This window comes from Gadus macrocephalus, chromosome 3 (genome assembly GCF_031168955.1).
Source record: "Gadus macrocephalus chromosome 3, ASM3116895v1".
Classification (NCBI taxonomy): domain Eukaryota; kingdom Metazoa; phylum Chordata; class Actinopteri; order Gadiformes; family Gadidae; genus Gadus; species Gadus macrocephalus.
The window spans coordinates 3,769,541-4,764,540 of NC_082384.1; the positions used below are offsets into that span (position 1 = coordinate 3,769,541).

Here is a 995,000-nt window from a genome sequence, read left to right on the forward strand (position 1 = left end):
ATTTCAAACCCATTAACAAAATGAGAATGGAAGTGATCGTAGCTCATGGCTTAGCACATTTGTTGCGTTAGTTGATTTGACTTTCAGACTTCAGAATGGAAAAGAGCTGTGAAACGGAGCAGCGTTTCTGTCAGCATGTTGAGGTGCATTGTAAAAATTGGCTGTGAAATTTACGGCCAATTTTTAGGGATAAAATCCCTACAGAAAAGTAATGTAAACCCCAAAACATATATTTTTTGTTTAGATCACAGTGAACTTTTGTAAACTATTTTACAACTATTTTACATTCTGTAGTTACTATTTTGTAACTACAGAATGTTTTTGCATTTACAACAACAATATGTGATTATAATCAAATTTATTTTTTAAAACAACAAATTTTCGTAACAAAAACGGGAGAAATACTGTCATACTCATATACATTTTTTTGGGTTAATTATACATGCAAATATTGTAAAAAAGATATAGTTTTAGTCAGTTGTTTTTAAAAAGACTCGACTGAACTGGGAGGAGTCGTTCGCGAATCAGCCTAGTTTCCGGTAGCGGTGAATCACATCATGGAATGCACGCTATTGCACGGTTCTCAGCTGAGTCAGTCAGACTCAGTGCTTCCGGAAACTCGACTGAACTGGGAGGAGTCGTTCGCGAATCGTTTGTTCGTTCAGCTTGGTTTCCGGTCAGACGAATGTGACGGGGCTCTGTGCCAACTCATAGACAGCCTTTTTGAACTGTGTTGTTCTCTCACATCCAGATTTCTCACAGCCTTTCATTCTGTCCATTGATGCTTCTCTTGATGGGCTCGTATTGTCCCAAGTACCCACTGGCGAAAAGAAAGTTTGTCCCATAGCTTTTGCGAGCAAGACACTGAGCAGCTCTGAGAAAAACTATCCAGCCCATAGGTTGGAATTTTTATCATTGAAATGGAGTGTGTGTGAGAGGTTTATGGCGCGTTTCCACTGCAGGGTGCGGAACGGATCGGATCGCAAAGGTGCGGGTCGGGTCGCGTTTCCACCGCCAAAAGTGGGCGTGACCCGGACTTTGCCGTACCCGTTCTCGGGACTCCTCCGTTGGGGTACCGCAAACGAGACGAGACGCCTGAAAGGGTCCCGTGAAATTCTAGCTACGCCCCCCCTCCGTTGATTGGTCGACAGAATCGTCACTTCCGGGTGACGCGGGGATAAAAACAAACTAACAGTAGCCTCGAGGTATTATTCTTTACAATTAACTTGTCGCGTAAAACGCTTGCTTGGGCGAACAAGGAGGTGGAGACGTTCGTCTGCATTCTTGGGGAGGAAGACGTTTTTTACGATGTTTACGTAGCTGCCGCGGTGATCGACATCCGGCCTACCACAAAGGGTAGTGTCGGCAGTGGAAACGCGACCTCGGAACTGAGCTGGGCTCTACCGCCCCCTCCCTACCGCACCTTTGCGATCCGATCCGTTCCGCACCCTGCAGTGGAATTGCGGCATTAGTCATTGGTAAAGAGGCAATTCTTTTACAGTTTGGACCGATAACAACCCTCTTACTTACATTATGAGAAAACCTAAGCTTGACGCTTCCGAGCAACGATGGGTTGCTCGCAAGCTTGCCCCATACACATTCGACCTGAAACACATACCCGGCACTAAAAACACCGTTGCCAATGCTCTCAGCAGGCTCATCACAGAACAGTACAGCCGTCTCCTTGATGTAGCTAAGGATATCAGTCACAATGACATCCAAGACATCTTCAGACTGAAAGTCCAATGTCACAGAGTTACAAAATCAAAGGCTAAAAGTGTAAATATTTAATCTGGCACTTGAAAACATTCTTGTAACACAGTAACTGTTCAGGCTCTTCTTAATGCTACTGATCAGTGGGAGGTTGCTACAGAGACCAGGGCTGTCGAGCTGTTACAGTCAGTCGTAGAACTGTTGCCACCAGGGCAAGATTCACTCCCTGTGTTTACGTTAGAGGAATTGCAGCGTAGTCAGGAGCTCAATCCTACTATTTTTTTGTTGTCATGCCATTTATCATTTGCAAGAGGCACCCCTCAAGGCTTGAAAGTGCAGGGTCTGATGCTTAAGCTATGGTACTTGTAAAGCAATGGGATAGGCTCAAAGCTCAAAATGGTGTCCTCTATCGGGTAACTAAAGACCACATCAGTAAGCAAAAGAGGCACCAGTTCGTTCTTCCTGACAGCCTGAAAGAAAAAGCATTACATGGTATACATGATGTTGCTGGGCATCTAGGACAGACATCACAGACCATTTTAATAAGTTAACGCACGCATTCCCATGCCCAAATCAGACTGTGAAACAGGTGGCCAGGAAATTGTGGGACAACGTTTTCTGTGTGTATGGGTTTCCTGCCCATGTCCATTCTGATCAGGGAGCTAACTTTGAGAGCGAGCTCATAGCAGAGCTGATGAAATTCTCTCAAGTTGATCGCACACCACAGCCTATCACCCTATGGGAAATGGTGGGACTGAAGGATTGAATCGAACATTGGGCAACATGCTGCGGTCTCTTCCTCTCCGAGAGAAACAGAAGTGGCCTCAGATAAAAACCTTGACATTTGCTTACAATGCAACGTTGAATGAAACAACAGGATATGCACCATTCCATCTCATGTTCGGCAGAATCCCAAGGCTCCCTGTGGATGTGATGTTTAAAGAAGTGCTGCATGATCCAGTGGTTGTCGACCATAAAAGTTACGTGAAGACTCTCACGTCCCATCTCCATGAAGCAGCCAGGGTTGCCCAAACCCATGCTCTTAAAGAACAACACAAACAAGCAAGAGGTTACAACCGAAAGGTATAAGGCACTTACCTCAATATTGGTGACTGAGTACTCATTGCAAATAAAGGTGAGAGAGAAAAGAAAAAGCTGGCTGATAAGTGGAATGCGACAGTGTACACAGTCAAAGACAGAAGTGAGCGGACGCATACATACAGAGTGGAGAGCAATGCAGGTGACATGAAGGTGGTCCACCGTAATCTCGTTTTAGACATCAGCTTTCTGCCTGTGGTGACAACCAACAATGAGCTGTGTGATGATGAGTCGGAGGGAGATACGAGTGCTTCTGAGGACTCTCAGAGTCTTGACTTGAACCAGTCAAGTCAAGCTGCTTCAGAGTTGGGGGATGAGGAACAATTTGTACATGAACAAAGTTACTGTTCTTCGAGTGACTTGAGCAGAGAGAATGATTTGGCTAGTTTAGTTGTTGAAACAGGTTCAGACCCTATACTCATGTCTGATGTACAGTCAGGGCATTATAACAGCCAGCTAACTCAAGCAGATGAAGACTGCAGCACAGAGATACTGTTAGGACCAGCAAAACCAGTTCATGTGACAGATGCTCATGTTCAATCAGGACATGAAACTGAAACTCAGGGGCACTCGTCAGTAGATATAGGGAATGTTGTCGAGACACGAGCAGGCAGAGTCAGTAAGAAAGTAAATCGGCTCATTGAGTCGATGGCCCAAAGGCCAATAATTGCTAGGGATCTGGCAAGTTTATTTAGAAGGAAGTCTCAGTCACTCCTTACACTCTTTTCTTCCTGGCATGTATGGGTTCTGATATGTGTGTAATATATATTGTAATTATTATTTTAATTTTTTAAGATGTGGGACATTGTGATGGTCGTAGGGTTTCTCAAATTTGTGAAATGCATGTGGTAATGGTAAGGAGTTAGTGTGGTGTATAAGGCATCATATTGTACTGAGAGATAAGGCCTGATCACCCTTACGTTTTCTCTGAACCTATCTTGTAGGTAGCTTTGTAGCTGTCATGGAAAGCTAAGAGTTTTTCAATTAATCCTTGCCAAATTTATGCATTTTAGGTTTCATTTGCTGAGCCTTGTGTTCCAGTGATGCTACATTCCGGATTTAGGCGAAATTTAGGAGGGGTGAATGTAACCAGTGCATTTATAGTAATGTTATATTTCATATATTTATTCCTTTCATTTATTATTTTTCCTTTATGTACAATTGTATATTTATTTTGAACGCTTTTATTTTGCGCCGTCCTCTCCAGTCGGAGAGTTGCCCTGCTGGAGAGAGTGTGCTTGTGAGATGGACAGCACTGACATATATATGATTGTGTTCCCACACCGAATAAAAGCTCCCGTGGCAAATCAGCAGTTGTCTCCCGGCTCATTAACACAATGCAGAATTAGCCGATGCAGTCAAGGCCGGCTACACTATACTTTTAACATGATTGATGAAACTATGCAAATTGATAGCCTGGCTATTGCCAGACCAAGCTCAATCGTAGATTGAACATTGATCTGGGGAAGCTGCCATCATCTTCTTCAGCACTGAGCAGAGAACACAGGAGCAGAGCAGAAATCTTCAGACTACTTTGTCTTCTAGTTTCTTGTGAAAGTTCTTTGTGAAAGTTCAAAGCATGGTAAGCTTCACATTTAGGCTACTTTTTTTCGAGACACAACTAATATGTGTGCTGAACGCACATGGTGTAAGCAAGCACCAGATGATATTTAGCTGGGTAAGACCAATAGATCAATACTTGATAACTTAGTTCACCTGAGACCAGTAGATCAATGCTTGATAACTTGGTTCAGCTGAAAAGCACAGGGAAACACTTGAATTCCTAAAAATGATCACCTTTTGTCACTTAAAGACCAAATTCCCGAGAACAGCTCACTATCATCTGTGGAAGCCTCCTATACCCAGCCAAGGACTTGTCACACAGTGGGACGACAACTTGGAAATTCCATGGAGTAAATTTCCGGGAGTGATGGATTCTCTTAAGAGGAGAAAATGGCCAGGCCCAAAACTGAGGAGGCAAATGGTCCGGATTGTTGTGACTGAGATGCTGGAAAAATGCTCTCATGGAAATAAAAAGCATTCAACTGACGTTGCAAAAAAATGTTAGCAAAGTATCCCAATTCTCTGCAAGATGTAATAGAGGGGGAGATTGTTGGAGCAGGCTAACTTTCCCTTGTCAAACAGTTGCAAAACAATTGAAAATGTGAGGTGCTCTTCAACACCCAAAATAAGAAAACGAAAACATCAGACTGATGACTCAGACCACACAGATGAGATCCCATTAGAAGAGAGAGCAGCCATGCAGGACACTTATGGATGCATTAAATGGAATGTGGAATTTCTGCCCCATGAAGAAACTCAAGAGAACCAGCAGCAAAAGATGGAAAAACTCAAGGTGATGTTCCAACACTGTGATGGCAATCCAGAGGAGGTAAAATGTCTAATGAAGTCCACTTTTTACACAGCGTCAACATGTCAACCATGGAAAAAGTATGAAATGATAGAGAGGAGTGGCCGCTTTGGTGTGATGAATTTGGAATGTCAGTCCACTTCGAGGATCTCACTGGGATTGACCTCAAAGAGACATTCACACGAAATTTGGATTAGAAGGGATAAGGCTTCTAAACTACATGACCACAGTTTGTGTCAGCAAGAACAAGAAGTTCCTTTAGACTTATGCAAGTCTTCAGAGGATGCGGGGACAGCAGAGTGGCTGCTCAGATGATGGGAAAGAGATTCTCCTGCTTCTGCTCAGCTACTTTGATGAGAAGGAGGAATCCATGTTCTTCCATGTAGAAGATACATGTCCGGCAGAAGAGTGCCTCTGACACCAACTGTTATTGTCTTTGGTAAGTTATTTTTTTAATTTAACTGTTTGTAGAATTTGATGTGAGAGCAGCGCTTAATAATATTAGCTGTTTAATCATTTGTTCATAGGATAGTCCTGCTATTCCTCAACAAGGTACATGAGTCTGGATCGGAACCTTATCAACACAAACATCTCCTCCTTCATTTCTGCATTGTGCCTCATGTTCGGGAGCTTCTACAGTTTCAACATCCATTATCCATCTGACCTGGCCTCAGATCTGAGACTCTGGGGCCTGGATTCTGGCTCTGAGGTCCCGGTCTAAATCTGGACACTAACTAACTGGGTCTGACTATCGGCCTTTGCTCTGGGTGTGGCCTGAGTCTCTCTCGGTCTTGGTCCGGCTTTCAGTCTCTGCCAGGCTCGGACCCAGTCTCAGACTGTTTTTATTTTTAAATATATATTTTTTATTGTACTTTTTCTTCTTTAACTGATAAATTATAATGCTTAGTAATATGCTTTAATATGCTTTTATTCTACAGGCGTTTCTTCTCAATAAACCCAGAAAAAGGAACCAAAGTACAGAATAAAAATTGAATCGACGTCTCAAAGTGACTCTGACTCTGTTTGTTTGAGAAGAGGAACTTTTAGTTTTCACTTTGTTAAATCAGCAATGTGTACTATGGTTATTAGGGCACACTATGTAACTTCTTCTGGTAGAGAGTCCGCCACCTGCTTATTTCATGAAGATGTTCTTGCTTTGCAGGAATGTTCCACAGTGCATTTATGAAATGAGAACTGCTTTTATAAAAAAAAAAAAAATACCTTAACAAACATGCATTCTTGCTGTGAGGGGGGGCACACCTCTCAACAGATCTGACCTGTAACTTGGCCTGTTGGCATCACCTGATTGAACTTTGATAAAGTGACAACAAATTTCCAGATTGATTTAAAGAGGCTAATCTAAATGGAGTATTTCAACTTGGATTTAGTCATAGTTAAAATAACCATCACATGTAGCTTCTTTGCATGTTGTATACGTTTGGAAAAAAAATGCATCCAATTGTTTTCAATTACTTATTGACGATCCCTCTCGTCTTTTCTCAAGATGTATTTTTGCATGGTTTGGTGTAGGCGTAGTAGCAATAATAAGCAGGTATTTAAGTAGATTTTACATTAAAACTTGATTATTAAAACTATATAGCATATTATGAATAGTTGTTATGTATAATACACAGAACAGCTCCATTTAAAATGCTAAGTTTTACAGTTTTTTTTATATTTCCCTGTTTATTTTACCATTTATTGATGCACAATAAGCAATTATTACATGTAAAAAATACAGGAACTAGTATATCTATGTAAAACAAAACTGTTGTTTTTGCAGGAAAACGCTGGCAGCTGTGGTTGCCAGAGAATTCCCGTAAGAAATACACCAGCACAGTTTATAACTTACAGTGTGTATAAAGCTGCTATAGTAAGGCGTTTGAAGGGTGTGAAGAGAGAGCAGAAAGAGCAGAAAAGAGCAAAAAATAGCAGAAAAGGGCAGAAAATAGTGAGATTCTGAAAGGGAACAACCAAAAGATGTGCCTCTCTGCTCCTACATTCTCCGCCGTTGAGAACTTTTGCATTTCCTATACCTGTGATCGACAGGAAAGATGGATTACACTCAGAGATGCCTTGTTTGGATATAAATTAGTTGGTAGCGGTCCAAAATCCAATGGACTCATACAGACCGGCACATTCAACTCAAAACAAATATTCTTAGGGCTTTACACTCTAATAGTCAACGTTATCCATTTCTAACAGATTACACTCAATTTATAGATCTAGGACCCTGACCAGTGGAACATTGAGCGCATCCTGGAGGTCAGAGATGAGTGTAGCTGCGGGGACCCTAGCAAGACGCTGCACATGCTACGGAACTTTGCATAAATTACTCTTATTATAATTTCCTTAAAGAGTCTGATTATGGTGAAAAGCATTTTTGTGTGTGAACGCGGCGCTCCTGGCTTGGGGCAGAGAGAGGACTCTGTAGGACAAGACCGTTTAGACGTAGCCTTTGATTTCCAGACCTCCCACATGGCCAGCAACGCTTAGGCTGCCTCCCCCTGGTGGCCCCTTCACCCAGACCCCCTCAGAGCAGCGGCGTATGGCGGACCGGGTCAGGACCGGGACCAGACCGGGTCAAGACCGGATCAGGATGGACCAGGTCAGGACCGGGTCAGGACCGGGTCAGGACGAGGTCAGGACCGGGTCTGGACCGGGTATGAACCGGGTCACAGTGGACCGGGTCAGGACTGGTTCAGGATCTGGTCAGAGTGGACCGGGTCAGGACCGGGACCGGGTCAGGACCGGGTCAGGACTAGTCAGGGTGGACCAGGTCAGGACCGGGTCAGCACAGGTCAGGGTGGACCAGGTCAAGGTGGACCGGGTCAGGATCGAGTCAGAGTGGATCGGGTCTGGACCGGGTCAGGACCAGTCAGGGCCGGTCAGAGTGGACCGGGTCATGACTGGGTCAGGACTGGATCAGGACCGGGTCAGGACCGGTAAGGGTGGACTGGGTCAAGGTGGACCGGGTCAGGACCGGTCAGGTTGAACCGGGTCAGGGTTGACCGGGTCAGGACCAGGTCAGGAACGGTCAGAGTGGACGGGGTCAGGACCGAGTCTGGACTGGGTCAGGGTGGACCGGTCAGGGTGGACCGGGTCAGGGCGGACCGGGTCAGAGTGGACTTGGTCAGGGTCAGGGTGGACCTCTGGGTGCTAGGAGGAAGGACATATGATGACAGTCCTCGGCATGTTGGTGTCATGAGCAGGGCTGAGCAGAGCTGGCTGTAATTAGCCTCTTTAAACGGATCATTCCACCAACGATGTGACACACAGCTGAAGACACGTCAGGAAATGTATGAGTGGTTTTCCTTCTACTCCAATAAACCACCCCTATTAACTAAGTTCTACCACTGCCATGATGGACTATTCTGGTTTCTGATCATGTATACATCGTGTTTCCCTCCTGAAAGGCAGCAGTGGAGTGAAGTACTGAAGTGGTGCGTGTTGTCGTGGATTTCAAAAGCATGAATGTGGGCTATGACAATAAGCTAAGCTAAGCTAAAGAAGGAGCCAGGTGTCGATCTGTTGAATGAATGGAAGTTGCTCTTCTAAGAACAAAAGTCTTTGAAAGAGGCGACGAGCGGCAGTAGTGACACTTCAAAGAGCTCCCTGCCTCCGCCCCCCCCTTTGCCTTTAACCACCAACAGCGAGGTCACTTTCAACTCTGACAAGTCACCCCCTTTTATACCATTAAGTTCGAGGGTTGAGTTTGTCTGGGGGGGGGGGGGCTGGGGGGCATGGCTGTCGTCTGTGAAAAATCAAACAGAACCCAATTAAACTGATTCTAACAAGCCAGTGATCACAAGAAGTCTCACCTGGGCCCTCTCTCTCTCTCTCCCTCTCTCTCTATCGCCCTCTCTCCCCCCCCCCCCCCTCTCTCTCTCTCTCTGTCTCTCTGCTTAACGTATGCCTCTCTCTCTCGTTCCCTCTGAGTGATAATTGTCGGGGCCCACCAGTCTTGGGAATCTGCCTCTTCAATGTGTTACCGACCCGTTGAAGAGCCATTCGCAGGATTCCTTCCTGCGTTCATCTCATTAATATTCCATAACAATTACATTAATTAGTGAAGAGCCATAAAACAAATCTAGATTTTGGAATTAAATTTAGAATTAAATTTAGAATGGACTTTTATGCATAAAGAAAATAGTCAAGTCAAGTCATGTTGCCATATGCTGTAGGGCTGTAATTCTTTCATTTAATAAGGGGTCCGAGCAGCAAAGCTGCTTGGTCCCCTATTGTTTCTGTAACGTTACGTTTTTTTCAAATTCTGTAAAAGTCATACTGCAGCCTGTACCATAAGTCGAAAACTCTTGAAATTTTCAGGTATGGTTTCCAATAAACCCCACTACCCATAAACCCAAATTGTGGTACTGCACCCAAAGGTGGCGCTATTTAAAAAAAAAAAAATGAACTAGCCTTATTTCTCCTCACTAGATTGTCCAGGACTCAATATTCTTCCATTATATTAATCTCTAAATTCAGATGCATCTTTATCCCCCTGCTATAACATTTTTTACTTTTCCCGCAATTTCATAGAAAAGCCAAACGTCCACAGTCTCAACCCATTTTGCCGATATGACCATTTTGTTATTGTATAACTACCATACGGCTATCATTAGGTGGATACCATTAACAGTGCAAATTTTCAGATCTCTACTATTTTAGGAAAGACCTTAATTCTCTTGTGAAATGCGTGCTTGAAGTTTTCTTGATATTGTGTGCTTATCAATCGACATTTTCACCATGTGAATGAGGCTTCATGCAGTTCAGGAATGTCAGTGTTTCAACGGGATAATGCCTTGTACTGGTGATCAGTGGTGTAGTCTACGTGATACGCAGGTATACGCCGTATACCCACTAGGAACGCACCAGGATTTGCGTATACCCACTTAAAAATGTGCACGGATACGTATCAATCGTCTTGTGACAGATCTTTCACTTCTGTGTTTATTTTTCGCAAATACCGGTTGGGTATAACTGCAATAAAATACTTTAAACAGGGGAAGTTATCGCCTACATTCACCATTCATAAAATTCCCCCTGCGCGCTCGCGCTCTGCCCTGTCTCTGTTACGAAGCGCGAAGCTGCCCCTGCATCTCTGCACGTTAGTTGCGGGCCGAGCCCCTCCTTCTCGCGTGTGTGTGCGTGCGCATGTGTGTGTCTAGTCCTCCCATATTAATGTGTAAACCACATAACAAGCAGTCAACAGAAGACAATGTTTTAATCCCACTTTATATCTCCTTGTTACTTTTAGATGAGAACCCCTGTCCAGCCTTTCAGACTGGGTGTCAGGCTAGGGAATTTAAAAACAGGCATCCTCTTTTAGAGTGAAGGGAAAAAAAGTTAGGTAAATGTCAGCCAACATACAGTTGGTATACACAATTGAAATTCATAATGTTAATCACTATGCAAATGAGAGTATAGCTAATTCATGGTCATTTTTAAGGTGCAGTAATTTCACAATTTTACACAATTCAATTACTGTATGGTATGTTAGATAACAACAGTAAGAGCTCAAATTAGAGCAATTGAAAGAGTGAAACATTAGTCTCCTGTCATCTCCTTCTCATGCACTGGTTAGCCATGGTTGTAAACAGTTCATTAAATTATTTTGAGTAGATTTTGTCCTTGTTTAGCATGTGCTATTGCTACTATAGATAAAGGACAACTTGTCATTTATGTGTTCTATTTGTTCATACTGTTATTAAAACTGATAAACCTACCCAGCTTTCCATGATTGTTGATAATCGTTATACTCTTAAATCAGCGGGTTGTAGACCCCTGCGTTGGTGAGTGTGGTGCGACACCCCATAAGTGCCACACACGTACCGGTGGGACGGGTTTGTACGAGGCTGGGAGGGTATCATCACAGTATACTCACTACAATAAAATAGACTACACCACTGCTGGTGATCCTTCGATTGAGAGTTTGAATCCTGATTAGAGCATTATGAACAAGCTGAACATGACATTCTGTCATTGCCACTTATTTAAGATACACAACATTGAACAGCACCTGAATTCCATTAGGCAATCAACATTCCGGCTCATTAGTTTCAAAGAATCTGACTGGCAAGAGACAGTATGGCATTAAGGGGAACTTATTCTTTAACCATTTTTCCTTCATAATTAAGTCTGTCATATTTATATTTCTTCCGTTAGTGTTCTTGACTATAAAGGTTTGATTTCCCCAGAATTTCAATGATCTTTCAGGTATATGCTTTTAAGAAAGCATATACCTTGAGAAATGTGTGCTTTGAGTTTTCTGGATGCTTATCAATAGACATTTTGACCATGTGAATGGTCAGATCCTGAACTGCAGTGAATTAGGCTGCAGTTCTGGTTTATCAGTGGCTCAATGGGCACATTGTACAGGTGATCCTTAGGTTGAGAGTTCGAATCCAGATTATAGCATTATGAACAATCTGAACATGACATTCGGCCATTGCTTTGCAGCTCAACTGAAAGCCGAGGCACAGTATTGCATTAATTGGAACATCTTCATCAACATCTTTCCTTCATAATTATGACATACTTATATATCTTCCATTAGTGTGTTCTTGACTTTTAACTTTGCTCGGACCCCGTTAATCACCGATTGCGGTCATATTTATTCCTAATTTTGACAATAATTGTTTTGTTATTCCGATAGTTTGATAGTTATTGTAATCGGTGATGTAAATAGATATCTGCTGATTAGAGGCAAAAGAAAGCTACTCACTTTACGATCCAACTATTTTGATCAGCAATTCATCTTTTTATTTATTATGAATCGCTTTTGTCAATACCAAAAATAACAGCCTTTCTTCTTGTTGAATGGCATATTGAATCTCAAACCTAACTGTTATCTTCATAGACTTGTGGATAAATCTGAGTGCTTAACCTGATGTCACAAATCAAACTCACAAATCTAAACAGAATCAGTCAGAAAATGTGTGACTTTTCTGACTGATTCTGTTTAGATTTGTAGTATTCACTGATTATGGTTCCTGGTATAGATTAAAATAGGACTTGATCATTATTGTCCATTATCTTTTAATGAATTGTACTTCAACAAGTATAAACCTAAACTGAAAGGAGACTATGAAATTAATGTATGAATGGTTTTAATATAAAGCCAGGATAGGCCCTTCAGGGCAACCAGCAAGAGCTACCTAGATTTTGAAAATATCCAACCGAAAAGATCACACCCCTCCATTCAGGCCTCCCTCCAATGCCACTCCCCCAAAACACAGGACTAGCTCGCTAATCAATTAGCAATAGGTCTGCAATAGGACAAGAGCACCTTGTTGAGTGAGCGCACGGGCACATTGCCACAGGTAGCCAGCACAGAAAAAAATGGCAGGTCATCCATTCAAGAACAGGCCTGAGCATTATTGCTACCAGGAGGTAAAGAGAAAAAAATACGAAAAAAGCCTCTAAAATAAATAGTCCAACCTAGCTTTAAAGGCACCCAGTGCAACTTTCGAGGCTTAAAAATAAGCCTCGTTGTTGTTACAAAATCGATAACAACAACAATGCCGCCATTTTCTTTATTTTTTGTAACCTACAATAAATAAAGCATCTTTGCTCCTTGAATGTCGATATGTAATGGTATGGAGTTATTGAAACTTATTACGTGTAAAAAAGACTAGAAATTGAATGTTTATTTTTCATTGAATGTTTACATAAAGTTGCACTGGGTGCCTTTAAAGAGCCAATTAAGACGCAACCAACATCAAAGTTGCATCTCTACGATTTCATGAAGACCAAGAACCAAAACGCGCTCCACCTCTGTGCAGAACGGCACCTTTAATTTGTTTCGATGGTGGGGGAATCAGGCATCAAGAGGTTCAAAGTGTAACACAAAGTATGAGTCAGGGGTCATCCTGTCCCACTAAACACCAGTCCCCTAATTATAAATTTTCTCTGGGCGGGAGGCCTTGACATGACTCTGGAGTTGAGCTCTGGTGTCACTATAGATTACCAGGCCCACCTACCAGCAGTAGACACACAACTGTGTAAAACAATTCATGCTTCGTAGCGCTGCTATCAAAGACCCCCCCACCACCCAAGAAAACAGCGGGCCACGCATGGCTGGAGAACACATTGAGACGGACAAATTATTGTAGTCACTGTGAGGAGCAGAGTGCAGGAACGGTTTGGTACAATAGGGCACCATTAGCATGAGACGTTGCAGCACAACATGCAAGCCTGGACAAACCATCGTTCTGCCCTTTATGAAGTATGGGCAATCTGCAGTGTGTAATCAATACTGCAACCAATCAAAAATAACAAATATTTTATCAATTATAATTTTGCACTTATATTGAGGACCTGTGTATTCATGGGTGAAAGTGGAAAAATGATTTGTAGACATCAATGATTTATTGTATTTTGCTGCATGGATTCATACATTTGTAAACAATTTGAAAAAAAAGAATGATCATCTTTATTGCAATATTAACCTATCCAAGGAGAAAATATTCTAAACGTAGTTGTTTTTTTAATGTATGAGGTATATCTATATACAATTGATATACAACGATTGCAGGAATTTGTCCATATTTATATTCAGCATAAGATTTCTTTTTAAATCTATTAAAAACAGGAGAGTCCTGCAGGCATACTTTGTAAATACACTAAATTACATTAAGCTCCTTCTTATTAAGAGTCAATCGTTGATTAGCGTGAATAATGTATGTGTAATTAAGTGCTTGGTCTTTTGGTGAGTTAGCATTGATTAGAGCGGTCATGTCTTCGATATGAAATTCTCTGCGAATATTCAGATCAAAAATCTTGTAATTACAGAGAAACCAAGATCTTAAATGTATTTGGACAAGCCATATGCACACACAATACAAACACCCTCCCCCCTCCTACACACACACAGACACAGACACACGCGCGCACACACACACACACACACACACACACACACACACACACACACACACACACACACACACACACACACACACACACACACACACACACACACGCATCCATGTTCTGCATTTAGTTTATATAGTGGTCTGCTCACGCTAGAGAAAAAGGTTCCCTGGAAGATGGCAACACCAAAGCCTGTTTACCACAGAGTCATGAAAGACCACAGATTAATTAAGATTAGCATTCATTAATTCCATTGAAATGATCCACACACAACCTGGTTTTGAGAACTACTAATCGAACAGCTGCAATGTGAACGGCATTAAAATAACATTTAGGCCTATGTAACATGCCATGCATTGTCAACTGGTGATTTAGTGGAAAATAAATTAATAAATCCAAAACATATACACATAAAGCATACTGATACATAAATGTGCGCAGATGAGTAGGCTATGTCAAATCAATCTATCAAAGTAAAGTACTACAGCAACCAAAAATTACAACCATGAAAACATCGGGAATGGGCATAAAAAGTACAATTATGACAAGAATATCAATTTCAATGCAGTAGCCTAGCCTATTTTATTCGAGGCATTTCACAAATACATTTCAAGCATTATAACTGTGTGCCATTTCTCACAGATTATTTGTGGTATCATATGCACAACAATTTACCGGGGTTAAACACGTGAATACTCCTTGGTAGATTCCGGGGTAATTATGAGGCGAAGAAACAGCTTGCAAATAGGAGACAGAAGCGGACCTTTTTGGCCAATGCTCAGCTGCGCCTTAAAGCTGCCAGTGTATGCCCCCTGTTGGTTATCTTAAGTCCTACACTGTGACGGTGCCAAATACTCACGGATCAGCTCCAAGAAGGGAATCCCACTGTTATCCGAATACAGGGCGCAAGCAGCCAGTCATTTCAACCTAGTCTAACACCTCCATCCAATCAATGTAACATTTCCCGCGAGCAGCAGAGAGAAGATCCCCGTCTGGAGTAGAAATAGACCGTCATTATCCTCACAAGTAGTCTGTCAGCGTCGGAGAGACAGTAGTGATAGAAAACAAACATTCCTTCCAAAATCTGCATGATTATCTCGTTTAACTCTGTTGATAATGATCGTTTTAATAATGAGTTAATCATGTTGCATGATGAGTCCTTTTTCTCCTAGACTAAACGCAGACAGAAAGAAGACTCCAGCAGCGTTGTGCTGCTTGGGTTTGGAATTTTCAGTCCAATATGGGCTTGGTTTGGATGATCAGCTGTCAGACGACTTCATGGCTCAACGTGCATTCAAATGTTTTTTGTACAGGTTGTAAACTGCTGCTAAATAGGAATCAATGTTCCCATTTAGTGCTCGGACGCAGCCTTAGGCCTGTACTTCATCCTCCTACACAAGTAAATGACCCGCCATCACACAACATCACCACATGCATGACTTGGAGCGGAAAAATGTAGGCATTTTTTCAAATTGATAAAATCTATTGGTAATAATATTTTTTTTATAAAATGTTCCTAAAGCTTATTCAACAAGTTGGTTTTGCTTTAAGGTTAACTGTTTAATGTGTTGCTTCGTTCTCCTAGTTCATTTGAAGGAAAAGGCCCAAAAAGAGTAAAGACATGATGATCATTAGTTTTCCCAGAAGATTGATGATGGCACAGGCTGGTGTTAAGAGAACCGAATCCCCTGGAGGAGAACCAGACCACCAACATGCTATTCAGAGAGTCCTGTACCGTAGCCAGTCAATGGGTTCACATCAGGTCCTCCAGGGACGTTTCAGGAGGGATTTAGGACAAAAGCTCCTCCAAACGTTGTGAACATCAAAGCTATGCCAATATGCGGAGGAACAGCATTGTCCTTTTGGGAAAACAAAGATGCAACTCTTTTGTGCAGCGATCGGATGGTTTGAGTGCAGATTCAGGGTCAAGTCTGTTTTATCGTTGATCTGGAGGAGTTGTAACACGGTAAAGGTCAAGCAGACATCTGCAATAAGCAAAGTAACACAAATACAAATTGCTGAACGGATAAATAAGTAGGTACAGGTTTGAAATATAAATACAACATTGTATTGTAGCATTCTTATGTTTTCTTGAATTCGGGGATAGGCCGTATTTTCTATTCCAGAATGTTCTTCCATCGTAGTTCCCCTTGGATTGACAGCCCAGGCCGTAGTGGACTCCACACGTGACACTTAGGATAATACCCTGGCCACACTTAGCTGATGGTGGTATTGCATCATAGCACATCTATATATACACCTTTATCTGGGAAAGATGACCTCATCATAGTAGTGTTTATGGATCACTGTGCCGATGGCCTCCATTTCTATTGCTATTGAATTAGAGCCAAATCTTTTCTATTGAGGGAGTGGCTTCAGAGTAATCCAATCATCAGCGTCAGCAGTCCCTGGACACGGCGCCACAAGATGGACATTTCGGGCAGGAAGTCCTCCCTCATCTTTAGCCACCTGCCGTGATGCAGGTTTGGTCTGCCTCTGTCCGGCTTTTCTTCATTTTTGTTGAAACATAACATCACTAACCCTAACCCTACAAAATAGATAACATCCCACAAAACCCCAATTAGGAGCAGATTTGACCGTTGGACCTTCTGAACGCCATGCTAGGGTACTGGGACCACTAAGGCTCTGGATCTGGTTCAACGACAGGGCTCTGCTATATGGTGCAGGGCTGCGTTAAGATGCAATCCGTTAATAATTGATAAACGATTGATGTACTTGGTTGACTGGTTCAGAACCATAAAAATTGTGGACTTTGAATCGGTAAATGAATGAACAATCATTAAATGATTAACTGGTTGAATCTCGATACCATTGGCATTCTAAATATAAAAAGGTAAACATAAAGAATAAAAACAGAGCAGGAGGCATAAAGCGTTGTCTGTGGGGTATCGCAGCACCAGAGTAAGTCGTCAGTCTTAATCATATGCAACCTAACCTGTGTCCCTGTGCTTCACGGGAGCAGCTAGCTCCATACCATAGAGAGCGGACGAAAGGAGAGCTGAGGTTTAATTAAAATGTGATAAAAGGTTAGCCTGCTGCACAAAGGGCTGGAGGGGGTAGACCCTCTGATTCTTCAGGGTATGCTGTGTGTCCTCTCTGGACGTCCTGGGCCCTCCAGAACCACATTGATCTCTTGGGTGGGTTGCACCAGGAGCCGGTCTTCCCCGGGCTTAGCGGCCACACACCTGTGCAGGCATCGGGGCCCCTGGATAAGCCAAGATTAAGCTAAAGTTACCACTCTCTCTCCCTGCAATGTCATTCAAAACCTCCACGGCCAACCAACGCCAGGGACAAAGCCCCCTTTTGGGCCCTGCTAATAAACACCATTAGCTTTGAGACATCAAACATGTAGGATTATGGGATTTTCTGGCCAAATAAAAGAAGAAGAAAAAGACGCAGATTCAGGGGAATCCCTCACTCATCGTCCTCCTTTCTCTCGGGAGAATCCAGGCCGTTTGTTTTCCATTTCTGCCATTTTGTTTGGCCCTCCTCCTTTTTGTAAAAAAAATAGGAAAAGGAAGGACGTTTGCTACAGTAATCCCCCGACAGAGGAAACTAAGAACGCACTTAAAGGAAGATTACACAGAGCTTTGGGAATTGTTTCAATAATCAAGTGCATGGGTTTTTGCAGAGATCTTTAAGGACAGCCGCTAGTGTACACACACACACACACACACACACACACACACACACACACACACACACACACACACACACACACACACACACACACACACACACACACACACACACACACACACACACACACACACACACACACACACACACACAACGTAGCAGGCCTGTGCAGGGTGAATGCATGTCCTTGTAGAAATAACCACCTCTGCTTACTGAAACACAGAAGCACTGAGTCTGGACCCGCAGGAGCCAGAGTCTGATGAGGATTAAGATGTGTGGTTGTTGAATGACAGACCCCATCCTTTACAGGAACAAATACCTGCTTATTTAGATGTTGTTATTCTGACTATCTTCATATGTAGATGAGGACAAAACATGATGGGAAGCCAACAAAAAGACACGATAAGCCCAAACCAAACGGTGTCACACATGATTCCAAAAGATTTAACTGACAGCATTTCCACGTAAGAGAAAGAACCTGGATAACTTACTGTTGAAAACAAGAAGGGGGAGATGCCCAGCGACCGCCCTCAGGATTATGCTCCTAGTTTTACGTGGATTAGCTGCGGCTCAACCTTTGACTCCATTGGGGGAAGGTGGACTTGTGGCTGCTCAGGCCCTGACAGCCCCGCTGTCGGGACGGCTCTCAGACATGGGCACCGCAGCCCCCTCATGTTCCTGGGGAGGGTCCTGCAAGCAAACACACGCACACACACACACACACACACACACACACACACACACACACACACACACACACACACACACACACACACACACACACACACACACACACACACACACACACACACACACACACACACACACACACACGTAGCAGGCCTGTGCAGGGTGAACACTTAACATCCCACCACAGATCCAAGTAAATTATGAAAACAGATGTGTTGTCCAAGGACACTGGTATTGTTGAGCGGTGTTCCCCAACAATGCTGAGAGTAGATCCTATTGGTGTAGTTTGAGATTTATGAATACAGATACTACTCAAATTTTGTGTGACATTATTGCTGTTTTTAATCCTTTTTTTAATGTTGGTGAACAGGAAATTTGGCAGAAGAATAGATCAAAAGTCGATTCCTGTTTGCAGTCCGTATTTTTCGCACAAAATGAATACTTTTAAATCTAGCAAATGAATGGTTATTGCATAATTAACATCCATCAGTGTATTTCCATCCCTATGGTCACAATCTTTTGTAAAGAAATAAAAAGGTTTGTAAATAAATAAAAAGGATTCCATTAAGCTTGATTAAAGCACGACACAGCCTTGATCCTGCTCAATGTGAGTGGCAAACAAAGGCAGCTCGACTGAACCGCTGTAATCCCGGTACCCTGATTGACAGATCCTCCAGAAAACACAACCCGTGTCCCTACATCTGGTATCATGTGGATAAGATCGGAATATACCAGGACAATACCTGAAGATTTGTATCAGCAACACAGGAAGGATGTGGCTGATGGACTGAGTGATAAATTAACATATTAACTTGGCATATCAAAGTGTTTGGAATGAGGCAAAGCAATACAAACATATCCCCAATCAGTCGCACACTCACACAGACACACATCCGTTACAAGGTGTGGAGGGCTCTGTGCGTTGGTGGCGACGTATGTCTCCAGGGTGGTGACTCGAAGCCTGGCCTGTGGGCACGAGGCAGCATCACACTCACTCCATTTCTCCTCTCCTCTACTCTCCTGTCCTCTCATCTCCTCTCTCTTCTCTTCTCTCCTCTCCTCTCCTCTCCACTATCTTCTCCCCTCTTCTCTTCTTTCTTCTCTTCTCTCCTTTTTCCTCTCCTCTCCTCTCCTCTTCTCTCCTCTCCTCTCTCTCCCCTCCTCTCAGCCGACATTGCGAAGGTCTCCCACTTCCTCTTAATCCTCTTTGACTTTATTCATGAAAAGGTAATCTCTGATTCTCCAAATGGAGGAGAATCAGCTGGTCTTTAAAGCACACACACACACACACACACACACACACACACACACACACACACACACACACACACACACACACACACACACACACACACAACCACACACACACACACACACACACACACACACACACACACACACACACACACACACACACACACGCACACACACACACACACACACAATGAAAATGTGCGCACATGACCTACACACACACACACACACACACACACACACACACACACACACACACACACACACACACACGCACACACACACACACACACACAATGAAAATGTGCGCACATGACCTGAGCAGTGGGTGGGGGTCGAGGTGGAACCGGGGGTTTGGGGGGGGGGGGGGGGGGGGGGGATTCGGGGTAAACCTTATTTCCAGTCGTTGTCCGTTTGGGCGGGACTGTATAGCATTGTGTTAAGCCCTTGAGAGGCAAGTCTAGCTCAATGTCATACCTAGCAAAGCAGCAGCAGCATGAGGATGGTGATACTGCACGGATACTGCACAGAGGAAAAGCTTTTGACTGTCTAACACACTGCACTTCAAGTGGCCGAGCAGCACCCGCCACCCGGCTACAGGCTCAAGGAAACACGCGGGCCAGTAGAGAGAAGTCAGCCGGGGAGAGCTGAGCAGCTCATCATGAGGGGCCATCACCAGTGGATCTCAACAGTCGTAGATTCTCTTAGGAGGACCGTGTGTCAGGAGCTGGTATCAGGCAGGCTGTGAAGAAAGATCAAAGTATACAAACCATGGTTTAAAGACTATGTTGGAGCGAGGGAATCAATTCCGTACAGAGTTACATGCTCAATGTTCATAATAAGGATTGCATGCATTTAAAAGAGTTAAGTAGCTAATTTGAGAATATCATAGAAGGATGAAAAGTTAAATCGTCGGATTGGAATTTGGCCAGTAGTGAACTACTAACTAATGGTTCTCCCCAAAAGCACCACTATTAACCGTACATTGTTCATACGTTAACTGGGAAATTCACAAAACATAAGCAGTACTTGCCGTCAATAAGCAATGAATCAGCCAAAAGGCCAACCATCTAGGAGAGGGGGGATGGAAGGGAATGCCGCGGGAAAACAAGCCAGGATGAGTTCAGGGCTGGATGTAGCACCACAGAGGATGAGTTCAGGGCTGGATGTTAGACCACAGAGAATGAGTTCAGGGCTGGATGTTACACCATACCACATTTCAGAATAGCTGTTTAGAAGATGTTTGATAATCATGCTATCATTATTATCATTTTACCAACAAAGCATCGTCTCTTAAAGCAAAAGCGCTGAATATCTACCATTGTACAAATTTGCTTTTGCAACAGCCAGCCACACACAAAGATGCAGCTTGTCATTCATACCGTCCTGTTTATATTTGACTCTACGTATCGCTGCTTGGCCGTTGGCCATCGCTGCGTCTCTGGTCTTTTTCTGGGATGGGGAGCTCTACTTTGTTTCTGTCTCTACTCCTTTTAATGTGTGAGTGATTGTTTGTGGTTGTGATCAGGATTATTCCCTCCCTTCTGTACTCTTGTGATGCCACGTCCCCCAGCGCCTGCATGCACGCTGTGACACAATAGAAACAAACAGCCTCTGCCTGGCCACGTGACAGAGACGCTCCTCATCGCTCCCACGAGCATCCCAAGATTAGGACGAAGGAGCCGGCATTGTTCCACCATGGAGCGGGTGTCGACATGAGGGACGTAGTTCTGTGTGTTCACACAGAACCAGCGGCCCGCATGTTATCCCTCTGTCTCGTCTCAGTCACTAGGTGTTCCTGTATGCAGAGCGTTTAAAGACAACTTTCATACATACAGCCTGTATTACAACGTTACACCTCTGTTGCTCATCTCACTCTGCATGTGGCAGACTGCCACCTGAACTCAATCTTATCTCATCATTTCCAGGAGGTACGGGCTGCAAAGGGCCCGTAGCACTATATGAATGCCAGACTCTGCCTATATGCTTTGCTTCTCAAAGAGCGAGAGAGAGAGAGAGAGAGAGAGAGTGAGAGAGGAAGAGAGAGAAAGAGAGAGACATTGACAGAGAGAGAGACATTGACAGAGAGAGAGAGATATACAGAAAGAGCAAAACAAAGAGCAGATAACAAACAAGGCTGTTGCTGTGCCAGAAACTCAACTGGAATGAGAAAAGCTGTCCCGCTATAATCGCCAAAGAAAGCAACAGAGTCAAAGCGGAGGGAATAGGCAGAAAGGGTTGGAACAACAAAAAAAGAGAGAGAGAGAGAGAGAGAGAGAGAGAGAGGGGGAGAGAGAGAGAGAGAAAAAGTAAATAGGAGTGTGTTGCAGGCGTGTGTGTTTATCATTGGAGCCAGACCCATTACATTGCAGCAGGCCGGACCTGGCTGGTCTTTGAGCTGGAACATTTTTGGAATCGTCGTGGTGATGAAACGGATAAAAAAAAAGGCATTCCAGTATCCTGGCTCTGCAGAAGCACTTGACATTTTCTGATGACATTTGAGCCCCTTTGAATGAGCTTGAAACGACGGTGTTTCATCCTGGCGTAATGTTACACTTTCAGAAGCCTGCATCTCTGGTGGATTATGCCGCCGCATTATGTGGAGGTATTATGAAACGCTAATAGTGCATGTAGATACTTCACAAATGATACTAAAAATGCCTCACATCGCATATAAGGAGGATTTGACCCTTTAGTAAAGAAATACTTCCGAATATGCAAATGCTCACAAAAGAATTAGGGCTTAACAGATTTGACTCACTCAAACAATGGCCTGTGCCTTTTTTTTCCCAGGATGCAACTGTCCATCAGCTTGTAGGATTAGGGCTGTTTTTGACAATGTGTTGAATCAAAAAGGGGACAAAGAGGCACTTCCTTTATTACGAGGATATGCCGATGAATGTTCCCCATATAATCCTGACAAATGCTTCAAGCTTGAAATAAAGGGAGAAGGACAGGGGGAAGGCCTGACATTGCCCTCTATAGTCAAATCATGGCCACTGCAGTTTTGTAGTGTATATCTCATCTTTCCCAGCTGCCTTCGTTTTCTGACACCTTTTAGAGCTTCTTTAATTTATTTTCATACCTCAAGTTCTTACAGCTGTACTTCAACATGATTACTTTACTTAAAGCAGCACTATTTCGATTTTCTCTCTTGTGCTCACTCTAGGATGTTGTTGGGTCTTACAACCTCATTCTCACTTTCCACCAACTGTCAGTTACAGTCTGAGATTCCCTAAAAGTTTAGTAGAATAAAATGAATTATTAAGAAATATCTAATGGATTGACAGTGAACGGGCCTGTTTTATTAGTGAGAATTTTTCTATATAATTGCAGTAGAGAAGATACATAGGGGTAAATACTTTTTCATGCAAGCAATACAATAAGCGTTTTAACTAGAGAGAAGGTGTAATAACAGCTATCTGAATCAAGCAGTATTAATATTTCCATCCTAAATCCTATCCTATAGGTCCAGGAGAGAGAATATAGTCAATCCTTTTTATATTATCTTTGAATGTATGTGAAATAGATTGGTAATTTTTGCTTTTTTTTAGCAATTTGGCCCAATTGCTAAAGAAGCCGTCGACCGGTGCTGGTGGGCCAGCAGGAACGAGCAGGGATGGGATCCAAATGCAGAGGAAACGGAAAAAAGGCTTTTGATAAAGAAACTCAAAATATCTGTTCATAAAACAAATTGGGAACCACAAGGAATATGGGACATGACAAAAACAAATGAGCAAGGGACAAGGGAACCAAGTAGGGACTTATACATACATACATACATACATACATACATACATACATACATACATACATACATACATACATACATACATACATACATACATACATACATACATACATACATACATATATATATATATATATATATATATATATATGGAATTTATATGGGGAGAGACTGAGATCAGGAAATGAGGTGCAGGTGGGAGGAATGAAATTAATTAATAATATATATTTTTAAAAGGTTCCGGCTCACGAATATTTATTTTGAGACTGTTGGTAATTAGTCTTGTGTCTATCTGAAAGAAAGGGGGTCTATCTACCGATATTATACCAGAAACCGGTGTGAGCAATCATAATCAATAGGCTGTCAATAAAATATAAAACGATTCCTTATTCGATTAGCGTACCGTTTTTGGCTTGTTTAACAAAGCTTGAAACATATATTAAAGATTTAGGCCAAAAATATTACCTAACCCTAACCCTAACTGTCCGTCCACACCAGAAGCGAATTGAGCGACCAAATCGCCGGAAGTCATTCACTTTCTATGGGCAAGAGCGACCAAAGCGACCAAAGCGACCAACGCTACCAGCGGCCAAAGTTGAGCGACCAGAGCGTCAAAAAGGAGTTGAAAACTTTTTAACTTTATGCAAATGACTATTATTCGCTTCAGCGACCAAACACTGACAGCCAATCGGAATGTAGACGCTCTTCGCTTGCGTGGATCCCAGGGAACATCGGCAGGCACTTGGTTCCTACCTACCTTTATTCACTCACTGAACAAAATGTCGGCTGAAGTATTAATCGCGGCTGTAACTGGGCACCCGGTGTTGTACGAACCCACCCTTTTTCAGTTCAGAGATCGAAACGCCATAGTGGTTTGGATATCAAGTGATGATAAGCGGGAGAATTTATAGGCTACATCTAGAACGTTCGTATTTAAGCGGGAATCATTATAATTTGCTCTACATGCCACCAATCTAACCAACCAATCGCGTGTAGCATGCTTTAAACAAAACCGTCACATAAACAAACTAATCGACAAGACGAGGGATAAATGACAAGGGATATATCTCTTGTCTTTTATCCCTCTATTCCCCACTATTCACGGAGCCTGAGGTGAATAATTTTTAATTAAATAGTCTAGATAGATAGATAGTCAAGTCTTTATTAATACCAAACTACACAAATCGTCGGGAATCCATTTAGGTGGTTCGTTCCACACAGGACAGTAGCCTACAAGACCACACAGAACAAGTCTGACTGGACATACACACAATACATCACATTAAAACTAGACACGCGTTGATAGATAGATAGACAGAAAGACCTAGATAGATAGATATGTTCCATTATTTGCCTTGCGGAGCCAACCAGTCCTGTGCACGTATGCAAATTAGCCATGTGCGCTAACGTCTATTTGTTTTGAATGCGACGAATGAGTGCAGATCATGATTTGCAGATCCAGATCAGTGAAACATATTTCAACTACTACAGCACGCAGGGTTTTTTGTTCTCGGTTGTAATTAGCCTACATTTTAGGATTTTTATATTGGGGGGAATCACTGTCCTACTTGTTGTCGAAGCACTTTATCGAACAAGCAAAACCGTCTCGGCAATATGGCCAAGGTGTATGGGAGAGTTCAATATTTGATATGGCTGTCTGTAGGGCCTACTAAACGCATACGGCTCCTTTAAATGCGTCTGCATAATTGAATTGTACGTCATGAGCGACTTGAGCGACCAAAGCGTACAGAAAAATTCGCAGCGAAAATTCGCAGCGACCAAAGCGTCTTTGACGCTTTGGTCGCTCCTGGTGTGGACGTACAGTAACTGTCCGTCCACACCAGAAGCGAATTGAGCGACCAAATCGCCGGAAGTCATTCACTTTCTATGGGCAAGAGCGACCAAAGCGACCAAAGCGACCAACGCTACCAGCGGCCAAAGTTGAGCGACCAGAGCGTCAAAAAGAAGTTGAAAACTTTTTAACTTTATGCAAATGACTATTATTCGCTTCAGCGACCAAACACTGACAGCCAATCGGAATGTAGACGCTCTTCGCTTGCGTGGATCCCAGGGAACATCGGCAGGCACTTTGGTTCCTACCTACCTTTATTCACTCACTGAACATAATGTCGGCTGAAGTATTAATCGCGGCTGTAACTGTGCACCCGGTGTTGTACGAACCCACCCTTTTTCAGTTCAGAGATCGAAACGCCATAGTGGTTTGGATATCAAGTGATGATAAGCGGGAGAATTTATAGGCTACATCTAGAACGTTCGTATTTAAGCGGAAATCATTATAATTTGCTCTACATGCCACCAATCTAACCAACCAATCGCGTGTAGCATGCTTTAAACAAAACCGTCACATAAACAAACTAATCGACAAGACGAGGGATAAATGACAAGGGATATATCTCTTGTCTTTTATCCCTCTATTCCCCACTATTCACGGAGCCTGAGGTGAATAATTTTTAATTAAATAGTCTAGATAGATAGATAGTCAAGTCTTTATTAATACCAAACGACACAAATAGTCGGGAATCCATTTAGGTGGTTCGTCCCACACAGGACAGTAGCCTACAAGACCACACAGAACAAGTCTGACTGGACATACACACAATACATCACATTAAAACTAGACACGCGTTGATAGATAGATAGACAGAAAGACCTAGATAGATAGATATGTTCCATTATTTGCCTTGCGGAGCCAACCAGTCCTGTGCACGTATGCAAATTAGCCATGTGCGCTAACGTCTATTTGTTTTTAATGCGACGAATGAGTGCAGATCATGATTTGCAGATCCAGATCAGTGAAACATATTTCAACTACTACAGCACGCAGGGTTTTTTGTTCTCGGTTGTAATTAGCCTACATTTTAGGATTTTTATATTGGGGGGAATCACTGTCCTACTTGTTGACGAAGCACTTTATCGAACAAGCAAAACCGTCTCGGCAATATGGCCAAGGTGTATGGGAGAGTTCAATATTTGATATGGCTGTCTGTAGGGCCTACTAAACGCATACGGCTCCTTTAAATGCGTCTGCATAATTGAATTGTACGTCATGAGCGACTTGAGCGACCAAAGCGAACAGAAAAATTCGCAGCGAAAATTCGCAGCGACCAAAGCGTCTTTGGTGTGGACGTACAGTAACAAACTAGTCTTTGGTCATTTTAAAGTTTACATGTTTAGTTTCACTTATCGATCTGCGTTTGAGTGGCAGGGAAAAGCAACGACAGGGACAGCGCTCTAAGATTCTTAAACCTCTGAAGGAAGACACTGCAGGCCACTTGCTCAATATCTAAGCATTCAAATGCAATTGCATTTCTATCCTCATTGGAAACAATTGAAAAAAGGCTCCGGCCCTGTCAAATAAATGCTATGTGGACAATGGCTTCAAGATGGTGACCTTACTATTGGGAGACTTAAAACCCAGCATGGGGGAGTCCTTCCTGCCAGCCAGGTTGCCTTACCCTATAGGTGACTTGACCTGGAGTCTTTATGATGGGGAGAAGGATGAGAAGGTTGCAGTACGCCCCATCACCTCCGCCTCTGGGAATTGGGAGAACAGGAGTCTGGTTGGTGGGCTGCCTGGTTCTCACTGGCAGTTGCAGTGTTTTCCTGACTCCGATCAGACGGTTCTTCCTCTCTAGGGGACTAAAGCCCTGAATGCCCCGTCACAGACACCTGAGCTTCGTACAACGGGGCAGATTGGGAGAGGCTTCTAGCCGTTACCCACATCTGGCTCTCCGGGTTCTGACCTTCTGGGCTACCCAATACCGTCCAAATAGTGGGGAATCTATTGCCGCTTTTCCACCGCACATGTAGCTCGACTCGACACGACTCGACACGACACGACTCGACACGGTAGCAGCACGGGTGCTTTTCCACCGCAAATAGTACCTCCTGGACGTGGGCGGGGTCGGCTGCGCGAAAGGGCCGTGACGTATTTGTGTACGGGACGCAAACAACACATACGCAACCCACACATGGACAGAACCCACATAACAACAATGGAGGACATCGATCGCATTACTATTATTAGCTGGCATGTTGAAGAAGTTGGAGAAGTGGAACATGTTGGCTGCGCGCTGCTATGGATGTTACCAGCATGGTTGCCATGTCGCTCTCGTGACTTCGTCACACTCTCTGGCCAATCAGTCGCCGGCCGTCTGCCGACGTCACCTTTTAGCATCGGCTCAGCTCGCTTGGAACCTAGAGCGAGTAGGTACTAGAAAAAGCAGCCACTTCAGGTACCAGATACCATGGTACCGCGGTGGAAACGCAAAAAATGCGAGCTGAGTCGAGTCGTGTCGAGTCGTGTCGAGCTGGTACCATGCAGTGGAAAAGCGGCATATCCCTACTAGTAGAGGGACTGGGAGATTGGGGACTACACCAGCAGTCAGGCTGGCCCCTTAGGTTCTGGGTCTGGATGAGGGCCGTGGGGTAGTCCTTGGCGTCTCCATGGACACAGGACACCAGAATCCGTTGGAATGACAACCGTCCGACATACGCTGGGTGGACGAGGGTTACTGCACTACCAGAGTTGAGCTGCTACTGGGTCTCCTTATACGACCCACAGGTTGTGAGGGACGGCCGTGGCTGAGTAGGGGCATCTGAGCGTTCGGCTGAGGGCATGGGTACATCTCGGGCTGGGCAGCCCCAGGAGATGTGGCCGTCTTGTCTAGAAATGACGCAGCGACGAGAATCCTGGTTGTTGCCAGGCCGCTGTCAAGGCGAGAAACCGGGTGGGGTCTGGCTTGCCAGCTAGTCCCTTTCTCCAGGCTCTCGTTAGGTTCTCGACTCCACATAATTGGCCCTTAGTACCTCAGGTTTGCTGGTGCAAATCATCACCACTGGCACCTGCTGGTTCTCCAACAGATCCACCAGCCTGTTCAAAGTGTGTTGGCTGGTTTGGGCAGCATACTGGTTAGACTCTGAAGGCAATGCTTGAATGCAACGGTCCATCACAAGTCTGTTGATGATGGGGGACCGTTCCCGCCCGTAAGCCAACTCTGGGTCAGGTGAGCGAGGTTGGCTACCTGGGCCCGGGCAGGCTGATTGGGATCGTATTTCCATGCATGCAGGGATGCCTTATCAATAGTGGGTGAGGATGGCAGTTTTGAGGCTAGTATGAATAGCTGCGTCTGATGCTGTCAGACTTCCCCACACACTATGGACCTCCCCACAAAAAAAAGGCCCGGATCCCACCCCAATCAGCCACTGGACTCTTTTCCCAGGCGGCCGTTTGCTCGAAAAGTTCTAGATAGGCCATTTTCAGTAGAAAGCTTCATCAGCACTTCCTGGGGAGCCCTAGTTGGCTGACTGGGAGATTAGGTTCTCTGGCACCACTCCCTGAGGGGGGCCTGGAGATGAGCAGGGCAGCCTAAGCATCCTCCATTGTACAGGGGGTACAACTAGCCTGCTATCTGTTTCCACCCCCAACTCCACGTAATAATATACTATAAAGATAGCCCTACAGGAAGTGATGTAATCAGGTGACCTAGGGGTCAAGGACACTTGAGAGTGAGCTAGACACCTGGGGTCCCTTTTATATGAAGGAGGGCCTCAAGGATATGCAATATTCAATTTGGGGGCTCTAGCCATACAGGAAGTGATTCACAAAGCATCATCAAATTTGCCATTGAAACACATGGTAATACCGAAACTATCTTAAAATGTAAGACACACAGTGTCAGTCATTTATGCACGTGCTCCCTTGTTCATCATTGACAGAACCTCCTCATGAATGACTGATATGTAGGATTCCAAGTCCATCATTGGCCACAACTAGAAAATGCACGTTAACGTGTCGTGGCGTGTTTACACAACATACGCTATTTGGGAAATAACACCACCTGCGTTCGCATCAAAGTGGAATGTTCACATAGTGCTTACGGGAGAATGGCAAAAACATTTTACCCCTTTAATTTTCTAAGTTGGGTTCTTACAGTAACAGTGAAAAAATGGCATAGATTGCAATGTTTATAATATTTTAATAATGATCATCAGATATTCACAGGGTATCTATGGATATCTATGGATATTGTAGGGTTTATGTTTTATTATTATATTGAATTGGAAATGCTTATAGCTCAGCCCCTGATTGCACAAACAGAGACTCTGGTACTATTTCCCCATAGAGAACGCTATAAGCCAAAGTCAAATTCAAACGATCAGTCCCGTCGCCCCGATGGAGGAAAATCTCTGATACTTGGAATGCATGCCTTATTTGACTTGCAGAACATTTTTGCCTCTTGGACCCATAATGCCCGTCCGGATAGACTTTTCTGTACAGTGAATCTTTGCTAAAATGTGAAGGAATTTTGATTGCATAAAAAATGGCACGATCAATATTCTATAAATCACATTGTCCACTACAGAAGTTGCAAGGAACTGGAAACTTGACTCAAATTGATCTTCACCACTCGAGGAGACTTTTCTCATTTCCCCAAGTGTAGTAATATCTGTAGAAAGTTTAAAGAAAACTTTTAAGGGACCATAGTGGTTCTGTTTGATACATAATGGAAGGTGAAAGGCAGATATTTCACGCAATCATCATATAGTGCCTTTCCAAGGTCGACATTCCAGATGGTTCTGTGTAACAAACCATCTGGCACCGTCTGGTCAGGTTATGACAACCTATAAAAGGGGAAATTCAGAACATTGCATTTGCATTTACACGCCCTTTCAGATAGGTCCCATTCCAGTTAGCCATGTAACACAAGAAATTGACCAGTGGAAGATATGTGTAAACCAAACTGCATAACCTGACCCTACGCCCACCTGTCGAAAAAGGAGAAAATCGTTTTTGACAACATTTTCAATAAATACATAAAAACTTTGATTTTTTTTAAAGTGTGTGTGGATACTTTGCCAATAGGTTTAATAATTATTAAAACCAACTATGTTTTAATATTAATAATTGGTTTACATAAGCCAGCCAATCACAAGTTGAAGAGCTATGTAGCCATAAAGGAAGAGGAACCAGCATTGAAACTGTACGCTAACCACAGGCGGCCTACCTGCTATTTGTGTCACAAGCACTTCCTGTAATGTTTAACTGGCAGTTGTTTGATAGCGCTAGAGCCAAATATCTGAAGGTCTGGTGAGTGCACACATTCATTCTTTTGAGAAAAAACAATCTTAACAAAGCAAACTTTTGAGTCATTTGTATTTTCATGATGTCATTATGATTAAGTTATGTACATCTGCACCAGTGATGTATTTAAGTGTTTGTTTGGTATCATGATCGTATCCTTTCCTGTCTAGCAGATGCTCCAGACATGAGTACCATTCTCTTCTCCTCCCTGCTGCTGTCTGTGGTGTTGGCCTCAGCGCCACCAACCCTTGATACTGACGAGGATCTGCAGAAGACCGGCTTCGGTCGTCCACCCCCTCGCCATGGCCTCAGGCTGCTGAAGTGGTACGTTAAAGCGTGCCTGGATAACAACATGGAGGCTCTGTGCGACCCCGTCGCCGGAGAATACGGATTCCACCCGTTTGGCAACGAGGAGGACCTGCTGCCCAGGCTTCCAGATGGGCAGCCATTGGGATACTTCACCATCGGCAACCTCCACTCACCCCACGCAGAGGACCTGCCGTATGATGTGAGGAAGGACTACGACCCCAATGACCCTCTGAGCAACGAGGACAGAGTACTGGTCAAGTACAACAAGAACACCCAGCATGTCTCTGACATCTTCATCTCCGAGCATTACAACAAGACTAGGACCTACATCATCGGCCCCAAACTCCTTGCCTTCCTCAGGCAGCTAACGCACCACTTTTACATAGAAATGTGACGTGTTAGCTCTAGGTTATGTTTAACTGCATTTTCTTTGTCTGTGTGAAGCTTTTAACATTCATAATCAATTCTGAATCATTTGCTGAACTCATCAGTTTTTCAATTTAATTGTTTCATAAATTCACAAATTTTAAGATCACATATGCAATGAAAAACTTTAAAGGGAACGTTTTAGGGGAACAGACTTTATTTTTGTTTGCGCTCGTTAAAAGTAACACATGAACAGCTGGTGCGCTAGATGAGTGAGGCTCAGCTTCATTTTAGGATCTTTGTGGTGATTGGTTTGGAAATGAAACTCAGATGCCTGAAAAACCAATACCATTGTTTTGCTACCTTATTCCGTAATGGGTAATAGTTAGCGTATAATCATTTTAAGCAATAACAATTTGAAAAATACAAATCCTCACATACAATGACAAGTGTTTGTGCTTTTATTTATGCAGTTATATACATATCTGTATATTCCTTTATCAACCATTCAACTAACAGAGTTCAATGTGATATTATTAGACATTTATATGTAATGATGGTTTTGTAGTACATCATATGTATTTCCATTGGTTTCAGACGAACTGGGAACAGATGGAGAGGAAATGATACGAAAAAGAACAGTAATAATACAAATGTATTGCATTAATAAAGCACTTGTTGATGCACTCTGGTTGCATTATTAATATTTAGTTCTAGCCCCTGAATGCCCGCCCACTTTAGAAACTGTTCTGTGCTTCAGGAATTATGAATTTAGTCAAAGACATAAAAAATGGATTGGAAGAAAAAGGAGCCCAGGATTATCAGGCCAGAACTTTAAAGTGAGCGTGTGTGTGTGTGTGTGTGTGTGTGTGTGTGTGTGTGTGTGTGTGTGTGTGTGTGTGTGTGTGTGTGTGCGTGTGTTTGTGTGTGTGTGTGTGTGTGTTTTGACCTTTGACATGGTCTCTGCCTCTTGTCATTAGTTTGTATATTGGGGAGGAGCCCATGTTCAGACCCCCTTGTTCATGTATACTGGATTATCTAGAAGGATTTGGTATAATGCACTGTGAAAAAATTTCAGGAACATTTGCTTTTGGCTCTGCATAACATAGTTAGATAAAAAGAAAGCCAACCCTAGAGTGAACTTAACTAACCTGCAACGTGACCCCAGTCAGGCAATGGGAGGGGTGACTTCCATGTTCCGTAGGCCTCAACCAATAGGCAGAGGAGGCTCTAGCCCCGCCCTCAGGCAGGGAGCCTGCAGCCACCCTGGCAGTGCTAACCCTGCCGTGAATCTAATGCCGCTTTTCCACCGCACATGTAGCTCGACTCGACACGACTCGACACGACACGACTCGACACGGTAGCAGCACGGGTGCTTTTCCACCGCAAATAGTACCTCCTGGACGTGGGCGGGGTCGGCTGCGCGAAAGGGCCGTGACGTATTTGTGTACGCGACGCAAACAACACATACGCAACCCACACATGGACAGAACCCACATAACAACAATGGAGGACATCGATCGCATTACTATTATTAGCTGGCATGTTGAAGAAGTTGGAGAAGTGGAACATGTTGGCTGCGGCGCTGCTATGGATGTTACCAGCATGGTTGCCATGTCGCTCTCGTGACTTCGTCACACTCTCTGGCCAATCAGTCGCCGGCCGTCTGCCGACGTCACCTTTTAGCATCGGCTCAGCTCGCTTGGAACCTAGAGCGAGTAGGTACTAGTAGGTACAAAAAATGCGAGCTGAGTCGAGTCGTGTCGAGTCGTGTCGAGCTGGTACCATGCAGTGGAAAAGCGGCATAAATGCGCTTTTCCACTGCATGGTACCAGCTCGACACGACTCGACTCAGCTCGCATTTTTTGCGTTTCCACCGCGGTACCATGGTATCTGGTACCTGAAGTGGCTGCTTTTTCTAGTACCTACTCGCTCTAGGTTCCAAGCGAGCTGAGCCGATGCTAAAAGGTGACGTCGGCAGACGGCCGGCGACTGATTGGCCAGAGAGTGTGACGAAGTCACGAGAGCGACATGGCAACCATGCTGGTAACATCCATAGCAGCGCCGCAGCCAACATGTTCCACTTCTCCAACTTCTTCAACATGCCAGCTAATAATAGTAATGCGATCGATGTCCTCCATTGTTGTTATGTGGGTTCTGTCCATGTGTGGGTTGCGTATGTGTTGTTTGCGTCGCGTACACAAATACGTCACGGCCCTTTCGCGCAGCCGACCCCGCCCACGTCCAGGAGGTACTATTTGCGGTGGAAAAGCACCCGTGCTGCTACCGTGTCGAGTCGTGTCGTGTCGAGTCGTGTCGAGTCGAGCTACATGTGCGGTGGAAAAGCGGCATAATAAGAGGCCTGTAGAGTTGGGGGTGGGGGGGTAAATATCAACAGCCTGCAGTTTTCTCTCCTATTTGGCTTCGATAATGTTAGAACACCTCAAATAATTTACTTTAACCCAACGTGACTCCAGGATACAGTGGCTCCAGGATCCATGGTCAGTTAGGGTAAGGGTTCTTGTGCCTCGATGTAGGCGTTGGACATGGGGGATGGTAGTTTTCGGCTGGGAGTGGACCCCCACCTGACTACCTGTGGCCATATTTGCCATTACCCGCTTAACATTTTGAACTACAAAGCTGTGTTCCCTACAACAGGATATATATTATAATAACGTTTTTGAATGTAATTCTGTTTTGTATCATTTACTTTCATATTTATTGATCATGTTAAACAATGTAAAATTAATTAGGCTACCAAAACAGCAATATGAAAAATGTATCTATGATCTAGGGATTGATTAACGATGACATGGGGATGTCTGAGGGAACCGCAGTATGCAGTCAACTGATTCTTCAATGCAAACCTTGTTAAAACTTGAGATTGTGTTTGGCATCATAGGTGCAAAGGCACCCACCAGCCATGCCCTTCAACTGACTCACTGGCGCATTTCCACCGGCGGGTGCGAGTCGGTTCGGAGCCGTATTGAGCCGTACTCATCTCGCATTACTCCTCCATTGGGGTACTGAGACGTCTCAAAGGGTGCAAACAAGTTCGAGCTACACACGCTGTCCGTTGATTGGGCTGAGGCGTGCTGGGCCGAAGTGTAACCGCTGGTGGAAATGCACCACATGTGGACAAGAGCACCCCCAGCATCACCCTCGAAGCACCTCACACCTCCAGACGCACAAAAGAAACCAAAGAATGAGAGCCCTGCTATAAACCAGAGGTGGCTCAGCAGACGGGCCACGTGAGAGCACACTGCAAAGGATAAGGTACGTATGCCTACTAATGGCTAGCACCTTGCCCAGCGATGGCCTAGTGGTGGGCCAACCTGTCTCCTAGCCCAGCGATGGTGCGACACCCTGGCACGGAGGATGCTTTGTCACAGGTTAATGTTCTGCCTTTTGAAAGACTCATTTCACCACTTAAACCCGCCTCCTGTTTTTAATCTGTCACCCTTGCCTTTGGACATTTAGAGCCAACATTCTCAGGCTGGATCCAGAATATTTAAAGATAACCCAACTGCTTTTGATTCATCTTGGGCATAGGCAGAGATGAATATGTTAAATTGATCCTCATGCCATTCCCTTGACCATGACATGGAGAGTTAACTTCATTTCATTTGTACCTCAATAGCAATTCCATTCACACTTTCTGCCCAAATCCATTTCCCGCTGTTCCAACACAGAGAGGTAGCCATAAGAACTCAACAAACCAGTACCCTGCCCCTTTAAGACTGCTTTCACTCCAAACAATGGGACGTAACGGCTTTTTCCGTCGGTAGTGTCACCGCCGTTTGTCTGGCGCTGGAACAGCAGATGATACGAAGGATGGACGGAGAGTCAGTCAACCTATTGGAACCCAATACGGGGATGGCAATTTATACCCTTTATGGCAGGGGTCTCAAACTCAATTTACCTGGGGGCCGCTGGAGGCAGATTCTGGGTGAGGCTGGGCCGCATCGAGTTTTCCACAAAAAAGTACAAATATCAAGCTTTACTATTAACAGTTCTGTAACATGAATGCTTTTTTGAACATGAATGGCTCTTTTGAACATGAACGACTTTAAAACATGAACCTTTTTCAGAACATGATGTGTCCTTCTGAACATATGGCTTTTCTTGCCTACTCCTTACTGCCAGAGACCTGGCAGCGCTTCCTCTCACACTGCTCCTGCAGTGTGTAAATATATATATATATTTTTTTTTTTTATAAAGCTTGCTGCGCCCAACAACCTTGCGAAGACGGGGTGAAATGTGCAGAAGCATTTTTGTGTGTTAGGGCTTTGACTTTTGCCCAAAAATCATATTCGATGTTCGTTTGTTTATTAATATTAATATTCGAATATATTCGAATACTTATTAATAATATTTTGACCATTAAATGCCTTCAGTAAGACCTGGATTGGGCTTCGCGAGGTTTGTTTACCGGCGTTGCTATGGTTACCGGTCTTGCGTGTTCCAACGATTTATTAGGTTTCTAATAAATCGCTGTCTAATCAATACTTCATTCACTGCCTCTTCCGTGGTCATTACAATATTATGAATAGACTGTCGGGTTCTCCGACGTCTCTCCCTCTTGGCCTGCCCATAACAAGATCGAAATACATCAGAGGAGTCACACAGGAGAGAACCCGGTCAGGTGCATGGTGTTTGGAAAGAGATACACACAGAAAGGGCGTATCTCCAGCGCACACAGACTTGGGAGAAGCCATACCGTTGGCCTAGCACATTTCACCTCCGTCTTATGCAAGGTTTTTGTGCGCAGCAAGCTTTATAAATGAGGCCAACGGGCAAGTGCAGCGACTCGGCAAAAAAATTAAATAAATAATAATAATAATAATTAAAACGTGCGGGCCGCACTAACACTTAAAGCCCATGGTGCAGGTTAACCGGAAGTTTTGATTAATGGGTACATAAAGCACTCAAAATATGTATATAAAGTTAGAAATGTCTCCAAAATGGTGTTAAAGTCCAGTTTTTGTAGTTTTTGGTTAGTAACGGTTATTTTTTACGCAATTTGGCGATGACGTCACGTAAGGTAGACGCATACTAGAACTAGCATTATGGCGGACGGGGATGAGGAAGAGGTAGCAAGACCCACTGTCAACATTTATGATGGCCCACAGCCATATAATTTCGAACCGGTTAGGCGTATGAGGGGAAATGAGGAAATACCGAGAGCCGATGGCCGTCAAAGACAAATAAATGCATGGTCAGAGGAGAATGAGTGGAGAGTTGGTGAAGTGTCCTGGTGAGTTGCTACCATTTAGAAACGCAGCAAGGAGCGCTGGAGCTAGTAGTCTATGAACAGCAGTGCATACAATAACTTATTTATTTTTACTGTCAGTGAATAGCATCGAATGAAAGTCAACGTTTTCTTTATATCTAGTGACAGTGATTGTCATTGGCTCAGATAAGTACCCTAAACTTAGTCAGAAGATCCAGAAATAGAAGGCATATTATGCCTTCTATTTCTTCTAAATATGGGCTAGCTTGACAGTCCCACCTGTGAACCCCTAGTGTTTATTCTAAGCTTTTACCTTTCTCCGGTGAAAATGTTGTTTGCAAACGTAGCCGACGCCGAGTAGGCTGGTTATGTCTTCAGTGTGATTATTTTTGATAGTGCTAACTCGTTTTCCTCGTGATTGATTGTCATTGAAACTGTCAGGGTACCGCTTACCGGGAGAGAGCAGTAAGCGTGTCTGTGTCGCTGTGTTTGGCAGGTGTCTGTGTGGGCGGTGTCGTCCCATGGAAACTGTGGTGGAGAGCTTGTGTTGTAGGGAGGTGAGCGCGTTTTGGTCGCTGGTCGAGGAGCTCACCCCGCGGCCAGCAGATATAACGTGCCTAACGCAGCATCCTGGATTTGAGGCATGCTGCCTGAATCCGTTTGTGCTAAAAATAGCATACACACACTTCAGGCAGGATCATGGTCCCCTTCAAGCCAGCACGCACGAGTATGTTCATGGTTTATGTTTACTTTACAAATCTTTTTACACTGAGTCATTTGAACCAACAGTTATAGGTGACAGGAGATGTGTTGCATACACAATAAACATGCATAAGAAACAGGCTTAAAATGACGTTTCCAACCTACTTACAGAGTTTTAAACTTAAGAATCGTTCCTACTTATCCCTAGGCAATACCGGTACAGTGCGTACAGGCAAGCTATACGCTGGGCTTATGGCGTTTTAGGGAGGAGTATAAGGAAGCCTCTACCCTCGTGTGGTTTCAACCATCAGACAGCAATTCCAGAATGATGACCAGACGTATCAGGGCTTTCAATGGCCTTGTTTGGATGAAAATGAATAAAAATAATAGTTATGCTTATTCTGTTGTGATCATTCAATTGCCCTTAAAAGGTTATAAAGTACACAGAACACATGCATTTTGGATAAAAAAAAGTTGATTGGCATTGCTTGTAATGGTTACTGAACAAAGACACAGGTTGGAATTAAATCTATATAAAAAAATGGTTAGGCACAAAACATACAAGGAACACTGATGAAGGGCTAGACCCGCAATGTTTAATTCTAATTCATTCTGCAATAGTGTAGTCATACCCGAGGGTCAGTTGATGGTTCTCTTTCTCTCACACACACACACATGCACACTATTTCATGCATGCATACATGCAGTGATACATGCAAAAGCACATCAAGCAGACACAGTGAGCTCAGACAACACCGCACACAGAGGTTGACAAGGCACAGGTAAAATGATTACCAAATTATTTTGAATTATATACAAAGAAATTTCATGCAAATAATAACAACTAAATCATTGGACTTGTCCGTGGAAAAAAATAATAATGTGAAATTAGGTTTTCTTGAAGCGTGACTGCCGGGCTAGGTAGAGGCTGATGGCCTCCTCCTTAGGAATCTGTTCGAAGGATTTGGCGATGGGGGCGGGTGCATCGGAGGACAAATTGGTGCCAACTTCTCGAAGAACCGCGGGTGAATTGGCGTAGCTCTCCCGAAGGGCCTTCATTAATGATGTTGCATAACCTGCAGACATAATAATAATAATAATAATAATATTACTTTATAAAGATCATTGTCACTGATCACTCGTGCGCCATCTCAAAATATGATAGAACTGCCTGACACTGCTTACCGTATGAGGCTGCCTCTTTGATGGGACGCACCACATGGGCACCTTTTCTGAAGCGCGGATACCGCACGCAGTACTTCTCCGTCCCGTCACTTCTCCGTGCTGTCTCGCGATTGGCATTGTGATTATAATGCAGCGCCGCTAAGAGAAGCCTACAAAATAACACATTTGAGAAAACCTTTGAAACTTGGTGTATGACAAAATACTACAATAGGCACGTTAATAGGTACTATTATTACTATAAAAGGCATAATAATTGGCAGTGTTATTCCATTGGATAGCACTGACCTGCTATACATCCCAAGGTATGAAAACCCTGTGTGCTTGGGCGCGAAGTGCAAGATGAGGGAGTGGTAAGCCTCAAGGGAGAAGGTCTGGTGCTGTGGAGACAGCTGACGGACATCTTTCAGCAAGGCAGCCCTCATCATTATGTTCTCCAACTTGACTGCTGCCAATGAGCCTGAAAAGACCAAGACAGGTAGGCAGGGAGGCAGACAGACACACAGACGGAAAACGTACAAATAGACATTAGACAGGAAGATGGATACAGACAGAATTCCTTTTTGAAATGGAAACACATGAAATTGTCCTGCATATGAATTATAGCAAACATAAACAGTAAACAGAATGTTATGAGATTGCCAGGGAATGAAAAAACAATTTCATCACAAAGGTCACATGTCAAAGCATCCAGACAATTACTCAAAGACAGCAAATAAAACAAAACTATGTAGAGCGTGCATAATACCAGTACTGTACCTGGGTCCAGCCACTCTTTGTTGCGCTGATCTCCGTCTAGAGGGCCATGGGCACAACTGGAGAAGGCAGGGGTGTCATGGTCATGGATGTCCTGGATGTGGTTCACTAAACTTCTCCATTTGGCCTCCATGACCGCTGGGTTGCCATCTGGGGTTGAGGCTGCAGTCCAATAGAGGTGATTCACTATAGCTGGCCTCCACAACTGTAGTTGGTCACACTCTTTGGATGCTGCATCCAATGCCTTCCCCAGACCTGTTTTAGAACAAATGGTATTAATTGATATGCACTAACAAAAACTGCTTCAAGGTTCCAACAATGGATACATACTTTTGGCAATGTGCCACACGTCAAAATAATGCTGTGTCCCTTCAGGGATCAGCTCCTCTCTCACCCATTTGGCAACCTAAGGAGAAAAAAACCACTAACATCCAGCTTCAGTGCAATTCAGATATTTACATTCTATACTGCATTTTTATTGTAAATACCTGGCGATGTCGGTCCGTGATCAGCGTTGCCAAATGCAGGTCGTTTCCCCTCAGCAGGCCAACACTGCGCTTGAGCCCTTCAAGCTCACACCATGAGCTGTTGGGGACCTCTGAGCTCTGCAACATGACATAACAGTGTAAGTGTAGAATGCTGGTGGTGTTGAAGGAGGCGTTAATGAACCGAAGCGTTGCTGGTCCAGGCATTATGATACACTACTCTAGTTAGGCAATACACAATAAAGCTCTATGCATGGTTGTAGTGGAAAGATGTTATATTAAGATACAATCCTTTTACCAAATTGCTGAGTTCATTTCTTTGTCTAATAACATCAGGTTTACCTGAACAAGCTGAACATCCACCACCTTGTTCACTCTGTCCTCTATCAGAGAGTATGACCCATACTTTGCGCAGTGCCCAGGAGAATCTGACCTGGAATTAATTACAATTTATGTTTCAAGTTTTTAAAACCATGGTCTGTAAAGACAATCCACCATGTCAACTGCAAATGCCAACTAAAGCCACCCTACATGATAACAAATAACAAAATCAAAACGTGGAACTGGTCTAGCTCTCACACTGGTTTACCTGCAGTCACCAGCAAGAACTAGCCCGCCATCCATTGCCCGTAGGTCACTAAAATTCTTGGCTTGATCATTCTGCCAGGCCTGAACGATTACAGGGATGGTGTAGCGGCGTTGATGGCGAAAGAAACTGCTGGCACTGATGCACTGCAGGCCAAACAGGGTCAACATTCTTAGTGTCTGTGTGGCCAAACATCCAGTAAAATGAATGGCCCCACTTAACAGGAGGTTGCAGGTTGGCATGTTCCTGTGGAGCATTGGCTGGTTTTGCCAGAAACGGTGGTAGCCACATGATGCACAGACCTAGATATGTAATAAAATAAAATAAAACATTGTAATCAACAGTATATCAGGATTCAATATAGAGTAAGTACTGTACATTACTGGTCAAAGGTTTCATATTTTCAATGAAACACACATGACCAATACAGTATAACACTCAAATATGATGGCATCACAAACCAGCAGACTTAAGCCAGCCTGGTACATACATTGTAAATTAACTGGCAAAACAGTCAGAGCTATCAGATTGTAATTAGATATTCAGATTTTCTAATCAGATGGCCACGTAAACAAAACTGCATAAACAAAACTGTACCTGCTTGATCTTAACAAAAGTTCCTTCCTGCTGCACGATGCTACTATCCGACCTCTCACAACAGGCCGGACAGATGGCAAAAAGGCCCATCAGCTCCTCTTGGCAAACAATGAATTTGTCAATGCAACTACAACAACAAAAAATGAGGGGGAGGGGGGCGGTGTCATTCAAACTAACAAAGCATTGAGCATTCAATATGGTCTATGTTGGTTTTCGATTATCTCACTTGTGGTGGGGGTCACACGTGTAAGGTGGCTCCTCATCAAACAATTCCTCCTCATCCATCGGCTCTTCGGGCACCCACGACAAGTCACTGATGACAGTGGCATTATCATCATCATCGTCGTCAACTGCCTGTTCAGGACTAGCGAGGGGAGTGGAGGTTTGTGGGCTGATTGAAGTCTGTGTGCCCACGCTAACCATCTTGGGCTTCAGGTTAACCTGCACAGCTGTGGCAGAGGCAGTAAACATACCCAAACATATGACAATCATGGCAAATCTAAGCGGCTATGTTTTGGTGTAGGCTATGTATTCATTTCATCAATGTGTATGGAAATGTCCTACTTGCAATGTTTTAGACATAATATCTACCCCTTAAAATACCAAAGATTTACCGTGAGACCATCGGGGGGGCTTCAAATAACATTGTGTCCCAGCGTCAGAAGTGGAGGAGGGCAAGGGCTGATCCCCAGTATCGACACTCTCCACAGTGTCTACACTGGCCACGGTCTCCTGCTGTGAGGCGTCTGTCAACATCTTGCGAAAACAAATATAAAAAAGTATATTAGTATAAAGTATAGTATATATAAGTATATAAAAAAGAAATCACGGTCACGGTCAAATACAGTATATGTGAAAGAAAACCGTAGCAGTCTAGCACTAACACAAAACGCAAACACACTTGTGAAAGCCGCTTGATGATGACGATCACTGATCCAAACACTAGCCATGAAGCTTTCATGACGATATGGACATTTACTTCAGGGCAATTTTGTTTTGGCTCATATTCGTGAAATATGCTCTTCTAATGTCAGACTGATCATGCTTGTAGAGGAGGCTGTGTCAAAGGGAACACGGTATGCAAAATACACAGAGCTAGCTAACGCGCAGCTTGTAATTAGCAGCTATAGCATGATGCTTACCGTGGCAATCTCTCGCTTGCGGCAGACGGTGTCTCTCGACCTCGGGACAGGGCAGGCAGAGTGGTTTGCATGCACAGACGGCACGGCGGTAGGAATTAACTTCGCCGTCCTCTTACTCTTTAAACCAAGTGAGACCATCTTGGCATCCCCTGAGTGGTAATCCTCCTCCTTGAAATGCGCGCTGCATATTCTGGAGTACGCGGTAACAGAGCTAGCTGAAAAATCTGCCCGCCTAAACTTGACAAATTGCACCCAGCTTCGGAGAATCCCTTTGTCCTTGGGGAAGCAATGGACCCTATGTCCACTTTTGCTGGAGTTGTTGCACCCGCCACAAATACAGTAGAAAACCATGTTATCTACTTATATATCTACTCTCTCTCTCTCTCTATATATATATGTTATGCTATGCTATGCTATCCCTCACTATCTATCTATGTTATGTTATGCTATGCTATCCCTCACTATCTATCGATGTTATGCTATTCTATCTATCTATCGATGTTATGCTATTCTATCTATCTATCGATGTTATGCTATTCTATCTATCTATATATATCTAGGCTATCTCTATTTATGTATTTACTTATATAATCTGACACTGTCACTCTCTCACTAGCGGCTTCGGCTGTCGTCCAAAAGCGGAGTACCTTACGTGACGTCATGCAATGCATTGTGGGAGAAATAAGAATCATCGCTAACCTGTGGCTAATAACCACTAATATATCACCTACTTTTCCTAATATTTATATTTTGTGATACCCTACAACATCAAATACAATGGATAATTGTTTAAATGTTTATTACCAACTAGAAAATTGCCAGAAAAGAAGAAAATAGAAACCTGCACCATGCCCTTTAACTTTGATATCAAGTAGGGGGCCACAAAATATCGTCCCGCGGGCCGCGAGTTTGAGACCCCTGCTTTATGGGGATCCGCAATTTAAATACAAGGATAGATCGTAATAATATAATCAGCACAAATCTATATCTACATATATGTATAGTGATATGTATCAAATTGTGTGAGTGTTTAAATATGGTCGCTAGTGTTTACATGTGGTCGATAGTGTTTAAATATGGTCGATAGTGTTTAAATGTGGTCGATAGTGTTTAAATGTGGGCGATAGGGTTTAAATGTGGTCGATAGTGTTTAAATGTGGGCGATAGGGTTTAAATGTGGTCGATAGTGTTTGAATGTGGTCGATAGTGTTTAAATATGGTTGATAGGGTTTAAATGTGGTCGATAGGGTTTAAATGTGGTCGATAGGGTTTGAATGTGGTCGATAGTGTTTAAATATGGTCGATAGTGTTTAAATGTGGTCGATAGTGTTTAAATATGGTCGATAGTTTAAATGTGGTCGATAGTGTTTGAATATGGTCGATAGGGTTTAAATGTGGTCGATAGGGTTTAAATGTGGTCGATAGGGTTTAAATGTGGTCGAGAGGGGTTTACATGTTTAAATGTGGTTGATAGGGTTTACATGTTTAAATGTGGTCGATAGTGTTTAAATATGGTCGCTAGTGTTTACAATGTGGTCGATAGTGTTTAAATGTGGTCGATAGTGTGTAAATGTGGGCGAGAGTGTTTAAATGTGGTCGATAGTGTTTAAATGTGGTCGATAGGGTTTACATGTTTAAATGTGGTCGATAGTGTTTATATATGGTCGATAGGGTTTGCATGTGGTCGATAGGGTTTACATGTGGTCCATAGTGTTTAAATGTGGTCCATAGTGTTTCAATCAGAATCAGAATCAGAATCAGAAAGGATTTAATTGCCAAGAAGGGTTTTACACCAACCAGGAATTTGGCTTGGTGATTAAGGTGCATACATTAAGACAATAACAATGAACAATGAAGAAGATATATGTATATATAACACCATATAAACAAGCAGGAACATAAGCGATCAATTAAAAAAGGATAAAATAGAATAAATAAATTAAAAACTAAAGTAAAAGATACAAGAATTTAAGAATTTAAGATACAAGAATATAAGAATTTACAAATTGGTGATGGGTATGAGTGCCAGAGTCAGTGTCAGTCAGTGGGGGTGGTGGTCCTGGGACTTGTTAAGGAACCCAACTGAAGAGGGGAAAAAACTGTTCAAGTGGCGGGAGGTTTTGGTCCTGATGGACCGCAGCCTCCTGCCAGAGGGGAGAGTTCCAAATAAACTGTGACAAGGATGGGAGGGGTCGGCCATAATCTTGCCTGCCCGCCTCAGAGCCCTGGAGCTGTGCAGGTCCTGGAGGGATGGAAGGTTGCAGCAAATCACCTTCTCCGCAGAGCGTATGATACGCTGCAGTCTGCTCTTGTCCTTAGCCGTAGCAGCAGTGTACCAGACAGTGATGGATGAGGTGAGGATGGACTCAATGATTGCAGTGTAGAAGTGCACCATCATAGTCTTTGGCAGGTTGAATTTCTTCAGCTGGCGCAGGAAGAACATCCTCTGCTGGCCTTTTTTGGTGAGGGACCTGATGTTGAGCTCCCATTTTAGGTCCTGGGTGATGATGGTGCCCAGGAAGCGGCAGGACTCCACAGAGTCGACTGGGGAGCCACACAGGATGATGGGGGTGGATGGGACTGGGTTCTTCCTGTAATCCACAATAATCTCCACTGTTTTTAAAGGGTTAAGCTCCAGGTTGTTCTGGCTGCACCAGGTCACCAGATGGTCAATCTCCCACCTGTAGGCGGACTCATCCCCGCCAGAGATGAGCCCAATGAGCGTGGTGTCGTCCGCGAACTTCAGGAGCTTGACAGACTGGTGACTGGAGGTGCAGCTGTTTGTGTACAGGGAGAAGAGCAGAGGGGAAAGAACACAGCCTTGGGGGGATCCGGTGCTGATGGTCTGGGATTCAGATAAATGTTTCCCCAGCTTCACACGCTGCTTCCTGTCAGACAGGAAGTCTGTGATCCACCTGCAGGTGGAATCGGGCACGTGAAGCTGGGAGAGCCTGACCTGAAGCAGAGCTGGGAGGATCGTATTAAATGCAGAGCTGAAGTCCACAAACAGGATTCTGGCATATGTTCCTGGGGAGTCCAGATGCTGGAGGGTGTAGTGCAGAGCCATGTTTACTGCATCGTCTACAGACCTGTTGGCTCTGTAGGCGAACTGCAGGGGGTCCAGGAGTGGGACGGTTATGGCTTTCAGGTGGGGCAGCACAAGGCGCTCAAATGACTTCATGACCACAGAGGTCAGGGCGACGGGTCTGTAGTCATTGAGTCCTGTGGTCCTTGGTTTTTTGGGGACGGGGATGATGGTGGAGGCTTTGAAGCAGGCTGGCACGTGACAGGTCTCCAGCGAGGAGTTGAAGATGTCCGTGAACACTGGAGACAGCTGGTCGGCGCAGTGCTTCAGGGTGGATGGAGAGACAGAGTCTGGGCCGGCTACTTTGCGGGGGTTCTGACTCTTAAAGAGCCTGTGGACGTCCCACTCCTGCAGGCAGAGAGACGTCACTGTGGTGGGGGAGGTGGGGGACGCAGAGGATTGAAGGTGTGGAGGTCCTGTAGAGCTGGTGGTGGGGGAGTCAGTGGGATGAGGCTGGGAGAAGGTGTCGTGGGGGATGGTGTCAGGCCTGTCCCTTTGCCTATCAAAGCGACAGTAGAACACATTTAGCTCATTTGCAAGGCGCAGGTTGTTGATGTAGCGAGGGGGGGTTGGTTTGTAGTTGGTGATCTGCTTGAGCCCCTTCCAAACAGATCTAGAGTCTTTGGCTGAGAACTGATGTTGGAGCTTCTCAGAGTACTGACGTTTAGCTTCACGCAACGCCTTGCTAAACGCGTACTTTAACTCTATAAACCTTTCTCTGTCCCCACTCCTAAACGCCTCCTCCTTCTGCAGCCGTAGGTACCTGAGTTTGGCTGTGAACCAGGGTTTGTCGTTGTTATAACTCACCCTGGTGCGTGATGGAATACAACAGTCTTCACAGAAGCTGATGTATGACGTCACAGCCTCTGTGTACTCGTCCAGACAGTTGGTGGCAGACCTGAACACATCCCAGTCGGTGCAGTCAAAACACGAAGAAAAGTCTCTGTTTTTCCCCATCAGTAGCTGCAGTTCATCCATTTTATTACACAGTGAGCGCACGTTAGAAAGAAATAATCCAGGTAACGGCGTACGATGTCCGCGCTGACGGAGACGCACTAGCGCTCCAGCTCGTTTCCCTCTCCTCCTGCGCTTCACTGTGTGGACAAGAATGTCCAATATTCCAATGTAAGGGAGCAGAAAAGTTGGGAATAAATCCTCTGGAGTTGTTCCTCTAATAGTCAAAAGCTCTTGACTAGTGTAAGAGCACCGGGTGTTGCATAAAACTGAATTAACAAACAAAACAATACAAAACAATGCGCACCGAAACACCGCCGTCCGTGGCGCCATGGTGGGGTTTACATGTGGTCCATAGTGTTTAAATATGGTCGATAGTGTTTAAATGTGGTCGATAGTGTTTACATGTGGTCGATATTGTTTAAATGTGATCGACAGTGTTTAAATATGGTCGATAGTGTTTAAATATGTTCTTTTCCCTCACTCTCCACCTCATCCCTAACTCTCGATTGGCTGTCGTGCATCACTAGTGATGGTTGAATCTGAGTCAATCGGATTCAAAGAACCGAATCCTTACATTCACCCATGAGTCACGAGTCCGTGGTCTAAATTAACCCGAATCTTTCGGTTCTGGCTGCTACGGACGACATTATTAAAACGATGCACGAATGTCATCAAACTGTAGGTCTATAACAACATTAACACATCCGTTTTTCATCTGCATAGTAACTTAGATTAAGCATACGGACCCGGAGCTGCCAGCTGCGTGGTTGAATAAGAACTTCCTGTAGACAGCTGTACACAGATCCAGATCCATAGACTGAGCGAATTCATGGGTCGGATTCGTATCCGGTTGAGTGAAAGACTAACTCAAAGGATTCAGATGAAATGGGTCTGACTCGTATCCGGCTGGGTGAAAGACTAACTCAAAGGACTCAGTTGAAATGGGTCGGACTCGTATCTGGTTGAGTGAAAGACTAACTCAAATTACTCATATTGAATGGGTCGGACTCATATCCTGTTGAGTGAAAGACCAACTCAACGGACTCATACTAAATGGGTCGGGCTCGTACTGAATGTAAATCGTTAAACTCTTTTGTTACAAAGGCATTATTTTACGAGAGATTGTATTCTAAAATGAAAGTGGCTTATTAAAAATAAAGTTGTTTGCTGACTATGTGAACTCTCAGAATATTTCTGTGTTTGACGAGCTTCGAAGAGAAAAAAAATTAATCCATACGTTTTTTTCCTAATTCAGATAGCAGTCACGTTGGCGACATCTCCGATGTTTGCAATGCATCCTTTTTAATATTCAAATATGTTCCATAATGTTCGGCCTGCGCTGAGAAAGTCCTTCTTGCGTATTTCCCCTGGATATCCTCAAAACTGCATTACAGTGGTTTGCTGTGAGCGTGCGCATTAGGCACTAGGGAGTGGGCTGCTGGGCTCATTCAGCGACAAAATTTCAACTGATTCAGATTCAAAGGACTCAAAAGATTCAGATCTTTTTAGTGATTCACTCAAAGGACTATGAATCTTCTAAGTGAATCGAAATTCCCATCACTATGCATCACCCAAGTGGGTGCTACATATTGGTGGTGGTTAGTGAGGTCCCCCCTTCACTTTAGGCGTCTTTGAGTGTTATTAATTATTATTCTTCATGTTTAACCTCTGTTTTCCTTTTATTCCTAGTCTGTTTTACATAGTTTTGAATGATGACTATATGCTCTGTAAGGTGACCTTGGGTGTCTTGAAAGGCGCCTCTAAATTAAATCTATTATCATTATTATAAGATGCTGGCAAATCACCTTTGGAAGTCAATACATAATATTATCATAACCAGGTTTTTTTTGGCTGAACCTTTGACGTCGTATGATAGTACACTCTTCATAACTTGCCCTAAACCGTACATTTGCATCTTTGTCATCCTCCCCATGCATGTTCGCAAGGCCATCAGGTTTAGTTTTGTGGTCCCCAGTGAGTAGCAACAGATATCATGAAACATGATCTTCAGTGGAAAAGTGAGACAAGAGCAAACCAAGCAGAAGATGAGAACATGGAGTGTTTCCATCGGAGAGGCCCACCTGGAGGTGGTGCTGCCAGACATCTGGTAGGCCTGGTGCTTAGAGAGAACACCCTGCTGTGAGAAGGTCACACACCCGGCCCCGCTGAAACCCTTCAGCCCCATGTGTTCAGCAGAAGGCGCCCTTCAGCAGGGAGCCCTGCCGCCCGCGGAGCTGCACTTAGCAGATACCATCGAGAACCACATGAATGGTACAGTCTCTAGGGACAGGCCGGGCCGACCGTTGGCTGGAATAACATCAGAGTGGAGATGCATCGGTTCCTTCTCATGCAGCCATTAGAAGTACAATCAGCTTCAAGAAAATGCTTAGTCAATAAGGCCCAAATCAGAGGATACTCAATAATCAAAGAAAGTACTATATATATATATATATATAATTTTTTTACTCAGACCATTGTAAGGCTCATATATTTGTGGTGAAAAGTGAAAGAAAATGTAGTCAATCTACAGTTTAATAAATCAAAGAATAGAAGCCAAGTGCCTGATGGGGTGGACCCCGTTCACCACTCCGTCACTGCCTTCCCATCTCCTCTGGGGGATCGATCAGACCGTCCAGTGGCAGGATGGGGTTGAAGCGCAGCAATGGCACGTCAACAGGGGGGCAGCATTCTTTGGGGTGAGACCAGCCCTCTTTGGGATGGGCCCAGCCGTCCTTGGGGCGCCGTATGGGCGGGGGTGGCGGGGGCAGGTCTGCGTCTGCGTCGAAATTCCGGCGTTCTCTGGCAGGGCGGGGCATGTCATCGGTGAAGCCGTCCCTGTGGCAGTGGAGCAGGAAGGTGCCGCGGTGGTGGCGGCTGTACATGACCGCCATGGAGGCCAGGAGGGTCAGGATGAGGACGCTGAGCAGGAAGAACACCACGTACACACCCTTGGTGACCTCTGCAGACGGTCCGGACCGGCATCCTATAAAGAACCCAGGGACCATCAGTAAGCAGTGTGGGGATACATGTTCTGGGATAATCACAGTTGATTAAAGCCATTATATTCTTATATTACACAAGGTTATAGCGCTTTTATTCCTAATTTCTATGTCTATACATTTTTTGTGTTATTATCTTAACTATTCCAACATGACAAAGCCTGCTTATCGTTTTTAAGTTTTATGGACACATGCTCAACTGCAGGCCAGAGTTTCCCCCAGATTTCAGCCTGTCTGCAGACTCTAGATTTATTTGTGAGACATTACATCAATAGAGACACTTTCAAGACACCGCAGAGCTGAGGCATCCTGCTCAAGAATGATGCAGTCAAGTTGGGAATATTGGGGAACCTTGACCCTTACTATAGTAGGAAACATTTGGAGGAACACAGACTTAAACCACCACCAGTGGAATGGGTTCACTGGGATGAGCCCGTACCGGAGGCCTTGGCATCCACACAGACCGTTCCCGAGCCCAGCCGCGACGCGTCCTTGAACCCTGGCCGGCAGTGACACGAGTAGGAGCCGAACACGTTCACACACTCCGCATTCGTGTCACATAGCATTAAGTGAGTGCCGCATTCGTTGACATCTAACAAATGGGAAACCAAAAGAGGATGGAAAGAAATTGCATAGCAGATAACAGGACAGATGACATTCATGAAGAGAAATAATGAATTCCCATCTTGTCTATATTTATAAGGAGAGATAAGGAATATACAAATGTTTTTTTCAATTCAGCAGGGTCTTTTTGACAGGGATATGAAACTGAAAAAACCAAGATCAGGATATTTAAATTTGGTTGTTTACATGGTTCATATTCATGTTGTGCTAATAGTTTGACCGAACCCAAGGCCACAGAGCAGGGCAGCCAGGAGGGCCAGGGTCTACCTGCTGTGGAGACAGAGACAATGACGGCATGGCTCTGGCTGTCCTGCAGCTTGATGCTGGTCTCTATGAGCTCCTGCAGCATGGTATGGATGGCTGTGTGGACATGCTGACCAGCAACCCCCTCTGAAAGCTGCAGCCAGAGGATGTACAGGACCCCCGCACTGAGCCTGCCAACACACCCACCCGGAGAACAACTCTGCCGTTAATGTATGCTTAATAAATAAACTAGTTTCTAATAAACTAGTTCTTTAGAAAAGTGGCTGGACATTCGACACATGAAAATACACTAACAATTCAAAGGTTAAATCCGCCAAGCCAGAGATGAGGGTAAGAATGAAAGAGTCAAGAAATGACACACACACACACACACACACACACACACACACACACACACACACACACACACACACACACACACACACACACACACACACACACACACACACACACACACACACACACACACACACACACACACACGAATCTCTTTATTGTCATTGCACAAAGTGCAACGAAATTGGGGGGAATATCACAACATATCAGCATTTGAATGCTCCGATACACACCTTTTTATCCTTTTGGACAACATTTTTGGGGTAGAAAGAAATTCCAGTTGCTTGCTGATCTGAAGAAGAAGCAGAACTACAAAAGGTTTTGAAATGGCACAGTTTGGAACAATTGCATCACATTTCAAATTAATATTCTCATACACAAATGGTAAGCAAGCTTGACATATTGGATTTAAGCTAATTTAGGCAATCTAAAGGGTTAGTCTGTACATACAGACACCTTCTTTGGATATACTAAATAAGTATATTTATTTTTATTATTTTAACACACAGCTGCTGACATACCAAGGTCTTCACAGAGAGCAGCATGGACCTTGCTGTGCGGTCCCAGTGTTCCTCAGGATTGTGTTGGAAGTTCACCTCGACGCCGACCTCAAAAAGGTGATCTGACATGGGCCAAAAAATAAAGAGAACCAGCAGTACTTATCAACAAGTCATACAAGATCCTCAAAATAATATTTATTTTCCAAAGCCCCTTAAATCTAAAATACCTACCACCGGGTATATGTCCAAACTCTGCGTGAATCCTGTCATCTCCTGGCAGACACGAGCACATTGAATAAACATGAAAACTGCAAATGCACATTTTGTCCCACCAGAGAATTCATGCCACAAGCCATAGTGAACTGAAATTTATAATACTAATATTTGTTAAATATGAGGCAAGGCCAACTCTACAATGCTTCTTAAAGTATTGCGAATGTGATAGTGGTTGCTTTGTATTCTTCCCAAAACTAGACCAAGTTAACCCCAACAGGGAAAAGAGCAACGTCCTTTGTTACAGTTTGGGTTCAGCTCCACAGCCTTGACTCTACAAAAGGGACAGCACGTCCTACTGCACACTTACGCCACATCTACCCACCTGTGGTTCTGGGACCCGCCCGCTGATCCACCACGCTGGGCTGTGCAGGTGGGGGGGCTCTCTGGGTGTGGACGGACACAAAGTGATCCGTGGAAGGAGGTGGTGATTCAGGGTTCTTGCTGAGCCGTGTGCCCTCAACCTCAACCTCTTCTGAATGCTGCACCGATGTGACGGCCATCAAATGCTCAGCTGGCAAACTGATGTTCTGCGGCGCTGGGGAGGTCAAAGTGCTTTCGTCTGACTGCAGCTCTTCCACATTTCTGCGAGTGGCGGTGGAGCTGTGCAGCGACGGCCTGGAGCTCGGAGGAGCATGGACTGCTTCGTGGTCAGACTGGTTCTCCGCCGCCCGTTTCCCGGCTCGCAGAGTCCCAGCGGACGCTGGGATTGAATCCTCAGAGGTGCCCTCAGACACCCCAACCCCTGGGGACGGTGTGCGGTGGTTTTCATGCACAGCAAGGCCTTCCTCCTCTATCACAATCAGAGCGCCTCTCAGGGTGCCGGCTTGTTCTGCTGGAGGCCCGGGCATCCAGTGCTGCATCACAGGCAGGGTGGAGGTCGGCGGGTAGTAATTGTTCCCCAGGTCATCCTTCTCTGGGGAGAGTAGGGCTGGTCCGTCGACCACTACGGATTCCACTTTTCCACTATTGCTCTTGGGTAAATATTCAGTCCCCCTTTCCCCAGGAGGAGGCACGGCTGTAACGCTCGTCCCCATCCATGAGATGTTATCGGGCTCCGTGCGTTTGTCAAGGGGGTTGTAGACCGCCGGGGGTCCGAAGGCCTGGTAGCGCCCGTAGACGCCCCTGTACGAGTAACTGGGGTGCCCTCCGATCAGCAGGACCACGTGGAGCGTGTTGGAGACCGAGATGTACTTGGCCTCGCGCCAACACTTCTGCAGGATCTTGTGAGCGCCGTAGACGCCCGCGGCCTCGTCCACATGGATCTGGTCCTGCTTGAGGTGGCAGGCATCGGACGGGACCAGGTCTTCCAGGTACAGCTGGATGCGCATGGTGGGGTCCACCTGGATGGTCCAGTTGCACCAGAGGGCCGGGTTGGAACACAGGTAGTCCGGGGAGAAGAACTCCCCGCTCTCCCCACGCAGGACCTGGTGACAGCCCCGCAGCGCATAGAAGGCGTGGCCGCCCTCGTCCATTTGTTCGTCTGGGGGAGAGCGAGCGGGATGCGATATGTGATAAGACTTCTCTTCATCTGATGTTAAAAACTAAAGAGAAATTACCAAGATTTATTTAGTAGTGCATTTCGTGTATGTTGCTTGGTTGATAAAGTAAAAGAGTAATGAAAGAGCTTAGGTGTTTTTGGGTCAACCTGAACTAACTTTTTTATTTTCAAATCACAGTAATTTTGATGTTTAGGGAACTATTATTATTAACATTATAAATATTATTAACGGTATAATACAAATGTCTTACCCGAAACATTAGTAACATCATCTTCAATAATCTAGGAACACAAGCAATGAGATTAATATTAACTGTTGCGTTAGGTTTCCTTGTGTTTGCGTTTAAGAAGGTTTCTCACCTGTGAGTAGCAGCATTTCGTAAGAATTCCAAATATTAGCACAAAGATGGACTTCTTGAGCCCAAAATGATATTGTGGCATCTTCATGTTTTCTCAGTATTAAGATCCTGGTAACTTTTGCTAGCACGATGGATTCCGTTTCCTATCCTTCTCTGCCAGAAGGCGATCCAGCAGGTGACATTTATCAACTGATTGGAGGTCCCGACGCGCCTGGCCATCAAGCGGCAGGCAGGCGGCGCTCTGGAGGGCGGGACGGAGTGGCAGGGTGTGTGAGCTGGAGCGCGTTCTGGTATATAAATAACTACAAGTCACCATGCAAGGTGGTCAGCAGCGGGATCCATACGGCCCCCAGGCCAGAAGGCCACCTTCCGTTGCCTTCCTAGACAACACAGTCTCACTCCGAGAACGTCAAATACCGACTGTTGGCAAAGGCCCTTTAGCGTCGGTGACTGACGGGAAAGGTACCCTTTTTATTCGCTCGGTGACGGTAAAGGTACCCTTCGGCGTCTTCTGCATACGGAATGGGGGGTGCCTCACTACGTCTCTAATAGACGCTGTGAGCATCTTTCCTATTGGATAGTTTTTAGGATATTCTTCTGTGAAAATGGCGGACATACTTTTTTATCCTGGGTGGAAAATATGATATTTTAGCATAGTTAAACCATTAAAAGTGTTTATGTAAACATTTTTAGCGAGAAATGTGCATTTTACTTTCATAATCGTCGTTCGGCAAATGTGAAGGATGTTTGGTTTGATAGATATGACGAAGAATATTTCATCGGGCGATAATGGCCGGCGTACAGGCATCCCGGGCTCACGAAAATAGGTGACATTGTCACGTTATTTAATCTATTGAAACGTGATCAGGTACACGTATTTCTAAATGTTCGTGTCAAAAAGCACAATTTTCAAACTCATGCATATCAATTGGAAGTATTTGTCGTGATTTGTCACTAAGCACGACTTCCATCTAAGGTGCTGTCCGGGAGCTTTCTCCCTATTGTCCCTTAAGGAGCTCCGTACAGAACATTTATTGTTAAAAATTGTCTGTGATAACTAAGAATATGACAGCTTTTCCAGTCTCACCAATATGCGCACAGATCGCACGGTTTGACACTTTCAAGATGCGTGCAGTAGCCTACATACGCCCAATGACCATTTCGTGTGCATACGATACGCAAAACCCAGCATTAACTACTGTGGAGGGCGGATACGTCCATTTCGCGTGCATATGTGCATATGATACGAAAAACCCAGCATTAACTGAACGGAGATGCAATATTTTAGGACATATTCACCATTTAACGTGTTTCTAATGACATTTCTAGCGAGAAATGTACTTTTCCCTTGAATAATCCTCAGTCAGTGAATGTGTATGATCTTTATTAATCTTTATTATCTGAATGGGAAATGCAGCTCACGTGTTTCCTGCTTTTGTGTTATTAAACCGTTACTTTATGTAACTTTTAATGATATCATCTTGTTAGAAACACGTACGTTTTCGTGAACACTGGATTACGTCGCATTTCAACATAAAATAGCGTGTTATACACACACACACACACACACACACACACACACACACACACACACACACACACACACACACACACACACACACACACACACACACACACACACACACACACACACACACACACACTGCATTTCGCTGCCAAATGAATAAATACTAAGGCAGAATAAATTAATTCATTATCATTCAACTTCAACATGCGTTATTACAGTATAGTGGTGGAGGGATGACGTGTGTTGGCCAACCCGGAAGTGAGCGTCGCCCTGGGTTCCCTTGACAAAAAGCCAACGGGTTTTTCCATTTGATTTTGGATTATTGCAGAAAAATTAGCATCTTTGAAGCACCTCCTCAAAAACTGAAAATAAATAAAAATAACTGTGCTCCAAAGAAAGAAATGTAAACCAATGCATTCCGAATGGGAGTGTTTCTCCGATTTTTCCATGCTACACAGAACGAAATGTAAACCCATGCAAATAAAGACTTCATGGTCATAATCATTTAAATATCATTAATCTCCTGAGGGTGGTATTCTATTTTTTTCAACGGGGCTGAATCCAGTCACTTGACCGTCATGGTTGCTATGGTGGTTGCTATCCACCAGCCCCTCTAATCCTTACATGGCTCTAAAAACCACGCGGCAAATGAGCTGCCGTAAATTGTGTTGTTTTTGTCGTAAACTAGTGACTTCTTCTATAACCTATTTTTGAAAGCAAAACACCAAGCTCATTGATTTAACGAGGCAGGGTTATTTGAAACAATTTATTAAATAAATATTTATGAGAGGTCATTCCTTCTCCTGAGTTTTCTTCCTATTTATGTCTAGTGTACAACCCTACTGTCCACAAGCATCACCCCCCCCTCCCCATATGGATTTGGAGAATTGTTGCCACGTCCCAGTGGTGGAGGTATCATATATATGAAAGAGGGCATTCAATTATACTACAATGATCAATTAGGAGGCCGAAGCCCTAAAGGAAGTGATGCAATAGGTGACTGGGTCGACGACATTTAAGTAAGCTTTACTTTGAGGTCTCTTATATATCAAAGGGGGTCTCATAGGACGCATACGCTTCAACCTGTGGCTCCGGCCCTACAGGAAATGACTCAGCAAGTGCTCCATCTCGTTGCACCTGCACCCAGCGGCTCGCTTGCAAGATTTTGGCCTGAAGTTATTCCCAGACCTACACCGTAGCCATCCAACCTGCATATCTGAGAATCAGGCCTCTCTTTAATAATGACAAAATGTATGAGAGAAATACACATTAACTTTTGACTCATAAGCGGCGTGGTGCCGGCTCCTTTTGACCTTTTGACCCCAGACTTCTGGGGGAATAGCTGAATCAATTCATTAGTCAATCAAAAGCATGTAAATATCTTTCCGGTGGCGTAAGAGGGAGAACAAGGTGTCCTTCAACATCTACGCTTCCAGGCGATTGCAACGGTGCCACACATGAGCATATTCGAACATGTTTAATGGTAGTAATTAGCTGTCGAAATTGGAGGCCTTAATCAATAATGAGCAGCTATTGATTTGCTTCCCGATAGAAATTTGTGACAAATGACATGTTATTTAGCCTCTACACGTTGAGTTGAGTCCAATGACACCAAGCATGACACTCTAGAAAATGGTAACATGTATTTTACATGGTACACTTAGGTCTAGGACATGATCTCGGTGTAGCAAGAGGGCAAGCTTGATCTCATTGGACTCAGCTTAACGTGTAGATGCTAAATAACATGTAATTTGTCAAAAATCTCCATCGGGAAGCAAATCTATAGCTGGTCATTATTGATAAAGGCCTCCAAAATCGACAGCTAATTACTACCCCGAAACATATTCAAATATGATCATGTGTGGCACTGTTGCAATCGCCTCGAAACGTAGATGTCAAAGGACACCTTTTTTGCCCCGTTACGTAACCGGGAAGATATTTTCATACTTCTAATGAATTGATTCATATTTTAAGGTTCTCGGAGTGAGACTTTAAGTGGCTGCAGCAGAAGTGTTGAGACGAAAGATGATATCAAGACATTTATAGAATATTCCCATTCACATTATGATTCTTCGTCATAACATCCGACCAAACATCCTTTACAGTCACCAAGCGAGGATTATGAAAGTCCAGGCCCCCCCTTCCGGCACTCGGGGTCCGACTGGGCCAAGTTTAGGGCAGGAAGGGCCCCCCATTCCGGCCCTCGGGGTCCGACCGGGCCAAGTTTCGGTGCGGGGGTCCCAGTTAGGCCTTAGCATAAGGTATTCAAATTTCAGGGCGGTAGGACCTTCCTATCTCAAAAACTGTTTTTCCACCACATTCTGAACCATTAGGTCTTGCAGGTAACATTTCTGAGGGGCTTTGTCCTTTAGGCCGAAGCCCTAAAGGAAGTGATGCAATAGGTGACTGGGTCGACAACATTTAAGTATGCTTTACTTTGAGGTCTCTTATATATATCAAAGGGGGTCTCAAAGGACGCATACGCTTCAACCTGTGGCTCCAGCCCTACAGGAAATGACTCAGCAACTGTCTTATGTACATTTACCGTACTGTGGGAGGTCATGCCCCTTTTCCGGCCTTTTCGAGATAGCTAGGGATGCTAAAATGTTTACACACATTTCCCGGGGCCCCGAGAACGACATATCCGAGATTTGGAGTTCTGGACAAAGCCATTTGTCATTTGGACAAAGCCCCTCAGAAGTGTTACCTAATGGTTCAGAATGTGGTGGAAAAACAGTTTTTGAGATAGGAAGGTCCTACCGCCCTGAAATTTGAATACCTTATGCTAAGGCCTAACTGGGACCCCCGCACCGAAACTTGGCCCGGTCGGACCCCGAGGGCCGGAATGGGGGGCCCTTCCTGCCCTAAACTTGGCCCAGTCGGACCCCGAGTGCCGGAAGGGGGGGCCTGGACTTTCATAATCCTCGCTTGGTGACTGTAAAGGATGTTTGGTCGGATGTTATGACGAAGAATCATAATGTGAATGGGAATATTCTATAAATGTCTTGATATCATCTTTCGTCTCAACACTTCTGCTGCAGCCACTTAAAGTCTCACTCCGAGAACCTTAAAATATGAATCAATTCATTAGAAGTATGAAAATATCTTTCCGGTTACGTAACAGGGCAAAAAAGGTGTCCTTTGACATCTACGTTTCGAGGCGATTGCAACAGTGCCACACATGATCATATTTGAATATGTTTCGGGGTAGTAATTAGCTGTCGATTTTGGAGGCCTTTATCAATAATGACCAGCTATAGATTTGCTTCCCGATGGAGATTTTTGACAAATTACATGTTATTTAGCATCTACACGTTAAGCTGAGTCCAATGAGATCAAGCTTGCCCTCTTGCTACACCGAGATCATGTCCTAGACCTAGGTGTACCATGTAAAATACATGTTACCATTTTCTAGAGTGTCATGCTTGGTGTCATTGGACTCAACTCAACGTGTAGAGGCTAAATAACATGTCATTTGTCACAAATTTCTATCGGGAAGCAAATCAATAGCTGCTCATTATTGATTAAGGCCTCCAATTTCGACAGCTAATTACTACCATTAAACATGTTCGAATATGCTCATGTGTGGCACCGTTGCAATCGCCTGGAAGCGTAGATGTTGAAGGACACCTTGTTCTCCCTCTTACGCCACCGGAAAGATATTTACATGCTTTTGATTGACTAATGAATTGATTCAGCTATTCCCCCAGAAGTCTGGGGTCAAAAGGTCAAAAGGAGCCGGCACCACGCCGCTTATGAGTCAAAAGTTAATGTGTATTTCTCTCATACATTTTGTCATTATTAAAGAGAGGCCTGATTCTCAGATATGCAGGTTGGATGGCTACGGTGTAGGTCTGGGAATAACTTCAGGCCAAAATCTTGCAAGCGAGCCGCTGGGTGCAGGTGCAACGAGATGGAGCACTTGCTGAGTCATTTCCTGTAGGGCCGGAGCCACAGGTTGAAGCGTATGCGTCCTATGAGACCCCCTTTGATATATAAGAGACCTCAAAGTAAAGCTTACTTAAATGTCGTCGACCCAGTCACCTATTGCATCACTTCCTTTAGGGCTTCGGCCTCCTAATTGATCATTGTAGTATAATTGAATGCCCTCTTTCATATATATGATACCTCCACCACTGGGACGTGGCAACAATTCTCCAAATCCATATGGGGAGGGGGGGGTGATGCTTGTGGACAGTAGGGTTGTACACTAGACATAAATAGGAAGAAAACTCAGGAGAAGGAATGACCTCTCATAAATATTTATTTAATAAATTGTTTCAAATAACCCTGCCTCGTTAAATCAATGAGCTTGGTGTTTTGCTTTCAAAAATAGGTTATAGAAGAAGTCACTAGTTTACGACAAAAACAACACAATTTACGGCAGCTCATTTGCCGCGTGGTTTTTAGAGCCATGTAAGGATTAGAGGGGCTGGTGGATAGCAACCACCATAGCAACCATGACGGTCAAGTGACTGGATTCAGCCCCGTTGAAAAAAATAGAATACCACCCTCAGGAGATTAATGATATTTAAATGATTATGACCATGAAGTCTTTATTTGCATGGGTTTACATTTCGTTCTGTGTAGCATGGAAAAATCGGAGAAACACTCCCATTCGGAATGCATTGGTTTACATTTCTTTCTTTGGAGCACAGTTATTTTTATTTATTTTCAGTTTTTGAGGAGGTGCTTCAAAGATGCTAATTTTTCTGCAATAATCCAAAATCAAATGGAAAAACCCGTTGGCTTTTTGTCAAGGGAACCCAGGGCGACGCTCACTTCCGGGTTGGCCAACACACGTCATCCCTCCACCACTATACTGTAATAACGCATGTTGAAGTTGAATGATAATGAATTAATTTATTCTGCCTTAGTATTTATTCATTTGGCAGCGAAATGCAGTGTGTGTGTGTGTGTGTGTGTGTGTGTGTGTGTGTGTGTGTGTGTGTGTGTGTGTATAACACGCTATTTTATGTTGAAATGCGACGTAATCCAGTGTTCACGAAAACGTACGTGTTTCTAACAAGATGATATCATTAAAAGTTACATAAAGTAACGGTTTAATAACACAAAAGCAGGAAACACGTGAGCTGCATTTCCCATTCAGATAATAAAGATTAATAAAGATCATACACATTCACTGACTGAGGATTATTCAAGGGAAAAGTACATTTCTCGCTAGAAATGTCATTAGAAACACGTTAAATGGTGAATATGTCCTAAAATATTGCATCTCCGTTCAGTTAATGCTGGGTTTTTCGTATCATATGCACATATGCACGCGAAATGGACGTATCCGCCCTCCACAGTAGTTAATGCTGGGTTTTGCGTATCGTATGCACACGAAATGGTCATTGGGCGTATGTAGGCTACTGCACGCATCTTGAAAGTGTCAAACCGTGCGATCTGTGCGCATATTGGTGAGACTGGAAAAGCTGTCATATTCTTAGTTATCACAGACAATTTTTAACAATAAATGTTCTGTACGGAGCTCCTTAAGGGACAATAGGGAGAAAGCTCCCGGACAGAACCTTATGCCGCTTTTCCACTGCATGGTACCAGCTCGACACGACTCGACACGACTCGACTCAGCTCGCATTTTTTGCGTTTCCACCGCGGTACCATGGTATCTGGTACCTGAAGTGGCTGCTTTTTCTAGTACCTACTCGCTCTAGGTTCTAAGCGAGCTGAGCCGATGCTAAAAGGTGACGTCGGCAGACGGCCGGCGACTGATTGGCCAGAGAGTGTGACGAAGTCACGAGAGCGACATGGCAACCATGCTGGTAACATCCATAGCAGCGCCGCAGCCAACATGTTCCACTTCTCCAACTTCTTCAACATGCCAGCTAATAATAGTAATGCGATCGATGTCCTCCATTGTTGTTATGTGGGTTCTGTCCATGTGTGGGTTGCGTATGTGTTGTTTGCGTCGCGTACACAAATACGTCACGGCCCTTTCGCGCAGCCGACCCCGCCCACGTCCAGGAGGTACTATTTGCGGTGGAAAAGCACCCGTGCTGCTACCGTGTCGAGTCGTGTCGTGTCGAGTCGTGTCGAGTCGAGCTACATGTGCGGTGGAAAAGCGGCATTAGATGGAAGTCGTGCTTAGTGACAAATCACGACAAATACTTCCAATTGATATGCATGAGTTTGAAAATTGTGCTTTTTGACACGAACATTTAGAAATACGTGTACCTGATCACGTTTCAATAGATTAAATAACGTGACAATGTCACCTATTTTCGTGAGCCCGGGATGCCTGTACGCCGGCCATTATCGCCCGATGAAATATTCTTCGTCATATCTATCAAACCAAACATCCTTCACATTCGCCGAACGACGATTATGAAAGTAAAATGCACATTTCTCGCTAAAAATGTTTACATAAACACTTTTAATGGTTTAACTATGCTAAAATATCATATTTTCCACCCAGGATAAAAAGTATGTCCGCCATTTTCACAGAAGAATATCCTAAAAACTATCCAATAGGAAAGATGCTCACAGCGTCTATTAGAGACGTAGTGAGGCACCCCCCATTCCGTATGCAGAAGACGCCGAAGGGTACCTTTACCGTCACCGAGCGAATAAAAAGGGTACCTTTCCCGTCAGTCACCGACGCTAATGGCGCATTTCCACTGCAGGGTGCGGAACGGATCGGATCGCAAAGGTGCGGGTCGGATCGCGTTTCCACCGCCAAAAGTGGGCGTGACCCGGACTTTGCCGTACCCGTTCCGACCCCATTCTAGGGACTCCTCCGTTGCGGTACCCAAAACGAGACCAGACGCCTGAAAGGGTACCCTGGAATTCTAGCTACACCCCCCCTCCGTTGATTGGTCGACAGAATCGTCACTTCCGGGTGACGCGGGGATAAAAACAAACAAACAGTAGCCTCAAGGTATTATTCTTTACAATTAACATGTCGCGTAAAAAGCTTGCTTGGGCGAACAAGGAGGTGGAGACGTTCGTCTGCATTCTTGCGGAGGAAGACGTTGTTTACGATGTTTACGTAGCTGCCGCGGCGATTGACATCCGGGCTACCACCAAGGGTACTGTCGGCAGTGGAAACGCGACCTCGGAACTGAGCTGGGCTATACTGCCCCCTCCCTACCGCCCCTTTGCGATCCGATCCGTTCCGCACCCTGCAGTGGAAACGCGGCATAATAAAGGGCCTTTGCCAACAGTCGGTATTTGACGTTCTCGGAGTGAGACTGTGTTGTCCTAGAGGGGCGGCGGACTTTGTCCCTCCCCATGTGCCTCCCAGAGTTTCCTAAATCAATGTAACTGTAAACTGTTTTTAATCAGGCCACTTTAAGTAGGCAATAGTCTATTTTTACACATTCCAAAAAACATGTTATTGCTCCCTAATAAGAAAATTAGAAAAATTGACTGCGTTATAGGCCTATATGGTTGGTTAATATACTCCCTCATATTTTAATGACAAGTGGGTTGTCATTAATTAATCTCACAGTTACTTAACACTGAAAAAAATATTCCTCTGTGTCAAATCCTTTGGAGGACAACCATAAAATGGTCACACACTATTTGGTAATGGTAGGTCTATATGGTTTTTTTGCCATTATATTGCCATTAGTTTATGCCGATTATGCTTTATGCTGATTTTTTAACTAAACCTGTCAACAACAATACAATTATGGACTTATTGTGTATCATTAATGTTACTCCCTTTTCCAAATTCTTTGTTTTAAATAATGAATCTTACATAATGCAGAGCGATATCTCACACAGAATAAAAAATATAGGCCTAATGTATGCTTTTACGGGTGTACGATCCTAAGTCATGTCATCGCCAACGCAGCCAACCTGCATTCATTTGTTGTACCACCGGGTTGTGCTAGTTTTGAATAGCAGGAACACGGAGACAGACACACACGCACACACCCCCTCCCTCCCTCCCTCCCACACACACGCACGCACGCACGCACGCACGCACGCACGCACGCACGCACGCACGCACGCACGGACACACACACACACACACACACACACACACACACACACACACACACACACACACACACACACACACACACACACACACCAGAGGTGTCAAGTAACTAAGTACAAATACTTAGTTACCTCACTTAAGTAGAAATTTTGGGTATCTATACTTTACTGGAGTAATTATTTTTCAGCCTACTTTTTACTTCTACTTATTACATTTTCACGCACTTATCTGTAGTTTCTACTCCTTACTTTTTCGTTACTCCTATTTAATTTCGTCTTGTTTTTATTCCGCAGAAAAAATAAAATAAAAAAACCTATCCAGATAATTCGCGCCATCGGATAGAGTGATTTGATTGGTTGGATGAGAATAGAAACATAAACCATTCTGACACCCTATTGGTTTATATGCGATCCTTGGCACCTGCGCATGACCAGAGCCCGTCTACATTCTCTGACATGACATAAATCACGCCACATTCCAGCTACGAAATAGCAGACGTAGATGAGCGAAATGTCCCAACCAAGCACCAGTGAGGAGGTTGGTAGCCAAGAAGACCAGCCAACCCTTCTACATCCCTGGACGTACCTGGAAGAATTTTTTTAAATGGTTGGATGCAAAAACAACTCAGTTCTTACTCGTTACATCTTAAATTCCTGCAGCTAAGCTTGGATACATACATTTACATTCCCAATAAAGGCTTTTGATAACATGCCTCTGAAGTTTGACTTTTTGCACCCTTCCAATGCTTACAGGGAACAAGTCATCATATCGTCCACTCCATGAAACACATGTTAATGCTCAGTAGTACACATATGCATTGTACTAATATGCGTCTATTTTCAATGGGCATAAATGTGTCTGAAACAGGTGGATCCCAATTTTTTCAACATTAACATTATAGTCATTAGATGGCCTTTAGAAAAATGTTGTTTTGGGGGAAGTGGGGCAGTGTGCTATAGAGGTGTGCTGTGTGTGTGTCACTAATTCACGGATGGGATAAATGCAGAATTCCTTGATTCCAAAAATTCCTTGTAGGTGGAAGCATACTTGGCAAAAAAGCTGATTGTAATTCTATAGGCCCCTGTGGCACGGCCTAAGCTTTTGTCCTTGTCCATTTTCCCCCCTTGCATTACTTTTACTTCAATACTTTAAGTAGTTTTGAAACCGGTACTTTTATACTTTTACTTAAGTAAAAAGCTTGAGTTGATACTACAACTTCTACAGAAGTATTTTTAAATGCTAGTATCTATGTTTCTACTTGAGTAATGAATGTGATTACTTTTGACACCTCTGACACACACACACACACACATGCAGACACACACACACACACACACACACACACACACACACACACACACACACACACACACACACACACACACACACACACACACACACACACACACACACACACACACACAAGTGAAATTTGAATAAACTTGAATCCCTTTATTACTATACCTAATGATGAATGAAGCTCTTATTGATATAAAAACTCATAGACATTCAATCAAATTAACTCAATAAATCATACTAATGACATTGACAATGTATCCGAATCAAGTAATTTTGATATCTACAATACATCTATAATCGCCATTGACATATTTAATATGATGTCAGAGCACTGTTGAACAGATACCCTGGCTCTCTCATGCTGTACATTTAATCGTTTACAATTCATTAGAGAAGTATATTTAAGATGCGTTTACGCAGAAAAAATTTAAGAGGAAGATACCGTGTTACTAGTAACTAATTCTTCTTTGTTTCGGGAAACATGGTTCAGGTTTGAAAGTTGATCAACTGTTCTGTTTCTTAGTAAATCCAGTAATCCACTGCGACTTTCCCTTTGACCCATTCTCCATTTAGTGATAATGCATGCAGACATTCCTCCTATTTGTAGGTCTGGTTTGGTGCTGGCACTTTAAAATGTGTAATGTCATTGTCTAACTAATTCCATAGCTTCTTCAGCCTAGGTCAGAAATCTGCAAATATTTCCATAAAAGTGACAGATAATAACGTAACACAGTCGTAAAGGTTTGGTTACAAATAAAATGATTCCAATATTTTCTTTCATCATTATTGTCCAAGGAATTAGCACCCCTGAACACGTTAAGGCCTTTCTCTACAATCCATCTCTTCTTCCACTTTGAACCTGCAGGTTTGGACGACTATGTTAGAATGGACGGTTGTTATCCGGTGGCCTCGTTCACCTCGTGGAGTTCTGGCAGTCTAGTCTGGGGTCAGCGAGCCAGGACCAGATCTTGATCATCTCCTGTGGGGTCCGACTGTGAACCAGGATCAGGTTCTTGTACACACACGGGTTCTCCCGGTACTTCTTGTCCACATCAAAGGTTTGGAAGCCCTTGTGTTTCTCTGGCACCAGTCCCATCTTCTTCAAACACATCCCAGTAAAAACATCGTCGATCGGGAAGAGCGCCACCTGCTGGGAGACTTTGTAAAGACGCAGTGCCAAAGGCCCTGAGTAGAGATACCCTCCTCCGCCTGCGTAGGGGGGGTAGTCGCCCACAAACACACTCTCGGGGATGAAGTACTTGAGCCTGTGATCCCGGTGGGGGCTGGCGTTCTGGATGACGTCACCAACAAAGAGGTCTTTTGTCATCCCCTCTGGCAGATGTTCCAGGTATTGGATGATTTGCCGGGTGTTGATGAAGACGTCGTCATCCCCCTTCAGGATGTAGGGGGCGTTGGAACAGTGTTGACTGAACCACTCCAGGAAGTGAGTTTCTTTGAGTGTGAGGTTGAAGAAGGAGTCCCTGTAATCCCATTGGAGTAGATCTCTGTTCCGCTCCGCCTCGTGGCTCAGCATCCCCGATAGATCAGGGAAGTGGTCCACCGAGGAGGCGGTGCCAAGGAGGAACACGGTCACCACCGTCCGATTGGCCACGTTACCCGCCCGTCCCCAGGACTGCCGGATGGCCTGCCGGCGGTCAAAGTGAGGTGCTAGCGACTTGATGGCCAAGAGGAGGAAGGGTCTGTCGTCACAGAGGTGTGGTTGATTGATGAGAATGGGGTAGGCTCTGCAGCGCATGTACAAAAGGAAGTCCTGGAAACGCTGGGGCAGGGTGTTGTAGTCCCCTACTTGTCGGGGGACCCGGTGGTCTGGCTCACAGGGTTTGAGGGCCTGGGGGTTATTAAGCCACCAGGGCGTCCGGGCCACCAGGGAGTCATCCCTGGTGGGCGCCACGTTCAGGATGGGGTTGTAGAGGAGATCAAGGTGCTGCTGCTCCCTGTTCCAGAAGGATTCACTCCATGTCCACCAACGCCAAAACCTTAACGGTACGTTCAGTTTGTGGATGCTTTGCTTGTGCTGGCCCATCATCCTCGCCACAACCACCAGCAAACCGATGAAGATGAGCATCATTGTGCCACTGAGAACCCTGCTTCTCCGGTGACCGACGGCCATTGTGCTTTGTCTTTGGGCCTATGGATAAAACAAAGGACACAAATCAACAAAAAACACTCTGCTAAATTACACATTTCAGCATCAGAGACAGAATGGATTCAACTATTTAAGGCTAGCAGACGTACAACAAATCCAGGATACAATGGGATGTTTGGAAACATAGCAACACTGAAAGAAAAAAGGAAGGAAACAGTAATAAACTGAAGGTCAGTGAGCGACTTCGCTTCCCTCTTCGGTGACAGAGCTGGTCTGCATACAAGTCATGTACATGCTAGTCCTCCAGGAACAGGCATCACATATCTCTATCCACACCGCCCCTCCTTCTCCACTCCCCCTTCAGCAGAGTCACCAAGCCATCACGTGTTTATAATTATGCTCCATGCATGACATCAATTTAGTAGCCTCAATCTGGGTCATTGTGTTGATTCTTGACCCTAACAGTATTACATTGCTGATTGTTTGTTTTTCTCTGGGTTTCTGTCAGAATGTAAAATAAGGAATTAAAGGTGCCTGAACAGCTATTATTTGAGTGTCATCTGATAAGAATGGCCACGACATCCGTTAGCTAAAAGTGAGTGAAATTCAATGGGAGAATATCTGTTTTGAGATGACTGTGCCTGTCTCTGTATGAGACAATTTAGAATTAAGAACATTCTGGGAGGAATTCAGACCAATCAAAGTCAATGGTGAATGAGGGAGAGGATTTTTAGGAAATAATGTTTTAACGGAAAAAAAAATTAACTCAAGATCGGAAAGACAATGATAGTTTAAACCCAACAGAAACTATTTCTAATCCAAAAGCAATCAAAAGCCTGTCTTACAAAAGGCCATGTGCTTTGCGAGTTGTTATCTAACCTACAGTCCCACCGAGCGCAGCGGCAGCCTCAGCCACTCAACAACCAGCCGACCACGTTCACACTAGAGGTCTGCGCGGGACACAATATTCAGTGTCCTGCTCCCGCCCGCTCCCGCCTTGTACAGTACCGCTCCCACCCGCTCCCGCAAAGAACTGTCATTTTAGTCCCGCATCTATGATATAATATGTCGCTCCCGCCTGCAAATGCCCACAAGGATGGAATACATAATTTTTTAACCCCCTAGCATTTAAAGAAATAAAGGACAACATTTAGGTAGTAGGCCTATAGTCAATAGCCTTAAAATAATGTACCAAAAGAGTGTAACGATGCGCAGGAATGAGTAACTTAGTCCTTATCCTATATGTTTAGTGCAAAAAACCCTCATCATAAAGGGAAAGAAAAAGAACTAAAGATAAACAGCTATTGTAGCAAAGGTCTAATATGAGAACAACATTGACCTATTACTCATACTATCGAGTAATAGGTCGATAGTATGAGTAATACTATCGACGTATCTTTTTAGCACGCAGATTTCCTCTCTGTTTTCTTTGGATGCCTTTGTGTTAGCCTCAACACGTCTGTCAAAACTCTTCAAAAGTTCCGTGTGTTCATCCATTTTCCTGGTCAGAGCTTGCACCGCATGTACAATTGCAGCATTAGTGTTTCCGTCTTCAATTCCGCTTTGGCCTCTCTGTTTCTTGGGATTCGGCTCTTTTATTGGCGTTTGTTGTTTGTTCAGTTTGTATTCTTTTGAAGCAATTGCATTTGCACATACTTCTTCATCAATGTCGATATCGTCACATGCCTCGTGGAGAGCAACCAAATTGTAGTCGTGATCAGAAAAGTCACAAAAATAAAAAGCTCAACGGTTTTCTATTTTTGTCACTTTATCAGACACAAAGTAAAATAGCTGTTTAGCAGAGGGTTTTTACACTGTTTAATCACGGTTCATGGACTGAATTAAGAACAAGAACCCGGAGCCTGCAAAAGTGCTGCCTCTCACTCCGCCATCTTGAACCCCTCCTTCGGAATGGGTATATTACTCATTCCCAAATTCAAAATTGTGCTCTCGCGAGAACTCTGGATTTCCGGGGTACCCGATGTAGGCATTCATATTCAAAGCAGTACAGCTTATACATCCTGCGTTAGCAATGTGGTAAAAGCCAGACATAGAAACATGCAGGCACCCTAGCAGTGTTAGAATGAGTGACCGATATATTAACACTGATGAGGAGAGAAGGGTCTGCTGTTCCCAGAGCTGCTATGGTTAGAAGAAGGACATTCTTTATTTGTCGTAAATACACCAAATTAGATATCTGCATTTAACCATCACTACCATCACTAAAAGCATTTAACCATAACTAGCAGCACAAGCAGCATTTAACCATCACTAGCAGCGCTAGGAGCATTTAACCATCACTAGCAGAATGCAACCATCACTCGCTAAATTAGCAGCATTTAACCATCACTACCATCATTAGGAGCATTTAAGCAGACTTTAACCATCACTAGCAGCACTGGGAGCCTTTAACTATCAGTAGCAGCACTGGGAGACTTTAACCATCACTAGCAGCACTGGGAGACTTTAACCATCACTAGCAGTACTGGGAGAAGTTAACCATCACTAGCAGCATTGGGAGACTTTAACCATCACTAGTAGCAGTAGGAGACTTTATACCACCACTAGCAGCACTGGGAGACTTTACACCACCACTAGCAGCACTGGGAGACTTTAACCATCAATAGCAGCAGTGGGCAGCCACAGTGCAGTGCCTGGGGACCAACTCCAGGTCTCCAAAGTATTGACCCAACACGGATGTATTTTGGTGTGGGAGGAAAACAAAGCAACCGGATGAAAACCCACGTGAACACGGGAGAACATACAAACTCCCCGTTGTTATGAACCAAGCTGTCAGGCAACAGTGCTCACCGTGCCACACCTGCCCAGCTTTGTGCTAGAAAGTAAACCACAACACCTGGTCTGTGCACCTGCAGACGATTTTCTATTGATAAATGGTGAGGGAATGAGAGCTTTGGGTTTTGCATGACCCCTTTTGCAGAGGTGTCAAGTAACTAAGTACAAATACTTTGTTACCTTACTTAAGTAGGAATTTTGGGTATCAATACTTTACTGGAGTTATTATTTTTCAGCCTACTTTTTACTTCTACTTCTTACAATTTCACGCACTTATCTGTACTTTCTATTCCTAACTTTTTCGTTACTCCTATTTAATTTCGTCTTGTTTTTATTCTGCAGAAAAAAAGACCTATCCAGATAATTTGCGCCACCGGATAGAGTGATTTGATTGGTTGGATGAGAATAGAAACATAAACCATTCTGACACCCTATTGGTTTATACACGATCCTTGGCACCTGCGCATGACCAGAGCCCGTCTACATTCTCTGACATGACATAAATCACGCCACATTCCAGCTACGAAATAGCAGACGTAGATGAGCGAAATGTCCCAACCAAGCACCAGTGAGGAGGTTGGTAGCCAAGAAGACCAGCCAACCCTTCTACATCCCTGGCCGTAGGCCTACCTGGAAGAATTTTTTGAAATGGTTGGATGCAAAAACAACTCAGTTCTTACTCGTTCCATCTTAAATTCCTGCAGCTAAGCTTGGATACATACATTTACATTCCCAATAAAGCCTTTTGATAACATGCCTCTGAAGTTTGACTTTTTGCACCATTCCAATGCTTACAGGGAACTAGTCATCATATCGTCCGCTCCATGAAACACATGTTAATGCTCAGTAGTACACATATATGGTTCTTTAAAGGGACACTGTGTAAAAATTACTCCCATCTAGTGGTACGATTGTATGTTGCATTCAAACTGCTCGCTTGTTCAAAAACTACAGTGGGCAGTATGTGCCAAGAATCTATGTCATGACATCCAATACTACCTCATCGAGTCATTCGAGTGATGATGAGGTTTGTTATTTCAAACAAATTTCAAACTGCATTGAATCATTAGTGTAAGCTAATGATGTATGAGTAATTACTCCTCGAGCAAGATAGTGAATTATTTCAGTCATCATTCACGCTGGCTCAGAGTGAAAACGCGTTTGCATTTCCTGTACCACGTAGTGCTTTTTGTCCCTCTCGGCAGTTGATAGACCGGAAGAACATGGAAGCCTCCATAAAGCTTACCCGTCCTATTTAACTACATATTGAGATTTGTGAGATTTTTGGCAGCGATAATTTTACACCAATGAGGACTTATTTATGAATGAATACGTTGATTTGAGGTAATAAATTACTTAAAATGTTACACAGTGTCCCTTTAATGTATTTGCATTGTACTAATATCCGTTCATTTTCAATGGGCATAAATGTGTCTGAAACAGGCGCATCCCAATTTTTTCAACATTAACATTATCGTCATTAGATGGCCTTTAGAAAAAAAATGTTTTGGGGGAAGTGGGGCAGTGTGATATAGAGGTGTGCTGTGTGTGTGTGTCACTAATTCACGGATGGGATAAATGCAGAATTCCTTGATTCCAAAAATTCTTTTTTTGGAAAAGCTGATTGTAATTCTATTGTAATACGGCCTAAGCTTTTGTCCTTAATGGCATTTTTTCCCCCTTGTATTACTTTTAATTTAATACTTTAAGTAGTTTTGAAACCACTACTTTCATACTTTTACTTAAGTAAAAAGCTTGAGTTGATACTACAACTTCTACAGAAGTATTTTTAAACGCTAGTATCTATATTTCTACTTGAGTAATGAATGTGAATACTTTTGACACCTCTGCCCTTTTGGCAGATGGCCTGGAGCGATCAAACAATGAGTGCATGTAACAACTCACAGGACCAACAGAAACCTGGAGCGCTAACGGCAGGTTTGGGAAAACGACGTAGGCTAGGAGGTAATAAATGGTGTATTAAGCTTTCCTTGTTTTGGAAGTTTGACAACTCATATCTCTTACATATCTTGAAATGCTTTCATTATGGCACCGTCGTCACATAACCAGCCGTGTTCAAAAGATTCGCCATTAGTTTCACCTACCAGACGGCCAGTCCAGCCTCATTTAGGCAGACCCACCCACAGCCCACTGGCAGCAGCGGAGCGCACCTGCCTCCAGAGCGTAGTATGAAGGAAGAGGACCCCGCGCCCGGGTCTGGCTGTAGACACATCCAGGAGCATAATTGCGTGGATTCAGTTTATGTTCAATGTATCCGACCTTGCTTTGTTTTTATTTAAAAACATTTTTTATGCAGTCTATAATCCAAACCTATACCGAAGTACCTAATAAGAGAAAAGCAACAGGGGCAGCTTACCTGGAGAACAGACCGGGCGCACCGGGTCCCGATGATCCAGCGAGGTCCGAGGTGGGCATTCAATGATCACGCAAACTTCCGGAGACCGGGAGGAGTTTAGAGGCCATATCAATGGCCACTCGTCTTGTTTTTCATTTTCACAAAATAACTTCCGACGACCAGAATCCCGCGCTCAGTGGTAATGTCTGATTTATCTTAAACTCCCGGCTGGCAAACCCAGATTAGGGTGGAGCCCTCTTTATCTCTCCCAGGCCCTCTGTAGTCTCCACCCAGAAATAATATTGTGTAGCATCTGTACGCCATTCACAACTGCCCCAGAGTCGATACAAAAATGCAATGTGACGAGAAACCTCACCCATAATCTGTAAACACGAAGTCTGGTAACAACACGTGTCTGGTAACCCAAACATGACGTTACCGTTTGGCCAATTAAATAAATAGCACCGTTTAGGATGGGATGTAGCCTACTTCTGGTGTCCATAAACCTGTTAAAACCAAACCCAGTACACTCCTGTTGTATTGGTCAGCAGTAACATAGTGATTGATGAACTCATACTTTATTACCAAACTTAATTGTAAACCGATGCATCTGGGAGTCTATCAGCGTCTATCATAACGTCACGCCTGGTGAGATGGAATCCAGCTGACTCGCAGTGCAATAGAGTGGCGAAGTCACGCCTCTTCCGGTAGGGCTCATGGGACCTATGAGATCGAAAAATATGAATGGGTGTCAATGGAGAGAAAATAATTATTTTCTGGTCCCGGTCTTTATATGCCCTGGATTACGCATATGTTGTTTGTGGATTTAAAGGATTTTTCATGCCAAGAGTTCGACAGTTTATTGTGCAATTGTTCAGATAAAGGCTGTAGAGAAAACACAACGAGAAAGACTACACGGCTCGTATGTGACGTCACGCTCCCTGCGACTGGCGTGGAGAAGACCGACATCGGCATAACTGAAACTCTGCACGTGCCCCGACTTATAATGGTTTTCACCTCTTTCGATGCTTTTATCCTCCCCTTGGAAAAAGCGGTGAAGTGGGGCAGAGAGATCGCCATCTCTGTGCCGAGTTCCAAGGGCGGGTGTGGTGACGTATATCATATGCGTCTAGAGCAGCGAAGAGCTGTAGTTCACAAAGCGGCCTCACATAAAACCTAAAATTATCAAAGTTCTTCACGAACATTTTTAGTTTTCTTTGCATGAAAAATTATCCTTTAAATCCACAAACAACATATGTGTAATCCAGGGCATATAAAGACCGGGACCAGAAAATAATTATTTTCTCTCCATTGACACCCATTCATATTTTTCGATCTCATAGGTCCCATGAGCCCTACCGGAAGGGGCGTGACTTCGCCACTCTATAGTGGCAGAGGCCTGGGAATTAATATTTTTGTTAGATTGAGGTAACTGTTCAGTAGAAGAGATCAGCTGCTTGCATATTGGTACAGATAAACCAAGATTGTACACATAATTACAACGGATTCCAAACTGTATCTGTGATTAATGATTCATGTATTTATCATTGCATACCACAAGCAGAGCATGAACCAGATAATCAACTTAACACAAATATTTGCAATCACTTATTTAGGGTGTGCTTCAGGACATGAAACCACAAGGAACAGGTTTTTTAAGAAACTTCTTGGTTCAGTTGGACACAAAAATTGACACAAATGTCAGCTTCCTCAGTGCAACAAAACAGTCTCTGATGCGGAAGGTCGAAGGTAAGAGGCCTGGCTGTTTCCCAATGTCAAGGAAGCATGCTCAACGGCCGCCCTTTTAAGGACGCTACGTCATAGAATGCCGACAAGCACTGTTCCAATGTTGAGGACACTCGAAAGCCGCGCCATTTTTGCGTCCTTTGTTTTTGAGAATTCCGAGATTTTTCAAGGATGCATAGCTGCATCCTAGACGAGCCAAAACGACCCACAATCCTCTGCGTTCACTGGGCGGGTTCTTGAAAATGGCAGCGCAGTAGGCTACACGTTCAAATGAAGTGAAGTTATATTAGTTTTCAGAAATATTTTGTGCCGTATTGCTTTTTATAGATTCATCATGTTAATGCAAATAATCAAGCCTATAGACCTATGCCACTTTTCAAACGTTTTTGCAACTTAATGATACGTTGCTATATTTTGCAGGAACGTAGCTGGTGTTAAACACCACTGTCACCAATGTCGATTTACTCGCTCACAAGATGACATTATTTATGTATACCTATTTCGGTTTTTTTAGGGTCAGCCCAGCAAACGGAGGCTTTTGTGCGCCGGGTGGCGCGCAAACATTTGTTTACCGGTGGAAAATATAGTGCCACTATCCAATGTTGTAAAATTAATGCACAACCGATCATTTTCAATGTTTGTAATTTTTAATGAACGTATATAATTGTATTTTATATGATATACTTATGTGTTCAAACCACTGGTAGATTGTAGGCATATATGAATGAATGAATCAGATCAGTTAAATAGGCCTAATATATCCAAATAAATACATGTTTATCATCTCTTTCTTTGTCTTTTCCCCCCTGCATAATAGTAATCAAACGTACTGTAAATGTGATGCATGAATTAAGTTCTCAGACAATTTCATTTAGTTTTATAAAAATTGAATGGATATTCCTTTTAATAAAGACGATTCTATCAACCGCAACAAAGCTTTTGTGACTTCCCCAAAGAGGCTCCATGCGAAGGAGACATGACCGCATTCATAACAGACAAAAGTCAAATAAATATCGATCAGCTTGATTGCTGCCATGTTTTATTCATAAGCGCACATGTGTTTACAAGCGGACACGCAGTATTAAAAAGCGGAAGCGCTTCCACACTACCAAGTCGTTCCAAAGTCTGAACGTTACAAACGCTAGGAAGCACTCGAGCTAGCACTCTATTCTCATCTCCATAGGACGCGATTAGCAAGGACGCGTCCTAGCAAGGCTGCAGCCTTCACTTTGGGAAACAGCCAAGGTCTAGTCCTTTTTCCATCAAAAAGATAATGCGCTTTAAAATGATGCGCATCAAAAGTTAGTGCGACATATGTGATGGAAAAAGGGTTATATCGCTCTAACGCCGATTTTGTCGCACTAAGTTAATTCGCTCTGCAGAGGTGGTTTTGGGAAAGTTCTAGCGACATAAAAGTAATGGAAAACGGCTGAAGCGATATAGAAAAAAAAATGCGCTTCAACACGGCCATTGTGACACAATTTTAATTCGCTATAATCATTCTGTCGATGGAAAACCGTTTAGGCGCTTCTTATGTCGCTACAAATTAATTCGCTTTAAGAGTTAATTCGCTTGAAAATCTGATGGAAAAAGCGTTAATGACTGCATCACAACAAATATCCAAAATGGCAAAAGTAAACATGCATGATCTAATTATTTGCTGTTGTGCAGAGACTGCAAATGAATTAAATGTGAGAAGGTCCAAAGCTACAATTAAAACTCATGTTTAATCAAGTATTTACGGTAGGCATCTTCCAATACAACCTAAATAGTTAAGGAGGAGTTCAGCTTTAATAAGTGGGTTTGTAGACAATGAAGACGTTCACTGAGGCCCCAAGAGGAAACGATCGGCTACAGCTTTGAGGAGTAACACAAAATGTTTTCAGAAGTCCCATCATCAGCTTTCTCTCAAGTTGTAGAACGAGAGGATCTGTGCCGGAGATAGAATCCTCCACCTAATCCTCCTCCAGGTCAGCAGGACTACAGACACAATCAGTCTAGGACTCCTGTACAGGGCAGCAGGACTACAGACCGGTCCGGTCCTGTACCGGTCTCCGTCGGTCTAGCTACGTTGCACGACGGTGTCGATGCTCCTCTGGATGTCGGCCATCTTCTTCAGCACCTGGTTGACGGTGGCCTCGTCACACTCCAGACGCACGTACTGCGAGTCCTGGGGGAGGAAGAGAGTGTGGGGGGGAGGGCAACGTCAGTCAGGCGGTTGGGTCAGTAATACTATGGAGTAACCCACTGCCGCATGCAGGACAGCAGTGACGACCGCTCCTGACGACTTTGTTGAAGGAACATATTTCAAATGCAGAACCTGGTGCATTCCTGGTCTGCAGTAGGATGATCAATACAAGCAATCATCACCTGCTAGTCTGTCAACATGATGCTGATGGCTAATGTTCGTTAGTGAAGCCCACGTTGTCTGGCCCGACGCCATGATGATGCTGACATGTACATAAGTTGACACCCTACCCGGCGAGGAAGAACCCGATCTGTCATCATTCAGAGTATGAAGAAGAAGAGTATCACATGTCCTCGCCATGAAAGCCTGTGTAGATAGCGTAGTTACGGGCCTGTCAGCCAATCAACTGTACAGCAAGCCCATTCAACCAAGCCCATTCAACCATTCATGAATGATGCAATGTGTACAATTGAGTGACATTGAGTGGAAAGGACTTGGCACACATTGAATATAATATTCATAAGTATGTTTTAATTTGTGTACAAACAACAGCGCCCAGATCAGCCAAACGTTTCTAGAGATAACATGTTTACATTTTTAATCATAATCCCCATCTTGCTTGTACACTATGACCTATGGTTAAATAATTTCAATAATTGAATACAAATCAATCTTTGCAGGAACCTCCTCCCTTGACAGGGACTGTATGGAGCCACCACCAGCCATACATAATGGAACCAGCCACAGCCTGCTTTTAGAAAACCATCTGTTAACACAGCATGCTGAACAATGGGCCCTCAGGGGTCCCCATGGGGGCCCGCCCTCATTATGGGGCCAACACTACTGGTGCACTAGCGTGATGTGTTATGCAGGGACCAAACACCAATAGTACCTTGTCAACCACAACGTATGTATTACTAATGACATTGCTACTATTGCAACTCCCTTTTGGTATTCAAACACAAACCTCTTGATGCCTCAGGGTACCACCAAGATCGAGAAGGTAACCATACAAATATTATAAACATCGACATTATATCATAAACATCCACATTAGATCTCTTTCAGAGTTGATGTCTGCAAATTGGCGTCCTTTCCCCTCAGAGTTCCCCTAGAGAGCGGCCCAGTGGCTCGGAGCCAGAGGCATGGGTCTGGGTCTGCAGTAACAGAAGTGGGCCAGAACTCTCTCCATTAATATTATTAGACCCACTAAAAAAGAGAAGAAGAAGAAAGAGTGCAGGAGCTATTTTGAAATGGGGACAATAACTTCAGAATAATTCCAAGGAGGAGGAAGGGGAGGGAGAGATGGAAAGATTTAAGACAAGGAAGACCAAGTAGATGAAGTCATGAGAGGGGTGCTTCATCAGAGGACAAGACCAAGTGGATAAAGACATGAGAGGGGTGCGTCATTAGAGGACAATACCAAGTAGATAAAGACATGAGAGGGGTGCTTCATTTGAGGAATAAACCAAGTAGATAACGACATGAGAGGGGTGCTTCCTTAGATGAATAAACCAGATAAAGGCATGAGAGGGGTGCTTCATTAGAGGACAAGACCAGGTAGATAATGAGAGGGTTGCTTTGTTAAAGGACCAGACCAAGTAGATAAATGAGAGGGGTGCTTCATTAAAGGACCAGACCAAGTAGATAAATGAGAAGGGTTCTTCATAAAAGGAGTCAGACCAAGTAGATAAATGAGAGTGGTGCTTTGATAAAGCACCAAACCAAGTAGATAAATGAGAGCAGTGCTTCCATAAATGACCAGAGCAAGTAGATGAATAAGAGGGGTGCTTCGTTTAAGCACCAGACCAATTAGACAAATGAGAGGGGTGCTTCGTTAAAGGACCAGACCAATGTTGCAATGCATTTCTGGACAACAATGGCTCCCGGACACCGGAGAGACCGGAGTCCCACATCAGTGCTTCATCAGACCAGGTGACCCCAATAAGGGGTTCTGATGTCCTCTAGATCAGACCATGGGACTATGTCTCACAACAAGAAGTTATGATGGCTCAGATCATTAATTGTCATCTGGCCAGCAGCATTCTCCTTTAGATGCACAGTGGTCGAACACTAAATACATTGAATGATAAAATGTCTCAGACAGAAGCATTGGGGTCTTAAAGGAGTCCTCATTGTCATGTTTATAAATCAAGGATTCATGATAATCCTCATTTTGAAGCTGGTTCCAGTTGCTAAAGTGTGTCTATTGAGCGACTCCATCTACTACACTCAAACATGGTCCGGGACAGGCTGACCGCTGGCTGCCTGTCCCCCCAGCCCTGTGCTGGAACAAAGCTGGTCTGCAGCGCTGCCTCACGGTGGGTGACCCTGATCTTCAACGCAAACGGGTACACTTTGTACTAGAGCCCGACCGATATAGGATTTTTAAGGCCGATACCGATACGAATATTTTGTGATTTAAAAATCCGATATGCCGATATATCGGCCGATATATATATATATAAAAAAATCCAGAAACGCGCAACAAAACAAACAGATTTCCCTAACATTGGTTATTTGTAGTTATCCTTTAAATCCTTTTCACTCTCAGCTAACACGTAACAACAGCAAAACTGGACATGGTAGTCATGAATTAAGTCATGCTTATCGACTTTAGAGAATTGATGGGGATGTTCTTTTAATTGTTATTCAAGCAATGTATGTCTCGTGACAGTTGCCAACTTACCAAGAACACACTTGCACACATGAACAACACCGATGATCTCCGTCGATCTCCGTCATTCACTGCCTAACTCTGGCTGAATCAGCGGGTTTGGGCGTTTGTCCTCTGGTGGACAAACTTTTATTTTTTTTTATATTCATTTATCGGCCATTATAAATGCCGATACCGAATAGTTTGAAAAATGCCTAATATCGGCCGATAATATCGGCCTGCATATATATCGGTCGGGCTCTACTTTGTACATGTGAACTCAAGATCCCATCCCCTGATCACTGTACCAAACAACAAAGGGTATGGCAGTTAGCAGTCATCAGGACAACTTATATTGCATTGTATAAATGGTGATGTGATTTATACAATCCTTATCTAATGCAACCAGTGCAGAGTTCAGTGTGTGTGTGTGTGTGTGTGTGCACACGTGCTTTGGTCAGGGTGTTGTTGCAGACAACTGATATCTATACTACTGATATGGATTATATATTGTTTCACTGATGACCCAAAGTATACAGAGCCCTGTGGATCTCTAACTGTCCTATCGTCCTCAAGGCTCCTTCCCCTCATGACCAACCTCATAATGACTGGGATTCACTCTTTCGTTAAAAAAAACATTAGTAGTCTAGTCTGTTTATCCTTTGTAAATATGAACAAATGGATACAAACACACAACCCTTGATAATGAGATCTCCACCAAAGCCAGAAACCCGTGGGCCCCGTCAGGGACACAGGGAACCCTGAGCAGGCTTGGCCTGGGGAGCTCCACATCTACTGGCCTCCAGCAGCCTCCCCACCGCAGCACCCTGGGCCATCACCACTAGTGGAAACATTGCTATGCTAAAGTGCTATCACACTACTGAACTAGCACACATGGTCAGTCGCTTTCCATCACCATGCCAACATCCTGGCCCGTGGGTGCTAGGCTGCCATGGTTCAAACACTCACACTACCACCCTATTACCATGATAACATACTAATGCCCACATGCAAGCATGCTAGCGTGCTATGATCCCAAAACGCATAAGGCTAATACAATTTCACTCTACGATTACACATGGTCATTCTTTGTTGCATTCTCTGCACTACACTGGCCCCCTCTTGGCCCTGCCTACATCAGGGTAGACCGCTGCCCATATCAGGGTAGACCGGCCCCTGATTACACCAGGGTAGACCGGGCCCTGCCTGATCGTCTAACTTTTAACCATCATCTACGGGACGTTAGTTAAAAGGTATAACATGTAATTTCTAAAGACACAGAGAGACAGGGCCAACATGAAGGAGTGACGCCGACATGGATAGGTTAAAGTCCTGACCTCAGGAGGGCGTTTCAAAAGCCCCTGGCCAGACACATGTTTACACAAGGTAATTTGAAATAAACCGAATCGCTCTATTGAATAAGACCTGATTAACTGCTGCCACCAGACATAAAACATGTGTACGCATTTGTTTGATGTGATACATGTGTGTACATATAAGGGAACAAAACAAACACGATTTTATCAAATTGCCATTCATTTTAGTAAGGTATTGAAGTTAAATTCTCTGTTATTATTAGATAGGCCTAAGTGTCTTTGTTGTTTAGTACGTGTACAAGAACCTGTACATGTTGGACCAATCCAACCAATTGGTGCTTGAGTTGTAGGACTACAGCTGCTCCAAGCACACGCCCAGCCCTACTATTCAGGAAATGCTCTCATCCAAAGTGATGAGTTGAGAACAGCCAGAGGTCATGAGCTCTGGCTCTAGGATGCCAACAGGTACGGTGGGGACATTCGGAACCAGTACCTTATAGTGGGAGCTCAAACAGGCATAACACTACCCTAGAAATGGGGGTCAAATCTACAGCCTACCCTGCTGCTTCAAATCAGGGAAGTACACTTAAACGGACACCAGTTACACCAGTAGACTGCGGGTTGGGGTTGGGTCATACGCAGTAGTATGGATACTTCTTCATCTCTTCATTGTAAAATTGAAGATTGGTAAAATATGGTGGAAATATGAAGTAACTGTGCATAATGTTCCCTAACGACAGGTGACAGTGAACCACAGGGGGTTTGACCTGGGAGGGGCGTCCCAGCTCCAGCTCCAGCAGGGCCACAGGCCTCCCCGGGGCGGCCTCCGGCCCCCGGCCGCTGGATGTCTGCAGGTCCACCCTCCAGGCCAGGCCCCGCAGGCCGGGCTCCCAGCGGCTCTGGGCTAGCAGGCTCTCCCGCACCCTGGCCCGCTGGCTCCTCCAGAAGCGGGAGATGGCGCTGGCCTGACCCTCGCTCATCCCTCCGCCGCCCTGCCTCTTCATCTGGGCCGTGAGGAAGGCCTCCAGCTGGCCGGGGTCCATGTCCGCCATGGCGATGGACTGGGAGGTGGACAAGAAGGAGGACACAGAAGTTATTTAGCCTCCACACAGAAATGCCTAATTGATTATTGTGAGCTGCTGTGATAAATTAGTATATTGCATTTATATGAACGACCCCTTTCATAAAATATGTATGCTTACTCAACTTAAAGGGTTTGTCATTTTGGCATTGAGTTGACAAAGAGTGAATTCATGATAAAGTATCATCAAAGCATTGATGATGGTAAAAAAAAGAACACGTTCCAAGACACCGAGTCACATAATCAGTGGGCCGGCAGTGCCCTCTAGTGGCGGAGCTGATGCGACTCACAACGAGCGATGTGACAGCGTTTGATTGAAGTGACACAAAATGACCATGTCTGTACTGCATTCAGTAAATAGGTACTCGTCGTCAACGTCTACTTTCTCAAACTACTCTTGAGTCCTGACATGGACATGTGTTTCAGTTCAACTCGTGACCGTGTTAACTGGTGACCATCAGCCGAATGCGTCACTTGTTGTCGTGGCTACGGCAGCTGTTGGAAATCGGGAAAAGACTCGGGAAAAGTACTGCAGCTGATCAATATGCTGTGGCTCAACGGCACAATGGAATGGAATCTGAACTTTCAAATATTGCCCCCCCCCCCCCCCCCCCAAATGGTATGAGTTCGAATCCCGTATTTGTTATTAAAAAAAACACACATTTTCCATTTATTTTGGCTTAAAATTGTTCTACGTGACAAGTTTCCTCCAAAAGACTCCAAATATGAATGAGATGGCTATGTTTTTGACATTTTATTGAGAACAAATCAAAGAGGCATTCGCAAAGACAGCTACGAGTCTTTTCCCGATTTCCAACAGCTGCCGTAGCCACGACAACAAAGCCACGCATTCGGCTGATGGTCACGAGTTGAACTGAAACACTGGAACGCGTCTCTAAACACCAGGAACAACTGATGACAGAGGCTATAGGGTCAGAATAGAAACGTGGATCTGTATACAACTCTTAATCTCAAAGTATTGACGCTTATTGCAAACTGCAGCATATCGGCGACCAATCCTCCAGTGCAACACTAGGAATCCTTCGACTCGCAGGGAGATCCAGACACGTGTACCTTCAGCAGGCCTCTCATCTTGTCGTGCAGGGCGTGGAAGTCCTCCGGGGACAGGTCGGGGTAAAGCTCCGTCCTTAGGAGGTCCTCGGTGACCTCACCATGGTTGTGATATGCTTTTTGAGCTATTCCGTTGAGCAGCCCAGTCAGAGACTTGGCTGTATCAATGTCGGACATATTTGACTATTGTGGTCATGTGATCTAGAGGAGGTCACGTGCATGCTGCTTCTGACAGGTCACATGGGCTCGTTTGGAGCGCCATGCCCAGGGCAGGAGGCTTTGAGTGGGCATGCAATACAATAAAACAATGCAATTACAAAGCGATTTGAAACTGGTTTGGTTTTTCAGTGTTGACTCAGAAACGTGTTTTTTTATGACCCAAACCAATTAATTAAAGTACTCCGTATTATGTAACCCCCGTAAAGTCTAACCCCAGGGGTCACTGTTGCACATGTACTGCAACATGCACGACAAGAAGCAACGGTCGATGTTAAATTACTTTGATTGTAACTCTGAGCTTTCCCTTTAATAGGCTAGGTGTAAAACGTTGTTTAGAATTGACCAACACCACTTCTTTATTCACATTTGTATCAAGAAAGAAAGAGCCATCATCATCATGCCACCAGAGAGGAACGTCCCTTGGCGGCGTTTGCGCTTCCCCCGACCCTCCGAGGATCCTTTGCGGCCCCCAGACACGGCGACCACGGCGGTGATCACCACACAACCCCCACCTAAGGGATCAGCCGTTCCCGCCGACCCTAACAGCCCGCACATTGTCCCCATGGACAAACCATGAAACAAGGCGAGGTTGCGGCCGGCTGGTATACGGGGCGATGCGAGGGACTCCAGGTGGTGCAGGGCAGAGGAGAGCCCGATGAGTGCTGGCTGGCAGCGTGGAGGAAAGGCGGGCAGGTCATCCAGGAGACACGGAGAAGTGTTAGGCTACAGCAGGCCTCTAACAGACTGACTGGCCAAATGGACAGACGTGTTCACTAACGCCTCGTTTCCACATACGTATGTTTTTCGTATCCGTGCTTCCGTAAATTTACGGAAGGAGTCGCTAGTGTTTTACGTACGGACATGAATTTATTTACGGACAAAAGATGGGGGAGCGTATGATAATGGCCGTTTTTAGGAGACCGGTACTTTGGAACATGAGGATCGACATATACAGAGATAAAAACAAAACAAACCAGGCTTGGAAAGAGATCGGCGAGGAGTTTGGCCTGCCAGGTACTTACATGTTTTGTGAAAAACATAAAAACTTTCATACGGTATCTCCGTAAAACGACGGCGAAAGTTAAATTTTTTGAACGTATATTACGGACATACCAGACAGAAATTTTACGGAGTCCATTCATTCCTAGTCCATTCATTTACTTTCGCCGTAGTTTTACGGAGATACCGTATGAAAGTTTTTATGTTTTTCACAAAACATGTAAGTACCTGGCAGGCCAAACTCCTCGCCGATCTCTTTCCAAGCCTGGTTGGTTTTGTTTTTATCTCTGTATATTTCGATCCTCATGTTCCAAAGTACCGGTCTCCTAAAAACGGCCATTATCATACGTTCCCCAATCTTTGGCTGACCGTAAATAAATTCATGTCCGGAAGCACGGATACAAAAAACATACGTATGTGGAAACGAGGCGTAAGGCTTGGTCCGGAGACCCCCGTGTGGGGCAGCGCTCCGGCAGTGGAATTGATGCGGAGGATGAAGAGCTGAGCAGAGGAGCAGGGAAGGGGAATGACAGACTGATTTTGTTTCTACTCTTTTAAACCTTGTATATTTTATTTCCTTTTTTGAAAATTATTATTATTATTGTTATTATTGGAAAAAATGAATCAATGTTCCTTGTTCCTCAACTGGAAATGAGAAATTTCGGACAGTTGTGAGCTCATAAGTGAAATGTCTCTTATCAGTGTTAACCAGCAGTCATGTGATCAGCTATGAGCTCATGAGCATCAGCCGCTCTTTACAGAGCCTCGAGACCGGACCGGGACCAGGAGCCAATGAGGACGGTGGTTCTGCCGCCATACTCTAAAAGGTCATTCTCCCCATGGTTTCCACTGGAATGAACGTCAGAGATCAGATAAATCAATATCCTCTTAGTAATGCGCTATAAAAATGAACAACATGTCATAAAAGGGGCTGGGTGTGCAGCCAGCAGGTGCAAGGGTTACCTGACGTGTATCATCAGCAGGTCCTGGTAGGAGAGAAGGCAGACACAGAGCTCTACCGGCAGTGAAACATGGAGCAGCTGTGGCTATGTGTCCTCATGCTCTCTGTTGGTGTGACGGTCGTCCAGGGCATTCCAGGTGAGTGTGACATCTCGTATTTTACCTTTCATTTAATCGCACAGATGGCAATAATAGATTCAATATTTTGTAAGTTGGTATTTGCACCTAGTTGAATATATGTTTGGTCCCATCGAAACATACTGAGGACATTTAAACAATGTTAGTGTAACCTTCTGGTGACCCCTAGAGGTGGGGTATCTATGCTTAAAGTCTATATCAGGTTACTTAAGATTCTAGGTACAATTTTGATTAGTAAGGAGATTGATTGTAGCTTAATACACCGTTAGATTAATGAGACCTCCAACCCACACAACAAACACGTGACCACGAAGGGACAGAATAAAGTTACGTATTTATTTATTTGAAGTAATTTAAATAAACCAAAAATGTATCCCGCATGGGACTAGTCTTGGGGCCAAGAACCAAAAGAAAAACTGAGTAGGCTACTCAGAATAAAAAAGTATCAAAATAAAAGAATCCTCAATTTGGTTCCTTAGCTTCGTTCCTACCACCACCTGGATTTTGAGCACAATGTCCATGCAACAGATGTCCGATGAGAGATTATGGCATCCAGGAAAAGCGATGGTGGTGGAAGCAATTCAATCAGTCCAGTTGAAACAGTCGTCTCTCAAAAGAAAAGCAGCCAGGATAATCCGTCTATTAACTCGGAAAGCACTTGTACGGAGCTCTCCCCGGAAGACTTCTCTCGAACCACTTGCAGTTTTCTCTCTCTAACAAGTGTCTCTAATACAGTTTTTTCTATTAGGTATCTTATCTTTATCATTTAGGTATCTTATCCATATAATTTTCTTCATCAATAAACTATCGCTGTTGCGTGTGTGTCTCGTATCTTTCAGCCTACTAGAGTAGGCTACTTCTGAATTCCTGTAATTCCTGTACTTCTGAGTTCCTTTGGAACTACAGAGAATAACCTGGGTTACATTAGCTCATCAGCAATAAACAGCTGGAATATTATCTTGAAATATGCCTTTTTGGGGGGATGAATGTTGAACTGAACAAATGAATACTTTTGGCCATTACAAATCCTTATTAGATACACCTTTATACATCGTTGTGCCTAGCCCATAGTCAGATACATTGACTTCCTCCATAGCACCACCTACAATAAAACTATGAAGCAATGCAAGGCGAAGTCCGACCAGGCCCGAAAGCAGGACTCAAGCCAGAACCAGAAACAAAAGCACACAAGTAACACTAGGGGCCCTATTTTAACGGTCTGAAACGCAAGTGGGAAGCGCAAAGCGCAAGTAGCTTTGTGGGCGGTTCTACGGCGCTATCGCTATTTTACAGGCGGATAAATGACACTTGCGTCGCGGCGCAAGTGTCAAAAGGGTTGGTCTGAAGCAGCCTAGTTACCCGTAGGTGTGGTTTGGGCGTAACGTCCAACAAACCAATGAGAGTGCCAGCTCCCATCCCCTTTAAGAGCCATGAGCGCATTTGAATCGGACGAGTTGATATTTTGACAGCGCATCTGCAGTCTCCGATGAGACAGATGCACATGAATTTCAAACTGCAAATGGCTCAGTTTATTGCCAAATAATATGGCCTAATTCACACATGGAATAAGGGGTTTTCTTCCACAACTTCAGAAATACTGAGTCCTCAAATAAATTTCGGCAAAGAAAACGTATATGATATAACATATGATATGCGGTAACTTTGGTTCTATTTAATGATATGCGCAATACATTATAAACATTGTTTCTTATCAGTATTGTATGCTATCCTAATATGCATGTGTCCCCGCGGTAATAGACATTGCCATTGATTGTATTATGCGTTACGTGTTTAGTTTGCGTGTGTTTAAACAGCACACACGCGCGCCCGCATTCATTCATTCTTTTTAACACTCACTCGCGGTAAAACAATGTTTTTCACGATCAAATACTCATCAATCCTAAAAGTTATGGGCATGTAGGCCTACACGATGTATGTGTCAAGAAAATATGTGTTTGCTGTACGGTGTTTGCAGATGCATTGATTTAAAAGTACAACTTATTACCGCTGCATCAGCTGTTCTTTCCCAAATAATTTACCAAGAATGTGCGGCTAGGTAGATGGGAGAAGCAAAGTGTATGCGCGAGGTGCACAAGCAATCCGTATGCATCGCATGCGCATGTATGCATGCGCCCTTAAAATGGCATCTGAACAACGCGCCACTGACTTTAAACCAGGTATTTCCTGGTCAGTAGCGCAATGGTATTCAGAAACGGCAAAATACCGTTTACGCCAGAACACGCCTCCTCCTTCCGCCGAACCGCCCCTTGGGGCGCATGATCAATCCCTAATTTACCGGCGAGTGGCGGTGGTGGGAAAAGAACGCTCTGCGCCAGTTGTAAACTAGCAACGACACATGCGCCAGTGAATAAGTCACTTGCGCCGGATGCAAGATAGGGCCCTAGATCTTAGGGTTCTTTCTCATTGCATCCTTCGCTTTAAGAGGCTGAAGGCTGTGGTGTATCTGAATGCAGTACATTAAGGGTTAATGTATTACGCGGGTTACGTTACAGTAGACCAATAGGATTGTGTGTGTGTGGTCACATGATGCTGGGTTCGTGCGTCTTCATGTTAGTTTAATAAAGTGCCTGTGATGTCAAGACACAGTTGTCCGCGCTGAATTAATATTCCTCAAATAGGGTATACGACATGGTGTCAGAAGTGCTGTGTCTATGACCCGAAAGAAAAAGCACAGGACACAACGGTCCACGGCGACAGAGACGGAGGGAGAGACATTGGTGGATGTTAAGAGCGAACAACGTGAGGGAAACGTTAACGTGCAACAAGCGAGCATGGCGGCTAGTGCACCAACTGCTACATTCAACATCCAGCCACCGGAGCCCTTCGATTTCAACAAACCGCTCGATTGGACAAAATGGATCCGGAGGTTCGAGAGGTTTCGGCAAGCGAGCAACTTGACTACGAACTCCGAGGAAACTCAGGTTAACACTCTGATATATTGTATGGGGGATGAAGCCGACGATGTATTGAGAGGATTAAAACTGAGTGATGCAGACATGAAAATGTATGACAAAGTAAAAGACGGATTCCGGGATTTCTTTGTTGTGAAAAAGAATATTGTGTTTGAACGTGCATGCTTCAATATGCGAAAACAAGAACCAAATGAGACTGTCGAGGCATTCGTCACTGCCCTGCATGCTTTAGCAGAACACTGTCAATATGGGGACTTGCATGATGAACTCATACGAGATCGGATCGTAGTGGGGCTTGCAAACACCAGACTTTCTGAACGCTTGCAGATGGAGGAAAAACTGACTTTGCAAAAAGCCATTGATATGGCAAGACAGTCTGAAGAAGTCAAAAAGCAACAGAGCACACTTAGGGGTGACGCTAGCAGTGTGATGCAGATGGAGGGGAGCTCCATAGACAGACTGATAAAAAAGGGACAGCAATATACCAACTGGAAAAGCAGCGGCGCACATTCCCGCCAACACACGCAAGGCAGAGACAAAGGCATGCAGCACAGCGCCCAGTGCTATAAGTGTGGGGGGCCTTCTCACGAGTGTCCCGCCAAGTGTCCCGCCAACGATGCAACCTGTCGGGGCTGCGGAAAAAAAGGCCATTACCAGCGTGTCTGCAGAAGCAAGTCTGTGGTAGCGTGCATTGAGGAAGAAGAGGGGAAAAGTTTCTTCTTGGGCTCTGTGTCATGTGAAAACAACATGTGGGCGGCTGATGTGCAGATAAAAGGGAAAGTGATGAAATTCAAACTTGACACCGGAGCAGATGTAACCGCCATTTCGGACAGTGACCTGAAAGACTTGTTCCCGGGGGCACAAATGCCTGTCCTCCACAAGCCAGAGAAACCCTTGCTGGGTCCAGGAAAGATTCAGCTGGAGGTAGCTGGCTATGCAAAAATGCAGCTGATTTACAAAGCCAAGCAGACGGAGGAGAAGGTCTATGTGGTCAAAAACCTGAGCACACCTTTGCTCGGGCTACCGGCCATTACTGCCCTGGGTCTACTCATTCGAGTCGACAGCGTCACCATGGACTCTTTAAAGGCAACCTACCCAAAACTCTGCAAGGGCCTAGGCGACATCAGGCGTCCATACCACATCCAGCTCAAGCCAGAGGCCGTGCCATTCTCTTTAAAGACTCCACGGAGAATTCCCCTGCCTCTGATAGGAAAGGTGAAGGAGGAGCTCCAGCGGATGAAAGAGATGGGGGTCATCAGGCGCGTCGAGGAGCCAACGGAGTGGTGCGCCGGCATCGTCGTCGTCCCAAAGAAGAACAGCCAGCAACTACGCCTGTGTGTGGACTTCACGGGCTTGAACCAGTATGTGTGTCGAGAGAAGTATGTCCTGCCATCAGTCGACCAGAGTCTAGGAATGCTAGCTGGAGCCAGAATCTTCAGTAAACTAGACGCAAACATGGGATTCTGGCAGATTCCTTTAGCTGAGGAGTCAGCCAAATACACAACATTTATAACACCCTTCGGACGGTATCACTTCCAGCGTCTTCCGTTTGGGATCAACTCTGCGCCCGAGCACTTCCAGCGTGTCATGGCGGAGGTGATAGATGGACTCGACGGGGTGGTCTGCCACATCGATGACCTGCTGGTGTGGGGAAAAGACCAAGAACAGCACGACGCTTGTCTCCATGCCTTGTTGAAAAAGCTTGAACAAGCAGGGGTGACTTTGAATGCAGACAAGTGCGAGCTCTCCAGGAGTGAGGTGGTGTTCCTCGGGCATGTCATCACCACGTCAGGCATCAGCCCCGATCCAGAAAAGACAGAGGCCATCAGGGACATGAAAGAGCCTACAAACGTGAGCGAGTTGAGGAGTTTCCTGGGGATGGTAAACCAGGTGGGAAAATTCATACCCCAGCTATCAGAGAAAGACAAAGCTCTCCGTGACCTTCTCTCAAAGAAGAACTGCTGGCTGTGGGGTGTCGACCAGGTGGCGGCTTTCAGGGTGCTGAAGGAAGCACTAATCTCTCCACCGGTCCTGGCCATGTATGACACGAGCAGGGACACCAAAGTATCGGCAGACGCTTCATCTTATGGACTGGGGGGCGTGCTCCTCCAGAAATGGGACAGCGAATGGAGGCCGGTAGCTTACGCATCCCGCTCACTCTCACCCACTGAGCAACGCTACGCGCAAGTAGAAAAGGAGGCCCTGGGTCTAACCTGGGCATGCGAGCGCTTCCGGGACTTTTTGTTAGGAAAGCACTTCTGCCTAGAGACTGACCATAAGCCGCTCCTCTCCTTACTAGGCGCACAAGCACTCGACCTGTTGCCACCAAGGATACAGCGCTTTCGAATGCGGCTCATGCGCTACTCCTATGACATCGTGCACGTTCCTGGAAAGTCACTCTGGACTGCTGACACATTGTCACGTTCACCTGTACAGAAACAAATGACCGCAAATGACACTGAACTGATGGAGAGCACGAACATTTACGTGGACTGCATTGTCAACAACCTACCTGTCAGTCCCACGTTCATGGACACACTCAAAGCACAGCTGGAAGCTGACAGTGTATGCTCTCGTGTCATGAAAATGTGTGCAGACGGATGGCCAGATCACGCACAGCAGGAACCACTCCTGAAACACTTCTGGCCCGAGCAGGCTACACTCACAGTACAAGATGGACTGTTGCTGAAAGACACACGTCTGGTCATTCCAGCAGCAATGCGGAACGATGTGCTGGACAGACTGCACGAGGGCCATCAAGGGGTCGTGAAGTGCAAAGCACGTGCCCGTCAGACTGTGTGGTGGCCTGGGCTGGGACATCAAATCACAGAGATGGTGCTCAAATGCAGAACGTGTCTGCAAGAGCGCCGCAATCACAGTGAGCCACTCATGCCGTCAGACTGCCCCGAGCACCCATGGCAAAAGCTGGGGGCCGATCTCTTTGAACTGGGGGGAAAAACGTACCTGCTCGTCGTTGATTACCTCTCCAGGTACGTCGAACTTGCCCTGCTGACACACACAAAATGCAATGATGTGATTAACCATCTGAAATCGATGTTGGCCAGACACGGCATCCCGGAGGTGCTCATGTCTGACAACGGCCCTCAATTCTCCGGCCAGGCATTCGCTTCCTTCGCCTCTGCATATGGGTTCAAACACCTTACCAGTAGCCCAAAATTCCCACAAAGCAATGGCGAGGCTGAGCGAGCAGTACAGACCATAAAGGGTCTGCTGAAAAAGGCAACTGATCCGTACATGGCTCTGCTTGCATACAGAGCCACACCTCTTCAGAATGGATACAGCCCGGCCCAGTTGCTCATGGGTCGACGTCTCCGCACCACAGTGCCGACACATTCCTCTGAGCTGCAACCTGCACTGCCCGACCGCAGCACTCTGTTCCAGAAAGAAAGGGAGAAGAGGACGTCAGATGCTGCAAACTTCAACAGGCGACATCGTGCAAAGCCACTCAGCAGCCTGTCTCCAGGTCAGGAGGTGTGGGTGACTGACACAAAAACACCAGGGACTGTGATCCAGAGTCACACCTCGCCGAGATCTTACCTTGTGGATGCGCCACATGGGGTGGTAAGACGCAACCGCCTGCATCTTATACCACTCCAGTCTCCGTCACGAGACGAGGCTGGACAGCAGCAACAGGAGCCACTGCCGGTCCTAGAGCAGGGTGACACTCCACCTGCTTTGGGGTCTCCTGTTCCCTCTCCTGGGGTTTCCACTCCCAGAACCAGGTCTGGGAGAGCAATCATACAGCCCACTAGACTGAACTTATAAGTGGCTGAGAAAAGGAAAAAAAAAGTTCAATGTGAAAAAAAAGATTTTGTCATATGTTCATGCTGAGCAGAAAATGTTTTTCCAATGTACCAGTTTTACAGGGGAGATATTTACTTCAGAAAATAAGTTGGAAAATGTTATGTTTAGAAAGAGTATCAGTTTACCAGGATTTGTTTAACCCTGTTTTCTTCCACAGGTTTTGATGGACTTTGAAAAAAATGTGTTTCACATGTTCGTAAAAAAGGGAGATGTGGTGTATCTGAATGCAGTACATTAAGGGTTAATGTATTACGCGGGTTACGTTACAGTAGACCAATAGGATTGTGTGTGTGTGGTCACATGATGCTGGGTTCGTGCGTCTTCATGTTAGTTTAATAAAGTGCCTGTGATGTCAAGACACAGTTGTCCGCGCTGAATTAATATTCCTCAAATAGGATATACGACAAAGGCAACGTTTCCTCAGTCATTCCACATCTTATTCCAGCAGTCGTTTCAGGTCCACTTCCAGTAACAGTTCCATCAACACTTGTTGAAAGAGTTGAACAGATTGATCGAGAGCTCAACTCAACTCCCTCCTCATCCTATGGATTATTTGACTGGATCCAAGTTCCCACCAGCTGAAGCGAGCCGACTCGTACACAAGAAGCTGTGATTAAACAGATAATATGGTCCATTTCCTCTTTATCTTATTCTGCTGATGATAGGTCCCCCAAGCCCACAACATTTGATCCATACGTCCGAGTGAACCCTGAAACCACCTCAGCTTATAAATTCAACCACCTTTCTGTTCTTATATGAATATGTCTGTGTATGTAGTTGTGTGATTTTATTTTTCTCTCAAAGGTACTTCAACCATAAATTGTGCGACGCCCTCAGATGTGGATTTGGGGAACGTGGATGAGGGCTACGAAGGTAGGCCTACCATGCTGGGATGATGAGCTGATTAGGGACCATAAGGCTGTTAGCCTGTTAACAGATGGCAAAGAGTGTCTGACCCGAAAATAAATCCAGCTGTAGAGGAAGATGTGTTATTAGATTTGGATGTCAGATTGGATTTGGGGACTCATATTATTTTATCAACCATTGTTGTCTAATATACAGTTTGTCAGTAATATTCTGATGCATCACATACGCAAATAGTGGAACAAAGTGACACAGTTATAACAATGTGCATCCACGATAGTAATGAAAGTGTTATTAAAGGCACCCAGTGCAACTTTATGTAAACATTCAATGAAAAATAAACATTCAATTTCTAGTCTTTTTTACACGTAGTAAGTTTCAATAACTCCATACCATTACATATCGACATTCAAGGAGCAAAGATGAGACGTCGTTGTGTGGTGAGAACTGATAGTAAACAACAACAATCGCCGGTGGGGAGAAGCCATTTTTCCATTGACTGGAAGCCTGCTTTATTTATTGTAGGTTACAAAAAATAAAGAAAATGGCGGCATTGTTGTTGTTATCGATTTTGTATCAGTTCTCACCACACAACGACGTTTCATCTTTGCTGCTTAAATGTCGGTATGTAATGGTATTGAGTTATTGAAACTTACTACGTGTAAAAAAGACTAGAAATTGAATGTTTATTTTTAAGCCTCGAAAGTTGCACTGGGTGCCTTTAAGTGAACCAGTGGTAGATGCAGGGTAGATGCATTTTAATGAATGTTGTGAATGTACAGGCAGCGTGGAGCTAGTCACCGGGATCACAGCGGGCAGCCATGTGTTGCTAGTGGCTAACGTGTTCCCTGAGCACCTCGACTTCCTGGAGCTGGTCTTCCTGCCAGGAGGGACCACCGCCAATGTGATCACCAGGAAGAAGTTGGACGCAGACGTTTTAGTGGAAGTGAGTTTGATAAATAAATGAATCAATAGACGGTGAAGATACACCGTTATGGTCTCCGTCTATAGGTCTTCAAAAAGTCAAAGAGCCGCTGCTATGGATTTGTCCAACAATGCATAATTTATTGATATTCTACTTAGTGAGCATCATTCATAAATGATGGGGCTATTGACACTAAATGTATGGATGAATATAGATGGAGTGGTCTAGATAGAATATAGAAACATGGATGGGGGAATATAGATGAAGAGTGGTCTAGATAGAATATAGGAATATGGGTTGTTAAATATAGATATAGATTTGTACAACATAGACATCATTTGTCTAGATAAGATATAGACAAATGTGTGGGTAAAAAATCGGAGAAACAGACAAGAGGAAGTATGTAGAGGGAATGTTTGACGGGAATATTATCATCTTATTATCTGTTGAGACATTCCTTACAAACCTTTAACAACGTTCCTGTTTTACAGACTGGAGGACAATTGCGTTACTCCCTGGTTTGTAATGATTTAGATAAGGTACGTCAGAGATATGAAAAATATCAGAAAGATGTTCAAGTATTTACCTTATGGAAAATAAGAAAGATCTTTTAAAGAAATGCAATTTGCGCCTTTAGTTTGAGAACAAGCGGACACTGAAGATCAATGACTTGAATGACAACACACCTGCCTTCACCAAAGAGCTGTACGAGATAACCATATCTGAGGTAACGCACTGGGATGGAGTAGAAACAGGAGATATGAAGGGCTAAGAAATTATATGAAATGATAAAGAAATTATATCTACATCCACGTTTGAAGTTTGAAACTATAAATATTTTTGTTAAGCATGGGCAGGGAACAAACTCCGATGCCTGGCCCTGTTCATGTCATCTCAATAACTGAGAATGTGAATATGACCCACTAAATACAAGTGTAGACTTTCGTGTTATCGATCAATTTATTCAACTGGATAGGGTATCTCTACTATATATAACACAATGTAAATGTAAATGCGTGAGCTTGACCTGTATTGGCTCTAGAAGTGATCCAGGCTCTCTCCGCTCAGATACTGCCTGTTGACACGGAAGTTCTGAGGGTTCAAGCCATAGATCTGGACATCTCCCTCGACAATAAAAGGTTGTCATTTTCTATGCTGGTAAGTCATTCTTATTTTTGTTTCTGCGTTGAATTCATGGTAATTAGTAACAGTTACAATGGCTAGGGACATGGCCTTAAATTCATATTGATGCCAAGCATAAGGTCAATGTGACCTTTTGCATCAGAAATGGGAGAAAATATCAAAAGATATCTCCAAACATTAAATTTATCTAGTTATCTGATGTACAACAGACATTTTGAAAATGCTTTATTTTAAGAGATATGGGCAAGGCTAGTTATTCCTTCTGTACAGTTGTGTTATGATTTGGTTTGACAGTTTTCTATCTGTTTACTTTCTCTCATCAGCCCCCATCTCTAGACTTTCAGATGCTTGAATCAGGGGCTCTTATTGTGACAAGGCGCCTGAATTACAACTCGCAACAACTTTACTCATTCAGTGTGAAGGCCGAGGTAAAGTCGTCATGGATATGTTAAAGGGGTCTGTACAGTACAACTCATCAAAGTCATGTTTTATCCTACATACACATTTTCTTTGTGTGTGTGTTTGTGCATGCATGCGTGTGTGTGTGTGTGTGTGTGTGCATGTGTGTGTGCGTGTGTTTGTGTGTGTGCCTGTGTGTGTTGTGTGTATAGGACGTGGGGGGTCTGTTTGATGAAGCTATGGTGGTCATCAAAATGGAAGACATCGATAACCTCAACCCCTACTTCAAGCACAATTTATACCGTGCTTCCATTCCTGAGAATGAGGTCTGTCCGTGAACACCTTTTGTAAATACTTTGTAAAGAGATGTTTTGTTATAATGATGTCCAATTGAATTGAAGGGAGCAAGTGTGAGTGTAATCCCTTTTGGATTGCGGAAAAACGAAAACTAAAAGTGAGAAAAGAAAGGCTGGACTTGTCAAAGCTGTGCGATCTGACACATGGTGTTTTATTCAGTTAACTGTGAATCTTTTATTATAGAGTGGTCCGTTTCACCGCATAACGCCTGAGGCAATATGGGCTCAGGATGGAGACACAGGGATCAATGAGGCGATTGTTTACAGCATCACTGAAGGTGAACTACATACACATAGTTCATCTTACCTACACCTACCCTATAAAATGTGTACAACTTAAACCTTTTGGAGGCCTTAATCATATGGCATTTGAATTCATCATTCTAAACTGTAACATCTGACCAAAACCTTCTCAGTGTCTCCACCCAAGTATGCGGAGCGCTTCACCATGGACAGCAGCAGTGGGGTGGTGGTGATGATCTCAGCCATCGACCGAGAGGAGCTGGATGGCGCCTTGATCACCGTCAGCATCAAGGTACGAGACAGACCTTGCTCATGATGCTGCAAAACATACTTTGGTGGTGGGGGTGGTGGGGTTGGTAGTGGTGGGGGTGTTGTTGGTGGAGATGGTGGTTTGGGTGGTGTTGGTGGGAATGGTGAGGTTGGTGGATAATAGTGGAGACAGGGTTAGAGGGAACAAGCCTGGTACTATACTGGGAACTTCGATACAATGTACCTCACTCTTGATTAGGAAGCAGAACATATGCAGCGAGGTGTCTCATTTCATCAGATATTGCCATCTCCATCGTAGCCAATATGTCTAACTTTCATAACCTGGTCTTATTTCAAGCGCATCCTAGTCCTGTACTGTACTGTACTGTACTCAGACTTATGGCCTAGTTTCTTCATCCCTCTTCTCCCAGGCTGCCCAGGCTGATGACCCTTCCAAGGTCGCTGATTCCTTGGTGATAGTGACCATCGAAGACGTGAACGACAACACGCCGGTGTTCAGCCAGCAGAGCGTCTCTGTGTCCATCCTGGAGAACTCTCCTGTAGGTGTGGTTGTTGCCATGGCATCGGTCGCCGACGCAGACCAGGTAGTTGCGGATCATTCCTGCAAAAAACTGAACACCCCATGCCTTTTAAAACCGATTTTACCTGAAGCCAAAGGTGGGCACTGATGGATTTTACGTTCAAAACATTGCATCTGCTATCTGTTATCTACAGGGTGGCTTTGTGGGAAACCTGAGCATTATTCCGGATTCAGCTCCCTTCTCCGTGAGCGCTGATGGCTCTGTGAGGGTGAAGGACTCTGCTGCTCTGGACCGGGAATCACATACAAGCTTCCTCTTCCAGGTTCCCTTACATCCCTTCCTACAGCAGCAACAATTCCATTTGAATCTTTAGGAATCACCCTTGTTATTACGGGGAATACGATACATCATGCGTGTGAGAAAGCTCCATGCCAGGCCATTTCAATTATACAATTCACATTTCAGATAGATAGCTATCTATCTGAAATATGAACTACCATCTCATTCTGACATGCTTTTACACGACACGCACCAGTTCAGACTGATGGTGGTCTGAACTGGTGTTTGTTTCAGCACACAGGATTACTGCCTGTATAAGATGTCCCTTTTCTAAATTTTTAAAGGTGACAGCCATTGAGTCTGACCCCCCAAACAGATTTGCAAGGATGAGTGTGGAGGTAATTCTTGTGGATCAGAACGACAACAGTCCTAACTTCACTCAAGGCCTATACGTTGTGAGGGTGGATGGAGAACAAAAAGAAGGAATGCTATTGGTCTGGGTAAGAGTTCAATATCCTATTAATGCTGTTGGTGGTCCCATTATATTTATATTTTGAACAACAAAGATCCTTGAGTAACTGATTAACTAAGCTACAGATTACATGTTTTAAACATGAAATCATAGATATTACCCTCGGATGATTTGATTTTCTCAAATTCCGGCTGGCATTTGAGCAAGTACTAAACTTTAATAATGACAGCATGTTTTTCCTAATCAGTTATGATACTCTTCAAAAGGTCAAAGCAGAAGACCCAGATGAAGGTGAAAATGGAGAGATCACATACTCCCTTGACTTTGGAAACAAAGATGGCTACTTCTCTATCAACGAAAAAAGTGGCGAGATAACTCTGAAGAAAATGATTCCACCCATGTTGGATATTATTTTGGAGTTCTCTTTATTCGTCACAGCCAGAGATGGTACATCTAAAGTTGCTATAAGTTACCATTAAGACACTGCTATTTTACTTTACTTATTGAATGCAAATTAAAAATATGATTAACCTATACCATGATGGCAAAACACCTTGTGCAAGCAAAGATAAACCTTTCCAGTATGCCTCCTACCATTTCTTCCCACTCTTCAAGTAATAATAATTGTTGAGGTCGATAACAATATTGTTCCTCTTCTGCCCTCTAGGTGGCATAGTGTCGCGTTCTTCTTCTGCACAGGTGAACATTTTCGGTCCTGGAGTTTCCAAACCACAGTTTACACAGAAAACCTACAGTGGCACCATAGAAGAAGAAAAAAATGCTGGAGTTGAGATCCTGAAAGTATGATTTCTAACAAATATTTTCAAAAATAGTATCCTCCTAACCAACAATTGAGGGGAATGGGGTAAAGGCACATAAACAATACATGTTTGATAAAGAGAACTCAACATGCTTTTTTGTTAGGCAGCCACTGGAGCCTTGAATCTTACACACTGGGTTTTCCCTTATTTATGACTAGAGAGAATCAGTCGATTATTATCAGTGTGACGGCAGCCAACTGTGTCTCCAAACATTGCTATTCAAATGTAGTGTCTGTAAAATCACCCCCGATTTTGGGATTGCAATTGGCTGCCTGGCAAGTAGCATTATGAGATTATCTTTCCTGTAACACCAACACCTTTTTATTAATTTATTAATTGTTTTAATCAACATGGCCATTGTATCGGACACACAAATGCACCAGATTGAGTTAAAAAACTATTTTCATCCTTTGCAGCCGTAAAATGGAGCTGCAATGTTTTGTGATACCATAGTAACGAAGAAGACCAATTAAAAAAAATGTGGTAACTCAGGATTTATTTAGGGCTAAACATTGAACATTTTAAATAATGAACCTAGTTACTAGTAAGTAGTTGTTGATTTACTCAATGCTAGTTCTAATCTTCAAATTAAAAAGCTAACCACAACACCATTTCATTCTGCATGCAGGTCACATTCCTTACATTGGGTTCAGAGGTTCCTCCTACTCTCCAAGTTGTGACCGAAAAGGACAAGTTTGCAATTTCATCGGATGGCATTTTCACCTCCACAATCACTCTGGACTACGATGAATCCCCGCAAAACTACTCTGTCAGCATTTCTATCTCTGATGGTGTCGATACCGACCATGCGGTCGTGGAAGTTCAAGTCACCGATGTCAATGACAACAGTCCTGAATTTGGTTCTGGTCCCTTTGCCATATCAGTCCCTGAAGACACAGCCGTTGGAGACAATGTCACCGTGCTGCCTGCCAGAGACAAGGACTATGGTTTCAACGGGGACCTCCGCTACTCTTTGGAAGGGGGAAAAGGAAAGTTCTCCATCGACCCCAAGTCTGGAATCGTAAGGGTCGCTGCTCCACTGGACAGGGAGAGCGATCCTGTGTTCAGTCTGCTGGTAGTGGCACAGGACCAGGGGCAGCCAGCAAGGTCAGCGTCCGTCCCCCTAAAGGTTCTTGTTGCTGACATTAACGATAACGTCCCAGAGTTCTCCAGAACAGAGTTCTACGTGGACGTCAAAGAAAATGCTTCGGTGGGTATCGTGCTGCTCACTCTGTCAGCGGCGGACCCCGATGAGGGCCCAAACGGCACAGTGACATACAGTATTCGCACGCAAAGTCCTTCCTCCACACCGGCTGCTTTTGAGTTGGACTCGTCCACCGGCGCTCTGCGGCTTGCCCTGACTTTGGACTTCAGCGTGGCCGAGATGTACAGATTGACGGTGGGGGCAGTGGATGGGGGAGTCCCCGCTCTGGTGGGGAACAGCACCGTGGTCATAAGGGTAGTAGATGTGAACAATCACCCTCCACAGTTCATCCCCGACCGCTTCCACGTCCAGGTGCCTGAGAACCTGCGGAGTGGCACAGTCGTCTGCAGCTTGGACGTCACTGACAAAGACGAGGTCAGGAACACGTCTTCATCACCTCCAGGCAATCTAGAAAGTAGACTCAGCACTCTATTTTGTGACTTACTTATTACTTTGCGGTATTCTGTGTATCATTTTGTGTAATCTAGCGTATAATCCAATGAAAATTAGAATTGTGTGTTTGTTACCTGATAATTAGGCCTTTAAATCGATGTAGGTTGCGGGTCCTCTTCTCCAGAAACCACCATGTTTCACCGCCATGTTTCTACAGTAGCCCAGAACGGGCAGAAGCCTCCAGAGAAACCGCCTTTAGTTTAAAAAATGTGTTTTGGACTACGCCTTGGAGGAAGCAGGGGATGTGCCCCAAAAGTTGTCCGAGTGTTTTCCGTTGGCTGCAATCTGCAGGGAATACTTAATATAATTTAGACCTTTAGAGATGAACTGAACTGAAATTGGAAGTTTAGTTGATCTAACAGATGTTTTGTTTGCCTTCTCATTGGTTCAATAACAAAAAATGCCTGAACTTGCTAAAAGGGATTAAATTGTACGGTGAAAGTGTTACAGGGGGCCGCCATGTTGGATTTCAACAATCAGCTACGTCACTGGCATGGTTACCTACTCCTACTCTGTGGCTCTAGCAGCCATAGCAGGTAATGAGTCAGGCGCTGAGGCTCGCTGAAATGGCTACGTTAAAGGAAATAACCAGGTCTACAGGAGGATCATCTTATTGCATTGCCCCTGGCTGCAGTAATGAATTGTATAGGGCCAAGGCAGCTGGGGTAATCATACATTTCCACAGGCTACATTTGAATAGGAAACCAGCCCTTAATACATGGCTGGCAGCCTTAAAACTGACTGACCCTCCGATAGCCCCTGTCATGTCAATCTCCACAAGCTAGCACTCCGACCATGAAGTGTATAAACTATTACTCCAATGTTTCTAAGCTGTTTCCAAAGTGCTAATTAAACCACGGCGGGTCTGTAAACAGAAGTTCAACAAATGTCCCTTTCTACTCACCCTGATGTTCGCCGACTAGCCGATTGCTGATGCAGAGGGAGTTAAACTCGAACAAGTAGTTTCATAGTAAGATTTATCTGTGCAATATCCATCTGTGCAATATCCATCAACATCCAACAGAAAGTAAACCTCCGACATCCAACTAAAGTAAACGTGACACTCGTGAATCTGCCTCGCATCTATGCTCATCCGCGGGTGTCTCTCCCAAAGAGCATCTAACATGTCTTTCAGGTCCCGTCCACCCGGAGTAGATTTTTTTGTGAAACCATGTCTTTAATAACCATGTTATTAGGCAGATAATAAACCATGTTCTTTAATAGGTCCATGGTCCCAGGTTGGTTTAAAATAAAACTGGACCATGCGGTTTCGTGTTAGGATTCGTGTGGATGCCTAATGCGACGTTAGAGTTGAAAGTTACACGTTTTTTTTTTTATTATTTTTGCCCCTTGGTCAATTTAATTACTAACTGTACATTGAAAAGTAATTCTACTCAATCTAAAGGGTTAAACAACTACTATCTCCTCCTTGACTTGAATGTTTTTATACAGCGCGCAGGATGGATGCGCGCAGGCTTGATGCGCTCCACTTTATTTTGTCGAGAACTGGCGCCTTGAATATGTAGGTAGACGTTGCGTTTCCGCAATAAGTCAATCTTTACGGAGATTGTTGCGTTTTCATGTTCGTCTGTCATGTTGATAAAGAATCACGTCTTACATCTCTTTCCTTTTTCTGTTTATTAATTTCTTCACAGCTCTGGTACATCATCAGCAGCCAAGGCATGTGCTTAGTCTTAACTAACAGTCAATTACCCAGAATGCACTTCTATACTGAAACAAATAAAACAACCAATCACATCGGTTTACAATACAGTTGGATACATAATTTAACACCCCCACTTGTTCTCATTTTTCAAAGCCATACATGTTTAACATCCAAAAAAGAACCTTTTGAATTCAACCATTGTAATCTTTGTTACAGGTTTAGTCAATATGTCTGCAACCATGTCTTCTGATGGGCAGTAAACAATGACTATTTTGCCCTCCCTTTGTGCATCACGAATGAAGTGATATTTTACATCTATGTTTTTAGACCTCTGTCTATGCACTGGAGTCTTACTCAGTGCAATGGCACCCTGATTGTCTCCATGGATCTTAGTGCAACTGTATACTTTATTATCCATACCATTTAACAGTTGGGTTAGATACATGGTTTTCCTGAGTAGTGTTTGCCATGCCGATGTATTCAGCTTCACACGTTGATAATGCTACTGTGGGTTGTTTCTTTGATTTCCACGAGATGGCAGGGCCTTGCTTGGTTAAGCTAAAACAGTATCCTGTAGTGCTACGTCTATCTTCCACAGAAGATGCCCAGTCTGAATCACTGAAGGCTATTAGTTTTAAGTCCTCATCTGTTTTAGTGAAACATAATTCGTAGTCATAAGTACCTTTTAGGTATCTTAAAACATGTTTGGCAGCCACTAAAAGTTCTCTGATTTTGGCTTTGACAGTGTTTGTGAAAGTTTACTTACTATCCAGCTTATATCTGGTCTCGTACAGGTCATGGCATATATCAGACTGCCTACAATTTCCCTGTATTCTTTCAGATTTAACACCTCATTGTTGCTGTCCTCCTCCTTGCTGTCACTCTCCACCTTTAGCTCACATGGGGTAGATCTAGGTTTACAGTCTGACATTCCAAACTTTTCCAACATTTTTAGGATGTACCTTTTCTGATTCATTTTTATTTCCTTTCCCTCTGGTTCAAAATCAATGCGCAAGAAGCATGATATTTTCCCCAAATCCTTCATTTTGAATTGGGATTGCATAGTGTCTTTGAACCAGTTGAACAGATCATTATTGCTAGCTGCGATGATAAAATCATCCACCCAGATTAACACAACGATAGTTTCACTATCTGTTTTCTTTCTGTACACACAGTGGTCAGATACATTTCTCCCAAAGTTGTTTTCTTCTAAATGATCATTTAGAAGTTTATAGCAGTTTCTTCCGGACTGTTTTAGTCCGTAAATGAATTTCTTTAGTTTGTAAACTAATCTTTCTCCCGTCTCAGATGTCTTTTCAAAACCCTGTGGTTGTTCTAAGAAAATCTCTTCATCTATTGGAGCATGCAAGTATGCAGTTTTTACATCCATCTGATGGACTATTAAGTCGTTTTGAACTGCTACCTGCATTAAGGCTCTCACTGAAGTAAGATTGGCTGTTGGAGCAAATGTCTCATGGTAGTCTATGCCCTCTGTTTGGCTGTACCCCTTTGCAACGTATCTTGCTTTAAATATTTTTCCCTTTTCAATATTTTCTTTAACGGCATAGACCCATTTCCCCCCCACCGTATTTTTACCCTTTGGTAGAGACGTCAGTTCAATGTGTCATTTTCTTTAAGTGAGTCGAACTCTTCCTTCATAGCCCGTTCCCATCCTGACCCCTCAGGTGACCTCAGGGCATCACTGTAGCTCTGGGGGATTCCATGTACTGCCCTGTAACAATAATCAATACTTACATGGGATACATCTGTATTATCAACATCTGTAATGTAGTCCTCTAAATATTTTGGTGGTTTTCTTTCCCTCTTTTGGTGAAGATTTTGACTATGACAAGGTTCGGGGTCTGCATTGTTTTCATCTAGAACTACGTTCTCTGTTGTTTCATCAAATTGTGACTCCTCTGTATAATCTGTGCTCAGATCCTCCTCATGTGTCATATCAGTATTATTCTCAGTACTGGGGTTTTTGGCTTCGTAACTCTGGACTTCTGAATCGTATTCAGTCTGTGTTTGTTGTTCAATACCGTTTCTTTTAACTTCACCAGTCTGTGTTTTGACACTTTCTCTGTGTGTGGGTTGTAGATCTGGTATGCCGGGCTGTTCTTACTGTGTCCAACAAATATCCCTCTTTCACCTCTCGGGTTTAGTTTCTTATGGTCATGTTTGTAAGCCTAACAATCAGATCCAAACACCCACATTTTGGACAGATTTGGTTTTCTCCCTGTTAACATGAAATATGGGGTGTTTTCAGTTCTGTCATTGTAACATCTATTTCGAACATGAGAAGCATGTTGTACAGCATAAGGCCATAATACTTTCGGTAACCCTTTCTGTAATAAGAGACATCTCCCCATCTCAAACAGGGTTCTCCACTGTCTCTCGGCTGTACCGTTTTGGTGGGGAGAGTATGGGGATGACGTTTCATGTCTTATACCCTTTTCCCTTAACAGTGACTGAAAAATATCGCTTGTGTATTCAGTTCCATTATCTGATCTTATACACTTGACCCTGCCATATGGCGCACTGTCTGCAAGAAATTTCTTTGTAGCTAGGGTCGTGTCACTTTTGGTTTTAAGGAAGTAAACTGACACAGCTCCTGAAAAATCATCTGTGAATGAAATAGCATACTTATATCCATCTCGGGAAGTTGGTTCAATGGGGTCTGTATGTACCAGCTCCAGGGGTGCACTAGCTTTTGCATCGGCTCTCTTATTTTTGCTTTTGCTGGATTTTCCCTCAGTGCACACTGAGGGAAAGTCTATCTTGGTGTTACCTGTGATCTTCATACCCTCTACCACATTTGGTAATTTTAACACATCATTAATATTGCAGTGTCCCAAAATCTATGCCATGTTTTGACATCACAAGATAAACTCACTTTGTCAGTGGACATCATATCATTAACTGTATTTGTAACATATCGTTTGTTATTTACCGTTTTCAAGTAGTACAGTCTCTCGTGCACCTCTATGGGGAAAACAGTCCCATCTTTGTGAATCAGTTCATCCCGTCCCTCTTGGAATGTCACCGTGGCTCCATTAGTAGTAGCTGCTTTCACAGAGAATATGCTCTGTGGATATGACGGTATGAATAAGGCCTTCTTCAGTGTGACCTTGCTGCATCTTCCTTCTCTGTCCTGCAAACACACCTCTGCGTCCCCTCATTTCAATGCCACGTTGTTCAATGCTGGTTCCATCAGCTAGTTCAATGTAGTGTGCATTTCGGTTAAAAGTCTCGTCAAATTTTGCGAATGCGTCTTCCTCAGTGATGATGTGTGATGTTGCTCCACATCTACCATTAGTCTGTTACTTTTAATATTGTCCGGGAGGAATTTTTGACTGGCCTTGAATACGAATGTTTGTTCTGCCTCTTGGTCTTTTTGTCCATCCGCGATTTGTTTGACATCATCTTTGTGATTTGTTTTTCTCCTGCATGTCTCGTCACTGTGTGTGGAGCTTCTGTGGTTGTTGCACCATTTTGGCGCACTTCTTTGGCGGCACTCTTTTGACATATGGCCACGGTTTCCACATCCATAGCAAACGATAGACGACATGTCTGCTTTAATTTCATTGTCCGATTTTGTTTTAGTGTCGAACTTTTCTGTCCCTTCATAGCTTCGTAGTTTACTTTTAAACTGGATAAACATTAATTCCTCGCTGCTCTGCATCATATGAATGGCGAACGGTTTATATGATTCTGGAAGTCCCTTCAGAATCATGGCTATTATCAGCCCGTCACTTATCATCTCTTTTGCATTTATTAGCGAAGTGACTGTCTTTTCAGCTCGGATGAAGTAGTCTGTCACAGTTTCTCCCGACTCCTTTTTTAATGAAGTTAGTTCTGTGTATAGGGCAATAATTCTGGGCTTACCCTGACTGGCGTAATGGCTCCTTAAAGGAGCATTTCACCGGTGGAGACATGAATATGTATTGAAGTTGGGTCCTATATGTAGTCGAATAATACAATTAAATTCTAATTTGGTGCCGTCTCGACCGAGAAAAGGCAGAAAGTGACTTTTTGGCGCTTGTGGATTGAAGACAACAACTCCCACCATGCACCACGATGCCCAGCTTCGCTGGCCACTCCCGCTTATCTGGATCTCCGCCTATCGGACACCTCGCTGTTCCATCTACCAAGCTGATACCGCAAGACTGCTTGAAAATCATTTCACACAACATTTATAGTGCAGAGTATTAGTTGGTGAACTCAGTGAATTTGTCCTCGTTTGTATTTCTTTCGAAATGGTGAACTTTTGCATGGTGCCATCTTCTATGTCAGATCCAGTACCTTCCGCCATTGTACTTCAGTTTTATCAACAGCCTCTGTTAGCTTAGCTTCAGACGCTGTGGATGTTAGTTTGTGCTGGTGAAGTCCCACCCACTGGCACTGCTCTAATAGGTCTGTAGCATCAGTGGGTCCCACCCCCTATAGAGGGGTGGGACTAGTGCTTGTAGTCTTACGAGAATCCTCCCCTCTTACACTTCCTATTTACTTCTAGCAAAAATCGTCATATTGCGTCATCTTAAACGGGAAGTTTTGGAGATCGATACGGATCTCTCCAGTCTCTCCAGAAAATAAGGGAATGATGCACGACCATTCAAAAATATGAGTGTGTTTCTAACAATACAAAGCTTAATGGAAATGGGTGAAGTTTCCCTTTAATATTTGCAAGGCTTTACTGCCATCATCGGCCGCCTCTCTCGTCACCAACGATAGGCTTTTATCATCCAGGAATTGATTTAGTTCTGCGTAGCATTCTTTGTTCTTTTCTGGATCTGGATCGTCCGTTGAGAGTATTGTGTCTTTCAAGCCGAGCATTCGCATGTGGCCGAGAAACTTCACTTCCCACAGTTCTAAGTTATTTTCATCTGCGTTGAAGGCTAACCTTTGCCATCTTCCTCCTCTTGTATCACGTCTGGGCCCATAACCTGTTGCGTTTTCATGTTCGTCTGTCATGTTGATAAAGAATCACGTCTTACATCTCTTTCCTTTTTCTGTTTATTAATTTCTTCACAGCTCCGGTACATCATCAGCATTCAGCAGCCATGGCATTTGCTTAGTCTTAACTAACGGTCAATGACCCAGAATGCACTTCTATACAGAAACAAATAAAACAACCAATCACATCGGTTTACAATACAGTTGGATACAAAAATAGGTCGTAATCCACATAATATAGGGGACTATTATTAACAAATGAAATAACATTATGAGAACACATAATTTAACAGAGATATTCCTGAAACGCATCAAAGGAAAACGGAGGGGGAAAGAACGTTTTCGCCTTGTTACTTTGTTGCTATTTATGGGGCGCTCCAGTTTCTCCGCTCGGACGTCCCTTAGAGAGAGCTCCAAAACCTCTCTCTCGCCGCAAAGCATCCGAAATGCCCTATGCATGGTTATGCAACCTAATCCCACCATTAGATGGTCAAGGTTGACCGGGACCTCTCGGCAGCAGACCGATTCAATGGCAGTGTCCATGCTCCGGCAGCACCCCGCACAACAGTCACACCCACTGACCCACACGATCCGAAGGTGGAGCTGGAGCCTGAAATTGATCCCTCTCCACCGGGTGGCAGTCGAACACTACAGGCTTGTCACTCACAGGCTCAAACCCGTGACCAGCCATATTAAATTCACTATTTTAATATGGCTAGAAGACGTTCGCGTGTCTGCAGTAAACAACCTAGTCCTACCATGCCAGTGACGTCATCGGCGCTCTAATACTAAAAGACGCATTTTCTTTTGTTGTTAAAAAAAAAGCTATGCATTGATTTAAAAAATATATTGTCATTTTTTTTATAATGGTCATAACTAACAAGTTATCTATGTTGATTATTTCAGTTCAGTTCATCTTTAATGAAATATGATATCAGATAAGAGGTCCTTTTTTATTGATTGCTTTCACATTTGGCGTGACAGAGGATAGTACGAGTTTCAGTCTATTACAATTACTGTTTCAGATTGGTTAAGAGGATAACGTTAGCTAAACCTAACAGAAAAAAGCCACATTCTATGTAGCACTGTATTTATTGTTTTGTTGTATTTCACTATTGTTACATGCTGGTAATTGTCGATACATTTTTATCTTACAGTCATGCCATGCAGTACGGTGTGAAATTTGAGTGGAAATTTGTGGAAATTTGGAAATTTGCTATGAATATAGAGTCTGTAACCAGTCTATCGCTAACACATCCTAACAGACAAATACAGATCCTAACATACCTCTGTACACATCCTAACAGACCTCTTTACACACCCTAACAGACACTACCCTAACAGACACTAACACATCCTAACAGACCTCTTTACACACCCTAACAGACACTACCCTAACAGACACTAACACATCCTAACAGACCTCTGTATACATCCTAACGGACACTAAAACATCCTAACATACACTAACACATCCTAACATGCACCAACACATCCTAACAGACACTAACACATCCTAAAATACACCAACACATCCTAAAAGACACTAACACATCCTAAAATACACTAACACATCCTAGCAGACACAAATACATCCTATCAGACACTAACATTCCCTTACAGACCTCTTTTCACGTTTCAGGGATACTAACACATCCTAACAGACACTAACACATCCTAACGGACACTAACACATCCTAACAGACACTATCACATCCTAACAGACCTCTGTTCACATCCTGACAGACCTATGTACGCATCCTAAAATACCTGAGTTCACGTCTCAAGCCTCTGACCCCTTCCTTCTGTTACAGGATGGCTTCTCTAATGGCCACTTCATTTTGACGAGCGACACATTTGACATCGACCAAAAGGGCGTTGTCTTCTTAAGGGGCAACGCCACCTTGGATAGAGAGACTTGCAGCAGTTACCTATTGCAGGTAGGAAAGTGTGAAACATGCCAAATAGAAACCTGTAAATTGGTATTTATAGGTTAAATTTTTTACTTTTTTGTGTTGCTTTTCAGCAGAATGAATCACTGAAATATGCTGAAATATGCAGTTATATGCTGCTCATATAAAAAAAGGATTTGTTTACTACCTCTGCTAAACTATTAATTATTAGTAAATAATTCAGCACATTTGTCAAGCTTGTTTTGTGCGTATGATATTATTTAGACTAATTGGACTCCATACAAGCAACGGCCTGCTCCAGATGCTCTTTGCAGCATGTCGACTTTCAATCCCAGAAAATGGGAAATAAGTCAATTGCTTAGAGCATTTATTATTATTATGTTCTATGGAACTACCGGTACATTTGAAAAAGACTGTTTGATGACCTTTTGTTTGTGTCATCCATTACTTTTTCTTAAAGGTGAAATATTATGATCTTTTTTCAACAAGTAAACCTAGTATATGAGTTCCAGAAAACATGCTTATGAAGCTGTTTGCTGGAAATAGCTTTTCAGAGAAAAAAAAAAGAAATCGCCTACCACTATTCTCCTCTGTTTCAGTCCCTTGAGAATGTGCTGTTTCTGGTGTCTGTAGCTTTAATGCAAATGAGCTGATGCCCATATCGATGAGCTGTCAGAGTGAACCGGTGCATGGAGGAGAAGTTATTGTTGCCGACTCCCGGAACTCCATATAATTGAATATAATAATATATATAATATATAATAATAATAATAATAATAATAAAATATGTAATATAATATAATCTATAGGTATCTATATAATCTAATATAAAATATCACGGCCAAAAGCTATGTTTGTCTCCGGATGATATTATGAATCATAAAGGCTGCGTCTGACGTCTCTGGTACTTCCACAACAAGTAAAGACTCGTAGTGGGGGTTATCTCGGCCATGGTTGAGAAGAATTGGGGGAAAGGAACTTTGGTTTTGACTCTCTGAAGTCCGGATTAAACCGCGACAGAAAGGGATTGCACCCCCGGAGCTGAACTGCTGGACTGCCACTGGAGATCCCCCGCCTGAGCTCTGCCAACGGAGCTCTCCCACCGGAGCTCCCCCGCCGGAGGTCCTCCGCCGGACTCCCGGAGTGGGGCTGCCGGACTGCCGCTGGAGCATCAGCAGAAGTCCGGCAGCTCTGGCGGCAGTCCGGCAGCTCCGCAGCGGAGCTCCGGCGGCAGTACGGCCGGACTCCCTGCCAGGCAGTCACATGTCAAACTGACAACATAGACATCTATTTTTGTATGGAATCTCCCTGCTTCTGAAATGTTCGAATATCTCCGCCCAGCGCTCGTCCGCTGGTCCGCAAAATCGTATTTATGCTCTGATGGGAGGGGAGATGGGGAAGTGGTTGCTAATATTAAAATGTGCCTGCTACAGGTGTAGGAGTCTGCGCCAAAGCTGCTTGTTTGGTAACTGTAGGCGGTGTACATTCAGAAATGCATATCTCACAGAAAAATTCATGTACAGACTTAATTTATGGTTTGTATGCGTGTTGAAGCACCAGAGACCCAAATCCCAGTGTGGTTTTCTAAATATGTCCCCTTTAAACAAACACACTCTCAACTATCCCTGAGGAGAGTCCTTATAATTAAGGGATCATTTCTGTTGAATCCCGTTTAATGTTTTCAGATAGTAGCAGTAGACCAACCTACCTCTGGACTGAGTAGCACCGCAGAGATCAACCTTGAAGTTTTGGATTATAACGACAACAGCCCTCAGTTCGGGGCCTTCCCAGATCCACTGCTGGTCTCAGAGGGCCACTACTCAGACACCGCCCCAGGGGAAGTTCATACCTTCCTGGTCACCGATGAAGACGCCGGCCCCAATAAGGATATCACCTTGTCGTTCCCATCGCCAAACCCACTCTTCACACTCAGAGAGGTGAGCTCTCAATTAGATCAACACGTCATTTGGAGCTTTATTAACACAGACAGCATTTCAGCAAAGGGAAGAAGTGTTTAGTAGTTGTGTAACTGCCTAGTTTAGGATCAGTGGCTCCCGACCGTCATGGGAAGACCAAAATCGGATATTATCTCTAATACACATCTCGTATTTTTGTCTAATCTCTCATGTTTTTCCTATCTATTTTAAAAGTCAGCCTTTCTAGTCTCAGAATTTTTGAAACATCAACTTCAAAATCATGTCATAGCCATTTGTATTAAAAAATCGATGAATTATAGGAAATTAAGTTTCTCTAAGAAAGCCTGCCACTGATGATCGCCTCACAGCCTTGATTCATTATCAATCACTTTTCTTGTGAAACACGGTTGTTAATATTCAGTGATGATTTCTACGCTGTTTTTTGCCAGCCGTGTGATGAGTGTGTTTTTGTAGGATGGCACCCTTCTGGTTGTGGGACCTCTTGACCGGGAGACCAGGGACTCGTACGACATCGTGATCCTGGCCTCAGACCAGGGCACACCCCAGAGAGAGGTATGGTGTTCTCAAGGACAATCTGAGGAATGCATTAACATATCATAGGATCAATGTTGGAAGACAGACCTACACACACCTTGGGGGCTTAAGATATACTGTATGTGTGAAGTTTGTAGATAGTCATTACATCATTGGAGAAAAGGAGCTATTGGTTCAAAATAATAGCGTGGGAACCAAACATATCTGCAAGGTTGTGTATTATTTACTCTGGTATGTGTATATCCAAGATCTGCCTAAACACAACTGTTGATCTAATAGGGGCGGGTTTGATATGATGACATGAACAGAGAGGTGCCCAATGGGAGCGCAGACAACCTAGAGGCCTTCCACTGACGGGCTTCGTTTTCCATCTAGGAAATCTGGAAATCAAAAAATTTACTGAGAAGGTTCAGACACATAGCCATTTGCGGATTGTTCTGGCAATGCTATGTCATGCTAGGGAGATACATTTTGAGCGTGCAGGCAAAGTGGCCTCAGAAAGCTACTTCACCTCACGCTTTTTGGTATTATGCTTCTGTTGTGGTCTTAGGGGACTCCCTGTACCTGATATGGTAACATTTGTGTCGTTTATCAGCCAGAATACTGGCCTGCTTTGTTTCTCAAGATATACGGCATATTGTCGACTATTCTTTCACGTACACGCATATGTACATGTAAGAATAGTAGACCAGCATTAATCTCTCTGATTGGTGGATCAAGACAAGTGACTTCACATGGCTCCAACCAATGTGAAGCCAATCAAACATTAACACTGCTTGCTTTCTAATCGCCCCAGAACTTTACCACCGTCAGGCTGAATGTGGCCGACGTCAACGACAACATGCCACAGTTTGGTGCAGAAAGGTACAGCAAGAGCCTCCTGGTGAAGGACGCCAAAGAAGGGGACCTGGTGCTGAGGCTGACAGCCACTGACCACGACGCCGGGAACAACTCACTCATCACCTACAGGTCGGTCGGCTGCTGGCATCACAACAAATGGCAATATTGGGGCTTCCCTCGCACCCACACCCCTAAGAACATAAATCACAAAAAGGAATGGGCAGAATTAGAGCTGATGCATCTTGTGTATCACAGCACATCGCATGAGGGATGGACACAGCAAGCCTTAGAACCTTGGCACACTTTGTCAAACACAGGCTGCTGGAAGACATTGGTCTCAGAAGTGATGAAGGTCACTGATGGAAACTGATTGAGTACATTTATTTTAGAAGTTGTCAGAAATATGCACAGAAGTAGGAATAGATGCGGAAGAACAAATTCCAGTTATAATTTAATCAAATGATGGTGAAGTCCAAGTTGTTTTTGTATAATATCTGATTGCCTTTGGTTTGACTCCTACATTGAGTTGATTTGCTTGTGTTGTAGCTTCTCTACAGGAGGTCATCCCTTTCTATCCATAAACAGTGAGACCGGGGCAGTGGTCCTGACCTCAGACCTCGCTAGCGTTACCAAGGACACCACAATAACACTCACGGCCATAGCAAGAGACCAAGGCCAGCCTCCTCTCAGCTCAACAGGTCAGTCTTCAGGGTAGAGGGGGCTGTAGGGAAGATATCAGAGCTATTGCTTGAGTTTAAATTCCTCTGGTGTCTGTCCTTTTCTATCCCAAACCTTACCCAGAACCTTTAAGTTCAATGTTAAAACATTGAACTTGTATGTATTATGGCAAAATAGTATAAGTTTTGGTAGGGAGGCTTTGCAAAGATTATGCTCTTAATATAATAATTTGGCTTTATTCCATCCTAAAACATATGCACATGCATGTAAATATATGTCCTATAGTATGATTAAAAGGTACATTAATGTGTCAGTGTTAATGTCCACAGATCCAAAAGAAATGTGTTGTGATGAAGAAATATGAGTGTAAGTGTGGCCTAATGTGTTGTTATATTGTTGAAACTTGCCCTTTCAGCCGTCGTTGTCATCAATCTGAGAATGAGTTCTTTAGTGGAGGAACTGAGCTTTGAGAGCTCTTCCTACAACTTCACACTCGCTGAAAACCGTCCAGAGGGAACAATTGTGGGGCTGGTCAATGCGTTTCCAGGAAACGACATTAACACCGTCAACTACACACTGGTCGGACACACAGATATGTTCTCCATCAATGCTCATGGGGCCATCACGGTCAACAAAGCGTTGGACAAGGAAAGCCAGGAGTGGTACATTTTGGAAGTAGAAGCATTCGACAACAGAGTCCCGCCTACATCAGCCACCACAATGGTACGTTCCATTATATTTCTTTGATATCCTTTTGTAAAAAGACGTATGACTGGGTTGGTATATAAAACGATATATCAACATACAAAGAAAAAGATGGGGTAAGATTAAAGTCATTTTCAAATTGATATTATTTGTATTAACGACATAACAGCCTACTTTATCTTTGTGCCTCTGCTTGATCATCGATATCCACACTTCTACTATTAGTTTTCGCATGATAATGACAATATGTTTAAGGCACAATATTGAGATATTTAAGTGTCACCGAATACAAGTCTCTGTCTGTCTCTCAGGTCAGTGTGCAGGTTGTGGATGTGAATGAGGATCCTGAGTTTGTCAGGGACAGCTACACGGCCAGGATCTTCAGCATTGCCTCCTATAAATCCCCTGTTGTTTATGTCCAGGTATAGCCTCCTGATGATTCATCCTTTTCTGGATTTCTTTTCTGCCTATTCTCCTGAGAGCCGTTTTGATTAAGAAGAGGAAAAACCTCTTTGTTTATCATTGTATTTGTTGAATTCAACCATCTGGTATTGATAACATCCCATGACTAAACTAAACAGCATCTTATTCTAGTGGGTATCCTACTCAGAGAAATACATGGCTAAGTAGAAGTTCAATTTCTGCTAAACTGTTTTAGCAGAAGTAGTTTCATATCAAGGAGATCATCCTTCTCGTGTTTTTTCAACCTGTGGTACATAAACTCGCCGCTGTATGCAAGGGTAGTGCAGGCAGTACGTGGGGTTTAATTATCTTAACACCCCTAGGCCACGGACCCTGACCTCGGGGACCAGGGGAAGCTGTTCTACAGTCTCCCGCTGGCCAGCCCCTACTTCGAGGTGGACGGCTCCTCTGGCCTTCTCTACGTGGTGTCAGCAGAAGCCCTGGCCGGCCAGTCCGCCATGCTGGAAGTGAGAGCCACGGACCCTGGGGGGCTCTACGTCACTACCATGGTGAAGGTAGGTTTGTGTTTGAGCAGCAGCGGCACTGGAGTGGTGCAGCCATCAATTCCTCCATTTCACTTGCAGTTCCATTGGCTTGGAGAACGTAAAAATGCTCAATGTTTGAAGGGTGACTAACAGCCCTGCAGTCTATCTCGTTACTAAACATAGGCTGTAGCCTTACATCGCAGACCGATTCACTAATGCATATCAGTCTTGAACCACTCAGGTTGTTTTCAATTTCCAAGGGCCATAATCAACGGCCCTGTGGACGCAATTGGATAGACCTACAACCAATCAGGGCAAGGAAACGTGCGACAAATCATTGTCGCACGTAGTGAATGAAAACGCCTCGACGGCGCTGCCTAAGTAGGCTCCTCCTTACATCACAACATGAGCGAGCAGATTTGTCTGGTTTCCAAGCTACATAAATTGTTTTATTGCAGAATTCCTGTTCATCTACTGTACAGTTAAAAAGCTACTTTTCTTTTCTTTAGATGCAAGAAAGCTACAAAGCAAGAACAACTTACTTTCATACTCATATATCTACATATATATATATCTACATTTATATTTATATATATATATATATATATATATATATATATACATATATATATATATATATATATATATATATCTACATATATATATATATATATATATATGTATATATATATATGTGTATATGTATATATATATATATATATATATGTGTATATATATATGTATATATACATATATATGTGTATATATATATATATGTATATATATATGTATATATATATATATATATATATATATACACATACATATATATATATATATATATAAACATATATATTTATACACATATGTCAGTGTGCCGATATGCAGTGTGTTCCGGTTTCCTGCCCCCAGGTGGAGGTGCAGGGTAGTTTTAGCAGCAATGTGGTGGTCATCTCCCTCAACCAGGCTGCAAATGTAGTGGAGAACAAAATTCCAGAGGTGGAGAGGTAAATTGCATCAAATCAGTTATCTTTTCATATTGACATACAAATGTGTCTTCACTGAATCAAACACAACAACATGGATGGTGAATTAGGAAAGCATTCAACTTTTCCTGTGACTTTTACAACAAACAAACAAGATAAATGTGATGAGTTGTAGAAGGAGTAAAAATGGATTTAATTGGGGGATTCGCATTACAGGAGCTTTACTGTAATTATTAATTTCATGCGAAGAATACATAGCTATACATAAAATGCTTTTTTATGATTGTCAACTGTAACCTGGGCAGGTAAGCGTTTAAAACAAAACATGGATTGACCTGAGTCTATATGATGTGACCCAGCGCACTAGGGAGAGTCATTGGCTGGACTGTGGACGTTATCGGGGTGTCCAACACCAATGGCGGAGCTTCCATTTCTCGCACATCCCGACAAGAACCCAAGACTTACGTAAGCTTCATCGCCATGGCCGGAGTGGAAGTCATTTTGTCTGAAGACGTTAAAAGGTGAGGCTTTTCTCCTACCACAGCAGGGGTTTAAATATGGGCCAAAGGTTTTCTTTAGTACAGAAGGCAAAACGATGTGTAATGTTTATCTTCAACCATGTGAATTGAGAGTATTTATTAAGGACTCCTAACAGTTTTGAAAACATTATTGTGTCATTACCATTTCCTCGTAAAATTCACCTGGGATTTGCACCACCTTTGCCGTGTGGTTCCCAGTATACTGCGAATGGAGTCAGACGCGCTGAAGAAGGAGCTGGAGAAGGTGTTTGGGAAGGGGCTTCAATACGCTGTGGAGGAGGAAGAATCCGTCCCCACCTCTGATGTGGCTGTCATTGCTCTGGCCGTACTGCTGGCCATAAGCATGCTGGTACTGATGCTGATAGTGGCCCTCTCAGTCGTCAAGTAAGAAGCATGCCTTGAATTACAATGCATTCAATTCAACGTAGTAAAAACTAAGGGTGTACTCACACTAGGCCATCTGGCCGTGGCCGTGGCCGTTTTCACACCTAACCGTGCTCAAATCTGCCAGTGTGAGTGTGGCCTGTCTGGCCAGGCCAGGCCAACTTGGCCACTTGGAAGAGGTGTGCTGCTACGGTACGGGCCGCCACGGTACAGATGCTAATGAGCCGACACGCGCACACGCACGGCTACACAACCTGAGCTGGATGACGTATAGTCCATGCGACGACCATGGACATAATAAAGGCGACGAGCCTTCTTTCCCATTAAACGGTAAACATTGCGTCAAGCGGTTCAACTGTTGGTTCACGTTGGTCCCATAGAGAAGTCGAGTGTCTGTTAGCCATTTGGGCAGACGATGCTATTCAGGCACAGTTGGAGAAGACCCACAAGAATTCCGATGTATTTGGGAGAATCCGCGAATCAATGACTTTATTATGGTCCATGCAGCGGACGCTTGGTGATGACGCGTTACGACGTGATGACGTATGTACAAAGCCTACCGTGGCCAGGCCACAGTTGCGACGGCCAACGGCCACGGCCAGATGGTCTAGTGTGAGTGCAGGCCAGAGAATAATGGGGCCAGTTGAGCACGGTTAGGTGTGAAAACGGCCACGGCCAGATGGCCTAGTGTGAGTGCACCCTAAAGTGTTTTACGACCAGCAATGAGGAGCACAGAAGGATCATCTGATGTGGTCCGCTTATATATAACTTTCTATGACTCCCAGGTTTAGAACGATGAAGAAACATTTGTTGGACCCCCACAGGGAGAAGTTTGACATTGACCGACACAGTGAGGGCTTCACGTAAGTACTCTTTCTGAAGTTAATGCACAACGTACTCTCCTGATACAGGATTAAACACCATCTTCTCTGCTGATTCTAGAAATACAGCCAAGAGGACATCTGTAACCTTTGCACCGGTGAGAATAATTATCTCCCCTTAATATAAAATGGAAAATATGGAAAAGTTAACCAGGCAAGTATTTGATTAAGTTGATTAACCAAACAACACCTAAAATGCTGACAATGCCATACTTGTATGAAAGGACCAGGCCTCGGTGGGGAGGACCTCGCTGAAACAGGACCAGAGGTCATGGCAGGAGGGACTGGAGGGCCAAACTGGACCAGAGGAAGGTTCAACAAGAGGAGAAGGATGGGAGACAAGGAGAAGCCGGAGCGAGACCACAGAGACCGGCGGGGACCGTGAGGCGGGGAGCAGAGAGGCTGAGGGGGGGGCGGAGAGGGAGAGAGGTGGGGCGTCGACGGGGCACCTGGACGAGGATATAGAGGGTTCAGTTAAGGATTGGGACGTTTCCACTTCTGCACTTTAGTGCTGTGATCAGGAAGCAGCAGCCACAGCCCCAGTGCTGTTATTATACTCCATACCAGCCCACATGGAACTCTTGTACAATCAGAGTAAAGTTGGAACTAACTGTTGTTTAAGTGTCTTCCTCAGACCAGGCAGAAATTATGAATGAAGTTATGTGTTTAGCAGTTTTTCTTAAATTACTTGAACCTGTGAATGCCATCAACACTCCTAATGTCATGTAGGAAATGAAATACATGTTTATCATATAAAGTGTTCATGGTTAATAATGGTTAAATTCATGGTTAGTAATTTCTACTTTATTAGTTATCTACATTTAAAATTAAAATATATTTCCATGTTGTGCCAAAACCACCCTGAATAATAAACACATTGCAATTTCCTGTGTTTTGTTCAACCTTGCATCTATGCTGGAAGTATGCAGCACTTAAACCTGCACCGTGTTACTCTACTGTTGCAGCTCACAAATTTCAAGAATAAAACGCGGCCACCCACAACTCAATCCATCCAGGGATTTTTTCTCTTCATATCATTATCTTCCTCTTTTCAACTGGTTTGTTGTATTTGGTCAAAAGCACCGACATACAGTCTCTCCCCTGTCATGTCATGCGTTGTATGATTGGCCAATCATGCACTTTTTAAGCATGTTTACCAAAATGCACTTTGCTACATTGAATTGCATCTGACAGTAGCGAGCGATGACTTCTTACTCAAGGCATGCTGCTTCTCCTAATTACTAATTACTCCCTACTACCTCATTTCTGGAAATCGTTGTGGGCGGCTAGAGGTCCTCCCTGACCTGTGTAGCCAAGCTGTGAACATTTACAAATGTATTGCCTCTAGAGCTTTTTTACGGGTCCAGGAAAAAACATTGCAGACCCTAATGGACCCAGGAAATGTGTTCTGAAATCCGATTTGATCTGATCATTGAAAATAAAAAAAGATATAAAGCGACCCAGGACCTGGGACAGTAGGGTACTATATGGACCTGACAAAACTCGGTTATTAAAATGTTCTACTCAAAATGCACTGATAAATTGTTTTTGATGTCGGATATAACATATTTAGTTAGTTAGTGCCCTGTAGCACCCCTGCTGGGGTATAGGCCGTCGACAAGGGACCTCCAGAGTTCACGGTCACTGCCGTTCTTTTCTATCTGCTACCAGGTGCCTCCCAGTCTCTTGATGTCTGCCTGGAGGTCCCGGCGCCAGGTGTTTTTAGGACGTCCTCTGCTTCTCTTCCCTTGAGGGTTCCAGGTCAGAGCCTGTCTGGTGGTGTTTGACACTGATTTGCGTAATGTGTGCCCCATCCATCTCCATCTTCTTCGTCCAATTACGTCTGCTGCTGGGGGTTGTTTTGTTCTTGTCCACAGAACGTTGTTGCTGATCTTGTTCAGCCAGTAGATCTTCAGGATTCTTCTGAGACATTTGTTTATGAAGGTTTGCACTTTATTTATTGTGATCTTATTGATTCTCCATGTCTCTGCCCCATAGAGCAGGACGGATTTTACGTTGGAGTTAAAGATTCTGATTTTAGTCGTTTCCCGTATCTCTCTAGACTTCCAGATGTTCTTGAGAAGTAGAAATGATGTCCTTGCCTTACCTATCCTAGCTTTTACATCTGCATCTGTACCACCCTGACTGCTGATGATACTCCCCAAGTAGGTGAAGGACTCTACCTCTTCTAACATGATGTCACCAAGGGTGATCGGTTCTAGGGGCCGCCATAAACGAGGGAATTGTTCATCTCCTAACTGGCCATGTTGTGGAATGTTCTGAAAACGCGTTTGGGGATATAACTCCCACACCGAACCTCTCACAGTCAAAACCTTTATATCCACAGGTTCACGGTAGCGTTTTGAACACATGCATCGCGTTGTGCCGGCGAAATGCACATTTCTTGGACCCCTGCATAACTGCTTGCAGTTCTAGTTGTATTTATCCTTGTTTTTTGTTTTTCCCTCATGGATGGATGGATGTCCTACTTGTGAGGAAGTCTCTATGAGTGTATTGATCTTGTCTTGCATCTGGTGGTAGCTATGTGACAGTAGTGCCAGGTCATCTGCGAAATCTAAGCCATCCAGTTGTGTCCATAATGTCCATCGGATTCCGTTCTTCCTTTGTTCTGTTGTTGTTCTCCGGATCCAGTCAATGGCTAGTAAGAACAGGAATGGGGATAGAAGACAACCCTGTCTGACCCCAGTCTTGATCTGTGAGCTGTCCATCATGTCCATCAATAGCTGTTTTTAATGATGTTCACTAGCTTAGTGGGCACTCCATGGTGTCTCAATAACTTCCATGCGGTCTCTCCATGTACACTGTCGAATGCCTTCTCGTAGTCGACAAAGTTGACATAGAGTGGGGCGTTCCACTCTAGTGACTGCTCTATGATAATGCGAAGAGTGGCAATCTGGTCGACACAGGACCTATTCTTTCTAAATCCTGCTTGCTCGTTCCTCAGTTGGTGGTCAACTGCATCCTTCATTCTGTCCAGGATGACTCTATTTAGCACTTTGCCTGGCACAGAGAGTAGGGTGATCCCTCTATAGTTGTTGCAGTTTCCCAGGTCTCCTTTCTTTGGGAGCTTGTTAATAAGACCCTCTTTCCAGTCTGATGGTATCTCTTATTCTTCCCAGATCCTTTTGAAGAGTGGATGCAGCAGGCTCACCGTGATACCAACGTCTGCCTTTAGGGCTTCTGCCGGGATGTTATCTGGCCAAGTTGCTTTCCCACTCTTCAGCTGCTGTATCGCTTTCCTGATCTCCTCTCTGCTGGGTATGTCACAGCTGATGGGGAGGTCGGTCTGTGCTGGTTGGATATCTGGTGGGTTTACTGGTGGGGGTCTATTTACATTTACATTTAGGGCATTTAGCAGACGCTATTATCCAAAGCGACTTGCAATAAGTACATTTGTCATAAGAAGTGCATCAATATATCGCTGTCGGTACAGAAAGGATGTTCATAGAACCAAGTGCACGTACACAATCGCTAGGTTAATCAATTCCCCGTATTACAGACATGATAGCAGCTGCTGCAGTTGCTACACAGTTAAGTGCTACAATACAATACAATACAATACACTACAATACAGTGTACAATGGTGGTCAGAAGAGGAAAGGTGGCTATGCAGAGTCGAGGTGAACTCTGAACAGGTGAGTCTTGAGTCCTTTTCGGAAGATAGTGAGTGACTCTGCGGTCCTGAGAGCGGCAGGGAGCTCGTTCCACCACTGAGGCCCCAAAACCGAGAAAAGTTGTGACTTTGCTGATCGACCTTTGCTAGCTCTTAGTGATGGTGGTTCCAGTCGTCCAGCTGAGGTAGTCGAGCGGAGGGATCGAGCAGGGGTGTGTGGCTTTAGCAATGCTTGGAGGTAGGCAGGGGCAGTTCCATCGACTGCCTTGTATGCCAGTACCATTGTCTTAAATTTGATGCGAGCTACTACAGGGAGCCAGTGGAGGTCCCGGAAGAGGGGGGTCACATGGGAGAACTTTGGTAGGTTGAACACGAGGCGCGCTGCCGCATTCTGGATGCGCTGCAAAGGTTTAATCGCAGAGGCAGGAAGTCCAGCCAGGAGTGAGTTGCAGTAGTCCAGGCGGGAGATGAGCAGTGATTGGACTAGAAGCTGAGCTGCTTCCCTTGTGAGGAAGGGCCGGATTCTGCGGATGTTGTAAAGTGCAAATCTGCAGGATCGGGCGACCGCAGTGATGTTTGCAGTGCAGCATAACTGGTTGTCCAATACCACACCGAGGTTTCTGGCAGTTGGAGAGGGAGATACAGTAATGTTCTCGACGGTGACCAGTAAGTCCATGTGTGGGCAGTCTTTCGGTTTTGTTGAGGTTAAGCCTCAGGTGATGGGCAGTTGTCCAGGTGCTGACATCCGCCAGACATTCCGATATGCGTGTTGCAATCAGGGTTTTCTCAGATGAGGGGAAAGAGAGAAATAGCTGAGTGTCGTCAGCATAGCAGTGATAGGAAAAGCCGTGTGATGCAATTACCGAGCCCAGAGACCTGGTATAGAGGGAGAACAGAAGAGGCCCCAGTACAGAGCCTTGAGGGACACCAGTTTCGAGCGTGCAAGGTTTGGACAAGGAGCCATTCCATGTCACTTGATAGGTGCGGTTCGTCAGGTAGAATGTGAACCAGGAAAGAGCAGATTCAGCGATTCCAAGTTCGGCAAGAGTGGCAAGAAGGATCTGGTGGTTCACCGTGTCAAATGCTGCTGACAGGTCGAGCAGAATGAGGACCGATGAGAGGGACGAGGCTCTGGCAGCACGGAGGGACTCAGTCACCGTGAGGAGAGCCGTCTCGGTGGAGTGTGCTTTCTTGAAGCCTGACTGGTGAGGGTCAAGGAGGTTGTTAGATGAGAGATAGGAGGACAGTTGGTTAGCAACGGCACGTTCCAGTGTTTTAGACAGGAACGAAAGAAGAGATACCGGTCTGTAGTTCTGGATGTCGGTGGTATTAAGAGTTGATTTTTTGAGGAGAGGCTTTATTCTGGCAGTCTTGAAAGACGCTGGAACAATGCCTGAAGTGAGGGAGGAATTGATAGTTGATGTGAGAAATGGCAGAATGTCGCTTGAGACATCCTGGAGGAGAGAGGAGGGGATGGCGTCAAGGGGGCAGGTGGTGGCATGGTTAGATGTTATTATTCTGTTGACCTCGTCAGAGGTGAGAGGGATAAATTGGGTAAAGACAGAGGAGGGGATGGGAGGAGGGAGAATGGAGGCAGGGATAAAAGAGGAACTAATGTCCTTCACTTTCTGGGTAAAGTAGTTAACAAAGTCATCAGCAGTGAGGAAGGAAGGAGGTGGGGGTGAGGGAGGGTTGAGGAGGGACCAGAACAGGGAAAACAGTTTCCTGGGATTTGAGGCAGAGGAGTTGATTTTGTTCCGGTAGAAGGCAGATTTGGTTGTTGACACACAAGAGGTGAAATCTGAAAGAAGGAAAAGATAGTGAGATAGATCATTAGGACAGTCTGATCTCTTCAATTTCCTCTCCGCTGCTCGCAGCTTTGTTCTACAAGACCGCAGAGGATATGGGACAGCCAAGGCGGGGGCGGTGAGGATCGCGCTGGTCTGGAGTGGAAGGGACAGAGGGAATCCAAGGAGGAGGAGAGGGAGGATAGCAGAGTGCCTGAAGATTCATCTGGAGATAGTTGAGAGAATCGTTCGATAGAAGGAAGTGAAAACAGAACAGTAGAGGCAAACGTAGAGGGAGAGAGGGATTTGAGGTTACGGCGAGTGGTGACAATGTGGGAACTAGAGAGGAGGGAGGGAGAGGATTTCAAGGGGAGAGACAAATCAACAAAGTGATGGTCAGACACAGGGAGCGGGGTAACGGAGAGAGCAGAGGTGCCGCAGGACCTGGTGAATATTAGGTCAAGTTGGTTCCCGGCCCTGTGTGTATTTAGCAGTTCCTCAAAGTGTTCTGCCCATCTGTGTAGTTGTCCGTCCTTTGTTTTAATGCTGTTTCCCTCTTTATCCCCGACCGGTCTTTGTGGCCTGCTGTATTTGCCCGACAGCTTTCTGGTGGTGTCATGCAACTGTTTCATGTTTCCATTTCTTGCTGCTTCCTCTGCTAGGTTGTCGATGTATTTCCGCTTGTCCGCCTTAATGCTCCTCTTAACCATTCTATTGATATTAGTGTACTCTTCTTGTGCCTTTGCCTTGGATGCTCTTTTACGGCTGTTTGTCACTGCTGCTTTCTTCTCTTTTCTTGTTTGGATCCTTTGTTGGGTTTCTGTAGATATCCACTCCTTTTGCTGGAATTTCCTGTAGCCAACCACTTCTTGGCATGTGGATATTAGTGCGTCTTTAATATGTTGCCACTGACTGTTTTCGTCTTCAAGTAGGTCCTGGAGAACTTGTTTTTCTGCGTCCCTCAATAGGCTCACGTTGTATTTCTGTCTGTTAGCTGTTGTCTCCGTCTTGTTCTTCTTGAGCTTGAGTTTCAGTCTAGCAGTTAACAAATGATGGTCAGATGCTACATCTGCCCCCCTTTTAACTCTCACGTCCAACCTGGTCTCACAGGAATCCGTGAAATGACTACGGACGCTTAACTCGAAATCCGTGGCCACATCACGGAAACACGGCTTTTTCCGTGATGTGGCCACGGATGTCGCGCCAATGCAAGTTAATGACACTATTATTCCGTGGCTCACACACGGATCCCTGTTTCAACGAGCAAGTCGACCACGGGCGCTGAACTCACAGTCCGTGGTGGTCTCACGGAATCACTTTAATTGTCTGTGATGTGGCCACGGAATTTGCTCCAATGCAAGTAAATGACACTGTTATTCCGTGGCTCACACACGGATCCTAGTTCAAACAAGCGAGTCGACCACGGGCGCTGAACTCACAGTCCGTGGTGGTCTCAGGGAATCACTTAAATTGTCCGTGATGTGGCCACGGAATTTGCTCCAATGCAAGTAAATGACACTGTTATTCCGTGGCTCACACACGGATGCCCGTTTCAACGAGCGAGTCGACCACGGGCGTTTAACTCACAGTCCGTGGTGGTCTCACGGAATCACTTAAATCGTCCGTGATGTGGCCACGGAATCTGCTCCAAGGCAAGTAAATGACACTGTTATTCCGTGGCTCACACACGGATCCCCGTTTCAACGAGCGAGTCGACCACGGGCGCTTAACTCACAGTCCGTGGTGGTCTCACGGAATCACTTAAATTGTCCGTGATGTGGCCGCGGAATTTGCTCCAATGCAAGTAAATTACACTGTTATGCTGCTATCCATTTGGATGGTACGCTGGTACGAACGACGAGCTTCAGTGAGAACGTGACATATTTCCCTTGCTCCAGCCTTCCAGTTTGCCATTTGTGTTTCTGTCGAGCCACGAGGGGGAGTAGTAGCAGGCTAGTGATCATTAGCAACATAGCCTCTTTAGCAAACCAGCTTCAAAACAAAACTTTACATTGAATTGCACGCAAAGCAAGACCGTTTAATGCATATATTGGTGACCGGATTAAAGCAGCAATGAAATCAAGTGTGAAAGAGTTTTAATAAACGACATTAAAGCCACCAACGTGGTACAAATAGAAAGAAAAGACATCTCATCCCCCATTAACTATGGGTGCAGCCATCTTCTTTGCGAGTTGTACAGCTCTGCTCGCTCTACTTTGAAAGCGACGAGATACTACGACCAAAAGGGGGTGTGCCTCAGTGAAATGCAGCAAGAAAGCTGGGAGATTTGCGACTTTACCACTTCGTAGATCCAAATGGATAGTAGCATTATTCCGTGGCTCACACACGGATCCCAGTGTAAACGAGCGAGTCGACCACGGGCGCTGAACTCAGTCCGTGGTGGTCTCACGGAATCACTTAAATTGTCTGATGTGGCCTCGGAATTTGCTCCAATGCAAGTTAATGACACTGATATTCCTTGGCACAGAACACAAACCATAGCCTTTCAATTGGGATATTTTATTCGACTACAGAAGAGGTGTGCGCTGGTACAGGGCACCCTCTTATGTAGGGGAGAGTGGGGTAAGTAGTGCCAATTTTTACTTAAAGTGCCATTAAAGCAAGGGGATAACAGTAATACCTCCAACCAAGATATAAACATATAGTTTAGGATGTTGTGCATCCCTGGGAACAATTACTTTGGATATTAAACAAACTGTTTGAGAAATACAGCTTTAGAAAAAAAAAGTGTTTTTGTGGCACAACTTGCCCCCGGTATGGGGTAAATTGTGCCATTAGAGAGAATACACTGGGGTAAATTGTGCCATCGATGATTGAAGTAAAACAGATCATTTTAATCTCACAAATGATAATGCTATATAAAAGCAAGATTAATTCAATACAAATTACTTGTTTAGCTTTTATTTAAAGTTGTAACAACATCAAAGGCCACTTTTCTATAACAAGGCCCATACCGTCACATGAACACCAAATTTAGTCTTACACTGCACAGATCCAGCCTACTAGGCTTACAACTTAACATCCTACTTGTCAATGCAGCAGGGAAACATGAACTTCTGCTCCTTTCTGGCTGTTACACCACGTTTTGTGGTTCAATTTGCTGAAACAAGGCTGCTCAGAACAAAATGAGTGTAGCGCTTGTCTGGGGCCAGTACTGGAAAAAAGCACTAAATATCTACCTAGATTTGTAGGAGAGGCAGCCTAAGAACCAAATAGAACAAGTTGTACAAATGACCAGTTTATTGCTTCACAATCGGTCATGCAACAACCACAATATAAAGCGATGAATGCAACAACCACAATATAAATCAATGAAAAAAAAAAAGAAGAGTTGATTGTTTGGAAATCGTCAATCCTTTCAATTTGTGTAATGTTCCAAGATATAGTCCATTTATTCCAATGAAATGGGGTATGCTTGAAGGTTCCGCGAGTTCTGGGTCCTTATGTGTACTGTATCTCTATCTTACTACCTGTCTACCTGACGGGCAGGACTGGGGTCTGATGTCTTCTTGATAAGCAAATCAGGTTCGTTCTGGATCATACAGTTGGCCACACTGCATCCACGATCCGGGTTAAGCTCGCCATCTCAGCATTCAGATTCACCGGGTTCGGATTCTTCTAGTGTGCACATAAAACCAATCTACACAAAGTGCAGAATAATCAGTGTCTGCTTTCTAAATCTATTTCTTACATGAAATCTCATTAACTTATTTTCTACATGTGTAACCATTACCTGGATGCACTCAGATTACATTGAGATGATATAACAACATAACAGTAACCACTAGTATTACTCACTTGCTTAGCTTTCATTTGCAATGCGTTTCACAAAATAATAATGTACAAATCAAAAATACAGTATTTCTCATTTCACAAGTAAAGTGCTTATCTGTTTTCACAAATCCCTTTCCAGTAATGTTGTTAAGTGCAGTACTATTGTATGCCCTTACTCATCGTGTCCATTCGAGGGCAGTGTTGACTTTACCTCTGTGTTACCTGACACCTTCCTGTTCCGGTGTCCCAGTTGTTACATGTGACGATATTGAGGAGAGTGGCAGCTCAGCTGCGTTACTCCCGCCTGTCGATACAATAAATATGCCTACAAGGCTAAAGGTAAAATGTATCTGATGAGAGTTTGATTACATCTCCACCGCAACGCACTAAGCTCATCAGGTTATGGGCCCAGGAACGCAAGTCTAGAGCAACAACAAGTAAGAAGAACTGTTAGCCAAAAGAAGTTACTAGACGAGCCTGGATAAAAATGGCACCGAGAGACCCCCGCGAAAATTGAGGACTCTACAAGCCACAGCCTGAGCAACGTCTTGGAGGTCGCAAACTATAAGAAGAATAAAAGTGAAACTGGCCGGAGCAGGTACGCTACAACAGCAGATCGTCTTTGATGGAACAGAAGAAAAGTATGATCAATGGGAAACACGATTCCTTAGCCGTTTACACATTCTGAAGTTGAAAGACACCATTTTGAGAGAGCCCGCTGGCGAGGCTGCCATAGCTGCAGATCCAGCGGAGAATGCAGATTGTTATGCTCAACTAGTGAATGCACTAGGTGATAAGAGCCTATCATTGATAATAATAATACATTTTATTTGAGGGCGCCTTTCATAGCACTCAAGGTCAACTTAAAGGGCAGTTTTTAAAAAACAAAACAAAATCAACAATCATAAAAAACACAAAAACAAGATACATTGAAACAATTTACACAAGTGGGGTGAAATGGGTGGGAGACAATGAATTAGATTGAATATGTCAGTTTAAAAAGATGTGTGAGTTACGGATGTCAGGTGGGAGGGTGTTCCAGAGGTGGTGGGCAGATCGGCTGAATGCCCTGGACCCCATGGGGACCAGGCGGGCGGGTAGTACAGTGAGTTGAATGGAAGAGGAGGACCGGAGAGTGCGGGTGGGTGCGTTGGTGTGCAGGAGTTCACAGATGGATGGAGGGGCGAGGCTGTGGAGGGCCTTGAAGGTGAGGAGCAGAATCTTGAAATGGATGCGGGTTTTGACCGGGAGCCAGTGAAGCTGCTGAAGGACAGGAGTGATGTGATTAATGAAGGGGGTTCTGGTGATGATGCGAGCGGCAGAGTTCTGGACCAGTTGAAGCTTACGGAGGGAATTGAGGGGGATACCAAAGAGGAGGGAGTTACAGTAATCGATGCGGGAAGTGACCAGGGTGTGAACAAGGATGGCTGTGCTATGGGGTGTGAGGGATGGGCGGAGGCGGTTGATGTTGCGTAGATGGTAATAGGCAGACCTGGTGATGTTATTGATGTGTGCTTGGATGATAGTGTGCTGTCGAGGATGACACCCAGACTCTTAACCTGAGGGGAGGGGGAAACTGAGGTGTTATCGATAGTGATGGAAAAGCTGTCAGGTTTTGTCTGGGTTGATTTGGTGCCGATGAGGAGAACTTCTGTTTTATTGCTGTTGAGTTTGAGAAAGTTGCAGGTGAACCAGGTTTTTATTTCAGAGATGCAATCAGTAAGGGAAGTGGGCGGGAGAGTGGACGAGGGCTTGGTAGAGGTAGAGCTGGGTGTCATCAGCATAACAGTGGAAATGAATGTCAAATTTGCAGAAGATTTTGCAGAGGGGAAGGAGGTAAATGATGAGGAGTAGGACAGAACTTTGGGGAACACCTGAGGTGACGAGGGAGGGGATGGATTTAAAAGACTTGGACAAATTGAGTACGGCCAGAAAGATAAGATGTGAACCAGTCAAACGGAGTGTCGGTGATGCTAATGAAGGATAGTCTGTTGAGGAGCGTGGTGTGACAGATGGTATCAAAGGCTGCACTCAGGTCCAGGAGGATGAGGATGTGAGTAGTCCAGATAAGACATGACGCCGCCGATGATGGAAGGAAAGCCTTGAAATTATTAAGCGAACATTCTTCTGGAAAAAGCAAGCCCAGGATTCTAAACCTGTACACTTCATTGACCACCATACAAATGGAAGGGAATGAGACTGTGACTGATTATATGATAAGGGCTGAGAATATAATTTCAGCTCTTCGTGATGCAGGAGAGAACATGAGTGATGGGCTGCTTCTACACTGCAAAAATTAACAATCTAACCAAGTCTTCCAATCTTGTATCTAGCCAAAAAGTCTTTTTGATCTTGTTTTGAGAGCAATATACTATGCAAGCACAGAATGAGTAAGATTATTATTCTTGTTTTGAGAATATGTGTCTTTTTATTTCTTAGTTAGTAAGTAGATCCTAAAACTATATATTTTCCACAGAAAGTAAGCTGAATTATGTCAGATACTCTTTCATGACCACTTCTTAGCTTAGAAAACTTGTTTCAAGACCTCCCAGTAAGCATTCACACACACTCTGGTCACAGTTGTAACATGTTTATTCACATTCATTTCACTGTTTAAGTAGAGCAACACCACCAAGATAATATTTTGTCAGAACATACGTGGTGTTTTTGAAACTGACAGGGTAATATGATGTATGATCCACTAGTTTTTCAGCATCGATGAACTCTGTTGCTTGAGCAAGATGAGGCACTGCAACTTCATAGGCTAAAAGATCTCTATTCCAACCCACTGTCTCATAAAGCTGGTACTCAAAACAATACAATGAGCTGTTTACCACATAAATGTTTTTTATAAATCCGAAGACAGGCACTGTCTCATTTGTAGTGGTGATTATTAGAGACCTGTCACTTATGTACTTGTTCCCATTGAGAATAAGCCACTTTACTTTGACTGTGTGTTGTATGACATAAATCCCCAAAAAATCTCTCATCTTTGCATTAACATACTCCATATTTGCTACTTCTGAGACAGGACCCAATTCTTTCTCATGTAAAAAAATCGGATGCTCCATCCATACCCATTTCATTTTGACAGCATTCAAAAAGCTGATTATGTTTCACAAGTGACTTACAGACATTTTTGAAGTTCAATTTAGATGACCACTGTTTGAAAAAACAGTGCTTTGACTCAAATCTCATGCACATGTGTCTTATCATAGGGCCCAGGGAAAGAATTTGGGAAGGGAGATGCAGCAGGTAATGTTGCTTAGGAATGACATTATTCTCAGGAAAAAGTTGCTTAAACTGTTTCAAATGCTGTTCAATCATACTTCTCAGTCTTAATACAGTCTGCACAGATAAAACAGGAGCAAAAAGTATATGAACTATCTCAATTAAGTCCAAAACAAACTGAACATACTCATTTTTCTCTATAGTATTCAGCAGAAAAGGCATGATCTTCAGCAATATCAGCATTTGCCCTGAGGACTGTTTAAGTTTGTTATCATTTGATGCCAAGGTACTGACACTTATAGGGCAGGGTTTGTCACGTACATCTACTGGTGACAAAGGAAAACTTTGCATGGCTGAATTGAACACATCCAACTCCATCTGTCCAGACAGAACAAGGTATTTTAACACACACTTAACTTCCATTGGTGCAACACCCTCAAGAATGATGTGCATTATGTCCTGTGGAGTTTGCCGAATGAGGTCAAAGGCTGGAAAATCAACCAGCTTGCTCCTTCTGTTTATACCATAGGTGGTTTTGAGGGCCGATTTCAAGAAGTCTGTGCTGGCCTTTTCTATTTCATGGCACTGTTGAATATGTTTTTCCATTGTCCTTTTTGTAAAGCGCTCTTCATTAAAATTAATTTGCATTTCCTCAAAGGTACATTCACAATGCCTACACTTACTGTATGCAAAACCAACTCCTTCCTTGAAACCAGCAAGCTCATGCTGCGCAAGTGTGTCACCACACACTGAAATTACAGCACCAAATAACTCGAATCCACCACTCTGTGTTTGGATTGTGACACCATTATACAGCAACTTTAAGTCTTCATCAATTCTTTGTAATACAAAATCAACACCACATTTGTCAATATCATCAGCTTTTGCTATAGCAAGGAGTCTGATTGCAGCCAGCTTTGACCTAAACTTGGGGTTTATGTTTCCTAAAGTATAATAAACCATCAGTAATTTATTTACTGAAGCATGTGACCCGAGAGGATTGCAGATCTCTATTTCATCAGTGTATAAAATGATCTGTAAAGCGGAAGGTTTCACTGAAAACAGTGGGTGGGATTTGAAAAGGCTCCCATCAACAATATCATACAAAAATCCATCTTTGTGACAACTCTGTGGCGTGGTGCGGATCATATCAAAAATCCTAGAATTGGACAACAGCTGTTCAAGACTCTTAACCAGGGATATATAGTAAAAGCTTCTGTTTTTAATTCCAAGAACTCTTGATTGTCCTTTTTTAACTCGACAAACCCTCTGAGACATAACTACCTCCTCTGGTTTAACTGGGTTAAAAAGCCTCTGGATGGTGCTGTCTTGCATGTATGTGGTGGCCATGAAGGAGAAAGGATCTTGAAAATTGTCTAATGTTGCCAGTACTTCCTCTTGTAGCTGCTCCACACTGTCTGAATGTCTTTCAAAGATCCTCTTCATTGTGTCCCTCAAGGTGCTCAGAAGAGTAGTTTGATACTGCTGGACTTCAGAAACAATGTTGTTGACGCTCCTCTGAAACACAGTCAAGAATGAAGTGTAAGATACATGATGTTTCTCCAATACAACTAGCATAACCATTCTTAAGACTCATTTGAAGATTGATCATACCAAAATGGTCACTGTCCTTGAACAATGTGGAGCATTTGCATATTCAAAATTACATCAAAATATGTCCCCCCTGTTGCACCAGCATTACAACAATTAAAGCTAACATTAAGTTTTGAAAAATATTGAAATTGAGGATAAATATGGGGCTGTTGTTACTCTGACAGTGGGAATATGAAATTACACTTTTTCCAGAGTCACCAAACACTCTATAGTGTATAATCTAAGAATATAGAGCATTTTAATACTTGCTTTATAAAATCAATTTTCCTACAGCACTTTTAATATTATTAAAGGATAAACATGTAACCATGATGTTAACATTATAATAATATTAACACTGGGTTATGTGCAATACCTGAGACAGGTGACATCTCTCCCTCACATTGATGGCAAATGCAGCTGCACGTCTGATATTTGCACTTGATGCACCAGCTCCTTCCTGTAAATATGTTGTGTTAATAATATACTATGTACATATAAGACTGGTTCACATCAAATGTTGAATAACATTGTCATACAAAATTGACAATATTAGACCTTACCTGATTATCAGGGTGTGGAATCTGATGACATGTAGGCTCTGGGTTCAACATGTCATTTGCGATGACAGGTGTGTTGCCTTCACTGTTGGTCCTTTGCATTCCCCGTGTTTCAGTGGCACAGTCAGAAAAAACTGGGATGTCAAAATGTTCACTTCCAACCCGAGATAGGTCAGGTGTAGCTGATGTCATCCATCCAGCAGGTGGGTGTCCGGTGGCAAAATATAGAGTATGTGTGCGTCTAATTTTTGAAGTTGAAGACTCTGTATTCAGCAGTACAGCCATCAATCCCGCATATAACACGGAAATCGGGACTGCGACTATGTGCTGTGTTAATATGGCTCAAGAGGGACTTCAATGTTAAGGCAACGAAAACAAAGCAAATCACACACCTCCAACAGGCCATGTTTCGTTGAAAAAGAAATCCGCTGGACAGATGAATGCTGACAGAAGATGTTTAAGCCATCGAAAAATCTCCACTAATCTGAAAAATTTGTATACACTAGAAAAACACAAATAGCAAAAGGGAGTAGTCCAGGTATTTGATCTTTGAAGTAGAACAGCACTGCATAACCGCTTCAATCTGAATCATTTGAACTTTTCGAAATTTTGGCGGGCACATACTGACTAGAGCGGTCAATACCAAATCTGGGCGGGAGGGGGGGTGGATCATAGCAAGATTATTTAATTTGCATCGTGATGTGATTATACAGGGATCAATAACCGGCCTATAAATTAAAATATAATTTATAGTTCTAGGATTTGCCAATTATGTATGTTTGTATGTCATTATTATCAGTTTTTTTACACGTTTAACACACTGCACACTGCACCACCCCCCCCCCCCCCTCCCCCCAGTACCCTCATGTGGTCACGTCTGCCCTGTGACGGTTGGGAGAACTACAGGCTATCTGGACTGGATTCTGCTGCGGTAAGGAGAAAACAACTATATATTAAAAATTATAAAGTTATACATTTTACAATTACGTTATAGTTTTACTCTTCACATTTACTCCACTCATCGCGAAAACTGCGGCCGTATCAATGAATAAGTCGGTCTCCTCAATCTGAAATCCAGCTAACTTTGCAGGTTGGGTGCTACAACATGGTTAACGTTAGAAGTGTTTTATTATACTTTTCACCTGCGACTAATCTAACTAACTAAACGTTGTTGATACATTTTTCGCGATATTTTTTTTATCATGTGCTCTATGAATGTGGAACGTGGAAGCAACAGTAACTTGCGGGGAATGGCGCTAATACACATGAAGCGACCAGGTCACCGCAGCCATAGTCTGTGACCGCAGCCATGTGTTGAGGGAGGCCTGCATGATGCCACACAGGCGATTTTGGGGGGGGGGGGGATCTCGCAAAGATCATAGGCTGGCTTAAAGGCACCCAGTGCAACTTTCGAGGCTTAAAAATAAACATTCAATTTCTAGTCTTTTTTACACGTAGTAAGTTTCAAAAACTCGATAACAACAACAATGCCGCCATTTTCTTTATTTTTTGTAACCTACAATAAATAAAGCAGGCTTCCAGTCAATGGAAAAATGGCTTCTCCCCACCGGCGATTGTTGTTGTTTACGATTTTCTATCAGTTCTCACCACACAACGACGTCTCATCTTTGCTCCTTGAATGTCGATATGTAATGGTATGGAGTTATTGAAACTTACTACGTGTAAAAAAGACTAGAAATTGAATGTTTATTTTTCATTGAATGTTTACATAAAGTTGCACTGGGTGCCTTTAACGTTACAGAACATAACAGCTGTTTAATGTTTTGTTCCGATTAATTTGGTGCTACCCAAGCCAGCCGTAGTGAGTGATGCACTTCTGGTCATTTTCACAAAAATAAACCACCCGTTGTCTTTTATTATGAAGAAAGCCATGAGGGTAGAATTTGCGCTTTTATTTTGTAAACAGGAAGTGAACCTCCCCTCGCTAACGTCATAGCTCACTTGAATCCGTCGTTAGGCCACGTTCACATCTAGCGATTTTTGTAATAGGGAAAAGTTGAGCCTACCGTTTTTTCAACAAAAAGAAAAGCTGGCAGCGTTTTTGGCCCTAAAAGCGCAGAGCGTTTTTTCTATTGCCTATCAACGAAACCATTCTAGACCCGACGTTACCCGCCTACTATGTATCCAGGATAGAGCCCATTAGACATGTTGTAAAGAGTTGTTAGTTTCCCAAGTTGAGAGTTTCCTTCGTGACGAAGTGTCAATGTTCCGCTTGTGATTGGTCAGTTGCCCAAAAGACGCCTGACGTTGGCCGCTTTCTTCCTGAAAGTTGAACTTTTTTCAACTCTCCGTATGGCAGAAAAAAACGCTGGGAGAGGCGTTTAAAAAAGCGGCCGTGACTTTTCCCAGAAACGCTCTGCTCCAAAGGAATATAATGTAAAACAAGCGCTGGCAGATTAAAAAAAACGCTAGATGTGAACGCGGCCTAACTCTGTTTTAAATGACGCTATAGCTCCGGTAACGTCGTGTTTTAAAGCTTTTTCGTGTGAGAAAGTAGCAGTTTAGGTCCCCGTTGTTCCGCCAGTTTATCCAAATAACGCTTGTTTGCACTTTTGCTCCGCCGTGCTGGGAGAAGTGCAGACCAGCCCCACCTGTGGTGGTAAATGGTTGAATAATGACATTTAAGTTACTGTTTGCCTTATTGTTTGTCATTTCCACATATAGAATTTAGCCTTTGCTCAGTCACCCTTGCAGCTTATCCAGGTGTCAGATTCTGTCACTTTTTTGACGGCTGAAAGGCTGAAAAACTGATCTAGAGTGATCCAACTTTACCTATCCATGACTTGTGATGTTTTTTTGTGCCTTCCAGGAGCAACTAAAAGAGCCTTAACATCATGGAGGAATTGGATGATGTTACTGTTTCAGTTCTAAATGGTATGTTTAGGTGTTGCTGCATGCTACATAATATTGATGTGTATTACCATTTCACTGAATTATTGATTATGGATGATGATACCGATCTCAGAAACAAAATGTATTTCAGCTATTTTGCTATCTCAAAACTCCTAGTGACTATTTTTTTATTTAGATTTATTCTTAGATAATAGATGGAATAACACAGACACTGCAATTGGACTTTATTTACCTTGTCAAGTTGATAAGTGCTAAATTTATAGGTAAAATGGTATATGGTTTTTAATTCTTAAAGGTTTGTTAATGATTTGACTTTGTTTACAGCTGCCAGCATAGATGAGGCCTTACTCCACACCCTCAGTCGGGATGATTTAAGAGACCTTTTTCCTGGGCCAGAGAACTTTCTCAGGAGGAAACAACTGTGGGCTCTTATTAGCCATGAGGTAAGTTTTTGCCTTTTTGGTTCGTCTCTGTCCATGCCGGGTGTTCCTGTGGTGCCTCTGTGAGTTAATAAACTCTTTTTTGTTTTACGGCATTGGGTTTTTTGTCTGTCTGCATCAGGGTCCAGTTCCCTAAACCGTAACATGTTGTTTCTAATTGTGTCTGTCATTTACCTTGTAATAATTGTGTTTAGATTTTTTTTTTCTGAGGATGAGAATGCCACTTTACCAGACAAAGCTGGCCCAGGTGAAACAGGAACTGTGTCATCACTTCAAGGATCACCTCCAGTATCCCCCCACACATCCACTCCTGTGTTGAAGAAAACCTTACAGCTTCCTAGTCCACCAGAATATGTTATATACACAGACACTGAGTTGGAACTGGCTCGTAAGCACCATTTTGAGATAGGTAGAGAGGGGGAATCTGTAATGTCTAAAGAGTTGAGATGCAGGCTGGTGAGGAACACTGTTACCAGCATGATCTCAATCTTAAGAGCAAGTCAACAAGGAGAGGAGCTCCGGTACCCCTCTAAGCATGAGGTCACCGCAATGGCTAAGAGACTAGTGGAGTATTATCCCATGCTACAGGATAAAGATGAACCCATCAAACATGTAAGTGATGGCAATTTTAGCCATATTATTTTCTTGAAAAGTTATTTTTTAAAAAGTTGTGTGATATTCAAAATGTTTTTTTCAATAAGTGACTTTTTTCACCACAGATGAGCATGTACAGTTATCTTCAGAAGAGAATTCTGAATGTGAAGTCCCCACAGAAGAGGAAGGGGCCCAGACCAGAGAGAAGCAGTTCAACCAAAAGACGTCACATTGACTTCTCTCCAAGTGACCAGGGAGAAGATTATGATGCAGACTCAAGTGGTGGATCAACAATTCTTTTGCCACCTAGGGGCAGTTCTGAAGACGACAGTTCAGGTGAGTGAAAATGTGTAATTTTGGCAATAATGATGGACACGAAGGCTAGGTAATACTATTATAATTTTGTATATAATGATATATTACAGGTATTTAAACTTTACATTGAAGTTATGATTAGGCTTTGATGTATTGTGATGTGACAGTAGTTTTCACTTATTTGATTCCATTGTGTAAAAATTAAAGTATAACGATCAAAATGTTATGTTTGCTGGCTTAAACCTGTCGTATCATTCAGATGACATGTCCAATACCTGTTGCTGATTTGTATTTCCTTTTAGCGGACAAAGATAGTCTGGCAGCACTGCCAGGCATTACAAGACTCTGCAGGAGATGTACAAAAAACCAAAACCCAACCAAGATGCTGTCTGCCAGATCCTTGACCTTGAGTTTCAATCAAGAAGAGCCTTCATTGACAGTGGCATTCTGAAAGAAGAGGACAGACCAGCAAAGATTTTCGAGGCATATCCATGTTTCAAAGAGCTTCATCATGTAAGATATGCACTTGTTGTTTTTGGCTTCTCCACAAAGCTAGCATTGTTGCAGTTTTTAACACTTATTTGCATTGCAGGTGATGGATGAGCTGCGGCGGATTCTGGCTAAGGACAACAGCAAGTTCATCAATGAAGTAAAGAAGAGATGGGCCGACTTCTGCTCCATGGTGCAGTTTTATGGTGTTTGGAGGAAAGTGTTGAAGCCACCCATGAGCCTGGGTGCAGGTAAGTCATTTTGCTGTCTTTAATACATGTAGCTGTTTCAACAGACACAATTAATAGAACTGTAGTCAATGCATAACACTGATTAAATGATAAAAGAATGACAGTGTTGTTCATTGCAAAGCATTTTTACCTCACCATAACCATGGGGCAGTGGTGGCCTAAAGGTTAGGATCAATCTGGGTGGGGATAGTGAAAAAACAGCACTTGTCCCTCCCTCATTACCACCTGAGCAACTGCTCAGTGGCTGGTAGTTAAGACTGTGGTTGTACTGGGCAGCTTCCAGGTGTGAGTGTGTAACTGTGTGAATGTGATCAGGGCGTTCCTGCAAAAGAGAGCCTCACTCTCAGTAAACCTACCCTGAATAAATAAAGGTTAAATAAAAAAAACCTCATCAGATGCTGGCTAACTTTGAACTAAAACTTGTTTATTTATTCTGTTCTAGTGGAATCCAACATTGCCTTGTTCAGGGCACTACCCACACTCTTCCCCTCACCGTCTGCGCCACCTAAGAAGATGGGACAGGCCAGTGAGGCATTGCTTCATGTCCTTCAGGTGAGTTTGTTCATATTTTGTTAAGAATTAATTGTCATTAATCATTAATTTCCCAAGTGTTTAGTGGCACACACTCTTTAAACAGTGACTGAGGCACAAGTTATTTTCATGATTTCTTAACCTGGCATGTCTTGACCCATGGTCCTATCTTTAGAGCTCCGTTTTCATATACCACATGTCAGTATGGTTGTGTTCATAGATATATACAGCTCTGGAAAAAAATAAGAGACCACTCTCACAAATGTTTCTTAAATCAGCATCTCTACATCTATGGCAGCCAGTCCATTCCAGTGTTTGTTCAATTCCAACACAAGCCTCCTCATTCTACTTATACGGATCAGGTGATCACCTGAACCAAATCTTATTTTATGAGGATTACAAAAAGATTACAAAAAACACTGCTGTGATTAAAGATTGAGATTATCCCACCAATAATGATTTCTAAACTCTTCCTTAGTTAAAATATAAGTGTTGTGTTGTTTAAAAATGAATATGAACATGGTTTTTTTTACATTATTCGAGGTCTGAATACACTGCATCTTTGTTTGTTATTTTGACCAGTTTTCATTTTCTGCAAATAAATGCAATAAATGGCAATATTTTAATTTCAAATATGAGAGAAATGTCAGCACTTTATAATTTTACTCAAACGCATACCTATAAATAGTAAAACCAGCAAAACCTATCTCTTAATTTTTTCCAGAGCTGTAGATGTACATAATGGTGTTTAAAAAAATCTCAGTTCACTTGTCCAAGCAGTTTTTCACTTTTTTAGTATACCATAAAGAAACTTCTGTTTTTTGTTTTCTTCTTCAGCCAACAGAAGAGCCAGCCATCTACCTCCAGAAGAGAACCCTCTTCAGCCCTGTTTTGGTCTTTGATGGGTCCCGCTGTCTTCTGGCAATTGGAAACACTCCTGTCACTACATTTGCCAAAGAAGAACTTGGTGAAGGGTTGCTGTATCTGATGGGTTATTACTATACCCTGCATCTCACCTATCCTAAGTGTGTGGCGACCATTCTCTCTGTCATTCAGACAGAGGTCTTACAGGACAGTATCCACGACCGAGACACCACAGGCTCGTACAAAAGAGTCATGGCAGAGTGGAATGCTTTCATTAAGAAATAGAGCTATTCAGGCTGTTCAGCCATGTTCTGTCTTATGAGATTGAGATATTTCATTGTTATCAAAGATAATGAGGTCATAGCCTCTTACCTCTGGGTTTCAGAGGTTAATTTTGCAAATATTATGTTATGATTGTAAATATTGTAAGGAATCTGCAAACACTTCAAATAAATGCTGTTAACAATATTCTCTGTGTATGATTTTAAATGTATTGATTTAAGATAAAAGCTAATCATAACTCTTGAATTAAGAAGAATCAGCTTGTTAAATTGCTCTGGATTTATGTTTTTTTTACTCAATTTGAGAAAGAAACAAAAGGTGAAATAAGAATTGAAAAGCTAGTTTTGAGATTATTTGACTTGCATACAGTACTTGGAATGAGTGTTTCACCACTTATTTTAAGATAATTCTCACTTGCCTAATATGTATTTATTTTTTCTTATTTTAAGAAATCTTACCAAGTGTGATTATCTTACTGCACTGGCAGATTATTTCACTTAATTTTAGCTTATATCTGCTCAAACCAAGTATTTATTTCTTATATTAAGCCTATTAATTTTTGCAGTGTAGTCACTATTTTGAATGGACTGCCAGACTCATTCAGACCACTGGCTGTCCACGTTACACAAAATGAGGACAACGTGACATTCAAGGACTTCAAGAGAAGACTGAGGGTCTATGAAGAATCTGAGAAGATGAGGACAACCGGACCTGCAGACAGCGTGATGAAGACCATGATGAAGACTAGCACAAAGCAAAGCAAACAAGGCACCAAGACACACTGGAATGAAGGGGAAGCCACTCTGACGTGTTACAAATGTGGAGAAAAAGGACATATCAGAACCAAGTGTACCAAGAAAGTGTGGTGCAGTCACTGCAAGAGCAATACACACGCAGAGTCTCTATGCAGGAAAAAGGGAAAAGACGGAGCCAGAAAAAAGTTGCAGAAGAAGAGGAGGACATCGACGACGGGGATCAATGTTTCCTGGCCAAGCATGCAACCATTGAGAGGCCATCTGTCAACTTGAAGAAGAAAGGGATAATGGTGGTCGCCGGAGCGACATCTCATATTGTGAACGGCATGGGCAAGTTCAAGAGCTTTGACAACACATTCCAGCCCGACACCCATTCTATCGAGCTGGCGGATGGGAACAAGTGCAGTGGGATGGTGCAACGCAGAGGGACGACAACAAAGAGCGCAGCTACAGGAGGCACTGTATATGCCAACCTACCCACACGACATCTTCTCAGTGGCAAGGGCAAAAAACAGAGGAGCGACAGTGACATTCAAGAAGGGATACAGCCACATGATCACCAAGAAAGGGGACAGGTTTGACTTCCATGAGAGTGGTAATCTGTTTTACTGTTCAGAAAAATGTTGATAAATGCAATATGTGCCACGACATGCAAACCTGGCATGAAATATTGGGTCATTGCAATTATGAGGATGTACAAAAATGAATGGGTGTGGTAAGAGGTATGGAAATCAGAGGCAGTGCAGCCAGGCCAGCACAGCTGTGTGAAATATGTGCAAAGGGTAAATTCACACAGACAAGGAATAGAGAGCCAGACAGAAAGGCTACAGAGCCCTTACAACTGGTCCATACTGATTTAGCCAGTCCTATGAGAACCCCAAGCTTAGAAGGTGACAAATATGCTTTTAGTAGTCGTCTTTTACAGACGACTATTCAGGTGCCATGACTGTATATTTTCTCGATTGCAAAAGTGATGCAGTACATGCCACAGAGAGGTTCTTAGCAGGCTCCGCCCCTTTTGGGGAAGTTAAATGTCTACGCTTGGATAATGGTACTGAATTTACAAGCAAGGAATTCAAAGCACAGTTAACCAAAAATAAGATTAAGCATGAGACATCTGCACCCTATTCGCCTCACCAAAATGGCACGGCAGAGAGGTTGGAGAACCCTCTATCTATGAGATGGGCAGGTTTATGCTTTTTGACAGTAAACTACCAGACAAAATGTGGAATTATGCTGTACAGACAGCTGCCTATGTGCGAAAGCCAGACATGTCCAAACTTCAGAAATTCGGATCTGTGTGCTTTGCATACACACAAGAGAAAGGGAAGTTAGATACTAGATGTGAGCAGGGTCTTTTTATCGGGTACGACAAGAACAGCCCAGCTTATCTTGTGTATTATCCAGACACAGAAAAGGTTGAAAAACACAGGCTAGTAAAATTTACAAACAAGACAGTCAACGAAAAAGAAACACAAACACATGGACCACACACTGAGTATCAGGACAGAGAGGTACACCCCAGGGTCCTTGACAATGAGGGAAATGATGATGAAAAAATGGGAAATGCATCAGGTCAAAGTGTTCAAGATGAAGTTTCTGTTTCTGAGATTGAAGGTGAACAGTCTAGCGCTGGGGGTCAGGGAAGAAAGAACCCACCTAGAGCTAGAAGAAGGCCTGAGCACCTACAGGGATATGACATGGAAGACACAGCAGACAGGCTGGTAACTTGTGTAGACTGATGTTATAGAGCAGCTGCGACATACCACAAAATTACCAGGATGCTATACGATCAACCAGGTCACGGCAGTGGATAAGTGCAATGAATGACGAAATGCAGTCACTAAAAGAGAATGATACATTCAAAATCACCCAGTTGCCACCAGGCAAAAAGGCAGTGGGGGGTAGGTGGGTGTATACACTCAAGAGTGATACGGATGGGTCAGATAAGTATAAAGCAAGATTTGTTGTAAAAGGTTATAGCCAAAAACAAGGCATTGATTATGAGGAAACATTCTCGCCTACTGCTGACATGACAACTGTCAGAGTAGTCATGCAAAAAGCAGTGCAGGAAGATCTAGTTTTACGTCAAATGGATGTGAAAACCGCATACCTGCACGCACCAATTGACTGTGAGGTCTATCACGAACAACCTGAAGATTATGAGAAAAAGTCAAAAACAGGAGAGAAGCTAGTATGCAAATTAGAGAAGTCCTTATATGGTCTCAAGCAGTCAGGCCGAAACTGGAATTCTCTGTTGCATGCATATCTCACTGAAAATGGTTTTGATCAAAATCCTGCTGATAACTGCCAATACACAAGGGAAAAAGAAAATGAAAAAGTGATTTTGATTGTGTGGGTTGATGATCTGATAATTGCTGCTAACAAGGAGGAGGTTGTGAAAAATGTCAAAGTGATGCTCACTGAGAGGTTTAAAATTAAAGACGTGGGGAAATTAAAGTTTTCTAGGGATCGGTTTTAAGCAGTCAGAGGATCAAGTCACAATGTCACAACACCGGTATGGGAACAAAATCCTCACCAGATTTGGGATGCAGGATTGTAAAGCCAGAGAGACCCCATGCGAGTCAAAACTCGAATACACAGAAAATGCTGTAAAAATGAAAGATCCAAGGATCTATCGAGAGGCAATGGGAAGTTTCGCCTCCACGTTCAGTCGAGTTTCCGGCGAATCGATTCACCGGAAACTCGACTGAACTGGGAGGAGTCGTTCACGAATCGTATGTTCGTTCAGCCTGGTTTCCGGTAGCGGTAAATCGCATCATGGAATGGCGCCATTGCACGGTTCTCAGCTGAGTCAGTCAGACTCAGTGGAGTTAGTGCTACCGGAAACTCGACTGAACGAACGAACGATTCGCGAACGACTCCTCGTGGCGAACTGAATCACGTGAACTGGGTCACGGAAACTAATCATTAAATCCACCACCAGTGTGCAATGGGAGAGAGAACGCTTTGTGTGGCGAAGGATGCACGGGAAATCGCCAAAGCCAATGCAAATCTTCGACTCATTATGTTGCGAGTCAACGTGTCAGAAGCAGGAATCGGCTGTGCGACCGACTTTTACTGTGGCTTTTTAGCGGCGGCTGTTGTGCTGAAGAGATGCCAACTGCCCTTTCCTTTTACGCGCACCACAGCCGCCGGGGGCAGAGGAATAAAGTCTGTGGTAAACACGTCAGAGTTCGGTCTATTCGGGTCGGAGTCAGAGGTAAAAGGCAAGTCTCGGAGGAGAGGGCTAATGGCGGCTGCGTTGTTACAGCTAGCGGCGGGAACTCAAATCCAGCTCCAGCAAGAGGCTCAGCCCAGTCAGGGTTTAAGCTAACTTTACTTACTGTAACTGCAGGGTTTTTTCCGGATAAGTAGGCCCATTCGTTTTTAACCAGCGTCTGATATACATTTTATTTTAAAACACCAGAGCAGGCTAGGCTACTAATTTGAATTTGCCGGTTAACGCCGTCGTTCCGTGTGACGCGTTCTGAATAGTGATAGGTTTACACATATGTCAATCACAAATTCTCTATTTTCTACACATTTCTTATTTAGTTTAACAATTATGTTTTGAGATTTTGAATAGTATCTGATATCTTATATATCTTAGCATAAGAAATAAAATAACATTTTATTTTTACAAAGGGAAAGACATCAAATGGGCGCGGACAAAGACATCAAATGGGCGGGGCGGGCCCGATCTGGCCCGCAGTGTTGCCAACTTAGCGATTTTGTCGCTATATTTAGCTACTTTTCAGACCTCTTTGGCGACTTTCGTTCAAAACATTGACAAAAAAGTGACAAATCTAGCTCCTTTTTCCTGGTGACTTTTGACGACTTTTTGAGGTGAAAGCACTATCGCTATTACCTCTTCACAACGAGCACCGGGTGCCTGCGCGGCCCCTCCCCCGTCTCAACGCACTTACAGGCAGCCCAGTCCTCGTGGTAAAAAGCAAACTCAGGAACCGGATGTCCTTGCAGACCTTAAACTCCATCCTATACATCCGATATGGATTAAAGCTGTCAGGTGATGCTTGCTTTGAGCACCAGCTGCCTGATCATGTTTTGAAGCTTTTTGGAACATCAGCTGCTTATTCATTCAAGGTAGCTCCTACAGCTGAACCTGCTGTAGAGAGCCTTGACCAGAGTGACGATGACTCACTGGTTCTGTGAGCTAGCACAGCCTGTCTGTGTGTGGAGGGAGGTCTGGAGTAGGCCTAACTCTTGCCATTTAGATTGTTAATATATATTGTAGGGCTGGGCGATATGGGCCAAAATGAATATCTCGATATTTTTTTACTATATCTCGATACACGATATATATCTCGATATGTTTTGAATCTCCTCTCGAGCACATCATCAATGCTCGATTCAACCATGTCTGGCATAATGTTACGTCAGTAATAATTCTAGTATTCCTGAAATATAAGTCTGCATGTAGATTACATGAAACAACATTGTTTAAACTCATCAGTGCTTTGTATTGGAACAATTTAGAACTTGCACATAAGAAAAGGAAAATCACAGCAAGTTAGATTTACCAACACAGCATTTATTCAAACCGTTAATTATTTATGAACTGTTTGCATAATAATTATTCTATATACACTGCCAGACGACGGATCCAATGTTATTCTTTTTCAAAACCAAATCTTCAGTTTCCATCCTTTTTTCTCTCACGCTGTTCTCACTCACCGGTCGGAGGTACACACACCTACAGCAGCGCGCCTTCCAGACTACGTCACACACGCGCGTCCATGAGAATCTCGTGGACTCGCAATGGGCGGGGGGAGTGAGTGTGTTTAGAGAGCCACCGGAAATAGCGAGAGAAGGGAACGCTGTGCGTTAAACAAACCCCGAGAAGCCCAATCCCTATGAGAGCTCCCCACGCTACGGCCATCAGGAGGCACACAGAGCTTTTGGCCGTGATATTATAGAAACAATTATATTATATTATTATATATAGAGCTCCGGGAGTCGCAAACGGCAACAATCACTTTCTCCTCCGTGCTGCAGTTCACCCCGGACTGCACTGCACCGAGTTTGACGGTTGAATGCTGGTTGGCTGTTACGTTACACATGTCACTCAGTGGCCACGCTGTTGAACGCTGATTGGCAGATACGCGTCTCTACGTTCACTTTGTATGAGATCTTGTCGCCCCGTCGTGTGAAAGCACACGAGTATGCCGGCGGCGGCAAAAAGAAACATTGCGTGCCAATTTATATTCGATGTTCGCGATAGGGGCATTTTATACATCCCCTGGAGAACATCTCACGATACATCGCATATATTCGATATATCGCCCAGCCCTAATATATTGTATACAAAAATATGTTATGTTTAAAAATGTTCATGTTTAAATGTGACCCGTTGTAGGCTCCTACGCGGACCATAAGGTTAACTTAAGATAAAATAAAATAATAAAAACATATTAAAATAAAAACAATAAAAAAAATACTTTAGAAGGACTAACTCTGCAAGAGTGGGTCCATTTAGATTGTTAATGTACCGTATTGGTCCGAACACAAGACAGCCTTTTTTCCCCTCGAAATAGGTCCGAAAAAGTCGGGTCGTCTTATATTCGGGGTCAAGTATTCAGAGCGCAGTTTCTCTTCGTCGCCTCTCCATTTAAATGTCAATACACGTTCGCGGCCGCAGGTGGCGCCAGGAATTGGTTCCGGGAAGAAGTAGTCCAGCGTCCTTAACAACCAGACCGTTACCGGTGTTTAAAGACTGGCATTTAGAGACAAGTGGCTCAAAAGTGGGTCAGGTCAATCAACAACAGCGGAGGAGCTATGATGCCAATTTTTTAATAATGGTCGTCAATAAGGCAGAGTCAAGTAACAACTGCCATGCTGCCAAGAAGTTCGGGGTCACGGAGTGTAACGTAAGAAGATGGCGAGCACCAAAATAACGTCTCAAAGATGCCAACAGTCAGCGCAAATCCTACCGTGGTCCTCAAAGTGGTCGTTTCAGTGAGGTTGACCGGAGAGTTTTTGAATACGTCAGAGAAAACGCGCTTTGGGAGGAGCCGCTGGAAGCGGAGCAGCTGGGGAGCGATGACAGCGAGAGCGAACACAGCGGGGCAGAGGACGTGTGCGAGGGATAGAGAGACATCGGAGGAGAAATTTGGCGAATTTTAGTTAAGTTTAGTTAAATATGTGGCCTGTATTTTCTGTTATTTAAAAATATTCACAATGTTGCTTGATTATTGCTTGATATTCATTTTGAATCATACTGTACATATTTTGCCTTGAAAGTGCCGTGGCCTTTACTGGCATTATTATTATTGTCATTAATATAACAAGTGTTTAATTCACTGTTTTTAATATTGTTATTAAGAAAAAAAATGAAGTTTTCTTTGTTCTGCAAATGTGGTCTGCAAATCTTTTTTTCTAAATGTTTGTGTTGAAAAACGGGGGTCGTCTTATAATCAGGGTCGTCTTATATTCGGACCAATACGGTATATTGTATGCCAAAAAAATTTATGTTTAAAAATGTCAATGTTTTACTGTGACTTGTTAGGCTCCTAAGTGGACCATAAAGTTAAAAACCAAACCAAACTTAATTAAAACAAAAATGGAAAAAAAATAATGTAAATAAAAAACAACAAAAAAAAGCACCCAAGTAACTCTGCCACAGTGTCCCTTTTTGGTCACTTTTGCCGGTCCCAAGCCCGGATAAAGGAGGTGGGTTGAATTTTTCCTCCTACTTCCCTCCGAGTGAGGAGTTGTATAGTGTGATGGCATGAGGGACAAAGGAGTTCTTTAGTCTGTTGGTCCTAACTTTGGGAAGGAGCAGCCTTCCACTGAACAGGCTCCTCTGGTTGCTGATGACGGTGTGCAAGGGGTGGCTTGATTTTTTTTTTTATACTTCCGGTTATGCAAATTAGATGATGACGTCATCCAGCGACTTCTAGCCAATAGCTACTTTCCTTACTGAAGAGTTGGCAACACTGCTGGCCCCATATATATATATTTAGACATATATACAAGATATATATGTCTAACCCGCCGCTGCTTCTTCTGCAGAAACAGGACACGCCCCCATCAGACTCTGATACACACACCTGGACAGGTAGCTGTCTGTCTGTCTCCACCTGGACAGGTAGCAGTCTGTCTGTCTGTCTGTCCATCTAACCAGCTAGCTGTGTTGTCTCCACCTAACCAGCTAGTTGTGTAGTCACAACCTAACCAGCTAGTTGTCTCAAACTAACCAGCTAGTTGTCTCAAACTAACCAGCTAGTTGTGTAGTCTCAACCTAACCAGCTAGTTGTGTAGTCTCAACCTAACCAGCTAGTTGTGTTATCTCAACCTAACCAGGTAGCTTTGTTGTCTCAACCTAACCAGCTAGCTGTGTTGTCTCAACCTAAACAGCTAGTTGTGTTATCACAACCTAACCAGCTAGTTGTGTTGTCTCAAACTAACCAGCTAGTTGTGTTGTCTCAAACTAACCAGCTAGTTGTGTTGTCACAACCTAACAAGCTAGTTATGTTGTCTCAAACTAACCAGTTAGTTGTGTTGTCTCAACCTAACCAGTTAGTTGTGTTGTATCAACCTAGCCTGACGGCCAATCAGAGGCTTGGGTCATGCCGCTGCCACAGTAGGATGGTTGATTAGCGTCAGGGCGTACCTGGGCTGGTTGGCCTGTGCTCTCCATGCTGCCGCTGCTGCTGTTGCCGCTGCGGAGCACTCGCTTTGCCGACATCAGACAGAACGCGTTCTGCAAACACCACACACACACACACACACACACACACACACACACACACTTAGGCGGCTGCATTGGGTCGAGTGTCGACGTGATGAAAGTACAACGGCTGGTTCACATCGTGATGGTGGATGAAACACAGTAGCCTTTCAAAATGAACGACGCTTCGAGGGAAATGTTGACGGCCAGATTCAAAGAACCCATCTGTCGTGGAAATATTAATCATGACTATAATACACAATTATAAACATTACAGTAACCTTGTTTGTCGTTTACATTCTCCCTGGACCTTAAGATACCTCCCTTCCCCTCTCTAACTGAGAGAGGTTAAGATCATTCACATTTGCACTCCCAGTGCAGCCACTAAGTGTGATACCGAGGCCAGGCCAATCGACTGACTTGTGTATAATCCTTTAATGGTCTTGCAGTCTTGCCGACATGTCCACTTCCCCCAAAGTGTATTGCAGTTAAACTTGGCCTCTCCCGCCAATCCTAAACTCTCCACGATGGTCACTCCCACTTATTTGTTACCTGTGTATTCACTACCCACAATGCAAACGTTTCCCTATAAGAATATTGTTCACCCATTGTCTCCCTGAATGTATCCTTGGTAACTTTCCCATGGTCATGCTCTAATATCAAATCAAATATTTTGTTATGTCCTAAAAATAGGTTTCTCTACATCACTATCTTAGGAAAACATTGAGTAATTGAAAGAACTTCTTAATAAAAATTATCTTGACAACCTATCCTCTACTTCAGACCGCTTTTATTTTCACTTGTTTGAGTCAAGAAAGGATTCAAACGGCTAACAATACCATGCAAATCTTGAATAAGTGCGTAACAAAACCTTTAAATGAGACACAAATATGGTAGGCATATAAACAAGCAATTAAAACTACACAAACTGGACTGGAAAACACACACCAGCTACCTGTATGGGAAGACACAAAGCAGGTTGTACTTCCTGAGGAGATTGCGGTCATTCAACATCTGCAGCAAATTGCTGTGGATGTTTTATCAGTCTGTGGTTGCCAGCGTCCTCTTCTACACTGTGGTGTGTTGGGGAGGCAGCATAAACAAGAGGGACACCTCCAGACTGGATAAACTGATCAGGCGGGCTGGCTCTGTGGTCGGCATGGAGCTGGAACCACTGGTGACGGTGGCAGAGAGGACACTGGACAAACTGCTGGACATTATTGACAATGCCAGCCACCCCTTGCACACCGTCATCAGCAACCAGAGGAGCCTGTTCAGTGGAAGGCTGCTCCTTCCCAAAGTTAGGACCAACAGACTAAAGAACTCCTTTGTCCCTCATGCCATCACACTATACAACTCCTCACTCGGAGGGAAGTAGGAGGAAATAGAATAGAAGTAATAGAGTAAAGAGGAGAGATATAACCTATTCCACTGCTTAATTTGAACTGCTAATTTATTTTATTTAATTTAACTGTCAGCCACCGCTTGCTCACCGTCATTTCATATATGATATGATATTTATCCACAATGCCGTATGTTTATGTGTGTATGTATGTGTATGTATGTATATATATATACCTTGGGTGTCTTGAAAGGCGCCTCTAAATTAAATTAAATGTATTATTATTATATATATGTTTACATTTATTTATTTATTTATATATATTTATTTATTTATATTTATATTAATCCTCTATACAGTTCTCTACATTTATCTTTTATTTTACTTGAATCCTGTTTTACTTATATTATTATCTCTACTTTCTATATTAGCGAAGAGTTTATTGTTTACTGTTTACTGTTTTTTTGTTTACTTTTTATAGTTAGGTAGTTAGTTAAGAGTTTATTGTTTATCTTATATTATTATTATAATTATTGTTTAGTTTACTTTTTATTTTACTTTTTATAGTTATCTAAGAGTGTATTGTTTATCTTATATTGAATATAATTTAATATTGTGTTTCTTTCTGTAAACTACTGGACAATCAATTCTCCTTGAGGATCAATCATCCCAAAAGGATCAATAAAGCCCAATCTAATCTAATCTAATCGATAATGCAAATTAAAAGCAAGGCATAACTTTTCAATATGGCCTTTGAAGACCAGAATGCAGCTCTGATGCTAACTGAAATTAAACCAGCAACGTGGATGGGTGTGTTGATGTTGTGATGGAACTCACCTCTTTGCTGCTGGCCAAACCAACCGCGTAACGCCCCGTGCCCACTACCTCCGTCCGTTGACTGATCTCCATTGACTTTGAATGGGGACGGACGCGCAATGCATTGTGGATCAGTCCATTCCGTTGGAGCCTTCGGCTCAGTCAAAAAGTTGAAAAATGTTCAACTTTTTCGGCAGCGACGGATCCGTCATCCAATCAGATCGCGTATGCAAATTTAAGCACTGTGACGCGACTCGGGCTCTGACGATACTGGAAAGCGGGAAAGCGGGTCATCTTGCCTCGCAACAAGCAGGAAGAAGCGGGAAGAACCCGGCGAACCGATTTGATTGGCTGACGGATGCATCTGCAAAGACTACTCCCCCATCAGTCAGCCACGCCTTCCCACGTCCGTTGACTGACGGAGGTAGTGGGCATGTAGGGTTACTCGCGTTGGATAACGCGAGTAACGCCCCTAACCTGACGCTTGATCAGTGTGTGGTGGTTCAACTCTTCCAACGCGTCAACGCGTCAACGCGCCAACGCAGCTAGATGAGTCCATGTCCATGCAAGTGACCGGAGCGTTCCCTCTTCGTCATAACTATCAACCAAACATCCTTCACATTCACCGAGCGAACATTATGAAAGTAAAATGCACATTTCTCGCTAAAAATGTTTCCATAAACGCATTTAATGGCGTAACTATGTTGCTATTTCCACCCAGAATAAAGAAAGATGTCGGCCGTATGCTGCTGTGCAAGCGTCACTGAGAGTTGAAAGTTCAATTTTTTGAACTCCGGGCGTTGGTGAGTTGGGCGCGTTACTGCGTTTACGTGCGTAATTACGTGCAACTGCCGCGTCTCGCAACGCTTCAACGCTCGTAACTCGCCTAGACCAATGGTTCCCTATGCAAAAATGCCGATTTTCGACGCCCCTAACGCGAGTAACGCGGTTGGTGTGGCCGTACCTACTCTTCTTGCCTGGTAAAAAAAAAAAACATTGGGGAGAACAATTGTACTCAATTGTTCTCCCCAATTGAGTATGATTGGCATCCTGTTAATACATGATCAAGACTAGGGATGGGCGATATGGCCTAAAATCCATATTGCGATATACATTGCAACCTATTGCGATGACGATATATATCACGATATATAAATCAGAATATAACCATTTCAGAACAGGTTAACCTGTTAAGCCCTAGGCCTATTTCACAGGCCTCCTGCCCGAAATGACATGCCCATAATGAATAGAGTATGCCTCCACAACTACAAGGGCTACATAAATAAAGTTGGTTTCAAAAGGAAGGTAACACCTGTGAGGTGGCTTCAGAAGTGTCAGAATCAATATAGATGTTACTGTGTCAGAGTAAATTCAGCTAGAACATAGTAAGAAATGTCAATTTTTAATTTTCGCCTAGAGAAAACACATTATTTAGAGTGAATACCACCTTGAAACTATGGGATAGTAGCCCAAAACCTTTAGGGAAACATGTAACAACATCTGATGAGTACCCTGTTCCAGGATAAATGCTAATAAAGTGAATAAAGTGATTTTAGAGAGGTTTTAGTACAGGTAGGTCCAGACGGACTAAATGGTGCCATTTGGGCACTTTTGGGCACCATCAGTGCCATTTGACCTTTCTAAGGTACCAGACTGTAAAACTAATTTTATTTCACTGACATATCACTATAGGTATTCATTCCATCCAAATTCAACAGTTTTGACAGTTTTGAAATTTCACCCAGACCTCTAGTTTGACTCCAACTGGAGCAGATATATTTGAGAACAACATATAATAAAACCAAACTGTAAAAACAAAGGTAAAAACACAGCTAAAAACTACAATCACTAGGGATAAAGAGATATATATATATATATATATATATATAAACAGAGGTGGGGGGGCTGACGCTGGAGCAGGAGTAGTCGATGAAGGTGGCTCATAATCAGCATCATCATCACTGTGGAACCCAAGAAGAAGAAAGAAAATAATGTAACTTCAAACAGACAAGTAACAATATGTTGGCGTAAACAAGACATGTACTGGGGAAGTCAACTAACAATCCAGTTTGCACCAGTTTGAGTGTGTGCATTTACTAAATTCATTGCAGGATAATAAATCAAATCCAAGTTTATTTATCACTTACAAAGCAATGCTTGGTTTGCTAGGTCCTCTCAACAATGCAAAAAATAATAAAGAGAAGAAAGGATAGAGATAGTATCAAATAAACTATGTACAATATATTGATGATGATAATTGATGCAAATAATATCATAAATATAAATATAAGGCAAAGAGTACCGGAAGTGAGTGTGTGGAATGAGTAGAGTGAGTAGGGTGATCGATAGATAGATAATATCTAATATGACACCAAATCAATAAGTAATCGATAACAGAGATTACATACCTTTCAGGTGATGGAATTCGATATTCTGAATCACTGTTGTCCGTGTCCAGTTCTGGCAACAGCAAGTCACTGACGTCAGATGACGACTCAAGAGGGACTACGGTAGCCCCACTGTCGCTAATGATAGCGAATGCCTCCGCAAAAGTATAGGTCTTTCTCCTGCCTGCCATTATTTATTTTAAAATAATAACAAACAATGCAAGAAAATACAAAATAACTAGCTAACTACCAGCTAACTAGAAATGCAAACGAAGTAATAAGCGTGTAGTAGGAGCGTATGTCTCTATCTAGCCGGAGTGTCTGAAGAGCGCTCAGAAAGTCCTCGGCGCTTCTAGCGCGAATTATGCTGACCTTCCAGTCAAACCCTGGAAGATATCTTGGGTATCCATTGGTCAATTTGGATGATTGACCCCTCTATCGAACCGTTAGAGCCAATAGAGTCGAGGGACAGTCAAATCGAGGGACCCAAATTCATGTAAAAAAACACTATTCGCCAATCAAAAGTATCACATTGTATAACGTTTTTTATTTGTTTATTTATTTTGCTCTTCTTTGGCTGCTAGTTCAGTGAGTTTTCGTCGTAGAGTGATGCCCGTTATATCATTGGAATCTGTGAAGCCTCAGCTTCCATATGACATATAGTTTGTTCGGGTGGCATGAAGTAGCGAAATCGGCGGCGGTCAGTATGAGCGCATGCACGTTTTGCGTGTTTTACTATGGGCTCATTTAGTTGCTTGGTGTTAGAATTGTATTTTGTTTAGGTAAAAATGGTTATCATGGGCTTTTAGCCGAGCTTCTTCCCGTTACGTGGGTATGCACCATGGACATGTTGGAGCATGGTGGTGCTGTTTACAGCTGTTTACAGCACACGTTGGCGCAGCTGCCCCCGGCCCCGGGGGCGCTCGGGTTTAAGAGGTTAAAGCCAAACTGCTAAATGTATAAAACAAAAGAAAGAAACTTAGTAAGTCGTTTTGAGAACATTTATTGTGCAAAAGTGTAATCATACAACATACTGTTGTAGCTGCAGAGACTTTAACAAAGAAAAAAATCTTCTGTGTAATGACGTATACTTCTCTTAATTAAATTAAAACTGGTGGTGTCTTGTTAATAAAGAAACGGATACTGTGAATTAGGGAAATACGTCCAGTATTAGGCATGGCTATTTTAAATAAAGAAAAATCTTCCAAGTGTGTGGACAGATACTTGATATTAAAACATAAAAGTGCAAAGTGAACGCATACAATTTTAAAATGAACATGAAATGAGCGCAATCAACAGCTCCTCCGTGTCGCTTTTGTGGTGTAACTGTTTTAAGTATAGTTTGGGAGACCTGTAGGATGACGTCAGAGGTGGAACGTCAGTGGGGGGAGGAGCAGTGCGAGTTTAGTAATGGAGGCACGTGGTGAAATAAACATTCACGCTTTACAGTTGGACTCCGCGCAAGTTATTTAATAACACGACATGGTGTCAGAAGTCCTGTAGTTAGCGTGAGGGAGAAGCCACGGAAAAGGACCATTTTAAACCTGCGAACTAAAGAAAGAGAAGGTCAGGATGAGCGACGGAGAAGAGGATAGCAGCAGAGGTCGGCAGCCAACGGCAGCAACAACGGGACCATGCGCTACATTTAATATCCAGCCACCGGAATCCTTCGACTTTTCAAAGCCGCAAGAGTGGGATAAATGGATCCGGAGATTCGAAAGATTTCGCCTGGCAAGTAACCTAAATGCAAGCTCTGAAGAGAACCAAGTCAATACATTGATATACTGCATGGGGGACGAAGCGGATGACATCTTACGTGGGCTAACTTTAACGGCTATTCAGGAAAGCACTTATAAAGGGGTACGTGACGGCTTTCAAAGTTTCTTTGTGGTCAAGAAAAACGTAATTTACGAGCGTGCTAAGTTTAACATGCGCATACAGAGAGAAGGAGAGCTAGTAGACTCGTTTGTCACTGCTTTATACGCGCTAGCAGAACATTGCAGCTACGGTGTGCTACATGACGAGCTTATCCGAGACAGACTCGTTGTTGGACTGTTAGATAACCGGCTGTCCGAACGCATGCAGCTGGACGCAGACCTTACCTTGGACAAAGCTGTTAGAATGGCACGCCAAAGCGAAGAGGTCAAAAAGCAGCAAGTTTCACTGCGGGGTGACACCAGAACACAGGCAAGTGATGCTAAGTCTGTGGATAGGGTCAGAATGCTCAAGACCAGCAAGCCTGCTACAAACAAACCTCAGCACGTAAATGAGCCACACAAGGCCCGAAATAGCATAGGGAAAGCGCAGTGTTACAAATGTGGCAGTACTCCATCTCATCCTGCACGAGATTGTCCTGCAAATGAAAGTAAATGCCATGCATGTGGCAAAATGGGTCACTACAGTCGCGTGTGCAGAGCGCCAAAATCTGTGCATGAAGTTGAAGAAGAGGAGGACGATGCAATCTTCCTTGGCAGCATCACAGCAAATGGTGAACCATGGACAGTCAGCATAGGCATCCATGACAGCAGTGTGACGTTCAAAATCGATACAGGTGCCGACGTCACAGTCTTGCCACATGCTGTGTTCCTGGAGATATTCAAGAACAATCCACCAATACTCCGAAAAGCAACAAAGCCACTCTTGGGACCAGGTAAGAGTCCACTGGATGTTGTGGGCGTTGTTAGGCTGCTGCTGAGGAGAGTTAAGAAAGCAGAGATGGAGGACGTATATGTTGTACGTAATCTACACACTGCCTTGCTGGGAAGATCCGTGAGCTGTAAGCTGGGGCTGGTTGCCAGACTGGACAGTGTCACTGTGGAGACATTAAAGCAAACTTACCCAAGAATATGCAGCGGACTTGGAGAAATGCGTCAGCCATACGCCATAAAGCTGAAACCAGGGGCTCAACCGTTCTCACTCAAAACACCTAGGAGGATCCCATTGCCATTGATGGGTAAAGTCAAGCAGGAACTGTCCCGCATGGAAGGCCTCGGGGTGATATGCAGGATTGAGGAGCCGACAGACTGGTGTGCTGGTATCGTGGTGGTGCCAAAAAAAACAGGTGCTGTACGCATATGTGTTGATCTCACTAAACTGAACGAGTCAGTACGTCGGGAGAAGTTTATCCTGCCATCAGTGTAAGAAACACTGGGAATGCTGGCTGGAGCCAGAATTTTTAGTAAGCTGGATGCGAATATGGGGTTTTGGCAAATTCCCCTAACAGATGATTCAGTGAAATTGACAACCTTCATCACACCCTTTGGACGCTTTTTCTTCAAGCGTCTTCCTTTCGGGATAGCATCGGCTCCCGAGCACTTCCAGAACAGAATGGTGACAGAGGTCACAGAAGGGCTCGAGGGTGTGGTGTGCCACATAGATGATGTGCTGGTGTGGGGACGTACACAGGCAGAGCATGACGACCGCCTGCATGCTGTGCTGGAGAAGATCCAAAAGGCAGGCATCACCCTGAACATTGAGAAATGTGACCTGTCAAGGTCAGAGGTGAGCTTTCTAGGCCATGTGGTCTCTGCCAGCGGCATCAGCCCAGACCCAGTCAAGACCGAGGCTGTAAAGAGGATGCAGGAACCGACAACAGTGAGCGAAGTAAGATCCTTTCTCGCCATGGTGAACCAGCTGGGCAAGTTTATCCCGCAGCTGTCGGAGAGGGACAAACCCCTGCGAGATCTCCTGTCGAAAAAGAACTGCTGGATGTGGGACATTGAGCAGGCCAAAGCATTTCAGGATCTGAAGAATGCATTGACGTCGCCACCTGTGCTAGCCATGTACGATCCCAACAGAGAATGCAAGGTTTCAGCAGACGCATCATCATACGGGCTTGGAGGAGTGCTACTACAAAAGTGGGACGAAGAGTGGAGGCCAATAGCCTACATGTCGCGGTCTCTCACTCCAACCGAGCAGAGATATGCACAAGTGGAAAAGGAGGCATTGGGACTGACCTGGGCCTGCGAGAGGTTTCGCAACTTCCTGATTGGAAAACACTTCCAGCTGGAGACGGATCACAAGCCTCTCTTGAGTCTCCTGGGGTCTCAAGCTCTGGATGCCCTACCTCCTCGGATCCAGCGCTTCAGAATGCGTCTGATGCGCTATTCCTACTCCATATCTCATGTGGCAGCAGGGCTCCAGAGTGCGACCTATTAGGTCGCATATGCAACCTAATTTCTTAAGGTGAGAGTTAAAATTGAATGAGGTCGCTCCGGTGCTACTTGCAGGACGACGATTGAAAAAAAAAAAAAACAACGTTTCATGTTTGTTTGTTTTTTCTCTCCCCACTCCCGCGGTTGTGGTTGATGATAAAATCTTACTTTCTGGCTCATTCCTGCGAGTCCACTACTCTCTCTCGCTCCCTGTCTCTGCCTGCCTGTCTGTCTGCACCTTTTACAGTCTATGGTCTGCACACTACACGTGCACAGTATTGTTGCGCACGCAGCACGCACAAAAAAGTAAACAAAGCAGATACAATATGAAACGGTCGATAGTTGATTATTTTAAGAAAAAAAATTGCCAGAGGAAACAAATGAGGCTATTGTTTAGTGGTGCAACGGTTCACGGGTTTCCCGTGATCCGTACGGATCAACCCTCACGGTTCGGGACGCAAGTGATCCGCGGATCGGCTGATAAAAAAGAAGAACCGGGTTTTGAACCGGAAACCGGAACCGGAAGCGGTCATATTTATGTTTGGTTGTAGTCTTTTCGCTCGGTTCTCCGTATCAACAGTAGGGCTAAAATTGAGCGAAATGACCCTTGCAATGATCAATGAGTCTTCCAACCGAAATCAATGGATTTACAAAATGCCAAATAAAACACGACAGAAACTGTATTTCGCTACCATACTTGATGAAAAAAAAAAAGAAGATGAGGATGTCTGCATTGTCTTGGGAGAGTGAAGACTCTAAACTCTCCCCAGGCAATGCAGACATCCTGAATTTAAAGATGTAAATCCAGGGTTAGGGATTATTTACTATCCATGATAAAAAGAAGAAGGAATAATGGCTCAGATTGCAATTTTTTTAAATATTGACTATGCTTAAAGGAAGAAGGATTATTACCTATTTTTTCACTTTATTTAGTTTTTACACATTTGAAGATTTATTTAAAGTCACATTAGTCTAGTTATCTTTTTTGCTGTTGATCTGAAAATGATCCGACCCGTGACTCAAAAACCGTGACACGATCCGAACCGTGAGTTTTGTGATCCATTGCACCCCTACTGTTGTTGTTGGTGGTGGAGAAGGGTTAGCAGAGGAAGCGACAAGTTGGCGAAAAAGGCGGGGGGCAGTGGGGAGAAAAGAAAAAAGTACAGTTTTCAACAACAATGGCTGGTGCAGTTCCCGTGGTTACGATATGAGGGACAAGCCATGGTGCGTGTGTACTGCAGGACATGTGGCCCGTCCGTTGCAGGCAGGAGGACACATTTTGTAAATTGATCTACACAATTCAAAGTTCAGTCATTAAAATTACACAACAAAAGCCAAAAGCACAAGACGTGCAGGGACCGCTGCATCACACGAAGCTCCCAGCCCCTCCCCACCTCATTTAATAGGATAGATGAGCGCAGAATGAAGAAATAATCATCAAGTTTAATACCGCCTACAACATCACTATAGAGGAACTCCCGTTCACAAAAAATAATAATATGGTGCTACCTAATTTGTTTTGGTGCTACTAAATGAAAAGCTAGGTGGCACCAGTGATACCTGTGAAAAAGTTAGTCTGGAGCCCTGTGTGGCAGGTAAATGTCTGTGGACGGCAGATACACTGTCACGGGCGCCAGTCGAGAGAGCAGAGACACCAGCTGAGAAAGAGCTGTTTGAAGACACCAATATCTACGTCGACATGGTAATGGAGAACTTACCTGCGAGCACCAGCTATCTAGCTGAACTGCGAGACGAGCTGCAGAGGGACAGTGTGTGTGCACGGGTGATGCAGCTGTGTTCAGAAGGATGGCCAGCCCATGGCATTAACGAACCTGCTCTTAAGCTGTACTGGTCTGAACGTACTCTTCTCACAGTTCAGCATGGTCTACTGTTGAAAGGACAAAGACTCGTTATCCCCTCAACAATGAGAAATGATGTTCTTGTCAAGCTGCACGAAGGTCATCAAGGTGTGGTCAAGTGTAGAGAGAGGGCGCAACAGTCTGTATGGTGGCCAGGGCTGAGCCAGCAGCTGAACGAGGTGGTTCTGAACTGCCGGGCATGCTGCCAGGAGAGACAGAACCACAGGGAGCCGCTGACGCTAACACCGTATCCAGGCCGACCATGGCAAAAGTGCGGAGCAGATTTGTTCGTCCTAGAGAGCAAAACCTACCTGCTAGTAGTGGACTACGCATCAAGGTACGTGGAGATCGCACTGTTAAGCCATACAACATCTAAGGATGTGATCACTCACTTCAAGTCGATTTTTGCACGTCACGGGATCTGTGAGACACTGGTCACTGATAACGGGCCACAGTTCTCAGGAGCTGATTTTGCCAACTTTGCTGAGTCCTATGGGTTTCGTCATGTGACCAGCAGTCCAAAATACCCCCAGGGGAATGCTGAAGCTGAGCGGGCAGTACAGACCGTGAAGGGGCTCCTGAAGAAGTCGGGTGATCCATATCTTGCCCTGCTTGCATACAGGTCTACCCCACTGCAAAATGGATACAGCCCGGCTCAACTTCTCATGGGGAGGCGACTTCGCACCACTGTGCCTATTCTGCCTGCACTGTTAGAGCCTGCTCTTCCGGATGGAGACGCGGCACTGCTGAAGGAGGAGGAGAGGAAGAGGAGAGATGCACAACACTACAACCTGCGACACCGTGCACGGAACCTCAACAGCCTCACTCCTGGGCAGGACGTGTGGGTCACAGACCAAAAAGCGGCTGGAGCTGTCATCGGAAGTCACACCACACCTCGCTCATATCTGGTGGAGGGACCCCACGGGATCATCAGGCGAAACCGTCGTCATCTCATAGCCATGCAGCCTTCCCCAGACCAAAGCAACAGTGGTGCAGCTGAGCAGAACCTAGTAGGTGTTCCAGAACGACCTGCAGCAGCACCACCGCAGCAGAATGTTCCAGAACCACCATCTACTCCTACAGTTAGAACCAGGTCTGGGAGAGCTGTGGTAAGACCGACCCGGTTCGACTTGTAATTTTGCTTATCACAGACTTTACAGAGACCTAGAGACAATAAAAAAAAAAAAAAAGACAAACATGTGTTCGATACTGTTAGTGAGACACTTTATTGTTGCATTGTCTGAATGTAAATGTTCACGTTTCAGGGTTAGAGTGAGCATAGACAGTACAAGGTGTTTTGTATTGTAGTTTGTATTTTCCTGTTCCGAAGCAAGGTTAAATTGCTGTGTGTCTGTTGTGAGTGTGAATGACTCATATAGGAGCAGACCTTCCAGCCACAGGGGCAAAATAATCCCCTAAGGTCCTGCGGAATCAATGGCAGTCTACCCATTGATTCTAGAAAGGGGAAATGTGGTGTAACTGTTTTAAGTAGAGTTTGGGAGACCTGTAGGATGACGTCAGAGGTGGAACGTCAGTGGGGGGAGGAGCAGTGCGAGTTTAGTAATGGAGGCACGTGGTGAAATAAACATTCACGCTTTACAGTTGGACTCCGCGCAAGTTATTTAATAACACGACAGCTTTCAGCCATATTTGCTTGGATGACGATGATGCGTTGAAGCCAGTTGCAGCTCTTGGCTCTTTAAATTTCGCGGGTCGCGGATGATGCGTTGCAGCCGGTTGCAGCTCGTGGCTCTTTAAATTTCGCGGATCGCGGATGATGCGATGCAGCTGGTTGCAGCTCGTGGCTCTTTTTAAATTTCGCGGGTCGCGGACGATGCGTTGCAGACGGTTGCAGCTCGTAGCTCTATCCATGACCCGCTCTTTATATTTCACGGGTCATGGATAGATCGCGTCAAACATGCATTATCGCGATAGAGCAATATAACTAAAATCTCTATCGTAGGCCATTTTTTATCGTTTATATCGTATATCGTTTATATCGCGCATTCCTAATCAAGACTGCTTCGCGACCGGGCCCCCTCTACTGCCCACCCCTCCACAGATAGCCCTGTTCATACATGATCTAGACTGCCAAGCCCTCCACAGAGAGCCCAGTTCATAGATATACGAGTCTGATCGGATTGTCCTGACGCTGAGGAACCCAGCTGGGGTTAAATCACTTCAGCTCACTTTAAAAGTTACACTTCTGGACAGAAAGAGAGGCTAATGCTTACAAAGATTAATCTTGGTGAAACCGAAGCCATCCGAGTTCCGCACCATTTAAAAACACCCAGGTAAGACTTATGATCACATGAATAGGGCTCTCTATGGAGGGACTCCACAGAGAGCCCTATTCATGCGATCATAAGTCTTATCTATCCATCTTATCTAGTCGTATCTATCCAGAACCTTTTAGACCAGATGTGACACATGAATAAGGGGCGCTCTCTACGGAGTCCCTCCATGGAGTACCTATTCATGATCTGATCATGGCTGTTTCCCAATGTCAAGGAAGCATGCTCAACGGCCGCCCTTTTAAGGACGCTACGTCATAGAACACCGACAAGCCGTGTTCCAATGTTGAGGACTCGAAAGCCGCGCCATTTTTGCGTCCTTTGTTTTTGAGAATTCCGAGATTTTTCAAGGATGCATCGCTGCATCCTAGACGAGCCAAAACTACCCACAATCCTCTGCGTTCACTGGGCGGGTTCTTGAATATGGCAGAGCAGTACACGTTCAAGTGAAGTTATATTAGTTTTCAGAAATATTTTGTGCCGTATTGCTTTTTATAGATTCATCATGTTAATGCAAATAATCAAGCCTTAAGACTGTGCCACTTTTCAAACGTTTTTGCAACTTAATGATACGTTGCTATATTTTGCATGGACGTAGCTGGTGTTAAACACCACTCTCACCAATGTCAATTTACTCGCTCACAAGATTACATTATTTATGTATAGGCCTACCTATTTATGCTTGTGTTGAATCGTTGTTTTTTTTAGGGTCAGCCCAGCAAACGGAGGCTTTTGTGCGCCGGGCGGCGCACAAACATTTGTTTACCGGTGGAAGGGATAGTGCCACTATCCAATGTTGTAAAATTAATGCACAACCGATCATTTGCAATGTTTGTAATTTTTAATGAACGCATGTAATTGTATTTTATATCATATACTTATGTGTTAAAACCACTGGTAGATTGTAGGCATATATGAACGAATGAATCAGATCAGTTAAATAATATATCCAAATAAATACATGTTTAACATCTTTCTTTGTCTTTTCCCCCCTGCATAATAGTAATCAACCGTAGTGTAAATGTGATGCATGAATTAAGTTCTCAGACAATTTCATTTAGTTTTATAAAAATTGAATGGATTTTCCTTTTAATAAAGACGATTCTATCAACCGCAACAAAGCTTTTGTGACTTCCCCAAAGAGGCTCCATGCGAAGGAGACATGACCGCATTCATAACAGACAAAAGTCAAATAAATATCGATCAGCTTGATTGCTGCCATGTTTTATTCATAAGCGCACATGTGTTTACAAGCGGACACGCAGTATTAAAAAGCGGAAGCGGAAGCGCTTCCACACTACCAAGTCGTTCCAAAGTCTGAACGTTACAAACGCTAGGAAGCACTCGAGCTAGCACTCTAGTCTCATCTCCATAGGATGCGCCTAGCAAGGATGCGTCATAGCAAGGCTGCAGCCTTCACTTTGGGAAGCAGCCCATGAGTCGTATCCGAACTCGAAGGTTCTGGATACGGAACCGGATGGTGGGAACACAAGTGACCGACTTTGACGATCGATTACTGTGATTTTATTGTTTGTTTATCGGCCTTACCGTGGCTCGGGTCTGATGTTGGACGTCTTTCCTTTCTGATCCGCAGCCGTTTGAATTTGAAACGCATCTCTTTCGTTGGGCGAATTACAGCCGGTGTCATGCCAATTTGTACCGGCTGCCAAATTTGTACCGGGCGCGTCATCCATACGCAGGGCCGGCCCTGACCAATTTGGCGCCCTAGGCAAGATTTTTGCTGGCGCCCCCTACCCCTTTGGATCGCAAAGTAAATTCGACTACCAATGTTCATAAACTCAGAGAAGCTACAAAGCTTTGTCTTTGAGACTCTTTGATTTTAGATAGAAAATTAAACACACGAAACGTATTACAAACCAAGTAACAAGCAATGAATCATAAATACAATATGGTATGCAAAAAATACTGCAGACGTTAGAACTTTTAATAATTAAACACTTTGCCGTAAAAAAAAGTATTCTAAAACAAGTGACAATGAATCACTCATACAATAAGGTATGCAAAAAATACTGCAAAGAAATGCATGATGTTTACTAAAGGCATTCATAAGCAAAATACTAGAAAGAGTTCAGATTCAAATTATTGTAAATACAATTAAATGTAGTATGGTTCATCTAGTTTGGTTCTAACCAGAGATTAAACAAGCACTCAACTGAAAAAAAAATACAATGTATTAGGGCTGTGCAGAGGTAGACGGGACAGCATAACCCGATGCTGTGTCACTGGGGGTGGTACTAAAATATTTTAAAAGTGCATCTGAAGAGAGAAGAGAAGTATATGTGACGACTGCATGTTACATTTTAATTAAAAAACAGATGCTTGGTGCGCTATAGATGAGACTAATATAGACTAATAATGAAAATGTGATGAGATTTATTCAACTTTATTGTCATTGCAATGCAATTCAGTCTAACCACAATGCAAAAACCAGTAAAGTGCAGTGAAATGAATATATATGTGTATATAGCCTATGAATGATATGTGAAAGCTAAGGTATGAAATATTAACAGTAATACACTTTAACTGCACTTTAACACTGATGTAAACTTTAACAAACATAAACTGTGACACATAAACCCAAATGCTTACAACCACCCTATTACAAAGGGGATGGACAACTAAAAGCATTTTAACTGACATACAAGCAGGAAAGACACCTGTAAAATAACACCTGAACAGGCCTAACGTTAAGTTTCCAAACGTCCCTGATGAATTTAAGGTGGAGTAACATTAACACACGTCGACTCAGCTATTTATTGATTATTAAACAATGTTGCTATTGTTTATTATGGATCCCCGTTAGTTGTCACAGAAGCGGCAGACTAGTCTTCCTGGGGTCCAATTAAAATCTGAACATACAAACAATTAATCATCACTCAAATACAGTAAAAGTAGTGACAAAACTACAAATACATAGCAACAGTCAAACAAACAAATAAATGGGCATCTGGGCGCCTCAGAGCGCAAACACCTTCATCAAAACATAATTCATTGAGCGCCAAGCCAAGTCAGAGTCCCGAGTTCATATTTAACATAAATAAAAATAGGATTTAATTTGCCTCTTGAATTCCCTCTTCACAGGTATAACACGAATGTGCGAAGGGAGTATATTCCACAAAGAAATTGACCTATAGAAGGATGTCCTCCTCATTGCATTACTCCTACAGTGTGGGAGCACAACTAGCCCTGCTGTTGCAGATCTAGTACCGTATGAATGAGCATCAGAGCAAAAACCAATTTCATTAAAAAGAGCTCTAGGAACATGAGTGGAAATTACATTCTTAATAAATATCAAGGACCTAATGGATAACCTATCAAGAGCTTTAGGCCACTTGAGATCAGAATGCATCTGATCTACATTTGATCTGTAAGATCTATCAAGAGCAAGTCTAGCAGCCCGGTTTTGTACAGTTTGTAGTTTGCTTAAAGGCCCACTATGCAACTTTTTTTAGCCAAAATTACATTAAGTATGCAGGTTGAGAGTTATGCTGATGGTTCTGCATCCATTTCTGGGTCGATTGGTGGGTGTGTCATTTACCCATGTCGCCTCTCCAGTGAAAAAGCGCATATGCAACTTGCTCTGTTCGGACCGACACAATCCGGATGTGACGCAGCGGTAGTATCCTCGAAAATGTAGTCAGATTGTAGTTTCGAAAATGCTTTACGGCACAGACACACACCCAAACATGGCACCGGCTAGATATAAACAGCCAGTTGCGAGGCAATTGTTGCATTCATCATGGATCAATCGACTGATAAGGGACCCAAGAGGCGACCGTTGGAACAAAAGAAGAATGGAGCAGAAAAGAGATCAGACACGAGTGAAAGGGGAACTATGCAACTTTTTTGGCTTGATTTACCTTAATATAACAGGCTAAGAGTCATTGCGATGGCGCGTTCCCTCTTCGTCATAACTATCAAACCAAACATCCTTCACATTCACAGAGCGAACATTATGAAAGTAAAATGCACATTTCTCGCTAAAAATGTTTACATAAACGCATTTAATGGCGTGACTATGTTACTATTTCCACCCAGAATAAAGAAAGATGTCGGCCGTATGCTTCTGTGCAAGCGTCACTACTCTCTGCCAGTGACGTCGGGTCAAGGAATATGTTTCAGCCGGCGACCCGCCGCCCACTCTCGCGGGAGTCTCGGGTCTCGCGAAGTAACGAATTGCTTTACGGCACAGACCCCCAAACACGGAGCCGGCTCGATATAAACACAAGTCACTAAGGGATTGTTATATTCATCATAGATCAGCCCACTAAAAAGAGACAGAGAAACCCAATGTCGGAGGAACAGAAGAAGAGAAAAGGGAGACTGACCGGCAGAGAGGCCAGACACGAGTAAACGTTGGGCAAGCTTTTCAGGAATAGCGTGAACTGAAAGAAAAAGAAGACTGCAAATCAGACGCCGACTCGGCCGTGTTGCTTTTGAAATTGAAAGTACCCTTGGGTGGCCTTTGTCTTCGTGGTATTCTTGATGTTGATAGTCTCTGTACAAATGTGTTTGCTCAACCGTTTTGTTGTGAGCCCTGTATGTTTCTAGCTTGCTTGGTTGCAACCATATAAACACCTTTGTTTCCATTGGTGTTTTGCTGTTCGTCTGTCTCGTCCCCCAGACACAGACTGAATCCCCGAATCCAGGTTCTTGTTTATTTAGATTATTATGTTGGCCAAACCTCTTACACTGATTGTTCTGTTCAACCTAAGATAAAACAATTATAATCTAGGATATAAATTCTCCCCGTCAACTATAAAAAAGGATGGATTTATGTTTATTGCAATACAAATACACCCTTTTAAAAATGTATAACCTTGCCTACACTTTATGAACATCTACTTCGGACATGGCTCCACGCATTCGCCGGCTTCTTTGAAAACAAATGCACATGGCTCGCATAGAAGTGCATGGGGAAGGGTCGTCAACGAGTTGTTACGACAGTGTTGTGAAATATCTACTACGAAGCTGTAGGGGGCGTTGTGTAGAGAAATGTGCGTGCCAAAACCAAGAAAACAGCGAAGAAATAACCGAAGTTGCATAGTGGGCCTTTAAGTCAGTCTTAGAGGCAGAGGCCCAAATAACAGAACAATAGTCGAGATGGCATAATACTAATGTTTGAACAACCTGTCTCCGTAGAGTAGCTGGTAAGTAGGTGGCACATTTCCGGACCGTAGCAATGCTCCTACTCATCTTGGCAACTATCTGCCTAACATGATCAGTCCAGGACAGAGTGTTACAAATAGAAAGTCCCAGAAGCTTTAACTTGCTCTCCTGCTTGACTGGCTGACTAGAAATCTGCAGATCAAGCATAGGCTGACTGGCTACATTATGCCGAGATCCAAAGACAATGCTGACAGTTTTTGATAGATTTAAAACAAACAAGTCAATAACCCAATTGACCATTGCTTTCAGATCTTGTGACAGAACGGACTTAAGTTTACAGCATGTAGATGCAGAATAGTACAATGTAGAATCGTCAGCGTATAAAACCAAAGTGGATTCTTGAATAACAAGCGGGAGATCATTCGCAAAAATTGAAAATAAGAGCGGACCCAAACAACTTCCTTGCGGCACACCACAGTCTATGTTAATGCTGTTGGACAGAGTACCATTCAAGAAAACCTGTTAAGTTCTAAAAGATAAATAATTTTCAAACCAAGAGATTGCCATAGGTCCAAAACCATAATGCGTGAGTTTTTCAATCAACAACTTATGGTCAATTAGGTCAAATGCAGCGCTGAAGTCCAACATGACAGCACCAGATAACAATGAATTGTCAATCCCCCTTAACCAATCGTCATGCCTACCAATCGGTAGGCATGTTGTGCATTACTTATCAAATCATTCTTAGACATATAATCAAGGATTTGGTTATATACAATCCTTTCTAAAATTTTACGCAAAACAGGTAGGATTGTTATAGGTCTACAGTTAGGACCACTGAATGTGGATTTGGTATCTTTTGGCATGGGAATAATTTTTCCTTCTTTCCAGATTTTAGGACAGGTTCCATTAGATAGACAGGAATTAAATATGTGACATACAGGAAGAGCTATATAATCAACAGCTATTCTGAGTAATTTACCATCAATACAATCTGTACCAGCAGAGTTGTCTTTAGAAATGGATCGTAACAATTTTTCAACCTCCTTGATTTCAACCGAATTGAACTCAAAAGTATACTGTTCGCCTCTCATTATGAGATCATCAATGAGCAGACATGATTTGTTCTTTACATTTGTACAAAAGCCCCCCCTCAAATTTTCAACTTCTTCCACAAAATACTTATTTAGGTAATTTGACATATCCTTAGGCTTAGAAATAAATGCACCATTATCAGTTTCAATGAATGATGCAGAAGCATTAGTACTCCGACCCATAATATCATTCATCACTTTCCATAATTTCTTACTGTCATGTTGGGCTCTATCAATCCTTTGCCGATACAATTCTCTCTTTTTTTCTCTGTTCACCTTCGTAACTAGATTCCGTATTTTACAACATGCACTTTTATCATTGACTGAACCAGAGGCAATAAAGCATCTTTTTAGCTCATTTCTTTGTTTCATTAAGTTCTTTAACTCCTCATCAAGTTTAAAGGGCATGGTGCAGGTTTCTATTTTCTTCTTTTCTGGCAATTTTCTAGTTGGTAATAAACATTTAAACAATTATCCATTGTATTTGATGTTGTAGGGTATCACAAAATATAAATATTAGGAAAAGTAGGTGATATATTAGTGGTTATTAGCCACAGGTTAGCGATGATTCTTATTTCTCCCACAATGCATTGCATGACGTCACGTAAGGTACTCCGCTTTTGGACGACAGCCGAAGCCGCTAGTGAGAGAGTGACAGTGTCAGATTATATAAGTAAATACATAAATAGAGATAGCCTAGATATATATAGATAGATAGAATAGCATAACATCGATAGATAGATAGAATAGCATAACATCGATAGATAGATAGAATAGCATAACATCGATAGATAGTGAGGGATAGCATAGCATAACATAACATAGATAGATAGTGAGGGATAGCATAGCATAGCATAACATATATATATAGAGAGAGAGAGAGAGAGTAGATATATAAGTAGATAACATGGTTTTCTACTGTATTTGTGGCGGGTGCAACAACTCCAGCAAAAGTGGACATAGGGTCCATTGCTTCCCCAAGGACAAAGGGATTCTCCGAAGCTGGGTGCAATTTGTCAAGTTTAGGCGGGCAGATTTTTCAGCTAGCTCTGTTACCGCGTACTCCAGAATATGCAGCGCGCATTTCAAGGAGGAGGATTACCACTCAGGGGATGCCAAGATGGTCTCACTTGGTTTAAAGAGTAAGAGGACGGCGAAGTTAATTCCTACCGCCGTGCCGTCTGTGCATGCAAACCACTCTGCCTGCCCTGTCCCGAGGTCGAGAGACACCGTCTGCCGCAAGCGAGAGATTGCCACGGTAAGCATCATGCTATAGCTGCTAATTACAAGCTGCGCGTTAGCTAGCTCTGTGTATTTTGCATACCGTGTTCCCTTTGACACAGCCTCCTCTACAAGCATGATCAGTCTGACATTAGAAGAGCATATTTCACGAATATGAGCCAAAACAAAATTGCCCTGAAGTAAATGTCCATATCGTCATGAAAGCTTCATGGCTAGTGTTTGGATCAGTGATCGTCATCATCAAGCGGCTTTCACAAGTGTGTTTGCGTTTTGTGTTAGTGCTAGACTGCTACGGTTTTCTTTCACATATACTGTATTTGACCGTGACCGTGATTTCTTTTTTATATACTTATATATACTATACTTTATACTAATATACTTTTTTATATTTGTTTTCGCAAGATGTTGACAGACGCCTCACAGCAGGAGACCGTGGCCAGTGTAGACACTGTGGAGAGTGTCGATACTGGGGATCAGCCCTTGCCCTCCTCCACTTCTGACGCTGGGACACAATGTTATTTGAAGCCCCCCCGATGGTCTCACGGTAAATCTTTGGTATTTTAAGGGGTAGATATTATGTCTAAAACATTGCAAGTAGGACATTTCCATACACATTGATGAAATGAATACATAGCCTACACCAAAACATAGCCGCTTAGATTTGCCATGATTGTCATATGTTTGGGTATGTTTACTGCCTCTGCCACAGCTGTGCAGGTTAACCTGAAGCCCAAGATGGTTAGCGTGGGCACACAGACTTCAATCAGCCCACAAACCTCCACTCCCCTCGCTAGTCCTGAACAGGCAGTTGACGACGATGATGATGATAATGCCACTGTCATCAGTGACTTGTCGTGGGTGCCCGAAGAGCCGATGGATGAGGAGGAATTGTTTGATGAGGAGCCACCTTACACGTGTGACCCCCACCACAAGTGAGATAATCGAAAACCAACATAGACCATATTGAATGCTCAATGCTTTGTTAGTTTGAATGACACCGCCCCCCTCCCCCTCATTTTTTGTTGTTGTAGTTGCATTGACAAATTCATTGTTTGCCAAGAGGAGCTGATGGGCCTTTTTGCCATCTGTCCGGCCTGTTGTGAGAGGTCGGATAGTAGCATCGTGCAGCAGGAAGGAACTTTTGTTAAGATCAAGCAGGTACAGTTTTGTTTATGCAGTTTTGTTTACGTGGCCATCTGATTAGAAAATCTGAATATCTAATTACAATCTGATAGCTCTGACTGTTTTGCCAGTTAATTTACAATGTATGTACCAGGCTGGCTTAAGTCTGCTGGTTTGTGATGCCATCATATTTGAGTGTTATACTGTATTGGTCATGTGTGTTTCATTGAAAATATGAAACCTTTGACCAGTAATGTACAGTACTTACTCTATATTGAATCCTGATATACTGTTGATTACAATGTTTTATTTTATTTTATTACATATCTAGGTCTGTGCATCATGTGGCTACCACCGTTTCTGGCAAAACCAGCCAATGCTCCACAGGAACATGCCAACCTGCAACCTCCTGTTAAGTGGGGCCATTCATTTTACTGGATGTTTGGCCACACAGACACTAAGAATGTTGACCCTGTTTGGCCTGCAGTGCATCAGTGCCAGCAGTTTCTTTCGCCATCAACGCCGCTACACCATCCCTGTAATCGTTCAGGCCTGGCAGAATGATCAAGCCAAGAATTTTAGTGACCTACGGGCAATGGATGGCGGGCTAGTTCTTGCTGGTGACTGCAGGTAAACCAGTGTGAGAGCTAGACCAGTTCCACGTTTTGATTTTGTTATTTGTTATCATGTAGGGTGGCTTTAGTTGGCATTTGCAGTTGACATGGTGGATTGTCTTTACAGACCATGGTTTTAAAAACTTGAAACATAAATTGTAATTAATTCCAGGTCAGATTCTCCTGGGCACTGCGCAAAGTATGGGTCATACTCTCTGATAGAGGACAGAGTGAACAAGGTGGTGGATGTTCAGCTTGTTCAGGTAAACCTGATGTTATTAGACAAAGAAATGAACTCAGCAATTTGGTAAAAGGATTGTATCTTAATATAACATCTTTCCACTACAACCATGCATAGAGCTTTATTGTGTATTGCCTAACTAGAGTAGTGTATCATAATGCCTGGACCAGCAACGCTTCGGTTCATTAACGCCTCCTTCAACACCACCAGCATTCTACACTTACACTGTTATGTCATGTTGCAGAGCTCAGAGGTCCCCAACAGCTCATGGTGTGAGCTTGAAGGGCTCAAGCGCAGTGTTGGCCTGCTGAGGGGAAACGACCTGCATTTGGCAACGCTGATCACGGACCGACATCGCCAGGTATTTACAATAAAAATGCAGTATAGAATGTAAATATCTGAATTGCACTGAAGCTGGATGTTAGTGGTTTTTTTCTCCTTAGGTTGCCAAATGGGTGAGAGAGGAGCTGATCCCTGAAGGGACACAGCATTATTTTGACGTGTGGCACATTGCCAAAAGTATGTATCCATTGTTGGAACCTTGAAGCAGTTTTTGTTAGTGCATATCAATTAATACCATTTGTTCTAAAACAGGTCTGGGGAAGGCATTGGATGCAGCATCCAAAGAGTGTGACCAACTACAGTTGTGGAGGCCAGCTATAGTGAATCACCTCTATTGGACTGCAGCCTCAACCCCAGATGGCAACCCAGCGGTCATGGAGGCCAAATGGAGAAGTTTAGTGAACCACATCCAGGACATCCATGACCATGACACCCCTGCCTTCTCCAGTTGTGCCCATGGCCCTCTAGACGGAGATCAGCGCAACAAAGAGTGGCTGGACCCAGGTACAGTACTGGTATTATGCACGCTCTACATAGTTTTGTTTTATTTGCTGTCTTTGAGTAATTGTCTGGATGCTTTGACATGTGACCTTTGTGATGAAATTGTTTTTTCATTCCCTGGCAATCTCATAACATTCTGTTTACTGTTTATGTTTGCTATAATTCATATGCAGGACAATTTCATGTGTTTCCATTTCAAAAAGGAATTCTGTCTGTATCCATCTTCCTGTCTAATGTCTATTTGTACGTTTTCCGTCTGTGTGTCTGTCTGCCTCCCTGCCTACCTGTCTTGGTCTTTTCAGGCTCATTGGCAGCAGTCAAGTTGGAGAACATAATGATGAGGGCTGCCTTGCTGAAAGATGTCCGTCAGCTGTCTCCACAGCACCAGACCTTCTCCCTTGAGGCTTACCACTCCCTCATCTTGCACTTCGCGCCCAAGCACACAGGGTTTTCATACCTTGGGATGTATAGCAGGTCAGTGCTATCCAATGGAATAACACTGCCAATTATTATGCCTTTTATAGTAATAATAGTACCTATTAACGTGCCTATTGTAGTATTTTGTCATACACCAAGTTTCAAAGGTTTTCTCAAATGTGTTATTTTGTAGGCTTCTCTTAGCGGCGCTGCATTATAATCACAATGCCAATCGCGAGACAGCACGGAGAAGTGACGGGACGGAGAAGTACTGCGTGCGGTATCCGCGCTTCAGAAAAGGTGCCCATGTGGTGCGTCCCATCAAAGAGGCAGCCTCATACGGTAAGCAGTGTCAGGCAGTTCTATCATATTTTGAGATGGCGCACGAGTGATCAGTGACAATGATCTTTATAAAGTAATATTATTATTATTATTATTATTATGTCTGCAGGTTATGCAACATCATTAATGAAGGCCCTTCGGGAGAGCTACGCCAATTCACCCGCGGTTCTTCGAGAAGTTGGCGCCAATTTGTCCTCCGATGCACCCGCCCCCATCGCCAAATCCTTCGAACAGATTCCTAAGGAGGAGGCCATCAGCCTCTACCTAGCCCGGCAGTCACGCTTCAAGAAAACCTAATTTCACATTATTATTTTTTTCCACGGACAAGTCCAATGATTTAGTTGTTATTATTTGCATGAAATTTCTTTGTATATAATTCAAAATAATTTGGTAATCATTTTACCTGTGCCTTGTCAACCTCTGTGTGCGGTGTTGTCTGAGCTCACTGTGTCTGCTTGATGTGCTTTTGCATGTATCACTGCATGTATGCATGCATGAAATAGTGTGCATGTGTGTGTGTGTGAGAGAAAGAGAACCATCAACTGACCCTCGGGTATGACTACACTATTGCAGAATGAATTAGAATTAAACATTGCGGGTCTAGCCCTTCATCAGTGTTCCTTGTATGTTTTGTGCCTAACCATTTTTTTATATAGATTTAATTCCAACCTGTGTCTTTGTTCAGTAACCATTACAAGCAATGCCAATCAACTTTTTTTTATCCAAAATGCATGTGTTCTGTGTACTTTATAACCTTTTAAGGGCAATTGAATGATCACAACAGAATAAGCATAACTATTATTTTTATTCATTTTCATCCAAACAAGGCCATTGAAAGCCCTGATACGTCTGGTCATCATTCTGGAATTGCTGTCTGATGGTTGAAACCACACGAGGGTAGAGGCTTCCTTATACTCCTCCCTAAAACGCCATAAGCCCAGCGTATAGCTTGCCTGTACGCACTGTACCGGTATTGCCTAGGGATAAGTAGGAACGATTCTTAAGTTTAAAACTCTGTAAGTAGGTTGGAAACGTCATTTTAAGCCTGTTTCTTATGCATGTTTATTGTGTATGCAACACATCTCCTGTCACCTATAACTGTTGGTTCAAATGACTCAGTGTAAAAAGATTTGTAAAGTAAACATAAACCATGAACATACTCGTGCGTGCTGGCTTGAAGGGGACCATGATCCTGCCTGAAGTGTGTGTATGCTATTTTTAGCACAAACGGATTCAGGCAGCATGCCTCAAATCCAGGATGCTGCGTTAGGCACGTTATATCTGCTGGCCGCGGGGTGAGCTCCTCGACCAGCGACCAAAACGCGCTCACCTCCCTACAACACAAGCTCTCCACCACAGTTTCCATGGGACGACACCGCCCACACAGACACCTGCCAAACACAGCGACACAGACACGCTTACTGCTCTCTCCCGGTAAGCGGTACCCTGACAGTTTCAATGACAATCAATCACGAGGAAAACGAGTTAGCACTATCAAAAATAATCACACTGAAGACATAACCAGCCTACTCGGCGTCGGCTACGTTTGCAAACAACATTTTCACCGGAGAAAGGTAAAAGCTTAGAATAAACACTAGGGGTTCACAGGTGGGACTGTCAAGCTAGCCCATATTTAGAAGAAATAGAAGGCATAATATGCCTTCTATTTCTGGATCTTCTGACTAAGTTTAGGGTACTTATCTGAGCCAATGACAATCACTGTCACTAGATATAAAGAAAACGTTGACTTTCATTCGATGCTATTCACTGACAGTAAAAATAAATAAGTTATTGTATGCACTGCTGTTCATAGACTACTAGCTCCAGCGCTCCTTGCTGCGTTTCTAAATGGTAGCAACTCACCAGGACACTTCACCAACTCTCCACTCATTCTCCTCTGACCATGCATTTATTTGTCTTTGACGGCCATCGGCTCTCGGTATTTCCTCATTTCCCCTCATACGCCTAACCGGTTCGAAATTATATGGCTGTGGGCCATCATAAATGTTGACAGTGGGTCTTGCTACCTCTTCCTCATCCCCGTCCGCCATAATGCTAGTTCTAGTATGCGTCTACCTTACGTGACGTCATCGCCAAATTGCGTAAAAAATAACCGTTACTAACCAAAAACTACAAAAACTGGACTTTAACACCATTTTGGAGACATTTCTAACTTTATATACATATTTTGAGTGCTTTATGTACCCATTAATCAAAACTTCCGGTTAACCTGCACCATGGGCTTTAAGGTCTGCAAGGACATCCGGTTCCTGAGTTTGCTTTTTACCACGAGGACTGGGCTGCCTGTAAGTGCGTTGAGACGGGGGAGGGGCCGCGCAGGCACCCGGTGCTCGTTGTGAAGAGGTAATAGCGATAGTGCTTTCACCTCAAAAAGTCGTCAAAAGTCACCAGGAAAAATGAGCTCGATTTGTCACTTTTTTGTCAATGTTTTGAACGAAAGTCGCCAACGAGATCTGAAAAGTAGCTAAATAGCGACAAAATCGCTAATTTGGCAACACTGCGGGCCAGATCGGGCCGGGCCCGCCCATTTGATGTCTTTGCCCGCGCCCATTTGATGTCTTTCCCTTTGTAAAAATAAAATGAATTTTACTTTTTTATTTTATTTTTTATGCTAAGATATATAAGATATCAGATACTATTCAAAATCTCAAAACATAATTGTTAAACTAAATAAAAAATGTGTAGAAAATAGAGAATTTGTGATTGACATATGTGTAAACCTATCACTAGTCAGAACGCGTCACACGGAACGACGGCGTTAACCGGCAAATTCAAATTAGTAGCCTAGCCTGCTCTGGTGTTTTAAAAGAAAATGTATATCAGACGCTGGTTAAAAAATAATGGGCCTACTTATCCGGAAAAAACCCTGCAGTTACAGTAAGTAAAGTTAGCTTAAACCCTGACCGGGCTGAGCCTCTTGCTGGAGCTGGAAGGTTCCATCTTTGATTCCTGCTTCTGACACGTTGACTCGCAACATAATGAGTCGAAGATTTGCATTGGCTTTGGCGATTTCCCGTGCCTCCTTCACACAAAGCGTTCTCTCTCCCATTGCACACTAGTGGTGGATTTAATGATTAGTTTCCGTGACCCAGTTCACGTGATTCAGTTCGCCACGAGGAGTCGTTCGCAAATTGTTCGTTCGTTCGTTCGTTCAGTCGAGTTTCCGGTAGCACTAACTCCACTGAGTCTGACTGACTCAGCTTAGAACCGTGCAATGGGGTCCATTCCATGATGCGAACATACGACTCCTCCCAGTTCAGTCGAGTTTCCGGTGAATGGATTCGCTGGAAACTCGACTGAACGTGGAGGAGTCGTTCGCGATTCAGCCTAGTTTCCGGTAACGGTGAATCGCATCATGGAATGCATGCCATTGCACGGTTCTCAGCTGAGTCAGTCAGACTCAGTGGAGTTAGTGCTACCAGAAACTCGTTCCTTCATTCAGTCGAGATTCCGGTGAATCGAAAGGTGAACGAGACAACCGAACGAACGAGAGAGACGAACCGGTTCGGTTCGCTCGTCCTAAAGACTCGTTCATTCGAACCGGTTCACGAATGAACGAGCCAACACTATTGCACACACGCATGCCCTGGCCGCTCCCGAGAGCACAGACAGTGTTTGTTCAAACCGATAAAAAAAAATAATAAACTCAACTTCGACACAGGCCTTGAAGCTATGTAAATCGAAAATCACTGTGTTATGGTAGCCTAATTGTTTTGGTTGTTTTTTCCTTCATTTCCTACAAATTCTGGTGAAAAGAGAAGAAGTCTGTTCACATGCCGACGTCATGGGTCCCGACCGGTGCTTTCATTGGATTATGCGACAATGTTTTGGCCGAGCACATGATGCAATGTTGCGAATGTTTTGTATGTTTATGTTTATTTGCTCGACTGCATGGCGCGGCATATTGCTGTTGGCGTCTGTGGTATTTAATGTGCTGCCGCGCACACAATGCAAATGTGATTTTTATTTGGCCGTTACTGTGTAGGCTATTATTTGCGAACTGCGTGCGTCTTAAGGAAATGCTGTTGTTGGCCATGCTGATGTGTTTGCACTGCTGTGGACTGTTGCAATTGAGTTTTTTGTAGGCTACGCCTGTCTGTCATATTGATGCGGGCCCTCCCACAAAATCTACATGCCCCCTGTGTAGATTTGCTCTGGCGCCGGGTCTGCTCCCATTGACTCCCATTTTAAAAAAAAGATATTTTTGAAGGAGAATATCTTAAAAAGTATAAAATAAGTCTCTAGGTGAAAAATTGAGGAAGGAGATAGGTCCCAAAGTTTGTAGAGAATAAGAAAGAAAGAAAGAAAGAAAGAAAGAATAAAACTTATAGTAAAATAGAACAATAGTTGAGCGCTGCATGCAGCACTCGCCTAATAATCTAACAAGAACTTAAAGAACATCAACCAGCCAAGTCAACGCCAGCTCAACTATACATCCTGAATCAAATCTCCTTACGATTGACAATATAACAATCATATTTCCAATCTATGAATTATTTTAGCGCCACTAACATGAAATAACGTACCCTTTTAAGTTTGACATGGTGTTTCTAGGTTAAATATTGACGCGCCAGATTGACCTGAACGTCCTCGAGCCCCAACGTAACTTAATGAGACCAACTGGAAATATGTGAAGCCGGTATGAAATCAAACTGTGATTCTGAAACAAGTAAAATGATATTGAAATTCTGTTTTCATTTCATGATTATTGAAGATACAAGTATGTTGATTTGTTAAATGTTTGAACGGTAAAAAACGATTGGTAAAACGAAGTCCGAAGTAGTTGAAGTGTCAGAGAATGGGGGGACGGCTCCGCCGTCCTCCCATTGACTTCCATTGTAAAAAATAATATTTTAAAAGTAGAATATCTTAAACCTATACTTTTTATGCGCAAGATTCCAAGCTAATCTGAACATTTTAAAATTGGAAATGGAGTCTCTAGGTGAAAAAATTAGGAAGGAGATAGGTCCCAAGGTTTGTAGAGAATAATAAAGAAGGAAAGATAGAATAAAGCCTACAATAGTTGAGCGCTGCATGTAGCACTCACATGAAATAACTGTTGCTATATAGCACCCCTCATATAACTACAGCCCTGTGTCCCTCCATTGACCTCTTGTTAACTTCATATCTTCTCGCTAGATTTAGTTAGCTCTCATCAAATGTTAAGCTTGCTGGTAGTTCTACCAGGAGGACTCAAATCACGCGCGGCTGGCCGCCAATCACCAGCTACCAATCACCTGCCTACACCTGCTCTATAAAGAGTAGTCTAACATATGTCTTTGCTGCTCAGGTCTTCGTTCAACGCACCTCCATCCACCCCACCACCACCAGGTCGGCCTCAGTCTACTTGTCCAGGGGAAGGCTCCGCCCCTGCTAGTCCTGGCAGGATACGCCGAGTCCGCACGTCACCCTGGATCAGTGACGGGGCTCATGCCAAAGATTTACCATGCAAAATATTCCCATGTCGTTATTTAAATAAATCCTGTTCATACTTATCAGTGATCGAGTCTTTATGGGAGAACGAGGTGCGGTTGATGATGGAGGGAGAGGTAGAGGTATTTTAAAGAGAAAAACTTCCTTCTCAATGTTTATCTTACTGTCCCATCAGCCTTTATGTTGATGTAAAGATATTGGCAAAAGTGGTGTTCTTCTTGAGTGTCTCCTTCCAGAACTAATTTCACTTGATCAGACAAGCTATATCCAGAGAGGGCACTCCTCTTTTAATCGTAGGCATTTATTTAATATACTGTAGCACACCTCTCCATAACCAGAACTTTCCTTATATTCGGTACAAACCACAGGATAATTAGCCTGATTTTGTGCCTGATTTCGTCCTGGATTTGGACATCAAGGAAGACATTCTGGTCCATCACTGTCCATCCGGATTGTAAAATGGCTGAGTCTTCTCCATTAACTGGGATCTTACTGTGTTGTCTAGGGGTGGCAGTAGCTCAGGAGGTAGAGCGGGTTGGCTGATAACCGCAAGGCTGCTAGTTTTATCCCCGGCTCCTCCTAGCTGAATGGCGAGGTCTCCCTGAGAAAGGCGCCTAACCCCAACTGCTCCCGACGAGCTGGCTGTCGCCTTGGCACACACCTGACGCCACCGTCGGTGTGTGAATGTGTGTGTGTATGAATGGTTGAATGTTAGGCAATATTGTAAAGTGATTTGGGTGGTCACTGGTTACAAGAAAGTGCTATATAAATGCAGTCCATTTACCAGTCCAGTACATTGTCTGAGGACGCTGGTCTTTCCAGACCTTTTAGATGGTTCAGCTTTTGCATCTCTCTTAGGCCTTGGCTACAGTTTCATCTTTCATCTTGCGAGCCCACCAGGACCCATTTACTGTCATGTCTGGACAGTCCAAATCTTTGTCAAAATTCACATCAACATAATTAGGTATTTGTAAGATGTTGGAAAAATTACAAATATGTAGTATGTAATTGTCTATAATTTGCTTGATGAGTACTCGTTTACTCAAGTAGACCTTTTTACCCCTAAAACTAAATACCTTTACTAGCAGGAGCATTTCTCTTATCTACAACCCCTGACAATGCCTCTCATCTTGTACATGTGTAAGTACTGTAATAGGTCTTTTGTTATTTTATTGTTCATTTTTGTTTAGTGTATTTCTGTTCATCTTTTTTGGGAGGGGGGGAATCTAATTGTAATAGAAATAAAAAAATAGAGCTTGGTAGATTGTTCCATGTGTGTCACTAGACTCTTACCCACATGTCTGTGGTGGCAGCACACCTTTCTTGTTGTTGATGAGCTGGGGGGGTGGGGGTGGGTAGCCCTGTGGTCGGTAATGACGGCCAGCCCTGGGGGGGCTGGAGAAGAAGGCCAGATTTGTGGTGGGGGTGTGGTAGAAATTAGTGAGTATATTCTATAGTAAACCATGATTATTAATAGGCTTAATATTTTAAATAGTGGAAAGCACATGACGCCTGAGTCTGGGTTCACACCAGATGGTGGGCGCACAGAAATCTCCTGGGAACTGCGGGGTCAAGTCATGTTGACCTCCACCTTTCAGCCTTGGGTCATTTTGGCTAACAAGGCTAATCCCTGCGGACCTCAGACCGGGGCACGGTTGATAACACGCTGAGACGAAGAGACTAGGCGGAAACCTCATTAGGGACAAAGGGAACCTCCATTGTCTTAAAGAAGTTCCTGTATGTGTATAAAGGAGGGCTGGGACCGAAGTTCAAGCAGTGACTTTGCAAACCTACTCAGGCTGTTGTCGTTGTTGTTTTTCTGCACGATAAAGTCTTTTGTCAATTCTTGCTCCGGACCCCTCGATTTCTTTTGCACTCTCTCTCTTGAATTAGTCTAAGTGTTTTAAATCTCGATTAATCTACGTTATATTGGCGTCACGACCAGGAGGAAATAGGGACTCGTCAGCTGCCGAGCCTGAGGACGGGACGCGAACGGATCATACGACCAGAGCTCAAGGGTAAGTTGTCTTGCCATATATAGGATAGAGTCGTTTGATCTGTTCTTGCCCCGTCTGAACGCCGAGCAGCAGGTAAAGTGTCTCTTTGATCAAACGAACTAAAATTATAGATAAACGAGCGAGTGAGAGATACGGGAGCTCCGGAAGAGATTGACGTGCGCGCATAACGTGCACATAACGCGTTCTGTGGTTCTAAATAACCAAGACGTTTTATGGCTCCCTATTTTGGCACGAGTTGTTATTATTGGTGTTTTGGTGTTTTGTTTAAATAGGCCTTCTGTAAAGTCCTGTGGCTGTCTTCTGAAGGAAGGAAGGACAGTGCAGTGTTTTGTTTAAATTGGCTTTCTGTAAAGTCCTGTGGCTGTCTTCTGGAAGAAGGAAGGACAGTGCAGGTCCGCAGGTCGGTTGAAGTAGGCCTACCTGTTGGATGAAAGCTGGGTTGGAATTCATTGCCGTTGATGAATTCATTTTTATTTGAGAAGGGCTTCCGTGGGATAGACGGGTGATTTTTAGACTCTTTGCTTGGACCAGTTCGACTGCAGAAAAGGGGGATTGCTAATTCCGGTCTTGGTATCTTGAGAAAACGGGCTTCTCGCACTTTTGAATAGATAAGTTTCTTGGTTGGAGTACCGCATGAATTGGTATTTTGAGGAGTTTCTTGTTTGTTCGTGATCTGGTCGAGTGTGTATGTGATTAGCCATTATTTTGAAGGAATAGACTAGTTGTGCGAAGCATCGTTTGTATGAGTTCATTTAAACTGCAGATATTGGATCTGGAGGTGGGGCCAGTCTTTAATTCTGATCTTGGTGCTTTGTGGCAATCATTCTTGTTTGAAGTTCTGATTGATTCATTATACATCCGACCGTTCATGTGATTAACCAAAAGGCCAGTTTCTACACTCGGTCAACCTTTTATTTGTAATTAATTACAAACAATTCGGACATTTTTTAATATAAGATAAAGAAATTGTATGAACCGGCTTATTGTCTGTATTTAAGTCGTGTTAGGATTAAGTCCTCTGAGGTTTTTACGACCCGGTTAATTTTTTTTTTTGTTGATTCTGTCATAAATAAATTAGGCGGACAGAGAATAGTTAATTTGTTTTGAAGTAGTTGATAATCATAAAATAAATTAGACGGATAGTGAATAGTTAATTTGTTGAAGTACTGAATAAATGTGTAAATCTTCTCGCGCTGACCCTAACTGCACGTGCACGAGCAAACACACAGGGGACGAGCAGGAGCCTGCAGGCCAGTGTTGGGGCCACATTCCAATCTTCGGGAGGGAGACGAGCGCTTGGGAAGAGTTCACATTTGTAGCTTAGAGATAGTAAAGTATAGAAAATAACTAGTAGAATAAACTCAAATAAATTTTATTAATAAATAGTGTACTTCAGAATAGATAAATAAAGTAATAAAGTAATAATTAAAAATGGCTCCAACAGCGGTAGAGATTTTGAGTAGAGAACGTCTATTGCTCAAAGGTGAGATGAAAAAGATCTCTGAGAATTGGGAAGAAAGGACAGAAGCAGCAGGTACTATATGGCCCATGGGAGGGACTTTTGATCCAATAATGTATCGGGACATGGAGGTAGTGATAAGGAACTACATAGATAACAGAAGTGGAAAAACGGCCTCAGCAAAGAGGGACAGGGAAAAGTTAGTACTAGCTTTGTTCTTAGAGGAAGGAGAGAGATGGCGAACATTACAGAGAGTGGCGGGAGAAATAATAGCTAATAACAACAAGGCTCAACCATTGCCTCTGAAGGTTGAGCCACCGCTGCACAAATTAGTATCATTGCACCCATTGCTAAAAGGCAACGTAGAATCGAAAGGGGAAGTCACACTAGATGAAGGAGATAATAAATGTAACACACAAGGGAGGGTCAGTGGGGACCCAGGCACAGAGGTGTCTGGCTGCAGTACATCAATACAAAGCCCCCTGGTACTCCAGTCACGGGGGAAACTAAGGCGAGCACGAAGGGGAAAAAAGGCACCCGACACCCTCCCCGGTAATTATCCTATTCTAGTCAAAGGACAACAGGTCCATTTTCAACCGTGGGGTTCACAGGACTTAGAGGGAGTCATTTCTAAACTCCCTAACATAATTAACGGGGCGTCTAAATGGATTAGAACATTTGAGGAGCTCACAGTGGGAAAGCTAATTGCAGTGGGTGACCTGAAAGCTCTGTTGGGAAGAGTATTGGGGTTATCCAAGATGGAGTTTGTAATGAGGAATGGAGGGTTGAATATACTGGATGGAAAGTATGATGAGTCTACACTTGATCATTACAGAGGGGCGTTGTGGGCCACACTCAGGAGGGAGTTCCCGGTCCACATGGATCCTAAAGACATGAGAGGTCTCCCCATTGGTGACACAGAGAACCCTGCATCCTACCTGCAGGCCCAAGTAGACAGATGGCGCATGGAGACGGATGAGGATCCTGAGATCCATCCGGTGTTCTCTGTCATGTTTAGAAACTCTGTGATAGAGACACTTCCCAGCCAAATCAAAGCCAAGCTAGAGGATGTGGTTGGACTGTCTACATCAGGATCTCATAGAAATTTTAATGGCCATTTAGTTCATGCAGTGGATGAATATCGTCAGAATAAACAAAGAATACAGGAACAAAGCAAAGAGGTCCAGAGGAAGCTATATCAGATTCAGCTGGAAGATCTCACAAGGAAGGAAAGAGATAAGGAGAGACAGGCAGGTGTTTTAGAACCAGCTGCTGTAATTTCGCAAGCCGCCCAGCAGAGCGCACTTTAAAACCAATATCCACGATTGGCATTTTCTCTCCCAGTACAACAGCCTCAGAGCCAACTGTCACCTTCTCCACCTGTTACACATGTACACATCCATAATTATGGGAACCCCACAAATAAAAATAGACAGAATCAGGGGCCCCGAGGACAGTTTAGAAACAATCAACAACCAGGATCCCAAGGACAACGCAGAGGTCCTTTAATATGTTATGGGTGCAACCAGGAAGGACATTCTAAGAAGGATTGTTTAACTAACCCTTTTCCACCACAGCAAACACAGGGTAACAGCGACCAGGGACAGGCAGGTCCCTTTGTAGGTCAGGGATACTAGGGGTGCCCAGAGAATCCACAGGGGGAGGGTCAGCTTGTAGCAATCACAAAACAAGCTGATGAGGAACCAATACTGCAGGTTCTGATAAAATATAGAGGCACGCCAATGATGGCCCACACTGGAGCCACTTACACTTGCGTAGGTCCAAATTATGCCTTTCACCTCACCCTGGCAGGAAAATTCACCAAAACTTTAGGATTCTCGGAACACACGCAGTTAATGCCTATGACAGCTCCAAGGATGAGAATCTGTGAATTCCTATTTTAAGTTGTATATATGAGTGAGTGAGTGAGTGAGTGAGTGAGTGAGTGAGTGAGTGAGTGAGTGAGTGAGTGAGTGAGTGAGTGAGTGAGTGAGTGAGTGAGTGAGTGAGTGAGTGAGAAAGAGTTAGCATTGAGTTAAGTTAGAGGGGACAGATGAAGTGATTTGTGAAGAGTGAGACAGAGAAGAGGAAGAGTGTGTAGATGGCAACGAGAAGTGACGATGAGATTGGAGAAGGCTTTCCGGTTGGAATTTTCTTTGGAGAGATTCATATCTTTCGATGGCCTTTTTAAGATTAATAAATCTAGTTTTGGAGAGTGTCCAAAAAACGAATAAACCAGAAAGGAAAGGAAAGGATTACTGAAAGTGAAAATGGTTATGGAGATTTGTGAAAGCAAAGGAAGTAGATAAAGAGAGGTAAAGAAAGTTAGAGAGAAGGAGCGTAAGTAATGAAAAAACCCGCAGGTGGGGGCTGGACAGAGAGACAACAGAGAGAAAGAGATTGAATTTGCATTGTGCCTAATACATTATTTGTGCGTTTGGATGTACTCTGTAATTGGTTCCTGTATGTAACCCATGTCCACTGTTTTAGAAAAAACCTAGAACCACCGCTGGGATTGGTGATTCTGTGGCTCTTGGAGACTCTCCATCGCGTCGGAATATCATGTGGTATATATCATTACATCTTGGTACACAGAGCACTGGTGAGACAACGGGTTGGATCAGAGAGAGAAGGTGTTTGGAGAAGGGAGAGGAATGTATAGAAAGCAAAAAGGGCGGATGCGGACCGACCCAGAGGTAATAAATCAGCGGAGAGGTGGCTGGGGTCGTTTAGCTCAGGAGGTAGAGCAGTTGTCTAGTAACCAAAGGGTTGCTGGTTCGATCCACATCTCTCCTAGCTGAGTGTTGCTGTGTCCCTGAGCAAGTTACATGGCGATTACAGGATTTAGGAATAATTATTTAGACTCCAAAACATGAGCAATTAGCGTTAAAAAATTGTCTGCACACCACACTCCACAGGAGTCAATGGGTTCAATGGCGCCAGGGTAAAGTGACTCATCAAAAGAGGAGCAGACCCAACCCATGGACTCTGCGTGGATAGGTGGATGTTATTTTGGTGCTTGGACCTGACGAGGTCTAGGTGCCAAGATAACACAAATAAAATATTTCCCTCGAGATTATGATAAGTAATAGACAATTTATTAAAAGTGATCTTATAATTTAGAAAAAACAATCGGCAATACTTAAAAATTAGACCGAATAAGTATGATAAAACGTTATCCAAATTTCTAATTTAGGTTATCCACAATGACATGTCATTCAAAATAAATAAGTAAAATAAAATAAGAAAGGATGCGTATGTGAGTCTGTTCTCGTGTGTGTGTCAGGGCTGCCGAGGTAGGGGAGAATCCTCTCCTACTCCGAGTGATGGAGTACACAAGGGGATACACAAGCACGCTTCAGATAAAACAAAATGATTAATTACTAAATAGAAACAATGTATCAATTCAGTGTTGAATAAACTAGTTAAGATCAACATAGAGGATTTGGGTTTGGTATAGTAGTGAATCAAAATATGGAAAACATTAAATGCAAGCAATAGGTAGAATAAAAGGTTTAATTAGGTCGTCCAATTTAAATAGATAGTGAAGGGCAATCGGGTAGGATTATGAAGAGAATTATGATTTTGAGTAATGGTTAAGACAAAAGTGAGTCGCGCAATATTGAAAATGCAAGTTTTAATATTGTGATTTTTGTTTTCTTTCACATCTCCCTAGAAAAGGACAGTAGGTGGGTTGACGCCACATCTGCTGGGAAGGAGTCATACGTGCTATGTTGTCAAATTGGATTCGGAAGTAGTGGGTTTACCTTCAAATGCCACTAATACTGCTGCAACACTTTAATAATTTTAACTCTGATAAATTATCTTTTGTTTTATAGTCGCCCTGATTTGTATTCATTACGCACACATATGGCTGCATAAGGCAGATGCGGCTGATGACTCTGTCTCCATCCCTCCACTTTGCGATCTATACCACCATATAGGTGGGGATTGATCGTATCCCAGGTACGGCATCCTGCAATAAGCCAGTATGGAAGGCTGGTTAGCCAACGACGGGTAAGATCCCACCTTGAAGCCCGGGACAACCTAAATCAGGCACAGTCACGATTACTTGGCAGAGTCACTGTGAGCACTGGCTCACTTGATCATGGAGTGACGGACTGCAACCATCATAGGAAAAGCCGGCTGATGAAAGGTGGAGGGGGAACAGGAGTCAGATATGTCAGCTATGGCAGCAGAAGTGGTCTTGGAACGGGGCATGTCGCGTTTTTATTTTATTTTATTTTTCCTTTGTGGTATAGAAGGCCACTAATGCATGTACGTTTTTTCGGTTTAATGCATGACTTTGGAACAGCGTGGTTTCAGGCGGCTGATGGTAAACCCACCCATATTGGGCTTTGGATTTGAACATACAGGTTTCGATTTCCCTTCCCAAAAGATTGGTTTCAGTTTGCTGATGCTTAAGGTTACACGTTTCGACGTTGGTTGCACCAACGACGTTATTAGATTTGTTTATCATTTACTGCGCATGGCTTTGACCATTGCGCAAGGGGGGAGGTATTGAGGAGAATTAGAAAGTTTTTTGAAAACAAGGTTTTTCTTCACCATACTTGCAAATAATGATTAACATCCAGCTAAATTAGTGTGAAATATTTGAAAAAACAGTGTTCAACAGATGGGTAGAAGCAGTCCCATCAGAAGACCAAAGTGCGGTTACGGTAATTAAGGTTCTGACTAGAGAAGTCATGCCAAGGTTTGGAATTCCGTCACAAATTAGCTCAGGCAATAGGGCAGCGTTTATTCAGAAAACACTCAAACAAGTGATTTAACATCTGCATGTCAAACAAAGATTAGGCTGTGTCTACATTCCTCAAACCACAAGGTATGGTGGAGAGAGGAATCGGACGCTTAAGACAAAGATTAACAAAATTAAATTAGAGTACTAACTTAAAGGACTAATGCACTACGACTGACACAAATGAATTATCGCATGAAAACTAACAGAACGATGCATCTAACCCCGCATGAAATGCTTACGGGTCGACCCATGCCTTCACCTGTCATTCGAGGGCCTCACAAAGGACATCCATTGGAACAATTGGAAACTGAATTAAGACGCTATATGGGACAACTAACTGGCATACACAGGCTTATTTTTAACAGGAGAAAGACAGAGTTCCAGAGTTGGAGAAGGAGCCACCAAGGGGGGTGGAGCCAGGTGACCACGTGTATCTCAGAGTCTTCAGGAGAAAGTGGAACAAACGAACCTAGGAGAGAAGGACCATACAAAGTCACCAACGCAACACCAACAGCCATCCAAGTGGAAGGAAGTGCCACGTGGTATCATCTCAACCACTGCACAAAAGCTGCTCAACCCAAAACCAGAGACGACCGTGAGGAGGAGCCAGACGCAGACACACGTGGGGCTGACCAGCTGCCCCAGGACCAGATCCAGTCGAGCCAAGAGATACAGCAGCATGGTGATGCTGAAAACGGGGAGCCTGTTTCTGATCCTTTACGGGTTGTGCCAGATTCCGCTGGCACAAGCACAGACCCCGAGGAAGGATGAAACCACGGGGGCAACACAAACCTGGAAGGGCCAGGAATTAGGGGGTGGTAGGCCTACTGAAGAAAGCCCGAGAGGAACACAAGATAATCCGGCCCAAAATCATTCAGGACTGGTTGACAACAAAGGGAAAATAGTCTTGTATGCTCAGATACCACCGCAAGACCAAATCAATGACTTTGTCTATACTGTTATGTCGGATGACGAACACCTATGTGCATTAACCCTCCGCCAGAATTATGAACATGCACATAGGAAAGATCGGTGTAAATTACATATCCAATTTGATTCAATGAAATGGTGTCTAAAAGTAACGTCAGGAAGAACATGGGACTACAACGGAAATTATCAATTGAACGTGAGAGAATTTATATTTTTTAAAGCAGTGTCAGACAGAACGTTTAATTTTACATTAGAAGCAGAAGATCCTTGTGTAATCAAAAATAAACTATGGCGACAAGGATCTTTACATCAACATCCATGTCTCTTGAAGAGACTCTTGTAGAACGAACAACTGTTAAGCATTGGTCGCCGCTCTACAGCGTTTGAATTTTGCTTAGAAGAACGGACACAGCAGGAGTATGATATAGAGGTCAATTTAAATACAACACGAACAGAAGGTATTCCATATCAGAAAAAGTATGTTATATGTTCAATGAAATGTTTTCTGCTGTTAGGATCAAGTCAACATAACAAATATCTTGAAGATAAATATGACGGAATGCCATGGAATGTAATCATGAAAAGATGCCGAGAATTTGATATAACTCTATCACAAGAAATAGGCGAAGTAACACGACCAACACAAACCAATTTTCAAATTGAAGAAGGATTAGAATGCTTTCAAAATGACGAAGGAAACGAATGTTATATCAGCCACCTGCGATTAAAAATGTTCAGCTTTTACCAGGCTCTCAGCAGAGAAGTCTAGAGAGAATTACATGTCAATACTGTGGAGTGATGGAGCATTCGTGAGCCAGGACAGAGTGGTGGCAGATCAGTTTTGGCTTTGCGGTAATAACATTCTTCGTCCCATACTTGCTAAAATGTGGAGAGGACGATGCGCGAAAGTCCAAGTGGTTACGGAAATTGCAATACTACCATCAATAAAAGATGTAGTCGATAACTTAGAAACAGATAACCTAAATAGGCGGAAGAGAGCATACGAGGCAGACGAGAACATACAAATTGATAAAATAGGACAACCCAGGGGAATACCCGATAAATTTAAGGCACGAAGTGAAGTAGCAGCAGGATTTGAGGCACTACTGCCAGCAATCGGAATTGCTAAAAATGCGGAATGGATCAATTATATCTTTTACAACCAACAGAGGTTCGTTAACTACACAGATGATGCATTATCTGCATTGGGCGAACAGCTGACAGCCACAAGCGCTGTGGCTTGGCAGAACAGACAGGCTTTAGATTGGCTTCTAGCAGAAAGGGGGGGAGTTTGTGATCTTCTTGGTGAAATGTGTTGTACCTTCATTCCAAATAATACTGCCCCAGATGGATAATTTACACTTGCAATGAACAATTTAAAACGTTTAAGAAAAGAGTTAAAGGAAAACGCAGGCCATGATCAGGGAATGTTTGGATGGCTTGAAACAAAGTTTGGTATGTGGGGAATGATGTTCGCAAAGATAGGGGTAGTGCTCCTAATAGTACTAACAGTGATGGGTCTGATCTTCTGCTGCTGCATTCCCATAGCCAGATCCGTAATAGCATCCAGGCTTTCTAAGGAGATGGCCCTCATGGTGACTGGCATAGAGGAGTCTGGGAGAGGATGCTCTATGGAGAGATAGATTGGAGTGACACTAGAAAGGAGACCGGAATGTGAGAATCGGACATTAGAAGGAGGTCCTATTCTCTTAACTGGTGACCTCTTCATGTGAACCACAACCATTGCAGACTGTGTGAACAAATGGACATTGGACTAATGGGTTCCAGGCTACTACGGTGCCCAAACCCCCCACGTTATATAGTATACCGGTACATGACAATAATCAGAACTATCCCAATCCATGCAAGCTTGTTGACAGTTTTCAGTTTTTAATTTCTTTTAGTTTTTAATTTCTATTATTTACTTATTTTTTGAAATGTCATTTTTTGAGTTTCATGTTTTTATGTCATATATTTTGAAATGCTTATTTTCAATGCATGCTGAAAATACTGTGTTATGTGTGAATTCTAGTTAGACATGTTAAACATTTGATAGATCTTTTTTGCCTTAAACCAGGTTGAGACTCCTGAACATGTTTAAAGGTTTTTTAACGATGATCAAATGTAGTGTAGAATATGACCCAAACGACTGTTATGTTTTTGTTATGTTTTTGTTATTATCTTATTAGATCATAAAGGGGGGATGTGTGGTAGAAATTAGTGAGTATATTCTATAGTAAACCATGATTATTAATAGGCTTAATATTTTAAATAGTGGAAAGCACATGACGCCTGAGTCTGGGTTCACACCAGATGGTGGGCGCACAGAAATCTCCTGGGAACTGCGGGGTCAAGTCATGTTGACCTCCACCTTTCAGCCTTGGGTCATTTTGGCTAACAAGGCTAATCCCTGCGGACCTCAGACCGGGGCACGGTTGATAACACGCTGAGACGAAGAGACTAGGCGGAAACCTCATTAGGGACAAAGGGAACCTCCATTGTATTAAAGAAGTTCCTGTATGTGTATAAAGGAGGGCTGGGACTGAAGTTCAAGCAGTGACTTTGCAAACCTACTCAGGCTGTTGTCGTTGTTGTTTTTCTGCACGATAAAGTCTTTTGTCAATTCTTGCTCCGGACCCCTCGATTTCTTTTGCACTCTCACTCTTGAATTAGTCTAAGTGTTTTAAATCTCGATTAATCTACGTTAGGGGCGCTGGAGCTTGAGGTCATCTCTTCTCGCCGTGTGTCACTGGTGTTCCTTTGTCCCAACAGCTGTGAGATTGTACACAGCAGTCATGCCAGCGCCATTCAGCCTTTATCCCTTGAAGGATCCCCATCCCCCGACCACATGACCACCACCTTGTCCCTCTTACCCCTCATGTATTGTTGTTGTTGTCATTCAATCTACAATCTTTCCTTTCTTTTAATTCATTGATATATTTATTTCCTTCTCTAGTTAATTCTCTAACTATGCTGATTGATTTAAATGTTTTTAATTGAAGTATTTACTTAGTTATTACTTCTTAATTCCTCCTTCCTGTCAGATGAGTTCATCTTTCAGAGCTGGGACGGCAGCGTATATAAAGCCAACGCCCAACACAACCAAACCCAACTCCTCCTGTAGAACACAACTTTTGTGAGTGCTTCAGTCATCCAAATAGTCTCTGGAGAATGGCGTGCAACTTAGAAATTGAAAGACTTTGCCCTAAAATCTGGTTCCCGGAATGCTGAGTAAACACCCGTCAAAGTGCTGAGTGAGTTTGGAACTGCTTCAATTTAGAAATTGCAATGGAGGTTTCTTATCAACAAAACTTGTCACCGTTGCAGCTGTGACAAATGTTATCATTTTATTGGAAGTATGGAAATCTGGGTCTTGTTTTTAGGTTAATTTATAACCTGTGCATGTCAATGTGAATTAGTTAGACATGATATAATGTTAAATTCATGTAGTCCAACATAAATTGGACGACATGAGTTCCAAGCTTCAAATCTGATTTGTTTTTCTTTTTTTAATTTCCCCATCTCTCCCTCCAGGCTACGTTCAAGGCTTCCCAGTTTGCCCTTTCTCCGGACCTCAACTATGTTCTCCTCGGTTATGATGTACAACAGGTAAGAGGAAACAGTGCCTGCAGGGATTTGTGCAAGGCCTTCTTTAGATGGGCTTAGGCCATGGCTTTTTATATATATATGTGTGTGTGTGTGTGTGTGTGTATATATATATATATATATATATATATGTGTATATATATGTGTATATATTAGAGCTGTCAGTTAAACGTGTTATTAACGGCGTTAACGCAAACCAATTTTAACGGCGTTAAAAAATTTATCGCGCGATTAACGCAATTCTTTTATTTAAAAAAAATAACTACTTTTTTTTTTTTTTCTTTGGCTCAAAACAAAGAAGCAATAGCCTGACTGCTATGTTCAAATGACATTTGTTCAAAGCAGTCGTTTAATTGCACTTCATCATGTTGATAAGAGAATTAAAATGAGAAGAATTATGGGACAAAGAAATCAAGGGATATTTAGCATAGAAAAATAATTTGCGATTAATAGCGATTAATCGTGAGTTAACTATGACATTAATGCGATTAATCACGATTAAATATTTTAATCGCTTGACAGCTCTAGTATATATATATATATATATGATGGTTTGAAAGACAGATGTATTTAATGCATCTCAATGTCATTCAGGTATTTAATGTTATTGAATTGTTGTTGTTCTATGGCTCTCAGTCTACACTCATTGCAGTCTTTGGAAGTTAATTCTGACTGATATACTGTTATCTTCCACAGCATGACATAACACATCTCAGGAAGTGGTGGTGCTCCACTTTGTTGGAGAATCTCCATACAGAAGGGTATAGTTCTTTTGAGGCAGATGTGCTGTGAATTCCAATATTAACACAACCATAACAATGACCTACAAAAACTATTTGTGTGTGTGTGTGTGTGATTGTGTTTGTGTGCAGTCATGGCAGACGGTTTGCTCATTTCACGGAGGAGGGCAGAGAAATAGCAAGAGGAACTCTACCACCTATCTTCCGTATCCCGAGGAAGCGCAAACTGTCCGAAATGGAGGAGACATAATATTTGTCTTTTCTTTATTTCTTTATTTTTCATTGGTTTGTTTGAAGAGAAGAGCAGAAAATTAAATTAATAATAATGGATACCAATTCCAGAAACATTATTTTAATCAAAATGAAATCTTAAATTGCGGGTTATTAAGCACACAATATACACCGTTAGAAAATAAAATCCAGACTTCACAATTAAGAAAGACTACTGGGGGAAGTTAATTTCAAAATCATCAAGTTGAGCCTCTTTTTTTTCACATGTGAATTGGGATTCTCACTGTTGGCGACAACCTGATTGAAATCAATACGACAAGAACGCATTGATCAAAAGAGCGCTCGTTTTAGACAAACTTCGGAAAACTGTAGTTCCACCGTAGAGACGCTATAGGTCAGCAATACTCCCCGTCGCGCAATGACGTCGGTTAGGAAAAGTGGAGTCGAATTCATTTTAAACAGCACTGTCTTTCCCTATGTTCGAAAGGAAGCACATTTTCATCTCTCCTTGACCCGATGACATTTTCCACAAAGGTTAAGTAAAGGAGGCATAAAGGGTAGGAGATTTGACTATTCGTAGAGGAATTGGGACACAGCTAAGGTGTCTCACGTCTCACCGCGTCCGCCATCTGGTCATCACGTGACAGCACTTGGACGTTCGATGTCTATGTCCTACAGGCTACAGCGAGACCTTACTCAGCTGAGCTGCCACTCTCCTCGACATCGTCACATGTAACAACTCAGACACCGGAACAGGAAGTTGTCAGGTAACACAGAGGTTAAGTCGACACTGCTCTCTAATGGACACGATGAGTAAGGGCATACAATAGTACTACACTTAACACCCCCACTCGCTCTTAGCTTATTGTGGTATATTACTTTTTAAACACATTTTGAGACACTATATGCTTTTCTTGCACTCTAAGTGCCAAACAAATACTGAGCAAACTTTTTCAGATGTAGCTTACTGGCTGGTTTTGTCATCAAGTCATCAATAATTTTGTCAGTAGGACAATATTCCAAACATATTCTCCCACTATTCACAGTTTCACGTATGAAATGATATTTTATATCAATATGTAGTTAGTAGCTAGTGCAATAGCTCCTTGGTTGTCATCGTAAACCTTGGTTCGTGCATACTGACACTTATCAATACCCTTGAGTAGCTGTTGCAAATACATACACTCCTGTATGGCTGACGCTAAGGCCATGTATTCTGCCTCGCAGGTAGACAGTGCAACTGTTGGTTGCTTTCGACTCTTCCATGAAATGACTGCACTTTTCTCACTTAAACTGGCACAGTACCCTGTGGTGCGACGTCTGTCTGTGACTTCAGATGCCCAGTCAGCATCACTGTGGACTATTAGACCAAGTTCACCTGTGTCATCCTTTTTAAAACATAACCCACGGTCTGTTGTACCTTTAAGATACCTGAATACGTGCTTTGCAGTGTTCCAATGCTCTTCACTTGATTCAGCAAAATGCTGGGAAAGTTTACTGACCACATAACTTAAATCTGGTCTAGTGCAAGTAGCCAAATAGATCAAACTTCCCATTGCCTCTCGATAGATCCTTGGATCTTTCATTTTTACAGCATTTTCTGTGTATTCGAGTTTTGACTCGCATGGGGTCTCTCTGGCTTTACAATCCTGCATCCCAAATCTGGTGAGGATTTTGTTCACATACCGGTGTTGTGACATTGTGACTTGATCCTCTGACTGCTTAAAACCGATCCCTAGAAAACTTTAATTTCCCCACGTCTTTAATTTTAAACCTCTCAGTGAGCATCACTTTGACATTTTTCACAACCTCCTCCTTGTTAGCAGCAATTATCAGATCATCAACCCACACAATCAAAATCACTTTTTCATTTTCTTTTTCCCTTGTGTATTGGCAGTTATCAGCAGGATTTTGATCAAAACCATTTTCAGTGAGATATGCATGCAACAGAGAATTCCAGTTTCGGCCTGACTGCTTGAGACCATATAAGGACTTCTCTAATTTGCATACTAGCTTCTCTCCTGTTTTTGACTTTTTCTCATAATCTTCAGGTTGTTCGAGATAGACCTCACAGTCAATTGGTGCGTGCAGGTATGCGGTTTTCACATCCATTTGACGTAAAACTAGATCTTCCTGCACTGCTTTTTGCATGACTACTCTGACAGTTGTCATGTCAGCAGTAGGCGAGAATGTTTCCTCATAATCAATGCCTTGTTTTTGGCTATAACCTTTTACAACAAATCTTGCTTTATACTTATCTGACCCATCCGTATCACTCTTGAGTGTATACACCCACCTACCCCCCACTGCCTTTTTGCCTGGTGGCAACTGGGTGATTTTGAATGTATCATTCTCTTTCAGTGACTGCATTTCGTCATTCATTGCACTTATCCACTGCCGTGACCTGGTTGATCGTATGGCATCCTGGTCATTTTGTGGTATGTCGCAGCTGCTCTATAACATCAGTCTACACAAGTTACCAGCCTGTCTGCTGTGTCTTCCATGTCATATCCCTGTAGGTGCTCAGGCCTTCTTCTAGCTCTAGGTGGGTTCTTTCTTCCCTGACCCCCAGCGCTAGACTGTTCACCTTCAATCTCAGAAACAGAAACTTCATCTTGAACACTTTGACCTGATGCATTTCCCATTTTTTCATCATCATTTCCCTCATTGTCAAGGACCCTGGGGTGTACCTCTCTGTCCTGATACTCAGTGTGTGGTCCATGTGTTTGTGTTTCTTTTTCGTTGACTGTCTTGTTTGTAAATTTTACTAGCCTGTGTTTTTCAACCTTTTCTGTGTCTGGATAATAAACAAGATAAGCTGGGCTGTTCTTGTCGTACCCGATAAAAAGACCCTGCTCACATCTAGTATCTAACTTCCCTTTCTCTTGTGTGTATGCAAAGCACACAGATCCGAATTTCTGAAGTTTGGACATGTCTGGCTTTCGCACATAGGCAGCTGTCTGTACAGCATAATTCCACATTTTGTCTGGTAGTTTACTGTCAAAAAGCATACACCTGCCCATCTCATAGATAGAGGGTTCTCCAACCTCTCTGCCGTGCCATTTTGGTGAGGCGAATAGGGTGCAGATGTCTCATGCTTTATCTTATTTTTGGTTAACTGTGCTTTGAATTCCTTGCTTGTAAATTCAGTACCATTATCCGAGCGTAGACATTTAACTTCCCCAAAAGGGGCGGAGCCTGCTAAGAACCTCTCTGTGGCATGTACTGCATCACTTTTGCAATCGAGAAAATATGTCATGGCACCTGAATAGTCGTCTGTAAAAGACTGTGCATATTTGTCACCTTCTAAGCTTGGGGTTCTCATTGGACTGGCTAAATCAGTATGGACCAGTTGTAAGGGCTCTGTAGCCTTTCTGTCTGGCTCTCTATTCCTTGTCTGTGTGAATTTACCCTTTGCACATATTTCACACAGCTGTGCTGGCCTGGCTGCACTGCCTCTGATTTCCATACCTCTTACCACACCCATTCATTTTTGTACATCCTCATAATTGCAATGACCCAATATTTCATGCCAGGTTTGCATGTCGTGGCAAATATTGCATTTATCAACATTTTTCTGAACAGATGGCAAGTAAAACAGATTACCACTCTCATGGAAGTCAAACCTGTCCCCTTTCTTGGTGATCATGTGGCTGTATCCCTTCTTGAATGTCACTGTCGCTCCTCTGTTTTTTGCCCTTGCCACTGAGAAGATGTCGTGTGGGTAGGTTGGCATATACAGTGCCTCCTGTAGCTGCGCTCTTTGTTGTCGTCCCTCGTTGTCTAGCAGGTAGATCAGCGCCGTCCCTCTGCGTTGCGCCATCCCACTGCACTTATTCCCATCCGCCAGCTCGATAGAATGGGTGTCGGGCTGGAATGTGTTGTCAAAGCTCTTGAACTTGCCGATGTCGATCATAATATGAGATGTCGCTCCGGTGTCCACCATTATCCCTTTCTTCTTCAAGTTGACAGATGGCCTCTCGTTGGTTGCATGCTTGGCCAGGAAACATTGATCCCCGTCGTCGATGTCCTCCTCTTCTTCTGCAACTTTTTTCTGGCTCCGTCTTTTCCCTCTTTCACACGCAGAGACTCTGCGTGTGTATTGCTCTTGCAGTGACTGCACCACACTTTCTTGGTACACCTAGTTCTGATATGTCCTTTTTCTCCACATTTGTAACACGTCAGAGTGGCTTCCCCTTCCTTCCAGTGTGTCTTGGTGCCTTGTTTGCTTTGCTTTGTGCTAGTCTTCATCATGGTCTTCATCACGCTGTCTGCAGGTCCGGTTGTCCTCATCTTCTCAGATTCTTCATAGGCCCTCGGTCTTCTCTTGAAGTCCTTGAATGTCATGTTGTCCTCATTTTGTGTAACGTGGACAGCCAGTGGTCTGAATGAGTCTGGCAGTCCATTCAAAATAGTGACTAGAAGCAGCCCATCACTCATGGTCTCTCCTGCATCACGAAGAGCTGAAATTATATTCTCAGCCCTTATCATATAATCAGTCACAGTCTCATTCCCTTCCATTTGTATGGTGGTCAATGAAGTGTACAGGTTTAGAATCCTGGGCTTGCTTTTTCCAGAAGAAAGTTCTCTTAATAATTTCAAGGCTTTCCTTCCATCATCGGCGGCGTCATGTCTTATCTGGACTACTCACATCCTCATCCTCCTGGACCTGAGTGCAGCCTTTGATACCATCTGTCACACCACGCTCCTCAACAGACTATCCTTCATTAGCATCACCGACACTCCGTTTGACTGGTTCACATCTTATCTTTCTGGCCGTACTCAATTTGTCCAACTTCAAGTCTTTTAAATCCATCCCCTCCCCCGTCACCTCAGGTGTTCCCCAGGGTTCTGTCCTACTCCTCATCATTTACCTCCTTCCCCTCTGCAAAATCTTCCGCAAATGTGACATTCATTTCCACTGTTATGCTGATGACACCCAGCTCTACCTCTCTACCAAGCCCTCGTCCACTCTCCCGCCCACTTCCCTTACTGATTGCATCTCTGAAATAAAAACCTGGTTCACCTGCAACTTTCTCAAACTCAACAGCAATAAAACAGAAGTTCTCCTCATCGGCACCAAATCAACCCAGACAAAACCTGACAGCTTTTCCATCACTATCGATAACACCTCAGTTTCCCCCTCCCCTCAGGTTAAGAGTCTGGGTGTCATCCTCGACAGTACACTATCATCCAAGCACACATCAATAACATCACCAGGTCTGCCTATTACCATCTACGCAACATCAACCGCCTCCGCCCATCCCTCACACCCCATTGCACAGCCATCCTTGTTCACACCCTGGTCACTTCCCCTCATCGATTACTGTAACTCCCTCCTCTTTGGTATCCCCCTCAAGTCCCTCCGTAAGCTTCAACTGGTCCAGAACTCTGCCGCTCGCATCATCACCAGAACCCCCTCCATTAATCGCATCACTCCTGTCCTTCAGCAGCTTCACTGGCTCCCGGTCAAAACCCGCATCCATTTCAAGATTCTGCTCCTCACCTTCAAGGCCCTCCACAGCCTCGCCCCTCCATCCATCTGTGAACTCCTGCACACCAACGCACCCACCCGCACTCCCCGGTCCTTCTCTTCCATTCAACTCACTGTACTACCCGCCCGCCTGGTCCCCATGGGGTCCAGGGCATTCAGCCGATCTGCCCACCACCTCTGGAACACCCTCCCACCTCCGTAACTCACACATCTTTTTAAACTGACATATTCAATCTAATTCATTGTCTCCCACCCATTTCACCCCACTTGTGTAAATTGTTTCAATGTATCCTGTTTTGGTGTTTTTTATGGTTGTTGATTTTGTTTTGTTTTTTAAAAACTGCCCTGTAAGGTGACCTTAAGAGTGCTATGAAAGGCGCCCTCAAATAAAATGTATTATTATTATCAATGATAGGCTCTTATCACCTAGTGCATTCACTAGTTGAGCATAACAATCTGCATTCTCCGCTGGATCTGCAGCTATGGCAGCCTCGCCAGCGGGCTCTCTCAAAATGGTGTCTTTCAACTTCAGAATGTGTAAACGGCTAAGGAATCGTGTTTCCCATAGATCATACTTTTCTTCTGTTCCATCAAAGACGATCTGCTGTTGTAGCGTACCTGCTCCGGCCAGTTTCACTTTTATTCTTCTTATAGTTCGCGACCTCCAAGACGTTGCTCAGGCTGTGGCTTGTAGAGTCCTCAATTTTCGCGGGGGTCTCTTGGTGCCATTTTTATCCAGGCTCGTCTAGTAACTTCTCTTGGCTAACAGTTCTTCTTACTTGTTGTTGCTCTAGACTTGCGTTCCTGGGCCCATAACCTGATGAGCTTAGTGCGTTGCGGTGGAGATGTAATCAAACTCTCATCAGACACATTTTACCTTTAGCCTTGTAGGCATATTTATTGTATCGACAGGCGGGAGTAACGCAGCTGAGCTGCCATTCTCCTCAACATCAGCCGTTTCTCAATTTGCGTACTTGTGCGTCCTCGTCGACTCGTGAAACGTCATCAGTCGTTGCCCGAGCAATGTTCCAATTCGAAGCACGCATCAAGCGAGTACTGTCGTAAAACCCGGAAGTGTTCTTGATGCGTGCTCGATCTCGCCGTTTCATGTACTTGCAACCGCTATAAATCCCAGGATGCATTTCGCACTCGCAGCAGTACGATGGCGGACAATATGGAGAAGACGCACAACTGTAGCTTAAGTTACTCTTAACTTATATTTATATAATATAATAATAATAATATAAGATAATATATAAATATTAAGACAACGGGGGACCTAAATCCAGCGATTTGATTGGTTCCCAACTGTTGTATAATGAGCGTATACATAACTGCTATGACGCCCGATCATTTTGTGAAAGTTTGTATATCACTCTGTGCCTGGAAGTGGAAACAGTTACAAAGTAAAACATATGTTGGATGATGGAGAGCGTGTAAATGTTGTTACTCCGGGAGTGAGCAAGGCGATGGAGGGACTAATGAAAGCTTAGGCACACGGCGAGTGAACTGCTCAAGAGGATAAATTGCCGGCGAACCGCTCTATCGGAGCCTTCTCTCGGAGGGACGCTAAAGTGTGTTGCATAGCGACCGTCGATGCATAGCGGCAGCCAGGAGGGACTACTTTTTTGTATTCTTTAATAAAACGGCTATTTTGACTTTCTTGGTTTCTTTTTAAATGTAGTGTGTCTATGACTTTCGTTTCGCCATAATAGTAACCGTTGTATAAAAGCAATAGATCACTTCAGTCAGTGGCATGTGCTCATACCACGTGATCTATTGCTTAAATATATATAAAGATGTGTGTGTGTATAGCTCATACACATGACAGGACACGCATATCTTTTCAATTTTTATTCATTCAGAATATTTACATAGCCTACTATTTGAAAAAGAAAGAGGCTGGGATTTTGTTTTATATCATTTGTTTATATTGTTCAGTAGTATATGCCTAAATGAGGCCGTAGCAGTTAACGGACGAGCAGAGGTGGTGACGTCATCGAGTCCGCTGCTGTTCCAATTGCAGGTACGTACTCGCGTGCTCGCAAGTCTGTGCTTGAAGTACGGACTTGCCAAGTACGTGCTTGCAAGTCATCGAGTCCGGAGTACGCGTGCTAGGAATTGAGAAACGGCCATGGTCACATGTAACAACTGGGACACCGGAACAGGAAGGTGTCAGGTAACACAGAGGTAAAGTCAACACTGCCCTCTAATGGACACGATGAGTAAGGGCATACAATAGTACTACACTTAACAACATTACTGGAAAAGTGAAATGTGAAATACTGTATTTTTGATTTGTACATTATTATTTTGTGAAACGCATTGCAAATGAAAGCTTCTAAGCAAGTGAGTAATACTAGTGGGTACTGTTATGTTGTTATATTGTCTCAATGTAATCTGAGTGCATCCAGGTAATGGTTACACATGTAGAAAATAAGTTAATGAGATTTCATGTAAGAAATAGATTTAGAAAGCAGACACTGATTATTCTGCACTTTGTGTAGATTGGTTTTATGTGCACACTAGAAGAATCAGAACCCGGTGAATGAATGCTGAGATGGCGAGCTAAACCCGGATCGTGGATGCAGTGTGGCCAACTGTATGATCCAGAACGAACCTGATTTGCTTATCAAGAAGACATCAGACCCCAGTCCTGCCCGTCAGGTAGACGGGTAGTAAGATAGAGATAAAGTACACATAAGGACCCAGAACTCGCGGAACCTTCAAGCATACCCCATTTCATTGGAATAAATGGACTATATCTTGGAACATTACACACACTGAAAGGATTGACGATTTCCAAACAATCAACTCTTCTTTTTTTTTTTAATTGATTTATATTGTGGTTGTTGCATTCATCGCTTTATATTGTGGTTGTTGCATGACCGATTGTGAAGCAATAAACTGGTCTTGTACAACTTGTTCTATTTGGTTCTTAGGCTGCCTCTCCTTCGAATCTAGGTAGATATTTAGTGCTTTTTTCCAGTACTGGCCCCAGACAAGCGCTACACTCATTTTGTTCTGAGCAGCCTTGTTTAAGCAAATTGAACCACAAAACGTGGTGTTACAGCCAGAAAGGAGCAGAAGTTCATATTTCCCTGCTGCATTGACAAGTAGGATGTTAAGTTGTAAGCCTAGTAGGCTGGATCTGTGCAGTGTAAGACTAAATTAGGTGTTCATGTGACGGTATGGGCCTTGTTATAGAAAAGTGGCCTTTGATGTTGTTACAACTTTAAATAAAAGCTAAACAAGTAATTTGTATTGAATTAATCTTGCTTTTATATAGCATTATCATTTGTGAGATTAAAATGATCTGTTTTACTTCAATTACCCCAGTGTATTCTCTCTAATGGCACAATTTACCCCATACCGGGGGCAAGTTGTGCCACAAAAACACTTTTTTTTTCTAAAGCTGTATTTCTCAAACAGTTTGTTTAATATCCAAAGTAATTGTTCCCAGGGATGCACAACATCCTAAACTATATGTTTATATCTTGGTTGGAGGTATTACTGTTATCCCCTTGCTTTAATGGCACTTTAAGTAAAAATTGGCACTACTTACCCCACTCTCCCCTACATAAGAGGGTGCCCTGTACCAGCGCACACCTCTTCTGTAGTCGAATAAAATATCCCAATTTAAAGGCTATGGTTTGTGTTCTGTGCCAAGGAATATCAGTGTCATTAACTTGCATTGGAGCAAATTCCGAGGCCACATCAGACAATTTAAGTGATTCCGTGAGACCACCACGGACTGAGTTCAGCGCCCGTGGTCGACTCGCTCGTTTACACTGGGATCCGTGTGTGAGCCACGGAATAATGCTACTATCCATTTGGATCTACGAAGTGGTAAAGTCGCAAATCTCCCAGCTTTCTTGCTGCATTTCACTGAGGCACACCCCCTTTTGGTCGTAGTATCTCGTCGCTTTCAAAGTAGAGCGAGCAGAGCTGTACAACTCGCAAAGAAGATGGCTGCACTGTAGGGAAAAACGGTCTGTCTAGCTACTGGACCAGATAAAATGAGACGGAGAGGTAATAAAGTCTATCGGCACGAGGACCTTGGATTTATTAAGTAAAGTGGCAACGGTTATACAGAGTCATAAAGCGTGAGAAATCGAATATGTCTAAGTCCCTAATCAGCGCTGATGGTTCGTCTGGAGCTTCGCCTCCGTGGAAGGTCTGCTTCAGAAGAAGATGAAGAGTCCCTGTGTGATGCAGTCTTATGCTGTATCCTCCTCTCGATGAGGTGTGTGCGTTTGAGGTGTGTGCGGTTCGGTGTGTTTTGGCTCCCAGGCCCTGAGAGGGCTTCGTAACAGGGAGAGTTCCTCGTGTCTCCGGTGTGATAAATTAAAACGGGGAGTGCCCCCCTGAAATGTCTCGTGTGTGGTAATTTAATGTGGCTCTGAGGCCCTGGTATGGGCAGGTGTATCTCTTGGTTCCTCCTAACGGGGAAGAGCTCTCAAAATGTCTCCTGTGTGATAAATTAATGTGGCTCTCAGGCCCCTAGTATCTGCATGTGTTCCTTCTAGTGGGGGAGAGCTTCGAGGTGTCTCCTGTGTGATAAATTAATGTGTCTCTCCCGTTCTGGAGATGATACTGGTGCATTGTCTGAGTGTCCACCATCTGCCTGCCTGGGAGATGGGGCCTTCAGCTCCGGCCTTGACCTGACTATATATTATCATGTTTGTGTTATGTGTTCGTTGGGTTTAGAGCAAGAGTCGACTATATATTAATGTGCCTGCCATATGATGTGCTCATCAGGTTATTTTTCCCAACATATCCCCCTCAAGTCGTCGCAAGACGACTTTTACTCATTAGGGGTACGAGGGATAGGACTCCAGCGCGGGACTACCATTATAACACCATTAGAAATAACAGAAAGAAGGCAAAATGACCACAAAAACAAACAACCATGAGCATGGGACTAAAACAACTCGCTGGACCGGGTGTATGGGGAACCACGTGGGAGAAACGCTACCCATGCTCCAGACATGGGTATGCCATACACACCCCACCTAGGGGGTGGCATCCACCCCGGCCTTACATCGCGAGCAGACAATACCAACAATACTGGCAGCAGATGATACACAACAAAACCAACACCAAACCATAACAACAACAACAAAATGCAACAATAAAACTACCAGTAAACAATAACGATATAAACAAAAATGCAACAACCACACAAACACTACACAATAACAATCACAGGAAAGAAATGCAACCATGAAACGTGTCCCTAACTAATAATAATAATATCAGAAAGATATGAGGTAAACAACGAATGGCAATCCCCCTCAACCCATCCCTAGATGACCACACACTAAGGATGTGAGGAGGAGTCAACTGGTCGTGTAACAATAAGCAATCACACGCATGGGGTATTCAGGGTAGGCCCGGGGCACGGGAATAACTGAAACCACGGAATAGTCCTGAGCGTCATCACGGGCAGGTGGTCGCAAGGCGCCACCTGAGCATTAGACCCTTTTATTCAACTGCGCTCAGGACCTCATCTGAGAGTGGCAACGTCTATTGGTCCGGGCCTCCTGTGGCGTCAGTGGTGGCCTCATGATGCAGCCGTGCGAGGTCGCGTTGAACGGTAGCCAGGGTGCGGTCATGTGGGTTGTCGGCCTTGCGGGTGGTAGACAGATGGTGCCAGCGGGCGCCGCTCTTTCCTGAAAGGGAGACAGAGAAGGGGGTGGCCAGAAGTACCTTATAGGGGCCTTCCCATCGTGGCTGAAGGCACTGTCTCTTGTGGACCCTGACCCAGACCCAATCCCCGGGATTAACGAGGACGGGGTTGGGATCTTCGGGGGTCGGGAGGGAGGTGACCTGTGTGTACAAGGCTCGGGAGGCGAGAGTCAGGGCCTGTACATATTCTAAGAGGGCTTCATCATAATGGTCTAGTACCGGGCCCCTGGGGGGAGAATGCGGCCCGGGCATGGGCCTACCTGTCACTAACTCGAAGGGGCTAAGCCCGCACCGGGAGCTAGGATGGGAGCGCACGCTGAACAATGCCAATGGGAGAGCCTCTATCCAGCTCATCTTTTTCTTAGAGGCGTAGCCCGCTAGCTCTTCCCGCAGCAATTGTTGCTGCTGGGGACCTGTGTCCCCAGGGTGAACTGCCTTCGCGATCACGCTTTTGAGGGTCCGGTTCGCCCTTTCCACCAGTCCCTGGCTCTGGGGATGGTAGACGGAGCCAAACCGGTGTGCTATTCCTAACGCGGCCTCTACCTCCTGCAATTTGGCGTTAGAGAAATGGGACCCGTTGTCTGAGCAGAGTAGCTTGGGGTAGCCCCAACGGGGAATGATGTCATTTAGCAAAATTTTGACCACGGACGCGCTGTCTTCACGTTTGGTGGGGAAGGCCTCTACCCATTTGGTAAATCTATCGACGATCACCAGGAGGTAGCGTTTCCCCTGGGTGCGGTTGTCCAGCCCCATGTCGGTATAGTCTATGTAGAGTTCTTGGAAGGGTAGTTGGGGAACAGGGAAAACTCCTCTAGGGGGTTTGTGGGCTGGGCGTGGGTTGTGTATTTGGCAGGCGTGACAGTCTCTGATCACTTCCTGGATGCTGGCTCTCATTTCGGGGTGCCACCAGTCTCGCCGGATTGTCTCCATTGTCGCGGTGGTGGACTGGTGGGTACGGGAGTGGTGTGACCGAGCCATGAGAGAGAGAGCTCGTGAGCTGAGTGCCGGTTTGCCATCTGAGTAGCGGTAGATTTCGGACTCGTCCTTAGTGCATCCTCGTGTGATCCAGGTGCTTTTCTCATAAGGACCGGCGTGTTCTTGCATCTCGCCAAGGCATATCAGGAAGTCGCTCATGCTCCTCGGGTGTGGCCCCTCCCCTAGGGGGTTCATCAGGGACAGGACTAGCGGCGGTGTGTAGCCCCCCGCCTTCTTGGCGGCCGCATCGGCGGCGTTGTTACCGCGGGTGACCAGGGAGTCTCCTTTTGTGTGGCCCTGGCACTTGATGATGGCCACAGACTCTGGTAGCTGAATGGCGAGGAGCAGGCGGACGACGAGGTCCCTGTGCTTCAGGGGCGCCCCTGTAGAGGTCAACATACCCCGCCTTTCTGCTTGGGTAGCGTTCAGATGGCAGAGCTCATACACGTAGTTGCTGTCGGTGTAAAGGTCGAGGCGTAGGCCCTTCGCGGCTTCGAGGGCTACGACCATGGCCGTGAGTTCAGCCCTTTGGGCCGAGGGATACTCCGGGAGTATCCCTGAGTGTCTGGTGTGGCAGACCCCTGTCGTCCCCTGTTCCACCACCGCCCAAGAGGCGATGTTGGTTCCCAGGGCATCCTTGTAGCAGCAGCCGTCGGTGTACCACACTGTTTTGGGTGTTTCTAGGGGTGACCCTTGGAGGTCTGGTCGTGCTCGGAGTTCCGACAGGATGCGAGGCGTGCAGTTGTGGGGGGTGCCGTCCGTGTCTGCGGGATACTCTCCGGTCATATTCACTCCTTTCGTCGAGTAGCTCACCGAGGGATCTGTCAGGGCCTCGGTCAATCGGATCTGGGTGATGGCGGTCGACAGGGTGAAGAGTGAGCTCTCCACCGCAGCCTTAACTCCGTGGGTGGTGTGCACCACCGTGGGGTTGTTCATGGTGAGGAACTGTGTTTTTCGTAGGGCGATGGCGATGGCCATGAGATGTCTGGCGCAGTGAGGGAGTCCTAGGGCCGGAGTGGGTAGGGCCGAGCTGTGGTAGAGGAGGATCCTTCGGGTGCCGGCCTTTGCCTGCCAGAGGGTGGCCGCTACATTTCCGTTCCTCTGTGTGACGTCCAGATGGAAGGGGGTCGTATAGTCGGGGGCTTGGAGGGCGGCGGCTGAGTGGAGGGCCTGCTTCAGCTGATGGAAGGCGGTGTCTTTTCCTGGGTCCCATTCCAGCGGGGCCCGTAGGTGTCGGGCCCCGGCTGTGGTGACCATCTGGCGGAGTTCGGACGTCCGCTCTGTGAATTCCGGGAGGTACTGGCGGCTGTAATTGCACAGGCCCAGGAAGGCCAACATTTGCTGAACCGTGGCGGGTTTTGGGTAATTCAGGATGGTTTCTCGGGTGTCCTGGGTCATGTCTCTGGTATCTCCTCCGACCAACCTCCCCAGGAATTTCACCATGGGCCGGACAGCCTGTAGTTTGGGCCGCTTGACCTTGTACCCTGCTTTCCCTAGGGTCTCGAGCAGGGTCTTGGTAGCGTCCACACAGGCTTGTCTGGTAGGCGCAGCGAGCAGGATGTCGTCTACATACTGGACCATAACCACTCCGTCGGGAAGTACAGTGTCCTTGAGGTCCTTTCGCACACAGTCGTTGAATATGGTGGGGGTCGATCGGTACCCCTGCGGCATTCGGGTGTAGGTGAGTTTCTCTCCCTTCCAGGTAAAAGAGAAGATGTCTTGTGAGTCTTTGTTCAGGGGGATGCAGAAGAAGGCGTTGGCCAGGTCTATTGCAGAGAACCAGAGGTGTTCGGGGTTAACCACGTGGAGCGCCACCTGCGGGTTCGGCACCCTCTCTGGGGGTCCTTCTGTGGCGTCGTTCACTAGACGGAGATCGTGGGCCATCCTCCATGTGAGTCCGTCCGCCTTTTTTACTGGGAGAATCGGGGTGTTCCAAAGGGACTGAGAGGGTCGGAGGACTCCTGCCTCTTTGAGTCCCTGTATGGTGGCTGTGATCCCTGCTTCTGCCTCGGGTCTGACCTTGTACTGGGGCTGGTGAATCGGGGTTTGGTCGGGTTTGAGAGGTATTTGGATGTTGTGCTGGGGGGTAAACCCCATGTCGTAGGCGCCGGTGGCCCAGAGCTCCGGAGGGAGGTCGTCTAGCATGATCTTTACGTCGGGATCTTCGGCTTCCAGGGGGCTGGGGGCGTTGACATCCTCGGGGGCGAGCGGTCGTTCGCGCTCCACTCGTTCTGCCACCCCCCAGGAGGCCGTCCGGGGGAAGGAGACTCGGATCAAGCCTTTGTCAGGGGCTAGGTGTATGTGGGGGTTGTCGGTGGGGGCCCACTCTCGTACTTGAGTCGCTCGGCAGATCATGGGCCCCAGCTTCATGGCCGTGTGGTGCTTGGCTACTGCCAGGGTCACGTGTGGTCGGGACTCGGGTTTAAGACGGTACCAGTATTCTTGATCCGGGGTGAGGAGGGTGGGGGCCGCCACCCCCTCAGGTCCGACGTACATTGCTTCGTAGAGGCATTTCTGGCCGGTTCCCTCCATGATGCGGCTCCATTGTTCGTCGTAGCTTTCGTCTGGGTCACGAAGGACATTGAGGGTCGTGTGGAGGGGGTCGTGCGGTGGGTAGAAGTCCCCCTGTTGCTGGATCCAGGGGGCCCACTCTCGATACGTTTCTTCTAGGGGCTTGAGTCCGTCCGTGGTAGTCATGTTCCGAATCCAATATACGTCTGACGGGGGGCTCAGGGGCGGGGGTTCATGCACCAGCATCATCTGGGGGGGTTGGTCGGCTTCTGTCGTCATTGAAGTTCCTTCGGGGGAACAGCTGATGTGGCAGTTGATCTTGCTCAGGATGTCTCTACCCATGAGGTTGGTGGGGCACTCGGGGGCATATAGGAGGGAGTGGTAGAAGGTTTGCCCCAGGATGGTGAGCGGCAAGGGGGTGGTGAGGGGGTTTGTCTTTTCTATTCCCGAGAACCCCATGGTAGTCAGGGTTCGAGTGGAGAGGGGTGGGATTTCATGGTTCAGGTCCCCGATGGTGGATACTGTGGCTCCGGTGTCAACCATGAACCGAATCGGGGTCTGGTTTACGAGTCCGTCCACCATTGGGGTTCCCGTTCCCAGGTTCACCACCTGGGTCCCTCTCGAGGCTCTCGGGTCCCGTCAGTATTGGCTGTCGTATCCCGGGTCCCTCCAGAGAGGGTACATCGGGGTTCCGGGGTTTGAGGCCTGCGTCGATCCATTTCCAGGGTTACCGTAGGGCGGACCGGGTCGCGGTTGACGATCATGTTGGTCGTGTTGCATCCCCGGCGGTCCCGACTGGGGGCATTCCCTCGACCAGTGTCCCACGAGCCCACAAATGAAGCAGGGGTAGGACCGGGTTGGGTTTGTGTTTGGGGTCCGGCCCCTCCCTCTCCATTTGGATCCGCCTCTATATCTGGACTGATGGTTCTGGTACATCCCGGGTCCCTCATGTGTTGCTGGGTTCGAGGGTGGGTATGGGTACGGGTACGGCGGGGGTTGGGGCCCCCACACTTGAGCGGGAGGGGCTTGCACCTGGGTCGGAGGAGGCCCGCCTGGCTGGACCAAGGGGTTGGGGGTAGGTGGCGGGGCCGGGGGGGTAACTCTTGTCACTCTTGGAGGAGGAGAACGAGAAAGAAGGAGGGGGCCTTAAATTCCTCATAGCCTTAAGTCGTTATCCATCATTGTCAATTTATTTATTTCCGCAGGTTAAGCCATAGACCAAAACAATACGTCAGAGAGACATTATTCATCATTATCAATCTATCTATTCTTTCCTTTACCCGTTTTAACGGGTAAAGATATAGCGGACCACTGATTCACTCACAGATTCTCTCTTTCCCTCTATCCAGCTTTCTCTCACGCAAACGTACACACCCAAACGCATGTTGACGCATACTCGCTGACACGCACGTACACACTGACGTACACACACATGCACACACTCACACAAACGCACGTATACGGTCTCACTCACTTTCTCTGTACTGTGTGTTAGTGTGTCTCTCTGTGCTGCCTTAATGGTGTGGGTCAACAAATGGGGGTGTTCTCTCTCTCTCATTCTTTCCTCCCCCTCTTGGGGTCAGGCTGCACTTAGGACCGTTAACAGATAAACCTGGAATGCAACATCCTGAACTATCCATCATGGAACAAGGCCTAATAACTATCTCTCACACACAAAAAGATCCTTCTGTCCCTTCATTCATAAATAACTTTTCACTTTATTATATATATAATAATAATAATAATACATTTTATTTATAATGCACTTCATATTCAAGAATCTCAAAGTGCTTAGATATAAGCACTATATATCCGGATTAATTCCCGGATATATAACTTAATACTGCTCCCCCTTTCCAAATTTCTATATACACAAAACTACGAGGCTGACCACCGAAATTGGTACAGGCCTCGTCAGGCCGAACCAAAAACACCCTCACAGGTTCTAACTTCCATACAATTCTAGGGAGGGGAACTACAACATGATGTGGAGTAGAGGACTTCAAATATGGTGGACGGGGACCTCAAATGGGAGGACTACACATATGGAAAAGGGGATTACACTCTGGGCCTGAAAACCATACAGAGTCCATTCTCGTGGTCCTGAAACAACCGTTCATTGTTAGAAAAACACGCACTCTATCGCTACCTCCAACTGTCTAGAGGGAAAATGGTCCCTCTCGATCGTCCTCCGACTTTAGCTCTCCTAGTCTATCTCTCTCGCTATCTCTCTTGCTCCCTCTCACACAAACACACACACACACACACACACACACACCTAAACAGACCTTTCTCATTCTGTCTCCTCCAAACGCACACACAGAAACATCACCTCTTGCGTACACGCGCACAGAGACGCACACAGCCTCTCTCACTCTGTCTCCTCTAAACGCACACACAGAAACATATCAACAGACTTCTCGTTCTGTCTCTCGCAGATGCACACAGAAACATATCAACAGACTTTTCATTCTGTCTCTCACAGCCTCTTACACACACAGAAACATCACCTCTTGCGTACACTCGCACAGAGACGCACACAGCCTTTCTCACTCTGTCTCCTCTAAACGCACACACAGAAACATATCAACAGACTTCTCGTTCTGTCTCCCGCAGACGCACACACAGAAACATCACCTCTTGCGTACACGCGCACACACGGAGTCGCTCACAGCCTTTCTCTCACTCTCACGCGCATACACACTGTCTCTCTGTCTCTCTCTTTCACCCATGCTCTCCTATTCTTCCACCCACGCCGACTCTCGTTCTCGACTCCGTACACACTAGGGATGGGCAAAATGATTCTTTTCCGGGAACTAGTTCTTTCAGTTCAGTTCACTATAACGATTCGTTTATTTGATTCGTTCGTTTTGATTCGTTCGTTACGTCAGATTACATCTTAAAAAAAATAAAAAATAAAAAAACTTTTTTTTAGAATTTTTTTATTTTTTAATTGGTCGTGGGTCCGGATAGGACCATCAAGACCGCAGTCCGCCGTTTGGAGATGCCTGCTATATAGTATGTCGAACGTCCCACCAATATTTATACCACTTGCTTACTCTCTATATTTCATTCATGGTTTTACATTTATAATTTTATTTTACTTTACATTTAATTTTTCATTGTTCAGGCATTACAGAACTTGCATGGTCATAAATAAAAAATACGAACTGCAGTTTAATTTCTTTGTTTGTTCTTAAATTGACATAGAATCGAGCAAAGACTCCTGGGATTGGGAAATGCGTTTATCCAATAAACAGATGGTGGTCAAGTCTATTTTCGAAAAAATTTAGGGGGATATATGAGTCGAATGGTATGACCCAAGATACGTCAGACAGAGAAAGCGCGCATATTCGACGGTACCGCCTTGTCATTGGTTTACCCAGGTGCCATTCCAACACCATTGCTACCTCTCATTGGCTGAATCTTTGAGAAAGTTGTAGACTCAATCAATGGAAGTCGCGGGGAGACGGAGCTCTGTTCGTTTGTATATTTTATTTACGTGACCATATGTTTGGTTTATGTTAAAAAAAAAGAATCAAAGAACCAGTTCTTCTTGTTTTGGGGAACCAGTTCTTGTCGTTCACGTTCGGGATTCGTTCGTTGTAACGAATCAGTCGCGACCGACACATCCCTAGTACACACGCACTTGCTCTCTGGTCGTGAAGGTGGGGGTGAGAGGTCTCTGCTATCCCTAGTCTGCGTCAGTTCAGGTGTCTGTCCGTCAGTCCCCGCATATGCAATGAATATATGGCCAAGAAATCGTTGTGCTTCCTCGGGCGCCTCAGATTCACTTATCAAGGGCGGCGAGCCTTAGGCCTCGAGGGTGTTCTTTCACCACGCAACGAGCCTAGTTTTATCTTATTCTCTCTGTGTGTCACTCATGCCCTAGGCACCGTTTCCTCTGCAAAGGGACTCTAACCCTGATAAAGGACTCTAACCTTCTTACCACATAGAATTATTTAATACACATACAAAGAAGGGGACTCTAACCCCCCTTGAGACATAGGTGGGGACTCTAATCCCACCCGAGGGACCCTAACCCCCTTAAGACATAGTTGGGGACTCTAACCCCCTTACCACCGAAATTATTTAATACCTAAACAAAGAAGGGGACTCTAACCCCCCCTTAAGACATAGGTGGGGACTCTAATCCCACCCGAGGGACCCTAACCCCCTTAAGACATAGTTGGGGACTCTAACCCCCTTACCACCGAAATTATTTAATACCTAAACAAAGAAGGGGACTCTAACCCCCCTTAAGACATAGGTGGGGACTCTAATCCCACCCGAGGGACCCTAACCCCCTTAAGACATAGTTGGGGACTCTAACCCCCTTACCACCGAAATTATTTAATACCTAAACAAAGAAGGGGACTCTAACCCCCCTTAAGACATAGGTGGGGACTCTAATCCCACCCGAGGGACCCTAACCCCCTTAAGACATAGTTGGGGACTCTAACCCCCTTACCACCGAAATTATTTAATACCTAAACAAAGAAGGGGACTCTAACCCCCCTTTAAGACATAGGTGTCTCCATTACACATCCATTACATGGCCATCGGTAGTCTTGTATCACTATGCCCGATTCTTATAGGCCCTATGGTCTCGAGGGTATTCTTTCACCATGCAACGAGCCGATATTCGATGTGTCACGCGTTCAGGGTCAATCGGGTTTATGGGGAAATGCTGGGATACAGTCCTATTCGTCCCCACGAGATATCCCGTAGCGAACCGCTCTCACAGTCTCACCTCCTAATATGGTTCCTATATAACTATGCAGAGTTTGGATTTTATCAACAGGTTCTGCCTACCTTTTGTTGGGCGTGCACGAGGTGAGACTGCAGGAACCGGTCCGGTGCTCCGGGGTCCCGAGGTCGTGCCGCTCTCCGTCTCTCGTTTCCCAGTTGCGGTTCAATTCAGAAAAACTATCACGTCGTGGGTCACCAAATTTGTAGGGAAAAACGGTCTGTCTAGCTACTGGACCAGATAAAATGAGACGGAGAGGTAATAAAGTCTATCGGCACGAGGACCTTGGATTTATTAAGTAAAGTGGCAACGGTTATACAGAGTCATAAAGCGTGAGAAATCGAATATGTCTAAGTCCCTAATCAGCGCTGATGGTTCGTCTGGAGCTTCGCCTCCGTGGAAGGTCTGCTTCAGAAGAAGATGAAGAGTCCCTGTGTGATGCAGTCTTATGCTGTATCCTCCTCTCGATGAGGTGTGTGCGTTTGAGGTGTGTGCGGTTCGGTGTGTTTTGGCTCCCAGGCCCTGAGAGGGCTTCGTAACAGGGAGAGTTCCTCGTGTCTCCGGTGTGATAAATTAAAACAGGGAGTGCCCCCCTGAAATGTCTCGTGTGTGGTAATTTAATGTGGCTCTGAGGCCCTGGTATGGGCAGGTGTATCTCTTGGTTCCTCCTAACGGGGAAGAGCTCTCAAAATGTCTCCTGTGTGATAAATTAATGTGGCTCTCAGGCCCCTAGTATCTGCATGTGTTCCTTCTAGTGGGGGAGAGCTTCGAGGTGTCTCCTGTGTGATAAATTAATGTGTCTCTCCCGTTCTGGAGATGATACTGGTGCATTGTCTGAGTGTCCACCATCTGCCTGCCTGGGAGATGGGGCCTTCAGCTCCGGCCTTGACCTGACTATATATTATCATGTTTGTGTTATGTGTTCGTTGGGTTTAGAGCAAGAGTCGACTGTATATTAATGTGCCTGCCATATGATGTGCTCATCAGGTTATTTTTCCCAACAGCACCCATAGTTAATGGGGGATGAGATGTCTTTTCTTTCTATTTGTACCACGTTGGTGGCTTTAATGTCGTTTATCAAACCTCTTACACACTTGATTTCATTGCTGCTATAATCCGGTCACCAATATATGCATTAAACGGTCTTGCTTTGCGTGCAATTCAATGTAAAGTTTTGAAGCTGGTTTGCTAAAGAGGCTATGTTGCTAATGATCACTAGCCTGCTACTACTCCCCCTCGTGGCTCGACAGAAACACAAATGGCAAACTGGAAGGCTGGAGCAAGGGAAATATGTCACGTCTCACTGAAGCTCGTCGTTCGTACCAGCGTACCATCCAAATGGATAGCAGCATAACAGTGTAATTTACTTGCATTGGAGCAAATTCCGTGGCCACATCACGGACAATTTAAGTGATTCCGTGAGACCACCACGGACTGTGAGTTAAGCGCCCGTGGTCGACTCGCTCGTTGAAACGGGGATCCGTGTGTGAGCCACGGAATAACAGTGTCATTTACTTGCCTTGGAGCAGATTCCGTGGCCACATCACGGACGATTTAAGTGATTCCGTGAGACCACCACGGACTGTGAGTTAAGCGCCCGTGGTCGACTCGCTCGTTGAAACGGGCATCCGTGTGTGAGCCACGGAATAACAGTGTCATTTACTTGCATTGGAGCAAATTCCGTGGCCACATCACGGACAATTTAAGTGATTCCCTGAGACCACCACGGACTGTGAGTTCAGCGCCCGTGGTCGACTCGCTTGTTTGAACTGGGATCCGTGTGTGAGCCACGGAATAACAGTGTCATTTACTTGCATTGGAGCAAATTCCGTGGCCACATCACAGACAATTAAAGTGATTCCGTGAGACCACCACGGACTGTGAGTTCAGCGCCCGTGGTCGACTCACTCGTTTCAACTGGGATCCGTGGGTGAGCCACAGAATAACAGTGTCATTTACTTGCATTGGAGCAAATTCTGTGGCCACATCACGGACAATTTAAGTGATTCCGTGAGACCACCACGGACTGTGAGTTAAAGGTCCCATGACATGAAAATCTCAATTTATGAGGTTTTCTAACATAAATATGAGTTCCCCTAGCCTGCCTATGGTCCCCCAGTTGCTAAAACTTGCGTTTGGTGTAAAACGAGCACTAGCTGTTCTGCTCGCCTTTGAAAAAACGGAGGCTCAAGCGCGCTGATTTGGAAATCTGTGCTCATGACGTCATGAGGAATCTCAGCTCCTCCCCTTACTCTGCCTGGCCCGCCCAGAGACGTTGGCCCGCCAATGAGACTCGACCGTGCGAGCGCCACATGTGTGTGTGTGTGTGTGTGTGTGTGTGAATACACACACTGTAACGCAAGTGTTTCTTGTCGGTTCTTTGACGTGTCTTGTATTTCCACAACGAGACTGTCGTGGGGGTTATCTAAGCCATGGTTGAGAAGGAATTGGGGGAAAGGAACTTTGGTTTGACTCGCTGAAGTACATGAACTGCGACATGCCGCCGGTTGCCGCGAGGCACCATCGCCCGGCAGCGGGCAGCCGGCCGCAGGCAGCGCGCGGTTCAGTCGACTTCAGGTTGATGTGAAAGTGGAAGAACCGGAGACGTCGCAGAACCCGACAAAGTCGTTTGTGATTAATAATATCGTCTGGAGGCACACACAATATGTTAAATGATATAGATATCTATGTATTATATGATATTATTTAGATATAGAGCTCCAGGACTGTAACGCAAGTGACTCGAGACACGAGACTCGTATTGGGGGTTATCTCAGCCAAGGTTGAGAATGAATTGGGGGGAAGGAACTTTGGCTTTGACTCCCTCAAGAACATGAACCACGACAAGGAGGAGAAAGGGATCTTTGCCGGGCAGCGCTTATGCACCTCCGCCTCCGGCGGTGGTCCCTCAGCGGGGCTCAAGCGGGAGACATTCGCCGCCAACAATCCCTTTCTCCTCCATGTCGTGGTTCATGTTCTTGAGGGAGTCAAAGCCAAAGTTCCTTCCCCCCAATTCATTCTCAACCTTGGCTGAGATAACCCCCAATACGAGTCTCGTGTCTCGAGTCACTTGCGTTATAGTCCTGGAGCTCTATATCTAAATAATATCATATACATAGATATCTATATCATATAACATATTGTGTGCGCCTCCAGACGATATTATGAATCACAAACGACTTTGTCGGGTTCTGCGACGTCTCTGGTTCTTCCACTTTCACATCAACCTGAAGTCGACTGAACCGCGCGCTGCCTGCTGCCGGCTGCCCGCTGCCGGGCGATGGTGCCTCGCGGCAACCGGCGGCATGTCGCAGTTCATGTACTTCAGCGAGTCAAATCAAAGTTCCTTTCCCCCAATTCCTTCTCAACCATGGCTCAGATAACCCCCACGACAGTCTCGTTGTGGAAATACAAGACACGTCAAAGAACCGACAAGAAACACTTGCGTTACAGTGTGTGTATTCACATTGATGTGGACGTTGAAGAACCAGGAACGTCGGAGAACCCAACGCGGTCGTTTGAGATTCATAATATCGGCTCACACAGCTTTTGGCCGTGATAATATATATTATATGATATAGATATCTGTGTAGGCTATATGATAATATTTAGATATAGAGCTCCAGGACTCCCGTGTGTTCTAGAATATTTACAGAACACGGCTAAAGGCTGTGTGCGGCTCGCCATTGCGATACATCCACTGTAAACAGAGCGCATGGTGGCTGCAAGCTGCTCAGGGCCACACCCCCACCCTCCTCCTTGACACGCCCACCGAAACAGCGCATTTGGGGGAAGCTCAATGTGCGACTGGCTCGGAGTGGCTGTAACTCTGCACCACGGCTGAATTTAGGGAACGTCTTTGAATACTGTGTTAGTTGCCCACTAATACCTATATTAAAGAATACATAAAATAGCATGTCATGGGACCTTTAAGCGCCCGTGGTCGACTCGCTCGTTGAAACGGGGATCCGTGTGTGAGCCACGGAATAACAGTGTCATTTACTTGCCTTGGAGCAAATTCCGTGGCCACATCACGGACGATTAAAGTGATTCCGTGAGACCACCATGGACTTTGAGTTAAGCGCCCGTGGTCGACTTGCTCGTTGAAACAGGGATCCATGTGTGAGCCACGGAATAATAGTGTCATTAACTTGCATTGGCGCGAAATCCGTGGCCACATCACGGAAAAAGGCGTGTTTCCGTGATGTGGCCACGGATTTCGAGTTAAGCGTCCGTAGTCATTTCACGGATTCCTGTGAGACCAGGTTGCTCACTATATATAGCCTTTTGAGTCACGGAGGCACGCAAGCCTCCCCACCACGGCAAGGTAGCAGCCACGGGGAGGTATATACTGTATATATATTAGAGCTGTCAAGCGATTAAAATATTTAATCGTGATTAATCGCATTAATGTCATAGTTAACTCACGATTAATTGCGATTAATCGCAAATTATTTTTCTATGCTAAATATCCCTTGATTTTTTTGTCCCATAATTCTTCTCATTTTAATTCTCTTGTCAACATGGTGAAGTGCATCGGCTTGCCTTGTGCAAATGATTTTTTATTGATAACAACATTGGCATATACTGATCAAAACAGGACGATACAAAAAAAGAGCCTATAGTGCAATTAAACGACTGCTTTGAACAAATGTCATTTGAACATAGCAGTCAGGCTACTGCTTCTTTGTTTTGAGCCAAAGAAAAAAAATACATATATATAAAATATAAAAAATTAACACAATTATTTTAATATAAAATAATTGTGTTAATCGCGCGATACAATTTTTAACGCCGTTAAAATTGGTTTGCGTTAACGCCGTTAATAACGCGTTTAACTGACAGCTCTAATATATATAGATATAACATATTGCATAGAAATTAAATCTGACCGAAAAGGACGAATCTTTTTATATTTAAGTATTAACACCGATCCGCCTTCACTTCTGGCCTTATTCCATCATCCTTCAAGAATGCCAGAATCAAGCGGCTCCTTAAGAAAATACCCTTGACACCACTGACATCCATAAGTACAGACCGGTATCTCTTCTTTCATTCCTTTCTAACACTGAAATGTGCCATCCTTAACCAACTGTCCTCCTGTCTCTCACAAAACATTCTGCCTGACCCTCATCAAACATGCTTCAAGACTGTAAGCTCCACTCAGACAGCTCTCCTCTTGGTAACTGAGTCACTCCGTGCTGCCAGAGCCTCGTCCCTCTCATTAGTTCTCACACTCCTCGACCTGTCCGCGGCATTCCACACCGTGAACCACCTGATTCTCCTCGCAACTCTCGCCGAACTCGGCATTGCGGAATCTGCGCTATCCTGGATCATATCCTACCTGACGAATCGCATCTATCAGATCACATGGAATGGCTCCTTCTCCAAACCCTGCACTCATGACACTGGTTTCCCTCAAGGCTCTGTACAGATCCTTGGGCTCTGTAATCACATCCACAGGATGTGGCACTACCTCAAGAGGGAAGAAGCTCAGCTCTTGGTCCAAACATTTGTCATCTCCCGCCTCGACCACTTGCTCCTGGCTGGACTCCCTGCCTCCGCGATCAAACCTTTTGCACCGTAGACTGCAGCATGCCTCATCTTCATCCTACCAAAATTCTCCCATGTACCCCCCTTTTCCGTCACCACCACTGGCTCCCTGTAGTAGCACGCATTTGATTCAAGATAATGCAATTGGCCTACAAGGCGTTCAATGGAACTGCCCCTGCCTACCTCTAATAGTTAGTCAGACCGCACAACCCAGCTGGGGCGCTCTGTTCTACAACCTCAGCTGGACGCCTGGTACCACCATTGCTAAGAGCAAGCAAAAGTCCAACAACAAAGGCCCAACTCTTTCCTGTTTTGCCACCGCAATGGTGGAACGAGCTCCCTGCCGATGTCAGGACTACAGTTTTTTTCTGCCAATTCATTCTCAACCATGGCCGAGATAACCAGCACTACGAGTCTTTACTTGTTGCAGAAGCACCAAAGACTTTTGAGAACCCAACGCTGTCGTTTAGGGTTCATAATATTATCCGGAGGCGCACACAGCTTTTGGCAATGATATTATATAATATAGATTTATTATAGATATAATAAAGGTCTAAAATATTCGTGCAACGTCATTCATCAATTCGTGCCGCAGGTTTTGCTGGCAAAGAATTTGGCTCTAAACCTGTCTTTGCACTGAATTGGTATGGTTTCGTGCCGTCCCTTCTTTTTTGGTGTTAACGTACCTGAAGATGAAAGCTTTATTCATTAAAATGAATGAAACCACAACCCCAGTGGCCGCCTCAACCAACACAAAACCTAAATGGATGGACAGGAGACCTGGAATGTGGCGTGTTTTTAAACCAAGCTTACCATCCCTCAAAAGTCCCTCCCTCTCTCTCACCACTATCTGCACATGGGAGGCCTCCCTAACCCTACAATCCATTCCTTCAGCCCTACATTCCCTTAACTGTTCCCTCAGCCCTACGTTCCCTAACTCTACGATCCGTTCCCTCAGTGCTACGTTCTCTCAGCCCTGTGTTCACTCAGCCCTACGTTCCCTCAGCCCTGTGTTCCCTCAGCTCTACGGTCTTTCTTACGACTTTGTCAAATGTTGGGTTCTATGCTCGCGCAAAGGACTTTTCCAACTGTTCCCTCAGTCTAATCAAACCCCAGTTGTTCTTCTAATCGTCTGTTGATCTGTGCCACAACCCTGAAACGGTAGCTAGTGTTCTGTTCTGGTGTTCTGTCCATATGTTCAACCTATCGAGATGTGCTACCAACCGGTTGTGTGAATGCAAGCCTCTTGAAGGATGAAGTTCTACCCAACATAATCCTCTAACTCAGGGACTGTCATTTTCCCTGGGGGGATTTCTGGCCAGCTTCTTCTCTTCTAAGGGGGCTATTTAAAAACAAACTACCTACAATCATTTGAGCTACATACAGTCATTTAATAACATTTTGGTTAAACAATGAATTCAGCTGTGAGACAACATTCTGGGCCTGGTTTCCCGAAACCTTCTTAAAGTCTTCTTAACCCTACGCAGTGGTGGGTAGTAACCAGAGGTGTCAAGTAACGAAGTACAAATACTTCGTTACTGTACTTAAGTAGAAATTTGAGGTATCTTTACTTTACTCGAGTATTTTTTTTTCTGACAACTTTTTACTATTACTCCTTACATTTTAACACAATTATCTGTACTTTCTACTCCTTACATTTTTAAAACATTCTCTTTACTCTTGGTTACGGTTTTGTTTCAAAAGTTTCAAATGTGCGCCATCCAAATATACTGATTTCGAGCGTAATTGGATGAAGCATAGAAACCCATAACACTCATTGGCTTCTCTGCGTATGACGCAAAACAAGAGGCTGTAGTGCCGAGAGACGGGAGTCGGAGGCGGAGTATCCAGCACAAAGTTTCAATGAACACAATACAAAAAGACGTTCATTCGTAAAGTCAAAACCGGACTAAACTGGACGGTCGTTCCGTCCGCTAAACGTGTCCGTGCTAAACACCCCCCCCACCCATAGTTCCGTGGGTGAATTATGTTATCCACCACAAGGCTAACTTAAATATGCAAAGCGCGGCAAAGGTCAGTGTCAAAAAGATATACTGTTGGCAACTGTCACTGCGAGATGGCTGAAGGCTCTGAAGACAGAGGAGGACATCAAACGCTTCCACATCCCTGGCCCTATCTTGAAGAGGTGTTTGAAATTGTGGGAAGCAAAAACGACTCATGGTGCATGCGCTGCAAACTTTGCCAACCAAAGAACCATGTACTTTCAGCTTTCAAGAACTCTCCGTCTAATCTCAAAAAACATATAGAGGTAAGCTCTGTATTATTATTATATTATAATAATGGTCGATTTAAAATGCTTGCTACAGCTTGACTAGCATATAAACATGCCAAAATAGTGCACTATATAGGGAATAGGGAACCAGAATTCGGACACTACGCTGAACATTTCTAAGCGTCAGTAAATGCGCCGGGTATTTGTGTGACGCAGAAAGATGCGCCCACATCATGTAAACAAACCAGGCACTCACGAGGAAAGCTGGAGGTTGTATTGATGTTGAATGTTACATTTCCTTGTTCATGTATTTTTTTTATTAATTTTGAATGTTAAATATTCTATGTTGTCAATTATATGAGGTCCATTAGTTTAGCTTTAAATGTTTAAAAAATATATATATATTACGGTTACTTTTTACTTTTATACTTTAAGTAGATTTTAGAGCCTGTACTTTTCTACTTTTACTTAAGTAAAGCGGTTAAGTTGATACTTTTACTTTTACCAGAGTCTTTTTAAAATCCAGTATCCATACTTTTACTTGAGTAACGAATGTGTGTACTTTTGACACCACTGGTAGTAACGCGTTACAAGTAACGCAAATGAGTAAAAAAGTACTTTTTCCGGATAACGAGTACTTTTCACGTTCCCTTTTTAAAGGGGACCTATTATGCTTTTTCGACTTTTATGACCTATAAACGTTGTTATAATGATTGATAGTCATGTATAACCATACTAAAGTGTCAAATAATGACGTACATGCATTTCGACGTATTCCCAGCTGACAGTCTGGGGTGGCTGTGCAGAGCGCTAAACACTCGGGACAGAGTTTGCATACACTTGTTCACATTTCCGGGAAATCATCTCCGTAGATGCACTCCTGCCGCGCCCCAATATGCCTGCTCAAATTTGCCCGCGCGCGCGCTTGAAGGAAGGTAACCAATCACAACGGAGTTGGGTTGGCAGGAGGGGGGCGAGGAGGCGGAGAAGGACGAAACCGAGCGTTGACAGAGAATGCTGAAAGCGCCCAGATGAGAGGAAGAGTTTCCCGAAAATCTACATAGTTTTTTGTGTATGTTAAATATGACTATCAATCATTATAACAACGTTTATAGGTCATAAAAGTCGAAAAAGCATAATAGGTCCTGTAGCATTCCCCCGAATGATGGTTTCACACTTGACTCATGGTTTTAAGATTTATTGAAAAATCCCCAAATCCAACGTAAGAGCTGGTTACAAAACACATAAACAATAAATCGTTAGCTTACTTAACATTCGGTTTTCACTGTCTTTTCATCACATTAAGATAGCATCAATTCAACTTAACAGGTGCCAATAAAGTTCTGCATTGAAATCTCCATCTATTGCTGCTAAACGTTCATAAACAATTTTCAATAAATCATTACTCACAGCCTCACATGCATCAGTTTTAAAATCTCAGTTCATTGGATGGCGTGGCATGCTCTCTCGTGTCATTGTAAGCTTTCGTGATTTCCTTTTTTCCCTTTTCAATTGTGTCTGCCATTCTAGCCAGTTCTGATTCTGAGATGTCTTTCTTTAAATGTTCCCTGCATGTTCTGATTAGAATTTTCCATTCTTCGTACAGGCTTAGAAGTGCCTTTTCTTTTGTACTGCATTCCTCTTTTAGGTAGGCAGCCATTTTCTCTGTGGGAATACTAGTACGCTCTGAGCGTCGTGGTAACAGTAACCCATCCGCTTCATCCATTTTGAGTTGAAGATCAGACAATTGTTTTCGCTTCCTTTCAATTATTTATTTTAATTCCTGCCTTGCCGTGCCTTCATTCTCTTGAAGCAGAGAGCCTTAATTTTCTTGTATTTCGATTTGTAATTTATTTAACTGATCCTTTATGTCATCCATTTTGAGCATAGTTGTATTTTTTACCTTCTCCGTTGACCGTCACGTGTGTGCTGCAACTCACTGCTCCGTTTGCCGTGCCGTTTTATCATGGATTCCGTATGGCAGCGAGATGTAGCAGGTGAAGGTGAAGCTCTTACTGTAGCATTCCCCCGAAAGATGGTTTCACACTTGACTGATGGTTTTAAGATTTATTGAAAAATCCCCAAATCCAATGTAAGAGCTGGTTACAAAACACATAAACAATAAATCGTTAGCTTACTTAACATTCGGTTTTCACTGTCTTTTCATCACATTAAGATAGCATCAATTCAACTTAACAGGTGCCAATGAAGTTATCCCAAACGAAATTAAACATAAGCCACATTTTTATATCACAGTATTACTAACCTTGTGCCTCTTCGGAGGGTGCTAAATATATTTAACAGTCGGCATATCTGCAGTTCGCCTCTCAAAACCCAACCCTAACGTCCCCGTCGTGCAACCCGGTATCACGCGATTGCGTGCTCCTGCGCACGAACGTTAATCTATTGAAGCGTGTTCCAGAGCACGATAGTCCGACTTTTTGCGTGCTACACAGAACGAAATGTAAACCAATGCATTCTGAATGGGAGTGTTCTCAGACAATTAACGTGCTCCACAAAACGGTACGAGAGAGAGAGAAAGAGAAAGAGGGAGGGACAGAGAGGCTTCAGAAAGGGTGTGCGCAGATAGTACAGTGCACCCTAGTTATATTTATGCCAAAACCACAAATGCTATATATATATATATATATATATATATATTGCCTAATTATATATATTGCCTACATATATGTATAGGCTATATATATAATTAGGCTATAATTATATTATTTAGCGTGTAATGAGACAATCTATAGCCAAATTGTCGAAGATGCCCGAGAATCTCCGGGGATATCAGCATGGGAAATCGGCGAATCAGACCCATGAACCTATAAAAAAAGACGTCATCTCAAGCGGGAGAGAACGTTTGCGGTGCTGGTTTGTGTCACGTAAGTACAGGGCTCTCATGTCTCATGCATTCGGCGTGAGACACGCAATTCATCCCATGCACACGCTCGAACCTGGGCTCACGAAAATACGTGACACTGTCACGTTATTTAATCTATTGAAACGTGATCAAGGACACGTAGGCCTATTTTCTAAATTTTGTATTTCAATTGGAAGTAGGCTACTTGTCGTGTCACTAAGCATGACTTCCAAACTAAGGTTCTGTCCGGGAGCGTTCTCCTAATGTCCCTTATGGAGCTCCGTACAGATCATTAATTGTTGAAAATTGTCTGTGATAACTAACAAATGACAGCTTTTGGCCACCCGTTTCTACTTAAAATTGTCTGTGATAACTAACAATATGACAGCTTTTGGCCACCCGTTTCTACTTTCACCTTTGATACTGAGAAATTGTGACAATACACGGATATATTAAATGCAGGTGCGCTGCTCTGTAGGCAAACCGCGAAGGAAAAAAGGGTAGCTGCTTCATCTGTTCTTTTTAGAATTGTATGTCTTGATGTTTATTTTATCTAGCCATCTATTCTCTTGTTTTTGGCTATGTGAATGAATGTCCGCGTCGATGCCTCGATCGCAAGTCCAGTGTCGCGAGCGGACGTTGCCATGACATCTAGAAATCATACCGTATTTAATGGGTTGTAGTGAGTGTAACATAATTCACCCACAGTATTTTGTTATGTGTTGTTCTTTAAATTGTGTCAGGCATGTCGTTTACTGTCTTGGTGGTTCAGGGATCGCTGTCCCTTTAAAGATTACGAGCGTCTCATGACGTCAGAGCCCGTGCGGGATTTGTTTACATTCAGCACGTTTTGATTTCCTGTTTCTCTCTTACTAAATAAACGAGTCACACAACTGTGTGCTCAACGTGCAAAATTGTATCCCTCACTTATTGCAATTTCCACAGGGTTATCATTAATATTGATGTGTAGGGGTTGATTATAACTCGTGAATAATATTGTTTAGACCACGTTCTGGGGGAATACTCGTATTCTGATTGGCTGCAGTGCGTGCTGTGGCAACCCGGGCCCGAGAATGTCTGGGTGAGGCAAGGAATCACCACACTGGCGGCTGGTTCAAAGCCCGGTGGGCGTTTATTCCTCTGAACAGCGATCTCCCCGGAGGGCAATGAAAATCATACTCTAGCTCCGTGAGCTAGGAAACAGTAAATCAAGGGTAGGGCTTTCTCTGGCGGGTCCGCTCGGTCCGAGTGCGGCGCGGTTCTCCTCCCTTCGCTCGTTCGTGGGTCTGGTTACCCTCCCAGCGTCTCGCACCAACTCTGCTTTGGGAACCAGGAAAGCGCAGGTTAACAGTGTGTTTCACTCCCCGCCCCAGGTGTTTCCCATCCCCCTCATTAGTGTGTCGGGGGTGCCGGCCTCTGGCTCCCTCTGTTGGCTGCCGCCGGTACACGCCCTCCACCACCACTCCCCTGGGCCCTCCAGCCCGAGGGGTTGGGGACGGGTTGCCACACTCCTCCACCGCTGCTTCACGCCCCTGGTAGTCTCCGACCGCCCCTAGGCACATGTCTCGGCGGGACAGGGCGTCGGCGTTGGCATGTTCCCTGCCCGGCCTGTGGTCCACCTGGAACCTGTAGTCCTGGAGTGCCAGGAACCACCTCGTCACCCGGGCGTTTGTGTCCTTCGCGCCGGCCATCCACTTCAGTGGTGCGTGGTCGGTCACCAACGTGAACTCCCGTCCCAGGAGGTAATATCTTAGTTTGTCCAGGGCCCACTTGATGGCCAGGGCCTCCTTCTCCACGGTGGAGTAATTCCTCTCGTTGGGGAGGAGCTTCCGGCTGATGTATGTCACCGGGTGTTCTTCTCTCGCCTGTACCTGGGAGAGTACCGCTCCTAGCCCCACCTCGGACGCGTCTGTGTGGACTATAAGGGGCAGAGAGAAGTCAGGGGTTATTAGGACGGGTTCGCAGCAGAGGGCGCTCCTCAGGGTTTCGAAGGCACCCTCTGCTGCCTCCGACCACTTCACCCGGTCAGGCAAAGCCTTCCGGGTCAGCTCGTTCAGGGGGCTCGCCATAGTGGCGAAGCCGGGGATAAACCTCTGGTAGTACCCTACCAGGCCCAGGAACGACTTCACCTGCTTCTTGGTGGTGGGCCGGGAACAGTCCCGGATGGCGGCGACCTTGCTGTCCTGAGGCCTGACGTTCCCCCGTCCCACCCGGTACCCTAGGTACGCCGTCTCCTCCAGCCCCAGACGGCACTTGGCGGGGTTGGCGGTGAGACCGGCCTTCCTCAGCTCCGCCAGGACCGCCCTCAGCTGTCGGACGTGTATGTCCCAACTGGCGCTATGAATAATGATGTCGTCGATGTACGCGGCCGCATACGCCTGATGAGGCCGCAGGATCTGGTCCATCATTCGCTGGAAGGTCGCCGGGGCGCCGTGGACACCGAACGGCAGGACCGTGTACTGATACAACCCCCCCGGGGTTGCGAACGCCGTTTTTTCCCTGGCGGACCGGGTGAGTGGCACTTGCCAGTACCCTTTAGTGAGGTCCAGGGTGGTGAGGTAGCGGGCCGGTCCCAGCCGCTCGATCAACTCATCCACCCTGGGCATGGGGTAGGCGTCGAATTCGGACACCTCGTTGAGTTTCCGGAAGTCGTTGCAGAACCGGAAACTGCCGTCGGGTTTGGGGACCAGGACGACCGGACTGGACCAGGCGCTGCGGGACTCCTCGATGACGCGGAGACGAAGCATACGGGTGACTTCCTCCCGGATGGCGTTCCGCCGGGCTTCTGGGACCCGGTAGGGGGGGACGCGCACCGTGATGCCGGGCGCCGTTTTGATGTCGTGTTGCGTTATGGTAGTTCTCCCGGGCAGCTCGGAGAAGACATCCTGGTGCTGGAGGATGACCTCCTCAAGGTCCTGCTTCTGGGCGGGGCTGAGATCTTCCCCCAAGGGGACTACCGGTATGTCGCACCGGGCGGCCAGGGCGAGGGTAGCCGGCGCCGTCGGGGTCGGGTTCGCCCTCCACTGCTTCAGAAGGTTGACGTGGTAGAGTTGGGTGGGTTTTCGTCTCCCGGGCTGCCGCACCCGGTAGTTCACCGACCCCACCTGTTCCATGACCTCGTACGGGCCCTGCCACTTGGCCAAGAATTTACATTCAGACGTCGGGATCAGCACCATGACCAGGTCTCCGGGTCGGAACAGGCGTAGCTGGGCCCCGCGGTTGTAGACCCGGGCCTGGGCCTGCTGGGCCTGCCGGAGGTGGTCCCGGACGATGGGCCAGACCTGGGCCATGCGGTCCCTCACCTGCTCCACATGGTCAACCAGGGTGCGATGGGGGGAGGGTCGACTCTCCCACGCCTCCTTGGCGAGGTCGAGGAGCCCTCGGGGTCTTCTCCCGTATAACAGCTCGAAGGGGGAAAACCCTGTCGAGGCTTGGGGTACTTCGCGGACTGCGAAGAGTACATGGGGCAGGAGCTGGTCCCAGTTTTTCCCGTCAGCGTCCATGACCTTCTTTAGCATCTGCTTTAACCCTCATAGGGTGTTCGTGTTTTTGTTACACAGGAGGTGCTGCTGGGTCTGGTGGACCCATTGCATTTTAGGCCTTTTAATTCAACATAATCAAACTTTTTTTTTTTTAAATACTCACCAGATGGTTACTTCATCCCAATTGCAAGTAATATAAACAACACATATGTTAAATTTGTTCACTTTACCTTTGTTAAATCACATTTATGAATAGAGGTGCCACTCGTTTTTGTTTCTTTTTGCATTAAAATGCAACAAAATAAGGAAATGCCTCATAAAACAGGCATAACTGGGAAATAATCAACATCATTAGAAATTGAAACATACTCAATAACATCTGTCTGAACAACACATTAAAGCCTTTGAACACGGCCATTATACGTATATCAGACTATACCACACATGAGGGGCAGAGTCTCACTGTGTGTGTATTGCATATGTATTTTTTGCACTGGTTGCATATATTGTGTTTCTCTGTCCATCATGGGTCCACACACTTCACAGCGTTTCTTTTTGGCTGACGGGCTGGTCCTACATCTGGCTGCTTGCGGGTTGTTCCTGGGGCTGGCTGCTTGCGGGTTTTTCCTGGGCCTGGCTGCTCGCGGGTTGTTCCTGGGGCTGGCTGCTTGCGGGTTATTCCTGGGGCTGGCTGCTTGCGGGTTGTTCCTGGGGCTGGCTGCTTGCGGGATGGTCCTGGGGTTGGCTGCTCGCGGGTTGGTCCTGGGGTTGGCTGCTCGCGGGCTGGTCCTGGCTGCTCACGGGATGGTCCTGGGGCTGGCTGCTTGCGGGTTGTTCCTGGGGCTGGCTGCTTGCGGGTTGGTCCTGGGGTTGGCTGCTCGCGGGTTGGTCCTGGGGTTGGCTGCTCGCGGGCTGGTCCTGGCTGCCCACGGGATGGTCCTGGGGCTGGCTGCTTGCGGGCTGGTCCTGCCTGCTCACGGGATGGTCCTGGGGCTTGCTGCTCGCAGGCTTGTCCTGGCTGCTGAAGGGCTAGTCCTGAGGCTCTTTTACGTTTCGGAGCTGGCTGATGCTCATCCTCCTCTTCAAACTCTGAAATGTTATCCTCACTTTCCGTACTTATTTCCTCTGCATCACCATCAAAACCCTCTGTCTCTTCAAATATCAGCTGTAAGGCAGTCTGAACAGAGAATTGCTTTGCCATCTTGATCAGTTGTGGTATGGAACCACGCTGACAGAGCTTTTTTATAGTGTCAGGTCCCCAAGCTTGATAGTGTTGGGTGCTCCAATTTTGCAACCTTGTGCGGGAACAGTGGGTGCACACTGTGGGTGCTCACACCAAGGGCCCATTCACCTGCTTTACTCTTTCCCCCTCTCTCTTTCCCCCTCTCTCTTTCACACACACACACACACACACACACACACACACACACACACACACACACACACACACACACACACACACACACACACACACACACACACACACAGAGGAAGAAGGGAAAATGAGGGTGCACAGAACCTATGATTTCCACACTTAAACTAGCTCCGGGTCCACTGGACCCGAACACCCTGTGTGTAATAGAAATGTGATGGGGGGGTATACAGGGGGGGGTCATTGAAAATGTTTTCTGATTCATGTTCCTCACAGAAAATGAGCCAAAGCCAATGAATCTTAGTTCAAAATAATAATTATTTGTATCACTTTTATAAAGCTAAAAACTGAAAACGGGTCCCACAGACCCGAACACCTTATAAGGGTTAATGTCTTATTGAAGCGCTCCACCAACCCGTCGGTCTGTGGGTGGTACACCGAGGTCCGGAGCTGGGAGACCTGGAGGAGACTGAGCAGTTGTTTCATGACCCGGGACATGAAACAGGACCCCTGGTCCGTTAATACCTCCCGGGCTATCCCCACCCGGCTAAACAGTAGCATTAGCTCCCTGGCTACGGCCTTGGTGGTGGCGGCGCGGAGGGGAAGGGCCTCGGGGTATCTGGTGGCGTAATCTACAATAACCAGGATGTATCTATGTCCCCTGCTGGTCTTCGGGAGTGGGCCGACAATGTCCAGTGCTATCCGCTCAAAGGGGACCTCAATGATTGGCATGGGGATCAGGGGGTTTCGTGCTGTGGGTCTCGGGGCCGTACGCTGGCATTCCGGGCAGGACTGACAATAGCGGACTACATCCCCTTTCACCCCGGGCCAGTAAAACCGAGCTAGCACTCTTTCCCTGGTTTTATCCATGCCTAGGTAAGCCCCTAACAGGTGGGAGTGGGCCATGAATAGCACCTTACTAATGTAGGGCCGGGGTACTAGTAATTGTTCTACCACTTCTCCCCCTTTTTCTACGACCCGATATAACAAACACCCCCTGGTGCTGAAGTGAGGGTGTGGGAGGCGACTCACCGAATCCCTCGCTTGTCCCTCGTGGGCGAGGACGTGGCTCCAGGCGTGCTTTAGGGCGTCATCCTGTAGCTGGGCGCTGGCGAACTGTCCGGGTCGATGCGTTCTCCCCCCCCCCCCCGGTCGGGAGAAAATCCGAGAACTCGGTGAGCGGGGAGCTCTCGGAGCCTCCCGGTGGACCGGACTGCTCGGTTGCCGTCAGGGTGTCCGGGGTGTCCAAGGGCGGTCCCGCCGTCTCCACTCAGTGGGTCCCTCCCGCCGAGCGCGCTGGGGTGCCTGGTGGGGTGGGTCCGTCCCCTTCGGTCCCGCCGTCCTCCTCCGACGTCTCCGCTGGGGTTCCGGGGACCGGCCGAGCCCCGTAAGCGGGTCGGACCGTCCGCCCGGTCCGACGCGATGGATCTCGCCGGAGCCGGGAACTCGGGCCGGGGTTCAGCAGGCGGGTGAGCATGGGGCAGTCCCTGCCGATGAGCAGGGGTACAGGCAGGTTGGGCACGATCCCGGCCCGCGTCACATACACCCCTCGGGGGGTCCTCACGACCACGTGGCACGTGTCGTAGGTGCGGGTGTCCCCGTGGACGCACGCGACTTCTATTGGCTCGCCCTTCCGTCCCCCCTCTAGGTCTGGGCGTAGGAGGGTGACCACACTGCCGGTATCTAGTAGGGCCTCCGTGTCCTTATTCCCCACCCTCACCGGGATAGTTGGGGCTCCGGACGTCTGGTGGGCCCAGCAGTTGGTCAGCAGACACGGTCCTGGTCGTCCCCCATCGGCGAAGGCCGACGGCATGGACACGTCCCGGTTCCCAGTGCACTGTCGGGCTAGGTGTCCGGTTTGCCCACAAGTGTAGCATCGTCGGTCCTCCCGGAGCCCCGGGGCGACGCTCTGTGGTCTCGGTGGGACCCCCTGTTGCCCAGCACCCGGGCCTCGCGGGTCCCCACGCGGCTCGGCGGCCCGCGACGGGGTCCGGGGCCCGCCCCCCATCTGTTGAGCCACCTGCCAGTTTTCCAACTGTCGGATCAGCTCATCCACGGTGTCGGGGTGGTGGTGCGCGAAGGTTCTCCGTGCGTCTGGGGGGAGCTGACGGATGGTATTGTCTATAAGGACCCGATCCAGGATGCTGGGTCCTTCTCCCGTAGTGAGCCACCTCCGTATCAGCCGTCCGTGCTGGGAGATCTGCGCGCGCACCGCGCCTCGCATGTCGAATCGCCAGACATGGAAGCGCTGGGCTCTGGCGGCGAGGCTATGACCATAATAGGCCAGGATGGCCTGCTTCAGGGTCGGGTACTGGCTGGCGTGCTCCGGCGTCAGGTCCTGGCTAGCCTGTTGGGCAGGTCCGGTAAGAAAGGGAGACAGGATGTGCGCCCACTGGTCCTCCGGCCACTGCTCCCGACGGGCCGTCCTCTCGAATACCTCCAAGTACGCCTCCACGTCGTCGTCCGGTCCGAGCTTGGTAAGGCGGCTGGTTGCCGCGGCCGTCGGCGCCTCGCGCACCGCTTGTTGTGTGAGCCTTATCACCGCCTCTCGGAGAAGAGTGAGGCTCTCCGCGGTGTCTCGCTGGTGCCGCTGTGCGGCGGCCACGGCGGCGGCCACGGCGGCGGCGGCTTCCGGGTTCTGCATCGGGGTTGGGCGGGTGATTCCTTGTAATCCGTAGCGAGGTCAAATTGCCTGCATTCTCCACCATATGTGGCAACCCGGGCCCGAGAATGTCTGGGTGAGGCAAGGAATCACCACACTGGCGGCTGGTTCAAAGCCCGGTGGGCGTTTATTCCTCTGAACAGCGATCTCCCCGGAGGGCAATGAAAATCATACTCTAGCTCCGTGAGCTAGGAAACAGTAAATCAAGGGTAGGGCTTTCTCTGGCGGGTCCGCTCGGTCCGAGTGCGGCGCGGTTCTCCTCCCTTCGCTCGTTCGTGGGTCTGGTTACCCTCCCAGCGTCTCGCACCAACTCTGCTTTGGGAACCAGGAAAGCGCAGGTTAACAGTGTGTTTCACTCCCCGCCCCAGGTGTTTCCCATCCCCCTCATTAGTGTGTCGGGGGTGCCGGCCTCTGGCTCCCTCTGTTGGCTGCCGCCGGTACACGCCCTCCACCACCACTCCCCTGGGCCCTCCAGCCCGAGGGGTTGGGGACGGGTTGCCACAGTGCATTAACTCCTGATTTAGCCCTAGAGACACCTGCTTAGTAGTTCCAGTCAATGTTTAGATTCTCTGCCCGAGCCCGAGCCCGACGCGGGCCGGGTCGGGCCGATATTTCCCACCACTATACTCGGGCCGGGCCTTTGATCGAGCGTTTTTATTTTTATTTTACCATTGGTTTATTGGCCTAATCTGAGGAGAAATCTATGCCATAAACAGAAATATTATAGGCCTTTATTACACGGGTCTTCTCAATGCCGTGGAACGCTCCATTCACTTGCATGGGTAGTAGTCCGGTGTCTACCCCAGCGTCTTCCGTTGCTAAGCGACGTCACCGTCTTTGCGGACAAATTATTTCTCTGCTGATCAACACTACGAATGGCCAAAAGACTTGGGACCCCCCCCCCCTTAAATAAATACTATGGCAGAATTATTATTATTATTCTCATTCAACTTGAACATGTGTTTTTACAGTAGAGTGGTGGAGGGATGACGTATGTTGGCCAACCCGGAAGTAAGCGTCGCCCTGGATTCCCTCGACAAAAAGCCAACGGGTTTTGCCATTGGATTTTGGATTATTGCAGAAACATTGCATCTTTGAAGCACCTCCTCAAAAACTGAAAATAAATAAATATATAAAAATAACCGTGCTCCAAAGAACGAAATGTAAACCAATGCATTCTGAATGGGAGTGTTTCTCCGATTTTTCCATGCTACACAGAACAAAATGTAAACCCATGCAAATAAAGACTTCATGGTCATAATAATTTAAATATCATTAATATCCTGAGTGTGTAGGGTGGTATTAATTTTTTTTCAACGGGGCTGCATCCAGTCATTTGACCGTTATGGTTGCTATGGTGGTTGCTATCGACCGCCCCCTCTAATCCTTACATGGCTCTAAAAACCATGTAAGGATTAGAGGGGGAGGTATCATAGATATGATACCTCCCAGTGGTGGAGGTATCATAGATATGATACCTCCCAGTGGTGGAGGTATCATATATATGAAAGAGGGCATTCAATTATACCATAATGATAAATTAGGAGGCCGAAGCCCTAAAGGAAGTGATGCAATAGGTGACTGAGGGTCAACATTTGAGACCCCCTTTTATCAAAGGGGGTCTCAAAGGACGCATACGCTTCAACCTGTGGCTCCAGCCCTACAGGAAATGACTCAGCAAGTTCTCCATCTCGTTGCACCTGCACCCAGCGGCTCGCTTGCAAGATTTTGGCCTGAAGTTCTTCCCAGACCTACACCCTAGCCATCCAACATGCATATCTGAGAATCCGGCCTCTCTTTAATAATGACAAAAAGTTATGAGAGAAATACACATTAACTTTTGTTATCTCATAAGCGGCGTGGTGCCGGCTCCTTTTGACCTTTTGACCCCAGACTTCTGGGGGAATAGCTGAATCAATTCATTAGTCAATCAGAAGTATGTAAATATCTTCCCGGTGGAGTAAGTGGGCGAACAAGGTGTCCTTCAACATCTACGCTTCCAGGCGATTGCAACGGTGCCACACATGAGCATATTCGAACATGTTTAATGGTAGTAATTAGCTGTCGAAATTGGAGGCCTTAATCAATAATGAGCAGCTATTGATTTGCTTCCCGATGGAAATTTGTGACAAATGACATGTTATTTAGCATCTACACGTTGAGCTGAGTCCAATGACACCAAGCATGACACTCTAGCAAATGGTAACATGTATTTTACATGGTACACCTACATGATCTCGGTGTGGCAAGAGGACGAGCTTGATCTCATTGGACTCAGCTTAACGTGTAGATGCTAAATAACATGTAATTTGTCAGAAATCTCCATCGGGAAGTAAATCTATAGCTGGTCATAATTGATAAAGGCCTCCAAAATCGACAGCTAATTACTACCCCGAAACATTTTTAAATATGATCATGTGTGGCACTGTTGCAATCGCCTCGAAACGTAGATGTCAAAGCACACCTTGTTTGCCCCGTTAGGCCACCGGGAAGATATTTTCATACTTCTAATGGATTGATTCATGTTTTAAGGTTCTCGGAGTGAGACTTTAAGCGGCTGCAGCAGAAGTGTTGAGACGAAAGATGATATCAAGACATTTATAGAATTTTCCCATTCAAATTATGATTCTTCGTCATAACATCCGACCAAACATCCTTCACATTCACCAAGCGAAGATTATGAAAGTCCAGGCCCCCCCTTCCTGCACTCGGGGTCCGACTGGGCAAAGTTTCAGGCAGGAAGGGCCCCCCCTTCCTGCCCTCGGGGTCCGACCGGGCCAAGTTTCGGTGCGGGGGTCCCAGTTAGGCCCTAGAATAAGGTTTTCAAATTTCAGGGCGGTAGGACCTTCCTATCTCAAAAACTGTTTTTCCACCACATTCTGAACCATTAGGTCTGGCAGGCAACACTTCTGAGGGGCTTTGTCCAAATGACAGTCCATTCGTGAAAAAAAATATTCTTTAAGGGCTAGAACTCCAAATCTCGGATATGTTGTTCTCTAACCCAGTCGCCAAGAAAAAACGTTGACGGTGTACGTTTCCATGAACACTGGATACGTAGCATTTCAACGTAAAAAATAGCGTGTTATACCTACAGTATCCACGCGTGCCACTGTGGAGGCGGGTTTCGGGGTTTGGGTTTCACGGCTTTCGCGGCAAATTGTGGACACGATTGTTTAGGGGGCGGGGGGAGGTAGACTTTTGTTGACCGGGGAGGGGGGGGGGGAGACACGTTTGTTGAGGGGGGGGGGGACGACACGATTGTAGGGGGGGGGGGGGGACACGTTAGTTGAAGGGCGGGGGGGGGGGGGACACGTTTGTTGAGGGGGGGGGGAGACACGTTTGTAGGGGGGGGCACGCTCGACAACGAGAGTTGGTTTTTGTTGAACGCTCGACAACGAGAGTTGGTTTTTATTGAACGAGACTTCAACACGGAACAGCTGCACGAAACGATGGTCACGTCACTCTCGGTGACGGTGTCGACAACAATGAACACACGAACAATGTTAATAGAACAACACACAACCACATAACATCCCAAACCCATTAACCCCACTTAATCCTAACAACAAAACAAGTTAACAAAAGCCCCATTTGTCAACTGACAACCCCAATTCCCAGAATCCCCCGCGGCTCCGGAACACGGCGTAGCTTATATTAATCTTTATTATCTGAATGGGAAATGCAATATTTTAGGACAGATACACCATTAAACGCGTTTCAAATGACATTTCTAGCGAGAAATGTACATTTTCCTTACATAATCTTCAGTCAGTGAATGTGTATGATCTTTATTAATCTATATTATCTGAATGGGAAATGCAATATTTTAGGACAGATACACCATTAAACGCGTTACTAATGACATTTCTAGCGAGAAATGTACATTTTCCTTACATAATCTTCAGTCAGTGAATGTGTATGATCTTTATTAATCTTTATTATCTGAATGGGAAATGCAATATTTTAGGACCGATTCACCGTTAAACGTGTTTCTAATAACATTTCTAGCGAGAAATATACTTTTTACTTGCATAATCTTCAGTCAGTGATTGTGTCTGATCTTTAGTTTTATAGTTATTAGGATTTGATCGGCTCGCTCGCATGTTTCAACGACGTCAGGTTGTTAGGGACGCTGCTTTCGCTAAACCAGCAGCTCACGTGCTTCCTGCGTTTGTGTTATTAAACTGTTACTTTATGTAACTTTTAATGATATCATCTTGTTAGAAACACGTATATCTGAGAGCCAACCCAGTCGCCAAAAGCATACGTTGACAGTGTACGTTTCGTGAACACTGGATTACGTCGCATTTCAACATAAAATAGCGTGTTATACACACACACACGCACGCACACACACACACACACAAGCACACACACGCACAGACACACACAGACACACACACACACACACACACACACACACACACACACACACACACGCACACAGTGCATTTCGCTGCTAAAACAACAACAAAAAAATATTCCCTCAAATATTATTACTTTCAAAACGTTGGCCAAAATGGCCAATAATATCATTTTTTATTTGGGATGCTTCTAGGACATTTTGGGTGGATTTTGAACGGTATGTGGGCAGCACGTTTTTTGCAGGACCTGGCAACCCTGCGCTGTTGCCCGAGATCTGGATCCACCCCCCCCCCCCCCCCCCCCCCCTAAATAAATACTATGGCAGAATAAAGAATAAATTCATGCATTATCATTAAACTTGAACATTTGTTTTTACAGTAGATTGGTGGAGGGATGACGTATGTTGGCCAACCCGGAGGTTAGCGTCGCCCTGGGTTCCCTTGACAAAAAGCCAACAGGTTTTTCCATTGAATTTTGGATTATTGCAGAAAAAATTGCATCTTTGAAGCACCTCCTCAAAAACTGCAAATATATAAATAAATAAAAAGAACCGTTTTCCAAAGAACGAAATGTAAACCAATGCATTCTGAATGGGAGTGTTTCTCTGATTTTTTCCATGCTACACAGAACGAAATGTAAACCCATGCAAATAAAGACTTCATGGTCATAATAATTTAAATATCATTAATCTCCTGAGTGTGTTGGGTGGTATTCTATTTTTTTCAACGGGGCTGTATCCAGTCACTTGACCGTCATGGTTGCTATGGTGGTTGCTATCGACCGCCCCCTCTAATCCTTACATGGCTCTAAAAACCACGCGGCAAAGGAGCTGCCGTAAATTGTGTTGTTTTTGTCGTAAACTGGGGTCCGACGGTTAAAAAATAGACAGATATTCCGAGGTTTCCTTAAAAGGCAGCTTGGATGTTTTTATTTTCTGCAGTTTAGACTTCTTCTGTAACCTATTTTTGAAAGCAAAACACCAAGTTCATTGATTTAACGAGGCAGGGTTATTTGAAACAATTTATTCAATAAATATTTGTGAGAGGTCATTCCTTCTCCTGAGTTTGCTTCATATTTATGTCTAGTGTACACCCCTACTGTCCAAAAGCATCTCCCCCCCTCCCCATATGGATTTGGAGAGTTGTTGCCACGTCCCAGTGGTGGAAGTATCATATAATATGAAAGAGGGCATTCAATTATACTACAATGATCAATTAGGAGGCCGAAGCCCTAAAGGAAGTGATGCAATAGGTGACTGAGGCGAGAACATTTAAGTAAACTGTACCTTGGGGTCTCTTATATATCAAAGGGGGTTTCAAAGGACGCATACGCTTCAACCTGTGGCTCCAGCCCTACAGGAAATGACTCAGCAAGTGCTCCATCTCGTTGCACCTGCACCCAGCGGCTCGCTTGCAAGATTTTGGCCTGAAGTTCTTCCCAGACCTATACCCTAACAGTCCAACATGCATATCTGAGAATCAGGCCTCTCTTCAATAATGACAAAACGTTATGGGAGAAATACACATGAACTTTTTGTTATCTCATAAGCGGCGTGGTGCCGGCTCCTTTTGACCTTTTGACCCCAGACTTCAAAAACGTGGCCACAGGCCAGCTGTGTCTACACACCTTAAGCCACAAATGTACACCTCCATCCCACAAAAAATGGGGACTAGAAACTAACCTCTGTCTTATCTACATTTACTGTACTGTTGGAGGTCACGCCCCTTTTCCGGCCTTTTCGAGATAACCAGGGATACTTAAATGTTTACACACATTTCCCGGGGTTCCCGAGAACGACATATCCGAGATTTGATTTGCATTTGGACAAAGCCCCTCAGAAGTGTTGCCTGCCAGACCTAATGGTTCAGAATGTGGTGGAAAAACAGTTTTTGAGATAGGAAGGTCCTACCGCCCTGAAATTTGAATACCTTATTCTAGGGCCTAACTGGGACCCCCGCACCGAAACTTGGCCCGGTCGGACCCCGAGGGCAGGAAGGGGGGGCCCTTCCTGCCTGAAACTTGGCCCAGTCGGACCCCGAGTGCAGGAAGGGGGGGCCTGGACTTTCATAATCTTCGCTTGGTGAATGTGAAGGATGTTTGGTCGGATGTTATGACGAAGAATCATAATTTGAATGGGAATATTCTATAAATGTCTTGATATCATCTTTCGTCTCAACACTTCTGCTGCAGCCGCTTAAAGTCTCACTCCGAGAACCTTAAAACATGAATCAATCCATTAGAAGTATGAAAATATCTTCCCGGTGGCCTAACGGGGCAAACAAGGTGTGCTTTGACATCTACGTTTCGAGGCGATTGCAACAGTGCCACACATAGTGGGGTAGTAATTAGAAGACATGGGGGACTCGAGTCACATGACTTGACTCGAGTCAGACTCGAGTCGCAAATTTGAGGACTTGAGACTTGCTTGACTAACACTGATAAAAGACTCGACTTGACTTTGACTTGGTCTTCATGACTTGAGACTTGACTTAGACTTGAGACAGGTGACTCGAAATGACTTTTCTAAAGTTAGATTATAGGTTGGATATGTGATTTGCGATACGCCAGGACATTTTGAAAAGACGCAACTCAAATGGTCCTACCCCCTCTCCTTCAACGCTGACTCTGACTCCACCCATTTCAAGTACATGGACGCGCAATCACACAAGAGCGCGAACACAGATGCGCGAGAGTGGGCCAGGGCAGGCTAGCTAAGTTGGAGTTTAGGGTTGTATTCTAGCGCTAGGTCCAAATGTGGATTAGCAAGTAAACTAGCTCCAGTAGCTACCGCAGGATAACAACAAACAGAAGCTTGCTCTGGCACGAGCTTTGAGTACGTGCACGTGCACGAAGAGGTCACGCGCGGGGGGGGGGGGGGGGGGGGAGTGCAGTACGACCGTTTGATTGACGTACTTACTGTCCAATGCCACTCGGTGTTTCTGAAAATCATTGGCTGGAGTTTTTCGAGCCCTGCCCGTTCCACAGATGATTGCCTTGTTTAATTTTCATGTCAGTAGGCTACTTCTAACTCAGTGGTTTTAAGTGTATTTTTGTTCAAGGTGGAGGTACGAGTTATAGCAGTCCCTGCATCAAGTGCACCTCTTGAACGTGTGTTCAGCCATGGTGGGGTGATAATGTGACCGCATCATTCAGAGCTCAGTGACAAAGTACTGTCAAATTATTTTTTTTGCAAATGCAATGCATTGTGTAAGTCGATGTATGTTGCGAGGCAGCAAGATTGCTACCAGCTTTCAGGTTTGTGTATTACTATTTCCCCTTCTTACAGTATGTGTATGTGATATTACTTTTGAAATATTCTTTTTTTTTCATGTCTGATGCCATGTGTTGCAAATAATATTCTACAACATGTAGGGAGATTGAGTGATTGACTTGAACTGTTGTCGTATACAGCTACCTAGAGGTTATATTTGATTCTGTTCATAGGTTGGAGGTAATGATCATAAAAAACATTTTCAAACTATGCACATAATGGTTTTGGAATGTTTTGAATAGTTTGTTATTGTTATTGTTAAGACATTGTTATTGTTAATGTTGAAATAAAACTCAACTTATGAACCACTCTCTTTACCGATTTTTTAATGTGGAAACTGGGTTAGATCATCAGATTTTTGTATGACTTGACTTGTGACTTGCTTGACCTGAGCAATGACTTGACTTGTGACTTGCTTGATTCTCACCACAGTGACTTGGGACTTGCTTGAGACTTGAAGGTTATGACTTGAGACTTGCTTGTGACTTGCACATGAATGACTTAGGTGGGGGTAAGTCTGTCGATTTTGGAGGCCTTTATCAATAATGACCAGCTATAGATTTGCTTCCCGATGTAGATTTCTGACAAATTACATGTTATTTAGCATCTACACGTTAAGCTGAGTCCAATGAGATCAAGCTCGCCCTCTTGCCACACCGAGATCATGTAGGTGTACCATGTAAAATACATGTTACCATTTGCTAGAGTGTCATGCTTGGTGTCATTGGACTCAGCTCAACGTGTAGATGCTAAATAACATGTCATTTGTCACAAATTTCCATCGGGAAGCAAATCAATAGCTGCTCATTATTGATTAAGGCCTCCAATTTCGACAGCTAATTACTACCATTAAACATGTTCGAATATGCTCATGTGTGGCCGTTGCAATCGCCTGGAAGCGTAGATGTTGAAGGACACCTTGTTCGCCCTCTTACTCCACCGGGAAGATATTTACATACTTCTGATTGACTAATGAATTGATTCAGCTATTCCCCCCAGAAGTCTGGGGTCAAAAGGTCAAAAGGAGCCGGCACCACGCCGCTTATGAGATAACAAAAGTTAATGTGTATTTCTCTCATAACTTTTTGTCATTATTAAAGAGAGGCCTGATTCTCAGATATGCATGTTGGATGGCTAGGGTGTAGGTCTGGGAAGAACTTCAGGCCAAAATCTTGCAAGCGACCCGCTGGATGCAGGTGCAACGAGATGGAGCACTTGCTGAGTCATTTCCTGTAGGGCTGGAGCCACAGGTTGAAGCGTATGCGTCCTTTGAGACCCCCTTTGATAAAAGGGGGTCTCAAATGTTGACCCTCAGTCACCTATTGCATCACTTCCTTTAGGGCTTCGGCCTCCTAATTGATCATAGTATAATTGAATGCCCTCTTTCATATATATGATGCCTCCACCACTGGGACGTGGCAACAATTCTCCAAATCCATATGGGGAGGGGGGGGGGGGATGCTTGTGGACAGTAGGGGTGTATACTCGACATAAATAGGAAGCAAACTCAGGAGAAGTAATGACACCTCACAAATATTTATTTAATAAAATGACCCTGCCTCGTTAAATCAATGAGCTTGGTGTTTTGCTTTCCAAAATAGGTTATAGAAGTCTAAACTGCAGAAAATAAAAACATCCAAGCTGCCTTTTAAGGATACCTTGGAATATCTGCCTATTTTCTAACCATCGGACCCTAGTTTACGACAAAAACAACACAATTGACGGCAGCTCCTTTGCCGCGTGGTTTTTAGAGCCATGTAAGGATTAGAGGGGGCGGTCGATAGCAACCACCATAGCAACCATAACGGTCAAGTGACTGGATGCAGCCCCGTTGAAAAAAATTGAATACCACCCTACACACTCAGGATATTAATGATATTTAAATTATTATGACTATGAAGTCTTTATTTGCATGGGTTTACATTTCGTTCTGTGTAGCATGGAAAAATCAGAGAAACACTCCCATTCAGAATGCATTGGTTTACATTTCGTTCTTTGGAGCACGGTTATTTTTATCTATTTATTTATTTTCAGTTTTTCAGGAGGTGCTTCAAAGATGCAAATGTTTCTGCAATAATCCAAAATCCAATGGCATAACCTGTTGGCTTTTTGTCGAGGGAATCCAGGGCGACGTTCACTTCCGGGTTGGCCAACGTACGTCATCACTCCACCACTCTACTGTAAAAACACAAGTTCAAGTTGAATGAGAATAATAATAATAATAATAATAATAATTCTGCCATAGTATTTATTTAACGGGGGGGGGGGATACAAGTCTTTTGGCCATTCGTAGTGTTGATCAGCAGAGAAATAATTTGTCCGCAAAGACGGTGACGTCGCTTAGCAACGGAAGACGCTGGGGTAGACAAGTCACCTGACTACTCCCCATGCAAGTGAACGGAGCGTTCCACGGCATTGAGAAGACCCGTGTAATAAAGGACTATAATATTTCTGTTTATGGCATAGATTTCTCCTCAGATTAGGCCAATAAACCAATGGTAAAATAAAAATAAAAACGCTCGATCAAAGGCCCGGCCCGAGTATAGTGGTGGGAAATATCGGCCCGACCCGGCCCGCGTCGGGCTCGGGCTCGGGCTCGGGCAGAGAATCTAAACGCTGACTGGAACTACTTAGCAGGTGTCTGTAGGGCTATATCAGGAGTTAATGCACGCACTGCAGCCAATCAGAATACGAGTATTCCCCCAGACCGTGGTCTAAACAATATTATTCACGAGTTATAATCAACCCCTACACATCAATATTAATGATAAACCTGTGGAAATTGCAATAAGTGAGAGACACAATTTCGCACGTTGAGCACACAGTTGTGTGACTCGTTTATTTAGTAAGAGAGAAACAGGAAATCAAAACGTGCTGAAAGTAAACAAACCCGCATGGGCTCCGACGTCATGAGACGCTCGTAAGGGACAGCGATCCCTGAACCACCAAGACAGTAAACGACATGCCTAACACAATTGAAAGAACAACACAACAGAATACTGTAGGTGAATTATGTTACACTCACTACAACCCATTAAATACGGTATGATTTCTTGACGTCATGGCAACGTCCGCTCGCGACACTGGACTTGCGATCGAGGCATCGACGCGGACGTTCATTCACATAGCCAAAAACAAGAGAATAGATGGCTAGATAAAATAAACATCAAGACATACAAATCTAAAAAGAACAGATGAAGCAGCTACCCTTTTTTCCTTCGCGGTTTGCCTACAGAGCAGCGCACCTGCATTTAATAGATCCGTGTATTGTCACAATTTCTCAGTATCAAAGGCGAAAGTAGAAACGGGTGGCCAAAAGCTGTCATATTGTTAGTTATCACAGACAATTTTAAGTAGAAACGGGTGACCAAAAGCTGTCATTTGTTAGTTATCACAGACAATTTTCAACAATGAATGATCTGTATGGAGCTCCATAAGGGACAATAGGGAGAACGCTCCCGGACAGAACCTTAGTTTGGAAGTCATGCTTAGTGACACGACAAATAGCCTACTTCCAATAGAAATACAAAATTTAGAAAATAGGCCTACGTGTCCCTGATCACGTTTCAATAGATTTAATAACGTGACAGTGTCACGTATTTTCGTGAGACCAGGTTCAAGCGTGTGCATGGTTTGAATTGCGGGTGTCTCACGCCGAATGCTTGAGACATGAGAGCCCTGTACTTACGTGACACAAACAGCACCGCAAACGTTCTCTCCCGCTTGAGATGACGTCTTTCATTATATGTTCATGGGTCTGATTTGCCGATTTCCCATGCAGATATCCCCGGAGATTCTCTGGCATCTTCGACAATTTGGCTATAGATTGTCTCATTACACGCTAAATAATATAATTATAGCCTAATTATATATATAGCCTATACATATATATATAGGCAATATCTATAATTAGGCAATACATATATATACATATAGAATTTGTGGTTTTGGCAATAGGGTGCACTGTACTATCTGCGCACACCCTTTCTGAAGCCTCTCTCTCTCTCTCTCTCTCTCTCTGTCCCTCCCTCTCTCTCATTCTCTCTCTCTCTCGTACCGTTTTGTGGAGCACGTTAATTGTCTTAGAACACTCCCATTCAGAATGCATTGGTTTACATTTCGTTCTGTGTAGCACGCAAAAAGTCGGACTATCGTGCTCTGGAACACGCTTCAATAGATTAACGTTCGTGCGCAGGAGTACGCAATCGCGTGATACCGGGTTGCAACACCAGGCAAAGTGCTCAACCGCATCATTTTAGAGGGACTGCGAAAGGGGGTTGACGATGAGCTGAGAGAGAACCAAGCTGGTTTCAGAAATGGAAGATCATGCAGTGACCAAATTGCTACCCTCAGGATCATCATTGAACAATCCATAGAATGGAACACTCCTGTTTACGTCAATTTCATTGACTTTGAAAAAGCATTTGACAGTGTAGACCGAAAGCAGCTATGGAATTTAATGGCACACTACGGAATCCCCCCCTAATACATAAACATCATCAAGAACACATACCAGGACATGCAATGCCAAGTGCTCCACCAGGGACAGGCACAAGAAACATTCACAGTGCTCACCGGGGTGAAACAGGGCTGCCTGCTTTCCCCTTTCCTTTTCCTCTTGTGCATTGACTGGACCATGAAGCAAACTACCCACAATAAAAATACTGGCATCCAATGGAGTCTGACAGAACAGCTAGAGGACCTCGACTTTGCAGATGACATTGCACTACTCTCACATAGCCACCAGCAGATGCGAGAGAAATCCCAACTGCTAGAAACAACAGCAGCAGGACTGGGGCTTAAAATAAATGGAGCAAAAACCAAAATAATGCGGATAAACAACAAAAGCATGAGTCCTATAAACATCGGGGACCAAACACTGGAAGAGGTCATCAAATTCACATATCTGGGAAGTGTGATAGCTGTGAACGGTGGGACAGAGAAAGATGTGAAGTCAAGAATAGGGAAAGCAAGAATAACATTCAACATATTAAATAATATCTGGAAAACTAAAAACATCTCACTCAATACAAAGCTCAAAATCTTCAACTCCAACGTCAAATCTGTACTGCTGTATGGATCAGAAACCTGGAAGACCACCAATACCATCACCAATAAACTGCAGACTTTCATCAACCACTGCCTTAGACGCATCCTTAGGATCTTCTGGCCAAACTGTATCAGTAACACCAACCTGTGGGAACACACCAATCAAGAGCCCATAGAGATACAGCTGATAAGGAGAAAGTGGAGCTGGATAGGTCACACACTAAGAAAAGGCAAAACAGCAATAACCAAACAGGCACTAACATGGAACCCACAAGGCAAACGGAGCAGAGGGAGGCCCAAAAACACCTGGAGAAGGAGCACAGAGCTAGATGGGAAAAAGAAGGGACTGACGTGGAAACAGCTGGAGAGGATGGCACAAGACAGACGGGGGTGGAAACGATTCATCAATGGCCTACGTTCCGAAAGGAATACAAAGGCTTAACTAACTAACTATATCTGCAGTTATATTGCCGCTTTCAAGGAATCTCCTATTATTGCCGTGAAAACCCCGCAGGATAACAGGAAATACAAAAACGCACGCTTCAAAATAAAAGCCATGTGCTAATAAAACAGGAAGTGAGACAATAAAAGCTTCGACCATGCGCAAATACGCTATGAAGCAACAAAAATACACTGTTTAACAGGGCTTTCTGTTATTTAAAGCAAAAACACGATTTGGGTTAGTTACAGGTCCCCTTTAAGCATGTCATTTTACTCTTACTCAAGTAAATTTGATTTAGAATTCTACTCTTTACTCAATTACATTTTCCCTTGTGCCTTCATTAAAATTAGTATTTTGATAAACACATTATCTTCTTTGACTGTAATACAAGCTACACGTTAGCGACCGGCCTCCCTTGCTTGCAACATTGTTGCGATTCAATAGCTGAGGAGACGAGTCGACAGTTCTATGTCGTATAGGCTTCGCCTTTTAAGGCTATCGCTATCCGGTTATCCCTAGGCGTGAGCCGTAGCACTGAAAAATTTGTAATCCCCGCCCACCAACAGCGTGGGCCTCAATTACGTCCGCAGGCCTCAACGACGTCCGCAGTTCGCAGATATAGGCGGGCGCCGGCGGACGTTCTGCTCCCATTTTCTTCAGGACGATCCTGTAGCATACTGAAGTAAATAAATAGGTAGTATGGACTCAACGACGAACGGCATCTGCAAGACATGTAACACAGGTTAAATCTTACCGTATGGCGGCCATGAGGTGTGCGAGGGCTGCCTTGGGCATGGACATGCCGTCTTGGCGCTCTCGCCACTCTGCCTGCGTCGGCATTATGATGCGCTGCCGGTGCACGACAGACAGTGCAGAGCCGACGCTGCCGCCGCCATTGCTGAATGGGCCGACGACTTTACTGTCCCGCTCGACGATGCCCTCTCTCTCCTTGTGAGCTCGGAATCGGACGACTCCGACCGCGACGAGGAGGGGGCGACTCCCCCGGCTTCCCCTCTCCGAAGAGGCCCGGGGAAGAAGCATTGCCCGTCTCTGCCGCCACCTCACTTCCAGTGGTTGGAGCTTTGGTGGCAGAGCTACCGGGCATTATCGCCAGGGCAGCCGCAAACCTTGGCCTTGCGGTGCCCATGCCTCAGGCCCCCAAACGCCCGGACCAGCTCCGTGGCATCTGGGGGCTCGCGGCTGCGACACGCCACGCCCGTCTCGACCGGATCTGGCCGATATTTCCCGCCATCAGCCCGTACTTCAGTGGGGCTGCGGCGGAGCCCGGGAGGCTCGGGGTCCCGGTGAAAACATTTATCCAGGTCACGAAGACGGAGAGTCTGACAGGCCGGGGTTACAGGGCGGTACCGCCGCTGGATCCCGCTCTGTGTGCTGTCTTTGGAGTGTAGCCAGGGCTCAGTGACCACTGCCCCTCTCCCAAAGACCAGCTGACGGCCAAGCTTACAGACAGAGCGCATCAGTGTATGATGCAGCAAGAGGCTGTTATTAATAACATCGCCCTGCTGGCGCATAACATCTCCACCATGGCGGTTGACCCTCATCGTCTGGCCGAACAGGTAGTCGACGTGGCGAAAACCGCCGGTGTCATCCTCTGCCTCTGCTCCACCGGTGCGGTGGCAGCGGCCCGGACGGCGGCAGGGCAGCACCTCATATAGAGGAACCTGTGGCTGCAGCAGACCCCGGGCATCCCTGAGCCGATGAGGCGTCAGTTACTGGAGTGCCCCATCAGCCCGGACGTGCTGTTCGGGCCCCGGCTGTCATCTATGGTGGATGACATGCAGGCCGCTTCCGAGGAGGCAGAGAAATTCCGGAGACACGTCTCCCGCCCTCCGCCTCCACCCGGGCAGCAGCGCTCCGCTCCAAGCTCCCGTCGCCGCCATAGGCCCCCGGCAGCCACTGTCGCGGCGCCGCTGGCAGCTCCTCCTCCTGGCCACCAGGCTTACCAACCCCGCCCGCCTCTATCGCAGGCTGCGGCGAGTGGCCAGCGAAGGCCCCGGGCAGCGGGCTCATGGGGCGATTTCCCGCCCAACAAGCGCCGACTATTACGGGGCAAGGGAGGAGCGTGTGACAGCGGGAAACACCTCTTTACTAAAGACAGCTGTTTTCTCCCCACACAGTTAACGCCGGAGCCTACCGGCCCGACCATAACTGTTTCACACGCATCTCCAACCACATATAGGCAGGCCGTCAATAAACCTGGTATTATTGATCGAGCCAGCCCTTCATTACCTTTACAAAGGGAGCCTCGCCCGGCTTACTAGCCCCGCCCGCCTCAATCGCAGGCTGCGGCGAGCGGCCGGCGAAGGCCTCTGGCAGCGGGCTCATGGGGCGATTTCCCGCCCCAAAAGGGCCGGCTATTACGGGACGAGGGAGAAGCGTGTGACAGCGAGAAACACCTCTTTACTAAAGACGGCTGTTTTTTCCCCGTGCCCCAGTTAACGCCGGAGCCTACCTGCTCGGCCATAACTGTTTCACACGCATCCCCCCCCCCCACATATAGGCAGGCCGTCAATAAACCTCGTATTATTGATCGAGCCAGCCCTACATTACTTTCCCCTCACCACGTCATGCCTGTCATGACATGTGGCGAGACGGCCGCTAAAACGAGCTCTGTCTACGAATGACACGCAGCTCGTTCACAGTGTCAGCAGTCTGCTGCCCAGTCACAGTGTTATTCCTCCTCGCGTCCCAACGCTCAGGAGAGAGGAAGCTACACTCTTGTCACAAGCTGAGCAGGCAGGGCATGCCTCTGCTAATGACACACACATCCAGCCCTTTCGGGCAGAGCTCCCCGTGGGCTGCGAGGAGGACTCCTCCCCTCGCAGCGGCGGCAGGGGTTCAAGCGTGGCTCTTTTCCATGACAGCCGCATCAAAACAAGAGTCTGCACAGCCGCTTTCAGAGCATTACTCAGAATGGCTGAACGCATTCACCCTGGCCAAATGGATGGTCAGCAAGGGTCCCACCCTGCAGTTCACCTCCGTTCCGCCGCGATTCAACGGGATTGTGGAAACAACGCTGTCATCCAAGGATCAACAGCTGTCACTTTTGGCGGAGCTCCAGCAGCTTCTAGCGAAAAAAGTAATTTCCACGGTCCCGAAGGGAGAGGAAATGCAGGGATTCTATTCCCGTTATTTCCTGGTACCCAAGAAAACAGTAGGGCTTAGACCGATTCTCGATCTAGCCCTATTAAACAAATGCATCGCGGAGAGGCCGTTTCACATGATAACAATCAGAGTGTTACAGTGTGTAAAAGCCGGGCGACTGGTTCACCTCAATAGATTTGAAGGACGCCTACTTCCACGTCACAATGATCCCCAAACACGGGAAATTCCTTTGTTTCGCGTTCCAAGGGTCACACTACCAGTACAACGGTCTCCCGTTCGGCTATTCTCTTGCACCCGAGAACGTATTCCAAGTGCGTGGAGACGGCTCTCCGGCCGCTTCACGCAACAGGAATGAGAGTACTGTTCTACTTGGACGATCTGCTTTTGATGGCTCGCTCCAAGGAGGAAGCAGCTATTCAAACAAAAAAGCTGGTGATTCACCTGTCGAATTTTGGCTTCGCCATAAATTGGAAGAAGAGCTCCCCCCTCCCCTCACATAGTGTGATGTATTTGGGGGTAGAGCTGGATTCAGCTGTAATGAGAGCACGGCTCTCACAGCAGAGGACGGAGACGCTGTGGTCTCTCCTCCGCCGCTGTTCCCCGGGCAGCGTCGTGACAGACAACTTCTCGCCTGCGCATCGACCTGGTGCGCCAACAGCGGCGCAAAGTGACCATTCCCCTATCGTTGGGCCCCGATTTGACCCACTGGGGCGAGAGGGACGCCGTTGGGCAGAGCAACGTCTCAGTGTTCACGGATGCTTCTCTTTCGGGCTGGGGAGGAACATGAGAGTTTCACATAGTGGGCGGCGTTTGCCCCCCCCCCCCCCCGTGACCATGCATATAAACGCATTGGAGCTCCTCACTGTGTTGAAAGTGGTCAAACACTTTGCCCCAACACGTAATGATTCGCACGGGCAACAAGGCGACAGCAGCATACATAAATCGCCAAGGGGGCGTGCGCTCTGCACAGCTGCTGAGCATAGCGAGACAGCTGTTATGCTGGGCGCACACGCACTTGCTCTCCATCAGAGCAGCGTACATCCCCGGCGTCCTGAACAGAGGGGCCGACATAATGTCGAGGGGGGGTCCCCAACCAGGAGGCTGGACCCTGAACCGCGATCTGATCAATCAGATATGGAGCGAGTTTGGGAAGACGGAGATCAACCTATTCGCCATGCCGGAGAACAGACAGTGCGAGCTGTGGTTCTCTCTCAGCGCGAAGGACAAAATCCCCCACTCGGGTTGGATGCGTTCGCTCACAGACCGTGGCCGAACACACTCCTTTACACTTTCCCACCCGTCTCCCTGATTCCCCAAGTCTTGGACCGAGTCCAAAAGGAGCGGCTGCATATGATTCTCTTAGCACCGCAATGCACGAGTGCACCGTGGTTTCCCTGCCTCCAGCGTCTGCTCTCGGGGCTGCCGAAGGAACTCCCTTGGGGCGGGACGCTCTCTCACAGGCAGGGGGAGCAATCATATATTACCCAGAGATCAGCTGAACGCGAGCGCCTAGAGGGTCTCGGCCTCTCCCAGGAGGTCGTATGGACCATCCAGGGTGCCAGAGCTGACTCCACCAGAGCGTGTTACTCGGCTAAATGGGCGGCTTTCCAGAAATGGTGCACGGAGAGGGGTTGTGATCCCATCTCCTGCCCTTTGCCGCGTGTGCTCTCTTTCCTCCAGACACTGATGGAAAGAGGGCTGGCCTTTAGCACGGTTAAGACGTACGCGGCTGCTGTTCCATCATGCCACGAAGGCTTCGGGGATAAAACTGGTTTTAGTCACCCCTTAATGAAGCACTTCCTAAAAGGTGTGAGGAGAGAGAGACCCGGATTAACACTGGTGCTGCGCGCACTGGTTAAAGCCCCATTTGAGCCTCTTGACCGGGTGCCCCTCAAGTTTGTGTCAGCCAAGACAGCTCTTTTTATGCTGGCCCTGTTGTCAGCTAAGAGAGTGAGCGACCTGTCTGCACTCTCTGTAGCCCCTTCTTGTCTTAGAATACATGGGGACGGCAGTTCAGCCATATTAAGCCCAAACCCGGTTTTGCACCAAACCCGGTTTTGTATTACTAGCTCGTTCAGATCGAGAGTAATAACAGTCAATGGTTTCTCTCACCCTCCTCATCAATCTGAGGAGGAGGCAACAGCCCATCTCTTGTGCCCCGTACGCGCGCTTGCCTGTTATGTGAAGCGCACGGAGGCTCTGCGCAAATCTCAACAGTAATTTGTGCATTACAGAGAACATTCCCAGGGCCTTCCCCTGACGAAACAACGGCTGTCGCATTGGCTGTGTGATGCTATCACACAGGCTTATGTGTCAGCGGGGGCAGAGCGGCCTGAGACTATCAGAGCTCACTCGACCAGAGGAATATCGTCCTCTGTCGCTCTGCAAAGAGGGATGCCTATGGAGGATATCTGCACAGCAGCCTCCTGGGCTTCCCCATGCTCTTTTATTAGGTTTTGCTTTGTCAGAGTGAGTGTGATTGTGTGACTATTCCCCTCGCATATTAAACAATGTGAGGAGGAGTCAAATATTCAAGCTGAGAGCTCTTGTGTCTTATCAGACACATTGGAGCTGCTCGTTGATGACGTGCCGTTAGACGCATGGCGTATGTTATGCTACGTCTGACGCATGATACTAGCGCGTATGTAGCTGTGTTTCTGGTACTGATCGGGACCAATAAGGCATATGCCGTGTTCCAATACCCGTACTATCCGTACTTACTAGCCAAATTTTGAGTACGTAGTACGTTCCAATTCAGATCCGGCGAAAATAAGTATACTTCAAGGACCCGGATGTTGTACTCAAAACTGACTAATTGTGAAGTGTGGATCGAAGGACATTTTCCGTACTCAACGGCAGCCATCTTAGCCACGTAGCGGAAGAGGCGGAGCCAGGCTGAGCGCTCAACTCGAGAAAAAAAACCTGATACCGAAGGGACAGCGCCTGCAGCTCCTGCACCATACAAATGTAAGTTTAGTCATGTTACATATTCATATTTATTACATTTTACAATCGCCTCTGAATAGTTTTTTTAGGCGGCTGTCGAGATCGTCATTTCGGTTAAGTGCACCACGGAGTATTCGATTTGGAACAGCACTCACATCTGAAAAATTAACGTACTCAGTGAGTACAGATAGTATACTTCCTTTAAGTATACTCATGGAAGTACGGGTATTGGAACACGGCAATAGACTATATCGTGCTTTGCCCTTTAACCCAATAGCGATAGCCTTAAAAGGCGAAGCCTATACGACATAGAACGATAGTTACGTATTGTAACTCTAGATTCTATGAGTATAGGATCAGCCTTTTAATTGTCGGCCTCATTGTCCTTCAAATAGCTGAAGAAAAGTTGTTTATTGGGAGCAGAACGTCCGCCGGCGCCCTCCTATATGCGGACTTCGTTGAGGCCCGCGGACATCATTGAAGCTGTCACGACCCCACTGGTATCTAGGGAAACCGGCTCTCTGTCTAGGCAGGAGTCGAGACACATAAGTGGTATAACCACAGCTGGTAGGCAACTAGCTTCCGGGGCACGTGTGTAGTGACTCACCTGGGTTCCTGGTGAGCGCTGGTCCTTCTCTCTCTTGCTGTGGAGATAGCCCAAGCGTTGGGGTGAACGGTAGCTGTCTCGTTCAGTTATGGTTTTACATACTTAGACAAACACTTGACAAACAAAGACGGTGAAGGGGCGGTCACGTTCCCCCGTTGGACTCCTTAGCTCTGGTGTGTACTGGCATATGGGTGAATGGCTTTACAAAGTCTTATCCTGCTGGGGTGTAACCACTGGCCACCATGCTGTGTATATCCCCCATCTTGGATCCCCCAGGTGACCACAATCAACCAATCAAGGGAGCCACTCCCACCGTTACCATGACCACCAGTTACCAACCAGCTTAACCTTACCCAACAGTAGGATCGTGACAAAGCCCACGCTGTTGGCGGCGGGGATTACAAATTTTTCACTGCCACGGCTCATGCCAGTGGCGCAAAAAGTGGGTATGCACTATGTGCGGCGCATAGGGGCGCCGCACCAGAGGGGGCGCCAAAGCGATGGAATATCGCGATGATCAATAACAGAGGGACGTCACTGATAAGGCGCCCCCCCGCTCCTTCGCCTCCCTCCCCCCCTCCTCCCCACAGAGCGCTCCAGTGGGCGCCGTGTGGGGAAGAATAAGATAGGAACTTTTTTGTGGTTATTTTGTTTTACTTCTCTGAAACCCTAAAATCTCTGAAGCCCTCGAGCAATGGTTTAATCGCAAACACTGCAATATTTTTTATAACGCTGTGCATGCACCTGCGCATGAAATGGAAACTCTAATTCTGAGCACTCGATTTCAGCACCATCTTTCTTTACAGCACCTTGTACGAACGATGTAAGGAGTGTTTCCTGAGAAGACTACTAAGAGACCGTTCAGGAACCAAGCCTATAGGTAAACTACTTTGATAAGTTTAAACATAGGAGTCTTCTTAGCGCACTAAGAGTGGACGTTATTTGGAAACCGGGCCCTGTTCAGTTCATCTAGACTAGTCTAGACTGTCTCGCAACATGATGTGGTCTGCTGCTTCCGATCAATAAACTATAGCAGAGTTCTCACCACCAAATGTGATCATGTTTCTGAGAAACGCTAACCACAATTCTCACACTTCTACTCCACAAATGACAATAACAGTGATATGTGAAGCCACAAGACAGAGGCCTGCTCCTCTGCAAAGTCAACATTGACTGCTCTATGAATGCATTCCAGAATCACATACGGTGGTGTTGTTGTCAATTGTTTGAGGTATGCTTTACTGTCTGAGTAGAAGTGATTACCATTGTGCTCATGCATGTCAAATCTTTGTTTATTCGTATATGTGGTATAGGCATTTGTTTTCTTTGATTAGACTTTGTTACTTTACTGAAGATTATTGTGAAGGTGTTGTGATTAGTCAGTGCATGGATGAGGGATCCACACATTTTGGAAATATAACACGAACCCTGATTCAAGAACAGGAGTTTTTTCGCAAACCGACTCAGGTTTTGTTTTAACTTGTTTACCGGTCATAATAAGGTCTTTATCTTTGAAAAGTCTGCTTTCTCAACCTCTCTTAGTTGTTGTGTTTATCCACGATAGGAGCCATTTCATATGCTGTAATTGTCCGGAGACATCTAAACCAGCTCCAGACAGACCTCATTAGTAAGATGCCCTCAAGTGGGTGGCCAGCTCAGGCAGCGGTTCACGATGGAGGCTGAAGGAAACGGAAGAGCATAGGGTGGGGACCTTGTCCTACTCAGGAACAGTGAGAAAAGAGGGAACAGTACTCTCAGGAATCTATCGATTACTCTATAGAGGATTCATATTGTATTTTCCATTACCTGTCCAAACAGAGATGACACAACATGTTATTTATTTCAACTACTGCTTTTATATATTCCATCAAATACAAAACAATGAAATACATTCATTAAGTAAGCCTTTTGAAGAATTTAAACTTTGCAGAAAGTAAAATGAATCATATTTTTATGTAAAAGCGGGATACTAGCTTCTTGAGGAAGGCAAGGAGTTTGAGGCCAATTCTGTAGGTTTTCTTTTTGTTGTAATGCTCGGAGATGAAGATGTTAGAGATCTTCTTGTTGACTTTGGTGTACTCCACCAGCACTCTGTCCTGGTTGCTCTGAGGTTGAGTGCAGTTGTAGTCCTTCCTCACATAACACGGCAGTTGTTCGGCGTGGGGTGATCGGAGGTTGCCAAGGGTGTAGTAGGCAGTCGTGTTTTTTTTGCCATTTAGACCGGGCAGCAATTTATCCCTGTTCTCGTAACAGTGAAATCCATATGCTCCGGCTACAGGGTTGCACAGAGACTTCTCATTTTTATCCAGGCACGTCTTAACGTACCACTTCAGCAACGTGAGGCCGTGGTGAGATTGACCAAGACCAAAGCCGGTCTTCTTCAGATCCTTCTCTGAATCCAGGGTTGGTAGCGCTGAGGCCAACACCACAGACAGCAGCAGGGAGGAGAGGAGAATGGTACGCATCTCTGGAGCGTCTGCTATACAAGAAAGGACACTTTCATGATACCAAATAAGCACTGAACACATCACTGGTAGAGATGTACAGATAACTTTATCATAATCACATTGAATGCTAAAGATATATTACTTGCCTCAAAAGTCCACTTTGCTGTTGATTGGTTTGCTGTCACAGAATGAATGTGCCCCAGACTGTCAGGGCTAGTGGTGTAATAGGAAACGTGACAGGAAGTGTTTAGCAGATGACAAGCTCTACGCAGGTTTGCGTGTGGTTTTGATGCTCGTGATTCCCGCTTCATGGCCATCAACATATCACTGATGCAACAATTGAAAAGGGTTTAAGGCTCTGATGGGGCCACATTTGTTCTGTTGGAGCGGTGTGGACTTGCATCTCAGATGTATATTATCGATCATGGTTTGTGAGGGGTTCAAAATATAATTTACGTTTTGTTTACCCCACCCCCTGAAAAAGTTAAATGGTATACTTAAACTGAGGGATGGGAAATCTTTAAATTACATCTAATTATGTTATCACAGTGAACCCAAATCCTTTATTGGGAAGTTGATTTTCCATGTCTGAGAGAGACACGGAAACTTATAGCGTAAAGCCAGTCTGTGATGCATTTCATACATCGCTCCAAATAACACTGATACACAACGATGGTTCTGAGAAGAGTATAACAAAGTTGGCCTGGATCGTAACCATGGCGATAACACGCCCCCATCCTTCCATGCCTCTCATTCCAAAACTCATAGTAATTGATGGCGAGCTGAAACAGGGGGTTCAATTTCACTGTAATTGTAATCATGGTGTGCGTAAAGCATCAGACAATTGATCCACAAATTCATTGCAATCTGAAGTCATTTCAGATTACAATGGATTTAGTCACCGGTACCCAACACTCCCATCACAGCGACAGTGCAGCCGAATGAGGCTACTGCGCTTCTTTAAAGCAAACTACACAAATCAGAGATAATTCTCAGATATGAAGCCTTCGAATAATGAATAAGCAGAGTTTGAGATGATTATTAATTTCATTTTGGACATTTCTGTGTATTTTCGTTCCTGGGTGCTCTTGCCCAATCCCTTTAAAGGGGACCTATACCAACAGGTGTGATTAGCCATTACAAGCCGTTACACACCTGGTGGTATGATGTCCCCTTTAAATGAATAACAAAACTAAAACTACTGTAACAGCATGGTTTATACAGAGGTGGCAACTCAAGCACAAGCCACTGACCACAAAATATATATTAAGGGGTCTGGAGCTCATTTTACCCAGGTGGGCTCAGCAATAAATTTCAACTAATATTTTAATATATATATTTTATCTTAAATGGAAATCAGTCAATTTCTTAGGGGCCGCTAGTTTGACACTCATGCTGTTCAGCAGATTGATATTGCCTGCTATGCTGGTCGAGTCTAGATAAATGTTTTACCGACAATCTTACAACATGATACGGCACTTGGCTGCTGTTTCTGATCACTAAACTTTGGCCAAGTTCAACAAACAAATGGGTTGCGTACAACAATGTTCACACTTCTCTCAGCATTAATATAACAATGTGACTGACAATGGCCTGCTCCTCTGCACATTCACCAGTTCATCGTTTGTCCTAACTCACAGGGGTGTAGCTTTTGGTACTTGGATGAAGAATTATACAAAGCAATATCCAAAACATGAAACGTTAACAGAGGTCCCTCCTTCTCTTACTACTCCACCCATTAAACGAAGCACTCCCGCCAAAGGCCCCGCCCTCTCTCACGACTAGCCTATTGAGGACGTTTGTTTGGTCCACTCAGGCCTGTTGCGTGTGCCGATTGGCTGCTCTAACCCACCTACGGAACTCCTAATAAGCCTAGCAACTGTCTGTCAAGCTAAACCACGTTACATATGGAAATCGATTTTCTATATGGAGACATTTGGGACTAAATCTTTCCTAACTTTAAATAAACTCTTAACATCATTATATAGATACAAACAAAAGGCAGAAAATTCAGACAGGCCAAATCAGAACGCATTGGAAAGGTAAGTTCAAAACTGTTTATTTTCTCATTACATGTCCACAAGTCTTTTTACCCTTTATACAATTCTCCTGAAATAAACCTGCTGAAAACCATGGGTATCGATGCTGCAGAATGAGCCCAGCGAGGGGCCATAAGAACAGTTCATACTTAACTAGCTACATCAAATGGACAACCCCGCCTCCTAACCTAGTTCATAGGCAGTAGACCTTGCCCAAACAAAGTGCATGCTGCACTGCGCCACGCCTTGAAATGGTTCACAGGTTGTGTTTAGCAAAAATGTGCGCAAAGCTAGACTGGACTTTTGATGTTTACTTCAATAATTTACGAATGCCTGAATGCAACTGAAGCTCATGTGTCTTAAAGTACAGTATGGACGTTGTCGTGTTTTTGAGAGTGTGTGTGTGTGTGTGTATATATATATACACAAGTGTGTGAGCGTGAGTGTGGCATTATCGATAGAGGTAATCTGCTTGTATGTTGGCTGCAATCTCTGCCTCCCATTTATCTCCGTTGTTGAGCAGCTTCTCCTTGTTGTAGAGCAGCTCTTCGTGGGTCTCAGTGGAGAACTCAAAGTTCGGGCCCTGATTCACGGGGAGGGGGGGGAGAATGATAGGGGAAGTTAGGTAACCATTATGATACAGAAACCTGTTTCTGTCTGTCTGTCTGTCTGTGTCTGTCTGTCACCTCGACGATGGCGTCCACGGGGCAGGCCTCTTGACAGAAGCCGCAGTAGATGCACTTGGTCATGTCGATGTCGTAGCGGGTGGTTCTCCGGCTGCCGTCGGCGCGTGGCTCAGCCTCAATGGTGATGGCCTGGTGACACAAACCGCCGGTCAGGGCTCAACACAACAACATCAATACAAGGCCCACCTACATGGGCAGGGACCAGACCTGCCTCGTTCCTCTGGATCTACAGCGCAGGCCTGGCCAGGAAGCTACAATTAGGTTATGCCCCTTTTCCACCGGCAGGTACGCTTCGGACCCAGTACGCCTCAGCCCAGTAGTGAGGGTGCGGTGTAGCCCAGCTCAGTTACGGCTCTCGCCATAATAGATTTGTAAATTCAAGATTGTGTTTTTTTTCTGCAGAAGCTAACCGGTACCAGAAAGAGGATTTTTGTAAATCGCAGGAATAGGGTTTGATTTAGTATTCTAGAGATACCAATGCGCTCCTTGGCAGAACCACCGTTTGAAGATGCCTCATGTTGTGGTGGTGCACGTGTCTGTTCTGGTTCTGCGCACTAGGGATGAGTCGGTCGCGACCGATTCGTTACAACGAACGAATCCCGAACGTGAACGACAAGAACTGGTTCCCCAAAACAAGAAGAACTGGTTCTTTGATTCTTTTTTTTTAACATAAACCAAAAATATGGTCACGTAAATAAAATATACAAACGAACAGAGCTTCGTCTCCCCGCGACTTATATTGATTGAGTCTACAACGTTCTCAAAGATTCAGCCAATGAGAGGTAGCAATGGTGTTGCAATGGCACCTGGGTAAACAAATGACAAGGCGGTACCGTCGAATATGCGCGCTTTCTCTGTCTGACGTATCTTGGGTCATACCATTCGACGTGGGGCCACTCATATCCCCCTACATTTTTTCGAAAATAGACTTGACCTCCATCTGTTTATTGGATTAACGCATTTCCCAATCCCAGGAGTCTTTGCTCCATTCTATGTCAATTTAAGAACAAACAAAGAAATTAAACTGCAGTTCGTATTTTTTATTTATGACCATGAAAGTTCTGTAATGCCTGAACAATGAAAAATTAAATGTAAAGTAAAATAAAATTATAAATGTAAAACCATAAATGAAATATAGAGAGTAAGCAAGTGGTATAAATATTGGTGGGACGTTTGGTTATACTATATAGTATATCTTCTCGATTTTCACGGGGGTTAGAGCCTAGAAGTGGTTTAAATTATGCTCACGGCCGTCTCGCGGTGGGGGGGGGGGGGCAGACACCAAATGACGTAATCTGACGTAACGAACAAATCAAAACGAATAAATCAAATAAACGACTCGTTATAGTGAACTGAACTGAAAGAACTAGTTCCTGGAAAATAATAATTTTGCCCATCCCTACTGCACAGACGTATGGTAATGCAGGATAGCCTCACGCCAACAGTGGCTAACTATCAGAAAGCTGCTTTTTAGGATGCAATCCCAGGGTTTGTGTAAGAAGAGCGCCTCCCTTATGACCCAACTCATTCATTATATTACGCTTCTGGGCCACAGAACCAGCAGGTAACCTGGTTTTTACTCCCTGAGGTCACAGTAGGGGGTCTGGGGGGGGGTCTGGGTCTTTCACCTCACTGGGGTGAAGGACCCACTGAACTGACCCTTCACTGGGTCAGTTGAGTGCAAGTTAAAGGCCATCTTTAGTTTTCTGCCACTGATTTCCAGAAGAGGGCAGCAGACCAGTGCTGTGTTCCAATATCCATACTTCCATGAGTACACTTAAACGTAGTACACTATCCGCACTCACTAAGTGCGCTAATTTCAGATCGAAAACTGTGGTGCAGTACCCGGAAATTACGATAACGACTGCCCCCGCGGCTCCCCCCTGCAATAAACATCCCGACTTGAACGGTGAACTCTTTACGCCTAGCAGCTATAAAAACTACAAAATGACTATTAATGCAGGCTATGTGAAAAATGCGCCGACTTTGGCTCAGTCTGGCTCCGCCCTCTTCCGCTACGTAGCTAAGAGGGCTGCCGTTGAGTACGAAAAGTGTACATCGATCCACCCTTCGCGATTAGACCGTTTTGAGTACACCATCCGGGTCCTTTTAGTACACATATTTTCGAACAGCCTATTGGAACAGCCTACGTACTCAAACTAAGGCTAGTTAGTACGGATATTGGAACACAGCACAGATCTATCGCAATAATCACAAGCGTGTTGATAGTAATATACATACACAGACATGTTGATAGTAATTTACACAAACAGACATTTTGATACACAAAAACGTGTTGATAGTTATATACACACACGGACATGTTGATAGAAATGTACACACACCTGGGCAGGGCAGATGGCCTCACACAACTTGCAGGCAATGCAGCGCTCCTCTCCAGAAGGATACCTTGAAAATCACAAAAACAATGAGTTACAACCCACACACCTGCTGGTTGGTGGACCGGCCCGGGCGAGCCACCGTCCGCTTCACGGCTTTTGTTCAAATCAAAATAAAAAAAATAGGTCAGTCATCCAGTTCAGACCCCGAGGGGCCTGCTCCATGTTCTCTACTGATCACACTAAAACGGTTCTCTACTGATCACTCTAAAACTGTTCTCTACTGATCACTCTAAAACTGTTCTCTACTGATCACTTTAAAACTGTTCTCTACTGATCACTCTCCCTCTGTTCTCTACTGATCACTCTACCTACAAAAAAAACTGATGTTATTGATAGTCATCAATAGTATAATAATGACCTGTTAGTAAAAGTTTTTTTTTTTAATTATTATTATCATCATCATCATTATTATTTTGCTTTGAATAAAATCAGGGGCTTTTGTCTTGTCCACTGTACCGTATTTCAATCTGTCCGGAAAATGCCATGCTGGGAACCGTTACACCCCTCGTTCACACAGTTCATCTGTTCTCTCCCATGTACACTACTACCTAAATACCTACTATTCATAATCCATGAAGCATACTTTTGACTCAGACACCAGATAAACACTCAATGAACCTCAGGCTGGCAGTACCTGCGGAGGGCGTGCTCCCCTCTGAAGCGTGGAGAGAGGGGTCCCTTCTCAAAGGGGTAGTTGATGGTGGCAGGCTCCCTGAAGAGGTAGCTCATCGTCATGCCCAGCCCTGGCCAGTAGAAGGGGTCAAAACACAACGAGCTGTGATGCAGCAGAACACCATGCCTGCTGTTCAAAGATCGACCGCAGTTTCGTCCCCGCCTCAACATCTGGCAGTGTTGAGGTATAGTTATGCAATATATTTTATGCTGATTAATAAGATCGTTATATCCCTATTATTCCAATAATCTACTTGATAACCATTAACTACAGCCAAAATGGGAGGTTGATTTTTGTGGCACTGGTTTTATCCTTCGTTCCAGCAACATTCAGTGTGTAGTACGGGGCTCCCTCTGGAAGCGGCCTGGAGGAGGGGGGCTCATGCGTGGCAGGGCGGATGGCTGCAGAGAAAGCCATGTGGGTGCACTACCGTCAGCCCATTTATAATATGTATAATACAATTATGTAGCATTAAGACTAGCAGATATATACAACAACAGCCGATAACATCTAAAGGCCCAAACAGACCAATCCGACTGCCGATTTTTGGCAGAAAAGGCAGTCGGACCGATCAGCCTCCATAACAGCAGGCGAAGCTAATCTGTATTGTGACTAGGGATGGGCATAATTAATCGATGCTCGATAATTGATCGTTAAGAAATGCGTCGATCAATTTATATTGTTATCGATTAAAAGGACGTTGTGTTGCATACTGCGAGTCTTGAAGCATTTAATTGAATATAACCCTGCCGACTGGTGGAAAGTGAATGGAAGAAGGTTCCCCAGGCTGTCAAAGTTAGCGCGACAATACCTCTGCATCCCCGCAACTTCGGTCCCGTCAGAGCGGGTGTTTTCTGCTGCTGGACTGACAGTTACAAGGCTGCGTTCGCGTCTGACCCCCGAGCATGTTAACATGCTTATATTCCTAAACAAAAATATGTAGGCTGGAGTTACTGTATGCTATGGACGACAGTCACCACCGTATGTGAGTCGCTCTTTTCTTTCTTAATGTGTTGACTCTCGCTCCGCTTGGTGCCTCTTGGAGTCGTTACATTTTGCCAAAACGGTGATATTTTAGCAACAAGTCCAGCCTTATATATGTTCAATAAGGTATTGCTTTTAGATAGACTAGTTCATGCAATTGTTTGTAAATGGGTGGCTCATCTTTTTGTTGCGAGCCTTTTCCGCGCGCCGGCTGCAGGCATTATATGTCGGCCTTTCCCCCCCCTTTTTTTTCATAACAGTTATACAGTTTAATGCCCACTTTTAGCCTACTGCCTTTGTTTGATTATTGTTGTCCGATAAGTTCGCTACTTATTGTAATTGGAATAGGCTGCAGATTTAGTCTTGTTGAATCGTTTCCAAACCTTTAAGAGCGCCTGTAGGCGCATTGTTCGAGCGCCGCATTGTTCGAGCGCCGCATTGGCCTATAACCTATAATGCCTGTATTTATTATTTTAAAACTGTTAAACAGTTGTAGGTCTTCAAGTTAACTGTATTGTATTAATTTTGGCCCATACATTATTGTTGGAATAAAGATTTCATTGATAAAAACATTAGAAAAAAAACATAGAAAAAAGTTAATGATTAATCGATAATTGATCGATAACTCTAGCGATGCTCGATCAAGAAAATTTCTTCAAATGCCCATCCCTAATTGTGACCCAAAAAAACAAAAGCTAGAAATGACGGAACTTCTCTCTAGACCAAAACACAGAGCACGCTGTGTCGTCTGTAATTGTCACTGCCTCTTGTTCACTGATTCACTAGTCAAGGGCCGATTACACATGCTTGAAAAGATCACAGACGACGTTGACGATGGCCGATCGCACAGCACACATGAAACAGATTCCGGTCACCGACACACACACGACACACCGCCAGACTGTCCGACGACCGATAATCTGGTTGATCTGTAGCGGCTTTAACAGCAAAGTTCTGTTGGCAAGAATCATACCATCATACCTTAGTGAGTTAATCTATCCCTATACCCCCACTAGATCACTGCGTTCCTCCAAGGAGTGATTCTTATGTCGGGCAGATGGCACCACTAGGTCCCAAACATGACTCTTCTCATTTATTTTACCCCAATGGTGGAACGAGATGCCAAGCGAAATTCGCTCGGCCACTATCTTGGACTCATAAAAAAAAAAAAAAACATTTGAAGACGCATCTCTCCTCCCAGTTCAGACTTAAATGTCCCCCCCCCCCCGTCAACAATTGTTATCCCCCCGGTCAACAACTGGTCCATCAAAAAAAAAAAAAAAATATATATATATATATATATATATATATATATTTACACACATATACACATACATATATACTAGAGCTGTCAAGCGATTAAAATATTTAATCGTGATTAATCGCATTAATGTCATAGTTAACTCACGATTAATCGCAAATTCTTTTTCTATGCTAAATATCCCTTGATTTTTTTGTCCCATAATTCTTCTCATTTTAATTCTCTTATCAACATGGTGAAGTGCATCGGCTTGTCTTGTGCAAATGATTTTTTATTGATAACAACATTGGCATATACTGATCAAAACAGGACGATACAAAAAAAGAGCCTTTAGTGCAATTAAACGACTGCTTTGAACAAATGTCATTTGAACATAGCAGTCAGGCTACTGCTTCTTTGTTTTGAGCCAAAGAAAAATAAATAAATAAATAAAATATTTGCGTTAATTTTTTTAACGCCGTTAAAATTGGTTTGCGTTAACGCCGTTAATAACGCGTTTAACTGACAGCTCTAATATATACATATATATATATCTCAGGGATGCAAACACATGTATGACAAAAAAAGAGAGCTACGCGAAGTCGGAAAAAATGTGACGGCATGATATCCTATTATCATGAGAAGGCCTATGCTATATGCTATATGCCTAGAAAGATAAAAACTATATTAGTTAAAGTTAAAGTCAGTTAAAGTGACTTTTTAAACTAAGTAAATTTATTTTCACACACACACACACCTCTGCATTGGGTTTCGGAGAAGCTGTGCAACACTTTGTGTACCTTACAGTCTGCATACAGGGCATGTACACCCCTGCTGGCATAATTAATTTCTTTAATGCAGAGTGTGCATTTAGCACATCCTTTTTTCTCAATTTTTTGGAAAAAATCTGACAGTGGAAAGTAATGCTTCACTGAATTCACCTCAGTCGTGACTTCTAATTTTAGCCCTGACCACTTCCAACTGCACTTGCACCCTGCGTCCTGCTGCACAATAAGTGCATCCTTCTCCGATATTTCCCACCACTATCCTCGGGTCGGGCCGGGCCTTTGATCGAGCGTTTTTATTTTTATCATTGGTTTATTGGCCTAATCTGAGGAGAAATCTATGCCATAAACAGTCTTCCGTTGCTAAGCGATGTCACCGTCTTTGCGGACAATTTATAATTATTGCTCTGCTGATCAACACTACGAATGCTGGTAACGAATAAATTGTAAAAAGGCACACCATGTGAAGTTATTTTTTTTAGTTTTGCAAGTAGCCGTGTAATAAGCGGGATCATGTAGGCCTATAGAACGTTGCCGGTCATTATAGAAAATAAGCCCCTTCAGGGCGAAGCAAGACGCCTTCGCTGCGCGTCGGTGTACTGTTCGCCCTGTCGGGGCTTATTTTCCCGATAATGACCGGCGTTCTATACATTATCCCTTACATATATATTTAGCAGAGTAGGCCTAGTAACAAATGTGTACAAAATTACATATGTGTTAAAATAAATGTCGGGTTGAAATCGGGCCCGGGCTCATAATTACAGTTAATGTGTCGTGTCGGGCCGGGCTCGGACAGAACGTGCACGGGCTCGGGCCGGGTCGGGCTTGATTTTCTGGGCCCGCTCTAAACTCTAACATGCGCATCCAATATTTAACCTTCAGTCGACGCGACGGCAAGGGCTGTGATTGGTCCCCTAACAAAATCATTTCGGGAATCCCTTTTCTTTACTTCGAAGGCTCGAGGGGTCTCAGTCAGTCAGATTACGGAATATTGACACCTGCACGCGCGCACCCCCCCCCCCCCCCCCCCAAAAAAAAAACACTTCGGATCTGCACGAACCACACAGGGCCCCAAAATGTACGATAAAAAAGCGACTCGCGCCAAAAAGCGCGCCGTTTGCATGTCTGATATATAAACTGCTCAAAAAAATAAAGGGAACACTTAAACAACACAATGTAACTCCAAGTCAATCACACTTCTGTGAAATCAAATTGTCCACTTAGGAAGCAACACTGATTGACAATCAATTTCACATGCTGTTGTGCAACTGGAATAGACAACAGGTGGAAATGATAGGCAATTAGCAAGACACCCCCAATAAAGGAGTGGTTCTGCAGGTGGTGACCACAGACCACTTCTCAGTTCCAATGCTTTCTGGCTGATGTTTTGGTCACTTTTGAATGCTGGCGGTGCTTTCACTCTAGTGGTAGCATGAGACGGAGTCTACAACCCACACAAGTGGCTCAGATAGTGCAGCTCATCCAGGATGGCACATCAATACGAGCTGTGGCAAGAAGGTTTGCTGTGTCTGTCAGCGTAGTGTCCAGAGCATGGAGGCGCTACCAGGAGACAGGCCAGTACATCAGGAGACGTGGAGGAGGCCGTAGGAGGGCAACAACCCAGCAGCAGGACCGCTACCTCCACCTTTGTGCAAGGAAGAACAAGAGGAGCACTGCCAGAGCCCTGCAAAATTACCTCCAGCAGGCCACAAATGTGCATGTGTCTGCTCAAACGGTCAGAAACAGACTCCATGAGGGTGGTATGAGGGCCCGACGTCCACAGGTGGGGGTTGTGCTTACAGCCCAACACCGTGCAGGACGTTTGGCATTTGCCAGAGAACACCAAGATTGGCAAATTCGCCACTGGCGCCCTGTGCTCTTCACAGATGAAAGCAGGTTCACACTGAGCACATGTGACGGACGCGACAGTCTGGAGACGCCGTGGAGAACGTTCTGCTGCCTGCAACATCCTCCAGCATGACCAGTTTGGCGGTGGGTCAGTAATGGTGTGGGGTGGCATTTCTTTGGGGGGCCGCACAGCCCTCCATGTGCTCGCCAGAGGTAGCGTGACTGCCATTAGGTACCGAGATGAGATCCTCAGACCCCTTGTGAGACCATATGCTGGTGCGGTTGGCCCTGGGTTCCTCCTAATGCAAGACAATGCTAGACCTCATGTGGCTGGAGTGTGTCTGCAGTTCCTGCAAGATGAAGGCATTGATGTTATGGACTGGCCCGCCCGTTCCCCAGACCTGAATCCAATTGAGCACATCTGGGACACCATGTCTCGCTCCATCCACCAACGCCACGTCGCACCACAGACTGTCCAGGAGTTGGCGGATGCTTTAGTCCAGGTCTGGGAGGAGATCCCTCAGGAGACTATCCACCACCTCATCAGGAGCATGCCCAGGCGTTGTAGGGCACGTGGAGGCCACACACAATACTGAGCCTCATTTTGACTTGTTTTAAGGACATTACATCAAAGTTGGATCAGCCTGTAGTGTGTTTTTCCACTTTAATTTTGAGTGTGACTCCAAATCCAGACCTCCATGGGTTAATGAATTTGATTTCCATTGATATTTTTTGTGTGATTTTGTTGTCAGCACATTCAACTATGTAGAGAACAAAGTATTTAATAAAAATATTTCATTCATTCAGATCTAGGATGTGTTATTTTAGTGTTCCCTTTATTTTTTTGAGCAGTGTATGTATAGTAACGCAGAGTGACTTTGATGAGTAACTTTACTCTGATTATTGGTTTGGAAATAGTATTGCGTTAGATTACTCGTTACTGTTACGCGTTACGCGTTACGTTACTTAAACTTATTTACTCGTCCTCTTTTATGTATTCATTTAGTGTATTCTGTTTTTCAGTAAGACCACATACATTGTCAGCTTCGGACTATCTTATGTTTAGTAAACGTTTTATTTTATTATCATGTTGGGTTGGATTTTTTTATGGAATTATTACTGCTTGTTTTTAATGTAATTAATGTCATTATTACTGTTTGTTGTCAAATATGTTGTACATTGCCTTGGAGAAAGGCGTCTGCCAAAGTAAATTAAAGTAAGAAACAGCTGAAGATAGTTCAGAAAATCTATGCACAGTAAATGCTGGGAATCAAATGTCTACAAAGAATAACACGATAAAAGCAAACAATTAAAAATATAATGAATCCCACTGCATGAGGGGTTAGGATTGGGGCACAGATTAGAAGTACTGAAATAGCAGGCAGGTTGTTCTTCATTTACATTTAGGGCATCTAGCAGACACTTTTATCCAAACCGACTTAGAATAAGTCCATTTACTGACCTCTGAACAGCTCTGTCCACAGCAGAGTCTGAGCGGCCCGGTCTGTGATGGCCTTCATGTCCAGGGAAGCCTCCTGGGCATTCACATACTCTGTAACAAAATGGGGAAATCTATTACACAAAGGGGAAATCTGTAACACAAAGGGGAACTCTGTAACACAAAGGGGAACCCTGTTGCACAAAGGGGAACCCAGTTACACAATGGGGAACCCAGTTACACAAAGGGGAACCCTGTTACACAAAGGGGAACTCTGTAACACAAAGGTGAACTGTAACACAAAGGGGAACTCTGTAACACAAAGGGGAACTCTGTAACACAAAGGGGAACCCTGAAACACAAATGGGAACTCTTATGATGGCTGCCGAGTAGCCTTGGGCCTCGCTGGAGTCGGTCTGCAGTTTGTGCTCAATTGTGAATTTGTTGATTGTGCTTAACCGCTTTGTTCGCGTCTTGGTTGAATGTAATTCATTTTATATGTGTGACGGGATCATCTGATGTAAAATGAATTTGAAGGGATTTTGCACAATTTCTTTTGACAGACAAATATATAGAAATCGTGTGGTTGGGATGCAAATAAGATTTGTATTTTACAGTGTTACACTGCATGAAAGCTCACAGTGAATGAATTGGTGTGTTTTGTCAAAGTGGTACTTACTAAAACTCTCTCTCTGCCCGGACACACTGAAGCACCTAACTAGACTCTGGCCAGTCACAAACGACCCTGAAAGAAAAACACATGATCGTCATCATCATCATACAGAAAAGGGCAAATCTTCATACATTTCCAGTTAGAAACAGAAGAAAAGTGACAGGGTAGGCTCTGTAGTTGATTCATTGCCACAGCTACAAAGATGGCTGAGAAAATAATAATTAGACCCCATAAGAAGAGCAAATGGAAAGATACAAACGTGAACATTTCTAATTGTGCTATTCCACTGAAAAGTAACAGTATAAATCACACTCTCAACCCAATAGATAACACATGAGCAAGGGAATACGGATACTTGGAACAATAAGACAATGACAGCGAATTCACTAATTAAATGCAGTGTTGCTGAGCTACACCAGCATGATTTGTATACTGCTACTTGCTATAAATACAAATCATTATTGTACGTAAGTAGGTTTCTAATGGTAATTTGGATGTAACATGGTGATGGTATAGATTTCTACATGTTGTATACATAGTGTATGTATGTATGTATGTATGTATGTATGTATGTATGTATGTATGTATGTATGTATGTATGTATGTATGTATGTATAGGCATGCATGCATGTAGAGGGCAAACAAGTAATGAGTATGTGTATAACTCGACATTTAGCCTTTTAGAAGGACTTAGATTAAAGGTGACCATGAGAATAAGGCAAGACAGTAGCGGTGTCTGAATCCATGGCTGTTGAAACCATACCTTGCCTGGAGGTGGAGTACAGCAAACGCAGAGTTGCAGCCATCACGTTTAAACGCTGAAGCGAAAATCAAATGAGTCAGGAGAGAAGAACACAAAATAAACGCAACTACTTGTGACTATTTCACATAAGAGTCCACTTCACAGTGGATTGTACAACAACAACACTACTACAGCTGAGCCGATTTGCGCCCCCACGCATGCGCGATGAGGCAGCACCCCCTGCTGGTTTGTTCGCAGGCCCGTTTGAAGGGCAGTGGTTTGGTTCTGGATGTTCATCAACGCTTCATGTGATGAATGTCGCGACTAAACTGGTTCACTCAACAGCACCGTTGAGTGAATAGATCTCATTTGACGACCAGTTCCGGACTGTAAACTTGAGCTGACAACAATATTATTAATATCCACAGCCAAATCACATCAAGACATTTGTTCTTCAGCTTCGTTAGCTTGTTAGCAGTGCTAATCTGCTGACCAGGTGCAGAAAGTGATCTTCAAAAAGCTTTCATGGACAGAGTAGAAGTCCTCAGACGCAGAGACGCAGAGCTCCAGTACAGGGTTAGTAACTCTAACTCCACAACATCTCAAGGACGAGATGGGAGGTTAAGGGACGGCTGCCATCAACAATCATCAACTTGGACCTGTACACATTTTTATTAATTGTTTAAGTTTCACCTGACGAAACCACCTACGTTTTTAAGACTGTAATAAGACATTTGAGAACATAATATGCTTACCGATCTGTCGCTATTTGGCCTTCTTAACCAGAACAGCAGACGATTCTAGCGCTCTGCATGAAGTGACGACAGACGTGTTCGGTCAGCTCACCGGAAATGACGTTATTCTTCTTCTTCTTGTTTAATGGCGGATCATAGCTTTACACTATATACCGCCACCTGCTGGACTACTACACAGTGTGTAACAAGGAAGTTGGAAATGATACTTTAAATCATAAAAATAAATTCTGAGAAAAAACATACAAACAAAACGAAATAAATAAATTAACAAAATAAATAAAAGAATAATAATAAAAAAATCTATATATTTATTTGTGGTTAAATTATTCTAATTAGTTCAGTATCATTAAAATACATAACAAAATACCTGCTTCTTTGTCCATCCATTCCTTGCTCCTGTAAAATATTGTGAATATCTTTTTCTTCATCCAGTTCTTTCAATTTCTGCCTGTGCTGGTCAAATTTCTTAAAAATAAAACATGATTAACATCCTCTACAACTTTGCACTCAGAGCATACAATAAGTCCAGTATGACCTAATCTCAACCTTGGTATTAAAACTTCTTCATGTCTGTTTAGCCCCTTTGAGGTGATTTTCTTTCCTCCAACACTGCTCTGGTACCTATTGTAGTAGGCTATCTGGCTGAACTCTCTGACTCCCATTCATCTTGCCACCTTAACAATACCTCTGATTTAATTAATGATATAACATTACCTTTGCCCAATGGAATGTGAATATCTGTTTGGTCTAATTCCAGTGCTTTTTTTAGCTAACTTTTCAGCAATTGAATCGCCATAGATTCCGGCTGGAATCCAACAGAACTGAATAACTAATCCAAGGCTTATAATATTTAAAAGAAGATGCTTTACCTCTATTACCAAATCTTCACGTATTGTTATAAACTTTGTAGTACTGCCATAGAATCAGTAGATATAACTGATCTAAGAGGCTTAGTATCTACAACCCATCTAAGAGCGGTTATTATTGCAGTCATCTCTATTGAGTATACTGATAAAAGTCACTCACATATCCATATCCTTTTTCAAATTCTGGAATATATATACCAATAGCACATTGCTCGTTGGGATCTTTGGAACCATCTGTAAATATTTTCAGATATCCGGAGTATGAAGTATTTGAATAACTTAAGCAGGCTTGAGCAAAACTTTGCTTGGTGAGATGCTCGCTTTTTGCTGTTATAAATCAATACTTACCTCTGGATAAGCTAATGCTGGACCTTGCTTTAATGCTTTCAATCCAAACTCATTCACTAAATTGTCGATATTCCAACCAAATCCATTGGCCTTTTTAGTATATTTCCAACAATCACTAATCACTGACATGGATGGGTTCACGTTGTAACTTAATTTAGATTTCAATATGTAAATCAAAGGGGTTTCTTATTTATGATAGGCCAGACTAAGTGATTTCCCACTATGGTGTTTTACTTTGTTTGGTGAACACAATAAGAAGGGATTATACAGTTGGGGCAGTATGGTTGTGCTCCAATGTACGACATGTTTGGTGTAGTTCCTCTGAGGTCCACCAGAGGGCAATGTTTTCACCTTCTTCTGCTTCTTATTTATGGAAAATTAAAAGTTTTGGAGAGCATTACCGCTACCAACTGGACTGGAGTAGAAATCAGGAGCAGTGAATTCAACTTTAATATTTATAGCAAATAGATATATGTTACACCGGTTTCTCTCCATGATTACATTTAAATTCACTTTATTTTGCAGAGTGACCAAGAAGCCGATTTACTGTCTGACATTATTTTATAGTAGGACATGCATAATTGTCTTAGAGAAGTTATAAATCATGTTAGCCTATTCTAGTAGAATCCCCAAAATACATTGATAACCACACAATTAGCTAAATGTGAGCCCTTGAAGTTAAATTCTACAAGAATACCCCAGAGCCATGTGTTTCCACGTTTCATGTTTGGATAAAAATGTCCAGATCTGTTGAAATATCAGTGGGGTAATAATAACACACACATTAAAATATATATTCTCCAGCGCCTACATGTATTGCTTTTCTTATTATATATTCAAATTCTCTTCATCTGTAGGTGTTAGCATTTTTCCTAATATTGAATATAGAAGCCCTTTAACAGTTTGATAAATCAATGTCTTCCTGTATGCTGAAGCAACTGATGTGTGGAGACTGAGGTCCAGTCCACCCTCTCAGTGCTCTTTTGCTTCATACTGACAGCCTAGACTAGAGGGATGGGTGGACAGAGAGCTACAGAAGTGTTGTTGCAGGTATATAATCTCAGTTTGCATTGTAAGCTGTTCTTGTTGAGTGAAATGAAGCATGCCAATTTTAATTGGAAAGGTGTGGTTGATTTGACAGGTACACTCAATGTGAGCACTGCTATGAGCACTCTTGAAGGTAGAAGGCAGGCGGTTTATCCTATTCCTACAAGTAAGTGAACATTATTTTATTTTCCATTTACAACTATTCTCAGCAGAAATGAATAGCTAACACTTATTCAACATAGGACACCACACCATTCTCTTGCTAGACACAAGCCACTTGTAATGGACATGACGCTGGAATGTAGCATTATCATCCTCCATGGACCAATATGAATGATAAAGAAATGTAGTTGGTAGAGTAGTAATACTCAAAATAGACAATGTGAGCATGTATTGTTCATTCCATTGAACATAAAAACTTCAACAAAAACATGACCAACTGAACTCCTAACGTGCTTTGAAATGGCTAAACCCCCGACCCCAACTCATCTCGCTCAGTGAATAAGTACCTTAACGACAGTGCGGTGGAGCGACCCTGGACGGAGGTGGAGAGATGGGTGTTGGTGACAGTGTTGGGGCTGGAAATGGTGATGGGGGTGGTGGGCAACTGCCTTGTCCTGCTCATCAAAGTCATGGTAGGGCTGTGAGTCTGTCGCTCTTCGTCTCTCTCTGTGTCTTCCTGTGATCCGTTGTGCCTTACAAATTGGGGTATGCCCTCAGGTGTGGCTGTTTCTTGGATGATCATAGGGTTCCTAGATGTCAAGGAATTATAAGGATCGGAGCAGATGTGAATAGGGTTAAGTGTTATAAACAGGAGGTCATGTGACGATGATATGTTTACGCTGGGACTGTGGGTCCTCTGCTTTGTTCCTCTCCATAGATAGACACGTGTCATTCTTACAAGCTTACAGAGTGATTCTTAGTTAAACTGCACAATACACAATCTGTATGTAGCTGTTAGTATAGGAAGGGGTTACCCTAACCCTAGGGGTCAGGAAAGTGAGTTATTTGTCATTCCGGGAAGACATTGATGTGTTTGAAACAGCCTTAGCGTTTCAATGTGGGACCTGGCAAAACAAAGTTTCATTATAGCCTACTAGGTTACAGTGTATTTACATTGATTTAGGAGTTTACAATGCTACAATTCTGAGTCCTCTGAAGATGCCATGATGCATTCTGAATCAAGAACTATATGAGATCTGGGTATTCATCCAGGCTAGTTTGTTTTATTATCTATAAGATTCGCCCATTTTGGTAAAATTGTAAGTATATTGTGTTATAAGCTAACACTGTTTGTGCATAATTGCCTTCTTTCACTGTAAGTTTATGTGCATTTTACTACGAAAACACAGCTTATTTGTAACACTGATGTACTATCCGAACATGTATTAAGTCCACTGAGATGTGGTAATAATAAATGATAAATAAAGGACCAGAGATCATCAGCATCATCCTCATCATTCGCAGAACAGTACTGCAACACAACTTATTGGGCAGTGGATTGAAAGTTTTACAAAACATAATCAACAATCATGAAGAAAACGTTGATCAATTGGAATGTAGACTCATGTTTCTCACATGAATTGAAAGTTATTCTGTTTATCCCTCATCCAATGTCATAGAATATGATCTTTCCTTTCTGAGTTTTATTTTTTTCCTTCTTCCCAAATTTAAAACTTTGTTTAGTTCATCCTTTCCTTTCATTCCAGTGCAGTAAGCAGTACTCTTGTCGCTACTGGGTTCCCTTCCTGAGTCTCACCCTGTCGGACCTAGGTATGGGTACCACTGGATTTACGCAAAGAAACATATCAGGGATGTATCTCAGATTTTCTGATTCACTCTCCAGACATCAGTCCATTGATCAGACATTGATAGATTAATTTATTTATTATGTCAAATATATTATTACTATTATACCCAATGGCAACATGCAGTCGATGAATCTCCACAACTTAATATAAAATAAGTGTAACAGGCTTGTGTGTGTTGGTGTGAGTGTGTGTGTTTGTTGGTGTGAGTGTGTGTGTGGCAGAGATCTGTACAAGAACACATCTTGAGCTTGGTAAAGGTTTTATAGATATTTTTCGCACAACTTTTGGAAATGTTCACGCCTTCTAACCTCTGTAAACCTCTGGGATTTTTTATGTGTTGACTTTTCAAACCAAATCTAACCAGATCAGACACTGTTACAAGGCAGTGCCCTATGACACCATGTCTGAGTTAGCTGCACGTGTTGCAAGTAGTAACACTGTCTCCTCCAGGTTCCTCTGCGCTCATCATCTCTGGCTCCCTGCTGGCCATGCTGACCGGCGGTCAGACATCTCCTTGGTGTGAGGTGGTCAGCCTGTTAAAGTTTGCTTTCATTACCTCCTCTATTGGAAGCATAGGTAACGTAATCATACGCCAGCACAGGTGTGCCATTCTTCATACACTTTTTATGAACCTTTTCAACCCCAACTCAAACCAAGGCGCACTGAGCCTATACGATGACACGATTAAATTGCTAAGACAGAAAACGTTTTGCTTTACATGAATGTATTGTCGTATTGCGGAATAGACGGTAGAATATGTTAGTGCCTCAAGAATGAAACAGAACACATTTTACAAAACACATTTTGTAGACGTGTAAATCATTAAGCCGGTTGCACACCACGCGTCAGTGGGTGACATATGTCCAACTTTTTATTAATAGTTTTCAATAAAGTCACTCACGCAGTACATCCCCGGTGTCCTGAACAGAGGGGCAGACATAATGTCGAGGGGGGGTCCCCAACCAGGAGACATGGACTCTGCACCACCACCATTACAGTTTAATTAATTTTTCACAACCTACAAGCTCTCGTTGTGAAGACATGTCAACCCGCCATTCGTTTCAATGGGAATTGCGACGGTCCATACTTTCAACATTTACATATTTGTAATTTGAAATTCGTCCCAGCCTTTAACAGATAGGGTCTATACATATAACCGCGTTTTCTGATTACCGTTTAATGCATTTTTCACAATTAACCAGCTCTCGTTTTGAAGGCAGTGTTAATTTTGGCAGTTAGATTTAGTCTTGGGCTGTACCGGGTTCCGTTTATGAGAGCCTAAAACACCCGGGACCCCCACCATCATTGCTAAATCAAGTCTATTGTCTTGCTGATATGTTAAACATCCTATAATCAACTACACCCCAATCCCTCTGCGTTTGGTTAAAGTTGTAATGTTGACGTTTGAGAATGAGAACGAGGGTCTGAGAATCGTGCGGAGGGGCTGAGTCTGACTGACGTGCATGATTCGATTCACCGCTACCGGAAACTCGACTGAACGAACGAACGAACGATTCACGAACGACTCTTCTTGACGAACTGAATGACGCGAACTGAATGCAAGACGTTTCCCTTCGCAGCCATCCTGTGTGTGCAGCGCTTGATGGGCATGCCACCTAGGGGCAGCGTCTTGTTCGTGGTTCTGGTGCTGACCTGCTTGGCCTCCTGGGTGTCAGGCGTGGTGTTTGGGACTGTCCCTGTGGTCTACGCCTGGATCAAGTATCTGTATACCTTTCACTTCTGGTTTAAAAGAATTATGGATTGCTTCTTTTGCTTGATATTTCATGTTTAGGGTCGATTCCACCTGATTTCCTTCCACATATAAACTAATAACAGCAGACAGAATGCCCTATCACATTTTACCAAAAAACTATCTAATCTTCTGTACTTTGGCAAAAATTTAATTGGTAGATATTGATAATATACCCTGCAATTAAAAAATGAAATTTAGGTTTTTTAAAAGTCAGATAGGTTATTACTTAATTAAACTCACGAAAGCATTGCAATCTCTTAAACATTGCTTTTTCAGTAGTTGTTTGTATCCTATTGGCCAAAAAAATCTCTAGCTTTGGATTGGGTTAGGGAAATCCTACAGATCCTTAATATCACCTCAACGCTGCTGGGCTCCCCACCGTAGGTACGACCCCGCTGAGATGCTGTGTGCAGTGTTCTGGGAGACCAGCTACTCAGACATGATGGTGTACATCCTGTGTGCCTTCTCCGTCTGCATCTTCCTCCCCGTGCTCCTCATCTTCTTGGGCTCTTTGATGACCGCAGCCGGCCTCGTGCCGCGGTGGAACACCGACAAGTGAGTGGGCTGAGACTGAGAGAGCTTTATGAAGTTATTTTCTGTTCTGAGGTGTTCCGGTCCATTGAAGTGATCTCCTCCCTCCTCTGAGCCGTGTGTGACCATTGTCCCAGAGCGAGACAAGAACAACATCAAAACAACAACAACAACAAAGACAAAGAGGATAAATATGTTAACACCAAAATGAGGAGTAATCTTTTTTTTTTTTTTTTTTACAAATTATCGGACAAAGCCATGTCTGAAACATGTAACGGAAACAGATGGGAAGCCCCGCCCTCTCTCTGGCTCTCACCATTAAACCGAAACGGATATCACCTCCTCCTTAGAATGGACGGAGGTCCCACCCTCTCATTCGCGTCGTGAGACGCTCACTAACCCCGTTCCAGGTGTTAACCAGAAAGTAGCTATAAATAAAATATAAACATCACATTAAAACCCCCAGTTACAATTTTTTTCAGTTTGTGTTCATATCATGGAAGTAAGAAACAAATCAGTTTCTGCAAGTAGCGTACCAAGCAAACTGGGTTCTAATTGCCAGCTTGGTGGTGAAACCCGATGTGGATTCCTCAGAACCAAGATGTCCGTCATCTTTGAATTAGGCCAATGAACGTAGCTTACTTCCTGGCTCGACCTCTGAGGTATCTTACAATGTTCCTCTCTTGGCCTGCAGCGAGGAGGACGACATGTCGTTAGTCACGCCACTGCTGGTGGCCTTCTACCTGCTCTGCTACACCCCCTTCGTCGTGTCCGAGGTAAAACCATCCCCTTCGTCATATCCGAGGTAGGACCAGCCCCTTCATCATATCTGAGGTAAGACCACTCCCTTCGTCGTGTCCGAGGTAAGACCACCCCCTTCATCATATCTGAGGTAAGACCACCCCCTTCATCATATCTTAAGTAAGACCACCCCCTTCGTCGGGTCCGAGGTAAGACCACCCCCTTCATCATATCTGAGGTAAGACCACCCTCTTCGTCGTGTCCGAGGTGAGACCACCCCCTTCGCCGTGCCCAAGGTAAGACCATCCCCTTCATCATGTCCGAGGTAAGACCACCCCCTTCATCGTGTCTGAGGTAAGACCAACGCCTTCATCATGTCCGAGGTAAGACCACACACACGCCCACACACAGTGTTGGAGAGTACGTCAGCAGGAAGCAGGTAAGGATGTCCTCTATGCTTCACAAAACACAAACAAACCAAATAATGCAACTAAGGTCCAGACTGTACAGGATCAGGCCTTTCCATTGTCCAGCATCAGCGAGGGTCAGATATCTCAGAAAAACATCAGTTTTATCTTTAAATGTTATAGATTCAAGTAACTTGAGGAATCCTGATAAGACAGGAAAATGAATAATCCTCATCAATGATTTGATGAGGAAAATCTACCGAAATCTACCATCTAAGTGAAAAGTTGTCATTTCTGTTTCATGTTTTCCTTCAGCTGATTCTCCTGGGCAAGCAGGATCTGTCCCCGGCTCCTTATTGGCTGAGGACCTTGTCATCGGTCATGTCCTACCTGGACTGTGGGCTGAACCCACTCATCTACTGCTCTCACCGAGACTTTAGGGAGGCGGGCCTATCCCTGCTGTGGACAAGTAGAAAGTCCTTCTCAGATCCCATTCTCACAGGCATAACACAGTTAAACCTATAGGACATGGCCAGGGGCCTCAGAATGTGCTTAACGCCTGTCCGGGCCCCCGAAAAAGAATATCACCAAACCAAGAATTTGCATTAGCTCACATCTGCCAATGTAATATGCCAATAGTTTAGTAGCTATAGTAAACACATAAGGACAAAATCATTAGATCATTTCGCGAGGATGATTTCATCAAAATATTGATGCTTGTAAAAACCTCCACTAAATTCCTGAAACCATTTATGTGTAATATATAATACATTTTGTGTGACGTGGGGCTATTCAATTGTATTCATTGTATTGTTATTACATGTAAGTGTGACTATAGTGTGACAAATTCAATGTTATGTCTTATTTAACAATGAAATTGATCAAATACATGTGTATTTATTTTATTTGTGACTTGAATAGTAGTAGAAATCATAGAGCAAATTGACACAAAATCTGATATATAAAAAGTAGCTTGTGTCCTATTCAAATTGTGCAGCAGAATTGCAAAATTAATCATATTTTCTCTCATAAGAGAAAATAGAAAGTCGTTCAGTAGTTACTCAATGATGACATAGTCAACGAAGCTTTGTATCGTATTATCAATCTTTAATATATCATTTCATCTTGCCTTTTGGCGTGCTTGCGATCGTTCTGAGAGGCAAGTAAGAAGACAAAAACTAAAATGGAACTGAAGGACATCGCACACTTTGGACCAGAAGTGTCCCGTCACACACTGGAAGAGCGCGTACCGGGCCAGCCAGTGGTCCAGCAGCTTCAGGCCGACGAACCCGCCGCAGGACACCAGAGCCAGCACCAGGTGTCTCTGGGAGAGGTGGTCTCCGTACAGACGGTGCACGCGCACTCCTTTGTGCACGGCGTAAACGATGTGGCCCCCGAGGGCCACCTCGAATCCCCGTGCGTGCACAAGCGCCAGGCCGTAGCTCAGCACGGAGCCCAGCTGGGTCGTCAGGGCAAACCACGGACGCCATGAAGCCCCCCCTTCAATGAAGCTGCACCACACTGAGACCCAGGCGAAGATGGGCAGGGTGACCCACTGGTCCAGAACAGCCGGCGCGCGGCGCATAGTGGCCAGGCGCGTCCACTGCACAGGTGCGTAAAAGATCGCCATCAGGGCGAAAACTTGTCTTACGTAGCGACTTTCCTTGGTTTCTTCACTCGAGTTCTTCCTGAACAACCAGTACAATCCCATGACAACGTAACCAACTGCTAAGTTCTTCAGGGAAAGAGGGGTCGAATCCAAAGGAATAGCTTTAAAGAGACTTTATTTGTATAAAGTATTTTCGGTATGGTAAACTGATGCTCTGAAGTAAAGAGAGATTGAAGATGTGCCTTAGCACGTGCGAGAGTATTCTCCCAGCTGATCCAAAACATAAACCCACGTATGTCCTATCGCTGCCTGGAGAGTTCTGAAGTCAATGTGGGTCTGTAGGCTGTTATGATCTGATCAGCGCGGTCCGGAAGTAGTGGGGGGAACCGATGTGAGATAATCTTCGGTAATTTCTCGCCTGGTCTGTGATGCTGCCTTCTGTGGCTAAAGTATATATTACAGTCTTCAGTAGGGTCTTGCTCCCCTTGTGGCTATGTATGGTATTTACGGCTTATATGTTTGGTCCTGCATCATTGGAGCTATGTGAAGGTAGCTTAGATTCTTAAAATACGTAACAGTCCCTCCTTGGTCATCTTAGATGACCATACAATAATATTTTAAATCATAAACACCATTTACCACACCGAAAACATAGTCAAATTAGGATCAATCATCAACACCATCAACTGTGTGGAAAACTCTTGAATAGAGGAAAAAACCACAATGCGCTCATAATACTGAGACGTCATTCACCTTGTGAGTCTCATTGGGAATACAGGTCATTATTTAACAATACAACAATGAACATAAATCTTGTTATCATACAATCGCATGGCCAAACAGCACACAAACAAAACCATTCATAGAAATCCTGAGCTAATACTTTTGGTCATGTGCTACAAGGTCATACAATTTTCATCATGTGCAAAAGTAAAGTAAAAATTGGTAGTCATAATACAATTAAAAAAAATTCAAGATTATTGATAGCCTAGCATGGATTCGGGTGGTTCAGGTGATCTTCGTGCATTGGTTCGCTGTTGCATGTGGGTGGTTTTGGGCGTTGTTATTATCGTAGCCATTGTTTCTTCTGACGCCGTCGGGCCTGTAATTCATGAACCCAAGACTCGTCCCTCCTTGTCAAGGGCTCAACTCAGAGAGGTTACTCCTACATCATGGGAGCCTCCAAACAGGTTCTCCGTCGTCGTCGTGTCAGTAACAGGTGGCCTGTAAAACAACCGTCTCAAGGAAGATCAACAGTACCATTATCAATGCAGCGATTCAGAAATAACGGGTTGCACCCCCAACCAAGCAACAAACATAGTCTGGTATGGTTGTTTTAAAATGTGTTATTCAAGTAAATCCGGGATATTGATTATCTTAAATACAGTTGATTCTACTAGAATAGTATAGGTGTGACTATTCTAGATATTACAGCTGGATAGGGTCGGGCCCCTCAGGTAATGTAAGCCTGAATGGCACTTGGCACTTCTGTAGCGTCCACTGCTGTGGTGATCAGCAGATGCAGTAGCCCTCGTGCGCAGGGAATACAACGGCAGCCGGTGACAATTAACACGGTCTCTGCATTTATTCCCGCGACGGGCACTTACTGGATCAAGCCTTTCCACCTCCCAAACATATTCTCCATCCATCCTGTGAAAGGGTCATTAATGTCGGAGTTCTCTGCCAATTCTAACCTGAGGGATTGTAATTATGCCAGCAACCCATCCGGAGCTGTGTTATTGGGGATAAAGTACAACACGTTGTGCCCATCATCGCATTTACCCCTCCTTGCTCCGTCAATAACATTTCCATATCTATATATATTCCTTTAAACTTTATCTGGTAAACTGAACGAAGTGTTGCTGATTATGATACATGTAATTTATTCAAACAATATAATTTTTATATGGTGTGGAGAAGCAAAACAGAACTGATTCAAATCCATGCCGTTATTTGATCTCCTCATGTGAATGTTGGTCCTTGCTCGGCGGTGGTAGTTTGTAGGCTCCAGGTGTGTCTGCATCTGGTTCTGGAACTTTTTTTTTCTTCTATTGCAGAAATACAAACTCATGTACAGCAGTTAGTTGTTCAAAAACATATTTCCATGAATTCCAATTTTAATTGTTTTACAGTATCTACTTTGATTTAATTTCACACTACATCCCTCCTTGCGCATTGCTTCAGCCATGCGCATTGAATGACAACCAAAGCTAACCACGCCGTAGTGCAACCAAGTTGCTGTAACCAAAAAGATGTAAAAGGGAAATAACAATGTTAAAATTTGCATGTTCAATATCACTTCTGTGTTAACCGTATCTCATAATAACAGTTACCTTAGTCATACTACCCGATTGTCCTACACTAACTGTGTATATTGGATGACCTAATCTTCATTTATTCTACCTATTGCTCGCATTTGATGTTGTCCACACTTTGATTCACTCCTATGTACATCGCATACCACATCAAACGTGAATACGCCTTATTAAATCGCCACTTTCTGCATACCACATGAAACGTGAATATGTCTTAGCAAAGTGACTTATTTTATAGCTATACATGTCCCGGACACGTTCATTACTATTTCCAAAACAGTTTTTTTAGCTACGCAGGTCCCAGACCTAACTATACCATTACATGAACAGTATTTATTATTATAATTATCTAGTTTTTTGTTGGTCAACATCAAATCGATACATTAATTAAACCTTCTGACTTACCGACCTACCCGATTTCTCCCCGTGTGAGCCCGCGAATGACAACTCTCCCGGGGCCTCCCATGAGCCCCACCGTTACCACCTCAGAACACTGCAGGAACGATTAGTCGATTAACGTGTGGCCCGGAGGCTCCCAGGAAGTGCCACAATCCTACGTCTTGACACCTGGTGAACCTTCAGCTAGGTCAATCAAAACCGTCTAAACTAGTTAGAATAAAGAGTCATTCAAACCTACAACAATTATGCACATCTGAGTATTAAATATAGGGTGATATTCTAAAACAAAACAAAACTGAACCTAAAAGAAAAATTCAGAAGTTATTGGGTGAAGCAAAGTTATTGAAAGTTAATTATAATGAACCATTTTCTAATTATCTTAGTTTTATATGTGGTATGCTTTCAATATCCCCTCGTGTATGTAACAGTCGAGTGACCTCCATTATTTTGGTGGCTCTGGCACACACAAGAGGACATTCACACATGGTATATGAATCCACCATTTGTTTTCATTTTATATTTTATCTCTATATACACATTCTTAAGAAAAGCACGAACGCAGATTAATCATAATATGCATCAACAGACCTAAAAATAAGCATATTATTCAACAATTTGAGACCTCAGATGCGATTTCTTCCTGCGGAGCCCTTCATTTTCTAAAGGGTCCGCAGAAAGGTCCGCTGAGTGGCCAGGAGTTCTTACACCTTCAGAAGTGTTGCTGAGGACAGCTGCCTCACAACAAACCAAAAGCCTTTGTTAACCACATGGTCATCTAAATCATCATTCCTTAAGATGTCATAAATATGGGGTTGGCCGTTCCTTATCACTTGCGTCTCTGCGCTTCTCTGGGGATCAAGGATAACGGGCCCAAACCAACACAGAACAACATAGGAACAGAGTGAGAACACCACATGGGAAAATACAAACATACAAAACTTAAATTTGAACATTATCAAATATCTTAACATTAAAAATCTGCATTTCAATATTAGGCATCATACTTCTGTTGTTACCGTAACGTTTTTTATAGTTTGAAATATATATTTTAATCTTTCTTATTTTGGTATTTTGGACCTCGTCAGGTCTGTTGAACTATGCATTTCTACCGCTTGTCCTCAGGATCCTCTATTGGGGGGGACTCCTTCATTGGAGGTTATCCCAGAACTCTTCTAATAAGAATCCCCAGGCCTGGATAACCCCGGACTTCTGTGGATGAGCGGTATGCACGCTATGGACAACTTTAAAGGCTAACCGTTCATGATGTGGAGTCTAGATAATTATTTCTATTTTAAGATCACTGTGTAACTGCCGTACAGGGATCTGGTTGATGCAAGACCCCTGGGTTGGTGCCCTTTTGTAGGACTTCTTTCGGTTCTGGAATCCGGCTTTCCTAATTGTTGAATACAAGATATTGCATGCATATTGGTGGTATGATATTATATCTATTGCAATCGCTCCAATGGAAGCAATAGTTGGCCTTTGAACATTTCACGCAGTGTTTATTCGTATTTAGTAGCTGATTATAGTAGAATTTAACCCATGTAGATTTAATATTCGAAAAAACCGTATTGTAATTGTGTCTACAGCAGTTGAGCTAACTCCCTCCTTGGGCACTGTTTAAAACCATGTGCACCATTTATCAATTAGACATATTATTTTAGCAGTTGAACCCCGTGTCTATTTGAACCAGCCTGGTTCTCTACCCGTCTTGCTACACAAAACGCATGTTTAATAGACAGAAGGGCTCAACAATCTGAAAAAAAAAAAAAAAAAAATAATAATAATAATTACTGTCAGTGTTTGGCATTCGTTCTTATACTGCCATTTCCTGGAGAGAGAAAGAATTAAGATTAAAGCAGAGAAGTAAAAAGATGAGTGTTTGGCAACTATAATGCTTGTGTTGCCACCTCCTAAAGAGAAAAGAGAATTAATATTTTATGCACAGAAGTAAAATGATGATCGTGGGCAACTGATCGTTGTGTTGCCACTCCCTGATTAGAAAAGAGAATATTTGTAGTAATGTTAACGATTAAAAATGATGAATGTCGGGCATCCATTACTGCTCGGGTTGCCAAGGCCTGACGAGAAAAGAGAACAAATTTAGTACAAATGCAAGAGATCGGCTATTTGGAACGCTGGGGGTCGTCTAGTTGGGACTTATAATAGTTATATACTTGTGGTACATTTGGAGATGTTGAGATGTAATTGGGAATAATCTCGTGTTAACGAGTAGGGGGCACTACCAAGAACTACAAATATGGCTGCGGTGCATACTACATACGTATCAGCCGACTACAGAAACTTCTCAGAGTTCTATCTGTCCGGCTGAAAACTGTGGTACCTTATAACATAAGGCTACTACTTAACCGCAATTTGTGTTCTCAATGCACTCTGTTTCTGCCTTGTGTGTACATTTATATGTACACAGATAGCCCTATGAGATCCTTGGATGATAAGGGGAACTACAAATAGAAGTTATCATTGTTAAAAATAGCGACAGAGAGGGAGAGATAGAGAGAGGTGATGTAGGAAGGGTGGGGGTTCATTCTATTCTCTGGGGAAGAGGGGGGTCTTTATGAGGGGGGGTGGGAGATGGGGACTAAAGGATGGGGAAGGAATTTAAGGGGTGAGGGAGGGCCTACTTTTAGACAGGCAGGCAGACAGAGAGAAAGAGCGAGGAATTGGGAGTTACAAGATTGTACAACGTTAATTACTTTTCAATATCCCATATTGAAACTGTGGAACAACCTTCCTGGTTGCCCAAAAGTAATATGTCTGTACAAACAAAGTGGATCTACAGATTTATCACATGTAAACATAAATATTGTTCTCCCATAGATGTTGAAGTCTATTAGTTACACTATTGCTTTACCGATGGTTTTCAACTTATTGCTATGGATTTGTTGATTCGTAGAGGATGAGGGCACTTAAGGAGCGTGCGGAAACTGTAGTTATGAACTAGATATTGATATTTAAATCAAAATCAAACTAAATATCTCAAATATTGGAATGAAATATACAATGGTAATACTTCCAGCTATTGACTAGTGAAATGTGACAATTATACTTGCACCATTGGCTGAATAAGTAGCTGCCAAAACATTGTTATCATTTGAAACAGATGGATCTTTAAGGGAATATATTTATGGAGAGAGAACATATTTCTACACACAGAGACAGAGAGACATAACACACCGGGGGTCCCTTTGTGCAGGCTACCATTGCCTTATCAAACAGCCAGGAGCACTCAGGTCAAAAATGACACTTATTGCCTTCAATAAGTGTGTGCTTGGAGAGAGATAGAGAGAACATATCTCTAGAGAGAGAGGTAGAGATTGTCAAAGTGAGAGAGAGAGCGAGAGAGGTCTGCTATTGTCAGAGACCACGCAGTCTTAACAACAGACAAGATGGCCCCTACCGTACTTGCAGAAGAGAGAGAGGGGGGGGGGGGGAAGAGAGAGAGAGAGAGAGAGAGAGAGGATGTAACACTTAAGTTGAGCCCCCCTGTTGCTCACGAGCAATGGCGTTTATTTCAAAAAGGGCTCTTACTACAAAGATTGTGGAGGTACGAACAAAGGAAACGCACGTTTCCAAGACGCGTTGTCCCTTTAAATCGTATACCACGTGGTACATCCAAAATGCTGTAGAAACAAACTGTATTGGATCTCTATAAGAAGTATGAGATTCCTGCAAGTTTGTCTCCACGGCGGGTTAGCGAGGCACTTGATAGCAGATGGGTTATACTGCGTAAGTCTACCTCTACGGCTGCGTTCTATACTAACCAAAATTGCACATTAGATGTTACATGAACCGGGCTGTGAGGAATCAATTAGTTTTGAACTCCTTGGCAAACGACGGCCAAGCCTCCGGTTCAATATGCAACTAAGTTAGATTAACGTTAAAAACCTGACCTTTCCTCGCTCCGCCGTAAGAGTTCAGAAGTTTATGGTCGGTAATAAATATACCTTATGGTGGCCCGGTTTAACTTCGGCGCTTCACCAAATAAATAACACTTAACCACAGGTGATATGTCTCCCACGTTGGTACGAACATTTAGATCTAATCAGGATTGGATATAGTCTATCTACAAACCCATATAAAACACACTCCTAGCCCTTATACTTCGTGAGCTCGTTATTTAATTTCAATCTGTTAGCTTATTCTAGGCCGTTTGTAACCGGCTGTATGAATTTAAACCAGTCCGAGATTACACGTCCCCGCAGCCTGACGGACGCAGTACAAGCTATTCACCTAATGTTACTAATCTAACTATACAGAGTTTAGTCATTGACAACAGGTTCTGTTTACCTTTGTTGTGGCGCCTGTAAGTAGCTTGTACTGTTCCCGACGGCCTCGCGGTCGCTAGGCTCGGTCCGGATCTTTCCAAGAACGTCGGGGTCAACCAATTGCTAAGTTCTTCAGGGAAAGAGGGGTCGAATCCAAAGGAATAGCTTTAAAGAGACTTTATTTGTATAAAGTATTTTCGGTATGGTAAACTGATGCTCTGAAGTAAAGAGAGATTGAAGATGTGCCTTAGCACGTGCGAGAGTATTCTCCCAGCTGATCCAAAACATAAACCCACGTATGTCCTATCGCTGCCTGGAGAGTTCTGAAGTCAATGTGGGTCTGTAGGCTGTTATGATCTGATCAGCGCGGTCCGGAAGTAGTGGGGGGAACCGATGTGAGATAATCTTCGGTAATTTCTCGCCTGGTCTGTGATGCTGCCTTCTGTGGCTAAAGTATATATTACAGTCTTCAGTAGGGTCTTGCTCCCCTTGTGGCTATGTATGGTATTTACGGCTTATATGTTTGGTCCTGCATCATTGGAGCTATGTGAAGGTAGCTTAGATTCTTAAAATACGTAACACAACATTGATTATAGAGTTAAAAGGCATTGCCAGGAAACCTGGCAGAGAGTCGACCACTTGTTCTGCGTAATGTTCATAGGACAGGTCTACCATGACGTTGTTGAATAAACTTGTGTTTGCCACGGCGACACAAACCAAAAAAGGCAGCGAAACGTGAAGCAGTGCATACTTCATGATGATAATGAGCAAAATGCTTCAGTCATTCCTACAGGCTTGTTTAATGCAATGTTCGTGTGTTTATTGATAGGGCCTAAGAACTGGACTTCAACCGCTGCTGGGAGGATTTCCGCGATACACATCACGTGGTGATGGAGGGAGAGTGTTGATTGGTTCCCTGTCACCCCTCGCCAAGTTACCGCCTTCAATGTCGACAAAAAAGTTAACTCTTCATCCTATAATCCTGTGCCCTATACCACGAAACTCGCTGAACATACCCAGGCTTTCTTAGGAAAACCTGGCTCGACAGAGCCGCAACTCGCAATCAGAGTTAAGTGGTACCACGAAGCTCACTTTAGATTAAATTAGTTGAACCAGGTTTTCCGCTTTAGGTTCAATGCGCGTTCACATAAAAGGGGCGTTTCTCGCGTCATTTGACTCACTTCTGCAAAATGGATCGAGCAAGAGCCGTCTATTTCACTGAAGACGAGCAATGCATAATTATGAATTCGTACGAGGAATTTAAACAGCAAATTACAGTCAAGGGGAACACGGTTGCCCATAATAAGGCTAGGGTTGCGTGCTGGCAAAAAATAGCCGACCGTGTTAATGCGTAAGTGAAAAGATTCTGCATATTGTCTAAAAAATATCTAGGCCTATCATCATGCCTTTTACCCCCATATATGTGGTGCCAGCACGCACCTACGAACATGGGCCCAAGTGAAAAATAAATATAAAAACATAATTCAATGTGGTAAGTTGTAAGCATCCATTTTAATAATTTCAGGTGAATCTAGTCTATGATTTGCATTGGCCTATAGCTCCAACCTTTAATCTCATGTTGATTACCTGTAGCAAATAAAAAGAAAACAAAAATTAATATGACTGGGAGGGGGACCGCTCCACCGCCCTTCACCATAGAGTGGCGAAGTCACGCCCCTTCCGGTAGGGCTCATGGGACCTATGAGATCGAAAAATATGAATGGGTGTCAATGGAGAGAAAATAATTATTTTCTGGTCCCGGTCTTTATATGCCCTGGATTACACATATGTTGTTTGTGGATATAAAGGATAATTTTTCATGCAAAGAGTTCGACCGTTTATTGTGCAATTGTTCAGATAAAGGCTGTAGAGAAAACACAACGAGAAAGACTACACGGCTCGTATGTGACGTCACGCTCCCTGCGACTGGCGTGGAGAAGACCGACAATCTTCCCATCGGCATAACTGAAACTCTGCACGTGCCCCGACTTATAATGGTTTTCACCTCTTTCGATGCTTTTATCCTCCCCTTGGAAAAAGCGGTGAAGTGGGGCAGAGAGATCGCCATCTCTGTGCCGAGTTCCTAGGGCGGGTGTGGCGACGTATATCATATGCGTCGAGAGCAGCGAAGAGCTGTAGTTCACAAAGCGGCCTCACATAAAACCTAAAATTATCAAACTTCTTCACGAACATTTTTAGTTTTCTTTGCATGAAAAATTATCATTTAAATCCACAAACAACATATGTGTAATCCAGGGCATATAAAGACTGGGACCAGAAAATAATTATTTTCTCTCCATTGACACCCATTCATATTTTTCGATCTCATAGGTCCCATGAGCCCTACCGGAAGGGGCGTGACTTCGCCACTCTATCTCGGAGGAGTTGGCTCTCGCCAACAACAAAGGTCGGCCAATGATGGTAGGAGTGGATGGGGGGATGTCGTCTGACCCCACTGCCTCGACATCGAACCCGTTTGTAACGAGTATGTATTCATGTATTGGCAATGGACATAAATAATTGTCTTGCTAATCAAATGTGAAATGATTGAGTGTAAATTAATCGTGTCATTTTTAGTTGAAGGTATAAACATTGTTTTGGAGAAGCCGCCGACAATTAATCTCCAATCAGAGGTATATAACTATAGGCCTATATCAAAGCAGTGTCGGGTATTCTTCTAAATGTTTAATTTTTTTGAAAGAATGTCCTATAATAGGTGTCACTGATTCTTGCAGGAAACACTGTCGGCCTGTGACTCCAGGGCGACTATGGAGGTGATTTTTCGTAACAATTCTCACAGCTATAATATGAATTTGTAGATTAAAAAATGCCTAGGCCTAATTGAGTCACTGACATAGCGGTTATGTAAGGGATAATGGACAACACGGCACTTGACTAACCAAGGTTAATGTAGCCTACGCTGAACGTGGGGCCATCTTTGAACTTTCTAAAGAGCCATCGCAATGGGGAAACTCAACCGAGCAGTGCTGTAACTGTTTCACATGACTCATTTATTCTATAGAGGGAAATGGCATTGGATGAGCCCTCCACCTCCACCTCAACCTCAACCTTCTCAAGGCCTTCTCGAGGGACAGACAAGGTTTTTATTTAGGTTATTCCTTTTGTAAGGTGCGCCACAAGGCTTTGACCATGGTAACTGAATTACGATTGTAACCCATAATTCCTTTAGATTGGAACAGACACTATAAGGGCGCTGTACAAGCGCAACTTGGAGCTGGACAACGACATCAAAGTGTTGGTGAAAAAAAAATTGAAGATCGAGATCCAGCTCCTCGAGAGGGTAGGCTATTTATTAGATTTTCTTTGGTGAAGCTCGACTGACTACTGAAATAATGTTATTTTTCCTACTTTCACAGCAACTGCATGGCGATGCGACGGCTAATAAATAATTGAACAAGAGAAAATGTTTTTCCGTCCATTGTATTTATTGAACAAAAGTCACAATGAAGTTATGAGGTTATCAAATGGAATGACACATTAACATTCATACCAAATGTAGCCTACTTAATAAGCAAAAACTAGACCAAGTGATATAGAGAGTTTCACCCAGTGTGGGTTGAATTTGACATTTACTGAACACCACAGATTAGGGAATTGTAAAGGCAGGACCCTGCAAGTGTAATTGAATGTATAGTCAGTGAAACTAAACGAAAATCATTTCTGATATGTTGACATTCTGTGGGCAAGACCTTGGAAAATCTAAATGGGAAAAAAAAAAAGGCTCCAAAAGAGAACGTGCGTCCATTTGGAATAATTCCGTTAAATAAATCGCGTACTTAACGCGTTGACTTGCCCAACCCTAAAAAAAAATAAAAATCATCCTTCAAAGAGGGAAACGAAACGAAACAAAAAAACTAACCAAAAAACTGGTTAGTGATGGCCCGTCTGACCGCCGTTCCTGTGGGATGATCCACCGTGATGGGGTCCACCACATCATCTGCCACCAATGGCACATGTGGGGCTCTCTCTTTCCGAATTGATGCAATATTGTGGAGCACCACACATGCCGTGATGATTTGGCTTCCTCTCTCCGGCTTGACCCTCAAACCACGGAGGCAGTTCCAGCGGGCCTTGAGAATTCCAAAGGTCATCTCGATCCTCACCCGGCATGTGCTGTTGAACCGTGCCTCCGATTCACTCTGTGGGTCGCCGTATGGTGTCATTAAGAATGGCATGCAGGCATACCCTCTGTCCCCAACAAGAATTCCATCATAACGGCCTATCAGAAAGAAAAATGTGATCAGTGCCTTAATCGACATTTACAGTTAGTGATCTTGTGTAGGCTATTGCGCCACACCTTCCTGAAACTGTCGGCAAAACTTGACTCCCGAAAAATACGGGAGTCATGGACCGAGCCAGGCCATTTGGCATCCACACTGGTAACCATGAGTTGATGGTCACAAGTCATCTGAAAACGGCATTTTTGTTACAATAGTTGGCCATTATGAAGCATCTAACAGTTTTAGTAGGCTACCTGCAATTTCACTACCCATATAGGTCTATAGCCCAATAGGCCTACTTTACCTGCACATTGAGGCTATGGGTTGACTTTCTGTTCACAAAGTCAGCCTCATGTTCCCCTAAAGGTCCAGTGATGGGGACATGGGTACAGTCAATAGCTCCAATCAGTTTTGGGAATCCTAAAGGGATTATGTAAAATGTTACAAATGCAAACGTGTACACAGGGCATTATTCCGTAACCTTGTGAATAAGTCCTATTCCATATGGCATAAGAATTGGGACATTTTAAGCTACACATAAATGCACATCACTTGGGAGCCGAATATCCCGCACGCAGAAATTCAAGACTGACGCGCTACCTCCACTCAGGAGCTTTTATTTTACCTGAAAGTGTGTAAAATCCTTCCTTGACAATTTGACTTGGCAAGAAGCTGGGAAACGCCACGAACCTATGGAGCAAAATATTGAGCGCAGCTACAACCTTGTGTATGGCACGGCACACCGTATTTTTGCCAATACGTTCCGCATCACCAACTGCATGTAAATATGTGCCCGTGGCAAAGAATCGCAGGGAAACACAGACACACTGCGCAACAGTAAGTGCACGGCTTCTTTGTGTCACATTGCCTACATACGGTCCAACAAGGTCGATCAGATAACGAATACCCTCTGCTGAGAATCTGTATCTCTCATAAAGAATTTGGTCAGAAAATGCCAGGGGATCAGTTCTGTCCTGAAAAACCCTCTGTCTCCGGAGAGACGCCTGTACGATACGTGCACCGAGGTCCACGGTAACACCCAAAATTGGTGACGCCATTGTCGGAGGAGGGGCTAGGAAGCTGCGCACGCCGATTTAAGTAGCCGATCTCCGGCTAGACTAACTGTACGTCCACACCAGGAGCGACCAAAGCGTCAAAGACGCTTTGGTCGCTCACAAAGTTTCGCTGCGAATTTTTCTGTTCGCTTTGGTCGCTCAAGTCCCTCATGACGTACAATTCAATTATGCAGACGCATTTAAAGGAGCCGTATGCGTTTAGTAGGCCCTACAGACAGCCATATCAAATAGTGAACTCTCCCATACACCTTGGCCATATTGCCGAGACGGTTTTGCTTGTTCGATAAAGTGCTTCGACAACAAGTAGGACAGTGATTCCCCCCAATATAAAAAAAAATCCTAAAATGTAGGCTAATTACAACCGAGAACAAAAAAACCTGCGTGCTGTAGTAGTTGAAATATGTTTCACTGATCTGGATCTGCAAATCATGATCTGCACTCATTCGTCGCATTCAAAACAAATAGACATTAGCGCACATGGCTAATTTGCATACGTGCACAGGACTGGTTGGCTCCGCAAGGCAAATAATGGAACATATCTATCTATCTAGGTCTTTCTGTCTATCTATCTATCAACGCGTGTCTAGTTTTAATGTGATGTATTGTGTGTATGTCCAGTCAGACTTGTTCTGTGTGGTCTTGTAGGCTACTGTCCTGTGTGGGCCGAACCACCTAAATGGATTCCCGACGATTTGTGTCGTTTGGTATTAATAAAGACTTGACTAGGCTATCTATCTAGACTATTTAATTAACAATTATTCACCTCAGGCTCCGTGAATAGTGGGGAATAGAGGGATAAAAGACAAGAGATATATCCCTTGTCATTTATCCCTCGTCTTGTCGATTAGTTTGTTTATGTGACGGTTTTGTTTAAAGCATGCTACACCCCAGATAGCAAAACTTGATTGAATCAACGTTGAGATATGGTCAGGCTGAAGGTTGTGATCAACATTGATGTCAGACATTGAAATATATATTGAAAGTGCTCGCTATGATCAACATTGAAATAACGTTGAATTTCCAATCAATTCTGACAATGAATCAACCTTGATTCAATTATGATATGATCAACATTGAAACAATGTAGAATTGAACAACATTGATTCAACTATATATATGCATTGCATTATACTGTAGCGACCCTGGGACAATTAAATAGTTTGTGTGTTATGTGTTGCATTGTATTTCATTGTCCGTTATGCCAGTTGTTCTATGTGCATGTATTGTAATGTTCTTATTGTCAATCAGGGTGGGGGCCTGCACGCGAGTGAGACCGTGTTGCCGGGGTAACCGGGGGTTTGTTTGGGTGTCGGTTTTCTGCGGTTGTTTACATTGTTACGGGTTTTTCAGTGACCTGGTTTTGGTTGATTAAAAACTACGATCAATTACTAATGACTCGACATGATTATGTCACCGGCGAGGTCGTTACAATACATTGAAACAATGTAGAATTGAACAACATTGATTCAACTATATATATGCATTGCATTATACATTGAAACAATGTTATTATTAAAGGGCCATTTCAACACTTTTCAACCTTGCTTTGTATGTTTACAATATGCCTCATTATAAACCCCATTAGATTGGCTATTTCCATTCTTTTTAAGAAACCAAGGTTGAGAACAGCTGCTTTATTGAATGCTCTATGAACAAAAAAACAACAACAAAACAGACCATTATTCAAAAAGTTATTTAATAAATTAAACAGTACTTCTAACTCAGTGGCTGTAAGCGGGTTATGATAAGGATTTCAAGTAATTTTGCAAAAATGGCCAAAAAAGCGAATTCCATACCCAACCTTTAAATGAGCTTGTTTTATTTATATCAACCCATATTTATTAAAACAAATATTTGTAAACGGTTTCATTGGTATTGTTGCAAACCTACAGGGGTATATAGGCCCCTATATAAGTAAATACATATGGACCCTTAGATATGGCAGGCAGCCCAATAAGTTTTCTCCCCATATTTATTAAAGTAATTACAATGTACATAAAATTTATTATTTTCATCACGGTATATGAAATATTTTTAGTTTACAATGTTAAGGGTCATACTTCATGTCTATGGAGTTAGAATCATGCCAAAACCCCGCACACACGCAAAACGTGTTTTGCTCACGCATAACGATTCACACGCACACAAAACGTGTTTTACTCACGCACAATGATTCACACACACTCAGTGTGGATTGCAAATACCAAACATCATTCACAAACTAATGCATTTAGCTTCAGAAACAAACACAGTATGTTTTACACAAAGTACAAAAAAAAATCATTCAAGTAGGCCTACACAAAACAATTCTACAAGTACGGAACACTGAAAGCTGCGCGTGGATCGGAAGGCATTTGCGCACGGATCAGCAAGGCGGAAAATAAGTGCCAAAAGTCACGTGACAAACAAATTTCCTGTGATTTACACTACACAACAGCAGGTGGCGCTGTTGATTCAGTTTAAGGCCGCCAGGACGATTTTTTTTTTTCTCCCCAAAATCTTTATTTGATGCCGGCCAACCGTGTGTGGATTCTATGGAAAGCAAAGAAGGCCACTAACTGGCCCTAGAATGGCGCGGTAAAAGTGCTAAACCGCACGGAAACCGTACGGAAACTGTACGGAATCCGTGCGGTATGGCAGGAACAACGCCACCTGTTGTTGTGTAGTGTGAATCACAGGACATTGGTTTGTCACGTGACTTTTGGCACTAATTTTCCGCCTTGCTGATCCGTGCGCAAATGCCTTCCGATCCACGCGCAGCTTTCAGTGTTCCGTACTTGTAGAATTGTTTTGTGTAGGCCTACTTGAATGATTTTTTTTTGTACTTTGTGTAAAACATACTGTGTTTGTTTCTGAAGCTAAATGCATTAGTTTGTGAATGATGTTTGGTATTTGCAAACCACACTGAGCGTGTGTGTGAATCATTGTGCGTGAGTAAAACACGTTTTGTGTGCGTGTGAATCGTTATGCGTGAGCAAAACACGTTTTGCGTGTGTGCAGGGTTTTGGCATGATTCTAACTCCATACATGTCCTCCTGATTAATCAGATATTACATTTACATTTACATTTAGGGCATTTAGCAGACGCTTTTATCCAAAGCAACTTACAATAAGTACATTTGTCAGAAGAAGGTGAAACAACAATATATCAATGTTGGAACAGTAAGGATTTTCATAGAAACAAGTGCCAAGCACTAACAATTGTTTGGTTAACCCATTCCCCCTTAGCAACAAAAATAGCTATAAGATGCTACACAATGCTAATTACTATTTTTAGATCTAAGTTCCAGGGACCTGTATGGGGCCGGCCCGGTCCCTCTCGGGCCCCCTGAACTATCATCACCTTTCACCATGCCCCTGCTCTTAACCATCAGCTTTCCACATACCACTGCCTCCATATTTAACCATCAGCTTTCCCTATGCCCCTGCCAAGTGGCGACTGGTCATTAGGGGCAAGTGGGGCTCGGCCCCACCTACTCTCACCTACTACCTATTCTCACCTACTAAAAAAAGAACAGAAAATGAAAATGAAAAAAATATATATGTATAAAAAAATATATATAATCTTTTTTTATATATATATATATATATTAAAAAATAATCTCCCCAGAAAGTACTGTAAAATAATAAGTTTGGCGCTTTTATTTCATTTTTAGTCGACCCTGGCTTGCTTCTTCCGGCTGAGTTCGTCTGGAGGGGCTAGCCCCACCCATAGACATCTTAAGGTGCGAACACACCAAGCGCGTACCTCGCGTACCATGTACGCGCGTAACGCAGCTAAAATGTTGCTTGACCATTTTGTGTCAAAAATGGTCAGATACACGCGTACGCATACGCGCGTAGGTGAGACCTCCCAAAACTTCCCCCCCCCCCCCCAGCCTGTGGCTGCGCTGGATTTAGGAGTCCGAGGAAGGAAACCCAAACGCCGCCGTGTTTGGGTGGATGATAGAGTTTGGATCGGGTTCGATTAAATAATCTCGGATATAAATAACAATAATCGGGTTAAATAACTTCACATGGTGTGTCTGGTGTGTTTCCAGCATTCGTAGTGTTGATCAGCAGAGAAATAGTCCGCCAAGACGTTGAGGTTGCTTAGCAATCAGAGACTCTGTCCATGCAAGTGAACGGAGCGTTCACTCTTCGTCATAACTATCAAACCAAACATCCTTCACATTCACCGAGCGAACATTATGAGAGTAAAATGCACATTTCTCGCTAGAAATGTTTCCATAAACGCATTTAATGGCGTAACTATGTTACTATTTCCACCCAGAATAAAGAAAGTTGCCGGCCGTGGCTGCCATGGACATGGCTGCGCTGGAGTCCGAGGTAGGAAACCCAAACGCCGCCGTGTTTTGGTGATAGAGTTTAGATCGGGTTAGATTAAATAATCTCGGATATAAATAACAATAATCGGGTTAAATAACTTCACATGCTGTGTCTGGTGTGTTTCCAGCATTCGTAGTGTTGATCAGCAGATATATAGTCCGCCAAGACGTTGAGGTTGCTTAGTAACCAGAGACTCTGTCCATGCAAGTGAACGGAGCGTTCCCTCTTCGTCATAACTATCAAACCAAACATCCTTCACATTCACCGAGCGAACATTATGAAAGTAAAATGCACATTTCTCGCTAAAAATGTTTCCATAAAAGCATTTAATGGCGTAACTATGTTACTATTTCCACACAGAATAAAGAAAGATGTCGGCCGTATGCTTCTGTCCAAGCTCACTACTCTCTGCCAGTGACGTCGGGTCAAGCTCAACGCTGATTGGCTATTGCGGCGCGTATGAGCGTAAAAAGTTAAATTTTTTGAACTCCTCGCGTACGCGCGTGTATGTACGCGCGTATATGTACGCGCGTATATATACGCGCGTATATATACGCGCGTATATGTACGCGCGTATATATACGCGCCTCATACGCCCCTACAGCGAGTAAAATGTTGCTTGGTACGCATGATACGCGTGTACGCACCTCATACGCGCGTAAACCAATGCTTCCCTATGGAAAAATTGCCGATTTTATACGCGTGGTACGCAGGTAACGCGTTTGGTGTGGCCGTACCTTTATAGCATAGACGCCAGAGCCCGTCTACGAAGAGCCTAGGCACTTCCCATACGCCCCATTGTACCGATCTTGGTTGTAGTTCCTTCAGAAATCCACTGGGGGTGATCGCGGGCGAGTCCAGATTGAATGGGAATCTATGGGGCTAGACCATGGACATATTATAAAATGGACAACCGATTCAAAAATGGCGCCTATTCATTCCTATGTAAACTGCTCAGTGGCGCAGGGCAACATCAAGGAGAGATATGCTTCCGCATCATGGGTCTATGGCTACACCCTACTTCGAAATAATTATCAATAGTTTTTTAATATATTTCGGTTTCTGAAACGAGAATCAAATGCCCAATATATACACAGACCCATCAGCTGGTGTACCCAGGGAACTCACAAGGTGTTAGGAAGCAAAGGAGTCTGAAATGACCCCACATGGTATCATGGACCCATTATGTGTGGGTGCAATAAATAAGACAGATATGATGGTGGCGGTGCCAGCCCCATGTCAGGTTTCAAAAACAAGTAATACTGAAACTGAATCTCAAACTTTATCCTGAAATGTATTGAACATGAAATATTGTACAGGGAGAGGGCTGTGGCCGCAATCGATGGAGGAGGCAGTCAGGTGTGCAGGAAGACAACAGGAGTATGATGGACAGGGATCTGACATGGACAGGGAATTTTATTTAAACATTCAGAGGAAATCAGGCCTACTGTAGGCCTATGTAAATAAGTTTAAAGTTGTCTAGGATAGTATAAATGATAACTGTAAATGGCAGGTGTACTTTGCTTTTGATGGAGCCATAATGTTATATTAAAGGTTGGGTATGGGATTTGCGAAACGCCAGCAGATTTTGAAAATACACAACTCAAATGGTCCTACCCCCTCTCCTTCAACGCTGACTCTGACTCCACCCATTCCAAGTACCTGGACGCGCAATCATGCACGAGCGCGAACAGAGATGCGCGAGAGCAAGCCAGGCTAGCGTAGGTTTTCGTTTAACAACATGGCACTACATTCAGCTGTAAGTTGCACCCAGTACCGCGGGAAGTAGGGGTGCTGGGGGTGCTGCAACACCCCCTGTCCGAGGCCCTGTCTTATCACAGAAAACGATCATTTCTAAAAACTCCGGCCAAAGTGGAGATTTCTGAAAACGCCGGTTATGTGTTGTCGTGTCAATGGGGAGAAACGGGATTTTAGGTTCTGAAGCGTCACATTATGCACCAGGAAATGCTTAACGTCGCCTCCGAACTGTTTCGGCCCGTGGCAAAGCGAGTCATCCTCGCTGCTGTCCAAGGCATTTTGAGACGCAGCATTTATTTAATGCTCATATGACCTAGTGCCAGTGGTGTAGTCTACGTGATACGCAGGTATACGCCCTATACCCACTAGGAACGCACCAGGATTTGCGTATACCCACTTAAAAATGTGCACGGATACGTATCAATCGTCTTGTGACAGATCTTTCACTTCTGTGTTTATTTTTCGCAAATACCGGTTGGGTATAACTGCAATAAAATACTTTAAGCAGGGGAAGTTATCTCCTACATTCACCATTCATAAAATTCCCCCTGCGCGCTCGCGCTCTGCCCTGTCTCTGTTACGAAGCGCGAAGCTGCCCCTGCATCTCTGCACGTTAGTTGCGGGCCGAGCCCCTCCTTCTCGCGTGTGTGTGCGTGCGCATGTGTGTGTCTAGTCCTCCCATATTAATGTGTAAACCACATAACAAGCAGTCAACAGAAGACAATGTTTTAATCCCACTTTATATCTCCTTGTTACTTTTAGATGAGAACCCCTGTCCAGCCTTTCAGACTGGGTGTCAGGCTAGGGAATTTAAAAACAGGCATCCTCTTTTAGAGTGAAGGGAAAAAAAGTTAGGTAAATGTCAGCCAACATACAGTTGGTATACACAATTGAAATTCATAATGTTAATCACTATGCAAATGAGAGTATAGCTAATTCATGGTCATTTTTAAGGTGCAGTAATTTCACAATTTTACACAATTCAATTACTGTATGGTATGTTAGATAACAACAGTAAGAGCTCAAATTAGAGCAATTGAAAGAGTGAAACATTAGTCTCCTGTCATCTCCTTCTCATGCACTGGTTAGCCATGGTTGTAAACAGTTCATTAAATTATTTTGAGTAGATTTTGTCCTTGTTTAGCATGTGCTATTGCTACTATAGATAAAGGACAACTTGTCATTTATGTGTTCTATTTGTTCATACTGTTATTAAAACTGATAAACCTACCCAGCTTTCCATGATTGTTGATAATCGTTATACTCTAAAATCAGCGGGTTGTAGACCCCTGCGTTGGTGAGTGTGGTGCGACACCCCATAAGTGCCACACACGTACACGTACCGGTGGGACGGGTTTGTACGAGGCTGGGAGGGTATCATCACAGTATACTCACTACAATAAAATAGACTACACCACTGCCTAGTGCTGAAAAAAGGTTACATGAAAAAGTGTGAGGGTAGCGGTGGTGCGCTAAACTTGTTCTGTGAGCAGCTGAATGTGAACCATGGTGTGAAGGAAGTGAACACAACGATCGATTTTCAACTGTGCGCGCATGCACTGGTGTAATTGAGCTGCGCTGCTATATATCTTTTTTATCAATGTAACGAGTTGCGAGTCTAGTGCAGGCTGAGTTTTTTTTTTCCAGCACCCCCTGCTGAGAATACGTTCCTGCGGCTATGGTTGCACCAGATGTTATAAACATTAAACGGTCACATAAATCATCACTATTTTTAGAAAATGTATGTTTGTTTCATATAATTGTTTTGGAAGTCCTGGTTTTCACTAGGGTTGCCGCGGTGTGGACATTTTCACACCGAGTAATACACTCGTCTCAACACCGGTATTACCGAGTATAAACGGTATAAACTTTGAAACTAGGTCAACCGCCACACAAGCATCGGTTTTTAGACCCTTCTCGTCCTTCAGTTGCCGCCAACGTTCGAAAGCAGCGCCTAGGATTATTCTTGATTTGTTTCTCTTTCAGCGTTTTTATTATCAATTACTCTCTGAAAAAGAGTTTTCCTTCTCTTTGCTGGTGGTGGTGGTGGTGGTGGGGATGGTGGCGTCTTGTCTGCCATGGAAATTGTCTTCTACTGCTAGGTCCAAATGTGGATTAACTAGTTCCAGTAGCTACCGCAGGATAACAACAAACAGGAGCTTGCTCTGGGTCACGAGCTCTGGGTCACGAGTATTGCGCGCGGGGCGGGGAGGGGGAGTGCAGTACGACCGTTTGATTGACGTACTTACTGTCCAATGCAACTCGGTGGCGCTGGAAATGATTGGCTGGAGTTTTTCGAGCCCTGCCCGTTCCACAGATGATTGACTTGTTTAATTTTCATGTCAGTACTTCTAACTCAGTGGCTGTAAGCGGGTTATGATAAGGATTTCAAGTAATTTTGCAAAAATTGCCAAAAAAGCGAATTCCATACCCAACCTTTAATAAACATTTTATTGATGGGCACCTTTCAGGCCACTTAAGCACACCTTACATGCATAATTAATAAAATATTAAAAACACTTGGGTGAGGCGTGTTTGTCACTTATGGGAAAGAGCTGGAGTAACGGAATAAGATGCAGCTGGGCAGGGTGCTGAGAAGTGATGCATTAGGCATGATGGTGGCACGGCAGACAAGTAGGGGAGCATGATGGACTGGGATCTGATGAGGAAACAAAGATTTTCTAACTTAAGATAAAATATACTCTGAAGTTTCCAGTTTCTGCAAACAGAAGAGAAGGGGTTTAGTTAAGGCCTTTTATCATTAATAAGCTAGACTGTGACAATCAATAACAAAAAAATAAAAACCAAGTCTTAGTTTAAAGCCCACTCACCACATCAAGGTGCAGGCCAAGAGTGGGAACATAGAACAAAGACTCACATCACAAACTGTCACAACATGAACAAAACACATAAATACATGAAACATGTACATAACTACGAGACCATAGACCCCACATCAAACTCAGACAGTGACAACATGTAAAAACATATAAATACATGAAACATTTACATAAATACGAGACCATAAGATATGTTTGGGTTTCTCTCGTTTTATCTTAAAAACGAAATACACATAACATTAAGAAAAGGGAAGAAAATAAAAGTAATAGATAAAGCTAAACTCAGTTAGTGATGGGCATACATTTAAATGTACAAAAATTACAGAGGTGCATGGATCGGATGTGCTGTTCAAAAAGAAATGCACTATTAAACTATGCCTTGTGCTCCGTTATGCAAGCTCCAAGTCTACAATTGAACAATGTGTTTTTGCAGTTTTGAGTGCTTTGTGCCAACTTGTGCTCCGTCATGCAAGCTCCAAGCGTCACTGCTTAAGAAACAGATTCCTTCCAACTAACTATTTACGAAAAATGCAATCAATAACTTATGTACAAATAAATGGTTACATTTCAACCAGCAAAGAAGTTGGAGTGGCCTACACACATAAATAATTGTAATACACCAACATTGTCAACTGTCATACATAGGTAGCTACACAAGCTAATGAAAAATTAAATACCAACGCTGAAATGTTAGACTATTAACAATAATATAAAATGATACCGTAATGCACCCGTTCTTTGTCTTTGGATCTTTTGAATAAATGGATCAATATATTGTAGCGACCCTGGGACAATTAAATAGTTTGTGTGTTATGTGTTGCATTGTATTTCATTGTCCGTTATGCCAGTTGTTCTATGTGCATGTATTGTAATGTTCTTATTGTTAATCAGGGTGGGGGCCTGCACGCGAGTGAGACCGTGTTGCCGGGGTAACCGGGGGTTTGTTTGTGTGTCGGTTTTTCTGCGGTTGTTTTACATTGTTACGGGTTTTTCAGTGACCTGGTTTTGGTTGATTAAAAACTACGATCAATTACTAATGACTCGACATGATTATGTCACCGGCGAGGTCGTTACATTGGTGTCAGAAGTGAAACTATTTTATTTTTATTTTTATTTATTTTTTCTCGGTCCTGCTGTGCTCGGCGAGTAGGCTGAAGTTGCGATCGCCGTTAGCTCTGTTTTTGTTGTGGCTTGTTCTCTGCAACAATAATGCTTCCTGCGGACTGTCGGGTGAAGATAGAGATGGACGACTACGGCGAGGGGGCATGTGGAGAAGCCTCGGAGTCTCTGGTGAGGGGTAGAACCAAACGGGAAACGGCCGCCGTGGAAAAAGATGATTTTTCACGCATAGTTCGCAGCGCCGACTGCCCGTGGCCACCACAAGACGGCGACAGACACGGCGGCGCCTTTCTTACATCAAGCCCGGTGTCCATCAAGACGCCTAGATACACCGGTAAGGCTGACTGGGAAGCTTTCCACGCGCAATTTGAACTTTTAGCCGATGCTGCCGGATGGTCAGTGAAGGTCAAAGCGCTGCAGCTTGCGATGTGTCTGGCGGACGACGCATTGTCTTGTTTGTTGCTGCTTAGCCCAGAGGACAGGGGGGACTATGTTGCCCTAGTGGGGGCACTAAGTAGGCGTTTTGGACTATGTGTTAAGCCGGGGCTAATGCGCTCAGAACTCTGTAATAGGCGCAGGAAGCCTGGGGAGACGCTGCGGGCACTGGCCAACGATATCGAGAGCCTGTCTCGGCGAGCATACGCCCACATGCCGCCAGCCGTGCAGAGCGAACTCGCTCGGGATCAGTTTCTCCAGGCCCTTTCCCCTACAGAACTACGCATTCAGACCCAGCTAGCCCACCCGCAGACTTTGCAAGAGGCCTTGGAGATGGCCATAGAGAGGGAGCTGGTGTGGGCTGGAGCAATCGACGGTCATCCTGCTCCTCAGCCGATGGTGAGATCGGCGAGGGAGAGGAGTGAGGACTCACAGAAGCCAGCCTGGGTGGACGAGCTCACTGAACTCGTCCGCGCTGTCTCTATGCAGGCGGACCGCCGCCCCCCGTCTCGTCGAGAGCAGAGGGTCTGCTGGGGCTGCGGGCAGCCTGGCCACCTTGTCAGAGAGTGCCCTACAACTGTGAGAGCCCAGGGAAACGGGTCAGGGTCCGCGTAATTGGGGAGACGCGAGGCCCTGCCCCCTTACCCCCGCCGTCGTCGTCTGGAGGAGCCCATCATCACAGCCGGGGGGGCGGAGCTCCACCCCCCCCAGAAGCAGACGACAACATCCCGGAGCCTGTGGTCGTGGTGGGGCGGACCTGGGCGGGGGACTTTTGTCATGTTCCTGTCACTGTTGAGGGGGTGGCCTGTTTGGCTTTAGTCGATACGGGGTCTACTGTGACCCTGGTGAGGCCAGACATTTTGCCGACCTGGACGGTACTCCAACCTACAACCGTGCAGCTCCGCACAGTCACGGGGGAGAGGGCTCCCATGAAAGGGAAGGGGTTGTTGTCCATCTGCGTAGGGGGAAAGACTGTCCTCCACCCAGTGTGGGTAGCAGCTGTGCAGGACCCCTGTATCCTAGGGTTGGACTTCCTGCGGTGCACTGGCTGCCAGCTGGACCTTGAGAGGGGGGCGATTGGCTTCCAAGGAGGGCCCACAGTCTATATGGCCCCGCCAAACACCTCCTACATCCGCCCCCCACCGACAACAGCTCAGATGGAACAGTCACACGTCACCGGCCCCCTTCACCCCCTTGCAAAGACCTTCCAACCACCCTGTCTTCCCGATCCCTGTCCATTGTCTCAGTCCTCCTCCTGCAACCCTTCCCCCTCCCTCCCACCCCCTTGTGTCAATGTTTCGGCTCCTACAGACTACTCCCTTGCCACCCCAGCACCCCACCCCATGAGCCTGGGCCCCTTCCCCGCCCAGCTTCCTCAGACAGGTGAGGAGACTGTGCTGTCGACTGTGCGGGCAATTTGGCAGGGGCACTGTGATGGACTAGACCCTCAACAGCAGGAGCAGCTGTGGCTACTACTGGCAGAGTTTAAGGACAGCTTTGCCTTGAACGAGAGCGATGTGGGTCAGACACACCTGGTGCAGCATGAGATCGACACTGGGGATGCCAGGCCCATCAGAATGCGCCCGCGTCGCCTGCCCTTGGCCCGCCAGGAGGCTGCGGACCAGGCGCTGTGGGAGATGCAGCAGGCAGGCCTCATAGAGCCCTCAGATAGTCCCTGGGCAGCAGCCGTGGTGGTGATGGTGCCTAAGAAGGGGGGTAAGTGGAGATTCTGTGTCGACTACAGGCCACTTAACGCAGTGACGAAGAAGGACTCCTACCCCATCCCACGCATTGATGAGGCCTTAGATGTCGTAGCTGGGTCGTCCTGGTTCTCCTCACTCGATCTCCGCTCTGGCTACTTCCAGTGCCCTCTCGCCCCTGACGCCAGACCCAAGACTGCATTCTGCACTAGCAGAGGACTGTGGCAGTTTCGGGTCCTCCCTTTCGGCCTCTGCAATGCACCTGCGACCTTCGAGAGGCTGATGGACAGAGTGCTCGCCGGCATCCCCCGGCAGCAGTGTATCGTCTACCTGGATGATATACTGGCACACGGGGGCTCCTTCGAGACAGCACTTGCCTCGCTGCGTCAGGTTCTGGAGAGAGTAGCTGCGGCGGGCTTGAAGCTCCATCCTGATAAGTGCCATTTCCTGAGGAGAGAGGTAACTTTCCTTGGGCACAGGGTGGGGGAAGAAGGCATTAGCACCATGGAGGACAAAGTGCAAGCTGTCCAGGACTGGCCCACCCCCACTGACACCAGACAGCTGAAAAGCTTCCTCGGACTGGCGTCTTACTACAGACGCTTTGTGAGGGGCTTCTCCTGTGTGGCCGCTCCCCTGTTCCGCCTGCTACAGAAGGACAGGGAGTTTGTGTGGGCAGAGGATTGCCAGTCTGCTTTCGAGACACTCAAGGGAGCTCTCACCAAAGCCCCGGTGCTCTGCCCTCCTGACCCTGCCCTGCCCTTCATCCTGGACACGGACGCTAGTAACGTTGGCAATGGCGCCGTGCTGGCACAGGAGGGGCCGGAAGGGGAGCGGGTGGTGGCGTATTACAGCAGGACATTTAACAAAGCTGAACGCCGCTACTGCGTCACTCGCCGCGAGCTGCTGGCCATCGTTAGAGCTGTACGCCACTTCAAATATTACCTCTGTGGCCGTCACTTCACTGTAAGGACCGACCACTCCGCGCTCCAGTGGCTCATGTCTTTCAAGGAGCCAGAAGGGCAGGTCGCACGGTGGATCGAGGAGCTGCAGTCCTACAGCTTCAGTGTGGTGCACAGGGCAGGGGTACGCCATGCTAATGCAGACGCCCTCTCCCGACGCCCCTGCAGTCAGGATGGCTGCCGCAACTGTGAAAGGAGGGAGAGCCGTGAGAAGGAGCTGTGCAGCCAGGAGGAGGGATGTTCTGCGGTGGAGGTGGCGTCCCCAGTCTGCTGTGAGCTCCGGGAGGTCGACACCGCAGGATGGAGACGGCAGCAGGAGGAGGACGCAGACCTTCGACCAGTGCTCCAGTGGTTGGACCAACAGCGGCGGCCCCCATGGGAAGAAGTGTCCGTTCTCTCCCTGGTCACCAAGGGACTGTGGGCTAAGTTCGAGGCCCTGCGACTGTGGGATGGCGTGCTTCAGCGGGCCTGGAAGGAACCCGCCACCGGAGAGGTGAGGTGGCAGGTGGTGGTGCCTCACTCTCTGCGTGGGGAAGTGCTTCAAGCGGTCCATGGTGCCGTGGGCTCAGGTCACTTTGGGGTGACAAAGACCCTGCGTCGCCTCCGCCTTGGCTTCTACTGGGGGCAGCACAAGAGGGACGTCGAGGACTTCTGTCGCCGCTGTGATGGCTGCACAGCCCGCAAAGGCCCCACGGAAAGGTCCCATGCCCAGCTACAGCAGTTCCCTGTGGGGTTCCCTATGGAGAGGGTTGGGGTGGATGTGGTGGGCCCGCTACCCTGCACAGAGAGGGGGAACAAGTATGTCCTCACGGCCATGGACTATTTTACCAAGTGGCCGGAGGCGTACGCTCTGCCTGACCAGGGGGCGGAGACCATAGCGGACGCTTTGGTCGGGGGGATGATTAGCCGTTTTGGGGCAGCGGAGTCCATCCACAGTGACCAGGGGAGAAATTTTGAATCCCGTGTCTTTGCGGCTTTATGTAGCAGGCTGGACATGCAGAAGACCCGTACTACCCCCCTGCACCCACAGAGTGACGGCTTGGTGGAGCGATTTCATCGCTGTATGGAGCAGCAGCTGGCCATTGTCTCGGCTGAGCATCAGCGGGATTGGGACAATCATCTGCCTCTGGTGCTCATGGCATACAGGTCAGCTGTCCAGGAGTCGACGTCCTGCACACCTGCTCTGCTGATGTTGGGCAGGGAGCTTCGCACCCCAGCTGACCTGGCGTTTGGCCGGCCGCCCGATTCTCCCCCTGTTCCTCCCGGCCCAGAGTATGCCAGGAGACTCCAGGACCGCCTTGAGACGGCTCACTCCTTCGCCAGGGGACAGCTGCTGAGCGCAGGGGTGAGGCAGAAAAGGAACTATGATGTGCGTTCTCGTGGCAGGCACTTTGAGGCTGGGGAGCTGGTCTGGACCTACAGCCCGCAAAGAAAGAAGGGAAGATGCCCAAAGCTCGATAGCGAGTGGATCGGGCCATGCAGGGTCCTTGAGAGGATGGGGGAGGTGGTGTACAGGGTCCAGCTACCACCTCGGGGAAGGAGGGTGGCTCTCCACAGAGACCGGTTGGCCCCTTATCGAGGCACCGCCACCCCTCAACCTGCTCCAGCGAGCCCTGCAGCTCCCCGCACCGGTGCGAATGGGCCCCGGACACGCACACCTCAGTGTTCTGGCCCTGGGTCCTCACCTAACCCTATCCTTGTCTCCCCTCCCTGTCGATCACCACAGTCAGCAACTTGGCCCCCAGCCCCGCCCCTCCCTTTCCCCCTGCCCGCCCCCGGGCCTGACACTCGTGGGCCCCTCTTGCCCCCAGGCGCTTCTCCCCAGCCCCCCGTGGCCCCAACGCGGCCTTGTAGGGAGAGGAGAGCGCCGGGTCGCTTCCGGGACTTTGTTTGTTCCCTCGAGGACGAGGAACTTTGAAGGGGGGAGGCAATGTAGCGACCCTGGGACAATTAAATAGTTTGTGTGTTATGTGTTGCATTGTATTTCATTGTCCGTTATGCCAGTTGTTCTATGTGCATGTATTGTAATGTTCTTATTGTCAATCAGGGTGGGGGCCTGCACGCGAGTGAGACCGTGTTGCCGGGGTAACCGGGGGTTTGTTTGTGTGTCGGTTTTTCTGCGGTTGTTTTACATTGTTACGGGTTTTTCAGTGACCTGGTTTTGGTTGATTAAAAACTACGATCAATTACTAATGACTCGACATGATTATGTCACCGGCGAGGTCGTTACAATATGTTGAATCACAATGATCTGTCACGGTTAGCGGGTGGCAGGCAGGCCGGTAGGACAGTTCGGGTAAAAAGATAATTTTTTAACCCAAAAGGCAAGGAACACGGGGGACGCGGGTTACGCGGGTAACACAGAGAACACCGGGAACACACAGGACACAACCCACCACAAACTAAAGTGATCCGACAAGGAACAAAGGAAAGACAAGGGCTTAAATACAAAACACACACAGGGCACGCAACGAGTAACAGCTGAAACACATTAGGGGAGGGAGCAGTCATCACACAGGAGGGAAACCTGACATGTGGAGAAACAAGACCGATACCAAAGTAAAACAGGTAACACACCAAAACAAGACAAGGAAACCGACAGACCATGACATGATCGCAAGCAGAGGACCGTGAGAGTTCTTGAGCAGCAGCTGAACCAGTCTAAAAATCGGACACGTTAACGGAGCACTGAACTAGGCCCTCTCGGATGCCATTTGTTTCACTACGACTCCTTTCAGCTGCACACCCCTCTTCTCCAGCAAAAAATAATTAGAGATAACGGCTAATAAAACGCTTGAGGTGGCGTTTTGAAAAGAAAAGACTTACATTTTTTAGGACACAGCTGCAATACCAGGCTTGGCCGCTGAGCACTGGAGGATTGCGGAAGTGTGCAGTGTTCCCGGGGGCTTGGGCTAGACGGCTAAATATATCTCTTTCACCTGCTTGTCGTTGAAACATCGCACATTTTATTGTAGATTCCGCAAGTTCAATATAGATTATAGTTCAAAAGTCAAATGAATGAGTACTTATGTCCTTTCGATTTCTTACAGTTTGGGCCGTTGTTGGCCGTACACACTAGCATTCGGCTTATGAATGCTGATGGGTCAGGGACGGACTTGCGACTGATACGACCAGAGACCCCTCTTGATGGCATCTGAAGCTGAAGCACAATCGGAGGACTTTCCGTCAAAGTTAATTTTTGCGTACTGTATTTATATTTTCCTGCAGGCACATTTTTTTTTTTTATATTATGTATGGAGAAAGTACATGGGTATAAATGGAATTTCTTCCATTTCTTGTGTTCAATGTTCAATGCGCTATATACATGGTACGGTATGACAACCATAAATAATACTGTCAATGTCCCGCTCAATATCATTTAATCTGTCATTGTCTATTTTTCGAAAATAAAGATAGTTAAAATAAAAAAAAATTGTGCAATAATAAACTGCTCCAACAGTGGAAACAGATCGTCATTTTTTTTCGTTTCCCAAGGACAGAATAAGGTAATGTTCTTGCTTGCTCCTGTATGAATGGTCCTAGGCTACCTGAGGCTGCGACTGGTAGGGAAAGTTGCGCTGTAGCCCGGGTAAAATCGCACATGGCTTATTCAAGTTGCGCGCTAGACATTCTCTAAAGTGTCGAGACTCAAGCACTTAACTTACCTTAACCGATTGTTCCATACAAATTGTTTGTTAACGATTTAACAACTTCAACATCTGCTATTACTGTAGTTCTTTTTTTGTAGGACTTACTAGGTCATGGGCTAATGACTTTGCACAGAGAGAAAACCATCTACACCACTTGTCATTGATTGCTATGCATTCACTGATCTTTACAGATGGGTTTGTTTTAAGCCATTGAATTTAATTTCTCTGCCCTGCAACACATAAGGCAAGCTACACATGTTTGTTAAATTGAGAAATATGGGCTAGGTCACATTGAAACAGTAATTATATAAACATTATACCAACATTGCAACAGGCAAGTTTATTCAAACATCACACTAACAAGAACACAATAAGAACAGTAACTAATAGTAAATAAACAAAAAAATGAGAAACGATTTTGTAATGTATTGTTTGATTTACTCGACTACGGTCTGTCCCGCCTGGGTACGCATAGTGCCGTTGGTACGCATGCGCAGTTCAATAAACCTACTGTCAACTCCAAGACTAAAGCGTATCTGTTGACCAGAGTATCTTACATGGTGTCAGAAGTTTTTCAAGAACAGGAACTGTGGGAAAATGGCTTCGTCGCAGTTCGAACATCCCAAAATAGATTGGGACGCCTCGGATTTGTATCAAGAGTTTTCAAGATTCCGGAGTCACGTAACGTTCGTCTTTGAGGGTCCCCTCTCCGACTTGGCGCCTAAACAACAGGCAGGCTGGCTAGGTACGTGGATCGGAGAGCAAGGCAGGGAGGTTTATAAGACGCTGCCCTGGGAAGACGGAGAAAAGCAAGATCCGTCGAAGGTACTGGACAAATTTGCCAATTATATCAGACCTCGAAAAAATAAGAGGATAGCCAGGCACCGTTTCAAACAGAGAAAGCAAGGGCCGACGGAAAGTTTTGATAACTTCCTGAAGGATGTAAGGCTAATTCTGATGGACTGCGAGTATCCTCAGCCTGACGATATGCTAATTGACGCCATAATCTCGGGAGTGAGAGAGAAGCGGGTCCAAGAGCGGCTGCTCGAAAGAGGCGAGAGCCTCACGTTAGATAAAGCCATAGAACTTCCTCAGCAATTCGAATTATCACAAAAACAAATGAAAATAGTTAGAGAAGAGGATTCACAGATGTCAGCAGTGTCTGTTAAACCGAAGCAATTCGTGCCCAGTAAGGCAATGCCCTACAAAGGAAATTCTACTTATCGACAACAAGCATCGGTCAGCTCGTCAAAAAACTGCACCAAGTGTGGAAAAGACCCACAGCACAAGTGGAACCAAGGGAAGTGTCCAGCAAAAGGCTCTGTTTGTTCCTACTGCCACAAACCCAACCACTGGGTGGCAGTGTGCCACAAGCGTGCAGTAAACACTGTGAGTATTGACTCGGACCAAGACTCAACAGATGATGAGGGAATGCTGAGCATAAATATGATGCAGCCCGAAGACCCCACTGTTGATAAATGGGTGGTCAAATTGGAAATTCTGTCTAAAAAAGTGAAATTCAGAATTGATACAGGCGCAAAGTGTAACACATTGACTCTAAATAGCTACCAGTTGCTTGCCCACACAGGTGAGCTGCAGCGCTCTGAGACAGTGCTCCGCTCATACTCCAATCACCGGCTGAAGCCTGTAGCTGCTGTTAATCTACAAGTCAAGTCTAAAAAGTGTAAAGAGACCACAGTGTTTGAAATTTTGGACATTGCTCAAGAGAATGTGCTCAGTGGCGCTTCAGCTGAATCGTTGGGGCTGATTGTGCGCCTTGACTTACTGGAGAGTGATGCAGAGAGGCGCTACACACGAAACCCTGACAATACTGAAACACAGCGTGTTCCTGCTGGACTTCTTGAGTTCCCAGAGCTGACGCGCACCACTGGAACCATGCCAGGTAAATACACCATAAAGCTTGAACCAGGTGCAAAAGGTGTAGTTCATCCTGTACGGAGGCAACCAGCCGCTCTCAGAGGCAAGATACTGGAGAAACTGCATGAAATGGAAGAAGATGGCTACATTACCAAAGTTGAGCAGCCTACTGAGTGGGTGAGTTCCATGGTCGCCGTAGTAAAAAATGGCAAGGTGAGAATCTGCATAGACCCAAGTGACCTAAATAAAGTCATAAAGAGAGAACATCACCCCATGCGAACCGTAGAGGAGGTTGTCTCAATGATACCAGGTGCTAAAGCCTTCTCAGTCCTAGATGCAAAATCAGGATTTCTGCAGATAGAGTTGGATGAATCATCGTCCTTCCTCACAACCTTCAATACACCAATAGGTCGGTTTAGATGGCTTAGACTCCCCTTTGGTATAAAATGCGCGCCTGAAATCTACCAACGCATCATGGACCAGATGCTCGAGGGCATTGAAGGAGCTGTAAGCGTGATGGACGACATCCTTATAGCTGCCCCCACAGTGCAGGAACACGATGCAATTCTGCGCAGAGTGGTCGAGAAAGCTACGAGCTACAACCTGAAGCTTAACTTCAATAAATGCCACATACGCCAGCCTTCTGTGCCATACGTGGGACACCTGATAACAGCTGATGGTCTGAAGCCTGACCCAGCGAAAGTGGAAGCTGTTCAGGGCATGTCACCACCGTTGGATAAAGAAGGTGTCCACCGCTTCTTGGGCTTCGTCACTTACCTGTCGAAGTTCATCCCTAACCTCAGTGAAGTGGATGCGCCGCTGCGCCAGCTCCTAAAGAGAGATGTGGAGTTTGCATGGCAGCCAGCTCAGCAACAGGCGTTCGACAAACTAAAAGAGCTGTGCACACATCCCCCAGTGCTGAAGTATTTTGATCCTGCAAAGCCTGTTGTGATATTCTGTGATGCCAGCAGCAGCGGACTAGGAGCGGTCCTGCTGCAAGAGGATCAGCCCATCGCTTTCTCCTCAAGGTCACTCACTGACGCAGAGACGCGCTATGCGCAAATTGAAAAAGAGCCACTCTCCATTGTCCATGCCTGCACTAAGTTCCACAATTACATATTTGGAACACATGTCACAGTGTACAACGATCACAAACCTCTCGAAGACATCTTCAAGAAATCCCTGTTGTCTACACCCATGCGGATTCAGAGAATGCGTCTTCGCTTGCAGTGGTATGATCTCACTGTAAAGTATAGAAGAGGAAAAGACATGGAGCTCCCGGACACACTGTCCAGAGCACAGCTATCGGAGAACACACCAGAGATGGATGGCTTAGAGTGCATCTCCATGCTGAACTTTGTCTCTGTCAGTGATCAGAAATATACAGAACTACAAGTACGCACAAAAGAAGAGCTCAGCTGTCTCCAACAGATTATTCAGTGTGGCTGGCCAGAGCACAGGCGTGAGGTGCCTGTTCAGATTCAGCCATATTGGGACTCGAGAAGCCAGCTCGCGTTGTCCGATGGACTCATCTTCAAGGGACTCCGAATAGTAGTACCCCCCACCATGCGTGAGCACATGCTGAGGCTCATACACCAATCACACCTGGGAATAGTGAAAAGCAAACAGCGAGCTCGTGAAGCCCTCTACTGGCCTGGTATGAGTGCACAAATTGAAGAAGTAGTAAGAAACTGCAGTTTGTGTGTAGATTTTCAAAATAAACTGCCCAGACAACCGCTCAAACCAACGGAAACACCCCACCTTCCCTTTGAGAAGGTAGCATCAGACCTTTTCGAATTTGAAGGGAAACAGTACATACTGCTTGTGGACTACTACTCAAAGTTCATTGAAGTGGACGGATTGAGAGACGCGCGCAGTCGCACTGTCATAGACACACTTAAGGCGCAGTTTGGAAGACACGGCATCCCTGCAACGATGAGGACCGACAATGGCCCACAGTACTCCTCAGAGGAGTTTAAAGACTTTTGCAAGAGTTACAGCATCCTACACGTCACGTCTTCCCCACACACGCCACACTCAAACGGTGAAGCGGAGCGTGCCGTGCAAACTGTGAAGAGGCTGTGGAACAAGGCACCAGACAAACATCTTGCACTACTGGATTACAGGACAACTCCCCTCGAGTCGGTAGGCCTTTCACCAGCTCAACTGCTCATGGGAAGGAGGCCACGCAACAAGCTGCCTATGGCACGTGAGCTCCTTGCACCAACGGCCTATGACCCACTGAAAGTCAAGCGTCTGCTAGATCAGACTAAGGACAATCAAAAGTACTATTATGACCGCAAGAGAGCAGGCAAACCTCGTGTCGCTCTCGAGCCTGGAGATGAGGTCAGAATGCAGCCTTATCCTGGTAGCCGCACATGGTCCCCAGCGGTTGTAGTCAGACAGCACAGTGCTCCGCGATCCTATATCGTGGACAGTGGAAACAAGGAGTACCGCCGCAACAGCCAACATCTTCACACAAGCACTCCAGCCGCCAACCGTCCACGCCACTGGATACGTAATGAGTTATGGACTGAGCCGCCAGAGCAGACAGCTGAAAAGGAACTGACAGCTGAAAAGGAACAGCTGTCTCCTACCCCATCTGAACAACCTCGCTCGCCTCCCAGAGAACCCTTGAGCCATGCTCAGGCCCGGGCAGGTGAACTGTACATCACCAGGCGAGGCAGAGCGGTCAAGCCGCCCGACAGACTGACTTTATGAGTTGTGTGCATGAAGTTAGTTAGGGACAAGGTGTGGTAAAGACACCTATGGAAGTGAAGTGCTGGTAACCTCTCCTTCCCAGTTAGCCTGATCAAAAGTTCAAAGTATTAACTTCCAAGTTACTGTGATCAGATTTAAAGTTAAAGAGTTACTTTGTTTACTTAAGTCAAATGGATGTCAAGGTTAATTTGACATGAAGTCACGACATTTAAGCTGCTAACATGTTTCTGAGTTGTTCCTAGATTGTATGCCTTTTCTTTGATAAGAAGGGAGATGTAATGAATTGTTTGATTTACTCGACTACGGTCTGTCCCGCCTGGGTACGCGTAGTGCCGTTGGTACGCATGCGCAGTTCAATAAACCTACTGTCAACTCCAAGACTAAAGCGTATCTGTTGACCAGAGTATCTTACAGATTTAACAACACTGAACATACTGAACAGAGGCAGGGAAAAAGGACAGAGGAAGAAGACTTGTCCGTTGTCACAGCATCAAGGTCCAACTGTAGAGATCAAGAAAGGAAGAGGCATGAGGAGGAGTACAACAGAACACTGTGCTCTCTAGTGATGTTACGTTTTGCGTCGAGGCATCGAGGCGTGTGTCGAGTATCTCGGCTCCTCCCCCAGCGAAGCTCCGCTTCGAGTAGGATTCACGTTGGCAAAATGACGTTGGGTGTGACGTTCGAGGCTTCGCCTCGGGCTTCTGCTTCGAAATATGGGTTCAGTATTGGCGGGAGATTTCGACTATAAAGATGTCCCGTATACGATCACAACCTTGTGGTATATTCAATATACCACTAGTCTGTGATCGTAGTAGTTTGAGCATTGCATTTTCTGTAGTATCAATCGAAACATCACACATTGTGTAAACATCACGTAGGGAGCTACGTGAAACATTACCCCCCCTGCACCTCCCTCCAAAGTTACACAAAACACTGTCCCCCACATCTCATCCACATTTCCCCTTTTACAAAATCAGTTCTATCATTCTGCCAAAAAAATTCAATAACCACTGTCCGAACACTTTAATGGCTATTAAATTAATGAGTCCTTCTCAGTTATCATGCAGTGTGGGTCGACTTAGCTCAGGTGGTAAAGCAGTTGACCTGTAACCAGTAGGTTGCTAGTTCAATCCCCAGCTCCTCCTAGCTCAGTGTTGTCTTCACCCTGTCACTTTGCTCCTGACAGCTGACTGTCGCCTTGCATGGTTGACTCTGCCGTCGGTGTGTCAATGTGTGTATTTACCGATGTAAGTCGCATTGGATAAAAGCGTCTGTTAAGACACACTTTTGCCAAATGATTTATTTTCTAGCATGAGCTCTGTGCCATTTTATGAATGTCACACTCACACACATGTATCACTGAAATGACTTCAATTCTCAAATGATTTAATGTTGTATCGGCACACGAAGCAAAAATCACATTTTGGGTTGGGTTGTCATCATTTCATTCACCACTAGATGTCCCTAGCGTACTCATTTGAAGCTTCGAGCACGAACCACTTTGGTGGTTCATCTGGCTTTGAGGCTTTGACGTTTCATGAGGCATCATCTCGGCACCACTAGTGCTCTCTAGGAGATTGTTTTCTGATGTAAAACTCTGTAACTAGTGTTTAAAGCAAAAAAATGCCTTACCTCCAACAGCTGGTGTTATCGTTGCGGGGAAAAGGAAATGCGGAAGTGCCGAAGTGATTCAGAAACTGCCGTAAAGCAGTACCTCTGACAGTATGACAATGTGTGACGTCATCGCATTCTTTTAACGCCTTTTTAGAACAGATACGTGACCTTAAAAAATGCAATATTCAGCTGAGTTTATTATCTTAGCCCCACCTTTTGAACGCAACTTTCAAATTACTTGACAAAAAATGACATCGTTAGAAAAGTGGATTCTGAGGATAAAACCCCATAGGCTCCCATTCACTCTGGACTTGCCTGCTAGCGCCCCGCGTGGAAAGAGATTATTACTGCAACCAGTCCAGAAAACCGGAACTAACCAGCGAGTGCCCATTCTCCTCATATTACGCCTCGTGCCCACTGCACCGTCAGTCAACGGACGTGGGAAGGCGTGGCTGACGGATGGGGGAGTAGTCTTTGCAGAGGCATCCGTCAGCCAATCAAATCGCTTCGCCGGGTTCTTCCCGCTTCTTCCTGCTTGTTGCGATGCAAGATTACCCGCTTTCCCGCTTTCCAGTATCGTCAGAGCCCGAGTCGCGTCACAGTGCTTAAATTTGCATACGCGATCTGATTGGATGACGGAACCGTCGCTGCCGAAAAAGTTGAAAATTTTTAAACTTTCTGACGGTGGCGAACGCTCCAAACGAACGGACGGATCCACAATGCATTGCGCGTCCGTCCCCATTCAAAGTCAATGGGCAACGGACAACTGACGGAGGTAGTGGGCACGGGGCGTTAGACATTCTCTGACGGAGCATCGAACGCTACCGCCTACTGGCGCTGACGAGACGCGGGGCCGCCAACTTGGAGTGGTGATCCGCTCTTCTCAGTGTCATCCGTTTGGCTGGAGAAAATGAACTGTCAGCGCATTTAATTAAACCTACCTCACTGAATACCACCGATTTTTCATGTGTTTTTTTGTCATACGTTTAGCTATGATAAAGGACACATGGTTTGCCGTGTTTTGTTATTCATAGTTGGCTTAACACTGATAGAATATTCTGATATGCTTTAAGTGGCCAGACATCCGAGATCAAAACTGGGATCATAATCCCAGAGAAGGGGAAAAAAAACGGTCTGCTATTTTTAAGTGGAAGAAACAATATAAAATATATATCCTGCATAAACCATGTATAGTGGCGCCGACCAGGAAGAACAGGGAGTCAGGGCGTCAGGCTTTTGGTCAATAGTGGTTCATACACCGCTTGACTACAGAAACCACCTTTTTATTAACCCCGAACACGTACATAGAACAGCAAACCTAACTAACACACAAGTCATTCCCGGTGGCGGTGGCAACAACGACACACAACAGAACAACACACAACAATGAACAATCCCAACCCATTAACCCCACTGATCATCCACAAACGCCAACAACTAGCAACGGACCCAGAACAACAACAATAACACAAACAACATGTGCCCCCAGAATCCCCCGCACGAACCCGGAAGGGAACGAACACATGTCGAGAACACAGGTCGTTACAGTATGAATACAGTATATATCTTAGGGACCTAATAGACTGCATCTCTGACTGTGGCTGCAGCAGCAGTTTATTGTCTTGACACTTTGTATTGATATTTTGTATTTACTATTAACATTCTTTCCTTAAAAAGAATGTTAATAGTAATTGTTTTATATGTATGTCGCTTTAGAAAAAAAAGGGTCTGCCAAATATTTAAACATAAAACATATATAAACGCCTGAAAGTTTTTATATCAGCTAAAACCACCAATCAGTTTCACTGGATTCAGAATAAAACCAAATTCTGTCTTACCCAACAATGTTAGCATTTAAATATTGTTACTTGAATGACTTATTCATGGTTACAATTATACTGTTTTGTCTTATACTTTGCCTAAAATGAGAATGCATCATAATACAAATCTGCAAAAATATCAGACCAGAACTAGTGAAATTCAAAAGACAATAAAAAGCAGCCAGGGTTAAAACCCCTGAAAGAGGACTGTTTTGCACAGCTTCTTTAATATATCCTCTGTTCCAATCTCCCCTCTGACGATGTGTAGGACTGTTGACACCTAGGAGCTTCAGCTTGCATTGTTGAAGCTATTTATACAGTGCTTAACACAGTGCTCAAAGACACTACAGAACAGAGAAAATAAGGAAAAAGCAACTCTAATGTTAAAAAAACAAGATAATAAAATTAAACCTTCACTGTGCACTGTTCCATCACTAGGCCGCCGTTGTTTTTCAGGGTCAGAAGGTGGAAGTTCACAGATGGCACAGCATCTCCGGGAAGCTGAAGAGGGATTGAATAACACCAACAAGTAGTCTGACAATCTGACCCGTCCTGTCAAAATCAGCCTGCTTAAAATGTTGACTGCAGACAACTGAATAATCACTTGCAGTGAATCCTTCTCTCCTCAAAGCCACTTCCCACTTCTTTCTCACACCTTTATCTTTGGGAAACCTTCAAAAGTGTCAGATGTAATCTAGGTCACTGCTTATGGAATATGATTTATCAAGTATCAGTTCATAGCCGGGTGAACACATAGCCTAGTTCAACAGTAATCCCAAGATTACCCCATTCCAGGTGTCAGGTGTGGCAGGGCCTTTTCCTGTTTATCACACATTTTGTCCCACACATTTCACGAAGGTGGGCTACACAAAAATGGGTTGGAAAGCTAGACTAGCTATACTGTGTATAGCCACTGTCCATCTGATTGCCTAGTTAGTTAACATATATTAGCCCCCCTACACAATCTGGACTGTGGTCCTAACTTTTATCCCTATTGGCTTATACAATCCTTATCATCATCATTTATTTATTCAAGTATTTTTTCATTTCATTGACAAGCAATTATATTATGGTCATACTCTTGTTTATTAACCTAGCTGGCTACGATTTCAGTAGTACTATCAAAGACAAAAATATTGGCAATATTCCTTTCACAAAATACAACCAATAGTACGGTAATGTTAAATCTTAAGTAATCCCCCGATACCTATTGTGGATGGTCCGCTGATTTGAGCAGGAATATGCTGAACAACAGCCCGGCATTCTGTTGCTGCTGTAGACGCCACCTGTTGCTGCCACCTGTTCACCACTCAAGAGGGCGGCCGTATTTCTCGCGTCCCAGCAGCCAATGCTTCGTCTATGCTATAAGATGTCTATGGCCCCGCCAGCCCAATGTTATGTGTATTGGACTTGAAAAACTGAAATGCGCATGCTCAGCGTGTTTCTCTGTTGAAGTGGACAGAGAGGGGCTAGCTCGTGGAAGTGGGGCCCTCATTTTTCACAGTTCATTAGCTGTAGGGTGAGGCACGTGATGAGTCATGACTCGAGTGACCTCCCACCTCACCTCAAGTGCTGTGCGCAAGAAATCCGGTAGCGAAGTAGAGAGGGAGAAGGATAACTTTGCTGACAAACATGCCGGAGGCACACAAACGAAAACGAATCGACAACATGAATGTGGTAGATCATCTATTTGAGCACAGATTTGAGACCCTTAGGCCACGTTTATACGTAGCAGGGCATTTATAGAAACGAATATTTCCCCCCCTCCGTTTTCAAAAATAACATTGTGCACACATCGTTTTCAAAAAAGTTGTCGATTACATCAAAACGCATAAATACGCCGTCGAGCGCCATTATAACTAAGCCAAACCTATGGGCGGCAGTGTAGGGAGAAGGATAAAGCCATGAAAGCCAATCAGAAAAACACAAGCGTCTTCCTGTAACAAACAAACTGTAAGTTAGTTTTTTTATAAGTTCCTTGGAGTACACATCAACAATAAACTGGACTGGTCTGACAACACAGAGGCCCTCTACCGGAAGAGTCAGAGCAGACTCTTCTTCCTCAGGAGGCTCAGGTCGTTTGACGTGTGTGGCAGGCTGCTAAGGACATTTTATCTGTCTGGTAGCCAGCACGCTGTTCTTTGCTGGGGCGTGCTGGGGAGGAGGCATCAAGGCTGGGGAGTCAAACAGACTCAACATGCTGGTTAGGAAAGCCAGCTCTGTTGTGGGACTTGAGCTGGACAGTCTGGAGGTGGTGGTGGAGAGGAGGATGAGGGACAAATTCAAGTCCATCATGGGCAACCCCTCCCATCCCCTCCATGCTGAGCTGTGGCAGATGGGGAGCACCTTCAGTCACAGGTTGATGTTCCCCAGGTGCAAGACGGAGCGCTTCAGGTGCTCCTTTGTGCCGGCAGCCATTAGGCTGTTCAACAGTGCCTGATGATGATTGTGTTTGTGTATGTCTATGTGTTTGCATATGCATGTGTGTGTGTTAAGGTATGCGTATATATGTGTATATGCATCACCCATCTTGTTGGTTCTGTTTGTCTTGATTTTGTCCCTATTAACTATAAGCGTCTACTTATGCATTAGCACTTTGTATTTATTTATTGTATTTATTACATTGTTATTTTGTCCTGTGTCCTTCCACTGCTGCTGCAACAAACAAATTTCTCCTACGGGGGATTAATAAAGTTATATCTTATCTGATCTTATCTTAAACATAGGGCGCTCATATGACGTTAAGCATTTCCTGGTGCATAATGTGACGCTTCAGAACCTAATACCCTGTTCTATGTCGTATAGGCTTCGCCTTTTAAGGCTATCGCTATTGGGCTATTGGGTCGGAGTCGGACGACTCCGACCCCGACGAGGAGGGGGCGACTCCCCCGGCTTCCACTCTCCGAATGGAGAGGCCCGGGGCAGCAGCATTGCCCGTCTCTGCCGTCATCTCACTTCTAGTGGTTGGAGCTTTGGTGGCAGAGCTACCGGGCATTATCGCCAGGGCAGCCGCAAACCTTGGCCTTGCGGTGCCAATGCCTCAGGCCCCCTAATGCCCGGACCAGCTCTGTGGCATCTGGGGGCTTAAGGCCGCAACACGCCCCGCCCATCTCGACCCGATCTGGCCGATGTTTCCCACCATCAGCCCGTACTTCAGTGGGGCTGCGGCGGAGCCCGGGAGGCTTGGGGCCCTGGTGAAAAAATTTATCCAGATCACGAAGACGGAGGGTCTGACAGACCGGGGTTACAGGGCGGTACCGCCGCTGGATCCCGCTCTGTGTGCTGTCTTTGGGGTGAAGCCGTGGGTTCAGCGACTGCTGCCCCACTCCCAAAGACCAGCTGACGGCCAAGCTTACAGACAGAGCGCATCGGTGTATGATGCAGCAAGAGGCTGTTATGGATAACATCGCCCTGCTGGCGCATAACATCTCCACCATGGTGGCTGACCCTCATCGTCTGGTCGAACAGGCAGTCGACGTGGCGAAAACCGCCGGTGTCATCCTCTGCCTCTGCTCCACCGGCGCGGTGGCAGCGGCCCGGACGGCGGCATGGCAGCACCTCATACAGAGGAACCTGTGGCTGCAGCAGACCCCGGGCATCCCTGAGCCGATGAGGCGACAGTTACTGGAGTTCCCCATCACCCCGGACGTGCTGTTCGGGCCCGTCTGTCATCTATGGTGGATGACATGCAGGCCGCTTCCGAGGAGGCAGAGAGATTCCGGAGTGACGTCTCCCGCCTTCCGCCTCCACCCGGGCAGCAGCGCTCCGCTCCATGCTCCCGTCGCCGCCATAGGCCCCCGGCAGCCACTGTCGCGCCGCCGCCGGCAGCTCCTCCTCCTGGCCCCCAGGCTTACCAGCCCCGCCCGCCTCCATCGCAGGCTGCGGCCAGCGGCCAGCGAACTAAAGACGGCCCGACCGATATAGGATTTTTAAGGCCGATACCGATACGAATATTTTGTGATTTAAAAATCCGATATGCCGATATATCGGCCAATATATTTAAAAAAAAAATCCAGAAACGCGCAACAAAACAAACAGATTTCCCTTACATTGGTTATTTGTAGTTATCCTTTAAATCCTTTTCACTCTCAGCTAACACGTAACAACAGCAAAACTGGGCATGGTAGTCATGAATTAAGTCATGCTTATCGACTTTAGAGAATTGATGGGGATGTTCTCGAGGACCAAACCCTCGAGACATACAAGCATACAATGTATGTCTCGTGACAGTTGCCAACTTACCATGAACACACTTGCACACATGAGCTGTGTTCGAAATCATTCCCTATTCACTCCCTCACTATTCCCTATATAGTGTTTATGATATAGTGCACTATATAGGGAACGAACAAACGAGAATTCGGACACTACGCTGAACATTTCTATGCGTCATTTGCGTCAGTATGCTGTCGTGGCAATTTCTCTATCAGAGTTTGCGTCTAAGACAGATGAGATATTTAGATGCAAAAAAGCACACAATACTGTTGACAATTAATGATCATATATATTTGTAATAAAAGTACGAACAAAGATACATCACAACATGCGTCAACAAACAACATAACAGGCAAACATTACAATAATCTGAGGCCTCAGATGGGAGCTTCTCTTTGCGTGTTACTTCATTCTCTGAAGGTACGCTGGGGAGAAGTCCCCTGAGTGTTTGAATCAATGAGTTCTTATTCACTTCGGTTGGCTTCGGTTGGCACTTCAAGCCTTTGTGTACCAGATGGTTATCTTTACAACTGAAGCTGCCCTGGATGCCATTGGAGGGGGTAGCGGCCGTGCCATCTAACCCTCTGGCTTCGTTGACGCTAGCCAGGGGGTCGAGGAACAGGCCCATACATCAAAGGATTGCATGGAAGATGATTTACAACACACGAAAAGATAGGAACAGGCAGGCAATAAAACGCATCACACGACCCTAGAAGGTTCACACTTTAGATGACCCATAAGGAGAGGAGAAGGCAGGTAATATATGCATCACACAAAATAGTAACAAAACTTAAGTTCATAGATAGACCAAAAACGTAACAACATGTAGATTTTCCATCACAATCCCCCCTTTGATTATTTATAATCACAAAATGATGCAACCTTTAAGATTAAAATGATCACTTAATCACAACATGCATATGTTCATAATCGACTATGTCCGACCATGGCCTCCAAGTACATATATTTATACCACCGTTCGCTTTTACAGAAGGTAGTACAAAATCACCTAAAATCACCTGGAAAAAATACAATTAAACTTCTATCACACTATCAATCCCATCAGATAGTGGTCCAGGGCTGGCGTCCATTCTGAATGATGTCGATTCTGGCCCCATCTCTCCCCAGGCCAGAGACAGTCTTTTGGGCCTGGTTCTGACGTGATTGTGTGTGTGTAAGGGTGAGTTAATTGCACTTCACCCTGGTTTCAGTGTGGGGTGACGGCCAAGGGGGTTGGGTCGGAAGTGACCTTTGTTGTTTGTGATGGTGCCCGCTTGCAGTGGCTGGCGTGGGTCCGGGTAGCACTCTTAGCTACCTTGCTGTGATCCACAGGACTTGGAATGATTCCAACCACCTTGGTGAATTCCAGGCACGTCTCCGATAGTAATCCATGTATTGTGGAGTTGCCCTTCCTTGGGCTGTATCTGCAGTTGCCTTGGCTTGTTGTCCCGTAGACGTTGTTCTCTACGGGACCATTCTACCTCTCTCTTGTCCCACCACTCCGAGGGTGGTACGCACAATGGTTGCGTGGGTCAATTCTGTTGGATGACTTGGTTCACCAAATGTGAACCATTGTCACTGGATAATTTCTTTGGGAATCCCCCCTTTTGATAATTATCCACATAAACATTACAATCAAGTCATCTGTTTCCATATATTCAAAAGTCATAAAAATAAAAAATAAAAAAAATAAAACAAAGAAACAAGGCTACCTTTTAAAAACATTTCTAAACAAAAATATTCTTATTTGATGTGTCCTGTGTTGATGTGCTGCTTCCGTGATACAAACACATGAGTAGTTGGTAAGCACTTAATGTTTACTAAACATTAATTGTCATTCCAGTCAGTATTAATAACACACAGTATAACCCAAAATTTAAACGGTATTCTTCTTCTCTTTCCCATTGTCCTTCATGATGTCTCTGAGGGACCTACATGGGGTTTGTTTCACTTTTTTTTCTGAGTAATTATTTCCTTTGGTTTGCTTCGGCAAGGTTGTTGTTGTGGGCTCCCCATCCCCCCTCTTGACGCATGGACTTTCCCATGTGTCAATTTACCATAATAAGGGAAAGCCCAGGCCTGTAAGCATGGCTTGCTGTTGCGAGCGCACCAAAAACTCTCTACTTTAACTCTGAAAAACATTGTAGCATACATCATGATTATGCTTTTTGGGGTTCAATTTTGAACATTTTGTGCCTTTAATGAATTCTACTGCTGTCGTACATTTGGACTCTGTCTAACACATTTCTTTAACCTTCAACTTTTCTACTTGTCTATGTTTCTTCAAACCACTTTTCTTGATGACTTTCAAACCTTTCAGATGTAATTTTTAGAAATTATCACACAATTTATACACAGTCCTAGTTACACATTAGATCTTTCTCTTGTAATATGTGTGAATGCTGTGTCTAGTGCGATACTTTCCGTACACTGCTCTTCTCTCCATCCGCCTGGACACGCCTCCACCTCTGTCTCTGCTTCCTGCCTCATATCTGCATCACAGGCTGTCCTTTGAAGTGCCTGTCCCCACGTCTCTCCCGTCTCTGAGACCCTCCTTTGTCTCAATGTTCAGGCCACTTCCTTGTGGCTACACAGGCACCATGGAGGCCACCACTCTGGTGCTGTTGGTCCTGCTGGACTGTCTCCCTGTGTCGTCCAGCAGACCGGTCCGTAGCTCTTCAGGTGGGCCTCCCATGGTCTGTAACTTCATAAAGTCTGATGTAGAGGAGTCGTGACGTGGGGTATTTGTACTGTATTGGGCCACTGGTCGGGCTGAAAGCAGGAGAAGGAGGAGCGTTGTCCAGGTCCGGATCTATTTGAACAAAACTCGATGCAGATGGGTTATCTTTCTCCCCACCCCTTTCCTTATCTTGTCTTGCCTTACGTTCTCATCTATCTCTTCTCCTTCCATAACACATACTTCTTCCAATCTCTCTGATACGTTCGTCAATTCACCTTCTTGCAATTTGACCATAAAACATTAATAAAATATCATAATATAAAAATCGGCATTTTCAATATTAGGCAATACACTTCTGTTGTCCCCATCACGTTGTCAGTCGGGGGTCAGTCGGGGTTAGTCTGGGTCAGTTGGGGTCATGTCATGGCTGTGTGATATGGTTGACCATTAAATTGGTTGTGATAGATTGTAAAAATCGAGTATCCACTGTCTACAATAGCCCGTTGTTTACTATAACCATATATAATAACTATATATAATAACCATATAAAATATTACATTTAGCTGATCAGGTCGCGTAAGGCTGGTGAGAACCATACAACAATCATTTGGATGTGGTGCTTGCGTGCGTTGTGACGCTGAGACCATTTTGCGTGTTGGTTGTGTTATGTGTTATGGTGCTCATACCTCCTCCTTGGACCTGGCCTGCTCCTGCGTCCCGTCAATGCGAATGCCCCCTTCCACCTCTGCCTCTTGGATGATTCACAGTCACTTCACGGGAAGGTGCGAACTGCCAGCCGGCCCTTCCATTGTCTTTGTCGATTCTTTTGGGAGAATCGTTGAACCAAGGATCCATGACGCCACAACGAAAGCAGACCTGCCTCTGTGCTTCCCCACTTTCCTGTGGTCGTCCTTGCCGTCCGGCGCCTCCACGAACATTATATCAGCTTGGTCTCTCCCGGGAATGTCGCCTTGAATACGACCCCACCGTAGGCCCAGTTTGACTTGGCGTGGTTCGCCGATGGGTGATGGGCCATTTCCAGAATGGCTGTAGCGAGGGATTCCCCTCCCACTGCAGATGGGTCCGGGAGACATTCTGCTATGTCTTTAATGTCACTGGGTCTCCATGCACGGAAAACGTATGCCGGACTGCCATAACCCCTGTTGCGCTGTTAGCGGGTGCCTCCTTTGCCGTGAGGTCTGGATAGAGGTTGAATGATGGGGCGGCGGCCTGGGCGTTGTCGTCATACGGTGGAGGTGAAGGGGGACTCGCACGCGGTCCGCCGGTGCAGTCCAGGTCCGGGTCTACATCTCGGGTGAAATCGAGATTAAAAATCCCTACACTCTCTCTACGCTCTCTGTTCCTGGCTGATTTTTTTTCCTATCCTGGCCCTCTCTTTCCCACAAATAAAATGCACACCAACATAGTTTGGAACTTTTCTTTTTCATTTCTGACTCCAACAACCGTCTCTCTAACTCCTGTAATCGTTTTAAGCTAAAACTCCCCATTTCAGGAAAGCCCAGTTTGCACCAATATTTTAAACCCTCCAGAGCCGCTTCACCATGCTTCTCCAACATTACCTTTGCAGGCCCCGTTATCTCAGTTTTTCCCGATCTGTTACCCATGTTTTAGATCCTTTTACACTATTAGTTATTATTTAACAAATTATCTAATATCCCCGAAACCTCCTTGTTACTACACACATATACATATATTTATTAATGAATGTCTATTATTATTATTTATATATATATATAAAACACCAACCGCGCTTCAACGGGTTTCCCTTTTTCCTGTTCCCCGACAGACTCTAGCTGCCCATTCTGTTACCTATATAACCATATATATATCGACGGAACCGGAGCTTTACCGTATGTTCCTATAACAGAGTTTCCTTGAACGAGGCCTAAGTTCAGATATAAGTTTACGTTTACCGAAACATTTATGTACCGTTCCTGTAACGGATTTTATTTGGAAGCTTTAAACAGTAGTGTGATCTCACCTGCTCGAATTCTTTTTCCTTTGGATACCGTACTGAAGAACCCCTACTCCATCCCCCACAGACACCCTTTCCTCGACCCCATTAGTCTGGTTACAGTCACCTGGAGGCGAGGTCGAGCTTTGGGACTGAGACCGAATCCTCAGACCTGACTTGGCAGACACCTAGGGATTTTTCACGGGATCATCAGGTGTAGGTATCCCGGACGAGCCCCCAAATTGTCGTGGCAATTTCTCTATCAGAGTTTGCGTCTAAGACAGATGAGATATTTAGATGCAAAAAAGCACACAATACTGTTGACAATTAATGATCATATATATTTGTAATAAAAGTACGAACAAAGATACATCACAACATGCATCAACAAACAACATAACAGGCAAACATTACAATAATCTGAGGCCTCAGATGGGAGCTTCTCTTTGCGTGTTACTTCATTCTCTGAAGGTACGCTGGGGATAAGTCCCCTGAGTGTTTGAATCAATGAGTTCTTATTCACTTCGGTTGGCTTCGGTTGGCACTTCAAGCCTTTGTGTACCAGATGGTTATCTTTACAACTGAAGCTGCCCTGGATGCCATTGGAGGGGGTAGCGGCCGTGCCATCTAACCCTCCAACCCGGTCTCACGAAAAGACGTGACATTGTCACGTTATTTAATCTATTGAAACGTGTTCAGGATCACGTATTTTCAAATTTTTCGTGTTTACAAGCACAAATTCCAAACCCATGTATTTCAATTGGAAGTATTTGTCGTGTCACCAGCACGACTTCCAAACTAAGGTTCTGTGCGGGAGCGTTCTCCCTAATGTCCCTTAAGGAGCTCCGTACTGTACATTTATTGTTAAAAATTGTGAACGATATGACAGCTTTAGGCCACCCGTTTCTACTTTCACCTTTGATTCTGAGAAATTGTGACAATTCACAGATATAGGCTATTAAATGCAGGTGCGCTGCTCAGGCAAACCGCGAAAGAAAAAAGGGTAGCTGCTTAATCTGATCTTTTTAGAATTGTATGTCTTGATGTTTTGATCTAACCATAGATCTATTGTCTTGTTTTTGGCTATGTGAATGGAAGTCCGCGTCGATGCCTCGCAAGTCCAGTGTCGCGAGCGGACGTGACATCTAGAAGTCATACCGTATAATAATGGGTTATCACTATCCTCGGGCCGGGCCTTTGATCGAGCGTTTTTACTTTTATTTTATCATTATCATAAATTAGAAATCTATGCCATAAACAGAAATATTATGGGTCTTTATTACACGGGTCTTCTCAATGCCGTGGAACGCTCCGTTCACTTGCATGGGTCCGGGGATATCTCGGGATTGGTTTCTTTAATAATCGAATGGGAAATGCAAGAGGCCTATTTTAGGACCGAATCACCGTTGAACTTGTTTCTAACATTTCTAGCGAGAAATATACTTTTTACTTGCATAATCTTTAGTCAGTGATTACGTATGATCTTTAGTTTTATAGTTATTAGGAAGATTTTATCGGCTCGCTCGCATGTTTCAATGACGTCAGGTTGCTAAGGACGCTGCTTTCGCTAAACTAGCACACACACACACACACACACACACACACACACACACACACACACACACACACACACACACACACACACACACACACACACACACACACACACACACACACACACACACACACACACAATGCATTTCGCTGCAGATATTCCCTCAATTATTATTACTTTCAAAACGTTGGCCAAGGTTGAATATCCTTTTTATTTGGGCTGCTTCTAGGACATTTTGGGTGGATTTTGAACGGTATGTGGGCGGGACGTTTTTTGCAGGACCTGGCAACCCTGCGCTGTTGCCCGGGGTGCTGAAATGCTCCGGAACAGATCTGGATCCACTATGGCCAAAAGACTTGTATGCCCCCCCCCCCCCCCCCTCCCCCCTTAAATAAATTCTATGGCAGAATAAAGAATAAATTCATGCATTATCATTCAACTTGAACATGTGTTTTTACAGTATAGCGTGGTGGAGGGCTGACGTATGTTGCCCAACCCGGAAGTGAGCGTCGCCCTGGTTTCCCTTGACAAAAAGCCAACGGGTTTTTCCATTGGATTTTGGATTATTGCAGAAAAATTAGCATCTTTGAAGCACCTCCTCAAAAACTGAAAATAAATAAATAAATAAAAAATATCTGTGCTCCAAAGAACGAAATGTAAACCAATGCATTATGAATAATAATAATAATAATAATAATACATTTAATTTAGAGGCGCCTTTCACGACACCCAAGGTCACTTTACAGAGCATATAGTCATCATTCAAAACTATGTAAAACAGACTAGGAATAAAAGAAAAACAGAGGTTAAACATGAAGAATAATAATAATTAATAACACTCAAAGACGCCTACAGTGAAGGGGGGACCTCACTAACCACCACCAATGAGTAGCACCCACTTGGGTGATGAATGGGAGTGTTTCTCAGATTTTTCCATGCTACACAGAACGAAATGTAAACCATGCAAATAAAGACTTCATGTTCATAATCATTTAAATATCATTAATCTCCTGAGTGTGTCGAGTGGTATTCTATTTTTTTCAACGGGGCTGCATCCAGTCACTTGACCGTCATGGTTGCTATGGTGGTTGCTATCGACCGCCCCCTCTAATCCTTACATGGTTCTAAAAACCACGCGGCAAAGGAGCTGCCGTCCATTGTGTTGTTTTTGTCGTAAACTAGGGTCAGATGGTTAAAAAATAGACAGATATTCCAAGGTATCCTTAAAAGGCAGCTTGGATGTTTTTATTTTGTGCAGTTTAGACTTCTTCTATAACCTATTTTTGAAAGCAAAACACCAAGCTCATTGATTTAACGAGGCAGGGTTATTTGAAACAATTTATTGAATAAATATTTATGAGAGGTCATTCCTTCTCCTGAGTTTGCTTCCTATTTATGTCTAGTGTACACCCCTACTGTCAGCAAGCATCACCCCCCCCCCCCCCCCCCCCCCCCCCTCCCCATATGGATTTGGAGAATTGCTGCCACGTCCCGGTGGTGGAGGTATCATATATATGAAAGAGGGCATTCAATTATACTACAATGATCAATTAGGAGGCCGAAGCCCTAAAGGAAGTGATGCAATAGGTGACTGAGTCGACAACATTTAAGTAAGCCTTGGGGTCTCTTATATATCAAAGGGGGTCTCAAAGGACGCATATACGCTTCAACCTGTGGCTTACAGGAAATGACTCAGCAAGTGCTCCATCTTGTTGCACCCACCCAGCGGCTCGCTTGCAAGATTTTGGCCTGAAGTTCTTCCCAGACCTACACCGTAGCCATCCAACCTGCATATCGGAGAATCAGGCCTCTCTTTAATAATGACAAAAAGTTATGAGAGGAATACACATAAACTTTTGTTGTCTCATAAGCGGCGTGGTGTCGGCTGCTTTTGACCTTTTGACCCCAGACTTCTGAGGGAATAGCTGAATCAATTCATTAGTCAATCAGAAGTATGTAAATATCTTCCCGGTGTCGTAAGAGGGCGAACAAGGTGTCCTTCAACATCTACGCTTCCAGGCGATTGCAATGGTGCCACACATGAGCATATTCGAACATGTTTAATGGTAGTAATTAGCTGTCGAAATTGGAGGCCTTAATCAATAATGAGCAGCTATTGATTTACTTTCCGATAGAAATTTGTGACAAATGACATATTATTTAGCATCTACACGTTGAGCTGAGTCCAATGACACCAAGCATGACACTCTAGCAAATGTATTTTACATGGTACATATGGTCTAGGACATGATCTCGGTGTGGCAAGAGGGCAAGCTTGATCTCATGTGTGACACTGTTGCAATCGCCTCGAAACGTAGATGTCAAAGGACACCTTGTTTTCCCCCTTACGCCTCCGGGAAGATATTTTCATACTTCTAATGGATTGATTCATATTTTAAGGTTCTCGGAGTGAGACTTTAGGCGGCTGCAGCAGAAGTGTTGAGACGAAAGATGTTATCAAGACATTTATAGAATATTCCGATTCACATTATGATTCTTCGTCATAACTATCCGACCAAACATCCTTCACATTCACCGAGCGAAGATTATGAAAGTCCAGGCCCCCCTCCATCTCGTTGCACCTGCACCCAGCGGCTCGCTTGTATGATTTTGGCCTGAAGTTCTTTCCAGACCTACACCCTAGCCATCCAACATGCATATCTTAGAATAAGGCCTCTCTTTAATAGTGACAAAAAGTTACGAGAGAAATACACATGAACTTTTTGTTACCTCATAAGCGGCGTGGTGCCGGCTCCTTTTGACCCCAGACTTCAAAAACGTGGCCACAGGCCAGCTGTGTCTACACACCTTAAGCCACAAATGTACACATCCATCCCACAAAAAATGGGGACTAGAAACTAACCTCTGTCTTATGTAAATTTACTGTACTGTTGGAGGTCACGCCCCTTTTCCGGCCTTTTCGAGAGAGCTAGGGATACTGAAATGTTTACACACATTTCCCGGGGCCCAGAGAACGACATATCCGAGATTTGGAATTGTAGCCCTTAGAGAAAAAAAGTTTTCCCAAATGGACTGTCATTTGGACAAAGCCCCTCAGAAGTGTTGCCTGCAAGACCTAATGGTCCAGAATGTGGTGGAAAAACAGTTTTTGAGATAGGAAGGTCGTACCGCCCTGAAATTTGAATACCTTATTCTAGGGCCTAACTGGGACCCCTGCACCGAAACTTGGCCCGGTCGGACCCGGAGGGCCCTTCCTGCCCGAAACTTGGCCCAGTCGGAACCCGAATGCAGGAAGGGGGGGCCTGGACTTTCATAATCTTCTCTCAGTGAATGTGAAGGATGTTTGGTCGGATAGTTATGACGAAGAATCATAATGTGAATCGGAATATTCTATAAATGTCTTGATATCATCTTTCGTCTCAACACTTCTGCTGCAGCCGCCTAAAGTCTCACTCCGCGAACCTTAAAATATGAATCAATCCATTAGAAGTATGAAAATATCTTCCCGGAGGCGTAAGGGGGAAAACAAGGTGTCCTTTGACATCTACGTTTCGAGGCGATTGCAACAGTGTCACACATGATCATATTTGAATATGTTTCGGGGTAGTAATTTGCTGTCGATTCTGGGGGCCTTTATCAATAATGACCAGCTATAGATTTGCTTCCCGATGGAGATTCTTGACAAATTACATGTTATTTAGCATCTACACGTTAAGCTGAGTCCAATGAGATCAAGCTTGCCCTCTTGCCACACCGAGATCATGTCCTAGACCATATGTACCATGTAAAATACATTTGCTAGAGTGTCATGCTTGGTGTCATTGGACTCAGCTCAACGTGTAGATGCTAAATAATATGTCATTTGTCACAAATTTCTATCGGAAAGTAAATCAATAGCTGCTCATTATTGATTAAGGCCTCCAATTTCGACAGCTAATTACTACCATTAAACATGTTCGAATATGCTCATGTGTGGCACCATTGCAATCGCCTGGAAGCGTAGATGTTGAAGGACACCTTGTTCGCCCTCTTACGACACCGGGAAGATATTTACATACTTCTGATTGACTAATGAATTGATTCAGCTATTCCCTCAGAAGTCTGGGGTCAAAAGGTCAAAAGCAGCCGACACCACGCCGCTTATGAGACAACAAAAGTTTATGTGTATTCCTCTCATAACTTTTTGTCATTATTAAAGAGAGGCCTGATTCTCCGATATGCAGGTTGGATGGCTACGGTGTAGGTCTGGGAAGAACTTCAGGCCAAAATCTTGCAAGCGAGCCGCTGGGTGGGTGCAACAAGATGGAGCACTTGCTGAGTCATTTCCTGTAAGCCACAGGTTGAAGCGTATATGCGTCCTTTGAGACCCCCTTTGATATATAAGAGACCCCAAGGCTTACTTAAATGTTGTCGACTCAGTCACCTATTGCATCACTTCCTTTAGGGCTTCGGCCTCCTAATTGATCATTGTAGTATAATTGAATGCCCTCTTTCATATATATGATACCTCCACCACCGGGACGTGGCAGCAATTCTCCAAATCCATATGGGGAGGGGGGGGGGGGGGGGGGGGGGGGTGATGCTTGCTGACAGTAGGGGTGTACACTAGACATAAATAGGAAGCAAACTCAGGAGAAGGAATGACCTCTCATAAATATTTATTCAATAAATTGTTTCAAATAACCCTGCCTCGTTAAATCAATGAGCTTGGTGTTTTGCTTTCAAAAATAGGTTATAGAAGAAGTCTAAACTGCACAAAATAAAAACATCCAAGCTGCCTTTTAAGGATACCTTGGAATATCTGTCTATTTTTTAACCATCTGACCCTAGTTTACGACAAAAACAACACAATGGACGGCAGCTCCTTTGCCGCGTGGTTTTTAGAACCATGTAAGGATTAGAGGGGGCGGTCGATAGCAACCACCATAGCAACCATGACGGTCAAGTGACTGGATGCAGCCCCGTTGAAAAAAATAGAATACCACTCGACACACTCAGGAGATTAATGATATTTAAATGATTATGAACATGAAGTCTTTATTTGCATGGTTTACATTTCGTTCTGTGTAGCATGGAAAAATCTGAGAAACACTCCCATTCATCACCCAAGTGGGTGCTACTCATTGGTGGTGGTTAGTGAGGTCCCCCCTTCACTGTAGGCGTCTTTGAGTGTTATTAATTATTATTATTCTTCATGTTTAACCTCTGTTTTTCTTTTATTCCTAGTCTGTTTTACATAGTTTTGAATGATGACTATATGCTCTGTAAAGTGACCTTGGGTGTCTTGAAAGGCGCCTCTAAATTAAATGTATTATTATTATTATTATTATTCAGAATGCATTGGTTTACATTTCGTTCTTTGGAGCACAGATATTTTTTATTTATTGATTTATTTTCAGTTTTTGAGGAGGTGCTTCAAAGATGCTAATTTTTCTGCAATAATCCAAAATCCAATGGAAAAACCCGTTGGCTTTTTGTCAAGGGAAACCAGGGCGACGCTCACTTCCGGGTTGGGCAACATACGTCAGCCCTCCACCACGCTATACTGTAAAAACACATGTTCAAGTTGAATGATAATGCATGAATTTATTCTTTATTCTGCCATAGAATTTATTTAAAGGGCATGGTGCAGGTTTCTATTTTCTTCTTTTCTGGCAATTTTCTAGTTGGTAATAAACATTTAAACAATTATCCATTGTATTTGATGTTGTAGGGTATCACAAAATATAAATATTAGGAAAAGTAGGTGATATATTAGTGGTTATTAGCCACAGGTTAGCGATGATTCTTATTTCTCCCACAATGCATTGCATGACGTCACGTAAGGTACTCCGCTTTTGGACGACAGCCGAAGCCGCTAGTGAGAGAGTGACAGTGTCAGATTATATAAGTAAATACATAAATAGAGATAGCCTAGATATATATAGATAGATAGAATAGCATAACATCGATAGATAGATAGAATAGCATAACATCGATAGATAGATAGAATAGCATAACATCGATAGATAGTGAGGGATAGCATAGCATAACATAACATAGATAGATAGTGAGGGATAGCATAGCATAGCATAACATATATATATAGAGAGAGAGAGTAGATATATAAGTAGATAACATGGTTTTCTACTGTATTTGTGGCGGGTGCAACAACTCCAGCAAAAGTGGACATAGGGTCCATTGCTTCCCCAAGGACAAAGGGATTCTCCGAAGCTGGGTGCAATTTGTCAAGTTTAGGCGGGCAGATTTTTCAGCTAGCTCTGTTACCGCGTACTCCAGAATATGCAGCGCGCATTTCAAGGAGGAGGATTACCACTCAGGGGATGCCAAGATGGTCTCACTTGGTTTAAAGAGTAAGAGGACGGCGAAGTTAATTCCTACCGCCGTGCCGTCTGTGCATGCAAACCACTCTGCCTGCCCTGTCCCGAGGTCGAGAGACACCGTCTGCCGCAAGCGAGAGATTGCCACGGTAAGCATCATGCTATAGCTGCTAATTACAAGCTGCGCGTTAGCTAGCTCTGTGTATTTTGCATACCGTGTTCCCTTTGACACAGCCTCCTCTACAAGCATGATCAGTCTGACATTAGAAGAGCATATTTCACGAATATGAGCCAAAACAAAATTGCCCTGAAGTAAATGTCCATATCGTCATGAAAGCTTCATGGCTAGTGTTTGGATCAGTGATCGTCATCATCAAGCGGCTTTCACAAGTGTGTTTGCGTTTTGTGTTAGTGCTAGACTGCTACGGTTTTCTTTCACATATACTGTATTTGACCGTGACCGTGATTTCTTTTTTATATACTTATATATACTATACTTTATACTAATATACTTTTTTATATTTGTTTTCGCAAGATGTTGACAGACGCCTCACAGCAGGAGACCGTGGCCAGTGTAGACACTGTGGAGAGTGTCGATACTGGGGATCAGCCCTTGCCCTCCTCCACTTCTGACGCTGGGACACAATGTTATTTGAAGCCCCCCCGATGGTCTCACGGTAAATCTTTGGTATTTTAAGGGGTAGATATTATGTCTAAAACATTGCAAGTAGGACATTTCCATACACATTGATGAAATGAATACATAGCCTACACCAAAACATAGCCGCTTAGATTTGCCATGATTGTCATATGTTTGGGTATGTTTACTGCCTCTGCCACAGCTGTGCAGGTTAACCTGAAGCCCAAGATGGTTAGCGTGGGCACACAGACTTCAATCAGCCCACAAACCTCCACTCCCCTCGCTAGTCCTGAACAGGCAGTTGACGACGATGATGATGATAATGCCACTGTCATCAGTGACTTGTCGTGGGTGCCCGAAGAGCCGATGGATGAGGAGGAATTGTTTGATGAGGAGCCACCTTACACGTGTGACCCCCACCACAAGTGAGATAATCGAAAACCAACATAGACCATATTGAATGCTCAATGCTTTGTTAGTTTGAATGACACCGCCCCCCTCCCCCTCATTTTTTGTTGTTGTAGTTGCATTGACAAATTCATTGTTTGCCAAGAGGAGCTGATGGGCCTTTTTGCCATCTGTCCGGCCTGTTGTGAGAGGTCGGATAGTAGCATCGTGCAGCAGGAAGGAACTTTTGTTAAGATCAAGCAGGTACAGTTTTGTTTATGCAGTTTTGTTTACGTGGCCATCTGATTAGAAAATCTGAATATCTAATTACAATCTGATAGCTCTGACTGTTTTGCCAGTTAATTTACAATGTATGTACCAGGCTGGCTTAAGTCTGCTGGTTTGTGATGCCATCATATTTGAGTGTTATACTGTATTGGTCATGTGTGTTTCATTGAAAATATGAAACCTTTGACCAGTAATGTACAGTACTTACTCTATATTGAATCCTGATATACTGTTGATTACAATGTTTTATTTTATTTTATTACATATCTAGGTCTGTGCATCATGTGGCTACCACCGTTTCTGGCAAAACCAGCCAATGCTCCACAGGAACATGCCAACCTGCAACCTCCTGTTAAGTGGGGCCATTCATTTTACTGGATGTTTGGCCACACAGACACTAAGAATGTTGACCCTGTTTGGCCTGCAGTGCATCAGTGCCAGCAGTTTCTTTCGCCATCAACGCCGCTACACCATCCCTGTAATCGTTCAGGCCTGGCAGAATGATCAAGCCAAGAATTTTAGTGACCTACGGGCAATGGATGGCGGGCTAGTTCTTGCTGGTGACTGCAGGTAAACCAGTGTGAGAGCTAGACCAGTTCCACGTTTTGATTTTGTTATTTGTTATCATGTAGGGTGGCTTTAGTTGGCATTTGCAGTTGACATGGTGGATTGTCTTTACAGACCATGGTTTTAAAAACTTGAAACATAAATTGTAATTAATTCCAGGTCAGATTCTCCTGGGCACTGCGCAAAGTATGGGTCATACTCTCTGATAGAGGACAGAGTGAACAAGGTGGTGGATGTTCAGCTTGTTCAGGTAAACCTGATGTTATTAGACAAAGAAATGAACTCAGCAATTTGGTAAAAGGATTGTATCTTAATATAACATCTTTCCACTACAACCATGCATAGAGCTTTATTGTGTATTGCCTAACTAGAGTAGTGTATCATAATGCCTGGACCAGCAACGCTTCGGTTCATTAACGCCTCCTTCAACACCACCAGCATTCTACACTTACACTGTTATGTCATGTTGCAGAGCTCAGAGGTCCCCAACAGCTCATGGTGTGAGCTTGAAGGGCTCAAGCGCAGTGTTGGCCTGCTGAGGGGAAACGACCTGCATTTGGCAACGCTGATCACGGACCGACATCGCCAGGTATTTACAATAAAAATGCAGTATAGAATGTAAATATCTGAATTGCACTGAAGCTGGATGTTAGTGGTTTTTTTCTCCTTAGGTTGCCAAATGGGTGAGAGAGGAGCTGATCCCTGAAGGGACACAGCATTATTTTGACGTGTGGCACATTGCCAAAAGTATGTATCCATTGTTGGAACCTTGAAGCAGTTTTTGTTAGTGCATATCAATTAATACCATTTGTTCTAAAACAGGTCTGGGGAAGGCATTGGATGCAGCATCCAAAGAGTGTGACCAACTACAGTTGTGGAGGCCAGCTATAGTGAATCACCTCTATTGGACTGCAGCCTCAACCCCAGATGGCAACCCAGCGGTCATGGAGGCCAAATGGAGAAGTTTAGTGAACCACATCCAGGACATCCATGACCATGACACCCCTGCCTTCTCCAGTTGTGCCCATGGCCCTCTAGACGGAGATCAGCGCAACAAAGAGTGGCTGGACCCAGGTACAGTACTGGTATTATGCACGCTCTACATAGTTTTGTTTTATTTGCTGTCTTTGAGTAATTGTCTGGATGCTTTGACATGTGACCTTTGTGATGAAATTGTTTTTTCATTTCATTTAACATTCTGTTTACTGTTTATGTTTGCTATAATTCATATGCAGGACAATTTCATGTGTTTCCATTTCAAAAAGGAATTCTGTCTGTATCCATCTTCCTGTCTAATGTCTATTTGTACGTTTTCCGTCTGTGTGTCTGTCTGCCTCCCTGCCTACCTGTCTTGGTCTTTTCAGGCTCATTGGCAGCAGTCAAGTTGGAGAACATAATGATGAGGGCTGCCTTGCTGAAAGATGTCCGTCAGCTGTCTCCACAGCACCAGACCTTCTCCCTTGAGGCTTACCACTCCCTCATCTTGCACTTCGCGCCCAAGCACACAGGGTTTTCATACCTTGGGATGTATAGCAGGTCAGTGCTATCCAATGGAATAACACTGCCAATTATTATGCCTTTTATAGTAATAATAGTACCTATTAACGTGCCTATTGTAGTATTTTGTCATACACCAAGTTTCAAAGGTTTTCTCAAATGTGTTATTTTGTAGGCTTCTCTTAGCGGCGCTGCATTATAATCACAATGCCAATCGCGAGACAGCACGGAGAAGTGACGGGACGGAGAAGTACTGCGTGCGGTGTCCGCGCTTCAGAAAAGGTGCCCATGTGGTGCGTCCCATCAAAGAGGCAGCCTCATACGGTAAGCAGTGTCAGGCAGTTCTATCATATTTTGAGATGGCGCACGAGTGATCAGTGACAATGATCTTTATAAATTAATATTATTATTATTATTATTATTATGTCTGCAGGTTATGCAACATCATTAATGAAGGCCCTTCGGGAGAGCTACGCCAATTCACCCGCGGTTCTTCGAGAAGTTGGCGCCAATTTGTCCTCCGATGCACCCGCCCCCATCGCCAAATCCTTCGAACAGATTCCTAAGGAGGAGGCCATCAGCCTCTACCTAGCCCGGCAGTCACGCTTCAAGAAAACCTAATTTCACATTATTATTTTTTTCCACGGACAAGTCCAATGATTTAGTTGTTATTATTTGCATGAAATTTCTTTGTATATAATTCAAAATAATTTGGTAATCATTTTACCTGTGCCTTGTCAACCTCTGTGTGCGGTGTTGTCTGAGCTCACTGTGTCTGCTTGATGTGCTTTTGCATGTATCACTGCATGTATGCATGCATGAAATAGTGTGCATGTGTGTGTGTGTGAGAGAAAGAGAACCATCAACTGACCCTCGGGTATGACTACACTATTGCAGAATGAATTAGAATTAAACATTGCGGGTCTAGCCCTTCATCAGTGTTCCTTGTATGTTTTGTGCCTAACCATTTTTTTATATAGATTTAATTCCAACCTGTGTCTTTGTTCAGTAACCATTACAAGCAATGCCAATCAACTTTTTTTTATCCAAAATGCATGTGTTCTGTGTACTTTATAACCTTTTAAGGGCAATTGCATGATCACAACAGAATAAGCATAACTATTATTTGTATTCATTTTCATCCAAACAAGGCCATTGAAAGCCCTGATACGTCTGGTCATCATTCTGGAATTGCTGTCTGATGGTTGAAACCACACGAGGGTAGAGGCTTCCTTATACTCCTCCCTAAAACGCCATAAGCCCAGCGTATAGCTTGCCTGTACGCACTGTACCGGTATTGCCTAGGGATAAGTAGGAACGATTCTTAAGTTTAAAACTCTGTAAGTAGGTTGGAAACGTCATTTTAAGCCTGTTTCTTATGCATGTTTATTGTGTATGCAACACATCTCCTGTCACCTATAACTGTTGGTTCAAATGACTCAGTGTAAAAAGATTTGTAAAGTAAACATAAACCATGAACATACTCGTGCGTGCTGGCTTGAAGGGGACCCATGATCCTGCCTGAAGTGTGTGTATGCTATTTTTAGCACAAACGGATTCAGGCAGCATGCCTCAAATCCAGGATGCTGCGTTAGGCACGTTATATCTGCTGGCCGCGGGGTGAGCTCCTCGACCAGCGACCAAAACGCGCTCACCTCCCTACAACACAAGCTCTCCACCACAGTTTCCATGGGACGACACCGCCCACACAGACACCTGCCAAACACAGCGACACAGACACGCTTACTGCTCTCTCCCGGTAAGCGGTACCCTGACAGTTTCAATGACAATCAATCACGAGGAAAACGAGTTAGCACTATCAAAAATAATCACACTGAAGACATAACCAGCCTACTCGGCGTCGGCTACGTTTGCAAACAACATTTTCACCGGAGAAAGGTAAAAGCTTAGAATAAACACTAGGGGTTCACAGGTGGGACTGTCAAGCTAGCCCATATTTAGAAGAAATAGAAGGCATAATATGCCTTCTATTTCTGGATCTTCTGACTAAGTTTAGGGTACTTATCTGAGCCAATGACAATCACTGTCACTAGATATAAAGAAAACGTTGACTTTCATTCGATGCTATTCACTGACAGTAAAAATAAATAAGTTATTGTATGCACTGCTGTTCATAGACTACTAGCTCCAGCGCTCCTTGCTGCGTTTCTAAATGGTAGCAACTCACCAGGACACTTCACCAACTCTCCACTCATTCTCCTCTGACCATGCATTTATTTGTCTTTGACGGCCATCGGCTCTCGGTATTTCCTCATTTCCCCTCATACGCCTAACCGGTTCGAAATTATATGGCTGTGGGCCATCATAAATGTTGACAGTGGGTCTTGCTACCTCTTCCTCATCCCCGTCCGCCATAATGCTAGTTCTAGTATGCGTCTACCTTACGTGACGTCATCGCCAAATTGCGTAAAAAATAACCGTTACTAACCAAAAACTACAAAAACTGGACTTTAACACCATTTTGGAGACATTTCTAACTTTATATACATATTTTGAGTGCTTTATGTACCCATTAATCAAAACTTCCGGTTAACCTGCACCATGGGCTTTAAGGGGGGAGGGGTGGGGGCGGGGGCATACAAGTCTTTTGGCCATAGTGGATCCAGATCTGTTCCGGAGCATTTCAGCACCCCGGGCAACAGCGCAGGGTTGCCAGGTCCTGCAAAAAACATCCCGCCCACATACCGTTCAAAATCCACCCAAAATGTCCTAGAAGCAGCCCAAATAAAAAGGATATTCAACCTTGGCCAACGTTTTGAAAGTAATAATAATTGAGGGAATATCTGCAGCGAAATGCATTGTGTGTGTGTGTGTGTGTGTGTGTGTGTGTGTGTGTGTGTGTGTGTGTGTGTGTGTGTGTGTGTGTGTGTTCGTGTGTGTGTGTGTGTGTGTGTGTGTGTGTGTGTGTGTGTGTGTGTGTGTGTGTGTGTGTGTGTGTGTGTGTGTGTGTGTGTGTGTGTGTGTGTGTGCTAGTTTAGCGAAAGCAGCGTCCTTAGCAACCTGACGTCATTGAAACATGCGAGCGAGCCGATAAAATCTTCCTAATAACTATAAAACTAAAGATCATACGTAATCACTGACTAAAGATTATGCAAGTAAAAAGTATATTTCTCGCTAGAAATGTTATTAGAAACAAGTTCAACGGTGATTCGGTCCTAAAATAGGCCTATTGCATTTCCCATTCGATTAATAAAGAAACCAATCCCGAGATATCCCCGGACCCATGCAAGTGAACGGAGCGTTCCACGTCATTGAGAAGACCCGTGTAATAAAGACCCATAATATTTCTGTTTATGGCATAGATTTCTAATTTATGATAATGATAAAATAAAAGTAAAAACGCTCGATCAAAGGCCCGGCCCGAGGATAGTGATAACCCATTATTATACGGTATGACTTCTAGATGTCACGTCCGCTCGCGACACTGGACTTGCGAGGCATCGACGCGGACTTCCATTCACATAGCCAAAAACAAGACAATAGATCTATGGTTAGATCAAAACATCAAGACATACAATTCTAAAAAGATCAGATTAAGCAGCTACCCTTTTTTCTTTCGCGGTTTGCCTGAGCAGCGCACCTGCATTTAATAGCCTATATCTGTGAATTGTCACAATTTCTCAGAATCAAAGGTGAAAGTAGAAACGGGTGGCCTAAAGCTGTCATATCGTTCACAATTTTTAACAATAAATGTACTGTACGGAGCTCCTTAAGGGACATTAGGGAGAACGCTCCCGCACAGAACCTTAGTTTGGAAGTCGTGCTGGTGACACGACAAATACTTCCAATTGAAATACATGGGTTTGGAATTTGTGCTTGTAAACACGAAAATTTTGAAAATACGTGATCCTGAACACGTTTCAATAGATTAAATAACGTGACAGTGTCACGTCTTTTCGTGAGACCGGGTTGAACCCTCTGGCTTCGTTGACGCTAGCCAGGGGGTCGAGGAACCGGCCCATACATCAAAGGATTGCATGGAAGATGATTTGCAACACACGAAAAGATAGGAACAGGCAGGCAATGAAACGCATCACACGACCCTAGAAGTTTCACACTTTAGATGACCCATAAGGAGAGGAGAAGGCAGGCAATATATGCATCACACAAAATAGTAACAAAACTTAAGTTCATAGATAGACCATAAACGTAACAACATGTAGATTTTCCATCACAATGCGCCGGGTATTTTTTTGTGATGCAGACAGATGCACCCACATCATGAAAACAAACCGGGCACTCACGAGGAAAGCTGGAGCTTGTATTGATGTTGAATGCTACATTTCCTTGATCAAGTTTTTTTTATTAATTTTGAATGTATGAAGGTATTATTGTAGCAAAAGTCTTTAGCACCTGTAACTGCAGAATTTGAATGCGTACACTAAAGTCACAGTAAATTTGAAGTCGTATATATTTATTTTGCATGTGTACTCTAAAGTCACAAATGTGTAACAGTACATTTGTAGTCGTAAAAAAAATATAAATATTTTTTATACCATTGTAAACACAAAATAGGGTCTACGAGTACGCTAATCTGTGTTACAGGTGCACAAATCCTTTTGCTACAATTATTGCAGCGCAGTTGGTGCAAAACACATTCGCACACCCGTGTTTCATAATCTGAGAACATGCCCAAAAGGTGTGCATTCGTAAACCCAAATTTGAACAAATGCATCAGAAGTTGCACATCTGTGAACGCTATGTTAATTCAGCATTTTAATGAGCGAGCACAAAACCATTTTACAACTGCTCGAATCTGCTCCTGCAAGTCTCAGCTGTGGGGTTTTTTGCAGGTTGTTTTGCAACACCCCTAGGTGGTAAATGTGTAGCAAAAGTATTCGTATCCGTAGATGACAGAGCGTCCGTGAGCGGGACAAAATAGTCCCGCCCATAATTTCCTAATCCAATGAAAATCGCCGGCAGGGATGCATTTCTCAAATTACAGTGACGGCTGGTGGTGATTTTGGGTGGGTGGGCTAAAGAATGCATTACATTTATCAATACTTCACAAGGTGACGCCATGAGGTCACCTTTATATCTCTGTTCATAACTTTCATATAATGTGAATGATTTTTAAACAAGATTAAGGTGTAGAGAAAGGCATTTCTTTATTTGAAGCACAATTATAAATAAAAAGAAAAATAAGGTGTTTAAAGTGCTTCACTGAGCTGAAATTGAACATTTCGAACTAAACCATTAAGCAAAATAAAACTTTTTTTGTGCTTAAAGTATTACACAATTAAAATGTTGACTGGTCTCCCTTTGCGCAAAATGCGGCTGTAGACGATCACACACTCTTTGGTAGAGACGTCTGTGTCGCCGTCAATCATGAAGGACATGTAGGCCTATGTGGCGTTTCCGACGTCCGCAGCTGTCTTTTGCTTTAAGGTGTCGCCCATTAGGCCTACTGCAATGAATTGTGCACATGCCATCTCATTGCTATAGGCCTACGTCGGGTTGATGTTTAATCCATTTCTCTTCATGAGAATTATTTCGGATTTAAATTGAGAATGGCAACTCCTCTTTGGCAATGTTGTATGCAACATTAAATGAGATCATTTCCGATTCCTTAGAGAACCTTATTGTTACTGCCTGTCGCTGAAATGCAGCTTGGAGAGGGGCCACTATCTCTACACACTTGTCACGTCATGTTGGGTTATTTAGACAGCTTTTTAAATGTTTCGATACGAAACGTAGTTGACCCGCTTACAAATGCACTATTACCGGCCATATTCTGACCGCACTCCTGACAGTAAATCTGTACATCGTTTGGTTGATGTGTCCCCAATCTTTTCACTTCCAATTTTTCCTCCAAAGACATTAAAGAAAACCGATTAGAAAGTAAATAATCCACTTCATTCATTTTCATGCTAACGCCCGCCATACTGCACTTGCGCTACTGTGCTGTGATTAGTCGAAGGACACTGTACTGTAGCTACTGTGCTAGGTCAGCCTTTGGGCTAAACTAATTTAGCCCAAATGGGAAGCATATGAAGGGGGCGTGTCAGGGCACCTGTCAATCAAACGTCAATGGAAGCTTACGCTACTGCGCTTGGGCTGAATACATTTAGCCCATTCACAGGAAAAAAAACGAAGATATATATATCCTGGGTTTTTCTGTCACTTTTTGGTGCTGTTGCTCCTTTAGGTTCTACCAAAATTTAAAACAATATGTTCTAAGAATTTAATAATATATTTTCACTGTAAGAGGGCTTAGCCCTGTTAGCCCATTTATACCAGCCGTCCCTGACTGGGACCCATCGCGTGCCAGCCATGGAGCTATAAAGATCGCAGCATTCTTAGCGCGGTACGTTTCTTTCTGGAGAAGTGAAGAGGGCGTCTTACTGAACGGAGGTGGGTATCCTACATTATGTAAAATGAAATGACTTAGTTCAAGGGAATTCTCCCCAAAGTATTGCATTAACATTTCTGAATTTATGTTATGGCGACCATTACAATACATTCAAGGACATTTGCGGCATGTTAATGAAATACTTTGGGGGGAATTCACTTGAACTAAGTCATTTCATTTAACATAATGTAGGATACCCATCTCCGTTCAGTAGGACGCCCTCTTCACTTCTCCAGAAATAAACGTATCCCGTGCTGAGTATGCTGCGATCTTTATAGCTCCATGGCTGGCACGGGGTGGGTCCCAGACAGTGTAATTTGAGAAATGCATCCCTGCCGGCGATTTTCATTGGATTAGGAAATTATGGGCGGGACTATTTTGTCCCGCTCACGGACGCTCTGTCATCTACGGATACGAATACTTTTGCTACACATTTACCACCTAGGGGTGTTGCAAAACAACCTGCAAAAAACCCCACAGCTGAGACTTGCAGGAGCAGATTCGAGCAGTTGTAAAATGGTTTTGTGCTCGCTCATTAAAATGCTGAATTAACATAGCGTTCACAGATGTGCAACTTCTGATGCATTTGTTCAAATTTGGGTTTACGAATGCACACCTTTTGGGCATGTTCTCAGATTATGAAACACGGGTGTGCGAATGTGTTTTGCACCAACTGCGCTGCAATAATTGTAGCAAAAGGATTTGTGCACCTGTAACACAGATTAGCGTACTCGTAGACCCTATTTTGTGTTTACAATGGTATAAAAAATATTTATATTTTTTTTACGACTACAAATGTACTGTTACACATTTGTGACTTTAGAGTACACATGCAAAATAAATATATACGACTTCAAATTTACTGTGACTTTAGTGTACGCATTCAAATTCTGCAGTTACAGGTGCTAAAGACTTTTGCTACAATAATACCTTCATATGAATGTTACATTTTCTATGTTAACTCCCAAATAAATTGTTGAAATTTCTAAACGAAAGCCGGAGACTCCATCATTAAATGTATTCGTTTTCGCGGTTATTCAGCTTCTTCTTCTCCTCCGTAAAAACTCTACCGCATTGCATTGTGGTATACGGGAGTAACATGTAGGGAACATCATATGTACACTCAAATTTTAGGGAATTTAAGTGCATGAAATTAACCACTGAGAATTCGAACACGACTACAAAATGGCGAGCACACTATATAGTGCACTATATCCGTGATAGGGAATTATTTCGAACACAGCTATGAACAACACCGATGATCTCCGTCGATCTCCGTCATTCACTCTGCCTGAATCAGCGGGTTTGAGGCGTTAGAGCGCCCTCTGGTGGACAAACTTATTATTATTTTTTATATATTAATTTATCGGCCATTATAAATGCCGATACCGAATAGTTTGAAAAATGCCTAATATTGGCCGATAATATCGGCCTGCCGATATATCAGTCAGGCTCTAATAGGCAGGCTGTCAATAAACCTTGTATTATCGATCGAGCCAGCCCTACATTACTTTCCCCTCACCACGTCATGCCTGGCATGACATGTGGCGAGACGGCCGCTAAAACAAGCTCTCTGTCTACGAATGACACGCAGCTCGTTCACAGTGTCAGCAGTCTGCTGCCCAGTCACAGTGTTATTCCTCCTCGCGTCCCAACGCTCAGGAGAGAGGAAGCTACACTCTTGTCACAAGCTGGGCAGGCAGGGCATGCCTCTGCTAATAACACACACACCCTGCCCTTTCGGGCAGAGCTCCCCATGGGCTGCGAGGAGGACTCCTCGAGCCCCTGGCGGCGGCAGGGGCTCAAGCGTGGCTCGTTTCCATGACAGCCGCATCAAAACAAGAGGTGTGGTAGAAATTAATGATTATATTCTATGGTAAACTATGATTATTATTAGGCCTGTATATCTAATGGTAGAAAACATGTAAAGCGTCTTGGATTCTTATCCAGGGCTGGTCACGAGGCCTGGGAGTCTTGGGTCAGAGCAGGGGGTTGGGGCCCAACCCCCCAGGAGCAGGAAGTTACTGAGACAATGCATGCTGACTCCACTTCCTGGGTCCTAGACTATCTCGGTGACCATCTGTTTAGAAGAATTTGTGTTTGATTATGTGTGGACACCTAAAAAACAAGAAACTGCTGAGTACTGTGCTATTGTGTGTTTAAGAAGAGGCTGGAATCTGTTGACGAGAAGTGATTCTGACAGACCCACCCGGCTGTTATCGTTGTTGTTGTACTTCACGATAAAGTCTTTTGTCAATACTTGGTCCGGACCCCTCGATTTCTTTTACTCTCTCTCTTGAATTAGTCTAAGTGTTTTATATCTCGGTTATAATCTACAACATAATTTGGCGTCACGAACAGGACTGAAAAGAGACAGCCCAACTGCCGGGCTGCAAGGCGGGGCGCGGACGGATCACACAACCAAGCGCACAAAATTATTCTGGGTGAGTTTGGCTTACCACTAATTAAACGGTTGGTTGATCTGTTTTTGCCCCGTCTGAACGCTTGGTGAACGGGTAAAGTGTCTCTTCAGTCAAACGAACCAAAGTTAAAGAGAGAGGGAGAGACGGGAGCTCCGGGAGTGATTGACGTGCGCGCGCACATAGGCCGCGCTCTGTGGTTCTAAATGACCAAGACGCTTTGTGGCTCCCTATTTTGATACGAGTTGTTGTTATTTGGTGTTTTGGTGTTTTGGTTAAATAGACCTACTATAAAGTCCTGTGGTTGTATTCTAGAGGATCGAATTAGTGGGAAAGTTCCAATAGGACAGTACAGGTCCGCAGGTCGATTGAAGTGCCTGTTGGATGTCTGAGAGTATCCCAGAGGGTCTTCTGCTTCTAATGTAAAATTGAAGGTTCGGTCTGACACTGCTTTAAGAAGTATATATTCTCTCATATTTAATTTATACTTTCTGTTATAGTCCCATGTTTTTCCTGACGTTACTGTTAAACACCATTTCATTTGATTAGATTTGATATGTACTTCACACCGATTTTTCCTATGCGCATGTTCATAATTCTGGCGGAAGGTTAATGCACATAACTGGTTGGTTATCCGACATAACAGTAAACACAAATTCATTAACTTGGTTCTGCGGAGGTATCTGAGCATATAAGACTATTTTCCATGTTCCTTCTCTCCTGGGCTCGTTCCACTTTCTCCTGAACACCCTGAGGTACACTTGGTCACCTGGCTCCACCCCCCTTGGGGGTTCCTCCTCCAACTCTGGAACTCTGTCTTTCTCCTGTTGAAAAATAAGCCTGTGTATGCCAGTTAGTTGTCCCATATAGCGTCTTAATTCAGTTTCCAATTGTTCTAATGGAGGTCCTTTGTGAGGCCCTTGAATGACAGGTGAAGGCATGGGTCGACCCGTAAGCATTTCATGCGGGCTTAGATGCGTTGTTCTGTTAGCTTGCATGCGATAACTCATTAGTGCCAGTGGTAGTGCATCAATCCAATTCAAATTAGTACTTGCACAAATGTTGTTAATTTTTGTTGTTTTGTGCCTCCCATTAACTCTTTCCACCATACCTTGTGATTGAGGATGGTAGACGCAGCCTAATCTTTGTTTGACATGCAAATGCTGAATTTCTTGTTTTAGTGTTTTCTGAATAAAAGCAGCCCCATTGTCTGAGCTTATTTCTGACGGAATTCCAAACCTTGGCATGACTTCTCTAGTTAGAAATTGAATCACTGTAGCTGCACTTTGGTCTTTTGATGGGACTGATTCTACCCATCTGCTAAACCTGTCTATGATAACTAACATATACCTTTTACCACCTATACTTTTAATCATGTCAACATGACCAAATGTCTAAATGGTCCTTCAGGTGTAGGAATGTGCCCTAATGGAGTAGTGATTGTTTTTCTTACATTGTTTTTTGCACATACTCCACACTCATTTAGCTGGTTATCAATCATTGTTTGCAAGTATGGTAAAGAAAAACCTTGTTTTCTAATTCTCCTCAGAACCTCCCCCCTTGCGCAATAGTCAAAACCATGCGCATTAGTGATGAGTAACCCCAACAGCGCCGTAGGTGCCAACATCATCCCGTCATGAGTTCTCCATAACCCTGTGGAGGAGCGCATAGCACCTCTTTTCAGCCACATGTTCTGCTCATAGACACCAGCTTTCTCCTGCATGCGGACAATGTCGTCCTCACTAGGCGCGGCCTCAGGCATGGATAATACTGACTGGATTGCCCTGCAACTGTCCGAAGCTACTTTTGCAGCCTCACCTGCAGCGTTATTACCTCTCGTGATATTTTCAACGCCCTTTCTGTGCGCTCGACATTTGATTATTGCAACTTGTTTTGGCAGCAACAACGCCGACATCAATTCTATAATCTGATTACAATGCAATATGGGGATCCATCAGTTTTCTTAAACCCCCTCATTTTCCACACTGCCCCGAACAAATGACATACGCCGTGCGCATATGCAGAGTCTGTGTAGATGTTCACCAATCTACCTGCACCCTCTTGACAGGCCGCTGTAAGAGCCTTCAACTCAGCCAACTGTGCTGAGCATGGCTGTGCGCACTGAGAATAACGGTGAATGTGTGGTCCGGATTCTGTCCAATCACTGCAAAACCTGCATGGTTACCCAAATGATCCCTGAAGCATGATCCATCCACAAAGAAATCCTCTTCTGCCCCACTCATGGGCTCAGACAATAGATCGGGCCTTAGTTTAGTGAAGGTGAGAGAATCAGCCACACAACCATGTGGTGTCCCTTCAAAATCATGTGGAATTCTGTCTGCTGGATTCACCGTGAAATATTTTTCTATGGTTACATCTGGAAATGTTAGTAATGTCAAATAATCCAACAACCTAGCGTCCGTTAACGCAAACTTTCCTTTCTCAATCAACTCTGTGATTTTGTGATGTGTCCGAATTGACACCGGATACCCCATTGTGATCGATGAGGCCTTGTCATAGGCATATTGTACGGTGCCATGCCGTACTTCCGACGCCTCATTGTTCCGACGGTTCAATGTTCCGAAAACGAAACCCATTGGTCCGAAGGTCAGTTAGTCAGACTTTTCGAAAAGGAGGCGCATTAAGCCGACGGTTCAATATGCCGAATAGGAAAAATTGTTTTATACCTCGCTCGCTCCCCCTCTCTCTCACTCTCACTCTCTCTCTGTCTCCAAAATACAACCTAGGCCTACATATCACGTTCACGATGAATTTTGGAGGGCAAAAAGACAACGCTTCACTTCATTTCGACACGGTGTTGCAGCACCATGGACAGAGAGCGGAGGTCTAATAATTCTCAACATGGGCACGAACACACACACACACACACACACACACACACACACACACACACACATACACACACACACACACACACACACACACACACACACACACACACACACACACACACACACACACACACACACACAGTGAGAGTGAGATAGAGAGGGAGCGAGCGACGTATAAAACTCTTTTTCCTATTCGGCATATTGAACCGTCGGCCTACTGCGCCTCCTTTTCACCCATGGTAACATGGTGGGTAGCCCTGTGCTACCGCATCGAACTTTGAGCTGTAGTATGCTATTGGTTGACTCCGCCTACCAATACACAAGTCCTGTATTAACACTGCCGATGCATAGCCCTGACTCCTATTAGCTACATACAACAGGAACGGTTTGGTGTAATCTGGAATTGCCAATGTGCTTGCCCCTTGCATTTCACGTTTACATAATGCTTTCGAATGCTGCTGACGCATCTATATTCCATGTTAACCGAGCTTGTAGGTTAGTTATTCCTGCCTCCTTCATGATGTCTCGCAATGACGCAGTTTTTAAAGCATAGTTCTCTATCCAATCTGAACTAAACCCTGTCATCCCCAAAAAGGTCATCATGTGTCTGACTGTTTCCGGTTTGGGTGCTTTACCAATCCCTTCCAGCTGACTAGGAGCTATGGTTTTAGTTTGATGTGCTACCAACCTGCCTAGATATTCAACCTCTGTCTGACAATAATGTAATTTCTTCTCTGACACCTTGTGTCTGCCTTTTTCCAATTTTCTTAATACAGACATGGAGTCCTCGTGACATTCTTCCATTGTGGGGGAACATATCAGAAGATCATCCACATACTGTATCAGAGTTCCATGCAATTCTAATTCCTCCAAATCATTCTTCAGCACTTGATTAAACAAATGTGGGGAATGTTTGAATCCTTGTGGCATCCTTGTGTATGTGTATTGTTTACCTTTATACGTGAATGCAAATAGATATCTGCTTTCCTCCGCAAGCGGCACACTGAAAAATGCTCCACATAAGTCAATTACTGTAAAGTATTTAGCATCTGGAGGGATGTTGGTCAGCAGCGTGTGTGGATTTGGAACTTCTGCATGCATATCTTCAACAACATCATTTACAGCTCGTAGATCATGCACCAGCCGCCATTTTTCTTTGTCAGCTTTTAACACTGGAAGCAGAGGAGTGTTACAGTTGCTTTTGGTCTCTATTAGTACTCCTGCTGTTATTAGACCCTCTATGGTAGAGGCTATTCCTATCTCAGCCGCTGGTTTCATGTAATACTGTCTTCGCCATGGTAGCTTAACATTGTGTCTACTCCGGACTACCACTGGGTTAGCTGAATGTACCAAACCCACATCTGTATCGAACCTTGACCACACCTGTCCAGGTATGGCTGCCAACATTTCTTTTCTCATCTCATTCCGCCTGTCCCATGGTTCCTCTATTGTCATCTGCCGTTGTTTTTTCTGTACCACCTCCACTTCCTGTAAGATTCCTGTCATATGCGCATAACAAAGAATCTTCAAAAACTTCCCGAAACATGACATGAGAACCAATGGATTCTCTGTGTTTTCCCAAGTTTGTTGTTTTTCATTAAACATAATTTCCCCCAGATCTTTTGCTTCAAATCCCCTGTTTATCAACAACGTAATATGGGCAACTTTGTTAGTGTCTTTAAACCAATCCTTTATCGCTGATGATTGATCTGCATCTTGTATCATCATGGCTGCTCCTTGTGGCCCAATTACTATGTACTGTGACTCTATCTCTGCTGCTTTTCCTGCCGCTTTCTCCTGCCATTCGTTTTCCAAATCTTGGTCCTGTGTTGGGTCATACATTAGAGTGCAATGATATCCTATCCTTGACTCCCTTGCATTTGGGATCTGAGCCTTGATGTAGCTACCCCATTTCCCCACTGTCTCTTTTACCTGGTCCTGAATTCTCCCTATCCAATATACATTTGCAGTGTCAGGCTTTGATAGAGTCATTTGAGATGCTGTTCCTGCGGTTTCAATCATTATGCCCTGTGGTGTACCTAATATCTGCAATCCTAATTTACACAATGCATCCCTTCCAATCAAATTAACCGGTGTAGTGTCTGATACCAAGATGGGTAGCTTAGCTGTACGTCCGTACAGTTTTAGCATTACTGGAGCTGTCATAGGTATTAACTGCGTGTGTCTTGAGAATCCTACAGTTTTGGCGAATTTTCCTGCCATGGGGAGGTGAGAGGCATATTTTGAACCTACGCAAGTGTAAGTGGCTCCAGTGACAGCCATCATTGGCTTGCCTCTATCATTTATCAGAACCTGCAGTATTGGTTCCTCATCAGCTTGTTTTGTGATTGCTACAAGCTGACCCTCACAGTCTCACTCCCTACTCGTCAAATGTGTGACGCATGGCCAACGATCCCTGGCGTCAATTTCCGACGAAAAATGGGTACCTTTTTCGTCGTTTTTCAACGCCAGATAGACATTCATGTTAATCCCTCACCGTCGGATATAGACGAAAGGAAATCAATGTCTATCAACGGTGATGCCGTCACGTTATGCAACTATTGTCGATTGATTTGTTTGACAGATTCACCATTAAACGTGTTTCTGATGACATTTCTAGTGAGAAATGCACTTTTTCCTTGAATAATCTTCAGTCACTGAATGTGTATGATCTTTATTAATCTTTATTATCTGAATGGGAAATGCAATATTTTAGGATCGATTCACCGTTAAACGTGTTTCTAATAAAATTTCTAGCGAGAAATATACTTTTTACTTGCATAATCTTCAGTCAGTGATTGTGTCTGATCTTTAGTTTTAAAATTATTAGGAAGATTTAATCGTTTCGCTCGCATGTTTCAACGACGTCAGGTTGCTAGGGACTTTACCAAAGCCGTCCTTGGTCTGTCGGTTCCTGATGGCTCTTGCAGCTGGTCAGAGTCTCTGAATGCAAACAAACCAATAATGTGTTTGTTAGGCTGTGTTCAGTACTGTAGTCTATGTGATGATCATGTTCACACTTTATCCAGTAAAAAGATGTCAGCATACCCACTTTAAGGTTGGGTATGGAATTCGCTTTTTTGGCCATTTTTGCAAAATTACTTGAAATCCTTATCATAACCCGCTTACAGCCACTGAGTTAGAAGTACTGACATGAAAATTAAACAAGTCAATCATCTGTGGAACGGGCAGGGCTCGAAAAACTCCAGCCAATCATTTCCAGCGTCACCGAGTTGTATTGGACAGTAAGTACGTCAATCAACGGTCGTACTGCACTCCCCCGCGCCCCGCGCGCGACCCCTTCGTGCAGTACTCGTGACCCAGAGCTCATGACCCAGAGCAAGCTCCTGTTTGTTGTTATCCTGCGGTTGCTACTGGAACTAGTTAATCCACATTTGGACCTAGTAGTAGAAGACAATTTCCATGGCAGACAAGACGCCACCATCCCCACCACCACCACCACCACCACCAGCAAAGAGAAGGAAAACTCTTTTTCAGAGAGTAATTGATAATAAAAACGCTGAAAGAGAAACTGAAATCAAGAATAATCCTAGGCGCTGCTTTCGAACGTTGGCGGCAACTGAAGGACGAGAAGGGTCTAAAAACCGATGCTTGTGTGGCGGTTGACCTAAGGTGCGTTCAGAATCGCAAACATAGGCGAACGTTCGCGAACGATTTTAAACATTTTCCGTTAAACGAACATAAGCAAGCAAACGTTTACGAACATAGGCAAACTGTCTGAAGAGGTAGTTCTCCACAAACAGAGATGGATCGCGGTGCTCTCTTCGGCTACGTGACATTCGTTGCCATGGCATTAAACTAAACTATATTGAAATCATTTACTCCTTTCCTACACAGAAAGCAATAGATAAAACGTTTCATATAGCCTATCTACACCCTTACTTCAACTGTTGTCTTTTGCATCCTAAAATGCGATTTGAACGTTATATCGCAGTAAGTGGGTACAACTTCGGTGACGTAGCCCTCTATTCTTGAATTTTCCGTACTGGTTGTCTGCAGTAGGCTTTCAACGAGGTCGACCACTTGCAAACCCTCTTCTGTAAACTCTTCCATTAACATGGAGGCTGCCGCTAATACCATGGCCTTCGTATCCATTTTTTTCGTTCACAGTTTGTTTAGAACGGTGTTCAAAAATCGTTCAAAATGAATTGTTTAATGTCAACGCGTTCGTTGCGAACGTTCGCCTATGTTCGCTGAACTTGAACGCACCTCTAGTTTCAAAGTTTATACCGTTTATACTCGGTAATACCGGTGTTGAGACGAGTGTATTACTCGGTGTGAAAATGTCCACACCGCGGCAACCCTAGTGAAAACCAGGACTTCCAATACAATTATATGAAACAAACATAAATTTTCTAAAAATAGTAATGATTTATGTGACCGTTTAATGTTTATAACATCTGGTGCAACCATAGCCGCGGGAACCTATTCTCAGCAGGGGGTGCTGGAAAAAAAAACTCAGCCTGCACTAGACTCGCAACTCGTTACATTGATAAAAAAGATATATAGCAGCGCAGCTCAATTACACCAGTGCATGCGCGCACAGTTGAAAATCGATCGTTGTGTTCACTTCCTTCACACCATGGTTCACATCCAGCTGCTCACAGAACAAGTTTAGCGCACCACCGCTACCCTCACACTTTTTCATGTAACCTTTTTTCAGCACTAGGTCATATGAGCATTAAATAAATGCTGCGTCTCAAAATGCCTTGGACAGCAGCGAGGATGACTCGCTTTGCCACGGGCCGAAACAGTTCGGAGCGACCACAGCCAGAGCGAACACAGCGGGGCAGAGGAGTGTCAGGAATAGTCTTTGGTGTACACATCAGTACGGCCTATTTGCACTACTGTTTAGTGGCAATGCAGTGTTTTATTCTATGCCTTTTTATTTTCGTATATTATTTCAATGAATACAATTTATTTATTCATAAAAACAAGATCTGGTCTTCAAATCTTTTTTCCAAATATAGGTCGTCTTACAATGGGGTTTGTGTTTATATTCGGACCAATACGGTACAGCGGGTGCTCACATGACGTTAAGCATTTCCTGGTGCATAATGTGACGCTTCAGAACCTAAAATCCCGTTTCTCCCCGTTGACACGACAACACATAACCGGCGTTTTCAGAAATCTCCACTTTGGCCGGAGTTTTTAGAAATGATCGTTTTCTGTGATAAGACAGGGCCTCGGACAGGGGGTGTTGCAGCACCCCCAGCACCCCTACTTCCCGCGGTACTGGGTGCAACTTACAGCTGATGTAGTGCCATGTTGTGAAACGAAAACCTACGCTAGCCTGGCTCGCTCTCGCGCATCTCTGATCGCGCTCGTGCATGATTGCGCGTCCAGGTACTTGGAATGGGTGGAGTCAGAGTCAGCGTTGAAGGAGAGGGGGTAGGACCATTTGAGTTGTGTATTTTCAAAATCTGCTGGCGTTTCGCAAATCCCATACCCAACCTTTAAAATGGGCAGGAATGCATAATGTTAGTGTTAAACACAGTTTTTTATCTATTGTGTTGGTAACCTCACTCATAAATCTATACAGTCAAGTATGCATTTAGAAAAATACGATCAAATATCAATATAATATGGGCAACCTTTTATATGTGGTTGTTCAAGACACACTGAAGGCATGCTGAATATGTAGTATTAGAGGTAATACGGTAACACGTTGGAACGTTCTGTATACATGTAACCTAGGCAACGAGTGGCGGGGGCCATTAAAAGAACGGAGTTCATACCATGCAGTCACGTCTCTACGAGTCTCCTTGATATCTTAATATGTGTTGCAAGGCCAACTGAACAAATATACCCACTTAAAATGGGCAGGGATGCATAATCTTAGTGTTAAACAGTGTTTTTAAGCTATCCATTGTGCCTCGCCTAACCAGGATGTCCAGCACAGAGTAAAGCATGCTAGATTACACCACTGGCAATATATTATAAAAAAGAACACAAATACAATCTCCTTTCATTCATATGTTCTCATAACAAAGCTTTGCTTTGAGATGGATCAAATAATATAAATGTTATCTTACCTAATGGTCTGCAGACTGCTTGTGAAGCTCTCGAGGGCCCCTTTGATAAAGACTGCTGCATCAATGTCCTTCTTTTGGAGCTTCTGGTACAGAATGTCGACGTGCGACCGTTTTTTTTTTAATTTTGGTCTTGGAGGTCCTGATGGTTTTAATGCCAATTTATCTGAATTGGATCGTCGACTAAAATAAACTTCTTTCAGAGACGCAACGGAATTGCAGACATCCGCAGCCATGTTGAAATTAGCAAGTGACTTGATCGAAGATATCCCTTCGCGCTCTTTGCCCAGTTGCGTATGACGCAAGCACGTTAGGGCGAGTCCCAAATCCCCATTGAAAATGCATTGAAGGCTCATTTTCCGAAAAAAAAGGTTTTAACATTAGTTTAATATGAGTCAACGGAGAACGGCTTGGGCAATTTTCCACGTTAATGAATTCGCCCAGAAAGAGGCGGGACCATTTGAAACGCGACTTGAATCTGACGATTCTGATTGGACAATGACAGGTAATATGTCTAGAACACTGAAAACTACTTTTTCTGCAATAGAATTTGTTAGAAAAAAAATCCTCTTTCTCCCAGTTGGTAGTGCGTAGCCCAAATCGCCCCTATACACCATCCGCCCCTGCTTGGTATCCAAACCACTATGGATGCACAAGATATCGTCGCTATTGGTGCTGCTGCTTTCCTGTGCCTGCCAAGACGCCGGAGGAGGAGGAGGAAATGGGTCCACGAGATCCTTCAAGGTCGTCTTCAGCACGGCGAGTTCCATCGGCTGGTGCAGGAGCTGAGATTGGACGAGGGCCGGTTCCAGCGCTACTTCAGGCTGGACAGGGAGCAGTTTGACAGCTTGCTGTCGAAGATTGGGCCGCTGATCACCATGCAACATAACAACTACCGCCGCCCGATTCCACCCGCGGAGCGTGTTGCCATTTGCCTGCGGTTCCTGGCCACGGGGGATTCCTACCATACAATTGCCTACAGCTACCGTGTGGGCATTAGTACTGTGGCAATCATCGTTGACCAGGTCACCAGGTTAATTTGGGATGCCTTGGTACAGGAGTACATGCCAGTGCCCACCACAGATGATTGGAGGAGCATTGCGGAGGGCTTTCGTGAGAGGTGGGCCTTCCCTAACTGCCTTGGATCAATCGACGGGAAACATGTAGTTATCAGGGCCCCAAACAACTCAGGATCCCTATACTACAACTATAAGGGAAAAAAAGTGGATTCACAGTACTTCTTTCGTGTGGTGGATGTGGGCAGCTATGATAGGACCAGTGATGGTGGTGTCCTGGCCAATTCCATCTTTGGCCAGGCTCTGCGGGACGGCACACTTGGCATACCAGAAGATGCTCTGCTACCAGGTGCTGATCATTTGGGACCGCAGCCGTTTGTCTTCATGGCAGATGAGGCCTTTCCGCTGCGCCGTGCCCTCATGCGGCCTTTTCCGGGGACCCACCTGTATGGCAGCCGCAGGGGTTTCAACTTCAGGTTGCCCCATGCTAGGCTGATCGTTGAGAATACCTTTGGTATTCTCACCTCCCAGTGGCGTATGTACAGAGGAGTCATTGGGGTCAGCCCTAGCAATGTGGATGCCTGTGTGAAAGCGACCTGTATCCTGCACAACTTCATCAGGAAAACCACCAGGCCAACAAAACGACCACAACCACGACCAGGACCATCTGCAGGACCATCTGCAAACCGTGAAGCTGCTGGCCTACAGCGTATTCACAGAGCAGGCAGCAACCACGCCACATGGGAGGCCCCCCGTGTCAGGGAAGCGTATGTCTCCTACTTCTCCAATGAGGGAGCTGTTGGCTGGCAACCTGGTGTTTGAGCATTCATTTAAAACGGCTCTTTTAAGAGCCACCCAAATACAACAAAGAGCATGACTTCCATTTCTGCAATAAATAATACATTATGTGGTAGCTATCCTATATGTTTGATCATCTCACCTGTATATACATAATTCCCAGTGATCCCAGTGATGCCACAGTCAATGCAATACTCCCCCAAGTGGCTAATATAACTAAACTAAAGGGTGAACATAGATGGCTCCTACACATTACATTGCATACTACATTATAAACCATGGTAGTTGCAGTCATTTAATATGTCCTCAAAGCATAGGCCTATATTTTACAATAACATTGTAGATTTTAAAATAATAAACACAACAGCTTGTTTTTGGAAATATTTATTCAATTTAACAAATCAGCAAATGCTGATAAAAGTGCACATGTGGGAACTTAACAAACAAAGAAACAAACTTGTGTACATGTGAAAGAGAACATCAAAAGAAAGTTGTAAAATTGAAGTGTGTGTGTGTGTGTGTATATATAAATGGCATGTGAGGGAGAAGAACAAGGTGCAGCTTACAGCACTGCGAGGGTAATAAGCTTACTATAACACCCCTCACAATGTTGTCAGCTGCACCCCGTTCCCCTCATCTCACATGTCAACCTCACAACACTTGGCCTCGTACACCATCCTGTACATTTCGAACTTTAGATCCTCTCTAGTCTTAAGAGACAGCTTTTTGAAATCCTCTTGGAGGCTTCGAAAGAATAGTGAGACAGAGTCCTCTGGAGGACTCTGACACACTACTCGATTGCTAACAGCCTCTATAGCTGTGATGAGCCTCTCCGCATCAAGTGCATCACGAGTCTGGTCTCTGCCTCGTCCTGTCTTTCTCCTGCTCTTTCCTGCTGCCTGCTCCTCGGCCTGTGGTGCTAGCTGGTCAGCGGCCTGTGCTCTCTCTGGTACCTCCTGGTCCTCGACCGGTGCTCTTCCTGGTGCTGCCTGATTATCGACCGGTGCCTCCTGGTCTCGACCGTTGCTCTCCCTGGTGCTGCCTGGTCTGTGTCCTCCTCACTCTCACTCTCACTCACTGGCCCTGCCATGTTGGTCTGGCTATGGCGGTCTTCCATGAATGGATCTATGAAGGCCATTATGCGGGCATACTTCCATGGCTTCCCTCCACCTGCCCCTGCACCACTCCTCCTCCTTTCCATTTCCTTTTTCCTATTCTTCCTGTAGGTGTCCCTGAGACCCTTCCATTTCTTGATGCACTCATTAACTATTGAACACAAAACAGAAAACACAGCTGTCATTATCATCATCATATATTGTTTCACTTCTTATGTCAAATTACATATTGTAAGTTGCTTTGGATAAAAGCTAAATGGTCATTTGTCAGCTGTCTATCCTCAATTAAACCACATTGAAGTGCCACGTTTGTTCCGTGCATTATTAATTTGCATTATTATGCGTGCATTATTCTTTTGCACAACGTATTATTCCTTTGCACAACGTATGTATTTTCGATATTTGAAAACGATATCGTCCCATTCAGAGCAAGGGAGATTAGTATGCTAGGATCTCGGTTAGCAGGCATGTGTGGCGCCTATTTTACAATAATCTCAAACGTTTCATCAACTCACTCACCAGACCAACCAACCACGCGTGACACCTCTGCCCAGGCCAGAGCCTTGGCGTTTCGATCTCTGAACTGAAAAAGGGTTGGGTCGTACAACACCGGGTGCCCAGTTACAGCCGCGATTAATACTTCAGCCGACATTTTGTACAGTGAGTGAATAAGGTAGGTAGGAACCAAAGTGCCTGCCGGTGTTCCCTGGGATCCACGCAAGCGAAGAGCGTCTACATTCCGACTGTCAGTGTTTTGCCGCTGAAACGCGTCATAGTAATTTGCATAAAGTTAAAAAGTTTTCAACTTTTTTTGGACGCTCTGGTCGCTCAACTTTGGCCGCTGGTAGCGTTGGTCGCTGTGGTCGCTTTGGTCGCTCTTGCCCATAGAAAGTGAATGACTTCCGGCGATTTGGTAGCTCAATTCGCTTCTGGTGTGGACGTACAGTTAGTCTGGAGGAAAAATTAGAGGTAAAACGGCTTGTGTCTTTTGCTCTTCAGTCTATTTCTGTTTTTCCAGTCTTATATGTTCCCACTGCTGGCCTGCGCCTTGTCGTGGTGGCGAGTGGGCTTTAAACCAAGACAGGCCATTCTGAATCTTTTCTTTCACAGCTATTTTCTTTGATTTCTCCTCCAGGACACTGCTTAGGCCTATGGAGGTGTACTCCATTGTAAAATGATATTGGGTTCTTATAGTAGCTCTTACAGCTGTTGCAGAAGTATCATTTTATTCTGAGGGTTACGGAAGCTTAGTTTAACCCTAACCCTAAAAACGATAGTTATGTTATTATAACTCTAGTTCTATGATGTAGGCGTAGCCGTCTAGGCTTCACCTTATGGGCTTGTCCCGAAAATTTCAATTATGCACCAATCAGCGTGGGCACCGCCCACATTTCCCACGGTATCGTGTCTATATAACGCGGTGTATACCGTCGCTCATCCTCCACGCTATTCTTTCTGCATTTGGAGGGTACAGCAGGTGGGAAACTAGACGGCTACGCCTACAATCATAGAACTAGAGTTATAATAACATAACTATCATTCTATTTCATGTAGGCTAAGCCGTCTAGGCTTCGCCTTATGGGCTAAGGTGAAGCTGCGAGCGGAGCCCGATCAATGTACTCCTGCTGGACCCCAGTAAAAACGACTTAATTCACCAGAGCACATTAGGACTCAAAAAGCCAAGGAAGTGTAAAACATGAAAGCTTAATAAAAAACGAATTCCTCCTAGATCAAGCAAGGCAATGATCAAGAGAGAAAAAAGTGAGTCTGTAAAGGCTCTAATCCGTGCTTCATGGAACCCATGAAAAGGAAAAGAAAAACCAGAGCAATACGGTTTCCATTAGGTCCGCTACCACCGGGGGCGGAGCTACGGAATCCGGCTCTCCAATAAGGGGTCTCTCTCGGCCGTTTTTTATTTGAAAGAAACGGCGGGAGTGCCATACTGGCAAACAAAACCACCTGACAATTGGCGGGCCAATAGAAAAAAACCCTAGCCTGTTTTTCATTTGAAAAACGGTGGGAGAGTAAGACTGGTAGTCAAGTCCAACTCGCCAGCCGGCGAGAGGAAATCCAACCACGCCGCTTTAAAGAACATGTCTATATTCTTAAGCCGTAAAAGGGGTCCCGGACTCCAGCACAGAGTTGCCGAGTGAACCCCTGGACATGTCCAACATGTAAAAACAGACAAAGGGGCCGGGGGAAGACCAAGACGCAGCCGTGCAGATGTCTTCCTTCGAATCGCCCGTGAGTAGAGCCGTTGAAGCGGCCACGCTCCGTGCGGAGTGAGCTTTAACGCCCAACGGTGGTGCCAAGCCCTGCCGAGAGTAGGCTAAGCAAACACCCTCACATATCCAGCGAGAAAACCGCTGCTTAGAGAGAGGGCGGCCCCTGCTAGCGTCGCTATAACACACAAACAACTGTTGTGTGGAGCGGAACGCGGCCGAGCGATTCACGTACATATCTCTCCTGTCTGACCCATTCCAGAAGAGGAAGGATCAGCTGGAGCGGGGGAAACGCATACAAGAGAGCCCGCGGCCAAGGTGTGTGTGCCAACGCATCTACCCCCAACGGGGGAAGATCCCGAGGGCTGAGGGAGAACCACCACCTGCAGTGCGTGTTCTCCCTGGACGCGAAGAGGTCCACCTGCGCCGTCCCGAACCTCTGCCAGATCAGTCTGACAATGTCGGGATGTAACCGCCACTTGTCTCGGCGGGGACCGCCGCAAGACATGTGGTCCGCCCCAAAGTTCTGGGCGCCGCGATATGCAGGGCTCTCAGACTGAGGGGATACTGATGAGCCCAAAGCCAGAGCTCGACCGCCTTTCGGTGGAGAGCAGGGGAGCGGAATCCCCCCTGTCTGTTGATGTACGCCGCCGCCGACACGCTGTCTGTCCTGATCAGAACATGGCGGCTGCGCACCAGGTGAAAGAAATGCAACAGCACTTTCCTCACAGCGTCGAGCTCCAACAAATGTATGTGTGCGGCACTCGCCTCCAACCGAGTGAGAGAGGCACGTTCCTCCCCAACCCGTCAACGAGGCGTCCGTGAAGACCACTACGCAAACCACCGCTGGAGTCTGCGCATAAAAAGCAGACCCAGGGGGACCACGGGGTGGGCAGCTGCCATCAGCCCTAACAGGCGCATGGTGGACAGTGCGGTCACGTTTCTGCGAACGCGAAAACGGGAGAGCGCCGACAGGATGGTGTCTCGCCGAGGAGGCGAAAGCATCGCAGTCATGGTGGCTGAGTCTAGGCAAAGCCCCAATTAGACTGTCTGCCGGCTGGGGAGCGGGGAGCTCTTTTCCCAGTTGATGGCAAAACCCAGGAAGGAGAGATGGTTTATCACCGTCATGGTGTCCCTTCTCGCGGTCTCCTCTGAGTTGCTCAGAATAAGTAGGTCGTCTAGGTAGAAGAGAATCCTCTTTCCCTGACACCTGAGCGGTTCCAACGCCGTCTCCACACACTTTGAGAAGGTGCGCGGAGCCAGGGAGTAGCCGAACGGCTCCATAAAGGCAAAGCGGAGAAACTTCCTGTGCGCCTGCCGAACAGGGACGTGGAAGTAAGCATCCTTGAGATCCAGGGATGTGAACCAATCGCCCTCTCTCACACACCGGAGCAACGCTCCGACAGTGAGCATTCTGAATTTCCTCGCGGCAATGAATCTGTTGAACACGCGAAGATCCAGAATAGGTCTCTTTTCGCCTGACTTCTTGGAATCCAGGAAGTAGCGGGAATAAAACCCTAGGTGAGACTCGTGGGGGGGAACGACAGTGATGGCCCCCTTCACCAAGAGACGGGCCACCTCAGCTGCCAGAGCCGTGCTCGCAGCCGGGTCCCGTAGCATGGTCTCCACCAACCCCATAAAGGGTGGGAGACGACGCTTGAACTGTATAGGATGGCCCCATCTCAACGTGTTGTCCAACCACGATGGTAGAACGCACCGCTCTTGCCAACACGCATATCGGTCGGAGAGGGCGAGCCGACAGCTGAGGAAGACCGTCCAGGAATAACCCGTATTCCTCGGCCCCTACCGCCTCCACACTGTGTGTGAACCAAGGGGGGCTTCCCATGAAAGGGAGGAGGCTCAGCGAGCGTAGGAGACGTACCAGAACCAGCCGCTGTAAAAACAACGAGCTGTCTAGATGTCGCGCTCGTGCCCGTTGAACAGGGAGCGAGCCGTCCGGTTGCCGCACCTGTGTCTGTGCGCTGTCCGCAGGCTGTAGCCACAGTGCGCGGACCCGTCTCCTCACCTTCCACAAACTGTGGAAGGGAGGTAGAGGGGATAATGTGGGGAACCAGGAGACCGGTACAAGCGGTCGTATCTACGGGCTCGTGCAATGAGTCTCTGGTCCGTCCACGAGGCTCCAAGGGACGCCGCTTCTTAGAAGCAGGTGAACCAGAGGCCATGTGAACACGCCGTCCGACCGCCACCCTACAGCCACCGGGCTGAGGGGGGGAAAGAGGCAACATGGAGGAACGCACCACAAGCGTAGGACGCAGGTGGCCTAAGGAATATGGCTCTTTAGTTACCATGTACTGCCGTTTGGCTGAACGGTCTTTATTTTTTCTTTATTTTGGAAGGAAAAAGTGGGAGCAAGCTTCCGGAACTTCCCGGTCCGTGGCGCTGCTCTCCCCGTCTGCGGCGGTGGCGGCTGCGGCTGCTGCTGCGGCACTGGGGCTGGAGTTGGAGGGCGGCCCCTTGGAACGCTGGGACCGGCCTGGACCCCGCTTCTTCCCGGCCTGCTGGTGGGAGGAGCCCGTGAGAATCGCCCCGAACCGGGAACGATTCTCACGGACACACTGCTGGTGCGCGAGCTCCTCGGAGAACCGGGGCCCAAATAGGCCATCCGGTGCTAATGGGCCCTGGACGAGGCTGGCCCGCTCTCGTTCCGGCACCGCAGTTTTGGAGAGCCATATGGCCCTCTGGACCATCGTGGCCCACGCCATATGCCGGCCGGCCGAAAGGGCTATCGTTTCGGCCGGCCGGCATATGGCATAGCTGCAGGATGGCGCTGGAAAAGCGGGAAACCACTAGCCATCTCGCGGCTTCCTCCGGGCCGTAGGCCTCCCTGCCAGCCGACAAGGAGACCAGGGCAGAGGAAAGCAGGGCGAGGTTGTTGACCGCCGCCGCGGATTGAGAGGCACAAACGAACACCCTGTCCGTTAGGCCGACAATCTGTCTCTGGAGGCGGTCGGGGGGCAGCGGCTTTTCGTTAGGGCGCCCGGACAGAGAAGCGCTGCCAGGGGAGGCTCCAGGCGAGGGATCCCCCTCGCCTGAGTATCGGCCCACCCCTCCACGTTGGTGAAATCCGTGAAGGATTTCACCGGGGCCTTCAGGGTCGAAGGGTCCACACCGGCAGCAGTGAACAGGTGCTGCACAGGCGGGAACAGGTGGCACTGGGTAGCCCGCCGGGAAGAAGATGGGGTGCGAAAGCACTCGCCCTGCATATCATCAGATACGGGGACGAGAGGCGGGGCCGGCATGGGAATCCCCTTGATGGCCGCCGCCTCACCCATGATCTCCCCGAAGAGATCGGCCATCCGGCGCGGTTTCTCACGTTGGACGACGGTGACGGTTGTAACCCGGGAGCGGGAAAAATCCGGACGCCGAGTCACCGAAGACGTCGTCCAGGGAGGCGTCGTCGTCGACGTCGATGATGCCGCCGTCGTCTTCCAGGTCAGGGGCCCCGGCCCTGAACAGGTCGATGGACTCAGCGAGGTCCACCGAAGGGGAAAAGAAGAGATGCCTGGAGAGGATCCCCTCTTCAGGCAGCTCACGGCAGGCGACACAGGAGACGGGGGCCGCCATAGCAGCCGCGGCGTGGTCGGCGCCGAGGCTTTTCAGTGTGCGCAAGCGCGCACACGGGACAAGCCCATAAGGCGAAGCCTAGACGGCGTAGCCTACATGAAATAGAACTATACTTTCATTATTGCAATGTTTTGATGTCAGCAATAAAAGATTAAAAGCTGCACTAATGTACTTTATTAATTGAATATATATATATATATATATATATATATATATATATATATATATATATATATATATATATATATATATATATATATACATCTGATACATGGAGAACAGTCACTTAGTTAAAAAACAAAAAGCCCAGCATACTGAATAGTGTTAAAGTATATTTTTATTTGTAATGGTTGTGATGGCCCCAGTACCTGCCTGCTGTCCTGGCAGGTGCTTGTGGGTGGAGCTGAATAGAGAATGGGAAACACAAGCCAGGGCTACAAACAGCATGGTGGGAAACTGACTAAGTAGCCCAATCTCTATTTGGAAATACTTTTGCTTTTTTATGAAAATTACCATTTTTATTTGTAATATATTAGGGCTGTAACCTTTTCCAAAAATGTATTTCAAACAAAATTTAAATAACCCATAATTTGTTTGGATGGATGTCTGTATGCCTGAAAAGCCAGTAGAAACACTAATAAAAGTGAAGTGGTCTACCATTTTTGTTTAATGATTTCAGCAATTTAGACGCTGTTTTGCGTATGACTGCCCTTCACAGGTCAGATGTTGAACTCGATTTTTACATACAGTCCTGTGTTGTGCACGATAGCCGGGAGCAGGCGGAGAATCAACGTCTACAAAGATGGCCACGGCTATGAAAATAAACGGGTGACGTCACGAACACTGGTTCGTCATTTAAAAGAATAAAAAATATTAGCCTCACCTGTTTTTTTACATGTAGAAACGCCACTGCCCCTGCCTCCATATTAATCATCACCTTTCACCATGCCCCTGCCTTCATATTTAACCATCACCTTTCACCATGCCCCTGCCTCCATATTTATGCATCCAGTTGCAATTTTTTTGATACACAACCAAACACTTCTGTGTTTGATCCAATAATTATCTCTCTTTTCATAGACTTTTTCAATAATCTTAAAAACAAATATTTAAACATATTTAAATATTTTCTTCATTTTTTTTTACAATAGCACGGCGTCAACCCCCTTTCCTAAGGAGGTTTCATCAATAGTTTAACGTCTGGTTAACAAAGGGTTTAGTTTTATTGGGGGACAGCTGCGCTCAGGGTCCTGACAGAAGTGTATAACTGTACGTCCACACCAGTCGCTCATAAAGTTTCGCTGCGAATATTTCTGTTTTCTTTGGTCGCTCAAGTCGCTCATGACGTAGAATTCAATTTTGCAGATGCATTTAAAGGAGCCGTATGCTTTTAGTACAGACAGCCATATCAAAGAGTGAACTGACTCCCATACACTTTGGCCATATTGCAGAGACGGTTTTGCTTGTTGGATAAAGTGCTTCGACAGCAAGTAGGACAGTGATTCCCCTCCAATATATATATTAAAAAAACTCCTAAAATGTAATTACAACCGAGAACAAAAAAACGTTGCGTGCTGTAGAAGGCTAGTTAAAATATGTTTCACTGATCTGCATCTGCAAATCATGATCTGCACTCATGCGTCAAACAAATTGACATTGGCGCACATGGCTAATTTGCATAGGAGGACAGGACAGGCTGGCTCCGCAAGGCAAATAATGGAACATATTTATCTATCGATCTAGGCCTATCTGTCTATCTATCCATCTATCAACATGTGTAGTTTTAATGTGATGTATTTTGTGTATGTCCAGTCAGACTTGTCTCCCTTGTTCTGTGTGGTCTTGCCTGTGTGATCCGAATCACCTGAATGAATTCCCGACGATTTGTGTCGTTTGGTATTAATAAAGACTTGACTAGGCTAACTATCAATCTAGACTATTTAATTTAAAATGATTTACCTCAGGCTCCGTGAATAGTGGGGAATGGAGGGATAAAAGACAAGAGATATCCCTTGTCATTTCGATTAGTTTGTGTATGTGACGATTTCAAAAACGTGTTTTGTTTAAAGCATGACTACACTAGTGTTGGCTCGTTCGTTCGCGAACCGGTTCGAATGACCGAGTCTTTAGGACGAACAAACTGAACCGGTTCATCTCTCTCGTTCGTTCGGTCGTCTCGTTCACCATTCGATTCACCGGAGACTCGACTGAACGAACGAACGAGTTTCCGGTAGCACTAACTCCACTGAGTCTGACTGACTCAACTGAGAACCGTGCAATGGTGTGCATTCCATGATTCGATTCACCGTTACCGGAAACTAGGCTGAATCGCGAACGACTCCTCCACGTTCAGTCGAGTTTCCGGTGAATCGATTCACCGTTAACTCGACTGAACTAGGAGGAGTCGTTCACGAATCGTATGTTCGTTCAGCCTGGTTTCCGGTAGCGGTAAATCGCATCATGGAATGGACCCCATTGCACGGATCTCAGCTGAGTCAGTCAGACTCAGTGGAGTTAGTGCTACCGGAAACTCGACTGAACGAACGAACGAACGAACGATTCGCGAACGACTCCTCGTGGCGAACTGAATCACGCGAACTGGGTCACGGAAACGAATCATTGAATCCACCACTAGACTACACGCGATTGGTGCGTTAGATTGGTGGTATGGAAAGCAAATGAAAATGATTCCCGCCTAAGAACGTTCTAGATCGCAAATATTTTCTATAAATACTCCCGCTTATCATCACTTTGTATCAAAATCACTATGGATGTTGCACTCATTAACTATTGAACACAAACACACTGCTGACACAGCTGTCATTATCACTGTCACTGACAGCGATATATCGTTTCACTTCTTATGACAAATGTACTTATTGTAAGTCGCTTTGGATAAAAGCGTCTGCTAAATGGTCATTTGTCAGCTGTCTATCCTCTATTAAACTGCATTGAAGTGACACGTTTGTTCCGTGCATTATTCATTTGCATTATTATTGCATTATGCGTGCATTATTCCTTTGCACAACGTATGTATTTTCGATATTTGAAAACGATATCGTCCCATTCAGAGCAAGGGAGATTAGTATGATAGGATCTCGGTTACATATGTATCGCGCCTATTTTACAATAATCTCAAACGTTTCATTAACTCACATACAGACCAACCAACCACGCGTGACACCTCTGCCCAGGCCAGAGCCTTTTTGTTGCGATCTCTGAAATGAAAAAGGCTCGGATCGTACAACACCGGGTGCCCAGTTACAGCTGCGATTAATTTTTCCGTCGACATTTTGTAGTCAGTAGGAACCAAAACAGTAGGTATAGGAACCAAAGTGCCGGTGTTCGGTGTTCCCTGGGATCCACGCAAGCGAAGAGCGCCTACATTACGATTGGCTGTCAGTGTCTGGCCGCTGAAACTCGTCATAGTAATTTGCATAAAGTTAAACAGTTTTCGACTTTTTTTGGACGCTCTGGTCGCTGAACTTTGGCCGCTGGTAGCGTTGGTCGCTTTGGTCGCTCTTGACCATAGAAAGTGAATGACTTCCGGCGATTTGGTAGCTCAATTCACTTCTGGTGTGGACGTACAGTAAGAAGTCTGTGTTTAGGCCCCGTCCACACGGAGCCGATTTTTGGGTGAAACCGCATAGTCTTGTGCGTTTCGGCCGACTGTCCAGACGGAGCCGGTGAATGCAGATATCTGAAACCACCCTCGGAGGTGGTTTCAAATCTATCCGGACCTATGCGGTTTCGTGTTAGGATTCGTGTGGACGCCTGAAACGCAAACGATGACGTCATTAGCCCCCCACCAGCTGGGGGACGTCAGAGTTGCGTTGAATTTTTAATATATTATTTTATTTGTATTCTTTTTGTAACTTTAAATAAAGCCCCTTGATAAATGTAATTAATAACTGTACATTAAAAAGGTTTTCTGCTCAATTTAAAAGGTTGAATCTCAGGCTTGATGCGCTCCACTTTTTCTGTGGAGCCCCAGCGCCTTGAATATTTACTACAGCGTTTCTACAGCTCGATGCGGTTTCGCAGTGATATATATTACGAATATATTCCTGAACCGCATAAAACAAAACCGGATTGTTTTCGCCCGTTTCGGCTCCGTGTGGACGAAGTCAAAACATAAGTCAAAACATCGGTCTTCAGCTTGTGCATCTCTTGGAGGGGCACATATAGCGACACGTTAGTGCCATAAAGCACTCACGTGATAAAACATGCATTCGGGCATATTATATCATATCACACGCGTAGATATTAATTGCGAGTTCGCAAATTATCTCTGCGCGCGCGCGCACTCAGAGCGCTGCTCCCCGAGCGAGGAAAACAGCTCCTCGAGAGCATTACCTCGTTGCAAGCGAGAGCGGGAAATAACTTCGGTCGCACAAAACAGCCTCAGCCTCTCGCAAATGATGTTCTGCTCTCGCGCGCAAATTTAGTTTTGGCACTATGGGGAGGGAACCAAGGCAGGGCGGGCTTTCCTATGATTGGCCGTTTCTGAAGCGCGATATTTGATTGACAGCCCTCCTCAGCCCTCCTCTCATTCAATTCTGAATTGTACAGTAAATGGCTGAAACGATAATTACGTATTGTAACTCTAGATTCTATGAGTATAGCCTTTTAAGGCTATCGCTATTGGGTTATCCCTAGGCGTGAGCCGTAGCACTGAAAATTTGTAATCCCCGCCCACCAACAGTGTGGGCCTCAATTACGTCCGCGTGCGGCGTGCCTCAACGACGTCCGCATTTCGCAGATATAGTCGGGCGCCGGCGGACGTTCTGCTCCCAATAAACAGCTTTTCTTCAGCTATTTAACCCTCATAGGGTGTTCGTTTTTTTGTTACACAGGAGGTGCTGCTGGGTCTGGTGGACCCATTGCATTTTAGGCCTTTTAATTCAACATAATCTAACTTTTTTTTTTAAATACTCACCAAATGGTTACCTCAACCCAATTGCAAGTAATATAAACAACACATATGATAAATTTGTTCCCTATACCTTTGTTAAATCACATTTATGAATAGAGGTGCCACTCGTTTTTGTTTATTTTCGTATTAGCATGTAATAAAATAAGGAAATGCATCATAAAACAGGCATAACTGGGAAATTATCAACATCATTAGAAATTGAAACATACTCAATAACATATGTCTGAACAACACATTAAAGCCTTTGAACACAGCCATTATACGTATATCAGTCTATACCACACATGAGGGGCAGAGTCTCACTGTGTGTGTATTGCATATGTATTTTTTGCACTGGTTGCATGTATATTGTGTATATTGTGTATTTGTCTTTTACGTTTCGGAGCTGGCTGATGCTGATCCTCCTCTTCAAACTCAGTGTCAGACTCTGAATTTTCAGAAATGTTATCCTCACTTTCTGAAACTGTTTCCTCTGCATCACCATCAAAACCCTCTGTCTCTTCAAATATCAACTACAGTTGATATTTGGCAGTCTGAACAGAGAATCGCTTTGCCATCTTGATCAGTTGTGGTATGGAACCACGCTGACAGAGATTTTTTAGAGTGTCAGATCCCCAAGCTTGTCTTGCGGGAACCATGGTTCCCGCAAGACAGAGGGTAAAATGTGGGGGAATATGGGTGTAGATAGTGTTGGGTGCTCCAATGTTGCAACCTTGTGCGGGAAGAGTGGGTGCACACTGTGGGTGCTCACACCAAGGGCCCATTCACCTGCTTTACTCTCCCCACACACACAGGGTGCACAGAACCTATGATTTCCACACTTAAACTAGCTCCGGGTCCACTGGACCCGAACACCCTGTGTGTAATATAAATGTGATGGGGGGGTATACAGGGGGGGGTCCTTGAAAATGTTTCTGATTTATGTTCCTCACAGAAAATGAGCCAAAGCCAATGAATCTTAGTTCAAAAAAATAATTATTTGTATCACTTTTATAAAGCTAAAAACTGAAAACGGGTCCCACAGACCCGAACACCTTATGAGGGTTAAAGGACGATGAGGCTGACACTTAAAAGGCTGCGCCTATACTCATAGAATCTAGAGTTACAATACGTAACTATCGTTTCAGCCATTTACTGTACAATTCAGAATTGAATGAGAGGAGGGCTGAGGAGGGCTGTCAATCAAATATCGCGCTTCAGAAACGGCCAATCATAGGAAAGCCCGCCCTGCCTTGTTTCCCTCCCCATAGTGCCAAAACTTAATTTGCGCGCGAGAGCAGAACATCATTCGCGAGAGGCTGAGGCTGTTTTCTGCGACCGAAGTTATTTCCCGCTCTCGCTTGCAACGAGGTAATGCTCTCGAGGAGCTGTTTTCCTCGCTCGGGGAGCAGCGCTCTGAGTGCGCGCGCGCGCAGAGTTAATTTGTGCACTCGCAATTAATATCTACGAGTGTGATATAATATAATACGCCCGAATGCATGTTTTATCACATGAGTGCTTTATGGCACTATTGTGTCGCCATAGGCACAGGGTGATTCCCATCAAGGGGTCTTCAGCCTGCGGAGCTCTTCGAGCGAGAGGCTGACTCCCATCTAGGCCCCATATGATAGGCCTATCATTGTTTCTGTTTTTTGAGGATTGTTGTTAGTTTGTTGTGTGATCGTTGTATGTCACTGTACTGTTTTACCCAAATGTATGAACATAATTGTTATAAGTTCGCTATGACTCTTTATTCTACCCGTTTCGGTCAGGTTATGATTGACTTGGCTCAAAATTCCCGCCACACAAGCAACCGTTATATTCCCATAACACAGATCACATGGCCTTTTGAGAGGACTTGGTGGAATGTGTTTGAGTAGACCTTTCTAGCAAGTTTATGATTCTGAAGAGGCAGGCTCTCAGACATCTAACTCAGCACATCCAAACACATTCATGAGTTACACGTTCCTTTGATGCAGTTGTTCTGCATATGATTAAAAATAAACACAGAAAAACATTACCCTTTCCAGAAACTGTACGTTCCCTTTCAAGATTTTATTTAGGATGTCAAACAATAATGAGGCATTGTGATGCATGTTGAGCTCATTTAAAACCAACCTGACAAGTTGTCAGGGAGAGAACATGGTTATGGAAGAGGGATGCTGTTAAATGTGCTAAATTATCAATCAGTTGCCAATCATCATCATTTTCATCAAGACAAGAGAAATATATCCCTTTTGGCATAGCATGTGTGAGTGACCAGTATCTGTATAATCAACCCGTCAACCCAAGTCTACCCATGGGTTCAGTTCCTCAGCCCTGTCCTGCCAGCCAGTGGCCTCTATCGTGTAACGCCAAAAGGGATGGAAAAAGTATAATAAGTAATTTGACCTGAACTCACCAGGATACTTTCTGAGGCCGTTGGAAGGCACGCCAGGCATTAACATGGCTCTGATCAGGCATTATTTGTGAACAACTGTTTCTCGTACTCCTGCCCAATGTGAAAGGCTTTCCTCCAGCTTACTAGTCAGCATTTGGTTGTTCACTTGGCAAGATATGGCCTCATTTATGGTGACAAATGGCCTGTTAGATAGTTGTCATGCTTTTCAAACATGCTTTATCCCTGGCACTTTTTTTTTTTTTAGACAAATGTTTGGTTAATTGCAGAAGAGGAAACTCAGTTAGCCAATTTTCGAGTTTTTCAAGGCACTTCCAGTTTCCAGAATCCTTCGGGTAATTACTCAGTTCTATATATTATGCCAGTCTAGTCTAGTAATTTCCTAGAATGCATTAGTAATTAGTTCTAAAACAGGGCTCTTTCCTTTCTCTTTTCTCAGAAAATAATTGTTGCAACCACAATATTAGTCTGCAATGCTGACAACCCATGTGTATTGGCATTGTTTTCTGATGGTATATGATGGAAAAATAAGGTTTTCCCAGAGCTGGAACTTTTTTTCCCATAAATGCTACGTTATTTAGCAATTAATGATAACCTATAATTACATATTTCATGGAATAACCTAACTAATTTAATACATTTTAAGAGGAAGGTAAAAGTTTATATGCCTGTATTATTAATTTCTCCTCTAATGAGATGCTTTTGAAAGATCCGTAACTCATCTCATTTTACTGCCCTTGTCCCGCCCTTTTGCTTTTACCACTTCTGGTATTGGCTGTTGCCCTAATCCATTATCCAAAATGTCCAAAGGAGAATGAGTCAGTGGATTGTTTCTCATCATGTCTCAGCGACAGCTGGGAGCGATACAAGCCGTTGATATGGGAGTCGATCTCGGTGTCTGACACCTAAAAAAAGATTCAAGAAAAACGTCGGACCATTTCATAACACTCTTATTTTGCATCGTGCATGTATGATCAGTGGAATGTGACCTTACTTTAAGAATATCAAGATAAATATTGCACTCCTCACCTGCATTGTGCTGCCTTAAATAACAGACAGATGGTGAATGCAAAGCTCATCATTAGGTTTAGCTGATAGTTCATTACGATATGATTGTACTATGGAACTACTTCACTGCAGAAATCTCTTTTGTTCAAAACTAGAGGGAGTGGCACCAAACAACGAGACCCAGCTACCCCCATTTAGATGGGGTTCATTCAAACACTTCTTCTATCTGAATCAATATGGGTTGGTGGAGAAAGAAGTGAGAAGGTCAGTATTGGCAGAGGGCATTACTAAGAGCTGGAAAGGAAGGGACGTAAAGCCGCCGCTAGCTTTTGAACTGCCAAATGGTTCAAAGCTGTGAATGGGTTGTGTTTAGTATGACACATCGTTTCAAAGGCTGAAGAAAATCCATGGCTGCAGTACAGGGATGTGTGTATGTTTATTAGTGTTCTGATGAGACGTGACAGAGCTATGGTCGCCTACTTGCTGGGGTCTGGACTTACCTCTTCAAACTTCTTGGCTTTATACTGATCGGCCCCTTTCAGGAAGTTGAGCAGGATGATGTCACAGAGGACCGTGCCCTGGGAAGCACACAGAGACAGAGAAATAAAGTTAAACCCAGGAATGGATCTGGCTTCGTACTGCTCTGCCACATGTCACCTGTGGCCAACCAGAAGGCAGTAGGAAGGGTGCAACTTGGCATCGCGGTCATGTGACCCTGAAGGAGACTCACCACGCCAACAGATGTGAAGGCCGCCACCATGTTTATGAGTGTGGGGATCATGTTGAACTTTCCAGCCTGTGGATTAATACAGTTTGTTTATTACATGAGCGCTAGTGACCCAGTTCCCACTCTTTATAGTCAGTCAAATCCTTATTTTTTATTTAGCATTAGTTTAATTTCATATGAATGATAAGGTTGACAATCACTGGTAATAATAATATAATAATAATAATAATAAGGTCAGCATGCCTCCAACCCTAAAGAGAGGTTTAACAAGAAAAAAGCCAAACACAAATCCCCACAGACAGACAGACAGACAGACAGACAGACAGACAGACAGACAGACAGACAGACAGACAGACAGACAGACAGACAGACAGACAGACAGACAGACAGACAGACAGACAGACAGACAGACAGACAGACAGACAGACAGACAGACAGACAGACAGACAGACAGACAGACAGACAGACAGACAGACAGACAGACAGACAGACAGACAGACAGACAGACAGACAGACAGACAGACAGACAGACAGACAGACAGACAGACAGACAGACAGACAGACAGACAGACAGACAGACAGACAGACAGACAGACAGACAGACAGACAGACAGACAGACAGACAGACAGACAGACAGACAGACAGACAGACAGACAGACAGACAGACAGACAGACAGACAAGGGAGGTGGGAGAGTGGACAGATGGGGAAGAAAGTAGAGGAGAGAGAAGAGGAGAGCGGGGAAGGAGGGGTGAGGAGGGGAGAGAGCGAGGGCGAGGAGGGAGGAAACCAGAGTGGAATAATGTAGAAAACAAAAGGGAAGGAGCGAGAGAGCCAGGAAGAGGAGAGAGGGAGGAGAGGACCGAGGAGAAGGAGAGAGAGAGGAGAACAAAGTGGAAGGAATAGAGGAATGGGAGGAGAAGGAAAAAGGAGACGGAGAAAGCCAGAGAGGGAACAAAAACAAGAAGAATGGCTTCTTCCAGTAGAGCGACAGACATGGTCTACAATGCGCTGAGTCACGGTGGATTTGTGTTGATGGGGGGGAGGCGGGACGACAGACAGACAGACAGACAGACAGACAGACAGACAGACAGACAGACAGACAGACAGACAGACAGACAGACAGACAGACAGACAGACAGACAGACAGACAGACAGACAGACAGACAGACAGACAGACAGACAGACAGACAGACAGACAGACAGACAGACAGACAGACAGACAGACAGACAGACAGACAGACAGACAGACAGACAGACAGACAGACAGACAGACAGACAGACAGACAGACAGACAGACAGACAGACAGACAGACAGACAGACAGACAGACAGACAGACAGACAGACAGACAGACAGACAGACAGACAGACAGACAGACAGACAGACAGACAGACAGACAGACAGACAGACAGACAGACAGACAGACAGACAGACAGACAGACAGACAGACAGACAGACAGACAGACAGACAGACAGACAGACAGACAGACAGACAGACAGACAGACAGACAGACAGACAGACAGACAGACAGACAGACAGACAGACAGACAGACAGACAGACAGACAGACAGACAGACAGACAGACAGACAGACAGACAGACAGACAGACAGACAGACAGACAGACAGACAGACAGACAGACAGACAGACAGACAGACAGACAGACAGACAGACAGACAGACAGACAGACAGACAGACAGACAGACAGACAGACAGACAGACAGACAGACAGACAGACAGACAGACAGACAGACAGACAGACAGACAGACAGACAGACAGACAGACAGACAGACAGACAGACAGACAGACAGACAGACAGACAGACAGACAGACAGACAGACAGACAGACAGACAGACAGACAGACAGACAGACAGACAGACAGACAGACAGACAGACAGACAGACAGACAGACAGACAGACAGACACACACACACACACACACACACACACACACACACACAAAGACACACACACATCCACACAGGCACACAGACAGTCACAAACAAACTTAGAACAACACACACAGATGCACAAACATACACTCACATTTCCATTGACCAGCACATCAAATCTGATAGCAAAGGCTTTGACTAATGTACGATAGTCGGTCCCATTGTCCATTTTGTAATACTTGGCAAACCTTTACATACAAAAAGACAATTAGAGTGAGCAGAGCCAATACTTTGCATAAATGATGCATTGGTAAACACTGTAGTAAAACAACTTTTTTTTAGATCAAATATAGAATAGCTGGGCCCCGTTTCCCGATATCGATGGATCTTCGCTCGTAAGATGGTTCGAAAGGTGGATCTTTCGAACCATCGATAATTTCTTTGGAGCGTTTCCCGAAACTCCTCTTAACGTGAACGCGCATTCGCTGCACTCACGACGATCGTAGGATTGTACCTGTCCACTGACATGGTGCTGAAACGGGCTATGACGCAGGGGGAGACGCAGGAATGTCGGAGGAAAATGGGATTAAAAAGGGTTAAAATATCTCCCCATCAAGGCCAACCGCAGAGTAGCCTACGAAAAGAATAGATTGCAATAATATGAATGCTAAAGATATTAAAACACAATTGATTAAGCCTAGGCCGACATATATATCAGTCCTAATCCTGAGCGCACGATCGGGAGGTGGAAGTTGCGCTTTAGATGCCTTCACAAGTCCAGCGGAGGCTCCAGTTTTCGCCGGCCAAGTCATGCGCTGTGATATGTGTGACAGCTATGTTGCACAAAATTGCAGCTAAGGCTGGGGTAGCTTTGGTTGAACCGGAGGACATTGAGGAGGACGATGACGACGAGGAAGATCGGTGTGAGGACGGCCTCCCTCATAACTACGCGGCTGGTTTTCATGCACGTCGAAGAGTGATTGAGACTTTTTTTTAACCCCCTCCACCCTCCCACATGTCACTAAACATTCCCGTCAACATGACCAATCCCCACCATATCCCAGCCTTTTGCCTGCTCCTTTTATAATTTTTTTTTTTTTTACATTATTTTATGCTACGTTTTATGAGTAGCCTATGTCAGTCTGCACAAATCCCCCCCACTTTCTCTCACACATTTTAAGTGCCCTGCCTGCTCAAACATTTCCTGGACTGTCTCTCTCAAACTAAGAACATAATGGCCCACATTAGGCTCAGACGCACGTGATACACCAATACCAATGTGTTATAATAAAACGCATTCAATACTAGGAATGTCCGCTGGCTACGCCACTGAGGCTATAGTAGACTAACGAGGCTCTTAGCGTCCTACGAGTACCGTGGAGCACTCGTTAGGTACTCGTGACTCGTGAGCGTTTTTAAGAGGTTCGTTACCAAAGATGCTTTCGGGAAACGGTGTGAGAACTGTACGATGCTCGTACGACCCACTCTGCGATCCACTTAGGCTAAAGATGCTTTCGGGAAACGGGGCCCTGAGCTGTTATGATAAAGTTTGAAATGGTTGAATCAACTCAGTGTTACGTCAAGTGTAAGTAAGTGTTTGTGTTCGGTTTGGTGTGGTATGGGTGTGTGTGTGTGTGTGTGTGTGTGTGTGTGTGTGTGTGTGTGTGTGTGTGTGTGTGTGTGTGTGTGTGTGTGTGTGTGTGTGTGTGTGTGTGTTGGTGGGTCATCACTTGTGTTATTGACGTTATTCTTTCGCATCTAGTTAATCAAGATAAGCTCACTGAATTATAAGGCTTGTACCGTTAGACTCCTTGGAGTCTCTTTCATCGAAATATTGTTTGTCTAGATAGCTTGCCTTGAAAAAGATGGTTTGCGTTAGCATTTAGCTTCTACCGGAAGTACACCGGATACGTAAGATACACCTAGCCTCTAGCTACATAAATGGGGGTCCCCACACACAAACGCCCGATGTAGAACAATCGTATTGCCAATCTATTAATCATCATAGCTCAAGTCAAACCAGAAATAGAAGAAATACTGTAACCGTTCAAGCTTAATATTGTGATTCAAGGTTGACGTTGATAGGCTCTGCAACATCCAAAATGGTAAGATTGTGTGATAGCCGCCATTGGCTAGAGCGGGTGACGTCATAACTAACTCTAGCCTCAACGTATGAGACCAACTGAAAGTATACGAAGCAGGTTTAAAATTAAACAGTTGATTCTGAAATAAACGATATTGAAAATCTGTTTTGATATATTTGAAGATTAACCAAGTTGCAAAGTCTGAAGTAGTTGAATTGTCAGAGATAAAAAAAGAAAAATAATTCAACGCTAGCGCAGTATTTCAAGCTAATATGAACCTTTTAAAAGTGGAATGTAATGTCTAGGCGGAAAATTGTGGAAGGCGTAGGGTCATATATAGTAGAAATGTAGAGACGTTTGTAGAGAATAGTTGAGCGCTGCTTGCAGAACTTACCTAATAATTATTTATATATACATGTATGTATATATATATATATATATATATATATATATATATCAGTGGCGGCTGGTGGTTTTTAAAGTGAGGGAGGAAGGACTGCGCGCTTGGTTGCCATTGGCCTGCTTGCACTGTTGGTGTATGGTGGCATAAGAATGTGAGACTCAAGTTGTTTCAGGGTGTTTTGGTGAACTACAAAATAGCAGGGAGGGAGTTATGTGAACAAAATGTATACAAAGCCACCAGTGGCATCACTGTAATTTGAGAAGGAAATATCCCTGATCGGGGTTGGAGATTACCAGTGGCGGTGGGTCAATCGAGGGCACTAGGGCGCCGCCCCTCCGTGAAATATTCACTTGAATATATCTGCCAACTATGAATCAACTATTATAAATACGAAATAGATGAACAAAAATACATAGCGTTTATCCTCGTTAATTGTGCGATAGACTACTTGCCACTGCCAGCAACCATTTAAATGCGTCTGAACGTCAATGATTTGGGCTAGGCTAGTTATTGGTCATTCAAAATAAAGCCCTCCTCTAATTCAGGGGCGCCGGCCACGTTGAAGTCAATGTAAGCTTGCAAACTATTTGCTGTCTGTCAAGCAAAGACAGCTTTTCATTGGCGCAAGAAAATTTGCCGTCGGGTCGCACCAGTGTGCACCCTAGGCCAATGGTATAGCTCTTCTTTAGTTATCACCACATGATTGGACCATTCAGCAAATCAATCAAATAGGCTACCTCCCTAAGCAGCATTCACGAAACACAACTACATGTAGAGAAGAGATAGATCGCTAATTGGCAGAGAGTGGTAAGCACTTTCCAACCAATTCAGTGGAGGATTTGGACTCCCCAAGCAATGTTATACTTAAAGGAGGCATTATATACCACCAGGTGTGAGTGTGATTAGCCTATCCAGCACAGATCTAGGTGGACAAACCCACTAGTGATGTCATATGGGGCAGATTTTCGAAACGGCTTGTAAAGCTAATCAAACTCACACCTGGTGGTATAATATGTATCCTTTAATAGGAGCAGGCAAGTTACATATTCATTTAGACTTTCGGCCTGTAGCCTATAAACAACATGAAGCAACTGTCCCATATTTCTAACTGCATTTTGAGACTCACAAAAAAATGGACGCTATAGGACAGTAATCATGATTTGTCTCAATATCAGAATAACAACAATAGGTCAAATAGAAATGGCTGTTGGAATGGCAATAAAGTAGGTCTGTATATGCATTGTAAGCTTGTCCAGGCCCTGCAAGTCAGTATGTAGGCTATGAATCTGAATTAATAGTAGGTAATAGGTAATAGGTAGTGGCCATGCCCAAAATGCACCCAAATACAGGAAATCAAATCTACCAAATCATTATTTTTTTTTGAGACCCCCCCTCTATTAATGCGCCCCACAAACATTTTTGATCAACAGCCGCCACTGGAGAGTAATAACCTGAAGTTGTAACCGGGGGAGATAGAGTTATTCTGGGACATGGCATCCAGGCGGGTGAAAGAGTAGGACGGGCTGCAGTGTTCGTCTCCCCGGTCCAGGTCACACATCCACGCGATCTTGATCCCTATGACCCCTCCCTGGAGAGAGGGGGATGCATGTGAGGAGGGGAGAGAGCTACAGATACAATACATATTGATATATGAGAGAGAGAGTGAGAGTGAGAGTGAGAGAGAGAGAGAGAGAGAGAGAGAGAGAGAGAGAGAGAGAGAGAGAGAGAGAGAGAGAGAGAGAGAGAGCATTATGTTCTGATTTATGTGTCCATAATATGTACTTTATGCGCCAGTTTCATGAAGTCCTGCTGAGCGTATTGGATCACGTCTCCGACCCTGAAGATGGGGCAGTACTTGTGGTGGACCATGTCGAAGTTACAGGAAGAGATGTAGCTCTTATTGATCGTAGGGAGAAAGTTCCCCCTATGGCGTGCACACACGCATACACGCACACACACACACACACACACACACACACACACACACACACACACACACACACACTCAGTAACATTCTTTCCATATAAAATACACTGATTTGTCTGTGTATGACGCAATTTGACATAAACTACAACTACACCCACACAAACACACACAAAGACACACACACACACACACACACACACACACACACACACATCCCAGAATGAAACAGCTGGAGGTATGGGTATGCTGAGTGATGGAGGTTGGGACGTAGGTTGGAACGGGTCCTACTTGGTGTAGTCAAACAGTGGGAAACGTATGCTGTTCTTGATAAAGATGGTGAAATTCTCCACCTCCTTCATCGGTTCGCTGAGAGAGAGAAACAAGGATGTGAGAGGGAAGGATTGAGGTGGGAGACACTGCAGTGGGACAAGGCAGAAGGAAGGTCAACCATCTTACGTCTTGATGTAGTCTATCTCTGCCGGGCACCAGCCCTGGATCTGGCATGTCTTCATGGTGTCGTTGAAACGAACACACTTCCCTGTCGGAATCCCTGCAATGGACGTGGAAGTAATGTAAACAAACACACACACACAGGCACAAATACAATCACACACACACATACACACACCCTCAGAAAAACACACGCATACAAACACATATTGTAATAACGTATAATAATAATAAATATAGTGAATGCTGCACAGTGTAGCAGCTAAGGGCGGCTCCCTGGAGCCTCAGAGTGGACAGGAGGGAGAGGCCAGCAGGGGGCAGCGCTCACCATAGCCTCCTGGCTTGTTCAGGTACTTGGTGCAGTTGTTGTCGTTGATGCAATGGTATTTGGGCTCACTCTGTTCAAGGGACAAGCATAAGTTCACGCACACACACACACACACACACACACACACACACACACACACACACACACACACACACACACACACACACACACACACACACACATAGGAGTGTTGAGTATCTGCATGAGGGATAGTGGCAGTATCTGATTACATTACTGGTAGGATATTATGGTACCCCTTGAGAGAGGGGTACCATAATATATGTATGGTTATCAACTGTATGGTTATCAAGAATGCAGCATGGCACACAAGCTGTGATGACAGAACTACATCAGCACAAGGGAAGCAAACCTCTGGGCAGAAGCCTTGGACCTGGTTCTCTGTAGTGATCAGCTTGGTGATGATGCAGAACACAGAGGCCCCCTGGGGGAAACAGGTGGTTTGTTACACATTGTCTCAGGGTACTCTCCTCCAGGTAGACTTAAAGGACAACTAGCAGAAGATGACTCCCTCTCTATGCTGAACACATGCATGCAGAGCCTGGGATTGGCTGATACGGTGACCCAGCCTCTGATGATTAGGTGCTGATTGGACACACCTTTCCTCGCCTGTTGAACCAGATTGGAGGTTTACAGGGGAGCCGGCAGCCCTGAGGCCCCAGACTGAAGAAGCTCAGCGGGTATGGTTCTCCTTCAAACTTGATGAAGGAGAATGTTACAATCCATCCACTGGGATATATTTGATTTAGAATTATTATTTTTCTGTTTCCTCCTGGCCAACTTTCTAATGTTCTTTCCACACTCCACTGGGGGGGAAACAAAATGGGGAAACCGTTTTGTTCCCCCCCCCCGTTGGCCCTGGTGGGGTTGTACCTGGGTGGGGGTGACGTAGTCGGCCACATCCATCACCCGGTTGTTGTAGATGCCGAATCCTTTCACCTTGGTCATCACCGACGACTCCACGGCCGTGTCCCGCACCTGGTAGGCCTTCTCGTGGACGAACACCCAGCTGCAGGGTTACCAACACATCAGCACCTTCTCTAGACCAACACCCAGCTGCAGGGTCACCAACACATCAGCACCTTCTCTAGACCAACACCCAGCTGCAGGGTCACACACACATCAGCACCTTCTCTAGACCAACACCCAGCTGCAGGGTCCCACACACTTAAGCACCTGGAAGGCCTTCTGATGGACTAATACCCAGCTGCAGGCTCGTACAAACATCAGCACCTGTTTGGCCTTCTCTAGACTAACACCCAGCTGCAGGGTCCCACACACTTAAGCACCTGGTAGGCCTTCTGATGGACGAATACCCAGCTGCAGGCTCACACAAACATCAGCACCAGAATGTGCTGACGTGAGCTTAGTGTGGATCAGGAGCCCTCACCACAGAGTTGGTCTCCCCCACAAGTGAAAAGGCTCTTTGAACGTTATTGCAACCAGTTCCCATCTTGCTTTTAATGTGCGCTAATGCTTCTGTTGTTTCCCCGCTCTGAAGCAGTTCTGTGGGCCCTTAGGGACGCCGCGTGGCTCAGTGTTTATTCAGCGGTGAGGTGGCGGGTCCCTTAAACATGAGCAATGAGCTAACTGGTACTGAAGCAGTTGTTAAGGAACACGGGGGCATGGTTTGTGGGATAGGGCTCAGGCAGCTTGGTGTTTCTGTAAACATTAAAGATATTGTACCACTTGTTTGACTATTTTGCAGGATGGATAAGCCAGGGAACACAACTGTCCTTCTCTGTTCTGTGTGTGTGTGTGTGTGTGTGTGTGTGTGTGTGTGTGTGTGTGTGTGTGTGTGTGTGTGTGTGTGTGTGTGTGTGTGGGGGGGTGTATGTGTGTGTGTGTGTGTGTGTGTGTGTGTGTGTTTCTATGTGTGTGTGTGTGTGTGTGTGTGTGTGTGTCATGCTATTATCTCTGACATCAGCATGGACTTTACAACTACTATGTTGTAAAGTTCCTTGTTGACAGCACTATTTATGCATATTTACCTGATCGTGCTTTCAGGCAGATCTGTGTTATTAACCTGGTTTTGCTTGTTGAACCAATGTTCTCATACCACCTCTGAACTCTACTTTCTATTAGAAAATGTCATTTCTAATTTCCTTATACCATAAGCACAGCATCTCAGACCAACGCTATAAACACACACATATACATACACACACAGAAACACATACACACGCATGCACACAAACATTATCATCATATTCAGGTAAAATAATATAATATGATGTGTTATCATCAGCACCAACCCAATAAAGTAGGCGATGATCAGCAGCTGAACCACGCGGTTGATGATGCCGATGGTCCAGCTCTTAACCACCACCGACTTGGTGGTTTCGTAGGTGAAGAAGTCTGTGATGCAGGACCACATGGTGTGCCCCTGTCTGTCTGTGTGCTGTCTGTCTGTGTGCTGTCTGTCTGTCAGTGTGCTTTCTGTCAGTGTGCTGTCCGTCAGTGTGCTGTCTCTCTGTGGGCTGTCTGCCTGTCTGTCTGTATCTGAAGGGCTGAAGGAAAAAATGGCCAAAGTGCGGCTTAGCGATGCAGAATTCCAGCCTGTTGGAGGGTCGAGTGAGAGAGGCGTTGCATTCTGGTCCGCAAGAAACTTTCCTTCCTCTGGGTGAGGTCTCCCTTTATCCTTTATTACATTTAAAGAAGATAAATTCTTGCAATCCTGTTACTTTCTGCCTAAAAAGGTGATTTCAATAGGGTCCAACGTTAAAATAGAGCTGAAAAAAATATATTGTTTGTCCCTGTGTCCAAATACCAGCCGCTGTTTCTTTCAAATTCCTGCTTCAGTTTCAAGGGCTGGTCTGCAAGAGAGTGAAACCCTCTCTGTAACTTAGGGTGCTTTGTACCTTCAAATACTTTTCAAACTCCTCCTCCTCTCACAGACACACACATGCACTCACAGCAAACACACACTCTCATAGAAACACACACGCACACACGCAAACACACACATGCACGCACAGATGAAAACACACACACAGACACACACACTCACAGACACAGACACACTCGCAGACACACACACTCACAGACACACACACCAACCACAAGCCATATCCGTGGTATAACATTTCAGTCGACTCCAATGACAATTGCTTCCTTGCTAATTCCATCTACACAATTGTGCGCCATGGCAAAACCATGGCTAATGGCAGAAGTGACAGCAGGGAACGATGGAGCATGATTGATGAAATGAACAGAATTAGATCATCAGGCACAAACATCAGCTCTAGCTTTCTTTTTCTTATTATATGTACTCAGCAAATTGCATTTGACCGTTATCTAGAAATAACACACACACAAGTGCGCAAACACACACACACACACGTATGAATGTGTGAGAATGCACATTCGTACACACAAAGATACACAAACACACACACGCACATCTGAAGGATCAGATTTCCTCCTAATCCAATGCAGGCCTGGCAGGCCTCCATTAACCGCCAGTCACTTTATGACAAGAAGGCAGACATTAATGGAGTGTGACGAAAAGCATATTAAGTGGTGAAATATCATCTCATGCCTAACCTCACACCAAGTCATCTTCTTCTTAAGGGGCATTGAAAGCATGCTAATTGGACTGATTCAAACGCAATGACGGAAAGTCAATAGAGCACCCTGCACAGAAAATAGGCTACAGCTTCGGATGCAGCTTGCGGCAGTATATGGGAAGGTAAAGTCCACACGTTCAGCCCCGTTTCCTGCAAGTCTGACCGAGGCCATTTAAGAGTAAGAAAGCTGCAGATGGAGTCAATTAGGCACACAGACACCGAGGAGCAGAGGACACAGAGGAGACAGAGGGCAAAGGACGCGAGACACTGAGGAGACAGAGGAGGTTGAGACACCTAGGAGACAGAGGACACTGAGGAGACAGAGGACATGAGACACCAAGGAGACAGAGGACACTGAGGAGCCAGAGGACATGACCAAGGGGACAGAGGACATAAGACACAGAGGAGACAGAGGAGGTGAGACCCCAAGGAGACAGAGGACAGAGGAGGTGAGTCACTGAGGAGACAGGAGGTGAGACACCTTGGAGACAGAGGAGACAAAGGACACTGAGGAGACAGAGGAGGTGAGACACAAGGAGAGAGAGGAGGTGAGACACAAGGAGACAGAGGAGGTGAGACACAGAGGAGACAGAGGAGGTGAGACACGAGGAGACATAGGAGGTGAGACACAGAGGAGACAGAGGAGGTGAGACACAGAGGAGATAGGAGGTGAGACACCAAGGAGACAGAGGACAGAGGAGGTGAGACACTGAGGAGAGAGGAGGTGAGACACCGAGGAGACAGAGGACAGAGGATGTGAGACCCGAGGAGACAGAGGAAAGAGGAGTCGAGACACGAGAAGAGAGAGGACAGAGGAGGTGAGGCACTGAGAAGACAGAGGACAGAGGAGGTGAGGCACTGAGGAGACAGAGGACGTGAGACACCGTTCTGTCGAGCTCGAGATATGAGAGTTGAAGTGCTCTCAGAGCAGTGTTCAGAGGCGGGGGCTGACCTGCCGACCAGCTGACGGTGCACACCAGAGCAGGTGATCCAACATCAGGACCCGGTGGAGAACTTCATCAAGGCTTGTTTTTCCGCTGCTCCGGGAAAGGCAAGGCAACTTTATTTATATAGCACTTTTCATACACAAGGCAGACTCAAAGTGCTTCACATATAAACATTGTCATACAATAAAATAAAATAATAGATAAGTAAAAGAAAACATATGCAAAGAAATGAGTAAAATAGAAAGTGCAATGTATTGAAGAGAAAATTTAATTGAAAGTTAAAAAGGCTTTTTAGTAAGTAAAATTGAAAGTGCAATGTATTTAAGATCAGATCAACAGTCTCTCTGGAACCCAAGTCGGGACTACAACCCGACCTAAAGGAACTTGGTCCTTTCTCTGGAACTCCAATCCAGATTCTAGGACTCTAACCCAGACAGAACTTGGAAATGTCTCCCAAAGGGAATTTCTTCGACTGTTGTTTTCCTCGTCGATGTCAAATCTCAAGTCTATCTTCTCATGTCATTGACTTTTCTAACGGCCATTGTTAGAAACACCATGGTGAATCATTAATGGGGCATGCTTGAATATTACAGTAAATAATAATCTGAATAATCAACTTCAAACATATATTATAATACAATGTGTGTCCTATACATACTTTATTAAATTGTAATTCCGGCGAAAATTGAACCCAGGGTCTTTGTTTTGGAATGTATACCCATCAAATAAGCCATCTAGATACGTTTTTCCTTGAAACCCGAGTGGAGTTTGCCCGGCGCATTGTTTGGCTTCCATGTTATTGTTTAGGGGCACCGCGAACGCTTCCAGATCTGCATTTTTTAACCACTAATATTGCTCAAAATAGCACCAAACCTCTGCAGTAGCATGGGTAGGGTCCCTAAACATAAAACGAAGCACCAACAACTTAGTTAGCGTACCGTGTGTTTATTAAAAAAGACCTACCGGTAAGGCACAGACTTGGAAAGCAGTCTTATTTTAATAAACTCCCGGTACGCTGTTGCTTCGTTTTATGTGTAGGGACCCTAATCATGCTACTGCAGGGGTTTGGTGCTATAGGGGTTATGCAGATCACCCAGCGTTCAAACCGGAAAACAGGTCCAAACAGATGTAACCATTTCCGCTTTTCACTTCCGTATACAGCAGCGCCAGGTGATCTCCTCTGAGGTAACATCTAAGTGTCGCTTGTTAAAAGAAAATTATTATTTCTGACCCAATTTTAGTGGATCTGTTTTAATTAAAATGTACTAATGTTAACATATCAGAAACGGCAACATCTGAACTACAGCTTTTGTTGTGTGCCGAGATGCTCTGTGTCGGGGAGATTTAACTATAGCGTAAGTTCCCACCAGTTTCCAAAGGATGAGTCAGTCAGGGCGAGATGGGTCCGAAACATTAGGCGTGATAACTTTGTTGTAAGGAGACACACCACTGTCTGCAGTCGGCATTTTATGCCAGAAGATATCATTGAAGGGGGCCGATACCGTTTGAAACCCGAGGCAATTCTGGTGTTGTTCGCCTGGAACAACTACAGCCTGCGGGTTGCTCGGCCAAGTGTGTGGCAAAGGACACAGCGGCAAGAGGAGGATGAGGGTGTGGTGCCGATTGATGCCAGCGTGTCTTTGAGGTGTCACCACTATGATAGCAGACCAGAACCTGCATTTATGGACCTGGCCTACGAAAAAATTCACGCACAGCAGCAAGTCATCATAGAGCTACAGAGGCGACTGGAGTTTTCATTGGGGCAGAAATTTGGACTAGAAAGATACAAGACCTCAGATGAGGACATCAGTTTTCACGAGGTAGGAAACAAGTTATTAATTCACTTCAGTGAATTCTGCTACTCCTTCTGTGTGTGCCAGTTATTCTGCCAATAAAGCTTCACTACACAAAAGCTACCACCCAAATGTAGGCTAACAAGCAAAGTTACACAAACACAGAAAAAGTAGTCCACTACACAGGAAGCTACTAGTTCGGCTAATTTCACATGACAATCAACATATTCCACATTTTATGCACATATCTATATGTATTGTGTGTTAAAAGTTATTAAATCTGTGATCAATAAGAAGTCTCAAAATCCGAAAGCTATGCCTACAAGATAGTTGAAGTATGTTGCAGGGATATTTTCTATTCTATCTGATTTTTCTACTTGATCAATCAGAAATACCCCCGAAAATTTTATTTTGTGTGGCCCAGAGAGTCAGTTGATCAATAAAGGATATAAATCTGCTCATGATGTATGGCTACAATCCAACATGGTCTTACAATTGCAACCCTTACTTACTGAGTGACTGTCAATGTCACAAAGATCTTAGTCTTATGCTGCTATTACGAACTGCATTTTTGCAGAGTGGGAAACGTCATCTTGATTCCTTTGTATGTCTTGGCATGTGAAGTACTTGACAATAAAGCCACTTTGACTTTGACTTTGAATATGTTCATGCTTTTATCAGTATAGTGTGTGTGTTTAGTATACAAAAGACCAGCATAAACACACAGGACATCGTAGTAATTATACTGTTGGTAGTATAAAACCATCGCTAAAATTAAGTCTTCATCTGATTGTTTTAATTGTCTGAGCAAAAATACTGATAAACTAACTGATAGCATACAAGTCTACAACTAGGCTACTTACAGTTATATAACGCTAACGAGGGCTATTAGCAAAAGCTACAAATGTACCTTCATAATTATGAATAAATGAGGAGGCGTAAAACTTAAATCCCTTGTCTGACAGAGTACTCGGGGCTCTGGACGTCCATCTAGCAATACTGTGCACATCGGTAATGGTTATTCCGGGTAGCTCCTGTAAACACCGGCTGTAGAAGTTCGCCATAATGAGCTCAGCTGTGTTTAGCTACCTCAGCAATGGAAAGCCGGAAGCCGAAACCAGTCTTTGTAGAACCCGGAAGAATGTTGCGCATTAGGTCTATTTTGAGCAATATTAGTGGTTAAAAAGTGCAGATTTCTTGCTGCCCCTAACCAATGGGATAACCCTTCCTTTTACAGTCCCCTAATTGCTAGGTATTTACCTGGATGAATATATGATAAATCAAAGATTGGGTAATTACCACTGGTAATAAGAAGGTAAATACAGAGGAACTACAGCTGAGGTACTACGAAAAAGTGTGATTTATTTCCTGAAACAATTCCATGGTAACGTCTATGCCACCAGACTGTGGGTGTAATTTGTAGACGATCCCAAAACAGGTAGCAGCCAGAACGTAGATGTTCTCGCACAGACATCGATAGCAACAACATGTCTTGATGGTTGTCTTCGATATGGTGTCCTAAACCTAAATTGTGTTGATGAATCCGATTGCGTGGTAAGTCAAAACCGAATATCCGGCGAATATCAAACTGGCTGCTAACTTGTACCTGCTGAGGCAGCATGCTCATGAGGTAGATTTGGAGGAACCTGGTAAGGGCTTGGTAAGCCTACAAATCCCAGCTGTGGAGACTGTGGGGAAACCGCACAGAGAGGACACTAAAGAGCCATCTCTCATTCATCGAGTGGACTTATTGGTTGGCGATTTACAACAAAGTTGCTCCCCTAGGCAGATTGCTGCATGGCATTCGCCACTTATTCAAATTGTAGAGGTTGAAGCAGTCTGCATTTTGGTCACTTGCCATAGCACTGTCATGTGTTTTATCAAAACAGCATCAGTAACATTTAAATTGAGTTGATGCGGACAGCTTTTTTTTGTGTTTTTTCAGTGTTCAGTGCCTGTTTGTGGGAAATGCATTGTTTGAAAGATAAAAAGCTTTTGTTCTGTGTCGTATAGGCTTCGCCTTTTAAGGCTATCGCTATTGGGTTATCCCTAGGCGTGAGCCGTAGCACTGAAAAATTTGTATCCCCGCCCACCAACAGCGTGGGCCTCAATTACTCCGCGGGCCTCAACGACGTCCGCATTTCACAGATATAGGCGGGCGCCGGCGGACCTTCTGCTCCCATTTTCTTCAGGACGATCTTGTAGCATACTGAAGTAAATAAATAGATATTATGGACTCAACGGCAAATGGCATCTGCAAGACATGTAACACGGGTTGCCGTATGGTGGCCATTAGGTGTGCGAGGGCTGCCTTGGGCATGAACATGCCGTCTTGGCGCTCTCTCCGCCCTACCTGTGTCGGCATTATGCCCATTCTGCCCAGACAGCGCAGAGCCGACACTGCCGCCGCCATTGCTGAATGGGCAGACGACTTTACTGTCCCGCTCGACGATGCCCTCTCTCTCCTTGTGAGTTGGAGTCAGACGACTCCGACCGCGACGAGTTGGGGGGCGTCTCCCCCGGCATCCCCTCTCCGAATGGAGAGGCCCGGGGCAGCAGCATTGCCCGTCTCTCACCTCACTTCCAGTGGTTGAAGCTTTGGTGGCAGAGCTACCGGGCATTATCGCCGGGGCAGCCTGGATAAAAACATTTATCCAGGTCAAGAAGACGGAGGGTCTGACAGACCGGGGTTACAGGGCGGTACCGCCGCTGGATCCCGCTCTGTGTGCTGTCTTTTGAGTGAAGCCGGGGCTCAGCGACCGCTGCCCCACTCCCAAAGACCAGCTGACGGCCAAGCTTACAGACAGAGCGCATCGGTGCATGATGCAGCCAGAGGCTGTTATGAATAACATCGCCCTGCTGGCGCATAACATCTCCACCATGGCGGTTGACCCTCATCGTCTGGCCGAACAGGCAGTCGACGTGGCGAAAACCGCCGGTGTCATCCTCTGCCTCTGCTCCACCGGCGTGGTGGCAGCGGCCCGGACGGCGGCATGGCAGCACCTCATACAGAGGAACATGTGGCTGCAGCAGACCCCGGGCATCCCTGAGCCGATGAGGCGGCAGTTGCTGGAGTGCCCCAACAGCCCGGACGTGCTGTTCGGGCCCCGTCTGTCATCTATGTTGGATGACATGCAGGCCGCTTCCGAGGAGGCAAAGAAATTCCGGAGACACGTCTCCCGCCCTCCCCACCCGGGCGGCAGCGCTCCGCTCCAAGCCCCCGTCGCCGCCATAGGCCCCCGGCAGCCACTGTCGCGGCGCCGTTGGCAGCTCCTCCTCCTGGCCCACAGGCTTAACAGCCCCGCCCGCCTCCATCGCAGGCTGCGGCGAGCGGCCAGCGAAGGCCCCGGGCAGCGGACTCATGAGGCTATGTCCCGCCCCACAAGCGCCGGCGAAGGCCATTACGGGGCGAGGGAGAAGCGTGTGACAGCGAGAAACACCTCTTTACTAAAGACAGCTGTTTTTTCCCCACACAGTTAACGCCGGAGCCTACCGGCCCGACCATAACTGTTTCACACGCATCTCCCACCACATATAGGCAGGCCGTCAGTAAACTTCGTATTATTGATCGAGCCAGCCCTTCATTACCTTTACGAAGGCAGCCTCGCCCGGCTTACCGGCCCCGCCCGCCTCCATCGCAGGCTGCGGCGAGCGACCAACAAAGAACTCGGGCAACGGGCTCATGGGGCGATGTCCCGCCCGACAAGCGCCGGCTAGTACGGGGCGAGGGAGAAGCGTGTGTAAGCGAGAAACACCTCTTTACTAAAGACGGCTGTTTTCTCCCCGTGCCTCAGTTAACACCGGAGCCTACCAGCTCGGCCATAACTGTTTCGCACGCATCTCTCACCACATATAGGCAGGCCGTCAATAAACCTTGTATTATTGATCGAGCCAGACCTTCATTACCTTTACAAAGGCAGCCTCGCCCGGCTTACCAGCCCCGCTCACCTCCATCGCAGGGTGCGGCGAGTGGCCAGCAAAAGCCTCGGGCAGCGGGCTCATGGGGCGATGTCCCGCCCCACGAGCACCGGCTATTACGGGGCGAGGAAGAAATGTGTGACTGCGAGAAACACCTCTTTACTAAAGACGACGTTAACTTTCTCCCCACAAAGTTAACGCCGGAGCCTACCGGCCCGGCCATAACTGTTTCACACGCATCCCCCCCCACATATAGGCAGGCCGTCAATAAACCTTGTATTATTGATCGAGCCAGCCCTACATTACTTTCCCCTCACCACGTGATGCCTTGCATGACATGTGGCGGGACGGCCGCGAGAACGAGCTCTCTGTCTATGAATGACACGCAGCTCGTTCACAGTGTCAGCAGTCTGCTGCCCTGTCACAGTGTTATTCCTCCTCGCGTCCCAATGCTCAGGAGAGAGGAACCTACACTCTTGTCACAAGCTGAGCAGGCAGGGCATGCCTCTGCTAATGACACACACACCCAGCCCTTTCCGGCAGAGCTCCCCATGGGCTGCGATGAGGACTCCTCCCCTCGCAGCGGCGGCAGGGGCTCAAGCGTGGCTCGTTTCCATGACAGCCGCATCAAAACAAGAGGCTGCACAGCCGCTTTCAGAGCATTACTCAGAATGGCTGAACGCATGCACCCTGGCCAAATGGATGGACAGGCTGATCAGCAAGGGTCACACCCTGCAGTTCACCTCCGTTCCGCCGCGATTCAACGGGATTGTGGAAACAACGCTGTCATCCAAGGATCAACAGCTGTCACTTTTGGCGGAGCTCCAGCAGCTTCTAGCGAAAAAAGTGATTTCCACGGTTCCGAAGGGAGAGGAAATGCAGGGATTCTATTCCCGTTATTTCCTGGTACCCAAGAGAACCGAAGGGCTGAGACCGATTCTCGATCTAGCCCTATTCAACAAATGCATTGCGGAGAGGCCGGTTCACATGTCAACAATCAGACGAGTGTTACAGTGTGTAAAGCCGGCTGACTGGTCACCTCAATATATTTGAAGGACGCCAACTTCCACGTCACAGTGATCCCCAAACACAGGAAATTCCTGCGTTTCTCATTCCAAGGGTCACACTACCAGTACAACCGTCTACCGTTCAGCTATTCTCTAGCCCCACGAACGTTTTCCAAGTGCGTGGAGACGGCTGTCCGGTCGCTTCACGCAACAGGAATGAGAGTACTGTTCTACTTCGACGATCTGCTCCTAGAAGGAAGCAGCTATTCAAACAAAAAAGCTGGTGATTCACCTGTCGAATCTAGGCTGCGCCATACATTTGAAGAAGAGCTCCCCCCTCCCCTCACAGAGTGTGATGTATTTGGGGGTAGAGCTGGATTCAGCTGTAATGAGAGCACGGCTCTCACAGCAGAGGATGGAGACGCTGTAGTCTCTCCTCCGCCGCTGTCCCCCAGGCAGCGTCGTGACAGCCCTCTCTGTCATGAGGCTGCTGGGCATGATGTCAGCTGCTCACACGGTGCTGCCGCTGGGGCTGCTTCACATGAGGCGGCTGCAGAGATGGTTTTCTCGCCTGCGACCAGACCCGGTGCGCCAACGGCGGCGCAAAGTGACCATTCCCATCAGTGGGCCCCGATTTGACCCACTGGGGCGATCCCCGAACTCTCGCGAGAGGGGTGCCATTGGGCAGAGTAACGTCACACATCTCGGTGTTCACGGATGCTTCTCTGTCGGGCTGGGGAGGAACATGCAAGTTTCACATAGTGGGCAGCGTTTGGCCCCCCACCGTGACCATGCATATAAATGCATTGGAGCTCCTCACTGTGTTGAAAGTGGTCCAACACTTTGCCCCATTGTTGACGAATCAACACGTAATGATTCGCACGGACAACGAGGCGACAGCAGCATACATAAATCGCCAAGGGGGCGTGCGCTCGGCACAGCAGTTGAACATAGCGAGACAGCTGTTAGGCTGGGCGCACACGCACTTGCTCTCCATCAGAGCAGCGTACATCCCCGGTGTCCTGAACAGAGGGGCCGACAAAATGTCGAGGGGGGGTCCCCAACCAGGAGACTGGACTCTGCACCACGATCTGATCAATCAGATATGGAGCGAGTTTGGGAAGGCGGAGGTCGACCTATTCGCCACGCGGGAGAACACACAGTGCGAGCTGTGGTTCTCTCTCAGCGCGAACGACAATCCCCCACTCGGGGTGGATGCGTTCCCTCACAGACCGTGGCCGAACACACTCCTGTACGCTTTCCCACCCGTCCCCCTGATTCCCCAAGTCTTGGACCGAGTCCAAGAGGAGCGGCTGTATATGATTCTCATAGCACCGCAACGCGCGAGTGCACCGTGGTTTCCCTGCCTCCAGCGTCTGCTCTCGGGGCCGCCGAAGGAACTCCCTTGGACGCTCTCTCACAGGCAGGGGGGGGCAATCATAGATTACCCAGAGATCGGCCAGCGCTTGTGGGCCTGGCCACTGAACGCGAGCACCTAGAGGGTCTCGGCCTCTCCCAGGAGGTCGTACGGACCATCCAGGGTGCCAGAGCTGACTCCACCAGAGCGTGTTACTCGGGTAAATGGGCGGCTTTCCAGAAATGGTGCACGGAGAGGGGTTGTGATCCCATCTCCCGCCCTTTGCCGCGTGTGCTCTCTTTCCTCCAGACACTGATGGAAAGAGGGCTGGCCTTTAGCACGGTTAAGACGTACGCGGCAGCTGTTTCATCATGCCACGAAGGCTTCGGGGATAACAGTTTTTAGTCACCCCTTAATGAAGCGCTTCATAAAAAATGTGAGGAGCGAGAGACCCGTGACGCGCTCTCTCGCTCCACAATGGGATTTAACACTGGTGCTGCGCGCACTGGTTAAAGCCCCATTTGAGCCTCTTGACCGGGTGCCCCTCAAGTTTGTGTCAGCCAAGACAGCTTTGCTGCTGGCCCTGACGTCAGCTAAGAGAGTGAGCAACCTGTCTGCACTCTCTGTAGCCCCTTCTTGTCTTAGAATACAAGGGGACGGCAGTTCGGCCATATTACGCCCGAACCCGGCTTTTACACCTAAGAGCAGTGTTGTGCCTGAACGCGTTCATTGAACGATAGTTCATGAACTCGTTCATATTTTCGGCGAACGCGAACTGAACGTACTGTATTACTGCCTGATGAACGTTACTGTGAACTCGTTCATTCTGGTGTCTGTGAACGGCACGCGAACTCGGTTTAACTTCGTTCAATTGGGGGGTTATTTGTTTATCAACACGACGGATGCGCGCGCAGAATGAGAACATTTGTTTGACCGGTTGCCGGTTACCTCCGTGTGGTTAATTTGCAGTTGCGGTGTTGTCAGCTTACTGTTACATTAAACTGCAATCAGAAAATGCGGTTGTATGCTATAGACCCTATAGTGTCTGTGGTGTAAAGGCTGGGACGAATTAAAAAATATAAATACACTTTATGTTGAAAGTATAGACCGTCCCGATTCCCATTGAAACGAATGGCGCAGTGATTATTCTTCAAAACGAGATCTGTTAAATCGTGAAAAATGAATCAAACTGTATTCAGACAACACGGTTATATGCTATAGACCCTAGAGCGGGGGTCGGCAATAGGCGGACCGCGGTCCGGGTCCGGACCCAACTGACGTCCTCTCCGGACCGAGACACAATTGCAACAATAATATTAATAATGCGATTTTTTTTTATATACCGTATTGGTCCGAATATAAGACGGCCTTTTTTCCAATCGAAATAGGTCCGAAAAAGTCGGGTCGTCTTATATTCGGGGTCTAGTATTCAGAGCGCAGTTTCTCTTCTTCGCCTCTCCCTTTAAATGTCAATACACATTCGCGGCCGCAGGTTGCGCCAGAAATTGGTTCCGTGAAGAAGTAGTCCAGCGTCCTTAACAACCAGACCGTTACCGGTGTTTAAAGACAGGCTGACCATTAGAGACAAGTGGCTCAAAAGTGGGTCAGGTCAATCAACAACAGCGGAGGAGCTATGATGCCAATTTTAAAATAATGGTCGTCAATAAGGCAGAGTCAAGTAACAACTGCCAAGCTGCCAAGATGTTTGGGGTCACGGAGTGTAACGTAAGAAGATGGCGAGCACCAAAATAACGTCTCAAAGACGTCAACAGTCAGCGCAAATCCTACCGTGGTCCTCAAAGTGGCCGTTTCAGTGAGGTTGACCGGAGAGTTTTTGAAAACGTCAGAGAAAACGCGCTTTGGGCGGTGCCGGTGGAAGCGGAGCAGCTGGGGAGCGATGACAGCGAGACCAAACACAGCGGGGCAGAGGACGTGTGTGAGCGATAGACAGAGATCGGAGGAGAAGTTTGGCGAATTTTGGTTAAGTTTAGTTAAATATGTGGCCTGTATTTTTCTATGTTATTTAAAAATGTTCCCAATGTTGCTTGATATTAATTTTGAATCATACTGTACATATTTTGCCTTGAAAGTGCCGTGGCCTTTACTGGCATTATTATTATTGTCATTGATATAACAAGTGTTTAATTCACTGTTCTTTGTTCTGCAAATCTGGTCTGCAAATCTGTTTGTGTTGAAAAACGGGGGGTCGTCTTATAATCAGGGTCGTCTTATATTCAGACCAATACGGGTATATATAATTTTGACCAAGAGATTTTAACAACTAATGTTTGGGTGACTTTTATAAACCCGTTAAATACATTAAATTAACTATAACTTTATGGTAGGCTATGTTTTTGTTTAAACCTTATAATGCCAGTAGCCAATCAGATGATAGCCTGCCCTACGAGCTGTGCGACTGGTGCACGCAAGCGCGGCAAAATTGACAGAAGAAAAGAGTGCCTTCAGTTGAGAGAGAAAGCTTCATTGCAGTTGAAGAGAAAGGTAGATTGTGAGAACAGAGCTTTTAAAGAGGAGTGTTCATTCTGCCTGCATGCAGCTCTAAGCCTGTGTGCCTGATCTGCTCCGAGACGGTGGCGGATAGTCAGTTGTTGACCAAACTGATACTACTAGCGCCTTAAGTACTTATATTGGCTAAATATGCCTCTGAATCATAATGCACACCTTGACTGTTGGTACATAAAACACATGCAGTCCTATATCAGTGAAAACAACGGTCATAAAAAATGTGTGATAGACCCCCGGACCCAAGCTTGAGGATTTTTTTTGAAACTGGACCCATTAGGATTTTAATTGCCTACCCCTGCCCTAGAGTATCTGTGGTATAAAGGCTGAGACGAATTTTGAATTATAAATATGTACAATCCATAACGTTAGCTCTCTGGCTCATAGCTCAGCGGACTAGAATACCTCCTAGAATCATTGCTTGTTGGCCGGAAACAGGGGCTGTTTACGTTTGATTGTAGTCTTTTCGCTCGGTTCTCCGACTCAACAGTAGGGCTAGAACCGAGCGAAAAGACTACAACCAGATTTGAACTACAACCAAACTAGTTCCCTTTCCGCTTCCGGCCAACGAGCAATGAGTCTTCCAACAGAAATCAATGGGATTTACAAAATGCGCTAAATGTACAATAAAACACGATATAAACTGTATTTCGCTACGATGCTTGATTCAACCACTCTATTTCATCCTAGACAAATCACGAAGTGGGCTCGATGTTCAAAATACCGGAAAAAAATTATATTATTGAAAATAATATTAATAAAACATATTGAAAAAAAGAACTATGAACTAGTTCATTTTTTGGAACTGTGAACTTAGTTCAAATCTTTGAATTATGAACGTTGAACTGAACTAGTTCATTTTAAAATTTGTGAACTGAACTTTGAACTAGTTCACGTAGAAAGTGAACTATCCCAACACTGCCTAAGAGTATTACTAGCTCGTTCAGATCGAGAGTAATAACACTCAATGGTTTCTCTCTCCCTCCTCATCAATCTGAGGAGGAGGCAACAGCCCATCTCTTGTGCCCCGTACGCGCGCTTGCCTGTTACGTGAAGCGCACGGAGGCTCTGCGCAAATCTCAACAGTTATTTGTGCATTACAGAGAACATTCCCAGGGCCTCCCCCTGACGAAACAACGGCTGTCGCATTGGCTGTGTGATGCTATCACACGCTTATGTGTCAGCGGGGGCAGAGCCGCCTGAGACTATCAGAGCTCACTCGACCAGAGGAATATCGTCCTCTGTCGCTCTGCAAAGAGGGATGCCTAGGGAGGATGTCTGCACAGCAGCCTCCTGGGCTTCCCCATGCTCTTTTATTAGGTTTTACCTAAGAGACATGTCGCGCCTCTCTTTGACGCACTCAGTTCTAGGTGCTTTGTCAGAGTGAGTGTGGTTATGTGACTTTTCCCCTCGCATATTAAACAATGTGAGGAGGAGTCAAATATTCATGCTGAGAGCTCTTGTGTCTTATTAGACACATTGGAGCTGCTCGTTGATGACGTGCCGTTAGACGCATGACGTATGTTATGCTACGTCTGATGCATGATACTAGCGCGTATGTAGCTGTGTATCTGGTACTGATCGGGACCAATGAGGCATAGACTATATCGTGCTTCGCCCTTTAACCCAATAGCGATAGCCTTAAAAGGCGAAGCCTATACGACATAGAACAATAGTTACGTAATGCAGTGGCGGCTGGTGAATTTTATTTTAGGGGGGGCTGAAAGTTTGTAAATCCAAACCCCTGTAGGGGGGTCTGGGGGCATCCTCCCCCCGAAGATTTTTTGGTGATTTTCATATACAAATGAAGCATTCTGGTGCATTCTGACAAAATAATAAAGACAAAATAGAACATTTCCTTACAAAGACGAATGGAGCCGGGGAACTGAGTTTTAACTTAATTTATTTGCCTTGTAGAATTCAGCAAGATTAAAAGTGCAAATACATCAATAATAATTGGGAATTATACACAAGTTAACAATCTCTCTCTGTCTCTATCTGTATGTGTGTTTGTGAGAGAGGGAGAGTGAGAGTGAGAGAGAGAATGTGATTCTAAAAGGGTTGAGTGTGTTACGGCCAATCTATTGTGTTGGTAACTTCACCCATAAATCTATCTACAGTCAAGTACGCCTTTAGACAAATATGATAAAATATTAATATAATATGTGCAACCTTTTATGTGTGGTTGTTCAAGACACACTGAAGGCATGATGCCACCATAGGTTTGCAGAGAACTATATACAATATGCACACTGAAGGCATGATGCCACCATCGGTTTGCAGAGAATTACACACAATATGCACACTGAAGGCATGATGCCACCATCGGTTTGCAGAGAATTACACACAATATGAACACTGAAGGCATGATGCCACCATAGGTTTGCAGAGAACTATATACAATATGCACACTGAAGGCATGATGCCACCATTGGTTTGCAGAGAACTACATACAATACACACACTGAAGGCATGATGCCGCTATAGGTTTGCAGAGAACTATATACAATATACACTTGCAAGGGGTGGGGTGGTGGTGTGGGGTTGTGAGGGCCGCTGTAACCCAGTGTCCATTCTCACGGGAAGGGGGGGTGGGAGGGTTGTGAGGGCCGCTGTAACCCAGTGTCCATCCTCTTAATGTCTTTATTCTTTTCAAAGTTGAGAAACATCTCTCAGCTTCAGCTGTTGTCATAGGAGAAGTGAGAATTTTCAACAAACTCACAGTCTCAGAGAATGTCTCCTGGAGGTTGTAGCTCATGATAACCTGGTACAGTGCCAGTGCACCACAGCAAGCCTTGATTCAGGATTCTCATAGATCAGAGACAGTTCCGTCTTGAGCTTTGCCTTGTTGGGCGTGGGATATGCCTTCACAGCGACATTCAGAGCATCAGCAGGAAATGAATGGCAGTACCTTTCAAACATAGTTCCTTGTACTATGGTTCTTGCACCATTTATAAAGTAAAATTTCTTTTTAAGACCAACACATACATAAATTAAGACCCAAAAAATGTCTTAAAAATTATTTGATAGAAAAGGGAATTTATTGAGTCACTTATACACTTCAACCGTAGCCGTAGTACTAGCAGTAGTAGTAGTACTCTTGCAAAGTTATCTCGGAAGCGCGCGGACACGACGATACGCAAACACATGAACCCACCCGTGTCACCCATAAACACCCATGTCCCGTCGCTTAGCAACCGGACACGCTGGGGTTGATAAGTTACCGGACTACTGTAACTACTACGGAGTGATAACAAAGACGTGAATCAGGCAATAAATCCACCGTCCTTGACAGCGGTCAAGTTTGGTGTGCGGAGTGGACCAATTGCAAACTACTGCAGCTGCTCTAAGTTAAACCCCAAACTAATCGGAATAAGTGTATGCATGTCGATTATAGCGGACAACACCACCTCTTCTGTAGCCGAATAGAATTATATTCTGAACAGATAATTGTATTCCGATTGAGGCGTATATATGATCCTCTTCTATTCCAATTGAGCTGTTCTTCCACATCTATGCGGATCAGATGTGTCCATGTAAACACGGCTGACAGTGATCACACACACACACACACACACACACACACACACACACACACACACACACACACACACACACACACACACACACACACACACACACACACACACACACACACACACACACACACACACACACACACACACAGGCTTTGACGCCGAACTACCAAAAAATAAATCAAAATGCAAACGAATATTAGGCAGCCCTTAATATTCAAACCTGTTATGGCCAGGCCAAGAGGGAGAGACGTCGGAGAACCCGACACAGTCTATTCATAATATTGTAATGACCACGGAAGAGGCAGTGAATGAAGTATTGATTAGACAGTGATTTATTAGAAACCTAATAAACCGTTGGAACACGCAGGACCGGTAACCATAGCAACACCGGTAAACAAACCCCGCGAAGCCCAATCCAGGTCTTACTGAAGGAATTTAATGGTCAAAATATTATTAATAAATATTCGAATATATTCGAATATTAATATTAATAAACAAACAAACTTCGAATATGATTTTTGGGCAGAGTCAAACAATTTAATTGATTTACTGTTTGGAACACTTACATTAAAATGATCCATTATGAACTGTGATCCATAGTACCGCGATATGACATGGCTGTCGGTGTCGTCCGTGGGCCAGTACCTCACATGGATATCCATCTGTTTGCTTTTAGCGGTTTTGTTCATACTCTCATCGAACATGAGGACGTACTGTTTATCGTTTACGCTGCGTGACAGCTCTCTTTTTATGAAAGATGCGATGCCGTATTTGGCAAGATAGGCCGTTTTGTTTTCACCACAGGTGAACGACTTCGCAAACTCAGAATCTGGGAACATAGCAGCCAAGACGCTACTAATGTCCTCGTTCGATTTGAAGGAATTATGTCTGCTCACCGTGTGGAGAACCCACAATACCTCCGCCTTCTGGGTTTCTGGTGGCGACACAAAGCTGTCTGATGTGGTTAACGCTGTCTGATGTGAAGTACTAGCCACGGATGCTGAACTTTTCAGTCCACTTCTTTCAAATAATACGGGCATCGGTGTAGTCCCGCTAGCTGCTGCGGAGTATCGGATATAATTCTGCGATCTCATGTGGGACTCAAGAGCTTTTGCTCCCATGGTCCCTATCATGAATGACTTTCGGCATCAACGACAACTTGCCTCGTAGTCACCTGCCTTCTCCAACCACCCGCGAAACTTATTCTCCTCAAACCATTTCTCATTGAATTTGCACCGTCCCATCCTGAAAGTAGCGCAAGTTGGCCTAATGATGTCAACCGTCACTAGCTAAAAGTAGCGCCAGCCGATGACTGATGTCAACGTTAACGTAACGTAAAACTCCTGAAAATGCCGTTATTAAAAGACGCACTATGTGATTTGTTGTGTGCGACAATTTCCCCTAGTCTTAAAAAACCCTCTGCAAAATGTAATACCTAGAGCAAATTTACAGTAAATTTAAGACAATTTATGGCCTTAATTTCACACAAAAAAAAAGAGACTTTTTAAGACTTGTTAAGGACCTGCGGGAACCATGAGGTAGCACTCACAAGGTGGCCAGTGAACCTCGCTTTGTTGTGAGCCAGGATGGTGTCGCAGACCTCTTCAGACAGCCTATGCTTCGCCTCTTCTGTCAAAGCCGTCCTTGGTCTGTCGGTTCCTGATGGCTCTTGCAGCTGGTCAGAGTCTCTGAATGCAAACAAACCAATAATGTGTTTGTTAAGCTGTGTACAGTACTGTAGTCTACATGATTCACATGTTCATACGTTATGCCGTAAAAAGATGTCAGCATACCTACTTAAAATGGGCAGGAATGCATAATGTTAGTGTTAAACACTGTTTTTTATCTATTGCGTTGGTAACTTCACTCATAAATCTATCTATAGTCAAGTATGCATTTAGAAAAATACGATCAAAAATCAATATAATATGGCCAAACTTTTATGTGTGGTTGTTCTGACACACTGAAGGCATGATGAGTATACCCACTAACAATGCCCAGGGATGCATAATGTTAGTGTTAAACACTGTTTTTTAAGCTATCCATTGTGCCTCGCCTAACCAGGATGTCCCGCACAGAGTAAAGCAAGCTAGATTACACCGCTGGCAATATATTATAAAAAATAACATATATCATAAAAAATAACACAAATTCAGTCTCCTTTCATGCATATATTCTCATAACAAAGCTTTGCTTTGAGAAGGATCAAATGATATAAATATTATCTTACCTAATGGTCTGCAGACTGCTTGTGAAGCTCTCGAGGGCACTTTTGATGAAGACTACTGCATCAATGTCCTTCTTCTGGAGCCTCTGGTACAGAATGTCGACGTGCGACCGCTTTTTTACTAATTTTGGTCTTGGAGGTCCTGATTGTTTTAATGCCAATTTATCTGAATTGGATCGTCGACTTAAAGGAACTTCTTTCAGAGACGCAACGGAATTGCACACATTAGCAGCCATGTTGAAATTAGCAAGTGACTTGATCGAAGATATCCCTTCGCGCTTTTTGCTCAGTTACGTATGACGCAAGCACGTTGGGGCGAGTCCCAAATCCCCATTGAAAATGCATTGAAGGCTCAATTTCCGAATTTATTTTTTTACAACATTAGTCAACGGAGACGGCTTGGGCGATTTTCCACGTCGATGAATTCGCCCAAAAAGAGGCGGGACCATTGAAACGCGACGTGAATCTGACGATTCTGATTGGACAATGACAGATAATAAGTCTAGAACACTGAAAACTACTTTTGCCGTGATAGAATTAAAAGAAAAAAAAATCCTCTTTCTCCCAGTTGGTAGTGCGTCGCCCAAATCGCCCCTATACATCATCCGCCCCTGACGTATTGTAACTCTTGATTCTATGAGTATAGGCGCAGCCTTTTACGTAAGTGTCGGCCTCATTGTCCTTTACATTTTTCTCAGTTGCTTTGGTACATTTCTCAGATCAGAATTTAAATTTGCAAACCAGTAAGTGCATTTCTCAAAACAATGCGTTCAAATAGAAAAACACCATGGATTACCTGCAAAAGCCAGTCTCTTGCTCAAAATCCTTAGTTAATCTCTCAAAAGTAAATATCTGTTTCAATGAACATGTCAGTGCCATCAGAATGACAAGTCCTTGTGTCATTGTCTACGGATAAGACAGTCAAATTGCTTAGTCATGTTGTCAATATAATAGCGTACTGTGGAGGGATGTTCTGGTGTAAACTATGGCTAAAGTTTTGAAGACAATTATTGTAAATTCTAAGTTACAACTTAGTGTATGTGGGAGATTGATTGCAAGAGACTGGACAAGATTCACATTTACGCTTTGACTGTTTGTACTGTAATTTGTTGACAGAACATGTCATTGCTAGAAATGTGAACATAGGAAAATCTCCTTAGGGTAAACTGTACATGCATTGCTGTAGGAATTACAGTGCAGTCATCATACAACTCCTGATGTTCCTGTCTGTTGGGCCACAAATTCTCAGACAATGTAACATTGTGTTGTGCTCCAGCTATATATGTACTTGCCAGTTCATGGTTCAGGAGATGCACCTTTGAGCTATTCCAGTACTGGTTGATCGTTGGTTGATCTAACCCTTTACACATTTCCCTTCTTTAGAGAAAGTCAAGATTCACCTGGTAGCAATTGACCAATTCAGGACAGATTTAGAAAAAATAACAAAAAAAAGAGTCTAACGCCAGTGTATAGAAATGTATAGAAATATGATTGACACATTATGACAACTTGTTCAACCATTTTGCATGTAAAGACTTATGCAATGAACTAATACCTAAATGTTGTGGGGGTGAGACTATTCCATAGAGAGCATTGCAATACATTTTGATCAACATGACATAAGCAATTGATAATGTAGTAAAGAGCAGAGAATTGTACATAATCATGTGCATGGATGTACCAAAGCATTTGCAACGTGTTCAAATAAATGAGAAACTGTTTTTTTCATGTGCACTAGTGACACACTGATGTGAAGATTGAACAGGTAGTTTTGAGAATTTCAATTCTGATCTGAGAAATGAACCAAAGCGACTGAGAAAAACTGTAAATAGCAGAAGAAAAGCTTTTTATTGGGAGCAGAACGTCCGCCGGCGCCCGCCTATACCTTCGAAATGCGGACGTCGTTGAGGCCCGCGGACGTAATTGAGGCCCACGCGGTTGGTGGGTGGGGATTACAATTTTTTCACTGCTACGGCTCAAGTTTAGGGATAATCCAATAGCGATAGCCTTAAAAGGCTGCGCCTATACTCATAGAATCTAGAGTTGCAATACATAACTATCGTTTTTGTTTCATTTTAATATGCCTTTCATCAACAGTGGTTTGGGGTTTGTTACGTATTCTAAGCACATAAGCTGCCCCTGTCACACTAAATTTGTACACCTTCATTGAGTGTGACAAGACAGAACACTTATTTTACAAATTACATTTATTAGCGTTGCTAACTTTATTTTTGTATTGTATTTAATTGTTTACTGTAATCGCATTTACGAACATCCACGGCCGTTGATTCGCACTCCTTCATTGAGTTATTAGCGTTGCTAACTTCATATTTGCATTGTATTTAATTGTTTAATCGCATTTAGCTAGTAAACTGAGGGTTTAACGTGTAGTAAACTGAGTGTTTAACGTGTATCATAGCCTAGCTAGCTAGCTAGCTTGCGTTCATTTAATTTGGATAGATAGATAGATAGATAGATAGATAGATAGATAGATAGATAGATAGATAGATAGATAGATAGATAGATAGATAGATAGATAGATAGATAGATAGATAGATAGATAGATAGATAGATAGATAGGTAAGCAGACAGATCGATTTTAGGGTTATAGGTTTTTCTTGTTGATAGAAAATGGTATATACTTTTATTAATACTTTTATTGCTTGTCCTTTGCCTTTCCTATGTTACTTAAGACCACTGGAGATCTTCCAGATGATGTGGACATTGCTTCTCCAGATAACGAGGACATTGAGAAGTACGTCCAGGCAAGGGCTGAGAGCGATGGAAAGGTCATTGACAAGGCAAGTGTTTTATAAATGGGAAGCAAATCATTATTTATATTATTATCATTATGTATTTATGTTTTTTGCTTTATATTTGAGGACACCAGTAGTTAAGTCAGTCCAATACCATCAAGGACAAATGCACAGTCACCTCTTTTCCTGTTTTCAGGCTGGAGAAGTGCAACTGTTCCCTAGAGCCATGAGGTCCCCCACTGCCGAGCCATTCACCATTGATGTTGATGTGCACTGCCTCTGCAGACGGACCATCGGGCAAGGAAAAGCACCTCTGGTCCCATGCAGGAGGTGTGGTAGGCCCTTTCACGTCTTTCCCATATTTATGAATACATGGTAACCCTTCCTTTTACAGTCCCCTAATTACTAGGTATTTACCCGGTACGTGCATGGTAAATCATAGTGTATTACTGGGTAATTACCACTGGTAATAAGAAGGTAAATACAGGTAGTTACCCAGCAAATACATGATAAATCATAGTGTATTACTGGGTAATTACCACTGGTAATAAGAAGGTAAATACAGAGGAATTATCAGGTAAATTATAGTGTATTACTGTGTAATTACCACTGGTAATAAGGTAAATACAGAGGAATGACAGCTGAAGTACTAAGTAAAACCTCCACTATTACCCATCAACTCAACTAAGTAGCGTGTAGTTGTAACTGTTTTAGGTTGGTAATAACTCCGATATTGTGTACTTCCTAGGAAATTAGGCAACCAATTCTTATAAACACCTATTATCCAAGGTTTATGTTGTTAACAGCCCAAGTTTAATGATGTACTATCTAGAAATTAGCATAGTGCTTTCCAATAAAATACTTTTTCTTAGTTATTATTCGTAGCTGCACCCATTTAGAAAGGGTTTATTTGATTTACCACTATGGAATAACTTACCTGGTAACAACCTCTGCAGGAAGTTTTCCTCTAGTGTCATGGTACATCTTCTTAAATACTGGGTACAAAGCCGTTTGTTTCCATGGTATTACCAGGTTCTTACCATATAATTTATAATAGATACATTCCATTTTCCATGCAGTCAACACAAACTTGTACCATGTACGTTCTGCAACGTTACCAAGTAAAACACGACAATTTACCCAGTAATTAAGCTGAAACTGTACTGTAAAAGGAAGCCTCGTTTGTTTCCATGGTATTACCAGGTTCTTACCATATCATTTGTAAAACATTATTACCTTTTCCATGCAGTCAACATAAACTTGTACCATGTACGTTCTGCGACGTTACCAAGTAAAACACGACAATTTACCCAGTAATTAAGCTGAAACTGTACTGTAAAAGGAAGCCTAGTTTGTTTCCATGGTATTACCAGGCTCTTACCATATAAGTTGTAACTGGTTATTCCCTTTTCCATGCAATCAACACAAACCATATATGTTCTGCAACATCGTTCACCAGTAGTTAAGCACTTTAATTGTCGTTATAAAACCCCAAACCACTGTTGATGAAAGGCATATTAAAATTAAACAAAATCAAAGGCTTATCTTTCAAACAATGCATATCTCACAAACAGGCACTGAACACTGAAGAAATCGGACAAAAAAAAGAGCCGTCCACATCAACTCAATTTAAATGTTACTGATGGTGTTTTCATAAAACACATGACATTGTTATGGCAAGTGATGGCAAGTGACCACAAGGACGACTGCTTCAACCTCTTCAATTTGAATAAGCGGTGAATGCCATGCAGCAATCTGCCTATGGGAGCATCTTTGTGGTCATTCGCAAACCAATGAGTCCACTCGATGAATGAGAGATGACTCTTTAGTGTCTTCTCTGTGAGGTATCCCTGCAGTCTCCACATCTGGGATTTGAAGGCTGACCAAGACCTGACCAGGTACCTCCAAATCTCCCCTTAATAAAGAAGCAGAAGACAAGAAAATAAACATTAGGACTGTCAATTAATGAACATTTCTAGAACATGTAGAACTCAAAGATTATTTTGTTTATTAGTTAAAAAAGGATGCTGGTCCTCTGGCCATTGTGTTTGGTCATATTGAAAAGAGAAAAAGGCATAGCCATAAATACTAGAGCTGTCAGTTAAACGCGTTATTAACGGCGTTAACGCAAACCAATTTTAACGGCGTTAAAAAAATTATATATTTTTTTTGGCTCATAACAAAGAAGCAGTAGCCTGACTGCTATGTTCAAATGACATTTGTTCAAAGCAGTCGTTTAATTGCACTATAGGCTATTTTTTTGTATCGTCCTGTTTTGATCAGTATATGCCAATGTTGTTATCAATAAAAAATCATTTGCACAAGACAAGCCGATGCACTTCACCATGTTGATAAGAGAATTAAAATGAGAAGAATTATGGGACAAAAAAATCAAGGGATATTTAGCATAGAAAAATAATTTGCGATTAATCGTGAGTTAACTATGACATTAATGCGATTAATCACGATTAAATATTTTAATCGCTTGACAGCTCTAATAAATACAGTTAATAGGACGGGAGGGGACAGGCTGTTAGCTCCGGTTAGCACTTTAGCATCGAGCTAGCGGAGCTTCTGTCATTCAAATAACTCGGACATGTTGTTTAAAACCTATAACACCCAATTTATTAAAATATCCGGATTTAATCGGGCTCTCTCCCATAAGTACAGTTAATAGGACGGGAAGAGACAGGCTCTGTTAGCCCCGGTTAGCGCGATGCTAAAGAGCAGCTCTACCGGAGCATGCCACCTCAACAGGTGCAAGTTAGCCTCCGGTTTGATATTCGCCAGATATTCGGTTTACCACCCAATCGGATACATCAACATAAGTGCAATACATTACGGGCTTAGTATGTTGAGGACGGTTTAGGACGGCGTATCGCGAAAATCACAAACACATGTTGTCGCCATCGATGTCTGTGCAACAACGTCATTTACGTTCTGGCTGCTACCTGTTTAGGGACCGTCAACAAGTTACACTCACCGACTGGTGGCAGAGACGTTACCATGGAATTGTTTCTGGAAATAAATCATATAAAATAACATAAAAATCACTAAAATATACATTTTGTCACCTGATTGTAGTAGTAGTTAAACTATTAACTGCATTATGATTAACTATATTGCAATATATTTGTGTGATTAATTTCCTGAAACAATTCCATGGTAACGTCTCTGCCACCAGTCGGTGAGTGTAATTTGCTGACGGTCCCTAAAACAGGTAGCAGCCAGAACGTAAATGACGTTGTTGCACAGACATCGATGGCGCCAACATGTGTTTGTGATTTTTCGCGATACGGTGTCCTAAACCGTCTTCAACATACTAAGCCCGTAATGTATTGCACTTATGTTGATGAATCCGATTGGGTGGTAAACCGAATATCCGGCGAATATCAAACCGGAGGCTAACTTGCACCTGTTGAGGTGGCATGCTCCGGTAGAGCTGCTCTTTAGCATCGCGCTAACCGGGGCTAACAGAGCCTGTCTCTTCCCGTCCTATTAACTGTACTTATGGGAGAGAGCCCGATTAAATCCGGATATTTTAATTGGGTTAAAAATTTAAAATTGGGTGCTATAGGTTTTAAACAACATGTCCGAGTTATTTGAATGACAGAAGCTCCGCTAGCTCGATGCTAAAGTGCTAACCGGAGCTAACAGCCTGTCCCCTCCCGTCCTATTAACTGTATTTATGGCTATGCCTTTTTCTCTTTTCAATATGACCAAACACAATGGCCAGAGGACCAGCATCCTTTTTTAATTAATAAACAAAATAATCTTTGAGTTCTACATGTTCTAGAAATGTTCATTAATAGGGCGCGGGATCCGCGTTGCATTGTGGGACGTGGCGGCCATGTTGATGGCTACGCGAACGTTAACATAACTCTGACATAACGTTGTTGAACGAAGAGAAGTAGCAGTAGAGTTGAGAAAGAATAGCTAGAAAAAATATGTTAAAATCCCGAAAAGGATCTGGAATTTACCGGGACACATTAAATAGAGATGCCAGGGACCGGTATGGTGACAAAATCAGCATTATTAATAATTTGGATCCATATGAAGTTCCAAACAATGAGTGGAGCACCGACGACGACCTGTTGCCACAGTTTTGCATATCAGATGTCTTCGGCTACCTTGTTTGTGGTGTGAGCACCTATACGTCAGAACAGTTCCGAAGCTACAAGTCCTTGGAGTCTCATATGCAGTTCACGAATGGATGGGTTCAGGAGCTGCAGATCATAAAGCCAGCAAACAGTGGGAACACGTGCATGTCTGTAGTAGCTGTCCAAAGACATATATTGTATATTCTATATTGTATATTATACACCTCTTGCTTTTAATAATAATTTAATAATAATTCATTTTATTTGCTTTCAAAGCACCCAAGGTCACTTTTGGGTATGGATGCAACAGACACTTATGGCTGAAAACCACTTACTTGGTTAGATGTTAGCTTAGAGTATATTGTCAGTACAAATAAATTGTCAATTCAATATTTATCAACAACTAATGAACTAATGAACACTTAACAAGCTTGAAGTCAAAAAATCTAAGTTGTTGAAACCAATGTTAAAGTTAACCAATAATGATCAGGGAGAAACCAGATGCACATTTATTTCAGCACAACACTAGGGCTCATGTTTGTCAGAGCACAACATACAGACACAATCTTATCAAGAAATGTCTTCATCCTTGCATGGCAACACCATGTGAATAGGTACTTTAGCTGACAAAATGGTGTACTTGTTGCGGACGGTTCCGATCACCCTTTCCACATGAATTCGGAGGTGGGCAATTTTTCTTGTGCTCTCCACGTCTCTTGCATCCAGCTGACAGCGTCCTTTTGTGAAAGCAGGGATCTTTACTTCGGCACACATAAGTCCTACACTGTCCTGTATGTCAAAGCCGCGGTCAGCCAACACCAAATCCCCAGGTAACAGTTTGTCCAGAATCCCACAGTTATCAGTTACGTGCTTATCACTGACGCGTCCCCCCCATCCCTTGGAAATGAAAGAAATTGAGCCCTGTGGTGTAATACCAATAAGGAACTTCATAGTTGTGTTGTGTTTGTAGTGGGAATATGACTGAGCTTGAGCTTTAAGATTTGATGGTGTCTGTATTAATATTTCAAAACAGTCCAGAATAACAGCAACACGCTTCCCAAAGGCCTCCACAAACTGATGGGGCATAGTTGCATGCAACGCATCTCGCCCTGGCCAGTTAATCAAAGGGCTGGTGCGCGCATGCAGAACATTTATGGTGTCACTGAACGTTTTGGAAACAGTTTTTCTGTCTACACAAAAGAGGTGGGCAATGTGTTGTAAAGGTAAGTTTAGTCTAACGCCCCGTGCCCACTACCTCCGTCAGTTGACCGTTGCCCATTGACTTTGAATGGGGACGGACGCCCAATGCATTGTGGATCCGTCCGTTCAGTTGGAGCGTTCGCCACCGTCAGAAAGTTGAAAAATGTTCAACTTTTTCGGCAGCGACGGTTCCGTCATCCAATCAGATCGCGTATGCTTGGGCTTGGCTGACGTATGCCTCTGCAAAGACTACTCCCCCATCCGTCAGCCACGCCTTCCCACGTCCGTTGACTGACGGTGCAGTGGGCAGGAGGCGTTAGGCGCATGAGGGTCAGGAAAAGCATCTGAAAAGGTGACAGAACTTTACTACTCTGTGTCATGTACGGTCCAACACAGGCTAGAACACCCATGACAACTTCAAGGTGTGGAAGTCCAGTGTAGTATTTCACTTTGACGTTGTCATCCTTCAGGAAATGTTCATCCATTTTTCTCTGGCCAAGCTCACATTTCAGGGTCCTGTTCTCTTCCAGCAGCCGGTTGATTTCAGCACGCCGACGCTGACAGAAGTCACATTCTGTCAGCAGTGTCTGGTCAGCTCCATCCTCTGCTGGTGCTGGTGTCTCCACTGTGGATCAGATAAGGAAATATTTTAGCTAAATGTGCATCATGCAGCTGAAACAGCAAGAAAAGCAATATAAGGTCTTGTATCTGCTGGCTCTGTAAGGCTTACCTGGTGGAACAAGGTCATCAATAACTGTCTCATCCATCGCAGGTGTACTGTCAGTCCTTTGCCGTTTTCTTTTGTTCTGTCTCTCATAGCAAAAGGTTGCCATGGCGGCGGCGCGACTGGTTCGCTGCGACCCCCCGAGAGCAAAAATACGGTGTTATTTATGTTATTTATGTGTATTTAAATCGAAATCTATGTGTCTTAAACTATGTTAAACGTATAAACTATAAACTATTACTATTATAACTATTTATACGTTTAACTATGTGTCTTAAACCTATAAATTGTACTCTTCTACTGGAACTCAAACGCAGTCCGGCAGTTGTACCATCGGGGGAACTTCTCAACGAACTACAGGCTCTTGGCTTGCTATGTAAACCCCCCAGCCCCAGCCCTGGCAAGGGCTGGCTGAGGAGGCGCCGAAAGCGATGTGAGAGACGCTGTAAGAGGGGAAAGAGAGCCGGCGTCCGTGCGAGACTAAGAGCCAACTCTAGCCGGCCGGCTCTCCCGTCTATCCTGCTCTCCAACGTCCGCTCCCTGGAGAATAAACTCCAGGGAGACTATATCCGACTACAGCGGACTACTCAACGGGGGACTAGGGACTGCTGTGTCTGTGTTTTTACAGAGACATGGCTCAACGATCGAGTCCCGGATGCGGCCATTCAGCTAGACGGACTAACCTCGCATCGAGCCGACAGGGACTCATCACTGTGCGGCAAGACCCGAGGTGGCGGGCTGTGTGTTTACATCAACACTGACTGGTGCAACAACTCTGCCCTAGTCTCAAAGTACTGTTCATCGCTGGTGGAATACGCGGTTGTGGGATGTAGACCCTTTTATTTGCCACGAGAGTTCTCCTCCCTGCATGTGGTAGCTGTTTACATTCCCCCCAGTGCAAATGCTAAGGATGGCCACACTTTACAGAGCCATTAGCGATCTCCAAAACACTCACCCAGAAGGACTGCTCATTGTCGCTGGAGATTTCAACCATGCAAATCTCAAAACTGTGCTTCCTAAATTTCATCAACATGTGGATTTTGCGACGAGAGGGGCGAGCATGCTGGACCTTGTTTACACCAACGTAATTGGTGCGTACCGGGCTGAGCCCCGCCCCCACCTCGGATACTCGGATCACATCTCCGTCAAGCTGATCCCAGCATACAGACCGCTCGTCAGACGCTCCAGACCAGCCAAGAAACAGGTGAAAACCTGGCCAGCAGGAGCTGCCCTCCAGGACTGTTTTGAGTGCACCGACTGGCATATGTTTAGGGAAGCAGCAACCACCGACGGCTTCATTGACCTGGAGGAGTACACAGCATCAGTGACTGGTTACATCAGTAAGTGCACTGATGACGTCACTGTCACCAAGTCCATCACCACACGCTCCAACCAGAAGCCATGGATGACTGCAGAGGTACGTGCACTGCTGAGAGCCCGAGACATAGCCTTCAGAGCAGGTGATAAGGAGGCTCTGAGCATAGCGAGGGCAATACTGGCCCGGGCTATCAGGAACGCTAAGCGTGCACATGCTCAGAAAATCCACGCCCACTTCAGAGACAGTGGAGACACACGGCAGCTATGGCAGGGCATCCAAGCCATCACCAACTACAGGACATCTACACCAGCCTGTGACAGCGATGCCTCATTGCCTGATGCGCTGAACGTGTTCTACGCCCGGTTTGAAGCAAAAAATTATGTGGTGGCGGAGAAGAACATTCCCTCTCCCGACGAACAAGTGCTACGTCTGACCACGGCTGAGGTGAAAAAGTCACTGCGCAGAGTGAATCCGCGTAAGGCTGCTGGCCCAGACAACATTCCCGGGAGTGTGCTGAAAGGATGTGCAGACCAGCTGGCAGATGTTCTCACGGACATCTTCAACATCTCCCTGAGCAGTGCCAACGTCCCATCGTGCTTCAAAACTACCACCATTGTCCCTGTGCCGAAAAAGTCACCTGTGTCCTGCCTCAACGACTACCGCCCCATAGCACTCACTTCTACCATCATGAAGTGCTTTGAGAGGCTGATCCTGAGGCACATGAAGAGCCTCCTGCCTCCCACCCTAGACCCCCTGCAGTTTGCGTATCGAGCAAACCGCTCTACCGATGACGCCATCTCAACCACCCTCCACCTAGCACTCACCCACCTGGAAAAAAAGGACACATATGTTAGAATGCTGTTCATAGACTTCAGTTCAGCATTCAACACAATCGTCCCCCAGCACCTGATCACGAAGCTGGGCTTGCTGGGCCTGAACATCTCCCTCTGCAACTGGATCTTGGACTTTCTGACGGGGAGACCCCAGACAGTCCGGATCGGGAAAAACACCTCCAACACCACCACTCTGAGCACAGGGGCCCCTCAAGGCTGTGTGCTCAGTCCACTGCTGTTCACACTACTGACGCACGACTGCACGGCGCTACACGGCTCGAATCACATCATCAAGTTCGCCGACGATACGACCGTGGTGGGTCTGGTCAGAAAAGAACGACGAGTCAGCTTACAGAGAGGAGGTGAAACAACTGCTAACCTGGTGCAAAGTCAACAACCTGTCCCTGAACGTAGACAAAACCAAAGAGATTGTTGTTGACTTCAGGAGAGCACAGAGGGACCACGAGCCGCTGGACGTTGATGGCTCCCCGGTGGAGATCGTGAAGAACACCAAATTCCTTGGTGTCCACCTGGCCGAGAGCTTAACCTGGTCCCTCAATACCGGCTCCACGGTTAAGAAAGCCCAGCAGCGCCTCCACTTCCTGAGAAGGCTGAAGAGAGCCCACCTCCCACCCCCCATTCTCACCACTTTTTACAGAGGGACCATAGAGAGCATCCTGGGTAGCTGCATCACTGCCTGGTTCGGAAACTGCACCAAACTTGACCGCAAGAACCTGCAGCGCGTAGTGAGGACAGCTGAGAAGATCATCGGCGTCTCTCTCCCCTCCATCTCAGACATTTACACCACTCGCTGCATCCGCAAGGCAACCAGCATTGTGGATGACCCCTCCCACCCCTCACACAAATTCTTCTCCCCCCTTCCGTCTGGCAGAAGGTACCGGAGCATCCGGTCCGCCACAACCAAACTACAGTACATCTTCTTCCCCCAGGCCATCCGACTCCTCAACTCTAAGGGACAGATCTGATCATCTCTGTTACCCGTGGTTTATGCACTATTGCTTTATATTCATATTTATATTCCCGCACTACTCAGACACATACTCATATTTATATTTATATTCCCGCACTACAAATTCCACACAGTCACTTTACTGGTTTGCAGTTATATGTAGCATGTTGTTGTTGTTGTTGTTGTTGTTGATTTTTTGTTATTATTGTCGCTCTATGTTGCACCTTATGTTCTTGGGAAACGCTATTTCATTTCACTGTATACTGTGTATATGGCTGAAATGACAATAAATTATCTTGAATCTTGAATCTTGAATCTTGAATAGCGTGCAGTCTTTGTGGCCTTCATCTCAGTGTGGCCCAAGTGTAGTGATGGTGCCCAATCCGGATGCGAGTTGTACATTTCATTTGCTGGTTTTCCTGAGGCCTGTTTCAGGTAGCTGGTTTTGAGGCAACCCCGAGTTTGTTCGCTCCGAGTTAGTGGAAACTCTGGGTTTTCCGTTTCAGGTAGCAGGTTCAGCGCAACCGAGAGTTAGTTGCTGCGGCAACATACGCCGTGGACCTAACCTGCTCGGGAGGTGGTTAGACCTACTCTGAGTTTGTTGTCTATAAGGCTGAAGGCAGCTCTCCGACAGAAGGAAGTGTTAGAAATGGCATGTCCTTTTCTACGAGACCCTGTGGATGTAGAGGCTGCGATCCTCAGAAGGAATCTCCGTGAGGAACGATTATTAAGAACCCGGTTGGATATACTTTCTTTTCCTGATAATTTTCTTCACGAGCGCTATCGTTTTTTAGCGCAATCTATCATTTATTTAGTCCACCTTCTCAGTCCCCATGTTAACTGTCAAACGCACCGGGGGCATGCTTCAAGTTTAAGTTGGTTTTTTTTACGCAATTAACACATATGCAGAATGATCCGCCCCGTGCTTCCCGCCCGCTCTGTACTACATTCACTTTAACGTTGTGGCTTTCCCATGATCAGAGTAGCTGACTAACCACGGACCTATAACTGCTGCAAGTCAAGAAACTAATTTTAAGAATGCAAGGCAGAAAAGACCCTGGTACTGCTTTTAACCAGATCTTCTCTACATGCACATGCTCCACATAATCGTCTGCATTGTTCACTGAAGTAAAACCCTTTGAGTAAACTGTTCAACAAAATAACTTTTCCCACCACAGCCCGTGTTCTAATAAATACAATCTACTTTTTATGAGGATTTCTTTATTTCCTGAAAGCACAAAAAAAGTCATTCATATCGGGTATGTTTTTAGAGCAGGGAACAGTATCCCAGTTTGCACCTCACTCACCTTTAACTTATGTTCCAAAAAAATTTGGATCTCCAAAGCATCCTTTTGCATATTTTGAATTGTTACAATTGCATGGAGGTTGGTGAGGGCATCTGGTTCAAGTAGGGCGATGACGCCATGGAAGAAGATGATTAGACAGTGAAATTATTACTTGAGCGCAGAATATTGCCCCATCCAATTTGCAACATGCTGGGTTGCGTGTACATATTTAATTATTTTGAATAACCAACCTCTTATAAAGGCACTTCTATCCTGGGGGGTGGGGGGGGGGGGATCAGAGGAGCTCTCCCCAGGGATGCCCTCAGCCACAGGACGCATACTCTGTTGTCTGAGGGCCATCTCCTCAGCCTCTGTGAGGCCTGCAGAGGTGGCCTCTGCTTTTTTTTCGATTTGCTAACATGGAGGAAAATGTTACCCTAATATTCAGTAAGCGCTATTTTGAAGACAATATATATATATATATATATATATATATATATATATATATATATAGGCAGTGTTGGGGGTGGCTGGGAAATGTACTACTAACATTTACTGCTTAAATATAGGCCCATCACATGTTGAATATAGCTGTTAAATTAGGTACAGCAGGCAAAACCGCACAATTGATTTGATTTCAATTCAACATTAGTTTACCTGTTTGAACTATATTTTTGTACTTCATCTTCATTTGCTGCCAAGTCCTCTTGGGGCAACTCAGGGTTGCGTAAATTGACACACACACACACACACACACATACACACCATTTACATATTGAATAAGTGGAAGATATTAAACTTTCCTCTTATTTTTTTTTATTTTACTAATTTATTTTACTCACGCATTGACTTGTTCAGCTATTTCAGGCCAAGCTCTCTCTGGGTAACTGCTCGGCATACGCGTTCATTAGAATTTCCAATTCCGTGGGAGAAAGTAAGTGGATCTACGCTTTTGGTCCATGTTTGATCATGTTATCAGAGATCCATTGATGATGGCTCTTTAGAGTCAACAGGCACGCCCTCAACCCAGAGTGAACATACTCAGAGTTGATTAACCCAACGCTGATCACCTGTTCTGAAACCGAAAACACAGAGTTTCTTTTCAACCCTGAACTCTGAGTCAACCAACTCAGAGCGCAGGATTAAACTCAGAGTATGTTAAACCAGCTACCTGAAACAGGCCTCTGGTAACACAATTTAAAAATTATTATCCATAGCAGAAGTGTTGAAAACATATAGAACCATAATGTTATGAAAGATCCTTAATATACATATTATTATATTATATGATTACATTACATTACATTTGGCTGACGCATTTTTAACCAAAGAGACTAACAACATGGTAACAGTTAAGTTTTAAAGCAATTCCCTCAACAATTTTAGGACAATTTAAAAACGGTAGAGTACAGTAAGAATAAGTGCATCAGTGAGTGCTGTTTTTAAACAGTTGAGTGTCAGTTCAAGACGGCTGGTAAGTGCTAGGATCAGCAAGACTTGTAAGTGGTGAAAATGGAGAGGGATGTCCCTGCCCTTGTTGGAACTGGCAGTGTGTTCTACCAACGAGGATGAAATGCTATATCAAATGCTATATCAACCATCCTCATCCTCCTCATCATCCTCATCGTCATCCGCTTATCCGGGGTCGGGTCGCGGGGGGAGCAGCTCAAGCAGGGGGCCCCAGACTTCCCTTTCCCGGGCCACATTGACCAGCTCTGACGGGGGGATCCCGAGGCGTTCCCAGGCCAGTGTTGAGATATAATCTCTCCACCTAGTCCTGGGTCTTCCCCGAGGTCTCCTCCCCACTGGACGTGCCTGAAACACCTCCCAAGGAAGGCGCCCAGTGGGCATCCTTACCAGATGCCCGAACCACCTCAGCTGACTCCTTTCTAAGTAAAGGAGCAGCGGCTCTAATCCGAGTTCCTCACGGATGGCTGAGCTTCTCACCCTATCCCTAAGGGAGACGCCAGCCACCCTTCTGAGAAAACTCATCTCGGCCGCTTGTACCCGCGATCTCGTCCTTTCGGTCATCACCCAGCCCTCATGACCATAGGTGAGGATAGGAACGAAGATCGACCGGTAGATCGAGAGCTTTGCCTTGCGGCTCAGCTCTCTTTTCGTTACAACGGTGCGGTAAAGCGAACGCAATACCGCCCCCACTGCTCCGATTCTCCGGCCAATCTCACGCTCCATAGTACCCTCACTCGCGAACAAGACCCCGAGGTACTTGAACTCCTTCACTTTGGCTAAGGACTCATTTCCTACCCAGAGTAAGCAATCCACCGGTTTCCTGCTAAGAGTCATGGCCTCAGATTTAGCGGTGCTGATCCTCATCCCAGCCGATTCACACTCGGCCGCCAGCCGATCCAGTGAGTGCTGAAGGTCACAGGCCGATGATCCAATGAGGACCACATCATCTGCAAAAAGCAGTGACGAGATCCTCAGACCACCGAACTGCAACCCCTCCCCACCACGACTACGCCTCGATATCCTGTCCATGTATATCACAAACAGGATTGGTGACAAGGCGCAGCCCTGGCGGAGACCAGCACCCACCGAGAACGAAACTGACTGGCTGCCGAGAACACGAACACAGCTCTCGCTTTGGGAGTACAAAGATTGGATGGCCCTGAGGATAGACCCCCTTACCCCATACTCCTGCAGCACCTCCCACAGTTTCTCCCGGGGGACCCGGTCATACGCCTTCTCCAGATCCACAAAACACATGTAGACCGGATGGGCATACTCCCAGGCCCCCTCCAGGAGTGAAGAGCTGGTCCGTAGTTCCACGTCCGGGGCGAAAACCGCATTGTTCCTCTTCAATCTGAGGTTCGACGATCGGCCGAACCCTCCTTTCCAGCACCTTGGAGTAGACTTTACCAGGGAGGCTGAGAAGTGTGATACCCCGGTAATTGGCACACACTCTCTGGTCCCCCTTTTTGAACAGGGGAACCACCACCCCGGTTTGCCACTCCTTTGGCACTGTACCCGACTCCCACGCGATGTTGAATAGGCGTGTCAACCATGACAGCCCCTCAACACCCAGAGCCTTTAGCATTTCTGGCTGGATCTCATCAATCCCTGGGACTTTGCCACTGCGGAGATGTTTGACTACCTCAGTGACCTCCACCAGGGAAATTGACGACGAAACACCATCAACCTCGAGCTCTGCCTCCAACATAGAGGGCGTGTTATTCGGATTCAGGAGTTCCTCAAAGTGTTCCTTCCAACGTCCGACGACCTCCTCAGTTGAGGTCAACAGAGTCCCATCCTTACTGTACACAGCTTGGATGGTTCCCTGTTTCCCCCTCCTGAGGTGCCGGATAGTCTTCCAGAAACACTTTGGTGCCGACCGAAAGTCCTTCTCCATGGCCTCTCCGAACTTCTCCCACACCCGCTGCTTAGCCTCCGACACGGCAGCAGCTGCAGCCCTTCGAGCCTGTCAGTACCCTGCAACCGAGTCAGGAGTCCTCCAGGATATCATATCCCGGAAGGCCTCCTTCTTCAATCGGACGGCTTCCCTTGGACTACCTTCTTCAGAAAAAATGCAACAGGTTTTATTACTATTAATTAAAGTGCTTAACTACTGGTGAATGACGTTGCAGAACATATATAGTACAAGCAGTGATGGACAGTAACAAAGTACAAGTGATTCATTACTGTACTTCAGTAACTTTTTAGCGTATCTGTACTTTGCTTTAGTATCATTATTTTGCGAGACTTTATACTTTTACTCGACTACATTTCGTAGGGGATAAGATTGCTGTTTACTCCACGACATTCCAAAAACCGGTCGCTCGTTTCAACGTTCCTTTCCACGACATCCATGCGTGACCAGACACAGCTAACCATTGCGGACATTGCGGAGCCTGAACAACGTCAATATTTAAAGGGGCCCTATTATGCCCTTTTTTACTGTTTATTATTTAATTTGTTTGATTTTATAGAATTGATTTGCAACAATAAAGGGTTGTCTAGCGCATTATTTTTTCTCCTACTTTTATGAGTACTATGTGAAACACCCTGTTGCTTAGAAATTTGAGGAATTTAGAATCTTGGTGCTGACAGGGTGCTGTTGTCTCTTCAGGCACTCTGTCACTCTGTCTACATTGGCTTCAGTGCTACCTTAAAAATTTGAGCCTGAGTCGGACCCCGAAAGCGATAATGGAGCTGACGACGCTAATGACGAGCGCGATGTTAGTCATAGAATGGACCAGGACATTTCACAGTGGTACGTTTTTGTTCATGCTATTATACCCACATGCGACTTATCATGTATTTAGCCCAGCTTTTCTGACTTAGCTTACGTCTAGTAGACTACTTGTACTATTCAAGCGTCTGTAACAAGCTTTTTATGTCCCGACATAGCATATTGTTGACTACTTTTGTCCTTCAAAATAAGTTATAAGTTATAACATCTCCACTACCTAGGTGCACCAGTGGGAATTGTGCCACTATGCCCAACAAAGTGGAGAACGTCTGCTGTAGAGAAATCCCAAAGGTAAAACTGATGAGCTTTAGGCTAAGCTACACTGTTTGTTGAGAACGATCTCATGTCATATATCTGTCATCTTCGGAGGATGTTATGATATATATATAACGAGAAATCTCACCTGTTCAAGGTTGTCTCAGCCATCTATTTACTGTATCACAATCATTGTTATGTAGAACTAATCAGTGATTTAATTTTTTTTTCAATAAAAGTATTACTGGAAAACAGATGTTGCTTCCTGAATCTGTATTGTCCTATGCAGTCATGTTGTACTCTGTGATGTCAAGGTCACTTTACACAGTAGTTATTTTGTCTTATTGTATTTATTAGGTACTAAGACAAATGAGCCAAGTGCCAGAATCAATAACCTGCATGACACAACAATAAGGCCTAGAGCCTGTGTGTCTAAACACATACAGTCTACAAAAAGTATGATTATGGACCTGTGAGGCACACAACAGATGAAGAGTAAGTCATTTTGGCAGTAAGCTCCTACTAAACAAAACCAAAGCAATATTATACTATTAATATTATTATGTGATTTGAATCAATTTACCATTAAAAGAAAAACAGAATAAAACTATCAGGCCGCGAGCTACGGGGCCTTACCGTGCACCCCCACCTCCCAACGAAACCAATTTTTTTTTTTAAATAATATAGATATAATATATAAATAGTATATGTCTTTCTGTCCATCTACTTCTCTACTCAAACTCTGTTTTGCAATCTGATCCATTCCCTCCAACCCCGGCGTGTCCAGGAACGCAGCAAAAGGTGATTGATGACGCTCTCCCATTGACTCCCAGCAAAAGTACATGCTTACGTCACCTCGTACCGGAAGTAAAAGAAAGCCCCGGAGAGAATCCCAACGAGCCGTTTCTGGGTAGCTCGGTAAAGGTGCTTGCACACCGCCGCGTGGCAACCGCCCTTATAACCGCCTCGCTGCCGGAGGGTTCTGCGCGGCAATGCGAAGGGCCAGGCGTTTTCAAAAGCGGCTGCTGCTGTTGCTGCAGAAGCTGCTGCCGCCGGGCGGCTGCCGCCGAAGGTTTCAACACGGGGAAAGCTAAGCGGTAGGGCAAAATCTGTGCGCGTTCAAGTGGGCGGCAACCGCTTCCTGGTCTACAGACGATTTTGTAACCGCCTCCCCTCTGCCGCCCTTCCCTCATTGAAATGAATGGAGGCGGCGAGTTGCCGCGCGGCGGTGTGAAAGCAGCTCAACATTGATTTGCGGTAGTCATTTACTCCCCTTTGTGGGAATTTTGTGGTATTGTAACTTTGCCAACCATTTACATACCCAAAAACATATGCAAAGTGCAATAGGAGAAGGAAAAAATGGAAAAGCATAATAGGACCCCTTAAACCTAGAAACACCATGTCAAGGCTAAACGGTTACGTTATACGTAAAATGTATTAATCGATTGGAAATATGATTGTTATATATCGGGCGATTGTCTGTGGGGACCCCCGTTTATATGGCTAGAGGCTAGGTGCTTTCTACATATCCAGGCGTACTCCCGGTAGAAGCTAAATGCTAAAAACAATGCTTGCCTGTCCAATAGTAATTAGGGCGAGGGAGGGCCATCAGATCTGTCACAAAAAACCTTGCGCCTGTCGTAAGGTGATTTGATTCATGATTAGCCGAGCTGGTGTTGACCGTAAGGTTGTTGTTCTTTAAGTTCTTGCATGATTATTTCAAGTTGAAGTTCTACATAAATGTATGATTATTTTATGCATGACGATTTTGAGGGTTGTTTTATTTTAGCTCATGTACCAAACATACATTTTCTGTGGCTGTGTCCCTGCGCGCACACACACACACGCACGCACGCACGCACGCACGCACGCACGCACGCACGCACGCACGCACGCACGCACGCACGCACGCACGCACGCACGCACGCACGCACGCACACACATTGGGATGTTTTCCTCATTGGGATCTTTATTATTAGATGAACAACTCAGTTAAACCAGATCCGTTCAATAGTTATGCCCTACTCTGCTCTGAGCAACGGAGCATGCAGCTCGAAGCCGGTGCAGATAAACATAACTAAAAATAAACACAACCAGGTTTCTTCCCAAAATAATAACAATAATAATAACAAAAAAACAATCATGTTATAACTTAACCAACCAGTCTACGGATTTTTGTTCAGAAAGATGAGCATGTTGACATGCTCTGGGTTCAGACGCGACCGCAGCCTGGTGACCGTCAGTCCAGCCGCCGAAAACACCCGCTCTGAGGGGACCGACGTTGCCGTGATGCACAAATACCTCCGTGCTAACTTGGCAAGGCGGGGGAACAACTTTCCACAATCCAGGGGCTCAGAAATTTCTTTATTTCTGCTTCGATGCTAACCTCGCCTTGAGTGGTAGGCCCATAGTGCTCCCCAAGAAGTCATTTTTTAAATCATAATGGTCCCACCACACCAGACTACGCCGTGGCCTCGTCCGCTTCATGATTACATCGCCGTGTTCCAATATCCATACTATCCGTACTAACTAGTCTATGTTTGAGTACGTAGGGCGTTCCGATTCAGATCGGGCGAGGTGTGTGGCGATGTACACTTTTCGTACTCAACGGCAGCCATCTTAGCTACGTAGCGGAAGAGGGCGGAGCCAGGATGAGCCAAAGTCGGCGCATTTTCCACATCGCCTGCATTAATAGTCATTTTGTAGTTTTTATAGTTTTTATAGCTTTTTATAGCTGCTAGGCGTAAAGAGTTCACCGTTCAAAGCGGGATGTTTATTGCGGGAGCCAAATGTAAATATTGCCCCTGTGTGGTAAAATGTTTAATTGCACACTGCATTAGCTTAGGGTTTACGTAATCAACGAAATTCTTAACGATCAATTAGTCGATCGTCGATTAATCATGCCCATCCCTAGAATCTGGTGAACATGGAGTGGGAGGTCCAAGTGGATGCTGGGCATATAGAGGCTAACTGCAACAAAGCCCAAGAATTTGACACACTGTGGGTCGAGTGTGCTCGAATCCTGGAGAGGGCAGGAGCGCCCGAAAGGGTGTAACCTTGCTGGATGGTGTCCACAACGAAAGTCGACACTTCCGAAAGTGGTCTACCCAAGCAACTAGTGTGAAAACACACAAAGAGCTGGTCTGACTTTCTTAGCGGCTTAGTGCGCCGTATATACTCAGACAGGGCCCTTACAGGGCAGAGTGCTAGCTGGTCCGCTGCTGAGAAAGGTAGGGACTGCAGCTCAATGCTCTGGGACAGATAGAAGTCAGACAGGACCTTGGACAAGAAGGCTGGGTTGGGGCGAAGAACCACCTTCGACCCTTCCAGAGAAAGGGTACAGCAGTCCCTGTGGACGGAGAGCGCATGGAGCTCGCTTATCCTCCTAGCCCAAGTGATGGCCAAGAGGAAAGCTGTTTTTAGAGAGAGACACTTTAGGTCCACATTGCCGAGGGGCTCAAAAGGCGGATACCGCAGAGCCTCAAGGACAAGAATCAAGTTCCTGGGTGGTACCTGAGGACCCCTACTGGGCACTGTAAGCCTTCGTGCCCCCCTTAGGTATCGGGAGATCATAGAGCAGCCATCCTCACTAATGGCAAACTCTCTGATACGGACTGCCTTGATAGCTGCCTGCATGCCTCTCAGGGTGACTGCAATTTACGGGCCTCCAACTGCATCTGCTGGAAGAGCAGGATACCCTGGGTTGAGGCCAAGAAGGGGTCTGTCTGGTGTGCCTGGCATTACCCTGTGAAGACTTGCCATCGATAAGTGTAGGCTGCCCTAGTTGATGGAGCTCGGGCCTCCTGCATCGTCCGCGCCACCTCATCTGGTAACCCTAGGGCCAGGAGCCGGTCCCTCTCAGGGGCCAGGCTACCAGCCTTAGCCCTGCTGGGAAGGAGTGGAACAATTTCCCGCCTGCCTGAGACAGGAGGTCCCCCCTGAGAGGAAGCATCCATGGCTGACCCTCTAGTAGGGTAGGAATCATCGGCCAAAACGGTGCAACCAGGATTAGCCTCACCTGCTCCCTTTGTACCCTGTGCAGAAGGGCTTGGAGGAGGGTGAATGGGGGGAAGGTGTAGAGCAGAGTCTGCGGCCAAGGGTGCCCCAGCGCATCCCATCCCAGAGGAGGATCGTGGTTCCTCAGGGAGAAGAAACGTGGGCAATGACAAGATTCTCTGGTCGCAAACAGGTCGACCTCCGCCCTGCCAAATCGGGACCAGATTCCCTCTACCACCTGGGGGTGGAGTCTCCACTCTCCTGGACTTGGTCCCCCTCTGGACAACATGTCCACCGCCACATTTAGGGGCCCTGGCACATGAACGCCCCTGAGTGAACTGAACTGTGGATGAGCCCATAGCCAGAGATGCTTGCAGAGAGTTGGGGAGCCCAAACCCCCCTGCCTGTTGATGTACGCAGCTGTCACTGTGCTGTCGGTTCTGACTATGACATGCCGACCCTTGAGCCGCGGCAGAAAGAGACCCCCAGCGGCCCCCCCAGGGTCCGTTGATACCCTGACCTTTGTGTACGGCTCCACCGCCTGCTAGGGATGCATCTATAAATACGATCTGGCGGTGAGTCACTGACCCCAAGGTCTGCCCCCTCCTGATGTTGGCTGTGTCCCTCCACCAGCGTAGGGCTCTGTAGAGCCTTTGGGAAACCGTCACCTTGGCACAGGCGGGGCTCTGTGGACACGGGCCAACACTTAGGAGACACCTCTAAACAGGGCGCATGTGAAGAAGGGCCAGAGGGACTATCTGTACCATTGCTGCCATAAGGCCCTTGAGTCTGAGACAAACCCTCCAGTCCCTCTGAGCCCTGAGGGTGAAGAGACGGAGACAGGCTGCAAAGGACTGCTGTCTCGCTTGAGAGAGGGTAACAATAGCCCTCCTGTAGTCTAACCAGGCAAGGTTGCAGTTTGCTCTTCTTGGTATTGAGGCACAACCCCTTGTCGAATATAAGTCAATAGCAGGGCCACGTGTTGGCGACATAGCTCCTCTGAGTTTGCATAGGTCAGCCAATCATCCAAATAATTTAGCATATGGAGCCCCTGCTACCTCAAAGGTGCGAGGACTTCGTCCATGCACCTGGTAAAGGTCTGCGGGGCAAGAGATATTCCGAACGGGAGGACCTGAAACTCGAAGATCCGACCCTCAAAAGCAAATCTCAGGAAACATCAATGCCCTGGCCAGATCGGAATCTGAAAAAAGGCATCTTTCAGATTGATGGCCCCGACCCAATCCCCTGCCTTGATGGTCTGCCGAACCCGCGGAACCGTCAATAACCTGCATTTTAGGGGGCGGAGGTACATATTGAACCCCCTGAGGTCTACGATAGGGCGAAGACCCCCATCCTTCTTGGGGATGGGGAAATATCGAGAGAAGAACCCGGCTTGGCGGTCGAAGCGCTCAACCTCCCCGATCGCAACCTTCTCTAAGAGGGTAGACAGCTCCATTCGCAGAGTATGTGCTTGTAGTTGGTTGGCCGATCTAAGCTCTATCATGCACCCAAACACGGCGGTGTTTGGGTTTCCTACCTCGGACTCCTAAATCCAGCGCAGCCACAGGCGCGTTAGGCGCGTTGAACCATTTTTATGACACACAATGATCAAGCGTCAAGTTAGGCGCGTTATGTGCGTTTTTGACCCTGCGTTCACACCAAAAGATGCAAAAAGATGCCGCGCGGAACGATCCCATTCAAAGTGAATGTAGAGACGCGTAGCGGGTTTGCTGCCGGACCACTTGCTGCTGTGAAAACTGGCAGCAAGATTTGATATGTGGCGCGGCAAGATTTGATTTGCAGCGCAGCACGCCCGTGCCCGCTGCCGGACACGGGGCGTGCTGCGCTGCAGGCGCGTTCACGTGGATTTTGCGGCGCGACAGATGCTGCTCGAGTTTAAATATTTCAACTTTTCTGCGGCAAACGCGTGATGACAGCCAAACAGTGTTCAACAGCGTTACCACTGAGTGACATGCCGTAACAGCCAATCAGTGTTACTCCCTTGAGTTTGTAGAGTTCACTACCTGATCCCGATCAAACCGCTAAAATGGAGGAAAAGATCATTGTTTCTGTCTCTGCGTTCCCTGAGCTCTTTAACTCAACCTTGGCCGGTTATAAGGACCGGACGGTCAAGACCAAGGCTTGGCTGAAGGTGAGCGAGGAGGTCGGGCTAACTGGTAATTTACTTGAATTTACTTTACTTTAAAAGTTACTTTATTCCAGCTATCAATTGAACCAAGCTAGTTAGTGCGCAGTTAGCATTCAACAGTTCAGTTCGAATTACACAGCGTAGGCTTTTTTCTTGTCAGAGGAGGAATGCCGACGAAAATGGAAGGTCCTGAGGGACACCTACCTCAGGGAGAGACGCAGGCACGAGGCAGGAAAGAGGAGAGGGTCAGCAGCAGGCTGAAGACGTGGAAGTACTCTGCAATCCTCCTGTCTTTCCTCTGCCCATTTGTTACTCCGAGGGAGACCAGTAGTAATATGGTGCTGGGGGTCGAGGTAGACGGGATTGCAGAGTACCCAGTCGGGGACCAGGGTTCAGAGACAGCAAGAGGGACAGCGAGTGACCTAGGAGGTTGGTCGATAAGTGAAGACACACACGCACGCCCATACACAGCATGATTTGTTCTATAGATTGATAACTACCTCTTGTCACCTCATAAGATCTAAGCAGTGAGGAGCCGGAGGCTGCTGCTGCCTCTGAACCCATTCCACCACAACCACCAACTGCTGCTGTCACCACTCAGCAGCAGGTGCTGAGGGTGCAGAACGCACCTCTGCCCCCACCTGTGCCTCTTTTTTAAAGGGATACTTCTTTCCCTGCAACGATTGCCACCCCATGCAAAGGAACAAGTAAAATTCCAAATTCATAAATTATTGCATGATGCCAGCTGTCGTTATAATCCAGTACAGTTTAATTTGGACAATCCATTTGGACCATTCGATGAATAGGTTCTGGGGTGACAATCGATGCAGGGAATGATCCATGCCCATTTTTTTGTTTACACACACACACACACACACACACACACACACACACACACACACACACACACACACACACACACACACACACACACACACACACACACACACACACACACATTCCAATAAATTATTATTTTATGCCAAAAATATTCTTTATTGAATGGCCATTTATGTTGCTTGAGGGAAATGTTGCAAATTATTTTGTGCCACAGATTTTGGGGTCCAAGCAACTTTGTTTAAGGTATTTTTGTCAGATATGTTGTGCCCTGCTCGTTGAAGAGCACAACCAAGAACGGGAGGTCCACACAGCAACAGTTAAATGTACGTTACATTTATTTAGTAACTCGAAAAACCCCACAAATCAGCATTCTGTAGTGTAGAGTGGTGTTTACAGTTGAACTAAACTATGAGTGTGCTAAAGGGCTAGAATAACAACCACAAACAAAACCCAGTTGGGTGCCAGGCAGCACCAGGCTTCCAGGTGGTGGAGCGAGAGCGCCATGTTGGATTCCCCCCATCTTCTGCAGGCTTCCTGCAGGTGAGTACAATCCCTCAATGAGGTGGCCAGCCAATCAGCTTCCCTGGAAGAGGAACAGAGGCCAGCAGAAGGGAAGCAAGACGGCTCAGGACTGTCACAGTTACCTGATTACAAAATATAAACTAACTTTAACATTAACAAACTAAGTTAATAATGGCATATTACTGTTGTATGTTAAGGAGACATTCTTCATTAAGTCAGAAGATCACAGTGAATATGGTAATTTCAGGAAATTTGCTCAATAGTAATGTGTGGGTGGCTCTTAAAAGAGCCGTTTTGGGTGTGCTGGTGCGCTACACGTTGTCTTGCCATGGGACGGTTCCCTCAGCAGAGAAGGAGGACTTGAAAGCCTCCCGAATCCTGATGGCTTCCCTCGCTGAGTTGTTGGCAGCAACTCTTCCTAGACCTGGCAGTGGGTCCACCTCACCAACTGGGATGTTCCCCCTCAATGCACTTGGGGGGGTGGTCCTCTGCATGAAGTTGTGGAGAACAAAGGTAGCCTTCACACACTTCTCCGCAACTTCAACGTTGACCTTGAAGGCATGCCTGTAGACTCTCCACTGGGAAGAAAGGATCCCAAAGGCATTCTCCACAACCATCCGAGCTCGGGACAGACGGTAGGTGAAAACCCAGCGCTCTCTTGCCAGGTTGCGACCAGGGAATGGCCTCATGAGGTTTTTCCGAAGTGGAAAGGCCTCATCAGCCACAAAGACATGCGGCTGTGGTCCTCGGTGGTCAGCTCCTGGTAGTGGCAGGTCGGCAGGCAGTTGGAGGGTGCCAGACTGAAGCGCTGCACCAAAAGCAGAGTTGGCCAGAATCCCACCATCGCTGGTTCTTCCGTAGACCCTGACATCAATCACCCGGAAACAATATTCTGCGTCTACAACCGCCAAGAGAACAAGAGAGAAAGTTCCCTTGTAGTTGTAGAACTGGTCTCCTGAGTGAGCAGGGGCTTTGATGACCACATGCTTCCCATCCAATGCTCCACAGCAAAGAGGAAAATTCCACCGCTCCAACTATTTGCGATGGTCCTGTAGGAGTCTAGGTATCTGCAGAATTTAAAAAAAGTGTTGTAGTGAAGATAGTATAGGTATCAATATTTACAATATTTTTCCCCCATTTATTTATAATAAAAAAAACATTTACAAAGGCAGGAGTCATATTTGATCAACATAATGGATCTATTTATTGTATTTGACTACATACTATACTATTGTCGGCAGAGTATAATAATAATGGCGGTCTCTACCATGGAAACGCCTGCTGGGTGAACCTGAAGTAAAATGTTTATGTTTTCGATTTTTGACACACAAATTATGAAACCACTCACCGGAGACAGATGGACAGGCGCTCCGAAGCTGAGATGGAGCGCCTGTAGTTGTTGTCCAACCGAGAGATCCTAGCACCGATCATAGCTAGCAGGTCATCAAACTGGGCCGGTCAACCTCAAATAGCGCTGGAAGCGGTCGTCATCCAGACGGAGCTCCTGCAGAAGACGGTGAAATTCACCGAGCTCTGTACGGCTCCGAATGGTCTCATGAACCCATAAACAACGGGCATGCCGACGTCTCTCCCTCTTCCACAACAGGTAAAGACATGCAATGCTCGTAATGTCGGCCATGGTTGTGAATGAATTCAGAAGCACCGCGGGCAAAACTTGCCGCGCCGCAAAACTTTATAGAATAGAATAGAATCTTTATTTGTCATTGGGTTAAATACAGTGTATTTACGCAACGAAATTAAGGTGCAGATCTTGTTCAGTGCTTTTTTTTTAATAAATAAAAAGAATAAATAGAATACAGTACGAAATATTAATAAATATATAACAACAATAACAACAATAACCCCAATAACCCCTGAAAGGATCTGGTCCTGTTTCGGCAGCGGGAGCTGGCCAGCTCTTCCAGGGAGGGCAGTGGGCAGCCTGTGATCTTCTGAGCTGTGCCTATGACCCTCTGAAGTGCCGTCCTGTCTGCCGCCGAACTCCCAGCATACCATGCTGTGATGCAGTAAGTGAGTGTGGTAGAAATTAGTGAGTATATTCTATAGTAAACCATGATTATTAATAGGCTTAATATTTTAAATAGTGGAAAACACATGACGCCTGAGTCAGGTTTCACACCAGATGGTAGGTACGCAGAAATGCCCTGGGAACTGCAGGGTCAAGTCATGTTGACCTCCACCTTTCAGGCGTGGGTCATTTTGACTGACAAGCCTAATCCCTGCGTACCTCAGATCGGGGCACGGTTGATAACATGCTGAGATGAAGAGACAAGGCGGAAAACCTCATTAGGGACAAAGGGAACCTCCATTGGATTTCGAAGTTCCTGTATGTGTATAAAGGAGGGCTGGGACCGAAGTCCAGCAGTGACTTTGCAAATCTACTCAGGCTGTTATCGTTGTTGTTTTTCTGCACGATAAAGTCTTTTGTCAATTCTTGCTCCGGACCCCTCGATTTCTTTTGCACTCTCTCTCTTGAATTAGTCTAAGTATTTTAAATCTCAGTTAATCTTCATTATATTGGCGTCACGACCAGGAGGAAATAGGGACTCGTCAGCTGCCGGGCCAGAGGACGGGATGCGAACGGATCATACGACCAGAGCTCAAGGGTAAGTTGTCTTGCCATATATAGGATAGAGTCGTTTGATCTGTTCTTGCCCCGTCTGAACGCCGAGCAGCAGGTAAAGTGTCTCTTTGATCAAACGAACTAAAATTATAGATAAACGAGCGAGTGAGAGAGACGGGAGCTCCGGAAGAGATTGACGTGTGCGCGCACATATGCCCTAGGCGCTGTGGTTCTAAATGACCAAGACGCATTGTGATTCCCTATTTTGAAACGAGTAAACGAGTTGTTGTTATTTGGTGTTTTAGTGTTTTGGTTAAATAGGCTTACTGTAAGTCCTGTGACTGTCTTGTGGAGGAACGAATTAGTGGAAAGTTCTAACAAGGACAGGGCCAGCAGGCTCGCAGGTCGAAAGAAACAGACCTGTAGGATTTTTTCTGACAGTATCCTATTTGGAGTTGAGTTGTCAGTTGGGAATGAATTCAGTCGTTTTTATTTGAGGAGCTTTCTTGGGATGTCGACTAGTGAATTTTAAATGCTCATCTTGGTGCAGTTGACCTGCAGATCCTGCACCAATGATGGTGAATTTCTGATTCCGATCTTGCTATTTTGAGGAAACAGGCTTCTCGCACTTTTTGAATAGATAAGTCTCTTGGTTGGGATACCGCTTCAGGTGATTAGCTAATCCTGATCTTGGTGTTTTGAGAAGTTTCTTGTTTGTTCTTGATCTGTTCGAGTGGTTATGTATTCGGCCATTATTTTAAAAGAATGGGCTTGTCGCTTGACGTTCCGTTGGAATGAGTTTGACCCGCTAATCTTCCAATCACGCTGCAGTGTTGGATCTAAAGAAAGGGCCAGTCTGTAACTCTGATCTTGGTGCTGTGTGGCGATAGGTTCTTGTTTGAAATTCTGGTTGATTCATAATTCATCCGACTGGTCATGTGTTAACCAAAAGGCCAGTTTATACACTCGGTCAACTTTTTATTTGTAATTAATTACAAACAATTCGGACATTTTTTAATATAAGATAAAGAAATTGTATGAACCGGCTTATTGTCTGTATTTAAGTCGTGTTAGGATTAAGTCCTCGGAGGTTTTTACGACCCGGTTCATTTGTTGTTGATTCTGTCATAAATAAATTAGGCGGACAGAGAATAGTTAAATTTGTTTTGAAGTAGTTGATAATCATAAATAAATTAGACGGATAAAGAATAGTTCATTTGTTGAAGTACTGAATAAATGTGTAAATCCTCTTTGACATCACCGCGCTGACTAACTGCACGTGCACGAGCAAACACACAGGGGACGAGCAGGAGCCTGCAGGCCAGTGTTGGGGCCACATTCCAATCTTCAGGAGGGAGACGAGCGCTTGGGAGGAGTTCACGTTTGTAGCTTAGAGATAATAAAGTATTTAAACTAACTAGTAGGATAAACTCAAATAAATTAATAATAATTAATAGTAATAATTTAAAATGGCACCAACAGCGGTAGAGATTTTGAGCAAAAATAATCCATTGCTCAGAGATGAGATAACAAGGATCTCTGAGAAATGGGAGAAAGGAACAGCTAAAACAAACACGATATGGCCCATGGGAGGGACTTTTGATCCAATAACGTGTAGGGACATGGAGGTAGTAATAAGGAACTACAAACCTAACAGAAGTGGAAAAAAGGCCTTAGAGATGAGAGACAGGGAAAGGTTAGTGCTAGCTTTGTTTGAAATGGAGGGAGAGAGGTGGCGCGCAATACAACGAGTGGCCAGAAAAATAATCACAAAGGAAGAAGAGGCTCAACCTTTGCCTCTGAAGCTTGAGCCACCGCCGTACAAACCAACTAACATGCATCCACTGATAACAGACAACGTGGAATTTAAAGGGGAAGTCACACTAGATGAAGGAGATAATAAATGTAACACACAAGGGAGGGTCAGTGGGGACCCAGGCACAGAGGAGTCTGGCTGCAGTATATCAATACAAAGCCCCCTAGTACTCCAGTCACGGGGGAAACTAAGGAGAGCACGAAGGGGAAGAAAGGCACCCGACACCCTCCCAGGTAATTATCCTATTCTAGTCAAAGGACAACAAGTCCACTATCAACCGTGGGGTTCACAGGACTTGGAGGGAGTTATTTCTAAACTCCCTAACATTCACAATGGGGCGTCTAAATGGATTCGAACATTTGAGGAACTCACAGTGGGAAAGCTAATTGCAGTGGGGGACCTGAAAGCTCTGTTGGCAAGAGTATTGGGGTTGTCTAAAATGGAGTCTGTACTGAGGAATGGAGGGTTGGACATAATGGATGGAATGCATGATGGGACTACACTTGATTACTACAGAGTGGCGATGTGGAACGCACTAAGAACGGAGTTCCCTACCCATATCGATCATAAAAACATGAGAGGCCTCCCCATCAATGACACAGAGAATCCTGCATCCTACCTCCAGGCCCAAGTGGACAGATGGCGCTTGGAGACGAATGAGGATCCTGAGATCCATCCTGTGTTTTCGGTCATGTTCAGAAACTCTGTGATAGAGATTCTACCTAGCCCAATCAAAGTTAAGCTAGAGGATGTGGTTGGACTGGTTACAAATAAAACTCATAGAGACTTCTGCGATCATGTGGTTCATGCAGTGGAGAAATATCGGCAAAATAAACACAAAATACAGGAACAAAGCAAAGAGGTGCAGAGGAAGCTATCTCAGCTTCAGTTGGAAGAACTCACAAAAAGAGAAAAGGAGAAGAAAAAGCAGGCTGTTGTTTCAGAGTCTGTTGATACAATATTGCAAGCCGTCCAGCAGGGCGCACCACAAACCCAACCTCCTCAACAGGCATTCCCCCCCCCAGCACAACAGCTTCAGAGCCAATGGTCACCCACTCCACCATTCATATACACCATTCAGATACACCTACATAATACTGGGAACCCAACAAATGGGAATAGGCAGAATCAGAATAAGGGGCCCAAAGGTCAGTATATAAACAATTTGCAACAAGGACACCAAGGACAGTTTAGAAACAATCAACAACAAGGATCCCAAGGACAACGCAGAGGTCCTTTAATATGTTATGGGTGCAACATGGAAGGACATATTAGGAGGAATTGTTTGGCTAACCCCTATCCACCACAGCAAGGGCAGGGTAACAGCTATCAGGGAAGACAGGAACAAGGAGGTAGCTACCAGGCAGGTCCCTTTTTAGGTCAGGGATACTAGGGGTGCCCAGAGAATCCACAGGGGGAGGGTCAGCTTGTAGCAATCACAAAACAAGCTGATGAGGAACCAGTACTGCAGGTTCTGATAAATTATAGAGGCACGCCAATGATGGCCCACACTACACTGGAGCCACTTACACTTGCGTAGGTCCAAATTATGCCTCTCACCTCCCCATGGCAGGAAAATTCACCAAAACTTTAGGATTCTCGGAACACACGCAGTTAATGCCTATGACAGCTCCAAGGATGAGAATCGGTGAATTCCTATTTTAAGTTGTATAAGTGAGTGAGTGAGTGAGTGAGTGAGTGAGTGAGTGAGTGAGTGAGTGAGTGAGTGAGTAAGAGTTAGCATCGAGTTAAGTTAGAGGGGACAGATGAAGTGATTTGTGAAGAGTGAGACAGAGAAGAGGAAGAGTGTGTAGATTGGCAACGAGAAGTGACGATGAGATTGGAGAAGGCTTTCCGGTTAGAATTTTCTTTGGGGAGATTCATATCTTTCGATGGCCTTTTTAAGATTAATAAATCTAGTTTTGGAGAGTGTCCAAAAAACGAATAAACCAGAAAGCAAAGGAAGTAGATAAAGAGAGGTAAAGAAAGTTAGAGAGAAGGAACGTAAGTAATGAAAAAACCCGCAGGTGGGGGCTGGACAGAGAGACAACAGAGAGAAAGAGATTGAATTTGCATTGTGCCTAATACATGATTTATGCGTTTGGATGTACTCTGTAATTGGTTCCTGTATGTAACCCATGTCCACTGTTTTAGAAAAAACCTAGAACCACCGCTGGGATTGGTGATTCTGTGGCTCTTGGAGACTCTCCATCGCATCGGAATATCATGTGGTATATATCATTACATCTTGGTACACAGAGCACTGGTGAGACAACAGGTTGGATCAGAGGGAGAAGGTGTTTGGAGAAGGGAGTGGAATGTATAGAAAGCAAAAAGGGCGGATGAGGACCGACCCGGAGGTAATAAATCAGCGGAGAGGTGGCTGGGGTCGTTTAGCTCAGGAGGTAGAGCAGTTGGCTAGTAACCAAAGGGTTGCTGGTTCGATCCCCATCTCTCCTAGCTGAGTGTTGATGTGTCCCTGAGCAAGTCAAATGGTGATTACAGGATTTAGGAATAATTATTTAGACTCCAAAACATGAGCAATTAGCGTTAAAAAATTGTCTGCACACCACACTCCACAGGAGTCAATGGGTTCAATGGCGCCAGGGTAAAATGACTCAACAAAAGAGGAGCAGACCCAACCCATGGACTCTGCGTGGATAGGTGGATGTTATTTTGGTGCTTGGACCTGACGAGGTCTAGGTGCCAAGATAACAACACAAATAAAATATTTCCCTCGAGATTATGATAAGTAATAGACAATATATTAAAAGTGATCTTATAATTTAGAAAAAACAATCGGCAATACTTAAAAATTAGACCGAATAAGTATGATAAAACGTTATCCAAATTTCTAATTTAGGTTATCCACAATGACATGTCATTCAAAATAAATAGGTAGAATAAAAGGTTTAATTAGGTCGTTCAATTTAAATAGATAGTGAAGGGCAATTGGGTAGGATTATGAAGAGAATTATGATTTTGAGTAATGGTTAAGACAAAAGTGAGTCGCGCAATATTGAAAATGCAAGTTTTAATATTGTGATTTTTGTTTTCTTTCACATCTCCCTAGTAAAGGACAGTAGGTGGGTTGACGCCACATCTGCTGGGAAGGAGTCATACGTGCTATGTTGTCAAATTGGATTCGGAAGTAGTGGGTTTACCTTCAAATGCCACTAATACTGCTGCAATACTTTAATAATTTTAACTCTGATAAATTATCTTTTGTTTTATAGTCGCCCTGATTTGTATTCATTACGCACACATATGGTTGCATAAGGCAGATGCGGCTGATGACTCTGTCTCCATCCCTCCACTTTGCGATCTATACCACCATATAGGTGGGGATTGATCGTATCCCAGGTACGGCATCCTGCACTAAGCCAGTATGGAAGGCTGGTTAGCCAACGACGGGTAAGATCCCACCTTGAAGCCCGGGACAACCTAATTCAGGCACAGTCACGATTACTTGGCAGAGTCACTGTGAGCACTGGCTCACTTGATCATGGAGTGACGGACTGCAACCATCATAGGAAAAGCCGGCTGATGAAAGGTGGAGGGGGAACAGGAGTCAGATATGTCAGCTATGGCAGCAGAAGTGGTCTTGGAACGGGGCATGTCGCGTTTTTATTTTATTTAATTTTTCCTTTGTGGTGTAGAAGGCCACTAATGCATGTACGTTTTTTCGGTTTAGTGCATGGTTTTGGAACAGCGTGGTTTCAGGCGGCTGATGGTAAACCCACCCATATTGGGCTTTGGATTTGAACATACAGGTTTCGATTTCCCTTCCCAAAAGATTGGTTTCAGTTTGCTGATGCTTAAGGTTACACGTTTCGACGTTGGTTGCACCAACGGCGTTATTAGATTTGCTTATCATTTACTGCGCATGGCTTTGACCATTGCGCAAGGGGGGAGGTATTGAGGAGAATTAGAAAAAATTTGAAAACAAGGTTTTTCTTCACCATACTTGCAAACAATGATTAACATCCAGCTAAATGAGTGTGAAATATTTGAAAAAACAGTGTTCAACAGATGGGTAGAAGCAGTCCCATCAGAAGACCAAAGTGCGGTTACGGTAATCAAGGTTCTGACTAGAGAAGTCATGCCAAGGTTTGGAATTCCGTCACAAATTAGCTCAGGCAATAGGGCAGTGTTTATTCAGAAAACACTCAAACAAGTGATTTAACATCTGCATGTCAAACAAAGATTAGGCTGTGTCTACATTCCTCAAACCACAAGGTATGGTGGAGAGAGGAATCGGACGCTTAAGACAAAGATTAACAAAATTAAATTAGAGTACTAACTTAAAGAACTAATGCACTACGACTGACACTAATGAGTTATCGCATGAAAACTAACAGAACGACGCATCTAACCCCGCATGAAATGCTTACGGGTCGACCCATGCCTTCGCCTGTCATTCGAGGGCCTCACAAAGGACCTCCATTTGAACAATTGGAAACTGAATTAAGACGCTATATGGGACAACTAACTGGCATACACAGGCTTATTTACTAACAGGAGAAAGACAGAGTTCCAGAGTTGGAGAAGGAGCCACCAAGGGGGGTGGAGCCGGGTGACCACGTGTACATCAGAGTCTTCAGGAGAAAGTGGAACAAACGAACCCAGGAGAGAAGGACCATACAAAGTCACCAACGCAACACCAACAGCCATCCAAGTGGAAGGAAGTGCCACGTGGTATCATCTCAACCACTGCACGTGAGGAGTGAGGAGGAGGAGCCAGACGCAGACACACGTGGGGCTGACCAGCTGCCCCAGGACCAGATCCAGTCGAGCCAAGAGATACAGCAGCATGGTGATGCTGAAAACGGGGAGCCTGTTTCTGATCCTTTACGGGTTGTGCCAGATTCCGCTGGCACAAGCACAGACCCCGAGGAAGGATGAAACCATTGGGGCAACACAAACCTGGAAGGGCCAGGAATTAGGGGGTAGTAGGCCAACTGAAGAGAGCCAGAGAGGAACACAGGATAATCCGGCCCAAAATCATTCAGGACTGGTTGACAACAAAGGGAAAATAGTCTTGTATGCTCAGATACCACCGCAAGACCAAATCAATGACTTTGTGTATACTGTTATGTCGGATGATGAACACCTATGTGCATTAACCCTCCGCCAGAATTATGAACATGCACATAGGAAAGATCGGTGTAAATTACATATCCAATTTGATTCAATGAAATGGTGTCTAAAAGTAACGTCAGGAAGAACATGGGACTACAACGGAAATTATCAATTGAACGTGAGAGAATTTATATTTTTTAAAGCAGTGTCAGACAGAACGTTTAATTTTACATTAGAAGCAGAAGATCCTTGTGTAATCAAAAATAAACTATGGCGACAAGGATCTTTACATCAACATCCATGTCTCTTGAAGAGACTCTTGTAGAACGAACAACTGTTAAGCATTGGTCGCCGCTCTACAGCGTTTGAATTTTGCTTAGAAGAACGGACACCGCAGGAGTATGATATAGAGGTCAATTTAAATAGAACACGAACAGAAGGTATTCCATATCAGAAAAAGTATGTTATATGTTCAATGAAATGTTTTCTGCTGTTAGGATCGAGTCAACATAACAAATATCTTGAAGATAAATATGACGGAATGCCATGGAATGTAATCATGAAAAGATGCCGAGAATTTGATATAACTCTATCACAAGAAATAGGCGAAGTAACACGACCAACACAAACCAATTTTCAAATTGAAGAAGGATTAGAATGCTTTCAAAATGACGAAGGAAACGAAAATGCCAGCGATGTAGGTAGTATACCAGAGGAACAATGTAACACAATTTGGAATGTCACGCTATTCGATAAAGACGGGAAACGAATGTTATATCAGCCACCTGCGATTAAAAATGTTCAGCTTTTACCAGGCTCTCAGCAGAAGTCTAGAGAGAATTACATGTCAATACTGTGTAGTGATGGAGCATTCGTGAGCCAGGACAGAGTGGTGGCAGATCAGTTTTGGCTTTGCGGTAATAACATTCTTCGTCCCATACTTGCTAAAATGTGGAGAGGACGATGCGCGAAAGTCCAAGTGGTTACGGAAATTGCAATACTACCATCAATAAAAGATGTAGTCGATAACTTAGAAACAGATAACCTAAATAGGCGGAAGAGAGCATACGAAGCAGACGAGAACATACAAATTGATAAAATAGGACAACCCAGGGGAATACCCGATAAATTTATGGCACGAAGTGAAGTAGCAGCAGGATTTGAGGCACTACTGCCAGCAATCGGAATTGCTAAAAATGCGGAATGGATCAATTATATCTTTTACAACCAACAGAGGTTCATTAACTACACAGATGATGCATTATCTGCATTGGGCGAACAGCTGACAGCCACAAGCGCTGTGGCTTGGCAGAACAGACAGGCGTTAGATTGGCTTCTAGCAGAAAGGGGGGGAGTTTGTGATCTTATTGGTGAAATGTGTTGTACCTTCATTCCAAATAATACTGCCCCAGATGGATCATTTACACTTGCAATGAACAATTTGAAACGTTTAAGAAAAGAGTTAAAGGAAAACGCAGGCCATGATCAGGGAATGTTTGGATGGCTTGAAACAAAGTTTGGCATGTGGGGAATGATGTTCGCTAAGATAGGTGTAGTGCTCCTAATAGTACTAACAGCAATGGGTCTTATCTTCTGCTGCTGCATTCCCATAGTCAGATCAGTAATAGCATCCAGGCTTTCTAAGGAGATGGCCCTCATGGTGTCTGGCATAGAGGAGTCGGGGGAGTGGGAGAGGATACTCTATGGGGAGATAGATTGGAGTGACACTAGAAAGGAGACCGGAATGTGAGAATCGGACATCAGGGGGAGTTCCTATTCTCTTAACTGGTGCCCTAACCCCCCACATTATATAGTATACCGGTACATGACAATAATCAGAACTATCCCAATCCATGCAAGCTTGTTGACAGTTTTCAGTTTTAATTTCTTTTAGTTTTAATTCCTATTGTTTACTTATTTTTTGAAATATCATTTTTTGAGTTTCATATTGTTATGTCATATATTTTGAAATGCTTATTTTCAATGCATGCTGAAAATACTGTGTTATGTGTGAATTCTAGTTAGACATGTTAGACATTTGATAGATCTTTTTGCCTTAAATCAGGTTGAGACTCCTGAACATGTTTAAAGGTTTTTAACGATGATCAAATGTAGTGCAAAATATGACCCAAACGACTGTTATGTTTTTGTTGTGACCTTAGTAGTCACAAAGGGGGGATTGTGGTAGAAATTAGTGAGTATATTCTATAGTAAACCATGATTATTAATAGGCTTAATATTTTAAATAGTGGAAAACACATGACGCCTGAGTCAGGTTTCACACCAGATGGTAGGTACGCAGAAATGCCCTGGGAACTGCAGGGTCAAGTCATGTTGACCTCCACCTTTCAGGCGTGGGTCATTTTGACTGACAAGCCTAATCCCTGCGTACCTCAGATCGGGGCACGGTTGATAACATGCTGAGATGAAGAGACAAGGCGGAAAACCTCATTAGGGACAAAGGGAACCTCCATTGGATTTCGAAGTTCCTGTATGTGTATAAAGGAGGGCTGGGACCGAAGTCCAGCAGTGACTTTGCAAATCTACTCAGGCTGTTATCGTTGTTGTTTTTCTGCACGATAAAGTCTTTTGTCAATTCTTGCTCCGGACCCCTCGATTTCTTTTGCACTCTCTCTCTTGAATTAGTCTAAGTATTTTAAATCTCAGTTAATCTTCATTATGAGCACACTTTCAATGGTTGACCGGTAGAAGGACACCAGCAGCTTTTGTTCAAGATTTTTTTTTCTGAGAATTCTCAGAAAGTGTAGTCGCTGCTGGGAGAGATGTATGTTCCCAGGAACTTGCAGGACGGAGCCCTCTCCACGCAATCCCCGTTGATGTGCAGGGGGTGTCGTGGCAATTTCTCTATCAGAGTTTGCATCTAAGACAGATGAGATATTTAGATGCAAAAAGCACACAATACTGTTGACAATTGGTGGTCATATATATTTGTAATAAAAGTACGAACAAAGATACATCACAACATGCATCAACAAACAACATAACAGGCAAACATTACAATAATCTGAGGCCTCAGATGGGAGCTTCTCTTTGCGTGTTACTTCATACTCTAAAGGTACGCTCAGGAGAAGTCCACTGAGTGTTCGAATAAATGAGTTCTTATTCACTTCGGTTGGGTTCTGGAGGGGATGTGTCCCCCAATAAACCAAAAGCCTTTGTTTACCAGATGGTTATCTTTACAATTGAAGCTCCCCTGGATGCCATTTGGAGGGGTCGGCGGCCGTGCCATGTAACCCTTTTGCTTCGTTGACGCTAGCCAGGAACCCGAGGAACAGGCCCATACATCAAAGGATTGCATGGCAGATGATTTACAACACACGAAAACATAGGAAACAGGCAGGCAATAAAAATGCATCACACGACCCTAGAAGGTTCACATTTTAGATGACCCATAAGGAGTTGTTATGGTGATGGCGCCTCGTATGGCTGCTTCGGTGTGTTGGTGCACACTTCTGTGTTTGTTTTTAGTCTTTAATAGTGTTTAATTTAGTTTATTGCGAATCAAACCGGATTATTTTGTTCAATTGTCTTATTGTCACAGACTGTGTTAGTTTTAATTCTGTTTATTACGGATCAACTCAGACTTTTTTAGGTTTTTCCATTTTTGTTATTGTGTTGCTATGGCCATGTCACGGATAATTTTTACGAGAGATGAGATCCTTAACATCAGGGACTCAACACCATCGGATTTATGTCCCAACTTTCTCGCCTCTCCCGTGGACTTACAAGACCTACCTATCCAAGGCCCTGGTCTCACAGTGAGACGGAGAAAGAGAGGAAAGCGCGCAGGAGCCCTGGTGCGATTTAGGAAGAGAGGAATGCGGTCGCCTTTACCGAGTATAATCCTCTCCAACGTCCGCTCACTCTGCAACAAAATTGATGAACTACGTCTTCTCATCAGGACTAATAGGGACTTTTCTCTATCTTCTGTAATGTGTTTTACGGAATCCTGGCTGACTGAATCTACACCGGACTCTGCAGCACAGCTGACTGGCTTTCAGCTGTTACGTGCAGACCGCGATCCAACTCTTTCAGGCAAATCAAAAGGCGGAGGTATTTGTTTCTATATAAACCAGTGCTGGTGCAGTGACGTGAAAGTGATCTTACAATCCTGTTCTCCCGACTTGGAATCTTTTTTTATCACCTGCAAACCGTTTTACTCCCCCCGTGAATTCACTTCTTTTATTCTTGCTGGAGTTTACATCCCACCGCAAGCTGACGTGCGAGAGGCTCAACGTCAACTCGCTGATCAGATATTAGGAGTGGAGAGTAGGAGAGAGAATACATATTCTCCGATTATTGTCATTGGAGATTTTAATAAGGGCAACCTCACTCACGAACTCCCGAAATACAAACAGTTAGTCAAATGCCCGACCAGGGAGGAGAATACTTTGGACCACTGCTACAGCACCATCAGCAGGGCTTATCATGCAGTTTCACACGCTGCTCTGGGGCTATCCGACCATGCTCTTATTCATCTGATCCCAGCTTATAAACAAAAACTTAAAATTTCGAAACCTGCTGTGCGGACTACAAAAAACTGGAACAACAGAGAAGCTGTGGATGAGCTGCGGGACTGCCTGGATGACACAGACTGGGACCTTTTTAGAACTTCTTCCAGCAGTCTGGATGAATATACAGATGCTGTGATGTCATACATCAGCTTCTGCGAGGACGTATGTATTCCAACACGCACCAGGGTGAGCTACAACAACGACAAGCCCTGGTTCACTGCAAGACTCAAACAGCTTCGTTTGGAGAAGGAGGAGGCTTTCAAGAGTGGGGACAAGGATAGGTTCAGACTGGCGAAATACTCTTTTGGCAAGGAGATAAAGGAGGCAAAACGACAGTACTCTAAGAAGCTGGAACATCAATTTGCAGCCAATGACTCCTCGTCAGTCTGGAAAGGCCTTCAGGTGATCACAGGCTGCAAAACCAAATCCCCCCACTCTATGGAAGATCTTAGACTGGCAAATGACCTGAACGACTTCTACTGCAGATTTGACAGACAATGGACTGGTCCTAACCCTGTCCCCACCACAGCTATCACACCTACTCTTCCCAGCCTGGACATAGACACCACCCTCTCCAACAAAATGGTCCCAGACAGCCCTCTCCCCCCCATCAAACCTCTCTCCATTCAGGAGAGGGATGTCAACAGGCTGTTAAAAAGACAGAACCCCCGCAAAGCAGCTGGACCAGATGCTGTCTCTCCCTCGACAATAAGGTACTGTGCTGACCAGCTGTCTCCAGTGTTCACAAGCATCTTTAACACCTCACTGGCTGAATGTGTGGTACCTGCCTGCTTTAAAACATCCACCATCATCCCCGTTCCGAAAAAGCAGAGGATCTCAGGCCTTAATGACTACAGACCAGTCGCCCTGACCTCTGTGGTAATGAAGACCTTCGAGCGCCTCGTGCTGATCCACCTCAAGGCCATCACCAACCATCTCCTTGACCCACTGCAGTTTGCCTACAGAGCCAACAGGTCTGTTGATGACGCAATCAACATGGGACTCCACTACATCCTCCAACACCTTGATTCCCCGGGCACCTATGCTAGGATCCTGTTTGTTGATTTCAGCTCGGCATTTAACACCATCGCCCCAGCTCTCCTCCAAGACAAGCTAACACAGCTGAACGTGCCTGAGCCCACCTGCAGGTGGATCACTGACTTCCTGTCAGACAGGAAGCAGCGAGTGAGGCTGGGCAAGCTTGTCTCGGAGCCTCGGACCATCAGCACTGGAGCCCCCCAAGGCTGTGTGCTCTCTCCTTTACTTTTCTCCCTCTACACCAACAACTGCACCTCCAGCCACCCCTCTGTCAAACTCATAAAATTTGCGGATGACACCACCCTCATTGGATTAATCTCAAATGTGGATGAGGCCGCCTACAGAAATGAAGTCGACAGTCTGGCTTTCTGGTGCAGCCAGAACCACCTGGAGCTGAATGCTTTAAAAACTGTAGAGATGGTAGCAGATTTCAGGAGGAGCCCAGCCCCAACCATCCCCCTCATCATGTGTGACTCCCCAGTTAAAATGGTGGAGTCTTTCAGATTCCTGGGAACAGTCATGGCACAAGACCTAAGGTGGGCGGAGAACATCACCTCCAAAATCAAGAAGGCCCAGCAGAGGATGTTCTTCCTTCGACAGCTAAAGAGATTCAACATGCCGAAGAAAGTGATGGTGGAATTCTACACAGCCATCATTGAATCCATCCTCACATCTTCTATAACCATCTGGTTCGCTGCCTCTACTGCAAAGGATAAAAGCCGACTGCAGCGGATCATTCGGTCAGCCGAGAAGGTAATCGGCTGCGACCTGCCATCTCTTCTAGACCTGTTTCAGTTAAGGACCCACAAGAGAGCCGGGAAGATCATCGCTGATCCTTCTCATCCCGGTCACCACCTATTTCTGCGTCTCCCATCCGGCAGAAGGTTCCGGGCTATTAAGACCAAAACCTCTCGCCACTTGAACAGTTTTTTCCCCACGGCAGTTGGGCTCACAAACAAGCCCCCTGCATCACAATGACTCTGGGTTTACGTACTCAAACTAACTTGCCCTTCTATGCCCAATTATTTATTATTATTTATTATTATCTTAAAAAACATTTGTCCTTTGTTCTTGTTTATGTTTTTTTGTTATGTTATGTCTCATGTCTTATGTACCAACCACACCAAGTCAATTTCCTGTATGTGTGAATATACTTGGCCATTAAAAGAATTCTGATTCTGATTCTGAGGAGAGTAGAAGGCAGGCAATATATGCATCACACAAAATAGTATGTTCATAGATAAACCAAAAACATAACAACATGTAGATTTTCCATCACAGGGGGCATGGGCTGGGCTGTGTCGTCTGAAATCTATGATGATTTCCTTAGTTTTGGATGTGTTTAGTTGGAGGTTATTTGCTGAACCCCATGCTGACAGCTGCTGGACCTCATCGGTATACGCCGTCTCGTCGCCCCCAGAGATGAGTCCGACCACAGTGGTGTCAGCAGCAAATTTTATAATGGATGTTTAGGGGTTGGAGGGGTGGGAGGGGGAGCAGTCAGATGTGTATAGAGTATACAGAAGTGGGCTCAGCACGCAGCCTTGGGGGGAGCCAGTGCTGAGTGTGAGGGGGGAGCAGAGATGGGTGCCGAGTCTCACTTGTTGTGGTCTGTTGGAAAGGAAGTCCTTTATCCAAGCGCAGGTGGAGGCAGGGAGGTGTAGGCCCAGTCGTTTATTTATCAGGATGTCCGGGATTATTGTGTTGAAGGCTGAGCTGTAATCTATGAAGAGCAGTCTTGCATAGGTGCCTGGGTGTTCGAGGTGGCTAAGCGTAGAGTGGAGGGTGATGGCAATGGCGTCCTCAGTAGAGCGGTTAGCCCTATAAGCAAACTGGTGGGGATCAAATGATGCTGGGAGGCAGGCCTTGATGTGCTGGGCAACCAGCCTCTCCAGGCATTTCATCACCACTGACGTGAGTGCCATGGGCCTGAGGTCATTTCCGCTTTTACCAGCTGACGTTTTTGGAACTGGGATGATAATTGCTGATTTCCAGCAGGATGGTATGGTGGCTAGGGACAGAGAGATGTTGAAGATCTTGGTGAGAATCCCTGTGAGTTGGTCTGCACAAGCTCTGAGTACTTTCCCCGGTACGCCGTTGGGTCCTGCCGCCTTCCTCGGGTTCACTTGCTTCAGTGTCCTTCTAACCTGATGTTCCTGGAGGGGTTGGTGAAGGCTGGGGGGGGCGTTGGTTGTCTATCCACCTCAAACCGGGCAAAGAAACTGTTTAATTCCTCTGCCCTTGTAGCATTAGAGTTGGTAGTTATGATGTTGTGGCCCTTGTAGTTAGAGATGTGCTGTATTCCCTGCCACACCTGACAAGGGTTTTTGTCCATGATGTAGCCCTCTATTTTCCTTTTATATGCTAACTTAGCCGCCCTTATGCCCCTCTTTAGGTTCGCTCTGGCTGTGCTGTACTGAGCCCTATCTCCCGACCTGAAAGCAGTGTTGCGGTCCTTGATAAGGGGCCGCACTTCACTCGTCATCCAGGGTTTCTTGTTCGGAAAGACCCTGGTCTGTTTTGTGATGGTGACATTTTCAGCACAGAATGTGATGTAGGATAAAACAGACACTGTGTACTCCTCCAGGTCCAAACTCTCAAATAGACCCCACTCTGTCGTTGAGAAGCATTCTTGGAGCTGGGAGAGGGCGTCCTCTGGCCAGCTATGTTATGCTGCGCTGCAACATTTTTGCTGCGCCGCAAAACTTCGGCGACAACGCATACGGGCAGCAAATGCATCTTTTGGTGTGAACGCAGGGTAGGACTTCTGTGACTCCGCAGAAATGTTTGTCGCCTTGCCTCTAGCGGACCGAAGCCACTGCCAGGCGAGGGACCTGAAGCCAACGCGTGAGTCGTGGGTTGTACGTACAATACGTCTGTGTCACTACCAAGCCAAAAATGATTTTTATCTGGGTTAGACTACGCGATCCAAGGAGGCTGCCCGCAGAAAGACTCCCAAAACGTACACAGGTAAGTATATACCAATGCTGTAACCCACACACGTTTGTCTAATTCACAACCCCACACAGTACCTTTCACAGTGGAGATAAACAATCACTGATTGCATGTCCACACAGGTGTTTTATAAGTTTGGGTGTAGGCGTGACTGGGCGTGCCCGTGTGTCTTAAAGCCTATCCATGGTCCTTAGCAGACATGGGGGTTATACCCCGTACATATGGAATATGTGGAGAGATGGTCTCGATACGATAGAGAACTACATGGTACTTGGTTGAGTTGATGGGTAATAGTGGAGGTTTTTCTTAGCACTTCAGCTGTAGTTCCTCTGTATTTACCTTCTTATTACCAGTGCTAATTACCCAATAATATACTATATTTACCATTTATTTACCAGGTAAATACCTAGTAATTAGGTGACTGTAAAAGGAAGGGTTACCTAACATGGAAGTCAAACATTGCGACTTTTTTCAATTTGAAAAAATATCTGGAGGGCTTATTTAATGGGTATACATGCCAATACAAAGACCCTGGGTTAAATTTTCGCCAGAATTACAATTTAATAACGCTCCTTCCAACTATTGTGTGCTGATGAATAACAAGATAACAATTAAAAGATAATGACCCAAATAATCATAACCTGTAATAATGTGATATTGAGAATTCACTTTATTATTGTGTAACACAATGTGTCCTTAATAAATGTCAACACTCACGCGTCATAGAGGGTTCATGTTAAAAATGCAGTTGAATGCAACATTTATATTTATTATCCATAAACACTTTTTACAAATTGAGACACAAGCTCCTACAATCTAGAGGGGAGGCTTTTCCATGAGGTACCCATGTGGCACAGAATCCATTACGGTGCATGTTGGCTCTGAGAGCAGGGCTTATAGGACCATGGAAGCCCCAGACACATGAGACTGTATTACGCGGTGAGTGGTCAGTGATAATGGACGAATTAGAGACTGAAACAGGAGATGAAAAGAACCGTGAAGACTTGAAGACGTTTGTATAGATTTTATTTTTTCTTCACTTACTGACAATCAGGAAGCGACAAACAGAAATAAAATGGAGCAGTTTTTTTGTTGTTATTTTAAAAACTACACATAATGAATACGAACAACTGATACCAACGTATTGATCCCACTTCTAACGGATGAGGGACCACCAGGAACAAGAGAAACCTTATGATTCACCCGCCCAAAAGACGTGGGCTTAAAAACATTATTATTTAATTGTCACTTGGTGCCTGAATATTTTTTTTTTCATTCACATAAATAAGATATGTCCCCCGGCCCACGTGAGGAAGGCCCGAGTGAGGACCGCCCGAGTGAGGACCGCCCTGTGAGGACCGCCCCGTGAGGACCGCCCCGTGAGGACCGCCCCGTGAGGACCGCCCCGTGAGGACCGCCCCGTGAGGACCGCCCCGTGAGGACCGCCCCGTGAGGACCGCCCCGTGAGGACCGCCCCGTGAGGTCTGCCCCGTGAGGACCGCCCCGTGAGGTCTGCCCCGTGAGGACCCCGTGAGGACCCGTGAGGCAAATATGTATTTTTTCATGCACTTCTGGCCTGGCTGGGGTGTATCTGTTTGTTCCATCGGCCTGTACACACACACACACACAGGTGGTCCTCATGGGGGCGGTCCTCACTTTGGTGGTCCTCACGGGGGGTCCTCACGGGGGCAGTCCTCGCAGGGGGGGGGGGGGGGGTCTTCGTGGGGGGTCTCTCACGCCGGCGTCCTGACAAAGCCGAAATCTTAATGATTGACATTCGCCTTTGCAAAACCAAGCCCATTCTTTTAGGGGTCTGTTATAGATCACCTCAGACATTTTGTTTTATTTTAACTCTAAAACCCTATTTCTTTCCTTAATTGATTCAGTGGCCAAAGCAAGGTCAGTCAGGGTAAAGCAAAAGTCTCATCCTTGGTTTAAATCTGAGGTACTTGAAGCCATCATCGCTAGGGATAAAGCCATGTCTAAGTACAAACTCTCAGGGGACCCAGCTGACTTCTCAATGTTTAAATCCTGCAGGAACGAGGCCCAACGTGTAGTCAAAGAGGCCAAAAGGACCTACTTTTCTGAACAGATAAATGAGAACACAGACAAACCCCAACCGTTCTTGAAAGACTCAGCTGATCTGATAGCTCCGGTTATTGCTCATATCATTAATCTGTCCCTAGAACAAGGCACTGTATCTGATGACATGAAACATTCCAAGGTCATCTTACTTTTTAAGAAAGGTGTCAGGTCTAATCCGAGAAATTATAGACCGGTCTCTATTTTGAGTGTAACCTCCACGGTCCTGGAGAAAGTGGTTCATGAACAGTTATATGAATATGCTGTTGATTCCAGACTCCTTTATGAATTCCAATCAGGGTTCAGAAAATCTCATTTAACTGACTCCAGTACCTTACTGACTTCACCAGAGGGGAAATCGACGTTGGCAAACTATGTGGCATGATCCTAATCGATTTATAGAAGGCCTTTGACACTGTTGATCATAGCCTACTGTAGAGCAAGTTATCAGCTTTAGGCATGAGCCCTCCCGCCTTAGGTTGGTTTGTTTCCTACCTGTCCTATAGATCCCGAAAGACGGAATTCCAAAGACATCTATCCTGGGAACAACCGATACCATGTGAAGTCCCACCATGGAGTGTATTAGGGCCATTTTGTTTTTGATATATAAACGACATGAAGTCCGCTTGTAATGAGAATCAGTTTTTATATGCTGATAAGTCAGCTATTCTAGCCTCCAATAAAGATGAGCACAAGCTGCATGACATTCTGTAAGAGGAATTTAGTAAGATCGGGGACTGGCTATTAGACAAAAAATTGTCTCTTTTCACGTGGCCTAAACAGATTAATAGTGTTTGGTTCTAAGCCTAGGCTTCACAAGAAAAGGTTGACCTGCATCAGCCTTGGTGGGCAGCTCTTCCATGCCCAGCCCTTAGTGACCTATTTAGGATGTTCTTTAGATAGCAGTCTAGACGGAGTGAGCATGGGGTCAAAGATCATGAGCAAGTTGAACAGCCAAACCAGATTCTTAGTTAGGAAAGCCCCATACCTTGATTCAGTGAGTCTCAGACTGCTAGCCACTACATTGGTTTTACGCTGCTTCGATTATGGCCTTGGCTCATGTTACAGTGGTCTTAATAAGGCCCTCAAAGACAAATTGCTTGTTTCTCCGAAAAGATTAGTCAGGGTAGTGCTAGGGCTTGCATCAATGGATCATGTGGGTAAGCACCATTTTCAACAAAGGGGCTGGCTCCCCCTGGAGGCTAGGTCAGTTCATCTCCAGCTCAGGGTGGTCCATAATGTTTGCAACAACAAGTCACCAGCATACCATAAAAATCACTTCACGATGACCAGGGATACCAATGCTTACCACACCAGAGCTAGCACTGCAGACCTGTTCTGGCCCAAGTTCAAGACAAATATGTGTAAAGGTACTCTCAAATACAGTGGAGTGGTGAACTGGAACAAGTTACCTATGGTGATTAAGTATATGGGTAACCATCTTTTTTTCAGAAAAAGGGTGGCTCATGGAGAATTTAGAATCCTAGTGGCACTAACCTGCTCTTCCCCCATGTTTCTTGTGTTTGTGTTTATTTATCTCTGTCTGCTCAATATGCTTTTAATATAGAAAGTGAGGGTAGGGCATTTTCTTTTCTTTGCCACAATGTTTAGTTGATGTTTAATGTTTTACGTTCCTGTCGCTCATCATAAGGGAGGAAAATAAGGAATAGGGTAAGGAAATAAGTGCTTGCACTGTCATGTTGTTATATATCCCTTGCAGATGTCTGTATTCTAAATAAATCAAATCACACACACACACACACACACACACAATCCCCATCTCTGTGTTTTAGAATCATGAGTCAGTGGAAGCTATCCTCTCAACAACCCCAACCATCCACCAGTAATATGTCGTTCAGGGGCTTCCTGACCTGGAAAGCACCCTCCATACAGTCTTTATCCTCATCTTAATCATCATCCTCATTTTCGTGAGTTTATCCAGGCCGTGAGGAGGTTGGGAGTCACAGCAAACCAACTCTGTCTGCTGTCGTCATGTCTTTGCTTTTCAGATACACTTTGTCGGAGGATGAACGTTTGTGTGTTCTTCGACCTCTTGTCATGCCTAATGCTGCCTCCCACTCCCTGGGATGTGGTTGTCTCCTGCCCTCAAACTAGGGTGCACTTACATAAAGTGCAATAAAAGAGGGACCACCATCAACTGTCTGGTCTTCAAACTAAATGTGTTCCCGATTCAACAAAGACTTTCACAGTCAATTGTGGTTATGATGGATAAGACAATTATAAAAGAAAAATACAGTTTGGCTGCTAGGCCAAGAAATAAAGACTTTTGACTAATTAATTTCTCCCAATTTTAATGTTAATACAGTGAGTAAACAATGACAATGAATCACGCTCAAGGGTGCGTATACGATCGTCTGTTCTGCCATTATTTTGAATTATTCAGTCCAATAAGATCTGAAGTTCCATTCATATACGTATATAAGTTATTTCAAATTTATTTCAGGGGACTTTTATTTTATATTATATTATATTATATATTTTTAATTTTATGTTATATGATGCCACAAAAAATTAACAGCAAAGTGTCGACCCTATTGGGTCTTCAGCCAAAATTATTTTTCATTTTGCCTGAAGAAGCTACCATATTATTTTGATAAAAAATTAACAGCAACGTTTCGACCCTATTGGGTCTTTCCTCAGGCAAAATGATTTAAATATTAGTAAAAAAAAGTGCATGTGTCTTGATGGATTTATACAACAGTGAGTTTTGCAGTTGCATTCCCAAATATGTATGTGTATGTGTGAGCAAGAGGGAATAGCCAAGAAAATTGGAACTAATGAAATTTAAAGGTTCCACATATGTCCCAGGAAAAGTTGGGGGGGCTTTGCTCATCGCGTGACTTAAATATGATTAGCCACTCCGGGCCTGCTTATTAGTGTGTTTGTTTAACATGCACATTCAGATTTCCCAGCAATCATTGCAGTAAGTCCAGTCAGGCTCAAGTTGATGGTGCACAGGGAAAAGATGGAGAGCAGAACAGAGATATGCAGGAACAGGGAATCAGAGAGCCGACACAGGAACCAGAAAGCATGGAGTTGACACAGGAACAGGGAGAGTCACTAACAATGGCCAGAAAGGAACCCAGTTAGAAATTCAGGCTAGCAATGCAAAGCATAGGACATCAGCTACCCACACTTTGGACTCTTTGGGCTTTGATTGTCTCCACTATGAGGCAAACAACAATTTTGTAGCAAAGGTCTGGTGTTGCACATGCAGAGAATACTACAGCAAACACCAGGGATCCCTCGGAACGAACCACAACTATGTCCGGACTCTGATCAAATTATACTTTCCATATTAATTGTATTATCTGCAAGACATCGCGGCGACTAAAAAATCTTGTTTTTCTTTAATACAAGCACTGAGCAGCGCTCCGAACGTCAATCAATCTCAATGAGCCCAACACAATTGGTCAACCCATCAGTGAACGTGATTGGTCTGTGATTAGTCCACTTTGCTTTGAGCCACTCACATTCAGCGACGGTTTGACAGGTCAGATTGAGATTGACAGTGCAGAAGTGAACTAGTTTCGTAAAGACAGTTTTGTCAACAGTTAGTTAGATATGTCAGCAGTTCATTGTTCAATATCAAAAGATTGAAAAGATAACAAAAATAGCATGTTCAAAGAGCAAAAGAAAAGTTGACAGTTAAAAGCATCAATTCAAAGATAAATTGACCGAAAAATATATGCGTTCATCCTTCCCCAAATGAGCACAAAACCGATGTGCCTCATATGCCAAGAAATGGTAGCTATTGTGAAGAGTGGCAATATAAAAGACACTAAACTGAGTTACAAGTGTGGGATTAAAACATCGATGACGGAGTAACGTGTAGTTAGTGTCGAAGAAGAACTTCCGTGTAACTTTAGCTTGCAGCATGGCTACTACCACGGTCGGCACACTCAGTGAATTCGTCAAGCTGGATGGTGAGTGGATTGAATATGTCGAGAGACTGGAACAAGACTGCAAAGACGTAAAAGTTGATACGCAAATTACCAACGCCACGGAAGCCAGGCAAACTATCATTCCAAGAGTTGGTGAAGCTGGTGCAAGACCATCACAACCCCAAGCCGTCAGTGATTGTTCAGCTCTTCAAGTTCCACACGCATTCACGCAAAGCTGGAGTTTCAGTTGCTGCATTCGTGGCGGAGCTGAGACAACTGTCGGAATATTGTGAGTTTCGGCCGGTGCTTGACGACATGCTACGGGACAGGTTAGTCTGTGGTATCAACAATGACAGCATTCAGCGCCGATTGCTAGGTGAAGTCACGCTAACTTTCACGAAAGCGCTGGAGATTGCTCATGCAATGGAAACAGCAACTATCAACTCTAAAGACATTCAAGCAGCTAACGCCAGTGTGCCACAGGGCGCCGTTCACCGTCTGTTTAAAGAAGAGAGAGGCAAGCCGATGAAGCCAGTTGAGTGTTACCGGTGTGGGGGAGCGCATCTTGCTAATGACTGTGGTTTTAAAGATGCCGCTTGCCATAACTCCCAAAAAAAGGGCCACATAGCCAAGAAGTGCAGAGGTGCTAAAAAGCCATGGAAAAAGGAGTGGGAAGAGTCAAAACCCCAAATGAAAACACATCATGTGCAAAGTGAAGAGCCGGAGGAGCAGTGTTCTTTTAACATGTTTAATATTGACCTGAGTGAACCCCGGGCAGACCCGATCTGCGCAACGCTGCAAATAAACGGAAAACCGCTGACGATGGAGGTGGACACGGGTGCCTCAGTTTCGGTGATAAGTATAACCACCTACTCAAGGTTGTGCTGCTCTGGAAAAGCGCCTGCTTTACGAAAGACTAACATCAGACTGAGACAATACACCGGTGAGTGCATTCCTCTACTTGGAGCTATAGAAGTAGATGTGATGTATGAAGGCCAGTCAGCTAAAGTGAAGCTGTTAGTGGTCGACGGGGAGGGACCTATTCTGATTGGAAGGGACCTCCTAAAGAAAATCTGCCTCAATTGGGGGGAAATCATGCACATGAGAGTGGTTGGAGACATCCTATCAAAGTATGCAGACGTTTTTAAGGATGAGCTTGGCACCCTCCGCGGCACAACAGTGAAGTTAACCGTGGACCCCAACGCAAAGCCACGTATTTGAAAACCGCGCACAGTGCCATTCGCCATGAAGGTTGAGGTGGAAGCGGAGTTGGACAGGCTGCAGCGGTCAGGTGTTATTGAATCTGTGGAGTTCTCTGACTGGGCAGCCCCGATTGTGCCTGTACTGAAAGAGGATAGTGAGGTGCGGGTGTAACCTGCGTTGTGTTTTGTTTCCTTCAAGCATGGACTCGGACGCTCAGCATTGGGTGCAGCGGTTTTATTGCCTGCACAATGGGTCAGCAAACATAAAGGAGAGGTTTAAAGCATTTCCTGGTCCGCCTGCAGCAGATACCGTCTTTTCTGCTCTATAATGTGTTATACAACACAAACAAACAATATATATTTACAAATAAGAAAACGGAGTCGCGCTAAACAGCGCGCATAAACAGGTGAACCTCATGTGGCGACCGGCGGTATTGCATGTACAACACAAAAATGGCGGGACCGACTAGACATTCTAGGTTGTGAATACTAGCAACGCCACAAGTGGGATTATAAACATACATATAACTAAAACAACCTATCGGTTACCTGCACAATGGGTCAGCAAACATAAAGGACAGGTTTAAAGCATTTCCTGGTCCGCCTAGACAAAATAAATGCAATATTACAAATGCAAACGAAAATCAAAACTCAAATAAAAGAAACAATACAATGCCAAATATCAGAAGAGTGTATTAAACAACCGTCTAGAGATAAGTGACAATCATAAAATTACTTTAACAAATGTTTCATGCGGACACGTTTTATGCTCAACCTACCTGCAGCAGATACCGTCTTTTCTGCTGCAGGATATCCGGAATGCAACATTAGCAACATATCAAAATAAAAGTCTTGACCCAATGATGCAGGATTTAACTATTTACATACTCATTTTATTTGCTCCGTTACACGGGCACTGGTGTAGTCCCCCAGACAGCAAGCAAACATTGAATAAACATTGATTTTCCATCTGAATCATCATTATGGTTGATATTGAAATTTCAATGCAAAATAAATGTTGAATCATTACCATATCGATGAAACCTGATGTTATCTAATGTTGATGGCACCAACATTGGAACAACATTGATCTATTGTTATCTTTATGATGGAATAAGCATTGATATTTGGGTTACCGGGCGATATTGCCAATGTGTTGAAAAGTCATTGATTTAGAGTTGACTGGGAAACGACCGTTGTTGAAAAGCCATTGACATATAGTTGACCGGGAAATATGGTTGAAAATGCATCGATATATAGTTGACCGGGAAATATGATTGAAATTGCATCGACATATAGTTGACCGGGAAATATGATTGAAAATCCATCGATTTTTGGTTGACCGGGAGATCATCGGGTGGTAGACCAACGTACTTCACCGGACACATCTCATTTCTGGACGCTTGACCCATACGATCAGGTAAGCCGCTTATTTAATGTTCGATATGAATGAATTTTACCAAATCAACTACTGTTACTCGTTACCATGGTGGTAACCCACGCAGTACTGCAGTCATTGAAATAGATTTTGTTAAATCAATGTCAAAATCTGCCAAAGTTAATGTAACTTCGTGCTGATGGCTATCGTCGTTATCTTCCAACAGGTTACAATAAGTTAGCAAAACCTCAGAGTCCAGTTTATTTTTGTGATAGCTAGCTCGAAATACATTTCTTCTGACCGCCGGTGAACACCGGCACCCACGCTAGCATAGTGCTACCTGCCTTCTACCAATTTCTGCTCCCTTGTCAGTTTTTGCTATCTAGTGGTTCTGCGCATGCGCGCGATGACACTAGTACTGGTGTAAAATACATACTGTACCCCTGAAAACTCCAATAAAGACGTTATTATACAGTATCAGAATATCAATGCTACCGAATCATCTATCGAAGTATGCTACAATATCAAAAAGTGCTAACTTATGCGTTTGGTAATCAGTTGATCAACTGTTACACACACACACACACCGGTTGAACGCTGATTGGCTGTTACGTTACACATGTCACTCAGTGGCCACGCTGTTGAACGCTGATTGGCTGTCATCACGCGAAATTCGCGTCAAAGTTTGAAATATTTCAACTCGAGCGAATTTGTCGTGGCACAAACCCTCGTGAACGCGCTTGCCTGTTCAGGGCGAAAGTGTGGCACGACAAATCTAAACTTGTCTCCGGTTTTCTCGAGCGAATAATTCGCCGTTCACTTTGGCCCAATCCCGTTTCTTTGCTCACTGTCTCAACCCTACATCTCAACCCTAACCCTAACCCTTACCCTCATAGCTCATGCTCATTGCTACCCCTAACCGATCCCCTACCAAATGGGACAACCCTACCCTGTGACGTCATCATGGCCTCCCCGTGCCCCCTAGCAGATAACCAGGCCCCTGGTAATGTTACAAGAGACAGACTGGCTGCCATTTTCTCGGGCAACGAGCAAGACCCATTGTAAAGATGTTTAACCTGAAATTGTATTTATATTTTGTAATTGGCATGTTTAAATAAAGGATTATTTTAATACTATTTGTCCCTCGTAATATACCTTTATTTTGAATGTCATTTAGCTACATGTTAAAGGTGGTATTAGGGTGCACTCACACTAAGCCATCTGGCCGTGGCCGTTGGCCGTTTTCACACCTAACTGTGCTCAAATGGCCCCATTGTTCTCTGGCCTGCACTCACACTAGGCCATCTGGCCGTGGCCGTTGGCCGTCGCAGCTGTGGCCTGGCCACGGAAGGCTCTTGTACATGCGTCATCACGTCGTAACATGTCATCACCAAGCGTCCGCTGCATGGACCATAATAAAGTCTGCCGCCAGTCAGGGTTTTAACAACAATGGGCAACAACACAGAGAACACACCAACAGTTGAACCGCTTGACGCGATGTTTACCGTTTAATGGGAAAGAAGGCTCGTCGCCTTTATTATGTCCGTGGTCGTCGCATTGACTATACGTCATCCAGCTCAGGTTGCGTAGCCGTGCGTGTTTGCATGTCGGCTCATTAGCATCTGTACCATAGCGGCCCGTGCCGTAGCAGCACACCTCTCCGAGGTGGCCAAATTGGCCCGGCCTGGCCAGACTGGCCACACTCACACTGGCAGATTTGAGCACGGTTAGGTGCTAAAATGGCCACGGCCAGATGGCCTAGTGTGAGTGCACCCTTAGATAATAATCGGTTAAGAACACGAACACTTTAGAAGAAACACTTTATTTAAGAAACACTGAACCACACATCTAAAAATACACACACACGCATCTAAAAATACACACACACGCACACCTAAAAATACACACACACACACACTCTCTCTCAGCTTTTGAGAGAATGGTGGAGAATCACATCTTCTCCACCATTCCGCCACCTTTGCCTCGCTCTCCTCATGCCTCGCCTGCTCCCTGGCACTCTCCTCTTGGAAGGGGTGTCTGGGGTGGTGGAAGAGGTGCCTGGGGTGGAGGAGCATGAGGTTGAGGTGGGGGGGGGCTGGTGGCAGTGGACTCAACGATGTCCTGAAAGAAAACGAATAAGAAGGAATTAGGAATTATATGCCAGAACTGGGTGATATGGCCATATGTTACGTACAATATATAATAGCTATGTACACAATATAGTACTGCCAAAAAATACATTGATTAACCATGTAATATTACTAATATAATATAATATATTAGTATATATAATAATACTTATAGAATATTACTAATATAATATAATATTTTAGTATGAAGCTTATTTTTAACCTGGAGTCACTAGAACATGGAAGATCTGGATATCATACGACATGAGCCCGGCAGCTCCCCGACCGCGGGCCGCCCGACCCCGGTCGATGGCCGGGCTGCAGAGACCGTGATCGGGCTCTGCAGGCCAGCCGAGGACCGGGGTCGGGCGGCCTGCGAGAGTGAGAGACTTTCGCGATCTTCCGAGAGTCCGCGGCCGGGCTTCGAAGCCCGCGGCCGGGCTGCGGAGTATAATTAATAAAATAATGAATAGTTAATTACAGAGAAAACACCTACATTTGTGTTCTTCCAAACCTGTCGCATCTTTTCGCCCTCCATCTTGTCTAGGATATTTCTTGATTTTCCGTTTTCTCGCAAGGTATTGTGGGAGCAAGTCAGAACTGAAGCGCTTTGAGTGTGCCCATCGAAAATCTCAATTTTGAGGGGATGTTAGCCCTCCCCCTTACCCCTTAAGCTACCTTTAAACTGGTATTGGGACATGGCTCCACGGTGCGTGAACGCGCAACAGCGAGGGCTAGGGCTGAGATTTTCCTTGGAGTGCTCAAACTCCCTCAAGAACATGAACCACGACAAGGAGGAGAAAGGGATCGTTGCCGGGTAGCGCTTAGGCACCTCCGCCTCCGGCGGTGGTCCCTCAGCGGGGCTCAAGCGGGAGACATTCGCTGCCAACAATCCCTTTCTCCCCCATGTCGTGGTTCATGTTCTTGAGGGAGTCAAAGCCAAAGTTCCTTCCCCCCAATTCATTCTCAACCTTGGCTGAGATAACCCCCAATACGAGTCTCGTTGTAGAAATACCAGAGACGAGAGTCCGACGTGTAATGCGCCAGAACCAGGAACGTCGGAGAACCCAACGCGGTCGTTTGAGATTCATAATATCGGCTCACACAGCTTTTGGCAGTGATAATATATATTATATGATATAGATATCTGTGTAGGCTATATGATAATATTTAGATACAGAGCTCCAAGACTCCCGTGTGTTCTAGAATATTTACAGAACACGGCTAAAGGCTGTGTGCGCCTCGCCATTGCGATACATCCACTGTAAACAGAGCGCATGGTACCGTGGCTGCAAGCTGCTCAGGGCCACACCCCCACCCTCCTCCTTGACCCGCCTCGCTCCTCCTCATTTGCATTATAGCTAGAGACACCAAAACAGCGCATTTGGGGGAAGCTCAATGTGCGACTGGCTCGGAGTGGCTGTAACTCTGCACCACGGCTGAATTTCAGGAACGTCTTTGAATACTGTGTTAGTTGCCCACTAATACCTATATTAAAGAATAGATAAAATAGCATGTCATGGGACATTTAACATAGTTTCAATGATTGTTTGCTATCTGGGGGTATACGCGGGCATACGGCGTATACCCCAGTGGCGGCTGGTGGAATTTATTTGAGGGGGGGCTGAACGTTTGCATTCCAAACCCCTGTAGGGGGGTCTGGGGGCATCCTCCCCCAGGAGATTGTTTGTGATTTTCACAAACAAACGAAGCATTCTGGTGCATTCTGACAAAATAGGAAAGGCAAAAAAAGAACATTTACTTACAAAGATGAATGGGGCCAGGGAACTAAGTTTTAAGTTATTTTTTTGCCTTGTAGAAATCAGCAACATTAAGAGTGCAGATACATCAACAATAACTTTGAATTACACACAAGGTAACATTCTCTCTCTCTCTCTCTCTGTGTGTGAGTGAGAGAGAGAGAGATAGAGATAATGGGTGAGTGTGTTACGGCCAAGCCATTGTGTTGGTAAACGTCACTCATAAATATATCTACAGTCTGCATTAGTATGCATTTAGACAAAGACAATGAAATATGAATTCCACAAAATTCATGTAAATGTGCAAACTTTTGTGTGTGGTTGTTGAAGACACACTTAAGGCATGATACCAACATAGGTTTGCAGAGGACTACATAGAGTACAATGTGCACACTGAAGGCCTGATGCCACCATAGGTTTGCAGAGGACTATATACAGTATAATAAAAGGCTTTCTATTCTATTCTATTCTATTCTATTCTATTCTATTCTATTCTATTCTAGTATGTACACTGAATAGGTTTGCAAAGGACTATATACAATATGAACACTGAAGGCCTGAAGCAACCATAGGTTTGCAGAGAACTATATACAGTATGTACACTGAATAGGTTTACAGAGGACTATATACAATATGCACACTGAAGGCCTGATGCCACCATGTTTGCAGAGAACTAAATACAGTTTGTACACTGAATAGGTTTGCAGAGGACTATATACAATATGCATAATGAAGGCCTGGTCCCACCATAGGTTTGCAGAGAACTATATACAGTACACTTGAAAGGGGTGGGGGGAGGTTGTGAGGGTCTGCAACCAGTGTCCATCTCAAGGGAAATATATACAGGCTAGTGGAATAAATAGAAGTTGCTTACCTCTAGCATGGCTAGCTTCACATTGTTGTTCATATGCACTCTTGTGTTTTTTTTATCCGTTCTGACAGATGTTTCAGGTCTGTCAACACTGTCTGTGTCCACGAACTAGGACACAAGGAAAGCAAAAAATTGCATTGGCATACCCACAGCTAGTTAGCCAAGCCTGAACGAAACTCTGGAAAAACTTCTCTTGTAGGCTCTATCCTTTTCTCTTGCTTGTTGGGTTATGTTCACTTCTGGCTTTTCTGCTCCGAGTTCTTTTACTTGCAATTTTTCTGCAAATGTTCTTCTTTCAAAGGGATTCATAAGCAAAGACTTAACTGAATTTGGGGCTAGCTGAACTCACAGGGAAACAGTGGGAGCAGTACTCAAAGTCGCCATCTTGCTGATATCTGAGGTAATGGCAAATGCGCGGTTACGCGCAGTGGACGGTGCACTGCGCTTGAGGCTATATCTTGAGCGCCCCAAAGCCATACAATTCGACGACGCTGATTGGCGAAATTATGTACTTTTCTGCCTAGCAACGGTGGAACCATTGGCTAATAATTCAGGCATGTGGGGCTGAGTGAACTGCGCCCCACGGAAGACATCTACTTCACCAAAATGAACGTTGAACATGTAAGATTTAATCATGGGGGATTCTAAAGATATTCTAAAGTAAATGCATTATTCGAATGCAATTAAAATAGATTAATTCTCAAAATGAGAAGATTATTAAAAAAATAATATATATAAATATATTTAAAAAAGAAAAGATGGCCGGTCGGCGGGAGGGCGTCGCCCCAGCGCCCTCTATAGGCGAGCCGCCACTGCAGTAGGCCTATATGTGTAGCAATAATATCAACTAGTTACTAGGCCTACTTACCCATATTAATGTGACGGGTGGGCTTGCATCTTGGCACAAAGCTCTCCTAAGTTTGGCGCAATGGAAGACAGTTTAAACCTAAAATCCTTCTCAACAGCATCCATTCTTTGCCGATGTTTAGTTTTAACTGCTGCCATAGCAGAGAAACCAGCCTCGCAGAGATAAGTTGTGGCGAAGGGCATCAAAACTCTCAAGGCTTGCTTTGCCTAGACTGTGTATGATGTCAGTGACTCGGTTCAGAAATCCACAAGTGGCTTTCATTTCAACTGCAACTGCAGTGCTCCATCAGATGACAGCTCGATCAGTTGCTCCTGCTCATGAAATGACAGCTGTTGGAAGGGCAGGGAAACTTCAAATTGATTGCGAATCCAAGCGGGAGATGTGTCCATAGGTGGGAAGCGTTTCCGTAGCTGCTCGGCGAGTTGGTTGAGGTGTTCAATTATGAGACTTTTCACATGCTCACCCAGGTCCACATCATTTTCCCCCAAGAACTCGTGAAGCATAGGGAAAGACAGGTGTGTTCCCACTCACACAACTCGCCCGCCAGAACCATAGCTTCTTTATCATGGCCTCAACCCTGTCTAGTGTGTTGAACACAGTTACACTGACTCCCTGCAGACTTAGATTGAGTTCATTCAGAGCTGAGAAGATGTCCGCTAGATAGGCAAGCCTTTTCAGAAAATCTTCGTCATGCATACTGGAGGCCAAATGAAAGGGATTCTCCTCAAAAAACTGCTGCAATTCGTGCCGGAGTTCAAAGAGCCTTGTCAGCACTTTGCCACGGGACAGCCAACGCACCTCTGTGTGCAGCAGCAGTGATTTGTGTTCGCTGCCCATCTCATTGCATAACAGTGTGAATAATCTTGTATTCAGCGGATGAGCTTTAATGAAGTTCATCGGTTTGACTGCGTCGTTAAGCACTGCAAGTAGATCAGCTGGCATGTTTTTGGCTGCGAGGGCCTCTCTGTGAATACTGCAGTGTAACCAGCTGATGGATAGACAGACTCTCTTAATATGAGCTAAAAGCCCTGTGTGTTTCCCCGTCATTGATTTTGCCCCATCTGTGCAAATTCCCTTGCAGAGAGTAAAACTCACTTTTCTTCACACGGCTGACTAGTGTAGCCAGAATGTCTTCAGACATGGCATCAATGCGGCGTGACACAGTGTTATTGGACACAGGAATCATGACCATCTCTTTTGCTGCTGGCAAACACACGTCTTCGGCAATTGTGTGCGGCAGCCCCTTTCTCCCTACTCTGTAAATGAGCAGATATGAAGCCCGTAATGCGTCTTTCGTAGACCCTACGCATGAATGAAACCGCATTTGTTTTTGGCTTTTCTGAAACTCCTCCAACTTTGCTTTAAAAAATGTAAGGAGCTCTTGACTTAAAGCCCATGTTTCAACTTGAAGACCCCTGTGATGAACGTGTAGATAAATAATGTAGGAACTCGATTTGCGTGAAAGAATTAATCATAAATGTGCACTTAAAAAGTTTTTGAAAGAAATTGTGAGTAAAATTGCTTCCGTGTCTCAAAAAACGCTCTGACCGGACGTGACCGGAAGTGACGCAACGACAGGTAAACATCATCTCTTCGTAATGGAGTCAGACAGTGAAGAGATTGCAGTAGGGGTTAATGTCAGCTCTTACGATGGGCCTTTGCCATACAATTATGAGCCGCCTAGGCGAGAGAGGGGTCAGGCAGAGGTAAGGGGAAGGGTCAATGGACAGAGGAGAAAGATAGAGTTGTGGTGTGAGGAGAATCGGTGGAGAATTGGGCAGGTGTCAAGGTGAGTGTCCACGGGCTATAGCTAATGGTGGCTAACGTTGTCTTCATGTTTATCACATTGCAGTATTTGTAATATATTTAGCAATATTGCTGTTGACTTTTTTTTTTAAGCATGCATGTAGATTGTCACCAGCAACATGTCTTAATTTTTTTATTTTAGATCCCAGACGTTAAATGCATGCTGTAGGCTATAGCTTTAGCTATAGCTGTAAATGAGATAGCATATACAGTACTGCGGAGGACGTGTCTGAAAGCAGTTAGTGTTCCGATTAGGACGGGAATATGCTGTTCATCTAAATATCGTCATTGTTACAAGGATATTTTATTGTCACATGCAGAGATACTGGGTGTAAGGCATGCAGAGAAATTGCATCTAATTGACAGCCTATTCCGTGCATAAATGGAGTATGGTGTATCTCACTTACCTAAGCTTTAGGAAATAAGTAGTCTACATGTCATTTCTTACAAGGCCTTACACCAACTATTAGAGCTACAAGGGAAGGAGAGTGAGTTTATCTTACTACATTTTGTTTAACAGGTGCTTGTGTGGTAGATGTGAGGCTATGCCGTCAGCAGTGGAGTGTGTGCAGTAGGGAGACTGACGCCTATTGGTCCCTTGTCCAAAACCTAGATCCCCCAGAAGATATTGCCTGCCTAAATCTCCATCCAGGGTTTGAAGCCTCCTGTCTGAATCATTTTGTGCTGCAGATAGCTTACATGAACTTCAGACAGATCAGCATGGCCAGCAGACCAGAGTAGGTTTTGAGCAAAAATAATTTAACTAATTTAAAGAACCAGCTTTTCTACACCAAAACAGTAAATCCTGTTAAGCAGGTTTTTAAACTCAGAGGTTTCCATTTACTTCCTATAAAAACAACTTTGGTGTTGTGTAGTACAGTAGAATATCAGTTAACAGGACATGCAATATTTACCATTGAAAATGTTTACTATGAAAACATGGTATGATCAAAATGAAATTATGTCCTCATCTCCACCACAGTTCCGATACAAAGCATGAAGGCAGGTTGTCCGCTGGGCGTACGGAGTTCTAGGCAGGGACATCAGGAAAGCCATGCCTTCATGTGTTGTTGCAGCAATAAGGAGGCAGTTTGCAGGAGAAGGACAAGGATAAAAGGTTATATATATATATATCTATATATATAGGTTTCCAGTGGCCCCGTTTGGAAGACGATGAATAAATTCAATAGTGAAACAAACTGTACTGGTAAAATGTATTAGATTAGATTTATTTGTCATTGCACAGGAAATTCAATGCCATTGTATGCATTCTTTATTTTTTATTAGGGTTAGCCTATCTTTTAGGCTAATAAACTAACTAAAGAGTACCGATACGTGTGTTTTCTCACAATTTCTTTCACGTATGTTTTATTACATGTTAATGGAGGCTGACTGCCTCATCCTTGGCAATCTTCTGGAGGGAAGCGGTGAGGGGGGGCGGGGCAGCAGAAGACAAGACAGCACTGCTTCCTTGTCGGGCCTGTGGTGATCTAGAGTATTCCTCTACCAGAGAGACCATAAGATTTGTTGCGTATCCTTGAGGAGAGAAATGTTAAGAACACATTCAGTAACATGGTTGACTTGCATAAAAAAAGATAGATTCACAAAAGATATTGAGAAACTAAGTGAAACTACTAACCGTAGGATGGTTTCTCCTTGATGGGGCGGACTACCCAGCCACCTTTCCGAAACTGCGGGTAGCGAACGGCGTAGCATACCTCACCCTCACTGGTTTGAGCTACATCTCTGCCATTACTGTTGAAATGTAGGGCCGCCAAGAGAAGTCTGTAGGAGACAAGTAAATAGAACATTAGGTCTCCAAAGTTAACCCAACGCAGTCTCTAATGCAATAGAAATACAATACATACGATTAATGTTTTCAGTTCAAATGGGTCTAAGACAAGGACTCAACTTTTGCGCACAATATGTAATGCTGTTATCAATAACATTTTAGTCTGCTATACAACACATTACTTTTTAGCCATATTCATTCCGTCACCATTTACCTGCTGTTAGTGATGCACAGAAGTACAAAAGTATAGCAATATCCTGAAATTAAAAATGTCACAAGACCTAATTTTATTAGTATTGATACTTTTAAGTGATAACACTACCTGCTGTACATCCAAAGAAAATAGAAACCAGTGTGTTTGGGAGCAAAGTGCAGAATGAGGGAATGGTAGGCCTCCAGGGAGAATGTCTGATGCTGAGGTGACAATTGTCGAACATCTTTCACCAGTGCTTTCCTGGCAGCTACTCTCCAGTTTAGTGGCTGCTGGTGATCCTGCATGAAACATATTCTGTCATATAGTCGGCAGGGGTTAAAATTAACTTTTTTTCACCACCTTCCCGGAAACGTCCCGAAAAACATTTTGAACCGTCCCGAATCGTCCCGAATTTTTCCCATAAATATTTTTTACATTTTGAGTCGTTACTTAGGCCTACTGATAATATAATAAAAACACAATACATTATGTTGATGAAATAATATATTTATTTCCAGATGACAAGCAACACCCTTGCAGAACTGTGGTCTATCTACGTGACCACAGTGTGTGTGTGTGTGTGTGTGTGTGTGTGTGTGTGTGTGTGTGTGTGTGTGTGTGTGTGTGTGTGTGTGTGTGTGTGTGTGTGTGTGTGTGTGTGTGTGTGTGTGTGTGTGTGCGTGTACATAGAACAATGTGTGACGCAGCGCCACAGAATCAACACCGAGCGCCACAAGCGATTTTGAAATATAAATATCGTTCCGTTCGTACACCCCGCGTAGCAATCTTTCTCCCTGTCATTCTCGTTCACAGACGCACAGAGAGACAAGCGCGCATAGGCCTACGTGCCAATGGTGCGCGGGTACACTACCACTTATTGGATAAACCTGCGTATCATGCACACGCACTGACAGCGGATTCGCCCGCTCATCCTCTCAATGCACCTACAAAGGCAAACCCGAAGCAGCAGGAATGTAAAAAGGGATAGTGTATAGAAGGCCGGTAATTATCGGGGAAAATAAGCCCCGACAGGGCGAATTTGCTCCGCCCTGAGGGGGCTTATTTTCAATCATGACCGGCGATGTTCTCTACATATCCCGCTTATTACACGGCTACTTGCCAAAACGAAACAATAACTTCACATGGTGTGTCTTTTTACAATTTATTTGATACCACCAGCATTCGTAGTGTTGATCAGCAGAGAAATAGTCCGCCAAAGACGTTGACGTCGCTTAGCAACCGAAGTCGCTGGGATGACAAGTTACCGGTACTTCCGGAATGAGACTTCATTAGAGGCGAAAAATCGGTTGTTTTCCTTGACAGCGGTCAATCATACTCATGATTATACTTAGCAACGGTGACTTATCAAACATAATTCACCGCCGGAAGTTGTGAAGGTCCCATTGCAAGCGAACGGAGCGTTCCATGGCATTGAGAAGACCCATGTAATAATTGCAATTAATGTGAAATGCAGCTGCTATGTAGCCTATATATATGAAATTTAGATAAATTAAATTTAGATAAATGACGGTGTTAGACCCCCAGGCCGTTCTGCCGGCGATTTAAATTCGCTCTGCAGCTTATGCCGCTTTTCCACTGCATGGTACCAGCTCGACACGACTCGACTCAGCTCGCATTTTTTGCGTTTCCACCGCGGTACCATGGTATCTGGTACCTGAAGTGGCTGCTTTTTCTAGTACCTACTCGCTCTAGGTTCCAAGCGAGCTGAGCCGATGCTAAAAGGTGACGTCGGCAGACGGCCGGCGACTGATTGGCCAGAGAGTGTGACGAAGTCACGAGAGCGACATGGCAACCATGCTGGTAACATCCATAGCAGCGCCGCAGCCAACATGTTCCACTTCTCCAACATGCCAGCTAATAATAGTAATGCGATCGATGTCCTCCATTGTTGTTATGTGGGTTCTGTCCATGTGTGGGTTGCGTATGTGTTGTTTGCGTCGCGTACACAAATACGTCACGGCCCTTTCGCGCAGCCGACCCCGCCCACGTCCAGGAGGTACTATTTGCGGTGGAAAAGCACCCGTGCTGCTACCGTGTCGAGTCGTGTCGTGTCGAGTCGTGTCGAGTCGAGCTACATGTGCGGTGGAAAAGCGGCAATAGGCTGGAGATCGGGAAGTCTCCCGGTGGGCCGGCCCACTTTTTTTTTTGACTCCGTGCGCAGCCCCGCCTTCTCCAGTGAACCAAGAAAGCCTGACGAACGGGGGATTTTACACCCGCTGTCTCACTGAACAACACAAACGCGAGCGCGCCAACCAATTGAACGAAGCCCTTTCCATTAAATACGTTTTTTCCACCGATCGCGAACATCACAGAAAGAGTTGAAAACGTAAACAGAAAAATGAAGTCAGTGCCCGCAAAATTCTCTTCGTCCCGAAGTCGACCCACAATAAAAATCCTCCCGATGACAATTAATTACGTCCCCGGGACGACGGGACGTCGTTAATTTTAATCCCTGATAGTCGGTCGCATTTCATAACAAAAGTAATTATTAGTATACATTCTTTGTTCAGGACTGGCCAGTGGAGTCGATCTTCGTATCTCAAACCTTCCTGTTTGAGTCCCCACATCCACCATCTGAGGCTTTACCTGAACAGCTTAGATGAAAGAGATTCATGTTTATAGTTATTCACCATTACACATTCATTGGTAACAACACATGCAGTATCTAATGCAACCCAGTACACAATATATTTTTCTAACATTATGAAGTTCAGAATTTTCAATGTTTTCTGTCTGAAAAGTGTAAATTGCAAAATAGTAACCATGGAGAAAATGAAAATTTTTGACATGTCATCCTTATTTGTGATTGTATATGGCATGTAAGGTGAATGCTAGATATAAGCTAACTAACTAATGAACGATGGAAACATTGTATGTTGCACTGAGATCCACGATGAACCACTACTGGCTCAGGGTCCATCGTAGAGATGTCTCCATCTCCATCATCTTCAGGCTCTGAAGTGGTAGTTGCATGTGTCCCATCTTTGCTGGCAGCACTCTCTCACACAATCTGAAAACAGACCAAAACCACAACTTTAAAAAATGTAATCCTTTCATGAAAATCCCCCATTCATGCATTATTAGAAGACTGCTAGCAGCTAATATTTTTGAATTCCTCGCATGTGCCCTGTTGATACCAACATTCATAAGAAAACCAAGGCAACTCCGATGTAATATTGTAAAGCATTACTTGGATGCTTTTTCAAAAAAGATCATGTTATTAGCACAATAAATAAGTGTCAGGAGGCTCATGTGCAGCCTCGTGGGGCTAACGCGGGGCTAACAAGAGCAGCTATAAGCTGACGGCAGCTAGGCGGGCTCTCCTGCCTTCATGGTGCTAACTTCACTATCATCATTACAGTCAACAAAAGTAATGCCAAGACTAATCCATTATAGCGTCAAGAAAAAATACATTTGGAAAATTTACATGCAGGCCGGCTACATTTCGATGCAACATTTTTTTTATAGTATAGGTATTATAAGACTTACTGTGCAAAGCTCCCGTTTTCGGCGCACAGATTCTCTGCTAGTGCTAGACAGATGGCACAGCTCCATGGGTTGCGAGCCTAAAGCTAAGCTGCAGGCCCCGATGGTGTGTTGCCCAGGGTGCTTAAAGCCTGTGCCCATCAGCTGTGTGGAGTACTGAGTCTGGTCTTCAGCCTGAGCCTGCACCTCCAGAGGGTCCCCGTGCTGTGGAAGACGTCCTGCCTCGTTCCTGTACCTAAGAAGCCGCGTCCCAACGGCCCTCAGGACTACAGACCGGTGGCCCTGACGTCCTATGTCATGAAGACCCTGGAGAGGCTCATCCTGGAGCAGCTAAGGCCTATGGTCAGGCCCTTCACTGATCCACTACAGTTCGCCTACCAGCCCCGCCTGGGAGTTGAGGACGGCATCATCTACCTGCTGAACAGAGTCTACACTCATCTGGACAAGCCGGCAAGCACTGTGAGAGTCATGTTCTTTCACTTCTCCAGTGCCTTCAACACCATCCGTCCGGCTCTACTGGGTGAGAAGATGACTGCGATGGAGGTGGAGGCCCCCATCGTGTCCTGGATTGTTGATTACCTGACGGGCAGACCACAGTACGTACGCCTACAGAACTGTGTGTCTGACAAGGTGGTCAGCAACACTGGGGCCCCACAGGGGACTGTCCTCTCTCCCTTCCTCTTCACCTTTTCACCTCAGACTTTAACTATTGCACTGAGTCCTGCCACCTTCAGAAGTTTTCTGATGACTCAGCAATAGTTGGCTGCATTGAAAAGGGGGATGACTGTGAATACAGGACTGTTGTGGACAACTTTGTCGCTTGGAGTGAGCTGAATCACCTGCAACTCAACGTGACAAAGACGAAGGAGCTCATTGTGGATCTGAGGAGGGAGAAAACAGCAGCTGTGACCCCTGTTTCCATACAGGGGGTCCCAGTGGACACTGTTGAGGAATACAAGTACCTGGGGGTGTACTTTAATAACAAGTTGGACTGGACTAGAAACGCCGAGGCTGTCTACAAAAAAGGCCAAAGCCGACTCTTTTGCCTCAGGAGGCTGAGGTTCTTTAACATCTGCCGCACGATGCTGAGGATGTTTTATGAGTCTGTTGTAGCCAGTGCAATCTTCTTCGCTGTCACATGCTGGGGCAGTGGGATGAGGGTTGCAGACACCAACAGACTTGAAAGACTGATTAGGAGGGCCGGTGATGTTGTGGGGGAGGAACTGGACACCCTGACGACCGTGGCAGAGAGGAGGATGCTGTCCATGCTTCAGTCCATCTTGGACAATGTCTCACACCCTCTCTATGACACACTGGCCCTGCAGAGGAGCACCTTCAGCAGGAGATTCCTCTCACCCAGATGCACCACAGAGCGCCACAGGAAATCTTTCCTGCCTGTGGCCATTAAACTTTACAACGCCTCCCTTAGAATGTCAGACACCGTCCCTCTCTGTAATCTCTGACCTCAAACAAGGACTATAATTCTTGCACCTTTTGCACAATACTGTACAATTATTTTTGTACAGTGCTGTCTTTTGTGTATGTATGTGTATATATATATATATATATATATATATATATATATATATATATATATATATATATATGTGTATGTATATATGTATGTGTGTGTGTATATGTATATATATATATGTATGTATATATGGTGTTGTATTTATATTTATATTGTCCTTAAATTTGTTATTTGTATATTTTGTTTTTCTTAGGTTGTATCTTTTATCTTTTGTGTATGTATGTGTATTTATGTTGCATGTATGTGTGTATGTATATATATATATATATATATATATATATGTATACGTGTGTGTGTATGTATATGTATATATATGGATATGGATTTAAATGTTATATTTTATATTATATTTTATTCTTAATATTTATTTATTTATTTGTGTATGTATATCTGGAGTTCGTGACAAAAATAATTTCCCTCTGGGATTATTAAATTATTTATCTATCTATCTATCTATCTATCTATCTATCTATCTATCTATCTATCTATCTATCTATCTATCTATCTATCTATCTATCTATCTATCTATCTATCTATCTATCTATCTATCTATCTATCTATCTATCTATCTATCTATCTATCTACTATCTATCTATCTAACCCACTCACTTCGTCGAAATCCCAGCCGCAATTCCATCAGCCATCCTTGGTTGTAGCTGTCCGATGTGAAGTGTTTTTCACACAAGAACACCATGTCGCGTCACCGAGGAGGCAGCGAGGTTGCTTTTCTTTGACTGGACGAAACGTATCCAAGCATGGAAATGGTTGTCTTTCTTGTTTGGAAATCGGTGGACCAGATGGCCAGACAAGCTGGAGTTGTTGCATCCAAAACAAACACAAGAATGAACCATTTTGACAACTCAAACCTACTCAACTACAACGATCACGACAAGCTCTTTTCGCTCTTACCAACACTCCGACTACTAAACCCACAGCAGCGCCAATGTTTGCCTGTCGTTACGTCATAGGCACGTTCTCGAGGAAAGGGGCGGTTTTTTGGGAGCCTAGCTTAGAATAGGTACACTTTCTTCCGTGGGTGTTGTAAAACATTTGTATTCCTGTGTATTTATTTTTAAATGTACATTTTCATACAAGATTCTGTATGAATTAAGTTTTTCAATTAACTTGAAAGTTGCTCTTTAAATTGCCAAAGAGCAATCTTCTCTCCGTCGCAGGTGACGACGGAGAGAAGACGGCTTCAGACAGCTGTTTGCTAGAACCTCACTGCACACCACGCACTGAGGCTTTGGGCAATCTGTATCGCCGATCCTAGTGAAGCCCAGACCCAGATAATTGTCATCATATTTCCTTCTTTTTTTCCCTGTCTGGTGTTCACCCTCATGATCTCTTTTTTGCCATCTCCTTCCCTCCTCTTCGGTTTCCTCCGGTGCATCGTCTGACTCCCGCTCATTTTCTTTCTCGATTCTCTCCGTTTCTGTTGCCTCCAAATCCTCACTCTCTCTTGGTCCCTCTCCTCCATCGTGACTAACAAAATTATCAGAAGACGTCCCACTAGACAGTTTTCCTGATTTCAGCCAGTTAAGCATATTTATATATAAAGGAATGAATTAAACGAGTTGGCGCGCATATGGCAGTGCGTAGAAGAAGACAGCAGTGCGTAGAAGAAGACAGCAGCTGTCTTCTTCTATGTTTAAAATAGAGTTTTTTGATTTAAAATAAAAGGGATTACAAAGGAAATGTTTACTGTTCATGTTTTTTTAATTGTGTGGAAAAATCCCACTTAAAAAAACAGCACTGTAATTGTGTAATATTACACCAGACCGCCATTACATTTTTCATCTCGCGGACCCCCTGGTGGCAGCTCGAGTACCCCTGGGGGTGCGAGTACCACACTTTGGGAATCCCTGCATCATGGTTAGCGATACTTACCTTATTGTCACTCATATTAATGATTCTCTTTTCACAGGCATGACACAGCAAGGGAAAGACAGGAAAAAAAGGGTCTGTCGAAAGTTGTGGCATGAGGAGACTACAACGCTACTACAGCTCAGCGTTTACATGGGTGTATTGGATATCCTGAAGGAATATGTCATGATTTTCCAGGTAGGTGTTTACTTTTGTTCCACATTACTGAAACTGTGTAACCAATTATGTTTCTTACATTTAACAACAGTTTGTTTTACCTACACAAGGTAGCCAGACGTTGGTGCAGAAACTCCATGACAAGCAGTTTGAGCTGTTCCTGGCTTTTTTGGCTTGCTTCATAAAAGGGGAACACATCACTCAAGTGTCTCCCAGGGCTCTGGGAGAGATGGTGCTGGAGGATAACATGCTGCTGCCAGCCAGGGAGTTCTATGTTGAACAGGAAGCAGACATATTCAGGACCAGGAATCCCAATCATGCGGTTAGTACCCTGCACTAGAATAACATTTCATACTTCACTTTTTTTCCTGATTGTTTTTTTGAGATATATAGTAATTGTTTGTTTTGTGGTGTACTATGTTTCAGCTGCTAGAGCCAATCCTGAAACAAGTCAGAACAGCCTACACCACCACTGCTGTCTACATGCAGAAAAACTTCCAATGTCCAGCCAGACACTGATTGCCCTGTCTTCTCTGGATCCACTTCCATGAGGCCACTCAAAGGCAACCATCCAGCTGAAGTGGTTGGGTGTAATGCTAGACCACCTTTTACCAGCTGTCAAGGACATCCACAAAGAAATCCTACTGTACAACATTGATCTTAACGTGCCCACGTTCAAGGAGGGGGATAACATGGTGGAGTGGTGGGGTCATGTCTTTGACAACGGATCTAAGTACCCAGCCCTTGGTGCAATGGTAAAATGTGCCCTCTCCATCTTTCATGGACCCAGAGTTGAATTACCTTTCAGCCTTATGAATGAAATCCTTGACCCCAGAAGTGGAAACATGAAAATATCAACATTCGGTCCCATTCAAACAGTCAAATACACCCTCCAGTCGAGGGAGAAGACGGCTGTGGAGCTGTTCAAAAGGGAGGATGTGAGGTACGGGGAGTTGGACCGCACACTCTGTAAGAACATCTGTGCTGCAGGAAGCACTGACAAACTCCAAAGACAGCAGAATATGCTAGAAAAGCAAATGCAGCAGATCGAGTATGGCTGCCAAGCATCAGGCAGTGCTTCCTTGAGCAAAAGGCAGAAGGCTGAGGAAGAGAAGAGAGCAAGACTGAGGCATGCTGCAAAACAGCGAAAGCGGGCCTTTGAGACACTGGTCCAAGAAAAGAAAAATAAATAATGGCATACTCCTATTGCCCTGTCCTCCCACCTCTTTTTATTCTTCTCAATATTCTTGTTGGAGAGTATTAACTTTGTAATAAGTTATGTACCTATTGGGGCTGCCCTTGCACATAATAAATTAATACTTTGTTTGTAATTGTGCACAGTCCTGTAATTTTTCAGCTTGTGACTAACCTAATACATTAAAAAGTAATAAGAAATTTGCATTTAGTAGTTTATTTTTCAAAAAGAGAACTCCCCGAAGTATAATCTGTTGCGTTATTTAGAAATGGTATTCGAATCAGGATCGCTTTTAATTTACATTTATTTCGCATTGTTTCAGTATGGTAAAAATGAAGCTAAAGGAGGGGAATAGTAAATTGACGCTCGGAGCAACGCTTAGCAGAGTATCCGGTTGCCCTGCCTTTAGAGAATCTCTCTCACCTCTTCTGGGTCCTGCTCTGTATAAATATGGAGTAGGCGTGGGCTATATGACGTATTGCGTGCTCTGATTGGCTATGGTTTTGAGAGCCTGCCTCCGGCTTCCTCATATGTGTGATGATGCTGCTAGCTTGTGGCCATGAGCAGTTATTACAGCTTTTATGTTTGGTCCTGCTCCCATTGTGGCTATGTGCAGTTATTACAGCCTATATGTTTGGTGCTGCTTCCTTGTGGCTATGTGCAGATATTGCAGCTTATTTGCGTCACAAACCCTGGAACCGCCTAGTGGGTCTGTTTTTCTCAGCTCACGCATCATTCTCACCTTTTTCACCCCGAGCCAGTTTGCATGCCTGCATTCTCCCTGGCCCTGCGCACCTTGTCAAAGTGTGTTGGACGGTGTTGGGACCGCTCAGGTGTCAGGGAAAGAGGGTTCTCTTCTACCTTGACGACCTACTTATTCTGAGCAACTCGGAGGAAGCTGCGAGAAGGGACACATTGACGGTGATAAACCATCGATCTTTCCTGGGTTTTGCAATCAACTGGGAAAAGAGCTCCACGCTCCCCAAGCGGCAGATAGTCTTTGCCTGGACTCAGCCACCATGACAGCGATGCTCTCGCCTCCTCGAAGAGACGCCGAGCTGTTGGCACCCTCCCGCTTAAGCGTTCGCAGAAAAGTGACCTCACTGCAGAAACGTGGCTGCAGGGGCGCCGCTAGGGATTTTGGGCCCCATGAAAATAATCTTTACAGGGCCCCCAACACAGAGGCAACATTTTTTGATGCTATTTATCATACAATTATGCATTTTAATGGTATTTTTGACTATCATTACCATATTTGGGAAAGAAGAACAGCATGACAGTTGACATGTACAGTAGGGGAAGAACTGAGCACTCTGAATACAATGGAATTCATTTGAGTCATTTATTTGCTGCACCACTGATTCTTAAATTGGAAATAAACTCTTCCATGAAAAAATAGCAATTATAATCAGTGGAGAGAAAAAAATCTCAGCAAAAACAAAAACGCCATCAGAATACAAAATGGCCATATATGATTTCTCATCATTTAAGTAGAACTTAATATATGAAAGAATGGCAAATATATATATAATATAACGTTGCCGACTGAGTCAAGCTTCCTTTTGCAACCTTTCAATCACTGGTCCTTGCTCAACTCTTCTCACCAAAAGCAACGCCGAGCCTTCTCATGTGCAAAATCACTTATCAGGTCTTTGAAGTCCAGCTTTCTAGCCAACTGACTCTCAATTGACAGCATGGCAAGACTGCAAAGTCTTTCCTGAGACATTGTGGACCTCAAATAGTTTTTTATCATTTTTAGTTTACTGAACGCTCTCTCACCACCAGCAACAGTAACTGGCAGGGTGCAAAATATGCGCAAGGCGATGCACACTTCTCCAAAGATGCTTTGCAGCTGCAGCTTACAAATTGCATTCAGGAGTTCAAGAGGGGACAGGTTAGGGGGGAAGTTGGCTGCATGTAAACTTCTCTGATTGGACTGAGAGCAGTCACCCCAGTCTGCTGCACACACCACAGATGTTCTCCTCTGTTCTTACTGCACGTCTTCTATTTCATTTTTTAAAGGGGTTTATGCTTTTTAAACCATTAAAATAGTTCAAAATGCCTTTTATTTAATTCATTTTAATTAATGAATTACCTTTATCTTTGTATTGTTTTGAGACTGTAGTAAAATGTATTATATTTTGTATTATATTATGTATTATTATTATTATTATTTCAACACACACAGCTGCTCACCTCCTTCCTCATGTGGGGGCACTGGGGCTGATTCAGGGGCAGGGGGAGTTGGGGGCTGACAGACAGCTGCTGCAGCTTCTGGTGCACTTGACTCTGTTCAGAATGAGGCATAATTTTGACAGAGGGGAGATCAACTATTATTGAATAAGAACAGCTTGATAAATGTTTGACTGGATTGATTATTTAACTAATATAGCAGTAAAATGTAAAACTCCACAAAGTTAATATCCATAACTTTCCACCACAACAAACCCACCTTTTTTTTGGAAATACTGGGTGACATATTGTCGACCCTTCAACTCCTTCTCCTCTCTTAATTTATTTTCCTTTCTTTTTTGGCTGCCTGATTTTTGAGGCATACTGCTGTCTCCTCCGCTTTGCCCGCTGTGGCGCGCTGTCTGTGACAAATCGCCGGTGCGCTACCGGCTGCAGCTGATCCAGTCGGACTGAACCATTTTACGTAAATAGAGGGGCGGAAGGGGGGGCCCTGCAGGGGTTGATGCTTCCAAAACAAATAAAGGAATTGTTACCAGGACATGGAAAATAAAACATGTGTGATTATATGTTAGTTAATAACTTAGTGTCATTATTTTTTCTGTATTATAATTTCATCATCATTAGGGGCCTCTCTGGGCCCCCCTCCATCATGGGCCCCTAGAATCCGTCTCCTTTACCCCCCCTTTTCGGCGCCCCTGCGTGGCTGCACCATACGCCTGTTTGGGCTGATGGCAGCCGCCCATCCCGTGGTTCCCCTGGGTCTGCTCTTTATGCGAAGTCTCCAGCGGTGGTTGGTTCGCCAACGTTTGGACCCCAAGCGACACAAGCTCAGGGTACTCCTCGTACCCCGTTTGTCACCAGACCTTGAATATTGTTGACGGATTGGGGAGGAACGTGCCTATGCGGCCCTCGATATGTGTGGAATATATCTTGGCTTTACGCTAAATGTCTTCTGTTCATCACGACTGAAGAAAGTTGTCAGTTGTCCACAGATTTAATGATTAGAAAAGGGTAAAACTGAGAATAAACAGAGAGCATAATCTGGGAAATTCAATGTAAACTTGTTGTAAACACACTGTAAACACACGTCATTACACACTTATGTCTAAACATGTATCTAGTCGCCATTTGATGTCAAACTGCGCAAAACAACTCTTAAAACATCAAATAATGAATACAATCATACAATCACACAATACATACAATCATACGGTTAAGGTTATAATATCACATTACATACCAACAATGCTACGTATGGTATACGATGGAATATATTGCTGGTGTAAACAAACAGTTGGACATAGCGGAACTCTTTGCCACGTGACTTCCTGAACTACCCCCTAGTGGCAGGTTACATGAATTGACGTAACAACTTGGGGAACTACATTACAGTAACAGAACACTCCCGGTCAGACGTTATTGAAATGCCACTACCTAAACAGTCCATAGCAGTTTTTATGCCTTATTCTCGGGGGCTAAAAGCAGGACCAACTCGTTAACAGGCTGCACAAACATTTTAGTCCCGTCTTTCTTGGAGACCCTGATCTCCACCTTGTGCACTCTGCTGTCTTTGCTGGGAAAGATTTGAGTTAAAAGTCCCAGAGACCATTTATTTCTCTTTACTTGGTCGTCCTTGAGAAGCACAATGCTTCCAGGCTGAAGGTCCGGCTTGGAAGACTGCCACTTCCGTCTTTGAAGTGAGGAAAGGTACTGTTTCTTCCATCTATTCCAGAAGGTTTGAGCCAGATGTTGGAATTGGCGCCATTGATGTCGAATGAGGTCTTTGACCTGGTCATCGACTGGGGCAGAAATAATGCTCAATTTCTGAGTGAGGAGGGTTGCCGGTGTAAGTATGAACGGATCATCTGGATCAGTTGACAGCTTTGAGGTACCTAGCTGTAGGAACATAGAGTCCAAGATCCTTTGTGCTACACCAATCATCCTCTCCCATGAGCCCCCCATGTGAGAGGCGTTCGGAGGATTGAATATCCATCTGCAGCCTTGATCCAACAGGAACTTCTCCACAGAACTGCTGTTGATGTTGGAAGGAATCTTGAGCTCCTTGCATGTACTGAAAAACTTGGTTCCTCGATCAGAACGGAGGAGTTTCACTGGGCCCCTGATAGCGAGGAAGCGCCTGAGGGCGTTAATGAAGCTCGAAGTATCCAGGGACTCGATGAACTCTATGTGCACGGCTCTTACACTCATGCAAGTAAATAACACTGCCCACTGATTACTCTGGGCGAGGCCACCCCGAGTCCGACGCAAACACACCGTCTATGGGCCGAAAACATCCAGACCAACGTTTGTGAATGGAGGTTCAGTCGAAAGGCGATCCGCAGGAAGATCCGTCATCTTCTGTGTCTGAGGTGTGCCAAGTTTACGGCATGTGACACATCCAAAGATTACGCTACTGACTCGCCTTTTTCCACCGACGATCCAGAGACTGGCAGTGCGTTTTCTGGTGGTGATGTCTGACAAAAAGCGTTGCTATATGGTGCTTGTGTCACCCTCCGATAAGGAGACTGACAGGAAGTGAACAAAGAGGCACGACTCAAGACAGGGGATGCGAAAGTTCAAGTTTACTTCAATTAAGCAGGCAAGGGGTCGGTAACGGGAAGGCAGACAGATAGGCGGGGAGCCGGGGGCGGATGAGTCGACCGTCCGGTTGGGGACCGAAGGTCGACAGGATATCAGACAGGCGATGGTTCGGCAACGAGCAGGCAGGCAGAGGTTCGACGACAGGTGGGAGGTCGGACAGGCGATGGGTCGGTAACAGGTAGGCAGGCAGGATCTCGGCGACAGGCGGATGGTCGGGCGGGTGAGGATTCGGTAACCGGTAAGCAGACAGTATCGACAGGGACTAGGCATCAGGCGGGAGGTCAGACAAGCGAGAGAACGGCAACAGGCAGGCAGGCAGATATGAGATACACAGAGATAGAGAATGCGGGAAAGCTCAGTCAAGACTAGAGACGATCTGGCAGAGACTGGTTGGGGGCAGAGGGTTAATATAGAGCAGTGGTTCTCAACCTTTTTTGAGAAAACGCCCCCCTGACCTTACCCTGATCCTCTGGCGCGAACCGCGCTGTATTATCACTGTTCCATTGCGCATAGACAGTAAAAAGTAGCTGAGACATTAGAGGGGTTAGAAACCAATAAATGAAAATAGGCTATCTATTTCAGGTAGCCTATTTTTTCACCCAAAAAAAATAATAATAATCTGGAATCACGTTCCCAGCGCCCCCCTAGGTTGTGCGAACGCCCCCCAGGGCCCCGTTGAGAAACCATGATATAGAGGGAACACAGGTGAGGATGGTTGGGTTGATTAGGGAATTGCAGGGTGAATGTGAAACTCAGCAACGGATCATGACAGCTTGCCAGGGATGATGAGCGGGGATTTCTCATCTGGCTGGAGTTCTGCTTCTCTAATACGGCCGCCAACTATCGACCGATTTCTTGGAAAAAATAAACAACTGGGCTTAGTGAGCGAGCGTACGATTATACGATTAAATATCAGTGAAATGGTAAATGCATGTTGTCTTTGTATTTTCTGTGTCATGCCAGATTAATAAAATATTTGAATGTCTCGTCAATCTGTCTCGTTCTTTCATGGTTCGTTCTGCCGCACGCGACCCGGGACCCCCACCCTGATGGATCTTGATTGATTATTGAGTGGGGATGGCCATCTCACAATAGGGTTAAGTTACTGTTAACCCAAGAAAAATCTAATACGCCCAGAATAAACACAACTGTACATAAATTACTTTTAACCCTATTTCAGGGTCTTAATTCAAGATAGGAAAAGTGTATTACAGAAGCATCCTAACTGCCAAAATCTTACAAAAAGTCTCCTAACTTTACGATAACTGTTTGGCCATCCTAACTTTTGCGTCGGACATCATCTAGCTGTAGTTATCAGTGTGAGCAATGGATGCGATAATTTTGTTCGGCATTTTAGAAAATGAAGACAACCAGATCAGCTGTAATTTATACATAGAAAGGCTGTTAAGCGACCCGGACGATGTGCTGCGTTTTGATGACGAAACCCTCATCAACTGCTATAGATTCCTTCGGGCGATGATACTTCAGCTAGCCGAGCAGCTGCGACCAGCGCTGGAGAGGCCAACGAGGCGACACGGGGCTGTCCCGGTAGTCGTTTAACTGACCTCTCTCTCTCTTTTTGCAAAAATCCCCTTTTTGCAAAAGGGGATTTTCAGAGCGAGGTTGCAGACATGGCGAAAATGTCCAAGCCGGCAATTTCTCGTAATATGAGGAAGGTGGCAACAGCGATAAGCAGACTGGCCCCTCAATATATTGTGTTCAGGAAAACTGAGGAAATCACGGAAATCAAGAATGCTTTCTACCGGGAGTGCCGGTTGCCCGTTGTAATCGGGCTGGTTGATGGGTCGTTGTTTCCCATCAATAAAAAAATAAAAATAAACGAACAACCCCACTCACACTTGTGTTATATTGCTTAAAGTTGTCAGTTCATCTTTTTTCATTGATTTTGCGTTGGTCACTAATAGCAATGAATGCCCTCTGAGTCGGTTTTGGTACAAAAAATATTAATGAATATTCATGACATGCAATTAAACTTCCAGAGAGAGAGAGAGAGAGAGAGAGAGCGGAGAGGAGTTGAGGAAGACCACTCCCGCGTCTCCCGCGACTCCCGCCATGCCCCGTGAACGAATGAATGAATGGCCCGGGAACCACGGGCAACGCGGACTCTACGAAAACAGATCGCACGCAGAGGCCTAATAAGGCCTATATATTTTGCATTTGAAATGCAGCAGACTTTTCGTGGGGACTGCGCACCGAGCAGCTGGAACTGAACAAGAAGGAGGAAGGAGGAAAACGGGCTATGAAACAAATTTAAAATTTTTTTTGTTTATCAGTGTTACTATAGAGACTACTACTGTCATTTGGACAAAGCCCCTCAGAAGTGTTGCTTGCAAGACCGAATGGTTCAGAATGTGGTGGAAAGACAATTTTTTTTTCTATCTCGAAAAGGCCGGAAAAGGGGCGTGACCTCACAGCAAATCGCAAAGTGTTAAAATCCCAGAGTATTCATGACCAGAGTAGATTTTATACACTTTGGTGTTGAATAGGCACTAAGTACATTTTTTGGGGTGTACCAGAAACACTCTTGGGTGTTGTCTCTAAGTATAATGCTGGTGTAGAGTAATTTAAGTGTTTATTTTAGGATGATGGACTCCCTGAGTGTACAACGGTTGAGTGTCCAACTATCCCGGTGGCACGTCGGTTTAGGTTTCGATTCGTCATTGGCTCGCTGCGCCTTCTCATTGGTTGAATCTAGAGACATGTGACCGTTTGTCCTCTTCCACACTACGCAGCAAACTGTTTCGGCAGAGACGGTTGACTAGAGAGGATCGAATCAATATCGCCAAGGAATTGCTCCGAGTGAGCGAAGACATTTTTGAACTTCATGGGAATGTAAACAGGTAAGAAAAGTACCAAGTGAATAATGCACAGGGTTTCTATGTTTCATAGTTAGTTGTGCGTATGTCCTTCAAATAGGTCAGAAATTGTATTCATAATGGGTCTTAAGAAGGTATTAGAGGCTTACATTTAACTTGTTCAAACCTGCAGAAACCCTGAATGCAGAATATTCAGCATTTCTTCCTCTTTTAGATCTGATAACCAACTTATAAATGCTAACGATTTTAGCTAACGTCAAACTTAATGGCCAATGCTAATGAGGCACATGTCTTCAATTTAGCTAACGCCTCGTTAACATTTTTAGCTAATGCTAACGAGGCACGTGGCTTTAATTTAGTGGGAGCGTGTCTATGTTCCCCGGGTCCTATGTTCCCCGGGTCCTATGTTCCCCGGGTCCTATGTTCCCCGGGTCCTATGTTCCCCTCTTTGTATGAGACTGGGGAACATAGGACCCTTTTTTATTTATTTTTTTTAAAGGGTCCTATGATAATAACCTGTTTGTATTTGGCCACCTTTTTAGATGCTGACTATTTATTGACAAGAACTTTTTGAACCTTTTATGTTGTGTCATGTGCTTTCATCAGGTGTATTTCATGCTCAAAGTATGTGCTCTCCCTTTTCAGGTTGGGATAGTGACATGGCCTCACTTCTCCTGCTGGTCTACCTCCTGCCACCACCTCCAAGTGGAAAGAAGGGAGCTGTCAAAATCAGTATCCGGGAAGCTGTGGATCGTGTAGTGAAGTTTCACAGGGTAATTGTATCCTGATAATTGTTATTTTATTTTTAAAGGTCCCATGGCATGCCGCCAGAGCTTGTGTGTTGCTGATGGATGTCACAATCTCTGTGTTGGCCAATCTACTTATCGAGTCTTGAAAACAACATGGCGTCGACGGGTGATCTACTGATGGCATTGTGTGTATAAAATGTACTTTTTAATAAACAATCTGTACACTTACAAAGTTCTCAATGCCTCGTTTTATATGTTAATACCCTTATTGAACTACCAAAGAAGTGTCGGGCTACTTCTAGCCTTTTAAATGGTTAAAAATAGCAATTTATTTTTTACCATAACCACTGCCCCATTGTTCCAAGTTTATAGCGTTTTGATAGAATCAGCTAAAAACAGCCAACTGAAGAAAGCGTCTATGCGTTTTTTTGTGCTCCAAAACGAACGTTTCAACTCATTATCATACAAAACATATCCCAAATCCGTTTTACACCGGAATTCCCCTTTAATTGGTTGACGGGGACACATTTATTTATTTATTTTCAAGTTGTTTGTTACATCATATAAATGTAAAACTAAATATGGTTCTTGATGTAAAATAATTAAAGTTTAACTATAATGTTAACTATATTATATATGTATGCACTGTAACAACAACAGCAGCAAGAATCTAATGTGTAGACTATTCATTCATGAAGTGTTGATAATTCACCTCAAAGGTGTTGGTTGTACACCAGTCAGAGTACATTCTCACTCTAGAAGTATTAAATAATCAGATCTGCGAAGTGCTACAAAGCACTGACTTGGAGTACATATTTTCTCTCTCTGGGGTTCTAGGTTTACACTGCAGGTGTAAGGAAGCACTGAATGAGTGCCCAAAAGTACCACTAATAGAGTACATTTGCACTCTCAAAGTGTTCAAATGTAACTCTAAATTTGGAGTACATATTTTGCTCTTCTAACAGTGTTCAGCGAACACTGAACTCTTGGACCTATATATACCCCGAAGTGAGTGTTAAATGTACACCCATAGAGTACAATGTACACTGTGGTTTTTGCTGTGCTCCAACAGTACAGTAAATGTACATAAGACAGAAGTTAGTTTCTACTCCCCATTTTTTGTGGGATGGAGGTGTACATTTGTGGCTTAAGGTGTGTAGACACAGCTGGCCTATGGCCACGTTTTTGAAGTCTGGGGTCAAAAGGTCAAAAGGAGCCGGCACCACGCCGCTTGTGAGATAACAAAAAGTTAATGTGTATTTCTCTCGTAACTTTTTGTCATTATTAAAGAGAGGCCTGATTCTCAGATATGCATGTTGGATGGCTAGGGTGTAGGTCTGGGAAGAACTTCAGGCCAAAATCTTGCAAGCGAGCCGCTGGGTGAGGTGCAACGAGATGGAGCACTTGCTGAGTCATTTCCTGTAGGGCTGGAGCCACAGGTTGAAGCGTATGCGTTGAGTCCCCCTTTGATATATAAGAGACCCCAAGGTACAGTTTACTTACATTTTCTCAACTCAGTCACCTATTGCATCACTTCCTTTAGGGCTTCGGCCTCCTAATTGATCATTGTAGTATAATTGAATGCCCTCTTTCATATATATGATACCTCCACCACTGGGACGTGGCAACAATTCTCCAAATCCATATGGGGAGGGGGGGGGGGGATGCTTGTGGACAGTAGGGGTGTACACTAGACATAAATAGGAAGTAAACTCAGGAGAAGGAATGACCTCTCACAAATATTTATTCAATAAATTGTTTTAAATAACCCTGCCTCGTTAAATCAATGAGCTTGGTGTTTTGCTTTCAAAAATAGGTTGGTACCTTGGAATATCTGTCTATTTTTTAACGATCGGACCCTAGTTTACGACAAAAACAACACAATTGACGGCAGCTCCTTTGCTGCGTGGTTTTTAGAGCCATGTAAGGATTAGAGGGGGTGGTCGATAGCAACCACCATAGCAACCATGACGGGCAAGTGACTGGATGCAGCCCCGTTGGAAAAAAAAGAATACCACCCTACACGCTCAGGAGATTAATGATGTTTAAATTATTAGGACCATGAAGTCTTTATTTGCATGGGTTTACATTTCGTTCTGTGTAGCATGGAAAAATCTGAGAAAACACTCCCATTCAGAATGCATTAGTTTACATTTCGTTCTTTTAAGCACGGTTCTTTTTATTTATTTATTATTTTCAGTTTTTGAGGAGCGGCTTCAAAGATGCTAATTTTTCTTCAATAATCCAAAATCCAATGGAAAAACCCGTTGGCTTTTTGTCAAGGGAACCGAGGGCGACGCTCACTTCCGGGTTGGCCAACACACGTCATCCCTCCACCACTCTATGCTGTAAAAACATATGTTCAAGTTGAATGATAATGCATGAATTTATTCTTTATTCTGCCATTGTAACACGGTAAATAAATGGCAAAAAATGGGCTGAGAACGAATTCGTATTTACGATATGTTCAATAAAACGTAATCACGGACATAATACGTTTTTTAGACAAACATAATTGAGAATGCCGAATAGTTCTCTGGGAACGTAATTTTGATGAGAAAGGGTTGCTCGGTCTGTCTTGGTCTCTATAGCAACGACCTCAGCTACCCAGCACTGATCAAAAAAACGATTGTTTCCCTCAATCAAAGCACAAAACAGGACAACTGATGCCCATAAACTTAACCCACACATGTTGTGTAATTAACAAGGACACGTTGGTGTAGTTGAGTTGAGGAATGTCACAGATTTCACTGTAAAATCGCCGTTAATGTGCAGCCATCGGGTCTTCCGTTAGCCAATGGGATGAATGAATGCTCATAGCTCCATACAATGCCGTGGAGGGATTACATTGCAATGAGTGGAAAACCCCCTGCGTCGAAAAAAGAAGCACATGGTCCTGCGTTAGCCAATGCGATGAATGCTCATAGCGTCTCTATGTGCAGCCATCGGCTCTTCCGTTACCCAATGGGATGAATGCTCATCGCTTCATATATTGCTTTGGAGGGATTACATTGTAATGAGTGGAAAACCCCCTGCGTCGAAAAAAGAAGCGCAAGGTCCTCCGTTAGCCAATGGGATGAATGCTCATAGCGTCTCTATGTGCAGCCATCGGGTCCCCGTGAAGGGGTTACATTCTAACGAGTTGAAAACCCCATGCGTCGAAAAAAGAAGCGCAAGGGTACCCTTTTGCGTCAGAAACTGAAGCCAAAGTCACTGACCGTTCGTCAAAAATCGACGCGTTCGGAGTGAGAATGTGTTGTCTGAAGAGGTTTCCCATGCCCATGATGCTGTCCTTAAATGGAGGGCAACGGCGAAGATGTTTCTCTTCAATTTAAGTCATCATGGTTACAGATGAATTGTTCATTTAATAAATGAAAAATGTATTCATGAGTCCTTGAGTCATTTTATCTGTAATAAGATGCCGCAGATAATTTAGCAGTCTGAGGTAGCAAGTTTGACGTTTTTTCCAGTCTGCTGGCAAGGTATCATCACACACAAAGATGCTGGGTAAACTACTTGGTGGTGGATAGATGTACACTGAAGATGTGAGAGGCCATTCAGAACAACCACCAGGATCATCCACTTCATAACATTTTCATGGATCAAGAAAAAAAAGGCAGTGGTGGACATCTCCCCTTTCTTCACTGCAGGATGCAAAGATAATAATTGTACTTTTTTTTGCAGGGGAATGGCTTGGTCTGCATTACATAATTTGATCAGAAGAGTGTTCATTGTTGCTAAATAATATAAACTTTTCTTTTGGTAATGATTTTCATTGATCATTGGCTTTATTCAATCATTAAGATATTCCATGGAAGGGGTTGCATTTGTTTTGCACCACTGCCCTTGATTACCTGGACAAGTCCCAAAATACACTCCACACAAACAGACAAATACAGTACCAAAGGTTATGACACATCAATAAATAGTGCATGACGCAGTATGGGTGAGAAAATAGGTCAGGTATAATGATACAAATAAGATAACTAAAGATGAAAGTACAAAAGATGGTGGTGTACTGGATGCCCTCTATAGAAATGTAATATTTTAGGGCTGATCAGGAGGTAGGCCTAAAACCTCCTGGCAAAGTAAATATTTGAGTAAATAAAATAGTCAGCATGAATACAACTAAACAGAGAGGTTAACAAATTGAGGTTGGCTAAAAAGTGGTTTCTGTTAGTGACACAAACGATGACAAACCTATTTATTAATAGCAAAAACACAATATGTCTATGCGAAAGACAGTGCAAACACGGTTTTTATGTTCACTTAATTTTTATTAACAATTTAAAATCTAAAATCTAAACAGGGCTTGGCGTGTGACGTGCGTGACATGGGCGGGGCTTGACCGGCTGGAGTTCAAGTCCCGCCTTCCCGCAGGCCGCAGCCGTTACCCACTCAAAGTAGGAGTAGGGTCTATCTGCAGCTGGAGCCACTTGCCAAACAAGCCCATTGCTCTGCCAAACACGCCCACCGGCCAAACAAGCCCATTGTTCGTTGCTATCTTATAATTGGTCCATGGTTGCCATGGTGGCCATCATGGGGGAAAAAAATAATCAGCGCCACAGCCACTGTTACCGTCTTTAAACAGCGCTCCATTCAATTTGTATAGAATGCAAACAAACTGGATAAAAACGTGATAAAACGTGCCTTTCACAAATACACGTTACTGTCTCCACGACTCGTCTGTCTATACGAGCTGTTTGTTTTGAAAATAATCCACCCATTGACATCTTAAAGGGGACATTATGAAAACAGCACTTAGCCTGGGATTTGGGGTGTTGTTGTGGGTACATGGTGCTCCCACACGCATACAAACTTTGAAAAAAGTCTGTACATGATTTTTTGAGTGAGATACACATTTCTGGAAGCAAAGGTTTTCCTCCACTTTTGTCACGTAGGCTACTGACCCTGGCGCCTCTCTTCTTATCCACGGTTTCCTTCGTAAGGGATCACAGCTTTTTCTTAGGTTTACAAACCGTTTTAACATTTGAATAACTTTTAGGCATGCAGCTTTTAGGCATGTTGTGACTGGTTGTGGATCAACCTGGATCATGAACTTAGACGCAAAGAGCCTCTCCTCTCCTTCTCCGTAAGGAAAGCCTCATAAGGTATCTGTTAAAAGCATGTTTAATTTTGTAAGCTTTGTAAAAATCTCATGCTTAACGCTTGGCAGTAGTTAAGACATTTCAGACTATTTCTATCTAGAATCAACAAAATGATATGAAGCCAGCAGTTGATATAAGACACATTTTATTGAACAAAAATGGAAGCCTTTGTCAAAAAGAACAAGAGCTGTTTCAAAACATTTAACTCCATTCTTTAAATTCTAAATTAAATTCTAAAATGCTTTAGCCTGTACCAATAAATTACTGTGATTAAATGAGAGATGTGTCTTCTTTCAAGCTGAAGACATCTTTGTCCATGGTATTTCCACTTCCCTAAAGGGATACACAAATTCACATGAATACAGCTCTGATGGTGGACATTGTCTTTGTATGAAATTAACTTTATACTAACCATCTCCTTAGAAGGAAAGCTGTAAGGCCTCTTATTGAAAACATGGTCCTCGTCAGAGTCCAACGGCATCTGTAGACCAAACATCATTATTGCGCAATCATGTTTAATATGCAAAGGTTTATTCTTTTAAAAAGCGATGCAGGTTGGATTCAGAATGACACAGTACCAAACTAAACATACTGCACGAGCCATAAAGACACATGGAGTACTTAGCACTGACCACTGTGCAGCTTGAAAGTCTCCTTTTTCGTGCAATCCTGAAGACAGGTGGGACATTGTCTCGGAGGGTTGATTTTCCTTCCTCAGTAAAGTGGGCAAACTTCCTCCCATACCTCCAATTAAAACACCAGAGCATTCCATTTATTACCAGGTCTTACCCCAAAGTCTTGTGATGAAACAGGATGGAAATAAATGCACATACATTGATTTTTAATATGCAGGACACTACACCTTAGGGGAACCATTCAAAATGTAAATTTTACAAATGTTATCATAGATGGACTTACCACAATACTTCACAACGGACCGCTGGTACCCCCCTGTCTTGTGGCATAACGGACACTGGAAAGTATCCCTGCCCATATCTGGTGAACTCCGGGCATGCACCATCTTTAGTCTATAGGAGAAGTTATATAATTAATATTTTAGTTTGATAATGGAAAATTCCTAAGGCACTAACGAGAGATTAACAAAAAAGCCTTCCTGATAGCAGTTTGAAAAAGACAACATTTTACTACAAAGTTTGTTTATTCAACATTTTCTGGTATAAATCTGCATAGAGACTGCCTCTACAGACTTGACTGCGGTGCCTTCTGATTTTTTCAGATGGCCTATGGTCTTTATGTGCCTTATTACATAATAGCTCAGCATACTATACATAGTAGTTCATATTATTAATACGCGTCACTCATTTCCACCGCTGATATCAACTGAATTTGATTGAATCAAAGTGCGGGAGGCAAAAAAACAAAACACCGCTAAGGTAAACGGGTAATGTAGTCTTTAGGAAAATCAACTAAAAAATCTAGGTTTTCTATAAAAGTCCATGGGCTTGATCGGCGTGATTTCTAACAGATCCAACATTTTAATTGCTGGTAACTAAGGCAAGGCAAGGCAACTTTATTTATATAGCACTTTTCATACACAAGGCAGACTCAAAGTGCTTCACATATAAACATTGTCATACAATAAAATAAAATAATAGATAAGTAAAAGAAAAACATATGCAAAGAAATGGGTAAAATAGAAAGTTAAAAAGGCATTTTAGTATTAAAATAGAAAATAAAGGCAAAGTTAAAAAAGCTTTTTAGAAAGTGCAATGTATTTAAGATTTAGCAGAAAGCTATAGCAAACATAAAAGTCTTCAGTCTTGTTTTAAAGGTGCTCAGTTGGGGCAAGTCTTAAATCCTCTGGGAGTTTATTCCAGTTATTTGTTGCATAGTAACTAAATCCTGCTTTCCCATGTTTTGTGTTTACTCTGGGGATAATTAACAGATTGGTCTCAGCGCTTCTTAGTGGTCTAGAAGGCTGATGTAGTGGAAGCATATCAGTTAAATATTTTGGGCCTAAACCATGTAGGGATTTATAGGTAAGCAACATAATTTTAAAATCAATTCTCTGACCTACAGGAAGCCAATGTAACGATTTCAGAATTGGTGTAATATGATCAAATCTTTTGGTCTTTGTTAGAACTCTAGCAGCAGCATTCTGAACAAGCTGAAGCTTCCTCACAGTTTGTTTTGGGAGACCTGTAAGGAGACCATTGCAGTAATCAAGCTTACTAGTGATAAAGGCATGTACAAGTTTTTGTAAGCCTTCGGTGGACATGAGCCCTCTAAGTCTTGCTAAATTTTTAAGGTGATAATATGCCGATTTTGTAACTGATTTGATGTGACTGTCAAAATGTAAATCTGAATCCATGATAACCCCTAGATTTCTGGCTTTGGTTGAGGTTTTCAGGGACAGAGAGTGAAGGTGTTGGGTTACTTTAAGCCTTTCCGTTTTAGAACCAAATACAATTATCTCTGTTTTGTCCTCATTTAGTTGAAGGAAATTTCGGCGCATCCATTCCTTCACTTGCTCAATGCACTGGCACAGCAGATCTATGGGCCGATAGTCATTTGGTGATAGCGATACATAGATTTGCGTGTCATCAGCATAGCAATGATGGTCAATATTGTTATTTTGCATAATTTGCCCTAGTGGGAGCATGTAGATGTTGAATAAATAGGGTCCCAAGATCGAACCTTGTGGGACTCCACATGTCACGTTGGTTGATTCTGATACAAAGTCGCCAATGGAAACAAAGTAGTTCCTATTTTGTAGGTAGGACCTGAACCAATTTAAGACGGTGCCTGAAAGCCCCACCCAGTTTTCTAACCTTTCCAGAAGTAATGTGTGGTCTTCAGTGTCGAATGCAGCACTGAGGTCAAGTAGCATTAGTATTGAGGTTTTGCCAGAATCTGTGTTAAGACGGATGTCGTTTACAACTTTAATAAGGGCGGTCTCAGTGCTGTGCAGGGGTCGAAATCCTGATTGGAAGGTGTCATAGCAACCCGTTGATGCCAGGAAGTGATTAAGTTGCTGGAGGACAACTTTCTCAATGATTTTACTTATGAAGGGTAGATTTGATATTGGTCTGTAGTTGTTAATAATAGAGGCATCTAGGCTCCGCTTTTTTAAAAGGGGTTTAATAACTGCAGTTTTCAAAGCTTTTGGGAAATTGCCTGACTGGAGAGAGTTGTTAACTATCTGCAATATGTCTACTGCTAGGCAGTCGAAAACATTCTTAAAGAGGTTGGTAGGTATAGTATCAATAACAGAGTCTATAACATTAAAGCATGCCATCCTTGCCACGTTATTTTTGCCTGAACAGGGTGGTAGTCCAACATTTTTGTTTGAAGTGGAGATATTGATGGCGCGTCTGATACCTTCAATTTTATCAATATAAAAAGCTGCAAACTCATTGCATTTCTGCGTGGAATGGAGATCAGGTGGAATTTCTGTTGGGGGGTTGGTCAGTCTGTCAACAGTTGCAAATAGGGTTTTTGCATTATTAATGTTGGTTTTAATGATATTGGAGAAAAATGTTTCGCTAGCATTTTTTAAGTCTAAATTGTAGGCACGGAGGCTCTCTTTATAGATATCATGGTGGATATGAAGTTTTGTTTTACACCAGATGCGTTCAACCTTCCTGCATTCTTTCTTCTGTTACAGAAGCAGCTTTTCTCCAGGGTGCCTTTTGCTTTCCAGAAATCGTTTTAACCTTATAAGGTGCAATGACATCTATGACTTTCAAAATTTTCTAATTAAAGTTTTCTACAAGATCATCAGCAGAACATGGGTTTAGAGGTGGTAGCAAGGAGATGGCCTTTTTAAAAAGTACATTAGAATCTTCATTGATATACCGTTTTTTGACAGTGTTTGATATTGTCTGTATGTCGGGAATAAAAGATATGTTAAAGAAAACACAAAACAGAAAACTAAACCAAATTGAGGTGATTGTTAGCACTTAAGCTAACTGAACCAATGTTAGTTGTTTGTTTGAGAAACAATGTTTCTTAAAGGTTGGGTATGCGATTTGCGAAACGCCAGCAGATTTTGAAAATACACAACTCAAATGGTCCTACCCCCTCTCCTTCAACGCTGACTCTGACTCCACCCATTCCAAGTACCTGGACGCGCAATCATGCACGAGCGCGAACAGAGATGCGCGAGAGCGAGCCAGGCTAGCGTAGGTTTTCGTTTAACAACATGGCACTACATTCAGCTGTAAGTTGCACCCAGTACCGCGGGAAGTAGGGGTGCTGGGGGTGCTGCAACACCCCCTGTCCGAGGCCCTGTCTTATCACAGAAAACGATCATTTCTAAAAACTCCGGCCAAAGTGGAGATTTCTGAAAACGCCGGTTATGTGTTGTCGTGTCAACGGGGAGAAACGGGATTTTAGGTTCTGAAGCGTCACATTATGCACCAGGAAATGCTTAACGTCATGTGAGCGCCCGCTGTACCGTATTGGTCCGAATATAAACACAAACCCCATTGTAAGACGACCTATATTTGGAAAAAAGATTTGAAGACCAGATCTTGTTTTTATGAATAAATAAATTGTATTCATTGAAATAATATACGAAAATAAAAAGGCATAGAAGAAAACACTGCATTGCCACTAAACAGTAGTGCAAATAGGCCGTACTGATGTGTACACCAAAGACTTCCTGACACTCCTCTGCCCCGCTGTGTTCGCTCTGGCTGTGGTCGCTCCGAACTGTTTCGGCCCGTGGCAAAGCAAGTCATCCTCGCTGCTGTCCAAGGCATTTTGAGACGCAGCATTTATTTAATGCTCATATGACCTAGTGCTGAAAAAAGGTTATATGAAAAAGTGTGAGGGTAGCGGTGGTGCGCTAAACTTGTTCTGTGAGCAGCTGGATGTGAACCATGGTGTGAAGAAAGTGAACATAACGATCGATTTTCAACTGTGCGCGCATGCACTGGTGTAATTGAGCTGCGCTGCTATATATCTTTTTTATCAATGTAACGAGTTGCGAGTCTAGTGCAGGCTGAGTTTTTTTTTTCCAGCACCCCCTGCTGAGAATACGTTCTCGCGGCTATGGTTGCACCAGATGTTATAAACATTAAACGGTCACATAAATCATTACTATTTTTAGAAAATGTATGTTTGTTTCATATAATTGGTTTTTAGACCCTTCTCGTCCTTCAGTTGCCGCCAACGTTCGAAAGCAGCGCCTAGGATTATTCTTGATTTCAGTTTTTCTCTTTCAGCGTTTATATTATCAATTACTCTCTGAAAAAGAGTTTTCCTTCTCATTGCTGGTGGTGGTGGTGGTGGTGGTGGTGGGGATGGTGGCGTCTTGTCTGCCATGGAAATTGTCTTCTACTGCTAGGTCCAAATGTGGATTAACTAGTTCCAGTAGCTACCGCAGGATAACAACAAACAGGAGCTTGCTCTGGGTCACGAGCTCTGGGTCACGAGTACTGCACGAAGGGGTCGCGCGCGGGGGAGGGGGAGTGCAGTACGACCGTTTGATTGACGTACTTACTGTCCAATGCAACGAGGTGGCAATCCAAATGATTGGCTGGAGTTTTTCGAGCCCTGCCCGTTCCACAGATGATTGACTTGTTTAATTTTCATGTCAGTACTTCTAACTCAGTGGCTGTAAGCGGGTTATGATAAGGATTTCAAGTAATTTTGCAAAAATGGCCAAAAAAGCAAATTCCGTACCCAACCTTTAACATAACATCAATGAATGTCTCCTCACGATCTTGAGAAAGCCTAAAAAGAAGGGTCGAATTAACAGTCAAGTGAAATTGTTCTTACCTCCATTGTTAATTTCCACTATCAGCGGCGGCCATATTAATTCTGTAGCGTTACGCACGCGCACGAGCTATGGGCGTGTTTGGCAGAGCGATGGGTGTGTTTGGCAGAGCAATGGGCGTGTTTGGCAGAGCAATGGGCGTTTTTGGCAAGTGTCTCCGGCTGCAGATAGACCTACTTGGAGTGTAGCCCAATCTGGCGGGAAAAACCGCCCAATCTGGCATCACTGCTGAACGTCATCACGCTCCAGCGTCAACGTAAATCAAAAGACCAACTGATAACAAAGCTGGTAAACAGTTGAAGTACCAGAGGACGGCTCTGCCGTCCTCCAATTGACTCCTGTGTTAAAAAATATATATATTTTTTAACTCAGCAAGGTTTGTACTCAGCAAGGTAGAATATCTTAAAAAGTATTAAATATTTAAAGAATCTGAAAGGAAGCACTCGATTCCAAGCTATTCTGAATATTCAAAAATTTGAATGGAGTCTCTAGGGGAATAATTGAGGAAGGAGATAGGTCCCAAAGTTTGTAGAGAATAATAACGAAAGAAAGAAAGAAAGAATAAAACTTATGAAGAACAATAGTTGAGCGCTGCATGCAGCACTCACCTAACTATTAGGGATGGGCCGATAGTCGATTCAATCGGATATCGACGATAGATGGATTCCATCGTAGATCGTCTGAAGTTGCCGATAAAAAGGCGATAATTCATTTTTAATTTAATTTATTTTTTTATTTTTTTATTTTTTTAAAAACAGCGCTGTGGTAGCTATTTTTACAACTTATAAAGCCCCGCAAATTGTAATTGAAATTAACTGGTGTGATGGAAAATCCACATGTTGTATTGTTTTGGTCTATGTATGAATTTAAGTTTTGTTGCTATTCTGTGTAATTTTTATATAGGGCCTACGTTCTACTCCTTGTGGGTCATCTAAAGTGTAAACCGTCAAGGGTTGAGTGATGCATTTTGATTGCCTTCCCTTTCTTTATCTTTTGTGTGTTGTAATTCAGCTTCCAAGCAATGCTTTGATGTATGGGCCTGTTCCTCAACCCCCTGGCTAGCGTCAACGAAGCCAGAGGGTTACATGGCATGGCCGCCGACCCCTCAAATGGCATCGGGGGGGGCTTCAATAGAAAGATTACCATCTGGTAAACCAAGGAGAACTCCCATCTGAGGCCTCAGATTATTATTATTGTATGCCTGTTTTTTATTGTTTGTTGATGCATATTGAGATGTATCTTTGTTAGTACCTTTTTATTACAAATATATGCGACCAGCAATTGCCTACAAGTATTGTGTGCTTTTTTGCATCTAAACATCTCATCTGTCTCAGACGCAATATCTAATTAAGAAATTGCCGTAACAATTTGGGGGCTCGTCCGGGATACCTAACCTGAAGATTCTACGAAATATCGCTCCAAGACAGGTCCGAGGCGGTCCCAAAGCTCTACCTCGCCTCCAGGTGACTGTAACCAGACTAATGGGGTCGAGGAGGGGGTGCCTGTGGGGGATAAACTAAGGCTTCTTCAGTACGGTATCCAGAGGGAAAAAGAATTCGAGCAGGTGAGATCTCAATACTTCTGTAGCTTAAAAATACGTTTAAGCTACAGGAAATCCGTTACGAAAACGGTATATACTGTTTTGGGAACTGAGGGGAAAAACGGTCTGTCTAGTTACTGGACCAGATGAAATGAGACGGAGAGGTAATAAAGTCTGTCGGCACGAGGACCTTGGATTTATTAAGTAAAGTGGCAACGGTTATACAGAGTCATAAAGCGTGAGAGATCGAATATGTCTAAGTCCCTAATCAGCGCTGATGGTTCGTCCGGAGCTTCGCCTCCGTGGAAGGTCTGCTTCAGAAGAAGATCAAGAGTCCCTGAGTGATACAGTCTTATGCTGTATCCTCCTCTCGATGAGGTGTGTGCGTTTGAGGTGTGTATGGTTCTGTGTGTTTTTGCTTGACCTTGGCTCCCAGGCCCCTAGTATATGCATGTGTCCTCCTAACGGGGGAGAGCTCCTCAGTGTCTCCTGTGTGATAAATTAAAACGGGGGAGCGCCCCCCCGAAGTGTCTCCTGTGTGATAATTTAATGTGGCTCTCCCGTTCTTGAGGATGACTGGTGCATTGTCTGAGTGTCTGCCATTTGCCTGGGAAATGGGGCCTTCGGCTCTGGCCTTGACCTGACTATATTATCATGTTTGTGTTATGTGTTTGTTGGGTTAGTTAGCTATATTTGTAATGTACATGTGATGTACTCAGCAGGTTATTTTGCCCAACAGAACGTATATTCGAACGATCGGCCACGTTCGAGGAACTTTGTTATAGGAACATACGGTAAAGCAACTCCGGTTCCGTCAATATATATATGGTTATATATGGAACAGAAAGGGCAGGATCGAGGGTCTGTCAAAACGGCAAAGGGAAACCCGTTAAGCGCTGTTGGGGTCTCATTTATATATAGATAATAATAATAGGTATACATTCGTCAATAAATATTTATATGTGTGTGGTAACAAGAAGGTTACGGGGATATTAGATAATTCGTTCAATAATAACTAATAGTGTGGAAGGATCTAAAACATGGGTAATAGATCAGGAAAAACTGAGATAACGGGGCCTGCAAAGGTAATGTTGGAGAAGCATGGTGAAGCGGCTCTGGAGGGTTTAAAATATTGGTGCAAACTGGGCTTTCCTGAAATGGGGAGTTTTAGCTTAAAACGATTACAGGAGTTAGAGAGACGATTGTTGGAGTCAGAAATGAAAAAGAAAAGTTCCAAACTATGTTGGTGTGCATTTTATTTGTGGGAAAGAGAGGGCCAGGTTAGAAAAAAAAATCAGCCAGGGACAGAGAGCGTAGAGAGTGTAGGGATTTTTAATCTCAATGTCACCCGAGATATAGACCCGGACCTGGACTGCACCGGCGGACCGCGTGCGAGTCCCCCTTCACCTCCCCCGTATGACAACGCCCAGGAAACCGCCGAATCGGACAATCTCTACCCTGACCTCAAAGATGAGGAGAAAGCACCCGTATGCAGCACGGCAGGAGATAGGCCTGCAACTCGTAGCCAGAGGAAAGCTCCACAATCATTCCAGCAGGCGACAGCCACACCGACCAAGCGGGAACCCGTCGCCAGCCGCTTGAGGAACCAGGGAATGGCGTTCTCCCCAACTCCTCAACATGGGGACGTGGAGGATGGATTCCCCATGATCGAAGTACTGAACCCCCAAGATGGCAGGCCGGCATACGTTTTTCGTGCATGGAGACCCAGTGACATTAAGGACATAGCAGAATGGCTCCCAGACCCAGCTGCAGTGGGAGGGGCTGCCTTCGCCACATCCCTCCTTGAGTTGATCCAACAACACAAAGCATCCATCAGCGAAGTACGCCAACTCTGTGCGTACAGACTGACCCTAAGGTGGGGTCGCATTCAAGGCAACATGCCCGGGAGAGACGAAGCTGATTTAATGTTCAATTGGGATCAAGGGTCCGTATACCGCCGACTGGTGGAGGGACTGTGCGATCGGGCCAGGGGGGCGTTCCCCATGGTTAGAGACAGGGTCAAACAAGAACCAGGCGAAACGGTGGCTGACCTGGTGGACCGTGTTGAAAAGGTGTTCAAAATCCATGGTGGAATGCCGGTACCAACCGACCGAGTAGTTCAGACTCCGTACGAAGAAAGCCTCACCGCGGCCTTACTGGACGCGTTGGCCAAGAACATATCAGAATTCATACAGACACACTGCATTGGGTGGCGTACCGCCAGACTTGACTTAATAATAAGTCACGCCACCCATGCAGAAGACCTCTTCGTGAATAAAGAAAAGCTCGAGAAGAATAGAAAAGAAGATGTGACCAAGAAACTTCACCTCGCCCAACTGAAGGACCTGAAGCATCCTAGGCCCACCCGTCGTAACAAAGACCAAGGAACTGACCGGCCAGAAGGGAGAAAGTCCCGTGGATTAATCAACCGGGACTGTTTTTATTGTGGCTCCAAGGATCATTGGTTAAGAGATTGCCCCGTCAGAAAGGAGAAAGATGACGAAGAGACCGGCTGAGAGCACGCACCTTCCCGCGAAGTGACTGTAAATCATCCAAAGGGCAGAGGTGAAAGGGGGCATTCGCATTGACGGGACGCAGGAGCAGGCCAGGTCCAAGGAGGAGGTATGAGCACCATGACACAAACACGACAAACACCCGAACTGTTAGGCTCAGCGTCACAACGCTCACAAGCATCACATCCAAATAATTGTTGTATGGTTCTCACCAGCCTTACGCGACCTGATCAGCTCCCACAGACAAACATAGTTGTAAATGGTAAAGACACAACATTCCTAGTTGATTCAGGGGCAATACATTCAGTATTGTCCTCCAAGGAATGGAAATATGTAACAAAACTGAGTGGTCGCTTCGTACGCTTGGTTGGGGCGGGCGGACAACCCTTTACGGAGAAATTCACGGTCCCGCTCCCCGTACGAGACGGCGGTAAACAACTCAAACATTCGTTCCTTCTGTCAGACCAATGTCCGACAAACCTGCTGGAGAGAGATTTAATGCGTCGCCTGGGGCTGAGTGTAATTTGCACCGACGCGGGCCTCACGGTTACCTCCAATGCAAGCCCCATGATCCAAGCATACTGTGTGTCACGCGCACCAGGGTACTTTTATTCATGGGACTTGCTGCGAGAGGGACCGGGAGCAATAGCTGACATACTGATAACAAACGCACACCACTGCATGCAGAACCAGCCAGAAATACAATACATGCCCACAGATAATTTGCATTGTACTGCCAGGATGTCTTATGATGGACAAATAGCAGAGGTGGAGGAACAGTGGTACAAAGACGATTGTGAAACAGCTGTGTTGATGGGGCAGTGGTTGCTTTGGAATGAGAAATGTTGCATGTTAACTGTAGCTTCTAATGAGGAAGTAAAGGGATTCTTTAGAATCCCAGGCTCAGCACCACATGTGTCCCTTGCAAAAACCCCCGACATGACATGGGCTGAATTGGGCCCATGGGCAGTGAAAGGGGGGGAAGCATGTGATTGGATACCAGACCCGCATGGTCCTGAGGGACAATATTTCTCACCCGCAACGGGTCTGAGACACAGAGCGTGGGGTGGAGCTTTCGAAACCCGACACTCAGTGCAAAAAATACGAGGTGCTACGGGGGAGTCGCCAGAGTACTTGCTCCCACAGATGACGGTGGATGACCCACGATTGGCTGAGGTCCCACCCACCCTGTGGGCTAAAAGCAAGTACGATGTGGGCTGCATACGAAATGTGGAGCCCCTAATGGTGACTCCCAAATCAACATACAGACCAAAGCAACCACAATACAGGCTGCGCCAAGAGGCGATTGATGGTATAACACCTGTTTTCAACTCACTGTTGGAAGCCGGTGTTATAATCCCGTGTCCGTATTCACCATGCTGTACCCCAATATTCCCAGTGAAGAAGGCCCCAGTTGAAGGGCAACCTACCGCGTGGCGGTTTGTTCAAGATTTAAAGAAGGTAAACGATGCAGTGCATCCTAGAACACCCATTGTTCCAGATCCTCACACACTATTAACACAGGTACCTGGGAATAGTAAATGGTTTTCAGTGGTCGATTTAGCAAACGCGTTCTTTAGCATACCGGTGGATCCCGCGAGCCAATTTTGGTTTGCTTTTCAATTTAATGGTAAGCCATATACGTGGACTAGGATGCCCCAAGGGTATTGTGAATCACCGGCTGTTTTTTCAGCAGCGCTCCACGACAATTTGGATCATTTAATTTTACCGGGGAGTACATTGATTCAATACGTAGACGACCTCTTAATTTGTTCCCCTGACCCCGAGGTGTGCAAACAGGACACTATTGTATTACTACAGTTTTTAGCCAGTCAGGGCCACAAGGCCAGTGTAGCTAAACTACAGTTTGTATTCTAAAAGGTAACATTCCTGGGCCACATCATCACGCCGAACGGCAGGTCCCTTAGCGAGGAGAGGATAAAAACAATTCAAAACATGCCAAAACCCATCACAAAAAAACAAATGATGGGCTTCCTGGGAACAACGGGCTACTGTAGACAGTGGATACTCGATTATGCAAATCTGACACAACCACTCCAAGACATCACACACAGACATGGGCTGACCCCAACTAACCACGTGACATGGACCCCAGAGGCAGACGCTGCTTTTGAAGACCTTAAAAAGGCCCTTATGGCTCCTCCCACTTTAGGGTTGCCGGACCACAAGCGCCCCTTCACACAGACTGTGGGGGAGCGAAATGGATACATGACATCGGTTCTGTTGCAAGAACATGGGGGCAAGATGCGCGGGGAATGATGTTCTGTATGTCGATGGTTCTAGCCGGAAGAATGTGATCACAGGTGTTAGTGAAGTGGGCTATGCCATTGCCACGCAGGACTGCGTGGTGGAATCAGCAAGGTTACCATCTAACCTTTCAGCCCAGGCGGCTGAGCTGTTCGCCCTGACCAGAGCGTGTATACTTTCAGAGGGTAAACGGGTTACCATTTACACTGATAGTAGGAATGCTTTTGGTGTTGTTCATGATTTTGGCACACTATGGAAGATGCGTGGCTTCCTCACATCCACGGGCCAACGAATTAACCATTCACAATTGGTTGCTAATCTACTGGATGCTATCCTCTTACCCACTGCCATCTCTGTTTGTCGATACAGCACACACAAGGGCTAAGGACTTGATATCCAGGGGAAACGCTCTGGCAGACGAGGGTGCTAAGGCGGCTGCCAAAGCCCCGCTTGCCTCCACCTTGCAGATGACACAACTGACGCCCACAGTTACGATCGAAGAACTGGCGAAGGCTCAAACCAGGGCCTTACCCGCAGAGCGTCAGTTGTGGAAATCAGCTGGTGCAACATACCGCATGGGGTTGTGGTACGGCCCTAATGGGCGCCCATGCTTACCTAAATGTTTGTTCCCTATCTACGCTAATATGACACATGGTAGAGACCACGTGTCAAAGGGGGGAATGGTAGATAGCATTGACCAGCACTGGTATACACAAGGATTTTCAAACTATGCACAAAGTTTTTGTGCAAAATGTATTGTGTGTGTCACCAACAACATAGGAAGAGGAAAGAAAGTAGCACCCACTAGCCACCCACAACCATCACTACCATTTGATCATCTGATGATGGATTTTATAGAGTTAACACCATGTGAGGGAAAGAAGAATTGTTTGGTGATAGTTGACATGTTTTCCAAATGGGTTGAGGTATTCCCCACCAAAGCGGCCGACTCTGCGGCCGTGGCCAAAGCCTTGATCACAGAAATCATCCCAAGGTGGGGAATCCCAAAGAAATTGTCCAGTGACAATGGTTCACATTTTGTGAACCAAGCCATCCAGCAGTTGTCCAAGTATGTAGGAATTGATCTACGCAACCATTGTGCGTACCACCCTCAGAGTGGTGGGGCAGTGGAGAGGGAGAATGGTACTCTAAAGAACAAACTGGCCAAAGCAGCTGCGGATACAGGTATGTCATGGCTAAAGGTCTTGCCACTGGTCCTACTGGCCATGAGGGGACGCACCAGAGTAAAGGTAGGTCTGTCCCCTTATGAAGTCCTGATGGGACGGCCGATGCCAATGGGGACAGGTGCACCACACAACAGCAACTTGAACACAGAATTTTTTCATCACGACATGATTGATTATTGTGTTAACCTCTCTCGGACTTTGCAATCCATCCGTATACAGGTGAAGGAGGCATTACCGCTGTCCAAGGAAGGGCAACTCCACGATCTGCAACCAGGCGATTGGATTGTGGTGAAGGATTATCGAAGACAGACCTGGAACTCACCAAGGTGGTTGGGACCATTCCAAGTCCTTTTGATCACATCATCAGCTGTCAAGGTAGCTGAGAGGGCCACCTGGATCCACGCCAGCCATTGCAGACGGGCACCACCACTCACGCCAACGGTCATTTCCGACCCAACCCCCTAGGCCGTCACCCCAACACTGAAACAGGGTGAAGTGCTGTTCACTCACCCTCACACTAGGGCTTTGACTTTTGCCCAAAAATCATATTCGAAGTTTGTTTGTTTATTAATATTAATATTCGAATATATTCGAATATTTATTAATATTTTGACCATTAAATGCCTTCAGTAAGACCTGGGCTGAATCCGAATACTTAGTACATACTATTTCTGTTCAGTGTCTACTACTTGACCTTGGTCTACAGCTATGCGTAGAACGCCTCTGAACGCTTCCGAACACCGCCGAAACTCCACCGGATGTTTGGAGATGACGTATCTCCCCTCAGATGCCGGCAAAATTACCTTGATAAGATACCTGTTTTCCGTCTTGTCATCGTTGCTATTAAATTAAAAATGTCTCTTTTTACTTAATTACTTACTTAACTTTTTTAATGTCTCTTTTTTTCGCCGCTTTCTACGACGTCTTTCTAAGCCGCTGTTGGTAGTGTCGGGTCAGCCATCTCTTCTTCGTTCGTTACCCGACTCCGGTTGCATTGTGGGATAGCGTAGTGACCTACCGTTGTATACTGTGGCGGTAGTACGCATTCTTTAACGTTTTCCGTACTACACAATGCGTACTGAGCATTCGGACGCGCTATATTTGTGGCGTACTACAAAATGCATACTATAAGTATGAGTATTCGGATTCAGCCCTGGATTGGTTTTTTTCGAGGTTTGTTTACCGGCGTTGCTATGGTTACCGGTCTTGCGTGTTCCAACGGTTATAGGGTTTCTAATAAATCACTGTCTAATCAATACTTAATTTACTGCCTCTTCCGTGGTCATTACAATATTATGAATAGACCGCGTCAGGTTCTCCGACGTCTCTCCCTCTTGGCCTGCCCATAACAGGTTCGAATATTAAGGGCTGCCTAATATTCGTTCGAATTTTGATTTATTTTTTGATATTCGAATTATATTCGAATCACGAAGTTCGAAGTCAAAGCCCTATCACAGACACACAATCACGTCAGATCCAGGCCCAGAAACTTCCTCTGGCCAGGGGAGAGACGCGGCCAGAATCGACATCAATCAACATGGACACCAGAATCAGACGACGACACCCCGTTCAGAGGCTCGGATGGAGGATCCGAGGAATCATTTGTGGTCTTGTTGTTTTAAGTGCAATTATGTTTATTCCATCATTTTTAATGTGCAAATCAGTAATGACACCAGAACATCATGTAAATCCAATATCGGCGGGAACAAGGGCCAAGAGAGAGGTGGGACCTGAAATGGAAAATTCAATAATTCGGTTAATGCACGAGACAGTAAGACATCTAAACAAAACAAATTGTTGGATGTGCATGCACATACCCAGCAGAGCTGAAGGGCCGGTCGTGGCTCCAGTTCCGCTGCCCACCTACAATTTCTAACTGTGAATTGGCGAAACTTAACATCAAATAATTTAAACAATGCTTGTGATGACCCTAAAGATGCAGCCTCGCTACAAGAATACTACATAAAAGCGCCAGATATCGTCAACCAGATAGAAAATGTTGCGAGAGAACACACCCCGCAGGGATGCAATCAAACACGGATCATCGGGATGGCGATAATATCAAGTATTACAGGTAACTTTGGTAGTCTATTAACAGTGAAGTCATATCATGCGCAAATTGACTGTGTGGCTGGTGAAAGCGGAACACACTGTAACTGCCCACTTGTAGGAGCAATATGCAATAGGTCGCATAATATTCCCAGGATCGAGTGTTCAACGGTGCTGACCTCATCAAGATTAGCACCACCAAACCTGCGTGCAACCCGATGTGCAGAGACCAGGTGTGAACTTCCACACTCCACTAACCCCACGTTAAAACAAAAAACATCTCGTCATCAGTTCACAATAACAAAATTGTTTAACGTTACAAATTGCATAAATATTACCCAACTCAATCTGAACCCCAAGGACGTAATCCATCTGGAAAATAGCAATTGCATTGGCCCATTGCACAAATTATCCCTGAACGAATCAATGCAAATCAGTCCTAACTCAGTAGTTTTACCAACCGGAGTGTTCCTCGCATGCGGCAGGAAAATGTATAGCTTTGTACCGAACCGTATGGAGGGTACATGTTACTTAGCATACGCAGTACCAATGCTTCGCGTCGTGACCCAGCAAGAAATACAAGTGTTAGACGGACACCATGCCAAACACAAACGTGATCTCCAGAGATTTCTAGGCATGATAATACCTGGATATGGGGTGTATTTAAACCAACAGGAGACAAAGGCCCTATCCACCGCATTAGAGGCTCACATTAATAGCACGGACAGGGTCGTCACAGCCATGTCAACACAACTCGAGGAGGTTACTAAGGTGGCACTCCAAAATCGCATGGCATTAGACTTAATCCTTGCCTCAACCGGAGGTGTGTGTAAAATTATTGGCTCGGAATGTTGCTCATACATACACTCAGCAAACCTATCTGTCGTGAAGTTCCACGAGGAAAACAGCAAGGCCATTAATGACCTCGCTAAAATTACTTCCTGGGATATCGAAAGTGTGTTTGGGAATTGGTTCTCGGATTGGAGTACACCCTTTGTAAGAAATGCGATAATGTTTTTTGTATAATAATAATACTATTATTATAATAATAATACTAATTATAACAATTGCGTGCGTTAAAGCTTGTGTGAAGCAATTAACCACAGCCGCGGTCTCCCAATTTATAATAGTTGAACCAATTCAAAACAAGTACCCAGCTTTGACGCGGGTAGCTGGAACATACCCTACCTCGGATTGGAATAGTTTAAGCAGTGAGGAAGAGGAGTAGCGAAAATTTATTCTTTCCTGAATAGTCTGAACAACCTCCTATAAAAGCGGAGAAGTGCTGATGGTCGAACATGATAGATTTTATTTATTTTTTTAATTTGAATTTGTGATTATAAAATAATCAAAGGGGGGAGTGTGATGGAAAATCCACATGTTGTATTGTTTTGGTCTATGTATGAATTTAATTTTTGTTGCTATTCTGTGTAATTTTTATATAGGGCCTACGTTCTACTCCTTGTGGGTCATCTAAAGTGTAAACCGTCAAGGGTCGAGTGATGCATTTTGATTGCCTTCCCTTTCTTTATCTTTCGTGTGTTGTAAATCAGCTTCCAAGCAATGCTTTGATGTATGGGCCTGTTCCTCAACCCCCTGGCTAGCGTCAACGAAGCCAGAGGGTTACATGGCACGGCCGCCGACCCCTCAAATGGCATCGGGGGGGGCTTCAATAGAAAGATTACCATCTGGTAAACCAAGGCTTTTGGTTTATTGGCTCCTCCAGAGCCCAACCCAAGGGAATAAGAACTCATCGATTCAAACTCTCAGCTGACTTTTTCCAAGCGTGCCTTTAGTATATGAAGTACCACGCACGGAGAACTCCCATCTGAGGCCTCAGATTATTATTATTGTATGCCTGTTTTTTATTGTTTGTTGATGCATATTGAGATGTATCTTTGTTAGTACCTTTTTATTACAAATATATGCGACCGACCAGCAATTGCCTACAAGTATTGTGTGCTTTTTTGCATCTAAACATCTCATCTGTCTCAGACGCAATATCTAATTAAGAAATTGCCATAACACTGGCACAGATGGAAAACATACTATGTAGCGCTGACCTGCCGTATAGAGTGGCGAAGTCACGCCCCTTCCGGTAGGGCTCATGGGACCTATGAGATCGAAAAATATGAATGGGTGTCAATGGAGAGAAAATAATTATTTTCTGGTCCCAGTCTTTATATGCCCTGGATTACACATATGTTGTTTGTGGATTTAAATGATAATTTTTCATGCAAAGAAAACTAAAAATGTTCGTGAAGAAGTTTGATAATTTTAGTTTTTATGTGAGGCCGCTTTGTGAACTACAGCTCTTCGCTGCTCTCGACGCATATGATATACGTCACCACACCCGCCCTTGGAACTCGGCAGAGAGATGGCGATCTCTCTGCCCCACTTCACCGCTTTTTCCAAGGGGAGGATAAAAGCATCGAAAGAGGTGAAAACCATTATAAGTCGGGGCACGTGCAGAGTTTCAGTTATGCCGATGGGAAGATTGTCGGTCTTCTCCACGCCAGTCGCAGGGAGCGTGACGTCACATACGAGCCGTGTAGTCTTTCTCGTTGTGTTTTCTCTACAGCCTTTATCTGAACAATTGCACAATAAACGGTCGAACTCTTTGCATGAAAAATTATCCTTTAAATCCACAAACAACATATGTGCCGCATATAGATAGTGGAGAAAGTCAAACCTTTCTCCAATAAGTGCTGTAGAAACGCAAGCACGCTTCCCACCTCGCAATGGGATGGTACAGCGTGGTTCCTGTCACACCAATCAGAGAAAGCGTACCACTTCGCCGCATAGAGGGAAGTAGAAGGCGCATGAGCACCCTGAATAGTGATGATAACCTCTTCAGGCAAACCTTTGCCCTGCAGGATCAACCTCTCAGGAGCCAGACCAACTACCGCCCCGATACATCGGGCGGGTGGTGCACCATCCCTCATCTCCCTCATGTCTCGCGGAGACCGCCGCAAGACATGAGGTCCGCCCCGAAGTTCTGGGCGCCCGCGATATGCAGGGCTCTTAGACTGAGGAGATACTGATGAGCCCAAAGCCAGAACTCGACCGCCTTTTGGTGGAGAGCAGAGGAGCGCACTCCCCCCTGTTTGTTTATGTATGCCGCCGCCGACACACTGTCCTGATCAGAACGTGGCGGTCACGCACCAGGTGAAAGAAATGCAACAGCACTTTCCTCACAGCGTCGAGCTCATTTATGTGGACTGTGGAAGTAAGCATCCTTGAGATCCAGGGATGTGAACCAGTCGCCCTCTCTCACACATCGGAGCAGCGCTCTGATAGTGAGCATTCTGAATTTCCTCGCTGCAACGAATCTGTTGAACACGCGAAGATCCAGAATAGGTCTCATCTCCCCTGACTTCTTGGAAACCAGGAAGTAGCGGGAATAGATCCCTCGATGTGACTCGTGGGGGGGAACAAAAGCGATGGCCCCCTTCTCCAAGAGTTGGGCCACCTCCGCTGCCAGAGCTGTGCTTGCCGCCGGATCCCGTAGCCAGGTCTCGACCAACCCCATATATGGGATGACCCCATCTCAACGTTTTGTCCAACCACGATGGTAGAACGCACCGCTCTAGCCAACACACGTAGCGGTCGGAGAGAGGGCGAGCTGACAGCTGAGCAACGACCTCCAGGAATAACCCGCATTCCTCGGCCCCTACCGCCTCCACAAAGTGTGTGGACCAAGGGGGGCATCCCATGAAAGGGAGGAGGCTCAGCGAGCGTGGAAGACGTCACAGAGCTAGTCGCTATACAAACAGCGAGCTGTCTAGACGCCGCGCTCGTGTCCGCTGAACTGTCAAAGAGCCGTCTAGCCGTAGCACTCATGACCGTGCGTTGTCCGCTGGCTGTAACCACAGTGCGCAGACCCGTCCTCTCGCCTTCCACAGACTGTAGAAGGGAGGTAGAGGGGATTATGTGGGAAACTAGTTCAAGCGTCCGTATCCACGGGCTTGTTTAATGAGTCTCTAGCCCGCCCACAAAGCTCAAAGGGACGCCGCTTCTTTGAAGCAGGTGAACCAGAGGTTATGTAAACACGCCGTCCGGCCGCCACCCTACAGCCATCTGGCTGAGGGGGTGGGGGGGGAGTTTAGGGAGCATGTACTGCTGTGTACTCGAACGGTCTTTCTTTTCTTTATTGTTAAAATAAGAAAAAGTGGGAGCAAGTTTGCGGAACTTCTGGTCCCGCGGTGCTGCTCTCCCCGGCTGTTGCTGCGACTGCCCATGCGGCATCTGGGTTGTAGGCGGAGGCGGCGCCCTGGAGCGCTGGAACCTGCCTGGACCTCGCTTCCTGAGCGGGGTCCTGCTGGTGAGCGAGCACCTCCGAAAACCGGGACCCAAATAGTCCATCCGGAGCTAATGGGCCCTGGACGAGGCTGGCCCGCTCTCGTTCCGGAACCTCAGTGTGAGAGAGCCATACGGCCCTCTGGATCATTGTGGCCCACGCCATATGCCGGCCGGCCGAAACGGCTACCGGCTGGCACAGCTGAAGGATGGCGCTGGAGAAGCGGGAAACCGCCAGCCATCTCGCGGCCTCCTCCGGGCCGTAAGCCTCCCTGCCAGCCAACAAGGAGACCAGGGCAGCGGAGAGCAGGGCGATGTTGTTGACCGCAAGCGCAGACTGCGAGGCACAGACGAACACCCTGTCCGTCAGGCCGGTAATCTGCTTCTGGAGGCGGTCGGGGGGCAGCGGCTTCTCGTTAGGACGCCATCCGGCGCCCGGACAGAAAAGCGCCGCCAGGGAAGGCTCCAGGTGAGGGATCCCCCTCGCCTGAGTATCAGCCCACCCTTCCACGTTGGTGAAGCCAGTGAAGGCCCTCACCGGGGCCTTCAGAGCAGAGGGGTCCCCACCCGCAGTGGTGAAAAGGCGCTGAACCGGTGGGAACAGGGGGCACAGGGTAACCCGGAGGGAGGGGGTTCGAAAACACTCGCCCTGCATGTCATCCGACATGGGGGCGAGTGGCGGGGCCGGCATAGGGATGCCCTTGATGGCCGCCGCCTCACCCATGATCTCGCCGAAGAGCTCGGTCATCCGGCGCGGTCTCTCACTCCGGACAATAGTGGCTTCGGTGGAAGCCCCGGAGCGGGAGAACCCGGACGAAGAGCCAGGAAAGACGTCGTCCAAGGAGGCGACGTCGTCAACCTCGAAGCGCTCTTCGGCGTCCTGGGCGTCCGGAACTTCGGCCCCGAAGATGTCGATGGCCTCAGCGAGATCCACCGACGGGGAGAAAAAGAGTTGCCCGGAGAGGAGCCCCTCTTCAGGCAGCGCGGGGCAGGAGGCGGGGGCAACCAAGGCAGCCGCGGCGTGTTCAGCACCGAGGCACCTGAAACACGCCCGGTGTCTGTCACCCGGAGCCTGGGAGGCGGGACAGGTGGCACACTGAGGCCCTGAAAAGGGCCGTTGGTCCATGGCCTCGCCCACGCCGCTGCCACCGGTCATCTTAAGGTTGGAAGTCATATCTTCTTTTTCCGTTGATAGTACAAGTCGCTGAAAGAAAAGGGAGGATGGGCGGTGGTTTGCGCCGCCTTATATACACGGTGCCGTGGGAATGTGGGTGGTGCCCACGTTGATGGGTGCATAGTTGAAAATGTTCAGTACGTGCAAGCGCGCGCGCGGGACAAGCCCATAAGGCGAAGCCTAGGCGGCGTAGCCTACATGAAATAGAACTGCGATAACTGCAGTCGTGCTTTGGCTGCCTCTGCTTTTGCACGAGCCATGGTAGCAGCAGCCACGTGGAAGAATTATTTGACCCCTTCGTAGAACATGATGCTGAGGATCTTGTACGCGCAGAGCCTTCTTTGCTTTCTATTGGTTGTGTCTAGCGTAATGCTGTGTTATCTTCTGCGCTGAAGCCGTCGTTTTACTGTGCTGCCTGCACGCTCGCGCGCTGCCCTGTCCTGTCTCTGTTACGAAGCGCGAAGCTGCCCCTGCATCTCTGCATGTTGGTTGGCGGGCCAAGCCCCTCCCTTGCACTGTGATTGGCCACCCACACAGATTGAAAGTTATAATTACAATACGAAAAGCAAACTACACTATTTCAGTGTTTTAGTTAGTTTTAAGCCTGGCCCAAAATCTACTGCTGCCGCTTCGGTTGACCCTGCATGCAGCAGATGCCACTACCAGAGCTACGGAGACTACCGAGTGTGTGTGTGTGTGTGCGTGCATGTGTGCGTGTGCGTGTGTCCAGTCCTCCCAAAACAATGTGTATACCACATAACAAGTAACAATGTTTTAATCCCACTGTATATCTCCTTGTTACTTTTAGATGAGAACCCCTGACCAGCGTTGTGGACAGGCAAGGACATTTAAAAACAGGCATCCTTGGTTAGAGTGGAGGGAAAGAAAGTTAGGGAAATGTCAGCCAACATGCAGTTGGAATACACAATTGAAATTCATAAAGTTAATTACTATGCAAATGAGAGTATAGCTAATTAATGGTCATTTTTAAGGTGCAATAATTTCAGACTTTTACACAATTCAATTACTGTTTGGTATGTTAGATAACAACAGTTAGAGATAACATTAGAGCAATTGAAAGAGTGAAACATTAGTCTCCTTTCATCTCCTTCTCATGCATTGGTTAGCCATGGTTGTAAACAGTTCATTAAATTATTTTGAGTAGGTTTTGACCTTGTTTAGCAGGTGCTATTGCTACTATATACATGTGGCGGCGTGGAGGCTCTCAATGTGAATCTTAGGTTGCTCGACAACGCCACCTTGGGACTTGCACCCAAGGAATTATTATATATTATTTTACATTGATCAAAGACACAGGTTTGTTCCACTCGACAGGCAAGACACGTGGTTCCCAGTTTACAAAAATACTTTATTTAATAAAATATATGTTATCATAAAAATGAACATTAACCCTAAATAAACAAAGAAATAACCTAATCAGGGGCTGAGGCCTACTGGTGGGGAAAGAGCAGGTGAGGGGGAAGGGGACTCAACAAAACTAAATTAAAGGAAGAGGGTTCACCCAGACACATGTGGCAGTCACACTGGTATCACCAAATCTAAGGAAGCACAGCACACAAGAAGGAGGGACACCACCACCCACGTCACCAGCACCACCACCAGCCTACAGCCACTGAGATGGAAACAAAAAGGAAGTTACAACGGAAATAATTAACCCAAAATGTACAAAACAATATACAACAAAGCAGGAAATAGTTCAAAATAAACAAAACAATCCACCCAATCAAAAGAATACAGAATACAAAACAAGCAATACAAAACCAAGGGATTAACTCCTCACAATCATTCAGCTAAAATGACAGGGATAAACAGGTTAAAGGTGTGGTGTCGGCAGTCCACCATGCAAGCCGGCTGTAGCAAAAAGTCAGCAACAGCACCAGCACCAAGCAGCACAGAGCAGCCAGGAATAAGTGGCTGCCAGAGATAAGGCAGGGGACAACGTCGTATGTAGCAGCAGAGAAACTGTGATTAGCAGCAGAGAAACTGTGATTAGCAGCAGAGAAACTGTGATTAGCCGCAGATACAAAACAGCAGTGGCCCCAATCAGCTGGTGGAGGAGTCACATGAATCGCCACCTGTAGATTTCGGCCAGCTGAGGAGCGTTCCCTGTCAATAAACATAAAATTAGTATGGCTAAGCTACATTTATTAAAGCCTATAGTGGCACTCCGTCTCACTCCTACTCGTCCTCTGTACCACTTGTTGGAGTCAGCTGACAGCGTTTCTTTTTAAATCATTTTAAACTAAATATTTATTATAAATCAATTATTGGCATATTGGCTCTTACAAGGCCTTTGGAGGCTAGATTTAAGGTAGCATACCTGTTTTCAAGATCAAACCTGCACAGGGAGAGGGAGGGAGAGAGAGACCCACACGGCAGCAGTCATCTACCTGTGATCGCATTAGCATTAGCTACAGGATAGCATTCGGTGTAACACAGAGAGAGAGGACACTTACCACCGCTAGAGAAGACCGGGGACTAAACGGAGCACGAAGTCGCTGCTCCGCAGTGAAAACACACCGGCTTTAAGCATGAGGACAGTGATAAATGAAACGAAGCAGTAGCCGCAGCAGGGGCACAGAGCATTACCTGCACAGGTAAACACCTGACCCTCAGTGAGAGTGCGAGAAGGAGGGCCGTACTTATATACTGCCGCCCTAGTGGTCAGCTGATGCAATTAACTGCAACAAGGCAACCCTATTTCTATACTGCTACATACAAAAGGACAACTTGTCTTTTTTTTGTTGTCTATTTGTTCATACTGTTATTAAAACTGATAAGCCTATTCAGCTTTCCATGATTGTGGATAATCGTTGCACTCCTAAATCCATGCAGCAGCTTGTAGACCCCTGCGTTAGTGAGTGTGGCGCGACACCCCATAAGCGCCACACATTACACACACTACAATAAAATAGACTACACCAATGCCCACAATGACCTGCTTATGTTGAAGAATACTGTTCTGTGCTCTGTTTTGATATGGCTGCTTAGCTTGGGGACAGTTGCAACAACTTGTTGCAACCTTACCCAACCATTCAGCCATGACACAACATCTGTTGTTAGGTAGAAACTCTGACCATTAAGCATGCTGACCATCTCAATTAGAAGTCAACAACCCAATGATTCAAACTAAGTACGTTAGGATTCATTCATACAAAAGATCAGGGCAGCATTACAAAAATACAGCTCATAAAAAAATAGCGAAACATGTTTTAGAGAAAATAAATGTAGCAGCAAATGATAAAGGTTTTTTCTCTCTTTCTGATCGGGGGAGGGTCTAACTGAGCATGTGCAGTATGAGTGTCATCACTCCAGCATGTTTCTGATTGGAGTAATAAGACTTGTTTCAACCGTCCCATGGACAACAGCTCTTTGGGGGATTTGGGTTCACGTAATCAGATCTAGAGCCAACTCACCCTATTCTTCTCACCTTATCTCTGGCAGTGTGTGCCCACAGCCAGAGTTACACAGCACAGCAACAAATATAGTATTTTTTCATATTTCTCATTATTTCAGTAGAATTTTATAGGTTCTATAATAGAACCTATAACATTAGCTAGTATCATTAGTACGATTCTAATACATGTAACTTGGTTGCCATGGCAGCGGCCCGGAGCTCCCCAAACTGGCATGTTTTTTTTGTAATTTTTGGTAGCACTTAATATTATTTCACACGGCTTTTCACACTGCTTTCGGACCCAACAATGAAGTACAGCCGGAATTAACTTTTAAAGATCAACAACGCTCCTTTTCGCCAACTCCCAGCTGACTTCGCCATCCAGCGCTCCTGAGGCTGAGAAGCGGAGGAGGAGACGCTGTGCGCGGCTGCAGATCCGACTGGAACTGGCTTCACAGGGCACATCGAGAATGAGAACTGCTGCAGCTTGGTCTTTACGGAAACCTGGCTGGAGAAAAGACCCCGGTCTCGGGCTGGATGGCCGCACTGCCTATCGAGCAGACAGAACAGCTGACATGGCTTTGTTGCCATGGCGGCGGCGGACATAGTTGCAACATAGTTGCAACGGCCCGAAGCTCCCAAAATCGGGAATGTTTTGTAGTTTTTGGTAGCACTTAATATTATTCCACACAGTTGTTGTTTTTTTTCCACACTGCTTTCAAACCCCGACAATGAAGTACAGCCGAAATGCACTTTTAAAGCTCAACAACGCTCCATTTCGCCACCCAGCGGACTTCACCATCCCAGCCGAGATCACCAGATCACCATCCAGCACTCCTGAGGCTGAGAAGCGGAGGAGGAGACGCTGTGCGCGGCTGCAGAAGAGGGGAAAACGCGGAGGTACGTGGGCTAGGCTCAAAGCGAACCCATTCAAACCCCCGCTTCCTACCATCTTTCTCTCAAATGTCCGTTCGATCCGCAACAAGGTGGATGTGATCCGACTGGAACTAGTTTCACAAAAACACATCAAGAACTGCTGCAGCTTAATCTTTTCGGAAACCTGGCTGGATAAAAAAAACCCGGACTCGGCTATTGAGCTAGATGGCCGCACTGCCTATCGAGCAGACAGAACAGCTGACTCGGTTAAGAAGCTAGGAGGAGGTCTGTGTATCTATACCAATGACTCGTGGTGTACCAATGTCACAGTTGTTAGCAAACATTGTTGCCCTGACGTGGAATTTTTGTTGCTCCAATGCAGACCGTTTTACTTACCAAGAGAATTCTCTTCTGTTTACATCTGTGCTGTTTACATTCCACCCGACGCCAATGCTAAGCTGGCACTAGTAAGGCTACAGGACATTGTAAACAATAGCCTGCTGGCACATCCCGACAGTATCTTTATTGCAGCGGGGGATTTTAATCATGCTGACTTAAAGTCTGTACTTCATTCTTTCCACCGTAATGTAAAATGCGCTACCAGAGGGAGCAACACACTTGATCAGGTTTATACCAACATAGCCCATGCATACAGAACCCAGGCGTACCCCCACCTAGGTCTCTCTGATCATGTTTCGCTCCTCCTGCACCCCTGGCACTCACCCAAAATCAGAGCCAGTAGGCCCGAAGTCAGGTCTGTCAGGATTTGGCCTGAGGACGCCATCCCTAGGCTCCAGGACTGCTTCAGCTCCACAGACTGGGACATTTTCAGTGGACTGGGTGTGTTGACACGTAGGTCTCTGAATAATTATCTTGTCTCAGTCCTTGACTACATCAAATTTTGTGTGGATATTGTTACATCCTGGAAACAATTCCGTGTCTTCCCAAACGTTAAACCCTGGATGACACCTAAAGTAAAATCCTTACTACGAGCCAGGAATGCAGCGTACAGAACCGGTGACACCAATGCATACTGCACGGCAAGATCCGACCTGAAGAAAGGCATCAGTTCTGCCAAGCAAGCATACATGACCCGCATTGAAGCTCAGTTCAACAGCGCCTCATGCCCCCGGCAGGTGTGGGAGGGCGTTAGGGCAATAACGGACTACAAGGGAAGAACATCCCCCCCTGTCAACAGCAGCGCCCCCCTAGCGGAGGAGTTAAACATCTTTTCAACCCCTCTGACGGCTCCACCCTAGTCCTGAGCACTCATGAGGTCAGACTCATCCTACGCAACATCAACATCAGGAAGGCAGCAGGCCCAGATGGAGTCCAGGGACGGGTGCTCAAGGACTGTGCGGCTGAACAAGCTCCAGTTCTCACCACCATCTTTAACCTGTCTCTGGCCTCATCCTGGGTCCCAGGATGTCTCAAGGCAGCAACAATAGTCCCGGTTCCCAAGAAACCAAATGTTGCAAGTCTGAACAACTACAGGCCTGTGGCACTCACCCCTATCGTCGCAAAATGCTTTGAGAAACTAGTCATGAAACACATTAAAGCCTCCATACCGCCATCATTAGATCAGAATCAGTTTGCTTACCGGAAGAACAGGTCAACAGAGGATGCCATTGCCATTGTGTTACACACTCTACTAGAGCATCTTGAGCACAGTAAAACATATGGGCGACTCCTTTTTGTTGACTTTAGTTCAGCTTTCAACACTATCCTGCCTAACAAGCTACACAGCAAACTACACAAACTTGGCCTGAACACCACTTTATGCAATTGGATTTTGGACTTTCTAACACACCGTACACAACATGTCAGGATTGGCAAGCATGTCTCCCCCACCCTGCCCATGAACACCGGGGCCCCCCAGGGTTGCGTGCTCAGCCCACTTCTCTACACACTTTTCACTCACGACTGCTGCTCCTCTTCTCCATCTAACCTCATAGTGAAATTTGCTGACGACACTACAGTACTTGGCCTCATCACAGGAAATGATGAGACCTCATACAGGAGGGAGGCCGAGAGACTGGTAGAGTGGTGCGGTGATCACAACCTGGTTCTCAACACCACCAAGACCAAGGAAGTGATCATCGATTTCCGCAGGGCCAGACACCTCAGCCACTCTCCACTCCTAATCGGAGGGGAGGAGGTAGAGAGGGTGTCCATCTTCAAGTTTCTGGGTGTGACTGTGGCCGACGATCTGTCCTGGAGGACCAACATCACCTCTGCCGTGGGTAAGGCACAACAACGCCTCTTCTACCTTCGGAAACTAAAAAGGGCTAAACTTCCACAGGGACTGATGGTCAACTTCTATCACTGCGCAGTAGAGAGTGTACTCACCTACGGACTCCTGGTGTGGTTCTCCAGCTGCACCAGGGCCGAAAAGGAGGCCCTCCACAGAGTGGTCAAGGCTGCGGGGAGGATCATTGGGAAGAGCCTCCCAGAGATCTCCACAGTCTTCACCTCCCGCTGCCTACGCCGGGTGAACAACATCCTAAAAGACCAGGTCCACCCAGCGCACCATCTCTTCCAGCGACTGCCCTCCGGACGGAGAAACCGTTCCATCCGCTCCAGGTCCAGCAGATTGACCAATAGCCTCTATCCAAAGGCTGTCAGACTGCTGAATGAACAACCTGCCCCCCGCACCCCCCACCCCACCCCCTCGGTCATATAACTCCCACTATAACTCCCACTCAATAACTGAACTGGACTGCATTGCTGCACTGTACACTATTTTCCATCTATTGCAGGACTGCAGCCCCCCCAACCCCCCTAACTCTCACACATCACAACTATGGACTGGACTTGCTGCATTCTTATTCAAGTTATTATTGTTATTTATTTATTTACTTATCTATTTATCTTTTTTTATTTTTATTTATTAATATATTTATATACTATGCCAGTGGTGATGCTCTAAACTTAATTTCGTTGATTAACTCTGTTGAACAAGGACAATAAAGAATCTTTAATCTAAACTATTATTCCCATTTCTGCAAAGATGTTGCACTTTGGGCCCTTCACGGTGTAACCAGGCTGCGCCCTTGGCCCCTACCCTAGTTTCTTTGGCAGACCAAACCCTGTTCAGAGTTACGCTGATGATGTTGAGGTGTCCTCCAGAGACGAAAGTGTCATACACAACATGCTGGCCAGAACAGATTAATTTCTTCACTGGTCAAGGCTGGAGGTGAAGCACAACAAGTGTGCAGCTCTTTATGAGCGACACAGCGGTGGCAACCACTGGTATGAAGCCAAATCTGACAAACCACCCTCCTTCACAATAATGGGACAGCCTAACAGGGTCTACTCATGCCACGAGTCATACACCTATCTTGGCCAGAACATCAACATTGCGGGTGAGTGGGAGGAGCAGGCACAGGAGCTATGTTGTGCCTATGAGAACAGAATCGATCTAATTGATTCCTCCCCACTCCCTGTAGTCATGAAACTGGACGCTATCAGAGAGTTGGCCCTGGCAAAGGTTCAACACCTCTTTGAAAACGTCCACATCCTGCAAAATGTCTTACCGGACATGAACCACATCACCCTCACTCACCTCCAACACAGGAGCCCCCCAGGGCTGTGTGCTTAGCCCTTTCCTCTACACCCTGTACACCAATGACTGCACCAGCCCCTCCCACACCAACACCTTCCTCAAATACTCTGATGACACTGCCATCCTCGCCCTCTTATCAGACAATAACTCTGTATCAGTTTACCACAACACTGTCACTCAATTCACCCAATGGTGCTCACATAACTTCCTCCATCTCAATGTAGCCAAAACAAAAGAAATAACAATAGGTAACCCATCTCCCCAGCCCCCCACTCTCATCAACAATGACACAGTAGAAACAGTTGACAGCTTTAAATACCTTGGACTCACTCTGGACAATAAACTCAATTTCGACCAGCACACAACAGACATTCAAAAAAGGAGCCACCAAAGACTGTATGCCATCCGCAAACTCAAAGGACTCTATGTTGCCCCCCATCTCCTCCTTCTGTTATATCAAAGTATTGTCCAACCCATTCTGCTCTACTGTTCCACCTGCTTCTTTAACATGCTCACTGTCAAAAAATATACTGTCACAAATATAGCTACCAAATTAATTGGTCTCCCCACACCCACACTGTCAGAGCTCAATATAAAGGCCATCTCACGCATTGCATCCACAATAGCACAGGACAACACACACCCTCTCAACTGCCACTTCAATGTCATGCCCTCTGCACGCAGGTATAGGTCCCTGTTGTGCAGGAGGGCTCGCTACGGCAAAAGCCTGGTGCCTGCAGCCATAACAGCACTCAATAAAAGGCCAAGATAAATCACCCCCAGTCCTACTCTGTGTAGATGTTTATGCAGATCTGTGTAGATGTTTATTTGTTTCTGTTTATTGTCTGTCGGCGTGCGGCCCACATATGTAATGTACTGTGACGTGAAGAAAAATTTCCCCTTGGGGACAATAAAGTCTAAAGTCTAACAATAAAACAGTACAGGCTGTCAGAATATGGCTAGGGCTGAACTCACACTCTACCCGGGACCTCATCTTCCTCTCACATAAAGAGGGGGGCCTGGCTGCTGTCCGAACCGTGGAAGGGATATACACTGCTACCAGGCTGACACACCTCATCAGCATGCACAACAATGATGATGCCACTGTCAGAGAGCTTGCCAGAGCTTCCCTCCTGCTGGACCTCAGGAGGAGGAAGGTCCCTCTGGCCAAAGCAGGCAAGGACAGCATCCTAGGCATTGGGAGGAAAAGCAGCGGGAAACTGGACACACAAGCTGCAGGCTTTGGAGTTCGGTCGGACTGGCCGGACCTAAATGATCTGTACAACAGAATGACAGTCAAACTGGAATGGACAAAACACAAGTCATGCACAGCACCACAGGCATCTGATGCAGTTGTCACCGACCCATCTGTAACCGCAGAGGCTACTGTATACCACAACGAGGCACAACACATACTACAGAACACAAAAGCAAGGAGATTCCTTCTTAACATAAAACAAACAGAGACCAAACCACACTGGACTGGACATAGAATGCAGGGAAAGCTAGCATGCCTAGACTTTGCCGACCACTCTGCTTCCCACTCCATGTACAGAAATGCTGCTGTTGGGGATGACATCCTCTGTTTCACTGCCAAAGCGAGACTGCAGGTGCTACCTACCAAACACAATCTGGCATTATGGTACCCTGCACACCACCATCCACACTGTATAATGCACTCTGGCCATCAACTTGAATCAGTTGCCCATATTGTGAATGGCTGTACTATGTACAAAGGATATTGCACACCATGACCGACTTGTCGATCTGATTTCGAGCAATGTTAAAGTATTTCTAGAAAATGTGACCATGTACAAACATTCACGCATCATGCCAGAATGGTTTAACAGCTCTATTGATGTGTTTAGTAACATCCCAAATACTCCTGATATTGTGTTTTTAAACAGAGACAGAAGGGAAATGCTCTTACTTGAGCTGTGTGTTTGATCTGTAGGCCTACATGGAAATTGCTTTCAACGATAAAATCGTTAAATACCAGCCCATTCTGGAAATACTAAGGGACCTATGAAGGCTACCAATGCACGCTAATAGTGTTTATTTTTTGCAGCGTGGGGCATGTCCACAACCTTTTCAGTGGATCAAGGCTGCCAGGGCTCTCCGAAAATCTAGACAATTAGCAAAGCTCTGCTCCATATCAGCAGTGATAGGCAGTCTGGCAGTGTGGCGCAGGAGATTTAACCATTGGACAAAGACCATCTAAGACCTAAGAATTAAATGTGTGTGTTGAAGGGGGGGGGGGTACGGTGGCGCTGAGCATTCACCAAATAAAAAAAAGTTTCACAGCTAATGTAGCCGTTAGCACACTCAGGATCTCGTAATTACGAGATAATATCTTGTAATTACGAGATAAGGATCTCGTAATTACGAGAAAACATCTCGTAATTATGAGATAAGGATCTCGTAATTACGAGATAAGATATCATATTTACGACATAAGGAACTCGTTTACGAGAAAAGGATCACGCCTCTCATTCATAAATAACGTTGCAGGCGAGCAGCAGGCCGGCAAAGATGACGCTATCCGACGCTATCGTATTTAATCTCCTGCTCTGGTTGAGGCAATGGGAAATATCGATGTTCCTTTAAAGTGAGGAGGGCATTATATAAGTATGTCAACATTGCGCAGACATCTGAAGTCATTGGCCGGCAAAGATGACGCTATCCGACGCTATTGTACTTTATTTCCTGCTCGGGTTGAGGCATTGGGAAATATGGATGTTCCTTAAAAGTGAGGAGGGCATTAATATAAGTATGTCAACATTGCGCAGACATCTGAAGTCATTGGGACTGTTCAGGAGAAAAGCCCAGTCGGACCTGCTACAAGTGGCTCTCTTCCTGCAGGAGCAGTTGAACCAGTACGGGATGCTTGTTCCATCATTTGATGTGCCAAAGCCCCTCGAATATTGACGCGTTAATTGTTCAGTGGAACCCAGAAGTGGAAATGTTGTTGTCATGGTGGTTTAAAGGGCATGTGGCTGGCCCCTCACATTGCGGCTCTTAAAAGTTGAATACAGCAGTGCATTATGTGTTTAACTTTATACTATGCATCATTGTTCAGAAAACGTCTTACCTCAAGCTCTTTTCCAATTAATGAGCTAAATTGTTTTTATACAAATCAATAAAATATTGTTTTTGTGGGGAAATATATTTTTTGTCCCACTGCCCACATTATATTTTGTTTTAATATTGGCTGTGACAGTATGTCACATAATTAATTTATTCAAATTTAAAATACTATGTAAAATACATAGTTAAGGCAAACCCTGTCAGTTGTTAAATTATTTAAAAAAAAACTTCACAGTGGTATAATTATTAATGAGCACATACCACTGACTGAAGTGATCTATTGCTTTTATACAACGGTTACTATTATGGCAAAACGAAAGTCATAGACACACTACATTAAAAAACAACAAGAAAGTCAAAGTAGCTGTTTTATTAAAGAATACAAAAAAGTAATCCCTCCTGGCTGCCTTCAAAATGCACGACGGTCGCTATGCAACACACTTTAGCGTCCCTCCGAGAGAAGGCTCGGCTAGAGCGGTTCGCCGGCAATTTATCAGGTCCGACTGGGTTTTTCTCCTGAACAGTCCCAATGACTTCAGATGTCTGCGCAATGTTGACATACTTATATGAATGCCCTCCTCACTTTTAAGGAACATCAATATTTCCCATTGCCTCAACCCGAGCAGGAGATTAAATACGATAGCGTCGGATAGCGTCATCTTTGCCGGCCTGCAGCTAGCCATTAACGTTATTTATGAATGAGAGGCGTGATCCTTTTCTCGTAAACGAGTTCCTTATGTCGTAAATATGATATCTTATCTCGTAATTACGAGATCCTTATCTCATAATTACGAGATCCGTATCTCGTAATTACGAGATATTTTCTCGTAATTACGAGATCCTGAGTGTGCTAACGGCTACATTAGCTGTGAAACTTTTTTTTATATGGTGAATGCTCAGCGCCACCGTAGGGGGGGGGGGGTATTTAAGCTTATTGACTAATTACTAACAGCAACCAGGACATTCAAATCTATTTTCTATTATGATGATATCATGATGTACATTTTTTAAAGTTAATAAACAGTCGTTGGTAATTTAGTCGATTCATGACGTTTTCATCACCCGGAAGGTTCATTAAATCCTACACACCGATTTCGCTGACGTAACTTGAGTGCCACTTCAACCCTCCTATCAGAGCCAAGTATCACCAACACACTGCTCCTGCACAGCGCTGCCCACTAACACACTGGCCCCTTTCCGGTTCTTCTGACTGTATAACAACGGCTCCTGTGGATGTAAAAGAAGATGTATGCATGTGATGGACATTGACTTCGACCTCTTGGTTATTAGGCTGCCTTGGTTGGAGCTGCTAGCCAGTGCTAACTTTGCAGTGGCTAACGCGAATGAAGCGTTCCCATCGCAGGTAATGGTAGCAGCAGCTAGCTAGCGTCTCTGGAGCAACACAACGTCAGACGGGAGCTAACGGGGAAGGTGGTGGCCAGAAGCTGCTCCTTAGCTACCAGATCCTCCAAGCCTGACAGTGATGCTCATGGATCGCTAAAGGACCCTCACATCTGTCCAGAATAAATCCTGAAGACCCATCAAACATTCCCTTCTGGAACAGACGACCCATCAAATCCCATTCTGGATCAGAAGACCCATCACATCCTCCTTTCTGGATCAGAAGACCCATCTCATCCTCCTTTCTGGATCAGAAGACCCATCACATCCTCCCTTCTGGATCAGAAGACCCATCACATCCTCCCTTTTGGAACAGAAGACCCATCAGCGTCTCTCTTCTGGAGCAGGTGCCATCATGTCAAAGGTGAAACCAAATGTGAGCTTGCTGTGGTGAGTAGACCTGTATCTGGCTGTTAGATTTACTAAGTGTTAAGTGAAGACGTAGCTGCTAGTCTCAGCTATCCTTATGTCGTATAGAATTTAACTCTACCATCAATTATTATTTGATTTTTTTTGAGTACTAAATGGATTTGCATTTAGTACTCGTCAACGGCGTGCAGGCAAACGTTGCGATCAGTAAAGTTATCTCATAGATTGTGTTGCCACCTTATCGATTCAAACATTTTTAATTAAGAATGCCTTATAAAATACACACAGAAACAAGCAGGTGAAGAGCGGGTCCCCGCCCGGCTGGTACTGATGACTGAGTTGTCTAGGCAGGCTCAGTTCAGTCCCCTTAAACATGTGATGTTGCACTCTGTTCAGTCATCTCCAACATGTGATGTTACACTCTGTTCAGTCATCTTCAACATGTGATGTTACACTCTGTTTAGTCATCTTCAACATGTGACTGAATGTCCCAAGTCGGTTACTAACGCACGAGGAGAAGGTCAAGGATGTTGTTTGACGTTTGTGGGGATGATAACCACCAGCATTGAGCAAGTTCTGAGTTGCACTATGAAGCCTGGTGAGATGTGATGCTGGGTTATTGTGAGCTATTCGCGCTAATCATATTGATTCAAATAAATAATAAGCTTAGCATGGCATTATATCAGACATATTTTGGTTTCGTAGGGAACTACAATGGTTTAGAAATCCAAGTCTTCCTTTTTGTCTATAGGTTCACACCACAGAAGTAAGAGTGCAGTAGTGTGCATTCTATTATCTGTATAATTTTACATTTCACAATGGGTAGAAGATAATATATTTCAAATGTAAGTCACAGGCCTTTCATCTTGAGAGGGATAGAAGGTGGGGCCGACCTTAACTGGGTGTTGATGGCTCCTCCAAGCAAACCATTTTAGAAGTGGTTTGCTTGCCTAACCACTAGATTTTGACAGCTCAGGAGCTCTTGAGGAGCTGAGGTACACCAGACCTCCAGTTATGAGATATTCACTATTTTTAAACAATCACTATCATTGAATGGATACAAAAACAACTCAAAGCTATAGATTGTCAATTTTGCAAGAATGAATTTCGATTTTTTTTTATACAGAGCCCAAATTAACAAGAAACCCAAATATCAAGTAATTTAACTAATCAAACTCAAACTGTGGACCTAGAACAGATCGTACAGAAATGATAGGGTTTTGTTGTTTGGTTTTCAGGATCAGATGCTTTTTAAAGTTCTTGACAACTTTTTAATTTAGATCAACTGAAATCCATTTAGCTAAATATGTCTTTCATTTTGGCATTAATACCCACATCGGTTTGATTGATCCATTTTCTGTGTTGCGGTTTTGGACATGCGTTACCTATACAGTTCCGGGTTCTCTTATCTCTTATCAACGTAACCTGCTTTTATAACATTATCTCTCTCTCTTCATTCCAGGGCTATGACGTGCTGAAGAAACAAGAGGTCCGCTACTACTTGGACTTCAACACTTAGAGACCAGGCAGATGGCCTTCCTCAATGACCGACCATTTGAGAGCCCCAACAAGCAAGGGAAATAAAGTGGTCCCTCCCAACCAGCGCTTGGATGTAAAGACGAAGCACAGGAACTCCGCCTTCCTCTCCTTCTGCATCTCTCCGTTGCGTCCCCCACATCTTCAAAGCCAGGGGCCCAAGCTCTCCATCCCAGGCCCTGTGCGGTCCTCCTGCCCGGCGCTGAGCCACGCTGGGTGGGTCCTCAGGCCCCGGGGCAGCCGTGGAGGGCGTTACTTGGGCCGTCGATGCTGTGGAAGGAAGTCGGAAGAATCGACCCAGGAAGTCCCTGGAGCACAAGGCGGAAAAGGAAGAAAAAGGCCACGGGTCTGAGAGTCCACAGCGCTCGTGACTAAAGGGGCGGAGCCCAGCGTACGCTGCACCTCAAAGTTACTTTTTAGCCCTTCTTTATCTTTTTTCCTTTGTTAGTTTCTGTTTTATATTCTCCTTACATTTTAAACCCTTTTTGCATTCAAGGCACCAACAAATTTGTTTTGTTTTCATATTTTTCATCCTTTTGCGCATCACTACAAAGATATTTCTTTTTTATTCATCACATTAAATGGAAAATGGATGTACAGCAGGGTTTTCTTTTTCTTCGTTATACTCCGGATGCTTGGTCCCCCTCATCATGGCGTCCCTCTGGTCTGAAACCTCCAAGTGAGATGGTCCCAAAAGGCCTCCTGCAGCTCTAAGAGATGCCTCCACGAGGGAGTCCCAAGCTAGCGCACAGGCCGGCCTCTCAACAACTGACTCCTCTGGGAAGACTCCTGGACTGAAACACTGAGGAACAATGCGGCAGGAGCCTTGTATTTGAAATCACTTCGTTCGGCACACAGACCAAAACCTTCTCCGTCTGGAGACCAGCGATGTAAAAATTTGATGCTTTTATGTTTTCTCTGGACGCTTTTTCTTGAGTTGGCAGCAAGTGGCAGAAGAAACAAAGTCACAAGACACTGATTATTTTCTCATACCGTAGCTCCTTATATCCCAAATTATTCCTTAGACCCCCCCCCCCCCCCCCGTGCTTGTTGTCACCTGCATACCTCACAGGCCTCAACTTTACCCTCATCCCATTCTGGGTTCCAAGCACAACCCATGGTAGTGAGTGGAAAGAAACATTTAACAATAAGACTAGTCTTATTATGTTTTTTATTCCTCAATAATTCAACCATGTGATTGATTCATTATTTTAAATTCCTTGCAAAGCATGTTAGATCACAATAGATATAAGGATCTTTGTGCAAGCAGTGGTTAAAAAAGTAAACAGGCACGCAATTCAAAGTCATGCATTAATTTATGTTAGATTATATGACATGGTCTATAGCACAACAATGTGCTTGATGATGGAGTAGAGCCTGTTACGGTGTGTTGTGACCACGGCAGACTCATCTTTAATCCTGGTGACTTGTTTATCATCGACCCTGTCTGCCTTTTTTTGTTCATCATAAACTGACAAAACAGCCTTGCAGGGGAGAGTCCAATACGCCTCTGTCACACGTCACACATGCACAAGTTACACAGGGGCCCTGCTAGCATCAGTCAAGTGGTCATTGGCGCACGGCCTGAGAGCCTGGGCGGGCCTGTTGGTGTGTGGAGTATGTTTCTGAGTGCCTTCTTTTCACCCGCGTTTCGCCATCCTCCCCCTGCACTTCAGGTTCCAGTGAAAGATAGACCGCTTCATCATTTGGACCTGATGGTCTGCCCTCTCCTTTGACATTATTATATATATCTGGTTCTGACTGCTCAGTTCCTCCTCACGCTCTCTCCCTAGCCCCCTCCCCCGGCTCCCCTTTCTGTTCTCCAGTTGATTTTCTTTTCATGGAGTTTTCCTTGCAAAGAAAGAACTTAATCGGACTCCCACTAAGTGGGTTCCCATCTCAAACCCATTAAACTCCCAATAGCAGGGGGAGGGGTCATAGCCTAAAACCCCTCCCCTCCACCCAAACATACCTACTGAAAGTAGTCTGCCTCTCATCCCCTTGCCTCCTTGAAGCTGTTGTCCTTCCCAAGCTCTACTTTCCCTTCCCTTCTGTCAGCGAGTTCCCCAACGAAGAGCTTCCTGAAACACTTCAATCCCACACTGACACACACTGATACACACAAGGCAACAGCCCACCGTCCAGACGGACGAGCAGGCCCTGAAGTGATGCCGACCGGAGGCAGCAGTACCAAGAGCGGAGGCGGGGGGACGTCCTCCTCCCCCCTCCCCCACATCGTGGCCCCCTCCTCCAGCAGGCCCCTGCGGCCATCTCGCTACGTGCCCGTGTCGGCCGCCACCTTCTTCCTGGTGGGGTCGACCACGCTGTTCTTCTGCTTCACGTGAGTGATGCGAACACACACACACAAACACCCTGCTCCACCGGGGCTCACACACCCTGTGTTAGAGGAGACTAACCCGGGAATTAGGATTATCACCTTCAGCCACATTGGAATCCAGCTTTATTATTTATCTGATTCGGCGATGCCTATATATTCAGAGACAATGCCTCAGTGTCACGGCGTCATCCGGCATAGCGGAGTAGCCCATACTTCCCGGGGACCGAGGCAGCGCGCCAGAACATTTACCTGTGTAGTTAGTAGTGTTCGTTGAGGGGTTGTGAGTTGTGTGTGTGTGTGTGTGTGTGTGTGTGTGTGTGTGTGTGTGTGTGTGTGTGTGTGTGTGTGTGTGTGTGTGTGTGTGTGTGTGTGTGTGTGTGTGTGTGTGTGTGTGTGTTTGTCTGTGTGGGCCTGCATGCCTGGTCATTTGTGTAGGTGGTGGGCAGCAAACCATGCACTTTCTATAAGCAAGAGAAAATAGGTCAACATCTGTCACTCTGAGAAAAGCCCCTTAACACACACACACATACACACACACACACGCACACACTGCTCTCTTTGCCGGCATCATTAATTTTCTGTACAATGTTTTCAGTTTCTCCTTGTGTCACGGGAATCTCTCACATCTCACAATGGAGAAGTATTATTATACTATGAAAGGCCTTTAATTTCACAACACTTAATGAAATGTATTTGGTGTAATTAATTATAATGCACTGCAAGAGACATTTAAAAAATCACAAATGGCGCTGAAACATGGATAGTTTTTGGTTAGAAGATGGGTACCCCAATGGCGCATTTTACGATGTTTTCTGTATAGTAATTGTGTGCTTAATAATGAGCAAAATAATCACTGGCAAATGCATCATGAATAATTTGCCATTGTTATTAGAAGGCTACAAATGTAGAGATTTACATCATTATTGTTTAACAGCACAAAGAAAACCCAATCAGAGCAGGAGAGTTGCACCGGCCTCTTGCACCACCGGAATCCAGAGTCGGTGACTCTAGACCCTTGCATTCTAAAAGCAGCGGAATCATTGGGGACTAACCCTTGCTTAACTCTTCCATGCTCCTCCACAGCTGTCCATGGCTCTCGGAGCGATTCTCCGTGGCGGTCCCCATCTACAATGGAGTCATCTTCATGTTTGTCCTGGCCAACTTCTGCATGGCCACCTTCATGGATCCTGGAATCTTCCCTAGAGGTTGGCTCGCACTGCCTAGCTAATAGTGTGTCCATGTGTTTAATCCAAGTTCTCATTATTGTTGACATCCTCAGATATATTACTCATCACTTCAGAGAAGATGAGACACAAAGATAGATTGTGTGTGTGTGTGTGTGTGTGTGTGTGTGTGTGTGTGTGTGTGTGTGTGTGTGTGTGTGTGTGTGTGTGTGTGTGTGTGTGTGTGTGTGTGTGTGTGTGTGTGTGTGTGTGTGTGTGTGTGTGTGTGTGTGCGCGCGCGCAGCGGATGAAGACGAGGATAAGGAGGATGACTTCCGTGCTCCGCTCTACAAGACGGTGGAGATCCGGGGCATCCAGGTGCGGATGAAGTGGTGCTCCACCTGCCGCTTCTACCGGCCCCCGCGCTGCTCCCACTGCTCTGTCTGCGACAATTGTGTGGAGGTAGGACACTGGGGGGGGGAGGGGGGGGGGCTCCTTTAACCATGTGACTGGGGGGGGGCTCCTTCTACCAATTGACTGGGGGGGTGTCCTTTAACCAGGTGACAGCGGGGGGGTCTCATCTAACCAGCTGACTGGGGCAGGGGGGGGGGGGGGGGGGGGGGGTTCTCCTCTAACCAGGTGACCTGGTGGGGGGGGGGGGGGTTCTCCTCTAACCAGGTGACCTGGGGGGGGGGGTTCTCCTCTAACCAGGTGACTCTCTTTCATCTTCGGAACTGGTAAAGTTTCCAAGGTAGAACAAAGAAGCGAGAAACTCATCTATTGACAGTTGGATCTTAACGACGTTTCTGTCCTGTTTCTCTCTCTCTCTCCCTCCCCCCCGTCCCCCCGTCCCGTCCCCACCCCTGAAGGACTTCGACCACCACTGTCCCTGGGTAAACAACTGCATCGGCAGGAGGAACTACCGCTACTTCTTCCTCTTCCTCCTCTCCCTGACGGCTCACATCATGGCCGTGTTCGGCTTCGGCCTCCTCTTCATCCTGTATCACCGGCAAAACGTGGACCGCCTGCAGGCCATCGTCACGTATCCTTTGGCCATACCCCACCGCGTTTCAGGAGAGGTCCTCTCTCAACGGACCACCTGGAAACAGTGCTTGGTGCATTGTTGCACCAAGCACTGAGGGCGGGACTTCTAATAGAGCTTTATCCAGTTCAGTTCCTTGGTTTTAGTGGTGATAGACAGGACAGAGGGAGGGTCATTGAGAGAGAGATATGCGGTTCAATTCTATGGGTTTAGTGGTGATAGACAGGAGAGAGTGAGGGTCTTCAGAGAGAAGGATAGCCATTACTTGTTTCGCATGTGGCTTTTAATAATTTGTCATCCAAAACGTTGGGAATGGTACAAAGCTCATACGAGGTAAGAGGGGTTGACTTGGATAACGCTACAATCCATGACCCTCTCAGCCTGGAAAAGTAAGTAAAATATGTATTTTATGTATGTTAAGAAAAGTAAAATATGTAAATATGTCCACATGGTTAACTGGGGGATTTGATGAATGTTTAAAGCAGGCGACTTCTATGTTAATGTTTGTGGACACGCCATTCTCTCTAAAGGTACCTTGTCCTTAATGCCCCACCGTAGCCTGGCAGTGATGTGCGTGGCGGGGCTGTTTTTCATTCCTGTGGCGGGACTCACAGGTTTCCATATGGTGCTGGTGGCCAGAGGCAGAACCACCAACGAACAGGTAGAAGAGTGCATCCTTACTCACTCCAATGTACGTGATCCTGCTTCATGTCCGCAATATAGTGGCCTCCTGGCTGCTACCCTTGGACAAACCCTTGGAAAGCTCAGTGTATGTTTTTCTATTCAGTTGCCCTCTTGGCCTCTCTGTCACCCCCTCCTGTGGTCCCTGTTATTTGAATACAAATGTAAAGCTGTTAATCCCATCACCAAACGTATTATTTTATTCTTCCAATCAGTTTTATGTGAGTATTTGTTCGATGTGACCCATTTTAAAGTGGGTTAGGGGATGACAGTAATTTGTTTATGAACTGGTATACCCAGCAGGCTCAGCCTGGATAAGTCCATTTAATTTGTCATTCTCTAATTCTAGCCCCTGTTTGGCCTTTTGTATCTTTTATCAATACTCAAAAACAAAACCAGCCAATAACAGAACGGCTGCCAATCAGCGATCCACCCAGTGCAACAGAGTTTTTAGAGATGCTGATGGGCGGAGGACTTTGAGTGAAATATCTCAGTTTGTGGCACAGCAGGATGTCTGACAACCGTCAAGTTGCCGGTTCAATCCCCTGCTCCTCCTCGCTGAGTGTGGAGGTGTTTGTGAGCAAGACACCTAACCCTAACCGCTGCCTGGCTGTCGCCCCCATGTGTTAATGTGATTGTGTGCATGAATAGGGAGTGTAAGGCACTATTTTGAAGCGCTCTGAGTGACCACAGGTCAGTCAAACTAGTCTTTTAATGAATGAATCCAGTGACATGATACATTTTGGCTGGCATTCAGAGTAGGACATGAGAATACCAGCGATTGGCTGCTCTAAATGCTGCTCCTTGTCTCTTTACAGGTGACGGGGAAGTTCCGTGGGGGGGTCAACCCATTCACTAACGGCTGCTGGAAAAACGTCTCCCATGTGCTCTGCAGCTCTCAGGCTCCTCGGTACGGACCTCCTTCTGTCGCCTTCCTCTTGTCCGTCTGGTTCTGAAGACAGCCGTTGTCACTTTGAGACGTTGGTGTTACAGCTTGAAAGTGGTGATCACTGTTGTTGTTTACTAGTGTCGCCCAACACTTCAAATATGACTTTGAAAGAGTTTTGGCAGATTTTCCAGTGAATCAAACAAACAGATCCACCCACTATTTGATGAAAAGCCCAAATGTTGTTTTTAATTAGTTTTCCAGAAATTATTCTGTAATGAGCTTCTGTAATTGTTCTTCTTTAATTAGCCTGAACTAGTTTCAGCTTGAACTTCTTGTCTAGGCTGAAATAATTAACAACAAACCCAAAATCCCAACCAACTTCTACAATGAGATTAATTATCACAATGAGAACACTTATTGATTGCATTAAGCAATCGTAATTATTAGAGACAAATGCACAGCTTTCTCACGACACATTAGTGCTTCAAAACTGGCTTCCTTTGTATTCCACATCAACTTCTACTATGTTGTAACGTGACAACACTGGAAGTGAAGGCTGTGATGAGGGCTGGTTCTGATAGGCTGCCGTCCCCAGGTACCTTGGGAGGAAGAAGCATCTCCAGAGTGTGGCTGTGAAGCCACCTTTCCTCCGCTCGCAGCTGACTGAGGCCCAGCTGGCTTCCAAGATCCTGGACAACGGCATTCAGGGAGCGCTGCACAGGGTGAGAGAGAGAGAGAGAGAGAGAGAGAGAGAGAGAGAGAGAGAGAGAGAGAGAGAGAGAGAGAGAGAGAGAGAGAGAGAGAGAGAGAGAGAGAGAGAGAGAGAGAGAGAGAGAGAGAGAGAGAGAGAGAGAGAGAGAGAGAGAGAGAGAGAGAGAGAGAGAGAGGACTGTCTGTACGTACGTCTGTCTGTCTGTACGTCTGTCATTCAAATGCCGGCTCCAACAAATGGATGTGGTTGCTTCTCCTGATACAGTAGTTAGCTTTTACTTGGCATTGAGAATGCTAATGGCATATCAGTGAAGTGATATGTTTAAAATAAGTATTTCTGCAGGCCGACAGTCAATCACACCCATGTCACTCATTCTCACGTCACTCACTCTCATGTCAATCATTCTAATGTCACTCACTCTCAACGTCACTCACTCTCACGTCACTCACTCTCATGTCACTCATTCTCATGTCACTCACTCTGTGCTCTCCCTCCACTCCGGGTGTGGGAATCTCCCTGGTTCTGCGTGTATACTCCAGTCCAAGTCGAGTCTGGAGATGATGGAAAGCCAGTCATGTGATGCGGAGCCCCCTCCCCCGCCCAAACCGGAGCTCCGCTACCCAGGCCTGTCCCGAGCGAACACGGAGGGTACCCGCGTCTTGTGAATCATGGAAATATTACACTGATCTGAGAAAAGAAGACTCTATTTTGGGTTGTGTTGTTGACATCAAGTCTTTCTGGAACTTTCTGATTGGTCCACAGAGAGCAGTTTGTTGAACAAGGCCCCGCCCACCCCCACCATGTACAAGTTCAGGCCGAGCTACAGCCCGGGCAAGAACCACACGGCCCTCACGCACGCCTATGCGAACCAGGTAACACTACTGACCCTGTGTATAGACTGTTACTGGGTATAGAACCTTTCCCACGCCTATGCCAACAAGGTAACACTCTACTGACCCTATGGAGTCTATAGGGTGACCCTATAGGGTCAGTAGAGTGCGTCTCACATCTTTTGCTGTTGCAAGACCCGTTTTGTTAACCAGTAGAGGGCGTGGAGGTATAACTTCTGACCATGGCATGCTGCTGTTAAGGACAGTAGAGTTAACGTGTCTTAACTCCATCCCGTCATCTTGTTTTCCTCAGTCCAAGGATAATTTTTTATCTGAATGGCTCACACATCTTTGTTTGTTTGTGTTTTTGGTTTCATAGTGGCTTTCTGTTGATCAATATCAGTAAGTGCATGTTCTCAATCCTTTTTATCCTTCTTTAATCTCCTTTTTAATAACATTATTTACTGTTTGTTGAGTTTGCTGCCCTCTAAAGGTTAGAAAGCGGTCAAAGTCCCCAGCTTTGTGTAGTTTGAACTCCCTCAAAGCCTGGAACATTTGATTGTGAAGAAAGAAATATTTATTAAAAAAAATAAGGGATTGCAAATAGATTTGGTGCAAAATAATTGTTGAATGCTTAATACACACCTTGATATTTGAAAGTAAAAGAGGAATTCCTGTTGATCGCTTTAAGAGGGCTTGTCGACAGCGCCAAGTGTATTGATAATACATATTGATTAACCGTCTAATGAGAAACGGCAAAAGGATACAACATGACACAAAAATGTTATTTGTTTTGCCTATCAACCCCTTTAGATGGCAGCTAGCTAATATTCTTTAGTTCATTTCACTTCCTAACCCTCTCCGAGTGTTCTGAACATGGGGATGCATTTGGGAATGCAACATTATATTTGAATACATGCTTGTTTATTTTTTATGCAATAATATTGCCATGATTTTTGTTGTGTGTTACTATTTTCAATTTAAAATATTCTGTAGAAGCAATCTGTGTAAATAATGACAGCGCAGGGCACTACATCTAAAAGCATTAATCCTACCAGATGGCCCCCAATGTTCAATCCTTTTATTGTTGGTCTCTCCAACCATTCCATCATTTATATTTTCTCTTCATCTTCTTTTCCTGGAGCCTTATATCCATCCCCTCCGATGCTTTCCCTGTCCTGCCAAGGAGCTGATCCCTTCTTTTGGTTTCACCTGTCCCACAAAATATAGGATGTTGTTCCCCTTATCAATGTTGGAATCGCCGTTGTTTCGAGTTTATCGAGCCAGCAGCATAACCTGCTACGCTTCCTATTTATCTGAAATGTTGCTCATTTAAAAAAAACAACAACATTATTATACTTTGTCTTTTTATGAGCAGAGTGACATTTCAGAAGGGAATGTCACATTTGCTCATTTTAAAAAGCACATTATCAAAAGGGATTACCTTTTAATAATTAGCTTAATAGGTAATTCAATCAAATATTATGTTAATATTGAATCTGCATTACTTGTCCAACAGATCTTTAATGTTGTCCAACCGCTCTCTCCATCAATGTTCTCCTTCCAATGTTGTCCTTCCTCATCGGCCTGTGTCTTCTTCATGTCACCCTCCCTCTCTCTCTCCCCCGGCAGCTGAGCCGGGGGGAGAGTGTGGGCAGCGGCCGGGGGGAGTCCTGCTCCTCCTCCTCCCTCCTGCAGGCCAGCCAAACCCCGGGCTTCCGCTCGCAGCCCAGCCTTGACGGGCCCTCGGAGCGGGGCGGGGGGGCCGGGGGTGAGCGGCGGGAGAGTGCGCGGGAGGTGGCGGGGGGGGGCATCCCGGGCTACTCCCTGGGCGGGCGCTCCTACCCCTCCTTCTCGGACCCCGCCGTGCTGTCGGGCGGAGGCTCGCGCTCGTCTAGTTCCGCCCACACGACGGGAAGCTCCGCCCACATGCCGGGCAGCGCCACCCACGCCTCGGAGGGCAACACCAACACCTCGGCAAGCTATAAGAGTCTGGCCAACCAGACGCCGCCGCCCCACTACCCGTCCCGCAACGGCAGCCTGTCGTACGACAACCTGCTGGCAGGTGGGGAGGAGCCGGGCCCCCCAGAGCTGTCGTCAGGGCGACCCCGGACCCCAGCCACGGGCGGCTACAGCTCGCCCTTCCTCTCGGCTCAACAGCGGGAAGCAGAGATGCACTCGTCTTCGGCCACGCTGCTGTCGTCGCACTCCCCGCACCACCACCACCACCACCACCGCTCTGCCCAGCACTACCAGCAGCACCTGCACCGCTCCTCCTCCTCCTCCTCCCCCCCGCCCCATCCTCCGCCCGAGCGTGAGCGGCTCCTGGGGGAGACGCCCCATGCCCACCTGCCCCACGACTCCTCGGCCACCGCCCCCCACCTCCACCACCACCCGCCGCAGCACCACCACCACCACCACTCCTCGTCCCACCACCACCACCACCACGCCACGGTGGCCCGCCACCCGCCCCGCTTCTCTGCCCCCCAGCACTACCCCTACCGCACGCGCTCTACCGATGCCCCGCTTGGCCCCGCCTCCTCCCACACCGCCCTGTCCCACGCGCCCCACCCCCCGCCCCTGGGCAAGTCCCTATCCTACTCCAGCGCCGCCGCCGCCGAGATGCAGTACCGGCTCGTCAGGAAGGCGTCCGCCTCGGCCGCCGCCAATGCGGCAGGGGCGGGTGGTGGGGGGGGGGGGAGCCAGGCACCCAAGTGAGTAAAGACCCCCGAGCCGTTTGGAAACCACATCAATGATCTGCCCGCCTGAACGCCCTGACTACCTGATTGACACCTGACCCCCGCTTCCACTCTTTCTCCCTCCCTCCCTTCCCTCCTCTTCCCCCTCCTCCTCCCGTTTCTTCCTCCCTTGCTCCTGCTCCTCCTCCTGCCAGATATCCTGTGAGTTCCACTTTCCCTCTCGCTCGTGGCTCCTTTGATGGGTTGAGTTTGTGTTGTTCTTTTTGCTGTGGTCTTGTCGTTCTCCCTTTGTGTGATGCTTGTTAGTCCTTTGCAAACACCAGGATTCAGCCTCTCTGTTCCATCTGCGTCTGATGCATGCAATCCGTCGTTCCAGTAACCGATCTGTTGTGGTCCTTTCTGAAACGTGTTCCTCATATTGTTGTTCCTCACTGTTCTGCTGTTTGCTCTTCTACAGGGATTTAGTTTGGTTATATTTGCAATCGCAAAAGCAGGAATATTTTTTGTTGCATTTGAGAGTTTTGCAAGTAGTTTGCAGACCCTGGTTCGAGATCAGTGGGCTACATAGAGTTCATCATCTGAATAATCATAGGGAGATTTTATTATATTGATGCTTAACAAAATGCAAATTTAAGGTATCAAAACTAAAATGTATATTCTGATAGAATATGATGCAAATATTTCAATAACAGTACAGAAATATGTATACAGTGAAGTAATATTTGACTTCAGAATCTGCATTCTGAAATAAAATATGTAAGGGATAATGTATAGAATGCCGGTCATTATCGGGAAATAAGCCCCGACAGGGCGAACAGGACACCGACGCAGGCGGAGGTGTCTGGCTTCGCCCTGAAGGGGCTTATTTATGATAATGACCGGCGACATTCTATACATTATCCCGCTTATTACACGGCTAAAAATAACTTCACACGGTGTGTCTTTTTACAATTACCATTCGTAGTGTTGATCAGCAGCGAAATAGACACCGAAGACATTGACGTCATTTAGCAACCGAATACGCTGGGGTTGATATGTTACCGGACGACTTGCGGTGTCATACCAAAGATGTGATTCAGAGGCAAAAAATCCACCTTCCTTGACAGCGGTCATTACATGCTTATCCACAGTGATTCATTGAAACATAATTCACCGCCGGAATTTGTGAAGGCCCATGCAAGTGAACGGAGCGTTCCACAGCATTGAAAGAGCCGTGTAATTAAAAAAAAAGTGTGTGTGTGTGTGTGTGTGTGTGTGTGTGTGTGTGTGTGTGTGTGTGTGTGTGTGTGTGTGTGTGTGTGTGTGTGTGTGTGTGTGTGTGTGTGTGTGTGTGTGTGTGTGTGTGTGTGTGTGTGTGTGTTGTGACACTAACCTCATATTTGTGCATGGTTAGTTGGAAAGGGTTGCTCCAGAGTGTAACTTGAGTGTTTGTGTCCTCCTGAAGGGATGAGCCATTCCAGATGAAGGCGCTGAACCGGACCAACGGGGGTCACACCGTCTCTGTGTCCGCCCCTTCCTCTCCCTCCCACCCAATCGGCATGTCCCACCGTCAACGAGCAGCCTATCAAGGCCCGGGTTCCACGCAGAGTCCCGCCCACAAACCCCAGGCCGGAGCGGTGAAGAAAGTGACAGGAGTAGGGGGCACCACCTACGAGATATCCGTCTGAATCGCCATGGCAACGATGGGCCGACAGGCCATCCGTTGAATGATAATTTGCTTAAAACATTGTCACTAGAAACATGTTCTACTTGAGACTATGAATAACGAGAGGACCAATAGGGGCTTTTATTTTGAAGGGGGAACCACTTTGAGCTTAATGGAACAAAACGTTTTTTTGGCCAAACTTTCCCTCATTTATCTTAACAATGAGACGCACACTGACAAGTGGCCAGCGTCAACTAGATTGAGCCAGATCACCACCATCAATGGGCCGCGTCGGGGTGTAAGAAGAATTTTGCCTCATTCAGAAAGGCGTCCTCATGGAAGCATCACAGTAGAAGAACGGGGACCGATGTTGGACAGGAGCATGTGTTGGTGTTCTGTATGGTCCAATAGACCAATGGTGTGGCTGTGAAAAGAGGCTCTTCTGTATAATTCCCTGTAGTAGTTGGGAGTATGGCCCTGGAAGCTGCCGCTCTGCTCACTGGCCTAGTGGTCATAGATATCTCCGATACAATGCTGTGGTGGAGTGGTTAGACCCAAACAGACGTGCTTCATCAAGTCTCCTTCAAATGGCTCATCACTTGACTTTGCTTTATTCAGGCCAGAGGATGTTGTCTTTTTTTTTATTTACTATTTCTGTGGTAGCATGCATCGGCCGATATTCCATAGGCAATATATTTTTGTTTGGATAATTTTTCCTCAGACTCCTCAGGGGCCATAGTCTCTTCCATCCTTACATCCAACGTGGTCATGGACCAGGACTCTGCTTGGAGACGCCATCTGATTCAAGTAGTCTGTACTTAAGTTTACAACTTTTCTGACATTCTTGCCAGTAGCTGGATGAAAGGACAACAACGGCACTGAGGCATTAACTTTAAAGGCTAGTAGCTGTAAAATGACTTTTTGGATGGCAGTGAAGGGAAATGCAGTGTCTAAATGCAGGTTCTCGCTATTATTTTTCAATTGATAATATACCTAGATGTAAAGATTCCTTGTTTGTACAGAATGATGTGATTAAGTGTGGATTTTCTAAAGAAAAAAAGAAATCTCAACAAAGTGGTAGTGATGTTGGACTGCAGCATGCACTATTATTACGACTAGCCTCTATGGGCAACTGTGATTGGATGTGGACTGTACTGTTGGCTATCCTTCGACCCAACGGAGTGAACAAGGAAGAAGTGGCTCTAATTAAGTGCAGTCTTTTTCCTCAAGAAATCTTTACAATTTGCCTTGAAATCAAATGTGTTTTATCTCACTTATTTTATTTCAAATGGTTTTCTATGAATTTCTACATAAATGTATCTATTGATAAATATATCCGTAGGAGGATGTTAATGTCAACTTCTCCATCATGGGAATTCAAATTAGGCCCACTTTAGCAGTTGGTCTCAAACAAAAAGCCCCCAAGAAATGCATCTCAAAAATGTTTTAGAAAAGTGTTAGTGGCACAACGGCCTATGTGGTGGAGCATGTTTAGGGTTAAGTACTTAAAAACATCGGATACACCTGTCCGTTAATATTTCCAGGTAAGTTTGAGGGACACGGTCTTCCTTTCTTCCCAAGGATTAAAAATAAAATATTATTCTAGTTTGTGAAGTGAGATTCTCGGGGGGAGAGATCCAGAACGGCTCGAGTCCAAAGCAGCCAACAGACTACTTTTTGGAGGTTTCTGCAATGCAGGTTTCAAATGGATCAACCATATACCGTACACTGTATGAAGATGAATTGGTGCTTTAGCTCATCTAATGCCCTGAACAAAAATGGTGGCTTGTGATCCTGTTAAAAAAAAATATATACTATTTAAGTTGCTTTACAGATTAATCAAAAAACAATTGTCCTTAAATATATTATTGGCTTTTTAATGTAATCTCCTGTGTATTGACAGTGATGATCCCCATGTCGCCATGGTTTTCAATGTTCAATGGTTTAAAGTCTGACCGTTTCATTATTGAAACTGAGCTGTACTTCTACTTGTCCTACAAGAGTAATCATCTATACCCAAACCACACAAACGGCACTTATAAACCGTCTCACATTTTAAAGTGCGCGACCAGAAAATACTCATTATAGAAATGTAGAAGCTAATGCTGCCTTTTTCCCCTAATTAAATGAGTGAGGCTAATTGCGCTACGGTAAAATGGTTCCAATTCTAAACTGCCCAAGATTTTTGACGGGTTTGTTCCTATTTGGTGTTATTATACCCAATTGAAGAGCAGGCGTCAGTGAATGAACTATCATGAAAGTCTGGTGGCCATTTTCTTGGTTAGGGTCACAAGTGTTTGGATACGGATATTAATTACTTCAAAGCAACAAATGTGTACTGTACAGCTTAATGTTTGAACGATTGTGTTTGTCGTTTTGTGTGTGAGAGGGTGTGTTTGAGGGTGATAATAAAATGAATGAAAGGTTGGGATCCTAACTTTTCTTTTCAAACAAATTATTTAACTGCATGCTAACAATACTTGAAGGCTATTTCTACAGCGTAACGTATTATAAAACTACTACTGGCTGGACTGTACAGGGATTATTTTAAATGAGGAGTTGGCTAATTAATTCAGAATTTTTTTAACTAATCTATCGTAATCTATATAGTCCAATTGCAAAACTAATTTAGGTCTTTTGATTCTGAGATTGATCAACCCCTATTATAAAGAAAAGAGAGGAAGAAAAAATAGAATGAATGGACAATTAATTAACATTTATTAAAAGAGGTCACTGACAGGACACTCCAACGAGACTTGTTAAATGGGTGATATGCCACCAGGTGTGAGTGTTAATAGTCAATACAAGCCGTTGGAAAATCTGCCTTTCCCTGTGTTTTGCTGACATCCCACTGGGAGTGTCCACCTAGATGTACGCTGGATAGATCAGTCTATCAGCCTCTCCAGTGGACTGTAGCAAATGTTGCTTATCTATCCATAATACATCTAGGTGGACAATTCCACTTGTGATTTGTCATTAAAACACAGGAAAAGGTAGATTATCAAACGCCCTGGCTAATCACACTCACACCTGTGCCCTATACTACAAACAACACTGAACATACCCAGAGTTAAATGGCACTTTGAAGCTCACTTAGGATTCGATTAGTCAATCCCGGTTCCCTTTAGGTTCAATGCGCGTTCAGGGCGACCGTTGATATGTACTGCGTTGGGAATCAAAGTTCTTAACAGCAGGGTTTTTTTGTCCGAAAAAAAAAAGAGTCAGAACTTATCACCTACTATCCTTTTACTTTATTTATGAGAAGCACATTGTCTTGCCACTGTATGGAAGGCTACACTTGCCCTTATCTAGAAAAACCTAGCTGGTTTACCAGTGCACAGCGTTTAAAACTGAGCAAAGTCGATGCCAACAGTGTGGAATCGGCATATCCTGCCAGGACTAGCCGGGGCGGAGCCTTCTCCTGGACCGGTAGACTGGGGCAGACCTGGTGGTGGTGGGGTGGAACGAAACAGCAAGAAACATGTGTTGGACTCTTTATAAAGCAGGTGTAGGCAGGTGATTGGCAAACTGGCGCGCGTGAGTTTGAGTCCTCCTGATAGAACTTGCGCTAAAGCTTACATTACTTCCAACAAGCTTCTGTGAGGTTATCCATGTAACTGCAGTATACTGTAGATTTAAAAAAAAGATTACTTATACAAGATACAAGGGTATAAAATACTAGAACAGAACCATGATACTGAAGAAAAATAACAGGCAAAGACAAAATATAAAAACATGTATTTCTCCTGAAGCAGTAACTTGGATACTTATGACGAGCTATGACCATGATACTTGCATATCTGAGGCAAAACTTAAAAGGAGGAAATTACACTGCCTTCAAACTAATTCTAAGACAGGGCAGGGGAGCCTGAGACCAGGGCAGACATGAGGGGCCTGAGGAAAAAATCTAGAAATATCTTTATGCCCGGGCCTTAGACCAGTAGACATTCACCGGCCCTCTGACAACATCAGTCTGGAACAAATTTAGCCCTGGGACCAGAAGAGATTAAACTGCCCACAAACAAAAATGATTCAGGCTACTCTGCCCTTGGGGCCGGAGAATGTTACTCCAGCCCTAGGAACAGAAGAGACTAAACTGCCCCCAGACAAATAATGATTTAGGCCACTCAGCCCTGGGACCAGGAGAGACTAAACTGCCCGCGGACAAATAATGATTTAGGCCAGTCAGCCCTGGGACCAGGAGAGACTAAACTGCCCCTGGACAAATAATGATTTAGGCCATTCAGCCCTGGGACCAGGAGAGACTAAACTGCCCCCAGACAAATAATGATTTAGGCCACTCAGCCCTGGGACCAGGAGAATGTTAATTCAGCCCTAGGACCAGAAGAGACTAAACTGCCCCCGGACAAATAATGATTTAGGCCACTCAGCACTGAGGGTAGGAGAATGTTACTTCAGCCCTGGGCCCAGAAGAGACTATACTGCCCCCAGACAAATAATGATTTAGCCCACTCAGCCCTGGGATCAGGAGAATGTTACTTCAGCGCTAGGATAAGAAGAGACTAAACTGCCCCCAGACAAATAATGATTAGGGTTAGGGTTAGCCTAGGGTTACCCTAACCCTAAATAACCATTGTTTTTTTTTATATAAGTACAGTAAAGCTTAATTAGTATTACTAGCAGTCTAGCTATCTCAACATGTATCACACATTTAAGCTAGCACACATGTGCTCAGCTATCTTAACCATCTTAACATGTAGGCCTATCACACATTCAAGGGGGTCATCCCTATGTTCCCCGTTTTTCCCAAAAAGGGTCCTATGTTCCCCTGTAGCCATACATACCGGGGAGCATATGACCCTTTTTGGGAAAAGCGGGGAACATAGGACCCTTTTCCCAGAAAAGGGTCCTATGTTGCCCGCAATCTATCAATCTTTAAAAATATTTAAACTTTGACGCGACATTCGCGTGATGACAGCCAATCGGCGTTCAACAGCGTGGCCACTGATTGACATGTGTAACGTAACAGGCAATCAGCGTTCAACCGGCCAACTCAGTGCAGTGCAGTCCGGGGTGAACTGCAGCATTGAGGAGAAAGTGATTGTTGCCGTTTGCGACTCCCGGAGCTCTTTATATAATAGTATATAATATAATATAGTTGTATAATAATATCACGGCCAAAAGCTCTGTGCGCCTCCGGATGGCCGTAGCGCGGCGAGCTCTCGTAGGGATTGGGCTTCTCAGGGTTTGTTTACCTGCGAATGAATAGACTGCGTCAGGTTCTCCTACGTCTCTCCCTCTTCCACAAAAGGTAAAGACATGCAATGGTAGTTTTCTCGGCCGGAATTTGGCAGTAATGGTGGAAAAAGTAACAGACCGGGGAACATAGAACCCTTTTTTTTTTAAAAGGGTCCTATGTTCCCCGGTCACATACGGGAACATAGGATAGGACCCTTTTTGGGTAAAGCGGGGAACATAGGTCCCTTTTAAAAAAAAAAAAAAGGGTCCTATGTTCCCCAGTCTCATACAAAGAGGGGAACATAGGACCCGGGGAACATAGACACGCTCCCCATTCAAGCTAGCACACATGTAATCACACATAGCTGCACATACTATGCTCCATTTCACAGAAAATATGTAATCACACATAGCTGCACATACGATGCTCCATTTCACAGAAAATGTGCTCAGCTATCTTAAAGGGGCCCCTATTATGCCCATTTTTACTGTTTATTATTTAATTAGTTTGTCCTCAGAGAATTAATTTACCACAATAAAGGGCTGTATAGCACATTGTTTTCCCTCCTTCTTTTATTAGTATTACAACCCCTATGTATAACACCCTGTTGCTTAGAATTTTGAGGCATTTAGAATCTTGGCGCTGACAGGGTGCTGACTTCTCTTCAGGAACTCTGTCACTCCGTCTACTATGGCTTCAGTGCTATTCTTGCCCACTGCATCCGTCAACGGACGGATCACATTCACTTTGAATGGAGCGGAGCCGCAATGCAATGTGGATCCATCCGTTCCGTTGGATCCGTCGGCTCCGTCAAGAAGCTGAACATTTTTCCACTTTTCAGGCAGCGACGGATCCGTCATCCAATCAAGTCGCGTGTGCAAATTTATGCACTGTGACACCACTTGGGCCCTGATCAATGAAAATCACCTTTGTAAACGACCCGAGAATGGATATGTGAAAGCCGTCCGGCAGCTGGAAATGGAGGATTAACTCATAATTGCGATGGGTTCTCGTCCCATTCTCTACGACCAGTCCCTGTACATATATAGGGACACCAATCGCAAGGATCGGGTGTGGAAAGATGTGTCACTGGAGGTTGGGGAAATAGGTAAAAAATATTATTTATTATTATTATTATTATTATTATTTTCCATGTATGTACTAATTTTCAAATTAATCAGTGTGTTGAATGACTGCTAGCAATACAGCATGCATGGTCCAGCTTTAGCATCGTCCAAAATATCTCATTAATTGCTATCTAGAATGTATAGTTAGTTGCCATTGCTGAAACATGTGTAAACATATTTTACAAAGAAAGAAATGAGTATTCCATGGGTATGCACTTTCTTTATACACATGCGTTTTGGAAACAATATCCCTGTATTTAATGACCGTTCGATTTGGACCGTGCATGCAGAATCCAAAAACGTGCACCATCAGCTGACCATGCTGGTCACAGCTACATAGAATATATAGAGTACATAGACATAAATGTTCAAGTCTTTACAGAAAATAATAATGAAAAGAATGAAGCAGATTGTATTGTGATCAATAATTTATTACATATATATTGACAGTGCCTGAATGTTTGAAGAGGTGGCGGTCCCTCAGGGACAGATATCGGAAGGAGAGGATGAAGGAGAAGGAAGCCCAGAGGATTGGGGCAGGGGCCAGTGCGAAGCAGCCCTGGAAGTATATGGCGGTGTTGGGCTTCCTGGCGCCATTCCTCCAAGACAGAGGGACCACCTCCAACCTCCAGCGTCGGGACCCACCCCCGGTGTCGGGAATGGCGGTGACGGAGGAGCTGGAAGATTGGTCAGATTACTCGGCAGCAGCGGTCGTAGGTGGAGCTTCAGGTGTGCCAGCATTGATGCCGCCAGCGGAAGAGGCAGGTGCGCTGTCACCCCCAGCAGCAGCAGCAATGGCAGGTGTGGCAGCGCCAGATGTGCCCGCAGCCACAGCCCCAGCAGCAGCAGACCGTGGACCTGTGGGCAAAATCAACCAGTGGTGTGTGCAGCCACCAGAAGAGGGCAGGGGAAGGAAGAGGCGTAGGCCTGAGATGTCCTCTTTTGAGCAGGGCATGCTGGCGGTCATGGAGCCGCTGGCTACACTTGCCTTGCAGCCGCAGCCATAGCCGCCCTCTGATGAGGACGAGATTTTTTTTACGGGACTCATCCCTGCTATGAGGAGGCTCTCCATTCCCAGGAGAGCCAGGCTGCGGCACGAGGTTCACCCAATTATTTTCAGGGCGGAGATGGAGGAGCTAGAGTTTAGGGAGGAGTAAGTGTGTGACCGAGTGACTGAGGGACTGAGTGAGGTTTTATTTGTTTGTTCACACTAAGTTATGGTGTTTCTGTTGTTTTGTGTTGTTCTGTGTGTTGTTCTGTTTGTTGTTCTGTTATATTCTTAATTAAAAAAGTTACTTTGATTGTGCTGTGTTCCTTTGTTGTTGTTTTTTTAATACATTTATAATACATTACAATTTGGAACTGGAATTATGTTATACAGGATTTCACAGGCCTTTTTTGAGATTGTTGCGGCCTAAAATGCTTGCGTGAGCTTTTCCAAAAAGTTACGATGAAAGTTGCAGTGATTTTTTGGTTTTTGTTGCGATTATAGTGCGAGAGGAAGTGAAAGTTGCGATAAAAGTTGCGAAAGTTTTTCCCTGATGTTAAACATTAAGTTATTACTGCATTTTTTCCTGAGTAATTTGTTAAATATTAAGTTATAACTGAAAAGAATATTAATTAAAAGAACAAAAACACAGAGAAATGGTCCTATGAATAATTGATTCTTGATTCTTTCCACGCTGGCAATTGACTTGGATGCAGCAGCCTTTGTCATTGTGATCTGCCTCGTCATCTGACGTCCTGCCTGCAGTTCTGTAGTTATGTTTCACGGTGGCAAAATACTTATCGATGGCTTAATTATGCTTATGTTCCACCACAATGTTGCATGCAGTGCAAAATGATTTCCCCCCGTTTTCATGTAGAATACCAGGATACTGCTTATCGCAAAAGAAATCAAATCATTATCAATCATTGTTACATTTACTTTTAAAACGTAACTTTAGGCAAATGTACAATGTATACGCAGGTAAAGGAAGGTGTAGTTGGAATATGCTTATTTTCTCCAGACATGGGTAGCTCTTAAAAGAGCTGTTTGGTTTGAGGAGCCTTTGTGTCGCTAGGCTCTGGGCTGCCATGCCAATGCACCCTCCTGGTTGAAGAACGCAGAGTAGGCCTCCCGCATCTGCATGGTCAGTCTGGTGGCGTTGTTGGTGCCCATCCTGGGTGCATTACGCAGGGCTTCAGGATCAGTCGATGGCTCGATTTCCGGTTCCACGCTGCGTCTTCCCCACCTCTGCAGATTCTTCCTCCGGAGAAAGTTCTGCAGCACACAGGTGGCCCTTACGCACACCTCAGTTACCTCAGGGCTGGTGCCAATCACGCACCAGTACATACTGTGATACTCCCCTCTCTGGTTGCGTTTTCGGAGAATGGGGTTAACCCACCACCGCCGATGCACAGGCTTTCGACATCTGTGGACCAAAGCACTAACAACTGCAACACAAAATAACACCCTCCTTGCTACAACTAAGTTAATGACGAGGGCGATGTTAGTCGTATAATGAACCAGGACATTTCACAGTGGTACGTATTTATTTATGCTATTAAACACACACGCGATTTAACATATATTTAGCCTAGCTTTTCTGATTTAGCTTGCGGCTAGTAGACTACTCGTACTATTCAAGCGTCCGTAACAATTTTTTTATGTCCCGACATGGCATATTGTTGACTACTTATGTCTGTCAAAATGCACCGTTATAACTTCTATCATCTCTACTACCTAGTTGCACCTGTGGGAATTGTACCACTATGCCCAACGAAGTGGAGAATGTCTGCTGTAGAGAAATCCCAAAGGTAAAACTGATGCGCTTTAGGCTAAGCTACACCGTTTGTTGAGAACGATCTCATGTCATATATCTATCATCTTCAGAGGATGCTATGTTATGGGGATATTATGATATATATATATATATATATATATTAGTGCTGTCAGTTAAACGCGTTATTAACGGCGTTAACGCAAACCAATTTTAACAGCGTTAATTTTTTTATCGCGGGATTAACGCAATTCTTTTTTTTTTTTTTGGCTCAAAACAAAGAAGCAGTAGCCTGACTGCTATTTTCAAGGCAGTATGTTTGTATGTTCATCGTTTAATTGCACTATGGGATTTTTATTTGTATCGCCCTGTTTTGATCAGTATATGCCAATGTTGTTATCAACAAAAAAACATTTGCACAAGGCAAGCCGATGCACTTCTCGATGTTGATAAGTGCATTAAAATTAGAAAAATTAATGGGACAAAGAAATCAAAGGATATTTAGCATAGAAAAAAAATTTGCGACTAATCGCGATTAATCACGAGTTAACTATGACATTAATGCGATTCCTCTCCTGGAACCGTCACCTTATCGTGGTGGAGAGGCTTGCGTGTCCCTGTGAACCTGAGGGCTGTGTTGTCTGGAGCCTTGTGCTCCTGGTAGGGTCTCTCATGGCAGAGTGGTCTCAGGCGAGGGGCCAGACTAAGAATGGTTCAAAAATCCTCAATGAATAACGGAAAAAGAGGAGATGTGACCCGGCCCGGAGGAAGCCCGGGGCCCCCGTCTGGAGCTAGGCCCAGACGGAGGGCTCGATGGCGAGCGCCTGGTGGCCGGGTTTGCCACGGAGCCCGGTCGGGCACAGCCCGAACAAACTACGTGGCACCCCCCCTCTCTTCATCTCATGGGCCCACCACCTGTGGGAAGACCCGTTGGGGTCGGGTGCGCAGCCACATGGGTGGCAGCGAAGGTCAGGGGTCTCGACGGACCAGACCCGGGCGGCAGAAGCTGGCTCTGGGGACGTGGAACGTCACCTCGCTGTGGGGAAAGGAACCGGAGCTTGTGAGGGAGGTGGAGCGCTATCAGTTAGATCTGGTGGGGCTTACCTCCACGCACAGTCTCAGCTCTGGTACCGTACTCCTGGATAAGGGTTGGACTCTATTCTTCTCCGGAGTTGCCAAGGGCGTGAGGCGCCGGGCGGGTGTGGGGATACTCATAAATCCCCGGCTGAGCGCCGCGGTGTTGGAGTTTACCCCGGTAGACGAGAGGGTCGCCTCCCTGCGCCTAAGGGTTGTAGGGGGGAAAACTCTGACTGTTGTTTGTGCGTATGCACCAAACAGCAGCTCAGAGTACTCGGCCTTCTTGGAGACCCTGAATGGAGTCCTGTATGGGGCTCCAGTAGGGGACTCCGTAGTTCTGCTGGGTGACTTCAACGCCCACGTGGGCAACGATGGAGACACCTGGAGAGGCGTGGTGGGGAGGAACGGCCTCCCTGATCTAAACCCGAGCGGTCGTTTGTTATTGGACTTCTGTGCTAGTCATGGATTATCCATAACAAACACCATGTTCGAACATAAGGGTGCTCATAAGTGTACCTGGTACCAGAGTACCCTAGGCCGAAGATCAATGATCGATTTTGTGATCGTGTCATCTGATCTGAGGCCGCATGTTTTGGACACTCGGGTAAAGAGAGGGGCGGAACTGTCAACCGACCACCATCTGGTTGTGAGTTGGATCAGGGAATGGGGGAAATTTCCGGATAGACCTGGTAAGCCCAAACGCGTAGTGCGGGTGAACTGGGAACGTCTGGAGGAGGCCCCCGTCCTAGGTATCTTCAACTCACACCTCCGGCGGAGTTTTTCTAGCATTCCTGTGGAGGTTGGGGGCATTGAGCTGGAGTGGGCGGTGTTCAAAGCCTCCATTGCTGAAGCTGCGGTGGCTAGCTGTGGCCTCAGGGTCTTAGGCTCCTCAAGCGGCGGTAACCCTCGGACACCGTGGTGGACACCGGTGGTCAGGGATGCCGTCCGATTGAAGAAGGAGGCCTTCCGGGATATGATATCCTGGAGGACTCCTGACTCGGTTGCAGGGTACCGACAGGCCCGAAGGGCTGCAGCTGCTGCCGTGTCGGAGGCTAAGCAGCGGGTGTGGGAGAAGTTCGGAGAGGCCATGGAGAAGGACTTTCGGTCGGCACCAAAGTGTTTCTGGAAGATTATCCGGCACCTCAGGAGGGGGAAACGGGGAACCGTCCAAGCTGTGTACAGTAAGGATGGGACTCTGTTGACCTCAACTGAGGAGGTCGTCGGACGTTGGAAGGAACACTTTGAGGAACTCCTGAATCCGAATAACACGCCCTCTATGTTGGAGGCAGAGCTCGAGGTTGATGGTGTTTCGTCGTCAATTTCCCTGGTGGAGGTCACTGAGGTAGTCAAACATCTCCGCAGTGGCAAAGCCCCAGGGATTGATGAGATCCAGCCAGAAATGCTAAAGGCTCTGGGTGTTGAGGGGCTGTCATGGTTGACACGCCTATTCAACATCGCGTGGGAGTCGGGTACAGTGCCAAAGGAGTGGCAAACCGGGGTGGTGGTTCCCCTGTTCAAAAAGGGGGACCAGAGAGTGTGTGCCAATTACCGGGGTATCACACTTCTCAGCCTCCCTGGTAAAGTCTACTCCAAGGTGCTGGGAGGGTTCGGCCGATCGTCGAACCTCAGATTGAAGAGGAACAATGCGGTTTTCGCCCCGGACGTGGAACTACGGACCAGCTCTTCACTCTCGCAAGGATCCTGGAGGGGGCCTGGGAGTATGCCCATCCGGTCTACATGTGTTTTGTGGATCTGGAGAAGGCATATGACCGGGTCCCCCGGGAGAAACTGTGGGAGGTGCTGCGGGAGTATGGGATAAGGGGGTCTATCCTCAGGGCCATCCAATCCCTGTACTCCCAAAGCGAGAGCTGTGTTCGCGTCCTCGGCAGCCAGTCAGTTTCGTTCTCGGTGGGTGCTGGGCTCCGCCAGGGCTGCGCCTTGTCACCAATCCTGTTTGTGATATACATGGACAGGATATCGAGGCGTAGTCGTGGTGGGGAGGGGTTGCAGTTCGGTGGTCTGAGGATCTCGTCACTGCTTTTTGCAGATGATGTGGTCCTCATGGGATCATCGGCCTGTGACCTTCAGCACTCACTGGATCGGCTGGCGGCCGAGTGTGAAGCGGCTGGGATGAGGATCAGCACCATTAAATCTGAGGCCATGACTCTTAGCAGGAAACCGATGGATTGCTTACTCCGGGTAGGAAATGAGTCCTTAGCCCAAGTGAAGGAGTTCAAGTACCTCGGGGTCTGTTTCGCGAGTGAGGGTACTATGGAACGTGAGATTGGCCGGAGAATCGGAGCAGCGGGGGCGGTATTGCGTTCGCTTTACCGCACCGTTGTAACGAAAAGAGAGCTGAGCCGCAAGGCAAAGCTCTCGATCTACCGGTCGATCTTCGTTCCTATCCTCACCTATGGTCATGAGGGCTGGGTGATGACCGAAAGGACGAGATTGCGGGTACAAGCGGCCGAGATGAGTTTTCTCAGAAGGGTGGTTGGCGTCTCCCTTGGCAGATAGGGTGAGAAGCTCAGCCATCCGTGAGGAACTCGGATTAGAGCCGCTGCTCCTTTACTTAGTAAGGAGTCAGCTGAGGTGGTTCGGGCATCTGGTAAGGATGCCCACTGGGAGCCTTCCTTGGGAGGTGTTTCAGGCACGTCCAGTGGGGAGGAGACCTCGGGGAAGACCCAGGACTAGGTGGAGAGATTATATCTCAACACTGGCCTGGGAACGCCTCGGGATCCCCCCGTCAGAGTTGGTCAATGTGGCCCGGGAAAGGGAAGTCTGGGGCCCCCTGCTTGAGCTGCTCCCCCCGCGACCCGACCCCGGATAAGCGGAAGAAAATGAGATGAGATGAGATGAGATTAATGCGATTAAATATTTTAATCGCTTGACAGCACTAATATATATATATTTATAACATCCTCTAAAGATGAGTACCCTAACACTACCACCACAAAACCTTATACGTAATTAACTTCTAGTAAACTATGTTGCATGTTTAGATCATCTCTACCATATAGCAACAGTAATACCAGTCCACTTGTAATGTAAAACGATCAATCTCACCATTCTCCTCACCTGTTTGCTGTGCAGCCAACTGTACCATGTTTGTTATGCAAAGTCATTAGTGATACCATTTTTTGTAAATTACAATCTTACTCGAAGCAGATGTTGCTTCAGCAATACCAATTATGAGAAATCTCACCTGTTCACTGTTGTCTCAGCCATCTATTTACTGTATAACAATCATTGTTATGTAAAACTAATCAGTGATTTAATTTTTTTTTCAATAAAAGTATGACTTGAAAACAGATGTTGCTTCCTGAATCTTTATTGTCCTATGCAGTCATGTTGTACTCCATGATGTCAAGGTCACTTTACACAGTAATTATTTTGTCTTTTTGTATTTATTAGGTACTAAGACGAATGAGCCAAGTGCCAGAATCAATAACCTGGATGACACAACATCCAGGGCTAGAGCCTGTGTGTCTAAACACATACAGTCTACAAAATATCTACAATATTTACAAGTATGATTATGGAACGGTGAGGCACACAACAATTGAAGAGTAAGGAATTTTGGCTGTAAGCTACTACTAAACAAGACCAAAGCAATATTATACTATCAATATTATTATGTGATTTGAATCAATTTACCATTAAAAGAAAAACAGAATAAAACTATTAGGCCGCGAGCTATGCGGCCTTACCGTGCACCCCCACCTCCCTACAAAACCAACTATTGTCTTATGTTCAGCATGGTCAGACCTTTCAAAAATAGTTGGTTTCGTTGGGAGGTTGGGGGTGCACAGTAAGGCCCAGTAGGCTATAGGCCCAGCCTAGAAGAGGTTTTTGTTGAAAACAGTTTAACAGAAAGTTCTGCTCCTTGTCCCTTAGGCGTTTCAGGCATCTTGCCTATCGCAGCTTTGTAAGCTGGTGTTATTTAGGATATAGTTGTCAGGTCGCCATCCCATCATGTGTGGTGCAGCGGATACGGCAGCAGTTCCCATCTGGTGACTACGTAGGATTCGGACCACCTCTCACAGTGTTGGAACAGCAGTGCCGTGTTCCGATATCCATACTTCCATGAGTACACTTAAAGGCACCCAGTGCAACTTTATGTAAACATTCAATGAAAAATAAACATTCAATTTCTAGTCTTTTTTACACGTAGTAAGTTTCAATAACTCCATACCATTACATATCGACATTCAAGGAGCAAAGATGAGACGTTGTTGTGTGGTGAGAACTGATAGAAACAACAATCGCCGGTGGGGAGAAGCCATTTTTCCATTGACTGGAAGCCTGCTTTATTTATTGTAGGTTACAAAAAATAAAGAAAATGGCGGCATTGTTGTTGTTATCGATTTTGTATCAGTTCTCACCACACAACGACGTCTCATCTTTGCTGCTTAAATGTCGGTATGTAATGGTATGGAGTTATTGAAACTTACTACGTGTAAAAAAGACTAGAAATTGAATGTTTATTTTTAAGCCTCGAAAGTTGCACTGGGTGCCTTTAAACGAAGTACACTATCCGCACTCACTAAGTGCGCTAATTTTCAGATGTCATTCCAAATCGAATACTCCGTGGTGCACTAACCTGAAATAAACATTCCGCTTTGAACGGTGAACTCTTTACGCCTAGCAGCTATAAAAGCTATAAAAACTACAAAATGCCTCTATTAATGCAGGCTATGTAGAAAATGCACCGACTTTGGCTCAGCCTGGCTCCGCCCTCTTCCCCTACGTAGCTAAGATGGCTGCCGTTGAGCACGAAAAGTGTACATCGCCACACACTTCGCGATTTGACCATTTTGAGTACACCATCCGGGTCCTTTCAGTACACTTATTTTCGGCCAATCTGAATCGGAACGCCCTACGTACTCAAACTTAGGCTAGTAAGTACGGATAGTATGGATATTGGAACACGGCACAGCTTTCCTCAGAGCTAGCAGCTTCGCAAATCCAGTGCTGAACAAACGCAGGTTGATGAAGCAGCCATCCGTGAAGTGGAGGCGACAGAAAAAGGCTCGGTAAAGTCGGGGGAATAGGGTTAAAAATTAAATCCAGCCAACGGCTACGTGAAGGCTTTACTTACTTACTTACTTAGGCCTTTAAGTTCCCAAAGGAACATAGGCCATCGACAAAACCCCTCCATCCTCTCCTGTCTTGGGCCCTCCGCTCCAGTTGAGGCCAGGACAGCCCTTCTTTCTTCATTTCCTGTTCTGTGGTTCTTCTCCAGGTGGTTCTCGGTCTGCCTCTCTTCCTCTTGCACTGTGGGTTCCAGGTTAGGGCTTGCTTCGTGATTGACTTCTGTCTTCTGAGTGTATGGCCTATCCACTTCCATTTCCTCCTCCGGATTTGGGTTTCTATTGTTTCTTGTTTGGTGAGTTCCCACAGGTTGGCGTTTGAGATGGTGTTGGGCCAGTAGATTCCCAGGAGGCGTCTGAGGCACCGGTTGGTGAAAGTCTGCAGCTTATTGAGTATGTTAGTGGTGGTCTTCCAGGTTTCAGAGCCATATAGAAGGGTGGACTTGACGTTTGAGTTGAAGATTTGTAGTTTGGTCTTGAGTGACAGGTTTTTCATCTTCCAGATATTGTTGAGCATGTTGAATGTTGCCCTTGCCTTTCCAATTCTGGCTCGGACGTCCTCCTCTGTACCACCATCCACAGAAATGATAGTCCCCAGGTATGTGAAGCTGGCTACTTCTGGCTGGCTACATGAACCAAAACTTGGTTTTGGTTCATGGTTATGGGAATGTTGTTGTTGCTGTTAATTCTCATTACTTTGGTTTTTGATGAGTTAGTTTTGAGCCCGAGCAGAGCAGCGGTATCCTCTAGCTTGCCTGATTTTTCCTGCATCTGTTGATGTGTGTGAGCCAGTAGTGCCAGGTCATCAGCAAAATCCAGATCGTCTAGCTGCTCTGTCAGGCTCCACTGTATGCCAGTTCGGCTATTGCAGGTTACTTGTATCATGATCCAGTCTACGCAGAGGAGGAAGAGAAGTGGAGAGAGCAAGCACCCTTGCCGCACACCAGTCAGGACCTCAAAAGGCTCAGATATGCATCCTTCATGGAGGACTAGGCATCGCATCCCTTGGTAGGTGCTCCTAATGATGTTGGTTATTTTTGCTGGGATCCCGTAGTGGGCCGTCAGTTTCCACAGCATCTCCCTATCCACACTGTCGAAGGCTTTTTCAAAATCTATGAAATTTACATAGACAGAAGTGTTCCATTCGATGGACTGCTCAATGTTATTCATGAGGGTGGCGGTCTGGTCTCCACAGGATCTGTTTTCCCTGAAGCCGGCCTGGTTTTCCCTCAGTTTCTCATCCAACCCCTTCTGAAGCCTCTCCAGCAGGATCCGGTTGAGCACCTTCCCTGGAGTTGATAGGAGCATAATTCCACGGTAGTTCTTGCAGTCCCTGAGGTCTCCTTTCTTTGGGATTTTCACAATGTGTCCATCTTTCCAGTCTGATGGGACACATTCTTCCAAAGGCTTTGCCTATGGCAAACCATACAAGAGAGAGGTCCCTTCACAACCAAGAAAACAAATCTAACTGTTCTTCTGACTGATAGTGAATCATCTGGTGGTCTTCTAGAAAGTTCCGGCAGTTTAGACGCTGCTCAGCGTATTACTGCCCTCCACAGGTCAGATGTTGAACCCGATTTTTACATACATTCCTGTATTGTGCAGGAACTGCAGAATTGCCTTGAATATCAATTGGTGGTTCTCACTATGTCCAAACAAAGTAATATATAATATAATTTATAAATATAATATATAAATAGTACATGTCTTTCTGTCCATCTACTTCTCTACTCAAACTCTGTTTTACAATCTGATCCATTCCCCCCGACCGCAGCTTGTCAAGGAATGCAGCAAAAGTTGATTCATGACGCTCTCCCATTGACTCCCAGCAAAAGTACATGCTTACGTCACCTCGTACCGGAAGTAAAAGAAAGCCGCAGAGAGAATCCCAACGAGCCGTTTCTAGGCAGCTCAGTAACTGTGATTTGTCGTTTACTCCCCCTTGTGGGAATTTTGTGGTATTGTAATTTTGCAATCCATTTATATACCCAAAAACATATGTAAAGCGCAATAGGAGAAGGAAAAAACGGAAAAGCATTATAGGACTCCTTTAACATGTATCACACATTTAAGCTAGCACACATGTGCTCAGCTATCTTAGCATGTATCACACATTTAAGCTAGCACAGATGTAATCACACATAGCAGCACATACTATGCTCCATTTCACAGAAAATGTGCTCAGCTGTCTTAACATGTATCACACATTTAAGATAGCACACATGTAATCACACATAGCTGCACATACTATCACACATAGCTTCACATACTATGCTCCATTTCACAGAAAATGCTCACATTGCTCCAAACTTAAAGAGCAACTTTCAAGTTAATTGTATAACTTAATTCATACAGAATCTTGTATGCAAATGTCAATAAAAAAATAAATACACAGGAATACATATGTTTGGGAGAAAGTGTACTTGTAACAGGGTGTCATATCTCTTTAATTATAATTACACAAATTTGTCTTTGTTTTGTTTTATTACCTGAAGTGTAGCTTTCCATGCCGCCTTATGTGCCCCTTTCTATTTGATTTTGTTCTTTGATTTGGCTCCGCCTCCTTCTATACTCCCCCCCACATTCCCGAGAACCCCATAAGTTTCCCGTGCCCCCTGCCCTCTTCCCTTTGTTCTGGTTCCCTTGGGAAGAGGTACGTACATTTATTTTGTGATCAAATCTTTGACCATCTTATAGCTTATCATTCTTTATGTTAGTTATTTTGATTATACATTGTTTAATTGAAGTCTGGGTTAAATATAATATCCATGCATAGATTTCAGTGTTTTGGGGAACTTTGTGTTTTGTTGCGATGTCCTAGCATGCACCTGACGCTCGTGTAGTCATGCTAGTTCCCCTCCCCCCTGTGTGTTTCGTAGAGGAGTTGGAGTATTGACAAAGGGCACTTGGTAAGAGGAAGCTATTTGTTCATCTGTATCTTCAGGTATGTCTTTTACTTCTTTGATTTCAATAATTCTTGTTATAATATTGTATGTATCCCTTTGTTCTGGTTCCCTTGGGAAGAGAGGAGTTGGAGTATTGACAAAGGGGACTTGCTAAGAGGAAGCTATTTGTTCATGTGTACCTTCAGCAACGAATAAATGGACGTCGGAGTTCCCGAGTCCGGACAGATCGTGGGTCACGTCTTTCATAAAAAAAGAAAACACAACGCAGATTCAGCCGGTCACACTTGGTGCAGTTTGACCCGTCGGATCGCCGACCATCATCGCTCGCATGGTCGCCGGGGTGCGCCTGCCACTGCCTGCCCTGCTGCTCGGCCCTATCTCCATCGTCTCCTCACCGTATGCGCCGCTGTCTGCCCTGCCCCGCCCCCTGGTCTTATATGCGCGGGTGAGGTACACGGTATGGCCAATCCCTTGGCCATACTGATCCATCCCAACTGAAAATGATTGCGCAGTCAGACCCTTAAGCTCCACCATTCATCAGGGGTGACCACATGGATACATTCTCCATTCATGAATGGGAGGACATGATGAAGTGTTATCTGAGTAGGATGAAGTGCAATACGCACACTGAGGTGGTTGATCTGATTATGGCAAGACTGACTGGTAAAGCAAGAGATTTGGTGAAGGTGTCTTTTCGCAGCCACCCTGAGTTAGGCTCTAGTGAATTCCCAACAGCTGTATTTGACATACAAAAGCGCAATTTCAGTGAGCTTACGTTCTCAAGCCTCCCTATGAAAGACTTTTACAGCACTGCCCTGAGGGCTGGTGAGGACATGATGGATTACTGGATCCGCCTTAACAAGGTTGTTGATGTCGCTGATGAGTGCCTCCGTAGGCATGGAAAGGGCGTTGAGGACCCCAGTACTGAGGTGGTCATGATGTTCATTACCCACTGCTCTGACCCCAGTCTCGCCATTTCATTTAAGTTGAAGTCCCCTGAACTGTGGACCGCAGCGGTGGTTCAGGAGAGGCTGGATAGTCACATGACAAGTCTGAGAAGAAATGCAGCTCATGCCCAACATGCAGTGAATGTGTCAGTGTGCAGCCAGAGCCCTGTGGCTGTGTCTTCTCATCGTCCCCAGCATAGTGAACCACATCAGGCCCCTTCAGTGATATACCAATCACTGCCTCATCCTGTCTCTACTATCACTCCTGTCGCTGCCCATTGTCAGCCTCAGTCAACCCACATGATAATGAACCCGCCCCAGTCCCCTCCTGTGTCCCCCCTCTATCCTGCCCCAGCTACTGTCCCTATTCCCGTCACTGCCAGTCCCTCTGTTGTTGAGCTTGGTTCTCAGCAGGTGGTCGCTATGTTTGACAGAGTCCTCTCTATGTGTACTGCTTTTCTTGCCACTGGTCAGAGGGAGCCTCGTCAGAACGCCCGCTCACAGAATCAGCAGAGTTCTCTGTGTAGAGTATGTAGCTCTGGGGATCACACAACCAATGCGCACTGCAGGTTTCATAGGCTGTGTCTCAAATGCTTTAGACCTGGCCACTTCAGGCATGAATGTCCCAATGCCTCCCAATCCCCAGCTGTGTCGACAAGCCGTCCTTCCAGCGCACCTTTAAATTAGCCAGCCCACGTAGATAGAGCGGTAGTGTGGGCAACGATGGAGTCACCCTCATTTGAGAATGTAAATAGTTGCAGCCAGCTTCCTGAAGAAAAGATGGTCATAATGGTAGGGTCGTAGAGAGTGGACGGAGCTAGTGAGGTGTTTTATGCTCCAGTGCTAGTCAGTGGCCAGTCTATATTGAAAGGAATGTTAGATTCGGGCAGCATGTCATGCACGCTTAATGAAGAGACAGAATCCAAACTGAGAGCTGCCGGTGTTCTCCCTTGTTCTCATCTTGTGCCTGGTAATGTGGTGCTGATCGGTTGTGGTGGCCTCACTACACAGCCAAAGTGTATCTACGATGTTGATGTTGATGTCTATGGATTTAAGTTCATTGTGCCGACATTCGTTGTTCCTGGACAGAAAGATGAGCTCATCCTTGGGAGCAATGTAATCAGACCTATCATACAGGAGATGAAGTCCACTGAGAGGTATTGGGAGCTCATCTTCTCCAGTAGCAGTGACCCAGAGTGTGAGCAGTTCCTCCAGCTCCTGAGCTGCGTTTCACAGTGGTCGGAGCTGCCAAGTAAGATAGGCACTGTGAGGCAGAGGCAGGCTGTCACTCTCCTTCCTCAGCAGGAATATGTGGTCTGGGGAAAGTTGCCGTGCAACGCTCCTGTGTCCCCAGGGAGCACTGTGATCGTGGAGTCCAACTCGGCGCGGTCAACCCCAAAGAATATCCTGATGGGGCGTCTCGTGACACCCATGTGGGGGGGATCGTTGGGTTCCTGTCAAGGTCCTGAACCCCACACACAGCCCTGTGGCGCTCCGCCGCAATGCCAAGCTGGCTGATGAGGATCTGCCCATCACTCAAGGTCTGTGCGAGACACAGTCTGATGTTTCTGGTTCATGGGTTAGCAGACATAATCGTTGGTTGCTGTGAAGTGTCTGCTGATTGGAAGAAGGAGCTGGCTGAGCTGTTGTTAACGTTTCAGGATGTCTTTTCCAAGGGCAAGCTAGAATGTGGGGAGGCAAAGGACTTCGTCCACCGTATCCACCTTTCTGACGACCGCCCCTTCCGACTGCCCTACCGTAGAGTCCCTCCTGCTCATTACCACCACCTGAGAGAAGTACTGTCTGAGATGGAGATGAAAGGTATCATCAGTAAGCCTCTCCACTAGTCATGGTGTGGAAGAAAAACGGAGACCTGAGAATCTGCACTGACTTTCGCTTGCTCAATGCCAAGACCGTCAAGGACGCCCACCCACTGCCCCATCAGGCTGACTGCCTTGCCGCCCTCGGGGGAAATGCCTTTTTCAGTACCATGGATCTGACATCAGGGTTCTACAACGTCCCTCTCCATGAGTCTGACAGGAGATTCACAGCCTTTACGACACCTCTGGGCCTGTATGAATACAATAGGCTCCCCCAGGGCCTGAGCAACAGTCCAGCGTCCTTCATGCGGATGATGCTTAGCATCTTCGGGGACCTGAACTTCTCCAGCCTCCTTAGTTACCTGGATGACCTGCTGGTCGTTGCTCCCTCTGAAGGCGAGGCCCTTAGACGTCTGGGGGAGATCTTCTCCCAGCTGAGGGCCAACAATCTGAAGCTGGCTCAAAAGAAGTGTCACTTTCTAAGGAGGTCTGTGAAATTTCTTGGCCCTATGGTGGACAGCAGTGGCGTCTCAGTTGACCAGGAGAAACGAAAGGGGAGTGGCACTGGTGGTACCAGGAGAGCTTGCACCTTCCGTGAGCTGACTCCGCAGGACTGGACCCCTGTCTGTGAGAAGTTTGATGATTTGAAGAGGGTGCTCCTCAATTGTGTGGTGTTGGCTCACCCAGACTTCGATAGGCCATTCATCCTCTCCACCGATGCTTCATTGTATGGCCTAGGTGCAGTCCTTTCGCAAGTTCCTGCTGGTGAGGAAAAGGCCAGGCCCATAGCGTTTGCCAGCAAGTCCCTCAGTCGCAGCCAAGCAAGTTATCCTGCCAATCGACTGGAATTCTTTGCTCTGAAGTGGTCTGTGTGTGACAAGTTCAGCCACTGGCTCAAAGGTCACAAGTTCACTGTCTGGACTGATAACAATCCTCTCACGTACAACATGACCAAGCCGAAGCTAGACGCCTGCGATCAGCGCTGGGTCTCTAAGCTTGCACCATGCTCTTTCGAGATCAAACATGTTCCAGGGAAACTGAATGTGGTGGCTGATGCCCTCAACAGGGACCCCTTTGTAAAGCCTCTGAGCCAATGTCTTCTGTCTGAGCCGTACTCCGGGCTTCTGGAACAGGTGTGTGAAGTGGGGGAGGGATGTGTGCAGGACTCATTCCGCCTGACATGTCAACCTCAGTCGTAAGGAAGCGTTGCTCCTTGTGCTGCCATCGATGTGTCCATGTCAGAGGATGACGTCTCCTCTCTCCTCTCCTCTTGTGATGACTGGGACTCAGCACCGAGGCAGAGGGCTGCTTCTATGAATGACCGCTTGAGCTCGTTGATCCCTCCTGGCCAGGATTTGTTCTCCTCTCCCTCACTGGCAGACCTGCAAAACCATCAACAGCAGGATTCGGTCATTTCGAGAGTTTTCTGCTATGTAGATAGGAAGCGCAGACCCTCCAGGCGTGAGCGCTGCAACGAGAGCCAGTGCATTCTGAGGGTTCTGAAACAGTGGGAGAAACTCACTATACTGCATGGAGTCCTCTGCAGGGTTACCAGGGATCCACTGACAAAACACAAGAGGTTCCAATATATCCTGCCTGAGTCCCTGAAGTCACAGGCATTGTCTGGTGTTCATGACCTGGCTGGTCACCAGGGTCAGCCTCGTTCTCTCTCTCTCGCCCGTCAAAGGTTCTTCTGGTGTGATATGGAGAAGGATGTACGCAATGATGTCCGTAACTGCCACAGATGTGTTCTCAGCAAAACCCCGGAGCCCGCAGCGAGAGCCCCTCTGGAGAGCATTAAGACCACTGCCCCTCTGGAGCTCGTGTGCATTGACTTCTGGTCAGCCGAGGATAGTAACAACAAGTCTGTGGATGTGCTAGTGGTCACTGACCATTTCACCAAATTAGCACATGCTTTCCCCTGCCAGGACCAGACAGCGAGGAAGGTGGCGAAGAAGCTCTGGGACAACTTATTCTGTGTCTACGGCTTCCCTCAGCGTCTCCACTCTGACCAGGGTGCAAACTTTGAGAGCGAGCTCATCGCTGAACTTCTGGAGCTGGCTGGTGTCAACAAGTCTCGGACCTCCCCCTACCATCCCATGGGGAACAGAACTCCATCAAACTGGAAAAGCTGGGGCGAATGGAAACAACAAGCAGGAATTATTCCATTTTATTGCTGACAAAGTAACAGAAATGAAAACAGCCAATATAGTCATTGTGACAAAGGGGGAAGCTGCTGTTAGCAACCAATCTGCAAACCTGGATGCAGCAGCCCCGTGTAGTCCTGAAGAGGCAGACACGCGTATTTTTCTTCATGCCCAGCATGCAGTGAAACAAGGACACAAATCCCTGATGATTGATGCCAATGACAGACATTTTAATCATAGCCATTTCTGTTGTGCCGTCTTTGATGCAACTTGGCCTGGAGAAAATGTGGGTGACTTCTGGCAAAGGAGAGAAGACAAGATGGATCCCTATACATGAGGTGGTTTCAGCCATAGGACCAGATAAAACACGTGGTATCCTCTTCTCCCATGCCTTCAGTGGTTGTGACATTGTGTCATCCTTCCATGGCAAATTAAAGAACTCTGCCTGGAAAACATGGGACGTGCAAACACATGTGCAAGACCAAGCAAATGTCCCTCTGCAGTGGAGGATAGTGAACTGCAAGCTTTGGATAGATTTGTTGTTCTAATGTCTATCGATGTGAACGAGGCCAGACTTGATCTCTTTGCCAGAAAGCAAAGACAATATGACTTGATCCCACCAACTCAAGCAGCACTCAAAGAGCATGCCAAATGTGCTTCTTATGAGGCTGGATACGTGTGGGGACAGGCATTGAAGCGACATCCACAAGGGCCGAGCCCATCCGACTGGGGATGGGTTGAACAGGACGAAGAGTGGAAAGTCTTCTGGACTCCACTTCCACCTATTGCGGAGAATTGTTGGGAGTTGACCAAATGTGCGTGCAACAAGGCATGTACTGGAAGGTGTAAGTGCTTCAGATATGGACTCAGTTGCAAATGTCCATGTAGTTGCCCCTGCTAGACCCTATTTGCATGTTTCTTTTGCCCGTGTTATTCCCCGTTGTCTTCAATGTTTTCCGGTGAAGGCCTTTGGCTCGGCTTCCCCTCGCCACATCCGCACATCATGTTTTACTTCGTCACCAGCCTTTTACTGTGACATTTTCAGTTGTTACTTTGTAACATTGCTTCCACTGCGTATATCTAACAGTGAAGCATATTTTCAGTTTAGTTCCTTAGTATTGTTTGAGATACTTTGTTTGTTATTGAAAAGACACAATGAATGTGTTGAATCTGCCCGTCCTAAACATACCTTTGCCATCTGCCACTTGACCACTCCCACCTCACCAGTTGGGGGAGGGGTGGAGCCTATAAATTGTTTGTGCACACTTTAGCTCTTGCTTAGCACTCGCCACCAGCACGCTCATGTATCCTGTGTGCGTCTTCAATTAACGTGATTTAATCTATTAACTTGATTGTCTTTGGTTCATGACCATATTCCTTTGTTGGTTTGGTTCAGGACCAGATTCCTTTGTTTGCTAGACATGTGCATGTGCCTTTGTTCATTGGTTTAATTTATGTGTTTGATCATTGTCTAATTCTATTGTTATCCCCTTTTGCAGCTCACAATGATGAGTGAGATTGATGAAAGACAAAGCATCAAGTAAACGAAAAGAATAAGAAATAAACCAAATTGGGCTGCATGAAACCCTGCCTCCTCCCTTCTCTTATTCATCCCCCCTACCACTGTCTTCTGGCCGAGACACTGCCTGCTCGTCAAACCTCACTCCACCCAAATCATAATTTTCACCATTTACATCAACCTACCTACAATTCCTACAATTGTCCTTCGAGCCGGAGACTGAGGGAGGGACACCATGGCAGGCATTGGTATGGAGTCAGCAGAGGAAAAAGAGTTGGATGAGAGGGCTCTCCCAGCCGAACCCAGTGACAATTCATCCAGGCCTCACCGAGAGAGGCGCAAACCTGACCGCTCCCTGGCTCGTGAGGGGAGCATCTCCAGTAAGCCCAAAAGCCTCCCTCATCATAGCCAAGCAGCTGACCCATTTCCTACTACGACTGCTGGTGCAACAGCATATAACCTGGAACACCCGGATCCACAGCCTGAAAAGGGAGGAAGAAATCACCCACAATTACGCCCGGCCCGAATCGGCGGCCGAGGAGCAATCAGCTCAAAATCTAGCTCCACCCTCAGAGGGAGGGCTGAGACCCGACCGATCTAGAGGCAAAAGGGAGAAACATGAGTCATTACCAAGGTCAAAGAAGGCCTCCTCTTATACTTGCACTTATGCCAATGGAAGTTCCCGAAGCTCACGCAAGAGTCACCAGGTGGAGCTCACCCCTTTACAGGCAGCCATGATTGAGGAGAGGAGGAAACTTGGAGAACTGCAAGAGATCCAAAGCCAGATCCGGGAAGAACAAGCCCTAGATGACAGGGCTCAAGAACTGGACAGGCAAGCACAAACAGCCTTGAAGGAGCGAGAGAGGTGGACCCGATCTCTTACTCTACAGCGACGGCTAAGGAGAGTTCAACGAGAATTGGAAGAGGCTCGGCTTATGACATCATTCACCGGAGAAGTGACCACAGAGCATCCACCTGCTTTGCAAGAGATGCCTAGGGTTCATAAACCATCTCAAGTGTTGGCTCCGTTTGCCATGAGCTTAAGGGTATTCGAGTCAGGTGAACCTGTTGACCTGTTCTCCGAGCAGGGAGCTCCAGCTCAAGGGAGCCACCCAGTAGTCCAGACGTCCAGTCTAGGGCATGCAGCTCCCTCACCTCCGTCGTTCCACCATTTAGTGCGTACCGCACCTCGTCCTGCCAAGAGTCAGAGACCCTCAGATATAGTTCCTGAGAAAGCAACACCTCTTTCCTTGCTTAAGCCCACTGAACGGTCATTAGAAGGAGCTAGCATCATGGAGCTGTTAGTGGCCACTGTCATTCCAAAGCCAAGACTGCCTTTTTTCGAGAGTGGAAAGGAAAGTGACTTTGTTCTGCTTGATATGGCGTTGGAGAACCTGTTAGATATCCACGCTCACCTCTCTGAACAATTCAAGTACCAGGTTTTAATGGACCACCTGAGGCTGCCCATTGCGTACAAGCTAGCAAAGTCTTATATGCACGCCTCAACTCCCTACACATCTGCTCTTGGCGCCCTTAGGGCAAAGTATGGCCAGCCATGGCAGTTGATCCAAAGTGAAATAGCTAGCATCCTTCATTCACCACCCATCAGATTCGGAGATAGCGATGCCTTCCAGGACTTTTCTCTTTCTGTACATTCATTGATTGGCATGCTGCTAACAGTACAGACACCGAAATTTGAACTATTAGTCCTTTCTCGGGTATTTGGCTCATTTTGAATCGCTCCTGCCTGCTTCACAATGGTTGTCTGTGTGCATACACAAACCTGTCAACCCAGCAACCCTAAACGTTCGTTTTCAAAAATGTGCAAGTAACCGAGTGGTTAGTGGCATTCGTGAAGTTAAAAAAAAAAATATCGGCGCAATATATGGTTTCTGTCGTGTTTTATTGCACATTTATCGCCAGTTGATTTCAGTTGGAAGACTCATTACTGCACGTTGATATTACTCCGCCAAACCGGAAAGGTGGGCTGTTTACATTGGTTTGAAGTCTTGTACCGTGAGCACCTCGGATTAGGGAAAATCACATAGAAAATCACTGAAAATGGATTATGAAAGGTGGCTTATGGAGGACGCACTCGATTTTGAGTTTGACGGCAGAGGATATCGTTTTGAACCAGAATTCACCCAAGAGGAGCTACGTGAGATGGAGGCTAGGGCTACGGAGGCGCCTGAAGCTCCGGCTGAAGCGGTCCCCAGGATCACGGGAAATTGGTGGTGTGCCTGTGGGAAGTGCAGGCAGATGCCGACGGAAGTGCAGGCAGACGCCGACGGAAGTCGAAAATAGGTGCTGCACGGAGTGGGACCTTGTGCGGAAGTTTATATGCGGTTGTGAGGTATCTGAAGAAATAGTTCCAATTAGCAACTAACACGGATGGAAACCATATATTGCGCCGATATTTTTTTTTTTAACTTCACGAATGCCACTAACCACTCGGTTACTTGCACATTTTTGAAAACGAACGTTTAGGGTTGCTGGGTTGACAGGTTTGTGTATGCACACAGACAACCATTGTGAAGCAGGCAGGAGCGATTCAAAATGAGCCAAATACCCGAGAAAGGACTAATAGTTCAAATTTCGGTGTCACCCACTCTATTTCATCCTAAACAAACCAGAAAGGGGGCTCAATGATCAAAATACCGGAATTGTCCTTTAACTGCTCCACTAAGGTGTCAGCCATCTTGAAAAATGGCCACCATCTTGAAATTACAAATGGCTCTGACAATTGTCTTGTCAAGTGACCCATGGAGACTGCTCATGCCTAATTTCACGCTTGTATCATAAATTGAACGATTCTACACTTAACCGCTCCACTAACACACAGTAAAGCTGGTTTATACTCTCAATTAAAAACATCCACAAATCTTTTAAACTCTTGGCCATTTGTGATTAGGCTCCTTGCGTTCCATTGCAATATATAAAACATCAACAGATTAAGTATAATATTCAGTCATGTCCATTTCACCATCTTTCAGTGACGGCTGGTGGTGATTTTGGGTGGGTGGGCTAACAAATGCATTACATTTATCAATACTTAACAGGGCTCCAGACGCCATGAGGTCACCTTTATATCTCTGTTCATAATTTTCATATAATGTGAATGAAGAATAAGGTGTAGAGAAAGGCGTGTCTATATTTGAAGCACAATTATAAACTAGAACTGCAAGCAGTTATGCAGGGGTCCAAGAAGTGTGCATTTCGCCGGCACAACGCGAAGCATGTGTTCAAAACAAATGGGCTTGGCCTATGCCAAAAGATGCAAGTGACTCCAGTGAATATGTGTGTATAAGGATTTGAATGTGGGAGGTTCGGTGTGGGAGTTATAGCCCCAAACGCGTATTCCTTGGTATAGCGCCACCTAGTGGCCGGCATGTCTGGATTTTGTCGTCTGCCTAGAACTCAGGGACCTGGATCTAGTCATGCAATTGGCGTGTCGGCACCATTTACGGTTTGGGCTGTGGACCCACTTCTAGGGGGGAATAATAATAAGAAAAATTCTTACAAAAACAATAGGGATCCAACCTGTTGGCTTGGACCCCTAATATGAAAAATCCTTACAAAAACAATAGGGATCCAACCTGTTGGCTTGGACCCCTAATAAAAAGAAAAATAAGGTGTTTAAAGTGCTTCACTGAGTTGAAATTGAACATTTTGAACTAAACCATTAAGCAAAATAAAACTTTTTGTAGTATTACACAATTAAAATGTTGACCGGTCTCCCTTTGCGCAAAATGCGGCTGTAGACGATCACACACTCTTTGGTAGAGACGTCTGTGTCGCCGTCAATCATGAAGGACATGTGCCGATGTGTCGTTTCCGACGTCCGCAGCTGTCTTTTGCTTTAAGGTGTCTCCTATTACTGCAATGAATTGTTCACATGCCATCTCATTGCTATACGTCGGGTTGACGTTTAATCCATTTTTCTTCGTGACAATAATTTCGGATTTAAAGGCACCCAGTGCAACTTTCGAGGCTTAAAAATAAACATTCAATTTCTAGTCTTTTTTACACGTAGTAAATTTCAATAACTCCATACCATTACATACCGACATTTAAGCAGCAAAGATGAGACGTCGTTGTGTGGTGAGAACTGATACAAAATCGATAACAACAACAATGCCGCCATTTTCTTTATTTTTTGTAACCTACAATAAATAAAGCAGGCTTCCAGTCAATGGAAAAATGGCTTCTCCCCACCGGCGATTGTTTTTGTTTACGATTTTCTATCAGTTCTCACCACACAACGACGTCTCATCTTTGCTCCTTGAATGTCGATATGTAATGGTATGGAGTTATTGAAACTTACTACGTGTAAAAAAGACTAGAAATTGAATGTTTATTTTTCATTGAATGTTTACATAAAGTTGCACTGGGTGCCTTTAAATTGAGTGAATGGCAACTCCTCTTTGGCAATGTTGTATGCAACATTAAATTAGATCATTGTTACTGCCTGTCGCTGAAATGCAGCTGGGAGAGGGGCCACTTTCTCTACACACTTGTCACGTCAAACTAATTTAGCCCAAATGGGAAGCATATGAAGGGGGCGTGTCAGGGCACCTGTCAATCAAACGTCAATGGAAGCTTACGCTACTGCGCTTGGGCTAAATGAAATTAGCCCAAATGGGGGCGTGTCACGACACCTGTCAATCACAATAAAATACCCGCTTACGCTACTGTGCTTGGGCTGAATGACTTTAGCCCGAATGGGAAGCATATGAAGGGGGCGTGTCACGATACCCGTCATTCAAAATTGAATGGAAGCTTACGCTACTCCACTTGGGCTGAATACATTTAGCCCATTCACAGGAAAAAACCGAAGATATGTCATATATCCTGGGTTTTTCTGTCACTTTTTGGTGCTGTTGCTGCTTTAGGTTCTACCAAAATTTAAAACAATATGTTCTAAGTTTTTAATAATATTTTTTCATTTTTACTGTAAAAGGTAGGGAGGGCTTAGCCCTGTTAGTCCATTTATACCAGCCGTCCCTGCCATCTTTACCATTTCCCTCACTCCTGCCTTTTCCCTTCCCTTCTCTCTCCCTCCCTCTCTCCTGCACCTCAAGCTTCTGCCTCATGAATGTGTGCAACTCCTCTGGGCTCATTTCTACCTCCTCAAGAAACCGTTCGGCCGCCTCCACCACAATTTTAATAGCATCAGACCTTTTGGTTATATTTCTTGCTGCCCACACAATATCTACCATGAAAGCAAGAAGTGATTGTTTTTTCCCCATCCGCATTGTATCCCCTTTTCCTGGCAGCGGGTGAGCAATGGTCCCCACAGGCCTGTTAGCGTCCCCTGTGTCCTTTACTTTTCTTATTGCCTCTGCATAAGACATATTCTCCCCAGCTCTTACTTTCTCAACTTCCACAGCTGTTATATGAGACCCACATCCCCTGAAGGAAGTTATATGGTGTTAAGTATTTTAAGAAGCTGCATTACCCTCACATAGCCACTAGGAAGCAGGACCAAACATATAAGCTGTAAATACTATACATAGCCACAAGGGGAGCAGGACCTTACTGAAGGCTGTAATAACAGCTCCATCCACAGAGGGCAGCACCACAGACAGGTGAGGAGGCCGAGGGTAATACGTCACACCCAGGCCCCCAGGACAGGCATATACTTCCGCAATCCACCCGTGCTCAGAGGCCAAGCCTGGTATTGCAGCTGTTTAGCTGGGAGTGGACCGGGGTCCGTCATTTCATGCGGCCCAGAAGTAGATATCGCCGTCCACTCCAATACAAGTGGGGAACAGGATTGTGTCTCCGCAAGAAATGTCTGGATATCAATCAAAGGCTCATAATTATATTTCTACCCTGTTCTAAAAAAATGTAAGTTTTTTCTTTTCAAAACGCCTCCTCAAGCGTTTTATTAGCAGTTTACGTTGGGTACGCAGCTGAAAGGAGCCGTACTGAAACAAACGGCTCCTTGCTATGATCCTATTTTGAAGTGCACGGCTCCATTAACTTCCGAATTAAATTAAATTCCGAATTAACTTCCATTAACTCCATTAACTTCCAAAGTCTGAGATTTGTCCTTTACTTGACATGAATGGCGTTGAACACGGATATATAACACACATATCATTGAAATAGCTGGAACAGGCTTACGTATTGATTACCTGAATGATTATGGGAGACCTACGTAATTTTCATAATATTGTAAATTGTCTGATATTAACATTTCAGTTGCGTTGGTAGGTATTTCATTTTCATTTGCTTGTTTAGCTATGTATGACAGGGTTATGGTTAGCTATGTATGACAGTTGACAATGTTGGTGTATTACAATTCAATATTTGGGTAGGCTACTCCAACTTTGTTGCTGGTCGATTTGTAAACATTTACTTTTATATAAATTATTGATTGCATTCTTCGTAAAATAGTTACTTGGAAGGAATCTGTTTCTTAAGCAATAACATTGAACTGAATTTTTTAGGCCTACATACGTTTACTATGTTACTATGGTATTATATGGAGCAATCTTACATATTTATGAAGTTTCCAGATCAATAAAGTTCTATCTCTTTTTATTTTAACTGCCTGTATGTCCTCTTGATTATAGTATTTCAGTGTGTACCTTGGTTATCAGCTATCATAGAATGGTGTCCAAATGGCTGCATGTGTAAGAAATAGGATTTGAACCAAGTGTTACAATAAAAAAAAGCTTTTATTAAAAGACCCCCCACCCCAAATTTGAACAAAACACATTTTTTGGCTGTTTGGCTGGGGCAGAAGAGTGGAAGGGGAAACAAAGACAGGTAGCCTAAGAAGTAAGGAAAGGAATGAGAGGAAGAACAGTGAAATGAATGAACAGTGTGATAAACGCAAATGATTACCAAATGATTACCAAAAAGGTTATAATTACTGATTTATCAAATACGCAGAGAAGAGCATCATCGAATAAAGATTAAGGACCTGGATTATATGTTACAGTATTGAAAACTGTTGAAATTACAATTCAGAGTGGAGAAGGCTGAAGGCATTGGCCCTAAAAGTGTCAGTTTCACCCACTCTGGATTATCGCTTCAAGAGACTGTGAAATGCTTTTTAAAAAAAATGTCATTTCCCCTATTGGTGAAATGAACCTTGTCTTTTAGGTATAAACCACAGCAGTTAAACCTTATTCCAGGATGCTCTACGCTGTTGCCTCCTAGCTCTAAACTAACAAATGCGTTCATCACACTGTTCACCCATTTCCTAGCGTGATTTAGCTTCCCCGGATGGTCAGCCCTCCACCAGCGTCTCTCTAAGTTTTATAACAAATAATTCAATACGTGAAGATTTGGTGATAGAGGTAAAGCATCTTCTTTTAAATATTATAAGCCTTGGTTTAGTTATTCAGTTCTGTTGGATTCCAGCCCACCATGGAATATATGGCAATGAAATTGCTGATAAATTAGCTAAAAGATACTAACCTAATTAGAAGAATTTAACCTTAAAGTGCGTATTGGAAGTTAGATACTGCAATGAAGAATCATATAGGAAAAAAATTCGAATACACGATTTCTTAGTTTTTATTAATAAATCTACACTACAAGTGGCATCTTGAGCCGTTTTTGTGATACAATTTTACTTCCGCATCTCAAACGCTCGTTTCGAGCGTGACGTAGGAATTGGTAGACGGACGTTCTAATCATCATAGACTACATAGGCAACATAACAATGGATAACAGTTTCGGACCACTTCCGTACAATTTTGAGCCAGCTAGCCGTGAGGGAGAACAGCAACCACCTAATAGGGGGAGACACCATGGCAATAGGAGGGAGATAGAGTTGTGGTGTCAAGAGAATCAGTGGAGAATTGGGCAGGTGTCTTGGCGAGTGACTGGCATTAGCTTGAGTTAATATTAGCTAATGACAGCAAATGATGGCCACGGATCAATATTTAACAGGCATAACTTTACTAGTACTTGATTATATATGAATCTACAGGATGTATAACTCACCCACTAATAGGGAACGTGAGCTGGGCTTAGACCGTCGTGAGACAGGTTAGTTTTTAACCGTGGTAAAGTTAGTTTTATATTGGACGTTGGATATTCGACACATTCGAAAAATCTATTTAGCACTGGCTTCGATGGACGAATTTGTGTCAAACCAACTTAGATGTGTTAATACAAGGCCTACCTATGTAAAACAAAGCTTATTTCTTTAAAAAAAACATTTGATTTTCTAAAAAAGTGTCATGTTAAAAAAGGCTATAAATCTATTATGCGGCTTGACCTTTTGACCTACACATATCAAAACACATCTGGTGAACTCAGCTAACTGCCCCACACATAACACAAAGCTTAATTTCACAAAACACCTACCCTTTGATTTTATATTTTTTAATCTCAGAAAATGCTATAAATCTATTATGCGGCTTGACCTTTTGACCTACCCATTTCAAAACACATCTGGTGAACTCAGCTAACTTCCCCACACATAACACAAAGCTTATTTTTTCCAAAATCCCACCTTTTGATTTTATACTATTTTTTTAATGTTAAAAAAGGCTATAAACCTATTATGCGGCTTGACCTTTTGACCTACCCATATCAAAACACATCTGGTGAACTCAGCTAACTTCCCCACACATAACACAAAGCTTCTTTTCTCAAAACACCTACCCTTTGATTTTATATATATTTTTTAATCTCAGAAAAAGCTAAAAATCTATTATGCGGCTTGACCTTTTGACCTACACATATCAAAACACATCTGGTGAACTCAGCTAACTTCCCCACACATAACACAAAGCTTCTTTTCTCAAAACACCTACCCTTTGATTTTATATACATTTTTTAATCTCAGAAAAAGCTATAAATCTATTATGCGGCTTGACCTTTTGACCTACACATATCAAAACACATCTGGTGAACTCAGCTAACTTCCCCACACATAACACAAAGCTTATTTTTTCCAAAATCCTACCTTTTGATTTTATACTATTTTTTTAATGTTAAAAAAGGCTATAAACCTAATATGCGGCTTGACCTTTTGACCTACCCATATCAAAACACATCTGGTGAACTCAGCTAACTGCCCCACACATAACACAAAGCTTATTTTTTCCAAAATCCCACCTTTTGATTTTATACTATTTTTTTAATGTTAAAAAAGGCTATAAACCTATTATGCGGCTTGACCTTTTGACCTACCCATATCAAAACACATCTGGTGAACTCAGCTAACTTCCCCACACATAACACAAAGCTTCTTTTCTCAAAACACCTACCCTTTGATTTTATATACATTTTTTAATCTCAGAAAAAGCTATAAATCTATTATGCGGCTTGACCTTTTGACCTACACATATCAAAACACATCTGGTGAACTCAGCTAACTTCCCCACACATAACACAAAGCTTCTTTCTTCCAAAATCCTACCTTTTGATTTTATACTATTTTTTTAATGTTAAAAAAGGCTATAAACCTAATATGCGGCTTGACCTTTTGACCTACCCATATCAAAACACATCTGGTGAACTCAGCTAACTGCCCCACACATAACACAAAGCTTCTTTTTTCCAAAATCCCACCTTTTGATTTTATACTATTTTTTTAATGTTAAAAAAGGCTATAAACCTATTATGCGGCTTGACCTTTTGACCTACACATATCAAAACACATCTGGTGAACTCAGCTAACTTCCCCACACAAAACACAAAGCTTATTTTTTCCAAAATCCTACCTTTTGATTTTATACTATTTTTTTAATGTTAAAAAAGGCTATAAACCTATTATGCGGCTTGACCTTTTGACCTACCCATATCAAAACACATCTGGTGAACTCAGCTAACTGCCCCACACATAACACAAAGCTTCTTTTCTCAAAACACCTACCCTTTGATTTTATATATATTTTTTAATCTCAGAAAAAGCTATAAATCTATTATGCGGCTTGACCTTTTGACCTACACATATCAAAACACATCTGGTGAACTCAGCTAACTTCCCCACACATAACACAAAGCTTATTTTTTCCAAAATCCCACCTTTTGATTTTATACAATTTTTTTAATGTTAAAAAAGGCTATAAACCTAATATGCGGCTTGACCTTTTGACCTACCCATATCAAAACACATCTGGTGAACTCAGCTAACTGCCCCACACATAACACAAAGCTTCTTTTCTCAAAACACCTACCCTTTGATTTTATATATATTTTTTAATCTCAGAAAAAGCTATAAATCTATTATGCGGCTTGACCTTTTGACCTACACACATCAAAACACATCTGGTGAACTCAGCTAACTTCCCCACACATAACACAAAGCTTATTTTTTCCAAAATCCTACCTTTTGATTTTATACTATTTTTTGAATGTTAAAAAAGGCTATAAACCTAATATGCGGCTTGACCTTTTGACCTACCCATATCAAAACACATCTGGTGAACTCAGCTAACTGCCCCACACATAACACAAAGCTTATTTTCTCAAAATACCTACCCTGTGATTTTTATTTATTTTTTACTCTCAGAAAATGCTATAAATCTATTATGCGGCTTGACCTTTTGACCTACCCATATCAAAACACATCTGGTGAACTCAGCTAACTGCCACACACATAACACAAAGCTTATTTTTTCCAAAATCCCACCTTTTGATTTTATACTATTTTTTTAATGTTAAAAAGGCTATAAATCTATTATGCGGCTTGACCTTTTAACCTACCCATATCAAAACACATCTGGTGAACTCAGCTAACTGCCCCACACATAACACAAAGCTTATTTTTTCCAAAAAGTCACCTTTTGATTTTATACTATTCTTTTAATGTTAAAAAAGGCTATGAATCTATTATGCGGCTTGACCTTTTGACCAATTCATTAAATTACTTAGTGTGTATAAAAGTACAGCCTGCCTACATTTTTAGCACGCAAACTTATATAGCATAGGTCACAGGTATGTTTTGATATGGGTAGGTCAAAAGGTCAAGCCGCATAATAGATTTGTAGCTTTTTCTGAGATTAAAAAATATATATAAAATCAAAGGGTAGGTGTTTTGAGAAAATAAGCTTTTTGTTATGTGTGGGGAAGTTAGATGGGTTCACTAGATGTGTTTTGATACGGATGGGTAGGTCAAAAGGTCAAGCTGCATAATAGATGTATAGCCTTTTTTAACATTAAAAAAATAGTATAAAATCAAAAGGTGGGTTTTTGGAAAAAAGAAGCTTTGTGTTATGTGTGGGGCAGTTAGATGGGTTCATCACACGTGTTTTGATATGGGTAGGTCAAAAGGTCAAGCCGCATAATAGATTTATAGCATTTTCTGAGATTAAAAAATATATATAAAATCAAAGGGTAGGTGTTTTGAGAAAATAAGCTTTGTGTTATGTGTGGGGAAGTTAGATGGGTTCACCAGATGTGTTTTGATATGGGTAGGTCAAAAGGTCAAGCCGCATTATAGATTTATAGCCTTTTTTAACATTAAAAAAATTGTATAAAATCAAAAAGTGGGATTTTGGAAAAAAGAAGCTTTGTGTTATGTGTGGGGAAGTTAGCTGAGTTCACCAGATGTGTTTTGATATGTGTAGGTCAAAAGGTCAAGCCGCATAATAGGTTTATAGCATTATTTAACATTAAAAAAATAGTATAAAATCAAAAGGTGGGATTTTGGAAAAAAGAAGCTTTGTGTTATGTGTGGGGCAGTTAGCTGAGTTCACCAGATGTGTTTTGATATGGGTAGGTCAAAAGGTCAAGCCGCATATTAGGTTTATAGCCTTTTTTAACGTTAAAAAAATAGTATTAATTCAAAAGGTAGGATTTTGGAAAAAATAAGCTTTGTGTTATGTGTGGGGAAGTTAGCTGAGTTCACCAGATGTGTTTTGATATGTGTTGGTCAAAAGGTCAAGCCGCATAATAGATTTATAGCTTTTTCTGAGATTAAAAAATATATATAAAATCAAAGGGTAGGTGTTTTGAGAAAAGAAGCTTTGTGTTATGTGTGGGGCAGTTAGCTGAGTTCACCAGATGTGTTTTGATATGGGTAGGTCAAAAGGTCAAGCCGCATAATAGGTTTATAGCCTTTTTTAACATTAAAAAAATAGTATAAAATCAAAAGGTAGGATTTTGGAAAAAATAAGCTTTGTGTTATGTGTGGGGAAGTTAGCTGAGTTCACCAGATGTGTTTTGATACGTGTAGGTCAAAAGGTCAAGCCGCATAATAGGTTTATAGCCTTTTTTAACATTAAAAAAATAGTATAAAATCAAAAGGTGGGATTTTGGAAAAAATAAGCTTTGTGTTATGTGTGGGGAAGTTAGCTGAGTTCACCAGATGTGTTTTGAAATGGGTAGGTCAAAAGGTCAAGCCGCATAATAGATTTATAGCTTTTTCTGAGATTAAAAAATATATATAAAATCATAGGGTAGGTATTTTGAGAAAGGAAGCTTTGTGTTATGTGTGGGGCAGTTAGATGGGTTCACCAGATGTGTTTTGATATGGGTAGGTCAAAAGGTCAAGCCGCATAATAGATTTATGGCCTTTTTTAACATTAAAAAAATAGTATAAAATCGAAAGGTGGGATTTTGGAAAAAAGAAGCTTTGTGTTATGTGTGGGGAAGTTAGCTGAGTTCACCAGATGTGTTTTGATATGTGTAGGTCAAAATGTCAAGCCGCATAATAGATTTATAGCTTTTTCTGAGATTAAAAAATATATATAAAATCAAAGGGTAGGTGTTTTGAGAAAATAAGCTTTGTGTTATGTGTGGGGAAGTTAGCTGAGTTCACCAGATGTGTTTTGATATGGGTTGGTCAAAAGGTCAAGCCGCATAATAGGTTTATAGCCTTTTTTAACATTAAAAAAATAGTATAAAATCAAAAGGTGGGACACAAAGCTTATTTTTTTGGAAAAAATAAGCTTTGTGTTATGTGTGGGGAAGTTAGCTGAGTTCACCAGATGTGTTTTGAAATGGGTAGGTCAAAAGGTCAAGCCGCATAATAGATTTATAGCATTTTCTGAGATTAAAAAATATATATAAAATCAAAGGGTAGGTGTTTTGAGAAAATAAGCTTTGTGTTATGTGTGGGGAAGTTAGATGGGTTCACCAGATGTGTTTTGATATGGGTAGGTCAAAAGGTCAAGCCGCATTATAGATTTATAGCCTTTTTTAACATTAAAAAAATTGTATAAAATCAAAAGGTGGGATTTTGGAAAAAAGAAGCTTTGTGTTATGTGTGGGGAAGTTAGCTGAGTTCACCAGATGTGTTTTGATATGGGTAGGTCAAAAGGTCAAGCCGCATAATAGGTTTATAGCCTTTTTTATCATTAAAAAAATAGTATAAAATCAAAAGGTGGGATTTTGGAAAAAATAAGCTTTGTGTTATGTGTGGGGCAGTTAGCTGAGTTCACCAGATGTGTTTTGATATGGGTAGGTCAAAAGGTCAAGCCGCATAATAGATTTATAGCATTTTATGAGAGTAAAAAATATAAAATCAAAGGGTAGGTGTTTTGAGAAAATAAGCTTTGTGTTATGTGTGTGGCAGTTAGCTGAGTTCACCAGATGTGTTTTGATATGTGTAGGTCAAAAGGTCAAGCCGCATAATAGATTTATAGCCTTTTTTATCATTACACTTTTTTAGAAAATCAAATGTTGTTTTTTTTAAAGAAATAAGCTTTGTTTTACATAGGTAGGCCTTGTATTAACACATCTAAGTTGGTTTGACACAAATTCGTCCATCGAAGCCAGTGCTAAATAGATTTTTCGAATGTGTCGAATATCCAACGTCCAATATAAAACTAACTTTACCACGGTTTAGTTTTACCCTACTGATGTGTTGTTGCAATAGTAATCCTGCTCCGGCGGACGGACGGGTGGGCGAGCGAGAGAGTGCGCGATCAAACTGAAAGAAACGAGCGAAGTTAACCTCACATTTTCTTTTGATAGGTGCTTGTGTGGGAAATGCCAGCCAATGAGCTCAGCTGAGGAGAGCATGTGTTGCAGGGAGGTGGATCCCTTCTGGGCTCTAGTGGAGACGCTAAACCCCAGACCAGACGTAACATGCCTGACTCTGCATCCAGGCTTTGAGGGATGCTGTCTGAACCCCTTTGTGCTCCAGGTAGCATACTTGGCCTTCAAACAGGAGCATGGCCCTCTGCAGGCCAGCACACACGAGTATGTTCAGTTGTCCACATTCCTTAATAAAATAACTATAAAAAGATCCTAGTTTACCAAGTAAATAGAGCTCAAGTCACAGATTCTGGGGTTTTGAAACCTGCTGAAACCCAGAATTTGTGACTTGCTTTATATGTTGAATGGACTTTACCAATTTTATATAACTGAAAACATTAAACATTTAAATACATTAATTGGTAGCAATATCAGAACTCAATAGATTTTTTTTCTATTGTAATTTACCTTATTAATACCATTAACAATATCACCCTTTTTGATGACTAAGTTTAACTGTCGATATTGTTTCCCTATCCTAAAGGCAGTATCGTTACACCGCATACAGGCAGGTTGTCCGCTGGGCCTATGGAATTCTTGGCAGGCACATCAGGAAGCCCTTACCTGCATGCATTGTGTCTGCCATCAGACGGCAGTTTCCAGAGGAACATGGGGTTTATAAAGGTTTTGGGTGGCCTCATTTAAATGACAGTCAATAAAAATAATGTCTTATTTTATAGAAACTTTTAATGATTCTTTTCTTTTAATATTTAGTTCTTGCAGTTTAAAAACAAAAGGAACATACTGCAATACAAATTTAAACGTAAAATTAACCACAGCAACAAAACTAAGATACAGGATTAGAACTTCATAAAATATTCCTGTGTAGCATACATAAACTGTAGACTAGAACATAAACTTATTTCAACCAAAGCGTGGGTGTCAAGCAGGACCAGGTGGTAACCGCAGGCAAACCTCCAGAAAAAACCTAGGGAAAGAATAGTTTTGTTATTAACTTCATTAATAATAAAATGCAGATAATCAGAATGGGGGAAATAATTTAAGAATCCAGAAGTTCAAGTAAAGAGGGATCTTTCCCTGAATGGATCCATGTGCCAATAGATGTGTCTTTCTCTTGGTTGCAAATGCAGATACCACATAACTCCATGGTCCCACATCTATCTCTGAGATTAAATGTGGCTTTACAATATAGTGTACAAAATACCTAACAGTGTTTTAACACTAATTTCCTGTGTTAAAACGTGTGTGTCGTGCAAGATACAAGCCAACAGCCTCATCCTTGCTGATCATCTGGAAGGATGTGGAAAGGGGGGCAGGTGCAGAGGAGGACAAGTCAGCTGAGCTCTCTTGTAGACTCCTTGGTGACCTGGAGTAGGCCTCAATCAGAGACTCCATAAGGGCAGATGCATAAGCTGAAGAAAGAAAACAAATGTTTAGATCCAATTCAGAGACTTAATAAAAGTAAGTAATAAAGTAATAAAAAACTAAAACAGCTTACCGTACGATGGCTTCTCCTTGACAGGGCGGACGACCCAGCCTCCTTTGCAGAACCTTGGGTAACGAACTCCATATTGAACCTCGCCGTCATGTGTTCGTGCAACCTCTCGACTTCCATTGTGGTTGTAATGCAGGGCTGCCAAGAGAAGCCTGTAGAAAAAGCAATTCACAAGCTGCTCTTATATCCAAGTACCAATTTAAAATGAATGCAGTTGCAGCCTCACTGTACCATACTCATTTCAATATCACACTATTTACCTGCTGTACATCCCAAGGAAGGAGAAGCCAGTGTGCTTAGGTGCAAAGTGGAGGATAAGCGAGTGAAAGGCCTCCAGGGAAAAGGTCTGATGCTGTGGGGACAACTGCCGAACATCCTTCAACAATGCTGTTCTTGTAGTGACACTCTCCAACTTAATAGCTACAGTTGATCCTGCATAAACAACAACATAACATGTGTTCCAATGTTAATAGATGTCCATATTAGTTACATACACTGATTAGGCATGATTATATAATTACTTCCAGTATCACACAAGTTTGAACAGTACTTTGTTTATGTGTGAGCACACTCTGGGTTATACAGCTCCAGAAAAAATTAAGAGACCACTTCAAATGTTCAGTGTCTCTTGTTTTACTCTTTAATGGCATATGTTTGAGTAGTATGAACATTTTGATTCTATAATATAAACTAATGACCACATTTATACCAAATTAACAATAAAAATATTGTCATTTAGAGCATTTTCAATAAGTAATTCAGGGATAACGATTTAAGAAAAATCCAGACTGGTGGCTTAATTTTTTTTTCTTCGCAGGCTGTATATTGATGGAGTGCTGTGGAACACAAATTAACAACGCACCAACAAGAACTTTGACCTCTAATCATATTCAGCCACACATGTAGTAGTATGTTGTACCTGGTTCCAGCCACTGCTTGTTCCTTGCTTCTCCCTCCAAAGGGAGATGTGCACAGGAGGGAAATCCAGGACTGTCATGTTCATGGATGTCCTGAACATGGTTCACCATGCTTTGCCACTTGGCCTCCATTACATTTGGATCCCCATTAGGTGTGGAAGCTGCAGTCCAGTATAGGTGGTTGACAATCGATGGCCTCCACAGCTTAAGGTCCTCACAACCCCTCTCCTTTGCAGCAGCATCTAGCGCTTTTCCTATGCCTGTTTCAGAACATAAACACAATTTTATGTTTTTATTTTAACCAAGTGTTCATCTAAACAAACCTATAAACATCAAGTTACTTACTTTTACCAACATGCCAGATGTCAAAGAAGTGACTTGTTCCTTCAGGGCACAACTCCTCCCGCACCCACTTGGCAACCTAAAGAATGAGACAACATTTCTTAAAATTAGTAAGGCTGGGGCGCCAGTGGCACAGTGGGTACAAATCTGTCTAATAAAGCAAAGAAAATATCGTACAAAAATAAATAAATTAGTAAGGCTTTTTTGAGCATTTGCTCCTTACAGCGTGTCAAAATCAACAGCCCACTGTAAAATTAATGTAGGGGAACATATAATGAATACACTGATACATATGTCTTTCTTGTTTGTCTTTACCTGGCGATTTCTGTCGGTAATAAGGGCTGAAACTTGCAAGTGTTGCTCCTTGAGAAATGCTATGGTTCGCTTCAAACCCTCCAGCTCACACCAGTTGCTGCTTTTTACCTCTGAGCTCTGTAAAAAACATTAATCAGTCATATAAGAAAGTGTGCCACATCAAAAAGAGAACAACTGAATTGTGTGTCCACTAATGGTAATTTACTTGGACAAGTTGAAGATCCAAAACCCTGTTGATGCGGTCCTCAATCACGGTGTAGGTCCCATACTTGGCACAATGACCAGGAGAGTCTGACCTATGAATGTCATGATGAATAGCTTAATTAATTAAAACATTTAAGCCAAAAAACACTGCAATGGATACTGTTACTTAGCTACTCAGAACCACAAAAATAAACTGAAGGCGATCTCCACACGCGAAGACGGGACACATGCAAAGATTTGGCAAGGATCAGCAAACAACACACGGCACCCTCACTGGCGACCAATAGAAGCTGGTCCTATGCTGCTGGCGGTCACCGGTACGGGGCAAGCCTGAACACAAAACACAAAACGAAACAAGCCCAAAACCAACACACTACGGCACGTAACGGTAACATATAAAAGTATACAAGCGAGGTGTTATACCTGCAGTCACCTGAGAGGATTAGACCCCCCCCCATCTCCTTCAGCTGGCTGACTATGCCAGCTTGTTCATTCTTCCACGCCTGCACAATGGTGGGAATTGTGTAAAGGCGTTGATGGCGGAAGAATGTGTTTGCAGTAAAACATTGAAGGCCAAACAGTTTTAACATCCTAAGTGTTTGTGTAGCCATACAACCAGAAAAGTGGATGGCCCCACTAAGCATCAGGTTGCAGGCTGGCATGTTTCTATGCAGCACTGGCTGGTTCTGCCAGACACGCTCAAACCCACAAGCTGCACAGACCTAAGAGATGTGTATGAAAATGACCATTAGAACTCTTAAACAGTCAAAAAAGTGAATTGATAAAGTAAAAAATGACAACACAAAAAACACACAATATATACAATATAAATACAGGTTAGCACACATCTTTACTTTTATATGAGTACAATATCCTCTTACTTGCTTGATCTGAACAAATGTTCCCTGCTGCTGCTCCACGTTACCATGGGTTTCCCCACAACAGGCAGGACAAATGGTGAAGAGAGCCATCAGCTGGGTGAGACAGACAATGAACTTGTCTGCAACTCTGGAAAAACAAAACACTTATTATTTCTGACGGACAGAATTTTGAAAAAACAAAATCTAAAAGTTAAGGAAGTTGTCTTACCCGAAGTCCCACTGACAACCCTGCTGTGGCTCTGACTCCTCCTCAGAAGATGACACGCTCATCTCTTCCACTTCACTCCATGACCTGTCATCTGGTTGATCTCTTGAAACAGAGGATGATTCATCCTCTGTTTGTACTGGACTGGGCAGTGGAATTGATGATACACAGAGTTCGGTCTGTGTCCCCACACTGACCGTCTGTGTCTGTACCTGGATAGCTAGGTTGAAAGAGATTTACTTAATATACTGTAAATGTAAAACATCATATATTCAATGGCCACTACACCTATACAATATAATGCAATCAGATACGACAAACCTGGAATAAAATCTACTTTTACAAAGTATTGTTTAGTTTTTGTAGTCATTTGGTCTGAGGTGTTCTTATTCATGTAAATTAAAGTGGATATACTGTTGAGCTATCCCAGCTATAAAATAGATAATTAATTATTGTGACAGTATGTAAAGAGTGAATATGTTGGCTAAGAACATGTAGAGCTAAAGCTAGATATAAGAGTTAAGTCACACTACCTGATGAACGATAAGGAGGTCTTATGTGACACTGTGAGCCAAAGTGAAGCACAGATTTTGGCTGAGAAGCCAGGGAAGCGACGGCCTCTTGCTCCGAGTCTTCACTGGCTGTAGGCGCATCTGTGGCTTCAAAACGTGCCGTATTTCCCAGCAACTAATAAGAAAAACATTACATATACTATTTCATTTCAAACTGTTTAAAATCCCTGATAGCCGATAGCCTGATAGTCTACTAGTTTATTTAGAAACGGCAACATATCGACAGGCAGTCTAGTGCGCACGGTGCGCACTGACGTTGAAAAACCGCTCATGTGGTAGCCTAGTGCCTGATGTTCGGGAAAGCACAAATACCGCTCCAACAAAGTGAACAGCCTCGGAAACTGTCTCTGAATAACGTTTTAACCACAAGAAATTAGCTTTTTTAGGAGTTCCATAGTCGTCTCAAAGGAGCATCATCATGGCGTCAGCCTGTCAGTGTCAATCACCTAGCCAAAAAATCGCTGACTCACCCCCTATCCCATATATATTTAATTAATTTGTATTATTTTAAAGTTGTTTTATAACATTTTGAATAGTTAAATTGCTTTATGTTCTAGTCGACGGTTTACGGCTAAACAGGTAACTTAATGACGATGATTTCATAAAAGTTTCATAAAATAGGATGCTGTTGCTAGCTAACATTTTAGCATGTTTACAGTATAAACTGATGGATTTTACAAGACAGCAAAGCTGCTTTACAATAAAAGATACTGACCATAAGTCATTATGTTGACTAATGTAGGAAGTTAGTAAACGTCAGAAAACAAAACTTACAGTGCACAGTTCACGTTTCCGAATCGTTGAATCTCTGACCGGTCCGTGATCTTCACTGCCGCCGGTGGCTGAGCCCGAAGCTGCGGCTGGAGCGGCATGAATTGAGGGAACCACACCGGCTTTCAGCCTCACTCGTTTCTCGCTCCGAAAACCCATCTTGAACTCCATCATGTCCCCGGAAACATAGTCCTCTGGTCTAAAGTGAGCCGCGCAAATGAACGAGTATTTGGTGACAGAGGCGAAAAGAAAGTCCTTTCTCTTCTATGAAGGTATTATTGTAGCAAAAGTCTTTAGCACCTGTAACTGCAGAATTTGAATGCGTACACTAAAGTCACAGTAAATTTGAAGTCGTATATATTTATTTTGCATGTGTACTCTAAAGTCACAAATGTGTAACAGTACATTTGTAGTCGTAAAAAAAATATAAATATTTTTTATACCATTGTAAACACAAAATAGGGTCTACGAGTAATCTGTGTTACAGGTGCACAAATCCTTTTGCTACAATTATTGCAGCGCAGTTGGTGCAAAACACATTCGCACACCCGTGTTTCATAATCTGAGAACATGCCCAAAAGGTGTGCATTCGTAAACCCAAATTTGAACAAATGCATCAGAAGTTGCACATCTGTGAACGCTATGTTAATTCAGCATTTTAATGAGCGAGCACAAAACCATTTTACAACTGCTCGAATCTGCTCCTGCAAGTCTCAGCTGTGGGGTTTTTTGCAGGTTGTTTTGCAACACCCCTAGGTGGTAAATGTGTAGCAAAAGTATTCGTATCCGTAGATGACAGAGCGTCCGTGAGCGGGACAAAATAGTCCCGCCCATAATTTCCTAATCCAATGAAAATCGCCGGCAGGGATGCATTTCTCAAATTACACTGGGACCCACCCCGTGCCAGCCATGGAGCTATAAAGATCGCAGCATACTCAGCACGGGATACGTTTCTTTCTGGAGAAGTGAAGAGGGCGTCCTACTGAACGGAGATGGGTATCCTACATTATGTTAAATGAAATGACTTAGTTCAAGTGAATTCCCCCCAAAGTATTTCATTAACATGCCGCAAATGTCCTTGAATGTATTTTAATGGTCGCCATAACATAAATTCAGAAATGTTAATGCAATACTTTGGGGAGAATTCCCTTGAACTAAGTCATTTCATTTTACATAATGTAGGATACCCACCTCCGTTCAGTAGGACGCCCTCTTCACTTCTCCAGAAAGAAACGTACCCGCGCTAAGAATGCTGCGATCTTTATAGCTCCATGGCTGGCACGCGATGGGTCCCAGTCAGGGACGGCTGGTATAAATGGGCTAACAGGGCTAAGCCCTCTTACAGTGAAAAAAAAAAAAATATTATTAAAAACTTAGAACATATTGTTTTAAATTTTGGAAGAACCTAAAGGAGCAACAGCACCAAAAAGTGACAGAAAAACCCAGGATATATATATCTTCGTTTTTTTCCTGTGAATGGGCTAAATGTATTCAGCCCAAGCGCAGTAGCGTAAGCTTCCATTGACGTTTGATTGACAGGTGCCCTGACACGCCCCCTTCATATGCTTCCCATTTGGGCTAAATTAGTTTAGCCCAAAGGCTGACCTAGCACAGTAGCTACAGTACAGTGTCCTTCGACTAATCACAGCACAGTAGCGCAAGTGCAGTATGGCGGGCGTTAGCATGAAAATTAATGAAGTGGATTATTTACTTTCTAATCGGTTTTCTTTAATGTCAGCTGCGGACGTCGGAAACGCCACATAGGCCTACATGTCCTTCATGATTGACGGCGACACAGACGTCTCTATCAAAGAGTGTGTGATCGTCTACAGCCGCATTTTGCACAAAGGGAAACCAGTCAACATTTTAATTGTGTAATACTTTAAGCACAAAAAAAGTTTTATTTTGCTTAATGGTTTAGTCCGAAATGTTCAATTTCAGCTCAGTGAAGCACTTTAAACACCTTATTTTTCTTTTTATTTATAATTGTGCTTCAAATAAAGAAATGCCTTTCTCTACACCTTAATCTTGTTTAAAAATCATAGACATTATATGAAAGTTATGAACAGAGATATAAAGGTGACCTCATGGCGTCTGGAGCCCTGTGAAGTATTGATAAATGTAATGCATTCTTTATCCCACCCACCCAAAATCACCACCAGCCGTCACTGTAATTTGAGAAATGCATCCCTGCCGGCGATTTTCATTGGATTAGGAAATTATGGGCGGGACTATTTTGTCCCGCTCACGGACGCTCTGTCATCTACGGATACGAATACTTTTGCTACACATTTACCACCTAGGGGTGTTGCAAAACAACCTGCAAAAACCCCACAGCTGAGACTTGCAGGAGCAGATTCGAGCAGTTGTAAAATGGTTTTGTGCTCGCTCATTAAAATGCTGAATTAACATAGCGTTCACAGATGTGCAACTTCTGATGCATTTGTTCAAATTTGGGTTTACGAATGCACACCTTTTGGGCATGTTCTCAGATTATGAAACACGGGTGTGCGAATGTGTTTTGCACCAACTGCGCTGCAATAATTGTAGCAAAAGGATTTGTGCACCTGTAACACAGATTAGCGTACTCGTAGACCCTATTTTGTGTTTACAATGGTATAAAAAATATTTATATATTTTTTACGACGACAAATGTACTGTTACACATTTGTGACTTTAGAGTACACATGCAAAATAAATATATACGACTTCAAATTTACTGTGACTTTAGTGTACGCATTCAAATTCTGCAGTTAAAGGTGCTAAAGACTTTTGCTACAATAATACCTTCATACTCTTCACCTGTACAAAATGCACCCAGGCTCGAAAGGCTGCTCCATCCTTTCTCCGATCGGGGAAACTGTGAAATCTGAGATGGTCGGACAGGAGGTCGGAGTTGGAACAACCCCCACAGATACAAAACCTCATCTCACCGATTAGAAAAACCCAAAAACCACAGGGGGGGTGAATACAAGACCGCTCACCGCGGTAACTACTCACAACTACGCATAGAGCTGAGGCAGCAACAGCGACCGCGTCTACCAATTCCTACGTAATATGACGCGTTTGACGTATCACATAAAAAAACAATGGTTTTTGAAGCCTTGCTCAAAATAGTCACTTTAAAACTGGAATTTTTGCCGATATAATATTTTTAACTGATAAAATCCTGCATTTCAATTTCAAAGGGCAATTTTCAGAGAATGTTATGTATAAATATAAAAAAAAAAAAATAACTTCCAATACGCACTTTAAGTATATATATTTTTTATTTTTATTTATTCATTTCTTTTGTTAGTTTGTTTTATTTTGTTTCGTTAGTTTGGTTTTTTCTTTGAATTTATTTGTATGATTTAAAGTATGATTTGCCAACGTCCTTGTCCTTGTCAACGTCCTTGTCACAAACTCCTGTGTAGTAGTCCAGTAGGTCGCGGTATATGTGGAAAAACTATGATCCGCCACTAAACTAGAAGAAGAAGAAGATCTCTGCATCCGGTACGTCACGGACTAGGTCACGTGTCCTGGCCACATACCGCGGAAGCAAATCGCTCCTGTATGTTACCATGCGCCACTGAGCAGTTTGCATAGGAATGAATGGGCGGCCATTTTCCAGTCCGTGGTCCATCCTTTATTCGCTCTGTGCACAATATGGCGACCGTTGGCGGAAATGATCTGTAAAGGATGCTGAGCACTTCCGGTCTAAACATCCAGATTTGACAGCGACCACAAAAACAGCCAGAGAGCGAATTAGTTAGTTTTTCAGTTTCACAATGAGCCTTTTTAAAATCCAAGGGAAGCGACATAGCTTTCAACAGGTGGGAAACACTGTACGTCATTGCTGTGTGCCGTTGTGTACCTGTTCATCGAAGTACAACAAAACAGTTAGCTTCCATTCATTCCCCGTTGACGCTGCGGTACGGGCTGAGTGGAAGCAGAAAATCCGTAGGGATTACTTTATGCCGACCAAGCACACCCGGGTCTGTAGTCGACATTTTAAGCAGACTGATATTGATGTGACTGTCGGTGGACGAAGGAGGGTGAAGAAGGGAGCCATACCAGTTTTATTTTCTTGGAACGGATACCAGCTACCTGCGCCCAGACCGAGTGTGTGGGAACGGCGTCCGCGGGCCGAGAGTCCCCCCCCAGAGCCAGACTCGGACTCGGAGATGGAGACTGGAATGGCTCCAGATCATGATTACTGTGTCGTCCCCCAAACAGGAGCGAGGGCAAGTAATTTGTCAGACGAAAACGAAGCTCTACGTCGTCAGATCAGGGAGCTTCAACAGCAGGTGGAGGATCTCAATCTTCGTCAGCGTTTTGGAATAGAGCGTCTGTCTGCATCAGATGAGGACGTGCGCTTTTACACCAGGTTTGCCTCCTACAGAAGTTTCATGGCATTTTGGAGACTAATTGAACCTGCTGTGACCCACAAAATGATTCGCACAACCAGCGCCAAGACAGCCTCTGCCAGCATCAGGACAACGGTAGGTTTATTGTTGGTATGTTTTTGTTGATATGTTTTTAGTTTTATGTTTTATGTTTTTGTTGATATGTCTCAACAGAAACTGAGACCCATTGACGAGTTTCTGCTGTTCCTGATGTACCTGTCAGTGGGTTTTCCTCTGAGGGACCTTGCAGAGAGGTTCAACATCCACCGCACAACAGCAGGTCGTATCATCACTACATGGACCCACTTCCTGTACTGCCTGCTGGGAAGCAAGCGCCTTTGGGTTCCTCCAGAGGTAGTGAGAGCTCACCTGCCACCTGAGTTTGCAGCTTTTGCAGATACACAGGTAGTCCTTGATTGTACAGAAATATTTTGTCAGACACCATCCTCTCTGCTCCTTCAGAGTGAGGTTTTCTCAACCTACAAATCTCATGCCACATTCAAGGCCATGGTTGGCATGGCACCCCACGGTGCTGTCACCTTTGTGTCTGGACTGTATGCAGGCTCTATGAGTGACCGGGAGATTTTCAAGTTGTCTGGGATTGTGAAGCTGTTGAAGCCAGGTATGGCAATCATGGTGGACAAAGGGTTTCGTGTGGACGACCTTGTTCCTTGTAAGGTTTACCGGCCTGCATTTCTCAGGAACAAACAACAAATGAGTCGTGAGGATGTTAGACAGACACAGGCGATTGCACGTCTGAGAGTGCATGTGGAGAGGTGTATCAGGAGAGTAAAAGAGAACAAACTGTTTGACAAGGCCATACCACTATCTATATGTGGGAACATCGATGAACTGTTCAGTGTGGCCTGCTTCCTGGTCAACTACCAGAATGGGCCTTTAGTGAAGGCATGGGCAACTAGTAAATAAAGTAAATGTTTTATTTTGTGCTGCGTTACGTCTGTTTGTATTGTCCCGTGTTCTCACCCGAATGGTCTGCACCTTGTCGCGGTGGGTGAGCTTTAAACTGAGACAGGCCAATTTTGTGTTTTGCATTTGCTGTCACTGTGTTTGCCACTGTATGTACATTAGCTTTGGGTTTTAAAGGACTTGAAATGAAAACCAGATGCATCATAGATGACACTAGAATATGTAGAATTTAATAAGGAAAGATTGAACAACACTTTTTCAATGATCCTATATCAACAATCCACATAGTTTTACACTCATTTCAATCAGTTCGAAAGGTATGGTCTTTGAATGAAACATTCATTTAAAAAAGATCAGATTAAAAAATGATAGAAAAAGAAATAATCCCCCCTCTCCCTTATGACCCTGGCAACCTCAGCATCTTTATAAAAAGCAAAGCAACAAGAATGATATGCGTCACCACCACTCTGGTACAGACATGAGGATCTCTCTGCTCCACTTCACTGCTTTTTTCCAAGGGGAGGATAACAGCATCGAAAGAGGTGAAAACCATTATAAGTCGGGGCATGTAGGTGACCTTAAAACAATTGGACTGTTAAGTAAATGGCGGACTTCCATGGCCTAAGCTTTATGACCCTGTGATTTACAGAAAACCTGAATATTTCCTTTTCTCAGCATTCTTACATTGAGTAGTACACCTCCCATTTTATCTTTTATTTCTTCAGACAGTTTGAGGGGATTTAAAGCTTTATCATTCTTATCTTTGAACTTAACAAGAACCTTGATTTCTCCTTCTTCCTGAACCTTTGAAACCTTCCGGCTGCCTTGATCAGTGTCCCGCTCACTATTTGATCCATCAGACCAGGGGCGGACTGGCCATCGGGAATACCGGGGACATCCCCAGTGGGCCGATGGCCCAAAATACTATTATGTACCGGCCCACGCCCATCATCGCATCAGCCCTACAATGGTTATCACAGCGGCACAAGCGTAATTTTCTCCAAGAGCTATACCTATCTAATCACAATCGCACTGACTGACTTTTATACTGCTACTCGCAATCGGTCTTCACACTCATGGTGACTATTTTTCGATTTTTTTTTAAGTGTCTTCTAATATGTGTTTTACAGACTTCGGAAGTCCAAAGTAAGAAAAGATCTCCACCTTATTAATAAACACCTCTAAATTGGTTCTTACACAGCCGAAGTGTTCTCAGCTGTGCGGATTGAGGTAGAGAATTTGGATTTGCATACATACACGCAACGCGGCACCCAGTTCTACGCATGCGCTCAACCCATGAGGAGAAAGGGATTGTTAGCGGCGAATGTCTCCAGCTTGAGACCCGCTGAGGGACCACCGCCGGAGGCGGAGGTGCCTAAGCGCTGCGCGGCAACGATCCCTTTCTCCTCCTTGTCGTGGTTCAGTCTACTTCACATTGATGAGGACGTTGAAGAACCAGGAACGTCGGAGAACCCAACGCGGTCGTTTGAGATTCATAATATCGGCTCACACATCTTTTGGCCGTTATAATATTATATGATATAGATATCTATGTAGGCTATATGATAATATTTTTGATATAGAGCTCCAGGACTCCCGTGTGTTCTAGAATATTTACAGAACACGGCTAAAGGCTGTGTGAGCCTCGCCATTGCGATACATCCACTGTAAACAGAGCGAATGGTACCGTGGCTGCAAGCTGCTCAGGGCCACACCCCCACCCTCCTCCTTGACCCGCCTCGCTCCTCCTCATTTGCATTATAGCTACAGCCACCAAAACAGCGCATTTGGGGGAAGCTCAATGTGCGACTGGCTCGGAGTGGCTGTAACTCTGCACCACGGCTGAATTTCGGGAACGTCGTTATGTAACTTACTGTTTTGTTATGCACCTTCAGCACCCCTACACACACAAACAATCACACACCCAGCATGCAACACTACTGATACCACTGATGTTCACACCCCATCGTATGTTCTGTTCTGTTCATTTCTAATATATTGTTCATGCTAATTCTACCCTCTGATTCCAGTTTCTTTATTGTGTGGTCTTTCTCTGCTGACATTAATTCCTTAAGGCTTTGTAGTTATACTTGTATAACCATCTGATACTAGCCAAGAGTTAAGCATATTCATCTAGCAAACTATACCTACCTTGGAGTGTTACAATAGCCAATAATCATTTTATTCCATGTGTCCATCCAGGCAAATTGGTGGATCCAAATGTTATTAAAAAACAAACATACATATATGATGTAATTTATTTGTAATCATCCAAAATAATGTTAAGTGTATGGGTATTTTTCCCAGAAGGCCACTGACTGTTCGATACGCGCGATCCATTGAGTGGGCAACGCGGCGTGTACTTAGTGGGCCGCGCGCCGTGTATTGAGTGGGCCGGTCTGACAGAAACTCCCGGGCCACTTTTTTCCCCCAGTCCGCCCCTGCATCAGACCTGTCTCTTTTATTGCCTTCATCCTCCTTTCTGCTGCCCTTTTCCCACTTGGCCACCTCCCGAAGCCATACCAAAAACCATCCCCTCACGGGGAAGACCCGATGGGTCGAATCTGATTCAGTCCCAAAGTCTCACCGTGATACGGAAGCCGTAGCAGCACCAAAGCTGTCTGATGCGACAAAAAAAACTTGCCAACAAGCCCCGCGCTGATTCAAACTCCGCTCCTCCTCCGAGTCAAGATCCACCTCCCGACGTGAAATCCGTCTGTGAGACACTGCCTCGACTCCACGTCCAAATCCTCTGGTTTTTTAAATGACTGTCCTGCTGCCTTTTGACTGATTCCTTGATTAGGTGATTTAGTTCACCAGGGGAAATGGGGTATATGCCTGTTGTCTGCTGACTGCATCCAATTGGCTCAGGTTTGATTGTCAGATGCTGTCGTCCAATTTCAGCAGTGTTACACACCAAAGCCCAGAACTGCAATGCACTAGGGCTACACCGGTTTTATTTTGATGCGTTTTTTTTTTTTTTTTTTTTTAAATCAGTAGGCTACCCACACCCAGTGGCAAGTCACATGTCTGGGAATATGCATCACGGTCTAGAAAAACCATACCAAATATCATCTAGACAAATAACCCGTAATTTTTTATTAACATTGTTTTACTTTTTTTATCCGTAAATTTGACAAAGCCTATGATTTTCTTCTGTTTAAGAAAAAACTGACAAAAATCAATATTTACAGTTACATGTAACTTTGACAAAATTGTATTGCTATTTGTATTAATGTTTTTTTGTGTTTACATAAATATTAACAGTTTAGTATTTTCCAAAAAAACATTGTAACAATAACACAGCTTTATTGTTTTTCTATTTAGTTTTTTCATGTCATGATTTTACAGGTTCTTACTGTTTATTACTTTTTATTTACAGTGTAGCCTAGTTAAAATCGAATTTTTAATATCTTGTCTACAGGTGAATTTTGTTTAGTAGAATAATCTTCATATGCTTTTTAAAATTAATATATATATATATATATATATATATATATATATATATATATATAATATAAGGGGGTAATGAAGTACATCTTATCTTACAAGTATAGATAGTGACACTAGTAAAAAAACATTTCCTGCAGGAGGCACAGTGAGTGCTGTGAGGTGAGGTCGAAAATATGTTTAATTAAAGCGACAGTTTAAGACGTAAAGAAATGTTAAATGGCCTAAATCAATTGAAGGGATTTGAACAGAGTCTAAATGGAGTAAACAATGTAAACAAAAAAAAGTGTAAAAAAAAAGGGTTGGAATCAAATAAAGTGAAGAATTAGTGATAAAGTTTGAATACATTGGAAATAAAATATAGAATAGCTGAGCTGTTCTTGTGTGTATAGTATGTATAGTGTGTATGATTGTATTAATTTGGAAAAGTATGTTATTGACCTTATTCCTTCATCTAGTTCATCGCAATAAGCTCACAAAATGATGAGGCTTATTTATAGAGCTCATAATTACCCCCATGGGACCTCTGAGATCGTAAAATATGAATGGGTTTCGATCGAGAGAATGTAATTATTTTTTGGTCCCAGTCTTTATATGCCTTGGATTACATATATGTTGTTTGTGGATTTAAATTATAATTTTCATGCAAAGCAACAAGAATGATATGCGTCACCACCACTCTGGTACAGACATGAGGATCTCTCTGCTCCACTTCACTGCTTTTTTCCAAGGGGAGGATAACAGCATCGAAAGAGGTGAAAACCATTATAAGTCGGGGCATGTGTAGATTTTCAGTAATGCCGATGGGGAGATAGTCGGTCTTGTCCACACCAGTCGCAGGGAGCGTGACGTCAGGGCTGGGAATCTTTTGGCACCTCACGATTCGATTTGATTCAGATTATGAGGTCAACTATTCGATTCTAAATTGATTATCGATGCATCTCAATGCAAAAAAAAAAGACATCCAAGTTTGCTAATCACTTCCTAGTTTTGTGACGAACATTAAAGACATCAACAGATGAATTAACTTATCTAATACTTTAGAGAAAAAGCTTTAGTCACAAATATGACTTTCTATGAACAGTGCAATAATCAATGCAGCTTGCATTGCAACACAATATGGAAGTATGTAAAAAAATTGGTTTCAGTTTTCTTTTCTTTCTAATCTTTCACTTCTGTCATTAAAGAAAAAGCTGCTCTTGAATTAGGAGTTCTTGTGTCTTGCTGTGAGTTTGCGTGCATCCTATGCGTAGGTTGAATCGCAATTGTTTCAAGATTAATCAGATTGGCCAATACACACTGAAGATAAATTAAATAATTTTAAAATTACAAAAATTAACCCTCTCTGGCGAACAGAATGTTGCAGCAGGCGAACAAATTAAATATAAATATATATTTTTTTAAATTCCGATTATTCATTTATCTGCATCGAGATGGAATCGTTCTAGAGAAAAGCGATGCATCGAAGAATCGATTATTTTTCCCACCCCTACGTCACATACGAGACGTGTAGTCTTTCTCATTGTGTTTTCTCTACAGCCTTTAACTAAACTATTGCACAATAAACGGTCAAACTCTTGGCATGAAAAAATAAAGAATGAAAAAATTTCATTTAAATCTACAGACATGCGTTATATAAAGACTGGGAGCAGAAAAAAAATTACCTTCTCCATTGAAACCCATTCATATTTTTCGATCTCATCGGTCCCATAGGCTCTACCGGAAGGGACGTGACTTCGCCACTCTATACCGTTGGGACTCCTAGGAGTCTCAACTGTCATGCGACACTTGTTTGTGTAAGTAGCATGATATTGAAATATTGTTGGCAATAAATAAAGAACAGAGCATGAATGTTGTTCCTTTAGTTTTATGTACATTTGTTTCATTGCATGGTACCGTTAATACATAAATTATTTGCAGCCAGATATCCTCATCCAACACAGCGTGCTGATAAGGGAGGCTTCTTGATATTGTGAATAAGCCATTACACATCTGTCCCTTTAAGAAAAAAGAAAAAAAAGAAAGAAGAGGCCAAGGGACATGCGGACAGCTACGAGGAATCCAGTGTTAGCGAAATTAAGACCGTAAATAAGTTAAATTAAACATTCTCTTGTAGAAACAAAAGGGCAATTATTAAAATGAAAAACCGCGCAATGATGAAAAACAGCTTCTTTACAGAGTTATGCTTTTGCCAAAACTAACTTAACAAAAAGGGTTACGTTATGTTCTGAAATTATTGGACATGGAAAAGACCCGCAGTGTAATTCTCAGTTAAGCAAATAAAAAAAAAAAACTACTTTTTGTTTATGACTTACCACGTGAACATTTAACTGTTGCACCATGTTTGAACGAGGAAAAGTTAAAGTATTCAACCTCAGTTGACAGGCAAAAACACAAAACGCTTTGAAATCCCTTCATGCACATCGGGCCTTTGAGATGTAGGCTACTGGCCTGGCAAGTCATCAAAACACTGCGATTGCAATAAATTGAGTCTTTTACCACAAAACAAAGCAGTTAAATTTAGCATCACTCTTTGTTACACAACACACCACTGCAAAGACCGAGGTGGCTGTGGCATGCTCAGCTATCAACAGCTACTAGCAGGCCGTTGGGAGAAGTCCGCTGAGGACCTTAAAACGAATGGAATGTTTAGCAGATGAATCTGCAGTGCTTGCAATGTACCGGCTGCAGTAGCCGCTTCTAAAAGGGAATGTAGAAATGTAACACTAACAAACATAATAATAAATGACTCGTCCTTCAACATATATTTGTGTAAAAAAGAAGTTAACTTAAAAATCCTATCAATTTAGATTAATATGAACAAGGGACAAGGATTAACAATCAATGTTCCCTTGTTCAAAAACAGGAAAAGGAAACCGTCATGAGCAGTTCTGGTCGGGCGTTGACTTGCACATACACTGCACAGTAAAAGGCAACATAGGAAGAGTACCTCACCTGCTGTAGTACCTCTTACAGACTTTGAGTTCAAGTGGACCCGGTTCAATGTCGTAATAACCTCGTCAGAAAGCCTGGACCACCCTTGTTTGGCCGCCCCTCGCTGTTCACTTTGAAAAATTTTAACACCTCATTATTATTATTAGTGTCTTTTAAAATGGCCGGATTAGTTCAGTTATTAACAAAATCGGCAAAGCCATGCTTCACATTGGTGAGCAAACACATGGAAATATCACAGAAAATAATTATACAACACTCTGACATATGCAGAACATTGCATGTGACTTTTATTTGTCCTTCTTGGTTTCCAGATCCTCCTCCTGTGCTCCGACCACTTCCTGTTCTGGCTCCTCCTCTTCCAGAACGGGAGGGAACTGTGATAGGGCGGCCTTATCCGCTGCCGCCCCCTTGGTCTTGCTGAGCTTTTTGGATTTCTGGTAGAGCTCGTTGAGGTTGAATTCCCTGATGATATTCTCCTGTTGGGAGATATGAAGTAGAAACCATGAAATCACCTGATCAACTAATCTTTTCTCTTAGGTCAATCTACAAACTATTAGCATGTTACGTTATGTGAATAGAAAAAGAAAAAGCAGACAATAGTTACTAAAATACTCAATGGCTGCAAATGCATGGAAAAAAATAGCTTCACTCTAGGCTGAACGGATAAGATTTATCTGAACTCAAAACATGGCACAGAATTAACCCTTCTCATAGGACTTGAAGGTGTTGCAGAACTACTACAGGGGACAGGGTCACTGAGGGCCCCACAGTCCAGCAGGCAGTTTGCCTATTGGGGCCCCACCGCCCATTACTATTCCAGCATCTCTCAAAATATATTGTAATAAGACGTCTGGCTGACATCTCATTCTACACTGACTGGTAAAAGAGCTAGAGACCTATAATTTGGCCAATATAGATAGAGACCGCAGATCTAATATAGCTACTGTATGATTAAACATAATTTAAATCAATACGTTTCTTTAAATAGAGGCAATACAGAGTCTGTTGGGTACAGTTCGATCTTGCCCAGACAGTTAGGTCAAACATGAGATGAAGCAGAATGGCCGACCTCTGTGAAGGTCCAGGACACCGCCCTGCCCTTCTTGTCCACCTGGGGGCGTCTCATGACCTCCTTTCCCCCCTGGAAGATCACCAAGGAGGGCAGCTGCTTGGACAGAGGAGACGCGGACACTTTGTACCTGTAGTGGCGAAGAGGAGGACATAGATCAGGTTCACACACACACACACACACACGTCATAATTGATGTCATAATTACTTCTCCAACAACCATGTGAATAGAAGGACAGTGCCAAAGGAGAAGTTTACAGTGAAATTTTTTTGTAAAACCTACTTTTTGGACACCTCTCCGTAGCGTCCAATGTCAACTTTGCCAAACTTGAGGCCAGCACAGTTATACCTGAGAGGAGGCAAGGACAATCAAATACCAGAATTTGTCTTACTGAATAACACCAATGAAGTATTTACAGGTGGCACAGCAATGACTTCACGATTAGCCAAACGGACACAGGTTAAACACTTGCCGTGATTTCACATGCCATAGCTGTAATGGAAAGTAACACTGGCCCACATTTGAGCCATCAGACAACAGTGCCACAGCAGAGATGGCGCTGTCCAAAAAGGTAAATGATCGTAGGCCTGTCGCGATATGCAATAAATCAATTAATTGAGCGATAAATTAAAATGAGCGATAATTTTTTGCCGGCCGCAATAATTTCCATTCGCACTCTTTTTTTTTAAATCATTGCTTTATTGGCCTAATCTGAGAAGAAATCTATGCCATAAACAGAAATATTATAGGCCTTTATTACACGGGTCTTCTCAATGCCGTGGAACGCTCCGTTCACTTGCATAGATAGTAGTCCGGTAACTTGTCAACCCCAGCGTCTTCAGTTGCTGAGCAACGTCAACGTCTTTGGCAGACTATTTCTCTGCTGATCAACACTACGAATGCTGCTAACGAATAAATTGTAAAAAGACACACCATGTGAAGTTATTTATTCGTCTTGGCAAGTAGCCTTGTAATAAGCGGGATGATGTATAGAACATTGCCGGTCATTATCTAAAATAAGCCCCTTCAGGGCGAAGCAAGACACCTCCGCTGCGCGTCGGTCGCCTGTTCGCCCTGTCGGGGCTTATTTTCCCGATAGTGACGGCGTTCTATGCATTATATATATTTATATATATTTAGCAGGGTAGGCCTAAGTAACAAATGTCGGGTTGAAATCGGGCTCCGGCTCATAATTACAGGGCACAACGAGTAAACCCCCTCGTCAAGTGTCAGTCACTTGTTGCATTGTCTGTGTGGGAGGCGGAGCCCTGGCGCAATCGTGTTTACATCCTTTTGATTTAGTGTTTCAATTTTATTTATTGTTTTTGGTGGTGTTTGGTTTTTATTCAAGAGCATTTTTTGTTAATAGATTGTTTTTGGTTGTTTTGTTAATTTATTCTGGATATTTTAAATGTCTTCCAGACATCCAGTTCCAGTGTTCTTTAAAAATAAAGGTTTATTGATCTTCGAAAGGGTGTACTTTATCATTATATTAGTGGAAAAACGGCAATATTATCGCTTATCGCAATAATTCCTGGGGCAATTAATCGCCCAGAAAAATGTGTTATCGTGACAGGCCTAAATGATCGGCCTTTATATTGCGCCCGTCTCTAGGGGCAATATACATGCATGTTTACACGCTGAAGCGGTCATCCACACACACACCAACAAGCCTCTGCCAAGAGGACCAGGGCTGGGTTTACTTAAAGGGATACTTCAGCGGTGGAGATATGAAGGCTATATGAAGTAAATAATTCGAGAGAAAGTGTCTCTGGCTCAAAAGTAAGAAATCCTCCAACTACCACAGTGCATTACGCTCGTTGCACCGCCCGCCTGTTTCCGTTTGGAGAGGGAAGGACCCATGGTCCTAGCGCGAGTGATAGCGCGAGCAAACTGTGTGTAAACATATCCCCGTGATACATTGACTAGTTTAGAATTTTTTTTCAAACGCATCATTTGTATATTACTGTACAGCATAAAAACATTTGCTTATTACTAGTGCCGTCAGTTTAACGCGTTATTAACAGCGTTAACGCAAACCAATTTTAACGGCCTTAACTTTTTTATCACGCGATTAACGCAATTATTTTATTAATTTTTTCGCTCAAAACAAAGAAGCAGTAGCCTGACTGCTATGTTCAACGCAGTATTGTATGTTCATGGTTTAATTGCACTATAGGCTTTTTTTTTGTATCGTCCTGTTTTGATCAGTATATGCCAATGTTGTTATCAATAAAAAAACATTTGCACAAGGCAAGCCGATGCACTTCTCCATGTTGATAAGACCATTCAAATGAGAAAAATGTATGGGAAAAAGAAATCAAGGGATATTTAGCATAGAAAAAAATTGCAATTGCTCGCGATTAATCTTGAGTCAACTATGACATTAATGCGATTAAATATTTTAATCGCTTGACAGCACTACTAATTACAGTAGCTCAGCATATCAAGTATTGGTACTCAACCTTTTCTCCCCAGTTGAAATAAGTGTTTCTTATACAGTAGGCCTACTTTAGTATAATAGCACTTGGGTTAGTAAACAAATCACAACAACCAACATGAATTTTAAGTTTTATTCATGAAAAAATATGAACTATTTACAAAAATAAAACGTGTAGCTAGAGTCAATAGTCACAGCTCATCTTGAGCATCTACTGTCTCCTGGTAGCCACGGTACTGCCCATGTTGTGCTGGGTAATAAGCTCTGTTGACCTGGACAACACAGGAAGCCGATACCGTCTAAGAAAGAAAGAACAACATTAGCAAAGCAAGATAAATTATGCCTCGAGTAGCCTATACAGCATTACACAGACTTAAAGCTAACGTAACGTAGCCTATGCTCTGCCAATAAGATCGGCTACTTTCGGATAACGACATTGTCACGTTCCCCGGGACTCAAAACTATTGTAGCCAATGTGTTAGTAAAAAAACTAAAACTTACTCCATGATCAGACGTCCGTTTCTCCCGGCGGGCTTAGGCTTGTTTCCAGTTCACTTTCTGGGTCCGGAAATATGTATCCAATACCCAACTGTTCGGATGAGGCGTAAAGCCTGGGTGAGAGGTTACACACATGGCCCCTCGTCCTCACCAGATTCAGCCATTTATTCTCGAAGAAACTGGCATCGCTGAAATTCGCTGCAGCACAGGGACTCTGTGTTAAGGCCGATTCATACCTCCGGATCCGGACGAAATTCGTCCGTCCACCCCAAACGTTGCCTCCGGAACTACCCTTCATACCTCCGTCTGGTTTCAGCGTTGTTATGGATGTTACAAAATAAATCCTTTAAAGGGCAGTGACTGTCGTTTCACAAATGAACGGCAGCGACAATCGCAAACATGACATCTGTAGAGATGATTTTGCTTTGTGTCATCCGAAATCGGCAAAAAAAAGTGCAAAAAGTGTAGGCCTAGGCGGCAGTGGCATGTGACACCCCACACCAGGCCGCAGATTATCTCCTCAAAATGACCAGATACAACTCATTGTCAAAGCAGGGGAACAATAAAACAAAAAGGTCAGGTAATATAGTATAATAAGTATAAAACGTTAAATACAATTTATACAACGGGGGGGCTAAATCCAGCGATCTGATTGGTTCCTAACTGTTGTATAATGAGCGTATGCATAACTGCTATGACGCTCGATCATTTTGTGAAAGTTTGCATATCACTCCGCGCCCGGAAGTAGAAACAGTTACAAAGTAAAACATGTTGGATGATGGAGAGGGTGTAAATGTTGTTGCTCCGGGAGTGAGCAAGGCGATGGAGTGACTAACGAAAGCTTAGGCACACGGCGAGTGAACTGCTCCATAGGATAAATTGCCGGCGAACCGCTCTAGCCGAGCCTTCTCTCGGAGGGACGCTAAAGTGTGTTGCATAGCAACCGTCGTGCATTTTGAAGGCAGCCAGGAGGGACTACTTTTTTGTATTCTTTAATAAAACGGCTACTTTGACTTTCTTGGTTCCTTTTTAAATGTAGTGTCTATGACTTTCGTTTTGCCATAATAGTAACCGTTGTATAAAAGCAATAGATCACTTCAGTCAGTGGTATGTGCTCATTATACCACTGTGAAGGGGGTCGCCGGCCCTCCGCTGCGCGACGGGTAGGGGTGTAACGATACATCGATGCAGATCGATACATCGATTGATTGGCGAACGATCCAACTGCATCGATGCAACGGCCAAACATCGATGCATATCGCAGTATTACACCCTTTTATTATTATATATCTCCTTTCGCGGGTGTTTGTGAAACTATTTCTGCGCAAAGCGCCAAGCCGCTCGTATCCAGTCACCGGTTAAACGAGGCAACAGCGATCACATGTGTGAGCGCGAGGATGTCTAGTTTCAGTTTGTGTTGCCAGATTGGGCATATGTCCCGTTTTTCCAGCCTAACGTGATTAAAAGTAGCCAAATCGGGCTGAAAAATGTGCCCAATCTGGCAACACGGACGGCTTATCTTAACAGCCAAGATGATTCCGAGGGATGTTTTGTTTTATGAAGAAAAATATCCACACAGATAGGTTGGGAATGGTCTACGTTCAAAATGAAAGATCATTACAGGCTCTTTAATTTAAGCTATAAAAAACCTTTGGCACTTAAATGCAATTATGTGGCACTTTATTATTTGTATTAAAAATGGATTTTTTTGTTTTAAATATCCGGAAGAGCAAAGAAATAAAATGATGAAATTATAATTAAGTTGATGTGAGTTGATATGATTGTAAGAGGTTGTGTTAAATGGGCATATGATATCGTCTCATATCGATCGCATGCCCCTGAATCGAAATCGTATCGCGGCAGACTTTTGATATCGGCAAATATCGTATCGTTGTCCAATGAATCGATATAATATCGTATCGTGATGAAACCAGAGATTTACACCCCTAGCGACGGGGTCGTGATCTATTGCTTAAATATATATACTAGTGCTGTCAAGCGATTAATGTCAACTCAAGATTAATCGCGATTAATTGTAAATGTTTTTTCTATGCTAAATATTCCTTGATTTCTTTGTCCCATTAATTTCTCATTTTAATGCTCTTATCAACATGGAGAAGTGCATCGGCTTGCCTTGTGCAAATGTTTTTTTATTGATAACAACATTGGCATATACTGATCAAAACAGGACGATAAGAAAAAAAAGCCTATAGTGCAATTAAACGATGAACATACAAACATACTGCGTTGAACATAGCAGTCAGGCTACTGCTTCTTTGTTTTGAGCCAAAAAAAAAATATATATATATATATTATATAAAAAAAAGAAAGAATGGCGTTAATCACGCGATAAAAAAATTAACGCCGTTAAAACTGGTTTGCGTTAACGCCGTTAATAACGCGTTTTACTGACAGCACTAATATATACATATCAGATAATATACTATATCTATTGTCGCAAATGGTCTGACTTTTGACTCTATACTGCCCCCTCGATTTCCGGTGGTATTGCTCCGTTTCTCCCGGAGCACTCCGGATTCGTAAGCTCAGAGGCGACGGACCCATTGACGGACGAATCACCTCCAGGACCGGACGAAACGGTCCGTATCGGTATTTACCGTAGGGTGTGAAGTGAATGGGCCTTTAGTGTCTATAGGCGAACAGAGCAAACCGGCGCGCTCCGTCTCCTCGGCAACAGGCAAGGCTTGTTCAGCTGCAGCCGCAGCTGCACCCTCCTCCATTTGTGTCAATTCTTCCTGGCTGTATTTTGGCTCGTAATAATAGCCCTGAATGTCCAAATCCAACAATACATTTTCAAAATCCACTTTGGATGTTTAACATTACAAATTTGTTCTCTAGCTAAGCGGTGAAGAAACATGGCTGACATTGTGGCTACATCTTGTGCACGAGCTCCTGCCCCCCCTCATTCCTTATTGGTGGGCTCACAAATTTGCGAAACCAGTGGTTTGTAGTCAGTGTTGGGAGGGTTACTTTTAAAATGTATCCAGTTACAGAGTACAGAATACATGACCAAAAATGTAATATGTAACTAGGGCTGGGCGATTTGGCCTAAAAATAAAATCTCGATTTTTTTCTAACTAAAGGACGATTTTCGATTTAAACCTCGATTTTTTTTTTCTGTATTTCTCTAAACAAATTCCATTGAAACCCATGTACGTGTGTGGCGCTTATGGGGTGTCGCACCACACTCACCAACGCAGGGGTCTACAACCCGCTGATTTAAGAGTATAACGATTATCAACAATCATGGAAAGCTGAGTAGGTTTATCAGTTTTAATAACAGTATGAACAAATAGAACTCAAAAATTACAAGTTGTCCTTTGTATATCTATAGTAGCAATAGCACATGCTAAACAAGGACAAAATCTACTCAGAATAATTGAATGAACTGTTTACATCCATGGCTAACCAGTGCATGAGAAGGAGATGACAGGAGACTAAGGTTTCACTCTTTCAATTGCTCTAATTTGAGCTCTTACTGTTATCTAACATACCATACAGTAATTTAATTGTGTAAAAGTGTGAAATTACTGCACCTTAAAAATGACCATGAATTAGCTATACTCTCATTTGCATAGTGATTAACATTATGAATTTCAATTGTGTATACCAACTGTATGTTGGCTGACATTTACCTATAACTTTTTTTCCCTCCACTCTAACCAAGGATGCCTGTTTTTAAATTCCCTAGCCTGACACCCAGTCTGAAAGGCTGGCCAGGGGTTCTCATCTAAAAGTAACGAGGAGATATAAAGTGGGATTAAAACATTGTCTTCTGTTGACTACTTATTATGTGGTTTACACATTAATATGGGAGGACTGGACACACACACACACACACACACACACGCACGCACGCACGCACACACACGCGAGAAGGAGGGGCTCGGCCCGCCAACTAACGTGCAGAGATGCAGGGGCAGCTTCGCGCTTCGTAACAGAGACAGGGCAGAGCGCGAGCGCACAGCGGGAATTTTATGAATGGTGAATGTAGGAGATAACTTCCCCTGCTTAAAGTATTTTATTGCAGTTATACCCAACCGATATTTCCGAAAAATAAACACAGAAGTGAAAGATCTGTCACAAGACGATTGATACGTATCCGTGCACATTTTTAAGTGGGTATACGCAAATCCTGGTGCGTTCCTAGTGGGTATACGGCGTATACCTGCGTATCACGTAGACTACACCACTGCTTGTAACTAAGAGAACACACATGTGAGTTGTTGATCACAAATTATTTGTATACATAACGTCATCTTTGCAAAAGACGTTTAACTGAAAAGTGTTTCAATCGACCCGGCTCTCCCCCAAGTCTGTCGGGGGCGAGGTGAATGTGATTGCAGTAAGCTGAGTTTTGCGCGCGTTCTGGAAAGTGAGAGAGGAGGCTACTACGGAGTCTATTCAGCAAAACAAATCGGAAGAGTCTAGAACTGTTTTTAAATCGCGATTTTTCGGTTCAGCCATTTCACAAACCGTAGGAAAGAAAAAATGCAAATTAATCGATTAAACCGAAAAAATCGCCCAGCCCTATATGTAACGTATTCCGTTTCATCACTCAATCTGAGTATCGTATTCTGAATACTTGGATTACTTCCACATTGAATTGCTGCTTACTAAACAGGCCTATTCGGGTGTGTTCTTCTGTTTGAACTGGCTGAATGTGTTAGGCCCTAGTCTCCCTGAAACTTAACTATTTTATATAATTTGCTGTAGTGGAACAAAGACTATAAGGGCATGTTCGTGTGTGTGTGTGTTCAATCATCAGCATTTTGATGTGTTTTCCAGCATACGTTTTATGTGGGTGTCTGTCCTGAAAGTATCGTCATGTAATCCATTGATTTCAACAATGTAACTGTATTCTAAATACCAACTATTTAAATTGTAACTAACGGAATACAGTTAGCTATAATTTGTATTCTGAATACGTAACGCCGGTACATGTATTCCGTTACTCCACTGTTTGTAGTCCTCGGCCCTTCTAGCAGGCAAGCAAAGTTCTCCTGGGATGACGTCAAACGCGTCATTTGACGTCATCTCGGGAGAAAATTAGATCAGGAAAGCTGGGCCAAGGGAAAACGGGGTTAGACTGAGGGAAAAAAACGCCGGTTCTGAATGGCTGAAGTATCCCTTTAAGGGATAGATCTGCAGAGACGGTGGAGAATAAGAGAATCAGGGCTGGGCTTACTTCAGGGAGAGGTCTGCGTAGACCGAGGCGAAGGACTGACATTCGGGAGACCAGTTGGCGAAAAACTCTACAATCCAGGTCACTCGCCCGTCTCTCTCCAGCTCGTCCTGTGGAGAAGGTTTTATGATCAACACACGCTAAATGACATAACCTGCACCCTCAGAAACACCGCAATGTCCTCTGTATTGAACTTTTTGTGGTAATTTCATATCAAGTATAAGTAAACCCCAAATTTCAGCTTGAATTAAAACAGAATAATAAAATTGAGTTTGAGAAAGGAGGGGGGGGTGTTGCCCCATGGTTATAACCCGAGAAGCACAACACACACACACACACACACACACACACACACACACACACCTTCGTCTTGATGCCGAACTGTATACAGGTGCTTCGGCTTCACGAAAGAACGTTGGAACGCACTTTACAGCTGTTTTTTTGTCTTATTTCTAGGGATGCACGATATATCGGCAGTGATATCGTTATCGGCCGATGTTAGTCATTTTTTAACATATCGGCCCGATAAGTAAAACTGGTCCGATATTAACAGCCGATATTTATTTCCGTCTAGTTGCCGTTGTGTGTGTTTTTTGCCCATGCGCAGCTTGTTTGGTCATGTGACATTGTCATTGACGCAGCCAGAGACGCACTGAGAGGCAGTACAGCAGTGTTTGTCACCTTAACTGAAAAGAATTAATGTCGGCGGTTTGGATGTTTTTTACGGTCTCAAATGAAGGTACTCGAATTGCAATATGCAGTACTTGCAAAGCCGAAGTAATGCGCGGAGGATGCAGTGTCAAATCATTAAATACATTATTGTAGCGAAATACAGTTTCTGTTGTGTTTTATTTGGCGTTCCGTAATCCCATTGAAACGGAAACCGGAACCGGATATGTTTATATTTGGTTGTAGTCTTTTCGCTCGGTTCTCCGGATCAACAGTAGGGCTAGAACCGAGTGAAAAGACTACAACCAACCTCCCTTGATATATTTGATTTAGCCTATTTCACAGATTTGAGTTGAAATTGACTTAAACTTGAAACACTTTTTGTAATTTATCAGACAAGTGTCTGGTTACCATGAATATTGGCATTTGATTTAAGTTATAAGACCGTGTCAAGATATTTTGATTTGTGATCGTTATTGTGATTTATGATCCAAACTTTTTCATAGATGCAAGTTGTATAAGTTGCCTAAAACTAACACTGTTATTAACTTAAGTTTGTTATGGATACCCTGTAACTTGTTGAGGAAACAATGTATTTCGAAGTTTGGGTAAATAAAGAAAGAAATAACTTTTTCATATTCACAGTGTTTACATGTTCTTCAGCATACAAAATCATCATAGAAACTTGTTTTTATGCCAATATCGATATCGGTAAATATCGGATATCGGCCGTAACAGCAATTTTAATATCGGATATCGGTATCGGTCAAAATTTTCATATTGGTGCATCCCAACTTATTTCTTCGGTAACAGTGACATAATGGCTTAGCAAACTATGTTGACGGTCATATGAAGACAAATTACCATATCTATATAAAAAAAGGTTTTGGGCTCACCACCCGTTTAAGAACAGTTATTCAATCGCTAGCTTTCCATTAAACACAACTTTTTTTCTCTTGTATATTTTTATCTTCGGCCCATAGGGAACAGCATTACTCTGCATTCTCGAACACCTTAACGGTCATCTTTCCTTGTCCCCAGTGCCTGAGCAAGCTTCTCATATCCCGAGTCAATGGTCCTATCATTCTTTTGGAAATGGGACTCACATCAATGGTTTTGTCACTGAAGTATTTGATGTACTCAGGTCCCATGTAGAGAGGGGGTTTGCATGTCATCAGGAACACTGCAGAGAGGGAAGAAACACGCAGGCAAGGTGAGAAGAGTAAAACGGGAAGACATACATACATACATCACAACCAGCCATTTTAGATATCCCAAATCCATCCAATTCCGTCAGATTAAAAGGATTACCATACCATCTGTACATTTCATCTAGAAGTGCACATACAAATACTTTCATCTTGAAGGAATGTCTGCCAATGAGATCATGAGGCGTTATAATGGTGGCAGAGCAATTTTCTGAAATGGGTATACATTAAATACAAATTGCACAATTGTGCATATGTTTTTATTTCGATTAAATATTTAGAGATTTAGAGCAAACTAGATGGCTGATCTTGAATTATTGAATGGATTGAGAAGTCAGTATTATCTTTCTAAATCAATCAATTTCTAACTTAGCAGCAAATTTGTCTTTGAATTCCCACTCTCTTAAATAGCCATATTAGATCCCTTGGGTTAGACCTCCCAAAATGCATCCCATCAACATGGCCACATCATGTTAATGATGTGGACCTCCCAAAACACATGAGCGCAATGCATCCGTTTCCTGCGATGACTTGGGGGTAGATCTGTAGTGGCGTTGCCATGGGAAGCGGACTGGGAGACTCACCTATGCAGAGCGTCAGGTAGAGCAGGCCCAGACGGATGTCCAGCCTGAAGAACAGGAGAACGTTCGCCACCTTGCTGAACAAGATGATGTTCCCCACATGCTGCTCCACCGTGACTGCACACACACACACACACACACACACACACACACACACACACACACACACACACACACACACACACACACACACACACACACACACACACACACACACACACACACACAGCTGTAAATGACAAGCCATCGTTTTTCTGGTAGAGACTAGGCCAATTTATGATTGACCCAGCACTTAATGGATCTTTTTTAGCCAGTAACGTAGTGGAAGGAGTTAGGTTGTGCAAGGAGACATTGTAGATCAAATGAATGAAAGGGCAGGAAGTACTTACTGGCTCGCCTGTTCTTCATCATAACAATGGCACTAAGGAACATAAGAATTTCCACCTCTCTCTAGGGTCAAGAAACAGAGCAGTTATAAGGATATGCGTTGAAGCACCATCAAATGTTAAATCATGTCAATTGATAAGAATTTATGCTACATACAGGCCTATGTATAATCAGATACCCATGCATATTAAAAGGCCTACATTTGAATCACTACTGAAGGGGTGTAATGATATGCACAGGATTTAAAGATTATCTAGAAGCAGTATTATGCCCTTACAATACAAATACGTTTACACTTGACTCCATCTCCCCCGTCAGTTTCATCACATCCAATCACGATGCTATTGTTAGAGAATCGCCTAATGAAGATGTTGGAGCATTTATAGATACGGACCCAATCAAAATCGCAGGGGTTGCCATCTTCTCGTTGCGTCGACAGATGGTCGCAGACGCCGGGTGTTTTGCGGATCGCCAGGAAGGCGACGGACATGAAGAGAGAGGCGACGTAGTAGGGCCTCAGGAGCCACTTGTACACATGCGGCAAGTGGTACAGGAAGGCAAGCAGGGGCGTCAGAAGCGCCATGGTCTGATGTTTAGCGTTCAGTCACTGAAAGAGAAATCTAATGGAGATGGTTATGAAATCCTTTGTCGTACCACACCGTGTGGTACCTATCATGTATCGGCCCAACTGAATTAGTGACCACGGATGGATGATAGTAGAAGCGGAAGAAGAAGCGGAGGTCAACGAGGACGAACTGTCGTAGAGCGACGACCATTGGCTGCTCGGGAAACCATCCAATGAGGTGTAGGTCATTGTGCATAAAGTCCCGCCTACCGGAAAGGGATTTACTGGGTTAATTTACCGTAATAACATAAATATCCGATACATCAATAACTGCACCAAGTTGAGCACCACGTTGATGATACAGATTTGAGATAATTCCATAAAGCTTTGATATGATCGATTGCCTGCTTTGCTTTACTTGTTAATATTCGTTGTTTTTAACGACATACGGTAATTCATTTATAGAAGTTTTGGTTTTCGCGGCGCAGATAAGAGAAGGTAGATTCTACGCATGCGCTCAGACATGGTGGTGTTGTGTGATAGTGTATCACTTCAAGTTCTCTTATCACTTCACTTTGTTCCTGTTTCACAAGTAAGATATACACGCACACCTGTTTATACTTTTGTTGTTCTTGTTCCACACATGACTAACTTTGTTTTATTTATTGATATCCTCTGGCTCTACTTTGCTGTTCTTGTTCACACCTACTGTATGTTTGCTTCGTTGTAAGTCCTTGTTCCCACTTGTTTTTGGTTCCACAAACCTCAGCCTGATATACAGTATGTGGAGAGGATTTTTTTCTAAACACTCAGCATCTCCAACACTGGGTCCAGCATTACATGGTGCATGATCCTCCTTTGCAGCGTGCAGATAATAGCTATATATTTGCTGGAGGGTTTTATAACCAGTGGTCCATTTTACTTGTATTGCTTCTTAAATTGTCTCCTTTCCTCACCGTATTCCTCTCTTGTTAACACATATATATAGCCTACAATATTCATCCCTGTTCCTTCACTTTGTTCTTGTTTTTCAAGTTGGATACACACACACACACACACACACACATTCTTGTTGTCTCACCCATTGTTTAATAAAAAAAATACTATTTCATTTATCCAAGCATAATGATTTGTTATTCTTTAATATATGTGATATTTTGTGTATAAAGTATCATGGTTGTGTGGTCAGCCCATGCCTCATCAGAAGTTGCCTGGAAAATAAATGCTAACTAAATACTAAATGCTAAATGCTAAATGCTGACCCTTTTCTGGAAAAGGGTCCTATGTTCCCCGCAATCTATCAATCTTTATGGTAGACTCTCAGCATGGCCAGCAGGCCTACCGTCGCATGGCCCACCTGCTCAAGCAGCCCAAAACTTAAATTTGCACAGCAGCTACTTTCTGGTTACCTTGCAGTTCATTTTTTTGCTTTTTAAATCTAGGATTACTCATGTTTGTATATTCCCACCCCTAATCATATTGTCTTGCATCGAAGCTTAGCTTTTCCTTTTATTATCCTACCTGTTCTCCATTGCATTGTGCACCCTTGTGGAGAGTTTAAAACTAAATGTCATCATACATTCACCTCTAATAATGTTTCATTTATTTTGTTTAATTAGATCCGTTTCAATATGAGTGCTGTACGAAATGTATAAATATCTGTTTCAGATATTATACAAATATTACATATAATAGGCTACATCAGGGCAGAACAAGAACCCAACTACCTTCATTAGAAAAAACAAAGCTAAGAACAACCATGTATGTTAATAGGCTAAAGAACGGAAACTATTGAGTCGCCGATCTATTGAATAATCACTGGCACACTTTATATTTACAAAACATATATTTAATTGTCAGCATAGTCTTGTATTGGACTTCAGGAGGGGAACACAGGAAAATAAATCCTTAGAAATGTGGGAACATAGGGGAAGACAAACTCTAACCACTCAGGAAAAAGTCTAGGTTTCCAATTCGGCCAAGGTTTCCAACTTGGAGCAGTGGTTAACGTCCTCGACTGACATCCTGGAGACCGGGGTTCAAGGCCCCCGCTGCAAGTCCATTTCGCTTTCCCAAAGCGTCTGCTAAATACCTGTCTTTAACCTTTTAACCTTTATTTTTTGAGCGTCGCGACACACCTCAACTATTGCTATTGCTATTGCTACTATTTTCTCGTCCAGGCCTATTTGCATATGTGGAAAAAACAGCCGTAGGCCTACATATTATATTTGCCATGGAATTTGGCAGTAATGGTGGAGAAAGTAACTGAGCATTACTTTCACCCTTTTTCAAAAGAGGGTCCGTTGTTCCCCGGTCACATACATATCGGGGAACATAGGAGCCTATGAAACAAAGTTAGTTTTTTTTTTTTTGCTATCGCCCATGTTTGATTGTGTTGTGTTGGTTATTGAACTGTTAACCCGCGAACTTGGGTTACGTTTATCAGCGTTACATTAGAGATCAGGACAAGATAGCTGATCATGATAGCTGATCATGATAGCTGATGTAGCGGGAGTCCGGGCGTGTGAAGGACCGAACCGCGCTGTATGACCACTGTTACACTGAGCATGGCTGTTTATTTCAGGTAGCCTATTTTTGCAACCAAAAAGATTTGAAAACCATGAAAGTTTGAAATCCCACCCCCAAAAAATATTTAAAAATTATGTTCCCATCACCCCCCTAGGTAGTGCAAACGCCCCCCAGGGGGCGGTACCGCCCCCGTTGAGAAACCATGGGTTAGCGTAATCCTAGGGTTACCCTAACCCTAAATAACAATTGTTTTTGAATATAAGTACAGTAAAGCTTAATTAGCTTTACTAGCAGTCTAGCTATCTCAACATGTATCACACATTTAAGCTAGCACACATGTGATCAGCTATCATTCTTAACATGTATCACACATTTAAGCTAGCACACATGTAATCACACATAGCTGCACATACTATGCTCCATTTCACAGAAAATATGTAATCACACATAGCTGCACATACTATGCTCCATTTCACAGAAAATGTGCTCAGCTATCTTAACATGTATCACACATTTAAGCTAGCACACATGTGCTCAGCTATCTTAACATGTATCACACATTTAAGCTAGCACACATTTAAGCTAGCACACATGTAATCACACATAGCTGCACATACTGTGCTCCATCTCACAGATAATATGTAATCACTCATAGCTGCACATAGTATGCTTCATTTCACAGAAAATGTGCTCAGCTATCTTAACCTGTATCACACATTTAAGCTAGCACACATGTAATCACACATAGCTGCACATACTATCACTGACATAGCTGCACATACTATGCTCCATTTCACAGAAAATTGCTCACCTTGCTCTAAAATTAATGACTGTGGATTCAAATGGTGGCTCGTGCCGTTGTTGACGGAACAAGAATTGTGGAGGCCCCGCCTCCACAATTCTCTCCTGTCTTGCGATTGGTTGTGAGATTGAACCAATGAAATTGAACCAATGAAAATTCAAACTATGCACCTATCAGCGTGGGCACCGCCCACATTTCCCACGGTATCGTGTCTATATAACGCGGTGTATACCGTCGCTCATCCTCCACGCTTTTCTTTCAGCATTTGGAGGGTACAGCAGGTGGGAAACTAGACGGCTACGCCTACAATCATAGAACTAGAGTTATAATAACATAACTCGTTCTATTTCATGTAGGCTACGCCGTCTAGGCTTCGCCTTATGGGCTAAGGTGAAGCTGCGAGCGGAGCCCGATCAATGTACTCCTGCTGGACCCCAGTCAAAACGACCTAAGTCACCAGAGCACATTAAGACTCAAAAAGCCAAGGAAGTGTAAAACACCACAGCTTTATAAAAACTAATTCCTCCTAGATCAAGCAAGGCAATGATCAAGGGAGAAAAACGTGAGTCTGTAAAGACTCCGGCTCTAATCCGTGCTTCATGGAACCCATGAAAAGGAAAAGAAAAACCAGAGCAACACGGTTTCCATTAGGTCCGCTACCACCGGGGGTGGAGCTACGGAATTTGGCTCTCCAATAATGGGACTCTCTCGGCCGTTTTTTATTTGAAGAAAATGGCGGGAGTGCCACACTGGTAAACAAAACCACCAGACAATTGGCGAGCCAATAGAAAACCCCCTAGCCTGTTTTTCATTAGAAAAAAGGTGGGAGAGTAAGACTGGTAATCAAGTCCAACTCGCCAGCCGGCGAGAGGAAATCCAACCACGCCGCTTTAAAGAACATGTCTATATTCTTAAGCCGTAAAAGGGGTCCCGGACTCCAGCACAGAGTTGCCGAGTGAGCCCCTGGACATGGCCGGGGGAAGACCAAGACGCAGCCGAGCAGATGTCTTCCACCGAAACGCCCTTGAGCAGAGCCGTTGAAGCGGCCACGCTCCGTGTGGAGTGAGCTTTAACGCCCAACGGTGGCGCCAAGCCCTGCCGAGAGTAGGCTAGGCAAACACCCTCACATACCCAGCGAGAAAACCGCTGCTTAGAGAGAGCGCGGCCCCTGCTAGCGTCGCTATAACACACAAACAACTGTTGTTTGGAGCGGAACGCGGCCGAGCGATTCACGTACATTGCCAACGCACGAACCGGGCACAGGAGATGCAACTCCGCCTCCGCCTCACTAGAATGAGGCGGGGGGTGAAAAGCCTTAAGCACAATATCCCTCGACCGAAAATAACTATTAATGTTCTTCGGGAGGAACGCATGATTAGGTCTGAGCAACGCGAAGGAGCTGTCCTCGTTTAGCAACAAGCAACTCGGGCTGACAGACAGAGCGGTTAGCTCACCGGCCCGCTTGGCAGAAACCAAGGCCAACAAGAGCGCCGTCTTAAATGACAGGGCATCCAAAGGGGCCTGAGAAAGAGGCTTGAAAGGATCCCTGGACAATCCGCGCAACACGGTGGGGAGATCCCAGCGTGGTGTAAGCACACGTGAAACAGGCCTCACCCGTCTAGCCCCACGCAAGAATCTCTTGACCAGTGGATGGCTGAAGATCGGTCCACCATCACAGCCTGCATGGCCAGCCGAAACGGCTGCCGCATAGACCTTGATAGTGGAGAAGGCCAAACCTTTTTCCAATAAGTTTTGCAGAAACGAAAGCACGCTTCCCACCTCGCATTGAGATGGGACAGCGTGGTTCGTCTCACACCAATTAGTGAAGGCGCACCACTTCGCCGCATAGAGGGAAGAAGTAGAAGGCGCACGAGCACTCTGAATAGTGTGGATAACCGTCTCAGGCAAACCTTTGCCCTGCAGGATCAACCTCTCAGGAGCCAAACCAACAGCCGTCCCGAGACATCGGGCGGGTGGTGCACCGTCCCGTGGGCCTGTGAAAGCACATCCGGCCTGAACGGTACCGGCCAAGGCGCCGACCGCGAGAGCGCGGCCAGCTCTGGAAACCACAGAGCTGAACGGTTCTCCGGGGCCACTAATATCAGGGACAGTCTCTCCTGTCTGACCCGTTCAAGAGAGGAAGGATCAGCTGGAGCGGGGGAAACGCATACAAGAGAGCCCGCGGCCAAGGTGTGTGTGCCAACGCATCTACCCCCAACGGGGGAAGATCCCGAGGGCTGAGGGAGAACCACCACCTGCAGTGCATGTTCTCCCTGGACGCGAAGAGGTCCACCTGCGCTGTGCCGAACCTCTGCCAGATCAGTCTGACAATGTCGGGATGTAACCGCCACTCGTCTCGACGGGGACCGCCTCGAGACATGAGGTCCGCCCCAAAGTTCTGGGCGCCCGCGATATGCAGGGCTCTCAGACTGAGGAGATACTGATGAGCCCAAAGCCAGAGCTCGACCGCCTTTCGGTGGAGAGCAGGGGAGCGGACTCCCCCCTGTCTGTTGATGTACGCCGCCGCCGACACGCTGTCCGTCCTGATCAGAACGTGGCGGCCGCGCACCAGGTGAAAGAAATGCAACAGCACTTTCCTCACAGCGTCGAGCTCCAACACATTTATGTGTGCTGTAGGGGGCGTGCGCCACTCGTCTCCGACCGAGTGAGAGAGGCACGTTCCTCCCCATCCCGTCAACGAGGCGTCCGTGAAGACCACTACGTAGGACGCCACCCTGCCCAGGGGAACACCCCTGAGAAAGGCGGAGGGTCCTTTCCAATATTCCAGGTCTGGCGACACCGAACAAGGAATGAGGAGCACCCTGAGCTTGTGTCGCCTGGGGTCCAACCGTTGGCGAGCAAACCACCGCTGGAGTCTGCGCATAAAAAGCAGACCCAGGGGGACCACGGTGTGGGCAGCTGCCATCAGCCCTAACAGGCGCATGGTGGACAGTGCGGTCACGTTTCTGCGAACGTGAAAATGGGAGAGCGCCAACAGGATGGCGTCTCGCCGAGGAGGCGAAAGCATCGCAGTCATGGTGGCTGAGTCTAGGCAAAGCCCCAAGTAGACTGTCTGCCGGCTGGGGAGCGGGGAGCTCTTCTCCCAGTTGATGGCAAAACCCAGGAAGGAGAGATGGTTTATCACCAACATGGTGTCCCTTCTCGCGGTCTCTTCTGAGTTGCTCAGAATAAGCAGATCGTCTAGGTAGAAGAGAATCCTCTTTCCCTGACGCCTGAGTGGTTCCAACGCCGTCTCCACACACTTCGAGAAGGTGCACGGAGCCACTGAATAGCCGAACGGCAGACACTGGTACTCGTACGCCATCCCCATAAAGGCAAAGCGGAGAAACTTCCTGTGCGCCTGCCGAACAGGGACGTGGAAGTAAGCATCCTTGAGATCCAGGGATGTGAACCAATCGCCCTCTCACACACCGGAACAACGCTCCGACAGTGAGCATTCTGAACTTCCTCGTGGCAACGAATCTGTTGAACACGCGAAGATCCAGAATAGGTCTCTTTTCCCCTGACTTCTTGGAAACCAGGAAGTAGCGGGAATAAAACCCTAGGTGAGACTCGTAGGGGGGAACAGTGATGGCCCCCTTTACCAAGAGACGTGCCACCTCTGCTGCTAGAGCCGTGCTCGCAGCCGGGTCCCGTAGCGTGGTCTCCACCAACCCCATAAAGGGTGGGGGACGACGCTTGAACTGTATGGGATGGCCCCATCTCAACGTGGTGTCCAACCACGATGGCAGAACGCACCGCTCTTGCCAACACGCATAGCGGTCGGAGAGAGGGCGAGCCGACAGCTGAGGAAGACCGTCCAGGAATAACCCGTATTCCTCTGCCCCTACCGCCTCCACACTGCGTGTGAACCATGGGGGGCTTCCCATGAAAGGGAGGAGGCTCAGCGAGCGTAGGAGACGTACCAGAACTAGCAGCTGTAAAAACAACGAGCTGTCTAGACGTCGCGCTCGTGCCCGCTGAACAGAGAGCGAGCCGTCCGGCCGCAGCACCTGTGCGCTGTCCGCAGGCTGTAGCCACAGCGCGCGGACCCATCTCCTCACCTATAATGTGGGGAACCAGGAGACCGGTACAAGCGGCCGTATCCACGGGCTCGTGCAACGAGTCTCTGATCCAACGAGTCTCTGGACCTCAAGGGTCCTCTTCTTAGAAGCAGGTGAACCAGAGGCCATTTCACATGGCCTCCTCGGAGAACCTGGGACCAAATAGGCCATCCGGCGCTAGTGGACCCTGGATGAGGCTGGCCCGCTCTCGTTCCGGCTCTCGTTCTGGCTCTATCGTTCCGATAGAGCCATATGACCCTTTGAATCATGGAAGCCCACGCCATATGCTGGCCGGCCGAAACGGCTATCGGCTGGCATAGCTGGAGGATGGCGCTGGAAAAGCGGGAAACCGCCAGCCATCTCGCGGCTTCCTCCGGGCCGTAGGCCTCCCTGTCAGCCGACAAGGAGACCATGGCAGAGGAGAGCAGGGCGATGTTGTTGACCGCAGCCGCGGATTGAGAGGCACAAACGAACACCCTGTCTGTTAGGCCGACAATCTGCTTCTGGAGGCGGTCGGGGGGCAGCGGCTTTTCGTTAGGGAGCCATCCGGCGCCCGGACAGAGAAGCGCTGCCAGGGGAGGCTCCAGGCGAGGCTCCAGGCATCCCTCGCCTGAGTATCGGCCCACCCCTCCACGTTGGTGAAATCCGTGTAGGATCTCACTGTCAATCACGCAGTGATTGACAGTGCTCTGCCGATGACACGAATAACAAGCGACTTTCGCGGTTGATTTTGATTTCCATTTTCTGGAACCATAGTCTCATCTCCATAGGACGCGACTAGCAAGGACGCGTCCTAGCAAGGCTGCAGCCTTCACTTTGGGAAACAGCCATGGTTCCAGAAAATGGAAATCAAAATCAACCACGAAAGTCGCTTGTTATTCGTGTCATCGGCAGAGCACTGTCAATCACGCACAGCCCGGTGAACGGCACATGTGATTGGAATGTACGTCAGCCGAGAGCAACCAATAGGTTTAGAGCTAAATGGTCCCGCCCCCAGGAACGTTTTTTTTTTTTTTCAGATTCGACTGTCAGGAGTTTCAAAACGAGTTGCGTCAGAACACTGCCAATATTCACGTGACTCAAAGCTTGCGCCTGTGTGGTCAAATCTCTGAAAAGTCAGTGCTGAAAAGTCAGTTCTGAAAAAATACGTTGCAATGTCGTAAACGTACACCTTTACAAGTTTTTAAAACTAAATATTCAACTTTTCAAAACGTATTTCTCAATGTATGAAGAATCCCATTTACAAGGTTTCAAAACCGGGCAACAATGAAATAGGGGAGAGCCGGGTCGATTGAAACACGGGACGATTGAAACACAGCGATTTCCTCGAAAACCACGCAATGCTTTCACGTCAAAATTCGTCGCTACGTTCAGCAAGCAAGACTGACCAACCCCAGGAAATTTCGTGTAATGACGTCACACCCTTCAAATGTTATCCCGCAAACCTGTTTTCGAGAGCTGTAAGTAAAATCCTTCCTGCGGTAGTTTTTTTGTAATAAATAGTTGTATTTTTTGTTTCATGCTATAATAATATGACTATACAACAGGTGAATTAGTACTTAAACCTGTGATAAAGTATGCAATGTCAGAGTTTTGAAGTTTAGAGGTAAAAAAGATGTAAGTGTCAGTAGTCGCTGTCGGGACGATTGAAACACTTGTTTCAAACGTCCCGCACATCACCATGCGTAATTACGCGCACATTGCACGATCGATACCTGTATAAATCACAGAATTAATAAATGTTTCTCAATGAATAACGACTGCTTTGAATTAATAACATATTTTGAATGAACAAAACGTGTTTATCACATGCATCAACAGATTACTGAGAGAAAAATGCCACGCGTCAGAAGGAGAACCACCTCCCGTGGGCTGGTTCCTGCATGGAACAACATCATGTCACGTTGTCACGCTACCTCAAGGGGAGGGCAGAGGAGGGCAGTGAAGCCATTCATATTGGGCTCACCCCTAATGAGGTCAGTGTTGTGAAAAGGGCTACACACATTTTTGGACAGGCACACATGTATGCTATGCACATAGTTTAATTAATAAATATGAACAAATAACATACACAAACACACAAATGTACATCAACTTTTTACGACCCCATGCATTTCAGCTGCCCATTCCCTGCATCCTGGTCGAGGAAGGACTGGATCACCTCCTTCATGGAGCGCAGTAGCAGCCTCCCCCTTCGGCGTCCAGAGGCCACTAGCCAACAACGGTTGTCCAGCTTCAATCAAAACAATGTCAACTTGTTCTACCAAAATTGAAAGACGGTGCTGGACCGGCACCAGTTCCAGGCCAAGGATATTTGGAACATTAATGAAACCGGTATTTAATATTAACTATATTAATATAAAACACAACTATATACACATAACTATATTTATAAAAAATAAACTATGCTCACAACTATATAATATGAAAAAAACCCGTGTCCAAGGAGTCGAAGCTGCTCCGCCTGCTGGACAATCACCCGTCCCACCTGTCAATTGCAGGAATCGATTACTGCAGAGCCAACGGCATAGTGCTGTTGTCATTCCCCTCCCCACTGCACCCGCAGGTTGCAGCCAATGGACATTAGTGTCTTTGGCCCCCTAAAGGGGTACGTAAACAGTGCGGTGGACAGGTTGATGAGGAGCCACCAAGGGATCACAACTTGCTGGAGTCACCCCTGGTGCCACCTCAGCTGCTCCTCCCACCATCACCTGGCCCGCTGATGGAGTCACCCCCAATCCAGTGTGATTTTTGCTATAAGTGGTCGCATGAGGCTTGCACCGACGGGAGTACACACTACCTGTGCCACCTTTGTGACAAAGAATAAAAATATTTAGCCTACTATACTGTCCATGTGTCTTCACTAGTTTGCAGTGGAAATACTGTAAATGTAGGCCTACAGCACAATTCACTTAACATTATAGACTGAGTAACTAACTAACTATTAGGCCTGGGTTAGGCTATGAGTGGGAGCTGGGCTATTAAATATTTCGCTGGGTAGGCCTACTTTTCGTCCATGATTGTAACGCATCCAAAATAACAACGGCTACATTAAATTATGACAATAATAATTGAATTTAGTGGACATGCACTTAAAACTGCTGGGTATAAGCAATAGGCTAGCCTTCTACACCCTTGCTCTTGGTCATGACACATGGCATTTATCAGATAAAATAAGTTTAGCCACTTACCTGTCCACAGAGACTCCGGATGCTTCTGTGCGCCGGGCTGTGCGTGTCGAAAATAAATTAACCCTGTGCGGCGCTTGGATAAATTTCCACTGTAACAGGTCTCGTGATATCCTGTTGACCTGGTAGTTTTTGTTTAAAATAAATAAAAGGATGTTCAACTGTGTATCCTTAAACATGACTTAGGACAGGGAAATAAGTAAATTTAATGCAAATTTAGTCGTCCAAAAGAAGAAAGGTGAGTTTTAATCGAAATGTGCATCTTGACAATTACGCACGGGCCAAAAATATAATCTGACCTATTTATATTATGCGGAATTATGTGCAATTTTAGCAATGAAGAGTACACCAGTATGTTGTCTAGTATGTTGCATAAAAACAAGAGTAAGGGCAATAGATTCTTTTTAAAATATGCTGTTTCATTCATCCCGCATGTGTGTTTCAAACGTCCCGACTAGGCGGGGCGTTTGAAACAAATGTCAACTTACGTTCAATGTTAAAAAACAGCTTGATCATCCAATATATGTATTAAATTTCACTTGTAACTAAGAGAACACACCTGTGAGTTGTTGATCACATGTTAAAATTATTTGTATACGTAACGTCATCTTTGAAAAAGTCGACCCGGCTCTCCCCTACACTGTTAGAACAGTGCCAGATTTGAAACTCTGCAAATGCGCTGGTGAAATTGTTTGAACTTTGAAAATGTGTTGGTGAAAATGATGAAGAAGATAAAATAGAGCACAAAATCATGTTTACAGATGTTTGAGTTTTAGTTTTAGTTTTTTTCAGGTTATAATCTCTTTTTTCAGTGTTGCAAAACCTTTTTTACAAGGTGTTGAGTTTTCAAACCCAGACTTACAAGCCTTTGAAACTTTTTTTTTCAGGTTTGAATTATGGCAGGAAACTGACTCCATACTTCTCCTCCATGCTGTGGTTCAGTCTGACAGCTCATTGGTCAATGGGCAGCAGCTCCTTTGCATTAAAGCTACAGAAACACCAGAAACAGCGCTTTCTGAAGGGACTGAAACCGAGGGGAATAGCGGTAGGCGAGATTTTTTTTCCTAAAATCAATTTCCAGCAAACAGCTTTTCAGCAAACATGTTTTCTGGAACTCGAATATGTTCACTTGTTGGGAAACACCATATTATCTCCTTTAAAAAAAACGAATCGATATATGATTTGGCTTAATTTAAAGAACAAAGTTTTGGGATGTTGAAACATTAGCAATGTATTCCAGCCACTTTTGTATTGTCAACTATAAAAAACAGCATATTTCTGTCTTATGAGTAGATTTTAAATAGATTTTAAGCCTACACATGTTTTACTTTTTCAGCATGTGGACACAAACTCCCCCAAACTGATGAACACTATCTTTATTGGAGCACTTTGTGCTGTGATGACCACTCAATTCTGTTGTCCCCTTGTTAAGGCAGGGAGCTACATCAAATAAATACATAAAAACGTTCACACATTTCAACACAAACACACACATACATACAATTAATTTAGTTAGTTAGTCGAAAATAAAATCATATTCACTGTCTATGTAGATTCTGTGTCATAGCTCTATTCACAAACTAGTATGCCTATTTGCTAGCAATTAATCACTATGTTTTGGACATTAAAACATGTTACAGATTACAACATATAAAAGCAGAAAATTAAAAACCCAAAAATGACAAAAAAATAAATTCCCGAAAAATCTATGCATTGTGTAAGCATACATAAGAAGACATAAGGCAAATAAAAGCAAAAAGTCCAGATTTTAGAAAAAGGTTTTTTCTAACTGTCTACTAGATACAATCAATTGCATACATTTATTGCTCACACTGTGCCTGCACAGAAACAGTTGTCGAGAGGGGGAGCAAATGTCATCACAGATAACCCAAGTCTATCTGACGACTCTCTTTCCATTCACTACTGAACTACCCAGCCTTCAATGGACATGGGAAACAAGTGTTAGGTCTGGTCCGTTAAAACAGCTTCTAATTCTTGTGATGTACACATACACCAGTACCCCTTAAGAGTCACTAAGAAATACTTACTGACCAGCACAGAGCTAGGACTTAAAAGTAAAAAAAATTGCCAGCAAGAGCCAACACCATCAAAAGAAAAAAATATATACTTTGAAATATGTATGAATCACATGCCTACATATGATAAGACAAAAAATATTATTTACGCTTACGAGATAATTCTAACATGGTCACCAACCTATGCCACAAAACATTAGTTTGGTATGGAAAAAAAGGGGGTGAAAAGATAGCATGATGGGTATAAAGTTGTACTACTATAGATGATAAAAGATCTCCCAGCCTCAAGTGGAGAAAGACATAATTACATAACAGTACTTATTGTACAGAGTTATTTACGTAGCATAAAGCTACTCCTGACATTATGATACAGCAACAGTGCAATTACATTGTCCGTTTAATAGAAAAGCATTCTCTGATATTCCTAATTTATTCAAAGCAATTACCATTGAGGAGCATTTTTATGGCCTCTGTCCAAGGGAAAAGCAATAATCGAACAAACAAAGGAACAAAACAAATTAAATAGTTAGCAAACACAAAATAAATATAATGCAATTGGTGTATATTTGACCAGTAATGGTGCTGCTCTGTGGTCTAATGTTAATGTGTGGTAGAGCCTGAAATACACTTCTGCTTGAATGCAGAGGGGCACTCCCAGAATTTAACATCGCCTTGCTTATGTCTGGGAGGTTAATCTCAACCAATCGGGATTTGATCAAGCAGGGAACAGGTGTAGTGTTATTTTTTGACAGCCAGAATAAATGAAGGCACCTGGTGAATTCAGAGGACTGTAATATCAGTTGGTTGCGATACAACTACAGCTCTCCAGCAGTACATTTCATTGGTTACTCTGAGTTTATAACAGTTCATTGCCCTCATGATCCACAGTCCTCAGCCTGCTCAACCCCCACTAACAAGTTACTTCAAGTTGAAGCAACTGATCCCTCCACTGGGATCCCAGTCATCCGCAATGCCCACACAACTGCGACCTGAATGATTTTGAAGAATTGTGGGAGAAATCCATGTCCTTGAACCCAGCCAACTCCCTCTCCAAACAAACGGCACGGAGTAGCGAGTATAAATCTGAAAGATGATGTGATCGAAACAAAAGTTAGTCAACAGAAGGAGGGCAATGAACGGAGTGGAAAATACAGTTTTTCAGCACTCTGGATCGTGTGAAGGGAGACATGGCAGCAAGATTTAAGGAATGAAACAGCCACCTTGTTGCTGTGTGCCTTTAGATTTAATTCTGCAGTAGTTTACTGTTGCATGCCAGTTTCTAAAGAGTGAAATCGCCTATCTACAGATGAAAAATGGAATACACAGAATCTCTTCGATAGAGACTCCGGTTCACTAGCATCCATACCTACAGGATGATGGCCTTGTAGCTGGGATTAGTATTTAAAGCATCCATGGCAAGCTGCGAGAACTCTTCTTCAACATTGAACAGTATTCAGTGAGAACAGACAGAGCATGTTGCACACAAGGAAATCACAGCTGATTCACCTGGCATTCAAGGAAGGAAGGAGGAACCTTACAAGCATATTCCATGGGGAACGGAAGGAGGGACTGCTGAGGAGGTTCATCACATCTTCAAGGTGTCAGGGTCAGAAGAGTCAGCCTGTTTGAGCATGTATTGTTTTGTTGCTTTTTGGAAATGTGTGGAAAATGTCAGTGACAAGCGTACACATTATTTCATCATTGGCTTTGCTGCCAAGAAGAGGGTGTGATTGTGGGAGTGTGTGTGGATGATGGCTGGTTTAAGCAGCCTCACCTGGCCGAGTCTGATTGGACTCTGGGGCTGGGTGAGGCGGCATGTCGTTGCATAATTTACATACTTATAACATACATATTGAGTAATCAATGTGGACAGGTTAAACCAGCAATCTCCACACACCATTGGGGAGACATCTCCTGCATGGCAGTTGAGCACTATTATCATGTTAATTGACTGCAACCTTTACACTACCCGGATCTCTAACATCACCACCCTTTATCGGGAGGAGCCCAATAGAAGTCACCCAGGTGGAGTTGGGGAGCAATTGGCTATGCTACAGTGATGTCAACGTTGTTTCCTTCGGTAGAATAGGTGCTTGTTTTGCATTACATCAATGAGGGCGGGCAGGCTGACCAGTGTCTGCTGTGGTCATACACAGCGTATTACGGCACTAGTGTGGCGAGACAGCCCATATTCTTGTTGCTAGACAGAGTCATAAGACAGAGGGGGACAGTTGTGCCCTCTGTCATTTCTGATGCCCCCTTGTCTGGTCAATCCTGCCGCCTGGGTCTGATCTTTTCCCCAACCTTTTGAGATAATCCTGAACTTGCGAGTTTATTCTTCAGTTTCCTGCTAATTAACTGTCTGACCTCACTCCCATGAACCAACTTTCAAAACCTAAAAAGCAGATGGACCAATCAGCGCTAGGGAGAGAATGTTTTAGGAACGTCTATAAGCCTTACGCTGTAAACAACTCTCCTCAGAATCAAAGAAGGAGTGAAGCTCTGGCTCACTTTGCTATTGATGAATCCAATCGGAAGAAAAGCAAAAACATATATCCCTCTTTGAAAAGTCTTCAGCGCAAACGTCTTATTTTACATTGCTATTCAGTGAATTTCAGATAAAGCATTTAGAATTGGTGCACTTAAGTGGTTATGAGTGCTGTTTGTCGTCTTTCTGGGATTTGGTAGTTTTAAGGGAGCGAGGCCAAACTGATCTTCAGCGAGAAACTGAAATGTGAACCCGTCCAGGATGAACCACAAGGTTATCTTTCGTGTCTTTTAATAAAATAAAACCCCACTAGTCCATGAAGAATTACTTAGTTTTGTCTGTGTGTGAAGCCTGCTTTCTGAAGCCATTGTGATGGGAATTATTGCACCCTATTGACCGGATATGATAAAGCCAATACCAGAGATGGGACAAAGTCCCAAGTGAGCCCAAGTCTTAGCAGTCAAGTCCGAGTCGAGTCCCAAGTCAAGACAGGGAAAGGCAAGTCGAGTCCAAGTCAAAGTCACACCAAAGTCAAGTCGAGTCCAAGTCCAAGTCCCAAACTTTCCAAAGTCTTGAACAGATCACCATGTTTTTTTCTTACTGTCATTATTAGGCTATTGATAATACTTGCAACATATCACTCTAATGTACAGTGTCACAGGGCTCTCAAGTTTTGAACTGAGTTAAGAGTGAGATTTTGTTGGGGGGGGGGGGGGGATATTAACATGTAACTGCATACAAATGTGACATGGTGACTAATGCATGATAGTAAGCATTATTGGCCCTTCACACTAATATTCAGAAACAACACTGCCTCAAAAGGCTATTGGCTTAAGCAACACCAGTAGAGACATATACTTTCCCCTGAACTTTTGAACGTTGCAAACGTGCAAAAACATAATTATATATTTATGTGGCATTCAATCCAATGCTTAAGATATATCTTTGGCATTCAGTAGGCCAATGCTGTGGTACAGTGTTTAAAGTATGACCAAGTGTTTCTTTCTGTTCAATAGATAGAACTTTATCAATCCCCTGTAGGAGAAATTTGTTAATGTTTGCCCCTATAAAAGAATAATGGTAAAGCAAATAAATACAAAACATGACGGTAACTAAGTAAGTCAAACCGTCCAATCTGAAGGCTCTACTTAACCACTCCTCCTACTCACTTCCACCTATGCAAAGCGAACAGAACTGAGTAGGGGAGGGCGTAGCCTAACTAGTTTGTTAACGACCCAGAGAAACGCAACGCCAATTCAATGTGAACATGTATGAGGCTTTAATAAAATCCCGGACGATTTGAAATTCCGCCACACATTTTTTTTTAAATGCCTCAAAAAGAGGGCATGTCCGGGCAAAAGAGGACGTCTGGTTACCCTATGTACGGGAAATCCATTTGATTCCTACCTGTTCCACTCTTACGCCTCGTGCCCACTACCTCCATCCGTTGACTGATCCCCATTGACTAACGCTTCGTGCCCACTGCACCGTCAGTCAACGGACGTGGGAAGGCGTGGCTGACGGATGGGGGAGTAGTCTTTGCAGAGGCATCCGTCAGCCAATCAAATCACTTCGCCGGGTTCTTCCCGCTTCTTCCTGCTTGTTGCGATGCAAGATGACCCGCTTTCCCGCTTTCCAGTATCGTCAGAGCCCGAGTCGCGTCACAGTGCTTAAATTTGCATACGCGATCTGATTGGATGACGGATCCGTCGCTGCCGAAAAAGTTGAAAATGTTTCAACTTTTTGATGGAGCCGAAGGCTCCAACGGAACGTACGGATCCACAATGCATTGCGCGTCCGTCCCCATTCAAAGTCAATGGGGATCAGTCAACGGACGGAGGTAGTGGGCACGAGGCGTGACGGTGCAGTGGGCACGAAGCGTTAAATAGCGGCGCAAATTGGTGGGCGCTATCCTGGTAATTTCTCTGCGTGAGAAACACGAAGTGTGGCGTGTCAGCCTGTGCATGGGTTGAATTGCGTGTGTCTCACGCCGAATGTGTGAGACTTGAGAGCCCATTTCTTATCAATAGAGTTATAATATGGTCATTGTTTCTGTCTTCAAATGTGTTATGATATGCGCATGCGCCAAAATTCTTATGTTGTGAAAAGTAGCCCAATAGGGTGGGAAAAACCGCCCAATATGGCAACACTGCCTTAACATCCTCAAAATGTAGCCCAATAGGGCGGCAAAAACCACCCAATTTGGCAAGACTGCTGAACGTCCTCACCCCCAGCGTCAACGTAAATCAATGAGACCAACTGAAACAAAGCCGTTATGAAACTTTAACTGCGAATTCTGAAGAAAGCATAAATTATATCGAAATTATGTTTTGAAATTATTGAAGATACAAGTGTAGATTTGTCTTCGCTAGCTGTTTTTTTTTCATCTTCACGGAAATGAATGCGTCTTGGGAGTCTAGCCCTCCAGGCAGGAAATATGTTAGATAACTAAAACAATAAATGTTTTTGACTCAAGACAGTTCGAGTCATTACAAGTCAAAGAGGCAAAGTCCGAGTCAAGTCTCAATTCAATAGCAGTCAAGTCTAAGTCGAGTCGCAAGTCATGCGTCATTTTGTCTGAAGTCATCAAAATCATGACTCGAGTCTGACTCGAGTCCAGGTCATGTGACTTGAGTCCATATCTCTGGCCAATACCGGATGCTATTCCACCTATCTCAAAACAGCAGAGCTGGTCTATGCCGTGAGTCCATTGGCAGCTTGTCCGTTGGTTGTGTGACCTTTGACTAGGACTCCAGCATTGCTTGGGTTCGCTACATTCAGAGGGGTCTTCTCTTTGTTTGATAATTGGTCCCGCTTCTTCTTCTCCTTCGACAGATTTCTACGGTGATAAAACAGGTAGCCAGGCAGCAGGAAGCCAGCCAAAGAGAAACCGAGCAGGCTGACATTGATCTGTTGATTGGGCAGAAGAAGTGCCAAGTTAGTGTCATATGTTTGATCCCACAATTTATTCTATGTCTCTCCAGCCAATAATATGAATAAAGGAAAACTACAATAAGAATACAATGAGTGTGTCTGTGTGAGTCCTACCCAGAACGGGTCTCCGTTTAGGTGTCCCACCATCAGCATGAACAAAGGCTGCTGGAGCAGAGCAAACAAGGCACTGACCATAGACTGCATACCGGTCAGCGTCCCAAAGTGGTTGGCCGGATAGCTGGAGGCATACAACAACAACGTCTAGATGAGACCAAATCTAAGACTTGCGACTAGACGGAACGATCGTTTTCGTCTAGTCCCAAAGTGGTTGTGCCGGATAGCTGGAGGCATACAACAACAACGCCTAGATGAGACCAAATCTAAGACTTGCGTCTAGACGAAACGGTATCAGAACTACGCCTGATGCCATCGCATGCTGTCTCTCGAGATTTACCTTGTCCTAAAGAAAGGTAGGCAGAATCAGAGTCTCTGTGTGGGGGAAAGATTGAACCAAGATACTTATTCAGACATATATCCACAAGTTATTCTTGAGTAATAACTTGATTTGACAAAGGCCTTGGTTACTACAGTTTGCCTTTGAAGGGCAAGCAAATCGACAATTGACCATGCAGATCTACAGTTTACCATGTAGATCTACATTTTACCAAGCAAATCTAGAGTTTAAAAGCAGGTCTACAGTTTACCATGCAGATCTACAGTTTACAAAGCAGATCTACAGTTTAACTAGCAGATCTACAGTTTACCAAGCAGATTCACAGTTTACCAAGCAGATCCACAATTTACAATGCAGATTTACCAAGACAGACTGCCATTTATTTACGTCAACAATGAAGTGACAGCGATTGTGTTTATACACAATGATAACGATGATGAGGAGAAGGAGCTAAAGTATCTCAAGTTCACCTTGTCAGATCACTGGTATTAAGACAGTAAATATCCAATATATTTCTTGCTTCAAAAAAAACTTTCAAACTACATTTCCTGCTATTCGAGATGTGTGATTATCTGAATACATCAACACTGTAGCATCATGCAGAGATGCTTTGTGCTTCACTATTGATGTCGGGACGTAGCTGGTTGTTATTGTAAGACTCAAACAAACCTATTTAGACATGCTGAAGGCTTTAGTTTGGATATTTCATAATAAATCCTGCTTCAAAACGCTGCCTAAATACAACTGGACACCTCTGAGCGAGTTCCCCTATGACAGAGCCTTAAAGCTCTGTCATACCTGGCTGAGATATATGATATATTCTATGTTTTCTTATTCAGTTGTTCACAATCTGCAACCTCAACAGTAGAGGCCACTAAAGCCTGAACACTTCTCCTTTAGATGATGTATGTAAAACCTGCGCACCACCCAGGTGCCACAAAACCCTGTCCCTCGCTGCTGAACGTGATCCTGGAGGAAACACTGAACCAGGGCTATATGGGGGGGAGACGGAGCATTAGTGGGGATACAGCCTAGTGGTTTACTTACACGGCCGCATACAGACCCCCACAGCAGGAGTGGATGAAGCCTCGGACCACCGTGTGGAGGACGAACGACACCACCTGCGCACACACACACACACACACACACACACACACACACACACACACACACACACACACCACCTTCTGAACTCCTTTGCGTAAGCAGATGTCTCTGTGCTTTTGGTTTTCAAAAGCACAGAGATATATAACTAGTGCTGCAAACATCTTTGCCGATGTGCTTTGCTAAGGGACGGACACAGTCGGTGTTGTTCTGATTTCTACATCTTCTCCTCCTTTCAGGCAGCCTAGGCACGTGGAAGTGCAGGGCTGCCTCCTGCCAATTCAAATTAACGACACATTCGGTCGTTGCAAACAGAGGTGGTGTACGTCATTATTGACAAATACAGGAAGTAAGATCTGATCACAAGACTCGTTCTTATACCAGGTCCCAGCTGACGTCTTCAGAGCTGTCCACTTGTGAACATTTCACCAGATCAAAGATTAATTCTGATGGTGTTTACAGGCCTCAGAAAGACATTGGTTCTGTTTAAAATCGGGTGTCCACAACTATTTACAATGTCACCATTTCGCAACCTGGTTACCTTTATAGTTCCCTATAACATCACAGTATGTTTTTTTCTTACCTGTATGGGCAAGTTGTCAATCAAAGAAATAATTCCAAATGTGACGAGCAGCAGATTGGTGAAGATGAACGCTCTCAGAGCGTTGGTTAATTTTTGGATTTTCTTGTCTCTCTTTGGGGAAACTGATTGGCTGGAAGAGAGAAGGTCAAGACGTGAATGAATCCCCCCAAGATGGGATGTTTGAGACGAGACTGTGCTTCATAGCGACACTAATTTGAGTCAACTTTGATTGTTCCCAGCTTCACCTATAAGTAAGATGTGGATTCAAGTGTCTGCTAAATGACTAGATGTAAATGTAATATGTACAGAAGTGACATTGCCGTGCACTAGGGATGGGCAAAATGATTATTTTCCGGGAACTAGTTCTTTCAGTTCAGTTCACTATAACGATTCGTTTATTTGATTCGTTCGTTACGTCAGATTACATCTTAAAAAAAATAAAAAATAAAAAAACTTTTTTTTATAATTTTTTTTTTTTTAATTGGTCGTGGGTCCGGATAGGACCGTCAAGACCGCAGTCCGCCGTTTGGAGATGCCTGCTATATAGTATGTCGAACGTCCCACCAATATTTATACCACTTGCTTACTCTCTATATTTCATTCATGGTTTTACATTTATAATTTTATTTTACTTTACATTTAATTCTTCATTGTTCAGGCATTACAGAACTTGCATGGTCAAAAATACGAACTGCAGTTTAATTTCTTTGTTTGTTCTTAAATTGACGTAGAATGGAGCAAAGACTCCTGGGATTGGGAAATGCGTTTATCCAATAAACAGATGGAGGTCAAGTCTATTTTCGAAAAAATGTAGGGGGATATATGAGTCGAATGGTATGACCCAAGATACGTCAGACAGAGAAAGCGCGCATATTCGACGGTACCGCCTTGTCATTGGTTTACCCAGGTGCCATTCCAACACCATTGCTACCTCTCATTGGCTGAATCTTTGAGAAAGTTGTAGACTCAATCAATGGAAGTCGCGGGGAGACGGAGCTCTGTTCGTTTGTATATTTTATTTACGTGACCATATGTTTGGTTTATGTTAAAAAAAAAGAATCAAAGAACCAGTTCTTCTTGTTTTGGGGAACCAGTTCTTGTCGTTCACGTTCGGGATTCGTTCGTTGTGACGAATCAGTCGCGACCGACACATCCCTACCGTGCACCAGTACTTAAATGCTTCAGCTGCAGCTGATCTTACATTTTTTCTGTGAGAGCGAGGACGTCCGCCTCTTCTTCCTCGCACTCCTTCAGCCTCCAGTCCATGATGTAGCCAATCAGGGGGCAGGTCAGCAGGCACAGCAGCTGCAGAGAGCCAAATATGGAAGAGTAGAACCCCACTAGAGGAGGAAAGAATATCAGAGGTCAAAGATCAATGATCACAAACAACAAGACATACATTTTCTCTTGTGATCCCGAAAGTGTCATTTAAAATCCCCAAAAATGGTTCCCTCAATGTGCAACGGGTATGAAGCCTCACCCAGCCCCTGAGTCCAATCAGACTCGGCCGGGTGAGGCTGCTTAAACCAGACATCCTCCACACACTCTCCCACAAATACATTTAGAGGCTGAGAGACCACAGCAAGAGAGAGAAGGGGAGATATTTAAGGAAAACAGAAAACCCCTCTCCTTTCCAGATGCTGAGGTCTCACCTTGTTCCTCGGACTGCAGAAGCAGCTCTTCAGATGCTGTAACAAAAAGACACTTATTGTTATGAAACACTATTTCCAAATGTGTTCAGCACTGAGCATGTGAAGGAAAACTGTGTAACCGTGGGGGGGGCTCTGACACGGTGACCGCCCAAAGTTTAAAACATAAATACATGGCTCTAGTTAGATTCTGATACTTAACGTAGAGTCCAATCAAAACTCATTCTTTACCAAAATTTCCACTTAGATCTACTTTATATAAGTGTGACAGACAGCTTTAATGCTTAGACCCATTCTTGTCTTTTACATTTACATTTACATTTAGGGCATTTAGCAGACGCTTTTATCCAAAGCGACTTACAATAAGTACATTTGTCATAAGAAGTGCATCAATATATCGCTGTCGGTACAGAAAGGATGTTCATAGAACCAAGTGCAAGTACCACAATCTCTAGGTCAATCAATTCCCCGTGTTACAGCCATGATAGCAGCTACTGCAGTTGCTACACAGTTACGGTTGAGGAAATAATGTATGTGTGTGAGAGATTATTATTGTTACGGACGATCATAAAGCAAGCTTATAAACAGACAAATAGCGTAGGAAAATATGACTTTGTCGGCCACATTATACCATAAGGAATAAATACATGCTTTATGGAATGTGTTAATGTGTCTGTGCCTGAAGTGTACAGTATGTGAGTAATGTGAGCCCTCACGATACGGTTCGCCGTGGGTGACCAGGTACTCCAGCATCTTGTTCATGGCTCCCATGAAGAAGATGAGCCTGAGCTGGGTCATCGCCATGGTGATGAGACTCCACAGGAAGATGGGAGAGCAGACGGAGTGAGAGAGGGGAACAGCGCCTGGACAACAGGGGGCAGGGCGAGGAACATCAGGATGTATACAAAGCTATGCTACCGAAGAGAACATGATTAGCGTGTGGAAGTGTATTTCTAAATGTTGATTAAAGTGCGACTTTAAATCATGGAAATGCTGATCTTCCGCAGTTAAGCTAAACACACTGGTGCATTGCAAATCCTTCTAGTCTCAAGCAGCTTATGGACAGCTTCTAAGAAGCCCCTTGAGACGCAATGTGACACCCTGTGCCTCAGGAGTCTTTGTCAAAGCAAAACGTAGTCGGACAGTGCCATCAACGTGGATTCACTTTTCATTATGATAATGAGCAAATGGAAAATAAGTAAAAATTGGGTACATCTCATACTGCAGAGAGAAAACACTGGGAGTCCCACAGGCTGATAAAGAGCAGCCTGTGGAGCAATCTGCAAAAACTGTGTATACTAGAGTGTATACTATTGTGTATACTTCACTAGCGTTTTAACACGAAACAAAAAAAACAGACGATATGAACCACAAAAAACCCTTATTGACGTCCGATCCTCACCCTGCGGCTGTGAGCCGGGTTGGGTGGGCTCGTCTACTTGGGGGCTGTTGGTGGTCTCCACGGTGGACACATGGGTGTAGGAGGACCTGTCCCCTGTCATCTTGTCCTCTATCATTACGCCACTCAGCCTCACCTTTTTCCTGTAAGGAGTAGAGGAGAGACGGTGAGGAAAGCATTTTAGCAGACTATTTTATTCCAAAGGCCCCTACCCACTCTGCAACAAACCCGAGTCTGCCTCGGGGGGGGGACAGCGAGACACCGACAAACTACAGTTGAGGAACCATATAACCTTCTATCTACCATCTACTGTGAGGAGGGTGTGGGAGTGTGTGTGTGTGTCGGTGTTTGTACTAACGTGTATCGGATGTCTTCTGGCGCAGGGAAGGACTCTGCGGGCCAGTTCAGGAAGCAGTTGAGGAACACCAGGCAGGCCATCCCAGACCAGACCCACATGATGACCCGGAAGGACACACCCAGGTCGTATATCAGCTGCACACACAAACACACACACACACACACACACACACACACACACACACACACACACACACACACACACACACACACACACACACACACACACACACACACAAACACACACACACACACACACAAAAACACAGACACACACACACACAAAAACACAGACACGATACAAAAACGGGGAAAGAGATCATGAAAGATTATGAATGTGTGTGTGTGTGTGTGTGTGTGTGTGTGTGTGTGTGTGTGTGTGTGTGTGTGTGTGTGTGAGAGTGTGTGTGTGTGTGTGTGTGTGTGTGTGTGTGTGTGTGTGTGTGTGTGTGTGTGTGTGTGTGTGTGTGTGTGTGTGTGTGTGTGTTTTTGTGTGCTGGTTGGTACCTTGACACCTGGAAAGGTCACAGCAGAGGACGCATACGAGCCGATCATCAGGGAGAGGATGGTGGAGCGCACGTTTCCAAACATGTTTGGCAGCTGGACACAGAGAGGGAGGACACACACACACAAACACACACACACACAAACACACGTACACAAACACACACACATACACAAACATATACACACACATTTCATTGATTTCAGCTTCATCTAGCACATTACTGAATTTATTTGACATTGATTATCAAAATGCAACGCTGGGCTGGATCTTTGAACACTGGCTATACGCACACCAAATTCCCATCGGCAGACCAGTGACTCTTGTCCCCTACCAGCAGGTGGCAATGTAGCCCTGGCAATTGCCTCTGTATTAGTAGTTAAGAATAATATATTGGCCAGTGCTGAGAAGATCCCTCCACACCAAAGATAGCAAAGATGATCAAATAAGGCGTGAGTGGCAACAATATAGCTGTTTTTTTGGCTTGGGGATCTGGCCCAAATAATCTTGGGGTTCGACTAACATATGACTAAAATCTATGGTAACCAACTGTCGCTCCCACTATGGTATTTTAGAACATGAGAATCTTTCTGTATTGCATTTGGATGAAAGATGACCGGAGGCTGACAGGAAGCTATAAGTGATCATATCCTCATAGAACGACATGCTGTGCTGTGAAAGCCTCTGAACCACATCGGAGATTAACATGCCACACGTTCTACTGAAAGCTAGCCGTTTAAGCTAATATGCCATATGTTGCACATGGTACATACTTTCCCTACAATGCCTGTTTATTTTACAGCTGTGCTTGAACATCAGCCAGCCAGCCAAGCAGCTAGTCAGTGATTATTTTAGGTGAAATTGACCTGAACTAAACTACACACTGAACAACAAATAATGGTGTGGGAACATGGAGTGAATCCAACCAGCCCTTATCTCAGATGTAATTTGAATTATATGGTAGGCAGCCAGATAAAGACACATTTTTAAAGTACCCAACCTAAAAAACGCCCACCCCTCCCTTCAGGTCTCTCTCAAAGCCACTCCCCAAAAACGAGTGACCAGCTGGCTTCAGAACAGGTCGGGTCTTCTTATGGAAGACCCTGGTCTTGAGGAAGAGACTTCCTGCCTACCTGGCTATTCGGGCCAATCACATGATTTTACGGTCTTATTTGGCTTATAAAGGCCTGTGACAGCTACAGATACCAGATATTTTTCTATTTATGTCAGAGCAGTTGATTTAATGATTGCTGTTGAGATGTAAAGATAATTTAAACAAATACAACAAAAAAGGCTTCTAAAATAAATTGCCTGGCTTCAGTTTAAAATCCCTTTTACAGGTTCACAGTTATACTCACACACACAGGGAGCTAAGGACAAATAAGGGCAAGGACATGAGGGAAGGAGTGTGTGTTTGTGTATGTGTGTGTGGTTGTGTGTGTGTGTGTGTGTGTGTGTGGGAGGGTCTAACTGTGTGTTTTAGATAGGGTTAGGAAGGTATGGGAGGGGTGTGTAGGCTGTCCACATTTGTCATTGGCTAGGGGCGCCCCGCTAGTATTCAACACGCACAATGGAACAGCAAATGTCACTCAGAAACACACACACACACGCACTGAGAGACACGCACAATGTTATGTTTGGCAACATGTGGGTGAGCGAGTGCAGCTGTTATTGAAGAGAGCACTTGAGATGACGCAGAGTTTGGCTACTGCTGACAACAAGCATCTCAGGGTGCTTGCTTAAGGGTACAAAATGTCTCTACATACTTTCAAATGAAAAGAAGTACAAGGCAACATTACTTATCGTGCAAAACATTTTGTCCATGCATTCTGTTTACTCAAAACAAGAAGATATTATGCAATGAAAGTGCCATGTTTGACCAGTCAATAGAAAAGTACAAGACAAATTACTAAACTGGTCACTCGTTTAGTTTAAAGCTGAAATTCAGGGTATTTTTCTGTGTGTGTTTATGCGTATGCTTGTGTATTTGATGCACATCTTACAGTAAGTGAGGTAAAAGTGAGGCAGATTCCTCCGAAGCCGTTGAAGGACACAGCGAGGAAGATGATGGGCGACAGTACTGTGGAATGAGGAAGGTGAAGAAAAATAACAGAGTCAGGAAGTAGAGAGAAGGAAGTGAGGCTCCCCTGACCCAGTGGGCTGACACAGGAGCCACATGACTGACCCGACCGCATGAGGAGCTCTCAGAATGTCAAGGTGGAGTTCATTTATAGCTGAATGAGGCGCAGAGACGGTGTGTGTGTATTTTTATGATATGGTTATTGATGTGTTGTCTCACCTTCAGGATTATAGGCTGCTGCAGATATCATGGCACAGGAGGCAGCGAAACACGCACTGAAATACAGGCCACAGTTCAAACAATGGAAATAACATTGATAGCATAACTGCCAACGTCATATTTTAAGGTTCATCTTTTATTCAGGGTGAAAAAGGCCAGTCAAATGGATGACCGAGGCAGATAGTGATTATGGAATGTAAAAAACGCTCTGATTGGCTTAGGATATAGCCAACGAGGCACAGCGTTAGGAGAGTAGAGTTAAGTAATCCCAATTGGCCGAAAATATGACTTGGGCAATTATGCTATGAGGCTAGCGATATACAACACACTATCCCATCAACTCAATCCCACCAGGCACCGCGGTGCAGACAGACCCACCTGCCGGTCAGCCTGAGAGGACGGGGCCCGTATCTGTCCATGAGGATGCCCAGTGGAAGTGTTGCGGCGCTCAGCAGGAAGGAGCCGATTGTGAAGCCCAGGTTGAGCATCTCCTCCTGGTCCACACAGCTCTGCCACTCCCCGCTCTCCAGGGACGTCAGGTTGCTGCCGCCTGTCTGGTTCTCTTCTACAAGGAAACCAAGGTATTTCCTCTGTCATTAAATCAACTCATTGAAATTCGTTGAAGTTCAATCCTATTAAAAGCGGCATGCATCAAATCATTTATGTTTCTTAATCCATAATATATAAAGAGAAAGCCTTGAATGAACTGACTTACCCAAGCAAGCAATCAGACAAGCAAATGTATTTATAAATCACGTTGTTAACTATCCACGAGGGATAATATGGATCTGGACCAGGGAAATAGGGACTAAATCTAAATCCTTGTTCTCATACAATGGCCCTATCAGCTACTGCCTGTAATTTAAGAGTTTGATTACTCTTTAAATTATTAGTTCACCCTAACAAACTATACTTGTGAAAACACCCTTACTTTTAGAGTTATTCCTTTAAGGGCATTTTAATGCAAAATAGTAAGGTTGACTTGCTAATTTGTTTCAATTTTTTAAGAAAACAACCCAGAAGCCATACCAAATGGATCTTTGGATGCATTATAAGACAGAAGATCGCTTGTGATAAAGACATTAGCCAACAGACAATCAGTGGAATTACACCTTGTTTCCTCTATCATTACAGAGATTTTAGACCGAAGCAGTAGATCACGTTTCAGAAGGGGACACTTTTCTTCAGTTTACTACTGCCGGCCGAGTTTGTGTTCACCAGTTACTCGCTTACAGGTCCCAACCTGCACTCAAATGATTGGTAAAAATAAATTTGAAGCAAGGTTAACGCCCCTTAAAGGTCCCATGGCATGGTACTTTATGGATGCTTGAATATAGATATTAGTGGGCCCCTAACAAAGTATTTGAAGATGTTCCTGAAATTCAGCCGTGGTGCAGAATTACAGCCACTACGAGCCAGTCGCACATTGAGCTTTCCTCAAATGCGCCGTTTCGGTGTCTGTAGCTTTAATGCAAATGAGGAGGAGGGAGGCGGGTCAAGGAGGAGGGTGGGGGTGTGGCCCTGAGCATCTTGCGGCCACGGTACCATGCGCTATGTTTACAGTGGATGTATCGCAATGGCGAGGCGCACACAGCCTTTGGCCGTGTTCTGTAAATATTCTGGAACACTCCGGATGCTCCGGCGATGGTACTGGAGCTCTATATCTAAATAATATCATATTATACATAGATATCATGTAATATATATTATCACGGCCAAAAGCTGTGTGAGCCCCCAGACGATATTATGAATCTCAAACGACTGCGTCGGGTTCTCCGACGTCTTTGGTTCTTCCAAGTCCACATCAATCTGAAGTAGACTGAACCACGACATGGAGAAGAAAGGGATTGTTGCCCGCGATTGTTGACCACGGTTGTCTCCCGCCGGAGCCTCGCTGCCGAGGGACCACCGCCTCGGCAGCGGACAGCGTTTAGGCACCACCGCCTCCTGCAGCAGGCGGCGCCGAAGCAGTGGTCCATCGGCAGCGGGCAGCGGGAAGCGGGCCTCATGCGGGAGACATTCGCGGGCAACAATCCCTTTCTCCTTCATGTCGTGGTTCATGTACTTCAGGGAGTCAAAGCCAAAGTTCCTTTCCCCCAATTCTATCTCCACCATGGCTGAGATAACCCCCACTAAGAGTCTCGTTGTGGAAATACCAGAGACGAGACAAAGTCATCGTCTCTGAAATGCGCCGAACACAGCACTAATCTGGCTCCAGTTTTGTGGTATTTTTCTAAAAAAAATTGCAACCATTTCTCCCTTGGATCCGTCTTCGGCAGGAGATGCAATGTGGACGTTTTGCTTTAGCATGACACACAGGTTCGATTTCGTTCTGCCATTGCATTCAGAATTCTGTAACTAGCCTGTTATTAAGCAGCACTAGCTCAATCTCGACTCCTTCAGAATTTCTGTGGGTGGTTACGAACCAACCGAGTGGGCAGGTCCATGAATAATAATTTGACAACGCTACGTAGCAGTGTCACCTTATCCAGATTGGCTAATTTTTTCGGCCTTTTTCCTTTCATTGGCTATTGCATACAGCAGACAAACTGCATAGATTTAAAACTTACCACAGGTCACAAACTTATTCTGACCAATGTTAACACAGATTTGAGTCTTCCATCAGACTTCAAATATTAATCTCAAGTCTGATTTGTGAGACTATGTGACATAGGACTTTGAATCTTACTTACAAGGGCTTTAATCTTATTTAAAGGGACAGTAAACCTAAATCGCCTCTTTATGTTAATCATAGTGCTATTTTGTGCTTTATGTTCATCATAGTGCTATTTTGTCACTGTTACTATTGTAGGACCCTTGTTTAGAGGAAACAGCTGTCAGTTCCTGTGTTCTTGCCAAGCGCTGCCAACAAGTTTGTGAACGCTCTACTAGGAGTATGTGGATGCGTGGAGCTCCGTCTGGTGACGCCTGCATCCAAGAGAGGGTAGGCTTCTCGGACACTTACAGTATAAAGCCACGGTGTGTGTGGCGCTTTTGAAATAGAACATCTCTTGTTATAACGCTCATACACAATGAAGGTACTAGGTTAAAACAAATAACACAAAGTGACATTGGGGGTCATAACCAGGGGAATAATATGATCCCTCTCCTACCAAGAACTCCAAGCCCAAAATACATTAAAAAATTCTGATAGTGTTCCGATTCGAGCTGAAACAGGGGGTTCCCTTCTTCTAAACCCCTGTTTCGTCTGTTTATCCTACCATTTTAGCTGCCCATTCAGGCAACCATCGCACTGAACACGATCCATGGAAGAAGGGCTCTGTCTCCTACAGTCCGTTACAGGCTTTCCTCCTTGCCCACTAGAGGGGGGTAGGGCAAGTGGGGGTCTCATAAAGTGAATCCCTTTTAGAGTGTGACTACGAGCATGGGACGACTCTACCTGCACACAGGTGGGAGTAGAAGCCTTCCTTCTTCAGCATGATGAGCAGCGAGCCCCATCCCAGCAGCACGGCGGAGAAGAGCAGGTTCTCGATGACCGCGGTCACGGCCATCCACCACCGTCTCCGGTACGCTGTGGACAGGCTGGGTGCCATGCTGGGGAGAGGCAGCCGCCACACCACAGGGTTTACTGACTGAATGACACTCAGATCATATCAACAACAGTGATAGTTGCAGTGTAACAGTCAGAAACAGGTTTGAAGAAAGAGGATGGCTGTGTAAGAGTTAAATAGTGCAGGTTTAATGTGTGTTTGCTAATAACTACTCCTGATTAAATGCTCATCAAGTTATATTAATGACCACAAAGCTATCTCATGGTTTGCTTGTTTGTACCCTTCACAATAGTACCACTTTTCCTAAGTAGTGACAGCATTATTCGTAATGATATAAACAGGGGGAGGGGGGGGGGAGGGGGGTCAGGCAGTGACAGAGGGAATAGGGGTAGACATAGATGCACGCCCCCTTCTAACCTTTCCAAGTAGCTGGGGAGATCAAATATCCTGGGCACGAAAAACATGAGTCTATGAGCTCATGCTCACTCACGCATAAACACACGCAGTCACCAGAACCAATCCATATGCAAAGAAACCATAAGGAGCTTCCGGTACTGTATAGTATGTCATTTTGGCACATATACATGTGTTCAGATGTCTGTGTGAAGAGAGTACAATTACTTCTGTATGTGAGATGGAAACTATTTCAACCCCTAGAAGGCCTCAGGGCAGGAAGGTGACTTTGAGAAAGCAAGTGTGCTTCAGACACACACACATACACAAACGTAAAATGTAAAACTGGTTGTTCAGTACATTGCTAGATTCATAGATGCATTACACAGACAGACAGACAGACAGACAGACAGACAGACAGACAGACAGACAGACAGACAGACAGACGGACGGACGGACGGACGGACGGACGGACGGACGGACGGACGGACGGACGGACGGACACACACACAGACAGACAGACAGACAGACAGACAGACAGACAGACAGACAGACAGACAGACAGACAGACAGACAGACAGACAGACAGACAGACAGACAGACAGACAGACGGACAGACACACACACACATACAGTCCACAGACAACAAAAAACAGTATAGCACTTTTAAAGTATCAAAAAGTGAGTTACTGGTAAAGGCAAGCTTTTCAGACTGGGAATGTACTGTCCTCTTTCAGGAAATAAAGAAACATTTCAGAACATGAATGTACTGAGTGGCTACAGCTCCACAGGAGTTGGACGTAGTTTTATCTCCCTGAGAGATGGGGGTGTTGCGGTAGGGCGTATAGGATACAAGTGTGGCAGAACTCCTGATCCATCTGTTAGAGCGCTCTGAATGCAGCGGCTGCACAGCAGAAGGCATACAAGGTCTTCCACCGCTCGCCCCACCTCAGTGTCTGTAGAGCGGGCCACCCATCAGCCCACCGAGTCACATGTCAGAATACATCATAGTACCGACGGCAGACACATCCACGAGAGGTGGACACAAGATAAGCAGGTGTAAACATAGATGTTGCCGTGTCTGAGTCCTATAGCTGATTAGCATATTCCTAGACACACCCACACAGAAACACCCACACAGACACACCCACCCACCTAGCCCCCCCTACACACGCACGCACGCACGCACGCACACACACACACACACACACACACACACACACACACACACACACACACACACACACACACACACACACACACACACACACACACACACACACACACACACACTTATTAATCTTACTTTAACCATTGTTGAGATAAAGCAAAATACTGATATAGGCTACTTATATACGCAAAGTCGGTGGAGGAATTAGTCAACAGCCCGTCCAGGAGTCCAAAGGAGCAGGCAAAAAAGCGATATCGATGAGTGCACAGGGACAACAGATGTGTGCGCACGGACACGGGGAAAGCACATTTCTCTATTTGTACTCCAGACCTTGACTAACAGTGTGGCCAGCAGACAGCAGAGAGACGGCCATAAAGCCACGCGTTCTGGGCGCATTTAAACCACCGCAGGCTAAACGAGCTGCCCTAACATAGAGCAGAATAAAAATACAGGCCAAGTCAACTTACTTCTTTCCTTTGAGTTAGATAGTGTCCGCGCTGTATCCTTGAATTCCAGTAGATTTTTTATTGTGACCAGTCTCTAGGACTCGCTGGTTGACCTAGTGCAAAAAACTTGTGCCGGTCTCACCTCGCTCTCACCATATGTCTATAAATGGAGCCCGCAGCCCCCCCCCCCCCACACACACACACACACACACACACCCACACCCACACACAGACACACACATACCACGCATGCTGGGCGCAAGCGCGCCAAATCCTTGTAAAGATCCTAAACCTGCAGCGGTAGTCAGTGTGTGGTACGAGGACCTCCAGTCGTGGATTGATCCAGGCGGTCCTTTAAAAGAGTCCTGCGGCTGTCTGAGTCCCAGTATCGCCAGTAAGTGCAGCCCAGTGTAACGACCCTCCCTCCTCGGATCCATGACCCCAAAACCCCCACACTGGAAGATCTACAGACACGTTTGGTGTGAAAGTCGGATGAAGGTTTTCTCCCTTAGGTCAGTAACGGTAGGTTGGTTGAGAACCGACATATTTATTAAGATATTGTAAGCAATTACGGTACAGTTAATGGCTATTGTTCAGACTATGTTTTGACCTTGTTATGCTGTGCGTGAGTTTAGCTGCAGACCATCTGTTTGAAGTCGAAATAAAAAACAGGAATTATTGGTTATTCTGTCTCGTATTTTTATTATATATATATATATATATATATATATATATATATATATATATAATATAGGTATGTACAAATTAAGGAAATTAAGAACAAAAAGCATGTTAGATTAACAAACTTTAAATGACTCAGCTCTTATAGCCTGTATTTTAAACAAATACAATGTTGTCCTAACTTACATATTCGAACAGGTCCTGCTGCATTAATGACTCACTGGAGGAGAAACGTCCTTCAATGAGCAGAACCGGGTTTCATGAGGTCAGAGCCAGCTCTCAAAAATGTTTCCTACAATATCCACAAGTCACGTGGACGCAATTATTTCCTAATGGAGGGGGGTTATATGAGTTGTTATTCTGTTCCCTAAACCAGCATCTGCTGGTCTTAATAGTCAACAGAATTATCAACGTATGGAGTGAACAGCTGTACTATCGGCATGCCTTCATATTCTTATGTTCACATTACAGACCCCCATCTGGATTTTCAATGGGAGTCATTAGAGTTGACCGACCATAAACTGGACGATAGAGTAGCAGCTACAAGAATAACTATTCCCAGAAAATCAACTTAGTTTTCAGTCTTTATGAAATAAATATAACAAAGAAAATGCCAGAATTAAAATGGACCTACCATCAAAATACATGTCTCTCTCAAACTTTCTTTCTGTGGAAAACACATGTTTTAAGAACGTTGGCCTATTTGAACGTTTGACAGTAAACACAATTTACCAAATTAACGGGTGTTTTCCTACTCCTTAAAGGCACCCAGTGCAACTTTATGTAAACATTCAATGAAAAATAAACATTCAATTTCTAGTCTTTTTTACACGTAGTAAGTTTCAATAACTCCATACCATTACATATCGACATTCAAGGAGCAAAGATGAGACGTCGTTGTGTGGTGAGAACTGATAGAAAATCGTAAACAACAACAATCGCCGGTGGGGAGAAGCCATTTTTCCATTGACTGGAAGCCTGCTTTATTTATTGTAGGTTACAAAAAATAAAGAAAATGGCGGCATTGTTGTTATCGATTTTGTATCAGTTCTCACCACACAACGACGTCTCATCTTTGCTGCTTAAATGTCGGTATGTAATGGTATGGAGTTATTGAAACTTACTACGTGTAAAAAAGACTAGAAATTGAATGTTTATTTTTAAGCCTCGAAAGTTGCACTGGCTGCCTTTAAATCATGGTTTCTCAACGGGCCCCTGCCTGGGGGGCGTTCGCACAACCTAGGGGGGGCGCTGGGAACGTGATTCAATTTTTTTGGGGGGGATTTTAATTATGATTATTTATTTTTTTGGGGTGAAAGAATAGGCTACCTGAAATAAAAAGCCTATTTTCATTTATTGGTTTCTAACCCCTCTACCGTCTCAGCTACTTTTTACTGTCTATGCACAATGGAACAGTGATAATACAGCGCGGTTCGGTACTGCACACGCCCGGACTCCCGTTACATCAGCTATCGTCATGAAAAAAATATCAAATTTGGTTTCATAGTCCGTTTTCCTTCTTCCTCTTGTTCAGTTCCAGCTGCTCTGAGCGTAGTCTCCACAAAAAGGCTGTTGCATTTCAAATACAAACTATATAGGCCTTATTAGGCCTCTGCGTGCGATCTGTTTTCGTGGAGTCCGCGTTGCCCGGGCCGCGAATTTTTTTTTTGCAGGGTGGTAGCGGGAAGCTCGTGAATATTCATGAGGGAACTGATCCCTGATTGGCTGGGACTTGTTGGCTGGGACTTGTTGGCTGGGACTTGGCTCGCTGGGACTTTGTCAGAGGGCTTGTGTGAAAATCACGAACGCAAATGAATTAAACGTTGTTATAAATCAACACGAATAATGTGACACATGATACCCACCTACTACACGGCAACTCTATAGCTACCTTTCTGTAAGTACAAACGCTAGCTCACTCGTCTAAAAGCCCCTGTGAAACTGTTATGTGACACAGCCTGGGCTACTGTAGTAAATCATTTTTTTATTTATTATATTTTATAACGTTATGTATAGCGCATCGCAGTGCTTTCGGCAGCTGGTGATTGTTTCCAAGTTTTTTTTTTCTAATTGTTGTCCATCCATGTCTTGATATTTCCATTAAGATTCCATTCTGTTCTGTTTCTAGAAGTAGTGAGCATAATGGCAGGATTTATTAAAGCTTGCAACATTTGCCAGACCCATGTCAACTTTGAGGAGATGGAGCTGCTGGAGATTAGGTGTAGATAGATAAGAATAAACCGTATGATTTCTGATATTTCATAGTGGTTCTGCCACACCCCACAACCAATTACATTATAGAAAGAAGGGCCATAAAATCTGTATGCCTATCCATAGAATATTTTCGCGTAGGGCTAAATTAATTTTAATATTGATTTTCACCTATCAATCCACCTACTACACGGCAACTCTATAGCTACCTTTCTGTAAGTGCCAAAACAAACGTTAGCTCGTAATGCTAAATCGTCTAAAAACAACTACTGTATAACATGTGTCACACTATTGATGCAATGATTTGTGTTGATTTATAACAACGTTTCATTTATTTGCGTTCGTGATTTTCACAAGCCCTCTGTTTTCACAAGCCCTCTGACAAAGTCCCAGCGAGCCAAGTCCCAGCCAATGAGGGATGAGTTCCCTCATGAATATTCAAGAGCTTCCCGCTACCACCCTGCAAAAACGGTAGCGGGCCATTCATTCATTCGTTCACGGGGCATGGCGGGAGTCGCGGGGGACGTGGGAGTGGTCGCAGTGCCCAAGGTCACGGTGCCCGGGCCGCAGGGTGCCGCGGCACGACGGGAGACGTGGCGGCCGGGAGTCGCGGGAGTCACGGTGAATGAATGTTCAATCCAACCATTTCTTCCTCAACTCTTCTTTCTTGGCCTCTCTCTCTCTCTCTCTCTCTCTCTCTCTCTCTCTCTCTCTCTCTCTCTCTCTCTCTCTCTCTCTCTCTCTCTCTCTCTCTCTCTCTCTCTCTCTCTCTCTCTCTCTCTCTCTCTCTCTCTCTCTCTCTCTGGAAGTTTAATTAATTGCATGTCAAGAATATTCATGAATATTTTTTTTTTTTTTTTTTTGCACCAAAACCGGCTCAGAGGGCATTCCCTGCTATTAGTGACCAACGCAAAATCAATGAAAAAGCGATGCACTGACAACTTTAAACAATATAACACGAGTGTGAGTGGGGTTGTTAGTTTATTTGTATTTTTTTATGGGGGGGGGGGGGGGCTGGGGGGCGCCAGAGGATCAGGGTAAGGTCAGGGGGGCGTTTGCTCAAAAAAGGTTGAGAACCACTGCCTTAAATAGAAGGTCTCAATAGGGATCATGAATAAACTTACAAAAGACTTTGCTGCCACCTAATGGTTAAAATACTGTGTGTGCGTGTGCGCGTATATATATATATATATATATATATATTGTAGGCGCCTGGTCTATGATGCACAACAGTGGGATAACCAATTAACCAACCAGAGACAGGCAGAAAAAGGGTTTAAGGTGAAAAAAACTGAAATCAACGGTGAAATCAGAGAGACAGAGAGCGAGAAAGAGAGAGAGAGAGAGAGAGAGAGAGGCCAAGCTTAGTGGGGTCTGTGGTCCCTGCCACTGAAATCTTCGCCCTAGCTTGGCTTTGGTTTCCTCTTGGAGTGGGGTTCCTCTTCAGCTGCAGGCCTTCTCTCTCATTTAAGCACAATACACAATTTACACACGTCAACGAAACACCTCTTCGGTCCCCTTGGACGTAATTCCACCAGAAGGGTTTGGTTTGGCTACGGGTTGGCCACAGGCCTCTTACCACGAGACTAGCCTAACATGTGTCTGTGCCGTGTTCCAATACCCGTACTGTCCGCACTTACGCCTCGTTTCCACATACGTATGTTTTTCGTATCCGTGCTTCCGTAAATGTACGGAAGGAGTCGCTAGTGTTTTACGTACGGGCATGAATTTATTTACGGACAAAAGATGGGGGAGCGTATGATAATGGCCGTTTTTAGGAGAACGGTACTTTGGAACATGAGGATCGACATATACAGAGATAAAAACAAAACCAACCAGGCTTGGAAAGAGATCGGCGAGGAGTTTGGCCTGCCAGGTACTTACATGTTTCGTGAAAAACATAAAAACTTCCATATGGTATCTCCGTAAAACGACGGCGAAAGTTAAATTTTTTGAACGTATATTACGGACATACAGACATTTTACGGAGGGGAGGAGTCTCGGAGGAAAAACGGACATTACGGAGAATCACATAGGAATGAATGGACTTTCGGTCGGAGACGGTTGGATCGCATACGAGAATGTACGTATGTGTAAACGAGGCGTTACTAGCCAAAATTTGAGTACACAGTACGTTCCAATTCAGATCCGGCGAAAAGAAGTATACTTCAAGGAGCCGGATGCCGTGCTCAAAACGGGCTAATCGTGAAGTGTGGATCGAAGGACACTCCCCGTACTCAACGGCAGCCATCTTAGCTACGTAGCGGAAGAGGCGGAGCCAGGCTGAGCCAAAGTCGGCGCATTTTCCACATAGCCTGCATTAATAGTCATTTTGTAGTTTTTATAGTTTTTATAGCTTTTTATAGCTGCTAGGCGTAAAGAGTTCACAGTTCAAAGCGGGATGTTTATTGCGGGGGAGGAGCCACGGCGGCAGTCGTGATCGTCATTTCCGGCAAGTGCACCACAGAGTACTCGATTTGGAACAGCACTCACATCTAAAAAATTAGCGTACTCAAGTGAGTACGGATAGTGCAGATATGTACTTCCTTTAAGGATACTCATGGAAGTATGGGTATTGGAACACGGCACTGGTCTCACGCTCCTCCAGCCAGTCTGTCTTGTCCTGGTGGGTATAGTAGGCCTCCTGATTGCAGGGCTGACTCAGCACCCCTGTAAGAGGTAAGATGAGACACCTGATTGGGGCGGGGTCTCTATGACACAGCTTTTAGAGCAGTACCTCCCATCCAACACCACACCCCTTGGCTGCCTTTGCCTGCCTTTGTGGCCATGTGGGGCACTGCTCACCGCCTGAGCCATCACAATATATATATATCTATATATATATATACATACATATAGTTCATACAGTAGGATATATGTTTAGAAATAGTTTTTATGCAAACTGCTGATTTCAATGTGAATCAAACCTAAATTGTATTATTAGTAGTGCTGTCAAGCAATTAAAATATGTAATCGTGATTAATCGCATTAATGCCTAGTTAACTCACACATTAGTTAACTCACACATTAATCAAGTAATTGCGGTTAATCGCAAATCTTTTTTCTATGCTAAATATCCCTTGATTTCTTTGTCCCATTAATTGTTCTCATGTTAATGCTCTTATCAACATGGAGAAGTGCATCGGCTTGCCTTGTGCAAATGTTTTTTTATTGATTGGCATATACTGATCAAAACAGGACTATACAAAAAAGAGCCTATTGTGCAATTAAACGATGAACATACAAACATACTGCCTTGAACATAGCAGTCGGGCTACTGCTTCTTTGTTTTGAGCCAAAGAAAAAAATAAATAATAATAATAATAATAATAATAATAATAATAATAATAATAATAATAATATATATATATAATATTGCGTTGATCGCGCGATAAAAAAATTAACGCTGTGAAAATTGGTTTACGTTAACGCTGTTAATAACGCAAAAAACTGACAGCACTAATTATTATAAATCCTTGTAGCTGTTAAACAAATAACGTGTACGACTTACCCAGATCTTTTTTCGGGGTAAATTGAGCTAGATATTTCTGAGGAATTGTTGATAGCTACATGTAGCCAAATATCCACAAAGCTTATCTCACACTATACCTGATGTACTGTATTCTGTTAAAAAAAAGTTATCTGTGTTTGCTTTGCTTGTCATGACACCGGGGGTGTTCTGGCTGTGTGGAGGAGGAACTCTACAGACACCAGGGGGCGTGCATGCTCTGTGTGAGGAGGAACACGACAGACACCAGTGCATCTCCCAGCGCCTTCACCTGCATGTTTAAAGGTCCCATGGCATGCCACCAGGTGTGGTGTGATTAGCCGTTACAAGCCGTTTTGGAAATCTGCCCCTTATGACACCACAGGTGGGCGTGTCCACCTAGATGTGTGCTGGATAGATCAGTCAACCAGCCTACCCAGTGGACTGTAGCAAACGTTACTCATCTATCCGTCACACATGTAGGTGGACACGCCCACCTGTGATGTCATAAGGGGCAGATTTCCATAACGGCTTGTAACGGCTAATCACACCTGGTGGCATGCAATGGGACCTTTAAGAAACAAACGACAATAAGAGGGTTAAAAGCGAGATTATTATTTGTGAATTTGGGAGGTGGAAAGAGACAAAGAACTGACATTTGAGTCTCAACACGTCTTGTTTGCTTTGGCTGCTGTTTGTATTGAGCGAGGGTTGGTGTTAAAGGCATAATATGTAATTTTCTGCCATAAGGTGGCTCTCAAAATAACAATAACAAAAGTAGTAGTTTGAAGACGTCATGTAGCCTGGGGCTCATGGGAGTCTTGGGGCTGTCACACCAAAATTGTACCGGGGGCGAAAATTGTACCGCCTACGTAATCCGCGTTGAAACATTACAAACCTGCCTGGCAACTGATGATCGCGTCAAACGTTGCTTGGCAACGGACGATCGCGTCGAACGATGACGTAATGTTTCAACGCGGATTACGTAGGCGGTAAAAAATTTCGCCCCTGGTACAATTTTGGTGTGACAGGGCCTTTACGAGTAGTCAAATCTCCTAAACTTCATGCCTCCTTTCCTTAACCTTTGTGGAAAACGTCATCGGGTCAAGGAGAGATGAAAAGGTGCTTCCTTTCGAACATAGAAAAAGACAGCACTGTTTAAAATGAATTAGGCCGTTTCTCAATTCCTAGCACGCGTACTACGGACTCGATGACTTGCAAGCACGTACTTGGCAAGTCTGTACTTCAAGCACATACTTGCGAGCACGCGAGTACGTACCTGCGATTGGAACAGCAGCGGACTCGATGACGTCACCACCTCTGCTCGTCCGTTAACTGTGCTACGGCCTCATTTAGGCATATACTACTGAACAATATCAACAAATGATATAAAACAAAATCCCAGCCTCTTTCATTTTCAAATAGTATGTAAATATTCTGAATGAATAAAAATTGAAAAGATATGCGTGTCCTGTCATGTGTATAAGCTATACACACACGACTTTATATATATTTATATATTATCTTATATTATTATTATTATTATTATTATATTATATAAATATATATATAAGTTAAGAGTAACTTAAGCTACAGTTGTGCGTCTTCTCCATATGGTCCGCCATCGTACTGCTGCGAGTGCGAAATGCATCCTGGGATTTATAGCGATTGCAAGCACACACGAGCCACCTCCGATGCATGCTTGGTGAAACGGCGAGATCGAGCACGCATCAAGAACACTTCCGGGTTTTTACGACAGTACTCGCTTGATGCGTGCTTCGAATTGGAACAGTGCTCGGGCAACGACTGATGACGTTTCACGAGTCCACGAGCACACGAGCACGCACAAGTACGCGAATTGAGAAACGGCCCTAGACTCCACTTTACCTAACCGATGTCATTGTGCGACGGCGAGTATTGCTGACCTCTAGCGTCTCTAGAGTGAAACTACAGTTTTCCGAAGTTGGACCACTAAAACAAGCGCTCTTTCGATCCCTGCGTTCTTGTCGTATTGATTTTGAATCAGGTTGTCGCCAACAATGTGAATAACTTAGGTCAGACTTGGCCAACGGGAATATTGCCACTTGCCGCAATATGGCCAGTTGAATCCCAAGTCACATGTGAAAAAAAAGAGGCTAAACTTATGTTGATTTTGAAATTAACTGCCCCCAGTAGTCTTTCTTAAATGTGAAGTCAGCATTTTATTTTCTTACGGTGTATATTGTGTGCTTAATAACCAGCAATAAATTATTTAATTTTAATTCAAATAATATATTTCTGGAATTGGTATCCATTATTATTAATTGTATTTTCTTCTCTTCTATTCGTCTGCCTTACCGCGTCCCTCATGCGTCTTCGCGTAGAGTCGGTAAACTTCGTCTGTGGCATGTTGCTTTAAATATTGCCGCCATAAAGGATTATGTGATACCACTATGTCCTTTCCTTTCGCAAAGGCTGCTCAGGAGTAACCTATGCCTAAGGAGGGTTAAAGGAAGCATCGAGGCTCCTTTCCTAAGCATTTTTAGAATTCGAACCACTTTTCCTCCAAGCACTTCCGGCTCGTCTCCATAGGAAAGGAAATTTCCTATGCAAAAAAGAGAATTCATAGAGGCCCTTGGTCCTCACCACCATTTCCAGTGAACATCGATCTGATGCGACTCAGCAGCAATCACGTTCACAGACGAGCTTATGTATGAAGGTTTCATTCACGTTGTGTTTAATTACGTAATGTAATTTCATTGTAAAATAGAATAAGCAGCAAGTAAGATGGCAACATTATTTTTCCTGTTTCCGGTAAAAGTCTATCAGTTCACACAATTGAAGACTTTAATCGTGACATTTTCCCCAAAAACATTGTTGAAAAAACAAAAAACACTGATTTTCATGATTTCCTTAAGCGCCCCGGAAATCTCCCTAATTTTCGGTAGATAACGACAATTCATGACGTTCATGTGAACGTCGCGTTCGTCTGTGCCACATATTGACGGATACGATCCAAGACGTATGTGGAGAGATGGCTCTAATTAGCATATAAATGAAAATCCTACAGCATCATGAAGTGTCTGTTTGCCGCCTCGGAGCTGTAGGTGACTGCCGGCATTCTGTCAGAATTCTGTCAATTTTGCAGACATCTGTGGTGCGTTGCCCTGTACTTCGGAATCGCCTGTAATCTCGACTGCAGCGTGGCAAAGAGCTCGGTTAGCTCCTGGCTGCGAAAGGACGTAGGTCACACAATCCATCCAGACACCCCTTCAACAATGCCGTCTTCCTCATCAGACATCAGGTCTGGCGCACTTCCAAAGGTCCACCTCATCCTCAGGTGATTCTCTCGCTTCCAGCAGCTGTAAAAACAATCAATAAAGAGAATCAGTACTGCGCGATGCAATGCGTAAGTATAACAGGCTAAAGGATGATATATATTTTCGACACCTTTCATTTTCTATTTTGTGGCTATGTGTGTTTATTTCCCCAAAACCTCGTGGTGTTTGGAGTTATTTGTGTGTAAGTGCACCCTCTACTGGATAGTGGTGGCTATAGGCGGGATTTCACGTCCTTTTTTCAGTCCGCATTTTGATTGACTAAGAGAGAGTGTTCACAGCAGTCTAATGATAATTTGAAAAGTACCTGTTGTTACTTAAGTTTAAGCGCACATTATAGCTTGTTGTACATGTATTTTTTGATTATTGCATATAAATTTAGTCGTGTTGTGTCGAAAGCTGTTACTTCATTTTGATTGACTAAGAGGCTGATTCTGATTAAAGATGGAATTCTGAATGTGTGCTCTCTGTGATATTATACAGAATAAATTGCCTAAGAGAACGTCAGCTTCCTGCATTGAGTACACCGGAACACAACGCAGTAGTTGGCAAAGTGCACATTGAGCCATAGATATACATTGAACACTTATGACTCACGGCGGCGTTTAGAACGTCATCACAGGTGGCCATCTTACCACAATCTTATGGAGCCAGTATCCTGTCATAATTCAAACCTGAAAAAAAAAGTTTCAAAGGCTTGTAAGTCTGTGTATAAAAACTCAACACCATGTAAAAATGTAAAAAAAATCTAAACATCTGCCAACATGATTTTGCGTTCTATTTTATCTTCTTCATCATTTTCACCAACACATTGCACTGTTCTAACAGTGTATTACTTTGTTTCCCGGTTTTGAAACCTTGTAAATGGGATTCTACAAACAGGTTGAATATTTATTTTGAAAATCTTGAAAAGGTGTAAATTTACACAATTCCAATGTATTTTTTCAGTGACGTATCCCGCCCAGACGCTGATTGGCTGATACGCTTGCCACTTTGAATATTGACTTTTTGGAAAACGTTTTGGATTCCGTTTTGCCAAATCTTTTGCAAAGCGTTTTGCGGATTGAAATGTTATTTGAATATCGCAACACACAGAGCGTGGCGAAGTGGATTGCAATCACGGGGACGAGCTTTTCAATTAGAATAAAGGAACTCAAAGAATTTGACAAAATGTAATTCTATTTTTATTGTTATAACTTTTGCAAATTTAATTGAGGATTGCATTGTCACTTTGCATATTAAAATACCCTTTGAATAAGGTATTTACAAATTACATTATAAAATTGCATAATGAATTGTCAATTGCATAATGTAATGACTTATTGAATTGCAAATGCACTGGTGAAAATGTGTTTGTGTAAAAAATTCCCACTTTGAAAATGTGTTGGTCGAAATGATTAAAAAGATAAAATAGAACACAAAATAATGTTTGCAGATGTTTGAAAAATAAATTCAGGCTATAATCTCTTTTTTCAGTGTTGCAAAACCTTTTTCATAAGGTGTTGAGTTTTCAAACACAGACTTACAAGCCTTTTTGACTCCATTGGCCAGCAGAAGAGACATCTAGTGTTCTATATATATCTATGGATTGAGCGGGCTCCATTGGTGCTGTGACCCGCAAATCTTCGCTTCAGATCATCGCCAGGGTGATCGCCGGTGGTTGCTGTGACGAGTAGGAACCTCTTCGGGGCGTTGACAAATACACAGGCTAATGTTAATGTATAGCCTGTAACTCTTAATTGCCTCTATCTCAGCTAGTATCATTTTACATTTTGATATTTTTTTGTCTTTTCCTGATATTTGTATTTGCTAGTTATCCACATATTATTGACATAGCCTCATCAGCGATTTTTGGCAAAAATGACCGATGGTAAGGATGTGCGGACACCACCTAGCCGTGGGGATGCTGCGGTGGTAGGGGCAGACTTATGAGTAGGGTGGAAGACAAGCCGGTTAAAGGTTTTTGAACACTAGGCAAACCGTTTTTGAATTTAATTGTATCATATGGCGACACATTAGTGCCATAATTAACTATTGTGATAAAAGATGCATTCGGGCGTATTATATTATTCCACACTCGTAGATATTAACTGCGAGCGCGCAAATGATCTCTGCGCGCGCGCAAATTACCTCTGCGCGCGCAAAACAGCCTCTCGCGCGCGCAAATTACCTCAGCTCGCGCAAAACAGCCTCTCGCGCGTAACAGCCTCTCGCGAAAGATGTTTTTACGCTCGCTCGAATTTAATTTTGGCACTATGGTGGAGGGAACCAAGGCAGGGCGGGTTTTCCTATGATTGGCCGTTTCTGAAGCGCGATATTTGATTGACAGCCCTCCTCAGCCCTCCTCTCATTCAATTCTGAGTTGTTCAGTAAATGGCTGAAACGATAGTTACGTATTGTAACTCCAGATTCTGAGTATAGGCGCAGCCTTTTAAGTGTCGGCCTCATTGTCCTTTAAATAGCTGAAGAAAAGCTGTTTATTGGGAGCAAAACGTCCGCCGGCGCCCGACTAGACCTATATCTGCGAAATGCGGACGTCGTTGAGGCACGCCGCACGCGGACGTGATTGAGGCCCACGCTGTTGGTGGTCGGGGATTACACATTTTTCAGTGCTACGGCTCACGCCTAGGGATAACCCAATAGCAATAGCCTTAAAAGGCTGCGCCTATACTCATAGAATCTAGAGTTACAATACGTAACTATCGTTTCAGCCATTTACTGTACAATTCAGAATTTAATGAGAGGAAGGCTGAGGAGGGCTGTCAATCAAATATCGCGCTTCAGAAACGGCCAATCATAGGAAAGCCCGCCCTGCCTTGGTTCCCTCCCCCATAGTGCCAAAATTAAATTCGAGCGAGCGTAAAAACATCTTGCGCGAGAGGCTGTTTTGCGCGCGCTGAGGTAATTTGCGCGAGCGAGAGGCTGTTTTGCACGCGCAGAGATCATTTGCGCGCGCGCAGTTAATATCTACGCGTGTGGAATAATATAATACGCCTGAATGCATCTTTCATCACATTAGTGAATTATGGCACTAATGTGTGTCTCTAACCGGGAAGGTTAGAGACACACTTGGGCTGTTTCCCAATGTCAAGGAAGCATGCTCAACGGCCGCCCTTTTAAGGACGCTACGTCATAGAACGCCGACAAGCACTGTTCCAATGTTGAGGACACTCGAAAGCCGAGCCATTTTTGCGTCCTTTGTTTTTGAGAATTCCGAGATTTTTCAAGGATGCATCGCTGCATCCTAGACGCAGTGTTGCCAGGTGGGAAATGTAGGATTATCGTACCAGAGACATAAAATTATCGTATTTTGAGGGAAATTATCGTACACCCGTCATAATCAAAATAACAAGTCTATTGATGCGCTATATAGTCACTCGAGTGTTGAATAGCATCTAACAGGCACTCACGGCTTTGCGTTGGTACGGAATGGATTCATCAGCAGCCCCACAGTTGCGTTAGGCTAACGTGTCCCCCATAAACAATGACGGGTGGGAACTAATGAGCCAAATCATAAGGCCTGGAGGCCACCCAAGCTGTGTTCGAAATCGTTCCCTATCATGGATGTAGTGCACTAAATAGGGTGCACGCCATTTTGTAGGGTGTTCGAATTCTCAGTGGTCCACTTTATAGGAGTTAAAGACTTAAAATAGGGTACATACGATGTTCCCTACATGTTACTCCCGTATACCACAATGCAATGCGGTCGTGTTTTTCCGGAGGAGAAGAAGAAGTTGAATAACCGCGAAAACGAATACATTTAATGATGGAGTCTCCGGCTTTCGTTTAGAAATGTCAACAATTTATTTGGGATTTAACATAGAATATTTAACATTAAAAATTAATAAAAAAAATACTTGAACAAGGAAATGTAACATTCAACATCAATACAACCTCCAGCTTTCCTCGTGAGTGCCTGGTATGTTTACATGATGTGGGCGCATCTGTCTGCGTCACACAAATACCCGGCGCATTTACTGACGCAAATGACGTTTAGAAATGTTCAGCGTAGTGTCCGAATTCTCGTTCCCTATTCCCTATATAGTGCACTAAATCATGTACACTATATAGGGAATAGGGAACGAGTGTATAGGGAACGATTTCGAACACAGCTGTTAGGAAATAGACATAGCACCAGGTTTAAAAGGGAAATAGTATTCATGATAACTGACAAGAAAATAAAGATCTGGTTTCACATATTGAAATTTTATTTTCAGAGAAACAACATTGTCTCTGTCCTCAAAATGACAACAATTCATAAAATAAACAAAAACTGCACTTATGAAAACTTAAAAGTGCCTACACCAGGTTCTAACTTAAAATAAAGTGCAGTTCTATGTGATTTTTTGTTTTATGTTTTTTTTTTTTTTCTGGGGCGGGCGCAGCGGACTATTCAGCCAATCATTGCCGTTGTTCTGAGGCAAGCTCACATTTAGAAAAGCACGATTGGCTTGAAATTTGTCACATGGAAAGAGATGCCTTCAGGGTTCACAAAAAAACAGTTGCGACAGGCTGATTACAACCGATTACAACCACACATTCACTGAATGGTCAAATTATCGTATTTTTGGCCTTTTTTGGGATTATTGATCGTACATCGTACAGAGGGCCAAATTATCGTACAAATACGATAATTATCGTACACCTGGCAACACTGCCTAGACGAGCCAAAACTACCCACAATCCTCTGCGTTCACTGGGCGGGTTCTTGAAAATGGCAGAGCAGTACACGTTCAAACGAAGTGAAGTTATATTAGTTTTCAGAAATATTTTGTGCCGTATTGGTTTTTATAGATTCATCATGTTAATGCAAATAATCAAGCCTAAAGACCTGTGCCACTTTCAAACGTTTTTGCAACTTAATGATACGTTGCTATATTTTGCATGGACGTAGCTGGTGTTAAACACCACTGTCACCAATGTCAATTTACTCGCTCACAAGATTACATTATTTATGTATACCTATTTATGTTTGTGTTGAATCGTTTTTTTTAGGGTCAGCCCAGCAAACGGAGGCTTTTGTGCGCCTTAGGGTGGCGCACAAACATTTGTTTACCGGTGGAAGGGATAGTGCCACTATCCAATGTTGTAAAATTAATGCACAACCGATCATTTGCAATGTTTGTAATTTTTAATGAACGTATATAATTGTATTTTATATGATATACTTATGTGTTCAAAGCACTGGTAGATTGTAGGCATATATGAATGAATGAATCAGATCAGTTAAATAATATATCCAAATATATACACGTTTATCATCTCTTTCTTTGTGTTTTTCCCCCTGCATAAAATCAACCGTACTGTAAATGTGATGCATGAATTAAGTTCTCAGACAATTTCACTTAGTTTTATAAAAATTGAATGGATTTTCCTTTTAATAAAGACAATTCGATCAACCACAACAAAGCTTTTGTGACTTCCCCAAAGAGGCTCCATGCGAAGGAGACATGACCGCATTCATAACCGACAAAAGTCAAATAAATATCGATCAGCTTGATTGCTGCCATGTTTTATTCATAAGCGCACATGTGTTTACAAGCGGACACGCAGTATTAAAAAGCGGAAGCGGAAGCGCTTCCACACTACCAAGTCGTTCCCAAAGTCTGACGTTACAAACGCTAGGAAGCACTCGAGCTAGCACTCTAGTCTCATCTCCATAGGACGCGACTAGCAAGGACGCGTCCTAGCAAGGCTGCAGCCTTCACTTTGGGAAACAGCTACGGTCACGTGTAAGCTGTGAGGGGCTGAGCGGGAGTTATTGGAAACTATGCAATATTAAATAAATCGGAAACTCCCCTCTATAGACCTTATACAACCATTGCGTCCCCAAATTACGTATTTTTGTGTGATACTGCACGTAGAGAAAGGTACCGGCATTAAGTTAGTTTAATATTCAACATTCATTTAACATTCAAAATACAAACCTATTATGCACTTCAACCATTTGAGTGAATGATTGTGCAACATACAGATTAATGTTCGCCATGTGCCACAAGGCTTATTTTTCAAATATATATTTTCATAGATTTTTTAAATTAAAAAAATATTAACTTATTTTGCTCCTTGATCTTTTGACCTCAAAACAACTGTACAAATTTTCACGATTAATATTAATAAATAAACTTATTACGCTCCTTGACCTTTTGACCTCAAGTTGTCAAACCAACTGTATGAAACAGATAATAATAACCCCCATGTGCCACAAGGCTTATTTTTCAAATATATCTTTGGCAATTTTTCACAATTAAAATAAATAAATAAACTCATTATACTCCTTGACCTTTTGACCTCAAGTTATCAAACCAACTGTATGAAACAGATAATAATAACCCCCATGTGACACAAGGCTTATTTTTCAAATACATATTTTCGGCATTCTTTCACAATTAAAATTAATAAATAAACTTATTATGCTCCTTGACCTTTTGACCTCAAGTTGTCAAACCAACTGTATAACACAGATAATAATAACCCCCATGTGCCACAAGGCTTATTTTTCAAATACATAATTTCAGCAATTTTTTACAATCAATGTAAACGAAAGAAACTCATTATGCTCCTTGACCTTTTGACCTCAAGATGTCAAACAAACTGTATAACACAGATAATAATAACCCCAATGTGCCACAAGTTTTTTTTTCAAATATATCTTTTCAGCTTTTTAGTATGTGAGTAGTATGGAATATGCCAAGTTGAAACAGTAAATTTTCTCTTCTCATGTAAAACTGCTTGCAAGGTGGATCTTGTCAGTAATCGTGAAATCTTCTATAGGCACCAGGGGTCTCATTTATAAAAATGTGTGTGGGATCGTTACTAAAGTGTGCGTACGCCCAAAAGCCAAGTTTTGCTTGCGCCAAAAAATATTCTGACTTATAAAACCCTGCGTACACACACCTGTAAGCAATCTTTGCTTTATAAATCACAGAGTGACTTGTGCGCAGCTGAATCAGCTTCACGTTCCGCCCTCTACACGCCCCTTTTTAACCATAAATGGTCAATGCAAATAACCTCATGAATGCGATCTGCATATAAAACAGACTCAGATGCAGGTATTATGTCTTGTCGGAAACAATGGCAGGATAGAGAAAAGCAAAAAAGCGAAATTTCACGGAGGTTGAAGTGGAGACACTTGTGGGTGAGGTGGAGGCCCGAAAAGTAATTTTGTTCGGCGGTCACGGGACTGGGATCACTAACATTAAAAAGCAGAGTGAGTGGCAACATGTTGCTGCGGCAGTGAACTCTGTCAGTGGCACGGAGCACACAGTCCCAGAATTAAAAAAGAAGTGGTCTGACATAAAGGTACATATTTGTATTTCCTCACGCACAGCAGATGTTTATAATTAAATTGTCAAATGTTACTGATCGTATAGTGAAGATCATTAATACAGGTGGGTGCAAAGCAGAGGCTGTCCTCACACCGCCAGAGCGTGAATGCAACTGGAGGGGGACCCAGTACTCCTGACCTAACACCAATTGACACAAAAGTAGCATCCATAAATGGCACCGCAAGCGTGAGTGGCATCGTGTCCGAAAGGGAAGGAGACACTGACAACACAGAAGAACAAGGTAAAGCTGATTTCGGTTTTTAACAGATTTCTTATTATTTTATTACTTGCCTCGGAGGGGGCTCGGCCTCCGGGTCAAGCTCGGGGGGAGGGAGGTCGGGGGGAGAGGGATGCCGTTCCTCTGGGACAAATTCTGCAGCACGCCGCAGGCCCTTATAATGCGGCACACTTTGGCAGGCTGGTATAAAATCCTCCCCCCCGACGCATCCAGAGCGCGCCATGGACCTCATTGTATCTATGTTCCTCTGCGCTGTGCGCTTTCAAAACCGGGGTGAGGAGCCAGCGTCTCAGGGGGTATCCACTGTCAACTGAACCACAATGTTACATTTTTCCTCTTTAAAAAAACTCACCTAGAAGCCAGCCATCCCGCCCCGCGCCTGCCTGTAGTCTGTTCTCTACACTACTGTGCGTCAGAATGAAGGAATCATGTGTTGCACAGGCCAACGTGCCACTATGTTTGTTAAGTTCAGATGGGCATCACATATAACTTGAAAATTAAAAGTGTGCACAGGCTTTCGGTTGACGTAAGCAAACTCATTTTCAGATGGAGCCCGTGTAGCAATATGAGTGCAGTGAATTGCGCCGATTACGTTTGGGAAATCGGACATTGCTGCAAATTGCCTTTTAATCTCGGCCTGTTCATCCACTGTGTAGTTGGAATTTATGAAGGTCGATGATAAACATAATCGTTCTTCTCACTTTACATTTCTTCAGTCTGACTTCAGTTCACCACCACACCGTCTGTGTCGCCAAATCTCCTTTTCCTCCAAACCATGAGTACGTATGGGTCAGAGTTTGCTAAGGGCTGCGCACATTCTCCTGCCAAGTTAGTTTTTTATCGATCGCAACCTTGGCGTGGAAAGTCACGTACTCCTCTTTCAGCCCCGTTTTGTGCGTACGCAATGGTTATAAATGAGACCCCAGGACACAACAACAGTAAGAAGACGGAACGAAAGCAAAATATAGAGTTATGATAGAGATCGTCAATGTTAAATTTTTGTGTGATTTTGAAAATAATAATAAAATAAGAGAAAGAAATGTCTGATTTCTTAGCCATTTATCGGAACTCAGGACAATCAGCCCAAATAGAAACTGATTATTTTAAAGCCACGTGCAGAGGGTGGATAATGAGTTATTCAACTGCAAAAAAATAAGAAAATGCTAGACAAAAAATAATCGTATGACTTAATTAAAGATTTTAGACTGCCATATTATGATTGGAATGATTAAGGTTGAATCCCATTACTTGGCTCGCATCAAAATCTCAGCCCTAACCCTCGCTGTTGCGCGTTCACGCGCCGTGGAGCCATGTCCCAATACCAGTTTAAAGGTAGCTTAAGGGGTAGGGGAGGGCTAACATCCCCTCAAAATTGAGATTTTCGATGGGCACACTCAAAGCGCTTCAGTTCTGACTTGCTCCCACAATACCTTGCGAGAAAACGGAAAATCAAGAAATATCCTAGACAAGATGGAGGGCGAAAAGATGCGACAGGATTGGAAAAACACAAATGTAAGTGTTTTCTCTGTAATTAACTAGTAATTATTTTATTAATTATACTCTGCAGCCCGGCCGCGGGCTTCGAAGCCCGGCCGCGGACTCTCGGAAGATCGCGAAAGTCCGTGGCCGACTTTCGCGGAAGATCGCGAAAGTCCGCAGCCGACTTTCGCGGAAGATCGCGAAAGTCCGCGGCCGACTTTCGTGGGCCGCCCGACCCCGGTTCTCGGCCGGGCTGCAGAGGCCGAGAGTATTATGCCGAAAGTATTATTATATATACTAATATATTATATTATATTAGTAATATTACATGGTTAATCAATGTATTTTTTGGCAGTACTATATTGTGTACATAGCTATTATATATTGTACATAACATATGGCCATATCAACCAGTTACGGCATATCATTCCCAATTCCTTCTTATTCGTTTTCTTTCAGGACTTCGTTAAGTCCACTGCCACCACCCCCCCCCACCTCTCCCTCATGCTCCTCCACCCCAGGCACCCCTTCCACCACCCCAGACACCCCTTCCAAGAGGAGAGTGCCAGGGAGCAGGCGAGGCATGAGGAGAGCGAGGCAAATTTGGCGGAATGGTGGAGAAGATGTGATTCTCCACCATTCTCTCAAAAGCTGAGAGTGTGTGTGTGTGTATTTTTAGGTGTGCGTGTGTGTGTATTTTTAGATGCGTGTGTGTGCATTTTTAGATGTGTGGTTCAGTGTTTCTTATTTAAATAAAGTGTTTCTTCTAAAGTGTTCTTGTTCATAACCGATTATTATCTAAGGGTGCACTCACACTAGGCCATCTGGCCGTGGCCGTGGCCGTTTTAGCACCTAACCGTGCTCAAATCTGCCAGTGTGAGTGTGGCCAGTCTGGCCAGGCCGGGCCAATTTGGCCACTTGGGAGAGGTGTGCTGCTACGGCACGGGCCGCTACGGTACAGATGCTAATGAGCCGACACGCGCACACGCACGGCTACGCAACCTGAGCTGGATGACGTATAGTCAATGCGACGACCACGGACATAATAAAGGCGACGAGCCTTCTTTCCCATTAAACGGTAAACATCGCGTCAAGCGGTTCAACTGTTGGTGTGTTCTCTGTGTTGTTGTCCATTGTTGTTAAAACTCTGACTGGCGGCAGACTTTATTATGGTCCATGCAGCGGACGCTTGGTGATGACGTGTTACGACGTGATGACGTATGTACAAGAGCCTTCCGTGGCCAGGCCACAGCTGCGACGGCCAACGGCCACGGCCAGATGGCCTAGTGTGAGTGCAGGCCAGAGAAAAATGGGGCCATTTGAGCACGGTTAGGTGTGAAAACGGCCAACGGCCACGGCCAGATGGCCTAGTGTGAGTGCACCCTAATACCACCTTTAACATGTAGCTAAGTGACATTCAAAATAAAGGTATATTACGAGGGACAAATAGTATTATTATTATTTTTTTTTTTAAATACTTTATTTAAACATGCGAATTACAAAATATAAATACCATTTCAGGTTAAACATCTTTACAATGGGTCTTGCTCGTTGCCCAAGACAATGGCAGCCAGTCTGTCTCTTGTAACATTACCAGGGGTCTGGTTATCTGCTAGGGGGCACGGGGAGGCCATGATGACGTCACAGGGTAGGGTTGTCCCATTTGGTAGGGGATCGGTTAGGGGTAGCAATGAGCATGAGCTATGAGGGTAAGGGTTAGGGTTAGGGTTAAGGTTCAGATGTAGGGTTGAGACAGTGAGCAAAGAAACGGGATTGGGCCAAAGTCCTTATCTGCTGTTAATTCTGACATCACGCCGGTGTTACACTGAATTCTGCGACCCACCGAAAAGTGTGACCCCAGAGGGCGCTGTTGCACATTCTCTGCAACATGCACACAGCACGAGTTGGAAGTAGACGGGCATGAAGTCGAAAAACGGTGTGCATTATAACAAAAACATAAATAAAACATAAGATCTGGGCCTCGTTTCCCGATAATGATGGATCTTCGCTCGTACGATCATTCTCACTATCAATGCCCTAGTCACATACACTGACCGTCTTCCAGACTGACTGCCCTCCAGACTGACTGCCCCCCTACTTCCACAGTAAGCTCTACCTGTGGTTCTGGCTTACAGTCACCATGTACACATAACACATCTGTTTGCTGGCTGTAGTCAATAGCACATGGAACTACCAGAATCAAGGAGAGCAGTTATAGGTTTATCATTAACTCTAACTGGAACAGATCTAGCCTCTACCAACCTGTCATGGCTATCAGCCTGCTCACCTTTTCTTGGTACATAACACAGACCAGTCAGTTTTGGTTTCTTCAGGGGGCAAACAGACGCTTTGTGTCCTTGCTGCTGACAATGATAACATACCAAAGTCTGCAAACCTGACTGAGCAGTGTGTCCCCCGATTACCTTCGAAGACCTTCGGAGTGCTGTCCCTGGGCCGGTTGAAGTCCCTTATATCCTCTCGTGCTGGACGTGATGTGGACCCCTTCCTCGCATTCAGGTACTGCAGGGCCAACTTTGCTGCCGTTAATCCATCTTCGGGTTCGTGTTCTCTCACCCACGTCCTGGTGTCAGGAGGAAGCACCAGAAGCAGCTGCTCCAAGATGATGGACTCCGCCAACTCTTCTTTGCTCCTCCGCTCCGGCCGCATCCAACGCCGGTAGAGGCCCTTCAACCTGTGGTACGCCTCCGATGGTGTCTCCCCAGGTGGTCCTGAAGTAGCCCGAAACCGCTGACGATGTCAAACTTGTCCAACAGCGCCTCCCTCAGGTCCTGGTAAGAATCAGACTTGTCTTCATCCATAGCTGTATTGGCCTCCAAGGCTTTTCCAGTCAGCGGGGGAATTAGTCGACAGGCCCATTGGCCCCTCGGCTATTGCCAAGTTTTTGCCATGCGTTCAAAATGCAGAAGACAATTTTCAATGGGTGGGATGGCCAAAATGTTACAAAGAGTCGGGTTCTTTGACTTCAAAAAAAAGGATTACGAGATGGCTTAAGTTGCAAAAAGAATTGAGGTGCTTTTATTTCCAAAAAAAGAAAGCAAAACAAATATTCAAAAGGATCGTTCAAAAAGGTTCTCCATGATCAATGCCCTACAGTCAAATACACTGACTGTCTTCCAGACTGACTACCCCCAGTAAACTGTGGTTGGCAGGCTTTTAAAGGCCTAGCCCCTCCCCTTAGCCAAACCATTACCCATTTATTCAATTAACACATGTTTAACCCATATTACACTTTGGATAACCTTCCTTCAATACACCACATAATAACTCTCACAGCATCTACCAAGTCCAACATATATATCCTACTTAAACACATAAACGTACACACACGCTCATATACATATGTCACCCATGAGCTAATATCAGATTGTATCATTCTCCCACCATCAGCACATCTGAGCCACCTGCTGTGCCCTCTATTTAAAGCAGCCTTAAGCAAGCACTCTGATTGCAACCTGAAATGAGTGAAGAAGGACCATAAGTATCAAAGGAATGAAACTAAATCAAATAAACAGTTCCATTTGTGTGTGTCTACTTGTTGGTATTAACCTGCAGGGGATTTGTGTAAGATTATGATCTTAAAGGGAAGTTGTATTGTAGTGCGTGCACTCCACAATAACAGAAGGGAAGGATAAGTAAATTAATGGATATAATGTCTTAACCAGCAACTAATGGCATGGCCTTCATGTCACATTACCACCCTCCTCTCCTGCAGCAACAATGTATGGCAGTCGTGATAGGTAGTCCGCTGTGACATTCTCCTTGCCTGCTTTTGTCGAACACAGAACTTGAAAGGTTGGAGCTCCAGGTACCACCTTGTTACCCTGGCATTCCGATCCTTCATTGTCTGAATCCAGGTAAGGGCTCTGTGATCCGTCTGGAGGTCAAACTCCCGCCCCAGCAGATAGTATCTCAGGCTGTTCAATGCCAACTTAATGGCCAGGCATTCCTTTTCGATTGTGGAATAACGGGTTTCGCGAGGGAGAAGTTTCCTGCTGAGAAGCAACACAGGACGTTCTTCACCTGATTCTCTCTGAGTCAGTACTGCTCCAAGGCCCACTCCTGAGGCATCCACCTGGACCAGGAAGCGTTGTTCAAAGTCAGGACTTTGCAACACGGGTGAAGAGCACAACCTCTCCTTCAGCCCTTGAAAGGCCCTTTCACATTCCTCACTCCAATCCACTGGATTATGGGCCAATTTGCATGTAAGGTTTGTCAAGGGAGTTGCCAGGGTGGCAAACTGATGACACGACGGTAACAGCCTACCAAGCCAAGAGAGGACCGGACCGGCGTCTTGGTACGTGGTCTTGGGCTTTTCAGGATGGCCTCCACTTTGTCCACCTGAGGCCAGACTTCGCCTCTCCCCAGCCGATCTCCGGTCTCTCATTTGGAGGACAAACTGTACAACACCTTGGCCCTTCTCACCGTCAGTGGTTACCTTCTTCTCCCAATTTTGTTTCAGCAGATCGAGAGGTCCCTGAACTGGCCAGCCATAGAGAAGCTCGAAGGGGGAGAATCCTGTGTAGGCTTGAGGCACTTCCCTGTATGCAAAGAGAAGAAATGGTAACCACTTATCCCAATCCTTCCCCGTGTCAGATAAAAAATTTCTGAGCATCCTTTTGAGGGTTTAATTAAACCTCTCTACCAGGCCATCTGTCTCAGGGTGATAAGGAGACGTCCTGATGGCAGTTATGCCCAACTCCTTATGTAGCTGACCCATAAGACGGGATGTAAAGTTGGTTCCCTGGTCGGTCAGGATCTCCTCCGGGATACCTACACGAGAAAACAGCTGGACAGTTTTTGAGTGTTTATTGACTGGAGGGGAAACGCTTCTGGATAGCGATTGGCATAGTCATATATAACAAGAATGTACTGATATCCTGCTGAGCTCTTTTCCAGGGGACCCACAATGGCCATTGCAATTCGCTTGAAGGGGTGGTAATGACTGGCATAGCTTGGAGTGGTGCACGGTCTGATTTACGGATAGCAAAGGTTTTTTGGCACTCTGGGCATGCTTTGCAATACCTCTGAACATCAGTGTACATTGAAGGGCAAAATAAACAATCACCTATTAGATAGGTTTTATAGTGACCTAAGTGTCCTGCCCAGGGGATGGTGTGTGCTAAGAGTAGTACAAGTGGTCTGCACTAACCTTCCGCTACCTGGTTTCTCCCCCTGATAAAGTCATTGTGAAGCATATATTCAGTACCACAAACTTTGACAGTAGCAGAGGCTAACACCTTTGTTAACCCAGACTTTAACACAGGATCAGACAGTTGTAGCATGGGAATATTCTCAGCATGGCAATATACAATTGATTTTTTCACAGCATTTCCCATGGAATCATTAGATTTTATTATATGCCTTGTGACGTGGCGTTTGATCGGTACATTTCGGCTGCGCATGTATGATTGGAATTTTTAATTGCTGCAATAAATTATGTTGTTATTGACTTCTAACATGTCTCTATCTTTGCTGTTTAAATCTAACAGTAGTCTATGAGTAATATATCGGCTGTAACCACTGTTTTTGGTTGCGAAATGGCTCAAGCCGTGGTATTAGATGTGTTTTAATAAAACGCATCCAATACTAGGAATGTCCGCTGGTGACGCCACTGAGGCTATAGTAGGCTAACGATGCTCTTAGCGTCCTAAGTGTACCCCTCGAGTCCTCGTTAGCTACGAGCGTTTTCACGACGTTCGTTACCAACGATGCTTTCGGGAAACTGTGTGAAAACTGTACTATGCTTGTACGACGCACTTCACGATCCACTTAGACTAACGATGCTTTCGGGAAAGGCCAGATGGCCTAGTGTGAGTGCACCCTAATGCAGTTGTTCTCAACCATTCCAGGCTGTGACCCCCCCCCCAAAAATAATCAAATTTGACCTGGGCCCCCCGACCCTGACAAGCAGTTGAACAAGAATTGTTGGTGTTGAGGCATTGTATTTAGTTTGACTCGGTTACAAAGATAAATATTGTGAAAATAGCCGATCTACAAGCTCGCAATGTGAAGGCGCTGGGAGCTTGTAGATCGGCTATTTTCACTTCATTTCTTATAGCGGAATCCACGGTGCACAGCGCTCAGCGCAATCATTCCCTGCGGTGTCAATCAGGCCTGTATTCCTCTAGCAAATATAGAATAGATTAAGCCATTGTACGTCTTGCAAATATAAGATTTCCGGTGGACTGTCTCTGACCTCTATAGACGTCTATCTATATTCTGAGGAGATCGTATGCCGGAGGAATGATTGTGTTCAGTGAATTTGTCTATATATGACAATTTGGCCAATGTTTGACCAAGTTTTATAGTATAATTTGTTGATTAATTTTGATGCATTAATGGTATTATTTAGTCTTTTTTTTCTGAGGTATTAAAAATGTCTTAAAAGTCCATAAATTATCACTTCCCTGTCATCTGGGGACAGCCCCCAGATTCATGTGGGGGTCCTGACCCACAGGTTGAGAACAACTGCTCTAATGCTCACAATAGGATGGCACCACTTCTGTTTACTCGCTCTGCCTCTCAGAGGCGGTCTGTGGACGGTTCTGAAATCGGCCTACCAGTGACATAATTTCAAGCTAATGGACATTGAAAATGACCAGTGCCCTCCTCTGAGACACGGAGTAGACATAAACTGTGCCATTGTTTTACTATATGAAGATTGTTTTTTTCTTTTTGTTACAGCGACTGCTCGTCAATTTGAACGCAAGTTGACTGAATTGCAGTACAGGGGTGCACTGCAGTAGTGGCTGCATTACGCACCTGAGAGGAGTGGCGGGGTACCAAGAAAAGGCAAAGAGATATAAGGACATATGTTATTGTAATGTTTTGAATTATAGGGTTATTAGGGTTAATGTTCATAATTCCTTAAGATGTTTGTTTGTAATTGCTTTTGAATATTTATTAAATAACTTTTTGAATAATGGTCTTTTTTTTTGTTCATAGAGCATTCAGTAAAGCAGCTGTTCTCAACCTTGGTTTCTTAAAAAGAAAGGAAATAGCCAATCTAATGGGGTTTTTAATGACGCATCGGTGTAAGCTTAGTCTTGAATCTTGTGACTAGTCCAAACTGAATAAAATCTCTGTACATTCTCTGCTTTCACTTTTGCAGTGACACTCAACTCGTCTTTGTGAAGTAGCGTGCAAAATTATTTGCTCAAGGGAAAAACAAGGAAATTAATACAGAAAACAGAGGTTGTTTTCAAGCGCCAACATCATCAATTTACTATTTAACCCTTATTAAATGCATTGTTTTGTAAACCGTTTTTAAAATGTCTCTTTTAAAAGCAGTTTAACGTTTTTCATAATTCTAACTTAAATGTACTTTTAATTGTCGAGTAACCTATGCTTAACTTAAAATGTATGCTCCATAATATAGCATATTTTCTAAATGTTTTACCTGTTCTTTAGTAAAAAAGGTTTAAAGGGCCCATTATTAAACAAGCAGCAGTTATTTCCGGGATACAATTTGTCGTAGTACATGTTTTGCGTTTCATGTTGAATTTAAAAAATGCTTCCCACACCAGGTCATGTATAGATAAAGGAACATCTTTATTAGCATACAGTGTAAGACGAGACTATTGGCATTAGGGAAGGTTAAGTTAACACTGGTGCCTTAGACCAATGACTGCATTCCCTGTTAGAATAGCCATGGTAGCCTACTCATTTAGCAAATTTCAAAGAAGTAAAATAAATTGTACCTTTCAAATGCACCTTTCTACCAAGTCCAAGGCATTGGCCTCCAGCACTATGTTATTTAAAAAAATTAAGGTTGTCGTAATATTCTGTCACACTTGGCTCAGGCAGAATTTCTTTGTAGCAAACATAGGCAGAGAAAAAAAATCCCATTAAAATTAAAAATGAAATATCCAGCAAACATTACTGGTGATGTATCAAACTTTATATCTAACGTTATATTGCATGTGAAAAAAACAAATTTGAATCCGTTGGAAGAACCGAAAAAAATAATGTAATCGAGGCCTTGTACTTGATATGACCGTGTCGATTTAGTCTTCACTTGCAGGTTCTAGCTTCGAGAAAAAAAAAAAAAAATCTACTAATAATATTTTTTATTTAGTGTAGCCTTTTTGAGACTGTTTTGGGATTGGACATTCTCAACCTGTTAATAATTATTGATTAGGAAACAACTGTTTATTAACCGTTGATTGAAAATAGCTCTTGAAAATGCGTATTTGTGTTTTTGTGTGTATGATCTTATGTTTGTGTGCATGTTTTACTTTGACATTACTTCATCATTCCCCACCCCACTACGTCCCACTCTCTCTGGACCAGTGGCTATAATGACCAGCAAACAACCTCCCATTTTGTCAACAGATCTTAAGCACTTTACTTTCCTTCTTAACAATATCGAGTCTGCGTGTTTATGCTAGGATGAAATGCATTTTTTATATGTTCTTAACATCCTGGTTCCCCCGGCTTGTCCCTCTTCCTTCCTTGTCCCCTTTGCTTCAGCATTAGGATCCCATCCTCTCCTTCATCCTAATCTTTCGGAATATATTATGAAATATCCCATGAATCCCACCCCATGAATCAGACCCCCCCCTCTCCTTTTATGCTCTGTCTTCATTCCCAGAAGATGTTGGTGATGTCAGAATCCAGACTGTAGATCCAGACCAATAGCGGCACAGAGATGAAGACGAAGGACCATGACACGCCTCTCATTGGCCGGCTGACCCTCGTCGTCATGGCTTCCATTAGTCCCGCCCCTCTCATCCTCTGGAGCTCCTCCTCATCCTCCTGTATCACAGGGAAGTGAACCATGGCAGACGTTAGCAAACAGAGACAGAATGCGTGATGTTTAGTACAGCGTGAGTCAGACAGGGTCTGGGCTTTAATGAAGCAATCGTAGATGAAGAACATGTTCAATGAAGTAGAAATGTCAATATAAATACATTTTTAAGTTATGAATGATCTAGACAGGATTAACCTGGCCTGGACTCATGTGTATGAATACAGTGATGCATGCATAGTAATGAAGAATATGTATATTAAGTGCAAACTCTAGATTATTGTAAAAACATGATGGATGGTGGATTGAGTTTGTGTGTACATTGCTTCAAGACCCCTTCTAAATCCAATTACTCAAACAAGTCAAACAAGCAAAACAGACCGACAGGATGTTTGGCTGACTGACCAGAAGCTGGTTGCCAGGTTCGATATAGTTGCGAGCCAGAAACTTGAGTGCCTCATCCATGAAAATGACAGGAAGTGACATCTTCAGCACCACCACCCACTGGGTCCAGGACAGAGGACGGATCTGGAAGACGACCTGCAGGTGAGGAGGGGGAGAGAGAGGGGGAGTTACCCCAGAATCCAGAACAACGACTCTAGGCAAGTGATGGTGAAGTGCACAGTGAGACACGCCTGCATCGGCAGGATGTGATAACTCACAGGCAGCGGGTCTACGTAGAGGATAAGGAAGTGGAGGGCCATTGACAGACAGATGGCTCCCACCAGCCACGGGTTGGACCAGGGAGGCATCTTCAACAGGGACTGGTTCTCTGACAGACTGGAGAAAAGGGGACATACATGCATTAACATTAGAACACAAATGAGTACTTCTCAGTAATACAAGCTTCACTGCAGATTAAACTAGTCGCACATTTTGAATTTAGATATAGTTGGACCTTTTAAATGAATGTGTTTCCACATTTCAAATTGATATCAAGCTGTCCCTAATTCTGCACCATAGAGACATGAATCATTTAAACTAATGGCTGCACCCGAGTGTGTACAGTTGTAGTCCACTGCTGGAATCTAGGGTCTCCTCAGCTATTGCCCTGACGTGTGACCCAATACGGCTTATAACGGAGTACCCCACCTTTCCTCTACAGTATCTAACAAAGTTCATCAAACTTATGTTTTATGTATATATTATAACAGAGGCCAAACAGCAAAGACATTGTCAAACCATAATACAAGATTCAATAAAATATTAACATAGAGGGGTTGTATTCAGATACACACAAGTTGTCAAAGGAGAGGGTAAGATAATAATGAAAAAAAAGAAAAGGAAAACAAAGCATGGGCGCCCATTCTGCCGAAGGTCAACAATATCAACAGGAAGATAATCAATGAAGGGTTGCCAAATATCATAAAAGGAGTTATCGTTACCCCTTTAATGTAGCATTGAGGCATTCCATAGGAAAAACTATGGAAGCATATATGTAGCAAAATTCAAATGGCAATGCAATTTGGAATTACATTATGCATTTGACAATGCATTATGCAATTTTATAATGTAATTTGTAAATACGTTATTCAAAGTGTATTTTAAAATGCAAAGTGACAATGCAATCCTCAATTAAATTTGCAAAAGTTCTAACAATACAAATAGAATAACATTTAGTCAAATTCTTTGAGTTCCTTTATACAAATTGAAAAGCTATAGCGTCCCCGTGATTGCAATCCACTTCGCCACGCTCCGTGTGTTGCGATATTCAAATGACATTTCAATCCGCAAAACGGAATCCAAAACGGAATCCAAAGAGGAATCCAAAGAGGAATCCAAAAAGTCAATATGCAAAGTGGCAAACGTATCAGCCAATCAGCGTCTGGGCGGGAACTACGTCACTTGCTCGTAATTTCCTTGTTCACTTCTAGTTCTTTCGTATGTGTCAGGTCCATGGTCACCAATGGAGATTATTGATACGCTCCGAAGTTTGGCCGATGATGTGGAGAACAATCGTGTTGAAGACACAGATGCAGTAGATAGAGTGCGTGTTCTGGGAGATAGGATAGACGACTAATCCTCACGGGTACGTTTTGACCCCAGTGTGGTAAACACAAAGATTTCCAAAGTGCTACAGGCACTGGGTGCGAAACATAGGGTCGGGAGACCCACCGTCTCCACCCACACCTCACCTACAAAGCTCTCTAGAACCTAGCCCCCAGTTACCTCTGGGACCTCCTCCAAGAATACACTCCCTCCTGCTCCCTCCGCTCAACCTCTGCTGGACTACTATGTATCCCCACATCACGACTCATTACAATGGGTGCCCGGTCATTCAGCTGTTCAGCACCCAGGCTCTGGAACTCCCTCCCCCCACACATAAAACAGTCTGACACACTAGAAAGTGACGTAGTTCCCGCTGGTGGCTGATACGTTTGCCACTTTGCATATTGACTTTTTGGATTCCTCTTTGGATTCCTCTTTGGATTCCTCTTTGGATTCCTCTTTGGATTTCCTCTTTGGATTCCGTTTTGGATTCCGTTTTGCGGATTGAAATGTCATTTGAATATCGCAACACACGGAGCGTGGCGAAGTGGATTGCAATCACGGGGACGCTATAGCTTTTCAATTTGAATAAAGGAACTCAAAGAATTTGACAAAATGTTATTGTATTTTTATTGTTATAACTTTTGCAAATTTAATTGAGGATTGCATTGTCACTTTGCATATTAAAATACACTTTGAATAACGTATTTACAAATTACATTATGAAATTGCATAATGCATTGTCAATTGCATAACGTAATTACTTATTGAATTGCAAATTGCAAATTGCATTGCCATTTGAATTTTGCTACATATATGCTTCCATAAAAAACCTTAAAGGGGACCTATTATGCTTTTCGACTTTTATGACCTATCAACGTTGTTATAATGATTGATAGTCATGTTTAACCATACACAAAAAACGATGTTGATTTTCGGGAAACTCTTCCTCTCATCTGGGCGCTTTCAGCATTCTCTGTCAACGCTCGGTTTCGTCCTTCTCCGCCCCCTCGCCCCCCTCCTGCCAACCCAACTCCGTTGTGATTGGTTACCTTCCTTGAAGCGCTCGAGCGGGCAGATTTGACCAGGCATATGGGGGCGCGGCAGGAGTGCCTCTACGTAGATGATTTCCCGGAAATGTGAACAAGTGAATCGCAAACGTTGTCCCGAGTGTTTAGCGCTCTGCACAGCCACCCCAGACAGTCAGCAGGGAATACGTTGAAATGCATGTACGTCATTATTTGACACTTTAGTATGGTTAAACATGACTATCAATCATTATAACAACGTTTACAGGTCATAAAAGTCGAAAAAGCATAATAGGCCCCCTTTAGTCGTCTCTTGGTACCACTGTGTGACTGTGGGGGGTTTCTCCTCAAACCCCTGGAAAAAAACGCATTGTCTCGCTAGAAGCAGGAGATTACCCATTAAAGTCTGCTGTCCAGTGGATAAAGAGAGTTATTGTCTTGTAGGCATATTCAGGAGAAACAAGACTGGTTCAACCTTTGTGGTTTTGCAGAAAATTGAGCTAAGCTCCTTGGCAATGTTTTTCTAATACCTGGATATCAAGGAGAATTACCAGATAAAATAGTAGTACGTTCCTACTTCTTATTTAAATTTGATGCAAATGGGAGAAATCTGGGGATCAATCTTGTGTAAGAAGTGAGGTGTTTCGCTGTAGTCTATGCAGTATTCTGTATTGGCTCTCTCTGAGTCTATTACATGTAAATAACTTCTTAGCAGACTCGAAGGCCTCTGACAATATCTCAGCATCAAATTCAACCCCAATGTCCTTTTCCCATAATTCCCTATTTCCGTTTGCATTTACAGTTAGCCGAGAAGAGTTTTTGATAAAAAAATGAGATTATTTTCTTATTGTTTAAGGCATCTGAATTAAAATTGTGAGGGAAGCTTTCAATTTGACTGATTTGACTGTTGGGGGTATAAAATCTGATTTTACAAAATGCCTCACCTGAAGAAAAATGTGTCTGTTAGGTATTCTGTATTTAGTCTGAAGTTGTGTGAATGACATAAAATGATCACTTTCAAACAAGTCAGAAACAAATCTTAGGTCTTTTGAGCACCAGTCATCGAAAATACTCTTTCCTACACCAGGAGGGAAGGCTTTATTTAGAATTGAAGGTTGTAGCGTTGATGAGAAACCTCTTCGGCCCACGTGTTTAGCAATATCACGCCATACCTTAAGTATTTCAGATATGATAGGATTGTTTTAACCCCTGCTGAGATGTCAACCATTTTAATTGAAGTAAAGGGTAAAGGGAGAAGGGGGCACGACACCATGCATCCACAAGGCGATGTTTGATGTAGAAATTGCTTGAGCCAGCCTGAAATTATCCGAGCATGGCGGGCCCAGTTGTAATACAGAAAATTTGGAAATGCTTGACCCCCCTTATCTATTGGTAATTGCAAAGTTTTCATCTTTAATCTAGATTTCTATCCATGCCATATCAACTTTGATAGAAATATTTCAATATCTAAAATGGTTGTTCTATTGATCTTAAGTGGAAGAATATGCATTGGGTATAATAGTCTGGGAAGTACATCCATCCTAATCAAGCTAATTCTACCCATCCATGATAGAGGGAGATTAAATCACCTGTTAAAGCCTGAATTTGACCATCTGAAGGGGAAATTGACAAGAGCCGCCCGGTCCCCAAAACACCCAGTGGCAAGGCCTTCGACTTGTCATAATTAATTTTGTACCCTGAAACATTCCAAATTGACTGATGATAATAAAAAAGGTATAGATCCTTCTGGATTGGTAATACAATATGCAATATATCATCAGCATAGTGTGAAATTCTGTACTCAGTGTCTCCTAATATGACCCCTGACAGTTCTTGGTGTGTCCTAATAGTCTCTGCAAGAGGTTTGAGCGCAAGCGCAAATAATAGAGGGGAGAGGGGACAGCCTTGACGTGTACCTCTACCCAAGGGGAAGATGTCAGACATAGAACCATTTACCAGGACCCTCGCAGCTGGAGAGCTGAATCGAAGTTTAACCCACTCTGTGAAACCAGAGCCCAACCCAAATCTATCGAGGACATCAAATAGATACTACCACTTCACCCGATCAAATGCTTTTTCAGCATCCAATGAGACATCAAGGACCCTATTGTTTGTACTTTGTGAGAGTTGTATTACATTAGGAAGCCGTCAAACATTAGAGTATGAATATCTGTTTGTATAAATCCTGCAGTCTTCTAGAAAGGAGTTTTGATAGAAAAAAAAAAAGATCTACTCAGAGTAAACTAATAGGTCTGAAACTTGCACAGCAATCAGAAGGTTTATCTTTCTTTCAAATCAGAGAGATGTGTGCAAGATTTAGAGTTGGCGGAAGTGTGCCTCTTTCAGATGATTCGATAAACATGTTGGTTAGAGGTCCCACTACTAGCTTAGCCGTCTTTTTATAAATTCAGGACCAAACCCTTCAGGGCGTGGAGATTTCCCACTCTGTAGGGATTTAATTGCCTCTAGGACTTCCTCTTCTGTAATTGGTCTACACAAATCATTTCTTTGATCTTCCGATAAGGAGTTTTATCCCCTCAAAATATTTTTTTCTCGACACTGTAGTATTTTGACACTCAGAAGAGTGTCATCTCTGATTGATGGTATTGTGTAAGACCCTGCATGGCCTCCGGCCAATCGAGCAAGGAGCCTGCCGGGTTCGTTACCAGATTCAAATAATACATGCTTGGCAAAAAATATAGCTGATTCTGCTTTTTGAGTACAGCTGTAGAGGAGGATGTTTTAAAATCTCTATCCAGGGTAATAATTAACTGCTCCATTTGTAGTTGGTTTTTTAATGATATTTTTTCGCATTGCGGCTGTATGGGAAATGATGGCCCCTCTCAAGAAGGCCTTAACTGTTTTCCATAGGGTAGAAGCAGAAACATCAGGTGTGTCCTTTGTGGAAATAAAAAGTTCCCACTGTGTTTCTAAGTATGTTAAAAATGTAGGATTGCTAAGAAGATATGGGTTCAAATGCCATGTCTTGATATGTGGTCATAGTAGGGTGGAAGGAGTTCAATAGTGACTGAGGAATTGTCTGAGATGGCAGAGGTGTTAATATCACAGGTTTTGGTCCTATCCAGGATCGATCATGAGACAAAAATATAATCAATTCTTGAGAATGAGTGATGGGGTTGAGAGAAAAATGTAAAGTCTTTCTCTAGTGGATTCATGATCCTCCAAGCATCCAGAAGGCCTAAATCTGAGCATAGCTCCTTTGTGGCTCGAGCCATTTTAGAGGGAGGTAGGGTTTTAGGTGGGCTATGATCCATATTGGGGCCAGACAACAGTTAGAACTAACGCCAACTTCCACTTGAGGCTAAAGCCATTCCATCAACGCAGTTCAGCCACGCCTTGCTCAGGTTAGTTCAAGCCAAGCTTACGTTATCGTGGATTAAGCGCCCTCACAAGATATGTAACCAGCCCAGAACTGTGAATGTGGAAACATGGATCAAATGTCCGAAAAGGCCCGAGCGGGATCTTTGGCTGCCTGCCGAGAAAATCACCTGAATGGAATTTATGTGGCTGACAATTTTCCATGCAGCAGTGTCTTTGTCATTGTGACAAAGGCTTCACTATCAGTAACATTAATATTATCATAAACTTTAACATTGGTTTTTGCAAGTTAGATTTGAGTTCTAGGGATATTGTAAGACATATTTTTTATATTATTTATATTAAAAAGTTAATTGCCTAATTTCTCTGATATAAAAAGGTAATTACAAAAATATGCCAATGCCAAGAATTCAATGACGTACTCAGGACGTTAACTCTGGTCGCCCATACTACAGGGCTAATGCTAGACCACTCACCCAACTGCTGGTTCCCAGTTTTCATAGAATACATCTATTTGTCTAAAAATGTGTTGAGATAATATCCTGGATAACAATAGATAGCAATTAATTTAACTATTTTATTTGCATTATTTCATCTTAGACCCTTAGTGAAAATATAGGCTGTTTGTACTTCATATATGTACATTTATGACAAAATCGTGAGGACTAGGCTTGCCGGAACCTTCTGATGGTACACTTGTTTCCGACAGATTGACTTCTCTAAAACACCGATCAAGTAAGCCTGACAGTTAGCCTGTTACTGACCAGGTTAGTTTGGTCGGATAAATTGCCATGGTTACTTAGCGGAGATTCCCTGAAATCACGTTAATGGAACGCAACTCTAGCTGAAAGTAGCGAGGCTAAGCGAAATAAGCCCGGCTTTGCCTTTAGCTTGGTTGATCGAATAGCCCTCTGGATGACTTTATCAAGTGTAAACATAAGATGTTTGTGGATTAGTATTGCTACCCCTCTGCTTTTTGAGTGGAATAATGAATAAGGGATTTGACCAACCCAGTCTCGCTTTACTTTAAATTTTCAAGATCAGTGGGGTGGGTCTCTTGTAATAGGGCTACTTGCACCTTATCTTTCTTAGGCATGGAAAGTATTTTACGGCTTTTCACCACATTATTTATACCTTTGACATTTAGTGTAATGATTTTTGTGTAACTCATTATGTAGATTCTATTCATGTAACAAATAAAAATGATCCATTCCAAACAATGGAATTTATGTGGCTGACAATTTTCCATGCAGCAGTGTCTTTGTCATTGTGACAAAGGCTTCACTATCAGTAACATTAATATTATCATAAACTTTAACATTGGTTTTTGCAAGTTAGATTTGAGTTCTAGGGATATTGTAAGACATATTTTTTTATATACAAAGTTAATTGCCTAATTTCTCTGATATAAAAAGGTAATTACAAAAATATGCCAATGCCAAGAATTCAATGACGTACTCAGGACGTTAACTCTGGTCGCCCATACTACAGGGCTAATGCTAGACCACTCACCCAACTGCTGGTTCCCAGTTTTCATAGAATACATCTATTTGTCTAAAAATGTGTTGAGATAATATCCTGGATAACAATAGATAGCAATTAATTTAACTACCGTATTTTATTTGCATTATTTCATCTTAGACCCTTAGTGAAAATATAGGCTGTTTGTACTTCATATATGTACATTTATGACAAAATCGTGAGGACTAGGCTTGCCGGAACCTTCTGATGGTACACTTGTTTCCGACAGATTGACTTCTCTAAAACACAGATAAAGTAAGCCTGACAGTTAGCCTGTTACTGACCACGTTAGTTTGGTCGGATAAATTGCCATGGTTACTTAGCGGAGATTCCCTGAAATCACGTTAATGGAACTCTAGCTGAAAGTAGCGAGGCTAAGCGAAATAAGCCCGGCTTTGCCTTTAGCTTGGTTGATCGAATAGCCCTCTGGATGACTTTATCAAGTGTAAACATAAGATGTTTGTGGATTAGTATTGCTACCCCTCTGCTTTTTGAGTGGAATAATGAATAAGGGATTTGACCAACCCAGTCTCGCTTTACTTTAAATTTTCAAGATCAGTGGGGTGGGTCTCTTGTAATAGGGCAACTTGCACCTTATTTTTCTTAGGCATGGAAAGTATTTTACGGCTTTTCACCACATTATTTATACCTTTGACATTTAGTGTAATGATTTTTGTGTAACTCATTATGTAGATTCTATTCATGTAACAAATAAAAATGATCCATTCCAAACAAAGAAACAACCCATTAGGAAAAATCTTAAATTTAGTATAAATCAGCAGATAAACTGTGTAGTCATAAACATAAATATGTCCATCCCCTAAATATGGGAGAACACAAATAACCTTCTTCATGCCCAAAAAACAATACTAATGTGAAAACAGTGCATAAAGGTTATGAAAAAACAAAAACAAAATAAAATAAAGAGCTACCCAGTGGGTAGTGATATATTTAGAACCCTAAATTCAAGTAAAATAAAGTTTTATGTTTGAACCAAAGCGGCTTCTGACAGATTCTATCCCAGTGTGTTAAGAAAGCATTCCGCATCTCTCCGTGCTTCAGACTTGTGTTCTGTGCCATTATGGTTGACAGACAGTATGGCCGGAAAGTGCATGTTGAAACGAATGCGTTTGACAATCAAATCCTGACACACGTTGGATTTGACACACCTTCTCTCGAATCGCAGCAGACCGGTCCTGATGGATGAAGATCCGCTGTCCTTCGTGTTCCAGATTGGGTTTTGCCCAATCTGGAACACGAAGTACCTTTAGCCTTGTGTTATCCCTCAGGGTATCTGCAGGTTTCAGCAAGTCAAATTCAAGACTTTTTAAGACCTTTTTAATACCACCTTGAATGAAATTTAAGACCTTAAACCCGCGATGGTGAGGGGGATCCCGCTGTATTACAACCCAAGCATAGCATGTGTGTCACTCAATGAGACTCATTCAAGTTTACTTTCTGTCTGTTTATTGAACATAAAGTGATACTCCAGGGCTCCAGACTAACTTTTTCCTTGGGTGCACTGGTGCGCCTAAATTTTTAATTTGGGTGCACCAGCACGTATTTATGGTGCACCCAAGTTGTGAGTTGTTGAGAGGGGGGGTGACAGCGTCTGGGCCCCCGGGCAGCTGCACCGGTTGCACCGTCGATATTTACGCCACTGATTAATAATATTTTCACCATTAAATAAATGCCTTCAGTAAGACCTGGGGGGTATACCACGAACCTCGTTGAACATACCCAGGCTTTCTTGGGAAAACCTGGCTCGACAGAGCCGCAACTCGCAATCACAGTTAAATGGTACCACGACGCTCACTTTAGATTCAATTAGTTGAACCAGGTATTCCGCTTTAGGTTCAATGCGCGTTCACATAAAAGGGGCGTTTCTCGCGTCATTTGACTCACCCTTATGCAAAATAAATCGCGCAAGAGCGGTGTATTTCATCCAAGGCGAGCAATGTATTATTATGAACTCCTACGAGGAATTCAAAGTTCAAATCACAGCCAAGGGGAACACGGTTGCCCATAATATGGCTAGGGTGGCGTGCTGGCAAAAATAGCCGACCGTGTTAATTCGTGAGAGAAAAGATTCTGCATATTGTCTAAAAAATATTATGCATCATCATCCCTTTTACCCCCATATATGTGGGGCCCCATGAATTGCATGCCCAAGTACCGGGAATGCACAATCTCCGACCCAATATCGGACGTGCACGTCAAGTTGCTTGCTTTTAGTGGCGTGGTTCAACGTCTCAAATATCAAAACAAAATCAGCCTTGTTGACGCTGCAGATTAGCTCGTTTCGGATGAAAGGCGCTAGTCCGAAGCGAGTTATATACGCCGTTTTGTCCCTTCCAGCAGTAAAGGTGCTCGCGATTTGAGAGTCAGGGAACATCAAACCGAAGAGATCTCCTATCCCCTCATTCGAGTTGTAGGACTGGTGCTTGACCACTGTGTTTACAACACCTCCGCTTTCAGTGTTGGTGTCGCACCAAATGCTACCCTCAGGTCAGTGCTAGCAGCGCGGACCGTCTGCGGCGGTGGCGGCAGGGCAGAGATGCAAAACGTAGAAATGTCTGGGGTCTGTGTGTGGCTCCTGGCAGAGGTTTTATGTTTTTGGCACTGCATATGGCTGACGACAGCCTTAATCCCCATGGTGCCGAGCTTGAATGTAGGCTACTTTTGCACGGAATGCATCTGGCCTGTTCTGGGTTGGCAACGGACGCTAGCCAACCTCGGAAACGGATGTCTTCCAGCCAACTGACGTTGAACTTGCATTTACCCATTGTTGCAGACTAGCTAGCAAGCGCGCAGACATCCGTTTATATATGCAGCTAGCAAGAAAGTAGCCTCTCGTTCATCTCCTTCCCGAAAAGTCCCGCGAGAAAAAAAAAATAACCCTGCCCCGACAAATTTAAGACCTCAGAGTTATAAATTTAAGACCAGCATATGACATTTTTGACGAATTTAAGACTTTTTAAGGCCTTAAATTTAGAAAAATGAATTTAAGGCTTTTTAAGACTTTTAAGACCTCCGCGGACACCCTGTCCCTGGAGTTCTGGAGCTTGATGATCACCGGACGTGGGTGCGGGACGTGGGTGCGGGACATGGGTGCGGGACATGGGTGCGGGACATGGGTGCGGGCCGAGGCTGTGGTGGGCACGGTCGATTTTTATCCAGTTCTTAAGCTAAGGCCACACTGCACGCGTTTTTCGGGTTAAAAAACTAACTAACTAACTAATTAACTTGACGCCTCATCATTGTGTGTCACAAAAATGGTTCAACGCGCCTAACGCGCCTGTGGCTGCGTTGGATTTAGGAGTCCGAGGTAGGAAACCCAAACGCCGCCGTGTTTGGGTGCATGATAGAGTTTAGATCGGGTTAGATTAAATAATCTCGGATATAAATAACAATAATCGGGTTAAATAACTTCACATGGTGTGTCCGGTGTGTTTCCAGCATTCGTAGTGTTGATCAGCAGAGATATAGTCCGCCAAGACGTTGAGGTTGCTTAGCAAACAAGGACGCTGTCCATGCAAGTGAATGGAGCGTTCCCTCTTCGTCATAACTATCAAACCAAACATCCTTCACATTCAGCCTGACATGAAGTGGACAGCTGGTATCCAGGGGAAACCTGATCTGTTCCTACCTGTTCAGGGCATTGCACATCTCGATGGTGACCAGGACAGACAGCGCCATGGTCATCGGGTAGGGGGACTCAAACACAGAGCACTGCACACCGGCAAATTCACTGTGGCCTTCGCTGCACTGCAGGTAGTGGGACTGAAACAGCGGGAAAGAGACAGACAGAAAGACAGAGAGAGACAACAGGTATTGTCACTTGATGTGGTATAATTCTATAATACTATTTTCTATTGAGAGGGCCTAAGATGGTCTCACTTTTGAAGTGAGGAGATGTGGTTAATTACCAGCTGGTAGAAGGACAGTTTGGGGCCATCGTGGGCGGCCATGAACCACCAGGCAGCAGCTCCCACTGTGGCTGCCCCCACATAGCCTGGAAAGGGAAATACATCCGTGAGTGTGTGTGTGTGTGTGTGTGTGTGTGTGTGTGTGTGTGTGTGTGTGTGTGTGTGTGTGTGTGTGTGTGTGTGTGTGTGTGTGTGTGTGTGTGTGTGTGTTGCATGCTCCAATACCAGTTTTCCCATGCTAATTATTAGCCCCAGTATTGACTAATCACAAGCAGTATAGGTCCTATCCATTATCGATAAGCAGTTACAATATTTGAATGGAATTACATCCAATGATGAGGTAGCGGCAGAACAGCCAGCCGGATATCAGCGGCTCCTTGGGGGTGCGTGGGGCGCGGGACATGATGTCCAGGTCGGGGGGGTTGAAGCCCAGGGCGGTTGCCGGGAAGCCGTCGGTGACCAAGTTGACCCACAGCAGCTGGACGGGGATGAGCGCCTCGGGCATGCCCAGCGCCGCCGTCATGAAGATGCTGCAGAACCAGGGTCACAGAAACACCACCGCCCGTGGTTAGTCAATCCTGGGAGATTCAGCGAGTTCTGAACAGTCATTCACATAATCATTGGCCCTGTCACTGCATGTCCTCTGAAAGTGCTCCGATTATACCCTAACTTTTCGGAAGGAACCCTGCAGAGAAATACCTAAATAATACTTATGTAGTCCTTCCCAACTTCAAAATACAGTACCACAAGTTTTGAGACTTCTTAACTAAAGCAACATACATGGTGGCACGGCCACTCCTGCAGTGAAATTGTGCTACTGGGACTGACGGTCCTCACCAGACTACCTCCCCTATGTTGGAGGAGATGAGGTATCTGATGAACTGCTTCATGTTGTTGTAGATGGCGCGGCCCTCCTCCACCGCCGCCACTATGGTGCTGAAGTTGTCGTCAGCCAGGATCATCTCCGACGCCGACTTGGCCACGGCCGTGCCGCTGCCCATGGCGATGCCGATCTCCGCCTTCTTCAGTGCCGGAGCGTCGTTCACGCCGTCTCCCGTCTGATTGGTCGGGAGGCAAGCAGCAGCAGCAATTGTTTAAAGATAAACCAAAGCATTTTAATCTATTTCAGATTGAGAGTGGTGTAGCGGGTCACATGGTTGTGCTATGGCTTGATCCCAGTCCAAATCTTTAAATGCACGCTGTTTTAGGACGTAGGATAAGACGTAAATATGGAATGGCCCTCAACTGGGTGGTTGGGATGATCATCGTACGGACTTTCCTGGACCAGTCAAAACCTAGATGCTCAACAGACCAACTGGTCCGTGTGCTGATCCCTCTCATGAATCACGTCATGATTGTGGATTAACCATAGAGCGGGCGTGGGCAGTTTGGGATCAGCTTCTTCAAGAAACGCTAACCAAATACAAGATACGGGGGTTTGCACCTTTTGTAGAGCCTAGAGAACACTTACTGATTGGACGGCCTCTGTAGGGCCCCCCTTGTATGCGTTTTTTCTCTTGAAAAACAGCATTCATGTCCCATATTTGTTTGGGAAAAAGGGCTCTGAAACTACATCTAGATTACAGCTAAATGTACATCTAAATCTTCTTCAGCATTAGCTTTTGGTCCAGAAGGTCTTGAACTGAAACCCAACTAGTCCCAATAAAGGCGCTGCGATGTGATCTAGATACAGTTGGTTGTAGGGTCTAGACCGGTCTCCTGGGCCAGAGGCTCACCATGGCGGTGATCTCGTTCAGGCTCTGCAGGTACTCCACGATGCGGCTCTTGTGGGCCGGCTCCACACGGGCAAAGCAGCGCGTGTTGCGGCAGGCCTGGCGCTGGAGGTGGGGAGGCAGTTCGTCAAACTCCCTGCCCGTCAGCCCCACGCCGAAGGGGGAGGCGGCGCCCTCCGCCTCCTCCTGCTCCGTGATGATACCCACGCGCCGGCAGATGGACAGGGCCGTGCCCTTGTTGTCACCTGGGGGGAGACGCCAGGGGAGCATCTCAATGAGCCGTGCCTGTTTACTGACGCACAGACCTGTTTAACATGCAATTTACTGTATCACAAGGAAGTGAAACAACACAATGGGGTAATACAGCAGGAACTGTTGGAGCAGCCTCCTCCTCCCTGAAATGTACTCATGGGTTAGTACACAGGGTATTGTGCTCTCTGGGTTAAAAGTAACACCAGAGGGTTAGTACACAGGGTATTGTGCTCTCTGGGTTAAAAGTAACACCAGAGGGTTAGTACACAGGGTATTGTGCTCTCTGGGTTAAAAGTAACACCAGAGGGTTAGTACACAGGGTATTGTGCTCTCTGGGTTAAAAGTAACACCAGAGGGTTAGTACACAGGGTATTGTGCCCTCTGGTGTTAAAGTAACACCAGAGGGTTAGTATACAGGGTATTGTGCCCTTTGGTGTTAACATAAGGCAGTTTAATATGAGTGTTATAGGACACAATGTGCTTGGTGAGCATCATCGTTCTCTTCAGATATACAGGGTGGATCTTTGACACCAGTAGAACAACATCTCAACCAGCCTGGCTGAAATGTGCCTATAGTTGGGTCATCTATAGAAGTTCCGTGACCGTGGAGAGCAAAGGTTTGTTCCTCACTGGATGTGTCATCTATAAAGGTTAAATAAAACAAAAATGTGGGGAAATTTTGGGAGAGCCCTATATCCAAAATGGCTGCAGTCAGCCAAAATGGAAATGAACTTTTAATGGTTTGGCCCACAGTGCTGCATAATTTGACCTATTTTTGACCTTCAAATACAAGATGACTTGTATTGACTTGAAATTTCAATTTTTCAAAATCCTCATAGAGCCTTAATATTAGGCTAAAAAGAAAGGTCTGCTCATACTGAGTTCAGTTATGGACAGTAAAATTACAAGTAGCATATGCAGAAGTCATCTCAAAGTTATAAAAGATCATGGTTGGTGGTTGATGAGAAACAAACTTTGCTGATGTTATGAGTTACCTGAACTGTGTTGATCAATTGGTCTCTTAATTTCATTATGAACTGGAAAATAATGAACACTTCTCAATTGCATAAAATATCTCTAAAGTTGTCCTTCTGCAGTAATTCGTTAAAAAATCGTTAAAATCGTTCAGCTCATGGCAGAGAATACGCAAAAAAATTGTTGTCCCATTGTCCCAATCCTCAGCGCTTTCCAACAACAGATGTCCCAGATCAATGCTGTTTAGAAGAGATTCAAAGGCTCAGGGGTCTCATTTATAACCGTTGCGTACGCACAAAATGGGGCTGAAATTGGCGTACGTGACTTTCCACGCCAAGGTTGTGATCTATAAAAAACCAACTTGACGGGAAAATGTGCGCAGCCCTAAGCAAACTCTGACCCATGCGTACGCATGGTTTGGAGGAAAAGGAGAATTGGCGACACAGATGGTGTGGTGGTGAACTGAAGTCAGACCGAAGAATTGTAGAGTGAGAAGAACGATTATGTTTTATCATCGCCCTTCATAAATTTTATTTCAACCCGTATCATGCGTTAAATCCTAATCAGAATAATTTAAATCGACTGCGTTATTTCTCAGTTATTACTCCAGAAACATCTCCGTAGAATACAAATAAAAAAAAATTCTCTATATTTAATCCCGTCACTCCATAGCCTACTGTCCACTGACGGCGCGACTGCATGGAATAAAGCATCTGTCCAACATGTGTCAATAACATAATATTTTTATGTGACACTGTAAACACATAATCAAATGTCAATTAAATCCCAAGTGTGGAAAACCAAGCCACACTCCTCATCACAAACGTTGTCCGTTACTCTTGATGCTTTTCATGACAAATCACGCATTAAAAAGGGGTTATGTTCAAGAACATTTTACGTGGGTGATTACAAACTGATTATCCAAGGTGTTCTCGGTCAGTCTTATTACCGTAACCCTATAAATACAGAGGTCTGCGCCGTGGTAATGCTGCACTATATGGCACTTCTGGCGGACCATGCAAATGGCAGGATTCGGAGGGAGAGGGTATTTAGGGACCATAACACTAGGCTACATAAAAATATGTAACTCTATGTCAGACCACTTCTTTTTTAATTCTGGGACTGTGCGCTCCGTGCTACTGACAGAGTTCACTGCTGCAGCAACATGTTGCCACTCACTCTGCTTTTTGTTGTTGGCGATCCCAATCCCGTGACCGCCGAACAAAACTACCTTTCGGGCCTCCACCTCACCCACAAGTGTCTCCACTTCAACCTCCGTGAAATTTCGCTTTTTTGCTTTTCTCAGTACTTCTGCCATTGTTTCCGACAAGACATAATACTTGCATCTGAGTCTGTTTTATATGCAGATCGAATTCATGAGGTAATTTGCATTGACCATTTATGGTTAAAAAGGGGCGTATACAGGGCGGAACGTGAAGCTGATTCAGCTGCGCACACTTGTAGGCACTCTGTGATTTATAAAGCAAAGATTGCGTACGGTGTGCGTACGCAGGGTTTTATAAATCTGAATATTTTTTGGCGCACGCAATACTTGGCTTTTGGGCGTACGTACACTTTTAGTAGCGATCACACGCACAGTTTTATAAATGAGACCCCTGGAATGGCAGACACTCTGTTTACAGAAGGGGTAGTAGTGGAGGGTTCTGTAGACCAAGCACTACGAGGGAAGCACTACAGGCGGGGTATGCGCTGCATCCAGCTGTGGAGAGAGGCTCTAATAGATAAACGGCTAGCAAAGATTCTTGAGCATGAAGAGCTATCAGAGGACATCATTGAGAATCTCAAGACCCTGCGCAATGCACTCACTGAAACTCCGGAGGACCTTACAGAAAGCTCACAAGGATCTTGAGGAGGATGGTGATGTAAAAGAGCTGATCTACAGAGTTTATGAGAAACCTGGCATGGGGGACTTTTGGCTCTCGTTCCTGGAGATGATCGACCCACTTGTACAATGTCTTAATGCATGTCATGCAAGAAATGGTACCTAGTGTCAACATACAACATGCTGCCTTGACTGATGGCAAACGACAACCATGATTATGGAAGGTGGTTGCCAGATTATTGGGCAATAATCTCCTCGCTGTCAGATGAGAGAATGGCATTCTTCACCATTCACTTCATCCAGTCAATGACAGGGCTACCTTACTCCTGTCGGCCACTCGACCTTTGGATAGAAACAACCATGAATCTGAACTCGGATGGATTCAGCTTCTACAGAATGAGGAGCAACAGTTCTCAACAACAAGAAACGCAAACAATGTTGCAAGGGTGAAGTCTTCTGTGAAGCAGAGCCTCAAGTGCCAGCGCCGTCACAGGAAGCATGTTGAATGCCAGCCAGCAAGGATGAAGAAGGATGAGCAGGCAGTTCAAGACCTGATGGCATGCATGAAGGATTTTGCGGAGCCCCTTGACACGTCCCTACAGTCTGGCCTGGGAGCCTCACCGGTTAGTGCATGACCTAAAGACTGCAATTACAGATGGCCAAGCTTAGGTTGAAACCTTCCTGCAAGAGCGAGTGTTCGCAAAGATCAAGCCTCTCACTGCAACCATCCACAGGAATAAGAGGCACAATTTCACTGGAGAAATTATCTGTACACCATCTGGTGCTCATATGATGGTTGCCCATATGGAGAGATCGGGGCTGGCAACCCTAGTGGACCTTGCAGAGGGATCAGGAATGATCCAACTTGAGTCAGCCCTTGAGAGGAGAGTGACTCAGGAGTGCCTTTCACTCTACAATGTAGATAGGTCAATGCGCAAGACTGTGAGAGAGAGTTGTTAGAGCTCTTCAAGCTAGACCCAGTAAGTGAAAAACCGAGAGACAACATTAGCCTTGTGGACATGGGGCTGATCTGGCGGCTTGCCACCCCCACACCTGAAGACCATGAGTCTCGGAAGCAGGAAGGTTCAGAGTACCACTGGGGTGACTACTTGGATAAAATCTGTGCTATGATCTTCTCTAACGAGATATCTTATCATCCTTGTCAATGACATATATGACCTTCCTTTCAGCATCAAGGATGATGAGCACGATCGTTGTGCAGCAATACATCCAAAAGGCCCAAATGTTTTTCCCAAGCCCGAAGACAGGTTCCCAGGTGCTGCTGAGTTCAACCAACTCATGGTTAATTCTGGAAATAAGGTCAGACTACAGAAACTTGTAAAGGAACAGATGAAAAGACAAGCGGGTCATGTGCATGGGGACATCATATACTACAAGGGAGAAACGTCAACAAACCTGGGGTCTCATTTATAACCGTTGCGTATGCACAAAACGCGGCTGAAATTGGTGTACGTGACTTTCCACGCCAATGTTGTGATCTATAAAAAAAACAACTTGACGGGAGAATGTGCGCAGCCCTAAGCAAACTCTGACCCATGCGTACGCATGGTTTGGAGGAAAAGGAGAATTGGCGACACAGATGGTGTGGTGGTGAACTGAAGTCACAGAAGAATTGTAGAGTGAGAAGAACGATTATGTTTTATCATCGCCCTTCATCCATTTAATTTCAACCCATATCATGCGTTAAATCTATAATCAAAATAATTTAAGTCAACTGCGTTATTCCTTAGTTATAACTGCAGAAACATCTCCTTAGAATAGAAACCAAAAAAATTCTCTATATTTAATCCCGTCACTCCATGCTGCTCGACTGCATGGAATAAAGCATCTGTCCAACATGTGTCAATAACATATAATTTTTAAGTGACACTGTAAACACATAATCAAATGTCAATTAAATCCCAAGTGTGGAAAACCACACTTTCGCCCTGCACAGGCAAGCGCGTTCACGAGGAATTGTGGCGCGACAAATTCGCTCGAGTTGAAATATTTCAATTTTGACGCGAATTTCGAGTGATGAAAGCCAATCAGTGTTCAACAGCGTGGCCACTGAGTCACATGTGTAACGTAACAGCAAATCAGATTATGATGTGTGGCGCGACCAGTGGCGTCACTAGGCTGATTTATTCGGGGCTAAAGCCCCGGATCTAATTTGATAAGCCCCGAATCTTTTTTGTTAAAAAAAGAAAAAAACAAAAATATTAGATTTATTATATATATTTTGCTGCATGCAGAGCCTGTGCCATATCCGCACGTCGCACATGCTCCCATTTGTTAGGACTCTTGCGTAGCTTACTTCTAGGAATTTCTGTTCTACTGCTCAAGATTTTAAGCCATGAATTGATGAACTTGCATTGAAGAAAATATGTCAGTTTTCTGTGGGCTGTTTTTACTTTTTGGATTAAAAAGAAGGCATTTAAGCAAACTCCATGCCGGCCCTTAGTGTGATTATCATTTCATCATGGAGTGGCCCTTTGTGAAAATGAGTTTGACACCCCTGATATAGGTAATGTAAGGTCTGTCTCACTTGTATTCATTTTACTCTGAAATAACTTGAATGGAACTTTAGATGTCTGGGGATAAGCAGCAGTCAGGTAGCTATTCAAAGCTATAATTACCTGCCTATTTTGTTTATTTAGGTAAAGCATTATGAAAAAAAATGAAGTATACAACAAAATATGCCGCACGCGCTTTGCACACGCACTGTCCTATTCCCTCTTGGGCTAAGCCCCGGATGTTTCAGAAACCTAGAAACGCCCCTGGGCGCGACAAAACTTCAGCGTTGTCGCCGAAGTGTTGTCGCGCCACACATCATAATCTGTCGCTGTGCAAGTTTTGTCGAATTTGTCGCGCCACAACAAGATGACCACCATTGCATGTCTTAACCTTTTGTGGAAGAGGGATAGACGTCGGAGGACCTGACGCAGTATATTCATAATATTGTAATGACCACGGAAGAGGCAGTGAATGAAGTATTGAATAGACAGAGATTTATTAGATAGGCCTACCTAATAAACCGTTGGAACACACAAGACCGGAAACATAGAAACGCCGGTAAACAAACCCCGAGAAGCCCAATCCCTATGAGATGCTGCGTTCGAGTATTCTCTGCGAACCGACTCGGATCTCGGATCTGACGCCACGCCCACACTTCAAGCGTTTTATTATTTCGCTCGGTCGTTGGAGGAAAACATGGACGCCACCCGGAAAGCTGTTATCGCGGTAGCATTGGCAGAGGACCAGGCGATCCAATATAAGTAGGCTATAGGCCATAGTCAAGTCAAGTCAAGTTTATTTATATAGCACATTTAAAACAACAGTATTTGACCAAAGTGCTGTACACAAATACAATATATTTGTGTACATAGGCAGAGATACGGACGCAGTAAGGTATTGCAGTAATACGAGTGATTGAAATTACCATTTAAACCACCAAAGTGGTCCAAGCACAATGCAAACAGTTCATACTTCAAGTCACAATGGGCGCAGCCATCTTGAATTCTGTCTCGGAATTTCGCTCGGTCACCACTGAGTTCAACCGAGATGGCGAGATCGCCGTCCGAGGAAAAGGGGCGTGTTTGTGCGTGTCGCTAGGCAACGTCCTCGGACCTCCGAGACGGATGGATATTAAAACGCACCAAGAGCTCCCCGCACTACGTCCATCTGGAGGCGCACAGAGCTTTTGGCCATGATATTATCTATACAAATATTATATTACATACTATTATCTTATATATAGAGCTCCGGGAGTCGCAAACGGCAACATTCACTTTCTCCTCCATGCTGCAGTTCACCCCGGACTGCACTGCACTGAGTTTGACTGTTGAACGCTGATTGGCTGTTACGTTACACATGTGACTCAGTGGCCACGTTGTTGAACGCTGATAGATTGTCATCACGCGAAATTCGCGTCAAAGTTGAAATATTTCAAATCGAGCGAATTTGTCACAAATCCTCGTCAACGCGCTCGTCTGTGCACGGCGAAAGTGTGGCACGACTAATCAAAACTTGTCGGCGCGTTTCTCTCGCGAAAAATTCGCCCGGTACGCGTCTATACGTTCACTTTGTATGGGATCCTGTCGCCCGGTCGCGTTTGGTGTGAACACAGTTATAGTGAGGAAAATACGGTCAAAGTTATGCGTATTCACACGGTACGCCAGCTGTACCCTACATATAAACAATCAGTGGCTTGAAAAAGATTGTATGAGATTCCCGTTTCTCAATGTTCCTATATAGCCTATTATTATGTTATTGGAGAGTAGTGTAACCAGCATCAGCTCTAACCGTCGATGGTAAAGACTGGGAGATACAGATGTAATTATCAGTGCATTAATTAACTCGTGGGCCAGAAAATCAGAAGTCTAGTTCGCTATAGGAGAAAGGGGTATTAGCAATATGCATTAAGTGACAGAGTAAAGGACTCACACAATCAACAAGTACGTTTTTAAGAGCTATATTGTGTAGATTTAAAGAAGTAAAATAAAAAATAATAAATAAAAAACATGAGATATCAACCAGTTTCTCAATATATCCAGCCACTGGGAAAATCAGAATCTTGGTAACAAGATAGCTCGCCACTACCACTGAGGTTCCCCACTACCTCTACAGCAGTGGTTTTCAAACTGTGGGGCGCGCCCCCCTTGGGGCCAGAGTTCTTCAGGGGGGGCACGACGTGAGAAAAAAATAAACCCGAAAAAAACCGTACTTCAACTGTAGAAGTAACATAACTAAATCAATTTTCAACCGTTTATCTTCGTGCAAACCATTTAACAAATCTACACACTTGTATCTTCAATAATATCTAAACAGAATTTCGATATCATTTAAAATGTCTTCAGAATCAGTTTTAGTTTCATACCGCTTCGTTTTCAGCTGTTTTCATTGAAGACGTCAGCCCATTCTGATACACCTACTTCTAGACATCGTAACTCATTCCTTTTTCAACCGTTTACCATCGTTCATCTACACACTTGTATCTTCAATACTATCTAAACGGAATTTTGATAGCATTTCTACTTTTTTCAGAATCACAGTTTTAGTTTCAAACCGGCGTCGTTTTCAGTTGCTTATAATAATTTAGGTCACCATAGCAACGCCGGTAAACAAACCCCGCCGAATAGTCGAATCTCTGGACTAAAAAGGCAGATCTGATTCGACTCAGAAAATTCAGAGTCGGGGACCCTGAATTAATCTGTAAACTGGCAGTTTACACAGATTAAGATGTTCAAATGTATTTAAAAAAGGTTAAGCTAAAACATGCTTAGATAAAGTTGTTAAATTGTGTTGTTTAAAAACGCAAAAAGATGTTGTAATGTTTCAGAAATATGTTTAAAAAATATGTTAAAAAATTAGTTTAAAATGTTTCAAAAATATGTTCCAAATGTTTTAAAATTATGATTGGAGATGTTTGAAATGTGTAAAATAATTAAAATAGCTTTCAAAACACAGGTATTTAGAAAAAAAATTGGGGGGGGGGGGCTCAGCTGAATTTTTTTCTCTGAGGGGGGGCTCACTCTCTCACACTTTGAAAACCCCTGCTCTACAGAGATGGGAGAAATCCCAGCGGGAGAAGAATCTTCATGCAGATCTCACCAGGAATCCATACAAGCAAAAAGACCCGGCCAGAGGCTCAAACATCACATATACACACACACTCCGGGAACAAGGCAGAATACACTGCTCTCATCAGTCCAGGTTCCGGTTCTCCTTCGTTTCCGTCACAAACAAGGTCCACTAATCAACCCACAGCAACAACAAAAAAAGCTTCGTTCTCTGCGCCGCCGATAATTATTCAAAACGTTGGGATATATCTGGCTCTCTCACGCAAACAATAATTTCCTTCAAGAGAAAGTTTGCATGCCGCCACCTCGACAACGGTCCGGCATAGAGAGAGAGAGAAACGGCACGTACACCTTGACGGTGTCTGATTGGCTACGCTACGTTGTCTTACGTGAACTCCTCATGTAACCCGAATCTTGTACACTTTGAGAAAGGCACATTCGCCACATTTGAAATAAACAAAATATTATTTTTAAACAGATATAAATAACCTTGTGTATATTAATCTTTTTAATCTATTTATTGACATATTTAGGATTTCAATCATAAATCCTATTCATATTATGGAAGATTATTTTAAATCAAACCCTATTTATTTATTTATTTATTTATCTTATCTATCTTATTAATTTATTGATCTAATCAATTAACTGAAACTGGACTTCTGATAAGGCCTAGTAACCTGGGTTACAGTAGGCTATTGATAGAATAGAATAGAAACACAGACACAAACGATCGGATGGATCCGACCGGGATTTCCGTTGCGATGGGTTTCCTCTATCAGCGACTTATACAATATAAACAAATGATATAAAACAAAACCCCTCTTTCATTTTTAAATAATAGTATGTAAATATGTTGAATGAATAGGCCTCCATTTTTGTTATACTTTTAAAATGTTCCTATATAGCCTTTTATTATAGCTTACATACTTATATTTTTTTAAACATAGGAATGCGAAATGCATCCTGGGATATTTAACGGTCCCAAGTCCACACAAGTCACCTCCGAGGCATCCTCGATGAAATGGCCAATTTAAGAACGCATCAAGAACGCTTCCGGGTTTTACGACAGTACATGACTTGATGCGTACTTTGAATTGGAACAGTACTTGGGCTACGACTGATGACGTTTCACAAGAACCCAAGTACACAAGTACAGAAAAGAACACGAATTGAGAAACAGCATTATTTTTTTCTCCATCTTGGCTGACAGCAGCCATTTTGGATATCAGGTTCCCTCATAATTTCCCCACATTTTTGTGAGGGGCACCCAAGCTAATTTTTTTATTTAACCTTTATAGATGACAAATCCAGTGTGAAACAAACCTTTGCTCTACACCGTCACGGAAATTCTATAGATGACCCAACTACTAGCCATTTGGCCTCGGGCCAGCGTGGGGGAGCCATACTACGGTTCTGACTCTAAAGAACAGGGATAATAAACAAATTGTTCCTATTTGTTCCAAATCAGTTTTTATCATTTGAACACATGAATAGTTAAGAGTGCTAAACAGGTAGATCATAGTTCCTGACTGTCCCTGCCTGTACCAGACGACCACTGCTGCAGCCTGCCGTCTGTGTAGGCCTACAGAGCGGTAGGGTTTGCCCTCTGTCCACATAGAGTTGGAGCGCTGGGATGAGGCGCTGGGATGAGGCACTTGTTGGTTGGGAGAAGGAAGCGCTTCACACAGGGTTTTCACGTGATAGACTAGCATCGCGTAGTTTACGCTTTGTTTTATATTTGACGCATCATAAAGGGTCGGATGGACAGACTCCTCCACCATGTTTCTGCCTAAGGGTTGTGTCCCAAAACAGAAATTCCCTGTTGGACCCATTATATTAAACACAGGACAAAACCAAAAGCCTAATCTAACAGGACCCATTGGTCCGAATCGGACCGAGAGTGGATCTGAAACCCACTGCCCTTCTCCAAACAGCTCTCAAGTGATCTATTTATAGAACGCAATGTGGCCGAAATCATCTACAGATAAAATGCTGATTTATCATTTAATATATTTTTTTCCCATCGACCAATCGATTGGTCGTAGAGTTGGTCACATTTCAGTGGACCAAGATGTTGTTTGCTTGACTACAGCCCTAGAGCAGATGCACAGAACCCTAACCCTGGTAAGTATCTCTACTGACCCCACAGAGGAGCAGACATGGTGCGCTGGGAGAGGGCCTCCAGCCAGCGGGATTACCTGTGATCATGATGACCCGTATGCCAGCCTGGCGACACATCCGCACCGCGCCCAGCACCTCCTTCCTGGGGGGGTCTAGCATGCCCACGCAGCCCACAAACGTCAAGTCCGACTGGGGAGAGCAGAGGGGAAAGAGTCCACCGTGTTCAAAACAAGGACGCCTTTCACATAAGAGCATGTGCTCATCGCAGACAGGGGGACCACGACAATACTGCACAGGCACAGCACTGAATGCAACCCATTACTGCACTTGCACAAAGGGTTTGCAAACCCTAATAAAATTAGCTATGATGAGAAATGGCTCCTATTCAACATCCAGCTGTAATCCTTCTTTCTATAAGAATGATTCATTTTCATCAACATCAGTCGCACTCCATATATCTGATTGTTATGAAGACACCCACCCCCCCCCCCCCCCCCCCCTCTCCCTCTTCCACCCTCTCTCTCCCTATCCTCATCTTCTCCCACCCTCTCCCTCTTCCACCCTCTTTCTTCTTTTCCCATCCTCTCCCTCCATCATCCTCTCCAATCCTCTACCCCTCCCTCTCCCATCCTCATCCTCCCTCTCTCTCACTCCCTCCCTCTTCCACCACCACACCACTGACCTCATAGTCTGCAAAGGTTGCCGAGTTCTCGAGGTTGAGGGAGCGGTGGTCCGGGGGGGTGTCCCTGGTTGCCATGGCAAGGCAGCGAAGCGTGTCCCTCCCCGAGGCCCACTCCCGCACGGTGGCCAGCACCTGCTCGCGGACGGCCGGGCTCAGGGGCACCCGGGTGGACACGGCATCCGAACCCGTCCCACTGACCCTGATGTAGTTACAGCGCTCCAGCACGCTCTCTGGCGCCCCCTGATGGATAGGGAGGGGACAGGAAGTAACGGTACGTTAAAGATCCCATATCATGCTTTTTAAGGGTTAATAATTGCATTAGGGGGTACTACTATAATAAGGTTACATGCCTGTATGTAAGAAATACCCCTTATTATTCTCACTGTTCATTTCTGCAAAACCAATTACAACACCTTTCAAAAACTTTGTTTCGTATCATGTCGCAATAAGGCCTCCCTCCCGAGTAGCCCAGCCTGCTGTGATTGGTCAGCAAGGCCACTTTGTTGAGATTGGTCGAAAGCTTTTCGTATGTGTGGGCAAATTCACACTCCCGAGAAGTTGTACACATTGCGCGTAGCCGGGAGGGACGACTTCTGCACTTCAGCAACACCCACTGCACACTATTACGGAAGTAAAGTTTGAGGACAAACAAGCTGTTTCACTCACTTAATGAAGGACGGAAGAGGATAAAAAGAGTCAGATCCAACCTTGATGAACATCTTGGCTCCTGTGGTGGAGCGGTTCTGCTTATTGGGTGAGCAGAAGACAGACATGGACTTCCTGTCCCTGGAGAACTCCAAGGTCAGCTCCTTCCTCATCAGCTGTTTGATCACCTGAAGGAGATCGGGGAGGTAGGTTCAGTGTTGTGCATCGTATGTCTGAACCAATCAGGGGAGAGATGCTTTGATATAGAGGCAGGTGTCTCTCTATCAAAAGATATTCTCAGTGCATTTCACTCACTACCGGACGACGGATAATGCCTGTATTTCCAACAAATGACACACAACTAATGACATATTATTGTTGTTAATACAACTAGAGATTGAGCGTGCGCAACGCCCACGTGAAAACTCTAGTTATAGTAAGATAGGGGTAATTGTTCAATGTAAAGTGTAGTAAAGTGTAGTATACTATGCAGGCAAATCAATTATTAAATAGCTTTTACTGTTATTCAGGGCTGAAAAGTGCATTGACATTTTAAAATGCAAGGCAACTACTATTGGTTAGTTGAAAATAATAATCATTGAGATTAAACATCTCTTCCAGTGTCCTGGCCAAGACAGGCAGACGTAGCCTACAGTCACACATAGCATACACACAAAACATAGGAAAATTAAAACAGTCTGCAGGGAGGAAGGGGGATATCAATATAGCAAGATAAGGAGGAGAGTGATGTTAAGTTTGAGCAACTAAGTGTAAAGACATTTCGGGAGGCTCAAGGAGGAGAGTAATATTACATTTGAGCAACAAAGTGTAGTCTTGTGGTGGACTCTATAGACATAATTCACCATACTGTTTTAATAACATATTTTCGTTTTGTTATAGGTACACTGTCTCTTTAAGATCACGTCACTTGTGTATTGATGTTCCGGTTGGCGCAATGTTTGAATTGAACGTTTTTTATGTAATAAAATGAACGACATGTTGTTGCTTGTCCTGGTCGAGAAATCGTCTTCCCTTCTTTTATCACAATTTCTACAGTCTATAGGCAGAACGTCTTACCTAGGAGTGTTTGTAGACGGCGGAGCCGTTATGTTTAAAAACATGACGTCTTACCTGGGCGAGTGTCGCTGCGGTGTGTGCGCGTGCGTGTGTGTTCTTACCTGTGCGTGTGTTGATGCCGGTGCCGTTATGCTTAAAAACATAACGTCTTACCTGGGCGAGTGTCGCTACGGAGCGTCACGTGCGTGTGTGTTCTTACCTGCGCGTGTGTCGATGGCGGAGCTGTTATGTTGAAAAACATAAATCTTACCTCGGCGACTGTGCCACTGCCTTTGTCTTGACGTGCGGTGTGTGCGTTTCCGTGTATGTTCGTGCTTGTGGTGTATGTATGCGTTCGCGCCTGCTGTGTGTGTGTGTGTGTGTGTGTGTGTGTGTGTGTGTGTGTGTGTGTGTGTGTGTGTGTGTGTGTGTGTGTGTGTGTGTGTGTGTGTGTGTGTGTGTGTGTGTGTGTGTGTGTGTGTGTGTGTGTGTGTGTGTGTGGTGCAGGCTGCTTGGCACATGCGCAAATGACTAAATTGAGTAACTGGTGCGACACCTATACCTGTTTATGGTAGACATACAGCTTTACGGCAGGGACACAGGTGTATGAGACACTCATCCAAGTCTACCTGTTTAGACATTCCGTGATTTATTACAAATGACCGCTCTTAAATCTTATCTAAATTCTGTTATTTATCTAAATAACAGAATTAATATGGGATTTGAAGAGCTTGTTGTTGCAGGACTCTGAATGACCCAAGCCGTGATGCTTGATGTGTTGCAGATGCAGATGTATTCAATTGCTTGTACTAGTGAAAGTCAACATAGCGTATAAAGCGAGCAGTGACCGTTCTGTAAGCTGTGGGAGGAGTCGGCGGTGAGGAGGAGGAACAACAGTACGTACGGAGCAGCACGCGGTGGCTCTCTCGGACGGGCTGATGCCTCGCAGGTCCGTGTCGAACACGTTCATCTTCTCCACCAGGCAGCAGAGGGCGGTTTCTGTGGCCTCGCCCACCTTCTCGAACACACCCTTGGACTGAACCAACATCAACCGTGAGTAAGCCATCATGGAAACATGCTTCTCATTTGAGTAGTCTCCTTTTTTCTTTTATAATGGCTTTGTAGAATATACAAATATTAAAAACATGACGGTACATTGCATCCATCCCCCCACACACATTGAAATCCAAATAGATATTGAGTAGTCTTTTTTTATCTCATTGATATAGAGAATAGAGCACCTTTGATTGGAACAAACAACCATAGGGTCATCAAGTTAACTTAATTCCTCTCTCTAGATTACACGCTGTGATGAAAGTACGTCTGACCTCGTTGAAGTCCAGAGAGGAGTCGTTGCACAGGGCGCAGATGGAGGCCAGCTCCACCAGGCCCTCGTACTGACTGCAGCGGACCGCCAGGTCCTCTTTGTACCTGCAGCAGAGCACAGATCCAGGCAGGCCACAGAGAGAAGACACGGATTAAGGATGGAGGAAGGGAAGTGGACCATAATAAACATAATTGACGAGGACAGAGGTAAGAAGGAGGTGAAGGAATGTTAGAAAGGAATAGGATCAGCAGGGACAAAGGGGAGTTGGACATGCTACAGTAAACTTTTACACAAAGTAGTTTGGGCGGGAAGGGGAAGCCTTGAGTTTGGAATGGACAAAATACACTTATTGTTTGGAGAAGCATGAAGCATTAATACCAATAGTAGAAATAGAACCAGGCGACATTTGATTTGCAGGGCGGGGTGTTGGCATGATGTTAACAGGTTTTAAAAGGTTAAAGGTCACTCACACTTCCCCTTCTGGGGCATATGTTGATCCGGTGATATTGAACTCGCTTAGATTGCAGCGTTCTCCTGACACACTTTCCACCACAAACATCTACACACACACACACAAACAATGCACACACACACACACACACTGTTAGATAACGGTAGTGGATTAATAACATTCAATGACCAAATTTGCAACAGTAGCCAACTGCTAATTTAAAGTTGCTACAACCTTAATTATTTTTAGTGGTTTTAGTTGCAGGAATGCGTAAAATTCAAAGAGCTTGAATTTGAATCGCAATTCTGCAATTTACGGGTAAATGAAATGCATTTGACATGATTGCATAGCCATATTCCTCAACAGGGAGGTTCCCTGTGGAAGTTCACCCAGGGAAGTCCTTCTGTAACAGACTGGGAGGTGGGGAGATGATTGGTCAGTATTGCAGGGAAAGTGAGATGATTGGTTAAAGTCACGCTAAGTGTTGCAGGCGATGGACGTATTTTCAAGCTAGCGTTGGAATCATTTCAAGGGGACCGGCCAAATTTGCGTGAATTCTGGAGACCGCGACACGAGGGCCATCTCACCCGGCAGACAGACATCTGGTTGGTGGTCAGGGTGCCCGTCTTGTCGGAGCAGATGACGGAGGTGCAGCCCAGCGTCTCCACGGAGGGCAGGGAGCGGACAATGGCGTTCTTGCGAGCCATGCGCCTGGTGCCTAACGCCAGACAGGTGGTGATCACAGCAGGTAGACCTAGGCGGGAGGGGGGGGGAAAAAAGAGAGAGAGAGAGACAGAGAGACAGAGAGAGAGAGAGAGAGAGACAGAGACAGAGACAGAGACAGAGACAGAGACACAAGGATGAGCATGAAGGGCCAAAGACTGGTTGACAAACACAAAATGTAAAATATATAATACCTATACAGATAAATGTGAAATAGAGAAAAGTATATAAAGGAACATAATTAACTATCCTTAAAAATTGCATGGACTCAACGATTCTAAAACGAAGAAGAGAGGGTCGATTCTCCAATGGGTTCAAGGGATGGAACATAACGAATGCAGGGAGACAGAAGATGGCAGCCCTACCTTCTGGTATGGCCGCCACGGCCAGCGCCACAGCGATCTTGAAGTAGTACACGGCACCGCGCAGCCAGCTGCCGCCGTGAACAGGGTCGTTGAAGTGGCCCACGTTGATGGCCCAGACCGCGATGCATATCACACTGATCACCTGGAGGGGGCGCCGGTCTTGTTACTATCAAAGACCACACACGCCGGACCATCTCATGCATCGTTTATAAAAATAGAGACATTTGAGAAATACTATTTGCCATTTTTTATTTATTTGTATATATTTTGGAATTGGGTTTTTGCAGTTATTTTCCAAGAGAGAGTCATGAGAACTTGGATGAATACTTATATTACAGTAACCCGTTACAAAATGGACATATTCCCTGATGCATATGGATAAACATGTACGATGTCTTAGAGGAAATGAGAGTTGGGACTCTTTTCGTATGATTGGTTGAACCCTCCTCCAGCCTAACGTGAAGCAATCGCCCTGTGGACGTGGGTGTTCTGTATCTATTGGAAGTGGGAATTAAAACATAACAATGCACAAAGGGAGGTCTTCTCCATCTGAACATGCGGGAGTGGTTGTACGAGAGATGGTCAACCATGGTCAACACCACCTCCGGAGAGGCCTGGGAACCAATCTCACCAGCTCATGTTTCACCTGCTCTATAAATCAGGCTTGGCTGCCATTCAAAAAGATGAGTCCCCGGTACGAGCTAGACCGACCAATCACAACCGTTAATCACGCAATAGAGGCATCAACGACAACAAAGATGGCTGACTGAAAAAAGTCTGCCGATTCCACAATCGAGACGGTATTAACTGGACGATATATTTTCACCCAAAGACAAATTAACATTCCCTTTTTTCATCACTCAGTGCTGTGTCATTTGTATTGTTGCTATGATTGGTCTATCCAATTGCATCCAGAGGCATTTTGGTCTGTGCCCGTTGGTGACGCCCGTTGGAAATGGAAAATGAACGAGAGGTTTCAGAATAAATGCAGTTTGCTGTCGCATGCCAATGCCAGGATACCTCTGGAGGGGTTGTACCCTTCCTTCAACCTAGCATAGCGGTAGCTTGTCGTCTATACCTAATGTTTCACAGAAATGTTTTCGAGTCTAATGCTTGGCTCATACAAGGGACTGCTGTGACGGCCCTCTTGCTGTCTTTGTGTGTTTTTGTGTAGCTTGGGGCAACACCCATTGCTCCTCTCAGGTGGTTCCTGGTGGCTGCAGATATAAGGCTCACCAGTCTTCCCATGGCTCTCTCCCTCTCCAGACATCATTTGACTTTTGGTACACCATTATTTTGGTTCTGTTCATCGATAAATGATGATTACTTTTGCAGTTAGATTTTGGTGTGTCCCCATATATGTTTTGGCCAAGAGCCGGGCCGTGACACTGCAATATGCTAATCGGAATCATTGCTGTGCATTGCCTACTTTATACCATTCTACAATTGTATATGCAATGGAATAACATTGGAATTACATCATTAAAGATGATTGGCACCATCATCTAAAGCACTGGTGCACCACGGCCACTGTGTCTCCGCCCCTTCAAACCAGGGATGGGGTGCAAACCTGAACACTGACATCCCCAGATGCTGAACTGTGATTAGTTGGTTCAGTACCTTGGACAGCTGCTCTCCAAACTGGTCCAGTTTCTGCTGCAGGGGCGTGCGCTCCGGGTCCGTGGCGGCCATCTGGTCCCGGATCTTACCGATCTCCGTCTGGACCCCAGTGGCCACGACCACACCGATGGCCCGCCCCGCCGCTATGTTGGTGCCCTGAAGGGACACACAGTAACACAACAGGAAGTGAAGCCCCTGTGTGGATCCTAGGGAGAAGGTGGGGCTGTAACAACCGCCAAATAAGTCAGTTATAGTGAATGGCTCTCGTGGCAATGAGTCGGGCCCAAATGAGTCGGGCCCATTACAACCACCCCATACCACTTTACGCAACGTGATGTAATGTTGAGGAGCCAACGGTGCACCAAAATACGTTTTTATGTTTTTTTTTAAACGTGGTGGGTGTGTGTGTGGACGTGAGGGGCTCTGACTGGGCCGAGGTTGACTGCAACCACACCGTGGCGTTTATTGCATAACGCCACGGTATGTTTGGATGGTGAAGCTCCGTACGTGCAGCGATTTATTTAATACCCTCGTCCAAGGGTTAGGCTTCCCGGACACCAATAGTATAACGCTACGGTGTGTGGTGCATTTCATAAACAACATTGCTCATTATAACATCATACTGAAGGACGGTACTAAAAAAGTGTCACAAAGTTGCCAACCATTGTGATAACAAGCCCCCCCTTTCCTTAAACTTCCCTTTTTTATCCAATTGTTTTGAAGGTATTCACACTAAAACAGTGGCTCCTTAAACTGTATTGGTATTCTGAAGTACTCGTATCTGTACTCTGTATTTGTGAGTACCCAAATGAAAGTACCTGTACTTGCACTGTACTTGGTCTGTGAAAAGTGGAATCGCTGCTATACGCAATACATCTTTCCCAATTCAACAACTACATTACAGATGGTATTTGTGATGACTTGGCACGCGCACACACACACACACACACACACACACACACACACACACACACACACACACACACACACACACACACACACACACACACACACACACACACACACACACACACACACACACACACACACACACACAATCTTACTGAGAAAAGCATGTTTTTCTTGTCCTGGTTGACAGCGCGGGGGTCTGGCACAGGGTCAGTGTGCTTCAGAACTGAGACGGACTCCCCCGTCAGAATAGACTGATCCACCCTCAAGGTTGTGGAGCAGATGGAGGTCAGCCTTATGTCTGCAGGCACCTTGTCACCAACTGTGGGTGAGAAGGGGAATCCAGAAGAAGACACTAAATAAAATTCATCAAGGTGTGCATGAAGCATCAGAAAAACCATGTCCCATGGAATCCATTGCAATAGCACATATTTTCACACACACACACACAAACGCAAACTATTAGAAAAACTCCAATAGCCAGGTTTAGGATTATCGCTTTATAATCAAGAGGTGAGGAGATCGGGATATGTATATTCATTGTGTTTTCTATGTTAAATAGGAGAGTTTATGTAATTGGTATACCATCTTCACCTTATTGTAAAAAAAAAAAGAGGGCAGAAATGACGACAGAGTATCTTAGCTAAGACTTCTAGATTAGAATTTCCACGCATAATAACAAATCTGTTGATCGACAAATGTATCTATTCGCATGCGAATCAATTCACTGTTTTAGCCTGAACGTCCTGAGGCAGAGCAAACCTTGTAGGAAGGCAGCAGTGAAATATGCACCAAGAGGAGTTTTTTTCCACAGAGCCGGGAATGGCAATACCATTCAAAGTAAAAAGACAAATATAAATATATTTCTTTCGGCAGATCCTAATCAGTCACAAAACGGTGATGTTAGAATCGACTGGAATGAACGCAAAAGTAAAAAAAATGTGTTGTATTGCTTTAAAGAGTAGGGTGGGTCAAGCACTCACACAAAAACACACATAATCCAGCTTCCTGCTGTTACATCACTGACTAATGTCACTGTGTTCCCATGATCTGTAGGAAAAACTGCAGGATTTTCCGCGCGCACACACACACACACACACTTTTGTGAACCCCAGCCTGAGACAGCGTGTACACTGGAAGATTCAAGTGTATTCCTACGAGCCCATATGAAAAGAGAGGGCTGTGTTTAAAATATTGTCATCAAGTACGCATGAGGAGATATCACATGATTTGTGCATGTGCAAAGGTGCTTTCAGGATTGTCCAAAGCAGATATGGAAAAAGTTTCAGTGGGAGGAGCTTGATGATACTTTGCCTCTATTGTATGTATTCTATTTTATCAGTTTTCTTTTGTTGTAGTTCTCACTGCTCTACTAACAAGGGGGCCGAGAGAGGAGAGAGAGGCAGATAGAGAGAGCAAGAGGGAGAGCGAGAGGCAGATAGAGAGAGCAAGAGCGAGAGGCAGATAGAGAGGCAGAGGGAGAAAGAGAGGCAGATAGAGAGGCAGATAGAAAGAGCAACAGTGGGAGAGAGAGAGGTAGTTGGAGAGAGGGAGAGAGAGAGGCACAGGGCCAGGGGTAAGCATGTACACGGGACGCTTGTCAAGGGAGAACTAAACAGAGGCGCTGCAATGTTATTCCAACTGTGTCCAAACACACTGATGGAAACCAGCTGCTGGAACTTGGCTTGGAAACAGCACTCTCTATGGAAGTGAGGCAAACATAAACCACAGCCTTGACATTGGTTTAACCTTCATAGCAGATCCTGGTATTTAGGGACAACATCAAAGGCTGCATATATTTGGTGTATTTTTGTTGTTTTGTTGTCTGTTCTTATTCAAGAGCCTCAACATGCAATCTTGTTTGCATGAAGATAAACCCACAAATGAATGAGGATAGTTTAAGTCTGTGGAACGCATTAAGGCTTAGAGCCTAGTTTCCCAAAACCTTCTTAAAGCCTTCTTGGCGCTACTTCATTCGTAACCTCTACTTTAAGTTGGACCTTAACATCTCACGTGTTTCCCGAAACCTTCTTCGCTACGCATCTCTTCCGTACGTCGTTCGTTGGTGAGATTGGTTTGAAGCGCTCGTAGAACCTTCTTGGCTCTACCATAGAGTAGCGTTTGTGTGTGCGCAAGTATTTTCTATGTATTTAACCTTTATTTAACCAGGAGAAAAACCTATTGAGATTAATAATCTCTTTTTCAAAGGTGACCTGGCCAAGACAGGCAGCAGAACAATGAACCACAGTTACAGACAAACACACAGGGACAAAAATTGAAATAGCACTAACACAAAGTGCTATTTTGGCAGTGGCGTGCGGCAGTGCATGTGTGAGTGATGTCAGCGAGTGAGTACGAGTGAGGAGAGCGAGCGGTAGCGTGTGTCAGTCTAGTGTCAAGAATGCGCTAAAACAGCGCGTTAGCCACTTTTTTAGGGAGCTAACACGCCCAACGCACTTACGCGCAGAGTTCAAGACTTTTAACTTTTTACGCTCTTACGCGTGACGCTTAGCCGCGATAGCCAATCAGCGTTGAGCTTGACCCGACGTCACTGGCTGAGAGACGGAGGACGCACAGAAGCAGAAAGAACATGGGACGACCAAGTCATCGTTTCAGTGTGTGCTCGTCCTATCCTGTACGACACCACGTTGGTGTCGTACAGGGATAGAAACAAGAAGGAGCAGTCGTGGGTCGCCGTGGGCGAGGAGACTGGGCGAGGAGACTCACCCAGCTGTGAGTGCCTACGGAGGATGTCATTCACCCAAACACGGCGGCGTTTAGGTTTCCTACGTTCCTCGGACTCCCACAACAAATACAGCGCAGTGATGGTGGTGATCTCAGCCATGTTTGTGGAGCAAAAGAAAAATAGGGGGGGAAAATAAGTATTGGGCGGGCTCATCTAGATGTGTAGGCACGTAAGGCGCGTTGAACCATTTTTGTGACACACAATGATCAAGCGGCAGGTTAGGCGCGTTGCGCGCGTAACACGTTTGTTGTGGCCGTACCTTTACCCCCGAGAGAACTTCGGGGAGAGAGAGCTTCAGAAGGGGTGTGCACAGATAGTAGGCTTCAGTGCACCCTATTTATGTATATGTCAAAACCACAAATGCAAAAAAGGGTCAATGCTTTGTATTATGGATACTCCAAGTTTTGCAGCAGATAATACATACCGTATTTTCCGCAATATAAGGCGCACCGGAGTATAAGCCGCAGCAGCTAAATTGAATGATGTTTACATATATAAGCCGCACTGGACTATAAGCTGCAGGTGTTTTAATGTTTAATTACCATTAGGGCTGGCCCGAATGCCATTTTTCAGGCTTCGAATACTCGGTTTTCCGAGCGAATATTCGAATACTCGTTCCAGAAAAAAACTCCATCAAAAACAACATTAATAATCCATATACTCCCTGGAACCGATTTTGACAGTATTTGCATATTTTGTTGAATATTTAATAGCTTTTGGATGTTAATTAGTAGGCCTAAGTAGGTTGAAGTTCCTTCGTTTTTCCCCGTGAAAGCGAACAGCTGTTGTTCCGTTCCAAATCAGCTGTCCTCTGCCATCTCAGCCCTTACGGGAGCTTTTCAATTCATCCTGGAACGTGCATCTTTTCAGGGAATTTGAACAATAAATCCATAACAAATACCGAATATTGATTGTCTTATGTGTCCATATTATATCCATTATATTGTCCGGGTATTCCCAAGACGCTCACGCTCTGCAGCATGCCAGTCACAGTTGATTGCTGTACAGCACAGTTCGCTGTACAGCGAACGTAAACAAACAACTAAGGTTAGCATTTCGTCAAGTATTACTTTTCCTCCCGAGATCCCGCTAATGTGGTGTTATAAAGTAAAGGGAAAGAAGATATCTATTCTTCCTCCACCTCTCTCGCTTCTCTGCTTGGTGTTGCTGACGCTTATAATTTGCCTCCCTCGCTTTTGTAACGTCACGTGCGTGGAAAAAAAACAACGAAGCTCCGAATACTGATTTAAGCTTCGAATACAAATTTTCCGAGTGGCCGTTAGCTGTAAAAATCCATAGAGTAGCCGCACCGTTATATAAGCCGCAGAATCGATAAATGGGAAAAAAGGCGCGGCTTATAGTCCGAAAATTACGGTATATATATATATATATATATATATATACACACACACCGTAATTTTCGGACTATAAGCCGCGCCTTTTTTCCCATTTTTCGATTATATAAAATTTGCGTAATTTAATTATTTCCTGTTTTTAAAAGTTTGTATCCTAAAAGGCGCGGCTTATAGTCCGAAAATAAAAAATAATTAAATTACGCAAATTTTATATTTTTCGATTCTGCGGGTTATATAACGGTGCGGCTACTCTATGGATTTTTATAGCTAACGGCCACTCGGAAAATCAGTATTCGATATATATATATATATATATATAGCCACGCCTCTCTGTTGAGATTACAGGCGCGCGATCAGCTGATATTTACAGTTGATCAGCTGGTTAATCATTTTCAACCCGGTCTTGTCCAGAAACGCCGCTCCAAATACGGTTTGAACTGTCGTCTTTCGGGTTTTTTACCATCACTGAAGAACATTAGTACAGCGCTCGCCTCCGGCGTTGGAGCAACGAATATGTTTGAGCCAATACGTTGAGTAGTTTCTGGAGATAAATTAGTACATTGTACAGAGAGATCATCATTTTCATTTCACCTGCCATTTTTTTGATGAGCGTCTCGGTCTCGAGCGCATGCTTGTGGCAGTGTCATGGCAACCGAAAGTCATCGTTTCTGAAAGCCTCCATCTACCCTGTCCACACTACAACGCAAACCCACCGTTTTCACATTTATCCACCTCAGCGATCGTTTTCGAAAAGCATTGTTTTCAGTGTCCTAATTCTCAGTTTTAGTGTGGACGGAAGGGCTAAACGGATGATTATTTATGCGTTTGTAGATTTACCCGGGTTAGTGTGGACGGGGTCTCAGTTGGAAGCATATCAGGGCCTTTAATGGGCAGTTCAACCATTTAACACATTAAGGCCAAGTGAAAACTGCTCAGAAAAATCCAAATTCTTTGACACATAGCAACTTTCTTCTTTTTTACAGTAACGCAAATAGTTACTTTCCCTGGTAACTAGTTACTTTTATTATTGAGTAATTCAGTTACTAACTCAGTTACTTTTTGGAACAATTAGTGAGTAACTATAACTTATTACTTTTTTAAAGTAACATTCCCAACCCTGCCAATTACCCCCTCTACCCATAAACCCAAATTTGTGGTACTGCACCCAAAGGTGGCTCTATTGTAAAAAATCATGAATTAGGCTTATTCCTCCTCACCAGATTGACCTGGACTCAAAATTCATTCAGGATATTAATCTCTAGAATCAGACGCATTTATAAAACCCTGGTCTTCTGCTCTAAAAATGTTCACTTTTCCAACAATTTCGTAGAAAAGCCAAACGTCCACAGTCTCAAGCCATTTTGCCTATATGACCATTTTGTTATTGTATAGCTACCATACGGCTATCATTAGATGGATACCATTAACATTGCAAATTTTCAGATCTGTACTCTTTTAAGAAAGCCCTTAATTATTTTGTGAAATATGTGCTTGGAGTTGTCTTGATGTTGTGTTCATCAATCGTCATTTTCACCATGTGCATGAGGCTTCTTGAATTTAGGAATGTCAGTGGCTCAACGGGATAAAGCCGTGTACTGGTGATCCTTAGGTTGAGAGTTTGAATACTGATTAGAGCATTATGAACAAGCTGAACATGCATTCTGTCATTGCCACTCATTTAAGAAGCACAACATTGAACGGCACCTGAAATTCGTCAGGCAATCAACATTCCGGCTCATAAGTTTCCAAGAAATGGTCTGCCAAGACACAGTATGACATTAAGGGGAACATCTCCGTTAACCATTTTTCCATCATAATTAAAGGTTGGGTATGGGATTTGCGAAACGCCAGCAGATTTTGAAAATACACAACTCAAATGGTCCTAACCCCTCTCCTTCAATGCTGACTCTGACTCCACCCATTCCAAGTACATGGACGCGCAATCATGCACGAGCGCGAACACAGGTGCTCGCAGGGTTCACAGACTTTTTCTTGGGTGGGCAAATGTCCGACACTATTCCAGAATATCGGACACTTGGAATATCTTCCGGACTTGTTCACTAATAATTTATTTAAACGACAAACGACACAAACTAAGTTGCTTCAATAAATGCCATTTATTAAATTAGCCTAGGCAAAAAAACATAACAGCCATTCTCTGCAAAAATGGTAAACGGGGAAAAAAAAAAAATAATTGATAATTGCAATTCTTGCAGGCTTTTTTCGGCGCAACTTCATGGCATGGAAGTGCTCCGCTGCTCGCGAAAAGTTGAAGTCTTTCAACCCCGGCCCAAGGCTCGATATGCGCCTCGTCACCTTTTGCTCAGCTAGGCGGTTTCTGATAGATGTTATAATCCTGTTTTGGAGAGAAAAGCCTCGTTCCGCAGGAACACTGGAAACGGTGTTACTGCGGAACACTGTACTGGCGATTTTGGCCAGCTTTGCCCAGTCGGGAAAGATTTGTGCGTTCACACCAAACGCGACGGGGCGACAAGATCCCATTCAAAGTGAACGTAGAGACGCGTATCGAGCGAATTTTTCGCGAGAGAAAACCGGCGACAAGTTTTGATTTGTCGCGCCACACTTTCGCCGTGCGCAGGTGAGCGCGTTCACGAGGATTTGTGCCGTGACAAATTTGCTCGAGTTGAAATATTTCAACTTTGACGCGAATTTTGCGTGATGACAGCCAATAAGCATTCAACAGCGTGGCCACTGAGTGACATGTGTATGCATGTGCGGGTGCACTGCGCGCGTTCATGAATGCTAGTGGTGAAACGGATCAGTGTGTCCACGGTTCGGTTCAGATAACCGTTTTGGGCCTCGGTTTCGGATACGGTTCGGATTAGGATCATGTCCGTGATAGTAAAAAGGCAGACTTTTTTTTGACGGAGGGTTTGGGGGAGAAACACAAAAATGAATGAGACCCACACATTAATAGTTGGGTGGCTGCGGCGAAGGTGTCCTGCCATATTCGAAGTGCTACCCGAGGAGTAAACGAAGGACGAGAAACAGTGTTTGCATACTGTCCTTTGCTTGTCAACTGTCTTTTTCCCCTGATCATCGCATTCCACACTAAAACCGAAATGATCCCACACGGCTGACTTTAATGAGGCTGGTGCTTCCTCAAATTTCCTCTTATTGTCATTTCCATTCATCTTTTCCATTTATAAATTGTCATGGACCGCTTAAAGTTTGTTTTGAACGCTGACAGGCTGAAGGGAGGGGCGGGAAAAGTCTCATTGGCTCGGGCAGCACTGGAGAGAATGCATTCCGCTGGGTCCTAAACACCCTTTTGTATCGGACGTAGGCTACAGTAGGCAAAATACGCTACATAAGGCAATGCCTTCATGAAACCGAAATCCACGGATCTCCAGAATGCTCCGAACTGTGGTAAACGAACCGAACGGATTCGGATACAATTCGAATCCGCTGCAGGCCTAATGAATGCACGTTCGTGTTTGCCTCCCTGGTGAGCTCGGCCAGGAACCGCTACTGGTTTTCATATGCTACTGATTAATTCATACATGAATGCGAACTTCTTTCTTTTTTTTCTCGGACATGTGGGCCGTTTACATTTTATTATACCGGCCATGCGTGCGTGCAATCGGCCAATGTCCGGCTATAGCCGGCTAACATGAACACTGGATGCGCGAGAGCTAACCAGGCAAGCTAGGTTGGAGTTTAGGGTTGTCTTCTAGTGCTAGATCCAAATGTGGATTAGCTAGTTAGCTAGCTCCAGTAGCTACCGCAGGATAACAACAAACAGAAGCTTGCTCTGGGTCACGAGCTTTGAGTACGTGCACAAAGAGGTCACGCGCGGGGAGAGGGGGAATGCAGTACGACCGTTTGATTGACGTACTTACTGTCCAATGCCACTCGGTGGTTCTGGAAATCATTGGCGGGAGTTTTTCGAGCCCTGCCCGTTCCACAGAAATTGACTTGTTTAATTTACAGGTCAGTACTTCTAACTCAGTGGCTGTAAGTGGGTTATGATAAAGATTTCAAGTAGTTTTGCAAAAATGGCCAAAAAAGAGAATTCCGTCCCCAACCATTAACTCTGTCATATTTGTTTTTCTTCCGTTACTGTTTTTGACTACAAATGTTTAATTTCCCCAGAATTTCAAAGATTTTTCAGGTATATGCTTTGTAGAAAGCCCTTAAATCACTTGAGAAATGTGTGCTTCGAGTTTTCTGGATGTTGTGTGCTTATCAATAGATGATTTGACCATGTGAATGAGGCTGCAGTTCAGGTTTATAAGTGGAACATCTTTCCTTAAATGATATGTTATATTTATATATCTTCCATTAGTGTGTTCTTCACATTTAATTTTGCTCGGACCCCGTTAATCACCGCTTGCGGTTATATTTATAATTATTTTTGTGATTGAATGGAATAGGTCTGAAATGTTTAATATTTACACACGACTCAACAGAAAGAACACCACCATTCCAATTTTGCGTTCAGCTTATCAGCCACACATCCATGCAGTTAATTGTTGGCTGGTTTACTCCTGGTTTTTCAATTTAGATTCAACCTGAAACAAATACTCTCACCATGCATACACTCATGGTTCATTCAATAATAGCGGGCAGGTGGCAAGGCCATTTCTAATCCATAACACTCCTAAATCTTAACTAAGGTCCTTGAAGTGAGACTTAAAGTATTGTTAATGTCGATGAATTCTATAAAAATAAAAAAAACATCCAGAAATATCGGATCTAAATAATAACTTGGAACAACGTCATCGCTATCCGTTTATTGCTGGGTTCAGGTGTCAGCAACATGGTCAAATCACTCAATTTATAGAAAGAAACTAAATAGTAACCCAGGATGATTATCAGGGCAACCGATTTTGTCCTCACAAAAACTAGAAATTCATCAGCATTGATAGAAGCTGTACAATAGATTGGTAAATCTAGAACAGCTGAATGTTAAGTGGAGTTTACCAGCTACTTCAACGATCTCCCCCGGGACGATGTCTCTAGCCCTGATCCTCTGCACGCTCTTCTTGTCCTGCCGGTACACCTTGCCCATCTCCGGCTCGTACTCCTTCAGCGCCTCGATGGCGTTCTCTGCATTACGCTCCTGGAGAACACACACACATAAGTTGGTAAACTACAGCGCTCTTAAGGGTTTGCTCTGCCCCCATGTAGCAGGTGGATCTCTGACCCCACACCACTATGCAGCAGGGGAATTATCCAATGAGGCACATTACAAGCGTCACCATCAATCAATTACTCAATCCTATTTCCTTGTTTCGGTTTTTTCAAGAGGGTCTTTCAGACGCGCACACACACACACACACACACACACACACACACACACACACACACACACACACACACACACACACACACACACACACACACACACACACACACACACACACACACACACACACACACACCTTACCTGCCATACTCCTACGATGGCGTTGGCAATGAGGATGAGGAGGATGACAAATGGCTCCACGAAAGCTGTGATTGTCCCCTGTCCTTCCTCAAACCAAGCCAGAGTCTGAGAAACAACCATGGTGGAGTTACTTTGAGATGAAAACCCATGCAATGCAAACCATTGCACTTATGTCTGTTTCTGTGGCTTGTTTGTCATTCTTTGTATATTTAAGTAACCCTTTAGGAGATAATTTACCTACAAAATGCTGCTACACCCCTACTACTGTATTTCTACAGGAAAGAGCATTCATACTTTACAGGTGATGCACATATTACATTTTGCACTTGAATAAACCCACTGAATAGATTTACAATGATCACAAATCAGCAGGTAACCCTGTAGTAAAACAAATTCAGTTCTAAGAATGCTTTGAACTTCAACAAGAAGACATACATTATACACTTCTGCATTATCTTTATAACATTTCATGATCTAGATTTTGTATGAGGTGTCTGTGTTTACTTACAAAGGAAATACAAGCGGCCAGCAGCAATATTCTGACCAACAGATCCTCAAACTGTTCCAGGATCAGCTCCCAGAGAGATTTACCTGGAACCAAAGGGGCAGAATCAGGCATGCAGGAAAGAAGGAAAGAGGGCCCACACAGAGGTCTACCTGAACCCTAGGGTCCGAGACAGACGACTGCACGGGCTAGGGTCCACACTTTATTACAGTCATTTTACATCCGGTCTGGGTCAGGTCCCATTCTATGACTGTGAGGCCCGGTCGGTTTATCATCATGTGTAAACCCGAGTGAATCTGAGCAGACCTGGGACCAGCAGGGATCGGCACTGATTCCTAGAGGAACGCATGGAAGTGCTGAGTAACTGGGTTTGTCGGGTCCATAAAATGCCTTAGTAAACCCTCTACTCTCAGACATTCCCTGGGTAGGGTCTGCAACATCTCAGACAGACCTGTCGGTATATACATTATGTGTGACTAGACAACTTTTCATTTTCTTTTTACATCAAAGCACGATCAAACTTTTGGCATCAAAATTACAGGACTGTCTCCAAAAGTATGGCCTACATCCACCTGTGTCCTCGTCTGAACACCAGACGAATCTCCTGAGCTAATTTCAATTGCTCTACAGATAAGGTCTGTCTCCCCTCCCATACTAAATGTTCCTGCCCGGTGCGAGATAGGTCGACCAACCGCAACCGTTAATCTAATATGAGGCGGGATAAATACGAAGACGGTGCAGAGGAACACTCTAGAGGCATACCAACAACAACCAAGATGGCTGCCACTGATGTAGAAAGGGCTGTTGATTACGCTATTGAGGCATTACTAAACAAACGACAAGGTATATTGTCATTAAAAGAAGAACAAACAACTTCACTACAAGCTTTTGTTTCGTGAAAAGATGTCTTTGCTGCAAGCATGTTGTCTGTTAAAGGAGACGTATTATACCACCAATATGAGTGTGATTAGCCTTACAAGCCGTTTCGAAAATCGGCCCCATATGACATCACTAGTGGGCGTTTCCACCTAGATCTGTGCTGGATAGATGAGCAACGTTTACTTCGGTCCACTGGGTAGGCTGGTAGAGTGATCAGATCTAGGTGGACACGCCCACTAGTGATGTCATATGGGGACGATTTTTGAAACGGCATGCAAGGCTAATCATACTCACAGCTGGTGGCATAATATGTCCCCTTTAACAATGTTTGCTGGTTTAAGACCAGCTCTGCACAACCCGTTTAGTCGCTCTGATTGGTTGCAGGCCTAGAGGCAATCTGCGCCGCACCCGTAGGGGATATCCCTTCGAAATCGAAATGAACAAAACGATCCAGACTAATTATGTTTTGTGAAAAAAAGAAACCATCCTACCTTCTTCCGCAGGCAACTCTGGAAGAGAAAGAAGAAAGGGACATATGTATGAAACAATAAGACAGTAGTCATAGCTGCTTCATACACAAGCAGTTGCATTAATGTCACCAGATATTTGGTCAGAAATACTACAATGTAACGTAAATTGTATGGATAATAAATTATCCTTGCATAACAATGAACCTTAACCCTCTTAAGCATAGCATGTATGTAACACCACTAACCTAGGCCTACTCATTCAGCCTGAGGTGTGACACTGATGTGTGGATCATTATGAAACACAATAGTGAGAGACGCCTACCATTGGGCCCCCATCTGTCCCGACTCTTCCTCAGCTGCTCACAGCTCAGGCCGGTTGATTCATTGACACTGAAGAAGCCCAGAGACTCCTCCACCGTCTTGGTGTGACCGTTGTCCATTATTACTAGCAGAGGAAGAGGGAGGGGGGAGGGAGAGAAAGACAGAGAGACAGCGACAGAGAGAGTGAGAGTGATGGGCAGGGTGGGTAATGGGTCAGTGGATGTAATGAGAGAAGAGGAGGGCAGATAAAGATGGGGAGAAGATAAGGAATAGAGGAGGGAGACAGGGACAGAATTAGAGAATAACAATGAAGCTGTGGAAAAGCAAATCGGCTAAGTAGACAAAAGGCACAAATTTAAAATTTTAAGTTCACAATCTGCAAATCAAATTTGAATCCATGACTAGAAACAAAACAAAATAGCTTGCCTTTGCACCTGTTAAATAGAAATCGCAGACGATTACCACACATACTGGCTTGGGAAACTAAGCGACTGGATAGCCAGGCAACTAAACCAGGCAAAACGCAGAGCCAAACATGCCCCTGAGAGATGAACTGGCAGTTAGGTAACGTTATGTGGGGGGGAACAATGTTCCCGATCATAATATCAATGTCTATTTAAGGCTAAGCTATGTGTGAATATCTGGCCTCCGCAGATTTAACATCCCTGTCACCGTTGATCAGGGCCTTCCTGCCCATTCAGCGTGCAGGGCGACAGAGGCCAGGACACGAGTCTGGGAGGCTGACTAGTGGTTCAGAGGCCAGGACGCTGACTAGTGGTCCACAGAGGCCAGGAGGCTGACTAGTGGTCCACAGAGGCCGGCAGGCTGACTAGTGGTCTACAGGGGCCAGGAGGCTGACTAGTGGTCCACAGAGGCCAGGACGCTGACTAGTGGTCCACAGAGGCCGGGGCTAGCCTGAGTGGCTGATTAGTGGTTCACAGCTGGAACCTGAGCGGTTTCATTAGCGGTCGGGGTACTGGAGGGAATGGATGGACTGGATGGACTTGGATCCGTCGCTCGGTCCAACTACAGCGCCATGCAGACGCGACATGAGCACATACTGTATAAACCCTGGACGGGATACAATAACCGAGCCCGTGTAAAAGAGCCCAACCAGCAGGGCAGGTCTGGTCCACCCTGGTCAGGAAACAGTAGCGTATGGCAACCATCAGACAGATGATGGAGACGCGAAGCCCGATGAAGGCCCAATGCAACACACCGAGTGACACTGGACGGTGATAACGTTGGAGAGATCTCAACACACAATGGGAACACGGCTGGCCTCACGCTTAAGGTTAGCCTCGTCCTTTACGGGAACGTTTAGCACACATATGATCATTTAATATATAACCATATAATATATATATATATATATATATATATATATATATTAGAGCAGGCGGTCAGCCCGTCTGGGTTTCTTACCGATGCAGTGAGTCCGCGTCCGTCCAGAGAACTATCGATCCCGCTTTATAAATCACACTGATCAGAGTACCATGGGGGTCTGCGTTAAATAAGGACTATCGTTTCATCCTCTCATCCTTCACATCTAAAGGTCGATGTTGTCATAGAAACTGCATCCGATTCTCAGATGAGTAGAAATGTCGCCGGTTCAAATGTAAAGGCTGTAGACAGGCAAAAGTCTTCGCGTGTACTACAGGTTTAGGAGCGCAATTAACCGCAGTCCTTAGAAAATATTCCTTCTGGAAAATAGAAAAGATACCGCTGGATAGTGTTAATAGGCCACAGAATGGAGGCGATTAACGGTGTTCGGCTTGCCTTGACGAGTTCAGGGAAGCTGAACCAATGAGACATCTCGGAAAATGATGGACGGCAGTGCTAGGCGAATCAAATTGGAGGATTTTGCATAATCCCACCTGCTAGGAGTTGGCTGCCAACGGTTCCGCCTCTAGGAATGACTCTTCACCAATCGCTAAAATGTCGGATATAACTAAGAACAAATCAGCGCCTCGTCCTGAATGAGTGGCAGCGCAGCAATCGAATAAAGAGACGTTATTGAGGGAGTTTATGCCGGGTGGTATTCCGACGTTATCAGGACAATATTTATGTTTTCCAGACGTCATGGCTCTGACGCCCTATGACACTCAAACTGTCGTTTGCACTATATATATATATATATATATATATATATATATATATATATATATATAAAATAAAGAAATAGCGTAATGGTTTACTTATATACTGTATAGAAGCCACCTACATTCAAAATTAAAATTGTCTTACCAGATTGCAGAACATTTTACCCTGGTAACAGACGTTCAATAGTGGACAGTTCCATCCGGAGGAAAGGTAATTTGGATGCATGAGATGCAGACTAGTGTAAGAGACGCGAGTACGATAATATGTTGAAAATTAATATGCGTGTAGTGCAAGGAGGGTGAGGCATTGAGTGACAAGACTGGCATTATAGTGTTTGTTATTTATTTGTTGTCATTATGTCACCACCACCAGAGTTGAAGCAGGTCTAAACAGTCTGTTGGTTTAAAGTCAAGGCAGGGGGAAGAACAGTAACAGTGTAACAGTGATGAAACAAAACCAATGAACAAATATTAAAATTCACAGATTTAAATCAACTATGGGCATTCTTCTTGTTCTTCTTCCATCTCTCACAAGGGATAGTCACTCCATAAGCTGAAAGACAAAGACAGATGTCAGACAAAGACTCACTATTGTAGCTGTTTGCTACAATAGTTCCCCAGGTGAACAGGTGACAGGTGATGCCATCATAACTGGGGTATAACCAGGGTTCATACACATTTTGACCAATAGATTTCCATGACTTTTCAATGACTTTTCCATTACTAAAAATTTTGAGAAACTTCTGGTGTGTACATGAAAAAGTGATCAAATGTAGTATTTAAACTAACAATGAGAAATCCAAACCATTGATGTTTGCTTCCTTTGGCATGGCTCGTTAATGCCGCCTCTCCCATGTTTGAAATGTGAAATGCTTTGCCACCACAGAAACCCACAATTTTGCTCATCCCAGGTAAATGAATGACATGAAAATATGAATATAACAAATTTCCATGACTTCTCCAAAACATTTGGGATTTAATTTTTTTTCAAGCACTTTTCCAGGCCTGGAAATAGCCATTTTAAAATTCCATGACTTTTCCAGGTTTTTCATGACCGTATGAACCCTGTATAACAAGCCTTTTACGAGAATGGATGAGTCGAATATCTATAGTCCATAAGATTATATCATTCAGAGATGCAGGAGAAATCTTTAATTCTGTGATTGATGTTGAGTGTTGTTGAAGGGTAAGCAAGTACCATCACATTTTGGGCTGAGATCTAGGAATGAGGGGGGGGGGGGGGGGTGGTCTTAGCCTCATGTTTACCACCCATGGTAACTTTGAAAAAGAAAATGTAAGGGGCTATGACCCCTAAATCTTTTTTCTCTGTATATGTCTGATATGATTTTCAACATAGTGGTATATGCCATTTAGTCACGGTTTAAAAGTAAGATGTGATTTAGAGAAAGCAGGAGAAATATCCTATGTTTTTTGCCGGTCTGCGTAGTCCAGTTTATGAACGCTGAAACCTCACATCCTAACTAGTATACGCTTTGAAGTCTCAGAAGACACAGCGGCAACGGAGGTGAGATGTGTGGAGCTCCGTCTTGGCAGCAGTTAGGGCTGATGACCGTGTCCGAGAGAGGGTTAAGCTTCTCGGACACCGATAGTATAACATGAAATATTTTTCCTATGAATATTTATAATTAAATACAGGGGTAAAGGTGCAATGATTTTTGTCCTTTTTATTTACATTTGACCCAAAGTCAAAGCTTTTTAAGAAAATGAATAAAATAAATGATATTGGTGTGACCGTGGAGTGTGACACACCGTCCTAGATGTTGTCTACCACACGGCTAAAGATAGCATCGTCAGCAAGCGTCTGGTGTACGTTTATACTATCAGTCTGCTCCTCCTGAGACTGGGGGTCCCTGTGTGTCTGTGTGCATGCGTGTGGGCCCTGCTCACCTCCGGGTGAACTGGGGATCGTTGTTTGTACGCAGCAGTAGCTCCCTGATCTCCTGGGGGGGGTTCAGCCCGTGGACCTGCGCCCGCTCCCATCTCTGGAGCCTGCTGATACCTGGGGGAGGACATACGCTGGGGATTGGGCTCTTAGACTGTTGATACGGGCTGTCTACATACATATACATAGATGATTTACAGTATATATATATATATATATATATATGTATATATAGATATCGATTTAGATAGATAGATGTTATGTATAAACTTAGCGCAAAAAATTAGGAAATTTGTGTTGGTTGATTATTTCTCTGATATAAAAATGCTTTTTGGCCATAAATCTTATACCGTTGGAAAGCCTGTATATTTCCCTTTCCAATGGTGCCCCATTTGTAAGGAACATGCACTTGTGGGATGAGCAGCAGAGCTGAGTATGTGGGTTGCGCCCATGAAAAATTTACCAAATCTTCTCTGCCAATGCCACCCGAAATCCAAATAACAAAGAAGTGTACAACAGTCTTAGCTCATTGTCTCATTGGCAGGCCAAATTCTCTGGGCGGGCAAAGCAGAGAAGGGGAGGTAACATGTCCCCGTATGACGACATATGGGGGAAAAGCAGAGCAGGATACCTAGTGCTCGTTTTACACCCAACGCCATTTCTAGCTACTGGGGGGCCATAGGCAGGCTAGGGGAACTCATATTAATGTTATAAAACCTCATAAAGTCAATAAAAAAATAAAAATAAATCTATATTTTTTTGTTTAAGTTTATAGTTCTGCATTGCGGTCCATTTTCTGCACCTTGGCCAGCGGCCGTGACACGCAGCATGTCATTCCCTGACACTTTCTGTAAACAGTGACTTGTTTCTGCCTAAAACATCTTCTTAAAGGAACACAAGTCACAAAATATATAAATATTATGTTAATAATCAAAATATTGCAATATATGCTTGAAAAGGGGAAACATTTTGTTACATGGAGCTTAATGTTTTTGATAGTTTGTGTCCATGCGTGCATGCACATGCACCACTTGGCATGGGTATTGGCAGCATTGACAATTGACAAATAAATGTCCCCACAAATACTCAAAAGAAACCTACGCCCTTAGATGAAAGTGCATTTAGACTTATGATTTGATCGATAACGTGAGGGTTAGGGGAAGGAGGGCAGAAAATGTCTGTTCACCCAAAAAAAAGCCAAAACAAAGATAAGGCCTGCCAAAGCACATAGCCATGATTTGAATCACAGTCTGTGATTTAATGAAGTTAGTGTATTCCTCGTCCACGCATGTCTAACAATATATAACTACAGGCTATACAAATAAAGCCTGTACTGAATTTAATGATTAATACTGATTAATAATCTGTCTTGATAAATTAAATATTCCCAAAAAATGTAATCTCCTGTGCAAAACCCTGGATGATGAAGTAATATCAAGTGCGGATGAATGATGTTAACGTATTTATGGACGCCTTTTCTAGCTACTGGGGTTATAAAACCTCATAAAGTCAATTTTTATGCTATGGGACCTTTAAATGTTAAGCAATGCCATCACAGTGCAAAAATCTTTGCAATTATACATCTATAATATTTTTTAATTACGTATATATTGTGGTGGCCCAGCCGCTGAGCAGTGCCCCACATGGCCACGTGGTGGCCACAAAGGCAGGCAAAGGCAGCCAAGGGGTGTGGTGCTGGATGGGAGGTACTACTCAGCTTACCCTGCACAGGTGTGCTGAGTTAGCCCTGCAATCAGAGGGCCTTTTTAACTCCACCAGAACAGGCTGAAGATAGACTGGCTGGAGGAGTGTGTGGAGACCAAAGACACGTTAGGCCAGTCTCGTGGTAAGAGGCCTGTGGCCAACCCTCTTGATCACTCCAAACCTAATTAATGAAGTTACGTTCAAGTGGACCGAAGAGCTGTTTTGTCAGTGTGTGAATTGTGTCGTGCTGAAACCCGAGAGAAGGCCTGCAGCTGAAGTGGAACCCCAACGACTCCAAGAGGAAACCCAAGCCGAGCTAGGGCGAAGAGGTCAGTGGCAGGGACCACAGACCCCACTAACCTTGGTCTATCTTGCTCTCTCTCTCTCTCTCTCTCTGGCCCCACCCCAGGAAGAGCCAGAAAGGGCACCCTGACGACAGCCGCCAACCGGGTGAAGATTTGAGTTGCCTTTTGCCCCCTCCCTTTTCCCCCTGCACTTTTTTTTATAAATAAATGACATAAGTTGATTTCACCGCAACCCCCGTTTCTGCCTGTTCTATTCTAATTGGTGATCCCACTGTTGTACCTCAGAGACCAGGGCCCCGTTTCCCGAAAGCGTCGTTAGCCTAAGTGGATCGTGAAGTGCGTCGAAAGGGCATCGTAGAGTTTTCACCGCGTTTCCCGAAAGCATCGTTGGGAACGAACGTCTTGAAAACGCTCGTAGCTAACGAGTACTCCAGGGGTGCTGGTACTCGTGGGACGCTAAGAGCATCGTCAGCTATCGCCTCAGTGGCGTCACCATCGGACATTCCGTCTATTGGATGCGTTTTATTAAAACGCATTGCGCCTTTATGTTCTTAGTTTAGTCATTAATAAAGATTATTAATTTATTAATAAAGATGTTAAAATGGCCAAAATAAAACGGGACAGTCCAGAAAATGTTTGCGCAGGCAGGGCACTCAAAATGTGTGAGAAAGTGTGGGGATTTGTGCAGACTGACATAGGCTACTCATTAAACGTAGCATAAAATAATGTAAAAAATAAAATATAAAGAATTTTTTTTTTTTTAAAAACAAGCAAAGGAGCAGGCAAAAGGCTGGGATATGGTGGGGATTGGTCACGTTGACGGGAATGTTTAGTGACATGTGGGAGGGTGGAGGGTTAAAAAAAAGTCTCAATCACACTTCGACGCGCATGAAAACCAGCCGCGTAGTTATGAGGGAGGCCGTCCTCACACCGATCTTCCTCGTCGTCATCGTCCTCAACGTCCTCCGGTTCAAGCAAAGCCACCCCAGCCTAAGCTTAGCTGCAATGTTGTGCAACATAGCCGTCACACATATCACGGCGCATGACTTGGCCGGCGAAAACTGGAGCCCTCCGCTGGACTTGTGAAGGCATCTAAAGCGCAACTTCCACCTCCCGATCGTGCGCTCAGGATTAGGACTGATATATGTCGGTTTAAGCCTAATCAATTGTGTTTTAATGTCTAGCATTCATATAATTGCAGTCTATTTTTTTCGTAAGCTACTCTGCTGTTGTCCTTGATGGGGATATATTTTAACCCTTTTTAACACAATTTTCCTGCGACATTCCTGCGTCTCCCCCTCTTACGGAGCCCATTTCAGCACAGTGTCAGACAGTTACAATCCTACGACGTCGTGAGTGCAGCGAATGCGCGTTCACGTTAAGAGGAGTTTCGGGAAACGCGACAAAGAAATTATCGATGGATCGCAAGATCCATCGGGAGAATGATCTTACGAGCGAAGATCCATCGATATCGGGAAACGGGGCCCAGGCGCCCAAAATATAACAACATTTTCAAATGTCAATTGTAAATGTACAATGTTTCAATGTACAAATGTGTAAATTGTAAACTATCTGTGTGTAATTGATGGATGAGAGGGTGCTGTGGTATTATATTTTGGCATTAACACTATTTTCTACGGCTTTCTACTTTTCTACGTGCTGAGTAGTAAATAATAAAACAAATAAAAAAGGGGTTTGAGTCTCACTGGGCCCCCAACTGCAGACTGTAAGCACTCGATAAAAGCCCCATGGCGTATATATAATTTCCTGTATATTGCCTGGTAGCAAAAGGAACCCTTGCCATAATGGATGGGTGTTTATCTTTGGTCAATAATTTAGGGGTGAATGTTGAAGGAGCCATGTTGAAGCATTGCTTGATAAATGACACATTTCAAATATGAAACATATGACAAAGTTGAAGGCATTTTCCCACACCATCGTATTTCCTGTTCGGTCCAGATCATAGTACAGTAACCGTGCTACATGCTTTACCTGTACATGGCCCATACTTCCAGTCCAGATCAAACTGCTTCAGTTCCTGCAGCTCCAATTCTTGCTCTGTTATGGTCTCAGTCTCTGAGTGAACAAAAAACTATATTAAAGATACGGACAAGAGGTATATCCATCTTTTCATGAACATCTCAAAAAACGTTTCAACATACAACTCGGAAGTGAAATAAGTCAGTCATGAGAGAACGCAGACATTTTACCATGTGACTATACTGCCCTGGCTTGACTTGGTTTGACAGAAGCACAGCATGGCTGCTGGTATTTGTAATAGTAGTACTTAGCGTTCTGTAGCATTTTACCCTAGCTACCTTTGTTGTATACAGAGAATGGGTTAACCTAACAATTGTTAGTGCTTGGTACTATGAACATCCTTACTTTACCGACAGTGATATATTGTTTCTCTTTCTTCTGGCAAATGTACTTATTGTAAATCGCTTTGGATAAAAGCATCTGCTAAATGCCCTAAATGTAATTGTAAATGTATTTGTATCACCATCACAACACTGATGACCGTTGTCTTGAGTCTATGACAAAACAACACACAGACTCATTGTAGCCTACATTCTTTTATGTTATAGTATTCCGATGAAATTTGATTGATTGTTTAAGAGACATTTAATATATTTGGGTTGTGTTAGACAGACACACACAAAATTATATCCGCGAAGATAAATTCAGTTTGACCATCCAAATTACAGCTGTTTGCCTCATAATCTCAATAGCTCAGAAAACTATTAACATTATAACATATTTAACACTATAACATATTTCAGATATGTTTTGTTAAGCGAGTGGCAAACGATAACCTTGATATAAGGAAAAAAAAGCATTAGCATCAATTTCAGCTATCTAATAGTGTGACATACTGCCCAATGTCCATTCTTTAGACTAAGACTAATCTGAAAGCAATCTGCCCTTTTCATCAAGTTATTATTTTGTTATGCAAGAATATATTACGCCAATCTAAAATCACAGCGGTGCACTTCTATATTAACCTTCATCCCCCTTTTTAATTAGGCTTATATGGTTACAGATCTGGGAAGTACGTAAATACAAACAACGGTCTACTTTTACTAGCTACATCTGGACACAAATATCTTTACTTTCTACTCCTTAGAAATACCAAGCATTTTATTTGCATCATTAGGTACCTTCTTCCTAACATCAAGACAGATATCAACCTAAATGCACGTAACAAGATGAAAAGTGCTGCATATCGGGCAAAGATACATAAATAAGACGTGAGGATCAGGCTCTGAAATTAGATTAATTTTAGAGCCTGTACTTTTCCACTTATACTTAAGAAAGAAGTTGAATCAGATGCTGAATTGACATTAAAAATGACTTTGACTTTGATCTTTGTTCATGGAGCCACAGCCACAGCCACAGCCATGCCAAGTCAAGCCGCTCAACGCCAAGCCCGTGCTCGGCCCAGGACCCCCCCTTGTCTTTTCTCTTGCCCTTGCCCTTGCCCGTGCCCTCTCCCTGGCCCTTGCCCGTAAGTTGCATTCTTCTCTCCCGTTTTTTTGGACTTCCTATTGGACATTTTCCCGGTCATTGCGACCACTAGTTTTCTGTTCCCCTGGACTTTAGTGCCCCAGTGCCTAGCCAAGCTCCTTAGTTTTCCCCACTGTTGCCTGCGCTCGTTGGAGCCTGTTGCCTACGACCCATGTTTAAAATATGAACAGGGCCCGGGTATTTAAAAGAAAATCTATATTTTTTTGTTCAAGTTTATATATTCTGCATTGCGGTCCATTTTCTGCACCTTGGCCAGCGGCCGTGACACGCAGCATGTCATTCCCTGACACTTTCTGTAAACAGTGACTTGTTTCTGCCTAAAACATCTGCTTAAAGGAACAAAGGTCAATTGATTTGATTGACCATAATTTCCCGATGCTTAATGCACTTCTTTATAACCATTAATTAAATCTTCATTAACCAGTCAACTTGACCCCACTCGTGTTAAGGTCGACTAGTATACAAACTAAATGTTGTCAGATGGTACCATTCTGTGGTGGGGACGGGGGTCTCTTTTCCCTCTTGACATGTCGTCGTTTCTTGACCACCTTGAAGGAGTCTGTGATCAGGCGGCGCTTCGTTGTCATGGTTATGAGGACCTGAAGGAAGAGGGATGAGGTGGGTTCAGGAAGGTACGGACACGTTCATATCTATCTCTATTTATCTCTATATATCTATCTCCTCTAGAATGGAGTATAACTATATGAACAATGTAATGTTGTTCACAAACAAAGACAGACCTCAAAGACATCCATATTGTTAATTAGGTGCACCGTTAAAAACGCCTCCCAAAAGAATAAAAATGAAGATAAGGACTTGTTTCTGCAGACCTGTAAGTAGACTAACATGTATTGATAACAGTCACAGAAAATATATTTACAAAGACGTTGCTGTCAGCAACATTGAACACATTGAGGTATCAGGTTCATGTCATTTTAGTTACACTCTACTAGCTGAGCTGGCCTATATTTTTTCTCTTTATGCATAAATTCTTATTTTTTTTACATTTATTTAATAAATTACTTTATAAATTATTTATAATAATTTATGCAACCAGCAGGTACTAACAAGAAAAGGTAGGAGAGAGGTGTAGCAGGTCTTACAATGGTTTAGTCGTTATAACAGTGTAGTAGACTACGTTTTGAGCTCTTAAATCCGTAATGTGCTTTTGATGAGTCAAATGAATGGCATTATACAGAGAAGCTACATTTGTAATGTATTTTTAAGAAGACTGGTGCAGGTCCACATGCTAGGAGTGACGCAGAAGATAAGTGACCGTAGCAGCGACAGTGAGATTGTCAATGCAGTTCAGTGTACAAGTGAAGACAGGGTTATTGTTTGGGACAAAGCCAGACCGACCTGATCCAAATAGGATCCTGCATTTTCAATAATGTCGTCCCTGTATTTAAAAATACAAGCAATATCCATGGCTTCACCACCCCATTATTGAAGACTATTCTGTATTTCCAGTTTGTCAAAGCATATGGTAAATTAAGAAGAGCTCATCGGAAAAGATGTTGAGTCGTCTCGATCATTTAGCAAAACATTGCAGGTAGTTTGTCTGTGTTTCAGAATAGGCACTCAATCATTCTTTCGGCCGCTGACTGTACCAGCCAGATTCTGGGCTAAGCTCTGAATGCTTTAAAAATGGTTGCACAGATGATAAATATTATGTTAATAATCAAAATATTGCAATATATGCTTGAAAAGGGGAAACATTTTGTTACATGGAGCTTAATGTTTTTGATAGTTTGTGTCCATGCGTGCATGTACATGCACCACTTGGCATGGGTATTGGCAGCATTGACAATTGACAAATAAATGTCCTCACAAATAGTCAAAAGAAACCTACGCCCTTAGATGAAAGTGCACTTAGACTTATGATTTGATCGATAACGTGAGGGTTAGGGAAAGGAGGGCAGAAAATGTCTGTTCACCCAAAAAAAAGCCAAAACAAAAATAAGGCCTGCCAAAGCACATAGCCATGATTTGAATCAGTCTGTGATTGAATGAAGTTAGTGTATTCCTCGTCCACGCATGTCTAACAATGTATAACTACAGGCCATACAAATAAAGCCTGTACTGAATTTATTGATTAATACCGATTAATAATCTGTCTTGATAAATTAAATATTCCCAAAAAATGTAATCTCCTCTGCAAAACCCTGGATGATGAAGTAATATCAAGTGCAGATGAATGATGTTAATGTATTTATGGAAGCGTCTTATGGAGTCTCGATCAAAGCAGAGCTGTTTATCATTCATCATTGGCCTGTTAACACGAACAGAAGCTTTTAATGGAAACAAAGATGGCTTTGATGTGATATAGTTAAATTGTATTAAACTCACGATCTCTCTGTTTCATCAAAACAAAACCCACATTAAGAGGGGCGTTTATATTTTCTTCTTCGTGTGACGTAGTTGTTTTAAGGTATGTGTGTTTCACAGTGCCCTCTGTCGGTCGGTGTACGTCTCACACTGCCCTCTGTCGGTCAGTAATGTAGCCTATGTGTCACGCCCTCTGTCGGTCAGTATATGGAACGACATCCAAGATTATCTGGATTCATTCCTCGGGCCGAACAGAAAGAATAACTTTCAATGTAGGGATTTATTATTGATAAACCATATGATTATTACAAAAAGTAGGATATTACTCAGAGCGCGACTGATTTCAAGTCCTAGGCCATTGTTCTTACATTGAGAGACACATTGCCTAGCAATCTCAATGTATATTCTCCTCTCAAGACAGACCAAATAAAAACAAATAGAATGTAAAACTAGAAATCTAAACAAAAAAGAATGGGGTTTATGTTGTGTGTGTGTGTGTGTGTGTGTGTGTGTGTGTGTGTGTGTGTGTGTGTGTGTGTGTGTGTGTGTGTGTGCGTGTGTGCGTGCGTGCGTGCGTGCGTGCGTGCGTGCGTGCGTGCGTGTGTGTGTGTGTGTATGTGTGTGCGTGCGTGCGTGTGTGTGTGCGTGTGTAACCAATAAACAGAATTTACTCGGGTTGTGATAGCAGTTTACGATCGATCCAGTTTTATTTAACATTTGCTGAACTGAAATGCATCTTACTTGATCACAAGGTCAGGAACAACATAAAACAGTAAACCTTAAATCACATGGAAATGTGATTATATATATATATCAATTAGAATAAGAAAAAAAATAGAAAAATATATATTTCCCCTTTTTAGGCAGTTAACCAAATACTTAAATGTCTGAACAACACCCTGTTATTCAGTACAAAAATACCTGAAGGAATGTTACTCGTCCGCTTTAATTAAATGTCTCTTTCTCAGTCCATGAAAACAAAATGGATACCGAACGGTCTTCTTATAGAACATAGAACAAATCTTGAAGTGTCCTATTGTCTTTAGCAACAAAAAGAAATAACAAAATAAAGTAAAGTGCTGGCCAGCAATAATATTATAGAGCTCTATATGTGTGTGGTGGTTTAGTAGTTTTGCCTGCAATCCTCAGGATATTCAGAAGATGACGACGGCTCCTCACGAGCCACAGGAAAGCACTCAGGAAACAGCGGCAGCGTCTCATCAATGTTCATTCACTCGGCGGAGTTCCTTGCAAACGGTCTTCTTGTAGATAAACGTTGCCGACGGACTTCCGGATATTATCCAAAGAAAACCGAGTACTTTGTACGGTAAATATTTCACTTAAAAATACTTTTAACAAGTTAAACTTCAAAATTAAACAGCAGGAGAATCACAGCTTGACCACGTTGCTTGCAGGTATTGAAGAAGAGATCTACCCGCGAAAACTTAGTCTCCAAGGTAACTGCAGAGTTTACCTCCGGCCACTAGGGGATAGTGTTGTATTGCAGACCGCTGACCGGCTGAGTTGGCGGTCTACCTTGTTGTGTTCGTTAGCATTGCAGACGTTCCCGTTGCATAGCATGTTGAGCTGCTGGCATGATTCATGTGAGTCTTTCCTTATTGATACAATTGTTATTGTTTGATACTTGAGATGCTTATGTGTGTATGCATTTATGTGAATGTAGGAATTACTGTTGTTATTACGTTTGTAGCTTACATTGTTATTGTGTGTGATTGCTGCAGGACTTCTTCATCTTTGTCATTAAATCTGAACTCTGACATCGAGGAGTGTATTTCTTCATGAAGAAGTCATGGTTGTCGTTGGATGTACTGTTCCTGGCTGCGCTTTCGAGACCGGAGATGTGTCTGAAGCACTTGCCATTGCGCTGTTGACGAATCACAGACTTGTCCATCGAAACCCGCCGGCCCAGATCCTGACTACGCATGGTCCGAAACTTGATCGGCCTAAGGTCGATGTTGGCGTGACGATAGAGGAATGGAACGTTTTCATCCGTCGCTGGGACGTCTTTCGCACCGGTTCAGGCGTCGGGGCTGCCCACGCCCCTTTCCAGTTATTTCAGTGCGCTGGGCCTGAACTTGGAGATAGCATGTTGAAGGCCAATCCCAACATCACCTCCGGACCCCTGGTGGATCTGATCGCTGCCATGCGTTCACTAGCCGTCATTCCGGTTGCCACATGTGTCCTGCGCACCGAGCTGCTTCAGTTGCACCAGGAGCGTGATGAAGCATTCCGTGCCTTCACCGCCAGGGTGCGAGGGAAGGCGGAGACATGCGCCTACGTTGCGGTATGCGAGTGTGGCAAGGATGTGGACTATACCGACCACATCATCCGTGATGTTCTGATCAACGGGATTTACGACTCAGACATACGCCGCGAGACACTGGGGATACCTGACATTCTGACAAAACCAGTGAACGATGTAATTGCAGTCGTTGAAAACAAGGAAATGGCCCGCAATGCTCTCCCGTCGTCCACTCTATCAGCCATGTCGTCATTCCAGCGCCTACGGAGAGATCAACAGACGGGCCCCGTCCCGACCCCAGCCCCAACAGACAGGGCTAGGCAAGCCTCGTGCCTGGGCTGTAAAAGCACCTTTAAGGTCTTCACGGAGGGACCTCGGGGTTGGAATACCAAGCCTCACCAGATTTGTGTCGGTTGCTATAAGGCCCGCCGACAGAAGAGGCGTCAACAGCCATCAAACGACGGTCAGCAGGCTGCCATGGAATCGGTGCCGATCTCCCAGATTTCATCGGTTCAACTCAAAGCACGCCCTGGCCGACGCTGCGGGGGCCGTCGCCGCACTCGGATGACACACAGCAATATCGGTGGTCCCACACCCATCAGGCTCGGGCACCACATTTTCTCCAGGGGGGAATGGAGGCGGGCCAAGCTAAGAGACCACCCCCGAGTCTTAATCACCATCTCGGTCGACAGGTCAGTCGGGCCGCGGGGCAGCATCAACCACCGAGGCTCGGACAATGAGGTGAGCGATCGCAGACACTGGCGCACAATCTGATCTGTGGTCTCTTGAGGAGTTCCTCGCCTGCGGATTCTCGCGTGATGACCTGCGTCCTGTTAATCTTAGCCTGTCAGCTGCCAACCGCTCCCCCATAGCCATTGAGGGAGCATTCTTCGCTAGGCTCTCAACAGCCCCCAGCGAAAGTGGTGTTACGTCCTGCCGCTCGATGGTATACGTGAGCAGCTCAGTTCGAGCGATGTACCTCTCCTACGAGTCACTGCTTAACCTCGGCCTCTTCCCTGCGGACTTCCCATCAGGTAACAGTGGAGGACCCAGAGACGAGCATGGCCCTGGCGCACGTGACATACCAATCAAGCCCTTGTTTGTGAATGCTACGAGGTCTGCCGACAGTGGCTGCACAGACCAGGGTAATCCCCAGGACGCTCAGTGCTCATGCCCCAAGCGTACAGCCCCTCCACCACGGCCTCAGGCGTTACCGTTCCCCTGCTCACCGGAGACCAATGGTCGGATGAAAGATTGGCTACTAGAGAGATACGCCTCATCCACATTCAACACTTGCCCTCATCAGGCTTTGCCTTGCATGGAGGGGCCCCCTATCGAAATGCATGTGGACCCAGCAGCCACGCCGAAGGCATGCCACACCGCGGCTAATGGCAGCAGAAAGTCCACGACGACCTCCTTCGGGACGAAGCCCTTGGAGTCATTGAACGTGTGCCATACGGTGAGCCAGTGACATGGTGCCATCGTATGGTAGTCACAAGGAAGCACGACGGCTCCCCCCGCAGGACCGTGGACCTTTCACCTCTTAACAAGTTCTGCCAACGTGAAACCTTCGCCACTGAATCCCCATTCCACCTTGCACGTCGCATCCCGGGGGACACCTGGAAAACCGTCACGGATGCCTGGAACGGCTACCATAGTGTGCCCCTGCGTGTGTCGGACCGTCGTCTGACCACCTTTATCACGCCCTTCGGCCGCTGGCGCTACATCAGGGCGCCGCAAGGTTTCCTGTCATCTGGGGACGGCTACAACCGTCGTTTTGACGCCATCCTCTCGGACTTCGAGCGCAAGGAACGTTGTGTGGATGACACTATCCACTATGACACTGACCTGGAGCATCACTGGTGGAGGACCATCGACTTCCTGACACGTGTCGGCCGGTCGGGCATTGTGTTGAACCCGGATAAGTTTCAATTTGCGGAGAGGTGCGTAGACTTTGCTGGGTTCAGGGTGTCAGAAGCCACCATAGAGCCGCTTCCGAAGTACTTGGACGCCATCCGGGACTTCCCCACCCCGGACTCCACGACGGATATCAGAAGCTGGTTTGGCCTGGTCAACCAGGTGGCGAACTACGCCCAGTTGCGCGACACTATGGCACTATTCAAGCCGTTCCTCAGCCCACGCTGCAAATTCTCATGGTCCCCTGAATTGGAGGAAGCCTTCCAAACATCCAAACGGGCAATAATTGGGGCCATCCGTGAGGGCGTGGAGATCTACGACATGCGGAGGCGCACCTGCCTCCGCCCTGACTGGTCCAGGCGTGGCATTGGCTACTTCCTGCTCCAACAACATTGTAGCTGCACTTCGGGCATACCTGACTGTTGCCCCGGAGGATGGAGGATCACCCTCGCCGGTTCGTGGTTCCTATCCTCGGCGGAGCAACGCTATGCGGCCATCGAAGGAGAGGCCCTGGCCGTGGCCTGGGGCCTGGAGCAGACGCGATACTTCACGCAAGGATGTGACAACCTCGTCGTGGTCACCGACCACAAGCCCCTTGTGAAGATCTTCGGTGACCGCACACTAGATGAGATAACAAACTCACGCCTGTTCAGACTCAAGCAGCGTACCCTCCCATGGCGCTTTGACATTGTGTACCTACCTGGCAAGAGCAACCATGCTGCTGATGCGACTTCGAGGCATCCTTCCCTCTCGGGCTCTGCGAACGGCCTCTCATTGGGATCGCCTAGCGTACATGACACTGTAGAATCCGCACTTAAGGCTTCCATCCGCGACGATGCACAAGAACTAGGAGCCATCTCATGGTCCCTTCTCGCACGAGAGACGGCAGCTGATGCGTGCCTCGGCCACCTTCTGTCCCTGATCGAGCATGAGGGTAGGGTTGATGTTAATGACCCTGCCCTAGCGAGTCTGTCGCCAGTCTGTGAGTCAATCTACGCGCAGGATGGCGTCCTCCTATATCACGACCGTGTCGTGCTTCCACCGTCCCTCCGTGAAGGGGTCCTTCGGCACCTCCATGCCGCCCACCAAGGAGCTTCTGCGATGGAGCAGCACGACCGTGCCATAGTCTTCTGGCCCGGGATGTCGAGGGACATCCGAGCCACCAGGTATGGATGTACAGACTGTAACCGCAATGCTCCGTCACAGGCATCCACACCCCCCCTACCATCCTCACCGCCATCCACCCCGTTTGAGGCGGTGTTTGCTGACTTCTTTGATTATGGAGGCCGCCACTACCTGGTTGTCGGTGATCGACTCTCGGGCTGGGTGGAGGTCCTCTGCTCCACAGCGGGCACTGATCTGGGAGGCTCGGCTGGCTTGGTTCGCCACCTACGCACGTTCTTTGCCACCTTTGGCGTGCCGGAGGAACTTTCGAGCGATGGTGGTCCGGAGTTCAAGGCCAGCCATACAGAGGACTTCCTCCGATTATGGCACGTCAGACATCGCGTGTCCTCGGTTGGTTTTCCACAGTCGAATGGGAGGGCGGAAGTTGCGGTGAAGACTGCTAAGCGTCTTCTGGTGTCCAACACTGGCCCAACTGGCGGTCTTGATCATGACAGTTTTTTGCGTGCCATGTTGCAGTTGCGCAACACACCTGACCCCGACTGCAACCTCTCACCGGCGCAGATTATATTTGGTCGTCCCCTTCGAGATTCTTTTTCTTTCGTCAACAGGCTAGAAAAGTTCTCGAACCCTCATATCCGACCGCTCTGGCGCCAGGCATGGGCCGCGAAGGAGGACGCCCTTCGGACCCGGATGTCCCGCACCACTGAGTCTTTGAGGGCTCACTCGAGACCGCTCCGCCCATTGGTACTTGGTGAGACAGTATTCCTCCAGAATCAGCAGGGCCCGAGTCCACACAAGTGGGATCGGTCAGGGGTCGTGGTGGAGTCACTGGGTCACGATCAGTATCGGGTTAGGGTTGACGGGTCGGGGCGCCTGACTTTGCGCAACCGGCGATTCCTTCGCAGCTACACTCCAGCCACCCCCTACGCCCGGCAGCAGCCAGCTGCCCTGTTGACGCCGCCCGCGACCTTGGGCCGCCAGCCCCTGCCTGTCCACCCTGGGCTAGTGATGCCCCGGGGTGTCGTTCCTCAGGCAGCGGACGGACCCCGTGACGCGGCTTTGGACACCTCCCCGCCGGAGCCCCCTGGTGAGGCATCCTCTGGTCTCGAGGCCCAGGAGGCCCCCGCTCCTACGGGCGTCAACCCAGATGCGTCGCTTACGACGTCGCAGTCGCCCCATCTTGGACAGCCGTGCCGCGTGAGGAGGCCACCCAGCCGCTACGAGCCCGAGACGGGCCGTTGGATACAGGACTGAGTCCGTTAACCTATTCCCGTTCATAGCTTTCCGGACTGGGGGGGATGCAGAGTTTACCTCCGGCCACTAGGGGATAGTGTTGTATTGCAGACCGCTGACCGGCTGAGTTGGCGGTCTACCTTGTTGTGTTCGTTAGCATTGCAGACGTTCCCGTTGCATAGCATGTTGAGCTGCTGGCATGATTCATGTGAGTCTTTCCTGATTGATACAATTGTTATTTTTTGATACTTGAGATGCTTATGTGTGTATGCATTTATGTGAATGTAGGAATTACTGTTGTTATTACGTTTGTAGCTTACATTGTTATTGTGTGTGATTGCTGCAGGACTTCTTCATCTTTGTCATTAAATCCAAACTCTGACATCGAGGAGTGTATTTCTTCAGTAACAATAACACACACCGTAAAACAGCAGTCGTAAAGCTGCCGCAACATAAAGTGGTCGTAACCCTTAAAGAGACACACACCAAAAACAGTGATAATACAGAAAAGCATTAGCTGACTGAAAATATATCTGGGTTACATCCTCCCCCACTTAAAATGTGACGTCCCCGTCACTACCTACGGCTAGAGACTGAACTAACCCTGCAATTTGCTGCTGCAAGGACAATAAGAAACCATAAAACAGTGTCTGCTGTGTAGGGGGACTTAAGGTGTGATGTTTACAATGGGCTTTGCGACCAACTTGGTAGTCACTAAGATAAGCTGGTGGTACCCTTGTTCTCTGAGGCCTAGCCTGGGACGGGCCTGGACTAATTACAGTCTCAGTGTCTGACAAATCATGCTGATCTGACATGAATTCAGGGGCATCAGGATTTAGGGGATTTTGAGAGGTACTCTGTTCAGGGGTTTCAAGGCTCGTGTTCTGAGTTTCCAAGTCTTGATCCACTTCCATTGAAGACAGATCATCCTCAATATCTCCCTCATCAGTCACCTCAGGAACTTGAGTCGGGATTGCCTGCACAACAGTACTCACAGGATCCGCTTCTAAGGTTGCAGGTAAGAACCCACAGGGAAGAAGCATATCTCGATGCAAAACCCGCTCTCTGCCCTCACCATTATCGGGCCTGACAACATACACAGGGATACTCTCATCCGGCTGTTTGGCAACAACGTAAACAGTGGATTCCCATTTGTCAGAGATTTTGTGCTTCTTTCTGAGACTCAGATTCCTCACAAGGACTCGATCCCCTACCTCTAAAGGCAAGGCGGTCACCTTAGCATCCCAGCGCCTTTTGTTCAACAACTGCCGTTTTTCAGCATTTCTTGACGCTAGCTCATATGCGTGTCTGAGTCTTTTCTTTAGGTCTCGCACATATTGTGTGTGCGTTTTGGGGTTGTGACCCTGAGGGCTGATGCCAAAACAGAGGTCAATGGGGAGACGCGGCTCTCTGCCAAACATGAGTAGAAAAGGGGCTTCGCCAGTCACATCGTTCCGTGTACAATTATATGCATGTACAAGGGGCTTGACATATTTCCTCCATTCCTCCTTCTTTTTGTCCTCCAGCGTTCCCAAGAGGTCGAGCAGAGTCCTGTTGAATCGTTCTACCGGATTCCCTCTCGGGTGGTAGGGTGTTGTGCGAGACTTGGCGATTCCAGCATGCTTACAAAGTTCTGCTACAACTTCTGACTCAAAACAGGCTCCTTGATCACTATGCAGCCTGCGTGGAAAACCATAGTGACAAATGAAGTTTTCCCATAACACTGTGGCAACAGTCTTGGCTGTCTGGTCTCTAGTCGTATATGCCTGTGCATATTTTGTAAAGTGATCAGTTATGACCAGTATGTTTCTAGTGTCTCTTGAGTCAGGTTCAATTGTCAGAAAATCCATACAGACTAACTCAAGGGGACCACTGACTTTGATGTTAACTAGTTTGGATGCCTTTTGCACCTTAGATTTTCGTCTGACACATCTTTCACAGCTTTTGCACTTTGTCTCAATGTATTTCGCCATCTTCGGCCAGTAGAACCTTGCTCTAGCTAGTTCCAAAGTTCTTTCGATACCCATGTGGCCTGTCTCATCATGAATACCTTGGAAGGCTACTGGGTATGACAAGTTGATGAAACGCTTCACCTCTTTGGTTGAGAACCTTGCGGCATAACACTCCATCCTTCAAGAGTAGTTTTGATCTCTCACGTAAGAGTTGAGCAACCTCTGGCTCCACAGACGTTTTATCAAATACCTCATTGTCAGGCTGCTCTTCCAGTATACAAATAACTTGTGCCAATTCTGCGTCTTCCCTCTGCAACTGATGCCAGTCCTCCATAGTCTTTTCTGGCAGAGCTGATTGTCCTGGCCCAGGGACTGGATCTTCCAGATCATCAGGGACCGCACTTTCATGACACAAGAGAGTTTCCACTGCAGGTATGACACTATCCGGATCCTGATTGTCTTGTGAAACTGCATGAACATTGATACCGTGGCGCATACAAAGAGTGCTCACTGTCTCCCCATCCAAAACCTGGAACTCCTCAAGTGAGAGGCTAGCACGATCTAGCATACCGGAGATTCTCTGATCCATCTCTCGAGACTCATCATCGTCTTCGGATGGTTCATGAGGCCTCCTCGAGAGCCCATCAGCATCGATATTCAGCACACCAGATTTGTAATGGATGTCAAAGTTGAACAATGATAGAGAAGCAAGCCATCTGTGGCTCGCGGCATCTAACTTTGCACTTGTCAACACGTATGTCAGAGGATTATTATCCGTTAGCACTTTGAAGTTAGCCCCGTACAAATAGTCATGAAACTTTTCACTGACCGCCCATTTAAGGGCGAGAAATTCTAACTTATGCACGGGGTAGTTTTTCTCACTTTTAGAGAGACCACGACTGGCGTATGCTACCACTCGGATTTGGCCATCTTGGACCTGATACAGGGCTGCACCTAAACCGGTCATGCTGGCGTCAGTGTGGAGCACATATGGGAGCTGCCAGTTGGAAAACGCAAGCACAGGGGCAGATGTTAATTTCTCAATAATGAGCTCAAATGCTGCTTGGCAATCAGCGGTCCATAATGCACCAAGTGGATGTGACTGTTTTCTTGGCCAGGAGTTAGGGCCTTTGTGCCTGGGCGCTAGATCTCCTTTCAACAAATCATTTAGTGGCCTAACAACCCTGGCATACTCTCTCACAAATCTTCGGTAATACCATGTGAAACCTAAAAATGACCGAAGCTCTTTGGCTGTTTGAGGCCGGGGCCATTCTTTTACAGCAGCAACTTTGTCAGGATCGGGTTGGATTCCCTCAGCAGATATCACATGCCCTAGGTATTTCACAGAGGTCTGGAAGAATTTGCATTTGGAAGGGGACAGTTTGAGGCCAAAATCAGAGACGCGTTTGAGAACCTTCATTAATCACTCCTCATGTTCCTCCAAAGAGCTAGAGAATATTATGAGATCGTCGAGGAAAGCAACAACCTCTTGGAGGTTGATACCTTGCATCACCTTCTCCATGGTTCGCTGGAAGGTTGCTGGAGCGTTGGTCAGGCCTTGGGGCATTCTCCGAAATTGCCATGTTCCAAAGGGTGTTGTGAATGCTGTCTTTGGCCGATCAGAGGGTTCAACCTCCATCTGATAGTACCCACTCTTTAGATCAAGTACAGTGAACCATTTTGAGCCTGACAGCAGGGAGAATGTCTCCTCTATACGGGGTAATGGGTAGGCATCTTTTTTAGTCAAGTTGTTCAGTCTGCGGTAATCCACCACCATTCGCAGATCTCCGTTCTTTTTCCGGACAAGAACAATTGGAGAGGCGTAGGGGCTATGTGATTCCTCTATGATGCCTATGGCCAAAAGGTCTTGGAGATGCCTTTTTAAGTCATTGAAGTCGGCAGGTGAGACACGTCGAGTTCGCTCTTTGAATGGTACATGAGGGTCAAGCTCTATGCGATGAGTGACTCCTGCAATGTTACCAACATCTAGATCATGTCTAGAAAACGCATCTGGCACTTCTTTGTTTATTCTAGCCTGTATGTGCTCCCTTAGTTCTGGTGCTATGGGGCTGTCGCTGAAATCAGGATAGAAGATTTCAGCTGCTGAATTGATCTTTTCATTTTGTGACACCGACAGAGCATGTGTCTGTGGAAGGGCAACATCTGACTGTTTGTTCTGGTCAAAGTGTGAAACGGGCACTGCCCAGTCAATGGGAGAGCACTCAGCAATGACTGTTTTTGGGTATAAGGTGATGTCACGCTGAGAAATATTTTTGACAGCAAGCTTAAATTTATTGTGGGATTGAGGCTTTACATCCACTATCTGGTCATAGACGATCAGGCCTCCTGGCGTGGGTATTTCCTCCGTACCACCCACAAGAGCTTGGAACTCACCTTCACCAGGTTTATTGTGACAGATGCCCTTTAAAGTACAAAGCTCGCCACGCTTCAAGCGTATGGGTACTTTGCTGCTGAGCCTTACACGCAGAACTTTGGCGTCTTTTGTTTGGGAGTCAGTCCGGTTGTCACACTCTGCATAAGCCATTAGCCAGCTGGCCTGGATAGGAAGGGTTTCTGGGAACTTAGTTCCGCCTTGCTTAATGCAGTCTTGGATCATTGGACGCAGGACATTAGTACCTACAAGCAAAGAATGCTTGTCATTGTATGACTGATCTGGGCTTACTAAAGCTAGGATGTGAAAACATTGGTTCGTGCCACATTTATCTTTAGGGAACTGCACATCCACTTCAACATAGCCCAAATATGGAACCTTTTGTCCCGCTGCACCTTCAATGTTTAGGGCATCTTTAATAGAGAATAACTGTCGGTGGGAAAGGTAACGGGAATAAAATGACTGGGATATGATTGTTACTTGAGACCCTGTGTCAATTATGCAATTGCATTGGACTCCATCTAACCATGCTTCACTATCACAAGGCTCTCCAACAAGTCCTGCTGGAATCTGAATAGTTGCTGATGCATTTGGGGGTTCATGCATGCACTGGCTCAAAACAGGGGAACTAGTTTGACACTGAGCTCCTGCTTGTCCCACAGCAGGAGCCCTTAACTGTTTAAAGACAGATTTGGCTGGGGGCTTGTCTGTTGGTAGCTTAGTGGACGTTGGGTTTGTCTAGTTTGGTGTCTCTCACAAAGTTTCTTCTGCACAAGCACAGCATTAGTTTGGTTTGTGCATTGCGGCATCATATGTGACTCCTCTCCACAATTGTAACAAAACCTGCCTGCTTTAATGAGATTCTCTGTGGGCACGGCTTGGAGTGGTGGAGCTGTGTTGCTGCCTTTTGCTTTCGGTGAGAACTTTCGTCCTGCTCTATCATATCTGGGGGGATTGGCATTTTGAGTAGTGACACTTTGCTTTAGCTCAGCCTCTAACAGTCTGATTCTCTCCTCAAGCTGCTCCCTAGTGTTAGCATCGCACACCGCTAGGACTTTGTTGCTAGGGGGCTCAGACTCATCAGTAGTTAGGTGTGTCTTAGTATGAACTTTGGTTGTGCTCCCAGCAGTATGTCGCCTTTTCCTCATTTCCTTTAGCTGACTTTCTTTCTCATAATTTCTTATTTTGAACAGCAACTCTGAGAAAGTGGGCGTGCTCTGGGAGGGGTCATTGAGTTGTTCTTTTAGGTGCAATGTGGTTATCATACTGTCTTCCCAGCAGCCTCTTAGGAACTGCTTTAAAAGTTGAGAATCACCATTTTGTTTAGCCACACCTTTATTTTCAACTACTTCCTGTAACAGAGTTTGGAGTCGACGCAGGTAGTCGGATGCTTTCTCCCCACTGTCCTGATGGGTCTCTAAGAACTGAATATACAGCTCCTCACCTCCTGTAACGTTACCATAAGCCTGGTCTAGTTCATGGAGATAGTCACTTGGTGGGGCTTGGGCTCCAATAGAGAAAGCCACATTTAAAGCAGGGGTATGAAGGCTATCAAGAAGCATACGTCGCTGCTGTGCCTCTGACAGGCTGGAGTCATTTATTACTTGCTTAACTCTAAGCCGCCACACTTTGTAATCCACCTCTGTGGAAGGTTTAGGAGAATTTCCAGAGAATGGACGCAGTTCTCTTGCAGGTGGAATGAACACCAGGGAGTCGTGTTTTACAATATGTTCCACGATTACTCTCTGAACATCTGCAGAGAGGGGGTCAACAAGCAGAGTGTCATTAGGGGCCTGTCTTGGACTGGATGAGTAGCTATCAGCACTGAATACAACCGGTCTTGGATTAGGGGTAGACTGTGCTTTAAATGCCGGGGCTTCAAGAGCAGATGCTGGGGTAGAAGTTACTGGGCCCTTGTCACTATCCCCTTTTCCAGAAATATGATTCACTGCTACTTGATTCAAAGTAATGGGGCTCATGTTGTATGTTAGAGCTAACTCATTTACCTGCTCTCTGAAATTGACTGTCATGTCATTAATAGCACGAGCAAGAGGCACTACATCATCTGTGGGTGGCTCACTGACTGACTTAGGTGGACAGTATTCATCTATCTGCATAACCTCCCAATATGAGTCATCAGCTGGATGCTCGCGGTCTAGAAGCATTGGAGTTAAAGACTCGCTAAACTGACACAGAATGGTATTGGGAAGGCTGTCAATGTGATGCACTCCAACATCATCTAGTAATGCAAAAACCCTTTTTACATCTTCCAGTTTAACCTTAGCTGGGACACCCTTAAGCATAACGGTGCGCTCTGGGTCAAAACCATACATGTCACAAAACTCCATTTTGTTTTCTCAATTAACCCAACCTTACAATTTTCAGATGATTATACTTTAAAGAGTTTGTATATTTAAGATCAAGTAGACACACTTCAGTCCCTGTTCGGGCGCCAATTTTCGTCTGTAACCAATAAACAGAATTTACTCGGGTTGTGATAGCAGTTTACTATCGATCCAGTTTTATTTAACATTTGCTGAACTGAAATGTATCTTACTTGATCACAATGTAGGTCAGGAACAACATAAAACAGTAAACCTTAAATCACATGGAAATGTGATTATATATATAAATTAGAATAAGAAAAAAAATAGAAAAATATATATTTCCCCTTTTTAGGCAGTTAACCAAATACTTAAATGTCTGAACAACACCCTGTTATTCAGTACAAAAATACCTGAAGGAATGTTACTCGTCCGCTTTAATTAAATGTCTCTTTCTCAGTCCATGAAAACAAAATGGATACCGAACGGTCTTCTTATAGAACAAAGAACAAATCTTGAAGTGTCCTATTGTCTTTAGCAACAAAAATAAATAACAAAATAAAGTAAAGTGCTGGCCAGCAATAATATTATAGAGCTCTATATGTGTGTGGTGGTTTAGTAGTTTTGCCTGCAATCCTCAGGATATTCAGAAGATGACGACGGCTCACGAGCTCACGAGCCACAGGAAAGCACTCAGGAAACAGCGGCAGCGTCTCATCAATATTCATTCACTCGGCGGAGTTCCTTGCAAACGGTCTTCTTGTAGATAAACGTTGCAGACGGACTTCCGGATATTATCCAAAGAAAACCGAGTACTTTGTACGGTAAATATTTCACTTAAAAATACTTTTAACAAGTTAAACTTCAAAATTAAACATCAGGAGAATCACAGCTTGACCACGTTGCTTGCAGGCATTGAAGAAGAGATCTACCCGCGAAAACTTAGTCTCCAAGGTAACAATAACACACACCGTAAAACAGCAGTCGTAAAGCTGCCGCAACATAAAGTGGTCGTAACCCTTAAAGAGACACACACCAAAAACAGTGATAATACAGAAAAGCATTAGCTGACTGAAAATATATCTGGGTTACACGTGCAGTGGCGGTTTTAGGCACGGGCGAACCAGGCAGCCGCCCGGGGCGCCATCTTTGTGGGGGGCGCCAAATCACATGGGGTGCACCACGAGCAGTTAAAAAAAAATAAGCGCTGCGTAGCGGTTTTCAATGAAGTACAAAACATTGTGTGGGGAATTGGTGTTTTGGCGCCCCCTCTGGCGCTGCAGGCGCACACCTGCTCGTTGAGAAGGTGCCGTGCACAGACGGAATGAAACCCCCACTGAAGTCCGTAGGGTCCCCCCCCCCCCCCCCCCCTTGGAGGAAGTCTTGCCCAGGGCGTAACTGGACGTAGAACCGCCACTGTGTGCGTGCGTGCGTGCGTGTGTGTGCGTATGAGAGGAGGAATGAGGAGGGCTGTCAATCAAATATCGCTCTTCAGAAATGGTCAATCACAGGAGAGCCCGCCCTGCCTTGGTTCCCTCCCCCATAGTGCCAAAATTAAATTAGAGCGAGAGATTAGAACATCATTCACGAGAGGCTGATTAGTATGGAGCCAGTTTCCTGCCATAATTCAAACCTGAAAAAAAGTTTCAAATGCTTGTAAGTCAGGGTTTGAAAACTCAACACCTTGTAAAAAAGGTTTTGCAACACTGAAAAAAGAGATTATAACCTGAAAAAAATTCTAACAAAAACTCAAACATCTTTAAACATGATTTTGTGTTCTATTTTATAGCCCGAATACTTAGTACATACTATTTCTGTTCAGTGTCTACTACTTGACCGTACCACACATGACTGTGTAGAGTGTAGTACGGTCTACCACAGCTATGCGTAGAACGCCTCAAACACCGGGATTCCACCGGACGCGTACGCGCCGCGGAACGGCCGCGTCCTCTGCCCTGCGTCCATTCCTACCGGGCGCGTAACGGCAGCGTGGCGCTGCCTTGCGAGCCAGCCGTATTCACGCGAGATCACGAGATCACGCGATAATCCTAAACCTAATGTACTCACCTTCCACTCCCAAAACTATTGCAATTAAATGCCACGCTTTGTCCTTTCTGACATTTTCCTTATAAAAAGGATGATTTGGTTGCTGATCTTCCACAATGAGTCTCTCATCGTCCATGTTGCCGACCCTCTGAGACCCTTTGATTGATTGACTGCTGACCTGGTGCCACCGGTCATGACGTAATAATGTTGATGTGAAGTTACATGAGCTGAGTATTGTGTTTTATTTAGAAAATTGACCGGAGGCTCTATGGCTTTTACTTTTCACTTCCTGCCCGGCTCGACCTGCTCTGTCGAAATTGACGCGGTTTAGCAGCGGCTCGCGGCAAAAATAGAATTGGATGGAAAGATAGCGCCGCGGCGCAGCACGCCGCTCCTCGGACGCTTCTGAAACGTTCTGCGGCGCGCCCGGTGGAAATGGTCTCATTGATTACCCTACATGCCCACTGCACCGTCAGTCAACGGACGTGGGAAGGCGTTGCTGACTGATGGGGGAGTAGTCTTTGCAGAGGCATCCGTCAGCCAATCAAATCGCTTCGCCGGGTTCTTCCCGCTTCTTCCTGCTTGTTGCGATGCAAGATGACCCGCTTTCCCGCTTTCCAGTATCGTCAGAGCCCAAGTCGCGTCACAGTGCTTAAATTTGCATACGTGATCTGATTGGATGACGGATCCGTCGCTGCCGAAAAAGTTGAAAATTGTTCAACTTTCTGACGGCGCCGAAGGCTCCAACGGAACGGAGGTAGTGGGCACGGGGCCGTACCCTACATGCCCACTGCACCGTCAGTCAACAGACGTGGGAAGGCGTTGCTGACTGATGGGGGAGTAGTCTTTGCAGAGGCCCGCTTTCCCGCTTTCTAGTATCGTCAGAGCCCGAGTCGCGTCACAGTGCTTAAATTTGCATACGCTCCCAAAATACATGAGTGGAACAGCACCCCTGCGTCTAGTGTTTTTAACAAAAGTATAGCTGCGAGTCGGTGTTCGATAACCTCTAACAAAACTCTGGCCCAGTTCCCGTGTAGCAATTAACAAGAACCTCGATCAACCAACAAATAACCATTCGAAGACCCAATATGGCAAGCTGCATATCCAAGGCCAGCTGCCGTGAATGTTGAGCTCGCCCGTGCTTTGTCCTCCCGGATCCTCTGGCCTCCGATGCAGCAGCCAATCACGTCCGGGGATAGGCACATCAAAATTAACATAATGGTCAACAAATCACCCGCGGGGAAAACACATGAAAAATGTTCAACTTCTTGACTGAGCCGAAGGCTCCAACGGAACGGACGGATCCACAATGCATTGCGCGTCTGTCCCCATTCAAAGTCAATGGGGATCCGTGCCCACTACCTCCGTGGGCACGGGGCCTTCGGCTCAGTCAAGAAGTTGAAAAATGTTCAACTTTTTCGGCAGCGACGGATCCGTCATCCAATCAGATCGCGTATGCAAATTTAAGCACTGTGACGCGACTCGGGCTCTGACGATACTGGAAAGCGGGAAAGCGGGAAAGCGGGTCATCTTGCATCACAACAAGCAGGAAGTAGCGGGAAGAACCCGGCGAAGCGATTTGATTGGCTGACGGATGCCTCTGCAAAGACTACTCCCTCATCAGTCAGCCACGCCTTCCCACGTCCGTTGACTGACGGAGGTAGTGGACATGTAGGGTTAGAGTGGAAGCAATCAGCAGCGGTGACCGCGGCGCAGCCGTGCCGCGGCGCGTACGTCTCCGGTGGAATCTAGCCTTTTAGGCTCGATGCATCCGGTCAATTTTCAAAATAAAACACAATACTCAGCTCATGTAACTTCACATCAACATTATTACGTCATGACCGGTGGCGCCAGGTCAGCAGTCAATCAATCAAAGGGTCTCAGAGGGTCGGCAACATGGACGACGAGAGACTCATTGTCGAAGATCAGCAACATGAAGTCATTTATGTACTAAATCATCCTTTTTATAAGGAAAATGTCAGAAAGGACAAAGCATGGCATTTAATTGCAATAGTTTTGGGAGTGGAAGGTGAGTACATTAGGCTTAGGATTATCGTGTGATCTCGTGATCTCGCGTGAATACGGCTGGCTCGCAAGGCAGCGCTACGCTGCCGTTACGCGCCCGGTAGGAATGGACGCAGGGCAGAGGACGCGGCCATTCCGCGGCGCAGCCGTTCCGCGGCGCGTACGCGTCCGGTGGAATCCCGGTGTCAGAACGCTTCCGAACACCGCCGAAACTCCACCGGATGTTTGGAGATGACTTATCTCCCCTCAGATGCCGGCAAAATTACCTTGATAAGTTACCTGTTTTCCGTCTTGTCATCGTTGCTATTAAATTAAAAATGTCTCTTTTTACTTCATTACTTATTTTCCTTTTTTACTCTTTTTAATGTCTATTTTTTTCGCCGCTTTCTACAACGTCTTTCTGGTTTAAAGTGCGTTCACATCGCTGGGAATTATGGGAAAAACCTTTTCGCGACGTCGGAAAGTTTGCGTGAACGCCAACTCATGACGCTGTTAAATTCTACTTCCGTTCGGCAACTGGGGCCAAATTTAGTTAACAGAGTTGCCCAGTTGGTGACGTATGGTGACTCATTGTTTACTAGTGATGCGCATGACCATGTCGGACCTCAACGCAAAAGTTTTGAACGGTGAGAAAGTTTGACTCACCATATATCTTCCTGATCGTTTTCCCGCAGATATTCCAAACATCTGTCAAGGTGTTGCTGGTATGCACGAATGACAAACAATATATTTCTTGCAGCTTCCATGATCCCCGACAATCAGTCAGAACCTATGTTCCATGCCAAACAGATGGTGGCGGTAATCCTCTTGGTGTGATATATACCGCTGACGAAGAAGAACTTCTAGATTCCGAGCGGAGTCAGAGAATGTCTAATATGAGGAGAATGGGCACTCGCTGGTTAGTTCCGGTTTTCTGGACTGGTTGCAGTAATAATCTCTGACCATGCGGGGCGCTCGTAGGCGAGTCCAGAATGAATGGGAGCCAACGGGGTCTATCCTCAGAATCCACTTTTCTCACAATGTAATTTTTTGTCAAGTAATTTGAAAGTTGCTATCAAAAGGTGGGGCTAAGATAATAAACTCAGCTGAATATTGCATTTTTTAAGGTCATGTATCTGTTCTAAAAAGGCATTAAAAACATGCGATGACGTCACACATTGTCATACTGTCAGAGGTACTGCTTTACGGCAGTTTCTAAAGGACTTCCCTTTTCCCGCAACGATAACACCAGCTGTTGGAGGTAAGCCTTTTTTTTTGCACAGTTTTAGTGAGCTAATGTAAAAAAAAGAAATGCGCGAATGTTTTACATATGTATGTTACTTACAGAGAGGGTTTTTTCTAATCCTCACTAGTGCCGATGATAAAGCTTTTTTTTAGTAACGATTATGAGCCATTTCTTTCTCCTAAAATAGAAACCTGAATTAGAATCATAATTTTAAGACTGCATCAATTTAGTTTACATCAGTAAACAATCTGCTAGAGAGCAGTGTTCTGTTGTACTCCTCCTCATGCCTCTTCCTTTCTTGATCTCTACAGTTGGACCTTGATGCTGTGACAACGGACAAGTCTTCTTCCTCTGTCTTTTACCCCTGCCTCTGTTCAGTATTTTCAGTGTTGTTAAATAATTTATCTTTTTTTTTTATTAGTTACTGTTCTTATTGTGTTCTTGTTAGTGTGATGTTTGAATAACTTGCCTGTTGCAATGTTGGTATAATGTTTGTATAATTACTGTTATACAACTGTTACTGTTTCAATGTGACCCAGACCATATTTCTCATTTAACAAACATGTGTAGCTTATAATGTGTTGCAGGGCAGAGCAATTATATTCAATGGCTTAAAACAAACCCATCTGTAAAGATCAGTGAATGCATAGAAATCAATGACAAGTGGTGTAGATGGTTTTCCCTCTGTGCAAGTTCATTAGCCCAAGTCCTACAAAAAAATAACGACTGTAATAGCAGATGTTGAAGTTGTTAAATCGTTAACTAACAATTTGTATGGAACAATCGGTTAAGGCAAGTTAAGTGCTTGAGTCTCGACACTTTAGAGAATGTCTAGCGCTGTGATGGAAAATCGACATGTTGTATTGTTTTGGTCTATATGAATTTAAGTTTTGTTGCTATTCTGTGTAATTTTATATAGTGTCTGCCTTCTGCTCTCCTTTTGGGTCATTTAAAGTGTGAACGTTCGAGAGTCGTGTGATGCATTTTATTGCCTGCCTGTTCCTATCTTCTCGTGTGTCATCCCCCAAGCAATGCTTTGAAGTATGGGCCTGTTCCGACACTCTGGCTAGCGTAAACAAAGTCAGAGAGTTACATGGCACGGCCGCTGACCCCACCTTAGCCTCGGGCGGGGGAGCTTCAACTGTAAAGATAACAATCTGGTGAACAAAGACTTTTAGTATTGGGGGACCACCCCCTTCAGGACCCAAACGAAGTGAATAAGAACTCATTGATTGGAAGACTCAGTGGACTTGTCTGAGCGTACCTTCAGAGAATGAAGTAACACGCAAAGAGGAGCTCCCATCTGAGGCCTCAGATTATTGTAATGTATGCCTGTTATGTTGTTTGTTGATGCATGTTGTGATGTATCTTTGTTCGTACTTTTATTGCAAATATATCTAACCACTAATTGTCAACAGTATTGTGTGCTTTTTGCATCTAAATATCTCATCTGCTTAGACGCAATATCTGATACAGAAATTGCCACGACAGCGCGCAACTTGAATAAGCCATGTGCGATATTACCCGGGCTCCAGCGCAACTTTCCTTACCAGGTGAAGCCTCATGGTAGCCTAGGACCATTCATACAGGAGCAAGCAAGAACGTTACCTTTTTCTGTCCTTGGGAAACGAAAAGACGGACAATCCGTTTCCACTGTTAGTGCAGTTTATCATTGCACATTTACGAGGCATTTCTTTTTTAAACTATCTTTATTTTCGAAAAATAGACAATGACAGATGAAATGATATTGAGCGGGACATTGACTGTATTATTTAAGGTGGTCATACCGTTCCTACCATGTATATAACACATTGAACATTGAACACAAGAAATGGAAGAAATTCCATTTATGCCCATGTACTTTCACCATACATACTATCTAAAAAATAAAAGGGCCTGTAGGAAAATATAAATACAGTACGCAAAAATTGAGTTCGACGGAAAGTCGAAGTTAACACGTTTCTGATTGCGCTTCAGCTTCAGATGCCGTCAAGAGGGGTCTCTGGTCGTAATCAGTCGCAAGTCCGTCCCTGACCAATCAGCATTCATTAGCAGAATGCTAGCGTGCATGGCCAACAACGGCCCAAACTGTAAGAAATCGAAAGGACATAAGTACTCATTAATTTGACTTTTGAACCATAATCTATATTGAACTTGCGGAATCTACAATAAAATTTGCGATATTTCAACGACAAGCAGGTGAAAGAGGCATAATTAGCCGTCTAGCCCCATAGACTCCCATTCAATCTGGACTCGCCCGCGATCACCCCCAGTGGATGTCTCATGGAACTACAACCAAGATCGGTACAATGGGGCGTATAGGGAGTGCCCAGGCTCTTCGTAGACGGGCTCTGGTTTCACCGAGCATGCATCGGAGGTGGCTCGTGTGTACTTGCATCCGCTATAAATCCCAGGATGCATTTCGCACTCGCAGCAGTACGATCATGGACATAATAAAGGATGGACTACAGACTGGAAAATGGCCGCCCATTCATTCCTATACAAACTGCTCAGTGGCGCAGGGTAACATACAGGAGCGATTTGCTTCCGCGTTATGGGGCCAAGACACGTGACCTAGTCCGTGACGTACCGGATGCAGAGATCTTCTTCTTCTTCTAGTTTAGTGGAGGATCATAGTTTTTCCCCATATACCGCCACCTACTGGACTACTACACAGGAGTTTGTGACAAGGACGTTGGCAAATTATACTTTAAATCATAAAAATAAATTTAAAGAAAAAACCAAACTAACGAAACAAAATAAAACAAACTAACAAAAGAAATGAATAAATAAAAATAAAAAATAAAATATATATATACTTAAGATAAAATATACTCTGAAGTTTTCAGTTTCTGCAAACAGAAGAGAAGGGGTTTAATTAAGGCTTTGTATCATTAATAAGATAGACTGTGAATAACAAACGAAAAAATATAAAAGGCCTGGCTTAGTTTAAAGGGACACTATGTAATATTTTGAGTAATTTATTACCTCAAATCAACATATTCATTCATAAATAAGTCCTCATTGGTGTAAAATTATCTCTGCCAAAAATCTGACTTATCCTCCTGAGCGAAGAATAATTAATATTAATATCAATATGGTTACATAGTACGGGTAGCGAATTTTTTTTTTGCAGGGTGGTAGCGGGAATCTCGTGAATATTCATGAGGGAACTGATCCCTGATTGGCTGGGACTTGTTGGCTGGGACTTGGCTCGCTGGGACTTTGTCAGAGGGCTTGTGTGAAAATCACGAACGCAAATGAATTAAACGTTGTTATAAATCAACACGAATAATGTGACACATGATACCCACCTACTACACGGCAACTCTATAGCTACCTTTCTGTAAGTACAAACGTTAGCTCACTCGTCTAAAAGCCCCTGTGAAACTGTTAGGCCTATGTGTCACAGCCTGGGCTACTGTAGTAAATAAAGTTATAACGTTATGTATAGCGCATCGCAGTGCTTTCGGCAGCTGGTGATTGTTTCCAAGTTGTTTTTTTCTAATTGTTGTCTATCCATGTCTTGATATTTCCATTAAGATTCCATCCTGTTCTGTTTCTAGAAGTAGTGAGCATAATGGCAGGATTTATTAAAGCTTGCAACATTTGCCAGACCCATGTCAACTTTGAGGAGATGGAGCTGCTGGAGGTTAGGTGTAGATGGATAAGAATAAACCGTATGATTTCTGATATTTGTTTATAGTGGTTCTGCCACACCCCACAACCAATACATTATAGAAAGAAGGGCCATAAAATCGGTAGGCCTATCCATAGAATATTTTTGCGTAGGGCTAAATTAATTTTAATATTGATTTTCACCTATCAATCCACCTCCTACACGGCAACTCTATAGCTACCTTTCTGTAAGTGCCAAAAACAAACGTTAGCTCGTAATGCTAACTCGTCTAAAAACAACTACTGTATAACATGTGTCACACTATTGATACAAAGATTTGTGTTGATTTATAACAACGTTTCATTTATTTGCGTTCGTGATTTTCACAAGCCCTCTGTTTTCACAAGCCCTCTGACAAAGTCCCAGCGAGCCAAGTCCCAGCCAATGAGGGATGAGTTCCCTCATGAATATTCACGAGCTTCCCGCTACCACCCTGCAAAAAATAAACTCGCTCACGGGTAAGCTTCATGGAGGCTTCCATTTTCTTCCGGTCTATGAGCTGCCGAGAGGGTCAAAAAGCACTAGGTCGTACAGGAATTGCAAACGCGTTTTCACTCTGAGCCAGCGTGACGGTGGAACAGAGCTTAGTTTAGCGAGACGATTTTACCGGCAAATTTGAACATGCACCGCATTTTTTTGAAAGACCATAGTTATGCCACGCCACAGGAGAAGGAATCATCGTCGCCAAAAAAACGACGATGTGTAAGCATGTATAACATGGTTTTCCATGGCAACGAGATGCGGGGCGCTCCTATGAGCGACTCGTCATTGAAAGGCTACTTTATTACATATTTAATTTACTTTTCACATTTTTGTCGAGTTTAAATCGTGACAATATTCTTATGACTTATGGATACTGTCAAATGCGTTGGAGGAATTCAAAAGCCATTCTTCATAAAGTTATGGAGGTTTATTCTCTGCTGTGGTCACCACGTATCCAAATCCACCGAGACGCACTTACGCTAGAGCGGACCTTCTGGAGCTTCAACTCGCTTGCGAGACAGTTGATTTATCACCCGAACAACTGGATTTCATACCAACAACTCTGATAAAGAAGACAATACGGAGGAAAAGAAGATCGAGAGGAGGAATTAGGAACAGGATAGGAGACGAGGAAGTAAACTCGTTGCCAGGGCGACTAACTGGCGGCGCGCACAGTCGCAGCGGCCCCTCTTGAGATCTGTGAGATTGAGATTGAATGTTTGAGTGTGAGACTCAGACAGTCACAACATGTTATTGCTTAAGAAACAGATTCATTCCAACTAACTATTTACGAAAAATGCAATCAATAATTTATATAAAAGTAAATGTTTACATATCGACCAGCAACGAAGTTGGAGTAGCCTACCCAAATAATGAATTGTAATACACCAACATTGTCAACTGTCATACATAGCTAACCATAACCCTGTCATACATAGCTAAACAAGCAAATGAAAATGAAATACCTACCAACGCAACTGAAATGTTAATATTAGACAATTAACAATATTATGAAAATTACGTAGGTCTCCCATAATCATTCAGGTAATCAATACGTCCGTGCCTGTTACAGCTATTTCAATGATATGTAATAATAATAATAATAAATTTTATTTATACTGCACTTTATATTCAAGAATCTCAAAGTGCTTATATGTGTGTTATATATCCGTGTTCAACGCCATTCATGTTAAGTAAAAGGACAAATCTCAGACTTTGGAAGTTAATGGAGTTAATGGAAGTTAATTCAGAATTTAATTTAATTCGGAAGTTAATGGAGCCGTGCACTTCAAAATAGGTCCATAGCAAGGAGCCGTTTGTTTCAGTACGACTCCTTTCAGCTGCCCACCCAACATAAACTGCTAATAAAACGCTTGAGGAGGCGTTTTGAAAAGAAAAAACTTACATTTTTTTAGAACAGGGTAGAAATATAATTATGAGCCTTTGATTGATATCCATTTGATTGATATATTTTTTGCGGAGACACAATCCTGTTCCCCACTTGTATTGGAGTGGACGGCGATATCTACTTCTGGGCCACATGAAATGACGGACCCCCGTCCACAGCCAGCTTAAACAGCTGCAATACCAGGCTTGGCCTCTGAGCACTGGTGGATTGCGGAAGTATGCGCCTATCCTGGGGGCCTGAGTACGATGGCGGACAATATGGAGAAGACGCACAACTGTAAGCTATCTATAAGCTATTAATTGTAAGCTTTTATATTATTATATTGTTTCACGAATATCGGTATTTATTATTTGTAACGTTTTTATCATTGAATTCTCCAACCTGTCAAATCAAGTCATATATTTGTTGCTTAAGTTACTCTTAACTTATATATATATTTATATAATATATAATATAATAATAATAATAATAATAATAATATAAGATAATATATAAATATATACATAAAAGTCGTTTGTGTATAGCTTATACACATGACAGGACACGCATATCTTTTCAATTTTTATTCATTCAGAATATTTACATACTATTTGAAAATGAAAGAGGCTGGGATTTTGTTTTATATCATTTGTTTATATTGTTCAGTAGTATATGCCTAAATGAGGCCGTAGCACAGTTAACGGACGAGCAGAGGTGGTGACGTCATCGAGTCCGCTGCTGTTCCAATTGCAGGTACGTACTCACGTGCTCGCCAGTCTGTGCTTGAAGTACGGACTTGCCAAGTACGTACTTGCAAGTCATCGAGTCCGTAGTACGCGTGCTAGGAATTGAGAAACGGCCTAGATATCTCCGTTCACTCCAATTCAAGTGGGGGACAGGAATGTTTCTCCGCAAAAAATGAATGGATATCAATCATAGGCTCATAATAATCTTTATGCCATGTTCTAAAAAAAAAAAAGTTTTCTCTTTTCAAAACGCCACCTGAAGCGTTTTATTAGCCGTTTCATGTTATTATTTTTTGCTGGAGAAGGAGGGGTGGGCAGCTGAAAGGAGTCATAGTGAAACATTTTGGCTGAATCCGAATACTCCTACTTGACTGCTATATAGTATGCATTTTGTAGTACGCCACAAATATAGCGCTTCCGAATGCTCAGTACGCATTGTGTAGTACGGAAAACTTTTCCGAATGCGTACTACCGCCACAGTAAACAACGGAGTTCACTACGCTATCCCACAATGTAACCGGAGTCTGGTAACGAACGAAGAAGAGATGGCTGATCCGACTAGTGTTCACTCTCCAGGGGCAAATTTCGCCATTAGGGGGCGCAATAAACAAGGAAATTGTATATCTTCAAATTAGCCAAAGGAATGTTCTTCAAACTATGAGGAAACCATCAAGGGGCAAACCCGAGTCTATATAAAAAATATGGCCAAGAATTATTAATGTGGGCGGGAGTTATTTGGCAAAGGAAAATTGTCTTTGGAAAATTTCGCCACAAGGGGGGGCAAATAAACGACGAAATAATATATCTCCTAACTGGCCAATGGAATGTTCTGAAAACGCGTTTTGGGCTATAACTCCCTCAACGAACCTCCCACAGTCAAAACCTTTATATCCACAGATTCACTGGAGTCAGCTGCATCTTTTGGCTTACGCCGTGCCCATTTGTTTTGAACACATGCTTCGCGTTGTGCCGGCGAAATGCACATTTCTTGGACCCCTGCATAACTGCTTGCAGTTCTAGTTATTATTATTATTATATTATATAAATATATACATATAAGTTAAGAGTAACTTAAGCTACAGTTGTGCGTCTTCTCCATATTGTCCGCCATCGTACTGCTGCGAGTGCGAAATGCATCCTGGGATTTATAGCGATTGCAAGGAAGCACACACGAGCCACCTCCGATGCATGCTCGGTGAAACGGCGAGATCGAGCACGCATCAAGAACACTTCCGGGTTTTACGACAGTACTCGCTTGATGCGTGCTTCGAATTGGAACAGTGCTCGGGCAACGACTGATGACGTTTCACGAGTCCACGAGCACACGAGCACGCACAAGTACGCGAATTGAGAAACGGCCCTACTTCTGGGCTCTATGAATCGCAGCCCGCTTCAACAGCTGCAATACCAGGCTTGGCCGCTGAGCACTGGTGGATTGCGGAAGTATGCACTGTTCCTGGGGGCTTGATCAAAATTTTGTTGCCGAAGGGAAGTAGAATCATAACAGCGTCATGAGGTGTCGTTCACGCGAACTTTCCGACGCCGCGAAAATGTTTCACCCATAATTTCCAGCGACGTGAATGCACCATCATCCTCATCATCATCCTCCACAGCATCATCCTCGCCAGCGTCGTGTTTCGTCATATCCGGCTCAGAAACGAAGGTTTAACAGGTGCTGCCTGTTAAACTGCAATTCAGATCTGGATATGGTTTTATGGTATCTCAACTATGATTAAAAATCCTAATGTGAACAGTGGGAACTGGTTTAGGTTCAGCCGCCAACCAATTACGTTTCTGACGTCACTGTCTGTATGTTGTCTACGCGACCTTTTTATTCCGACCAATCAGAGGCGAGCTGAGCCGGCGTACCGCGGCCGATCATTATGGGGGCCGTCTGAGCTGTCACTGGAGCGGCGATCTGGACCACTATCAACTCCTAACGGGGGATTAAAGCCAGCACGGAGATCTGCGTACTGCCGCAAACAAACACCCTCGCCTCTTCACCACAAACATGTGGACTATGGCGCTATTTTAATCCATAGAGGTAAGACGCGGATCTTCCGCTATAGCGGTCATCCCAGCTTCATGCTGGTTGGAATTTTCTTACAATGAATTCCACAATCGATGTACTATGTTGGAGGCGAACCTGCAAACAACGCACCGGTGTCGAACAGTGACGTGTAAACGGCCTCACATCGGGCTTCTGTCGGTTAAGCCTCGCAGCTTCCAGCCCCAGGCGACCTATTTCTGACATGGAGGTGATGGCTTATGGTTCCACCGCACCGTGCATAGCTGCTGCTGCAGGACCAACAAGAAGGAAACGCATCGCAAAGAAGTCAACCACCATTATCATGAGGAATGCATTAAAGTTTCCTTTTTTAGGCAAGTCTGTAAAGTAGGATGGATAAATGTGTTCGATGTGGTTTGCAAAGTGGGCGCTTGGCATTTCCTCAAAGTTCTGTGGAGAGCACGGTCCAGACCATGTCTATTTGCAGCTGAATTAGAATGTCAGTTGTATTTGAGTCACAGTTTCTGCTTCTCTCCTCAATTTCAGGACGGGAAACTACGATAAAGGAAAGGGTTACCCGAGCCCTTCTGGACAAGACTGACCATAGGGACCGAACCACAATGATACAACCCGCCAGGAAGGGACGTGCTGTCAGCTGCGCACTCGGGCAGTTCTGACCTCGCTGGTCCACGAGTTGCTGGTCCACTGGGTCGCTGGCCCAACGGGGTGCCGGTCCACTGGGTTGCTAGTCCACCTGGTTGCCGGTCAACTGGGTCACTAATCCAGCGGGTCACTAGTCCATCTGGTCGCTGGTCCACCACGCCGCTGGTCCACCGGGTTGCTGGTCCGCTGGGTCACTGGTCGCTTGTACACTGGGTCGCTGGTCCAGCGGGTTGGTGGTCCAACGGTTCGCTGGTCCAGCGGGTTGCTCGTCGCTTGTTCACCGGGTCGCTGGTCTACAGGGTCACTAGTCCACCGGGTCATTGGTCTGTCGGCCAATGGTCTACCGGATTGTTGGTCCACGGGTTCGCTGGTCTACAAGGTCACTGGTCCACCGGGTCACTGGTCCACCAGGTCGCAGGTCGACAGGGTCACTGGTCCACCGGGTTGCTGGTCTACCGGTCACTGGTCCACTGGGTCGCTGGTCTACCGGTGGCTGGTCTACCGGTCGCTGGTCGACCGGGTCTTCTTATGCCGGCGAAACCAACCAATTCTACAATTCTCATTACAGTTAAACAGAGAAGGGCATATAGTAGACAAACGCTACAATGGACTATGACGAAGGTGACAAGGACTGCTGTGTCCGCTGCCCGGACCCCGTGGACGGGGACCCGGAGGGGCCCGCGGCCCACTGCCACCAGGCGCCCAACCGGATACGCCCCTCGTCCTACCGGGCCCTGCGCAGCGCCATCTCCAGTTTGGCCCGGATCGACGACTTCTTCTGCGAGAAGATCGGGTCGGGCTTCTTCTCCGAGGTCTTTAAGGTAGGCCTGTTGTCAGCCGTTTGATTGGTTTGTGTCGGCCTCTGGGTTTCTGTAGTAGGTGTAAGATGGGACCGCTGTGGGCTCCTAGTTGTTCCGATACCCATACCAATATTGGAACTTCCTCCGGTACTGCCTCAAATGCAGTGTCGGGTATCGGCAAGTACGCAGGTTAATGCACTGTTCCGATACCGTCACATGACTAGCTCATTTACTACACAGGCAAAGAAGACACAAACATGTGTGGTGTTATGCTGTGTTCGTTAATGGTCGGAGGTGGAGAGTAGGAATGTGAAACGCATCATCTCCAACCTACATGTGTTTGAGCTACCAAGTCGCAAAAACATGGATGCATGGAAGCTTAACCCTATAAATGTATTGTTTTAATTATATAACTTGAGTATCGTCCGATACTCAAGTTCAGGAATCGGTTCGTATCCAAGAGCTAATTTTTTTAACAGAACATCTAAACCTAAAAGGTGCTTTGATCACCTTTTAGACCTTTTTGGAGTCATTGTTGAATAAACAATTATTGGTTATTCAACAATAACCATCTGATTTCCTCAACTAAGAATACCAAAGGGCGCAATAACATTACAGCTCAACATCCACAACAGAGGAAAGGAGTTGTTATCAGGTGCTGGTTTCTTTGTTCAGTGTGAATCATCTGTTGTACATTGATAAACCTCCTTGCTAGCGTTCTGTATTTACCCAGAGTTTGTTAAAATTGTTTCCGTCCTTGAAAGAGCAAGATAGTTTTATGGAATGATAAAGAATCAAGGAAATTATGGAAACTATACAGTAGTCTGTGTTTTCGATCATTTCAGTTTCAAATTGAAGACTCTCCAAGTTCCTCTGAGAACTTGACGTTTAACAGTGTGCACTGTATTCTGTACTCTCCATTGGAAGACCACACATTGTGTGCTTCAATTTGAGCCAGCGTGTAGCCCTGTTCTCCACTGCATACTCATTGCGTAGGAGGCTCAGCAAACAGCCAAACCTTCAAAGTGTTTGCTCTCTGGTTATGCTTCTGAGATTAACTTTTTCAGGAACCCGCCCTGGTTCCTCAAGAAGTGAAATTCCACAACAATTAGGGTCTTTTAAGTCTGTTCAGGAGAGTTAATGATAATTGGTCATTGTGTTCTTAAAATTCCAACTCTTTTAATTCAAGGCAAAATAAACAAAATTAGAGCAAGATATCATAACATTTCATAGAGTATTCTGTAACAACTCCTCCTTAAATAACAGGTGTTCCTTGATCAAGGCATTCTTAAACCCCCATCTGTCTCCTCAGTCCAGAGACCCTTTTCCCAGAGGAACAGTGTCTATTACCATTGCGATTTAAATATCACTGGTTTGGTGATGTGGGGAAAACATTGTTTAATTTATATATGAGTTTATAAATGATGTAGACTTTATAGATGGCATATTGTTCGCACAGAAATGTCTTAGTCAAGGTGGTCAGGGAGTGGGGGGTGGTCTTCGGTGAGAGTTTCAATTCGCAACAATATATGTGACCACCTGATGCCACTGTTTCAATTCCATTCAAAACGCTTTGTGGCACGACTATTGTTTTGAACAGTATTACCGATGCATTATTTATCTTTATTTTTTGTACTTGATGGAAGTATATTTTCTTTCTCTACGAGAGTTTTTGTACCTTGTTATTGCATAATAATTAAAAAATGAAAAAATTTATAGATATATATATATATTTTATACATTGTTAGTCAAGGCGGGGCCCTACTGTTAAGGCTGCGGCCTTAACCATACGGTGCTAAGGGAAACACTGAAGTGTGCAACATTGAATGCAGTTTCTCATTTCCATGCAGGTAGAAAAATATATTTTCTGCAGATCATTATTCTAACTTCATTAATGATGCAACGCTAGGTGTGACAATGTTGCAACAATGCAATATTTGCATTTGAGGATAAATGAAGAGTATTCCTCCTAAAATAACAGGTGCTCCTTGATCAAGGCATTCTTGAAGCCCCATCTGTCTCCTCACTCCAGAGACGCATTTCCCAGAGGTGTCATTGTTGACAGACATGTGTTGCTCATAACAATGGTTTCGGGTCAGCTACCTTTAATTCCTCGCTAACCCTGGTCAATGGTCCATGTGGGAGCCCTTTACTAAGTTCAGTCTGTACATAGATCTTTAACCATAGACCTATACATAGACAAACTACCATATACCTATAAACATATAGACCTACTACCATACACCTACTACTTTAGACCCATATAACTATTATAGCGGGCCAGTGGGTGTGGGGTTTCCACGCTACCAAGTCGGATAGATAAAATTACACAACACACAGAGTAGTTCAAACGCAGAATGGTTTATTTACAGAGTAAACCGAACCAGGGTGGGAGAAGGGTCATCCACCTCCTTTATGCTCTAGTTCAATGTCCGTCAAACACCTTCCACCTGTCTCCCTCTCTCAGGGCGTACCACACTGCCAGGCGATCACACAGATCCTGCCGGTCCTTTGCTAGCGTTAGCTTCTCTAGCCTTGCTTCCCTTAGCCTTCTTTCCCTTAAGGCCTGATTCCACCGGAGGCGTCACCGCTGCTGATCGCTTCCACTCTCATCAATTAGACCATTTCCACCGGGCGCGCCGCGGAACGTTTCAGCAGGGTCCCAGGGGCGGCGTGCCGCACCGCGGCGCTATCTTTCCGTCCAATTCTATTTTTGCCGCGAGCCGCTGCTAAACCGCGTCAATTTCGACAGAGCAGGTCGAGCCGGGCAGGAAGTGAAAAGTATAAGCCATAGAACATCCGGTCAATTTTCAAAATAAAACACAATACTCAAAAGCTCATGTAACTTCACATCAACATTATTACGTCATGACCCTTGGCACCAGGTCAGCAGTCAATCAATCAAAGGGTCTCAGAGGGTCGGCAACATGGACGACGAGAGACTCATTGTCGAAGTTCAGCAACATGAAGTCATTTATGTACCAAATCATCCTTTTTATAAGGAAAATGTCAGAAAGGACAAAGCGTGGCATTTAATTGCAATAGTTTTGGGAGTGGAAGGTGAGTACATTAGGTTTAGGATTATCGCGTGATCTCGTCGTTCCGCGGCGCATACGCGTCCGGTGGAATCCCGGTGTCAGCCTTCCTTCCCTTACCCGGGGATTCCACCGGACGCGGCAACGTTACGGCTGCGGCACGGAACGGCTGCGACCCTGCCCTGCTTGCATTTCCACCGGGCGCGTTACGGTAGCGCAACGTGCGTTGCGAGCCAGCCGTATTCACGCGAGATCACGAGATCACGCGATAATCCTAAACCTAATAATGTACTCAACTTCCACTCCCAAAACGACTGCAATTAAATGCCACGCTTTGTCCTTCCGGTCATTGCCCTTATAAAAAGGATGATTTGGTATATAAATGACGTTGTGATAGGCTGCATGAGCTGAGTATTGTGTTTTATTTTGAAAATTGACTGGATGCTCTATGGCTTTTACTTTTTCTCTTCCTGCCCTACTCGATCTGCTCTGTTGAAATGTATGCGGTTCAGCAACGGCTTGCGGCAAAAATAGAAATGCTACGGAATGATAGCGCTGCGGCACGGCGAGCCACTCCTGGGACGTTGCTGAGACGTTCCGCAGCCGCGCCCGGTGGAAAATGGTCTCATTGTTTATGTTTAGGCCTTTAGCCTTCCTTCCCTTTCACGACTGTTTGCTCGCCCTCTTAAGCCCAAGCACCCCTGCCTAAAGGCCTGATTCCACCGGACGCGTTACGGCAACGTTACGGCTGCGGCACGTCTTGGCCGCGGTCACCGCAGCAGATAGGTTCCACTCTAATCAATGAGACCATTTCCACTGGGTGCGGCTGCGGAACGTCTCAGCAGCGTCCCAGGAGCGGCTCGCCGTGCCGCAGCGCTATCATTCCGTAGCATTTCTATTTTTGCCGCAAGCCGTTGCTGAACCGCGTCAATTTCAACAGAGCAGATCGAGCAGGGCAGGAAGTGAAAAAGTAAAAGCCATAGAGCATCCGGTCAATTTTCAAAATAAAACACAATACTCAGCTCATGCAGCCCATCACAACGTCATTTATGTACCAAATCATCATTTTTATAAGGGCAATGGCCGGAAGGTCAAAGCGTGGCATTTAAGTGCAGTCGTTTTGGGAGTGGAAGTTGAGTACATTAGGTTTAGGAATTATCGCGTGATCTTGCGTGAATACGGCAGGCTCGCAACGCACGTTGCGCTGCCGTAACGCGCCCAGTGGAAATGCAAGCAGGGCAGAGTCGCAGCCGTTCCGTGCCGCAGCCGTAACGTTGCCGTAACGCGTCCGGTGGAATCCCCGGGTAACGATCCCCAGGCTTGCCTCGTTAGAGGGAGGAAGTCCATATATGGCTTGGGGGTGGAGCCAGCAGGTTGCCAGACCTACCACTCCCCTTACTCCTCCCTGGCGTCTGCCACACTATGTACATAGACCTACTACCATGGAACTATGTTCATAGACCTACTACCATAGACCCATATATGTTTTTACATAGACCTACTACCATATACCCATATACCTTTTTACAAAGACCTACTACCATAAACCTATGTACATAGATCTACTACCATAGTCCTATTGACCTGTGTACATAGACATACTACCATAGACCTACTACCACATACCTATTTACATAGACCTATAGACATAGACTCACTACCATAGAGCTATTACCATAGATCTACTGTATATACCTACATAGACCTAATACCATATACCTAAGTACACAGACTTATAGACATAGACCCACTACCATAGCCTATATAACTATGTACATAGACCCATAGACCTACCATAGACCTATAGACCTACTACCACATACCTACTAATATAGACCCACATATGTACATAGACCTTCTACCATAGACCTACTACTATACATGGGTATCAATCACGTGACCTTTTTGTTGTGGCGGCCATCTTTAGGACCATAGCGCCAACAACCGATACCAGGGGAAATGGCTACCGTTAACGTCAAAGAAACGGGCTCTGCTAATGTCAATCAGATGATCTCTCATCTCTCTGATAAAGAAAAGCAGCGCTATTCCGAAAAAATTGATATTTTAGGTTTTGATCCATAGTTACTTCCAAATCAACTCCTGCCTGCTGAAATCTGTCGTTATCTTGCCCAACATGTCTTTTGGCGACACTTACATTTACCTGGTCCACAATCCTTCTCCATGCAACGGGGAGTCCCTCAAGTCTGTGACAGGGGAGCTAATGGGATAGGAAAATGTATTATGTATGTATTGTATTTGCACATATATTGTTCCCACAATGTGACGATGTACAATAAACATGTAAGTGTTATGTAATTGAATGAATAATATTTTTTATTTCCAAACTAGTTTTATACACATACGTATGTATATATATATATATATATATATATATATATATATATATATATATACACACAGACTTTATAGTTTACTTCGCAAAACTAGCAGACACAATTTTACAGGAAACTCATAAGTAGCCTTGTGGCCCCAAAGATTGATATATATTTACATTTGTACACAATTGTTTAACATTGTGACACTAAGGAAAACAATGTTACTGACACCCAAATACATGGTTGTCCCAGGTATTTTGCGATGTGCGCTGTACAATCCCACAGCATCTCCTAATGTGAAACCTCGATCTGCTAGGACCAAATCACCAGGTACCAGATTTTCCAGGTTGCCACAGTTCTCTGTAATGTGCCTGTCACTTGCTCGCCCTCCCCAGCCACAAGACACAAACGATATGAATCCCTGTGGAGTTATTGATATCAAGTACTTCGCAGTATTGTGGTGCTTGTATTGTGAATATGTTTGTGCTCGGCCTCTTAAGTTTTTAGGTCTTTCAATGAAAATTTCAAAGCAGTCTATTATGGATGTACAATTTCTGTAACTACTATTTTTGGAAACACATGGGTAAACTTATTTGAATCTGTTCCTTACTGGGCCACAGTATGAATCTAGACAACCTATCATGCATGACATTTAATGTACTGTTAAAAATTCGGCCCACAGTAGGCTTTGACACATGAAATATAAATGAAACAAAGTGCAGTGGTAAATTCAGTCTCATTCTCATTAGAGTCATTAAAAAGCTTTGAAAGGGAGACAGTCAAGGTCCCACCTTGAGGAACTCTAACACAAAAGTGAGGACAACCATCAGCTTGGCAAAGGATGGAATTCCAGTTAAGTCTTGCACCATGTCATCATTGTCCTTGAAGGTTTCCTGGCTGAAGGATAACTTGCAAACCTTTTCCCTGAGCTGATAAACTTCTGACCTCAGTGCAGTACACACTTCTGTCAGTTTCCTCACAGTTTCTTGGCAGGCTTCATTGGAGCATGGTACACTGCTCTCAGCATCGACTGTGGAGTTACAGTAGTTGTGATCAGCTGTCTGAACTCTACCCTCCTGAGCTGAGGTGTCATCACAGGGTGCCACAGGTCCAACATCATGCGTCCTTCTCTTTCTTTTGACAGCTTGGATTTGCTCAAATTTGCTGTAGCTATTTCTTTTTCTTTTGCGTTGCTCAGGTGTGAGATAATCAAACAAATTTGGCACATAGTCGGGGTGTAAGAATGACGTATAGTGACACATTAGATAGATACATAGATATACTTTATTGATCCCAAGCTGGGAAATTGCAGTGTAGCAGCAGCATTAAATACAGTGACAACACAAACACAGTAACAACACAAGTACAGAGAAACAACCTTGACATATATATAAAAAAGAAGCAATATAAAATGTAACATAATTTTTTTATAAATAAGCAGTATAATTGTAGTGCAAAGTAGAAATATAAGGTGCAAGTGAACAGATAAAACGTATAAGGTGCTTTGAGAATGTATTATTATTATTATTATGAGTTTTAGCTGTTATTGTACAGTGTGATGGCATGTGGCAGGAAAAATTTCCTGTATCTGTCCCTTCGACAGATTAATGAACCGTGTGTGAGACGGAACAGGTGGGCTACACTGGGTAAGTGAAACGCTCCGTTCGCAACGCGCAAAAAATAGTTTTAGAAGACTAGTTTCATTACATCTGATTATAGCAGAAGGTTATTGTTACAGCAGACGCAACGTGAACGGAACACTTCAGTTACGTGCCTTGTTACATCTCTACCAGAAACAAGTAATGTTACAGATGTTATATGATGTTATAGATGAGCGAAGATAAAATAATTGTGACTGATCTTATTTTGTGAATCACTGTCATCATCAACATTGTTGTGTGGCATGTCATTGTATCATCTTAGGGTTGATAGCTAACGTCAGTTAAAGGGACACTGTAATTACTCCCATCAATAGTGGTACAATTGTATATTGCATTCAAACTAATAGTGCTCGCTTGTTCAAAAACTACGGTGGGCAGTATGTGCCAAGAAGCTGTGTAATGACATCCAATACTACCTCATCGCGTCATTCGAGTGATGATGAGGTTCGTTATTTCAAACAAATTTCAAACTGCATTGAATCATTAATGTAAGCTAATGATGTATGAGTAATTACTCCTCGAGCAAGATATTGAATTATTTCAGTCATCATTCACGCTGGCTCAGAGTGAAAACGCGTTTGCATTTCCTGTACCACATAGTGCTTTTTGTCCCTCTCGGCAGTTCATAGACCAGAAGAACATGGAAGCCTCCATGAAGCTTACCCGTCCTATGTAACTACATATTAATTATTCTTCGCTCAGGAGGATAAGTGCGATTTTTGGCAGAGATAATTTTACACCAATGAGGACTTATTTATGAATGATTACGTTGATTTGAGGTAATAAATGACTTAAAATGTTACACAGTGTCCCTTTAAGGAGTTAACTTACCCGAAATAAAGTTCATTGCACAGCCTGGAGTGTTCTGTCGGAGTCCAGTGATCCCTTTTAATGGCAGCTAACCACTTATGTCTCCTTTCAGTTTTTTTGGGAATGTTATAAAACGTTTGTCCCGTTTTTTTTGACTTGCTGTTATCACAGCCCACGGCACAGCAGATAGAAGGCATTTTTACTGTTCACTTTCGGTCACTGGGCGGTCCTAAAGATGGCACTCGAGTGATCGAAGGAATTCCTCGAGGATCAATCGAGTACTCGTTTAATCAAATCTATTTTTAGAATGCAACGCATCTGCAGCAGGAATAGGCCTGATGATGAACGGCAATATTACCAACCAAACATGTAATCATTATTTGTTTTTGCAAACGTTCAAAACACATTTTCCTCACAAAAATAAATATGCGTCTCACAATTTAAATCACGGTTTAAAATCACAGTAAAAAAAAAACAACGAAATAAGTAGCCTAACCATTGCAAATAATTTAAAGCTGCAAATAAAACGGCAGCAAATGGACTATGGAAATACTCAGCGTTGTGATCTTCTCTACACGGCCGGGATTAAAGCTGCGTCTTGCGGCGGTGAAAATAGCCGACACACTTGGTTGCTGCGGGTCTGCTTTCCCGAACTCACCGTTGTGTTTCAGGAGCATATGTTGCTGTATAGTACTTTGTGGTAGCTCGATTTCGCTTGGCATATTTTACATTTCACCTTATGATCTCTTATTTCTTTAAAGTATTTCAATTCTTCGCTGCACTTTGCTTTAACCGCCATCTCTTAACTTTTTGAATTCTGGCGTGCCTGCACACGGCACGGAACGCGCCAGTGGGCGCCACACAGAAATGGATACATTTAATTTGCTTTGTGCCCACGGCATGCATTTGCTTCAGAAAACTTTGTTTGTGTGTGTATATGCAAACTTGAGTTTGCCTGTCCACCAACCGAGTTCATTTGTAACGAGGAGTACTCGAGTAATCGATTCCTCACGCCCATCCCTACCATGGACCTATAGACCTATGTACCTAGAACCATATATGTACTACCATAGACCTATGTACATAGACCTACTACCATAGACCTATAGAACTATTTTCACAGACCTACTATCATAGACCTATATACCTGTGTACATGGACCTACTATCATAGATCTATAGACCTATGTACATAGACCTACTATCATGGACCTATAGACCTGTGTAAATAGACCTACTATCATGGACCTATAGACCTATGTACATAGACGCCACATTGTTTGTGTTACATCGACGTCGCCGCCATATGAGAACAAGATGGCTTGTACACAAATAAGGGGAGCTGTTTTTATTTAAGTAAAAAAATAGCACTGTGGTGAATGTCAAAAGATGAGGTGTGATATTCTTTCAGGGACTTTATTGTATCGCTACAAGAGTACACCAAGACTTAACTTGACCAAGAACCTGACATTGACTAACCGAAATCACTTACCGTCGACCCCACCATTGGACTCTCAATCCTTTTTAAAACATAGCATGATGGGAAAACATCAGCAACCAATAGCAGTGGTATAAACAATACAAGGAACATAGCCCCGGCACTACAGTACTGTAGCATTGAGATGTCTGAATCATTTTCATTGAGTAGTTTTAATTAAAGGGTTTATTAAACATATATCAATAATAATACAAATATAAAATAAAAATGTTTTCTTATGAATAAAAAACCACTCATTGAAATCTGTTGATACATTTTAACAAAGTGCTTTTTATTAGGGCTGTGTCAAAAAATCGCTATGCCGATATTTAGTTTGCTCTGGATATTTTGAAGAAAGGAAAACATTATTATTAATAAATGTATATTTAAGCAATAGATCACACCAGGCTGTGGTATAATGAGCACATGCCACTGACTGAAGTGATCTATTGCTTTTATACAACGGTTACTGTTATGGCGAAACGAAAGTCATAGACACACTACATTTAAAAAGAAACAAAGAAAGTCAAAGTAGCCGTTTTGTTAAAGAATACAAAAAAGTAGTCCCTCCTGGCTGCCGCTATGCATCGACGGTCGCTATGCAACACACTTTAGCGTCCCTCCGAGAGAAGGCTCCGATAGAGCGGTTCGCCGGCAATTTATCCTATGGAGCAGTTCACTCGCCGTGTGCCTAAGCTTTCGTTAGTCTCTCCATCGCCTTGCTCACTCCTGGAGTAACAACATTTACACCCTCTCCATCATCCAACACATGTTTTACTTTGTAACTGTTTCTACTTCCAGGCGCGGAGTGATATGCAAACTTTCACAAAATGATCGGGCGTCATAGCAGTTATGTATATGCTCATTATACAACAGTTGGGAACCAATCAGATCGCTGGATTTAGGTCCCCCGTTGTATAATTAAGCAATAGATCACGCCAGGCTGTGGTATGTGCTCATTATACCACTGTTAAGGGGCGTTGTCCGGCCCCGACGCGCAGCGGAGGGCCGGCGACCCCCTTCACAGTGGTATAATGAGCACATGCCACTGACTGAAGTGATCTATTGCTTTTATACAACGGTTAGTGTTATGGCGAAACGAAAGTCATAGACACACTACTTTTAAAACGAAACCAAGAAAGTCAAAATAGCCGTTTTATTAAAGAATACAAAAAAGTAGTCCCTCCTGGCTTCCGCTATGCATCGACGGTCGCTATGCAACACACTTTAGCGTCCCTCCGAGAGAAGGCTCCGATAGAGCGGTTCGCCGGCAATTTATCCCATGGAGCAGTTCACTCGCCGTGTGCCTAAGCTTTCGTTAGTCTCTCCATCGCCTTGCTCACTCCTGGAGTAACAACATTTACACCCTCTCCATCATCCAACACATGTTTTACTTTGTAACTGTTTCTACTTCCAGGCGCGGAGTGATATGCAAACTTTCACAAAATGATCGGGCGTCATAGCAGTTATGTATATGCTCATTATACAACAGTTGGGAACCAATCAGATCGCTGGATTTAGGTCCCCCGTTGTATAATTAAGCAATAGATCACGCCAGGCTGTGGTATGTGCTCATTATACCACTGTTAAGGGGCGTTGTCCGGCCCCGACGCGCAGCGGAGGGCCGGCGACCCCCTTCACAGTGGTATAATGAGCACATGCCACTGACTGAAGTGATCTATTGCTTTTATACAACGGTTAGTGTTATGGCGAAACGAAAGTCATAGACACACTACTTTTAAAACGAAAACAAGAAAGTCAAAATAGCCGTTTTATTAAAGAATACAAAAAAGTAGTCCCTCCTGGCTTCCGCTATGCATCGACGGTCGCTATGCAACACACTTTAGCGTCCCTCCGAGAGAAGGCTCCGATAGAGCGGTTCGCCGGCAATTTATCCCATGGAGCAGTTCACTCGCCGTGTGCCTAAGCTTTCGTTAGTCTCTCCATCGCCTTGCTCACTCCTGGAGTAACAACATTTACACCCTCTCCATCATCCAACATATGTTTTACTTTGTAACAGTTTCTACTTCCAGGCGCGGAGTGATATGCAAACTTTCACAAAATGATCGGGCGTCATAGCAGTTATGTATACGCTCATTATACAACAGTTGGGAACCAATCAGATCGCTGGATTTAGGTCCCCCGTTGTATAAATATATATATATATTAGTGCTGTCAAGCAATTAAAATATTTAATCGCGATTTTCTAAGTATTCTAAATATCCCTTGATTTCGTGCTGCCAGCCTTTTAGTGAGATCAGAGTGTTGAGAAGGACAGTAATAAAATATATTTGGTAAGATGGATGCAAAAAGAGAGACCCGCAGTGAATTCAACCCGGTCACCTTGACATTGGGTAGGTGCACGACAGTGGTAGGCCTACCAAAAGACTTCAATAGCCCAGGCTTTTATTTGTTTCAATCACTGAAGTTTCAAACAAAACTCTTGCTCAGCAAAGATGGGAAATACTATAACATTTATTATTTAGTATGAATATTCCTACCACACACACACACACACACACACACACACACACACACACACACACACACACACACACACACACACACACACACACACAGTGGCGGACTGGTAGTCAGGAGACTCGGGAGAACTCCCGGTGGGCCGTTAACGTTTCGGGGCTGTCGGGATAACAATATTGCGTTTTATAAAAGTTTCTTGCAGCGCCGTCCGGCAGCCTGAGCTGTGCGCTGTCACACTAAATTTGTACCGGCTGCCAAATTTGTACCGGGCCCGTCATCAATACGTAGTCCATTCCAAACCTGCCTGTCAGCAGATAATCGCGTCGTCCGTTGCCGGGCAGGTTTCAAAAAACATTCGCGCTCATGTTGCCAAAGACGAAATAACATAAATACAGTTAACGGATCGCTAGATAACACTTGTTTTTAGTTTATATTTGTATTGTATTTAATTGTTTGATCAAATTTAGCTAGTAAACTGAGTGTTTAAAGCGGGTTTTAAAAGACATTCGCGCTCATGTTGCCAAAGACGAAATAACATAATACAGAAACAGGATCTAGATAACACTTGTTTTTACTTTATATTTGTATTGTATTTAATTGTTTAATCAAATTTAGTGTTTAAAGCAGGTCAAGGACGAAATAGCACAATACAGATAACGGATCGCTAGATAGAAGGTTCGCGAATGTTCGTGAACCTTTCACGTCATTCGACGCGATCATCTGTTGCCAGGCAGATTTGGAGTGGATTACGTATGGATGACGCGCCCGGTAAAAATTTGCCAGCCGGTACAAATTTAGTGTGACAGCGCCCCCAACCTCTCACTCACTCAACAGACGCAACGCTCACAAACTGTCAACATCGCAACCAAGTCGATTTTGTCTAGAGGGGAGTAACTGAGCAGCCCCTCCTGAAGTGGTACAGCCTAGGTGGGCCTTGAACTGCGATTGGTCAAAAAAGACGTAACAGCTAATGACAACATTGAACTCTCTTGCAGGGCCTCGTTCCCCGATAATGATGGATCTTCACTCGTACGATCATTATCACGATGGATCTTGCGAACCATCATGAATTTCTTCGGTGCTTTTCCCAAAACTCCTCTTAACATGAACGTGCGTTTACTGCACTCACGACGTTCGTAGGATTGTAACTGTCTACTGACACAGTGCTGAAATGGGCTCCGTATTGAGGGAGACGCAGGAATGAAAATGGGGTTAAAAAGCGTTAAAACATCTCCCCATCAAGGCCGACAGCAGATTAGCCTACGAAAAGAATAGACTGCAATAATTTGAATGCTAACATTAAAACGCAATTGAATAGGCCTAGGCCGACATATGTATCGGCCCTAATCCTATATGCACTGTGCGTACATTTTTTCACAGCATTTTCCCCCCTTCCATATTACAAAACAGCTTTTGTGACAACTAGGTGCTGATTTCTGAAACATGCTTTGCACAGCAAAGAGCGCTGACTTTATCTGATTCCGCATAAGGTTTCATTGATTGGCATGCACTCTAGAATATTTGTAGACATTAAAAATGAAACGTTCCATTCATTCATTATCATTCAAACGCAGAAGCTACGCATTGACACACGGCTATTGCTGACCCGATTAGGAGAGCTTGGTCTAGATCCTGCCCATATTGTTGGGCAGGATGATGTAGGTCTTTTACGCTGCCAAGCCGGTTTGGTCGCAGCTTGGCACGCCCAGCGATTTCACCTTCTTATCTCAAGTTTCCTGTGTAAAACCGAGGGGACAACCCCGGTTGTCACGGCGCAGGCTTTCTTGGTTCATTGGAGAAATGAACCAAGCGCACGGAGTCTAGACCTCTTTAGAATAATTTGTATTATTGCATAATTATTGCATAAGACACCCGCATGCAATAATGACTTCACGTCTGAGTGTAGACTACAAACGCGATTAACTATGGTCAGGGATGTTGGTTACTGTCTAGACACGGTCCAATAAATACTGAACTTCATCACAGCCTCACCGAATGCCTACAGTGCGCAAACAAAAAACGCCTGAAGAAATTTTCCAACAACCGCTGGTCTTAGCATGATACATGTCTACTAGGGGTGTGACGATACACTCAGCTCACGAGACGAGACGAGACACGATATTCGGTTCACGAGAACGAGACGAGACGAGATTTTAAGAAAACTACGATGACAAAATATATGTCTGGACCAACAGACTTTTATTTAACCGAGTTGCACATGCATTTTGAAATGTTTTATTATAACTCTTAACATTCATGAAATTGAAACTAAAACTAAAATTTATAAAAGTTGAAGTAAAATTAATAAAATTAAATAATTCGCTTTTTTTTCAAGTGCAAACAATATTATGTGCAAAACCAAATCAAAGTTCTACTCCATCAATACAGAGTGCAAATAGTGCAAACAGAGTCTGACCAAGTATGTCACTGACAACTTGGTATTGTCCGTGTCTTATCAGTCACTCTACTGCCATTCATAATTTCCGCCGGGTACCCAAAATGCTGCCAAACGAATCATTTAAAAGTGGCGGGGGCATCTTCGACGGTAATACGGGTATTTTCCGACGTCATTCTGGCTGCCTATGGCTGCTTCCCCTGCTTCCCCTTGTCCGCTGGTGACGCCACTGAGGCTATAGTAGGCTAACGATGCTAAGAGCATCCTACGAGTACCCCTCGAGTCCTCGTTAGCTACGAGCATTTTCACGACGTTCGTTACCAAGGATGCTTTTGGGAAACGGTGTGAAAACTGTACGATGCTCGTACGACGCACTTCACGATCCACTTAGGCTAACGACGCTTTCGGGAAACTGGGCCCAGGCTCGAACAGAGTGACACACAAACAAACACACACACTTTTAAGGAGCTTTTCACCCGCTCCGTATCCTTGCTTGCCCCAACAAGTTTGTGCAGCGTGCTTGTTGTTTTGTTTCCGGTGTAGCTAGATCCGGTATGGTGTTGTCTTTTTTCTAACGTGACTAGTTGTTGCTAGCCTGGCTCCGCCCGCCTAAGTACTTCCGCTCAATTTGAATTTCCCTTCAGTACAAATGAAATGAAATGAAGTGAAGTACGAGAGTCTGGTAGAACCAGCCTAAGTTGTTGCTAGACAGCAGGTGAAAAAACATCAACGTTTGCCAAGCCAAAAGAGCGTTAATCGCAGGATAAAAAAATTAACGCCGTTAAAATTGCTTTGCCTTAACGCCGTTAATAACGCAAAACTGAAAGCACTAATACATATATATATATTATATATATATATATTTTTTTTTTTATTCTTTTAAGTGATGCGATACGGTGGGGGACATGAAAAATTTGTGTGTTCACATTTAAGACATCACAGACGTAGGGACAGAGATAAAAACATGTTTTTAAAGGGTTGTAAACGTGAACTACAAAATCCGCTCCAGTAGGTGTGGCACAGTGAGAACTGGAATCGGCTTGAATCCTTCTTCTCATGTTTATGGCTTAGCTACAAACAACATGGCTAACAGCAAGGATAGCATTAGAGCTGCCCCTTCCTAATTCATTATGTTGAGTGACAAGACAAGGCATACTTGTTGTGCTGCATATGCACTTTATTTACATAAGTTAATTGACACAAAAACACACATGAATTTTTTTATGTTTTCATTGTCAGTGTGTTGTGTCCAGTTAGTGCAATATTGAATTGCATTTGTTATCTTGATGTTATGGCAACTGCAGCAGTGTTTGATAATTTGTCAAAACCAAAATAAATTGGAAAGGAAATTTTGAATGAAATTGTTTTGACTAAATTTGTGTATGTTGAATATCGCAATACATCGTGATATATCATGATACGCATTATATCGTGATATATCGTATCGTGACCAGTGTATCGTGATACGTATCGTATCGCGAAGTCCCTGCCAATACCCAGCCCTACTTTTTATCCAGAAAAACCTTGGCACCCGTTTACCTTAATAGTTTACAGGCCAGTCCGGTCCATACGGCGGTAATCTTTACCCTTGGATGTATTCTAGTTTTTCTGTATCCTGTTCAAACTGGATCCGTGAATTTTATTCAAATTGATGGTAACAATAATTAGACTCATTTCAAATCAGACTGGAAAATGGATAGATAAAACATATACAGCAGTAGAAGGTTGTATACAAAGTTGGGGTTATAAATCGTAAATTCTGATGTTCAGATGGTCCACACAGCACAAATAGGTTAGCGTTAGTGTGTGTGTGTGTGTGTGTGTGTGTGTGTGTGTGTGTGTGTGTGTGTGTGTGTGTCTGTGTCTGTGTCTGTGTCTGTGTGTATTCAGGCTATTTTCTCTGGTGCTAGTCGAGTCTGCTCCGGTGTAATGTTCCAATGGATTTGTGTGGATCAGTCAGGGTGATGGAAAATCCAGTAAGCCTATTAGTGCTGCTATGCTATTAATACACACACACACACACCACACACCACACACCACACAACACACACACACACACACACACTAGAGAATCTAAACTCACATGCACACATGCATACAACCTGTACGCTAATCAGTATCTGGTATGCCAAAGTTGTCCTCCTAGTGTCTGTGCACTGAGAAACATCAAACTGGGAGAGAGAATATCATTAAAATGTTACTTGACTGAGAATAAAAAAGATTGTCAACATTAGTGTACTGTTAAATGAGTGAACTTTTGCTAGAGTACGACAGTTTGTGTGTGCAACTTAAAAAGATCACCCCGTAATTGACCTAAAATTACCCAAACTTAATAGCCGTCTAATTATTTGTTCATTATTTAGATTTTATCGTGATTATTACTTCCAATTATGTTATGACCCTTTAAAGGTCCCTGACACCAAAATCCACGTAAACATTGGTTTTAATTTGTTTTCAGTTGTCTACCCCAATGCACAAATGGTCAGAACATATTGAAAATTTTTATTTTCATGAAGACAGATATCAGTGTTTTCTCCAGCAAAAGATGGAATGCCCAGAGCACATTGGGGACTCACACGTGGCCTTCCTCATGGAGCTGTTGAGGAGGAGACACAAAAGCAGCAACACTGCAACTGAAATTGGGATTCAGCATGGGCCATTTCTGAACTGTCAAACTGGAAGGAAACGCTTCATTCACTAATGTGTAGGGTTCACACTACCAAACACATCCTTATGTGGCAATGTTTTGCACAAGCACAGAAGATCATTTAAAAAGTATTTGCAACATTTGGCCATTGTTTACAACATTATTTTCACACGTAGATCAGAACACCATTGATCTTAGTCAGTGTCTCTCAAAGGATGGTTTGCAACAGATTTTTATTGTTTCATCTGCATTAGATCTTTGGTCCTCACGATGGTGTTCCCGTTTCCACCAATAGGCATTCGGGATTCCCGTTCATCCCAAACCCAGCTGGCTCGCAGAGGAGCTGTTCTGGCTGTAACCATCTTTTTCAAATGTCTTTGATTCAATATTATAGGCTTGGCAAGTAAACAAAGTTCAAATTTACACTAAAAAGAAATTGCTGTGTTAACAAAGAAATTCATAGTATATAAATTCAATAGGTCTGCAGTACAGTTTGCCTAGTGTCGAGTGATTTGGAAAGGGTGAGGGCGGCTCATAAACGTGGATTTTGTCTCTTCCCTCCATGCCTATGTGAATTTGGTCGCCCAGAGAAAGGTTTGGGGAACAGTGATGTAAGCCATTGCCCAGGTTTGCTTGCTTCTCTGGGTCCTAATAACGCGTTCTTGTCTTCATCTGATTCAGGTGCAGCACAGGAACACCGGCCAGGTGATGGCGCTGAAGATGAACACGCTTGCTAGCAACAAAGCTAACATGTTGCGGGAGGTTCAACTCATGAACCGACTCTGTCACCCCAACATCCTCAGGTAGGTGTTGTTCACACCTCAGAGACAATCAAACTGTCTCTACAGAGCTCAGAGGGAGTTTATTCAAAGGAAATGTTATGCATCCTACTTTGCATACAACTCTTTACAATGCATGCAAAAATAAGTTATAACCGATTATCTCCTGGTAATCTCAGACTGTAAAATCAATCCACCATTGGGAAGAAAATATGAAATGTTGCAGTGTGTAACAATGATATTTAATTTGAACAGTTTTGCACACCACAGGGGTCAAATGGTCACCAACAATTGAGAAAGGACATAGAATCATAACCGATCTAGGCACATATATATATATTTTATTAATTTGTTCAAAATTAAAAATGTTTATTGTGCCCATTATTTGTTCTTTATTTTATGTGTGTGTGCAGGTTTATTGGTGTGTGTGTCCATGAAGGCCAGTTGCATGCGCTGACGGAGGTAAATGTCAGGCCCCCCCCCCCACACTCCTCCTACATAGCATAGGGACCTGTTCCTCTCTATCTCGCTCCTCTCCTGCTCCTCCGTCTACCCCCCTCCACCCCTCACTAGTCCCGGTGGTATTCCACGGACACTTCTTACGGTGGTAACCATGGGAACAGCAACAGATGTGTCAGACCGCTGACAGGAGCAATTCAAATACCCTCCTGCAAATGGCAATGAATGATTGATGTGCGTTGCGGGCGTCTTACTGTCTGCCTCTTTGTTGCTCCATTGTCTGTGTGTGTGATGTGTAAGCAGAATATGTGAACAGTAGAAGACCAATACTGTTTCCTCAAGGCTTTTGATTTCAAATCTATAGATGAATCTTAATTTGTGTTTTGGACACATTTAATCATGTTTACCTCTCTGCTGCAGTCCAATGTGTGTGTGTGTGTGTGTGTGTGTGTGTGTGTGTGTGTGTGTGTGTGTGTGTGTGTGTGTGTGTGTGTGTGTGTGTGTGTGTGTGTGTGTGTGTGTGTGTGATGTATTAATATTCATATATGTGTATGCCACTTTATTTCAGTACATCAATGGGGGAAGTCTGGAGCAGTTGCTAGACAGCGATGTGTACCTGTCCTGGTGTGTGAGGAGGGGCCTTTCGCTGGACATCTCTAGGGGCCTCCAGTACCTGCATAGCATGGGCATATTCCACAGAGATCTAACCTCCAAGGTAGAGCATCACACTGGGACTGGAAAGAAGCCAAGTAGACAGGATATGTGTGTACATATCCTTATTTACGCATTACTGTGGAAAGTATCAAATCTGTCATTCGATTACTGGAATCCAGTCATTATTTAACTTGACTGCAGTATGTCTTTTTTTTTTTTAAGATGCTCCAGTGTATGTTTATGCTAGGATTGTTCAGATAGTTGCTGTGCGATTGAATGTAGCCAACTAACTGCCGAGTATGAGGCCGGGGTAATGTTTTTACCCCATCCAAAAAGGAGAAAAACGGTATTGTTGTCTATAAGATTAGAATTTGCCATAAGTAATATATATTGTTTAATTACACATTATAATTACAATTATTTCAAAATGAAAATAACCCTCCCTCTGCCGTCATGGGGATCGCCAGTGTTGCCAGATTGGGCGAAAAATCTGGCCCAATCTGGAACCACTGGCGAAGGCGTCACTAAACGATCCTAAGCAGTTTTATTTCAGAGTGCAGCAAAAAGCTCCGCTGCGCTTGAACTTCAGAAATGCTTGAGAAAATGGGCACGAGGCGTACAGTCGACTCGTCTCCTCGGCTATGGTATCTCAACAATGTTGCAACCTAGGGAGGGCACGTCGCTTAACGCGTTCAGTGTGGCCATTCCATACCCGACCCTTAAAGGTCGGGTATGGAATTCTCTTTTTTGGCCATTTTTGCAAAATAACTTGAAATACTTATCATACCCCACTTACAGCCACTGAGTTAGAAGTACTGACATGAAAATTAAACAAGTCAATCATCTGTGGAACGGGCAGGGCTCAAAAAACTCCAGCCAATGATTTCCAGAACCACCGAGTGGCATTGGACAGTAAGTACGTCAATCAAACGGTCGTAGTGCACTCCCGCTACCCGCGCGTGACCCCTTGGTGCACGTACTCAAAGCTCGTGACCCAGAGCAAGCTTCTTGGATCACAAGTTCTGAGTATGTTTATCTTTTCTTGATATCTAATTTGAACATTAATGGTATAAATAGTTTATTGATTGTAGTAGGCCTACTAGGCTGCAATTCCCCTGACTGGCCGCTGTTCGTCGGAATTTTGTCGGCGTTTGTTGCCCTCCGGGTAGCCATGGTAGTCACGTGACTGCAAAGTATGAATATAGAATGTTCGACAATTTACAATATAGAATATTCAACAATCTACAATATAGAATGTTTCACTCCACAATGTACAATATACTAGAATGTTCCAAAATATACAATATCGAATGTTCAACAAAGTACAAAATAGAATGTTCTACAAAAATATAGAATATTCCACAATTTACAATAGAATATTCAACAATGTACAATACAGAATATTCTACAATATAGAATATTAAACAATCTACAATATTGAATATTCCATCATGTACAGTACAGAATATTCTACTATGTATATCTCCTTCAGAAGCTCCATTAGGGCTGTGTTCAGTGATGACATAAGGATTCCTTACTGTGTGTTGACCTATATTCAGCGGTGTTGAAAATGGGCCAAGACTTGCGCTGTTTCAAATGCTTGGGCCTTTCCTCCCCTCCCGTGTGGCTCCGGTCACTCCCGGCAGAACTGTCTGGTGCGCTGCGACAGCGGGCTCTTCACCGTCGTGGTGGGGGACTTCGGTCTGGCAGAGAAGATTCCAGACTACAGGTCTGTACCGTGGAGCAGGCCCCATGTCCACAACACCACTACATGCAGATCTTATGGCAGGAACCTTTTTCAGAGATCAGAACACAGATGTGGCTCCTAACCCTGATTACAGGTTTGCTGCTTGTATGAACCAGGTCACCTGGTCCATAGTCTACGTGTGACACCTGGACTAGGTTCAGTCACCTGGTCCATAGTCTACGTGTGATACCTGGACTAGGTTCAGTCACCTGGTCCATAGTCTAAGTGTGACTCATGGGCTATCAACAAGGGCACCTGGTCCATAATCTACGTGTGACACCTGGACTATGAACCAGGGCACCTGCTCCATAGTCTACGTGGTGCACCTGGACTAGGTTCAGTCTGCTAGTACATACAAAGAGCAGGCCCACAGTAAGTGTGATCAACACTGTGTTGTCCTTCGAGGCGGCCGCTCTGAGAAGGGTTCCATAGTAGCTGTAGTGAATCACAGTTCAAGAGAACTCAATGTAGAGTTGGGGGAGAGTTGGGGGCTTCATGGACGTCTGTGTCTCCTTTTGTATACATTCACAATTTTTCCCAATGACAATTTATAGAATGTTTTTCCCTTACAAATGAAAATGGTTAGGTTTTTAGAATGAAAAACAAAAAAATTGGTCTGGTTCACTACTAAGGTGGTGGTGCACTATAAGGTGGTTTAAATAATGTATGCACCAGGTTTGTTGGCAGGTAACTAATGAGGGAATATTTATTGAGGGAATATGAATAGACCACATGAGTGAATCTTACTGCTATGACCTAAATGTTTTCATATCCTGACGATGACAAAACCCACTAATCAGGCAGAATGGGTTTTAGTCACAGATGAAAATTATAATCACAATTACACCATTTGAATCCTAGTGACGGAGTGAAGAAGCAGCCTTTGGCCACCGTGGGCTCCCCCTACTGGATGGCCCCAGAAGTTCTCCGAGGAGAGTTCTATAATGAGAAGGTACAACGCAGAGTTGAGAAACAAACAACATCGATTTTTTTTTTCTAGAGGCGTCCTCATAGGCCAATAAAGGGTGTAGCTCATGACAGAAAGTATGGGTCTGCTGCTTTTATGGACCAGGGCAGGGGAGGTAGACTTGTCTTCACTAGTTAATCTACTACCTGTGCCCTGAGTTTGACCTACGGTGAAGCCTCTGTGTCAAAGGTCAACCGGATTATCTCATATACGGAAATAGAGTTTTAGAGTTAGTTAGAATTTGATGGTAAGTCTGTGAGGGCCTCCGTGGACCCTAGTGGGGTCGTCATAGCAACGGTCCAATGCATTACAAAGTGAGGGGGGTAGAGGAAGTGAGTAACTCACCTCCTCATGTTGCTGCCCTAGGTGGATGTGTTTGCATACGGGATCATCCTTTGTGAGATCATAGCCAGGATTGAAGCTGATCCGGACTTCCTACCCAGAACTGAGGTAGGCATCCCTATCCTGTAGGTTTGGTGTACAGGAGCATCTTTCAGAATATGAGCCTGTCCTTGATTGTGTGCAGTGTTGGATATCATGTGTAATGTGGACTTTATGTGATGTTATTCTCTACAATGATCTCGTATGGATCTATTTCTTTCGGAGATCAGTAATCAGACGCTGCATAAGGACCTTTCTCCTCTCCCACTTTCAGCAAAGTACAATAAATGCTTTATGACAGACTTTTATAGCACAATTGGAAATCTGAATCAATAACCCAGGTACGTAGTGCAGTTCCCTCTGGGTGATCGCTGGGAAGGACTGAGATGCAACAAGCAGTCTCAGAAACCTAACTTTCAAATGAATCACAAAAGTTGGAGGGAAGGTGACTGTTTGCAGACAGACAAAGCATTTCACTTTTACTTCTGCAATCTTTTGACTAATCCTGTAGCTTGGGATGAGTAAGAAAGCTTTCTCTTACACTGTTCCATCTGGAAACTCTATGTAGGATATCCATTGACAACAAAGATAATGTTTGTCTGTTACTGAGACCAAAGCATCGTTTAGCTAATAGCTAACACAAGCTCACTGCCAGCACTGCTCAATGAACTTCTTGGAGCTAGAGGGAACACTTGCATCCCATTCAGAAGTTAATGCTTTTAAACACACGGTCTGTACACTAGGGAAGGGCAAAATGATTATTTTCCGGGAACTAGTTATTTTAGTTCAGTTCACTATAAAGATTTGTTTGTTTGATTCGTTCGTTTTGATTCGTTCGTTACGTCAGATTACGTCATTTGACAGGGAATCTCACAGGTGTCTGCCCCCCCCCCTGCGAGACGGCCCTGAGCATAATTTAAGCGACTTCTAGGCTCTACCCCCTGTGAAAATCGACAAGATATACTATATAGTATAACCAAACGTCCCACCAATATTTATACCATTTGCTTACTCTCTATATGTCATTCATGGTTTTATATTTATAATTTTATTTTACTTTACATTTAATTCTTCATTATTCAGGCATTACAGAACACTCATGGTCATAAATAAAAAATACGAACTGCAGTTTAATTTCTTTGTTTGTTCTTGAATTGACGTAGAATGGAGCAAAGACTCCTGGGATTGGGAAATGCGTTTATCCAATAAACAGATGGAGGTCAAGTCTATTTTCGGAAATGTAGGGGGATATATGAGTGGCCCCACATCGAATGGTATGACCCAAGATACGTCAGACAGAGAAAGCGCGCAAATTCGACGGTACGACACCGTACAGCCCTATTACCTCAGAGATACTCTGAGATTGTAAGTACTCGGAGTACTGTTTGCATAGAATATTTACAAGTTAAGGGCGTACAAGTTAATTTACATGACAAGTTGTGTATGGAAAAAAACATTTTGTCTATTTGCTGCTTTTTGGTGTGCCTGCGTAGGACTTTGGACTTGATGTAGAGTCGTTTGAGAACTTGATCGGGGACTGTCCACCAGCTTTCCTAATGCTGGCTGTAACCTGCTGCAATGTAAGTAGAATATCCCTCCCACACACACTTGCTATGGCCACGCAATGGTATGGTATCATTGCCATTTCTCCTGCTTGAAATAATTTAAGAATATTCAATAAGAACATGCAGCAGATTCTGTGCCAAACATATTTGACACATTCGTTTTCAAACAAATAATCATCTACATACTAGAGTCTTACTAGAGATGTGTGACTTGTCAGGGCAGCTGCCTTTATATGTGTCTTGATTTGTTTTTGATTGTGAGATCATACAGTAGGCATAAACAATGCACGATGCAGAGTCAGTCTTAATGCATGTTACATTTGCTTCCATTGCTCAAATGACACTTCACACACAGGCAAATTGACGTTGTCTATTCACCATGTGTTCCTCAGATGAGTGCGGTTCAGCGGCCTGCCTTTTCCAAAGTTGTGTTGACGCTCGAGGTGATGCAGGATGAAGGGGGGGAGAGCAATGATCCTATCACTCTGGGTATAGACAATTTAATACATTTGCTTAAAGTGTCAATCTCAAAGATCTGTTTCGCCCTCTCGGGAACCTATGGTAGAAACTAACAGTACGTCGCTACGCATACCAGTGAGCTGAAGAGGGAGATTGCACCAGCCCCTCTCTGGCAGAACCCCCCCTGCTGGGCCGTGGGGAAAGTGCCACTCCCTACGCTGCTGGTGGTTTGACCGCATGGATGGAAAGACACCAAAATCCAGTGTGTAACATTCATAATATCACGAATGCAAGGGCTGACATGAGTGGAGCGAAGCCTCCATCTCCACTGTGTCGCCTCCTTCGGTGGTGGCATGTCATTTATGGAAAATCTTTGGAGATCTTTGAGATTTCCAATTCAAATATTGATTACATCTTGTGAATTAAAATACTTTTGTATAAAGCTGAAAGCATAAGGCAGTGTAGGGACAGACATATAATATTACAAACGTTAACGTCTTACGAGTCCCAACATGAAGCAAGCAGAACACCTCAGAGCTGGTTGTGTGTTGCTCCGTTTGAATGATAGGATTCTATTGATTGTTTGTGTTGTGTCTGAATTTGCACTGTGTGTGCTTTCAGCTGTAGGCTAAATAGCATAAAATCAGTTTACACTATCCATTAGGGCTCTGATGCCCAGTGCCCATAATGCCCCCTGTCAGTGAGGCCGAGAATAGAACAGAGCCAACCAAGCATGGCTTCGGCTCGCTGAAAACGAGGAGAATAAGCATTTCTCCTTCTCCACTTGGGGCCCTCAGAGCCTCACACAGTAACACAATACACTGAGCCTTTAATGGTCTAATGGCTGACAACCAGAGGGGTTCTTTGACCTCCTCAAAAAAACGCTCGCTCACTGGCCCACCAAACAACGACAAAGACCAACCACCAACATGGGGCCGTTGGGCCCGACCAGGGGGCTGTTGAAGTGTCTCATTGGTGCGCATGTCAGATTGGTGTTGGCCAACTGCTTATCGTTGGGTCTTGGTGTTGCTGATGTGCAGGTACCTTGACAGCTATTCTCTTCCTTTGCTCTTCCCCTGGTCTCTGTCCTCAGACCCCGTTGTCGTGGAGACCAGTCCTGACCGGCGCGGCTCATCCTCTCACCCGGCCGACCGCCAGCCCCAACGCTTGGCCCGGAGCCAGTCGGATGCGTCGCCAGCGGCGACCGTGACCCCCAGCCACGCCCCTGCGGCAGCTCCCGGGACCCCGGCGCGGGTCAACCCCTTCTCCAGCCGGCGGGACCTCAACGGCGGCCGCTGCAAGCTGCTGGACACGCCCAGCATGTCGGTCATCTCCCTCACCTTCTCCCTGCCCGCCCCGCCCCTCCGGCCCTCGCCGCTGTCGCCCCACGCCCACCACCCCGGGGCGGGGAGGAGCGGCCCCCCCAGGAGGTGTCTGTCCCTGCCCTCCACCCCGGACCTGGGCGGGCTGGCGGCCGGCTCGCGATGGAATCACCAGGACGTGTGGAAGGAAGGGACAGAGCTTCCACCGGTGGCGCCCCAGGCCGGGCTCACGGACGGGTCCTCCCCTGGGGAGGCTCTGGGGGTGGAAGAGCAGCGGGACCGGGGGCCGACCGCACGGGAGGAGGACGTAGGGGCCACACAAGTGTCGACGGAGGACTCTGCTCTGGAGACGCTGTCCCTGGAGCGCTTAGAGGAGGAACCGGAGGAGCAGGAGGAGCCGGAAGAGCAGGAGGAGCCGGAAGAGGGCGGGGAGGCGGAGGGTCTCAGTGAGGCCATGGACTGCACCAAGTCCCCCGAGGCTGAGGGCGGAGCCCCCACAGCCAGCAGGCCCCTGCGCACCTCCTCCTCCTACTGCCCCCTGCAGGCCAACGGCTGGCCCCTCCCCATCTCCAACGGGCCGCCCTCTCTGCCCCCCCTGCCTCGCGTGGACAACAACAACGGCCCGTCGCCGGCGTGCGTGATGGGACGGCAGGTCCGGTGGGGGGTGCTGGGGGCCGGCTGGGGGCTGAGCGGCTACACTGGGGCCCCCCCCACCGAGCAGGACCCGGGCGTGTCCTGCCCCAGCTGCTGCCTGGTGGGCCTGGCCCTGCCGTCCGCCCGGCCTTGGACCAGCTCCCTGCTGCCCCAGCTGCGCCGCCCCCCCCCTCGCCACAACCTCAACGGTGCGTGGACCGCCGCCTCCCCGGCCGGACCCTCATGCTCGGCAAGCTCCGCCCCCCGCACCCTGATGGGTCGTGGGGCCAATGGACTGGGGGCCGCGGTGGGGGCGCCACGGGGGCGGGGCCTGACGCTGCCTGAGGCTCAGACCTGAGCACGCCACACTCACAGTTGCATGGGGGGGGGGGGGGGGGGGGGGCTACAGTCTGCTGCTACAGGGGCTTTGAATGTGTGACGGCAACCAGCCACTCCATAGAGATGTTCACACAAGGCCACGACCACGGGGAGAGTGGACAGACCGAGCGAAGGACACACGAGCTGCAATCCAAGCTGAAGACAGGCTAGGTCGTAGGCCGCCCCTCATGGTGTTAAAGCATTATACTAGTACTGGACCAAATAACACTTTGTATACGGCTGTGTCTCCTGTCCCGACCCGAGTCCAGCTGTGCTGAACTGTTTTACCGCTGTGCTCCATTCGGCGCTGGTCTATATTTGTACTGATTGCTTACAACTATTTGTCAGTGCATTTGCGCACGTTAGTTTCAGTAAAAGTATTTTTGCTAAATTAACAACTTTTGATTATCTAAGGAAAGGCCAACATTTTCTCCAACTGATTTTCTATAAGGTGAATGTCTTCTTTTACACTGTGATTGGAATTTGACTTGGATGATGAAAAACGAATAATATCAATGTCTCAATACTATTTAATATGTTCATTTGAGGTGTGTGTGTACGCGCGCATGTGTGTGTGCGCGGGTTAATCAAATGGAATTTTAAAGGATACATTTTTATGGAGGTGTTGGAAAACCGTAGTCTAATGTGCGCGTGCGTTTCTGTTGTTCATTTGTTGTCAGAACTTTTACTTTTACTGTTGTCAGAAACGTCATGGGATGATGTGCAGCAGATGTTAACCATTAAACCATAATGTCCTTCCTGTGTTCCAGTTCCCGTTGGTATGTGCGTTATTATTTTAGTCACATAAAGCTCCCCCACTCCTTATGCTAGAAAATATGAAGCACAAACGGTATTTCCATATACTTTATGATGTGATACCGCCGGCAAACTAGACCATTTTATTAATACGGTTTTTATTAAAGCCCGTCTTTTAGGTTTAAAGGTAGTTTGATACGCTTTGGTATAGGATCAGCATTGTTTAGAAATCATCCTAACTAAAATGCAATTTAGTATTAGGCCTATATGGATAAGATTCAAATCTGAAAATCTTAATTCATGATGAATCGCTGAATTAGTCAGAGCATCAGCACGCTGATCCTCTCTTGACTAATTCAGCGATTCATCATGATAGAAGTGTTTATGCACGCAGTAAGTTGCGTGTCGTCGACTGGGTCCAGAACCACGGACAGCGCGTGCGTCTGTCCCGAGGAGCGGGTTGTCTCCTGTTCCTTTCGACGCGTCCATGACACCTACAGGCTGCTGTCTGGCTGGTTCTGCTGAACCTGCGATGGAAACATTGTCCATGTCCCACGATCCTCTCCGTCCATTTCTAACTGCATTCAGCGACCATAATGTTAAAATAAAGTGAATGTTGCTTTCGAAAAAGGAAGACACCAGAGAGTTGAAACCAGGGGGACTTGGATTGATCATCAGAAGAAGAACATTTATGTTATAAATTGAGCCAACCGATGAGAAGTACTTTTTTTTGCCATATGTTGTCAATATCCATTAATTATAAAAGGAAAAAGGTTTTCGTGAACTGGGTGTGGCTGCCGATTAGATCTCTCTCTCTCTCTCTCTCTCTCTCTCTCTCCCTCTCTCTCTCTCTCTCTCTCGCTCGTTTTCTCGCTCTCTCGCTCTCTCTGACACACACCCGACGTGTTTAAGGACCAGTCTTGATGTCTATGCATAGGGGGATCGCCCACCGCCACCCAGTTAGGTTTGAAGAAGTTCCACCAGATCCTTCAGGCTGATCCCTACTCCGAGGCGGTAAGTGGGATCCGGTCTCTCTCTATCTCTTTACGGTATAGGTCAGTCTGTATCGCAGGTGAACTGATCGCTTTGCCGCAGGATTTTGAACTGATGGGCCTGCATCGGAGTCCCTGTTGTCCAATATACCGACGTTTCACATCAGCTCCCTATTGAGACAAACGGATTGTGTCCATAGTCGATGGAGGGACCGGAGACGGTAGGTCATCCTCTGAGGACGCTGGTAGGGATGAGGACTTCTTTAGTATTTTGGGATCTACAACGTAAAATAATGTCATGTTTTGGACTCAACACGTCCGTGTTCATCCTTCGTCTGAACACCCCAGGACATTGGACGGGACAACACGCAGGCGCCTCCACAGGGGAAATGGTTCCCCTATAGCAACAACCATTAAAATAGTCTACAGTGTTACATTGATAGCTGAAAGGGATGATATCGATTATTTCTAGAAAATCGTCACCCAAAAATGGTAATTAGGTTCCAAATGGGGATCCTGGCTTCAGACAAAAAGATGGGACTGCGATTGAATCCCTAGAGGTCACTGTTTTACAGATGTGGCATTTGAGGGGAGTGATGCTTGTGGGAACATAGAGGTGACGGGACAGCCCGTCATCACAATAGATCCAGTTATTATGGGATGTAGTTTGGCTAATTTGCTTTACAAATTCTTACATTTCATGTGTACAGCGTGTACAGTCCACACATTTCACTGCTTGCACAACAAAGGAATGTAAATTATGCTGCCCTACATGTTGGGTCTTCTGTCATTACTCTAAGACAATGCATGAGGCCACATACAAACACACACACACACACACACACACACACACACACACACGGCACATTGATGGTTTAAGATATGTTTTGACCTTGGCAGAGTTGTGATTTAGCAACAAAAAAAAAAATAGTATAAATAAGGAGTTGTAAAGGGCAATAGAGGCAGCAGAAAAAACAGGCTGACATGATGTCTCATCATTACAACTTTGCTATGTTGTATTTACACCTCACAGTTCTTCTGCCTCGACCAGTCAAAGCTGAATTTTGCTTCTATTTACCTTCAGAGCAAAAAAAAAAACTCAAGGTCAGAGAGAGAGAGAGAGAGAGAGAGAGAGAGAGAGAGAGAGAGAGACGGACAGACAGACAGACAGACAGACAGACAGACAGACAGACAGACAGACAGACAGACAGACAGACAGACAGACAGACAGACAGACAGACAGACAGACAGACAGACAGACAGAGATCAATTCAATTAAATGTAAGTTATTGGCATGAAAAAGGCATTCCTTAATAATGCCAAAGCAAAACAATAGCAAGGACATAAGTAACACAATGAAACAAGTAATGTTAAAAGAGACACGGCAGCAAACATCAGTAACAGTTGGTACAAAGAACTAGAGAATTATTTGCAGAGTAAAACACAACGTGAACAGTAATAGTACACCACGCCTGGTCTATCTCTGGTCCGTCTCCAGGGTCTGACTGTGGACCGGTATGTTTGTAACCCAGTCTGTCTGTGGACCAGTCTGTTCGTGGACCAGTCTGTCTGCCTGTGGCCCGGTCTGTCTGTGGACCGGTCTGTTCGTGGACCAGTCTGTCTGTCTGTCGGCCGGTCTGTCTGTGGCCCGGTCTGTCTGTGGGCCGGTCTAATGTGGACCGGTCTTTCTGTCTGTGTACTGGTCTGTCGACCGGTCTGTCTGTGGACCGTTCTCTCTGTCTGTCTGTGGTTGGTCTGTCTGTGGACTGGTCTTTAGGGCTGGTCCACTGAGCCCGGATCTGCTCTGCGTCTCCCTGGGTGTGAAGGCAGATGCGGTGCTCTACTCTCTGCTGGTGTGTCCTGATGGCTCAGGGCCAATAACTGTCCCTTTTGGATCGGGTTCTGGGTGTGCTTGGAGATACCTCGTTTTGGCCAGGGTTTTGCTGGGGGCGGGACTTTCTTCTGGGTTCGTGCCCTGGTATTTTAGTGCTTTTAGTGCTTTGTGCTGAAAGACATTTGGATTGAACAAAATATGAAATTCCAATAAATCAATTTGACGTTTGACGCTCTTTGTCTCTCTCTCTCTGTCTCACTCTCCCTCCCTCTCTCCTAACATGACAGTGATGTGATGACTTCACTCACTACGGATCCAACCCTTCCTGATTCATAACCAGAGCGCCATGGCAACAGGCAGAAAAGGTTGGTTCCCATCCGTCTGTCTCTCTGAGGATATATGTGTGTGTGTGTGTGTATATGTGTTACTTTGGACTTGTGTGCATGTGTGTGTGTGTGTCCGTGTGTATGTGTTTCCATGGACTTGTGTGGGTGCGTGTGTGTGCGTGTGTATGTTTTTTTTTTACACACGTTTGAAAGAATTCAACTTATAGGTTCTGATCGGAGCCATGGGGAGAGACAGCGTTTAGAAGTTTTCTTGCCATCCTGCATGTTTGACAACATATGTGTCAAAATAACTACTTGAGACACGAGACCCAGATGTTTGAATTTAGGATTGAAGGTGATGATTTATGAGCTAATAGCTCCCAGCTCTTTTCTGTGCATCTCCTCCCTGATTGACAGTAAAGGCACCCTCCAGGGAGGGGATGTTTTTGTTTAGTTTGACAATCTCTTCTGCTCTCTCTTTACAACCCTGGAGTCTTTGCGAAAGCACCTTTGAATGGTACGGCCATGTTTAGCCTTAGTTGTGGTGTGTTCCCCTGTCCTACCGGTCACAAGGGTCCACCTCCAGTAAAGGGGGTGGGGTGCGTTTCCCCGACGACAACGAGCCCCCAGGCTCTCCTACACGCCGTGACGACCAGACCTCCCCGGCAACCATCACGGCCATCCCAGAGAAGGACGGCAGCTTCCTGGTCAAGGTGTGTCCATGTTCATCCTAGTGTACTCACTCACACACAAAACACAAACACATACACACTCAAACACACACAAAAAAACACACACACACACACACACACACACACACACACACACACACACACACACGTCTGTAAGTTGGACATTTTCTTCTGCTTTGACATTAACTTTGTAACAACAACTCCTTTTGTTTATAAAGACATGTTTCTCCATTTATTTTGTAGTCTTACTCTTGACTGAATGTTACCCCCCTGCCCAGGCCGGGTTCCTGAGGAGTCACCACCGCTATGAGGTGGTCTTCACCGTGCCGGACGTGCAGACCGTGGGCAAGGAGCTCTGCTCGCTACCTCCTGCCGGACATAGCAGCCTCAGAGTCCACTGCATCACCAGCACACTGGAAGGTAGGTCCAGACCCTGTCTGAACTGTGACACCATCCCATCCAATACGCAACATCTAACGTTAGTAATACTGACCCATTAGCTCTAAAGTTACTAACACTGAAGCTATTAGCTATAAAGTTACTACCACTGAAGCTATTAGCTCCAAATAGTGGTGCAAAGGGTCAACCGTACAGGTCAACCCTCACGGTTCGGGACGCAAGTGATCCGCGGATCGGCTGACAAAAAATGAATAGAAGTTGTGCGTTCACGTGATCGGCGTATGTTTAAAGGACAATTCCAGTATTTAGCACATTGAGCCCCCTTTCTGGTTTGTCTAGGACGAAATATAGTGGTTGACACACCGAAATGTTGACTATTGGTCCTGTCTCGGGTATTTTGCTCATATCGAATCGCCCCTGCCTGCTTCAGAATGGCTGGCTTAGGGCATTGACAAAATTGTCCTTAAAACAACACTAAACGTTCGTTTTCAGAAATTAGTGGTGTTCGTCTATGTTCCTTATCAAGTATCGTAGCGAAATACAGTTTCTGTCGTTTTATTTGGCATTTTGTAAATCCCATTGACACGGAAACCAAACCTGAAGCGGAAATGTGCTGTTTATGTTTGGTTGTAGTCTTTTCGCTCGGTTCTCCGTATCAACAGTAGGGCTAGAACCGAGCAAAAAGACTACAACCCCCCTTTCTGTTTCCGGTCACCGAGCAATGAGTCTTCAAACAAAATGCCAAATAAAACACAACAGAAACTGTATTTCGCTACGATACTTGAGGTATCAAACTACCTAGATGAGGATGTCTGCTTTGCCTGGGGAGAGCGTAGTAGTGCTATTTTCTGATTGGCTTTTATGTGGCCCCTTTCGTTTTTTGATTGGCTGGTAAGTGGCAGGCTCGACTGAAGACTCCCGAGGCAGCAGGAGATGCACTTGATGAATCCTGCCGATTCCATAGCGAGAGCGGCGCTTCTGCAGATTAATTTAATGATGATCAATGGAATTTTACTGGGGCACTGGAGACTTTTACTGGGGCACGTGCCCCAGTAAAAAGGGCCTGACGACGCCTCTGGCGTAGACTCTAAACTCTCCCCAGGCAAAGCAAACATCCGGAATTTAAAGGGGAACTACGCAACTTTTGTGGCTTAATTTATCTTAATATACCGGCTTAAGAGTCATTGTGATGGTTCTATAACCCTTTATGGGTCGATTGGTCGCTGTTTCGACTCCCTCCTAGCGCATCTTGGTGGAAAAAGGGAATATGCAAGTCTCTGCCGGCGACCCGCAGCCCACTCTCGCGGGAGTCTCGGGTCTCGCGAAGCACCGAATTGCTTTACGGCATACAGACCCACAAACACGGAACCGGCTCGATGTAACACAAGTAGCGAAGGGATTGTTACATTCATCATGGATCTGCCGACTAAAATGAGACAGAGAAACCCAATGTCGGAGAAACAGAAGAAGAGAAAAGGGAGACTGACCGACAGAGAGGCCAGACACGAGTAAGCGTTGGGCGAGCTTCTCAGGAATAGAGTGAACTGAAAGAACAAGAGGACTGCAAATCGGATGCCGACCTGCCATGGCCGTGTTGCTCTTGAAATTGTAAGTAACCTTGGGTGAACTTTGTCCTCTTTGTATTGTGGCTTCTTGATATTGATAGTCTCTGTAAAAATGTGTTTGCTCGACCGCTTTGTTGTGAGCCCTGTATGTTTCTAGCTTGCTTACTCGCTACCAATCCTTTGTTTCCATGGTTGTTTTGCTGTTCCTCTGTCTCGTCCCCCAGATACAGGCTAAATCCCAGAATCCAGGTTCTTGTTTATTTAGATCATTAGACCGCTATTCGAATGCCCCCGATTTATCGATGAGTGTATAGCCTATATCATGTGATATGTCCGGCTGGCCATATAATGCAGTACCCTGCACGAGAGCTGCTAGTTAGCACATATTCGTCGGTAACAGAACTGTTACGATACGTGAACCTCCATTATAGCTTTAGCCATGTTTTACCTTTAGTGTGTAGTTCCCCGCTTGTAAACATGTTTGTAAAAAGATTGCTTCGTATTTTTTCTTAGTTACAAGCGTTGGCAAACAGCATTGTTATGAGGAGGCTTGATGACCCAAGACAGATCGGCCTGCCTGCCCTGGTACAGCCACCACCTACATCCAAACTTGTGCGGGTACAAGTGTCACGAGGAAATCCAGAAAACCCTCAAGAAGATGTTACACAATAGCCATAAGGCAAAAAACAAACCATGAAGAACTGTCACTCGCATTTCTTTCAATATCCAAAATAAATATTATTCTAACCAAAGTGTGTATTATTGAACAAATGAAGGAAAGGTGGTACAAACATCTGTTATTTAAGAAAATGAAACTTTCTAAAACCATATACAATAATATTTATTTACAATGTTTATTTGCAAGCATTTACATGTAAAAATAAATGTGTCCCTAATCTTCCAGACACAGCATCTGCCTATGACAACTCTCCTGGGGGACGAGCAACAGCATACCGTCTCAATCTCTGAATCCATTTCCCTGTAATTCCTTACACAAGTGACGTACTTGAGCAGATTCATAAATGTACGATTGCTGCGCAAATTGTATGCACAAATACATGTATGCTATCGTTATGTATTATGTTGGCCAACACTCTGACACTGATCGTTCTGTTCAACAACCAAAGATAAAACAATTCAAATCTAGGATATAACATCTCCCCGTCAACTATAAAAAAGGATGGGTTCATTTTCTTGTTATCTTTTTTGTTGTTGTCAATCCGAAAATGATCCGACCCATGACTCAAAAACCATGACACGTTCCGAACCGTGAGTTTTGTGATCCGTTGCACGCTCCTGTTACGTATTTTAAACACACTGGGCCCTATCTTGCATCCGGCGCAAGTGACTTATGGTGCGTTTTAATATCCATCCGTCTCGGAGCTCCGAGGACGTTGCCTAGCGACACGCACAAACACGCCCCTTTTCCTCGGAAGTCGATCTCGCCATCTCGTTTGAACTCAGCGGTGACCGAGCGAGGCTTCCGAGATAGAATTGAAGATGGATGCGCAGTGTGACATGTAGTGAACTGTTTTCATTGTGTTTGGACCGCTTTGGTGGTTTAAATCGCAATTTCAATCACTCGTATTGCTGTAATAACTTACATATGCAGAAGATACATTGACACATGAAATGAAGTGAAAATTTTAGAAGTTCAAATGGCTGCGTTTTCGTACGGTGAAAACGCACCGTTTCATTTATATTATTTCGTAGTCCTGAAATAATATAAATGAAAATAGTAGTAGTAGTCGGCCAATGCTACCGCAACAATAGCTTTCCGGGTTGCGTCCATGTTTTTCTCCGACGACCTACGCTCAAAACATAATAAAACGATTTTAGTGTGGGCGTGGCGTCCGATCCGAGATCCGAGTCGGCTCGCAGAGAATACTCGAACGCACCATAAGTCACTGGCGCATGTGTCGTTGCTAGTTTACAACTGGCGCAGAGCGTTCTTTTCCCACCAGCGCCACTCGCCGGTAAATTAGGGATTGATCATGCGCCCCAAGGGGCGGTTCGGCGGAAGGAGGAGGCGTGTTCTGGCGCAAACGCTATTTTGCCGTTGCTGAATACCATTGCGCTACTGACCAGGAAATACCTGGTTTAAAGTCAGTGGCGCGTTGTTCAGATGCTATTTTAAGGGCGGATGCATAGCCTACATGCGCATGCGATGCATACGGATTGCTTGTGCACCTCGCGCATACACTTTGCTTCTCTCATCTACCTAGCCGCACATTCTTGGTAAATTATTTAGGAAAGAACAGCTGATGCAGCGGTAATAAGTTGTACTTTTAAATCAATGCATCTGCAAACACCGTACAGCAAACACATATTTTCTTGACACAGACATCGTATAGGCCTACATGCCCATAACTTTTAGGATTGATGAGTATTTGATCGTGAAAAACATTGTTTTACCGCGAGTGAGTGTTAAAAAGAATGAATGAATGCGGGCGCGCGTGTGTGCTCTGTTTAAACACACGCAAACTAAACACATAACGCATAATACAATCAATGGCAATGTCTATTACCGCGGAGACACATGCATATTAGGATAGCATACAATACTGATAAGAAACAATGTTTATAATGTATTGCGTATTTCATTAAATAGATCAGTTACCGCATATCATATGTTATATTATTTACGTTTTCTTTGGCGAAATTTATTTGAGGACTCAGTATTTCTGAAGTTGTGGAAGAAAACCCCTTATTCCATGTGTGAATTAGGCCATATTATTTGGCAATAAACTGAGCCATTTGCAGTTTGAAATTCATGTGCATCTGTCTCATCGGAGACTGCAGACGCGCTGTCAAAATATCAACTCGTCCGATTCAAATGCGCTCATGGCTCTTAAAGGGGATGGGAGCTGGCACTCTCATTGGTTTGTTGGACGTTACGCCCAAACCACACCTACGGGTAATTAGGCTGCTTCAGACCAACCCTTTTGACACTTGCGCCGCGACGCAAGTGTCATTTATCCGCCTGTAAAATAGCGATAGCGCCGTAGAACCGCCCACAAAGCTACTTGCGCTTTGCGCTTTCCACTTGCGTTTCAGACCGGCCCTATTTTAACGGTTCGGTTCGGTGTGTGTGTGTGTGTGTGTGTGTGTGTGTGTGTGTGTGTGTGTGTGTGTGTGTGTGTGTGTGTGTGTGTGTGTGTATGTGTGTGTGTGTGTGTGTGTGTGTGTGTGTGTGTGTGTGTGTGTGTGTGTGTGTGTGTAGAGCAAGTTGTTGAAGGAAGTGTTTCTACTTGACGTTACAATATTTCATGGATGCAAGCAAGCCAAGACAATCAATCTATATAGCCTACATGACAACACACACACACACGCACACACTTTAAACACACTGGTAAAGCAATAGGAGCCTGCATTGGCTAAAGTTGTTGGGATGCACGTTATTTATAACAGGGAGGGGCAAAGTTGTGCATTACAATGCAAACACGACAATAACTGGCACCGTTCTTGCGCACTCAGAAGAACATGAACTGAATAAATGCCAGGTATATAGCATATCGGAGACGGGCACACAATCAGTGCATTTGCAAATGAGAGCCTGCAGTATGACCGATCTTGTGACATTATTTAACCATCCATCTACAACTAATACGATCAGACAGATACATCATTGATCACATATAAGCCCACAACAAGCCCAACATCACCACGGCAGGTGCGCTCTCTCTCGCACATTCACACAATCACTCCAACTCCAAGGCAAGGCTGTTTCACTGAGACCACACAACCACAACTAACCAGCCTACATATCCACAACAATGCGCAACAATCAGTTCATTGCGTATCTTCTGTTTGGCGCACATGGCTAATTTGCATACTTGCACAGGACTGTCGGCTCCGCTTGTCAAAAAAATATAACGCATTTGTGAATAAATGCTTTGAATTCAGAATATTGGACTTGGTGAGCTATAGCTATAGGCTACATTTAAGTGACCTTTAGTGAGATGGCCTAAAACTGAATACAAATGAATTATTCTAGGACATAGGCTTTCAAGATCAATTCAGAGGTTCAACTGTTCAAGTCCAGTAGGCCTATTCAGAATTCAAAGCATTTATTCACAAATACGTTCTATTTTTTTGACAAGCGGAGCCGACAGTCCTGTGCAAGCATGCAAATTAGCCATGTGCGCCAAACAGAAGATACGCAATGAACTGATTGTTGCGCATTGTTGTGGATATGTAGGCTGGTTAGTTGTGGTTGTTTGTGGTCTTAGTGAAACAGCCTTGCCTTGGAGTTGGAGTGATTGTGTGAATGTGCGAGAGAGAGCGCACCTGCCGTGGTCAGGCCGTGGTACAGGCTCATTTAGGGGTCCAGACCGCATTGCATTTTCACAAATAGGGTAAAGGTTTCAAAAATCTGAAACTATGTTTTACATAATGTATAGCCTCACTGTGATAATGTAGTCCAGATTTGAAGAGTATAGGTGTAGGTGTTTTCAGTCAGGACCGATTTGAAGATTCTAAGTGTTTTCAAGCCGAATCGGATGCTGCGAATCGGATGCCAACTTCAGCGTCGTTCATTACATTGTAGTGAAACTCGTAAAGACAACACAGCTTTATGTTACAGCGACACATGGAGGCACTGCAGCTCTGATTGGTTAGACAGCCTTCAAACTTAGTGGTCAAGCAAAGAAGAGGGAGGGGCTCGTTCTGCATACCTAATAGCCGGAGTGAATAACTAATAGCCGGAGTGAATGACTAATAGCCGGAGTGAATGACTAATAGCCGCGGCTATTAGTCATTCAAAACCGTACGGAATCCGTACGGAAACCATACGGATTCCGTACGGAATTCTTGCCAAACCGTACGGAATCCGTACGGTTTCCGTGCGGTTTTGCACTTTTACCGCGCCATTCTAGGGCCGGATTGTGGCCTTCTTGGCTTTCCATACTAGGAAGCCATTCGAACACATAAGCTGCAATAACTACTCCAGCCACAGATGGCAGCAACTTTAGACAGGTGAGGATGGTGGAGCCATTACATCACACCGGCCATGCCCACTGCACACAGGCCACGCCCACTTGATAGAAACCAGCTCGGAGTCGAGATTTAGGCCAGAACGAATAGGTAGCCCCGCCGAGAGGCCCGGGCCTAAGCCCGGGACTCGAAGTAGAGTACGATATTATTCTCATACTCGTTAGATACAATTCCCTCCCTTTTGCTTCATAGTTACCATACCGAAATAGGCCTACTTTAACAAATAAAGTGAGACAAATAAAGCGACCAAGGATTGGACTACTTTCTTCAGAAAAAACGCAACACCCCAAAGTAACTAGGACTAAAACTACTAGCTCCAATAATAACACTGAAGCTATTAAGGAATTTCTCCTCCAGGGGATTAATAAAGTTGTTATCTTATCTAATTAGCATAAACGTTTCTAGCACTAAATCTACTAGATCAAAAGTTACTCAGACTAAAACTACTAGCTCCAAAGTTATGAACACTGAATTACTAACTTCAACGTTACTAGCCACAAGGCTAAGAACACCAAAACATTTGGACCCAATGCCAGTAGCCCCATGCTACAAACAGCCAAACGCTGATAGCCCTGATGCTACTGAATCCAGAGGGCTGGAGCTTAATGGCTTCAAATTCAGAAAGGCTGCACCACAGTAACAGTTGTTGCTGTGGTAAAAACAAAAGCAGGTGAAAAAATGACTTCTCCTCCTTCTAGTGAGATAATATGATGTTAAATTATAAGCAAAACATTTTTTTGTTGTAAATTCATGGGAGGAACATTTACTGTGTAATTATAATTCACAAATGTACATGGAAGTAAATTTAATCATTCTCATTTGCATTGCATTTCAATCTCACAAACAAATCTTATAATTGTTTGAATATCAATAGCAATATATACATACAAGAAACCATGACCAAGGTTGTTGCCTCGGAAGAATGATGGGAAGGACTTAATGGAATCAGTCCAAGCACAAAGGACAGATCAGTACTGATATCATGAGCCCGAGCTGACAAGGGAGGCTTCAAAAATCAATAGGACAGCTCTGATTACACCCACAGTCTTGCACGAGCGCGCACAGAAACACACACACACACACACACACACACACACACACACACACACACACACACACACACACACACACACACACACACACACACACACTGTCTGCCTGACTGTCTGTCTGGAGTTAATAATAAACTATCGTTCAACGCGATGTGCCTCAGAACCATATATTTTATATTTTCAATCCACACATATGATGACTGGACTGGTGTCCGTCCGTGGTCATTAGTCCAACCTCTGTCTCTTGGCCTCTCTCTGCAGGGGGCATCAAGGTGACGTGTGAGTACCGGACCCGGCAGGAGGGCGTTCTGCAGGAGGACATCACCCTGGTGACCAAAGGCAGGAAAGACATGTGTGTGAAGGTCCGCCTGCAGGCCCGGGTCATGGGTGGGTACACCCTCACTTGGGCTCCTGGTACACTTCGGTTAACTTTTCCTTATTGCTGCCTACTAACTATGCATCTATGACATGAGTCCCTCCCTTTGAGAGTGACTCAGCACAAGTGTGCATAATTGTATTCTTGTTTGGATTGTTAATATAGCGCTGCATGCTAATTAGGCCTATGATCTATATTATAGTAGCCTTTTGTTAAAAGGGAAAATAATTATACTATACATATAACATATATAATATAAAAAAACAACGTCACCAGTGACTTATTCAACTTGATTCCAAAACGACACGACTTCCATAGGATGTCTCCTTTAGTTTTCCAATGTCTACTTAGCTTACAGGAATAACATAGCCTACACTTTGACACTCAATGCACCCAAGGTCCTAATTCACCGGTTTCCACAGAACTTCACTTTACAGCGGCTAAATTAGCTTTATGCAGACGCTAGTATGTCACACGGAGACATTGCTGCAGTAGTTATAATGGGGTTTTATAAGAGAGTGTATCTTCAGATCGCTGTAACATCACCCATCAGTATCAGATATTAGTTTCATTCCCATCGATCTGAGATGAACTACATATTACAATTTCGCAATGTTACTTTGGTGGGAATTTTGTTATCTAATGAGAGGACACACATTTCTGCAAGGCCAGCAACCTTGTGAATACAGAATTAATGTTGACTTTGTATGCTTGGGGCGTAGCCGCAATCTCTGTACAGCTGCCGGGGCATGACCTCTGACCTCATAAAGAGAGATTTGCGATGGATCTGGTGGCGGGGAGCCAAGAAATGGCAGATGTCTGATCCGTCAGGCACTGATTCATTGGATTTTCCTTTTTTCTTTAAGCATAAAGTTGCAGAGCTCAGCAATAGCTGCACACCAGTTTTTTCCCAAAACGAGGGGTAGGACATCCAAACCCATCACCAACTTACTGCCATTGAGTGCTGTAGATTCCACCAGTAGCTGAGCTAGAGCTAGCGTTGCCAAGCTAGCTCTCCCAGCCAAGTCACCTCTGATCCCGCGGCTGTTGGTCAAATTTGATCGCCGGTGTGGAATATTGTATGTGTCGTGCTTTCACAAAGATTGATAAAGCCTGTTATACATATCATTAAAGTACATTTGATCCAATTGTTCAATGGATAATTGTACATCGGATAGAAAGTTGCCTCCAGATGTTGACATGTGAAAGTCACTCTGGGTAACGTAAGAAAACAGCACACTGGAGAACTTCACGTGAACCTGACACGACAGCCAATGACAAACTGCAAATGTCACCCATATGAAAGCAGGACCTGGGTGCTCTGTACATCACCATTTGGGTCTTTCCCAAATTCAATGGGTTTCACGCTGTTTTATTGCTTAAAAGTCAATGTTGATCAAGGCTAAATACTCTGCAACTGTTTTCAGCAAAACTCAAGAATGTTGCTATGAAAACAGCCCGTCAGCTCCACGCCTTTGAAATATAAAACCTGCCTATCATGCAGCTCACTTCGTCTCTTAAAGGGGACCTATTATGCTTTTCAACTTTTATGACCTATAAACGTTGTCATAATGTTTGATAGTGATGTTTAACCATACACAAAAAACAATGTAGATTTTCGGGAAACTCTTCCTCTCATCTGGGAGCTTTCAGCCTTCTCTGTCAATGCTCCGCTTCGTCCTTCTCCGCCCCCTCGCCCCCCTCCTGCCAACCCAACTCCATTGTGATTGGTTACCTTCCTTGGAGCGTGCGCACGGGCAGATTTGACCAGGCATATGGGGGCGTGGCAGGAGTACGTCTACGTAGATGTTTCCCGGAAATATGAACAAGTGAATCGCAATCGTTGTCCCGAGTGTTTAGCGCTCTGCACAGCCACCCCAGACTGTCAGCAGGGAATACGTCGAAATGCATGTACATCAGACACTTTAGTATGGTTAAACATGACTATCAATCATTATAACATCGTTTATAGGTCATAAAAGTCGAAAAAGCATAATAGGTCCCCTTTAAAGACCACGCAGCGAGCAGTGGCTGTATTGAGTACTACTAACCTTACGTTAGTAGTACTCCGCATTATAACGGGTTAAATACATCAACCATTTGCACAGCATTTTTCCACTTGTAGTTGCAGCCTTTTTATTTTGTGTGTGTTCAAGGGCTGTTGGATTACAGTAGACAGTAGAATAACGCTCACATCCCAGAGATTATATTATGACTTACATCTCATGTCTCACATTCAATAGCAACAGACAGCAACCATACAAAACGAGTCAAGTTGCATACACTTAAATGAGTGAGAAGAATCCTCCCGTCCTTTTGTCCTGGTGTGTACCTCATCTCCTCGTTGTTGTGCCCTCGTAGACCCCCACCACGGGACCCCCATGCTGCAGGAGGGGGTGAAGTGTCTGGGGATGGAGAAGGACAGCCAGGGGAAACACAGCAGCAGCCACAAGAGGAAATGACCCGACAACACAGCCACAAACACACACACACACACACACACACACACGCACGCACACACACACACACACACACACACACACACACACACACACACACACACACACACACACACACACACACACACACACACACACACACACACACACACACACACACGTAACATAACATTACATAAATGCTTGCTTAAATATGATATTCGAAATTGTATCTTTAAATATATTGTAATCTAGATCAACTGTTAATATGTATATATATAGATTAGTTCTGTCAGTTAAACGCGTTATTAACGGCGTTAACGCAAACCAATTTTAACTGTGTTAATTTTTTATCGCGCGATTAACGCAATTCTTTTATTTTTTTGGGAAAATTATATATATTTTTGTTTTTGTTTTTTTGGGCTCAAAACAAAGAAGCAGTAGCCTGACTGCTATGTTCAAGGCAGTATCTTTGTATGTTCATCGTTTAATTGCACTATAGGCTTTTTATTTGTATCGTCCTGTTTTGATCAGTATATGCCAATGTTGTTATCAATAAAAAAACATTTGCACAAGGCAAGCCGATGCACTTCTCCATGTTGATAAGAGCATTAAAATGAGAAAAATTAACTATGGCATTAATGCGATTAATCGCAATTAAATATTTTAATCGCTTGACAGCACTAATATATATATATATATATGTGAGTGTGTATATGTGTATACTGTATGTATATATTATATACACAATACATACAAACAATTTGGCGTATACTTGAAAGATTGAATTGCAAAAACTAATGAGAACCTCTACATGTTAAACACAAATGAACAAGTTATTCATGTACATATGTATGTGTGTACACACATACATGCACTCATGCATGAACACACGTTGACATTTGCATACTGAAGACATGTCACTATGTAAAAATTACCAGTTGATTAATTGCTGGGCGACCACATCATCAACATGTGCACCTTCCAAAAGACTCAAACTGATATTATCATTCTTTTGTAAAGGACACCCAGTCAGCCTGGTTTGAAGCTCATTAGCCTTTATGTTAAGGTCAATCTGCAGTTTTATTTTTGTTTTCATAAAACAGAGCCTATTAGCACTATATTCTGATGGGCCATTTCTCTGATTGTTTTTATAATTTTGTGTAATTCCAGTTTTAACTATTAATTGTAATCATAATTTGGTCATATATGTAAGACCTAAATAGGAGGAGATGTAAGTATGACACCCGATGTGTGCCGGGCTTCAGGAAGCAGAACTCAATAAGGATTGGTTGGTCCATTACTCAATGATAATGTAAAACTAGCTGACCAGCGCCAACAACCTGAACCTGCACTAGCAAAGTGGCCCCCAACATGGATGTATGGATCAATACAGAGTGCAATGACTCAAATTCTTATTAAGACAATGAAGAATTAACAGTCAATTTCTGATCTGAGTATTACCGGTAACCGGTTGTAACAGTTGCCGGACCCAGAAGGCTTTTCCTCTTTGCTCATAACAGAATAGTGTTAAATGTAAGGCTGGAATATATAAGAAAATATATTTATATCACATGCATACAATGCCTCATATCTTATTATCTTACAAATTCACAGACACACACACACACACACACACACACACACACACACACACACACACACACACACACACACACACACACACACACACACACACACACACACACACACACACGCGCGCACACACACACAAACACGTAAACTGTTATATGTATATGTAACTGTTATATGTAAAATGTTCCAACCACACCTTCCACCCGTCCAAGGAGGACAAGTCACCGAGCAGGTTGTGTTGAGTTTTATGAGAGCCAACAAAACAATTATTCTTACTTCTTTATCACTTGTTAATTACTTCTTTGAATTCTATTGATACTTTTTAGATTTTAATATTTGCCATAGTATGCTACAATGTGCAAGATTTTTATTGTTTGAAATGTGAGATACATTATTGTGGGTAGACACTAATCAGAAGGTTAGAGTGACCTTGGTTCAGAGATCGGAGAGATCCCATTGTCAGGTTTTTCCAGTGGGCGTGGTTCTTTCTGGTCAGTCACAGCCAAACTCCACGACAACACGACACTTTCAACCTCTAAGAACATTAAAGCACGCTTGGATGGGCTTTGGAGAGGGAGAACACCAGAAAGTACCAGAAAATTGTTTAAAGGGGACATATTATACCACCAGGTGTGAGTGTGATTATTTTCGAAACGGCTTGTAAGGGCTAATCACACTCCCACCTGGTAGTATAATATGTCCCCTTTAAAAAAATAGATAATTAGAAATTAAGAATTAGAAAATGAGAAGCCTGTAAAGTCAAGCCAGTCGGTGGGTCACTGTACATGCGAAAAAAATTGCTCTGGGCCCCGTTTCCCGGAAGCATCGTAAGTGGATCGTGAAGTGCGTCCTACGAGCATCGTACAGTTTTCACACCGTTTCCCGAAAGCATCGTTGGTAACGAACGTCGTGAAAATGCTCGTAGCTAACGAGGACTCCAGGGGTACTCGTAGGATGCTACGAGCATCGTTAGCCTACTATAGCCTAAGTGGCGTCACAAGCGGACATTCCGTGTTTTGGATGCGTTTTATTAAAGCACATACCACGTAATGCCCAGCTGGCGCAATTTCGCAACCAAAAACAGTGGTTACCGCCGATATATTACTCATAGACTACTGTAAGATTTAAACAGCAAAGATAGAGACATGTTAGAGGTCAACAACAACATAATTTATTGCTGCATTTAAAAATACATCAATCAAATCAAATACATCACCGATCAAACGCCACGTCACAAGGCATATAATAAAATCAAATGATTCCATTGGTCTTGTGTGGGAGGTCGGTTTCGAGCTGCACTTGCTGTCTCCCTCTGATTTTAATTCAACCATCATGGTTAAAATGTCCTCATATTGATGACAGAAGTCGCTACTGTAGAAATGCATCATGCTGAGAATTTCTGCAGGCGGTTTTGGTTGCGATTGTTTGCATTAAGCACTGTAGGCGCTTCGGTGAGGCTGTGATGAAGTTCACTATTTATTGGACCCTGTCTAGACAGTAACGAACATCCCTGACCATAGTTAATCGATCGCGTTTGTAGTCTACACTCAGACATGAACTCATTATTGCATGCGGGTGTCTTCATTTATAAAAAAATTAAAACATTCGGGAGTATGCAATAATGCAAATTATTCTAAAGAGGTCAGAGACTCCGTGCGCAGCCCAGCCTTCCCCAGTGAACCAAGAAAGCCTGTGCCGTGACGACCAGGGGGTGACCCCCTCGGTTATACACAGGAAACTTGAGATAAGGTGAAATCACCGGGCGTGCCAAGCAGCGACCGAACAGGCTCGGCAGTGTAAAAAGACCTATAGCCTGCTTCATCCTGCCCAACAATATGGGAAGGATCTAGACCAAGCTCTCCTAATAAGGTCAGCAATAGCCGTGTGTCAATGCCTAGCCTCTGCGTTTGAATGATAATGAATGAATGGAACATTGCATTTTTAATGTCTACAAATATTCTAGACTAGAGAATGCGCATCAATCAATGAAACCTTATGCGGAATCAAATAAAGCCAGCTCTCTTTGCTGCGCAAAGCATGCTTCAGAAATCAGCACATTGAGAGAAATGTAGTTGTCACATAAGCTATTTTGGATTTTTGTAATATGGAATTATTTCAGTGGGGGAAGTGTCGTGAAAAAATGGATGTACACTGCGTTTAGGATTAGGACTGATATAGCATATGTCGGCCTAGGTCTAATCAATTGTGTTTTAATATCTTTAGCATTCATATTATTGCAGTCTATTATTTTCGTAGGCTATTCTGCTGTTGGCCTTGATGGGGAGATATTTTAACGCTTATTTTAACCCCATTTTCCTGTGACATTCCTGTCTCCCCCTCCTACATAGCCCGTTTCAGCACCGTTTCAGGTGACAGTTACGATCCTACGAATGTCGTGAGTGCAGTGAACGCGCGTTCATGTTAAGTGGAGTTTCGGAAAACGCTCCAAAGAAATTCACGATGGTTCGCAAGATCCATCGTGAGAATGATCGTACGTGCGAAAATCCATCTTTATCGGGAAACGAGGCCCAGGTCTATTCGGTCATCATTGGTTAACTCGCCAATGGAAAAGTGCTTAAGTGTCAGAATAACGTGGACATCTGGTCCCTTCCTTGGTATTTACACACAAATTATAAAACTGGTTACTATACTATGTGAATGGTTATACCCTGCTACCGATGAGTTTTGTCACCGGATGAATGATTCAAGTTCTGCTTTTTTGCGAATGCAGCTTTATTTTTAAACCATCCATACAATGAAAAATGAAAAGCTACTTTTTTTCATACCCTACATAATGTATTTTCCTCAAAACATAGTGCTTACTATTGATTTATTTTCCGCTGTTTGTGCAAACACATGATCAAGGGTTAAAGTTATTTATTATTGAAGACCAAACCATGTAAAGTGCTTTTGACCATATACGATGGCCTAACTTACAAAATGAAATCATGTATTTTGAGCAGCAGGAGCCCTCATTTTTGGCGTAATCTTTGTGCTTGTTTAAGGTTTAACATGTGAGCAATCAAAAGCACTATTCATTGTGACCAATGTTTATTAGGTGAGTGCTGCATGCAGCTTAACTATTGTTCTTCCTAAGTTGTATTCATTCTTTCTTTCTTTGGGACCATTTTCTTCAACTTTTTTAAGATATTCTCATTTTAAAATATATATATTTTTAAATGGAAGTAAATTCTCTGACACTTCAACTACTTAAGACAGAAGTGACTTTATTGAGGGTTGCTTTATTTTTGCTCATGTAGAACCAAGCGCGCATGTGTGTGTGTGTGTGTGTGTGTGTGTGTGTGTGTGTTTGTAACTTATAAGTTATGGAGTCAAGATGCCAGGTGTTTATTGTGCTCACCATTGGTCTTTTACATGCTTAATTTGTGTGCTGTGTATTAATGTAATCTCATTGAAGAAACGTTTTCTGCTGCTGTTAGTTTATTCTTTACACAGAACTTGTGAGGTTTGTGGGTGTGAGAGATAGATGAGAGGTTCCTTGTATACCACATAACATCATAGTTAAAGGCCCACTATGCAACTTCGGGCATTTCTTCGCTGTTTTCTTGGTTTTCGCACGCACATTTCTCTACACAGCGCCCCCTACAGCTTCGTAGTAGATATTTTACAACACTGTCCTAACAACTCGTTGACGACCCTTCCCCATGCACTTCTACGCGAGCCATGTGCATTTGTTTTCAAAGAAGCCGGCGAATGCGTGGAGCCATGTCCGAAGTAGATGTTCATAAAGTGTAGGCAAGGTTATACATTTTTCAAATAGTGTATTTGTATTGCAATAAACATAAATCCATCCTTTTTTATAGTTGACGGGGAGAATTTATATCCTAGATTATAATTTTTTTATCTTAGGTTGAAGAGAACAATCAGTGTAAGAGTGTTGGCCAACATAATAATCTAAATAAACAAGAACCTGGATTCGGGGATTCAGTCTGTATCTGGGGGACGAGACAGACGAACAGCAAAACACCCATGGAAACAAAGGTGTTTATATGGTTGCAACCAAGCAAGCTAGAAACATACAGGGCTCACAACAAAACGGTCGAGAAAACAATTTTTACAGGGCTCACAACAAAATGGTTGAGCAAACACATTTGTACAGAGACTATCAACATCAAGAATACCACGAAGACAAAGTTCACCCAAGGGTACTTTCAATTTCAAAAGCAACACGGCCAAGTCGGCGTCTTATTTGCAGTCTTCTTTTTCTTTCAGTTCACGCTATTCCTGAAAAGCTTGCCCAACGTTTACTCGTGTCTGGCCTCTCTGTGGGTCAGTCTCCCTTTTCTCTTCTTCTGTTCCTCCGACATTGGGTTTCTCTGTCTCTTTTTAGTCGGCTGATCTATGATGAATGTAACAATCCCTTAGTTACTTGTGTTTATATCGAGCCGGTTCCGTGTTTGGGGGTCTGTGCCGTAAAGCAATTCGTTACTTCGCGAGACCCGAGACTCCCGCGAGAGTGGGCGGCGGGTCGCCGGCAGAAACATATTCCTTTTCTCCGCCAAGATGCGCAAGGGGGAGTCGAAACAAAGAACAATCGAACAAAAATGTATTATAGAACCATCGCAATGACTCTTAGCCTGTTATATTAAGGTAAATCAAGCCAAAAAAGTTGCATAGTTCCCATTTCACTCGTGTCTGATCTCTTTTCTGGTCCATTCTTCTTTTGTTCCACCGACAGTCGCCTCTTGGGTCCCTTATCAGTCGATTGATCCATGATGAATGCAACAATTGCCTCGCAACTGGCTGTTTATATCTAGCCGGTGCCATGTTTGGGTGTGTGTCTGTGCCGTAAAGCATTTTCAAAACTACAATCTGACTACATTTTCGAGGCGCGAATGGATACTTCCGCTGCGTCACATCCGGATTGTGTCGGTCCGAACAGAGCAAGTTGCATATGCGCTTTTTCCTTGGAGAGGTGACATGGGGCAATGACACACCCACCAAACGACCCAGAAATGGTTGCAGAACCATCAGAATAACTCTCAACCAGCATAATTAATGTAATTTTGGCTAAAAAAGTTGCATAGTGGGCCTTTAATAATTAGGTTGCATTTAGGTTTGTATTCGTGTAGTTGCGATTGCAAAAGTATTTGATTTATCGTTTTTCGGGCAATATATGTTTTGGGCGGGTTTTTGGTTAGTTGGGCGGTTTTTAGTCTATAGTTTGGCTAGAAATTGCCAATCCGATCTGGGAACACATGCGATCTACACAAACGATATGCCATATGAAAGCTGAGACACAAAGGAGTCAACGGTATAAGCCTCCTCATTTTCTCCACAGCTTACTAGATGAGAAGGAATAAGGTCAATAACATACTTTGGGCCCTATCTTGCATCCGGCGCAAGTGACTTAGTCACTGGCGCATGTGTCGTTGCTAGTTTACAACTGGCGCAGAGCGTTCTTTTCCCACCACCGCCACTCGCCGGTAAATTATGGATTGATCATGCGCCCCAAGGGGCGGTTCGGCGGAAGGGGGAGGCGTGTTCTGGCGCAAACGGTATTTTGCCGTTTCTGAATACCATTGCGCTACTGACCAGGAAATACCTGGTTTAAAGTCAGTGGCGCGTTGTTCAGATGCTATTTTAAGGGGCGCATGCATACATGCGCATGCGATGCATACATGCGCATGCGATGCATACGGATTGCTTGTGCACCTCGCGCATACACTTTGCCTCTCCCATCTACCTAGCCTCACATTCTTGGTAAATTATTTGGGAAAGAACAGCTGATGCAGCGGTAATAAGTTGTAATTTTAAATCAATGCATCTGCAAACACCGTACAGCAAACACATATTTTCTTGACAGAGACATCGTGTAGGCCTACATGCCCATAACTTTTAGGATTGATGAGTATTTGATCGTGAAAAACATTGTTTTACCGCGAGTGAGTGTTAAAAAGAATGAATGAATGCGGGCGCGCGTGTGTGCTCTGTTTAAACACACGCAAACTAAACACGTAACGCATAATACAATCAATGGCAATGTCTATTACCGCGGGGACACATGCATATTAGGATAGCATACAATACTGATAAGAAACAGTTTATAATGTATTGCGTATATCATTAAATAGAACCACAGTTACCGCATATCATATGTTATATCCTATACGTTTTCTTTGCCGACATTTATTTGAGGACTCAGTATTTCTGAAGTTGTGGAAGAAAACCCTTTATTCCATGTGTGAATTAGGCCATATTATTTGGCAAATAAACTGAGCCATTTGCAGTTTGAAATTCATGTGCATCTGTCTCATCGGAGACTGCAGACGCGCTGTCAAAATATCAACTTGTCCGATTCAAATGCGCTCATGGCTCTTAAAGGGGATGGGAGCTGGCACTCTCATTGGTTTGTTGGACGTTACGCCCAAACCACACCGGGTAACTAGGCTGCTTCAGACCAACCCTTTTGACACTTGCGCCGCGACGCAAGTGTCATTTATCCGCCTGTAAAATAGCGATAGCGCCGTAGAACCGCCCACAAAGCTACTTGCGCTTTGCGCTTCCCACTTGCGTTTCAGACCGTTAAAATAGGGCCCTTTAAGTTACTATCACACACACACACACACACACACACACACACACACACACACACACACACACACACACACACACACACACAGGGCCGACGGACTGCGGGGGAAAGTGAGGCAGTCGTGGGGGGGCCCAAGGCAGAGGGGGGGCCCATGGCAATTAAAAGAAATATATATATCTTTTTAATTATCCACCAGCCCAGTGTTAGGAGTCGCACAAGGCCACATCTTCAGCCCCCCCCCCCCCCCCCCCCCCCGTCAACAATTGTTCTCTACAATTGTTGACGGGGTGGGGGGGGGGGGGGGGGCATCAGTACCTCTTGTATACAGGGCCCAGGATTTGGTGCAACGGCCCTGACACACACACACACACACACACACACACACACACACACACAGTGACTTTACTAAAACATATTTTCAACCTCACTTTGCACTACAGCACTCACCACATTTTCTGCAGGAAATGCAATTTCCAGTGTTGATTCGTCTTTTCATTGTAATATACTGGAAATATAGGGGGGGGAAGATAAGTTTATGCTAATAGACAACGGGAGTGGGAGAAACATGAGGTGTGTCCCGTTTCAAGGCCTGTAGTATAGAGCGTTGCGACTGGCCAAGCACATGTTGGGGGAGGCAACACAATGGGGGATATAATGGTGTGATCTAGATGCCTCGGAAACCAGCCTTCTGAGTTGCAATTTCCGGCCTCGGAGCACTTATAGGGCTCCCGTTCGTCTTTGCGATTGTGTCAGGAAATTGGCTAGTCGTTGTATATTGTTAGCTACATTAGCCTCTTTAGCAAACCAGCTTGAAAACAAACAACACAACTTTACATTGTATTGCGCGCACAGCAAAACCGTGCAATGCATAAATTGGTGACCGGAATAAAGTAGCAATGTAATGAAGTGTGTAAGAGCATTTAAAATCAACATTAAAATGACCAACGCTGTACAAAAACACTGTGCGGCTCGACTTTGGAAGAACAGCTTTTGTCCTTAAAGGCACCCAGTGCAACTTTCGAGGCTTAAAAATAAACATTCAATTTCTAGTCTTTTTTACACGTAGTAAGTTTCAATAACTCCATACCATTACATACCGACATTCAAGCAGCAAAGATGAGACGTCGTTGTGTGGTGAGAACTGATAGAAAATCGATAACAACAATGCCGCCATTTTCTTTATTTTTTGTAACCTACAATAAATAAAGCAGGCTTCCAGTCAATGGAAAAATGGCTTCTCCCCACCGGCGATTGTTGTTGTTTACGATTTTCTATCAGTTCTCACCACACAACGACGTCTCATCTTTGCTCCTTGAATGTCGATATGTAATGGTATGGAGTTATTGAAACTTACTACGTGTAAAAAAGACAAGAAATTGAATGTTTATTTTTCATTGAATGTTTACATAAAGTTGCACTGGGTGCCTTTAATGGACGTACTTGTGAAAGCGGCCGTATCTGAAATCAGCCAACTATTCTCGGAAGGCTCGACTACCCTTCGCTAACAAATAACTCAGAGCCTGAACGAAAATTATTGGACAAAGTTATAATAATAATGATTAAAAATGAACATTGAATAATTATTTATATCGGAGAGGCAGGCTACCAACACATGCCCAAAACAGTCAATGTTGTTGTAGCTATATTAGCCAAGCATTGTTGTTATCATTTACCTTCTACGCCCGGATATGTAGCAAGCACCTAGCCTTTAGCCATATAAACGGGGTCCCCACAGGCAAACGCCTGATTTATAACAATCATATTTCCAATCGATTAATAATTTTAGCGCAAGTGTAACAAGAAATACAGAACCGTAGGGCCTATAAGCCTGAGTTAGTTTTTCTAGGTATTGACGTTGTTTAGGCTCTGCGACGTCTACAATGGTAAGCCAAAGCTACCTTGGGTTATCGCTAAATTGCTACCTTGGGTTATCACTAAATAGCCGCCTTTGGTTATCGCTAAATAGCTACCTTGGGTTTTCGCTAAATATCCACCTTGGGCAAGAACGTCCTCAAGCTCTAGCCTCAACGTCAATGAGACTAATGCTGTGATCCATTTGTATGGTACACCTACCTGTACGAGTCGTAAGGGGTAAACCTCCCAGGAGGAACGCCCCCTTTTGATCGGTCTCACTCTGGATTCTGAGAGTAGACCAAGTTCAGTGAGGCTGACCATACAACTCAACAACAAAAATGGCTGTGTCCGCAAAGAGAAATATTTTCTTTGTATTTGTACCATGTTGGTCATTTTAATGTCGCTCTTACACACTTGATTACATTGCTACTTCATCCCGGTCACTAATTAATACATTTCACGGTTTCTAGTAAGCATAGATTATAGGCTGACTGCTAGATTCTATCTGCGCTAAAAAGCCTGGTGCTCTTTTAGAAAGCATCCTGACCAGAGCCCTGATGAAACACGAGTCAAACTTGGGAGTTGCATTTCAAAGATGGAATCAGTCAAGAGCCGAGGAGGGTTTCAAGACAGACGCCACATGAGCTGGTTTATAATTCTCAAACATCAATAAATTCAAAACGTATACATTTTAGCCGATCAGGTTATAGGGAGTGACACGTTGGGCCCTATTTTAATGGTCTGAAACGAAAGTGAGAAAAGCAAAACGTGAGTGGCTTTTTGGGCTGATCTCTGGCACTGTGCTATGATAGCAAGCAAACGACCTGGATCCACTGAAAATGTACTCAATCCGATCTGCGCTAAAAAGCCTGGTCCTCCTTTGGAAGTGCATCATGACCAGAGCCCTGCTAAAGGACGAGAACTACTTATACAGTTTATAGTAGAATGATTTAAACCTTCTACATACATCTCTGATTCCCCATATAACTAAAGTATTTCTTAAACAGTTGATAGGAAACAACATATGATCTGGGTTGTGTCTTTATGACCTCCCCACATCCTTAAAAGGGGGAGACATAGCGGTGCCTTCTCAGCTGGAGCCTTTGACCCTTGACCACAAGGAAAAGGCATAATCAACAAATAGAAGTTAGAAAGAAAGAATGTCAAAATAGAATTATTCCAATACACAAATGTGTACAAAGTACATGTATTGTGGCGACCCCTCCAGGGTCGTGCAGGGGTTCCTGGGAGTTAAGTGTTTTCAGTTGATGAAAGGGGTTCTCTCCTGGAACCGTCACCTTATCGTGGTGGAGAGGTTTGCGTGTCCCTGTGAACCTGAGGGCTGTGTTGTCTGGAGCCTTGTGCTCCTGGTAGGGTCTCTCATGGCAGAGTGGTCTCAGGTGAGGGGCCAGACTAAGAATGGTTCAAAAACTCCAATGAATATCGGAATAAGAGGAGATGTGACCCGGCCCGGAGGAAGCCCGGGGCCCCCGTCTGGAGCCAGGCCCAGACGGAGGGCTCGATGGCGAGCGCCTGGTGGGCGGGTTTGCCACGGAGCCCGGTCGGGCACAGCCCGAACAAACTACGTGGCACCCCCCCTCTCTTCATCCCATGGGCCCACCACCTGTGGGAAGACCCGTTGGGGTCGGGTGCGCAGCCACATGGGTGGCAGCGAAGGTCAGGGGTCTCGACGGACCAGACCCGGGCGGCAGAAGCTGGCTCTGGGGACGTGGAACGTCACCTCGCTGTGGGGAAAGGAACCGGAGCTTGTGAGGGAGGTGGAGCGCTATCAGTTAGATCTGGTGGGGCTTACCTCCACGCACAGTCTCAGCTCTGGTACCGTACTCCTGGATAAGGGTTGGACTCTATTCTTCTCCGGAGTTGCCGAGGGCGTGAGGCGCCGGGCGGGTGTGGGGATACTCATAAATCCCCGGCTGAGCGCCGCGGTGTTGGAGTTTACCCCGGTAGACGAGAGGGTCGCCTCCCTGCGCCTAAGGGTTGTAGGGGGGAAAACTCTGACTTTTGTTTGTGCGTATGCACCAAACAGCAGCTCAGAGTACTCGGCCTTCTTGGAGACCCTGAATGGAGTCCTGTATGGGGCTCCAGTAGGGGACTCCGTAGTTCTGCTGGGTGACTTCAACGCCCACGTGGGCAACGATGGAGACACCTGGAGAGGCGTGGTGGGGAGGAACGGTCTCCCTGATCTAAACCCGAGCGGTCGTTTGTTATTGGACTTCTGTGCTAGTCATGGATTATCCATAACAAACACCATGTTCGAACATAAGGGTGCTCATAAGTGTACCTGGTACCAGAGTACCCTAGGCCGAAGATCAATGATCGATTTTGTGATCGTGTCATCTGATCTGAGGCCGCATGTTTTGGACACTAAAGAGAGGGGCGGAACTGTCAACCGACCACCATCTGGTTCTGAGTTGGATCAGGGAATGGGGGAAATTTCCGGATAGACCTGGTAAGCCCAAACGAGTAGTGCGGGTGAACTGAGGAGGCCCCCGTCTGGAGGAGGCCCCCATCCTAGGTATCTTCAACTCACACCTCCGGCGGAGTTTTTCTGGCATTCCTGTGGAGGTTGGGGGCATTGAGCCGGAGTGGGCGGTGTTCAAAGCCTCCATTGCTGAAGCTGCGGTGGCTAGCTGTGGCCTCAGGGTCTTAGGCTCCTCAAGGGGCGGTAACCCTCGGACACCGTGGTGGACACCGGTGGTCAGGGAAGCCGTCCGATTGAAGAAGGAGGCCTTCCGGGATATGATATCCTGGAGGACTCCGGACTCGGTTGCAGGGTACCGACAGGCCCGAAGGGCTGCAGCTGCTGCCGTGTCGGAGGCTAAGCAGCGGGTGTGGGAGAAGTTCGGAGAGGCCATGGAGAAGGACTTTGGTCGGCACCAAAGTGTTTCTGGAAGACTATCCGGCACCTCAGGAGGGGGAAACGGGGAACCATCCAAGCTGTGTACAGTAAGGATGGGACTCTGTTGACCTCAACTGAGGAGGTCGTCGGACGTTGGAAGGAACACTTTGAGGAACTCCTGAATCCGAATAACACGCCCTCTATGTTGAAGGCAGAGTTCGAGGTTGATGGTGTTTCGTCGTCAATTTCCCTGGTGGAGGTCACTGAGGTAGTCAAACATCTCCGCAGTGGCAAAGCCCCAGGGATTGATGAGATCCAGCCAGAAATGCTAAAGGCTCTGGGTGTTGAGGGGCTGTCATGGTTGACACGCCTATTCAACATCGCGTGGGAGTCGGGTACAGTGCCAAAGGAGTGGCAAACCGGGGTGGTGGTTCCCCTGTTCAAAAAGGGGGACCAGAGAGTGTGTGCCAATTACCGGGGTATCACACTTCTCAGCCTCCCTGGTAAAGTCTACTCCAAGGTGCTGGAAAGGAGGGTTCGGCCGATCGTCGAACCTCAGATTGAAGAGGAACAATGCGGTTTTCTCCCCGGACGTGGAACTACGGACCAGCTCTTCACTCTCGCAAGGATCCTGGAGGGGGCCTGGGAGTATGCCCATCCGGTCTACATGTGTTTTGTGGATCTGGAGAAGGCGTATGACCGGGTCCCCCGGGAGAAACTGTGGGAGGTGCTGCGGGAGTATGGGGTAAGGGGGTCTATCCTCAGGGCCATCCAATCTCTGTACTCCCAAAGCGAGAGCTGTGTTCGCGTCCTCGGCAGCCAGTCAGTTTCGTTCTCAGTGGGTGCTGGTCTCCGCCAGGGCTGCGCCTTGTCACCAATCCTGTTTGTGATATACATGGACAGGATATCGAGGCGTAGTCGTGGTGGGGAGGGGTTGCAGTTCGGTGGTCTGAGGATCTCGTCACTGCTTTTTGCAGATGATGTGGTCCTCATTGGATCATCGGCCTGTGACCTTCAGCACTCACTGGATCGGCTGGCGGCCGAGTGTGAAGCGGCTGGGATGAGGACCAGCACCGCTAAATCTGAGGCCATGACTCTTAGCAGGAAACCGATGGATTGCTTACTCAAGTTCAAGTTCAAGTTCAAGTGTTTTTATTTGTCACATACAATAAATTGAAGTGAAATGTTAAAGGGTCAATGCTCCACACTGTGCAAAAATAAATAAAAATATAAAATAAAATAAATTAGTTAATTTTTATTTTTTTTATTTTAGATAAAATAAAAAATGTAAATAAAATAAAATTTAAAAATAAGGTGTTGAATTAAAAATTTGAATTCAAGTGTCTCACTGCCTGTGGATAAAAACTTCTCTTAAGTCTCTCAGTCCTTGAGTTAAGGCTTCGTAGGCGTCTACCCGACGGCAGCAGGGTGAAGAGGCTGGCATTGGGGTGTGCGTCATCCCTCCTGATGTTTTTTGCCCTCGACTCCGCCCTCTTGTGGTAGATGTCCTTCACGTTGGGTAGGGACGCTCTGATAGTCCGCTCAGCTGAGCGCACCACCCTCTGTAGGTTGGCCTGGTCTTGAGCGGTACAGCTTCCGTACCAGACGGAGATGCATCCTGTGAGGACGCTCTCCACGGCTGAGGAGTAGAAGGTCTTCAGGATGGAAGGGGAGACCTTGAATTTCCTCAGCCTCCGGAGGAAGTACAGTCGCTGCCTAGATGACTTTGTCACATGTTGTGTGTGGAGGGTCCAGGTTAGGTCTTCAGTGATGTGCACACCCAGGTACTTAAAACTATAACCCTCTCCACAGGCTCCCCGTTGATGATGAGGGGGGTGAACCCGCTGTCCTGCTTCCGCCGGAAGTCCACCACCATTTCCTTTGTCTTTTTTATATTTAGGGCCAAATTGTTGGACTGACACCACAGTGCCAGGTCTGCCACTTGGTTCTGGTAGGGCTGCTCGTTGTTATCAGAGATAAGACCCAGCACCACAGTGTCGTCTGCAAATTGAATGATGGAGGTTGAACTTCCGGAGGCTGTGCAGTCATAAGTGTAGATGTTGTACAGCAGCGGGCTCAGAACACAGCCCTGGGGGGAACCGATGTTGAGGGTCAGCGGCCCAGAGGTTACACCACCCTCCACTTTCACCACCTGGGGGCGGTCAGTAAGGAAGCTGAGCACCCAGTTGCACATTTGGGTGTTGATCCCCAGCGACCTCATCTTGTCGATCAGGCGGAGGGGGACTATGGTATTGAAAGCTGAACTGTAATCAATGAACAGCATCCTCACATAGTTCCCCCCCCCCACCATCCAGATGAGTAAGAGTGGTGTTTAGCAGGTTGGAGATGGCATCGTCTCTGCTTCTGTTTGCTTTGTAAGCAAACTGGAGGGGGTCGAACGAGTTTGGCAGGGAGGTGCAGATGTAATTTTTCACCAGCCTTTCGAAACATTTCATCACTGCAGAGGTCAGGGCCACTGGACGGTAATCGTTCAAACATGATGGTTTACTATTTTTGGGCACCGGTACAATGATATACTTTTTAAAGCAAGATGGGACGACAGCTTGGGCCAGGGATGTATTAAAGATCATGGTGTACACTGGAGCTAGTTGGTCAGCACAGGATTTAAGGACCCTTTCAGGGATCTGGTCAGGCCCGGCAGCCTTTTTCCCATTTACCCCTTTGAACACCCTCCTCACATCACTCTCACTTACTATGAAGGGGGGTTTGGTGTTATTCCCAAACATGTCGGCCATGACTGCAATTGAGTTATGATCTTCACTCTCCATCTCAAACCGTGCAAAGAAAGTGTTGAGTTCATCAGCAAGGGAGGGGTCAGAGCTACACACCGAGCCGGCCTTGTTCTTAAAGTCTGTCATTATTCGCAGGCCCTTCCACACACTAGCGGGGTCACCAGCGGTGAAGTCGGCTTCCACTTTGTCCTTATATCGGCACTTTGCAGCATTTACGACCTTCCTTAGGCCATAAGCAGCCACTTTGTAGTCCAACATGTCCCCCGTAGTAATCCCAACATTATAGGCAGCAGTACGCGCTGAAAGTGCTGCCCTGACAGTTCCATCTACCCATGGCTTCTGATTTGGGAAAACTTGTATTTTGACTGATGGTATAATGTCATTTACCAGTAGGTGTATGTAGTTCCCGACCACTTCCGCAAACTCACATACGTTGTCGGAGGACTCCCGGAACATTTCCCAGTCAGCGTTGTCAAGCGCGTCTTGCAGCAAGCCTTCTGATTGGTCATTCCAACGTTTTACTTCTTTAGTCACCACAGCTTCGTTAAGGATCTTTTGCTTGTATTTAGGGAGAAGGAAGATGGCAACGTGATCGGACTTTCCGAATGCAGGCAGGGGGATAGCCTTGTAGCTGTCCTTGAACGGAGTGTAGCAGTGATCCAAGGTGTTGTCTCCTCGCGTCGGGAAGTGGATATGCTGTTTAAATTCAGGCAGGCCCCGGGAAAGTTTGGCTTTGTTAAAATCACCGAGAACGATGATAGCAGCTGCCGGATGACGATGTTGTTTGTTTATCACCTCCTGCAGCTCGGATATGGCAGTATCTGTGTTGGCTTGTGGGGGGATGTAAACCGCGGTGGTGATGATTGCGGTGAACTCACGGGGTAGATAGTGGGGGCGGCACATAATGGACAGATGTTCCTGATGGGGAGTTTGTCATGAAACAAACAACTCCGGGTAGGAAATGAGTCCTTAGCCCAAGTGAAGGAGTTCAAGTACCTCGGGGTCTTGTTCGCGAGTGAGGGTACTATGGAGCGTGAGATTGGCCGGAGAATCGGAGCAGCGGGGGCGGTATTGCATTCGCTTTACCGCACCGTTGTAACGAAAAGAGAGCTGAGCCGCAAGGCAAAGCTCTCGATCTACCGGTCGATCTTCGTTCCTATCCTCACCTATGGTCATGAGGGCTGGGTGATGACCGAAAGGACGAGATCGCAGGTACAAGTGGCCGAGATGAGTTTTCTCAGAAGGGTGGCTGGCGTCTCCCTTAGGGATAGGGTGAGAAGCTCAGCCATCCGTGAGGAACTCAGATTAGAGCCGCTGCTCCTTTACTTAGAAAGGAGTCAGCTGAGGTGGTTCGGGCATCTGGTAAGGATGCCCACTGGGCGCCTTCCTTGGGAGGTGTTTCAGGCACGTCCAGTGGGGAGGAGACCTCGGGGAAGACCCAGGACTAGGTGGAGAGATTATATCTCAACACTGGCCTGGGAACGCCTCGGGATCCCCCCGTCAGAGCTGGTCAATGTGGCCCGGGAAAGGGAAGTCTGGGGCCCCCTGCTTGAGCTGCTCCCCCCGCGACGCGACCCCGGATAAGCGGACGAAAATGAGATGAGAAAGGGGTTTTAAGTCCTTGTTTGTTACTAGGTTAAGTTGGGTTAATGGGTTCAGGGTGTTATTTGGTTGTGTGTTAACTGTGTGTAGATCCATTGTTGTGTGATCGCGACCATTAGTGAGAGTGTTGTGTGTGTTGGTCAGGTGTGCTGTGTTTCTGTTATGTTCGTGGGTCGTTAATAAAGGCAGTCCGTAGTCGTGCGGTGTATGGGGCACAGAACTGCATAATTGGTTGAACCTGGGCTCCCGTCTCATCCTTCCCGTGCTGCTCGCCACATTGGTGTCAGAAGTGGGATTGGCCTGCGCAAGCGGATAAAGGATTGGGATTGACGGTCGAGCCCATGGAAGCCCCAACCGACGCCGACGCACCCTGCGTTGTGGGAGCGCAGCGGCCCACGGACGGAGAAATGGCAGCTGTCAACCGCCCCCTGGTGGCAAGGACGGCGGTGAGGCTGCCGAAGTTCTCCGGGGCAACGCAGCTTGAGCTGTACCTTGCCCAGTTCCGGCTGGTTGAGTGGCACAATCGCTGGGGGGCCGGGGAGGCGGTTGTCCACCTCGCCCTCGCGTTGGAGGGGACGGCGGTGCAGGCGCTCATGGACCTGGCCCCAGAGGACCAACGGGACCTCCGGGCCCTGATCCGGGCATTGGAGAGGCGTTTCGGGCAGCGGGCGGCCATGAACCACAGCCGGGAGCTGCTAACCAACCGCCGCCGCCGCCGGGAGGGGGAACGCTTGGGGGGCCTACGCAGCGGACATTCAGTTCTACGCCCGGTGTGGCTACCCCGACTTCCCTGCTGCGGCTAGAGATGAGCTAGCCCTTCATGCATTCCTTCAGGGACTAAACCCGCCGCAGCTGGGGCAGCACGTCCGCCTCATCATGCCCCCGACCCTCGATGTGGCCCTCGACGTAGCGGAACGGGCGGAGCGGGAGTTTTCCGACCAACTCAGCCTGCAGCTGTCCACGGAGGATGATTGCCAGGACCAGTCTGGTCCGGCCAAGCACTGCTGCCATCGCTGTGGTGCCCGGTTGGACGCGGCTGGGCCAGCCCTCTCCCGTGGCACAATGACAGTGGCGTTCCAGTCCGGGCAGGACAAGGAGCGGTTCCGGAAAACCCAGGCCACCGGACCTTGAACCGCAGCAGTGTCGGCAGCTGGGGCTGGTCGAGGACTGCGGGTGGATGGGGCAGCGTGCCACCCATCCTCGTCCCAGCCGCCGACGTGGCCGTCGACGGGGCAGACGCCGGAGGGCAACGGAAGATGGGGTCCCCGAACTGCACTCCAGCGCCCCCCTACGGCGGAAACTGGTGGGGGCCACGATGGAAGTGATCCCCGACCACACCCCCAGAACTTCTAGGGACTGTTGGAGACGGGCGTCCCAACCATGGACATAATAAAGGATGGACCACAGACTGGAAAATGGCCGCCCATTCATTCCTATACAAACTGCTCAGTGGCGCAGGGTAACATACAGGAGCGATTTGCTTCCGCGTTATGGGGCCAAGACACGTGACCTAGTCCGTGACGTACCGGATGCAGAGATCTTCTTCTTCTTCTAGTTTAGTGGAGGATCATAGTTTTTCCCCATATACCGCCACCTACTGGACTACTACACAGGAGTTTGTGACAAGGACGTTGGCAAATGATACTTTAAATCATAAAAATAAATTCAAAGAAAAAACCAAACTAGCGAAACAAAATAAACAAAATAAAACAAACTAACAAAAGAAATGAATAAATAAAAAATATATATACTTAAGGTTAAATTCTTCTAATTAGGTTAGTATCTTTTAGCTAATTTATCAGCAATTTCATTGCCATATATTCCATGGTGAGCTGGAATCCAACAGAACTGAATAACTAAACCAAGGCTTATAATATTTAAAAGAAGATGCTTTACCTCTATCACCAAATCTTCACGTATTGAATTATCTGTTATAAAACTTAGTATCTACAGCCCATCTAAGAGCGGTTATTATTGTGGCCATCTCGATTGAGTATACTGATAAAGTCACCCACTCTATATTCATATCCTTTTTCAAATTCTGGAATATATATGCCAATACCACATTGTCACCAATTTAGTATCTACAACCCATCTAAGAGTGGTTATTATTGTGGCCATCTCGATTGAGTATACTGATAAAGTCACCCACTCTATATCCATAATCTTTTTCAAATTCTGGAATATATATGCCAATACCACATTGACACCATTCTATGATAGCTGATAACCAAGGTACACACTGTAATACTATAATCAAGAGGACATACAGGCAGTTCAAATAAAAAGAGATAGAACTTTATTGATCTGGAAACTTCATAAATATGTAAGATTGCTCCATATAATACCATAGTAACATAGTAAACGTATGTAGGCCTAAAAAATTCAGTTCAATGTTATTGCTTAAGAAACAGATTCCTTCCAACTAACTATTTACGAAAAATGCAATCAATAATTTATATAAAAGTAAATGTTTACATATCGACCAGCAACGAAGTTGGAGTAGCCTACCCAAATAATGAATTGTAATACACCAACATTGTCAACTGTCATACATAGCTAACCATAACCCTGTCATACATAGCTAAACAAGCAAATGAAAATGAAATACCTACCAACGCAACTGAAATGTTAATATTAGACAATTAACAATATTATGAAAATTAAGTAGGTCTCCCATAATCATTCAGGTAATCAATACGTCCGTGCCTGTTACAGCTATTTCAATGATATGTGTGTTATATATCCGTGTTCAACGCCATTCATGTTAAGTAAAAGGACAAATCTCAGACTTTGGAAGTTAATGGAGTTAATGGAAGTTAATTCAGAATTTAATTTAATTCGGAAGTTAATGGAGCCGTGCACTTCAAAATAGGTCCATAGCAAGGAGCCGTTTGTTTCAGTACGACTCCTTTCAGCTGCCCACCCAACATAAACTGCTAATAAAACGCTTGAGGAGGCGTTTTGAAAAGAAAAAACTTACATTTTTTTTAGAACAGGGTAGAAATATAATTATGAGCCTTTGATTGATATCCAGACATTTTTTGCGGAGACACAATCCTGTTCCCCAATTGTATTGGAGTGGACGGCGATATCTACTTCTGGGCCACATGAAATGACGGACCCCCGTCCACAGCCAGCTTAAACAGCTGCAATACCAGGCTTGGCCTCTGAGCACTGGTGGATTGCGGAAGTATACGCCTATCCTGGGGGCCTGGTCCCAACCAGGGAGGAAGGCTGCGCCGCAACGGGGCCGCCGCTGGCAGGGGCTAAAGGCTTGATTCCACCGGACGCCTTACGGCAACGTTACGGCAGCGGCACGTCTTGGCCGCGGTCACCGCAGCAGATAGGTTCCACTCTAATCAATGAGACCATTTCCACCGGGCGCGGCTGCGGAACGTCTCAGCAACGTCCCAGGAGCGGCTCGCCGTGCCGCAGCGCTATCATTCCGTAGCATTCCTATTTTTGCCGCAAGCCGTTGCTGAACCGCGTCAATTTCAACAGAGCAGATCGATCAGGGCAGGAAGTGAAAAAGTAAAAGCCATAGAGCATTCCGGTCAATTTTCAAAATAAAACACAATAAATAAAACACCAACATTATTACGTCATGACCGGTGGCACCAGGTCAGCAGTCAATCAATCAAAGGGTCTCAAATTATCCTTTTTATAAGAACAATGTCAGAAAGGACAAAGCCTGGCATTTAATTGCAGTAGTTTTGGGAGTGGAAGGTGAGTACATTAGGTTTAGGATTATCGCGGGATCTCGTGATCTCGCGTGAATACGGCTGGCTCGCAAGGCAGCGTTGCGCTGCCGTAACGCGCCCGGTGGAAATGCAAGCAGGGCAAAGTCGCGGCCAAGACGTGCCGCAGCCATAACGTTGCCGTAACGCGTCCGGTGGAATCCCCGGGTTAGGCCGGCGCCGGTGTAAGTACCATATCGGCTCGGCTTCCAGATCGGCTCGGGGTCCGTCGTCTGCTGATTACGTTACACAATATCATTGGCTGTACGCTTGAATGGGCGTACATTGTGATTGGCTGTACGTTGTGATTGGCTGTACGTTGGACAGTTGTGATTGGCTGTTTTGTGCTGTAGCTCTGGCTGTAGTCATAGCAACCACGAGGCAACAGCGAGCACATGTGTGAGCGCGAGTAGGTCTATGTCTAGTTTCGGTTTGTGTTGCCAGATTGGTTTTTCAGTTTTTCCAGCCTAACGTGATTCAAAGTAGCCAAATCAGGCTGAAAATGTGCCCAATCTGGCAACACAGACAGCTTATCTTAACAGCCAAGATGATTCCGAGGGATGTTTTGTTTTTAGAAGAAAACTATCCATACAGATAGATTGGGAATGGTCTATGTTCAAAATGAAAGATCATGACAGGCTCTTAAATTTAAGCCATAAAAAACCTTATTGCTGTAGATAGCTATTGTGTGACGTAATCAGCAGATGACGGACCCCGAGCCGATCTGGAAGCCAAGCCGATATGGTACTTACACCCAAGGGCGTCAGTTTGTTTTTAGAAGCGGTGGGGACAATAACCATAAGCTTGAGTGTGGTCTGAAAAGTGCTGGGTACCCTTATGTAAGCTATTCATCCATTCAACGCTGCATTACAATATGCTGTACAGTGTATTGTCAGGTGTTGAAATTATTCGAATACTGGTTCGGAAAATTAGTATTTGAAGCTTAAATCAGTATTCGGAGCTTCGTTATTTTTTTTTTTCACGTACGTGACTTTACCAGAGCGAGGGAGGGAGGCAAACTATGAGCGTCAGCGACACCAAGCAGAGAAGCGAGAGAGGTGGAGGAAGAATAGATATCTTGTTTCCCTTTACTTTATAACACAACATTAGCGGGATCTCTGGAGGAAAAGTAATACTTAAAACCTTAGCTTAGTTGTTTGTTTACGTTCGCTGTACAGCGCCGCGCCAATCAACTGTGACTGGCTTGCTGCAGAGCGTGAGCGTCTTGGGAATCAATATTCGGTATTTGTTATGGATTCATTGTACAAATTCCCTGAAAAGATGCACGTTCCAGGATGAATTGAAAAGCTCCCGTAAGGGCTGAGATGGCAGAGAACAGCTGATTTGGAACGGAGCAACAGCTGTTCGCTTTCACAGGGAAAAACGAAGGAACTTCAACCTACTTAGGCCTACTAATTAACCTTCAAAAGCTATTAAATCTTCGACAAAATATGCAGATACTGTCAAAATCGGTTCCAGGGAGTATATAAGGATTATTAATGTTGTTTTTGATGGTGTTTTTTTCTGGAACGAGTATTCGAATATTCGCTCGTAAAAACCAACGAGTATTCGAAGCCTGAAAAATGGCATTCGGGCCCGCCCTATGTAGATCCTATTCGAACAATAAAAGTTGAAAACCAGTTTGTGTTTTGGCTTTTTTTGCAAAACGGCGTTGGAAACACCAGGGTATTGGCTCGGGATATGTAGGCCCAAGGGCGTAACCACGCATTCTTTGGGGGGGTCGTGTCCCCCCCAATGTTGAGAAAATACTAACCTGTCCCCCCCAATATACAGCAGGATAAAATGTAAAATATATGTTCTCTTTTTATGAACCCTGTCAATGGATCGGTCTCTTGTTATGCAGTGATGTTGCTAGGTACGCGTCCTGCGTCCCTGACGCATTAAAATCTGAAAGGACGCACTAAACTCACTATCCATGCGTCCCGGGGACGCATCTCATTTTCCCCATGAAAAACGATACATTGTGAACATTAAACAACTCGTGTTTAATCACAGTAACTGGCCAAAGAAACCTTCTTGTGAGCAGATCGGACAAGCGCTGTTTCAACCCTCTGCGCATCTAATCGGCGCAGACGTGATCCCCTGTACAAGGTATCGCGACATGCTAATTTAGCCGCTACCAAAACAACTAGCTCGTCACCGCTGATTTCATTTCAACAATTAAAAATACGAACTTCATAGTAAATAAACCCACGTTTCCACTGCTCGATGCTGTGCTCATTCGTGTCGAATGAGCAAATCAAACAGGATTTTTTTTGCAATCCTTCTGATTGAATATATGTACATTTATGACAAAATCGTGAGGACTAGGCTTGTGACACACACACGCACACACACACAAATGTGGCGCTCGCGCGGTAATAGCTCATTGGCGCCACCTAGTGATCATTATGTGCAAATGCACAGCCTCTCATTAAAATTACTTAGGGGTCATTTGACCCCTCTTGCGGCGCTAGGAGTAAGTAAAAATGGCCCGGCGTTTCTAGTGTTAAACATGAACGGTTGAGTACTCCAGCTCTAACCATATCATACCACCATCAAGGAGTTAAACATTATTAATTTAATTTAAGAAATAGAATAATAATAAAAAAGAAACCCATTTTTTAAACTGGGGAGTCGGGACCCATTGAATTTCTCAGGGACCCACCAGTGTTAATTTCGTTAACGAAAAATATGACGAAAAATGTTCGTCAACGACCTTTTTTCCGTGACTAAGACGAGACGTTGACGAGCTAAAAATAGATCTGTGATAATAAAAACGATGACGAAATGTCATTTTGTTTTCGTTGACGAGACGAGACAGGACGAAAATGTTATTGGTGTGCTATTTGGACATTCAAAATGCACGATATTTTCCAATCAGTACACTCCCGTAAGGTTCTTATGCAACTGTTCACTCCTCCAGTAAATAGAACGGACCTTAGCTACGACTTGGCAACGGGAGGTATGGTCCACTCAGCTATGAGCTAACGTTATGCATTGTACATGATTCGAAATTCTTCCCAGCTTTTATTCCACAGATACTAGGGTCTATAGCATATAACCGCGTTGTCTGATTACAGTTTAATTCATTTTTCACAATTTACCGGCTCTCGTTTTGAAGAAAATCACCGCGCCATTCGTTTCAATGGGAATCGCCACGGTCTATACTTCAACATAAGGTGGACTTTGAAATTCGTCCAAGCCTTTATACCCAAGATACTATAGGGTTCATAGCATATAACCGCGTTTTCTGATTACAGTTTAATGCATTTTTCACAATTTACCAGCTATCATTTTGAAGGCTGAACAGACAAGAGTACTAAAGTGTGACGTCACGTTTCGAGAGCAACAGATTTTCGGTTCTACACAAACCAAATTAACAAGGGGAAATCCTATGCCACACGAACCTTTTATAGAAAAGGAACAATCTTTTTGCGAATTGATTTCTGAGTTTGCTTTACCAATGATGTAAGTAATATTGAGAATAGATTGTCTTCATATTAAAAAAAAAAAACTAAACTAAACTAACGTTTACAAACTTTTCCTTTTCATACCCCAGGGGAATACATGAACGCCTCGTCATTTTTCGATTGGTAGTGATTTTCACCTCTTGAAATTGATTTATTTTAATTCTGAAAGAAACAACACATGGAAGCAATGGAGAACGCCATCTCTCGTTCGGTTGTTTAGAACTGAAAATCCGGTTGCCAGGACAACGTAACGTTTTCACTTTAGTACTCTATTTGAGTGGAACAACTAAACATGTGTCCATATAGCCTATATAGAGTTAGCCTAATTGAACTAGTTTAAAAAGAGAAAACATTTTGACTAAAAGTTGACTAAAATGTAAGGACTTTTCGTCGACTAAAACTAGACTAAAACTACAAAGGAAAACAATGACTAAAATGTGACTAAATATACTAAGCATTTTCGTCAAAAGACTAAGACTAAGACTAAATCTAAAATAGCTGACAAAATTAACACTGGGACCCACCCAACTCGCCACCTGTGGGTCCCGGGGACTCACTACATTGAAAACCTATCAACATCACTGGTTATGTCTTATTTATTTTCAATTTATTTCCGTTTGTTGAGTGTGTGAATCCCCCCTCCTAATTGTACACTTTTAGTTTGAAACCACCTCGCGACTTTCTGCGTTGTCATGGTTACCCCACACTCTTTCTTCAGTGAGAGCCAAGAAAGTAAAGTTGAGTAATGGAGGATTTGAGGTTACCTAAAAAGCAGAAGAAACTGGACCAACAGCCAAGCATACGCAGTTTTTTTCAGACAGTAAGTAACTTGACAGGCATGCTGAAAGCAGTGGCCAGACAGGGACATGCTCTGGACATGCAGGTGATAAGGTGAGAATTTTGAATATGAGACTAGACAGCCTTACAACATTGTTTATAACCTGGGCCTACATGTCAGCAATACATAAAAGTAGCCTACTTCTAATACAAGCAGAATATATAGACCAAAATGATCACGAAGGTCAGCCACTGTTCTTCTGATAACATAATGACATGTGGTCATGGGTATGTGGTATTTTTCCATTGGAAGCTATCCTTTTTGCTACAGTACTACTGGAAGAGCATAATTGTAATTGGTAGGTGTGTTTAAGGTCAGTAAGCAACTAACCAAAACAAAGTGTGTGTGTATGTGTGTGTGTGTGTGTGGGGGGGGGGGGGGGGGGGGCAGACATTACATCATTACACTATTCCTTTAGATGTGAATTCAAATGGTCAATGTAGTCCTCGAAACTATGTTCTAAATGTCCACATTTTCATATATAAATATAGAATTGTAGGCAATGCACTTAACAAATAATAATAAAAAATTGGACCCCCCCAATGTCTAAACCATGGTTACACCCTTGTGTAGGCCTAATACTAATACACACAGGACAAAGAACAGTGTTGGCAATTTAACACTTATCTTGACATCAACAATGTTTACCAGACAAACAATGCCAGACTGTAAAGGGGGTACGAAATGAAACGAGGTACTGAGCATCAGCCTTTTGAAGACGAGCAAGGGCTGCTGGTAGCATATGTTATGCTGCATTAAAAAAAGAAGAAAAATACAAGCACCCAGAGGAGAATTGCATCTGCCAAATCCTGACCACCAGTAAACACTTGCGAAGGACCAATGTAGACTTCACTCGTTACAACATCATAAGAAAATTGTCCGCAAATAAAATCCCCTTCAGTTTAGGATAATCACACAGGTTATGCGAGAACATATTTATGTCAGGATAGGCCTACCGGGCTCCAAGTCGTCACATATCTCAATCAGACAAAACCAACTATAACCACATTGACATAGCAATCGCACCGTGTGTAGCTGCTACTAGCTGCAATCTATATATACAATGCATACTAACTGGAGCACCAACCAGAATCAGATCACAATCGCTTAGGACCGTGGGTAACCTTTGGCCAGGTCATCACGATTCACGAGCAAACAGAACCAGCAGCAACGTTTACGTAAACCAATTTCTTACCTTATGTGGCCCTCCACATAGAATAGAATAGAATAGAATAGAAAGCCTTTTATTGTCATTGCACGAGTCAAGCACAACGACATTTTTAGTAAGCTTTCCCAATTGGTGCATTCGAGAAAATAAATAAATATATAAATAGAACAAGAACAACAGTATACCAAATAGAAATGTAAATACTGTAAAATAAATAATAAAGTAAAATAAAGTAAAGTACAATACAGCAGTGGGAGGTTAGGGGGGGGTCAGTCAGTCGGGGGTCAGTGCATGTGTGTGTTCAGGGTGGATACAGCTTTTGGGAAGAAGCTGTCTCTGAACCGTCAAGACCTGGTTCTGATGGACCTATAGCGCCTGCCAGAGGGCATCAGGTCGAACAGGTGAAAGCCAGGGTGGGAGCTGTCCTTTGTGATTCTCTCCGCTCTGCTTAGGCAGCGGGAGATGTATAGGTCCTTCAGGGAGGGGAGGGGAGGGGGCAGCCAGTGATCCTCTGTGCGGTGTTTACCACTCCCTGGAGTTTCTTCCGCTCTGCCTCAGTGCACTGTGAAAACCACACTGAGATACAGAACGTCAGAAGACTCTCGATGATGGAGCGGTAGAAGGTCACCAGCAGCTTCTCTCCCACGTTGTTCCTCCTGAGCACCCTGAGGAAGTGAAGCCGCTGCTGAGCCTTCTTGACGACCGCCGCCGTGTTGGCAGTCCAGGAGAGGCCAGCAGAGATCATGGTGCCCAGGAATCGGAAGGTGTGGAGTGGACTCTCTCTACACAGTCACCGTTGATGTAGAGGGAAGCCGGGTCTGCTCTGCTTTTCCTGAAGTCCAGGATGATCTCCTTAGTTTTTGTGATGTTCAATGCCAGGTTGTTGTCTGAACACCACGATGTTAACTTCAGGATCTCATCCCTGTAGGCAGACTCGTCTCCCTCTGAGATCAGTCCCACCACCGTTGTGTCGTCCACGAACTTCACTATGGTGTTGCTGGGGTGGGTGGGACTGCAGTCGAAGGTGTACAGAGAGTACAGGAGTGGGCTCAGCACACACTCCTGTGGAGAGCCTGTGCTGAGGGTGTGGGTGGAGGAGAAGTGGGGACCGAGTTTCACCTTCTGGGGTCGATTTGTGAGGAAGTCACTAATCCAGGAACAGGTGAGCGGGTCGAGACCCAGAGCTGACAGTTTGCAGACCAGGATAGCCGGGATGATGGTGTTGAAGGCTGACCTGTAGTCAATGAAGAGCATCCTGACGTAGCTCTCCCGGTGTTCCAGGTGACTCAGCGCAGCATGAAGGGCTATGGCAATGGCGTCCTCGGTGGATCTGTTCGCTCTGTAAGCGAACTGGTGAGGATCTAAGGTGGGGGGGAGATAGGCTTTAATGTGGTGTAGGACCAGCCGCTCGAAGCACTTCATAATGATGGGTGTGAGTGCTACTGGGCGGTAGTCATTCAGAGTGTCCGGTGCTGATTTCTTGGGTACGGGGATGATGGTGGAGGACTTCAGACAGGCTGGGATGATGGCCTGTGTCAGGGAGAGGTTGAAAATTGTTGTGAAGACCTCTGCGAGCTGGTCAGCACAGCCCTTGAGGACCTTCCCAGGAAGTCCGTCTGGTCCGGCAGCTTTCCTGGGGTTGACTCCACTAAGCACACGTCTCACATCCTGCACCTGTACAGTCAGTGAGTGGGTGCTGTGAGCTGGTGGGGGCTGGGGTGGTGATGATGCTGAGGTCTGTGATGTCCTTGATGTCTCGAAGCGGGCAAAGAAGAAGTTCAGTTCTTCTGCCAGCGAGATACTTGAGTTCACAGTTGTGGTGTTGCGTCCCCTGTAGTTTGTCAACTGTTGAATGCCTTGCCACACCTGCCGTGGGTTGTTTTCAGAGAGGTGATCCTCTATTTTCCTCCTGTAGTCCGCCTTTGCCTTCTTAATTCCCCTCCTCAGGTCGGCTCTAGCAGCGCTGTACTGCTCTCTGTCGCCAGACCTGAAGGCGGCGTTGCGGACCTTGAGGAGCGTCCGGACCTGGCTGGTCATCCAGGGCTTCTGGTTGGGGAACACACGAATGCGTTTGTCCACTGTGACGTTTCCCACGCAGTACTTGATGTAGGAAAGTACAGATTCTGTGTGGACAGCCAGGTCCTGGTGTTTAAAAACATCCCACTTGGTGTGTAGGAAACAGTCTTGTAGTTGGGAAAGTGCATCCTGAGGCCACGTGGTGATGGTTTTGGTCTGTAGTGGTGCACTTCTCCTGAGAGGGGTGTATGCCGGGGTAAGGAGCAGAGAGAGGTGGTCTGACTGGCCTAAGGCCCAATCCCGTTTCTTTGCTCACTGTCTCAACCCTACATCTCAACCCTAACCCTCATTGCTCATGCTCATTGCTACCCCTCATTGCTACCCCTAACCGATCCCCTACCAAATGGGACAACCCTACCCTGTGACGTCATCATGGCCTCCCCGTGCCCCCTAGCAGATAACCAGACCCCTGGTAATGTTACAAGAGACAGACTGGCTGCCATTGTCTCGGGCAACGAGCAAGACCCATTGTAAAGATGTTTAACCTGAAATGGTATTTATATTTTGTAATTGGCATGTTTATATAAAGTGTTAAAAAAAAATAAAAAAAAATAAATGCTATTAGTCCCTCGTAATATACCTTTATTTTGAATGTCACTTAGCTACATGTTAAAGGTGGTATTAGGGTGCACTCACACTAGGCCATCTGGCCGTGGCCGTTGGCCGTTTTCACACCTAACCGTGCTCAAATGGCCCCATTGTTCTCTGGCCTGCACTCACACTAGGCCATCTGGCCGTGGCCGTTGGCCGTCGCAGCTGTGGCCTGGCCACGGAAGGCTCTTGTACATACGTCATCACGTCGTAACACGTCATCCCCTAGCGTCCGCTGCATGGACCATAATAAAGTCTGCCGCCAGTAAGAGTTTTAACAACAATGGACAACAACACAGAGAACACACCAACAGTTGAACCACTTGACGCGATGTTTACCGTTTAATGGGAAAGAAGGCTCGTCGCCTTTATTATGTCCGTGGTCGTTGCATTGACTATACGTCATCCAGCTCAGGTTGCGTAGCCGTGCGTGTGCGCGTGTCGGCTCCTTAGCATCTGTACCGTAGCGGCCCTTGCCGTAGCAGCACACCTCTCCCAAGTGGCCAAATTGGCCCGGCCTGGCCAGACTGGCCACACTCACACTGGCAGATGGCCTAGTGTGAGTGCACCCTTAGATAATAATCGGTTAAGAACAAGAAAACTTTAGAAGAAACACTTTATTTAAATAAGAAACACTGAACCACACATCTAAAAATACACACACACGCACACCTAAAAATACACACACACACACACACCCTCTCTCAGCTTTTGAGAGAATGGTGGAGAATCACATCTTCTCCACCATTCCGCCAACTTTGCCTCGCTCTCCTCATGCCTCGCCTGCTCCCTGGCACTCTCCTCTTGGAAGGGGTGTCTGGGGTGGTGGAAGAGGTGCCTGGGGTGGAGGAGCATGAGGGAGAGGTGGGGGGGCTGGTGGCAGTGGACTCAACGATGTCCTGAAAGAAAACGAATAAGAAGGAATTAGGAATTATATGCCAGAACTGGGTGATATGGCCATATGTTACGTACAATATATAATAGCTATGTACACAATATAGTACTGCCAAAAATTACATTGATTAACCATGTAATATGACTAATATAATATAATATATTCGTATATATAATATTACTTATAGAATGTTACTAATATAATATATTAGTATAAAGCATATTTTTAACCTGGAGTCACTAGAACATGGAAGATCTGGATATCATACGACATGATATCCAGCCCGGTCTTGCAGCCCGGCCGAGAACCGGGGTCGGGCGGCCCGCGAAAGTCCGACGGCCGGGCTGCAGAGCCCGCGATCTTCCGAGAGTCCGCGGCCGGGCTTCGAAGCCCGCGGCCGGGCTGCAGAGTATAATCAATGAAATAATTAATAATTAATCTTCCGGCAGCGCAGGCAAAAAGCGGGTGAGTCAGTACAGCATTATATAGCCGACCTCCGCAGCTTAGCGGTTTTCTGTAAATTCTGTGAAATGGAGCAGGAGATGATAAGGGACCAGCTTGCAGAACACGCAGCCCACCCCAAAATTCGGGAAAAGTTAATTATGTCACCAGATGATTTGACTCTTAAAAAAGCACTGGAAATAGCCTTGCAAATAGAAAAAGCTACCGAGCTGACATCACAACTAGCTTCCCGCGCTTCCTCTCAGCCTGCATTGACGCAACATGTCGAAGATTCTGAGCGCTCACCTAGCCCTGCATTGTCAGACACAGACCCAGGGATTAACTACACATCCCACACACGTAGCCAGCCACGTCGCAGTTGTGGCAACTGTGGATCCTCTTCCCACATGAGCAGAGCCCCAACATGCCCGGCCAGGGGAAAAGTCTGCCAGTCCTGCGGGAGAGACAACCACTTCGCCAAAGTCTGTCGCTCTGCGCCGTCCGTGCTCGGCCCACGGACAGGCCCACGACAGGCTGTGGCTAGCTCATCAGCCCCAACACCCATACACTCTGTCAGCTCTGCACGTGCGTCCTTCAAGACGTGCACAGTGGAACTAGATGGGGTCTGTGTTCCTTTACTGCTGGATACTGGAGCGGCTTTATCCCTCCTCAACTGGGCTACAGTCAAGCGCTTCCTGCCCCACATCACGCTGCAGACACCTTCGGCTGTTCTCCATGGATATGGCAATTCTAAGATCGACTTAGTGGCCTCCCTCAGCTGTCCGGTGCGCCATGGCAACACATCCTTGGCTACCTTCACTTTTCAAGTGGCACGCCATGGAGCTAACCTCATGGGGCTGGATCTCATCACCAGCTTGGGCTTCACGTTCATGGACAGCGGTGGAGCAACAATTCACCAGGTCAGCTCACCATGGGAACAGCGATGGCCAGCACTCTTTTCTGGCCTAGGCTGCATCTCAGCTTTCACCCATCAACCTCTGCTTCGCAAAGACATACACCCTGTCATACAGCCTCTCCGCCGCATTCCCCTGGCACTACGCGATGACGTCTCAGCAGAGCTGACAAAGCTGTTGGACTTAGGCATCATTGAGTCAGTCAACGCCTCGCCCTGGATCTCTAACCTGGTCATCGCGAAGAAGAAGTCAGGTGGTTTGCGTGTGTGTGTGGACCTGAGGGCGGTTAACAAGGCCGTGGTGCCCGACAAATACCCGCTGCCCACAGCAGAGGAACTGACCTCTCAATTTTACGGCTCCAAGATTTTTTCAAAGCTTGACCTCCGCCAAGGCTACCTGCAGGTACCCCTGCACCCAGACAGCCGTAACCTCACCGCTTTCGTCACACACGCAGGCGTTTTTTACGCTACACCAGGGTGCCGTTTGGTCTTTGCTCCGCCCCTAGCTGCTTCCAGAAAATAATGTCCACCATCTTCGCTTGCATCCCAGGGGTGGTGATATTCCTGGACGACATAGTAGTACACGGATCAACGGCTGCCATCCACGACCAACGACTCACACAGGTACTCGACACGCTGGTTTCCCATGCCCTCACACTGAATGGGGAGAAGTGTATTTTCTCTGCGTCCGAGGTGGAGTTTGTGGGGTTTCGCCTGACCCCAGAAGGCCTCAGCCCACTGCACTCTAACGTGGAGGCCATTCAACGGCTGCCCATGCCCTCCAGCCCTGCCCAAATTGCCTCCTTCCTGGGCATGACCGCCTATTACTTGCGTTTTCTTCCTCAGTATTCTTCCACCACTGCCCCTCTACGACTGCTCCTTAAAAAAGACGCCCATTGGGCATGGACCCCTGCCTGCGAAGATGCGGTCATGCAGCTGAAGGCCCAGCTCATCGCACCACCAGTACTCGCCCACTTCGACCCACCCAGCCCGACGCTGGTCACCTGTGATGCCTCCAACTACGCAGTGGGGGCTGTGCTATCTCAGCTTCACAACGGCACAGAGCGGCCGATTGCTTTTGCCTCCCGAGCTCTTAATTCGGCAGAGCAGAAGTACTCTGTGGGGGAGAGAGAGGCCCTAGCCTGCGTCTGGGCCTGTGAGCGGTGGCATATGTACGTGTATGGCCGGTCATTCACATTACGTACGGACCACCAAGCGCTTACAGCCCTGCTGGCCACATCTGGTTCTGGGCACAGGCCTCTGCGCATCCACCGCTGGTATGAGAGACTTCACCAGTACAATTTCACACTGCAGTTCACACCGGGAAGAGAGAATGTGGTGGCGGACTTACTGTCACGCTCCACCCCACCTCCAGCTGTGGAGCCGACTCCAGACAACAGCGACCTGGACCTCATTCAGCTCCTCCACTCCCCTCTCGAGGCAATAGTGTCACTTCAAGATCTCCAACTGGCCTCTGAACAGGACCCTGTGCTCTCACAGCTCCGCACTTTCATCCACTCCGGGTGGCCTCCAGCCTCTGGCCTACCAGACAGTCTAAAGATGAACTCTTTTGCTGGAACGACCACTGCGTTGCAAGGGGCCATCGCACAGTCATACCCTCCGCTTTACAGCCACGTGTCTTGTCCATGGCCCATGAAGGCCACCTGGGCATTGTCAAAGTGAAACAGCGCTGCAGGGAAGTGGTCTGGTGGCCAGGAATCGATGGCGATGTGGAGGCTATGGTGAGAGACTGCACAGCCTGCCTGGTGAGTGGAAAGACCGGCCCCCCACCAGCTCCTCCCCTTCAGCCACTGCAGTGGCCAGCTGGGCCTTGGGAGCACATCCAAATGGACATTTGTGGTGAGCTCCGTGGCGTCCCACATCACCAACGGTTCCTCATCGTGGCCTATGACCTGTACTCTAAGTGGCCTGAGGCAGTCTCTACATGGTCAGTCACCACACAGGCAGTCATTGACTTTCTGGAGGTGCTTTTTGCTCGTTGGGGCATGCCCACAACAATCACCACAGACAATGGGCCGCAATTCATCTCTGCAGAGTTCACAACTTTTCTGAGTGAGCAGGGGATCAGACACATACGCACAGCCTTCTATAACCCTCAGGCGAATGGGGGTGTGGAGCGCATGAACCAGACGCTGAAAAATGGTATCAGAGCTCACCTAGCAGAGGGGTTTCAATTCTCAGCAGCACTCCTGCGGACCCTACTGCACTACCGAGCTGCTAAACACACTACAACAGACAGCTCACCAGCACTTCTGATGTTGGGGCGGGAGCTATCACTACCCCTGGATCGCCTTCGTGTTCCTGCTCACCTGACATCACAGGGGGCCCAGCGGGAAACAACTGATCAGCTACGTGACCGAGTCTCAGCACGACAGCAGGCAACTAAACAGCGCTTTGACCGGTCCCACAGGGCCAAACACCCAGCTTTCACCATTCTGGACTGGGTCAGGGTCAGGAGGCCCACAAGGGGCCATAAGCTTTTGTCATTCTGGTCAGCGCCTTTCCAGGTGACTGAGCAACTGCCCGTGCCAAACCGGGCTACCTCAGGAATTACTACGTTTGAATTTATTGAATTGCTATGCTTAAATGTATTGAATTTATTGAATTACTATGTTTAAATGTATTGAATTTATTGAATCACTATCTTTGAATGTATTGAAGGAATTGCATTTTATCTTGCAGGTTTTATCCTCATCAAGACTGTTCGAGTTACTTTCGTCTGGTGTTCTAAAGCACTTTACCTTTTAAATAGCCTTGTCATAATATGTTCGGGCCGGACTGAAGTCATTAACAATGTATTCTGATTATCTACTATAATTACCCTATTATTGTTATTATATACTATAATATTCGTGTTATATCTCACTCAGGGATGTGGGTTGGATCTCCCCTGGAGAGGGGGGAAAATGTTATGTATCCATGACAGTGTTTACGGCATGCCCGTATTTTGATAGCATGCCTGTATTTTAATGTAACGGATGACGTGTTTCCGGTGACGTGTGTCCGTTGGGATAAGTTGGAGTAAACAGTTGAACTCATGAGGCTCCCGTGTTTCGCGTAGTGTTTTGCACACACAACACATGTCTCGAGGAGATGGCTGCCACGTATACCCTCAGAGTAGCTGGGGCCCGGCCGCCATCCAGGAGTGACTGGAGGAACTCCAAAATCATTGGAACTGAACAATGCACAGGGTCCTCAGCCCTGTCTGAACACCATGCCGTAAATAGCTGCCACCTATTCTCATACTGCGCCCGGGTAGAAGGCGCCCTGGCGTTCAGTATGGTATTGCAGACATCGTCTGAGCACTCCGTCAGCAGCGGGTTGGGCCCTGCAGCGGCCAGACCCATAACTGTAGGCAACGAGGGTCGGGATGCCAGATCTTGCCCTGTAACTGTGACAGGAGATCCTTCCTGTCGGGAAGGCGCTGTGGTGAACTGCTGCAGAGCCTGCGCAGCAGTGGAAACCATGTTCTCCCTGGCCAGAAGGGGGCTACCAACAGCAGTCTGTGACCCTGCTGGAGGACCCTCTGTAGCGTCGGAAAAATCAGAGGGATTGGTGGAAAGGCATAGAGGGGACCCTCTGGCCAATCGTGGGCGAGAGCATCCTGACCCAGAGGGCTGCTCTCCTCTGTCCAGGAGAACCACAGGGGGCAATGGGTCGACTCCTTTGTGGCAAAGAGATCCACCTCTGCCCTGCCGAAGACGTCCCAGATGTTGAGGATGACCTCCGGATGAAGCCGCCACTCCCCCGGCGGCGGCTTGCAACGGGAGAGTGAGTCTGCAGCCTGATTCTGTACCCCAGGCAAATACATTGCTCTCAGGCTGGCCAGGCGTGGTGCTGCCCACAACAGGAGGTCCCGGGATGCCTGCAACAGCCGTGCAGACCTGGTGCCTCCCTGGTGGTTTATGTGAGAGACGGCCGAGACATTGTCCGACCGCACGAGCACATGCCAGCCGCCCAGGTAGGGAAGAAATGACTGCAGTGCCCTGTGCACAGCCCGCAGCTCCAGAACATTGATATGCTCTGAGCGGACCTGAACAGGCCACAGCCCCTGAGCTGTCCGGTTCTGCCACACAGCACCCCACCCCGAGAGGGAGGCATCTGTTGTGACGGTTTCCCGACGGGATGCAATGGAACCCATGGGCATGCCCTGGAGAAGAAACGATCTGTCCCTCCACGGAGCCAGAGCAAGTAGGCAGCAGCGTGACACCTTGAGTCCCCTGTGCCGATGCCACCTGACATCCAGATGAAAGCTGTGCAGCCACCTCTGGAGGGGGCGTAGCGACAGCAGTCCTAGAGGAACCACTGTAGCGGCAGCCGTCAGTTTCCCTAGGAGGCGCAAAAACTCCACATAGCGCAACAGCCTGCCTTCCCGAAACAGGAGAAGGAGGCGGAGGATGCCGTCCACCCGCTGTGGCGACGGACAGGCCTTCATGGCGACTGCGTCGAGAGACACACCGAGAAAGACTATGCTCTGCGATGGCACCAGGCAACTCTTCGTGAGATTCACCCGGAGACCCAGACGGGCCACATGGGAGAGAAGAAGTGTCGTGTCCAGGGCCACCTGAGACTGGGATGGTGCACAGATGAGCCAGTCGTCCAGATATGGCAGGATCTTCATGCCCCGTGACTGTAGGGGTGAGAGGGCTGCTGCCACACACCTGGTGAACACCCGTGGGGAAAGGGAGAGGCCAAACGGGAGCACCCTGAACTGAAAACGACGCCCCTGGAAAGCAAACCGCAGAAACTGTCTGTGGTGCGATGCTATGGGAACGTGAAAGTAGGCATCCTTCAGGTCTACTAATGTAAACCACTCCCCCCTGGCAACAGTACGCAGAACCTCTGCGGTGCTTAGCATGTGGAACCTCAGGATCTTCAGGAACCCGTTTAGGCCCCTCAAGTCGAGGATAGGACGGAGTCCGCCGTCTTTCTTTGCTACCTGAAAATAAGTCGAGTAGAACCCCCCGGGTTGCAACAGGGGATCTACTGGTTCGATGGCACCCTTGTCCAGGAGGGCGGAAAGCTCCTGGGTGAGGGCATGGGCTTTGGCCGGGTCGTGTATGATGGACATCTTGACCCGGCCATAGGCTGGGGACCGGCGTCGGAACTGAAGTTTGTACCCATGGGTCAAGGTGGAAAGCACCCACGGGTCCCTGGTGGAAGCAGCCCAATAGCTGAGTTGCTGCTGGGAAAAACATCCGACGACCGGCCCCTGACCCTCAGCGCCGGGTCCCCCGACCTCTAAAGGTCCTGGGGGAACGACGGGCAGCATATGGGACCTGAGGCTGCCCCGAGGGCAGCCGCTCAGGGGCCCGAAAGGCCTGTGCCTGCTGCTGAGCAGGCTGTGGACGTGGGCGCTGAGACCTAAGGTAGCCACTGGGGTGAGCCTGTGGGTGATAGCTGCGCTGTGGGGCAGCTGAAGAACCTCTAGGCCTGCTAGGAGGAGGCACACTCCTTTGAAGCACAGATAGATGCTCGCGAGTCTTCCTGGCCTGGACTGTTCGCTCAAGCGCCTCTAGAGCTGCAGAGCCTAACAGCTCCCCAGGTTCAACTGGAACACTGCGGAGGGTTCTCCTGCACGCCTCAGTAAGAGGAGACTGTGCCAACCAAACCTGGCGGCGAGCCTGGACGAGAGTGGACATCACCCGCCCCAACTCTCTGGACATCAGTGCGAACGCCTGCAAAGAAGCGTCACTGAAATCGTGGGCCGGAGCACCCACTGCAACCTCCTGCAGGGATGCTGACAGAGCGAGCATCAGGTGGGACATAGAATTGCCTATGCGTCCCATGCGTGCCGCTGCGTCATAGGCTTTGGAGAGCAAGTCATCCGTAACCCGACACTGGGGACGAGGACACCTCGCATCCGGTCTTAGAGCCTCATCAGGTGAGACAATTAGAGAGGCTATGGTTGGCTCAACTGCTGGCATGCGGTCCAAGCCAAACTTGGGTGCATCCTGCATGGCTGCCAGTGACCGACCGTCGGATGTTGCATGAGAGTGGGCTCTAGGATCCCTCCAGCATGCATGCAATTCCCTCAGATACTCCTCCGATGGAGGCACGGTAAAGCTGGCGGGGGCTGGGCCACGCCTGAAGAAAGCACTGGCCGGAGCCGGCTGCGCTTGTGGCACGTCTAGCTGCAGACTGGCCAGGGCCATACGAATGATGGCTCCCATTGAGTTGTCCTCAGAAGCACTAGTAGAGCTGTGGGTCGAAGGACGGGAGCACGCTGCGGAGGCACGGGAGGCTGCGTCCTGTAGGACCCCATCCGGCTCGTATTCAGCAAACTCGGCAGCCGACGCTGCCAGAGAAAGCACATCTTCCTCCGGCTCCAAGGTGGCTGCCGGAGGAGCAAGAGCACCTGGCCCCCCTGCACCAGTCCCAGCCTGAAAGGCTAGGAAGAGGCACTTCATGCTTTCGAGCTCTGCCGTCAATTGGCCTACCTTGGAGGCAAGCCCGGACTCCCTAACCTTCTTCCTAGAAGTGGGGCCTGCGGTCACCGCAGCCCGACGTTTGGAGCGACCATCCTGGGCTGGATTACGTCGCTGGGCTGGGGGCAACAGTTCGGGGGACGAAACGAGGCCCAACCGTTGTTCCACCTCAGCTAATCTAGCAACTCTTACTGCCCGAGGCATAAAAGTGCAGTTCATGCAGGGATCATCTGAAAGACCCTCCTTCAGATGCCCGAGGCCAAGGCATGAGTGACACAAATCATGGCCATCCTCAATCTGCAGAGGAGCCATACAGGCCGAGCATGAGTGGTCGCCAACCATGTTGACAACCAGAAAAAATAACACTGTATAAAGCAAGAAAAACAATAGACACTGGGAGAGGGGGCGAAAACACAACCTTCACCAATGGATATATGAACAGAAAAAACCCCAGACAAGTTAGCCTCAGCGGGAACGCTGCTACCAACTACAGTCACACCTCTGCTGGGAGCGGGAGCGAGAGCACTGCCTTCACCAGTTGAGGGTAGCGGTCAGAACGAAACGTAGATAATAATAAGTGCAGTATAAATGCCGGGAGAGGGAGCGAAAGCACAGCCTTCACCGACAAATATTGGCGGGATAACAGCCCAGACAGTTAGCCTCAGCGGGAGCACTGCTACTAACTACAAGGCTAAATATAACTATAAATGCTGGGAGCGGGAGCGAAAACACTGCCTTCACCAGTTAACACAAAGCGGGCACAACCGAGTTGGCACCGAGGTAAAAATTTACCTAAGCCGGGAGTGGGAGCGCACACACTGCCGATACACAACTTGAAAATTAAGTGATAAGCGCAATACAAACGCCGGGAGAAATTAAATGATAAGCGCAGTACAAACGCCGGGAGAGGGAGCGGGTACACTGCCTTCACCGAAACACGAAATTATAACAAAGTAAACTTATCCAGCCGAGGGAGATGCGTTCCACGCAATCCGAACCTCTCGGCGGGTCCGTTGCGGCCTTTGGAGGGTGAGCAGCTCACGGCTCCGACAATATGTCGCAAGGCCACCAGCAACGAACGATCAATGATAATAATATCCAATTAGCTTTTAGCTAGCAAGGTGATACGATACCTGCGAAGCGAGAAGATGAAAGGAACATATCCTCTGATGTCACCGGAAGATATAGGCTGTCCGCAGCTCAACAGGGGTCACAGGTGACTTTGTTGATATTAGGTACTCGAACTGCGCATGCGCGAGACGGATAAATCCAGTGCTTAAAGCACCGCCTCTGGCGGTCAGTAAGGATGAAATAGAACTGTATTGGGACATGGCTCCACGGCGCGTGAACGCGCAACAGCGAGGGTTAGGGCTGAGATTTTGAAGCGAGACAAGTAATGGGATTCAACCTAAGTGAGGTAGTGGTATGGCTCTGTAAGCATGTTTAATGATAGTGTAAACATGGTCCAATGTGTTTTTCCCCCTGGTCGGACACTTCACGTGCTGATAAAACTTCGGCAGGACAGACTTTAAGTTTGCCTGATTAAAATCACCAGCTATGATGTGAACACCGTCGGGGTGAGCACGCAGCTGAGTGTTTATGGCTTTTAGCAGTAGAGAGAGAGCTATGCCAACGTTGGCATCGGGAGGAATGTAAACAGCCGTGATTAGCACTACTGTTAACTCTCTGGGCAGAAAAAATGGGCGACATTTAACTGTAATGTACTCTAAGTCCGGGGAGCAGTGTGTGTCTATAGTTGTTGTGTTTATAGACCAGCTGTTGTGTATAAAGATGCACAAACCACCTCCTCTGCTCTTACCGGAGTCTTTGTTGCGATCCCAGCGGTGGACGGTGCGCCCCCCCCAGCTGTACGGCTGCGTCCGGGATCGACGGGTGAAGCCATGTCTCAGTTATTACAGACACGCAACAGTCTCGTACATAGCGGTTACCGTTGGCGAGTAGTTCCAGCTCGTCCATTTTGTGGGTCAGAGATCTTGCGTTGGAGAGGAACATACTCGGTAGAGGAGGCTTATGTGGGTCTTTCCTCAGTCTTGCCAGGAGGCCGGAGCGACGTCCCCGCTTCTGCTTCCTCTCCCTTCTCCGTCGGCGCCGCCTGCCGCAGGTGATTACGATCCACGGAGAGCCTGGTGGTCTCGCTATCTCGTCCGGGATGTTGTTGTGGCAGTGAAAGTCGGCTGTGACCGGTGATTTTCTGTGGAAACCAATGTCCAGTAAAGCCTGTCTACTGTAGCAATTGTTTCCTTGCGTAGTAGACACAAACAAAAACGTAAATAAAAGCATAAAAAACAAATAAAGCAAATGCAGGCTAGATGACGTATCCATATCGATATCCAGTGTCACAAACATGCTTTTTATAGGAAGCAAAAGGACCGGCTATTTTCTGAATAAAAATGTCAATTTTGGCTGTCTGTCTTGAAACTTCTCCAGTGCGTTCACACCAAACGCAACGGGACGACAAGATCCCATACAAAGTGAACGTATAGACGCGTATCGGGCGAATTTTTTTGATTTGTCGCGCCACACTTTCGCCGTGCACAGGCGAGCGCGTTCACGAGGATTTGTGGCGCGACAAATTTAAACTTTGACAAGAATTTCGCGTGATGACAGCCAATCAGCGTTCAACAGCGTGGCCACTGAGTGACATGTGTAACGTAACAGCCAATCAGCGTTCAACCGTCAAACTCAGCGCAGTGCAGTCCGGCGAGTACTGCAGCATGGAGGAGAAAGTGATTGTTGCCGTTTGCGACTCTCGGAGCTCTATATATAATAGTATATAATATAATATAATTGTATATATAATATCACGGCAAAAAGCTCTGTGTGCCTCCGGATGGCCGTAGCGCGGGGAGCTCATAGGGATTGGGCTTCTCGGGAGTCTGGGTTTGTTTACCGGCGTTGCTATGGGTTCCGGTCTTGTGTGTTCCAACGGTTTATTAGGTAGGCCTATCTAATAAATGAGGTCTTCGAGCGCGCCTTGTGGTAGAAATTAGTGAGTATATTCTATAGTAAACCATGATTATTAATAGGCTTTATATTTTAAATAGTGGAAAACACATGATGCTTGCTGAGTCTGGGTTCAGAGCAGATGGTAGGTGCACAGAAGTGTCCTGGGAACTGCGGGGTCAAGTCATGCTGACCTCCACCTTTCAGCCTTGGGTCATTTTGGCTAACAAGGTTAATCCCTGAGGACCTCATACCAGGGCACGGTTGATAACACGCTGAGACGAAGATTGACTAGGCGGAAACCTCATTAGGGACAAAGGGAACCTCCATTGTATTAAAGAAATTCCTGTATGTGTATAAAGTAAGGCTGGGACCGAAGTTCAAGCAGTGACTTTGCAAACCCACTCAGGCTGTTGTCGTTGTTGTTTTTCTGCACGATAAAGTCTTTTGTCAATTCTTGCTCCGGACCCCTCGATTTCTTTTGCACTCTCTCTCTTAAATTAGTCTAAGTGTTTTAAATCTCGATTAATCTACGTTATATTGGCGTCACGACCAGGAGGAAATAGGGACTCGTCAGCTGCCGGGCCAGAGGACGGGACGCGAACGGATCATACGACCAGAGCTCAAGGGTAAGTTGTCTTGCCATATATAGGATAGAGTCGTTTGATCTGTTCTTGCCCCGTCTGAACGCCGAGCAGCAGGTAAAGTGTCTCTTTGATCAAACAAACTAAAATTATAGATAAACGAGCGAGTGAGAGAGACGGGAGCTCCGGAAGAGATTGACGTGCGCGCGCACATATGCCCTAGGCGCTGTGGTTCTAAATGACCAAGACGCATTGTGGTTCCCTATTTTGAAACGAGTAAACGAGTAAACGAGTAAACGAGTAAACGAGTTGTTGTTATTTGGTGTTTTGGTATTTTGGTCAAATAGACCTATTATAAAGTCCTGTGGCTGTATTCTAGAGGATCGAATTAGTGGGAAAGATCCAATAGGACAGTACAGGTCCGCAGGTCGATGTGTAAGTGCCTGTTGGATGTTTAAAAATATCCCAAAAGAGCTGGGTTGGAATTCATTGCCATCGATGAATTCATTTTTATTTTAGAGAGGTTTGCTTGGGATGTCGACTGGTGAATTTCTAGTTCCGATGTTGGCATTTTATGAGAAAGCAGACTCTCGCGCTTTTGAATAGATAAGTTTCTTGATTGGAGTACCGTTTGAGTTGGTATTTTTGTTCGTGATCTGGTCGAGTGTTTGTGTTCAGACATTATTTTGAAGGAATAGACTGGTTGTGCGAAGCATCGTTTGTATGAGTTCAATGCCCTAAACGTGATTCAATTAAGCTGCAGATATTGGATCTGGAGGTGGGGCCAGTCTTTAATTCTAATCTTGGTGCTTTGTGGCAATCATTCTTGTTTGAAATTCTGGTTGATTCATAATTCATCCGACTGGTCATGTGTTAACCAAAAGGCCAGTTTATACACTCGGTCAACCTTTTATTTGTAATTAATTACAAACAATTCAGACATTTTTTTTAATATATAAGATAAAGAAATTGTATGAACCGGCTTATTGTCTGTATTTAAGTCGTGTTAGGATTAAGTTACCTCGGAGGTTTTTACGACCCGGTTAATTTTTTTGTTGTTGATTCTGTCATAAATAAATTAGGCGGACAGAGAATAGTTAATTTGTTTTGAAGTAGTTGATAATCATAAATAAATTAGACGGATAGAGAATAGTTCATTTTGTTGAAGTACTGAATAAATGTGTAAATCTTCTTTGACTTCATCGCGCTGGCTCTAACTGCACGTGCACGAGCAAACACACAGGGGACGAGCAGGAGCCTGCAAGGCAGGGTTGAGAATTGATAGCAGTAAAGGGTGGGGGCCACATTCCAATCTTCGGGAGGGAGACGAGCGCTTGGGAAGAGTTCACATTTGTAGCTTAGAGATAGTAAAGTATAGAAAATAACTAGTAGAATAAAGTCAAATAAATTTTATTAATAAATATTGTACTTCAATAGATAAATAAAGTAATAAAGTAATAATTAAAAATGGCACCAACAGCGGTAGAGATTTTGAGTAGAGACCGTCTATTGCTCAAAGGTGAAATGAAAAAGATCTCTGAAAAATGGGAAGAAAGGACAGAAGGAGCAGGCACTATATGGCCCATAGGAGGGACTTTTGATCCAATAATGTATCGGGATATGGAGGTAGTGATAAGGAATTACATAGATAACAGAAGTGGAAAAACGGCCTCAGCAAAGAGGGACAGGGAAAAGTTAGTACTAGCTTTGTTCTTAGAGGAAGGAGAGAGATGGCGAACATTACAGAGAGTGGCGGGAGAAATAATAGCTAATAACAACAAGGCTCAACCATTGCCTCTGACGGTTGAGTCACCGCTGCACAAACTAGTATCATTGTACCCATTGCTAAAAGACAACGTAGAATCTAAAGGGGAAGTCACACTAGATGAAGGAGATAATAAATGTAACACACAGGGGAGGAGGGGCGCACCCATGCACATGGACTGTTATGAGGGGATCAGGAAAGCAAGGGAAGAGTGTAACAATACTGACATTAATTCTAGTGAGAGTAAAGATGAGGACGAAGATGGGGCAAGTGGTGTTGAGCACAGTAATGAAGATGTGAAAGATGGCAATGAGCAGGTTTGCGAGGGGCCTTCTCCGGGAAAGAAAAGGAGAGGAAAGAGATCAGTAAAGAGAACGAAGGCTCAGAGGAGGCAGAAAAAAAGGAGTGATAGAGATGGGGAAGAGAGTTTCCGTGCGTTTCGAGGGCCAGAGGAGCCTTGCTGTAGTGCAGCATTATGGGACTCCCTGGCACTCGAAACACAGGGGAGACCAAGGAGATCACAGAGAGAAGAAAAAGCACCCGAAACTTCTCCGGGTAATTATCCTATTCTAGTCAAAGGACAACAGGTCCATTTTCAACCGTGGGGTTCACAGGACTTAGAGGGAGTCATTTCTAAACTCCCTAACATAATTAACGGGGCGTCCAAATGGATTAGAACATTTGAGGAGCTCACAGTGGGAAAGCTAATTGCAGTGGGTGACCTGAAAGCTCTGTTGGGAAGAGTATTGGGGTTATCCAAGATGGAGTTTGTACTGAGGAATGGAGGGTTGAATATACTGGATGGAAAGTATGATGAGACTACACTTGATCATTACAGAGGGGCGTTGTGGGCCACACTCAGGAGGGAGTTCCCGGTCCACATGGATCCTAAAGACATGAGAGTTCTCCCCATTGGTGACACAGAGAACCCTGCATCCTACCTGCAGGCCCAAGTAGACAGATGGCGCATGGAGACGGATGAGGATCCTGAGATCCATCCGGTGTTCTCTGTCATGTTTAGAAACTCTGTGATAGAGACACTTCCCAGCCAAATCAAAGCCAAGCTAGAGGATGTGGTTGGACTGTCTACATCAGGATCTCATAGAACTTTTAATGGCCATTTAGTTCATGCAGTGGATGAATATCGTCAGAATAAACAAAGAATACAGGAACAAAGCAAAGAGGTCCAGAGGAAGCTATATCAGCTTCAGCTGGAAGATCTCACAAGGAAGGAAAGAGATAAGAAGAGACAGGCAGGTGTTTTAGAACCAGCTGCAGTAAATTCGCAAGCCGCCCAGCAGGGCGCACTTCAAAACCAATATCCACGATTGGCATTTTCTCTCCCAGTACAACAGCCTCAGAGCCAACTGTCACCTACTCCACCTGTTACACATGTACACGTCCATAATTATGGGAACCCCACAAATAAAAATAGACAGAATCAGGGGCACCAAGGACAGTTTATAAACAATCAACAACAAGGATCCCAAGGCCAACGCAGAGGTCCTTTAATATGTTATGGGTGCAACCAGGAAGGATATATGAAGAGAAATTGTTTGACTAACCCTCTTCCATCCCAGCAAGGACAGGGTAACAGCGACCAGGGACAGGCGGGTCCCTTTGTAGGTCAGGGATACTAGGGGTGCCCAGAGAATCCACAGGGGGAGGGTCAGCTTGTAGCAATCACAAAACAAGCTGATGAGGAACCGATACTGCAGGCAGGGCCGCTGACAGGTTTGGCTGGGCCCGGGACAAAATTCTCTCAATGGGCCCCCCCCCCCCAAAAAAAAACCACACACACCTCTACTTTCTCAGTCCCTACCCTACCCTTAAATGACGGAAATTCAAAAAAATACTCATTAATCAACAAACAATTTATTTGAAACTTTTAACATTAACTTTGTGTGCAACTATTTAGGTGCGAAATGCCATGCGCCAGACTTTTGTGGTGGCAAAGTCATCAATGAGGTCATTGAAGTCCAGCATCTTTGCAAGCTTGTGCTCTATGGAAAGCATTGCCAGCCCGTTGAGCCTCTCCTGTGACATCTTTGAGCGCAAGTAGTTTTTTATTAGCTTCAATTTGCTGAAGGCTCGCTCACTTCCAGCCAATAGTCACACAGGCTTGGACAGGTAGATCCTGAGCAAAATGCAGAGGTCCCCATAAATGCTCTGAAGCCCCATTTCGTATAATTTAACACAGAAAATAATAGACTGATCAACTTGGCTAACTCTATCCCAAAGACTACAAAAGTTTAAAAATCTAAGGTTTTTTTTTTTGTTCCCAAAATTGTCAAAAGCCGAAACACAACCACAGAATTCCCTTGTGCAGCTCCCAAACACATGACGTCGGGATGACAAGCCCATTTATTACGGATAAACCAAAAGGATTATTTACAACTTTAATTGGATAGGCTATGGATATGGACTGAGTGAAGTTATGGCTTTCAGAATCATACCACAATAAAACTCACGCTATTGTATTCACTAACGCCTCGTTTCCACATACGTATGTTTTTCGTGTCCGTGCTTCCGTAAATTTACGGAAGGAGTCGCAAGTGTTTTACGTACGGGCATGAATTTATTTACGGACAAAAGATGTTAGGAGAAATCAGCGGATTGCTTACTCCGGGTAGGAAATGAGTGCCCAAATGAAGGAGTTCAAGTACCTCGGGGTCTTGTTCGCGAGTGAGGGTACTATGGAGCGTGAGATTGGCCGGAGAATCGGAGCAGCGGGGGCGGTATTACGTTCGCTTTACCGCACCGCACCGAAAAGAGAGCTGAGCCGCAAGGCAAAGCTCTCGATCTACCGGTCGATCTTCGTTCCTATCCTCACCTATGGTCATGAGGGCTGGGTGATGACCGAAAGGACGAGATCGCAGGTACAAGCGGCCGAGATGAGTTTTCTCAGAAGGGTGGCTGGCGTCTCCCTAACTCGGATTAGAGCCGCTGCTCCTTTACTTAGAAAGGAGTCAGCTGAGGTGGTTCGGGTATCTGGTAAGGATGCCCACTGGGCGCCTTCCTTGGGAGGTGTTTCAGGCACGTCCAGTGGGGAGGAGACCTCGGGGAAGACCCAGGACTAGTTGGAGAGATTATATCTCAACACTGGCCTGGGAACGCCTCGGGATCCCCCCGTCAGAGTTGGTCAATGTGGCCCGGGAAAGGGAAGTCTGGGGCCCCCTGCATGAGCTGCTCCCCCCGCGACCCGACCCCGGATAAGCGGATAGGAGACCGGTACTTTGGAACATGAGGATCGACATATACAGAGATAAAAACAAAACCAACAGGCTTGGAAAGAGATCGCTGAGGAGTTTGGCCTGCAAGGTACTTAGCCTACAAGTTTTGTGAAAAACATAAAAACTTTCATACGGTATCTCCGTAAAACGACGGCGAAAGTTACATTTTTTGAACGTATATTACGGACATACCGGACAGAATTTTTTTTCAGAGTCTCGGAGGAAAAACGGACATTACGGAGAATCACATAGGAATGAATGGACTTTCGGTCGGAGACGGTTGGATCGCATACGAGAATGTACGTATGTGGAAACGAGGCGTTAGAGCTCATTAACTGCACATTTCATTGACCATTTTTCACTTGACCAAGGGGAATCATGTCAAGGGTACTTTTATTTATCGCCAGACCCGCGTTTATGTCCGCTGAACTTCCAGAGAATGTTTGGGGAACAAGGCGGAGCCCATTCATCTGGCGAGTTTCAAGTTAACGGCAATCAGAAACTAAGTTACAGGCTACCCCAAAACGTCACGTTTATAACCCATTCGTTACATCCAACTCTATCTAAATGGCAATTTCACATGTTGCCATGCCACTGGCTTATTTTAAACCATGAGCCGCGTTACACTGGCTGTAATTCAGCTGACTGGGAATGATTCTCAAATCAATTCAGCCTGATTGGAGTGCGCAGCGCGTGCCTGCCTGAAACATTTGATTTGGACATGGGCCTATTTGCGGGGTAATGTGCATATTCTAAGATTCAATTAGATATAGGCGTGTAATAAAGTGTAATAAAGCCGTTGTGGTTATCAAATTATTCAATGCCCCCTGTCTGTCTGATATTGATCTCCGTGTGACTTGCTCATGTGGTGCTGCGCTAATATGTTTGACACGCCGCCTGTGCCTGTGTTACTTGACGACGGGGCTGGAAAAAGTTGGCCGTGTCTTACCTGGCTGTGCTGCACAGCTGCCTTTACTGGTACCTGCAGCATCACCTGAGTCTTTTCTGAAATATTTATAAAGAGATCCCCTCAGGCTTTCGGCTTCTTCCTCTCTTTTTCGCCTTTCTTTTTTTTTCAGGGCTCCTGACTCGCGCACTGACCACTAATGGAATGATGTCGTATTTTTTCTTCTCCAAAGACCAAACCATTTTGCCATAGGGGTGATAGGGGGTTATTGGCCGTTTTTTCAAGGGCAATGAAGGCAAACAATCTAGGAGTCGTTAATTGAATGCAAATAAAGCACTTTTCTTCTCTAAATCAACACATTTTGAAGTATACATACAATAATTAATCCCAACTTCATGGGGGTCCAGTTATGGGCCCCCCCCATTCCAGGGCCAGTCCAGGGCCCGGGACAACGTACCCGTTTGTCCCCCCCTGTCGGCGGGCCTGACTGCAGGTTCTGATAAATTATAGAGGCACGCCAATGATGGCCCACACTGGAGCCACTTACACTTGCGTAGGTCCAAATTATGCCTCTCACCTCCCCCTGGCAGGAAAATTCACCAAAACTTTGGGATTCTCGGAACACACGCAGTTAATGCCTATGACAGCTCCAAGGATGAGAATCGTGAATTCCTATTTTAAGTTGTATATGTGAGTGAGTGAGTGAGTGAGTGAGTGAGTGAGTGAGTGAGTGAGTGAGTGAGTGAGTGAGTGAGTGAGTGAGTGAGTGAGTGAGTGAGTGAGTGAGAAAGAGTTAGCATTGAGTTTAGTTAGAGGGGTCAGATGAAGTGATTTGTGAAGAGTGAGACAGAGAAGAGGAAGTGTGTGTAGATTGGCAACGAGAAGTGGCGATGAGATTGGAGAAGGCTTTCCGGTTAGAATTTTCTTTGGGGAGATTCATATCTTTCGATGGCCTTTTTAAGATTAATAAATCTAGTTTTGGAGAGTGTCCAAAAAACGAATAAACCAGAAAGGAAAGGAAAGGATTACTGAAAGTGAAAATGGTTATGGAGATTTGTGAAAGCAAAGGAAGTAGATAAAGAGAGGTAAAGAGAGTTAGAGAGAAGGAACGTAAGTAAGGAAAAACCTGCAGGTGGGGGCTGGACAGAGAGACAACAGAGAGAAAGAGATTGAATTTGTATTGTGCCTAATAGATTATTTGTGCGTTTGGATGTACTCTGTAATTGGTTCCTGTATGTAACCCATGTCCACTGTTTTAGAAAAAACCTAGAACCACCGCTGGGATTGGTGATTCTGTGGCTCTTGGATACTCTCCATCGCGTCGGAATATCATGTGGTATATATCATTACATCTTGGTACACAGAGCACTGGTGAGACAACGGGTTGGATCAGAGAGAGAAGGTGTTTGGAGAAGGGAGAGGAATGTATAGAAAGCAAAAAGGGCGGATGCGGACCGACCCGGAGGTAATAAATCAGCGGAGAGGTGGCTGGGGTCGTTTAGCTCAGGAGGTAGAGCAGTTGTCTAGTAACCAAAGGGTTGCTGGTTCGATCCCCATCTCTCCTAGCTGAGTGTTGCTGTGTCCCTGAGCAAGTTACTCCAAAATATGAGCAATTAGCGTTAAAAAATTGTCTGCACACCACACTCCACAGGAGTCAATGGGTTCAATGGCGCCAGGGTAAAGTGACTCATCAAAAGAGGAGCAGACCCAACCCATGGACTCTGCGTGGATAGGTGGATGTTATTTTGGTGCTTGGACCTGACGAGGTCTAGGTGCCAAGATAACAACACAAATAAAATATTTCCCTCGAGATTATGATAAGTAATAGACAATTTATTAAAAGTGATCTTATAATTTAGAAAAAACAATCGGCAATACTTAAAAATTAGACCAAATAAGTATGATAAAACGATTATCCAAATTTCTAATTTAGGTTATCCACAATGACATGTCATACAAAATAAATAAGTAAAATAAAATAAGAAAGGATGCGTATGTGAGCCTGTTCTCGTGTGTGTGTCAGGGCCGCCGAGGTAGGGGAGAATCCTCTCCTACTCCGAGTGATGGAGTACACAAGGGGATACACAAGCACACTTCAGATAAAACAATATGGTTAATTAGTAAATAGAAACAATGTATCAATTCAGTGTTGAATAAACTAGTTAAGATCAACATAGAGGGTTTGGGTTTGGTATAGTAGTGAATCAGAATATGGAGAACATTAAATGCAAGCAATAGGTAGAATAAAAGGTTTAATTAGGTCGTCCAATTTAAATAGATAGTGAAGGGCAATCGGGTAGGATTATGAAGAGAATTGTGATTTTGAGTAATGGTTAAGACAAAAGTGAGTCGCGCAATATTGAAAATGCAAGTTTTAATATTATGATTTTTGTTTTCTTTCACATCTCCCTAGTGAAGGACAGTAGGTGGGTTGACGCCACATCTGCTGGGAAGGAGTCATACGTGCTATGTTGTCAAATTGGATTCGGAAGTAGTGGGTTTACCTTCAAATGCCACTACTGCTGCTGCAACACTTTAATAATTTTAACTCTGATAAATTATCTTTTGTTTTATAGTCGCCCTGATGTGTATTCATTACGCACACATATGGCTGCGTAAGGCAGATGCGGCTGATGACTCTGTCTCCATCCCTCCATTTTGCGATCTATACCACCATATAGGTGGGGATTGATCGTATCCCAGGTACGGCATCCTGCAATAAGCCAGTATGGAAGGCTGGTTAGCCAACGACGGGTAAGATCCCACCTTGAAGCCCGGGACAACCTAAATCAGGCACAGTCACGATTACTTGGCAGAGTCACTGTGAGCACTGGCTCACTTGATCATGGAGTGACGGACTGCAACCATCATAGGAAAAGCCGGCTGATGAAAGGTGGAGGGGGAACAGGGGTCAGATATGTCAGCTATTGCAGCAGAAGTGGCCTTGGAACGGGGCATGTCGCGTTTTTATTTTATTTTATTTTATTTTTCCTTTGTGGTATAGAAGGCCACTAATGCATGTACGTTTTTTCGGTTTAGTGCATGACTTTGGAACAGCGTTGTTTCAGGCGGCTGATGGTAAACCCACCCATATTGGGCTTTGGATTTGAACATACAGGTTTCGATTTCCCTTCCCAAAAGATTGGTTTCAGTTTGCTGATGCTTAAGGTTACACGTTTCGACGTTGGTTGCACCAACGACGTTATTAGATTTGTTTATCATTTACTGCGCATGGCTTTGACCATTGCGCAAGGGGGGAGGTATTGAGGAGAATTAGGAAAAAATTTGAAAACAAGGTTTTTCTTCACCATACTTGCAAACAATGATTGACATCCAGCTAAATGAGTGTGAAATATTTGAAAAAACAGTGTTCAACAGATGGGTAGAAGCAGTCCCATCAGAAGACCAAAGTGCGGTTACGGTAATCAAGGTTCTGACTAGAGAAGTCATGCCAAGGTTTGGAATTCCGTCACAAATTAGCTCAGGCAATAGGGCAGCGTTTATTCAGAAAACACTCAAACAAGTGATTTAACATCTGCATGTCAAACAAAGATTTGGCTGTGTCTACATTCCTCAAACCACAAGGTATGGTGGAGAGAGGAATCGGACGCTTAAGACAAAGATTAACAAAATTAAATTAGAGTACTAACTTAAAGGACTAATGCACTACGACTGACACTAATGAGTTATCGCATGAAAACTAACAGAACGACGCATCTAACCCCGCATGAAATGCTTACGGGTCGACCCATGCCTTCGCCTGTCATTCGAGGGCCTCACAAAGGACCTCCATTGGAACAATTGGAAACTGAATTAAGACGCTATATGGGACAACTAACTGGCATACACAGGCTTATTTTTAACAGGAGAAAGACAGAGTTCCAGAGTTGGAGAAGGAGCCACCAAGGGGGGTGGAGCCAGGTGACCACGTGTATCTCAGAGTCTTCAGGAGAAAGTGGAACAAACAAACCCAGGAGAGAAGGACCATACAAGGTCACCAACGCAACACCAACAGCCATCCAAGTGGAAGGAAGTGCCACGTGGTATCATCTCAACCACTGCACAAAAGCTGCTCAACCCAAAGCCAGAGACGACCGTGAGGAGGAGCCAGACGCAGACACACGTGGGGCTGACCAGCTGCCCCAGGACCAGATCCAGTCGAGCCAAGAGATACAGCAGCATGGTGATGCTGAAAACGGGGAGCCTGTTTCTGATCCTTTACGGGTTGTGCTAGATTCCGCTGGCACAAGCACAGACCCCGAGGAAGGATGAAACCACGGGGACAACACAAACCTGGAAGGGCCAGGAATTAGGGGGTGGTAGGCCTACTGAAGAAAGCCAGAGAGGAACACAGGATAATCCGGCCCAAAATCATTCAGGACTGGTTGACAACAAAGGGAAAATAGTCTTATATGCTCAGATACCACCGCGAGACCAAGTTAATGAATTTGTGTTTACTGTTATGTCGGATAACCAACCGTTATGTGCATTAACCTTCCGCCAGAATCATGAACATGCGCATAGGGAAAATCGGTGCGAAGTACATATCCAATTTAATTCAATAAAATGGTGTCTGGCATAGAGGAGTCGGGTGACTGGGGGAGGATGCTCTATTAGGGGAGATAGATTGGAGTGACACTAGAAAGGAGACCGGAATGTGAGAATCGGACATCAGAAGGAGGTCCTATTCTCTTAACTGGTGACCTCTTCATGTGAACCACAACCATTTCAGACTGTGTGAACAAATGGACATTGGACTAATGGGTTCCAGGCTACTACGGTGCCCAAACCCCCACGTTATATAGTATACCGGTACATGACGATAATCAGAACTATCCCAAGCCATGCAAGCTTGTTGACAGTTTTCAGTTTTTAATTTCTTTTAGTTTTTAATTTCTATTATTTACTTATTTTTTGAAATGTCATTTTTTGAGTTTCATATTTTTATGTCATATATTTTGAAATGCTTATTTTCAATGCATGCTGAAAATACTGTGTTATGTGTGACTTCTAGTTAGACATGTTAAACATTTGATAGATCTTTTTTGCCTTAAACCAGGTTGAGACTCCTGAACATGTTTAAAGGTTTTTTAACGATGATCAAATGTAGTGTAGAATATGACCCAAACAACTGTTATGTTTTTGTTATGTTTTTGTTATGATCTTATTAGATCATAAAGGGGGGGTGTGTGGTAGAAATTAGTGAGTATATTCTATAGTAAACCATGATTATTAATAGGCTTTATATTTTAAATAGTGGAAAACACATGATGCTTGCTGAGTCTGGGTTCAGAGCAGATGGTAGGTGCACAGAAGTGTCCTGGGAACTGCGGGGTCAAGTCATGCTGACCTCCACCTTTCAGCCTTGGGTCATTTTGGCTAACAAGGTTAATCCCTGAGGACCTCATACCAGGGCACGGTTGATAACACGCTGAGACGAAGATTGACTAGGCGGAAACCTCATTAGGGACAAAGGGAACCTCCATTGTATTAAAGAAATTCCTGTATGTGTATAAAGTAAGGCTGGGACCGAAGTTCAAGCAGTGACTTTGCAAACCCACTCAGGCTGTTGTCGTTGTTGTTTTTCTGCACGATAAAGTCTTTTGTCAATTCTTGCTCCGGACCCCTCGATTTCTTTTGCACTCTCTCTCTTAAATTAGTCTAAGTGTTTTAAATCTCGATTAATCTACGTTAGCCTATCGCATGATTTTAGACTCGACGATTTCGGATGAGTATGTGGGGATTTTTTCAGTCGCAATTGGTTTGCACATTTTTAAAACTGGTGGGGACATTTCAAATAGTGGGGGGGACCCGTCCCCCGTAATCGACGCCTATGCTTACACCTGCCCCCTGAACTATCGGTCTGCTCGCCACAGAATCCTTTTGTGCAAATAATGATTTCAAAAAAAATATTCTGCTGTCTTTGTAATGGGTTAGCAAAATAGTTCCTTATTGAAAAATATAAATACATTTGGGGCATTAGTAAAAATACGTGGAACGTCCACCTATTGCACGGTCTTGCTGTGCGTGCAATACAATGTAAAGTTGTGTTGTTTGTTTTCGGGCTGGTTTGCTAAAGGGGCTAATCGACTAGCTCAATGACTAGCCAATTTCATGACACAATCACAAAGACGAACGGGAACGCTACAAATGCTCTGAGACCGGAAATTACGTTAAAGTGCAACTCGGAAGGCTGGCGTCCGAGGATTCAGGAACACACCATCACTCTGGGGAAAAGCCCTACAGTGCGCTTCATTCAGATCTCCAACCTGAAGATCAGCATGAGGATTCACACCGGGGAGAAGCCCTGCGTGTGTCTGCAGTGCAACGCCAGATTCAGCAACTCGAGCTATTTGCGTTTGCACATGCTCAACACGGGGCAACAGGGTGCTTTGATTGACACCTCTATCCTGTATTCGTTGAAATTACTGCTGTATATTTGTTATCAAACTGACGCTTTCCAACTTTTAATAATAAATAATAATACATTTAATTTAGAGGCGCCTTTCAAGACACCCAAGGTCACCTTACAGAGCATATAGTCATCATTCAAAACTATGTAAAACAGACTAGGAATAAAAGGAAAACAGAGGTTAAACATGAAGAATAATAATAATGAATAACACTCAAAGACGCCTAAAGTGAAGGGGGGACCTCACTAACCACCACCAATATGTAGCACCCACTTGGGTGATGCACGGCAGCCAATCGGTGCCAGAACGCTCACTACACACCAGCTTGAGGTGGAGAGTTAGGGATTCCCTTAATTTTTATTGTTGTAAACGATTGACGTCTATGTGATGAGGAAGAGATTCTTTGGACACTTCGGACAACAAAATGTTTGATTTAATTTTAGAACGTGATTTGGAAGATAGAGGCAGCAAAGTTACAAAGCATACATTCAATTTGACGATGGGTTTAAATGATTCTTATGGGAAACTCACATGGTGGGTTAATACTAAGGAAACAAAGGTGAGGGGGAAAGACAATCGTTTTTGAGTTTAGGGTTGGCCAGAGGAGAGACCAAGTTCAATTGCAATACAGTTTGGGTAAAGTTGACTTGGCTGCCAGACAGTTACAGGAGTCTACACAACAAAGAAGTCATTTGATTGGCCAGTCTCAGACTTTGTGGCTACAGTGACAATGCAAATGCAATACCTTTCTTAATACCTTTCAATTAGAGAAGACGGGAGGTAGGCTATCTCTAGGTCCAAGGGTAATGTGTAGAAATTACTTTCTATTTGCTAGTTATTATATGGACAGGGTGTAATGGGTAATTCTATTTTCCTAATCTGTTTCTCTGAGTGCTGTGGAATGTGCCTGTTTTCGTGACGATGTGTTTGAAACCTGTTCTCCTGACCCCTTCCTCTCCCGGGGAAGGTAGGGCACGGCCATGACCACCTTTAGGACATTCTGAAGAGGTTCAATCGATAGATTAACATCTGGGCCCCATTTCCCAAAAGCATCGTTAGCTTAAGTGGATCGTGAAGTGCGTCGTACGAGCATCGTAAAGTGTTCACACCGTTTCCTGAAAGCATCGTTGGAACGTTGTGAAAACACTCGTAGCTAACGAGAACTCCAGGGGTACACGAAAGATGCTAGAGCATCGTTAGCCTACTATAGCCTCAGTGGCGTCACCAGCGGACATTCCGTGTATTGGATGTGTTTTATTAAAACACATCCAATACCACGGAATGCCCAGCTGGCACAAATTCGCAACCAAAAACTGTGGTTACACCGATATATTACTCATAGACTACTGATAGATTTAAGCAGCAAAGATACAAAGATACAAGCATTTTAGAAGTCAACGACAGCATAATTTATTGCAGCAATTTAAAATTCCAAAAATACATGCGCAGCCGAAATGCAGCCTACCCATCAATCGCCACGTCACAAGACATATAATAAAATCAATTTATTCCATTGCTCTTGTGTGGGAGGTCGCTTTCGAGCTGCACTTGCTGTTTCCCTCTGATTTTAATTCAACCATCGTGGTTAAAATGTCCTCATATTGATCAATGACAGAAGACAGGCTACTGTAGAAATGAATCATGCTGAGACCAGCGGGCGTCGGATAATTTCTGCAGGCGTTTTTTGTTGCGATTGTTTGCATTAAAGCACTTTAGGCGCTTTGGTGAGGCTGTGATGAAGTTCACTATTTATTCGACCGTGTCTAGAAAGTAACGGTCATCCCTGACCATAGATAATCGCGTTTGTAGTCTACACTCAGACGTCAACTCATTATTGCATGCGGGTGTCTTCATTCATAAAAAAAATAAAACATTCGGGAGCATGCAATAATGCAAATTATTCTAAAGAGGTCTAGACTCCGTGCGCAGCCCAGCCTTCTCCAGTGAACCAAGAAAGCCTGCGCCGTGACGACCAGGGGGTGACCCCCTCGGTTTTACACAGGAAACTTGAAATGAGAAGGTGAAATCGCCGGGCGTGCCGGCTTGGCAGCGTAAAAATACCTATAGCCTACATCATCCTGGCCAACAATATGGGCAGGGTCTAGACCAAGCTCTTCAAATCGGGTCAGCAATAGCCGTGTGTCAATGCCTAGCCTCTGCGTTTGAATTATAATGAATGAATGGAACATTGCATTTTTAATGTCTACAAATATTTTAGACTAGAGAATGCGCGCCAATCAATCAAACCTTATGCAGAATCAGATAAAGTCGGCTCTCTATGCTGCGCAAAGCATGCTTCAGAAATCAGCACCTAGTTGTCTCGAAGCTATTTTAGATTTTTGTAATATGGAAGGGGGGAAAAGGCCGCGAAAAAATGTACGCACAGTGCATTCAGGATTAGGACCGATGCATATGTCGGCCTAGGCCTAATCAATTGTGTTTTAATGACTTTAGCATTCAAATTATTGCAGTCTATTCTTTTCGTAGGCTACTCTGCTGTTGGCCTTGATGGGGAGATATTTTAACGCTTTAACCCCATTTTCCTGCGACATTCCTGCATCTCCCTCAGTACGGAGCCCATTTCAGCACCGTGTCAGTAGACAGTTACAATCCTACGAACGTCGTGAGTGCAGTGAACGCGCGTTCATGTTAAGAGGAGTTTCGGGAAACGCTCAAAAGAAATTCACGATGGCTCGCAAGATCTATCGTGAGAATGATCGTAGGCCTACGAGCGAAGATCCATCGTTATCGGGAAACGAGGCCCTGGTTTACAATTTCTTTAGTTTCATTGGAGGGCACAGCTGCCCTCAGCATCCTGACAAAACTGTATAAGAGGTCCATGCTTTAGCCAATGCATCGGACTTCAGCTTGCAGGTGATTTCCCATCTTGGGATTTCTGCTTGCGTTGCCTCTTGGAGAGACGCACGGGAAACTCCAATCTGAGCTTCGTATTATTGTTTGTTTGTTTGTATTATTATTGTTTGTTATTTTACCTTTATTAACCAAATATATGACCATCATTTTTATAAGTTCGGATGACTCTTCATTCTACAGTTGAGGAAGAAAATTATTGACGTGGCTCAAAGTTCCCACCACACGGGGTGGTTTATATTATTTGTTTACAATTTGTGGCAACCCGGCTTGGTGAATGAGCCGCCTCCTTCCAATCAGCACACGAACTGAAGCTTACTTCAAGCCAAAATGGCACTTTTATTAAATCATATATCAAACTGAGCAAACAAAACCCAGCTTTGAAGGAATCAAGTCTTTTTCCTCCGGGTGGAAGCACATCACCCACAAGACTGGTCTCTCCGCACACGCGAACCAGGAGAGCCCTGAATGAGTGTGGAAGCATGCTTTTTAAAGCATGCTTCCCACCTGCTCCTCAGGTGCTCCGCATCTCAATGATTGGCACCGATGTTCTTACTGGTGCCATCTATCGGAAATCTGTGGTACACCGCCTCCACAACCTGCCCCCTTGGCCTCCAGGGCCGCTGTGCCAGAGACGGGTTGCCACACTCCTCCACCCTTTGATGAAGGCCCGGGGCACCTCTGACTGACCAGCAACCCGCGTCGAGGCTGGATAGGGTGTTGGCGTTGGTCCGCCCCGGCCAGTGTCCCCCCTGGAACCTGTAGGACCGCTTGCCGGAGCGGTAGTCCTGCCCGAAGCGTAGCTGCTCCTGCTGCCGGCGCAGCTTGACCCGCTCCCGCTGGATCCCGTACCGCTCACGCCGGCGCTCAAACCGGCGCTCAAACCGGATGCGCTGCCGCTCACGCTCCAGGAACTGCATCTCCATGCAGTCGGCGTACAGACGCCGCTTCTCCACCTCCAGCCAGTTCCTCTTGCGGATCAGGTGCTCCCGTTCCTCCCTCTCTTGGAACTGACGGATGCGATCCCGCCTCTCCACCTCTCGGACGCGTCGCCTCGGCTGGGCTGCCCGTCCAGGTGGCGCTGTTCCCCGTCTGTCCGGACGAGTCTCAATTGGCTGGGGCTTGGGACCGACGTTGAAGCTCAGCTGTTGGGCGACCTGCCGATTCTCTTCCAGCTCCTTCATCAAACCCAACAGCTGGGCCTTCAGTGCCTCCCTCTCCCGCAACAAGTCCATGCTTTGGGCCACGTGTCTGGCGGCAGTCTCCTCCAGGGCCATCTTGTGCTCCACCTTCATCTTCTCCTGCATAGTCTTACTGGCCACCAGCTCCTTCTCAGCGACGGATTCCACCAACCTGGTGAGGGCGCTGTTCTGGTTGGAGGTGTCCGCCTGCAGGGACTTGATCCTCCCTTCCAGGCTGCCCATCTGCTTCTCCTTGTCCCGAAGCTGTTCCTGCAGGTTCTCCATCCCGTTCTGTAGGTCATTGACCTTCCGCTCCTTAACCTCCAACATGTCCTTGAGGTCCTGGATCTCCCTGATCAGGGTGCACTTCTCCTCGGGCCTTTCTTGGATCTGCTTGTCGAACGTGGGCCCCTGCTCGAGCCGTTGGACTGCCTCTCGGAGGAGTTGGAGTTCATTTTCTCTCTGGGTGGCAGCTGCAGCTCTGTTGGGGCTCTGCATCGGGGTTCTGGCATCCACTGAAAAACCTGTGGCTCGGTCGAGGCTCTGCGTTGGGGTTCGTTCATCCATTGAAAAGGAAAAACAGTTGCGTGGTCGGATTGCCTCCATTGGAAGTCGGCGTTTACCTAAAAAATGGTCCGTAGATTGGTCGAGCTGCCTGCATTCTCCACCATATGTGGCAACCCGGCTTGGTGAATGAGCCGCCTCCTTCCAATCAGCACACGAACTGAAGCTTACTTCAAGCCAAAATGGCACTTTTATTAAATCATATATCAAACTGAGCAAACAAAACCCAGCTTTGAAGGAATCAAGTCTTTTTCCTCCGGGTGGAAGCACATCACCCACAAGACTGGTCTCTCCGCACACGCGAACCAGGAGAGCCCTGAATGAGTGTGGAAGCATGCTTTTTAAAGCATGCTTCCCACCTGCTCCTCAGGTGCTCCGCATCTCAATGATTGGCACCGATGTTCTTACTGGTGCCATCTATCGGAAATCTGTGGTACACCGCCTCCACAACCTGCCCCCTTGGCCTCCAGGGCCGCTGTGCCAGAGACGGGTTGCCACAAATTGTATATTAGTTAGGTTAGGGCTGCATTCAGCGCTCAACTATTGTTCTTAGGTTTCGATTTTGCCAGAATCCGAGTAAGGACAGCTGTGAAAAGGTTGAAATCCTGATTGGAAGATGCCATGAGCTGTTTTCACACATGTCCTCTGCATTTTCGCCACATTTGTATGTCAGGAGATTTGACCCTGATGTTGATTCACACACTTTATTTGCGGACATCGATGTCATTCAGACATCATTCGAATCAACAGGGGGTTTAGGGGGGTGGGCTTGCAAGGGGAGGGATATGACGTAGGGTCTAAGTTCGCAAGAGGCAGGATAAGTTTGTCCACTGTTACTTTAGCTTGTTTTGGTTTGACCACAGACAGCATGGAGGGAGAACGGGCAGAACACATCGCGATCATCTTAAATGTTGCTGCAACGATGCATCATATATTCAGTTGCATCCACAACATCCAAGTATCGATCTTTGAAAGTTTGGAGCATGAGTTACAGACAAATAGAAAAAACGCTGAAGAAGAAAGGCGTCGCGAACAACTGCGTTACCGGAGAAAGAGAGCGTATTTTTTTGCTTCATTTCACAAATAACAAACACTGGGACAAATGGAGTTGATTTCTGTGTTTAACTGAGAAAACAGTGAGTGGAAGGATTGGACCTTATAACTGTTGTCAATATTAATAATAAAAAAAACATTTTAGTTTAGCTGTGAACTCACGTATTGTAATTTATTGTATGATGATTATTGTATGAAGACCTATCTTTTAGCGTTCAACAGGAATGACTGAAAAGCAGTGCCAACATTAAAATATTTTTAAACAATTCAGCGAACAAAAGGCAAAATGCTGATTATCATTTAGGGTGCCACTCTATGACATGCAAATAAAGACCGAAGCGTCATCAACATGCTCACTCAAGTGGTGTGAGAAATACAGACTTTCTAGGCCTCATTCACACATAAAAGGTAGTTTACATTTCGTACAGAGAACATACTACCTCAGGGGTAGTCTTTCTTCAGGACAATTTCAGGATACCAATGGCAGGATATGTTGTTCGCACACACGGCCCATCAGGAGTATAGCAGGATGATAGCAGGATTTAAGCGTATGTGTGAAAGCAGCTATTGAGAGACTTTTAAAAACCAAGGACAGGCTTCATATCTCCCACGATAGGCCTACTTTAGGCAAATGTGTAGGCCTAGGCCTCCATTGTTTCACCTTGGTGTATGTTCTGCTCTGTTTGATTAATGGGGGCATGTTGTGTCCCATGTTACTTTGTTAATTGCACCAAGTACAGTAATGATTTCTACAAACCTTCTCAAGCTGTTAATTAAAAATGATTGTTCAAACCAGTGATGAATGTATTTTGGTCCAATGGGGGCATGTTTTGTCCCATATTACTTTGCCTATTGTCCTAAATGTATTTTTATTTGAAGAAATAGGCCCAAGGTCTACTTTTGTTCCATGTTTGTCTTCAAATATTTCATAATGCTTCAATTATTTTTCTCATTTAAAAAAGACAGATTGATGTTCAGTAAATATTTGAACATTAACGTGAAGCACAATAAACGGTGTCACACAAATTGACATTGTTTAATATTTATATTGCACACGCATGATATATATATACCCATATTTAACTGAATGTACTGCAAAATTTAAAAAAATCCTACTGGGAAGAATCTTGGCACCCCTGCTCTAGTGGCTTGAGATGAAGGTATGTTTAAAGCTATCATTTTTTAAATGATCGTATTAATTCATTATAGATTGTTGGTGTGTAAACTGTGTGAACTTCCATTGTACAGACGTACAAGACTAGAAGTTATTTGGTTAAAGATAAAAAACTAAAGTTCTGCAGCTTCAAAGAAAAAACAAAAAAATAATAATCAAAAAGCAAAGAAAAAACATGCAAAATTGATAGGGTATTTGTCTGTTATAGATACAGAAATAGAAAAAACTATTCTTATGGGAAACACCATGGATTGGATGTTTCATGAGAGGTTCCATGAGAGAGAGAGAGAGAGAGAGAGATCCACTAACATAAAGAGGGAGGTGGGGCAGTTGAAGTGTGCTCACATTGATCTCAGCGTGAAGCGGCAGGAGTGTCATGATCTCCCCTCTCAATCATCTCGTTCACCTTAGCTCCCGGTGTTTTTCCAACGGCCCCTCCTTCTCCTCAACTACCTGCCTGCCAACTCTCCTCACCTGTTTGCGCTCAGCTGCCTCTGATGACTTATCAACCTGGTATATAGACTCTCCTCTCAGTTGACTCAGTGCCAGATTGTTCTATGTCTTCACTACTTGCCTCTCCAGCGTTTTCCGGACTGATTCCCCATTATCGACCCTGCCTGTCCCCGACCTGCCTGCTCCGTCTCTGTCCCGATCTACAGTAAATAACAGACATTACTAATTGTCTACCTGCCTACGTCACGTGTGCTGCATTTGGGTCCGTCCCGATCCATTACAAGAAGGGGTTGACTGTGGATGAGCAGGATGTGTGATTGCCCTCTTAAAAGCATGCATCTGTATTCAGTCAACGTGGATCTGATATGTCCCTGCCCAAATGACTCAATATTATTAGAATCTTTTTCAAATTAGCACAGATCTGCATCCTCTTTCACTGACAGTTATTTGTATTATTCACAGGCCAGGTGTAATTCATAGGTGTGAAGCATCATCAGTCTCTGTGATGTTTAGGGGACACCTCAATATCTATGCAATACTAGATGGTAAGAGATGCATGCTTCCCAATGGGCCATGCTGTCCTCACTTTCTTCTGTGTTCTGATGATCAGATGTAGAACATTACATTGGAGTATGATTCAATGGCGGAAGAAACAGAGATGGATGTGTTGATCATTTGAATCTGTTTGTTCATGGAATGTTGCACATTCATACACAGGCATGACTGGAACACAATGAACAAGTCGTGTCATGAACAAAAACAACCTCAAACACAAAGTGACGCCCCTTTATATAACTGGTGTGATCAGCCGCCCACTTCTCGTGTTTCATTTCCGTGTCTTGAGTAACTGCTGTATGCCCGTGTTTCAGGAGCAGAGTGATTTTAGTCAGCTGGACCTGGGGACTACAGACCTATGGCTCTAGAGGTAAGGAGCTACACTTTAGTAATGCTAGAGAGAGGGAGTATGAAGATATCTGTAAATCATAGGTTACATGTAATGTGAATTTTCTTGAAATGTAAAAAGTCCTGAAAATCATGTTTATCTTTCTGGTGCCATTGCCGATGGCCTGCTGGATTTGATTGTTACACAGGGAAATTATGTTGGGTATGACGCAGTGGCAGGCCGTGTATTTTACACCTAGGCCTTCAGTGATATCCTTCCTCAATTAAACGGCCTGAGAATAACCTTACTGTTACACCAGGGCTATAGGCTACCATCTTTCTATTTGTATCTGAAGAAGCCACCCCATGGTCACAGTGACCTTTATCTTGAGGTGACCTCGGAGCTTCCATAGAAAGACATCAAGTAGACATTGTCTTGAATCGTTGGTATTGTTGTGTGTGTGTATCAGTGGGACAATCCAGCAAGGTTTGCCTGCTTGCTTTTTTTGTGGGGGTGGGGGATTGACTCAGTATTCTGTGCAATTTGCTGTTATGTTTTGCTTTCAAATAAATGTCCTTATTGTTTGATATTTGTGTAATGGTAGTGTTACTATCCAATAATTTATTTTCCTAACAGAGATCATTCTTTGCTTCTCTCCTTCTGTACTCTGTAGTGCACTTTCGCTGTTCTGTTCAATTGAATGGTGCCACATTTGTTCTATATGCTGAATTTCAACATATTATTATCACCATTAATCAGTGAAGCGCTTCTACCGAGGGCGTAGTAGGTTTTGTCCACCCCACTTTTTCTAATCTCATAGTATATTGCTCATTGCCTGTCCGTCTACTGATTCTGGAGCTAGACAGTAGCTATTGTAGACAAGGTCAGGTCAGGGGAGCTCGCTCAACTGTTTACTTGTAGCCTTGACAGCAGCCAAGTACTGTCGCTGCAGGATAGCAAGCGGCAAAACCTGTTATGGACTTTCAGAGAGGTGGCTACTTTAGAACAATGAAAGTGGAATTGTGACTCGGGAGGTGATAGTCTGGAAAGTTAGACCTGGTTTTCAAAGCCTTGATTTATTTTCAGATATGTATTTGCACAACTTTAATAATTTGAGGTAGGATATTGTAGTTTATGAACTGCTTATGAAACTGAAATATGCATACATTTGCTAGCTACAACACATGAAAATCGTACTACATGCTCTCATAGTTAATAATCAGCCAAGATTGGGTATATGTGTATATTGCTTCGTGTCCATGAACGATTTAATGGTAACATTAATCAAAATGTTCACACAGAGATGAGCATCCTTAAATATTTTAGGAGATAGAGGACAGAGGATGACCAGCAGGTCATATGAGGAGAAAGGGGAGAGGATATGCTTGTAAAGTGTATGGATGGCTACTAGCTTACATAAGAAGGCCAATGGCATCAGAGTTTTTGTTGAAGCCAATTCTGTGTTCATAAACATTTTTTGCATTCCTAGATGCGAGATGAAGGGATGGCAGAACAGGGAGCATCAGGGCCAAGACAGGATATAAAATATCAGATAGCTCACAAGTGTAGGACAACTGAATACATTTATATGACTATTCTCTCCACCATCGTCAGTGTCTGCCTCAGCCTCTGATAATCAACTATTTGTGTTGTATTTTCATATGTAGGTCCTATATTAAAGGAAGAATGTTACGTTTATAGTATAAAGTCGTTTTGGTTTTATTTATATCATAGCCCGTCTTTCTGTCTGTACACACCTCTTTATACTCCTCCCTCCCCGGTCTGAGAGATCTCCATCTCATGTCACTGCACAGACCTTCTTACAACCACACTTATTTGTAAATTCTGTTCCCAAAAGTCCCCAAAAATTAGCCTTTAACCCTCATAGGGTGTTCGTTTTTTTGTTACACAGGAGGTGCTGCTGGGTCTGGTGGACCCATTGCATTTTAGGCCTTTTAATTCAACATAATCTAACTTTTTTTTTTAATACTCACCAAATGGTTACTTCAACCCAATTGCAAGTAATATAAACAACACATATGTTAAATTTGTTCCCTTTACCTTTGTTAAATCACATTTATGAATAGAGGTGCCACTCGTTTTTGTTTATTTTCGTATTAGCATGTAATAAAATGAGGAAATGCATCATAAAACAGGCATAACTGGGAAATTATCAACATCATTAGAAATTGAAACATACTCAATAACATCTGTCTGAACAACACATTAAAGCCTTTGAACACTGCCATTATACGTATATCAGTCTATACCACACATGAGGGGCAGAGTCTCACTGTGTGTGTATTGCATATGTATTTTTTGCACTGGTTGCATGTATATTGTGTTTTATATTATTATGTATATTGTGTATTTGTCTTTTACGTTTCGGAGCTGGCTGATGCTGATCCTCCTCTTCAAACTCAGTGTCAGACTCTGAATTTTCAGAAATGTTATCCCCACTTTCTGAAACTGTTTCCTCTGCATCACCATCAAAACCCTCTCTTCAAATATCTTATATCTCTTCAAATCTCAACTGTAAGGCAGTCTGAACAGAGAATCGCTTTGCCATCTTGATCAGTTGTGGTATGGAACCACGCTGACAGAGATTTTTTATAGTGTTAGATCCCCAAGCTTGGTTCCCGCAAGACAGAGGGTGAAATGTGTGGGAATATGGGTGTAGATAGTGTTGGGTGCTCCAATGTTGCAACCTTGTGCGGGAACAGTGGGTGCACACTGTGGGTGCTCACACCAAGGGCCCATTCACCTGCTTTACTCTCCACACACACACACACACACACACACACACACACACACACACACACACACACACACACACACACACACACACACACACACACACACACACACACACACACACACACACACACACACACACACACAGGAGAAAGGGAAAATGAGAATGATTTCCACACTTAAACTAGCTCCGGGTCCAAAACACCCTGTGTGTAATATAAATGTGATGGGGGGGTATACAGGGGGGGGGTCCTTGAAAATGTTTTCTGATTTATGTTCCTCACAGAAAATGAGCCAAAGCCAATGAATCTTAGTTCAAAAAAATAATTATTTGTATCACTTTTATAAAGCTAAAAACGGGTCCCACAGACCCGAACACCTTATGAGGGTTAAGTAGGCCTACTTTATTTTAAATATATGTGTCTGTGTAGAAGCCCCTGGCTTCTAGGTTCTTTATGATGGGGGTTTTGTCAGGATTGGATGTGAATACAGTGTGTAGTCAGAATGAAGCTCTCTGTCTCTACTTTCACTTCATAGTTGTAATTTATTTAGTTAGTTCTGTTATTTTAGGCTATATTATTGTATATTAGGTTAATAGTATGGGAGAAATGTACTGAGGGTTAAGGGAAGTAAAAGCATTCAGTTATCGACATTACTGAAATCAGTGTGGAAAAAAGCATAGTCAACGAAAGACCACATTCCGAGGGAAACCGACGTGTGACTCATCACACCTCCTGACAGCCCTCTGAAAGGAGCCCCTTCATTCATTTCATGTTTAAATGAGCCGGGTCCAAGTTGACCGTTGACCTATCTACGTCTGGCTCACCCCACCTGGACATGAAGAGCAGGAGAGCGCCTCATGGAAAGAGTTTAAATTAGAGCTTGCCCCAGGATGAAGCTTGCATGCGTGTGGGAGCACCAGAGACCCAAAACAAAACCCCAATGCCCAGGAAAAGTGTTGTTTTCATAATATGTCCCTTTTAAAGTGTTTATCCAGCACAATAGCAGCCTATATTTTCTGTCAAATTGTATGCAGATGCTTACATGAAGGTTACACATGGTCACATGACAAAAATGTAATTGTTAACCACTGTTCTGTGAACCGCATCGATAATGGCCAGTAATTTCAAACCACATGTCAACCACTATTTATGCCTTCCACGTGTTGGAGGTCTGTGGTGAACTAAAAAATGTTGGCAGGTAACCACTATTGCTATCTTTCAGGACGATCTGGCGGGCTACTACAATGGACTGTTTGACCAGCATATTACTTCATTTTTTTATTATTAAGCCTTTATTTAACCAGATAAAAGTCTCATTGAGATTTAAAATCTATTTTCAAAGAGAGACCAGGTTTCGTACAAACGAGAGCACACAATTTAACACAATTAAAAGTTTTGTGAAGTAATTTGACACAGGGACAATATCCAATGCTTCCACATTTTTGGTCATGAGCCAAAGGCATCAAATGAAAACCACTCTGACAATTTAAGTCTTTCTGGAGGGTTTCGAGGAAGAGGAGGAAATAAAACTGAACCAATGGGTATGCCTGTATGGGTATACAGAGATGGCCAATCAGACTTTGCATACAAGGTACAATAGAGCTTCTAAGTCCGCCCCTTCCGGTAGACACCCATGGGACCTATGAGATGGTCAAATAGGAATGGGTTTCAATGGAGAGAAAGTAATTATTTTCTGTTCCCAGTCTTTATATGCCCTGGATTACACGTATGTTGTTTGTGGATTTAAATTATATTTTTTCACGTCAAGAGTTTGACCATTTATTGTGAAATTGTTCAGTTAAAGGCTTTAGAGAAAACACAATGAGAGACTACATGTCTCGTATGTAATGTCACGCTCCCTGCGACTGGCATGGACAAGACCGACAATCTCCCCATCAGCATAACTGAAAATCTACACATGCCCCAATTTATAATGGTTTTCACCTCTTTCGATGCTGTTATCCTCCCCTTGGAAAAGAGCGGCAAAGTGGAGCACAGAGATTGCCATGTCTGTACCAGAGTGGTGGTCACGTATATCATTCGCGTTGAGAGCAGCGAGGGGCTGTAGTTCACAAAGCAATTTATTGTTGTTTTCTTTGATGATTTTTTTTTATTTAAATCCACAAACAACATATGTGTAATCCAGGGCATATAAAAACTAGGACCAGAAAATAATTTCTTTCTCTCCATTGAAACCCATTCATATTTTACGATCTCATAGGTCCCATGGGGGTCTACCGGAAGGGGCGGACTTACGAGCTCTATGGTGGGTAAGATGTTATCAACCAGTGACAAAGCGCAAGGTACAATGATACAGTGTATCGACTGCAAACATTGGGCAGAAGCACTCGTATACAACAAGTCACCATAATGTAGCAGAGGCAAGAAGTTTGCAGACACAAGGTACTTCCTAGTTCTAAAAGAGAAGCAGGATTTATATCTAAAATAAAAGCCTAACTTCAACTTGAGCTGAGAGAATAGATTTGTATTTTGACTTAAAAGATAATTGGCGATCATCAATGAGAAAGCCCAAGTACTTATAACTTGAGACCAATTCAATTTTCCTTCTGAATTTAAAATATTTGGACGAATTTGGTAACTCACTAGTGTTATAAAAGTTTTGTTTAGTTTTGTCTGTATTCAATACCAACTCAAGTTGCTGCAGACTATACCCAGCTCCTCCATGATGGTTGTCTTCTCTCAGGATTGAGCGTGCGGGCGTAGACAGGAATGAACATTGTAGTAGTGTGGTGCTGCACCCTATGTTTTGTCCCTGCATGCGTTCCTGCAAAACCTGTTTAGTTGGTCCTACTACCCATTTTGAAATAGTATTATTATTAACTCTGAATACTATCTTGTCACAATTGCTTTTATTTCCATCAAAACAGAACTTAACAGAGCGAATATTTTTATAACAATGGTTGTAGTTTTTTTTTATATATTTTTGTCACAAATGTCATCCAAAACACAGAATCTGAAGTGACAGCCCAAAACCATTCTCCCTGGAGGGGAGGAAGATGGGCGACGAGCCGGATGAAAGAGCCAGGTCCCCCAGCTGTCTCTCCTTGAAAAGTGACAGGTCATTGATTGAACCGGTCAATTTTAAATGTCAGGAGTCTGTCCCACTACAAGACTGGTATGGTTTATATTGCACCTGTTGAATGTAATGCATGTATCACATTTGAAAAAAACACTAAAATCACCACGAATTGCCAACAAAGTACTTCATATTCATGAATTTCAAATTTGTAGGTAAATTATAGGCGAACAGACTGAAGTATAACTTGATGTCTTAATATATCACTGCAGCACTGGGATGAATACCACAGAAGACGGAAAAGCAGAGTCTTTAAAGAGCCATGATTCTATGGATATTCCTCCAAGTGTTCAGCAAGACCATGGCAGAGAGGAAGAATTGAAAAACCGGTAAGTGTTACACAACCCTTGAGAAGGATTTGTTTAATAAATCCAAACATTTTTTAAACATATGGTATATTTCATGTTTACAGGAACTTGAGTCCAGATGAATTACAGTCGAATGTTAGAGGGGCAAAGGGAAACCCGGTATGTTGTCTTCGTGAATCATCTTCAGACAGTAAAAGTGGTTAATCACTATTAATTCCTCATTCAAATAAAAAGTAAATGTACATTATTTCATACAAATAAAACATGCACGTGTGATTGCAGAAAGCGCTTGATGGACTACCACAACATATGGAGGATTGGACTAAGGAGCATGTGAAAGAGTGGCTGACTTTTCATAAGGTCCAACAGAAGATTGTGAGTTGTCTCTATGAACATGAGTTGTCCGGGTCTTGTTTGGTCTGCTATGAAAAACAAGACCTATTCGATTTAGGTGTCTCACTAGCACCGGCCATTCAAATCCTACGTCTTGTAGAGTTGTTTAGGAGCCAGACAGACAAGATCCATGTCCATGGACCAGAGCATCACAGTCCAGTGACGCAGAAAGCGAGAAATTGGAAATCAGCAGCTCTGGATTCAAATGAAGATGTTGAAACTGTGTTTTCAGAGAGTGGATTCTCAAGCCAATCTCCATCAATGCGGCTAGTGGAGGAACATATTGAGCTAGGTCAATCCAGAGGACCTGGGAAGACGATGGATAACAAGACATGTTTCCAAGATATGATTGGGAATTCATCCAAAAACTCTGCAACTGGTTCCAACTTGGTGACTAGAATATGTCCAACACGGCCCTTTGACACCATAGACCAATCCTTCTTTTACAAAGAGAATGACGAACTTCCTCCTGAAATGGGTCCGGGCAATCTACTGGACCCTGTGCATGAGTACCACATGCTACCCAGTGTAGAAGAGCTCTCTGAAAAAGAGATGGTTCATGAATTCATACAAGGAGTGTTCATTTTTGCTGCAGGCTGCATGAATTCTCGTACCAATGGCACTATTCATTTTGGAGTGAAAAAACAGCCTGGAGAAGCATGTGGACAAGTTATTGGGCAACAAATAATTTCAGACAGTAAATTGATGGAGAAATTTGAATTGAGTCTAAATGAGTACTTCGAGGAGGAACACTTTAATGTTGCAAGAACATGCATAAGGCCACCTCAGTTCTCTCGGATTCTGGGTCTTGATGGAACAAGCTCAAATAAGTGGGTAATTGAGGTTGATGTCATTCCATCATATTCTATTACACAAGAAAATGTTTTCTACACTTCCCTGAAAACAGCATCAGCAGGAGAGGAAACACATCAATGCAAAACACAATGTCTGTTTGTTCGTGAGGGCCCAATAGCCTTCAATATTTTGGCAGATCCTAATCCCAGAGTTACACAAGAGAAAATAAAAAGCATAACTGACAAAGTCAAAGTGTGGGCCCTAGCACGCAAATCAGCAGAAGAGAGGAATAAAAGACCACCCTCACAAGGCCATCAGGGGCAAAAGCTTAAACGACTGATAATGTGCGGAAGAGATACATTCGACGACTTCCAGCTCATTGTTGTTACCGACAAATGTCCCTCAAACCAGCTAGAGAACCTCAGCTTTCTGAAAGAAATGGATCCCTTTGCAGTGCTGGAATTTGACCCAGAGTCAGACATAAATGGCACGTGTCGTTTTTACCGCAAGGATTGCATTGCTAACCTTCACTACCCATCCATGTACACTACTGGGGAAAGTATTTCAGCTGTCATTGGAAAGCTCAACCTCTTTCAGCAAACAAGCTGGGTGTTCTGCAATGGAAGGATAAATGAGGAAAGTATGGCTAATAAACCATTAGAACCCAGAGATTGGCTTAAGAAACGTTGCGGGGAAATCAACAACATGATTTCATTCCTCTGTAATCCAGATCTGTTTTCTAAAGATGGATTACTGGTTTTCTTCATTCTACACTCAGCAGTAACTGACATCTCAAGCCCGATTATGGAGGCATTTTGTGCAATCTATCGCACATTGGAAGGCAGCGATCATATGCTGTGCCTATGCAAAGACTTTGATGTCTTCAAGCAATGGAGGCAACTTATTGAGACACGTTGCAAAGTGGATATCACTAATAAATGCATACATGAACTGAGCCTGAATGAAGTTAACTGTACCATCCACAAGCTGAAAGGACCTCATACCCTGTCTTCTGAGAGATACCTGCCATCCACTGGTTCTAGCTCAGTCATCTTGAGCAGAAAAGATGAGGAGATGATGACAGTGTTGGATATCCTGAGTGAAAATGAATGTGAGAACACAGAAATTGAGACAGCTGAGTCATTTTGCGAGTTTAAAAGGAAAACTGAAGAGAAGTTTTACAGAGGGGGACGAGTCACATGGTGGGACTTTTACCTCTCAGAGGCCAGGATGCCTGCCATTCATCAAACGAGACAAATACAAGGATCTTTATGAACTGATCACTTTCCAAGAGAGCTCGACATCCCCATGTGTTATGGTTAATCTCTTTCATCACCCAGGCTGTGGGGGAACAACTCTTGCAATGCATGTTCTCTGGAATTTGAGGAATAAATTCCGATGTGCTGTTGTGAATAACAGTATGGCACTGAACAACGAGGTAGCAGTCCAAGTAAAGAAGCTTTTGACATGTGGAAAACAGGACCAATCAGCCTACACACCTGTTCTGCTGTTGGTGGACAACTGGAATGATGTAGGGGATCTAAAACAGTCCATGCTCAATGTCCTTGAAAGAAATCCACAAAATACTCCAAAGATCATAGTACTGAATTGTGAAAGATCCCAGTTCCCCAGAGAGTGCTCTAGACAAAGCTATTTTGAGAATGTGTTTATCACAAACAAATTGTCCGTAAAGGAGCAGAGTTTGTTTTCTGAAAAACTTAAACAGCTCAAGGATCACCACATGAAACCTGAAACATTTTATGCTTTCATGATTATGACCAAGAATTTCAGTGAGACCTATATCACAAATTTGGTGAACAACACTCTGAAGGATTTGGACAAAGCATCGAAAAAAGGGAGACTGATCAGTTTTTTAGCTTTGCTGAACACGTATGTCGATGGATCTTACATATCACTCTCTTTATGCAATGAGTTAGTCGGCATACAATCTGAGTTTTGGAAGAAGGAAACACTTGAAAATGAAATGAATCCCTACTTCACTTTGCTTATCAACTTCACTGTTGAAGAGCATGGTACCTACAAGGCAGTCCGATTCTTACACGGGATGATTGCGAGAAGCTGCCTTGACCTCTTTACTCGGGAACACACACTTTCTCATGGTGAGATCATTATTGACATGTTGCACTGTGACCTTCTTTACAAAACCATGATGGGAAAAGATTCACTTGTCCAAAACATCCAAAGTATGCTACTCAAGAGGAACCGGAAAGAAGAGGGAGATGACAAAGATACGCTGTTTTCCCCTTTAATCGAGCATATATATAAGGATGAGATAACTGACAAAGTCAAGGAAGTCTTAGAAAGGGCAACTTTAAGATTTGAAAAAAGTGCAACATTGCCACAAGCACTAGCAAGACATTTTTACCTTAAAGCCAAAGACTTCACATTGTCCCTTCAATGGGCAAAGGATGCACTTTCCAAGAAATCTAACTCCTACATCGCAGATACACTTGGCCAAGTGTACAAGAGTCAACTGAAAGAAGAAAGCAGCCACCTTGAAGACCTTAGCCCGGAGGTCCTTGACAAGTCTCTTGAATTAGCATCCAAAGCTATAGATGCTTTCAGGCACTCACAGAACCTAGCTGAGCGGGAGGAGTCAGTGGACCCAAATGATCCGCTTTACAGAAAAAGGCAACAGACCTACAATATGTCAGGCTACAATGGAGAGTCAGAAGTCATTCTGAACGTTCTTCAGGTCATTCAAGGTTTGCCTCTTTCTACCATCAGTGAAAGACACAAAAAAGATGTCATCCTACAAATGCTCAAAGGGAACTTACAAATGAGCAGCTTTCAAAACAGTGAAACAAATGCTAACTTCATAGCTGTCCTAAGAGATCATGATAAGTTTTTGGTCTCTCTGCAGCCAAGGCTAAAGGCCATTTTCTGTGTGTTTGAGGAGTACTTTACATACATGAAACCTAGGTCGATGGAGAGGGAGTCATTGGATTCTAGAAACAAATCAAAGGTGTTCGAGTGCTTTAGAAAGTACATCCAGATATTCTGTCCGTCATCGGAGGAGAAAAGAAAGGAAAAATCCAGTAAACCCAAAATAAGTCTAGGCCAGGAGGTAGTGGATCAGAGACTTTACCTAGAATCTAAACGTGCTGACACTTTTGCTGGAATCCTACAGATATTGTACGACAAGAATAGGATTGAAATGGAGAAAATTCTTGAAAAATGGCAGTTTATATTTTATAATAAGGAATTTAAATCATCAACATCAGACATGGTAAATTTCGTACTGGCAAACATCGTCCTTCACAATATCAAGCCAACTTCAAAACTGCTGAAAAAACATGAAGAATTGGTCTCCCATGTCAAAGAAGCACTGCAAATCGAAGGGACCAATTCAAATCGTACAGAGTTGTACTACCTACCCATGCTGCTCATGTGGCCCACGAGAGGCAGCACCCCTTTCGACCTAGCAACATACCAGAACATCAGTGCCTATGTGACATCAGCTAAGAGATCTTATCAGCGGCGCTTTTCCCATATGATGCAAGCAAGAAGTCCCATTGCTCACTTCTTCCTTGGGAAGTACACTGGACTAAAACAAATAGTTTCTAAACGGAAACTTGATGAAATTGTCACTTCAAAGCAACACCCCCCTCTCATTGGCAAACCCCATTATCTCTGGCAATCTGGTGTTGTATGGAAAGACCCTGACGTCCAAAAGATGCTGCTCCGTGTTAAAGGTAAATCTGAAAGCCGTGGCATTTACGTTCATTATCCTGGCAACGTTAAAATACCAGTGCGTCCAGTTTACCTGGGAGATATTCGCAGTGGTGGCAGCCAGGAGATAGTATCTTTCTACCTTGGATTCAGCATGGAGGGACCTGTGGCCTATGATATCAAGTATGAAAATGACCCATAAGCATATATAGGTCAGCAAATAACCCAACCCCACATTGCCGGTGGACCTTCATCTCTTAGACATGACTAAGCTACTGATATCCTATGTATACATATATATATATGCACAATGGATATGACATTATACCCACAAAATGCAATGATCTATCTGCGTATCTGCATCTGAGTGTGTGGAGAATAAATAAACGCTTTGATTCGCATGCTGGCCTCATCATGTATAAAATCTTATAAGAAGGGCATTGGTCTTTGGTCATTGTAAATATATAATTGTATTTTTATTGAGGCGTCTTTTATGTACTCAATTTGAACTTGGTTTGTGTTATGTGGAACAATTATTACATACTGATGCATGCATTGTTTTATGTTTGACTACTATTTTGACTACTCTACTATTTTTCTATTCACCTCATAGAAATGTATATTAAAAACAGGTTTTCTTAACATTGCCCTGTAGAGGTTTGATCATAACATGACTTGTAAATCGATTCAGCCTTGTAAATGTGTTTTTTATTTTCTTTTATTCACTATTGTGCCTCCTATGGAATACACTGGAATATACTTACTGATGTATCTTTCCTTAAAGAATTGTATTAATTTTCTGTTTTCCTAATATAAAATTAATTAATATATGTTTTTCACATTGCGATGATGAGCCATGTACACCATACCATCATAAAAGTATAAATGAATTGGAACCTACTTTATTTTTAGGTGAATCAAAATCTTTGATTTTCAGGTATTCAAATGTATTTCGGTGTGAACAAGACATAACAGAAAGCATTGAGATGTTCGGATGTGTCAATTGTTAAATACATAAAAAAACGGCAATCACTGTTTGCTATCAATATCAGATCAATAATGTTTTTTATTGAAGTGATTTACAATGATGCTCTCCAACTGTATACTCTGACATGAAACTATTGTGGTATATAACACCCCCTTACGCTTTTGGTCATTTACATTTACATTTGTCCAAGTAACATCAGTCTGTAGCCTATGTATGAACCCACGAACGCGTGTCTGAACGCTTATGCCACTGCTTTCATTGTTGATCAACACTAGTGTAGTGATGATGAAGTTTATCCTAGAATTTATTTACAGATGCAGGTACAGCATTGCAAAGCGATTTGCAAGGTAAATTAAGTGCTTGGTCAGAGAGCTGCCCTCACATAGCCTCTATATTTTCTGCTTTGTATTCTACCCTGCGGTCAAAGCATCCAATTGGCTGACTGCAAGAGAAGACGTAAATTAAAGCTACAACACTGTGAATCTACCTAGTTCATGCTGCATCCACCACTGCGACGCCATGACGTCGACAAATATAATATACATGTAGTTTTTATTCATAAAGGTGGTGGTTCGGTTGCACCACCTGCACCACTGGTTCCGGCGTCTCTGCTGTCTGAGTTTTGAAATAAATCCAGTCTGTTGGCTTTGGTTCTTATTGAGTGAGTGCTGGCCAGGTGGAGAAAAAAACTCTAGCAAGTGATATTTAACAATTATTCGCCGAAGGCGAAGTGAATAGTGGGGAATAGTTCCCCACTGTTCAAGGAGCCTGAGGTGAATAATTATTTTAGTATATACTGCATGTGAATACTGCAAAAATAAACAAGATAACACTTTTGCAGGGATTTATTTGTTTTTATTAGCGAACAAAGAGGAACATTTTGCAAGGAAGACAATATCCTGAGTATGAGATCTCAATCATGGGATATTGCCCAATATCCTGAGATTGTGAACCATCAAATTACGCCATCTTAGGAGGTACGTGTAGCACATATTAATTCAGTATATTTCGTAGTTCTGTAAAATCTGTGCAGGTTGAGATGGTGATGTATAGAAACATAGTTGTCATGTTTAGCTGCACTATTTCATGCCCTATGAAAAATATTCACACTGTCCCTGCTTTACTATTTAGATATGCCAAAAAAAAAAAAATTGTTTATTTCAAAACGGTGTGATCATTGATTTGCAGAGGAAAAGACAGACTTAGTACTTAGTTTCAAATGTCATCATGCGGAATCGATCCATAGTTCTTTCCAGATTAAATACATGTACTAACAAGTGTATTCATCAACCAGTTACAAAGGTTTTGCATAAGGGATTATACATATACAAATATATATATTTAATTCATAAAATGCCAAGTGGATTTTCCAAGAGCACAAACTGCTTTAGTATTGGAAGGCAGGTAAAACACAACAGTGACTTGAGTAAAGAAGGTGAAGAACTTTGAGCGAGCGCATTGTCTTGAGGCAAGTGGTTAATTTTCTTCAACGTTGAACACTATTCTGCGGTCTATTCTGGGGTCGCAACAGGGCAGATAACGAGTGCTGCGTCGTTCTGACCAGACTTATTGGTGCACGGGCTGAAGAAGGGATGGATCATGTCAGCAAAATTATCCAAAAACGTAAAGATGAGCTTCTTAGCCTCCACATCGAAAAACGACACCTGTCCTTTTTCACAGTCGACAAACACGCCGATGCGCGAGGGTCTGAGGCTGAGCGCCAGGGGCGTCGCCGGCTCGGTGCGGAAGGCGTATTCCGTCCGGTCCCGCAGGCTCAGGAACCAATAACCCTGCGCCGGACTCACGGTGATCTTGCCCTTCCGGTTGACGGAGCGGCTGGCCACACCCAGATCCCAGTCTGTCTTGTCTCCGACCTTCACCTGAGGGACAACAAGGCCTGGTTAATGTCACTACAGACACACACACACACCAACACGCACACTCACACACAGGGATTTAACCTCGTCGCTGGTGAGAAAAAAAGGTAAATACATCAAAGTCAGGATAAAGTTGTACAGAACACAACTATGTGTACTTCAGACCGGTAACAGTCAGGTTGGACAGGTGGGGGGGAAGTGGAGAGCGTGCCCACCTCCCAGTAGTGTCTCCCTGAGGTGAAGCCCTGGCGTCCCAGAACACACACCACACGGTCAAAGCGCTCAGCCGTGTCCAGCACGGGCTGGTGCCGGTCCCCGCAGCACACCTGCTTCCCATCCACTGCGATGATCAGCCGGGGGTGGGCCGTGTTGGGGTCCAGGGTGACGTCCTCTGGCAGGGGAGGGGAAACAGGGTTGGAATCCTACGCCATTCAAACGGTCTGGATTTAGATTAGGTGTGCTTTTATGTCTGTGCGTGTATTTACCTGCATATTCCTGCACCCTTCTCACTTCTGCAGAGGAAAAATACTTTAATTTTGTGATGACAGCTGCATGGTTTTACCACTAGACAATCCTGCTGTCTAACATGCATTCAGTTCCTTCAAGTTAACTTGTGGTTTTAAAGTGTGTGGTGGGAAAGTAAAGGTCAGAAACTTACTCGGAATGATCCGGGGAACAGATTGCTCTGAAGAAGCATGCTGACCTAGTTCATAAAACGTAAAAAAACATTGTTTACTTCAGTAGGCTACAGTAACATGTGCTATTGCAGCCAACCCTAAACCTTACTGATGCTAACCGACTGACTTATTTCATTTCCCTGAATACATAATCTTCAAATGTTCAATGTAGACAACCAAAGATTATGCAATATGGCGACAAACTGCTTAACAGGTGCTTAAGGTTGCTATGCTCTACAATGAATAGTACTATATAATAAGTTGGATAGTTGTTGATGTAAAACACACATGTTAGAATAGAACGTGGATTTGTCACATTGTGGTAATGGTGCTGAAGAGCTAAGAAAGGCCCTTAAGAGCTAAGAAAAGCAATTAAGAGATAAGAAAAGCACTTAAGAGCTAAGAAAGGCACTTAAGAGCTTAGAAAGGCAAGAAAGAGCCTACAGGGGTAATAAAGAGTTAAGACAGGCACACACTTCTGGGCAGCACCAATGGTACAGGAATCTTGTAAAGATATGCATGGCATGTGTATGAAGTTTGACAGCTTGAGGAGTTATTCACTGTTAGTACAACAGGTATTTGTTTCATAATCAAACCATAAATAATGGATATAGTAAAAGGTAGACAGACATTTCATCCGAGAAGACTGGGTACCCACCTGTGCTGCCATCGGTCCTCAGCACCAGCTGTGGCAGTTTGCGGAGCTCCTCCCGGTAGCGCTCCATCATGTCAGTGACGGTCTGGAGTAGAGACCCTGACGTCACCTCAGAGATCAAGTGGGTCTCCGACCATTTCTTTGTCTGTGGGGGGCTGGCAAGAACGTGAAACGTCTAAAGGGAGGGAGCAAGGTTAAAAGATAACATGCAAGTTGTTTGTCATTCACTGGTCACTTTGCAGATTACTTACTTAGCTTATAATGGTCCAGATCTTTGATTTAAGTTTACTGATTCTGATCTGGCCTAACGACATGAAACAGAGTATACCACTTCAGGAGCTGTATACTTCCACGTATGACAACAGCATGCTGAGGTTGGCAAAAAACATCACCTCAAACACTAGTCATGTTTTGTATAGTGAATACAGGTTATTGCCCTCAGGAAGGAGATACGAGGTACCACTTTTCAAGAAGGTTAGACTAAAAAAGTATTTTGTCCATCAATCGACTTTGATGCTAAACCGGAGATAGGCGGTGGACAATGTGCTCTCGACTATCTGTACCCATGTATGTAAATATGTTGTGTTTCAATGTGTCATGTCAATGTGTGTAATTCATGTTTTCTGTTTTTACATGCAACGGCTGCTGGGTCGCAAGACAAATTTCAGCACTGCTGACGAATAAAGTTCATATCATATCATATCATATCATGACCGTTCCCACCTTAAAGGCGTTGCTTGTTGCACGGGCCGATTTTGAGAAGCTAGCTCGCTCCTTCAAATCACCAGCCGCGGGAATGAGTGGCCTAATTTTTAAAGAAATCTAGAAATTTGATACATAGGGCTGTGGGAACATACGGCCTAATTTTGAAAAAAACTTTTAGAAATGTGGGAAAAAAGGGCTGTGGGAACATAAGGCCTAATTTTGAAGAAAAAACATAGAAAAGTGGGAACATTGGGCTGTGGGAACATAGGGCTGTGGGAATATAGGGCTGTGGGAACATAGGGTTATGGGAATATAGGGATGTAGGAACATAGGCACGCTCCCGGTATGGGAAGACAGAGGGGTCATGATATGTTTTGATAGATAGATCGATTGATCAATGGCTCAATCTGCCTGCTTGTTTTTTCTTTCCCCCCCCAGTCGTACTTCCAGGAAGGTGATGTAGTCGTCTGTTTGCGCCAGCTGAATCAGCTTTGCGCTTCGTTTCTTCAGCTGGGCTATCTCCAGCTCCAGCTCCCGGACCAGACCCTGGGCTCGCTGCTCGGCCAAACGCTGCTGCAGTTCTATTGCCTAGGATCAGACAGCGACACGCCTGGGCTTTAGTGTGGAGTAGTGAGAGGTTAAAGGAGGGCCACCAGAAGGCGCTAGGGCCCAGCACAAGCCTGTTGGGTGTGTATACTACTGTGTGTGGAAAATGACAGTGTACACATGTGCAGAAAAGGTGGTTACCTCCAAGAATTCTGACTGACAGCGTTCCACACAAGACACAAACTGGGAGAACACCTGCACACTGCCTGCCGTCTCTCTCTCTGCACACACCTGGATCCAACATGGAGAAGAGGAGGCTGAATCTGCTTCCATCCATTCATACACACAGATATATATTTATATATACTTATTTAGCTAAGTAGCCTATATATGAAAGTGACGTACATTCGAGGGTAAGAATAATCAAAGAATTGTAATTGTAATTGGAGTAACTGTATATAAAGTTATAGAGCAGCACAACCTAGTTGAAAAACAACTGAAGAGAGTTTAGAATGGCCATCAGAATCACAAAGGTGTGTGTGTGTATATTTATGAAGTAAATGCACAGATCAAACCAACGCGATCAAGCGACCGGCAGAGAAACAAGTTATATTTCTCTGTTCGATCCATTCCATAATGATATAATCTGAGACGGTCAGTGGTAACATAAGCGCTTACATTGAGCGAATATCGCCCCAGAGAACCACACCGCAGTCTTTTGCCAAAGATTACCGCTGAGGTGTTCTGGCTCAATACTGGACCTCTCTTAAAGATCGTTGCCCGCATTCGTCCACTTAGAGGCCAAATGATCGGAACATAGGCTCCATGTTAAAAATCCAGGAGTTTTCCTTCAAGTCTAGCTACTCTAAACAGGAAGAAAGTGCCCCACTTTATCTGCAATCCTATCCTTCCCAGAGTAATAGGGGCCGTGTAGTCTTACACCTCAGCTCCATTATTGCCGCCATGGTCTTGTACAAAAAGAAAGAACTTTAACTTTTGGTTAGGTTCCTGACACCAACCCAAACATATACATCATTGTTCTGTCATAGACAACAAAATCACTTAAGTGCATCTGTATTTTCCTACACCAAACAATAAGAAAAGGATATGGAGCTGATGAGATGTAGAAATTGCAGACTCTAAAACCTTTATATCTTTCAGTGCTCTCTTTATTTCCTCCATTTTCCTCTCCCTCTGTGTGACCAGGTCCTTGAGCTCCCCCTCTGTGATCCCCAACCGGGACTGTAAAGAGAGGAACGTGGAACAGCAATGGTTTCAGTCAGTCCCAGGGTCTTCTGCAATGAGGCTATTTCACCGGTTTGAAATTACCCCCCCCCCCACACACACACACACACACACACACACACACACACACACACACACACACACACACACCTTCCTCATCTCCCACTCCCTCTTGGCCAGGGTGGCGCTGTGTCCCTGGTGCTCTGCCGTCTCCAGACAGGAGCTGCACACACAGACCTGGTGATTGTGACAGAAGTAGTTCAGGCCTCGCTGGTGAATGGGGCAAAGAGGCACGTTGGCGGATGCGTCGGCTGGATCGCTCTGCGAGGGCCTTGAGGAGAGAGAGAAAAAACGAAAACAAAGTCCAACTCGTCATGCAACAATTTGATGCCATCACCAAGTCCCTTTCTGTCACTGTCATACTTTTGGTATGGAATCGGGACAATGTTCATGTCCTCGAGTTCCAGACTCTCATTTTTTCTCATCTTGTGTTCTCGTGTGTATTTCTGACGGAGCTGGTAGGACTTGTTCATCGGAATGTAAAGAAACATAGATAACATCACATGAAGGGGTTAAGTTCACCGTTGGTAACCTAATACCTTGACATAACCATGTGATGTACCTTCTGCACAATGCGTATACCTGCCAGAGGGATACGATGCCTCCTCACTGCCCTGCACAGGCTGAAGCCGCAGCTTCATTTCGGCCATCACGTGTCCCGGCATCTGCCTCGATGGGCGATGATGGTGAGGATGTTTGGAGTTGCGCAGCCCCTCTTCTCCGCCCTCCCTGGAGGATTCTCCAACTCCCACCACCCCACTGAAGCCCTCTGACTCTGGCCCCCCCTCGGACAGCAGCTTGAACTGCTCAGTGATGTCCTTGAGGGTGCGGTTGATATGGAGCTCGGGCCGCCTGCGGTACGACTCTTTGCAGATGGGGCAGAGGAAGGCCTTGTGGCCGGTCGACTTATCCCAGTAGCAGGAGATGCAGGCCATGCAGAAGCTGTGTCCGCAGGGCGTGGACACGGGGTTGGTGAACATGTCCAGGCAGATGGAGCAGGTGAACTGGTCCTCGGACAGGAAGGACGCCACCGATGACATGGTCGCAACTTGACCACAGACGAAGAGAAACAGACGCTGAGGAGAGTAAGATCAAGATGGTGAGATTAAGGGAGATGTATCGAATATACTAGTATGTAGATGGATGGGATTTGTGGCTTGGGCTACATGGGATGTAGTAAAAAAAAAAAAATCGCTTCTGTCGTTACAGTAAGGATGTTCGTAAAGCCAAGTGCAAAGCTAAAACAATCGCTATGTTAACGCATTCCCCAAATACAACAAAGATAGCTAGGATAAGATGCTCCATAACTAAGTACTATAGCTAAATTTGACATAAACTAAGTCGGTACATTAAGTGCCAGGACGTCAACATACAACCAATAGGAGGGGTGGGACTGGGTGGTTATGCAGAGTCTAGGTCTGAACAGGTGAGTCTTGAGTCTCTGAGCACCTTTAAAACAAGATCGACGACTTTTATGTTTGCTTTATCTTTCTGCTAAATCTTAAATACATTGCACTTTCTAAAAAGCTTTTTTAACTTTATTTTCTATTTTATTACTAAAATGCCTTTTTAACTTTCCCTTTATTTTCTATTTTTACCAGAAAGATACATGATCTGAAACCAGAGAGGAAGGATAAGGGTTTGAGACCCAAGTTCTGTCTGGCTTATGGCGCGTTTCCACTGCAGGGTGCGGAACGGATCGGTTCGCAAAGGTGCGGTACTGGTTGCGTTTCCACCGCCAAAAGTGGGCGTGACCCGGACTTAGCCGTACCCGTTTTGGCCTCGTTTTCAGGACTCCTCCGTTGGGGTACTGAAAACGAGACGAGACGCCTGAAAGGGTCCCGGGAAATTCTAGCTACACACCCCCTCCGTTGATTGGTCGACAGAATCATCACTTCCGGGCGACATGGGGATAAAAACAAACCAACAGTAGCCTCGAGGCTACTGTTAATAATATACTATTATTCTTTACAATTAACATGTCGCGTAAAACGCTTGCTTGGGCGAACAAGGAGGTGGAGACGTTCGTCTGCATTCTTGGGGAGGAAGACGTTGTTTACGATGTTTACGTAGCTGCCGCGGCGATCGACATCCGGCCTACCTTAAAGGGTACTGTCGGCGGTGGAAACGCGACCTCGGAACTGAGCTATACCACCCCCTCCCCACCGCACCTTTGCGAACCGATCCCTTTAAGGTAGGCCGGATGTCGATCGCCGCGGCAGCTACGTAAACATCGTAAACAACGTCTTCCTCCCCAAGAATGCAGACGAACGTCTCCACCTCCTTGTTCGCCCAAGCAAGCCTTTTACGCGACATGTTAATTGTAAAGAATAATACCTCGAGGCTACTGTTTGTTTGTTTTTATCCCCGTGTCACCCGGAAGAGACGATTCTGTCGACCAATCAACGGAGGGGGGGTGTAGCTAGAATTTCACGGGACCCTTTCAGGCGTCTGGTCTCGTTTTGGGTACCGCAACGGAGGAGTCCCGAGAATGGGGCCGGAACGGGTACGGCAAAGTCCGGGTCACGCCCACTTTTGGCGGTGGAAACGCGACCCGACCCGCACCTTTGCGATCCGATCCGTTCCGCACCCTGCAGTGGAAACGCGCCACTAGAATCTGGGTTGGAGTCCCAGAGACAGGACCAAGTTCCTTTGGGTCGGGTTGTAGTCCCAGAGAAAGGCCTGAGTTTTGTTTGGGTTAGAGTCCTTTGGTTCGTGGTTAAAGTCCCGACGTGTGTCTGGGTCCTAGAATCTGGGTTAGAGTCCTAGAATAGAAATTGACTAGAATCCGTGTTGGGGTCCCAGAGAAAGGACCAAGTTCCTTTTAGGTCGGGCTGGAGTCCCTACGTGGACACCAAATTCCTTGGTCCCAGAGAGACTGTTTATCTGATCTTAAATACATTGCACTTCCTATTTTACTCAATTCTTTGCATGTTTTCTTTTACTTATCTATTATTTTATTTTATTGTATGACAATGTTTATACGTGAAGCACTTTGAGTCTGCCTTGTGTATGAAAAGTGCTAGATAAATAAAGTTGCCTTGCCTTAAATATAGACCATGAGATCTAAAAACATGAGAGTTCTAGGAAGGTCCAACGGCAACTTTTTGATACTCTTTAGTCGCTGTTTATGAGTGTTATGAGAAATTGTATAGGAAATGCCCCACACAACGTAGAGTAATACTAATTGGTGGAGAAGCTTAACCCTCAATCGGATATGGACATCAAAATACACCACTGCTCAGACGAAGATCCACAAAAACACTGTGTTAATGATATAAGACTGTAATTAAGGAGTGAAATGAGTAGCCTCTCCTACACACGGCACCTTTGAAGTGACTAATTGTGTGGATTAAAATAACATTTTGCAATGGAATGGAATGTTGCTATCTGTAGCTTCAGCATGTCATACTACAGAGCCCGGGACGTGAGATGGGGGGACATTTTGTGTAAAGCGCACACGCACTTTAGTTAAAGGTTGGGTATGGAATGCTCTTTTTCGGCCATTTTTGCTAAATTACTTGAAATCCTTATCATAACCCACTTTTACAGCCACTGAGTTAGAAGTACTAACAAGTCAATCATCTGTGGAATGGGCAGGGCTCGAAAAACTCCAGCCAATGATTTCCAGAACCACCGAGTGGCATTGGACAGTAAGTACGTCAATCAAACGGTCGTACTGCACTCCCCCTCCCCCTCCCCGCTTGTGACCCCTTCGTGCTCGTTCTCAAAGCTTGTGACCCAGAGCAAGCTTCTGTTTGTTTTTATCCTGCGGTACCTACTGGAGCTAGCTAACTAGCTAATCCACATTTGGACCTAGCACTAGAAGACAACCCTAAACTCCAACCTAGCTAGCCTGGCTCGCTCTCGTGCATCTGTGTTTGCGCTCGTGCATGATTGCGCGTCCATGTACTTTGAATGGGTGGAGTCAGCGTTGAAGGAGAGGGGGTAGGACCATTTGAGTTATGTATTTTCAGAATCTGCTGGCGTTTTGCAAATCCCATACCAAACCTTTAAAGTTCCTTCCTTCTTCGGCCGGATATTGGTGTGTTCAAGATGCATCATACACCACCCGCACGAGTTGCACAGTGGGAAATCCCCCAGCTTTATTGCGTCATTTCACGCCCCCTTTTGGTCGAATCCTCTCGGGCTCTTGAGAGTGCAGAGAGTTCAGAGAGACTACCGTACGACTCAACAAACAAAGATGGCTGCACCCGTAAAGAGATGTATTTTCTTTGTATTTGTACCACGTTAGTCTTTTTAATGTTGATTTCAAATGCTCTTACACTTGATTACATTGCTGCTTTAATCCGGTCAGTCACCAATTTATGCATTGCACGGTCTCTCTGTGCGTGCAATACAATACAATTTAAAGTTTTGTTGTTTGTTTTCGAGCTAGTTTGCTAAAGAGGCTAATGTAGCTAACAATAACAATGACTAGCCAATGACTCACAAAGACAAACGGGAACGCTGTATGTGCTACAAGCCAGGAAATTACATCACAAGAGCAACTCGTGCGGATTGTGCACGATGCATCTCAAACACACTATAACCCTCGTATCCAAATGAGGCGTGCCGCGTGGCTTCACGAATGACGTCATCAGGCAAACCAGCGAGTTCTAGCGACTTTTCAGAGAACCAACAACACAACGTTGTCGGGCCTTCTCAGTTGCTGCCCCCACCCTTTGGAATTCACTCCCCTCCCACATCAAAGTCTCTCCAACCCTCTCTTCATTCAAATCTGCCCTCAAAACATACCTTTTCACACTAGCCTTCCCCACCTAACTCCCACCTTATTCTTCATGTTTAACCTCTGTTTTTCTTTTATTCCTAGTCTGTCTTACATCGTTTTGATAGGGCAATATGTAAAGCGTCTTAGAGTACCATATTAAGCGCTATATAATTTTTATTTATTATTATTATTATTATTAACGTATGCAAATGAGGCGTGGTTACGTCACATTTGACGTCTTTACGCAAACTAGCGAATTCTAGCCACTTTTCAGAGCACTAAAAGCAACTTCTTGTGTGTTTTTTTTGGCAACACTGGTCACAGCACACATTAAGTAGAATGCAAACTCTACTAAAGGTTGTGTGGGCTTAACACGCCCCTGCCCTACGCTATTGCATTGATCAGACAGTGCCATAGACAGAAGGAGGAGCCCGGGAGGAGTAATTTTTTATGGAAAGCGCAAGTACGATTTATCTCTCGCACGTCCACTTTAGTAAGTCGCATGCGCGCTTTAGTAAATTGTACGTAGGCTCTACTGAAGGGCGTGTGGGCTTTTCTAAATTAATATAAATGAAGTTCAGTTGAATCTGAATATTGAGATGCATGCTTTGTATTTATTTGTGTTTACAAGAGAGAGAAGAGAGCGTAATGGAGAGAGATGGATTTCACAGTTGTTGATGATTGATAGTCAAGCTGCAGCCGCACATGCACGCACAATTATATGCCAACATCCATCCATGATTCACTCTCCCGGCGATCCTGTGGAAGGGCTGAGGGCCAGGCCAAGGGCTGAGGGCCAGGCAGCGAGAGGCTTCTAGAGGCCTACAGTATAGGGGTGGGGACTTTGGGTATGATAGTGTCTTCTAGAGGCCTATAGGGGTGGGGACTTGATGTATGCTAGTGTCTTTAGAGACCTATAGGGGTAGGGACTTGGGGTAAGCTAGTGTCTTCTCGAGGCCTAGGGGTGGGGACTTGATGCTAGTGTCTTTACAGGGCTGTACAGTGCGACAGTTTTGATCGCATTTGCTATTGAAATATTTAGCGTGCGAAGATAAATACAAGTCCACTCGCACCGGTCCGAAAGGGTGAGAAGGACCCGTGCCGAAAAAAAATACGTCTTTCTGTACGGCTTACAATGGCACCACTAAGCGCGAGTGTGTGGGAGCATGATGGGAGCGTTGAATATTGGGAAATGTATTTTGAGTTATAGGCTCGCCAGTTCCGCGCGACTACTAAAAAACTACATTTCCCGAACATTCACACGTTGAGGATGAGGCTTTGTAACGTTCGCGGGAAATTCACTTTTTAAGCAAAACATAAAAATGAAAAGGTATTTCACTGTATTCGGAAGTTCTTCTTTATCAAATAAAGATGGAAACTTGAAAAAAAAAAACACGTATGGAAGAGATTGACTCGGCGACCACAAGCACGGAACCGGCACCCTCGGACGAAGCCGACTCCACCCATGACTCTGTCTCGGCCAACGGGAAAACGTACAGGTTTAACCCCCAGTGGTTAAAAACGTTCAATTGGCTGGTCTACGACCAATCCAAGAAGTCTATGTTTTGTAAATATTGCCTCGAGGTAGGGGAAAGGACATCAGAGGTTAATAAATAAGTGTTTGTTAAATTTGTAATAATTATTTAATTTTGTTGAATGTGTTCACCACTTCTGGCTGCTGATGTCTTAAGAGGCTCTCATAGTCACTTTACTATTTAATATGTTCATTGTCACTTTACTGTTGTTAAATTTGTTCATATAGTGTTACTTTTGTATATACGTCCTATTCTGTTCATATAGTATTTTTATTTTTTGACTGTAGTATGTGTGCTACCAAAATTATTTTTGTGCTACTGAATTTTTTCACTTGCTAGCACCAGTGCTACCATTTTTAAAAGTAAGCGTACAGCCCTGCTTTAGAGGCCTATAGGGGTGGGGACTTGATGTATGCTAGTGTCTTTAGAGGCCTATAGGGGTGGGGACTTGATGTATGATAGTGTCTTTAGAGGCCTATAGAGGTGGGGACTTGATGTATGATAGTGTCTTTAGAGGCCTATATGTATGCAAATGTCTTGCACAAATATGTCATTAGTTGACGCTGGCATCATTAAAAACTTAACCTCTTGTTAAATCAATGTTACAACCAGGATGAGATTCATTCATAGATATAGGGATATTCATTCACAGTTCATTCAACATAGCAGTAATGCGTGTATTAATACCCTGTTCCGTTTCTTATGAAATGAATACAATATAAGATTCCACAACGCAGAATAACATGTACACACAAACTTATTTTGGTATTGTCATTGATACTCATTTGTATCGATATTCTACAGTGTTGGGTATGAACAAAAATAATGATCTGGTTAATATTTCATCTGGAAAGGACACATACACACAAACTATCTATATGTAACAAGGTATGCACTGTGGCAAACAGCAGTGACAGAGAAGGGAAAAATATTGACTCCTGATTATGCAGCCTAGAATTAAGATGCATTAAGATCGTTTACGAAAGACGTGGTTGATTTCAAAAAGATTCAAATCATTCAAATGACTGACAACTGTTGTTTTGTCGACATTTTGTGTACAATTTAACATACATAAAGATTGGACAGTTATAGCAAATAATCCACAATGAATTAGCCATTGGTGATTTTTATGTTTGACCAAATTGCATGACTTGTTATTTGTTCAAAAGTAAATGAATGATTACTGCCAATAAAATAAAACAATATAGGATTTATTGACATTAAATGTTAACTTTCAATAATCTTTAACCACCCATTTTGTTGGCTTGCCCTCATGCACACTCACGCACGAACACACACACACACACACACGCTCGAACAGACGCACGCACACACACAGCCATCCACACACACCCATGCATTCTTCTCACATATTTTAAAGACAGGTCCTACATTTTCTGTTAGAAGTTGTTGTAAGAAAAGCATGCTGAATGTTTTTAAAAGTAGGCTATAGTACAAATTTTGCTTCTCAAATAAAATCTTTTCAATGTCCTCCCATAGGCTTAGCGTTACACTACCAAGTTCCAGTTTCTCAGGTGTGATGAATGGGACTTATTGTCATAGGTATGGCCTCATGCCAGAATCCTCCAACGATGTTGACAAGCCAGCTTTCAGTGCATTTGAGAACAGTTTTCCTCTTCATTAGCATGTCGACCGACCCTGTTCACTCCACTTTAGAGACAAAGCCTAATGTTCTGTTACAACAACGAAACGCTGAGCTGAGATGTGGTTCCTCTGAGCCGGGTCAGGGAGTGAGCGGAACTACAGGTTGTTACCGCAACAACCAATGTGCTCAACTTCATACCTCACCTGGTTAACTCCGTCTCTGTATTCTGAATATATAGGTTTCTATTCAATGAAGTACGCACCTGTTGCGTTCTCCCACTTCCTTAGAGCCGCTCTCTGCTCTCTCAGGTAAGGTTCCTCTCAGGTTTGTGTGCGTCGCTCTCCTCACCACTGAACCCCTGGCCCGTGCCCGCCCACCATTCCTCTCCACGTCCCACCAAACCGGCTCGACAGGTGCACCTACTCACGGGAACCTTCCAGAAATACCTCTTTCAACTTTCTTGAGCATGTTATGATGGTGTTGTTTTCGTTGCCCGCTCTCTATCCTGCTCTCTCTCGTGCTCTCTATCCAGCTCTCTATCCTTCTCTCTATCCCGCTCTCTATCCCACTCTCTCATGTCCTCTAACCTGCTCTCTATCCTGCTCTCTATCCCGCTCTCTGTCATGCTCTTTATTCCGCTCTCTATCCTGCTCTCTCATGCTCTCTATCCTTTTAAAACCTTTTAAAAATCTCTTTCCCCGGGCGCTGCACTGCGGCTGCCCACTGCTCCGGGTGTGCCGGTGTGCCTCCATGTATGTGGACCTCCGACAAGGTCACTCCTCTGTGTGCGTATGTGCAAGTGTGTATGTGTTCACCGGCTCCCGGATGGGTCAAAAGCAGAGAAAGGATTTCCCCCCCAAAAAAAAGGGAAAATAAAGGATAACTTAACTTAACTTAGGCTATCCTGCTCTCTCACCTTAACGAAATAGGCTGCTTGGATAAAAAGGTTAGGAATAATGTTTATCGGAAGTATGTAAAATATAACATATAAAATATATAGAATATGGTCTAAAGGTCTACAAGATCAGATTGAATATGCTTTCTTATTTTTTTTAATAAAACAATATAAAATAGCAACAGAGTTGTTATGTGCAATTCCAGAAGCATGCAGGTGACATGACATGAATGTTGCTACTGATGAGCATGTTGACGTAAATGTCAATCAACCTCAACAATGTATAGGCCTACGTGCCACGGCAAGTTTCACAACTCTTTTGTTCTGGCATAAAGACAAAAGCAGGAGCAACAGGCATCATTGAAGAGGAAAAATATATGACATAAGGGAACAGATAAGGAAAAAGGAATGCAAACCGAGTTGAGGCAGAATCTGGCTTTACTAGAATCATAGCTTTCAGCGGTCATAGTTTATACAGTTGCCGATCATGAACCAAAGAAAGAAGTTCAATAGGCAAACTGTTTTGAAATAAATATCCTATGTATATTACACATTTGTATTGATTTCTCTGATGTCTGATCGGGTATTAAAACCTCTTTTTGGTGAAACAATGTACCAACTTTTGTTACTTAGCTATTTTATGCTAAGGGTGTGTGGATGCGAACTCTCTTCCCATGATCCTCCAATGCATCATTAAATATAATAGTTTGCAGTGATGTTCTCCTAATTGACTTCTACAGTCATGTGTAGGCAAGTTGAAACCAATATCCTCCCAGAGTATTTCACTCAATTATATTACTCAAATAAAAACTCTTCAATCTTAACAGCACCATGAAACCAGCTCTGTAGACCCCCTAGAGTGAGTTTAGAGTGATCTAAATATATATATTGATATCATAATAAAATATAACTTTTGGCAGTTATAAAATGTTTGTCAGAGATGTTTAAAATCTGGTTCCCTTTGGATCCTAAATTGTGTGTCCTTGGAGTGTATCCAAACGACTTTCCACATGTGTCAAAGAACAGACTACTATTCTTTGGACTACGTCAAGCAAGGACAGCCATTGCACGCTATTGGAAAAATGTGGATCCTCCAACACTGGCTATGTGGATTAAAGAGCTGTCGAACTGTATTGGACCAGAAAGATTAACGTATATTGCTAAGGGCAAGCGGAAAGACTTTCCCTTAGCTCTGGGAACCATACACGGCTGTCATGACAGATGAAAACATTTGATTCCACTAAATTGTATATGCAGTGGGGGATTATCATTATATATAAATATATATCTTCATTTTTCTGTATATAAACTAACTATTTATTTATTTATTTATTCATTTAATTTAATGTAAGTAATTACTTTATTGGTATCCTTATTATGAGTGTGCAAGTGTCTGTCTGTGTCTGTTGTTAAAAAAAAATCAAAAAACGACTATAAATATATTCTGAAAAAAATATATACAACTTTTGGCCAAACTTTACATAAGCCTTTAGTTACAATGTAATAACACCAGTAAGTACTGTGTTATAAACAATGTAACATCTTTTTTCCTGTTGGTGTAACAGCATGTTGCTAACTACAAAGCATGGTTAAGGGATATGGTTAGGAATAGGCACAGGAATTGCGTGTTCACACAGCCGGGCGTGATTTGAGTCATCATGGTAGAACTACCAGCAAGCTTAACATTTCTCCCATAAAGATTCGATCACCGCGACCCGACCCCGGATAAGCGGACGAAAATGTAGACAAAAGATGTGGGAGCGTATGATAATGGCCGTTTTTAGGAGACCGGTACTTTGGAACATGAGGATCGACATATAGGCTACAGAGATAAAAACAAAACCAACCAGGCTTGGAAAGAGATCGTTGAGGAGTTTGGCCTGCCAGGTACTTACAAGTTTTGTGAAAAACATAAAAACTTTCATACGGTATCTCCGTAAAACGACGGCGAAAGTTACATTTTTTTAACGTATATTACGGACATACCGGACAGAAATTTTACGGAGGGGAGGAGTCTCGGAGGAAAAACGGACATTACGGAGAATCACATAGGAATGAATGGACTTTCGGTCGGAGACGGTTGGATCGCATATGAGAATGTACGTATGTGGAAACGAGGCGTAAAACCTGTCTTAAATGACGTTGGAGAGCATCGTGTGCGCTTGAAGAAAGAACCTTGAATTCGACCGGATGTAGGACGTTGAGTTCTGTGTTGTACTGCACCGACGTGCGCAACGAACTCACGAGTGCCTGAGTTGTGCCAACTCACCGGGCAACGCACTCACCGGGGTTACTGCAGTCAACCATAAGTATTAGATAACGTGCCACTGACGTGGTCATAGTCACGAGTGCCCGAGTTGTTACCGCTGCGCTGTGGTCAACGCACTCACCGGGGTCGCCGCTGCGAACCTTGAGTTTTATTTTTTCCATAATATGCCACCGACGTGACACCGAACTCGAGAGTGTTTTCTAGATGATCCACCGATGTGGTCACACTTGCCGGGGTAGCTACAGGTTAACCTTGAGTTATATAGCCAAATTTTGCTTTATGAGTTTAGTTCCTGATAACCACCACCACCAGTAGTTGCAAATAGTGTTGCTTTTGACACCGAAAATTATGACTAAATGTCGTCATCAACGAACCTTTATCCTCGCGTGAGGAAAACAATGCTGGTCATATGACAATAACTATAATTAAATACGTAGTGCAATGTTGTTGGCGAATAAAAACGAGACTGAAAGTGTTTTACAAAATAAGACTGCTAAAATGTATTAACGTCATTTTTTCCAACTGGAACTTCAACTGTTTGAGACATAACTACATCAATTTGCGACCGTTTACCTTATTTAACAAATCTACGCACTTATATCTTCGATAATATCTAAACGGAATTTCGATATCACTGGAAAGAGTATGAACGTGACTACTAATAAAAAAAAAAAAATGACACCTTGACACGAAGACTAAAACTAGAATGGAAACAGGCCGCCAAAAACAGCTGTAGTAGCAAACGTGTTAAACCTGCCTTAACCGACGTTAGAGAGCATCGTGTGCGCTTGAAGGAAGAACCATGAATTCGAGCATGGAAGCGTAAGGACAGAGAGAGTTGTTGATTCTTGAAATGATAATAGTAACAGCTGCCCCTAGGCTATCGCTTTTAGACCGTTTTAAGAAGATGGAAAAATGCCTTGCAAGAGAAGGTGACATCAGCAAAAGCCAGGTCCCGTGTAGGGGAAAAAGTCTGAGTAGGAGACGTGTACGCATGGGCGCAAGAATGCATGAACCCAAGAACCCAAGAACGCATGAACCCAAGAACGCATGAACCCGTAGAACGCATGAACCCGTAGAACGCATGAACCCGTAGAACGCATGAACCCGTAGAACGCATGAACCCGTAGAACGCTGTGAGAAACACTCAAGTAATATGTTAAAAACAAGGATGGAATCTCTATTCGAGAACGCACTAATCTATTCGAAATATCGAGAGTGAGTTGGAGTGCCCTACACGCATAAATAATTGTAATACACCAACATGTTAACTGTCATACATAGCTAAACAAGCAAATGAAAAATTAAATACCCCGTGTAAGGGAAAAAGTGAGTAGGAGACGTGTACGCATGGACGCATGAACCCAAGAACCCGTAGAACGCAGTGAGAAACACTGTCTCGAGTAATATGTTAAAATAAGGATGACATCTCCCAGCTCTGAGAGAGCACACTAATCTATTCAAAATATCGAGTGTGAGTTGGAGTGGCCAACACACATAAATAATTGTAATACACCAAAATTGTTAACTGTCATACATAGCTAAACGAGCAAATGAAAAATGAAATACGAACGCGACTGAAGCTATTAACAATAAATAATAATATTATAAATAATAATATAAAATGATACCGTAATGCACCTGTTCTTTGTCTTTGGATCTTTTGAATAAATGGATCGATATGTGAATCGCATCGCGAGCAGAGGAACGTGAGAGTTAGTGAGCAGCAGCTGAACCAATCTAAAAACCTCTGAACCTTTGTCAATAAAAACCTTTTAGTGATAATCAGTTACCACAGTGCCTAAAACCCATCAACTTCATTCATGTTAAAGTGAAAGGAAAAACCTCGGACACGAGATGTTAACTGAGCAGTGCACTAGGCCCTCTCGAATGCCGGGCCGAAACAACATGTCTCGCTACGACTCCTTTCAGCTGCCCACCCCTCCTTCTCCAGCAAAAAGTAATAACAGAAAACGGCTAGTAAAACGCTCGAGGTGGCGTTTTGAAGAGTAAACGTACACCTTTTTTAGTACACGGTATAAAGATAATTATGAACCTTTAATTGAACCTTTGATTGCGAACGTAGAGTTCTGTGTTGTACCACACCGACGTGTGCAACGAACTCAGCGAATTCGACCGGATGTAAAATCCGTATGCTGTGGAAGACCACCTTCCCAGCCGTTTTGACGCTGCTTTGTTATCGCAAAACATGGTTATACGTTTACGCCGCCATGCTTGGCCCCACAGAACGCTAGCTGCTACGATAGGGTAAAGCTCGAACAGCGCAGACGACTCTGACCAGAGGGCGAACGTGCAAGCTTCGACTGGCCATCTCTCAGCAAACCATTGTCCTTGGAAGAAACCCCCGAACCCGACCGAGGGAGCCGCATCCTGAAGCTGGACTGGTAGAGCTGTGAGAGAGAATACACTGCGGGGGCTAACGCGGGGACTGCAGTAGCCATGGTAGCAGGGCACGTGCCAGGTGCGTAGCCTGTGAAGGCGGAGGAAGCCGAGCCGGATGGTTGCTGGAAGTAGAAAGGCGCCGTGGCGACTGACGACAGCGGGTTGGGGGCAGCGGGTTGGACCCGTCCGGGAGTTCCGCATGGTGTTTCGACGGCGTCCATCCTGGTGCCAATGCTTTGCACCAACTCGGCGAGGGTTTGTAGAACCAGGCGGATGTCCGTGTTGGGGACTTGTTGGTGGTGTTGTTGAGGATACCGGGGACCGAAATGAACGGCTTTCTGCGCTCGCTTGCCTGGACCAGAAGTAGTAGCCGACCAGCACAAATCCAAAGTTATGACCTCTTGGTGTGTATTAACCGACATAGCAACTGAGCGACGAGATATGCGAGATAATCGGAAGCACAGTAAAGCAGCAGCATGCGTCGAACGAAGACCTGAGCAGCAAAGACATATGTTAGACTACTCTTTATAGAGCAGGTGTAGGCAGGTGATGGTAGCTGGTGATTGGTAGCTGGTGATTGTGATTGGCGGCCAGCCGCGCGTGATTTGAGTCATCATGGTAGAACTACCAGCAAGCTTAACATTCCCTCCAAACCAAAAACAACCTTAAAGCCTATCACCAACACCATCAGGATGGGTCTACAGGTTGGTCTCTTAATAACAAATCATTTTTAGTTGATGATTTTATTACCACTTCTAAACTGAATTGTATGTTTTTAACTGAAACATGGCTGGAACAAAATAACAGTGAAACCATTCTGATAGAGACAGCTCCTCCCAACTACAAAACCTCTCAACCCATGTTTTGCTGATGATCTTGTGGAAAACGTTCATTTGAAAAATTTTGAAAGTCATTGATGTAATTGCCCCTTATAAGGTTAAAACGACTTCTGGAAAGCAAAAGGCACCCTGGAGGTAAGCTGCTTCTGTAACAGCCCAGAAAAAAGAATGCAGGAAGGTTGAACGCATCTGGCGGAAAACAAAACTTCATATTCACCATGACATCTATATAGAGAGCACATACTTTTAAGAGTTGTTCTGAAATTGCATTTTTTTTTTATTAAGTTCCCCTCCCAAATTATAGCCACCCCGTCTGTCCATAAATAGTTTTTGGATGTTTCCCAGAAGTAGTTGATTTCTTGCCTTGAACATGATTTGTGCAGTCTTAAATTGAACCAGATCGGTGAGCTTCAGTGTGTGTGACTTTAGGAATAATGAGTTGGTATGTTTAAGATATCCAACGTTATTGATGATCCTTATTGCTCTTTTTTGTAATGTGCATAACGGCTGTAGGTTGGTTTTGTAAGTATTTCCCCATATCTCCACACAGTACGTCAGATATGGTAATATGAGTGTATTATAGAGAGTAAGTAATGATTTGTGGTCCAGAATGTATCTTGATTTTCCAAATTTCGCTATGGTTTTTGCCTTTTTTGCGTACGTGATTAATCTGTGATTTACAGCAGATTTTGTGGTTTAAGATCACACCCAGAAAATTTATTTCATATGCTCTTTCTATACTTTTTTTGTTTTATGATTTCCAAATAGCATAATTTGACATCAAATCAATGTTTTAATTTTTTAATTTCTGCTGTGATGACCTCCAAAAGATGCTTCAAATTCTCACCGGAACAACATTTTTTGTATCATCCAAAAATAGAATAAATTTCAGTATATTTGATAATTTGCATACGTCATTAATGTATATTGAAAAGTTTCGGACCTAACACGGACCCTTGAGGTACTCTACAAGTCATGTTTAAATATTTAGATTTATGATCACCTATTTCAACAAATTGAACATGATACCCTGTACCAAACAGGTCCACCTCAGGGTGAACGTGATACCCTGTACCAAACAGGTCCAGAGTGAACATAACTGAGGTGGACCAAACAGGTCCACCTCAGGCTGATCGTGATACCCTGTACCAAACAGGTCCAGAGTGAACTTGATACCCTGTACCAAACAGGTCCGGAGTGAAGGTGATTCCCTGTACCAAACAGGTCCACCTCAGCGTGAACGGGATACCATGTAGCAAACGTACAGGTTCACCTTTTGTCCTCGATATAAGACAACAAGAAACATACAGAATGTAAATAATGTGCATCCTAGAGTAAACGTCGATAGAACAATGTTAGCCATTTAAGCCAGCTTCAGTGCCTAACACATCTAAATGCTAAGGCTTATGCTGCAACTTTAATAAAACTAATGACATCCCGACAGCGGCATTCTTGAGGACAGAGGCAATTCAGGGCCGCTATGTCATCATCAATGAGACCCACGAGGCTTGTTGCCTGTTACCAACCCTGGGTCCAGTTTCCCGAAAGCATCGTTAGCCTAAGTGGATTGTGAAGAGCGTCGTACGGCCATTGTACAGTTTTCACACCGTTTCCCGAAAGCATCGTTGGTAACGAACGTCGTGAAAACCCTTGTAGCTAACGAGGACTCCGTAGGACGCTAAGAGCATCGTTAGCCTACTATTATAGCCTCAGTGGCGTCACCAGCAGACATTCCTAGTATTGGATACGTTTGAATAAAACACATCCAATTCTACGGAATGCCCAGCTTGAGCCATTTCGCAACCAAAAACAGTGGTTACCGATATATTACTCATAGACTACTGTTAGTTTTAAACAGCAAAGATAGGTGTTAAGAAAACATGTTAGAAGTCAACGACATTATTTATTGCAGCAATTAAAAATTCCAAAAATAGATGCGCAGCCAAAATGTACCGATCAAACGCCAAGTCACAGGGCATATAATAAAATCAAATGATTCCCATTGCTCTTGTGTGGGAGGTCGCTTTCGAGCTGCCCCTCTGATTTTAATTCAACCATCGTGGTTTAAATGTCCTCATATTGATCAATGACAGAAGACATAGGCTAGACATGCATAATGCTGAGACCGGCGGGTGTCTGAGAATTTCTGCAGGCGTTTTTTGTTGCGATTGTTTGCATTATGCACTGTAGGGCATCACTGAGGCTGTGATGAAGTTCACTATTTATTGGACCCTAGACAGTAAAGAACATCCCTGACCATAGTTAATCGCGTTTGTAGTCTACACTCAGACGTGAACTCATTATTGCATGCGTGTGTCTTCATTCATAAAAAAATTCAGGGGGTATAACATTCGGGGGTATGCAATAATACAACCGGTTCGGAACTTCAAACCCTGGCTAAATAGCCAGGGTTCGAGTTAGGTGGGAGCCAGTGGGAGCTCAGCTCCCATAGAGAGAGATCTGGCTCCCATGAAAGCAGCAAACTCAAATAGGCCTATCTGTGGGGGTCTCTGTAAATACAGCAGCGTAATATTGTAATTACAAATAAAGCTATTTTCCATTCCACATGCAGAGTAACATTGACGTTAAGTGGGATAATAGAACACCGGTCATTATCGGGAAAATAAGCCCAGACAGGGCGAACCGGACACCGACGCGGAACGGAGGTGCTGCGACCTGAAGGGGCTTATTTTCGATAATGAGCGGCTACTTGCCAAACGAAAAAATAACTTCACAAGGTGTCTTTTTACAATTTATTTGTTACCATTCGTAGTGTTGATCAGCAGAGAAATAGTTAGTCCAAGACGTGGACGTCGCTTATGAGACAGCCCTCTGGTACCTCCTGATTGATGTGATCAGTGTAATGACTAACACCCATGCGGGCTGGCTGAGCTCCTCAGCTATATAAACTGTAGGAGCCAGCCATTTGATCTCTCTCTCCTTTGACGTATGGTTTGTTAAGGGTTTTGGGTTAGCTTTGCTTTGCACATACATAACATTCTCCACTCATCCACACACAGCACTCATTACTGATTGACATGCATCACTTTAATTTACTGTATCTTTAGTTGTTTACATAAACAATTATAGTTGAACTAAAACCATGTGTGGTCTCCTCCTTGTCATTACCTTGAGCCGGGCTGTGACACTGAGGCCACGTTTATACGTAGCAGGGTATTTATAGAAACGAATATTTCCCCCCCTCCGTTTTCAAAAATAACATTGTGCACACAATATCGTTTTCAAAAAAGTTGTTGTTTACATCAAAACGCATAAATAGGCCGTTGAGTGCAATTAAAGCCATGCAAGCCAATCAGAATCCGCAGAATGAACAACGAATAACACGAGCGTCTTCCTGTAACAAACAAACTGTAAACATAGGGCGCTCATATGACGTTGAGCATTTCCTGGCGCATAATGTGACGCTTCAGAACCTAAAACCCCGTTTCCCCCCGTTGACACAACAACACATAACCGGCGTTTTCAGAAATCTCCACTTTGGCCGGAGTTTTTAGAAATGATCGTTTTCTGTGACAAAAACAGCGTTTTCATGTAAATGAGAGGCCAAACCGCGTGGAAATATCTGCGTTTTCCCTTCGTGTAAACGGGGCCTGAGGGCACACTCACACTAGGCAAGTTTGCCTGTTCCGTGCTGCAGGAAGATTCAGCACGATTCCCCCCCTCCCCCACTCCCTCCGCTGGCCCGTGGTCACACTGCTCCCAAAGGCCATGGCCTGGGCACTATTGCTCCTTCATACATACGTCATCACGTCGTAATACGATAAATACGTCATCACCAAGCATGTGATGACGTGCATAACAACAATGGAGAACAACGCGAATGCTGTCGTCTGCCCAAATTTCAAGTAAACACTCGACTTCACTATCGCACCAACGTAAACCCACTCGTGAACCACTTGCCGCCATTGTTTAAAATGATTGTTGTGAGAAAGAAGGGCATGGACCTATAAAGAAAGAAGGGTCGCGCAAGGACTACGTCATCCAGCTCACGTTGCGTATCCGCGCGTCATCTCATTAGCATCTGTACTTTGGCCACGGCACACCTCTCCAAAGTGTGCCGTGGCCAAGGGGCTGTTCCGTGCTGGAATACGAATGGCTTGGTCACACTAGCCAAACGTTCTAGACTTTAGTATGCAAATGACCTCGGGCACGGGGCCGCGGCCCTAGTGTGAGTGGCCCTTTAGCATCCGAAGACGCAGGCGTTGTTGTGAAGCGCCCGTGCAAGTGAACGGAGCGTTCCACGGCATTGAGAAGAGCCGTGTCATATAGCCCATATTTACGTCCTATATCCCCCCCCCCCCCCCCCCCCCAGACAAGGGGAGATATTTTAACCCTTTTCAACCCCATTTTCCTGCGTCTCCCCCTGCGTCATAGCCCGTTTCAGCACCTCTGTCCAAACGCTCCAAAGAAATTCACGATGGTTCGCAAGATCCATCGTGAGAATGATCGTACGAGCGACGATCCATTGTTATCAGGAAACGAGGCCCTGATTCGACTTTGCGGAGCAAACACATGGGCTGGAGCCTAGCCTATGATTTGTGGTTAACATGTGCTGAAGCCTATGATGTGTAGTTAACATGGTCTGGAGCCTATGATGTGTAGTTAACGGGCTGGAGCCTATGATGTAGTAAACATGGGCTGGAGCCTATGATGTATCATTAACACGGTCTGGTGCCTATGATGTTGATCTGTAGTTAACAGGCTGGAGCCTATGATGTGTAGTAAACATGGGCTGGAGCCTATGATGTGTAGTAAACATGGGCTGGAGCCTATGATGTGTAGTTAACATGGGCTGGAACATATGATGTGTAGTGAACATGGGCTGGAGCCTATGATGTGTAGTAAACATGGGCTGGAGCCTATGATGTGTAGTTAACATGGGCTGGAACATATGATGTGTAGTGAACATGGGCTGGAGCCTATGATGTGTAGTTAACATGGGCTGGAACATATGATGTGTAGTGAACATGGGCTGGAGCCTATGATGTGTAGTGAACATGGGCTGTGCATGAAGCCTTTGCTTTGGCAATTATGCAACAAATTTGAAGCATAAGGCAGTATGAAAATGATCTTAACGATTTAAAAGTTTGAATAAATGATAACCATGAAGGTAAGTTAATAAAATCCTCTTTTATTAGCCATAGCAACCTACTTCCACTTTCAATAAATGAATTAATATATTGTAACCAGAAAATCAACGACTCAAAATGAAAAGGAACGACGACTTTACAAAAAGAAAAACACTGGACCCTCTTCTCCCATTAAGTCGTCAACAGGGAGAAACTGTTTAAAAAAGGCAAGGAATGATAGATGTTCAGGTCGTCTTGGGCGGACCTAGCTTGTGGTAGATTTGCCAGGAGGTTTTTCCGTCTTCTTGGGCTCTAAATATTTCTGAAAGACAGAAAAAAAAAAAGGGAGGTTAATCTTTGCACTGAACCCTCCCTTCAACTAACATGAACTGGTTTTATAAATTCACATAATGTATTCATATTAATTTTACATATTTAACTGTATGAATTAATGTTGATGTTCCACCTGCAGGCTTTCATAATGTTTCAGTGTCTTGCAGTGGCTGATTTGTGCCTCCTGGCTTCCGGTGAAGAAACGGTTGCACACTTTGCAGAAGAATCCGGTCTTTGGAACCAGGAACTCCAAACCTGAAAATCATTGAGAAAGTCAGGCATTAGACAGTTTACATACATTTCTAAAAACGAATTACACTAATTACCAATCAAAATTCTGTAAAACAATGCCCAAAATATTGCCTAATAAAATACATATCTTTAAAAAGTGTTTCATTTTTGTGTAAGGATTTGATCCATCTTGCTGAGACTCATGAAGTCATTGAACTGGTTTGGACCAGTCCAAAGTGAGGCCATAACACCACCGGTTTAAATACCTGTATATACAGTACGTCCACCGAATACAAAGCATGTATTTATATATAGAGATCTCCACTGAACGCCCGGACTCTGGTCGGCCGCAGTGTGAGGATACCGACGAGAACCACGGCTCTTACCAACAGGACTGCTGGGGTCAAAGGGCATAAGGGCGTCGTCTCCAGGAGAGCTCTTCCTGCTCACCACATCGCTCTTCTCTAGGTCCTCCGAGCCCTGCTCCTTCACTGAAATGGAATATGTTCTGTTAGAGATGGCTCCATAATCTACATAATAATCATTCTGGGACTATTACGGATCTATTATTCATGTGGCAGACCAGTCGCTCTATGTGCCCTTTGGTTAGCATAATATTTGACGTTCTAGCTGATTTGCAGTGACCTGAAAATAAATAGAAATTCAACCTGGACACAATTTCAGACGTTCTCTCTGATTACAGCTGCAGTGTTCACTTAATACTGGTCTAATTACAAAAAGTGATTCAAGGTTGAAAAATCGTCCAGTTTTACTTTAATTCCCATCTCCGTCTTGCCGGAAATGTAGCTCTGCCACGGCTATTTTAGCACCTACTGTGTTTTAACCATCAATTCTATAATGTGGGTATTATTCCATTAAGCTAGAAGATGGTCAATTTAAGTCCTTAACGTGATCACATGCCCACAACGTACAAATCCACATTACTGATCAGCCCATGTTCATCTTATGCTCAGTGATTGGCTTACTCAGGGTAAAAGTGTTCACTCTTAGAGCAGATCAGACGTACCTTCCCCTGCATCAGAGGGCAGCACGTCCTCCCCCCCCTCGCTCCCGGTCTGGCCCCCTGGCTCCCCTGGAACTATGGGCTCCACCTCCTCCTTCACCTGAGTGGGGTCCGAACAGGGGTCCAACTTCTCTTCTTCTTCTGGGGTGTCTACTGGCGAACGGCCGCCAGGGGAGGAGGGCTTTGACCAAACACTGGGGTAGTCGCCCGCTATGACCATGGTGCATGCTGGGAAAGAATGGACCACAGAAATGGAATGGGACCTGCACTCCTCCACTATTGAGACAATGGGAACAAGAATAGAAAAGTGGAATGTTTACAGTGGTAATTTATATCGGTATATTTTACCGTGGGCCGGATAATGTATTTAAGCAGCAATGGTTTAACCTTTGGGTGTGAAGGAGGCAATCCCAGAAAACAGATTCAATACCTTTAAGTTTTCATAGTCGATTGACGCTGGAATTATTGGCTTTCCAATGTGCATGTCAACAAACTGAATCTTAGATTTGGGACCGATTACCTGACCCTTACTGCAGTGCATGAAATTCTTTATGGATGGTAAGGTACCATACTGACTCTAGGGGTGATGAAGAGTACACATCAAGGCATCACTTGAATCAAGATGAGCTAGTACGTACCCAATACTGGTGTGGTTCCTGCTGGTTTGATTGTGGCCTCTGCCTCCGAGGGGGACACCTTCTGGCCCGGGGGGTTGTGGACCCGGGGCGGGGACTCATCTGAGGGGCTTGGGGCTTTGAGTGGATCAGGGAGGACCTGGGAGGCCGGGTCCCCCTGCTGAGGATCTGAGTCCACTGGGTCCCCAGGCTGGGAGTCAGGCCCCAGGGGCGGGTCTCCAGCAGCCATGCCCTCCTCTAAGGCGCTGAGTGACGCTGTGGCCTATGCAGAGAACAGGAAAAAACAATCGTGATCCCTTCTGAAGCTTATCATTTTTGTAGTTATTCCTAAAGAAACCTCACTCATTGTGGTTGTGACCTCAAAGCGCTGCATACCTGCGTTTCCTCCTGTGAGGCAGTTGCAGCCGCGTCTCCTGACGCTGCAGCGCTGGTGACCTCCTCCACGACCCCCGTGTCTGTCTCCATGAGCTCGGGGAGAGAGGAGACGTCTGGGAGGTCCGCCACGTCCCCCACCTCGTCCACCGTCACAAAGTTGTCCAGGTCAAACGGGAAGCAGTCCATCTCCTCCTCCTCGTCCACAACCTCCGGTTAACACAGGGAACAGAGGACTGAAGTTTGCACTTCAACATGTGGTCGTTTCATGAGGCCAGGACAAGAGAACACAGCAATGCAGAACATTGATGGAACGTCAATGCTGAAGTCCACACTTGTGTGATTGGGATCATTACTTTAAGAATGAAAAAACTTTATACATAACATTCAAAAGTTATCTGAGGGAATAATGTATGAAGATACTTGTTTATGAAGAGGCTGCTGTGGTGACTTATAACCGGTTTCCTCAAGCGCACTGACTGAGCAGGCCTTGTATCTTCCTCACCTTGTTTGCCTTCTCAGCCGTACTCCTCTCGGGGCCATCCCTCCTGGAGCTCAGCCGACTGCCCTCCGATATCCCGGAGGACTTGGAGCCGGAGGAGCCCTCCCGCTGGGTTCTGGATCCCTCATAGCGCTCTCGGTCCCTCCTCTCTCTCTCGTCCTCCCCCCTCCAGCCCAGGTCCCGGTCCCTCTTCCTCCTCTCCTCTCTCTCCCAGTCCCGAACCCGCTCCCGGTCTCTGCGGTCTCTCCTCTCCCTGTCCCGCCGGGCCTCCCTCTCCAAGTCCTTCTCCTGCCTCTTTCTCCCCTCCTCTCGGCTTCGCTCCTTCTTCTCCGGCGGCCCGCCTGCAGACTTCTTCTTTTGGGGGGTCTGTGGTTTTCTGGCGGCGGCGGTGTTGGAGGGGGGGACTGCTGCCTCCAGCTGGCCCTGCCGGCTCAGGCTCCTTGTCCTGCATTCCTCCAGCAGCGCCTCCACCATCGCTGGGGTGACCTGAAGGAAATGTTCAAGATGTGATTTGCAGACACAAGACATTAAGCAAAACAGAAAGAATGATTAACCCGCGTTGGAAGTAGGACTGTCGCGATATGCAATAAATCAATTAATTGCGCGATAAATTAAAATGAGCTCCATTCGCACTTTTTTTTTTTTAAATCATAGCTTTATTGGTCTAATCTGAGAAGAAATCTATGCCATAAACAGAAATATTATAGGCCTTTTTAACACGGGTCTTCTTAATGCCGTGGAACGCTCCGTTCTACTATTAGACTATTTCTCTGCTGATCAACACTACGAATGCTGCTAACGAATAAATTGTAAAAAGACACACCATGTGAAGGGATTTTTTCGTTTTGGCAAGTAGCCGTGTAATAAGCGGGATTATGTATAGAACGTTGCCGGTCATTATCGAAAATAAGCCCCTTCAGGGCGAAGCAAGACACCTCCGCTGCGCGTCGGTCGCCTGTTCAGGGCTTATTTTCCCGATAATGACCGGCGTTCTATACATTATATATATTTAGCAGGGTAGGCCTAAGTAACAAATGTCGGGTTGAAATCGGGCTTGGGCTCATAATTACATGGCACAACGAGTAAACCCCCTCGTCACGTGTGAGTCACTTGTTGCATGGTCTGTGTGGGAGGCAGAGCCCTTGCGTTACACGTGTTTATTATTTTTTGAAGCGCAATCGTGTTTACATCATTTTATTTAGTGTCAATTTTATTTATTGTTTTTGGTTGTGTTTGGTTTTTATTCAAGAGCGTTTTTTGTTAAAATAGACAGTCCATTTTATTTATTGTTTTTGGTTGTTTTGTTAATTTATTCTGGATATTTTAAATGTCTTCCAGACGTCCAGTTCCAGTGTTCTTTAAAAATAAAAGTTTATTGATCTTCGAAAGGGTATACTTTCATTATTATGCCATTATCATTATATTAGTTGAAAAACGGCAATATTATCGCTTATCGCAATAATTTCTGGGGCAATTAATCGCCCAAAAAAATTTGTAGGCCTAGTTGGAAGTACCATTTTATCTTTATAGGAAAAGCCTGAGTGACTTCTTCAGACATGGCCTTTTTGGGAATGATTGAAGTACCTTGGGCAGTTCAGGAGTCACGCCCTCTGCAGCATCAGTGTGAGGTGTCTTGGTCTTCTTTCCAAGGGGAGGAACCACCGACCCCTGTGGTTCCAATGTATCCTGCTTCTCAACTGCAGCGTTTGGTTCCAATGCATCCTGCTTCTCCACTGCAGCGATTGGTTCTACTGCAGTCTTCTGTTCCACTGAACCCTTGAGTTCCACTGCAGTCTTCGGTTCCACTGCAGCTTGAGATTCCACTGCAGCCAGAGGTTCCACTGCAGCCTGAGGTTCCACTGCAGCCTGAGGTTCCACTGCAGCCTGAGGTTCCACTGCAGCCTGAGGTTCCACTGCAGCCTGAGGTTCCACTGCAGCCTGAGGTTCCACTGCAGCCTGAGGTTCCACTGCAGCCTGAGGTTCCACTGCAGCCTGAGGTTCCACTGCAGCCTGAGGTTCCACTGCAGCCTGAGGTTCCACTGCAGCCTGAGGTTCCACTGCAGTCATCGGTTCAACTGCAGTCATCGGTTCAACTGCAGCCTTGATTTGCTCTGTCTTGGGTTGGCGGTCCTGGGTGTATGCGGGCTCTGGTACTTGACCCTTGCCCTCAGCTTTGCCCGTCTTAGTCTCTGCTCTTCTGTCCGCGTTGTCCCTGACAGCTGCTGGCTTCTTTTGGCTCTTGTCACCGTTGGCAGGCGAAGACTTTTGAGATGCATAACAAAACATCAGACAGGTCCGATTGGAATAGAAAGGTTGGCTTTGCGCACAGACAAAGTCTCAATCCCACTTAGGGATAGGGGCAAGTCAAACCATAAGAACTGCCGAACCACAGCTAGACTACTTAATGTCTGACAGACGTACCTTGGTCACATGGAGATCGGCGGAGGTCTTCAGTTTGGGGTCGGCCTCGCGGGTAAACAACAGGACCTTGTTCTGGGCGACGCCAGGGAACCTCTGGAAGCGTCTGAAAATATAAAACGCCATCTGTGGCGTCTCCATCTCGCAGATGGTCTGGCATTTAAGATGTTTGGGGAGGAGAGTTGGAAAATATTAACAAACATCACAACAACGAAATGCCTCAGGTAATTAATCAAATGTTAAAACTACTGTGGATAAAGTTTAAGAGCTATTATTTGGTTGCAAGAATATCAGTTTGTGTTCGCATTTTCTGCCTCTGTATGAGACCGTTTTGATTTTAGACCCCTTAAGGGTGTTTATAACCAGCCAGGACATCTCTTCACTGATTGGTTCAGGGAATCGATCAAGCCTATCAATCACTCTTTGGCACCTTTGCACAACTACAAATCCTACCTACTCCCCGGTTAAGTTATTTTAAATTAAGAGAGGTATACAATAATAGTGTCTTACCATGCGGTTCTCAAGCACTAGAAAGTTCCGTAACGTTCCAAGTCGCCGGACCAGTTGGATAACCTCATCGGGGCCCGAGGGAGTGTTTGGTACATTGGTGATCACCAGCACATTCTTCCATCCCGTGGGGCAGGGCGCCTCCCCGAGGGAACCAGGCACCGCATCATCCTCCTTGTAGAGAAGGGATCAAGGACAAGATGTTGGTGTCAAGCAGAAAACCGAACGCACTAGCATCTGCACTAAATCTCTACTCCACACCATCATCCTGTACACACTTTCTCGGCTTCGAGACTCGCACAAATGGAACACAGGAATATGTGAGGACAGGGATTCAAACTCACCTCTGTGTTCTCTGGTGACCTCTTCTTCAACAGATTGTACAAGGCCACCTGTACAACGTTAAGAATATGATTAAAATCGCTCAGTTTGGTGGGAAAAACATTTATAGAACAAAAATATTTTATTAACAAAGTACTATCATGTAGCATTACATGATCTCGATAGAATATTTTGGTAAGTTCAAAGGTGCTGTAGGTAAGTTATAATGGAGCGCAGATGTAAAATGCAAGGTCTCCACCACAACAATGTGGTTTAGAGTGTTAAACACAACGTTTAGCCAGAAATGTTTTCTTCCCATCAACATAACGCTAGCCTTGTATTTAAGACAGCAGATTAGCTTGTGAAGCAAACCTCTCCCCTCAAGAAGGAGGGCGACTGGGGGTGGTTTGTATTCTGTTTGACTGATAAAGTGGAGTCAAGTACAGCCTCCTAGTCTCAATGCCCCTTACTCTGATGTCCTTCAACCGCAAATACACTTAGCTTGACTGAACTTTAAGAAACAAAATCGAATGCCAAAGATTGATTATTGAAAGAGCATTAGGAAAGAGGAGGACACGAGAGAGGAGGAGGGTACACTAGAGGGGGCAGAGGCAGGACCAAGAGCAGGGAGGAAAACACTTACAGGGGTTTTGAGGGTACAGGGCAGCCTGAGGCTGACCATCTCCAGCTGAGAACCCTCCATCTGGACCGGGGTCACGGTGTGAACCTTCACCATCTCTTCTGCGGAGGCCACATCCGGCAGCCACAGCAGCGCCTGGCACAACCACACACAAGGGCTCCACGGTTATAGCAAGCGCCATCCATCACCGTCTGTTCGGAGGCTCATGAGGAACATTAGTCTGGCTATCACCAGACCAAGCTCAATCGTAGATTGCACGTTGGTCTGGGGAAGCTGCCGTCATTTCCTTCAGCACAAGAGGCGTGATCAACGGGCCTAGTCGCTTCCCTGTCGTCAGTGCCCATAGCGCGCCAAGGGGAACAGCCAGCCATTGCTCTTCTCCAGACCCTTGTAAAGGGCGAACTCAAATCGCCGGGAGAATGGGCGGGGCTACCCAGTCTAGGGGAACATCACACTAGCTTGGAGTTCCTCTAATGGCCTTGATGTGGCGTGCGGCATTTAGTGGCAAAATTAACCGTTGCATACTTTGTCAAAGGGAAGAAACGGGAGGGAACTATTTTGTGACAGAGCCAGTTGCAGATCTAGAATTTTACATGGGGTGGCAAAAAAAAATGCAAGAGTTCTTTGAAGGGGGACAAAAAAAAACAAATAAGGGGGTTGGGTAGAAGCAAAATGGTTCTACACACCATGAGCGAGCGTTTCACTTTTGGCTAATAATGGACGTGCTGTTATTGCTGATGCTCAATCGCCTTTAGCATGCATTCAATTAATAAAGAAATGAATTTTATGTTGAATTGGTTGATTTAAACTTTACCAGGGGACACTGACATTATTTTCAGGGGTGCCCACACTTTTTCTTCTTGCGAGTTACATTCAAAATGACCAGGTCAAAATGATCTAAATAGATAAAAATGCTTAACATTTTATTTATCTCTACTGAGTACATACTCTGATGACTTGCACCGACTGGAGTCAGCAAGGGTTGCATGGTCCGTACTAGGGCTGGGCGATATGACGATATATATCGTGTGATGATATAAAAATGTCTATCATTTCATATTATCCTCTATCGTTTATATCGTCTTGTCGCAAATCTCACTCTTTACGGTAATATTTTACGTCATTTGGACGACGCTTTACATTCTTCCACACACATGAACGCAACACAAACAATCATGGAGCAGAGTGAACGTGACAATTCTGAATAGGAGAAGGACTCCCACGACCAGCCAAGACAAAGTGAGCTCCTACCTAAAAGACGGGCTACGAAATAGGCCTTGCCATGTGGTCATTTTATATAAACTACCGTAATTTTCGGACTATAAGACGCGCCTTTTCCCCCATTTTTCGATTCTGCGGCTTATATAATGGTGCGGCAGAGGACAGCTGATTTGGAACGGAACAACAGTTGTTCGCTTTCACGGGGAAAAACGAAGGAACTTCAACCTACTTAGGCCTACTAATTAACGTTCAAAAGCTATTAAATCTTCAACAAAATATGCAGATACTGTCAAAATCGGTTCCAGGGAGAATATAGGGATTATTTATGTTGTTTTTGATGGTGTTTTTTTCTGAAACGAGTATTCGAATATTCGCTCGGAAAAACCAACGAGTATTCGAAGCCTGAAAAATGGCATTCGGGCCAGCCCTAATGGTAATTAAACATTAAAACACCTGCGGTTTATAGTCCAGTGCGGCTTATATTTGTACACATCATTCAAATTAGCTGCTGCGGCTTATACTCCAGTGCACCTTATAGTGCGGAAAATATTCATTTATTTATTCATTGAATTTACAGAAAATGTGCTATATCGTGATATATATCGTTATCGGGATATGAATGACCTATATCGGGATATGATATTTTGGTCATATCGCCCAGCCCTAGTCCGTACAGTAGCTGCTTATAGCTAGTCTCAAGCTTCCAAATGTCCATCAGTTATGGTGGAATGGTTTTGCCCTTAATAATCTTTATGTGGGAAAAGGCTGACATCATAAATAGGTTGAGCCAAATAATACAGTCAATGTGGTAGCATATTGCCCTGGACTTCAGCTCAATATCAGCTTGTACTATCAAAATCCTCCTGCACTGCAGACATGTTAAGGTGAAACAGTGCTGCAATTTTGATTCGAGTAAAATGATCCTCAAAACTTTCCGTAAATGGATAGCACATATATATAGCATCGGCTGAAGCAAAGCAGTCTTGAAACTGTTTGTCAAAGTCTGACAGTCAATTTTCGTCAATCAAGTGGTGTCATGTCATAGGGATGATAATTTTTGTTACATTTTAAATGCACGTTTTTATATTTTTTTGTAATGTCGCACAATATACCTGCACTACCTTTGCGATCGACCGGTACTGGGCATCCCTGCTTTTGGATAAACAGGACAGGCGAGTCGTTTCACTCTTTGCTGGGCTGTGTTGCAGCAGTGAATGGGGCAGGGCCTAAGATTATCTACAATTATACACCGATGGTTCATTTATTGTTTGTTTCATTGCTTTGAGAGGCTTGAGGACAGTGTTTTTAAGGACACAAAAGGTAGGGGTTGGGGAGGCAAGGCTCTATAGTGGGGGGAGGCCCCCCCCTAGGCCCCCAGTAGCTCCGCCCCTGGACAGAGACAATTTATTTTTGGGCCATTCGGTTAGGACCTCATCACCAAGTTCATCCTCATGTTGAGCATTTTGAGAGGTCCTGGTTGGCAAATGTATTGAAAAAAACATTTAAGAATTTTAACAATAATTTCACAATTCATTTCTTATATAAAAACGTTTTTATAAACACATTATCTAAACGCCCTCAATGTCGCACTGCTCCTAATATGGAGAGTTTCCATTGCTGATTGGCGAACCAGTCACCAAATGGCAGAAACCTCAATCAGTCATGCACGGACACAACATCCGTATATTTGTCTGATATTATTCATAGATGCTGTGCCCAGCGGAAGCCAGAGTCAGGCGAGCCATCGCCATGTTTCACACCACAGCGTTTTGGGCGAGCAAGCCTCTCAGGACACCCACCTTTTGGCAGCCTCTCGCGATGACAACGTCTGATGGGGTACCGAAGGGCTTGGCCAGGGCGACGAGGTCTGCCTTGGTCCACTCAGAGTCAGGGAGTCCTTGGATCAATACCATGCCCTTCTGGAGGCGAAACCAGACCATGGGAAAAGAAGCTTGTTTATAAGTGAATGCACCAAAAGGATACCATGGATATCCATCCATAACATTTGCATCAATTGCTTTAATTGAAAATGGAAGAGTTGGCTAATTTACAAAGAGGCCGATAAAACAATGAATCAATAACTCAATTTTCCACTAAAACTGAATGCTGATCAGGTAATGGTCATGATGTAGTGCCTACCTCTTTGAAAGCCTTCTGTGGAGCTTTGCCTGTTGGAGCAAAAAATAATAAATTAGAATGTACTATTTAGAAGTATGATCACAAATGGTTAAAATACAAAGTGATTGTTGAGTAAAACACGCATCACTTTATAGACCTTTGTGGTATCCTCAACAGTTTGCTGTACAATTGCCGTTTACTAAAATGTGGAGAGAAAAAACTAACTAGATCAACGTCCTGCTTCTGAAGTCATTTTCAATCCTGTTTTAAAACCCCCTATTTGCCATGTCGAGTGGGAGGTCGTTCTGGATGAGCGATTCTTCAGAAGGCAACGACAACAATTGGCCCGTTGGACGCAGGCAGTGAACGGGCTCAGAACAGGCCCCACATGGACCGAAGGAAGTGCAGTTGTTCGGACACCGGAGGAAGCTCATTGTGGAGCGGTTTCGATTGGCCCCTCTGGACCAAGTGGCAAGCAAAAGCTCCAGGGCCCTCTTTCCACGCAGGGTTACAACTGACAGTGGTGCAGCATCCAGTGTGGGTTCCTCTTGAGGGACCTCTTTATGCACAGGCATTGCACTAGTTAAACACAATGACATTTTACCTTTGCCACTGACAGCAGGTTTCTTGGGTTCACGGCTGGTCTTTCTGTGAGGAGAGAATGTTAACCTTTACCATCAGACAGCAGTGCAGAGAACATGCGAGTTGCGATGAAACGGTAGACACAACGTACCCTTTGAGGTCAGGGGCTGCTGGCGCCACCACGGGCTTCTAAAGATTAAAAATAAATTAATATTTTGTGTTCTGGGATAATAAAACTCCCCATGCTTTATTTTGTCTCATGAAAGGGTAACCATTCATAACTCCAGCAAAAGGAAGAAATATGGACAGCATGGATTACAGGCTAGACAATTGTTGGTAGTCATGGCATGTCATAGTCCCTGTGACACGCTCCTACGCTGTGGTTTGCTGTTTCTATACCTTGGCTAGGGTGGCGGTGACCGCCTGCTGCCTGATGCTGAGGGTGGTGCAGTCCACCAGCGCCTGGGCCTCCTCCGCTTTCACCATGTACACCGACGCCTGGATGGTGGTGGGTGTAGGGAGAAGAGGAGGGAGGGAGGGAAAGATGAGATGCAAAAATAGATCGTCCATGGTGTCAAGTATTGAGAGGAGTAGTGCAGAAGACATTTAAAAATATGCCAGAGACTTCAGAGAAAACAATGCAACTGATTTTGGTTGAATAGGAGCAATGTTGTCATGGCTACGGGTTTTCTTTGAGAGCTCACCCAGTTCAGTATCTTTCTATCTGTGTAGCATGGTTACTGGTTTAGTTGAGCTCAACCAGTTCAGTACCTTTCTTTCGGACATGGCCCTGCTCCTCTCCTCAGGAGGGGCCAACAGGTTGATGGTGTTCTTGCCGAATGTCCCCACCAGATCCGCCACCTCCTGCAGGGTGGCGTCCACAGGGAGGCCGGCCAGGTGGACAAGATGTCCCTGAGCCCCGGAGCCCTGCGGGGGCCAGTTGGTCCCCCTCTTCTTCTTCTTAGCTGGGGGACCTTTGGTTGCCTGAGAAGTCAGAGAGAGCCCTACAGATTAGATTTCTAATCAGAATAGATCTACTCCTATCATGCAATCCGAATGTACTGTATATATGGTATTTACAAAAGTAGTAAGCGCACGTTCGTATGTCTCTCGCGCAAAAACATTATTTTAGTCTGGACTTGTATGATATATGTAAGGGATAATGTTGTAAATATCGCCGGTCATTACTGGGAAAATAAGCCCTGACATTTGCGTCGGGGTCCGGTTCGGTCCGATCCTTCGCCCTGAAGGGTATTATTATTTTCGATAATGACCGGCGAAGTTCTATACATTATCCCGCTTACTACACGACCTCTTGCCAAAACGAAACAATATCTTCACACGGTGTGTCTTTTTACAATTACCATTCGTAGTGTTGATCAGCAGAGAAATAGTCTACCAAAGACGTTGACGGCGCTTAGCAACTGGACACGTTGGGGTTGATAAGTTACCGGTCAAGTGTTAAGAAAGACGTGAATCAGGCAAAAATCCACTTTCCTCGACAGCAGTCAAGTTCAGTGTGCATAAAAGTACAGACGGACCAATTGCAAACTGCAGCAGCTCTAAGGTAAAAAGTAGCCGCACCAACCCAAACCAATTTGAATAAGTGTATCCATGTTGATTATAGTTGACTATAAATCGACTATAATCGGGACCACCTATTCCGCATGGAATTGTATTCCGATCAGAGAATTGTATTCCGATTGAGGCGTATATATGATAATTTTTTATTCCGCTTGAGCTGTTCTTCCACTTCTAATCGGATCAGAAGTGTCTGCTTAGTGGCCTATAAGGAAGGCGCTGCAACGAGACGCGACATGGGATGGATCGTCACTTAATTTAAACAATGACTATATTCTTTAATTAGATTGGTTAAACCGCCACCCGGCCGAATTTAATTAAAATATGCCAACCATGCATCTATAACTGACTGTCACTTCCAGGACTGGACCGATGGGGGAAAAAAACACGTGCTGTGGTTTATCTTTATTATGATTGGGGGTCGTGGAACGCGAGTCATTTGGCCAAAGCAAACTTGTTTCTCGCTCATTATACTGTCGGTTATTATACAGTCTATGGTTGGTTGGTCGGTCGGTCCCCCCCTAAAAAAAAACTTTTCGGATCTACACGATCCATGTTAATTACCTATTTTGAGTTAAAAACTGCGAATTTCGCCGTAAGGTGACTAGATTGCAGGTATGGCCTTAATATAGTGCACTTCAGCATAGAGAAACAGAATGCATCATGGATCTATGCAGGCACTCGGTCTGTAACAACACAGGCATTATTATAGACAACTTCATGATGATGACTTTACATTAGACATTTACATTGGTAAGAAATGTTTACATTTAGCAGATACTTTTATCCAAAGCGGCCTTCAAGTGAGGCTGACAACAATTAATTCCAACAATCACAATTGAAGTAGATAGATACACAAAACTAAAGTGATGGTCAATCCTAGTTCAGAAAAACAGCTGGACCGGGTGTTGGGACTCAGAAATACAAGAAGAAAACATTACAGAATGTATTTGTTTTGTTCTCCCATATGAGAGGGCTTTCCAACACCTTCCTAATGTCTATGGTTCAACAACGTGTCCGTGGCTCAACAAAGTGCGTTCTAGAGACTACTAGTGCTAGATCATCACCAATCACAACCAATCTACTCATGAGATGTTCCCAGAAATGCAGAGCAAAGAGTGGGAGACAGAGACTAACCGGGTCCGTCACCTTTGACCCGACCGGCCTGGGCTTCAGCTTGGTCCCCGTCTTCCCCGGCCCGTGGGCGATGCCCCGTGGGGCTGCAGCCTTGGAGCGCAGGCCCTGCTTGGAGCGCGGGTCGGCGTACGTGCGCTTCAGACCAAGGCGAGACGAGCTTCCTGTGGATACACGTCGGCTTAATCAGAAAAAAAATGATTTGCACTCGCTGTCCCCAAGACGATGATGGAGAGGCTGCCGGGGGAGCAGCACCGGTAGAGCAAGGCACAAACCAGGAAACACTTTCAATATAAGGATAGATAGGGTCGACGACTGAACCCCTTCATGACAGGCAGCAGGGATGACAAGAGCACAACAGCCCCCAGCCCGGCGACCCCAACAGTGCTAGTTGTGAGCTTTGGGCTCATAGAGCGTGAGACTCTGTACCTGGGGACCCGGAGGACCTCCTGTCTGGCCGGTTGCCCCCCGCATGGTGGCCCGGGCTGGGGCTGTTGGACTGGGAGCGGCGGCGGTGGTGGTGGTCGTAATGGAAGTTATCACCTTGGAGAGCAGACGCAGGACAGGGATCAGAAAGGGCTGTTCATTCAAGTGGATTCAAAAGTCCCTATGCACATATTCAAACCTTCTGATAATATGGCAATTTATATCAAACTAGAATATGCATTTCCTGCAGTAAATGCGGTCAGTGCTGTAGTACAAAGTGAGGTTGAAAATATTTTTTAATAAAGCCACATTGATTAAGACATAAAGAAACGTTAAATGGCTTGAATCAAGTGAAGAATTTGAACAAAAGTCTAAATGTAGTAAACAATGTAAACATGCACACCATTTAAGAAAATGTAAATGGTTGGAAACAAATAAAGTGACAGCTGAATGAAAACCGTGAAGAATTGCTAAAAATGTAAAATGAAGAATCTGAAAGGTCAAATGTATTGCCCCGTGTGTGTGTGTGTGTGTGTGTGTGTGTGTGTGTGTGTGTGTGTGTGTGTGTGTGTGTGTGTGTGTGTGTGTGTGTGTGTGTGTGTGTGTGTGTGTGTGTGTGTGTGTGTGTGTGTGTGTGTGTGTGTGTGTGTGTGTGTGTGTGTGTGTGTGTGGCGAGCCGGTGCGTGATTAAAACCCTGTTCACACGAAGCCGATTTCATGGCAAAACCGCAAAGGTCTTGTACGGTTCGGCCTTCCGTACACACGAAGCCGGCGAATCCGCTGACCGAAACCGCAAACTTCTGAAACCACCCTCTGAGGTGGTTTCAAATCTACCCGGTTTCGTTTTGGATTCGTGTGTACGCCTGAAACCGACTGAAACCGCAAACCATGACGTCATCGCCCCACCCCTCGACTTCCTAGCCAATGGCTCTTAAGCCCGCGGAGTCTCAGAAATCACATGCGAGCATGCGCATAAGGGCAGCCTTTATGCGCATGCTCGCCTCTTCTTCTTATTTCATTTCTTCTGGATTTCTGTACCAGAAGCAGCGCCCCTTATGGGCCTGGAATGTGTACTACAGCGTTTCTACAGATCTACCCGGTTTCGCTTGGCTTCGTCTTTACAGAGATACTTCGAAACCGGATAGATCGAAACCGTAACGATTTCGCCCGTTTCGGCTTTGTGTGAACGGGGCCTAAAAGAGGCCCAATAGAGCGGGAAAACTCGCCCAATCAGGCAACACTGCCTGAACGTCCTCCAAAATTAGCCCAATCCGACGGGGAAAAACACCCAATCTGGCAACACTGCTGAACGTCCTCACGCTCCAGCGTCAACATTAATCAATGAGACCAACTAAAAACGAAACCGGTATGAAACTAAAACTGTGATTCTGAAGAAAGTATAAATGATATAGAAATTACGTTGAGATATAATTGAAGATACAAGTGTGTAGATTTGTTAAATGGTTTGAATGAAGATAAACGGTTTTAAAATGATTTAGTAAGGTCGTAAACATTTAAAGTAATGGGATACCATTAACATCGAATACCATGTTAAAAAATAAAAAATTGGAATGGAGTCTCTAGGTGAAAAATGTAGGAAGGAGATAGGTCCCAAAGAAAGAAAGAAAGAAACCTAAGAAGAACAATAGTTGAGCGCTGCATGCAGCTCTCACCTAATATAATATACAATATAAATTCTAATACTAAAGTCTCAAACTGAAACATACAATATAACCAATGGCATTTCTGAACACCAAAAGGCCCTCAAATATATAATAATAATCCACTTGTTTGTACAAAGATAATATCTCTGAATGCTCATGGTAAACAACAGGTGTTTTCCTACCTGAGTGGCGCTGATGGCTGTGGGGGCGGGGGGCAGGGTAGGGCTTGGCGTGGGGACGGTGGCGAAGGGGCCCCGGTCTGTGTTTACTGGGGGACGGGCTGGGGGACCAGGAGAGGGAGCGGGAGCTGGTGTGGCCTCTGGCCGGCCATGGGCTCCGACTTCCATCGTGGTCCTTCCTGAAACCATATCATGGATCAAGGATTACAGTAGACAAGGTGAAAGGACAGAGATAAAACAAAACATGTCCTTTCAAAATACTAAAAACATAGGGGAACTGACCGTGGTCTTTCAGGTTTCAAATCAGGGTACCTAGAGATAAACACACCCGTTAGACAAGGTGGAGTTAAGCTGGTAAGGAAATATAAGATCAGATTTAAATTGACAACAAGAACTGTAAGTGGCTAGTTGTTACAGCTTCTGTAAATGCAGCAACTGCCGCAAACTGAAATAAATGTGCACCTAACTAAATTAAACCTTGTCAACATCCGTTCTAACAAATTGAAACATTAAAAAAATGCAATGGGAAAAAACGATGACATAAACCAATGTCCTTTCAAATGTCCTTTTTTCCAAATAGCTATTGATCGCAAATGTCTGGAGCACTGAAGTCCAGTGGAAGCAGCCATGTGATAACGACATAATGGCGGATCAGCGTGGGTTAGAGCTGCCCCTGCATTCAAAGTGGTCTTTCATTTCATGGATTCCTGCTTAACTCTAGTTTAAATATGGAACACATTTGGTTGATTTCTGCTCATTCACTTTCTATATTCTTTATTATTAATATTGGTAATAAAAATTAGTACAATGGTTGGTCTGTAAAAGCAGACGGAAACTGCACTGATATTTGCCAGACTTTTTGGTAGTGGTTTGGTGTTGATCCCTCAAAAACTGTATGAGGAGATACTTATGGAAAATGAGGCGGAAGAATACTAAAAAGGTTCCGACAGAGAATAGAAATAGTGTTGCTTGCTTAGCAACCTTATTGTAAAAGATCAAGACTGAATAACAATAGTGTTGCTTGCTTTGCAACCAAACTAATAACATCCCATTTTACAGATAGAGTACCCAAAGACAATCTGAAAGTCTCAGTGGCTGGCAAACGCAAAGACCATCAGCAAACAAATGCCAAAACAACATTTCTGTTTCGAGTTCCAGATTTTTCTTTGCCAAGGACATTCAGTTTACAGCCCGATGCGGACATAGAAAAAGCCTCACTTGTTGCGAAGGTCTCTACAGGCGGCGGTGTGGTTCACTGTATTGACATGGTCTGTCCAATCCTGCAGTGAAGAGAGAGCACAATACTGTTAGGACACAAAGATATAAACCCCAACCAAGAGAAGAGATGGCCATACTGCCATACCTAACAAAAATGCATTCTTCCCAGGAGAGGTAGCTTGCATCACATGATATCTGAATCGCGTGACATTCAATTACATTTTTTTTACTTTATTCCTTGAAGATTTGGTCCCGATTTACCTCATACCAGAAACAGAATGCCATTCATGTAAAGTGCAGTACAGTGCTTCCAGTCTGAATTGTGCTTCTTATGGATATACAATATTATGGCTATACAACTGTGCTTCCAGCACAACAGAAGCCTATTATGTTACACAGAAAGGCAATCTTCCGAACATCTTGGAGTTTGTCATGTACGTTGGTTTAAAGGAGCAGTTAGAAATAGTTTCTATGCTTGGAAAACATGAAAATTAGGGAGACTGGATGAAATCAATAGGATCTGTACGTTGCAGATCGCTGACCACATGACTCTGGGGAATATACAACTGTGGCAGTAAAAAAATAAATAATAATCTTTAAGAAGAGGTGTGCCTATTTTACTGCATCGCCTGATATTTCAAATACAGCAACATGTATCAAATAAAAGACGCACGACTTTAATATTCAGAATGATTTAAATCCATAGCCAGGTGTGAAAGTATGTATTGATGTTGAAACAGGTGTAACCAGTAGTTTGTGTCAACCTCATATCATAGCCATATACACATTCTCAAATGACCAATGACCAGGAAATATGGCAGTGTACTCGCAAACAGACAATATAGCGAATTATTTCAGTGGTCATGATGATTCAGTGTTCATGACTTTCCTAAACATCATACATATCTTGGATATAGGTCACATTTGCCTCCATTTCTCTGCATTATGTAGATACTGCTTACCTATGATATTGTCATTTGTGTTGACTACATAAGCAAAACTATAGCAAGCAAAGCAAGCTGAAGATAAACTCCCAATTGTTGTCATAGGTAGGCAAGCAATTTGGAGAAGCCAGCCGGAGTAAGCTAGATTTTGTAGCTAACCTAGCAATAGGTCTGCCTAGCCTTGCGCTAGACGCCTTGTGCAATGAGGGCACAGGCCAGTAGGGCACTAGGTCAGCGGTGAGGTAGGGAAACAGACAGCTAAGCCATTCAATCATTCCAGTCGGGGAGAATGAAATGATTGGATGGGTTTTTAAAAGGCCTGCAACAGCCAGTTACTGGAACAATTGTTTCCGAGTATTTTAATTACTGATAGCCGTCAGGTTAGATGTAAAAAAAAAAAAAAAGTCGTTTAAAATGAATTCCAACACTACCTTTGAGTAAGCCCATCTAAAGTAGGCTGTAACTGTCTCAGAATACCACTTTATGCCTCAAGAGGCGATTGCTGGCACTCAAGTGTGGAGCCTGCCCCGCAGCCCAACTTGAGGGGAAGAGGCTGTGCTGCCCAGAGGGCGTATCATCTCAGCTCTCACAATAGGGTTGGCTACGAAAACCTTCTGTTTATATGCTGCCCGCTATTTTGTGGAGGTTGGCCAAACCATTACACAATGCATCTTAAGGCATAGGGCCTGGTTTATCTATAGCGCCTTTGAATTACCAAGAAAACTTTTCCTTTGTTCCCTGCATAAAGCATTCGGGGGCATCTTTTGTAATTGAAATAGTCTTTGAGCCAAAACCACAAAACGCATCTAAAGTAATAAACCAGGAGCTGTAAAAACTAGAGGTTTGCTTTCCAAAGAGACAACATAAACATTAGCAACATTTTAAATAGCAGCGTTATTTTAAGCCCCACGGTGCCACAAATAGACGAGGATTCCACCTGGGTGGGTTAATTGGACCAATTGACTGACCTTGATCTTAAAACATCAAATGCTCAGTCCCTGGGAAAAGACAGATTCTCTCTTTGTATAGGAGGAATAAAATTCCAAGTGAAAAAAAAAAGGCTGTTGTTGAAAGAAAATATTGAGGGGGAAATATTGATGTACAAAAGACAAAAACATTGGTGCTTTTTAAGCACATTTAGTCACTGAAGCAGTACCCGTTACATAAGAATTCAATTCCAATAGCTTCGTTAGCGGAGTAACAACACAACTCCTGCCACAATGATGGTGGTGGCGAAAGTGCATCATCAATTTGATCATCTACAAAAAAAGCCTTGCCAGTGATGCAAATGGGAAGTTATGTCTGGCCATATACTATACTGGTGAACTTTAGATAAAAAACCATACCATTGGATTAAAGAAGAACAAATAAATTATTATATTTGGTGCTTTTGGGAAAAAAAGCCTTCATAGTCAAAATAATCAATCGGCCCCTACAGAGCCCAGGTGGACATTGAGATGATGTCATGGTGGCACTTACCTCGGCCCGATCACACTGTGCGTTGCACAGGGAACAGGTATGAGGATAGACCTTTGGTGGCTCTGCTGAGAAATCACATATCATGGTGGGAGCCGGTAATCTCTTGGTGCTGCTGCTCTGTGGTTTGGACGAGGATGCAGAGGAGGAGGGTTGTCTGGATGACAGCTTCTCGCTGATGGTTTCAGACGTCGGCCTCGGTTCGGCTCCGTCCCGCCGGTAATCACGATCCGGACGGAGATATTTGGATGCAAACTCTCTCGCGGGGGACCTTTTGGCCTTGCGGTTCTCGCTGCTTGGACGGCGGTAGTCCAGATCTCCGTGCTTGTTTGACTCGGCTGCAGGTTCCAAACGCACGTGACGCCGCTCATGCGTTTCTGATTTGTGTTTGGTCGTGGCGGGCTGCGGCGGTGGTGGCGCCGAGTAAACCATCTTCACAGTTCTCTCGTTGGACAACTGCTCACGCTTGAAGGTTTCTCTGCCACCGCCCTCTTCAGTCGCACGACTCGCATGGCCATAGTCAATGACCTGGCCCGCTGTCTGGGTCACCCTGAGGAGGCTGGAGACGCTGGCGGATGCCGAGTGTCCCATCCTCACGGGCGAGGAGCGGGAGGCTGGCGGCGGCATGCCTTGAGTGCTGCGTGACTTGTTGATTTGGATGTCCCGGAGAATGAATGGTAAAGTGTCCGGGGTCAGCTGATCATCGGGATAGTGACTCAGCACCTCAAGGTCCTCATTGGACAGTCCAAAGCTAGCCAGGATGCTTCCTGCACTCTCTGGGGTGTATAACCCCTGCATGTCCAGACCACCACCTCCACCTCTGCCACCATTGCCTCCACTCTGAGAGCCTGGTGCCTGAGGAGAGGGAGAACCAGAGGCACTCCAGCTCTGCATGTTCTGGGGCTGCTGCCCCCCAGGGAGCTGGTGTCTCTGCTGCTGCTGTGCACCAGGAAGCTGGTGTCTCTGAGCTTGGTGGGTGGAAGCAGTTGACGACCCGGAAAACAGTTTACTGGGTGGTGGGTATCTTGACCAGTCCACCGCTTGCTGGTGGCCTGGCTGATTATCAGGGGGGAACCCCACTGGGCTGTTGGTGTAGCCACTGGGCTCAGATGAACCCTGGTTTTGGTGTGGGTTTGGTTGGTTCATATGGTCCATGAGACGGTGGTCCATGTCCCTTGAGCCCCTTATGGCTAGGGCTGACTCCAGCTCATCGGGCAGCTGTGTCGGAGGAGGAAACTGAAAACCCAACACCTGGGACAGAATATCAGTGGCCGAGCGACCCTGCTGCTGCTGAACGGGTTGTTGTTGAGACGGGCGCGTTGGTCTGTTAGTAAAAGCTTGCGGCGGCCCTTGTTGCTGGGACTGATGGTGATACATGGCTCTTGACTGATACTGCAGAGGGTTTGTGTAGTTTGTGTTTCCGGATGATGCGTTTAGCCCGACACCAGACAGTTGTGGTATATTAATTATACGATTAAGGAGGGCTGGGTGAGGCGGTTGTGTTGATAACTTGTTGCCGAGATGACACTGGTTGGCAGATGTTATTGTCGCAAGAACCTTGAGCTGATTCAAAGTAATTTGGGCCTGAGCCTCTATTTGAGCCAATCGGAGGGCTGTGACCAAGGCAGCACTGGCAACAGGTCCATAAAGTAAATGGGTCCGTCTGTTTATGCTGTGAGCACCAACGTTTCCACTCCGGAACGACCGGAGGGAAGGAACGAACTCCGAACGACTGTCTGTGAGCACGGCAAGGCTGGGAGGTGGAGAGCAGAAATAGAATGTTATAGGAGAAAACCTATTTACATTACAAAATACTTCTAGGCGTCGCTCCTTTTTCCAGACAAAGATTTAGGATGATCTTCCAGAAGTCTGATGTCCAACACATTTTTCTTTCAAGATGGGGAAAGCAAAGGTATGTTATGCAACACTTGTGAATCACTGAGAAGCATTTACAATTCCCCTCAGCCAAGTTTGGTTTTGCTTTAAATGCTATGCTTCCAAGGCACAAACTTGTTAGATTACCAGCAAAAAGCCCAAATATTTTCTAATCAACCACGCAACTTGTTAAATAGAATTCAATGATTTAAATGCAAATCATCATTAAATGCATATCATGTTAAGTTTTACACACGCATCAAGATGGAACCAAACCTCCCACTCACCATCCATAGAACAGATTCAGAGCTAAAAATAATAATCTTTTGGTTTTGTCGACAGCCAATCAGCCTGTATAACTGCTGGTAAACTTGAATAAATTCCAGAAAGGAAAGGCCACACAATTGAAACAAATTATGTGGTTGGCTCAACATATGGAGAACTGGGTTGATAATCTTAGAAAGCAGCATGCAGAACTACGAGCGCTAGGAAGACGTATACATAAAACAATAAACAATGTCAAATTCATTGAAATAATTATCCCGAATATTGCCTTTTACTGCTTCTGTACCAGATGGAAACGTATTGAAAAGGTTTGCCCGGAGAGAGGTTTGTCATGCAAAAGGGTTGAGGTTGTTAGAGAATGCTACTCATGATAACATGAGAGATAGGGTGAAGTGAAGATAGAGGCATGCTGCGGTTACACACTTGGTGTTCAGGTTAAGCTACAGTCGAGATATTTACAAATTAAAACCCTTGAATGGGCATCTCGGTTATAAACCATCAGGCCTGCGTGTAGCTAACCTGCTGCTGGTGTTTCGAACTGGCATATTGAAACACATTAGCTAAACATCTGAATCGACCCGTTCAAACGTCTTCTGTAAACACAGAGGCGGTCTGAATGCAGCAACATTAAATATGATGCTAGCATAGCAGCTAGCTCGTTTCAGAGTACGCCATTTTACTGTCAAGGGGCGTTGCGCGGACACAACATACACATAATCTACTTAATGTCAACGTTTGGTCCATTTTAGGGTTTCAGAAAACTACCTTTCATCTAGTATCTTCGACGGGTCTCTTTATTATCATCACGAAATAAGGTTCCCCTCAGAAGGCCTGCAAGCAGGCGGCGGTCCTGTTGAGTCTGGCGACGGCGAATCAAGGCTGATGAGTCGAGTTGGAGCGCCGGAAACACAGACCACGCTAAGAGATAAACGAGACCGAGTAATCGTTCTTCACTAGCCTACCCTATGACCTGAAATAGCCTTATTCAAATAGATGAATAAGGGATAATATGAATTATTATATATGATATTAAATGCTATATATATATATATATATATATATATATTGAGAAAGACAGTAATAAAAGACCTTAAGATGGTTAAGGTCTTCTTATAACCATGGAAAGATGGTTATAAGAAGAGAGACTCGCAGTGAATTCAACCCGGTCCACTTGACATCGGGTAGGTGCATGACAGTGGTACCGTAAAACTTCAAAAGCCCAGGATTTTATTTGTTTCAACCACTGAACTTTAGAACAAAACTCTTGCTCAGCCAAGATGCGAAATACTATGAAATAACAGACGAGAGACCCGCAGTGAATTCAACCCGGTCCACTTGACATCGGGTATTCTTCGTTTGCAACTGACGTCACAGCTAATTAAAATACGTAACCACACCGGAAGTCGGCCATCTTGGTAGGAAAGCAATCACAACATTGCGCCCGCTACACTTGTTTCAGTCACATTAGTGGAGGTCATTCAATCACAAAGCGCGTATCTAACCTCAATTGTTTCGCTATTATATTATTTTGTTTGGCTAATAATGCCTACCAGTTGTGCTGTCATACGGGAGAATGGGAATTGCAGTTTTTTAAGGATTCCAAAAGTGATCACAACTCAAGGTGAGCGGACGCGTGAGTTGACCGAGGAGTGACTTGGATTTCGAACATCCACCGGGGCGACATGGCACAAATAAATCTCGCCAACACTCGTATTTCTGGTAATCACTTCATAACTGGTAAGTTTTGGGGCTCAATCAATTTGTGAGAGAGTTTTTGCGCCTGCAGTTCTAAGTTTGTTTTTACCAGGAAACCCTTAACCCGTAATCTACGCTCGGTAAAAGGGCCTGATCCTTGCTAAAATCAGACTTTTTCAGCTTGTAGGGATCGAAACCTGACAGGTTAACCTTCTGCTGGTATCTTCCCCTGGCGGGGCCGCTTAAATTTGAGAAATATTCCGACCTTTGTATCGCACTATTGTGTTCGCTGCTAGAAGACGCCTGTGTTTTCGCTTGTGTTTTCCTACCAAGATGGCCGCCGTCGTGACGTAAGCACTTTTTGCGGCATTTTGATGACGTGGTTGCAAACGAAGAATAGGGCTGCAGTGCACACTATCTATTTTTTATTGCGCTGACGATATTGGCGTCCCACGATGACACGTAGTGTTCTTGCGATATTTTTTTAAAATAATTAATCCACAAAAAAATGAAAACCAAAAAAGAAACAAGCCCCGCCCTTGCAGTATACGCTCTACCTCCGCTGCAAAGCAAACCAAGCGCTCCCTGTACACCTGTCTGCTACTGCGTGAGTCCATCCTGCACACAGCGGTGTGAAGCCTGAAAAGGGGGGGGGGGGGGGCATGGCCACGCTGAGCACAGCGTGTGGCTCCTACCACTAGGGGTGGTATAAATTTGAACGATTTTTTTTTCAATGAATAATCGTTGTAAATAATCTTGGACGACATAATCAATATTGATCAAAATAATCGTGATAATCATTTTGGCAATATCTGTGAAGCCCCGTGCATGACAGTGGTACTGGTACCGTAAAACTTTTGCTCAGCAAAGATGGGAAATACTATCAAATGTATTATTTGAACCAGTACAAATATTACCGTACAATACATGTTTATCAGGTTTAACACCTGCATGCATGCACACACACGGAGTGGTAAACGGGATAGTTGGAAGAATTCCCTGTGGGTCGTTGATTACTGCGGGATAACAATATTGCGTTTATAAATAAATTCCTTGCAGCGCCGTCTGGCACCTGATCTGTGCAACCGCAACCTCTCACTCACTCAACACATACAATCTGACAACGTCGCAACCAATTCGATTTAGTCTAGATCAGAGTAACTGGGCGCCCCCTCCCGAGTGGTACAGCCCAGTGATACAGCCCCTGATGACAACATTGAACTCTCGTGCAGGCTCGAACAGAGTGACACACACACACACACACACACACACACACACACACACACACACACACACACACTTTTAAGTTTTTCAACCGCTCCGATTCAAGCTTGTTCCATGCTTTAAGCACCCAGGCTACTAGTATGTGGCAAGCTGGGCTCTCATTGTTCACACCAAACGCAACGGGGCGACAGGATCCCATACAAAGTGAACGTATAGACGCGTATCGGGCGAATTTTTCGCGGTAGAGAAAACAGCGACAAGTTGTGATTTGTCGCGACAAATTCGCAGCCAATGATGACAGCCAATCAGCATTCAACAGCATGGCCACTGAGTCACATGTGTAATGTAACAGCCAATCAGCGTTCAACCGTCAAACTCAGTGCAGTTCAGTCCGGGGTGAACTACAGCATGGAGGAGAAAGTGAATGTTGCCATTTGCAACTCCCGGAGCTCTATATATAATAGTATATAATATAATATTTGTATATATAATATTACGGCCAAAAGCTCTGTGCGCCTCCGGATGGCCGTAGCGTGGGGAGCTCTCACAGGGATTGGGCTTCTCTGGGTTTGTTTACCGGCGCTGCTATGTTTCCGGTCTTGTGTGTTCCAACGGTTTATTAGGTACTAGGCCTATCTAATAAATCTCTGTCTGTTCAATATTATGAATAATATTATGAATATACTGAGTCTGGTCCTCCGTCGTCTCTCCGTCTTCCAAAAGGTAAAGACATGCAATGGTGGTTATCTTGTTGTGGCGCGACAAATTAGACAAAACTTGCACAGCGACAGACTTCGGCGACAACGCGAACGGACGACAAATTTCGCGTTTGGTGTGAACACACAGTCATGTTCCCCCCTGCGGGCTATTCCTTGCCGCATAACCTGCCATCCAGTTGTCATACGATTCATGCAGACTGGCTTTGAACGGCTGATTCCATGGATGTACTTTGCGTGTGCCGGGATTAACAGCCGATGTTGAGAGCTTAAATAAACGGACTATATAAGTAACAATTATTGAAGTTTAACATTTTGTTGTGTAAACCGCAATATTCTGACGTGTACATTTATGGGCAGATTTAGAATCATTTGTTGCAAAATGTTGCACATTTTATTCTCGATGTATAGCGCATCATGTCGATATTGCTGTTTAGCGCTGCTCTAGTTTGCACAGATTCAGGAGACCCGCAGTGAATTCAACCCGGTCCACTTGACATCGGGTAGGCGCATGACAGTGTTTATTTGGCTATTTATTTATTGTAGCGCCGGGGTTAATTTAGTTGTTTTGTTATACGACTGCTATTGGTTGATGTGTTCCCATCATGCTTTGCGGTGCGGAAGTTAGGGGAGGAGTTAAAATGACGTTGAGCTTTGTTGTGGTTACGGGGTGCTGGTTGAGCTTTGTTGTGGTTACGGGGTTCTCGTTGAGCTTTGTTGGGGTTACGGTGAACTCAGGATTTTTCAGTAAAGTCACTGAAAGAATATAGCACGCCTCTGCTTTTGATATTCGCCACAATATATATATATATATTACTAGTGTCTCATTTTGGCTGCTGGTGTAGCCTATGTGATGCACTTTCCTATCCTTAACATAACATTAACCTACTCAGTATCCGACGTGAGCCAGACAGGAAGATTGGTCTTTCCTTTCCTTCTCAAACTACGTTACAATTGCATGTTCATCAGCCCGAATTTCAAATTTTGTCGGGGGAGAAACGCCGGGGAAAAGCCGGTCTGCATGAATCTTATGACAACTGGATGGCAGGGGAGGGATGGGGACAAGAAATACACCGCAGGGGGGAACATGAGAGCCCCAGCACGCCACATACTAGTACCCTGGGTGCTTAAAGCATGGAACAAGCTGGAGACGGAGCGGGTGAACAACGCATTAAAAGACGGTGGCGTCACTAGGCTGTTTTATTCGGGGATACAGCCCCGGATATTATTCAATTAGCCCCGCGTATATATATATTGTGGTGGTTAACATAATTCACCCACGGAACTATGGGTGGGGGGCGTGTTTAGCACGGACCCTTTTAGCAGACGGAACGACCGTCCAGTTCAGTCCGGTTTGACTTTCTGAATGTACGTTTTATTGTGTTCTGTTCATTAAAACTTAGTGCTGGATACTTCGCCTCCGACTCCCGTCTCTCGGCACTACACTGGTGACCCGGACGTAGGTCTCGCTGAAGCTTCAGGGACCGATACGAACATGGCGAATAATGCTTTTATTAAGTTGCCGGAGTTCTGGGAGTTTTCACCGACGGCGTGGTTCGCGCAGACGGAGGCGCAGTTTGCCATCCGTGACGTCACGGACGACACCACACGCTACTACCACTTCGTGTCGGCACTGGGGAGATCCACTGCGACCCGGACCACGGCAAGTACAGGGACCTCAAAGCCTTCCTCTTGAAGACTTTTGGGCTGTCGCAGTCAGAGTGGGCCCAACGGTTGTTGGCTATTCGGGGCCTCGGGGACAGCAAACCCTCTGAGCATATGGAGATGATGCTCAACCTGCTGGGTGCGGAAGAACCTAACTTCCTCTTCATGGAGCTGTTCCTCCAACACATGCCACCACAGGTCCGGACGGCGCTCGCGGGCACGAGGATTACTGAGCCACGCGCGTTGGCGGAGGAAGCCGACCGTTTTTTCCTGGCTGCTCAGAGTTTCGCACCCGAAGTGCTTGCCCCAACATGCAGTGCCTACCCACCGGACAGTGACAGGCTAACCAACAGTGCCCCAGTGACCGCCGATGGCCGTGCCAGCAATGGTATGTGCTATTTTGACGCGCGTTTCGGCGCTAAGTCAAAGAGGTGCTGGTCCCCGTGCAACTTCAAGCCGACGGGAAACGCCAAGGCTTGCGCTCATTAGTGGCCGTGAGTGCAGGCACGTCAACCCGGCTATTGTTAATCAGGGACACTCTCTCCGGCCGCGAGTTTCTTTGCGACACCGGCGCTCAGAGGAGCGTCCTGCCCGCTACGGTGGAGGACACCGCCCCTGGCGTCCACGGTCCACAGTTGAGGTCCGCTAACGACACACCCATCCGCACGTATGGTACAAAGACTGCAGACCTGTGCTTTGGGGGCCAGCGATTCAGGTGGGATTTTGTCACGGCCGACATCTCCTTTCCCCTCCTCGGCGCGGATTTCCTTTGTGTGCACAATCTGCTGGTAGACGTAAAAAAACAACCGCCTGGTGGACGCACGGACGTTCTCCTCGTTTGAATGTGCCCGCGGTCGAGCGGCTTACGGCGGGCTCTCCAGCTCCCTCTCAGAGGGACCTTTTTCTGCGGTCACGGCGAAACATGGTGTAGAGCATCATATAAACACCAAGGGCCCACCCGTCTACGCTAGGGCCCGACGACTTAACCCGACAGGCTGAAGGTCGCTAGGTCAGAGTTCGCCAACATGGAGCGCCTGGGCATCATCCGCCGCTCGGACAGCCCCTGGGCCTCACCACTCCACATCGTTCCCAAGCCAGACGGCGGGTGGCGACCTTGTGGGGATTACCGCCGCCTGAACGACGCTACCACGCCCGACCGCTACCCAATCCCGCACATCCAGGACTTCTCAGCACACCTGGCCGGCAAGCGGGTCTTCTCGAAGGTGGACCTGGTGCGCGGTTACCACCAGGTGCCGGTGCATCCCTCAGACATCGCCAAGACAGCGGTGGTGACGCCGTTCGGGTTGTTCGAGTTCCTGCGTATGCCGTTCGGGCTCAAGAACGCAGCTCAGAACCTTCCGGCGGTTAATGGACTCGGCGCTCAGGGAGATGCCCTTCGTTTTTGTTTACTTGGACGACATCCTGGTCGCCAGCTCCTCTGAAAAGGAGCACCAGGGTCACCTACGCGACCTCTTCATGAGGCTCGACCAGCACGGGCTAATCATCAACCCGGCAAATTGCCTGTTCGGGTTGTCCTTCATCCACTTCCTGGGGCATCTCATCAACAAAGATTGGGCCGCCCCTCTTCCGTCGAAGGTGGAGGCGATTTCTGCTTTCCCCCGCCCACACACGGCTAACCCTAACCCGCTGTACGGGGCTCTCAAGGACAAGTCCCCTGGCCAGGCTGTCGACTGGACGGCGGAGAGGGAGAAGGCGCTCGAGGCCACGAAGGCCGCCTTGGTCCAAGCCGCCATGTTGGCCCATCCGTCGCATGATGCCCCCATCGCCATCACCACCAACGCGTCTGACTACGCCGTCGGCGCAGTGCACGAACAATGGGTCGATGGTGCCTAGCAGCCGCTCGCCTTTTTCAGTCGACAGTTGACCCCCAGGGAGTGCAAATACAGCGCGTTCGACAGGGAACTCCTTGGACTCCTGGCTGGCGATCCGCCATTTCCGGTTCCTCCTGGAAGGACGAGAGTTTGCGGCTTTCGTGGACCACAAGCCTCTTACATTCTGCATGTCCAAGGTGGCGGAGCCGTGGTCTGCCCGCCAGCAGCGTCAGCTTGCGTACATCTCTGAGTACACCACGGACATCCAAAACATTGCTGGCACGTCCAACGTGGTCGCAGACTGCCTCTCGAGAACAGTCATCGGGGCCGTCCAGCTGGGCCTGGATTACGTCCGCATGAGCGTGGACCAGGCCTCCGACCATGGAGTCCAGGCCCTGAGGGATTCGGACACGGGATTGCGCCTGGAGGAGGTCGCGGTTGGCGGCTCGGACGTGAGGCTATGGTGTGACGTCTCCACAGGCCAGCCTCGACCGCTGGTCCCGGTGTCCTGGCGCCGGCCCGTTTTTGAGGCATTTCATGGCCTTTCCCACCCAGGCAGGAAGCCGTCGGTGAAATTGGTTTCCCAGAGGTTTGTGTGGCAGGGGCTTAGAAAGGACGTCAGAGCTTGGGTGAGCTCATGCGTTGACTGTCAACGGTCCAAGGTGCACCGCCATATTAAGGCCCCTCTTGGAGAGTTTACTGTTCCCGGAAGGAGGTTCGACCACGTCAACGTCGACCTGGTGGGACCGCTTCCCTCCTCTCACGGGTTCACCTACCTTTTCACCATGGTCGACAGGACGACCCGCTGGCCTGAAGCTGTTCCCTCTCCTCGACGCCGGCTTCTGACGTGGCGCGCGCGTTCATCGGCACATGGGTCGCGCGCTTTGGGACTCCTTCAGACCTCTCCTCGGACCTGGGCTCGCAGTTCACCTCGGAACTGTGTGTGTGTGTGTAGGTGTGTAGGTGTTATTCGATAGCCTGGTAATGTGTTTAGGCCTACGTACGGTAGTAATATTCATACTGGTTTAAATAATAAATGTTATAGTATTTCCCATGTTTGCTGAGCAAGAGTTTTTTTCGAAAGTTCAGTGATTGAAACAAATAAAAGCCGGGGCTATTGAAGTTTTTTATACGGTAGTAGGCCTACGACTGCCATGCAACTAATATATTTTATTACTGTCCTTCTCAACACTCTGATCTCACTAAAAGGCTAGCAGCAAGAAATCAAGGGATATTTAGAATAGAAATAGATATATATATTAGTGGTGGGCCGTTATCGGCGTTAACGGCTGCGTTTACCGAAACTTTTATCGGGCGATAAAATAAATATCGCCGTTAATCTATTTTCAAACACTTCCTTGTTCGGACCCATCACGTGACCGATTTAACCAATCAGAAGCTAGAATTTAGACTGAGGTAAACGTGAGGGAATCGGCAGATTCAACAGAATATCCTGACTGTGTTAAATATGTAAACATGTAAATATCTAAGTAATAATTGTGTGACATAAATATGTAAATGATTAACTGACACAGTACATTTATAGCAAATAAACTCCAATATAAATTATATTAATTCATTCTACAACTTTCAAATATTTAACTTCTAAACCTTACATTATTATGGATTATTACACGGCTCTTCTCAATGCTGTAGACTGCTCCATTCACTTGCGTGGGCCTTCCCAACGTTCAGCTGTCAATTACTTTTGTTTATGCTCCGTTCACTTGCATGGGCACAACTTCCGGCGTTGCCAAGTATAATTGACAGCTGTCAAGGTAAACGAAAGGATTTTTTTTTTAGATAAAAAAAAAAAATCTATGCCCACCACTAATATATATATATGTGTGTAAGGATGTCTCACTTGTATTTATTTTACTCTGAAATAACTTCAATGGAACTTTAGTTATTTGGGGATAAGCAGCACAGCATTCAGGTAGCTATTTAAAGCTAGAATAAATGTTGTATTTTGTTTATTTAAAAAAAATGCATGCACAATAAAGCATAATAAAAAAAGCATGCGCATGTCATTATGCAGAAAGAGGCGAGAGCGACAAGAGCCGCAATCATGTCTTGTTGTGCGGTTGGTGGGACAAACCGTTTTAATAAGACTGATTATCCCATTTATTCTACTTCTTGCTTGCCAACATAAAACATTTCAAATACTTTAATAATTATGCTTTTTCTTATTCATATTCCATGCTTATTAAATGTATACTCTGTTTGAGTTCATCTCCCTCAAAAGGTAGGCCTAGTCCCCAGAAAACGCGGTTATATTCTATAGACTAGAGTATCTGTGGAATAAAGGCTGGGACGAATTTCGAATAATAAATATGTACAATGCACAACGTTAGCTCTCTGGCTCATAGCTGAGCGGACTAGAATACCTCCCGTTGTCAAGGCGTAGTTAAGGTCCGTCCTAATTACTGGAGGAGTGTACAACGTTTCCGTTGCATAAGAACCTTACGGGAGGGTAATGATTTTTCCAGGTATTAGTCAAACCCTCAGGCGTTACCAGGGAAACAAAGTTATGGCTTGGGAATAACTTTATAATTGGATTGTAAAATGCATGAAAATATGAATGAATAGTCTTAATTTATTTTCTTTGGCAAGTGACCATGGTAAAATTGGGATAATGCCCTTCGAGGTGTCCATTTTCAGGATTTAATGGTATTCGCGGAGGCAACCGGCCTCCGCGTTGTCCATTCATTCCTGTTATACCACGGCCTGGGGGAATACTCGATTCTGATTGGCTCTAGGGTGTGCATTAACTCCTGATATTCGGACACCTGCTAAGTAGTTCCAGTCAAATTGTCTGTTCAGCTTTCAAACCGAGAGCTGGTAAATTGTGAAAAATGAATTAAACTGTAATCAGACAACGCGGTTATTTGCTATAGACCCTAGAGTATCTGTGGTATAAAGGCTGGGATGAATTTCAAATTATAAATATGCAGGGCTTTCAAGTCTCACGCATTCGGCGTGAGACACACGCAATTCAACCAATGCACACGCTCATACGCCACACTTCGTATTTCTCACTCAGAGAAATGACCAGTAGCGCCCACCAATTTGCGCCGCTATTTAACAGTGGAACAGGTAGGAATCAAATGGGTTCCCCGTACGTAGGGTAACCAGACGTCCTCTTTTGCCTGGACATGCCCTCTTCCGCGTCCGGGCGGAATTTCAAAATCGTCCAGGATTTTATTACAAAGCCTCATACATGTTCACATTGAATTTGCGTTGCGTTTCTCTGGGTCGTTCACAAACTAGTTAGGCTACACCCTCCCCTGCTCAGTTCTGTTCGCTTTGCAGTGGAAGTGAGAGGTTAAGTAGAGCCTTCAGATTGGACGGTTTGACTTTAGAGTTAGCATCATGTTTTGTATTTATTTTTTTATTGTTTTATAGGCATTAACATTAACAAATGTATCCTACAGGGGATTGATAAAGTTCTATATATTGAACAGAAAGAAACACTTGGTCATACTTCACACACTTTACCACAGCATTGGCTTACTGAATGTGAGAGATATATTTTAAGCATTGGACTGAATGAACCTTAGTATTAGTCAAACTCAGGCATTATCAGGGAAACAATGTTATGTCTTGTGAAAAACGTTATATTTGGATTGTAAAACGCATGAAAATATAAATTAATGGTCTTAATGTATTTTCTTTGGCAAGTGACCGTGGTATAAGCCGGATAATGCCCTTCGTCCATTATCAGGAATTAATGGACTTTGCGGAGGCAACCGTCTAAGGCCTCCGCTGTGTCCATTAATTCCTGATAATGGACACCTCGTCGGGCAGTATCCCTTACATATATATCATATAATATCATAGAATGTATTTCATAGTTAAAATTCCCTTGTCAGTGTAGCAGGCTAGTAAATGTTTAATTGAAGGGTAATTTCTGCTTATTCAAATTTTCCTTTTAATTAATTTAATATTGAACAGTAATAGTCATAGCCTACTACAAGTGGAAGTTAGTAAGGCTAAATATTGTATACAGTATATGTAATTTGATAAAAGCTATTTTTCTATTGTTGGTTGTTGTTGACTACTTCTAGTTCGGTTTTGGTCACACTTGGGTAAAAAGTCAACACAAACCTCCCTCGTTTCATTCCTGCTTCCTCTGATGATCCTATATTGTGTATAGGCCTGATAAAGAATTGCATATTACCAACTAATAAGGGCTATCCTCTGTTGTGACTTTTACTACCACTGCTTTAACCCATTTTACCATGCGGGCTGAATCGTTTTCTCATACTGTGTGTTTAATCCCCTGGAGCAACTAGGCCTATAGCTGATTCGAGATGGTCTGACTGTTGATGGACTCATCCACTCCGTGGATGTTGGCATGCATCCATGATAATATTTTCTCTGGCAAATATTGGCCTGAACCCACTATGGCTTCAGTAACAAAAATGTCTCTGTTTTGTCTGGTTGTTTAAGAATAAAAAAACATTACACATGTGTAACATGCGTAACATGCGTAATGGTTTAATTCATGATCTGATTTGAAGTAGATGGTGGCCTAGGGCATAATGCTTCCAAACTGTTACATAAATGTTTTGATGTCTAACAGAAATGTGCTCATTCCATGTGTGGTAGATCACAAAACCATTCAGACACCTTATTTATCCGGTAACATTATGCAAGGTAACATTATACAAGCTTTGAATTTGGTTGTTATGGTCATGAGAAGGACATGTTCATTTCTTTACCCATTTTTGCTCGTAAACAAAATATTCAAATTATAGCCTACATTGCAATCTTTTCTGTATGACATAAAGAAAGCCGTACATTACATTCAGAATCAGAATATATTCTTATGCATTTAAGTTCCCTTTCTGAGAAGATCCAGATGTTTAAGTTAGCCTTTTGCATAATATATGACCTGCAGAGAGAAACAGAGTCTGAATTTAGATCAGGATGTCTTTTTCCCCATTATTAATTCATGTGTTTCACATTTTTCCTACACCAGGTGGCTCTGTTATGATAGCATTGCTGTGTCTGTAATCGTTTACAAGGTAATAGTTTGATGAACTTGATGAATCCATAGGTTTATAAACCTATGGCACGCTGGTGGTTGAGGACATAGCAACAAAAGAAACGCTACAAAAAGATAATGCAAATGGATGTTATTTAACATTTGTAGACTATTCCCAATCAAAGTGTCTCTTTAATATGTTTACATATTCTGTTTGAAATAAAAAATTCCTTTCTGATTCTGATATCAGCCTCGTACCTATGACTGAATAACAGGCGTGCTGATATTCAGTACAACAACACAACCTCCAGGTCTATATCAGCACTCTTGGAATGCAGCTTGTCCATCCGAATGACTTGGTCGAAGTTAACTTTTGTATCATATACAGATACTAGAACAGCCGTTTATTATAACAATAAAAATGTATAATCATGCACATTTGTGAGAGCAAGACACACACATAATTGCATACACACTCAGATGGACGCATGTACACACATGTGCATTGCACACCAAAACACCACCTACGATCTTGTGAAAAGGGAAATACACAAGTAGTCAACCTTTCAACTGGTGTGATGGAGGAGGTGAGATGATCTCTTGGAACTCATAAATCTATCTTGCTCGCTCACCAACCCTCCCTCCCTCGCTTCCTCCCTCTCTGCCTCCCTCGCTCCCTCCCTAAATCACTCCCTCCCTTGCTCCCTCCCTCTCCCTCCCTCGCTCACTCCCTCCCTACCTACTTCCCGCCCTCCCTCCCTCACTCTCTCCCTCCCTCCCTCCCTCCCTTCTCTCCCTCAATGCTGCCACCTTGTTTCGTCCCACTTTTTGTTCACTTATAAATAACTTGTAGAAGGAAATCACATATATATGTTTATGTATGTAAAAAACCTTTCTAAAAGCATGTCTGATTATTGATCGTTCTTAGTTTACATGAATCTCACGAGAGCGACGTCTTGCCAGTAAACAGGATTTAAAGAATCTAGGTCTTACTATTGTCGTTAACTTGTGCTATTCTGAATGGCATTCTGTACACTTATAAGTATACTTAATACAACGTAATGTGAATCAGAAAGAGGAGACGACGAGGTCATGCTGTTTCATGAATGTCTGGTTGTATTATGGAGGACTGCACTTGGCTCCCCTGAACTGAATGTTAGGGGTCACTTTTTATTAGGACTACCCATCCGTTAGTAAATGTATGTGAGTTGTTTATGAGTTGCAGTAAAGGCACGCAAGCACATACATACACTCTCACACAAACACATACACACGTACTCCAACACACACACGCGCACTCACACGCATGCGCGCACTCACACACGCGCACACTCACACACAGACACACACATACACACACACACATTTGCACCTATTTCACGCTCCCAGAGGGTGCAGCTGTCAAAATGCATGCCGAATGTATTCCCTGCCAACTCATCTTGTGATCGGCACGGTAAAGCCTGTGTAGGCCTACTATTAGAACCATGTTTTCCATGCCAGTCTGTAATTCATATGTCCATCTGAAATTGCTGGCATCAAGCTCAACCTTCTTATTTTAATTGTGAAAAAGCACCAATACTGAGATGTGCATGACATTGCTTAAAACCCTCCAATAGCAATGTTCTGATTTTGTTGTTATGGTTGAATACCTCTTTAGCTAGCATTAAGACACCGTCTTGCATAAGTGTGAGTGAGGGTGTCAACCTGAATCTTTTTTGACCTCTTGGATGTTCTGTCTTGGTTTAGGCCGTAGGTTCAACTTAACCTGATCCAGGCCGGGGAAGCCAGACAGCGTTCCTCAGCGAGTCATATGGATCACTTCATTAGATCACAGGGATTATGTGTTGGCTGGTCAGATATCAGACTGCAGACCTCATCCCAATGGGTTAGGGTTAGGGTTAGTACAATACAAATGGGAGAAAAATAAACTAAGAGAAATTAGAAAAAGGCTGTTCTAAGTTTGTCCTATTACATTATAATGCAGAGATGATTGCTTCTGGGATCACCTTCTACTTTTGGAATTTTTCATATCCCAAGTCGTAGGCCTACCGGGGGAATGAGAGAAGATACCTCAGGTGTAACCTTAGTCTCTGTTGACCTCTGACACTCTGTTGACCTTTCACCCTTTTCAGGGTGAAATTGAGCCATTGAACCCCAAATTGAAAATCTGACGAATCACGACATTGCGGCGGGATGATAGGCTGATGCGACTGCACAGGGGGATGTTGCATTAATTCAAATCACTGTTTTAATTTTGTTTTTCAATGGCTTTAGACCAAGCACCAGCCATGACTCATGAGGAAGAGACTAGCATGCATGTCCTATTTCGGTAGGTGGGGTCAATGTCGCTATTTTATCAAATGTAATGAATCTTATGAGGTCCTGGTTCCCATTTATATTTTAATAGAAGTCGTAAGGGTTGAATATCAATGGTTTTCGGTCAATTGTCCCGAATCTGTATTGTTTCTGCTGCTGGTTGGTAATGGCGGCGCTCTAAGAAGCATGGATGTAATAGTATTAAAGGCTAATGCACAGGCTCAAACATTGACGGGAAAAGCAGTTGTGTATAAAACCAGTGGCTGGTTGTAATCGATGCTACATACCATTTTTTACATTTTTGGTTCCAAATTGGGATAATTACAGACATACATTCACAAATTACAAAAAGTATGAAGTATAAAGATTATTTTAGATCAATGGAGAGGCCACGAGCCCCAAAACCAGGACAAGCTGGTTTGAGTTTGTTGCAAACTGTGTGTGTGGGAGGGGAGAGTGTCTCTGTGTGTGCGTGTTTATTTGTTTATAGCTGCCAGTAGAGCTTATCGTCATATCATTGAAGATTAGATATAAGATTCTCCCAATCCTTTGCTAAACTAGGACCAACAATGGATTTGCCAACTCTGTGACACCAGCCTTACAGAATAACAATAGTGTCAAGAAACCACTGTGCCCAAAGTATTGCCTCCACTTCTCAAAGTTCATTGCAAGGACGCCATTTTGATTCACCTTCATACTACCTAAAGGTCACACAGTACCAAACCCTAAAAGATGTGCACAGAAGCACAAGGTTAGGGACTTACTTATGCACATAAAACCAAGTGCCAAGAATAGAGCTTCCCCCCCCAGCCAGCGTGATGCGCTCATGGCTTAAGGAGCCCCGGCATGTGACAGGTGAGACGGCACAGGCGTGACGATGCGTCACGCCCTCCACATTAGTGATGGGGTGTTCATGAAGCGGCGGCTCTTTGAGGTGAATATTTTATATATTTTACAGTAAAGTAAGGGAAAGTAGGTGGCTTGGATAGGCCCTAGCTTTTTATTAAACCTAACTTAGAAAAAGATCAAATAAATTCCCCATTATAAAATACTACCAAGCATCTAGTAAAATGAGCACAACAATTATGCAATTCATCATCACATTAAATGGGTGTCACTAAGCTGAGCAACCGATGTTTCTGTTCCTATTTTGCATAGGGAAACATTAATTAATTATAAAAAATAATTGGTTTGTATCTGCTGAGCGGTTCTCCCCATCGTTTCTGCTTTGACCAGTGAGAGAGAGATGGGTAAAGGGCATCTCACTCTCTCTCTCTCTCCACTCCCACTCTCTGCTATAACGTGTCTCATGCCCAGCTCGCTGCATAATGGCCTTCACTGTTCACGGGTAGTTGTCCTCATTGGAGTTGGCATCCGCATGAGATGGCCTGCGTGCTGGGCCGCTTTAAGCTTTTACTGCCGACCAACCTGTCCTCAGACAGAACTGGCAATACGCTTTTCATGGTCAGATATGAGCTCATCGCTCACCCGACATGCCACAGAGGAGGATTAGAGAAAAGAAGGAGGTGATTTGTATATGGCTTTGGAAGCCATGTACAGTGTACCAGTGGTTCCTATAGAATTGGGAAATTAAACGAACGTGGTAAATACTGAATATCGATACGTGCCTTTGGGTATTTGTTCAAACAAGCCTTGTTAAAAACCCAACTGTCTTGAAACTCTTAAATGGAATGGTTAGTCACAATCTGTAAGTCAAACGTAAAGATATTCTCTGTGTGAAGTGGAATAGATTCCAAACCCATGATTGCGGCTGGTGAACGCAGCAGACAGCCTGTGTTGGCAGTGACCGAACTGAGAAAACTGAGAAAGCTCTGGAGAAACTGATCTGTGAGAGTGTTAATCTAACTGCGCAAGGACGTACATGAGATATTTACTGCAGAATATGTTAGCACTTAGGTCTAGCCACCCAGGGACTGGCTAATGCTTCTTCAGTCGTCAAATCGTCCCTGACGTTAGTTATATTATCATTGTTACAGGAACCATGGAGTAGCTTTTACTTGAGGATCTAAAACCTGGAGCCAATCTCTAGTAGGTTTATTAAAAACTAATCACTAGCACCACAAGGAGAGAAGTAATATACCAATTCATATCGTTTTTTATGTGTGAGTTTAGATGAGCTTGAATTGAGATCTGATAAAATCAAGTACTGCTGACAAGTCTAGGCCTGTAATCTGTCTTCTGGGTAACAGCTGTCTGCACTAAATAAAGAAAATAAACAAATGCTCGCTTGGCTTAATGTGTCAAAGCACTTCAATGTTATTTTAATTTCATTAAAATAACAAATATTTCGCCTGCCATTCACAAGCGTCTTGTTTTTTTTAAGAAACTAGATTATTAAAACAACCTCAAACAATTTAATAAAACAACTGTGTTTTATCTCTATTAACATTAAACAGTAAAATGTGTTGGTGTTAGTAATGAGGTTCCCTCAGCCATATTGTTGGTTCTTAACCATTGGTTTGAAGAAAGAACAATCTTGCAAACATGCCACCGTTCGTCAAGGATGAGGCTACTGCGATGTCTTCTACCTTAAACCTTTCAACCTGCCCTGTGGAACTTTTAACAGCAGCTCTTTCTTCCATTAAAAGATATCTGCAGTAGCACGGTTCTCAATAATAAAATGTGTCATCCACTAAATCAACCCATCCAGGGAACTTTTCCCAGACTTTTGCCAGTGCAGTAATGGTAACTACAATCAAGCCATACAATTCAAGGTTAATAATTGGAAAACCTACATAGTGCAGGTTTAAGTTCCATATATAAAGAAGGAGAACTTTTTACTTAGGGAAATACACAAATCTGGTGGATTTCCTTTTTTCACACTTAGAAAACAAACCTAGCACACATGAAATACTCTGCAAGTGTCCAGAACACATAGGGTTTAAGCAACCAACAAATTCAAACCCATGCCATATTAAAAAGACGAAAGAAGCGTTAATGGCGGAATAATTTATAAATCAGACCTAAATCAGATCAGCTTGCAGGCAGAAGAACAGGCAAAAATACCACGAAAATTGGAGAGTTGGGCATGTTTCAAAACCCAAGTTTTGGATTGATATTTCACGTTGCTTGCCCCGGATCATAGCATCAGTTTAGTTGGGTTAAGTAGTTTATGTTATGCTTTATGACACTCTCTTTTCTATTCTGATAAGTTCTTTTGACAAACATATAGTTAATCCGTATACAATGCTTTACTTATCAGTCATGTATTCATTACTCTCTCACCCATTAAGAACTACTGTATGTATAAATAATTGTATTATGCATCTTGTTAACATCCTGATAAGCACATTACAAACCCAAGATCTCACAGACACATACATGCCTGTTAGTTTACATGAGGGCAGCTGGGCATTACTAATAAACAAGCTGATGAAATACATGATACGTCATGTGGTTCGCTATCATAACCTTATCACATTCTCTCTCTCCCCTGGGCCTGACCCTCTTACCTCCCCCTGTTACTCACTGATGGGCTTGTTTAGCCAGCGGACCCCCGGCTGCCCCCCCCGCAGGCGGGCTCCTCTCTGTCTGCTTCTTCTGCATCTCAAAGGCAACTTCTAACAATGATAGCACTACGTTGAGGAGGGTTCTGTCCTGGCTGGGCTGCCACCACACTCAATGATGTGACGACGGAGAGGAAGTCAAGCAGTCCACAGAGAGGATTATTCTGATTGTTTCAGGTTGTTCCTCGCTTGGCAGGGCAGAGCTCCCCTGCCCGCCCCGATGACAGCTGGTGATTGGTTGGAAATAGGAAGTCAGACACATGAGCGTTGATTTGAGTTCCACGTAGGCACGTGTGTAACTGCTGAAAGCTCTCACTTGTACGTCAGGCAACGGAGCCAGTTGCCCCTCTCCTGTCGGGTCTCTGTCTCTCTCTCCCGCACTTATCCCCGTACAGGCACACACACATGCACGCACTCACACACACACGCAGTCACACGCGCACACACACACACACACACACACACATACACACGCACCCTCTCACACACATACACACACACACACACACACTCTCACACACAAACACCCACACACAACCCCCCCCACACACACACTCACTAACACACACGCACAGATACACACGCCACACACACAAACACACAACCCCCCTCCTTCCCAATCACACAGAGATACACACACACACACATACACACAACCCCCCCCCCACACATACTCACACACAGACACAAACACATACACATACACACATACCAGTAAACACACAAGAATTGAGGACTGAGAACAGAAGTATTGTCAAGCTTAACAGTTGTCTGAAGTCTGCAGCAGGTGGTCAACTCAGTATTTATTGGGAGGTGGCTGCTGATAACAGCAGGGACAGGCTGGTGCCTGTTTCTCTCTACCTGCCCTCCAGATGGCCCCAGTGTGTTCCCCACATGATAGCTATGATGTCAAGAAACGTGTGTGTGCGTGTGTGTTTCATTTGATTTATTAGGATCCCCATTAGCAACACACCGGAATGAGAGCTAGTCTTCCTGGGGTTCGAAACATAAAATATGGACAACAGACAATGACTTGTTTGACATGTCAAACAAAAATAAAATTGTACAAATAATAAACAACAGTATGATTAAAAAACTTCAGAATTAGAAATATAACAAAAGTAAAAAAGATATTGTGGCGAGCAGCACGGGAAGGATGAGACGGGAGCCCAGGTTCGACCAATTATGCAGTCCGTGCCCCATACACCGCACGACTAATGGACTGCCTTTATTTACGACCAACATCAAACATGGAAAACAGCACACCCAACGAACAAACAAGTCATAGTCAGTGACGGTGGCGGCAACGTTACACACACATGTTAACATTAAACAACACACAACTACACGCAACCAAATTACACCCCAAACCCATTAACCCCACTTCACCTAACAACAAAACAAGGACGACAAAAGCCCATTTTGTCAACTGAGAACACCAATTCCCAGGATCCTCTGCGAGATCGGAGGGGTTGCCACACAGCCCCCACTTTAGGGGTCAGACATCGCAACGACCCCAGCACCCATCACACAGTCTGTAATGTTCCGGTGGCTGGCGCCGCCGCCGCTGCCTCGGCCCCTGCAGGTGGCTAATTGCGGCGCAGTCTCTGACGCCCGTCTCCGGCAGCGGGCGGAATAGGCCCTCCTCCGCCGAACCCACGGGTCAGCAGCAGCCCTCAGGGTGTGGTCGGGGACCCCCGCAATCGGGGCACCCACCAGTTTCTGCCGTACGGGGGCGCTGGAGCGCCGTTCGGGGACCCCATCCTCCGTTGCCCTCCGCGGTCTGGCCCGTCGATGGCCACGCCGACCGCTATGATGCATTGGACGCTGTCCAGTCCACCCGCAGTCCTTGACCCGCCGACACTCCTCTGGCTCGAGGTCCAGTGGCCTGGGTTTCCGGACCCGGTCCTTGTCCTGCCCGGACTGGGAAACCACTGTCGTTGTGTCACGGGAGAGGGCTGCCCCAGCCGCGTCCACCCGGGCACCACAGAGGCGGCAGCAGTGCTTGGCCGGACCAGACTAGTCCTGGCAAGCATCCTCTGTGGACGACTGCAGGCCGGGTTGGTCGGATAGCTCCCGCTACGCCTGTTCCCCCACGTCGAGAGCCACATCGAGGGTCGGGGGCATGTTGAGGCGGACGTGCTGCCCCAGCCACGGTTTGGCAAGTCCCTGAAGGAAGGCATGAAGGGCTAGCTCATCCCTAGCCGCAGCAGGGAAGTTGGGGTAGCCACGCCGGGCGTACAACTGAATGTCAGCTGCGTAGGCCCCCAACCGTTCCCCCTCCCGACGGCGGCAGCTGTTTAGCAGCCCCCTGCTGTGGTTCAAGACCGCCCGCTGCCCGAAACGCATCTCCAAAGCCCGGATCAGGGCCAGGACTCGGAGGTCCCGTTGGTCTGCTGGGGCCAGTTCCAGCATAACCTGCACCGCCGTCCCCTCGAGCGCAAGGGCGAGGTGGACGACCGCCTCCCCGGCACCCAAGCCATTGTGCCACTCAGCGAGCCGGAACTGGGCCAGGAACAGATCAAGCTGCGTTGCCCCGGGGATTTTCGGCAGGTTCACCGCCGTCCTTGCCACCAGAGGGAGGTTGACAGCTGCCATTTCTCTGTCCATGGGCCGCTGCGCTCCAATAATGCAGGGTGAATCGGCGTCGGTTGGGGCTTCCATGGGGCTCAACCCTGAATCCCAATCCTTTATCCGTGTGCGCAGGCCAATCCCACTTCTGACACCAATGTGGCAAGCAGCACGGGAAGGACCAGACGGGAGCCCAGGTTCAACCAATTATGCAGTCGGCGCCCCATACACCGCACGACTATGGACTGCCTTTATTTACGACCAACATCGAACATGGAAAACAGCAACAACAACGAACAAACATGTCATAGTCAGTGACGGTGGCGGCAACGATACACACACACACACACACACACACATCTTAACATTAAACAACACACAACTACACATAACCAAATAACACCCCGAACCCATTTACCCCAGTTAACCTAACAACAAAACAAGCACGACAAAAGCACCTTTTGTCAACTGACAACACCAATTCCCAGGATCCCCTGCGCAACCCTGGAGGCTACAAAAAGAAATGAAAACATAAAAAATGTATATGCATGACATATTGACGGGATGTTTTTTTGCAGACTTTTTAAAGTTGTATTTGCTATTTATGCTAGTGTATGTTTATTGGTAGTTTATTCCATAATGAAATTGATCTGTAAATGATGTTTTTTTTAAGTAGATTGGACCTCCTGTCCTGACCAGAGTCTAGGGCAGGGGTCCTAGACTGTCCGTTACTTGCTCCTCTAGTGCTATGAACGTCTGTCAGGCACTGTCAGACACTGACTAAACCTTCAGCAAAGAAGGCGGGGTCTTTGTGTGTGTGTGTGTGTGTGTGTGTGTGTGTGTGTGTGTGTGTGTGTGTGTGTGTGTGTGTGTGTGTGTGTGTTTCTGTTTGTGTGTGTGTCTATGCAATATTTTCACTCCCCTCCCCTCTCTTGTAGGTTGTAACTGGATGAGGGGCCGGGCACTCGGGCCACGTTTGCTAAATCATGATGTCTTGCCTTACACCGCCTGCTGATTAAGGAGTGGCAGATGGTTTTCTGTTCTGGGATGTCCGAAACGGTGCAGCGACGTCAAAGGAATGCTTACATGAGGACATTGGTTCAGACTCCAAGTCCATGAAAGCCAAACCGTGTGACTGGGGCGCTGTATTCCTAGCATCACATGTCGCAATTCAGAAGGGAATACAATAAACCAAGAAAAGCAAGGATACTTAAAGTCGGAATAAAACGTATTTGAGTTGCTACGCTGTATGCTACGCTACGCTACTGCGCTGTATTTTTCTAAATAATATAAATGTATGTTTTAATGATGTCCAGCAGATGTTGACCGTGACCCCTAGACCAGGGGTCACCAACACAGTGCCCGCGGGCACCAGGGCGCCTGCAAGGACCATATGAGGCGCCCGCAGGCCTGTTCTAAACATAGCACTACTCATTCTTGAACAACTCTTTCCCACCTTTTTTAAGTCATTGTTGATAATTATTGTGAGAAATCATTAACATGACTTAATTAATTAACATGTTTCACATAGATGAGTATCATTAATCATCATAATATAACTAAAGGCAAATTGAGCAAATTTGTTATTTCAGAAGAGTGTATCAAACGGGGTGCCCTTCGTATGACTCAGTACCCATGAAGTAGCTCTAGGGTTCAAAAAGGTTGGTGACCCCTGCCCTAGACTCTGGTCAGGACAGGTGGTGATAACTGTGATTGATGGTCCTTCCTTCCAAGCAAACATGCAAATCCCTGAGGCCCATGAAATTCCATCTCTCCCTCTCTTGTTTCATCTCCTGCTTTGCAAATGTCTGTGTGGGCCAGAAATAGTAATAATTGTGTGATAATGATGTCTGTAGGCTTTTTTTAAATGTCAAAAATCAGTGCATAAATCCTTTTGACCCTTTGGGAACAATATGAAATCACATGACATGAGAACATTAAAGAGAGGTCTGTTAAAAGTATACGCTGACTTCTGCAGCATCAGCCTGTTGAAAATGTCTTTATTCTCTCCCCAATGCCTCTACAGCATCTGCCTGGGCACCTGCCAACTCCACTTTCCAGATTCAACCTCTGACCTCTAACTCCCTGGTCCCCCCTGCCCCTCTCTGAAGATGGACCAGTCTTCCTCTGGTTCCCCCTTGCCTCTCTCTGAAGATGGACCAGTCTTCCCCTGGTTCCCCCTTGCCTCTCTCTGAAGATGGACCAATCTTCCTCCGGTCCCCCCTTGCCTCTCTCTGAAGATGGTCTTCTCTTCTGCCGCCTCCTCAAACCGACCTTTCGACGGCCTGATGTTATCGTCTGACTACTCTGGCTCTCTTACCCACTGCTGCTGTTCAAACAGGATCTTCTCCCTCTTAGATAAATAAAATTGAATTTATTTAATTGTATTGGCAAGGGTGCTTCTGGTAGACTGAGGAGATGTTGATCAAACCCAGAATGTTCCAGCTGAGGGTCAAACACCCGCTGCAAACGGCCTAGCCTGTCCCTGTTTTACAAAGCATACTTTTCTGTCTTCATCTGTCCTCAGGTTCCAAAAACTCATCCTAGAGCTCAGCAAAGATCTGCACATTCTGTTTGTGAGAGGACTTCAGCAGGACTTCGGAGCATGCTTTGGAGGGAGTGATATCCATTTAAAATAACCTCATTGTCGTTATTGTGGTTCTTCTTGTTGTTATTCTACGTCAGTTGGACTGATAACTGGAGTACACAACTCATAGGGAGTCAGTTTTGCCGATAACGTGCGTACACATCTTATAGGGAGTCAGTTGGGACTGATAACTGGGGTACACACCTCATAGGGAGTCAGTTGGGGCTGAAAACGTTCGTACACACCTCATTGGGAGTCAAAGAAGGGAAAAAGCCTTGCAGTAGGCCATGTTTTGGCTACATTTCATGACGCTCTAACACCGAGTGCAAAGCATTCCCAAAGCAGCTTTCCAGAAGCTATGTTCCAAAGTCTGGCAGTGAGTGGGGAAGCCCGCATACCTGGGCCTCCCTCGGCACCTTTGCATCCCGGGTGATGATGTAATATGAAGTGTAACAGTTTTGTGCCACAAATCTTCCCCTGCAGGGGAGGAGCTACAACCAGGCTGGCCGCCAAGCTATGCACCACCATTGGACTTTTCTGGACAGAGACTTGGGCGAAGTGGGGTGTGCGGTGAGCCATTCGAGGTCACAATGTTAAAGACATTTATTTATTCATTTATGTTCTTGAAGTAAAGAAACTATTTCAAGCCATTTTAAATTGTATGTTATTATAAATTATACGATTTATCTGTTGAACATGAATGGAGTGTACTTGATATGTTCAAGTTACTGATTTACATGTTGGCCTATTGGTTCAAATTTGAAATTACTAAGAAATATTTGTATTCTATTTTTATTATGTGTTAGTAGGGGGGCATTCAAATGATTGCACATGACACTTAAGGAGCTACTAACGACAGCGTCAACTTGCAATATCTAATGACGATGAATGCCCCCCTATTATGGGGCTTATGTCCAATATTACTGTGGGCGATCAAAAAAATATCGGAGGAGGTAAACTAAGTGATTCAGCGAGTGACTCATTGATTCTGCTACGGTGTCTGTGTGGGCCGAGCTCAGTGTGCTCTGCTCTGTCTGAACAGGGCAGCGGCCAGATTCAAACACGTTCTGCATGTTCCTAACTGAGTCGGGGCCACGCATCTTACGATTATATACGAGCAGGGCAGTTTTTATGTTTTTTGGGGGCCTTATGCAAATGTTGTTTGGGGGCCACTCTTCTCTGAAACTATGGTTGGGGGATTCCAAATCCATTTAAAGAACCCGTATTTAGCTTTAAATTTGGTAAAATGTCTTAAATTATCTTCAACATAGTAATCTATGCCATCGTGATACTGTTCCTGTAATAAGACAAAATAACCTTTTTGACAGACAGGTTGTGGATGTTCCACTCAGCTTACAACGCAGGTAACGCACGTTTTCCCTGACACCTGTAGCATAATTATTTCCTGATCTCATAGCGTTATGCTTTAAGGTAGGCCGGGGCATGCATATAACAATTAAATGCATCAATCTGGTGCACTTTAAGTGCACCAGGAAATAGGCTTAATTTATGAAAAACTTTTAACAACAGCATGTCCCTCAAATTCAAATCCAACATCTCAAGTTGAGCCCAGCTGTTTAAACCAACAGACACGGATGATAAATGGGAAACCCTGGGGCTACCCTACTCCCTCATGGACCGATGAGAAAGACGCTGCATGTTGTGTATGCACCATACACCACAGTGAATGGCACAGTGTAATGGTTTATGTTTTAGATATAAAGCGTTAGTGTGCATTTTAAACAAATAAATACTCAAACTTTATTGTTTATTCAAAAACTGTAAATCAGAAACCTGGGCGGGGTGCCTTGGTTTGGTGCTGGGCGTGGTAATGGGCTTGGCGTGGCGCTGGGCGTGGTGCTGGGTGTGGCGCTGGGTGTGGTGCTGGGCGTGGCGCTGGGCGTGGTGCTGGGCGTGGCGCTGGGCGTGGTGCTGGGCGTGGTGCTCGGTGTGGTGCTGGGCGTGGCGCTGGGCGTGGCGCTGGGCGTGGCGCTGGGCGTGGTGCTGGGCGTGGTGCTCGGTGTGGTGCTGGGCGTGGCGCTGGGCGTGGTGCTGGGCGTGGTGCTCGGTGTGGTGCTGGGCATGGTGCTGGGCGTGGTGCTGGGCGTGGTGCTCGGTGTGGTGCTCGGTGTGGTGCTGGGCGTGGTGCTGGGCGTGGTGCTCGGTGTGGGTGTGTTGCTGGGTGCTGGACGTGGTGCTAGGTGTGGACGCGGTGCTGGACGTGGTGCTGGGTGTGGTGCTGGGTGTGGTGGTGGGTGTGGTGCTGGGTGTGGTGCTGGGTGTGGTGCTGGGTGTGGTGGGTGTGGTGCTGGGTGTGGTGCTGGGTGTGGTGGGTGTGGTGTGTGGTAGAAAATAATCTAGGTTTGAAAGGATATTTGCCAAATGTTGATATGTTGGAAAGAAATGTACCAGATGGGGGGGAGAGGGACAGGCTCCAGACCTTGTTCTATTGTTATTCAACAGCTCAGAGGATCAGGCAGACATCCCTCTGTAATCAATTATATCAGTCTATCTCTCAGTTCACTTAGATACAAGTATTTGTAAGGTTAACTTAAAGCATGAATAGATGAAGTTAGAGTTAAGGTAACTATCCATAACCTGGTTAAAATCAGACACTACCAGCTTTAGGATTATGACTGTATATGCCACAGACAAATAAGTGGCATTAACTATTACAAATACATATTTTACTGTTAAAATGAGTATTGCTTTCACAGGGCTCATCTCTTAAACCCATGTGGTAAGTCATGGTGATTTAAGATCAGGTTAAAAAACAAGGCGATGAATGGATTTTAATGAAAAACCTCACTTCATATAACTAATGTAGAATATGTAACTTTGTGTAACCATTGTTTAATATGTAACCCTTCTTTACGTAATGCTTGAATTACTGTATGGAATGTATCGTATGTACATCGTGGGTGTGAATGTCAAGAGCCCGTAGTTCGAGCATTGTGATTGGCCAAGGACATCTTGGGGGAGGCCACAAAATAGGATATAACGCGGAGCTCCGAGACTGTTGGCGAGTTCTTTGCAAACCAACTCAGGTGATGTTGTTACTCTCTGTGGTGACAATAAAGCCTTGTTCATTCAACCCTAGCCCTTCTCGACCTCTCGTAATTTGTTAGTATAGTATTAGACCGTTGGGTTAATCCACGACAGGTCCTGGGTGTGGTGGGTGTGATGCTGGGTGTGGGTGTGGTGCTTGGGGTGGTCATGGTTCGGGGTGTGGTGGGTGTGGTGGTGGGTGTGGTGCTGGGCGTGGTGGACGGGCTGTGCTGGACGTGCTGCATGGGCATGGTGAGCCCCCAACTGTCCTAATTGTCCCAATCGTTCAGTGGCAGCCCTGGATGCGTTCCACAGGGAGCAGTACAAACGTCTTTGTAAAGTTGACAAAATCAATGCATAAACATTGACGTCATCATGTGTAAGTGAGGGGTGAGTGTTGCTAGCTGAGCGCTGCCATTCATCTAGATTGGAGGGAACACGTCCAGTGGCTTAGGGGCACATTCCATTGATTATTACGACAGCGTTACCATGAATAATTGAACATTTACAAAAAAAAAAGGATTCCTATATGCAACTATGTTTGCCTTTTGATCAGTAAGCCTATTGACAAGTATTTTGCATACTTACGCTTGTAAGCCAAATCGCATTGGTTTTTTTGGTAAGACCAATGGAACTGTCCATAATAATTTGTATCTTAAAAAATAGGGCCACTTTTTTTCAGAAACTTTGATCTTCAAATAATGTTGCCTGCTCAATGCGAATGAATGGGAGGTAAAAATAAATTACATCATACTAAATAGGTTAAGTCATACAAATAAATCCTTTGCAAAATGCATTTGATGGAGGGTAAGTAGACACTTAGTGGATATTAAAATAGGTTTGAATCATTATGATGATCTCAATGGGATTATTTCATGTAAAACAAGACAGGAGCAGACCAACTATACAGCGCAGTAAGACACACGCACACACATGTGCTGACAAACTCAAAACGTGTGGCTTGTCAGTGAAGCCGATGTGTTGGTCACTTTTTCATCTGAACGAGACTTGGTAAGACCTAAACTATTTGTATGCTTAATTTATATTGTAGGGCCTTATATCATTCTATTGTCGAGAAAGAAAAAGGTATTGAGACCCTACTGTACATTTCTGTTGGTATGGGGAAAATGTGTTAATGAAATAACAATTATATTAGTCTACCGTCATTTAATTGTAAGGAAAATACATGAATACCATTTTAAATTTGTAACTCATCAATATTTATAAACAAGTATTATGATAATAGTAAGCATTATGTATTATTATGAAATTATTAACAATATTATTATGTGTATTATTAAAATATTGTGTGTGATACATCATGTTTATTATTATACTATGAATGTTTATAATACATATCTGTTATATTAAAGTAAAGTATGCAACAGCAATACAATATTACTGATTTATAAGCCTTTACTTAGAATACTTTTGTCTAACCACCTCCCAATGAAATCCCTTGATAGTTGAATTGAAAAGAAAAGATGACTAGATGCATGTATTTTTTTATTTTTTATATGAATATTTCAATATATATATATGTGTAGTTTTTACATGAATATTTCTAAATATTATATCTTTATTTTCCTTTTCATATACACACATCATTGAGATTGAAACATACTTCTATTATCTCCTAACAATAATTCAACTTGCATTAAGCCTGACTAGATGACCTCCCTACCAGCTTATATTTTGTCTACGGTTGTAATAAATGTAAACATAACAACAAAACCTTTTCAGGGTGGCTGCACAACCTGGAGACCACATACTTTACAAGTATGGCCTGGCGCCAAAACAACAGTGAGGACTCATTCTCTGGCACCATGGAAAACAGGACGGTGTATTGTCATACCTGTTTGCATCTCTTCAACAACACCTATAAAGGCCTCCTGACCACCTTCATCCTGGCCGTGGTGCCAGCAAATTGCTGGGCACTTTGGTTGATGATGTCCTCTTCCAACTTTCTTACAGATAAGATGGACTTGTTGAAGTTCAGCCTGTTGGTCAATGATCTTGTCCTTGGCCTGGCTCTATCACTTGTGTTCCCGGGCTTGTACCTTTTCCTTCAGACCACTCTGTACCTATGGGGTTTTTCAATTGGCCTCATGATGGTGGGCAAGCCCCTCATCCAGTGCAGCCTCTGCGTGGAGCGCTATCTGGCCGTGTTGCAACCCCACACGTTCCTCCGCTACAGGCCTCTGCGTTACCGGGCGGCCATCTTGGCTCTGATCTGTCTAGTGATCACAGTGTTTTGCTGCCTAGAAATGGCCCTCTGTGGGACTTTAAGCAAACACATCTATGTTCTCGATCATTTCTTTGCCGCCGAAATGCTGCTACTTTTGTTGGTGGACTTGTTCTGCTGCCTCTGCATCCTTAATGCTCTTCACCGGCAGAGGGTGGGGGACGGGGGTCCGGGGTGCGACAGACTGAAACAGAGAGCCTTTAACATCGTCGCTAGCATTCAGGTCCAAATGATGTGCTCCTACATGCCGCCCATACTCGGAGGTACCATAGACTATCTCCTAGAGAACGACCACTACTGTCTGTGGAACACAATGAGCGCCTGCTTTATTCTGTGTTCTTCCTGTGTCTATTCCCTCCACAAAGTATGGCCCGACATTCAAGCCTGTGTACGCAGAGTGAGAACAGCAATTAAACCTGCGGTATGTGAGCGTTCACATTAGCCCTTTCGAGTGGCTTGAGTGGAAGCTACTGTTAGAGCTATATATTTATCAGACACCAGTTACTGTCAATATTCTGGTCCACCTTTGGAGCAGAATGAAACCGTTTGTAGACAAACATTCCCTGGATGGATTGACTCGTAGGTGGGCAGATTCTTTCTTGCTTCTAGTTGGAGTAAATAGTAATAGGAAAGGTTTAAGGATATGCCAATTTGGCTATTTTCTTTCTAGAGTCTGTTATTTTCAGACCCATGTAGACCCACCTACCTCTCATGGATATTGAGAGCACGGGCAAAGTGTGCGCAAGCAGACAGACAGGTAGGCCATCAAATCATTTAATTCGGGCCGAACAAAATGATTGGACGGCCGTATTACAGGTCTGTGAGACCCATAGATTCCAGACCCTTTAGTCATTTATTCAGAGCATTTCATGTATTGATTGTCAAATATGACAAAATGTGTAACTAAAATAAATTGTCTAAGCTGGCTGTTGTGAAATAATGGACATATGCAGCATCAACTCTGATTCAGCAAATAATTCAAAGAAATCCAGTAAATTGGAACATTGATATCATTGTCATAACTCTTACAAATGGAAAACGCATATCCCGGACCAATAACGGCAAAGGTCCAACCTTGAGAGTTGATGTTGCAGACTGCAGGTTTGGTTCCACATGTATGAAGCAGTACTCTCATTTTAGAAAATAGCGAGTGTGACAGCATCCCTTTGATTTCAACAATCATCATTTAAGAAGACAGTCAGCCATGACTCAGAAATAGTACAATGTTTAAATGTGTGCATAAATTATTATTGCCCAAAATGGACCTACACAAAACTATTGATGTACATCATAGAAATCGTGCATTAAAGAGACCACATGTTAAGTTGGGTGCTGGTATGATATCTTCATAATTTGAATGCCCAGAATGTTCGGTTAATATAATGATTTAAAGATCTCATGTTACACTAAGTCATAACATTATTTTCTGTGTCTTGAGCACATATCATTACAATTGACCATCAGGGGTAAGGCAGTTTATTGCTTTACCCCTGATATTATTATGCTAATTGTGGTCATTGTTGCTTGGTGATGAGCTGTGGGCAGAACATCCACATGATCCTACAACAGCAAATTCATCAAATTCCTCAAAAACAAACACAAACATGTTTCATCAAATTGTTATTTTAAATTACTGATCTCTTATAGCCTGTGGCAAGGCCGGCCCTGACCAATTTGGTTCCCGAGGCAAGGTTTAAGACCCTTGCACCCGGGGCAGGGCGTGTTGCAGGAGGCAGTCTGATACTGGGGGGGATGGGTTCAGATGAAGTGGGTGGTCCGGGGGTCCTTCCCCAGGGAATGTTGACCATAAAACACTGCACAGATATATGCCTTTTCTGCATCCATTGATTGTGAAAATGTCTTTATTTATGTAAAGGGAAACAACAAATTGGTTCTTTTGCCGTGTTGCAGCTCATTTCCACACCAATAACTCTCTTCCTACACTCCTACATGGCTTGATGCCTTTGGCATGTTCTGTATTTTAGAAACAAAAAAAAACACACAAAATATAAACAATATTAGAGAAACAAATTATGAAAAAATGAATTGTTAATACAATATGAATAAGTTATGTATGAATAAGGGCTTTTTTGTAATATTTCAAAATGATAAAGCATATACAAAAATATTAACATAGCTTTAAATTGTAGTAAAATAGTCAAAGTTCATCCATAGGGGCAGAAATGTCACTGTAACAAACAAATGTCCCTCATGGGTTTAATGAATGTCATTAGTTATCTTATACATGAAACCCAACTGACTACAAATATATGGTACACACGCGTGCGCGCACGCACGCACGCACGCACACACGCACACACACACACACACACACCTGCATGTCAATAGCAATCCAGATTTAAGCTCCGTTCCGCTCCAGCACCCTGAACTCCGGGGGCGTGGGTATTTTCTCACAGATCCACCTCAGCCGGATGGAGCAGTCGTAGTCGTTGAAGCCGCTGAAGTTAGCCAAAGCGTGGATCTCTCCACAGTCCTCCCCGCCCGCGTTGTCGGGCTGCCCCGGGGCCCAGTAGTGTCTGGACCGGGACAAGAGGAGAGCACAGGAAACATAGTCCCTATAGGTTTAACCCCATACAGTGCACTGTAGGCCTGGAGGGAGTCCAACGGCAGGACGTGTTATATGTGTTGTGTCGTGCAGGAATTATTGTGCATAAGTTGTATACTTCTTTTATGGGGCATTATGGGTATTAAGAAGTGCACTATATTCACACTTTATTAGCTCCTAATATTACAGGATGTAATGTCGTCTCTCCTTCACACTAAAGAAACAGCATCAATGACAGTCGTACCTGTCGAGGGTAACTAATGTTCCATCCAACCAGCGCCACGAGCCCTCCTTCCTCAGGTCAGTCATCCCGATCCACGCTGCTGTGGGATCTCTGGCCAGCCTCGTCACAATGGCCTGTTGGCCACAGCAAAGCCACAATGCATTGTATTGGGTGTGTTCGTTGATACGATTCAGGATGATATTATTGACACACACATATATATACTGTATGTGTGTATGTATATATATATCTATCTATACTAGTGCTGTCAAGCGATTAAAATATTTAATCGCATTAATGTCATAGTTAACTCATGATTAATCGCGAGCAATCGCGATTAATCGCAAATGTTTTTTCTATGCTAAATATCCCTTGATTTCTTTGTCCCATTAATTTTTCTCATTTTAATGCTCTTATCAACATGGAGAAGTGCATCGGCTTGCCTTGTGCAAATGTTTTTTTATCGATAACAACATTGGCATACACTGATCAAAACAGGACGGTACAAAAAAAATGCCTATAGTGCAATTAAACGATGAACATACAAACATACTGCCTTGAACATAGCAGTCAGGCTACTGCTTCTTTGTTTTGAGCCAAAGAAAAATAAATTTGCGTTAATCGCGCGATAAAAAAATTATGGCCCTTTTCCCACCCTGGTGGTGTTTACGAGGTGAATAAACCATCCTAAGTTGAGCCTGCTTTGTGTGTTGTGTCGTTTTATCTTTCCAACTTGGTGGCGTGGAAACCCCACATCCACTGGCCTGCTACAATATGAACACACAGTTGAAGACATTTAGTTCATACCGTACAGAGAAGGATAAAGCGTGTTCTCTACCAGTTCCTCTTTGTCGTTGACGATGACAAGCTGAGCCCCGCGCTCCAGGCAGTCCGTGCGGCCCGTGTTCCAGCTCCCCCGCACTCTGGAGACGTAGTAGCTACCGCTGCTGAACATCTGCCAGCTTGTGTGACACCATGTTGGCCTGTCTATTTCACACACCACAGGAACATTGCTCCAACAAAACACACAACCCTCGCATCACAGCGCAACCCATGCCATTGAGTCATAACCAAGAAAAAATACGTTGCTAAACATGGAACAGCACGGCATTAGAACACACACCCGACCTATATTGGAAAAAACGTAGGGTGTTTGTATATTTCATATGTCATGTCAAGACATATTTTTTTCGAAATATTTAAAAGCTCTGACCTTTATTAAATCCCCATCCACCTGACTCACAGGTCAGGTTTGGGAAGGCCGTCTCTGGGGAGTCTCTGGGCCCGTTCAGGTGGACCCTAAGAGTGATGTTGAGGAGAGCTTGGAGCATACAGAGCAGGCCGAGGTTGAGGAAGGCCAGGTGCAGGTGTCTTTCTGCAGGGAAACACACACGGGTTACTTCATAGTCAATCTTCAAAAAACGGATGACAACCGTTCAATTGGTCAATAAATTCCTTGTTCAACTGTTTACACAAAAAGAAAACGCAACACAGAAAGACAGACAGACAGACGTAAAGAGAGAGAGTACCTACTTGAGTTTGCGGTATAATCTGGCCCAAACACTTCGGTTTGGTTCCCTGAATATGACTGGTATGCGCTGGTCTCGACATGCATCTCGATATCACCTGAGCGCTGCGACATGGCCGACAATAATCACCAGCTCTCTCCTCGCAGACTGAGGCGATCTGCAGGCTCACTCAGAAGAAGACGAAATTTCCTGTGATCAACCTTCCTGTTTCTGACACGTGTGACGACTTCAGACTCTGTCATTTTCACTCAAGGCCTGAGGTTGAATTAGGTCCGCATTACTAAAATATGCTGTGTATTCTATAAGCTATGAGGCTCATTTGGTATTCAGATCATTATCAAATAATATATTTATAATGTATATAATGTATATAATATATTCAGGCCAGGGTTTTTCGATGCTGATCCTCGCCATACTCTGGGGCCTCACCATGGGGTCCGCAGAAGAACCAGCTCAGCTTCATGGCCCCACAGAACGCGTGGCCTTTGGTTGGGATCTCGCCTCCATTCACTTTGTATTGGACGTGTGCCGTGATGGACGCGTGCCGGACACGTGCTGGTGTCCGGTTAACTTAATGCAAATGAATGCTCGTCATTCAGTGAGTACTGGCGGACCATACTGGCTCATTTCCTTGTTTTAAGGACTTGAGTGAACAGACGTTTACTGCAACCATTTTCTTTTCTTATTGTTTTAACTATTTGAACAATCTGACCAGGCTTTTTTGGCAGAGGCTGAAAGTGGATCTGCAGCAATGAATAGTGATTATAGTAAGGTCAATTTTTACTCTCAGATGCCATTATTATGCAGATGTGTATTTTGGTGAGGTCACGGAGGTAATGGAAGACTGCCAACGAGCCATTTCAGGTAGCTCAGGAGACGTGTTTCTGTGGGAGTCCTCCTTTGGCGTGAACTAACCACTGACTAAAGGAAAGGGAAAACCCCAAAAGCTAAATATGACCCCTTTAGGGGGACATTACACAAATGCTCCTGCATGAGGCCACTTGTGTGCGTCACATTAAACATAAAGTAAGGAAGACACCAAAACCCCTTAGATTAAACTTTATTAGACATGTAGATCAGGCAATGCTAACACATCAAGATTTTTCTCACAGATCCAGAAAATAATTTTTAAACACGGTGCGAAATTCCATCCATCCAGTCTGCAAAGCTCAACACAGTCTTCCCCTTCTGTTTTGGTTCCCCCTCCATTAGTTGGTTCACCGTTCTTCCAGTACCTGAAAAATGTTTAATTCATGGGATTTTAGTGCTTATATTGGTGTAAACATGATTGAAAGGGATGCATGATGAATACATGTTTTCCAGGACTGCACCAGCAGTGCAGTCCTGGTAATGGACTGCATCAAGTCTTACTTTGTAGTCAGAAGAGTTCAATCCACCCACTTCCAGGTCCCTTCGTCTTTTGCATCAGTAACCGAGTTAAACGCCTGAAGAGAAGAAATCCTGATAAAGCAATGAAGGGATATAAATTATATATATTTCAACTAATGGGATATTCTTTCTGGCACCGCTAATGATAGACACTATTCACACATGCTGCTACATTGTTGAACATTTCTGTTTCGCCCTTTCACACATGGCATAGAAATGCTGGAATAGATGGACAAGGGCAAGGGCAAGGGACAGTTCAGCAGGTGGCGGTAATGCAACACTTATGGATGCCACCCGCCTTAACAACATTGGACTGAGCGGAGCAGACTTATTTTAGAGCTTTGAATCAAATGGACGCAACCCTTTACGTGCCTCTATCGGAAATGTAACTGCTTTAATTCTCAACACAGCCGTACAGGCAGTGATCCGGAAACGTTACTCTTTATTTCCTGGAATATCAACCCGATCCCGTGCAATAAATATTCTGGAACATTTCTTTATGTGTGAAATGGCTTATGAGTCCTTTAAATCCTGATGCATATATTAGAATGTACAAAAAAACTGCAGTAGTGTGTCTCAAAGGGCTTCACAGGCCAACATCATACAACCCCCCTACCCTAAGCCCCCAAAGGGCAAGAAAGAACTCCCATGATTATCATGAAGAAACCTTGAGAAGGAACACAGGTTTAGCATTCCTCCTGAGGGTTTCTTCCTTGATAATTGAGGGTATGGGTTGGGAGTGCAATGGCTGCCATCATGGACAGACACAACAACGGTAGCATAACAAGTAAAACTGTTTCATTAGATAGTAGATAAGATAATGATGCTCCACTGAACCGCTGGCCATTCCTTTGATTTGATGTTTGATTAAAATATATACATTTTCTTCACTGTTAAACAGAAACAACACTTGCCACTGCAGCTGTCCAAAGTCAACCACCGTAGGTCAATTTCTCCAATGGTAGAAATCATGCTAAGCTGACCTTGGTACCTGGTATGAAAGCGTGTAAAAAGCACACTAGCACAGTACCTGCTCCTCCTGGCTGTTTACCACAATGAGATCAGAGCCTCTCTCCCTGCAGTCATTCCTGCTATCGTTCAAGTTCTTGTTTGAATGGGACATGTAATAGCAACTGCAGTTGGTATTACATGTCCCATTGGTAAGATGTCCAGCATGTCTCTTCTGCATGTGCAGAAGTTTTAGACAAATTGAACATATGTGCGACCGCGATACTGTCACCATGCATGGTCTATCATAAGGCCTCATGCTGCTTCAGCAATGTGTTGTGAGCAGTCTGCGAGCGATTCAACTCTCCCTTTATGTTGTCTAAAGCGATCAGCAAGAGATTCCTCCCTTCCTCCATTTTGCCTAAAGCGCTATGCAGTTTTTAATTTTTCCTGCTCAAAGTGAAATCTGAGGTCAGAAAAAGCTCATAATCAAGGTCGTCAGAATGACAAATAGAAAAACACTGATATCAAACAAAAGCAACCTAGTCTCACAGGAATCTGTGAAATGACTACGGACGCTTAACTCGAAATCCGTGGCCACATCACGGAAACACGCCTTTTTCCGTGATGTGGCCACGGATTTCGCGCCAATGCAAGTTAATGACACTGATGTTCCGTGGCTCCCACACGGATCCCGTTTCAACGAGCGAGTCGACCACGGAGTGTTAACTCAAAACCCGTGGTGGTCTCACTGAAACACTTGAATTGTCCTTGATGTGTCCAAGGAAGTTGCTCCAATGCAAGTAAATGACACTGATATTCCGTGGCACACACACAGATTCCCGTTTCAATCTGTGTGTGTGCCACAGTTGACCACGGCGGGGGCTTAACTCAAAATTCGTGGTGACTGACGGAATCACTTAAATCGTCCGTGATGTGGCCACGGAATTTGCTCCAAGGCAAGTTAATGACAGTTATTCCGTGGCTCACACACGGATTCCCGTTTCAACGAGCGAGTCGACCACGGGCGCTTAACTCACAGTCCGTGGTGGTCTCACGGAATCACTTAAATTGTCTGTGATGTGGCCACGGAATTTGCTCCAATGCAAGTAAATGACACTGTTATTCCGTGGCTCACACACGGATCCCTGTTTCAACGAGCAAGTCGACCACGGGCGCTTAACTCAAAGTCCGTGGTGGTCTCACGGAATCACTTAAATCGTCTCCAATGCAAGTAAATTACACTGTTATGCTGCTATCCATTTGGATGGTACGCTGGTACGAACGACGAGCTTCAGCGAGAACGTGACATATTTCCCTTGCTCCAGCCTTCCAGTTTACCATTTGTGTTTCTGGCGAGCCACGAGGGGGAGTAGTAGCAGGCTAGTCATCATTAGCAACATAGCCTCTTTAGCAAACCAGCTTCAAAAGAAAACTTTACATTGAATTGCACGCAAAGCAAGACCGTTTAATGCATATATTGATGACCGGATTAAAGCAGCAATGAAATCAAGTGTGTAAGAGGTTTTTAGAAACGACATTAAAACCACCAACGTGGTACAAATAGAAAGAAAATACATCTCATCCCCCATTAACTATGGGCGCAGCCAATTTCTTTGCGAGTTGTACAGCTCTGCTCGCTCTACTTTGAAAGTGACGAGATACTACGACCAAAAGGGGGCGTGCCTCAGTGAAATGCCGCAAGAAAGCTGGGAGATTTGCGACTTTACCACTTCGTGAATCCAAATGGATAGCAGCATTATTCCGTGGCTCACACACAGATCCCAGTGTAAACAAGCGAGTCGACCACGGGCGCTGAACTCACAGTCCGTGGTGGTCTCACGGAATCACTTAAATTGTCTGATGTGGCCTCGGAATTTGCTCCAATGCAAGTTAATGACACTGATATTCTTTGGCACAGAACACAAACCATAGCCTTTCAATTGGGATATTTTATTCGACTACAGAAGGGGTGTGCGCTGGACTGGTACAGGGCACCCTCTTATGTAGGGGAGAGTGGGGTAAGTAGTGCCAATTTTTACTTAAAGTGCCCTTAAAGCAAGGGGAGAACAGTAATACCTCCAACCAAGATATAAACATATAGTTTAAGATGTTGTGCATCCCTGGGAACAATTACTTTGGATATTAAACAAACTGTTTGAGAAATACAGCTTGTTTTTGTGGCACAACTTGCCCCCGGTATGGGGTAAATTGTGCCATTAGAGAGAATACACTGGGGTAAATTGTGCCATCGATAATTGAAGTAAAACAGATCATTTTAATCGGACAAATGATAATGCTATATAAAAGCAAGATTAATTCAATACAAATTACTTGTTTAGCTTTTATTTAAAGTTGTAACAACATCCAAGGCCACTTTTCTATAACAAGGCCTATACCGTCACATGAACACCTAATTTAGTCTTACACTGCACAGATCCAGCCTACTAGGCTTACAACTTAACATCCTACTTGTCAATGCAGCAGGGAAATATGAACTTCTGCTCCTTTCTGGCTGTAACACCACGTTTTGTGGTTCAATTTGCTTAAACAAGGCTGCTCAGAACAAAATGAGTGTAGCGCTTGTCTGGGGCCAGTACTGGAAAAAAGCACTAAATATCTACCTAGATTCGAAGGAGAGGCAGCCTAAGAACCAAATAGAACAAGTTGTACAAATGACCAGTTTATTGCTTCACAATCGGTCATGCAAAAACCACAATATAAAGCGATGAATGCAACAACCACAATATAAATCAAAGAAAAAAAAAAGAAAGAAGAGTTGATTGTTTGGAAATCGTCAATCCTTTCAGTGTGTGTAATGTTCCAAGATATAGTACATTTATTCCAATGAAATGGGGTATGCTTGAAGGTTCCGCGAGTTCTGGGTCCTTATGTGTACTGTATCTCTATCTTACTACCTGTCTACCTGACGGGCAGGACTGGGGTCTGATGTCTTCTTGATAAGCAAATCAGGTTCGTTCTGGATCATACAGTTGGCCACACTGCATCCACGATCCGGGTTTAGCTCGCCATCTCAGCATTCAGATTCACCGGGTTCTGATTCTTCTAGTCTGCACATAAAACCAATCTACACAAAGTGCAGAATAATCAGTGTCTGCTTTCTAAATCTATTTCTTACATGAAATCTCATTAACTTATTTTCTACATGTGTAACCATTACCTGGATGCACTCAGATTACATTGAGACGATATAACAACGTAACAGTAACCACTAGTATTACTCACTTGCTTAGAAGCTTTCATTTGCAATGCGTTTCACAAAATAATAATGTACAAATCAAAAATACAGTATTTCACATTTCACAAGTAAAGTGCTTATCTGTTTTCACAAATCCTTTTCCAGTAATGTTGTTAAGTGTAGTACAATTGTATGCCCTTACTCATCGTGTCCATTAGAGGGCAGTGTTGACTTTACCTCTGTGTTACCTGACACCTTCCTGTTCCGGTGTCCCAGTTGTTACATGTGACGATGTTGAGGAGAGTGGCAGCTCAGCTGCGTTACTCCCGCCTGTCGATACAATAATATGCCTACAAGGCTGAAGGTAAAATGTGTCTGATGAGAGTTTGATTACATCTCCACCGCAACGCACTAAGCTCATCAGGTTATGGGCCCAGGAACGCAAGTCTAGAGCAACAACAAGTAAGAAGAACTGTTAGCCAAGAGAAGTTACTAGACGAGCCTGGATAAAAATGGCACGAGAGACCCCCGTGAAAATTGAGGACTCTACAAGCCACAGCCTGAGCAACGTCTTGGAGGTCGTGAACTATAAGAAGAATAAAAGTGAAACTGGCCGGATCAGGTACGCTACAACAGCAGATCGTCTTTGATGGAACAGAAGAAAAGTATGATCTATGGGAAACACGATTCCTTAGCCGTTTACACATTCTGAAGTTGAAAGACACCATTTTGAGAGAGCCCGCTGGCGAGGCTGCCATAGCTGCAGATCCAGCGAAGAATGCAGATTGTTATGCTCAACTAGTGAATGCACTAGGTGATAAGAGCCTATCATTGATAATAATAATACATTTTATTTGAGGGCGCCGTTCATAGCACTCAAGGTCACCTTACAGGGCAGTTTTTAAAAAACAAAACAAAATCAACAATCATAAAAAACACAAAAACAAGATACATTGAAACAATTTACACAAGTGGGGTGAAATGGGTGGGAGACAATGAATTAGATTGAATATGTCAGTTTAAAAAGATGTGTGAGTTACGGATGTCAGGTGGGAGGGTGTTCCAGAGGTGGCGGGCAGATCGGCTGAATGCCCTGGACCCCATGGGGACCAGGCGGGCGGGTAGTACAGTGAGTTGAATGGAAGAGGAGGACCGGAGAGTGCGGGTGGGTGTGTTGGTGTGCAGGAGTTCACAGATGGATGGAGGGGCGAGGTTGTGGAGGGCCTTCAAGGTGAGGAGCAGAATCTTGAAATGGATGCGGGTTTTGACCGTGAGCCAGTGAAGCTGCTGAAGGACAGGAGTGATGTGATTAATGGAGGGGGTTCTGGTGATGATGCGAGCGGCAGAGTTCTGGACCAGTTGAAGCTTACGGAGGGACTTGAGGGGGAAACCAAAGAGGAGGGAGTTACAGTAATCGATGCGGGAAGTGACCAGGGTGTGAACAAGGATGGCTGTGCTATGGGGTGTGAGGGATGGGCGGAGGCGGTTGATGTTGCGTAGATGGTAATAGGCCGACCTGGTGATGTTATTGATGTGTGCTTGGATGATAGTGTGCTGTCGAGGATGACACCCAGACTCTTAACCTGAGGGGAGGGGGAAACTGAGGTGTTATCGATAGTGATGGAAAAGCTGTCAGGTTTTGTCTGGGTTGATTTGGTGCCGATGAGGAGAACTTCTGTTTTATTGCTGTTGAGTTTGAGAAAGTTGCAGGTGAACCAGGTTTTTATTTCAGAGATGCAATCAGTAAGGGAAGTGGGCGGGAGAGTGGACGAGGGCTTGGTAGAGAGGTAGAGCTGGGTGTCATCAGCATAGCAGTGGAAATGAATGTCAAATTTGCGGAAGATATTGCAGAGGGGAAGGAGGTAAATGATGAGAAGTAGGGGCCCCAGGACAGAACCCTGGGGAACACCTGAGGTGACGGGGGAGGGGATGGATTTAAAATACTTTAGTTGGACAAATTGAGTACGGCCAGAAAGATAAGATGTGAACCAGTCAAACGGAGTGTCGGTGATGCTAATGAAGGATAGTCTGTTGAGGAGCGTGGTGTGACAGATGGTATCAAAGGCTGCACTCAGGTCCAGGAGGATGAGGATGGTGAGTAGTCCAGATAAGACATGACGCCGCCGATGATGGAAGGAAAGCCTTGAAATTATTAAGAGAACATTCTTCTGGAAAAAGCAAGCCCAGGATTCTAAACCTGTACACTTCATTGACCACCATACAAATGGAAGGGAATGAGACTGTGACTGATTATATGATAAGGGCTGAGAATATAATTTCAGCTCTTCGTGATAAAGGAGAGAACATGAGTGATGGGCTGCTTCTAGTCACTATTTTGAATGGACTGCCAGACTCATTCAGACCACTGGATGTCCACGTTACACAAAATGAGGACAACGTGACATTGAAGGACTTCAAGAGAAGACTGAGGGTCTATGAAGAATCTGAGAAGATGAGGACAACCGGACCTGCAGACAGCGTGATGAAGACCATGATGAAGACTAGCACAAAGCAAAGCAAACAAGGCACCAAGACACACTGGAAGGAAGGGGAAGCCACTCTGACGTGTTACAAATGTGGAGAAAAAGGACATATCAGAACCAGGTGTACCAAAAAAGTGTGGTGCAGTCACTGCAAGAGCAATACACACGCAGAGTCTCTATGCAGGAAAAAGGGAAAAGACGGAGCCAGAAAAAAGTTGCAGAAGAAGAGGAGGACATCGACGATGGGGATCAATGTTTCCTGGCCAAGCATGCAACCATCGAGAGGCCATCTGTCAACTTGAAGGAGAAAGGGATAATGGTGGATGCCGGAGCGACATATTGTGAACGACATCGGCAAGTTCAAGAGCCTTGACAACACATTCCAGCCCATTCTATCGAGCTGGCGGATGGGAACAAGTGCAGTGGGATGGCGCAACGCAGAGGGACGGCGCTGATCTACCTGCTAGACAACGAGGGACGACAACAAAGAGCGCAGCTACAGGAGGCACTGTATATGCCAACCTACCCACACGACATCTTCTCAGTGGCAAGGGCAAAAAACAGAGGAGCGACAGTGACATTCAAGAAGGGATAAAGCCACATGATCACCAAGAAAGGGGACAGGTTTGACTTCCATGAGAGTGGTAATCTGTTTTACTTGCCAACTGTTCAGAAAAATGTTGATAAATGCAATATGTGCCACGACATGCAAACCTGGCATGAAATATTGGGTCATTGCAATTATGAGGATGTACAAAAATGAATGGGTGGGGTAAGAGGTATGGAAATCAGAGGCAGTGCAGCCAGGCCAGCACAGCTGTGTGAAATATGTGCAAAGGGTAAATAAACACAGACAAGGAATAGAGAGCCAGACAGAAAGGCTACAGAGCCCTTACAACTGGTCCATACTGATATAGCCAGTCCTATGAGAACCCCAAGCTTAGAAGGTGACAAATATGCACAGTCTTTTACAGACGACTATTCAGGTGCCATGACTGTATATTTTCTCGATTGCAAAAGAGATGCAGTACATGCCACAGAGAGGTTCTTAGCAGGCTCCGCCCCTTTTGGGGAAGTTAAATGTCTACGCTCGGCTAATGGTACTGAATTTACAAGCAAGGAATTCAAAGCACAGTTAACCAAAAATAAGATTAAGCATGAGACATCTGCACCCTATTCGCCTCACCAAAATGGCACGGCAGAGAGGTTGGAGAACCCTCTATCTATGAGATGGGCAGGTGTATGCTTTTTGACAGTAAACTACCAGACAAAATGTGGAATTATGCTGTACAGACAGCTGCCTATGTGCGAAAGCCAGACATGTCCAAACTTCAGAAATTCGGATCTGTGTGCTTTGCATACACACAAGAGAAAGGGAAGTTAGATACTAGATGTGAGTGTAGCAGGGTTAATGCTTCCCACTTGCCATTGCCAGCGAGATCCTTGCGCTGGCTGTGGTAGTGGGAGCCTTGGTTGGAGTGCTAGAGCTCCCCCTAGCGGAATGCGGGGGTTGTATTTTACGTTGCTGCCTCCTCTCCTCAGTCTACGTATACCCCGGCTGAGAGAGGTAGATAGTCAGAGCAGTTAAACATGAATCCACACTTTGGCGATGTATTACGGGAGTCTAAATGTACATAATACTGTCTTAATCCTTGGTTGTTTGTGCATATATATTGTATTTCTTATAGTCGGTAATTACGACTTCGCCAAGAAAGTGTACTTCAGCATGTCTTTCTCCCATGTTAGGCTGCCATTGTGAGGGTTCTCAAAGAGCATTTCCCATGTTAAATATTCCACCAGGTATGTCACCAAACGCCCATTCAAATATTCATTTGTTTAATGTGATATTTATTTCCATGTAAATGGTCAGTCTACGTATACCCCGGCTGAGAGAGGCTGCCATTGTGAGGGTTCTCAAAGAGCATTTCCCATGTTAAATATTCCACCAGAATAAACGGCTGGCTGCCAATGGTTCCATCGTGGTCTCAATCACACAACGCAACGAGAGAGTACGCAACCGCTACATGAGCAGGGTCGTTTTATCGGGTACGACAAGAGCAGCCCAGCTTATCTTGTGTATTATCCAGACACAGAAAAGGTAAAAAAAAACAGACTAGTAAAATTTACAAACAAGACAGTCAACGAAAAAGAAACACAAACACATGGACCACACACTGAGTATCAGGACAGAGAGGTACACCCCAGGATCCTTGACAATGAGGGAAATGATGATGAAAAAATGGGAAATGCATCAGGTCAAAGTGTTCAAGATGAAGTTTCTGTTTCTGAGATTGAAGGTGAACAGTCTAGCGCTGGGGGTCAGGGAAGAAAGAACCCACCTAGAGCTAGAAGAAGGCCTCTGCACCTACAGGGATATGACATGGAAGACACAGCAGACAGGCTGGTAACTTGTGTAGACTCATGTTATAGAGCAGCTGCGACATACCACAAAATTACCAGGATGCCATACGATCAACCAGGTCACGGCAGTGGATAAGTGCAATGAATGACGAAATGCAGTCACTAAAAGAGAATGATACATTCAAAATCACCCAGTTGCCACCAGGCAAAAAGGCAGTGGGGGGTAGGTGGGTGTATACACTCAAGAGTGATACGGATGGGTCAGATAAGTATAAAGCAAGATTTGTTGCAAAAGGTTATAGCCAAAAACAAGGCATTGATTATGAGGAAACATTCTCGCCTACTGCTGACATGAAGTAGTCATGCAAAAAGCAGTGCAAGAAGATCTAGTTTTACGTCAAATGGATGTGAAAACCACATACCTGCACGCACCAATTGACTGTGAGGTCTATCTCGAACAACCTGAAGATTATGAGAAAAAGTCAAAAACAGGAGAGAAGCTAGTATGCAAATTAGAGAAGTCCTTATATGGTCCTTATATTTTCTAACCATCGGACCCTAGTTTGCGACAAAAACAACACAATTGACGGCAGCTCCTTTGCCGCGTGGTTTTTAGAGCCATGTAAGGATTAGAGGGGGCGGTCGATAGCAACCACCATAGCAACCATAACGGTCAAGTGACTGGATGCAGCCCCGTTGAAAAAAATAGAATACCACCCGACACAGGAGATTAATGATGTTTAAATTATTATGACCATGAAGTCTTTATTTGCATAGGTTTACATTTCGTATAGCATGGAAAAATCGGAGAAACACTCCCATTAATGCATTGGTTTACATTTCGTTCTTTGGAGCACGGTTATTTTTATTTATTTTCAGTTTTTGAGGAGGTGCTTCAAAGATGCAAATGTTTCTGCAATAATCCAAAATCCAATGGCAAAAGCCGTTGGCTTTTTGTCGAGGGAATCCAGGGCGACGCTCACTTCCGGGTTGGCCAACATACCACTCACCACCAAAACACATGTTCAAGTTGAATGAGAATAATAATAATAATAATAATTCTGCCATAGTATTTATTTAAGGGGGAGGGGGATACAAGTCTTTTGGCCATTCGTAGTGTTGATCAGCAGAGAAATAATTTGTCCGCAAAGACGGTGACGTCGCTTAGCAACGGAAGACGCTGGGGTAGACAAGTCACCGGACTACTACCCATGCAAGTGAACGGAGCGTTCCACGGCATTGCGAAGACATTCGTTCAGTCGAGTTTCCGGTGAATCGAATGGTGAACGAGACGACCGAACGAACGAGAGAGACGAACCGGTTTGGTTCGTTCGTCCTAAAGATTCGTTCATTCGAACCGGTTCGCGAACGAACGAGCCAACACTATTGCACACACGCGTGCCCTGGCCGCTCCCGAGAGCACAGACGGTGTTTGTTCCAACCGATAAAAAAATTTAATAAACTCAACCTGGACACAGGCCTTGAAGCTATGTAAATCGAAAATCACTGTGTTATGGTAGCCTAATTGTTTTGGTAGTTTTTCCCTTCATTTCCTACAAATTCTGGTGAAAAGAGACGAAGTCTGTTCACATGCCGACGTCATGGGTCCCGACCGGTGCTTTCATTGGATTATGCGACAATGTTTTGGCCGAGCACATGATGCAATGTTGCGAATGTTTTGTATGTTTATGTTTATTTGCTCGACTGCATGGCGCGGCATATTGCTGTTGGCGTCTGTGGTATTTAATGTGCCACCGCGCACACAATGCAAATGTGATTTTTATTTGTTGTATGTGTTACTGTGTAGGCTGTTATTTGCGAACTGCGTGCGTCTTAAGGAAATGCTGTTGTTGGCCATGCTGATGTGTTTGCACTGCTGTGGACTGTTGCAATTGAGTTTTTGGTAGGCTACACCTGTCTGTCATATTGATGCGGGCCCTCCCACAAAATCTACGTGCCCCCTGTATAGATTTGCTCTGGCGCCGGGTCTGCTCCCATTGACTCCCATGTTTAAAAAAAGATATTTTTGAAGGAGAATATCTTAAAAAGTATAAAATAAGTCCCTAGGTGAAAAATTGAGGAAGGAGATAGGTCCCAAAGTTTGTAGAGAATAAGAAAGAAAGAAAGAAAGAAAGAAAGAAAGAAAGAAAGAAAGAAAGAAAGAAAGAAAGAAAGAAAGAAAGAAAGAAAGACAGAAAGACAGAAAGAAAGAATAAAACTTATAGTAAAATAGAACAATAGTTGAGCGCTGCATGCAGCACTCACCTAATAATCTAACAAGAACTTAAAGAACATCAACCAGCCAAGTCAACGCCAGCTCAACTATACATCCTGAATCAAATCTCCTTACGATTGACAATATAACAATCATATTTCCAATCTATGCATTATTTTAGCGCCACTAACATGAAATAACGTACCCTTTTAAGTTTGACATGGTGTTTATAGGTTAAATATTGACGCGCCAGATTGACCTGAACGTCCTCGAGCCCCAACGTAACTTAATGAGACCAACTGGAAATATGTGAAGCCGGTATGAAATCAAACTGTGATTCTGAAATAAGTAAAATGATATTGAAATTCTGTTTTAATTTCATGATTATTGAAGATACAAGTATGTTGATTTGTTAAATGTTTGAACGGTAAAAAACGATTGGTAAAACGATGTCCGAAGTAGTTGAAGTGTCAGAGAATGGGGGGACGGCTCCGCCGTCCTCCCATTGACTTCCATTGTAAAAAATAATATTTTAAAAGTAGAATATCTTAAACATATACTTTTTATGCGCAAGATTCCAAGCTGATCTGAACATTTTAAAATTGGAATTGGATTCTCTAGGTGAAAAGTGTAGGAAGGAGATAGGTCCCAAGGTTCGTAGAGAATAATAAAGAAGGAAAGATAGAATAAAGCCAACAATAGTTGAGCGCTGCATGTAGCACTCACATGAAATAACTGTTGCTATATAGCACCCCTCATATAACTACAGCCCTTCGTCCCTCCATTGACATTGACCTCTTGTTAACTTCATATCTTCTCGCTAGATTTAGTTAGCTCTCATCAACGAGGTGCGGTTGATGATGGAGGGAGTGGGAGAGGTATTTTTTAAAGAGAAAAACTTCCTTCTCAATGTTTATCTTAGTGTCCCATCAGCCTTTATGTTGATGTAAAGATATTGGCAAAAGAGGGCACTCCTCTTTTAATCGTAGGCATTTATTTAATATACTGTAGCACCCCTCTCCATAACCAGAACTTTCCTTATGCTCGGTACAAACCACAGGATAATTAGCCTGATTTTGTGCCTGATTTCGTCCTGGATTTGGACATCAAGGAAGACATTCTGGTCCATCACTGTCCATCCGGATTGTAAAATGGCTGAGTCTTCTCCATTAACTGGGATCTTACTGTGCTGTCTAGGGGCGGCAGTAGCTCAGGAGGTAGAGCGCAAGGCTGCTAGTTATATCCCCGGCTCCTCCTAGCTGAATGGCGAGGTCTCCCTGAGAAAGGCGCCTAACCCCAACTGCTCCCGACGAGCTGGCTGTCGCCTTGGAACACACCTGACGCCAACGTCGGTGTGTGAATGTGTGTGTGTATGAATGGGTGAATGTTAGGCAATATTGTAAAGTGATTTGGGTGGCCACTGGTTACAAGAAAGTGCTATATAAATGCAGTCCATTTACCAGTCCAGTACATTGTCTGAGGACGCTGGTCTTTCCAGACCTTTTAGATGGTTCAGCTTTCGCATCTCTCTTAGGCCTTGGCTAGAGTTTCATCTTTCATCTTTCATCTTGCAAGCCCACCAGGACCCATTTACTGTCATGTCTGGACAGTCCAAATCTTTGTCAAAATTCACATCAACATAATTAGGTATTTGTAAGATGTTGGAAAAATTACAAATATGTAGTATGTAATTGTCTATAATTTGCTTGATGAGTACTCGTTTACTCAAGTAGGCCTTTTTACCCCTAAAACTAAATACCTTTACTAGCAGGAGCATTTCTCTTATCTACAACCCCTGACAATGCCTCTCATCTTGTACAAGTACTGTAATATGTTTCTGGAAATGTCTGTTTTCCTTTTGTTTGCATGTTAAGTATTTCTTTGTCTATTTGTCTTATGATTAACATTACCTGTTTTTCATTTGGTCTTTTGTTATTTTATTGTTCATTTTTGTTAAGTGTATTTCTGTTCATCTTTTTTGGGAGGGGGGGAATCTAATTGTAATATAAATAAAAAAATAGAGCTTTGTAGATTGTTCCATGTGTGTCACTAGACTCTTACCCACATGTCTGTGGTGGCAGCACACCTTTCTTGTTGTTGATGAGCTGGGGGGGTGGGGGTGGGTAGCCCTGTGGTCGGTAATGACGGCCAGCCCTGGGAGGGCTGGAGAAGAAGGCCAGATTTGTGGTGGGGGCGCTGGAGCTTGAGGTCATCCCTTCTCGCCGTGTGTCACTGGTGTTCCTTTGTCCCAACAGCTGTGAGATTGTACACAGCAGTCATGCCAGCGCCATTCAGCCTTTATCCCTTGACGGATCCCCATCCCCCGACCACATGACCACCACCTTGTCCCTCTTACCCCTCATGTATTGTTGTTGTTGTCATTCAATCTACAATCTTTCCTTTTTTTTTTTTTAATTCATTGATATATTTATTTCCTTCTCTAGTTAATTATCTAACTATGCTGATTGATTTAAATGTTTTTAATTGAAGTATTTACTTAGTTATTACTTCTTAATTCCTCCTTCCTTTCAGATGAGTTCATCTTTCAGAGCTGGGACGGCAGCGTATATAAAGCCAACGCCCAACACAACCAAACCCAACTCCTCCTGTAGAACACAACTTTTGTGAGTGCTTCAGTCATCCAAATAGTCTCTGGAGAATCATGTGCAACTTTGAAATTGAAAGACTTTGTCCTAAAATTTGGTTCCCTGAATGCTGAGTAAACACCCGTCAAAGTGCTGAGTGAGTTTGGAACTGCTTCAATTTAGAAATTGCAATGGAGGTTTCTTATCAACAAAACATGTCACCGTTGCAGCTGTGACAAATGTTATCATTTTATTGGAAGTATGGAAATCTGGGTCTTGTTTTTAGGTTAATTTATAACCTGTGCATGTCAATGTAAATTAGTTAGACATGATATAATGTTAAATTCATGTAGTCCAACATAAATTGGACGACATCAGTTCCAAGCTTCAAATCTGATTTGTTTTTCTTTTTTTAATTTCCCCATCTCTCCCTCCAGGCTACGTTCAAGGCTTCCCAGTTTGCCCTTTCTCCGGACCTCAACTATGTTCTCCTCGGGTTATGATGTACAACAGGTAAGAGGAAACAGTGCCTGCAGGGATTTGTGCAAGGCCTTCTTTAGATGGGCTTAGACCATGGCTTTATATATATATATATATATATATATATATATATATATGATGGTTTGAAAGACAAATGTATTTAATGCATCTCAATGTCATTCAGGTATTTAATGTGATTGAATTGTTATTGTTGTTGTTCTATGGCTCTCAGTATACACTCATTGCAGTCTTTGGAACTTAATTCTGACTGATATACTGTTATCTTCCACAGCATGACATAACTCATCTCAGGAAGTTGTGGTGCTCCACTTTGTTGGAGAATCTCCATACAGAAGGGTATAGTTCTTTTGAGGCAGATGTGCTGTGAATTCCAATATTAACACAACCGTAACAATGACCTACAAAAACTATTTGTGTGTGTGTGTGTGTGTGTGCGATTGTGTTTGTGTGCAGTCATGGCAGACGGTTTGCTCATTTCATGGAGAAGGGCAGAGAGATAGCAAGAGGAACTCTACCACCTCTTCCGTATCCCGAGGAAGCGCAAACTGTCCGAAATGGAGGAGACATAATATTTGTCTTTTCTTTATTTCTTTATTTTTCATTGGTTTGTTTGAAGAGAAGAGCAGAAAATTAAATTAATAATAATGGATACCAATTCCAGAAACATTATTTGAATCGAAATGAAATCATAAATTGCTGGTTATTAAGCACACAATATACACCGTAAGAAAATAAAATCCAGACTTCACGATTAAGAAAGACTACTGGGGGAAGTTAATTTCAAAATCAACATAAGTTGTGCCTCTTTTTTTCCACATGTGAATTGGGATTCTCACTGTTGGCGACAACCTGATTGAAATCAATACGACAAGAACGCATTGATCAAAAGAGCGCTTGTTTTAGACAAACTTCGGAAAACGGTAGTTCCACCGTAGAGACGCTATAGGTCAGCAATACTCCCCGTCGCGCAATGACGTCGGTTAGGAAAAGTGGAGTCGAATTCATTTTAAACAGCACTGTCTTTCCCTATGTTCGAAAGGAAGCACATGTTCATCTCTCCTTGACCCGATGACGTTTTCCACAAAGGTTAAGTAAAGGAGGCATAAAGTGTAGGCTATTCGTAGAGGAATTGGGACACAGCTAAGGTGTCTCACGTCTCACCGCGTCCGCCATCTTGTCGTCAAGTGACAGCACTTGGACGTTCGATGTCCATGTCCTACAGGCTGCAGCGAGACCTTACTCATCTGAGCTGCCACTCTCCTCGACATCGGCCGTTTCTCAATTCGCGTACTTGTGCGTGCTCGTGTGCTCGTGGACTCGTGAAACGTCATCAGTCGTTGCCCGAGCACTGTTCTATGGCAAGCCATCCCCGCCAGAAAACGGCATCATTTAGACGCGTATCACCTTCATTACGCCGTAAAAAACGCCGTAAAATGTAGAAAAACGCCGTAAAATACGCCGTCATGCGCAAAAAAACGCCGCTTTTTACGCCGCAATTGAGCCTTTCAAGAGCGCGCGTAAAAAGCGCAGTTTCGAACATCAAACCGCGCGTAAAATACAGCGCTTTTGTGCACATCACAACGCCGTAAAATACGGCGTTGCTCTAGTATGCTAATAATCTCCGCCCTTCTTTTCTCTCAGCCAATGCATTTGAAGTGTTTGCGCCCAATCGCTGAACAAGACAAGCAGACCAAATCAGTTCAACACAGATCTCCTCTCATTTGGCGTTAGTTGTAGCGTCATATTCATATAGATATACAGGTCCTTCTCAAAAAATTAGCATATTGTGATGAAGTTCATTATTTTCCATAATGTAATGATAAAAATTAAACTTTCATATATTTTAGATTCATTGCACACCAACTGAAATATTTCAGGTCTTTTATTGTTTTAATACTGATGATTTTGGCATACAGCTCATGAAAACCAAAAATTCCTATCTCAAAAAATTGGCATATTTCATCCGACCAATAAAAGAAAAGTGTTTTTAATACAAAAAAAGTCAACCTTCAAATAATTATGTTCAGTTATGCACTCAATACTTGGTCGGGAATCCTTTTGCAGAAATGACTGCTTCAATGCGGCGTGGCATGGAGGCAATCAGCCTGTGGCACTGCTGAGGTCTTATGGAGGCCCAGGATGCTTCGATAGCGGCCTTAAGCTCATCCAGAGTGTTGGGTCTTGCGTCTCTCAACTTTCTCTTCACAATATCCCACAGATTATTTATGGGGTTCAGGTCAGGAGAGTTGGCAGGCCAATTGAGCACAGTAATACCATGGTCAGTAAACCATTTACCAGTGGTTTTGGCACTGTGAGCAGGTGCCAGGTCGTGCTGAAAAATGAAATCTTCATCTCCATAAAGCTTTTCAGCAGATGGAAGCATGAAGTGCTCCAAAATCTCCTGGTAGCTAGCTGCATTGACCCTGCCCTTGATAAAACACAGTGGACCAACACCAGCAGCTGACATGGCACCCCAGACCATCACTGACTGTGGGTATTTGACACTGGACTTCAGGCATTTTGGCATTTCCTTCTCCCCAGTCTTCCTCCAGACTCTGGCACCTTGATTTACGAATGACATGCAAAATTTGCTTTCATCCGAAAAAAGTACTTTGGACCACTGAGCAACAGTCCAGTGCTGCTTCTCTGTAGCCCAGGTCAGGCGCTTCTGCCGCTGTTTCTGGTTCAAAAGTGGCTTGACCTGGGGAATGCGGCACCTGTAGCCCATTTCCTGCACACGCCTGTGCACGGTGGCTCTGGATGTTTCTACTCCAGACTCAGTCCACTGCTTCCGCAGGTCCCCCAAGGTCTGGAATCGGCCCTTCTCCACAATCTTCCTCAGGGTCCGGTCACCTCTTCTCGTCGTGCAGCGTTTTCTGCCACACTTTTTCCTTCCCACAGACTTCCCACTGAGGTGCCTTGATACGGCACTCTGGGAACAGCCTATTCGTTCAGAAATTTCTTTCTGTGTCTTACCCTCTTGCTTGAGGGTGTCAATGATGGCCTTCTGGACAGCAGTCAGGTCGGCAGTCTTACCCATGATTGCGGTTTTGAGTAATGAACCAGGCTGGGAGTTTTTAAAAGCCTCAGGAATCTTTTGCAGGTGTTTAGAGTTAATTCGTTGATTCAGATGATTAGGTTAATAGCTCGTTTAGAGAACCTTTTCATGATATGCTAATTTTTTGAGATAGGAATTTTGGGTTTTCATGAGCTGTATGCCAAAATCATCAGTATTAAAACAATAAAAGACCTGAAATATTTCAGTTGGTGTGCAATGAATCTAAAATATCTGAAAGTTTAATTTTTATCATTACATTATGGAAAAGAATGAACTTTATCACAATATGCAAATTTTTTGAGAAGGACCTGTATATATTAGTAAATGCAGTTTCAACGTTGTGATAACCATGGTCCAATCGATAGAGACGCTTGCTATGTAGGGAAGAGGTTGTCGGATCGAATCCATTTATTGTCAGATTTGTGCTTTTGTCACAAGGTCACGCTTTTATGATCGCAATGCTTTTTAGTCCGCAAGCCAGACCTCCTGTGTTATAAGTTCCAAATTCAGTGCCTTTTTAGTCAGCCAGCCAGATCATCTAGGTGTCTTGTTACACGCTTTATAAGTTAATTATATTTAAATTATTACAGCCATGGAGCCTTTATTTTCGCGGAGTTATCGTAACATCCTCTCTTGTTCAATCGATATAAATACACAGTGGAAAGGAGTGAGAGGGAGCCATAGAGAGAGACACTGATGAACTGGGGAGCCATGCTCTAACAACGTTCAGAGGCTTGTAACAGTCTACTGAGTCTGACACGGTGCTTAAAGGCACCCAGTGCAACTTTCGAGGCTTAAAAATAAACATTCAATTTCTAGTCTTTTTTACACGTAGTAAGTTTCAATAACTCCATACCATTACATACCGACATTTAAGCAGCAAAGATGAGACATCGTTGTGTGGTGAGAACTGATACAAAATCGATAACAACAACAATGCCGCCATTTTCTTTATTTTTTGTAACCTACAATAAATAAAGCAGGCTTCCAGTCAATGGAAAAATGGCTTCTCCCCACCGGCGATTGTTGTTGTTTACGATTTTCTATCAGTTCTCACCACACAACGACGTCTCATCTTTGCTCCTTGAATGTCGATATGTAATGGTATGGAGCTATTGAAACTTACTACGTGTAAAAAAGACTAGAAATTGAATGTTTATTTTTCATTGAATGTTTACATAAAGTTGCACTGGGTGCCTTTAAATGGGCTCTGGAGACGCAGGAATGTTGTTGGATTCAACTATTTGTGCATGGAAGCAAAAAAATATCTCCCCATCAAGGCCAACAGCAGAGTAGCCTACGAAAAGAATAGACTGATATGAATGCTTCAAATATTAAAACCCGATTGATTAGGCCTATGCCGACATAATATCAGTCCTGATCCTGAACGCACCGTGCGTACATTTTTCACGGCAACTGGGACACCGGAACAGGAAGGTGTCAGGTACCACAGAGGTCAAGTCAACACTGCCCTCTAATGGACACGATGAGTAAGGGCATACAATTGTACTACACTTAACAACATTACTGGAAAAGGATTTGTGAAAACAGATAAGCACTTTACTTGTGAAATGTGAAATACTGTATTTTTGATTTGAACATTATTATTTTGTGAAACGCATTGCAAATGAAAGCTTCTAAGCAAGTGAGTAATACTAGTGGTTACTGTTATGTTGTTATATCGTCTCAATGTAATCTGAGTGCATCCAGGTAATGGTTACACATGTAGAAAATAAGTTAATGAGATTTCATGTAAGAAATAGATTTAGAAAGCAGACACTGATTATTCTGCACTTTGTGTAGATTGGTTTTATGTGCAGACTAGAAGAATCAGAACCCGGTGAATCTGAATGCTGAGATGGCGAGCTAAACCCGGATCGTGGATGCAGTGTGGCCAACTGTATGATCCGGAACGAACCTGATTTGCTTATCAAGAAGACATCAGACCCCAGTCCTGCCCGTCAGGTACAGGTAGTAAGATAGAGATACAGTACACATAAGGACCCAGAACTCGCGGAACCTTCAAGCATACCCCATTTCATTGGAATAAATGGACTATATCTTGGAATATCTTGGATTGACGATTTCCAAACAATCAACTCTTCTTTTTATTTTTTTCATTGATTTATATTGTGGTTGTTGCATTCATCGCTTTATATTGTGTTTTTTGCATGACCGATTGTGAAGCAATAAACTGGTCATTTGTACAACATGTTCTATTTGGTTCTTAGGCTGCCTCTCCTTCGAATCTAGGTAGATATTTAGTGCTTTTTTCCAGTACTGGCCCCAGACAAGCGCTACACTCATTTTTTTCTGAGCAGCCTTGTTTAAAGAAAAATGAACCACAAAACATGGTGTTACAGCCAGAAAGGAGCAGAAGTTCATATTTCCCTGCTGCATTGACAAGTAGGATGTTAAGTTGTAAGCCTAGTAGGCTGGATCTGTGCAGTGTAAGACTAAATTAGGTGTTCATGTGACGGTATAGGCCTTGTTATAGAAAAGTGGCCTTGGATGTTGTTACAACTTTAAATAAAAGCTAAACAAGTAATTTGTATTGAATTAATCTTGCTTTTATATAGCATTATCATTTGTCAGATTAAAATGATCTGTTTTACTTCAATTATCGATGGCACAATTTACCCCAGTGTATTCTCTCTAATGGCACAATTTACCCCATACCGGGGGCAAGTTGTGCCACAAAAACACTTTTTTTTTCTAAAGCTGTATTTCTCAAACAGTTTGTTTAATATCCAAAGTAATTGTTCCCAGGGATGCACAACATCCTAAACTATATGTTTATATCTTGGTTGGAGGTATTACTGTTATCCCCTTGCTTTAAGGGCACTTTAAGTAAAAATTGGCACTACTTACCCCACTCTCCCCTACATAAGAGGGTGCCCTGTACCAGCGCAAGGAATATCAGTGTCATTAACTTGCATTGGAGCAAATTCCGAGGCCACATCAGACAATTTAAGTGATTCTGTGAGACCACCACGGACTGTGAGTTCAGCGCCCGTGGTCGACTCGCTCCTTTCAACTGGGATCCGTGTGTGAGCCACGGAATAACAGTGTAATTTACTTGCCTTGGAGCAAATTCCGTGGCCACATCAGACAATTTAAGTGATTCCGTGAGACCACCACGGACTTTGAGTTAAGCGCCCGTGGTCGACTCGCTCGTTGAAACGGGGATCCGTGTGTGAGCCACGGAATAACAGTCATTTACTTGCCTTGGAGCAAATTCCGTGGCCACATCACGGACGATTTAAGTGATTCCGTCAGACCACCACGGATTTTGAGTTAAGCCCCCGCCGTGGTCAACTGTGGCACACACACAGATTGGAACGGGAATCTGTGTGTGCCACGGAATATCAGTGTCATTTACTTGCATTGGAGCAACTTCCGTGGACACATCAAGGAAAATTCAAGTGTTTCAGTGAGACCACCACGGGTTTTGAGTTAACACCCCGTGGTCGACTCGCTCGTTGAAACGGGATCCGTGTGGGAGCCACGGAACATCAGTGTCATTAACTTGCATTGGCGCGAAATCCGTGGCCACATCACGGAAAAAGGCGTGTTTCCGTGATGTGGCCACGGATTTCGAGTTAAGCGTCCGTAGTCATTTCACGGATTCCTGTGAGACCAGGTTGAACAAAAGAGATGGAAGCAAAACATTATTGCATTGACTTGTGGCTTGTATCAGTGATTGACATCAACTGCAATACACAATGCGGTTTATGTAGAGTGCTTAGTACCAATGCTGTTCAATTGTCTTCATAAACACACAGGAACTTTCGCAACAAACGCATTGAGAAACATGTGTTGTGAGGAACTCGCATTGGAAGGCTAGACCTTTGAGGCCAGCCAGAAGCAGCAGACACAGGAGGGCCAAACACCAAGCAGCGGTGTTCAGATAGTTCTTACTCTGAGGGTTGGCAGGGGCTGCACACAAACAGATACACTTCAGGACACAACAGCTGATGTCCTAAATCAGGCTGGTATAATGAATCATTTCCTAAAAGTGGGAGGGTTATACACATGTTGACAAAGAGTCCAAGAACATTATATGCCATTCAGCATCAGGAAGATAATAAATAAATCACTATTCACAAGAATATTGTGCCCATGTCTGCGGCTGTCACTTGTGCGTGTCTCGCTCGTCTCCGTAGGCCCGGGGGTCCGGTGGTGTTAGCATTGATGCTGTCATAGATGTCCACAACCTTCTCCCTCCAATCATCCCCCGTTCCCTGCCATGTCCCAGCCTGGGAATCCTCTTCCATCTGCATATTAGTTGATGAGTAACAACACCTTGGTTACACTCAACTTGGTTGACAGATTACGTTATGTAAAAACGGAACAACAAAGTGGATGGGAAGTGTCAAAAGAGGAACCAACATTTCATAGAAGATTACATTTATTTACTGTGAGAAAGGTCACCTTTCAGACAAATACACATCCATAAAAAGAGGTTCTCTTGGTTGTGGTTCAACACTACAAATAAATTTAGATGAGGGCTTCAAGACGAACAAGGCCATTTTCTGTTAAACTTCAATCAGAAACGTGTGGAATTTAGGAACGTTTTACTTGGAAACTGAAGACTACAATGAAATTCGGCTCATATTTTAACATGAGGAGACAGGATTGACCAGCGTAATAAAAATAATAGAAAAAAAGAAAAACCAGCGAGATCTTTTGCCACTGGTTAACGGTGTCCATGTGACCTAGAAGAGTTCATCTTGTTGTTCAATCAGTGGGGGGGAGGGGGAGGGGGAGGCGGCGGGGGAGGGAAGTGGAGACCCGCGTGGAGACCCAGGGGCCATGGTGGGGGAAGCTGGGGAGGGCCGTAGGCGGAGGAGGCGTGGTGGTGAGGAGGAGGAAGGTGTTGGTGGTGAGGAGGAGGAGGGTAGAGAGGGTAGTTATGCGGAGAGAACGGCCCCATTGGGGGAGGGTAGGGGCAGGGCGGAGGGGGATATGCGTGGGGGTGGTGGCCGGGGTGTTGGTGCTGGTACGTGGCCCGGGGGGGATGCATGGGGCCCTGGTGCCTGTAGCGGTGAGGTGCTGCTCCGCGGGGCCTCTGAGGGAAGGGCCGGTAGTTGGGCCCTGGCTGCTGGTCCTGGGGTGCGGCGGCCACAGCGCGGTGGGCCTGGTGGCTTGTCTCTGGAGGAGGGGCATCACATGTGTTAGTCCTCTACTACTACCAGTGATCCTCATAATGGGAGGTCCACTAGTGGTTAGTCCTCTACTACCAGTGATCCCCATGATCGGAGGTCCTCCACTAGTGGTTAGTCCTCTACTACCAGTGATCCTCATGATGGGAGGTCCTCCACTAGTGGTTAGTCCTCTACAACCAGTGATCCCCATGATGGGAGGTCCTCCACTAGTGGTTAGTCCTCTACTACCACAGTGATCCTCATGATGGGAGGTCCACTAGTGGAAATTGTGAGACAAGGTTGGTAAGCAAGCGCAGCTTCCCCTCATCTGCATCCCTGCCCAAGAGTCCATTATCGGGTGGCTCATTCCTTACGTAATGCAGACCATGGAATGTTATTCACCAATCAAGTGTTTTACTGGGGTATCACATAGAAGAAACCATGGATGCAAAATAGATTTATTTTTTACAATTGTGACGCAGGCATTGATAAAATATTTTCTCTTGAAACCCCTTTTCAGGTTTGAAAATTATTTTGATGCATACCTTTTGCAATTTCCCTGTTTTAAATATGTACATTTTTGTGGGTAAAATCCATGTCCAAGTGAAAGCAGAATTATTAGGTGGTCTGTTTGGACCTGCATCCTCTTGTGAGAGCCAGTATGCACATGAGGTGGAGGTGGGGACTCAAACCACATGACTAGAGACCCTGAGACGTGCTTGATTAACATCAACAAAAGACTCCACTTGACTTGGAATTCAGGACTTAAAACTTCTGTCTGGTCGTCTACACTGAGGAGGGTAACCCGTCAGTTATATTATCAGCTGCTTCTGTCGGGTCGTCTACACTGAGGAGGCTAACTTGTCAGCGGTGCACCAGATAGAACCAAATAATCACAGCACCAGAAAAAGAGCACAAAGTTGGAACCGATTGGAAATCTTTATTCCAATCGGAATAAAGATTTTATTTGAAGTTATTTGAAGTGTATCCCTCCAAATGAACAGGAGCTACTGTAACTCTGCAAGTCGATGGAGACGGCTAACAGAAAGCAAATGCTAACCAAAGGACCTTCCCTTCTGGATGCACAATGAAGAATCAGACTGCCAATATATAGCGACATCTGGGAGGTACTTTAATGTTGTGGCTATGCGTGTGTGTGTGCGTGTGCTAACCCACCGTTTTCATTCTTCTTCTTCTTGCTGCCCTGTCTTTTCTTTTTCTTAGCATCCTGTTCCTCTTCATCGTCACTGTAATCTAAGGACTGCAAAGGGAGAAGAACACAACAGAGATATGATGAGCAGACCAGAGGCAGAAAGAGCATTTCCACTGCATCAAAGGTTCCTCAGCCAGGCACAGCTCTGTATTCTTCATGATGTTCTTCAAAACATTAACGTTTGGGACATTTATTTTTGCAAATCAATGGTGGTTTAAGAAAGTTTGCGATTCCCAAAGATGACAGGTCGGTTTATTCGGGGGAGAAAAATAAGACTAAAATTAATGTGCACTTCCATCGACCGTTAGCTGACAGACAACTGCATAGAATAGGGGGGGGGGGGGGGGGGGGGGGGCACTCGACCTAGTTCTAGATGGGAGGGTGTGAATAGGTATGAGGCTGTGCCCTCATTATGCGTTAGCTCCATAGACTGGAGGCCAACCCGGTACCAGAGTCCTGTTCAGGGACTACAGCTCGTCTGTGTTGGTGTGTACCTCTGGGGGGGGCTCCTGGTCGTTTTTCCAAGACGCGTCAGATCCTTTGAGACTGAGAAAAAGAAAAAAAAAAGTTCACGTAGGCTGCAGCATACCTGGCTGACTATAATTATTTAGAGTTTGCTGTAAAAGTGTTAATAAAAAAATGGTTTGCTTCCTATTGCTGGGTCGGATCACATTGATACTGTAGCGAACCAAACCAGATATATAAAATTTGTCTCAGTGTGAAAGCCCCTGTAGCCTATCAGCCCCAAGGTTTTCTTCTTAATAGCAGCGAGCGTGTGACAGTAGAGCAGGAGGAGTGATGCATTCAGTAAGCCACGCACCAACACATTCACTGACAATTCACCCTGAGAAAGGGTTAGGGTCAAGATTAAGATAAGCGTTACGATTTATTTTTTACCAGCCAATCTTAATTCTAGTCAGCTATTGGCCGGTTAATGCTGGCTAACTGAAACCCTGATTGGACCATTGAAACAGCAGAAATCTCAAGTACCCTTCAGGTTAAATTGAGTGGTTGTCTGAGGGCCTATGCTTACTTTTGGAGGTGTTTGGTGAGCACGTATCCGGTGTATTCTTTGTGTTCTGGTGTGTAGAAGACCGTGCAGCCCACCACCAGCCCCTTTGTAACAATCTCTTCCTCAGAGTTAAAGCGGAGCACGTAATAGGGAGTGGTGACCGGGCCAAACACCTCAAACACCTGGGAAAGGGGAAAGCACAAGGCAGTTAGCCTGATGATAATATGCAGGTCTTATACAGGGCTCAAGACTTTCACCTTTTCATTTGGTGACACCCAAACAAAGGACATTTGACAATTTTGATAACAGCGTCTTCTTATTGTGTGATGCAACGTAAACGGAGGACATTCCTCACTAGGGGTGCAACGGATCACAAAGCTCACGGTTCGGGTCACGGTTTTTGAGTCACGGGTCGGATCAACAACAACAATAAAGATAACAAGACAAATGTGACTTTAAATAAAATCGTCAACTGTGTAAAAACAAAATAAAGTGAAAAATTAGGTAATAATCCTGCTTCCTTTAAGCATGGTCAATATTTAAAAAATGTGCAATCTGAGCGGCATTATTCCTTCTTTTTTATCATGGATAGGATAGTAAATAATCCCTAACCCTCGATTTACAATTCAGGATGTCTGCATTGCCTGGGGAGAGTTTAGAGTCTACACTCTCCCAAGGCAATGCAGACATCCTTATCTACTTTTTTTTTTTTGTTTGGTAGCGAAATACAGTTTCTGTGGTGTGTTATTTGGCATTTTGTAAATCCATTGATTTCAGTTGGGAGACTCATTGCTCATTGCAAGGGGGGTTGTAGTCTTTTCGCTCGGTTCTAGCCCTACTGTTGATACGGCGAACAGAGCGAAAAGACTACAACCAAACCTAAACAAGTCCGGTTCCGGTTTACGTTTCAATGGGATTTACGGAACGCCAAATAAAACACAACATAAACTGTATTTCGCTACGATACTTGATGATGTTGTTAATACCAGAATTGTCCTCTAAACATGCGCTGATCACGTCAACGCACAACTTTTTTTTTTTTTTTTATCAGCCGCTCCGCTGATCACTTGCGTCCCGAACCGTGATGGTTGATCCGTACGGATCACGGGAAACCCGTGAACCGTTGCACCACTATTCCTCACAGATGGAGGCAAGACTCTATAGTCCCAGTGTCCATGCTGTGTCCCCCACGGCGGGATGCTCACCTTGCCTACTGCCAGCCGGTCCGAAGTGAAGATGATGCTGTCCTCCGTCAACGGAGGAGTTCCCTTCAGTGATTGGACTATCACTAATGATAAAAAAAAAAAAGGATTTAGCCACTTGTTGGGGGTAACGGCCCAACATCAAATGGACGGATGATCTGTGGTGTCGCCCATGACAACACTACGCTGTCAGATGCATGTCAACGGAGGAGCGCACAAGGGGAACACAGTGGAGCGCGCGAGTACACAATGGAGCTCACGAGTACATGCGCCAACGCGTGTGTAATCGCAGTAGCATTTAGCATTGATTTACTTGTGAGAGATGGAGGAATTTCCCAAAGAGGAAGTTTCCATCATGTTTTGGTTAATGGTTTGTCCAGAAACCAAAGTTTTTTTTATGAGCACAGAGCTTAAGTTTTTATCAGCGGCTCAATTGGAATGGCAAAGAGTGTACAAGACACACAATAAAGTCCAGCTTCCATTTTCGCTCTAGGCCGAGCGTTGCTGTCTGGAAGAGGACTTTATTGTATTTCTTGTTATGTTTTAATTTCTCTTTCTACAGGGGCTGTAAACCAACATACAGGAAGAACAGAAGTTGCCTTGGGGTGGACCAGGATAACGCTACAATTCATGGCCCTCTCTCAGCTTAATAATCAATATAGTGGATAACATATTGGGGATTAGTGTTATCACGATAGTTGATTTTCTAACTTTGAAATACAATATCGATACCTTTTTCAATACCACAGGGTAAACATCCCAAAAATAAATAGAGTTTATCCCCATAACTACAAGGGCCATAATATGTCATCTTGGTTCCTAAAGATAGGTTGCTGTTCAAGTGGAATATTCAATGTCAATTAATTAGTTAGAGTGGATAAAGCTAGAACAGAGAATAAATTGACGATTACATTTTCACCTGAAATAATTATCAGTTGGTTATTTTCAGCACTAACAGGGACTGGTAATTTTGACACTTGACCCCTATCGAAAGATATTTAATATGACACAAAGCCAAACACTCGCAAATACACCATATGGCCACCAGATGGCGCTGAAGAACATTTGTTCTGATTTAAGGCAGCAAGGGGACCTTGTCTATTTCCTCAGAAACCTTCTTAGTCATTGAATTTAAACACCATGTTTAGTAGAAAAATTGGGCTAAGACACTGGATTATCTGTTTATGGTGGTTTAATGCAATCAATACATACTTTTAGGACAAAAAACACCAAAGGTAAAAAAAAGGGGGAAGTTTGTTTGTTTGTTTATCATGCATAGTTTGTGTACGTCAAAGTTTGTGTACGGTGTGGAATGAGACTATTACGCGAGCACGCAGGAGTACTTGCTGCGCGCCTGCCTGCTTGCGCAATAGCATACTGCCCGAGAAGGCAGTATCGCTGTCAAATCTGTCCCTGAGAAAAGTAACGTGGCGCCGAATTGAAAAAGGAACTATGTTTCGTTACCATATTTTTAGAAGTTGCGCGTAACTTTAAAGGTTACTGTATTAACGCATTACTTACTTTGTTACGCGTTACACACACAACACTGTCTACCGGTCACACGGTAACGTCGAAATCCATACCGTAGCGCAAATTCACACTGTGGTACTTTCTATACCGTTTATACCGCAGGCCTAAGCCCCTTCATCCAATTGACGTGAAGAGTTTCCTTCAGACTCGCGCGGTAGCCAGGCGTCTCATCCAAAGGCGAGCTCAGTTGGCGCCGTGTGCTTCAAGATTCTGAAGCAAGTGCGGAGATTCCGATTGCCACAGAGAAATGTCAATTATAACAATTATCCAATAATGTTTCATATGAAGGACAGCCTTCCCCGCACCCCCCTCCCCCCCAAAAAAACTATCCGGTTCTACGCGATTCACGTGAATGACCCAATTGACCAAGACAATGGCGATTGTCGCCAAAAAGCGACAAGTTTGCAGGTGTGACATTGACACACCGACGGCAGAGTCAACCATGCAAGGCGAAAGGGTTAAGTGTCTTGCTCAGGGACACATCAACTCTCAGCTAGGGTACGAGAGAAGAGGGTAGAAAGCGAGATTTATTTCGAATATATCGAAAAAGCGATATTTTTGACAACACTATAAGGGATATGTTTTTATGCATCCCAAAGGATGGCACGATGTCTCCTGTCGTGGAGGCACAGGGGGGAGCTGGCGTTACGTAGAGAGGTGGCTGGCGAGTCGGTGTACTCACTGAGCTGCTGAATAACACTGGTGACCGTTCCGATTGGCTGGATTTCCGCAGACTCTGGTAAGGACACACACAGTTCCTCCACAGCTGGAAGTTCCTAGGAACGATCACACATACAGAAAATGATTAAAAATGATATTACATAACAGGCTCAGTGTTTTCGATTAATCAGTTTGTATATATATATATTTTTTTACCTCAAGCAGAACCTCATCTCGTGTTTTGATTTGAGCCTGTTGGCTAAAGCCTTCGTCATCCTCCTCATCCAACATCCGAACACAGGGAGGGGAGGCAGCGGAGGACGAGGAGGAAGAGCTGTAAAATAAAGTCATACAAAACAGTCTTAAAGGTTGTATTAGCGATGTTGGGGGACGTCACTTCTGTTGGTATCTGAAGCGAGATTCTAAACCTCCCTTCCATGTTTCGTGCATCCCGTAAAAACTATCATGATCGCAGCGCAAAACCTGACAACACCTAACCCTTGTCGGTTCGGTGTATTGTTTTTGTCTACGATCTCGGAGCATAGGCTGCCTTTTTTTGACGTCCTGCATATGGGGCGGGCAGCTAGTGGATCGTGAGGAAAGAACAGATGAATGTGATAATTTATGTTTCGGCCTAGAATCACTGATACAGTTACTAAACAATTGATTGAATAGTACACAATCTTCAAGGCGGCTATAACTTTAGTCCAGAATGTGCTTATGGTTTAGAAAACTTGGTCCTCCCTTGGGGCTCAAAGAAGGATTACCAATTTGGGTTTTTATTTATCAAGACAATAAAAGATGAGTCTTAAACGCAACGTTACCCCGATGTACACTGTACAGCAAGAACGATGTGTGAAACAGCCAGTTACCTGTCCGAGTCCTCTGAACCGTCTCCAGGGCCCGCCGGGGCAGCCCGCCTGTCCTCGGTCCACTGATCCCCGTCCATACACACGTCCATACACACGTCCCCCTTGGCGCTGGCTTCCCCTGGAGCCTGGGACTCCCCTGCGGGCTGTGGGTCCACTTCTTTTGGTGGGTGTGTATTCCCATGAGCAGCGTGGAGGGTCTCCGACTGCGTTGATGCCTTGGTGTCCATCTCTTCCTCAAGCTCTGCGGGCTGTTGGAGCTGCTCTGCGGACTGTGGGAGCTGCTCGGTGAGCTGTGGGAGCTGCTCTGCCGACTGTGGGAGCTGCTCGGCGAGCTGTGGGAGCTGCTCGGCGAGCTGTGGGAGCTGCTCGGCGAGCTGTGGGAGCTGCTCTGCGGACTGTGGGAGCTGCTCGGCGAGCTGTGGGAGCTCCTCGGCGGACTGTGGGAGCTGCTCGGCGAGCTGTGGGAGCTGCTCGGCGAGCTGTGGGAGCTGCTCTGCCGACTGTGGGAGCTGCTCTGCCGTCTGTGGGAGCTGCTCTGCGGGCCGTGGGGGCTGCTCTGCGGGCTGTGTGGGTTGTTCTCCGACCTCTGATGAGTCCTTACCGGCCATTTCGACTGGAGACCACAGAACCCCACGGCATCAACAAGACGACACGCGTAACGCAAGATACATAGTTTGAGTTGTTTAACTTAAAACAAAGCGAACGACATGGCAAATGACCACTTCCTTCAATCAGTTAAATACATATTCGAACTGGCATGTTTGGTCTATTATGTAGCTCAGGATTGAGCAATATCGAAATGATTCATGCATCCAAACAAACCAGCATGGCTCGTAGTATGGACTTATTTTCATTCTCAAACTCGTTTTTTTATACGTACAATAGTACGCCAATAATAAAGACTGAACCGAGTTGACAAATGTATGTATGTTTTGCGTTTACGTACCTGCTTGACCTGTCACCGACGCTACTAGTAAACGGATTATAATTCAAGTCCATGCCATGCAACTAGACAGCCTGCAGCCACGGATGCTTCAAGCTTCAAACATGTGCTATGCTATGTAGTATTGTTCCTGGTTTGCGCAGATCTGATGGGCGGTGTCATGCTCACGGAGTTCCAGTCGTCTTCGCTAGAGGGCGGCAGAGTGGAGGTAGAGAGTGCAAAGGCAAATTTATATTAGTGCAAAAGATGCTCTCCAAATGTTTTTTCCAAACATTACATCATTGCACAGTGATGCATTATTATATTTGACTTATTTCTTGTGAAACAGTTCAAATATGGAAGACAAGCATTTCGTGATTGCTCATTCACACGGCAAGTGGGCACCTAGGGGGTGCCCTCGCACCGCGGCCCAAAGTACATTTCAAAGTAAAATGTTCTATTTTGCTTTTATTATTTTGTCAGAATGCACCAGAATGCTTCGTTTTTGTATGAAAAACACAAACAAATCTTCGGGGGGAGGAGGGCCCCAGACCCCCCTACAGGGGTTTGGTTTGCAAACTTTCTGCCCCCCCTATAATACAATTCACCAGCCGCCCCTGCTCCCTTCACTGAACTGGGCGATCCACTTTATTTCCAGCGCTCCCAACACGGAGTCAAAACAGCGACCCACACTCAGACACTTCCGTTCTCCTCCTTCAGAATAAGAGTCCCTAACAGGAACTGGGTTACATATGCGTTCATTAGTACTTATAGACGTGTTTCCAATGGCTTTGTTGTGCGAAAGAACGGGCTGCGTTCAATGAAATCTAAACTAAAACGGATTGAGCCTTCTTTTTATGTCCATGATTGAGCCCCGTTTATAAACAACCCTTCCGGGGCTGTTTCCCAATGTCAAGGAAGCATGCTCAACGGCCGCCCTTTTAAGGACGCTACGTCATAGAACGCCGACAAGCACTGTTCCAATGTTGAGGACACTCGAAAGCCGCTCCATTTTTGCGTCCTTTGTTTTTGAGAATTCCGAGATTTTTCAAGGATGCATCGCTGCATCCTAGACGAGCCAAAACTACCCACAATCCTCTGCGTTCACTGGGCGGGTTCTTGAAAATGGCAGAGCAGTACACGTTCAAACGAAGTGAAGTTATATTAGTTTTCAGAAATATTTTGTGCCGTATTGCTTTTTATAGATTCATCATGTTAATGCAAATAATCAAGCCTAAAGACCTGTGCCACTTTTCAAACGTTTTTGCAACTTAATGATACGTTACTATATTTTGCATGGACGTAGCTGGTGTTAAACACCACTGTCACCAATGTAAATTTACTCGCGGGTACAAGCGGCCGAGATGAGTTTTCTCAGAAGGGTGGCTGGCGTCTCCCTTAGGGATAGGGTGAGAAGCTCAGCCATCCGTGAGGAACTCGGATTAGAGCCGCTGCTCCTTTACTTAGAAAGGAGTCAGCTGAGGTGGTTCGGGCATCTGGTAAGGATGCCCACTGGGCGCCTTCCTTGGGAGGTGTTTCAGGCACGTCCAGTGGGGAGGAGACCTCGGGGAAGACCCAGGACTAGGTGGAGAGATTATATCTCAACACTGGCCTGGGAACGCCTCGGGATCCCCCCGTCAGAGCTGGTCAATGTGGCCCGGGAAAGGGAAGTCTGGGGCCCCCTGCTTGAGCTGCTCCCCCCGCGACCCGACCCCGGATAAGCGGATGACGATGAGAGGATGAGGACAAGATTACATTATTTATGTATACATATTTATGTTTGTGTTGAATCGTTTTTTTTTAGGGTCAGCCCAGCAAACGGAGGCTTTTGTGTGCCTTAGGGTGGCGCACAAACATTTGTTTACCGGTGGAAGGGATAGTGCCACTATCCAATGTTGTACAATTAATGCACAACCGATCATTTGCAATGTTTGTAATTTTTAATGAACGTATTTAATTGTATTTCATATGATATACTTGTGTTCAAAGCACTGGTAGATTGTAGGCATATATGAATGAATGAATCAGATCAGTTAAATAAATAAATACACGTTTATCATCTCTTTCTTTGTCTTTTTCCCCCTGCATAATAGTAATCAACCGTAGGCCTACTGTAAATGTGATGCATGAATTAAGTTCTCAGACAATTTCACTTAGTTTTATAAAAATTGAATGGATTTTCCTTTTAATAAAGACAATTCGATCAACCACAACAAAGCTTTTGTGACTTCCCCAAAGAGGCTCCATGCGAAGGAGACATGACCGCATTCATAACAGACAAAAGTCAAATAAATATCGATCAGCTTGATTGCTGCCATGTTTTATTCATAAGCGCACATGTGTTTACAAGCGGACACGCAGTATTTAAAAGCGGAAGCGCTTCCACACTACCAAGTCGTTCCCAAAGTCCGACGTTACAAACGCTAGGAGAAGCACTCGATCTAGCACTCTAGTCTCATCTCCATAGGACGCGACTAGCAAGGACGCGTCCTAGCAAGGCTGCAGCCTTCACTTTGGGAAACAGCCCGGGTTTGTCTGTTGGCTTGTGTAGATACGTCAAGTGTCGATACGTCATCTGTAAGCGCAGGACCCCGCGTCGATCTGGCGGCCGAGTCAATAGCCGTTGTAAGTGCCATATTGGCTCGGCTACCAGATCGGCTCGGGGTCCGTCGTCTGCTGATTACGTTACACAATATCATTGGCTGTACGCTTCAATGGGCGTAGGCTACATTGTGATTGGCTGCTAAGGGACAGTTGTGATTGGCTGTTTTGTGCTGTAGCTCTGGCTGTCGTCATAGCAACCACAGCGAGCACATGTGTGAGCGCGAGTAGGTCTGTCTAGTTTCGGTTTGTGTTTTTTCAGCCTAACGTGATTCAAAGTAGCCAAATCAGGCTGAAAATGTGCCCAATCTGGCAACACGGACGGCTTATCTTAACAGCCAAGATGATTCCGAGGGATGTTTTGTTTTTAGAAGAAAACTATCCATACAGATAGGTTGGGAATGGTCTATGTTCAAAATGAAAGATCATTACAGGCTCTTTAATTTAAGCCATAAAATACCTTATTGCTGTAGATAGCGTATTGTGTGACGTAATCAGCAGACGACGGACCCCGAGCCGATCTGGTAGCCGAGCCAATATGGTACTTACACCGTTTCTCAATTCGCGTACTTGTGCGTGCTCGTGTGCTCGTGGACTCGTGAAACGTCATCAGTCGTTGCCCGAGCACTGTTCCAATTTGAAGCACGCATCAAGCGAGTACTGTCGTAAAACCCGGAAGTGTTCTTGATGCGTGCTCGATCTCGCCGTTTCACCAAGCATGCGGTGGCTCGTGTGTGCTTGCAATCGCTATAAATCCCAGGATGCATTTCGCACTCGCAGCAGTACGATGGCGGACAATATGGAGAAGACGCACAACTGTAGCTTAAGTTACTGTTAACTTATATATATATTTATATAATATAATAATAATATAAGATAATATATATATATATATAAAGTCGTGTGTGTATAGCTTATACACATGACAGGACACGCATATCTTTTCAATTTTTATTCATTCCGAATATTTACATACTATTTGAAAATGAAAGAGGCTGGGATTTTGTTTTATATCATTTGTTTATATTGTTCAGTAGTAGTACCGTATTGGTCCGAATATAAGACGGCCTTTTTTCCAATCGAAATAGGTCCGAAAAAGTCGGGTCGTCTTATGCCCCATTTCCACTGCAGGGTGCGGAACGGATCGGATCGCAAAGGTGCGGTAGGGAGGGGGCGGTATAGCCCAGCTCAGTTCCGAGGTCGCGTTTCCACTGCCGACAGTACCCTTGGTGGTAGCCCGGATGTCGATCGCCGCGGCAGCTACGTAAACATCGTAAACAACGTCTTCCTCCCCAAGAATGCAGACGAGCGTCTCCACCTCCTTGTTCGCCCAAGCAAGCTTTTTACGCGACATGTTAATTGTAAAGAATAATACCTCGAGGCTACTGTTTGTTTGTTTGTTTTTATCCCCGCGTCACCCGGAAGTGACGATTCTGTCGACCAATCAACGGAGGGGGGGTGTAGCTAGAATTTCACGGGACCCTTTCAGGCGTCTGGTCTCGTTTTGGGTACCGCAACGGAGGAGTCCCGAGAATGGGGCCGGAACGGGTACGGCAAAGTCCGGGTCACGCCCACTTTTGGCGGTGGAAACGCGACCCGACCCGCACCTTTGCGATCCGATCCGTTCCGCACCCTGCAGTGGAAATGGGGCATTATATTCGGGGTCTAGTATTCAGAGCGCAGTTTCTCTTCTTCGCCTCTCCCTTTAAATGTCAATACACATTCGCGGCCGCAGGTTGCGCCAGAAATTGGTTCCGGGAAGAAGTAGTCCAGCGTCCTTAACAACCAGACCGTTACCGGTGTTTAAAGACAGGCTGACCATTAGAGACAAGTGGCTCAAAAGTGGGTCAGGTCAATCAACAACAGCGGAGGAGCTATGATGCCAATTTTAAAATAATGGTCGTCAATAAGGCAGAGTCAAGTAACAACTGCCAAGCTGCCAAGATGTTTGGGGTCACGGAGTGTAACGTAAGAAGATGGCGAGCACCAAAATAACGTCTCAAAGACGTCAACAGTCAGCGCAAATCCTACCGTGATCCTCAAAGTGGCCGTTTCAGTGAGGTTGACCGGAGAGTTTTTGAAAACGTCAGAGAAAACGCGCTTTGGGCGGTGCCGGTGGAAGCGGAGCAGCTGGGGAGCGATGACAGCGAGAGCAAACACAGCGGGGCAGAGGACGTGTGTGAGCGATAGAGAGAGATCGGAGGAGAAGTTTGGCGAATTTTGGTTAAGTTTAGTTAAATATGTGGCCTGTATTTTTCTATGTTATTTAAAATTTTTCCCAATGTATTAATTTTGAATCATACTGTACATATTTTGCCTTGAAAGTGCCGTGGCCTTTACTGGCATTATTATTATTGTCATTGATATAACAAGTGTTTAATTCACTGTTCTTTGTTCTGCAAATCTGGTCTGCAAATCTTTTTTTCTAAATGTTTGTGTTGAAAAACGGGGGGTTGTCTTATAATCAGGGTCGTCTTATATTCGGACCAATACGGTATGTGCCTAAATGAGGCCGTAGTACAGTTAACGGACGAGCAGAGGTGGTGACGTCATCGAGTCCGCTGCTGTTCCAATTGCAGGTACGTACTCGCGTGCTCGCAAGTCTGCTTGAAGTACGGACTTGCCAAGTACGTGCTTGCAAGTCATCGAGTCCGTAGTACGCGTGCTAGGAATTGAGAAACGGCAATTCGCGTACTTGTGCATGCTCGTGGACTCGTGAAACGTCATCAGTCGTTGCCCGAGCACTGTTCTATGGCAAGCCATCCCCGCCAGAAAACGGCATCATTTAGACGCGTATCACCTTCATTACGCCGTAAAATGTAGAAAAACGCCGTATTTTACGCCGTCATGCGCAAAATGCGCCGCTTTATACGCCGCAATTAAGCCTTTCAAGACCGTGCATAAAAAGCGCCGTTTTGAACATCAAACCGCGCGTAAAATACGGCGCTTTTCTGCACATCACAACGCCGTAAAATACGACGTCTCTCTAGTATGCTAATAATCTCTGCCCTTCTTTTCTCTCAGCCAATGCATTTGAAGTGTTTGCGCCCAATCGCTGAACAAGACAAGCAGACCAAATCAGTTTAGCACAGATCTGCTTTGAGGAGTTCTCCTCTCATTTGTTGTTAGTTGTAGCGTCATATCGATATATATTAGTAAATCCAGTTCCTACAGTGTGGTCACCGTGGCCGTGGCCCAATCGATAGAGACGCTTGCTCTGTAGGCAAGAGGTTGTTAAAAAATAAATAATACATATACATATAAAGACGTTTCAAACGTTCCATCGAGTCTCTCGCATTCTACAATGGGCAGCTTTATTGTTTCCCATGGGAGCCGGCGAAACTAGATTTCTTCTTCGAAGGTTGTGCTCCACACAGAACCTCCTCACCATCATAACGGAGTACTTCGGGGCACCAGAATGCTTTAGAGCGGTACTGATCGCATCGTGTCTTTCCAGTGTCAAATAGTTCAGGAATAAAATCACCATAAGGTTCAAGTGCGGCCATAACTAAGGCTAAATATAATTAGACAGTCTATTGCTGGTTTAGGTGGTTGGCTCTTTTTTTCTTCGCTGCGTTCTGCCTTCTGGTGTAGCCTATATAAATGTATCTATTTTTGTAGGCCCTATTTGTTTTTCTGTTTCGGGTTTTAAAAACCAACACACAAAATCAAATGCCGTTTATTTGTTTATTCCTTTTGCCCTTTTTCAGTTTCAAAACCAAATCTGAAAAACCAAAAAACAATCCTGTTATTAGTTTTTTCTGATTTTGTTATAAATCGGAATATTCAAAGAACGAACCATACACGGATTCTCCTACCTCATCACTTTACTGACACACACAATGTGTGGCAGTAAAGTGACAGGATCATTCCATAGACAAAAATCTTTCCATCTAACTAATTTAATTTAGGAGGATAGTCATTGCACAGATGTAAGTTAACCAAGTATTCTCATTATAGCCTAGTTATATCCTAGTTTTGCATATTTATACAGTGCATCCTATTTTCATATTTCATGTGGCATCTGTATTTTTATGTAGGCTACAGCATCTGTATTTTAAATGTAGCTTATATCTTCTTTTTACATTTTACCTTTTGCTGAGGTGGGCACTGTATTAGCCTACTGTATAGGCTGTCTGTATTTGTGTAAGAGTTATTTGTATTGTGTAACCTGCAGGATTATGAAAGTTAGTTTGGGGTAAATAAAGTGTCTGTCTGTCTGGGGGAAAATGCCGTGAAAAATGCACGGTGCGTTCAGGATTAGGACTGATATTATGTCGGCATAGGCCTAATCAATCGGGTTTTAATATTTGAAGCATTCATATCAGTTTATTCTTTTCGGCTACTCTGCTGTTGGCCTTGATGGGGAGATATTTTTTTGCTTCCATGCACAAATAGTTGAATCCAACAACATTCCTGCGTCTCCAGAGCCCATTTAAGCACCGTGTCAGACTCAGTAGACTGTTACAAGCCTCTGAACGTTGTTAGAGCATGGCTCCCCAGTTCATCAGTGTCTCTCTCTATGGCTCCCTCTCACTCCTTTCCACTGTGTATTTATATCGATTGAACAAGAGAGGATGTTACGATAACTCCGCGAAAATAAAGGCTCCATGGCTGTAATAATTTAAATATAATTAACTTATAAAGCGTGTAACAAGACACCTAGATGATCTGGCTGGCTGACTAAAAAGGCACTGAATTTGGAACTTATAACACAGGAGGTCTGGCTTGCGGACTAAAAAGCATTGCGATCATAAAAGCGTGACCATCTGACAAAAGCACAAATCTGACAATATATAGATTCGATCCGACAACCTCTTCCCTACATAGCAAGCGTCTCTATCGATTGGACCACGGTTATCACAACGTTGAAACTGCATTTACTAATAGGCTATATATAGCCTATCTATATGAATATGACGCTACAACTAACGCCAAATGAGAGGAGATCTGTGTTGAACTGATTTGGTCTGCTTGTCTTGTTCAGTGATTGGGCGCAAACACTTCAAATGCCTTGGCTGAGAGAAAAGAAGGGCGGAGATTATTAGCATAGGCCTACTAGAGAAACGCCGTATTTTACGGCGTTGTGATGTGCACAAAAGCGCCGTATTTTACACGCGGTTTGATGTTCAAAACGGCGCTTTTTTACGCGCGCTCTTGAAAGGCTCAATTGCGGCGTAGATTTTACGGCGTTTTTTACGCGTAATGAAGGTGATACGCGTCTAAATGATGCCGTTTTCTGGCGGGGATGGCTTGCATGGACATAATAAAGGATGGACCACGGACTGGAAAATGGCCGCCCATTCATTCCTATGCAAACTGCTCAGTGGCGCATGGTAACATACAGGAGCGATTTGCTTCCGCGTTATGTGGCCAGGACACGTGACCTAGTCCGTGACGTACCGGATGCAGAGATCTTCTTCTTCTTCTAGTTTAGTGGCGGATCATAGTTTTTCCCCATATACCGCGACCTACTGGACTACTACACAGGAGTTTGTGACAAGGACGTTGACAAGGACAAGGACGTTGGCAAATCATACTTTAAATCATACAAATAAATTCAAAGAAAAAACCAAACTAACGAAACAAAATAAAACAAACTAACAAAAGAAATGAATAAATAAAAATAAAATATATATATACTTAAGGTTAAATTCTTCTAATTAGGTTAGTATCTTTTATCTAATTTATCAGCAATTTCATTGCCATATATTCCATGGTGGGCTGGAATCCAACAGAACTGAATAACTAAACCAAGGCTTATAATATTTAAAAGAAGATGCTTTACCTCTATCACCAAATCTTCACGTATTGAATTATTTGTTATAAAACGTAGTATCTACAACCCATCTAAGAGCGGTTATTATTGTGGCCATCTCGATTGAGTATACTGATAAAGTCACCCACTCTATATCCATATCCTTTTTCAAATTCTGGAATATATATGCCAATACCACATTGCCGCAATGAAGCAGGACCTGCAGTACCTCCACCGGCAGTTCCCAGCAATGCAGATCGTCTACTCTACCATCAACGAGAGACGCTGGTGGAGGGCTGACCATCCGGGGAAGCTAAATCACGCTAGGAAATGGGTGAACAGTGGGATGAACGCATTTGTTAGTGTAGAGCTAGGAGGCAACAGCGTAGAGCATCCTGGAATAAGGTTTAACTGCTGTGGTTTATACCTAAAAGACAAGGTTCATTTCTCCAATAGGGGAAATGACATTTTTTTTAAAAAGCATTTCACAGTCTCTTGAAGCGATAATCCAGAGTGGGTGAAACTGACACTTTTAGGGCCAATGCCTTCAGCCTTCTCCACTCTGAATTGTAATTTCAACAGTTTTCAATACTGTAAGATATAATCCAGGTCCTTAATCTTTATTCGATGATGCTCTTCTCTGCGTATTTGATAAATCAGTAATTATAACCTTTTTGGTAATCATTTGCGTTTATCACACTGTTCATTCATTTCACTGTTCTTCCTCTCATTCCTTTCCTTACTTCTTAGGCTACCTGTCTTTGTTTCCCCTTCCACTCTTCTGCCCCAGCCAAACAGCCAAAGCCAAAAAATGTGTTTTGTTCAAATTTGGGGTGGGGGGTCTTTTAATAAAAGCTTTTTTTTATTGTAACACTTGGTTCAAATCCTATTTCTTACACATGCAGCCATTTGGACACCATTCTATGATAGCTGATAACCAAGGTACACACTGTAATACTATAATCAAGAGGACATACAGGTAGTTCAAATAAAAAGAGATAGAACTTTATTGATCTGGAAACTTCATAAATATGTAAGATTGCTCCATATAATGCCATAGTAACATAGTAAACGTATGTAGGCCTAACAATTTCAGTTCAATGTTATTGCTTAAGAAACAGATTCCTTCCAACTAACTATTTTACGAAGAATGCAATCAATAATTTATATAAAAGTAAATGTTTACATATCGACCAGCAACGAAGTTGGAGTAGCCTACCCAAATATTGAATTGTAATACACCAACATTGTCAACTGTCATACATAGCTAACCATAACCCTGTCATACATAGCTAAACAAGCAAATGAAAATGAAATACCTACCAACGCAACTGAAATGTTAATATCAGACAATTTACAATATTATGAAAATTACGTAGGTCTCCCATAATCATTCAGGTAATCATTACGTGCGTGCCTGTTCCAGCTATTGCAATGATATGTGTGTTATATATCCGTGTTCAACGCAGGATGCATTTCGCACTCGCAGCAGTACGATGGCGGACAAAATGGAGAAGACGCACAACTGTAGCTTAAGTTACTCTTAACTTATATATATATTTATATAATATATAATATAATAATAATATAAGATAATATATAAATATATATATATATAAAGTCGTGTGTGTATTGCTTATACACATGACAGGACACGCATATCTTTTCAATTTTTATTCATTCAGAATATTTACATACTATTTGAAAATGAAAGAGGCTGGGATTTGTTTATATTGTTCAGTAGTATATGCCTAAATGAGGCCGTAGCACAGTTAACGGACGAGCAGAGGTGGTGACGTCATCGAGTCCGCTGCTGTTCCAATTGCAGGTACGTACTCGCGTGCTTGCAAGTCTGTGCTTGAAGTACGGACTTGCCAAGTCCGTACTTGCAAGTCATCGAGTCCGTAGTACGCGTGCTAGGAATTGAGAAACGGCCAATGGGTGTGTTCGAAACCACCTACTTGCTTACTACTCTTACTAGCTATGACGTCAAATTGAGTAAGCAGAACGTAGTAAGCGAGTTTTAGGTAAGCGAGTAGTATCCGAATGTCTTCTACTTCCGGAAAGATTTTGTGTAAAAGCATTGCTAGCTTACTAGACGTACTCAACCGCCCCAGAATGCACTGCGTCTATTCAAAAGAACACTGGAAGCAATGGCGCTAAGCGGGGAGCCGCAGCAGCAGTGCTTTTAATAATTGTTTAATAATTGTTTTTAACATATCACCGCAAATCCTTAGGTTGAAGATGTACTGTGACGTTAAATGTGACGTTTATATATTTATTTATAATATTTATTAACGGCGCCCGGCCGGTAGGTTATTGACACGTCATTTGATTCACGTCATCTGAGGTGGTTAAGTAAGAACGGTCTTCCGAACGTCGATTACTCAAAATGGATTACTCAATCATTATTTAATGATTCGAGAAGTAAGCCAAGTATTGAGTAGGTAGTAAGTAGTAAGCAAGTAGGTGGTTTCGAACACACCCATTGGCTGTTTCCCAAAGTGAAGGCTGCAGCCTTGCTAGGACGCGTCCTTGCTAGTCGCGTCCTATGGAGATGAGACTAGAGTGCTAGCTCGAATGCTTCCTAGCGTTTGTAACGTTCAGACTTTGGAACGACTTGGTAGTGTGGAAGCGCTTCCGCTTCCGCTTTTTAATACTGCGTGTCCGTTTGTAAACACATGTGCGCTTATGAATAAAACATGGCAGCAATCAAGCTGATCGATATTTATTTGACTTTTGTCTGTTATGAATGCGGTCATGTCTCCTTCGCATGGAGCCTCTTTGGGGAAGTCACAAAAGCTTTGTTACGGTTGATAGAATCGTCTTTATTAAAAGGAAAATCCATTCAATTTTTATAAAACTAAGTGAAATTGTCTGAGAACTTAATTCATGCATCACATTTACAGTACGTTTGATTACTATTATGCAGGGGGGAAAAGACAAAGAAAGAGATGATAAACATGTATTTATTTTGATATATTATTTAACTGATCTGATTCATTCATTCATATATGCCTACAATCTACCAGTGGTTTGAACACATAAGTATATCATATAAAATACAATTATATACGTTCATTAAAAATTACAAACATTGCAAATGATCGGTTGTGCATTAATTTTACAACATTCGATAGTGGCACTATCCCTTCCACCGGTAAACAAATGTTTGCGCGCCACCCGGCGCACAAAAGCCTCCGTTTGCTGGGCTGACCCTAAAAAAAACCAATTCAACACAAACATAAATAGGTATACATAAATGATGTAATCTTGTGAGCGAGTAAATTGACATTGGTGACAGTGGTGTTTAACACCAGCTACGTCCATGCAAAATATAGCAACGTATCATTAAGTTGCAAAAACGTTTGAAAAGTGGCACAGGTCTTTAGGCTTGATTATTTGCATTAACATGATGAATCTATAAAAAGCAATACGGCACAAAATATTTCTGAAAACTAATATAACTTCACTTCATTTGAATGCGTACTGCTCTGCCATTTTCAAGAACCCGCCCAGTGAACGCAGAGGATTGTGGGTAGTTTTGGCTCGTCTAGGATGCAGCGATGCATCCTTGAAAAATCTCGGAATTCTCAAAAACAAAGGACGCAAAAATGGCACGGCTTTCGAGTGTCCTCATTGGAACAGTGCTTGTCGGCGTTCTATGACGTAGCGTCCTCAAAAGGGCGGCCGTTGAGCATGCTTCCTTGACATTGGGAAACAGACAATCTACTCACACCGGCCCACCGGGAAACCCCCCGATCGTCCCGATGGCCGCTCCGCCTCTGACCCGTTGTTTCGGATGGAATTTGAAAACTATGATATTAATAGAAAAAATTGAATGCTGTGAAAGTTCACAAACTCTTTGGCGGAGACAAAAACATAGTGTTAGAAATATAGAGAGGCTCAGTGCCTAATCGGAGTCTAAAAGTCTTCAGACAAAAACCCATGTAAAGAATCTTGGTGTTATCATGGATGGGGACCTTAGTTTTTGTGATCATATAAAAGCAACTATCACAGCATTCTGGCGCCTAAGAACTATAGTAACGATCAGGGACTTGAGCGTTGTTCGACTTGGTCATTCGAGGCTATATCCCCGGATCTTTTGGGAATAGAGTGCCGAAGTCACGCCCCTTCCGGAAAAATTAGAATGAGTTTCAATGGAGAGAAAGTTATTATTTTCTGGTTCTTTACATGCCCTGGATTCCACATATGTTGTTTGTGGATTTAAATGATACTTTTTCATGCAAAGAAAACTAAAAAAATTCACGAAGAAGTTTGATAATGTTAGGTTTTGTGTGATGCCGGTTTTTGAAGTACAGCTCGTCGCTGATCTCGACGCGAATGATATACGTCACCGCCCGCACTTGGAACACCGGTACAGAGACAGCTACCGTCCGGCAGCCTGAGCTGTGCTACCGCAACCTCTCACTCACTCAACACACACAACACATATGATCTGTCAAAGTCCAAACCAATTCGATTTCGTCTAGAGGGGAGTAACTGAGCGCCCCCTCCCGAAGTGGTATAGCCCAGGTCGGCCTTGAACTGTGATTGGTCAGAAAGACGTAACAGCTAATGACAACATCGAACTCTCGTGGAGGTGTCATGCCAAATTTGTACCGGCTGCCAAATTTGTACCGGGCACGTCAACAGTTGTCCGTTGCCATGCAACGGACAACTGATTACGTAAGGGTTGTCCGTTGCCGGGCAGGTTTCAAAAAACATTTGCGCTCATGTTGCCAAAGACGAAATAACATAATACAGATAACGGATCGCTAGATAACACTTGTTTTTACTTTATATTTGTATTGTATTTAATTGTTTAATCAAATTTACCTAGTAAACTGAGTGTTTAAAGCGGGTTTCAAAAAACATTCGCGCTCATGTTGCCAAAGATGAAATAACATAATACAGAAAACGGATCGCTAGATAACACTTGTTTTTACTTTATATTTGTATTGTATTGAATTGTTTAATCAAATTTAGCAAGTAAACTGAGTGTTTAAAGCAGGTCAAGGACGAAATAGCACAATACAGATAACGGACAAGTGCGAATGAACGAGCTTGAAGGTTCGTGAACCTTTCACGTCATTCGACGCGATCGTCCGTTGCCAGGCAACGGACGACGCGATCATCTGTTGCCAGGCAGGTTTGGAATGGATTACGTATGGATGACGCGCCCACTACAAATTTGGCAGCCGGTACAAATTTGGCATGACAGAGGCTCGAATAGAGTGACACACAAACACACACACTTTTAAGGAGTTTTTCACCTGGGCCCTGTACCACGAAGCTCGCTTAGAGGGTTAGCGAGGTATGTTGAGCTCAAAGCCTGGGTTAGTTGTACCACGAAAGTCGATCTCTTTTAACATCGCTGTATCACCATGGTGACTTACGCTCGCAACCAAACCTGGTCGGGAGCAGTTTTTCGGCTTAGTCTAGCCGGAGATTGGCTAATTAAATCGGCGTGCGCAGCTTCCTAGCCCCTCCTCTGACAATGGCGTCACCATTTGTGGGTGTTCCCGTGGACCTCGGCGCACTTCTCGTACAGGCGTCTCTACGGAGACAGAGGGTTTTACCCTATTCAGATTTCAGACTTTATTGTCATTGTGCAAACAACGAAATTGGGGTTCTTCATGAGAGATACAGATTCTCATCAGAGGGTGTTCGTTATTTGATCGTCCTTTTGGACCTTATGTAGACAATGCTTACTGTTGCGCATTGTGTCTCCGTGACAGAGTGCTCGAGTGGAGGTAGCGCGTCAGTCTTGAATTTCTGCGCGGGGGGTTCGACTCCCAAGTGACGCGAATTTATGTGAAGCTTAAAAAGTCCCAATTCTCATGCATATGGAATACTTATTCACTAAAGCTTATGGAATTATATTTTTGTGCTTATTTCGAACTTGAACCCATATTGTCAAGGCCGTGCTGGCACCACATCTATGGGGGTAAAATGCATTATGATAGACCGGCGAATTTGAACCCCGGTCGCTGGCATTCGGGTCTTATACTAATCCACTACGCTACAGCCGCTACCTCTCAGCGGTTGAAAACATGCGATACATTTCTTACATAGGGTGTATTTAAAGTGAATTCCCTAAATGATAGAATAAGGCAGGATGGACGTTGCTTATACATTTTTAAATCATCAGCATTCTATTTGGATTAATGGCGAACAATTCTGCATTTGGCATAGTTATTTTATAGACAATATGCTGAATCTTTTCACTTATACGCATATAGACTGCTTGATCTATCGTAAAGGTGAGAAAAATGACGCGAAAAACGCCCCTTTCACGTGAACGCGCACTGAACCTAAAGCGGAAAACCTGGTTCAACTAATTGAATCTAAAGTGAGCTTCGTGGTACCATTTAACTCTGATTGCGAGTTGCGGCTCTGTTGAGCCAGGTTTTCCCAAGAAAGCCTGGGTATGTTCAGCGAGGTTCGTGGTATACCCCCCTGCTCCGTATCCAGCTTGTTCCACGCTTTAAGCACCCAGGCTACTAGTATGTGGCGAGCTGGGGCTCTCATGTTCCCCCCTGCGGTGTATTCCTTGTCCGCATCCCCTGCCATCCAGTTGTCATACGATTCATGCAGACTGGCTTTGAACGGCTGATTCCATGGATGTACTTCGCGTGTGCCGGGATTTCCCGCCGGTGTGGCAAAGCTGTATGGTTATGCTGTTGAGAGCTTAAATTAATGGACTAAGTTGACTATGAACAATTATTGAAGTTCAACATTTTGTTCAGCAAATTTGACAACTGTCTTTTAGCCAGTGAATACTGCAAAATTCTGACTTGTACATTTATGGGCAGATTTAGAATCATTTGTTGCAAACTTTTGCAAATTTGATTCTATGCATAGCGCATCACGTCGATATAGCTGTTTAGTGCTGCTCTAGTTTGCACAGATTCAGGAGACCCGCAGTGAATTCAACCCGGTCCACTTGACATTGGGTAGGCGCATGACAGTGTTTATTTGGCTACAGGCTTTTCTAATGTCTCATTTTGGCTGCTGGTGTATGTGGTGCACTTTCCTATCCTTAGCGTCAACGTTAACCTACTCAGTAGGCCTGCCCCGACTTGAGTCAGACATGACGATTGGTCTTTCCTTTACTTCTCAAACTACGTTACAATTGCATGTTCATCAGCCCGATTTTAAAATTTTCCAGAGGAGAAACACCCGAACCCCCGCTTAAAAAGGACTCTAACTTCTGGGTTACAGCCCCGAATGTTTCCAAATGCTAGCGACGCTCCTGATCAGAGATGTTGTATCTAAGCAGGAAAGAAGCTCATGTATGCATTTGTATCATCCAGGCTTGACTATTGCAATGGCCTCTTCACTGGCCTCCCAAAAAGGACAATCAGGTGGCTGCAATTCATTCAAAATGCTACTGCCAGAATTAGAAAGAACAAAATCCAAAGAAAGGGAACACATCAAACCAATCCTCAGGTCTTCCAGTACAATTCAAAATTGAGTTTAAAGTCCTCCTTATCATCTTTAAGACACTCAATGGCCTTGGGCCAAAATATACGTATCTCAGATATGCTAGTCTATTACAAACCTAACAGGTCACTTAGATCTACTGACATTGGTCAGCTGGTTTTGCCTAGGCTCAGGTCAAAGCAGAGTGAAATTGCATTTAGCCATCATGCTGTCCACTGTTGGAACCAAATACCGACATAAATGAAATCTGCTCCAACTGTAACTTATTTTAATAATAAATTAAAACACTATTTACAGAACACGGCCAAAGGCTGTGTGCGCCTTGCATTGCGATGCATCCACTGTAAACAGAGCGCATGGTACCGTGGCAGCAAGCTGCTCAAGGTCACACCTAGGGCTGCAACTAACGATTATTTTAATAATCTGTCGATCATTTTTTCGATTAATCGATGAATCGGATACAAAAAAAAAGAAATTGGAATTGCCGCATCTTTATTCAAAAACTGAACATTACTTCAAATTCACAGTGCAGACTGAAATGTAAAAACACCAGGTTATTGCTCCAACGTCCCCAAACTATTAGAAGTAATATTAAATAATAAAAAGATTTCAAAAAAACATAACTGGGATAACAAAAAAAAGAAACATACAATGTATGATATACTTTTATATGTATATAAGGGATGTCCATGGTTACCCGGTCAAACCTATTGATACCATTTTCGAGACTCCTTGAAATAGAACTTGTAATATTGCTTTAATTGCTGATAAGATGATGATAGTTCAAGATAGGACATTAAACAGGTCATAATTAATTCTATTTTTACTATCTATTTTATATTACTGGAAAAACAAGTCTTCACCAAAATCTAAATATATTTTTTTTTTTTACTGCTGCATTTGAACGCATCAATTGTATTTCTGAGCCGACCTGAACACATCACATTTGACACTGTTTGTGACCATTGGTTAGTTGTTTTTTTTAAGCTAACTATCTCTATATCCTGCCGATTTTAACATGGATTTAAAAACTGCATTACTATTTTTAACTGACGGGACTTTCTACACCGTCCGGTTGTTTGATTACTACCGCTGCTTTGAAAGACTGTTGATGCACACGGTGCCGACTCCGAGCCCGTCTGCCCAACGTCTGCAGCAGCAGCAGCTGACAGAATTTTCGGTCTGACTACTTGACGGATACTGAGTTGAAGGAGTTTTTTTTAACCCAAAGACAGTGAAGGTACAACACTTTTATGTAGGCCTACAGTCCAGTTTTAAGATATGACAAATACAAGCTGTGGTCGCTCACACTGAAGCTCGCTGTGGGCGTGCATGAACCGTGAACCAACCTGTCGGCGGCTGGCTGTAAACAGTGCTGCGCCTATGAGTAACTTATTAATCGCGCGACACAACGAATCGACGACCAAATTCGTTGCCAACGCATTTAGTAATCGATTTTTATCGATTTTATCGATTCGTTGTTGCAGCCCTAGTCACACCCCCACCCTCCTCCTTGACCCGCCTCCCTCCTCCTCATTTGCATTAAAGCTGCAGACACAGAAATGGCACGTTTTGGGAAAGCTCAATGTGCGACTGGCTCGTAGTGGCTATAATTCTGCACCACGGCTGAATTTCGGGAACGTCTTCAAATACTGTGTTAGGGGCCCAGGCTCACTAATATCTGTATTAAAGCATCCATAAAATAGCATGCCATGGGACCTTTAAAGAAAATCTATCACAAAGGGGACCGCTACCGCACAGGATAATCAGCTGATGATTATAATTTGGTTAAGATTAATATATTATTTAGAAATATAATATATAAGTTACCTATATATTTATTTAATTGCTGTAGCAACACATTTCTTACTACTAGACAGAGTAGAGCATGTATGTTTGGGTGTGTGTGTGTGTGTGTGTGTGTGTGTGTGTGTGTGTGTGTGTGTGTGTGTGTGTGTGTGTGTGTGTGTGTGTGTGTGTGCTCTTCTGGCAAGAGAATAACCGATTTAAAAACATAACGACTGTTTACCACCTCAAATGAATTAACCTATCCTATCTCCATATATATATATATATATATATATATATATATATATATATATATATATATATATATATATATACACGTGTATGTAAGGTCTATCTCACTTGTATTCATTTTACTCTGAAGGAACTTTAGATGTCTGGGGATAAGCAGCACAGCAGTCAGGACGCAATTTGAAGCTATAATAAACTGCGTATTTTGTTTATTTATTTAAAGCATTATGAAAAAATAAATTCACAATAAAGCATACAAAAAAAATAGCCGCGCGCTATGCGTGCATTTTCCTTTTCCCTCTGAGCTAAGCCCCGGATATTTCAGAAACCTAGAAATGTGTGTGTGTGTGTGTGTGTGTGTGTGTGTGTGTGTGTGTGTGTGTGTGTGTGTGTGTGTGTGTGTGTGTTTATGTTTTATTGTTCCTTGATTGTATGACACTCCTCGTCCGGATCACTTCAAGGTCATCAACTGAAAAGTGATTCCTAACGACCGGCTGCACACCGGTTCCAAACAACCTCAGCGTTGTCTCTGCAACGCGACAGAAGGAGAAGGCCATTGGAGAGGTAGCCCGCACCTCCAGGAGCATGGTGGGCAGGGCAAGGGCTGGTGCCCATTTATTAATATTGATTTAAATCCGTTCATTTATTATTTATACATATAAATATCAGTTTGAAATGTTATCATTATATGATATGATTCAAGGGTTTTCTGAAAAGGGATTGTTGAATGAATGAAAATGTATTAGTGTTGTTGGACTGTCATATTAAAATCTTAAAGAGTTTTAAGTTTAAATATCACCAGTAGATGGCAGTGCATACCTGTTTATACACGTCATAGTGTTGATGAAGTCCTGTATGTGTGTGTGGGTTCCTCGGGGCCTGTGTGCATCGGGTGTGCATGCGTGCGTGCGTGCGTGCGTGCTTGTGTGTGTGTGCGCACTTGCATGCGTTGGTAAAGCACAGCTAATATAAAAAAGTGCTAATGTATGTGTGAGTGCATATGTGTACTTCATTGTAACAAGATATATAGTGTCCAGCAAAACCCAGCAATATAAATGTATTTTCTTATCAGCAAATTTCATATTGAGTGTTTTTAAAGAGTGGTTCTGAATCTTGTTGGCGACGTGGCCTTGAGGGTCAGATGATTAGTCCAGAAGTGGTGCTTCCTGGACAGCTATTGTTATTGAGCGGATCAAATGTCCATTGGTGCCACTAGCCGCATTTGGGAGCAACTACTTCTTGCTTTTGCAAAAGGGACAATTGGATTTTCGGGAAGCACCCTGGCTGATTCCCAGGATAATAAAATGTGTATTGAGTCAACACCAAAGTGCCGGGTTTCAAGAGAGGCCAGTCAATAGGATGTCGTTGCTTGTTCCTTCCCTGCAGTGACTCTTTTTACAACTTTAAATGCCGGATGTCAAACAGAAAAGGTATTGGAAAAGGTATGTTAGGAATTGTTTCAGCAGTTGTTTGGCTGCGATAGGCTAAATAACTGCTGAAACAATTCCTAACATACTCACATCACACCCTGCATTTTAATTTAGGGTCTAGAAAAACAGTTGAACCTCCTTTTTCAATTCTCAAGGGGACCCCCCACACAGACACAGACACACACACACACACACACACACACACACACACACATACATTGTTGTAAATACAAGCAGCAGCATCAAATCTGTTAAATCTTTCGATGCATTACGTTTGTGGCTGGAGAGCTGAGGGGGACAGGGGACAAAAAATACTTGTAACAGCATGCACATAGAAGGAGATCCCTGACAGGCCCCGGGGCCCAAACATGTTGTAAGGGAGGGGAGGCTAGCAAGCTAGATGAAAAAGACCCAGCAAAGGCTCTAGAAACGCAACACAAGCAGTGTCGCCTGGGGCCCGGAGCCATGCCACGGCCCACAGAGGGTGATTTTAGACAAGGGCCCAAACAGCCTCTTCCACCATCACATTTGGTTAATTATAATAATGGTTTAAATTAGTATTGACATTTTGATTCTACTAGAATTAAAATCTTCTAATCATCTAAAATGATGAAATAATGCAGACAATTCTTTGGAAAAATATCGCTTCCTTTTTTGAGTTACTTGCTCTTACATCATTGAGTTGCAAAATGCTTCACTGAAAAACAAACAAAGAATTGAATGGTCTAACAATGAGACGTATCAACTGAAATAAGTTGGATTGTGAGGGATGTGCACCTTTTCTGCTGGACTGAGACTGAAGATCATGTTGGTCCAAGGGGAAAGGTTGAGGGGTCATAAACAGAGCAGGTGTTGGTCTTGCATTGTCAGTCTCGCATGCAAACAGACAGACGCACACACAAGCACACGCACGCACACACACACACACACACACACACACACACACACACACACACACACACACACACACACACACACACACACACACACACACACACACACAGCAGATGGTGTTTGTCAAATACCTTTTAGTCCCTGTGTGTATTCTGTTTTTTTAACAGCCCAATGTCACTCATTGTGTTTCCAATGACAAACATTGACATCAGCATTCCGCAGAAGTAGAAAACAATCACCCAACTTTGGAACATGCACAAACACATGACCACCCAGATAGAGACGAGCATGTGCATAGTAACAGTAATGTGACTTCCCCTTTCGCGGGAAGTCTGATGATGTGTCACTTGCCAAACATCTTCCAAAGAAATGCTAACTTTCTTTTACCACCTCAATTTAAATTCCTAGAAATGTTTGAAAGCAAGGAAGTGATGGTGTGAACAGTCGTTAAATAGTAAATCTCATATATCTAGAAGCTATAACAGCACGTCGAGGTTACACAGCACAGGGCATTATGGAAATAATTGGTCAGGAACACATTTTTCCCTTCAGGGAAAAATGAGGAAAGGAAGATTTCTGGTCACAAACACAGTGCATGTAAAACGGCATATCTGGGTGAAAAAAGATATCAAAGGAGGATAAGTGTTTTGAATGGATGATATTGCTGTGAGTTGGCAGAATGTCTGGCTATTCTAGAGTCGCCAAGGTTTAGTAAACATGTTAAACTCAATCTAAACCTATTTCGTGTGTCTGATCCTGGTTTTCTCTTTTGGTTTGAAAGCAGTCCCTTTTCAATCTTGAATTTGGTAGAAAATGTTGACGGTTCGCTTGACTGTGAAACAAACAGAGAACAAGATTTGAAAGTTCTAAACAATCCTCTGAAAATGTAGCCACAGCTATCCATATACAAATTATCTCTTGCTGTGTTTAAATATACGAGAGAAATGTACTTTTGGAGATTATAGTATTAAATGTAATCGTAATGAGAATATTGAAATCTCTCCTTTTGGGCTTTCAAATCCCTTTGTTTCTAATGCTACTCATACTACTAATGATTGGAAGAAGCTGAAGAAGAGGAAACAAGCAAGGAGACGTCCTGCCTCCTGCAAGGGGTTGTGGACGGGAGGGTGTCCAACCATCCTGCCGTCCTACCTTCCTACCGTCCTACTGTGCTGCAGGGTGTTGTGGACGGGAGGGTGTCCTACCGACCTACAGTCCTACCTTCCTACCGTCCTACCGTCCTGCAGGGTGTTGTGGACGGGAGGATGTCTTACCTCCTACATAACCACATTTGGTTGGTAGGATGGTAACGGGACAATTTAAGAAGTGCTTCACTTTTCACGCAGATCAGCCAAAGGGTATGTGCAACCCAGTCGCCAAGAAAAAACGTCGATGGTGTACGTTTCCATGAACACTGGATACGTAACTATTTCAACGTAAAAAATAGCATGTTATACCTACAGTATCCACGCGTGCCGCTGTGGAGGCGGGTTTCGGGGTTTGGGTTTCACGGCTTTTGCGGCAAATTGTGGACACGATTGTGTAGGGGGGGGGGGGGGGGTAGACTGTTGTTGACCGGGGAGAGGGGGGGGGGGGAAGACACGTTTGTTGAGGGGGACGATGACGACACGATTGAAGGGGGGGGTGGGGTGTCACACGTTAGTTGAAGGGGACGACGACGACACGTTTGTTGAGGGGGGGGGGGGGGGGGGGGGACACGTTTGTAGGGGGGGGGGGGCACGCTCGACAACGAGAGTTGGTTTTTATTGAACGCTCAACAACGAGAGTTGGTTTTTATTGAACGAGACTTCAACACGGAACAGCTGCACGAAACGATGGTCACGTCACTCTCGGTGACGGTGTCGACAACAATGAACACACGAACAATGTTAATAGAACAACACACAACCACATAACATCCCGAACCCATTAACCCCACTTAATCCTAACAACAAAACAAGTTAACAAAAGCCCCATTTGTCAACTGACAACCCTAATTCCCAGAATCCCCCGCGGCTCCGGAACACGGCGTAGCTTATATTAATCTTTATTATCTGAATGGGAAATGCAATATTTTAGGACAGATACACCATTAAACGCGTTTCTAATGACATTTCTAGCGAGAAATGTACATTTTCCTTACATAATCTTCAGTCAGTGAATGTGTATGATCTTTATTAATCTTTATTATCTGAATGGGAAATGCAATATTTTAGGACCGATTCACCGTTAAACGTGTTTCTAATAACATTTCTAGCGAGAAATATACTTTTTACTTGCATAATCTTCAGTCAGTGATTGTGTCTGATCTTTAGTTTTATAGTTATTAGGATTTGATCGGCTCGCTCGCATGTTTCAACGACGTCAGGTTGTTAGGCTGCTTTCGCTAAACTAACAGCTCACGTGCTTCCTGCGTTTGTGTTATTAAACTGTTACTTTATGTAACTTTTAATGATATCATCTTGTTAGAAACACGTATATCTGAGAGCCAACCCAGTCGCCAAAAGCATTGACAGTGTACGTTTCGTGAACACTGGATTCCGTCGCATTTCAACATAAAATAGCGTGTTATACACACACACACACACACACTGTGGTATCCGGGAATGAAGAATGCGCCGGGATTCAGGGAAACACGTGGCAACGGTTGGTTTGAGCCGACTTCGGCGTTTATTTCAAGGGTTTAAACAGGACAGGGGTGCGCTCGGGTCTCCGGGAGCCTCAAGCCTCTGCAGTCCGTGCGTGTCTCTGCCTCTCCCGTCCATGCGTGTCTCTGCCTCTCTTATAGTGGCTCCGGGCCTTCCTCCTCCCAGCCGCCAGGTGTCCCCCATCCCGCTGATTGGGGGGAAGGACCCGGTGCTCTCCGTCGCCGGCTGGTGGGTGGGGGTGGTACACCCCGTCCTTCACGGTCCCACGGGACCGTGAAGGCCGAGGCTTCAGGGGCGGGATGCCACACTCCCCCCCCGTTTGCTCAAGCCCCTGGTCTCTGGGGAACCCCCCCAGACAGGCATCCCGACGTGACAGGGCGTCGGCGTTGGCATGCTCCCGGCCCGGTCGGTGGTCCACCCGGAACCGGAAATCCTGGAGGGCCAGGAACCACCGTGTCACCCGGGCGTTTGTATTCTTGGCCCCCGCCATCCACTTCAGGGGGGCGTGGTCGGTGACCAAGGTGAACTCCCTCCCCAGGAGGTAGTAGCGCAACTTCTCCAGGCACCATTTAATGGCCAGGGCCTCCTTCTCCACGGTGGAGTAGTTGCGCTCATTGGGGAGGAGCTTCCGGCTGACGTAGGTTATCGGGTGCTCCTCTCCGGCCCGGACCTGGGACAAGACCCCCCCGAGTCCCACCTCCGAGGCGTCTGTGTGAACAATCACAGGGAGGTTAAAGTCAGGTGTGATTAGTACCGGTTCTGAGCACAGGGCCTCCCGGAGCGTCTTGAACGCCCGGTCCGCCGCCTCTGACCAGGTGACCCGGTCTGGCAAGGCCTTACGGGTTAGGTCGTTCATGGGGCTGGCCAGCGTGGCGTACCCGGGAATGAAGCGCTGATAGTAGCCCACCAGCCCCAAGAACGCCTTTACCTGCTTCTTAGTCCTGGGTTGCGGCCAGGCCCGTATGGCGGCTACCTTGCCTTCCTGCGGCCGCACTGTCCCTCTCCCGACCCGGTACCCCAGGTACGTCGTCTCCTCTCTCCCGAGGCGACATTTGGCCGGGTTAGCGGTGAGGCCCGCCTTGCGCAGCTCTCCCAGCACGGCCCTTAGCTGGCGGACGTGGATATCCCAGCTGGCGCTGTAGATGATGATGTCATCGATGTATGCCGCCGCGTAATCCTGGTGGGGCCTCAGGAGCTGGTCCATCATCCGCTGGAATGTGGCCGGGGCGCCGTGTACCCCGAAAGGGAGGACGGTGTACTGGTACAGACCCCCCGGGGTGGAGAACGCCGTCTTTTCCCGGGCCGCCCGGGTCAACGGCACCTGCCAGTACCCCTTGGTCAGGTCCAGGGTCGACAGGTACCGTGCCGGGCCCAGGCGCTCGATAAGTTCGTCGACCCGGGGCATGGGGTAGGCGTCGAACTCCGATGCCTCGTTCAGCTGCCTGAAGTCATTGCAGAACCTAAAGGTCCCATCTGGCTTGGGTACCAGGACCACCGGGCTGCACCAGGCGCTGCGTGACTCCTCTATCACGCCGAGCTGCAGCATTCGGCGCACCTCGGTCCGTATGGCCTCCCTCCGGGCCTCTGGGATCCTGTAGGGCGGGACCCTTACCCTTATTCCTGGCGCCGTCCGGATGTCGTGGTGGGTGGCAGCAGTCCTCCCCGGCAGGTCGGAGAACACGTCCCGATGCTGGAGGACGATCTCGTCCAGGTCGCGCCTCTGGGCCGGGCTGAGGTCCTCCCCCACCGGGATCTCCTGCCGGGCCGCCAGGGCCAAGGGAGCGGGGTCGGCGGGTGTCTGCTCCCCCCCCCTCCACTGCTTCAGGATGTTTATGTGGTACAGCTGTGTCGGCTTCCGCCTCCCTGGCTGGCGGACCCGGTAGTTCACCTCGCCCACGCGTTCCACCACCTCGTAGGGTCCCTGCCACTTGGCCAGGAACCGGCACTCCGCCGTGGGGACCAGAACCAGGACCAGGTCCCCGGGCTGAAAGGTCCTCAGCTGGGCTCCTCGGTTATAGACCCTCGCCTGGGCCTGCTGCGCTTGCTGGAGGTGCCTCCGGACGATGGGCCACACCCGGGCCATGCGGTCACGTACCTGCTCCACGTGATCCACGGTGGTGCGGTGGGGGGACGGCTGGCTCTCCCAGGCCTCCTTTGCGATGTCCAGGATCCCTCGGGGTCTCCGCCCGTACAACAGCTCGAAGGGGGAGAACCCGGTGGACGCCTGGGGGACCTCCCGCACCGCGAACAGTACGTGGGGTAGTAGTTGGTCCCAGTTCTTCCCGTCGGCTTGCATGGCCTTCTTGAGCATCTGCTTCAAGGTTTTGTTGAAGCGCTCGACCAGGCCGTCTGTCTGGGGGTGGTAAACCGAGGTCCGGAGCTGCTTCACCTGCAGAAGCCTGAGGACCTCCTTCATCACCCGTGACATGAAGCACGACCCCTGATCGGTGAGCACCTCCTTCGCTATTCCCACCCGGCTAAAAAGGAGCATTAGTTCACGAGCGACTGCCTTGGCGGTGGCGGCGCGCAGTGGGAGGGCCTCGGGGTAACGGGTGGCATAGTCCAATAGCACCAGGATATAGCGGTGGCCCCGGCTGGTCTTGGGAAGGGGCCCCACGATGTCTAATGCTAGGCGGTCAAAGGGGGTCTCGATGATGGGCATGGGTATGAGGGGGTGTCTAGCGATGGACCGGGGGGCTACCCGCTGGCACTCGGGGCACCCCTGGCAGTGGCGCTCCACATCCCGCTTAACCCCCGGCCAATAGAACCTGGCTAGGACCCGCTCCCGGGTCTTGTCCATGCCTAGGTGGGCCCCCAGGAGGTGAGTGTGGGCCATAAAAAGTACCTTACTCACATAGGGGCGAGGCACCACTAGCTGTTCCCTCACTCCCCCCCCCCCGGAGGCTACTCTATACAGCAGACCCCCCCTGGTGCTGAAGTGCGGATGTGGTGTGGCACTCACCGAGTCCCGGGCCTGCCCGTCGTGAACCAGGACGTGGCTCCAGGCGTGCTTGAGGGCCTCATCCTGGAGCTGAGTGGTGGCGAACTGGCCGGGTCGGGACGAGCCTTCCCCCCTCTCTGGTAAGAAGTCCGAGAACTCAGTGAGGGGGGAGCTCTCCGGGTCTTCCGGGGGGTCCGGCTGCTCGGAGGCTGTGAGGGTCTCCGTGGTGTCGGGGGTAGGTTCCGGTGTCTCGCTCCGGTCGGGACCCCTCGCTGTGTGCCCCGGGGTCCCCGGTGGGGAAGGTCCGTTCCCCTCAGATCCCTCGTCCTCCGCCGTCAGCTCCCCCGGGGACGATGGACGCCGGGTGGCCCCATAGGCCTGCCGAACCCCCCGCGCCCCTCTGCGGGGAGGGCCTCTCCCGCTCCGTAGCTCCCGCGTCGGGTCCCACAGCCGGTGGAAGATCGGGCAGTCCCTCCCGATCAACACGGGGACCGGTAGGTGGGGGACAATCCCCGCCCTGATTGTGAACACCCCGTGTGGGGTGCGGACGACCACGTGGCACGTGGGGTAGGTCCGGGTGTCCCCGTGAACGCAGGCCACCTCCATAGGTTCCCCTGCCTTCCCACCCGCCAGGTCGGGGCGAAGGAGGGTAACCGCACTGCCAGTGTCTAAGAGGGCCTGCGTGGCCCTGGTTCATGACCCGCGCCGGGATCGTCGGACTACCCGAGGCTCCCTGCGACCAGCAGGTCGCCAACATGCACGTGTGGTCCGCCCCCGGGTCCGCGTACGCTGACGGCATCGACACATCACGTCCCCTCGGGCAATAGCGAGCGATGTGGCCGTACTGGCCGCACCCGAAGCAGCGCCGCACCTCCCGGTTCTCCGGTACTCCGCTCAGTGGGGTGACGCCGGGAGCCGGGTTGCCGATGGGGGGTCCCCTCGGGGCTTGGCGGGTCTCGGCGCGCCGTGGGGCTGGGGCGGGTCCGGCGTTCAGGAGCTGGGCCACCTGCCAGTTCTCCAGCTGAAGGACCAGGTCGTCCACGGTGGCAGGGTGATGGTGGGCCAGCACGCGGCGGGCGTCCGGCGGGAGTCGCCGCAGGGTGTGGTCAATAATCACCCGGTCGATCGGGCTGGGGCCCTCTCCCGCTGTCAGCCACCGCTTCACCTGCCGGCTGTGCTGGGCGATCTGGGTGCGCACCGCTCCCTGCGCGTCAAACCGCCAATCCTGTGCGCGTTGCGCGCGCGCCGCGAGGTTGTGGCCATAGTAGGCCAGTATGGCCTGTTTGAGCGCCGGGTACTGGCGGGCGATGTCCGCCGGCAGGTCCTGGCTCGCCTGCTGGGCGGGTCCGGTGAGGAACGGCGCCACTATGTGTGCCCAATGCTCCTCTGGCCAGCCTTCCCTCTGGGCGGTCCGCTCGAAGACCTCGAGGTAAGCCTCCACGTCGTCTTCCGGTCCCAGCTTCGTGAGGCGGCTGGTCGGGGCGGCGGTCGGCGCAGCGCGGACGGCGTGCTGAGTCAGCCGCAGAACAGCTTCGCGGAGCAGGGCGAGGCTCTCGGTGGTCTCCCGCTGGTGTTGCTGGGCAGCCAACGCCGCGGCTCCGTCCGGGTTCTGCATGGTGGGGCAGTAGTAGTGGGAACGCTCAACTTGCCTGCATTCTCCACCATATGTGGTATCCGGGAATGAAGAATGCGCCGGGATTCAGGGAAACACGTGGCAACGGTTGGTTTGAGCCGACTTCGGCGTTTATTTCAAGGGTTTAAACAGGACAGGGGTGCGCTCGGGTCTCCGGGAGCCTCAAGCCTCTGCAGTCCGTGCGTGTCTCTGCCTCTCCCGTCCATGCGTGTCTCTGCCTCTCTTATAGTGGCTCCGGGCCTTGCTCCTCCCAGCCGCCAGGTGTCCCCCATCCCGCTGATTGGGGGGAAGGACGCGGTGCTCTCCGTCGCCGGCTGGTGGGTGGGGGTGGTACACCCCGTCCTTCACGGTCCCACGGGACCGTGAAGGCCGAGGCTTCAGGGGCGGGATGCCACAACACACACACACACACACACACACACACACACACACACACACACACACACACACACACACACACACACACACACACACACGCGCGTGCGCGCGCACGCACAGACACGCACACGCACGCACAGACACACAGACACACAGACACAGACACACACACGCACACACACACACACACGCACACGGTGTATTTCGCTGCTAAAACAACAACAAAAATATATTCCCTCAAATATTATTACTAAAGAACCGTTTTCCAAAGAACGAAATGTAAACCAATGCATTCTGAATGGGAGTGTTTCTCCGATTTTTCCATGCTACACAGAACGAAATGTAAACCCATGCAAATAAAGACTTCATGGTCATAATAATTTAAATATCATTAATCTCCTGAGTGTGTTGGGTGGTATTCTATTTTTTTCAACGGGGCTGCATCCAGTCACTTGACCGTCATGGTTGCTATGGTGGTTGCTATCGACCGCCCCCTCTAATCCTTACATGGCTCTAAAAACCACGCGGCAAAGGAGCTGCCGTAAATTGTGTTGTTTTTGTCGTAAACTGGGGTCCGACGTTTAAAAAATAGACAGATATTCCGAGGTATCCTTAAAAGGCAGCTTGGATGTTTTTATTTTCTGCAGTATAGACTTCTTCTATAACCTATTTTTGAAAGCAAAACACCAAGTTCATTGATTTAACGAGGCAGGGTTATTTGAAACAATTTATTCAATAAATATTTGTGAGAGGTCATTCCTTCTCCTGAGTTTGCTTCCTATTTATGTCTAGTGTACACCCCTACTGTCCAAAAGCATCCCCCCCCCCCCCTCCCCATATGGATTTGGAGAGTTGTTGCCACGTCCCAGTGGTGGAAGTATCATATAATATGAAAGAGGGCATTCAATTATACTACAATGATCAATTAGGAGGCCGAAGCCCTAAAGGAAGTGATGCAATAGGTGACTGAGGCGAGAACATTTAAGTAAACTGTACCTTGGGGTCTCTTATATATCAAAGGGGGTTTCAAAGGACGCATACGCTTCAACCTGTGGCTCCAGCCCTACAGGAAATGACTCAGCAAGTGCTCCATCTCGTTGCACCTGCACCCAGCGGCTCGCTTGCAAGATTTTGGCCTGAAGTTCTTCCCAGACCTATACCCTAACAGTCCAACATGCATATCTGAGAATCAGGCCTCTCTTCAATAATGACAAAATGTTATGAGAGAAATACAGATTCACTTTTTGTTATCTCATAAGCGGCGTGGTGCCGGCTCCTTTTGACCTTTTGACCCCAGACTTCAAAGACGTGGCCACAGGCCAGCTGTGTCTACACACATTAAGCCACAAATGTACACCTCCATCCCGCAGAAAATGGGGCCTAGAAACTAACCTCTGTCTTATGTACATTGACTGTACTGTTGGAGGTCACGCCCCTTTTCCGGCCTTTTCGAGATAGCTAGTGATGCTAAAATGTTTACACACATTTCCCGGGGCCCCGAGAACGACATATCCAAGATTTGTAGTTCTAGCCCATAGAGAAAAAAAGTTTTCCCAAATGGACTGTCATTTGGACAAAGCCCCTTCAGAAGTGTTGCCTGCGAGACCTAATGGTTCAGAATGTGGTGGAAAAACAGTTTTTGAGATAGGAAGGTCCTACCGCCCTGAAATTTGAATACCATATTCTAGGGCCTAACTGGGACCCCCGCACCGAAACTTGGCCCGGTCGGACCCCGAGTGCAGGAAGGGGGGGCCTGGACTTTCATAATCTTCGCTCGGTGAATGTAAAGGATGTTTGGTCGGATGTTATGACGAAGAATCATAATGTGAATGGGAATATTCTATTAATGTCTTGATATCATCTTTCGTCTCAACACTTCTGCTGCAGCCGCTTAAAGTCTCACTCCGAGAACCTTAAAATATGAATCAATCCATTAGAAGTATGAAAATATCTTCCCGGTCGTGCAACAGGGCAAACAAGGTGTCCTTTGTCATCTACGTTTCGAGACGATTGCAACAGTGCCACACATGATCATATTTGAATATGTTTTGGGGTAGTAATTAGCTGTCGATTTTGGAGGCCTTTATCAATAATGACCAGCTATAGATTTGCTTCCCGATGGAGATTTTTGACAAATTACATGTTAATTAGCATCTACACGTTAAGCTGAGTCCAATGAGATCAAGCTCGCCCTCTTGCTACACCGAGATCATGTCCTAGACCTAGGTGTACCATGTAAAATACATGTTACCATTAGCTAGAGTGTCATGCTTGGTGTCATTGGACTCATCTCAACGTGTAGATGCTAAATAACATGTCATTTGTCACAAATTTTTATCGGGAAGCAAATCAATAGCTGCTCATTATTGATTAAGGCCTCCAATTTCGACAGCTAATTACTACCATTAAACATGTTCGAATATGCTCATGTGTGGCACCGTTGTAATCGCCTGGAAGCGTAGATGTTGAAGGACACCTTGTTCGTCCTCCTACGCCACCGGGAAGATATTTACATGCTTCTGATTGACTAATGAATTGATTCAGCTATTCCCCCAGAAGTCTGGGGTCAAAAGGTCAAAAGGAGACGGCACCAGCCCCGTTGAAAAAAATAGAATACCACCCAACACACTCAGGAGATTAATGATATTTAAATTATTATGACCATGAAGTCTTTATTTGCATATTTACATTTCGTTCTGTGTAGCATGGAAAAATCTGAGAAACACTCCCATTCAGAATGCATTGGTTTACATTTCGTTCTTTGGAAAACGGTTCTTTAGTAATAATATTTGAGGGAATATTTTGTTGTTGTTGTTTTAGCAGCGAAATGCACCGTGTGCGTGTGTGTGTGTGTGTGTGTGTGTGTGTGTGTGTGTGTGTGTGTGTGTCTGTGTCTGTGTCTGTGTGTCTGTGCGTGCGTGTGCGTGCGTGTGCGTGCGTGTGCGTGCGTGTGCGTGTGTGTGCGTGTGTGTGTGTGTGTGTATAACACGCTATTTTATGTTGAAATGCGACGTAATCCAGTGTTCACGAAACGTACACTGTCAACGTATGCTTTTGGCGACTGGGTTGGCTCTCAGATATACGTGTTTCTAACAAGATGATATCATTAAAAGTTACATAAAGTAACAGTTTAATAACACAAACACAGGAAGCACGTGAGCTGCTATAGCGAAAGCAGCGCACAACCTGACGTCGTTGAAACATGCGAGCGAGCCGATCAAATCCTAATAACTATAAAACTAAAGATCAGTCACTGACTGAAGATTATGCAAGTAAAGAGTATATTTCTCGCTAGAAATGTTATTAGAAACATGTTTAACGGTGAATCGGTCCTAAAATATTGCATTTCCCATTCAGATAATAAAGATTAATAAAGATCATACACATTCACTGACTGAAGATTATGTAAGGAAAATGTACATTTCTCGCTAGAAATGTCATTAGAAACGCGTTTAATGGTGTATCTGTCCTAAAATATTGCATTTCCCATTCAGATAATAAAGATTAATATAAGCTACGCCGTGTTCCGGAGCCGCGGGGGATTCTGGGAATTGGGGTTGTCAGTTGACAAATGGGGCTTTTGTTAACTTGTTTTGTTGTTAGGATTAAGTGGGGTTAATGGGTTCGGGATGTTATGTGGTTGTGTGTTGTTCTATTAACATTGTTCGTGTGTTCATTGTTGTCGACACCGTCACCGAGAGTGACGTGACCATCGTTTCGTGCAGCTGTTCCGTGTTGAAGTCTCGTTCAATAAAAACCAACTCTCGTTGTCGAGCGTTCAATAAAAACCAACTCTCGTTGTCGAGCGTGCCCCCCCCCCTACAAACGTGTCCCCCCCCCTTCAACTAACGTGTTCCACCCCCCTACAATCGTGTCGTCATCGTCCCCCTCAACAAACGTGTCTTCCTCCCCCCCCTCTCCCCGGTCAACAACAGTCTACCCCCCCCCCCCCCCTAAACAATTGTGTCCACAATTTGCCGCGAAAGCCGTGAAACCCAAACCCCGAAACCCGCCTCCACAGCGGCACGCGTGGATACTGTAGGTATAACATGCTATTTTTTACGTTGAAATAGCTACGTATCCAGTGTTCATGGAAACGTACACTGTCAACGTTTTTTCTTGGCGACTGGGTTGGTATGTGGGAGGTGTCTGTGAGCAGGGCATCTTCAAAAGACGGGCCTAGATTCACCCCAAGTTCGTGAGCAGGTCATGGCTGGAGTAAAAATGCATTCACTTTCAGGGCAATCCGCCAGAAGATGGCGTGTCATATCCCTAAAAGATAAATCACTTCCCATAGATTTGCATGACATCACCAAGACATTAGGCTACCCTAATAGGTTTATCCAGGGTACTAAATGATTGTTGTGTGACCCCCCCGAGCCCCGACAACCCGTCATGCACTTCCTGATCTCTAGACGGGCCTGGGGGGTCACCCACTCAGTGCCGTTCCCGCACTTCTTTCTTGAGGAGGACAATATCCACATGTTCTGGTTTAGGAGGGGTTTTCAGCTATCAAGGTTTCCAAACAATATGTCAATTGTTTGCTAAAATTGGTGGGAAGTATAATGCTGGCTTTAGATAGCACTTCTGTCAGGATTCAAGCATACTTGGATTCAAACTTTCTTTTGTTCAGTATAAAACGAGACTTTGATGTTTATAATTTGGTGTTTAAATGTTGCCATGGCGCCGACGCGAGTAGGACGCTTATGGTGCGTTCGAGTATTCTCTGCGAGCCGACTCGGATCTCGGATCGGACGCCACGCCCACACTAAAATCGTTTTATTATGTTTTGAGCGTAGGTCGTCGGAGAAAAACATGGACGCCACCCGGAAAGCTATTGTTGCGGTAGCATTGGCCGACTACTACTACTATTTTCATTTATATTATTTCAGGACTACGAAATAATATAAATGAAACGGTGCATTTTCACCGTACGAAAACGCAGCTATTTGAACTTCTACAATTTTCACTTCATTTCATGTTTCAATGTATCTTCTGCATATGTAAGTTATTACAGCAATACGAGTGATTGAAATTGCGATTTAAACCACCAAAGCGGTCCAAACACAATGAAAACAGTTCACTGAATGTCACACTGGGCGCATCCATCTTCAATTCTATCTCGGAAGCCTCGCTCGGTCACCGCTGAGTTCAAACGAGATGGCGAGATCGACTTCCGAGGAAAAGGGGCGTGTTTGTGCGTGTCGCTAGGCAACGTCCTCGGAGCTCCGAGACGGATGGATATTAAAACGCACCGTTATCCAGTAGCTCCGTGCGTGTTGCGTTGTTTTTAGTAATTTAAGTAATTTAAGTGTTTTTTTGTAAACTTTTAACTGTTTTATAAACTATTTATATGTGTAGATCTATATATATATATATTATATGGATAGGGAGAAACTGCTTTCACTCCAAACAATGGGACGTCACGTAACGGCTTTTTCCGTCGGTAGTGTGAGTGTCACCGCCGTTTGTCTGGAACAGCAGATGATACGAAGGATGAACGGAGAGTCAGTCAACCTATTGGAACCCAATACGGGGATGGCAATTTATACCCTTTATGGGGATCCGCAATTTAAATACAAGGATAGATCGTAATAATATAATCAGCACAAATCTATATATATATATATATATATAGTGATATATATCAAATTGTGTGAGTGTTTAAATATGGTCGCTAGTGTTTACATGTGGTCGATAGTGTTTAAATATGGTCGATAGTGTTTAAATGTGGTCGATAGTGTTTAAATGTGGGCGATAGGGTTTAAATGTGGTTGATAGTGTTTGAATGTGGTCGATAGCGTGTAAATATGGTTGATAGTGTTTAAATATGGTCGATAGTGTTTGAATGTGGTCGATAGTGTTTAAATGTGGTCGATAGTGTTTAAATATGGTTGATAGGGTTTAAATATGGTCTATAGTGTTTAAATGTGGGCGATAGTGTTTAAATGTGGTCGATAGTGTTTGAATGTGGTCGATAGTGTTTAAATATGGTTGATAGGGTTTAAATGTGGTCGATAGGGTTTAAATGTGGTCGATAGGGTTTGAATGTGGTCGATAGTGTTTAAATATGGTCGATAGTGTTTAAATGTGGTCGATAGGGTTTAAATATGGTAGATAGTTTAAATGTGGTCGATAGTGTTTGAATATGGTCGATAGGGTTTAAATGTGGTCGATAGGGTTTAAATGTGGTCGAGAGGGGTTTACATGTTTAAATGTGGTTGATAGGGTTTACATGTTTAAATGTGGTCGATAGTGTTTGAGTGTGGTCGCTAGTGTTTACATGTGGTCGATAGTGTTTAAATGTGGTCGATAGTGTGTAGGTGTGGGCGAGAGTGTTTAAATGTGGTCGATGGTGTTTGGATGTGGTCGATAGTGTTTACATGTTTAAATGTGGTCGATAGTGTTTAATTGTGGTCGATAGTGTTTAATTGTGGTCGATAGGGTTTACATGTTTAAATGTGGTCGATAGTGTTTATATATGGTCGATAGGGTTTACATGTGGTCGATAGGGTTTACATGTGGTCCATAGTGTTTAAATGTGGTCCATAGTGTTTAAATGTGGGCGATAGTGTTTAAATGTGGTCGATAGTGTTTAAATGTGGTCGATAGGGTTTACGTGTGGTCCATAGTATTTAAATGTGGGTGATAGTGTTTAAATGTGGGCGATAGTGTTTACATGTGGTCGATAGGGTTTACATGTGGTCCATAGTGTTTGAATATGGTCGATAGTGTTTAAGTGTGGTCGATAGTGTTTACATGTGATCGATAGTGTTTAATTATGTTATTTTCCCTCACTCTCCACCTCATCCCTAACTCTCCACCTCAAGCTGGTGTGTAGTGAGCGTTCTGGCACCGATTGGCTGCCGTGCATCACCCAAGTGGGTGCTACATATTGGTGGTGGTTAGTGAGGTCCCCCCTTCACTTTAGGCGTCTTTGAGTGTTATTCATTATTATTATTCTTCATGTTTAACCTCTGTTACCAGGATGAGCCTTGCGGCGGTGGAAGGATTGGAGGCAGTATGAAAGCTGTTGGTAAGGCCGTTGGCCTGACTTTATTCCGGTACAAGAATGTTCCTCAGGAGGCAAAAAAAAATGAATAATGAATATACACAAAAAAAAAACAATCAATAATTCTAAATAACTATCACTAATCAAACTATCAATAATCAAACAACAACAGTCCTCCCCTCGGCACTAATACAGCCCTTGGCTGATCTAAGAGCCAGGTGTTTTCACCCGCTCACCTCAGACCCTTCTGCCCCACCTATATGATTTGGACCTGAATATATCCTCCCTGGCCTAACCCATACCCCTCTTAATTCAATTAACCCTCCCCTACACATTTCCGATTTACCTATCCCCACCCCTAGTTACCCACCTTACTCCAGACCTATTCGTCTAAAACCCAACCTTAACCTCTACTTCCCTGACACCTTAAATATTCCCCAAGTA

The 995,000-nt window shown here is 44.7% G+C and overlaps 26 protein-coding genes and 7 long non-coding RNA genes across 59 annotated transcripts; 13 read left to right on the forward strand and 20 right to left on the reverse strand.

Annotated features, from left to right (window-relative positions):
* Positions 1-37,856: 37,856 nt before the first annotated feature.
* On the reverse strand, positions 37,857-42,228 carry LOC132453291 (uncharacterized). 2 transcript variants are annotated; one of them, XM_060046122.1, is made up of 13 exons: positions 41,878-42,228; positions 41,350-41,491; positions 40,962-41,184; positions 40,736-40,862; positions 40,307-40,440; positions 40,142-40,267; positions 39,895-39,985; positions 39,556-39,672; positions 39,398-39,473; positions 39,071-39,322; positions 38,600-38,771; positions 38,315-38,463; positions 37,857-38,205 (listed from the first exon to the last, which is right to left on the reverse strand). In XM_060046122.1, the coding sequence occupies exons 1-13, from the start codon at positions 42,226-42,228 to the stop codon at positions 38,018-38,020; spliced, it is 2,148 nt and encodes a 715-aa protein (XP_059902105.1). In that variant the 3' UTR covers positions 37,857-38,017. The 2 variants fall into 2 exon arrangements, with proteins under 2 accessions (XP_059902105.1, XP_059902104.1); XM_060046121.1 differs by having other exon boundaries at positions 40,142-40,440.
* Positions 42,229-48,342: 6,114 nt separating this feature from the next.
* Positions 48,343-53,060, reverse strand: zgc:66455 (uncharacterized protein LOC393502 homolog). Of its 4 annotated transcripts, none has more exons than XM_060046116.1 (9): positions 52,777-53,057; positions 52,668-52,698; positions 51,241-52,398; positions 50,874-50,915; positions 50,664-50,764; positions 50,376-50,434; positions 49,810-49,976; positions 49,358-49,510; positions 48,343-48,902 (listed from the first exon to the last, which is right to left on the reverse strand). In XM_060046116.1, exons 1-9 carry the CDS (start codon positions 52,861-52,863, stop codon positions 48,511-48,513), a joined length of 2,190 nt encoding a protein of 729 aa, XP_059902099.1. In that variant the 5' UTR covers positions 52,864-53,057; the 3' UTR covers positions 48,343-48,510. The 4 variants fall into 4 exon arrangements, with proteins under 4 accessions (XP_059902099.1, XP_059902100.1, XP_059902098.1 ...); XM_060046117.1 differs by having other exon boundaries at positions 51,241-52,459; positions 52,777-52,793; XM_060046115.1 differs by lacking the exon at positions 52,668-52,698 and having other exon boundaries at positions 51,241-52,459; positions 52,777-53,060.
* Positions 53,061-62,221: 9,161 nt separating this feature from the next.
* Positions 62,222-73,008, reverse strand: b3gnt2a (UDP-GlcNAc:betaGal beta-1,3-N-acetylglucosaminyltransferase 2a). 2 transcript variants are annotated; one of them, XM_060046151.1, is made up of 3 exons: positions 72,208-73,008; positions 70,583-71,501; positions 62,222-65,723 (listed from the first exon to the last, which is right to left on the reverse strand). In XM_060046151.1, the coding sequence occupies exon 3, from the start codon at positions 65,703-65,705 to the stop codon at positions 64,488-64,490; it is 1,218 nt and encodes a 405-aa protein (XP_059902134.1). In that variant the 5' UTR covers positions 65,706-65,723; positions 70,583-71,501; positions 72,208-73,008; the 3' UTR covers positions 62,222-64,487. The 2 variants fall into 2 exon arrangements, with proteins under 2 accessions (XP_059902134.1, XP_059902132.1); XM_060046149.1 differs by lacking the exons at positions 70,583-71,501; positions 72,208-73,008 and adding an exon at positions 65,831-66,436.
* Positions 73,009-74,287: 1,279 nt separating this feature from the next.
* Positions 74,288-81,108, reverse strand: commd1 (copper metabolism (Murr1) domain containing 1). Its single transcript, XM_060046184.1, has 3 exons — positions 80,895-81,108; positions 79,507-79,800; positions 74,288-74,749 (listed from the first exon to the last, which is right to left on the reverse strand). The coding sequence occupies exons 1-3, from the start codon at positions 81,066-81,068 to the stop codon at positions 74,642-74,644; spliced, it is 576 nt and encodes a 191-aa protein (XP_059902167.1). The 5' UTR covers positions 81,069-81,108; the 3' UTR covers positions 74,288-74,641.
* Positions 81,109-82,703: 1,595 nt separating this feature from the next.
* Positions 82,704-115,769, forward strand: LOC132453278 (protocadherin Fat 4). Of its 4 annotated transcripts, XM_060046069.1 has the most exons (31): positions 82,918-82,936; positions 83,093-83,207; positions 90,770-90,838; positions 91,612-91,775; positions 92,246-92,293; positions 92,392-92,481; positions 92,823-92,912; positions 93,221-93,325; positions 93,509-93,622; positions 93,837-93,930; positions 94,069-94,187; positions 94,576-94,749; positions 94,880-95,008; positions 95,310-95,465; positions 95,704-95,884; positions 96,105-96,238; positions 96,887-97,837; positions 106,352-106,477; positions 108,136-108,387; positions 108,841-108,939; positions 109,718-109,890; positions 110,308-110,459; positions 110,855-111,162; positions 111,456-111,566; positions 111,930-112,121; positions 113,004-113,098; positions 113,437-113,598; positions 113,815-114,000; positions 114,786-114,863; positions 114,943-114,979; positions 115,106-115,769. In XM_060046069.1, exons 2-31 carry the CDS (start codon positions 83,141-83,143, stop codon positions 115,388-115,390), a joined length of 4,941 nt encoding a protein of 1,646 aa, XP_059902052.1. In that variant the 5' UTR covers positions 82,918-82,936; positions 83,093-83,140; the 3' UTR covers positions 115,391-115,769. The 4 variants fall into 4 exon arrangements, with proteins under 4 accessions (XP_059902053.1, XP_059902052.1, XP_059902051.1 ...); XM_060046070.1 differs by having other exon boundaries at positions 82,704-83,207; positions 115,112-115,769; XM_060046068.1 differs by lacking the exon at positions 82,918-82,936 and having other exon boundaries at positions 83,048-83,207.
* Positions 115,770-131,680: 15,911 nt separating this feature from the next.
* LOC132453328 (uncharacterized) lies at positions 131,681-136,307 on the forward strand. Of its 2 annotated transcripts, XM_060046172.1 has the most exons (9): positions 131,681-132,101; positions 132,312-132,376; positions 132,680-132,798; positions 133,006-133,407; positions 133,515-133,725; positions 134,007-134,217; positions 134,297-134,444; positions 134,887-134,996; positions 135,813-136,307. In XM_060046172.1, exons 2-6 carry the CDS (start codon positions 132,337-132,339, stop codon positions 134,153-134,155), a joined length of 921 nt encoding a protein of 306 aa, XP_059902155.1. In that variant the 5' UTR covers positions 131,681-132,101; positions 132,312-132,336; the 3' UTR covers positions 134,156-134,217; positions 134,297-134,444; positions 134,887-134,996; positions 135,813-136,307. The 2 variants fall into 2 exon arrangements, with proteins under 2 accessions (XP_059902155.1, XP_059902156.1); XM_060046173.1 differs by having other exon boundaries at positions 131,681-132,376.
* A 25,666-nt stretch (positions 136,308-161,973) lies between these two features.
* On the reverse strand, positions 161,974-195,518 carry LOC132453802 (uncharacterized). Its single transcript, XR_009524806.1, has 2 exons — positions 195,406-195,518; positions 161,974-162,494 (listed from the first exon to the last, which is right to left on the reverse strand). It is a non-coding gene; the product is annotated as an uncharacterized LOC132453802 (long non-coding RNA).
* On the forward strand, positions 164,553-169,625 carry LOC132453795 (uncharacterized). 2 transcript variants are annotated; one of them, XM_060046747.1, is made up of 13 exons: positions 164,553-164,903; positions 165,290-165,431; positions 165,597-165,819; positions 165,919-166,045; positions 166,341-166,474; positions 166,514-166,639; positions 166,796-166,886; positions 167,109-167,225; positions 167,308-167,383; positions 167,459-167,710; positions 168,010-168,181; positions 168,318-168,466; positions 168,576-169,625. In XM_060046747.1, exons 1-13 carry the CDS (start codon positions 164,553-164,555, stop codon positions 168,761-168,763), a joined length of 2,148 nt encoding a protein of 715 aa, XP_059902730.1. In that variant the 3' UTR covers positions 168,764-169,625. The 2 variants fall into 2 exon arrangements, with proteins under 2 accessions (XP_059902730.1, XP_059902729.1); XM_060046746.1 differs by having other exon boundaries at positions 166,341-166,639.
* Positions 169,831-329,595, forward strand: LOC132453796 (uncharacterized). 2 transcript variants are annotated; one of them, XM_060046749.1, is made up of 12 exons: positions 169,831-170,040; positions 325,269-325,410; positions 325,576-325,798; positions 325,898-326,024; positions 326,320-326,618; positions 326,775-326,865; positions 327,088-327,204; positions 327,287-327,362; positions 327,438-327,689; positions 327,980-328,151; positions 328,288-328,436; positions 328,546-329,595. In XM_060046749.1, exons 1-12 carry the CDS (start codon positions 169,831-169,833, stop codon positions 328,731-328,733), a joined length of 2,046 nt encoding a protein of 681 aa, XP_059902732.1. In that variant the 3' UTR covers positions 328,734-329,595. The 2 variants fall into 2 exon arrangements, with proteins under 2 accessions (XP_059902732.1, XP_059902731.1); XM_060046748.1 differs by lacking the exon at positions 169,831-170,040 and adding an exon at positions 324,032-324,882.
* ndufs8a (NADH:ubiquinone oxidoreductase core subunit S8a) lies at positions 249,549-590,281 on the reverse strand. Of its 2 annotated transcripts, none has more exons than XM_060046754.1 (8): positions 590,277-590,281; positions 261,037-261,091; positions 260,280-260,345; positions 259,625-259,714; positions 253,267-253,375; positions 252,576-252,639; positions 250,231-250,359; positions 249,549-250,127 (listed from the first exon to the last, which is right to left on the reverse strand). In XM_060046754.1, the coding sequence occupies exons 2-8, from the start codon at positions 261,077-261,079 to the stop codon at positions 249,996-249,998; spliced, it is 633 nt and encodes a 210-aa protein (XP_059902737.1). In that variant the 5' UTR covers positions 261,080-261,091; positions 590,277-590,281; the 3' UTR covers positions 249,549-249,995. The 2 variants fall into 2 exon arrangements, with proteins under 2 accessions (XP_059902737.1, XP_059902736.1); XM_060046753.1 differs by lacking the exon at positions 590,277-590,281 and adding an exon at positions 261,771-261,916.
* si:dkey-9i23.8 (parapinopsin) lies at positions 263,590-270,164 on the forward strand. Of its 4 annotated transcripts, none has more exons than XM_060046720.1 (9): positions 263,590-264,034; positions 264,126-264,197; positions 264,530-264,666; positions 265,741-265,804; positions 266,293-266,418; positions 267,423-267,567; positions 267,980-268,150; positions 268,821-268,902; positions 269,590-270,164. In XM_060046720.1, exons 2-9 carry the CDS (start codon positions 264,149-264,151, stop codon positions 269,797-269,799), a joined length of 984 nt encoding a protein of 327 aa, XP_059902703.1. In that variant the 5' UTR covers positions 263,590-264,034; positions 264,126-264,148; the 3' UTR covers positions 269,800-270,164. The 4 variants fall into 4 exon arrangements, with proteins under 4 accessions (XP_059902703.1, XP_059902704.1, XP_059902705.1 ...); XM_060046721.1 differs by having other exon boundaries at positions 263,594-264,034; positions 267,423-267,561; XM_060046722.1 differs by having other exon boundaries at positions 263,594-264,034; positions 264,126-264,674.
* On the reverse strand, positions 270,361-278,776 carry tmem187 (transmembrane protein 187). The gene is made up of 2 exons (XM_060046725.1): positions 278,462-278,776; positions 270,361-270,999 (listed from the first exon to the last, which is right to left on the reverse strand). Exons 1-2 carry the CDS (start codon positions 278,640-278,642, stop codon positions 270,395-270,397), a joined length of 786 nt encoding a protein of 261 aa, XP_059902708.1. The 5' UTR covers positions 278,643-278,776; the 3' UTR covers positions 270,361-270,394.
* LOC132453657 (uncharacterized) lies at positions 280,270-281,284 on the forward strand. Its single transcript, XR_009524756.1, has 4 exons — positions 280,270-280,519; positions 280,622-280,660; positions 280,909-280,986; positions 281,077-281,284. It is a non-coding gene; the product is annotated as an uncharacterized LOC132453657 (long non-coding RNA).
* On the reverse strand, positions 281,548-284,044 carry LOC132453784 (putative nuclease HARBI1). The gene is given in 5 exon segments (XM_060046726.1): positions 281,548-282,126; positions 282,205-282,231; positions 282,234-282,315; positions 282,432-282,547; positions 282,753-284,044. Coding segments are annotated over 5 exon segments (1,023 nt in total). The 5' UTR covers positions 283,186-284,044; the 3' UTR covers positions 281,548-281,761.
* On the reverse strand, positions 362,021-373,545 carry p2rx3b (purinergic receptor P2X, ligand-gated ion channel, 3b). The gene is made up of 12 exons (XM_060046727.1): positions 372,956-373,545; positions 371,574-371,709; positions 371,053-371,124; positions 370,683-370,752; positions 370,361-370,454; positions 370,193-370,270; positions 369,760-369,901; positions 369,429-369,565; positions 365,645-365,738; positions 363,598-363,663; positions 363,368-363,445; positions 362,021-362,764 (listed from the first exon to the last, which is right to left on the reverse strand). The coding sequence occupies exons 1-12, from the start codon at positions 373,075-373,077 to the stop codon at positions 362,651-362,653; spliced, it is 1,203 nt and encodes a 400-aa protein (XP_059902710.1). The 5' UTR covers positions 373,078-373,545; the 3' UTR covers positions 362,021-362,650.
* On the forward strand, positions 429,653-431,413 carry LOC132453786 (uncharacterized). Its single transcript, XM_060046728.1, has 2 exons — positions 429,653-431,012; positions 431,057-431,413. Exons 1-2 carry the CDS (start codon positions 429,863-429,865, stop codon positions 431,098-431,100), a joined length of 1,194 nt encoding a protein of 397 aa, XP_059902711.1. The 5' UTR covers positions 429,653-429,862; the 3' UTR covers positions 431,101-431,413.
* LOC132453658 (uncharacterized) lies at positions 452,143-453,031 on the reverse strand. Its single transcript, XR_009524757.1, has 3 exons — positions 452,865-453,031; positions 452,390-452,535; positions 452,143-452,286 (listed from the first exon to the last, which is right to left on the reverse strand). It is a non-coding gene; the product is annotated as an uncharacterized LOC132453658 (long non-coding RNA).
* LOC132453787 (uncharacterized) lies at positions 468,238-470,454 on the forward strand. The gene is made up of 4 exons (XR_009524805.1): positions 468,238-468,442; positions 468,476-468,669; positions 469,291-469,649; positions 469,804-470,454. It is a non-coding gene; the product is annotated as an uncharacterized LOC132453787 (long non-coding RNA).
* LOC132453659 (uncharacterized) lies at positions 496,481-497,930 on the reverse strand. The gene is made up of 3 exons (XR_009524758.1): positions 497,756-497,930; positions 497,620-497,689; positions 496,481-497,405 (listed from the first exon to the last, which is right to left on the reverse strand). It is a non-coding gene; the product is annotated as an uncharacterized LOC132453659 (long non-coding RNA).
* On the forward strand, positions 507,363-523,956 carry zdhhc5a (zinc finger DHHC-type palmitoyltransferase 5a). 3 transcript variants are annotated; one of them, XM_060046730.1, is made up of 12 exons: positions 507,363-508,015; positions 509,457-511,871; positions 512,952-513,073; positions 513,336-513,493; positions 513,901-514,073; positions 514,632-514,734; positions 515,573-515,664; positions 516,239-516,365; positions 516,895-517,003; positions 517,118-517,227; positions 518,818-519,899; positions 521,329-523,956. In XM_060046730.1, exons 2-12 carry the CDS (start codon positions 511,699-511,701, stop codon positions 521,549-521,551), a joined length of 2,472 nt encoding a protein of 823 aa, XP_059902713.1. In that variant the 5' UTR covers positions 507,363-508,015; positions 509,457-511,698; the 3' UTR covers positions 521,552-523,956. The 3 variants fall into 3 exon arrangements, with proteins under 3 accessions (XP_059902713.1, XP_059902714.1, XP_059902715.1); XM_060046731.1 differs by having other exon boundaries at positions 507,363-508,001; XM_060046732.1 differs by having other exon boundaries at positions 507,363-507,989.
* Positions 568,128-695,099, reverse strand: si:dkey-28b4.8 (sarcoplasmic/endoplasmic reticulum calcium ATPase 2). Of its 2 annotated transcripts, XM_060046742.1 has the most exons (25): positions 694,722-695,099; positions 693,298-693,420; positions 692,997-693,014; positions 691,630-691,712; positions 691,122-691,226; positions 690,656-690,794; positions 681,763-681,929; positions 680,699-680,854; positions 679,079-679,220; positions 678,578-678,744; positions 678,010-678,098; positions 677,541-677,643; positions 677,117-677,248; positions 675,219-675,344; positions 674,512-674,751; positions 673,907-674,018; positions 663,057-663,298; positions 662,158-662,378; positions 661,648-661,850; positions 661,321-661,406; positions 661,041-661,174; positions 650,177-650,294; positions 649,920-650,054; positions 649,345-649,522; positions 568,128-568,138 (listed from the first exon to the last, which is right to left on the reverse strand). In XM_060046742.1, the coding sequence occupies exons 2-24, from the start codon at positions 693,413-693,415 to the stop codon at positions 649,349-649,351; spliced, it is 3,210 nt and encodes a 1,069-aa protein (XP_059902725.1). In that variant the 5' UTR covers positions 693,416-693,420; positions 694,722-695,099; the 3' UTR covers positions 568,128-568,138; positions 649,345-649,348. The 2 variants fall into 2 exon arrangements, with proteins under 2 accessions (XP_059902725.1, XP_059902724.1); XM_060046741.1 differs by lacking the exon at positions 568,128-568,138 and having other exon boundaries at positions 648,298-649,522; positions 694,722-695,098.
* On the reverse strand, positions 576,363-590,268 carry tmx2b (thioredoxin-related transmembrane protein 2b). Its single transcript, XM_060046752.1, has 8 exons — positions 589,920-590,268; positions 589,528-589,588; positions 589,142-589,255; positions 588,456-588,532; positions 586,684-586,790; positions 578,819-578,884; positions 578,536-578,665; positions 576,363-577,942 (listed from the first exon to the last, which is right to left on the reverse strand). Exons 1-8 carry the CDS (start codon positions 590,106-590,108, stop codon positions 577,754-577,756), a joined length of 933 nt encoding a protein of 310 aa, XP_059902735.1. The 5' UTR covers positions 590,109-590,268; the 3' UTR covers positions 576,363-577,753.
* slc43a1b (solute carrier family 43 member 1b) lies at positions 602,035-620,323 on the reverse strand. Of its 2 annotated transcripts, none has more exons than XM_060046751.1 (14): positions 619,882-620,323; positions 616,860-617,043; positions 616,482-616,537; positions 616,186-616,262; positions 614,185-614,277; positions 613,679-613,812; positions 613,324-613,463; positions 612,638-612,784; positions 611,925-611,960; positions 611,474-611,612; positions 610,273-610,402; positions 609,633-609,706; positions 608,246-608,369; positions 602,035-608,107 (listed from the first exon to the last, which is right to left on the reverse strand). In XM_060046751.1, the coding sequence occupies exons 1-14, from the start codon at positions 620,033-620,035 to the stop codon at positions 607,892-607,894; spliced, it is 1,704 nt and encodes a 567-aa protein (XP_059902734.1). In that variant the 5' UTR covers positions 620,036-620,323; the 3' UTR covers positions 602,035-607,891. The 2 variants fall into 2 exon arrangements, with proteins under 2 accessions (XP_059902734.1, XP_059902733.1); XM_060046750.1 differs by having other exon boundaries at positions 616,860-617,046; positions 619,882-620,318.
* On the forward strand, positions 616,949-622,688 carry LOC132453803 (uncharacterized). Its single transcript, XR_009524807.1, has 2 exons — positions 616,949-617,062; positions 619,294-622,688. It is a non-coding gene; the product is annotated as an uncharacterized LOC132453803 (long non-coding RNA).
* A 620-nt stretch (positions 695,100-695,719) lies between the features above and the next one.
* Positions 695,720-703,480, reverse strand: pold4 (DNA polymerase delta 4, accessory subunit). The gene is made up of 4 exons (XM_060046733.1): positions 703,326-703,480; positions 701,303-701,386; positions 697,307-697,418; positions 695,720-695,951 (listed from the first exon to the last, which is right to left on the reverse strand). The coding sequence occupies exons 1-4, from the start codon at positions 703,423-703,425 to the stop codon at positions 695,927-695,929; spliced, it is 321 nt and encodes a 106-aa protein (XP_059902716.1). The 5' UTR covers positions 703,426-703,480; the 3' UTR covers positions 695,720-695,926.
* A 27,901-nt stretch (positions 703,481-731,381) lies between these two features.
* On the forward strand, positions 731,382-760,806 carry LOC132453794 (dual specificity testis-specific protein kinase 2-like). Of its 2 annotated transcripts, none has more exons than XM_060046743.1 (11): positions 731,382-732,007; positions 732,518-733,455; positions 750,957-751,078; positions 751,468-751,516; positions 752,082-752,228; positions 753,814-753,896; positions 754,776-754,866; positions 755,248-755,331; positions 756,756-756,842; positions 757,220-757,316; positions 758,380-760,806. In XM_060046743.1, exons 2-11 carry the CDS (start codon positions 733,240-733,242, stop codon positions 759,597-759,599), a joined length of 2,196 nt encoding a protein of 731 aa, XP_059902726.1. In that variant the 5' UTR covers positions 731,382-732,007; positions 732,518-733,239; the 3' UTR covers positions 759,600-760,806. The 2 variants fall into 2 exon arrangements, with proteins under 2 accessions (XP_059902726.1, XP_059902727.1); XM_060046744.1 differs by lacking the exons at positions 731,382-732,007; positions 732,518-733,455 and adding exons at positions 736,929-737,099; positions 739,136-739,151.
* A 423-nt stretch (positions 760,807-761,229) lies between these two features.
* Positions 761,230-775,425, forward strand: LOC132453801 (adipose secreted signaling protein). 2 transcript variants are annotated; one of them, XM_060046755.1, is made up of 7 exons: positions 761,230-761,389; positions 763,489-763,566; positions 764,101-764,240; positions 764,498-764,639; positions 772,492-772,617; positions 774,968-775,086; positions 775,228-775,425. In XM_060046755.1, the coding sequence occupies exons 2-6, from the start codon at positions 763,548-763,550 to the stop codon at positions 775,066-775,068; spliced, it is 528 nt and encodes a 175-aa protein (XP_059902738.1). In that variant the 5' UTR covers positions 761,230-761,389; positions 763,489-763,547; the 3' UTR covers positions 775,069-775,086; positions 775,228-775,425. The 2 variants fall into 2 exon arrangements, with proteins under 2 accessions (XP_059902738.1, XP_059902739.1); XM_060046756.1 differs by lacking the exon at positions 761,230-761,389 and adding an exon at positions 761,397-761,588.
* Positions 775,426-836,820: 61,395 nt separating this feature from the next.
* On the forward strand, positions 836,821-845,667 carry LOC132453790 (sterile alpha motif domain-containing protein 9-like). The gene is made up of 5 exons (XM_060046734.1): positions 836,821-836,936; positions 842,622-842,786; positions 842,960-843,076; positions 843,160-843,214; positions 843,338-845,667. The coding sequence occupies exons 2-5, from the start codon at positions 842,668-842,670 to the stop codon at positions 845,516-845,518; spliced, it is 2,472 nt and encodes an 823-aa protein (XP_059902717.1). The 5' UTR covers positions 836,821-836,936; positions 842,622-842,667; the 3' UTR covers positions 845,519-845,667.
* A 4,090-nt stretch (positions 845,668-849,757) lies between these two features.
* On the reverse strand, positions 849,758-863,228 carry btr01 (bloodthirsty-related gene family, member 1). The gene is made up of 11 exons (XM_060046735.1): positions 862,825-863,228; positions 855,272-855,765; positions 854,780-854,960; positions 854,531-854,626; positions 853,586-853,675; positions 853,283-853,426; positions 852,137-852,308; positions 851,460-851,504; positions 851,287-851,313; positions 851,017-851,192; positions 849,758-850,804 (listed from the first exon to the last, which is right to left on the reverse strand). The coding sequence occupies exons 2-11, from the start codon at positions 855,727-855,729 to the stop codon at positions 850,436-850,438; spliced, it is 1,758 nt and encodes a 585-aa protein (XP_059902718.1). The 5' UTR covers positions 855,730-855,765; positions 862,825-863,228; the 3' UTR covers positions 849,758-850,435.
* A 10,872-nt stretch (positions 863,229-874,100) lies between these two features.
* Positions 874,101-896,669, reverse strand: LOC132453792 (zinc finger protein 638-like). 4 transcript variants are annotated; one of them, XM_060046740.1, is made up of 25 exons: positions 896,510-896,669; positions 893,588-895,337; positions 891,165-891,226; positions 890,229-890,258; positions 889,950-890,125; positions 888,107-888,220; positions 887,693-887,841; positions 885,734-885,946; positions 885,362-885,460; positions 885,114-885,151; positions 884,985-885,028; positions 884,402-884,430; positions 884,062-884,181; positions 881,045-881,176; positions 880,425-880,472; positions 880,084-880,254; positions 879,577-879,726; positions 878,740-879,417; positions 877,159-877,641; positions 876,657-876,863; positions 876,285-876,543; positions 875,650-875,922; positions 875,009-875,113; positions 874,525-874,646; positions 874,101-874,380 (listed from the first exon to the last, which is right to left on the reverse strand). In XM_060046740.1, exons 2-25 carry the CDS (start codon positions 894,959-894,961, stop codon positions 874,324-874,326), a joined length of 5,133 nt encoding a protein of 1,710 aa, XP_059902723.1. In that variant the 5' UTR covers positions 894,962-895,337; positions 896,510-896,669; the 3' UTR covers positions 874,101-874,323. The 4 variants fall into 4 exon arrangements, with proteins under 4 accessions (XP_059902723.1, XP_059902722.1, XP_059902720.1 ...); XM_060046739.1 differs by having other exon boundaries at positions 884,062-884,178; positions 887,681-887,841; XM_060046737.1 differs by having other exon boundaries at positions 887,681-887,841.
* Positions 896,670-926,004: 29,335 nt separating this feature from the next.
* LOC132453804 (CD209 antigen-like protein C) lies at positions 926,005-928,660 on the reverse strand. The gene is made up of 6 exons (XM_060046758.1): positions 928,483-928,660; positions 928,163-928,324; positions 927,788-927,936; positions 926,971-927,083; positions 926,496-926,697; positions 926,005-926,134 (listed from the first exon to the last, which is right to left on the reverse strand). The coding sequence occupies exons 1-5, from the start codon at positions 928,589-928,591 to the stop codon at positions 926,520-926,522; spliced, it is 711 nt and encodes a 236-aa protein (XP_059902741.1). The 5' UTR covers positions 928,592-928,660; the 3' UTR covers positions 926,005-926,134; positions 926,496-926,519.
* An 862-nt stretch (positions 928,661-929,522) lies between these two features.
* Positions 929,523-959,958, reverse strand: naf1 (nuclear assembly factor 1 homolog (S. cerevisiae)). 3 transcript variants are annotated; one of them, XM_060046761.1, is made up of 9 exons: positions 959,800-959,958; positions 958,854-959,466; positions 958,198-958,315; positions 958,004-958,097; positions 955,795-955,877; positions 954,611-954,771; positions 954,072-954,123; positions 953,541-953,625; positions 929,523-929,713 (listed from the first exon to the last, which is right to left on the reverse strand). In XM_060046761.1, the coding sequence occupies exons 2-9, from the start codon at positions 959,459-959,461 to the stop codon at positions 929,607-929,609; spliced, it is 1,308 nt and encodes a 435-aa protein (XP_059902744.1). In that variant the 5' UTR covers positions 959,462-959,466; positions 959,800-959,958; the 3' UTR covers positions 929,523-929,606. The 3 variants fall into 3 exon arrangements, with proteins under 3 accessions (XP_059902744.1, XP_059902743.1, XP_059902742.1); XM_060046760.1 differs by lacking the exon at positions 929,523-929,713 and adding an exon at positions 950,949-951,156; XM_060046759.1 differs by lacking the exon at positions 929,523-929,713 and adding an exon at positions 951,611-952,371.
* Positions 959,959-966,039: 6,081 nt separating this feature from the next.
* Positions 966,040-966,521, reverse strand: LOC132453806 (uncharacterized). Its single transcript, XR_009524808.1, has 2 exons — positions 966,176-966,521; positions 966,040-966,121 (listed from the first exon to the last, which is right to left on the reverse strand). It is a non-coding gene; the product is annotated as an uncharacterized LOC132453806 (long non-coding RNA).
* Between the last annotated feature and the right edge of the window lie 28,479 nt (positions 966,522-995,000).

Excerpts from the sequence above, each read along its gene's own strand:
- slc43a1b (XM_060046750.1), bottom strand. The coding sequence starts at position 620,035 with ATGGCACCCAGCCTGTCCACAGCGTACCGGAGACGGTGGTGGATGGCC. Across the intron at positions 613,464-613,678 it reads CCAGAAGACATCCGATACAC|GAAAAAGGTGAGGCTGAGTG; the intron begins GTTAGTACAAAC and ends TACTCCTTACAG. Across the intron at positions 611,961-612,637 it reads CACCCACGGCGAACCGTATC|CATCTGAAGAGCTGCTTCTG; the intron begins GTGAGGGCTCAC and ends TTTTTGTTACAG.
- LOC132453278 (XM_060046069.1), top strand. The coding sequence starts at position 83,141 with ATGGAGCAGCTGTGGCTATGTGTCCTCATGCTCTCTGTTGGTGTGACG. Across the intron at positions 92,482-92,822 it reads ACGAGATAACCATATCTGAG|ATACTGCCTGTTGACACGGA; the intron begins GTAACGCACTGG and ends CTCTCCGCTCAG. Across the intron at positions 113,099-113,436 it reads AAAATTCCAGAGGTGGAGAG|CGCACTAGGGAGAGTCATTG; the intron begins GTAAATTGCATC and ends GATGTGACCCAG.
- LOC132453794 (XM_060046743.1), top strand. The coding sequence starts at position 733,240 with ATGGACTATGACGAAGGTGACAAGGACTGCTGTGTCCGCTGCCCGGAC. Across the intron at positions 752,229-753,813 it reads ACAGAGATCTAACCTCCAAG|AACTGTCTGGTGCGCTGCGA; the intron begins GTAGAGCATCAC and ends CACTCCCGGCAG. Across the intron at positions 754,867-755,247 it reads GAGAGTTCTATAATGAGAAG|GTGGATGTGTTTGCATACGG; the intron begins GTACAACGCAGA and ends TTGCTGCCCTAG.
- p2rx3b (XM_060046727.1), bottom strand. The coding sequence starts at position 373,077 with ATGTGGTCCTGCATCACAGACTTCTTCACCTACGAAACCACCAAGTCG. Across the intron at positions 370,753-371,052 it reads TCCAAGGCTTCTGCCCAGAG|AGTGAGCCCAAATACCATTG; the intron begins GTTTGCTTCCCT and ends TCCCTTGAACAG. Across the intron at positions 363,664-365,644 it reads ATGTGCTGGTCAATGGAAAT|GCTGGAAAGTTCAACATGAT; the intron begins GTGAGTGTATGT and ends ATTAATCCACAG.
- tmx2b (XM_060046752.1), bottom strand. The coding sequence starts at position 590,108 with ATGGCGCTTCTGACGCCCCTGCTTGCCTTCCTGTACCACTTGCCGCAT. Across the intron at positions 589,256-589,527 it reads GATGAAGAACAGGCGAGCCA|TCACGGTGGAGCAGCATGTG; the intron begins GTAAGTACTTCC and ends GTGTGTGTGCAG. Across the intron at positions 577,943-578,535 it reads TGTCCTGGACCTTCACAGAG|GAGAATATCATCAGGGAATT; the intron begins GTCGGCCATTCT and ends ATCTCCCAACAG.
- commd1 (XM_060046184.1), bottom strand. The coding sequence starts at position 81,068 with ATGTCCGACATTGATACAGCCAAGTCTCTGACTGGGCTGCTCAACGGA. Across the intron at positions 79,801-80,894 it reads AGATGAGAGGCCTGCTGAAG|TCCATCGCCATGGCGGACAT; the intron begins GTACACGTGTCT and ends TCCACCTCCCAG. Across the intron at positions 74,750-79,506 it reads AGCTGGGACGCCCCTCCCAG|GACTCGCAGTACGTGCGTCT; the intron begins GTCAAACCCCCT and ends TTCCTCCCCCAG.
- si:dkey-28b4.8 (XM_060046742.1), bottom strand. The coding sequence starts at position 693,415 with ATGGACAACGGTCACACCAAGACGGTGGAGGAGTCTCTGGGCTTCTTC. Across the intron at positions 678,099-678,577 it reads ACCAGATGTCTGTCTGCCGG|ATGTTTGTGGTGGAAAGTGT; the intron begins GTGAGATGGCCC and ends GTGTGTGTGTAG. Across the intron at positions 650,055-650,176 it reads TCTACGTAGACCCGCTGCCT|GTCGTCTTCCAGATCCGTCC; the intron begins GTGAGTTATCAC and ends CCTCACCTGCAG.
- LOC132453328 (XM_060046173.1), top strand. The coding sequence starts at position 132,337 with ATGGAGGAATTGGATGATGTTACTGTTTCAGTTCTAAATG. Across the intron at positions 133,408-133,514 it reads AAGATGAACCCATCAAACAT|ATGAGCATGTACAGTTATCT; the intron begins GTAAGTGATGGC and ends TTTTCACCACAG. Across the intron at positions 133,726-134,006 it reads TTCTGAAGACGACAGTTCAG|CGGACAAAGATAGTCTGGCA; the intron begins GTGAGTGAAAAT and ends ATTTCCTTTTAG.
- naf1 (XM_060046759.1), bottom strand. The coding sequence starts at position 959,461 with ATGGCCGGTAAGGACTCATCAGAGGTCGGAGAACAACCCACACAGCCC. Across the intron at positions 958,098-958,197 it reads GAGATGAGGTTCTGCTTGAG|GAACTTCCAGCTGTGGAGGA; the intron begins GTAAAAAAATAT and ends GATCGTTCCTAG. Across the intron at positions 955,878-958,003 it reads CAGTGTTATTCAGCAGCTCA|TGATAGTCCAATCACTGAAG; the intron begins GTGAGTACACCG and ends TTTTATCATTAG.
- btr01 (XM_060046735.1), bottom strand. The coding sequence starts at position 855,729 with ATGTCATCGGTGGCGTCCTTCCTGTCCGAGGACCAGTTCACCTGCTCC. Across the intron at positions 854,961-855,271 it reads GCATCGTATCCCTCTGGCAG|GCCCTCGCAGAGCGATCCAG; the intron begins GTATACGCATTG and ends TCTCTCCTCAAG. Across the intron at positions 854,627-854,779 it reads GGGAGTGGGAGATGAGGAAG|TCCCGGTTGGGGATCACAGA; the intron begins GTGTGTGTGTGT and ends CTCTCTTTACAG.
- LOC132453804 (XM_060046758.1), bottom strand. The coding sequence starts at position 928,591 with ATGTCGCAGCGCTCAGGTGATATCGAGATGCATGTCGAGACCAGCGCA. Across the intron at positions 928,325-928,482 it reads AGATTATACCGCAAACTCAA|AAAGACACCTGCACCTGGCC; the intron begins GTAGGTACTCTC and ends GTTTCCCTGCAG. Across the intron at positions 926,698-926,970 it reads ACATTAGTTACCCTCGACAG|ACACTACTGGGCCCCGGGGC; the intron begins GTACGACTGTCA and ends GTCCCGGTCCAG.
- pold4 (XM_060046733.1), bottom strand. The coding sequence starts at position 703,425 with ATGACAACGAAGCGCCGCCTGATCACAGACTCCTTCAAGGTGGTCAAG. Across the intron at positions 701,387-703,325 it reads CCCGTCCCCACCACAGAATG|AGACTGAGACCATAACAGAG; the intron begins GTACCATCTGAC and ends TTGTTCACTCAG. Across the intron at positions 697,419-701,302 it reads GAAGTATGGGCCATGTACAG|GTATCAGCAGGCTCCAGAGA; the intron begins GTAAAGCATGTA and ends GTCCTCCCCCAG.
- b3gnt2a (XM_060046149.1), bottom strand. The coding sequence starts at position 65,866 with ATGTTTCCAAACATCCCATTGTATCCTGGATTTGTT. Across the intron at positions 65,724-65,830 it reads CATTGTATCCTGGATTTGTT|GCCCAAAGACAAAGCACAAT; the intron begins GTACGTCTGCTA and ends TTTTATCCATAG.
- LOC132453801 (XM_060046755.1), top strand. Across the intron at positions 764,241-764,497 it reads ACGGCAGCTTCCTGGTCAAG|GCCGGGTTCCTGAGGAGTCA; the intron begins GTGTGTCCATGT and ends CCCCCTGCCCAG. Across the intron at positions 764,640-772,491 it reads CATCACCAGCACACTGGAAG|GGGGCATCAAGGTGACGTGT; the intron begins GTAGGTCCAGAC and ends CTCTCTCTGCAG.
- zgc:66455 (XM_060046115.1), bottom strand. The coding sequence starts at position 52,863 with ATGAAGATGCCACAATATCATTTTGGGCTCAAGAAGTCCATCTTTGTG. Across the intron at positions 50,765-50,873 it reads GTTTGGACATATACCCGGTG|ATCACCTTTTTGAGGTCGGC; the intron begins GTAGGTATTTTA and ends GGCCCATGTCAG. Across the intron at positions 49,511-49,809 it reads TGTCTCTGTCTCCACAGCAG|ATGTCAACGAATGCGGCACT; the intron begins GTAGACCCTGGC and ends CCCATTTGTTAG.
- ndufs8a (XM_060046754.1), bottom strand. The coding sequence starts at position 261,079 with ATGGCTGCAACTCTGCGTTTGCTGTACTCCACCTCCAGGCAAG. Across the intron at positions 253,376-259,624 it reads GTGGACAGAGCTGTTCAGAG|GGCTGGGCATGACGATGAGC; the intron begins GTCAGTAAATGG and ends TCTACTGGCCAG. Across the intron at positions 252,640-253,266 it reads GGGGAGCACGCCCTCCGCAG|GTATCCTTCTGGAGAGGAGC; the intron begins GTACTGCCAGCC and ends GTGATTTTCAAG.
- tmem187 (XM_060046725.1), bottom strand. The coding sequence starts at position 278,642 with ATGAAGTATGCACTGCTTCACGTTTCGCTGCCTTTTTTGGTTTGTGTC. Across the intron at positions 271,000-278,461 it reads TATAATCAATGTTGTGTTAC|TTGGTTACGTTGTCATGGGA; the intron begins GTATTTTAAGAA and ends AGAACTTAGCAG.
- LOC132453795 (XM_060046746.1), top strand. The coding sequence starts at position 164,553 with ATGGTTTTCTACTGTATTTGTGGCGGGTGCAACAACTCCAGCAAAAGT. Across the intron at positions 166,640-166,795 it reads GTTCTTGCTGGTGACTGCAG|GTCAGATTCTCCTGGGCACT; the intron begins GTAAACCAGTGT and ends AATTAATTCCAG. Across the intron at positions 168,467-168,575 it reads CAAAGAGGCAGCCTCATACG|GTTATGCAACATCATTAATG; the intron begins GTAAGCAGTGTC and ends TTATGTCTGCAG.
- LOC132453796 (XM_060046748.1), top strand. The coding sequence starts at position 324,532 with ATGGTTTTCTACTGTATTTGTGGCGGGTGCAACAACTCCAGCAAAAGT. Across the intron at positions 326,025-326,319 it reads CTTTTGTTAAGATCAAGCAG|GTCTGTGCATCATGTGGCTA; the intron begins GTACAGTTTTGT and ends TTACATATCTAG. Across the intron at positions 327,205-327,286 it reads TCACGGACCGACATCGCCAG|GTTGCCAAATGGGTGAGAGA; the intron begins GTATTTACAATA and ends TTTTCTCCTTAG.
- LOC132453790 (XM_060046734.1), top strand. The coding sequence starts at position 842,668 with ATGGGCGACGAGCCGGATGAAAGAGCCAGGTCCCCCAGCTGTCTCTCC. Across the intron at positions 842,787-842,959 it reads TCTGTCCCACTACAAGACTG|CACTGGGATGAATACCACAG; the intron begins GTATGGTTTATA and ends ATATCACTGCAG. Across the intron at positions 843,077-843,159 it reads GAGGAAGAATTGAAAAACCG|GAACTTGAGTCCAGATGAAT; the intron begins GTAAGTGTTACA and ends TCATGTTTACAG.
- si:dkey-9i23.8 (XM_060046720.1), top strand. The coding sequence starts at position 264,149 with ATGAGCACTCTTGAAGGTAGAAGGCAGGCGGTTTATCCTATTCCTACA. Across the intron at positions 264,198-264,529 it reads GGTTTATCCTATTCCTACAA|TGAATAAGTACCTTAACGAC; the intron begins GTAAGTGAACAT and ends CATCTCGCTCAG. Across the intron at positions 264,667-265,740 it reads TCCTGCTCATCAAAGTCATG|TGCAGTAAGCAGTACTCTTG; the intron begins GTAGGGCTGTGA and ends CTTTCATTCCAG.
- LOC132453792 (XM_060046737.1), bottom strand. The coding sequence starts at position 894,961 with ATGTATCACCATCAGTCCCAGCAACAAGGGCCGCCGCAAGCTTTTACT. Across the intron at positions 885,947-887,680 it reads GGTCAAAGGTGACGGACCCG|GCAACCAAAGGTCCCCCAGC; the intron begins GTTAGTCTCTGT and ends CTGACTTCTCAG. Across the intron at positions 885,152-885,361 it reads TCACCGCCACCCTAGCCAAG|AAGCCCGTGGTGGCGCCAGC; the intron begins GTATAGAAACAG and ends TTTAATCTTTAG.
- LOC132453291 (XM_060046121.1), bottom strand. The coding sequence starts at position 42,228 with ATGGTTTTCTACTGTATTTGTGGCGGGTGCAACAACTCCAGCAAAAGT. Across the intron at positions 39,323-39,397 it reads CGTGTGGCACATTGCCAAAA|GTCTGGGGAAGGCATTGGAT; the intron begins GTATGTATCCAT and ends GTTCTAAAACAG. Across the intron at positions 38,464-38,599 it reads TACCTTGGGATGTATAGCAG|GCTTCTCTTAGCGGCGCTGC; the intron begins GTCAGTGCTATC and ends GTTATTTTGTAG.
- LOC132453786 (XM_060046728.1), top strand. The coding sequence starts at position 429,863 with ATGGCCATGTCACGGATAATTTTTACGAGAGATGAGATCCTTAACATC. Across the intron at positions 431,013-431,056 it reads TCGTTTGGAGAAGGAGGAGG|TCTTTTGGCAAGGAGATAAA; the intron begins CTTTCAAGAGTG and ends CTGGCGAAATAC.
- zdhhc5a (XM_060046730.1), top strand. The coding sequence starts at position 511,699 with ATGCCGACCGGAGGCAGCAGTACCAAGAGCGGAGGCGGGGGGACGTCC. Across the intron at positions 513,074-513,335 it reads TCCTGGAATCTTCCCTAGAG|CGGATGAAGACGAGGATAAG; the intron begins GTTGGCTCGCAC and ends GCGCGCGCGCAG. Across the intron at positions 513,494-513,900 it reads TCTGCGACAATTGTGTGGAG|GACTTCGACCACCACTGTCC; the intron begins GTAGGACACTGG and ends CCACCCCTGAAG.